The sequence below is a fragment of the Phocoena sinus genome, chromosome 12, assembly GCF_008692025.1.
Source record: "Phocoena sinus isolate mPhoSin1 chromosome 12, mPhoSin1.pri, whole genome shotgun sequence".
NCBI lineage: Eukaryota > Metazoa > Chordata > Mammalia > Artiodactyla > Phocoenidae > Phocoena > Phocoena sinus.
Window position 1 is genome coordinate 45600625 of NC_045774.1, and position 991876 is coordinate 46592500.

Sequence of the window (991876 nt, forward strand, 5' to 3'; positions counted from 1 at the left end):
TGTTATTGCCATAATTGTAATGCTCCAAGAGAAAACACATTCAGAGTTGTATCATTCCATTCTAAGAACTATATTTTCCTCAGGAAGTGAGGTACTTCTTTAGTGATCACTAATCATTACCTTTCTTTTTCAGAATATTAATTTTTGCAGCGGGAGAGGCCTCAACAGTGAGAGGCCCGCGTACCGCAAAAAAAAAAAAAAAAAAAGAATATTAATTTTTGCTTTGTCTAGCCACCCCCTTGAGGTATGTGAGATTGTGGCCTTGGAATGACTCTTCATAAACACACATACCCAAGATAACAAATATCTATGATATAATTAAAAGTTCTTAAAGCTAATTTTGTTCTCAGCTCACCATAAAATTATCTTTTAAGACTTTTTATATACAATATTACTACTCTTTCCTTCCAAATTCAAGATTTTTCTGAATTTTGAACGATCGACCCTCCCTGAAATGTTTAAGCTAGATGTGGAAAGAAGTATAGATTCGCCATTGGGAAAAAAGGAAGGAAGGACATAGCTGGGGGGAGGTTTCTCTCACCTAGGATCCCTGTGAAAGTAAAAACTAAAGAAGGATTAATTACAGGGTTGATTCACAATAGAGTCCAAACTCTTAGCATTTCTTTGACTCTTTGTTCATATCATGATGACACAAGCCAAAGCATATTCAAGGAGTGACGAGTCTCCTCTTCAGGACTATAGTCACCAGTATCCTCACCCCTGCTTCCTCTCATGTTGCACCACACACTGCCCTCTACTTCTATGTTCACCTACCCTTGTAGCCTATCCCTGTATCAAGTTGCTTATACATAATCATATTTCCAACAGTTTTCTTGTCTCCCCAGTAATGCCGTAAACTCCGTAAGGACATGGTGTATTTTGCTATGCACCAACAAATCCAGCACTGTGTTTGCCTCTTTGCTTTCTTATCTTCTACACAGTGCTTGGTACATAGCAAGTGTCAGAGAAGTTTATATTTATATTTAGCTATATTTTACATAGTTAATCCAAAATACACCTGAAGAATGATTTATAGTATTTATCTAGAACCTAAAGGTGGTATTTGCATTTCGATAAGCAGATAGAACACAATTTTGCCCTTGATCTTCTTTAATGAAATTACAATAGAGCTGCAGAAGGGAAAGTAATCTATTCCATGCAGTTTCCTACTAACAAAACTAAAAGAGGACCATCTAAACCTCTGGGACAGGTGTGAATTTATATGGCGTCCCTCCTGCTCCAATTTGAAAAACACTACTCAGCAGCTGTAAAGTACAAGTGAATAGCAGAATATCAGGATTTGTGATTTCTTGGCATTGATTATCTAATGTGCAGTTTTACATATTCATCCAGTTGGTCTTTAAGGTGATTCGGTAGCTAATTGTTTTTATCATTGTTTAGATCTGAGTTAGTTGTACCATATGGTCACTAAATTCTTGTATCCTTGGGTTTCCCTGGTGGCGCAGTGGTTGAGAGTCCGCCTGCCGATGCAGGGGACACAGGTTCGTGCCCCGGTCCGGGAAGATCCCACATGCTGCGGAGCAGCTGGGCCCGTGAGCCATAGCCGCTGAACCTGCGTGTCCGGAGCCAGTGCTCCGCAACGCGATAGGCCACAACAGTGAGAGGCCCGCGTCCAAAAAAAAAAAAAAATTCTTGTATCCTTAAAAAACTGAGATAAGGCATTGGCGAACATACTTCTTAATGTTATTATAGTTATCATGAAAAACTTCATTTCATAGGTATATAAGAAAAAATCAATATGTAGTTAAAATAAGGCATGCCAGTAATATTTAGATGCAACAAATTGCATTTTCGTAGTATCAAAACACTTACCGAGATGGTTCATTTTATATTATCAATATTAATTTTTTTTATTTCCTAGAGGTGAAACTATACAGAGAATTATGTTATAATCAATCAAGTAAGATAAGGAAAATATATTAAGTCTGGGCTGCAAAGGAATATCTTTTATGTGCTATGATCCACCTCCATTTAGATTTATTGATATATAATAGGTATCAAGTAACTCTAAATGGCTGTCTAGTGATAATAATTCCATTTGGGGGCCACATTTTATCAAGTTGATTCTATACATAAGGATTTTACTACCCAACCGACAATGCTATAATGGGCTCTTCTCTTTTAACTAATGACAGTCTATTAAATACCATGATCAAAGCCTAAGCACTTCTTGAAATTAAGTTAAAGACATCTTGCAAATTTCACATGCATTTAGAGTTTCAGCCATATGGTTAACTCTTGAGACAGAAGGGAATCAAGGAATAATATTTAGTAGTTGTTTTTCTTTCAACCTATTTCTAGATAAATATAACACTGACCTGAAGAAGTAAATTTCCCTATGATTTCTGTAATCTCTAATATCTCCTTCCATGTGTATATTTATGTTGGTTCTATCTCCCTATGCAGGCTCAAAGTTGATGGTCCAGCAGCCCCTCTCCTATTCCCTGCATTAAATTCACAGTACATGCCTCCACCAGCTTTTGTGTAATTAAACTTGCTATTTTTGACGCTCAAGTAAAAGCCATTGAAAATGTAATGGTAACTTTTATGTGGATGAAAAAGGCCTATTTGTCACCATTTGTTATGCCAATTCAGCCATGATAAATGAACAGAAATGGAGTGTTCTCCATATTTCTAGTGTGACTCCCCTTAAGCCTCATGGCCTGAATGCTGAGAGAGGACCCTGTGAGGAAATGGCACCCATAGTGCCGGAATGCTTAACAGCACTTTGCAGTCTGGAGCCCAAATGGCCCCAGTCTGACTCATCTCCATGTCAAACTTGTTTGGCATTTGGCTAATGGGTAGTTTTGTTTTGACATGAATCACTGAAACTTAAACATGTTAAACTAAATATTTAAACTCTGCATAAAACTTTATGAAATATCTAAAGTATATATCTGAAGCCTTTTAAAAAGCACCTTAGTTAAACATAAAATAATTACACGTAATAGTCTCAAAGATTCCCGACTTTTCTCTTTTGAAGGGGTAGACTATTCTGGGGATATTGATGTTTTGCTTTCAATGAAAGGAAAATTATTTCAGTATGAACTTGTCTCCTCAGGATGAGAGGATTTGAAAGCTCAGCATTCATCGAGTAAGCTAGAAATTCGGTCCATCAGTGACGGGGAATCTGGGGTCCGGAAACACCCGAGGGCAAATCTCTGCATTATCTGGGTAAATACTGCCTTTCTCTTTGGCCATTTAAAATTGAATAGAGGGAGTTCCCTGGTGGTCCAGCAGTTAGGACTCTGCACTTTCACTGCTGGGGGCTGGGTTCGATCCCTGGTGGTGAACTAGGATCCCGCAAGCAGAGCTGCGCGGCCAAGAAAAAAGCTCCTTCTAAAATAAACCAATAGAGGGAAGAGATATGGGAACATATGTATATGTATAACTGATTCACTTTGTTATAAAGCAGAAACTAACACACCATTGTAAAGCAATTATACCCCAATAAAGATGTTAAAAATAAATAAATAAATAAATAAAATTGAATAGAGACCAGGAAAGTTAAAAGATAAAGTAGTGAGTTGTTTTTTTTTTAAATAGCTAAACATATTTTTCAGATGTTATCAATATCTGCAATTGATGAAGCCAGAGAGTAGTTTCAACAATAAACCCTAGATTCAGCGTATGTAGTTAATTGTCCACTGGGCATTAAAGGATGGAAACCAACTCTGAGTGGAGACTTTCTAGGTCTAGCTAAGAAACAGCATTTTAGTCTAGTCCAACAAATCTTTCATCCAGCACAGGCATTTTGAAACTTCCAAATATTATGAAAGACCGCACCTTACTTCCTTCATTTTAGAAAAGTATACTGTGGATACTCTTGAAGCCTTACAGTACTGAGATCAAAATTGTAACCCTTATAAACTGACTCTAACTTGCCTCTCCTTTCACATGGATTTCCCGGAACTGTCTCTTGCCTCAAATATGGGAAGAGTAAAAAATGGTATTTTTTCATGACAAACTACAACCAAATGTTGAAGAAAGCTCAACAAATAAAGCTAACTGAAATATAAAAGACAATACTGAATATTCTTAAAGACAATAAAACCTAGTCCTAAATACTACTTCAAGCTGTAATAAAATGAAATGCTCTCAGTTTTTATTTGGTTACTGCATTAATGGAGGAAATACTTGAATTTCTAGTAAGAAAAGGCGATAAAAGTAGCCTGTAATAATGTTACCAAATGCAGAATTGTGGCCCTCCAGCAATGGTTAAAGCAATGGGCTCAGCGAGTGGAAGGGTGTGAAAGGATGAACCCTTCCCCCCTGACAGCTGCTTAATTCCCTCCAGCAGAACTGATTTTTTTAAATGCCCTTTTGCACTAAATTGACCTTTTCCATGAATAGGTCAGCCAGGTGCAAGCTACCAGATGTGACTTTCCATGGCTTCTAAGCCTCAGGAGGCCATTTATCTCTTCTATTAGATAGGACTCGAGGCTAACAAGATGCAAGGTGGAGCAGCATTTTGCTAGCATATATAGATTTGACAAAATTGCACGTTCTCCAATAGGAAAGGTACTTCAAATGTGTTGTTTCCTTTCATCATGTTATAATTACATGATGAAAACACTGCTCAGTGTTTGGGGAGTAATATGGAGATGCTTGTTAAGCTATTTCTGATAGCCTAAATAAGCTTATACTCCTATAAAATGCCCTTCTTGCCCACTTTATTTTGAATATATTTTTAATGGTTCAAAAACATGCTAAATTACTTATGCGAAAGACTTTAGGAAACTTGAACAGACAGTTGAAAAAGCTCAAATATCTAATGGGGTTTTACTGAAGGACCTTAAACCACTGAAAGTAGGCTCTTCTACTCTCAGCACTTTCCCTGGGTTGCCCTCCACACCCAAGACCAGGCTCCATCGCATGCTTTGTGGCGCTTTTCCTAACAAATAGCATATGTTGTTCCTTCTCCCCAAGCAAGGGCTTGAAGGTATCCAATCTCTATCTTTCCCTGTCTCAGCCCCAGAGGCTCACTGGGTCACTAACCTTATCAGATAAACTAATCTCAGCTGGTATCTCAAAGTCCTTTTTGGAATAACATATCTAACATTCTCTCACCTGATTTTCTAACTCAGTGGTACCTAAATCTGGAGAGCTCCTCAAAAATGCAGATTCTTTTTTCTTTTTTTTGCGGTACGCGGGCCTCTCACTGCTGTGGCCTCTCCCGCCGCGGAGCACAGGCTCCGGACGCGCAGGCCCAGCGGCCACGGCTCACGGGCCCAGCCACTCCGCGGCACGTGGGATCCTCCCGGACCGGGGCACGAACCCGCGCCCCCCACATTGGCAGGCGGACTCTCAACCACTACGCCACTAGGGAAGCCCAAAAAATGCAGATTCTTAAACTCTAATCCAGATTCTTATTCTGCAAGTCTAAGGAGAAATCCCCAAATGACTATATAGGGCAGCCATGTTTGGCAACCCTTTGGTCAGCTCACTAATGGCTACTGTGGGAAATGTGAGACCCCGTAATGAATGGGACACTATCTCTAGGCAAGGAAAAATCCACAGGTAATATGCAGGCTTGGATTCAGATCTCCAGTCTGTCACTCATGGGTTGTATGGCCTCTTTGAGCCTCAGCTTTCTCCCTTAGAAAACAAGGAGGAAATGATACTTGCCCAGGTTGTTGTGTGAATGAATGAGATAATTTTGTTGAAGATGTCACTATGAGGCAAGAAAAAGAAAATTGAGAGAAGGGAGATAAAACACATGGTAGTATAGAAACGAACTAAGGCAGTCCTGAAAGAAATAGTCAATTATACTGCTTTCCTGATGAGGAATTCACGTCATTACACTCTCCGGGGTGTGGCATGGAATTATCCTGGGTGGAACTTAAGAATTGAAGGGATTTAGAAGTCAGGATACAGGGAGTATCTTCCTGTGGGCAATCTGAGAACTTTTCTGTACATTCATTCAATAGTTTGTTGACCATCTGCCAAATGCAAAAGATACCACATGCAGAAGTAAAAGAGACAGAGAAAAGTTGTCCCTTGTCTGCTGTAATTTATGTTTTAGTGGGAACAAAGCTGAAAATATGCAGAGACAAGTGAGCAGTAAATGAACAAATAAGAAAAAATCAGATCTTGATAAATACCATGCAAGACATTAAAAAAGGTAATGCGATAGAGAGTAACTAGGCTGATGCTTTCAGTTGGATGAGAGAGGAGGACATCTCCCAAAACGTGACATCTAGCCTGAAACCTGAAGAGCAAGAAGGAGCCAGCCATGAGAAGTTTGGGGGTTAAGAGCATTCCTGGCCAAGGTCACAGCTAGTACAAATGTTCTAAGATGACAAGCTTGGCATGTTCAAACAACAGGAAGAAGGCCAATCTGGCTGAGGCACAGTGGGTGATGGCAAAAGGGTAGGACAAGAGGTCAAAAAGGTAGGGCGTGGTCAGAGCATACAAAGCTTTGTATTCCAGAGTCAAGAGTCTGGATCTTATTCTAAGGAGGCTGATAAGCCACTGGAAGGTCTTGAATAAGAGTAGTGTCATGGTTAGATATATGTTTCACCAGGATCAGAGATCTCAATGGAGAATGGGTTTTAAATAAGAATAGTACCATGGATAGATGTGTGGTTCCCCAAGATCAGCTTGGGCTGTCAGTGGAGAATGAATTTTCTTAGTAAAGGAGTGAAAGCAAGCACACCATTTAGGAAGCTACTGCAGCAGTTCAGCCAAGAGGTCAGATGGAGGTAGTTTTGGAGACAGAGATAATCATGCGGAGAGGGAAACAAATGGAGTTACTACATGTTTTAGAAGCAACGCCTATAGTTCTTGTGATAGAGTGGATATGGGATATGAGGCCAAAGAAGGAACCAAGGAGAAACCAAGGCTTTGGGGCTTGAACAAATGGGTGATGGCTGGCAAAGAGCAGGTTGGGAGGGGGCAGATTCAAGAGCTCTCCTGTGATATTTCAACGGCCATAAAACAAATAACAAAAAGTAAATAAGTTCATGAAAATCATCCAGTGCTTGTTCTATCATCAGAAAAGCAACATCTGAATTGAAATACTAACCGTACATTACCTGAACTTTAGTAGATGTTTTATTCTAAGGAATTTTTAAAAAGCATTTTACAATGCACTTATACAAAGAACAAGTTTTAAAAATCACCTCCTGGGTGAGATACACACAAAATACTAAATGATATGGCAACGTATAAGTACATTTGAATTAATAATCTAAGTTAGAACTTGATTAACTTGTCGCCATGAGGTTAAAGGTGGGTAAACTTCCACCAGGTAAGCTATAGTGACATTGGAATGTATTGAGAGCTCATGGTATACCAGACACTGTTAAATGTTCATCTTTCTACTGAACCCTGTGAGATAAATTCCATAATCATCTTTGTTTCACGAAGGAGGGAACTGAAGTAATTTCCCAACTGTCACAGAGCCTATAAAGGGCAAGCAGGGTTTGAACTTAGGCAGCCTGAGTCTGGAGCCCACGCTCTTAAATTATGCTAAGAAATCAGGACTTCACATGCAAGACGTTTCTTGACCTCCAACTTCAGTGGAAAGAGTTAACAGCTTTATATTCCTGTCATTCCCTTGACAGAATTCTGTACATGAACAACTAAAGATAAACGAGACCAAAGCCCTAGGTGTTCGAAAGCTATAAGAAAAGATAAGTGGACTTTATTTTATGAGTATGTTGCTTTAACTTGTATTATGCAATAAAACCCCATTAATTCACACTTCACTAATCTCATGTTTATAGTTAACCAACTAAACCACAGGTAATTAATATTAAGAAATATTACTGGGCTTCCCTGGTGGCGCAGTGGTTGGGAGTCCGCCTGCCAATTCAGGGGACACAGGTTCGTGCCCTGGTCCGGGAAGATCCCACATGCCGCGGGGCAACTAAGCCCGTGCACCACAACTACTGAGCCTGCGCTCTAGAGCCCGCGAGCCACAACTACTGAAGCCCCTGCGCCTAGAGCCCGAGCTTGGCAACAAGAGAGGCCACCGCAACGAGAAGCCTGCGCACTGCAACGAAGAGTAGCCCCTGCTCACCGCAACTAGACAAACCCTGCGCACAGCAACGAAGACCCAACACAGCCATAAATAAATAAAATAAATAAATTTAAAAAAAAAAAAAAAAAGAAATATTACTTTTTCTTCAAAGAGTTTGTTAGAATCTTATTTGTAAGCTAGAAAAATCTAGGGTTTTTTTAAAAAGTCATTTATTTCTGGCTCTAGTAATTAAATTTATTATGATACCAAAGTATCTTATACTTATGATGCGGTATAAAACAAACAAGGATTTTTGTGAAGTATAGTTTTTTATGAGCTTAGTATTATTGCCCATTAATAACCACTTAAATGTTAGCTTAAAATATTAACTTTCCTTGAGATTACTAAAACTCCATGCCTTCTCAAATATCTTCTCAGGCAGATTTCTCACTATTTTCCCTCCCTTATTCCCAATGAATAAACATCACTTTCAAAATTATGTTCTTTTTAATTTTGTGGAGGCTGTTTAGAGAAATGAAAATGTAAATGATACAAATTTTTAGTCCTTGATTCACGGCGCAATTCTTCCCAAGTTGATGCAAGAAACCAGGAAATGCCCATAGCCACATAAGACTTTTAATACAGGTATTTCAAATACCACCAGATTTTTGTCACTTATTTTTAGGAGGGAAATTTCTGTGAATAGAAAATGATGAAAAGCTAGTTTTAATTGAGGCCTATTTTTCATTTTTTAAAAAAATGATAATTATAGGTTGGAGAACTCACTATAACTTAACACAGGACAAATAGTGTTAATTTTTGAGAGGGAGAAAGACAGCTTGCTACAAAAGGCTAATATTTATTGAGAACTTTCTGTGAGCAATCCCTATATTAAGTACTTCACGTGAACTATCGTCTCTGACATTCACTATAACCTGTGTGATGTGTCCTATGATTATGCCCCAGCAGAGGAGAAACTGGTACTCCAAGAGGTCACACAGTAAGGATGACACTGGTGTTGGAACCTAGCCCACCTCTTGATCACTATGCTCTGCAGATGTAGATCTGTGTCCTGAAGATGCCCAGGGAACATGATCAGCACTTGATTTTTTTTTTTTTTTTTTTTTGCGGTACGCGGGCCTCTCACTCTTGTGCCCTCTCCCGTTGCGGAGCACAGGCTCCGGACGCGCAGGCTCAGCGGCCATGGCTCACGGGCCCAGCCGCTCCGCGGCATGTGGGATCCTTCCGGACCGGGGCACGAACCCGTGTCCCCTGCATCGGCAGGCGGACTCTCAACCACTGCGCCACCAGGGAAGCCCAGCACTTGATCTTTTGTCACCTCCCCGCAGCAGCGGGAGCGGCAGCAGCCCTGGGTGGTGTTTACAGTGACTCGATGGGGAGGAGGTGTGCTTGGCCAGTCGATGCCCTTGAGTAATAGAGAGTGTCAGACCACGGAGCTGAAGCCAGAGATGCTCGCTCGGGGAAAGCTTTCGTTTCTGTCTAAATAGCCTATTCATTTACTGGCAGCAAAGACATCATCTAAATTCCTTGACACATTTACTCCCTCTCTGACCTCAGTTTTTTTCAGAAATTTTAAAACAAAATCTTTGATATGTTCTTTCCAAATTTTAAATCTACCAGAGGCATATTATATGTTCATGACTAAGATCTCCCTACACATTCATTTCCTGTTCTCTTATGCCTTCTCCTCATAAATTTACGTTTTTCTCTCCTCTATTTCCTTCTTTTCTTGTATTTCTCACATATACCTTCATCTCTTTGGAGGAGAAAGGAAGGAAAGGAAGGCAATGAAAGAGAAAGATGAGGTAAAGCTGTAGTGAAGCCATCATGCTCAGCATTTATTTCCTACATAGAATATTTTTGTGCCCATATCACTTTGCTTCCTGGTTTTAAAATTTTGTCTTTAAATTATATTCTTTAGAACCATACATTTTTATGTGGGTAACTTTCTTTACATTTTTGTGCCTCAAGCAGAGAATGTGGGTTCTTCTTTCTAGATGTGTGACTTACTCAATATGTGAATTAGGACAAGAAATAGCTTCTTACATTTTCAACTTCGTCATCTGTCAAACAGAGAAAAATATCTGTTTCGCCAACTGGACAGGGCGTCTGTGAAGATTAAATGAAACAGCAGGAAGGATGAGCTTAGAAAAGACTGATACTCGGGAGGTAAATATTTTCTGCTTCTTTCTCCATCCTTTCTCCATTACTTTCTTCCTTTTTTTTTTTTGCCTTTTTCATCTGCCATTTGAACAATGCCTCATTTATTTGATGGACCAATAGATAAGATGTTCCACTAGAAGTTAATGAGTTTTCCACCAAACTAAACCATGGAAATTTATTTTTTAGCTCTAATCAGCTTAAATGGAAAAATTTCAAACCAAGATTACTCATATCCTGCCTCTTTAAACATAGTTTATTAAACACAATTTCTGTTTCCTTGATAATTCAGGACTATCATCACTATATATACAATGCCTCCTCCCAATAAATTGTTGCCATCCACCCCATGCTGCCGCTAGTACTGCTTCAATTACTTGTTCCTGATTCTATTGGTGCACCTTTACCCACCGTCTAACTTGTGTTTTATAGTCTTTCTACCCAGATAACTCTCAGTTCCTTGATGGCATTGGCTGTTTTTCATATAATTCTATGTCCCAGTGCCTAGCACTATGTATTATACAATCCATAATATAGTATGAGTTTAATAAGCACTACCTTAAGTTATAAAATTCAGTGATAACCCAAGAACCTACTCATCTCTGGGAGCAGAGGGAGGAAAAAGATAATTCTGTCACATGTGTTGTTTCTTATATATTTAATCTTCACAATAATTGAGTAAGAAGGTAATATTAGTATTTCTATTTTAGAAATGAAAAAGCTGAGGCTCAGGTAACTCAAATACCTGCCCCAAATCACACAGCTACCAGCAGAAGAGCTGTAACTTGAACCTGGACCTGTCTTATGCCAAAGCCCATCCACTTCCCTGCCAAACCACATATACTCACTCTGACATGGAATGGGCCACCTGCTTTTTGGTTGGAGATGAAGTTCATACAGTTTTTCTGCCCCTCCCTCAAAGTCACCTGTCACCTCTGGCTATTGCCTTCTCCTACCTGATTTTGCTGTTCTGGTTTTCAATCAGAAAATACTAACCATGCTTGTTAGACTTATTTAGAAATAAGAATAAAATATTCTTAGTAACAACATAAGGAAAGGAGGACAAATGGTACGTGAGCTGCCTGCTTCACCCTGATGGCACAGCAGTAGCTGACCAGCGGGCTGGGTTGAGGCAACATCCACGCTCTGCAGGAAGGGCCCACTGGGCATAGCAAAGTCTGGCATAGTTAAGACAAGAGAAAGTGGCGCCATGCTTCTGGAGCCTGGGGAGTTTTCAATGAGTAAATCGCATGAAAGTTACTGTGTGGTCTTGGCATCATCTATCTAGATTTTCAGATGTGCTTTTGCTTACTCCTTTGTTCTGAGCTAGAGTATGCATAGTTAAGGAGGCTGGATAAATGACCTCTGAATAACTAAAATATTTATGATGGTCTTCTTCTTTCTCTTCCTCCTTACTTTGTTTTTCTTGGCCAGTGGACTGTGGTTTAGGTCTTAAGTTTGGCAGCATCATCCACATCATCCACCGACTTTCCCTAAGTCACTGAGAGCACATAGACTAAGAGAGAGCAAACCTCTGGTACAGATTAGACAACCCCAGGGAAGTAAGTAAGTTAACAAAGAAACAAATGATTGCAGTCGGCATAAGAGATTTTTTTTCCAGAAATAGTGTGTGTGAAGATTTAAGTACACGTGGCACCCTGACACCCATTAGACTACTTCACCCCTGCATCATTCTTTCCACCGCCCACAAGAGCTGGTGACATTTGTTAGCCTCCTTTGCTACTACTTCTGTCTTTGTTACCAGCACTTCGGCTCCATATACAATCTTATTTGCTTGCTTTCCCCTTCTCTCTGCCTTTCTTATTTCTTATCTCATCGGATCCCTGTCATGTTGTGTGAGCTTCTTGGCTCCTATGTGAAAAGGCTGACCTTTTATATACACCACCATCAAGCCAGAAGACTTTTTCCCTCCTGCTGGAGAATTAATCAATCACAGCTCATCCACTATAACCTTCACGTCTTTGGTTCTTCTTAACTCACTCATTCAAAATGCTCAAATCTCAGTTTCTTTCTTATAAGATACATATTTTTTTTCCTTTTGTATCTGACACCTTTCCTGTTGCTTGAACACTACACTTGATAACTGAGGTTATGCTGTACTCTATAAAGCCCAGCTGCTGGAAGTCACTTTTCCATCGTCCCACACGTGGTAGTCAATGTACGCATCCATTACCCTTCCAGGGAGTACCCAGTTTAGGTTCAATTCCCAAGTGGCCAGCTCTAACAGTTCTCTTTTCTCTCCCACTCTTCAGCATATGTCTCAAAGAAGGGAAGACTGTCATTATTAGAGGGGTAACCTTGATTCTACTAGAAGCGATTTTCTCAAATCATTTGCAAAAAAAAGTATTTAACCAATTCCTTGTGGCAACTGGTGACAAAGCATAGTGGGTTTTGGTCCTGATATTAACAACTCCTGATAGCTAGGGGATCATTCTAAAAATAGATTGCTTATGGCTGATCAACACCCAGAGACCCAATTTATCAAAAGGTATCCTGAAGGACAACATTCTGTCATTATTCGAAGAACAGAGTTACCTGATATTGCAAATTCAATTAAATAGAGTTGTGAAGGGAAGAAAAACAATAGAGAAATCACTTCTGGGAAGTAAGAAATGAAACAGGGTTTTATTGTTGTTGTGGAAGATACAGAGTTTTACCTATCTATGTTTATCTATTGAAGAGAAGCAAGAGGAGAGGGAGAGATAGAAAATACATGGGTGAGAGGAGGTTATTCATGGTATAAAATTGTGTTGTCCCATATGGTGGTCACTGGCCGCATGTGGCTAGTGAGCACTTTAAGTGTGGTTAATCTAAGTTGAGATGTGCTGTAAGTGCAAAACACACATGGGATTTTGAAGATTTACCATAAAACATAAGTGTATAAAATATCACATTAATATTTTTTCATATTGGTTACATTCTGAAAAAATAATATTTTGGACACATTTATTTAAATACATTATTAAAATTAATTTCACCTGCTCTTTTTTTATGTTTTAAAATGGCTACAAGAAAATGTAAAACTACATACGTGGTTTGCATTTGTGGCTCATGTTACACTGGTTTTAGGCTGCTTTGGTATAAGGTCTTATCTACTGGGATTAGGTTCAACCGCAAGTAACAGAAAACTCCAGAATAACACAGGATTATTCAAGATGGCTGCTACAGCACTAACCAGAATAACCACATTCCAGCCAGCTGGAAGGAGAAACAGACCATTAAAGGTACATAGAAAACAATGCTATGGTTACTAAAGAGGAGGGGTGGGGGATAAATTGGTAGCTTGGGATTAACAGATATATACTACTATATATAAAATAAACAACAAGAACCTACTGTATAGCACGGGAAACTATATTCAATATCTCATAATAACCTATAATGGAAAAGAATCTGAAAAGTTCTTTTCAGATTATATATATATATATATATATATATATATATATATATATATATATAACATATATAACCGAATCACTTTGCTCTATACCAGAAACCAACACAACTTTGTAAATGATCTATACTTAAATTTAAAAAAAGACACATTCTATGTGCAACCTTCTGAAACCATCTTCTACCATCTTCTTTGATAAATGAGAACACAGGCTGGTCAAGATATGCGTACCTCTGTAAAAACTCTGGGGGAAAACTAACCACTGTGATCTAGTAACATTTAAGTCACATTGTTACCCATAAATACAAGAGAGGTTGGGCAAGGCAGTCTTTATTCCCAACAGTCAAGTGTTCAGCTAAAAATCAGGAATTATTTTTAAGATGACCATTTGTCCCAGTTTGCCTGAAAGTCTATTTTGTGTGTGTTGTCCTGGCATAATTATTAATAGCTCCCCTCTTCTCTCTCTCAAGTGTCCTAGTTCATATGATAAATTATATGGTCACTCTTGTTATATTACCAAGAAAAAAAAGAGAGAAACAGATGATGGGGTAGACAATTCAGTCTCTGCCGGAGATCCTTGAGGAATCACTTGAGAAACCCTTAGCAGGTGGATGCCTCCTCCAACCCACCTCACCATTATTCTGAAACAATGCTTTTGGAGGTTACTTGTGACCTCCATATTGACAAGATAAAGGGCTTTTCTTAACTATTCTCTTATTTATTCACTCAACAAATATGTATGGCGTGCCTCCATTTACCAAGCACTGTGCATTTGGGGGACATGTGGGTAAAACAGAATTCAGTACCACTAATCTCCATACTATTAAACCCATCTCCTATAACAGTGGAATAACAGGCATCAGAATTGCCAGAATAATCGGGATTCTGGACTATAGTTTCTCCCCCTGGACACTTCTCTAAGATCTTTTTGTCTTTTTCTGGTTCCAGATAATTCTAGCCCATTGTTTCCCAAAATGTCTTCAATATATCACTAGTTTCTCAAGAAAGTTCCACAGTCAAATGATATTTGGAAGTGTAGCATAATCAGAGCTCCATAATACAAATCGGCATATTAAAAACTCTGAGAACTACTACCATAGAAATTCATATTTAACTCTTCTAATCTGAGCTGGTTGGAGGGTTAATAGCTGTTGAGAGGTAATGCAACACCCCTTCTGTACTGCTCCTTTAGTCCCAGAAGTATGAGGATATTATAAGAGTCTGTCCAGAGTTTCTCCTTCTACATTCAGCCACCTGAAGCTCACATTTGTTCTCTATTTTTACCTTCATGCAGATAACACCTAAGCAACCTTCTCTAGCCTTTGCCTCATTCCCCAAACTAAATGGGCAACTCTACTTGAGTTAAACATCATAATCTCAAGCTTAACAATCTAAAATTGAATTTGCCAAAATCAAGTCCCCCCTCATATATGTCAATGTTTTTAGTAATACTATCTGTGGTAGACATTTTGTTTCTTTAATTGGCTCTTTTGGGGTTTTTTGGTTTTGTTTTGATTTGGCTTTGGCAAGGGTAGGGTGAGGAGTTTTGGGGCAGGCTGAGCAGACTTGCATCTTTATCCCTGCTTTTGAAAAAAGTTCCTTTGTGTGCAGTGTTGGTGAAAAGTTGTGCATAGCCAGTGGCTCCTGGCAGCCTAGGCTGGAGCATGTGGTCTGGGCTCAGTTAGTCAGCCTCCCACTGGGGACTTTGAACTTGAGTTACTGGGACAGAGAAGCAGGATGGTTTTACAATTCATTCATAGTGTGGCAGGGATGATATTAGCAGCAGTGTTCCATGACAATAGTGGTCTTGCCCTGGTGAGAAGATTCTGATGCATTCTATAGTTTGAGAACTCCTGTATCAGATCTTTCTTACACATCAGTTCTTCCAGGAAGATTCACTAATTATCACATCCAAGACTAACTCTTCCTTTTCTGGACTCTAACTCTTAATATCTATACCAGTCATGCTGAACCTATGCTATGTTGCTTTGCCATTATTTAAGTAGGTATCTTATCTCTGTAACTAGTTTCTAAACTTCTAGAAGGCAGGATATAAGTCACCATGACTTACATATAGTAATTACACTCACTTAATGAATAAATGAATATTTGCTAGTGACAAATTAATTGCACCTGATATATAAACTTCTCTATTTTCTACAGAATAAAGTTTAAATTAGTTCACCTCTATTCAAGAGCTTCTAACGCAGTGGTTCTGAAATTTGTAATATTTTAAAATCACCTCCTAGAGAGCTATAACAAATACTTATCCTCAGGTCACAACTTCAGAGATTCCTATTTAATTAATTTTGGGTGCAGCAATCTGGTCATTGTGATTTAAAAAAAAAATTCCTGAAGGGTTCTATACTGCAGGTGAAGTTGTCAATCATCATTGTGATATTCAAAGTGTGGTCCAAGGACCAGTGACAGCGGTTTACCTGGGAGTTTCTAAATGTGCATTTTAACAAGATTCCCCAGTGATTCACGTGTACATTAAAGTATAAGAAGCACTTAGTCTAGAGCAGTGATGGTCAGTGGAAGTATAATGCAAGCTACATGTGTAATTTAAAATCTTCTAGTAGCTCTATTTAAAAAGCATTTTTTAAAAAAGTAATAATTTAATAACAATTTATGTAATCCAAGGTATCCAAAAGGTTATCATTTCAACAATTAATATAAAATTATTAATAAATATTTCACAAGTTTTTAATTTTTTGCACTGAGACTTTGAAATCCAGTATGTATTTTATTTTTTAAAATTTTATTTATTTTTTTAATCATCTCTGATTTATTTTCTCATCTATAAAACAAGGATTTATCTTACCCAAAGCACAGGGATATTGTGAGGATTAAGTGAAATAACAGGAAAGTGCCCAGTACAGAGTGTAGCACACATTCGATTCCAATAAATGTAAGTTGAATCTAGATTGATCTGACTCCCTAATTTTCTCCTTTTAGACTCTGCATAGAAATACCCTGCCTATAAAAAATTAAGACCCTCCTTCCCCAGTTTGTCCTGACTCCTACTTGCCAGACTGAATCACTCTTAAAACTGAAATGAAGCCCTTGACCTCACTACTTTTTCACTGATCATCTCAACCTCCTGACTCCACTTCCCTCTGTACTCAGGTTGAATATCATGATCTAGCCCTATAACAATTCTTATGCAGACAGTCTCAACTCCCATGTTCCATGCTGCTTAAAATATTCCCAGTTTGGCAGAATGCAACCACTTGCTTGACTTCTCCATACGTATACTTTATCAGCTGATTATTCTTGGAGAAAATTATCTAACTGGCTTCACTGATTTCATAGGAACTTCAGGACCTCAAACCTCCAATAGCAGTCAACACTCCCCCACCTAATTTCTTGTTTTCTTCTAGGAAGCTTGACTTCTCACTCTCTGAAATCACTATTCCATGATTTTTCCTCACTCCTCAATTTTCCATTACTTCCTTTCTCTAAAATACTACTCCTTGACTCATATTTTGAGAAAATGGAAACAACTCCTTCACCTTCTCTTGACTAGGTCTACATATTCTTTCATCTGGTTCTACAACTCCTGTCTTCCTTTTGTTTATGAGGGAACAGTGGTGCCTGCTCCTGAGAAACCAACACCTCCACTTGTCCACACCCCCTTTTTTCTACCCTATTCAACGACTTCATCTCAATTATTCTCTTCATTCTCCCCTTCTCTACTGGACTATTTCTATCATTATACAAAGATGTTCTAGTACCTCCCATCTTAAAACAAAATATCCATATCCCTCTCTGGACTATGCCCCCATTTCTTTGCAATTCTTCAAAGAAAAATTTCTCAAAACGCTGTCTGCCTTCACTTCCCTATTTTCTCATTTCCCATTCACTTTTCAACTCAATTCAGTTTGGCTTTAACCTTGCCATTGAAACTTCTCTTGTAAAGGTCACTAATTATCTCCAGTGCTGCCAAACTCAATACAGGTGTCCCTATTTTTCTTTTATTGACTTCTGAGTAGTATTTGACATAGGGGCCACTACCTCCTCATTGAAATGCTTTCTTCTCTCGACTTCTGAGTTTCCAGACTCTTAGTTTGCCTTTCATTGGCCAGGCAATTTCTTTTCAGTCTTCTATCTATGCTCTTCCTTCCCTCCTTCCCAATCACCAGGGCTTCCTTCTATTTTCTTTTCCCCCCACTGGGTGCTTTGAACACCTTCCGTATGCTGATCACTTCCAAATTCATATCTCTAACCCCAGGCTTTCTCAAATCTCTGAACTGATATATCTGCCTCCTTAAGTGACACCTCCATCTGGATGCCTAATGTATCCTCTTGGTGGGGACCTTGCTTCACCAAGCCTTGTTACTACCCTATTATTTCCCTTTTCAGTAAATAGTAACAACATATACCCAGTTGTTCCAAATCTAGAAGTCATCCTTGGTTCCTTACTTTGCTTCACTGCATTCAATTTATCAGCAAGTCCTATGGCTGTGCCCTTGAAATATATCTGAAGACCATCCATGCCTTTCCACCTAGTTCAAGCCACTGTTATCTTTTTTTCCTAGACCAGTATGTATCTTATACTCACAGACTAGTCACACTTCAAGAGCTTCATGGCCACATGTGCTTAGTGGCTACCATATTGAACAGAGCAGATCTAGAGCTAACTAACCTTTCCCTCTTTAACATCAGCTACAGCTTTCCTTACAAAAGCTTTTTGCTGCAGTCAAAGGACCTTTTTATCAGCCAATCAACCTACCATTCATTTTCCGGTCTTTATACTGTTACCCCTACTGCTCCTTGCAGCCTTGAAAGTCCTCCTTCTACTCTCTCGTGGTCTAGGTTCCATTTTTGTGGGAGCCATTCTGCCCATCATGATGTGAAAAAAATAATGTAAAATATTTCACTAATAATTATATCTTGATCATGTGTCAAAACTATAATATCTTAGATATAGTAAGTTAAACAAAATATAATATTAAATTTTACCTGTTTTGTTTTACTTTTTAAATGAGCTATATAGAATTAAAATTATACATGTGGCTCACATTTGTGCTTGCATGACACTTCTATTAGCCAGCACTGGTCTGGACCTAGAGAGGGGTTAAATCCCCTTGACTGTCCTCATCGTTTCTGACATCAGATCTGTGGACCCACCTCTTCCATAAGAAATAGTTTCCTTATATTCAGGTGTGGCCTTACACTTTTAGGCCTCTGACTGCTAAACATTTCCTAGCACAACAGAAAACCAGAACTTTCATACAGGGACATTCAAATACAGTGATGGAGCATGGAGATGTGGGCTCAGGGGCTCATTTCTGCAAAAGGTAAGGACTCCTGTTGAACCAGACCTACACCGGATAACCCTAGTGATTACTGAACTCACCCTATGAGACCAGAGGCTTCTTTTATTCATCTTTTGGTTTTCAGTGGTTGGCACAAAAAGAGTTCCTTTTAATAAATATTTACTTAACCAACTGAGTCTAGATGTCAGTGATTAGCTCGTTTAAAAAAAAAAAGATATAGTTGGAAAACAAGTCAAATACCCTCTAATAATGACAAACATTTCTATACTTTACTGAAAGGACAGCCTCCATTTGAAACCGTAAGCTGAACAGTATTTAACGGTTGCATCTTTATGAGACAAGAAAGTGTGATGATGCTCAGAAAAAATATATTCTTTACCAAATGAAAACTAATTAACCAGATGTTTTTATTACTGTGCACTTTATTTGGCTTTGGTGACTAAACCAAACCAATGAATCTGTGACCGTTTTCAAAACTGCATTCTAAAAAGATTTTTTGGCTGTGCCTCTTCATCCAGTGTTTAGTTTTATTTGTTTAATTTCACACAATACTAAAATGTTTCTACTAAAATTTTAGACACCCACCCACCCTCCTCTGCGCTTCATCTAGCAAGAAAGCCACATTGTTGGAGGAGTTGAAGAGCAGCACACGCAGAAAGTGCATATACCCTGATCTAATCCTCCAACCCAAGGCTAGGTAGAAAGCCTTTCCAGAGCTTTGCTTCACAGTTTCTGGGGTTGTACCTGCTCCCAGACCCAGGTGTGATCTTGCACAAGCTAGGCAAAATCACTGTGACAATGTCTTAGTCCATCAGCTACAGAGCTAAGGATTCTCTGAGAAGTTAGGACTGCTGAGAAAGCACGGGATGTTGATTGTTCCTTTCCTGCCAAACATAAACCTGAAGCAAGACAGAATTATGAGAAACTAGATTCATCTCACCCCATCGTCCTCCTCAGTAATCTTCCTGGCACAAAAGAAAGAATGAATACCAATAAAAAGGTAATATAAATAAACATTTTAAATAAAGTTGACTAATTGAAAAGACTGATAGATGGAGCGATGCATTCTTCAAAATCTATTGTCATGCTTTTGCAGACTTTATTGCTTATCAGCATTTTTCCCCTCCAGAAAAACAGAACAGCAACATTTGTTCAGAAAAAAGCAAATCGTGTTTCTTCCTTTTTTACTTGTATTGTTTGAGGTTTCTTTTAGACTATAGTGTGGCATTGTGATTTTGAGATGGAGAAAAAATCCCTTGTCTTTCAAACATAAGGATGTGATTGTATGCTATTGTTGCCAACAATGAGCTACAGAGGTTAATGGATCACATATCTGGCAAACAGCCATCTTTCCTCCTGCTCAATATATTAAACAACATACTTTCTGTTCTTGCTGCTGAGCTTATGATTTTGTCTGAGTAGTTGGTAAATAAGTTTACTTACATTTAAGTTATCTCTTTCTAGAACTCAACAGCTTTGTCCTTCAGGCTGTACCCTGAAATTGAAAAAGTACAGACAGCTTGAGATCCGAGTTCACCACCTTTGGAAGTGATGGTGAGAGTGGGCATGGGGAAGGGGGTGGGGGTCGCAGTTGAATGATAATCTAGAAATATTGTGCCTTGTGAATTGCATCCAACCTTTCATTTTCAGATTGCCTAAATTAACAAAGTAAAATTACCATAATAGAAAAGAATGGATACTGGCAGAAGCACCACAATTCTTTCCAGGGCTGTTGCCAGTGAGCATTCCAACAGACCTCTAATTAAATGGACCAATTCTCTCCAGGACCCCAGGTTGACTCGACTCTGCATTCTATGACTCATTTGAAAACAGACCAGCGCTCATAAAGCAATAACGTGACTCCCAGTCTAAAGGACTTTTCTGCATATTGCATTTGTACTAGGGAATTAATATGAGACCTAATACCTCGAGAGAAAAAAAAAATTGTTTTTTAAGCAAACTCCAGAAGGGAAAACTTTATCAATGAGAAAGATACTAGTTTTCTGGGAAATTTTAGTCGGGTGGGGCTAGATGATGAGTGAGGGGACTGGAGTTAGGAAAGAAGAATCAACACATCAGTCTCAGATTAGGTGGGATCTTTTCAATCAGGCAGAGAGCACAGGAAATAGCACATAGAGTCCACTGCCCCACTGCTATTCTGGGAGCAAGGGGTAGGCAGGACGTTGACTGAATTGGGAAGGCCAGTGTGCCTCTCGGGTTTGGGATCTGGAACCAGGAAAAAGGCAAAGCCCTGATCTCCGCTTCCCAGCTAGGCGGTGATCGCCCCCTGCGACTCCGGAGGCACACAGCAGTCTGAGAACCGCCGCTGCCGCAGCCGCCCGACCCCTCACAGCCTCCAGCTCTCCCGCCTGGCATGCTGGAGCCACACTCGAGCTCCCTGGACACCTGTGTGCCCCAAGCTCCAGGTCTAGGCCCCTCTGACCCGGGAGAGACCGGTCTCAGCTTCTCCGACTTCTGTGTTCCCGGGTTCTGCCACCCTGGTCACTTCCGCGGGTTCCCCAAGCTGCGACTTCAGTTGGCCGGGGAGCCCTGAGCGCCCACCCGGCCTCCTCACCGCGCTCCTGGTGGGACGCGCTGCGGTTCAGCCGCAGGACCTCGGCCTCCGGGTAAATCCTCTCCTTCCCCTTCTCCGCCTAAGGCCCTGCCCTCCCCCTGCAGCAAGCTGCTCCCGTGTGGGCGGGCCCGCTCTCAGCTGAAGACACCTGCGCTTCCTTCCCCACCCTTCCCCGCCCTTTTCGCTGCGGTTTCTCCCCTGCCTTTGGGAGCTCCAGAGCAGCAGCTGGAGGAGGAGCAGGGGAGGAGGACTACGGCTAGGAGGAGTAGGGGCGGGGTGGGTGGGGAGAGAGCGGGGAGGGTGGGGACTGGCAGCCACTCCGCAGCTGGTCGCCGGGGACCCGATCCCTCCCACGCGCCCGAGTGTGATAGAGGGGAAGAGATTCGCTTAGACACACACACGCGCACACAGCTGGGCACGTCTCCGGGAGGCAGCCGCCGGGAGCCGGGCGGCGGCCGTGACAGCACCAGCCGCGGGGAGCCGGGCGCCCACGCAGCTTGGCCCCGGCGGCTCCAAGACCCCGGAAGGGAAGATCCCAGCCGCACTGACTGTTGCTCTTTTAGGCTGATTGGGAGGAAGCAAGCTGCCCAAGGACCTGTCACTGAGGACGCAGGAGGTTCTCCGCTCGGCGCTCAGAGTCTGGGGCCGCGCCGGTGCCCGCGTGGGGCGAGGAGGATGCTCACCTCCTCCCGCAGAGGCGCTGCGGGCCCAGGCACTGCGCGGACTCGGGCTCCCGCGGCCGCCCCTGCCGTGCCCGCGCCGCGGGAGCGCGCCCTGCCGTACCTGGCTCCAGCCTCCAGGGGAAGTGCGGGAAACGCGCCCTAAACTCCACTACTTCTCGCCCGCCTCCTCCCCTTCCTGGCTCCCCGCCCCAGACCTCGCAGCCGCCGCCGCCGCCTGCGTGTAGGGCCCGCCTGCCTCTTACTCTCACGCGCGCACGCACAGCCCCGCTGGCTCGCTCGCATTCGAGCAGCCTCGCTCCCCGTGGAGCCGAAGCCCGGACGTCCGGAACTACTGCACCAACTGCCAACGGGACTGAAGGAGACGCCCTGTGGCCCGGCGCGACCCGCCGCTGGCCCACGCGCCCTGGGCTCACGCGCCCTGGGCTCCCGCCCACGCTGCCGCCGCCGGGGACGTTGGTGAGCAGGGCGCGCTGCCCGCCTCGCTCCGGGGAGGGGCTCGAGCACAGGGGGCTGAAGCTTCGTAGATTTGGGGGGAAATGACAAGAGGGGAGGTCGCCGAGGAGAGACATCCGTGTGATGCCGGCCAAAGCGCTTTGTGGGGCGCGGTTCTCTTGGGCACTCCCTGAAGGAGACTTTTGAGACGTTCTCTGGGGCTCGAGGTTAAACTAGTGCGAGATGGGAAACGTTAGGGAGGATTCTCGGGGTAGATTGAGAGAGTTGTCCGTGTCAGTCTGTCTGTCTGTCTCTCCTCTAGCTGGTCGCAGCGCTCTGGGCTTTTGAGGGAGGTTGGAAACACGCGTTAACTGCGCACAGCAGAGTTTGGGGGCCCGCCCTCGGCCCCTTGCCGGGGTGATTGTGGGGCTGTCGCTTGGAGCGCGAGACGGCTTTGGGCGAGTGGGGGTTACGAGGCCCGAGGAAGACAAGCAGAGGGCGGGCAAAGGCGCGGTGAACTTGCGGGTGGGGTGCGTTCTCCGCCCCGCCGGCCCCCACCCCTCGAAGTACAGGTCCCCGCCCCAGGGCAGCCCCAGTGCACGCAGTTCACGCAGCCCTTCCCACCCACCCCCGACACACATACACACACACACACACACACACACTCACACACATACTCAGGAGATAAATGCAGTGGAGTGGGTGGTCATACCGTTGTTACTCAGAGGTGCGCGAGGTCGCTGTGGCTACTAACTGGAGCGCAGAGACTTCTGTTTCTGGGACTTGGGCGACCGCCTTGGTTTGGGGAAGTCAGGAAGGAGCGCCCAGCCCCCTGCGGATGCCTCTACCTGGCGGTTCCAGGTGCACAGCGAGCAAACCTCTGTCACGACTCCGGAATCACTTCACCTTGGTGGGCTCCGCTCTCTGGCTTCCCTCATTGAGTGCTTCAGGGCACCCACCCAAGAGAAGCTGCTCAGATCCCGGTCTCCTCAGTACTCACCCGGTGGGTCGGACTCTCTCTCTCTCTCCCGCTCCCTCCCTTCTGCTTTTCTCCCCCCCACCCCCCAGCTTCTTCATGGAAAACATTGATCCCTTAAGGGGAGGTTTAATATTTGCAAAGTGCTTTATATCATATTACTTCGTGGATACATTTAATTGCACTGTAACTCTTCTCTGATTTATGTAAACTTTAGTCGGATAAATAGCGTTCAGGGTCGGATTGGGGTGGGAGCGAGAGTGGGTGGGCGTTCTTTCTCTCACGGTGCTCCTTTCTGAACTGATTTGCTAGAAGTAATTTAAAGCGGGTGCTTCTGAAAGCTTTTTTGCTCAGTAGTTTTGACATATTTCAGGGCTTTAGACGAATGTTTCCACAGTACAATTTATTTCAAGTTTATTCAGCTTCTATTCCAAGAAAAAGTTGAAGATAGTAAAAGGGATTACAAAATTGGATATCAGAACTATTTTTAATGTTTTTATTGGTGTCAATTATGTTGTAGCAGATTTTTTTTTTTTTAAGTTGCCGTAGTGGTTCCTCCTGGTAATGCTCTTAAAAGGAGAAATGAAAGCGATCTACTTACCTTTCTCCCTCTGTTTACGAGTGGACCTTGCTTAAAGTGACTGAATGAGCGGCAGGGTAGGCTTTTTTAGGAATATGAAGTCATTCACTAGTGAACTGATGGAGACACAGGAAGACAGTATAAGAAACATAATGATGGGAAGGAAACTGTTGCTTAAATTTAACTGTCTCCAGTGCAGGGACTCTTAGCAGTGAGCAAGAAAACTGCTCTGGCCCTTTCCAGATTACTCTGGGCTATTTAAAAAAATACTCTTTCCTGGATTAATAAAATATATAGAAACATCATCAATAATATAAAGTAATATTTTCAAATAGGTGCCTAAAGGAGATAATATGGGAAACCACAAGCATACTCTTCAGAGTTTTGCAGAAGTACTAGGATCATGGTTTCTAGGTTAAGCCAGACCTCATTCTTAAATTTTAGTGTCCCTTTGACACTTCCCTTAGAAGTCCCTTTGACTTCTTTGTGAGCAGGTGATGCCCACAGTGAGTTGACTATGCTTGCATCATTGTCCGTACCATTTTGCAGGCATACACAGATGTTTTTGAATGAATAATCTTCTTACTCACTGAATTTCCACTCATTCAAAAAGAAGCACAGGAGTACACACAGTATGCAAAGCTCAGCTGAGTGTTATTTTAAATAGCAAGGAAGGGTTTCCAGTGGAAGCTGGGTGCTTACTCCTACACTGTGTAATGTAAAAAGAACTGCGGAACAGTGACTTATTTAAGGAAGCAGCATTTTGCCCAAAGTAGGTGGTCAATCATGAGCTGTTGACTCAAAAATCATACAAGATGTTCAATAGCTAAGTTCACTTTCACCATAAATCCCACCATTATTCTTAACACACCATGTCATTTAGCTATGACTCAACTTCAGAGAATTGATGTTGACTTTAATCTTCTCACTCTTTGAATACTTTGGAGAAATAGAACTATCTGTGCACTGCTCTAGCTTTCTGTGTGTGATTTCTATGAAGCAGTGCCAGATCTGCATATGTCATTAGTATTCATTTATGAGTAAATGCAAATGTTCCTGTTGCATTGAGAAAGCTAACCCGAATTCCTAGAATGCAACAAATATTATGCTCCTTTTCTCATCTTTTTATTTTTATAATCTCAGGAACAGTAACCTCTCTTACAAGTGCAGTTATATGTAAAAGAGCAGATTAACAAAAATGGTTATTTAGGATTCTTTAGAAAAAGGGTAATACCTTATGGAAATTTTATTTGAGAAGAATTTTCTTTGACTCTGTTGGTAGGTCTGCCAGAGTGGTCTTTTATTTTACGGATGTTCATTCATGAATGAAGTAACTCTCAAGGTAAACTCCTAGTAAAAGGAGATAGCAATCCCTTAGTAAAGGGGACACTTGCTAAAAATGATGCTTAAAATGGGGAATAAGCCACTGAAATTATGTGAATACTTGTATATTTTATTTATGCATGATTTTAAAATTTTCTATTTAATACTTTATTCAAATATTTCATATTCTGAGATTATTGCAATTAAGTGAGGAGTTATTGATTGGTAATGGAATTATAGCTTGTTTTGTTTTAAGAAAAGGTGAATAGTCTGAAAGGAGAGAGCAAGTCAAGTAAATGATTGTCAAACCTCAGATTTATCTTCATTCAAGTTCTGTCCTTTTTTTTGGTGGGGAGGGGGACCTCAAAACCAAAATCACTAGTTAAACTTTCACTATGGCCTAAATTGTTAATGTTTAGAAAAATCCTACATTGTAATTCTTCTGTGAATTTAATACAAATTCTTTAAAACCAGCAAAAGTATAACTTCTTTCCCACTGAAATCCAGTTTAATTGTTGACAAATTTTGCTCAGTCTAGAACCGATATTTGTTTCTGAGGGTCATGAGGTTATCCTAACCTTTACAGCAGGAGTGCAATTAAAGCAAGATATTAAGAACTACACTTGAAAATCACTGATCTAACTCAAAACCATTTCAGAGCAGCTAACACTTATCGAAAGTAGAAGTAAAAGATTATATCTGGAGATCCCCATAATGTATTAGGCAGGGTAAATGGACCTCTTTAAATCTCATATGCAAGTTCCATTATCACGTCTTAACTAACATTTGGTACAATGGATTATTTTCCCTCTTCTTGAAAAGTTTTACAAAAGAAAGCTCTGTCAGTATTAAGAGATGTTGTCAGAGTTGGTTTGACTTCAGGCCATTTTACCTGGATTGTGTGTGGGAGGTTGGTAAGTTACATCAATATACACACGTGCTTCTGTATAAATATTTATGTACATATGAGCACATGTATATATCTAGAACACATCTCTACTTGTATACTTTATGTACTTGTGTGTGTTTAAGTCTGTATCTACGTTTTGTCTCATAACTTTGAACAACAGGAAGAGAGTCCCGCTTTGTGGCATATGCGGTTTGTGAAGTCATCATTATCTGGAGAATGATACTTATTAAATGCTCAACTAGTTTGATGTTAAAAAAATTGGGAGTGTACCAAACTTTTTTGAACAATTTATTTAAAAAACACTTATCATAACCTTTAGTATGTGCCTGACACTGTCCAAAGAACTCTGCTAATATTAACTCACTTAATTCTGGTAGCCGCCCTGCTCTCCCCAGAGGGAAAATAAATAGGTAAAGCGGATGTTTTTATTATTATCCTCATTGAGGAGGTGAGGAAGTGAGGCTCAGCAAGCCTAAATAAATGCCTTTAGCCCCACACCTGCTAAACGGCAGAGCTGGCCTTTGTGCCCAGGCAGTCCACTGTGCCGTGCCGCTGCTCTTGAACAGATGTGGTTTTTTTTTAAGTTTACTTATAACAGGGAACCAAAGGGGGACCAAGTTAAGTTGTAAAGTAAATGCATTCTAGCAACTGAGATTTATGACAGTTCAAGTTAGAGTGAATTCTTAAGGAATTTGTAAGGAAGATGATTGGCATGAAGCACAGAAATAACCTGATCTAGAGCAATGCTAGAGCAGTGCTATAGCTTAATGCAGTTTTTAATGGACTCAACAATTTTCTTAGGTTCAACTACTTTTTAAAATTAGGTAACTTAAGAACTGATGCCATATTTAAGTAGTTTTAATAGCTCAGAGGTTCTGATATTGCATGTTTTATGCTTGCCATTAATATCCTTATAATGTCAGCTTCTTGCATAGAGGTCAGTGTTATGTGTTCCTATATGGTACTTGCCAAAGGAATCAGAGTTTAACGTGAAAGTGTGAAATGAGACTTATTCTGCTCTGACCCATTTGGCATACAGTAGGCATCCAATTAATGTTTACTGCACAAACTGATGAAGGGTATTCTAGAAGTTGATAGTCCAGAAACTTTACCTGTCTTTAAAATTGCATAGTTTTAAGATTGTGATTCAATATTGTACAGGCTTTTCCCTTCGTTGTGATGACCTCAGGACATCACCATCTATGAAACCCTGTGGAATAATAATCTTTTTAAGATTGAGTGGCCTGAGATGAAGGAAGATGATGGGGAAGGAAAGTAAAATAATAAATTGATTAAAGTGTTTAAATTTAGAATTTGAGAAAAGGAAAACTGCCTGTAATTGTACCTTTTATTTTAAAAAGGCATATAAGTACACTACCAAATGTAAAGTAGATAGCTAGTGGGAAGCAGCCACATAGCACAGGGAAATCAGCTGGGTGCTTTGTGACCACCTAGAGGGGTGGGGTAGGGAGCATGGGAGGGAGGGAGACGCAGAGGGAAGAGATATGGGGATATATGTATATGTATAGCTGATTCACTTTGTTATAAAGCAGAAACTAACATACCATTGTAAAGCAATTATACTCCAATAAAGATGTTAAAAAAAAAGGCATATAAGACATAATTAACATTAAGTAACAGAATCTTTACACTGCTAATGGAGTAGCACAACTCTTCTATCATAAATATTAACAACTTTGCTATTTGAGTATAGTTTGGGGAACTGTTTACGAACATATTAAAATGTCATTGTAATGCTGTTTGCCATAGCCTAAGTCAAGTTAATAAAAAAAGCACAATAATTCTGAATGCGCCTCAATATAAATAAGGTATTTATTATAAGTACTGGAGTCAGAGCTGGCTGAATTAGATTCCCTGCTTCATGGCTTGTTAGCTGTGGGATCTTGGACAGATTACTGAACTTGTCTAATTCTTAGTAATCTTATCTGTTATATGGTTATGGAAATAGCAGTTCTAGATTTCCCTATATCTAGATTTGATAATATATGTGAAGTGCCTAGCATACAGTATCATGTATAGTGAAGATTCAGCAAGTAGTAATTGATGTAGCTGTTATCATCTTTAATATCACTGTAATATCATCAGCAATGGTTAAACATAATGGGTACATTATTCTCTCTATATCTATTTATCAATCTGTCTTTATGTGTGTGTGTATCTTGAATTGGTTGTTCTCCATTACAAGGCATAGGTTCTCTGGACTGTCTCACTGTTGAGAGAAGGGTATGAAGAGAAGAAATATGTGTTTTAGAGTTAAGTGTGATTAAAATGTTACTGGATTTAAAGGCCTGCGTCAAGCACAGAAATTGAGAGGAGGCTTTTGGGACAGCTACTGCAGTTTTTTCTTGCAAGGCCCAGCTATGTATGTTTACATAATTCTTTGAAAGATATATCCTCTTATACAAATACAGTTAATGGGGAAGAACAAAAGGTTTGCTAAAAGCATTGACCTATTTATATTTATCTTTTTATACCACATGAGTTGAAGTATTAGGATGCACAGAAATTTCTTTCCTTTTATACTTGTATACCATATAGGGCTCATGGTTTAAAAAGCTATTTCCTAACTCTGATGATTAAATTTGAGTAACTTGATTTAAAAGTTTAATTTTATTCTTAGATTATTTTTCTGTAATGCATTTAATTCCGGTAGCCACCTGGCTATCCTCACTTTACAGACTTATAAAGCTTAAAACTATGTTCCTCCATGTTATTTTGTCCTAATGGATATACCTATTTACCTCTTTATCTTTGTAAAAATAATAAATGATAATAGCTAACATTTAATTAACATTTACTAATGTACCAAGCTTTGTACAGGTCTTAACACATTTCTTTCCCACAGTGCATTCAATAGGGTATGTGCCATTAGTATTTCCATTTCACAGATAAGGAAACTGAGGCCCAGAGATGTCTTCTAACTAGAGGGGTGGAGCCATGATACAAACCCATGTCATCTGACCCAGAGCCTACACTTAGCCACACCAGCAGACTTCTGAGTAGCATTTAGCCCCCAAGCACCTCCCTGTATTTCTGGGCCTTGAAACCCACGCCTTCCTATTTCGCTGTGTCCTCCCTGCAACAAAAGAGGGGTTTATCTTCAATAAAGTTTACTTTCCTGGCTTTGTCCTATCACACTATTTTCCTGTGTATGAACAATGGCCACAAAAGCAAAGAATGAGACCATATTAATTTTTAGTAAATGGTTGGATCTGTTTTTCAGTAGATTTAAATTGGTTGCCAAGATCCTGCTAAATAGTTGAGTTTATGCTCTGTATGCAGTGGTAGGGAACTACCAATCCATGCTAGTGGAATTTCTTCATCTGGTGAGCCAGCTGCCTGTGACCTGAACTTCCTAACTGCCTCACTTTTTCTGAGCTGAATGAAATAGTATAGGACCAAAGGGCACTGGGAAGGGGCTCTCCATCTCACGGACACAGTGTGCATAAGCAGAAAGGCTCACTACGGGGAGCTCCAGGGTTCCTGGGGGTCTGAAGGGTTCCTTCCTCCTCAGGATAGCTGGAAAAGGCCCAGGGACTGTTCCATGGGCCACCTGCCTGAGTACCTCTCAAGAGCAGGGATTGTGCTGGATTGTGTCCTTGTCACCCTTTTCTCCATGGTACTTGGCACATGGTATAAGTGGGGGGAGACTCGGAGCTTCTTCCTTCAGGCATCAGAACCTGGAAAGCAGAGAGGTGAGGGATCCAGGCTGGAAAGACACAAGGAGGGAGGTGGAGGCAGAAAACAGGGCAGACAAGGGGGTGCGAGGGGATGAAGGGCCGGCAGATGGATTGGTAGCCAGGGGCAGTACTTATTTTCATTTCATTTTTATTCAAGTTACGGTTATGTTCCTCTGTTCCCAAATCTAGCCTAGATCTGCAGTGAGCACTTAACCCTGATATCTGACTCCGTAAAATGAAGAACATTATTTCCTACTGTTCTGGTAGCAGTATCTGGCACATCATAAAATTTTAATAAGTATTAGCTGTAATGATTATTTCTTGATTTTCTGCAGACAGAATTATGTTTTCTTAATCAAGTACTTATTTTTATACACCGTTTACTCTGAAATGGATGACTAGACAGTCAAAGGTTACTAGACAGCATTTAGTTTTGGAGTTTCTGAATTCTACAAATACTGGCATCCTTTAAATAAGGGACACCCAACTCTGTATTTACCAACAATAAGATCAAGAGTTTAAGAATTTTCTACTCTCTCACTTCGTCCCAGCTTACCCTTCCCCCTTCCCGTGTCCTCAAGTCCATTCTCTGCATCTTTATTCCTATCCTAGGTTCAGCAGAAACTAACACAACATTGTAAAACAATTATACTCCAATAAAGATGTTAAAAACAAACAAGCAAAAAAAAGTTTAAGAATTTTCATACACCATTTCTTTTTTTTTGATAAATGTATTTATTTTATTTATTTTTGGCTGCATTGGGTCTTCGTTGCTGCATGCGGGCTTTGTCTAGTTGTGGCGAGCAGGGGCTACTCTTCATTGCGGTTCACAGGCTTCTCATTGCGGTGGCTTCCCTTGTTGCAGAGCACGGGCTCCAAGTGCACAGGCTTCGGTAGTTGTGGTGCGTGGTCTCAGTATTTGTGGCGCACAGGCTTAGTTGCTCTGCGGCTTGTGGGATCTTCCCCGACCAGGGATTGAACCCGTGTCGCCTGCATCAGCCGGCGGATTCTTAACCACTGCGCCACCAAGAAAGTCCCGCACACCATTACTTTCTTAATATTACCTCTTCTCAAATACTTTATGTTATTTTGCTCTTCTGTATTGGTAGCAGCATCTGTCCAGATACCCAGGAAAACTGAGAAACCAGGAAAAATAGTTAAAGGATCAGAGTAGGAACACAGGTAACTGGGGATCATCTTGTATTTTTCCTTCTCTTCCTCTAGTTTGTCACCAAGACATGACGGTGTTGCCTTTTGAACATCTACCTACTACCAGCCCCAATGCTCCTACTTTAGTTCAGGCCATCAGAACTTCTCACCTGAATTACTAGCTTCCTTATTAGCTTCAGGTCTCCATCCTCTTCAATGCTTCTGAAATTTTTTCTGAATGCAAACCTGATCATGTAATTCCCCTGCTTAATAACCTGTAGCATCCTTTGCCTTCAGGGTAGAGTTCAAGCTAGCTCAACTTTCAGAGTCCTTACTGTTTTCAGTGGCCCAGCCTGGGACTCATCTCCTGTCACTCAACCTGAGGTCCCTTCAGTTGGGTGATTCCAAGCAAAGAATAGAGTGTGCTCTTTCACACTTTCAAGCCATTGTACATGCTGGCCCCTCTGCAAGGGGATTCTCTGCTTGTCTAACTTCTTGTCTTCCTCACCACTTCTTTTTGTTTTCTTACTCTTCCCCTTCTTTGTAGCCTACTCACCTCCCTCCAAGCCAGGATGGGTTACCTTTCTGACCCTCTATTATATGTAGTTTATTGAATTGTTGGTTTATTTGTTAATGAACCCCCAAAGTACATATACACATACTCGTCCTAACCGCCACCAGTGCCTAGGCCTGCACCTTCATCCCTCACCCAGCACAGGGCTGGGAAAGACATGCTGGTAGCTGTACATGCTATAGTCTTTGTGCCAGGATGCCTTTGTTACTTAAAGTCGGCTTGAGGAGAAGGACATTTTTTGTTGTTCGAGAAGAGAGCCAAGTGGGTCTTAAAACCCAAGTTGGCAAAAGGGACCCTGATGCAGGAGGGGTTGTAGTGCAGAGAAAGGAACTGGAGATCTTTGTGAGTGTGTTGCCCTGTCAATGCTCATATGAGAAAACAAGGTCTATGTTCTCCCCACCCCTGTCATCACCAGTCCACAAGTGGGAAGTATACCTCTGTCCCTGCTGTCTAAACACTTGCCACTGAGTGTCGCTTGCCAGCTTCAACCAGCTGGTGTGAGCAGCAAGAAACAATATCATGGCCGTAGTTCAAAATCATCACTCCTACATTCGGCCGCTAATTCATTGAACACCTACTATAATCCAGGAAAATCATTTAGCTGATTCAAAAGACTGAGTTTGGCACATGACAGGCTATTCAAGATGCAGTGAAATTGTGGTTGTAGGAACACATAAAAGTCAGAAACTCTCAGAGGTTCCACCACTCTCCATATTTGTCTTCTTGGTTTTTTCCTTTGAATACTTTTTAAGGAGCTTAGTGGCCATTCAATGTATCCTCTCTTTGACTGAGATGCTGATCACTTGGAATTTTTAACATTTTGGTTTTTTAGAACTATCTGGAATAGCTCACATTTTCTCAGTAAAGGAGGTTAACACTTATGCCATGAAAAGGGAGAATTTATACCATTCCCCTCAGACCTTTCATCTCTTACCCAAAGAAGGAGTACTGGGAAAAAGAATACAAGTTAGAGTCTTTTGCCTACTGTATTTCAGAAATACACTTAGGTTGTTCTGCTTTTGTTCATTATTTTTCCATCTGGAAAGCTTTTTTTTTTTTTTTTCACCTGGGATGAACAACTGAATTATTAATTCTATTTAAATAATGTGCTGTATTCAGAAGAGTAGCTGCCAAATTTGTTGGGACCTATAACAAGACAATTAATTATCCAGCAACACGAGGACTATTGAGTGTTGGATATAAAACAGATGGTGGGAGAAGAAGGATGAGGCAGTCAGGATGCTGTGAGGGGTGTGATAAGTCTTTCAGGCTGTGTGGGGTAAAGCCACTTGTGCGCCAAGCCTCCCTCATACTCCCTGCTGTGCTTAGTTTTCTCCATTGATACTTCCACCACTCCATCACTTCTCTCCTTGAGACTGCAGCTTCCCTGCCCCACTGCCACCACATTCATTTTAAATGTCAGGGGAAGTAAGGGGAGGTGAGGGCAAAAGGTCTGCTCCCCTTAGACCCTGGACACAATGCCAGCATCTGTGGCAGCCCCAGCACCTATCCCATGGAGTGAATCAGGCTGCCATTACCTTTGTCCTGACATTGCTTTTAGTCCTGCAGATGTAGAGCTTTAAAGAGTTTGAGGTTCATTTCAGAATCAGTTAAGATAAATTAATATTGCAAGCAAACACCATGCATTTTTTTTTTCATTCGCAGATTTCAAAGACCTAACCTAAAGTTTAAACATTTCCCCAGAGAAAACCTGGTTGAATATCAGTGAAAAATGCTTACAAGAAACAGTTACTACCCCCCCTCCCCCTGCCCACCTTTCACAGTGATCCTCTTCTGTGTCTAATCCAGTTTGTGAGAATTAGCAGGTACGTTTATACTGAGCTCAATATTTGATAGTAGAGGTTACAGTGACTTCACCGTTGACGCTTTTCTTATAGATTACCATCACGACGCATTTTTAGCTCTGTGAAAGTCATAGTACTTGTTGGTGTGACAAAGGTGGTGACATTTAGATTTCAGATATTAAAAAAAAGAAAAACTATGTAACTGCAAATTTTGTCACTCATGCACCAGAGAAATACAGGATAACCTAGTTAAGATAAAGTTACAATAAAGTTACTCATTCATCACAAAACAGTGAGTTTCTGATCTGAGGAAGTAAGCAGTCACCTTGCCTATCCCACCCTCTCGATATCAGGCCCATCTTTTATCATTTAAAGTAGAGCTCCCTAAAATAGATTACACTGACAAGTAGTAATTACTGACAGCTGCATTTAATTAGCGAAGCAGATTCCTGCTCGTGACAATAAAGTATTATTACATGTTTAGCCTTAGCAGTGGCAGTAAAAGAGGTGACTTTGCTAACACAGAACTAGAAGACCCGTTTTCTTTATTTAAAAACACACACAGAGTTTGGCTGGAATTGAGCTTGTGCTACATGAGAGTGTCTATGGTTACAAAAAGAAAGAAAAACATTAACTATAAAAGTGTTTTTGTTGTTGTTTTTTTGAACAGACAGATTGTATAAGGAATAAGAAATAGTCCAGTGCCAAACATTGGTCCCCGGTCTGGAACTGTGTGTCATTTTTTTTGTGTGTCTGAGTCTGTGTGTACGTTTGGGGGGTGTGGGGGGCAGGGGTGGTGGAGGTGTTTGGGTGCCAAAGACAGAAACACAACCATGTAAATTAGTAATTTCTGATTATAGTGACACTCTGGATCTTTCCCTTTCCTTCCTTCCTGCCTTCCTCCCTTGCTTCCTTCCCTCTTTCTTTTTTTGTGCTTTACCCTATATACCACTGTGACTTGTAGAGTACTTGAAAAGTATATGCAATCAAATTCAGGATTTTATATACATTCTAAATTTTAAAGTTAATTGCAGTTTCCATCCATTCCTTCGTATAATAGAAGCTTGTCCTATTTCCCACTGCCCCTGTTATTCCCCCTCCCCTGCCCTATCTTGCCCTCATCTGGTAATTTTTACTAAGCATGAACATATAATGGTGGGATTCCAAACATCAAAATAAATGGTCAATATTTTGAGCAACATGTACCACCTTCCTAACATCATCAAACCGCAGTGCATAGGTAGCTGCCGCTAACTTTAAGAAGGGCTGGGAAGAACGCTCAAACTAGCAGTCCTTGACTTACATGACATTTGCTATTTTCATTACTTAAGTGTATCACTCGAGATATATAAACAGATCAGCTTATTGCAGCATTATCAGTAGAATGTTAGTCCAAGAACCTAATATATTTTCTCACACTCATGGAACCCAATTCAAAAATACTTACTGAAGGTCTAAAATCTGAAGCAAAAAAATATGATGTGGCATGTCTGGAAGCTGTTTTCACTGAGAAAGCCTAGTGTGTTTTCACAATGCTCCTTTAAGTTACCTGGATGGCATTTATTTTTCAAGTTGTAAAAATAGACTCAGTATAATATACTGCCATCTTTTAACTTGCCACTTATAAATGCTGTATCCATAAAAATCAACTTATGTATCCATGGTAATAAGAGACAAGATGAATATGAATAAAGAAATCCTAAATTGATCCTCCAAAAAATTTCCATCATCAAACTGTTTAGCAGACTTGCTAAACATCTTTTGGTGTTTTTTTCCCTCTCTCCCACTCACCCTCTAGTGGACATAAGCTAAAGAACAAGGGGGCCTCCCAGGACAGCCTGAGCAAGGTAAACAGTGGAGATTCCACAAAGGATGTGGCCAACCCACTAGTTCGATACTTATCATTATCCACAAGGACAATGTGACCACCAGCTGCGTTCACAACCCCCCACTAGGCAGTGTACCATCTTCATTCTCAAATACTGATCATCCTAACAAGCGTATTTAGAAAAAAAAAAAAAAATTCAGGAGCTTATCTGTACTTCAGGGAGATTTTACAAAAAGGAAATTCTAAGGAGCAACATTTGTACGGATACTAAATATAAATATCTAAGTTAAGACCATTTAAGAGTTATTTTGAATATTAAAGTACAAAGCTTCACTAAAACCCTAAATTTAAAGCCCTACTGAGTCTTATACTATATTGGTATTTAAGTCCTGTTAAAAATAGAGGCTAATTTTTATTTTGTGCTTTAGAAACCAACCAAGAATAGAAGATCCTTCACTGAAAACAGTTTATAGGATTCAGGGACATTGACTAAAAAAGTATTGTGATCGGAGGCTTCCCTGGTGGCGCAGTGGTTGAGAATCTGCCTGCTAATGCAGGGGACACGGGTTCAAGCCCTGTTCTGGGAGGATCCCACATGCTGCGGAGCAACTAGGCCCGTGAGCCACAACTACTGAGCCTGTGCGTCTGGAGCCTGTGCTCTGCAAAAAAAAGAGAGGCCGTGATAGTGAGAGGCCCGCACACCGCTATGAAGAGTGGCCCCCTCTTGCCACAGCTAGAGAAAGCCCTCGCATAGAAACAAAGACCCAACACAACAAAAGTAAAAAAAAAAAAAAAAAAAAGTATTGTGATAATTGAAATTGGGTATGTTTGACAACTCAATGTTTCAACTATAAAACTTTCCAAAATTAGATCTATAAAGTTGGAAACTCTGCCAGCAACTGCTCTAATTACTGTACTAGTTCATAAATCAGTACTGAGGAATAAAGGCCCAAATATTCTTTTTTTTTCCCCAAATATTCTCTTTTAAAAATGGCTTTGACTCTTAATATTGTCATTACTCAGAATTCCATTTTCAGTCATTAGGCAAATACTTGTTGAAGGCCTACTGTGTACTACAGAGGTGAACAAAACACAGTCCTCTGGCTTCAAAGAGTCAGGTGAAAAAGTAAATTATTACTTTACAATTAAATAAGGATCCATTTATTTTCACTTCTCCCCTCCCACCAGCTAGAATGTAAAATCCACTGAAAGCAAGAATTTTTATCTACCAATATACCCTAAGTATGCTAAAATATTACCTGGCACATAGTAAGTGCTCAATAAATACTTGTTGAATGAAATCATAGTTATATGACGTATTAAAGAAGAAGAGTAGAGGAACAGAGAAGAGCTGGGAGGGAAAGGAGTAAGAAAGTACTTGAACTCAGTCTAGAAGCTCTAAATGGAAAATAATTTGAGCAAAGCTTACAGAGGCCACATATACCTGCATAAAGCTGAGTGGGTTTGTTTGCTTTTTGTTTTGTTTTGTTTTCTTTTTGTCTTGAAACATGCCTTAACACTGAGTCAAAGAAACACTACTTTGACAGCCAAAAATAGTATATAAGAAATTTGAGTCTTGGTATGCAGCAAAACTCCTCGAGACGCCTCTGTCCATCTCTGTGTGTGTTTCACATACACAACAGCTATATCTAGAATATGCCTTCCTTCTCTACAAACGCTTAATGAAACTATCCTCCAATTCAACCCACCTCAACAAAGGAACAACACTTTGATCATGTTTCTATCCCACTATATTTTTGAACCAGTTACCTAATTTTTACCAACATTTGTCTGTAATACCCATTTTTAAACTGGAGCAGCCTTTGCTATGAAGCCTAGGCTAGCTACTTTGTGGTTTAAATAGGTTCTTATTTTAACCCTTGATCAATTATGCCTAGATAACTAACCCCATCAAGTTGACCTGTAGAAATCACTTGGGTCTCTGCCCTAAGCTAAGTCTCCTACTACAGAGGAAGCATAAATCATCTGCAGATGCTAAACCTAGCAGTCTGTTTATTCAGAAAGTGGGAGGTTAGGCTGATGCATTCAAGGTTCATTGCCTACTATAAGGCAATCCAAACAGTTTTTAAAAATCTTTGTTTAAGTGTTTCTTTCTCCAGATTATTGGCCTGGAACCCAGTGTAGGCATCTTCTGCATGTATAACTATCATTTCCTAGTTTGACAGTACTTCACTGACTAGCCATATGACTAAAGCTGTCCTATGTTATAATGTCCTTTAAGTTGGACGAGACATATTATCAGCAATTGGAATCACTAGAAAGCATAAGAGTGGTGATCCCACAGACTGAAAGGAGACTATAATGGGGGTTTGCTCAAGTCTGTAGTCCCATTCCTGGTCCATCTGAATGCACTTGTCTATGGTGGCTGAAAGTCTTCTTTCAGAACATCACTGTATGAAGAGGCTACTGACAGACTTCGTGCATCCTGGCTGGAGAATGCAAAAGACATAAAAACAAGTCAGTAACTGACAAGTGACGTCTAAAGTGCACAAAGATGTAGTTTACCAAGAAATACCCTGTTTGTTTTTTTTAAAGGGAGTTTATTTTAATGGCAGATATCTGCAAAAAACTCAGGAGAATAAATCCTAGCCTACATAATGATTAAATAATTTGGGGGGAAGGGTGTTCATTTTATAAAACTTGGAGTCAGAGCCATCTAACTAATGTTGCATCAGAACATCTTAGGTCCACGGATTTTGTTCCATTGTACAGTGATTGAATGTCAAAAGCCATGTGTACATGATGAATAAAAGTGATGAGCTGAAACCATAAACCTGCCCATGTCAGAAACTACTTGTCCCTCCAGGGCCAAGTGAGAAATGAGAGTTTTCAGAAAAGATATTCAAAGCAACACAGGTGTAACTCCCTTCACATGATCCAGAATCTTAGAAACTTTGCAATTTTTCGGGTGCCCATGAGACATGGCAGCCCTGTTGTCTAAAAGGGAATGAGAATGGGTAAGCCTTTTCAAGCAATTACGTTTTATGTGCAATAATGGCTATAGCAGTGCACAGTACCTCTTCTGTTGGGTTATGTTTATCTCATGCAGACTCCTTCCTTTTTATTCCTCCCCTTGAATCTCAAACTCTCAGGAGCTAAGATCAAACACAAAGAAGTCAGTTCCAAAGAAACGAAACTGAGTTATTTGTAGTGAGGTGGATGGACCTAAAGTCTGTCATACAGAGTGAAGTAAGTCAGAAAGAGAAAAACAAATACCGTATGCTAACACATATATATGGACTCTAAGAAAAAAAAATTTTAAAAGGTCATGAAGAACCTAGGGGTAAGATGGGAGTAAAGACACAGACCTACTAGAGAATGGACTTGAGGGTATGGGGAGGGGAAGGGTAAGCTGGGACAAAGCGAGAGAGTGGCATGGACATATATACACTACCAAACGTAAAACAGCTAGCTAGTGGGAAGCAGCCGCATAGCACAGGAAGATCAGCTAGGTGGTTTGTGACCACCTAGAGGGGTGAGATAGGGAGGGTGGGAGGAAGGGAGACGCAAGAGGGAAGAGATATGGGAACATATGTATATATATAACTGATTCACTTCGTTATAAAGCCGAAACTAACACACCGTTGTAAAGCAATTATACTCCAATAAAGATGTTAAAAAAAAAAAAAAAAGTCAATTTCCCCCCTCCAGCGCTCCTGCTGTAGTCTCCTCAGGATGTCTTTGTTAACCCTCACCTCATGACACGAGTGTTCCTTCAAAGTAGCCTTCTAGATTTCTTTGGCCCTAAAGTTAAGACTATGTTTTTCTTTTGAGAAATTTTGAAAATATCCTCTGTCCCAAAATTAAGATCAAAAGTACTGAAACCTGTACTCCTTAACCCACCCCAGGCCAGCATAGCTTTATACCCTGGATAACTTTGTATACCTTAGCTTTCCATTCATTGAGAAGGAAAGTGTAAACTAAATATATAGAAATAATAAGATTTGCATCGACTGAGTTGCCATTGAATACCACATGCTATATTAGAACCTTAGCATGCACTGTTACTTTCTTCTTTTTTTTCCAGCTTTATTGAGGTATAATTGACCGATAAAACTGTAAGGTAGTTACAGTGCACAAGGTGATGTTTTGATGTACATATACATTGTGAAAGGATAGCCACCCCCCACAAGTTAACTAACACATCTATCATCTCACATGTTTACTTTCTAAAACAAGTTTTTACAGTAGGTCTTGTTGGTTATCAATTTTAAATATAACAGTGTGTAAATGTCAACCCAATGAGGTAGGTTCTCTTCAACTTTTATAGATGAGGAATTGCAGCTGAAGGTAAATTGCTCAAAGCTGAAAAGTTAGGAAGAAGTAGAGATGGGAACTGAACTCCTGTCTTTCTGATTCCATAAATTCGTGACTCCTGCCACCAGTCATATTACCCACTGTAGGTTTTTCTGAGCATAAAATCGAAGTATTCCTGTACTACTGATACTCACCAACAGATTAATGATTTTACCTGTATCCCCCTGCACACATTAGTCATCCGAACACGAGTCCTTGAATGCCTTAATTATTTTACATATCAAATTTGTGCCAGGTAGTTTACATATGTTGTCTTTCTCTAATCCCAATAACAGTCCTGCTTTAGTATTATTTTTTCCTTGTGCCTTCTAGATAAAAGAGCTTCCCTTCATTCCGGTGTATGACTTTTTATCAAGTATGTTAGGAATGGGCTAGGTTGAGCTGGGGTAACAAAAGACCCCATTTCAATGGTTTCGCACCTTAAAGGCTCATTTCTCCCTCCCACCACATGTCCACTGAAAGTTGGAGGGCTCTGCCACAAGGTGACCTGCTCTGTCAGAGCAGCGTCTGTGGGGAACATTGCTGATCTTGTGGCATAGGGAGGAGACATCACTGTGGAAGACATGCTAGCTGTCAAGGCTTCCCTCTGGAAGTGACACAAATCACTTGTATTTATTTTATTAATCAAATCAGTTCCCATGGCCAAGTCTGACATCAGTGAGGCCAAGAAAATACAGTTCTCTCCCAGGCAGGAGCAGCAAGTATTTGGAAGTTTAATACTGTCTATGACATTACATATGCTCATCATATCTCAAAACTATGGTATGTCTAGTCTCTTTAGTGGGTAAAAGTCAGAGAAACCTTCAGAGAGACTGGAAAGTATAGATGGCAAGAAGGGAACTACGTTGCAAGGAATCTTCTCAAGGGCAACCTTAACAGCTTCAACAGAAATGACCTCCAGAATTCTTGTCCTTTCACAAGTAGTGTTTCTTCACGTCTATTACTTTTGCTAAAATGGATTTTAGTCATTATCAAAAGGGAATTTATACACTGCACTGTTGCCTTTTTGAATTTAGAGTATATATTTAGAATTTGGAAGCACTTTCTCTGATGTCAGTTCTGCAGCTGTTTTTTTTTTTTAATGTGTTATATGAGCAAATGTAGATTGTAACTATAAACACAGTGCAAGGAAAAAGCAGGCCCATCTGTCTCTTTCAAACTTGATTAGGGAAGGTTGTGCAGACCACATTTTTAGTATCTTAAAATTAAAGTTAAGTTGCTTTGAAGCTAGTTGACGACTATAGATTTATTAGTTTTCAGGGTTAAGATAAAACAAATTGAAAATATATACACATTCCCAAAGACACATTATGTTGCTCCTTTAAAACCACATTTATTTTTCAGTTGCATGGGAAATAACATTTGCAGGCATAGAGAGCTTTCCTCCTCTGACTTTGGTGACAGAAATTTTGAAATGGCTAACAATTCTATTACTTGTAGTTAATACTACTAACAAGAATTGGACATGCTTTCAGGGAAAAGTCTGTATACTACCAAGCACTGTATAAATGAAAGAAATTATATTACACTAATCTAAATGGCATAGAGAAAAGTAAATTCCATAGTGACTGTAAGAAAAAAGTGGCTTTTCTCTTTGTTCTAAGTTGATTTTAATAATTAATCGAAAGGCTTCTATCAAGTCACCACATTATTAAATTATTAAGTGACCGAAAAATACCAGACTAGCCTTATTTTTCTCCACCTCCCATTACTATGAGAAACAGACAAATGCCAAACAATCAGATAAATAGTCAGACTCTGAGTTAATTGAGAAAGACTCTGGGAAAAGCCATTAGTGGCTCTGATGAAGAAACATTTTAAAGGAAAAGAGAACAAGAAATTCCAGGTGGAAGAAGAATTATGAAATGACAAATAATTTTCGATATAGAGAGAGCAATAAACCCAAAGGTTAGAATGCTTCAGTTATAGCACAATAACAATAAGTGCTATGAGGGAAGAGATATGGGGACACATGTATATGTATAACTGATTCACTTTGTTATAAAGCAGAAACTAACACACCATTGTAAAGCAATATACTCCAATAAAGATGTTAAAAAAAAAATGCTATGTACTTTACATTTTAAATCTCCACAATGCTCCTGGGTGGGAGTGGTGGGTTCCACAGGAGGAAAATAAAAAGAGGCTTATAGCAAGCAGTTGGCTAACTTGCCCTAAGTTTCAGTTAGAACATCATGTAAACCAAAATTAATTAAATCCATTCATCTATTTATTCTTTCAACAGATATTTATTGAGTGTTTTCTAGACACCATTCTAAGTGCTGGAATACTGCAGTGAACAAGAGAGGAAAACCCTCCTGTCCTATGGGGCTGGTATTTCTACAATATTCACGGTTTCCTATTTTGTTTTAGGAATGTTATGTTTTTTTTCAAATAAAATATTATATGCCCTCCCCCCATACATAAAGCAGACAAAAATAAAGATGCTCTGTTTAAGGTGAGGATAAGGAGCTGGGAGCTCTACCCAATCAACACGTCCCTTGCCTCCTTCCTCATTTCACATGTACCTACTTAGAGAGTCCCTACACCTTGAGACTGCTGCCCAAACAGTAGAGATATCAGTGTGGTAAATGCAAGTGTGGGAAGTGTGGGAAGTCCAGATGGTGAGAAAGTATGAATACTAGATTGAAAGAGTAACTTATGATGTAATTGAACTAGTACTGGAGTGAGGTTATCAGAGAGTGGAGAGCAGGAGAAATTTGAGGGGAATAACAGAAGACAAGAAAACTTCGTAGGAGGCTATTTACCTGAACTAGTGATATAGTAGTAGGACACTGAGTAGATTCAGAAGGATTCAGAAGATATAATGAGTCAGCATTACGTCTGATGTCACGCATGAGACATTGTAGATTTCAGGGCAGAATATGGGTTTTGGAATCAGATAATCCAGGTACATAGTCTGGCCTCAGTACTTACTTTATAACTTTGGTCAAATTCCTAATTTGACCTGAGCCTCAATCTCCTTATCTGAGAAATGAGCATAATAAAACCTAATTGTGAGAATTAAAGATAATACACGTAAAATCCCAAGAATAATGTAGTCTCCTACAAAGTACCATCCCATCACCACCAATTTTTATAAGATTTTCTAGGGACTGTCTTATGTGTACTCAAGAACAAGTTCTATTATTATTATTTTTACTACTACCATTTCTTCCTCTCTAGTAAAAGATTGGATGTAATAAAGAACTGATTAAACTTGATGTGGCATATATTATTATGAAGAAGGGTGAGAGAGAGAGATTCTGATTGGGATAATGGTGGAGCCATTGACAAAAAATAAGAATCAGGACTTACAGACATACTTACACAAATATACAAAGGAACTGAAGTATGTTTATTACAATATCGTTCATAGTAGCAAAAGATGGAAAAACTTGTATGTCCATCAATAAGAACTGATGAAGTAGGGACTTCCCTGGTGGCGCAGTGGTTAAGAATCCGCCTATCATTGCAGGGGACATGGGTTCAATCCCTGGTCCAGGAAGATCCCACATGCTGCGGAGCAACTAAGCCCATGCGCCACAACTACTGAGCCTGCACTCTAGAGCCCGCAAGCCACAATTACTGAGCCCGCAAGCCACAGCTACTGAAGCCCGTGTGCCTAGAGCCCGTGCTCCACAACAAGAGAAGCCACCGCAATGAGAAGCATGCGCACTGCAATGCAGAGTAGCCCCCACTCACCGCAACTAGAGAAAGCCTGCGTGCAGCAACGAAGACCCAACACAGCCAAAAATAAATTTAAAAAAAAATAAATTTATAAAAGAAAAGAACTGATGAAATAAATTAAGATACACCTATACAATGGAATACTAGTCAACAGAAAGAATGAAATAGAACTTAAAAATATGAGATGATTTTTAACATAATTTTTAAATATAAAAGCAAGATGTGCACTCTCCAGAAAAATAACAGTAAGCTTTCCCACATGATATTTATATTCAGGGTACCAAAAAAAAGAAAAAAATAGAATAAAAAATGAGAAGATGATGTTGTCTTTTAACTAAGTCTTTTGAAGTGGCCTTCATGGAACATCAACATGGTCACAACTATGGATAGACTTGGAAATAGCAGTGACAGCTGGTGACCAGAGGCTATACTACATATGAATCAAATTTAGGGAAAACTTGAAGGTGCAGATCATTCTCTTAAGCTATATTTGTCTGTGGAATCACTCCCAGCAGTAACAGTTTTGAACCCAAAGGAGACAAATTGATATAAATCACAAGTGTTGCATGCATGCAAATTAAATAATACAAAAGAGGGGCTTCCCTGGTGGCGCAAGTGGTTGAGAGTCCGCCTGCCGATGCAGGGGACATGGGTTCGTGCCCCAGTCCGCGAAGATCCCACATGCCACGGAGCGGCTGGGCCCGTGAGCCATGGCCGCTGAGCCTGCGCGTCCGGAGCCTGTGCTCCGCAACGGGAGAGGCCACAACAGTGAGAGGCCCGTGTACCACAAAAAATAATAATAATACAAAAGAAATATATTAAGTTTAAGAAAAACAGATTGAGTTCTCAGTTCCTCTGTGAGCTTGGAGTATATAACATCTTCAGAGACATACAAATATCACATTTAAAAGAAGCCACATAAACATAAAATTAGATGCATATTTAAAATACATACTACGGATGGTTTTTGGTTTAGGGTTTTTTTTGCAAACAATTACAGCAAAGCAAAACAAAAACTTGCCAAGATGATAGGAAATACCTATATCTTGTTTCTCCTTGGGCTGATAGGAGCTGATAAAAGCGGCGTTTTAGCCATTCTTGGTAAAAGATTATGAAGTTATAAAGGTACTGAGCATATGCTGGGTCTAAGCATTGCACTGAGATTTACATAATAGTTAATTCCCTGTAACAACTTGACAAGGTAAGTGCTTCTGTTTCCCCAAGTGGTTCATTACTTGCCCAAGGTCCCACAAGTAGTAAGAGGTTAAGTGGGCATTTGAACCCAGAGCTGCTGACACCAGAGCTCTTGTTTGTAACCAAGATGCTGAATGCTCTAAGCTTAGGGTGTAATCTACAGGAGGGAGATGGGATAGGATTCAGTTAGCTATACAGAGCTACAGGGAAAGCAACTCAAGAGAATGGATTTGGGTATAGAAACAGGAAATAATGTTGTGCAGAGTCTCAGTGGGTAGAATCTATGACATATTTTACTGTTATAATTTTGTCCAGGATAGTTCTTTATTATCAGATAGTTATTTTTTTAATCTGTTTAAAGAGTCTGAGAGATCCTGGGAATAGGTGAGAGAGGGAGAAAAAATAAAAATTTAACCAATCCAGTGATGAGTAGGTAGATAAATTATAAAAATAATCCACATGGATTTTGAAATCACTGAGGAAGAGATTGAAGTTGAATTAGAGCATTGCTAAGAGTGTTTGAAAAAAGTATATACTATGCTTTTGGCTAGTGTAGACCTTGCAGTTTTCCTAATTGGTCATCTTATATTATGGATAAGCCGCGAAGCGGACAGCATGTAGTTCACTCCCCAGGATGGGGAGCCATGAATGGTAAGGTGTTAAACGGTGGAGATTAATGAGCCTTGGCAGGTCAGGGTTGCAGGGGGTGCTTGGGTGGCATCTGCTTGCACGGCAGTGGGCTTAACTCTTGCCAGTTATATGTGTAAGAGCTCATAGTTCAGACTTTCAAGTGGAGAAAAGCTCACTTTATCTAATAAAGTATTCTTATTTGAGTATGTGCATTAACAGTGATGTTAATGAGGACATCCGATTTTCTGAATCTTGTTGGTGTGTGCGTGTTTTCATGTGTTTTGATGATATGGAACTCAGGTCACTAGCCGCTCTATCTAGTCAGCCACTTTTCCCCATGACTTCTGCCCACGTTCCAGCCCACCCGCGGACACCATCATTACTCTGAGGTTCCTTTATAGCCCTTAGGACAACTTGGGAATATTTTACCTGTGCTGGTGTCAGCCCCCAATTAAAACAAGCTCTCTGAGAACAGGCACCATGTCACTTTTGTTCCCAACTAGGTATTATAGATGCCCAGTCTACCACTATAGGTACTCAATGAGTATTTGTTAAATGAACAGATGGATGCATGAAATGTCTTTCCCATTAAACCTGAAATAATCAAAAACATTGTAATATACAATTCAAATATCATATCCATAAATATTGCCCACAACCTAAAGAAAGAATATTTTTCTTATTGAGATTTTAAGACTGTTACAGAATTCCTTTGCATTTCTGTTAGCACTTTCACTCTTAAGCTCAGTAACTGAGACTACGTGCTTCTGTGTACTCCACGTGTGTTGAAGATTGCCCTTGTGAGTAATGCAGGAAGGAAAATTGACTTGAGGAAGAAGGGGGCACTTCTACATGAGAACGTAAGAGATCCTAAGGGCATTTCCCCCCAAGACTGACCTGTAGAGTTTACAAAAAGGAAAATAAAATTATTTACAGTCTCATGATACCTTGGCTTTTACAGAGATATTGGACATAAATTCCCCATTTGACATTTTTACATCTTAAGGAAACCGAGAGTTGGGAAATTACTTGCACAAAGTCACTTCACTAATAATTGGAAAATCAACGATGTTAAGTCAGATCTCTGAATCAAACTTCAGTGAGTTTCCCATTAAAACACCTAAAATAATTTGCTTTTATAAGGAAAATCTCATTTTATTTCCCAAGCTAGCTGACATAGTGTAACTGCTATGTAACAATTTCATTGCCCTAGAACTAAAAAAAGAAAAACATAAAGAATAGCAACTCATGATTCACAGTATCATCTCTTTCTTATAGGCTAATCTAAGCATATACAATAATCTAAAACATTTTTATCTTACCTAAACTATAGAAAAAAAATTTTTACCTTTAAAATCTTAGAAATAAAAACTAGTGCTGATAATTCAATGAACTTGCTCATCTAGGAAACTTTATTTTTTCTAGCAGCCTTAACTATAGAACACTTAAGTAATATTTATGGAAAATTTCTGTTAGCCCAATAATATAAATAGTTGGTGTGTATAATGTGGATTACTCTTCCTCTGAGATCATGTGCTTTTATTAGTTTTTTTCTTTCTTTTTGAATCAAGTTGTCACTTGAATATTTTTGGATGTATCTGGAATCATCTCCCTCATCTGCTCTCCATTTCTTGTCCCCTTGGAATTAAAAAATCATCAATTTGATTTCAGTGCTCATCTGATATGTGACAGAATAAACAATACTGGATGTGTTCCAGGCCCACATCACATTTAATGCCATCCCTCCTCCAACAGATGGCCAATGTGTGTTCATTTTATGAGTGTCAGAATGGGGCTGCTTCCTGCATCATTGGTTTATTGCAACTGGTAGTGATATGGTTGGAAGAGTTACTTCCAAAAGCAGATGACATTATGGTATAATTTATACAAATAATTATATGTACACAAGCAAACTACTAAAATACAAAAAATAATTTCTATTGCCTTGAAAAAAGGCGGCGTTATGGAAGATCCTTGTTCACTGATGGCCTAATTCACTTTATATAACAGTAAATTCAATAATTGTTGATAGAAAAAGTCACATGCCTGCTTCCACTTCTCTTAATGGCACTGCAGGGTTAGATTGAAGAATGAATGAAAAGATGGTATGTTTTCAAAGCCTTGGCAGCCTGCAGTGACCTTCAGAAGAAATGAAATGCTCTGCTGGCTAGAGAAACAATTGAGCTGAAATCAGTGAGGCGCAGAAAACTCAGAGATAGACTTCCCAAATTAAAAGCTGTTAGCAACAGCTCAGACAAGAAGAGGGAGAAAAGAATATTATTCTGCCAGGTGATTTTATGCAAAGATTTAAAAATGGGGGAGAAAACAAAGTTTAGTTAAAAGAAAAAAAATATTTTTATCTCCTAAAGAGTTTAGTGTCTATATATTATCTAGACCATGAACATATCTAAGTCTATAACCTGTTGAAAAGCATAAAAGTCAGAACTTTTCATAAAGCAGGGCATGAAAGAATTAGTAGTGGTCATAATATTTTACAATCAGATTGTTTTCTATGTACCTCTAAGTCACAAAACAGTCAGTGGATCACATATTTGTAGAAGCCTTTTTTTTTTGGTTTTTTTTTTTTTGCGGTACGTGGGCCTCTGACTGTTGTGGCCTCTCCCGCTGCGGAGCACAGGCTCCGGACGCGCAGGCTCAGTGGCCATGGCTCACGGGCCCAGCCGCTCCGCGGCATGTGGGATCTTCCCGGACCACGGCACGACCCCGCGTCCCCTGCATCGGCAGGCGGACTCTCAACCACTGCACCACCAGGGAAGCCTGCATGTTGTAGAAGCCTTTTGACATGTTTATTATGAAATACTAATACTAAGTATGGGTACTAAATCTGTTGATGGCTAAGCTCTATTTGCAATTTTTTTCTATTTTATGAAAATGATTGAATGAAACAAGGTTTCTGGTGCCTTGTTAAGAAACTAAAATAACCCCCTAAATATGTGTCTAGGATACAGATCAGATAAAGCATAAGACTGAAAATATACCTCTTTCATATTTGTAAGGAATAAAGGGAGTTGTAATGGACAATGAATAGAGAGATGTGCTATATTTGAATATTATGTGTGGCATTTCCATTAAAATGCTTATACATAATGGTAAAATAGGTAGGAAATCTAACCACACTTGCATATTCTATACATGAGAATTTATATGCACAAATAAAAAGCTTTCATAGCCACAAATGCTCTATTGTTCATATGTTGCCCAAGTCACATAGTATAGTTATTAATTTTACATTAATATTTATTGTTTTAATTACATTGCAACCAGAAATAGTGGGGAAAGGTAGAGCTATAATAGCATAAAATTAATACTATATTAATTTTAATCTTACTTGAAAAAATTACATTTCTAGAAAGTCTTACAATGCTTAGAAGCTTCAGTGTCGAACTTTTATTCATTTCTCTTCACAGTGACCTACATAATATCTGTGCCAAGTCTTAAATCTAAAACTTCTGACTGCTCAGCATAAATTTAAAAAAATGAATTTGTAAGCGTTCATGTTCTCCTACTGTTTATCTTTGAAGAAAACACATGTATATTAAAATTAAAAATGGAAAGGATATTCATAGAATTACTTCAGTGCTTCTTAATCTCTTTTGACTATATTCACTTGAAAATTTGCTGAAAATTTGGCCCTTTCTCTAGGGGAAAAAAAAAGAGCATGCACACAAAAATTTCTACTGAATTTCAGAGGATTTACCAACTCTCTCTGTGAATTTCCAGGGACTCCTTGGACCCATGAAAGCAAAAAGAAAGCTCACTTTATTTTTTTCCAGGAAATTACTCAAAATATTAAATGTTATTCCCATTAAATTGAAAGGCATATGTATGGACTTAAACTTGTAAAATTGCTCTGTATCTTACTGTGACAAGGGTAGCTTGCTGAAACTGACCTATCTAATGTCTCAATTTAGGAATCAGTTATGTCTGCCTCTAAAGGCAGTCGTTCTCAAACTGTGCTCTCTGGACTAGCAACCTCAGTATTACCTGAGAACTTGTTAGACATGAGTATTCCTGGGGCTGTTCTGACATGCTGAATCACAAACTTGGGGTAAAATCTAACAAAATATTTTAAGAAGCTTCCAGGTGATTCTGGTGCAAGGTAAAGGTTGTGAACCACTAATCTAAGGAATTTTCTTATTTCTAATCCCCATAGCCAAGCATCTATTTTAAATTGCTTGATTGATACATAATTTACATAAAATAAGACGCATTCATTTTTTTTGGGTGTGTGTGGTACGCGGGCCTCTCACTGCTGTGGCCTCTCCCGTTGCAGAGAACAGGCTCCGGACACACAGGCCCAGCGGCCATGGCTCACGGCCCCAGCCGCTCTGCGGCACGCGGGATTCTCCCGGACCGGGGCACGAACCCGCGTCCCCCGCATCGGCAGGCGGATTCTCAACCACTGCGCCATCAGGGAAGCCCCTGCATTCATTTTTAAGTGTACATCTAGTGAGATCTGACAAATCTTTGTACCCATTTAACTACTACCACAATGAGGATATTGAATATTTTTTCCATTTCCCTAGGAAGTTCCCCCACGTACCTTTGCAGGTAATCCTTGTCACTTTCTACATAGTAAACTATTGATTTGATATTTATCACTATTGATTAGTGTTGCCTGTCCTAAAACTTCATATAAGTGAAATTGTACAATTTGTGTTTGCTCTACATAATTTAAAAAAATCATCCAGGTTGCTGTATCAGTAGTTCATTTCTATTTATTGCTGAGTAATATTCCATTGTATGGATATACCACAGTTGTTTATCCATTCATCTATTGTTGGCCACTTGGGTTGTTTCCAGTTTAGGATTATTGTGAATAAAGATATTATGAACATTCTTCTGCAAGTCTTTTTGTGGACATGTTTTTATATTTCATGGGTAAATAAATATATAGGACTGGAATGTCCAGATCCCATGGTCAGTGTATGTTTAACCTTTTAAGACTGCCAACTGGTTTTCCAGCATGGTTGCATTCCCATCAGAAACATGTGAGAGTTTCAAGTGATTCCATCCCATCCTCATCAGGAGTTAGTACTACTAGCTTTTTGTCTTTTTTTTTTTTTAATGTTTGCCCTGCTAATGACTGTAAAGTGGTCTATCACTGTGGTTTTAAATTTAATTTCCTTGATGATTAATGTTGAATATTTTTCCATGTGTTTATTGGGTATGAGTATCTTTTCTTTGATGAAGTGGATTCTTTTGGCCATTTTTAAGTGGGTTGATTTTCTTATTGCACAGCTTTAAGAATTTTATTTGTCATAATAGGTATTAGAAATATATTCTTTCAATCTGTGGCTTGCCCTTTTCTTTTCTTTTTTTTTTGCGGTACGCGGGCCTCTCACTGTTGTGGCCTCTCCCATTGCGGAGCACAGGCTCCGGATGCGCAGGCTCAGCGGCCATGACTCACGGGCCCAGCCACTCCGCGGCATGTGGGATCTTCCCGGACCGGGGCACGAACCCATGTCCCCTGCATCGGCAGGCGGACTCTCAACCACTGCACCACCAGGGAAGCCCCCTTTTATTTTCTTAATGATATCTTTTGAAGACTGGAAGTTCTAATTTTGATGACGTCCAATTTATCAATTTTGTTTTCTTAATTTTGTATTTATTGTGTCTAGTCTAAGAAATACTACCTACCTAAAGGGTCTTCTTGTTTTATTGTAGAAGTTTCATAATTTTAGCTTTTATATTTATAAATATAAATATTTTATATTTTTAATTTAGACCTAAAGTCTAAATATGTTTTGTGTATGGTGTGAGGTAAAGGTCAAGGTTTATTTTTTTTTCTACTTGGCTATCCAGTTGTTTCAGCACATTTGTTGAAACTTTCGACAAGCATCTGTTTTTAACTTTTAAATAGTTTACATTAGAGTTCTTTTAAAAGCTTGAGACTCATCCATTATTTTTAGATTTTGCCAGAGGTCCCATTAGATAATGTTAGTTTGCAAACATATTAACAAGAACTCCAAATATTCCTAGGCATTTAGTATTAGTCTGAATATCAGTTTGGCCCAAATACATAATCCAAATACATAATCACAGAGATCAAATGGAAACATAGTCAAGATATCACTGTTTTCCTTAAGATATTGTAGATCTCTTTATGTCTTAGTAAATGAATATTAGAATCATATAGGGTTATATTATTTGAAAGTTATACATCTTGGTTAACCACTTCCCTCTAAATAAACACATAAGTGTTTTTGTTGTTGTTTTGTTTTTGATTTTTGTTATTATAAAATAGTGCTGTGATTAACAGCCTGGTATGTATAATTCTGCATTCTTGTCTGATTGTTTTAAATGGCAGTGTTTGCTTCAATGAATAGAATTGGGAGTTCTGTTTCTTTGCTTATTTGATGTATTTATTCTTGAGCCTGAGCACTTATCTTGATGACTTTGGTTGTATCAGAATAATTCAACCTACTGGAAACTTTACAATCTGGAAGTGAACCAGAAAGTTGCCAAACTGTACTTATTTTTCCAGGGCATTTTGAGGACTTAAGTGCGTTTATATGTGTGGAAATAGATGAAAAATTTATCAAACTTTCCTATCATTTAAAATTGTGGGGAATATAATCATATCACTAAATAAACATATATTCAACAGATATTTATTGTGTAAAGGCCTACTTCGATGGAAGTGGGCTAGCAGAAAAAAAATACACTTCCTGAATGTCTAGGAGGAGAAGAAAACTGGTGATTAAATAAAATAGTCTCTTCTACACAAGAAGTTTTTTAACTTGCTGCCTTTTACAATACAACTGAATTTGAAAGCTTGAAATGCCATTTTAGGCAGAGTTCCTTACTCTAAAGTCGTTAAGTAACTTACAGATAAGCTAAATCATTTGATTTCTTATCTCTCAGAAAAAAAAAAAGAGTCCCAATTTTTTTTTTTTTAATGCAACTGCCTCTCTCTGATCATTGGTATATAGTAAAGGCAGATTTCTCATTCATTTATTGAGTAACATAATAGATGTTGTACTGAGTACCCCAGAGGAGCTTGCCACCTGTCTGGGAATTTAAAACTTGAAACATATTTTAGGTGTAAGAATGTTAGTCTGCAATGAAATCTAAGTCTTCTATAAAGACGGTGACTTTAATATTTTTTTCCTGACATTCTGTCATGGATTCATTGCTTGCTTGTCTAATGTAATATATGAGCGGGAACAGGTTCACTGCCGTCTTCCATTGGCTCATAGGTCTTGTTCTCTGCATGTTACCCTTAAGACCTTGATGAAAGGCATGCTCAAGTATAAATAAATATAGAGACCTTTTTATTTAGATATATTTTATATTTATGAAATAAAAATTGGAAAAGAGCCCTGGCAGGTAATATTTAGTGCAAACTTAATTTTCTGCTCAAAATGTGACACAATCTTGGCCCAAAGGTAAATGTATTGTAGTACTATGTTTTTCAGTGTTTTAGTCCTCTTATAAAAAATTTAAAATGTTTAGCACAAAAGACTAGTTTAATATTTTCAACCTGAGGTTACTATTTAATTTATTACGCTGAGTGGTATTTTAGAAGAGGCGTATAGGTGTGTCTTATTGACAAGTCATCCAAATAGTTAGAAGTTTTCACTTATTACTGCTTAAATCTATGTCTTGGACAACTCTATTTGTACTTTAAGTATATTACAAGTTTCATTTATTTGAAGCATACCACCCTTTTCAGAACTTCATGTCTTCTGGTACTTGTACATACTCCGTGAAAGTGTTTCTTTAGCGTGATCAAAGAAACCACTTTCAGTGGCATCCCCTAGGTTACTTGTACAAAGCCAGCTTCCTTGGCCTTACCTTTTCTAAATCTGAATCTCTAAAGGTGTGACTCTGCATTCCATAATATTAACCACATCCCAGGTGAGTGTGACATTTTAAAGACCGATGCTTTGTGGGATTGGTTCTCATTTTTGCCTCCTGGTTGCTTGTTAATATGGTTCTTGGTCTGAAGGGAAGATCATCCTTTTCTTGTTTCACGCCTGCTTGACCCTGAGACCACCTGCTTATCAAGGACAGCTGTGTCCCAGCTCCCAGGGAGCAGGAATATCTCTATGTACAGTTCAGGGTTTTGTTGATATGCAAGGGACTGTCAGGAGAATCACCTCACCAACCTTTGTGTTTCCTCACTTCTTCCCCGGGTCTTGCCTCCTCCGGGGACCCTGTGCTGGGGCAGTTTGGAGCCTCTGAGACGTTGCATAGAGCTACAGCTCTAGTCAACAGTGAGAGAGCTAACTTCCTATACTTATACTTAAATGTTCAGTGAGCCATCTAGTTTGTGTAAAACTGGGCTCTTTCCTGCTCTGCAAGTCAAACAAGGACAAGAATATTAAGAGACTCTTGCTTTAAAGAGAATTTTTTTTAATTCAATGTACTCTTAAGATATGCTTATTAGTATATAAAATTTCAACTTAAAATTTTTAATAGGCATTTACTATGACAACTTTTTCCACATTCTTGAAATAAAGAATATTCAGTTAATTACTTATTTCCTCTCTGTGAGCAATGTCAGTGTATAAAAAGTTTGTTTCCAAATTAATCTGTTGTTATCTGCTTTCTAAAGCAATCATTTTTAAGCAGTCCTTATTGTGACTCAACTCATTAAACTTTTGACTACATCAGTCTTAATATTGCACATTGACTAATAACTACAAATAAGAGTAATATTATATATACTGACATACTCTAAACGCCCAATCATTTTAATCAAAACCAATTCAAAACAGGTCAATAAGAATATCTTTGAGAATAAATCTGAATTCACCTCACATTGGTATTAATTAAAATAGTAGTATTCCAAATTTCCTTGGATATGTTGCTATCAATATTTTATTATCTATTAAAAGGAAGCAAATTACATCTCACTAGTAAATGCCAATTCATTTGCTTTTTAAATTTAAATGCAAATTCTTTCTGCCCTTTACCTTTACAAAGTAGAAATTGCATATGTTATGCATTGCTTTACACAGGCTTCAATACCAAAATTATTTTTTATCACTATTCTCCAAAAATTTATTTCAGACCAACATCAATGAATCCAATTTTTATCCTAGTTCCTGTGTTAAATTTTAATATAATAAAATTCTTAGACATTTATAAAAAGAGTTTTATCATAGTTCATAGCAATCTCTATCATTTCAACAGAGTGCTATGTGAAAAAAGTAAGGATACTTGTGATACACATATTTCAAATGCGGCATCCTGTGTTGGTCTTACAAGAGAAAGAGAAATGATTTTTATATTATTCAACCACTGGTAGAATGAGTCATGACTCAGAGGATGTCCCAGCAGACCTACCCTAGGTAATCTCATGGACCATAGTATAATAAGGTTTTAGGAATCAAAGTTTGGAATTTCCTCTCAGTGCCCACAAAGTCAAGAAACTGTAGTTGTTTGACAGCATGATTAGACCTTCTGTATCAACAGTAAAGGAAACCCAATCCACATTTTCTCTACTCATGACTTGGGAGTCCTTGCTTAACAGGAATGTAATGAGATATTCATGCTGTTCTTACTACTGCAGTTATTTGTATTTCCCCATGAGTCTCCTCTGGTTGCTGCTACCACCTATACAATTGTGGTCAGAACAGAGTTTCAGGAGGAATAGGAGATACTGAAATGAAGAATCACCCAAGAAGTGATCTTATGTCCTAATGTGTGTTCCTTAAATTTAGAGCTTTTCTTTTCTTGGTGATTGAGATATCTATTAAACTCATTGGATTCCTGGGTTATAAAGCATTTAATACCATCTCACTTAATTTGGGTACCCAAATAGCATTTTTCAAATATAGCTGTTTTTATAGCAACTATATCTTTAACTACTGGAACACTATATGTGTCTCCTTTTTCTCCTAACCTGTGAAATGATGAGAATGTTTTTAGTCTATTATGTTGAAAAATTATTGTAAACAATCTCAGGCACTAAAGCACTAACATCTTTTAGTAATGTTATAATACGAAATTGTCCCGGAGATGTATTCTAGGTTGAAATTACATACTATATATAATCTCATCATTAAACTCTTTGCTTTTGAATAATCTATATACTATTCGTGAAAAGTTTTGCCTTAAATGGTCCCTGAATAAACCAAAATAAAAATGCTAAAATAAAATTTAGAGTCTTAAAGAGAAAAGGAGGACTTCGTTGAACATTTTTAGTAGTCGTAATTGTTTCAAAATGTATTCAGACTAAGAATTTCAGGATTTAAAGTACTTCCATGGTGGCAGAACGCAGTGGGAATTGCCCAGGCAATGTGTGGCCTTGAGTGAGTCACTTGGACTTTCTAAGCTTAAATGTTTATTTCTACTATTTTAAGAAGCCAATCAGCTGGTCTGTCCCTTCCAACATTATAGTATAGTGCAATGTATCATATAAACTCTGGTTCTCATGATGTGATCTGTGGACTCATGGGATCCTCTAGTCACTGTCAGGGAGTCTGTGAGGTCAAAATCATTTCCATAATAATATGAGGGTGTTTTTTGTCCTTTTCACTGTGTTGACATTTGTATGGATGGTGCAACAGTCAGTGGTGAGAAAAACTTCTGAAGCCTTAGCACAAATCAAGGCAAACTGATTACATTCTCCCCTGCCACACACTCGCATTTAGAGAAGGAGAAGGGAGAGGAGGAGGAGGATGCAGCTTTCCTTAAGAATGTCCTTGATAAAGCAGTAAAAATTAATTATATTAAATCTTAACCATTGAATGTGATTTTTTTTTTTTTTTTTTTTTTTTTGCGATACACGGGCCTCTTACTGTTGTGGCCTCTCCCGTTGCGGAGCACAGGCTCAGGACGCGCAGGCTCAGCGGCCATGGCTTACCAGCCCAGCCACTCCACAGCATGTGGGATCTTCCCGGACCGGGGCACGAACCCGTGTCCCCTGCATCGGCAAGCGGACTCTCAACCACTGCACCACCAGGGAAGCCCCGAATGTGATCTTTTAAATAGGCTACATGATAAAATGGGCAGTATGCATCAAGCACTTCTGCATATCGAAGTACAAAAGTTCTCTTGAGAAAAAGCTCAAGAGGATTGTTTGAGTTGCTAGCTAAACTAGCCACATTTTTCCATGGAACATCATGTTTACTTGAAAGAATTGCGGACAAACTGCAGTTATTCATTCCTGCGTATTTCACAGACATTTTCTCAAAACTGAGCAAGGTGGGCTCTTGCTTCGAGGAGAACAACTGACAATACTTTCTGGCAATGATAAAATTCAAGCTTTCAAAATAAAAGTACTGGAAAACATGTATATGCCCCTATTACTGTGACAGCTTTGAAATAGGTAAAGATGCTTCTGATGAGACAGGTGGTAATTTTTTTGATAATGAACTGTGTCAACATTTGGAAGATTTGTAGAGTTCAGTGTAATATTTTCCAAATGACCAGTGTCAAAATTTATGCTTGGTAAAAGTGAAAGGTAGAACTATTTTAATGTAAGAGTACAAAAGTTCACTGATATAGTTTCAGATTCCACAATGCAGCCAAGCTTTAAGAAACTATTACTTGTCAAATGTCGGTGTAGTATTAAAGAAAAATGACCACAATTATCTGAAAATGCTTTTGAATTATTCTTTCCTTTTCTAAGTACACATCTATGTGAAGCCTGATATGTATCTTACAACCAAAACAATGTATTGCAACAGATTTAATACAGAGGCATTTATGAGAATCCAGCAGTTTTAAGCCAGGCATTAAAGAGATTTGTAAAAATGTAAAACAATTTATCTCTTCTTGCAATTTTTGTGAAAGTACAGTTATTTTCTTTATAAAAATATTTTGTTAGCATATAATAGGTTTATTATTGGTATTTTTAAAACAAATTAATAATTTTTAAATCTCAGTTTTGATCCCTAATATGGTAAATAGTGATAGATATAACCTACATAAATAAAAGAATCTGAGACCAAAAAGATTGAGAATTGTTAATAGAAACCATGAGGCTGGTGTGGGGGAAGCTATTCAAATATAAAATAAAGCTAAAAATAGTACTTTTTAGCCACTAGAGGGAGCTTTTATTTTATATAAATTATGTATAGAGTAGAGGCATTAAGAATTTTTATGAAAAATAAATGCAAAAATTCTAGACTCACAGCACTTAATATATAAAACACAGAGCTTTGTGAGAACCCCCCAGCTTTTTGTGCTTTCTTTCTATGGTAGCTCTTTAAACGTAATGGAAGGATTTTTTTTCTATAGCCATAAGTTTGTGTGTGCCTAGTATGCTTAAGAAAATTCCATTAAAGTAGACATTTAAGAAAACATCATGAAGTATTACTATATGACACCATATGGTAAGAAGTCATTAATTCTTTTGTTCTCTTTCTAATTGCTTCCTTATAAATAGCAGGAGTTGATGCAATTCTTTCTCCTCACTGACCTTTGAGTAATTGCTAGTTGAGTGTAGGTCAGTCAGAAATACTTCTGCCACTTTGTATTTCTCCCAGGGACATTTGTATCAGTTATGGGGAAATGACTGTACATATGGAATCAGTGACTGAGTTCTGAGTGATTTATTTCTTCTCTTTTCTAAAGTTCACGTAGAAATCACACTGCTACTGCAGCCAGTCATTCCTGTGGTTTTATGAACTCTCCCTCAATGGCATCCATTTTTTAATAATAAATTTATTACCTTTGTCTTCCTGAAGGCTTGGTATGGAGAACCACATCTTAATTGTTAAGAGATGGGTGCAGGATCAGTAATTAAAGCTGCTAGATGACTTTTGTAGGTATTTTAGAAATAATTGCATGCATTATTATTTGTATTTTATAAATAATCTTAAGCAATCAATGTTATGGTAAAACTACAGCTAAGTACATCCAAATTTACAGCTGCTATGTTGTTCCAAATTCCTTAGGATGTTTGTTCCTGGGTAAGACGAGATGTGTCCTGAGAAGGACAAAGGTGAGGAAGTCCCCTGCAAGAGAAATTGTTTTCACTAAGTACTTTCTTCTTCCTGCAGAACTTCTTGTGCTCTCTCAAACCAGTTGTTCTTAACATACTGAAATAAAAAAGAAAGGAAAGAAAAGAAAAACTTTAAAAATCAGATGAAAACCATGATTCCTCTGCCCAGAAAAATATACAAGCACAATATGCTAAATTTTGCATACAATTTTAAAGGTTTTCAGATCTTCTGAAGTCCACAAGAATTCCAGTTAAGAATTCTTGTTTAAATCAATAGAAAACCAGTGGAGATAGAACATGGTAGTGTTTTTTGTTTATTGGGGGGGAAAAGATAAGTATCTGGGATAAGTATGCATTAATCATCTTATTTATGTTGTAATCATTAAAAACATCTTTGGGTATTCTGAAATGCTTTTAGTAAAGGCTTCATAATCCTTGTCTGTTAAAAATTTTATGCAAGCTAGAGCTGGAAACTTTGGTAGAAATGAGGCCAGAACTGGTGAAACCTGGTAACTCCTCAGTGCAGAAAGTCCATTCAGCCTGTCAGGTTTTTCAAACAAATTTAAGAAAGTGATGCATTTAAAAAAGCCTTATTGAGTCAATCTTGGTTTAAACAAATTAAACTTTCTTGAGTGATTTAGAACACTCAATCCCCAGGAGCCGAACTGGTCTCAAGAATTCATCGGTAATAGCTACACAAGTTTAAGTTATATAAAATAAGCTAAGAGCATTTTAATTACAGGCAAACCCAAATAGTAACATTAAAATTGTTAATCCATATTCAGATTTTAACATTTTTACTCTTAATTGAGAAGGAATTGGAATAATATATTTAAACTGCAAATAATGAAGACATAAGATGATTACACTAAGAGATAAAGGATTGAAGGACTAAAAATGCTCACTAAGGATCCTATAGGAAAGAAAAAGATGAGAGAAAAGGGTGAAAAATTACTTTTGTTCAATAATTCCTGGCTGGTGTTGATAGTTGAAACTTACCAGAAAATAAAATATTTTTTTCTTTCAAGGTAAATACTGTGCCCCAAATCTCTGCCCCCTAGAATTTTTATAAGGAATTTTCATTATTCTGCATTGCTTTCCAGATGCCTTAACTTCTTTTAACCATACATCTATATATCTGAATTATTTTCATTGGTTTTACTTAAGTAGTAGGTGATTGATAGTTTAATTTTGCTTATGTGCTTGGATATAGCTATAGTAAAGAAATAAAACTTGGTAAATTCTATCATTAATAAACTTAAACATGACCCTCCCATAGTATTTCACACTGCTATGTTTCAGTGATCATGAAATAATAATTTTCTATGAGTTTCAGCAAGGCTAGATTATTCTTACCTTGATTCTCCTTTTTGAGGGTTATAGTGATAGAAATGAGTGATTTTTCTATCTCTATCATGACTATGAGCCTCAAAAAATATATTTAGGGACATCAAGGGGCATCATTCATGAATTGAATGCATACCTCCTGCTTGATGCCTAAAGTATAGTTTGTAGGCTGCCACTATGGCAAGAATCATTCAACACCTTTCTGGGTAACTGCAAATATTTGCAAATCTTGGAGAGAAGAGCAGACAGTATGATTTGCAGCTTGAGCAAATGTAGTGAGTCATCAATGATGTTCAAAGCCAACAAAGATCTAATGAATACATGCTGTAGTTTTAACACTGGAAATCAATGTTCAGTTATCCAAAAGGCTATTTTTTCCTTAAAAAGCTTCTTCTAAGCCCTTGGTTGCCCTGCCATTCTTCTAAACTTGGCAGGCATATTTATTATTTATTTATTTATTTTTCTTTGTACCTTATTTTGTTTTTTAACATCTTTATTGGGGTATAATTGCTTTACAATGGTGTGTTAGTTTCTGCTTTATAACAAAGTGAATCAGTTATACATATACATATGTCCCCATATCTCTTCCTTCTTGCATCTCCCTCCCTCCCACACTCCCTATCCCACCCTTCTAGTTGGTCCCAAAGCACCGAGCTGATCTCCCTGTGCTGTGCGGCTGCTTCCCACTAGCTATCTACCTTACGTTTGGTAGTGTATATATGTCCATGCCTCTCTCTCGCTTTGTCACAGCTCACCCTTCCCCCTCCGCATATCCTCAAGTCCGTTCTCTAGTAGGTCTGTGTCTTTATTCCTGTCTTACCCCTAGGTTCTTCATGACATTTCTTTTTCTTAAATTCCATATATATATATGTGTTAGCATACGGTATTTGTCTTTCTCTTTCTGACTTCACTCTGTATGACAGACTCTAGGTCTATCCACTTCATTACAAATAGCTCAATTTCGTTTCTTTTTATGGCTGAGTAATATTCCATTGTATATATGGCAGGCATATTTAAATGGTGATGATGGCACATAGCAGGGCTGTGTTGGTCCTGGGAGACCAATCCTGTTCTAAAGAGAAACTCGTGAAGTAGGTAAGGGCTCAGCTGTATGTCCAGTCCCTCCAGGGGAGGGATGATAAGAGCTAAGGAGAGTGTCAGTGTCCCTAAAATTGAGTTCAGGTCAAGGAACTGGGCCCCAAGTGGAGAAATTAGGAAACCAAAGATTTACTATTTTGGGGAAAGAGTGTGGGGTGGGGAGCCCTGGTGCTGAGACAATAGAGAGAAAATTATAGCTTATTTGGGATACAGATGCCTTAAATGTACACCAGCACCTAGGATACCAAGGTTTCATCTAGACCTTACTTGCTACTGGGAATGGGGCTTCTAAAATTATATATGCCATTGACTCAGGTGAGCTAAGAATACAATTCTTTGACAGTGGCTTCATGACTGGGAGCACAAAGACATTTTTAACTTCCCAGGGCATGCTAGTGTGTCCTGTGCATGACCTTCAGAAATAAGTTAACTTTTTATGGAACAGTAACAAAGATGTCAGGATGGTTTAATTTATGTATACCAAGCTAAAAATGAATTTACTAACATAGAGATTTTTTGCAGAATCAATTTTTGAAGAAACATTATTTTTTAAAAACAACTTTACTGATGTATAATTCCCACATCATAAAATTCACCTGAAGTGTACAGTTCAGTGGTTTTTAGTATATTCACAGAGCTCTGCAACCATTACCACAATCTAAAAAGCACTTTAATTGCTTTTCGCATAAAATTCTGTACCCATTTGAGTCACTCTCCATCCTCCCTCTCCCCAACCCACCATCCCTAGGCAACTACTACTCTAGTTTCTGTCTCTATAGATTTGTCTATTCTGGACATTTCATACAAGTGGAAGCATATATGTGGTCCTGTGTCATTAACATCTTCAACTCTGAATAATATTTCAATGTTCATCCATGCTGTAGTATGATTCAGCATTTCACTTTTCACTGCTGAATAATATTCCATTGTATGACTTTACCACATTTTATTTATCCATTCATCAGTTTATTAGGGTTATTAGTGATCATCAGTTATTAGGGTTCATCACTTTCTGCCTATTACAAATAGTGCTACTATGAATTTTCATATATGTATGTATATTTATTTTAATTTCTTTGGAGTATATACCTAGGAGTAGAATTGTTAGGGCACATGGTAACTCTATGCTTAATATACTGAGGAATTGCCAAATTGTTTTCCAAAGTAGCTGCGCCATTTACAATTCCACCAGCCATGTTATGAGGGTACTAATTTCTCCATATACTTGCCAGCACTTATTATGTCTGTCTTTTTCTTTTAGCTATTCTAGTGGCAGTAAAATAGTGTCTCATAGTTTTCAGTTGCATTTTTCTAACTACTAATGAATTTGTTGAGCCTCTTTTCATATCTTAATTGGCTATGTGTATGTCTTCTTTGGAGAAATGTCTATTCAAATACTTAGGCCATTTTTAAATTGTACTTTATATATTTAAAGCACTCTATATATTCTTTAAATTTTTAAAACATCTTTATTGGAGTATAATTGCTTTACAATGCTGTGTTAGTTTCTGCTGTACAGCAAAGTGAATCAGCTATACATATACATATATCCCCATATCCCCCCCGCCCTCATCCCACCCTCTAGGTCGTCACAGGCATTGAGCTGATCTCCTTGTGCTATACAACAGCTTCCCACTAGCCATCCATTTTACATTTGGTAGTGTATATATGTCAGTGCTACTCTCTCACTTCGTCACACCTTCCCATTCCCCTCCTATGTCCTCAAGTCCGTTCTCTATGTCTGCATCTTTATTCCTTCCCTGCCACTAGGTTCATCAGTACCGTTTTTTTTAGATTCTATATATGCGTATTAGCATACGGTATCTGTTTTTCTTTTTCTGACTTCACTCTGTATGACAGACTGTAGGTCCAACCACCTCATTACAAATAACTCAATTTCATTCCTTTTTATGGCTGAGTAATATTCCATTGTATATATGTGCCACATCTTCTTTACCCATTCATCTGTCTCTGGACATTTAGTTTGCTTCCATGTCCTGGCTATTGTAAATAGTGCTGCAATGAACATTGTGATACATGTCTCTTTTTGAATTATGGTTTTCTCAGGGTATATGCCCAGTAGTGGGATTGCTGGGTCATATGGTAGTTCTACTTTTAGTTTTTTAAGGAACCTCCGTACTGTTCTCCATAGAGGCTGTATCAATTTACACCCCCAACAAAAGTGAAGGAGGGCTCCCTTTTCTCCACACCCTGTCCAGCATTTACTGCTTGTAGATATTTTCATGATGGCCATTCTGTCTGGTGTGACATGATACCTCATTGTGGTTTTGATTTGCATTTCTCTAATAATTAGTGATGTTGAGCATCTTTGCATGTGTTTGTTGGCCATCTGTATGTTTTCTTTTTTTTGTTTGTTTTCTTGTTTGTTTGTTTTTAACATCTTTATTGGAGTACAATTGCTTTACAATGGTGCGTTAGTTTCTGTTTATAACAAAGTGAATCAGTTATACATATACATATGTCCCCATATCTCTTCCCTCTTGCATCTCCCTCCCTCCCACACTCCCTATCCCACCCCTCTAGTTGGTCCCAAAGCACCGAGCTGATCTCCCTGTGCTATGTGGCTGCTTCCCACGAGCTATCTATTTTATGTTTGGTAGTGTATATATGTCCATGCCATTCTCTCACTTTGTCCCAGCTTACCCTTACCCCTCCCTGTATCCTAAAGTCCATTCTCTAGTAGGTCTGCATTTTTATTCCCATCTTGCCCCGAGGTTCTTCATGACCTTTTTTTTTTTAATTCCACATATATGTGTTAGCATATGGTATTTGTTTTTCTCTTTCTGACTTACTTCACTCTGTATGACAGTCTCTAAGTCCATCCACCTCACTACAAATAACTCAGTTTTGTTCCTTTTTATGGCTGAGTAATATTCCATTGTATATATGTGCCACATCTTCTTTATCCATTCATCTGTCTCTGGACATTTAGTTTGCTTCCATGTCCTGGCTATTGTAAATAGTGCTGCAATGAACATTGTGATACATGTCTCTTTTTGAATTATGGTTTTCTCAGGATATATGCCCAGTAGTGGGATTGCTGGGTCATATGGTAGTTCTACTTTTAGTTTTTTAAGGAACCTCCATACTGTTCTCCATAGTGGCTGTATCAATTTACATTCCCACCAACAGTGCAAGATGGTTCCATTTTCTCCACACCATCTCCAGCATTTATTGTTTGTAGATTTTTTGATGATGGCCATTCTGACCAGTGTGAGATGATATCTCATTGTAGTTTTGATTTGCATCTCTCTAATGATTAATTATGTTGAACATTCTTTCATGTGTCTGTTGGCAGTCTGTATATCTTCTTTGGAGAAATGTCTATTTAGGTCTTCTGCCCATTTTTGGATTGGGTTGTTTGATTTTTAATGTTGAGCTGCATGAGCTGCTTGTAAATTTTGGAGATTAATCCTTTGTTAGTTGCTTCATTTGCAAATATTTTCTCCCAATCTGCAGGTTGTCTTTTGGTCTTGTTTATGGTTTCCTTTGCTGTGCAAAAGCTTTTAAGTTTCATTAGGTCCCATTTGTTTATTTTTGGTTTTATTTCCATTAATCTAGGATGTGGATCAAAAAAGATCTTGCTGTGATTTCTGTCAAAGAGTGTTCTTCCTATATTTTCCTCTGAGAGTTTGATGGTGTCTGGCCTTACATTTAGGTCTTTAATCCATTTTGAGTTTATTTTTGTGTATGGTGTTAGGGAGTGTTCTAATTTCATTCTTTTACATGTAGCTGTCCAGTTTTCCTAGCACCACTTATTGAAGAGTCTGTCTTTTCTCCACTGTATATTCTTGCCTCCTTTATCAAAGATCAGGTGACCATATGTGCGTGGGTTTATCTCTGGGCTTTCTGTCCTGTTCCATTGATCTATATTTCTGTTTCTGTGCCTGTACCATACTGTCTTGATTATTGTTGCTTTGTAGTATAGTCTGAAGTCAGGGACTCCGATTCCTCCAGCTCTGTTCTTTCTTTCTCAAGCTTTGCCTATTTGGAGTCTTTTGTGTTTCCATACAAATGATGAACTTTTTTGTTCTAGTTCTGTGAAAAATGCCAGTGCAAGTTTGATAGGGATTGCATTGAATCTGTAGTTTGCTTTGGGTAGTATAGTCATTTTCACACTGTTGATTCTTCCAATCCAAGAACATGGTGTATCTCTTCATCTATTTGTATAATCTTTTTTTTTTTTAGAAGATATTGTGGGTAGGAGTTAATTAAGTAATTTATTTTTGCTGTGTTGGGTCTTCGTTTCTGTGTGAGAGCTTTCTCTAGTTGTGGCACGCGGAGGCCACTTTTCATTGTGGTGTGTGGGCCTCTCACTATCATGGCCTCTCTCGTTGTGGAGCACGGGCTCCAGATGCACAGGCTCAGTAGTTCTGGCTCACGGGCCCAGTTGCTCTGCAGCATGTGGGATCATCCCAGACCAGGGCGTAAACCCGTGCCCCCTGCATTAGCAGGCAGATTCTCAACCACTGTGCCACCAGGGAAGCCCTATTTGTATCATCTTTAATTTCTTTCTTCAGTGTCTTATAATTTCCTGCATACAGGTCTTTCGTCTTCTTAGTGGGTTTATTCCTAGATATTTTATTCTTTTTTTGCAATGGTAAATGGGAGTGTTTTCTTAATTTCACTTTCAGACTTTTCATCATTAGTGTATAGGAATGCAAGAGATTTCTGTGCATTAATCTTGTATCCTGCTACTTTACCAAATTCATTGATTAGCACTAGTAGATTTCTGGGAGCATCTTTAGGATTCTCTATGTATAGTATAATGTCATCTGTAGACAGTGACAGCTTTACTTCTTCTTTTACCATTTGAATTCCTTTTATTTCTTTTTCTTCTCTGTTTGCTGTGGCTAAAACTTCCAAAACTATGTTGGATAATAGTGGTGAGAGTGAGCAAGCTTGTCTTGTTCCTCATCTTAGTGGAAATGGTTTCAGTTTTTCACCGAGAACGTTGTTGACTGTGGGTTTATAATATGTGGTCTTTTTTTATGTTGAGGAAAGTTCCCTCTGTGCCTACTTTCTGGAGGGTTTTTATCATAAATGGGTATTGAATTTTCTTGAAAGTTTTCTCTACATCTATTGAGATGATCATATGGTTTTTCTCCTTCAGTTTGTTAATATGGTGTATCACGTTGATTGATTTGTGTATATTGAAGAGTCCTTGCATTCCTGGGATAAACCCCAGTTGATCATAATGTATGATCCTTTTAATGTGCTGTTGGATTTTGTTTGCTAGTATTTTGTTGAGGGTTTTTGCCTCTGTGTTCATCAGTGATATTGGCCTGTAGGTTTCTTTCTTTGTGACATCTTTGTCTGGTTTTGGTATCAGAGTGATGGTGGCCTCGTAGAATGAGTTTGGGAGTGTTCTTCCCTCTGGTATATTTTGGAAGGGTTTGAGAAGGATAGGTGTTAGCTCTTCTCTAAATGTTTGATAGAATTCGCCTGTGAAGCCGTCTGGTCCTGGGCTTTTGTTTGTTGGAAGATTTTAAATCACAGTTTCGATTTCAGTGCTTATGATTGGTCTGTTCATATTTTCTCTTTCTTCCTGGTTCAGTTTTGGAAGGTTGTGCATTTCTAAGAATTTGTCCATTTCTTCCAGGTTGTCCATTTTATTGCCATATAGTTGCTTGTAGTAATCTCTCATGATCCTTTGTATTTCTGCAGTGTCCGTTGTTACTGCTTTTTCATTTCTAATCCTATTGATTTGAGTCTTCTCCCTTTTTTTCTTGATAAGTCTGGCTAATGGTTTATCAATTTTGTTCATCTTCTCAAAGAACAAGCTTTTAGTTTTATTGACGTTTGCTATCGTTTCCTTCATTTCTTTTTCATTTATTTCTGCTCTGATCTTTATGATTTCTTTCCTTCTGCTAACTTTGGGTTTTGTGTGTTCTGCTTTCTCTAGTTCCTTTAGGTGTAAGGTTAGATTATTTATTTGAGCTTGTTCTTGTTTCTTGAGGTAGGCTTGTATAGGTACAAAGTTCCCTCGTAGAACTGATTTTGCTGCATCCCATAGGTTTTGGATCATAGTGTTTTCATTGTCATTTGTCTTTAGGTATTTTTTGATTTCCTCTTTGATTTCGTCAGTGATCTCTTCGTTATTTAGTAACGTATTGTTTAGCCTCCATGTGTTTGTGTGTTTTACGTTTTTTTCCCTGTAATTCATTTCGAATCTCATAGCATTGTGGTTAGAAAAGATGCTTGATATGTTTTCAATTTTCTTAAATTTATTATGCCTTGTTTTGTGATCCAAGATGTGATCTATCCTGGAGAATGTTCTGTGCACACTTGGGAAGAAAGTGTAATCTGCTCTTTTTGGACGGAATGTCCTATAAATATCAATTAAATCTATCTGGTCTATTGTATCATTTAAAGCTTCTGTTTCCTTATTAATTTTCATTTTAGATGATCTGTCCATTGGTATGAGTGAGGTATTGAAGTACCCCACTATTATTGTGTTACTGTCGCTTTCCTCTTTTATAGCTGTTAGCAGTTGCCTTATGTATTGAGGTGCTCCTATGTTGGTTGCATATATATTTATAATTGTTATATCTTCTTCTTGGATTGATCCTTTGATCATTATGTAGTGTCCTTCCTTGTCTCTTGTAACATTCTTTATTTTAAAGTCTATTTTATCTGATATGTATTGCTACTCCAGCTTTCTTTTGATTTCCATTTGCCTGGAATATCTTTTTCCATCCCCTCACTTTCAGTCTGTATGTGTCCCTAGGTCTGAAGTGGGTCTCTTATAGACAGCATGTATATTGGTCTTGTTTTTGTATCCATTCAGCAAGCCTGTGTCTTTTGGTTGGAGCATTTAATCCATTCACGTTTAAGGTAATTATCGATATGTATGTTCCTATGACCATTTTCTTAATTGTTTTGGGTTTGGTTTTGTAGGTCGTTTGCTTCTCTTGTGTTTCTCACTTGGAGAAGTTCCTTTAGTATTTGTTGTAGAGCTGGTTTGGTGGTGCTGAATTCTCTTAGCTTTTGCTTGTCTGTAAAGCAAACAACAGATTTCTCCATCAAATCTGAATGAGATCCTTGCCAGGTAGAGTAATCTTGGTTGTAGTTTCTTCCCTTTCATCACTTTAAGTTTATCATGCCACTGTCTTCTGGCTTTTAGAGTTTCTGCTGAGAAATCAGTTGTTAACCTTATGAGAGTTCCCTTGTATGTTATTTGTCATTTTTCCCTTGCCGCTTTCAATAATTTTTCATTGTCTTTAATTTTTGCCAATTTGATTACTATGTGTCTTGGCGTGTTTCTCCTTGGGTTTATCCTGTATGGGATTCTCTGTGATTCCTGGACTTGGGTGGCTATTTCCTTTCCCATGTTAGGGAAGTTTTCGACTATAATCTCTTCAGATAGTTTCTCGGGTCCTTTCTCTCTCTCTTCTCCTTCTGGGACCCCTATAATGCGAATGTTGTTGTGTTTAATGTTGTCCCAGAGGTCTCTTAGGCTCTCTTCATTTCTTTTCATTCTTTTTTCTTTATTTTGCTCTGCAGCAGTGAATTCCACCATTCTGTCTTCCAGGTCACTTACCCATTCTTCTGCCTCCGTTATTCTGCTATTGATTCCTTCTAGTGTAGTTTTCATTTCAGTTATTGTATTGTTCCTCTCTCTTTGTTTGTTCTTTAATTCTTCTAAGTCTATGCAAAAAAAACCCATTTCTTGCATCTTCTCTATCTTTGCCTCCATTGTTTTTCTGAGGTCCTGGACCATCTTCACTATTATTATTCTGAATTGTTTTTCTGGAAGGTTGCCTATCTCCACTTCATTTAATTGTTTTTCTGGGGTTTTATCTTGTTCCTTCATCTGGTACATAGCCCTCTGCCTTTTCATCTTGTTTATCTTTCTGTGAATGTGGTTTTTGTTCCACAGGCTGCAGAATTCTAGTTCTTCTTGCTTCTGATGTCTGTCCTCTGGTCAAGAATTCTTATGTAATAAGCTGACATAGACTTTTTGGTTCCTCACAGCTTATATAATCATTATTATAAAAAAAATTTATTACTTCTGCTTTTCATTTGAGGTACAGAACTCAGTGCTATGTTACCCATAGGACATTTTGTGCTTAATTAAGAATGGTGGTCAAGAGAGTTACTTGAATGTAAAATGTTTAACTTTGATTTCAAAGTTCATAAAGATAGTTTGAAAAGTTGAAACTATATCTTGTTTACTCTTTCTGATTTCAATTCTGTTCATCACTTAGGTGATGATACAGAGTGTAAAATTTGTAATTGTAGCACGTGTTTGATAAGGAGTTTAGCTGGTGGGTTCTAGAAAGTATTGCTCTCGGGGTCTTCTGAGAAGGAGATAACATTACAAGTATTAATGTCCTCAGCTGACAAACTCAAACACAGGTTAGGATTTACTTAAGCTTTTATCATCTGCAGAGTTATAAGGAAAACAACCTCCTGGAGTGGTTTCTCTGCATCCTACCTCAGGTGGGAACAAGCTACCAAGCAAGGGAGAATGTTTGGTGAATTAACTCCATCAGTGCTGGGTTACTGGCTGGGGTGACTTAAAAATAAGGAGGAAGATAATTGATGGTGTGTTCATTTTATGGAAAGACATCCCATCAATTATCTTAAATTTTATTTTATTTTATTTATTTATTTATTTATTTTGCGGTACGCGGGCCTCTCACTGTTGTGGCCTCTCCTGTTGCGGAGCACAGGCTCCGGACACACAGGCTTAGCGGCCATGGCTCACACTCCGCGGCATGTGGAATCTTCCCAGACCGGGTCACGAACCCATGTCCCCTGCATCGGCAGGCAGACTCTCAACCACTGCGTCACCAGGGAAGCCCTATCTTAAATTTTAAAATAAATATCTAGAGTTTTTGTTCTTGTAGAACATATAGTATCTGCATGTTTCTTGGCCTTATTGGCTGTACATTTTGCTGATTTGGAAGCAGTTGCAGCATTGCATTTCCTATCCAAAAAGAATTTATAAATAGTACTGGTCAGTATCCAATATATGTTATTTTTTAAACTGGTGACTGAATTGTCTTTAGGGAATATATTTTTAGTATAAAAACTACAATGTTGTATTATGATAGTTCCTATGAAATAGATTTTAAAATATGTGTATTCCAGACTTAAATGTATAAAATAACAATAAATAGAGAAACTCAGTCAGTGGTTAAATATATTCATTCATCCATTTAAATATTCCACCAAGCAGCATTTATTGAGGACCTATTATGTGCCACGTACTGTTCCAATAAGGATGTATTGAACGTATTCTCTGTTCCAACAACCGTGCCAGGCATTTGGAATACAGAATTCATAAAGTACAGTCTTTCTTCTTAGGGAACTAACGATTGGTACTATTGTGGGAAGTAGGGATGATCAGTTAGTAGCTGACTAGGTCAGAGCAAAGCCCCAAGGTTATGAGGCAATGGTCCCCATCAGTATTGGATTGAATTACTTTATTCAAATTTTGGGGCACAGACTACATCTAACTTTCTGGTTGTTTCGGGGGATGGCTACAAGAGACACAGGTGAGAGATTCTGGAAGAGTGCAGATAGAAATGGTGTAAATGCCTTCTCCTCATGAAACCTTTACAATCTGTCCAGTCAAAGATGACTATTTAGTTGAACTCAGGAAGCCCTTGCATCTTGTGTCATATATCTATGTATCTATATCTATATGTCTTTATATCTGTCTGTCTGTATCTGCATGGCAGCTCAGGGGTCTAAGAGCAAGCATTCCAAGGGTCAGGAAATGGAACATACCAGTCTCTTAAGTCCTCTTTCATTAGAGAAAGGCACAATGTCAGAGAAAAAATTTTTTTAAATAACCCTCTTTAAAATGTCCCTGTCTGCCTGGCTACCATGCCAAGATACTTAGTGATATTTTTAACCACATTAAATTCCAACTGTTATATAGTATCAGTGGTTGATGGGACTTTGAGTATATATAAAACAAAATAAAATGTACGATTGCATTGATGTTCTGATTTGCACTGTGTAGAAACACATGCAATGAATTTTGCCACTCAATAATTGCCCTTTGGTTACCTCCCCTAAAGAATATATTTTACAATGTATTGTTAATGGAGGAAAGGATTATTTTATCGAATGCTGTTTACCAGTTGCTTTCACCGGTGCTGTACATTACCTAGCAATATTCTCTTATAATTGTAATGGATTAATTATGTGTGCTCTATGTATTATGTATTTATAGAAATAGCTATAATAATTCCTAACTTTCTTAAGCTTTCAGGAATAACTCTTATTTCTTCACGTTTATAGTGCATATGTGTGTGTTAAAATAACATCTTCATACATAACTAGTTTCAGTGGATAAAATTTCAAGGACTATTCCCTCTAAAGCTTTTAGGCAGAAGAAGATGAGAAACTGGGCAAAGGGGAAATTTTCATCTTACTGCAGTGTATCACACAATTGGGTACTTTATGGGGATTTTATTTCTTCTACTAAAATAGCCAGCACTGGACATTTTCAGAAATAGGATATTGGACGGATCAGATAATTGGTCAGTTCTGCTATGGTAATTTCTGTTTGCTTAAAGAGGGTGATGTTTGCTTGAGTTGAATACATGTCAGAAGATAATGTTCTTTGTTTGGATTTCTTGAATCATACCATGCTAGAAACAGCCATCCTACAAGATTTCTTACTTGTCAAAATGCTTCTTTTTCAAGTGTTGTGGTCGGGGATCACTTAATGATGTGAGAAGAGAGATTCATAGTAAGTTACATGGACAAAAACAGATTATAGAACAGTGTATACATTACAGCCCCTTTTTATGTTATACACACAGAGGAAAGCCTAGTGTAGTAGAGTTGTGGTTATGATCACAGTCTCTGACATAGTTCAGTGGGCCCAATTTCAAATCCCAGCTTCTCACCTTATTAAATATGTGACCTTTGACCCAGAGCAAGTTACTAAACATCTCTGTACCTTAATTTCCTCATTTGCAAAATGGAAATAATGAGTTTGTACATGAAAAATTATATATATTATCTGTTCTAAATTATTTATATATAATAGAGAATGGAGATGGGTACAGAGTAAGTACTCAATATTGTTAAAATTATATTGTTATTGTTAATGTATAATATTAATAGTGCTTATCTTGGATAATTGGGCTTAAAAGTAATTTTTATTTCTTCTTTATAATTGTTTGTATTTTCTAAATTGTCTAAAATTCCCATGAATAAAGGTTAAATAGTTTTTTAAATAAGAGGATAAAAAGGCTAGTACTCTCATTTATATTAGAAATCTTTAAGCACAGCTCCAGCCATCTTTAAGTCTTCTACACAGAAACTACTCTATATCACTTTAGTTTTTATTTCATTCTTCTTAATGGATTAAAAGTGAAATGTTACTAAGATCTTAACAGTTCCACAGAATTAAGATAAGCAGACAAAAATGTAAGTAGCTTTTCTTCTCAAAACATTATTTATAATAATAAATATTAAGACAGAATTTTTTTTATTCATTACAACTTTTTCAGTTTCTAAAGTTACTTTTTTTTTTTCCTAATTGAAAGTGAGTCCCAAGAAAATGTGAAAAGCAAAATTGCATGCTTGAGGGAAAAAGAGTTTAGTAAGTCACTGCTTGTTAATGCAAGGTTAGTTCATAAAAGGGAAGAATGAAGAGTGACAATTATATATCTAATTGGAAAGAAAAAGAAGGTTTTTCCTACCAGAATATAAACATGCTATGTTCTTCTCTTTTTATTTTATTAAACATATAGTATGATATACTTGGCTAATAACCATTCAGATCTTTACTAGACGATCTATCTTACTTTGTAAAACTAACATATGTATGAAAATGGTGTGCAAATAGAATATTCTAGCACTTTAGAGAATGAGTCGTATAATAATGTATATAGATTAACTTGAGCTGCAGACCAATTTGGATTTTAGTCTTATGGATATTTTCTCTTTCTCTCTTTTCCCCCTAATTTAATTTTATCAAATTTAGTATCTTTTCCTCTCAAGTCTACTCTTCTTCTCTGATCTGAATACACAATAATATACGTGTGTGTATGTACATACAGTTATACATACACACTCATATATACATATATATATATATGTGTATGTGTGTGTGTATTGCAAAAAGACAAACTGAGGATTTACTTTTTACCTCTACAAAATACATTTATTCTGGCTGTAAACTCTTAGTTTGTAGTAATTTTACTTCCCACAAATTATTATGGAAAACATTCCAAAGATTTGTAACACTGATATGGAAGAAGTTTTAGCCCTTTTTTTCCCCTGGCTCCTGTAGTCACAGACTCAGGCTTTTAGGAGCTGGGAGATGCAGTGCTCCCAAGGTTGTGGTTAGGAAACCCGCTGTAGAAACCATCACAGATTTTTCTAGGGCCCAGTTGTGAGTAAGACTAGATCTCCTGGCTCAGGCTAGCTTCCCAACTCACAGCAAACTTCTTTGGAAACAAATAACTTCATACCTGGTTTCTCATTGTAAAAAAGGGCACACATAAAGAAGAAAAGAAAAAGAACTTTAAAAATATATGACTTGTGACAACTCTTCAGTTAGTACCAAAAATACTGCCTTTGTAGAATAGTGGTTCAGCATAGTACAAAGCCTTCAGATCTGTGAATTGTGAATGGGTTTGTGGATGAAGAGCACATTGTTAATGTGAAAAATGAAGCCAATATAGATTTGGTATTAAACTTTAAAATTCCTTAATGATGTTTAAGTTCTTCCTAGACAGTCGAGTGTTTTATTTTCTAAATAATGGTGTATGAGCACAGAGCCATTTTGTTATCATCTTTAAAGTCTTTTGGTTATCACCTTTGTTTTGTTTTATTTTTCTTGACGTTGAATGTTTAAGACCAGATTCCTGGTCAATAACAAGGCAGATATGTAATTACCATCCAATGATTAGACCTGTACAGAGATAGAAATAACCTCCAACTGGTAGGCTTGGTTGAGTCCTTCATCAGCTTCTCCAATCCCAGAGGTACATGCAGTGTTATTTTGAATAAGTTCTTTCTATGTGTACTATTTTTGCCTAAATATTCCACCTGCTGCTGAAAAAGGTTTGAGGTTCTTTCTGGAGATACATTATTTTTTGATACCCTGAAACAGTTTCTAAGAGCATTTCTCAGTATAGGTGATAAATTTCACAAATTCTCTGATTTATTAGCCAGAGGACTTGGACAGCTCTTTAGGAGTTTTCAGGGAACACATTTTTCTTCCCTACCTTTTTCTTTCCTCCTGAAACAATAGACTCAATGTGGAGGAAAGGAAGAGAATCCCACTATCTGCATTGTGAACTCAGTAGCTTCTTTTTGTAATTGGACATAGAAGAAAGACTTCTAAAACATTTTAATTTAAATGAATGAATTGGAGTATAAACCAAAGATGATGCTTCTTTTATGACATGAAAAACTAATAATAGCAGAGATATCTTAATTTATATATTACTTTATAATTTTGAAAAAACTTTCCTGAATATAATTCTATTTGATTTTTTTGCAGGTTCTAGATAGTGTTTGCATTGTTACTCCTATTTTATGTATGAGAAAAGTAAGCCTCTGAGAGGCCTTGCAGATGATGAATGACAAACCAGGTCTAGAAATCATGGTACCCTTAATCCAAGGATACCTTATATTATCTTGACACTGACTTTGGTTCTAAAGAAGTCACAATGACAACTCAAAAGTAGACTAAAAATTAGAATAAAGGAAAATGAGGGTTGGAATCTTAAGCAAAGCCTAAAAAACTAATCAAAGACTGAAATCTAGAATCTGGTATTAAAACAGGATTTATCTGTATCAACTCTGTGTAGCTTTAACAGGAAAAATTAAGAATTTTCCTGTTGATTCCATTTTAGGAGTAAAACCAAATTAACAGCTTGAATTTGGGAGAAATAGATTTAAAAGTACTGAAATTCTGGCTACCACAGTATATAAATCGTATTACTTTTTGTAAAAAAGAAAGGTTTAGGGAATGAAGATTTATACTTGAGAAACTTTTAGTTGAGAGATTATTTTTCTTGTGACTGCACATGAAGAGTCTGAGATTTGCTGTGCCAGATTCCATGGGTCTCTCGGTGCTCAGTGTTCCTTGTTTCTTGCCTTGAATAGTAGGAGCAAAGTGGATGAGAAAGGATAGAAAAAGGAGGGAGGGAGAGAGAGAGGGAAAGAAAGAAATAGAACCTGTGAAAAGAGAACAGTTCCAGGTGCACCTCAGTGGGCCAAACAGAGCATTCAGCCCAGTGTATTAACATGGGCTTGAATAATTCAAACTTACAAACCACAGGAAGAGGCTTTCCAGTGGGAGGAAAAGTCCCCATAATTAAAGCTTCCCTGGCACATGGAGGCAGCTGTATCCTCTGACAGACCGAGAAAATTGGACATGGCTTAATAGCCTAAGAGAACAGGGATGCTGGGGTGCAACATTGTTAGAGAAGTGTTAGGTTTATTTTGGTGTTCTCCAATTATAAAGTCAATTCTCTGGATACCAGCTTCTTTTACATATTAATGGCCTAACCCTTGGCATATGGCGAGAGTGCAGGATTCAACTCTGAGACTGCTTGAAAAATGGAATAGTGAATTCAAAGATGCCAGTGGTGGCATATTACATTTTTGAAAGGTAGCTTTCAAAATAAACAAGAAGATGCAATTTTTTTTACATCAATATGCCACTCATTTTAGAAAAAATATTTCCTCACTTAATATCTCCATGTAAGGTGCTTAAGGGGTTCAAAATATTATATATATTTAGTATATATGTGTATTCATAGTTTCTGAATATGTTGTTTTAAAAATAAAGATTATTGCTGTATGTACATTCCTTTCCGTAGCAAATTTAAGCTACTACATCAATTCACTCCTTTAAAGTGTTCAAAAATCTTGATTTTGGTTGTTCCAAATGCCAAGTCTCATCAGCACCTTGCTTTTTTTGTAGAAGGTGCTTATTTTTCCCCTCTGGTGCACTTCCTATTTGTAATTTCCTACCATCTCCCAATGTCTTCAGCGAGGAGGCTAATTGTCATGCTTGTTTTCTGGGTTGAATATAGCAAAGGGCCTATCTGAAATAAACAATTCACTGTATTCCTGGAGGCTTTGCCAGACTGAGAAAAGCTAAAACATCTGTGGTGTTCCCTCAGGGACTTCACACCATGCCTGGCCTGAAGAAGGTGGAAAAAAGGGGGTAACAGCAATATCTTCTACTTCCTCTTTCTTTTACTGACAGCAGAGTTAAAAGCTTACCTCTGTCTTCACATTTGATTACCCTCCCTCCCCCCAATGCCCGCCATCCCGAACATCAGTGCAGTGGTGAGCTGTGTTCCAGGTGGCCGCAAGGGATGAGAAAATAGACATGGACGGCAAAGAATCTGATGGCTGCTGCTCCAGGGAGAAAAGAAGTTTATTTTTATCAGTCTCTTTAGAAGCTGGCCAAAAAGCGTCTGTGGCCTTTCAAAGGAATTCTGTTACTTTCAGAACAAGCTTTTAACACTTTCATGATAAAACTGCATTATACAGAACTGTCATTCCAAGAATTAGATCTAACGTGGTAGGACTACACTGGCATACTTTGTAAAGTATAACTCATTTTAAATCATATATTTTAATTAAGGGATCATGTTACCCTCATTAGTACCCATATAAGTTGTACTGCTGACTAAAGATAAGGTAAGATAAAATAAGTGAAACACTGAGGTATATTGGAAGGGACCATTGAGACAAAGGCGCAATATGTTATTTGGAGAAATCATCAGATGTATCCTAGAATACATTTCTTATTCTGCATTCCCAATTAAATGATGTCTGAACTCTCATTTTCATGCTCAAAATCTGTTCCTAATAAAGACTTTGCCAAACTTATTAGGCTATTGCCTTAAAGAAGTAGAAATGAGTGGCCTCAATGTGTAACCACAGACCCATTGATCTGAAGCTCTCACGTTTACAGATTGCATTGTAAGTCTGATGATGATTAGACATTTTATGATTTTGTTACTTACCAGTTTTTATAATTCCTAAAGGCTCTGTCTACAGCTGAAGGCGCCCTACTTTGGTTTTAATGCTGAATTGTGAATAAGCAGGTCAGTTTATCTTCAAAGGCATATACATTGAAATTGAATCTCTGAAGACTCATCCAAAAGGGAAGAGATAGAGTGTAATATTTACTGCCTTCAAAAATATCATACTTGTGAACTTTTTTTTTTTTTTTTTTTTTGTCTTTTTTGTGGTACGCGGGCCTCTCACTGCTGCGGCCTCTCCCGTTGCGGAGCACCGGCTGCGGACGCACAAGCTCAGCGGCCATGGCTCACGGGCCCAGCCGCTCCGTGGCATGTGGGATCTTCCCGGACTGGGGCACGAACCTGCGTCCCCTGCATCGGCAGGCGGACCCCCAACCACTGCACCACCAGGGAAGCCCACTTGTGAACTTTTTGAAAATCAGTGTAATGAAATAAACTTGAGGTACACCATTTGCCATGTGGAAGACAGAAAATGTTGTCAGAACTCATTTAGTAATTCAGTATTCAGAGGACTCCGCAATAATCAACTACGTGATTCGAACAAGTTTGATTTTGAGTCTAGTTTTACTAACTGGATTTGGATAACTGGCTCTGATCCCTCTTCCCGCTGCCTGATGGAAGGGAGTCTACCTCCCAAATCTCATCCTGTGGCCAGAACTCTCATTTTTATCTGTTGAAAGGCTCTATAAAGTGACTCAGAGTCTCCTTTCAGACTCAGCTCACCATGCCCCTTTTAAATCTTGTTTCACTCCATTGGCTGCCAAACGTTGACCTATGTCATTGCCTGTATCCTGGAATATAGCATCCTATTGTCCTCAGGAACAAGTAAAGAATCCTCAATGCGGCCTCAAAAGGCCCTTCATAAGTTGGCATCTGCTTGGGTTGCCTCAACTTCCCACTTCCCTTCATGCTGCAGTCACCCTGAATGACTTCCCCCTCCCACATTTCTTTCATATGTGGAATACTTTTTCCAGCATCTTCCTCTTCATCTGTCTGTCTCTGTGTGCCTCTCTGTCTCTGTCTCTGTACTGTCTCTCTCTCTCTCTCTCTCTCTCTCTCTCTCTTTCTCTCTCTCTAACCCACACACGTAAACACAAACATCCCTATCCTGGAAAACCCCCAGTCTCTTCAGGGTTCACATAAATATCTAGAAGCCTTCCTGGGCTGGTGTGGCTGTCCTTCCATGCCCTTCACTAGTTTTGGGGCCATGTACTTCTACCTTGGTCCTGTTTATCTTTCTGAATTATAATTGCCTTCCCTTTCCTGTTCTCTTTGGGAACTCTTTGCTCGCTGCTCCCTAAGCTAGCTGAGGTTAGGGACCAGGGCTTATTCACCATGGTGTTCCTATCACTTACCCTAGTGTTGGCTCCATAGCGATTTCTCAGTAAATATTTGTTGAATGAATGAGCAAACTGGAGACAGTTTGTCCCAACTCTCTCACAACGTCTGAAAGGTAGCCCTGCCCCTACCCACCAGACCATGGCCCCTGCAGAAGACAGTCTCGCTTTCTGATTCTCCTACCCTGCCCCATTCCTTCAAGGTAAATCCTGCCATACTGGACCCTGTCCTGACCATAATGAGGAGGTTCTCAGAAAGCAATGAAATGGGAATAGTCTTCAGGAGCTAATAGAAATGTGGAAGCTGCCGGAATGGAGAACACCCTTTATTGGTGTCTTCATCATTTAAATCTCACTGCAATTGCAACAAAAATCTGGGACAGCTTTGTTATACTCTATCACCGCATAATCTACATTTAGAACCTTGTATGACACACAAAGCACAGATTCCACCTATTTTTCCTAAATAGAAAGAACAAGTTATAGTTAAAGTTGAAATTATACTTCCGTTGCCGAAGCCCGTAGTGCAATTTGCCGCTCCTTATGCCTCTTGTACTGTGTTAAGAGCTAGCACAACTTCAGGGCATTTCTTGAAGCAGTGCTTTCACATTTCAATATCATTGCATATACATTCTTGCTTTCATTCAATGCTGATTAAAACCCAAGCACACACAGCTAAATATTGACATAAGGCGCTGATTTCTCTTGTGAAGAAATATGAACTTGGAAGAATCCTAAAGTTTTAACATCCTTAAGTAGTTCCAGATTTCTTTGTCTTAATTCTTTTTTTTTTTGCGGTAAGCGGGCCTCTCCCTGTTACGGCCTCTCCCATTGCGGAGCACAGGCTCCGGACGCGCAGGCTCAGCGGCCATGGCTCACGGGCCCAGCCGCTCCGCGGCATGTGAGATCTTCCCAGACTGAGGCACGAACCCGCGTCCCCTGCATCGGCAGGCGGACTCTCAACAACTCCGCCACCAGGGAAGCCCTCTTTGTCTGATTCTTAACTAAAAAAATAGATTATTTCTTGTCAGTAAAGTTCGTCTGGTATGGATTAGCAGTCCTATAGTGCACTGCCTATTTCTTGAAATAGAAATGGAATTGATGCAGTAAAGTAGAATCGGAATGAAAATAGGTTATTTTTGTAGTTGTGCTTGATTCTTTACTAAGCTTTGGAGTTTTTCCTGAGTGGTGAATTACTGATAAACTGATCTTGTTAGCTGCATTCCGTCATTTGCTGTGGAGAACACATTTCCATCTGGTTTTCAAAAGGAATCCTTTGAGATCTGCTGTGTGCATGAAATTTTATGCAAAGAAAAAAGTGTGTTTCCCTAGCCTTCGTCTTTTTTCATGTAAATTCACTTATCACTCCCTGTCCATTTCATCTCCGCCTCAGCCTCAAGCATGTGCTTTCTCTACCCTGCCAGCCATCAGCCTTCAACCTTCTAGTGGAAATCGGTATTCAAGGAATCTGAATACAGCTGATAAACAATTAAAACCATGGAGATTTGTTATAAGAATTTATGGTCTCACATTTTACTGGATTTTTAAAGAATACTGAAATATCACCTTTTTAATGAATATAGAAAGACTTCACATTCCTGCCAAGTTGCTAAATCCACCTCAGTTTTCATTTTATTGCGTTTTATTTTACTGTTTATTGGGGGGAAATTTTTCCATTCATTTGGACTCAAACCTTGTAAGATTGTTAAATCTGCAAGCAAAATTATACAGAAAATGCAACCCTCAAGGCAGAGAAATGAGTAATAATGACAAGAAAAAGAATAACACTTTAAATTACCTACACTTAAATTCAAGAGGTAAAAGAATTGAACAGAAAGGATTTGTATTGATTTTGACATATTTTTTATTACAGTATGGTGTTCATTTATGGAGCTATATAAATCTCATAAGGATAATTGAGGAGCACATGTAAACCTGCTCCCTTGTCCCTTTTGGGTCTCTTCCCTCATGACTTAACCCAAATGTCAGGAAACAGCTGACAGTCATGGGTGGCTGTGTTTAGCCATCTATTGTTTCTCACACTAACCAAACTCCCAGAAGCCCATCTCAGGTGGCCTTCACCGAAAGTAAGAAATGAGAGCCACGATCCTTTCTCATCAGGGATAATTAGGGTAACCTTCTCATGTTTGGGGAATTTAAAAATATATCTTAAAATATCAGAGTAAAAAATATTGGTCATCGTTTTCTCCTTTATAATTAAAACTGTAACCCAGACAAGGCAACCTTTAATGAGAGCATTTCTGCTCAGGAAAGATATAGGAATATACCTCTGGAACTAAACCTTTTAAAACATCCTTGAATAATATCTGCATATGGCATTTCCTGAAGTCATTGAAATCTCCACATGTGTACTCAAGTATGGAGAAGTTTAGAATGAATTCTCTTATCAGGAACTTCCCTACTTTCCTTTGCCTATGAAACGTTTTGTGCAAAAAGCATCATAACCCAGGAATGTATCTGTTTATTCAGCAGATGAAAGTGATAAATTTGCAACACCAAAAAAGAGAGGGGGAGAAAGCTAAGATTTGCATTTATACAAACAGGGCTTTATTATTGTCAAAATTATTATTAGTTTGTATAACTGCTTTTGTAAGCAGCTACATATTTCCTAATGTGAAAAAGCAAAAAGAGCCACCCCTGGATGGAATTAAAGAGAATTAAATCAAGAATTTTTAAAAAAAATATATGCTTTAATAATGTATCTGCCTTATTAGGGGTAAAAGTGATTCTGCAAATATTTGAAACTTCAAGATGAAAAACTATGATTCTTCTGGATTTCTTTGTATCTTTCTGCTTGGTCTTAAAAGAAAACACAACACCAAAAACATTCTGATTACAGATTTTCCTTTGATGTAAAGGAAAGTCAACCTGGAAAAGCTAAAATAGGTCCCATTGATGTTCATTCTTTACCAAATGCACCCTTCCCTTCATAGGGTACCTTCTTTAACTGGAGATTTGTCCTCATGCAGCCAAAGGATCATAATGTCTTCCAACAGTGTCTAAAATAACCCCGTACTGAACATCATTCATTTCTTTATGTCCTTACATAAACAGAGGGATACAGGAAAGAGCAAGTACTTCATCAAAGGTGAGCTAAGTGGATCAATTAGAAAAGAGGGAAAATATGCATGTGCTTGGAAAACAAGCCTTTTTTGTGCCCATTAGACTGCAATCTTAGCTGTAGAAATTGCTGTGTATTTTATGAAATTTGGGCTATGGAGAGGAAACTTGAAAATGCAGTGCTGAGGTCATTTAATGTATTTCACCTGGAAATTTTCACCAATCTGAGACTTGTTTTGGTTTTTTGTTTGTTTTTTTCCTCTCTACTCTCACAACCTTTGGAGATTTAGCTGTGGCAGATCATGGGCTAATTTACCCAAATGGAATTTGTACTAGTACAAAAAGAGTGTTTTTTGCCTTTTAATGGCTGGTTAGTAGAGTATCCTTGTCTTGCATAAAAGCCTGAGTTACCCACTGATTAAGGTGGCACTGAATACTTGCTCTCTCACCGTGCCAGTATTTAAATGTGAGTTAATTTATTCAAATAATAAATACATGCAGAACATTCTGTGTGCATGGCAGATGAGTGTTATAGGTACATTCAGAGCAAGGTATTAATCCTTAGCATGACTTGCATAGCATTGTACAGTAGGATGGCCAAGGAAATGAGGACCAAATAGGTCCACGGTTCTCACCCAGCTGTCAGTTTTGAGATGTGTAGTCTTGAGAAAGTCACTTAATTTCTCTAATCTTTGGTTTTGTAAAAGGACTAAAATAGATATGATAGAGGGTCTCCAGTCCCCCTAACTTGCCTTCTACATCTGCTACCTTTTCTTTCTTTTTGGCAATCTACCTCCCCGACCCTGTGAATTTTGACTAGCCAATAAACAGTTTTGGCGAAATAGTTTTCAGATGGTTATGGGATTATATCAAAAACCCGAGGGCAAGAGCCATGAGAACATCAACAATAACCAACCTGAGTTTCTGTCAACACTGAAAACTGCTGCCTAAGCTAAAACCACGAGGACTTTTCTCTCTCCCAAAAGTCAGCAAACTGTATCGCTCTTGGGCCAAAGACCTGTCACCAGTTTTTGTACAACCTGGGACCATTTACACTTTTAAATGGTTGAAAAAAAAATCCAAAGAAGAATATATTGTGACACATGAAAACTATACAGAATTCAAATTTCAGTATTCATAAATAAAGTTTGTGGGAACAGAGCCACACTTGTTCCTTTATGGATTGTCTGTGGCTGCTTTCAGGCTGCAATGGCAGAGTTGACTAGTTGCTACAAAGACCATATGGCTACAAAATATATATTTACTATCTGGCCTTTTATAGAAAAAGTTTGCTGGCACCTACCCTACTCTATAAAAACCCTGACCCTACTCAGCCAGAAGCCATCTGACTGTCCCTGTGCTCCCTAATGCACATCCCCTGACTGCAGTCTTACCATATGAGTCAGTTAAATCATTCTCTTCTCAGAGTTACTGTACATGTATTATAAGCATCGTGTATTCTGCAAGAGGGTGTTAAAGTTTAGTAACATTATATGAAGCACGTGGGAGAATGCTTGGCACAGAGAGACAATGTTAGCTACTACTATTGTTATTTATTTATATGTATATTGATTTAGCAAATATATGTTATGCTCTTATTATGTGTACTTGTGTAGTCAGGGAACCGTTAGGTCCTAAGGGATGGGAAGATAACTCTGACACATTCCCAAACCTCAAGGAGCTTATACTCTAAAACATATCCATTGAATAACAGTAAATGCGAAGTAGACTAGAGTCATAAAGACTTACAGATGAAGTATGATGAGACTTAGAAGGCAAGAGGAGAGGAAAGGTGAAATCAGGGAAGGCTTCTGCAGAAGGCAACGTCTGAGCTGATCTTGTCCTTTCCTTTGCACAACCACTCCTGAGGTCGTAGTCTAACCCTTTTCATTACCAACAATCGCATCGCCTTCATAATCTTATTTTCAAGTATCGCATCCCCAACTACTACTTGTCTTTCTATCTTGCTCCCTTTATTACTCCAATTCGAGCAGTGCCCAGGGACCTACAATCCATTGGCCCCACCACCTTCTCACTGCCCTCGCACTATCACAGCTTTAATGCCCTCCTACCAGCTTAACTATGTAGCTCCTCATCAAAATTTCTGCCTAGCTTATACCCTCAGTTCTATCAGTAACTAAATCCAGCTCTCTATCTATGCAGGGTCCCTTGCAGCCTAACATTGCTAGAGGAAAACACAACCATGCTGATGCTCTTTCAGCATGATCTTTCAGTTCATGATCATTAACCGCAAGGGGTCATTAGTGCTGCCCAGCAGCTGTGTTATATTTCCCTCGTCCATCCATCACCCTCTTTTCTTGAACGTCCACACATCCTCCTTATTGTCTCTCAACTGATCTTTGTCTTTCCTATTTCATTTCAAAAATAGCGATCAGAAGAAAACTTCCAAAGAGTCCACCAAGAGAACTACCTGGCCCTAACCTCTGTGCCCACATTATTTGAGGTGAACCACCCATGCTCCCATCTGAGGCTGCCTTTCGGTCACTAGATCCCCTTCCCTTGTACTTACTCATGATCACTGCTCCACCCGTTTTCTCCTCTTCATCCTGTATCATCAAAATTGTCCTTCTCTACAAGATCATTCCCACAGTGTGCAAACCCGTTATTTCTCCAATCTTTAACTTGACTTTTTCTTTGCCCTACCTTCCCCTCCAGCTACACCCCAGTTTTTCTGCTCCCCTTTAGAGTAGAACTTCTCTAAACTGTCGTCAGTATTCTGGCTCTGGTTCCTCTTCTCACCTCTCTTGGGCCGCCTCCCATCAGGCTTTCACCCTATTGCTCCCTGAAACTGCTCTTTCAGGGTCACCAGTAACTTCACGTTGCACATACAGTGATTCTTATTCCTCCTCCAACTTGATGCTTTGCTATTTGACACAGTTAATGACTCTACTTTTCTTTGAAATGCTTTTTGTTTGCACTTGGCTTTCAGAAGACTATATTCTCCTAAACTTCCACATTCCTCACTGACCCCTCTTTCTCAGGGTCTTGCTTATTCTTCCTCATGTCCTTAACCCCTTAACTTGGAGTTCCACAAGGCTCAGATATCAGTCCTCTTCTCTTTTCTATTTTTACTCCTTCAATGATTGAATGCATTCTTATGGCTTTAAATGCCATCAGAAGCCTTATAATTCCCACCCAGGCCTCACCCTGGAGCTTCAGACTCAGATACAGCGGGTTAAATCACTTAGATTCTAATAAACATCTCAAATTTAAAGATCCAAAACCAATCCTGATTTTCCTGTTAATTCTCTTCCAACGTTTTTTACCATCTCCGTAGAGGGCAATGCCATTCTTCCTATTGCTCAGGACAGAGCTTCTTTCTGTTATACGTCACATCTAATCCATCAGGATTACCTGGTGACTCACCTTCAAAATACATCTAACTGCATCCCACCTTCTCCACCATGATTACACTTGTTCTTGCCATGATGTTCTCTCACTTGCATTATTTCAATCTCCTTTCCTTTGTCTTTGTTTCCTTAGAGTTAATTCTCACCACAGCAGCCAGAATGATTGCTGTAAAACTTGACTTTGATCTTGTCACTATTCTCTACTCAGAATCCCCCAATGGCTGGCCATTTTTCCTGCAAGGTGTCTGCCCCCCCGCTTCCCCTCTCCTGGTATGTCTCTGAATATATCTTCGGCTACTTTTAATTCACTCCACTCTAGTCACACAGTGGCCACCTTGCAAGTGCTACAATACACCAAGACATATTAACATTTCAAGGCTTTTGTACTTGCTGTTCCCTGTACCTGGAATGTTCTTTCCACTGATATCTACATGCCTTACTTCTTCACCTCATTTAGCTCATTGATCTAATATTGCCTCAGTAATTACAGTGCCCTATGCATGCTCCCAGAAAGGAAGGAGTTTGCAGAGGAGTCCCAGAGGTCCCTATGGATCCTTGGCTGAGGGCTGGGCTAAGGGTGAGACCTCCCTGAGGCTTAGCACTGAGGGACTGCTCTGGAGTTGAGAATGGAACAGCAGTGCTGGAAGACTTTGAGTTTCCATTCTAGCCATGTTAACACCTTCTTCACATCTTGTTTTCCTCAACATCTGATGCAAGACTAGAAAGGCCATGCCTTAGGAGATAGGGCCACACCTGCTCTTCAAAGCTTAAAAGCAGGCATGACAAGGTTTGAAGGGGAGATGTTTCAGAGTTAAGTCTTGCCCAGTGAGAAGGGATTGAGAAACACCTCAAGCTTTCCATAGGTCTTCCCTGAAAGCGTAAACCAAGCCTACATAATGTCAAAGTGATCAGCCAATAATTTAACTGCCTACTAGAATAAAATCAACATACCTCAGTGGGAGAAAACAGACTCCAGAACTTGTACAGTATATCATGCACCACATTCAGTGTTCAACCAAAATTACTATATGTGTAAAGAAACAGGAAAATAGGGCTTCCCTGGTGGCGCAGTGGTTGAGAGTCCGCCTGCCGATGCAGGGGACACAGGTTCGTGCTCCGGTCCGGGAAGATCCCACATGCCGCAGAGCGGCTGGGCCCGTGAGCCATGGCCGCTGAGCCTGCGCGTCCGGAGCCTGTGCTCCGCAATAGGAGAGGCCACGGCAGTGAGAGGCCCGCGAACTGCAAAAAAAAAAAAAAAAAAAAAAAAAAAAAAAGGAACAGGAAAATGTAGCCCATAGTAAAGAAGAAAGGATTCTATAGAAACTAACTCCTAGATGACCCAGATGTAGGACTTAGCAAAGACTTTAAAGAACCTGTAATATGTTCAAATAATGAAAGAAAAATATATTCAGAGAAGTGTAGCATTAGGATGTGCTCCAGGTATAGTTGATTCAGTGGCTCACCAGTATCATCCACTGTCCATCTAACACTCTGCCATCTTCTGCTTTTTTAATATGTTGAGGACATATTTATAAGCTGCCAGGAAAGATGGGAGATTTGAGAGAAAGAGAACTGGAGCCAGGTCTTCCTGTAGGCAGGTGAAAATCAGATGGAGATTGCAAAGTGTAGAATTTATTTTAGGAAGTTGAGAGAATTCTTCCTCTGAGGTGGGAGAGAAGAATAAAATAAATGAAGGTTTATTTTATGATAAATATTCAGTTTAAGTCAGAAAGACTAATTGGGACCCCATGTTGAGTGGATTCAGTCATCCCTGTTATATAGGAGGCAAGATTATGTGCAGAGAGTTAGGGGAAAAATTTAGTGAAACTAAAAAAAATTTAGAATATACTGTAGGGGAAGAGGTAATAAATCAGCAACATGTAAACTAAATTTTTGCTTTAATTTGAAGTCATAATTGGTTTTTAAAATGTAAAGTGCATATGTGTTAAAGTTAAGCTTCTCTAAGACCTGGATTCATTATATTTATCATTTAGGTTTTCTGTTCATCCAGGACTAGGAGATTATATTAAGAGCTATCAAGTTCAGGAAGCAGGCGTGATGAGATGAGCCTCACGGTCAGCTGAGTATCAGACTACACGCTAGAACTAGGTAGGATAAATAAGTAAGGACAACTGGTAGCCAGATTTTAATTACCATAAAGAAGAACTTTCTAACAATTAGATCTGTTGAAGTAGAACTTCCTTGGATGCCCTTCCAGAGCTGTCTACTATACAGCGGCCCCTTGCCTGTTTAAATTAATTTTAATGACTATTTCTGCAGCGTTTTTATTTCAAATATCTAATTTATCTCAGTACAGGTGGAACATGTTCAATGACCAGGAGCATGCATCAGATTGAACCAGTATGAAATTTTATAATGCAGTCTAAAACTGCAATTTATTTTAGCAGTTTCTTCTTAACACAAAGTCAAAGATTTTAAAACAGACTTTTGAAAAAAAATGTTTCTTCTTATATTTTCACTGAGAAGGAAATCAATAGAATCATAGTGCTTTCAAATAATGGTGTAGATAGAATGTTTTCATTTGCAATAGACTAATTAAATTACTGATTTTATCATTATAACTTGGCTTATATTAGCAAAATTGGCACAGTCTGCCTCATTAAGCTGCATTTGAGAAGTGCATCTTCTTTTTTCTGGTTTATTAATTTGGAATACAAGAATCCTCAGCCTTATGTCAACTTTTCCTGACAATCGTCTGCAGACCACAGTGGTGCCAGACGGCTGTGGTGCCACCATGCAAATCTGATTAGAACTCAAAAACTAAATAGTATCTAGCCATGCTAGAGCAATACTAGAACTGGAAGGGACAATTTGAGCATTAGCGCAGTTTTCTCCCTCCCTCGACTGACCATGGAGGCACAGATGATGGCCAAAAGTGACTGATTGCTGGGTAAATATTAAGTCCATTATCAAGCCAGTAAAAGGTTATATGACAATCTGTGAGTCACTCTAGCCCTCTGGGTCTTGGTTTTATCATCTGTAAACTGAGGGCATTGGACTCTATGATCTCCAAGGATCTTCTAGCCTAAAATTATATTAATGAACCTGCAATAGCCCCTGGGGTATACTGATAGCCCGAAATTATATGGGCAGCCGCCAAACAGCACACATAGCTAAATGGACTCTTGTATATTTCATTATGATTTAATCTTCTTTCTAAGGTTTCCAGCCTTGCTCCAATCTCTGGAGAAAATTGAGTATGTTGGGAGTAAGCTCAGGATGCCATATGCCATATGGGACTGAAGGAGAATATGGCTGTTAGTTTCTAAATACACTGAGTGCAGTGGTTCTTCAAATTTTATGGCTTAACCCTTTGCGAACTGGATAAAAATTATAAACTGTCCCTTCCCAGAAATCACACAACCACTCAAATTTCGCTTTAATTTCAGAATGCTCATGTACCTCTTAGAGCCATCTCTGTCCCCTTTGAAATGTCTTTGTTTTGGTGGGTGGTATGTATATGTTGGGTTTTTCATAGCGGTATCACGATGTGATTAGAAAGAGCATGAGCTTTGGGATTAGACCTTAGAGCTTTGTTGCACAGAGCTCTGAGAGACTAGGTAAGATGGTTAATCACTGTGAGTTTATTTTCACCCATCAAACAAGAAGATAGGGCTTCCCTGGTGGCGCAGTGGTTGAGAGTCTGCCTGCTGATGCAGGAGACACGGGTTCGTGCCCCGGTCCGGGAAGATCCCACATGCCGCGGAGCGGCTGGGCCCATGAGCCATGGCCGCTGAGCCTGCGCATCCGGAGCCTGTGCTCCGCAACGGGAGAGGCCACAACAGTGAGAGGCCTGCATACCGCAAAAAAAAAAAAAACAAGAAGATAACTCTTTCCTCACAGAATTTGGGTTATGTGAGGTAATAATAATATTGCCCAACACCATGCTTGATACATCAACAAATCTATTTCCTGCTTCCTTTCAAAAATGTGGCTGGTTTATACTTTAGGTGAAAGTTTTAGAAGAGCAACTAATGAAATTTTAGAATCATAAATTGTTAAGTGTTGAAAGGTAGTGATCTAATAGTCCGTAAAATTCTTAACTCTTAGACCGTAAGTTCTGCAAGTTGAGATACTGGAGAACCGGAGTGAGGCCTGCGGGGCACCTCAGAGTCCCACCACCTCCTCTTTGGCATATTCAGTGACCTTCCGTGGTCATGTCTCTCTCTGGTGTGGGGCTTCATCCAGACCACACGCTGCCTTGGGCACCAGCTTGGTCTCTCTTACTCATTAAAACCCATCTATCCCGTAGTTTCCACCCTTATGCCTTACTCCCTCCTCAGCTTATTTTAAGTTAAAATTGAGTTAAATTGTTAACAGTGGATAATAAAATATTTCTTACCACACCTCCAACTTTTTAACTGCTGCCTTCAGTACTTGTTGCCCAAAGAAATGACTAATTGCACAATAATGGCTCAATTCCTCATTTCTGGAGTGTTGCTTGACAAGCAACTACCTGTGGGTGTCTTGTAGTTTATACTTTGGGAAATGGAAGATGAGACTTGGTCAGAGCAGAATTCATACTGTTTCAGACATGTCTCTTCCTGTAGTTGGGTTAGGATGAAAAGTTTTAAAGAAACAGTTTTAACTGCTGTTTATAAAAATATTAGGGAAGTGCTCAGGGAATGTGTACTGTTTCCATCCTTCCTATTTATTTTCTATTCCTCTAAGTCATGAGAATGAGTAGCAGTGGCAAAGAGAAACTGAGGCAGATCTGATTAAGCTTCCCCCTTATCCTTTTATCCATTAGTACTTCTTATTCCAAGAATAAGAATACATTCTATGTCAGATCCTCCCTTAGAGAGTTGAGTGAGCCTACACCCCTGGATGGTGGAGGAGTGGGAAGCTGCACATACGATGGTATTGAACGCTCCCTGAGGACTCGGGGTCTGGTATGAGTGTCTGCACCACACAGCACACAAGGTCAAAGAACCAGGAGAGAGAGGTTCCCTGGACCAATTAGAGTGACTATGATTGAGGAAAGTGGACATTCATGATTGATTGTCTGGTAGAAAGCTCAGGACCTATATGGGGTATACAAACTTAATGTTCTATGTCTGTACCCAGGAACAGATGACAAAGTTTTATAAATTGATTTTTTTTCTCTATTCCTTAATTGTGTTCATAGAGACTTGTATCATGAGAACTAGAGGAAGGGTGGGCAGCAACACAAATTTTCCCAGGGAAGATGTCCAAGAAAGCCACATTTTCTGAAAGCAGTGACCTTGAACTTGTGAAAGAGTATACTGATGTGGATATTGTACAAAAAAGAAATTGCATGTTCTGTCTGGCTTCTGTTCGTCATGGCCCTGTCTCCCAGGCCCTCGGGAATTCTAAGGTCCAATGGTAGCTTGGCCTAATTGGCTGTTTGGTTGGTCCAGTCTGTTCCCTGGATCTAGCAAGTCATTCCTTTGACCAAACCCCTGCCTTATAAAAAATAAATAAAGAAGTAAATAGCCCAGTCCAGAAGCTAGAGTACATCTGCTACCCTGATTCTAGGAAGAGGGACTCTCCCTTGTCTTCTCTGAATCTAAATCCCTGATCTGTCCTCTGGGATCTGGTGTCTGCTTCACCATCCCTCATCTCAAGGCCCAGAGCCCCACCCTGAAGCCAGGGCAAATGGACACCCTTTTCTCAATATTCTACACAGTAGCTGGATTTTTAATTGCAAAAATAACTTCATCATACTGACTCATTTTTATAACTTCTATTTTTTATAATATTAAATTATCTACCAATAAATCTTCAGTTATTTTTTTTTCATGCTTCTTGAAAGACCAATTCATTCTGTGTCACATTTGCCACGTCTGAGATTTTGTGTCAAGACACGTGTGACTGTGCTTTGATCCAAGGCTGGCATTTTTGTTTAGAGGCAAGACAAGGAAGATGCACTAAAAAGTGGGAGCCCCTGTTCTCTGCAGACGTGAGAATAACAGGTACCAAAAAGTGTATCTAATAGGCAACTAGACATACTTTTTACAATTGAAACGGGATTTTTCCCTAGTATATTTGAACTAATATTTGAGTACTGGGCGTGGACAAGAAGCTTAGCTTGGCCACTTAAGTTATTTCAAATACAGACGTTTTGTGTATCCTTTTGATACTTTTGATCAACAAAAATTGGAGCAAACATTTCTTTGAAAAAAAGCTGGTGCTTGTCATCTATCTTAAAAGGTTCTTGGTGACATGTCTGTGATGCAGAAAAATACTGACATGAATACTGGCAAATTATGGTTCTCAAACCTGCATGATAAGTATTAATGTTGTGTTCTATTCCTCATAATTTGATGCATTTCTGAGAATTTTTAAAAAAGAAGCCCACACATTGCATTTAAAAATGGAAAATGACAATCAGTAATTGTTTTTCTTGCTTCTCTCACGATGAGACTTGACTTATATATGGTTAACTAATGCTTCTCCATTTAACTTAAAAGTGAGAAGAGAGATATTTGACTCCATTTATTTTCAAAAACCAATTTTTCAACTTTTGTAAGTTCAAATTCTTGTGAAATACTCCCTAATTTTTAAACCTTATCTCTGAATTCAAGCATCTTTCCTTTAGGCAAATTTAGGGCATCAACAAACATGAGAGAAAGGATATTTCAGGCAGGTAAACTCACTGATACCCAGAAATTAAACTACTTGCTTTCCCTACAGACAGTGCTGATGCCACCCACCTCTGAGCTGGCTTTCTACCTTTGAGACTAACAACCTGAGCAGTAAGGCCAAAGTAAGGCCAAAGCAAGGCCAAAGTAAGGCCCAAAGACCCAGTAAAACTGGTCTCCCCTGTAACCCATCCACAAGGTAAATATCAGAAAGTTTCCAGTGTACTTTAGAAACTACCAGATAAGAATACTCATTTTTAATTTTGTTAAGGCAGGATACCAATAAGTAGTCTTTCTCCTCATTGGGCCCAACACAATATCGACATTGTCAGTCCTGTTATGTTTTCCTACCCAGCTCTCTTTTTTAGTTCTCCATGACAATATCAAACCTCCACTCACCTCTAACCATCACATCACAAACATATTTCTCAACCCTATCTAAATGGAATACCTTGCTTCTTTCTTCAAAAAGAAAATCAAATCTCCTTTATTTTCAACCCTTTTCCCTGTAATGATTCCTTCAAATTAGCAATGAAATATGGCAAAGCCTTGCATATGAGTGGGGAGAGAGAACAAGTAGGATATGACAAGGGTTTCTGGATATGACAGCTGGTAGTTGACAAGGTCATTAACTAACAGAACAGAAGATAGAATGCAAATCTTAAAGTGAGAGTGATGAGCTCAGATTGGGTTCCTTGAGTTTTCGGTACCTGTGGGACATTTGGGTGAAGGTGTCTGTCAAGCAATTGGATACAGATTCTGTTTCCTGAGATTGGAACTAGGTTGCAAGGTGGGTGCCATTGACATATAAATTATATTTTATCCATAAGACTAAAAGAGATCACCTAGGGACACATGTAGAATGAGAAGGAAAATGAACCAGAGGTGGAATCCTGAAATGCACCAAGAATGGGTGGGCAAAGAAGAGATGCCTCCCCCCAGAAGGTTAGAACATACACTCAGAAAGGACAGAAGAGAACCAGAAGAGAGGGGTGTCATGAAAGACAAGGAGTAGAGGGAATAAGTAGACAATGGTGTTAACTATATCTAATAAGAGGAGAATTGAAAACCGGTCATGAGATTTGGTCTGAAGGACATTGGTGACATTGACCAGAGAGATCCAGAAGAGTCAGTCCTTTGCTAGAACCAATTGACTCTTGATTTCTTAAACAATTATCTCCTTGGGTTTTCCTATCATTCTCCTGCAATGTAGCTGCTCCTCTACTGGATCATTTACATCAAAGTGAGCTAATATATCCATACTTGACCCAGACCTTCCTCCAGCAACTACCCAATCTTTCCGCTCCACTCTCACAGCCAAGCTGCTTGAAAGGAGTGTTTATGCATGCTACATCTGCCATTCGGAATCCATTTCACTCATTAACCCACTCCAGGTTGGCTTCTGCACCATTACCACCCCCACTTTCTAGTAGAACTGCTTTGATATTAAGATAACCAGTGACCTCCAGGCAGCCAAACCCCATGGACACTTTTAGGCCTCTCAGCCGAATTACACATCATCCACCCCTTTCTCCATTTTCATACATTCTCTTCTCTTGTCGTGACACCATATCCTTTTGGCATTCTTTCTACCTTATGTAAACAGTTTTTGCTTTGTATCCTTTGCTGACTTATCTTCTTCTACCCAACTTCTCCATGAGACATTTTTCCTGGGTTTTGTCCTAGACCCATTTATCTTGTTTTCCGAACTCTCCCCATGGATGACCACACCTGTTACTAGATTTGAAATGCCTCCCATAGGCTGCAACTGTCAGGTTTACAATACCAACCCAAGCTTTTCAGTGAATATCTGATACACACATACCTACTGAATGGAATGAACGTGAAAAACTCTTTCAGATCTGTAGCAAAAAAAAAAAAAAAAGAAAGAAAGAAAAAGAAATACATTAGGAAACTGAGAGGACAGGAAAGATGAAAATGGGCAATAAGTACATGAAAATATGTTCAGCCTCGCTAGTAATAAAAATATCAAGTTAAAACAATTCCATTGGGCAATATGAAGATGAATTATAGTATTTATTATAATGAGTAAGGTTGAAGAAATGGACATTTTCATATAACATTGGAGGGGGAATACTATGGTACATTAGAAGTACAGTTTATAAATATAAATCAAAATGCAGATTATGTATGCCTTTTGATACATTACTACTTCCAGAAAGGCATCCTGAAATAATTCTGTAATTGCATGATATGCAGACAATGTTTTTAGGGTTTTTAGAGTTTATAAAAGCAAAGGTTCAGAAGCAATCTAAATGTCAATCAATAAGGAATGAGTTAAATAATTTATGTATTATCTATATATGAAGCTATCATACATGTAATAATGTGGCTCTATTTTTATTTTTAGAACAAGAGCAATACTATATTAAGTAAAAAAGCAGTTTTCAAAATAATATTCATATTATGATCCTTTTAAAAAAATATTTGTTTAGACATGCCTAGAAAATAGTCTGGAAAGAGACCCCATACAAGGTTGATAGTGAGTCTTTTTGGGCTATGCTATTATAAGAACACTTTATATTTTTCTTTATACTTTATATATTTCAGATTCTTTCACTAGACCATGTTATTAGCTTTTACCTCCTTAATTATAAAAAAATCTCCCTCCTTACAAATGAATATGGGTGTTACTTTTCTGTTCTTAATTACTGTTTTTTAAAAATTATACCTCAATAGCTTTATAAAATTGTGAGATATTTAAAGTGTATAGTGTGATGTTTTGATATACGTGTGTATTGTGAAAGGATTCCCCCCATCTATTTAATTAATATAACCATCATCTCACATAGTTGTCTCTTTGCAGGGGGAGTGGGAAGATTTAAGTTCTACTCTATTAGCAAATTTCAATTATACAATACAGTGTTATCAACTATAGTCACCATGTTTTTTATTAGATCCTCAGACCGTATTCATCTTATAGAGGAAAGTTTGTACCCTTTTACAGCCTCTTCTTATTTCCCCCACCCCCAAGCCCCTAGTAGTCGAGTTTTCTACTCTCTGTTTCTGTAAGTTTGACATTTTTTTAAAGATTCCACGTATAATTCCACGCAATATTTGTCTTTGTCTGGCTTATTTCACTTAGTTAATTACTGTTGACACTTGATGGCAATGGGATGGGGGATGAATCTCTCTCCGAATCCATTTTCTCTTATGACCAATTTTGAAAGGAGACTAGGGAGGCTGAGCCCCACACTCTCTTCGTCCTTCCCTGGAGAGGTCAGGGTGCTGCCGACATTGCCGTCCGTAAATACTTTTATGGACCACCTGAACACAACCTCATTTTCAGACTTTATCAGCAAGATTTTTGCTTTTCTTCTTCAGTTAGAAACTAGCCGTAGAAACTTTAAAAAGGGAATGAGATTCCATCTAAAACAAGGTTGGCAGAAAGCTACCTGAAAATAACAAATTTCAAAGCTTTGAAGATTAGGAGATATGTTAGAAGTTCAAATAGCTTTTTTCTTATCTGGAGAATTGGATAATTCACTGTTTAACTAGCTAAGAAGAATTTTTTTTTTTTTAACCAAATTTAATGAGGAAAGATAGTATATAAGAGTTGAAAGCATATTGAAAATCTTGTTTTTTCCAAGTCTTTTTATCTGTTTTTGAATATTAAGATGGAGGTTATAATTGCCTGAATGAAAGTGGTTAATAAAGATCTTGAAATATTTTACTAAAAAGTATGTCTGACAGGCCCAGAGTCCTGAAAGAAAATTATAATTTAATTATTAAAGGCTTGTCTACTAGAAAAAAAAGGTTTCATTTTTTGAGTATTTTGTAAAAACCTCAGTCAGCTGGAGTCCAACAGAGATAGCCATCCCTCCACCCCTTGTTTCCAGACCTACACTGATGATAATTAAAAGAAAGCAAACTTATATAGGGAATTTACTGGAAACAATAGCAACCTGATACTATTATATGTTTATTTAGATCTCCTACATTGTCTATATTTTCAAGACTACTACTACTAATATTTTGGTTTTATTCATAGGGAGAGCAAAATCTTCAATTATCAAAGAAAGATTCATTTATATTTAGTATATTTCTAAGGGAACAAGATATTTTTGATAGCATTTCTTCAATAAAAACTTATTCAACAAGAAGAGATCCTGAATCACTATCAATTAACCTGAGAATATAATAGTTCATAGTCTCTCATGCAGTCTAAGTAGTTGAGTTTCTACATTCCTTTGACTTTTATCTTTATTGTTAAGTAACATTGCTGTTTTGCTATTTCAGTCATTTTAAGGTTAGATATATATAATATCATGAAAAAATTTAATATATTTGCAATATTTTAAATTCTTTTCATTTCATTTTAAAAGTGAGAGGAAGTATGTTGGTACAGCTTAATCAAAAATACATGTTACAAAACATTTTTAAAAGACATGGGCTTCCCTGGTGGCGCAGTGGTTGGGAGTCCGCCTGCCGATGCAGGGGACGTGGGTTCGTGCCCCAGTCCGGGAGGATCCCACATGCCGCAGAGTGGCTGGGCCTGTGAGCCATGGCCGCTGGGCCTGCGCGTCCGGAGCCTGTGCTCCGCAACGGGAGAGACCGCAACAGTGAGAGGCCCGCGTACCGCAAAAAAAAAAAAAAAAATAGGGAAATCTAAATGAGAAATTCCACTTTTAAAAAGTGAAAACAATTTATTAATAGAATTTTATTGCCATCAGTTGCTTTTTGTTAAATAGGAATTTTTGCTTGCTTTTTGAGATGTTTGGAGAAGCATGTGCATTGCAGATTGATGCTCTAAATCATCGCTCAGACATATATCTATGTCTGTATCTATATCTGTTCTGTATCTTATCTAGATCTATATCTATGTGTTAAGGGATTCCAGCAAAAAATGTCTAGAAATCTTAGTAATATCCTTTCCAATAAATAAAGATAATCACACTGAGGTAGCACATTGATTTTTTAAATTAATTTTTATCAGAGTATAGTTGCTTTACAATGTTGTGTTAGTTTCTGCTGTACAGAAAATGAATCAGCTATACATATACATATATCCCCTCTTTTTCAGATTTCCTTCCCATTTAGGTCACCGCAGAGCACCGAGTAGAGTTTCCTGTGCCATACAGTAGGTTCTCATTAGTTATCTATTTTATACATAGTATCAATAGTGTATATATGTCAATCCCAATCTCCCAGTTCATCCCACCCCCCGCTTGCCCCTTGGTATACACTCCTTTGTTGTCTATGTCAGTGTCTCTATTTCAGCTTTGCAGACAAGATCATCTATACTATTTTTCTAGATTCCACATATATGCATTAATAAAAGACATTTGTTTTTCTCTTTCTGACTTACTTCATCCTGTATGACAGTCTCTAGGTACAAGCACATTGATTTAAAACTTGTTAAAGTTAAAACTTGATTGTTTAGCAGCTTAACCACTAAAGTGCTATCTTGGTAGAAGAATCACTTAGTTGTAGAAGAGTACCCATTTTACAATGCGTGGTACACGTCTTCTCCCTTACTTAACAGGACAAGCCAGTCAACAGACTTTAATTGCATTTCTGCCATGTGCCAAACAACAATCTGTGGAGACACAAAACACTGAGACACACAGTCCTGCCTTGTGTAGTTATAATCTAGGAGGGGAGACATGATACATATTCATAAAAAGCTGTTACCATGATGTCACATGAGTGTTAAAGAATTATATAAATAGTTATTAAATTTAGTATATAGAAATAGAGATTGATGGAAAGGCAATGATATCGTAAATTATAAACACAAAAACTTTTTCTCCAAAATCCTCTGTGAAATGATTAACTGCTCATGTTTTTACTGGCTACAGTAATGATTCCTAATCATCATTGATTACTAATTGGTTAATAACATGTAATAGTTCATCTACAAAGGGTATTGAGTAGGATCTAAGAAAACTGAGGCTAATCTGAAGGTTCAGATCAATAATAACAGTAAAAAATAATAATATTAATAGCTAACATTAACCTAACTACTGGCCAGACAGTGTGATGTGGCCTATGCATGGAGTGTAAAATAAGAAAATACTTTTACTATCTCCAGATGAGAATCTAAGCTTTTAAGGCTTTCCTTGTCCAAAGCCTTGCTCTAAGTATTTGTTTCCCACATCATCTCTACTTCAGGACCCATGTCTTACTAGCTTTATTGTCTCTATAATTTTAAATAACCAGGAGCTGGCAATTCAGTTGGAGTCAAAGAACCCTATCAAATGGAAGTCAACCTTAGTAAAACAGAGCTAAGAACATCAAAACTGGGGACTCCAGGCGGTTAGAGGAATATAGCAAGAGGTCAGGACAGCCAGCAGTTTTTAAATTGGGGGGAAATTGCCTACCAACAAGGATTGAGAGCTAGGGCAAGGAGACTGGGCAAAAAGGGCTTCAATTAGGGAAGAAGGCACTGCCAAGGGGTGCCCTGTCCCCAGGTGTCCCCCCCCACTGCTAAAGCCTAAAGACGAGACACTCAGCTTATCACCACGCCCAGGGCCATAGCTGCAATGCCTTCCTCATCTTCCCTTCTGGCCTTGCATCTCCTCCGTCCCCCGAAGTCTTACACAGCACTGGTCTGCCCTGCTAGTGTATGTTGCCATGCTGCTGATGGTGTGGAGTTAGTACTGTAAATGGGAACTTTTTAAAAAAATCTAAATTCAAATTTCTGTGAGAACTGGTTGGTACACAGAATCCCATCAGGGAATCCTGAGTCTTCAAGATCTGAAACAGGAGCCAAATCTTCAGGTACTTTCCCCAGGGTCAAATCAACTCTCCAAAGGAGGGCACATGTGGATGAAGGAAGTCACCCCGGGCGCCATCTTTTATTTGTGAGTAAGGAAAGGCCGTTGGAAGCCTCTGCATTTTGTGGCTCAGTTGTTAAATTTATTGGAAGATGGATTCAAGAACGTTTATATTTGGATTTGAAGTCTATAATAACTTATTAAAAAGAGACCCACACGTAAGATATATACACATAAAGGGATTAAAGTCAGGCACAGACTATGGACAAAAGTTACTCAGTATCCGGGACCTTGATAACAAAAATACAGGATTGCCTCAACCAGGATATTTCTATAAGTTTCCTGTTAGTTTTAATAAAATCCTGAGTTTTGTTTAGCTTGTTACCTGATCGTAGTAGAGATGTACAAACCAGACTGTGAACCCTGACTGCCTGGGTTGAAATCCTGCCTCTGTTCCATCTCAGCTATGACTTTGGGTAAGTCACTTCAGCTCTTTGAGCCTTGGGGTCCTCATCTGGAAATAGGGGTGATAATAACAGTCATAGGGGTATTATATGGATAAAATGAACTATCTGTCAAGAGCTTAGAATAGTACCTAATATTTGGTGAGTATCTCAGATATGTAGATGTTTTCAAATTTTTCCCTGTTTTCTTAGGTCAGAATTTAAGATATGCCCAGATTCTTCTCTCTCCTCAGCCCACTGCTTCCATTCAGCAAACACTGCCAATTCTGCCTTCTAAGTAGCACTTGACACCATCTACTTCTCTCTCTGGAAGGTAACTGGGCTGTTACCTCAGCCTAGCACCCTTGTTGATATGAATCTCAATCACAAATTCAGGGGTGCAGCAAAGATTACACAGTTTTCCAAAGCCCAATCAAATTCTATTCTGAAATCATATGGAACGTGCCAGGATGATAAGAAATTTAAACACACTCATTTGAGCGTTTCGGGGTCTTCCGCAGTATCAGATCATCCTGTAGGGCAGAGACAAATGAGAATCTGGTCCTTGGTCTTCTTTGGTGGCCATGAGGTGTCCACCACCACAGCGTGCATTGTTCTGCTTCATCCTTGCCATGGTTGGGTACAGAAATCTTTCCCAGGTTGTCTGTGGTCTCATCTGTCTTCTTGTAGCACACACTCATTTTCTTCATGCAGTGTTGCCTCTTCTCTGGGTAGCCTTTCAAAGAGGACCTGTTTTCCAAGAAGCAAGCTCAAACCCTCTCCTCTCTCTTACTTTTCTCTTCTCTCTCTTTGCTCCTCTCCTTCTCGTCTCTCTCGCCATTTTCCTCCTTGCTCAGAGGACTGCCCTTCTAGCTTTGTGTTTCTTTCCGAAACAGTTTCCCTGCACCTCCACATTCTCTTTTATTAACCTACCTCACACAATCTCTAAGTTGCCCTAAGGCAACTTTGGATCAGAAAAGCCAAAGAGAACATTTCTATTTTTCACCTTGCTATATTCCTTCCTGAGGCAATGAGCAGAGATTCTGCTGTCTGCTTGAGTGAAGAAAGGGAAAAAGAATTACCAGGAGAAAAAATAGATTCCTATCTGAAATATTGTCTCACCACACATTCAGTAGACAGAAGCCAAGCAGACTGAAGACCTAAAACACTACTTAAATCATGTCATTCCCCTGTGTAAACATTTCCCATGGCTTCTAATTGTGTTGAGTATCACATCTAAACTTCTGGACCTGGTGTGCAAGTTTAGACATGTTAGTACAAGCCCACAGCCTTCCCCATTCTCCTTCCCTGTCACTCCCCCACTCCTGCCCAATGCTGGGTCATCTTAAACTTCTATCCCTCGTGAGAAGAGACATGCTGGCCCCTCAGATTTAAACTCGTGTTTGATGATAGTGTGTGTACTTATGATCCCCCTACCCTACCCAACCCCAAACAAAACAAAACAAAAACCTGGGAGGAAGGAGCCATTCTCTAGATCTTTGTTGATCCATACAGAGTACCTGTGGCCATTGAGCACTTGAAATGTAACTAATCTGAATCGCAATGTGTTATAATTTCAGATTTCTAAGATTTAGTGCCAAAAATATATAAAACATCTCATTAACAACTTTTTACATTGAGCACCTGTTGAAATGGTAACATTTTGGATATATTGAATTAAATAAAATAAGTTATTAAAATTAATTTCACCTATTTTTGTTACTGTTTTTTTTATGTTGCTACCAGAAAATTTTAAATTGTATTTATGGCTCACTTGCATTATATTTCTATTGAATCTGCTCTAGATTGTGACTATGATGGAACAACCTACAATATGAAAGCTTATAAAGAAAGGACAGAGATTCTGCACCCACCCATCCTGTCCTCTGAAGCTCCAAAGATGATGGTGCTTTGCCATAAGCCGCAGTCAGGCCTAAGTTGGCGTGAGTTTATAGGTATTGAATAGATTACATTTTTTACAAAAGAAAGCATTCCTTTCCATTTCTCAGCACATTCTGCTCACAGGCCCCTAGCATTCTGAAATTTTGATTAAGATTTATAGGTGGGCTTCCCTGGTGGCGCAGTGGTTGAGAGTCCGCCTGCCGATGCAGGGGACACGGGTTCGTGCCCCGGTCTGGGAGGATCCCACATGCCGCGGAGCGGCTGGGCCCGTGAGCCATGGCCGCTGAGCCTGCGCGTCCGGAGCCTGTCCGGCTGGGCCCGTGAGCCATGGCTGCTGAGCCTGCGCGTCCGGAGCCTGTCCTCCGCAACAGGAGAGGCCACAACAGTGAGAGGCCCGCGTAACGCATAAAATAAAAAAAAAAAAAAAAAAAAAAAAAAAGATTTATAGGTATCCTTGCAATTATCCTCAAATAGTACAGTTTTCTCTTGCAGTCATCTAGAACTTATACTCATCCCCCTCCACAGATGTTCAGGATACTCTCAAGCAAATAGTGATAACCCAGCTTTGATTCCCATGAATTCAACATTCCCAGTCCTCCAGTGTACAGATTCTCTTCTGTGGGTTACCATAATTTCACAATCAGGCAGTCACCTGAGGGCGGAACGGGGCTACCTTAACCCACAGCTAATGAAAAACCCTCAGTGGGCTAAATTTCTGCAAAATTGAATCAGCTCATTAACTGTCAAACCTCTCAGGTTAGCTGAGAAGCAGACACATAAGCAATAATCTGCACAAAGGCATAGAGAGACTCATAGTGTTAGAGCAAGAATGGGTTTTGAAGAACTATCTGAGCAGCCCTTCTTATTTTACAAATAAAGGAAGTGATATCTGGTGGAGTAAAATGAATTAGTTAGGGGCAAGATGGGCATTAGAACCCATGACTCAGTCAACAGATATTTGCTGAGCTACTCATTGTGTGCTAGGACTGACTCTTCTAGGTATTGGGATGAAATAGATACCAGTGGTGATACTTTCCTGTTATAACAGAAAACCCAATTAAAAGTTGGTTTAAAGTATAAAGGAAATTTATTGTCATGTAGCTGAGAAGGCTGGCTGGCTTCGGGCAGCTCGTGACCAGTAGCTCAAATGCATTCTGGACGATGACTCTTGTTTCCAGTTCTCAGGGCCACTTCCTCAGTGCTGGCTCCATTCTGCAATCCTCCTCCATTACTGTCACGGTATAACAACTCAGCAGCTCCTGGGGTTATGCGCTTTCAGATACAAATCTACCACTTTGCTCTTAGGATAGAAAAAAAAAAGACCAACTTGTAATTGATTCTTGCAGCTCTCATTACCTGAGTTGGATCATGTATTCAACCCTGAATCTATTAAGTCTATTAGCGTGACCTGGAGATTGGATATGCTGACTGGCTTAAGCCAATTGGGGGCCATTCCCAGAGTCAGGAATGGTGTCAAACCTATCCAAAATACCTGCTGAGAATTCCAAAATACTGGTAGGAAGGGGAAATGGAAAAATAAATGCTGGGAAGCAACAAAAATTTTAAACACTCAAGTGCTCACAGTTGAGAGCTTTCCAATACCCCAGTTGGTTTTTCCACTCTGATCCCTGGAGTCCTAGGAGTTCTCTAGTGTGTCTTGGAGTTTGAGGGGTTCTGCACCGCTGGAACTCCCAGCCCCTGACCTTGACTTCAAACAGAGCTAGTCCTCTTTCTTCTTTCTTCTTCATATTGGGCTTCTGTATAAGATTTCATTTGAAGAAAGTGCTTCGCTGCTGAAAGGCAATTTTAAAACCACTCTCCCACATTAATGCTACCGCAGTGGCAAAATTAACTGCGTTTTATACTTTTTAAACATATCTTTACTGCTACAGGGCCTCCCCAGTGCTAACTGAATGACTCAGAAAGGCATTTCTTGGAACACGTCTTATTGCCGAAGATTATATTTCACAGGCCCTTTTCTCATGCTTCTGATATTTTGCTATTAGTAAGTCCTTTCATAGACGTTCTTTCCGTTCCCTGCTGCATTTACTCACTCAAAACACTTAAGAAAGACTTCTACTTTTCTAATACTTCTAAATACCGAACTTTAAGGTCATGAGTAAGCAAGTGGAATTCTTAACAGATGAGTGAATCTGCCGATGAGATCCAATAATGTACACACTAAGCGATGGAATTATTGTTGTCCTTTCAATAATCCACTTGCTTACCTGGACTGAAGTTATACCCTATACTTTGAAAATTAACACTTAAAGTAACAAAGAGCCAAACCTTTAACACAAGAGAAGACAAATTATCCCTTATTTCATACCAAAGTTGGCAATACCTTTATTATGGTTGTACACTTGGTGAATTCTTCTCTTTCGCTGCTAAATTTTTATCTCCTTCATATTCTAGTCAATGAAATGTAAAATTTGAAAATATATCACGTTTATTGTTAGCTCTGAAAGGATTCAAATCTTAACATTGTATTTATTTGTATTCAGTCTACTTCCATCCCATTTCATCATAATGATGTATTTGGTCTATAAAAATTTTTTATCCTTAAAAAATATTTTCTGAGAAACATTTAGGGAATTCAGAATATTTCCTAAAATTCAGTCTGAAACGATGAGTAATATTCATATCATAGACGCAAGAGGGAAGACATATGGGAACATATGTATATGTATAACTGATTCACTTTGTTATAAAGCAGAAACTAACACACCATTGTAAAGCAATTATACCCCAATAAAGATGTTTAAAAAAAAAAAATCAAAAAAAAAAAGAATCAAAAAAAAAATTCATATCATAAACTTTTGTGGAATGTGGTATTATATAAGTAATATTTCCTTACATGAATGGTAAGAATCATGAAAATGGGTAAGGATTAGAAATCAGATTCATATTGATCTATTTTTATATTAGTTATCTTTGGTTTTTATTTAGTGCTATATCCTCCTTTGACTTCCCCAGAGACACATTCCAAGAGAAATTTGTATACATAGAATTTGGGGAAGTGTTTGGGAATAACAGCTATAAGGAATTGAGGGAAGCAGGATTGGACAGGTGGAGAAGGTCACCTGTCCAATCCTGTTAAAGCTGTTAAAACAGTGACCCCAGGTTATCATGGGAGCTTTTAACCTAGATGGGGCCTCAGAATTGTCGTACATTGAGGCAAGAGTCCCAGCCTTTGTATCCTACATTGACCAATCACTGGATAAACACTACCCCTGGGGAGGGGGCACACCGTAGGTAAGGCAGTTCCCTTCAGTCAAGGGCGATGCCGGGAGAGGGATGCAACTGTGAGCTGCCTGCAGTCAACACTCCTGGATGTTGGAGGAATGAGTACTTCAGTTCTAAAGGGGGGCATCCACCTCAGGACAGTGCCCACACCAGAACAGGACAGCGCTCACCACCAGAAAGGAGCTTTGAGGTATATACCTAAGGAGTGCCAAGGGCTTCTGTTTCATACCTCGTTTGCCACTCAAATTATTTCTTGTAACTTTGAATGCATGACCGAATAAAGTAAAAGACAGTTGTTGATACAATGAAAGTACAAGTAATAGATAGTTGATAGAAGAAGAAAAACATGTAAGAGGTTCCCCTGGGCCTAAAAAGTTAATTATTGAATAGCATGTTTGTGCTAAAAGAATATTAATAAAAAGCATAGACACAAGGCAATGAATTTCTAGGAGTTGACTTCTTTGGTATGTGATACATTTCTTAAGTAGGGAGAAAGGAGAGGAAATTACAAGAAAATTATTTCACGTATTTCGTTGATTAAACAGGCTAGTCTGGACCAGACTATGAAAAGCTAGGTAGCACTCTTGTTATCAGCAGGGACCACCAAAAGTGTCACAGATGTTCTTCTCACATAGCATATTCACAAAAAACATAAAAACAAATCAGGGTAGACACATGATTGATTAAACAGTACCTTCAGCCTGAAAATTCTACGTTGGGACTAAAACAGCCGATATTATATTACAGGCAATCTTTGCTTTGCACGGTACTGAAATTCAAACATGTTGGAACCGTGGAAAGTGAGGGCTGTCTTATTAACTTTTATTTTAATTATTGCCATTTTTATTGTCCTATAAATTTCCCTCTTTTTTGAAAATTATTAGACATTTGCTTTATGAAAGAAGAGACCTTGTTTGCTTGTCCTTTTTATTTTATCCCTACAACCTAACTCAATACCTGGCCCATAGCAGACATTCAGTAAATTTTTGATGATTGAATGAACCATGAAGTAATGCACAACAATCTGTTGACCATACACTCTTTTCTCAGACTGTCTGGTAAATATCTGAATTATTTGCTGGGTGAGTCTTGAAAAGCTAACGGAACTTTCTGTAGCAAACTGTTAGTGTTTGCTTCTTATTTAGAGACACATAGTTTTTATAGCAATCTTCATAACATTGTATTCGAATCAAATATTAGTTGCTCTTTCATTTTCAACTATTCACTATATTTCCAAAAAGGATCACCATCTATGTATATGAATATATAATTGGTGGATCTCATAGTGTATATTTCATATATTATTATTTATTAACAAAACAAGTTTAGGCTTTTAAATTCAGTTAGTAAAATAATTTTCTTTTGACTTCAAAAACAAATAATAAAAATTGATGTTTCTGACTCTGCTCATTGTTATTTATGCTCACCTAGACTGAGCTATCCAGTACCCATAATAGAAAAAAATATAGATATTAAATAACGTATAGAAATGCAAATATGGGATGTAGCAATTTTCAAGGGCACTGGGAAAACTGAATAATGACTAGAAGACAAAATGCTTAACCCCAAGGAGTTTCTTAAATTTATTTTCAACTATCAAACTTTTAAATGAGACAGCAACTTCTTTATAAAACATGTCCTGATATTTTGGAACCACCAAATTTGTGGATTACACACTATAGAAGCCCCAGTGCTTTCTTCAAAGTCACATTTCTGTCAGTCACCCTTGTTTCTCTGACTAGACTCAGACCTTAAGTTTATTTTCTACTTTTCTTAAGTTTATCTCTCATTCTTGGTTTGTCTCTCTCATTTCTCATGAAGATGCACATTTTTTCTTGTTTCCATCACTAAAGAACAAGTAGAAAACAGCCTAATGTGTCGGTGGCCGTTAGGTTAACTCTCACTGCCCGATTGGCTGGTACCTCCAGTACAAACTGACACCACTACAAAATTACAGAGCGCTCTCCTTGTGGTCCCTTGCGTTAAATTCAGTAAAGCTTTAGACCTGCCGTGTTGCAACCTGACTAACAAATGTAAAGGGTTAGCCACAGAAGGGTACTTGGAAAGATGGGAAACAATAACCCACAGTTGAGTGAGTTACCAATTCCAGGATGAAGGCAAAAGAAACAAGATTAAGGAAGAGATGGATAAAAATGACTTTATTTTAGTTAGGAACTCTGATTGAAATGAAAATTGGAAGAGATTTTTGTTTGATCTGCTCTTACTATTCTTATTCCTATTAACACAATAAATGAAACCAGGTTGTGGTAGATTAGAGTTTACCTTTGAATTCAAATTGTTGGTTTGGGGAGGTTCATTTTGCGGGGTGGGGAATCAGTATAAATAAAGTAACAGTCTAGCTAAAATAGAAATCCTCTTTGAAGGTGGTCCTGTTACACAAGTAGAACAGAACACAACCTATGTCCTTTTCAGTAACTGCAAATTGGTAAAGAGTACCCAGCCGTACATTCAGAAGTTGTGTAAAGTCCAAACAAACTAGCCAGTATAAAACTTGATTTGGGGTGGGAAGATGGCTTTTTCAAGACTATTGCGACAACAAGAGGATGAGAGTTTATTCCTTTTTTCTCTTAATAGGAGCACTGCTATAAAGATGCTGCTTAAGCCATCATTAAAGCTTTTTACTTGCCTTAGCTTAAGAGGCTAGCAAACAAACTATATTACTGTCTGTTAAAGCTGAAATGAGTAGAAGAGCAAATTGTAGTAGGTCTGCTTGGAACACTGTTGTTGAAGTTCTCTTGATTGTACCTTAAGGCTTGCAATATGTGTGTACAGTGCTTGATGGCTTACAAACCCCATCTATATCTATTATCACTTTTCATCCCCACAAAAACACTGTGACTTAAGCCACGAGATGATATCTGACAAATTCAAAACTCATGTGATTCAGCCATGCCTGCATATTTTTAGTAATTCCCCCCCTGGTAATTTTGTTCATGGACTATTGCTGTGTGACATGTTTCCCTTTGCCAGTAATCATGGATATAATTAAATGTTGGGCAAGCTCTCTTCCTCAAAGTTATTTTAAGACATTAACAGAGGATATAATACACCACATGTATCAAGCATTATGTCTGTAGACTGCTGTACACTGGTTATAGCCACTGAGCATTCCCAGGTTAGATCAGTTTGTAAAATTGCTTATTCTATTTACCTGCATTCAAAGACTGAAGATACGTGCTATGCCGTCATTTAAGCCGCAGCTTCTCGGAGGTCATGAGACTTGACAGAAATATCTTTCCTAGGCCCTTTCCATAAAACTCCTACCTTTATACGAGTAAACAGTACATAGTGTTTTCCAGATTTGGCTCTAGTGTAACTAACCTGGTTTGGATACCACATATCTGCAGCACTCCTTTCCCACCTGTGTGTGCATAGTGAATTGTCTTGTTTGTCTATGGCTTCTACTGGTGTGGGCAGAGCCTAGGATTCTGAGAGTTTGCTCTTTGCACCAGGTTTGCCTTGGAAGCGAGGCCACTCTTCCTTATTGCTATGTGTCAGAGCAATCTATCAGGCTCTTGCTTCCCAGTAGTCCACCGCCCTCCATGATGTACCTTGAAATTGTGTTTCAGTGTCCTTGCAAGACTGTATCTGTCCTCGCAGCTTGTGGCTGTCCCCACATCAACTCACCAAACCACATGTGCTCAGCTACGCTGTTGTCATCTATTCCTCTCACCTGTGGAGCTCCAGCCTAGCAATCTATGCCGGTAGGCTGGCTGCATACCAAGACATTATTGTTGATGATGATCCTGATTTGCCACTTCCTGTTAAGCATTATTCACATGTACACGAGAAGAACCAGGTGGATTTTTGCAATTCATCCCTGTCTCAAAGCTGTGGGTTCGGTCCCATACTACTTCCCGTCCTCTCTAAACCCCCATTAAATTCAGAAGCATGTTGCTGTATTGGTGTTTTCCAGTCTCCAGGAAAGCATATTTATCTTCTTAATCTAATTTTATTCTTATGTTCATTCCTTGCAGCCGTAGGCAAGTTGCTGCTTACATAGCATCAGCTAGCAATTTTGTGTTGCAATTTCAAAACACAGATTGCCAGTGCCTTTTCTATACAGCTCTATATAGCTCTTCCATGCTGAAGAGTATCTAAAACCTAGATGCCACCTTGTGATTCACTGGTTGTATTGCTAGTAAAAACTAGAATTCTATCAGGCCACAATCAATTCCCATGCAGTAGCACCATGTTTCCAAATTTCAGTACTGAAAGTAATATGTCACATTATTTTGATCACGGGTATACCTCTGCTGTCTTCTCTCAAAGTAACTTAGGATAGTGATTTAATTTTAAAAGTCTCCGTAAGTCGTCACTTTGTTGAGTTTCCCAGCATTTAAGTTCACTCTCCTTTGGAAGCTCCTCATCGACCATGCCTGGTGCTGAGCATAGCTTCTTTCGCCTTCCATAAAAGGAACTTGTAACGAAAACAGAGCTGTTTGTCGATTAGCAACTGCTTAAGCAGTCGGCTGCTGCTACTAAACTTGGATCACAGCCTGGGTGTATAGGTCAACTTTTATAGTGACTATAGACCAAACTTTGAATTTTGTAAAGAAAATACTGTGCCCCAGCATTTCAACTAATGTTTATAAATGTCTAAGCAATGTGGTAGACATTTTGATATTCACTGTCTTATTTAAGCCTGAAAACAACCTATGACGTATATAACTTTCTCCATGGTATAAATCAAGACAATGAGCTTTGGAATGGCTTAGTAACTGTCCAGATATGCAGCTAGTAAGTGATATAGGAAGTGAATATCACTGTAGGTCCTATGTGTTCTTCCATTCTCTCCACCACATTATGACTTCCTTCCATATTAAACTTTTTGTACAAGGTCATCACTGGCAGAAGCTTTGACCCACAGAAGCTGGTGGTCTTATAAAACAATTATGTAATTAATTAACTCACTTTCTAGCTACATTTTTTAAATCATGTGAAGAGAACTTAACAAAACCTTCAGGAATGTTTGTTAAAATCTCCTTTCCTTTCTATCCATGGTCCCTTTTACCCGCACTTTCTCTGAGTCCCCTTATTTAAAAGTCTTTCACAAAACACTGTGCCATCCCTGATCTTCTACAGCTTTTCTGTCTTTTATAAAAGGACACTACTCTCCTAATCTTATCCTTTTACTTTTCTACCCACAATTCCAGTTCTCTGTCATTCTCAACGTTCTTATTCAGCATCACAGAAGACCAAAGAACCCATGAGGCAGTAGGAGATCCCTCCCAGGAGCATGTAGAGGGCAAAGCAGGGGATGACTAGTGGACAAAGCCAGTACCACCTTCATCAAGCAGAGGGATAAGACAAAGCTGGGAGTACGCATATATTAACAGCTTTTCCCCAACAACAACAAAAAACCTAAGGACCTTCATAAGAAGGACCGTTTAACAAATCCAGCACTTGCTTGGAAAAATAAGAATCATGCTATGCTACTCCATTCCTTTTAAGTTTTAGCATCCCTGCTGATGTCTGCCTTAAAGCTCCCCGTGATAATCAATGAGTTATACTTCTAGGATGAATTTGTCCAGCTCCTGCTAGAATATCTGCCCTAGTTCCCATACATGTCATCATAGCAAAAATTATTTTATCTAAGAGGTTAGAGAGAGGAGTATTTTCAAGTGTGACTTTAAGATCCCCACTGTGAATTCTTACATTCAAAATGAAAGCTCAGTTCTGAAGACTACACTTCTGTATCAGTTAGGTATCTCAAAGTAGGCCGGATAACAAACAAGTGCAAAATCTCAGCAGTGTGCGATAGTAAGCATGTATCTAGCTCATGGTTTGTGGGTCATTTGGGATTGGCTGATCTAGGCTGCAGTGGGTTGATATGTGATGATCTCAGCTGTGTACTCATGTGACTGGGGATCAGGCTGGGCTCCACTAGGGCAGCTTAGTTCTGCATGTCTGCCATCCTCCTCCTGCCTGCCCAAGTTCTCATGGCAGTAGCAGAAGTGCTGGTGAGAAAACACAATAGTGAAAGCATTGTTCAGGCTTTTGAACAAATTGTGCTCTCTAATGTTTTATGAACAAACTCAAAGAAAAGGAGTAGGGAAAGAGATTATCCCTTTTTATCAGGACAGCCTACAAAGGCACATGGCAATGGGCATGGATGTTGGAAGAGGTAAAGGGTTGGGGAACATTGATAAAGTCTGCTATAGTCGTTGACTTATTATTCTTTTTTTTTTTTTTTTTTTTTTTTTTTTTTTTTTTTTTTATGCGTACGCGGGCCTCTCACTGTTGTGGCCTCTCCCGTTGCGGAGGACAGGCTCCGGACGCGCAGGCTCAGCGGCCATGGCTCACGGGCCCAGCCGCTCCGCGGCATGTGGGATCCTCCCAGACCGGGGCACGAACCCGTGTCCCCTGCATCGGCAGGCGGACTCCCAACCACTGCGCCACCAGGGAAGCCCTATTATTCTTGAGTATCATACTATTAAAAGTTAGGTATGGTTCCTTCTGGTAGTGGCAGCTCTAGATGCAAACACCTTTCACTCATTCATCCATTCATTCACTTGTTCATTTAACACATAATGTTGAATTCTTTAGACAAGTGCTGCTTAATAGAAATATGTTGTGAGTCATATATGGACTTTAAATTTTTCTGGTAGCCACTTTTTTATTTATTTATTTTTACATCTTTATTGGAGTATAATTGCTTTACAATGGTGTGTTACTTTCTGCTTTATAACAAAGTAAATCATTTATACATATACATATGTCCCCATATCTCTTCCCTCTTGTGTCTCCCTCCCTCCCACCCTCCCTATCCCACCCCTCCAGGCGGTCACAAAGCACCGAGCTCATCACCCTGTGCTATGCGTCTGCTTCCCACTAGCTATCTACCTTACATTTAGTAGTGTATATATGTCCATGCCTCTCTCTTGCTTTGTCACAGCTCATCCTTCCCCCTCCCCATATCCTCAAGTCCATTCTCTAGTAGGTCTGTGTCTTTATTCCTGTCGTGCCCCTAGGTTCTTCATGACATTTTTTTTTCTTAAATGCCATATATATGTGTTAGCATACGGTATTTGTCTTTCTCTTTCTGACTTACTTCACCCTGTATGACAGACTCTAGGTCTATCCACCTCATTACAAATGGCTCAATTTCATTTCTTTTTATGGCTGAGTAATATTCCATTGTATATATGTGCCACATCTTCTTTATCCATTCATCCGATGATGGGCACTTAAGTTGTTTCCATCTCCGGGCTATTGTAAATACAGCTGCAATGAACATTTTGGTACATGACTCTTTTTGAATTATGGTTTTCTCAGAGTATATGCCCAGTAGTGGGATTGCTGGGTCATGTGGTAGTTCTATTTGTAGTTTTTTTAAGGAACCTCCATACTGTTCTCCATAGTGGCTGTACCAATTCACATTCCCACCAGCAGTGCAAGAGGGTTCCGTTTCTCCACACCCTCTCCAGCATTTATTGTTTCTAGATTTTTTTGATGATGGCCATTCTGAGGGGTGTGAGATGATATCTGATTGTAGTTTGATTTGCATTTCTCTAATGTTAAGTGATGTGGAGCATTCTTTCATGTGTTTCTTGGCAGTCTGTATATCTTCTTTGGAGAAATGTCTATTTAGGTCTTCTGCCCATTTTTGGATTGGGTTGTTTGTTTTTTTGTTATTGAGCTGCATGAGCTGCTTGTAAATTTTGGAGATTAATCCTTTGTCAGTTGCTTCATTGCAAATATTTTCTCCCATTCTTACGGTTGTCTTTTGATCTTGTTTATGCTTTCCTTTGCTGTGCAAAAGCTTTGACGTTTCATTACGTCCCATTTGTTTATTTTTGTTTTTATTTCCATTTCTGTAGGAGGTGGGTCAAAAAGGAACTTGCTGTGATTTATGTCATAGAGTGTTCTGCCTATGTTTTCCTCTAAGAGTTTGATAGTTTCTGGCCTTACATTTAGGTCTTTAATCCATTTTGAAGCTTATTTTGTGTATGGTGTTAGGGAGTGATCTAATCTCATACTTTTACATGTACCTGTCCAGTTTCCCAGCACCACTTATTGAAGAGGCTGTCCTTTCTCCACTGTATATTCCTGCCTCCATTATCAAAGATAAGGTGACCATATGTGCGTGGGGTTTATCTCTGGGCTTTCTATCCTGTTCCATTGATCTATATTTCTGTTTTTTGTGCCAGTACCATACTGTCTTGATTACTGTAGCTTTGTAGTATAGTCTGAAGTCAGGGAGTCTGATTCCTCCAGCCCCATTTTTCGTTCTCAAGATTGCTTTGGCTATTCGGGGTCTGTTGTGTTTGCATACAAATTGTGGAATTTTTTGTTCTAGTTCTGTGAAAAATGCCAGTGGTAGTTTGATAGGGATTGCATTGAATCTGTAGATTGCTTTGGGTAGTAGAGTCATTTTCACAATGTTGATTCTTCCAATCAAAGAACATGGTATATCTCTCCATCTATTTGTATCATCTTTAATTTCTTTCATCAGTGTCTTATAATTTCTGCATACAGGTCTTTTGTCTCCTTAGGTAGGCTTATTCCTAGATATTTTATTCTTTTTGTTGCAATGGTAAATGGGAGTGTTTTCTTGATTTCACTTTCAGATTTTTCATCATTAGTGTATAGGAATGCCAGAGATTTCTGTGCATTAATTTTGTATCCTGCTACTTTACCAAATTCATGATTAGATCTAGTAGTTTTCTGGTAGCATCTTTAGGATTCTCATGTACAGTATCATGTCATCTGCAAACAGTGACAGCTTTACTTCTCCTTTTCTGATTTGGATTCCTTTTATTTCCTTTTCTACTCTGATTGCTGTGGCTAAAACTTCCAAAACTATGTTGAATAAGAGTGGTGAGAGTGGGCAACCTTGTCTTCTTCCTGATCTTAGTGGAAATGGTTTCAGTTTTTCACCATTGAGGACGATGTTGGCTGTGGGTTTGTCATATATGGCCTTTATTATGTTGAGGAAAGTTCCCTCTATGCTACTTTTGCAGGGTTTTTATCATAAATGGGTGTTGAATTTTCTCGAAAGCTTTCTCTGCATCTAATGAGATGATCATATGGTTTTTTCTTCTTCAATTGTTAATATGGTTTATCACATTGATTGTTTTGCATATATTGAAGAATCCTTGCATTCCTGGAATAAACCCCACTTGATCATGGTGTATGATCCTTTTAATGTGCTGTTGGATTCTGTTTGCTAGTATTTTGTTGAGGAGTTTTGCATCTATGTTCATCAGTGATATTGGCCTGTAGTTTTTCTTCCTTGTGACATCCTTGTCTGGTTTTGGTATCAAGGGTGATGGTGGGCTCGTAGAATGAGTTGGGGAGTGTTCCTCCCTTTGGTATATTTTGGAAGAGTTTGAGAAGGATAGGTGTTAGCTCTTCTCTAAATGTTTGATAGAATTCGCATGTGAAGCCATCTGGTCCCGGGCTTTTGTTTGTTGGAAGATTTTTAATCACGGTTTCAATTTCAGTGCTTGTGATTGGTCTGTTCAAATTTTCTATTTCTTCCTGATTCAGTCTTGGCAGGTTGTGTATTTCTAAGAATTTGTCCATTTCTTCCAGGTTGTCCATTTTATTGGCATAGAGTTGCTTGTAGTAATCTCTCATGATCTTTTGTGTTTCTGCAGTGTCAGTTGTTACTTCTCCTTTTCATTTCTATTTGTATTGAGTCTTCTCCCTTTTTGCTTGATGAGTCTGGCTAATGGTTTATCAATTTTGTTTATCTTCTCAAAGAACCAGCTTTTGGTTTTATTGATCTTTGCTATCATTTCCTTCATTTCTTTTTCATTTATTTCTGATCTGATTTTTATGATTTCTTTCCTTCTGCTAACTTTGGGGTTTTCTTGTTCTTCCTTCTCTAATTGCTTTAAGTGCAAGGTTAGGTTGTTTATTCTAGATGTTTCGTGTTTCTTAAGGTAGGATTGTATTGCTATAAACTTCCCTCTTAGAACTGCTTTTGCTGCATCCCATAGATTTTGGGTCATCATGTCTCCATTGTCTTTTGTTTCTAGGTATTTTTTATTTCCTCTTTGATTTCTTCAGTGATCACTTCGTTATTAAGTAATGTATTGTTTAGCCTCCATGTGTTTGTATTTTTTAGAGATCTTTTCCTGTAATTGATATCTAGTCTCATAGCGTTGTGGTCGGAAAAGATCCTTGATACAATTTCAATTTTCTTAAATTTACCAAGGCTTGACCTGTGACCCAAGATATGATCTACCCTGGAGAATGTTCCATAAGCACTTGAGAAAAATGTATATTCTGTTGCTTTTGGATGGAATGTCCTATAAATATCAATTAAGTCCATCTTGTTTAATGTATCATTTAAAGCTTGTGTTTCCTTATTTATTTTCATTTTGGATGATCTGTCATTGCTGAAAGTGGGGTGTTAAAGTCCCTTACTATGAATGTGTTACTGTCGATTTCCCCTTTTATGGTTGTTAGTATTTGCCTTATGTATTGAGGTGCTCCTATATTGGTGCATAAATATTTACAATTGTTAGATCTTCTTCTTGGATCGATCCCTTGATCTTTATGTAGTGTCCTTCTTTGTCTCTTGTAATAGTGTTTATTTTAAAGTCTAATTTTGTCTGATATAAGAATTGCTACTCCAGCTTTCTTTTGGTTTTCCATTTGCATGAAATATCTTTTTCCATTCCCCTTACTTTCAGTCTGTATGTGTCTCTAGGTCTGAAGTGGGTCTCTGTAGACAGCAAATATATAGGTCTTGTTTTTGTATCCATTCAGCCAATATGTGTCTTTTGGTGGGAGCATTTAGTCCATTTACATTAAGGTAATTATCAATATGTATGTTCCTATTCCCATTTTCTTAATGTTTTGGGTTCGTTGTGTAGGTCTTTCCTTCTCTTGTGTTTCTTGCCTAGAGAAGTTCCTTTAGCAGTTGTTGTAGCTGGTTTGGGTGGTGCTCGAACTCTCTCAGCTTATGCTTGTATGTAAAGGTTTTAATTTCTCCATCAAATCTGAATGGAGATCCTTGCTGGGTAGAGTAATCTTGGTTGCAGGTTTTTCTTCTTCATCACTTTAAATATGTCCTGCCAGTCCCTTCTGGCTTGCAGAGTTTCTGCTGAAAGATCAGCTGTTAACCTTATGGGGATTCCCTTGTGTGTTATTTGTTGCTTTTCCCTTGCTACTTTTAATATGTTTCTTTGCATTTAATTTTTGACAGTTTGATTCATATGTGTCTTGGCATATTTCTCCTTGGATTTATCCTGTATGGGACTCTGTGTGCCTTCCTGGACTTGGTTAACTATTTCCTTTCCCATATTAGGGAAGTTTTCAACTATAATCTCTTCAAATATTTTCTGAGTCCCTTTCTTTTTCTCTTCTTCTTCTGGAACCCCTATAATTCGAATATTGGGTGCGGTTTTAATGTTGTCCCAGAGGTCTCTGAGGACTGTCCTCAGTTCTTTTGATTCTTTTTCCTTTGTTCTGCTCTGAAGTAGTTATTTCCACTATTTTATCTTCCAGGCCCCTTATCCGTTCTTCTGCCTCAGTTATTTCTGGTATTGAATTTGTTCTAGATTATTTTTTAATTTCATTTTATTGTGTTGTTCATCATTATTTGTTTCATCTTTAGTTCTTCTTGGTACTTGTTAAATGTTTCTTGCATTTTGTCCATTCTATTTCCAAGATTTTGGATCGTCTTTACTATAATTATTCTGAATTCTTTTTCAGGTAGACTGCCTATTTCTTCTTCATTCATTAGGTCTGGTGGGTTTTTATCTTGCTCCTTCATCTGCTGTGTGTTTTTCTGTCTTCTCATTTTGCTTATCTTACTGTGTTTGGGGTCTCCTTTTTGCATGCTGCAGGTTCGTAGTTCCCATTGTTTGGGTGTCTGTCCCCAGTGGCTAAGGTGGTTCAGTGGGTCCTGTAGGCTTTCCTGGTGGTGGGGGACTGGTGCTTGTGTTCTGGTGGATGAGGCTGGATTTTGTCTTTCTGGTGGGCAGGTCCCACATCTGGTGGTGTGTTTTGGGGTGTCTGTGGCCTTATTATGATTTTAGGCAGCCTCTCTGCTAATGGGTGGGGTTGTGTACCTGTTTTGCTAGTTGTTTGGCATAAGGTGTCCAGCACTGTAGCTTGCTGGTCGTTGAGTGAAGCTGGGTGCTGGCGTTGAGATGGAGATCTCTGGGAGATTTTCGCCATTTGATATTATGTGGAGCTGGGAGGTCTCTTTGTGGACCAGTGTCCTGAAGTTGGCTCTCCCACCTCAGAGGCACAATACTGACTCCTGACTGCAGCACCAAGAGCCTTTCATCCACACGGCTCAGAATAAAAGGGAGAAAAAGTAGAAAGAAAGAATTAGTAGAAGTAGAAAGAAAAGAGAGAAAGAAAGAAAGAAAGAAGGGAGGGAGGAAGGAAGGAGGGAAGGAAGGAAAAAAGAAAGAAAGAAGATAAAGTAAATAAAATAAAGCAAGATAAAATATAATAAAGTTATTAAAATAAAAAAATAATTATTAAAAAAAATGGAGGAGAACTCTAGGACAAACGGTGGAGGCAAAGCTATACAGACAAAATCTCATACAGAAGCATACACATACACACTCACAAAAAGAGGAAAAGGGTAAAAAATGATAAATCTTGCTCTCAAAGTCCACCTCCTCAATTTGGGATGATTCGTTGTCTATTCATGTATTCCACAGATGCAGGGTACATCAAGTTGATTGTGGAGCTTTAATCCGCTGCTTCTGAGGCTGCTGGGAGAGATTTCCCTTTCTCTTCTTTGTTCTCACAGCTCCCAGGGTCTCAGCTTTGGATTTGGCCCCACCTCTGCATGTAGGTCGCCGAGAGGGCGTCTGTTTCTTCGCTCAGACAGGACGGGGTTAAAGGAGCTGCTGATGCGGGGGCTCTGGCTCACTCAGGCCGGGGGCGGGGGGGGGGGGGGGCAACGGAGGGCGGGCGAGCCTGAGGCGGCAGAGGCCGGCGTGACGTTGCACCAGCCTGAGGCGCGCCGTGCGTTCTCCTGGGGAGTTGTTCGTGGATCCTGGACCCTGCCAGTGGCAGGCTGCACAGGCTCCCCGGAAAGGGTGTGTGGATAGTGACCTGTGCTCGCACACAGGCTTCTTGGTGGCGGCGGCAGCAGCCTTAGCGTCTCATGCCCGTCTCTCTGGGGCCCACGCTTTTAGCCACGGCTCGCGCCCGTCTCTGGAGCTCCTTTAAGCAGCGCTCCTAATCCCCTCTCTTCGCGCACCACGAAACAAAGAGGGAAGAAAAAGTCTCTTGCCTCTTCGGCAGGTCCAGACATTTCCCCGGACTACCTCCCAGCTAGCTGTGGTGCACTATCCACTAACCGCCAACCCCAGTCCTCATCCTGCCCTCCGACCGAAGCCCGAGCCTCAGCTCCCAGCCCCCGCCCGCCATGGCGGGTGAGCAGACAAGCCTCTCTGGTGAGTGCCGGTCGGCCCTGATCCTCTGTGAGGGAATCTGTCCGCTTTGCCCTCCGCACCCTGTTCCTGTGCTCTCCTCCGCGGCTCCGAAGCTTTCCCCCCTTCGCCACCCGCAGTCTCCGCCCCGCGAAGGGGCTTTCTAGTGTGTGAAATCTTTCCTCATTCACAGCTCCCTCCCACTGGTGCCGGTCCCGTCCCTATTCTTTTTGTCTCGTTTATTCTTTTATCTTTTGCCCTACCCAGGTACGTGGGGGGTTTTCTTGCCTTTTGGGATGTCTGAGGTCTTCTGTCAGCGTTCAGTAGGTGTTCTGTAGGAGTTGTTCCACGTGTAGATGTATTTCTGGTGTAAATGTGGGAGGAAGGTGATTTCCGCGTCTTACTCTTCCGCCATCTTTTGGTAGCCACTTTTTTAAAAGTAAAATAAAGAGATAGGACTAAGTGTAATAATGTATTTTATTTAGTGAAATATCCAAAATATTATCATTTTGACATGAAATCAGTATTAAAGTTATAGTGAGATATTTTATGTTCTTATTTTGGGGGCACTAACTGTTTCAAAATCCAGCATGTAGTTTTTTCTTGCAGCCCATTTCAGTTTGAACCAGTTACATTTCAAGTGCTAAAAAGCCACGAGTGACTACTAGCTACCGTATTAGACAGTGAAGTTACAGACTATGTATTGAACTTGGTGCTGAGGATACAAGACACCTGCCCCATAGATCTTACAATCTCAAGAGAAGGAGATTTAATTTAAATAGTGTAGTCATTATATATCTTTTTGAGAAACTCATATTTTAATTTACAGTTCTCAGATCTTGTCATGCCCTGTGCTCCAACTCCTCTCCTTATGGTACTCGTTCTCTATAATACAACCCCATGCAACCTCTCTAGCCTAGTTTGGTTGGAGGCATTTCAACATTCTTTTCAAATCTCTTATGGAGCGCCATCACTGTACTCCAAAGTCTGGCAACAAAAGATGTGGCTTTTTTTTTTTTTCAAGATCAATATAGTAAAGGGATATTATCTGAGCTCTTATTACCAGGTGGATAAATTTCCACATTATAACTTCACCTGATAGAAAAGTTGAATGGAAAAGTTTACTTTCTCAGTGCTTATCTGCTTTTAAAAAAAATTTAAAAGGAAAAAAAAAAACTGTGGGTAGTTGTAGAGAGAATGCATAATAATAGATAAAGGGGAGAATATTGCTTCAGAAGTAGTACAAGGAGTAACAGAGGCAGAGAATGGAGAAAATGCGAAAAAAAGGGGAAACATTAATAGTGTTTATCTGTTTTTGACCTTATTAAGCTTGTAAGTGCCTACAAGAAAGTTTTGATTTCTCTGCACTAAACTGTCCAAGCAAGATTTATCAAAAAGGGTAGTTTTTAGAAAACAATTATTGTCTATTGAAATTGCAGATAAAGCGTCTTGAAAAGAATAGGGAGATAGGATATTTTCTTTGTAGTCTAAAAACCCTGATGTTTCTTTAAATATATCAGCATAGCTTAAAGAACTGAAAAAGGTTTCTTTTAAATGCCATGAATCACCCCGTGATTTATTTTCTTTTGTAATCCTGTTCTGCTTATTGTGTGCCTTTTCAGTGGTGATTCAGTGCCTTTTCAGTGTTTTGGTGTGTAACCCATTGATATCAAAACCACTTGGGCAAATGCCTCATGCTTCCTTGTTCCTCTGGCAACATGGCTGGTCCCAGTGCTGACACCTGGGCTCACGCTCTTAGGAAACCCAGAGTACCTTTGACTTTCATAGCTTTGCGTGATCGGTACTCGTCTCCAGATAGCAAACAGTTTAGGTAATTTGGTTCAGAGAACAGTGTAGTAGATTGTAAGCTCCAAGATGCTGTTTTTACAAGATATTACTGAAAACTGAGTTATGGCTCTGTGTTTTCATACTAGACACTTTAGAAAATGACTATAATTACGTAGAGAAGAGAGTCCAGATTACATGGTGGGCTTTTTTACACATTAAATTACAAAGATATATTTATGCATCTACTCCAGTTTTTCATGAAGGATTTAAATCACAGCAGGAACATTGGTCTTGTGTTTAGTGACAAAGGATCATCTCAGTCATTTCAAATACTATTTTTCAGCACCAGTGGACATCCACCAGGTATCTCCTCTCCGTTTCCCCTCCTCCAACACACATACACACATTTTTCATTCTTGCTTCTGACTCTGAAATATTTTGAGTCATTTCCTTTTATTAAGATATTTTTAGATGGGGATTAAAAATAAATTGAAATGAGTCAAGCAATAACTTGAGAACTGACTTAAAACAGTGTAAGCTGAAGTCAGTGAGTATGCTGTGTACTTGCAAATTATCTAAGAATCTTTGTATCCCCATGGCTTAAAACAAAGAAGACATACCATAAATATTTATTGGATGAACAAATGAATAAATGTTATCTAATTAAAGAATTTTAGTGACTATGGGTTTACCTTTTCTGGAAATTAAGCCCTTTCAAACAGAAACAAGGATCTAAGAATTGAGCAGCCTTTCAGACATAACCATTAGCACTCTGTCCCTGTTGCCATGTCTCAAAGACTAGAAGGAGTTCCAGCAACTGCAGAAAGAGAGGCCAGGCCTAAATATAGGTGGCAAAATAGGGCCACAGTTCTTAACTCCTACCATCAAACCACGACTTCAGCCTCTTCACTGTGGCCTGAACAGAGAAGTACAAGAGTGGAGATGGAGGTCTAACCTTAATACGCGTATTACTTATGCTATATTCCTGTCTCCCAAGGAAACCCCATTCCAGTTTTAAGATTATGGTCAGAGATACTCTGGATCTTCCTTTAGCAAAGCAAAACCCATTACCATTTTCTTTGGAAAGATCTTTTCCAGTCATCAGATCTATCCAGTCATAAGGTCTATATTAAGGACATGGGAGAATTTCACTCATTCAATAAATAAGCATCAAGCATCTTCACTGAAATAGATTTGTCTCCTTTAATTAGACCAACTCTCAACATTTCTAAAGTGTTCCCACTCTCAGGAATTATCTTTTTTATTGTTGTTAAGATATGTTGAAAGTAGAGGAATTGTTAAAAGCTTATAACTCTAAAATTCTATATGTAAATGAGCACCTAGCAAAGCTTTTATTAAATGTTGATGAGCAGGTACACTGTTCCTCTTAGAAAGCTTATATTCTGACAGCACTTACATTTTGTTTCTCTTCTTCTCTTCCTTCTACTTACCCTCCCTGTGAATTAATACTTTACCTGATTAGTATGAAGGGTATCACAGTTTCATTTTGTTAGTTGAAAATCTAGACCTCACTAAGTGCAGGAAACTACCATCAGACTAGAAATGGGAGTCCAGTTTAATGAACAAACTTTGGCTCTGTGTGTGTGTGAGAGAGAGAGAGAGAGACAGAGAGAGAGAGAGAGAGAGAGAGAGACTTTTCCCAGGAATTCTAGAATCACAGACTCAGGCAGTCAAAGTGTTTAGAGGACATATAGTCAACGATTCTCAGTTCAGGTTGCATATTACAGTCACCTGGGGAACTTCTGAGGCTCCATCTTTCCCAGACCAACTGAACCATCATCTTTGAGGATAGGGCCTGGGGATGGGTATTTTTTTAAACCTCAGAGTATTCTAAAGTGCAGCCAAGTTTAAAACCCCTGGTTTAGTCCAATTCTTTTCATAAGGATAGGCAAAATAAAAACCCATCAGGAAGAAATGAAGTATTTCAGGCCTTGTAGAGCCTGGATTAGAAACCACATTACCTAGCCCTAGTCCAGAGCAATTTCCATAACAATGTGGTACTAATATCTTTTGTTAGTTTTGGCTCATTTGAACTTTCCCTTGATAAAATTGTAATAGGAGCGGGGTGGGCACACAGCTGTTAGCAAGCAGCCGGGGCCCCTCGCCTAAGCAAGTGACCATTAGGGAGCAACCGTTAGCAAGCAACAGTTAGCAGTCCCACTCAGCCATTGATTGGCATCCCAAGGGGCCCCTCTCCCCTCCCTCCCCTTCCTCTGTATAAAAGGAGCCCGAATTCAGCCAGAGGGAAGATGGTTTTTGAGACACTAGCGTGCCATCTTCTTGTTCTGATGGCTTTCTGATTAAGTCGATGCTTCTTGCCCCAACACCTCATCTCCCAGTTTAGGCCTGTGGGTGCAGCGAGCAGAGCGAGCTTGGGCTCAGTAACAAAATTAGCAGAAGGAATGATGCTTCTTAAAACTTTCTGTCAAATAGACTTGAGGAAAAACCGCACCATGCTGGGTTAACACATGAATTTCCTACGTTTCTTGGTAGCGTTGGCCTCCTTGCCTTCTACCAAAAAGAAGTTAGTCTTTGACTGTTGTGAAGAGTTTTTGAACCATATTTATAACTTTCATTTTATATAAATCCACAAGATATCTTTAATCATTTTAGCATATGTAGACCCATTTTTTAAAATCATCATATAAAGTTCGTGTAACTCACTTCCTGAGAAAACAGCACCGATAACACTGCCCAGTTTGCAATGTTGAAGATATAAACATTTTCCTATTTTTTTGACATCTATCTTTTCTGTGTGTGTATATCTGTTGAACCCATCAAAGTCTAAAATATTTCAATTCAGCATAAAATTGCAGTACCAATTGTTGTATGGCATGTATTTTATCTTGTGCCGAGATGGGAAAGCATATCTAAATGCATCATGCCTATGTTCAAAAGTAATGCAAGTCTCCTGTCTTGCCAGTGCCAGAAATAAATGAAAACGATAATAAAGGCTAGAAACGTTTTTCTCTTTTGCACTGATGCAAAATTTTGTATGTAGTGATCATCATCATGCATTAAGCATCCACTGTAAGCCAGACATTCTAGATGGGCAGAAGAATATTGAGAGGCGTAGTTCTACTCTCAACTCTTATTAATCAAAAGCAAATAAATACAGTTTAAAGTCATTGAGAGTAAAGAATAAACATTGAAGTTTTTAGAACTTCTAAACATATTCTGTGATTTAAGAGTAGAGCTATATACATTCACACAGTTTTTTCAACCTATTATAAGTCTCCACTAAAGACAGTTAGATAGTTGATAGTTGAACTGTGTGTCTGTGTCTACAAGTGGGTGTTACCTTATGTGAATTGTGTATGATTTGTACTAATTTTCTCCGCAGTGCAAAGAATAGAGAAATTAATGAATAGCAGGTGTTTTACTGATTGTTTTTATGAAAATGCTGTAGAAATGCCAATGTCAGAACCACAGAGTAAAGAAGGTCAGTGTATAAGAAGGAGCAGACCAGATGGACGTCCTTAATGAAAGCCATACTGCTTTGATGGAATTTACCACTGCTCAGAGTATGAGTCTCTGCATTACCAGCCTGAGAATTTGATTTAAGGAGGCAGTCTCATTCTGGTCAGACTCACAAGGAACTTAAGTACCTGAACTAGGTGGTCAGTTCGTGAATGGGGAACCACTCCACTACTGTGTCCAGAATGTTGGTGTCCTTTGTGTCCAGTGCCTCTTTCTGACCTAGCAGTCCCTGGGGGAGCTGACCAGTAAACGTGGGTGGTTGTGAGGGATGTGCCATTCAGGCCGCAGGGGAGTGTGAGGAATATTCTGAAGATGTGACTTCTGTTTGCAGGAGGATGCAAGCGCTTCATCCACCCTGGCAACTTCTGATTTCTGGGTTTTCTCTTCTTCATTCTCAAAGCTCGTAGTGGTCAATCCATGTTCCACAGAATGCTAGGATTCTGTGTAAGGATTATTTTGTGGGAGATGGATCCTCTCACATAGAAAAAACAAAACTTAAGCTACTGCCCTCTCTAGCCATTCCCTTCCTGTTGTGATACAATTTTAGCTTCTCTAGTCATTTTCCAGTTCTGTCTCCTGGCAATGAAATTATTTCCAGATCTCCTTAATGGACTATAGGGAGTTCCCAAACTCTCAGTGTTCTTTTATTGAGATAATCACAGAAGGTCAATCATCTAGGAATAATCACGGATGTCTTATGTGTAGCTTTTACTTATTTAATTCTCATCATATGCTATTATTTCTCTCATTTCCTTAGGAAGTTTTCAAAATTATGAGAGAATTTTTGCTTTTTACTAGTAGGTTGCTGTTATAGGGTACTCTAAATCTTTGAGCCAGAGGTAGATAAATAAAACTTTTTACATTTCAATGCAATATTGAGAAAAACCTACAAAAATATACATAAATAGGCAAGCTTATATTCTTTTTGTAGCACTTCATGAACATCTGTACTCCACGTGTTTTTTAAAACTTCACTACTTGCATTATAGAATGGCTATGACATCCATTGGCAATCTCATACTCTTAAAGGAATCAGTTTTTAAAGAAATACAAAAGGGATGAATTGGGAGATTGGGATTGACATATATACACTAATATTTATAAAATAACTAATAACCTGCTGTATAAAAAATAAAATAAAATTCAAAAAAAAAGCAAAAGATTTTACTATAATTATAGAACACATGTCAATTTTCATGCAAAAGGACTAACCCAATCTTGCCAATAGCTATAGAAATTAACAAAACAGAAAAGTTTAGCCAATGAAATACCGTATACTTGAAAATAATTTTTCCCATTATACAGAAAAGAAGCATGTAAAAAGAGGCAGAGCATAACGTCCTTCCTTCAGGCAATTAAGCTTATTTTTTATTTACATAAAGAGAAGCAAAATAAACAGGCCACTTCAGCCTATCCCTTGGAGTTTAAGTTACAGGAGAAAAGAAATCATGACTATATACTGGTGGAATTTTGTTTGAAAAGCAGTTGAATATTAAGTTACAAATCACTAGTTTCTTAAAATATCTTTTAATAACTGGGTAAAAATTATAAAATAGCCTGCTCTCTGATTTTTTTTTTTTTTTTTTTGTGGTACGCGGGCCTCTCACTGTTGTGGCCTCTCCCGTTGTGGAGCACAGGCTCCGGACGCGCAGGCTCAGCGGCCATGGTTCACAGGCCCAGCTGCTCTACGGCATGTGGGATCTTCCCGGACCAGGGCACGAACCCATGTCCTCTGCATCGGCAGGCGGACTCTCAACCACTGTGCCACCAGGGAAGACCTGCTCTCTGATTTTTAAGAAAACTATTTGTAGTCATTCTTAAAATGCGTTTTGTGCAAGAGGTTTCTTTTTCAATTTTTTTCTTTCCTTTCTTTTTTTTAATTTTACAAACTCCCTAACAGATTCAATACCTGAGAAAACTAGAAGATATTTATAACTAAACAACAAGTCTATAGAACCCCAAAGGCGATTACCTCGTATATAAGTAAGCCTTAGGCAAACTTCAACTAGTTTTTAAGAAACAGATGTTTAAGCCTGCTCAAGAATTTTATTCAGGCACAAAATTTGCATTAACTACTCTTAAATTTCCTAGCCTCTCCCCTCTGGCTCCCCTCAATTCTATCTACCATTTTTCAACTTAAGCATTTTCTGGCCACAATTAACACAGTCAGAAGCCTTTGAGAAACATGTATCCCTGTATCCTCCTGTTTAATAACACTTACAGCCCCACTGCTTCAGTACCTTTAGACTCCAGTGCATGTTCTTATTTTAGGTTACCCTAAGAAATATCTTATTTAAGGCAATATCAGTATATAGCATAGGCTAAAATTTCATCCCTACTTTGGAATACCTGCAGTTCTTTTTGCCTCTTTCAGGTAAATATCCAATAACTAGGAATTAATTTGTACTTGGGATAACTATTTTCCAAAATAACTTGTCTCAGCTCCAAAAGACTTTAGCTTTTAGTTATTGAAACTATTGGGACTTCCCTGGTGGTCCAGTGGTTAAGAATCCATCTTGCAATGCAGGGGATGCCGGTTTGATCCCTGGTCAGGGAGCTGGGATTCCACATGCCGCAGGGCAACTAAGCCCACATGCCAGAACTACTGAGCCCATGCACCACAACTAGAGAGCCTTCGCACCACAACTAATGGGCCTACGTGCCACAACTAGAGAGAAGCCCGTACACTGCAACAAAGAGCCCACGCACTGCAACAAAAGGTCCCACATCCCACAACTAAGACCCAATGCAGCCAAAAAATAAATAAATATTTTTAAAATTATTGAAACTATTGAATTTTTGCTTATATTTTTCAAAGACAAACGATTTTTAAAGAGAAATATAAAATATTTGAAAGTATGACAGTGAAAACAGCAAACATCATGTTTGAGTGTTTATTCACATATAACTCAGGGCTTATCTGAAGGTTCTCCATATCATGCAGAAAAACAGCTCCTTTATAATTAATCTATGCAGATTCTGTAGAATTGGGATCCAGAAACAAGTTACCTATTTTTTACTTCCATTTTTGACAGACTAATAATATAGTTCCCCTTGTTCACTTTAATCTTATCCTTTTAAGAAAGAGTCAGAGTAGAAGAAATATCATTATCACTACAATTGAATGTCTTCTGAACCCCTACTACTTACATAGCATTCTGCTATATAGTACAAAGAAATAGGACATTTCTTTGCCTTCAGCGTACTAAGTAATTCAAAAAATAAAATATACAGGAAAAAATAATAACACAAGGTGGTTCTTGGTTCAGGATTTATTGCAAGGAAATTGTTCATTCATTCAACAGATATTTATTGAGTGCCTACTGTGTGCTAAGCACTCTGCTGAATGCAGGGTATTTTAAAAATGAGGATAATTATAAACAGAAATAGTCACTTCTCTCTAGGGATATGAGGATGAAGAGGTAGGGACTGGGTGATGTAAGTCCTTGTTCTTTACCCTGAGAACAATGAGAAGGCATTGAAGGCTTTTAAACAAGGGGTTGACATGATCAGTTGTGTGTTTTTAAAAGATCTAAATACCATGAGGAGAATTTAGTGGAGAGAAACAAAATGTGAGATGAGAGACAGTAAAAAGCCATGCAGTATTTCAGGCAACAGACAAGGTTTTAGAGGTTGTGGTGGTGGTGGTAGTGGTGATGATAGTGGAGGAGAAAAGGAAAGAGGAAGATAGAGAAAGAAAGGGGACAAAGTGATAGATTTTAAAATTATTTAAGCAGTAAAATCAAAAGCATTTGATAATCAGGTACTGGGGCTAAGGGGGAAAAGAAGGATTAAATCTACTCTGATTCCTTTTTTTAAAGGTTGAAGGCCTTGCTTTTTGGCTTGTTTAACTGATGGCTGATGGTGCTGTTTACAAAAGTAGGCAACACTGGAGGAAAGGTGTATTTGAGAGGAAGGTTTTTATGAATCCAGTTATGGAAAAATTCAGTTTGAGGGACCTTCAAGACATTCAAGTTTAGATTTCAACTATTCAGTTAGAAATAAAAGTCTGGCGATAGAAGAAAATGTTAAGCTAAAGATAAGATTTGAGAGTCATCAAATGATAGCATCATATACTTTGATGGGCTCTCTTATCAATGTATACAGTGGAAAATAAAGTGGTTTAGATTAGAAAACTCTGGAAACATTTCATGGGGAAGAGGACTGGATCATGAAAAGAGGTAGAATATAGATAGGAAGAGAGAGAAGCAGAAATGAATGAAATGGCAGGAACACAATAAAAATATAAATAAACAGACTGTAAAGATTTTGGCTGCAAGTAACAGATACCAACCCAAACTGGCTTAATACAAAAAAAAAAAAGGAATCTATAAATTCACACATAACTGAGACATTCAGGGTATTCTACCTGCAAGCAAAGCTCTGTCCCAGGGTGAAACACCAAGCTCAGAACTCAGATCCTTTTTATCTGTTTTTCAGCTATTTCCTTGGTGTTGACTTGAGTTCTAGCAAGTTCTCCTCTGATGATCCCAAGGTGGCTGCTAGTAGTTCCAGATGCTACATGTTCATATGCTTATGTCCAGCAAGAAAAACAAAGTTCATTTATTTATTTACACAATAGGGCAATGAAAACCCCAGAATGGAGATCATTGACCTATTAAGGTTGTGTGCTCATCACTAATATTGTAAGTAGAGATTGAGGTACATGGATTATTTTAACCTAGTCAGGGTGTACCTCTGGAGTGGAGACAAATCCTCTCACTAAACTACCTAGAGTATTGGGGAAGGGAGATAGGAAATCTAGGAGTTATGTTATAAGGAGTCTTAAATGCCAAGTTAAAGACCTTGTTCTTAATCTAATAGACCAAAAGTTCTTGTGATTTGAACAGAAGAGGCATCCAGTGAAATTATTTCAAAAAATTAAGACTTGAGGCAACTATAGTACATATGGCAATGTTTAAGAAAAACAGAAAAAGAAATCTGTTAAAGAGTCTATAGCAATAGTTTAGGATAGAGAAAGTGAAAACCCAGACTGTGATTGAGTAAGAAATGTTGATGAAAGGAAGCCAGTAATGAAGTAATGGATGTGAACAATATCTCAGACGAAGAATCCACAGGACTTAGTAATATAATAATGGTGGAACTTCAAACTCTTCCACTGAGATTTCGACTAATGTGGTAGCTTTGGCACTGAGGCAAAAATGAAATCCTTTCTTTTACCGTAGTACTTGACCCTTTTATTGCGAACTTAGCTCTGAGCTAGGCTTTTCATTTCATTTTGTTCTAGTTAGTTACCACCACCTTGTGACCCATTATTCCCCACATGCACAACTTTCCTAGGAGTCAAAAGAAGGCAAGTTCCAACCTCTGTCAGAATGAAAGCTGTCCTTGACTACATAGAATGAGAACTTGCAGATTACTTTGCAATTTATAAAGATAGATATCACTACAACCATAGCAGTGGCACTTACTGTTTAACAAATGTTTTTTGAGCATTTCGTCAATCTACAATGATTCTGTTAGCAAGCAACAGAAAACCCGGTGGTTTAAACAACTACAATTCCAAAGGAAACAGTTAGTAGTGTTGGTTCAGCTGCTCATCGATAACAGGGCCGATATCTTTGAGTTTCTCTGGACTTTTGTTATGTTTTACATCACGGTGACAAGGTGACTGCTCTACCTCCAAGTATCACGGCCTCATTCAAGGCAAGCAATTGTGTGGTAAAGAGAAGAGGAGAAGGAATCTTTCTATTTATCAATAAAACAAATTTCTGCCTGGATTTCTAACCCAGTGTACTTCTAATAGTTCATGGGCCAGAATGGGATCGCATGACCACTCTTAGCAGTAAGGGAGACCAAGAGAGTGAACGTTTGATTTTCTGTTCTCTATTTGTGTGAGTCATAGCAAGCAAGAAGAAAGTTGGAAATGGTTTTTGGGTGGCCAAACAGTAAGCTCTTCCGTGAAAACCTATCGTTCTACAGTGTGCTCTGTGCTTACATATGTATTACACTCTTATTTTGTATTTGACTTTGTATTTATCTGTGCATGATGCTTCCTCTACCCTTTGGGAGAATATTTTCACGATTAATTACCAATTTTTAAAATGGGTGTTTTATTCTCTTTTTCCATTAGCTACTACTAACACCTGCTTAACTCATGCAGCAAAGAAGCTAGAATTTTGGTTTCCCTGAGTAGGCAACACATATTGAGTACAAAGGATATAATTTTTATTTATGTCTAATTATCTTGGCAATCATTACCCATGTTAAAGAAAACATAGCAAAAGTACCAGATGATTCCATTGGGATTTAGTAAAAGTATCACATTTTATCTTTTATGAGATGTGATAGCGTCTCACATAAGGATGTATTTCCGAAAGACCTCATCAGCCTTGACTTAGGAAGAAATTCAGCACCAAAATGTAGCACCTGCATATCAAAAATAAAATTAGTAATTATACCACTTGATGCAATGTTTAGAAAAGTAGTCAATTAAAGCAATATGAATTCAACCAGAATCCTCTGTAGACAACAGCATCACGCAATTCTGACTTCACAGTGATATGAAATTTTAAATAACAACGGTGCTAAATCAGGGAGCAGCGAACCCAGGCCAAGTTTAAATTTAGTAACAGTGCTAGTTTACTGAAAATAACCTTCTCCATAGCAGATTCTCTGTGAATTTCAGGTGACCAACTATTTGTTTTTCTGTTCTGTTCAGAGGTAATCAGGTACCCAGAGGCTTCAGCATTGCTGTCTTCCCTTCTCAATGGCGTTTCTGGTGTCCACCTCAGGAGTCTCCTTGGCCAGCTCTGAAACACTTGAAAATTAAATAGAGAATCCACTGCATGTATTCTTCTTGAAAATTTCCACTGTATATGTTCAGAACTTTCTGAATAAGAATAAGGATTTGAAGGTAAGAGAACTTTGGAAGTAACTCACATTCTTGTGTAACTCTTAATTACATCAAAAGTGAATATTTAATATATTTTTTAAAATATACAAAAGTAAAAGCAGTTGTTGAATATAAGGAAAATAGCCAGCTATGTGTAGTTCTGCAGCAAAAAAAGGTAAATAAAATACAAAGTTCAAAACTTGTTATATGTCATGTAAATATAAATACAAGCAAGGCACAGTGGTTATCTTGATACCTGAAATCAGTTTCACCCAAAAAAGCATGGCATACAGTGATTCCCAAATTCTAATATGCATGAGAGTGACATGAGGGAAGAGAGAGGTTCTTAAAATGCTGATTCCTGGGCATATTTCACAGAGAGTTAGATTCACTAGACTGGGATATGGTCCAGCAATCTGCATTTTTACAGCTACTCATCCCCAAAAGATCCTGATAAAAGTGGGTCTCGGACCTTTGAGAAACATGGAAATTGGCATTTAAAATAATGTACTTCTAATTTTCAGACTTCATTTAAAGGGGTTTTATGTGGTTTGTTTACTTCAGTCACAAGAATAAACAAGGAAGGCATATTTTAAATTAGTGCTAAATTAGTGCTCCTTTTTTGATCCCCCCCAATTGAATTATTAATCCTTTCCAATATTCTTTTTTTTTAACATTTTTATTGGAGTATAATTGCTTTACGATGGTGTGTTAGTTTCTGCTTTATAACAAAGTGAATCAGTTATACATATACATATATCCCCATATCTCTTCCCCCTTCCATCTCCCTCCCTCCCACCCTCCCTATCCCACCCCTCTAGGTGGTCACAAAGTACCGAGCTGATCTCCCTGTGCTATGCGGCTGCTTCCCACTAGCTATCTATTTTACATTTGATAGTGTATATATGTCCATATATACGTTACCACTCTCTCACTTTGTCCCAGCATACCCTTCCCCCTCCCCGTATCCTCAAGTCCATTCTCTAGTAGGTCTGCGTCTTTATTCCCATCGTGGTCCTAGTTTCTTCATGACCATTTTTTGTTGTTGTTTTTTAGATTCCATATATATGTGTTAGCATACGGTATTTGTTTTTCTCTTTCTGACTTACTTCACTCTGTATGACAGACTCTAGGTCCATCCACCTCACTACAAATAACTCAATTTTGTTTCTTTTTATGGCTGAGTAATATTCCATTGTATATATGTGCCACATCTTCTTTATCCATTCATCTGTCGATGGACACTTAGGTTGCTTCCATGTCCTGGCTATTGTAAATAGAGCATCAATGAACATTTTGGTACATGAGTCTTATTGAATTATGGTTTTCTCAGGGTATATGCCCAGTAGTGGGATTGCTGGGTCGTATGGGAGTTCTGTTTTTAGTTATTTAAGGAAACTCCATACTTTTCTCCCTAGTGGCTGTATCAATTTACATTCCCACCCATTCTGACGTGTGTGAGATGATATCTCATTGTAGTTTTGATTTACATTTCTCTAATAATTAATGATGTTGAGCATTCTTTCATGTGTTTGATCTGTATATCTTCTTTGGAGAAATGTCTGTTTAGGTCTTCTGCCCATTTTTGGATTGGGTTTTTTTTTTTTTTTTTTTTTGGTGGTACGCGGGCCTCTCACTGTTGTGGCCTCTCCCGTTGCGGAGCACAGGCTCTGGACGCGCAGGCTCAGCGGCCATGGCTCACGGGCCCAGCCACTCCGCGGCATGTGAGATCTTCCCAGACCAGGGCACGAACCCGTGTCCCCTGCATCAGCAGGCGGACTCTCAACCACTCCGCCACCAGGGGAGCCCCAGTATTCCTTTTTAAAGTTCAGTATGATGAGCTAATTTCCCCGATGTCTCTATCTCTCTTTTAGAGTGACAGTCCTGTCATTGCTCTCTTTAGCTGTTTCTCTGTTGCACATAATGTTTTAACTTATTCAGATGTTTATGGATCTAATTCTAAGAAGTATCTAGAAGATGATAATAATGAATTACTACTGAGGGTTGGCTAAGCATTTTTTTTGACGGTTTTTTCTTTTTCTCTTCATTTTAAAAATTCAGCCTTAGATTTGAAAAGAACAGATCTGCTTAATATGCCTTTAGCTACTCTTTTCCTCTGCAGATTAAACCTTAGAAATCACGTGCTATATTTATAACAGGGTAAATGTACATTCATTGAATATCACTTTATTTTATTTCTGTTTCCTATATATAATTTAGCAACTTCATCTTTATTATTTGCAATTTTAAGTTTATAAAAGGTTTGCATTTTTATTTCGGTAAAAGAAGAGGCTGGTACGGACATATTCAGACCTTAAATTGTGATGATTTTTTTTAAAGGCTCAATATGATACTACTTTTACAGTGAAGAGTGAAGTTTTTAATCAAAATCCTTTGAGTTTCAGGCTTATAGCTATTTTATTTTCTGTTAGTCTTTGTGTGAACTTATTCATATTGTATACACTTTCTTGTCCATAAAGTATCAAAAGGCAAAAATAAACCCTAATCAAAAAGAAGTGTGCCCATATAATGCAAGTTAGCTACACATTACCTATTAGTATTACACAAAGAAAATGAATATAGTTATATGCATAAAATAAAGCAGCATAAAAATTTTAAACTGAATCACTTTGCTGCACACCAGAAGCTAACACAACATTGTAAATCAACTATACTTCAATAAAAAATTAAAAAATAATAAAATGAAATAAAGCAACACTTAAAGTAACCAAAATAAAAGATTTACAGAATTGGGTTAACTCTAACAATGAATTTTCATGTACATTTGTTGTTAGAACTGTTTTCAATAATAAGATTGCCATCTGATGGTAAAATTCTAAAATTTGTAGTACACAAGATAGTAAAAATCCTTAAATATATAGTATACAAGTTTATGGTTCAACAGTCTCCAGATAAGACTTCATAAAGCTTTTAGTGCAGATCTTTTATAATACTTTAATTTCAGAAAAATATAGAAACTACTTTTCCACGCTTTCTTTCTTTTGTCTTCTTTTTTTTTTTCTTTGCAGAGGAGCAGGTGGAGAAAGAATAGAATTGTGTCCTCAAGCGAGTCATGTTCATTATCATTGGCTTATTTATCTTAAATTGTGGCTTCCTATAGAAAACTTACAATGTAGCTTCAGGGAACCTGAGTGAAACAGCCTCCATACTCATGAAGTAAAATATACAACAAAAGAATAAATACAGAAACTTCATAGAAGCATAAAGTTTTAGAGCAAAAATGGACCATTGAGATCTAGTCTGGTCCCTTCATGTATCATAGCATTCTTTTGTCTTCCAAATTTGCTGGTAAAAAGCTTAATACAAAGAGCAGTAAACATCAATCTGGTCAGGTATGAGTTATTAACAAGGAGAAAGTAGCCAAGTGTTTTGCAATAATGATTTCTTGAGGGAGAAAGGTAGGAGGAATTTTTCCTCCAAGATGAAGTTTGAGGAAGTGAAGAAAATACCTGGGTACTTATAAATGTAATTCAATTTGAAATCATGTATTATTTTAGTTGTCAGTAGATAATCTGCCATGTCATTAATCTAGAAATGAAAATTGCAAATTTAGGTTTATTTCAGCCAGGGTTAGCTGTATCTGGAAATCTGATATTGAGAGAGAGGGAAAAAGAGCTGAAAGTAAGATAGAGCTTTAGAGCAGCAGAGCCATCTGGGACCATTCAGTATAGGAGAAAGGAGATTTAAATATGTAGGAATCTCTGGGGAGTATTAGTGTTATTATGAAACAGTGTAATAATGATATTTGTGAGATATCCAGAATAATTAAAATGTCTATTATTCTCAATTTGAGAAGTTCGAAAGTCATTTAAATTGATGTAGCAAAAGTAAAATTGATGTGGCAAAATGCTCATAATATATTGTAAATGAAAACAACAGGTTACAAACTGTGTTGTGGTATGGTCCCATTTTGATTAAGAAAAGCTACAGATGCATAGGAAGAAAATTGAAATGATCTACATCATAATATTATTGATGGTTATGATCGATTGATGAAATCATGGCTAATTTTTATTGCTCCTCAGGATTTATAAAACTTTTTCTAAAGTATATATTATTAAAGTAATTTTAACATATTTTTTAAGAGCTGAGAAAATGTTCAGTTATCTGGGAAGTTCACTTTCATAGAACTATAAAGTAGTCCTGCCAATGGTTATTTAAAATAGCCTTAAAGCAAGGCTCTTGCATCTTGTAGTATTAAACTGATTTGAATATGAGAATAGTACTTCCAATTAGATCAAAATGATTTTTAGATGTAATTCTTCATTTGTGGAATATTGCAGTAGATAAATTTCTCGTTTCCCTCCTCATTAAACACTGAAAATTTTGAATTATGACATTAATTTCTTAGAATATTCTTTATTTCTTATATCATGTAATTCCAATGTGCTTTCAAGAATTTTCTAACTATAATAGTTTGCTCCGTTTGGAAGATAATTTTCTATGTTTGGTTACATTAGTGTTAGTACGTCTTTGTTCTTTAAATCTCCAGTGTAACATACGGTTAGTCTTACCATTATTACTACCAGCTGAGGTTGGCCTATGATTTTGTTTATTCTGTGTGAATCCAAAGTAATTAGCTCTTTAGTTTAATGACAATATTTGTTAATGGGTTTTTAGGGCCAAATTCTGCTGTTAGAGAGTGGGTGGTATATTTGAAGATAGAATCTGGCCCTTATGTTTTAAGCATAAGCTGTGTAATTTGATTTCAAAATGATGGTTTACAGAGTTTACAGTAGGAAAATGAAATCTGCAATTATCTGAAGTTTGTCAGTTTCAAGAAACAGAAAATGAAAGTGACAATTTATGTAAATGAACAGCAAACCCACTCTAAATTCTCTGATATGGCTATCCTGTATATTGTATTGTTTCATATGTAGCTGGAATAAGAAATGAAATGATAATCATCTAGCAGACATTAGGTAATTTCCCTTATGTGATGGGGCATACAGTGAGTTCTTTAAGTGCATTGAAACGTTTTTTATTATTGTGTTTTTTCCATCTTTATTGAAATGTAATTAATGTATAACATTGTGTAAGCTTAAGGTGTACAACGTGATGATTTGATACATTTATATATGATACATTTATATAATGCAATTACCATGATACCATGATTACCATGATAAGGTTAGTTAGCACATTCATCACTCACATAATTAAGAGAATAGATCTTCAATATTCTCACCACACACACACAGAAAAATTGATCATTGTATTTTTGAAGGACTCAGTGAAGTGGAAAGAACGTTTGCCTGGGCATCACCTGGGTTCAAAGTTAGACTCAGTTTCCTGGTAGTGGACTGACCTTGGGAAAATCTCTCTGCCTCTCCCTGGGCCTGTTTCTTCTTCCTAAAATGATGCCTTTGTACTAGATGATCCCAATGGTCCCTCTAAAATGATAACTCTGACTTGCTTTAAAACAGTGCTATGAGGCAGGCACAAGAAGTGCAAGGAAGATGCAATGACTTGAGCTGACTGAATAAACAAATCATTAAGTCTATTAAAAGGTATTCTGGAGAACTTTCCTTCAATGGCTTGTTACTTTTATCCTGGAGAAGAGAAATATTTGGAGAGTTCTACGTAGAAGAGACTGTGGCTACTCTATTAGAAATTTACAAAGAGACCGATTTTGGCAAAACTTAAAAAGCAACTCACCTAGAAACAGATGAGATATCCAACAATGAGATAGGATGCCTTGGGAGATAGTGAATTCACCATCATTATAGGAAAAGAAAGTGTGTACCAAGTGTTTTATAACCTGCCAGACTGGCTTCAAGGTGTAAAAGCTAGAGACAAATATTCTGAACATAATGGAATTCAGGAAATGTTGCTATCATGAGCCCTTCTTGAGGCGACTATTAGAGGACAAACTCCATCAAACCAAGAGATGACTGTAGACACTACTGAAAAAGGACTGCTCGTGAGCATTGAATGTATTTAATTCTAAAACTAAATCTAAAACAGATATGAAGATTAGGGTGACAGAATAGAGCATAAAAGTATAATATCCTGTAGAACTAAAGTAACTAACAAAAATTAGGAGGACACAACAGGAAGAAACTGGTATATAAAGTTAGCTGATTGCTTTATTCTCAATATCTATGAATCAGATACCACTTAAACCTGACAAATCAAGTCATAAAAGTATAAGCTAGAAAAAAAAAGGCACTAAGGAAGGTCATGTTAATGCTCAACATTAGTTGACAAAGAACAGGAGACAGAGGGGAAAAAATGCTACTTTTTCTATCAGTCATAATAGGGAAATAGTGAATATTCTAAAGATATAGAAGATCAAGTTTATTATATGAAGTTACAAACTTTATATGTAGGTTATATGAACTTATAAAGTTACAAATTAGAAGAAAATGTGCACTCCATTAAATATTCTTAAGAAGTTACATACATATATTAAGCAAAGAAAGATCATATAATGAAAGTTTTTTAAGACTTAAAACCTTTAATAGAAAACTTAAAAATATGACAAAATAAGTTTGTTGTATCTTTCATGTCAGTAAATGTAAAGAAATATATAGATTTTTTTTTAAGAAAATATTTTCAGCTTAGATCACAGTGCTGAACCAAATTCTGTCTCTACAGATAGCCGGATACAACAAAAACAAAGTTATTCAAAAATTTGAAAGTGAAAGGATAGGCCGAGTAGAGTAGAGGGGATGGATAGGTGGGTAAAACAATAGTCTGGACAAGAAGTGAGAAGGGAAGTGGAAAGAGAAAGACATGGATGCAATGCATCTTTTGAAGGAAGAATTATCAGTGCTTGAACTCTAACTGGTTAGAGGGGATAATGGAGAAAATAAGGACCTGGAGACTGGGCCTATGTATTGGTGGGAAGCCTGTAAAAATTAGGTTTTTAATATAAGACTGCAAGGAGTGGATGGAAAGGGGAAGGTAGCAGTCACAAAATGGCAATTGCTGGTGCTGGGTATTGAGACGGGTCGCACTTTACCACACCACGCAAAACTCTGCTAATCCCATAAGGAATTTCAGAGTTTTATGGTCAGTCATACCATGATGGCAGTCATGATTATCTTAGCACTTATTATTTTAAGATTTATAAAAACAATTTCTTTTCACATTCTCAATTATTCTTTGGGCATTCAACTCAAACTTCCATTTCCCCTGATACCATTTGGTACTTTGGTACTTTTCTGATGGCATGTTTCTAATTGTTTGAAAACAGCTGTGGTTAGTGGGATTTTTGCTTCAATGGAATACTTAGGATATCACAAATTTTCTCTGTCAATAACTATACCAGTGGATTTCATGCCTTTTTGACAAAATCCAGAGTAAAAAAAAAATACTGCCTCACAGCCCAGTACACATATTCACATCCAACTGTTTACCTAGTCCACTAAAATAAAACAGTACTAAAAACAATTTTTAAAAAAGTGTACTAGGCAAATACAATCTAAAGAAATTAGGAGTTAGAATCTTAATATCAGAAAAAGTGATGCTTAGGGCCAAAGGCATTAACTAAGACGAAAGAAAAACTATGTGAATGCTAATATATGTAATACATAATAAAGGTATACAATCATGAATAAAGAATGGCTTTAAGGGCTACCATAGGAGTTTGTTCAGCAAACTTCTAAAAACATCCCAAGAAATATCAATAATCTGTATTTTAGGTGCTGGACTAAAACAAAAGAATGTCACCTTCTGTATTATAAAGCAAAACATGTATACTGAAATTTATTTTCAAGAGAAAGTATTTTGATATCAAAGGGAGTTAAAAGTACCTATTAACCAAGAATTAAGTACTTGGTTAATGAAAATTTTTTTTTCATTTTCAGCAAAAAGGGTTACAAGTTGCTTCTCTTTGTGAATGAAAGATAGCTTCCACTAAGACTGTAAATGTATGCCTTACACTTATTTGATTTGAAGAAAAGTGAGATGTTTGGATTCCCCCCCACCCAAACAGGTATTCTTAACAGCAGGATACAATTTCAGAGTTTTTGCAGTCAAGAGGTTTCTGCTGAGCAAAAATTCTCGTTCAATTTAGGAATGCAGATTATAATAATTTTCCTATCCTGCTCACAGCAGGGTTCCTGATTTCGTTTTGTAGACTCCTAAGTTGCGTAGGAAACAAGTGGGTAACTTCAGTTCCAGGTTAACACATTCTTTAAGCATAGTCCCATTAACTCAACTTAGTTATAATGCAAAGCTGCTTAGCTTCACAAGTGAAATGGAATACATTTGAATTGCTTTCCTAATGTAATACCTATTTATAATAAATGCAAAGTGGTTTATGATGGCAGACTTTGTAGAGCATTATAAAAATTATGAGAGGAAAAAGCTTATTTTTCCTGACCTAAAATTGTAAAGAAATGCCATGTATGCCAGCATGTGACACTCCTATCAAAATAAAAGGAGAAAAAATATTCAAAAATAAAAATGTAGTACATTGGCCTGTATGATATATTACTTCAGCAAAAAAAAATTTTTTAATGAAGCTATTATATTTTACAGTAGCATTTTTTTCCCTAGATGGCACAGTTTTTCTAATTTACATACATTTTCTTCAGTTTAATTTCTTTCTTACTAGGCCTCAACTTCAACCATATGGTTCAGACTTTCCTTACTTTGTTTGAGAAAGTAAAGATTGCTCAAATAGCATCTTTTTTCTCCTAGTATTAAAATAATTGCATCTGTAATAAATTCAAATTGAATTATGTAAACCACACATTACTATAATGTAGGTTACTAAGATATTGGTCTCATCCTTTGAATAAGAAAATTCTAGATGGCAGTTTCATCAAGTTGGCTAAAGTCAAACAGATTTGATGGGTGTCAGCCACAAGCTCTTTTAAGTTCATGCTGATGTTCAGGGAATTTACTTTGTTCTTTTGTTAACTGCTCTTCTTTTTTTTTTTTTTTTTTTTTGCAATACACGGGCCTCCCACCGTTGCGGCCTCTCCCGTTGCGGAGCACAGGCTCCAGACACGCAGGCTCAGCGGCCATGGCTCACGGGCCCAGCCGCTCCGCGGCATGTGGGATCTTCCCGGACCGGGGCACGAACCCCTGTCCCCTGCATCGGCAGGTGGACTCTCAACCACTGCACCACCAGGGAAGCCCTAACTGCTCTTCTTTAATGAGTAAGGTACATGTGCACCATCCCATGACAGACTGATTTTTTATAACAGAAGAAGTAAATGTCCAGCCAAGCCCAATATGAACTTTATAAACTATACTGGCTTGATGGAGTTTTTTATGTATAGTACTGTGATTTCAGCTGAGAATCAAGACCCATACCTGGATACATTTTATTCCACTTCAAACTCCATTTCTTCATTCAGTCAACCAAGTATTTGGTTAATAATTACTAAGTGCCAGGCCGTCCTAGGACTTGAGCTGCATCAGTGAGCAGAATATGGCCTTCTCTTAGGACATGCAGACAATAAAAAGTAATCCTGACAAGTAAGTGAATTATGTAGTATCATAGACGATGATTAGGTATGAAAGAAAGAAAATGTGGATTAAAGGTAAAAGGGGGAGGGAATGATATGACAGGAGTAGGATCAGATCCAGTACTGTTTGTACCAGCTCTTCTGGCAGGTGTTTCTCTATGTTCAATTTGGTTGTCTTTAAATCAGTGTATGAGGATTGTACTTGGAGGGTGGAGTCATTATCAAATGACCATTGCTCAAATTTTCTTTTTTTACCGATAAGCTTCTATACATTGACATTCATACTTGAGATACTCACCTTAGAGTTCTACAAATTAATCAACTGCATGTGTTTATTAAATTTTAGCTTTAGAGCTTCGTTTTATTATAGGTAGTCTAATTAACAAGTGTTCTTCAAAGGGTGCTGTGGAATTTCCAAATGGGTCAAACAATGAAGAATAAAAAGTTATATTAAATTTAAACTTCCTTCTTTTGTTCTGATAATTTATAATTCATGGAGTAATTTTAAATTATAGTATCAGTGTAACCATAATCTTCATCGGTAATGTTACACAGTACCTAATTAGTTCAAAAAGACTCAAGCATCAAGTTAGAATGTATTAACTTCTAGAATTAACCTGGATTTTGAGAGTATCTAGTTTTGGACACTTTAGATAAGATTCTTACTTGATTCCCAGAAAAATAAAGACTGAACTCCAAATTTGAGCATATATTTTTAAAAAAACCAACACATTAGTCATTTCTAATTTAGTTCATTTTCTGATGCCATTTAAGAATTATTTTCATGTTGGTAACCATGTACAGCCGTAACTACCGACGCTATAGAATTACAGCCTGTGTGAGCTGGAAATGATTCCAGAAATTCTAGTCCAACTGCCTTTATTTTAAAGGTGTGAAAAAATGTGTCCCAAAGAGGGTAAGTAATTCGTGAAGGTTAGATGGTTGTGTGTAGGTCCAGGAAGCCTATTAATAGTAGAACTAGGACAGGAATCCATTCTTTAAAAATCACAAGCCATACTTTTTTTGGCAAATCACTCTACCTGAGATTTCCCAATGCTTATTATTAAAATAATGTTTCCTTTAAATTAAGGAGAGTTGACCATACCTTTGAATTTCACAAAGTCACCTGATTAGTGAGTGTGCCTAAGCTCCCAGAAATGGCCTGTTATTTGATAACCTCTTCAGTACTACCAGAAGTGAGCTTTTCTTAATGATCTTTTGAGATTTTTTCTTTGAAAAATAATGAGTCACGAAATTACTTACCTATTAATCAGTATATATGGCACAAGTGTAATACAACATTATTATTTTTCAGTAAATTGTGGAAGGAGAAAGTTATATTTAGTAAAGTACTGAGTTTAGAAAACAGCTTAAGTAACACCTGGGCCCTGGGTTCCTCAGAGTCTTTAGGAAATTATGCTGAGTCATGTAAGAACTCTGAACCCTCATAAGGGAAAATTATGTAACTCACTGGAAAATAATGCCAGTAGATTTAATAGAGCAGAGAGACAATATATTCAAAGCAAAGTATAAAAAAACTCTGTCTGCTAACCCTAGGGAATTTCATATGCGAAAAACAATTAAACAATTAAAGCAATATCAGTTATGGACGCACAGGCTCAGCGGCCATGGCTCTTGGGCCCAGCCGCTCCGTGGCATGTGGGATCCTCGTTCATGCCCCGGCATCGGCAGGCGGACTCTCAACCACTGTGCCACCAGGGAAGCCCCTGTTTGGTTCTTATAAATGGATTCTAAATTTGCTTGAAACGAAGGATATAACCATGGCTTTATATAATGATAAAATTGGGGTTTCTCATTGCACAGAATTTTCACATGTATTTCCAGGCATATCATTTATTAAACCAACATAATTTAAATTTTAAGTATATTAAAAAGTATATATAACATTAGGTACCTGACTTTAAATGATTGATGAGGATGAATAAGGAAAACAGCTGTAAAGACACAGGGTCCAGAAGACTTAATGAATACTTTGTGAACTTAGCAAGATTTTAATGGTTTTGTCTGATGGTAAATGAAGTAAGAAAATGAGTAATTCAACCAGTTTTTACTCCTGCTTTTGTACACTTTTAAATCCTATAAGACTACCAAGCTAAAAATTGGATCTGCTATCTGTTCCAATATCCATGACACAGTTCAATTAAAGTATTCTATAATAAGTAACATTAATTGAAAATTAGAATTTAAGACTACATCTGGTTCTTGTTGATGTGATGGGTAATTATTAGCATTCTAGCATTAGGCATTTTAGATTGTTTTTTATTTTCAACAATAATAAAAAAAGATGTTTAAGAAAATACAAAGCTAATATACTTCAGGTTACCAATGGAGAAAAAAACTTTGAAAATAACTGATTTGTGCTTTTTTTTTTTTTTTTTGGTATAGGGGCCTCTCACTGTTGTGGCCTCTCCCGTTGCGGAGCACAGGCTCCGGACGTGCAGGCTCAGTGGCCATGGCTCACGGGCCCAGCCGATCTGCGGTATGTGGGATCTTCCCGGACCGGGGCACGAACCTGTGTCCCCTGCATCGGCAGGCGGACTCTCAACCACTGCGCCACCAGGGAAGCCCTTGTGCTTATTTTTGATTGATTAAATTCATTTTGTCTGAAGCCCTTAGTGATATCCTTGGAAATTTCTCTCCTCTTCCTTCTCTCCTCCCTCCCATGAATATTTATGATTTAGAAGGCAGCAACATTTTTTGCATATTCTTTTCCCAAAGGAACATTATTTTTCCATTTTTAATCACTTCATAGGTGATTGGTCTCTGATAGCCAAGGGAATTAGTGGGCCAGACTTCACTTCTAGGTAAACCTACAAGTCCAGGAGTGTCTTCATTTGTCTCTTGGGCTGAGAAAATTGAACATACCTTTGCCTTTCACTCTCTTTTCACACATTATGTAAATTGGTAAGAATAAAAGTAATGTGATTGGGAGTATTGTTTGACAGACAGTATCATGTAATATAATACCCAAATTATTATAAGCTAGAAATAGTGCCTTGGGGCACCGCATTTATTGTGAAAAAGTATTTGCATTTACACATTTTTGTCTAGAGTTTAGACATGCAAAATAAATCACACTGTGGAAAGTACAGTTGTTTTCAAAAGGGTAACAAAGAAATAGCAAATGCAGTTTCTTCCAACAAAGAGCTTTTAATCTATTCGGACAAGTAAAGCACAGAGAAATAAGAAGTCATATTATACAAGAGTTAATAATAAATACAAATTTCTATATGGATTGACATGGCCATTATAAATTATCCTTCTGTATTTCATATGTAAACAAGTTCAGTGCATACAGAAGCTTAAGCAAAAAAGTACAAAAACATTTTATTCGTGTGTTGACAGGAGAGTATATTTCCTAATGATTTGGACTCTAGACATAGGAAAATTAGATGCTTGATTCTTTTTTTTAATTTATTTTTAACATATTTATTGGAGTATAATTGCTTTACATTGGTATGTTAGTTTCTGCCATATAACAAAGTGAATCAGCTATACGTATACATATACCCCATATCTCTTCCCTCTTGCGTCTCCCTCCCTCCCTCCCACCCTCCCTATCCCACTCCCTAGGTGGTCACAGAGCACCAAGCTGATCTCCCTGTGCTATGTGGCTGCTTCCCACGAGCTATCTATTTTATATTTGGTAGTGTATATATATCCATGCCACTCTCTCACTTGGTCCCAGCTTACCCTTCCCCATCCCTGTGTCCTCAAGTCCATTCTCCACGTCTGCATCTTTATTCCTGTCCTGCCCCTAGGTTCATCAGAAACATTTTTTTTTTTTTTTTAGTTTCCATATATATGTGTTAGCATACGGTATTTGTTTTTCTCTTTCTGACTTACTTCACTCAGTATGACAGACTCTAGGTCCATCCACCTCACTACAAATAACTCAATTTCATTTCTTTTTATGGCTGAGTAATATTCCATTGTATATATGTGCCACATCTTCTTTATCCATTCATCTGTCACTGGACACTTAGGTTGCTTCCATGTCCTGGCTATTGTAAATAGAGCTGCAATGAACACTGTGGTAAATGACTCTTTTTCAATTATGGTTTTCAATTATGGTTTTCTCAAGGTATATGCCCAGTAGTGGGATTGCTGGGTCATATGGTAGTTCTATTTTTAGTTTTTAAAGGAACCTTCATACTGTTCTCCATAGTGGCTGCATCAATTTACATTCCCACCAACAGTGCAAGTGGGTTCCCTTTTCTCCACACCCTCTCTAGCATTTATTGTTTGTAGATTTTTTGATGATGGCCATTCTGACTAGTGTGAGGTGATACCTCACTGTAGTTTTGATTTACATTTCTGTAATGATTAATGATGTTGAACATTCTTTCATGTGTCCATTGGCAGTCTGTATATCTTCTTTGGAGAAATGTCTATTTAGGTCCTCTGCCCATTTTTGGATTGGGTTGTTTGTTGTTTTGATATTGAGCTGCTTGTATATTTTGGAGATTAATCCTTTGTCAGTTGCTTCATTTGCAAATATTTTCACCCATTCTGAGGGTTGTCTTTTCCTCTGGTTTACGGTTTCCTTTGCTGTGCAAAATCTTTTAACTTTCATTATGTCCTGTTTGTTTCTTTTTGTTATTATTTCCATTTCTCTAGGAGGTGGGTCAAAAAGGATCTTGCTGTGATTTATGTCATAGAGTGTTCTGCCTGTGTTTTCCTCTAAGAGTTTAATAGTGTCTAGTCTTAACATTTAGATCTTTAATCCATTTTGAGTTTATTTTTGTGTATGGTGTTAGGGAGTGTTCTAATTTCATTCTTTTATATGTAGCTGTCCAGTTTTCCCAGCACCACTTATTGAAGAGGGTGTCCTTTCTCCATTATATATTCTTGCGTCCTTTATCAAAGATAAGTTGACCATAGGTGATGGGTTTATCTCTGGGCTTTCTGTCCTGTTCTGTTGATCTATATTTCAGTTTTTGTGCCAGCGCCATACTGTCTTGATTACCGTAGCTTTGTAATATAGTGTGAATTCCGGGAGCCTGATTCCTCCAGCTTCATTTTTCTTTCTCAAGATTGGTTTGGCTATTCGGGGTCTTTTGTGTTTCCATACAAATTGTGAAATTGTTTGTTCTACTTCTGTGAAAAATGCCATTGGTAGTTTGACAGGGATTGCATTGAATCTGTAGATTGCTTTAGTGGAGTCATTTTCACAATATTGATTCTTCCAATCCAAGAACATGGTATATCTCTCCATCTATTTGTATCATCTTTAATTTCTTTCATCAGTGTCTTATAATTTTCTGCATACAGGTCTTTTATCTCCTTAGGCAGGTTTATTCCTAGGTATTTTATTCTTTTTGTTGCAGTGGTAAATGGGAGTGTTTCCTTAATTTCACTTTCAGATTTTTCATCATTAGTGTATAGGAATGCAAGAGATTTCTATGCATTAATTTTGTATCCTGCTACTTTACCAAATTCATTGATTAGCTCTAGTAGTTTTCTGGGAGCATCTTTAGGATTCTCTATGTATAGCATCATGTCATCTGCAAACAGTGACAGTTTTACGTCATCTCTCCCAATTTGAATTCCTTTTATTTCTTTTTCTTCTCTGATTGCTGTGGCTAAAACTTCCAAAAATATGTTGAATAATAGGGTGAGAGTGGACAAGCTTGTCTTGTTCCTGATTTTAGAGGAAATTGTTTCTGGTTTACACCATTGAGAACGATGTTGGCTATGGGTTTGTCATATATGGCCTTTATTATGTTGAGGTAAGTCCCCTCTATGCCTACTTTCTGGAGGGTTTTTATCATAAATAGGTGTTGAATTTTGTCGAAAGCTTTTTCTTCATCTAATGAGATGATCATATAGTTTTTATTCTTCAATTTGTTAATACGGTGTGTCACATGATAGATTTGCATATATTGAAGAATCCTTGCATTCCTGGGATAAATCCCAGTTGATCATAGTGTATGATCCTTTTAATGTGCTGTTGGATTCTGTTTGCTAGTATTTTGTTGAGGATTTTTGCATCTATCTTCATGTGTAATATTGGCCGGTAATTTTCTTTCTTTGTGACATCTTTGTCTGGTTTTGGTATCAGGGTGATGGTGGCCTCATAGAATGAGCTTGGGAGTGTTCCTCCCTCTGCTATATTTTAGAAGAATTTGAGAAGGATAGGTGTTAACTCTTCTCTAAATGTTTGATAGAATTCTCCTGTGAAGCCGTCTGGTCCTGGGCTTTTGTTTGTTGGAAGATTTTTAATCACAGTCTCAATTTCAGTGCTTGTGATTGGTCTGTTTATATTTTCTATTTCTTCCTGGTTCAGTCTCGGAAGGTTGTGCTTTTCTAAGAGCTTGTCCATTTCTTTTAGATTGTCCATTTTATTGGCAAAAAGTTGCTTGTAGTAATCTCTCATGATCCTTTGTATTTCCGCAGTGTCAGTTGTTACTTCTTTTTCATTTCTAATTCTTTTAATTTGAGTCTTCTCTGTTTTTTTTCCTGATGAGTCTGGCTAATGGTTTAACAATTTTGTTTATCTTCTCAAATTACCAACTTTTAGTTTTGTTGATCTTTGCTATTTTCTTCATTTCTCTATCATTTATTTCTGTTCTGATCTTTATGATTTCTTTCCTTCTGCTAACTTTGGGGTTTTTTGTCCTTCTTTCTCTAATTGCTTTTGGTGTAAGGTTAGGTTGTTTATTTGAGATGTTTCTTGTTTCTTAAGGTAGGATTGGATTGCTGTAAACTTCCCTTTAGAACTGCTTTTGCTGCATCCCATAGGTTTTGGGTTGTTGTGTTTTCATTGTCATTTGTTTCTAGGTATTTTTAAATTTTCTCTTTGATTTCTTCAGTGATCTCTTGGTTATTTAGTAGTGTATTGTTTAGCCTCCATATGTTTGTATTTTTTACAGGTTTTTTTCCTGTAATTGTAATCTAGTCTCTTAGCATTGTGGTCAGACAAGATCCTTGATACAATTTCAATTTTCTTAAATTTACCAAGGCTTGATTTGTGACCCAAGATATGATCCATCCTGGAGAATGTTACATGAGCACTTGGGAAGAAAGTGTATTTTGTTGTTTTAGTATGGAATGTCCTATAAATATCAATGAAGTCCATCTTGTTTAATGTATCATTTAAAGATTGTGTTTCCACATATATTTTCATTTTGTATGATCTGTCCATTGGTGAAAGTGGGGTGTTAAAGTCCCCTACTATGATTGTGTTACTGTCGATTTCTCCTTTTATGACTGTTAGCCTTTGCCTTATGTATTGAGGTGCTCCTATGTTGGGTGCATGAATATTTACAAATGTTATATCACCCTCTTGGACTGATCCCTTGATCATTATGTAGTGTCGTTCTTTGTCTCTTGTAATAGTCTTTATTTTAAAATCTATTTTGTCTGATATGAGAATTGCTATTCCAGCTTTCTTTTGATTTCCATTTGCATAGAATATCTTTTTCCGTCCCCTCACTTTCAGTCTGTATGTGTCCCTATATCTGAAGTGGGTCTCTTGTAGACAGCATATATATGGGTCTTGTTTTTTTATCCATTCAGCCAGTCTATGTCTTTTGGTTGGAGCATTTAATCCATTTACATTTAAGGTAGTTATTGATATGCATGTTCCTATTACCATTTTCTTAATTGTTTTGCATTTATTATTCTAGGTCTTTTCCTTCTCTTGTGTCTCCTTCCTAGAGAAGTTCCTTTAACATTTGTTGTAAAGCTGGTTTGGTGGTGATGAATTCTCTTAGCTTTTGCTTGTCTGTAAAGGTTTTAATTTCTCCATCGAATCTGAATGAGATCCTTGCTGGATAGAGTAATCTTGGTTGTAGGTTTTTCGCTTTCATCACTTTAAATATGTGCTGCCACTCCCTTCTGGCTTGCAGAGTTTCTGCTGAACGATTAGCTGTTAACCTCATGGGGATTCCCTTGTATGTTTTTGTTGTTTTTCCCTTGCTGCTTTCAATATTTTTTCTTTGTATTTAATTTTTGATGGTTTGATTAATATGTGTCTTGGCATGTTTCTCCTTGTATTTATCCTGTATGGGACTCTCTGTGCTTCCTGGACTTGATTGACTATTTCCTTTTCCATATTAGGGAAGTTTTCAGCTATAATCTTTTCAAATATTTTTTCAGTCCCTTTCTTTTTCTCTTCTTCTTCTGGGACCCCTATAATTCTAATGTTGGTGCATTTAATGTTGTCCCTGAGACTGTCCTCAATTCGTTTCATTCTTTTTTCTTTATTCAGCTCTGTGGTAGTTATTTCCACTGTTTTATCTTCCAGGTTACTTATCCGTTCTTCTGCCTCAGTTATTCTGGTATTGATTCCTTCTAGAGAAGTTTTCATTTTATTTATTGTGTTTTTCATCATTTTTTGGTTTCTCTTTAGTTCTTCTAGGTCCTTGTTAAACTTTTCTTGTATTTTCTCTATTCTATTTCCAACATTTTGGATCATCTTTACTATCATTACTCTGAATTCTTTTTTAGGTAGACTGCCTATTTCCTCTTCATTTGTTTGGTCTGGTGGGTTTTTACCTTGCTCCTTCATCTGCTCTGTGTTTCTCTGTCTTCTCATATTGCTTAACTTACTGTGTTTGGGGTCTCCTTTTCGCACGCTGCAGGTTTGTAGTTCCTGTTGTTTTTGGTGTCTGTCCCTAGTGGCTCAGGTTAGTTTAGTTGTTTGTGTAGGCTTCTTGGTGGAAGGGACTGGTGCCTTAGTTCTGGTGGTTGAGGGTGGATCTTGTCTTTCTGGTGGGCAGGACCGTGTCTGGTGGTGTGTTTTGGGGTGTCTGTGGCCTTATTATAATTTTAGGCAGCCTCTCTGCTAATGGGTGGGGTAGTGTTCCTGTCTTGCTGATTGTTTGGCATAGGGTGTCCAGCACTATAGCTTGCTGGTCGTTGAGTGGAGCTGGGTCTTAGCCTTGAGATGGAGATCTCTGGGAGACCTTTCACCATTTGATATTACGTCGAGCTGGGAGGTCTCTTGTGGACCAGTGTCCTGAAGTCGGCTCTCCCACCTCAGAGGCAAATGCCTGACACCTGGCCAGAGCACCAAGACCCTGTCATCCACACGGCTCAGAAAAAAAGAAATAAAGAAGGAAAAATTAAGTAATTAAAATTATAAGTTTAAAAAAGTATTAAAAATTAGGAAAATTAAAATGTAATAAAAAAAACAAAAGAAAGAAGAGAGCAACCAAACCAAAAAACAAATCCACCAATGATACCAGGCACTAAAAACTATACTAAAAAAAAAAAACAAAACAGACAGACACAACCCTAGGAGAAATGGTAAAAGCAAAGCGATACAGGCAAAAGTCACACAAAGAAGCATACACATACACATTCACAAAAACAGAAAAGGGAAAAATATATATATATTAAAAATAAAAAGGAAGAGAGCAACAAAATCAATAAATCTACCAATGATAATAAACTCTAAATACTAAACTAAGGTAAACATAAAACGAGAAAAAAGTTAGATGCAGAAAGGAAACCCTAAATTTTCAGTTGCTCCTAATGTCCACCCCCTCAATTTTGGGATGATTTGTTGTCTATTCAGGTTTTCCACAGATGCAGTGTACATCAAGTTGATTGTGGAGATATAATACACTGCTCCTGTGGCTGCTGCCAGAGATTTCCCTTTGTCTTCTTTGTTTGCACAGCTCCTGGGATTCAGCTTTGGGTTTGGCCCCGCCTTTGCATGTAGGTCACCTGAGGGCATCTGTCCCCGCCCTGGACAGGATGGAGTTAAGGTAGAAGCTGATTAGGCGGCTTTGGCTCACTCAGGCCGGAGAGACGGAGGGGTATGGAATGTGGGGTGACCCTGCAGCAGCAGAGGCCAACATGATGTTGCAACAGCCTGAGGCGCACCGTGTGTCCTCTTGCGGAAGTTGTCCCTGGATCGCTGGACCCTGGCAGTGGCGGGCTGCACAGGCTCCGCCGATGGGAGGTGTGGATAGTGACCTGTGCTTGCACACAGGCTTCTTGGTGGCTGCAGCAGCAGCCTTAGCGTCTCATGCCCGTCTCTAGGGTCCGCGCTGATAGACGCGGTTCACGCCCGTCTCTGGAGATCGTTTAGGCCATGCTCTAAATCCCGTCTCCTCGTGCAAGCCAAAACAATGGTCTCTCGCCTCTTAGGCAGTTCCATACTTTTTCCCCCGGACTCCCTCCCGGCTAGCTGTGACGCACTAGCCCCCTCAGGCTGTGATCACGCAGCCGACCCCAGTCCTCTCCCTGGGATCCAACCGAAGCCAGAGCCTTAGCTCCCAGCCCCGCCCACCCCGGCAGGTGAGCAGACAAGCCTCTCGGGCTGGTGAGTCCTGGTCGGCACCGATCCTCCATGCAGGAATCTCTCCACTTTGCCCTCCACACCCCTGTTGCTGCACTCTCTTCCATGGCTCCAAAGCGTACCCCCCCTCCATTCCGCGCCCCCTCATCTCCGCCAGTGAAGTGGCTTCCTAATGTGTAGAAGCTTTTCCTCCTTCACAGCTACCTGCCAGTGGTGCAGCTCCCGTCCCTATTCTTTTGTCTCTGTTTTTTCTTTTGCCCTACCCAGGTATGTGGGGAGTTTCTTGACTTTTGGGAGGTCTGAGGTCTTCTGCCAGGGTTCAGTAGGTGTTCTGTAGGAGTCGTTCCACTTGTAGATGTATTTCTGATGTATTTGTGGGGAGGAAGGTGATCTCCACGTCTTACTCCTCCGCCATCTTGAAGGTCTCCCCTAGGTGCTTGATTCTTAGTAGGGATCAAATACATCCTCATGCAAGACCTAATCAAGGCATTGCATTTCCCATTTCTTCAGAGTACACTGTCAAAATCCCAGCTTGCTCCTAGCTGATCAGGAAATAGCATCTTTCCTTCAAAATTTCATAGCTACTGAAAGACTTAGGGGCCTTTCAACCAAGTTTTGTTCTTTCCAAGAGAACCAAAATTTTCAACACTGTGGTGTTAAGTATTGTTTACGTTATGAAGAAAAGTTTTTATACCAATATGTTTGGCTAAATGTCAAGGACATTTGTCGCTGAAACTAGAACTGCTTAGTTCAGGTAACAAAATGAATTTTTTCAATTTAATTTTGTAACTTGCAATTGAGAACCATCATATTGCAAGCAAAATAATTTAAAAACAGATCTTAACTTACAATGGGGTTACATCCCCATTAACCCATTGTAAGTAGAAAATGTATTTAATACTCCTAACCTACCAAACATCATAGCTTAGCCTCGCCAACCTTAAATGTGCTCAGAACATTTACATGAGCCTACAGTTGGGCAAAATCATCTAACAGAAAGTCTGTTTTATAATAAAGTATTGAATATCTCATGTAATATATTGAGTACTGTACTGAAAGTGAAAAGCAGAATGGTTGTATGGGTGCAGGATGTTTGTTAGTGTGTCAGTTGTTTATCATTGTGACTGCGTTGCTGACCGGGAGCTCACTGCCTCTGCCCAGCATCATGAGAGAGTATCCACCATATTGCTAGCCCCAGAAAAGATGAAAATTCAAAGTATGGTTTCTACAGAATGCATATTGCTTTTGCACCATTGTAAAGTCAAAAAACTGTAAGTCAGGGACCATCTATATGTACGTAACTTAATGTTTATTAGAATAATCATACAGGAAGGTAACAAGTATTTAGGCTAATCCTAAACCCATTTTAATATGAGGACAAAAGGAAGTCCCATTTTCCCAGTTCAGTGGTAGAGCCATCCATGACTGGATTTCCTGATAATATAACGGGTGGTATAGAATAACAATTAAGAAGGTGAATTCTGGAATCATATCGCCTAAATTCAAATCCCCAGTTCTGCTGCTTACTATCCGTGTGATCTTGGGTACGTTCAACTCACTGTCTCAATTTCATCATATGTAAAATGCAGATGATAATATCGCCAACGACTTAGGCCTAGTGGAATTAAAGGAGATGAGTCACATAAAGTACTTTGTAAGTCTCAATAAGTATAGGCTATTCTCATTGCTACTATTCCACATGGCCTCTCTTGTTTTCTCAAAGATGAAATCTTGTCATGCATTACTTTGAACTCTGATTGTTCCTTCAGTTTCATTGTTTCCATTAACTTGAAAATGAAGAAACTATAAATAGATAACGTTATATAATTATATAACTATGTGTATATATGGCATATACATACACATAAGTATATAGGAATTGTGAAAATATTCAAGTAAGAATGTTTAATGGAATACTTTCCTTCTCGGGATAATGATTGCCTTTAAATCTGCAGCTTTGGAACAGAATTTAAATGGCAACCTAATGGCTTTGTCATCATAACCACATAAAAGGTCTGGCAAGATGTGTAAATTTGTGCAAATGAGCATGGTTGGCAAGGCTTTGAGTTGAAACTGAACCCACCCAACAAGTTGTTTCATCATAACAGTGCCTGGAAATGTTTGTATCTTATTTGCTTGGTGGTTGGCTTTCCAGCTAAACCCATTAGTGAATGGAGTAGGTGGGCAATCAGAAGAGTGTGGGGCAGGAGGTTCTGTCCCTCCAGATTGTTGAGCAGCTGGAGTGAGTCATGTTGAACCCACACCTGACAGCTGTCCATAAGCTTTTAATCCTCAGAATGCCTTCCTTGAAGCAGCAGCTGCCTTAAGCACCACAGAACCAAAAGAGAAATACAACTGCCCAAAGTACCGAAGCTTTCCTCCCACCCTCCACCACTCTGAGAACTTTCACCCACTTTGGGCAGCCATGAAATCTCTCTCCAGCTAAAACCATGAAAACTTCTGAATCCAGGAAAGGACTCTTCAGGAGCACTGAACATACATTTCTTTTTTAAAAGAGAGGATGAGGGCTTCCCTGGTGGCGCAGTGGTTGGGGGTCCGTCTGCCAATGCGGGGGACGCGGGTTCGTGCCCCGGTCCGGGAGGGTCTTGCATGCCGCAGAGCGGCTGGGCCCGTGAGTCATGGCCGCTGAGCCTGCGCGTCCGGAGCATGTGCTCCAGGCCCGCGTACAGAAAAAAAAAAAAAAAGAGAGAGAGGATGATTCTTTTCTCTGTTTCTGTTCATTCCTAAAGGTTTTCTGAGTCAGACTAAAAAGTTCATCAGTAACCATTTAGCTGAATTGACTAGCTTGCCTGTGCACATTAACTCATTCGCTCGTTCTTTTTTGTCAACTACCTGTAGATAATGAGACAAAGGCTATGAGGCGAGAAGGTATGATTGTGTCTACTGTTGTGTAGACATGTTGATGAGTGGAACCTTCTTTCTAGCAAAGATAAAATGTATCATTGAAGTGCCTCTTGATCATCATCAGTAGAGGTTTGTTTACTTTTGGGGACCCACAGAGTATGAAAAAGGATGACAGCTTGTGTCGTAACCAAAGGTGCCTGCCTTTGTCATGTGCTGGGTTCACTTGTGCGTTGTGGCACTGGGCTCTACCAGAAGCTGTGAAGAGACCGCTGCAGGTTAACAGGTCACATGGCTGCATGCATGATTTGATTTACTCCAGGGTCTAGCTGGTTCACTCAGCTTTATTTCTTAACCTAGCAGAACATTATTTATTAATGAGTTCTTCATGCTTTATTAAGCCTAATGTCAAAACACCTCTGTGAGGCCCTACTAGGCATGTTTTCTCTTGGTGGTAAGGCCTTACAAAGAAAATGAAAAATTATACAGCAGTGCCCCAGTTAAAACCCAATAGATATCAGTTCAAATTCTCTTGAACCTGTCAAATGGTATTTCTGGGTCTTTGTGAAAGACGCAGTACGGAATTAAAATGAAAGAACGCCCTCTTTCAGATGTCAGTAATTACAGTCCCTTCAAAACAAAGCAAAGCTTCTGTGGCCCCAGAAGATGGGTGGATTCTTCAGCAAGCCAACACTAACAAGTTCAGCAAGATGGGAAAAACACAGAGTCAGCCTCTACAGCAGTAATGAGGAAGTATAGCTTTATGTGCATATCATAGCAATTTGAGACTAGAAACAAAGTGAAGTAACTAAGGACGTCTGAGTCATAAGGAGAATGGGCACAGTTCTGCAATGTGCTGGAACTTAGCAGGAGGTGCTGGTGGGAAAGAGAAAAAGAAGCTTCCATGGCTAAGGAGGACAACCAGTGTGTATGATAGCATATAAAAGGCATGGACCTGTCAGCTGAGCTTTCTCCTGGCTTCATGGAAGAGGAGTGAGATTCAATAAGGCCAAACATGTCATAGCAATGGGGAAACCCAGGCAGCTGGATATCAGAGGGTAGATGAGTGCTGGTGTCATGGTGTGATGCACCAGACACACTGGTCAGTCACTTGTAGGGAAAGCCAGAAATGGAACCAGCCAGGGCTCAGGGCCCCAGGCAAGAAAACTAGAGTTCTCTATCCTGAGTTTCATAACAGGAAGCTATTGGATAGAAACCAAGGTGTAAGGGGCAGAGGGAGTAATTATTTTAGCTCAGTAGTGTGTGCAAGGACCCACCCCTGTCACAGGACAGATGAAGTCTATTGGTAGCGAGATCCGACAAGTCATGCTCGATTCTGGGACTGAGGCTGTGTCTGCCCTTCCTGCTGTCACCAGATATCCATGTGCCATGATCAGCTCATGGGCTGGGAGCTTTGATGATTTCTGCTCTGGGGGCTCAGATATGGATTCTGATATAATATCTGCAAAGAGCATTTTCTGTCTTACAATTTGGCACTCTTGCTGTCTAATTTTTGTAACAACTTAGAGTCACTATAGCACCCAGCTCAGTATTTAATTATGTAGATTTTGTTACTATCTTTTCTAATTGTTTCTGACATGTGGGTAAGTATTAATTATTGAGCTCCCGTCATGTGCTAGACATTATTGGGAATAAAAACGTGTCTCAGTGACAAATATTTCAAGACACTTGTAGCAGAGTGAGGAAATATACGTGTACAGCTGTAATCATATTATTAGGTAAACGGTCAAGGTCATGAAAGATAAGGAAAGGCTGAGGCAGTGTCACAGTTTGGAGGAGAAGAACGAGGCATGACCACAATGCAGTGTGGGATCCTGAATTGGATCCTGGACCAGTGAAGTGCATTACTGGAAAAACTGGTGAAATCCAAATAAACTCTCCAGTTTAGTTATAAGTATTGCACCAATATCAATTCTTTCATTTTGAAAATTGTGCTATGGTTCTATGATATATTTACATTTAGGAGAATATGATTCAAGGGTATAATGGAAACTCTCTGCAACTTTTCTATAAGCCTAAATTCATTTCAAATTAAAAGTTTAGAAAGTGAGACTTCCCTGGTGCCTCAGTGGTTGAGAATCCGCCTGCCAGTGCAGGGGGACACGGGTTCAACCCCTGGTCTGGGAAGATCCCACATGCTGCAGAGCAGCTAAGCCCGTGCGCCACAACTACTGAAGCCCGCGCACCTAGAGCCCATGCTCCGCAACAAGAGAAGCCACCACAATGAGAAGCCCGTACACAGCAACGAAGAGTAGCCCCTGCTCGCCACCACTAGAGAAAGCTAGCACGAAGCAACGAAGACCAAATGCAGCCCAAAAAAAAAATTTTTTTTGTTTTAATTTAAAAAGTGATAAATCCTATAAGGAAGGCACAACTGAATACATTTAGATGTTCAAAGTAGGAAAAAATTACGTACTTCCAATTGATGAGATAAGGTGAAGCTTCATAGAGGGATAGCTGGTCATTCGAGAATAAAATAAGGGACATTTCCAGGAAGAGCAATTAATGTGGGTAAAGGCATGAAAACAGGAAAAGGGAGGACGCTTCTGAAAAAACAGTGTAAGTAAAATGAAGAGCATTATAGCCCATGAGGAAGGACTTGGGATTTAGTTTATAGGCGAACAAAGACGCAGGAAGGTGTATGGGACATGGAAAAAGATTCGCAAGCAATTTTTTTTCTTCTTTTTTTTTTTTGCGGTATGCGGGCCTCTCACTGTTGTGGCCTCTCCCGTTGCAGAGCACAGGCTACGGACGCGCAGGCTCAGCGGCCATGGCTCACGGGCCCAGCCACTCCGCGGCATGTGGGATCCTCCCGGACCCGGGCACGAACCCGTGTCCCCTGCATCGGCAGGCGGACTCTCAACCACTGTGCCACCAGGGAAGCCCTCGCAAGCAATTTGATTTGCTTGAGCTCACCATATGTGAACTGAGGCTGAGTGGGGGACGAAGATGGATTGGAAGGTTGTAGAGATAAAATTGTGAAAGATTTTGAATGCCAGGCAAGGAGTTTGACCTGCCTCTTTTATGCAACAAGATAGCCCTGTACATGTTTGAGCTTATTCCCCAGGAGACTCTAAGTACTTTAAAACTGGAATTGTATCTTATATTGAGATATCTGGGAATAGGTGTACAGAGGAAATATCCAAAAGAGAGGAAGCTGCAGGAGAAGCTTGAATCTGCAGGCCAGAAGGTGAATACCTGAGAGAAAGGCTTAAAGACAAGACATATTAGCTAGGATGAAGGCCATACTGACCTACTGCAGTGGGCCAGTTAAGGGTGTTAGAAACACAAGGCAGTATATTTAGAGTTAACTGCTTTAGTTTAAATATTTGGATAGAGAGAAAATAGATTTCTTTGATGGAATTGCAAAAGTACACATATCTGAGTTAATTAGAAGACCATTAAAATGTTAAATAGGGCTTCCCTGGTGGCGCAGTGGTTGAGAGTCCGCCTGCCGATGCAGGGGACTCGGGTTTGTGCCCTGGTCCGGGAGGATCCCACATGCCGCGGAGCGGCTGGGCCCGTGAGCCATGGCCGCTGAGCCTGCGTGTCCGGAGCCTGTGTTCCACAACGGGAGAGGCCACAACAGAAAATGTTAAATAATATTAGAAGTTCTCTATGTGTAAAAGCAGTTTTGATCCAGTAAATGTACTTGTTAGCAGGAAATAATAAACCTCCACTGCCATTTTTGTTTTTCCTACCAGAACTTGTAGAATATGAGTGTTGGTGTCTTGCTTTTTGGGTTCAAGAGGAGGAGTGATAAATTAGAGGGGTGCTCATTATTCTGGAACAGTAATGCAAAAAGAGGAATAAAATATCAGCATCACCATGTATTCCTGAATATCCTAACCCAATGGCAGGAGCTTCCCATTGGAAAAACATATCAGGAGTTTGGAATACTATATCAACCGTGACCATGACTACAACTTTTCAGAAGGCCAAGCCTGCCCTCATTTGAAGAAGCGCCATGTCTCCTGGAGGGGAGACGCTTTTTAACTCCCAGTCTAACTCCTACTAAGTCCTGGTAAGCAAACACTTTAACCTGTTAGCAAGCAGAGACTCCATTAACACAAACGCTTTTGATGTGAGATCAGTGAGAAGCAGTTAGAGACCACACCCACAGCCATGCCTGAAATAACACATTCTGGTTGCCAGTTCTCACAAAATCACTGCAAAGTGTTATAGTATGTCATTCTATCATGTTTCCCTTAAGGCTGAAAAACAATGCGGGACACATAACATGTGTGCATGACACTTGACGGTCTTTTTTTTCCCATTCATTATGTTTTAGCCATTAGCAATCACCTTACATGCTCTTTCAATAATTCCAAAGCCTCTGAGAATTCAGTCTATTATGAATTCCATTTGATTCTTCTAGCTTAGTCTGTTATGCCAAGTCTTTTCTGTACCACTGTAGTGTCATAATTGGAAATAATTTTTTGGTCCTTCTGTATAATCTGGGAATTAATTAATGAAAACTGGTTTTTAACACATTTTTTTCTGACATATATAAAGTTAAACACATCTTAGTAAATGAAGTCTTTGTTTTAATGGAATAGGGCATAATTTTAGTAAATATATTCATGAGACTTGTAAATCCTAAAGTTAATAGAAAGGAAAATTATTTATATAAGCATCACATAAAATATATGTATAATTTTATCTTTAATTTTACTATTATAAAAGCATTTCTAGAATGATTCCTAGGAACCAGTGGCATCCTAGAAATCAAATTTGCAGATGGCATTAAACTGACAGATAACTTATAACACGGAAGCTAGAACCAAGACTCAGAAAGATCTGTACTGGCTATAACACTGGAACAAATCTGGGGAAATAAAATGAAATGGATACAAATGTAAAATCCCATCCTCCAGTAAAAAAAGAAAAAAAAAAGGTCCATTGAGAGGAACTTGAAAGAAACACACATGAAAGATTCTAGGCATTCATTTAATTATGAATTAGAGACGCAATGTAATTGCGTAAAAATGCTGATATGACCTTAGATTTGATTTTTAATAAGAACATTTCCGAGCAAAGAGGATGATGGCCTTTCTTACACTAGGTTGAGCACACCCATAGCCAGGCCTAAAGCATCACATTAGGTTTTCAGAGCTGCACTGCAACTGGAACAAAGTGTGTTCAGAGTAGGGCCCCTAGAGCTGTAACAGGGGAAGCAGCACCCTGAAGGAGAGGAGAATGTTTAGCTGGAAGGAGATAAGGTATAGTGGCATAGAGTGGAAGACTGAAAACTGTCTTCTGTATCTGAAGGCTGCCAGGGGGTATGGAGTATAGGAATAGAGCAGAACAAGGAGAAAAGGGCGGATGACACTGGTGTGTAAACCTTGCTCAATTTAAGTAGGAATTTTATTATAACTATAACTGAGATGCCCGGCAGGTAGCAAGTGGCCCCTGAGTTGTCAAAAACCTATCACTGCGAGTGCTAAGGGAACTCAATCAAAATGTGACTGGTCCGAGTAACCATGGTGTCTGGTGACTCCGAAAGGCCACAGTTCTTGGTGCCTCCTAAACCTCGATCAGAATTATACAGAAGTGGCCCAAACCTTAACAGAGTACAGCACATGTTCTTAGCAATATATCAGAGGTCTGTTTGCCTTTTGAAAATGTAATGAAACAACAGTTAGCTTTTACAGTAAGCCATTTAATGCAGCCCCAAATAAGCCAGTTCCTGTCATATTAGTCGGTGTTCACATTGCTACTGCCTAAGCTGGAGAAGTGCTAATAGTTTTCTTGTCTATCATTTTCTCTGAAACCAGAGCAGCTGCTACAATGGAGAAAATAAGCTAAAGTCCCTTAAGACATGAATTGTGATCACAGATTTAAAAAAAATTTTTTGTTGTTGTTCCTGTAATTGAGGTCCAAAATTACAGCAGCCTTTTGCTTTCAAATTATGCAATGAAAACATGGAATATACCTACAGGGGCACACAGATGAATGGAGCTACAAAATCACTTCTGCCTGTATGGAACTTTTATTTCCTAATTTTAGTTTATAATTACTACTAGTAATGAATGTTTTATCTAAGCGTTTTAGCAACTTTTCCATTTTATTCCATTTGGTTCACGCACAATACAATATTTACATATTTGTCACGGATGCCGTATCCATTTTTCCACCTTGGCCTTTGACAGAAAAATCAGAGACTGTGAACAACCTGGGCATGATGTAAAATGCTATTAGAATGATAATGTTAGCCTTTCGTGGATTTTTAAAGATATATTGAAAGTTCACTTTATGCTATTAATTGAGAATTTTCTCTCTACAATACCTTAAAAGGAGAAAAAACTTGAACTTTATGCCTCTTCTCACCAACACGCACACTGACATGCTTTCGTATTTTCTCTCCATCCCTCCCCTCTCCCTCTTTCCTCTTGCTTTCCCCTTTCCCCTCCTGACTTCCAGTCAATCACCCAGGATATTGGAAGTTATATTCAGTCGATTGATATAGATGATTTCTATTTCTAACCAACCTAAATTCATACTCACATGCCAGTTCCTACTATAAACAAATTCATCCCAGAATAAAAATTGGAACAGGAACAAGTAATTTTCATCTTCTTAACAACTTTCTTTTTATTAAAATGAGTGTCCAGAATTTGAATACCAAATTGTTTATTCTAGGACTACTTAGTGTGTTGGCGAAAAGAAAGACAATACTCCATAGAAAAGCTGCGAGAATACAGGAAGGGAAAATGTAGGAAGAGGAAGCTTAAAAGGGAGAAAATTGTGTCTGAGGGAAAAAAAAATCTTGAAAATTATACTTCGGGAAGGTGTTTTTGAAAAGAAGGCTATAAAAGAGAAGATAGACAAGGTTTTTTTCAGTAATAAAAAGGGAACTAGAGGGGCTTCCCTGGTGGCGCAGTGGTTGAGAGTCCGCCTGCCGATGCAGGGGACACGGGTTCGTGCCCCGGTCCGGGAAGATCCCACATGCCGCGGAGCGGCTGCCCCCGTGAGCCATGGCCGCTGAGCCTGAGCTCCGCAACGGGAGAGGCCACAGCAATGAGAAGCCCGCGTACCGCAAAAAAAAAAAAAAAAAAAAAATGGGAACTAGAAATGATTATTTTTTGAAGATTTAAAATATATAATTAGAAATTCTCAAAGCAAAAAGTGCCAAAACTTAGCATATGTTTAATAAAACTGCTTGATTGAATTGAATTGACTGTGGAGAGTGTATAGTCTTACCGAAAATACAGAAAATAGGAAAGAACATTATACATTTTAATTTGGCAATAATGAAGTGCTTCTGAAAATCTGTATAGCCCACTGACTCTCCTACCCACAATCCGACTTACTGTCATTGGGCTACAGGCTGCCATTTATACTCCAGTAATTGCTGTGATCGCTTATGGATTTTAACCCTATCCTCCCTGTTTTGCCATTGCATTCATTGCCCAGCAATATTTATTGAGCTTATGATGTATCTTGTAATCACTGTATTTAAGAATTGAATATATAGTCCAGGGCAATCTCTGATCTTTAAAAACTAAAAAAATTAATAGTATCTTTTTGCATCATGATTTACAATTTACGAAGCACTTCACATAAAATTGTATAAAAGTTAAAATAAACATTATTGTCCCGTTCTCAAAATTGAGAAAGCTAAAGCTCAGAGAAGTTAGGAAAAACTCATCTGGAGTCACAGAATAAGTATAGGAGGCCAAGCTGTTTATTTCCTACAGTGCAAAGCTAAGAAACATATCTGTTCTTGTCTTCAGAGTGTGACTGGTCAGATTCAGAGTCACCGAGGCAATATGAGAGGTTGGCCTCTTCCTGGTGGGAGGCAGACTGGCCCCTGCACCGGTCCTTTGTTGAGTGTTTACAAGCAGTATGATTCTCAACACCACCCTCCCCCCACTAGCAAGCATTTGGCCTTGATCTTTTTGACGATCACAAAGATTGAATGATGCCATTGGCATTTAGCGTTCAGAGGAGCGAGAGACAATAATTGTCTAGGCGAGAGACCAGTGCGCGTGATAAAGAGATTTCCAACCCCAAATATGAACAGTGTCCCTGCTGAAAAGCACCTTTGCCATTAATTACTAATAGTGAGTTATTCATATTTTTTAAAACTTGGCATTCATGACCTGAATATTAATGATTGTCAGAATTTATCAAGAACCTGACCCTGGGACAGCACTCAGAAGCCTCCTGCAAATGTATACACAGCACTGGAATTTCCCCAGCTTTTAGAGAGAACATGTTATCAGTGCTTCAGCATTGTAGTTTTGAGTTGGTCGGGGTTTTCAGTTGCTGCTATTCCTTATTATATGTTACTGTTAGTTTTAATTCAGCATTATCGATTTCACTTATTAAATGTACTTAGTTAACCCTGAAGTGTTTAGTTATCCCTACTTTTATAAACAGTATTTTTGGCCTATAATTTACAGTAACTATACTTTAAGACATGCTATATATTGTGATTCAAAGATGGATTATTCATGCAACTTATTGCTAAAGTAGATACATGCACAAACTTTCCTTCAGAAATTACACAGCACAGTATAGTGTAGTATAGTACAGCATAACATATACAGTATAGAATATTATAATTATACTAAAGTATACAAACAGTACAGTATAGTAATACTATAAAATAGTACCATATAATATAGTAATAATATAGATAATATGTTACGGTGTAATATTGTCATAACAAAGTTTTTTCCCACTTGAAAGTGGAAACAAGAGATATAGATGAATGGTGGGGTGTTTTTTCTTACCAAAAGGGATGCCTACAAAAGTCAGTAAAATAAAGTGGGAGCCACTGAGTTATACTGCAACATAACCTGAGCAGATCTCAGGAGTTTGGACTCTTACTCAGAATGCCTGGCATAAAGCAGGGGGAGTGAGCCATCTTCATTCTTACTGTCCTTGGGGGGGCCCACAAGGCTGCTCTAATGCAGCTCTTTGTGCTTGTGTGTTGCTTGAAGTGTTTGGAGACCCTGTGGCAGAGATAGTATTATTTTTATTTTAATATCAACAAGTACCTTTTGTCTACAAGGACAAGTGTTTCATCCATAATATTTATCACCTTGTCTCTGGTTTTGTTGTTGACTTACTCTATTTTTTCAACACTTTTTATTAAGAAAATATTAGGAAGGAAACAATAGATTTCAGAATTATAAAAGGGAAGCTTGGACAGCTAAATTTTAAGATACTCTAAGGGACAAAGAAATAAAGCCACCGATGCAGGGTGAGATAAATCTGTGACATTGGAAATATGTGATGTGATTTACTTGGCTGGCCACTATGTAGGAGAATAAATTCTATAATCTTGCCAAAACCTGAGGGAAATGTGAATTGAACAGCAATAAATAACCTTATTGGAAAGGGTTGAATATGATATACTGTATCCTCCAGCCTTTATATAGGAAAATTTCCCATTGATTACAGCATCAGACCCAAAGTGGACTGAAGACAAGGTAATGTGTAACACACTTCACAATGTCCCTTCTGGTTTTATGCTATTATAGCCTTCTCAAACTTCATGAGTTGGAAGTTCAGGTTGAGCTATGTACACAACACCAACCTTTTCAGCCTCTTTCTGGATTAACTAAACTTTATAGCTAATGTTTTTTTCTATGCATTTTCATGAATATTCTTTTGCTGTTCAGAAGTCAGACTTTATTAATATTATATATTTAATAACATTTATTTGACTAAAATTTTAAGTTTACAAGTACTTTAGTACCTTATTTTATTTAACCCTCACAATACTGCTGTGTGATAAAAGAGGGTATTATTTCTCCTGTGTTTTACAGTTGAGAATATTCAGACGTAGAGTGGTTATGTGACTTGCCCAGTCATATATAGTGAATAGGTGGCCAAGCTGGTGCCAGATACCGGGGTTTCCACATGCCAATATTTATAAGAATTTTGTTGTAGGAATTATTTTTTTTTTTTTTTTTTTTTTGCGGTACACAGGCCTCTCACCGCTGTGGCTTCGCCCGTTGCGGAGCACAGGCTCCGGACGCGCAGGCTCAGCGGCCATGGCTCACGGGCCCAGCCACTCCGCGGCATGTGGGATCTTCCCGCACCGGGGCACGAACCCGTGTCCCCCGCATCGGCAGGCGGACTCTCAACCACTGCGCCACCAGGGAAGCCCATGTAGGAATTATTATAATTGACTCTGATAGTTTCATTTCTGCTGAAGTGTCTCGTTCTATCCTTTTTTTATTACTGGGCAATATTATAGACCGCTAAAATGCAATTCACCTGCTCCGTTCAGGCAGTCACTCCTTTATTAAAATTTTTTGAGTATCTCCTTTGTTCATCAGGAGGAAAAAAGCAAAACAGATGTAAGAAGCTGCCCTCAAGGAGTACACAGTCCAGAAGGGAAAGCAGATAAACATATATGCTCACTACAATACCTTAACCATTTGTGATGTACTAAAAAATATATTTGGTCTTTGCCCCCTCCACTCTCATTCTGGCACAAAGCTCTTAAAACCATTGCAATTTCCTGACAGGAATGTCTCATTGTCTGCTAATGAGATGACATATGGGGGAAGGGGGGAGGCCTAGAAAAACCAACCACGTGATTAGAAGACTAGAACTTTCAGCCCCACCCCTCAATGTCCAGGAAGGGAGAGGGGCTAGAGATAAGTCCAATCACCAGTTGGCAGTGATTTAATCAATTATGCCTTTGTATGAAACTTTAATTTAAAACTCTGAAACAATGAGGTTAAGAGAGCTTCTGGGTTGGTGAACACAGTGATGTGCTGGGAGGGTGGCACAACCAGAGAGGGCATGGAAGCTCTGTATCGGCATCACCACCCCCCATACCTTGCCCTATGCATCTCTTCCATTTGGTTGTTCCTAAGTTGTGTCCATTATAATAAACCAATAAGTATGAGTATAGTGTTTTCCTGAATTCTGTGAGTCATTTTAGTGACTATTGAACCTGGGGTGAGGGGATCCTTGAATTTATAACCAGAGACGACAGAAGGTAGTTACTGTCAAAATTGAATTGAATTGTAAGACACCTAGTTGGAGTCAGAGGATTGGAGAATTGATTATTGCTTGCAAGAACCAAACACCAGTGCTCACCATGTCCTCTACAAAATGCCCTGTATGTGGCTCAAGGCATGTGAAGTATATATGGCCAGTGTGGTACTCTCTAGGTCACTTTGCATTTCTGTGTCCACCAGTTGTGTTGTATACTTATCAATAACTAGTAGTGTTTGCCCCCAGACTGTTTGTGGTAATTGTATTTTGTATAGTTATGCACTATAATTGAATATTAAGTAAACGTAGGACTATAAATGTGAAATTCAAGAGTAGTTTCTATGAAAATTTAGTCAGATTCTTTGGAAAGACTTTGATAAAGGTAAGTTCCAAGAAATTCTATCAAAGTGGGCTTGGACAAGACAATTCTAAAAGACTGAAGAAAAAATTTAAATCTAGAAAGATTCTATTACTAGAATACAAAATTACCCAAGAAATTACTTCAGAATATACTTTTAGAATCATAAAAAACTGAATATACTTTTAGAATCATAAAAAACTAATTGCATAAATATAAATTATAGTACAAAACCTTTAAATTTAAAAAATAAATCAGGAGGAGTCTCCACTCAAAATTCTTCACAAGTATCTTTAAGGTTTCACTTTAAAGAAATAAAACTGAAATTTGTAGATGATGAAATATGAGTGTGACTTAGCAAGGAAGAAAATAAGAAACACAACCACCAGACCTATACTCAAAGAAAAGACCTTGATTCTTCTTCAAAAGATGATTCATATGTTTTAAGTTAAAATGAAATGCATAAAGTGTGTATTACTTGTCAAATTCCCTCCTTAGCCAACTTTTCAATTAGGCAGCTAACCACCAGTTCTAATTACAAAATGAGAGAATCGACCATACCTCAACTCTTCCTCATGTTTTTTTGTTAAGACATTGAAGTTATCGCCTGTGATCCTAAGAGTAATATCAAAATTTAGATTATTTGCAATACCACTTTGTCAGTAGGAATTTATGACCCCAGTTTTCATTTTCATTTAGGGAGAGTTAATCAAGCTCCTAGTCAGTAGATTCCTCTTAGATTGACTTTGAAAGAAAAGCATAGCCCTCAAGTTTTCTTTCTTCCATTCCCTAAAATAATTTATGAAACAGAGCCGTCTGAATCATCCAAAGTCAGCTTCATTATCCTGCCTCCAGGCCAGCTTCCCCTTGTTGTGCTAGACTGTTTAGAAATGTACTCTAGGCTTACAGTTTCCTACGAGAGGAATTTGTGACCTTGATCATTAACCTATACATGAACCTGAGAACCAGCCAACTGGAATTTTTTTCCCATGCATCAAATCTTAATCTCACCTGCTGCTGGTTTCAAACTCCATTTGTTTAATTTGTTCAAATGTGCATTGCCTACTTCCTGTGTTCCAGGATCTCTCTGGGATCTTGGGATGCAAAGATCCATACCTTCATGGTACTTATATTTCAAAGGTGGGAGAGGAGAGTCAGAAAATATCAGTAAGCATAAAAGATAGTAAATTACCTCGTATATTAGAAGGAAATACATATATGGGGGAAGGGGAACAGCAGAGTAAGGGGCATCAGGAACACCAAGGATTGGGGAATGGGTTGCAATTTTAAGTAGACTGGTCAAAGTAGACTCACTGAGAAGGTGACATTTGGGTAAAGACTTGAAGTGAGGAATATGACCATGAGGGAGAATATTCCAGGCAGAGGGAAGAGCCAAGGCAGAGACTCTTAAGGTGAGAGGTGCCTAGCATGTTTGAATAGCAAGGAGAGAATGTGCCAGGATGAGGTCAGAGAGATAACTGTTAAAAGGACCAGTCTGGCTGCCATGCTGAAAATGACTGGATGGGAGAGACCAATGTACAAGTAGAGAGACTAGTGAAAAGCTGTTGGGATGAAGAGGCAAGAGATGGTGATATCTCACTCCTGGGTGATAGCAATAGAGGGAGTGAGGAGTGGCCAGTTCTAGACATATTTAGAAGGTAGAGCCAACAATATTTCTTTAGTATAGATGAAAAAGAGGGGTCAAGAATGACTCCAAGATTTTTTTGACTTGACGACTAGGAGAATAGTATTATCAACTGAGACAGAGGAGATATTTCAAGGAGCAGCATTGTGATGAAAGATCAAGTTTAGTGCTGGATGTATTGAGTTGAGATGTTTATTAGACATTTAAGTGGAAATGTCAAGTCAGCAATTGCCTTTATGAACCTAAGGAAAGGTCATCAGCATGTAGATTGTTCTACTCTGAGAGGAGGTGAAGACCAGCCAGACCCCTCAGCTGGAGTTCCACTAGCGAATTAAGCCCTCCTGCCTAAAGATCTCTTGTATGTAATCAATTCGGTTCTCTCCTGGTATCTAGGATGGTACGGATTATGTAGCCCCCTTTAAAGAGTTGAGAAATTGTCTCTTTGTGTTGTGTGGTTCAGGTGAGGAAGCCCAGATGAGAAAGATTGCTTGGATGCCTAAAGAAAATTAGGTTCTCTGTCTCTTTTTCAGGCAAACTGTCTTAATTTTTATTCTTAACGTAATTGAGATCTTAAGATATTTGGAGTCATTTTATAAAAACCTTAAGTGGAATACTGTAAACCAGTGATTCCCAAAATGGGCACGTTTTTCACTGGTGTTCATATAAAAGGTGGTGGGGGGTGATGGCTCACATATGTATGGTGTTGGAGAAAAATAATTAAAACAAAGTCTTCTACCAATCCAGATATACTCTCCACAAAAGCAGTAGAAAAAAACACTTTTATTAATGAATAAGAATTAAATTTAAATGTGATGTGCATCACACATAGTCTAATAAGAGACTGCAAAAACAGAAAGAGATTGCACTCTCTCGTATAGGCAAGTATATACAACCCATTACAGACACAGTAACTAGTCTGAAAGTAAGAGGACTTGACAGCACCATTTGTCACATATAGTTTATCCTAACTCTACCTAGTAATTGGGGTGCCTATCTGTGTTAGCTTATTGGCTTCATCCAGAGGAAAACTATACCTCATATCTTTATGACAAGAGGTAGCTTTGCAAATTAGAGCAAGGCGTTCACCAAAGTTAGGCTCCTATCCTCCCACAGAAGAGGGAGAGAGGGGTGCTGTCTTCCTTGATGTGTACTTTACAAAAAGATGGCTTCCAGGTCTCTGGGTCATAAAGCTGACAAAAGGCCTATCTAGTTTTCAAGTAGATTTACGTACATTTTAAAGACAAGAGAAAGTATTTACAATGATAAATTTTCTAAAGTAAATGCTCTAGGTAAAAGGAGGCAGGGGTGGGAGATGGGGGAATCTCTTCCCTAATCTTCAACCGGGAGGGTTAAGGCTCTTGTTTTTAATTTTTATTTGACCTTACAGTGCTGAGCTCTGGGTGTCAAATAAACATAAACATTTCTTTACTGTAGCACTTCTCAGGACTTTTAATTTGCTTGTGTGCATTATAAAATTTCAAGAGAGAAATGTGTTTTGCAGCATTTCTCAAATGTGTTTGATCATAGAACTTTTTTTAATGGAGTATCTCCTAGGACCAATTCACACACTGGAAAATGCCATGCTGACCTAATACAGATTTGACCAATTCCAGAAACAGTGGGTACATTTATTTTGTTCTGATACCTTATCCTGAGCCTGCATCCTTTGTGGCCATAGTCACCAAAACTTTTAAGTCACTTTTGCACTTGAATTTTTAGTTTGTTGATGTTTTCTCCTATTAATTTTGCTTCATGATATGCTATTTTTATGTTCCTATTTATATGTTTGGTTAAAATATAAATATTCTGTGTTCCCATTTTATTACTTTGGTAATAATGGCATGAATATTTTATGATTTTAATATTTTTACCACTTTCACTATTCCCTCAGTTCTATATCTGGACAGTTACCCTAATCTTGGAAGCACCTAGATATCTATTCAAAATCACATGTGATGTTTTAAGTCTGTAAAATGTTTGCTATTCTAAAATCATCCTTTTAAAGGCCAATTCACTGCTTGAGGGCATTAAACGTCTGAGTAGCTGCTCCTGGGAAATGGGGGTGTGGGTGTATATGTCATAGACTGGTGTTTGGCTGTCCTAAGGCATAGGCCATCATGAGAATTAGGTATACAACCCATAATTATCTCATTGATACATTTACTTTCTTGTAAACAAGAACTTCTACTAAGTAGCAGATATTTTCATCCATCTCTAATTTCTACTAAATTCCTTTCTAAATCTACATGATTTACAAAGCCAAGCAAAGTCCACAATAAGTATAGGATGCTTCCAAGTAAACTGAATTATTTCTTTAATTTGCTTAATTACTCATTGAATTTTGTCCACTTACAGAGCCATCCTAAATTTCTTCACACAGCCTAGCACATCACCTGCTGTAGAAGCACTGCTGGTGTGTGGGAAAGAAGGTGCTAATTGCCCCTTAAACCTACCCACTACCTTTCTCCATTAACCCTGATTATTCCGTGAACTAGAGTAGGTCACTTCTCATTTCAACCAAAAATGGCTGGGTTTTGGCTAGCTGGTTGCAGTTCTGGGCGTTGTACTGTCTCCATCCTGCAGCTAGAATTATTTTGTCTTTTCAAGATAACAACCACTGAAAAAAGAACCTTGCCTCTTTATTCCTTTGCCCTTCAAAGGAACTTTTTCTCCAATTAGTCCTCTCCCCACCTCTTGTTTAATCTTTGTTTTTCATTTACAAATTTGCCAGGAATTTAGTCTCTCCTTTGTAATGATACCAACTCCCTTCTAAAAAAACGTATCTTTCAAAACACTATTAAGCAAATTAGTAACTTCAAAATATACTCATATAGTAGCATGTTGCCATCACAAATTCTAAAATCCATATCCAGCGACTGTCACTTTATAGACAGATACTCAACTCCCAGGGAATTTGGGGTGTCTCTTTGTAGAGCCCCAGTCTGGCTAAAAGGTGCTGGGAAAGATACTAGTATTTGAGTTTTAGGCTAGAAAAAGAGGAGATTTTCGAAAGGGCCACTCCCTACTTCTTAGGCTTTGTCACTGGAATTTGGGCAGTACCTTTTCCATGTGCCATTTTAAAGTAATGAATAAATACAAAGGAAAGAATAAGCTAAAAGAAGTTACTTAAAGGATATAATGTCTTATTCTCTCACAAAAGCCCCACTTAGTGGAAGGATGGATTGGGAAAGATCTTTGTACTTTGTTTACACCACCTCCACCCCAACTCACAGGCAAAAAGAGGAGTTTCTAAGAACAAACTGACCTGATCTAGGGAACTAGAAAAGATCTCCTAACTGTATAATTTGGTCTGTCCTGCTGAATTTCTGCTCTGGACAAATAGGTCCTCCTAAACCTGCCCATGTCATTCAAACAGGCATTCCTTAGTGGCTCTCTGCACTTAAGAATGGCTTAAACTCTCACATGAGAAGTGGTGGGATATGGGATCTGAATGTAAAGACTGTATGTCCTGCTAACTTTCCTTGTATCTTTGAGTGGTATCCATTGAAGTGATTGTAATCACTTAATAGCATTCAGCTAGAAGGAGGCAGCATTTAGAAAATGAATTTATTCAAGTCTTTCTTCCATTCAAATTTCCAAATTTAGCCAATGGAAGGGTAAAGATGTCTAAGTCAAATTCAGTCAGAATTAGAGGACTGAATTCTGAGTTACCCAAGCTCAAATGAGAACTTGTTCCTCTCAATATCATTCATCTTCCCCCAAAAGATAAACCTTATATGTCTTGAAAATAACGTTTATCCTTCTAAAATATGTATGTAAGGTATCTAGTGACAGTGTGGGTGTCTTGCACTTACTTTTTGCGCCTATTCATCGACTGAATTTATAAGTTAGGAGATCTGAATGCTTAGATAAAACAGCTATTCAGACACCACTCAGAACATTTGAGTTGGGAGGCTGCCTTCCAGGAATAGCCTTCTGATTTACAGAAGAGAGTACCTTAGACCAAAGGAATCTATAAGCATGATCTAAAGTTACTATTAGTGTGAAGACACATGTGGAGGACATTTCACCCTTAATAGTGATATTGATTACTTAAGAATTAATTGTCTCTTTGGGGTAATAATAATAACAATTAACATTTATTGAATGCTTATGCGCCAGGCACTATACTAAGGGCTTTACAACACTACTATTTTATTTAACCCTCAAAACCCCTACAGTTTAGGTACCATTATTTTCCCTGTTATATAAATAAGGAAATTATAGCACAGAGAAGTTAATAAGGAACGTATCCAAGGTCAGTGCCAGGGATCAAATCTGGCAGAATGATGCCAGAGTCTACCTTCTTAACCTCCATGTGACACTACTTCACACACATGTTTGTACTACAGTCATCGCAGTTCCCCAACACACCAAGCTTTTTGTGTCCCGCAAGGTTGTCCCTTTACCCATGATACCTTTGCTCATCAGGTCCATGTTGTGACTTGCTACTTCATTTATGAGGACTTGCTGGAGAGTTATAGTTTTCTTTCCTCTAAGCTCCGATCACTCACACTCACACATACACACCACACTCTCTCTATATATATTTATTTATATATTTATATTCACATATATTTCTTCTTTAGCCTTTACTATATTAAACTGTCATTTGTTATGCTTGTTCCTCCACCAAATAATGATGATATCGGGAAGCAGGTAGCTTTGATCTCCAGTATCCCACACATCAATGATTAATGGGAGCTTGCTGATTTAATATGTTCCATGAATGGGCAAACAGGGTATTAGCCACTTAGTCCTGTTCCATAAAGACTGCTGTAATGTTAGCTTGATAAAATCTGAAAAGAAAAGAAAAGCACATCCATGCTGCTATCAAGTTAAATTTTTAAAAAGAGGAGGAAAAAACAACTTAGACAATAATAGCCTTCTATGGAAACTATGGAGAAAAATAATATAACCATGTTATATAGCATAGAAGTTCATGGTAGAGCTTCTTTAAGAGAGATTGTGGTAGCACATGTTTTATTGACATTGTGATGATTTCTTTCTCTTTATAACTTTATGGTAAAAGCTATGAGCTGAGGACCAGTATTCCCCAAATTATATAATTCTGAAGTCTCTAGCTGAATAATCTGTGACCCTCCCTGAGACTGCAGGCAGTTTCCTAAATTTTCAAAACTGGAATGTCACCTCTGCTCCTGGGTGTTGCTCTTTTATTTATCTTTTTTTTTTTTTTTTTTTGGCTGTGCTGGGTCTTTATTGCTGCACACAGGCTTTCTCTAGTTGTGGCGAGCGGGAGCTACTCTTCGTTGTGCTGTGTGGGCTTCTTATTGCAGTGGCTTCTCTTGCTGAGGAGCACGGGCTCTAGGCACACAGGCTCAGTAGTTGTGGCGCCCGGGCTTAGCTGCTCTGCGCATGTGGGATCTTCCCAGACCAGGGCTCGAACCCATGTCCCCGGCATTGGCAGGCAGACTCTTAACCACTCCACCACCAGGGAAGTCCCTGGTTGTTGATCTTTTAATTGACACTTTAGAATTACAAGATAGTAGGCTCCTGGAATTCAGTTTTGAATTTATCATTATACAACTGCTTCAAAAATTCCAAGGTGAAAGAAGTGATATTAAAAAAAAACAAAAAGGTAGGCCAAAAAAAGTGGAACACACCATAAATAGACAGGCTCTAGCCTTGTGTTCTTGCAACTTAACAGTGTGATATTGGGCAAGATATTAACCTCTCTGTGAGATAATTCCCTCATCTGTAAAATGAGATAATGATAAGTGTCTATCTCTTAAGGTAATTAGGAGGATTAGGTGAGTTCATCTAAGTAAAGTGCTTAGAACAGTGTTGGCACATAAGTACCCTATGAGTACTTGCAATCATCATCATCAAGTTATTTAGAAATCTATGTGCATACATTAGATCTCAACAGAAGTGCCTTCAAAAATTGTTATATACTGTGCCCTCCACTTACTGAAGGTGTGACAAAAATAACCCTGTGAAAAATATTTCTCCAAGTTAGAACCCTTGTCCAAAATAATATCTATTATGTTATTTAATATTCATTATGTTATTTCTTACCTAAAGATTACATGACAAATTTAATTTTGAATTTAGTACCAGTAAAACTTTTCTCTCTTGAAGAATAGATATCTGTTTCTATAAGGTATTGAAAATTATAGACCACTTTTTGCCTTGAGGAAGAATTAGCCAACAGAGTTCAAGGTTACAACCTTTGGAAGAACTTGAAATTTCAGTGCCTGTGTTGTCAAGATACATATGATTTTATGATCAACCAAATGAAAATAGAGTTAAATTTTGTTTTCAGAAATTAAGGAGTCTAATCAGGAAGAATGTCTCAAGAATGGTCACTGGTACCTAGGGTAGAGGTGGGCCGGGGACCCACAGTGAACAGAGCCAAGCTTTTCCTCAGAAAATAGTCGCCTCCACAAACATCCCAGTGTAACTGTGAAGCAGCAGCTTTTGACACTGCCAGGCACTGAGTGTGTGGGTATTTGATGGTGCAGGGCTGTATGCTGAGGGTTCTCCTCACTCAACCTGGTGCTGCCACAAATATAAAGACAAAGTCTCTTCCATTTAGCCAGCATCCATTGTTTTACTTTCACAGCCTAGAAACTACTTGCCTCAAGATTGAGTCTCATTGAATTTGATTCTTATGTCATCTTTCTCTGCCCATAATACAATATTTATTTCAACAAAAATAACAGTTTGTAAGCTACCTGTTTAAGTATCTCTCTAATAAAATAAGGAGCCTATTTTCATATGTATAGCATTCTGTGTTAATAAGGCAGGATTAAAAAAAGAATAAGGCAGGATTGAGTGACAATAATATCAATTTTAAGTACAGTTTTATTTTATAATAATTATTACTTTGTGATTGAAAATAACTTTGGGAGATGGAGCAAAACACAGAACACACAAGTACGTTGAATATGCATTTTGAAGCACTTCCTTTAAGAGGAAAAAAATGTCGATATATGCAATGGGGATCTTGTGAGTCCATGGCTTTTTTCCTTTGTCCTATATTTTCTATATTTAATGTTATTAGACCACCATTAAATCTGGACCAAGAGCATTTGTCAACAGTTGAAGGCGTTTTCTCTTTGGCCACAGCTGCAACTTGAGGTTATTCAGGATGACCCCATACTCAAAGGGCAGCAATAAAGTGACCGTCACCATCCAAGAATCTATTCAAACAACTAATATACATGTTAAGTGGAAAACAGGACAGATGGCGATATCAGCCACAGAGAAGTTCTTTGTCTTTGTTGGAGATTGGTATTCAGTTCTAGTCTAGATAGTATATTAGCTTCAAAAAGGTATATTTACAACAGCTACATTCTAAGAGACCAAAGAGCTCCACACATGGTTTTACATTAAGATGACAGAGAATATTTAAGATCTTAGAATATTTGGAGATATCTGCATAAGACCAATCCAGAGAATTTGCTCAATTGGAAGAGGCTTATTTATATGAGAAGAATTATACATGGTGATGATTACTTCACTCAGGTAGCAGATATTTATGAGGGACCCCCTAAGTGCAAAGCACTATGCCCTCTGATGAGGATGCCACGGTGAGCAGGGTAGTTATGATGTATTAACTATCTTCTTAACCCCTAATGATATGATTGAAAATGGATTCTTTTAAAGGCACACACTTATAAGGACAAAAGCATGGGATAAGAGAAAATAGCAATAAGTCATTTAAGCTAGAGAGCAGATGTAGACATGGAAACCAATTTAACAAACCCCAAAATGCTGAATGTTAAAACCAGCAGGGGGTCAAAGTCTAGAAGCAATGCAGTTTCCACCAAAGCACTCCCAAAATGTTCAAGAAATGACCTTACCGTGTATGTCTCGATTTGGGGAGTAAACATGAGCTTAATAACAGGAAGATTGATCGAGAGCAACTAGTCACCCTCCAGATCCCCTTACTCATCCATACAGCTGGGAGACTGATGTTTTATTCCATAATGAGGGCAAAACAGAGTTAGTGGACTTGGGAACATTAGGAGAAAAAAGAACAGAGTAGCACACTAAAAATGATGGATTTAAGTGAGAGTTTACATATGGAATGTTGAGATTCACAGCCTTCTTCCTCACTGGACTTGAGAATCTTGACAATCAGAGTTCTCCAGGAAGGATATTCAGGAGTCTTTGGAGAATTTGATCAATCTAGAAATGAAAATCCAAAGGATACAGAGATCAGGGATTCCTTAGGGAAACAGCCTGGCCAGATCACCGTGGAGTATACAGAGTACAATTGACCCATTTCTTGCATATTCACAAGTGCCTCACTCATAAATGTAAGTAAAAAACAATAGATCAATACATGTTTAAGGCAGGCATCTAATTTGACATACAGACCCAAAACAGAAAGTAATACTTTTTAGGAAACAGAGGTTATATGAAGACATAAGACAAGATTTGTCTCAGTAGAACCAGAAGAGTTTGCTATATAAAAGAGGTGTATCCGGGCTTCCCTGGTGGCGCAGTGGTTGGGAGTCCGCCTGCCGATGCAGGGGACGCAAGTTCGTGCCCCGGTCCGGGAGGATCCCACGTGCCGCGGAGCGGCTGGGCCCGTGGGCCGTGGCCGCTGGGCCTGCGCGTCTGGAGCCTGTCCTCCGCAACGGGAGAGGCCACAGCGGTGAGAGTCCCGCGTACCGCAAAAAAAAAGAGGCATATCCAGAGAGCAAAAGAAAAATATGCCTGGAAATTAATATTATAATAGCAGAAATGAGAAACAAAATAAAAAGCTTGTAAGATAAAGTTGAGGCATTATCCCAGCAAATATAGCAAAAAGGTAAAGAGATGGAAAATAGAAGATTTTTTTAAAAATTAGTGTAAGGGTCCTACTTCTGAAAAATAAGAATTCCCCAATATGAGAAAAAATTTTGATGAAGGGGGAAAATCATCAAAGGAATATTCTCAGAATTAAAGAATATGAGTTTTTCATTTGAGGGGGCCATGAAGTGCCCAGCACAATGAGTAAAAGTAAACTACATTCATTAGGAAATTTTACAACTCTTGGGACAAAGAAAAAACCTAATTCCACAGCAAAAATGCAGAGTTCATAGATTGGAAAAAGTATAAAGATAATATCAGACCTCTCAGCAGCAATACTGGGTAACTGGAAGATAATAAGCACCTTCAAAATTCAGAAGGAAAATTACTTCTAATCTAGAATCTATACCAACTGGCACTATTGACTATTTGTGAGGAGAGACATATGTCACGATATCATATTTTAGGTATACAAGATTCAGAATACTCTAACTTACATGTACTATTTCGCAAAAAGCCTTTGAAGGATGTACTTCATGAAAGAAGAAAGAAACCAAAAAAAATAGAATACATAGGATGTAAGGAATCAGGAAACATTGAGAAAGCATTGGGAATTTCACAATGACATCTGTGCAGCAACTAGTTTAGAACAGAACCAGGCAGAAAGTTCCAAGAGATTTCTCCAAAAGAAGGAAACTGACAGAATCCTAGTGTATTTGTACATACTGAGAGATTTTCCCAATTAGGAAAGGGCTAGGGTTGAAATAATGATAAACTATTGAAAACAAACTAAACAAGATAATGATTAACTCAGCGGGACTAAGAATTTGTGCAAAAAGGGACTCAATCATGGTATACTACATGACTCAGCTGAGAATGGCACTATGTAATAATAATGTATTAATGACAGTCATAATAATCACTGTTGATCTGTGTTGTGAGAATGGGATGACAGAAAGCATTTGTGAGATAAGAATAGTGGAAAGTGAAAGAGAACTAAATAAAACCTTTTCTTCCAAGAGGGAAATCAATATTCAATGCCTAAAACAAGAATTCAAGCAAAAGTAATATAGGCATGCTATTTACAAAAAGTGGTCAAAAATGCCAAAATATTCAGCTAGAAGAATTGAAAGTAGCTGCTTCTGAAGAGCTGAAAATGGTACTGGAGTGGGCAGGGAGCTGCTGTTTTCCCTATTAAGCCTCATAGCGCTGTCTCTTTAAGATATGTTCATTTGTTCCCTTGAAAAACTGAAAAACAAATTAAAAAAAAAAAATACTAGCCTCGTCTTGGTTGTCTTGGAGTTTACACCCTAAAGAAAGAGACAGATATGATACGATTACATAGATACGTAGCTAACTACCAACTGTGCTAAATGCTGTGACTGAAACTTCTTGTTTAATCTTGTGTAAACCCATATAAAAAGAGTGCTGGCTTAGCGTAGTAGGGAGATCAAGTAAATCTTATGTGAGAGAGTGACATGTTGGCACCTTGTGTGGTAGATGCTAACCCCAAGTAGTTGGCAAACAACCATTATGAGTAATAAACTTCAGAGAAGAGTAAGGAACCATCAAATGTGGCTTCTGTTGGTCTGGGGTAATTAACTGCAGGATGTCACCTGGAGCATTTTGTTTAATAATGACAACATGAGCCATGGTGACCATGTGAGGAAAAACATTCACCTGTAATTACCTTTACCATCTAATCTGTTCATGGAGATTAATTCTACCGGCTTTAGTAATATGAATAATCACCTGGAATCACAGACTGGGAGGACCTGTAAGGACTTCAGAGCTCATGTATTCTTACCATATCCTCTCCTTTTGTAGTTAGGAAAATTCAGGAGGTTTAGTAGTCTGCCCAAAGTCTCACAGCTATTTAATGCTAGAGCCAAAGCAAGAACTCAGATCTCCAAGCTCCTTGTCTAGAACTGTTCTCTACAATTATAGAGAAAAATATACCTTGGTCTTTTTGAGAAACTGAAATTATTAAACTAATTATCACAGTGTTACCAAACAACTGAAAACTTTATTTGTTCAGTAATGAAAGAAAATATTGCAAAAAGGAATTACTTCTTCTACTTGAATTTTGCATTATTGTCTAAATTTAGTACCTGATAGCAGCTTAAGGATGTTCAATCTCCTCTTTAAAAAGTAATTTCTATTTTAGATTCATAAGTAATTATGTGAAAATCTAATGGTGATAACTTGTTACAATATTTCTAAGAAATGCCTATAAATACTACAATATGTATGACTTGCACACAATCTCATTCTGTTTTAAGTAATGGCTTTGCATTTACTGTAGACACATTTTAATTTTTTTAATCACATATTTTAAAACCCACTATTGTATCTTAAAATGTAATTATGCTAATGAAACATGTAAAGAAATATCTCCCTTCCACAGGAACTTTGCAATTCACGGCAGCATGTGCATACAACACACACAATTAGACTTCCCTGAGTTCCCTGAAGAAAGGACGTTCATAAGTCAGGTCTATTTTTGTCAAAACAAGATGCTCACACTGCTGCACCAAGACTTTTTGGTGTTTTAGTCATGTCTACAATGGTCAAATCTACAACAGCATTTTGGGATTTTGGTGCAGGTCATGATGCCATGTAGTTGTATTCTTATACAAGATTCACTGCCACCCCAATAGAAGCTTAATACAAGTTCAGAAAACAAGGCCATTGTTACCAAAGAGAGACTGTCACAGGCTTCATTTTTTTTTTCCCTGTAGTAAGGAACCTTTGTAATAACTAGGTCAGAATAGGATTTCTGATCCTAAGATCCAACTGGAAAGTTCCAAGAAATACTTATTAACCCTCTGGTCATTGTGCACTCAGAACAGGGATTCTCAAAATTACATATAGGAAAAAAAAAGCAGCACACAGATGTGATGACCACTGGAAACTATATTAGGCCACATAATACTTACAAAATTTCCCCTGGGTAATCAAGAGGTATCTTTGGTTTGGTAGACTTTGAATAACAATAATTTTTTAATGTATGTTTTGTGAAGTGCACCATGTTCTCCAGGTCATACACATAGAAAGAGGCTTAGCACTCAGGTATATGACCCCCGAATCTGTTTTCCTCTATAATACTAACTCTGATCATGGGATGGCCAGAATGAAGATTCTGGAAAAATCGAGGAATTCCCAAGAGATGACTGTTGGATGATTGCATCAGCAAATGACTTGAGTTTTAACAGTTCTTCAAATCCAGTACACATTTGCCTAAGATTTGAATATTTAATCTTTAAATTACTGAGGCCAAAACATTACAAGAACCCAAAAGATGACAAAAAAGTTATTTCCGCAAGTGTGACAGTGAATCATGTGATTAAATGCAGAAAAATAGGATATGCTTGGTTGTTACTGTCCCAGATTATTTAGTTCAGAAGGATACCTGCTACGGACTGAATTGTGTTCCCCTATAATTCATATTTTGAAACCCTAGCGCCCAGTGTGACTGTGTTTGGGGATAAGGCTTTTGGGAGTTGATAAGGTTAAATGAGGTCATAAGGGTGGGCTCCTAATCCAATAGTATTGGTGGTTTTATAAGAAGAGAAAGAGAGAGTGATCTCTCCCCAGGTGCACATACCCAGAAAAGGCCATGTGAGCACACAGTGAGAAGACAGCCATCTGCAAGCCAGGAAGAGGTCTCACCAGAACATGATTGTGCTAGCACCGTGATCTCAGACTTGTAGCACCCAGAATTGTGAGAAAATAAATTTCTGTTGTTAAAGCCAACAATCTATGGCATTTTGTTATGGCAGCCAAAACTGACTAAGACAGCCCCACACAGATGAACTGGAGACATTGGAGTGTTGAAGAGAAGTTTGCATCAGGTGCAGTACAAATCCCAAGATCAGAGTTAGAGCAGAGTTTAGATAAGACTAGGGATCAGAATAAAGACAAGACTGAGACTATGGATGGATCAGAGTCATCAGCTAAGCAGGACTGAGCCAGGATTTAGCACAGTAAGGAAGAGTTTAAGCTTTGGACTTAAACTAAGGTGACTTTTTTCTCTATCTTCTACATGTTGCAAGAGTTTAAGTTACTTAAGTACCTCATTTTAATTCTGGTACTTCACAACTAATTCTAAAATGGAGATGATAGTGCTTTTATCATGTAGCCTTTGTGAGAATTAAACGATTAGTGTAAAAAAATTAATAAACAGAAACCTCAATTAAATAGAGTTGGGCGATGAGAACGGGGAGCTCTCACGCCCTGAAACAATAGCAGAGCCAGCAGGAAGAAGGAAGACTCCTCTCTTTCCTGGCAAGGACTCAGCCAATGAAAAGCCATGGACTCTTTATTTCCTGTAGCCCTCCCAACTTCCTTTTCTCCTTTATAAAAGTTTTCCTCCCCTTCCTGGAAGCGGGTGGGGGGACTTGCACATGGCTCGCAATGGTTGCAGACCCTGAATTGCAGTTTTCTGCTGATCCTGAATAAAACCATCTTTGCTGCAGCCTATTTGTTTAAGGTCAACATTAGTATTTGGCACCATGTGTGACACATGCTAACATCTCAGTGAATTGGTAACTCCCTATAGTAGCCCAAGTCAGAGAACTTGGGGTCTGAGCTAGCCTACATTCATTTGTTCATACCCCAAATATTTATTGCATACTTACTGCCAGGCCTGATTATGGGTGCTAGAGATAAAGCAGCTAGCAAAACAGAAACAAAACAGAACAAAATCTACCTTCAGAGAGCTTACATTCTAGAGAGAATATAGGAGTCTAATGACAAAAACCTGGGGTTGGCAGGCTCCTGAGTCCCCAGCCATGTCTCATGTCCAAAAAGGTTTTGTTCTGGGCAACTCACACAGTCCCCGTGAATGGCTAAATATATGTAAAAAGAAACAAAATGTATGCTGTCAAATAACTTGTCACATATATGGTAAATATTGCTCATTTCTTTTTCAGAAATGCATGAAGGACTCCTGTTTGACATGACATTTTATAAAAAGCTACTCATTACTCTTATTCTCTAAGAGCCTTTCTTCTCTCATCTCTCCCCTCTAGTGAGACAGGCTTTATATAAAGACAGCTTTCTTACCCTAAAGAGAATTATACCTTGATCTATCCATTGTCCTATAATGTTTAATTGGCTTTCCTGAATCCTGTCTCTGAAAAATTTCAGCTTGAAAAACGGAAAACATCTTAAAACAAGTTGGGAAATTAAAGCTTCACAACGATACCTTTCTAAAAGGGGCCTCTTCCTGTCGCCAGTTCCCTTTCTTAGCATTTGTGGATGTCTGTATAGGAGAGTCTGTTAACCTCCTAGTGTTGGAGGATGGGGACGAGGGGTGTTCTCACTTTTCCAGCCACCATTCATCTTTCCGTCTTGATTCAGAAGGCAGCCAAAATGAGTGGACTCTTGCTGCATAAATAATTGCAGAGTAGATTTTGTTTGGTTTGGTGGCCATTTACCATGTTCTTTGTTGTGTTTGTCATCCTTTTGTCACCCATAGGCAGGGCTGATCAGTAAATGGATTTCGTTATGATTCATAAACCATTTTTCACATCTAAACATACATTCTCCTAGACACAATTCTGCAGTAACAGTGTAGCAAAATAGGCTGTTCTTTTGTTGCTTTGGAAATATACCTTATTTTCTTTTATTATTTTGAGGCAACCTGAGTTCATGTATATACAGTACAAAATCAAAACAGCTAAGAGAAGCACTGATATCAGCTGCCTATTGTTGTATGCTTAAATAAAAGAAAGGAAAAAGTAAGAGTAAATGTTTTGGCAAAACTTCAATGAATATGCAATTGTGGTAAATAACCTCTAGAACAATGCTGAATGCAAATTGGACTTATTCCAATTTTTTTTCATGTTTAAACAAAGTTTAGGGTTTCTTTTTTTCTTCCCATATAAATGCATAAATGCATCAGTTTTGCCCAGATACAGAAAACTATTCTTATTTCAGTAAATTTCCTTCTTTTCGTTTATCATATGGATCATGGAAAAGCATGATTTTACAGAGTCTGTTGCTTTTAAAGCACATTTATAAATTAAGAATGTCAAATAAATACAGCCTTTCAAACAGCAAATAAGCTTTACCAAGAGAGATTCTTCTTTTATAACTAGAATACTTCTCACAGGAATAAGGCCTTTGTTAGTAAAATAAATTCTAGAAATGAATTTCAGAGTAAAGACCTCAGTGTTTGTTTTTATTCTTGTGAAACCAATAAAGTGCTGACGAAGAGTGCTATAATATGCCACCATAGTTTAGAAATAAGGTACATTTAAGAGTGGTCTTTATTGCCTTTTGAGGGTTGGATATTGCTGCCCTTAGCTGCGCTACCATAGAATATGCTGCTTTACAAAACAGCAGCTGGGGTGGTTAGATCCATTTGAGCCCCACCTGAATATTATACACACTGTTTAAAAATGTCAAACCTTAAAAAAAAAAAAGTCAAACCTTTAGAAATATTGGAGTGTTTATAATACTGTGTCATTATGTTCCCATAGGCTTAAGTCTGAAATACACTGAACTTAAAAAAATAAAAGGATACGTTTTTCCATTTCTTTTTATACCATTTTATTTCCTATAAAATTGCAAACCCATGCAAAAGGCTTACTTCAAGTGTTATTCTTTTAGATGATAAATTTAAACATTATTTTGATACATACTTCCTTGAATCTGAATGTTAAAATCTGTAATACTTCACATTCAAACTACATTCCAGTTCTGAGGACAGAAGGGGGAATGGAGTAGGAAAATATACCAAAACTTTCAAGCCCTGGTGAAAGGCCTCCTTGGTTGTGAGGGAAATGCAGATGTGCACAGGTGACTGAAACAAGAAATGGGAAGGGAGTTTGTCACTAAATCACAGAGCAGAAGAGGCTTTAGAGCAGGATTCTCAGCTCTGGATGCACAATAGAATCCTCGTGGAGCACAGCAGTCCCTAAGAGTGACTAGCATGTGTGTTAAGACCACAGAACAGAATTGGTATGTAGGACATACAAATAGATTTATAGCCCAGAGCCTTTCTCTGTGCTTTTTTAAAAACCTATACATGTTCAACGATTATACCTTTCTTTGTTTCGGGGGGGTGGCGTGGGGTGGGGACATAGATGTTTTATCACTTTACCCTGCGTGTGCATCCAGTAAATGCTTTGCTGCCTATTGGACTGCATTGCCAGTTGCAGCCCTGTAGCATTTAGTTGAGTGATGTCTACCCCTATGAGGAGGAGGCGAGTGTGTATATATAACACTCTGTGTGAATGCAAGACTCTTGTGAAAAGCAAGACTAGTTCTTTCAGAAATGTTCTCTCGGTTCTGATTAAAAATAAAAACAAAAACTCTTAAGTTTCCGCAAATGCTACAAGTGTCTTCTTCTTGCAACATATCCATTTATATTTTCAACAGCATTTGTTGGTCTTTCCTGAAAAAGTTCTTCACTCAAGGACCGCATTGCAGCCATAGATCATTTACGTATAATTTGGTAGATGGTAAACATTTGAAATTACTGTGGCAGGTATTTTCACATTGTTTCTGCTGATCTGATTTAAAAAAAAAAAAGCAGAGAGCCAGAAAACAGTGTGAAGAATTGAAATTCCTCAGAATCAATTTGAAGCACCCTTTTGAAATGAGAATTGCTATAAAGAAGCATTTTGGAATGAGGTGATGATGGGGTGAACAGTCTTTGAGATGAAAATACAGTTCAGTAAAGCAAATGTATTTGTTTGATGGGGACTATATACACTGTGTTTTAATTTATTCATCATTATTATTGTTTTTGAGATTATTTTCAGCCACCACCCACATAATGGCCCCAGGAAGCCCAGAAGAGAGCCAGTAGAAACTCTATGTGTGTTTCTGGTGAACTATTTCAATATATTTCTAAGAATAAGAATTTACTAAAGAGATGAAGAAATACTGTAAGACTAAGAAAATACAGAGAAAGAATCTCTTATACATAATGGACCATCAGTTCCAGGATTAATCTATAAAACCAGTGGCTGCTGTGTTAAGTAATTTATGTGGGAATAAAAATTATTTTTATATTACTTTTGCTGTGGATGATAACATTCCATAAGCTCATCACATTTTTAATCTTAACTTAAAGAGAGTTCTGCTATGGCAATTTTTAAAAGAAGAGCTCCACTGATCTCTTTCCAGGTAGCTCCTTCGCTTCCTTCTGTGTCCTTCCCCTCATACCCACCCTCCCCAGCCCAACTTCACCCACCCTCCCCCTTAGCCAAAGGCATTTGTGAAATATGGAAGCAGTTATGTCATGCTGTTGTTTTGAGTATTCTTAATAAATGGCCCCTGTATTTCAGAAGTGGTCTGAGGAGGTGAGCTAATATAATTCCACTTTGATTACTTGTTTGCATATCAGATGCAAGGAACTCTGAACCAATTCCCTGAATTTGTCATAATCATAATTTAGTTATCCACAGCTGCTTCATTAGATTTAAGGTCTTTCAAGAGTATATAGATTGGGCAGATTGGTTCAAGATGGCAGAGTAGAAGGACATGCTCTCACTCCCTCTTTCAAGAACACCAGAATCACAACTAACTGCTGAACAATCATCAACAGAAAGACACTGGAACGCACCAAAACACTACCCCACATGCAAAGACAAAGGAGAAGCCACAATGACACAGTAGGAGGGGCGCTATCACAGCAAAATCAAATCCCATAACTGCTGGGTGGGTGACTCACAAACTGACGAACACTTATACCACAGAAGTCCACCCACTGGAGTGAAGGTTCTGAGCCACACGTCAGGCTTCCCAACCTGGGGACCTGGCAAAGGGAGGAGGAATTCCTGGAGAATCAGACTTCGAAGGCTAGTGGGATTTGATTGCAGGACTTCGGCAGGACTGGGGGAAACAGAGACTCCATTCTTGGAGGGCACACACAAAGTAGTGTGCACATCAGGACCCAGGGGAAGGAGCAGTGACCCCATAGGAGACTGAAACAGACCTACCTGCTGGTGTTGGAGTGTCTTCTGCGGAGGCGGGGGGCATCTGTGGCTCACCAAGGGACAAGGACACTGGCAGCAGAAGTTCTGGGAAGTACTCCTTGGTGTGAGCCCTCCCAGAGTCCACCATTAGCCTCATCAAAGAGCCCAGGTGTAGGCTCCAGTGTTGGGTTGCCGCAGGCCAAACAACCAACAAGGCGGGAACCAGAAAACTATAAGACACTGATGTAAGATAATTAAAGATGATACCAACAGATGGAGACATATACCATGTTCTTGGATTGGAAGAATCAATATTTTGAAAATGATTCTACTACCCAAAGCAATCTACAGATTCAATGCAATCCCTATCAAATTACCAATGGCATTTTTTACGGAACTAGAACAAAAAAACTTAAAATTTGTATGGAGACACAAAAGACCCCGAATAGCCAAAGCAGTCTGGAGGGAAAAAAAAGGAGCTGGAGGAATCAGACTCCCTGACTTCAGACTATACTACAAAGCTACAGTAATGAAGACAATATGGTACTGGCACAAAAACATAAACATAGATCAATGGAACAAGAGAGAAAGCCCAGAGTTAAACCCACGCACCTATAGTCAACTAATCTATGACAAAGCAGGCAAGGATATACAATGGAGAAAATACAGTCTCTTCAATAAGTGGTGCTGGGAAAGCTGGACAGCTACATTTAAAAGAATGAAATTAGAACACTCCCTAACACCATACACAAAAATAGACTCAAAATGGATTAGAGACCTAAATGTAAGACCGGGCACTATAAAACTCTTAGAGGAAAACATAGGAAGAACACTCTTTGACATAAATCACAGCAAGATCTTTTTTGATCCACCTCCTAGAGTATTGTAAATAAAAACAAAAATAAACAAATGGGACCTAATGAAACTTAAAAGCTTTTGTACAGCAAAGGAAACCATAAACAAGATGAAAAGACAACCCTCAGAATGGGAGAAAATATTTGCAAATGAATCATCAAAGGATTAATCTCCAAAATATATAAACAGCTCATGCAGCTCAATATTAAAAAAACAAACAACCCAGTCCAAAAATGAGCAGAAGACCTAAATAGACATTTCTCCAAAGAAGACATACAGGTGGCCAAGAAGCACATGAAAAGCTGCTCAGCATCACTAATTATTAGAGAAATGCAAATCAAAACTACAGTGAGGTATCACCTCACCTCAGTTAGAGTGGGCATCATCAGAAAATCTACAAACAGCAAATGGTGGAGAGGGTGTGGAGAAAAGGGAACCCTCTTGCACTGTTGGTGGGAACGTAAATTGATACAGCCACTATGGAGAACAGTATGGAGGTTCCTTAAAGAACTAAAAATAGAATTACCATGTGACCCAGCAATCCCACTACTGGGCATATTCCCAGAGAAAACCATAATTCAAAAAGACACATGCCCCCCAATGTTCATTGCAGCACTATTTATAATAGCCAGGTCATGGAAGCAACCTAAATGCCCATCGACAGACGAATTGATAAAGAAGATATGGCACATATATACAATGGAATATAACTCAGCCATAAAAAGGAATGAAATTGGGTCATTTGTAGAGACGTGGATGGATCTAGAGACTGTCATTCAGAGTGAAGTAAGCCAGAAAGAGAAAAACAAATATCGTATATTAACGCATATATGTGGAACCTAGAAAATGGTACAGATGAATCGGTTTGCAGGGCAGAAATATAGACACAGATGTAGAGAACAAACGTATGGACACCAAGGGGAGAAAGCGGCGGCGGGTGGGGGCTGTGGTGTGATGAATTGGTTGATTGGGATTGACATGTATAAACTAACATGTATAAAATAGATAACTAATAAGAAAAAAAGAGTATATAGATTATTACAGCTCTTGGTTATCTGATAACAATATTCATAAGATGCCCTCTTCTCCAACTCCACTTCCCTACTCACTGATGGGTATTGATCTCAAATTTTCTTTTTTTTTTTTTTCCAGTTGTAGCATCTCCCTAAACGTTATCAGATTATACTAACAGAGAGATAGTAAAGCAAGACCTTCAGCTCTTTCAGATATTATACATTAATCTCCATAAATATTTTCTCCCCCTTTTCAATCTACCCTCGTTTTACCATTTGAAGTCTGTATCTTAAACTCAAATCCAAGAATGGCATTTCAATGGCATTTCAATTATCCACGTTGCACTTTCTTTATAGAGAAAGGTGGTATGAGAAAGCTCTTGAACTAAAATGTGAAACTTATTCCAGCTAAATCAACTAATCATAATGGGAGCAATAACATTAACACTGCCGACTCAAATAAGTTAATATATTTGGTAAAAGTGGTTATATTTAATAGTTTGTATTGTCACCAAAAGGAAAAAAAGTCATTGGTTATATATGAACTTTTCACTCAAATGATTCACTAACCTGCTTAACAGAGTGTTCGAGAGCATCGAGAATATTCCAAGCACCTGTCTAAGAAGTAGATATTTAACAGTAAATAAGATAAACATGGTCTTAGCCTTCATGGAGCTTACAGTCAGCAAATAAAGAGACAATGGCATCACTATATGACAGGGAATTGGACTGGAGAGAACAGGGTTTTACAGGCTCTAGAGAAAGGACACCTAGAGAGAGGACTGTCAGAGAGATCTTCCTGAGGGAAGTGACATCCAAGCTGAGATTGAAAAGAAGAGGAGAAATTAGCCAAGTGATCTAGGCAGAGGAGCAAGAACCTGACGTAATCAAGGAATTGGAAGAAGGTCTGGGTGAATGAGTGAGCAAGGGCAGCGTGGAGTGGAGACAGATGAGGCTGGAGAGCAGCCAGAACCCTGTCCTGCAGGGTCATAGTCAGGGACACAGGATTGGAAGCAGTTTGTTGACTGGAGGTACCTGTGGGTGTCCAAGTGAGGTTCCAATAGGCAGAGCCTGCACTGCCAAAAAATGAGGGATGGTTTGGTTTCGAAATTTGTAATTTAGTAGGTAACTTGTAAGTATAATGAAGAAGCAGTTAAATTTCTTGAGATTTCCTGGCTAGTTTTCTAGAAAATTCTTTGACTTATCTCCTGCTACTTATTTATATTTCACTGCATGCTGTATCTGTAGCTCTGTTTCTCAACAAATTCAGAATTCTATGCTTAAAACGTATTTTATTGATGAATTGAAGTTTCCTATTCTAATTACTCATCTTCAATGTCTCTTTCTTCAACCAGAAATTTATATAATTAAAATGTTGTGTCCTGCCATGAAGAAGTACAAAAATAGGAAATATAAGAGTCTATAGTATTACACTGAGAGTCGATTCTGTGGTAGTTTAATTCCCCATGCTTGTCAAAAGTTGTTAAAACATTGCTTGCCTTTTTTGAATATAAAATGTGGGCATACATGTACTAATATATCAAAAAATGACACTTTGTCAAAGAGGGCTTTCGTGGGAAAATGTTCTGAATAAAATGTTTTCTTTCTAAAAGAACCCAACCTGTTTAACATTCCAAAGCAAACACAAAAGCGCACAAAATGCCTGAACTTACTGCCAGTCACAACAGTCAGTTTCATTTACTCTTTAATACTTTTTTCTTATATACCAAAAGCTGTTCCTCCAAAAGAACTATCAGTTTTATTCCATTATAACTCTGGTTTGAAGTAAAATAAAAGTAGCTCTGACCCTCCTCAAAATGGATTCTTTTCAGACTTACTAGCACTTCTAATAGTATGAAGATGATATGATTGGCTATGTCTGCCGTTAGACTCAATGTAATTATATGTGAAGCAACAATTCCCTTATCTATTAGGAACACTTGCTGCGGCTAACTGCATTTCACTGTCTGGCAGATGAAATGCTGAATTAAAATCTCAAACTAGTTTTTCAAGTTTTTTTTTTTCCCCAGTCATTTAAAAACCTTTTAGCCTAGGGGAAGATGGTAGCCAGAAAAGAATGGAAAACAGATGGTATTTAAAGGCCTGAGCAAGATGAACAAAGCAGATGTACCTTCCTGGTTCTCAAATAGTCCCTCTCCATTGTGATTACTTTGAGACAGTTACAATCCTTTGGACTTTCTGAGGATGTTTGGAGTTAAGATAATGGTTGATAGTTGAAATGATAAATGGTAAATCAATACATAATTGGCTTTGATCACAATCTCATATTGTCTTATCTAAACAGGAGGGATATTAGTATATGTTACCTACATTCTTTGCAGAGAATGAGCCTAAGTCTAGCTCTTGAGAAATAATATCTTGTTCATTGTTTAGGGAACCAGGGAGAAGGACTGAAAGAAACAGAAGCAGATGGCATTTGAGGTAATTGAGGTACAGTATAGCTTGAAGGCATCCTGGAATGCCACATAATAGTACTAGTGTGAAAAGAGGTGAAATATGCTACACAGCTTCACTTGATGTGTAAGCTGAGTCAGATTTTATGTTCTGAATTAAAATTCCTAAAGGGTCGGGGCCAGGGGTGGAGAAGGGTGCAGATGGTTTGAGCTAATGTTAGAGAATGGTAGAAACATTCCCCCAACTATAAGCATTCATTGGAGAGTAGAAGGCCCAGGTTTTAATGAAATATTAAATTCTGCATATATTGGTATGAAAAGATATTAATATTGGGAAGAACAGATTTTAGTTACTAATAGGCCAGCCAAATGTGTTACCTTCACCTTTTAATTAAGATATATATATATATATATATATATTATGTTGTCTGTTTAAATAGAAGTTAAAATCAGAATGTATTAGACTGACACAAAGGAAGTTTTGTTACACTGATTGTTACACACTTATGAATCATCTGCTAAAAACAGTGGCTCCTCCTAAATGTATTAAGGCCAAAATTAATTTATATTTAGATCCCTTTAAAGTTTAAATAATCATATCCTGTCTATAGACTATTTTTGCCTATGAGGTTAAAGTATATGTCACATGTATAAAGGAAACATCAAAGGCATATCAATATTTGATTCTACTACATGTTAGCCATGCCAGAGACCTTGCAGTCATACCTAATATAAACAGCTCACTGTGGGTTCACAACTGAAACAAACAAAGGATACAAACTGATCGTGATTTATTTTAATATTAAAACCTTACAGCACTTTTTAAGCTATTTTATAAATTAATTTCAAAGTGGATGAGGCAGTAACATTGAGGTTTAGCTAATTATGTTTAAATTAAATATAAGCATTTAATATAACCATTTTAATTAAATACAAGACTCGGGCAACTAATCATTAAAAGTGGAATTGGTAACTTGAGATTTATCACTCTGAAACCACTTGTACCACATATCTAATGAGTTCTTTCCTCTACTTCAATGGAAGATAAAATGTATCTCCCCAAAGTGGCCGTTAATAAAAGATAACCCTTTCTTGTGTCATGGTTGTCAATTTGACATTGAACCAGAGCAAAAATGTCTACTTGCATACACAACTGTAGTTACTATTTGCTAAACCATTTTCAACTTGACTTATATTTTAGTTCTATAAGTGCCTAAGAAAACCCCTAATAATTGTAATAGCATTTATTACTGCAAAAGAAAATGGATATATTTTGGTTGAAATTTTTTATGATTTTTATAGAGGAGACTCTGAGGAAGAAGAAATCTAAATAATTTTGTGATTTAATTTTTTTAATTAAAATGATGTATTGCAATTTCAATTGCAGTTGAATTTGAGGAATAACACTGAATAGCTTCATTTTATAAATATACTTCAAACTTTATATTTGTAAGAATATACAAATGTGTTGCTATATTCAAATTTGTATATAAAAATTTGCTATATTCAAATTTGTATATAAAAATTTGCTATATTCAAATTTGTATATAAAAATTATTTAAAGAAATCATTGGCTTTTTCTTATGTTTCAGTCTTTTTTTTTTTATTAAATTATAGTTGATTTATAATATATTAGTTTCAGTTATACAACATAGTGATTCAATATTTTTTAGATTATACTCCATTTAAAGTTATTATAAAATATTGGCTATATTCTCTTTGCTATAATATATTCTTGTATCTTATTTATTTTATACATCGTAATTTGTACCTCTTAATCTCCTACCCCTATCTTGTCCTTCTTCCCACTAGTAACCATTAGTTTATTCTCTATATCTGTGAGTCTGTGTCTGTTTTGTTATATTCATTCATTTGTTCTATATTTTAGATTTCACGTATAAGTGATATCATGTCTTTCTCTGACTTATTTCACTAAGCATAATGCCATCCAGGTCCATCCATGGTGTTGCAAATGGCAAATTTTCATTCTTTTTTATGGTTGAGTAATATTCCTGTGTGTGTATGTATACCACACCTTCTTTATCCATTCATCTGCTTATGGGACACTTAGGTTGCTTTCATATCTTGGCTACTGTAAATAATGCTGCTATAAACATTAAGGTGCATATATCTTTTGGAATTAGTGTTTTTGTTTCTTCAGATATATGTCCAGGAATGGAATTGCTAGTTCTAGGTTTAGTTTTTTGAGGAACCTCCATACTGTTTTCCATAATGACTACACCAGTTTACATTCCACCAACAGTTTACTAGGGTTCCCTTTTCTCCACATTGGCTAGTTCCTGTACTACAATGTAACTATCATTTAGCACATTTACCCTGACACATTGTAAGTGCTTAATAAATGTTTGTAAATTGAGTGAATAAATATGTTGTTATATTTTATAAAACGTCTTTTAAAAGATTCTGTTTTAAAGCCATTTATTGCGATATCTTACCTTCTACTTTAAGCTGCTCTATTAGAATAGCTGATAAAGCTGAAGTGCATCTACTTACGTCTTTGAAGGCAGTGGTTTTTCTATTATCTATTGCTTTTCTGTGTTCTGGAAGTAGAACAAATATTAAGAATCTAAAAGAGAGCAGGGCCTCTGCTGGCTGAGAGAGTGTGATTTAAAGGCAAGTTAGCTTGTTTTGTTCCTTGTACTAAGTATCTGCAATTACTGATTGTCACATTTTTCTTCTGGTGTAAAAACTGAACTAATTGAAGGTACTACCCTTAGGGGACGAATTCTACAGTGTAATGAATGTTGAGTGCCCTCTTGAGTTTAGCATGTTAATTATTCATAATTATAATGATTTCTGTTTATTTGGGAACTTTAGAAATAATTCTGGTTTATCAAAACAAATTGAGAAACAAAGTAGTTGAGGCTTTGTTTTGTTTTATTTTATATCGAGGTCTCAGCAGGTGTATGAACATGCCAAGAAGTTCTCTGAGCAATGGAGCCAGTTTTCTGGCTAATAAGTGGATACTATTGATGTGTGCCATGTCCTGAAATAACTGAATGAACTTTACTCATTCTCTGGTTTCTCTAAAACTATTTGGGCAATATTGGGGTGGTGAGGACAAGGATTCAAATGGAAGAACTGGAAATAATGAATGAAAGCATGTTAATCAGAGAAGAAATACAATAGATTTGGTAGCTAGCTATTAGTCAAGTACATATAAAATTTTAAACGTTTTCCTTTTCTTGAAAGAGGTGTGTGTGTGTGTGTGTGTGTGTGTGTGTGTGTAGCTTTGCACTCTAAATATATTTGCATCCAGTGGACCCAAGTGAAAGATGGACATTCTAGCTATTTTGGACTGAATAGGGCTTCCCTGGTGGCGCAGTGGTTGGGGGACCGCCTGCCGATGCAGGGGACACGGGTTCGTGCCCCGGTCCGGGAGGATCCCGCATGCTGCGGAGCGGCTGGGCCCGTGAGCCATGGCCGCTGAGCCTGCGCATCCGGAGCCTGTGCTCCGCAATGGGAGGGGCCGCAACAGTGAGAGGCCCGCATACTGCCAAAAAAAATAAAAATAAAAAATAAAAAAAAAAATAAAAAAATAAAAAGGAGTTTGTCATTGCAAATCTGTTACGTTGAAAATTTTTTTCATTTTCCCATCAATTTCTTTTTTCATCTTTCCAATACAACACTTTTTGTTTTAGAGCCATACATGTACTCTGCAGCTAGAGAATTACTCAGGTCTCCTAGTAATCTATATTCAACTTAGGAAGAAGCAGCAATTGCTTAATATATTCAAGGAGTAGCAAAGGTAAGAATGATTGATGAATAATCATCATATGGTTGTAGAAAGGCCAGTATATAGCATTTTTCAGAAGAGTACATTGAACCACTCTCAACCTAAAATCCTCAGCAACCAGATCAGAAACAAGAACATTACGTGAAAGTACATGTGGGTAGCCCCCAATTTACAAGTCCATCTCTGATCAAAGGGAATTAGCAATTACATATTCCAGGGTTAGGCTCAAATGTGAGCTCTGTCCTTCATCAACAAATTGTTTAATAAAAAGACTGGAAGTACTTTAAAAAAAAAAAAAAGAAAGAAATGTTCTGATCATACCTAATATGCTTCTTCAAACACAAATTTTTAACCACAGATACTGAGGAGTGGAGAGAAAAAAAAAAAAAGACTAATGGGAAGATCACTTTGTCTCTGTCTCTACCCCCAGGTGCTAACAGAGCAGGGAACAAGCCAAAAGGACAGCAGATGCGGAGAGGCCATGGAGCATCCACCAACCAGATAATCATCGCTGGAATAACTGGAGGTGTCTGGATGTAGGTATGTGTACCAAAGACTTCTGTGTGTTCCTGCAATCCATCATCTAGCTTTCCCATTCATGTTATACACCTGCCGTCTCATCAGTCTTTTGGAAGCCCTACTTGGCAGGACTTGGAGGCATGCACATATGCACACAGCCACTCAGAAATGAAGGGCAGCTCTCCAGCAGGAGGTCCTCTCTCCTCTGTGGGCTTTTAAAACATTATACAGAATGACTTTAAACTGCCACCTGGGGCTTCCCTGGTGGCGCAGTGATTGAGAGTCCGCCTGCTGATGCAGGGGACACGGGTTCGTGCCCCGGTCCGGGAAGATCCCACATGCCGCGGAGCGGGTGGGCCCATGAGCCATGGCCGCTGAGCTTGCACGTCCGGAGCCTGTGCTCCACAACGGGAAAGGCCACGTACTGCAAAAAAAAAGAACTGATTCTGTAATCTCAGCGTTCCCATATAGAAACATTTCCCACTGGCACTTAATCTTGTTTCCTGAACACAGAAGGCCTTTGTCTTTGCTGTCCCACTATCTGAAATAACTTTCCCAAATCCTCTCTGCTGGTTTTAGTTCTGTTTTCCTCCAAGACCTAAGTCAGGTTTCACGTACATGACAACATCTTGTTGATTCCCTATCCCAGTTCATTCCTTCCTTTCAAATGTGTGTAGGGCTTGTAGTCATACCTCTCCTCTGGCATTTGACAACTTCTATCATGTATGGTTGTTTCTCTCTTCATGCATCTATCCTGTGTCCTCAGTGTAGCTGTTTATTTCTGAAGAGGCAGGATCTGTTGCATTTTTGTATCAGAGTCCAGGACCAGGGGAAATGGGCTTGAAAAGAGCTACCATGATGGAGCGAGGCAACAAAGGGGTGTGGTCAAGAACACAGACTCTAGAGCAGGGCTGCCTGAGTTTGAGCTGCTGCCCAGCCAACTACTAGCTGTGTGACCTTGGCAAGGTTTTTTTAAAAACTTTCTATGGGGCTTCCCTGGTGGCACAGTGGTTATGAATCTGCCTGCCAATGCAGGGGACACGGGTTTGATCCCTGGCCCGGGAAGCTCCCACATGCCGCAGAGCAACTAAGCCTGCGTGCCACAACTACTGAAGCCACAACTACTGAAGGCCTAGAGCCCGTGCTCCACAACAAGAGAAGCCACAGCAATGAGAAGCCCACGCACCGCAACGAAGAGTAGGCCCCGCTCACCACAACCAGAGAAAAGCCCGTGAGCAGCAACAAAGACCCAACGCAGCCAAAAATAAAATAAATAAATTACTAAAAAAAAAACCCACAACAACTTTCTATGTCTTCATCTTCTCATCTCCAAAATAGGAATAATACATAATAATATGTCTAATACATATCAACCACTCAAAAATCATTACTTATTTGTTACTGTATATACAATAATAGTTCATCCATTTAATTTCTCAATAATACTAGAAGATAGATGGCATAATTCCTATTCTAAAAACTGGAACCCTGTGACCCTGAGCAGTCAGGTTACTGCCTAAGATTGAGAGAAGAGACAGAATGAGAACCAAAGTGTCTGATCCTAAACCCTGGGCTGTTTCACTCCCCACGCTGTCTTACACAGGTGCCTAGCGACTAGTTCATATTGATAATAATGAAATTTATTCTTCTCTTTTCTTATGGTTTAAACCAAATTTGACTCAACAAGTATTTCTAGTCCCAGGCACTGAAGGAGAAAGATGAAGAAAATACAAGATGGCTATTCCTACCCTAGGATGTTTTACAATCTAGGTGATTCAAGTAATGAAACAAAGCAGAAATATCTAACACATTTTTTTAACCTCTTGTCTCTAGGTTCCTTATGAGACTGGCTCTTCCATGGTCCCTCCCTCACCCCATGTAATAATGTAGGTTGGACACAGTATCATTGTTTACAAAGATAACACTTTGGGGTTTGGTGGAATGTGCTACTTAAGAGTAAACTATAAAATTTATGAGTTTTAAAATTGTTTTATTTTATTTGAAATTATTTTGGAGAATTTACAAAGAGCTCTATTAAACTTGGCAGACTAGCCCCTCTTGGAATCTCTCTATTTTGTAGGAAATTATCAGCAGTCTTGTTCTTCTCACTGCCAAAATTCCTCGGCTACTGCTACTTCATTTGTGCTGTAGCACTTAGCTCTGTGTTGGGATGTAGTAGATGATTGATAAATCCTTGATTAAGTTGAATTTTGTCACCCTACTAATACTTAAATATGCTCTGCTCTCCTGGCCTACCACTGAATTACAGAGTAACTTCAGAAGTCTCTGTGGACCTAGAGGAACTACCTTATGTGAAGCATACCCAAGAGAGAGGAGTGGAAGAACTAACATGTTTGAACACTTACCTTATTCTAGGTTTTTTACCCTGCATACAGCATTTTATTTAATTCTCAAAGTAACTCCATGGAATAGGTATTATTATATCCCCTTTACCAACAAGGAAGCTAAAATTCAGAGAGTTTAACGGACATATTATAAAAATCACAAAGCTGGTGAGAAAGAATTTCCAACACAAGTCTAATCAACCAAGCAAATGATGCAGTAGTAATGGCGGTGAAGTGAGGGCTCGATTCAGAGTTATGAGGCAGGGACTACGTTTTGACACTAACTACAAGTGACTCAGACACATCATAGAACCTCTTCATGCCTCAGTTTCCTCATCTCACATGACATTGTCAGGAGAATCAAAATATTTTATTTGTAAGATGGCTTTGAAATTATCATTAACATTACAAACATATAGTCACAGGCCTGGTAAATATAAATACTGAAACATTGGAGAAATCCCCAAATGGTTTGAAATTCCTAGTGGGCCATGGGGAGAAGGTGGAAGCATTGAAAGGAAGCAAAGACCAAACATGAAGAAACACCATGCCTGTGTAGGGACTCTGGGAGCAGATCTAGAAAAGATGGCTCTAGTACCAATGCTGACCCAATGCTGTTCAGTTACCAGTTACCACGTGACAGTTATCATGTCCTTCAATGTTGAGTATAATAGCCATAATCACTAAACCAAGGACTAGACACAGGACAAAAACATTGGAAATCAGGACTGTTGCATATGGAACCAGATACCTTGTATAAGGAATGGTTGTGTGGCAAGCTTCTCATTCGGAGGATTAAGAGTAATACTGTCCTTAAATACCTGGTTCAAAAATATGTACCCAGCTCCCAAAGTACCTAAAACAGCGGTCCCCAACCTTTTTGGCACCAGGGACCGGTTTCGTGGAACACAAGTTTTCCATGGACCGTGCCGTGGCGGGGGGATGGTTTCAGGATGATTCAAGTGCATTACATTTACTGTGCACTTTATTTCTATTATTATTACATTGTAATATATAATGAAATAATTATGCAACTCACCACACTGCAGAATCAGTGGGAGCCCTGAGCTTGTTTTCTTGTAACTGGATCATCCCATCTGGGGGTGATGGGAGATAGTGACACCCAAAGTGTTTTGCTTATGTCCAGTCTACTCTGTAATCTCGTTCTGGTTGCTGTCACTGCAGAAAACCCTGCTTCACAAAGACAGGATGTTGGAAATGGAAGCAGGCATTTCAGTGCTTTTGTGGCAATCTTAGGATATTCTGCCTTGACTATTTTTTTTTAACATCTTTATTGGAGTATAATTGCTTTACAGTGATATGTTAGTTTCTGCTTTATAACAAAGTGAATCAGTTATACATATACATATGTTCCCATATCTCCTCCCTCTTGCGTCTCCCTCCCTCCCACCCACCCTATCCCACCTCTAGGTGGTCACAAATTACCGAGCTGATCTCCCTGTGCTATGCGGCTGCTTCCCACTAGCTATTTTACGTTTGGTAGTGTATATATGTCCATTCCACTCTCTCACTTTGTCACAGCTTACCCTTCCCCCTCCCCATATCCTCAAGTCCATTCTCTAGTAGGTCTGTGTCTTTATTCTAGTTTCTTCATGACCTTTTTTTTTTTCTTAGATTCCATATATATGTGTTAGCATACGGTATTTGTTTTTCTCTTTCTGACTTACTTCACTCTGTATGACAGACTCTAGGTCCATCCACCTCACTACAAATAACTCAATTTTGTTTCTTTTCATGGCTGAGTAATATTCCATTGTATACATGTACCACATCTGCCTTGACTTTAATCCAGAATGTGTGGAGATTTGAAGTTGTCTCAAACATACTTTTAAGGCCGCCGTCATTTGTGATCTCAAGAAGTTGATCCACTTCTAGCACAAAGTCAATTCACCTGGCTTATTCACAAATGGGTTGCGGATCCATTCCTTCCCAATTTGGGAGTCTTTTGTGGTTGGGAAGTAATGCTCAGACTCTTTTGAAAGCTGAAATAGGTGATCATGCACCAGCTAGGAGAAAGAAGTCCCTGGCTCAGTCTTTTTCAAAATCTTTGCTAATGTTTACAACATGTCAAAAATCCCAATGTTCACTCATCGCCCCCATAATTCCAGTTTGGCTTTGAATGCAGCCACTTTATCTGCTGACTTGAACACAGCTGTCATTCTCCCCTGAAGTGACAGATTGAGTTCGTTGAGCAGGTTGAATATGTAACACAAGTAAGCAAGTTTTGCGACCCGTTCCGTGTCACTGAAATGTGCTGCCAGTGGTGACTGTTTTTCTGAAAGGAATCTCTGCAGCGGCTCTCGTAACTCAGAAACTCTGACCAGTGATCTGCCTTTAGAAAGCCATCTCACTTCTGTGTATAAGAGAAGACGTGTGTGCTCTGCGTCCATCTCCTCACAGAGCTGTGCAAACAGACGTGAGTTAAGGGCACGTACTTTAATGTGGTTGATAATTTTAATCACCTCCTGCAAAAAGTTGTTAAGTTCAGGTGACATTTTTTAGCTAGCCAGCATTTCTCTATGGATGACACAGTGCATAGACTCACATTCAGAAACGACCTCTTTGACCCGAGTAGTGAAACCAGAAAGCTGTCCAGTCATGGCAGCCGCTCCATCCACGCATATACCAACACAAAATGACCAATTCAGTTTTCCTGATATGTAATCATTCAAAGACTTGAATAGTTCTGCAGCTGTGGTGTTGGTTGGCAACAAAAGTGCACATAACATATCCTCATGCACATCCTTCTGAAAAAAATATGGCACAAAAACAAGCATTGTTGCCCTGCTGTCAACATCGGTAGACTCGTCGACCTGGATTGCGTACCATGGTGACTCATTAATCCTCTCTAACAATTGTGCCTCAATATCCTCTGCTATTTCATCAATTCGTCTAGTTATGGTGCTAGCCAAAAGAGGAACATGTGCCACCTTTTGAACAGCATCCTCTCCCAAAAGTTCACAACAAATGTCCTTAGCGGCAGGCAGGATCAACTCTTCACCAATAGTAAAGGGCTTCTTAGCTTTAGCAATGCAGTTAGCCACTAAGAATGATGCTCTCAGTACAGACACATTTGATGAAATGGTGGCCTTCAATAATTGCTTCTGTTCTTTGTGTTCACTTTTTTTTCTTTTGAAAAACTCCAAAGTCTTGTCTTTTAATGCAGGGTGCTTGGTCTCCATGTGGCGAAAAAGTTTTGAAGGTTTCATGGCTTCATTGGATAGCCGGTTGCCACATATTATACAAAGCGGGCTTGGAGAATGTGAATCACCTCTTGCAATGAACGTGTAATTTAAGTAGGACTCTTGGTATTTTCTTTTAAATGCAGCTTTCTTTTTGTTGGCAGTCTTAAAGTCTTCTGCTGTCTCATCATTGGGTCTTCCCCCTTTTCAAAGAAGCTCTCCAGTGGTGTTTGTTTTTTACTCTTTTTGGCTAGGGTTAGCTTGTGGGCTTACCAAACTGAGACAAGTGCGCAGTGCGGGAAAGAGGCACAGATGGAAGTGGTAAATAAAATAATGGGCGGGCCACGCGTGGACTAAAATAAGTGTCAGATTCTGACTTAAAGCCTGCCACCAGATGCAGCTGTACAATTTAAGTACATCAACTCATTTGCCACTATAAAGCCTGCCACCAGATGCAGCTTCATTGTCACTTGCCACTCACTGATAGGGTTTTGATATGAGTCTGCAAGCAGTTGATTTATTATGGTCTCTGTGCAGTCAGACCTCTCTGCTAATGATAATCTGTATTTGCAGCCGCTCCCCAGCGCTAGCATCACCGCCTCAGCTCCACCTCAGATCACCAGGCTTTAGAGTCTCATAAGGAGCGCGCAACCTAGATCCCTCGCATGTGCAGTTCACAGTAGGGTTCGTGCTCCTATGAGAATCTAATGCCACCGCTGACCTGACAGGAGGTGGAGCTCAGGTGGTAATGCAAGCGATGGGGAGTGACTGTAAATACAGATGAAGCTTTGCTCGCTGGCCCACTGCTCACCTCCTGCTGTGCGGCCCGGTTCCTAACAGGCCACGGACCGGTACTGGCCTGTGGCCCAGGGTTTGGGGACCCCTGACCTAAAACATCCTACAGGCCTCAGTGGGATCCAGCCTGCTGCTTCTTGAAACAATCTCTTCAAAAGTTTTTCAGAGGAATTAATGGCACTCAGGTTGTACCTGATGTCTGGTTTTGACCTTGTAGATGTTGAAGAGAAGTCAGTGTATTTGATGAGTTATTAAGCATGTGCTTCAGTTATTATGATAATAAAAACAGCTCAGTCTTAAAAAACTGTAAGGTGCTTTCCATTTCTGAGCATTTAATTGCATTCCTACTGAGTTTAGACAATAAATCATTAATCTCAGCATATGACCTAATGCATTTAGATTTAAGAAAATTACCCACATTTTTTCTACTCTTTTGTTTACATGCAAAGTTCCAGAAACCACCTACCAGATTTTTTTAAATTGTATTTTAACCTGAATGAGAACAAGTAACCTATCTGATACTTAGAACAGTATTCAAGAAGTAAAAGAGAAATTAAGAAACCACTTTGGTAAGTGTCTTTTGTGAAAGCCTGCCTAGAAGAGGCTTCCAAGATTACTGCTGATATGGAAAAGCTATCATCAATTGCTCAGTTTCATCTGGCCAATTTCAGCTGTCAAGTATTCCTAAAACTATAGGCCTATGACAGTAACACATTTAACTTTTTTGAAGTAGCCTCCCTAATATTTTCAGTTTAGCATTATTGTTAATTATTAAGCATCTTGATGGTAGAAAGGGTTGCAAAGATAATGATTTCAATAATATAGCAACAAATGGCTAATTTGGGGAATATATTTAGGGTCTTGTCCTAAGTTACAGAAGTATTTTGTAAACTGTAAGTCACTATCTGAATATTATTTATAAGAATAATTTTTATAATACCAAATTATGTTTTTCTGAAAAGTACTGGAATATAACAGAGAAAAATGTTTCTATCTCCATTACTTAAAAAATATTCACACACATGTGTTCCTCAACACATAGTAGGATGGTACCCATCTCAGAGGAGACTCATGTGAATTATATTATCTGACATTCATAGAGGGCCTGCTCTATGCTGGACACTTTAAAATAGGTATCTCTCAGTCTTCAGGATGTCCCTGCAAGGAGATTTTTTTTCCCCCATATATCTTTATACAAGTGGAGTTCAGAGAGGTTAATAAAGAGATTAGTAAACTAGTAAATGATAGCACCACAATTCAAGCCCTAATCTTTTAGACTCCTGTACTCATGCTCTTTAACTATTACGGAAGCCACTTACCTCCATAACAGATAGGAGGTAATGAGTCAAAAATAAAAATTCTGAAAACAAAACAATAGCTACCATTTATTAATGTGCTGGGCCGTGTACTGGGCTAGGTGCCCTAGAGGCTTTAAATTCATTATCCTAATAACCAGCTCAGAAGAGTTTAATCATCTCAGGTTTTTCAAATTAAGTGGATGTTCTTTTGAAGTTTTTTTTATTGAAATATAGTTGATGTTCAATGTTGTATTAATTTCAAGCTTACTATGTAGTGATTTGACATGTGCATATATTATGTAATGATCTTCATAATAAGTCTAGTAACCATCTGTCCCCAAAATTATCATAAGATTATTGACCACATTGCTTATGCAGTATATTACATCCCCATGGCTTATTTATTTTATAACTGGAGGTTTGTACCTCTTAATCCCCTTCACCTATTTCACCCACCTCCATCCCCTTCCACTCTGGCAACCCTGTTTCTTCTGTGTATCTAAAAGTCTGTTTTCATTTTGTTTTGTTGTGTTTGTTTGTTTTGTTTTTTAGATTCTGCATATAAGTGAAATCTTATGGTGATTGTCTTTCTCTGCCTGGCTCATTTTATTTAGCATAATACCCTGTAGGTCCATTCATGTTATCGCAAATGGCAAGATTTCTTTCTTTAATTGCTGAGTAATATTCCATTTTGTGTGTGTGTGTGTGTGTGTACAACATCTTCTTTATCCATTCATCACTGATGGACACTTAAGTTGCTTCCATATCTTGCCTTTGCAAATAATGCTGCCATGCATATTGGCGTACATATGTCTTTTCAAATTAGTGTTTCTGTTTTCTTCAGGTAAATATCCAGAAGTGAAATTGCTGGATTGTATGGCAGTTCTGTTTTTAATTTTTTGAGGAACCTCCATACTGTTTTCCATAGTGGCTGCACCAATTTACATTCCCACCAACTGTGCACAAAGGTTCCCTTTTCTCCACATCCTCGTCAACACTTATTATTTGTTGTCTTTTTGGTAATAGCCATTCTGACAGGTGTGAGGTGATATCTCAATGGTTTTAATTTGCATTTCCCTGATGTTTAGTGATATTGGCCGTCTTTTCATGTGTCTGTTGGTCATCTGTATGTCTTCTTTGGAAAAATGTCTATTTGTGTTCTCTGCCCAATTTTTAATTGGGTTGTTGTTTTTTTGATGTTGTGTTGTATGCGTTCTTTGTATATTTTGGATATTAACCTCTTAACAGATATATCATTTGCAAATATCTTCTCCCATTCAGTAGGCTATCTTTCATTTTGTTGATAGTTTCCTTCATTGTGTGAAAGGTTTTTAGTTTGATGTAGTCTCATTTGTTTATTTTTGCTTTTGTTGCCCTTACCTGAGGAAAAAAAAAAATCAAAAAAAAATATTTCTAAGACCAAGTATCACAGTGTATTGCCTATGTTTTCTTCTAGGAGTTTTATGGTTTCAGGTCTTACATTTAAGTTTTTAATCTATTTTGAGTTTATTTTTGTATATGGTGTGAGAAAGTCATCCAGTTTGATTCTTTTGCATGCAGCCATTCAGTTTTCCCAGCACCATTTATTGAAGAGGCTGTCTTTTCCCCATTGTTTGTTCTTGCCTCCTTTGTCACAGATTGATTGACCATAGAAGTACGGATTCATTTCTGGGCTCTCAATTCTGTTCCATTGAGCTATGCAGCTGTTTTTGTGCTAGTACCACACTGTTTTGATTACTGTAGCTTTGTAGTATGGTTTCAAATTAAGGCACATGATACCTCCAGCTTTTTTTCAATATTGCGTTGACTATTTGGAGTCTTTTGTGTTTCAATGCAAAATTTAGGATTATTTGTTGTTGTTCTGTGAAAAATGCCCTTAGTACTTCAATAGGGATTGCATTTAATCTATAGATTGCCTTGGGGAATATGGCCATTTTAACAATATCAATTCTTCCAGTCCATAAGCATGGTAACTTTCTATTTGTGTCATCTTGCAACTTCTTTGATCATTGTATTATAGTTTTCAGAGTACAAGTCTTATACCTCTTTGGTTAGATTTATTCGTAGATATTTCATGCTTTTTGATGTAATTGTAAGTGGGATTGTTTTCTTAATTTCCCTTTCTGATAGTTCATTTTTAATGTGTATAAATGCAACAGATTTCTGTATATTAATTTTGTACCTTACTGAATTCATTTATTAGTTCTAATAGTTTTTTGGTGGCATCTTTTAAGATTTTCTATATATAGTATTATGTCATCTGCAAACAGTGACAGTTAGTTTGACTTCTTCCTTTCCAATTTGGACTCCTTTTATTTCAAATGAATTGGATAGTAATATTCTCATCTGCCTTGTGAGAAATTTAAGGTTCAAGGCATTGAGTTACTAACTCAAGATGGCACCCCTGGTAAGTAGCAGAACCGAGTTGCCAACTCCGGTCTTGCCAAGTTCCAAAATTCATAATCTTTCTACAGACTATTATAAGCTAAAATATAATATATGTCTGATTTATATTTTAGGTTGTGTAGTACTACATCATTATCTTTTTTCTCTGAATTTATTCTCAGAGTGATTTTAGTTTTGTTTAGAAATTACTGAGCTTTCTGTTAGTAAGAAACTTCCAGAAAATTAGCACTAATTCAATGAATATGCACTAGTCTCTGTTTCTTCTAATAGTGCTCATGTTTACATTAAAGTCAGAGTTAACATTAACTATCTAATGTGCCCAGGTTATACTTTATAATCTAGAATTTCACTAAGAACTTAAGAATTGAAACATGTATTAAATTTAGGAAAACTGTCTCATTTACATAAATTGCTGTGCTGGAATACTACAAGTTACAAACACAACTGGATAGCTTTCATCCTAATCTTACAAGAAGCCTAGAGCAGCATTGTGCATTCATCAATTAAACAAATATCTATTGATTGCCAACTATTTTTAGAAGTGTGTGCTAGGGAGATTGGCAGATAATAAGAACTCAAACACCCTTGCCCTCAAAGACCTTTACAAACTAATTAGGGAGAAAAGACATGATAACTATTAAGCAACAAAGACTGAGTTAAGTAATATTGCAACAGTGAAATAAATCATGTTAAACACCAAAAAATGGACGCTTCAATTTCATGGCTGTAGGTGCTGACTATGGGTTGAAGTGGGAAAAAAAGCCTTTCCGAAGGAAGGCAACTGGCTAGGCAGAGAGGATGGATGGCACTGGCCGGGCCGGTGTTTGTGGTGGAGGTGCCCAGGCAGCAAGTACATTTATTATCCTGAAGGTTTGTGCAGGGGAACTGGAAAAGATAAGATTGGAAAAGGAGGTCAGGCCAGATAGCAAAAGGCTTCGATTCTAGCTGAAGACTCTGGCCTTTGGCCTCGGGGTGATGGGTAGTCATTGAAAAATTTTGAGCAGGGGAATGACATAATTAAAATAGTGCTTTAAAAAAGATTAATTTGGCAGGGAGGATGGTTTGGTGGAAAGAGAACAAGAGCAAAGAAACTACTGCAATAATTTCGGTCTAAGGTGATGACGTTCTGGACAGAGTAACAATGGGACTAGAAGGAAAGAAATAAATGCAAGAGAGCATGCAAAGAAAGACATAAAAGAAGGTGATGACTAGATACGGGAGAGAGAGGCACAAAATAGATTAACTTTAAATTCTGTTTAGGACTTCTATAGTTTATAAAAGTGGATAGAGTTCACTGGATGTTATATACAGTAATCATGGTCTGAGATGTCATTAGATTCAAGGAAGATCTTGCTTTTACTCAATGTAGCATTACTTTTAGCAAAATCTACAGTGATGTCCTGCTTTCCAAGAGATAGTAGATGATATTGTAAAAATGCCTGAGAGAATAATTCTAACTGTATATCATAGTAGTAATAGTAATAATAATAATAACAACCATAGTTACAGAATGGTAGCAAAATTAGACGAGTAAAGAAAACTTAGCAAAACACTGATATTTAATTTACCTCCAGAATTCCAGTTTATTAGTTTAGCTGTTGTATTTTCTACCAAACTGACTTCTAAAACAGTAATTGAATGTCTAGAGTACATTATTTTCACACATTATTGATATGATCCTCTAGTAATTTGGGGTTTATTTGGTGCCTTCCCCCAAGGATTATTTCCATTGTCTTCAAGATGTCTTTGTATAATAATTATTTTACTTATAGATGGAAAAATTAAGCCATAGAGAAAGTGAATTCAAATGACTTATCCAAGGTGGTGTGAGAGCAGAAGAATATATCTTTCCTATGGATCCAGTGGACTACATAGATAAAATAAAACTAGAAAGACATCAATATTCTTTTCAGTTGTTTAGGTTTAATAAAAATACCCAGTGCCAGGCAAATGCAACCTTCTTCCCTAGAACGAACACACACACACACACACACACTCTCTCTCTCTCTCTCTCCATTGCATTACTATGAGAGATATATATATATATCAGTTACTTCAAAAAGCAAGTGTCATTTTAATATTACTTAGATGCTGTTTTTAGTGCATCAAGTAAGACATATTGTGTCTTCTAATATTAATTCATTCCCCACTTAGCATTGTTAAGAATATTTATGTTCTAGTATAGAACAAAACATATTGTTATCCATTTTCCCCAGCTTTGATATAAAAGCATTCTTCAGTTGTTTTCTAGGGACGAATGTTGTCAAAGTTTGACAGTAATTTATGTTGTCAGTCCATTACGTTGATTTTATGGCAGCCAACACAACTATTGTCCATTTATGAGAAACCCGAGGACCACTCTAGGTCTCGGCAAAGGCCGTTTGATACCTGCCCTCTCATATGGCTGACCTTGAGGGGACCTGAGTTTGGTAATTTATGGCAAACGCTATCTAGGAAGACCTATTTGCAAGATTCACTGTCATTTAGTTCTAAATGATCATTGCCGAGTCCAGAGACAATCTGAGCTCCTGACAGAGCAATCCCATAAAAAAGATTGCCTACCCACCCAGGTGTCCTTTCCAATTATCTGGAGTAGAAATTAATACTTTTAAAAGCTGCTAGTTTTTGAAGGGTTATTACAATTTATTCCAGCTGTTTCTTTTGCACATTATGATGAATTAGTTTATTACACCATCATTTTCCATGTCAGCTTTTTAGAAGATTGAACCATAATGTTGAAACATTAGTGTGAATGGCAAACATACTATTTTACAGTTGAGTAATATATTTCTTTGAGAAAAATGTGCTTAGTTTTTAATAACAGGTAATTTTATGTTTATGTTCCCTAATGCTGTTGTCAGGTATTATTTATTTCTGTTTGGTAAGAAGTAGAGAACTTTCTCTTAAAATGTTAATGGTGGTTTAGACAGATTTTTAGAGTCATAGTAAGAATATATGACTTAAAAGTAGAAAATATAAATTGTAAGTGTTTTTCCCTGAAAGCTCATATTTTCTAAGGTTTTCTTGACACCAATTTAACATATGATTAATTCCAGGGAGAGTAATACTTCTGTCTTAATTTTTTCTCTAAAGTTAGTGGACAGGAAGGTGGATTTTTTATTCGTTTTTCTAAGGTTCTAACAAGTTTCAAGTTTTTCTTTAATAAAAAAACTTTTTTATCCTAAATGATTTGTTGCTTCATAAATCATTTAGTGATGTTCTATCATTTACAGGTACTTTGTAAGTAATATTAATTAGCACTTTAATAGAGATTTATTTTTTTCAGTCATTGTTCTCTATTATTGTCTACTAAAATTGTAAAGAAGTATAGTTAATTTGCTATTTACCAGATATTAAAAAATACTCATTTTACCTCTGTGTGGCAAAGATTGATTAGATGTATTCTAAAGAGTACTCAGTGTTCTATATTTTTATTCACATACCAAATATTTTTTGGGTGCCTGTTACGCGCCAGGTATTGTAAACTGTGTGGAGTTGGGACAGAGCCATAGCAACATTTTAGAAATTTATTCTTTTTATTTCTGTTACAATTATTTTTATCCCTACGATTTTGAAAAAATACAAATCCACCAAATTCTGAATCCTGAGTAAACTGAGCATGTAAACAAAATCAGTAACACTTTGGAAGCTTTACATTTGCTACCTCCAATCCCACAAATGCTTGCCAAAGGAAATAGCGTTTATTGCTTTCTCATCAAACACATTTGTTTCTTTAGCAAACGTTTTCAATATTGAAGTATTTATTTTTGTTGATACGACTGAAACAAATGTTAGTTTTAGCAGAATTACGATTCACAACATTCTGTAAATTTTTCCGATTGTGCCAGAGGATTTCTTGATAACGTATAGTCTGATAATGGGAGTGCCAAAGTTTCTTTTTTCGGGGGGTGGATTTTTACTGAAGTATGGTATACATACAGGGAAAATGCACACATAATAGGTATACAGCTCAATGCATGGTCACAAAGCGAGCAGATCTGTGTAACCAGTGCTCAAATCAAGAGACAAAAATCACCAGCATTCCAGCAAACATCCCTGTCTCCTAACAGCTACCACCTCCCACCCTCACCCCAGTAAACATTCTTCTGATTTGTGGCATCTTAGATTACATTAGGTTCTTTTTGGTTTTGTTTGTTTTTTGTTTGGTTGGTTTTTTTTTTTTCGGTACGCGGGCCTCTCACTGTTGTGGCCTCTCCTGTTGTGGAGCACAGGCTCCGGACGCGCAGGCTCAGTGGCCATGACTCACGGGCCCAGCCGCTCCGCAGCATGTAGGATCTTCTCGGACCGGGACACGAACCCGTGTCCCCTGCATCGGCCAGCGGACTCCCAACCACTGCGCCACCAGGGAAACCCTAGGTTCTTTTTTGAACTTTATACAAATAAAATCATGATAAAAGTATGACATCTTTTCCTCAACGTAATGTTTTCGAGATTCAGCTACATGGTTGTATGTAGTTGTACTTTATTGTCATTGCCACATGGTGTATTTCTGCATTTAAATATACCATATATTGGGCTTCCCTGGTGGCACAGTGGTTGGGAGTCCGCTGGCCGATGCAGGGGACACGGGTTCGTGCCCTGGTCCGGGAAGGACCCACATGCTGCGGAGCGGCTGGGCCCGTGAGCCATGGCCACTGAGCCTGCGCGTCCGGAGCCTGTGCTCCGCAACGGGAGAGGCCACAACAGTGAGAGGCCCGCATACCGCAAAAAAAAAAAAGAGTGAGGGGGAGGTATCAGCAGTCTGGATTCAGGTCTCAGCAGTGAAAACAGGGAGAAGAGAAGAGGATGGATAAAAAATATCTCACTTGGAAATCTAGGATGGCACCCACAGTCCTAGCACAAATAATGGAATGGACAGTCATAGATATCACTGAAGGAAAGAAAACAGGAGGTGGAGATGGAAGATGTATATATTCCAGCTTTGGTGCTTGAAGGCTCGTTGAGTTTGAAGTGCCTGTGTTATCTAAGTGCAGAAGACCAGTAAGAGCTAAATAAATAGCTTTGAGTTTAGGAGAGAAATCTTAGCTGAAGATGTAAATAACACGGTGATTGCAGCAGCCGTGAACACCAGACAGGTTGCTTAAGCAGAGTTTAGAGTGAGAAGACAGAGGCTTAGAACAGAGCCCTGAGGTAAAGCCATATTTCAGATATAGATGGAATAAGAGGGGCCTCAAAGGACACTGAGAAGGAACAGCCACAGACGTGGTAGGAAAATGTAGAGCATGGTTATCGTGATGGCCAATGGGATAAAATGTTTTTAGAAGAAGAGAAGGAATGGCTGGTGGTGGCAGATGCTGCCAAGGTATGAAATAAGCTGGATACTGAGACGTGTAACCACCAGATTTGGCAACAAGAAGATCTGTGGAAACTTTGCTAGGAAGTGACTGGCTTTGAGCAAGTCGAGGTACAAATAATAAATGGAAACATAACTAAGATTTGATGGAATTTCAGGTAAATGTGATGGCTAAATAGCACGTTACAGAACTATATTAGTAAGGTCATTACTCTGAGATCTGTTAAATACATATTTTAAAACTTAAATACAACAACTACAAAATATTTACCACTTCGATCATGTTTTCTTTTTCCATAATGGGTGTTCATCACTGATTTAACATATACCTTTGAATCATAAAAACGTTCTTTAGAAGAATATGAATTTTATGTCTTAATCTGATTATTAGTAACTCGCCTCCTGAAACTCAGCTGAGAATTCTGAAGAAACAGGAATGGGGTGAGGGAGAATGTTCCTTTTAGAGAAACTCCTTTTGGAGATTTTTTTGTTAATGTTGCAAAGAATAGAATGTGGAAGCAAAGCATGGAGGAATTCCAGCTGTAAGGAGAGTTCCTGTCCTTGCATTTACATATACGCAGATTCAAACTTGGAGAGAGAATCTACTGCTTGGCGGAAAAGTTGGTGACTCATTGTTGTGAGCTAAGAGGGTACATGTTATAAATTATAAGCAGGAGAAGCAAGTTCTGTTTTCCCTGCCCTGTTCCACTGTTGAAAATTCTTTCATTTTCAGCTCCTTTCATTTCAGGAGCAGCTCCTGTTGGGGCACCAGGGTAAAGCGTAGCAAATTCATTTAGGAGGGTGTAGGAACACTATGTGAAAGCACTGCTTCCAATTCATCTATAAATGTAGGGTGCGTTTATCCTCACATTTCACACCAAGCCCCAAACCAGTTTAATGCGTGAGATTCGTGTTTAAAAGAGATTTGAAAAGGATCGTGTTTGGGGAATTTTCCTTTTAAAAATATATAAGGAGCTTCGCTGGTGGCGCAGTGGTTGAGAGTCCGCCTGCCGATGCAGGAGACACGGGTTCGTGCCCCGGTCCGGGAAGATCCCATATGCCGGGGAGCGGCTAGGCCCGTGAGCCATGGCCACTGAGCCTGCGCATCCAGAGCCTGTGCTCCGCAACGGGAGAGGCCACAACAGTGAGAGGACCGTGTACTGCAAAAAAAAAAAAAAAAAAAAAAATATATATATATATATATATATATATATATATATATATATAGTCACTGGGGAAGGGTAAGCTGGGACAAAGTGAGAGAGTGACATGGACATATACACACTACCAAATGTAAAATAGATAGTGGGAAGAAGCCGCATAGCACAGGGAGCTCAGCTCGTTGCTTTGTGACCACCTAGAGGGGTGGGATAAGGGAGGGTGAGAGGGAGACGCAAGAGGGAGGGGATATGGGGATATACGTATATGTATAGCTGATTCACTTTGTTGTACAGCAGAAACTAACACACCCATGTAAAGCAATTATACACCAATAAAGATGTCAAAAAATAAATAAATAAAATCTTTGCCAGTTTCAAAAAAAAAAATATATATATAAGGTCACCTAGGTGGATGATAGAATGGGTCCCTTCACGGACAGGGCATCCTCTCACAGTGGCTTTGGCGCTTGAAGGCAGAGCTAAGGAGCGGTGCTTTGTGGAGCAGTTGGTGCGTCAGTGGCAGAGCCCTGCAGGGCACCCATCACCCTCATCCTCCACCTCACTGAGCGCCTCCCCTCTGGGGATAGAGCACTCTGCTCTCACTTCATCTCCAGCACAGCTGAGAGGTCGACACTCTAATTATATTCATTTCACAGAAAGGGAAAGTCAGAACCTGAGAAATGAGGTAATTTGCCCAAGTACACAACTAGTAAGTAACAAGACCTGGATTCAAACCCAGATTTTTCCACAATGACATACTGGACCTGAAGAGTTATGTGCTTGTTTTGTTCATTTTAGTTTTTGTTTTTGTTTTGGCTTTTTGCTTTCTTTCCAAGGTTTGAATAGAGTCTATTTGCTTGATTAACAGAAGACTAATATTGTTGTCTTCTAAATCTATCGCAGGCTTCACTTTACCACCCTATTCTTTTCTTTCCTTTATTCTTTATATGTATTTATATCTTATATTTATCTCTGCAGGCCACTTAAAATTGGGGGGGAAGATGAAGAAGGAGATATTAAGTCATGAGATAGAGTATGATACATCAAAATCAAATAAGATATATTATCAATAGAGTCAAACACATTCATGTTAAACATGAGAGGTATTATTCCATAAAATAATTAGCATAAATGTGTTCAACAAATACTTCTTGAGCATCTACTACTCATACATATAGGGCTCTCCTGTATGCTGTGTCAAAGGTGGAGTACGAACCAGATGGCAGATGGCCTGCACTCCTGGAGCTGACCTTCTAAGTGGGAGAGGGGAGAGGTAGACAGTAAACACATGTATAACCACGACAGGGGGGAAAGAGAGGGCAAAGTCAAGTAGAAAGGGAGTACCGAGGGGATGGAAAGAGAGACGTTGTGTTCTCAAGTAAGGCAGTCAGGTGAGTTAAAGTTAGACAGAAGCCACAGGGAGCAAACCCTGCCCACAGCCCAGTGCAGTGCACCTCAGGAAGAGGAAGCCTGACCAACCAACCCAAGGCAGGAACTTGCCAAGTGTTTGTGTGTCCCTGCCTCTGTCTTCCCCAAGGCAAGGAGGCCAGGTAGCCAGAATGAATAGGTTAGGGGAATGGAGAATGGCTAGCGAGCTGCTAAATCCAACAGGCCTGGTAATGAGGCAGCTGGTCTGACCTCAGAGGGCCCTGTAAGTCACGTAAGGACTTTAGTCAAATCTAGTAAGCAAGTCACATTTACAATTAATATTGCTTTAACATGTCCAATCCAAGTTTTACCTGTTTGCTCCTCTTTCGGGTTTCCTCTTAGTTATAAATAGATCCAGTTGGATGATTTGTCCTGAAACCAAGGAGAGCAGGATCAGAAAATAAGCAAGCTGCCACTCCCCTCTCCTCCCCTGGGACGGGCAGCGATACAAGATCACAGATTTCTCTAGTCTCCCTGCCAAAGGTCAGAGCTGGTCAAGAGATGAACCATTCCAGACATAGCCTTTCCCACGCCGATTTTTCCATCTCTCCTCCCCCACCTGCATTTATTAATAGCCTGAAGTCCAAGAACCAAGTCTCCAGCAGCTAAATTTGCTGCTGCTTCTGTCCACTCCCTTGACCCAGGAAATAAAACCCGCTGTGATCCTCTCTGCTCCCCACTGAACCCCCTCCTGACCCCATGTGCGCTCAGTCCCCTTGGGTCTCCTAGGTAATTCCTCCCTGCTCACTGTTGCCCACTTGAAGGGACCTGAACAGCAAAGAGCTGAAGGGAAAATAATCTTGACCTTTCTGAGTCAAGAAAGGTCAAGATTATTGGCTTGTTCGTCTGCAAAATGGGCCTGATCTTGCCCAGCCTGCAGAATTGTTGTATGGGGTAGTAGCTATTAATAAAGTGATTATGGCTGATTCCAGGTGAGTCCTTGATCCGATAGGTGAAAAAGGAGGGCAAAAAGGGGGTCCCAGGAACTTGAAATAGAAGAAACAGAGGTGAAAATTACTTACATTTTTGTTCTAGCCTCATAGTCTCACCATACTGCCACTTCTGAGTGCAGAAGAGTTAACTAGAGTGAGATAACACAGAATATGATAGTCCAGGGCCAAAGCTTGATGTGTCCATCAATATGGTCTGATGGGAGTCTGCCCAGCTGAGAACATGAATATGAAAATGAGCATCAGGCAATACCTGCCCTTAAGAGTGGCCAGAGTTTTTCAATGGGTGGGAAGGAAGAGTATATCAGTGAAGATCTAGAAAGAGACAACATTTGGAAAATTAGGATGTATAACAGAATTCCAATAGAATATGTAAATATTCCAACCTATTGTCACTTAATGGGGAATTGTTGAACATTATTCTGCTAGCTATACTGAAGCAGGGCAGATGCAGGGTGTCAGGGCCTGGCACAGCCCCTCCAGCACAGAACATATAAGAGGCTACATATCAGCCGTATGTACTCTAAGGAAGTCTAGACTAAAAGACGGAGGCCACTCTGAACGGCAGCAGTCATGTTACCGCTAACACAGACATTGGGCAATAAAGGGATGTTTTGATGGGAAAGTTAAATAGAGCAACTGGGAATATTCAGGCAAATGTGTAGGGCCTCAATCATTGGCTGGGATCATAGGCAAGACTTCAACTCTTTGTAGAGTAAAGAGGGACAAGAGGGGCTAGAGACTAGACTAACATGGGGTAAACTAAAGAGTGTGGAAATTATTTGCCTGGTCTTCAGGCAGATTCAGTTAACAAAACTAAGATTCAATACACAAAGACAAGACAGAAACTTTGGAATCACAATCCAAAGCATAGGCGAAAGCACCTAACAGCAAAAGCTACATGATGCTGACACCGAGATCCTACATCCCTCCCAGCTGAGGTGGGCACTGATCGGTGCCTGCATTTGGGAGGTTAGGGCACAGGAAGAAAGTGTGCAGAGGCAGACAACTGAACCAGTGCTAACCCCTCTCATCTAGCAAGCTCTCAGTAAAATCCGCGTTAGCCTCTGGATTTCCTCGGGCTGCAAGATGAAATTCTGAGAAGAGGAGAAAAGTAAATCTGTAGAGTTGTTTGGGGGTTTCAAATTCTTTATAAACACCAGTTCTTGCTTAGCTCATATAGTTACAGAATAATTCTTAAATATCTAAAATTTCACCTCTAGATGAAATCCACCTCTAGGTGGATTTTAGTGAAGAATTATGTCCTCAGAAACTTAAAATTCTGGAATCAAAAGTAAAGACATTAAAAATGTAGGTGTGTTAATAATAGTTAATGAAGCCTAAGAGTGGTATGTGCTGTGCCGATGTGAGTACACTGAGAGAAACACAACTGTGCACTTGCAAAGATGGATTCTTTTTCATTAAAAAGAGAAAAAATAAAATATGTGCTAATATTGAGAATGGAGACTAACATTTTCTTTTGAATAAATCAAAGAACAGAAACGTGAACTTGCCAGCTTACAATTAACTCAGACACAGAATAGGATACAAGAGGAGAGCAGAATGTTGTTGAATTGGAAAAGAACAACCTTATAAAAGCTGGCACAAGAACTTGTGTTTTCCTGTTTTAATTTACAGTTTGCGAAGTGTTGATACAACTTTCTACATTTTATGTAATTTGATTGTGTCTTCTTTCAAAGGGACTTTGAGTATATTGGAATTCATTGGGCAAATGCTTATTCAGAAGCAAATGGTTATTCTTCTACTTACAGGCTTCCAGAGAGAGCTTGTGCTGGTTCGTTTAGACCACTGGAATCGTGGCCACCAGCAAGCTAATCAACAAGATGGCTAGTTACGTTTATGGGTATTTCTTTTAAAGGCATTTAGTTTCAGTCCCACGGATGGTAGTTGCAGTCCGTTAGTCTCTGAGCCAAACTTTTCCGTGTCCTCTTGTACTTAGCAAGATTGCTATTGCAGCAACACAGTTACTCCAAATTCAGCGAGACTCAGCGGGGCGAAAACAAAGCTATGTCACAGCAATTTAATCCCAGCTCACCTTCCCCTTTACTGGATAAACAATCGAACACCTGCTGAATTCTGCTCCACATAATGAGAACATCTGAGCAACAAAGATCTAAGAACACTGACATTTGATCTTAAAGGCAATACAATAGAACCCCATTATAGAAAAGATTTTTATTATGTGGTTTCAGATAGCTATTCTGTGGGTCAAATCATGCTGCCCAAGATAAACAAAACCCCTAAAAATCCTGACTCAATATGGTTGGTTTGTAAGGCTTACACCTCATCATCAACATTTTCAGGTGTTTGATTCGATCAGAATTAGCCTTCATTTGAATGACTTGAAAAATCATCATTTAAAATTTACAGGCGTAAGGGAATAGGTGTTTTCTGGTTTTTTATTCATGGTTTAAACAAGCAGTGAAATATGTGAGATGAAAGAATATTACGTTATACTAGAGTTCCCACTTTCAAGAATAAGCAAAATACTTTGAGTTTTGAAAACGTCTAAAACACAAGTTTTCCAGCGTAATTCACAGAAGACACCTTGACTGTCCCTTCTGGGGTTTTTTCTCCATGCTTCTAGTGAATAAATAAATATGATCACAAATGACAATGCTTTCTTTCATGGTTTTATTGTAACTACTGAGTTCATTTCCTACAGTCAGGTAGTACCTCCTTCTCTGGGCCTTTTTTGAAATATATATTGTACATTATAGAATGCAAATCCCCCTCACCTTCTCCCACCATACCCAAATAGCTTATGAACCCCCATATTCTTCACAAAATCTCTCCTGAATGAAAGTGAAGTAGGGCTTTCCCCTCCAGTCCTCCATATTAATGTCTAATTGCAACAGCTTTCCACATTCTCTACTCTGTAAAGGGCACTTGTATAATTTCTTATATATGAAGTAAATACTTACTTTGATGGACTTAGTCAAAAAGGCGGCCGAATCTCTATACATTTGCTTATGAGATTACCCATCTTAGAAAACTTTAAGAGGGCAAACACTGAATAGCCATCATTTTGTACTCTGTGGGACTGGAGCCTGATGGAGCTTGGTGGTGTTTTATGTTTACGGTTGTGGGGACATAGGCTGTGTGACATCTAGATCTGTGTGCATGAATAAAAGTACAGGTGATAACAACCTCCACAGGACATCTATAGCAGTTCAGTGTATTGGAAGTGTTGTTAAATTATTTCCATTCAGGTGGCAATAATGAGCAAAAGACTAGTTTTCAACAAGAGTACTTGATGGCAGCCAAGAAAAACGTAATTAGCCAGTCCTTACTCCCTACCGAATACACATTCTCGAATCTAAAAGTAACACTAGGCCAAGAGTATCAGAGCATCCTCCTGGCAGAAATAGAGTCATTTCTCATTTAGCTAACTTGTTCGTCTAACCAGCAAAGGGGTTGTATCTTAAGAATACAGTTCTTGATACTGGATGGTGCGGAATTACCAAGATATTTAACAGTTCTTTAATTCATTCAAGACTACTTTTGAGTAGCTGATAAAAATGAAAAATTTTATGTGCGTATTGCACTTTTGTACATGTAATTTCAGGGGGCGTGACATGCCCCAGATTCAAAACTCCTGCTGACTCTAAGAATTTATAATATCTAGAAAAATGATTTTGTGGTGCCTAGAACTGAAATTTCAAATTACTCTAGAGATGATGCTTCTATTTGTTCTTATATCAGATATATCGAATCGTTCTGAAATCATGATTTCATGGATTGGGATGAAGGAGGATTTATTTGCTATGCCAAAGAAATCCCAAACCGCAGAAGCTTACATATAATAGAAGTTTATTTCTCACTGCCCTAACCGTTTGGAGTGAGCAGTCCAAGCTGGTAGGGTAGCTCTGCTCCATGAGGTTATTCCAAGACCCAGGCTCCTTCCACATTGTTTTCCATTATCTTCATCTTCATGGTTGGAGCTGCTGGTGCTCCCACCATGAAGGAGCAGAATTGAAGGGCAATCAGGTAAATAATATGGAAGTAGTGCACGTCATTCTGTTATCCTCACATTCTGTTCGTGAGGATTCAGTCATATGACCACATCCAGCGGCAAGGAAGGCTGGACACATAGTCTGTGGCAGTCCCCATCCAGTGTGTGCCTCTGGGTGGCCAGATGCACATGTGCTTTCAAAAGCCCAGCCAGTCTTTGCATCCAGCACATAGTCATGTACCACCTTTCCCATCAGGAGCAGAGATGGCTCCTGTGTTCCAGCCACCTGTAAACCAACAGTCAAGTTGTCTGATTCTACTCACCTACTCTCAATACATAGTGTGGACATAGGAATAGGACAACTACAATAAAGGTGCTCCTTTAGAGAAGAAGTCAAGGGAAACACATAGCAGTGGTCCATGCCAGTGCTGAAATCCTGATGCTCAGGAACTTCTGGGACTCTGTACCCTGCCTGGGGACTTGTCCCCTTGGGTAAGTCCTCTGGGAGTTTCTTCCTTGTCTGGTATTCTCCTTAGCCATATCTGAGGTGAGATAGAAAGAAAACCTTCTTTGGGGCCTAATTTAGAGATTGAATGATCACAGGCTTTTATGGGCTAGACTTCTGGTTTCTTTAGCAATATGAGTCTCTAAAAATTTAATCAGGTTCAGGGCTTCCCTGGTGGTGCAGTGGTTGAGAGTCCACCTGCCGATGCAGGGGACGCGGGTTCGTGACCCGGTCTGGGAAGATCCCACATGCCGCGAAGCGGCTGGGCCCGTGAGCCATGGCCGCTGAGCCTGTGCATCCGGAGACTGTGCTCCGCAACAGGAGAGGCCACGGCGGTGAGAGGCCCGCATACCGCAGGTTCAGCTAGTCTCTGCCATAAGAAAGGAAGAAAGCCGATTACTTTTTTGTTTGTTTTGTTTTGTTTTAAAACAGCAGTTACCCTTTAATGGCGCTCACAAATTGTTCTCTCAAATATCCTATTTTGCTGTTTTTGTGATCAGTCATCAGAATAAGGCTCTCTGCTATCAAAGACTGCTTCTTGTAGATCAGTGTTTTAAAGAGAAGAGGCATATGTAGAAGCAGAATAACTGGATCAGGTTATTTTTGTCAATATTAATGGAAATGCTGAAGGCAGTCTTATTTCCAAATCAGACTAATTTTGTCTGCTAAAAATGATGAGGCTTTGGACCCATTTCGTTAGCCTGTCTCCAATAGCAATTCACTTCGGTGCAACCTGAGGAAGATGTACTTGCCTTTCAGCTGTGCATTGGTTTAGAGGTAATGAGGCATAATGGTAATAGCTCATTTAAAGTCACTTTCCACAAATTCTTTAAATTCAGTATGACACTATAGTCAGAAATGGTCAGCCCAGAGCAGAGAATTGTGGCTTGGTGGCAGACAACCCTTTTCCTGCCATGGCAGAGCCTTCCCATAACACAACCACACATGCACGCCCTCTCACAAGCAATTCCCCAGACAGCAAAGACTGAACTCTCACTTATGCATCTGCTGTATGTGTTTGCTTTGGTGCCCTTCACCCTGCCTGCATCACATACCTGGCCTCTCCCATTCAGCCTCTACCATAAACCAGGACCCAGATAGGCCAGGCCTACTGCTAGGACCATTGCAAATAACACTTGAGATGAAACTAGAAGCACACTAAGCCATTTTGAGAAGAGATCTTCCGTAATAAAGAAAGTCTCTTTCTGAAAAGATGATGAAAATCCAAACAAGCTGTCATTTTATTTTGTTTTGGTGAGGCAGTCTTTGAGCCATGTGTGAGATAGGACTGGCATGTGCTATCAGGACCAACCCAGAAGTACGAAGGCAAACCCTGATCCAGAACTTGAAGGAACATGAACAGAAAACCAGAACCTAATTAGTATGAAAAGTATGAAGTCAGGTTCAAAGCCAAGAGTCTCAGGGTAAACAGTGAGGAATACCAAAAAGTGAGGGTCAAATCAGGGACAAAAACCAACAGGGCATAGAGGAGCAGGGGTGGAGAAGAAGTGGGCAAGTGAGAGTCATTTCCACGAGCATCGGTTGAGGATGTTTGAGGGGCCCAGGCTCTATGGGCACATGTGAACCATCACCTGGTAATGGCTCCCACTGTTCAGGTCCTAATTAACAGCAGAGCAATGAGCCAGGGAGACACAAACATGTACAGAACAGCTCTTAATATGCCAGACACTGTCATAGGAGCTATTCAAAGGTTGCCCATTTAATTCTGGCAATGCCACTTTGAAGTAGGTGTCAACTCAGCATTTTACAGATGAGGAAACTGAAACATGGTTCAGATCACATAGCTAGAAAGTGTCAGAACTTAGTGCCCAGATCTCCCTGATGCCAAAGGCTTTACATTTTTCATCTAGCAGGGGTTAGAACTTGTTTAAAATGATCCATGAGTTTTCTGGGCCTGTCACAGCCAGTTTCCATTTCTCTGCTTCTGTCCTATAGACGTATTGGAGTGAAAGCTTTCTCTGGGCAAGGATTTTCCTCACCATTAAATGGTCGTGTTTGGTTAGACTGTAGGAATCTTTGGAGAATTTAATTTTAAGTCCTTGAACCAGACCATTCTACATTTTTATCAAAGATAGTCCCAAGGCTGAAACAGATTTCTTTCTTTATGATATAAGCAAAAAGCCTTCATCAGGCTTTGATTTTATTTGTGAAATTTCAATCTTTGAGCAGTGACTGGTGGGAAATCCAGTTAATAATGTAATCATTTCATTAAATGTATTGGTCTTAGGTCATCCAGTTGTATCCTGACAATGTTTGGGGGCACAGCATGCTTGCCTTGGTATAGTCCAAATCAGAATGAAAGTCTTTCAGCTTAAAAATACAGAACAGCAGTTTTCCTGATACTCAAATCATCAGCCTCGTCAGAAGTTACCTGGGCACAGAATGGAGAGTGCTGAGTACACTGCCGCTGGGAACGCCTCGAGTGAGTTTGCATTGCCTGCCAAACTCTAGTATTGAAATAGCAACAAAACTATATACCTAAGCACCCCTTATTCTGCTGTGGCCATGAGCAGAGTGCCTAAGAGAAACACCAATCTTGAAGAATGGGGCGATGATTATATACAGTGAACTCCCACTGAATACAACATAGGTGTTAACAATGATAATCACTATTTTTCCATCAGACGTTTATGTAATGCTTATGATGTGCTGAGTATTGTTCTATGCACTTTATGGATATTAACGCATTTAACTTTTACAGCAGTTGCGTGAAGGCAGTACTGTTATTATGCCAGAGTTAGAGATAAGGAAACAAAGGCATAGACCAGTTAAGTAACTTGCCCAAAGCCAGGTGTCTAGTAAAAAGCAACTCCTAAAAGTGCGCTCCTTACTTGAAGGATGATGATGATGAGGCAGATATAATGAGTGGCAGGTACTTTAGAATAAGTGAAGGAAGAAGAGAGATCTCAGTAGTCACCTCACATGTGTAACATAACACTAAGTTACTGCACTGCTCCCTGTGGCACCATCCACTTGTATCTCGCCTACTCCAAAAACCTGAAAATTTTTCTTTGTGAATATATTTAGGTGAGGAATCTGTGATAATGAGATAGGAAATGGTAAGTGAGATGGAAGAATAACTTTTACCTAAAAACAGTCCAAAGGAAATAATCCCATTCTATGGAGCACTTGTCCCTGCCTCCTCCTTATCCCTCCTGATCCCCCATAAATAGATAGACTTATCAGAAAGCCTTAACATAGGATTATTCCTTGCATAGAGTTTATAAGACTAGATCAATTAAATGGTGTTCTTTTAGCCCCTCTTCTGAGACTTTGAAATAGTTTTACTTTACAGAATACTTTCCTGTAATGGCATTTACTAGTCTGTGACTTTACCTTTAGGGGCAAAAAGATTATCATACTTACTTATCGGTGATGTAATTATCCATCTTGACAAACATGTTTCAAATATTGCCAGGTTTAAATTCTGTTTGGCTCACAGGTTTGCATTATCCCCACCCACCTTCGAAATTACTGCCCCTCCTTCCTGCCTGCCTTCCCCATCTCCCAGGGTACACGTGCTTGCCACAAGACCACATTCAGTGTTTCCATGTGGAATGGGTTTTTAATGAAAAAGACAAGGAAACAAGGTGGATGGCATTCCTTTTCTGATATTACTTCATTTTAGTAATTCCTTTCATTGATTTGCCAATCCCAAACTGTAGGTCCTATTTGAACTAGGACTGTTCGGACTTTTTAAACCCTAATTGCCATTGTACAATGTCTATAAAGGTGGCATGTTTCTCATAGCCTCTTCTGAGGATTCCATACAAAGGGTGGAAGTTGTCTCCTTTGAAATAAGCAGGCAGTGATGCTCCAAGTCAAAAAGCTTAAGAAATAAGGATGACAGGGAAAGAAGGGCAGTACAAGGACATTAAAGGACGGGACATCATTTTGTGAGAGAGAAAGAAGAGACAACGTGGAAACCAAGAAATATCATGTGTGTTGACAGACAACTGGCTGTAGGAAATGAAGGAAAAAAGTGGGATACAAAGTGAAAAGAGGGGATACCTGTATACATATAGCTGATTCATTTTGCTGTACAGCAGAAACTAACACAACATTGTAAAGCAACCATACTCCAATAAAAATTAATTTTAATTTTTTTCATTTTGGGCTGTGTTGGGTCTTCGTTGCTGCACACGGGCTTTCTCTAGTTGCGGCGAGCGGGGCTACTCTTCGTTGCGGTGCGCGGGCCTCTCATTGCGGTGGCTTCTCTTGTTGTGAAACACCGACTCTAGGTGCACGGGCTTAGCAGCTGCAGCATGCGGGCTCAGTAGTTGTGGCTCACAGGCTCCAGAGCACAGCCTCAGTAGTTGTGGCTCATGGGCCCAGTTGCTCCGCAGCATGTGGGATCTTCCTGGACCAGGGATGGAACCCATATCCCCTGCACTGGCAGACAGCTTCTTAACCACTGTACCACCAGGGAAGTCCCAAAAATTAATTTTAAAAAAATTAAATTAAATTTGAAAAAAGTGAAGCAAGGAAGTATTCATTTTATTCAGATAACGTGAGGATCTAAGAGCCAGTTCAATACTCGAGCAGTCATTAGCATGGTAAGCCTGTGTAAAAAGCAACAGATGAACTATCATCTAGAGAGAGCACAGAGATGGCAGAGTGTAAGGTGCTGAGGACACTGGCTGTCCCTACCAGTGGCTACCGGACAGGAGCTAATGGGCAGGAAGATGAGACTCACCTTCTCAGCTTCACCTTCCAAATAACCTCTGCAGGGAAACACAGCTTAGCTCTCACTCAGAAACTCTCAGCATTGCGTGAAGCATGCTTGGGCTTTGTAGGACAGTTATACTGCACACATTTACCATATTTATTTCTCTGCTTATGGAACTTTTTCTTATCCCTGGTATGCTTAGCTTTAAATATATTCAGAGGCTATAAATATTATATGGAATTTTGAGATCTGAAAAATAACTTCTTCATCACTGATTTACTGATAGGCTGTAGAAGAAGTTTAGTATCTATATTTACATGATAAAAATGTTCAGTTAATACACCATCCATGGCAGTGCTATTATTACATTTCAATCCTGGAGAAAGGAAGCAATTTAGAACAATCCCAGGTTTCTGTCCTTGGTTGCTGGATAAGTAGAGATTCTTAGAGGTTGGGGAAGCTGGAAGAGACACAGGTTTCCAGTGGTAAAGTAGATGAGTACATTTTAATTAGGCAGTGAAGCCAGATAATCCAATTTGAAACTCTTTTCAAAATCCCATTTTGGTCCTCATATGAATAAAAATAATAGCTGCCACTTATTACTTGATTCGCTCACCCTCTGTCTTATTTAGTCGCTAAACAGCCTTGCTTTCTCCATTTTACAGATGAGGAAATTGAACCAGAGACACTAAATAACTTGCTCAAAAATCACACAACCAGTAAATGCAAAGACCTGCCTGGTTCCAAAACCCTCGTCTGTTTCCCATTTGGCAAATGGCAAACTTGCCGTTTTTTACATTAGTCACACATCACCCTGGTGGCTCTATCCCAGAGTAGCCCCCTTGAGGCTCCTCTGTCCAAGATGCTCTTCCCTAAGCCCTTGGAGCAGACCTGAATGTGATACTAGTGCCCTGTGTCAGGTGAGAGTGGAAGAGAATTAGTAATGTCCAATGCCTTCTAAATCTTCATTTGTTTTACAAATGAATCTTAGAACATTATAACAAGTGAGGGTAGACAGACCTTAGAGCTTTTCTAATTCATCTCAAACATCTAATGTGTCTCGAATTCTAGCCAGTCACATACCACCTTCATTTCAGCCAGAACCACCCATCACTTTTACAATTATTTAATACATTGTTTAAATAAACTCTTTTTTATATTAAATCATTTATTATAAAAGGAACTTTTACATCACTATTTTAAATGGAAAACTAGTACACTTTCCATAATTTGAAGTTAACCATAAGACAAAACAAAGTAATGTTATTAAATTCTAGCCAGACGTGGCCAAAATTCTTTGAAATTGATAGCCAGGTTTTTCTTGTGCATATTTGAAATTGTTTGGGGATATTAAAGACATTGTAGCATCAAACTGAGACTTTTCTCCTAGAATAAATAGGAGGATTAAAAAAGGAATTAGAAGGGAAAAAAATCTTTCCCCAGGTTGTTCAATGTTACTTAATGCCAAGTCCGTGCATAACTTAGTCATCTCTAGCACAAACAGTAGTCTGTATTCATCACCTGGAAAACTCTGGTCTTGTCTATTTCCCACATTTTACCAAAACAGAAACTGAGATCCAGAAAGGTGAAATGATTTTCCATGTTCACATATCTGATACCTTGCACTTAGTCGATGTTCAATGAATGCATAAATGGGCTATTTGGGCTTTAGAATAGAATGTGCATTCTAATTCTGTTGCTACCACTTAATGTCAGTACGATCAAATGCCAGTTGGTCTCTTGACTCCCAGCAGTGTTCTTGCTAATGTTGCATCTTGCCTCACAAGTTGAAGATGCTGCGTAAATGGTAGTTAAAAGAGCTGGGTGCAGGGCTTCCCTGGTGACGCAGTGGTTGAGAGTCCGCCTGCCAATGCAGGGGACACGGGTTCGTGCCCCGGTCCGGGAAGATCCCACATGCTGCGGAACGGCTAGGCCCGCTGAGCCTGCGCGTCTGGAGCCTGTGCTCTGAAATGGGAGAGGCCACAACAGTGAGAGGCCCGCGTACCGCAAAAAAAAAAAAAAAAAAAAAAAAAGTCAAATGGGATTACTCATGCTAATGAATTACCTAGAAGATGAACTTGTCTACAGAGGCCTCCTCTGCCTTCCTCGCCCATTTTTTCCCTTTGTCCCCCATGCTATTGGAATGAGTTTTAAAATTCTGAGCTTGTCATGGACTTTTCCAACTGCTTTCCCAACCTGCTTCATAGTCTCCTTACCCGCATTAGCCTGAGAGTAGCTGAGATTAAGCAGTTATGTTCATGCATCCCAGATGGCCTCACTGTTCAACACCAAAACTCAGCAATAGTTGGAAACAAAGCTGCCTCAGTCATTGCAGTAAAGACTAAAGAAGTGCTTCTGAAAGAAGAGTGGGGAGAAGATCTGGGCAGTAGGTCAAAGATATGCCTTTGGGACCAAAGGATGCCACTCCTGGCACAGCACCCTCCCTGCTGCCATCTTTGTGGTGTGCACAGTCTGGCTCTTAGTGGAGCCTGCAGAAACGTTTCCCTTAAACTCCTGCTCTGCGTGTTTACCAGAAGAGCCACGTAGATGGTTTAGGCCCAAAGGGTTGTGATAGGTGATATTTTCAGCCATTTGACCTCATAAATTAGAGGGGGAAATGCTAAGAAAGAAGTTAAAGTACATGTAAGATGTTCCTAAATGATTACTGGCTCATTCCAACCCAGTTTCTCCTAACTCTTCTGGCTTCTGCTTTTAAGTTTTACCTGACCTCTCCCAATGTCAAGACCTTCTGCCCTCCCCAAAATTCCATCACTTTAAGCAACAGCGACTCTAACGGCAATTACAGACAAGATCTTATTAACCCAAATACCTTGCTTCTAACTGTGCCAATACTATACAAGTCACCTTTTTTGGAGAACGAAGAAAATCTGAAAAGTGAATTTGTGAAGAAAATATTTTTTTAAGTTCAATTCAGTAGTAGAAACTTCTTACTTTATGAAGGCAGTGACTCTGTCCTGTCCCCAGTACCTAGAATCTACTCTGCATTATAATAGATGCTCAATAAGTACTTGTCAAATGAATGAATGAATGTACATTTGGACGTATGGGCTCAGCAATCAGATGTGGATGTTTATTCTGCTACTGCCACTTACTAGTGGTGTGACTTTAGGCAAAGTACCCAGCTCTCTGAGTCTCTATTTTCTCATTTATAAAATGTTAGTGCTATTTTTAAGATTAGAGACAAAGTATGTAGAGCATCTGGCATAGTACCTGGCCCATAGGAGGAATTTAATAAATGGTAGCTAAGTGCATCTGTGCTCTGTCCTTATTCTTTGGGGGTATTAAGGAAGTCTAAAAATGTCTTTTCCCTCAAAGATCCAACTATCTTTTTAGTCAGTGCCACCAGGACATAATGTTGGATGCCAAAGGGGACATTAGCAGTGGGAAATGGAAAACGTTGGGGAGATGAAATAGGAATAAAAGAATCGAATATAAAAGTCTGACAAAGAAAGAAAGCCAAGCAGAGGATCCGAGTCAGAGTGACGTGACAACAGTACCTGCCTTGTTAGCAGGTGGGACAGAGGGATTTACCTCTCTCACCTCTCCTTTCCTTGGAGCATCCTCTCAGACTACAGGAGAGACAGAAGTTGGGGATTTTGAATGGTTACCTAGAAAAAGTCTTATCATTTCCTGCCACTGTTTTGAGTCTCACTCTTTTGTATGACCAACTTAATAAATACTGTAGAAATTTAGCAGATATCTGTGGAGCAATACCCAGTCCAAAACCCAGTTGTTGGCACCCCAAAGAGATATTAACGTTTAAAATCTAGAACTGCAGCAGATCTTGTCTCTGTAACATCCATAGGTGCGTAATTCTTTTATCACTTTAACTAAAATAAGTGGCTTTCTCATATGCAATGATGATTTCCTAGTATCCAAGAGTTAAAACCAGCATACTATTAACTTTTGTACTTTGAAACTGTAAATGGGATATGTGAGAAGAAACAGAGAAATGGGAATTGTTTTCATTAAGGGAGAAAGTATCTTTTCCAGATAACCTGTTCAAGAAGAGATAATTCTCAGGTTTCTACTTTGGATACTGCCGTTATCCAAAAAGTCATTGAAATAAGATTGCTATGATGCATTATACTGTCATATCCACATACAGATTTAGAAGAAAAAATACTTTGGTAAGAGTTCCTCAGCAGAATACATTACATTTTCTGAATGAATGAGATTAAGAAGGCAAAATATTAAAGAATAATGTTCCCTCCAAAAGTAATTCTTCATAAAAACACCAGGACTTTTGGCACTATATAAATACCATTTTATAACTATTATAATTAAAAGAACCAAACTGAAGAAAGATTTTGAGCCCAATATGAAAAAACGGCACCACGCCTTCCTCCCTGAAGGTGTCCAGAATGATTGGAAGTACTTGGATTATGCAAATGAAATGAGAAATTGTCTACAGTGACCTTCTCTTGAACTAAACAAAGCTTTTAAATTGCCATAAATTCCTTGAATTGTATTCTCAAGTGCCAAAACCATAAAATAAAGGCGGCACATCACAGTAGCCACCAACCAAACGAACTGACTCCTTCAGGAGAGACTGAAGGATTTCAAGGTAATGTCCGATTCAGTTCATTATAGCAATACGTGTGAACTTTTGTGTAGGAGGTGCTGTGAGAGATGCGAGGGGGATACAGTTCAGTTCCTGTCCTTAGAGATTTATAGTCTAATGAGCTAGACAGACAGCTCCTCTAACAGTCGTAATGCAGGGCAGGATTCATTCAACCAATATGCATTGAGTACCTACCATGTCAGTCTCTATTCTAGATGCTGGAAATAAAGCAAAGAACAAATATCTCTGCCTTCATGGTATAAAGAGTGATACAGGGAAAAACAAAGCAGAGAAGGGGGATACAGTGTTGGCTCCAGTGATAAATAAGGTGTCCAGGGGAGTCTTCACAGAGAAGGTGGCATTTGAATAATGACATGAAGAGGGTAAAGGAGTAAATCACTGGGAGATCTGGGGAAGATCATCCTAGGCAGGGGAAAAGCAGGGCAAAGTAAAGAGTCTGTGAGGAAGGTAGATGTGTGTAGTGCCGAGCACGAGCTAGGAGCAGTGGGACAATTTGCTGGCATCTGCCTGTCTATGACAGCCCGGGTTCTCTGGATTATGGTGTTCATTACCTCACTAACAGCACCCTGCTGCTTCTTTCTGCCCTTAGCATCCTATCCATTTCTATGTTTTTCCCTGCTTGGGAAGTGCTGTGGTCATCCTGTCCCTGACTCTGGGGCACAGTCCCTCCCCCACCCCCACCCCCCGCAACTCACTCATCTGTTTTCTTACCTGGCTTAACTTTTCTGACATCTCAAATAAAAATAAATAACCAAATGAATGCATAGGTCTTCTCTCAGGTTAGCATCCGAGTCATGATCTAATCTCGAATCTGTAGTCCTGTGAATGATGGAAGGAGCAGGAGGGGTATAGGGAATGTTTGCAGCCACTGCGTAGTAGGAACATGGAAGAAGTTTCCACAGGGGCTCTGAAGAAGGAGCTCATGGCGCCCTCCCGGTCTTTACCTCCTGGCCAGGTTGGATCTTCTCTCACACCCCTTCCACCCCGTTTCCGCAGCCTAGCCGTCACTTATACAGGAAACTAGTCTGTCACTGAGTTCACACACAGACATGATCCCTTCCTGTGGGGTTTCTGAGCTTTCTCGTCCTGTCCAGCCCTCGTATCTTTGGTCCCTTTGCACCTGGATGGTTTACTTGGAAAGTAAGCACGGATGTCAGAGTGGTAGGCAATGACTGTGATGTGGGTTTAAAGGGAACCTGAATGAACAGAAAAATTTGGGATACTGGAGGGAAAGTAAGATTGACAGAGAACAGGGAGAAAGGGAAATGAATATAGGGCATATATAAGGAGATGTACCCCAAGCCCTGCATAGAAGCAGCATTTTCCAACAGCCCTGGCTGTCCATTAGAATCACCTGAGGAGCTTTCAAAAACTAATGCTCAGTCCCCAGTTAAATGAGAACCTCTGGGGTAAAGCCCAGGCCGGTATTTCCTTGATGACTACTGTCCGTCAGGGCCAACGGCCATTGAGCTACAATCAGAGCCACAACAAAGGACTCCTCTGTGGATCCTGCCTTCCGTGCAGCTGTTTGCAAAGGACTCTGCCTGCCTGCCTGGAAAGGACTCCTTCCTGGGCCTCCCTTCTACTTTGGGCCTCCCAAACTGGGCTCCAACCAGACGACCCTGTACGTGAGAGGGAAAGAGATGGCTAAGTGATACAGTGTTTGAATCAGACCCTTGGGTCAGACCTTGGATCCAGGCCAGCAGTGAGCCCTTGGGCAAGTTAATTAACCTCTCCTGGCCTCGGATTCCTTTACTTGTAAACAGATGATAATAATAATACCCACCTCATGGGGTTGTGATGATTTCATGAAGTCTAAGTGTAAATTTCCTCACGTATTGCCTGGCACATAGCAGATGGCTGCTATTTGCTGTCAGCAGTGCATGTCAGCCTGGTATGTGCAAGGCTCTACCCAGCCCCCGGCTTCAGAGTTTGACAATTTCTTGGCTCATTGCATCTTCCAACTTGACTTGTTTTTAATTTCTCTCTTTTTCTCTCTTCTCTCTTCTCCATGGTGGCTCTTATAACCCCGTCTTGTTCCCTATGCCTGGCCTCTCTCTGCCCTTCCTTCAGCCTTCATGATTCCTTTGCATCCTTGAGACTCATCTCGTGATCATCTCCCTGAAACTTTCCCTGAACATCCCCTCACCCCATGCCAAGCAGAGTCATTTCCTCTGTGCCACCAAAACGCCCTGTACTATCTCTAACTCTGCATTTATCACAGTGTGTTGTAACTATCTATGCACGTGCCCCTTGCCCCCACTAGAACTGAGCTCCTGGAAGTACTTAACCTTGTACCTTTGGTGCTTAAAACAGTGTCCAGTATGCCACAAGCACTCAATCAATGTTGACTGACCTAAATGTGCTAAAATATCTTTTCTGGTAGCCTATTAAGATACCCACTTCCTTCTTCCAGCCTGATTTTTCTACCATTGGAATCATTTTCTTGGGTTAAATAAGAAAAACACCACCACACGGACAGAAACCTAGTTAGAATGTACCTTTGGTTACACACGCGCATACACACACACGTACACATGGATACACGACAGTACAGAGGCAAGGACTGTCCTCTGCAGACAGCCTCACCCCCTGCCTTTGCCTCAATGCCCTCAGATGAGCAGTAGAGTCATGAGCTGAAGAGGCTCTAAGGTTCCCTCTATCTCTAGAACCTGAAGGGTCTAGGCTCAGAGCTTGGGGAGGTTCAGAGAAGCTGGCTCTGAAGGAGAAAGATGGAGGAATGGACAGGGCAGTGGAGACCAGACCTAGCGTCATACCCACGTGGACAGAAGACTGAATGGGAAATGATGCAATCTGTATGGGAAGAATAATCCAGAAGGAGCAGGTCTGGATGCAGGGCCTAGAGGAAACTGGAGAAGGGGTAAGAAATGGGAGTACCTAGGAGGAGGATGAGGCCCACCATGGAGCAAGCACAATGAAAGGACTTAGGGGAGAGAGATGAAATTGGAGGGTTGGTCGGAGATTCAGTTGACAAAGGCATAATGTGAATAAGAGAACAGTGAAAATGTCACATCAGGAAGAAAGTCAAAAGTCGAATGCTCCGGGCTTCCCTGGTGGCGCAGTGGTTGAGAGACCGCCTGCCGATACAGGGGACACGGGTTCGTGCCCCGGTCCGGGAAGATCCCACATGCCACAGAGCGGCTGGGCCCATGAGCCATGACCGCTGAGCTTGCGTGTCCGGAGCCTGTGCTCCGCAACAGGAGAGGCCGTGGCAGTGAGAGGCCCGCATACCGCAAAAAAAAAAAAAAAAAAAAAAAAAAAAAAAAAAAAAAAAAAAAGTCAAATGCTCCAAATTGAGAGTGGCCTGAAAGGGAGCCTTGGCCTCAGGTGGTGAATAGGACAAGGGCCCAAAGGTCCAGCAGTTAGCCCGTGTTTCAGAATTACCACACCCAGCCTTGGTTCACAGTAGGCACACACGCATATCTTGGTGCAGGCCCTATTTAATATTTACTGTGCCTGAAACTATTTACAAGTCGGCCTTTTCTCCACGGACCTGGCCAAAACTCTTGTTTAAATCAGGCCGGGCCATCTCCATTGCTTGGGCCCATGGAAACTGCTCTGTTTCCTGTTGCTCTTATATTATAGGCAGACAGCACGGAAAATTCTCTGTTTGTGACCACTAGCACATTCTTGGAAAATGCCTGCCCTGCTGGTATTTGGCTGAATTTTGAATAGCTGTCTTTCTAGCTGCCCTGGCTAGCCAGCTGCTAGGAGAACAAGAGTGATCTTGGTTCATTTCCAGCATTTATATGGCATAACAAGATATGGCAAACTTAACAGTAAACATGGTCTATAAATGGGTATCAAAAATTGATATGTTGGGTGTATGAAAACAAAATCACATTTGCCAATAAATTTTAATTCATCGTAGGAGTAAGTGGTAAAATGAAGAGTATTTTTGTGAAGTTTTACTGGGAATTCATAAAATCATGCAAATGTACTGGTTACAAATCGACTGTCTATACCATACCATGCACATTATGGTCCTTGCGTGGTCCTTATTTTCTCTCTTGACAATAGTTAATAGACTGGTGTTTGAGAACCTTTACCCTGGGATATAAGCCATGAGAATATTGAAAAAACTGAATCATTAGTATGCAAAAGGAAATTTAAAATGCAGGGTGCAAATAAGATAAAGAACCAAAATATTTGTAAAATAAAATATAGAAAAATTAAGATGAGGGGTAAAACACACTACACAGTAATGGGAGAGGAATTTCCAAATGGAAGCCACACCACAGTCACACCCTTGGCATTGGTGAAAGGGCACACTGGAATATTGGATGCCCACAGGATTAAGGCCAAAGCTGATGGTGAACACTGGTAGGGAATTGTACTATTCAGAAAGAGAAATATAGAAGGAAAAATGGCAAAAGGTAATTTTGCAGAAGTGAAATTTATGGATTTTGCTTATATATGAAATGTCAAACATGGATTTCACTTATAAATATAATTCATATATACACATATATGTATATATATGAAAAACTAAATTGGTAAAGATTTTTGGTAGCTATACAACAAATCTTAAAATAGAATATTCAAGTCTAAAATGTCAGCTTCCTGAAGGATATTTTTAAAAATCTCTCTTTCAATTTCAGATCATCCACACCCTGCCACCTCCCCCGCCGCCAGTTTCCAATCATTGTATAAAAACTGTGGTCCCTAAGAAGTGTAAGGACATTTTCCCTCCATACAGCATACTCTTTTAAAACACATCTTTTAAGAACTGGTATTATATGTATTTTTATACTTGAAAAATTATTGTCAAAGGAAGGAGAATACACCTTTTTACTTCCCAAATGTATAGGGAAAGTGGCTAACTTTTTTAAAGTTTACTTTTGCAACATTTTAAGAACAAAACTTGTATTTGTTTCTTTGTTTCCTATTTTAGGAATTCTCTCCTCAAATATGATCTACTTAAATTACCTTTACCTCCTTCTTCTTCTCTCTGATAATCTATGGAGTAGATATTTGTATTAGATTGCTCCTGAAATGTATGACAGTTGGAACATTAAAGTTGTTTCCACCCATTTCCAAAATTATGCATGTAACTTTGATGCATCTGTAAAGCCATTGTGGTGACACCAGGCGAATTTTTTCTGTGAAAGATTTGTGTGCTAAGGCAGATTTTTCTATAGGCTAGCAATTACATAGGTAAATTTAGAAGTACACTTGGAAAATTTGGTCATAATGTGAAATAAGCTCTTTATTTATTGTGAAATGCTTTTTTTTTTTTTTTCTGCGGTACGCGGGCCACTCACTATTGTGGCCTCTCCCGTTGCGGAGCACAGGCTCCAGACGTGCAGGCTCAGTGACCATGGCTCATGGGCCCAGCCGCTCCACAGCATGTGGGATCGTCCCAGACTGGGGCACGAACCCGTGTCCCCTGCATCGGCAGGCGGACTCTCAACCACTGCACCACCAGGGAAGCCCCTGCTTCTGTTTTTTTATATACATTCATTCATTTGCTTTATTTTTTAGATTCCACATATAAGTGATAGCATAGAGTCTGTCTTTGTCTGACTTACTTCACTAAGCATAATAGTCCCTAGGTCCATTCACATTATCACAAGTGGCAGAATTTCATTCTTTTTTATGGCTGAGTAATAGTCCATTGTATATATGTACCACATCTTCTTTATCCATTCATCTATTGATGGACACTTAGGTTGCTTCCATATCTTGGCTATTGTAAATAGTACTGTTACGAATACTGGGGTGCATGTATCTTTTTAAATTAGTGTTTTAGTTTTCTTTGGATATATACCCAGCATATACGTTGCTGGATTATACGAGAGATACAAACTACTATGTATAAAATAAATAAGTAACAAGGAGTAGAGTAACAAGTAACAAGTGCTATATATTGTATAGCACAGGAAAATATAGTCATTATTTTGTAATAACTTTAAATGGACTATAATCTATAAAAGTATTGAATTACTATGTAGTACACCTGAAACTAATATAATACTGTAAATCAACTATACTTAAATAAAATAAAATGATCATGATCACTTAAAATTAAGAATTCAGTTCCTCAGATGAACTAAGGATATTTCAAGTGCTCAATGGGACTAGTAGTCCATATCACACATACAGATTTTCATCGTCCTAAAGCATTCTACTGTACAGCACTGTATTATTTTTATGCAGTGAGAGAGGAAAGTAACTTTTAGTCACTATTAAAAACATTTCACAGAAATGTGAAAAAAAAAAAAACAGAAGCAGACACAGATATAGAGAACAAACTAGTGATTAGAAGTGGGGAGAGGGCAGGAGGGAGGGGCAAGATACAGTAGGGGATTAAAAGATCGTGATTATTTTAAATTTGAATAGCCATATGTGACTAGTTTCTACTGTATTGGATAGCACAGGGCAAACAGATGTGGTCATTTCATTGCCTGTATACAGTGTTCCATTGAGACCAAACCTATGTGCAGCTTGATTTTCTCATTAGCAGAATGAGTGTTGACTACGTGATTTCTAAATGTTCTTTGCAGCTCAAACTTGTCTGACTCTCCTCTCGTCTCAAAATATCACACTCTTTACACCCAGCTTTAATTCTATAACAGCCTAAATATCAAATCTAATACTGTGAGGCTTTAGTAGCATCAGTGAAAATGACACTTGAGTTTTATACAAAATCTTTGATAATCAATGTTATCACAACTGCTTTTTACACAGATCACAGAAAATATTTTTTCCTAAAACTGCCTTCGCACAACTGCAGTTACATCAAAAGCCACCACTGGCAAAACATCTTCCTGCGAGGCTCACCTGTCTCTCCCTTGTCCCTTCCGTCCCCACCAGAGACCTCTTTTGCAGTGACACCACTGATCTCTACAGTAGCAATTCAAATACTTCTCACATATGGGGGCCTTCCCTCTGGTAGATGTTAAGATTCTTGCTGTGGTGGGCTTGTGGCAACCGTCTGCATCCCCAGCTCCTGGAAGTCTGCCTTGCCAATAATGAGACCCATATACCAACGATGATAGTTACCGTTTACCAAGAGCTCGCTGTGACCAGACATTGTGCTAAGGGATTTATATTCTCATTTACCCTCACAAAATCTATGCGGTAAATACTATTACAATCTCAGTTTAACAAATGTATGATGAATGGACAAAGAATCAAGCCAAAAACTTGGCTTTTCCTTTTCCTGGAGTTGGCCGTGCTCATGACAGACAAAAAGAAGTTCTCAGCAGCCTTTTCTACAGTGACAAGACCTTAGCAGCAGTTTTTCTTCATTGCAGAACGTAACGTGACTATCTAATATTCGTAGCAACCAAGGGTTGAAAGAGCAATGCTCGGGAGCTATAAGGAGTCCAGATTGGCTCACTGACATTCACATTGGACTGGAGCTAATTGCTTACTCTATTTTCCTGTACTTTTTAATCTCAGCAGTTGTATTAATCACTCCAGGGTGCTGCTAAAGTCTTGGTTTGGTACTCTCAGTTAAATTTTACCATGAAAATACAAGTTGTGATCTATAGGTTTGTTTCTTGTTGTTTTTTAACCTCCTGGCAGTCTAGTGTGTTGCCTATGGAGCAGTTTTTATTTTTTCATGAAAACCTGTATACAGGGCATAGGCATAATTGGCTTCGCTTTAAGGTCCCCCCTACTGGAGTGTAAGCTCGGTGAGGGCAGGGATCTGGTCTGGCTTGTCCACTTCTACATGTATTTGCAGTCCTTTAAATAGTGCCTGACATATTATAAGCACTTGATCACCATTTGTTAGATGAGTGATGACCAAAATTCAAAGTATTCATATGGTTGCACTATGTTCCTCTATTCCATCTTGAGGGGGTGAGGGGTTACAATTTTGCCCCCTTTTAAAAGTGTTTTACTATTTATATGAAATACTAAGAAACATGGGGGAAAGAAGGCATGCACACAAAATTTGACGTGTTTAAGAATTTCTTAAAATCTTATTTAGCTATATTAAGATGTTATTGAAAAATATTTCTAGTGCTCAACCAGGGAGGGGGCAGAGCACGTATCAGAATAATCTAGAAGAACTTTTCAAAACTACATAGGCTTAAATACAACAAACTAGTGAATACAACAAAAAAGAAGCAGACTCACAGATACAGAGAACAAAGTATACTGGTTACCAGTGGGGAGAGGGAAGGAGGGAGGGACAAGATAGGGATAAGGGATTAGGAGGTACAAAATACTATGTATAGGGCTTCCCTGGTGGCGCAGTGGTTGACAGTCCGCCTGCCAATGCAGGGGACACGGGTTCGTGCCCCGGTCCGGGAAGATCCCACATGCCGCGGAGCGGCTGGGCCCGTGAGCCATGGCCGCTGAGGCTGCGCATCCGGAGCCTGTGCTCTGCAATGGGAGAGGCCACAACAGTGAGAGGTCCGCGTACCACAAAAAAAAAAAAAAAATCAAGTATAGTATTAACTACCAGATAGGAAGTCAACTTTTTTGCGTACCGCAAAAAAAAAAGAAAAAATTACTATGTATAAAATAAGCTACAAGGATATATTGTACAGCACAGGGAATATAGCCAATATTTTATAACTATAAATGGAGTATAACCTTTAAAAATTGTGAATCACTATTATGAGCACCTGTAACTTATGTAATATTATACATCAACCGTACTTCAGTAAACAAATGAACAAAAACTATGTAGGCTCAGGTCTTTCCCCTAAAGGTTGTTTGATTCTGTGAATCCAGGGTGGAGTCTAAGAATCTATTTTCTCACAGAGAATCCTAGGTAATCTTTCTTCTTTTTAAATCAACCTTATGCATGTATTGGTCAGGGTTCTCCAGAGAAACAGAGCCAATAGGAGGTAGGTGTATATTTATTTAGAGAGATTTATTTTAAGGAATTGGCTCACACAAGTGTGAGAGCTGGCAAGTGTGAAGTCTGTAAGGCAGGCTGGAAATTCCAGCAAGAACAGACGTTGCAGTCTTGAGTCAAAAGGCAGTCTGGAGGCAGAATTCCTTCCTCTTCTAGGAACTTCAGTCTTTTCTCTTCAAGCCTTCAACTGATTGCACAAGGCCCACCCACATTATTGGGTAATCTGCTTTACTCAAAGTCTACTGATTTGAATGTTAATCACGTCTAAAAAAATAGCTTCACGACATCATCTAGAATGGTGTTTGAACAAACAACTGTGTACCATAGCCTAACCAAGTTGACACATAAAATTAACCATCACAATGAAGTACAGTTTACATATTGTAAATGTACCCACTTGAGGTATACAGTTTGATGAGTTTTGAAAATGTATATTTTCAGTATCTACTACCTCATTCAGGATAAAGCACATTCCTTCACCCAGAAAGCTGACTTCTGTGCCTTTACAACTATTGATCTGTTTCTGTCACTATGGATCAGGTTTGTCTGTTCTAGAATTTTCCATAAATTGAGTCATATAATATGTACGATTTGGGCCTGGCTTCTTTTGTTTTTTACCATGGTAAAATACACATAACAGAAAATTTACCATTTTCACTACTTTTAAGTGTACAGTTCTGTGGCATTAAGTACATTCACATTGTTGTGCAACCATCACCACCATCCATTTCCAGAACTTTCTCATCTTTCCCAGCTAAAACTCTGTAACCATTAAACACTAATTCCTCATTCTCCCCTCTCCCTAGTTCCTGGAAACCACCATTCTACTTTCTGTCTCTATAAATTTAGGTACCTCATACAAGTAGAATCCTGTATTTATCATCGTGTCACTGGCTTATTTGACCTAGCGTAATGTCCTCTAGGTGCAACCGTGTTGTAGCATGTGTCAGAATATCCTTCCTTTTTACTACTGAGTGATATTTTATTTTATGTATACATCACAGTTTGTTATCCATTCATCTGCCTATGTACACTTGTGTGCCTGGCTTCTTTCACTTAGCATAATGCTTAGAGAATCACCCATTTAGTTGCTTATAACTGTAGTTGTTTCCCCAAGTAATTTTGAAGGTTCTCAAACTTTTGCTAACCAAATGAATGCTAGAATCAACCTTTCTTCCTTCCTTCCTTTCTCTGGTTTATTGTTAGCTAGTCAGATTTTTATGTGTCTCTCAGTGGTAAGACATTTCTGTCACTCTTAGGGCATGTTCCTTGCCAAGGACAAGGAACGGACCGTGGTAATAATTTACAGTTGTATAGCATTGACCATTGACAGCATTTATTTTCATGGCTTGTGTCATGTAATCCTCTTAATAACCCTGTGATTTATCATTATCCCTACCCTACCAAAGCGAAAGCCTGAGCCATGAAGGATTAAGTAGTGATGTGCCCAAGGTCACACATTTGGCAAGTGATAGAACTGTCATTTGAACCCAATTCTCCTGACCCAGGTTCAGTGCTCACAGCTGCCTGTCTGTTTATTTGAAGGGCACAAGGAAGGCTCCCATGACAAAAATTAACTTACCCACCAGCCTATCATGGTGGTGAAATTCCTGAAGTAAATTGACGTCTTTGATTCCTGAGAGTTCTTCAGTTCTCTAGAAATCCCTTTTAAAATGGAATGCCCTACTTAGAGTCTGTCATACAGAGTGAAGTAAGTCAGAAAGAGAAAAACAAATACTGTATGCTAACACATATATATGGAATCTAAAAATAAAAAAAGGTTCTGAAGAACCTAGGGCCAGGACAGGTATAAAGATGCAGACGTAGAGAATGGACTTGAGGACACGGGGAGGGGGAAGGGTAAGCTGAGACGAAGTGAGAGAGTGGCGTGGAAGTATATACACTACCAAATGTAAAATAGATAGCTAGTGGGAAGCAGCCGTATAGCACAGGGAGATCAGCTCAGTGCTTTGTGACCACCTGAGGGGGTAGGATAGGGAGGGTGGGAGGGAGACGCAAGAGGGAAAAGATAGGGAACATATGTATATGTATAACTGATTCACTTTGTTATACGGCAGAAACTAACACAATATTGTAAAGCAATTATATTCCAATAAAGATGTTAAAAAAAAATGGAATGCCTGAGGGATGAGTTGCATTTACATAATGTTCGCCCAATAGAAATCAGTTCATAATAATAAAAACAGCTGCCATTTATTTAACCTGTACCCCATCCCTGACTCTGTGCTAGTCTTCTGCATTCAGTAGATACCTCACTGAATTCTCAGAATAATCCTGGAAGGTGGATATTGTCATCCTCTTATGACCGATGAATAAACAGGGCCCAGAATGCTTAAGTGACTTCCCCAAATTTACACAGCAAGTAACTGGAGAAACTTTTTTTAAATCCCAAATCTGCCTAGATGTACAGAAGTGCTTTTAATCCCTATAGTATACTGCCCCTTACATGACCCTCTTCTAATTAGACACTGAACAGGAGGGATGAGAGATAGGAACACTCCCCATGCAAGTGGCTGGAAAAAGGAGTGAAATTGAACTTTTTGCATAAGTTTGTCAGGGGCTGACCTGAATTACTACTTATGAATGACTCACTATGAAAAACTTATAAAGGCTCTCAGTTTTATTTTCTTCTTACTCTTTTTTTTTTTTTTTTTTTTTTTTTGCGCTACGCGGGCCTCTCACAGTTGTGGCCTCTCCCGTTGCGGAGCACGGGCTCGGGACGCGCAGGCTCAGCGGCCATGGCTCATGGGCCCAGCCGCTCCGCGGCATGTGGAATCTTCCCGGACCGGGGCACGAACCCGCGTCCCCTGCATCGGCAGACGGACTCTCGACCACTGCGCCACTTACTCTTTTTTAAACGTCTCCCTCATCACTAAATTGTTTGCTTGTGCAGAATGTATATTTGGCGCTTTTTTCTTTGTGTATCCAGGGAATGTTTTTGAAATGTTGCTTATTACTGTGCCCTGAGGAACTGATGATATTAATCATGGTGAAGAAAGAACAGGAATATAAGATTCAAGCTGTTCTTTGATTAAAGCTTCTTAGATAGAATTTTACCTCAGAGCTTTGTTGTTTTAATGGCCTCCTGTAGGTATTTTTCTGAGAGTTCGCGGACTTTGTTTCCTGGTTCCTTGTAGCAGTGCCTGTCAGCTTCCTTGCTGCATGTTTTTTACTTCAAAAGAAAGATGGATAATTTGCCTATTTCTGCGTTTTAGAGCAAGTCAAACAATGCCAAGTAGGCTATCATGTGTTGACAAGGAGTCAGCAGGAAAGGCCAGTCAGGTAGTCATCAAGTTGATATATTTGAGGCTGTTCAGTCATTTCAGCCTTGCGTCCACTAAGTACTCTCTCTACGCTGTGGGATTCGATTAATCAGGTGGCATTCAATTTAGGGTCCCGCTTATGCCGTTTATTGTGTTAGTGCCTTAAACAGGAATATGTGGTATAAGACTCCATTACTGGAATAAAATACTACCTAATTACCAATTTCTTGAGAATCGCCTTTGAGGTAGATGATGCCAGAAAGAGAGTACCTTTTGATCTTGCTAAATATTTAACTACTTTCATGAAATGGTAGAAAAATGGTTTTCTAGAATTCAATGATGCTTTTTTTTTGCTGAACCAAAATCAAATTTTATATGTTTAAAACTATTTTTGATATATTGTCCTAAATTTTACAGCTAATTTTCTGAGAATACTGACACATTTTTAAATGACCTTTAGAATTCACCTTTAAAATGGTATGCATTAGGACGGGAATTTCTATTGAAAGACATAAAGTTTCCAAATTGTATGTCCTGTTCTCAGTTGAGGGGGACCTGTTAGATTACTCTTGATATGTGATGCTAGAAAAGCTACAATACTAAGTCTTTCTGAATATATTTCAACTTCAACAGTGTTTTCTATTTTTAAAAGGAAAATAAAATCATTTAATTCATTGACCATATTACATTTTACATACTTCAGTTGAATATCACATCTTCCAGAGAAAAATCAATTACATTTTATTTACTTTTCCCAGACTGAGTTTAGTGCCAATCTAAGACACATAAACTTATATCCTGGCTGCCTTGCTTAAGAAATTCCTAGTAAAAGTCGCCACCCTAGCAAATTGCTTATTGTCACACAGCTAGAATCACCCCATAGACCATGCTTTGAAATGTTGCATCTTACTTACTTATTTTATAGGACATTTTCCTTACTACCATCAAGCAATTTGCTGCAGAGAAATATGCCAAATGACTGAAAACAATGCAAATCTGAAAATCAGTAGTTGATTGTTAATAATATGGTCCCTTTATCTTCTGAAAGAGGAGACGCATTTCAATTCCATTGTCTCAAATGTACCAAGAAAGAAGGATAATAATGTTAAAGCCTTTGTGTTGTTTTTTCCCCACTATCAGGGTTTGTTTTTCATCAGCTAGTACTACTAGATTTTAAAAAGGAGGGGGCGAGCTGATTTTGAATAGATTTGGTTACCAGACAACTGAGCCACAGTAGTGGAAAAAATCTAAGCTGGAACATTTTCAAAACTCATTTACCTAAATATAAATATCAGTCTGATATACAAAAAACAACCCGTATCTTCTTTTAGTCTCATATGTGTGTGGGCACAGGGAGTGAGTATGGTTAATTGAAGCGCTTGTAGAATAAGGACTATGGGCTGAAAGAAATGAAAGAAATTGATGACTCAGTGCCCGGGCTTTCAGCTTGGCCTAACCTGCATCCTTGGTGTCACCTGCACTACTGGGTTTCTCCTTCCCTCCAGTTCGGAAGCAGTTCTCACCTACGCTGGGTCTCTGGAGCTGGGACTGTCAGGGATGGTCAGCCCTCAGAACACCATCAAGAAGGACAGAGTCTAAAGTATTAGGTCCTCAGTGGCAAAGTCAATCACAGAAAGAGCTAGACAAAAAAGCAGGGACAGCAATTGGAAAACTCAAAGCTAGGGAGTTCAGAGAGCCTTCCAGAGGCAACTTGAAGCCAGGGAGGAAGCTCTTTGTGGCAGGTTCCCTCCTGGTGAAAGAGATGCTAAGGGCACTGCCAGCTTTGATCTCCACCTTAGAGAGAGGACATGGTGGTGACCACAGTAAAGATAAGAAGGGAGGCAGCTGCTATCCTTACATAATGCTTGAAAAAAAAATCCAGAGAGCAGTAACAAATTCTCCCTGGTGCATCCTAGCAAGCTCACCAGGTCCTAAAATCCTAGGGGGAGAAAGAAACATTTTGCAGACATCAAATATCAGCGAATGCAAAGAGTTATTAAATTTCCAAAGGAACATTTTGTATTTGCAAGTAAATGTGTTCCTTACAAATTACGTGTGAGCAAGAATCCATAACCAAGGAAAGACCCATTTCTTTGGAGAAAATGAGGGCTGGATTTCTGAGCTGGGTGTGAAGAAGGTCAGAGCCACACATTAGTATGCCAAATGGTATAATGGATCTGTATGCTTGTGGTAAAATGTTAATTGTGCTCAGAAATTGGTTTAGCTGGAGAGGAGAACTTGTGCTAGTTAGAAACAAAAAACAGACCTTGAATATCAGGCTAAAAAATTTAGTTTTGATAATTGGACAACTATTAATTAATTTTTATTTCCCTTTTCTTGACACTTTTTGAAAAATTTTTCTCTTGGGTATGGACCTTGTTCTGTTCACTTTTTTTAGAGAAACTTTTGTTTTTGGTTATTCAAACTCTGCCATGAAGGAACCTCAAGCTGTTTAACCTTGGCTCAGTTTTCTCATCTCTACCATGAAAGTATTGGGCTAGAATATTTCTGAGATCTCTTTCAATTTACAATTGTGAGTCTGGGCAGTTTACAAAAATAAAGAAATGCTGTACATATCCAATTGACACTGAAATAAGCAAAAGTTGTTTTCACTTGCTTAATGACTTAATTTCTAAAATTAGATATCCACACATTGAGAGTTCAGTGAATCCAATGTTACAATCTTGTGTAACGGATGATAATATTATGACCCGTGAGTCATCCCTGTATCTTTCCTTCTGTGCCCCACACTTTACTGTTCAACACACACTCCTCCAAAGGTGGAAAATGTGTAGGTGGTGGAGGCCCAGCTGATTTTATGTATGGTAACGTACCTGTAATACATGTTAACAGAAGTGTAGTTTAAACATGCTAGGTGATTTTTTCTTCCAAGCTTATGTTAACAAGGATTATCGTGAGTTTAAAAGGGAAAACCATGAAAATAAAGCACATAGAGCTAAAGACATTAGAAATATCTAATGCCACAGTCATTTCCTACTAAATATAATCTACCATCCTGTTGAAAATGAATTTCAGAGTTTTCCAACTGGATGCAATAAATGCATGCCTTCTCGTTCTCTCTCTCCTCTGAATTCCCCAGGACTTGTGAACCGTAGACCCACTTTTATAAAGGTGGAGATTGTATTATTCACAGCTATATCCCCAGGCCCAGACGATCTTCCAAAAAGTAGAGGCTCACTATAACGTGTGATAGATGACAGAATGTTTATGTGAAATGGTGAAATGTTTAAGCACAGCCCCAAAGGTCAGCCTTGGAGGATGGCATGGATCCTGCTAAGGTGACTCCTGAAGGGCTCCAGACAGTCAAGGCATGACTCTAAGGGCTGGTCAGACATTCTGGAAACTGTCAGTAGCAAGGCTGGCTAAGCAGAGTGGCAGAGGATCCCAGCTGGAACTTTCAGCATTGCACGAACTGGGCTCATCCTCGGGGACAGGGGCTGGTGTCTGGACTGGGCCAGGGGAGAACCCGAGTCTCATTAAGAAGGGAAGCAAGGATGGAGAAAGCAGCAAGCCCTGGCATCTAGCCCTCAGTCTGGGCCCGGGAAGGACCCCCAGTGAGTAGAAGGTAGGATAAGCTGTCATAACTAGGATCTAATACTAGCTAACTTCTTAGTCACCACCATCAAAATGTTATTTTTTTAACCTTTGCTAAAAATAAACAAATGTACAGATAAAGAATAACAATTTTTTAAAAATAAACTTTCAGTTTCTTTCCAAAGACCATGGCAAATATCTTTAAGGAATGATACTATAATAACCAAATACTGGAGGTGACCTAAATATTCAAATACAGTGCTTGGTTTAAAAAAAAGTGGAATAACCATGCACTAATACTATACAGCTATGTAAAATTATTTTTAAATATTCTTTAACATTTTAGCATGTTATTAAGTGAAAAAAATAAGGTAATTAGTAACTAGTATTGCATTTTTTATAGAAAGAAAATTTAGTTGATTTACAAAGAAAACAGTTTAATATAAGCCAAGATGTTACCAATGGTTTTTGTTTCATAATTGGATTACAATTTTTTTTTTGTTTTTTGCTTTCCTGGAACTCAGTTTTTCTGTAATGAACATGTATTACTGTTTAAATAAAAATAAGGCAACAAAAATATAAAAGAATTAACAGTAAATTGTTCCTTGATGCACAGGTTACAGAAAGACATCTGAGCAGAATGTCTCATGTCTTTTTAAGTCCTTAGAAAGGGACTGCTCCTCTGGCGTGTGTCAGTGTTCACTGGAGTGAGCATTACCACAGAAGCCTCTGGCACCGAGCTTTCCATTTCTGTTGTAGCTAAAAAACTTAGAACATTATTATGTGATACATACACTGTGGGTCAGAGCAATAACACAAAAATAATAAGAGTAGTTTTGCTTCAAGAAATCCAACTTAATTTAAGGTGACTGAATTCCGATTTATAAGCCTGAGGTATATTAGAGTTTGAACACTTTTTGTTTCCTTTCAAATCTGCATTAATATTTGGCTCAACACTCAGAGGGAAGCAATTCAGCACCAAAGGTGCAATTTTTCTTCCAGAATGCTAAAATCAATTTAGCTGTTTGGCTTGTATTAAGTGGTGGGCTATAATCTCAGATGCCAAATTTTCCTCCAATCAGGTGACATTACTGGGACTTTTGAAAAAAAAAATGTGAGAAACTTCCCTGTTTAATTCTTGGAATTCAAGTCCTGAAGAAAAAGAACTAAATGTTCCTAAAAGGAGAAAGTTTCTACTCTCAGCTATAAATATATAAAACCAGCTTGATCATTGCTTATCTTTGTAGAGAAGATTTTATTATTTTACCTAAGAGTATTCCTTTTCCTGTGTTAAATTTGATTTCTAGACTCTTTCCTGAAAAGCAACTTAGTATTTTGTATGTGACTTACTAGAAAGATTCTTAAAACATGGCTTATAAATCATTAATGTTTCATCAGTTTCTAAAATCATCTTACAGTCAAACTAAAAAAAAAAAAAAAAGACTAAAATGTAATCACACAAAAATGTTTTTTCCCTGTGGAATGAATCCATTGTCTATTTAGAGCACACACACACACACACACACACACACACACACGCTAAAATTCACATTTCAAAAATATAAAAAATGGTATCACGTAATCTTAGAGTTAGATATGAAAGGCATCAAGATATGGTTGAAAGTGTACAGATATTGAAATCACAGAAAGTTGATTTCAAGTCCCATTTTAGCCAATCATTGTTTATATAAATGTACAGCCAAATTACTGTATCTCCCTGAGCTTCAGTGTCTCCTGAAGGACAGTAACCCCTATGCAGCAGGCTTGTAAAAATTAGGGAAACAATTATGCAAAGTCCCTGTCATAATCACTAGCAAATACTCAGTATGTAATAAGTGCTAGCTGAGGGCTTGTTTATTATCTGTTTGTTTCACTATACTGTAAGCTCCTTCAGGGCGGGAACTATAGTCTCTTCGGACCCTCAACATTTTAGCACAATTCCTCTCTCCTAGTAGTTGCTCAATAAACATTTGTTGAATAAATTAATGGAGTAGTATAATATCCTGCAAGGACTGAGGGTTCCTACTCAGGATTAATTGTGACTTTGCTGGAATATAATATAGTAGATTATGCCAGATTTCCAATTCCTCTTAAATTTTATGATTTTGTTATCATAAATATCTTTTCTCTAAATCTTTTATATTCACTTCTCTAGAAGCTGGAGTATATTTCTATGTCCAGTGTTTCCTATTTTCGTTGTTCTTTGTTTTCCCATGTTTTTCGATACTTCCTTAACCTTAAGCAATTCTTCCTTACTGAGCCAATTTAATTCTAATTTACATTTCTTCTCACAGCCTCCTCAGCTTTTGAAGAACCGGAATGTTGCTTTTGAAAGGTCGTTTTATTTTCTGCATAAGTCAAGAATTTGTCAGATTCTGCCATTTTATCAGAACAAATTTTTTTTTGAAGTATAGTTGATTTACAATGTTGTGTTAGTTTCAGGTATACAACATAGTGATTCAGTTTTTTTGCAGATTATATTCCATTATAGGTTATTACAAGATATTGGGTATAATCCCCATATTGTACAGTAAATCCTTGTTACATATCTATTTTATGTATAGTAGTTTGTATCTGTTGATCCCATACCTCTAATTTGTCCCTCCCTGCCCACCCTCCATCCCTCTCCCTTTTGGTAACCATAGGTTTCTTTTCTATGTCTGTGAGTCTGTTTTATATAATTCACTTGTATTATTTTTTAGACTCCACATATGAGTGATACCATACAGTATTTGTCTTTCTTTGTCTGACTTTATTTTACTAAGCATAATATTCTCTAGGTCGATCCACATTGATGCAAATGGCAATATTTCATTATGTTTTATGGCTGAGTAATATCCCATTGTATGTATATACAGTACGTCGTCTTAATCCAATTACCTGTTGATGGGCACTTAGGTTGCTTTCATGTCTGGGCTATTGTAAATAGTGCTCTAATAAACACTGGGATGCATGAACCTTTTTGAATTAATGTTTTTGTTTTTTCTGGATATATTCCCAGGAGTGGAATTGCTAGATCATATGGTAGCTCTATTTTTAGTTTTTTAAGGAAACTCCATACTGTTTTCCGCAGTGGCTGCACCAATTTACATTCCCGCCAACAGTGCAGAAGGGTTCCCTTTTCTCCACATCCTCTCCAACATGTGTTATTTGTAGACTTTTTTTTTTTTTTTTTTTTTTTTTTTGCGGTACGTGGGCCTCTCACTGTTGTGGCCTCTCCCATTGCGGAGCACAGGCTCCGGACGTGCAGGCCCAGCGGCCATGGCTCACGGGCCCAGCTGCTCCACGGCATGTGGTATCTTCCCGGACCAGGGCACGAACCCATGTCCCCTGCATCGGCAGGCGGACTCTCAACCACTGCGCCACCAGGGAAGCCCATTTGTAGACTTTTTGATGATAGCCATTCTGACAGGTGTGAGGTGATAGATACCTCATTCAGGTTTTGATTTGCTTTCTCTAATAATCAGTGATTTTGAGCATCTTTTCATATGCCTGATAGCCATGCGTCTGTCTTCTTTGAAAAAATGTCTATTCGAGTCTTCTGTCTATTTTCTGATTGGGTTGTTTGTTTTTATGCTATTGAGTTGTATGAGCCATTAGTATATTTTGGATATTAACCCCTTGTTGGTTGTATCATTTGCATATATTTTCTCCACTCTGTAGCTTGTCTTTTTGTTTTGTGATGGTTTCCTTTGCTGTGCAAAAGCTTTTAAGTTTAATTAGGTCCCATTTGTTTATTTTTCCTTTTATTTCTTTTGCCTTGGAAAGCTGATCCAAGAAAATATTGCTATGATTTATGTCAAAGAGTGTTTTGCCTATGTTCTCTTCTAGATTGTTAGTTTCGTGTCTTACATTTAGGTCTTTAAACCATTTTGCGTCTGTTACTGTATATCGTCTGAGGGAATGTTCTAATTTCACTGTTTTACATATGGCTGTCCACCTTTCCCAGCACCACTTGTTGAAGAGATTGTCTTTTCTCCATTGTATATGCTTGCCTCCTTTGTCATAGATTAATTGACCATAGGTCCATGAGTTTATTTTTGGGCTCCCTGCAGAACAGAATTTTTGACACATATGAAATGGTAAAGTCTCCCAGTGGTGGTCTGACCACCATGCCAGTTTTACCATCTGTGTTAGGAAGGCATTTGGCTGATACATCCAGATAAGGTAATCTCTTTACTTCTGCATTTGTCTTCCCTCAGAGGCTGTGCATTCTACTTTTCCCTTTAGGTGTGTGGACATCCATTCAATGTGTACCTTTTCGTATGCCTTGCTAATCTCTTATTCCCTTTAGTGTATCTGTTCCTTTTGAACAAGGTGAACTGTATCAGTTAAGACAGTATATATTATGCTTTGGTTACAAACAACCCACAAAGCTAAGTGGTTTAAAATAAACTTTTTTCTCTGTCAAGCTACATACTCAGCATGGGTTGGTGCTCCCCTGTTCCCTTTGGCCTCAGTTTAGTATGAGGCAAACAGACAAGGTACTCCTGGAACATAGTCAAACAACAGCCACTATGGGAGAAAGAGAATGATCAGTGACACATCTCACACTAGCTCTTAAAGCTTTCACTTCGAAGCAACATCTGTCATTTCTGCTCATATTTCAATGGCCAGGGTAAGCCCTATATCATTCCTGTCTTAAAAGGGAATGGGGCAGTACCCTCCTACCACCTGTCTAAAAGAAGAACTAGAAATAACTGGGAAAGAGATTAATGCCTAAGACATACATCTTTCTTTTTTTTTTTTTTTTTTTTTTTTTTGCGGTATGTGGGCCTCTCACTGTTGTGGCCTCTCCCGTTGCGGAGCACAGGCTCCGGACGCGCAGGCTCAGTGGCCATGGCTCACGGGCCCAGCCGCTCCACGGCATGTGGGGTCCTTCCGGACCGGGGCACGAACCCGTGTCCCCTGCATCGGTAGGTGGACTCTCAACCACTGCGCCACCAGGGAAGCCCAGACATATATCTTTCTACCAATTCATTCTGGCCATGCATCCTGTCCCACCTGTGGGAGCTCATACTTACTTCCATACTTTAAAATTTCAAGTTTGCTTACTTTATTAACCATACACTTTTGAATAGAAAAATGGGAACCAGTAGTCAAGATAATAGTAAATAGTGGTAATAACCCCATACAACTGCTTTATTTATATACAGATTGTTTTTAATACAGTTAACTCCCATCCTTAAGAAAGCAACTGTTTGAGAATCACTAGTCTACTAAAAAGAACATCAAACTCTTAAGACAAAACACAAATTTGCCCTCTTATTTCTTCTTTGTATGTCCTGCCTAACTACAGATCAACTTCTTTCTCTATGTCATTTTTTACAGTGAAAATTGTGCCTACCTCTTTTGACATGTGGGAATGTCTAAGTCAGCAAGAACTGTATACTTGCCCCCTTAGACCCTCAACAGTACCTAAAGGTCATCTGCCTTGAAGACTGGTAAGTCTGGTCATAATACAGAAAACCCAGAACTAGGGGAATAAAGGAGTTCTCCTTGTCACAGAGAGAAGGCTTTGTGAATGTTAATGGCAGCATTAATCCCCTCTATGACCTGAGGCAAATCACTTAATTGCTAGCTGTCTTCCTTTTCTGGTCCAAGGATAATATTAACATACTCCACTAGGTCCTTGAGGCATAATATATAGATTTGATTGCAAAGGCATTTTCAGAATATGAGACACTGTAGAGACATTTGATGTGCTCTGAGTTCCCATTGTTGCCTACAATTCTCCTCCTAGAGGTGACTGTCTGGCCAGAGAGAAATGTCTGAGGCCAGAGGTAGTTCTATAGGGCAGAGATGTCACTTCCTGAATTCCCAGGTAGACAGAGTCATGGATCTGTTGTGGATTATATCTGGGCTGCTGGGTGCACTGATCTTCCTCCTTTCTTCAGGCATTTTTCTGGTTTCTATCCTAAACATTTGGCAGAAGAGATAAAATTCAAATTAGTCCTTTTTTTGCTGAGTATATTATCTCTAGAAAAAAGTTAGATTGGAGAGCTGGTTGTAAATAATACTATGCTTTGAGTTTAGAGTAATGATATGTTTATTTGGCATTTAATTGTTTGCAGAGTGCTTTTGCAGCACATATAATCTTATTTGAGCCTTACTTATCACTCTGTGAGATGGGCATCATCCCAAGTCACAAAAAAGGAGAATGAAGCCCGAAAGATCCAGTCTGTTGCCCAAAGTCGCCACACTAAGAAATAATGAACTCAAACCCAGATTTTATGATTCTGCATGGAGTAATCTTTTATTCCATTGTTCCAGGCTGCCTCTGTGTTTTTGGCAGACATAGGTGACACCCAGCTATAAACCATGATCAGGTGGAACCAAGATAGGGTAGGAAAGGAGGGAATTGATTGAACAAGCAGGAAGGAACTTACCATTTAAAGCCAATTACAGGTTTCTTTTGCTTAGAAAATGAAAGGAACTAACCATTCCTTCAAGATTAATCTTAATATTCTAATGAATTAAAATTAATTCAGTTAATTAATCAGTTTTTCTCCACCAGAGCATTCAGCCAGAATGGGGAGGGGAAGATCTTTTTAATTTCCAGTAAAAATGATGACTTGATTTCTTAGGATGATGGTATTAGCCAATGACTCAACTCCATCTTCCCCCCAAAAAAAATAATAGAAATAAGGAGAGTTGATTCTCATTCATTCATTATGCATTCATTTACTACCATTTGCCAAGAAGTTTTAATCTAATGGGTGGAGGAATGGGGAGAAAATAAGAAAACAAAGGATGATACCAAACCCCGAAGGAAAGGTCAAGAAAACTTCTTGGAAGAGGCAGCCATTAAGGTGAATTAAGCTGTTACTTAACCTCATGGCAGGAGAGTTAGTTGGGTCAATGGTGGGGAATGGAGTTCTGGATATGAGAGCAGTAGTTTAAGTAGCTCTGCGTGGTAAGAGGATGGGGAAGGAGGCAGGAGTAGAGTGAGATGGGCTAGAGAGGTGAGCAGGTGTCCAACCTTGAAAGACCTGGATGCCCTGCTAAGAAATTTCAACTTTATACTTATGCTGTTGGAGCCACTGACAAATCTGACTAAATCAGAAAGGTCTGTGGGGCAGGTGGATTTGGGGGCCTGGTAGGTCTGTCAGCTGACCTGAAAACATTCAAAGAGGTTGTTAGTGAAATCCAAGCAAGAAACGACCAAGAGAGGTTACGGTCTTTGCTGCATATCATTTAGCACATACACAGGCAGATCAGAAACTAGAACCCAGGTGTCCTAATTCCTAGGTTGCCATTATTTCCCCATCCCACAGTGCTTTCCTGTCTCTTTGGCATTTTCTTTCTTTAGAGAATTCTATTCCCTTTGAAATGTGTGCTAGGGTGCTAGAACAGTTTTTAAAGTAATCTCATTCTCTACTGGAACTAAATATTTATCATGGTGATGTTAACATTTAGACACTTCTCACCGGCAATTCCATACATGTGATCTTATTTGGTTTTCTTCTGAGAATACTAAAGCTATTTTTACTTCCTTGGGTAAAAATAAAGATGCCTTAAATTTCTCCAGCTAAATATTTCAAACTTTAGGCTTTGATTTTTCTTTATAGTTTAGTTGGGAGAATAAAGTAAAGCAGTTGTTTTATTTTATTCTTTAGTATCAAAAGATAACTGCTCACTGTTAATGAGAATTGTAGGGCCAGTTCAACTGCAGTGATAAGTTCCGAGCATAAAAGATCATATATCAACATGACCTCACTAACCTTCTTTGTACTAAATGACAAACTGCTAGAAATAGCCTTTGGATCAGGTCACAGACACACTAAAATACTTACCCTTCACTACAGAACTCTATTGAACCCTATCTATCATTTACCACGTTCGATCACAGAAGCCTGCTTCAATGCTAAACAGAATTTCAATCAAAGTATAAAAGGAGAGATAACTTCCTTTGAATACTTCAGTTTCTGATATGATTGAGCATCTCTTTGCACTTTTGAAATAATATGGGGAAAGATCACAACTAGTTCCACTATGCTTTTTGCATTTGTAGAAAGATTGTGCTATAAGGGAAAGAATAGGGTTTTAGAACCAGTGGGTTCATCCTGGTGTCTATACCTCACTTCCCCCTCCCATAAGAGGTTAACATCATATCATTGCTATTATGATGTTATTACTCTTTTCTTAACAGCAGAACTAGACTCAGCTAATAGGGAATTGGTTAAGCTTTTTAAGAGAATAGTGTGATTCAACCGATGGGTTCTAAGACTGCCAGCTTCATGTTATACACACTTAACTGCACACACTTCATCCCCATCTTCAAATAAATGCCATTATTCCTTGTTTTGAATGTGTCTGTAAGTGACTTTTACAGTCTAATTAGAAAAATCAGGATCTTTTTTTCTTTTTTTTTGCTCAGTACTTATTTTTATTTTTTTTAACATCTTTATTGGAGGATAATTGCTTTACAATGGTGTATTAGTTTCTGCTTTATAACAAAGTGAATCAGTTATACATATACATATATCCCCATATCTCTTCCCTCTTGCGTCTTCCTCTCTCCCACCCTCCCTATCCCCCACTTCTAGATGGTTACAGAGCACCGAGTTGATCTCCCTGTGCTATGCGGCTGCTTCCCACTGGCTATCTATTTTACATTTGGTAGTGTATATATGTCCATGCCACTCTCTCACTTTGTCCCAGCTTACCCTTCCCCCTCCCCGTGTCCTCAAGTCCATTGTCTCATAGGTCTGCATCTTTATTCCCATCTTGCCCCTAGGTTCTTCATGACCATTTTTTTTCTTTTTTAGATTCCATATATATGTGTGTTAGCATACGGTATTTATTTTTCTCTTTCTGACTTACTTCACTCTGTATGACAGACTCTAGGTCCATCCACCTCACTACAAATAACTCAATTTTTTCTTTTTATGGCTGAGTAATATTCCATTGTATACATGTGCCACATCTTCTTTATCCATTCATCTGTCGATGGACACTTAAGTTGCTTCCATGTCCTGGCTATTGTAAATAGAGCTGCAGTGAACACTGGGGTGCATGTGTGAGAACATATTTGCAGATGAAGCAACGGACAAAGGATTAATCTCCAAAACATACAAACAGCTCGTAGTGCTCAATATCAAAAAAACAAACAACCCAATTAAAAAATGGGCAGAAGGCCTAAATAGACATTTCACCAAAGAAGACATACAGATGGCCAAGAGGCACATGAAAAGATTCTCAACATACTAATCATTAGAGAAATGCAAATCAAAACTACAGTGAGGTATCACCTCACACCGGTCAGAATGGCCATCATCAACAAATCTACAAACAATAAATGCTGGAGAGGGTGTGGAGAAGAGGGAACCCTCTTGCACAGTTGGTGGGAATATAAATTGATACAGCCACTATGGAGAACAGTACGGAGGTTCCTTAAAAAACTAAAAATAGAACTACCATACGACCCAGCAATCCCACTACTGGGCATATACCCTGAAAATCAGGATCTTAAATAAATTACTATCCTCAGGGAAATGAATACACTCTTCAACTACAATCGTTCTAACATTCATGTGTTATTTTCATATATTTTTCATGTGTGGAAGAAATATTTGGGGAGGCATAAAATCCTTGAATAGGTTGTTGAACTTCATAGTTTGTCAATGGGTAATTACTGAGATTTCACATTATACATAGCATTTATGCATTTGAGTTTGGACAGGCACCGTGGCTCACTCGAGAAACAAACGGAACCATATAGACACCATCCTTACATTTATAAATCCTACAAGGGTAATAGAGAAGATGATTTGCTGAATGAATGAATGAATGACCTTTGTTTTCACATAATCTTTTAACATGAAAGGAGTATATATATATATATATATATATATATATATATATATATATTTTTTTTTTTTTTTTTTTCCAATACGCGGGCCTCTCACTGTTGTGGCCTCTCCCGTTGCGGAGCACAGGCTCTGGACATGCAGGCTCAGCGGCCATGGCTTACAGGCCCAGCCGCTCCGCGGCATGTGGGATCTTCCCGGACCGGGGCGTGAACCCGTGTCCTCTGCATCGGCAGGCGGACTCTCAACCACTGCGCCACCAGGGAAGCCCTGAAAGGAGTATATTTGCCTATGTCAGAGTCTAAATTACAACAAAACAACTGGTCAATAGAATTAAAAGAAAAATTATCTGTGTGGTTTTAACTTTAGCTTTCTCCCTAAAGTTTTTGCCATCTCCTTAATATTAATCCCTTCAATTATATATTGTACTATGATTAATTCAGTCAAGAAAGACAAAAATCAAAGGATGAATATTGTATCGGTCAGAAAATCACATGTATAACACCAAAATAGACTTATTACCTTCACACAGATTTTTAAAAAACAGTTTTCTAAGTGGGAAAATACGTGACTTTATATAATGCCAAATGACATACTGAAGCTTTACAACATTCCTGTCTGTGCAGCCCATGCCATAGGAGGTCAATTTATTATGGAGTTTCATTGGCTTTTCAACAGCTAAGTTTTTGAATGGTCTCACTGGATCTTCACCAGCTAAGCCTCTGTCGAAAATCTTTTAAGAGTTTGTGCCATTACCATCAAGGAAACTTCAGTAACATTCTCTTCTGTAAATCAGAAATGGGAATGATTATTCCCCTGCTCATGGCTAACATAACAGTGTGATGGATAAGATAGAACGTGGAATATGTTGTTAGGCATGGAGGAAAGGGAAGACCCAGTAAGATAAGTATTTAATATTCCTGACTGCATTAAAAATCCATCAATGAATTAAACTATTCATAGAGAACCTGCTACATACTTGGTGTTGTAGTGATTTAAAGAACTATAAATTGTTTCCACCATCAAGATTATTCCATTCTAATCTGAGAAATCAAACCAATGTATAAGCCAAAAATGCAGAGTCAGCCCAAAGCCCATCGTTGCAATGGCAGAACAAAAATTAAAATACAGGTGCCCACAGGTATGTTGTTCATTTGAGATACTTGTTACTGTCATCAGTCCTGTCACAGAATCAACACAGAAACAAGACAAAGATGGATGCTGTAGCTGCCCAGCCTGTTTTCTAATGATGTCAACTTTGGCCAGAACTGCCGCAAGTTACAGGAATGCTATTTTCATACTACTTCCAAGGACAAGTAAATGATCACTTGAAAAAGACTTTGACTTGCCCAGACCTTCCTTTAACCAAGTTAACTCTGGAGTAGAATTTGGTATGTAAGAATTAGTCATAAAGATTCATTGGAAGAATACATGCCTTGCATGTATTCTGATGGAGCCACACAGACAATAAGTGAATAAAGGGATGAATGAGAGTTTGGGTACTGATACATGCTATGAAGAAAGTTTTTTTACCAGCAGTTTAACAGAACAACCTCAGGCTTGTTTGGATAGGGTCACTGAAGCCTTATTAAAAGAGGCGACAGGGCTTCCCTGGTGGCACAGTGGTTGAGAGTCCGCCTGCCGATGCAGGGGACACGGGTTCGTGCCCCAGTCCGGGAAGATCCCACATGCTGCTGAGCGGCTGGGCCCGTGAGCCATGGCCGCTGAGCCTGCGCGTCCGGAGCAAAAAAAAAAAATAGGCGACATTTGAATTGAGACATCAATGAGGAGAAGACAGCTATCCAATGAAGTGGAGGAAGTCAATTCAAGCAGAAGCAAATCAAAGTCCCTGAGGTAGGAACAAACTTGTTTAATTTGCGGACAGAAGAAAAAAGAAAGGAGAAAGAAGGTCAGCATGACTAAAGTAAACAAAGGGAAGAGCTGTAGAAGATGAGATGGAAAAGTAGACAGGTGTCCAATCATGTAAATTTTTGTAGCCCGTAGTAGAGTCTGGAATTTTTACTTTTGAAGTGGAGAGACTTTTGAAGATGGTAAGTGAGGAGATAGCTAAATCTAATCTTCACTTTAGAGAAAAAACCCTAAGTCTATAGAGTAGTGGAAAGTGAGGACAGGTTATTGCCTCCATCCCGGTGAGAGATGAAGGGGAAATGGACTGAGCCTTAGCATTAGAAATGAGAGAAGTCACTGGACTCAGGACATACAGAAACTTCTTGTGCATTTGGATGTGGCATGTGAGGGGAAAAGTGGAATTAAGACGTCTACATGTTTTGCCTGAGCTGCTGAGTTAATGCTGCTGCCATTAGGGAGGCCCCTGAAAAGTTAAGAGGGAAGGGCTCTAGGGCTCAGTGGAAGAGACTGGCTTTTGAATGGCTCGTGGACAGTTCATCCACTCCATGTGAAAGGCAAGATGCATATGTAGCAATGGGAGCAGATGAGGGAAATGGTGGGAAGATGCTGTATTTCCCATCTAGAATCATTTTTTCAATGAAGAAACAAACACAAGCTGAGAGTAAATTGAGGAAAGGTAGTGTTGGAGATTTGAGGAAAGAAAAAATATGAAATAATCACCTTAGAGAGGGAGAAAGAGAATTTATAAAAAATGTGTTAAGATTGATTGGAAAGGTCAAGAGGTCAGTTCTGATATGTAGTCATATTCGAAGGGAGGCCAGTTAACAAGGTTGTGTAATTTTTCCAATGATCAGCTCTGTGGGTGCTGGCAGAGAATAAGTAGATTGTTGGGTTTAACCATGGGTATTAGTTTCCTATTGCTGATGTAACATACCACAAACTTAGGGGCTTTAAACATCACAAAGTTATTATCTTACTTTGCTAGAAGTCCAGAAATGGGTCAAAAATGGGTCTCATTGGGATAAATTTGAGATGTCAGCACGGCTGCATTCCTTCTGGAGACTCTAGGGGAGAATCCATTTCTTTGCCTTTTCCAGCTTCTAGAGTACATTTCGTGGCTCACTGCTCCCTTCCATCTTCAAAGTCAGCATCTGGCTGGTCAAGTTCTCATGCTGCCAACAGTCTGCTTCTCCCTCTCTGCATCCCATGTGGTAATCCTGGGCCCACCCGGATAATGCAGCATAAGCCTCCATCTCAAGGTCCGCTATTAGCAACATTAATTCCATCTGCAACTTTAGTTCCCCTTTGCCATACACTCTGACATATTCACACTTGCAGGGATTAAGTTGTGGACATCTTTGGGGAGCTGTTATTCTGCCTAACACCGTACCAGTCTCCTCTAGCTGCCATAATAAAGAACCATAGACTGGGGGGCTTAAACAACAGAAATTTACTTTCTCACAGTTCTGGAAGCTGGAAGTCTGAGATGAGGGTGTCAGCACAGTCGGTCTCTGGTGAGAACGCTCTTCCTGGCTTGCAGACAGCTGCCTTCTCACTGTGTTTTCACACAGCAGATTGAGAGAGAAAGAGAGAAACAGAGAGGGACAGAGAGGAGAGGCGGGGAGGGAGCTCTGATGTCTCTTCTTATAAAAACACTAATTCTGTGGGATCAGGGCCCCACCCTTATGACTTCATTTAACCTTAATTACCTCATTATAGGCCCTGTCTCCAAATATAGTCCCATTGGGGGTTAGAGCCTCAACCTATGAATTTGTGTGAGGGGACACAATTCAGTCCATAACATACACCATGGTTGGAGTTTTGACAGGTGAAATATAATGAAGAAAAGGAAGGCAGGTGAGAAACTTGAATGTTTTCAAGGAATGGTTATAGAGCTGAACTATAGAATCCAAGCTGTAAGTAGAGAGTGAGGGTATGAGAAGGATGGTTAGAAGGAGGCAAACTTGTAATATCCGGGAATAGTGGATCTCGATGAGGTCGGGAAATTTCTGGAGTGGGAAGACTGGAATCAGTAAGCTGGAAGAATAGGAGGTGATGGTCAGAGGGCAGAAGATTTTAAAATGGAATTTCGGAGGCTTGGGGTAATCGGAAATGGCAAGGTTTATGAGTTTTGAAAACTGAAGAACCCAAAGAAACTAATAACAAGTCATTTTCCTCCAAAATAAGTCAGACACCTAGTATTGACCCCAAGGAGATAGTAAGGTTCCTGGGTGCTTTTTTTTTTTCAAAGAACAAGTGCAGTGTATCCATTTTGAAAAATTTCACATTCTGTTCCTGGTCCCAGGACCTGTCTAGAAGAAGCCCCTCCTCCAGCCTCAGCAGGGTGGGAGGGGAGAGCAGTGCATGGACAGTGATTTCTATCACCCAGGGAAGTAGAACCCAGAAGATAGATGCTCTGTGTGAGGAGGATATCCATCCTATTCAGGGACTAGTAAATGACTTAGAGAATTATGTGTAACGGCTTCCACTAAAGTGTGGCAGTGTTATTTAGGATGCCTTCTATGGTACCTATAGAATATTTTGTACCTAATTTCCTAAAGATGTTTCTATTTTGAACTTAAAACTGTTTCATGCTTTATTTTGCAGTACAAATATGGGCCATCTCATTGCAGTGTTCATTGAAAGATTTCTGTCTAGTGTACTATGCCCAGAAAGCATTGAATTAGTTCTGCTGTCGAAACCAGTACAAAATCGTCTGAGGGGTGCATAGTTTCCATGTCACATTATTAAAATATCATTATTTTCTTCCAGGTCCATGCATATACTTTTTTCTAAAGCATTATAAAATGACAGCTTACTGAAAACAAGAGGCCAGGTCTGCATGTCCTCTGTAATTTGGGGGTGGATATGAGTTGGATGAGAAACCTACTGAATAAAATCAGATAATAAATGGAATGGTACATTATGTGTTCTGAGGTCAATAATTAATTAAATGTAATTATTGCAGTGATATTATTAGAAAATAAGGATTTGCCTTGTGTCTCTGGAGAGAATTTAGAAACAAAGGTTTGGCTGTTTTAACTAGTTAGAAACTAGTCCATCATATATCTTTTACATATATTATTAAAATAATAGACGCCACTACATTATGGGATGTGCAAACACAAGTTTCACTTTCAAAACATTCATGTGATTATTTCCACACTTCTAATAGCCTCACGTGTCTCATTCCACCTCACGCCCTTTTTTCATTCTCTCATATCCACCCTTCCTTCTTGCAGCTTTTTAATTTTCTGAACATCTTGTGAAGCCCAGCTTTTCCACAGAGATTTCTTTGACCCTGAGACCCACACACAGCTCATCTCCGGCTTCCTTTTGGCCTGGGGTTAGTACCACTATTCTCAATGCAAATGGCCTCTGTTGACTAATCTTAACATTTTACAATTCAATGTCTATAAGGACAAATTAAATCACATTCTTACAGAACCAGCCTGGCCCTGGGCACAGAGTCAGACTCAAAAGCATGCTTTATTTATTGATTCAATGAATAACTGATGCATGCCTCAACTCTCCACCCCAACTCAGCCATCCCAGCCACCAGCTTGAGATTCACTTAGTGATGGCAGTGGTGACAGAGCAGGGAAAGAAAACAATGTATAGACTCTAGGCCACAATTGTATATTTCATAAACAATTTTAATTACTTTTAGATTAAAGAAGACTAACAGAAAAACAACACAACTCTCAAATAAGCACTTATCTAGCAAGAGGTCATCATCTAGAAGGGTAAATGTTCTATATGTATACGGGTACACATGTAAATGGCATCACTATAGCTCACCATTTCCGAGTCCCTGCCCTCAAGAAGCTGACAATAATTCTCGCTTGAGAAAAGACATTGCATGTTGAGAGAGATTTTTGCTTATGCTTTCTATAGTTCCTACTAAAATGTAAGCTCCATGAGGGATTACAATACTATGTCTGTATTGTTCGTTGTTGTAGCCTTAAAAACTAACACAATACCTGCATACAGTAGTCACAAAATACAGTTAAATTAATGCCAGATTGCTTTTTAACATACAGGAGACCAGGGGTGAGGGGAAGGGCAGTCACTCTAAGACTGCAAAGGTAGCACACACTGCTGTAACCCAGTGTATTATCAAAATCTTTGAATCAGCAGCAGCCGCGGATGCCATCCTCAGAGAGAGGGGAGCTATGAGGTCCAGGGAAGCCAATCAAACCAGGAATCAAGACCCGGCTGAAAAGGGAGGGGAGGAGAGCTGCCCTACATTGGGATAGTCGATGCCCATTCAAACCAAGTCTCAGTTAAGGCTGGCCCTGAATTTTGCAAGGGAGGATTACTTAATCCCTGGTCCCACTGGACAGGCAGGTGGAGATGAGCTTCCTCAGTCAAAATTGGCTTCTGGGGTTCCCTGGTGGCGCAGTGGTTGGGAGTCCGCCTGCCGATGCAGGGGACGCGGGTTCGTGCCCCGGTCTGGGAGGATCCCACGTGCCGCGGAGCGGCTGGGCCCGTGAGCCATGGCCGCTGAGACTGCGCGTCAGGAGCCTGTGCTCCGCAACGGGAGAGGCCACAGCAGTGAGAGGCCCGTGTACCGCAAAAAAAAAAAAAAAAAAAAAAAAAATGGCTTCTGAACTAGAGTCAGACTGGATCTATAGGTAGAGCTTCTGGAGGATTTCACTCCGAGTAAGGCAAGGAGTACTTAATGGTCAGCAATTTTGTCTCTTGGTGTGAAAAAATAATATATACATACATACATACAAACACCTTCCACTTTAAACTTCTAATAGATGCAAGGGTCAGTTCTCTTAGGAGAGAAGTAGAGGAATGCTGTATACATTTTTTTAGCAGCTTTAATGAAGTGTAATTGACATACAATAAACTGCACGTATTTTAAGTATACAATTTGATAAGTTTCAATGTATGTCTATACCTGTGAAACTGTCACCACAATCAAGATAGTGAACATATCCAGCATCTACCAGAAAGATGTCCTCATGTTTCTTTTTAATACCTTTGTGCCAGTTACTGATTTATTGCCTCTCAGCTGCAAATGCACCCTTTTTTGCCTGCTCAGTGAAAAAGGACCTGTGTCAGTAGAGGATGCTGGAGAGGTATCCCAGGAAGAAAGAGGCTTGCTTCTAGGTTCTGTTTCATGCACTGAGCAGGCTTCTACAGCATGTGCAGGGCCAAGCTCCTGCAGTGCCTAGCAGCCAGCAGCCCCCCGTGGCCAGGAGCTTCCCACGGCGCTTCCTCGGGCACTTTCATAGCTGAGTGCCTCCAGTGAGACATGTCCAGGGAACAGCTCCCCCTGGCACCGTAGAGGATGGATCTCAATCAAGTTGCACCCATGCTGCACCACAGCAACTTCCTTTTGTTATCCAGTGAGCCAAAGCTGCACCCTCTCCAACAAGGTCTGTGTCTCAACCATGGGAGGAGGGGAGGTGGCAGTGCTTGCTCTGTCTCAGCGTTCCGGGTGATAGCTGCTTCTATATCGCTATTCCTATAGAGTCTTTATTACCTCTTACTAGCCGATCCCTGGTTACTGCAATCTCCTGGTATAGTTAATACTTCTGTGTTTTAAACTTTCTCTGTTTGAATTACTGTGTTCTTTCCCTCTCCTGATTAGACCCAGACTGACTATTAATCTATCTATACCTTCCTATATATCTACGTATCTACTACCCTCCTAACCATCCCATTTTGCTGCTTCTCCCTCCCCCAGGCAAACACTGATCTGCTTTCTGTCACTATAGATTAGAATTCATTTTCTAGAATTTTATATGGGAACCCAAAGATTTTCTCCTATGTTTTCTTCTATAAGTTTTATAATTTTAGGTTGTACATTAGGTCAGTAATCCATTTTAAGTTAATATTTGCATATGGTGCAAGGTATGGGTCCAAGTTCTTTTCCGAATATAGATATCCAGTTGTTCCAGCACCACTTATTAAAAAGATGATTTCTCCACTAAATTGCTCTGTACCCTTGTCAAAAAGCAGTTGTCCCTATATATGTGGGTTTACTTCTGGACTGTCTTCTGTTCTGTCAGTCTGTTTGCCCATCCTTATACGCACTGAATTAATATAGCTCTATAATAAGCCTTGAAATCAGGTAATATTAATCCTCCAACTTGGATCTTATTTGTCAGATTTGTTTTGATTATTGTAAGCATTGTGGATTTTCATATGAATTTTAGAATCCCCTGTAAATTTCTACCAAAAAAATAGCATACTGAGATTTTGATTGAGATTATGTTGAGTTTATAAATCAATTTAAGGAGAATTAGCAGCTTCACAATATTGGGTTTTCCAACCCATGAGCAAGGTATACCTCTCCATTTGTTATTGAGACTTCTTTAATTGCCCTCAGCAGTTATATGCTATTTTATAATTTTTGGTGTACAGGTTTGCATATCTTTTGTCAAGTTTATTTCTAAATATTCCATATGTTTATGCTATTGTAATGGCATTGAATTTTATATTGATCATTGCGAGTATATAGAAATATAATGGATTTTTATAAATTGAACTTGTGTTTTGCGACCTAAGTCCACTTATTCTAGTAGCGTTTTTATAAATTCTGTCAGTCTTCCTCCATAGATAATAATGTCATCTGTGACAGTTTTACCTCTACCTTTTCAATCTGTCTCTTCTTTTCTTGCCTTATTGGAATGGCTAGAACTTCCTATACAATGATGAATAGAAATGGTGAGAACAAACATCCTTGTCTTGTTCTTGATTTGGGGGGAAAAGCATTAAATCTTTCATCATTAAATATGATGTTAGCTGAAGGTTTTTCATAGATAAACTTTATCAGGTTGAGAAAATTCCCTTCAATTCCTTATTAGCTGAGAGTTTTCATCAGGAACAGATGTTGGAGCTTGTCAAATGCTTTTATAGCATCTATTGAGGTGATCATATGGTTTCTCTTTTTTAGTCTATTAAAACGTAGTTATATTACTTGATTTTCAAATGTTAAACAAATCTTTCATTCTTGGGATAAACCTCACTTGGTCATAATGCATTTTTTTAATGTTTTTCTATTTTTTGTCTCAAAAAGGCAGGAATTGAAACTCATGGGAAGAAAACAAAAAGCCAGGAAAATATGGTGTTTCCTTCTTAATTCCTTACTCAGTTTTAAATTAGTCAGTAATTTGAGCATTGGGGAAGATTATAACCTATGTTTGCTTCTCATTACTTCTCAGTATAATTTCTAACACAAGCCTTTTTGTGCAATTTCTAAGATGTGGTTAATGGAATTATTTTTAATGTGCCGTCTGCTGGTCTTTTAATTTTAGCACTAGTAACAGAGACTAAGATTTGGTAAAATACATAACAACCTTATAGAACTTATATCTTACTTGGTAACTTCTCTCCAACAGAAATAATGCTCAAAGTAGTTTTTCCTCATTAATTATTTTCTAGGAATAGATGATTGTATACTTTCTCAGAACCTTGTCTTCATTTCCAACTTTTACATTGTACCTAACATTTCATAATTACCATGAACAATTGAATTCATGTATAAGCTTCAATTGTATTCTGGTATAAGCTTCAACTCTAACTAGCAAGGAATTTTTGTCGAAAGGGAAGTTTCAATTCCATCCTAAATATTCTCCTGTATTATTTGGACACCACTTCTGGGCAGTCATTTTACCTGTGGCTGCCACAAATCAGGACATCATTTTTATGTGTTTCATAAAAGAGGTAGTTCTAGATGATACGTTTAAAAGTATGGATATATATCTATTATATGTAGTTTTGCTCTATACTATTATTTATAAAAAAATACAAATAGAACATATAATGAGTGGGGAAGGGTGAGTGCCTTTTATGTAAGTCTTTTTTTGTTGTTGTTTATTCAATTGAAGGGACATTTAAGGAATGCCAACTCAACACAGGGTTCTTAATTGTATTTCTTAATTTGTTATCCCTCTCCGAAATGATGGTATTTTATCATTTCATTCGATAGGTCTATTTTAACAGAGAGATGGCTACTCTTAGATTAGTCCTATGATGGATGATAATGTAATTTGTTTCATTCAAGTAGGGAGAGTTTTTGCATTTCTAGGAATCCCATTATCCTTAAAACTTTACCCAATTTTCTTCTTTTCATGAAATTACCTCCTTAGCTTAATTACAAGTGTAGTGTTTTCCCACAAGCAATATAATATCTACTTATCCTAAACACCCCAAAGTCAAGAAAACTTAGTGTTAATAAAATTGATTCATTCAGTTCAGATCAAAAGCAACATTACAGCTTACTGGTTAATCAATGTAAATTTTGCTAATGCCACAAGGAGTCGAGTCCATTTGTAAAAGAACACGTGTGCGACTTATTTCATGAAATTGTATTTTCTACACAATGTTAATTTGATCTCACTAATAAGATAGTTTTGTGAGACAAAAAAGAATATTTCATTAAAATATTCTAATTGTTTTATGTGAGATGTGTCCAGATAAGGAAGGAGATGTGTACAGTATTATGTAGAAACATTTGTTGACATAGAAAACTGCCTGAGCTCTTTGTGTTAAAAGCTGATCAGCTAGTGCTTACAGCAAATGCATAGAGTTCATCCTAAGGAAAATCAGGTCAACAGTGATCAAAAGAACAAGTCTACACTCTTCACCAAATTTAATTCTTGAAAATTGCTTCTAAGCTGACAGCAGTATTTCTCCACAGGGGGAATATGTTATTGTGGTTCCATTTCCTGATCAAATGAATATAAATTAAAAATATAATCAATATTATATCAAAATAGCAAAGGTACAACAAATACAAATTTTGATCAGATCAAATAGGAAAATGATGCTGCCTTTGAACAAATGAACTAATTATGAATCCCTCAAGGAAGTTAAAAATCATACCTCCCAGTACCAAACAATACCACTGTACTATGTGGTAACTAACCTAAAGTAGGATACTGGCTAAAACAAACTTTAGTTAAAATTCTACTAAAATTTCTTTGGCTTAAAATTTAGGAGGACATCTGAGGGATTTTGTGACTTTTTCAACTCTCCTAAAGCTATCCATAGACATCTGCGCATCTCCCTTCTTTTTCCTAATGTATTTTTCCCTCTATTAAACAAAAGTTTTCATACATAATTATTTTGTCGACCTCAAAATCAAAATCATTGGTCTCAATATAACGAGCCACTGTTGACAGCTCTGTGAGTGGTTTACACTTCACTGGGAGGCCGTAAAAAAAATCACCAGGTCATTGACACAAACCTTTATTTTTCTTTTTCTTCAGAGCTTTGAAAGTTCTCTTAGGAATTGCAAAGATAAGAGGTATCCCCGAGCACAAGTATTTGCTCCAAAATCTGTCAATTTTAAGTGAATGGATAAAGGGTGGCAAAAACTGAGGTTTTAATTAAGCCTGAATTGAGGAGAATGATATTCAAAGCCACAAAAAGGAGTCTTGTGACATACCTTTAGTCCTTAGGTAACTTGGGCCAAAAGTATTCTTCTTTTCCTTTGCATTTGATCCCACATACCAGTTCTTCAAAACTTTCTAAGGAGAGGAAAAAGAAGTCAGGTCAACCTTTGGGGAAGCTACATTAACTTTTCAAGACCAGCACCTGCATATTTCATGCAGCTAAACAAAGTCTAGTGAAGGGCCAACATAAAATCAGCTGTGCCCACGTGGTGCCAGGAGTAGCTGTGGAGATGAAGTTCAATGTAGGATTCTGCAGGGCCCAAGAGAGCCTAGGAAACTAGGACCAGTTCTGGAAAACCCCAAAACTGAATAGATTTGGAGAAGATACAAAGAGCAAGATGGCTGCTGGGGACCTGGACTTGGGGTCAAGCACCTCTGATTTAAACACATACTGATGCTCAGAAAAGGAGATAATGAGTGTGGATTTGTCTCTCTGGAGACACAACTTTAACCTATAATTAGTCAACAGAAGTGAAATGTTTGTTGGGAAATCTGAATGCACATAGTCCCCTAGCTGTTAGTATTTTTTCCTTCACCACACAGTCTAGGTATCAGAGGAACTGAGTTCAATTCCAAGCTCTGTCACTTGCTTGTCATAGGATTTTTATAACTTATAAAATCTCTATGGTTTAAACATTTTTAAAATGAAAGTCAAATGCTTCTCCCTTTTGGATCTCAGGATCGTTTTAAGTATCAAAAGGGATACAATACATAGGAGTGCTTTGGAAATTAGAGCACTAGATAAGATGTTAAGAATATAGTCAATCAACAAGTAATGAATTGCTGACTGTTTTCCAGAGTTAGCTGGACTCTGCAGAGCTGTGGTTCTCAAAGGTCAACAATTTGCGGTCAGTTTCCATGAGTTTTCCCATATCCTCCTACCACCTATACTATTATTTACTTAGTATTTTTTCCATAAATTAACTCACTTTTTTTTTCTTTTGTGCCTACTGAAGCCTCATCCTAAAATTAATATTCCTAAAATCAGAGGTTGAAGTGCTTCTTATATAATTGCAATATATATTAAAATAAATTCATACTTATTAAAATTCTTTATAGTTCTCTATACCATGCTTCAGTAAACATTGCTAAAGAAGAGTGCTTTAAAATTCAGGCAACTAGTTGAGGCTGAACAGAGTCAGAAATGGAAGACATCAAAGGTTTTGGCAATTATTTTATCCTTTTTCAGATATAATCACTCTTCTCCCAAAAGGTACAGTTTTGCTTTTTAACTTTAGATGAGTTGGAATTTTATTTTGAAATGCCTTTACAATAACTAAAGTCATCTGGAAGTGTGGTTTCCCAAGAAAACTTTGTATTTGGGGTTTTAAAAACCTGTCTTGGTCCAGCAATTTCTGTCCATCGGGGGAGGGCACATGCTGCAGTTCAGAAGGGGAGACTTTTCTGAAATGCCTGTTTATGAAGCCATATTTTAAATTTCTTACACAGCCATAGCTGTAGCTCAGCATGTTGGCATTATGATGTAATTTCAATGATAGAGTCTGAAATAAGGCTATATTGTGTGATTTTTAGCACAAGTATTCATCCAATAAACTGAGCATTCTAAAAGGGGAAGCAAAGACCATGTAAATCCCTTCAGACCAGAGTGCCTCACTTTTGCTTCCTAGTGTATAAGTACTGCCATCAAGGTTTACTACCACTTTTCAAGCTACCCGGGTCTGCCCCTCTGAAGGCTGTAGACGACAACAGGAGGCCCCAGATCTACAGATTTGTTCCCATTTCAGCACTGAATGTAGAGGTTCTAGAATCAGCTTATGTTCCAGAATGCCAAAGTCCGAAGGTAGAATGGGCTGCGTGCAGCTGTTCCTAAGCCAGGAGTTCAATAACATATACCAAAATGGTTAGTCAGTAGAGGAAATGCTACAGTAAATACATAGTCTTCTATACTGATGATATTTTTGGAGCCTTTGATATACCCATAGGCACTGAAAATCACCAAGATGGGACTCCATATGCATCAGTCCACAAACTGATTTTACCACACAATCTTTTTTTTTAGGGAGTATCTGAGGAGACTAGTGTCCCAGGAGAGCACTGCTCTAAAAACATAACATTGCTATTTGTGGATAATATAAATGTAATGCAATATAATATAGGAGGTTACCTTTTCACCTATTTTAAAAGTATGTTACTTTTGTGCTTTGGAATTGCCCTAGATAAATATGTTTTAAACTTTTGTTAAGTCTCTGCTTATTCGGCTTAGTAACCTCTTTGTGGCTTCTGAATAATGTAAGAACTTGATTCATTATTTAGAAATCTTAGTAGCTGCACTAAATGAAGTAGATATTACACTTAATTGAGACTACAAATACTGCAGAGGTTGCCAATCTCACATGGCATCAGACCTTACTGAGTTTTCATGCCAGCTTAAAAAACAAAAAAAAGAAAGAAAAAGAATTCACTTTCAAGAGTTAGAGAAAACACTGCCAGTTGCTAGTGACCCTGGATGTGACTTAGTTTATAGAAAGACACAGATTAATTCTTTTCAATCCAAATGCTATGACTCTTAGCTAGCTCTTTAATTTTAAACAAATCCTATTCTCCATCTTGTCTGGGAGACCTTACCTACAAAGTGATAAAGCCTGTAATGACTGTCTGGCATGATGTCAACTTTAGAAGCATATACTGTATATGTTTTGGAACTAAATATTTCTTCTTCCCATTGACTCTTGACCCCCTTAGAACAGCTGTCGCCTTCTTCAAACGCTTTCACTAAGTAAAAAGTCAATTGGCTGTAAGTGGTGTTGAAGAAATGTCATGTGATTAATACTACAGTTTAGGCTGCTGTGATTAGTCACGGAAAAAACAGTTAAACTTCCTCCCCAAGAAACATGGTACGTTAACAGCAAATGGCCTGCCTGAGCCCGATAGGAAGAAATAGTTGGCATGTTAAAAGCTGCCTATTGATTTGTGCCCTGACTGAAAGCCAGGCGTTGATGTAAATGAAAATGTGTCAAGAGTTGATATCGATTTTTTTTTAAATCAGACCATCTCTGGGGAAATACTGCTAGCCATACTACTGCTCTTGTCTATGAGTGAAATAAGGTTCCTTTCCACAAGACTACACATGTCCAGACATCAAATTTTCCTCTTTAACTGAAGTGTGGTAGGATGCTGGTCCATCATCTGCAATCTCTGCTCAAAAAAATGGCCCAGAGTCCCTATATCCAGGAATAAAATGAAAAAGAGAATTTTAAGTTTAAGAGGGACTTGTATGTGGGAAAGGATGTGGATCCATGCCACCTACCTACCAACTGGCCTGTTGTATATGGATCAGAGCACACACATACACTTAAGCTAGAAATTTCCAGCCCATGTGTTCCAAGATAAATCATTTCAGAAGGATGTTTATTTTTAGAAAATCCTATTCAAAGATAACCATAATGTAAGATAGAAGGTGAAATTTATTAGGATACAAACCACCAAGTTGGGGTCTTTCTTCTCCTTCAGCCTGTAGGAAACTAGCCACATTTTCCCCTCTTAGAAGTAATTTTCTGAGCTGTGCTTTACTCATAGGCCCCAGTGCTTGTAAATATTGATGAACAGTTTAAGAAAAAGCCAAGAATAATAATAATCATGCAGCTTTTGATCAAATCTGTGGAGGTTTCAGCTGCCTAGACAAGGCTGCACTTCACGATTCAGCTGGGGTAAGGGATGGATTTTAATATTGGGCACTTAGAATGGAAAATTAGTATGGGAAAGGAGAGGTCATCACCTGCCAATATATGTGGATTATTTGGAATCAGCTGTTGGGATTAGAGAAATTCCTAATAAACTGATAAGGGGAAGGGTCATTCCCTCCATGGTAGCTTAGAGAGCTAAATCCACTTAGCTTGATTCGTTGGCCTTAGGCACAGGCACGTGATAAAAACTCCACATTGCAAATTGATTAGCTTTTTGTTGATTACTCAATGACCTTTGAGGTATTCTAGATTTCATGATCTATACACTCTGCCCTCGAAATTAAATAAAAAACAATGATCGGAAATAGACCTTAAGGGAATGGGAATTATTATGATGAGATCATTCTATGCTGAATGTCCTGCATTAAAATTTAGGAATGTGTAGCAAAAGCTTGCAGAAGACAGTTAATTACTTTGTAGTAACAAATGAGGTAACAAATGTTCTAAGTAGATGGGACTTTGCAATTTAGGGCCACTGTCTTAAAACAGTTACAATTAATCTGTAGCTCTTAAAATAGGTATAGCTTGCTAGATCTGTAGTTTAACTAACAAACTAAGCGTATGGCTGATCCTCCAGAGTTTCCCTGAGGAGGTTACAAGAGCAGCCCTTCCTGCAGCCTGGAAAACCAGTGCAGACCCAGAGATATTTGCCTACGATGGTTCTAGACCAACTCTTGACTGTTGTGCCTCCTGCCATCCCATGTATTGTTGTCTTGTACTGTTATTTATCTTTGGATATATGTTGATTAAGTATCTCCAAAAGGATAGCAAGCTTAGTAAAGTCAGAGACCATGCATTATAGTTCATTGTGTTATCAGCAATGCATAACTTCGTAACTGCTTAAGGGAAAAAAACCTATAAATATACATACATATATATATATATATATATATATATATATACACAGATGCATGTATATATTATATATAATATATATTTATATATTTAACTTAGCCACTTTTCACCCTGAAATCAAAAATATACATACCAATAGATTTACACAGTTATTCATTCTAGGATAAGCTCAAATCAACTCAGAAAATATTATTCAGAATGAAAAATGCTTTTCTTCTCATAGTTTATTCAACTGCTTAACATACACATTCATTAAGTAACTCCTAGAGGCCTTTCTCTCATGCTCAGGCATATAAATATCATTTTCAAATACGTACACTTAAGACAATGAGATAAAATGATTTGAGAGTAGCCGTGAAGTCTTGAATCATGGATAATATTAATTTATCAACTATATGTAATATAATAGCAATAAATAATTATACATTTGCCTGTGTTTCCAGATTTAGTGGTCACCCAGAATTTTCAAATATGTTGTCTAGAGGTATGCATTTAACAAATTAATTGATCTTCTGATTTTGACTTCACTTACCAAATTGTAGGTTTTTGTGTGGTTGTTTTATAAGTTTCTAGGAAAAGGAATTAGCAGTTGTGCTAGGAAAAGAAATTGTCACAGCCCAAAACTTCCAGGTTGAGATCATAATAACTTTATTTACTACCTTGAATGTTTTAGTATATTCTTTACTTGCTTAGTAAAAGTCTAAAGTGTATGTTAACATTTAATTCCCATCCTTTCCTTTCACAGCCTGCCCTGCTTTTTCAAGACTAGTGAAAGAGGCATACAAGTAAATGTTGTACACAGGTTATTCATCTGTCTTTTGTTTGTAGGAAAGAAATAGAAAAAAATGCACATATATAAACCTAAAAATAAGAATGAATTATTTGTCAACCCACAAAATTTTGTCACTACTCTTTTTTGTTCATAGGGGGTAAAGTTAGTAAAAATCTATACTTAAAATTTTAGTGGGGAATTAAAAGTCTGAAATGGGAAACAGAAAAGAATGAGAATGCATACTATACTCTGATAAAAAGAAAAAGGAAGGAAAACTAGGGAAAATTTTCTTCCCTTTCTCATTCTCCACACCTACCACCCCCTAAAACACTTCTGATTACTTCAATTCAAAGGATACATATTTCCCAGAGCACAAAATACACTTCAGATATAGTTCTATGTGGAATTTTCAGATATTCATGCTTCAACATTTGACAAGAATAGAAACAAATAAGAAATAACATAATGCAGTGCTCATAATTTGGACATATCTAAAAGTCTGTGGAAACAAGCACCAATCACAATATATTGTATAAAGAATGCTAAATATCCAATTTTTCCTTTCCTAGTAATAATGCTTTGTGTCATAAATATAATTTAATGTTACTGAGGAAAATTTTTTTAAATGAGTTTGGCATTTTATACGCCTGAGAACAATAAATCAAATATATCCTTATAATAAAAGATACCTTTTCTCAAGTATATCTACACAGGACCAAGCCTTTCATAGATTTCTCTAACTGGTAATATATTAGAATTCACAACTTAAAATTTTTATTCTGCATATTCTGTTGCATAGAGTTAAACAATCTAATATCCAATTCCATATATATCTATATGTTCTACAGAGGGATATTTATTTCATGTCAGTAAATAACGATCTACTAGTATGATAGAATAATTCAGGTGATAAAAACATTTTAATATTTTCACTTTGTGTTACTCAGCAAGAAAAGTAATCAGGAAACTACACGAAGTGCCTTTTTCCCCTTTTACTACACCAAAGAAATTGAGTTCAGCGAAGCATATTATGCATTTCTCTGGTCAGGTGCATATTTACATTTGCCTTTCTAAATTATTTACCATAAATACATTTTTAATTCTAGCAAACCTTAAAATAATAAAGTTGCATTTTCAGCCTTTATACAAACATGCAAATGTTAATGTTGCTAAGGAATATACTTTAAATTACAGAGCACTTTTATTCATTATTCTATTACCCCTTCTATGATATTCAGGTCTCCCAACAATTTTGGAATATTAGGGAGCCCCCTAGTGGCACCTGTATTTCTAATAAATTTCCAAACTAAAGAATAAAGTTAGTTTTGTTTTGTTTTTCTTTTTACTAATTACTTGGACCAGTTTTGATACTTACACATATTTTGCTGACTTTTTCCCCAGTTTTTAAACACAAGTAGACTTTCTTTCATGTCCCACAAATGTTGAGTATGTTTCTGGAATCAAAAATATATTCATAATAATTCTCATCTCCAGTTATTCAAATGCCCAATTGCTACAATCTCTTTTCATTCTTTCTCATCTTGTGACCTTTCCAGTCATCTCAGAAACCATTTGGAGATTGACTATAAAGAAGCATTTTCATGGGAAACAAAATTTCTGTATTAAATTGTAAAAACACACATCTACCCAAATAGAGGTTAGTTTTAATATTATTGTAGTACAGAGGCGTATCTTTATTATACTTCCATCTAGCCAAAGGAAGATGTACGCAATGATACGTAGACTGCATTATCATTGGGCCAACTATATAAAACTTTTAGAACTTACTTTTAATTATGGTGAAGATTTGATGATGGGCTGAAGTATGATGTCCCCTTGGATCAAGTGAGTAATTAGCAGTAGTTCTGATGCTTTTCCAACCAGATCCCCACAAAGCCTCTACTCTATTCTGGCCTGGAATGATCCTCCTTAATAGGTGAGCAAAGGCTTCCTGTGGGTTTTAACACTTCCACCGAATCTTAAAGGTTGAGGTGAAGTCAAAGAAACGATGGGGGAGAGCATTCTTCACAGTGAGAACAACTTCAGCAGGCATGTAGAGATGAAAATAGCATGACTTTGCCTTGGAAACCATATGGTAAACTGTCAATATCATTGAAACACGGAGTGAGTGGTGGGAGCATAGGAGACATATCCAGAGATGTAGCAGGGCCAACTCAGCTATGGAAGGCTTTGGCGGCTATGCCAAGGAGTTTGAATTTACGCTGAACACCAGTGACAAATGTCGTGAGATAGTAAGATTCATGTTTTAGAGAGTGAGTCTGGGAACAAAGTAGAGGATAAATTTGAGAGGGAGTAAGATACAAGTCAGAGTGAAGATTTGGTCCAGGCAGGAAAGGATGAGAGCTGGTAGAGCAGGTTGTAAAAGTGCCTCTGTAGTAAGTGAGGTCATTTCTGAGCCACTGATACCCTGGGTGACAGTGGAATTAACCAAGGTCAGAGCAAAGGCCCTGGCACACCCTGCCTCAGCTCAGCACCCCATCAATTTTGTCTTTTTGTTTATTTACCCCTTGTCCTTGGCCATACTACTGCCTCCCTACCTCTCTCTGAAAGTGAGCTCACATGAGCATCTCATAGCCTTCAGCGTTGAAGAAAGACATGGGTTGTGTAGTCAAATTTCACTACTTTGGACTATGTAAAGCATGGAAGAGACAAACTCACGGAACGTACAGAATGATTAGATGTTGGGCATAAGGGTTGGGGGAAGCCCAAAATGACTCCTAGGCCTCTGGTATGGTAACTGGGAAGATGGAAGCACTAATCACTGGTTTGTAGAGCCAGTAAGAGAGAAGGAGCAAAGTGAACTAGTTTTCTAGGCTGTGTAACAAACTCCTGCAAACTTTAGCAGCTTCGAACAGCACACATGTATGATCTCATCACTCCTTTGGGTCAGGAGCCTGGGCATAGCTTAGCTGGTTTCTTCCCCTCACGGCCCCATAAGGCTGCAACCAAGGTGTCAGCCAGAGCTTGGTTCTCATCTGGAGGCTCAACTAGGGAAGGATGTGTTTCCTTGCTTGTGCAGCTGTGGATTGCATTTACTTTCTCTCAGCAGAGAGTCCATAGCAGCTTCCTTCTTCAAAGCCAGCAAAGCCCGCTAGCAAGACAGAGTCTTACATAATGTAACAAAACCACAGGAGTGATACCCCATCACCTCTGCCATATTCTAGGGGTTAGAAGCAAGTCATAGGTCTTACCCATGCTCAAGGGGAGGGGCTTATCCAAAGGCATGAACATCAGGTCCCAGGGATCATGGGTGATACCCCAACTGTCCATCATGTGAGCCTTTTAATAAGGTTTTAAAATGTGAAACTTCTGGGTATCTTTACTTCCAACTGTCAACTCAAGGAAATTCCATTATATACCATAACTTGGACCATTATTACACTAACTTAGAATTATTAGAATATTTATCCTGAAAATATCTACCATAGAGAGAGAGGAAAAGCTCAATTCTTTCTGATCTTCAACATCCATTCAAGAAAGGTTACAATATACATTTTAAATAAAAATTTGTTCTTCAGAAACAAATTTTTATTTGAGAAATCTCAGTTCATCATTTCAAAATTACAAAAGAGCAATATCTAAGAATACTTCATACTAAATGAGATTATAAAAACATTGGGTTGTTGCTGGTTGCAACACTGTCCACTATGAGGTTTGATTTGACATGAATATTTAGTGAAATATTGGAACTGACTTTAAATCCTTTCCTTGGGCACCTGTTCTTGAACACTACCACCCCCCAAAAAACAAGAATTTTTGAGAACTGGAGACAACCTAAAATGTCATATATTATATCCAGTCTTTCTTCCAAGTCCTAACGGCCTTTTCTTCAAAATACCTGCTCTACTTACCCCTTTTCCTCCATTCACACAACGTGTACTCTAGGGCAAGCTGTCAGTGCCTCGTGTCTGGATAAATCAGCATCAGCCCCCTACCTGGTGTCCTTATTCTAATATTTCCTCCCCACTCTGTCAGTCCTATTCAAGATTGAATTTTTCTTCTACATAAACAGCTTTTAACAAACGTTTATTTTTTCAATCATTTGTGCTGCTGTTCCGTTTCCTATGCTACCATCTGTACACACCCACGTCTGGCTTTTTACAAGATCTGTCGTCTCATATATATTCCATTCAATCTCACTTCCATGCTTTAGTACAAGCCATCTTTTCTCTCTCCAATAATTCCCTCCTGGTTCCTACACATGGCGAGCTTGTGTCTGTTTCCTTATCTCTGCTCATATTGTACTTGGGTTGTCCACGCCCCTGTCATCATCACAAATGCCCTAAGTCACAATGAATAGATACTGGAGGATGGAGAACCCAGGTAAAGAATGAGGGGAAAGCCAGATTCTATGTGTATGACAGAAGAGGAGAACGACAAAGTAAATCTATAACAGGACTCAGAAGGTAGTAGAGAAGGCGGAGACAGAAGGTTGGAAGAAGGTGGGTATAGTGAGCACTAAGGTCATCACATCCTAGAAGTCAAAACCAATCCCTAGAGCCAAGCTAGGTTGCTTAGCCTGGACAAATGTAAGTATCAAGGGTTGAGATAAGCAGAGATGGGCAGACAGAAAGCATCCAAGAAAACAAAATCCCAGAGGGCAAGAGAGGTCATGTGTGAGGATCTTCTCAGGCATTATAGGGATGAGCAGGTGATCAAAAAGAGCAGACAGGTGCATATTCACCTGCCTGATGAGAGAACAGCTTGATAAGAGGGAGTACTCTGCCTGAGACCCCAGTTTTCCCATGACATAGTATACTTTTAATCTGGGCAGCTAGGTGCATATGGAGGATCATGGTCTTTAAAGCCAGTCAGTCTTGGTTTCAAATTCCTCTTCCACTATTTGTTGGCTGTGTGACTTTGGACCACTTATTGACCTTCCCCAAGCCTCAGTTCACTTATCTGTAAAATGTGGATAATCATATCGAGCTCATGGTGTTATAAGGATTGAATATGATTACATATATATGAAATGCCTGACATTTAGCAAGCATACACATACTTACTGATTTTTATCATTATTTTTATTTTTCCATCTGCCAAAACCAAAATGGCTACCCAGTCGTCCCTGAGAGCTGCATGACCTTCTCTAAGCTCTTGTGATCTGTAGAGTCTGCCTCATTCTTTGTTGTGCTGTGGGTTTGCAAAGTTTCAGTTATGTAAGCTAATTTCTCCAATGATGTTATGAACAACCTGGGGAAAGTCTTCCCAATGCTGAGCTCATCACAAACTCAGCTGGCACTTTTGCTATTACAATGCATTTCACGGCCCCACTTCATTCATTCCTTCAACAAATATTTCTTGAGCACCCACTGGCTGGGAGGCATGGGGTTGCAAAAACAAATAACAGCTTGGCTTCCTGGAGCGAGGCATGGATGATACCACTCAAGTAAAAGCATGTGAATCTTAAAACTGGAAGGACCTAAGAGATTATCTGGCCAGCTCTTTCATTTTATAAAGGTGTGATTGAGGATCTAAGAGATGACTCCGGCTTTTAATTTCTTCATCACTGATTTTGGTTTTTTTTTTTGGCCTACCAAATCATGTCATTTTGAAAAACAAAGAGAAAAGTCTAGGGTGTTTTTAACTGAGCAAGAGTTTGGAACTGAATGGTTTTACCATCTGCCATGTCATTGTGAAACTGAGCCCACTCCTCTCAGAGAACGTTGCCCCTAACGTGCATGGCATAACCTCTTGCAAGTCTTTACGAGAAAACTGAGTTCTCTCTGGTGGCTATGCTCTGGTCTCATTGCTTCTTCCTCAGCATGAAAAAAAAAAATCTGTTACAGAAACAGAGGTAATTCAGGCAGAATGCAAAGATGCTTTCTACTTTCTTTGCCAGGGAAGGCCAAGATGATGGTTTCCTCTGATGGTCATTCCAGACCATTGCTTTGTACATTTGAAAAGACACATCTAAGCATTTATATAGAGAAGTGCATTTGAATCAATAATATGGGACTAGCATCTGAAGACTCAGTGGCTTTAATCAAACTCTTTGCTCAATACCCTTCAATACTTGATCCACAAACTTGTCTCCAGATTAGAAGGCCAAGGTGAAGAGTAACATCTCTAGTTCAGGGGGGCTAAAGAGACATTTATTAATGTCTACAAGAAATAAATGAGACATTTATGAATCCTACAAGAAAATCTTAATTAGACACTGGAGCACTGTTTGTTTCATTGTTAAAAACTACCCAATCCCGGAAGAGCTGAAGAATAAGTAAAGACTAAAATAGAAAGTAGTGTTATAATTAGGCCCCCTGAAATGAAAGTGATACTTCACACACACACACACACACACACACACACACACACACACACACACACGGAAAGTATTTGTCACTTATTTCTCCTAATTAATTCAGTATTAGCACTTACAATGAAAGTTTGATATAAACATTCTTGAAATAGCTAGACATGTGGATACCGAAGAAACAGGAGATTATGATTCAACAAAATTCCACTAAGAAGGCAGTTTTGTTGTGAGTTTTAGCTGCAGCAGTGTTAGTTCCATCCAAGTTAATTAGCAAGATGACTTCATTATGATTTTCTTCTTGTTCATTTAATAGGTTCTTTCTGTTAAGAAACACTACTTTTTAATACAAGGATTTCATAGTGCAAGTCCACGTATTTTGGAACTGCTTCCTTTTATTTCATTGGCACTTTTTTCAGTCTACCCATCACACCCAAGGAAGCGAGGGCGATGGGAGGAGCAGGGCGGTAACATAATGGGATGGTAGACATTTACTCAAGCTTCCTAAAGCTCAGAGGGTGGCATACCCACAATGATATGCGTGGCCAACAGGCTTTCCAGTAATATTTGATGTTCTAAATTTTGTTTTCATTAGTAGGTTCAAGATAAGAGCAGAGAGGAAGAAAAGAGGGGAGGGAGAGAACTTTGAGGACATTCATTTACAGCTTCAGAAAAATTCCCCTTGCTAAAATAAGAGGTGGGAAAAATACTGCTGGCATTTTACATACAATTAGTTACAAAGTATGCTAATAAACCAGGTTGTCAGATTGTGTCAGTCCCATCTAAATAATAAGCAAATTGCCTTATACAGATGGAAAATGTGTGAGATGAATAGATCTCCTGTGTAAACTACCTCAACTAAGATTTATGAATTTTGTTCTACTTATCTGTCCTATTTAATATCATACCCTGCATTCTTTTCAACTTCTTAAAAAAAAAATCATTAAGCCTAAACCTCATTTCAAAATCTTCAAGCTTTCATAAGTCCCCTAATTTTTAGCAGCGGGTGGGGGGAATCCACCTGTACAGAGTTCCCAAGAAAATGTCAATTACTGTCTCTTCATCACTGGAGTTTCAGAAATGGAGCAAGGGTACACCCCATATGAAGTTTTGGGGAGCCATTTAGCAATGGTTCTAGTTGTTGTTATATTGGATAAGACTATTGAAAACAGAAAAGCTATTTTCTTTCCACACATACTAAACCCCAAAAATTGTGTTTTGAAGAGAATATTCTGAAAAATAAGAAATTGGCTGGTGATTTTTTTTTCCAGCCAGGGTAGTGTTTATTGCCTTTCCCTTGGGCTAAGCCAGCACGAAGTCCATCTGGAGACTCAAGCCCCACAGCAGCAATGGGAGGCGAGAGGAGCTGAGCTGACAGGAAGCCCTGCTCCGATGTTTGGGTCAGGGAGAGATGGCCCTTGTACCTTGGTCCTCTTGAGGCTTCAAGGGCCTGCTTGGCCGTGACCACGGTGCTGAGGGGAAGCCTGTGCTGACTGGAGAAATCTCAGGCTCACAGGGTCCAGTAGGCGTAGATGAGGGTCAGAAGGAGGGAGGTGGCCACAGACAGCAGCATGTTTTTCCGGTTCTCCTGCCGAAGCAGCTGCAGCTCCTTCTCATAGTTGGAGGCTTTGTTCATCAGGCTGCTTTTCTCCTTCTCCAGAGACCTCCTGGCCTCTGAGCTCAGCTCTGCCCCATGAGGTTGACCGATGGCTCTCTTCTGTCCACTGGCCACAGATAATACCTCTTGCCCCAGCTATAATGAATGTGTACTCTTATTCACAGTGATAATGGGAAATAATGGAGGAAGCAAGTATAGTTATTTGGAAATAATACAGAAGATACATCCAGCTCTGACCCTTCTTAGCTGTATGATGTTTGCCCAGTCTTAGCTCACTTCCCTGAGTATCACATTTCTAAGTGGAGGTGCTCATAATACCTAGTAACTTTGCTTTGAGGATTTTATAGTGTAATATATGTGGGAGAAACGCTCTGTAAGATATCAAGCAACAGATAAGTGTACAGAAGGGACCAGAACAAGAAAGAATGGGGGAATCAATGAAATCCATCACTGCTATTTTGAAAGTTACCGAAAGCACATACTCTTCTGCCCAGATAAAGGGCAGCAAGATAAATAAACCCTAACCAACGTGGAGGGGGTCACCTGAACAGGAGGGGAAGTGTAATTTACTCTTGTATAACCACATATGCCTAGATGCCATTGCCAGAAAAACTGTTGAATGAATAACGCCAAAGTTGGCTGATAAGAATATTTTAAACATTGCTTCCCAACTTTCCTTCCCCTTTCTACATGGCAGAGTGAAAATCTTACTACTCTGCGAATCAGGAGATATGTCCTCTAGTTTCGGTTCCCTAGGTGTGCATTGCATTGTTATTCATCCGTTCATTCATTGGACCAATGTTTATTGACCTCTAAGTGTCAGGTCCTGTACTGAGCACAAAAGATACAGCCGTATACTTCGCACATCCCTAGCAGGGATCACTCAAATTCTCCATCTAGAACTTCTGCATCTGTAAGAAGGGAGAAATGGGCATAATGCTCTCTCCAGTCCCTTTCAGTTCTAATGTCTTTTTTTTCCTCTCTGCAGATTTTCACCCTATATTCTCCTCCAAAGACTCAGGGAGTCTTCATGCTGATGTTTCCTATTCATTAAACTATAAAATAATATTTATGAATATGTATATAGAGACATTACAATGTCTGTAATGTATACACATACGCACGTCTATAACTTATTTCCTAAATAGCATTCCTCCATTCATTTATGCATCACACCTTGAGAGTCTTTGAGGGGAGTCACTTCGCTATTTGTGGTGGCATGTGCAGATATTATTAAACAGTCCTTACCCTCTAAGTACTTTGTAATAGAGGAGACAAAAGATACTCACAAATAATTACATGTCAGAATCCTTTCTTTAGAAAAAAAAAAATCCGTTCACTTGATGAGATCAGAAAAGATTTCTTGTAGGTAGTTGTGCTAAAATGAGCCTGGAAGAAGGGATAGGATTGTGAAGCAAAGTGGAAGAAGAGAAGGTCATACAAGAAATAGTATGGGCAGAGGAAAAGACTAAGAACAGGGTATCTGAAAAAGTACTGACCATATGGACATTTCATGTGTGAGACATGAAAGATGAGGCTGTTAAAGGAGATTGAGGTCAAGTGTGAATCACGATGCCAAATGCAGGTGCTAGGACTTTATGCCTTTGGCTAGCACTGTCTATAGCGTATAATGCAAGCCGTATACATAATTTTAAGACTTAAGTGGCCTCATTTAAAAAGGTAAAAAGAAACAAGTGAATTAATTTTAGTGATATATTTTCTTTTACCCAGTGTAGGCAATGTATCATTTCATTTCAACATATAGTCAATATAATCAATACAAAACATTTTAATGAAATATTTTACATTTTTTTCATACTATGTCTTTAAAATCTGTGGGTATTTAACACTTGCAGCAGTGTGCTAATGGCTAGGGACCAGTGACTACAGTATTGGACAAAGCAACTCTAGGCTATGGACAGACATTGCTGGGTTTTGAGGTAGAGAGTGGTTCAGTAAAAACAATTTTTAGACAGCTGAATGATGTTTTAGTATGTAGACATGTATCAGATTGTGAGGATATTATGGTCACAGGAAGGATATTATGGACACAAGACAGGGAGACGATGTTGTGGAAATAACCTGGCTTTGAAATAATTGAGGATGGACTGTGATGGTTGACTCATGTATTATAGAAGTTTGGGAGAAATGCCAAGTCTGCACAATCCAATTGAAGGAGAAAGTAAAGAGCAATATGCCAATTCACATAGTTAAAGGAAAAGGAGAACAGTTTATTGCATCACCTGATTATCTTGCTTATCTCACTAGATTGGAACCTCAGTTCCACAGACATCTACTAATGAACTGTGCCAGGCTTTGGGGAGTTTATAAATATATATATATATATATATATATATATATATATATATATATATATGTATATAAATGTTTATAAATGTATTGATATGAACAATTGTTTTTAATGTAACTTAACAACATCATGGGCAAAGCAGGCATTTACACAACAGAGAGCAAAACCTGATTTTGAACACTTTGGAAACACAGAAGAGGGAATATACAATTCTGCCTGGAAGAATCTAGAAAAGGTTCTTGGGGGAAGTGAGCTCAGAGCTGAATATTGAAGAATAAGGACAGTTTTTACAAGTGGACATAAAGAAAGGACATCATGAGTAGAAGGAAAGGCATGAAGGAAATTAGCAAAATATCTGGCATATTTTGGAAACTAAATATTTGGAAACTAAATATTTGCCAAATTTAGGGTCTGTATGGACATATCATATGAAAGGAAGCTGGAAAGGTGATTAAGGAGAAATCGGGGTGAGGGAATGTCAAGAGCTAGTTAAATGAACAGTGTTCCACTTTGCTGCAGAGGCCTGGAGCATCATCAGGGAAAGAAGCCCACTTCCAGAGGTGGGCGTTGGGGAACATGGCTTTAGCTTGAGAAAAACATGCAGAGGGGTCGGCTTCCGAGAGAGTAATATGAAGACAGTAGTTTGTACATTATAACTCGGAGTACTGACTTAGTGTCGGATATAATGATCTGCCTTTTCACTGAAAAGTATCTGACATTTCACTAAATTGACCTTTTCTTGCCAATAGCAAACTCAATTGCATCATCCTCTCTGTTCAAAGTTTGAGCATAGAGCTGGCATTGTCAGGGGTACATGTGTCTCTTGAAGGCAAGCCTTCCCTGTTTGGTACTCAGTATTCTAAGAGAAGAAAGAAATCACTCCTGCTTTTTTGTTTTCTTTAAGCTACAGATGATGGGGAAATATGTCTGTATTGGTTTTATAATGCTGCGTAACAAATGACTTGCGAGCATCCCAACTTAATACCGATTTATTAACTCACAGTTCTGTAGGTCAGAAGTCCAGGTGGGCTCAACAGGGTTCTCTCTGGAGAATCTCACAAGGCTGAAATCAAGCCATCAGTTTGACTGGGCTCTTATCTCGAGAGTCTGGGGAAGGATCTACTTCCAAGTTCATTCGTGGTTGACAGAATCTAGTTCCTTGTGGTTGTAGGAATGAGGTCCCTGTGTTCTTTCTGGTTGCTGGCCAGAGGTTGCTCTCACTTCCCAGAAGTTGCTCTCCAAGTCCGTGTACCTTAAGCTCTCAACAGCACATCAGATCCTCTCTTGCTTGGAATCTCTCTAACCATCCCTTTTGCTACCAGCTGGAGAAAACTCCCTGCTTTTAAAGAGCTCCTCTGATCAGATTAGGCCCACCTGGGTGATCTCCTTATTTTTAGGTCAACTGTTTAGCAACCTTAATTACAATCTGCAAAATCATTTTGCTCTGTAACATAACATAATCACAGGAGGAACACCAGGGGCAAAGGTCATGGAGGAAATGAAGAATTCTTCCCCACCTACTGTGCCCTTACTATATCGTGTCAGAATACATTTCAAATGGAACCATTTCATTTTTTCCTTGTAAATTGAAATAAGCCACTATACAAGATGAAACAAAGACACAAAATGTCTTTGTCTATAAAAGGACAAATTTCGTCCTTGCTGAGTGACTGATTAAACAGATGGGCAAGAAATTTATATGAGCCTAAGGGGAAAGGAATAAAATAAAAGAGACTTTCATTTCTGGCAGTGTGGTCAAATAAGTACCCTGTATCGCACTCACTATTGAAATAACTAAAATGTATGGTGAAGGAACTAAACTATATGTCCATCTCTATAAGTATATAACTATATCTATGAGGCTACTTGAAAGGAGGGAATCAGTGGAGCCCAAAAATGAAATAAAATGAGGAATGATTAGTAAGTTCCCAAGAGAATATTACTCCGAGTATTTCTGCCAGACCCTAGAATCCTTTAGCTTGCACTTTGATGGTTATGTGGGCTTAGCTTTGAGAAAAAGCACGGGAGCTGGTCAGTGCAAGGAATCTAATAAGAGACACTCATAAAAATAGTATTCTAGAAGACTATACTGTTATTGTAAGAATGAATTAGAAATAAACCCTAATATTCCACAAGGAAATCAATTTTGGCACAGAGTGAGAAGACAAAATTCCCTGAGGATTCATAATCACAAATAGTTCCTCCCTTGAGTTTGGTGTTCTAATTCATGCTACAGGTGTGGTCCAAAAAACCTCAAGCATTATCCCAGAGGATCATGCCCTCAGGCAACTGGCAGAAGCAAATATATAACTCCTTTGAAAGACTCAACTTAAACCCAGGCTTCCTGCTAAATGGGAAGGAAATCTAAAAAAGAGTGGATATATGTACACGTATAACTGATTCACTTTGCTGTACAGCAGAAACTAACACAGCATTGTAAATCAACTATACTCCAATTTTAAAAAAGTCATGCTTTTTACGACATGATCATTTACTACTCAGTTTATGTTTGAATCAGATAGTGGCTGTTTGTAGTAGAAGACATACAAGGATATGTGTTGCATTATTCCTAATAATGGAGCAAACTTAGGTGTCTGACAGTTGCACATGTACTGCATATATTTTTAATTGATTTATTAAACTGATTTTATTTTAAAACAAAAACAAAACAGGCTTCCTGGGTTAAATAAAGTTCCTTAGAAAATGAACAACCCAGAATGAAGAATCATGGAACAAACAAGGAAATAAGACACTATGAGTAAAACAAAAAACCTCAACGGCCTCAGATAATGGAATTTTGGATGATATTGATAAATGCAGATAAATCTAAATAAGCAATGTTTTGTAAAACAGTAATAACAAAAATAATGCCTAACCTAGGAGGTGCTGAGGAATCACACTAGAATGAATATCCTGACCTGAAATGTACATAGTAGCTGGGAGAAAGTGATTGGAGTTAATGTGCTAAATTTGTAATTGGCATAATGATTATTATTCTCAGGAATTATTGAATTAACTGGTTTCTGTCCTCTTTTTCTACCCTTGATGAAAGTATTGTCATCCAATCAGGATGTTTTTCTGGGAAGAACTGATGATCCAACCAGAGAGAGACAGAAAGGATATTAACACTTGTTAATTACTTTATACTGCTTTCTTTTCTTCCAAGCGCTATACTTTGACAAAAATCACTTTAGCACTCTTTCAAAACGTACAGCACCCAAGGATTAGATTTGCACTGATGAATGAGTATCTAGTCCTGGTACTAAAATTAATGCCAAATCTTCATAGAAAGAGGATGAATTTTCCCACAAATACTGACGGTCAATACAGCTAGATTCTATTTTGAACTCTGCCAGTCATTAGCTAAGCGGACCTAGGACTGTACCTGGACCAGACATTGGCTTCCTCATTTAGAGAATAGAGAATAAAATAGTTATTATCTCTCATATCTTTGCTGTTAAACTCCAATGAAACAATGTTTAAGCGAGAGCTTTAAAAACTGCAAAGTGCTACACAAATAGATAGTAGCTTTATGAAAACGTTTTATGATGATTAAGTAGATAATAGGAAATCTTTCTCTAAAGTTTTTAGGTTGTTCTGATACAAATTCACTTAAATTTTATGTTAAATGTGTTGAATTTTCTCAGTCCAACTTTGAGATTTGAACATGGTGTTAGACCCAAACGGTCTACGAGGGATTCCAACTCGCCCAAGAACCGCCAAGAGTCGAGAGCCGTTGCAACACGCAAGAGGTTTATTAGGAGCCGATGCACCGGGGTTCCCTGAACCTCACGCAGGAGGCCGATGGGGAACCCCTAAAAGCGGAATCACATACTTTTTATAGGTTTATTTACTCATAGGGCGGGTATATTCTCACAATGATTGGGTAAATGTGGTGACTTTTGAATTCATTGGCTTAGGAACTTTTGCCCCACCTTCTGGCCATTACAGTTGTTTGTTCATTATGGCGGTTAGGGCGTATACCTGTTATGAGCAACTGGAAAATTACCCGCTGGCTGGAAATTCCCCGTCAACTGAAAAACTCCAAGAATTGGTTTCGATAGGGAGAAGGAGTGGCGCAAGAGGTTGGTTTACGGGAACAAGTGAGGGGGTGGAAAGTCCCTAAAGGCCCCACATTCCCCCCCTTTTTTTTTTTGTAACTAATTTCAATCATGGAATTTCAGGTTTTTTTTTGCGAGTTTTGGTATTGTTGCCTTAGCATTAAAACTTGTACCGTACTAATGCGTTCTCTAATAAAGGCTATCAGGCGATTCAGAATGCATGGTCCAAAAGTTAAAAGCAACAATAAAATAATGAGGGGCCCTAACAAGGTGGAAACTAAAGTAGTAAGCCAGGGAGATTTATCAAACCATGATTGGAACCACCCTTTTTGATTCTCTCTTTCCTGTTGTCTTTTGTCCAGGCGTTCCCTGAGTTTGTTCATAGTTTTGGTGATAGCCCCAGAATGATCAATATAAAAACAGCATTCTTTTTTTAGTGCAGCACATAGTCCACCTTCTTTGAGAAATAGCAAATCTAGTCCCCTTCTGTTTTGCATTACTACTTCTGAAAGCGAGGTGAGAGATTCTTCTAACTGAGTTATGGAACTTTCTAATGCCCGGAGGTCAACATCTACAGCTTGTCTTAAGGCATCATAATAGTGGGGTTGTTGGATGAGGGCTGTTGTACCCGTTCCTACCCCGGCTGCCATTCCTAGTCCTTGGAGTACAGCCAGGGTGAGTGTTATGGGTTCTCTCTTAGACCTTCCTCTGCCCTCATATTCATCTAGAAAGGATGAATCTGAATGGTAAATAAGTCTGGGGACCAGCTGAACTAATACACAAAAATCAGTTGAAGCTTTAAGAACCTCTAAAGAAATGTAGGGGGTCAATCCTGTGTTACATGCCCACCATCCATCCGGAGGAGGGAGGAGATACCCTGAGCCCTGTGGGAGGCTTAAATTGGCACAAAGATGTCGGTGGGACGAGGGGGGCGTTCCTACACATGTACCGTTTCCTAATACTGAGGCCAGGGTCAATTTACTATTTCCTTCTTGTTTCCATCGAAATTGATCTGGAGTGTTAACATTACTATAATTAGAATTATATCCTATAGCATCATAATAAGGGGGAGGAGCAGCATAGCAAAGCCAACATGATTTGGTAGCCTCCGGGTTTGTGGCATTTAAAACCTCAAAAGCCGCCTGGACCAATGAGAGCATTCGGTCCCGGGGGGTCTTGAGCTTGATTGTCATTCCTTTTGGCTCAGAAGTTTGGTTTCTTATCTCTGGTAACGCTGTGGGAGGGGCCAAAGGTAGCAAAGAGTGCCCTATCTCAGGGTTGGGGCCTATAGGAAATGGAGTAGGGGTTTCAATTTTTAGTTTGATGGTCATCAGTAATCCATCATTATATCCTTCTTTATAAAACCTGATTCCCCATGAATGGCCATTTATCCAGTTTTTATCCTTTTTTCCTGGTTCACTAAAAGATCTTAAGGGGATGGCACCATTTAGTACATTCAGGCCTATAAGTTAAGGGGTTGGTTGGGTGTGTATAATTGGCTGTCACCTTAATAAAGTCCCAGCCAGAGGTGGGCTTCCAATAGGTGTCTCCTGTGGTTTCACACCCCCAGCTTTTACAATAAAAATGTTCCTTTCCCCCACATTGATAATTTAGGGACCTATGGCGATGAAATCCCGGGCATACATAAAAGGTAGGGTTGCTAAGTTTCTGTCGTGTACCCGAGTTTTGGCAGCCGTATTGGCCGGCCCGACCGGGTATGGATGGGGCATTTTGATGATCATAGGAGTGTGCTGTGTCCCAATTGGGAGCTCCTATGGCTAATTTACAGACATCGGGGGAAAGGTCTGGCCACCAGGTCCAAGGAGCAGCAGTATGGCTAACAGACCATATTACATCTCCAGTTTGGGAAATTACCTGCCAGGTTAAACGCTGGGGCAGGTGAGGACTAAAATTACTCACAGTCAGTAGGGGTAACAAAGTTAAAGTTATAAGTCTGATGATCGCAGAAGCTTGAGCTTGAGCGGGTTGCTGGTCTTTTGGGCTCGCCATTCCGATGATGCAGATGCTGCCGCGGCCTTCACGTGTGAAGCGTGGATCCACGCAGCGATGCCGTCTACCTTTATAGCCGTGGGGGTGGTGAGCAGGACGATGTATGGTCCTTTCCACCGAGGCTCTAGAGTCTGGGTTCGGTGCCGACGGACGTACACGGAATCTCCGACTTGGAAGGGATGAGACTCTGCTGGTGTTCCTGGTCGGTAAGCCTCTGCCAGCTGGGACCACACCTCCTTTTGGACCAACTGGAGTCCCAACAGCCTAGCATATAAGTCAGTGTTATTCTGGCAGTCAGGACTTATTTTCTCCCTTAGCGTAAGAAGAGGAGGTGGGGCCCCATATAGTATTTCAAATGGAGTAAGATAATAGCGGGAGGGGGTATTTCTAGCCCGGAAAAGGGCTAAGGGAAGGAGCACCGTCCAATCTGTACCGCCAGTCTCTATGGACAATTTAGTTAGGGTCTCTTTTAGAGTTCTATTCATTCTCTCTACCTGTCCTGAACTCTGGGGTCTATAGGCACAATGTAATTTCCAATCAGTCCCCAGGTATTTGGCCACACCCTGACTTACCTGGGCGACGAAGGCGGGACCATTATCTGATCCTATTACCTTTGGTGCCCCGAACCGGGGGAAAATTTCTTCTAAGATCTTTTTGGCCACCACAGTAGCTGTCTCCTTCTTCGTCGGGAAAGCTTCTACCCATCCTGAGAAGGTATCTATAAAAACTAGAAGATACCTGTTACCGTACCTTCCAGGGCGTATTTCAGTGAAGTCGACCTCCCAATAGGCTCCTGGGCGGTCTCCTCTGAGCCTTTTTCCGACCTCAAGTTTTCCTTTATGGGAGTTTACCTGTTGACATGGAATGCACTCCCGGGCAATCTGTTCAGCTAACTTAGTTAGTCCAGGGGTATCATAACCTGTCTTGTGTAGTAGGGACACCATCTTTTTGGTTCCCAAGTGCGTCCATCTGTGAATCTGTTGTAGCATGGATTTTGCTTGTTGAGGAGATAATGTTCCTTTAGTTATGGCTGGGGTAATTGTTCCCCTATCATTTGGTTTCCCAGGACTCTCATCTGATAGTTCTGGTATGATTTCCCGTAGAGCCACTTCTCGTGCCACCCTATCTGCCATGTTGTTGCCTCTTGTCACGGGGGTATTGTCCTTCTGGTGTCCGGGGCAATGAATGATGCTGACTTTAGTGGGGAGCATGAGGGCAGCTAGCAGTGCCACTATTTCTTCTTTGTTTTTAATTTCTTTGCCCGCCGAGGTGAGCAACCCTCTTTGTTGGTAAATGGCCCCATGGACATGGGCGGTAGCAAATGCGTACCTACTGTCCGTGTAGATGTTTACCTTTTTGTTTTCTGCTAGTTCCAATGCTCTAGTCATGGCGATTAGTTCAGACCGTTGGGCCGATGTCCCTTGCGGTAATGCGGCTGCCCAAATGACCTCTTTCCCGTCTACCACGGCTGCTCCCGCCCGACGCTTACCTTCCTCTAGGAAACTGCTTCTAACGTCGGCGTTGGGGAGGGGCTGATCCATCAAGTCTGGTCTGTTACCGTGTGCTGCAGCCAGTACTTCCTGACAATCATGGATGACGGTAGTGCTTTCCAAGTCGGGGTCGGGTAGCAAGGTGGCCGGGTTGAGTCCTGTGGCTGAGGTAAACTTAATACGATCTGAGTTTAACAGCAGGGCTTGGTAATGAGTCATCCTGGCATTTGTTAGCCATCTGTCGGGTGGCTGGCGAATTACACTTTCTAATGCATGGGGGGCTGTTATCGTTAGGTTCTGTCCCAAAGTCAGTTTGTCAGCATCTTTGACCAAAGCGGCCACCGCGGCGATTATTTTTAAACAGGCGGGCCATCCTGCTGCCACAGGATCCAATTTCTTTGATAGGTACGCAACCGGGCGATTCCAGGGGCCCAGTTTCTGAGTTAGTACTCCCTTTGCGATGCCTTTATTCTCGGCCACGTACAGATGAAAAGGCTTAGTAACATCTGGTAGCCCCAGAGCCGGGGCTGATAGTAGGGCTCGTTTGATTCGGTCAAAAGCCCGTTGTTCTTTATCACCCCAATCAAAAGGGATGCCATTTTTGGTCAGGGGATATAAAGAGGCTGCTAATTCAGCAAACCCCGGAATCCATAGCCTACAAAATCCGGCCGTCCCCCAAAATTCCCTAACTTGTTTGGGACTCTTGGGGGCCGGTATCCGGGCAACGGTGTCTTTCCTGCTTTCCGAAAGCCATCTCTGTCTTCCTTTTAACAAGTACCCCAGGTAACTAACCTGTCGTTGACATATTTGTGCTTTCTTTGCTGAAGCCCGATATCCCAATGTTCCCAGTTCTGTTAACAGCCTCTCAGTTCCCTTGATGCAGTCCTCTTGGGTTTCAGCAGCTAAAAGAATATCATCGACATATTGAAGTAGAGTTACCTGGGGATTGGATTCTCTATAAGATGCCAAATCCTGGTGGAGAGCCTCGTCAAAAATGGTGGGGGAGTTCTTGAATCCTTGTGGCAGGCGAGTCCAAGTCAGCTGGCCTGACATCCCAGAGGCTGGATCCTTCCACTCGAAGGCAAAGTAGGGCTGACTGAGAGAGGAGAGTCTCAGGCAGAAGAAAGCATCTTTAAGATCCAAAACAGTGTACCAAGTGTGCTGAGGTGGAAGAGTACTTAAGAGATTGTAGGGGTTGGGTGCCGTGGGGTGGAGGTCCATTACCCGCTTATTTACCTCTCGTAGGTCTTGTACCGGTCGGTAATTATTAGTTCCTGGCTTTTTAACTGGCAAAAGAGGGGTATTCCATGCAGATTGGCACCTTACCAGGATCCCTAATTCCAGCAACCTTTGTATTTGAGGACGGATGCCATCTCGGGCTTCTTTACTCATGGGGTATTGGCGGACCGTCACTGGGGTGGCGGTTGTTTTAAGTTCTACCACCATGGGGGGCCGATATTTTGCCATTCCCATACCGGCAGTTTCTGCCCAAGCCTGTGGAAACCTAGTCATCCAATCCTGCATGTCAACTTGTGGAGGCGAGGGTGTTTCATATATCCTGTGTTCATCTTCCAGTTTCATGGTCAAAATTTGGAGTAATCTCCCTTGGCCCCCACCTTAGAGAGTAAGTCTCTACCTAGCAGAGGGTATGGGCACTCAGGTATGACCAAGAATGAGTGGGTTACTCGTCCCACCCCAAGATCTACTGTCCTTCGGGTGGTCCATGAGCACTGCTTATTTCCAGTGGCCCCCTGGACCCATGACCTTTTAGTTGAAAGGGGGCCCTTTGAATGGAGGAGGACTGAGTGCTGGGCTCCGGTGTCCACCAAGAACTGGACGGGTTCCCCCTCCACTTTAAGAGTTACCCTGGGCTCGGGGAGAGGGTCCGAGCCCTGACTTCCCTAATCTTCCTCTTCCAATGTTAAAATTTTATCTCTGGTTGGCCTTCCTCCGTTCCTTTTTTTAGGGCATTCTCTTGCCCAATGACCTTTTTCTTTACAGTAGGCACATTGGTCCTTGTCTAATGGCCGCCTTCTATCCGTTGTTCGCCCTTCCTGTCTATTTCTGTCTCTAATGTTTCCTCCTCTGACTACAGTGGCCAGTATCTTACTCAAATGTCTTTCTTGCCTCTTATCTCGTCTTACCTCACGAGCCTCTTGTTCCTTCTGCTTTCTTTCTTCCCTTTCTTCTTCTGTCTCCCTCTTATTATATACCTTATCTGCCTCTTTTACTAAGTCCTGAAGGGAGAAACCTTGTAGGCCATCCAGCCTTTGTAACTTCTTTCTAATATCAGGGGCCGCCTGGTCAATAAAGGCCATTGCTATGGTGGCCTTATGTTCCTCAGAGGTTGGATCATAAGGAGTGAATCGTCTAAAAGCCTCCATTAAGCGTTCTAGGAACACGGTTGGCGATTCCTGGGGCCCCTGAGTTACCTCTCTTACCTTAGCCAAATTCGTGGGGCGCCTGGCCGCTCCATGGAGACCCACCACCAGAGCCTGGCGATACATTTTCAGGTGCTCCTTACCTTCCGGGGTATTAAAGTCCCAATTCGGCCTGACGAGTGGAAAACCGGCATCAATCTCGTTAGGCAACTGGGTAGGTTGTCCATTGGCGCCTAACACATTCTTTCTAGCTTCCAGGAGAACTTGTTGTCTCTCCTCAGTTGTGAGGAGAGTCTGGAGGAGCTGTTGACAATCATCCCAGGTGGGTTGGTGGGAGAAGACAAGAGACTCTATTAAAGCAGTAAGAGCCTGTGGGTTTTCAGAGAAAGTAGGGTTATGCATCTTCCAGTTATAAAGATCTGCAGAGGAAAAGGGCCAGTATTGAAGGGGCCTATTCCCGTGGTTATCGGGGGGGCCATATTCTCTAAGGGGTAAAGCAGTAGAATCCGGGGAAACAGCCCTCCAGCTTCTGGTGCCCGCCGAGGGACCCCCCCCTTCCACCATAACAGGTGGCCCTACTGGTGCGGAGGGTTGTGAAGCTGGGGGTCCTAGGGGCGGCATGGGATTTAGGGCCGGAGGATAAGGAGGTGGGGGATCTAGAAGAAGCAAATCAGACTGCAGGTCAGGATATATCGCCTTTGGCGGGTCCGGGGCAGCAGATGACTTTTCCGTGTCTGGGGTTTTCTTCAGGGCCAATATCTCCGATTGTGCTGGAGCGCATGCAGACGTGCCTGTTGAGGAAACAAAGGGCCGGACCCACGGAGGCGGGGAGAGAACTAGATCTTCCCAGACCAGGATATATGGTATCTGGTCTGGGTGTCCGTGGGGTCCTGTATTAAAGACCCTAGACTTGACTAGCCCAACCTTATCTAACAAAAAAGATCCCTCGGGTGGCCACCCTGTCTGAAATGTAGGCCACTCAGAGGTACACAGCGTTTGCCATTTTCCTTTCCTTACTTCTACCGAAAGGTTGTGGGCCCTAGCCCTAACTTCGGTCCAGTGGCTTAGGGTAAGAGAAAGAGGAGTCGTCATAGTTTGTCCCATTGTCGTCCGTCAAAAGAAAGATAATAGTACAGAAAAACAATAAAATTTCAAAAGACACACATTGATATTGCCGCCGCGAACTTAAAACTGAAACCAACTCAAATTCAGATGGCAGCTTATATAACCTGCCAGAACCAGATGAAGGGGAGACAAAATTTGTTTCTCCTTCCAGATGGACCACCAGGGCGTCCCCTGGGGCCCGTGGACACCAGCTATCGGCACGTCTGCCTAGCCAGGAGTCCAATACAGATTTCACAGCAAGCCGGTTCACACACGGCTTTTTCCTAATGGCGGCTAGCAACAAACAAACGACAAACAAACAGACAATTAGGCTCAAGCCTACCTGATACCTCCGACTCCCGATATTCTTGTGGCACGGGGCGAGTGTGGATCCCGGACGAGCCCCCAGATGTTAGACCCAAACGGTCTACGTGGGATTCCAACTCGCCCAAGAACCGCCAAGAGTCGAGAGCCGTTGCAACACGCAAGAGGTTTATTAGGAGCCGATGCACCGGGGTTCCCTGAACCTCACGCAGGAGGCCGATGGGGAACCCCTAAAAGCGGAATCACATACTTTTTATAGGTTTATTTACTCATAGGGCGGGTATATTCTCACAATGATTGGGTAAATGTGGTGACTTTTGAATTCATTGGCTTAGGAACTTTTGCCCCACCTTCTGGCCGTTACAGTTGTTTGTCCATTGTGGCAGTTAGGGCGTATACCTGTTACGGGCAACTGGAAAATTACCCGCTGGCTGGAAAGTCCCTGTCAACTGAAAAACTCCAAGAATTGGTTTCGATAGGGAGAAGAATTGGTTTCGATAGGGAGAAGGAGTGGCGCAAGAGGTTGGTTTACGGGAACAAGTGAGGGGGTGGGAAGTCCCTAAAGGCCCCACAAAAGTACCACCATACTTTTAATCTATTTGTGGCATTAAGATATTTTTTTATATACATCATTTATTTGATCCTCACCAAAAACAAAATTTGTGAGACAAGAAATTAGATTTAAAAGTTGACTTTTTATCTGGTAGTTTATTTTTGCGGTATGCGGGCCTCTCCCGTTGCGGAGCACAGGCTCTGGACACGCAGGCTCAGCAGCCATGGCTCACGGGCCCAGCCACTCCGCGGCATGTGGGATCTTCCTGGACCCGGGCACGAACCCGTGTCCCCTGCATAGGCAGGCGGACTCTCAACCACTGCGCCACGAGGGAAGCCCAATACTATACTTGATTTTAAAATAAATATACTCAACTGTTACTGAGTATGACAAATAGAACTGATATTACTATAAAATTTACCAGCTATACAAGGCAGAGGGAAGAGCTTATCCAGTTAACTTGAGCTCTTTAACTGCATGAGGCTAAATTACTGGAATGATCTGTTTGGACCACGTATTTTAACTTAATTACCTGTATAATTGTCACCTCTCCAATTCACACTTTTCTAGAAACACAAGATTAGAGAAGGAGAGATTCTGCTTCCAAACTTATCAGCAGGAAAAATTTACTAAACTCCAGTAACTATTTAATGAAGTGAAAAGAAACTTTAGGAGGGAAAATACATACCCTTCTTCTACAAACATTAGTTACATATACCAATGAGATACGGAGATTAAGACTAATTGGGATTTCATGCCAAAATAAAATTCAGTTCCTATCTCTTAAGACCTCATTCTAGTAAATGAGACCCTGAAACAGAAACAGAATTAACTGATTCCTTTTAAGTTTAGTAATTACAAATGCAAAATGAGTATCCTGCAGAGAGCCAGAGGACTACTCAAGCTAATGCAATAATGGTAGCTGTGAGAAATTATGTATGCACGATATCAGAAGCTGAATGGAGGAAAGAAATGGAGAACCCATTTGAAAATTTGGAATTTGCTCAAAGCTGCTCCTGCAGTAACTCCCAGGATAAGCCCTCAGCACGGAGCAGTAATAAACTCCACAGTTCTATATAATTTACCAACTTTTTTCTTTTCGTGTCTAACATTGACCCTTCATGGTTAACTGAAGAAACAAAGAACTCAATAGCTTCCTTAGCCATTTGATAGAGCAATTATGAGCATCCTGACAGATACATTTTCTGCTTAATCTGCTAACAAGTGGTGTCCATTTTCCTCTTAATCTACACCCGTCTCTTCACATTTGACCTGACACATGCAGAGCACCACTTCCCATGCCCTTGTTCTTATACACTCTTCATTTGTTTCTTTCTCCTTACAGCTGTCTTATGTGATCATTATAATAGAAGAAAAGTGAATTCTTTGCGACACTTTTCCTCTGCTGCCCTTGGTTAGCTTTTTCAGAATGAGATTCCTATGGGCTCCCTGACGTCCGGGCAGATTGAAAGCTCATCAGTAGACTCTTTCTTAAGTGTCGGTGTCTTTTCAAAGAAATTTCTTGGCTTTGAATGAGAGAATTGCTTTTCACAGTGATAGGCAGTGGAATGTGAGGCAGCCATCTTGAAAGAGTTCCAGGCTACTTACAACTGGGGGCTTATAAGCACTTAACAATTGAGATTCACCTCAGGCACTAATTTCCGCCCCCACTGCAATTGTCTTTACTTCCTTACACATTAATCTCTCCTTATAAGAACACTCATTTAGTGCTAATCTGATGGAATTCCTTAGTGTAAGAGAAGTTTAGACCCAGGAGGGATTGTTAAACTCATCCCTTCCAAACCCTTTGTTTCTTGGGAGGAAAAATCAGAAGACCAGGGAGGGTAAATGATTTACCCAAAGTCACAGAGCAGGTGAGTAACAAAGTTTGAGCTTCCTGTTTTTACTTTAAAGGGAGCAGAGAGGTGGGGGTCAGAGGATTTCCCCCACAGATCTATGGTAGGGGATCCCCTCTGCTGGAGTGTGTGTGTGTGTGTGTGTGACCACATTATCCTTGCGTGGCCCATGCTCTTTTAGGGATATTGTACTTAGGACTGTAAGGCTTTGTGGATAGCTACCATGCTTCTGAAAGCCAACACCATTCCCAGGGTTGGGTACCCAAGGAAGAGATGGGCCTCAGGGAAGACCACAGAACTTAGAGGGAGAAATGAAGGGGAGTGGAATCCCAGTGCTGTAAGAAGATATGAAGGACTGTGCTCCTACGTGATGGGGTTAAGACAGCACCTCTCTTAAAGCCAAGCATCTGGAAAAAGGAGGCACCACTGTGAAGGCCTACAGCCTATAACACAAGTAATCCATTCTCTGAAGGCTGGAGGGTCTGGCACCAGGACTGTACACATAATTTGTGGGACCCACTACAAAATGGAAATGGGCTCCTTGTTCAGAAATTATTAAGAATTTCAAGGCAGTGACAGCAGAGCCTTAAACCAAGCATTCAGCCCTTCTAAACACAGAGCCCCATGCAAATACACAGGTCACGTGGCCAACAGCTGGCCCTGTCAGGCAGCAAGCTGTTCCCTTGGCAGATTCTGGTCTAAACATCCCAACAAACAAACATCCCAACATCTTCACTGGCAGGGGGTTTTGAAGAGAGGAGTCTTTTAAAGGAAGACTAGTACCTTTTGGAGAGTGGTCTGACTGTGGATACTTGGGCAGGAGGCAAGGACCCTCCACAGGGGAAGTGGATCTTAGGGCCAGGAGATGAGACTCTGAGGTCCAGCAGACCCTGCCCTTGTGAGGAGTCTTCCTTCACTGCTAGTCTTAAGAGGATCTGGGCTCTGTGTTTAAGGGAGGATGCAGTTTCCTTACACTTTGAACAAGAGTTGACCTTGAATGCTGGAAGACAAAGAGAGTAATGAAGCAGGATCTGTGTCCCTTGTTGCCCACATCATTCCCAGCGTCTGCAGTAAACATGGCAGCACTCAGTAAACATTTGTTGATGAATGGTAACATAGGCAGTTATCTTGAGATAACAGAATTTGGTGGAGCCCTTCTGGCCCTGAAAGGAAGATCTGAGATTCTGAAAAAAGAGGTGTCTATGGTAATAAAAAGAGGAATGCTTTGAAGCACATTAGTAATACTGCAATTTAAGAAAATGTTAGCCTGCCCAAGAAGTGTGGGGCCTTTAGGGACTTTCCACCCCCTCACTTGTTCCCGTAAACCAATTCTTCTCCCTATCGTGCGCCACTCCTTCTCCCTATCGAAACCAATTCTTCTCCCTATCGTGCGCCACTCCTTCTCCCTATCGAAACCAATTCTTGGAGTTTTTCAGTTGACGGGGACTTGCCAGACAGCGGGTAATTTTCCAGTTGCCCGTAACAGGTATACGCCCTAACCGCCACAATGAACAGACAACTATAACGGCCAGAAGGTGGGACAAAAGTTCCTAAGCCAATGAATTCAAAAGTCACCACATTTACCCAATCATTGTGAGAATATACCCGCCCTATGAATAAATAAACCTATAAAAAGTATGTGATTCCGCTTTTAGGGGTTCCCCATCGGCCTCCTGCGTGAGGTTCAGGGAACCCCGGTGCATCGGCTCCTAATAAACCTCTTGCGTGTTGCAACGGCTCTCGACTCTTGGCGGTTCTTGGGCGAGTTGAAATCCCTCGTAGACCGCTTGGGTCTAACAGAAGGAGACTTTTAGAATCATTTTGCATACAAACTAATTATAAATTATTTTACAGATTTATTAACTACTCAAAAGATTTTTCTACGACATGTAGCTGTACTTTTCTTTTGTTATCAATGCCAAGAATAACAGCACTGCATTCTTTCTCTTTAAGTTCTGTTATTTAAAGAACATAGTGGCGGGATGCAGGGAGAAACTGGAAGCAGGCACAGAAAGCTGAGGACAAAGACCTAGAAAAGTGAAAATAGAAAGAAAGGGATTACAAGGGCCTCAGAAGTGAATATAGTCTCTTTTGAATTCTGGTTTTCTCAGGGTATATGCCCAGTAGTGGGATTGCTGGGTCATATGGTAGTTCTATTTTTAGTTTTTTAAGGTACCTCCATACTGTTCTCCATAGTGGCTGTATCAATTTACATTCCCACCAGCAGTGCAAGAGTGTTCCCTTTTCTCCACACCCTTTTCAGCATATATTGTTTGTAGATTTTTTTGATGATGACCATTCTGACTGGTGTGAGGTGATACCTCACTGTAGTTTTGACTTGCATTTCTCTAATGATTAGTGATGTTGAGCATCTTTTCATGTGCCTCTTGGCCATCTGTATGTCTTCTTTGGTGAAATGTCTATTTAGGTCTTCCGCCCATTTTTTAATTGGGTGTTTGTTTTTTTGATATTGAGCTCCATGAGCTGTTTGTATAGTTTGGAGATTAATCCTTTGTCCGTTGCTTCATCTGCAAATATTTTCTCACACATGCACCCCAGTGTTCATTGCAGCTCTATTTACCATAGCCCGGACATGGAAGCAACCTAAGTGTCTATCGACAGATGAATGGATAAAGAAGATGTGGTACATATATACAATGGAGTATTACTCAGCCCTAGAAAGGAATGAAATTGGGTCATTTGTAGAGATGTGAATGGACCTAGAGTCTGTCGTACAGGGTGAAGTAAGCCAGAAAGAGAAAAACAAATATCATATATTAACGCATATAGGTGGAATCTAGAAAAATGGTACAGATGAACCTATGTGAAGGGCAGGAATAGAGACGTAGACGTAGAGAACCGACATGTGGACACAGAGGGGCAAGGGGAGGGTGGGATGAATTGGGAGATTAGGTTTGTCATAGATACACTACCATGTGTAAAATAGATAGCTAGTGGGAACCTGCGGTACAGCACAAGGAGCTCAGCTTGGTGCTCTGTGATGACCTAGATGGGTGGGATGGGGGGGTGATGGGAGGTCCAAGAGGGAGGGGATATGTGTATACATATAGCTGATTCACTTCGTTACACAGAAGAAACTAGCACAACATTGTAAAGCAATCATACTCCAATTAAAAAAAAGGGCTTCCCTGTTGGTGCAGTGGTTGAGAGTCCGACTGCCGATGCAGGGGACACGGGTTTGTGCCCCGGTCCAGAAAGATCCCACATGCCGCGGAGCGGCTGACCCCGTGAGCCATAGCCGCTGAGCCTGCGCGTCCGGAGCCTGTTGCTCCGCAACGGGAGAGACCATAACAGTGAGAGGCCCGCGTACCGCAAAAAAAAAAAAAAAGAAAAGAAATGAATATAATCTCTTTAGAAAGGGAGGAGAATGGAGGAGGAGGCTAAAGAGGGAAGAGGAGGTGACAGACAGGTACACTGTCCTTTTCCGTGATGGCACTTGGCGGCACACTACACACTCAGTGGGCACTCAGGAAAGTTGTGATTAATGAATCCATAAAAGAAAAAATGAGTGGGATATGGTTAGTAGTGTCCTGGCAAATACTTCACAACCTGCTCTTGGGGAGGGGGGATGTTTTGTAGTGTTTGTAAATATCAGTTGTATAAATCCTCCCTCCGAGGCCAATTTTAAACTACCCACATGAATTCACTAAGTGTGGAATTAGGAAGAGAGGCACAATATTATCTCCACTGAACAACACAATAGACCTAACTTCAGGAGCATAGATAATAGTAAAATGTAGTATGATAATTAGGAAATAATGAGTTTTCAATATTTATTGCCTTTGTTTTTTAACTTCTTTAATTGTGAATGTCTGTAATGTAGTTCTTAATCATGGCTTTAAGAACTAGCTTGCAAAGTACGAGCCAGCTCCAGCCCTCCGATGGATGGGCGTCCTCAGATGCTGCCATTATTCACGTTGTATAGAAAGAGCTTTTTCCATTTTTCTTTCTTTAAAAGAATTGAGAAAAGCAAATAGGAGACAGTACAAGAAATCTCCTGAGAATATTTTCTCCTTAGCCACTTTTCCAAAGGTTTTTTTTTTTTTTTGATACCTAACTCATCAGAATTTACAAGTTGAATGTTTAAGAGAAGATGAGTGGTATATCTATTTCTACCAATAAACTCTAAAACATTTTCAACGTTAAATGAACTTAGTAGGGAGGCGGAGTTGCACAATGTAAAAAGCCTGAAACTAGCAGTTAGCAACCCCAGGTTTAATAGTTTGAGGCTTTGAGCAGGTCATTTCACTTTCCTAGGCCTCAAGGATGCCCACTGCCCCACTTATATCACAGGACTTTGTGGGGATCAGGTGCGGGTCTTCTAACATGCTGAAATGTTGATAATCTGTTACTTATTTTTAAACGGTTTGGTAAAAATAATATGTTTATATAGAGAAAGATAAAGCAAAGATGTCAAAATTTAACAATCGGTAAATCTAGATGAAGGATATGTAATCATTCAAATTTTTCAAAATAAAAAGGTGGGGAGGACAGGAATAAAGACACAGACCTACTGGAGAACGGACTTGAGGATATGGGGAGGGGGAAGGGTAAGCTGTGACAGGGCGAGAGAGAGTCATGGACATATACACACTAACAAACGTAAGGTAGATAGCTAGTGGGAAGCAGCTGCATGGCACAGGTACTTTGTGACCGCCTGGAGGGGTGGGATAGGGAGGGTGGGAGGGAGGGAGACGCAAGAGGGAAGAGATATGGGAACATACGTATATGTATAACTGATTCACTTTGTTTTAAAGCAGAAACTAACACACCATTGTAAAGCAATTATACCCCAATAAAGATGTTAAAAAGAAAAAAAACCCCAAAGTGCTAACCAGAAAAGGAAAAAATAAATAAATAAATAATAAATGTTGCCACAATGAAAAAAAAAAAAGGTGGGGAGGGACTTCCCTGGCGGTCCAGTGATTGAGACTTCGTCTTCCAATGCAAGGGGTGCGGGTACAATCCCCCTGGTCAGGGAGCTAAGATCCCACATGTCTCCCAGCCAAACAAAACCCACATAAAACAGAAACAATATTGTAACAAACTCAATAAAGACTTTTTAAAAAAATGGTCACATCAAAAAAAAAATCTTTCAAAAAGAAAAAGGGTGGGGAAATGAAGTTATATATTAATGAGGTTATTATACACATATAGCACTCTGTAAACCTGCAAAGTACTAAACAAAGATAAAGTACTTTTACCTGCTTAAAGAGATGTGGTATCCAGATACCATAGCTATTAGGATAGTCAAAGTTCATTTCATCTAGCTGATTCAATTATTCAGCAATTATTTACTGAGTATGAGACCCTAAATGCTGGTGATACAATAACGAACACGGCACAGTCCATAATCTCATGGAAGTTACATTCTAGTTAGAGGGACACACAGTACACAGGCAATTACAATTTGGTTTCAATAGAATTAAATGATGCTGTGCTGACACATAGAAGGAACATGTAAGCCAACCTTATGTGATAAAGAAAGACTTTCCTAAGGAGACTAAAATCTAAAAGATATGAATTAATCCAAGGCCTGGAGAGAAGTCAGCATTAGTAGATGTAGCTAATGTTTATTGAGTATTACAATGTGTCAAACAGTGTTCTAATTACTTTACATGCTCATTTCCTACTCACAGAAGTTCTTTGGGGCGGGCTATTAGTATCCTACTGGGACACCATCTATTGGTGCCCCAGACCCGATAGATGAGGCACAGAGTTATTGTTTTTAGGCTCTGGAAACTTTATTTATCAATAGAAAGGCCCTGATGCAAAACTGACCATGACCTATTCCAAAGAACTGCAAGTTGTTCTGTCTACTGAAGTTCGTAAGTGAATGTGCTGGGGGAGGGGTGGTGGTAATGAGGAATTGCGGTGGAAGGAAGTAAAAGGCCTTTAAAACCCTGTGGATAATAGGGTCCCATTAAAGAGTATTAAGCCTGAAGGCAACAGGATCAAATTTCTGTTTGGAAAGGCCACTCTGTCATCGGCGTGGAGAATAAACTGAGGCGAAAACAAAACTAACAGTGGGCAGGCCAGTTAGGAGCCCATCAAATCTGAGGGAAAGAGAGTGTGGCCTGAACCAAGGCACTCACAAATGACAGTGCAGAGAACTAGGTAGAGTCCAATAGTACTTTGGAGATAGAATTTTACTGGCGGGGCGGAGCCAAGGATGATTTGATTCCAAGGTTTCTGGGTTGGGCAACCCGGTCAGCAGATGGGGAGCCATTCACTGAGATACTGAGAAGAGCTGGGGGGAGGTAAGATGAGACGGGGTGATAATGAAAAGGCAATAAACGGATTTAGCCAAGATCTTACAGAGATCAGGACATAAGAATCTGAATCAAGGGGCAGTCAAAACCAATGTTATTTTGATCCTCTACCAAAAAATCTTTCAAAAGGAGAGTCAGTTCGTGAATTACAGGGAAAACAAGTGGGTTCCCATGATTCTGGTTGGTTTTAATCATAAGCAGATAGTGAATATGAAAAATACATTATAACCTATATAGACATTACCTTTCATTATTATTTTCATTATCATTACTTATTAATATTTTCCCTTCCTTTTATTAGGTTCAAACACCCTAATAGCCCTTTTTATTTACCCCTCCATAAAAATGTTGCCCTCTTTTACTCTTTCGTTTCACATCCTCATCTTCTACTGTAAGATTCAATGGAAGGAAATTTGAGGAGAGTTGAAGTGGTTTTGTCTGCTCGCATCAGTCAATAAGCAAAAGTATTTATTGAGTCTCCCAGCGGTGATCATTTCTAAATGTATAGAAATATCAAATCACTGTGTTATGCATTAGGAACGAAATAGTGTTGTAGGTCAATTGTACTTCAAAAAACAAATACACAAACTCATAGAAAGATCAGATTATGGTTACCAGAAGCAGGGGGTGGGTGTAGTGGGTGGGAATTGTATGAAGGCAGTCAAAAGGTACAAACTTCCACTTATATAAATAAGTACTAGGGGTGTAATGTACAACATGATAAATATCATTAATACTGTTCTACATTATATATAAAAGTTGTTGAGTTCTCATAACAAGGAAAAAGATTTTTTTCTTTTATTTTGTATCTGTGTGAGATGAAGGATGTTCGCTAAACTTGCTGTGATAAGCATTTCATGATGCATGTAAGTGAAATCATTATGCTGTACACCTTAAACTTATACCGTGCTCTATGTCAATTACATCTCAATAAAACTGAAAGAAAAATTTAACCAAAAAAAATAAAAAGCGCCTCTCAGGTGAGCATCCAAAGCTCAGGGAGTGACATTGCCATCAAGGGGCCATGTTCTTTGGGGTCAGATAATTCTGAATTTAAATCCTCCTGCATTTACCAGCCACATGCCCTTGGGTAAATAATCTGTTCATCTCTCTGCTCTTCGGTTTCCATCAGAAAAAATAATAAAACGGGTAATACCTCACAGGTCTGTTGTATTATGTGAGATAATAAATATGAAAGAAAGTAACAGAGAGACTAGGGCTCAATAAATGTGGTTCCTGTCCACCCCATAAGGCCGTTGCCCAGGATTAATGAGCTAATACTCAATAGACTGTTGTGATTTCCTTGGAATAATTCTGCTATATAAGTTCAGTTGTTTTTAATGAACTTTGCTGATGTTGTTTCTGTTATCGTTTTTATTGGTACCAGGGACTTGCAGCAACCGTGTCTACAAGCCTTTGAAAAGCACTTGAACATATCTTTATTATTATTTTTTTTGAATTCCCTTATTTCTTTGTGTCAGCTTGGGAATCATTTCTTTCTTTACTTAGCGCTGCTTTGGAGAAACAGCCAGATGTCTGTACAATTTGTCGTTTCTGGCCACATACTCTGTTATTTAGATACTCAGCTTTGTTCAGCTAAGATACCGTGTCTATTAAAGCTTTCATAGTCTGGAGAAACTATAATCGTGCTGTTCTTGGCACACAAAATGAAAGAGACTGGGAGATTAAAAACTGGAGATAAAGGAGGGCTTAAATGTCACTGTAGGTCTTTAACTTTTTTTTAATAAAAAGAAATAATAAATTTTTTAAACCTTTAATTTTACATAAATTGCCTATTACCAGTATGACTGCTCTGATGAAAGATTCTTAAACTATCCATTAAAGCTAAAGGGAAGGGACTTTGGGGTTGGAGAAGCAGTTAACCTTCTCCCCAATTTGATAGCATTGTCTGTAAGGGTTAGATGGTAAGGCTTCTCTGTGACTTGTACTCCTAGACCAAGACCTGCAACTCCCAGCTTTTAAGACTCCATTGTGGCAGATGCTTGAGCACTTCGTGATGTCATAGAAAACCAAAGAGGCATCTTGAATGTTAAATTTGCCAAGTACGTTTGGTTTTCCTTTTTTTTAAAATAAATTTATTTGTTTATTTTTGGCTGCATTGGGTCTTCGTTGCTGCACGCAGGCTTCCTCTAGTTGAGGCAAGAGGGGGCTACTCCTTGTTGTGGTGCACGGGCTTCTCACTGAAGTGGCTTCTCTTGTTGCGGAGCACGGGCTCTAGGCGCACGGGCTTCAGTAGTTGTGGCACGTGGGTTCAGTAGCTGTGGCACGTGGGCTCAGTAGTTGTGGTGCACGGGCTTAGTTGCTCCACGGCATGTGGGATCTTCCTGGACCAGGGATCGAACTTGTGTCCCCTACATTGGCAGGTGGATTCTTAACCACTGTGCCACCAGGGAAGTCCACCTTTGGTTTTCCTTGAGCAAGGTTTATTCTGCGGCTGCTCTAATACTGTCTCTTAACACATGGTCTGAGTGATTACAAAGCAGAACGAGATTTCATTTCCTGTGTCCCAGAGAGCCTTATTAGAAACTGCAACCTTGGCCCCCCTCACTTCTCAAAAATTCCAAGAGATTTCGACTTAAGATAAGTGTTAACTTTTTGTTTGTTTGTAATTGTGCCATCTTGCTTTGAACAGCAATTATAGTGTGTGTTAGCATTTCATTGTGTAACAGGAATTTCCATTGAAATTATTTATATAAAAGTGGATTTAGTGTTTTGCAATCCAGTTACACTATTAATGAGAACTGCATTTATTTTATTCTTTTCTTGTTAAAGTATTTCCCTCCCGAAGATACTAATTCTGCTTCATTTTTGTGAAGTGCCCAAATGTAAAGTTCTATTCCACAGTATCTTACTCAAGGCTCCTGTCATAACACCCCTGTGAGACAGATATTATTATCTTAATTTTACAGGTGAGGATACCAAAACTCAGAAACTTTCAGTTACAAAACTAAACAAAAATGTGACTCAAGGGCTTTGACTCCCAATCCAATGGTCTTTGTACTTCACCCTGTACAACTTGTTCATATTAGCTGAGGTCTCAAATAAATTTAAAAATCTTAGTTTTCCTCAGTGTCATAGTGGGCATAAAGATGCTTTGGAGGGCATAATGGACTTTCCATAAGTGGACGAGGCAGTGTAAAGAGCTAGGCCAGCCCTGCAAACAAAAGCCTGGAGAAATCAGGATTCCCAAAGAGAGAAAACCCCAGTGGGTGTATTTAAGTCATCTCAGACATAAAGAAGCTGGGCCGGCAGCAGCAACTTATCCCACAGAGGAAAACCTTCATGATGATAACTGGGCTTATCACAAAGGAAGAGTCTGTGGGTGGAGCATTGGAGTCTTCGAGACTGAGCGACATTCAGTGGCAGTAGAAGTAATGACCCCATATTCAGTCAGGTTTAATAATCTAATGTTTACCAGATGATATGTGTGTTGCAATAGAGAACTGGAGAACTTTGCCATGATATTCTCCTAAATCTTGGGCTACGTCCCCAGCAGCCTTCACATCCTTAGTTGCTTTCTTCGTCTCTTTCCTGCCTGCTCACTCAAGCAGAATTCAGCTGTGAGATGGCTTCATAGCTTCACTCACCCCATGCAGGTAAATGTCTCCCAAGTTTTATCCCTAAACCCAGCTATGACCCTTTGGTCCCATAATTATCTACACAAGGGACCTGACCCATTACTACCTACCAACGGGAAGAGTGTTGGGATTTTTTCCCCCCAAATTCCACCTCCACCAGGACCACCCTCCCCAGGAAGATATCAGTGGAATCTGGGAGTATTAAAGGAGGAGAGATAGGAAAGACATTCCAGGCCAGTGAGGAAACTGACAAGAGCTTAGAGATGAGAGCGCAGGGGTATGGGGAGCCATCAAGAGGCCGACCTGACAGACATGGGGTTGGTGTTGGTGAGTAATAAGAGGGAAGAAGCCAACTGCCCAAGCTGGGACCTCAGAAGGAAGGGCCTGGGCTGGCAAAGGGAAGAGATTGGACTTGATCTAGTGAACAACTGAAAACAAATGACTGACAAAATAAGTTGTGTTAGGAAGATTAATCAGACTGTCTGGACCATAGGAAACGAACACAGAGACACACCCAGATGTTAAGAAACAAGGGAGGCACTAAGTGCCTGGACAAGACAAGGAGAGAAGAAATTAAGGAGAGTTTACTGACCGTGGTGACCAAAGAGAAAAAAGATAATAGAAAACGATTTGGAGTTTTGTGCGTCATTCCCTCCACTGTAAAAATACGACACAAGATTAATACAGACCTGTTGAGTTGGAATCTCTGAGTAGGGGGGGCAGGTGTGTGTTTTCTAAAGACTCTGCAAGTTCAATGTGGGGAACCACCAGCCTGTGAAGCAAAGCAGACAGATTCCAGGCGGACTGCCTTTCAGTTAGTCTTCTCGGATTTCTCAGTCAGCGGGCTTAGCCCATTGCTAGGAGGTGTGATGGAACACGCAGGAGGCAGCAGCTAACGCTAGTGCAACACTTCTGAACACTGGACTCCTAACTGAGGTTCTAACTACAAGAACAAGAATTCAGGAGAGGAGGGAGTGGACCATGGACTAGGGCATCAGCTGGAGAGCCCTTCCTAGAGGAACTGGGGCATGGCCCAGACCTTGAAGAATGGCTGAGCTGTAGCTGCAGACAGACAGGTGGATCAGGGAGCTGGCGAAAGCAGACTAGGCATCATGCGTATAGTTTTGAATGGGGAGCGTGGGTGCTACATTTAGGTAGCAGAGGAGGCCAGGTGATCCCCAGCCTCCCTCCAAGTTGCTCTTCTATATGAGGCCGGTGACCCTCATTGAGGCCATGGGCAAGCACATTTTTACCTTTGCTTTTCCCATCTCTCCCATTTGTAGCTGGCCCTCTTCAACCACATCCTAGCTTTTACTCTCTCATACTGTTTGTGAGCACACATTAAATTCATTTATACTAAGATATAATGACACATAATCCCTTATGTTAGCCTGGCATATTAATAAGCCTTTGTGTAGTGATGTCACTTGTAGAACCCTTACTTCATTCTCGTTATAGCCCTATGGAGTGGGGAAGTTAGAGATTGTCCCCATTTTATAGAGAATGCTGCAGTATTTGCATTTCAGCAGGGATCAGAGCCCTGTGCTGAAGGTAGGTGGCTCCGAGGACTCAGACATCGACCCAGAGATAGGAGAAGATTGATTCTTTCGGTGGAGCCCTGAGTCACGCTACATAAGTTACTGCCTTTGCCTCCACATTACCTGCAAGTTGTGTGATCACAGGCAAGTTAGAGAAAATTGCCTGAGCTTCACTCTACCTGTTTTTGAAATGGAAATAACTGTATCTGCCTAGTAGGATTCTTCTGACAATTCCCTGAAATACCACCTGGATAATGTCCTTGTCACACAGTCGCTCTCAACAAACCTCCTTTTCTCTCCCCCTTTTCTTCCCCATTTTATCTACACACAAGGCAGGCCATGCTAAGCTAGAACCCCAGCCTCACCCAGTCCCTACAAAGACCTTTCCTATCGCCTCTCCTTTGCTTTTGCTCTTAGCCCTTCCTCTTCTCCGCTAAATCCCTGTGTCCAACCACACCAACCCTCCTTCGCTTCTCAAACGAGCCAAGCTTTTTCCCTGCGCAGTACTTTTGCGCACAATGGTTAGTCTGGCTGAAACCCACCTTGCCCTCCTCCAGCCCTCCTTGGTCCTTGTGCTCCAGGCGTAAGCCCAAATGTCACTTCTTCAAGAAGGATTGAAGTAGCTTCCTCCTATATTCTTTCTCACTGCATCCTGTACTTTTCTTCTGTTATTACAATTTGTAGGTACATGTGAATCCTACATTTACCGGTGTAGTTTCTGTCTTCTCCACGAGACTATAGCCTCCCACGTTGGCCACTATCTCTGGGGCACCCGGTACAGAATCTAAAACCTAAGTCACGTTCCATAAATATTTGTGGGCTGTGTGTTGGGTGAATGCTGCTCTTCTCTCTCCCTTTTGGGATGACCTCCTACAGCCTCCTCAGCAAAGCATATACTACATACCACCAAACAGCATTCCCATCGAGCCCACATACCTGACCATCTCCTTCATTTTCTTTTCCCAGCAGTTATTCATACATTATCATGAATGAGGTGGTGTTCTCTGATTGTTTCATGATTCTCTAATCACATCATCAGTTTTCCAAGGGCTAAAACTCTTTAAGGATCTTTTTTGGGATCCCCCATAAACCTAGTAGAATAGCTGGAAATGCTATCAGTGCTCAGTATTTCCTGATGAATGAGTGAATCAACCCATCAATCCTAGTATAATCCTTTTTTGTACAGAGAAAATCTTCACTTAGCAAATAGAGACTATTGCATCAAAACAATCTCTAACCACGACCCATTGCTGTTGTCCCTCTTCTGGGGTTACCATTTTGACTTTGAATGCGAAGCAAACAATCTTATCTTGAAAGGGGGATTGGATTTATATTTAATAAGAGAGACTGAATCGGAAGCTTGCATTTTTTCCCAAAATTTAATAACAGCACTAGTAAAGCCTTACACTCCTCAGCTGGCCTTATTTCAGGTATAAGAGTACAGAGCTTCCGGGTAAGCTTCTGTCTTGATGTTAGAGCGAGGTCCTAGCACCAGCCCTGTTTAAATTCATTGAGAGCCAGGAGGGGGTCACATAGCAGGGCATCTAGTCGGAGCATGCTTTCAGAATCAGTCAGCCCAATCCAGGCCCGGGCAGAGGAGATGAAGGGAAACATCTGGTTACTGAGAGCCACTGTCCCCAAACATTTGAGATCCTGATAGCTACCACTGATGACCTCAGTTAGTAAAGACATAGCTTTTGATCTTACCCCCTTCCTCCGCTCACAACTAGAACGAAACGAAACAAAAAACATATCAGTAAAGCATGTCATTGTTATGCTCCAAATACTAACTTACTGAAGGGGGATTTCAATTGCTACCTTCATCCCATTATACTGAAGTAGAACCTTTAGTTTACTGGTTGCCCAGCTGCTAAACCTCAGGCTGCTCCGTTGCTCATTTTATCAGTATTCTTTGAATGATTAACAACAAAAACATATATATATTTACGTATATATGCATTTATGTATGCATTTAAAATTATATATGCATTTTAGTGTACTTTGACAGTTGCCCAGCAAGTTCTGTCTAGTTAGTGTCTTCCCTCTGGTTTAGTATTTGATCTTATAACACAGAGCAGGGAAAGGTAGGTAAGTTTTGCTAAATAGCTGTTGTCCATGAACGCTGTCAAGGCTGGTATGGCATCTGTTCTTTGTGTGACATCACTTTATCCCCTGTATTCCCACCCCTGCTTGGCTTTGTGACAATCAACAGAGCCAGTAAGAGATGACTGCTGATGAGTCCCCTTCTATCCCCATCTCTCAGGCTGCAGAAGTCCTGAAGGTTGATGGAGGGCCATGCTATTCAAACAGCAGGCATGGCTGAGACAGAAGCTCCTGGTGCTGGGAAGCCTTGCCGTTGGGAGTCTCCTGTATCTAGTCGCCAGAGTTGGGAGCTTGGATAGGTAGGTGATTAAACACATACTTATGCCTGTATGACTTTAAATGTCTCTTTATTTCAACTTCCTTAGGACATAATTTAAAATCTATCCATTTGTGTTCCTCCTTCAAGATTCCCAAGAAGCATGTTTTTCTGCAGTATTGATTTTGATTTATTGAGCCTTTAAAAGAAAGAGATCCAAGTTGCTCAAACCAAGGTGTTCATCAAGATCCATTTGTATTCTGTGTGTGTTGTTTACTTTCAGAGAAGGGATAAAGCCATGTACAGTAAAAATGTCATTTACTATAGCTCTGTGTGCATCTGGTTGTTGACCTCTAGCCGTAGCAAAATAGTGATGATGTATTTATGTATCTACATTTTGAACTTTATAAGTGGGCAATTAATGTGCTACCAAGAGAGTTAAAATTATGTATGAGACTGTAAAGGAGCTCATCGGGTTTGGAATCCATTGCCCTGGAAAGATGGCTGCAGGGGGAGTTTTAACTATGTTAATTAGCTCTGGTTTCCAGGAGCTGAACATACCAGACAAGGAGTCTGTCGCTCAGAGTAATGGCCCAGAAAGCAGTGGAAAGTTCACAGAGAGGAAATTTACAGTGCTAGTGTTTGGCTCTAAATAAGCCAACAGTTGAGAGAGGTACTAGACCTGCAGAAGTCCAGCAGTGTCACCTGACTTCAGATTGAATGCCACTGGACTGTCCCACATCCGGTATGATTAGAAAGGGTAGAGAAGTTAATTTCTGAAATTTGAAGCTTCCTTTTTTGCCCTTTAAAATTAATTCTTGCTCTTGAAAAACTGATGTATGCTCCCCACGAATTCAATTCCCATTTTCTATAAAAGTGTAGCCACACATTAAAATAAAAATATCTTCCTTACAGTTTTTCTTTTCTAATCTATAGATCTTATCACAGAAATATTTAACAAATAATATAACAGTGGTCTTTGCTTTCCTTCAGCCAGTATTAATTTTGACTGATAAAATGAACCCCTTTAATGCTTTTCAATTCAAAATTCCTAAGTAAACTTCCTACTCACTATGGGAAACGGTATAACCCAGAGCTTATCACTGACTCCTAGTAGTTCCCTAAAGTAGGACTTGTTATTAGTGAAGAGCCTTGAGGTGGTACCATTGTCCTATGTCCATAATGGAACTTTTATATCAAGTTCTTCCCAATACCTTTAGTTTGCTTCTAATCATTTGCTTTATTGAGTAATTGATCTAACAGTCATTGACATATTAGTTATTTAGTTGATAACTCTTTTCATTGTTAACCTGGTCTCTAGTCTCTAATGGGGTAGCTTTTATAAGGAATTGGATTGCTTGGGGGGCTTTCTCAAAACCTCTCACTTGAGAGTTTGAGCAGATTGTCTAAAATTGACACATGCTGACACAGACCTGTCCTTTAGAAACTGAAGACCCTGCTCTCTGGGCGGGAGGCTGAGCTCAATTACTTCTACTGTCCCTTCCAATCCTAAAATTTCATGTTTTTTAGTCTGGGGTCCATGCCTACTCTTTAGGGAGTGGAAATAATATGATATTTTTTCCTATCTTGAGTTAGGGAGTCCAAAAAGCAATTGTTCTGCAGGGAACGAGCTCCCATGGTAGAAGGTAAATAAAGGAAAGAAGGAAAATGACCTTTTCTAGAAGTAGAGAAATTCCTTTCGAGCTCAGACAGGGCAGACACTGTTTCAGCCTCTCTCAGCCTGGGTTCTGTGAGAGAATCAAGTCCTACAGCAAAGAATTTGATTGACTGTTTCCTCAGTTCTCCCAAGGACAGCATCATTCAAGATGCCTGGGAGAGAAGTCCATCCATTGCATTCAAGATGCCTGGGAGAGAAGTCCATCCATTGCATTCAATGGATGCCTTAAGGGATTAGGGTTTAATTCTCAACCAGAGCCCAGCAAGAGCTAAAAGATGAATTTGTGACATCCCAATCAACGTTACAATTGAAAACATACTTTGACTATGTACGTGTTGCTCCTCATATATCTTCCATTTAGAGCTCTAACATATTAATCCTATTAACAAATTTATGAAAACAAAACTCATGTTTCTCTAAAATATTAACTGTGATTAACCCTGTTTTTTATAGTATGCCATATTTTTATGTTTTCCACAATGAGCATAAGTTGTTTTTAGAATCATAAAAAACCCACAAAAAAGGTAAAATATCTTCATATATTTCCTTAAGCATTATGATAGCTGTTTAAACATTGCATAGGCCGAGCCCCTTCCCCTCAGTTCTGCAAAATGCCTTGGCATGACCTTGAGGTTTTTCCTTTCTCCCTTTAATTGTAAACATTACAGAAGATAAGAAAGGTACAGTGGGGTCTCTTGGGAAAAGCAAGAGACAGCCTCATTGCCACAGAGAGGGGAGCATAGACTCCAAATTATTAGGGCAACTAGAAGCTTCATTTGGAGGAATTGGTTTAACAGCCATTTCGACTAATACTATACCCTTTAACAAGAAAGCAAAAATACCTTCTCAGATAAACTTAGGAAAGTTATAATGAATTCAGTTCAATTGCAGACTATACCCCAAAGGAAATTCAATTTACTAACCATATAAATTGGCCACACCAAATTAAATAGTCACTCCAGCCTAATATCACTGTGATTGTTACCACAACTTTCTCTGTGAAAAAAAGCAGTGGTGCTTTTTCACTGCTTAGGGCAATGTTGAAGTGGAAATCCTCCTTTCTGGCTCCACCCTTTGCTTTGCTTCTTTCATGAGTTTGAGTCCCGGATTTAAATGGGCTTGACAATGAGGACCTGAGGTTTCTGACACTGCCAGAGTCTTGTTGATTTCTGGTCCCAGGTGTGGTAGGTGATATACAGCACTTGCTGTTGGCATTTGGTTTGCTCCTATGTTCAGCAAAGTAAAAACATAAGCCTGACCTTTTTAGATAGAAAGAGAAAGAGAAGCAGAAGAAATATGTACTCTTCTAGCTGTCCCCAAGGCCAAAAGCAGAAATTCTCATATAATGGAAAGCTCAGCCAGTGCCAAGATTGGAATTTTGCAGGTTGATGACGCAATTAGCCGAGGGCAGAGACTGGGACCTCTTTTCAGATTATATCTCAAAGATTTTTCAGAGTCATATGAGTGCAGCTGAGCTGCAAGAAAATAATACCACATGAAACCCACAAAAGGGCCTCCTAGCTGCCCTTTAGCCTCCCAACTGAAGATTCTAACCTTCCGTCTTTCATATTTTCTAAATGATGTTAACTGGTGGGCTGCTAAAAGGCTATTAGTATGGTTGGTGTCACTTGTCTGTCCTGTACTATGAACGTCAGTACACGCTATAGTCAATTAAGAGCTTGGTGAATAAGAATCTTAAGAAACGCTAATAAAAATATTCCATCAATTATGTGTGCTTCATTTAATACAGAGTTGCTTAAAATAAAATTTCCCAAACATATGTTCATTGTGGATTGCAGTAGGCAGAGAGCAGTGGGTTTTTTTATGCATTTTAAGTCTTACTCTCACTGGGGAACCAGAGAAATGAGAAATTAGTTGCAGTGAGCTCCTTAGAGCATCTCTCTGTTGCTTACAGGCTACAACCCATTTGCCCCATCGAAGGCCGGTTCGGAGCCCGTGGTCAGGCTGACTTCCCCCTGCGCGCCCTGCAGTTTAAGCGTGGCTTGCTGCACGAGTTTCGGAAGGGCAACTCTTCCAAGGAGCAGGTACGCCTTCATGACCTGGTCCAGCAGCTCCCCAAGGCCATTATCATCGGGGTGAGGAAAGGAGGCACCAGGGCCCTGCTAGAGATGCTGAACCTCCATCCGGCAGTGGTCAAAGCCTCTCAAGAAATCCACTTTTTTGACAATGATGAGAATTATGCCAAGGGTATTGAGTGGTATAGGAAAAAGATGCCTTTTTCCTACCCTCAGCAAATCACAATTGAAAAGAGCCCAGCATATTTTATCACGGAGGAAGTTCCAGAAAGGATTTACAAAATGAACTCATCTATCAAGTTGTTGATCATTGTCAGGGAGCCAACCACAAGAGCTATTTCTGATTACACTCAGGTGCTAGAGGGGAAGGAGAGGAAGAATAAAACCTATTACAAGTTTGAGAAGCTGGCTATAGACCCTAATACCTGCGAAGTGAACACAAAATACAAGGCAGTAAGAACCAGCATCTACACCAAACATCTGGAACGGTGGTTGAAGTACTTTCCAATTGAGCAATTTCACATCGTCGATGGAGATCGCCTCATCACGGAACCCCTGCCAGAACTTCAACTCGTGGAGAAGTTCCTAAATCTTCCCCCGAGGATAAGTCAATACAATTTGTATTTCAATGCTACCAGAGGGTTTTACTGCTTGCGATTTAACATTATCTTTAATAAGTGCCTGGCGGGCAGCAAGGGGCGCATTCATCCAGAGGTGGACCCCTCTGTCATTACCAAATTGCGCAAATTCTTTCACCCTTTCAATCAAAAATTTTACCAGATCACTGGGAGGACATTGAACTGGCCCTAAAATAATGTCATACAACACTATGTGTTGTGCCTGGGGACACACAATGTCTCGTCTGGATTAAAATATGCACTTTTCCTATAGACACAACTGTCCAAGTCATTTTTCCATGTATACTTGTACATACGCAGTGTGTGACCAAATATAAGATCAGCTCTTTTTCTACTGAAAATTTACAAAAACAAACAAAAAACAAACCAATTTGCTGTCTACATAGTTGCATCTTTTATGCTATTTACAAAAAGAAGAGGTGGTGGTACTGGGGGAAAGTGACTTCAGCTATTCTCAGAGAGTTAGTCTTCCTTTGAGTCAGAATTTGTCGCCTGCCATTTTCATAGATTTAAGCCAAAAGATTAACATGTGAAAATGTACCAATGGCTGTGAAGTTTCAGGAAGTAGAGGATTCGGTTATGCATTCTTTTCTAAGGGAAAGCTGACTCTTTAATTCAGATGCTGAATTGATGCCATGAAAACAGAAAATACTATTTTCTTATTATTTAAAAAAATGTCTTATCTCATAAAATTGACATCGTTCCAAAGTTCCTGTGGTGATTTTGCACTATCGTTTTCTCATATGGACCATGGTGTCACTTGTAGCATGTCAGTCACACATCGGAAAGTCAAGTCCTTTTACTTCCGTGTTCTATGTCAACAAAGAGAAATGTCATGTACATAGTGTATATAGTTGTAAATACTGGTTTCACACTAAGTAATTCTATTTTGTAAACTGAATATGGCTATTTAATTTATTGTGAAATTAAATTTATTGTGGTATTTAAAAAATGGAATGGATTAAAATTACTCTATGTGCAATTGTTTTTTACTCATTTTGTTTTATGTGCCCCTTGCTGGCTCCCAAAGTCAAAGCTGTTTATGTGCACATGAGAGCACTTGGAAAGATGCACTTCTCCGTTGGACTTCTGTACCCTTGTGATATGAAGCAAGGTTGGATATATTTTTTAAAAATATCTCAACCATCTGGAAATCTAGTATAACAGCCACCTCAAAGAGCACTTGTGCTTCTCTGCTACAACCTTGTAACAATTAACTTACTTGCAGTTGCTCCTGGTGCTAGGAGCCAGACAAGAAATACTTTAATATAATCAAGGCATAGAAGAATCACAGTTTTATATGAACCTCTAATCAAAGTCAGACCAACAGAGAAATGGAATAAAATAAGATTAGAAAACTTGTGTAGCCTCTGTACTGAAAGCTGCTGATGCTTCCGCAAACTCTCAGAACTCCCTCTTTGAGATGAAACTACGTCAGCCTGCTCAGGAATGATCAAATTACGTAGTGTTGCTATTACTAACATAAACATATGGCTCAGATTTCCATCCAGAGAAATTAATGCTAAATTGGGTGCTTGCTAACATCAGATAGCCTGTACTGTTCTGCATTTATAGATGCTTAAATATAGTTTGGAAAACCTTGGAAAGAGGTATCAACAGAAAAAATAATAATAATAAGATGGATTTTTCACAATCATGGTTGCTTATCCAGTGGAAGATGTTTAAGCGAGTTTTGTTCACATTGAGAGTGCCTAGCAAATAACAGTGGATTCCCTTTTGATTGTACTAAGTGTTGATTTTCTCCATGAGTTGTTCATCCTGTCCAGTGATTGATGGTGAACTTTTCTAAATAAATAGCCCTTTGCCCTTCATTGTCGGTATATGTTGCTTCTCAAGCTTCAGCCTTGGTAATCATCTCTACCGTTTCAACTGGCATTGGTGCTGTTTTCTCAGCATGGAACAGGCATGACACCAGCACATGCTTAGAGGCCAGCTTCTCACTGACTGCACAGTGAGTGGAGTGAGAGTCTTGGGTCTAAATGTCAATCACTCTCATTTAAGCCGTGAAGGAAATCAAACATAAGGAACTTAGCATCAGACTTCTCTATGCCTCAACTCTCAGCTAACCGTCAGAGTAAACTGATTGAATACTACACTCAAGGACATAATCAACACATTATCATTAATTTTATTATAAATCTTCCTAGAGCACTCTACAGCTAATACAGTTTTATACCAGTAACTGTCAAAGTATGCTCGACTGGAACACTGACGTTTCAAAAACTCAGCCTAGGTATTCCACCAGTAAAACTGAAAAATAGCAATCTTTTCCTAGACTCATAGAGAAATTTTTAAAAGTAATGAATAGAAATGTTTCAGTAATAATCTTTTATAGTCCAAATTTTTCTTCAACTTTGCTGCTGCTACCAAGAGTATATATTAGAGTTGATTCTAAGATTCTATTTGACTTGTGCTGTCTTTTATAATTTGTTGCTTTTAGCTCAGTAAGCAAGTATTTCTTCATCACATGCAGAAAAAAAAAGTGTTGCAGTTTCCAGTTGTTAAATAAGTTTGAGAGTTGTTTTAAACCTTGGGGCCTCCTCACAGATACCTAAAACAGGACGCCTGGCCTAGGAGGATGTTTTTAGAGGCAGGTTTCATTTCACTGAAAAAAAAACAAACATAAAACAAAACAAAAAAACAGTCACAGCCACTGCTGATTGAACTAGGTAGAAATAAAAATCCTACGACCTTAATAGCACACTCCACTGGAGGTTTCAAACCTCCTTGTTTAGAAAATGTTTCCTGTTGTCATCAAACAGGTAACCGACCTCTAGAGGAATCTACAGCTCATCACAACAGATCCACTAGGATTCTCTTTAGTAAGTTATTCCTTTTACATCGTGAAAACTTTGCATTTCTTCCAGAGGCTTGGTGGCACCATACGGTTTTGTGAAACAGTTCCAGCTGCAAAGAGTAAAAAACTGTTTAAGCAACGGTGAGGTTTCTGCTGGATTGTAAAGCTGAAACGACACCATTTTGGAAGCCAGGGAATTCCAATTATAATTGTACAAACAGGAACAGGAGTCCCAAGGGAGTGAGAGAGAGTAGGGAACAGAGAGAAAAGGAGACATGCAAACCCACAAACAGACATCAAATTCCAAGTCCATCTTGTAGTCACCTGAAATCACCTCACAAAAACCTTCAACTGATGAAGGTATTAATTTTTCCCACTAATTACACTGTAGTATAGGAAAAAATCTAAGACATCAGGGTCTTTAAGTGATGTGTGTTAAAGCAAAGGCATGTAAATCCATTGTAATCACATCTGATCTTAGATTTGGTACCTGTTATGTTGATGGACCAGCAATTGCCAGAACAGTTTCCACTAAAGCTGATGGAGCCTTGTGAGAGCACTGCTTGGGGTGCTGCCCCTGGAAGAAGGGCCCTGCTGGAGGACAAGCTCCAGGACCGGTGAAAAACTCCTGGGATGCTGCTAAGGGAAGGTAAGAACCAAGGACAAGTGCAGCCCCAAATCCAGTCCTACCAATGAGCTTGTGCTTTGTCCAGTTATCAGTCTGCTAAATTGGATTGTCTTCATAAGCTTAATTTGAGAATTTTCCATGGATGGAAAATTTCATATGATCGTAAATCGTGTCTGCCTGCTGAAGCCTTTTGTACTCTTTTCACACACTCAGCAGCCATTTTCCACTTATGAAAACAGACACAGTCTAAGCAGAAAAGAAAACTTTGCTGAAAACATTCCCTCTAAAAATGACTAAATACAGCAAAATCTTAGCAATTCAGGCTAACAAGGTGAAAATATTTTAAAGCAAATTCATTGCAATTAATCCCAAGTAGGCAAAGTACCAAACTATACTAACAGTGCATTGATAAATAAATATCTAATTGCACCAGCTTTACAAAATAAAAGCCTCCTAATTGGCATATTGTTTTCCTAAATGGGTGTTACTTCAAGTATTTCAAAACAGTCTGTCCTCTTAAGTAGGTTACTCAGGCCCCCTAGTATCTGTTTATGAATTTTTATAGCAAACCTTTCTTTTACAGCTAGTGCAAGGATGAAATTTAGGCCGAAATATGATCATTTGGTAAGGTCCTAATAAATTATACCTTATGGTACATCTTACAAGAACAATTTCTTTATGTTTTATGCTTTTAAAGATTTATTTCCAATTACATTTTATCGTAACTTTAAGGAATAAGAGTGCTATTTCATAATGATTAGAAGTGGATTGGTGCATTGAAAAGGCAGAACTGAACTGAGAGCAATATGCATTTCCCACAGAAAGCACCTGATTGGTATTCCAAGAACAAGTGTCTGTTATTTAGAGTCAGCTCAGTCGAAAAGCAATAGCCTTTCAATCATATCAAGGAGGCAGCAGCATGCTTGGTACCTCATCGGGCTAGTTCCATCACGTCTGAATTTGTGAACCATATCAGTCTACCAGGTCTTGGGGAGCTGTTGGTGAAAGGGTTTATTGTTTCTAAACATACATGTCATTCCCCTTTAAAAACAGTCCACCAAGAAGGTGAGTTGCTCCCAGAAGATTGGTAACATCATTTCAAAGAGCTGGCTCACTTCCAACCTTTCTAAATGCACACAGCTTTGCTTTACATTACCTTTTCTTTAACGGCACCAGAGAACAATCTTTAAGACCAACTGCAAAACTGCCTGTTTCTTTGGTAAGGCCACGTGGATGGCATCCTCCATCTCTGGCTCATTTTTTCCAGGAATGAGGCAAAGGTGTCCTTTCAAAGACAGTTCTCTGGGTATGCTGACCATGGAAGAGTCATACTCTCTCCTTGCCACCAAGCTTCTGGCTATAGGTCCACCCATCCTGAGACTTATATCAGGAGATACAGGAAGAAGAAGGAAACTGAACACAACATTCTCCTGTAAGTAAGGTACCGTAACGTTTTCAAAAGTGTTTAGGAAATATATTTGTTTCATTGAACACAAAGGAAATATAAGCTAAATGTAAGTGAAAGGGGCAAGTCAGTTCATCTCTTTGGGTTTGAGCTTTCTATTAAATAAAATAGGAGCATCAGATTAGGGGATGTTTAAGCTCTTTCAAGATAACATCATACCATCAGATGAAAACGATTACTGGAGCATGCTTTTGACAGTGAATGTCACGGAGTTGAGGGCATGAAGGCAGAGAGGAAAGAGGGGTTAGACTCAATGTACTTAGCTGTTCCTGTGCGTAGAATCTCTCCCCAAAGTTTCATATCTATGGTTTTTCTTTAAGGGATATTCTTTTTTACTTTTCCCTTGTAACTGAATTTTCTTTCTATTCAACTTTATTCTTGGCTCTGGCTTCCATTTTGCCTGTCACTTCCTGCATTAATTAACTTTTGTTGCATAACAGACCACCCTCAAAACATCCTGATTAGCTCAGGATTCTGTTCCTTATCTGGGCAGTCCTTCTGGTCTGGTCCAGCTGGGCTCCACACTGCTGGCCTTCCTCATGCACCTGTGGTTTCTGGCAGGTCAGCTGGTGACTGGATGATCTAAGGTGATCACTCTTAAATGTTGGTGGCTTGTGCAGTTGATCGATTGGTGCTACTTGCCAATACTGACTATTGGCTCAATGACAAAGGTGCCTGGGTTACGTGTGTCTCACCTCTTAGTAGACTCACTCGGGTGTCTTCATGGTAGTCAGAGGGGTGTAAAGAATAGCAAGAGATGGCAAATCCCAACATGCAAGCATTCTTCAAGCACCTGTTTGCATCCTGTTTGTTATTTCTCATTGGCCAAAGTATGCCACATGGTCAAGCCCATAGTCAGCATGAGAGGAGATGACACAAAAGTGTGTATAGGACAGAAAATTATCGTGGCCATTTCTGCAAATATGGACCACATCCCTCAACCGTGATTCTATCACAGTGAAAGTTATAACAATTATAGTAATAATTCACAAAGCAACTTTATCTTCCTCCATTCCTGAAGAAACATAATGATAATAAGAAGGGTGATAGGCAGAATAACGCCCTCCTTCCAAAGACATATACATCCTAACCTCAGGAACCTGTGAATATGTTACCTTACATGGCAAAAGGGACTTTGTAGATGTGATGAAGTGAAGGACTTCGAGATGGGGAGAGCTTCCTGGATTATCTGGGTGGGCCCAATGTAACCACAGGGTCCTTAAAGGTAGGAGAGAGAAAGAGAAAAGGGGACAGTCAGAGAGATGATGATAATGGAAAAATGGGCTTAGACTTTGGGGACCTTCAGAGAGATGCAGCATTGCTGGCTTTGAAGATGGAGAGAGGTGGCCACAAGCCAAGGAATATAGGCAACTTTAAGAAGCTGGAAAAAGCAAGGAAATAGTTTTCCCTAGATCCTCCGGAAGGAAACATAGCCCTGCCAACACCTTAATTTTAGCCCAGGGAAACTTGTGTTGGACTTTTAAATGTACAGAAATGTGAAAGAATAAGTTTTTGTTGTTTTAAGCCACTAAGTTTGTGGTAAGTTGTTCTAGGAGCCTTAGAAAATGAGTGCAAGAAATCAGGGGAAACAGAGCACTAAGCAAATGCTGGTGTGTTTAATCAGCTTATTCTCCTCCAGCATCACAGGGTGAGGAGGCAATAGCCGTCAGTCACAAAGGGCATTTCCAAACAAAGCAAGCAGAAGTCCTGAAGCATAGGACCTGAAGGGTAGCGCCCCTGCAAGTTCCCAAAGGTGAATGCAGGCAGAGTGACCCTCAAGGAGATAATTCCCTGGTCATTGAAACACAGAGCAAGTCTCATTTCTTCTGGGACACCTCCACTGAAGCCCAACGGGTAAGAAACAGTTTAATGGTAAATTGCAGATAACTTTACGGCAAGGTCCAGATTATGTGACATTTAAAAGTATCTTTAACATTTTGGTTTTCACGCGGAAAAACTAAAACATATTCGGTCTTCTTAAAAGTCCATAAAATCTATCCTCGATCCAAAATATCTGAAGTCTCCAAAGATCAGAGCCAGGAGCCTTATTTTAGATTGGTCCCAGGATCTCTTCCAGATGGCCTTGGAAATTGTCCAGTGAGGAAAACAACCTGAGATTCTTTCTCCTGACCTTAATGAAATTCAGAGGCATTTATTGATCACCTAATATGTCCTAGCTTCTGAAAGATTTACCAAACAATTACTAAAGGTCACTAGGAAAGCCAGAGTTAGAGGTGTGACTAGAATACAGCCCTCCAGAATTCCAGCCACTTGTCAAGAAAAGTCTCTAAATGGTTCTATTTATTATTTATGTCTACCTACTTCCTAAAAGGATTTGAGGTGGCAATTTTCTAATTAAAATGTGTTTCTAATCTCTTTCTAATCTTGTTTTATTGGCTGCATTTCAACCCTCTTGTACTTAATCAACCTTGAATGGTAACGTGTATTGAGTCTGTATAAAAATATGAATTAGCATTAAAATTAAAATGTACACACATTTAGTACACATGTAATATTTATGGACATATTTGTATTTGTAAGCTTGTTGAAAGAAGCTAATTATAATAGTTCATTATGGGAGTAATCAAAACCATTCTTTTGTTAGTGATTATCTGTCAAATTTGCACAGCGGCCATCTAAAAATTACATTCCAAAGGTGTCACAGTCCAGCCAAACACAGTGAGTGCACATAAAGAAAAGAAAAATTCAATAAATTAATATTTCAGAAGCACATTAACCGATCTGGAAACAAATATTTTGATAAAAGAATACAATTTGCCTAATTAAAGTGTCATTACATATAGTATAAGTTTCAGTGGTAAAAAATATATGTTTATTTGTCTTGCTAATTCAAGGATTTTGAAGGTGCTCACATGGAAAATATTATACCTGCCACCATTGTGTGCTGTGCATGTGGACATGTGTGTATGTGCGTGCATGCGTGTGTGTGGTTCTTGACAATTCTATAACAGTGTCTCATCCTCATGTGATTATCACATTACTCTTCAGCTTGGTCATCACAAGTCTTCCACCTTGGAATTGTATCAGGTTTCTCTGAAAGCACAGTAATAATTCATTAATATTGATAATGAAAATAATTATATGATAACAGTATAATTAATAACGAAAGAGTGATTAATTCATTCAATCCACAAAGGTTAATTGAACACCTATCACTAGATTCTGAGTTATTTTTCATTATTTATTTATTTATTTTTGGCCGCGCTGGGTCTTCGTTGCTGCGCGTGGGCTTTCTCTAGTTGCGGCGAGCAGGGGCTACTCTTCATTGCAGTGCACGGGCTTCTGATTGTGGTGGCTTCTCTAGTTGCGAAGCATGGGCTCTAGGCACGTGGGCTTCAGTAGTTGTGGCTCGCAGGCCCCAGAACACAGGCTCAGTAGTTGTGGCGCACGGGCTTAGTTGCTCCGCGGCACGTGGGATCTTCCTGGACCAGAGATCGAGCCCGTGTCCCCTGCATTGACAGGCGGATTCTTAACCACTGCACCACCAGGGAGGCCCCATTTTTATTACTTTTAAATTTAAGCATAAATTTAAGAACAATGTGTTTACTTGGTATTATTATCTGCATCTATTGTGCTTGAGGCACTAATTTTAAATTGTGTGAAATTAGTAAGTACAAGCCTCCAAGCCTAAAACTCTGAGAGTATGGCATTGATAACTCTCTCTGGGAAACAACACTGAAAATAAAAGTTTTTTGAGGTGAGGGGCCAGAATCATCATGACAGAATAGCCCCAGTGCTCTGCATGGGAAAGAGTCATGTCATGGGAAAGACTGCAAAGGGACCAGACACCCACTGACCATTAACTGTGTTTATACCCACAGAATGACCAGCTGACTTCAGTTACACAAACCCTTAATTTGGATAGAGTTTGTTGAAATTGGTCAAATTGGTGACTACGTGATTGTCCTCAAAAAAAGTTACTTCAATCTTTCCAATTTCTCCTTCAAACAATATCTTTGAAATATTTGGAGAAAACTTAACAACTCTGTATGTGAAATTACTTCTTTCTCCATCCCTTTGGCTGACTCATGCCCAACATGGGCCCTGGCCCCTGCAATGTGCTCTCAGAGCATTCAGGAACCCTCAACAGCTCCTTAGCTCTGCTGACACACAGCCAGCCAGCACCACAGGGCACCGTCAGGAGTGGCTGTCTGTCAGTACTGCAGCCAACCCTGCTGGGCACTGTGGCTTCCCAGCTGGCATTACCACCATCTCCACTTCCCCAAAGACCTATGGCAATGTATGTATGGGTATGCGTGGTGTGTGTGTGTGGAAGGGGCGGAGCCGGGGGGAGATCCTGTCTCTCCTTATGTTATACTCCCTTTTAAAAAGTACAAAAGCCATCCTATGTAGATACCAAAAAAGTGGCCCCTTCCACTCTGTGTTCAGAATCCACCCTCTCCATAAGGCCAGGCTAGAGTGGAAGACAAATCTGAGTAACAGACACCATGGTAAACTCAGAATCTCATAATAGGTGTTCAATAAACCTTTGTGGATTGAACAGATTAATGACTTTTTCCTTATGATGATGGAGACTTTACTGCTGGATTAAGCTTTTCTGCCTGTCTCTTTCTTCCCTTAGAATGGGACCTCTGCCCAGGAGATTCTAAAGTCCTTTATGCAAATAGATCTCTGGTGGCCAACCCACCATACAGCCAGACGTGTTCCCCAGCAATGGACATAATGCAGGCTTTTGCTGGGCTCCTGAACGCCCATTATACTTTTAATGCATTGTAAGATACAGATGCTAAGAACCAAGGGCTAGCTTCAGACTCTACACTTCAAAGACCTTTTCATGCCAGGAACCAGCATGACAGTTTAAATCACTTCTCTCCTTTATGTCTCATAATATATGACAGTGACACAGCAGATGTCAACTGCTATTTATATGAGTCCTGGCCCCTCAATGACATGGATCTCTAAATTTTCTCTATTAAACTGTTAAATTTTACACTTAATTTAGCATAAAGTAAAATTGTGAATTTCAAAAATAATGACCGAAACAATAAACTAATTTCCACTTTCATCACAGTGAACCATGCTCTGAATATCACTGTTTAGGGTTTTACAGTGTTAAAGGTGAACAGCTTAGTTCACTAATGGTATAGAAGTACGTACAGCTCATTGTCGTTTTTAATTACACTTCTACCTGTTTTTCATGTTAACACATCTTAGCCTGAGAATGTGCAGACACAATACGGTGGACTCAAAGAGAAGTAGACCGTTCACAGGCCACAAAGACACTAGAAAAAAACAGGAATCTTCGTATACACAATAACTCTCCAGTCACAGAGTAGAACAAACACCCACTCTTATTTGTTTTGACACATTTAGGAAATCATTATTAGATATTAATTAAAGAATGATTAAAGCTAATTATTTGATGAAGGCTCCATATGTCCAAATAAAACAACCAGACCATGGATGATCTACTTATTTCTACTCTAATAGTGGAAGTCCCTGCAAATTGAAATTGTCATTCCCTGAATCTAGTTGATTCTTGCGTCTCAGTTGAATGGTTACAACATATAGACACAGGCAAATCTTTTAGGAACATACTTTGATGCATGAATGATTTTGGAAAATTCAGCAAGTGAAGAGGCGGCAGCTGTGAATACATGAACAGTCTTGACCTGAGTATCCACCTGTCAATAGAATTACACCTGTCAGGGCAGGATGGTAATATGGTTAACATCTACCCACTGGGCTGCTTATTTCAGTATCTCACAGCTAATTCTGGCAGAGACTCAAAAGAAATGTTTCTGCCAGTTCCTACCCCTCAGGTTGCAGATAAGCAGCCCAGGTGGAGAACCGTTATTCTCTATTCTAAAATGTAGGTTTTGACTTTATTGTCTTAGTAAACGCAGCATCATTAAGAGAATGGTGTCTTTGGGACTCCACTGGCAGTGCAGTGGTTGAGACACCATGCTTCCAGTGCAGGGGGCACAGGTTCTATCCCTGGTTGGGAAACTAAGATCCCACGTGCCGTGGGGCCAGGAAATTAAAAACAGAGAGAGAGAGAATGGTGTCTTTGTTTAACATTTCTTCTCATTGTAAGCAACTATAGGACAAGTATTGTCATCGACATTTCCCTTTCCCTTGAAGGCCACAGACTCACACTTTGTACCATAGTAAATAAGTAAAAAAAATTTTTTTCAAATGAAAAAATTGTAACTATTTATTTATTTATATAATATCAAGAATCTTGAAAATTAATTATTTGCTGAAAAATAGCTTCTCATGCACAATACCACTCAGAGCCCACCAAATATGGATGATCGTAGATACGTGCATTTAGTGTAGGACCCATCACAGTGGGTGCAGGGAGGGCCATTTGCTCCAAGACTCACATTGACGAAGAGGTCACAGTTGGACTGGTGACATTACCTCCAAATGACATTAGAGTACTGTTCCTGAAAAACTCTGACTTGTTTTTTGACATTTTTTTTTTCCAGACCACCTTTTATTACATCAGAAAAGCAACATTAGGCACTAGATCTTGCAAAATATGTTCTGACCAAGTCTAAACTTTCTGAAATTAAATATGTGTAACCACTGTAAGGTTTTTAGTGAACAAAACAGTTAAATACAAACTTTCATTTGCAAAATAGATTACTGTATAACTGGCAACCTCAGAGCCAAGTGCTAACTTTTCTTGCACAGATTTCAGTGGCAGTGGAATGGGGAGATGTAAATCCTAATGAGTACCAAACTTAATTTTGGCTTTATATATAGAAAGAAACTTTGAGGAAAAGTACCTTTAAATTGAATAGTATCTTTTGAAATAAACAGCTCAGTCCAGCACTTACATATGTGAGGTTTATACTCAACCAGATCTGGGATGAAAATGAAGATTTAGGGTTTACAGTGACTTTAAATCCAGTTTCAAGAGTAGCCAAGTCACCTCATTTCCAGAAAGGGAAGTCTCTTTAGGATGACCACGACACTCTTCTGAAGACACTTGGATAGCCAGAGTTCCTTGGCCACAATTCCACTTTTCCACGACACCGTGCCAATGCTGTAGTGTGGAACTTCCTCTGAAAGGCAGAGCCCTACACCACAGTGCTTCTCCTGGCATTTTCAAGCCTCAAAAGAAGAAAGACCTCCTGCTTCAAGTCTGCAGTTATGGCTCCGGCTAGAGAAGTTAATTAACCCTTCCCCTCCCCACTGCTTTCCCTCCTGATCTCCAGCAGGGAGTAGCAGCTTAACATTCCTTTCAGAAATAAATAGTTCAAATGAGTAATTTAGAGTTAACTTTAAAAGAGCAGCAGAAAACAGCCACTGACCATTATGTTTGCAAATGAGTGAGAGAATGAATACACGTGAACAAACACACAGAAGAATAAAGTAGAATAAATCCTTCGTTTCCCACATTCATCAGGAAAAAATATCTTTAAAAAAGAGTATTAATTAGCATTTGTTCTTGTGTGGGTAGAGAGTCCAGGGCTCTGAGCAGGCATGGCCTTATAAACAGGGTTGCTATAAACAGGGTTGCAAGCAGCCCTCCGCACAGCAAGTCAGGACTAGGGTGCAGAGAGGGGCCTTCATGCACTTCTGACAGCTCAATACCTGTGAGAGAACAGAGGTGATGCAGGGACTTTTTAACCCACAATGCATGAGGTATAGGGAAACGTCCATCTGTGAAAGAACCACCAGCAGCTGGAGGGACCGCAGCACGGCATTCTCACAGCAACTGCTGATGAAGGATTTCCCACACCATCTTCTTCCGGAACAGAGGCGTCTGGTGCTGAGTAAATGTGATGGGTTTGTCCCTAGAGATATAATCTGCATATTTACAAGTAAACATTCCACAATCACTCCCATTCAACTGTTGAGGAATCTCATGTGCCTTCATGTGGTAGTGGGTTCACTCTAAAACATTCAGGTCAATATTTCTTTTGGTCTTACTTTCATCCTTTAAATACTGAAGGAGAATCTCACAGATCCTGTGGCCCTTTTGTCCCATAGAATCCAGATATTTAAGACACATTTTTCTTAGGTCTGTCACTACCAGGCTCCAATGTACCTTCCGAAGAATAGGCACCATAATAAGTTCCTGTTCAAAGAGACTGACCCCTTTGGTCTATCTTTTCACTGCTTGGTAACCCCCAGACTTTAATTTTGGATAGAAGAAAGTACTAAATGCATAAAGTGCTAGATACCCTTGTTTTTTTTATTTCTTTCCACCAGGAGATTCATGTAAAAATTAATGACTTCATCATTGAGCCAGTCATAGTTCTTCAAGGTCTGGATATCTCCTCGAGTGATTCGGAATTTGAAAGCACTATTTAGGATCTCATGCTGTGGGCCATGGCCTAGAGCATTAATGATTACCTTTTCCATGTCCTCTGTAAGTTCAAGAAGATCATATGTCCTTTTATCCCTCTCTTTGCTTGAGCAATTTTTTTCTTTTGTCTCAAGTATTGACATCTTCCTCCTGAGTAAGCCATTGTTTCCACTGCCCAGGTGGAGTCAGGCTGACACTTCTTCAGATAGGTCAGGTTCCAGCTGGAGTCCCCTCCTACCTTCATTTTCAAGTCTGATTCCAACTGTCTTCTCTGTATCAGAAGTTTTCCCCTTTGAACACCTCTTTTCGCTTCTCACTGACCGTAGAGGTCCCCTTGTTTCAACAACTCTGTATTGTTTTGGAACAAACTGAGTTGTTTTGACTCCATGACTTAGCTCTTGCCCCCAGCCTTTGGTCTTTAATGTGTCCATCTGACTTCTTTGAGAACTATGATGAGTTGAAGTTACAGGAGGAACAGAGTTTCCATGACCACCTTCTTTAAGTCACTCTGATAACCTTCGGTATTTCTCTCTTTCCTCTTTTTTTTTGTTTTGTTTTTGTTTTCTTTCTGCGGTACGCGGGCCTCTCAGTGTTGTGGCCTCTCCCGTTGCGGATCACAGGCTCCGGATGCGCAGGCTCAGCGGCCACGGCTCACGGGCCCAGCCGCTCCGTGGCATGTGGGATCTTCCCGGACCGGGGCACGAACCCATGTCCCCTGCATCGGCAGGCGGACTCTCAACCTCTGCGCCACCAGGGAAGCCCTCTTTCCTCTTTTTGAACACCCTCCTCCACAGTACAATGGGGACGCCTCAGACCCTTGCCACCCTCTTCAGAAATCATCTCTGTTACAACCTGTTCCTGAGACTTCCACGTTAAGGAACTCTCCAGATTGCCTTTGCTATGGTGACGGCCACCTGGTCTTCTATTACAGGCTTCTGAGCTCAAAGTAAAACCAAAGGAAGGCAGGACTCTGCATGGCTGATCTCGAGTTACTGTCACCCTGATCTTTGGATGGTCACTTATTCCATTAGGAGATTTATTACCCAGTTTCAACATGTTGTTCCAGGATCCAGAACCTGTCAGTTCAGAAGATGAAGAGTTCGAAAATACCTTTCCTGAAGGAACCACATTCCATGTTCCATTACAAGCAGAAGTTACCACCGGCTTTGTGGTCAGCTGGAATGGGAATCCAAATGAGCTGGCGGCATTGTAGAGACTGTTTTTCACCCGGTGAATAAAGCAATCTAATCTCCGTTTTTGGCTGGCATTTCATCAGCGTCCACTGTAGAAAACAGAGTGAGTCACTCCTGCCTGGGTCTCGTCTGCCAGTTGGTGCCTTTGATGTCCTGTCGTCCACAGTAGAGGCATGGACCACTGCCCATCCACTGACCAAGGAGTGGGATTATCCTTAACCCCAAATCCACTAGTGCCGGAGCCATTCTCAGACCTAGGAGCTCTTCACTGGAGGCCCAGAAGAGAATCCCCAAATCACACAGAGTACAAGGATATTGAGATTTCTGCCCTTGGTTTGGATAACTTGCACCCATGTACCGCCAGAGGAGCACAACCTCATTGCTTCAGTTTTCATAGGGTATCCTAACCGGTTACCCTAGTTTCCCAAAAAGTATTTTTTGACATATTTTGTTAACACACCCAAAACCTCAGAAAATGGTGGTAGGCCCCTCGACCTGTGAGAGACAACAATCTCAGACTCCTGGACCTAAACTCAGGCACCACAAGAGCAGCAGGATGGAGGGGGTGTCCCTTTATCGTATTCACTTTACTTGTCCTAGTCAATTTGGTTGAGAAACAATAGCGTGGGATCCACAGGCCTGCAGGAGAATGCACTTCCTTTCGAGCAGGGCAAGTGCCAGGAGGGAGAGTGCTAGCAGGGAAAAAAAGTACAGGAACACTAACCCATATTCCCATGGAAATGCTCTGGTTTCAATATTCCTTTTGAAAAACATAGCTTCTCTAGTAAGTTGGTCACACTCCAAGAGGAATTAAGCTTGAAAGATAACAGAACTTCAAAAGTCAGATCGAAAAGACCAGATCCGAGACTGTGAAAGGCATTCAGAAGAGAGAAGCGTTTTAACTCAGCTTTCAAAGCATGTTCTCCCTCCTCTTTGAAAATTTCTGACACTCTCAGAGTTGCTGAAGATTTTCCCACCCGAGACGTCTTTCATCAGGAAACCATGAAATAACAAAAATCTCTCTCCAGGTAGAATAGGAGGAAAATGTGAAAGTAAGTTCAAGTAAGTTGCTGCTTGTTTTGCTTATTCTTGAGCCTAACACGTCATCTCCAAGAAAGTTACTAGGGTCTTACTTATCTCACTGCAAATTAGCAGGATGCACATCCTACTGTGAGTGGAACTGAGGCCCCAAACACGTGGCCCCAACAGGAAGCAGACGTCTTGGCAGGTTGCCAGAAACGTGTCTCCATGACCCATTTGCCGGGGGGGGGGGGCCAAAAACCAGAAGGGAAAAAGTAGGCAGTAGGAATAAAAGGTGTATAAACACATCTCAACACTTACATTCCTGCCTTTTTCAGGCTACTTCCTTTACCCAGAATCCTCTGTTCTGTATTTAGCTGGGTAACCTCTGCTGACCCTTCATGGCTCAACTGAGAATCATTCCAGTTACGACTATGTGCCAGGCCCAATGCTAGGCACAAGGAACATGACAGTGCACAATGCAAATGCCTACCCTCAAGGAGCTGTGTGCCAGGCTCACAAGTGGGCATGATGAACAATGTACAAGGAAAGCAATTATCCTAAGCTCATTGCTTGCCACAAAGGATGAACCAGTGTAAAGATGCCTACCCTCAAGGAGCACTTAGATTCAATGCTGGGCAAATGGAAAACAACAGTGCACAAGACACCTACCTCCAAGGAGCTGAGGGCAGGCTGAGCTTTGAGCACAAGGAGCTTGACAGTGCATGATGCAAGGTGCCTGCTCACAGAGGTTGAGTGCCAGCCTCGGTACTGGACCCAAGAAGCACAACAGTGCAGAATGAAATGAGCTTACCTGGAGGGAACGAGAGTCCAGGCTCAGTGCTGGACACAAGGAGCATAGCAGTGCACAATCCAAGGTTCCTATTCATTGTAGATGTGTGCCAGGCTCCATATGGGCAAAATGGACATAGCGGTGTACTATGCAAAATGTACAACAATGCAACTGCCTTCCTTGAACCCCTTGGCCTGGTAATTGCTCCTACACCCTCCATTTATACCCTGATAAACATCACTTTTGAGTGAAATATTTACAGTGTTTATTTCCCCCATGGACAACAGGCATAGTGAGGGCATCAATTAGACTTTGTCTGTGTTCCCCAACACTAAGCACAGTGACCTCAAAAAACCCAAACCACCACCGGCAGTGATAACATAGACATATATGGCACTGAACCAAATTACTAAAGTTCCGTTCAAAACAATGCCAAAGAAGTTACAGGGAAACATTTTGCTTACTGTATTCTAGTTAGTATTTTTACATCAGTGTTCATGAGTGTTACTGGTCTTCAGTACTCTTGCCTTATACTATCTTTAACTGGCTTATGTATCAGTGTCAAATTTGTTTCATAAAAGAAGTGAGGAGGTTTTCCTTCCCATTCCATGTTCTAGAACATGTGTCAGCACATTTTTTCTATAATGGGTTGATAGTAAATGACGGTAAACATTTTAGGCAATGTGGTCCATATGGTCTCTGTGTTGCAACTACAGTTATCCTTTAGTATCCATGGGGGATTGATTCCAGGATCCCCACAGAAACCAAAATCCAAGGATGCTCAAGTCCCTTATATAAAATGGCGTAGAACAATTGTACCCCAGCATGTATCCATGCGTTCTCTATCCATGGATACAGAGGGCTGTGTGTACTCAACTCGGCCAGAAAGCAGCCATAAACAATAAGGAAACAAGTGGGAGTGACTGTGTTCCAATTAAACTTTATACACAAAAACAGGTGGCGGGGCTTCCCTGGTGGCCCAGTGGTTGAGAGTCTGCCTGCCGATGCAGGGGACATGGGTTCGTGCCCCGGTCCGGGAGGATCCCACATGCCGCGGAGTGGCTGGGCCCGTGAGCCATGGCCGCTGAGCCTGCGCATCCGGAGCCTGTGCTCCGCAGCGGGAGAGGCCACAGCAGTGAGGTGCCTGCCTGCGTACCGCAAAAAAAAAAAAAAAAAAACAGGTGGTGGAGGGCCAGGGCCAGATTTGATCTGTGGGCCTTAGTTTGTGGACATTTGACCTGGAATAATTTACAGAGCAGGTGGACCATGTGGTCTTTGATGGTTTGGGAGAAACGTACCTGTGCCTGATCTTAGTGAAAAAGACTGTAGTGTTCCCCACTAAATAAGATCACAAGATGTTATGGGTTCATCTTGCATTTTCCCTGCCTCAGTTCTGGAACAACCCACTTCTCCGAAGAGCCAGTACCATACTGCTTTAGTTATAGAGGCTTTATAGTATGTTTAATGTCTGGTAGAGCTAGTTTCCCTTTGTAGTTTTACTTTTATCAAGTTTTGTGACAGGATCGTCCCTGGCTTAGCCAACCACAGAAAAAAAGAGATTAGGAGGGTACATGACCCAGAGGCAGATTTGCTCACAGGGGTAGGGTCTGAGAGGAGGAAGCCCAGCCCAGCAGGCCAAATGTGGGAGCTAGCAGCTCGAGTGCGGCAATATTGTGACCATGGGCCCCATGTCTTTGGTCTTGTCAAGGAAGATGAGAGTTAACACCAAGGACATAAGGAAAGGTCTGGAAGCAGTGAATCCAGGTGTGAAGGCAATCCTGAAATCCACTTATGCTGGGTAACAGCAAGTAGCGAGGATCTGCTCCAGGCAGGTTTGCTGTCCCTACAAAGGAAGGTTGCCTGGCATGGACAAGGCAAAGGCCTAAGTATAGGAGCTCAAGGTCCCAAGACAGGGACCCCAGCAGAGGAAGCAAATGAGGTCCCTTGGCAGAGCTGCCAGGAATCCGGGAAGTAAAGTGAGACCCCAGAATAAGGCCCAAGGCGAGTTACCAAAATGGGAGCACAGGACAGAGCTGGATGAGGACTAAGTGGGATTTAGGCTGAACTCCAAATGTCAGGCTAGAGCTCCTAAGTTCCTCCTGCTCAATGTCCCAGTTACAGAGCCTGCAGGTGGGGTTAATTACTCTGGCTTTGAAGGAAGGAAGGAGAGAGAACTTGGGAATCATCAAGGTCAGACACAAGGCTTTGAGTCTCTGGGGTTGTCCTTAATTAGCCACGACCTTGGGCAGGCCACTTTGCCTCTGGTCTACCAAGGGAATTGAATGAGATTATATCTAAGGCTCCTTCTAGTTCTAAGAGTCAGTTGACCCCCAACTAAGAGCAATGGAGGGACTTCCCTGGCAGTCCAGTGGTTAACACTCCATGCTTCCACCACTACAGGGGGCACAGGTTTGATCCCTGGTGGGACAACTAAGACTCCGCATGCCGTGTGGGGTGGCCAAAAAAATAAAGAAAAATTGGAGCAATGGAGACCTGTGTTTCACCAGCATATTCTATGTGCCATACATGCTGCCAGACACTTTACATACATTAAAGGGAAGAAAACTAATGGTTTTTGTTACCAGTGGTGATAAATATTTAACAACCAGCTCTCTTCAGGGGAGAAAAAAAAACAACCCTGATTCGTAGCATTTTCCCAATATCTGAGGTGCAAATATTCCCACCATGATTTCAAGTTACCACCATGTAGTCACGGAATTCAGAGTTGGGAAGAAAAGTGCAGTGGAACACCATCATACAGTGTTTTCATCCTACAGATACAATAGATGCAAATAGGCTCAGAACATAGATAATAGTAAAATGTAATAAACTGATTAGAAAATGATGTTATGAGTATATATATATTCCATTTGTTTTTAATATAATTTTTTAACTGTAAATATATATAATTTTCAACAATGACTGTGTTAAACAACTGCCTCTCAAAATTTCTGATAATTGATCAATCAGTCCTTGAGAGCTGATAAGGACCAGCTGCAGCACACCACTGATTGTTACTTACTGTCTCCCGGAGGCCACGATTGTCACTGTAGTTCTATTGTTTCATTAATCTTCACTGTGACTTTCTGAAACAGTAATTGTTTTACTGATGAATAAAAGGATCTCAGAAAGGTTAAATAACCTACCTGGAACCACACAGCTCCTATGGTTATGTGACCTCCACCCTGCAAATCCCCAAATTATATTATCCCACGCTGTCTCTCATAGAACAAAATTTTGATTTTAAACTGTTTTATTCTTTAAGAGAGTAGATTATGTTCCATTTAAGCCAAAGTCCTCTGAACACTGATGTGTGTTTGAGGTCACTGCCACTGAGTCAGTCTGGTGACAGAAAGTGCCATTAAGCTAAACAAGTTGCCATTGTGAGGCAGGACTTGGCCTGTAGAGTCTTGTAGAGAAGCACAGTAGGGCACCCATTACCCAGAAAGAAGTCTTCTACCCAGAAACACTGGGAATCACCTCAAGCTCTCCTCTCATTTTCCTGTCTTTTCCCTAAAGTCATTCCAGCTCAACAGAGCTAATTCCTTTTTAATCAAGTCAATATTTTGTACCATGAACCTCAAGCTAAATACCCAATAACGTTTCAACTACCGTTTTCAACAAATTCACAACGTGTTTTATAGTTGTTGTAATTTTTGTGGTTCAGAGTTATTATTTCTTTTTACAACATAACATGATGATGTTTTCTTTCTAATAAACAGCATCACTAGAAGTTACAGTGGAAGCCCCTGGGAACAAAATAATTTTTAAAAATTAATAATACATTTTCCCCAAAATAGAAAGAAGAAAGAGCTTACAGAAAAAAATATATTTTATAATTCAAAAAAATTAGTGGATACTACTAGGGAATATTTAAACAACTATACAATCTACCTAAAAGGATCAAAGGCAGTTGTTCACAATCATGAGTAACCAGCCATACCAGCAGAAAGACACCATAATTGACTCCACTGAACAACAATACATTTAATTGCAAATACTGAGACTCTTACGTAAAACTATTTTACCTGTCGCTGGTTGGTTAAGTTATCCTCATATGCCTTTATTGAGGAGTTATTTTAGGTCTTAGAATAAATGTAATATATTACTTTTAATTACGGCATAAATTTACAATATTACTTTTCCCTTCATGTTTGCTTCAGGGACCACACAGGAAGCTCTAAAGAACAGTGTGCAGCCCAGAAGGCTGATCTGACATCGAATGTGTTTCCTGTTATCGTCACGATTCTTGCTTTTCTGTCCCCTATCTTCAGTTATAACCCTTCTTGGTTCTTTCTCTGATGCTCTCATTTCCTCCTCCTCTTCATTTCTCTCCTGACACTCAGTAAGAGAGTAGATGGAAAAGAGAAAGAAAGTGGGTGTGTGCCCAGAGCCTGGCACATGTGTAACACATCATAGGAGCCCAGGGATGGAGAGGAAACATGGTGCAAGGGCCAGGGAACTGTTCCTCTGTACCCATCTCATTCCTTACGTACTTTTATATACAAGGGTTTTGGACACTGAAATAGAGGACATAGTGGAGGGATGGAGTGAGGAAAAGATATAAAATAGAATAACAGAGCAGATTGGGACAGGGATATCTCAACACACCTCATCTGCTTCTCTTTTTTCTTCAGGATTGAACCAAAGGTTCAAATAAATTGGATGTGATCCTTCAAAACTATTCATTGGTCCTACTGGGAAGGGCATGAGATTTACTGGACCAGGGCAGAACCCAGGGCAAAGGGTCCTGATGATGGATGATGAAAAGGGATCTTCCATTTTATTTAATGTACTTATTTATTTTAAGAGATAGACAAAGGAATATTTAATAATTTAAAGATGAAGTTCAGGAATGATTGTCTAAGGAACATTTCCTGTTCAATGCTGAGGGGATTGGTTGCTATTAAGCATATTCATAATGCTCCTTCCTGATCAGTAATAATAATGCCACTAACGATCATTTAAAATAATTATCACTCTCATTGACTGAGTGTTTCTTATGTGACAAGCGCTGTTCTAAATGTTTGCTTACATTAATTCGTCTCACAGCAACCCTATGCAATAGGAATGATTAGTATCCTAACTTTACAGTAAACTGAAGTAAGAAGAGATTAATAATTTATCCAATAACTTCTCATTATTCTAAAGATAAACTCCAGATGCCTTAGGTTTCCAATCAAGGCCCTCCATGATGTGGCCCCAAATGCTTTTCCAAAATTAGGTCCTACTCCTAGCTGACAGCAATAGTACTCATTAGGACCTGCCCCATCTTCTGCTTCTTGACTCTAAACCTCACTCCCACCACTGTTCCCACCCAAGAGGCCGTCTTCCTTGCCTTTTGCCTACTGGGGTCTTCCCATCATACAAAACTCTGCTCTGTTGTCAACTCTTCCGTGGAGACATCTCTGACCACTCTCACCCAATGACTCACAAACAACTCTTGCCAGTCCTACCTAGTAACTCCTTGTGACTTGTTATCTCGTATTGTCATTTAAATGTCCACATCAAAGTCTTGTCCCTCCAACTAGAACTCTGACTTGGTGTAAATCCTGTCTCCACAATGCCTAGCACAGTTCTGAATTCATAGTTACCCTCAGTGCCTTTTCTGTTAAGTTAATGTATCCTATAGCTTATGCAGAGGTTATTCCTTTCATCAGAAATGCAGTTTGTTCTTGGACCCACACCTCACACATTTTCAGCATGAAATATGCCTGAAGATTGCATCCATTCTGGTAAAAAGAACTGACAAGATTTATCTGTTAATCAGGATATTTGCTACCCCAAACTCATATTTTTTTTGCTCTGTTTTCATATGCTATAAAAAACAGAATGTTAGGAAAAAAATTTTTCCCACTGCAAGCAAACTGGTTAAAATAACATTGGAAAAACTCACAGCTTAGGCAAGAAACAACTGTTTGAAAGTAAATGATTTTCCTTCTAATAATGTACAAGACCAAAGGTAAGGCAGATGTAAAAGAGTGCCACATGCTACTGGAGTTCTTTTTAAATAACTTCAGAGATCCTTGTAGAAGGAAGAGTTACAAAAGTTAAAATGAGGAAAACAGCAGTTTTAAATGGCAGGTGAACTTGGAAGTTTGGAAAACTTTTCAGGGCAGTAATTCACAGCTTTTTCAATGTACTTAAATGAGGTGGAAACTGCCAAAACTGAATTGTTTTGGAAACTTGCCCAGAGCAGACAAAGAGCTGATGGAAAGATGATGACAGTGAACACACTGCATGCTACGTAACTCCAGTTTGGTGATGGTCCATTAGACTAAAGATGAGAAAGAAAAAGAAAAACAGTGTAACTCGAAATGAAGGAAGTAAACAAGCTAGCTACTTTCAACGTACTCTGCCTGATTTGATTTCAAACTGCTCTTTGGGGGATCAGAAGTACATCAGTTCCTGAAAGCAGACAGTGGAAACCATCTTTGCGCCCCTCCCAAAGCTCATTTGCTCATAAAACAAAAGAATGAACAAGAATGCAGCATCAACACTTACTGGTCCCATCGTCAGAATTAGTGTCAACTTATTTTTGGGAGTCCTGATTGGCCAAATTCTTAGCACAGCACTTAAACACCAAGGTGATTTAATTGGAATGACGTCAGTCAAGAATTCAGGAGAAATACATGAGGAACTGAAATTAGGTAACAGTAATAAAGGCCCGGGACGCTCTAGATTCAGAAAACTGTGGACTGTCTGGTTTAACTTCTGTCCTAAAGAAAGTATCAGGTTTTATTTTTAGAAACCAATTGAGAATACTAAGGGACAAAGCTTCTCTTCATTAAGGGGAACCAACCTGGTTGCAGGAAAATATGTCTGCTCTCACTAACAGAGGTAATAAGAGCTGTCATTTGAAGATATTAGAGCCAAGGAGGACAAAAGGAAAAGCCTACATCATAATTAGATTGCCCCGAAGGGGTATGAGAGCATTTCACACTCAGAGGAAAAGCTGTAAAGGGCCAAGTCAGAGGAATGCTAGTAATGGCCCTGTCGGCACTCAGTGTTAACATTCAGATGCAAGATAGAAAGATTCCGTAACCTCAGATTCTTGAAGATTTGGGGGGCAGTACCCTACATGTGAAATTGTTATGGACTGAGGAGTAGTTTTTATTAAATATAAATAATAGATTGCAACTTGCCTTAAAACATGTTCCAATATGATATTAAGAACCATGGCTGAGAAATGAAAATTCAATCCAATACAAAACTTGACAAACCAGGGCTATATCTCATCCATACCACCCTCTGGAGAAGGTATGAGCAGACAAAAGTATATATCTAGAAGCTTCTGAATAAAAATAAATGTCTTGTATTTCTTGTCACAGACTTTCACTCCAAACAAATACATTTGGCTTTGAACAGAACATCTGGCCAATTTGGTCCAAAGTTCCATCAGTCATAGGAATGCTCCCAGGCAGCTGGATTAATGATCTTTTTAATGTATTGACTCTCCATTTAGGTGTCAGGATTTTATTCAAGGGCATAAGTGACTTCTTAAGAAAGTAAGTTCTTTGACGGGTGTGTTAACTTTTTTATTTCCTGACTTTGAAGCAGCATACACTCCTCTAGATTTGCACCATCACCAAACATTTATTGAGGAGACAAAACCCAAATGCAGAGGAGCATGCATTGAAATAACAAAGGGGCGTAAACTATGTACCAAATGAATGCTCAGGACAATAAATGCCACAGAAAGAGGTAACTGCTCTGGAAAAGAAAAAATTCACAGAGAATGCGACATTAAGTGAGTTTGAAAGTACTAGAAGAATTGGATAAATAAAGAGGAATACAGACATCCAGGGTAAGGAAGATATGTCAGCGAAAATCTAGAGTTGGAATTCATCTGGCTTGTCTTATTTGAATTACAATGCAGGTTTCTTGTACTAGACATAATGAAAAATAAATCTGGAAAGATGATTAAGAGCAAAATGATGTAGTTCTTGAATGTCAGGTTTAGCAATTTGTACTCAACCTGCAGATGAAGACATTGATGATTTGGAAAGTTTGAAGGGATATCTGTGAATGAGATGTGTTGAAAGAATGAAAACTGAAAAATCAGTAAGACTATTTCAATAATCCTAGCCAGCCAAACCAAATTCACACACTAGTGGCCCAATCTGGTCCATTGTAGATTTTATTTGGCCTACACGCTTATTTCTATTGAAGGGCTATGCTCTACTTTGGTAGAAATAGGACTGAATTGATGCCCTGCCGTTAGGCCGTAGCGCTGCTAGGATTGCATCGATCTTCCTGTTTGTACTGTTTGTAACTATGGCTCCATCTTAAGTATTTCTAATTGAGAAACAAAACCTCAGGAAACCGAAACTTAACCAGCCGCTCTCGCTTCTGTAACTATGCTTGCTGAACCCCCTTTTGCAACCATCCAACCAATCAGACGGTGACTAGTGTCTTTGTTTAAAAGTTAACCAATCAGTGACTAGTGTCTTTGTTTAAAAGTTAGCCAATCAGTACTCCCCACCCCTGGAAAGCCCCGAAGAAGGTCCCGAGCTTGTTTGTACCTGTCTATAAAAGAGCTGTACTAAACTCCATCGGGACCTCTTAGCGTCACCTGCAACGGGTGCGCGGAGGTCCAGGTTCGAACCTGCAATAAATGACCCTTGCCGTTTGGCTTTGACTCTCGTCTCTGGTGGTCTTGTGGAGGGGTCTCGCGACCGTGGGCATTTCACTATGAGAGATTATTGACGTGTTACGTTGTGCAAGTTTAAGGTGTATAACCTCTTATATATTGATACAGTTATATTCAATACATTGCAATATGATTACCACTGTCATGTTAATTAACACCCCTGTCACGTCACATGGTTATCATTTCTTTTTTGTGGTGAGAACATCTACGATCTAGTCTCTTAACAACTTTAAAGCATGTAATACAGTATTGTTGGCTATAATCACTATGCTGTGCCTTAGATCTCCAGAACTTATTCATCTTCTGGTTGTAAGTTTGTACCCTTTGACCAAAATCTCCCCAGTTCCTCCCACCCTCCAGCTCCTGGTAACTGTCATTCTCTTCTCTGTTTCTATGAGTTCAGCTTTTCTTGCATTCCACGTAGGTGTGGTATCATACAGTATTTGTCTTTCTCTGTCTGACTTATCTGGCTTAGCATAATGCCCTCAAGGTCCACCCATGTTTCCACAAAAGCCTACATACTTTTTAAAAAATTCAAAATAAGTTGCCAACATTTAAAATGGGAATATTTCCCACTAAAACCCAAATTTCCAATTTTTCCAGAAAGGCTGTTTTAAGACCTTCATAGTCCCTAAGGCCTAGGCACTGAGTTTGCAGACCCCATCCCACTTTCTAGCAAACATTCCTAAGTGAAACCAAATCCAACATTAAATATAATCTATACCCAACTTTCTAGAAGTTGATTTGCATTTGATTAGTTGGCAACAATTTAGTGTTTGCAGACATTTAATTAAAACATTTATCAATTTCAATTTGCAGTTTTGTTTTTAAAGCCAAAATTCTTTTTTTAATTCTAGGTTATCCATACTTCATCACTTCTTCAAAAGCTCTAGACTGTAGACCATGCCTGTGGTGCCTAACAGATAAAATAATACTATTTTCCTGAACAGTTTAATCTAAACTAGTGCAGGGATGGGGCAGGGATGGGGCAGCGACTGCCATTCCTTTGTTTCTGCATTCCCTCACCCCGCTAATTAGTAACTGTTCTAATCTGCCCTTTGGAACTCAGGGAAGGTCTAGGAGGCTGAAGCCTTTTTCCTACAAACAAGAAACAGGGGACACGGAAAGGCTTTTGTGCCTGGGAGAGTCCCACAGGGTTCTGCTTGGTTTCAATCTCCCCCCTTTTCTTTGATACTCTTCAACCTTGAGGTGAATAGGTGTTGGACAAGAGAGGGAATAATGTTTTGGATAAAGATTAACTCGGCAGAGGAACTCGGTTTTAGGGGGACTTGGTTTCAGGGTGAATTTGGTCATTTGAAAGCCATCACTGTCTGATGCAAGCATACCTTTTGAGAAGGTGCTGGAACCAGAAACTGGGGCAGCAGTTGAGGGCAGAGCCCTGTTGCACAAGATGGCAGTTAAAATCCCACTGTTAAAGGGAAAAATTCCAATGAAGAGACGTTTCTTAAGATGTGTTGCAAAGAGGAAAAAGCATTTGCCCACAGACAAATTGCAAATGTGCCTTCCAGGCAAGGAAGCCAAATGAGCAAAAACAAGGAAGCCTGAATTGTCAGGGCTTACAGTAAGATAACAAAAGTTTAGTGCATGACTGAAGCACAGCTGGGGGTGTTGGCAGGGAAGGGCTGGGTTTGAAGGGCTGGAATGAAGAGCTTGGCAATGTAGGCTGGAAGAGGCTTGTAAAGCTGGGGAAGGAAATGGGGAGGAGGTGAATAGTTTCAAGCCTTGAATACCTTAATTAGATATGCACTTTAAAAATCTGACCCTAGGCTATTTGGAGTATAGACTCAAGTGGGATAAGAGGCTAGCAAAGAGCTGGGAAGACACCATTATATACATTTCATCAGTGGTTTCCAAAGTGAGAATAATGTACCCTAGGAGGGGTACAAGTGTATCCATTATGGTTCAGAAAGGAAATGTCACAAATTCTGTTGATATGTATTTGTTATATTGTCATCTGAGAAAAATAAGGCTTAATAGCATTTAATATATGGATTAATACGGGGACCTTGACTTGGTTTGTGTGCCAGAGGGACACATGCTGCTTATCGTGCTGGAGGAGCAGAGAGAGTTCTGCTCTGTAGAAGAGATTTTGCAGCCAGAGCTGCTCCAGGTCTTTCCTCAAAACCTCCACCCTTAAGCAGGAGTGTCCCTTCTCACAACCCTCCAACCCTCACCTTTAGCAGGAGTTAACATAAATCTTTAAGTTAAAGGGTCCAGTAATAAGAAAGGAAGATACAAACAAACCAAAAAAAAAACCAGATGGAGCCAGCTGGGACCAAGATGGTGAGGAATCTGACCTCCAACAGACCCTGAGTCTCATTATATGCTGATTTTACTACATTAACATATTAAACGACACACCTACTGGTGGCCATGACTAGACTTTAAGGACCAGAAAAGGATAAAAAGTGGGTGGCACCCTACTCCCTCAAAAAAGCCCTGCCCCTTCCCCGGTAGACTAATGCATATGCCTCCCCACCATTAGCCTCACTTCTCCTCTCTTTGTTTTTACTCTAAAATTAAATCCCTCTCACTGGGTGGGAGAGAAGTTAACCTGTGAATTAGTTCCCGCTTCTCCATTCTTTGGCCACTGAATAAAACTTGTGCTATAATTGGCTGCTCAAACCCAAACAGAAAAAGAGCTTCCCCACGGCCAGGCAGAGAGCCTTTGGCAGGGCTAGGGCCCTAGCAGAGTCTATACAAATTAATTTGGTAACATTGTTAGGACACTCTTCACCTCACATACTTAAAGTGCCTATTTCAGTGAACATGTGCCCAGTTAAGTGGATTCATGCATTATATTATCTAATTTAAACCAAACTCACCCTCACCAAGTGAATACATGATTTATAAAAGATAAATCATATAAAAGTAGTAAGATGTTTAAGTAACAATATTGCTACTCACAATAGGAGTAAATCTCAGAAACTTCACATTGAGCAAGAGACGGCAGGCACAAGGAGGATACGCTATTTGACTGCTGCCATATAAAGTTCAAAACAAATAAAACTCAACTGTGGTGTCAGAGGTCAGGCTAGTGATTATCCTTGGCAGTGGGGGAGGAGGCAATAGTGACCAGGAGAGGGTACAAGGGGAGCTTCTGAGGCACTGGTCATGTTCTATTTCCTGCTCCTAATTTAAGTTACACGATTACACAACTATGTTCACTTTGTGAAAATTCATGAAGCTGGACATTAATGATTTGTCTTCTTTTCTCCTTGCATGTTATTGTTAAATAAAAAAGTTTACTTACAAAAACTTTTTTAAGTCAGATGTTTAATAATAAAGTCTCAAGTACGTTGACAAATTTCTATAATGTGTGAGAAAATTGCTTTTGTGCTTTTAAAAACACAACTTTTAAGATATTGTTTTGGGGAATTCCCTGTGGTCCATTGGCTAGGACTCGGCACTTTCACTGCCAGGGGCCCAGGTTCAATCCCTGGTTGGGAAACTAAGGTCCCACAAGCCATGCGTCGGTAGCCAGAAAAATAAAATTAAAAAAATAAATAAAATTTTAAAAATTATTGTTTTGTTCAATTTTACCTCCTCTAAAATTTTATTTGTAATATATAAAATATTAGATAAATAGTGCATGAATTTCATCAACTATAAAAATATATATACTGGAGAGTTTGAACTCATCAGTTAACTGATGGGGATATGCCATAAAAAAATCTCATCAGTCCAAGCAAAGGTTGATAAGAGTGTTAATTCCCAGTAGTACTGGGGATGAGAGAAGGAAAGAAGAGTCACTAGTGGCTCCCAGGTTTCAATGTGGGCTCTGAGAGGCTGGTAATGTCCTTCACCAAGACAGAACTCAGGAAGACAATGGCTATGGAGAAGGTGCAGACATTTAGCACCTAAAATGATTAATTTATTATTTTCTGAAGCCACACAAAGAAGAGTCACACCTAAGAGGAAATCTTAACTAATTAATGTTATATACTTATGGTTATACGCTGCTTTTGAAAGATGGTCTAGGAAAAATTATTCTCAAATCAATTACTGTAATTATTTTTATAACTGTGGAAAAAAGTACGCAGTATTCTATTATCAGGTCTATGAAAAAGGGCAGTATAATTAATCATCAATTATATTCTTAAAATTAGGCTTCTTTTGAAACATAACAGGCAAAGAAATGCATTCATTTTTAATTGAGGCTTTAAGAATATGTTTTAAATTAACATCATGAAAATGTTATTAAGACAAAAATCACTTGCACTGCCCACAAAAGACGCTGTTCTCTGTAATGTGCATCAAGTATATTGTCTCTATAAGACTTTGACCTTCCTTAGCTTTTTTTTTTAATCTAAAAAGCTTCTATTTCTTTACAAATATTTATCCCATGTGCCTCATGAGGATAATTCTTTGAGAGATTAAACCACAAAAAGATGCCTGCCTTTCCCTCAGGTCACACCGTGATGGACTAAGTGGCACATGCAGTGAGGGACAACCCAGGGGAGACTTCACAGTGTCTGTGTTGCTCCTTTTACTACAGTAAAAAATTATTCTACAAAGCTATGAAAGGCTATGGGAGGCCTTAAAATGTGTTGGAGGACAAGAAAAATACCCCCAAAGAGGAAAGGAGACTATTGGTGGAAGAAAAAGAAAAATGGCTCCAGCATTTGAAGGATCACACTCCACCATCATCTCTCACTCATATTCGATGTGTTTTCTTTCTCTTACATTCACTCTCTGTAACTGATTGAAGTTTCCCTTCCCTTCTTTCCCCTTCCTTCACTTCCTTCCCTTCTTTTTCTTCCTTCCTTCTTTGTTTTCTCCGTAGTCATTAACTGATTGCTGACTATAGGTGGGCACAGTGCTGGCATTAGGGACACCAACATAAGTAGGACCCAGTTCCTACCCTCAAGGAGGCCACAGTTTAGTAAGGAACTTTAGTCAAGGAAAGACATATCTTTTATACATTTTTTTTTGGCCCACAAAGCATTAGGACTTTTTAGTTTGACCAGGAAATTGCCAATATTTTTGCTTTGAAATCTTAAAACACTGATAGATTGGCTTCTTGGACTGGTCTTTTAGGGATTTAGGTAAATCCCTTTCACAAAGGACTGAAAGGCAAGGCAAGTTGGCTTTACCTGTGGATGATGTCTTTCTAAGGCTGGGAGTGATTTTTTAAGATAATTATTTTTATTGATACTGATGCATACAGTAAACATTTCAGAGTGCCATACTAAAACCCCAGGCTCAGAGGTATATAACTTTAAAAATCCTAGTTATTTTTCTCCCCTCCCTCACATTTTTTGGTCATTCCAAGACTGTTTGGGATAACAGATCACAGACACAAGCAAGCATGCTTTCCTTCTTTTTTTAAATTTTTATTTATTTATTTATTTACTTTTGGCTGTGTTGGGTCTTCGTTGCTGCATGCGGGCTTTCTCTAGTTGCGGTGAGCAGGGGCTACTCTTCGTTGTGGTACGCAGTCTTCTCATTGCGGTGGCTTCTCTTGTTGTGGAGCACGGGCTCTAGGTGTGCAGGCTTCAGTAGTCGTGGCACATGGGTTTCAGTAGTTGTGGCGTGTGGGCTCTAGAGCTCAGGCTCAATTAGCTGTGGCACACGAGCTTAGTTGCCCTGTGGCATGTGGGATCTTCCCGGACCAGGGCTCGAACCTGTGTCCCCTGCATTGACAGGCTGATTCCAAACCACTGCACCACCAGGGAAGCCGGCATGCTTTCCTTCTAATGGGCACTGCATTGTTCCTATAATTTCCCTGCTTATTCCTCAGCTAGCTATTAAAGTTGGAAGATGTGAACTTTTCCTGCATGGGCCAGAGATTTCTGGGAGATTCACATCGCACTGGGGTCTGAATACAGAAACCACCCCGCTGTTTGCAAGATCCAAGACTTAGGTTGGATGTAATGAAATGGATGAGTGAACTTCAGCCAGTGCACCTGAGAGTCCTCCCTCAGGGCTCTGTGTTGTATAAAGTGCTTTGATGCGGTTGGGAGAATGGGGCACTCCCTGGGATGCTTCTGTTGCCCAGCACAAAGTAAGTATCTTCCAATGACATAGTCAAATGAAAGGGAACCACAGCCACTGTGCAGATGAAGCAGATTTTTTACTAGTGACCTGCTGTAAAATGTAATCAGAGCTTTCCTTTAATGGACTGAAAATCCAAACCAATTAGAAAACCGACCCAAACCACAGTTCAGTTCAGACTATAAGAGAAGCTATTGTCTCTAATGTACTTCACCTCTCCCCTGAAACAAGCCCTGGTGCTTTCAAAAAGGTTAAAATTATGCCCAGGCAACAAAACTATAAATGGCCTACCTTTAAAGGAGCAGACTTCAAAATGATATCCTGAATCCTTACCCTCAGCAAGATAAAACCACAGACATTGGAGAAGCATGGCCGCTAATGTTCAGGCAAAAGATCTGGAGAAGTAAGGAAAGAGAATCTTTAATAAATTGATACTTATTAAAATAATAATGAGAGGAGTTTCAGGTGCTTTTCATAGACTGATTCAGGAGGACAGTACAAATTCCCGAATGTCCGTGCACAGAGGGAAGGAGTCTCTATTTCCCAGCAGGAGATGCACAGATATAATGGGACTGCCCATGAATTCCAGAGCCTAGAAAATCAAACTGAAGGTACAGTGTGTGTGAACAGCAGGGATAGTAGCTCTGTGATCTTAGTGATCTTCCTCAACTTAACAGTGGAGTTAAGTTCCAATAAACCCATCGTAAGTTGGAAATAGTGTAAATTGAAAAGGCACTTAATACACCTAACCTACCAAACATCATAGCTTAGCCTAGCCTACCTTAAACGTGCTCAGAACACTTACATTAGCCTACAGTTGGGCAAGATCATCTAACGCAAAATGTATTTTACAATAAAGTGTTGAATAACTCATGTAATTGATTGAATACTGTACAGAAAGTGAAAAACAGAATGGCTGTATGGAAACAGCATGGTTTTAAGTGTATTGGTTGTTTACCCTCATGATCTCACGGCCGTTGAGGAGCTGCAGCCCATTGCCATTGCCCAGCATCGTGAGAGAGTATCGTACTACATATCACTAGCCCGGGAAAAGGTCAAAATTAACAATTCCAAGTATTATTTCTACAGAATACATACCACTTTCGAACCGCATAAAGCTGAAAAATCATAAGTCAAACCATTGTAAGTTGGGGACCGTCTGTAAATGGTTAGACTGGGAAGGAATTAGTTTTGGGAAAAAAAAAAATAGAGGTAGACCAAATTAACCAAAATATTACTTTCTTCAGCTGAATCATCTGCCATCCCATATGGTTACATGAAAGTCCTGAGCGAACTGACAAGAAAAACTAGAGAAATTTCTCAAATCATATGTGGAAAGAAAACATACAAGAACATCTAAGGTAGGCTACAAGCCAATGGATTTTTTGTGCTGTGGAGATGAGAAACAGGAGGGGCAGATATGCATCAAACACTATTACATGCCGTAGGGCCTCGGGGGGGGGTTTGTAACTCCGTGGGCCAGTTATTAATTGATTGTCTCACAGCTCCAAATCCACTCTTCTTTGCCCTGCCTTGTGACAGTGGAGCGGGTCCCTGTAAAATTATCTTCGTTGCTGGCTGGATCATATAAGGCTTTGCCAATAGAGGGCACTAGAGAGACTCTTCAAGGACAGAACAGGAGGCAGGGATTTTCCTTCCTTCTTCCGGTGGGACGTTTCCACTCAGCAGTTGGCAGATTTAGCATGCATGGTCAACCTACACCCTCCAGCAAAGTTCTCCAGCACCAGCGGGCCACATGTACCCTCTTCTCAGAGGTTCTGAAGCTCAACCTGGGGTTGAGGGAGGAGCTTCCTCTAAGTTTCTAGTTCCTTCTTGTTCACTCTCTTTCTGCCTAGGCATAGATTCTGCTTTACCTCTCGGAGTCCTTTTTCACTCTCTTTAGTTAACTGTCTGTTGCAAGTTAACAATTCTTCGTGTTAAATTTTCCCTTTTCAATTATCGGTGTGATTTTTGTCTCCATGAGGTCTGCATGGAGATTAAAGCCTCCAAGGGTTACCATGGTCCAGGGTCTGGTACCAGGCTCTGGCTTTGCAGATCTGGAAACTCAAAGAATATGAAGAATTTAGAGCATACTTTATCACTGGAACGACTTGAATTTCAATCCTGGTTCCACCACTTTTTTTTACTAGCTTTGTAATCAAGAGCAACTTGTATAAATAACAGTTCTACTTATAGGCAATGATTCATTCATTCAATACATATGTTTATTGAGAATCCTACCATGTATCAGGTACTATTGTAGACATTAAGGATATTGACAAAAATCCCTGCCCTCAAGGAGCTTATGTTTTGGTAGGGGAAGACTGGCAATAAATAAAAGCAATATATGAAGTACATAGTATGTTACATGGTCCTAAGTTCTATGGGAAAAAATTAGGCAGGGAAGAGGATAGGAAGCATTGGGAAGTTGAAAGTTTAAATAGAATGATTGGGGAAAGCTTCTCCGTAAATATAACATTTGAGTCAACATCTGAAAGAGATGAGAGAATAACTGGGGGAAAGTATTCTAGGTTAGGGATTGTTCCCAAAAGTGCTGCTTCAAGGCTTCATGGGCCAGATCGGCTGGAGCAGACTGAGTGAGTGAGAGGAAGGACTCCAAGAAACGAGATCAGAAAGATGACAGAGAGCAAGATTGTGAAACATGGAAATCTCTTAACCCAGTGCCAGGCACACACTCCCTAAATGGTAACTATAATAGTTACCCTTGGGACTGAGCTCCTAAAGATGAGAGAAGCCCTCAGAGTGGGAATCACATCCTATTCACTTTTGAATTTCTAGCACCCGCGGTGGTGCCCAGATCAAAGAAAGTGCTGAATGAATGATGAACAAATTACTCCAATTACACACATGGGACTGCTATGTGAGGTCAGAACATGAAGTTATTAATTTCTAACATGTGATATACCTCTTGAATATACTAATTATGTCAGTCAGCTAACTAGGGCACTTCCTACCAGATATCAAGGTAGTTAGGTAGCATAATTAATCAAGAGAATACTGCTTAATAAGCGTGGAATAAGGTCAAAGAAAGTTGGAGAGTCTTAAGGGATGTTACTTGCAGTCCTGTCTTACCTGCCCTGGCAATTTTACATATCAGAAGACATGCCAGGCTAGTAAATTGGATCAAAGCAGGACAAGGAATAAGCACACAAAAGGGATCTTGTTGGTTGCCTATCCAAGACTCATCCCTACCCCATAGTTCCTGGCTAACAGATACCCAGGGGTTACCTGCTTCAAGGGGAGGGCTGGGCCCCATCCCAGTCCCAAAAAGTGACTCACAATTGATCTAAACCAATCCCAGTAATCCCATTTTCCTTGAAGGGATTATTTAGGCAAAAGCATATGATACCATTTTGACTAAGACTGAGGAGAGAATTTTGGAGGGTGGGATGGGACTACTGGAGAAGTTTTTTTTCACTCTTAAATGGATTTGCATGAGGAGAAGCCTGCTTTTCTGCTTCTTATACAGCTGTGTGCAGAGGTAACATTTGGGGCTATTAGCTCTCTTGTATTCATGCATGGACAAGCCTAAGGGTTAAAAGTCAATATGCTAAGGATGGCAGGGCAGGAAAATGAAAAGAGCCTGGATCCTTGTTCACATTATTGAGCTGCTAATTAATCAACCCTGGGAACGTCCTAACTCTGGAACTCTCTATATTATATGAAGTGATAAATTTGCTTATATTAAAGCAATTTTCTTTGGATCTTATATCAGTTTGTTAGAGCTGTCATAATATACCACAGACTAGGTGGGTTAAACAACTGAAATTTATTTTCTCACAGTTCTGGAGGCTCGAAGTCCAAGATCAAGATGTTGGCAGGTTTAGTGTCTCCTGAGGCCTCTCTCCTTAGCTTGTAGTTGATCGCCCTTATATGGTCCTTCCTCTGTGAGTGCATCCCTGGTATCCCTTCCTCTTATAAAAACATAGGCCATATTGGATGAAGGCCTTATCCTCCTGACCTTAGTTAACTTTAATTACGTCTTTAAAGACCCTATCTCCAAATTCATATGTGGTTCATATATCCATGTATGAACCACATATGAATTTGGGAAGGACACTATAACTGTTCATAACAGGTCTCCTCTTATAGATAATATACTATCTCTTAGGTGATTGTGAACATTTTAGAGTGTCAGTGAAAACCAATTCTCACAACATTTTCTTTTTTTTTAATTTTTAAATTTAATTTAATTCAATTTTATACAGCAGCTTCTTATGAGTTATCTATTTTATGCATATTAGTGTGTATATGTCAATCCCAATCTCCCAATTCATCCCACCACCACCACCCCCCATCCCGCCACTTTCCCCCCTTGGTGTCCATATGTTTGTTCTCTACATCTGTCTCACAACATTTTCTAATAGTGACTATAGGTTACCCATCAGATTTTCAGTTTGCATAATGTAATCAGATGGTTAGACTAGATGAACTTTAAAGACCCTCCCAACTCTGAAATTCTATGAGTACATTTGTTTATTGTTAATATTTTTAAAATTATAATTATTTATATGATATACAAGTTGAATTACTTCCAGCCTCAAGAAATACTAATATCTTTTTTTAAAAATGCAGCTAAAAGTGACTTTAACCACATCACATAAAAAATCCAGAAACAGAGAAGTTCCAGGGTTAGTTTAAAAAGTTGATTAATAAATCAACAGGGCCAAGAATTTTTTCTTCATTCTAGCCTGCCAGTTGTCAATGTTTCAGCACTTACCTCATGGTCACAAAATGACTGCAGCAGCCCCAGGTTTAACATCACTACACAGCACCTCCACAGGCAAGACAAGGAAAAGGGAAACATCTTTGCTTCCTTCCATTTTTTTTAAGAATGAAGAAAGCCTTTCATAAAGCTTCCCTATTAGGCTTCTCACTGGTCAAACTTTTGTCATGTACTTACCATGACTGGTTTAAATTAGCAGACTTCCCCTCAGTACTCTTTCATAGAACCAAGTAGCATACATGCCACATCAGTCAAAGGCAAATGAGGAAAAGGAAACCAATTATGAGTCTTCCATGGGGTCAGCTTTCTCTAAAGCAGTTGCCTCTTGGAAAAGAGTTACCAAATCAAGTTTCCTTTAGCAAGGATAAAGGACAGGAACCTCTGTTGGTTACAGATACAACAACCATATTATTAAATCCCAAATCAGACCTGACTTTAGAAATGAATATTTGATATCAAGATTGCCCTGGGAAATCTGAGGGACCACAGAGATGGTGACTACAGTGGTTTCCACTCTGCAGTTCCCTAGAAATATCAGAAGGTATTGATGGAATTTCTTAACTATTTTCAATATCTCAAAAACCCTAGGAGAAAAGTTTACAGAAACTAGCTAAAAGATTTTTTTGATCTGACTGAAATTCTATAAGGTCAGTATGTTAAGGATTGTTCTCTCATGCAAATCAGGAGCCCATATTGACCATTAAATATAGATTGAAGTAATAAAAGTTTTCAGTAAATTAATAACTAAATACATATATTTGAAAGACTTAAAACAAGGAATCCATGGAGGAAAAATAGTTTTTAGATATTTTAATAATTATTTTAAGGTAATTTAAAAATAATTTTTAAAAATAATTTTAAAGGTCATTGGTGGAGTAAAACATGAGAAATCCTTGATGCTCAAACCATTCCCTTTCTCAAGGAAATGTAAAGGATGTCAGCTATTCATGATTCAGCAGTGTTGTTCTCTCTAAAGAGATAAGAACTATTTACAGACATTAAACCATTAGATCTTGGTCTGTTTTATGCCTGGGCAGTTATCTTTCACATTGACCATATGTCCCCAGATTACTAACTTTCCATACCATTAACTCATGACACCACCGGGACTTCTTGAATATGGAAAATACATTACTTAATCTAAATGGGATGTAGTAATAGGCACCCCTGTTATCTTTTTTTCCTGTAGGAAAAGGACCAATCAACAAGGAGTACTTAAATTAAATTCTATCAACAATATATACTTATTTGATATCATAGACATTGACATTTTATACCCTGTAGTCACCATCTGCTAATAGTAATTTAATTATTTAATAAATAATACCAAGGAGAGTAAACATTAATGAAAATTGTGAACATTTTATGGGTCCTTCTAGTTTTATTGTTCAATAGTGACAACTATACTTAATAATTTTAAAAAAGCATTAAGCAAAGTCAGAGAGTGATGATGAAAGATGGTTACATGACTCTTGAATATTAGATGGCCAAAGGAAATATCAATTCTAGAAGTAGTGTCTGGGGAGAAGAATAAGCAGAGCATAAATTGTCAGTATGTTTTGAGTATGTGTTGTGATGCTAATGTGATTGGGTGGGATGAAAACAATTGGCTGGAAAGAGAATGCACTGAGATTGCATCAACACCCTCGGCCTTGTGCCGTTTTATTAGGCTGGCACTTTGTCCTGCTTGGCAGCTAAAAGATGAAATTAGCCTCCTTAAGAATCATCTACAGAGAAGACGTTGATCTCAGATTGTTGGAAGACATCATGGGAAGAATTTTTTTATATTCCTTTTTTTGTTTTTTAAGTGAATGACTATTGCTTGCATTCATACCCTGGTGAAGTGGACACTGAGCAAGGAGTCCTGTCCATATCAGACAGGAGGACCACTGTCCTAGGGAACTTTTTGGTTTCCGGGAACAAAGACTCAAACGAAGTCAAATGAGTCAGGGTATTAGGAACATCTAAATGGGATAAAGAAAAGGAAGGGCTTCCCTGGTGGCACAGTGGTTGAGAGTCCGCCTGCCGATGCAGGGGACGCGAGTTCGTGCCCTGGTCCCGGAGGATCCCACGTGCCGTGGAGCGGCTGGGCCCGTGAGCCATGGCCGCTGAGTCTGCGCGTCTGGAGCCTGTGCTCTGCAACGGGAGAGGGCACAGCAGCGAGAGGCTCGCGTACCACAAAAAAAAAAAAAAAAGAAAAGAAAAAAGAAAAGGGAATGTCACAGATATACAGAAAGAGGAGTCAGAAGAGGGTCAAAGCTCAACTGTCAGGAAGAATAAACTGAAGGGTGGGGCTTAATCCAAGATTTCTCAGGAGTCCTCAGCACTGGGATGTCTTTGCTGCAGTGCTCCACAATTTACAGAACACCACCACTTCTCCATATGCCTTCTTTATTTTCTTTTCCTATGAACTGGCTTCTTTATTCTCTAGTCTTTTTTTCTCCATCTTCAAGTGTCTGTTCATTCATAACCATGGCTCATGTATAGTTTTATCTCACCCTTGACCTATTTCTATCTCACTCCCTTTCACTTTCTCTCCCCATTGCTAACACTTTATTCTCTTGGAATATACCACTTGAAATGCCCAAGAGAGATCAGCTGATTGTCTCAGAGGATCTGTCCATGCCCAGGTCACTAAATAGCTCATACAGTTGACTGGCATCTCTAGTAAAACAACTAAATGAAGAGTACTCAGTCAGAAGACACACCTGTAGGTAGCTGCAGTATCTGATTTGCAGATCTTCATTGAGTCATTAAATTTGATAATCATTCCATATCATTTTATGTAATGTAATCATAGTCTATACTTCTTTCAATTTAAAAGTAAATGTTAGCAATTATGAGAGATATCTTTCAAATGCACTGGAGTTCTTGATGCAAGTATTTTCTTGAATCAACACAATTACAATAAATCAAGATCCATGGGAATCTACCATCTTCTCTAACTCCAATGAAATAAACTCCCTGTGGAATCCATGAATCATGACTATCCACTATGTTGCTAATAAATTCTGTAGGAAGCATTTCAAAATAAAGGGCAATTTATTATTATTATTATTTAGAGAGATCATATTTATTAAATGTGCTGATGGTATTGAGGGGAATTAGAAGAAAATACTCCAATGGACTAAGAGACCACATTGAGACACAGGTCAATATTGATTACCATAAACCTACTGCATCCATTCCCCTGGCATTTTCTTTTTTTAACATCTTTATTGGAGTATAATTACTTTACAATGGTGTGTTAGTTTCTGCTTTATAACAAAGTGAATCAGCTATACATATACATATATCCCATATCTCTTCCCTCTTGCGTCTCCCTCCCTCCCACCCTCCCTATCCCACCCCTCTAGGTGGTCACAAAGCACCTAGCTGATCTCCGTGTGTTATGCAGCTCCTTCCCACTAGATATCGGTTTTACATTTGGTAGTGTATATATGTCCATGCCACTCTCTCACTTTGTCATAGCTTACCCTTCCCCCTCCCTGTGTCCTCAAGTCCATTCTCTAGTAGGTCTGAGTCTTTATTCCCGTCCTGCCCCTAGGTTCTTCATGCCTTTTTTTTTTTTTTAGATTCCATATATATGTGTTAGCATACAGTATTTGTTTTTCTCTTTCTGACTTACTTCACTCTATATGACAGACTCTAGGTCCATCCACCTCACTACAAATAACTCAATTTCATTTCTTCATATGGCTGAGTAATATTCCATTTTATATATGTGCCACATCTTCTTTATCCATTCATCTGTCAATGGACACTTAGGTTGCTTCCATTTCCTGGCTATTGTAAATAGAGCTGCAGTGAACATTGTGGTACATTATTCTTTTTGAATTATGATTTTCTCAGGGTATATGCCCAGAAGTGGGATTGCTGGGTTGCATGGTAGTTCTATTTTTAGTTTTTTAAGGAACCTCCATACTGTTCTCCATAGTGGCAGTATCAACTTACATTCCCACCAACAGTGCAAGAGGGTTCCCTTTTCTCCACACCCTCTCCATCATTTGTTGTTTGTAGATTTTCTGATGATGCCCACTCTAACTGGTGTGAGGTGATACCTCATTGTAGTTTTGATTTGCATTTCTCTAATAATTAGTGATGTTGAGCAGCTTTTCATGTGCTTTTGGCCATCTGTATGTCTTCTTTGGAGAAATGTCTATTTAGGTCTTCTGCCCATTTTTGGATTGGGTTGTTTGTTTTTTTAATATTGAGCTGCATGAGCTGTTTATATATTTTGGAGATTAATCCTTTATCCGTTGATTCGTTTACAAATATTTTCTCCCATTCAGAGGGTTATCTTTTCATCTTATTTATGGTTTCCTTTGCTGTGCAAAAGCTTTTAAGTTTCATTAGGTCCCATTTGTTTATTTTTGTTTTTATTTCCATTTCTGTAGGAGGTGGGTCAAAAAGGATCTTGCTGTGATTTATGTCATAGAGTGTTCTGCCTATGTTTTCCTCTAAGAGTTTTATAGTGTCTGGCCTTACATTTAGGTCTTTAATCCATTTTGAGCTTATTTTTGTGTACAGTGTTAGGGAGTATTCTAATTTCATTCTTTTACATATAACTGTACAGTTTTCCAAGCTCCACTTATTGAAGAGGATATCTTTTCTCCATTGTATATTCTTGCCTCCTTTATCAAAAATAAGGTGACCATAGGTGCATGGGTTTATCTCTGGGCTTTCTATCCTGTTCCATTGATCTATATTTCTGTTTTTGTGCCAGTACCATACTGTCTTGATTACTGTAGCTTTGTAGTATAGTCTGAAGTCAGGGAGTCTGATTCCTCCAGCTCTGTTTTTCGTTCTCAAGATTGCTTTGGCTATTCGGGGTCTTTTGTATTTCCATACAAATTGTGAAATTTTTTGCTCTAGTTCTGTGAAAAATGCCAGTGGTAGTTTGATAGGGATTGCATTGAATCTGTAGATTGCTTTGTGTAGTATAGTCATTTTCACAATGTTGATTCTTCCAATCCAAGAATATGGTATATCTCTCCATCTATCTGTATCATCTTTAATTTCTTTCATCAATGTCTTATAGTTTTCTGAGTACAGGTCTTTTACCTCCTTAGGTAGGTTTATTCCTAGGTGTTTTATTCTTTCTGTTGCAATGGTAAATGGAAGTGTTTCCTTAATTTCACTTTCAGATTTTTCATCATTAGTCTATAGGAATGCAAGAGATTTCAGTGCATTAATTTTGTATCCTGCTACTTTACCAGATTCATTAATTAGCTCTAGTAGTTTTCTGGTAGCATCTTTAGGATTCTCTATGTCTAGTATCATGTCATCTGCAAACAGTGACAGTTTACTTTTTATTTTCCAATTTGGATTCCTTTTATTTCTTTTTCTTCTCTGATTGCTGTGGCTAGAACTTTCAAAACTATGTTGAATAATAATGGTGAAAGTGGGCAACCTTGTCTTGTTCCTGATCTTAGTGGAATTCTCTTAGCTTTCGCTTGTCTGTAAAGCTTTTAATTTCTCCATCAAATCTGAATGAGATCCTTGCTGGGTAGAGTAATCTTGGTTGTAGGTTTTTCCCTTTCATCACTTTAAATGTGTCCTGCCACTCCCTTCTGGCTTGCAGAGTTTCTGCTGAAAGATCAGCTGTTAACCCTATGGGGATTCCCTTGTATGTTATTTTACCCTTGCTGCTTTTAATATTTTTTTCTTTGTATTTAATTTTTGATAGTTTGATTAATATGTGTCTTGGTGTGTTTCTCCTTGGATTTATCCTGTATGGCACTCTCTGCACTTCCTGGACTTGATTGACTATTTTTTTCCCATATTAGGGAAGTTTTCAACTATAATCTCTTCAAATATTTTCTCAATCCCTTTCTTTTTCTCTTTTTCTGGGACCCCTATAATTCGAATATTGGTGCGTTTAATGTTGTCCCAGAGGTCTCTGAGACTGTCCTCAATTCTTTTCATTCTTTTTTCTTTATTCTGCTCTGCAGTAGTTATTTCCACTATTTTATCTTCCAGGTCACTTATCTGTTCTTCTGCCTCAGTTATTCTGCTATTGATTCCTTCTAGAGAATTTTTAATTTCATTTATTGTGTTGTTCCTCATTGTTTGTTTGCTCTTTAGTTCTTCTAGATCCTTGTTAAACATTTCTTGTATTTTCTCCATTCTATTTTCAAGATTTTGGATCATCTTTACTATCATTATTCTGAATTCTTTCTCAGGTAGACTGCCTATTTCCTCTTCATTTGTTTGGTTTGGTGGGTTTTTACCTTGCTCCTTCAACTGCTGTGTGCTTCTCTGTCTTCTCATTTTGCTTAACTTGCTGTGTTTGGGGTCTCCTTTTCGTAGGCTGTAGGTTCATAGTTCCCGTTGTTTTTGGTGTCTGCCCCCAGTGGCTAAGGTTGGTTCAGTGGGTTGTGTAGGCTTCCCGGTGCAGGGGACTAGTGCTTCCTGGTGCAGGGGACTGGTGCCTGAGTTCTGGTGTATGAGAGTGGATCTTGTCTTTCTGGTGGGCAGGACCGTGTCTGGTGGTTTGTTTTGACATGTCTGTGACCTTATTATGGTATTATGCAGCCTCTCTGCTAATGGGTGGGGTTGTGTTCCTGTCTTGCTAGTTGTTTGGCATAGGGTGTCCAGCACTGTAGCTTGCTGGTCATTGAGTGGAGCTGGGTCTCGGCATTGAGATGGAGCTCTCTGGGAGATTTTTGCCGTTTGATATTACATGGAGCTGGGAGGTCTCTGGCGGACCAGTGTCCTGAACTTGGCTCTCCCACCTCAGAGGCCCAGGCCTGATGCCCGGCCAGAGCACCAAGACACTGTTATCCACTCATCTCAGAATAAAAGGGAGAAAAAAAAAAGAAAGAAAAGTTATTAAAGTAAAAAATAATTATTAATAATTTAAAAAAATTTTTAAAGTAATAAAAAAATGAAAGAGAGCAACCAAACCAAAAAACAAATCCACCAATGATAACAAGTGCTACAAACTCTACTGAAGGGCTTCCCTGGTGGCATAGTGGTTGAGAGTCCACCTGCCGATGCAGGGGACACGGGTTCATGCCCCAGTCTGGGAAGATCCCACATGCCGCGGAGCGGCTAGGCCCGTGTGCCATGGCCGCTGAGCCTGCGCGTCCGGAGCCTGTGCTCCGCAATGGGAGAGGCCACAACAGTGAGAGGCCCGAGTACTGCTAAACAAACAAACAAATAAATAAATAAATAACTATACTGAAAAAACAAAAAACGGACAGACAGAACCCTAGGACAAATGGTAAAAGCAAAGCTATACAGAAAAAATCACACACAGAAGCATACACATACACACTCACAAAAAGAGAAAAAGGAAAAATATATATATATTGTTGCTCCTGAAGTCCACCGCCTCAGTTTGGGATGATTCGTTGTCTATTCAGGTATTCCACAGATGCAGGGTACATCATGTTGACTGTGGAGATTTAATCCGCTGCTTCTGAGGCTGCTGGGAGTGATTTCCCTTTCTCTTCTGTGTTCGCTCAGCTCCCGGCGCCCGGCGCTCAGCTTTGGATTTGGCCCCGCTTCTGAGTGTAGGTCACCTGAGGGCGTCTGTTCCCGCCCAGACTGGACGGGGTTAAAGGAACAGCTGATTCAGGGGCTCTGGCTCACTCAGGCCGGGGGTATGGAGGGGTATGGATGCAGGGCGAGCCTGCAGCGGCAGAGGCCGGCCGGACATTGCACCAGCCTGGGGCGCGCTGTGTGTTCTCCCGGGGGAAGTTGTCCCTGGATCCCGGAGCCCAGGCAGTGGCGGGCTGCACAGCCTCCCTGGAGGGGAGGTGTGGATAGTGACCTGTGCTCGCACACAGGCTTTTGGTGGCGGCAGCAGCAGCCTTAGCGTCTCATGCCCGTCTCTGGGGTCCGCACTTTTAGCCGCGGCTCGCGCCCGTCTCTGGAGCTCCTTTAAGCAGCGCTCTTAATCCCCTCTCCTCGCGCACCAGGAAACAGAGGGAAGAAAAAGTCTCTTGCCTCTTCGGCAGGTCCAGACTTTTCCCCGGACTCCCTCCCGGCCAGCTGTGGCGCACTAGTCGCCTTCAGGCTGTGTTCACGCCACCAACCCCAGTCCTCTCCCTGGGATCTAAGCTCCGAAGACCGAGCCTCAGCTCGCAGCCCCGCCCGCCCCGGCGGGTGAGCAAACAAGCCTCTCGGGCTGGTGAGTGCTGGTCGGCACCGATGCTCTGTGCGGGAATCTCTCCGCTTTGCCCTCCGCACCCCTGTTGCTGCGCCCTCCTCCTTGGCTCCGAAGCTTCCCCTCACCGCCACCCACAGTCTCTGCCCGTGAAGGGCCTTCCTGGTGTGTGGAATCCTTTCCTCCTTCACAGCTCCCTCCCACTGGTGCAGGTCCCGTCCCTATCCTTTTGTCTCTGTTTATTCTTTTTTCTTTTGCCCTACCCAGGTACGTGGGGAGTTTCTTGCCTTTTGGGAGGTCTGAGGTCTTCTGCCAGCGTTCAGTGGGTGTTCTGTAGGAGTTGTTCCACATGTAGATGTATTTCAGATGTATTTGTGGGGAGGAAGGTGATCCCCGTGTCTTACTCTTCTGCCATCTTGAAGCTCCTCTCCAGTTTATTATTTATTGTTTGTAATGAAGCTTACTGGACTCAGAGGGACATTGTGAGGATCACTGTCAAATTTTGTAAAATGCCTTTGGCTTTTCAATGGAAAGGTACTATATATGATAATAAAAGAAATAGCAATCATATTCTTGAAGAACCCTGACACTGAGTTCATCTTTGTCTTAAAAAAATAAGATAGTTCATCTTCAGGTCTTATGGGGATTACTGAATTCAATTTGTTCTGAGAATGCTGAGGCTGATGAAAAAAGATGCTCATTATAAAAGCACTTTCTCCAGTTCCTGTTCTGTTTAATATGTGTTGCTCTTAACTTGGTTTATACTGAAGCGTTGAGCATCATTTGTAAATGTACAATGGTACTATTTGGAATCTGAACCTTATAAAAATTTTACAGTGACATAAGAAGAACTTTTTAAAAATAAGGCATCATAAACTTTGCAAATGTGCTCACCTAGCACTCATGTACTTATGCAGTTATGTATACATACATGAGAGAGAGAGACAAAGCAAGAAAAGGAGCTATGGAGTAAGACTCAAGAATAATGCTATGATCATACCTATCTATATATGGGTTGTGCTTGTATTGCTTTACAAACCACCTTTGAATACCTTATTTCCTTTGGTTCTCACTAGAAACCTTGGAGCTAGGTGGGAAGATGAGGCTTGTCTAGCTCTCTGGTCCTGGGCACTATAAGATTCAAAGGCAATCAGACTTTCCAAAGGACAACAGAGTTTGGGGGGTGAGAAGGCAAGTATATCAACATTTTCCTGATGGAGACAAAGGGAGAGACCCCATGGAAGCCCAGAAAGCCACTGAACCTGAACAGCAGTGTTCCTTATCAGGTCCCAAAGGAGATTTCCAATTGCTTTTCTTTCTTTTTTAAAAAATTTTTTATTTATTTTATTTTTGGCTGTGTTGGGTCTTCATTGCTGCGTGCGGGCCTTCCTCTGGTTGTGGCAAGCGGGGGCTACTCTTCGCCGCGGTGCGCAGGCTTCTCATTGCGGTAGCCTCTCTTGTGGCGGAGCACGGGCTCTAGGTGCGCAGGCTTCAGTAATTGTGGCACGCAGGGTCAGCAGCTGTGGCTCACGGGCTTCGTTGCTCCGCAGCATGTGGGATCCTCCTGGCCCAGGGCTCAAACCCGTGTCCCCTGCCTTGGCAGGCGGATTCCCAACCACTGAGCCACCAGGGAAACCCTCCAATTGCTTTTCCTTTAACTTTGCCAACATCTAGGTTTGGGTGAGGAGAAGGACGCATTGGGATGCAGTGAGATTTGAAGTGGGTATGTCATTTGGATCATTCCTTTCTAGGCACTTTTTAGGAGCCAAGAGAGACCAAGACAGTATCACGAGCCACAGAGCTAAAAGTGAGGAGTCTTGCAAAATTCAAGATTCATGCCAAAGCTCCTGTAGTCAGGTCTCTATGACTCACATATCCAATGTGCCGTTAATTCTCTATAAACAAGCCATTTTGATCAAATCACAACCCAGAATCAAGTGAATGTCTCCAGAGAAGCTGCCCTAAGCTTGCCTCCGCAGATACTCTGATCAATTCCTGCCTCGTATGAAACAGTCACTCTTTTCTAGCTTTTTTTTTTGCATTCTCACTTTTCAAAACTTCCAGGCTATCTCACATGTGGCAGCCTAGCAACTTTCTCCCTATAGAAAACTTCACCTTGTCATTCTGCCATTTCTAAATCTAATTTAGAATTGCTTTTCTAGTTTTTACAACTCATCGGTTTGTTCCTCCCTCCCTTTCCAAATTCATTTCTCCTTCTCTTCACCAATCTGTCACCTTCAGCTCCACTCCCCTCACTCCACTTCTTGGCTTTTCAGGCAGTTACTATTGAATGAGAAGATTGAAAAATCTCATTTATCACTTTTGAGAAGTCTCATAGGAGCATACTGCAAAGCTTCCCTCACACACAAGAGAGAGGAAGAGAGGGAAAGCACAACACCTAAAATTGAATCTCTAAAGAGGGAGTATCCCTAAAATAGAGCGAAATAATAAATGGATGCTGCTGTGCTTTCTTACAAAACAAAACAAAACTCACAGTGGAACTTTCTTTTTGTAGAGGAGCTATTATTAAAGGGCTTGATTCTGGAGAAATTCCGCAAATTGCTAAATTCCCTTTAAAAATTAAAATCCATGTTGTTCAGACCACTGCAACAAATCTGCAACTGAAACAGCTGCAAAGACAAAGCCCCACTCTCACTTGGTACTAACACTGTTAGACCCAAACGGTCTAAGAGGGATTCCAACTCGCCCAAGAACCGCCAAGAGTCGAGAGCCGCTGCAACACGCAAGAGGTTTATTAGGAGCCGATGCACCGGGGTTCCCTGAACCTCACGCAGGAGGCCGATGGGGAACCCCTAAAAGCGGAATCACATACTTTTTATAGGTTTATTTACTCATAGGGCGGGTATATTCTCACAATGATTGGGTAAATGTGGTGACTTTTGAATTCATTGGCTTAGGAACTTTTGTCCCACCTTCTGGCCGTTATAGTTGTCTGTTCATTGTGGCGGTTAGGGCGTATACCTGTTACGGGCAACTGGAAAATTACCCGCTGTCTGGCAAGTCCCCGTCAACTGAAAAATTCCAAGAATTGGTTTCGATAGGGAGAAGGAGTGGCGCACGATAGGGAGAAGAATTGGTTTCGATAGGGAGAAGGAGTGGCGCACGATAGGGAGAAGAATTGGTTTACGGGAACAAGTGAGGGGGTGGAAAGTCCCTAAAGGCCCCACATTCCCCCCCTTTTTTTTTTTGTAACTAATTTCAATCATGGAATTTCAGTTTCTTTTTGCGAGTTTTGGTATTGTTGCCTTAGCATTAAAACTTGTACCGTACTAATGCGTTCTCTAATAAAGGCTATCAGGCGATTCAGAATGCATGGTCCAAAAGTTAAGAGCAACAATAAAATAATGAGGGGCCCTAACAAGGTGGAAACTAAAGTAGTAAGCCAGGGAGATTTATCAAACCACGATTGAAACCATCCTTTTTGATTTTTCCTTTCCTGTTGTCTTTTGTCCAGGCGCTCCCTAAGTTTGTCCATAGTTTTGGTAATAGCCCCAGAATGATCAATATAAAAACAGCATTCTTCTTTTAGTGCAGCACATAGTTCGCCCTCCTTAAGGAACAGCAGATCTAATCCCCTCCTGTTTTGCATTACCACCTCTGAAAGCGAGGTGAGGGATTCTTTTAACTGAGTTATGGAACTTTCTAACGCCCGGAGGTCAACATCTACAGCTTGTCTTAAGGCATCATAATAGTGGGGTTGTTGAATGAGGGCTGTTGCACCTGTTCTTACCCCGGCTGCCATTCCTAGTCCTAGGAGTACAGCCAGGGTGAGTGTTATGGGTTTCCTCTTAAACCTTCTTCTGCCCTCATATTCATCTAGAAAGGATGAATCTGAATGATAAATGAGTCTGGGGACTAGCTGAACTAACACACAAAAATCGGTTGAAGCTTTAAGGACCTCTAAAGAAATGCAGGGGGTCAATCCTGTGTTACATGCCCACCATCCATCCGGAGGAGGGAGGAGATACCCTGAGCCCTGTGGGAGGCTTAAATTGGCACAAAGATGTCGGTGGGACGAGGGGGGCGTTCCTACACATGTACCGTTTCCTAATACTGAGGCCAGGGTCAATTTACTATTTTCTTCTTGTTTCCATCGACATTGATCTGGAGTGTTAACATTATTATAATTAGAATTATATCCTATAGCATCATAATAAGGGGGAGGAGCAGCATAGCAAAGCCAACATGATTTGGTAGCCTCCGGGTTTGTGGCATTTAAAACCTCAAAAGCCGCCTGGCCCAATGAGAGCATTCGGTCCCGGGGGGGTCTTGGGCTTGATTGTCATTTCTTTTGGCTCAAAAGCTTGGTTTCTTATCTCTGGTAACGCTGTGGGAGGGGCCAAAGGTAGCAAAGAGTGCCCTATCTCAGGGTTGGGGCTTATAGGAACTGGAGTAGGGGTTTCAATTTTTAGTTTGATGGTCATTAGTAATCCATCATTATATCCTTCTTTATAAAACCTGATTCCCCATGAATGGCCATTTATCCAGTTTTTATCCTTTTTTCCTGGTTCACTAAAAGAGATCTTAAGGGGATGGCACCATTTAGTACATTCAGGCCTATAAGTTAAGGGGTTGGTTGGGTGTGTATAATTGGCTGTCACCTTAATAAAGTCCCAGCCAGAGTTGGGCTTCCAATAGGTGTCTCCTGTGGTTTCACACCCCCAGCTTTTACAATAAAAATGTTCCTTTCCCCCACATTGATAATTTAGGGACCTATGGCGATGAAATCCCGGGCATACATAAAAGGTAGGGTTGCTAAGTTTCTGTCGCGTACCCGAGTTTTGGCAGCCGTATTGGCCGGCCCGACCGGGTATGGATGGGGCATTTTGACGATCATGGGAGTGTGCTGTGTCCCAATTGGGAGCTCCTATGGCTAATTTACAAACATCGGGGAAAAGGTCTGGCCACCAGGTCCAAGGAGCAGCAGTATGGCTAACAGACCATATTACATCTCCAGTTTGGGAAATTACCTGCCAGGTTAAATGCTGGGGCAGGTGAGGACTAAAATTACTCACAGTCAGTAGGGGTAACAAAGTTAAAGTTATAAATCTGATGATCGCAGAAGCTTGAGCTTGAGCGGGTTGCTGGTCTTTTGGGCTCGCCATTCCGATGTTGCAGATGCTGGTGCGGCCTTCACGTGTGAAGCGTGGATCCACGCAGCGATGCCGTCTAACTTTATAGCCGTGGGGGTGGTGAGCAGGACGATGTATGGTCCTTTCCACCGAGGCTCTAGAGTCTGGGTTCGGTGCCGACGGACGTACACGGAATCTCCGACTTGGAAGGGATGAGCCTCTGCTGGTGTTCCTGGTCGGTAAGCCTCTGCCAGCTGGGACCACACCTCCTTTTGGACCAACTGGAGTCCCAACAGCCTAGCATATAAGTCAGTGTTATTCTGGCAGTCAGGACTTAATTTCTCCCTTAGCGTAAAAAGAGGAGGTGGGGCCCCGTATAGTATTTTAAATGGAGTAAGATAATAGCGGGAGGGGGTATTTCTAGCCCGGAACAGGGCTAAGGGAAGGAGCACCGTCAAATCTGTACCGCCAGTCTCTATGGACAATTTAGTTAGGGTCTCTTTTAGAGTTCTATTCATTCTCTCTACCTGTCCTGAACTCTGGGGTCTATAGGCACAATGTAATTTCCAATCAGTCCCCAGGTATTTGGCCACACCCTGACTTACCTGGGCGACGAAGGCGGGACCATTATCTGATCCTATTACCTTTGGTGCCCCGAACCGGGGGAAAATTTCTTCTAAGATCTTTTTGGCCACCACAGTAGCTGTCTCCTTCTTCGTCGGGAAAGCTTCTACCCATCCTGAGAAGGTATCTATAAAAACTAGAAGATACCTGTTACCGTACCTTCCAGGGCGTATTTCAGTGAAGTCGACCTCCCAATAGGCTCCTGGGCGGTCTCCTCTGAGCCTTTTTCCGACCTCAAGTTTTCCTTTATGGGAGTTTACCTGTTGGCATGGAATGCACTCTCGTGCAATCTGCTCAGCTAATTTAGTTAGTCCAGGGGTATCATAACCTGTCTTGTGTAGTAGGGACACCATCTTTTTGGTTCCCAAGTGTGTCCATCTGTGAATCTGTTGTAGCATGGATTTTGCTTGTTGAGGAGATAATGTTCCTTTAGTTATGGCTGGGGTAATTGTTCCCCTATCATTTGGTTTCCCAGGACTCTCATCTGATAGTTCTAGTATGATTTCCCGTAGAGCCACTTCTCGTGCCACCCTATCTGCCAATTTGTTGCCTCTTGTCACCGGGGTATTGTCCTTCTGGTGTCCGGGGCAATGAATGATGCTGACTTTAGTGGGGAGCATGAGGGCAGCTAGCAGTGCCACTATTTCTTCTTTGTTTTTAATTTCTTTGCCCGCCGAGGTGAGCAACCCTCTTTGTTGGTAAATGGCCCCAGGGACATGGGCGGTAGCAAATGCGTACCTACTGTCCGTATAGATGTTTACTTTTTTGTTTTCTGCTAGTTCCAATGCTCTAGTCATGGCGATTAGTTCAGCCCGTTGGGCCGATGTCCCTTGCGGTAATGCGGCTGCCCAGATGACCTCTTTCCCGTCTACCACGGCAGCTCCCGCCCGACGCTTACCTTCCTCTAGGAAACTGCTTCCGTCAGTAAACCAGGTAACGTCGGCGTTGGGGAGGGGCTGATCCATCAAGTCTGGTCTGCTACCGTGTGCTGCAGCCAGTACTTCCTGACAATCATGGATGACGGTAGTGCTTTCCAGGTCAGGGTCGGGTAGCAAGGTGGCCGGGTTGAGTCCTGTGGCTGAGGTAAACTTAATACGATCTGAGTTTAACAGCAGGGCTTGGTAATGAGTCATCCTGGCATTTGTTAGCCATCTGTCGGGTGGCTGGCGAATTACACTTTCTAATGCATGGGGGGCTGTTATCGTTAGGTTCTGCCCCAAAGTCAGTTTGTCAGCATCTTTGACCAAAGCGGCCACCGCGGCGATTATTTTTAAACAGGCGGGCCATCCTGCTGCCACAGGATCCAATTTCTTTGATAGGTACGCAACCGGGCGATTCCAGGGGCCCAGTTTCTGAGTTAGTACTCCCTTTGCAATACCTTTATTCTCGGCCACGTACAGATGAAAAGGCTTAGTGATCCTTCCCCCGTTCCTTTTTTTAGGGCATTCTCTTGCTCAATGACCTTTTTCTTTACAGTAGGCACATTGGTCCTTGTCTAATGGCCGCCTTCTATCCGTTGTTCGCCCTTCCTGTCTATTTCTGTCTCTACTGTTTCCTCCTCTGACTACAGTGGCCAGTATCTTACTCAAATGTCTTTCTTGCCTCTTATCTCATCTTACCTCACGAGCCTCTTGTTCCTTCTGCTTTCTTTCTTCTCTTTCTTCTTCTGTCTCCCTCTTATTATATACCTTATCTGCCTCTTTTACTAAGTCCTGAAGGGAGAAACCTTGTAGGCCATCCAGCCTTTGTAACTTCTTTCTAATATCAGGGGCCGCCTGGTCAATAAAGGCCATTGCTATGGTGGCCTTATGTTCCTCAGAAGTTGGATCATAAGGAGTGAATCGTCTAAAAGCCTCCATTAAGCGTTCTAGGAACACGGTTGGCGATTCCTGGGGCCCCTGAGTTACCTCTCTTACCTTAGCCAAATTCGTGGGGCGCCTGGCCGCTCCATGGAGACCCGCCACCAGAGCCTGGCGATACATTTTCAGGTGCTCCTTACCTTCCGGGGTATTAAAGTCCCAATTCGGCCTGACGAGTGGAAACCCGGCATCAATCTCGTTAGGCAACTGGGTAGGTTGTCCATTGGCGGCTAACACATTCTTTTTAGCCTCCAGGAGAACCCGTTGCCTCTCCTCAGTTGTGAGGAGAGTCTGGAGGAGCTGTTGACAATCATCCCAGGTGGGTTGGTGGGAGAAGACAAGAGACTCTATTAGAGCAGTAAGAGCCTGTGGGTTTTCAGAGAAAGTAGGGTTATGCATCTTCCAATTATAAAGATCTGCAGAGGAAAAGGGCCAGTATTGAAGGGGCCTATTCCCGTGGTTATCGGGGGGGCCATATTCTCTAAGGGGTAAAGCAGTAGAATCCGGGGAAACAGCCCTCCGGCTTCTGGTGCCCGCCGAGGGACCCCCCCTTTCCGCCATAACAGGTGGCCCTACTGGTGCGGAGGGTTGTGAAGCTGGGGGTCCTAGGGGCGACATGGGATTTAGGGCCGGAGGATAAGGAGGTGGGGAATCTAGAAGAAGCAAATCAGACTGCAGGTCAAGATATATCGCCTTTGGCGGGTCCGGGGCAGCAGATGACTTTTCCGTGTCTGGGGTTTTCTTCAGGGCCAATATCTCCGATTGTGCTGGAGCGCATGCAGACGTGCCTGTTGAGGAAACAAAGGGCCGAACCCACGGAGGCGGGGAGAGAACTAGATCTTCCCAGACCAAGATATATGGTATCTGGTCTGGGTGTCCGTGGGGTCCTGTGTTAAAGACCCTAGACTTGACTAGCCCAACCTTATATAACAAAAAAGATCCTTCGGGTGGCCACACTGTCTGAAATGTAGGCCACTCAGAGGTACACAGCGTTTGCCATTTTCCTTTCCTTACTTCTACCGAAAGGTTGTGGGCCCTAGCCCTAACTTCGGTCCAGTGGCTTAGGGTAAGAGAAAGAGGAGTCGTCATAGTTTGTCCCATTGTCGTCCGTCAAAAGAAAGATAATAGTACAGAAAAACAATAAAATTTCAAAAGACACACATTGATATTGCCGCCGCGAACTTAAACCCGAAACCAACTCAAATTCAGATGGCAGCTTATATAACCTGCCAGAACCAGCCGCCGCGAACTTAAACCCGAAACCAACTCAAATTCAGATGGCAGCTTATATAACCTGCCAGAACCAGATGAAGGGGAGACAAAATTTGTTTCTCCTTCCAGATGGACCACCAGGGCGTCCCCCGGGGCCCGTGGACACCAGCTTTCGGCACGTCTGCCTAGCCAGGAGTCCAATACAGATTCCACAGCAAGCCGGTTCGCACGGCTTTTTCCTAATGGCGGCTAGCAACAAACAAACGACAAACAAACAGACAATTGGGCTCGAGCCTACCTGATACCTCCGACTCCCGATGTTCTTGTGACCCGGGGGCGAGAGGGGATCCCGGACGAGCCCCCAAATGTTAGACCCAACCGGTCTACGAGGGATTCCAACTCGCCCAAGAACCGCCAAGAGTCGAGAGCCGCTGCAACACGCAAGAGGTTTATTAGGAGCCGATGCACCGGGGTTCCCTGAACCTCACGCAGGAGGCCGATGGGGAACCCCTAAAAGCGGAATCACATACTTTTTATAGGTTTATTTACTCATAGGGCGGGTATATTCTCACAATGATTGGGTAAATGTGGTGACTTTTGAATTCATTGGCTTAGGAACTTTTGTCCCACCTTCTGGCCGTTATAGTTGTCTGTTCATTGTGGCGGTTAGGGCGTATACCTGTTACGGGCAACTGGAAAATTACCCGCTGTCTGGCAAGTCCCCGTCAACTGAAAAACTCCAAGAATTGGTTTCGATAGGGAGAAGGAGTGGCGCACGATAGGGAGAAGAATTGGTTTCGATAGGGAGAAGGAGTGGCGCACGATAGGGAGAAGAATTGGTTTACGGGAACAAGTGAGGGGGTGGAAAGTCCCTAAAGGCCCCACAACACTACCCTGGTCCATGCTACACCACCTCACAGACTTGGCAATCCAAACATCTGTTCTAAGGCACACTTGTACTGCTGCTTCCATTCACATTCCTTCCTTCCACAGACTTGACAGATGGATGAATTCCTAATGGCCCCAGGCTACATTCACAGGGTTGCAACAGCTACCTCCTTCTTAGCAAACACTGCTTTCCCCTCCAGGTAGCAAAACTGAGATAACAGTAGAGGGATGTACAGTGACATAAATTGGGGATCTAGGCTCAAACCCCAACCTTTTCCCACTGGCAGGAACACCAGACGGTGGTGTCTGCATCCTGCCATACTCATATTCTATGAGTGACAATAGACAATGAAGCACAATGGAAAAGAGAAAGATATGCCCACAGGGTCCTTCCCAATGGTGGCCAGCTGTTTTGTTTGAACCACCTTGTGGCTGATGGAGGTGGAATTGCAAGCTCCCTGGAAGACTGCCTGCCACCTTGTTAGGATCTTTGCCGATCCATCATCACCAAGGTTCTTAAGTCTTCGGAACGCAATGAAAAATAAGTCTCGTAAAGGAAGGTGGTATAAACTGGGAAATGCAGGCTACTTTGTCAGAATCATGTGGATGGATGCGGTCTGCTAGCGGGCTTCCATGTCACTCTGTAACAGGAAGGAAAAGAGATGAAAGTCCTAACAAAAAAAAACCATTAAAACTGGTGCCAGAGAAAAGAATTTTTACCACCGGGTCATGCAGACTGGGGTCTCCACTTACAGATGGTGATTAACATAGACTAGGGACTAAACTGTGTTGACATATACAGACCAGAAGTCTCTATGTCCTTATGTGGACTCTATTTGGTCTTCTTTCCTCATGCTCTTTTCTTATGCTCTCATTTTCCAATTTTGCTTTCTGCTCTAAGTTGGCATAAGATTCAGGTTTCTAAGGGTGTCAGGTTGTGAGTGTGAAAAACGATTCCATTCTAACTTATTTTTGTGTCTGAAATGTAATGTAGAATGAAGCAGGTGTATGTCATCTTTGAAAGAGGTTGTGAAGAATATCCTTCTAGTGAAGCATCTACTTCCTGTAGCTTTGTGGCCTCTGATATGACAGTAGAAGGTGATCCATTTCTATTTTCATTAAAATTTATTCACAGTCTTGGCATGTCCCTTTTTTTTTTTTTTTTTTTTTTTTTTTTGCCTCTCCCGTTGCGGAGCACAGGCTCCGGACCCGGAGGCCTAGCGGCCATGGCTCACGGGCCTTTCCGCTCCGCGGCATGTGGGATCTTCCCAGACCGGGGCACGAACCCGTGTCCCCTGCATCGGCAGGCGGGCTCTCAACCACTACGCCACCGGGGAAGCCCAGCATGTCCCTTTTTGTAATCTGCCAATATCCTTGTCTTTTCCACTATCACAACCACTGACAAAACATTTATTTCTTAAAAGGTTGCATGCTGTTCAGTTTACAGGTTCTCTAATAATGAATTTGTTCTCTACACCACCTTTTCCCCTCTTGCCAGCTGCTATCGCGTCTCATATTTGGCTCTTCATACGTATCCCCAATTCTAACATTTCATTTGCTTTCTTCCCTCTCTTCTTTCCTCACTAATTCTCTGGAGGAGATGAGATTCTCTCACAATTATTGCTATTTTCTTTTTTCTTCTAAAGACTGGAAGAGTGGAGCTGAAATATATGGAAAGTGACGACCAGTTCTATAAATATCAAGAGGTGAGTAGTAAGTGGCAGCTGGTTCAGGAATCTAAATTCCTAGGTTGTGGTCTGTTTGTTGTGAATCACGGAAGACATGGGCAAGATTCAAAATCGAGTGCCCGTAATTATTTTCTGGAGCCGAAATCAGATCGGGTTTCTGGGTTGTAAATTTATGACAAAGTTATTTTATCCATGACGATAAGCAATTGCTAAACCTTACTACTGAGTAAGAAGTTTTTAATAGATTTCTGTAAATGCTACAAAAATAAAACTGCAAGAGGAAAGGTACTTTGCTTAATAAGATATAGCTCTCATTATTTTAATTTGAAAAAGAAGTAAATTGACATCTTAGCTTGATGGTATTTCTCTCTAAGCATGAAAGGATAAGAAAGCCCCACTGGCATAGGACCCAGCTGCCACTGACCTCCTTTTTTTTGGTCTGAATCAGTGGCTCAAAAGGCTGCTAAAAACCTGCTTTTGTATAGCTTAGCGGTGGTGATTTTTTGTTTTGTTTCAGATGAGATTTGAAATGGTGGCCCCTTTTAAGAAAAACAGGGTGTCCTCGTAAAGGGTAGATGAAGGACCAAATCCTGGGCTTGGAGGAAGAGGGAGTGGGGCCCACAGGAGCCCACAGCCCCTCTCTCTGGCAGGCAGCAGGCAGGCGGGAAGCCAGCAGTTAGAAGTAGCAGGCTGAGGACGACCTCAGCTGGGAGGAAGGAGAGTCTCTCCAGTGGAGAGCTGAGGTGCAGGGCTCTTAAAACTATTGTTACCTTTACTGAAAGAGCGGAGGGCAGGGCTTCCCAGACACTGGTGAGCAGACGAATCAGGTCAACCGCTTACAAATTCAGATCCCCAGTCTCACCTCCAGAGTCTTGGGGCCTGGGACTCCTTATTTTAAATCATCAACACGGGTGATTCTGATGCAGCTGTGCCAGGAACCACACTTTAAAAATCCCTGGCCGGAGTGCAGCATCTCTGACTATAAAAAACACACAGTATGATTATGTGGGTGGTAGGACTATTTCTCTTAGAGATTGTGCTTTCTTTTAGCCCTTAAAACAATCTTACCCATGAAATTAAATTATTTAGGGACTATTTAATTAAGACACTTCCATCTTCTGATATTCTGACATCTTGTCAGATGATGTATCCCAATCTGGGACATTCTAAATGTGATCCTCATGTATTGTACAGCACAAGGAATATAGCCAATATTTTGTAATAACTAGAAGTGGAGTATAATCTTTAAAAATTGTGAATCACTATATTGTACACCTGTAACTTATATAATATTGTACATCAACTCTACTTCAATATAAAAACACCTAAAAGAAGAACAATAAATAAATATGATCCTCATTTTAGAAAGAACTATGATCTTTGCTGTTAACAGTAATTTATATTTGTTGCTCTTTTGTCCTTAAAAAATAAAACTCACATGAAGTGGGACCCCCAAGTACTACTTCTCTCAGTCACTCAGAAATAAAATAATCCTGGCTATCACTGATCCTAAGCTATGCCAAGCCTGCCTGGGAGCCACTTGTTGGAATGCCTGTGCAGGGCCTTGAAGGAATAATTGTTCTCAAAAAAGGCCAGCTGTTTACATTGCCATTTCCCACAGGGGTTCTGCTGCACAGGAAGGCTGCGCTCTGCTGGTTCTTTACTGGCATCCATTCTATCCGTTGCTGCATCATGGGCCCCAGAGTGTCTGCCTGAAGACGGTTTTCACCACAGCACAAAAGCACCATCTTACGAGCGCATTTTTGCAATCTGATGGACTATTTGAGTGGCACAAGGTTCAGTAACTGCCAGAGGCAAATGCAGTAAACCTAGAGAAATAAATCAAAAGGAAAAGAAGGGTCGTGGGGGAGTGACTTTAATCATATGCATTAAGATTGGCAGCATTTCTTAGTTCTTCCTGGTAGGAGTCTCGGTATTTGTCTGAGAAACACAGTGCTTAAGGCCTTCCCCAGGAATTCATATTCTGCTTTTGTCTGCAGGTCAAGGTGAAAGTCAGCGTTGAAAGAACCAGCTATAAATCTAATAAGTGGCAGAGAAACAGACGGTTTTTATGGAAAAGCAAGTTCTTTTAGATAGACTGCAAAAATGTGCTTACCTTAAATCACCAGTTACAGGGTAATATTTGAGCTATACAAGAAGACTACTGAATTTTAGGACTATTTTCAGAAATACAAGAGCTTTTTGTTTTCAAAGCTCTAAACTGAATCATCAGTAAATTATCATATCATTGAGAGGTTTAAGCAAAGTGGAGCCTTATACCTTGGTTATGTAAGCATTAGAAAGTCGGCTACAGGATCTCATTGGGTCTTTGGTCCTTCCTGGCAGGATTTTCAACACTGATGTCTTATGCTGCATCTCCCTCTGCTGCCCACACCCTCTGTAGCAATGGTAGAGCTGAGGCAATTGGTGGGTAGGGAGAGAAGGAGTGAGACAAATAAGAGGTGGCAGACTGGGAGGAAATGGGTGTTTTCCTCTTGGTAATCAGAGAATTTGATGTGACAACTTCATACATTTCTTATGGTTGCCGTAGACACTGACCCGGGGCTGATATTCTCTTTTATCCTTAAATCCTCTCCCTAAGCACATGCAGACTGTATAACAATGACAATACTAGCCCTGTTTACTGAGCACTGGCTAGGAAAAGTTGGACAGCATTGATTTCAAAGGTGAGGTGGTCTGAAACGTGCAATGAGGAGTTTAAGCCCCATGGTTTCTGGACTGTGGGAGAAAGAGCAGCCTCTTCCAGAGATTACAGGAGAGTTAGACCTGGAAGGAAGAGCAGAAGATGGAATTGAAGGTGAGAAGGTTGAGGCTGTATGTAAGAAGGCTAGTTAGGTGGCACCAGTTATGGTAACACTAGACAAATGCTTAAACAAATAAGCCCCAAAGTTTCAGTGGCTAGTTCTCTCATATCCAGGTTAACAGTTCAGAGGAGATATTCTGCACTGGCTACACCTTTCTCTGTAGAGGAGCTCAGAGACCTAAGCTCCTTCCATCTTATGACTCTGCCAACCCCTAAGGCTGAAGAAGCTTTCCCATTCAGACAGGCGTAAGGGAGCAGGGAAGGCACAGATTCTTTTTTTTGTTTTGTTTTGTTTTTTGCGGTACGCGGGCCTCTCACTGTTGTGGCCTCTCCCGTTGCGGAGCACAGGCTCCGGACGCGCAGGCTCAGCGGCCACGGCTCACGGGCCCAGCCGCTCTGCGGCATGTGGGATCCTCCCGGACCGGGGCACGAACCCGAGTCCCCTGCATCGGCAGGCGGACTCTCAACCACTGCGCCACCAGGGAAGCCCCCACAGATTCTTTTTAAAAGAAAAATTCAATTACATTGGGAAGTGACATAAATCTCCTCCTCATTCCATTGGTGAGAACTAGTCATGTGGCCACATCTGGATGCAGGAAGGACTATAGAGGATGCAGTCCCAGCCGGGCAGCAGCCTCCCGTGACATCTCTACCCTACGAAGGGAAGCTGAGTGGTGGAGAGCGGCTGGCCTCTTGCTTCTCCTGCCACTGCTGCAGGAGCTTCTTGGCTTTGTCTTACAAATAGTGGTGCACTTCACGGTGCTGTCCCAGGCCTCGTGTTGTCTCACTTTGCACACTCTTCCCCAGTGATCTCATCCTCATGGCTTTGATTGATTTTCAACTATCTGCTGCTGACTCCCAGATCTGCATCTCCAGCTACTCACTCACAACTCAAAACCCCTCAGGGCTCTCGTAACCCTGAGATTAATTTGCACTGTAACTACAGTTATCCCTCTACCTCCTGCTTTTCCTGAAGAACTAGAGCCCTGGCTCAAAAATGATTACTGAGCATCTAATCATCACTGTAATCAATCTCATTATATTACCAGGGTTTTTAAAGCTGTGGATCACGACCCATTATTGGGACTAGAATTCATTTGGGGAGTTACAACTACTTTTCTCAAGAATGGAACATGGAATAGAATGGAATAGAAATAGCCCAATGCTTGTCTCCCTGTATAAGTAAGTATTGCTTTAAGATTTTTTGTTTTCAGTGTGTGTGCACTGGGTCATAATAAAAATTTTATTTTTTTTACTGTGGGTCATTGACAAAAGTTGAATACTTACTGGATTAGACCACTATCTCTTCCAGAGCACCCCCAATCAAACTGTAAGAGGAAGGATTCAGGAATTAAATTACCTGGGTTCAATCACAAGCTCTAGTGCTTATTAGCTGTGTTTTCTTGGACAAATTACTTAACCTCTCTACCTCTCAATTTTATCATCTGTTAAATGAGTGTAAAAATGGTACCTCCTCATGGACCTATTGTGAAGATTAAATAAATTAATACAGTATTGCTTGACCTGGGTGAGTGCTTTCCACGCATTAACTGTTCTTAAACAATGAAATATATAAATACTCTATTAAAGATACCAAATTGTGGAAGTACATGATGGATATCCACATATAGGCGTACTGTATATAGTATGGAAATAGACAAACTTATCAGACTGTTTCATCTTTTTCATGATGTGACAAATACAGAAAATGATAGTGTTTTTTGGAACCATGGGGTAAAGGGAACAGGCCACTCTGGCTGGAGGTGACTAACCAGATGTGACAGCGGCTTCTGGACAGGAATAAATGACGGTTTTAAGGCCTAAAGGAGTCAATATCTCTCCATTTGACCCATTCTTAGCTCAAGATGAGAAACTCTAGACTCTAAACCAATAGGCGCGGTCTTTCCCAAGGTCAGTTACCAGTTCAGGGTGGGCCTGTAACCAAGGCTAGCCAAGGAGACTGGTGAGAAGGATTTACACTCCACTGTGCCTTTCTGTGTCCTACTGGATGAGAAAAAGGAAGCCCATTGCCCAAGTTGATGCCAGCCTTAGGGTGGGGCCAACTCTGTGATGGCAGAAAAAGTGACCTAAGGCAGCTCTTCTCCAACAAAGTGGATGGGCTGCTGAATCAACCAACGCTGAAGGCTGTCTTATTCTAGATTCTCTGTTAGGGGGATAATAAATGTTATTATTGTTTAAGCCATTTTGAGTGATGATTTCAATTATATTCAGCCCAAAGTATCTAACTGATTCAGTGTCTTGTTCTATTTTATAGATTTTTTAACACTATAATTTATAGAATAATACTGTACCATGAAATAGAAAGTATTACACACAACTTTAGCAATCAGTTTTATGGGCCACAGAACACAAACAATCACAAGTGTTTAAATTTGGAGTTTCGAGTTCTTCTGAGATTTTCGATAACCCTTCCATGGCAAAGGTTTCTGCTAACTAGAGACTGTTTAATCCATTGCACCTGATTTAGATTTTCCTGCATTTTGGTGGATTTGATGCCCTTTCATAAATCTGGATAATTTCAGGATTTAAACTGCTGGAAGCCACAGTGCCACCATTCTGTGCAATCGCTTCTTTGGGTGGCCTGTGGGGAGCTCTGTCACGGCAATTTCCATATCTGTGTAAAAAGACTTAAGTTCATGGAACTCATTACCTGTGAGGACACAAGAACCCCATGCCTTCTAGATGGCCCATGCCTGATTGTGCTTCCTCTTACCATCTTGAAGGTGTCAAAAGCTTACAAGCTACTGCAGATAGGAAAGGCTAGGGCAGGCACACGGAGCATCTTCTTAAGCTGCTCATTGCTCTCCCAGCTCTTCTTCTGGCTGCTGCCTGACATCATCTTCTAAATGTATTGGCAGAAATAGAAGATGCATCCATGGAGTGAGCAGCCTGGGAACTCCTGAGAACTCCCTTTACAGTCACCATTGCAAAGCCTCTCGCATGTGACAAGAGGATGAGAGATACGTTCCAGCTCCTGCACCTGCCTCAGCAGGTAAGTGTGTGGCAGAGGGGAGGAATGGACCCTCGCAGAACCCTGAAGAGTGGTTGGAACAGTAATGAAGCAGTTTTTGAAGCAGAGTTCACACTGTCTCTACATTTTTAGGCAACTTTGGATGACAAATAGTGACACACATCTTCAGCCCTGCAATCACTTGAGAGGAATTCCTTCCCTCCTCTCTGCCACTTGAAGCAGCCCATCTGGAAGCAGCCCACCAAAGCATGAGCAGGGCTCACTGGAATGGCTGGCTCATTCTTACTCCTCCTATTGCTTTGTTTGTTTTTGTTTTTCATGGTAGAAACATTAAGGAGCTGATGAGTTTTGATTACTGACCACTGGACTCTTCTTACCCATTAACTAGATTATGCACCACTCCTGACTTAGTGCTTTGAATTTAGCATACACAGAGTGACTTCCCTTGGGGAAATGTGACTGGGACAGGATGGGTTCTGGGGGACTCCCTCATAAGGATCTCTGAATTCCCATCACTTGAAGGTCTAGAGAGCCTGATCTTCCACCAGTCCCAAGGCTACTTCCAATTCCTGTCCCTGGAGTGTGTGATGCTTCTTTGAGGAAAAAGTATTAAAGTATTTTATAGCAAAGAAATGGCCTTTTGCACAGTTAATAGCAGTTTCAGTCCCTAGATATGAAGCCATCATATTATTTGAGTTTGCCGCCCTTCGTTTTGTAAAATTTAATGGGATTACTTATACAAAGATAAAGCTAGTAACCATCCATTGTTTTCAGAGATTAGTTTGAGGTCACCTTAAATCTGTGACAGATGCTACAACCTAGGATTTTAAGGATTGTAGAGAACAACAAACATTGATTGTAGAGTTAGTCAGACCCTTCCCTCAAAACAAAAACAAAAACAAAAACCCCCAAAAACAAACAACATAAAAGGAAAAGTTTTCATTAGAAGGAAAAAGGAAATCTAGGTGGTGGCTGTCTTATGGGATGATTTAATATTGAAGAAGCAATTACCAGCAGTGCTCTTCTCGGCCATAGTGTCCTTGGTAATTTGTATGGAGCAAATAATCTGTGTAGAGTTAAAGGAAATAGATTGCGTGCACGGTTGGGAGTAAACTGAGAGGAGAAGCTTGTTCTGGGCATAGCGTATGGCTGATGCTGGAGCCTCTGCTCACCCAGCACCGAGAGGACCCAGCGGCAGGAACAGCAGCAACAGCAGCAAAGGGGCGGCTTCACTGGCCATTAGACTTCCTCACACTGGTAGCTATGGCCCTTCTGGATGAAGTACCCTCAGTATACTTAAATTCATCACAATGCAGATCCTAGAGAGATCAAAGGATAAGGGGAATAGGATTCCCTTAAAAACAGCATTTTTTTCCTTAATCCCATGAATTGAAACATACTCATATTACAGGCACGTGTAATGGAGATACACATTAGAGTACATGGTACTGTTTATTTTCCACTTAACCGAGATATAATTGGTGTACAACAAACTGCGTATATCTAAGTGACCTTTGACCTGTGTCTACTGTGAAATCACTATCACAATCAAGATGAAGAACATATCCATCACTTCCAAAAGTTTCCTCTTGTCCCTTTGCAATCCTTCCCGCTCTTCTGCTCCTCCCCAGTGCTTCTTTCATCTCTAGGCAACCATCCATCTGCTTTCTGCCACTATAGATCAGTTGGCATTTTCTAGAATTTTATATACATGGCATTATACAATATGTATTTATTTTTGTCTGTCTTCTTTCACTCATCATAATTATTTTGAGATTCATTCATGGTGCTTCATATATCAATAGTCCATTACGTTTTTAATGCAGAATGGTATTCCATTGCATGGACACCCTACAATTTGTTTATCCATTTACTTGTTAATGGACACTTGGGTTGTTTCAAGTTTTTGGCTATTAAAAATTAAGCCCTTATGAACCTTCATGTACAAATCTTTGTATGAACATATTCTTTCATTTCTCTTGGATAAATACTTAGGTGTGGAATGGCTGGATCATATGATAGATATATGTTTAATTTTTTAAAGAAACTGCCAAATTGTTTTCCAAAGTGATTGTACCATTTTACATTCTCACCAGTGGTGTATGAGAATCCCAAATGCCCCACATCTTTGCCAACACTTGGTATAGACAGTCTTTTTTATTTTAGCCATTCTAATGGGTGTGTAGTGGTATCTTATTGTGATTTTGATGTATGTCTCCTTAATGGCTAATAAGGTTGATCATCTTTCTATGTGCTTAACACCTGTATATGTTCACAGGTGAAGTGTCTGTTTAGCTCTTTTGCCCATTTGTAATATACATATATGTATAATATTCTCTAGTTAAAAATAGATTTTTTGGCTAAATCATACTAGATCAATATATTGAGGCAGATTACTATTTCCTCCAGATTTTCATCCCCACAACTACTAAATACCTTACAAATAAGATATTTGAAAAGTCTCAGCCCATTCAAGGAGTAGAACATAGAGACTAGAGTCTGACTCCAAGTTTCCCCTGCCTTAGAAATCTTACAGTATGGAATTTAGATGTCTTAGAGCAGGGGAGTGGAAGAAGTCAATTGCTAGAATGTCCAGATCCTAGGACCAGAGTATAAAAATGGCATCGAAAGGGAACTGAAGAACAAGGAGGTTGTAAAGTCAACCACTGTTTGTAAGTGGTTCTGGGATGGAGGGCAAGATGAGGATCTTTTTTGGGCTACATTCTCTTCTTTGCCAACATGGCCTTACAGGAATGTGTCACCTTTCAGCTGGATATCTGTGCTGGAGGCAGCAAGAGTCACACAAAAAGGCTGGGCTGCCTACAAATCCACTGGATGTTAAGGCCAGAGCTCTCCTGAGAATCCCAATCTTAAGAGGGTTCACAGAGGCCTACAATTAAATAGAGTGGGCCCACAGAGTTGGAGGGGTGAGATAGCCGTGAGAAAAGGGCTATGATTTAATAAGCATGGTGGTGCCCAGTGTGGCACACAGCATTTTTCAAAAATGGCTGCCAACACTTTCAATCCCTAGTGTTTTTCTTAAATGTGACCTTGACATTCCACTCATCAAGCAGTGAGCTCTATATCCCCTTGCCTTGAGTTGGGGTACACTTCTGTAACTGCCTCATCCAAGAAAGTGCTGTAGAAGTGAAGTTATATGACTTCTGAGGCAAGGTCACCAAAAATGTCATGTTCTTTCACTTTGTTATCTTGGCATGTTCTTAGAACTCAGCCACTATGCTGCAAGAAACACTAAACAAACCCGTGGAGAGTCTCGAAGTATCTCCCCTCAAATAAGTTACTATTTACAAGGGGAAGAATAAAAAACTATACAGTGGAGAAACCTGTGGACACCATCTGAACCAAGTGAGCAAAGTTAACATGACCAGTGATGAGGAAAATGAATATCATGCGTCTCCTGATATGATATACTAAGAAGGACACACCATCACTGCAGTGGCATATCTGTAAAAAATGGAATCTAATCACGAGAAACATCAGATAAACACAAAGAGAAAGGCATTGTACAAAATAACTGGCCTGTACTCTGCAAAAATGGCAAGATCGAGAAAGACTGAGAGGGACTTCCCTGGCGGCGCAGTGGTGAAGAATCCGCCTGCCAATGCAGGGGACAAGAGTTCGAGCCCTGATCTGGGAAGATCCCATATGCTGCGGAGCAACTAAAACTGTGCGCCACAACTACTGAGCCTGTGCTCTAGAGCCCGTGCTCCACAACAAGAGAAGCCACTGCAATGAGAAGCCCGTGCACCGCAACAAAGAGTAGCCCCCGCTTGCCGCAACTTGCCCACGTGTAGCAACGGAGACCCAACACAGCCAAAAATAAATAAATTAATTAAAAAAAAAAAAAAAAGAAACACAGAGAAAGACTGAGGAACTCTTACAGGTTAAAGGCGACTAAAGAGACATCACAGCTAAATGCAACACATGATCCTGGATTAGATCTTAAACTGGGGGTGAAAATAGCTATAAAAATATTATTGGGATAGTTGAGAAATGTTAACATAGACTCTGGATTAGATAATAGTATTCTACAAATATTATATCTCTTCATTCTCATAATGCTACTCTGCTTATGTAAGCAAATGTCTTAGTTCTCAGGAAATACACACTGAAATGTTTTCAACCTACTTTTAAATGGAAAAAAGAAGTGTATGTGAATAATTGGCAAATCCGGCAAAACAGTATGCAGAAGTTTCTAGTACTATCCTTGTAACTATTCTGAAAGTTAAAAGTTATGTCAGAGTAAATAGCTCTCCCTAACCCCCTAAAAGAAGAGAGGGGCCTAAGCGTTCATGGGATAGGGCTGGCTTGGACACAGGCAATCTTCTTGCTCCTAGAAGATTCTCTGAATCCAGCAATGTTCATAGGCTTGGTTGTGCTTTGGGAAGCAATGAGCGAGCCTCAGAAAATGGGAATACAGTACAGAGGGATGCCCTGGATTCTGGACAGGGGCTTGGACCAGCAAGTATTGCTTTGTAGCACAGGATGGTCAGTCCATGCAAACTTTGCTGTGACACTTTGTGGCTATTGCAGACTTCAGTGCCATGTATTTGCCAGGATTAACCTTTGAACTTGGTCATCTCTCAGAGTTCTTGGACGATTTGGGAGGAAAGATGTTAGGAGGGGACACTATGCTCCCTGTAAAATATGGCATGTGAGTTTTCAAACTAGAAAGTAGAAAAATAAGCGATGTAACAGTATTGGTATCCTGAGTTTATAAAGTGATGCCAATCCTACTTCCTTAGCTTTATACACTCCTGCACAACAATTGTGTCAAAAACGATGCAAGTGCTAAGAGAAGATGGTGAAAATACAACCGGGTGTGTTCTCACAGAAGGTAAAAGTGCAGCTGCCAAACAGAATTATGTGATAGTCTTTTGCAGAATATGTGTTCATAAAAAGCTATGAATACTTTGTATTTTTATAATTGAAACCATATTTTCATTGCACATGAGAAGTATTTAAAAGAATATTATAGAATAATATTTTTTTTTAGAATAATATTTTGAAATATGAGAACATACAAACTTTTTAGTTCTTTAATCCAAATTTTCAGTGTCTAAAACAAACATCTTTCCTTAAAGTGCAGTATTCCTGCAAAGTTGGATGTTTAGATAGGTGGAGGCTAGCAATATGTCATGTAAGCTTAAGAGCAAAAATCCTATGTTTTAAATTAATGAACCATATGATAGGAAATAAATGTATACATAGATATTAAGATAAATTTCTTCATGTATTATCAAGGCTGTTACGGTTATAAGTGACAGAGATCCACATCAACTAGTTTAAGCAAAAAATGGGAATTTATTGGCCTCTATTACTAGGGAGTCCAAAGGTAGTTGTAACTTTCAGGCATGGCTAGATACAGAGGTTCAAATCTTTCCTATCTATCTATCTATCTATCATCCATCCCTCCAGCCATCCAGCTATCTATCTGCCTATCTACCTAAACATCAATCATCTATCATTTTCTACTTCCTCCATATTTCTCTCAGTTGCTCTTTGTACAAACAGCCTTCTCCTTAAGGCCAGGGAAGACAGCCAAGAGCAGATAAAATAAGTCTCTTAATTTGCTTTATCAGCAATGTCTGGGGGAATACTCTGGTCCAATTTGAATCACAAGCCCGTGCCTGGGATGGGAGAAGGGAGGCAAGGTAATTAACAACCCTTCCAGGATCATGATCCAAGGTGGCGGGGTGGGGGCAGAATAGGATGTTACAAGGTGCAGTTCACCTAAAGAAGCAGAAGAGAGGAGACACTGGTAGACAGACAAAAACCTACAGCTACAATTTTCCCCTATGCTTCATAAACGCACAGTTTTATGATATAATTCTAATGAACCTAAACATAGATAACTATATATCAAAAGCTTTTTAAGGTAAATATTGGACAAAAACATAAAAATCTATTATCATAGATTTAAAGAAAACACTGTTTTATAAGAGCTAAAGATTTTTATTTAATCATCTAGTAGAGCTTCAGTTAAACAAATCTTATGTTATTCATGAAATGGTTTTGAATATATATAGAAATTTTAAAACTGTATGTATTTATAAAGCAGTATATAAACACTAAGTCTCTCTTTTCATCTTATAATGTATTTTCTTACCTGCTTACATAGATACATATGCATTTAAAAAATAGGGAATGGGGCTTCCCTGGTGGCACACTGGTTAAGACTCTGAGCTCACACAGGGGGCCTGGGTTCGATCCCTGACCAGGAAACTAGATCCCACACGCATGCCACAACTAAGGAGCCTGCCTGCCGCAACTAAGACCCAGCACAACCAAATACATAAATAAAATAAATAAAAAGTAGGGAAGTATATACAATAGAATGTTACCAAGGGATATTTCAAGCTGGAAAGAAATGGATGATAGATGATTTTTTTTAATTTTGGCCTATTTATAGTTTTTATTTTCCTATAAAATAAAACTCAAATTCTATATAAAATTTTATGCATTAAATGTTACTTGCAAGTAACCTAGTCAGTTTCACAGTGGTGGCAACAGGCAGGTGTCGGCCCCACTAACTTACCTAGTTAACTAAATGATTTGGTCAATAAGAAAAATTGGGCCAAAAGTCTCAGTGGATTGCAATGACCTGCAGGAAAACATTTAGATACCAAGTATGGGTAATGTTTCCCAATGTGTGGGTCTTGGGTCACCTATATCAGAATCATTTCTGAGGAGTTTGCTAAAATGCAGATTCCCTGTCTTATTCCAGACTTTCTGATTCAGAAATTTAGGCAGTGGGCCAAAGAACTGGCATTTTCAGTAAGTCCCCCAGGGGATTTTTATGCACACTGAAGCATGAGAACACCTGTTTCAGAGATCATAAGGAACAGTGTGAGAAGAAAGTGTCTGCACTGCCAGGAAGGGACCACTGTACACCTCAGTGCCTTTATATTCCCACTGTCATCAGCTGCACAGTTCTTTTGTCTAACATTTCACCTATGAACATTAATCATAAAATTATACAGTTGTCATCAAACATTCTTTGATTTGAAAAGTAGAATAATTTTACTGCATTTTTTCCCAGTAGAATACATTCCAAAATTTTAGGGATCAAAATTCATAAAATCTTCAAAAATTCACATTATAGAAACGATTCTAGGATCATATCTATGTTGTTAGCAAAGTAGTATTGAAAGTATAGATAGTCCTGAAAGAAACAGAAAAGGAAAGGAAGGAGGGAGGAGGATGGGAGAAGGAAGGAAAGAAAAATTCATTAGCATTTTGCTAGGCACCAATTAAGTATTATACTTAGGACAAGCACTTTTATAATCAGAAAACTCCATCAGGTTACTTTCTAAATGATTTAAAATATAATTTTATTACACCAAATTTGAGTTTGCAGATTAACTTTTAGGGAGTCTACAATTTTAGGTGTTTCTTATTATCCTAAAACTTTAGTAGAATGATAATTAAATGAAGAAATAAAAGTAAGTTGAATAATTAAGACTGCTTCAACTCTACCTAGTAAATGAGTATACATAAGTAATATAATGGAAAGCAGTCAGTAATAAGGGAAGTAATTTAATGGAAAAGTTTTGTTTAATAGAATAAAATGAGTTAAGCTAAATTCTGGTAGATCTTTATTATGAATATACTGAATAATTTTCCATTGGGAGTAGAAAAAAATCTTTATTGGCTGCTATGAGTAGTTTTAAAGTACAGGGATACCACGGAGACATTGCGGGTTTGGTTCCAGACCACCATGCTAAAGCGAGTCACACAAATTTTTTTGGTTTCCCAGTACGTACAAAAGTTATGTTTATGCTATACTGTAGTCTATTAAATGTGCAATAGGATTATGTCTAAAGAAACAATGTAAATACCTTAATTTAAAAATACTTTATTGCTAAAAAATGTTAACCATCATCTGAGCCTTCTGCAAGTCACAGTAGTAATATCAAAGATCACCAATCACAGACCATAATAATAAACATTATAATAATGAACAAGTTTGAAATATTGCAAGAAGTAACAAAATGTAACAAAGAGACATGAAGTGAGCAAATACTGTTTGGGAAAAATGAGGCCAATAGACTTGCTCCGTGCAGGGTTGCCACAAACTTTCAATTTGTAAATAATGCAGTATCTGCAAAGCACAATAAAATGTCTGTATCTGGAAATACAGTGTAGAGGGAAACTCAGCAAAATATATAAGTTAAATTACCCATTCAGTTATTTTTTTCTATAATTCTACGGTTTCCTAATAGCTTAAAGGAAGCTTTACTACAGGAGAGCTGTTGTGCACCAGATTTCAGTTATGCAGAACACAGCTTATTCTTAGGGACATAGTACTCATCTATTGTATTCTAATATGATTGTATTAGTCAGAGTTCTGCAGAGAAACAGAACCAATAAGGTGTGTGTAGCTATAGAAAGAGATTTATTTTAAGGAATTAGCTCCTGTAAATATGGAGGCTAGTACATCCAAAATCTGCAGGGTGGCTCAGCAGGCTGGAGACCCAGGAAGGTTCAATATTGTAGTTCAAGTCTGAAGGCCATCCACTGGCAGAATTCCTTCTTGCTCGGGAGGAGGTCAGTCTTATGTTCTATTCAGGCCTTCAACTGAAGAGTCAACCTGCTTTAGTCAACCTACAGATTCAAATATTAACCCCACCTAGAAACGCCCTCACAGAAACATTCAGAATGATATTTAACCCAATATCTAGGCACCCTCTGGCCCAATTAAGTTGACACATTAAATTAACCATCACACAGAAACACCCAGAATACTGTTTAAGCCAATATCTGGGCACCCTGTGGCCCAGCCAACTTGACACATAAAATTAACCATCACAGTGACCTAAGTTGTATCTGATGTCTATGAGATTAACAGTAATTTTTCTTTACTTTTTACAGAAATGGTTCATTTTCCAGTTGAATATTTTATAATAAAAACTAAGGTTTTCAAGTTACTTTATGAAAAGAAAGATGAGTCTGTGTATCAGTATAATAACATAGAAGAACCATCAAAGTTAATTGTATGTCATTTGTATCAAGAGGCTAAGATCTGAGGTGGACATTTCTTGGCTGACCAGCATTTTGACTCTCTTCTTACGTTTGGGCAGTCTTCCACTGGTTTATTTTGATAGCAGCCAAGCTCCCATCTCCCACCAAAAACACCAGACACGTGCTCCCATGAATTCCTGATGACTGGAAATGCCCAGTACTTTTAACCTGAAGTGAACACACAGAGAAGGGAGGGACAATTTGTGACTCTGGTGTGACCAGTGGTAGCTGATTCCAGGGTCTGGAGCTGGGGGTGGGGATGGTGGTGCTATCAATGACAGTTTTCAGTGCCAATGAGGAAGTAACATCATAACCAGACCCGTAAAGTGAAATATTTAGCTGTGCTCTGTCTTACGTTAGTTGATTCCTGTCAATTTTCCAAGCCCGTACCTCTGGCTTTCCCATCAGCTTTGTGAGCAACCTGTACCCTTCTAATACATTCCTTGTATGCTTATGGTAACCAGAATTGGCAACCAAGAACCCTGACTAATGTAGCACTCTTGTCTAGGAAGTTTCAAGGGAAGTTCTTTTGATATAGTTTATAAAGTAGTTATAGCATAAGTGGGGCTATTTTGATATGTTACAAAGCCTGGATTAATTTTACGACATAACTTGTGTACATTTATATTAGTCATCCAAAATCCAAAGAGAAATAAGGCAAGTTTCCCTCTTACTATGGGTTGAATTGTGTCCCTCCAAAAGTCATATGTTGAAGCCCTAAGCCCCAGGACCTCTGAGTGTGATTGTACTTGGAGACAGGGCCTGTAAAGAGGTGATCAAGTTTAAATGGGGTTCTTAGAGTGGTCTTAATCCAATATGACTTGTGTCCTTACAAGAACAGGAGATTAGGACACAGACAACACAAAGGGATGACCTTGTGAGGACACAGTAAGAGGGAGCCACCTGCAAGCCAAAGAGAAAGGCCTCAGAAGAAACCAAACCTGCCAACACCTTAATTTTGAACTTCTAGCCTCCAGAATTGTGAGAAAATACGTTTTTATGATTTAAGCCACCTAGTCTACGGTATTTTGTTATGACAGCCCTAGTGAAATAACACACGTTTGCAAGGATCTTAAAACTTTGTAAAGGGTGATAAATATGAATAAGCGTAAGAAAAAAATATAGATGCTAAGATAGAAATTAAATAGAGGATAGGGGAGGATAAGCATGAAGAGTTAGGGAAGAGGGTTAGGAAAATGCTATAATGGCTTTAGATATTATTTGTCTTATTTTTAAACATGATCTTTTCTTGAAACTCATTAGTTCAAGTACTAGTTGTTTAAGCTTAGGAAGAAAATGAAAATGTTTGGCTAATTAACCTACAATCACAAAAGAAATGCAGTAAAGGCAAACTATAAAGCAACTGATGGACAAAAAAAAATTTAAGGCGTAACATCTTATTTTTAAAGCTTTTCCTGAAAGATGCTTTCGAACATACTAATATATTAACCATTGTACACATTTATTGTGTGAACAGATAGAATATATAACTAATATCAGACTATTCCCACAAAGCAAGGTGGCTAAATTATACCAGGACAGCAACTGACCATCCTGTGAAGAAAGACTGCTACTAGCACAACTAAGCCAGGGTCCACAGTGAAAAGTGTAATGCTTTAGAAAATGATGAAACTTTGTTAAAAAAAAAAAGAGTTAGCAGCAGCAGAGAGCGCAGCCCCTATGACTGTGTGCACCCAGGTGGAAGTTGCTATATTAAGGAGGGTGTGGTAATTTCTCCAGGCACCACAATGGAAAGTTTGGATGAGAAAGAAAACAAGGTCATATGTCAATTGTATATCAATAAAACTGGAAAAAAAGAAAACAAGGTCAGTTAGAAGAGAAAAAGAGAAGGTGAAGAAAATGTCAGTTGGCATAATCTAACCTCCCCTGCTGCTGAGTAATATCTAGCCCGGATTATCAGCATTCTCTGTACAAGCTCATGAAGATATTGAATCTTGGATAATTTGTGATTCTATTCAAGTGCTTTTGATACCTCAACCTTTTTTGTATTAACATTAGCACAAATGGGATATGATACAAGAGCATATCCAGTTTTCTTTGCTAACTACCGATCTGATGGGGTTTTCCAATTAAACCCATCCAAAGCTAATGTGCAGTTTCCTGGGCATTTTTACAGTTTTTCCCCTGTGATCAGAAAGAAGAATCTAGGATTCATCTCGAGTTGGATGTAAAATATCTATAGGCTCACAGTATAAGGAAACATTTCTCATTGTTAACAATGTTTTGGGGTTATATGGTTACGAACTGTGAAGCATTTGGGATTTTATTCCTTCTTGCAATGTAACAAATTAACCTGTTACAGTTTCATGGACTCTGGCTCAAGTCAAGAGACTCCTGGATCAGAAACAAAGTACTTTACTGTTCACAGCACAGCGAGTGGCATGAGCATCAACATATTTGTGTCAGTTGCTCTTTCCCCCAAGCCCCACGGGGGGAATATGTGATGGACCCGCATGACATCTGTACACCAAGTGGGTTGCACTGCAGAAGAGGAACTAAAGACTAAGAATCCAGGCTTCTTGAGCAAGCAGCAGCAAGCCAGTCTCCCTTCCCCTGAGAGCAGGCAGTTACACGATAGCCATGATATGGTCACCTTGACCTACTTAGTTGTCTGTGTGACCAACCACAGAAACGGCTCAGTCGCAGGAGAAGCCTCACAATCTGGCGTACTCAGCAAGGATGTGCAAGGACACTCAGAGCTACGGCAGACCTGCCTCTTCTAACAATCCACTCCACACGTTCTTGGCAGAACTGAAATGTTTACATGGATATGTGATTCTGTTGACCACTATGATTAATCTGACAAAGGTGTCATGCAATTTGTCTCATACAGCGTTTAATTAAGGCACTGTCACCAATAGCCGAACGGCAGGGTGAGGCCAATCTGCAGTAGTGACTTCAATCGTAGCCCCCAGGTTCCTGAAATCCCATAAACCATCAGGGTCTACCTTATAACTGTTATATCTTCCTGCTGTTTTGAATCTTTTATTAATATATAATGTCCTTCTTTGTCTCTTGTAATATTTTTGTTTTGTTTTTTTGTCTTGATTTTGTTGTTTTTGGCCATGCCATGCGTGGCATGTGGGATCTTAGTTCCCCTACCAGGGATCGAACCTGTGCCCCCTGCATTGGAAGCGCGGAGTCTTAACCACTGGACCGTCAGGGAAGTCCCCATCAGGGGGTACCTTAGAAAGCCAGCAGCTTTCTCCTTAAGGCTCTGATTTGACCTTTCTACTCGGTCTGAGTCATTAATCCAGGTATATCTGGATGTATTAGGGATAGTTCAGAATCTGCCATCTAGGGCAATTCTATCATCTATAACAACTCTGGCCAGTGAGTTGAGGCGGATCTGACTGCCTTCTAAGGCTCAGGTGGCATCACTGATCACTTTAGCTAAACTCAGGGATACATATCTTACCACTTTTTCTGATTAACTGACTCACATCATTGGGATTACCAATCACAGAGTGCGCATAAATGAGTCAGTTATCCCTCTGGGAAGTCCTTCCAAGTAACTAAGGATGGCCCTGTTTCAGAGAGATCTCCATAATTATCTGAGTCTCTTATGACCACGCCTGGGGTACAAATTATTGTGATCTTGGAAGTAGAAAAATGAATGTGTGGCTTCCACACAAGAAGTACAGTCCTGGGGGTGAACAGGGTGACCCTTGAAAGAAAGTGTTGATTATAATTATTGGGGCTCCCCAGTGGAACCAACGTAAGTCTGAGATCCCAGATGGACAGTGCCTCCAACATGGTGAAGAAGTTCCAACACCTGGGGGAAAGTTATAACAACCAGGACACTGTTCAGGCATCTGTCTGTAAAGCTACTTTCTGGTATTCATCCTGAAACCCCCTCCTCACTTGCTCCTCATTTACAGGCAATACAGTGGAGGGCCATTTAATTCCCAGGTGACCATACAATCTGGCTGATATGTTTGCTACCAATTCCCATGGACTTTCCTCAAATTCTGTTAGTTGATAAGGCCTTCATCTTTCCTTTTTCAGAAAGCTATGTCTCTCTCAGCATCCAAGCCGCATCACCAAAAACTGTTAAGAAATGGGAAGGATCTGAGATTTTACACTATTTGCAAGCTAACAAGCTAGCCAACACAGTTTCACAGATGCTAGTATAAGACACAAAAACCTGCGTTAAAGACAAAAGATAAGTTATTATTCATGACCATAGCAGTGACCAGTGCATCGATATTATTTTTTCGTGATGCTGCCCTGAGGCCCCAGTTCCTACAGGCCATGAGGAAGAGGCCCAGATGATACCTACACTTGCAGTGGATTGCATTAAGGAGAGGAACCCTGAATTTAGGGAACCTGAATCTTTTATAATGGGTAGTAAGCATGCCCATCCTTTGCTCCAGGGGGAGTCATCGTCTCTACCTTCCAGAGCTGTTCACTATACAAACATCCTTGAAGGGACTGTTCAGAACAAAAGGCGTTCAGTACCTCTGCTCTCAAGATATTCAGAAACCCATGGAGAGCTGTTTCCTAACAGAAATCCATAGTTTCTTAGTAGAAATTACCAGAAGCCACTAACTTCTAATTCATATTTTGCATGAGCTATTGTATTCAGCTGTGTATAACAAAATCCTGAGTACAGTGGTTTAACCAAATATTGTTTGTTTTGTTTGGCTTTTTCCCTGCATGTAACCAGCAGTCCAGAGGTAGCCAGTCCAGGTTTGGTACAAAACTAAATGAGTTCTTCAAGGACCAGGTCCCTATCCTCCTGCTCTACCATCCTCACCATTTGGCTTTCCACTTGATGGGTGGAGTAACAACATACTCCGCCCCCATTTGTATAGTTCTAGTGCTCCGATTATCAGATTTGAAGGAAAGCTTAAAAAACTGAGATATGAAAGAGGAAGAATTAAGATACAAATGTAGAGTGATTAGGAGATACTAGCAAGTAGATTTCCATAGAAACAGTGTGGGTGTAGAATTTTACTAGAAAATTTGTGCAACTAGATGGATTGGATCAAAGTAATACTATGTTTTGAGGTTCACGGGCAAAGTAATAATTAACAAGTTAACAGAGGTGACTTGGAGGGTTTAATGTAACTGAATAATTTAGTAGATAAGCTATAACTCAAAAATATTTTTAATGAAAACGGGCGATTTTAAATTTTGTTACGCAAACACACAGTTCAAACAGCATTATAATACTTCATTGTTTTGGTACTACTGTTTAGATTTATGAGCTACAGTTTACAGTACTGTGTAAAAATAGGCACCATGCTTCCAAGGAGATCAGAATTCAGCTTGAGGCTGTTTTAGTTTGCGGTAACACCCTAGTGTTAGTCACTATACTTTACCTTCTGTATTACCTTATGGAATTGCTACATAGAATTTAATGCCAAGAAATCTAAATTTCCTTAGAGTAGAAACAAGCTTATATGAATAATTTTATAGCAACCAAAATTAAACTATCTGCTGCAGTTGATAGCAAGGTTTAATTTTCAGCATACGCTGAAGCAATCCGTTTTTAAATAGTCATGTTTCTAAATAATCCATTTACGTTTAACAGATCATTTAATTGAATAATCTCAAAGCACTAAACATCTTCAAGACTGAAAAAAATAAGTCCATGTAGACAGAGCAGGAACTAAAGAAAAATAGTTTAAGAATAAAGACTATCCTCAATTATGCATTCTATGAATGATCCATGCATTCAATTTGTTTCCTTCTACTGATTATTGTCTAAAACTCCCCTTTTTCTAATGGTAAAAAGGTTTGATAGAGACGAGTTTGAATATGGAAATGAACTTGTCAACAGGTTTCAATAACTGATTTCAGGTTTAGCTCTAATGATCTAAAGTTCACTACAGATGTTTAGGCACATAATTCTCATGACCATAATTATCATTGGACAAGACTCCTTCTCCAATACCAGTTTCTAGGGCTAAAATAATTTGCTCGGTTGATTTAAAATCATCAAATAATCGGGTGGACATCAAGATGGCAGAACAGAAGGACATGGAGCTCACCTCCTCCCACAAATACACCAAAATTCTGTGGAATAATTCTCACAGAATACCTACCAAATGCTGGCAGATCTCATACAATCCAAATTGCAAGAAAGATCTTTATGTAACTAGGCAGGATGAAAGAAAAGAAAGGAATTGGGGTGGACCTGCACCCCTGGGAGGGAGCTGTGAAAGACGAAAGGTTCTCTCACCCTGGGAACCCCCTTCACCAGCTGGGAGATCAGCTGAACAGAAAAGGAGCATCAGAGGCTCAGAGGAGAGCACAGCAGCTGGACTGTAGCGGGCAGAACAGAGAGAGACCAGCACAGAGGGTCCTGGCCATCTCTGTGCACTCCCTAGCCCAAGAACACCTCTGCTGGTGTGTGTGGGGGCTGGGTGCTGAAACTCGGGCTTCAGCAGACAGGCCCGGGAGAGGACTGGGGTTGGCCTTGTGGAGACAGCCTGCAGGGGTAGAGTGTGGTCTGAGCTGCAATCGGGGTGTGGGGGGGTACACAGGACCTAGCCCAGGTCTTCCATAGGAGCGCCATTAATTGGAAGAATTTATATTGTTAAAATGGCCATACTATGCAAAGCAATCTACAGATTTAATGCAATCTCTATCAAATTACCCATGACATTTTTCACAGAACTAGAACAAATAATACTAAAATTTATATAGAATCAAAAAACCAAAAAAAACCCTAGAATTGCCAAAGTAATCCTGAGGAAAAAGAATATAAAGCTGGAGGCATAACCCCCCCAGACTTCAGACAATACTACAAATCTACAGTAATCAAAAGAGCATGGTATTGGCACTAAAACAGACATATGCATCCATGGAACAGAACAGAGATCCCAGAAATAAACGCACACACCTACAGTTGAGTAATCTTTGACAAAGGAGGCAAGAATATAAAATGGAGAAAAGACAGTCTCTTCAGCAAGTGGTGTTGGGAAAGCTCGACAGCCACATATAAATCAAGGAAGTTAGAACACTCCCTCACACCATACACAAAAATAAACTCAAATGTCTTAAAGCCTTAAATATAAGATATTATACTATAAAACTCCTAGAAGAGAACACAGGCAAAACATTCTGTGACATAAATTGTAGCAGTGTTTTCTTAGGTTAGTCTCCCAAGGCAACAGAAATAAAAGCAAAAATAAATGGGATCTAATTAAACTTATATGCTTTTGCAGAGCAAAGGAAACAAACCAAACGAAAAGACAACATACAGACTGGGAGAAAATATTTGCAAACGATGCAACAAACAAGGGCTTAATTTCCAAAATATACAAACAGCTCATACAACTCAATAACAAAAAACTAAAAACTAACCAAAAATTGAACAAAAAACTAAACAACCCAGTCAGAAAATGGGCAGAAGACCTAAATAAACATTTCTCTAAAGACATACAGATGGGCAATAGGCACATGAAAAGATGCTCAACATCGCTAACTATCAGAGAAATGCAAATCAAAACTACAATGAGGCATCACCTCGCACTGGTGAGAATGGCCATCTTTAAAAAGTTTTTTAAGTTTTTTGTTTTTATTACACAATGGAATATTACTCAGCCATAAGAAAGAGTGAAATAATGCTATTTGCAGCAACATGGATGGACCTAGAGATTATCGTACCAAGTGAAGTAAATCAAAAGAGAAGGACAAGTACCATATGATATCACTTATATGTGGAATTTAAAATATGATACAAATGACTTATTTACAGAACAGAAACAGATTCACAGACATAACAAACAAACTTATGGTTACTAAAGGGGAAAGGGGATGGGGGAAGGATAATTAAGGAGTTTGGAATTAGCAGATACAAGCTACTATATATAAAATAAACAACAAGTTCCTACTGTATAGCACAGGGAACTATATTCAATATCCTGTAATAGCCATAATGGAAAAGAATATAAAAAGGTACACATTTATACTTTAAAAAGTATACATATATATATAAAACTGAATCACTTTGCTGTACACCAGAAACTAACATAACATTGTAAATCAACTATATTTCAATTAAAAAACTAAAAATAAATAAAATTATTAAATAATAATTAATATAACAAGTTCCTCAACCAGTCAAAATATATAAATATATGTCCAGGCTCTTTTCACATGTTCAAGGCTAGGTGCTGTGGATGCCAACAATAATAATTATTACTAGCATTATAACAATAATCCTAATAATCCCTTATATTCACATAGTTCTTTATTGTTTAAAAACTATTCTGTATTAATTTTCTTATTTGAGGTACTCTATATTCACATGAGGAATTACTCTCCAAGTAATACTGCCCCATTTTACAGATAAGGCAATTCAGACAATCGAGTGACTTGCCCCAAGTCATAGGCATACACATATACTTATATGCAAGACAGACACAGTTGCTCCTCTCATAACGCTCTGTTCTAATGAGAAGTTCAGAGAAGTTACAGGCAACTGCAACATGGTGAGTGTGGAGCTAGAGGGGTACAAGTCACATCCAGGCAGTGAGGGGCTGAAAAAACAGACTCCGGGGTGGGGAAGAAGTAGTCAGGGAAGTGTTACAGAAGTAAACAAAGTCTCACTTCAGATTCCACTATGCTGGCTCTGAGAAGAACATTAGTTTCTACTAAATTAACTTATTCTGTTCTCAGAATGTAGCAAGTTGATTTTGGACTTGATAGAGTAAAATTTTTAAGGTCAATACCATGCAATTTTTACCTCTGAGTCAAAGTTTCTCACTCTGGTTCCTGTACCAACTGCATCAGTTACCTGGGGTGCTTGCTAAAAATACAGACTTGGGTAGAGGGCGATGGAGGCTACCCTGACTTTTTCTAAATTTCTTGGGGATGAAGTCCAGGAAAATTGCTGCTTTAAGTATGAACTACTTGCGGATTCTGAAGTCAAATAGCAAAATAAAGAGGATATTTTTGGTAGTGGCTCTGAATAATTCCTGCTTCAATAAGGCCTTTTTTTTTTTTTTTTTTTTCTAATGGGGGTGAGGGAGAGTGTGTATTTTGGGAAAACTGTAAGTGGCAAATGGTATAGGGGAATAAGAATTCTATGTAGCGGACTGTCAGCCTCCGCCTCCCCCCAGTCACCTGCAAGGTGGCTGGCTTAGAGTAGGTAGGTGCTCGATGTTTGTTGACTTGTTGAACACAGGGACAAAGGTATTTATAACTTCCATGAGTTTTGAAAGTCCTTTCTCTGAACTTCTGCACCAATCTTTCAGTGCCCAGCTATCAGAAGCAGCCATAATGGAGTAGCTAGGGTGTGTGGATTTTGGAGAAAGACTGAAATCAAACTCCAGACCATCAACATTTGAGAGGATCAAGTTCCTTAATCTCCCCATTTATAAAGAAGAACTAGAAGTAATACTTACATCCCAGCGTTGTTGGGAGTCTCAACTGAGTTAACAGGTTATCTATTACAAATAGGTATCAATGAAATACATCATTAATGCAAACACTCAGAACCCTATCCAACACATAAATGCATTCCACAAATGCCCATTCAAACCCAGGTACTCCTTAATGTCTGCAGTAGGTCCCCTTAACAGGTCAGAACCTCCGAGCAATTATCAGCAGAAAATGAAAAAATAAATGAAATCCACGACGACCCAGTATAGGGGTCGTGGGCTGCAGCTCAGCGGGTTCCATGCGGTCGAAGGGGTGGGAGAGTGGTCTCTCCCCGCCCGGCTCGGAGCACGTGGTCCGCCCGGGCGGGAGCTTAGCCACAGTGGGGGAGGGGAGCGGAGTGGGACATCGCGGAGGGGGTCTAGGCGGCCCCGGCTACGGTTGGGGAGGCGCCGACTGCGCAGGCTCATGATAGGCGCAACCACTGTGCGAAGATCCGAAGGGGTGGAGCGTTCACCTGGCTCCACGCTCTCTTTACTTACGGAGCGAAAGCCTGACTCTTTTTAAAAATAGTTTTCCGACTGTATTTGTACCCGCCCTGCGCAAGTTGCTCATCATTGGAAGGCCTCCTTCCCCAGAAATGAAGAAGCCTCTTTCTCTAGTCGTGCCCCCTCCTCCCCCGTGGAGTCACAGTGGACGCGCCCCACCTCCCCTCGGCCTCCGGAGGTGGTTTGGCTGCCCCCTCCCCCTCCCCAGTGTCGCGAGTTGGCGCCGCTGCCACCCCCTGGTCCGAGCTCTCGGCCACTCGGCCGGGCGGTACCGAGCCCTCCCGGCACTCCCCTCCTCTTCTCCCTCCGGCCCTCCGGCCTGCCTTTCCCCGCGGCACTGCCCCCCCCCACCCACCTTCGCCCCAGCCCTCTTCTCTCCCCGCCGAGCCGCGGCGGCAGCAGCAGCAGCAGCAGCAGCCAGAGGAGGAGCCGGAGGCGGCGGTGGCCGGGGAGCCCATGGCGTACAGTCAGGGAGGCGGCAAGAAGAAAGTCTGCTACTACTACGATGGTGAGAGGCAGGCCGGCCGGCGGGTGGGTGGGCGGGCAGGGCTGCGGCGCCGGGCCCGGAGCCGCACCTGGCTCTGCGGCAGCCGTCGCGAGTGGTCGCCGGTGCTGAGGGGTCAGGAGGAGGGACCGACGTTTGGCCGCATCTTAACCCATTCGCGACCCGACACTGTCTGGCAGCCTCCGCGGGGAGCTAAGTGGACGTCCCACTTTTCCGTCCGGCCCCTCTCCTTCCCGCAGTGTCGTCCGCCGCCGGCCTACCCTGGCTTCGTGCTGGTGCGAAGCAGACGGCCCTCCCTCGCGCCTCTCCCCTCCGCCTCTCCGTGGGAGGGAGGTTTGGGGTCCCCTGCTCCGGCCGCCTGCACCCGATTTCTCCCCCCGGGTCAAAACAGCTACCCCGGCCCAGACTCCACACAAAGCCCCACGGCCTCGAGAGCTCCGCCCCTCGAGCCCCCATTCCTCCTCTCCCCTCCTCCGCTCCCCTCTGTCCCCGGCTGGCCCGAGCGTCTTCTCCTTTCTCTGCTGCCGGCCTCTCCCCGGACCCCTCGACCCGGGTGGGTGCTGGAGAGTACCCCTTGAGGGTGGGGGCTCACGTGCGCCTTGAGGCGCGCTCACACCCCTGTTTTGCGTGGGCTCCATCCCTCTCCTTTGTTTGCCGGGTGCTTTGAGCGCCACTTTCTCAGCATTCAAGTGAAAAGGCTTCACTTCCTCAATAAAAATGAGGGTTTTCGAGTTTGAGGTAGTCAGGCTTCAGGGGAAATAAGACGGTGGGAGGGCATCGTAGAGCTGTTGCTGCTTGTGTTGTCGGTCAGGCTCGATGGGTTCTGGCTTGCCTCTCTGAGAGGTGGTTACCACCCACTTCTTTGTTGCTTTGTTCGATCAGGAAATACCGTGCTTTGGAGGTGTGGGACAGATAGCATTGGCATTTGGCTTGCGAAGGCTGTTTCTAGGCGATGGGAGGCCTGGTGCAGGAAAACTTTGAGGAGCAGTGCAGAAAGTGCTAAATAATCAGAAAAGCTTGAACTCGTGGAACAGTAAATTATAAAAGTAAGATAATTTCATTTTAGGGGTTCTTCTCATTTGCAATTTGAGCAGTAAGTCTTCTTGAATCCCGTTTCTTGGGCCAGTCAAAATACAATGAAAGGAGCGGTTACTTTTTTACAGATTGCACAAAGACGTTAACTTGGTAAATAGTCCCTAGTAGGTTACTCTCCAGAGAAGAAATTCTAAAATTTAACAAAGAAGCTAGGTTCAGAGACCTGAAAGTCTATCTGATTTGTGAGAAGCGATACAAATTTTGGAAGCTGTTTACTACATTCAATGTATTGTAAATCGTAAAATCTTAGAGCGGTGGAAAGATCTTACAGGACTAGGTCAGAATAAATCTGACTTTAATTTTAAAATGGCCATATCATATCTCTCCAGTTAGCAAGGATGAATCATTTTAATGCCTATTTATATAAAATAACCACTTGTGTCATTTGTGGAAAAATCTAAAATCTTACAGAAGAAATCTAAATTGTTTGATATTTGGTAGCTAGTGCTAAGTAGTCACAGCCATGTTTTAAAAATATTTTTTGAGAGAACTGCATGTATGTGTGATACAAATTGATTTGAAATTATGCCATCATGGGGGGGGTGGAGGTGGGAGTACATTTTAATTTTAACGTGAATTATTAACATTTCTTAAAGTTAATTCTTTAAGAATTCACGCATATTTTGGGTCACTGGCCTGGTCTTGCATTCCATGACCAAATTGGAAAGTAAATAACCATGTATGTAAGTTAATTTTTAAAACAACATTGTTTCTCTAAGGTTTAGAGATTGTTATTGTCAGGGCTTTGGGTAGAGAAGAAAGGTTTTAAAAGTTTGGGGTAACTGGTGCTAAGGCTCTTCCTGGAGCTGTTAGTTGCTGTTGACAGTGATAGGCTCTGATGAAGTAAGCTGCTTGAAACTTCTTGTCACCAGGCTTGAACCGTAGAACCAGGAGGTACACTTAAGTTGCAGTTTTATCAGCTATTTGTTCCTGGCCCCGTCTATGATGAGCCTCTGTTGAGGAAATGGGAGCAAGTACTGGTCCCAAAGGTGGGATGCAGACTTGGTAGGAAGAGTAATCTTTGATTGTGACTTAAGTACTTTATAGTGGACCATACAACTGCATTATCTGATGGCCAACAGCAGGTGTATAACTGAATGTTTGGGTATCTCTGGTTAGGTTATCTGTCTTTTGTCTATGGCTCTTCCTTGACTAATTTTTAGAATGGAATTTGTAGTTGCTTACATTTGGAATATGCTTTGAGTTCTTTTCATGGGTGTGGGGCTAATAAAATATTTTGCAGAGGTTATTAAATTGAAGGGGTATTATTATGCTAATTATTTGTATGTGATAGTATTTTAAGCTGTGCATAGTTAATTCCAAAGCTTACATTTTCATCACCAGAAAAACCCTATTTTGTCAGCCTATAGAGGTAACGATAGTAGTTTTTTCTTTTTTTAATTGTGAGGAAAGAGGATGCAAGTAAAGCAGCTTGTGCACAGGGAACTAACTCTAAGATACACAACATGGATTGGATTTGGAGTGTGTGGTGTCAATAATAATAGGGCCTTAATCTATTAGACTAGAATAGCTGGTTTTAACTTGTTAGTAAAGGAAGTAGAAGGAAGAAAGATAAAGAGGAAAGGAGTGAAGTAGCAAATTCTGTAACCATAGGAATCCTACCTTTAGGCTTACTGGGACCATTAGGACTACTCTTGGTGACACAGAGAGAATGTCTAGCAAATGAAAGGGGCTTCTAAAAGATGTATGTTCTTTTCTCCGTACACATTACAGTCTTCAATATCAATACCCTTTAGATCACTGGAATGATGGTTTCTTCTTCTTTTTTTTTTTTTTTTTTTTTTTTTTGCCGTACGTGGGCCTCTCACTGTTGTGGCCTCTCCCGTTGCAGAGCACAGGCTCTGGACGCGCAGGCCCAGCGGCCATGGCTTACGGGCCCAGCCGCTCCGCGGCATGTGGGATCCTCCCGGACCGGGGCACGAACCCGCGTCCCCTGCATCGGCAGGCGGACTCTCAACCACTGCACCACCAGGGAAGCCCATGGAATGATGGTTTCAAGTGAACCTTCAGGCACTGTTGGATAAAGTATTCTTAAACCTTTGAGGACAAGTAAGAGAAGTTTTTACTTCTCTTATAGCAGCTGTTGACTCATGACTCATTTCCAAAAACGTATATCTAAATCTTGATCTTCTAGTATATACTGCAAGATTGTCAATAATCTGTAAACGATATAGTTAGATCCCTTCTGGCTTTAAAATAATGCGACTTCTGGGGATTCCCTGGCAATGTGGTGGTTAGGGCTCTGAGCTTCCTCTGCAGGGGGCACGGGTTCTATCCCTGATCGGGGAACTGAGATCACACACACCACACAGAGCGGCCAAAAGAGAAGAAAATAAAAAATAAAATGATGTGATTCTGTACTTAAATGTAATTAGCAAACCAAGCTTTGTTAGGCTCTGATTAAATACTCACATTATTAATACTTTATCTAGAAATGTTAAGAGTACTTTCTTTTAAGCTTGAGGCCAATTACATTTAGTGTCTTCTACTGTATATACAATATGATAGGGTTGTATATATACATAATTTATATAATTACATGCATTGCTCTGTGTTATATTTTTCCCTTCTCTGATAGGACACATCAAACTATTTGGAGACAGGTGGTTCAGAGAAAAGCACTCAACACTGTACAAAGAGTTACCAAGATCATGTCTCCCAATATACTCCTAGTTTACTGTAGCACATTATAAGAATTCTGCTTGGCAGCCAACTATTGACAGATTTCCTTAGACGTTTACTTATAACAGTGATGCCAAAGCCTTTTGCTAGGTAGTCTTTAATGTAATTGCATGGGTTCTTAGCTATAGTATAAATCGTTATTATCCATAAAATAGGTAACCTTTTCTTTGGAGGCAAATCAGGGTGCTGAATGAATTATAGCAGCAGTTCACAAATACCAATGGTTTTAATTGCACATCATTACTTTAAACATAGTAGAACATAAGACTGAGATTTTCATATACTTGGGTTCTCTTCCCCCAGATGTTTTTTTACCATTTACTTCCTTCAAATTTCACCTTTTCAGAGAAGCTTTTCCCTATTACCTTAATCCCTGTTACTGCTTTTCTCCCTATCAATTATACCACCTAATTTTTGTCTCTCTTCCCACTAGAATATAAACTTCATGAGGACAGAATCTGTTTTGCTGATGTCTATACTTTCACCAGCCTAAATATAAATAAATAAATAAACGAACAAACATATTTTACATTATTGATGAATAAATGATTAACACCTTATATTTTTATAGCTGGAGCACTTTCATATAATATTCTCTCTAATTCTTACACCCACTCTAGTTACAGACAGGTAGGATAAGTGGCGTTTTATTTATTTTCCCCATGAAAATAGATTCGTATCTCTGTTTGACTCAGTCCACCACTTAATCCTTTTCTACATTGTCTAGTTTTAATGTCCAAGGCGAGATCAACATCTGGTACCTAAAAGATTTTTCTTTTTTCCTTTGGTGACCCAAAAGTGGCACTATTGCCACTGCTACAGAAAAAAAAAAAGGTTTCTCTGCTACCAAAAAAAAAAAAAAAGTATTAGTAATTATGTCTTTCCATTAACAAAAATTTTAAATGCTTGTGTTGACAAATCCTTAAAGGAAACAGTTGGAATTGAGGAGGGAGGGTAGTTATTTCTTAGGGAATAATAACAGCACTGAAACATGGATGAGATAAGATTTAAAAGTTCAAGTGTAAGGGTGAAGTCAGCTTTGGGTTCAGAAATATCAAATGGGCTTAAAGTCCCTACTGTGTGCCAGGTAGAGAAAAGATTGAAGTCCTAAGAAGAAAATATAAGACCATATTAGAAGTAAATGCTGGAAAGGGTGTGGAAAAAAGGGAACCCTCCTATACTGTTGGAGGAGATGTAAATTGGTACAGCCTCTATGGAGAACAGTGTGGAGGTTCCTTAAAAAACTGAAAATAGGGCTTCCCTGGTGGCGCAGTGGTTGGGAGTCTGCCTGCCGATGCAGGGGACACGGGTTCGTGCCCCGGTCTGGGAAGATCCCACATGCCGCGGAGCGGCTGGGCCCGTGAGCCATGGCCGCTGAGCCTGCGCGTCCGGAGCCTGTCCTCCGCAACGGGAGAGGCCACAACAGTGAGAGGCCCGCGTAACGCATAAAAAAAAAAAAAAAAAAAAAACTGAAAATAGAGCTACCATATGATCCAGCAATCTCACTCCTGGTCATATATCTGGAGATAACTCTAATTCAAAAAGATACATGCACCCCAGAACTTCCCTGATGGCACAGTGGTTAAGAATCTGCCTGCCAATGCAGGGGTCACAGGTTCGAGCCCTGGTCTGGGAAGATCCCACGTGCCACGGAGCAACTAAGCCTGTGCGCCACAACTACTGAAGCCCGCACGCCTAGAGTCCATGCTCTGCAACAAGAGAAGCCACCTCATTGAGAAGCCCACGCACCACAACAAAGAGTAGCTCCCGCTCACTGCAACTAGAGAAAGCCTGTGTGCAGCAACAAAGACCCAATGCAGCCAAAATTACATAAATAAATTGATTTAAAAAAAAAAAGGATACATGCACCCCAGTGTTCATTGCAGCACTGTTTATAACAGCCAAGACATGGAAGCAACCTAGATTTCCAGCGACAGAGGAATGGATAAAGGTGTGGTGCATATATATACAATGGACTATTACTCAACCATAACAAAGAATGAAATAATGCCATTTGCGGCCACGTGGATGGACTTAGAGATTATCATACGAAGTAAAGTAAGTCAGACAGAGAAAGGCAAATATCTTATGATATCACTTATACGTGGAACCTAAAAAAATGATGCAAATGAACTTACTATATGTGGAACCTAAAAAAATGACACAAATGAACTTACAAAACAGAAACAAGACTCACAGACTTAGGAAACAAATTTATGGTTATTACCAAAGGGGAAAGATGCGAGGGAGGGGTAAATTAGGAATTTGGGATTAACATATACACACTACTATATATAAAATAGTTAATCTGTATAATACTGTATAGCCCAGGGAACTCTGCTCAGTACTATGTAATAACCTATGTGAGAAAAGAATCTGAAAAAGAATAGATATATGTATATGTATAACTGAATCACCTTGCTGTACATGTGAAACTAACACAGTGTTGTGAATCAACTATACTCCAATGTAAAATAAAAATCTAAAAAATTTTTAAAAAATGTCTTTAAGGAAAAAAAAAATAAGACTGTTATATAGTAAGAGAGGGGACCTTTGTAGGGTAAATCGGACAAGGGAGGGCCTGAAGGCAGAGAATGGGCCAGCCTCCTTAAAAGAGTTTTCCTACATAAGACATTGCAAACTTCAAAGGCCTGGGTAGTTAGAAAGAACCTAGTACACTTAACAGGAAGGAAGCCAAGAGGAAGACATGGGGGAACTGTAGGGTGCCAGGCCAAGTAGTAAAGGGCCAGACCACACAAGACTTTGTGGTAAGAGATTTGGACTTGAATATTCAGGAAGCAGAAAGCCATTAAAGGTTTCTTAAGTAGAGAGAACTCTGGAAAGTGGAGAAAGAATGGTAAAGAGTAATAGAATGTGAACACTGAAAGCAAGAATTGAGTATATATTGGTCCACGTACAAGACAATAATTGAAACTGATAGACATGGACATATTTAAGAGAGGTTTTTGGGAGTAAAACCTATAGAACTTGTTGATGGATTGGAAATGGAGTTGGGGCTTTGTGATGACTGAATAAAGGATGGCTCCTAAATTTCTGAATTGAGCAGTTAGGTGGCTTATTCCTCAGAGAAGAGGATTTAGGGCCGCACTCTTGATTCACTGACATACCCAAGCACCTGCCTGGCACACAGTAGGCTCTTGGTCTGTTCAGTGAATGAGTGAACTTGAGAAACCCCTGATATTTCAAGGTTGGTGGAGGAGTGGCTGTGGGGTGGTAGTAAAGTCCAGGAACGTGGTATTGTGGAAGCCAAGAGTGAATGTTTCAAGAAGTGGCCAGTGTGTTAAAGCCGCTAGTGGACTAACTAGTCTGGAAGACAAAAATAATACAGTAGCTCTCTGTTTTTTCCTGAATCATTTTTTAGTCAGCTTTTCTTCAGGGGTATATTTTATATTTCATAGTCCTGAAGTCCAAAATTATCTGAAAGGTGAAAAGAAATTTTTGTAACTCATTTGGAATCAAAAGCTTAACCTGAATTAATGTTTATCATCTTTATTCCTCTTATTCTGAATATTCATACATTTTTGCTGCAGAAATATTAATGTTTGATTACAGAAGGCTGCCCAGTCTCCAGGTTATCACATAATATCTGGCAGATTTATCATTTTACATTTATAAAATCTGAAAAAGTCTGAAATGTATCTAGTCTCAAGGACTTTAGAGGACTTTAGATAAAAGAGATTGTAGACCTTAGTAGCCACTTCTCTTCTGATAGCTTCTTGAAGAGTGAGCAGCTTTGAAAATTTTGCAGATAACTAAATCTTTTTGGTAATTACTTCACATTGACAAAGTTTGTTGTATTCAAGGAGCCACTTAGAGCTAATTTTCCTGGATACTTATTTAATTGGTAAAGCATTTTAAACTATTTTGATGAAAATCAGGGTAACATTTTAAATGCCCAGATTACATTACTGACCATTTAAATCAGATGAATGAAATCCATAGGTTTTTAAAACTAAGAAAAGCCATATTTTATCTTTATGAAAAAGTGGATGGCTGCAGAGCACCCACGTAGAGAATTTTGTGATAGGGGATTAAGCAGGAAAAAAGTTGGGGATGGTTCTTTTAGACCCCCCCTTACATTTTGGAAGAATTCTTCATAAGCCAAATAGCAGTTATCTGTAGCTTGGCTGCCCTTGTGGACATGTGTCATTTAAGTAGTGTGCGTATTCTTCTTTTTTTAAAAAAAAATTAATTTTTGTCTGCATTGGGTCTTTGTTGCTGCACATGGGCTTTCTCTAGTTGCAGAGACGGGGGGCTACTCTTCCTTGCAGTGTGCACGCAGGCTTCTCATTGCGGTGGCTTCTCTTGTTAAAGAGCATAGGCTCTAGGTGCACGGGCTTCAGTAGTTGTGGCACGCAGGCTTGGTAGTTGGGGCATGCAGGCTTAGTAGTTGCGGCGCATGGGCTTGGTTGTTGCGCGGCATGTGGGATCTTCCCGGACCAGGGATCGAACCCGTGTGCCCTGCATTGGCAGGCAGGTTCTTAACCACTGTGCCACCAGGGAAGCCCAACAAAGATCTTAAGTCTTTATTAAAATGTTTGTATTCTGTATTATGTCCTTTTCTTGTCAGGCTTCCCCCTACCATTTCTTTCTAGGTTCTATAAGTGTCGTTGCTTTCCCAGTAGCTACTACTTAAGAAGATTGGCAGAGTTGCCTTGCCTGAGTTTGAATCTAGCTCCTCTATTGCTAGCTATTGTGACTTTGACAATATCACCTGACTTGTCTGCATCTCATCCATCTTCACTATTATAAAATAGGAAAGTAGTAATAATACCTACATCATAGGGTTGTTGAGAAGATTAACAGATAATACACATGAAGTGCTTAGAATAGTGCCTTCTAGTAAGCTGTCAATAAATGTTAATTATTGCTAACATCTTTTTTATCAAGCACTCTTGCTGAGAAATTGCAACTGTACTTTCCCTTCTATAGATTATTGTGGTCTTTCCCATTATTAGATTAGTGATTACTTTTCACTGGATTCTCAGTATGTACATAACTAGAGTATTTTATTTGATCTTAAGATACGGTAGATATTAGAGACATTTCATCTTGATAATTCTTACACAGGGGCAGATGGAAGTTATGTGAAGATTAGTTTCTTTATTCTTACTCTCGTTATCTCCTTTGGTAGTGATGATAACTTAGAAATACCTTCCTTGCATTAACCTTAGCTCAATGATGCTTCGTGTCTCTAGTGGGCTTTCTACATCTAAGAATTCATTGAGACCAGGTTGCTTTCAAGGGACTTTATGTGTACTACCACGATGTAGAGCGGAGCTTTATAGCTTGGGAGGTAGTTTGTTTCCTGCATTCATAGACTGAATTGTGATAAATGCAGAGGAGTGTCCCCATAGCTCTGCTTTGCTACTTGTCTGTATTGTCTTAGCTTTACTGTTGGTACAGATTAAGAAAGGTTACTTTCCTTTTAAATGACCATGTGTATATATGAATCGTTTTCAGAAGAGAGCTTGTGTTGAAAATGAAGAGTTAAGTAAATTAGAGGTGCGGTACCAACAAAATCAATTAGTAGTGGTATTAGAAACGGGTATGTTAATAAAAGTGAATGTTCATCCTGGACTGTTATCAAAAATATGGAAGAGAGAAGCAAAAGGTTTTGAATTCTTAGTTTTCATTAAACAAACAAAAAAAGGTGTGTATTTAGGCAGGATTTTGAAAGATTTTTTTGATCTAGAAGGGGAGTAAATGGCATTTTTTATCCCTAGTTTTTATTATATGAACCCATGTTTAAATGATTAACTTCAAACCACTAAAATCAGCTTGGCTATCCTAACAAAATTTTAGAATTGATTATTTAAAAACTAGAATTAGTACCGAACGTAATTTCTAATAAAGGCTGTTGTAAAAATTGCCCATTACATTAGAAAAATGGTATATATTTAAGTGGCATCCTTAACACTTTTTATTATAGAAACACTGGATCTTTACCTTAAAGTATTAATTTTGTTGAAATTTGGTAGACAAAAATCTGGGATTTTGGTGTTTTTATTTTGTTTATTTATTTTTTTGCGGTACGCGGGCCTCTCCCATTGCAGAGCACAGGCTCCGGACGCACAGACTTAGCAGCCATGGCTCACGGGCCCAGCCGCTCCGCGGCATGTGGGATCTTCCCGGACCGGGGCACGAACCCGTGTCCCCTGCATCGGCAGGCGGGCTCTCAACCACTGCGCCACCAGGGAAGCCCTGGTGTTATTTAAAGTAAATCTTACGTGTCAGTTTTAAGACCTTGGGATGTAATATATCATAAAAAGATAGGTTAGGAATTATAACTTTTTAATCGTGAAGAATGAGAAAAAATATCCTTACTACCTTGAAAAATGTAATAAGTATGTCATCATAGCAAAACTTTATTTAGGATCCAAATTTCAGTTACCAAAATTTTTATTGACTGTGATATGGATATATAAAACATTGTAGCCACGATAATACCAACTATAAAGGATTTTTGGCACGCCAGTGAATCATCCAAGAAGCAATATTTGCTATAAAATTTTTAAGTCATACTGGTGAAACTCAGAGAATGTACCTTAAGCATCTAAATTTGCCAGTAAATACTAAAAGCAGGTATCGCTCTAAGGAACAAAAACTTTTGTAAGTGAGTAAAGAGTATTTTATTTGGGCTAATCCTAAATAAGAAAGTTCAGTAAACTAAAAATCAGAAAAGCTTGCTTGCCTTAATCTTCGAACAAACATAATGTATTGATGGAGTCATCAGTATGTAAAAGTGTGCATAGGATCTTGGTTTTCTAATACAGTTTGAAAGTTGAAAAATCTAAAATTATTATTTAAGATTTCAAATAAAGCTTATTTAGGTGATAAATGTCGTCTAATGGTGGACACATAAATTTTAATAGTTCATGAAGATTCTCTTGTCTGTATTGTTCATTTTGTCTCTTTCCTCTTTTAGGTGATATTGGAAATTATTATTACGGACAGGGTCATCCCATGAAACCTCATAGGATCCGCATGACCCATAACTTGCTGCTAAATTATGGCTTGTATAGAAAAATGGAAATATATGTGAGTATACCTTTCGGTAAATATTCACTGTTTGTTTGTTTGTTTAAACCACTACTTTGAAACTTTGTTTTCAAAGTTGGAGGGCATTTAGCAGATGAAAAGGTGTGGAAGAAAAGAGAAACTCCTCTTTTTGTTTTATTCTTCAGAGAAAACTTGAGAGTGTGGGAGCTGTGGCCTCTTTTTTTTCCCCTATTCAACCATTTTAAAAAACAGTTTCCCTTCCCCAGGTTTTCACATAACTGGAGACCAACTCAATTTAGCATACTAAATATTTTTGTTATGATAATTACTGACCTGTGTGCTGCTGAAGAGTTGACCTGGGACTGTTAAAAAAGAATCATGCAGAAAATTAATCCTACCAATATTTCTTGGCGTATAGGAACACTGTATTAGTGAGCAAGCAAAGTGTCTATTTTGTAGAAGATGTGGGAGTATAGATAAACAGATATAAGATGCAATAATTCTTATCCACTTGGGGAGAAGAGAAAGACTTGAAGCAGTTAACAATGTTGGGTAATATATGTGAGCTTCTTTGTTTCAGATAATAGACATTTAGAGAAGAGGAGTTGGATAAGACTTTCAGTCAGGAAGCCTTGTGGCAGAAGTGTGTCATAAATGAAACGATCCTAGGAACAAGGATGATTTGGATAGTCAGAGGAAAAGGAAGAGAGATCATGAACTAATAGAGAATGAATCTCATTCTACCTGAATGAGTCTCACTCATCCTTCCTGAAGCTTTTTGGTCATTGATGAAATTACTGGATATAGAGCAGGAGGTTTGTGATAGAAAATAAGAGAAAGAGTTTATGAACGTGGATTAGTCTTTAGAAGGGTTGACCTATTTCCACTAAAATAAAAGGAGTGATTAATTCATAGTTGGTGTTAGGCCTGCCTAATCCTTTTTAAAGGAATGTGAATTATCTTTGGATTTGATTTCTGTTTTCTAAAACACACATGTATAAATTTGGATTTGCTTTGGAATTTATTTTGTTCTGGCAGACCTAGTTCTTTTGAGAGTATTGTTAGGGGAAATTGTATACTTTGTGTTTGGTAACCCTGATGTTACCAGTTGTAATTCCACAATTCTGACATTTATTTTTCTTCACAGAGGCCCCATAAAGCCACTGCTGAAGAAATGACAAAATACCACAGCGATGAGTACATCAAATTTCTACGTTCAATAAGACCAGATAACATGTCCGAGTATAGTAAGCAGATGCAGAGATGTATGTTTCTATGTTAAAAGTATATATTAGTAATGATAAATATAAATGAGTACTTTTAGAAGCTTGTAATTAGTTATCCAAATCTAGGTATTTTCCTGATCTAAAATATTGTTTTAATTATTTACTGATTTAAAAAGTCCGTGTAACAATACTAAAGCTACTTTAAAAAAAAAAAAAAAAAAAAAACCTACTTGAAGCTTATTGGTCTGCCAAACTGCCAGAGGGCTATCTGGATCTTCTTTGCATTTTGTTTTGGTTCCTTGTTAACTTTGGGATAATGGATATTGGTGGGGAGACCTCACTCCCCTGCTTTAAAAAAAAAAAAAGATTGTACTTTGATCTTAGCTTGGTGTGTATGCCTCTTGTCTTCTGTTTGGGTGCTTTAGTTAATCTGGACTATTCCAGAAAGTTCCAAAAAACAAAACTGAATTTGCCTCCTGTAGGCAACTGTTTACATTGAATTTACAACTACATGCTTACGTTGTATCAGGTATTGTAAGTAATCTAGAGCTGATGTAAATACATGGGAGGATGTTCCATGGGTTGTATGCAAATAGTATATAAGGGATTTGAGCATCCCCAGATTTTGGTATCCTCAGGGTCTTGGAACCACTCCCTTGTGAATACCAAGGGACAGTTGTACATATAATTTGTACTTCCCTTTGTTGTATTAGTGGAGCTTTTGATTCTCTTCTATATAGTGTTCTCTTTTGTAGATAAAAGGTATTTTATTATTAGAGATTGGTTGGCTTGAAGATGGAATGCAAAATGTCATTCTAAAATGACTGGAACAGTGTCTTTTAAAGCTTGATACTGGAATTCATTCTCATTGATGTTTTTATTGATGGACTTCAGTAATGATTTTTTTAAACAAATAACAGTTTCAATAATACTAAATTAAGTGTAGTTGCTAGACATCTCATAAATTCATAGAACTTCATGTACATTTCTACCATAGATTATCTCATTTGATTCAATAAAATGCTGTAATATAAATAGATATTATTTGTCCCTGTTTTTTCAGTGGGGATTCAGGCTTAGATTAAGTCATGGGTAGCCCTAAGGTAAATGAATTAGCAGGATTGGTTTAAAATTTACGTAATACTGAATTGTATTAAGATTGTGATCATATCTGAATAGCAGGAAGCTAAAATTTATTCATTATAGTGTCAATAAATTAAGGATGTGCAAAGCTACATAAAATAATGACCCTTTTTTTGAAGAGGATATAAATTAAGGGATGAGGAGAAACTGAGAATGGGTTATATGCATCACGACATATTTAGTTCCTCTTTCATTCAGTACTAAGGAACTAAATATGTCGTGATGTGTGGTATATCTGCATGTGTTGTCTCCTTGTGCCTTAAATATTTCTTCTGTATCTTGGCTGTCATGAGCTTAGTTAATTCTTACCATCTTTCAAGATCAATGCTAACCATGGACGTAGGGAACCAACTGTTACATCTTTTTGGTAATCACTAAAATACATTTCAAAGTTTTGGATGTTCTGTGTACTTAAGGAGTTTTAAAGAATGTAAATCATAAAGCAACTGAAGTTACTTATTTAAAGTTTTTAGAATTTTGATTAATTTACTGTCGTATATTTAAGGAAAAATGCCTGGAAAATTTAAGCCCATGTTTTAATTAAATAACACCAAATACCGTTTATATTTTGATAGCTATTGATTTCTTGTTAATAAAGCAGACATATTCCACAAATATGTTAAGAATTGGTGGTGGTATTTCACATATAACACTTTAACTGCCTTGGATAAAATTGCAAACTTTAGATTACTGCTGTGCTGTGTATGTTTTATGATTGCATCAAACAAACATTATTTGTAGGAAATAGTTTTTGTAAGAAAAGGCTTTCATTAATTCACAGAATGAATTGAAATTAATGAAATCCATCTTCCACAGTTAATGTCGGAGAGGATTGTCCAGTGTTTGATGGGCTCTTTGAGTTTTGTCAGCTTTCAACTGGTGGTTCAGTTGGTAAGTGTCCTGATTTGGTCAAATTTGAAAGTTGATTTAAACTTGGTATGTATCTTTTGGGTTATTTGCTTAGAACAAGTTTTAATAGTGGCGGATTTTAATAACAAAAAGTGTGTTTAGCAGAGTACAGTTTTCTTTAGCTGGACCCCCCTCCATGTTTTGGGATCTTAATGTCTCAAACTTTTTTTTTTAATTTTCAGTTTTTTACTTCAGTTGCATTTTCACTTAGAGACTTCTAACTACCATTGTCACTACTCCTTTCCATCTATGTGCTCTTATTTAATCAGATAACAACTATAGGAAAATAGTTATCTAAGGAGAAACTGTTAGTGCCCTTGATAATGATCCTTTCATGGTTTTATACTCTTTTGCTTATTTGCTTATGCATGGCATACTCTTTCCACTAGGGCTTTTGTCTAGTTATACTAATTTTTTATCTTAAACATTTAAAAGTCTCCCCTGTCTTGTTTGTTAGCTGGGGCTGTGAAGTTAAACCGACAACAAACTGATATGGCTGTTAACTGGGCTGGAGGATTACATCATGCTAAGAAATCAGAAGCATCAGGATTCTGTTATGTTAATGATATTGTGCTTGCCATCCTTGAATTACTGAAGTAAGTTAATTTGTGTTGATGTTTTTCCTATGAAAAAGTGTTTTATTTAAAACAATAAAATTCTATGGCTTAAAAAAATAAAAGTGAACAGTGGGTTGAAAATAGTTAATGGTGAATCATCATCTGTGGATTCATTCCAAACCATTGTAAAAATACAGGAAATTTGCCCAGTCCTTGGATCATTAAGAATGAGAAGTACATATCAATGTTTGAGGCTCCATTAAGTACCTTTCTAAAAAATATTAGAAGTAGTTTGACAATTTAGATTGGAGGTATAGTTTTAATTAATGAAAAATGACATGACCCGAGAAGTTTTATGTTCTAACATTTAATTAAATGTAGAACATTATGTTCTACATTTAACAAAAGTTAAATGTAAGTTTTAACTTTTGAAGGCAAAAATTTGAAACCTATGTTAAAGGAAATTTGTTTACCTATTGAATGAGACCAGCTAACTGCCTAGCTTCCACATAGAATGGGGTTTTGTGCTAATGGATATAATCATCTAAGTTGCTACAGGAGTTAAAGTTATTCTTGACTGCAGTTTGAGAGCAATATCTATAGCGGTATTTGTGATTTTGGAGATTTACAAAGTTAGATTTTTTACCCTCATTAGTTATAACACATCTTAGCAGATTCTACTTCAGATTGTAACAAATTGGTGTTTTCTTAACTTTGAAAATGTTCTTGCCTGAAGTTGTTCCATGCATAATATTTATAAAGGCTAATTTTTCAGTTACTTAAAATTAGGTATTGACTCCTTCAATAAACAACTGATCTCTGTCAATTGACTAATTGAGAGCCAAGCAAAACCCCTTGAAATCATTTGCCTTGTTTTTTAATTCACTGTTGATGTTGGTTGCTGTGTCTTCATCTGTGAGCAGCAGTTCTTATCTGCATGCTAACAGTCTTAAAAGGTTTAATGTAGTTTCTCTGGACACACTTCTTCAACTAGTGCAAACTTGATTTAATTAATTGACTATTGGAAACAGCTTATGAGCCACTCAGGCATTTAACTTTGTTCACACTTTTTTTTTTCTTTTTTTAAGAAAGTCTATGATGAGACATTCTGGTTTTTATTTTCCAAGTTTCTGAATTTTGCTTTCCTGCGAGTTGAGGATATTCTTGTGAGTGCTTAGTCGGTAATGTCAGCCTGTATTTTATTCTTTTAACATGGCTGTGGTATTATTGTAAAATAAACACAGTGCTCTGCCATTTAATTCCATAATAATCCTCACTTCATTGTGCCTTGAAAGGATGATATATGAAATTCACTTTCCTTTTTTCTTGTTTTGACATGGGTATGCACTGGTTATAACATGTCCAGTATGGTGATAACATGTGGCTCTTAAAATGCATTCGAATTTTACTGCGATGTGTAGTTCTCCAAGCAGCACTGTGAAGTGATGAGAATACCACTTGTGGTTTCTGTCACAAGCATTCGGTTGAAATAAAAAAGAAGCCATAGACAATACGTGAACAAACGAGCATGGCCATGTTTCAGTAACACTTTACTTGTGGACATTGAAATTTGAATTTCATTTAATTGTCACATATCACAAAATTACTATTTTGATTGTATTTTTCAGCCATTTAAAAATGTTAAAAAATGTGCTTATCTCAAAGGCTATACAAAAAGAGGCTATACAAAAAGAGGCCATTGTCCAAATTTGGCCTATGGACCATAGATTGGCAAACCCTATTTTATAATACTAAAGATACGCTAGAGAGATGTTTTAAAGTAACAATCTTAAGTAAGGTATAATCTTCAGTTATTAATGTACAGAAACATATACTATGTTTTTAAAGCAGAATAAGGCAGATTTCACAGAGCAAATACATTTTCTCATCTAGATTGGGTGTAAAGGGAAGATTTAAAGGTCTGAGGCTCAAACTGTAACTTCAGGATGGTCTCTTTGAATGGTGTCTTAGGCTGGAAGTAAAGAAAAGAAAGGGGATTAAACATTCTGGAATGCAGGAGCTCAAAAATAGGTTTCCTGAATCCATGGTGGTTTGTTCTGTCTTAAAACCTTTTTGAAAACTTACTTAAGGTTTTGTTTTCAGGTATCATCAGAGAGTCTTATATATTGATATTGATATCCATCATGGTGATGGTGTTGAAGAAGCTTTTTATACAACAGATCGTGTAATGACTGTATCATTCCATAAATATGGGGAATACTTTCCTGGAACGGGAGACTTGAGGGTAAGATTGAATTCTGTCTGAATAAATATTATGAGATTAACCTAGGAGGTTAGTAATCTTACACCTGAACTAATGTTTTTCTGAGTCATTAATTTGAATCTTGTATGAAGGATTCGTCATTTTATATGCTATAACATTTGTTGGAATTCACTTTTGCTGACTACAAGCAAACATTCAACGAGAACTTAAAGGGCTTTCTTTTGCTGAGCTTTTTTCTTTGGTTGAATAAATATTTTTGAACATCCACAAAGCATGAAGCAGTTTTCTTGATGTTCAGTTTGAATCTTCAAAACCTACTTGATGGTAGCCTGTATTGCTGTTGAATATAAAGATTGGTGGAATAAAATAATTGAGTCTTTTTAAGGTTCTTGTACTGCCCTCCTTTTATGATTGGTCTTTATTTAATTGGTCTAATTTTAATCCCTTTTTTTCTTTAGGCTTCTGAAATTTGTAATGTATGTATATTCTCCCCCCGCCCTCCCGCCCCTGCCTTGGGGAGAGAAAGAATATCATAGCTTATCCTGCCTGCCTATTACATCAAGTGCATTTATTTCTATATTTCTGTTACCTTCTTTCACTTGGTGCTCTTGAAGTTGTTTTGTGGGTTTTTTTTTGTTTTTGCTATACTAGAGGTTTGGTTTTTTGAACCAAACTGCAAACATGTTGAAGTTTATTCTGAAATTTAAACAGCTGTTTTTAGTTTAGCTGTATTTTATGGGAGATTTCTTTTGGTATGGCATTCAACATTGGTTCTAAGCTGTTTTGTTAAGGTTGTTTTTCAGATCTGTGGTATGTCTTTATAGTTTAACAACCAAAAGTTTAGAGTGACCTTAAAGTAGTCTTCAAATGTATGACTTAATTATTTGATCACAAGGTTGTGCTCTTTCAGTAAGAATTCAGATGGTGAAACCTTACTTTATCTATAAGTGGGTAAGAGGTCATTTGTTTCATTTATTTCAGTTTAAATTATGTGGCTTTTAAAATAATTTATATTTGCAGTTCTTTCTTGCCATGTTAGCTCATTCAGTGACTTTCCCCACTTGGTCTTATCTTACAGACCAGTGGTTCCCAAAGATTGATCCTTAAACTAGCAGAATCACTATCACCTGAGAACTTAGAAGCACATATTCTCAGACTTTAGGTACTCTGGATGATTCTTTTCTGCACACTAAAGTTTGAGAACCACTGTTCTAAACCAGTAGAATTTGTTTGTGTATAACCATTGCACTCTGGTAGAAATTAAGCAAAAGCTTTCCAGCTTTAAGCTTAAAGAAAGATAGTGTCTTTGCAATACAATTCTAATAATCTCAGAAATAGCAAATGGAAGCCTCTGTTTTAATTTCTGACAGTGTACTTGAAGTTGTTAGAAAATATTGGAGAATATGTGGTTTAAAAAGATTGAGAATGACTTTCAATATCTCTTTTCTTAGGATTTTATACTCCCTGTATAAAATGTCAAAATTTTTTCCTTTTGCATATTATAAAGGTGTCCCCCAAATTTAGGAAACTAAAATCAACTGCTTCATTATATGTGTAGTTGTATTTGGACTTTCGTGAAACTCAAGCATAACTTAATAAACATTACCTTTTCTACCTGACAATTCATTCTAAATCAGAAAAGAAGGCTACTCTAAGCTTAGATTGTTGTTAGAACTATGCTTGCATTTATTAGATCAGTAGTCTAGGAAGAAAAAAACCAAAGGTGTGATAAAGTAGTAGTTGTGGAGTAAGAAATGGAAGGTATAAAACTTGGTCCAACAAAGGCCACAGTTCTGAGTTACCAGCCTTTAGCTAGAGTGAGAAGTGCTGACCAACTTTCTGTATTGTAAAATCTTAGTGTCAACATGTATTCCAACTGTGTTTTCAGTGCAGAAGTCTAGGGGTTTACGGTTCTTTAAGTTTGTCCACATGTGTATAGTTTGTATTTAGTTATATAAAAATTTAGATTCTTTAAGAAAAATTGTAGGAGTGAGTGCGTAATTTCATGCTTTTTCATTGAAAGTTGGATCATAATAACTCTAATATTGAAGGGTAAGCTATGCTTTTTAAAAAAATGGATTCAAGCTGAGATCGTTCCATGAGAGATAAGGGAAGAACATGTATTTGTATTAGTAGTTCTAAAGATTCATATACATTGAGACATTATACAGTTGACCCTTGAAGAATGAGAGGGTCGGGGCGCTGACTTCTGTGCAGTTGAAAATCTGCATATGACTCTGACTCCCCAAAAGCATAAATACTAATAGCCTTCATGATAATATAGTCAGTTAACATATTCTGTATATCTACATGTATTTTATGCATTCATAACATACCTTTTTCTTAATTTTTAAAAATATTTCTAGACTGTAGTCATGTGCAAGTTTTTTCAGGTTGTTGCAAATCTCCAGAAAAATTTTCCAATACATTTATTGAAAAAAATCTGCATGTAAGTGGACCCACAATTCAAACCCTGTTGTTTAAGGGTCAACTGTAATTTAAAACATGTAAGAACCAGTTACCCCCAATCCTTTGATGTTGTAGTTGAAGCACTGTTTTGTAGAAATGTCTCAGCCATATCTTCTAGGAATATACAGTTGACCCTTGAACAACACAGGTTTGAACTTCTATGTAGATTTTTTTCAATAAATAATTACTGCAGTGCTAAACAACTCACAGTTGGTTGCTCTGCAGATGCAGAATCATGGAGATGGAGGACAGACTGTAAAGTTAAATTCAGGTTTTCAACTATACGGGGGTTTGTACCCCTAACCCTGGTGTTGTTCAAAGGTCAACTGTTTATGTGTGTATATATCTGTATGAACATACACATAAATAGATATACACATGCATAACATACACAAATAAATAAGTATATAGTACATGTATGTATATTTTAAGTAAGAGTGTGTGTGTGTGTGTGTGTGTGTGTGTGTGTGTGTGTGTGTGTGTGTGTGTGTGTAGCTGGAACCCAGCTCTCAATTTCTCTCCTTTGCTTCTTTTGGGAGGTATTAATGCCTAGAGTGGTACTTATTCAACAAGTAGAAACAAAATTTATTTCAAGCCCAGTTAAAGAACAGATTTCAATGCTTTAGTCTGCAACTGTTAAAACTTCAAGAAAGTCTTAAAAGTAAACTCATACCAGATTGTGAGCCACAAGAAGGATTCTACTTTAGAGACGATTGTCCTGCAGGGTTCTTTGGCTCAGAGTTTATATTTCCTACAGTTTTACCTATAAAGTTGTCTTGTTTATTTTGTTTATGACAAATTTCTTGGGTAATACTTAACTTCAAATTGCCTTTAACTGTGTTAAATTTCTTTTCTCCCCAAAATAATCATTACAAATTAAGTGGAATTGGTTCTTTTCAGCTTTATAAGCCATCCATAAATGTTGTAATATGTACTTTTTCTGTATTATTTCCCTTCTCAGCCTACTAGATGAATTAAGAATTGGGTTTTGTTATCTAGTCTTTTAATCTTTTAAAAATATTTTAATAATTAAATATGTCAAACTTTTTATTATGATATATTCTCTGAGATCTATTTAACTATGTATTTTAGGATATTGGTGCAGGAAAAGGCAAATACTATGCTGTCAATTTTCCAATGAGAGATGGTATAGATGATGAATCATATGGGCAGATATTTAAGCCTGTAAGTATTATTATTTTCAGAAATGAAAAGGAATTCCAAAATGTTTTTTAGAGACATTAACATTTGTTACCTTGTACATAGATTATTTCAAAAGTGATGGAGATGTATCAGCCTAGTGCTGTGGTGCTACAGTGTGGTGCAGACTCACTATCCGGTGATAGACTTGGTTGCTTCAATTTGACAGTCAAAGGTAAGCAATTTGAAGGGTGATATTCCAGGAAGAAAGTTTTTTTTCTTCCTAAGAACCTCCCATAAAAGCTGTCATTTAATTTTTACCTGCTATTTTAACAGGGAGCCATGTGTTTTTTATGGGTTTTTGTCATATGTATCTTTTATTTTGTCAAATTTATGTATATATTCATACATGAGTAGTTTTGTAAGGCTTGTTGCAATACCAACCAAGGCAGCGGTTTTCTTTTTTTAAAACTTTTATTTATTTGTTTAATTATTTATTCCAGTTTTATTGAGATGTTGGCATACAGCACCATGTGAGCATAAGATGTACAACATAATGATTTGACTTCAATATCATGATTTCAGCATCATGAAATGATTAACACAGTAGGTTTAGTGAACACTCATCTATAGTACAACATTAAAGAAATATATTAAAATATGTATATTTTTCTTTGTGATGCAAACTCTTAGGATTTACTCTCTTTAACAGCTTTCATTTATAACATACAGCAGTGTTGATTATCTTTATCATGTTGTACATTTCATCCCTAATACTTATTTATCTTTTAACTGGGAGTTTGTGCCTTCTGACTGTCTTCATCTAATCTCCCCTCCCCTGACTCCTTGCCTCTGGTAATCACAAATCTGATCTCTTTTTCTATGAGTTTGTTTGTTGTTTGTTTTTGAAATATAACTGACCTACAACACTATGTTAGTTCCTGGTCCACAACATGTGGTTTGATATTTCTATACATTTCAAAATGATCGCCATGCTAAGTCTAGTTGTCATCTGTCATCATATAAAAATATTATATTACTATTGACTCTATTACCCACTCTGTACATTTCATACCTGTGACTCATTTATTTTGTAACTCAGTGTTTGTACCTCTTAATCTCCCTCATATATTTCTCTCCTCCCCTCTGGCAACCATCTGTTGTTCTCTATATCTGTGACTGTTTCTGTTTAGTTATGTTTGTTCATTTGTTTTTTTGATTCCACATATTACACTTAGCATAATTTTCAACAATTTTTGTTGATTCTTTTGGTGCTTACCTTTCTTTAAATAACATGTAAGCTTTTCTTTCTTTTTTTTTTGACCGCACCATGCAGCATGTGGGATCTTAGTTCCCTGACCAGGAATTGAACCCAGGTCCTTGGCAGTGTGAGCGTAGAGTCCTAACCACTGGACCACAAGGGAATTCCCCAAGCTTTATTATTTTTAACTTTTAATTTTAACCTTGTATATTCACTTTCCATTGTGAAAGAAGAGGGAGCCACCACTTTGTCCCCAACACATGCATACACCCTTCCAATATTTCCATTTTTACAATTTAAATCTGGTATTTAGACCAGAATTTTGGTCATGGTATTCAGTGTTAATGGCATCACCAGCAACATTGAAGCATGTTTCAGCTTATTCAATTTCCTTTTGCATAACTTGTTTTTCCCCATACAATTTTGTCATTTCCTTAGTTTTCTCCTTACTCATTAGTAAATTGCCAGTATTTATAAATAGTACATTATATTCAAATGGATCAAGTGTTCTGTCCGTTTTACCTCCATGAAAAACAGTCTTCTGACTTGTTCCTGTTTGGGTGAATTTCCTCTGTAGATCTGGTAGAACATCGAGCTGTTCTTTGCTTATAAGTGTTGAAATCAACATATGCTAGAGGTCCAGACTAAAGTAAAGATCACCGTTATGGAATGAACTGCTAGGGTATAAGAATAAATCTGAAATTTTATTTAATAAGTTCTTAAAATTTATTATGTATGGATTAGTTGTGACTTTTCACAGATATTGTACATGATTTTGGAGTTGTTTTCCTTGTGAACTTTTAGGTAACAAGTTCATGTTCTGCTTTGAATTCTCTCATAAAATGTGAAGAATTCTCAAGTAGAACTTTTTCCAGAACAACTCTTGGCCTAAATGGAATTTAATAACTAAATACAGGTATTAAAGGCTATTTTATTTGATGTTACGATAGCTCCTATGCCAGCCAGCATTACAATTATGACGTAATCAATCTATTCTGCTTATATTAGGTTGAAAAATTTGAAATAATTGCCCCTTTTCTTGCTAGGTCAAAAGTGGCCAAAAAGCAGCAGTTTCGTATTGTTGAAAATAATGTGCGGATAACCATCTGTTTCCTCAAAATGGATACAATCTTCTTAAAATCTACTTAATGTACTCTTAAGATGTGTATTAACTTGTCAGTTTTCTTAACTTTTTGAAAGTTATTAATGCCTTTGTACTTAAAAGCAATAGCTTTCATAATCACAAACTACAGCATTTTATTTTACTCTTACTATAAATCTATATTTCAACTGACTGATAGAATATCCGTTGTATAAAGCATGTAAAGATATTTGCAATCCCAAATGTCAAACTTGATTCCAAGCTTTCTCCACTGCCAGCTTCAATTCAAACTGCTAAAGTCAGTTTACCTCTTGTCTGTCTCCTTTCTATCTTACTTTATATTGATACTGTTGTATGCTCTCCCATTCTTCATTTTTATAAATTTTAGCCTTTAAAAAATTCCTTTATAATCATTTTTATCAGGTTTTGAGATGAAAGAAAAGTAAATGTCTTTGTTTAGCCAGCTGTCTTTACTGCTATCTTTAAGTTAACTGTTTGTTTATTTCATCTTTAAAAAATACCCAAACAGTTTTCCTTTATTATAAGAAGCCTGAATTTTCATAATTGCAGTAATAACTGTTGGGTTATGAATCATATAATATAACTGTTTTTATATATGTTATATGTTTATGTGTTTACACTTTTTATGTCCTTATACATAATTTCACATATTTATACATATTTGTATACCCTTTTTAACATCTTTATTGGAGTATAATTGCTTTACAGTGGTTTGTCAGTTTCTGCTTTATAACAAAGTGAATCAGTTATACATATGTCCGCATATCTCTTCCCTCTTGCATCTCCCTTCCTCCCACCCTCCCTATCCCACCCCTCTAGGTGGTCACAAAGCATATAATGTAACTATTGAAGAGTACTTAATGAAAATGCTCACAGTATAGTTACATGAAGAAAACATACCATTAAGCTTTTAACAATTAAAAAGAATTGGAAAGGAATATTCAAAAAACTATCTTTGGATGAGAATTTTAGGTAGTTTTTTCTTTGTACTATTTTGATTTTTCCAAAATATTATTCAACATACATCAATTTCTTCTATAATTGAAGGATTTTTTTCTTGCTTTAGACATTGACTTGTGTTCCTGAATGATGATGATAATATAAGAAGTTACTAGTAACTCGTAACTGATTTCTAAACTATGACATCCAAAGGAAATATTTTGTTTTCATGTTAGGTTTACTTTATACTGAAATTTCTACACAAAGAAATTGGTTAAAGTTTTTTATAGTAGTAATAAATATTAATTTTATAATTTTAGGTAAGTTAAGAAAAATGTCCATAATACCACTGCCTAACGATAACCTATAGTTAAACCTGTATAGCCTTACATAATTTTTCTGTATATGTCTATGGAGGAAAGTGGTAACAAAAAGTCAGTTTAGATTAGATTATACAATGTTTCATTGCAACCTCACTTATTTTTTCCCCCAGGTAACCTCACAGGAATATAATATCTTCATATCACATTAATAAAATGTGTTATATTCATATTTTAATATTAATATAGTTGTATATTTGATCAGGGACACTTGCTGACATAGCCAGTTATGTCTTATTGTGTTTTCTATATCATTGTATAAAAGGTGTTTTATTGATAAAAGTTATAAACTAGAAATTTTCACATAATTAAAGCCATTTTGGTTGAATAAAGTATTGTTTATATTATCTTTTTAAAATTTATTTTTCCAACTGTTACAATGTGCAGATGTATTGTTACCCAAATTTTCTTTGTTTTAGGTCATGCTAAATGTGTAGAAGTTGTAAAAACTTTCAATTTACCATTACTGATGCTTGGGGGAGGTGGATACACAATCCGCAATGTTGCTCGATGTTGGACATATGAGACTGCTGTTGCCCTTGATTGTGAGATTCCCAATGGTAAGTGTTCTTATTTTGATGGCTTTATTGGGTGAACTGTCAATTCATAGAGAAAGATGTTTAGGTGATTACAGTTAATTCCAAAACCATGTAAATAGGAGAGCAGTCACTTAATGAATTCATTTTGCATTCACTTTTAAACATCTTCTCTGGAAATATTTTACAACTTGAATCTGGATTTTGTGCATGGATTTGTGTGAAAATTGAGCTTTTAATATGTAACTTTATTTCATTGTTTTTGATAGAATTGCCATATAATGATTACTTTGAGTATTTTGGACCAGACTTCAAACTGCATATTAGTCCTTCAAACATGACAAACCAGAACACTCCAGAATATATGGAAAAGATAAAGTAAGACATCATTGAATTGATTTGATAAACATTTCATCTTGATACAGCGTTAGGAGTTTTTAGAGGGCCAAATGCAGTAGGTCATTTTAGCTTTATACATAGGTATTTCCTTTGTCAAAAGTATTTGAAACCTTAAGGTTATTGATTAATTTTATAAAATAATGGAAAATATATGGGATTCATAGCTCAAAAATATTTCTATTTTCTATTAGTTAAAATGGATTTTTCAATTGAAAGGGGCACTATAAATTTTATATTTTCTTACCTTACATGAAAGTGAAATTTATTTTCATTGAAACATTTTGATAAAGCTTTATCTAAGAACAGAGTGTTTAGAGAGACATTGTAGTACACAGACCTGGGTTTGTGTCCTCTCTTTACCACACACTAGCTCTGTGACTTTTGGGAAGTTAATTTGCCTTTGTGCTTGTATTTCCTCATTCTTGAAATGGGGGATGTTAGTATCTATCCTGTAAATTTTGAGGATTAAACGAGTTAATAATATGTAAAGTATCAGTGCTCAGTAAATCTTACTATTTTAATTCATAGGTTAAGCTAGATAAAAGATGCATTTTTTTGCATAATGTTTCCTCTTACATTTAAAAGGAACTTGAAAGAAAATATTTTTTTCTTATAACTGCGCATGTTGTAATTTAGACAGCGTTTATTTGAAAATTTACGCATGTTGCCACATGCACCTGGAGTCCAAATGCAAGCTATTCCAGAAGATGCAGTTCATGAAGACAGTGGAGATGAAGATGGAGAAGATCCAGACAAGAGAATTTCTAGTAAGATAGTCCCTTGATGTGTACTGTTACATTTTTCTGGTTTATTAAAAGAATACTATAAATTGAAGGTTTTGGTGGCCCAAGGACTTCACATGTTTTCATGAGCAGCAGTCCCCAACCTTTTTGGCAGCAGGGACTGGTTTCGTGGAAGACAGTTTTTCCACAGACCGGGGATGGGGATGGTTCAGGCGGTAATGAAGGCGATGGGGAGCAGCAGATGGAGCTTCACTGATTCGCTTGCCCGCCACCCACCCCCTGCTGTGCAGCCTGGTTCCTTACAGGCTGCAGACCGGTACTGGTCCATGGTCCGGGGTGTTGGGGACCCCTGTTCATGAGCACACTATCATTACTTGTCTTTATTTTTACCATTTTTTAAATCTTACGTGGATTTAATTTCCTATGTCTCAAAGCTTGATTGGAGTATCAGCCATTTCAGTTTATTTGACTACATATATGATCAAAAGTTTCCACAAATTAACCACTTATGTAGAGTGAGTTGAATAACATTAAGCACCTTCTGTTTGATTCTACAGTCTAATTCCACTTGATACGATTCGTAGGTTTATAGCATAATGGTATGCTATCACGGTATAGACATTCTAACATACTTGGTGTTAATGATATTTTTTATTTTCTCTACTTCCACTCAGCTCTGAAATAAAGGATTTTTATTTGAAGACACCATTCCCACTACCTATCAGGAAAACAGTATTTTTCCTCTAAAGTTGTTTGTTTTTTTAATGAGATCTGCAAATGTTTTTCTTGTTTCTTTGAATTATTTCTTCCTAAAGCTAAATTTTCAGTATTTAGCAAGCCATGCATTCAGTTCTAATCTTAAAATCTGTTATCCTTACTTTTAAATGTGGTGACTGGCTAGTTCTTTTGTAGAGGGGTGCACTTAACAATTATAAAACCTGTGACTGCTTTTGTCAAAACTTTTATTAAAAATCTTTAATGTATCAGTTCGAGCATCAGACAAACGGATAGCTTGTGATGAAGAATTCTCAGATTCTGAGGACGAAGGAGAGGGAGGTCGTAGAAATGTGGCTGATCATAAGAAAGGAGCAAAGAAAGCTAGAATTGAAGAAGACAAGAAGGAAACGGAGGACAAAAAAACAGGTCAGATTTATTTTTTGATTAATGTTTTAATTGTAAGTTTTTGAAAGTGAGCTATACTGCAATTTTTATGAGATCCTGAAGTCAATGATGCAAGTATTGGAGGGGGTGAGTGTGCTAAGTAGGTGACTTTTTTTCTTCCCCCCATGTAAGTAAGCTCTTTTAATTAGAGCTCTCTGAATGCTATTAGTCACATTTGTTTTTATATTACAGGAAACTGTCTCTTCTTGACGACATAGGCTTAAAATAGTGAACATTGCACTATGATATAGATTGGGTAAGAGAGAGGACAAAGCGGTTATAGATCCATATGTAGCCTGTGAGCAGAGCTGAAATTCTAAGATAATTTGTAACTACCTGTAACTTTATTTGATGGGAATAAAACACAGAAGAGTCACATTATCTATCCTTAGACCAGTTTCACTATTTTGAAAAGGCTCAGAGAATAGACTTTGTTCAGAAATTATATGAAGGAAACATAAAAGCTGCAGAGATGGGAAGGGATTTGGGAGCTGGGTTGGGAGGAGATAATACTTTCTGCTGTCTTAATTTTAAAAATGCTGTGTCAGTTTGTTGAGAATATAGATGCTTTAGGGCATTGAATTTGCTACCAGAATGTGTTATTTTTATCTGAGTTTCCAGAGCACTTACACATACCTGGGTCATTTTATTTTATTTAACACATTGTATTATAGCACCTCATTAGGGACTTTATATATATCTCTGCTAGATTGAGCTGCTCATGGCTAGAGAATGCAATGTGCTAAAATCTGTATTCTTGCACTTGGTGCATTTCCTGATGGATACCTGATACCTATATGCAAGTAAAGGTGATGAGCACAGGTTTTAGTTGACCTGTTAATTTTGATCCTGTAGCATGTGGAAAACTGATTCAGAGATACTGGTCCAACATCCTTTTCCTATCATTGAAGTTATATGAGTAAGCTGGCTCTCATGTTCTTTTTTACTAGAGAGTTAGGAATCCGTAGCATGTCTGACACATCTAGTTCTGTTCTTGTTCGTGGATTGACTCCTCTATACGCTACTGTTCTCTGTCTACCATTTTATAATTTTAACTTCCCAATGTATTACAATGATGGCTCCAGTCTACTCTTGTGTACTGATTGACATCCAGAAATTCCAGCTGTGATGGAGGTAAGAAGCACTTAGCTTTAGTTGTAGGATTTTTCTAGTATTTTTTTCTCTTACTGTTAATTTGTCTTGTCTGGTTTTTCTGTTTGTTTGTTTTCCATTTTGGTGTTTCTTCCTGTTTTTAAATCTTTATCTTTTCTGTGCTTTTTCTTCCAAATAGGAAAGTGGGTGCACTGTGGTGCTTATCTTTCATTGCTATTTAAGCTAAAAATGAGAGTACTTTTTGATCTGGCTTAATGGCCCGGGTGGTGGATTAATCTCATAGTAGTTCCTAAATACTTTTGTTATTGATACGGTAATGAAATTTGGTAATGAAATTCTTCTTATAGGGTCTTGCATTTGTTAAAATCTTGCAGCCTACAAATAAAAGAAATATTACCATAGAAAACATTTTAAAAAATCTGCAGTTCAAAACCTGAAGTTAGGAACGTTTCTTTTCTCTACCTCCCTCCCCCTATCCCATTTGGCACTTTGAATTATTAAATTTGCACATCCTAAATTAAGCCAGAAGCCTAAACAAATGTCATAGTAACCATATTGCCATGTGTTTGTATTATAATCAGTGCCTCACAACTTTGCTTCATTTGCTTATCTAAAGAAAAAATTTAGTACATTTGGGCTAATTTGTTTCAGTGATCTTGAATAGGTAGTATTGCTCCTCCTGTTACATTAATTTTTTTTTTAATGGTAAAGTTTTGGTACTTATATAGTGAGGGTTAAAAACTAATGGTTAGGGCTTCCCTGGTGGCGCAGTGGTTGAGAGTCCGCCTGCCAATGCAGGGGACATGGGTTCGTGTCCCGGTCCGGGAAGATCCCACATGCCGTGGAGCGGCTGGGCTCGTGAGCCATGGCCGCTGAGCCTGCACGTCCGGAGCCTGTGCTCCGCAACGGGAGAGGCCACAACAGTGAGAGGCTTGCATACCGCAAAAAAACAAACAAAAAAAAAAACTAATGGTTACATAAGTAATAGAATTTACCCTCTGTTTTGTCTGTGGCCTCATCTAATTCTGTCCCCTTCTCACAGTACTCCAGCCACATTGGTCTTTCAGTTCTTCCTTTCAGCCTAATTCCTTCTTGCCTCAGAGTCCTTTTAAGTTTTCCCTCTGTTCAAGATACTTCTCCCTGTTTCCCACCCAAAAACGATTCGTTCTTCAGAATGTCTCTTAAACATCACTTCTTCATCGTAGGCTTTCCTAATCTCCCACAGTGCTATGCTCACGTCTGTAGGCTGGACTTCTTCACAGCACATATCCTGGCTGTAGTGCTGTGATCCCATAGAAGAAAACTTCCCAAAGGCAGGACTACAGTGTTATACTGACACCTTGAACCTCTGTCATTTAGTACAGCACCTAACACAAAACTTATTTAGTTACTGATTTCATGAATAGTAAGATTGTATATGGCAGTTTTTTATATTTTAAGTAAGATATATTTTAAAATAAAATGTATACACTTTATATTTCAAAGTAGGTGTTAATCTTTTCCCAATTTTTGTTTTTAGATGTTAAAGAAGAAGATAAGTCCAAGGACAATAGTGGTGAAAAAACAGATACCAAAGGGTAAACCATATTCTTTATCTAGTAATGTTCATATACTATAAAAATAACGAGCACATACTGGGGTTGGGGTGGGTGTACATGTGTTCTTTTGAGAAGTACTGAACTGAACCTGGAATATCAATAAGTTGTTGAGATGCTCTGAATTTTAGTCTGTAATGGTGCATAAGACAATATATATATCTTAACTATTAGTTTATGTGTCATCTACTTTCTCATTTTTCATTTATGTAGCTTGCTTTTAAAGAATTACAAAGACTGGTAATAATCAGTATTATAGCTGAATATAGATCAGTTTATATTCTTGAACATAATTTACCTGAGCCTTGTTTTGCTATTAACTTTTTTTTTAAATTTATTTATTTTTGGCTGCGTTGGGTCTTCATTGCTGCGCATGGGCTTTCTCTAGTTGCGGCGAGCGGGGGCTATTCTTTGTTGCGGTGCGCGGGCTTCTCATTGTGGTGGCTTGTCTTGTTGCGGAGCATGGGCTCTAGGCGCGCGGACTCAGTAGTTGTGGCTCGTGGGCTCTAGAGCACAGGCTCAGTAGTTGTGGTGCACCGGCTTAGTTGCTCTGTGGCATGTGGTATCTTCCAACACCAGGGCTCAAACCCGTGTCCCCTGCATTAGCAGGTGGATTCTTAACCACTGTGCCACCAGGGAAGCCCGCTGTTAACTTTTATATAGGCACTCGTGGTCTTTCATGGTGCTCTTACTTCTGTATACATGATTTTTTAGTGTTGTGAGACAGGTAAATTTAAGAAGCACTGGGCTAGCATAACATAATTTGTTTTTTAAACCGTACATAATTTTTTTAAAAACCATAGTTGAGGTTTTTATTGTTGGAAAGCATGTTAAAAGCTTGGCCACGCATAATTTTGTGCTAGCCTTCATAGGATGACTTGGAATAGATTGTAGAACCACTAGAAAGATCAAGGCAGTCAGTGCTCCAAAAACACTCAAGGCACTATCAGCTTAACGTGTTTCTTGGTACGAGCCAAGAATGAGGACTCAATGAAGACTGATCCATTGGTCGGTGCATTTAAGTGGTGATTGTGCTGTTTTTAATATTTCATGTTGCCTCTTTTAACAGAGCCAAATCAGAACAGCTCAGCAACCCTTGAATTTGAGAGTCTCATCACTTTCAGTGAGGAAATATTGGGAAGAAAAATGTTTTCTTTTTGAAGACTTCTGACTTCATTTTATACTACTTTGGCATGGACTGTATTTATTTTCAAAATGGCTTTTTTCGGTTTTGTTTTTCTTGGCAAGTTTTATTGTGAGTTTTCTAATTATGAAGCAAAATTTCTTTTCTCCAGCATGCTTTATGTGATAGTATTTAAAACTGATGTGTTATTATGTCAAAAAACTGCTCTATTAAAGAAGTAATTGGCCGTTCTGAGCTGATTTTTCCATCTTTTGTAATTATCTTTATTAAAAAATTGTACTTGGATTGTCTTTTGTCTGTTTATTACATCATGGAGTCTTTTTTCATAGGCTAATGACATGACTGTTTCTGTAGCAATAGAATACACTAGAGGTGGAAGATACTGATTTGCAACTTCAAAGACATCCATAAACTATTTCTTGAGGAAATTACTGTATTTACAGTAATTATTATTTCTTAATGTAATAGGAGTTCTTAAGTCTTGTCCTCTATAGGTTAACCAGTCAATGTTGGTGAAGATTGATATCTCATTATCATAATTTATCTGAAATTAATGATACAAGCTATGCAATTGAGATATAGGAATTATCTTTGAGCTGAACCAAAGATTCTCAAAAACTGGAAATGGAGATTCTGAGTTGAAAGAAGAAATCAATAATCAGAAAAGGAAACTATAGCTTCCATACTGAGCTACATGTGACTCTTTTGCCAACCCCCACAATAAACCAAGTAGACAAGAAATTGTATGGTTGTGTTTTACCAGAACTTTCCTGTGTTTATATTAAGGCTAAAATAAAACCTGCTGTTTAGACAAAACCTGGTTCTTGTACTGCATTTACATGGTATCCAGGTTCCACAATTTACACCCAGGTTTCCAGATCAAGGAAATCAACATTTAAAAGTCATTTATGGTTCAATTTATTGAGTGTCTACCCATTAAGGCTTTGAGTATGCATCTGAACATAAAGGGGAAAATGCCTGCTCCTATAGCTTACATTCTAGCGGTAGAAAGCAGACAAATGGGGTAATTTCTACTAAAATATGCAAAGGAGAAAGTAAAACATTTCAGAAACTTGCCAAAATCAGTGAAATCTCTCTTTTCACAAAGCCCAAATTGATTATTTTGAGATAAAAATTACAGAATGCTAGACAACAGGTCAGTCAAAAATGTTTCTCTAAAAGCCTGTGTTAAGAAATACTTCAGACATTCACAAAAGCACCTGGACTTTTGTAATGAGCAGCCATTCTCCCACCTGTATTTAACAGATGTTTCACTTTAGCCATATTTGGTTCAAGCGTTTTCTTTTTTCTTTAAATAAATTACACAGAAGTAGAAGCCCTCCTTACCACTTTGCCGTTTAATTTCCCTCCCATTCTTCAGAAGTAACCATATCTCATCCATGTTTTCACTCTTGCTGCATATCTGTCAGCATATAAACCCTTATGACATTAGGAATTATGGAATTCAGTCTTTCATTAGTGAACTAGTGACATGCATTTAGTGTTTGAGAAACACAGATGGTATTGCATGTGTATACTTCTGTAATTTGCTTCTTTACATTTTAATTATCTAACCCTGTTTAACAAGTATAGCTCATTTTAACTGCTCTGTATTAATGTTCGATTTCAAGGGTATACCAACAATTTGTTTCAATACTGAGGTGAGCCTGCTTGGTCACATTTAGGTTTTGTTTTCCTATTTACAAATAGAAGCATTTATATAAAACTGAAGCCTCAAGAGAACAGTATGAAGCCAAGTTCAGCCAGGTGACTGGGTACAACATTAATACACAGAAACCAGCAGCTGTTAATATATCTGAACAACAACCAGAAGATCTGTTGGAAAAAGGAAGATCCCATTTACAAGAGCAATAACAAAAATTTCTAGAAATAAAAGTGCAAAGAAGCTACTGTTTTGGTGTATAGTGAAAAAGATTGTAATACAGGATGTATAAATACCCTAATACATTTGGAAATTAATATTGGATAAAAATATTTCAAGTTGATGAGGGAAGAGAGATTATTCCTTAAGTGATATTGGGATAATGGGTAGCCAAATGGGAAAAAAGTTTTATGCCCTCCATCAGAAGAACCAGATTAGTTGGAAAGGGAAAATGAAACTAAGTACTAGAAACCATAAGGGACTTTTGAGAAAGTACTAGGCCTTTCTAAGTATGACACTGAACCCAAACTGTAAATGAAATGATATTTAAAAGATTCTGTAGGCTAGCAACTTCTAATTGAGAAAAATGACAATTGGGGTGGGCAGTGTGCAGAATTGCAACATTACAGTTCAAGAGGCTAATATCTAAAGGTTTTTTTTTTTAAGGCATGAAGGATGTGGAGAGTTAGCTGGGAAAAAATGCAAATAATTCTTAAGTATGAAAAGATTTTTAACCTTAATTTAGGAAACGCAAGTTAAAAGCTATGAAGATACTTTTAAATTTTTTAACCTAAATTTTAAACCTATCACGTTATAAAGAACAGCTGTTGGCAAAAGTTTAAGGAAGTTGTGTTTTGCAGTAGGTTGTATAAGTCAGTATAACCTCTTGAGCTTAATTTGACATTCTATATAAAAATCAAATAATCTGATTTAAAATGCCATTTTGGAAAATTTAATGTACTTTATGTGCAATATGACTTTCAGAAGTCTTCATTATGAAACATTGCTTAAAGTAATAAAAGATTAAAATGGCCTAAATATTCAATATAGGATGTGTTGAATGACACTTAAGAAAGAATACTATACAGCCATAACTAACAAGAATGAGAACTATGTACTGTATATATGGAAATACCTTCAAGACACATCATTAAGTGAAAAGAGGAAGACCTGGGACATGTGACATACCTTTTGTGTAAAATGAAAAAAATAGGCAAAATTACTTGATTATACAAATATCTAGGAAAGGTGATCATGAAACTGGTAGTATTGAAGCATTGGCTGCTTTCATGGGGATTTGAATGCTGGACAATGTGAGTATACAAATTTTTAAAAAAATTTTATTGGAGTGTAGTTGATTTACAATGTGTTAGTTTCAGGTGTACAGCAAAGTGTTTCAGATATACATATATATCATTTTCCAGATTCTTTTCCATTATAGGTTATTAGATAATACTGAATATAGTACCCTGTGCTGTACAGTAGGACCTTGTTTATCTATTTTATATACAGTAATGTGTATATGTTAATCCCAAACTCCTAATTCCCCACTATCCCCTTTGGTAACCATAAATTTATTGTCTCTGTGTTTCTGTTTTGTAAATAAGTTCATTTGTATCTTTTTTTTTTTAAGATTCCGCATGTAAGTATCATATGATATTTGTCTTTCTCAGTCTGACTTCGCTTAGTATGATAATCTCTAGGTCCATCCATGCCACTGCAAACAGAATTATTTCATTCTTATGGTTGAGTAATATTCCATTGTATATATGTACCACATCTTCTTTATCCATTCATCTGTTGATGGATATTTAAGTTACTTCCATGTCTTTGCTATTGTAAATAGTGCTGCAGTGAACATTGGGGTGCATGTATCTTTTTGAATTAGAGTTTTCTCTGGATATATGCCCGGGGGTGGGATTGCCAGAATCATATGGTAACTATTTTTAATTTTTGAAGGAACCTCCTTACTGTTCTCTGTAGTGGCTGTACCAATTTACATACCCACCAACAGTGTAGGAGTGTTCCCTTTTCTCTACACCCACTCCAGCATTTGTTATTTGTAGACTTTTAAAGATGGCCATTCTGATGGGTGTGAGGTCATATCTCATTGTAGTTTTGATTTGCATTCTCTTAATAATTAGTGACGTTGAGCATTTTTTCATGTGCCTGTTGGCTGTCTCTATGTCTTTGGAGAAATGTCTATCTAGATTTTCTGCCCATTTTTTGATTGGGTTGTTTGGGTTTTTTTTTTTGATATTGAGCTGTATCAGCTGCTTATATATTTCAGAAATTAATACCTTGTCAGTACTGTAATTTGCAAATATTTTCTCCCAGTCCATAGGTTGTCTTTTTGTTTTGTTTATGGTTTCCTTTGCTGTGCAAAAGCTTTTAAGTTTATTTAGTCCCATTTGTTTTTGTTTCCATTATTCTAGAAGGCAGATTCAAAATGATACTGCTGCAATTCATGTCAAAGAGTGTTCTGCCTATGTTTTCCTCCAGAAGTTTTATAGTATCCGGTCTTACATTTAGATCTTTAATCCATTTTGGGTTTATTTTTGTATATGGTGTTAGAGAATGTTGTAATTTCATTTTTTTACATGTAGCTGTCCAGTTTTCCCGCCATCACTTACTGAAGAGACTGTCTTTTCTCCATTGTATATTCTTATCTCCTTTGTCCTAGCTGAGCTTTCTATCCAGTTCCATTGGTCTATATGTCTGTTTTTGTGCCAGTACCATACTGTTTTGATTACTGTAGCTTTGTAGTATAGTCTGAAGTCAGGGAGCCTGACTCCTGGCTCCATTCTTCTTTCTCAACATTGTTTTGGCTATTTGGGGTCTTTAATGTTTCCTTACAAAATTTAACGTTATTTGTTCTAGTTCTGTGAAAAATGCCGATGGTAATTTGATAGAGATTGAACTGAATCTGTATATTGCCTTGGGTAGTATGGTCATTTTAACAATATTGATTCTTCCAATCCAAGAGCATGGTATATCTTTCCATCTGTTCGTGTCGTCTTCAATTTCTTTCATCAGTGTCTTATAATTTTCAGGGTACAGGTCTTTTGCCTCCTTAGGTAGGTTTATTCCTAGGTATTTTATTCTTTTCGATGCAGTGGTAAATGGAATTATTTCCTTAACTTCTCCTTCTAATATTTCATTGTTAGTGTATAGAAATGCAACAGATTTCTGTATATTAATTTCCTGTCCAGCAACTTTACCAAATTCATTGATGAACTCTAGTAGTTTTCTGGTAGCGTCTTTAGGATTTTCTATGTATAGTATCATGTCATCTGCAAACAGTGGCAGTTTTACTTTTCCAATTTGGACTCCTTTTCTTCTCTGATTGCTGTGGTTAGGACTTCCAAAACTATGTTGAATAACAGTGGTGAGAGTGGGCATCCTTGTCTTGTTCCTGATCTTAGAGGAAATGCTTTCAGCTTTTTCACCATTGAGTATGATGCTAGCTGTGGGTTTGTCATATATGGCCTTTATTATGTTGAGGTATGTCCCCTCTATGCCCACTTTCTGAAGAATTTTTATCAAATGGATGTTGAATTTTATCAAAAGTTTTTTTCTGCATCTATTGACGTTATCATGGGGTTTTTATTCAATTTTTTTAATGTGTAAATTTTTAATTAACTAACAATTATGAACAGATCATTTCTAGTCAAAGGGATGGAAATTTTATACAACCTTACAATTTTCTTTTCCTTTTCTCAAATTATCTTTTGCAATGACTTGCAGATTCATGTAGTTCAGTGTTGCTGGGACATTAGTGACTATCTTAGTTTCATTTCTTCCCAGGAGAAGGAAGATTTTGCCATGTGGCTAAAAGCCTAACACAAAAAATAAGGTATGTAAGTCATCTGGAATAATCATATGGTCCCGATGAGGGTATAGTAGCTATCAACCATCAGTATCATTTCATTCTTAAAAAATGGCACTTTAAAACTAAGACCTCAGTTCAGCAAGGGGGTGGGGGCCAGTCCTTTAACTAAGTTAATGAAGATGTTGCTGTGTTCTCAATTTTTCTCATTTTCCTTGTGGCATGGGTGAAAGCTTGCAAATCCCATTGGTACTATAAGGTAGTTGTACCAAACCTACTAGCATTCCGTCAATAGTAGATTCTTTGAAGTCCTTACATTGAAGTAATTTACCTGCATCTTCTGGTTTCCCTGGTTTCCCTGGTTTCAGTAAAATTACTACTGAAGCTCTTATACCTGGGGTTCATAGCATTTCTTATTTATATGGTGGTATGAAGGACATGGACTTCAGGGTTTTAAGTGAAAACTTCAGTTTGTATGCTATCACAAGTAATAAGTTTCAGCAGCTTAAAGATCCTTTTTTCTTCTCCATAATCCTGTGCAAGTTACTAACTTATCTGTGCCTCAATTGCTTCTTAATTTAAAATGAGGAAGATGATAATAGTCCTCACCTCATTAAGGTTGTTGTAAGGATTGAGTCAATACACAGTTAATGCTCAGCAAGTGTTAACTACTACTGTTGTTGTTATGTCAGGTAAAGGGAGATAGATGGGGCCAGAATTGTGAGGGAAGTCTTAAATCTTCAAGTGTTATTTAGACATCAGATGAATTGCTTTTGAGCCTTCTGTTGCACTTCGATGCCTACTAGCATCAAACTACTAGGCCATGGTGGATAGAGAAGCAATCTTTGGACAACTGGTTTTAGCAAGGAAGCTATTAACGTTTGGCAAATTTAAGGGGATCTCAATGCCCTTGCAATTTACTCGCGGATAATCTGTCAAGAAAAATGGTTGTGAATGGATTATGGAAAAAATGAAACTATTGAATTGTTATCGGCTATTTACATGCGTAGCAATGTTCATGTGAAGAAATAAATGCTCAGAAGGGTTACAGTATTTAGAAGTTACTCAACAGTAGCTGCATTTCCTCCATCTTACCACAAGATGGCAGATGTTCCATTGTTTAAATTTTTTTTTCTATTGTGCGTTTTCTCCTGTAATCACTTGGTGATCCATTTAACAAGCAGAGTAACACTCGTTAACAGGTTCTTCTGCATGCAATATTGGACTGAATACTATTTGAATTAAACCACAATGTGGTTTATTGATTTGGATTTTTCTTTAGGTAGAAAAATTATAACACTGATTCCTGAGCTTTACATCCATAAAACGCAGTAGAGTGTATCTGGTAGTAAATGTTACTTGTGACATGTCTAGTCAAAAGTAGAATAGAAATGAATATTAGAGCCAGAGTAGTTTTCTATTTTGGCTGGGAATGGAATCATTTAAAATACACAATAGAAAAGGAGAATTGAAATTTATTTCTAAGAAATGCATCTCAGGGACTTCCCTGGTGGCGCAGTGGATAAGCCTCCACGCTCCCAATGCAGGGATTCTGGGTTCGATCCCTGGTCAGGGAACTAGATCCCACATGCATGCCGCAACTAAGAGTTCGCATGCCACAACTAAGGAGCCTGTGTGCTGCAACTAAGGAGCTGGCAAGTCTCAACTAAGGAGGCTGCCTGCTGCAACTAAGACCTGGTGCAAACAAATAAATATTTCTTAAAAAGAAAAAAAGAAATGGATCTCAGTAGAGTGAAGTTCATATGCAGGGACATTGGACTCTTGTTCCACATCTTCTGTTACTAAACTAAGTACCTAACCTCTTTGATCTTTGAAATTATGAAACTTTGCAGAGTTGTGATTAGGATTACTAGTAAGTGGTGGTGGAATAAATTATAAAGGAGAGCTGAGTCCTTCCTTGATTAAATTGTTATTTGCTCTTTATTTAATAATTTACGAATGTTTAAAGGTTGAGGAAATATGTACAAATTAATTATTTCTAAAATAGCGTGAATAATAAAATTCCAAATCAGTCAGTGTCTTGCCAGGTCCACCTTGTAACCAATGGTATGTGTTCAGGAGTGAGTTCAACAAAGTAATGAATGAAATCTAGGACTCTAGTCTCTCTCGAGTTATGAATTTTGGTTCTATTGATAAAGTAGAAGTTTCTACCTTCTCTCATGTATCCTTTAACTAATTAGCTTTTTTTGTTTCTTCAGAAATCAACATTTCAAGGGTGACCGCCAATCACGTGGCATATACTTAATTGCCTGATGTGCAGGTAAAACTTTTCAATAAACAGAGAGAAGCAGTTCCTAAGTTAAAAGAGAAAACGTTCTCAAAATTGCTTCTGCTTAATAAATACCAACAAAAGGTCATTGGGTTCTGGCAACTAATAAACTGAATGTTTGACTTAAGAGACAAGAGTTTCTCCTTTTGCCTTTTTTAATTGCACTTTTGCTGTGTCCCTAGGTGAGAAAAGCACTTCAAAAATCTCCTTATTCTGTAGTCTAGCAGGAAAATTCAAACTTGGGTTGTCTTTGATTAGATTCTAGGTGGGATTGAGCTGCTTAAGGGCACTCTTGTGTGCTCCTGTGGTGGATAACAGCCTTCCAGGTACAAGAACTGGAGAGCTACATCTCATCAGCCTTGCAGAAGTTATACTCTTAAATGGGCTGAATTCGAATTTCCATAGGATCTACCTGAAGTGGACATACAGTATTTTCCAGGAAAATATTTTCTCTACAATCCAAAGTCCAAACTATTACTAGCTATCATCCTCCCCATCAGTCAATTGCAAATAAAATTTCTGTTGGTGAATTAAAAGAAAATATTATTTTTAGACATATTTACTTGTATAGTTAATGTTTACATGTACTAGGCTTAGGTGCAATTTCTGTGCTATTCCCTTTTTTTTTTTTTTTTTTTTTTGAGGTACGCGGGCCTCTCACTGCTGTGGCCTCTCCTGTTGCGGAGCACAGGCTCCGGACGCGCAGGCTCAGTGGCCATGGCTCACGGGCCCAGCCGCTCCGCGGCATGTGGGATCTTCCCGGACCGGGGCACGAACCCGTGTCCCCTGCATCGGCAGGCGGACTCTCAACCACTGCGCCACCAAGGAAGACCCCTGTGTGCTATTCCCTTTTGATGGTGAGTACGTTTTTAAAATCTGTCTGAAAACCAAATTAACATATGACATCTCTTTAAGTAAATGGTAAAGCATTGGGGTTTCTTAATTTAATGACACTCAATGCCGTCCTATTTCTAGAGTTAGACAGAAAACTCTGTAAGTTCATTTTATTTCAGATCTATTTATTACTATGGTGGGCAATAAATCTGATTTCCCAGGTATGCACCACAGATCCTAAAAGTGATTTAAGGGTAAGCAGCCTCATCTTTAGCTTGTTTGTGCTTCTTACTTGGCCTGCTCAAAACTCCATCGTCACTTAGAGCAGCAACAGGTAAACAGCAGTGCACTGGAAATCATAAATATGGAGTTAGCCCCAGCCTTTATATTATATAGCTTTGCTTTGACCAAGTCATTTAAATCTCTATGCCTCAGTTTACTAATCTGTAAAACTGGTCAGGTAACAGCTGACAAATAACCGTGCTTTTCCACCACTTTTCTTTTACCTGTGGCAGATATCATAAATTGATCATTGTTTTCTGACCTTAAAATTCTTCTCAACCCAGATAGCCATTATAGTTAATCAGAGTTGGCGTTAAAGATGAAATGCTTTTGCCATCCCTGTGTTGAAAGATCTTTCAAGTCCAAAATTAACAGTATGCCTTTATGTCTTTTTGCATAATAGGTATGCAATATATTTCTTGGTTGTTGAATATAATATACTTACTAGAAATTCTTTTTTTTAATCTTTCCCTCATATCTAAACATTTACCCATAGAGGTTAATTTTTAAAATTTTACACCAGTTCATTATACCAAAAATTTCTATTGGAAAAATATCATAAAGGTCACAGAGACCAAAGATTCCCTGTGCCAGAGTCTAATCAGGAGAGAAAAACCACAATGTAATTTGCACATGACAAGTTTAATATAATCATTAATTATAACAGGATTGGAGTAATGAGGGACTGCCTAGTGAAAAATAAAGAGAATGCTAAAAAAAAAACCAAAAAAACGCAACCGAAAAAACAGCAATAAATAACAGATATAAGGAGAGTCCACTACCCCTAGGGCTGAGAGAGCGTGTCCAAAGAGCCCACCACCCCAACCCAAGACTGAGATCCAGACTCTGGAGGGGAAACGTGCATGGCTCTCAGGGTAGCAGAGAAATCACCGGGGATTGTCTGGGTAGAAACCCACTCTGCAACACCTGCCGGAAATTCTCCCTCGAAGGTGCTAGGGAGATGCTGCTGACCGTTGTGTGATGGGGCCAAGCGCTAGAGACCTGACTGGTGATGTAGGAGCCAGGTGCTGGAGAAGCCATTCACGCTGCAAGGACCTGCTGAGGAGAGCACACCAGAACCAGAGAAGAGAAGCCCCTCCTCCTTTAGCACCCGCTACTGACAAAGCTTGGTATCGTGCCAGCTGACCAAGCAGAGGTATTTAGAAGAGTCCGCTCTAATCTTGCAGTGCAGGCAAAGAAAACTCTATTTGGAACTGAGAGGAAATAAACTCATAACTGGCCTGTTCCTCTTCCCAGAGGACTCGCTGGTGTTAGCTGTTTTGTGCAATGGAGTAGTAAAACATCAACTGTTCTCTCTCTGGGCTCAGGTAGGCTAGACTTGAGTCACTGTTGCCTTGCCCACCGAGAAGCAAATCCACTCTTCCTTCCTGCACAACTATCCAAATCTCTCTCAGCCACTATCACTACCACTTGATTTCCTCTTTACTGCTTCTTGAACCTTTGCTAGTAATTGCCTAACACAGATTCCTGTGTCTCTAGGAACACTGAGTATGAGTAAAGGTTAAAATAATGAACCTGTCTAGTCTTGGGGTATGAGTACCAGGAAAATGAACTTCTTGATTTATGCCATAGGGAACAGAGGGAACTCTATAAACAAAACTTGTTTTAGAACACTTGCTGAAGCCAGGTAACATTGGAGTAATTGTGACTACTTATGCTTAGTAAAGCTATATAAGGTAGTATAAAGATCACCACTTACTATCTTTGTGGCCTTTTACAAGTTTCCTAAACTCTCTGAACCTCAGTTTCCTCATCTGTAAAATGGGAATAATATCAATTTCAGATAGATATGAAGATTAAATGAGATATGAGTTTATCTCTGGTCCTTCTTAAAACCACTAATATATTAAAAAGGAGCAAAAACTAAATCCAGAAGGAGAATGGAAGTGAATATTAAAGCAGAAAAGAAAAATGATCATTTTGGAAAGTTACAGAAAGTGATGATTGGAACCAACTCCTACAAGGGTAAAAGTCAGGAAGCAGTCAGTTCCTTGTCAGAACTCCAGAAAAGCATAGAATGGGAGGCATCACTGAAAGCTGCAGTGCTAATTGGAAACGAAAGTGGGACAATTGGTGGTGTCTTTAAGAGGAACAACTAGATCTCTAAATACCTTTCCCTACCCTGAGAGGCCTGGCAGTCACCCCACTCCTTCTCCCCAGTAGAAGAGCTTTGCCCTCTGCAGAAGATGAACCAGATTGGCTCTGGGCTCAGAGACACAAGACCTGAGGTGACACCCTGAGAAAATGAAAGCCTTCATGCTAAGCTGTGAGACCCTACTGTGTCTCAATGTATATTTTTTGTGTTTATAATTCTTGGAGTTCATTGAGCTTCTTAGATTTGTAGATTCATATATTTCATCAAATTTGAAAAGATCAACAAAATTGACAGACTTTTAGCTAGGCTGACTAAGAGAAAGAGAGAATACATAAATAATTAAATCAGCAATGGAAGTGAAGACATGCTAACAAACTTACAGAAATAATGAGGATTATAAAAGAATAATATGAAGAATTGTGTGCCAGAAATTTGGTAATGTAGATGAAATGGAGAAATTCCTAGAAATACACAAATTATCAAAACTGACTTAAGAAGAAATAGAAAATCTCAATAGACATAACAAGTAATGGGGATTGAATCAGTTAAAAACCAAAGACAAAAACAAAAAAAAACAACCTCCCAACAAAGAAAAAATGTTCAGGATCAGATGGCTTCACTGGCAAATTCCACCAAACATTTAAAGAAGAATTTATGCCAATACTTCTCAAACTCTTCCAAAAAATAGAAAAGGAACACTTACTATCTCATCCTATGAAGCCAGTCTTTCCCTGATACCAAAGCCAGATGAAGACACAAGAAAAAACTACAGACTAATATATAATAGTGAAATGTTATAGGAATGAAATACTGATACATGCTACAACATCGATGAACCCTGAAACCATTACACTAAGTGAAAGAAGCCCGACACAAGGGATCCCATATTGTATGATTCCATTTATATAAAATATCAAGAATAGGTACATTGTTAGCAAGAGAATGCAAATTGGTGGTTGCCAGGGGCTAGGGCAGAGGGGGAATTGGGGAGTAAGTGCTAAATGGGTATGAGATTTCATTTTGGAGGTGCTGAAAATGTTTTGGAACTGGATACAAGTGTTGGTTGTACAACACTGTGAATGCACTAAATACCACTGAATTGTTCACTTTAAAATGCTCAATTTTATGTTATGTGAATTTCGCCTCAAAAAAAAATGTGTATGTTTATGTTAGGCTCTCTCCTGAATGATGTATTTACTGTAGGGTTCATAGCACTGGCCCTAAATCTCATCTAATCTACCTTCTAGTCTCATGAAAGAGGCAGGCATAGCAAACAAGCAGACAATTGATTACTCAGTTACTAACTGATTTTGGTCAGTTAGCTATATAAAAGAGAAGGAGTGGCAAGAAGAAAACAGTGAGGAAATTAAGTTAGATCGGGATGTGGGAGAGAGGGGACAACGGGAGAGGGGGCGTCAGGAAGGTCTATCTGAGGAAGTGACTTTTCAGCTGGGATCTAAAAAATGAGTAGGAATTAAGCCTAGTGAGGGGTTGGGTATTACAGACTCCAGACAGAAAGGGCACCTTGCCTAGTGTCCTGAGGCAGGAAAGAGCTAGTGCATTTAAGAAGTGGAAAGACTAGCCCAGCCCAGGCCCAGTGAGGGCCCCGGGGTGACTTCAGTCTGTTCCTTGAGGAGCAGAAGAGGCGCTCATCTCCATGTGGATGCCCCTCAGCCTGCTCAGACTCTGCCACTCCACTTTGAGGCTCCTCAAGGTTTAGGCACCTGCCTTGGCTCTGCCTTGTCTAATATACAGTTTTTCAGACCAAATTTTTTTCAGAAGGAGAAGGTAAAGGAAGGGAAGAGGGAGAGCAAAAGACAAAAACTGGAGTCTTGTCTGCCACTATTAGTGCCTGATTTAAGGCAAGTTATTTAACCTCATTATTCCTTAATTGATTAATTACTTAATTTTTTGTGGGGGAAAAAAACATGTCCTGTGGTCAGTAAATTAGAGAAATTGTGTGTTGGTGGACTAGATACTTTCTGATCTTTGAACATCTTTCTCTTTCATTTCCTGTATTCAATCCATTGGCCTTTCTTTGTTTCTTCCTTCATAATATCTTTCAAATGTGTCTATTTAAAAATCACATATTAACATTATATACTAGGCATTTAAAAAACTATAATTTAGTCTTCACAAGAATTATATATGTTAACTTCACATCCATTTTCTAGGTAGAGAAACTTAGGTTTAGAGGGGTCGGGTACCATGCTTGGGGTCACGGAGCTCATACGTGTTGAGCTTTGGTTCAAACCCAGTCCTTTTTAACTTTGAAGTCTGTGCTTTTCCCAGGAGTACGTGCTGTTTTCTTTCAATTCTACTGCAGTGACCTTCCTCGTTTTCCCCATGGACAACACCAACAGCTTCCTAGTTTGCCTTCCTTCCCTCCAATCTCTTTCTGCTTCAATCCACACTGTCCCATACTCTACCCTGCAACCAGGTTAATTTATCCTAAACACATATACCCCCAAAATCGAGGTCCCCAAAGGCTTTTGATTGAATCAAAGCAGAGGAGGGAGCTGAGGCTCCAGTAGCTTCACAGAAATTTATCTGTGGGGAAAATTCTTCTGCACCCATTAAAGTTTTCAAAGAAAAAAAGATTATAAATTACTAGAAGAAGGTGAGATGGTTAAAACCTTCCAGAGTACTTGAATATGTGCCCTCAGGTCAGGTGGGATCTGGAGAGGCATGGGACGTGCAGAAGGGATGATCCAGTGTTCTGGATACTGCCTGCTCTCTCCTTTGTTCCCCCTTACATGCCAAGGGGAGGTGGGTCCCTCCCTACTGCACAGGAGACCAGGTCTGGGAAACCTACCAACAATCCACGATGGAAACTGGAAAAGGAAACTGATGTTTTGATTCAGCGAATATTTGAAATTATTTCATTCTAAAGAAAAATATCCCAATTAAAGTGCCAAGCATTCAGTATTCACAAACAGAAAACAGATGCAACATGTGTTCAATTTGAAACCGGCTTGGGAATAACTCCCCGAAACTGAATGTGGACATATTTAAACAATATAATTCATAACAGAGCTCTGGAGGGGTTTCTAAGAGGAGACAAAGGAGTACTATGCACACATTTAGCTATCCCTAGAGTATGGGCATGTACCAAATGTAATAAATACATGTCCGCTGTTTAGCTCTGCAATTTCCACATGTTTTTTAAGTGACTGCATTCCTGATTACATAAGACACTAAAATCTTTTTAGAAATATGTGTAGTGGTAATGTTTTTAGAACCAAATTATAAAAATAATTAACCACTGGAAAATATATATTTTTTTCTATTTCTCAAGTTCAATGCTATCCTAAGAAAAAATTTCTGCTTCCTGATTTGGAAAATGAACTTGGAGCCAAGATTTACTTTCTCTTAGAAAGGAAACTTCAGTAAAATTTTCTCTTCCTTTGATCCTTTTAGGAAAATGAGGTTTATCACTCTTCAGAAAACAAAATTCTCGAAGATTTCTCGCATTCCTTTTGCATAAACATAAAAGTGTTTTTGGAGTGCAGAAATAGGATCATAGTTTTTAAAAAATGGCTATCAGGATGGCTAAATTTTAGCCAATCTTCCATCCAAGTGAATAAAAAAGTTTTAACGTGTCCATAAAATACTTCCATGTGTTTCTAACTAGAAAGATGATGGTGGATACCAAACTGTAACATTTTAGAGTCAATACTGTTGTCAGTATTTTGTATGTATTTTTTTTCTTTGTTTCAACAAATGAGAGTTTTAACATTTTGAATGTGTTGTTTTAGCAACAGTTTTCACATTCAAAATAAATTTACATAGAATCTATTCAACAAATATATAGCGTACTCCCTATGTATGAAACATTATACTGTGCTGTTATAAACTTTCCATTTAGATTAAACTTTTATATTGGTTAATTTATGTGTCAATTTTATTGACTGATTTTTTAGGAACAGGTTTTCAACCTGCGTTTTTTATACTACTTCCTCACTAATGTACTATGCAATTGACTATGTACCTCTGTAGTCTCAGTTAATAAAAAGAGTGGGTTTAATATGGTGTATTTGCATCTAATAAAGTTTAAAACTAACAATCCTCTTAAAATGTGGAATAAGATTAAATGTAAGTAAAATTAGAAATATATAGATATAGTACATGGCCTAAGACTGCTGCAATATAAACATATGTGAAGATCTAAGATACTAACATAGATTACATCATTGGCCCCACTTGCTCCTGCCCCACTTTCCCTCCTCCATATCCGAGCACTTTGCTGTGCCTCTTTGCAGTTCTCTCCCCCAGTAGGCATACTTCTTATTGACAGTTATCTAGATTGCATTAATTCTCTACCCTGGGCTTAGTCATTTGGATTTATTTGGTCAATGGATGAAGCAGCATCAATAGTTTGCTAGCTCCAAGATTAGGCCTCAAAAGATTTTGCGTATTTCCATTTTCTCTCTTGTGTTCCTGCCATCCACAAGAAAGATATGCCCAGGGCTAGCCACAGGTGCCAGAAGTAGGAATTTAGGCATGTGGAGGTGAGTTGCCCCAGTTAAAGTACCCTTGTCAAACCCAGCCCAGGGCAGAGCTCCCAGCTCACTTGTACCTGGAGCCCAACTCATACCTGCTGTATTCGTTTCCAGGGCTGTCAGTTAACTAAGTACCACATACCGGGTGGCTTAAACAGAAATTTATTTTCCCACAGTTCTGGAGGCTGGAAATCTGAAATCAGATGCTGGCAGGGTTGGTTTCTTCCAAGGCCTCTCTTCTGGGCTTGTAGATGGCCATCGTCACGTTCACGTGGTGTTCTCTATGTGTGTCTATGTCCAAATCGCCTCTTCTTGTTAGGACACCAATCAAATTGGATTAGGGCCCACCATAATGACCTAATTTTAACTTGATTACTACTTTAAAGGCCCTGTCTCCAAATACAGTCACATTCTGAGGCACTAGGGGTTAGCACTTCAAAATATGAATCTTTGGAGGACACGACTTGGCTCATAACATCAGCCAAACTCAGCCTAGATCAGGCAGTGCTCAGGTGTGCGACAGACGCGCGTGCTGTAATAATAGATTAGCGTTTTAAGGCACTGAGTTTTGAAGTACTTTGTAACGAAACATTAGCTAATCCATACAAATGGTATAAAAATGTTTTTGAATAATTATTGGTGATGAGATTTTGAGTAATTCAAAATATGTTCTTTAAGATTTTGAGTAATTAAAAATATTTTCTTTAAAAATATTTTTTTCGACATATCCTTTTAAACTGGCGTTTTGTGAGTGTAAAGTAATACTTTTCCATCATTATAAAAACAGAAAATATAGTAATATATAAAATGTAAAAACCCCCCCACCCTAGAGGAAATTATTTTCCTATTTACAAACACACACTCATACATATTTTTACACATATAGTCATACATAGTTTTACCCAAAAAAGGTATTCCATCATACATACTTTAAACTGCTTTTTTTTAAATAAAAATTTTTCCAAGGATAGCATTGTTAATAAATATAGAGCTACATTATAATTTTAATGACTGCATAGTATGTCTTTTCATCAATTTCCAGAATTTATTTACTAACTTCTTATTGACTATTATATAGAGTGCATTCATTTTTCATGATCATTTTATTTTTTTTTACTAAAAAACCAAACCAAAACAAAAAAAAAAACATGTAATAGTAATGTTTCTTCCTAAAATGCTTTGAGATCTGGGGTTGAAAACACAAAATACACATAGAGACTATTACTGCTAACTCTATTGTCAGATTTCAATTTCTGCCAACTTTACATACATGGCTTTAACAAAGCGTAAAGATGATAATGTATTTGACCTTGGTGCAAAAGTCAGTGAATTGAAATAAGGATGATGATAACACCAGAGCTGATGGCTTCATTTTATTAAACATTAATCCAATCAGTATCTACTGGGTTACCTACAAAGTGTGTGACACTGGCCTGTGCACTCCAGAAATGAAGCAGACACAGATGTGACTTCAAATATCTTCCTACTTAGCAGGGGGAGCAGACAGAGAGGTATACAGGTGACCCTGAGGACTCACCACCTTAAGTCCACAAGGTTGCATATGGGATGAGGAAGGAAATTCAATGTAAATTTTGGAAAGAAGTGTGTTTTCTAATCTTATAATTGATAAACTGTACTTCTTAAGAGTACTGCTTTTCTTCTTGGTTGTTCTTTCCAACCAAGAGAAGAAAACAATTCTAATTTCCCTAACAACAGGACACATTTAACAACCCTCAATATCTCTCTAAGGAACAGCCTCCTAGGCAAATACTTTCTTCGAAGTCCCTGGCGCTTTGGCCAGCCATCTGTTATTTGTGCTTCTGGTTTCTCTCCTGCCTGCCTTCTACCGCTCCATCGCAGCCAGCCTGGCCACAACAGGGAGTCAACACCCATCACACAAGGACCCCTCTATCTTCTGACCCCACCAAGGCGGCTGGTGGTGCTAAACTGCTGGTGCCATTTGTTCCATGGCTTGGGGACCCCTCCTTGGCTGTGACTTGGTGCCAGAGAATCTTTACTTCTGGAGAATATGGCGGTGATGTGCTTGCATCGTTTCTCCTCCAGAAAGCAAGGCATTCATTGCGTAAGTAACGTACCACACAGAAGTGTTTTTCTCTGCAAAGTTGGGAACCTCTTTGGAGGGAGCAATATTTTTATCTAAACACACTGTTTGAATTTAGGTTAGTGTGATACGGAAATCGTACAAAAGCCATGCCAGCCTACTTTCTGCACTTCTGTCAGTAAATTTAGAAAGCACAGATTAGTGCAGCTATATTGAGTTTTATTACATTTAATGTTTTTAGCAATGCTGTGTGTTTTCAGTATCAGGATTCTAGGAAACAAATACGCTGTCTGATAATGTAAATGACAGGTATATTTACCACACACTTACTTACCTTTGGATACACTTGGTCAAAGCTCTGGGATACAAAATAATGAGGCTGGGGACCAACAGGTGTATATATTTTCAATCAAGGTGTTAAAGGTCTGGGCCAAGGAGGAGATTAGATTTTACACTGGAAGATTTGTTAACAGACTAAATATAGGAAGTGGAAGATAAGGCTAGAGTCATTATAACAACAAGAGCAACAATAATAATAGAAACAACAATGATAATTACAACTATAGCTTATTGAAAGCTTCCTGTTGCTCAGCATCAGGCTAGGCATGGCATATACTTACATTCTTTCTCCTCCACAACAACGTTATAGAGGCAAATACTATTATTATCATTATTCTTTCCATAGATCGAGGCACAAAGTGATTAAGTGACTTGCTTGTCACCTTAAAGGTAGAAAGTGACAGAGCTGGGATTTTTACCAGATCTTGGGCTCTTAATCACTGCAATGTACTACTGATGGGCATTCATCTTTCACTGTTCTTTTCTGTACTGTGCAAGCTATTATTACTTTTAAAATAAGGTAATAACAAACACCTAAGGGGGGAGAAAATTTCTCAAGCCTTCTTATTTGAAGAGAACCAGTACTGCAGGAGCTAAGACCCAGGCCTTCCAGTGGGGTTCATTATACCCACTACAGTCACTGCCACATCTCCATGTCTAGATCTTTCTAAATGTGAGATGAGATAGTACTTCTAAGGTATTGCTTTGGGACCTTTGCACAAAGTTTCCTGTTGACAAATGCACTGCACATGGGGAGGACACCCTTGACAACATAGGTCCTGGGTTGTCCTGGGTGGTGTGCTTGCAGTAGTTTCTCTCTGGCTGTCTCTCTCTCCGAATCATTAATCATGACTTTACTATCCATACCTTCCACATAAATAACCCCCACCCTTCCTCCTAGGCCCACTCCTCAAACTCCCTTTCCTCCTTAGCTCACCTCCACCTGCCTCATTCTAGGGGAGTCCCTACCGGCTTTGGCATTTATCCACCTGTGCTCCAGCCTCCTGGAGAACCGTGTCACCTTCGGTCCACAGATGACCCAGGCAGTGATCCAGGCAGCCAGGGAGCTGGAAGCAGAAGAAAAGACGCAGCGCCACTCTCTTACCTGCTCTTCCAGGTCAGTAAGAGCTGCCTTCTCGGGAGCACAGCAAGATACCCGAGCAGTCCTGAGGGAGGGCGCACTTCCTTTACAGCTTTAATGAAACCTCAGAGTGGTGAATAGCTTCAACATGTCTTACTGATGCCATGTCCACACTCATCTATATTCACAGTGTCTCTTACAAGCTGTGAATCTCACAGAGCATTTGGGATACGCATTGCATGGCGCAGTAATTAAACTCATCTCAGGCCTCCTCATTAAGGCGAGTGAGGTCTGTTATACCTTGTGTTTTCCTGGACTGCAGAGGAGTCTTTGAAAATTCATTGTCATTTGTCCTTCTGTGAAGCTGGGCAGTGATCAACACTAAGGACAAGAACAGGAGCAAACTGCTGATACACACAAACATGGAGGAACCTCAAAAACTTTATCCTAATTGAAAGAAGCCATGTAAAACGACTACATATTCTAGGATTCCACTTACATGAAATTCTAGAAAGGGCAAAGCTATTAGCAACGAAAGGACCAGAGGTTGCCTTTGGCCAGGGTTTGGAGGAGGGGGCTGACTTCAAAGGACACAAGGAAAGCTTCTGGGATGACAGAAATGTTTTATATCTGATTGCAGCGGTGATTATAAGACTGTGTACAATTTCACCATTCATCAACTATACCCTTAAAATGGGTGAATTTTATTATGCGTAAATTATACCTCAATAAAACTGGGGGAAAACAAAGTAGCTTTAAAGACAGCGTGAGAGGAATAAGCTTCATGGAAATCAGGAGGAGAGGGTCAGGCTCAGATGACTTTAAAGGAGGAATGGGCTGGACACCCAGACCTCTGCTTATAGGCTCTAATTTTGTGCTTTTCCTGGTTTAGCTCAGTGGGTCTCACACTGCAGGGTTTATAAGATTCACTATACTGGGTTGTATATACAAAACCATGTTTATATGGATCATTTTACGGATAATTTAAGGTATTTTTCGAGAGTAATTTTGACTACACACAATTTTTGTCTTTCCTGTTCACTTTAGGTCCTAGCTGGCTAGAAGATGCAATTCCACTGAGTAAGAGTGCTAGGATGGGGCAGCTGGGTTGGATCTTAAGGTCAGGACCTAAGGCTGGGCAGCCTTTGAATGGGAAAGCTGCCCACTCTGCCCATTCGCAAGGCTCACTCCCAAAGCGAGCTGTGTTATGCTCATCATAACTGGCTACCAAACCACTTCTGGCATTCACGCTTTTGCTTCAAACACACAACTCCAGCCATTGTTAGCTTCCAAGAGGGAGGCATTCGCAGGGCTGGCCTCATAATTACTTTTGTTGGTGTTAACTTCTCCTGGCATCACCTTGATCGGGGCTGTCACGTTCCCCCAATACATAAGGTAGAGGTGAACCGCAGGCAGCAATGCCATCACCGAGGCCTCACTTCTATCCCGGCAGGATTCTCCAGCGAGTACACTCATCTTCTTCCTTTTTGGTCCTCCCACTGGGCTCTGCACACCATAAAGGCAGAGATGATGTCTACTTTTCTTCTATGCCCTATTCTGACGCAAGAATTTGGAAAATTTGTGTTAAATAGGAGAGGAATGGGTGACATCCCTCTAGGGCTTCAAATGAGACAGCAGATGTAAAGCATATAACCTAACACCTGACGCACAGCAGACACTCAGTATTAGTCCTTCTTTTCACTCCCCCAACCCCTCCAAATCCCTCTTCTCGGAGGCTTTTGTCTGACTCTGTCCCCTAGTGGGAGAGGTGATTCAGTGGAATCCACTGAGGGTGATCCTTCCCTGTAAGGAATGATGGGATTTGGTTGGGAAGTATATATTTCTGGAATAGTTTCAACTTGAACTAGTTTTAAGAGGATATAGGTTCATCTATGAGGACATTTTATAGAGTGATAAATGATGACCTCACTTCCTGGGAACATGTATAGTAAATTAGCTTGTACATTAATTAGGTGATAATTGCATATTGGTGTGGTCTGAAACTCAATAAACACATTATTGAAAACTGATAATTATAAATTGTAACAATAATAGTAGATGTTGAGATTCACCGCTAATATTATGGAGCCTACTCAGCACAAAGCAAAGAAAAATTTTAAAGTGCAAATTCAGTTCTAGAAGTTAAACTTTACCATTAAAATTATTTAAATATAAATGCCTGGTGCAGATTTGATCAGGCAGTAAAGACTGTTTTGGCCACTAGAGGGAGCTCATACTTTAAAAAAATGGAGCAACCACATTGTGCCACCGACAGCCAATGTGGGTTTTTTTGTCTTTTTAAAATAAACTTCCTTCTTTCTTTCTTTATTTTTGGCTGTGTTGGGTCTTCGTTGTTGCGCGCGGGTTTTTTCTCGTTGCGGCGAGCGGGGGTTAATCTTTGTTGCGGTGCCTGGGCTTCTCATTGTGGGGGCTTCTCTTGTTACGGAGCACAGGCTCTATGTCGCCCAGGCTCAGTAGTTGCAGTACGTGGGCTTAGTTGCTCCGCGGCATGTGGGAGCTTCCCGGACCAGGGCTGGAACTCGTGTTTCCTGCATTGGCAGGTGGATTCTTAACCACTGCGCCACCAGGGAGGCCTCCAATGTGGATTTTAAAACCCGTAATGATGTTGCACTGATTTTTTTTCTTTGTTCTTTGAGGCTTCTTTCATTGCTAACGTTCCAAAAGGATGGATAAGTGACAAGAATTGTAAATCCATGTGAATATATTAGAAATGTTGTCTAGAAATGTCCAAAAGTGTAATCTCTGATGACACATAAAGTTATGGATCTAATTTACCTTCTCTTTTTTTTCCAGAACATAAATTTTTTTTTTTTTTTTTTGCAGTACGCGGGCCTCTCACTGTTGTGGCCTCTCCCGTTGCTGAGCACAGGCTCCGGACGCGCAGGCTCAGCGGCCATGGCTCACGGGCCTAGCCACTCCGCAGCATATGGGATCTTCCTGGACCCGGGCACGAACCCGTGTCCCCTGCATCAGCAGGCGGACTCTCAACCACTGCACCACCAGGGAAGCCCCATAAGCTACTTTTTAAAGGTACTCTCTTTTAAATACCACATTTATTCAAAAGGAAAGTTTTAGAATTATTTATTTTGTTTTCATTTTTTCATGGATGGGAGAATTGGTATCATAATTTTACCATTTCACATATGATACATGTATGAAATACGTAGTGTTTCAGGGTCATATCAACCTCTGGAATGTTCCCTAAAACTACTTCTTTTACCAGTGCTCAGTGCCACAGGCAAGTGCAAGAGCTCGTTGTTCTCCCCTGGATGGTCATGATAGTTTTTTCTTGGCCTCCCCACCGTCACAGGCCACTCCTGTCTAGTGTCTCCTAAATGCAATTTACTTTATACATGGCTCTCAGACTAATTTTCATGAAACAAATTTTTTTATCTCATCACCTTTCTGCTCAGAAACCTTTAGTAGCTCCCTACTTCTACAAAACAAAGCCACAAATTCCCACTTGGCATTCAAGATCCTATTTAATACCACCTCCTCTTCAGACCCAGCAGTTCCAGTCTGGAATATTTCTCTTCCTCTCTTTCCTAAGTTCTCATGGTACTTTTTCTCTGTACTGACCTTTATTTCATGGTTCCTTGAGAGCACGTCTGGTATCACATCCAAGAACAACTTCTTTAAAGGCATGAGTCCTTGTTCTGACCAGACAGCAAGCTTTGCCTTAGCAAATATATGAAGCTGAAGGTCTGCCTAAGAGAACCAGATTGGGGCAGCATGAATAGAACCTGGTGTTCTACTGCTATGTAAAAAGCCATCTCAAACTTAGTGGCTTAAAGTGACAATTTATTATTATCTCTCAAGCTTCTGGGGGTTGACTAGACCTAGCTGGATGGTTCTTGCTTGGGATCTCAAGTGCGTTTGCAGTCAGATGGTGGCTCAGCTGGAGTCATCTAAATGCTCAACCAGGCTGAACATCCAAGACGGCGTCCTCACTTACGTGTCTGGCCATCCAGGCTGGGACAGCTGAAATCTCTAGGGGCTCACCAAGCATTTTGTTCTCTGCATGCGGTTCCTCCATGTGACTACATGGGACTTCCTCAAAGCATGGTGGTCTCAGGTCAGACTTCCTACATAGTGGCTGAATTTCCCCAGAATAGGCATTTCAAAAGACCCTGGTAGAAGCAGCAAGGCTTCTTGGGGAATCACACCCAGAGTTGCAGCCCAGATTCAGTGTGAGAGTGGGCTACACAGGAGCACAATACTGGGAGGCATGGTTCAGGGGCCATCTCTGGAGACCAGCTACCTCACCTGCTAACATTTTCAATGTGGAAAACGCCTGAAGCTAGACCAATCAGAAGAACTGGAAAAGATCAGGGTAAGAAAAACTTAATTGCAAGACAAAAGGGATGGTCAGTCAATATTGTTTAGTACATCCACAAATCCTTTTACCCTCTTCTCATCAAGAGGTGGGAGCTATGCTCCCTCCCTCTAAAAGTGGGCAGGCTTTTCTGACTGTGATGCTATGTAACTTCCAAGGCAAGTTCAAAAAAGGCAGTGACGATATTTCCAACTTGCTTGCTGGAATACTTGCTCTTGTAAACTTCAGCTTCTATATAAGCAGCCTGCATTCCTGAGGCTGCCATGTTGTGAGGAAGTGCAAACTAGTCCATGTGGGATATGGAACATACTGTCATTCATTTACTGTCATCATTTAGATGTCATATAAAGTGGGGGCTGGGAATTCCTGATGTACTTGCTCTGGAGAGATGTTTAAATTCTCAGATGCTTAACAGATGGCCATAGGAATTGGATGGGGGCACTGGAGGACATGGTTTTGTAACCCTGATGACCCTTTTAAAAAGAGATTGGAGGCTGATTTAAGACTTGGGATGGGCAAGTATAAAGTTGTAAGCAGGTAGGATACAGAATACCCATCAAATAACTTTGGACCTTCTGCTTTTTCACTCCTATTTTAGGCTAAGTGTTCAGTGTGCTGTTCTTTCCTTTAGTTCAGCTTTTGAAGCTCTTTTCTTTCTTTTTTTTTTTAAACCACTAGCACATCCCAGTGTAGCTGTACCACTTTCCTATCACATTATGTACATCACAGTGCTACATTTTTTTGTTGTTGTTGTTGTTTTCAATTTTTATTTATTTATTTATGTTTGGCTGTGTTGGGTCTTCGTTGCTGCACGCGGGCTTTCTCTAGTTGTGGCTCGCAGGCTCTAGGCAGGTGGGCTTCAGAAGTTGTGGCTCGCAGTCTTAGTTGCTCTGCAGCATATGGGATCTTCCCGGACCAGGGATCGAACCCATGTCCCCTGCATTGGCAGATGGATTCTTATACGCTGCACCACCAGGGAAGCCCTCTTTTATTTCTTTAAAGGTCATTTTCACCTAAAAGTTAAAGACTTACCATGGGTCCTGTAAGTGTGAAAAGCCTGGGAGGAAATGGTTTTGGCATGTTTGGGTGAAACTAAGTTTGGAGGGACACCAGTGCCAGGGGTCCCGAACTGATTCCTTTCATCCTTCTGCCCTGCTACCTGTGTTTCTGTAGCATAGTCAAACATTCTTGGGGAGAATAAAGTCCACTGACCTCATCCCAAGAAAATCAGTAACAAACAAACATCCAGTTATCTTTGAGAAGGAAAGAAGACGACATTGAGAGATAAAGAGCTAGAACCAGTGGTCACTCTTTCAGGCTTCCCAGTGGGAACTTGATGCCTCTGATAAACAAAGGCGCTGGCAGGAAGGAGGCTAAAGGTAGAGGAGGGGGCTGGCAGGCCCCACCGAAGCAGCTGGAAGAGAAGCCTGGGCTGGGGATCTCCGGTTCTCTTTTTCAACAACCTTTGAGTCCCTCCTTCTGCAACAAGGCTCCTGGTGATGCCCTCTGGCCTGGGGGACGTAGGTGAATCTGAAGCTCCCCAGAGGGCAATGCATGCAGGTTTTTGTGCTTGTCACTGGGAAGAAGTGGGCAGCACTGGAGGCAAGCAAGGTTGAGGGTACAAGGAACCTTCTTGCCAAACCCATTCCCAGGCTTTCTAACTCTCTAGGAACAGAAGGGAGAGAATGCCTTGGCCGGTTTCCTGTAATTCAGTCAGTGGAGCTGGGGCGTCAGTGAGTGCTCACTGTGAGAAAACAAATGCACAAGAGAAAAGGACAAGAAGGAGGAAAAGCCAGCTAGGCAACTCCAAAGGGATCAGCGGGTAAGCTCAGGGGCAAACCGCTTTGGTGCAGGAAGGAAGTAAAGCACAAACAGGATCCGAGCGAGGTCACTTGTTCTGCAGGAGAGGGTGGGGGGGAGGGGGAGGGGCCGTGGCGTGAATGTGCAGAATTCGGTCAGAGCTTCCAGGTCCTGGGCCACCCTGCCTACAGCACGTTGCAGAGCATCCACCCCTGCTCGCTGAGCACTCAGCTGTACAGCCCTCGCCAAATCTGTCAAGGTCATTAAAAAATTAATATCCCTCTTGTCGCAAGATCGACACCAAGAGTTACTTTCCTGGGGAGCTGCCGGGGTGAAGGGGAGGTAGTGAGAGTTCCTAGGAGAACTTTTGTGATCCGCTCAGAATATTTTTTTTTTTTATGACACAACTGCAGGTTAATTTTATTGCCAGAGTCTAATTATCAACTCAGTTTTCAAAGGTAACAGCTAATATTTTGTCTTTAAAAAGTATAAACAAGGTGAATACATGATTAATAGACTAATGCACAATAAAAGCAAACAATAATACCTCAGTGACAATTCATATTGAAGCTGATATTTATGTGGATGTTTGAGTTAGAATATGATTGAAATCTACCTAAAACCATTTTTCTAGGGAAATATTACTGCACACACTCAGAATATTTTCACAAATTCTTAGATGTATTCAGTGAGTTTCCTTTTTGTGAAAATGCCATTCCCTGAACAGATTGTACTGATTTTCTGGAGTCATTTCTTCAGTGCACTTTTACCTTATGGCCTCTCACGGTCAGCTTTATGCATGGTGTTACTTTGGCTGAACAGTAGATAATAAGAACTTTCTCATGGACCGTTTTGCTCAACATTTGTTTCTAGAGACAGCTTTAGGACCTTTAGGGTGTGAAAGAATATCAGCCTGGCCTTATCACGTGGTCTTCCGTACCAAAAGGTAAATAAGTTTAGGTATTAGAGAGAAAGAAGAAAAGATAGCGTAGATCAAGAATCCAAAAAGGTCAGTAGCTCACAGTCATTCAAGAAGTAAAGACTCCTTCACTCTTGGGTGGTATTTCCCACTGTTTTACAAAAGGTGGTAACTTTCTTTTGACTTAACTCGTTTTGTTCATGTTTTCCAGAACTCCAAATAGTCAGAATTCATTAACAAGTGGGAGTGGGGAGATAAAATGCTCAGATTAAAAAAAAAAAAAAGCCTCTCCTAAGGACTTTTTCAGTGGATTCAGCTGCTCTCACCTGATAACTACTGTCTGCTCTGGCACTTTCTACTCTGGGCTGTGACAAGTCACACCAGCCATGTGAGCTCACATGTCACCTATGTGACCCTGGAAGGGAAGGTGGGGACACCTTTATAAAACAATGGGCCCAGGATGGGAAAGCAAAGGGAATGGGCAGCTGGCCAAGCTAAACAGGTAATTTTATATCCCAGGGAATTTACAGGCTGCTTCTAGGTCTAAATAAGATGCAAAGAGGTGATTTCTCTGCAGGCTCCTTGCACGTGCCGCAGAGAGGGCCCAGGCTTGGGCCCACCTGTCTTAACATTTTCCTTTACATTTTTTTTTCCACCTGGTACTCTAACTTGAATTTTTTTTCTGGAAACAATCACCTGGCAAGGATTAGTCCTAGACATCACTCAGGGACCACTAGGCACGACTGGATTCTTACACTGGTAGAAAGGTGTCTTCTATTTATTTATGATGATTTTTATTTTATTTTATCGTCATTTTTGGCCTCACCACGCGGCATGCAGGACCTTAGTTCCCTGACCAGGGATCGAACCCATGCCCCCTGCAGTGGAAACGGGGAGCCCTAACCACTGGACCGCCAGGGAAGCCCCAGAAATGGGTCTTTTAAATGGAGTGTCCTGAAATGATTCTTGGGGAATCCAGTGAACTATTTGTGGTAGAAGCCTTTGTTGCAAGGACGATGGTCAAGGCAGTGCTTTTTCAAAGTGGTAGAAGTTACAACTGAAATTTAAGACAATTTAAGATCTGTCTAGTTATAAAATGGAAATACGTATCTACCTCTCTCTACATGTGATATATTCCTATCTGTTTAAGAAAGCTGCATAAGAGAGATGCAGTTTTAATGTGACAAATGTGACTGCATTTCTCTCTCCAATGTAATAATAAAATATTCCTCTGTCTCCCCTGCAGCTCTTCTATTTTTGACTGTGTGCTTGTAGCAGAAAGTAGTCTAAAAAAGTTGTAACTATTGCCCAGTGATTGGCTTACAAGAAGCTGAGAAGTGGAGTTCACTGTTGTGATTATTTAAGTATAACAGCTGCTACAACAAAAATGCCTATATTTGACATCATTGGAATCTCATAAAATGTGCATTTCAGTTACCCAAATTCAACCATTAGTGATAAGAGCTGGTAATTGTACCTTCTAGTTCTCTCAATGGCAGATTACTTAGACTGAGCTTCCAACAGGAGGCTGTCCACCTGGTGCTCAACCAAGAGTGATATGTTCTAATGTTGGAGGAAAAGGTCACTTCATGTGACATACTTAGAACTTGTATGGTGGAAAGAAATTTTGAGATCTATTTTGACTCTTCATGATTTCTTTTATACATGTATAAGATGTGTTTCCACCTGGGTACATGATGATGTTCCAGGCCTGTTCTGAGTACTAGTAATAGGAATTTAGTTCCAGCAGGGCATGTTTGGATGTCCTTCCAGAAATTCTACTGGTCTGAAGACTTAATGAGTCTTCTGGGGGAGACAACTGTTGACTTATATCAGAAGCCAAAGGCTCATCTCTCCATTCCCTGAGCTTGGGTAATAGGTAGCATCATTCTGTCCTTAAAGCATAGGAGTACTGCTGTGATTATTCAGGTTAAAAGATGTTCTACTGACCATTTTTTGACTTAGTATTCCAGTTTCTACTCTATCCTAAAGATGCACTGGCAAGTATGGGAAGATGTAGGCACAAGGTTATTCACTGGATCACTATTTGTTTTTTGGAAACAACTCAAATGTTGATCAAAAGGGGACAATCAGCTATGGTTACATCCATACGATGGAGTATTATACAGCTATAAAAAGAAATGAAGAATATTATCTGTATATAACCCTATGAGAAGATCTCCAGGATATATTGTCAATGAATTAAATGTTAAGACATGATCACTAAAACAAAACAATATGAAAATTTGAACTTATGTATTGGGGGTTGATGGCACATCCCCTCAGGGAGGAAATATTTCAAGTGACTTTAAAACATGGGAATTAACTCTAGATCCCAAGTGGGATATATATATCCTTAGATCAGAAGGAACTGCGGAAAAAACAAAAACTTCAAAATTTTCAATAATTATATTGTTGCTATTGTTATTCTGAGACTGTTGGATACGTTTTGTGGGGTAAAACAAATGAGTAATTATGTAGGTGTTGCTGGGAACCAGGATTTTGGGTATGAAGGGAGATACAGATGTGAGATAGACAAGACCAGATCAAAGCCCTATGGTCCTGAACTAGAATTTGCACTGGAAACATTAGTATCAACTTGCAATATTTCGTCTACATCTACCTGTTTATCTACCTATCATCTATCATCTGTCCATCTCTAATCTCCGAGCTTTGTTTCCTGAAGAGGCCTAGAAACAATGAACAACCCATTAGGAACATGCATCCCTAACACAGAGATTAGGAACCCTGAAGGAGGAGGGCTCCTTAGAGAAATACCTGGCTCCAGGTCTGCTCAAGATGAATCTTTAACATCTGGTCATATGTGAAAAGAATGACACTACTGACCACCTCTATGACTGTGTCAAAGGGAGTCAGGAACTAACTTGCAGGGACTCTCGTTTGAATATCAGTAAAAATAGTAACTGAAATAAATGGAAGCACATTAACTCTGTTTAAATCTATGAGTTTATCAAAAAAAGGAGTCCTCGGGCTTCCCTGGTGGCGCAGTGGTTGAGAATCTGCCTGCCAATGCAGGGGACACGGGTTCGAGCCCTGGTCTGGGAAGACCCCACATGCCACGGAGCAACTAGGCCCGTGAGCCACAACTACTGGGCCTGCGCGTCTGGAGGCCATGCTCTGCAACAAGAGAGACCGCGACAGTGAGAGGCCCGCGCACCGCGATGAAGAGTGGCCCCCGCTCGTCACAACTAGAGAAAGCCCTCGCACAGAAATGAAGACCCAACACAGCCAAAAAAATAAATAAATAAACAAATGTGGGGTTTAAAAAAAAAAAAAAAGGAGTCCCCTAGGAATGGCCGTCAGGGTGGCAGTAACCAATCCCAAGGACAGGTAAAGGGTTGCGTAACTGGTTAGGGGCAGCAGCGTGACCACGTCAGTGACAGCCACAAAGCAGCAGAGCGGGGATGGCGATGGGTACGGGCACAGCGGCAGCAGCATTCGGGATGCTTCCAGAGGATGCACGCCATGCTGGAACCAGGTCAGAGCACAGGAGGCGGAGCAGGGCGCTGCAGGGTTTGGGTCCAGCGGGGACTGATGGAGGCCGGCAACCACAGGACGTTCTTCTCCATGTTGTCTTTTTCTTGATGCTGTGACCCGGGAAATCAGAGTTAGGAGCATTGACATCAAGGAAACTGAAGTCAGTTACCCTGAGAATCTCATATTATTGTAGAAAAATCTAAGCATAGGGCTTTATTATTAAAATCAATCAATTTTGGGACTTCCCTGGCAGTCCAGTGGTTAGGACTCTGCACTCCCACTGCAGGGGAGGCGGGTTCATCCCTGGTGGGGGAACTAAGATCCCGCCTGTGGCCTGGGGCGGCCCAAACAAAATAAAACAAAACAAAACAGTCCATTTTAGAAGCCAAAATATTTTCCCGCTTTTTTATTTCAAGTAGAACGTTTGTCTGAAAACTAAGATCTGCAGCCATCTTGCTGGCATTCATATGTGAGAAAGGGTTTTTGCTGTCAGCTGAAACCCTCCGCAGCCCACCCACCACTAATTCCTCTTCACTCTGGCACGCAGAGCTAAGTAAGTGACTCAGCTCGGTTTGGCTTCAAAGCATGGGTCCTACGGGGTGTTCGGAGAGGGTGGCTGAGCAGGGACTGGGGCTAAGATTGCTTGGCTCACGAGCCTGAGGTTTTGCCTGACTGAGGTGCTGTGTTTACATGTTTTTATGACTGCAGGCTTATTTCCTGGTTTTTCAGATTTAAAGAAACTATTCGAAATAATAAACTTCCTTTTTCTCTCGTGATTGAATCTATGGTGGTAATAAAAGTAAAGAACAGCTGTGCAGAGGGGTAACCATGACTCCAAAACTTCTAGCCAACTTTGGATAACAGCAAAGGCCTGAAATGCAAAAAATGGAAATCTCGTTTGGGGCAAACATTCTGGTCAGCTTCCTCCCAAACCTTGCAGTATCCGCAATATTGCGGTTTGGGAGAGAGCAGTGATTCACAGGGTTTTCAGCCTGGAGAGCTGGGAGCCAGGAGGAGCAATTTGGTAGAACTTCCTCTTGCTACCTGGTCTCATTTATTGGTAAATCTGAACCCCACCATCAATCCATCTTTTCCTCTGTCCAGGTATATATGCCTTCCTGACTTCCTAATGAAAGTAAACTCTTCAACAGCAGACCTCACCTTAGACAAAAGCAGAAGAGTTGAACACTGACTTAAGGAAAATGTATAGATTCCTTACCTTCTACAGGGAGAGAGAAAGTGCAGAAAAACAAACATTTTTATTATTTAATATAAATACTCAATTTGACCTATGTTTAGTGCTGTGCCTCATTATTATGCTGGTACCTGAGTCTCAAAAACAAGGTTCTGGAATGCCATTCTGGCCTGCATGTTTGATTCTGTGAAATGTGTTTGGTGCTTTTTCAAGCCAGGGGGTGACATGGTCAAGTGCACATGTTAGAAAAACCCAACCGGCAGCATTAAGGACTGCAGATTAAAGAGGAGGAGACCCTACAAGTGAGACCACTGCCTGCAAGGGAGTTATTTAAAGAATGACCAGAAATCTCATTTGCTAGAAAATATTAGTTATGAAGATGCCAATATTGGGATAACTAAAAGACATGGGCTAAATTCCCATGATTTTCAGACTTAACAGGACTATGGTATCTAATGTACAGCTAGAATATGAAGGGTCATCAGACAGCTATGGGTTGATTTGCTCCAGAAATTGCAATGAAGAAAGCAAGAAAGCACTGAGTGAACAGAACTTTAGAAGGAGAAGGGATACAGAATATTCCAGTTAAGACCTATGTTGTGGAAACTGCCTGTATCAGTCAGGGTTCATCCAGAGAAGCAGAACCAGTAGGATATGTAGGTCTACAGAAAGAGAATTGCCTTACACAATTGTGGGAGCTGTCTAAGCAAGCCCCAAGTCCACACGATAAGCAGTTAGGAAGGGAAGGTAACTAGCCAGCTGAAGCTCAGGTTCATGGATTTCCAGCTGGCTATACTGAGAGAAAATTATATCAAACTGTTGCCTCCACTTTTTTTTTTTTTTTTTTTTTTTGTGCGGGCCTCTCACTGTTGTGGCCTGTCCCATTGCGGAGCACAGGCTCCGGACGCGCAGGCTCAGTGGCCATGGCTCACGGGCATAGCCGCTCCGCGGCACGTGGGATCTTCCCGGACCGGGACACAAACCCGTGTCCTCTGCATCGGCAGGCGGACTCTTAACCACTGCGCCACCAGGGAAGCTCTGCCTCCACTTTTGATGGGAATAAACATGAATGATAGCAACTATGGCAATTTCTTATTATTTTCAACTGTTTTTTTAAATAAGAAAATGAATGCAAAATACCAAGTCAGGCAACCTATTAAAGATTTCAAAAGACTAAGACAATGTAAATGATGAGATATGAAATTGCTGAAAGAACAGAGAGGAGAGAACAAAGAGAAAGGAGGAAAGAGGAGAGGAAGCTGGGGCTGGCGTCTGCTGGAGTAGACACCCAGTTAGACCTAGTGATACTGCCACCCTCAAGTGGTTTGGACCTTTTATTAAAAAGTTGCAACTATGATAAGCAGTCCTTAACTTACACTGTTAAAGTAATTTATTCATTCAACAAATATTTATTAAGCCTCTGCTATCCGCCAGGCACATGGCATATATAACAGCTAGGGAAACACAAGTGAGCCAAGGAAGACCTGTTGTGGTTGATTCTCTTACCGTGTCTTTTCTCAGGCCTGTGCATAGCTGAAGTAGGAATAGATACTTGAAATGTAAGACATTTTTCATCCTAGGATAAAATCAGAAGATTAACTAAAGAAAGAATAAAAATCCTGTTTCTCTGATGCTTCTATGTTTTTATTTTCATAGAAGGGAGTTATGATTATTACCCCTTTCTAGACATTTCCAGTCAGACATTACATGGTTTGTCCAAAAAAAAAAAAAAAAATTAATATAGATAGCAAACAAAAAGAAATCCAGTAAAGCTGTGATTTTCCCAATGTTAAAATCTGACCATCAATAATTTCCCTTTGCCTTCAGGGATTGAATTTGTTTAAAGGTTTCTAATTACCTTATAAGAGGCCTTGTCCTTTAAATATATAGACTTAAGTATTTACAGATGAAATAATGTGATGTCTGGCATTTTCTTCAAAATAATCTGGAGGAGAGAAAGTATGTGAGGGTATAGATGAAATAGGATAAGCCAGGAGTTGATAATTATGAAAGTTAGGTGATGCATACATGGCATCACTTATTTTTTACATATATATATACATTTATTGATTGATTATTTTGGGCTGCTGTTTTTGGCTCTTTGCTGCTGTGCGTGGCTTTCTCTAGTTGCGGCGAGCAGGGGCTACTCTTTGTTGCGGTGCGCAGGCTTCTCATTGCTGTGGCTTCTCTTGTCGTGGAGCACGGGCTCTAGGCGCACGGGCTTCAGTAGTTGTGGCATGTGGGCTCAGTAGTTGTGGCTTGTGGCCTCTTGAGCACAGGCTCAGTAGTTGTGGTGCACGGGCTTAGTTGCTCCATGGCATGTGGGATCTTCCCGGACCAGGGCTCGAACCCGTGTCCCCTGCATTGGCAGGCAGATTCTTAACCACTGCGCCACCAGGGAAGCCCTGGCATTACTTATACTATTGATATTTTGTCTACTTTATATATATCTGGAACTTTCTATAATAAAACACTTTTTAAACTATCGTATGACATATAGAAGAATCTAATATATCTAATATATGTATATATGGCACATAATATATCTAACATAAAATATGTAAAATATTACATGACTTTCTTGAGTGCTTAGAATCAGAATGTGAATGACAGATGAATTCAATCCACGGAATAAGAATTCTGCCACAACAATCCTTCAACAGTGTTTTCAACCCTCTGAGTGAAATGCCAGTGCGATTTTATGAGTCAAATCAATGGACTTTATAGAAGTATTTTATGTGTAATAGCCTTGAGGGTGATGTTCTTGAAAAAAATTAGATAACTAAGAGAGAGAAAGAAAAGAAAAACCTATAACGTCTCAGTCGTTTAACTAATTTGGGAGGAAAATAAACAAAAGTGTTTTTAGAGCCAACTTGAACATTTGGTGTCCGTGGAGAAATAAAAACACTCTGTGAATTGAGACTGTAGATACAAGACAAACAATACTACTTATGGAATGGGGAAGCGGGGCTGAGCGGTCAAGTGGCTGTGCTGTAAGGGCTCTCATATGCGCGCACAGGCCATATGTTTAATCCAAGTGTTTATGTCAAGTGATTCCGTAAACACAGAGTATATGAAGAACTGGGGCTTATGAGAGTGTCTACGCAATAACAAATACCTGATGGAAAGTTTAAATTGTAATCGATTTTGATGTTTGGGAGCATCTGGACTTGGGGTACTTTGAGGTGCTTCCGCTACTGGTGTTTACTGGATGCTTACGCTTCTCCAGGCCCCGATCTGGGAGCTGGAAAACCCAGAAACAACGTAAGCAAGTTCTCGCCTTCATGAATCTCATATTCTAGTGGAAAGAGTCAGACAGTAAACATAACAAAAGTTAGAGATGTATGTGTTGAGGAACAAAATAAAGCAGGACGGAGCAGGGAGTACAGGAGTTGCAGGGGAGGACATTGTTGTTTTTGTAAAGAGAGCTCAGAAAAGGGCTCAGTGGAGAAGAGACCTGTGAGCAGGCAGACCTCCGGGGAAAGGATTCCAGGTGGAGAACAGTGAGTCCAAGGCCCTGAGGTAACAGCATCCCTGAGGTGCTAGAGAACAGCAAGAGGGCCGTGGGTCTGGATGGGGCTGAGAAGGGGCAAGGGATGGAAGGTGGGCGGGGAGGGGCTCAGACCACGAAACAGGTCTGACGGGGTCTCTCCGGCCCCACCGGGATCTAGAGTGGTCACAGGTGGGTCGAAAATGGTGTACCATAGTTTGTTAAACAGTCACCTAGAGGTGTTTAAGTTTTTCTTATCTTTTGCTGGAAACATGGTGCTGCAATGACTATCGTTGTGTTGACATCACTTTGTACATGAATTGAATATTTGATCAACAATTCAGAGGCAAGGAAAATCATATTTGAGATTCTGTTCAAGCTCTATGTTTTGCTGAGACATCATAAACTTTTGAATTCTAACTGTAGCACACTCTAGCATTTTTCTTTCTTCTTTTGCATATGTATACCTCATAGAACTAATTGTTTAAATCCTAAAATAGCTTTGATAGATACAAACAAGTTGAACGTCCGTGGCATCTTTCTCTTTATCCAATTTTTTGGTGAGGACATGCGGTGAAGCTCAGCATAAAATTAACGAAGAAAGAAAAGAAGAGAAAACACAAAGCCATGACTCCTTGACTCCAAGGCATTTCCAGTTGAGCAGCTCTTCTGGGACAGATCAACTAATGGAGCTTTCTGAGTGTTACTTTGCAGAGTTAAGACAATAGAAGCATGTGAAAACAATTACACAGGAAAAAAAATCAAGAAAAGTTAAAAGAATTTTTAGGATAACAAAATGCAGCAAAAATACAACTTTAGAAACGTCTTTGAAATTCAAACTAGATTTCTTGAGTTATTTTGGAGTGGCTGAGGGCCGATGGGAAGAATCACACATCTCAGACGCAAATCCCCCCTCCAATTCTGTTGCTGGTTTGTAATAGGTAGTTTGTGTGTGTGTGTGATTTGTATGTGTGTGTTTATAAAATACAATGTTTGAAAAAAAAAATCAGGCCAACCATTTATAAACAAATTTTCCCAAGTTCCAAGAACTTTCTGACAAAATATGTCATCTCAGAATCTCAAAGACCAAGCTAATTAGCTGAAGGCTGACCTCAGAGGTTACTCATTAGGCCAGGTGTTTCCAATGCACATTGCAAGGTGATGGAAATAGATGTCTGAGCACCCAGTGTTCTGCACTCCCCTGGGTGTTCACCCCTTAGCAGGCTCCTCAGAAATGCAACCGTAGCAGAGGAAGCCTCTCATTTGAGGGTCACTTACTGACCTTTCTCCAGTCTCAGGCCATGCACAGTAAAGGGGTCAGATAGACTGTGCGGTTTCACCTGGAAGAAAAATTCTCCTGGAAGCGGCACTTGCCCTCCCTGCCTTCAGGTGAATAAACGTGGTCCAGTGAGCTCACACCCCCCTGCTGACCTTGGGCCTTCGTTGTGAGCCATAGCGACGCGTGTTAGGGGAGCCCAGGGCACACAGTGCCCCAGCTCAGGCTGAGGATGGGAGCCTCTTTGCAGGTGAGCACACACTCATCAGTCACTTCCTGGCATCCCTGGACTGGGACCCTTTCCCTGGATAGAGACAAAATAGACTCCTACCTTCTTCCTGCTCCCCTTTAAAGTTTTTTCTACCTTCACTTTGTTTTTCTGTGACCTCTAACTCCAGCCCTCTCCAGTCTGATACACAGGGCCACATACCAGCTTTGTAATCAAATAGATTAAATCTAACCTGACTCTGCCACCGAAACCCTGAGCAGATTATGGCATTGCTTAGAAGGGTTAGTTCCTATCGCCTCTCCTCCCACCCTAAACCAAAAGAAGTTCATGTTATTGAAAAAAAAAAAAAAAAAAAAAAAGACCTAAAGCTTACATATTCATAAAGACAGTCCAAAATGACATATGAGGCACTCATATAGAGGTTACCTATTAGAGGGGTGTAGGCACTGGGCAATTTGGGGACAAAGATAGGAAGGATACTCTTTGTTGCATATATTTTTGAACTTCTAGTTTTTGAACCATTCAATAAAAATATAATACAAAAATAAATAAGAAATATATCTGCAGAAAAAAAATTACTTCTTGCTAATTAAATCTGACTTTACCATAGAGAAAATATTATAATAGGTTTATTTTGTTTAATGTAGGTTAATTTCAACAAATCAGTTTTCCTTTTTACTGAAATGGCCATAAATATGAATTGTATCGTATCTGCATTATAGAATAAAGCAATAAACAAAGAACTGTATCCCTTCAATTATCCTTTCTTATTCCATCCAATGTGTAATAAAAATTTCTTGAGTAAACTGTGAACATTTATAAAGCACTTTAATGTCTGCAAAGTCCTTCACAGGCTCTATCTAATTATAATCTTCACAGAAGCAGCCGGGCACAATCCTTCACTTCCCAGCTGAGGAAATGAGTTCTGACTTGTTCAAGGCCACAGAGCCAACCAGTGGCAGAATTGGGATTTGAATCCAGTTCTCCTGGCTCTGAATGGTGCCCTAATGTTTCCTCTAATTTCAGGGCAGAATTCATACATGGAAAGTTTAAATTCAGCTTGAGAGACTAGAAAAAGAAAAGAAAAACTTAAATAACTACTCTATGGACAACACCATCATAATTCGAACATGCTGTATTTTACACTTTATTGTTTCCATTTCTCTACCCTTAGGTCTCCAGTGTGTGGCCCAGGAACGCTTGACACCATCTCAGAATCCAAAGTGGACATATTTATAGTGTGTCCCGACTTTGAAAGGAGTTAAGAGCAGAGAGCTGAAAATAGTTGGTCTGGATGGGAAATGAAAATCAAATGTTCTCTTACTCTGAAGGGCGTGATGAACGAAGATTCATAATGTAAGATGCTATGTAGCACTCTGAGAAAAGATGATGCCTACATATTTAGCTTAATTTAAGGGAAGATGGTGAGTTGGATTTTTATGTGTATAACATACTATGAAAAAATGTGAAGAAAGGAGAATTTCACTGATGTTGAAATTTATGGTCTTTTTTTTTTTTTTCACTCCCACAAGCAATTCTCTTTTTGGCAGAAACTGGAGAAAGCTTAACATTTATTTATATCGTTTAACTGTTCCATTTTGTCTTGTCATCATCTTTTGGTTGAATACAACTGAGTTTTTAAATGAGAAAGTCTTGTTAAACAATCTAACTGCAGGGATCAAACACACACACACACACACACACACACACACACACACACACACACGAGCTATCCTTCCATAGTGTATTTGTTTAAGGATTTTAGAATCAGAAGGCCTTCCTCAAGCTCTGACCTGATAATTCCCACCTGTGAGACTTCGAGCAACTAACTCAAACTCTCTGAAGACTCATTTCCTACCTTAGAATTATATGACAATCAAGCAAGATCATGAATTCAAAGCAAAAGTATACTTCTTGAAATATAGCACTGGTTTGTTCATGCATCCATTCAACTAATACTAATCAGGCTCTATCTCGTGCAGGCCCTGAACCCAGCACTGGAGATACAGCAGTGAACAAAACAGCAGCCCTGGCCCCAGGAATTTTACGTTCTCTGAGGGGAGACAGGAAATAACAAATAAGGTGAAATTTTAGAGTGTCCAAGAATGCTGTTGAAAAAAATAATGGGGATAGAGGAGAGAATATTAGGGATACAATTTTAAGTAAATTGATTGGGGGAGGCTATGCTAAGAAAGAATGGGTTTACTAAATATTAGTTATTATTATAATTGTGGCATGTTATTCCGTATTCACTTATCCCATTTGCAAGTCTTTGTGAGTAGGCGGATGAATCTGACACTATTAATGGCAAACATAGAAGATAATCACATACTCATGTGCTCATCCTGCTTCTCTGAAAATAATTTAATATCCTAGAATTGTTTCATGGCCCCCCGCCATTAACCACTTGTTTTACATGAAATTTTATAATACATCTAGTGTCAAGGTTATAATAATGTATGATCAAAGCTAGCCTGAACTTGTTAAAATAACTGTATAGAGTAGATCTATGCCTTTAAAAAAAAAATGTGTTTTCTGCAGTGTGGAGTGTCCATTCTGATTCTCCTTGACTTGTCAAAGTCACTTGCTCCCAGTCGGAGGCTCTCTTTGAAGCAATTGTCACATCTGGTGAAAACAGGCCCCTGTACCTGGTATCAAAACATAGGGAATCGACATTTTATGACTTTGCAGAAAATAGAGTCCTTATCTAGATCCCATTTACTATGATGATCCCACTTAGCTTTTCCCTTTATTTCTTACTTTCTTATATTTTTCTTTTTACCTTTCCCCTTCTTTGTTACCTTTCTTCTCTCAGATTCCTGCTTTTTCTCCTCTCTTCTTTCTTTTTTTAGCACTCTTCTCACTGTGAGCTTTTTTAAGACTAGGAGGCAGTCTTCCACCAAGTGAGAACATCTCAGACTAGGAATCTCCCCACTTCCTGGGCCCCTTTTACCCTGGGCAGCTTGAGTCATCTGAAAGCTTTGGCTAAATCGTTCATAACAGGGAAGAGCCACTCGAGCTGTGTGGCCCCAGGTAACTCAACCTCTGAGTGTCAGTTTCTTCAACAAGCACAACTTATACCTTCTGGTTAAAGCTTGTTTTATAAGTTAGAAATAATATTTGAGAAGTGCTTCGCCCCTTGGCATTGCAATGCAACTGCTGAGTGATGTACATGAAAGAAGTTTGAAAGGATTGTGGTCAACTCATTTCACATTCCCATAAATATACGAAGAATCTTTTTTAAGTGCTTGGCATACTGTAGGCACTAAATAATAAGAATTATTATTACCTTACTTGGCACCATTTTTCTCTTTGAGCTTGGTTCTTCCTTTCTGTCCTATCTGGTGTGTCTGTTCTTCTCCATCTAAGATGGGCTTTATTTTTCTCAGTTTCTTTGCATTCCTGAAGCAGCAGGTCCTTTCTTTCTGAGTCTAAAGACCCTGGCTTAGGCCTGGGCACGTGTCAGCTGAGCATTGTCTTTCATAGTGAGGCGTTGGCAGTGCCAGGGCAGGAATGGGGGCTTCTTGACTGTGGGAGTGGGGTCCTTCCCTCACTGCGCCATATGGCCTCTGAGGGCCGCATTTGATTTTCCTTTAATTGAAATTCTTGTAGTAGATCGTGACAATAGCATTAGCAGTAAACAGCTCTTTTAATTGTCAGAATAATCCTTGTCTGTTTTTGTGCAGATGTTGTCTTGCGCCCAGGGCAGCTGTGAGTATGTGAATGTCTCATCAGTGACTGTGGACACCGCCCAAATGGCAATCAGCACAGAAACCTTATAAAATTACCAACAGATTACTGCTTCTGTCTGCCAGCACTTTCAATGCCAGCCAGCCTGGGGGCTTGTTTTGTTTTGGGTTTTTTTGGTTTTGTTTTTTTTTCTACTGGCATACGTTGTGATTTAGAGTGAGTCTTTGTGGACTGAATGAAAATATAGGCTCACACCCAGTTAACAAGCTTTGACAAATCAGAAGGCACATACACGGCATATTGGCAAGAATGAATAACAACCTAGAAAACTAGGGATCTTCTTCTCCCTTCCCTTCCCTTAGTAATCCAGGACAAATTTAATAAAACTCTGTCTTACCCCTGTCATACGCTCTGTGTTGTGAGGAATACCAAAGAAGTAAGTGACACTTCCTGTCCTTCAAGGGCAAATATAAGAAGGTTGAATCACAATGACTGTGGTTTGAATCATTTACCAGGGTAGAAAAAAATTAAGCTGAAAGTATCTATTCACATGTGCTTCTATCTCTTTTGATATCCAGAGGATGTGAGTGACATAACATCTGAGTTAGATACATTTCCCCCAATGCAAAAGTGATCGCCTTAGTCTTATTCTTGTTTGGGCTACACACTCTCCCAATTTCCTCCAATTCCTGCAGCTCTCCTTCAGTGACTTCTCTTTTCTATATTTTATAGGATCTCTGAAGAATCCCTGCTTCTGTGAGACCACCTGAAACCATGACCCCATAAAATTAAAATGGTGAGATGGAAAACCACGTAGAGCGTCTCGATACACCACGGCACCTGGCAGTTGAGTGGAGCTTTGTGCTGCCAAAGGGGTCCAGGCCTGGGCTTCTGCCATGTGATTCCCTGCCCACCTTCTACCCAGAGGGGACTGCTAATTTTCTTAAATAGGTTTGACACTGCTGCTATCCAAACAGTTATACACTATTTTCTCTACTCTGTTCAATCTTCTTCCTGTGGGTACATTTTTCAATTGTTTCCAAAAAATTCAGTCCCCTGTGAAGCATGAGTTTGTAAAGATTTAGATCAGGTTTGTTATCTCTACTGATTTTAACTGAACAATGTGTCCTGATATATTATGTGAATTAGCAGGTCAAATTTTATTTCAATACTATAGAGTTTGGAAAGAGCCCTAGAAGCCAATAAGAAACCAAGCTTCTCAAGAACCTGGGCAGGTACTTTCACTTCTATTTTCTTATCTGTTACCAGGGTACCACTATGACCATACAGGTCTGCATCGTACAATTCAAGGAGACCATTCACATCATGACTGAGCAGCAAGACAGTCTGTCTATAACAGGAGGAGGGGTGAGCAAATAAAATGGTCTTTAAAATCACTTTGAGCTAAAACTTAATCATTATGACAATGTGGTATGCCAGCTTTTCTCTAGATTTTCTTCATGTTTGCTTTGTTTTTTCGGTACACGGGCCTCTCACTGTTGTGGCCTCTCCTGTTGCGGAGCACGGCTCCGGACGTACAGGCTCAGTGGCCATGGCTCACGGGTGCAGCCGCTCCGTGGCATGTGGGATCCTCCCAGACCGGGGCACGAACCCGTGTCCCCTGAATCGGCAGGTGGACTCTCAACCACTGTACCACCAGGGAAGCCCCATGTTTGCTTTTTAAAATATCATTTTTTACCGGTGCTTTTTAACATATGTTCTGGACTAAATTTGGTTTAGAAAATAGTTTTAAATTTTGTAATATTTTGTGTAAAAAAATGAAATAGTAAATATTAAAAAAAATTAATGTCTTAAAACTTTACAAACTCCACAAAAACCAAAATTCTATAATAAAAATAGCATGCCACAGAGATCATCTATACAATGATTTAAACTGAGATTGCTAACAAATTAAGTGGATTATTAGATGTCAAATACTGTTGCTTTCCACTGTAATTCAAATGGAATATTCCTAGGCCTTAAACATCACCATGAACACTGTGCTCTAAAGCCAACCTCCCTATCCTTATCATTGGTCTTGGAACCCAACCAAGGGAGTTTAGTTACTGAATTGCTAACAAAACTCCCTTGATGAAATGATTCTCCCCGTTAAATGGTCCTCACAGTGTTAGTATCCAGCTCTTTTCCTGTAGGTAGTAGTATGTTTATGTTAAATCACTATACTCTACATCCAATCAAAAGGATGCAGGGAAGCTTCAAAGTTTATTAATACCATGATGAGTAAAATCAAGTAGCTTTGCTTTGTAATTTCCAGCTCAGCAGTATCTTACAGTGCAATGTGGCAGGAAGTCTACAAACTGGAAGCCTAGCCATTCCTGCTATAAATTAAACCTGTTTCCTTATTGTTATAAACAAAATGCTTAATTATCACTCTCCTTTTTCACCATCCTTTCATAGTTTTCAAGACTCTTTGGTCTTATTTTTTTCACCTCTAGAAAAGGACATTTTTAAAAAACTTCCGCCATTTTAAGGGCTTGCCTAGAAACCAAACCTGACTTTAAAACTGGGTAGAAAATTCCCCATGATATCTGAGCACTTGCTCTGTACCAGGCACTGTTTGTAATATTGTACTTTTACATATTTTATTACCTCATTTAATCCTCACAACAACCCTAAGAGGCAATTCCATTATTCTCATTTTACAGGTGAGGAACCTGAGGCCCGGAGAGGTTAGTAGGTTACCCAAGGTCATGCCATTAGAATTCAACAGAGCAGAACATGTGCTCTTAACCACTGGTCCCCACTCCTATCCCCAATTTGAGCTTACTTGTTTGGTAGCCAAATTTCTAAACACTGATGATGCATGTAACTTAATTGCCTTCAGAACATTCTCCTGGTAAGCAGTGTTATTGCAAGTCTAAAAGCAGGCTTGTTAACACACTCATCATCAGAGAAATAAATGATGCTCTAAACGTTCCTAGCCTGGCACCAGCTCCTCCCAGACTGCTCCCACCCTGTTTTTTTGTTTGATTGTCTGTTTTGCAAACGGTGCCCTTGATATTCCTTTTTCATGTTGAATACTTTGAATTTCACTTTAACTCTGAGATGTCTGTGCAGCATTTTAAAAGGAACTAAAAACATAGAGATTGCATAGAAAATGTTAGACTAGAATTGGTAGTTGAAAAGTAAAACAAAAATCGATAAAATTACAAATACAAAAATAATATAGTATTCTGAATTTTTCAAAAGATAGGCTAAAAGACTTCCTTAGAAACAATTTTCTACATGTCATTCTCACTCAACCACTACATGGTATAAATGTGTATTTTCAGATAATTGGGCAAAGCTAATAACTTCAAAGCGATAGAAGTCTAAACAAACTGAAACCGCAGTTTGAAGGCTAAAACCATATTTGCAATAAGTCTAAATGTTAGTGCTTAAACTGCCCAGGAGTGTCCTTGGCCTTTGAATTGAGATACAGTGCACACTAATGGCCTCTTAGTGTCACTGGTGACCTTTCCTGGACCCCCTTGCACCTCAGCTCTTGAATGGGTTTCCACTCAAGTGCCATAGATGTTCTTGCAAAGGCCACTGGAGATAATGGCTTTTATCACAGCGAATCTCTTCCCAAGACGTATAGTATTCGGGATGAAAAGAATGTTCCTGGCTAATTTATGTTGCTCAGAAAACTGAAACAGATAAAGGAATCACCTTTAAAAATCACCACCACATTGTAATATAATCAGGAACTGGGTAAACTCAACAATAGAAGGAAGTCGAATAGGCTGACCTTTCCCAAGTTGTTTTTAAACTGACATGTGAGTGGAAATTACTGGTGTGGTTTTGTTGCAGCTTCTGTTTTCCTAAGGAATTTGGAATTTGAGCAGGGAAGTAGTCTTGTTCTTTGGACATAGAACAAGAAAGAATACACCCATAAACAAGAAGTATTATTTATCTCTTACTATTGACCTGCACAGTTCTACACAGTGGTAGAGCTTGAGGGGAACAAGTTTCAAAAGAAGTATTGGAATACACTGAGTTAATAAAGGGTCTCTTCTCTCAAGAAGTTTTTACAGTCTAACTCAAAGTTTTTGCATTTTAAACATGTTTGGAAGTATTTAATTTTCTTGCATCGTCATTTGTCATTTTAAAAGTTACATCTGTAGGGCTTCCCTAGTGGCACAGTGGTGAAGAATCCACCTGCCAATGGAGGGGACATGGGTTTGAGCCCTGGTCCGGGAAGATCTCACATGCCACAGAGCAACTAAGCCCGTGCGCCACAACTACTGAGCTTGCGCTCCAGAGCCCACGAGCCACAACTACTGAGCCCATGTGCCACAACTACTGAAGTCCGCGCACCTAGAGCCCATGTTCCACAGCAAGAGAAGCCACCGCAATGAGAAGCACACGCACCGCAGCAAAGAGTAGCCCCCACTCGCCACAGCTAGAGTGAAGCCCACGCACAGCAACTAAGACCCAACACAGCCAAAAATAAGTAAGTAAATAATTCAATAATTTTTTTTTTTTTTTTTTTTTTCCGGTACGCGGGCCTCTCACTGTTGTGGCCTCTCCCGTTGCGGAGCATAGGCTCCGGACGCGCAGGCTCAGTGGCCATGGCTCATGGGCCCAGCCGCTCCGCGGCATGTGGGATCTTCCCGGACCGGGACATGAACCCGTGTCCCCTGCATCGGCAGGCGGACTCTCAACCACTGCACCACAAGGGAAGCCCAATAAATTAAAAAAAAAAAAAAAAGTTACGTCTGTAGTATCTACATAAACTGTGATTCCTGGGTTTTCTAACATGGTACCCAAATACTGTGTATGTTGTATACTGTGTTGTCTTTTCATGTAAATATATTATTAACAAATTACCACAAAGTAGGGGCCATTGTTAAGCCATTTGTTTTTAGTTTAAAAGATATGGTTTGTAGTTTAAAAAATATGGTCACTCTAACCATGCATCAGTGTTCTAACTGGACTTATCCAATTTACATTATCAGTCACATAGTAATACCCCCAAATAAAACAGTGGCAATACATTTCTAACAACCAACAGTAGAAGCAGAACCCCATAGTCCGTCATTCCTTGGATTGTACCTTTATCCAGAATCGTCCTGTGTTTGAAATCTTTGACTTCAAACCACGAATCAAATTGTCTTCTACTTGTCTAACTTCACCGCCCTCACTCCCATTCTGGGTCCTCTCCACACTGCTCATTTCTCATTGTCTCCCATTTCTTCTGAATTCCTGTCCAGGATTGCAGGGTCCATCGCTTTAACATCTCTCACACCAGAGTCCTTCCATATTCTCTTGTCCTTCTCCCACACCTGTCTCATCCATCTTCAATCCTGGATCAGTTCATTATCTGTTTTCTCTGTATCTGAGTCAGCAGAGAAAAATCTCACCACTGTGTTGATGGCAGGATTGCAAGCTCAGGTCTTTTTTTGACCTGGCTCATCTACTCATTCTGGCTTGTCTTACTCATTTCCTATGGAAATGCTGCCAAAATTTTTCATTCTCCCTAAGCCTTCCCTCTTACCCTGAAAAATTCATATTCAAGAGATGACCTTGCCTCCTCTTTCACATAAAAAATAGAAACCATCAGCATTGACCCCTCTCAATTTCTTCTTACTGCAGCCTACCAATATTTTCAGGCCACCTTTTCACTCTTCAAGCCTTAGCATAAAAGCCACCCTGGATCATTCTCTCTCAGTGCAGGTCGTCAGTTCTGTTTCCTGAGCTTCAATCACATAACGAATATAATCACTGTCAAAATGATAGATTTTTTAGGAATAGATTTTAAATTTCCTGCTCTCCACTAAATATATCTGATGAAATAAAAATCATACTTTAAGGAAAGACAAGAAAAATTTAAACATGAAATTCTTTTCTCTGCCCATTTGGACCTCCTCCCTCCCTTCTGGTATGCACTGTGCCTCTGCATTATGATAAACCAGACCTTCCCAATAGCAGAGATACCTGCTCAACCATAGAGATCAATTCTTCTTCTTCTGGCACCAGCCATGTCACTCTTTAAAAGGTAACCTTCCTTTCTCAATCCTGTGAGGAGTTACGATGACCCACTAGTTGCCTCAAACATGCAGATGACTTTGGTGAATTTTATATACAATGCCAATATATCATTTCCCTTAAAGTTAGTGACTGATGCAGAACAGACTGGGTCAGATGACCTGGGGAGATATCACCTAATGGAATTCTTAGCTTAAATTCTTATTTATGTCCTTATTAATATTACTTGCAATATTGCTTGTATTCTGCCTATTTTACAAGATTATGGTTTCTTGCACCACCAAATGTGTGACTGAGCCTCTGATAAAATTAATCATGATTAGGTGACTTGAAATGATTGAGCAAATATATAGTTCTATGAGATCAATGATCATGATAGTAAAACTCGAGATATGGGAAGAGGCAACAAAAGGGAAACATCTCCTGAACAATAACACACTAGTAAGACAGTCGGTCCAGAGGCTTTTGGCTGCTGTTAACAGGGCCAAGTCCAGTAATAGCACATTGAGTTACCTATCAATGAACTCCTCACCTGACGTGGGAACGAGCATTCCTAGCATCTCATGAAATGCCTCCCAAACTTGGATGAAATTAAGACTGAAGGGCTTCCCTGGTGGCGCAGTGGTTGAGAGTCCGCCTGCCGATGCAGGGGACATGGGTTCGTGTCCCGGTCCGGGAGCATCCCACGTGCGGCGGAGCGGCTGGGCCTGTGAGCCATGGCCTCTGAGCTTGCGCGTCCGGAGCCTGTGCTCCGCAACGGGAGAGGCCACAACGGTGAGAGGCGCGCGTACTGCCAAAAAAAAAAAAAAAATTAATATTAGCACACTTTCTGATTTATGCCTGAGTTATATATATATTAGATTTATATTAGACTTATTAATAATAGTGAGAATATTTGTATGCTTGCTATTATTAATTTATTATATGTATATAAATTAATATATTGATTACATATGTATTACTTGTAAATATACTTTTGATAACAAAATCGGTAGCCAGGACAGTAAGAAATTAGGGAGGACGTATGCTTTATGAGCAACTAGTTGTAATGAGCCTTCTTGATCTAAACCAAAAAATATCAAAACTTTTTATTTTCTCAATAAATGTTTATTCTGTGTTTTAAGTTATGGCAGAAATGTTTCAAAAGAGCTAGTCTTCATTTGCTGTTACTATGACTATATTTTTTACTAACTGTACTAAATACTTCTTTGTCCACTAAACATTCATAAGCATGAAAAATCAGAGTGGTTCAAGATGGCAGAGTAGAAGGACGTGTGCTCACTCCCTCTTGCGAGAGCACTGGAATCACAACTAACTGCTGAACAATCATCAAAAGGAAGACACTGGAACTCACCAAAAAGGACACCCCACATCCAAAGACAAAGGAGAAGCTGCAATGAGATGGTAGGAGGGGTGCAATCACAATAAAATCAAATCCCATAACCGCTGGGTGGGTGACTCACAAACTGGAGAACAACTATACCACAGAAGTCCACCCACTGGACTGAAGGTTCTGAGCCCCACATAAGGCTTCCCAACCTGGGGGTCCAGCAACAGGAGGAGGAATTTCCAGAGAATCAAACTGTGAAGGCTAGCAGGATTTGGTTGCAGGATTTGATAGGACTGGGAGAAAGAGAGACTCCACTCTTGGAGGGCACGCACAAAGTAGTGTGTGCACCAACCCAGGGGGAAGGAGCAGTGACGCCATAAGAGACTGAACCAGACCTACCTGCTAGTGTTGGAAGGTTTCCTGCAGAAGTGGGGTGGTGGGGGGCAGCTGTGGCTCACCACAGGGACAAGGACACTGGCAGCAGAAGTTCTGGGAAATACTCCTTGGCCTGAGCCCTCCTGGAGTCCACCATTAGCTCCACCAAAGAGCTTCTAGGGTTGATTGCTGGGTCACCTCAGGCCAAACAACCAACAGGGAGGGAACTCAGCTCCACCCATCTGCAGACAAGCAGATTAAAGTTTTTTTTTTAATTAATTTACTTATTATTTATTTTTGCCTGTGTTGGGTCTTTGTTGCTGTGCGCAGGCTTTCTTTAGTTGTGGCGAGCAGGGGCTACTCTCTGTTGCAGTGTGTGGGCTTCACATTGTGGTGGCTTCTCTTGTTGCGGAGCACGGGCTCTAAGTGAGCAGACTCAGTAGTTGTGGCTTGTGGGCTCTAGAGCACAGGCTCAGTAGTTGTGGAGCACAGGCTTAGTTGTTCCGTGGCATGTGGGATCAGAGCAGGGATCAAACCCATGTCCCCTGCATTGGCAGGCAGATTCTTAACCTCTGTGCCACCAGGGAAGTCCATAGATTAAAGTTTTACTGAGCTGTGCCCACCAGAGCAACACCCAGCTCTACACATCACTAGTCCCTCCCATCAGGAAGCTTGCACAAGCCTCTTAGATAGGCTCATCCACCAGAGGGCAGACATCAGAAGCAAGAAGAACTACAATCCTGTAGCCTGTGGAATGAAAACCACATTTACAGAAAGATAGACAAAATGAAAAGGCAGAGGACTATGTACCAGATTAAGGAACAAGATAAAACTCCATAAAAACAATTAAATGAAGTGGAGATAGGCAACCTTCCAGAAAAAGAATTCAGAATAATGGTAGTGAAGATGACCCAGGACCTCGGAAAAAGAATGGAGGCAAAGATCGAGAAGATGTGAGACATGTTTAACAAAGATCTAGAAGAATTAAAGAACAAACAAACAGAGATGAATAACACAATAACTGAAATGAAAAATACACTAGAAGGAATCAATAACAGAATAACTGAGGAAGAAGAATGGATAAGTGACCTGGAAGACAGAATGGTGGAATTCACTGCCACAGAAGAGAGTAAAGAAAAAAGAATGAGAATAAATGAAGACAGCCTAAGAGACCTCTGTGACAACATTAAACACACCAACATTCACATAATAGGGGTCTCAGAAGGAGAAGAGAGAGAGAGAAAGGGCCTGAGAAAATATTTGAAGAGATTATAGTTGAAAACTTCCCTAACATGGGAAAGGAAATAGCCACCCAAGTCCGGGAAGTGCAGAGAGTCCCACGCGGGATAAACCCAGAGAAGAAACATACCAAGACACATAGTAATCAAATTGACAAAAATTAAAAGCAAAGAAAAGTTATTAAAAGCAACAAGGGAAAAATGACAAATAATATACAGGGGAACTCCCATAAGGTTAACAGCTGATTCTCAGCAGAAACTCTACAAGCCAGAAGGGAGTGGCATGATATATTTAAAGTGATGAAAGGGAAGAACCTACAACCAAGATTACTCTACTCAGCAAGGATCTCATTCAGATTTGATGGAGAAATCAAAAGCTTTACAGACAAGCAAAAGCTAAGAGAATTCAGCATCACCAAACCAGCTCTACAACAAATGCTAAAGGAACTTCTCTAAGTGGGAAACACAAGAGAAGAAAAAGACATACAAAGACAAAACCAAAACAATTAAGGAAATTGTAACAGGAACATACATATCGATAATTACCTTAAATGTGAATGGATTAAACGCTCCAACCAAAAGACACAGGTTTGCTGAATGGATACAAAAACAAGACCCATATATATGCTGTCTACAAGAGACCCGCTTCAGATCAAGGGACACATATAGACTGAAAGTGAGGGGATGGAAAAAGATATTCCATGCAAATGGAAATCAAAGGAAAGCTGCAGTAGCAATACTCATATCAGATAAAATAGACTTTAAAGAATGTTACAAGAGACAAGGAAAGACACCACATAATGATCAAGGGATCAACCCAAGAAGAAGATATAACAATTATAAATATGTATGCAACCAACATAGAAACACCTCAATACAAAAGGCAAATGCTAACAGCTATAAAAGAGGAAATAGACAGTAACACAATAATAGTGGGGGACTTTAACACCTCACCTACACCAATGGACAGATTATCCAGATGGAAAATTAATAAGGAAACACAAGCTTTAAACGACACATTAAATAAGATGGACTTAACTGATATTTATAGGACATTCCATTCAAAAACAGCAGATTACACTTTTTTCTCAAGTGCACATGGAACATTCTCCAGGATAGATCACATCTTGGGTCACAAATCAAGCCTTGGTAAATTTAAGAAAATTGAAATCATATCAAGCATCTTTTCCGACCACAACACTATGATATTAGAAATAAATGACAAGGGAAAAAACCTAAAAAACACAAATACATGGAGGCTAAACAATACATTACTAAATAATCAAAAGATCACTGAAGAAATCAAAGAGGAAATAAATACCTAGAGACACACGACAACAAAAGCATGACAATCCAAAACCTATGGTATACAGCTAAAACAGTTCTAAGAGGGAATTTTATAGCAATACAATCCTACCTCAAGAAACAAGAAAAATCTCAAATAAACAATCTAACCTTACACCTAAAGGAACTAGAGAAAGGAGAACAAACAAAATCCAAAGTTAGTAGAAGGAAAGAAATCACAAAGATCAGAACAGAAATAAATGAAATAGAAACAAAGAAAACAATAGCAAAGATCAATAAAGCTAAAAGCTCGTTCTTTGAGAAGCTAAATAAATTTGATAAACCTTTAGCCAGACTCATCAAGAAAACGAGGGAGAGGACTCAAATCAATAAAATTAGAACTGAAAAAGGAGAAGTTACAACAGACATGGCAGAAATACAAAGCATCCTAAGAGACTACTACAAGCAACTCTATGCCAATAAAATGGACAACCTGGAATAAATGGACAAATTCTTAGAAAGGTATAACCTTCCAAGACTGAACCAGGAAGAAATAGAAAATATGAACAGATCAATCACAAGTAATGATGTTGGAACTGTGATTAAAATTTTTCCAAAAAACAAAAGTCCAGGACCAGATGGCTTCACAGGTGAATTCTATCTAACCTTTAGAGAAGAGCTAACACCCATCCTTCTCAAACTCTTAAAAAAAATTGCAGAGGAAGGAACACTCCCAAACTCATTCTACAAGGCCACCATCACCCTGATACCAAAACCAGACAAAGATACTACAAAAAAAGGAAATTAGAGCAATATCACTGATGAATATAGATGCAAAAATCCTCAACAAAATACTAGCAAACAGAGTCCAACAACACATTAAGAGGCTCATACACCATGATCAAGTGGAATTTATCCCAGGGATGCAAGGATTCTTCAATATATGCAAATCAATCAATGTGATACACCATATTAACAAATTGAAGAATAAAAATCATATGATCAACTCAATAGATGCAGAAAAAGCTTTTGACAAAATTCAGCACCTATTTATGATAAAAACTCTCCAAAAAGTGGGCGTAGAGGGAACTTATTTCAACATAATAAAGGCCATATATGACAAACCCACAGGAAATATCATTCTCAATGGTGAAAACTTGAAAGCAGTTCCTCTAAGATCAGGAACAAGACAAGGATGTCCACTCTCGCCACTATTATTCAACATAGATTTGGAAGTCCTAGCCACGGCATTCAGAGAAGACAAGGAGAAAAGAGGAATCCAAATTGGAAAAGAAGACATAAAACTATCACTGTTTGCAGATGACATGATACTATACGTAGAGAATCTTAAGATGCCACCAGTCAACTACTAGAGCTAATCAATGAATTTGGTAAACTTGCAGGATACAAAACTAATGCACAGAAATCTCTTGCATTCCTATAAACTAACAACAAAAGATCAGAAGGAGAAATTAAGGAAACAATCCAATTCACCGTTGCAACAAGAATAAAATACCTAGGAATAAATCTACCTAAGGAGGTAAAAGACCTGTACTCAGAAAACTATAAGACACTGATGAAAGAAATCAAAGATGACACAAACAGATGGAGAGATATACCATGTTCTTGGATTGGAAGTATCAATATTGTGAAAATGACTCTACTACTCAAAGCAATCGACAGATTCAATGCAATCCCTATCAAATTACCAATGGTGTTTTTTACAGAACTAGAACAAAAAATCTTAAAATTTGTATGGAGACACAAAAGACCCTGAATAGCCAAAGCAATCTTGTGAGAAAAAAACGGAGCTGGAGGAATCAGACTCCCTGACTTCAGACTATACTACAAAGCTACAGTAATTAAGACAATATGATACTGGCACATAAACAGGAATATAGATCAATGGAACAGGATAGAAAGCCAAGAGATAAACCCACGCACCTGTTCTTAGCTAATCTATGACAAAGGAGGCAAGGATATACAATGGAGAGAAGATAGTCTCTTCAATAAGTGATGTTGGGAAGACTGGACAATTACATGTAAAAGAATGAAATTAAAATACTCTCTAACACCATACACAAAAAGAAACTCAAAACAGATTAAAGACCTAAATGTAAGACCGGGCACTATAAAACTCTTGGAATAAAACATAGGAAGAACACACTTTGCAATAAATCACAGCAAGATTGCTTTTTTACCCACCTCCTAGAGTAATGGAAATAAAAACAAAAATAAACAAATGGGACCTAATGAAACTTAAAAGCTTTTGCTCAGCAAAGGAAACTATAAACCAGATGAAAAGAAAACCCTCAGAATAGGAGAAAATATTTGTAAATGAATCAATGGACAAAGGATTAATCTCCAAAATATATAAACAGCTCATGCAGCTCAATATTAAAAAAACAAACAACCCAATCAAAAAATGGGCAGAAGACCTAAATAGACATCTCTCCAAAGAAGACATACAGATGGCCAAGAGGCACATGAAAAGCTGCTCAACATCACTAATCATTAGAGAAATGCAAATCAAAACTACAATGAGGTATCACCTCACACCAGTTAGAATGGGCATCATCAGAAAATCTACAAACAACAAATGCTGGAGAGGGTGTGGAGAAAAGGGAACCCTCTTGCACTGTTGGTGGTAATGTAAATTGATACAGCCACTATGGAGAACAGTATGGAGGTTCCTTAAAAAACTATAAATAGAATTACCATATGACCCAGCAATCCCACTACTGGGCATATACCCAGAGAAAACCATAATTCAAAAAGATACATGCACCCCAATGTTCATTGCAGCAGTATTTACAATAGTCAGGTCATGGAAGCAACCTAAATGTCCATCGACAGACAAATGGATGAAAAAGATGTGGTACATATATACAATGGAATATTACTCAGCCATAAAAAGGAATGAAATTGGGTCATTTGTAGGGACGTGGATGGACCTAGAGACTGTCATACAGAGTGAAGTAAGTCAGAAAGAAAAACAAATATCATATATTAATGCATATATGTGGAACCTAGAAAAATGGTACAGATGAACCAGTTTGCAAAGCAGAAATAGAGACACAGATGTAGAGAACAAACGTATGGACACCAAGCAGGGAAAGTGGGGGTGGGTGGGTGGTGGTGGGATGAATTGGGAGATTGGGTTGACATATATACACTAATATGTATAAGATAGGTAAGTAATCAGAACCTGCTGTATAAAAAAAAAATTAAATTTAAAAAATAAGCATGAAAAATCATTGTGCTCTGTGTAAGAATGTTGAAAATATAGATTTTCTCAAGAGATACTAATGACAACTTTCATTATAGTTTTGAGAAGAAAGTCTAGTATTTGCATATTTTTTTGTTTGAAATAAATACGTCATTGGAGTGCTAATAAATTTCATTTCTGGATCAAATGAAAATTTAAATTTAGAAGGTATATACCAATAATTTTTTTTAATTCTCATTAAAAATTCTAAGTCCAAAATTTCTACCAATAACTTATGTTTTTAACATATCAAAACATATATGTTAAAAAGAAAATAAGACATTATTTGTACCAGTTTATTCCAATACTAAAACTATAATAGTGCCCCAGAAATGGGAGGAAAATGACATTGTCAAGATAATTAATTTTTCTAGTTAAAAATTAATATTTGGTAATATGACCTGACCAAGTCCTTAGGCTTCTTTTCCTTTATAATTTCACTGTGTTCTCATATCTGTTGAAATGTTATGTATTTTAAATACTCAATTGCCTCATCCAGTGCTTGCCAATTTTTTAAAAACTTTAAAATAAGTAGCTCTAGTTGGTAGTTTCCTTAAAAGAGAATATTACCTTATGGTACTTAAATTCAACTTCCTCAAAATTTCTGTATAAAAGCAGCCAATTAATCCTGCCATAGGGGGCTCTGGGCTCTACAATGAGTATAATTTTTCTTTAAAAATTGCCAGTTTCACTGACCTATGCTCCATCACAGATGTTTTAGTATTCTGCCGGGGAAATTAGTAATGCCTGCCGACCAACATGTCCTATTTAGTGTACCGCTTCATCAAGTGCTAAAATGTATGTCTCCATGACTAGTGATTGCTGAGGCTCCTCAATCTTGTAAATTTCCAGACATTTTTCTTACTACATGGAGTAAAGTGTTAAGTTCATAGATTTTGATGACATTTAAAATGATTACCCAGCAGTAATCATTGGGTAAGAGAAAAAATTGCAATGCTTCCTATTTCTTTGAAATTATGTAAACAGAAGTCTTCTCGACATGACACCTCAACTAAAATTTATGGGCATGCCCACATTTAAATATGTAAATCCAATTAATTTGAGTAAATATCGAGTTCCATTTGTGTTTTGCACATTCCCATGTAGCATCTTAATAAAATTTAAACTGATTTCATTTATTGAATTCTGTAAATTTAAAAGATAATCTACCATGAGTCAATCAGAGCATCACTTACATTGCTTATATCAAATAAGCTTAAATCGATGAATGTGTAAGGATATTAAACAACAAATACCATCATTGGTCACCTTTGGAGGATATTAAGGAACCAACTCATTATTCTGAAAATCGGTAAATAGAGGGAAAGAATCAAACATTTATTCTGCCTTTCCATAAAGAAACGTACCTCAGAACAACAAAATGGTTGATGAAGGAAAGTTTCTTTTTATAGAGTAGCTGCACAAATAATAGAAAAAGGAAAGACAATTAGAGTAATGCCATTTTACAACTTTAAGTTAAATTAATGGATTTAAGCAAAGATCAATGACTTCAAACATCACAAAAAGAGAAACAACCAGGCATATGTGCCTTCTGATAGAAATATATACCATCACCTATGATATAGTCCTTTGAACCTGAATCTGATCAAGCCTCTAGATCTATTGATCAATTTACAGAAAATACAAGAAGTACAGAAAAGAGGAAGGAATGTATTAAATGACAGCATGAGGTGCAATTGGCAAAATTCACACTGGAAATTATAGGACAAATAACTCAGTTTCTTGCACAAATAAATTGCAAGGAAAATACAAAGAGATGGATAAATTCAGACATAACACTACATTGTATTTTTAGACAATATTTTTTTACTATTCATGTTTCAGAGATTTTCCCCATCAACTTATTAATAAAGAATTAAGATAGAGATGTAATCTATCTTTCTAATTTTGAAACTATTGTTTCTCTTTTCTAGGGTAAAACAATAATAATAATGATAAAAATCTCAAGCTAGAAAGTAGTCTCTCTTCCACTGAAGGAGGAGAAAAAGCAAGCCTGTAAAATTCTTTACAACTTCAGCTAAGGACAGACAGTCTTTCCATTCTTACCCTGGAATCCTGTTTTAGTTTGCTAGGGCTGCCATAACAAATACCAGACTGGGTGGTTTTAACAACAGAAATTTATTTTCTCACAGTTCTGGAGGCTAGAAGTCTAAAATCAAGGAGCTGAGAGGTCTGACGTCTTCTGAAGCCCCTCTCCTTGACTTGCAGATGGCCACCTTTTGTTGTGTCCTCACATGGTCTTTTTTCTATACACATGCACCTCTGGTGTCTCTCAGTATGTCCAATTATTTTCTTCTTATAAGGACATCAGTCACATTAAATTAGGGCTGACCCTAACACCCTTATTTGAACTTAATCACCTCTTTAAAGACCCTGTCTCCAAATACAGTCACATTCTAAGGTACTGGAGGTTAGAGCTTCAACATGAATTTTGGGGGGGACAATATAGCCCATAACAAGTTCTTTCAAGAATCTAACCATGTTTATTTGTAACATCAATGCTATATTAACTGTTTAAAATGGTTTGAAATCTAGAAAAAACTTGATGTTGAGTAGAGAAACAAATGTTGACTCAAAAGCTAAGCCCTTGAAACTCATGGAATTAATTACAAAGCTACACTTTGCAAATAGTCTGTAGCCCAACACTTCTAATCATTCCTTGACTCTCACACCTTAATTCTCCAGACATGTGCCCTCCAATATGGTAGCCACATGTGGCCAGTAAGCATTTGGAATGTGGCTGGTCCAAATTGAGATGTGCTATTAGTCTAAAATCACTGAATTTCAGACTTAGTAAGAAAAAATATATAAACTATCTCAGTAATTTTTATATTTATTACATGTTCAAATATCTTGGATATATAGATTATTGAAGTTAATTTAATCTGTTCCTCATTTTTAAAAAATTATGGTTACTGAAAAAGTTTAAAATTACATATGTGGCTAGAATTATATTTTTATTGGATGGTGCTTTCCCAAAATGCAGGTATGTGTCATTTGAATTAAGACTTGTTTTGAAGGCTTTCTTAGACTTCTGATTTATAACTCTCCCCAAGGATTCCTTTCCTTTTCTCACCCCCACTAATTTACACAGGTACAGAATTCTAGCACTTTATCCAGTCCATAACACACATTTCAAAACTAAGGAACACTTGCCCACTTGCTAGGAAGACAATCTGTAATGCCAACTTAACAAATTCAACTGAAATGTTATATTCATTAAAATTTTAAGTGATGAGTAATCCTGTTGCCTTTCACCTTTCCCTGGAAATGAGAAATTGTAAAAGGATCAATTGACAAAGATATTCTCATTTCGCATTTACTAGTAGTACGAAAAAGTGATATGGTCTAATTTTATCAAAACACTAGAACTGAGGACTTCCCCGGTGGCGCAGCGGTTAGGAATCCACCTGCCAATGTAGGGAACATGGATTCGAGCCCTGGTCCAGGAAGCAGCTAAGCCCGTGCACAACTATTGAGTCTGCGCTCTAGAGCCCGCGAACCACAACTACTGAGCCCCGTGCCACAACTACTGAAGCCCGCACGCCTAGAGCCCATGCTCCGCAACGAGAGAAGCCACTGCAATGAGAGAACCCCACGCAGTGCAACAAAGAGTAGCCCCCGCTCTCTGCAACTAGAGAAAGCCCGCGCAGCAACAAAGACCCAACGCAGCCAAAAATAAAATAAATAAATTTATTAAAAGAAAAAAAAACATACTAGAATTGAGATTATCAGGATAGTTTCTAAAAATTTTGAAGGAATTATTTTACATACTTTCAGCTGCTAGATCTTATGATGGAATAGAAATTTTGGTTTGTTTTAAAGTTGATGTTGAACAGTTGAGAGGAAGAACTATAGGAGTATTTCAGGATCAGGAATTTATCACTTTTTCAGGAACATAAAACATGGTTAACATTCACATCTTTTAGAAGTATTTATTTTCCATTTTTAAAATAGCATTGTTGGGTGTAATTTAAAGGAGTGCTAGAACTTGAATACCCAGCAGGGACTGGAGCATTTGAAAGCATTTTAAAATTCCTGTTTGCTACACCCTGCTTTAAGCACTTTCATATAGCTGGGAAGTGGAGAGGGAAAAAAATGCTCAGTTTGCACAGTGAATGATTAAAGGAAAGATAAAAGCTAATAGCCCTGTTACTTAACTAATTCTTTAATTTTCAAAGCTAACTTGGGCTATGTTAAACTACATGCCCCTCCCAGTTGGACCTACCTAAAATATATAAAAGCAAAAAGCACCCTTCCCCCAAATCCTTAACCTTAACTGCAGTTTTATTAAGTTTATATTCATATGAGGGGAAATATAAATAAATTACATTGTTTCTCAAACATATTATCAAGTTCTATCATTAAAATTTTTATTTGACTTGTGAGCATTGTTAACTCACTTTCAATGGATATAATTTTATATCCTAAGTATGATGTCAAGCATACCTTCTAAATTCCTTAAATTGAACGTTATACTTACCATCAACACTTAAGATTTAAAAAATTTCTCTAAAACTTGCATTTTAAAATTAAATTTGTAAAAGATCCTATTTTAGCAAGCTTGATTATATCAACTGGTAAAACTTTATTTTACAAGCAATAGGAATTGGATCAAATGATTATTATAATCCAGAGGAATTATTTTATAACCATAGCAAATGCCATTATACATACTGCCAAAACAGATTTAATAGACAATACTGAACTGTACAAGAGTTATTTATTTTTCCTTAATCTCAAAGCTATTTTAGTAATACAAAAAGCCATATTAACATTTTTCCATTAGAAAACAATGTGATGTACAAAACTTTGGATGAAAGGATATATGTCAAATTTCACTTAATCATTTGGTGGAAAACCCACCACTCCATCAATACCACCCAAAGTGTTTTAGGCAATGATTAAAGTCAAAGTAAGTATCTTAATAAATTCCAGCTGTTAAAAAAACAAACCTAGTAATATAGTTTGCTACATAGTATTTTTGAGTACTCAGGAGTTACTTTTTAAAATCTATTTTTTTTCTGAGTCCTACCACATACCAAGTGCTATACTTGTCCAAGTGGGTATTTGAGAAGTTGGTAAGGTGGAAGACCCCATACAGCGGTCCTTGGGTTACCAGACTTGACTTTTAACTTTCAAACATCCTCCAAGATCAAGAAACACCAACTAAAATTACACACTCCTCCAAGTGTTATTTGATTTTATTAGTGGGGAGGGTAATAGTGGGGAGGGTAAAGAGGTCATGAACTATTATTTATAATCCATTATTCCAATTAAAACCGTATGTCAAAAGCTAACTTATTTTTCTAATGAGTTTAAGATTTGACATTATTACAAACGTGGTTCACTACTGACTTATTGTGAACCCTACAAGGCACACTGCTCAAAAACAGCAAAGCAGGTGTGCATAGACGCTTTTCTTTGCATTTAGTGAAATAATGATATTTGATACCCATCTTTATCTTAAAATTCCATTCAGTTTAGGGTCCAGTGAAGAAAATAAATCCAGTTACAGATGGTAAAGAGCAAAGAAGGTAAACTAGTAAGGATTATTACTATACAAGGAAATTTATTCTCTATCTTTTCCTTTGAATAACAAGATGCTAACACACTACTTTCATTTTTTAAAAAAATGCAACTATTGAATTGAGGCAAGTACTAAAGGCCCATAAACTGACAAAGTCGTCCATTCACCATTACTTCTTTACATAAGCTTGTTTTCCTAAGTATAATGCGTACTCTAAGCTATAATTTGGAAATTAGCCAAGCACTAAGCAATTACAATGGCAGGTAATACACCATCCGTTTTTGAAACACATTCGGTCACTTTTCATGACCCACCTGCAGTTTGGATTAAATAGACTCTCACTCAGTATAAATTTGTTTTGGGATCTGCATGACAACAACAACAAAAAATGTAGTTTTATGACATTTTCACATAAGACATTTAAAGAGTCTTTGGGTCATACCACTTTTGTATTAAGTGATTCATCCTGACATGCTATTAACTACAATAAAAATAATTGTTCAATTTTTAAATGAAAACTAAATGCAGATAAATGGTAACAGATTTGACATGGAATGTTGTAAAATATTCCTGTACGTAATCTGATACTACTGATTACAAATTTCCCAGTTTGAAAACTTCAGATTAAAAACCACAAGAAAATTTACTCTTGATGGCATGCGAGATCTTCTTCAAAATGAAACTAGAAACTCAAAGTCTCAGTATTTTATCAAACATAAAGAAACACAACAAATTTGTACATTTTATTCACATTTATTTTTCGCTTTTAGTGTGCTCACAGAAAATTAGAACACCTTAAGCAGGAGTTTAATAGCAATTTTTGTAAGCAAAGTTACATTCCATCTCTAAGTCAAATTGGTCAAAGCTTCTCCAGTATTTACAAAACATGATAGACAAGATGCTACACAAAACCATTGCATCTGAAGATTTTTTCCTTATTCTCAAAGACGACTGGAAAAGAAAGCATTGTCTGCTGTAATCAAAAACATACCACAGTATAAACAGTAACCATTCCACTTATCACAGCTTGGTTGAGTTTAAAATTTGTGTTTAAAAGGTCCAAGATGACTGCAGTTTTACAAAAATGGGCAGGGTGGAAAGTTGCAAACTTCATGTGCTTCTGGATATCAAGATTTGTTTTTATACAATAGTCACAGTTAAAAACACCCTGCTGGTAATACATAATTACACTTTATTAAGGTCATAAACCAGCAATAAACAATAAAGCCTATACAACTTGTAGTTCTACTTAATCACTGACTGGTACAGCTAACATGAGATAAGTGAAAAGTTCCTATGGTTTAAATGAACTCCTAAGACTATGATCTTTTTAAAAATCTGGGTATTGGTGTTTTTTTTTTTTTTTCCACTTTCCTTCTTAATCAAGACTTGTAGTGTTGTAAACCTGCCTCACAAAATACATCGTAATAACTTTTCTTTAAAAAAAAAAAAGACTAAGCCTTTACACCATCCTTTGTAGTGGTACATTATCTTGGCAATGTTATGCACCACTGAATTTCTCCATCGTGGCTCCTATCACTTCATCGGATATCCCTTTTTGACCCACCCATCTCCTTCATATATGGGCATGTCCATAGATTGACAAAGAAAGTTTACAGTTTTGAATAAAGATGCAAAGTATGCAAAAAACATTAATACTGATGCAAAAAATAAAAATAAAAGAGAAACAAGGCAGAGGAAGGTAACTAAGCTCTCCTCGACCTGTTGGAATGGTGGTAACAGAATGATCTGAGATGGGATCTGTGGGTAGGTGGTTAAAAACAAAATTTGCTGCTTAAAAAAAAGTAAAATAAGAAAAGACATCTTTAAAATCAATCCCTGGTTGTAGACAAGTTCTCCAAAACCAGTACCTGGCACCACTCCAACAAACAAACGGGGGGAGGGGAGAAAAGTTCTTCGATTATCTCAAAAAATCTTGCCCTTTTACTCTGCCGCCTCCGCTGGGGGGGCTTCTGGACTGCACTCGGGCTGGGCCTCCTGTGAGGGAGCTGCGCAGGCTGACGACGCCGCGGCGGCCACCGCCTCCTCCGCGGGGGCCGCCTCCTGCTCCGGGGGCGCGCCGGGCCCCGCGGCCGAGGGCGCCTCGCAGGTGGCCGCGCTGGCCCCGGCCTCCTCGGTCTTCTCCTCGGCCTTGCTGGGCTCCTCGGCGGCCTTGGCCTCCTCGCTAGCGGACGGCTTCTCGGGCGCGACGGCGGCCTCCTCGGGCTTGGCCTCCTGCGGGTCGCCCCCCGCCGCCCCCTGCTCGCCCGCGGCCGCCTCCTCGCTCGGCGCCGCCGCCGGCTCCCCGGAGGCCGCGCCCGCAGCCTCGCCGGCGGCCGCAGCGGCGCCCCCGGCGGCCTCGTCCTTGCCGCCTTCGGCGGAGGCGCCGGCGGTGCCTTCGGCTTCACCGCCCTCTCCCGCTTCCTTCTTGTTCTTCTTGAAGGAGAAGCCGCTCAGCTTGAAAGACTTCTTGAAGGAAAAGCGCTTCTTTTTTTTTTTCGGGGTCTCGTTGCTGGGCGAGGGCGTGGCCCCGTCCTCGGCCTTGGGCGAAGACGTCGAGGAGGCGGCTGACGCGGCCTCCCCCTCCGCGGCCGTGGGCGAGCCGGGCTCGGCGGCCTCGCCCTCCGCGGGGGCCTCCTTCTCCGCAGGGCTGGCCCCGGCCTCGGGGGCGGCGGCGGCCAGCTCATCTTTCTCGGCCGCGGCGGGCGACGCCGCCCCGCTCCCGGCGGCCGCGGGCTCCTCCTTGTCGGCGGCTGGGGCGCTGCCGTTAGCCTGCAGCTCCTCCTTGGCGCCGGGCTCGGCGGCCGCGGGAGAAGCGTCGCCGTTTACCTTCACGTGGCCATTTTCCTGCGGGGCAGAGAAAGCGGGAGGTCACTGAAGGGGGCCTGGGCCTGTCATCCCCGCCCCCACTCCAGGACCGGGAGGGACTAGCGTCCACCGGGGCCCCTCTGGTTTTGGAGACCTTCTCCTTCATGGGGAGGCGGTATTGGATGCCCAGAGGAGAGTTCCTCGAAGACCTGGGGGCAGTGCTGTTTGGGATGTCTAAAGGAACTGAGGAAGCCTCGACTACGCAATAAATGCCCCCGAGGCCTTAAAAGGGCCGAGTCTGAAACATGAAAAGCAAAGGGTAACCCATTCCAACCTTCGCCTCAAGGGCTTTGGGATAAAGGAGTCACGTAATATATGATACGCCAAACGCCCTTTGGAAGGAGGCACAGAGCCAGAGCGGGTGATCTGCGCCTAGGTTACACATCCCCCTTTCTCCCTAAACGCTAAAGGCGCCTTCAAAACACCAAGAACTCCCAGGGGTATCCCAGCGGTCCAGCCAGAAGTGCCTGGGCTGCGCGCGCAAAGGCCCTACGCCCGCCAAGGGCCTGGGGTCGGCAGGGGGCGCTGCGGCTCCACGGCGCGGAGCGGGGCGCGGAGGGGCGGGGCGGCCGGGCCACCCCGCCCTGCCGGGTCGGGCCCTGCCCGCTAGCCAAGGCGCCCCCAAGCCCGGATAGCGCAGCGCGGAGTCCGCAAACAAAGCTCAGGTGGCATCCTAGTCTGGATAAAACTAACGAGGCAGGGGGAAACCGATTATTTCAGAGGTCTCGCCTCTTCTTCCACGCCCACCTTCGCCAGTGATTCTGCGAAGCCCGGGCGCGCCCAGGCGGCTCATTTTGCATTTTTAACGGGTTCAAAGCCTCTTGGCAGAGCTTGCCGCCGAAGCAACACGGCCTCTGCTCTAGGAAAAGAGGCGTGGTGGGTGCCCGGTGTTTGCGAAGCAGCCACCCTTGGCCGACCTCTCGGGCCCACCCAACCGTAGCCATCCGCCTGGGTTCGGGCATCGCAGGGGCAGCCCCCGCAGTGGTCCAGGCGGCGCGCACAGCAACAATCTCGACCGAAACACAAGAACTGCCTCTGGTTGGCCATCTGGACAGGTTCTTCAAGGACCCACAGAGTCTTCCCACACTAGGGAGACCATTTAAAAGTCAGATGGGTGTGTAATTCCAGAGACAACTACAAATAAAGATTTAGAACAGTGGGAAAAGCCCACCGAAAGGTAGTGAAACCCTTCTGCCCAGCTCCAGCCAGCCAGCCAGCAACCTTTCCAAGAACCCGGGGCACGCTGCCTCGGCATACAATAAGACAGCCCTTCTTCCCTCCTCGCCTTTCTCCACCGCCATCCCTATTCGCCCTCCCCCCGCCCTTCCCTACCCACATACACAATCACACCAGTTCAGAAATCTTGAAGGCGACCCAGTCTCGACAACAAACACCAGAGACACTCAAATACCTTTGTGCCCACTAAACACAAATGCAACCTGGCTGGGTGCGGGGGTGTGGGGTAGCACCTAGCTAGTCACGTTCTGCCAAGCTCCAAACACGCCATTTTAGACGATTTATCATTCATTCCTCCCGTCTACACAAGAATCACCAGGATTCTCCGGGAACCACTACTTTGGAGTGGGGGGAGACCCCACCTATAAGAAATTGACAATTTAAGCTATCGATTTCCATTCAACTTTCAGATTGGAATCTGGTCACGGTCCTCTCCGCAGAAGGCGCTTCGGGCACGACCAGAAGGGAAGGGGAAGCGTCGGGACTAGAGAAAGACACCAAAGAAATAACCAGAACCACAGGTAGAATTTACCTGCCCATTCGCTTTAGAAGGCGACGAGGCCACAGCCGCCTCTCCAGGCCTCTCCGCGGCGGCTTCTCCCTTCGCAGCGGTCTTGGAGAATTGGGCACCCATGCTGGCTTCTTCAACAAAGAAACTCAACAGATCCAAGGGGGGAACAAAGAGCTTCGGGTTGGTGTAACGACGGGGTAAGCAGTAGCGGCGGCGGCAGCAGCAGCGGCGGCAGCAGCAGCGGCACACACACCGGAGGGAGGGGGGAGTGGGGGTGGTGAAGAGGACAGAACAGAACCGAATAAATACACTCCGGATAAAAAAATTTTAGTCGAAGAGATCAAAAAGCAGCAGCGCAGGAGGGAGGGAAAAAGGGTGGAAAAGTCGAGCACAAAAAAAGGAGCCCAAGTGTAGTTTTTTTAAAAAAGAAGTAATAAAAAAATCCCAGATTTGTAGCCGCACTGTAGACAAGAGGAAAATGGAGAAATCTCCCTGGTTGCTAATAAGATGCGGGGTCCAACGCCCAAGTGCACAGATGAATGGGCTCGCGGGCGCTGACGCGGCCCCCGCGCGCGCCGGCCAATCCGCGCGCCGCACACAAAGCAGGGGGCGGGGCCTGCGCGCCCGGCGAACAATGGAGCCGCGCTTTGCAAACGGTTTGAAAATCAGCCTCAGACCGAGAATTAATGTCCTCCAAATAAATAAATCAATTAAAAAATACATGCTTCTCGCCTCCCTCTGCTTGAAAATACTAATGCATTACTTGATTGGCTTGCTTTGTTTGTAATTAATTAACGCGGGAGGGGTGGTACTTGTGGATGGGGGCGGAGAAAGCGTTAACTTGACTCGCTTTGACTCTGGTCGGTCTATATCCGTGTCTGCCTCCCTCCCCTCCCTCCCCTCCCCCATCTTTCCCGTGTGTTTCTGTGTATGTGTGTATGTATGCGAGTTTTTAAGACAATGGTGGGGATATGTGTGCAGCATGTTTTCTGTCTCTGTGTTCCATATTGGTTTCACAGATACCGCACAGGGTTTGTTTTTCTAACGGTTGCAAATGTGAATTAGCCCCAAATTGAAAGGTATTTAAACCAAGAAGATCGAATTTCATCAAACGAGATCGCGAGTTAGAATTAGGTCTGTAGGCCAGATGTAGAAAATGCAAAAGCAGCAAGCAGACGAAGCCACACTCCCTTCTCTATCCCACACTGGCATGAAATAAAATATTTAGAGATTGGCCTGCGGCGCTCATCAACCCCCCGCCCTCCCCGTTCCCAATTAGTGATTCCCCCCCCCAACAATATAAAGTGAGGGCCATGTACAAAAGATTGGAAAGGTCTGCATTTTATCATTGTATGAAATGACAGTTTTTCCTCTGTGGTGAAATGAGACACAGCCTAGAGTGTACGAATCCATATTTACAGTTGGGATGCAATTCGCGTCGATATGAATCTTTTTCAGCCTACTGCCAGCCTCGGAGGGACTCTTTTCTTCCTGAACATGTGTGAATGTGCACGCAATCGAGTGGGCTCCTGGAAGGGAGGGAGGCAGCCGCGACGAAACTCTGAACAACCGGATTGACTATTACAGTTCTAAGGAGAAATTACATATTGAGAGCTAGCAAGAACATCCCTGAACGCTCCAAGTCTAACTTGGGTTAGAGAAAAGGTCTACCAGTGTACCTCCATCTGCACCCCTTGCCACCGAAGTACCAGACGCTACTTGTGCGTGAAAGACAGCGCACTGATTTAAAGAATGGAGGGGGAGGGGGGAGAGGCAAAAATCAAGGATACACCCTTATAAGCATTCTCCTACCACCTACATTTTTGCTCCCAAAGTTTTCACTCGTGTCCAAATCAGACTACTTTTTCTCGTTTACATTTAGTGATCCTCAAATGAATAATCTTTAGCTTATGGAGGTGAGAAGCAGTCGGAGGAATGGTTCGATTCTCCCGGTGCTGGCTCTGAATTCTCAAAGTTTTATTTTCCTGCTCACTGTAGGGAAATGGGTCACACTCTGAGTGAAAAAGACGGTTGATTCAAGCCAATAACTCTTTGTTCAAGTACTGCTTTGAAAATCACCAAGCTGCAGATCGTTACATGAAGCTTCGTCTTCTCACTGTCCACTTCTTCAGATGCGTCATTATTCAATCACGAAGTCATATTCCCCAGAGCCGACGTTAAGACGTTTCCGTAGAAGTGTATCTTGCCAAACTTGTTATCACCCTAAGGGAGCCCGCTGGCCTGGCCCAAGACCCCAGCCGCCGCGATGGTTACGAATCCCTTGTATTAGCGTCGTTCCAACTTGAAAAGCCAACTGGGCTGATCCAAAACCACCATCCAGGCGAGTCTCAAAAGCTCTTTTAAGCTGTTGATTTCCCCCTACCCCCAACGTGAATCATGCCCCTTCCTTTGCATCCCCCTCCCGGTTAAACTTGGGGCGATTGCTAGCTCGCTTTTGGATTTTCTCCTGACGTGTTCTTAGCCCTCCATTTGGGGGCTGCTTTTATTGCTCCTTTGTTACCAGGCTGCGGTGTAGCTTTCCCGTCTTTTTCTTTCTCGAATGCCTATTTGCCTGGTATCGGCTTGTCTCCTTGGCAACGGCCAGGGAGGATTCGGAGCCCCAGGCTGGGGGGAGTGGGAAGGGGCGGAGCCGACGGGGGGTGGGCAGGGAGGTGGTGGAAGAGAAAGAGACGCAGAGCGAGAGACAAGACAGCGAAGCAGATGGCCGCACGAGGGGGCGGAGTCCCGGCGGGGCGTGGACGTCGCGAGCTCGACGGAGCCAATCAATTCCCTCAGCTCCTCCGGGGCTAGAAAACAAGTGTAAACACTTAGATTGATTAACCACGAGCGGTCCCTAGTTTAGGGTAGTAAAGTTGGTTTTCTTTCGATAAGAGAGCGCATTTTTAGCGTAGGTTGGAAAGCCGACAGTCCCCAGTAACTAGCAGGGGGAGGCGGTTTGCGGGGCTCTGCCGGGGGGTGGCAGCGGGGGCGGGGGGCGCTGGGTCAACCTCTCCTCAAACTCTTCCGGCGTCGGGCCAGTCGGGGGGAAGACGCGAATGCGCGAGGCGGGTGAAGGCGGAGGTGAGGAAGGAAGGGGCTGGGAAATGGGAAGAGGTCACTCTGCCTCGGAAACTACATAACGACTGGGAAGGACTTCCAAACAAGACTGGAACCAGTAGGAAGTTGTACAGTGTAAGTACATAGTTCCTCAGGAGTTCGGTGTTCTTACACCCAAAGCTAAAGGTTTCAAATCAAGTTCTAAGTATATAAATATGATTATATATATATATATATATATATATATATATATATATATATGACTAAAGAACCCAAGTGGTCATAGTGAAAATGTAAAACTGGTAAATGCCTGTAACCAACTCACCAGGAGGAAACAGTCATTTATTCTCTTTTCACCACGCACTAGGGTATTTCTAAGAGGATGACAATCTGTATATGGTTTTCTCTAGAAAAAGAATGATATCTTTAGGATACCTCAGTTATTTTTTCCTTAAAATGTTAGCAGTAGAAGGGAATTTTTAGATAGTTCCACAAATTCCTTGAGGGCCTGCTGTATCCCTCAAGGCCTTGTTTTCCCATCAGAGAACAAGAGAGATGCAATGCAATCTTTGGCCTCCAGGAGCTTACTTTCTTTTTCTGGCCGTGTGGCTTGCAGGATCTTAGTTCCCCAACCAGGGATTGAACCACTTCCCTGTAGTGGAAGCCTGGAGCCCTAACCACTGGACCGCCAAGGAATTCCCTAGGAGTTTGCTTTTTAGTAGATTGCTTTAGGTGAATTGGATTATCTAGTTTCATCTAGTCTCTTACCAGATGAAGAAACAGTCCTGGGGAAGTTGCCAGATTATGTCAGTTGGTAGAGTCAGGGATAGAGCTCACCCCCTTGATGATTCCACATCTCTGGCTTCTTCCACTACTCCCGGTGCTGACTAACCTTCCCTTGATGGCACAGATTCATTGGATAGGTTGGTTATTCATAACTAAATTATTTCTTCGGCTCCTGCTAAGTACTAGGAAGGGGCTAGACATCAGTTGACACCAGGGAAGAGGATGAACATGTCTGTCCTCTCATGTAACTTCCACTTCGCATTATTATCTCTTAAAATTTCTTAGAATATGAGGAAAGAGAACAAAGGATGGGATTAACTGTGTGCTTAGAAGAAAGCAAACAAACGAAAAAACAATAAAGATGCGGGCCACGTTCTAGATTCCAAATTAAATATACCTTTTTCATTTGAAAGCATTCATTCAACATTCATTCATTCACAAAGTACAAGATCACACTGTGTTAATGGTGCGGTGCTCCGTTTTTCATCTTAGGTCTTATATTACCTGAACTTTAATTCCACAGAAATTGATTAACGTGGAATACAGTGTGGAGCAAAGCAGACACAGCCCGTCATTCATTCAACAGGTACTTATTGATTTCCTATCATGTGCTAGGTATGTGGAACATATCAGTGAACAAAAGAGACAAGAAATCTTTATGGAGCTTACATTCTAGAGAAGGGAGAAAACAAACTTTCATAAATGTAAGTAAGCAGATTATATGGAATACTAGTAGTACGTAAGTGTTGGGGTGAGGCAAAGTAAGGGGGATATGAGTGCAGGGTTGAAATTCTATATAGGAGGTCAGGGAAGGCCTCACTGAGAAGATAAACTTTGAGCAGATTTGAGGAGGTGAGGGAATTGTTCAGGTGCACCTAACCTAGCAAGAGAAGGAGAAATCAGAGTTGAACAAAAAGATCACAAATAGATAAGTCATTATAAATAATCATATGTGTTCTGAAGGGAAATGTAGGGTGCTATAAGATAGTCTAATTTAGTTGAGAGGGTTTCAGAGGGCCTTTTAAAGGAGTGACAATTTAAGAGGAAACCTAAAGGATAAGTAGGCATTAACCAGGTAAAGTGGTGGAAAATTGTATTCAGATGGAGTAAAGCCCCTGAGGAGGGAAGAGTTCAAATGGGTTTGGGGGGAATGTCAAGAGATTGGATTGGCCATATTTTTGGGTGCCTATAAAATGTTCTAGTAGAAAAGTTAAATGTGCAGGTGTAGGAGTCTGGAGCTCAAAGACTGGTTTGGAATGCAAATATAGATATATGATCATTCCAGATGTCATTATTTTCTGAAGCCAAGTCATGAACGTATACAGAGAGAGTGCAGAAATACCTAAATACCTAAATAGCTCTAAATACCTTCTGCCTTAAGAGGCTGGGTAGATATTTGTCAATTATACCTTAATAAAGTATAACATAATATAACATAAAGTAATAAAGTAAGATAAAAATCAGTGAATAGAATAAAAGAGAGAGGTTGGGTAGAAAAGAAGGCTAGCTGGCAAAGAAGACTGAGAAGGAACCTCCAAGGAGGAGACAGAAAACCAGGACAATGTCCTGTCTAGAAAATCAGTGAAGACAGTGTCTCAAGAAGGAGTGGTTAGTTTTGTCAAATGCTGTTGAGAAGTCAAATAAAGACTGAAAAGTTTCCATTGGCTGTTGCTGGTTATAGAACAGCATTCTGTATACAGAATACAGAAGTTACTAGTTATGGGCTCCAGAGCAGTTTTTATCCTATGTTGAGAGTGGAATGCAGATTTAGTGTGTTAAAGAGTAAATGGGAGGTGAAGAAGATGACAGCATAAATAGTCCCTTCTTTATGAAGCTTGGCTGGGTAGAGGGTGTAGAGAGACAGGGAAGTAGCTGGAAAGGGAAGGTGTAATGTTTTTTGTTTGGGTTTGTGTTGTCTTGGATGGAAGATACTAGAGCAAAGTTAACTACTCTGGAAATTAATCCAGTAGAAAGGAAAATGTTACAGATATAAGAGAGAAAAAGAACAGTGAATGGAATGAGGTTCCTAAGAATGCAGGAGGGAATGGAGATGTTGGGCACATGCTGAGATACTGACTTTTGAAAGACTCTACTCCTTTCCTGTAACAGGGGAAGAAGAGGATGGTCAAGACTGACATGGCTGGAAGATGAGAGAACTCCCTCCTGATGGTTTCTGCTTGCCTTTGAAATTCATCAGCTAAGGGCGAGGAAGAGAAGTCGGGGTGTGATTATATTATAGAAGGTATGGAATAATAATGGGGAAGCATAGGATTGAGACTTCTGGGCATAGTAAGATTTTAGAGCAATAATGAGTACCCATTTGAGGTTGATAAATCCCAATGATGCTTAGTCAATATATCAAAGTTTCTCTCTCAAATAAATTCTTAAGTGAAAAATAGTATCTATTACAATCCTCTTTAAGATTACCAGCTATTCCCTGTCCCAGCCTATACCCAGTTTTTAAAAATTGAAATATAGTTGATTTACAGTGTTGTGTTACTTACTGCTGTACAGCAAAGTGACTCAGTTATACATATATATGCATTCTTTTTCATATTCTTTTCCATTATGGTTTGTCACAGGATACTGAATATAGTTTACTGTGCTATACAGTAGGACCTTGCTGTTTATCCATTCTATATATACCAGTTTGCATCTGCTAATCCCAAACTCCCGGTCCAACCCTCACCAATCCCCCACCCCCTTGGCAACCACCAGTCTATTCTCTATGTCCCTGATTCTGTTTCATAGATAGGTTCATTTGTGTCATATTTTAAGATTCCACATATAAGTGATATCATATGGTATTTGTCTTTCTTTTTTTTAAAATTTATTTATTTTTGGCTGTTTTGGGTCTTTGTTGCTGCACGCGGGCTTTCTCTAGTTGCGGCAAGTGGGGGGCTACTCTTCATCGCGATGCACGGGCTTCTCATTGCGGTGGCTTCTCTTGTTGCAAAGCTCAAGAGATGGGCTCTAGGCACACGGGCTTCAGTAGTTGTGGCACGCAGGCTCAGTAGTTGTGGCGCACAGGCTTAGTTACTCCGTGGCATGTGGGATCTTCCCGGACCAGGGATGGAACCCATGTCTCCTGCATTGGCAGGCGGATTCTTAGCCACTGCGCCGCTAGGGAAGTCCCTGTCTTTCTCTTTCTGACTTACTTCACTTAGTATGATAATCTGTAGTTGCATCCATATTGTTGCAAATGGCATTATTTTGTTCTTTTTTATGGTTGAGTAGTATTCCATTGTATAAACGTACCACATCTTCTTTATCCATTCATCTGTTGATGGACATTTAGGTTGTTTCCACCTCTTGGCTATTATGAATAGTGTTGCTATCCAATTTGTATTATGCCTATACAGTCAATATCTGCACAAAAATATAGAGTAAACTAGGTCTGCTTTTATAAACTCCATTTCAGTTAATCCTGTATGATTTTGTACAGATATGTATAAACAGAATGGAAAAGGGAAGAGAACCTACTGGGTGCTAGGCACTGCACCATGTGAGCCTGTGCTAGGCTTGTGTTTCACCCTTACAACAAACCCATGGACTTGAATCATTATCCCCATTTTATAGATTTGGCAATTGATGTTCAACAAGGTTTGGGAAGTGAAATTCACCTAGTGTGTTAACCATTGTGTGTTGAGGGCTATCTGATTTTAGGAATCTAATAAAATCTCAAGTGGTTGTAACAGCAAAGTGGGCTCTCATAGTAGGAGCTTTATTAATTTTTTAATTGGTACCATGTACTGAAATTTTAACTTTAAACTTGCTTTAGTGTTCTTTATTAACTATCCAATAGCACTCAAATAGAAAGATTCTTTCATGGTTAGGAAACATCAGAGTCACTGATTATCTGATCTGAAGGCTCAAGGACTAATACCTAGAATAGGAATGAAGCTTCTGGAATGTTAGATCCCCTCCAGGTACTTAGGTGATTACTACAAAACCACTAGAAGCTTGAGTATATTTTTAATTACTGCTCTTCAGGCGTATTGATCAACTTAGCAAGAGTTTATATATTTGAAAAAATCCCAAAGGGTAAGATACACTCTAGATTAGAGAAAGGTTAAAAAAAAAAAAAGCAGGAAAACCCCCAAAATTTTAAAGAAAAAGTTTTCTCCAGAAATTTTGAATCAAAGCTTATCTACAGTAGCATTTTCTAGAATTTGCAGTATTTATCCTCTAAGGGACAGGCTGAAAACTTTCCGTATCAGCTTTTGAAAGAGCTGAGTTGGGAGAGGGAGATAATTCCCTTCCCATCTTTGTTTCCAGAGGTAACAGGCAAGTAAATAAAGAAAAACAATCAAAGTTTACATTAAAAGGATGTGGTTCCTAGTCTTATAGAGTTATCTAACTAGTCAGCCAGAAATGAGAGTAGAAAATTCACATGGAAAAAAAGTTGAATTTTCAGTGTGACATCATAGGAACCATGTAAAGGTTCATTTTTCATTGTTATTTTAAAGTCATGGGGCTTCCCTGGTGGTGCAGTGGTTAAGAATCTGCCTGCCAATGCAGGGGACATGGGTTCGATTCCTGGTCTGGGAATATCCCACATGCCGTGGAGCAGCTAAGCCCGTGAGCCGCAACTACTGAGCCTGCACTCTAGAGCCCGTGAGCCACAACTACGGAGTCCGCATGCCGCAACTACTGAAGCCCGTGCACCTACAGCCCGTGCTCCACAACAAGAGAAGCCACCGCAATGAGAAGCCTGCATACCACAACGAAGAGTAGCCCCCGCTCGCCACAACTAGAGAAAGCCTGCACGCAGCAATGAAGATCAAACACAGCCAAAAATAAATAAATTTATAAAAAAATAAAAATAAAGTCATAAATACTTTCTGATATTAAAAAGTAGATTAAACCCCTGAGATACTTGAACTATTCTATGGCTCAAGAAATTAAAGTATAAAATCATATCAAACATTTATCTCTATTCCAAATGATAATGGAGTTTTTAAAAAAGGATATGTTAACCTTTAGAAATCACTTGTTGCAGCCAATAAATTGACAGGTTTTTATTAAGCTGCTGCTAAACCAGACTTCATTAAGGCCCCCTCCAGTCTGATGGACATTTCAGTGCCTTTAGCACTCTGTTAGGCTTTCTGATGGGATGATTTGGAAGGATGATGACATTCATTTTTTCAACTGATATTTATTAAGCACCTACTTTATACCAAGCACTGGGTGATAGTGCTTTGCCTACGATAGCTCACTGAATCCACAGAGTAATTTTATAAGGTAGAAACCATTGCTTCCTATGTCTTCACAAATCAAGTCCTGCAGAGGTTACATAACATGTTCAATTTTTTGCTGCTTTTAAGTGGTCTGGGCTGGGTTGGGTTCTGAATCCAGCTCTTGGTGTTTCCAAAGCTTGTGGCACTGTTTCCCTGGATACCATGCTGTCTTAAAGTAAGAATTTTACAGGCTGTTTCCAGTTCTCCTGGAGGTTACAAAAATGCCCAAGAGACACTAGAAATTAACCAAAAGGCATTCAACTTCATTTATGCATTGTGAGAGAAGTATTTAGGGCCACGTCCATAAAATGAGAATTAGCATTCAGAAAATCACACACGCACACGCACACAAAATCTGACAGATAAGATTCTTGAACCTGGAAACATCCTTAGTAACTCTATCCAGAATATAGTTATTGCAAATCAGATCTTGGTGTAATTAAATAAAAACATGGTTAAGTTGCACTCAGATCTCACCTCTATCTTTTCTGGAGGCAGAAGTGTGAGTCTGGCTGAGGGCAGAGTGAAGCCATTGGAATGTAGGTAAAACAGAGTGTAGAACTAGAAAGAGGAAGTTACAGTTGGGAAGGAAATCAAGATATGAGATGGGAGGTGAGATCAGAGATGAGAAGGTGCAGGACTGCTGTAGGAAGACTGTAAGTATTCCTGGAAAGAAAGAAAATCACAGCAGAGAATGTAGGGGTGATGACAATGGGACATTCTTCCATTAAGTCTGCAGTTGGAATTTGATTTACATTGTGGTTGTAGGTTTTAAAATTTTAAGCAATTTTACATATGTTTCATTTAATACCCACAGTAAATTAAGGCATCAATTAAGTTAATTCCCAATGATAAGAGAGTTAAATAATTTGCTTCAAGTCCTAACTATAGCTGCTCAGACCAGCCAGTGTCTTGTGGTCGGCTGGGACAAACAGGGACTTTCTCACTGTCCCATCCGCTGTCTCTGCCCTTGTGTAGCCTTTTCCCACTCCTATTCCACCTTAATACTTAATAAAAGGATAATCATGCTGTGTTTCTAATTGATTTCGAGTTTTCTCATTGCTTCAAATACTACTTTTATGCCAGTGACATTAACATCAGAAATACCTGTCCTAACTGCTACCCCAAATTCCAGATCTGTATTTTCTGCTGTCTTCTTACTGGGCATTGCTGTGTGTGTATTACTCACCACTCCCTCAAACTCAGGTTATCATTTTCCCACCCAAACCAGCATCACATTCTGAAAGGATTTCTTTAGCTTTCTTGGAGACATTTTGGACTCATTTTTCTCCCTCACTTTCCAGGCTAAGAATAGAACCAGATATAAGGCCCCCTTTAGGATTCAGTGGCCACTCTACACAATATATACATATATTAAATCCTTACATTGTACACAAACTAATACAATGTTAATATGCCAATTACATCAAATAAAAAAAAGACAAACAAAAAGAATTAAAAACTAAAACGAACTAACAAACTAAAACAAAGCCTGAAGCTTTTGCCTGTTTGGTCAGCTCATAAACTTTTCTTTCCATCTCCACATCTCTCTTTCACATCTTGGACACATTTTTCCTTATGTTACCTTTTCTCTCTTTAAAATTACCATTTGTTAGACTTTACAAAATATAAAAATAATTCAGTAGTAAGGAAAGTACTGGAATTCTCATTGTATGATTTATTACAGCTCAGAACACCCCATGGATCATCTTTGTCAAATTATGTTGATTTTTTCCTTTCAAACAACTTTGGTATTTTCTCAACCAGTGCTAAAATTGAAATCAAGGTTTTTGATGAGTTCTGCCTGAATTACCTCCTAGGTAGTTTCTCCCCTCTCTAGGACATTTTATGCCACAAATATCTCCCCTCTAACTCCCTTGATCAAAAACTGACTTTCAATTGCCTGGGACCTAACCCTCCTTTCCTGACTTCCAAAATACTTTATAATCTGTCCCCATAATCTCCAGGCAGAGGAGTAGTTTGGGTCATTGAGGGACAATTTATTAAACTCTTCCCTGTAATTGTTTCATCTGCCTCCTGGCAAAGAACTAGTAATTACAAGTTGTTAGTATAGCCCCATTAAATATTCTTTATAGAGAGAAGGTTGAAGAACTTCTTCTTCAAGGTATTTCATAATTTAAAACAATTTAGGAAGCCAGTTCTCCACCGGCTTCTCTTCTTAGGGGTGAAAAAGGAGCAGATTTCAAGGAGATGGTGGACTGATCTCCCTTTTTGTCAAAGAGAGAGTCCTGACTTTGAACTTCTCACGTCCTTTTCCAGTCTCGTATGTTTGACCCAACCACAAGAACCATTGCACTAGAAGAGGCAAAACCCCCCTAAGAGGGAGAGAAGAGAAAACAGCAACTGGTAAATCATAGACATTTCCTCCTGATTATGTAGACAAGACCAGTTTTTCCTTCCTGATGAAAATATTTTTTCATGTCCGTAACATTTCATTTTCTCACACTAACACTTAATTTCCTTGGCTGGATCCCCTGTCTTTTTTTTCCCCCACCATACTTTAAATGTCCTAACTACTTTTAGTGAATTTAAACTACACAGTGTCCATTAATTGCCTGAAACAGGTAATATTTCCCCCTGTATTTGTTTTATATTCTTTTCACTAGATGGCAAAAACTCTGCAACTTTTGAATTTACAAAGTCCATGTTATGATAATTGTGGTTTCTTGAGAGTATCCCATAATAAGCAAGACAGAATTATTATATTTTAGACTTTAGACTTCATCACTACTTTTTTGAAAAGAATTTGATTTTCACTTGATTCATTCAATTTAATGGTAGAAAACAGTAAAACATTATTTGACACCAGATAGGCAAACATCTACTTATGTTGTTATGTCCATATCTTTCAACTTAATTCTTTTTTAAGTCCTTAATGAGTCTTCAGGATGATTTCATAAAATATATTAAGATGTAGTTTATGTCACTGTATGAACATCTATATTACATTATATATGATTTACATTATCTATATTATATATCACATATGATTATTATAGTGTAGTATGCATGGGGTACAATAGGAAGTTACGAACATTGATTTTCATTGTCATTGTATCAGCACTCATAGGAACAAGCAACTATCCTTTGAAATGATCACTTTGTCAGAACACCCATCAGGCAAGTGCCAATCTTCAAATCAGTTTGGGGAACATTCCTCTTTGGGTCAGGCCTCACAAGCCACACAAGAAACTCTGCCTCAATATTTTATAACTGTGTTTTATGATGATAATTTTTATTACTATAAACTGTATACCACTTTGATCACTGACTTTAATAATACTAACACCTTCTAGGTACATGAAAAAGTGTTCAATTAACTTTCAAAATATAATTTTATTCACTGTGCTTTTGGCTGTCTTTAAAATTAATACTTGTCTTTAGAGAGTGTGCCACTCTTGGGGTGAAGCAGCCATAGTGTAGTGGGACTGCGGTGTTTGAAGACATAGGTTCAATTTCAGGTTCAAACACTTGGTAGCTATGTTGTGACCTTAGACAGTTGACTGAGGTTCTCTGAGCCCTTTGCAAGATATGGATAAAAATTCATATCTTAAAGAGTTTTGGGGGTAATGTATTATTGTTGTTTTAAGATATACTCTGTGAGAGGTTTTCTGTTGGGATTTGAATGAAAATAGGCAGGAGATAAGAGAAATGTTTTGAGATAATACATGTTATTACATGTATATATACACGTACACATACATGTTAATACATGTATATATAAACATGTTATTACATGTATATATAATACATGTTATATAGCCTGGGACCCAGCACTTAGTAAGTCCTCGATAAATGTGGGGATTCTTTTTCTTCTTGGAATAAGGGGGAATCAGGGAAAACCTCAGAAGAGATTTTGAAGTAAAAGGGAAATAAGCAAACATATATCAGTAGAGCTGTTATTAAGTACTCGTTTAAGTAAGGATTTGCAGTGAACCCATATCTTGACTTCTCTCTTGGGCAGAATTCCTGAAGGAATTCTGAGAGAAGCTGACTAGAGACTAGAGAAGGTGCTAGAAGGCAGTAGAATTGGTAGTTGTCTTTTTCGTCCAGTAAGCCAGCTGCTCTCATGAGGGAGGTGGGATTATATTTCTTAATTAATGTTAATTTTAGTTAATGTTTAGACTTTTACATGATTAAGCAAATGCTATATCTCCACATTTTGCTTTTCTTATATCTTTTCTCAATCTGTGCTTTTCCTGAAATATGCTACAAAACCGAGCTGTTTAATATAAGTCGGCGTTTTGCCCTCCTTCCTTGGACATCTCTTCATCTGAGGCTTAGCCAGCAGAGAGGTGTCAGAATAAAACCACAATTTGAAAAATCTGCAATAGATTTTTTTTAATCCCACCCTTCTCATAGAAAGCCCAGGTAGAGTAATGAGTATCTTCAGGTTCTCTCTCTTTTTTTTTCCTGAGTGCTAATTAAAAATCTTGTTAGCAGCAATCTATTAATAATTTATTTATGCCCTGAATTTCTTTGGGCAGTATTTTGTTATCCATATACAAATTTTATTTTTGCAGTTTTTGCTTTTTCCTCCAGTTTTGAAAAAAATATTAAAAAGAGGATCATATTTATAACAATTACGATCCTCACAATGACTTTCATCATCGTCATGATTACAGAATGTGAAATGTGTGTATACCAGGAGGCAGGAAGCATCATTCATTCTGCTTGGTGTAGCAGTTAAGAGTTCTACGATCAAATAAACTTAGTTTTGGGTCTAGGCTCTGTGAAGCAAGCACTGGTACCATTTCAATGATGGGAAAGATACCAAGGTTTGGAAAGGTGAAGTGATTTTGCTTAGATCACACTGAAAATAAGCAGCAAAAGTACTCTCAAGGGCCTGGAAATTGCGTTTAAAAGTGCCCTTTCCCTTACAGAGCAAGAACCTTAGAACTTCATGGAAGATTAGACATCACATTCAAACTGTGCTCTTGCTATGCAGTGCCACCAGTATCATGTGATTCAGGGTTGATGTCTAGCCCAAATTTAAACGTGCCTTCATGTTGAATAATGAATCTGACTGAAGGAAATAATCTCATAATCTCATAAGTCTCTGAATCATAAGAAATGGGAACAATAGACTCTTACAAGGTTAAAATTTCTCAAATTGGAGTAATACTTACATTGCTAGAATTTTGGGATTTGTTTATTTATTTATTTTGGGCTGTGCCGCACAGCATGTGGGATCTTAGTTCCCCAACCAGGGATTGAACCTGCGCCCACTGCATTGGAAGCACAGAGTCTTGACCACTGGACCACCAGGGAAGTCTCTGGGATTTATTTTTAAACTAATATTTCTTTAAAGGCCTCACATAAGTGAAACCTCAGCAGAATTTCTTAAATATTAATCTCAAACTTCACCTATAAAATAAAGCTATAAAATGTTATCACATTCATAAAATTGAAAAACATTATAATTAAGCTTAGCATTTGTCTTTTATTTATTATGGTTGCAAAAGCATAGTAGTAGTTTCGGCAATTATCAGTACAGTATGACTCTATCATCAAGTGCTTTGACACTAGGATAAATCTGCAAATATCAATAAATAAAAGTGATACTAGAGTTCTCTTATCAAAAACTTAAATGGAATAAATGGGTAGATTCTGGCTTAGTGATGTATCCCAACAATTTCTCAGGTGGATAGTCAGGAGGAAGCCTGATGTATTGTATCCCTTGATTTAGTTTCTCTAGAATAAGTAGGTATGTATTGCCAATTCCATATCACAAGGAGAAGAACTCTGAAATATTTAACTACCTCTGTATCATTTTTCTGTATTTTTAAGCACAGGGCCTTAAGTAAAATACAGTTATGCCTATTAGATTAGATCAAATGTAACAATAAAAATTTGAAATGTGTAGTGTAGTCAGCCCATTTAAATGTTGATCCAGTCAAATATAGATTTAGTAGATGATAAAAATCTGGCTTGTTCTAAATACAGAAAGTGTAGGAAAGGCACTGACTGAAAGGATCAAAGATGAGGGGATCCAGGTTGCCCAGAGTGGAGGCCAGTTGAAGTAAAGATCACAAAATAAAATAAAGAAAATATGGTTTGTCTTGGCTCAGGAGGTACCTGAATTTGCAGTGCTTGTGGAGATACTCATCAAATACTGGAGAGGGTCTTGGTGTCTTCTTGAAGCCATATGTGAGGATGAGGATTCTGACATCCTTGTTTTTAGGGGTGGCTCCTACCTTGATAATGAGTCAGCTATGAACCTTCCTTGATACCTGTTATGCAGAAGCCAAGTGGAGTGTCCCACAAGTGAATGATGGGACTTAAAGAAGTATTGTATTTTAGTGAAACTCTTATATCACTCTACACAGGGGTCTCACAGAATTTTTTGGCTCTGAATTTTGGTGTCTGTGGCTCTTCTCTGGTGAAATCGAGCCTGGGAAAGCATGGTGCTGAAAGTGATCCAGTACATTAAATACTATTTCTGTTCTTTGTTTTGCTGTCTTTCATCCAGGTCCTCTTGACAGGAAATTTATTATTATTTTTTTTAGGAAATTTATTATTTTTAAAAAAGAAGTATTTCATTTTGAAAACGAAAATGTTTATAATAATTACATGTCAGCTTCAATATCTCTACTAGTTGTTCCTTGTTCTCATGCTTTGCTGCTCACATGAAACCCTCAAGCTCAGTCAGGTAAACCTCCACTGTTTCATGAAGCAGCCACACCTGGAATGAGAGCACTTGGGATCTGGTACCCAGACAGGAGGTGGAAGTAGCCCTCTCAGGATACCAGTGCCCCAGCTTTTCACAGAGGAATTGATGCTTCTTTGACTGACCCCTGTTTTCTCTGCCAAAGAACATTTGGAAGAGATTTGCATCATGTAACTTGCCTCGTTGGCAACTTTGTTTCTTTCTTAGCCAAGAAGAAGCAAGGGGTTCATCAAACCAAATTTGAACCTTCAGCTACTCCACTTGAAAAATCATGATGGTTGGTATAAGAATCAGCAAGGTCTTTGAAGTTCTCTGGCATGCAAGGCAAATTATAACTGGCTTCTTAACTGAAATTTAAGTTTCCTTTTGAGTTGTTTGGTATCCTGGGCACAGAGTTACCAGACTTCCATAACCATCACCATGGGTATTTTTATATTACAATTATATATTATGTTTCATCTTTCTCTCACTAGGTATGTTTCATCCTTTATTTGAATAGTTAGGCCAAGAGAATACAAATTTATTCTTGAGTTGAATAAATTCAAGTTGCACAATAATTAGGTGATTATTGAGAAAGAAGTATTTTATTACCCTCATACTGGGTTTTTATATCCAGTAGAGCACCAGTAATGGAATTTCCTGTAATCAAGTATGATAGAAGTTCACTAAGAACCTGAATCTTCTTTAGACATTGCCAATTAATAGAAATGAATATTCCATTTAAAGTTATTGTAAACTATTGGCTATATTCCCTGTGCTGTACAATATATCCTTGTAGCTTATTTGTTTTATACATAGTAGTTTGTACCTCTTCATCCCCCTCCCCCTACCTTCCCCCTCCCGCTTCCCTCTCCCCACTGGTGACCACCTGTTTGTTCTCTATATCTGTGAGTCTGTTTCTGTTTTGTTATATTCATTTATTTGTTTTATTTTTTTTGGATTCCACATATAGGTGATAACGTAAAGTGTTTGTCTTTCTCCATCTGATTTACTTCACTGGGTGTGATACCCTCCAGGTCCATCCATGTTGTTGCAGATGGCAGAATTTCATTCTTTTTTATGGCTGAGTGATATTCCATACACATATATATGTATATACACTCATATACGTGTGTGTGTGTGTGTGTGTGTATGTGTGTATGTGTGTGTGTACGCCGCATCTTCTTTATCCGTTCATCTGTTGATGGTTGCTTGGGTTGCTTCCATGTCTTGCCTGTTGTGGATAGTGCTGCCATGGGCATTGGGGTGCACGTATCTTTTTGAATTAGTGTTTTCCTTTTCTTCGGATGTATGCCCAGGATTGGGATTGCTGGATCATATGGTAGTTCTATTTTTGATTTTTTGAGGAGCCTCCATGCTGTTTTCCATGGTGGCTACACCAATTTGCCTTCCCACCAACAGTGTACAGGGGTTCCCTTTTCCACATCTTTGCCAGCATCTGTCATTTGTGGTCTTTTGATGATGGCCATTCTGATGAGCATGGGGTGATATCTCACTGTGGTTTTGATTTGCATTTCCCTGATGGTTGGTTGGTGATGTTCAGCATCTTTTCACATGCCTATTGGCCGTTTGTATGTCTTCTTTGGAAAAATGTCTATTTAGGTCTTCTGTTGGGCACTGCTTTTTTGTACTTCTTCTTGCTCATAGCTTTTACTGTCTGGCGGGTCCCCTGGATTTCTCTCCACTCTACTATTGGCTGAGTCTATGCATCTCAAATGCCCCAAGTCAGGGGATCTTCTAGAGAGTCAGTCACTACCCATAGAGCACATCTGTTGGACCAAGCTCTAGCATCAGGTCAGCACCAGCATAGAGACAGATGGTTATCCTGGTTTAGGAGTTGCTCCAGGCTCTGCCCCAAGCAAACATGGCCAGGGGATTGATGTCGTGATGGCTACATTTGAGAGACTCCTCAAAGTGGTCTGTGGACACACTTGGCACCAGCGTAACTGGCAGAAGAAATAACCCTTCTGGGAGAATGACCTTTGAGGTCACTTCTATCTCTAAGAGTCTCTAACTGCCAATTCTGAATGAGATTCAATTAGTATGTGTTGGATGATTGCTGCATGCCAGGTATTCTCCCATACACTGTCTCATTTATTTCTTGTAACAAAGCAGGGAGTGTTTTTACCTTAGTTCACTGAATCTAAGATGCTACTAGTTATAAGCTGAACCATTATTTTATGTACCATTAAGACTGAAAGAAAATTGCCAGTTAAATTTTGACACAATATTCTCTTATTACTTAGCTTTTCATTTAAGTGTGCATATCAAAACAGCCTTCTTAGACTTATATAGACGTAGATTCTTATTTACATATCATTTTTTATATATACATTGAAAAGAAAATATAGTAAAATAAATCAGTTAAGGTATTCTGGAAAATATAGAAATGGATATTCAATAAATCAATCAACATGTATTTATTTAATGCTTCTTTTTTTTGCAACGTTCCAGGGTTTTTTTAAAATTTATTTATATATTTATTTATTTATTTTGGCTACACTGGGTCTTAGTCGCAGCATGTGAGATCTTTTAGTTGTGTCATGCGGACTTCTTAGTTGCGGCACGCAGACTTCTTAGTAGCGACATGCAAACTCTTAGTTGTGGTATGCATGTGGGATCTAGTTCCCTGACTAGGAATCGAACCTGGGACCCCTGCGTTGGGAGCATGGAGTCTTACCCACTGGACCACCAGGGAAGTCCCTATTCAATGCTTCTGAGTTTAAAGATTTTAAAGTACTGCTGTCAGACTCTGTCGTGATGGCAACAGAGCTTCCTAGAACCTGGAAGGGATGGCATTCTCACTGCGCCCGATTTGAGTGCAGTTATAGTGGATCATTCTTTAGTGAGAGTCAGCTAACCAACCCCTCCCCTCAACCCCTACTTTTGATCATTGGCCTCACACACTAAAGCATTGACTTCCTGTTATACTCACAGAAAATAGAGCCATGAGGTGCTCATGAACTTTTAAGTTGAAGTACCATTATTGAAATTCATGCACTGTGACGTAGGTGTGTGATAAACACATCTCTTTCCCTGAGATTAAGAAAAACTATAATACGAGCATATGTGATAAGAACTGCCCTCTCTTCTAATTGCCCTGCTGTCTCTAAGTACTTTTATGCCCTTTCTAAGCCCAGTTTTGTCCTCGCTGGTTGGCCTGTGGTAACTTAGCCTGTAGGAATTTTCTTCCAGGGCACAATCTTCTGTACCAAGAATCAGCAACATTTTTATGGGAAGGGTCAGATATATTAGTTTCCTAGGCTGCCACTAAACATACCACTAAACAACAGAAATTCATTTCTGTTAGTGTTTGAAAACAACAGAAATTTATTCTCTTACAGTTTGGAGGCTCTGAGGAAGAAACTATTCATGCCTCTTTTTGAGCTTCTGGTCATTGCTGGCAATCCTTGGTGTTCCTGGGCTAGTAAATGCCTCACTCCAATCTCAGTTTCTATCTCCGCAAGATTCCTTCCATGTATTTCTTTGTCTTTTCTTCTTCTTAGGGTCCAGGCTGGCATGAATATTTTGTTTCTGTTGAACCCACTACAGAGGGCCATGAAATTGCTCAACTTTGTTGTCACACAAAAGCAGCCACAGACAATACCTAAACAAATGAGTGGGCTGTGTTCCAATAACATTTAATTTATAGACACTGAAATTTGAATTATATATAATTTTCACATGTCCTGAAGCATGGTTCTTCTTTTGATTTTTATGCAACAATTTAAAAGACATTTCTTAGTCTGTGGGCCATATAAAAACAGGCGGGGGTTGGGGACAGCCAGATTTGACCCATGGGCCATAGTTTGCCAACATCTGATATATAGTGTTGGTCAGCAGACAGAGGTAACTATAGGGTGATTTTTCTTCCTTCTGCTCATAAACAAAAGAGCCAACTTCTGAGAAAATCTGTTTGTGATTTGCATCAAGCAATTTTTGTTAGATAGCTTCATGTTTCAGCAGAGAGGAAACCAGACTGATCAGTAATGATGCCTGTTTGGCAGCATCATTCCCAGTGTGCTTGCCAAAATTTTGGTGAGGATTTTGCTGTCAAGATTAAGAGGTGATGCACGCTTAAATGAAGAACATGACCTGGGGTCCTTATGTTGAAGGATTAGAGCATTTCCCTCATGGGCTCATAGTACTCCTGCTGCCAAATGTTTGAGTATGCTTTTGAGGTGATTTTAAATTAAAGGCATTTTGTGACTTAGTACTACATGGCATTCTGGTGAGATGTTGTCAATCCCTAGATACTCATTCAAGGCCAGTTATTAGATAATACTCTGCACATCTGAACAGACTTTATCTTCTAATACTAAGAGTTGTTAAGTCATCCGGGTGTAAAAATAAATCTAAACATTCTGGTTTATCGTGAAAATTGTTTCTAGTAAAATTTAAGTAATAAAAATTTGTTGAGGCTATTATTAAAGATTGAGATTATATATTTGCTTTTTTCTAATTACAAAACCAATACATGATCTTTGTAGCAATTAAAATAATTCCAAAAATTAATAATATAAAGAGTGAAAGTTTCCCATAATCCCAGTTTCCAGAGATAATTTCTGAAGAGATGTTGGTAGTTATTTTTCCAAAAATTTCCACCCCATGTAATTGTGAAAGCAAATGAAAAAGAATACTGAACAGATATTTTACATGTTTCAAGAGATTTGGGGACAAAGTTTATGAACATAAAGAGCAAAGTATGATTAGTTATAAATACCTAATTACACATTAAATTCATAGTATGCTGATAATAGGATATGAAAAAGTCATATTTCCAAAAAGTAGAGAATGTTTCCAAAAAGTAGAGAATGACTCAGTGTAAATAACTTGCATATATATATATATATATATATATATATATATATATATATATATATTGAAATCCTGTTATTCAGAAACTTACTACGCCTTGGGTTCAGTGATGGATCTTTTCTCTCTACTACAGAGAGACTCTAAACAGATATCCTGCTTCTTTGATGACATCAACATTTTAATGAGGTTTTACCATTCATAAAACGTATTAGTAGAGGTTTTATTTGGCTGGGAATTGAGAAAATCCTGTGAGCTTCAATTTGGTGTAGGGAAGAGTTGATTGCCAGCATCTCAAGTGGATTTCAGTGATGACTGGTGTGGTTTATGCACTTAGCAGCGAGAACAGAATGGCTGAATTATCATTATTCCTAGATGACATGGAAATCTTGTATACGAAAGTGGATAGATAATCCTCCACTTGTATGCAAAAGTGGGTAGATAATCTTAACACTTACAATATGCCTACAAGATGCCAACATACTCTGTTACCAGTGTCTTATGGGCTTTGGAGCCAGACAGACCTGGGCATGAATCCTAACTTTATTCTCATTATCTATGGGAGCCTCAAGTTACTTAAATTGAGTCTTGATTTTCTTATCTACAGAATGGGTATAAATAGTATCCACTTTTGGTACTATTGTAAAGAGTGTTGTAAAGATTAGTGTTACTGTGTGTGTAAAGCACTGAGCCAGTGTCTCACATTTAGGAGGAGCTCAAATAATGTTATTTCTTTTTTATTGCTACTATTTGAGGGAACTTTAGATGATTGAATCCAACCCTCTTATTTAACAGAAGAAGAAATTGGATTCAGAAGGCTTATTGCTCTTAGGTTGCTCAGGTAGTTGGTGGCAGACCAGAAAGGATAATTTTGACACTCTGATCCTTACTTCAGTTTTCTTTCCGTTATTCATTTATTCATCCATTTATTCTTTATTCACCATTTATTATGTACCTGTTAAGTTCCAGGTATTGTGCTGAACCTTGAGAAGATAAAGGAGAATAACATATAGAATGTGTTGAGAAGCTCACAGTCTAGTGGAAAACAAATGCATAAACAGATAAATTATCGGTCAGTTTCTTAGAGGCTATAATGGAATGATTTTATACATATTTATAAAAAACAGTTGAGATAGTTGTCTAACTCAGCTTTGGGGAGCCATTAAGGCTTCACAGAGGCAGCATGATATTTGAGTCTAGCCTTGATGTATATTTTGAAGATTGCAAGACAGTTAAGTGTGTGTGTGTGTGTGTGTGTGTGTGTGTGTGTGTGAAGGTATTGGTTGTTGGAGGTAGTATTTTAGATAAAAGAAATAGCCTGTGCAAAAGTGATGGAGGTGTTAAAACATGGCACATTCATGGCAACTTTGATAGTTTGATGTGGTTTGGGTTGTGGGAAGAGGTGAGACCAGAGGATGTAACGCAGCATCTCTTATTCAACTGAAATGCTGTCATGCATTGTCTGGTAGCTGGAGTACTAATGAGAGTTAAATGTACATAAGGGGATAAATGAGCTTCTGTGAACTGATTTGGGAAACTGCTTACCATTTATAGCACTGCTTGGGGATAAAATATGGTCCAACTTCAAAATAACGGGACCAAAATAAACATTTGGAACCCAAATTGTACAAAGAAACTCCTTATAGTGGTCGATTTACACATAGTAGGAGCTGAATAAATACTGGCTAAATATTTTTATACAGTGGTCCAGTTATCATAGAGTTACTTTTGATATGAAACTTTAGAATGACATAGTAATTTATGCAATTCCACAGGATACAATAAAACTTTATTGACCTCTATTACTATTATAGGTCTCTGGTTATTAATTCACCATTACAATCTGATTAATGTTATTTGACTCATTTTCCTGGAACTTAATCCAGATAAATTTGATATTGATGGCTGCTAATTGGGCAAGGGGAATAGTCTGTACTGTCATAACTATGTGTCCTTATTTAATTATATTATATCTCCATATCCAGTTGAAATTTTGTCTCATGTACTCAGTATTTTACTACCTTTGTCTATTCCCTGTTTTTGATTTTGTTGAGGTGACTTATAGAATTTTTTTTGGTGTGTGTGTGATTAAAATGTCCCACCATGTGTCTCTTTTTAGTGTAATCTAAATTATATCATCTTTGGAAAATAATATGTTTTCAGTCTATTGCTCTAGACCTGATATCCTAACATAACCATATTTCCACATTCCTTCTTATTTTGTTGATTCCGTGATTTATTATTTTTCTTCTTGGTTTTTCATGGAGTTATCACTGGGGCATGTTTATTGCATTGCATTTACTCAGAAAATCTTACAACTTTGTGATATAATTCTGAATATGATCTGATTATAGATACTTTAGGCTTTGTTTTGTTAAAAAGGATTTCTTATTTATATTCACTAATGTATGTCAGTCAGGATCATCCACAATTCAGAAATAAGAAAATTTAGATAGGCTGGAGGGAGCTGCTCAGAATTTTGCTATGCTAGGGACAAGGGTAAGTGAGGAGTGGGCGAGGAGGGTGGCGTAAAGTGTCAATGTCAGGGTTTAGTTGAAGAAAAATGTCAGCTAAGGGGGTCTCTGATAACATTTTTGCAATTGGGTTTAAAAAACTTAGCCAAACTACTGTTTACTTCCTGGGTCATCTTTAGGGATTCTGAGTCTTAAAGGATTTGCTTGGTCCCTTGGTTCCATTAGTTGAGTAACTTTTTTCAGATAACATGATAACTGCACACAAATATAGTGTTTTAAAGTCTTAGAGGTCTTTTGAGCATAGGAATAGTTAGTCCCTAAACAAGTCACTGAAGAGAAGTTTCTGGAAATTTCTGTAGCTATGGCAACCACTTCAGGCCAAGGCATCAGTTAGCTTTTGCTACATAACAAACCACTGTAAAACTTACTTGTTTAAGAAAACAGCATTTATTCCTTCTCCTTTTTTGATGGGCTGGCCTGGTTGAGGTTGGAAGGTTGAGGATGGCGTCACCCACTCACATGTATGGGGCCTCATCTGGGTGGCCTGGACGATTGAAATGCCTCAGGCCTTTCTCCATATGGCATCATCCAGCAGGCTAGCAGGTCTGGACTTGTTCATAAGATCCCAACAGCAAAAGAACACAAACACCAGTGTGCCTTTTTCAAGTCTCTGTTGTGTCATATTTTCTAATATCCCATTGGCCAAAGCAAATCATACAGCAAAGCCCAGATTCAAAGATGAAAATATAGACTCTATCTCTTGATGGGAGGAACAGCAAAAAGGGCTTGAATAGAGGACTTAGAGAAATTTGTGATCATTTTGAAATCGATCCCAGCCAATCACTGTAGAAATTATCCTACATGTTCAATAAGAGGTTATAACGGTGAGCACAGCTTTCTATGGCTTCAAAAATTACCACACTCACATACAATATTTGCTACAAGCTAAGTCTATAAAACTTTAAAAAAAAAAACAACCTACCAATATGGAAGGCTGAATTTAAGAAGGGAAATAAGAAAATCCACTAATATTTCTGTATTGCTTCACACTTTACAAAGTACATTCACATATATTGCTTTTTAAAAAAATCTTTCAAGCCTCTTGGTGAGGTAAGTATTAGATCATTACCCTCATTTCGTAGGTGTATAAACTGATGCCCAAACATGTTAAGAATCTTACTCAAAATCACTTACCTAGTAAGAGAGGTGGGTTTTGGACTTAGTTCTTGGTAGCCATGCCTCCAAGCTGTACCCAGGTGTCTCTGGGGGTGCTCCATTAATCATTTAATGCAGCAAGGGACAAATAAAAGTAATTATTAGCGATCTCTGTAATTCTTTAAGCCATACCACATATACATCATGCTCTCATTCAGTGAAAAGTCTGAAGATCGGTACTTTTTCATTTTTGGAAAAATGTGTGTATAAATGATACTCTCATTAAGAACTTAGTGAATTCTTTTTCTGTCTGTGTTTCATTTCTGAAGTTTGTTAATACGTATGTCCAGTTGTTTCCACAGTACACTTATATGTTTACTGAATATCACAAGAATTGCTGAATTTCACAGATTTTTTTGGATCCTAAATATTAACAATTCCTACATCCATTTTACTGTAAAAAAACTGGTTTATCTTATATACACATGTATACTGAAATTATGCATATATATGTATGTATATATGTGTGTGAGTATGTATATATGTATATATATGTATCACCTTATGTCTTTTATTTCACTCTGCACAGGCATGGTTCTCCAACAGAACTTGTAGACTTTCCATGCACTCAATGTATAGCATCAGGGAGAAGTAGGTTCCCAAAGATTTCTTTAGTGAGAAATCAAAATTCCTTAAGCCTGTACTTTCACACAATGTAATACCTTACATGCTTGATGGGAGGTTCAAATTAGGTAATGTAGGTAAAAATCATTTGTAGACCCTTAAAAGCTATAGAAACATGAGCTATTAATATAAACATGCCTTAAAAACATACCATTAAGAGGAGTCAACATAATTATTTTAAATTTGTAACTACTTGATTTATAAAAATTCAAGGACTTTTGGAACCACTGTCTGTACCTTTCCTATTTCTTTAGGCTCATCAATACTCAAGAAATATTCCGGGCTTCCCTGGTGGCACAGTGGTTAAGAATCTGCCTGCCAATGCAGGGAACGCGGGTTTGAGCCCTGGTCCTGGAATATCCCACATGCCGCAGAGCAACTAAGCCTGTGTGCCACAACTACTGAGCCTGTGCTCTAGAGCCCGCGAGCCACAACTACTGAGCCCACGTGCCTAGAGCCCATGCTCCGCAACAAAAGAAGCCCCCGCTTGCTGCAACTAGAGAAAGCCCACGCACGGCAACGAAGACCCAACACAGCTAAAAATAAAAACAAATAAATATATAAATTAAAAAAAAAAAGAAATATTACAAGTCTGGGAATAATCACAACTGCTTGTGACTGTACAGAGCCAGGAACTTAGTCCAGCAGTGAAATTTTTATGGTTAACTTCTCGTCCCCGTTCCTGGGCCTCACCACCCCCCCCTTCCCCCCGCCAAAAGAATGGAGAGGGCCTGCAGAATCTCCTCAGGGGTCTGTTCAAGAGGCAATTAACATTCCTACCTGACCACTCTTCAGTTGCTCCCTTCACACTGTGCAGTACTTAGACCCGTCCTCACCCTTGGTCTGGATTCTTTTAGTGAGTCCTAATTATATTCATGCCTTGGCTTTCAGGCTGAAGTAACATTTATGGCCAGTTTATGGGCTATTTTCAAAGAAATTTCCTAGTGTTTTATAGGGACTTTATTTACTTTTATAAGACCTCTTCAGTGTATTCATTATAAAGAACCATATTCGTTTGCTTTTCTACTCTTTCCTTCATGCTGCCACCTCTACAGGAAATTACATTGCAGGCAGAGGCTTCATGCAGAGAAAAGATGTCTCCTTATTCACTGGAAGCAATTTCTGTCTTACGTGTTACTTTGATTGTCATAACATTCTCAGGCATGAACTTCACTCTCTTGATTAATGTTTATAACCTCCTCTTTAGGAACCTGTAATGTCAGTGCCTGTGGAGGTGGGAAGCTCAGTACATGACGGGCAGGAGAGTTGATACAGTCAGTTAATGCATAAAGAGACTGGGATTGCCAAAAGGTCCCACTGTCAAAGAAAGCCCTGGGACTAGTTCTGGCTGCTCTAAGTAGTCAAAATTGGACTACTCATGGCCTCTCGTGACCCACTGGACTTGGGACAGGATACCCCAGCCCTCTGCAGATATGTCTACTTGCTACTGGTTTGCTCTGTGACTTTGGGCAATTCCCTTATGTTTGATACCTTTTATTTCCCCAACTGTAACATGGAAAGTGTCTACATGGGGCTTATTATAAATAGGACAAGTGGTACGTCTGTGAAGCTGCCCTCAAGGTCTCCTGCTCTCAGAAAGTTTAAAACTAGAATATCTTCCTCCCCTTGGAAAGAAGAGATTTCCAAGAGCGGCGTAGAGTTACAGGCACTGGAAAGGCATGCCTGTATCCATCATTCCACAGGCTCTCAGATACTGCCCACCTCTGGAATGACACAACTATGTCACATACCTCTAGTAGATCGCGATGCAAGATCTGGGCAGACTTGTAGTTTAAGGAAACACAAAAGGCTGGAATGTCTGTTTTATTGATAACTGCTCATGAGACATTTAGATAAGCTTTTCTAATCTTTGTCATTAAATTCGTGGGTAATTTCTGATAAATCACCTTGTACTTGGTGTCCATTTTCATTATTCATTAATTACTTCATTCATTGTTATTTGGTCAGCACATATTCTTGGAGAACCTAGTATGTCTAAGATACCATAGAATGCTATCCTAATTTTAGGGTTCAGGTCTAATGCTCCATGAATTTTTTTTACCTGATACTCTCAGTTGCAGGTAATCTCTCTTTGCTCTGGTTTCCTACTTTCTAGCTTTCTTATAGTACTTACCACATAATGATACATATTAATGTTACTTGTGTACATGTTTCTTTCTTATACTATAATTCTTATATATCATTAAATACTTAAACTGCCTAGCACATCCCCTTGTATTTCACAGATAGATATGTAATAGGAGACATGTAGAAAAAGAACAATAGTATAAGACAGTATATGATGTTATATGGACATATAGTGCTGCATGTAATAAATGCTTAGGGAATTAAGAGAAGGTGAATTGACGAGCAGGGAAAGACATTTGGAAGTAGTCAAGGTGGTAACAGGTGGAGTTAGGGTGAAGGCATTCCAAGTAGTGGAAAGGCATTAACAACTGGCACATATGGAAACAATACATCTTTGGGGAGCCAGGGGACATGACAGACAGTAGCCACTAGAGGATGGGACATTGCAAATGCCAAGCTAAGGCAACAAGATTCTTCTGAGGGCAAAGGCTACTACTCAAAAATTTTTGAGCAAGTGAGTGACAAGATCAAAGAGGTATTTTAGGAAGATTCCTCAGGTAGTATGCAAGGTAGCAAGACAGCCTAGAAACTGGGGGTATTAGACAAATTTGTTACTAGTGCAAGAGTACGTGAGAGTATGTGAGCGCCTGGGCACAGATATAAAGGCATGAGGCAGTGAGACTAGAGCAGAAGAGTGGACTCCAAAGAGTATGAAGCAAGGATCAATAGGAAGATGTGATTGAGTTTGAGGATAAGGAAAAGGGTGGAATAAAAACTGACTACAAAGTCTTGTGTTTGGATGACTTTGAAAATAGTGATACCGTGACTTCCCTGATGGCGTAGTGGTTAAGAATCCGCCTGCCAGTGCAGGGGACGTGGGTTCCAGCCCTGGTCTGGGGAGATCCCACATGCCGCGGAGCAACTAAGCCCAGGCACCACAACTACTGAGCCTGCGAGCCACAACTACTGAGGCTGCGTGGCACAACTACTGAAGCCCGTGAGCCTAGAGCCCATGCTCTGCAACAAGAGAAGCCACCGCAATGAGAAGCCTGCACATTGCAACAAAGAGCAGCCCCTGCTCGCTGCAACTAGAGGAAAGCTGGCGTGCAGCAACGAAGACCCAATGCAGCCATAAATAAATAAATACATTAATTTATATAAAAAAATAGTGATACCATTTATAAAAATTGGAAAATCAATTTTAGAGGGAAAACAATGCATTCAGCTTTAGGCATTTCAGCTCGAGAAATGCATTAGACTATGTGGGTGCAGAGGAGGCGGGAATTAAAGCAGCTTGTTAAAAGGACAGGACTTAAGCTTAGGAAGGAGGTCAGGGGTTAGGAAGTAAATACAGATAAAATAGAGTTGTCCAGCTACTTGCCTTTGTTTTACGCTCCTTGATGGCAGGACCAAGTACTGTTTGCTTTTGCTATCCACCTGGCAGATAGTAGGCATTTTGTGAGTCATTTTGCTTGAAAGCTACCTAGAGTCATAAGCAACTCTGTGCTCCCTGTGCCCATGATTGAGGTGCAAAGGAAGCACTTACATGTGAAATTCACGGAACAGTGAAATATCCAGGAAACAGTCTCAGTCTTTTCTGTCTCCTGGGAAATATTTTATTAGTACACGTTACCAAATTAAAATTTATATTTGATTTAAGTATAAAATAACTTGAAAGGCTTTAATCCTGTTACAGGTAGGATCCCTCGGTTAATTGGTATTTTTTACTTGCTGACTTCTCAGCTCCCTTAAACTTCTAAGAAATCTATGCTTCTCTAAGTTAGGTGGAAAAAACTCCACCTAGATAAATCTACTAATCCTTGAAATATTAAGAGTGTCCATTACATCAAACATCTCTATTTTTTTCCCCCATGTTTCCCCATAAATTCATCCAGTACTGAGAAGTGATTGTGGAGCCTTGAGAAAGGGTACTTTTTGGTTCAGCTTCTGTAGCTTTTTAATCTGCTTCTCCTCTCCCAGCCTGGGAGAGCTCAAGCCATGCATCCTTCCAAGTGTGGAGGGAAGAAGTCGGCTTCCCCAGCTCTGTCAGTTCTCAGAGGTGCTGGACTGGTGCCTGGTCGCCCCTGGAGAATTGCGCGGCCGCCAGTGCAGCTGCGTTCCTAGTTACACGGTGACCAAGCAAAGTCCCTTTCTATGCACTGATTTCTTAGCCCGTAGACATTGAGGCACCAGGATGTTGTAGGGATTGGGGAGGCCCTCTGCCCTGTAAATATGGCCTCCTCGGAGTTGCCCCCTCCTCCTCCTTGCTTTAGTCAACCATACAGTTCACACTGTAACACAGCAAAGAGACTGCAGCTGTCTTTTCTCTCTTCAGGAGAGAGACACTCATCCCTGCCGAAGTGCAGAGAAGGAAGGAGGATAGGATAGTAGAAAAGGGCCTTTTTTGGGGTGTCTCTTCAGTGGCAGAGCCCTGGATTAGGGCACAGCAGGAGGTCTGCTACTTCTAGCTGTGTGACACTGTTCAGGTTTCTCTACCACGCTATCTCCCTTTCCTCTTTGCAAAATGAGCAACTCTAACTAGATGATCTCTAAAGCCTACTTCCTCTCCTAATATTCTAGTTTTTAAAAATTTTATGGGATGAAAGAGAATAAACATTCCAAGTTGGTCTTGTCATAATCCCACTGGAGTACTGGGCAATGTCTAGCTCACAGATAAACACTCCTTTATGCTTTTTAAAGTACTTTGGGAAGAAGAGAGTAAAGAAAAAGTAAAGTTCAGAGGATGAAATTGATCCAGACAATTCCATTACATTCAGGAAACTACAACCTTGAAGCAGTGTTCCTGAATTGGCCAGGACTTGAGTTCTGAGGAGGTAACCACTTCCAGGCTGACTTTCAGACTTATGCTGGCCTCGAACCAGCAAGAGCTCTCAGCCTGAAGGACTGTGATACAGTAAGGAGGCAATCCGGCTTTGGATTAAACTGTTCCATCTAGCTTTGCTCGTGGTTGTTAGGGGTTATGCTGTCAGTTACCACTGTGAGTGAGCAGCAGGGTCCGCGTGGATACTTGGCAAGTGTTGGTATCTATAGGGTCATGTGCCTTGTTTGTGCTGAAATCCCATAATGTCCCCAGGCAGTTTAATTCTGTGGTAGAACCAACTCGAATAATTAAACAAAGCAAAGATTTGACAACACCGTGCTTGTGGTACAACACAGCTGTGATTCCATGAGCTCAGCAGAGAGAAGGAGTTGGGGGCATCTGTCATAGCAGAAGCATGCTTTGTAACAAATAACAATTTAGCAGGCATCCAAAGTGCTACAGAAGCTACAAAGAATATGGTCTGTCAGGATCGAAGGGGTCATGGTGTCTGTTTGGGGCATGTTAAAGGGGTAGTTGATCACATCTGCTTGCTTACCAGCATCCTTTGGAATGAAACTGTGCCAGGGGAGAGTCACTACACCTTACTCCCCTTTTATAAACACTTTTTTAAAAAATTGAGCATTATACAAACTGATTTATAGATCAGTAAGTAAACAGCTGGGGGGAGAAAAGATCACCCTTTGGAACGCTAAAAGTTTGATATCTTTTTTGTGTATCTGTGATAATCCTAAAGATAGAAAAAGACTACAGACTCTTTGTCTATTACATGTAACAGAAGTTTGTACGTTTGAAAGGATTTCTTCCCTGCTGCCTTTTCTTATTGGGTTAGGCTTTTTAAAAAATAAAAAGATTCGTAAGAACTGACTAATTTGCTGATGCTAGACCCTGAGATCTGTATCCCCAAAGGATTCTCTTTTATTTTATCCTGAATGTGATAGCTCTTTGTGTTCCGGAAGAGTACAGGGGATGCCTTCCAATAGCTGTTTCCTCCCCAGTCACATTCATTCCTGCAGAAGCCATTTGTACAGCAAGTGAGAACTGGAGCATGTTAAGTATCGGAATAATCCTACTGCACAGTATTTCCACAGAGCAGAAATGATCTTGGATCTTAAAGTTCAATACCTTTGAACTGCGGGGCTCAGCTACATAAGTAGATCAGCATATGATTCTAAAAGGCAGTCATATTATGTGATTTGTGTGTTTTGACGTCAGAAATCTCCAAGAATAATTAAGTTACTGTCATACTTTCGTGATTAACATAACTGCAATGACGGTTTTCTCAAAAAATCAATTTACATCAAAATTCAACTTTTTTCACTTTTAACATGGGCAATGTATGTAGTTTAAGATCACAATAAAATGAAATGACGTATTTCACATTTTATGGAAGGTGTGTGAAAACAAATAGTCAATACCGATTTTTAAAAAGCTCTTTGAAATCTTCCTTTTGATCTGGGCCGTCACGGCATTGATTACTTTTCCCCTTCTGTTCCTATTTATTTTTCCCTTCTTGACTCCCTTAGTCCTCTTTTAGAGACTTTCCCCCTGTCTATGGAATGAGGTTCCACTACGAGTCCACACTCTTCGTTGCACAGCTTCCCCACCGTACAGTGTCATCATCCTGGTTTGGTGACCGTGGCACCATCCAAATGATCTGTCCATCCCTCCACTTCCTCCTCCTTCAGACTTCCAGCCTCTGCTGCACAGTAGCTGCCTGATGGGTCAGTCTACACAGCCCAAGTCATTTTTTACAGACAGTTCTTCACTATACTCAGTTCCTACAGTCTGCCACCCTCCTCAAAACGCTGAGCTGTTCTCACTTGGCCTTTCCAAAACTCTGGCATTTCTGTGTCCCTGACGGCTCACCCTCCCGTTCTTAGTTCTCTCACACCTGGATATTTTCACTTGGTCTCCCAGTCTGAGGTTTCTCAACTTTGATCACTACAAAATATTTCAGAACAAAAATTTCTTTTCTCTCTGGTGCGTTTGCAGCCCGCTTTGCTTCAAATTCGTCAGATGTTTCTCATCTTTACCTTTAATTTATCTGTACATAATTTTTAGGGCAAAGCTCCCGGATTCCCACTACTTAAATTTCTTCATTGTGCTACTTGTACCTTGTCTATAAAGTCTTGCCCACTGTCGGACACATTCCTTCCACAGGCTTTCTTCCAAATGTGTTTAACATCTTTTCCTCTGTTCTGGAGCGTACTCCTTCCTTTTCTTTGCCAAACCCACACCGATGCTGGGTAGTGGTTTAAAGCCTGGGTGCTGGAGCCAGATTGCCTGGGTTCAAATTCTAGCTCTGCCATTTACTAGGTAATTCATGTTGTGCAGGACACTCTCTGAGCCCCTGTTTCTTCATCTATAGCACGGGAATGATAACAACAGACCTTAATAAGGCTGCTGTGAAGAGTGAATGAGTTTACACACATGAAGTGCTTAGAATGCGTCTTCACAGAGTGGGCACTGCTTACGTGTTAGCTCTTATCATTCGCCCACATTGAGTGTTTCACTGGCTTTTACAGTCTAAGGCCGCACCGCTCTCCCCAATCCCTTTTGTTTTCATCCTCTGAGGATCGAACATAAGATTCTGCATATCAAAGTTGATCAACAAATATTTGTAGAAATAATCTAGACAGTGTTGGGAGACAGCTGAATTCCCTGGATTTGGGATTTGACTTTTAGTTGCCTGAGAATGGAACAATCATATGTCATTGTCATATGTCATATGTCTTATACTGTGTCCCTGGCCCCTGTAAGAGGGCCTGACATATGGTAAATGCTCAAGCTATGTTTGTTATAAATGCTCAAATAAATGAATGAATGAAGTGAATTGTGAAGTTTCTCTAAGTTTAACTTAGGAACCTCTTGGATCACAAAGAAATAATATAATTTATTTTTAAGTTAAAAATAATTTGTATTATTAGTAGTAATGATATGTGTAATATATAATATAAACATTACATATAAATATATAATACATATACACATACAAAATATAAGTACAATATATAATATATCTGGTAAGTATATATATTGTAAAACTATATACATATAATTTTTATATATATATAGTTTTGAAAATTAAAAAAAAGATAAAATATATACAATCCCATAACCAGAAATATCTATTTGGTGTATATATTATATTTTCAGATATTTTCCTGAACATGTATGCATAAATTTTTAAAACTAAAATTGGATCATACTGTACCTAATATTTTATAAACTCTGTGACTTTGTTTATTTAAAACTGTAGTGTGCACTAGATGTCTACTGTATAATGAACACCAAAAGTGGGTTAAACAGGCCATCAAGCTTTTTCTTTTTTTTTCCTTCACATCTACCCTTTCAGTCCCACTTTCTTACCCTTATGGTGCCTATTTTGAAATATTATAATTTAAAATGCAATTTACAAGGTGGTGGGGGAGAGAGGGTGGGTCTAACTTATACTAGAACATAATTAGCATTCCAGAAAATACACTTAATAACTTTGTTTAGCTCTACAACTTTGATTTTCCTTTTAGAATGATTTTTTTAATATTTTATTTTACCTGAATTTATAGCTGAAATTCCCCATTGATTTTAGAACAAACACTGAAATTAAGGGTTTAATAATAGAGCATAAACATGATACACACCTAGACAGAGGTTTTCAAGGAGATCAAAAGCATTTTTTTTCTATTCAGAAACTATACAGTTCAACTGTATTGGGGGGCTTCACCACTAGCTCTCTCTCCCTCTTAGTAAGTGTCAAGAGAGACCAAGGACACTGTTGCTTCTTCCAAATTCCGTTTTTGTTTACAAAGGACTCTCAGTTTTAAAGGTCAATATAATGTCAAAATGGCTGAGCAAAAAGGCACAAAAATTGACAGAAAAATGACCATGATTTAACCAAGAAGCCACCATTTACATTGTAAATGAGATAAAGTAATAGAAAATATGCTGAATCAAAATAATAGTTTGGGCCACACTAATGAAATCCTCAGGTGGTAAGTCCTTGAGTGAACACACACCTTTGCTTGGCCTTTTGCAGTCAGGTCTGGGAGAGCCCCAGCTCTGTGCTGTGAACCAGGAAGTATCAAGTTGTCAGTAAGTTATCTTTACTTTCACAAATATTTACCTACCACCACCCTCTTCTCATGAAAGGAAAAACAAGGGGAAAAACAATTTAAAAAAGGAACATGAATTTCACGTTTATGAGGTATCATAGATAAGGAATTACAGTTAAGGGGCCTTTTTATGTTTTATTTTAAAACAGTAAGACTTTTGACTCTCTTGATTCTCTCAAACAACATTTGCAAGTAAATGTTTAACAAAAGCTCAAGGTGTAAGGAATGATTCTCAGGTAGAATCTATAAGTGAAATGTACATAAATATCCAATTTACTTTACAAGTTTAGCTGAGTTGTTTTGAGTCTGCAGGCTAAGAGGATACAAGGAGGGGAAAAAGTAAAAATATATATTAAGGCTTATTTGTGTAATTTAGTTATGATAGAGATAAATAATATTTAATGAAATGCCAAAGCTAACTAACCCTGCAGAAATAGACAATTTCTGTAAGATCCCTACACTAAATTATACCTTTAAACAAATAAAAAATATAATTTATATACCAATCAGAGTGTCCTCGTAAGAGTTTGAATTATTGTTTGTGTCATGTTTTCTTAGTCCATTGGTTAATATTATGCTCAAGTCAGAGATATTTATTATTCCAAAGGTTTTATTAAATGAGTTTTCGGTAATGTCTCTATAGCTACTGGTAGAAAAGTACATTCTTGTGACATTAAATTTTATTTGCTTAGAGTTTGTCTTCTAAATGTGTAATGTCTAAAGAGAATGACAATCTGAAAGGACAGAGCTGCTTCAGCTGGTCAGTTTCATTTCTCCCTCCCTTTAAATCTGTCTTTTGCTTATACAGAATGGACTGACTTCTAAAGTATTTATTTACTTTGTAAAGATACTAATTTTTCCAACAGACCTTTCATATATCAGAAGGTCCTTGGGAGTCAAACCTTATCTCTCTTCTTCCTTCTCCCCTCCCTCCCCTGTTTGGTAAAACTTGTGAATTGTTTCATTGACCTTGAACATTTTGTTCACATCCTCTGAAGAAAGGCAAAGGTACAAAATGATGTTTTTGAAAGTACTGTGTTACAAAAGAAAGAGTACCTACTAGTCCATGTTCTGGGTAATACTTCTCAGGCTTCCAATTTGGGAATGCACAAATACTAGAATATTAAAGTTAGGTGGAAAGAGTTTTAGTGATAAGTTCAAAATCCTTTGATTTACTAGAAGTAGAAGAGTTTTAGGAGATCATTTAGTTCTACTATGAACCTATACAAAATATTATCAGACAAATTTTTCTTAATATAAATATGGTATAGAAGTTCAATGCAAAAATTTGTGGAAAATAACAAATACTTCTGTGTATTCTATCTAGCTTAAAATATAAAACATTACTCTGATCAAGCTGGGACGAAGTGAGAGAGTGGCATGGACATATATCCACTACCAAATGTAAAATAGCTAGTGGGAAGCAGCCGCATAGCACAGGGAGATCAGCTCGGTGCTTTGTGACCACCTAGAGGGGTGGGGTAGGGAGATGCAAGGGGGAGGAGATATGGGGATGTATGTATATGTATAGCTGATTTACTTTGTTGTACAGCAGAAACTAACACACCATTGTAAAGCAATTATACTCCAATAAAGATGTCAAAAAAAAAGAATCCCTACAGAGACAGGGATTCCTAATACAAGTCCAACAACTCATATAGCCTTGTCTGGTCCCATAATCTCTCAGCTCCTCAATTTCCCCATTCATACAATCAGGATGCTATTATTACCTTCCTTAGTGGGGGTCTTTTATTTTTCCCCAAAAAAATAAATAAATAAAAAGACGTTCTCTCCTCTGACATCATAAAATATTCTCCTAGACTAATAACATTAAAGCTTTATTCACACTTAAAAAAAAATAAATTATTTAAATAAAACATTACCCTGATCGATCGATACATGGTTTAGTTTCATATGTTTTTTCAACTTGATATAAATAGGAATCATGATAATAAGTCACCAGCAATGTTTTAAGTTCTGATTGTTCCACACCCTTACCAACACTTGATATTGATGAACTTTAAATTTTGCTTTTCTGGTGTATGGAAATGATATCTTGTGATTTTAATTAGCATTTCCATGATAACTAAGAAGATTGAATTATCTTGTACTTTTTTGGATATATTCTTTTTTTCTTTTCAATGATGCCTATTTTTCTATTGGGTTATTTATATTTTTAAAATATATAGAAAATTTTCATGAATTTTGGATGATAAGTCTATGTCAATTATGTTTTGCAGATATGTTTTCTCAGTTAAACTTACATTTTCACATCCTTTGTGATACATATTATGGAGGTCTTATCTACAATCTGCAAAGTGAATTAACCTAAGTGTACAGAATTATTATATATGTACATACCCATAATAGCCGTCACCTAGATCAGTATGTAAAACATCTCCAGGACTACAGTAGAATCTCTTATGCCCCCTCTCTAGTTAATGCTCCTGCACTGCCTGTGCTCACAGTATTCTACCCTCTACCACTCTGGATCAGTTTTGCCTGTTTTGAACTCTTAGTGCATGGAATTTTATAATATGGTTTTTTTTGTATAAGGGAATTTTTTTCAATATTTATTTTACTTTTTGGCTGTGTCAGGTCTTAGTTGTGGCATGCGGGATCTTCTGTTGCAGCATGTGGGCTCTTTGTTGTGGCACGTGGGCTTCTTTCTAGAGGAGAGAGGGTTTGAGGGCATGAGGGTTTTCTCTCTCTAGTTGTGGCACATGGGCTCCAGGGCGAGTGGGCTCTGTAGTTTGTGGCATGTGGGCTTTCTTGTTGAGGCTCACGAGCTCAGTAGTTGTGGCATGCAGGCTTAGTTGCCCCGTGGCATGTGGGATCTTACTTCCCCGACCAGGGATTGAACCCGTGCCCCCTGCATTGGAAGGCAGATTCTTTACCCCTGGACCACCAGGGAAGTCCCGTGTATAATATTGTATAATATAATTGTATTATATTGTATTGTATGATTGTACAATTGTATACGATATGTACAATTGTACAATTGTATACAATATGTACAATTGTACAATCATACAATAATCATACAAAATGTACTATTTTATAATTGGCTTCTTTCACCCAATATGGTATCTGCCAGACACTGTATGTAAAAATATTGTTCTTTTTCATTGCTACATAGTATTCCACTATGTGAACATTTTACAATTTTCCATTCTATAGTTGATGCATACATGGGTTCTTGTGTTAGACTATTAAACATTCCTGCTATAAGAATTCCTGTACTTATCCTTTGATGGACAATAGTCCTTACTGTCCCTGTATTTATAGTCAGGAGTGGAATTTCTGGGCATAGTTGTATGTATGGTTGGCTTTAGTAGGTATAGCCCCACTGTTTGGCAAAGTGGTTGCACCAATATATGCTTGGAATAACAGTGTGTGAGTTTCAGCTGCTTTATGTCCTCATCAATATTTGGTATGGTCATTCCTTGAATTTTAACCACATTTTATTAGATTGGTCTATATGAAATCATCTTGTCATAGGCAATTTTATATGGTTTAATCTAATAGACTCTCATTTTCTCTTTAATTTGCATTCTCTTGGTGACTAATGATGCTGAACAATTTTTTGTAGGCTTAATGGCCATTCATAAATTTCTTTTATGAAGTGCTACTATTTTTTGCTCTTTTTTGTTTTTTTTTTTTGATTGTCAGTCTTTCTGATTTTGATTTGTATTTCTTTATATATTATGGATTCAAGCCCATTGTTAGACATATGTAGTATCCTCTTCTGGCTTGTGGTTTGCCCTTTCATCTCTGCACGATGTCTTTTGGTAAACAAAAGTTCTTAGTTTTAACGAAGTCCAATTTATAAAATTTTTTATGGTTAATGTTTTTAATGAAATCCAATTTATAAATTTAAAAAATTTATAATATTTAACATTACACAAAGATTCGTGTTTAAGAAATCTTTGCCTACTCCAAGGTTGTATGTTTTCATTTAGAACTCTGTTTCAGCTTTCATATTTAGGTCTATAATGCATTTTGAATTTTTTTTTCATATGTGGTATGAGGAGGTCCAGATTTATTTAGTTATTTATTTATTCATATTGATATCCAGTTGACCTTAGCACAATTTATTGAAAAGATCACTTTTTTTCCTACTGAATTGCAGTGACATCTTTGTCATAAATCAGATAATTGTATCCGTGGATCTCTTCTATGCTTTCTGTTTTATCCTATTAGTATATTTGTGTCCTCTCTATGTACCTTTTGATAGATAGTATTTCTAAATCTAAATATAGTCAGATATACAATCTTTCTCTTTATAATTTGCACATTTTAATGTCTTCCCTAACTCAAGGTAATGAAGATGCATTTTCATATTATTTCCGAAAAGTTTCATAGTTTTACCTTTCAAAATTTTAAGGTTTTTTTTTTTTAGAATTAAAGTATTTAATGAAGTTGCAACTGATTTTTGAGACTGGTAGAGATCCAATTATATGTTATTCTGTGTATATTCCAATTGTCCCAGCACAGTTTATGGAATAGTCCCTTTTTTCTTCTTTGAGCTGCTATTCCAGTTCTTTCACAGATTACTCATGGGTTTGCTTCTAGGCTGTATGTTTTGTTCCATTGGTCTGTTTGTCTATCCCTGTGTCAGGATCACACCACCCTAATTACCATAGCTTCAAAACCTCCAACACTGGGCTTCTTTAGGAATATCTTGACAATTTCTGGCCATTTGCATTTCTATATGAATTCAGAATAAATCTGTCAGTTCCACAAAAATCTCTGTTAGGATTTTGTCTGGTTTATATTGGATCTATAAGATAATATAGTGAAAAAATTTATTCATTTTTTAATTAAAAAATTTTTAATTGAAGTATAGTTGACTTACAATGTTGTGTTAATGAGAAAATTTGTAATATTAGATTTTCCTATAGATGTGTGTAGAGTATCTCTGCAGATTTTTTTATAGGATTTTCCTTAATGTCTTTTAATACACTTTTATAATTTTCTTTATGAGGATATTATAATTTATTTGTTAGATTACTTACAGGGAACTTATATTTTTGTTATTATAAATGATATATTCTTAACTATTTTAATCATGAAGTCTAGTGTATGTTTGTAAAGACCCTAGCACACACGTATGCAGTTTAACAAATAATTATAAAATGAACACGCTTGTTATCACTATTCAAGTCAAGCTATAGAATATTTCTAACCCCGTAGAAAATATTCCAAGTTGTAGCCTCCCAGCCTCCTCCAAGAAGTAACCACTATCATGACTTTAAAGTAATAAGATCTTTATTTTTACTTTAGTTTTCACACCAAAATATGCTATCCTAAATAATGTAATTTAGTTTTGCCTGCTTTTGAACTTCATATGGATGGAATCTTTATGCATTCTTCTGTCATGTTTCTCTTATTCAATATTATGTTTTGTGATCCATCCATGTTGTAATGGTATCTTTTTTTTTAAAATTAGATTTTTCTAACTTTTTTTTCCTGGAGTTTAGAAATTCAATTGATTTTGCCTGTTGATTTTGTATAGGAACTTCACTGAACTTTCTTACTATAGTTACTTTTTCTGTGGTTTCTTTTGGATTCTTTCTATAGATGATTGTATCATCAGCAAATTATGAAAGCCTAGTTTTTCCATTACAATCCTTATGCCTTGTTTATGTATTCAGTGTTTTCATTCATTTCTGCTTTACTGTGCTGGTTAGGATTTCTAGGGCAATGTTGAACAGATTTAAGAGGAGCTGATATATGTATTTGTTCATGGTTTTAAAAGGATTTCCATTGCTTATGATGTTTATTGTATTTTTTATAGATATCTTCTAATAGGATAAGGAAGTTTCCTTTTTTCCATTTTGATATGACCATTTAAACAAATCATGAATGGATTGAATTTACTCAAGTGCTTTTTTTGCATATATTGAGATAGTCATATAGTTTTTCCCTTACATCTGTTAATGTGGCAAATAAAATCACATTTTCAAACATTAAACTATTTGTTTTCTGTGGTAAACCTAACTTGACCTTTATATAATATCTTTTATATACAGTGTCAAAAGCAGATTTATAGTGAACCTAAGAAAATTTAAGCTTCAGGACCCCACACTTGCCCGAACTCTCTCCAACATCTGTCAATCTATATGTATATTTCTGTTCCCAAAGTATATCATTTTTATTTTATTCCAGGATTATAAGATTGCTTAAATGCCACATAGGGAAAGAATTATTTTATTTTTTTCAAAAATGTCTTGGCTGTTTGATTGCATTTTTGCTTTTAGATATATTGTTAAATCAGCCCTCCCTCATTTAAAAAAAAAAACAGATCCTGTGGGCTTTTCATTGGGTTTATATTAAATTTATGGTTTAATCTGGGGACAACTGACATCTATACAATCTGGCCATGGTGGAGTAACAGGGGCCAGATTTACCTATTGTGTTAAACAACTAAAAGCAGGACAAAATATGTAAAATAATGATTTTCAGATATTAGACAACAGTGCAGAACTGTGACCCCTGAGAGAGGAAAATAAATGAAGAGGGCCCTACAAATAGGCTGCCATGCAGTGGGCGAGAACCCATACAGAGCCTGGTGGGCTACTTGAATTCTGGATTTTTAGCTCAGAATTCAGGGGTGCCAAGGCTGCTAGAATTCATAAGGCAGAGTACCAGAGGAAAGAACTGAAGAGATCTCTGGAGTTCTGCAGAGAGTTCTTCTCAAATCTGCAGCTGGGTAATGATTGGCACACATGTGTGAGGAAGCTAAGGCCAGGGAAGGAACTTCATGAAAAGATCAAGAGGACAGTCCCCAAATCTCATACAGGGCCAAGAATAGTTTGTGTTCCCATCATCCAGTGTCAAAAGACCTAACACACAGGATATCAAGTAGAATATTCACAAGGGGTACTTATTGGTGAGACAGTCCTAGACCAACAGGCTGTTCTGGTCTCACCTAAAAAAGCAGGTTTCAAAAGGGCCAAGTAACTTAACCATGTCCCAGAGCAAGATCAAGAATATTTATAAGAATACAAAAACATCCAGGACCCAACAAAGTAAAATTCACAGTACCTGACATCCAATTTAAAAATTAACAGGCATACAAATAAGCAAGAAAATGCAATTCATAATGAGGAAAAAGATCAATCAATTGAAATTAACCCAGAAATGACACAGATGAAAAATTAGTAGAAAAGAACCTTGAAATGCTATTGTAAATATACTCAATATGTTCAATAAGGTAATAATATGTTCAATATGTTCAATAAGGCTGGGGTTAACAGAAGATTAGAAATTATAGAAGAAAAGACCAGTGAATTTGAAGACAGAGCAATAAAAATCTGTCCAAAATGAAACATACAGAAAAAAAATGAACAAAGGATTCATGGGGCTAGCTGTAGAGCAATGTATAGAGGCTAAATATGTGTCTAATTAGAGTCCCAGAAGGAGAAGTGGATGAAGTGAGGTCAGAAAAAAATTTTTGAAGAAATAATGTCTGAAATATTCCAAATTTGATGAAAATTATAAATCTAGAGATCAAAGAAGCTCAGTTAACAAAAAGGGCAAGAAACATGAAGAAAACTTCACCAATTCATGTCATAATCAAATTGTTTAGAACTGATAATAAAAATATCTTAAAAGTGGTAAGAGAAAAAACCCCATAAACAATGTAAGCAGAATACAGTTGGGCAACACCTCTAAAGTACTGAAAAAGTAATTCATCAATGTAGAATTTCATACCTGCCAAATTACCTTTCAAAAATAAAGACTCCTTCAAACAAACAAAAGCTAAAAGAATTTACTGCCAGCAGGCTTGCGCTATAAGAAGCATTCATGGAAGCCCTTCGGGCAGAAAGAAAATGATACCAGGTGTAAATCTGGATCTACACAAAGGAATGAAGAACACCAGAAAGAGTTAATAGGTACATAAATATAAATGACATTTAAACAAATCTCTTTAAGTGATAATTGAATGCTTAAAGCTAAAATAATAACAACATATTGTGAATTTTATAACAACAGCAACACATGTAGATATACAATATATAAAACAATAGCACAAAGCCTGGGAGAGGGAAATTGGATGTACACTGTTGGGAGATTCTAATACTATTCATGAGTGTAGACAATATGGAGCCTTCTTTTCCAGGATCACTACTTATTTTTATATTTCTTCATGTTTTCTTTAATGTCCTTCATAAATGGATTAATTTTTTAACATAGGCCTTGCAAATTTTATATTGTTTATTTTTAATTCAACTTTAATTTTTTCAATGAACACATGTACATAATTTGTCATATGATATTACAAAAACAGTATTCTTCCAACTTTCTCCATCTCTATTTTCTGTTCCACTACAACAAATGTTTTCCAATCTTTAAGTTATTTCTAATAATATTTATTTTCATATTTCTAATATCATTCTTATACTGCTATTTTTAATTTTTTCCATTTATTTTATTTCCTACTTATTTCATGCTTTAGGAGAGAATTTAGTGCTCTTACATTACCCCCACACATACTGCTCCATCCCCACATACTCCTATTTGTTACATCATAAAGTTTTTGTTAAATAAATATTCAATGTCAATATTGACATGATCGTAAAAATTTTGTTCACAGCTAAGCTACACTATGTACTATAATTACACAAGTGTGTAATTGTACAATCTTATTTTTTTCTCATTTGCTGAGTTTTTTGTATACCTATCGTTAATTGAGACTCAGACTTTCCAACAAAGCTACAAAATTTATTTCAGTATGGTCAGTTAAAGTAATATGTATATTTCACTTTTTCTTTTAAAAATCTTCCCACTAAGTGACCGTAGTAAGCATAGATTGTCTGCTAACAAAGTTAATCTACAATGAACATGTAGAGTGAGAGAGAAATTAATCTCAGTCTAATTAACAGATTTGGGGGAGGGTTGTTTATTACTGTAGCATAACTTAGCCTGTATTGACTGTTATAATATTCCTTTAGGTAAAAATAACTACTCTGTCACAGGCTGAACTTCAGTCATCCCATGCTTTGCCTCTGCCATCAGTCTAGGAAGCCCTTTGACCTTTTCATTTTCTTTCATCCCTGCTTTTTTGAATCTCAAGTCTTCCTTTTTCTTATTTTACTCCCTTGTTTCGGTGGCACATATTCTTCAGTAGCTTCCTTAGAAACACTTGTGGAAAGCAAAGTTTTTGAGACCCTAAATGTTGAAATGTGTCACACTAGATATGATTTATAACTTGGCTGAATTCAGGTATATATGTTAGCAATATTTTCCCCTCAAAATTTAGAAGACATTAATTCCTTAATTACTTGCTGCAAGTGTTATTATTTGAAGTCCAATGCCATTTTAATGTAACCTGTTTTCCTTTCTGGAAGTTTGCAGAATATTCTCTTTGCCCTAAGTGCTCTGAAATTTCACAGTGATATGCCTTGGTGGGCCTTTGCGCTTTGTAACTGAATCTGGAAACCCATGGACTTTAGTTCTGGAAATTTTCTTACATTGTTTCTTTAGTAATTTCCTCCCTACCATTTTCTCTGAGCTCTCTTTAGAATTCCTATTATTTAGATACTGGATTTCCTCAGTTGATCCTCTAATTATTTTATCTTTTCTCTACCATTTTCAAACCCTTTATCTTTCTCTTCTAGTTTCTTGGAGATTTCCTCAATCTTATCCTCCAACCTTTCTCTTGGTTTTGCTTTCCATATATATTTTTAAATTTCCAGATCATTTTTCTATTCTCTGAAGGTTGTCTTCCTCTCTTTTTCTTTCTATAAATGTATTTTTTTGATGTGGACCATTTTTAAAGTCTTTATTGAATTTGTTACAGTATTGCTTCTGTTTTATGTTTTGGTTTTTTGGCCACAAGGCATGTGGGATCTTAGCTCCCCGATCAGGGATCGAACCCACACCCCCTGCGTTGGAAGGCAAAGTCTTAACCACTGGACTGCCAGGGAAGTGCCAAGGTTGTCTTCCTTTCTTCCTTCTTTCCTTTTTCCCTTCTTTCCCTCCGCCCTCCCTCCCTCCCTCCCTTCCTTCCTTCCTTCCTTCTTTCTTCCCTCCTCTCTATAGTTTTTTTTTTTTTTTTAACAAATTTATTTGTTTATTTATTTATTTTTGGCTGCATTGGGTCTTGTTGCGTGCGGGCTTTCTCTAGTTGCAGCGAGCGGGGGCTGCTCTTCGTTGCGGTGCGCGGGCTTCTCATTGCGGTGGCTTCTCTTGTTGCGGAACATGGGCTCTAGGCGCATGGGCTTCAGTAGTTGTGTCATGCAGGCTCAGTAGTTGTGGCGCACTGGCTTAATAGCTCCGTGGCACGTGGGATCTTCCCGGACCTGGGTTCAAACCCATGTCCCCTGCATTGGCAGGCGGATTTTAACCACTGCGCCGCCAGGGAAGTCCCCTCTACGGTTATTTTAGAAGTCGTTTTATTGTTCTTCTGCTCCCTGCATTTTTTTCCTATGTGCTTGTTTATTTTTATCTTGTTAGGAATTTCAACCAAATGTCTAAGGATCCTTGACTATTCATTCATATTATGAGTGAGTCACTAAAAAGCTAACTGGAATCTCTAGGAACGTGGGATTCACCATTATATTTGTTGTAGAATTCTGGTAGGTTCTATACAATGCATTTATTTAAGAATATTTATTTCCGTTACTAGCTGGCTAAGATGAAATAAAAGAATGGATTTTGTATTTCAACAATGCTTTCTTGGCATCTATCGAAATCATCATGTACTCTTTAACCTTTAATCTGTTAATGTAGTTTCTGAATGATAGGGTTTCTAACAGCAGTACTTCAGAAGGGCTTTGTTGTCCTTCTCTAAGGAGAAGCTAAAATTTTCTGCTACAAAAGGGGAAACTGGGGTGGGAAGGCAGACAGTGCTGTCCATGCTGCCCATGTTTAGGTCTGGGGTTGCACTCTCCTTGCTCTATGCAATGCAGAAGTTAAGATTTTACTTTTCAAAGCAAGGATTTGACCCTAGAAAGGCTATGACATAATTTAAGGAGTCAACTAAGTTTGTTGTTATTCTTAGACTTTTTGTGTTTAATATCATTTTTTGCTTTATCAACAGCCCAAATGGAATTAAAACGCTTACAAGCGTGTCATCTAAAGCATTTGATTTGACACATTTTAAGGGTAAGAAAGGGTGTTTACAAGATGTTTTTTCAATGAGCTCTTCATCTGTGGTTTAGCTACTTTCCTTACCACAGCATAGCTTTCCTCCTACTCTTTATCGTCACATGGCAATCAAAAGACCAAGACTTTTTTTTTCCTTCTGCAGTATTTTACTATTTTACATACTTCCCCAAAGAACAAGGAAGAGTAAGAGGCCTGTTCTGATCATTAGCATTGGCTACAAAAGAGTGTCTGATTTGCCTGGTGTACCAAAGGATATTTAGCTAAGATTTTTCCTTAAGCATTAAGCTAAAAAGTCTTAGAAATTATTGGTAGATTGAAAAAATGAAAAGCAGCCTACAGGTGTCATGGAAGAGACTTAGATCTTGAAACCAAGCCAGGAGGTGTTAGGCTCACTTCTCACTCACTGGCAAGTCACTAGCCTCTCTGGGCCCTCGTTTCTTTGTACATAAAATAAGGAGGTTTGACTTCACTAGGTTGTCTCTGTGGTCTTTTGGGGCTCTAACATTCTTTTGTACTCAAAAGAATAGCAACTCTAGAAAATATTCAGTAGATGGACATATGCACTTCATTGTTTAATTAGATGTAAACTTCATTAATATTACATTTCAGAATTGAATATTTTTCCTTTTTGTTCTGAACACTTTGGTTTTTACTTTATTTATTTATTGTTGGCTGCGTTGGGTCTTCATTGCTGCATGCGGGCTTTCTCTAGTTGCGGTGAGTTGGGGCTACTCTTCCTTGCGGTGCACGGGCTTCTCATTGTGGTGGCTTCTCTTGCTGTGGAGCATGAGCTCCAGGCGCACGGGCTTCAGTAGCTGTGGCACGTGGGCTTCAGAGTTGTGGCTCGCAGGCTCTAGAGCTCAGTAGTTGTGGTGTATGGGCTTAGTTGCTCCTCGGCATGTGGGATCTTCCCGGACCAGACCTCAAACCCATGTTCCCTGCATTGGCAGGCGGATTCTTAACCACTGCGCCACCAGGGAAGTACTTTTGTTTTTAAATATATGAAATAGAAGGCTTCCTGGAGAACTATAAAATATCCCTATAGTAGGCAGAATAATACTCCACAACCTGAGATGTCCATGTCCTAATCCCAGGAATCTGTTAATGTGTTACCTTACATGACAAAAGGACTTTGCAGATATGATTAAGTTAAGGATTTTGAGATGGAGAGGTTATCCTGGATTATCCAGGCAGGCCAAATCTAATCACAAGGGTCCTTATATGTCAAAGAGGGAGGCAGAAGAGGTCAGATGTGAGGGATGAACCTGCCATTGCTGGCTTTGAAAATGGAGGAAGGGTGCTCTCAGCCAAGAATGCAGGCAGCCTCCAAAAGCGAGAAAAGCCAAGGAAACGGATTCTCCCCTAGAGCCTCCAGAAGGAATGCAACTCTGCTGAAATGTTGATTTTTAGCCTCATAAGACACATTTTAGATTTCTGACTTCTGGAACTGTAAGGTAATAAATTTGTTTTGTTCTCAACTGCTAAGTTTGTGATAATTTGTTAGAAGCAGTGGTAGGAAACTCATATTTCTATCATGTTCACATAGTAGCAAACACTGTTCTGCCTAAAAATCCAAGGATTGTGCTATATTGAGCTATTTGTTTATATTACAGCTAAAGGAATAATTAGAAAATTAATTAATTATGCTTCTGTGTACCATTATATTCCTAAGTTTACTTCCTGGGACTATGTTTTATTCTTAGAATTCAAAGAACGTTGGATCTGGAGAGAAGCATAAATATAATCTAATGAAGTCTAGTACTGTCTTTTTACAAGAGAAGAAATTGTGACCCATTGAAATTAAAACCCTGAGTTTCTCCATCATCATCCAGCTAGCTGCCTGTAACACTAAGATTGCAACTGAGGACCTGTGGCTCCCAGTCTAGCAGTAGTTCCACTACACCATACTCTTTCCAACTGAAAGTGTGAGGACGTGAAGATGTTTAATAAATCTCTTAGTGTGAAATATGAAGGAGTATGAAATTCAAATGCACCTTGTCTGACTCAAGGCATTCTCACTTGAGAAGCAGTGTAACAGAGTGGATCTGATCTAGGACCCCCGGAGCAAGATTGCCTTTATGCAAATCCCATCTCTAGTACTTCCCAGCAGTGTGACCCCTGACAAGTTACTTAACCTTTCCATGCTTTCATTTCCTTATCTGTAAAATGGAGATGGCAATACTACTGAACTCACAGGGTTATGGGAAGATTTAAATATATTAATAACAGTAAGCCTCATAGAAAAGGGCCTGGACCATATTTAGTACTAAATAATTATGAGCAATTACTATTATGAGCAGTAGGCTGTGTAATAAAGACAGACTATTTCTGTTAAATAAAAGAATATTTTTATTAATATTTTTAAATTTTTGTATTTATTAATATTATTAATATTTGTTCCTGCTGTGGTTTTAGCCACCTCCTATGGTGAAGGCATGAATACCTAATCCTAAAACAGGGGCCAGATGTTCTGGTAAGTTGCCTGTAGACGGAAAGTCTTGTCCTCTTCCATGCCTGCAGACGTTTTGTGGACAGTGAACACATGACTGTCATGAGTGCTTTTGCTAATTAAAGTCTCATTAATACCAAAGAGCTGTACAGTGACTAGTTCTATACTGTCGTTTCTGCAAGCTGCATTGTTTCAAGGACAAAGCGGCTGATGTTCTGTTTCGTTTCTTTCATAATGCTGAGCATGGCTATCTGATAGAATTGCTTAGGCTGGCAAACTTGTGAGCAGAAGTGCTAGATTTGTATGCATCTTCAAGAATGAGGCAGTTCAAAGCTAAAGTGAGCTAGGAAAGAAACAGGAAGTGAAAAAGTAGAGCGGAAAGACATAGGTAGATAGAGGAAGAAAAAAGAGGAAGGAAGAAAGAAGGAGCCATGAAAGGACATGAAAGATAAATGAAAACATTTAAATGGAGAAGAGACTTTAAGAGGCAGTTTAGGCAAACAGGAGACTGTTTTATCTGAAGTGTTTCTGATGCCTAAACCCCTGCTTTTCAAACTTTAATGTGCATCAGGATCACCTGGGGGACTTGGTAAAATAGTTTCCTGGTTCCCATCGGCAGAGATTCTGATCCAGTAGGTCAGAGTGGAGGCCAGTAATGCAGTAACACAGATTCTAACAAGCTCAAAGGTGATACTGATGCTGCTTGTCTGGGGACACTGAGAACCTTTATTTAGTTATATTTTACATACAGTAAATCACAAGGATATTAATGTTCTTGGTTTCCTAAGTAACTCCCTACTAGGTCATAAAAATATCTACCTGTTCCCATATACTGTCTCTGTCAAGGATACCAAGAGACTTTTTTGAATAAAGTCCTAGTGGCCTGATGTTATTTTCCATAAGAATGAACTTCAGTAAGTTTTTTAGCTTTTTGAAGAAAAACATGTATTTCTGTAATCTGGAATTGAATGCCAAAGAACTAGAAAGCACCTGTATTACTTTTACTACACCTGGAATTCTCCTGGTCTCATCTAAACTACAGCCCATTTTCTGTCTGGTATTTGTGATCCCATTTGAAAGGAGGATATTTTGGTGTGTTACATTGAATTCTCTCTCATTCTTTGCATTAGCAATTTACTGGATGTCTATAATAAGTAATCTGAGATGTTGGGCAAGGAAGTTATTGAGTTGAAATCCTTCAGCTGTGCTTCTTGAACTTCATGTACATCTGAATCCCTAGGGATCTTGTTTAAAATGCCAATTCTGATTCAGTGGGTCAGGTGTTGGGTTCTAAATTCTGCATGTGTAACAGGCTCCCAAATGATATTGATGCTGCCAGTTTGCCGCTCACATTTTCAGTAGTAAGGCCCTGTATGGTGTGTGTAGGTGGTTCTCAAACTTAGCGAGTATCAGAATCAGTGGAGGGCTTGTTAGAACACAGATTTTTGGCCTCTCCACCTGAGTGTCGGGTTTAATGGGAGTGGGGCCTGAGAATATGGATTTCTAAGTCCTCAGATGATGCTGGGGAAAGTGCAGGGAACACACTTTGACAACTACTAATCTGTTGACCAACCTCTTCATTTTGCTAATGCTCACTGATTTCCCAGAAATTTACACTGCTGGTTGTTAAGATCTACCCTTAAATGTCTCTGACAGAGTCACCAGTGGTCTCTTCATTGACAAATCCAATGGACTTCTCTGAGTCTTACATTACCTGGCTTCTCAGTGGCTTCTGACTATTGTTATTCCCCTCTTGATACCCTCATCTCTCTTGGTTACTCTCATAGAATTTTCTTTGTTTCCTTCTTACTTCTCTGACTCAGACTCTATTCTATCTCAGATTCCTTTGCAAGTTTCTCTTTTTATCCACCCCTGTGCTTTAATCTCACAATTGTGCCTGACATCAGCCTCTTATCCTCTGTTACCTAGACCACATCAGTGCTCTTATTATGAATCTCTCTGCCTTGAGTCTCTAAGCCCCTCTTCCCACCTCTACCAGAGTGATCTTTCTAAAATACAAGAGTGGTGATATTCTCACTATGCTTAAAACCCTTTAGTAGCTTCCCATTTGTTCCCATTGTTCCATTTGGATGCATTCCAAGCTGTTTAGCTTGGCTAATGTGGGTCTCTATAATCTAGTTCTTATCTACCCTTTCCTCTTGTCACGCCTACTTTGGAACCTTAGTAGACATACTTAAAACAACCAATTTCAGTAGAGACTACATGACTTCGTGCCTCCATTCCTCTGTTCATGCTCCATTCTCTTCCAACGATTCCCTCCTTCCCATATCCGTTTAGCCAGCAGACACCTTCCCAACTTTCACATGTCCCTCCTCTGTGAACCCTGGGTGACTATGCCAGGAAGCAGTGACCATTTTCTTCTTGTGCCCACACATTATAATGACATCAGCTATCCTTTATTTGTACTTCTTAGTTTACATGTCTGATTCTTTCTATCAGATTATAAAGCTCTTGAGAGCAAAATTAGTTTTCCAACTCAGGGTCCCTGTGCATTGCTCAGTGCCTGACACGTTTGCCTGTTTGTTTTCTGAACAAATGAATGAATAACAGAGTTTGAGGAAGCAGCAACTGATGAAGACCTTGGGTGACTGTATTAGTTAACAAATCTGCCGTGACAAATGACCACAAATTTGGTGGCTTAAAACAACAGAACCTATTCTCTCATAGTCCTGGAGGCCAGAAGTGTCAAATCAAGGTGTTGGCAGGGTCACACACTCTCTGGAGGCTTTAGGAGAGATTCCTTCCTCTCTGTTTCCAGATGCTGGGGGCTCCAGCGGTTCCTTGGTGTGTAGCTGCATCACTTCAATATCTGTCTCCGTTTTCCCTTTTTCTCTTCTTCCTCTTCTAAGGACACTTGTTGCCTTTGGGGGCAACCTGGATAATCCAGGATGATCTCATTTCAAGACCCTTAATTTCATCTGCAGAGACTCTTTTTCCAAATAAGGCCACATCCACAAGTTCTGGTAGTTTGGGGGCCACCATTCAACCCACTACAGTGACTATGAAAAAAATAAGGATGGTATTCATAAGTAGAAATAGGAAAGTGGGAGAAATTCCTCTTCTGCCCTCTGGATCCCACTTAATAGCAATGAATAGAAGGTGGTGGACGTGCACTCTGTTTTTTCCAGTTCTTTTCAAACCAGTTATCACCACAAGCTCTTCTTAAAAAAAAAAAAAGTACATGTGTGTGCATGTGTGTGTGTGTTTTGAGGGACATGGGCCAAGCACTAAGAATATTCTCCTTTCTGCCTAAATCACAGCAAACCTCCTTAAGCTTCAAAAGAACAAGCAAAAAAAAAAACAACAGAAAGCAAAAGGATCTCATCTATTTGTCTTTGAAAAGTAATACTTTCTGAACTGATTTCGGTTTTCTTGTCACTTTACATTTGTCCTGGAAGAGAGGGAACTGTTCACTTCTTGTTATAGTACCTTGCCTTCTTCACCAATTAGGCACTGAAATACTTTTGATGAGAATATGAATTTGTATTGGATGAGAACAAGCAAAGAAGTAAGGTTGGGATAAGCAGTTATGGAAATTGTGGGAGTGGGAGACGGGGCAAAGGCCTGGGAACGCTGGTCTAGATCCCAGCCTCACCACTTACTCTGCAGTTTGCACATGATGCCCCAGCACTGAAGCCAGGGTTTCCAGAGCCAACAGCTTTCATTTCCATTAGTGAATGACTTAGTTGCCAAGATCAAACCTTTTTCCCTCTGACTTTGCAATTGAAGGTCGAAGGCTTTCTCTTCTAGTCTACAGCTATGGGAGAGCTCAGGAAAAGTGGGGAAAACGTAAAAATACAGGATGAAGAATCTATAGAGCTACAGTTCTCTGTATTTTTCCACGAGACAGGAGAACAGCACAGGATACTGTAATTTGTCAAACCCCCAAACAAAACAAAACAGGTCTGTTGTTAATACAGACAAACGGTCACAGCTGCAGAGAAGTTTCCACATAAAATCTTTCAGTCCTAAATAGTCATTTTGCAGTTTTGTGATCGCTTTTCCAGGATTCTTTTCCCCCCTCAGTGTTTATTCATGTTAACTGTTTGTTCCATGTTACAGGGTCCCTCCTGTTAGATATATTTCTGACAATGCTGCTTTCCATACAGTAGTTTTAAAAAATATTAAAATATTCTACTCAGTTTCATCAGTACATTTCACTTGGCACAATAACTTTAGCAATGAAATGTTTTGATTACATAGAAGAACTGCTGTTATACTCCCCCTCCGTACCCCCATTCTCAGCATTTGGGTGATACAGCTCCTCCCTGCAAGCGTGTGGCTAACTGCTGTACCACAAATTAATGCAGTGAAGCTTGAAATCCAGGTTGTCATACAGCTCAAATGTAGGCCAGGTGTGTTGAGAGTTTTCCAAGTGTTTGACTATATTTTGGTTAAGTTAAATTTTCTAAGCTGGCTTGAATTGCTGTAAAAGTGAGAAAGCCAGGCCGAAAGAACTGGTGTTTGATCGTTTAAGGCTGAAATTTAAACCTCAAGCAAAACTTAGGGAATCCAAAACCGATTCAAACAGAAAGAAGAAAGTTTTATGTGACATTGCTCTGATGGAAACTGATGAGTTATACATTTTTACTGTTGATTCTTAGCTTGTCTTCCTCTTTTGCCAGAATATATTTATCTCTTTGGGAATAATACCATGTTACAGTAAAACTGCTTTCATTTTGACTGCATTTGTGATACTCAGAGAGGTTGATGTTTACTTTTGCCCCGACGAGAGTTTCCAAAGAATGGTGTACAAGCTTGTGAGATAAATGTTTAACCCATGTAAGAGAAAAGGGATATCTGGGCCTTTGTAAAACACTTTACCAGAAATAATTTGAATATAAATAATTATAAAATCAAAATGACAAAATATTCATATGTAAAAGCAGAGTCCAAAGTTTTTTACTTGGCAAATTTTATGGACTTTCAGAATTATTCAGTATAAATGAAAGTAATAAAAATTGAACTTAAATATAAAGCAATTTTTATAAGACTTTTTACAATGTGTCCACTTATTCAGATGGTCTTTTATCTGAATTAGTAAAATATTACTGTATTTGAGTCATACCCACAAATTTTCTAAAGATACTTTTATTTACATGCATTTTAAGCTATAATTTTATAGATTTTATTTTACAGTTAAAGGAAAGAAGGAAAAATAAACATGAAAATTAAATGTTTTATTAATTTTTAGATATAAAGTATTACAGGTTTATTGTCAAAAATTAAGGAAATACAGAAAACTCTAAAGAAGACAAGAAACGGGCTTCCCTGGTGGCACAGTGGTTAAGAATCCTCCTGCCAATGCAGGGGACACGGGTTCAAGCCCTGGTCCGGGAAGATCCCACATGCTGCAGAGCAGCTAAGCCCGTGTGCCACAACTACTGAGCCTGTCAGCCACAACTACTGAAGCCCAGGCGCCTAGAGCCCATGCTCCGCAACAAGAGAAGCCACCACAATGAGAAGCCCGTGCCCCGTGACGAAGAGTAGCCCCCGCTTGCCACAACTAGAGAAAGCCCACGTGCAGCAACAAAGACCCAACATAGCCAAAAATAAATAAATAAAATAAATAAATTAAAAAATAATGTTTAAAAGAAAAAAGACAAGAAACCACTTCTAATTCTACCACTTAATAATAATAATTGTTAACATTTTTAGGATAACTTTTAGCATTTTTTGGTGTATATTATCTTTTTAAAAAATAAATCAAGATCAGTTAATGTGCCAGTGCTGCTGGAACAACTGAATATCCATATGGAGGAAAACAAATGAACTTTGACCCATATCTCACTCCATACACAAAAAATTAATTTGAGATAGATCATAGACCTAAACTTAAAACCAGAAACATAAAGCTTCAAGGAGAATAAAAAGAGGCTATCTTTATGATCTTGGGAAAAAGATTTCATGGAAAAAACACAGAAAGCATTAACCATAAGAGAAATAATGTTAAACTGAATTGTGCAAAATTTCTCTGCTCATTAGAAGACACCATTCAGATATGACCAGACAAGTCATAAACTGGGAAAAAATATTCTCAGCATGTATGTGTGACAAAAGACTTACATCCAGAATTTATAAAGAACCCCCCAAATCAATAATAAAATAATACTATACAGTAATTATTTATTGCTGTATAACAGATCACTCTAAAACTTAGCTTAAAGCAACAAACATTATCTCATACTTTCTGAGGATCAGGAATTTGGGGGCAAATTAGCTGGATGGTTCTGACTGAGTGTTGCTTATGAGGCTGCAATTAAAATATCAGTTGGAACTGTAGTCAGCTGAAGGTCTGACTGGAGCTGGAGGATTCATTTCCAAGAGATGACTCATACGGCTATTGGCAAGAGGCCTCAGCTCCTTGCCACGTGGGCTTTTTTATAGGCTGCCTGAACGTACTCTTGATACGGCAGCTGTCTTCCCCCAGAGTGAGCAATCCAAGAGAGAGAGCAAGGAGGAAGTCACGGTGCCTTTTATGTTCTTATTGAGACATCCACATCATCACTTCCACCATAGTCTGTTTATTAGAAGCAAGTCACTAAGTACAATCCAGATTTAAGACGTTTGGTTTCACCTTTTGAATGGAGGAGTATCAAATTTAAATCACTACAGGCACTTCACAAAAGAAGATGCATATAAATGAGCAATAAGTATAAGAACAAAAGTGGTCAACTTCATTAATCATAAGATAAATGCAAATTAACTCCACTGTAAAATACTATTTCAACCCACTAGCAGGGCTAAAATGAAAAAGATTGACAATACCAAATGTTGGAGAGGATGCAGAGCAACTGGAACTCTCATCCTTGCTGGTGAGAGTGTAAAATAGTACACACACTTTGGTGAATTTCCTAGCGGTGTCATATAAAGTTTACACTTAACTCATTCCACTTCTAGTATTTTCGTGAGAGAAGTAAAACATATGTCCACAAAAAGTGTTAAACACGGCAATATTAAGTTTATTCATAAACACTTAAAACTGGAAACAACCTAACGTCTATTAACAGGGAGAAGGAAAAACGAATTTACACAGTGGAATGCTTACAAAATGTATATTTATACAATTGATTATTACTTAGCAATACAAAAGAATGCACTCCTAATATGAATCTCAAAATGTAATTACCTAATCTAATTAATTATTAAACAGAAGCAAGTAGACATAAAAGAGTAAATATTGTATGATTCCATTTATAGGAAGTCCAAGAACAGACAAAACTAATCTATAGAGACAGAAATAAGAAAATGGTTGCCTAATGAGAATGGAGGAAAGGGATCAATTGGAAATGCGCAGGAGGGAATCTTATGGGGTGGATGAAAATGCTCTATTTCTTGTTTTGGATGGTAGTTACACTAGTGTACACAATTTCCAAAACTCATAAAACTGAACACCTAAGATCTGTGCATTTTATTGTATTAATAATGCTGTAATAAAAAATAAAAATGAAGATCATATAGTGTTTTATTTACTGCTTCTTTGACTAAAATTACATTGTGAGTGTTTTTCTATTCCCTTTATTACTTTTTGAGAAAGTGTTTTGATGGCTACATATTGTTTCAGGATAGACACCATACAAATATAAATATCATGATATGAATAAGATTATATACCAAGATATGAATATATCAATATTTAATTTATAAATATTAAGATTAATCTCAAATTTTATAATAAGCATGAGTAAATTTTCTTTTATCTCTAAGCATCTTGTTTTGTGTGCATTTGTGATCATAGGAACATTATATTTAAGCTTTTAGTTCAAGGATATCTGGTGTTCCTGATTAGGTAATGGAGGTTAATGGTCTTTCATTATTAGATGTTTCCTGCTGAATCTTTCCCGCCTCCCTTCCTTCCTTCTTCCTCCTCCTCCTCCTTCTCTTTCTCTCCCACTTTGTGTTTTTGTTTTTTGGGGTTTTTTGGTCCATGCTGCTCAGATTGCGGGATCTCAGTTCCCCAACCAGGGATTGAACCTGGGCCACAGCAGCAAAAGCCTGGAATCCTAACCACTAGGCCACCAGGGAACTCCCCCACTTTGTGTATTTTACCTAATTTTTTATTTAAAAAAATTTTCATTCTATAGAAAAGTAAAATGAATGACGAGTATAATGAATACCTGTATACCTTCACCTAGATTCACCAATTCTTAACATTTTGCTACATTTGCATGCTGTGTGCACATGCGTGTGTATGTGTGGGCACGTACATTTTCTTAAGTTGCAGATGTTACTTCAGCATGTGAAAAATCCTGCAAAATCACAATAAAATGATTACTCTCAAGAAATTTAACATTGATGCAATTATATTATTTAATATAGAGTGCATATTCAAATTTTCCAAATGGGCCCCAAACTTTCCTTTATACTTTTTGTTGTCGTTGTTTCAAGATCCAAACAAAGATAATGCAGTGCCTTTAGTTATTTCCTTCGTCTCCTTTAATCTACTCTAGAACAGTCCCCCTACCTTTTTTGTTTGACATACATTGATATTTTGAGGGATCTAAAACAATTGTCTTGTAGGATGTTCCTCAGCCTGGATTTGTCTGATTAATTCCTCATGATTAAGTTCAGGTTAAACATTTTTGGCAAGAATACTACAAGTTATGTGTATAATGTGTTGCCTTATATAATGTCAGTGTATTCCTTTGCTGGTGAAGTTAATCTTGATCTCTTGGTTAAGATATTTTCACCAGATCATTCTTTGAAACTAAAAACTAATCAGTAGGATGATCATATGAATATTGTGTCCTTCAATAACCCTTCATCTGATGGTTTTGACATTTATTAAGGATCCTTACCTGACTCATTTATTACAGTGATGGTTACAAAAATGGAGATTTTTGTAATTCTGTCCTGTTTTTTACACTTATTATTAGCTGTATTCTTCTGCACAACAGTGCTTTTCTATTTCCTCCTTCTCTATTTTAGTATCACGGACTCTTAAAAAATTTTTTTATTTAATGTGTTATGATCTCTTTTGGACATTTTAGTGTTCAAATTGCCTTGAACTTGGCCAATGGAAACCAGAGCAAATAATTTAAAATCATTTTAGATTGCTTCAGGCCATTCTAGGCCCCCCAAAAGTCCTTCCATAGGTTTTCAAATCAAATTTATTTCTTTAGTGTTCAAAGATGGTGTCCAGTGGTGTGATGGTAAATATTTAGCAATCAGCTTTCTCAGAAAAAAAAAAATCCTGTTTGTGGTGTTTGCTAATTTCCATGGTGTACATACTCCTGCCTTGGTTGATTTCTAGTTGCCAATGGGGAGAGAAGCATGATAACTTACTACCGTTTTGTATTTCTACCATGCAGGTACAATAAATATAAATAACTTCAAGAGCATATGTAATAGTCAAATATAATCAAATTATTAGGAAGTGATGAGAGTTTTGAATTACCTTTTTATTAAAAAATTAATTAATTTGTATTTTGGCCGCGTTGGGTCTTCGTTGCTGTGCACGGGCTTTCTCTAGTTGTGGCGAGTGGGGGCTACTCTTTGTTGTGGTGCATGGACTTCTCATGTCGGTGGCTTTTCTTGTTGCGAAGCATGGGCTCTAGACGCGCAGGCTTCAGTAGCTGTGGCACACGGCTTAGTTACTCCACAGCATGTGGGATCTTCCCAGACCAGGGCTCGAACCCATGTTCCCTGCATTGGCAGGCAGATTCTTAACCACTGAGCCACCAGGGAAGTCCCTTATTACCTTTGTTCTTAATGTCATTTGTTTAACCATAAGTTTGTGTAGTTTAATGTCATTTGTTTAACCGTAAGTTTGTGTAGTTTAATTTTTAATAATATCTGTGTTTAACAACTGGCTCACCAAATTCCTTGCCAAAGTTTAACAATTGGCTCTTAGAGCAGGTACATAGCAGTACCCGATCAGTACCCAATCCCAGTGTCTATTACCAATCAAGGTTTGAGGCTGACTTTTGGCCTCAGTATTAATTAAATGTCAATAAAATTATACTTAAAACCAGATTGGAAAAATCTTAGCATATTTTTCCCCAAAGAAATCACTTAGTCAGAGAATCAATTTCCCTCCCTCTTCTCTATCTACACTTGATGCTCTTAGTTTAGTAATGTCAGAAACCATAACTATCTTCAATTTACTGAATTGGAAAGTTGGTAAGAACTTCAGGTAATGTGTGAAGGAGGAATGAAAGACCATTTAGGGACAAGAGGCAATCGTGTATCATCCTGTCCAGATCTTCTGTAGGGAAACATACACTTTCTTCTGCCCTTCCATCCCTTTTAGAATCAGCTCCCCTTTTCCTGGTAAGTGTCCTGCCCCCACGTAAGCTATATACCTTCTCCTTCCCACAGTTTGTTCCTTGGGAATTTTTAAACTGGATCTGGTAAAGAGATTCAGTCCTTCTCTGGAGGAGAAAGTGTGATGTAAAACATGGGAGAAATTGGCAGGAGAAGTTGTGTGACCAGATTTACCCCCTAGCCTCCGTGCTGGTAGCACCACTGCAAGGCACTGCCCCATGTGCTCTGTGTCTCTCGTGGTCCAAGGATGCACCTCCTTAAAGTGAGATCGAGAAATTAGGGTTGAGCCACCAATTGCAAGTCCCTAAACACTGATTCTTGAAATGAGAAGATAACCATAATCTTGTTCAGCTCAGTTCAACTTTATTAAGTGCCATCCTTGTGCAAAGGAACAATGTTATATGCTGGGGGAAAAGGAGGAGAGTTACATCTATACCTAAAAGGATCTAGTCTAGTGGGAGAGAAGTGTGTTATATCAAATACATATAAATACATGGACGTGGCATGTCGTACTGCATATCTATACAATGAACACTCAGCAGCCATTAAAATGATAATCTATATGTACATTTGTGAAATACTACATAGCTACTAAATCACATCTCTGAAGAGTATTTCTAAATAGAGGAAAGAATCACTATATGCTCATTACATACACACACACATTTTATATATATACACACACACATATACTCACATATATACTCTGCATATATATATACATATGCATATACACACATAAGTATACACTCATACATACAAAGCATATGTAACTAAAATTAAAAAACATACATAAGGGGGTGGCTCTGATTTTACTTTTCTAACAGTATATATATGTAGAAAAAAGGACAGAAGGAAGTACTATAAAGTGAAGAGTAGGTGGTGGATTGTAAATGACTTTATTTCATTATTATTTTTTCTGTTTTCATAATTTTCAAAAATTTCAGATAGAGGCTAATGTGACTGACATCAGTACTCAAAATATTTTATTGTTTAAGATATTACTCAGTTAACATAGGTCTTAATTTTTGCAGTGTATTAATCTTCTAGGATTAATACAAAATACCAGAGACTAGGTGGCTTAAACCCGAATTTCATTTCTCATAGTTCTGGAGTTGGGAGTCCAGGATCGGGGTGTCAGCACATTTGATGTCTCCTGTGGCCTTTCCCCATGGCTTGCAGGTGCTCACTTCTCTCTGTGCCCTCAAGTGGCCTTTCCTCTTTGTGCTCACAACTCCTTGTGTTTCTTCCTTACCTTGTAGGGACCCTAGTCTGTTGGATTAGGACCCCACTCATATGACCTCATTTAACCTTAATTACCTCCTTAAAGGCCCTCTCTTCAAATGCAGTAACATCAGGGTTAAAGCTTCAACCTATTTAATTTTGGGGGGGTACACAAATCAGTCCATAACAAACAATTTCAAAAATGAGCTCAAACTTAAAAAATTGATTCAAGATAAAGCAATGGAAGTCCTGAAACTAAAAGAAATTTTCATGTGGCTTATTGTAACTGGTGATTATTTTTAACATCTTTGTAGACTTGAAAATCAGTGTCTAGCTTCTAAATAAATGTTGCCCTCTCCATTTCCCAGATCCACTACCCAAATATTTTCTTAATTATATTGTCATCTGATCATGTGAGTATAGATGATATTATTGTTAAAAATACTCTGTCCCTTAAAACATGAGTTTATCTTTGAAACTTTATTACAATGCATTAATTTTCTTTTCTAAAACACAACCAGGTGAATCCTCTATATAAGGTAGATAAAAGCACATATTTTTCTCTGATTTAAAAATAATATATGTATGGGAATTCCCTGACGGTCCAATGGTTAGGACTCCATGCTTCCACTTCAGGGGGCACGGGTTTGATCCCTGGTCGGGAAACTAAGATCCCACAAGCCTTGTGGCCTGGCCAAAAAAATAAAAATAAATTTAAAAAATATATGTTCAGTGTAGAGATTTTAGGAAAGACAGAAAAGCACAAAGAAGAAAAGCATACACTTTATCCCAATGTCCAGAGATATCTGATGTTACTATTTTGCTATGTATTCATGACTGGCCTCCAGGATGGCATGCAAACAATCCTCACCTCCCTCGTGTCGTCTCCTTGCCTGTGGAATCAGGCTGATCCATGTGAGCATTAAAATCACTTGAAAGTGGCTATGGTAGAATTCTGAGAGTAAATCATTAAAGAAATCACAGCTGCTCTTTTGCTCTCTTGGGAGTCCAGCCACCATGTTTGGAGATACTCAGGCAACCCTGGAGAGGCCTATGGGGAGAGGAACTGAGCCCTCCCACCAACAGTCAACATCACCTTGCTAGCCACATGAGTGAGCCACCTTGGAAGTCGATCCTCCAGCCCTGGTCAGACCTTCAGATGACTACAGTCCTGGCTATCATCTGCTTGCAACCTCATGAGAGAACATCAGCAAGAACTGCAAACTCCACCCCTCCCAAATTTCTGACTTATAAAAACCATGAGAGATAATAATTGATTATTGTTTTTAGCCCTTAAGTTTTGGCATGATTCATTACACAATAGATACGTCGTAGAATATTCTTCCAGTTTTTCTATTTTTTTTCATTTGACAAATGTTCACTAACATTTGCTACATCAGTCAGTGTTGACCCAGAGAAACAGAACCAGAAGGCAATATATATATGAGGTGTGTGTGCACACGCATGTGTGTGCGTGTGTATTATTTACAAAGAATTGACCTACGTATGCTCTCATGGGGGTCACTAAGCAAGCCTGAAGTCAAAACCACAAAATCAGAGGAACCTCCTATATATCAGATATGGCTTTCCTTCATGTGGTGATTTGGAAACTAAAGCTCCTTATATTTTGTGACTGTGTCATCCCCTAGGAACACATAATTATTTGCATGCAGCTGGTGGAAGGGGAAAGGGATGGAGGAGCCATGTTTTAGATTTTAATGTGCCTGAATTTGACTTCACTACAAATAACATTCCCTTGGAAATAATTCCGTATAGTCATACCTAACTGCAAAGGAGGCTGGTAAAATTCTAGCAGTATGTCTAGGATTGGAGATGGATTTCCGTTTTCGTCCCCTGGTACTTGGGTTCGCCATTCCAGACGCTTTACTAACACTCTCCCCACTTGGAGAGTCAGTGCCTTTAACCTCCTGTTTGGCACAGTTTGCAATTTCTGCGGAAGATGAACAGGAATAGGGAGAACCAATGAGCATTCTTTCATGTGTTTGTTGGCAGTCTGTATATCTTCTTTCGAGAAATGTCTGTTTAGGTCTTCTGCCCATTTTTGGATTGGGTTGTTTGTTTTTTTGTTATTGAGCTGCATGAGCTGCTTATAAATTTTGGAGATTAATCCTTTGTCAGTTGCTTCATTTGCAAATATTTTCTCCCATTCTGAGGGTTGTCTTTTGGTCTTGTTTATGGTTTCCTTTGCTGTGCAAAAGGCAGGCAAGAAGGAAAGGTCATGAGCAGGTTGGAGCCCTGCGAGCACAGGCTTCATGAAGCTTGTCCTTAGGCAGCAAGCACTCTGGAAGGAAGACCTAGGGGAAAGGGAGAGGAATTGCGCATCCAGCTGCTGTTTTGAAGTCTTTTAGCTCAGGGAAGTCCTAAGCTTTCTTTTAAAGGTCTTCCAACTGTTGAAGCCAGGTCCCCTAAGGGTAATCTCTCTTTGTATTAGTTTGAAGTCAACTGACTTGGGACTTTAATTACATTTGTAAAATCCCTTCATAGCCACACCTAGCTTAGTGTTGATTGAAAAACTGGGAGGGAGAGAGAGAGGGATAGAGGGGGAGAGAGAGGAAGAGAGAAGGTTTTATAATATTATGAGGAATTGGCTCACATAATTATGGAGGCGGAGAAGCCCCGTGATCTACTGTCTGTGAGCAGGAGATCCAGGAAAGCCAGTGGTGTAATTTAGGCTGAGTCTAAAGGCTTGAGAACCAGGGGAGCAGATAGTGTAAATCCCAGTCTGAGAGCCGGAGAAGATGAGATGAGGTGTTCCAGCTCGATCAGTAAGGCAGAAAGAAGGGGTGAATTCCTCCTTCCACTGCCTTTGGCCCTCAATGGATTGGATGATGCCCACCCACATTGGGGAGGGTGATCTACTTTACTAAGTCTGCTGATTGAAATCCTACTCTCATCTAGAAACTACCCTCAGAGACATACCCAGAAATAATGTTTAATCTGGGCAGCCTGTGGCTAGTCAAGTTGACACATAAAATTAACCATCACAGCTGGTTTCTCCATACTATCACCAACCTAACATGCTACTAGTTGACTAATTTTGCTTATTAAGAGTCACATAACATGAGCCAGCAAGCAATATTCTACATCAATTCTGTGTCTTTCTTCCATGACACATACAGTTTTTTAGAAAGGTTTTTAGAAACGTTCATGCTGTTTTCCATATTGATTAATATATTTAAGACATCAATACAGAGCTATAATAACTGACTTAAGAAATCATCCTTAAAAATTAAACACTGTTCAAAGAAAGCAGCTTGCAGTGTTTATTAGCTATAGATTAATATTGTGTCTTGCTTTTGGATTGAGGTTTTCTTCCCATTTTCAAAATACTTTCACATCTGTATCTCACATGATCTCCACAGTATCCCTGAAGATAAGCAGGGCAAGATGTCACATAACAAAATGTACAAGTTTGAAAGAGGTCTTCTGGTTCATTGTGAGTCTACTGAGTATAAGACTTAGAAGGTACAAGGATAAGAAAGAGTGTTTCTATCTTAAGGAGTTGTCAATCTTGTAGGGGAGAATAATATGTAAACAGATAGCTCTAAGAGAAGATTTGATGTGGCAAGTAATGTTATGGCTAGCAGACAGGGATGGGTTTGGGGAACACAGAGGCAGAAGAACCTGATTGAGCAAAGTCACAGAATATGCCAAATACCTCACCAGAGAGCATATCACGGTGTTCTCGGCACATGTTTGAAATGAAAAGTTGGGCCAGTGAAAAGTCATGAATATAAGTAACAAAAGTAATGTTTGAGCCTGCCTCAAATAATGTTTCTTTGAAACTAAGCGGAGAAGATATTATTTTACCCTACTGGGGAAAAAAGCTTTTTGGAAAATGTTAACCCTTCCAAGGCCTCAATTAAACTCTGAATTTTCTGTGGCTGAGAATTTTCATCAAGACTGTTTATGACATTGAGTAATATTTGATTTGGGAGAGGACTGAAATCTTTTTGTATCTGAAATACATTTATCATTTTATTTATTTTTAAAATATTTTATTTATTTATTTTTCGCTATGTTGGGTCTTCATTCCTGTGCGTGGGCTTTCTCCAGTTGCAGCGAATGGGGCCTACTCTTTGTTGCGGTGCGTGGGCATCTCATTGTGGTGGCTTCTCTTGTTGCGGAGCACAGGCTCTAGGCACGTGGGCTTCAGTAGTTGTGGCTCGCGGGCTCTAGAGCACAGGCTCAGTAGTTGCGGCACATGGGTTTAGTTGTTCCTCTGTGGCATGTGGGATCTTCCCAGACCAGGGCTCGAACCTGTGTCCCCTGCATTGGCAGGCGGATTCTTAACCACTGCACCACCAAGGAAGCCCCTATGTTTATTATTGAAATCTTTTAGTATTTGAAAACCTGTGAGGCCAAACACAAGTGGAGCAGGACTAGAGAGAAAACAGTGAATGGCAGGAGCATGGAAACCTTTCTGCTTGATGACCAAGCTCAGGACAAAGCCTGAAAACGCATTTCTGGCCCTGGGGTGGTTGGCACTACCAACGTGTGGCTGGTGGAGCCACAGTGCCTGCCCTCCTGGGAGTCATCTTGCGTTCTGCAAGCACTACCAGACTAGTGTGTGCATTTCTTCCATCAGGGTCCCTGCATCCTCTAATTGCAGTCAGTGGAGCCTACCATCAACAGGAGCGATAAAGGCAAGGTCTGTCCTCTCTGTGTCAGGGGAATGAAACCAGGGGTCATTTACTTTACATATTTATATTTTAAGTGACATTTTCTTCTAATTGTAGCTAAGTAGTATTGTCAGTAAGTCAGGGTACTCTGTCACAATATGCTAGTAACCTCTCACTTAGCATGGTGATTCCTCTACTGCTATCCTGAAGTGTTTTATGGGCACAGTTTGAGTAATATCATTGTTTTTTTAGACTGTGCTCAGGACTAATCCCATTAAATCAAGGCATGTATATATGTATGTACATATGTATATGCATATATGTATGTATGTCTGTATATGAAAGTCCATTGCAATAAAACTGGTTAGATTGTAGATCTCTACAGGATGAAACTGTTCTGACAGCTTGTTTATTTCAAGCACTCTTTCCTTTAATACTCTTTTGACCTCCTATAAACTTAGACTTTCTTAGATGTCAAAATACATAAAAGATTATTTCTAATATCTGAAAAAAATACAATTATTCTTTAAACTATTAATAACCAAAGGAAAAACATGAGGGAAATATTCAGGACTTAAGGGAATGAGCTAGCCTAATTTTTATATAAAGGACTTGAATAATAAGTATAGGTAATTGTACAATAGGATTCAACTGGCTGAACCAAGAAAGAAACCTTTTATTTTATGTGTATATTATCTTGATTTGGATTTAGAAACGCTTAATTAACTGGAATTCAGTAAAGTGAAATTGTAAGGAAACATCATTTGCTTTCTTAGGATTTCTCTATAAGAAGAAGAAAGACAAATCACAGAAATTGGCAGGATGCATGGTGGTCCAACTGAGAAAAGAATGTGACTACACCATACTTCTGCTAAGGGTCTATGAGTAGCTCTAAAATACAAACAAGAAAAAACAACTCACTTCAAAGACCTTAAAAGGCAACAGAATAATTGCAGGGTATTTCTTGGGATCAACATAGGTTAACATCAGTATGTTGTACTTTCCCGTCAAATCTGCACAACCATTTAATTGTAATTGTCATCGATGACTCTAACACACTGTAACATTTTCAATCATAAAAAACCATTAAAGCAATTTTTACTCTGCTTATTAAAGTATGGAATCTATTTAAAAATATTAGAAAAATTATCAACCACTAAGTTTGAAACAAAAAGGGATTTCATTTGAGTCCCTCTGAGGTTTTCATTATTTAGAAGATCTTGTTCCTCTAACTTCAGGAAATCACTGACTTAATGTTCCATTTTGTTTCGGTCTAGGTATTGCTACTTCTGAAATGAGTTTCAACAGCTAAAAGCATAATCTATTTAGGAATTACTAGAACCCTTTCCTGAAATTCTGAAAAAATTAAAAGTTTCAAAATAAGAGTGTCATGGAATTTAAACTAACTGCTCCCAAATTAATTATAAATGTAGTCATGATCAAATGATCATGTATATACTATATATACTATATGTGCTGTTTTTTGTTTGTTTATTTGTTTTTACCATTATCAGTGCTAATTCACTCAACAAGAAAGATCCCAAATGTCTGGAAAAATATTATCTGCCTGGTTTTGTGATATCCATAACAAAGGAAATTTAGCCAGGCATCCCATTCTAGATTTGGTGTGGATGACAGGTTTGACAGGAAGAAGAATATGTTTTACAGATTGAAGAACAGAATGTCAAAATGAGTAGATACTTTCAAAAAACATTTAAAATATACTGTCTATATAGAAAGCTGATAAAAACATTGAATTAAAAATAGGAACTGGGGCTTCCTTGGTGAAGCAGTGGTTGAGAGTCCACCTGCCGATGCAGGGGACACGGGTTCGTGCCCCGGTCTGGGAGGATCCCACATGCCGCGGAGCGGCTAGGCCTGTGAGCCATGACCACTGAGCCTGCGCGTCCGGAGCCTGTGCTCCGCAATGGGAGAGGCCACAACAGTGAGAGGCCCACGTACCGCAAAAAAAAAAAAAAAAATAGGAGCTATCTCTTTAAGTTGATTTATGTGGTCTGTATTAACATTGACTATATCAATATTTTATGTTCTGTATGTCCTTTGGTAATCTATAATATTTTCATGTACAAGCTCAGTATACGAACGTGCACTTATTGGCAGTAAACTCCACCTTCCTCTTACACCAGGACTTATTTAAAACTAACAAATACATTCTGGATTTTAGGTATATATGCTATAGTATTATTTTTGTCCCACAAATTAATTACTTTTGTAAAGATTCTATAAGGTCTCCTTCTTATTGTAAATATTATGAAAGCATGCATAGAGCATGGGGATCTTCTATCTAAGGAAGACCTTTTTCTACTGGTGATTAACTTGACATCACCAAACAGTACCCTTTGGGTTCAGTTTCCTGATCTGGGAGTTGAAGGTTTACAATGGCTAATTGCTAAAGATCCTCTTTATGATTATATAAAGACAGTTATCTTTGAAATTTCTTTTAAAATAAGAAATGTGGGACATTTGGGATCTTTTAGAATAAGAACTTAAGAAAATAGGAATCAGGAACATATAAATGGATGTTACCCTAAGATATACGCTTTCATCATAAAAATATTCACTCAGAATGAGGTAAAATGAGAATCCCAGCCTCAGTATCTGCATGTATTTAATATTTTTTGGTTTTAACATGGTTTAATGTACTGTTGTGCCAGTACTAAAATGAGTTTTCAAGCAATAATGTTTTCCCTAAGGAAAAAAATAAATGCCAATTTTGTCTGTGTAGGAAGTGTGTAGGCCGGACTCTCAACTTTCAGGAAAATTTCTGTCTTTATAGAAAGATATTTTCCAGCTACCCTTTGAATTACTTCCCTGAGAATGAAAAGACTATGAAAATGGAATTGTCACAAGACTTGCTTGATGGCAGAGGTGATCTGTGGCTGCTTCCACCTTTGCTGGAGTTGAGAGCAGAACCTGAGGAAGGACAGAGGAGGTGTCGCAGTGTGGCTGGGGAGGGAGTGGGCCCAATACTGCTTCAGAAAATGGTCTGATTGACCAGTGCCCTGTGATGGCTATAGATTTTTGACACCCGGTATAGGTTGAACTGAGTGCCACCAAAATTTGTCTGTTGAAGTCCTAACCACTAGCGCCTCAGGATATGAGTTTATGTGGAGATAGAGTTTTTACAGAGGTAATCGAGTTCAAGGTCATTAGGGTGGGCGTTAATCCAATATAACTGGTGTTCCTACAAAAGGGGGAAGTTTGAAGACAGACACACATACAAGGGGAACACCACGTGAACATGAAAAAGACCATCGACAAGCCAAGGAGAAAGACCTGTAACAGAGCGTTCCCTCACAGCCCTCAGAAGGAGCCAAACCTGCCAGCATCTTGATTTTGGATTTCTAGCCTCCAGAACCGGGAGACAATAAATTCCTGTTGTTTGAGTTACCCAGTTTGTGGTACTTTGTTCAGCAGCCCTAGCAAACTAATACAACACCCAACCTGAATAAATTTAAGGAGTAAATAAGCAGCAGAAATCCTGATTGTATTTGAGTCATTCCACAGAGTAAAGTGAAATTTTATTTGTTTGAAATGGAATTAAGTGGGAGTTTTTGTGATTTTTATTTGTAATCAAAAGAATTTTAACTAAAAACAATGACATATACACATATATTCACGCACATATGTTGTTTTAAAAAATTAAACTATATATAATTGTAAAATATAAGATGAGAGTCATTCTTCACTCCTCTTCCCCCAATTTTAATTACCCCCCTAGTGGTTAGCCATTTGAAATCTAGCATTGTATTTTTACAGTGCTGGATTCTTAATATTACACTGTACAAACTTGAATAAGATTCCAGCCCGATACTATAGTTTTGCTGAAACATCACATTTAGACTCTGTGCTGTGGGACAATAAGTAGGATCTTACACTTCTCTTACTGCAACACCATGGATAGGCTATAAAATAGGTAGGCCTGTTATTTTAAATTCCATCCTATACTAAATCACATGTTTAGAATTTAGTATATTACCAACCAAGAGTGAATTTTTTAAAAATCACCTCTCATTTGGGGTTTTTCCTGACTTTGTTTACTACTTCAAATATTGTTATAGTTAAGAAACAACTGACTACATCTTGTTAAAGCTCTTTCCTAGGAGTCAATAATAAATTATCTGCCTTATATGAAGCTTGAGTCAGTTCTAGCAGAGTGATACCCTTTTGATGGAGAGCTCAGTGAACCAGCAGCTCTTCTACCTAATATAATAGTCTAGGACTTGAGCTATATAAAGACCTCTGAATAAACAATACAAATGTTACAAAGTCCACACATGAAAGCTCAGAGCTTTATTGACAGACAGGTCCCTGAGTCCTCAGCTGATGTCTGTGTACTCACGCTTTGTATATAGTTCCAACAACTTTGTTGATGTAGTTCCTAAGTCCAAAGCAGAGTAGAAGTCATAAAAAGAAGGGGACATTTTACTCCTCCTATGCACAATGACCAGACTCAGAAGGAAAATTAAAGAACTCAGTGGCTAGGAGGGAACCAAAAAGGATAAAATGCTACAGTAAGTTGAAAACAGTTGCCTGGAGTCATTTAATAACAGAAAAAAGAAAAGAAAAGAAAAAAGAGTTCTTTAGGTCTCGAGGTCATTTTTATATTATAGTGTGATATAATAGTTGATGCTCAAAGTGGCCCTGAGTCATTTTGAAAAAAAAATTTATTGTGATCAATATGCCCTGTTTAAGGTGGTAGAAAATTGTATAATATATTTAAGAATGATTTCCATTTAAAGTTGTTCAGGGCTTCCCTGGTGGCTCAGTGGTTAGGAATCTACCTGCCAATGCACGGGACATGGGTTTGAGCCCCGGTCCAGGAAGATCCCACATGCCACGGAGCAACTAAGCCCATGCACCACAACTACTGAGCCCACATGCCACAAGTACTGAAGCCTGCGCGCCTAGAGCCCATGCTCCGCAAAAAGAGAAGCCACCGCAATGAGAAGCCCGCGCACCGCAACGAAGAGTAGCCCCCGCTCTCCACAACTGGAGAAAGCCCGTGCACAGCAACAAAGACCCAATGCAGCCAAAAATAAATAAATAAAAAATTTAAACTTTATATAAAGAAAGTTCAAATATCAAAAGGATTTGTCACAGAGGAAAAGATTTAGTAATAGGAAAAAAATTTGGTCTCTACATAGTTGAGGTTTTTATTAATACCCCAATTAAAGTATTTCCTTTGCTAAGATGCCTCCATTGATGATTGTACCTTAATTTATCAGACCTTACTTCATAAGATAAGGCATTTATTCCACTGGCTGAAAATAAATTATGAAGCAATACTTAAATGTTTGTAGTACTCTTATTTATTTAGGCACATTGAAAGCTGTATTGTATCAGAATAAGGGACGCCAACAATATCAGCCTACAGGAGTTCACCAAGATGAATGGACTTCGAGTGAAGAGATTTTATTAAAGTGTACGCCTCTCATTTTTGGAGCTCTACAGCTAAAGGAGAAGGAAGAGACCATAAACAAGGTGGTATATTTTCAGCAGTGTTTCAGATATCTTCTTTTTCTCAGCATCAGATCAATTGGTACATTGTTATTCAAATTATATTCAAAGAGTCCAATAATGTCAGTTTAGGATTGAAAAACAAAGGCTGAGATCATATCAGATGAAGTTCTCAGTATTATAATTAAACGAAGGTAATATTTGTCATATTGAACAAAGAAACTGTCTAACAAAATTTACCCCAGGTTTTGAACGATGGGCTCACGCTTGCCTACTCTTTGGTGACTCTGCGACAGCACCTCTAAGTGTGAAGTTAGGTGCGGGATGCTAACAAAGGAGAACAGCTTATTTACAACAGCATTGCAGACAGAGTTCTTTCAGAGTTCAAGCATACCATCTTTCCTTCCAAGGAGCAATTGCCTTGCACGTATGCTCTACAAATACCAAATACAAGGAACCTGGTTTTTAATTACGGAGTAAAATATCATTCCCAAATTGCATGATTGGTGGTTGCCTTTTGCAACACAATGAACATAAGGGGACCTGACATTAAATGTCTGATGTGTTGCCATGACATTTTCTGGAATTTTATTTTATGCCACTTTTAAGCTGCAAACTACGTTAAATTTGAATTCCTTGGGGGAGGTAATAGAGTGGTACAGAATTAAAGAACCTAACTCTGATGTTGGAATGTCTATGCTCACAGAGTGTATAGTTCAGATTTTAGAAAAAAAGTAAATACAGAAATAGAGACACACTGGGATCTTTATTCTCTCCTTACAGTAGTTATATGTTTTGCTGGATATACAGGCCATTTAGTCAGGGAGGGATGTCTCTAGCTTTCCCTTTGAGTAAAGGGAAACATAATAGAGTGGAAGAAAAGACGATGGCAGTCAGTACGCACCACATTTGAATGTGCAGCCCACTGAAACTGAGAGAAAAGGGTCACAGACTGTAGTGTGTATATAGGTATGTGCGGGGTAGGGGGGATTGGTTTCATGACCTCCCGCGGATACCAAAATCCACAGATGCTCAAGTCCCTTAACTAAAATGGTGTAATGCAGTTGGCCCTGTGGATCCTCCAATTCTGCATCCGCAGATTCAGAATTCCCAGATTCAACCAAATGCAGAATCCGTGGATATGGAACTCCAAGATCGGGGGCCAACTGTATTCCTACACATTACAGAGTTGCTGGAAGAAGCAGTAGTACGACTGACGTTGCTCTAGTTCTCTCTATTCCAAAGTGCCTTTTAGAGTAAATATTATTTGCTCAGCAGGTTTCAACCCGTGTAAACCGGAAGATAATGAACACTAGTTTTTCACCTTCCTATACCTGTATTTTCTACACCTGCAACCTTCTTTTGTTCGTTACTCCCCAAAGATCTCTGACATTCTGAAAAGTGGAGAGCCCAAGTCTTAAAGCTGGAAGACACTCCAAGACATCCTCTGTTCTGTCACTGTAAGAGCAAAGGGCAATTAGGTATCATGATTATAATATGGGCTTATATAAATAAAACATAATATAAAAAGCTGGGTCATCCTACTTGAAATGGTTTTCAAAGGTTCAGTATGGTCCAAATGCCTTTGACCTCTAAAACACCCAGTACAGCTAAACATGATACAGTAAATTTAGTGAGTGAATAGTTACTATTTTTTAGATTATCGTGAGGAGGGTTGATACAGAGACTTTAAAAATCTATTGTCTTGTTTTTAAGTTTCACACCCATAGCTCATGTATGCACTCTTACTCCAACAGTCAGCTGAATGTGTGGAAATAAATCCTTATTTCTTTCCTCAACCCCGCCTAGACTGTTTTTGCCTTCCCCCCTGCCTGTCCCAACCTTCAGGGCCAATCCAAAAGGTCACCATTCACGGGCCTGTCTCCATGAGACCTCAGTATTATAATTTTCGTTGACCTTTCACTCATTTTCTTGTATTCCACTGTTCCTAACAGAGTGTTTTGCATATAGCAATTATTTAATAAACGTTTGTTGACCTCAGTTAACAGCTGCCCTCCTGCCAACTTTAAGATACAATTTAGAATTTTCTTAGGGTCAGGAACTAAGTCATCTGCTTGTTGACCACTTCCCACTCCACAATGATAAAATGCAATCTATAATAGAGAGATTGAACTGACCTCAGTGCTTTGCTAAGAACTACTTACATGCAGTAGTATGCTAAAATTACATACAATAAACTGAATCACTTTGATGCACGCCTGAAACTAACACAATATTGTAAATCAACTAAACTCCAGTATAAAATAACAATTAAATTAAAAAAAGAAAAAAAATTACATACAATAGCTAACATTTATTCAGATTTACCATGTATCAGGCACAGCAAGGTCACCGTGCTAAGACTTCTATAATCATGATCTTACTTATCTCTCATAATTTTGTTAAAATCGGTAATAATGTTACCCCCACTGAGACCTAGATTCATTAAGGAATTTGCTTAATCCTATTCAGCTCATTAATGGCAAACCAAAGACTTGAAACCGTGCACTTAACTACTGATTCTATTGTGCCTCTTCAAGTGCCCAAAGCAAGTCAAGAAGTAGGAAGAACTAAGTTCTAGAGTTACTAGTGCATGGTTGAGCAAACAGGTCATCTGATTTCTTCTTGGTTTTTTTTTTTTTTTTTTTTCTTGGTTTTTTTTTAAACCAATATTATAAATCCAGTAGTATATCTGTACTACTAGGTACATAGAAGGCTTGAGGAAATATTAAGCCAGCTTCTAAATATGGCATTTATGGAAACGTGATACTTTACGTCAACTTTTAGTCCAAGAATTATGTTTCATTTATATCAAGTACTATAATTGACAAAGTATTTTCATATATATTATGTCACTGGATTCTTAAAACCATTCAGAGACTATTATTATCTGGCTTTACTGAAGAGGATTTGAGTTTGTGAAAGGTGAGGTAACTTCCATCAAATCATACAGCAAGTAAGTGTGTAAGAATTAGTTCTTTTTATTATACTCATTTTATTTTATTTTTATCATACATTTTATTATAATCATTTATAATAATGATTCTGGAATATCTCAACACATTAATATCTCAACATATATATGCATTTGTAATCGACTTCACTAAACTACTAAAAAAAGTTTACAGTTTACTAATAACAATAATAATAGCAGCTTTACCACTTCCACACAGGTTGAACACATGAATTGTCATCCAAACCAGGACCCCCTGAGAATGACAAATGCCAAACTAATTGGGAAGCTGAGACAATAATCATAAATTGGACCAGCCCAGGCAAACTGGGACATGTGATCCCCCAATTGAAACAGCACCTATCGTGTGCTATTCTAAACACTTTACATGAATTAACTTGCTTAGTTCTCAAACCTTATGAGGTAGGAATTATACTCATTTTTCAGATGAGAATTTTGTGATGTGTTTAAGGTCACACAGTATTCGTGGATTCTTTTCAGTGCTCTGTGCTCTACTGAATCTCTTCGCTTGCTTACAGTAGGGAAAGGGAGAGCAAAGGCCAAAAGAATAGACCTGGGTAAAGGGAAGCAACGGTTATGAGAATTTCGTAGGTGAAAGAGACAGCTAGCTGTTTCTTAGTGCCAGTAGCAGGTTGGGGGAATAGTTTGTGGGAAGCAGTGGCAATTAACTAAGGAAGTATAGGTAATATATCTAACAATCTTGCTGGTTACTGTTTTTTAAAAATTATTGCACATTTACACACATTAGAGGTGGTTTTGATGTACTTGCTACTCTTGGATAATTATTTAATGACCTGTGAACAATTAGCTAGGTAAGCCCTCTAAGCAATTGACTTCTGTATGTTTCTAGGTAAGATGAGTGAACCGATCAGGATTAATTTGTTATATTAATTGGATCCAGCCTGGGGTAGATCCCAGTTTCTCGCTGTGAGAAGCCCTCAGGCTTGTCGTGCCTCTGCTAAGGCTAAAGGTTGTTTGTTTTTTCCTAAGTGTGTGAAGTCCTGGACCCTTTCTCTTAACTACATTCCTTTTCTTCTCTGCTCTACCGCCTCTTAGTTTGTTGAGAGAAGGCTGTTGGCATTCCACTTCACTTGTCAGGCTGCATATAAAGGCAGAGATTGGAGATCTACAAGTGAAAAGAAATATTTCAACAAACAATGCCTGGTACTTTCAATCTGATCACTTTACAAACAAGCAGATGCTTTCTTTATTGTACAGATGACCTCATCAGGGAAAGTAGATTAAGCTCTGGATCACTCTACTCAGAGCCATCCTCCAGCACTTCTCAAATCACAGGCCGATTCTTCTGCTCTACTCTTCCCTTAGAAAAACAAGGACAACTCTAAGTAACATTCATCTATTCATGTTTTACAAAAAATGGGTAAATATTTATACCTCAAAGAGTTAAATGTAAATAATGTTTCACTAAGTGTGATAAATTGCATTCACAATGATTTTAAAGCAAACTGTGTTTGGGGCAGGCATTATGCTAGAATTTCTTTCATAACTTATTTAATTCTCACAACATTCTAGTACTACTTTCCCATTTTAAACATAAGATAACCACGGGTTAGAGAGATTACATAACTTGCTCAAGGTCAACAGTAATCTCTTCAAGAGACAAATATGCTGTCTTGGTTTCTACCAAAATTAAATTTTTTTTCAAAAAGGTGCACAAGAATATTTGCACTTCTCTTTAATAATATCAGTTAATGATATATCACTTTTGTGCATTTACTACATACTAATCATTATGCTAAATACTTTTCATATATACCTGTACTTTTACCAAAACCTTAGGAAAAAGTCACTATTATCTTCATTTTACAGATGAGGAAATGGTAGCTAAATAATTTATCCAACATAATTACTAAGTTGGAGAGCTGGAATTCAAACCTGGGTCTGTATGACATCAAAAAAATCTTAATTAGGGCTTCCCTGGTGGCGCAGTGGTTGAGAGTCCGCCTGCCGATGCAGGGGACGTGGGTTCGTGCCCCGGTCCAGGAGGATCCTACACGCCTCGGAGCGGCTGGGCCTGTGAGCCACGGCCGCTGGGCCTCTGCGTCCGGAGCCTGTGCTCCGCAACGGGAGACGCCACAACAGTGAGAGGCCTGCGTACTGCAAAAAAAACCCCAAAAAAACCAAAAAAACTTAATTATACTGAAGTATTTTTAATAGTGTAAGCGGAGTCCTTTAATAAAGCATTGATTTTGCACAGCATTGATAATCTTTCTATAATTTTATATTTTTTAAAATTTAAGTTACTTACACACTTTTTTCCACAAAATTAAATACAGGTTGATGACCTTAACTTTTCTATTCAGGATTCTTAAATACTTCTGCCATAGGATCTGGACACCAGTAAGCCAACCACTCCACCTAATGAGGTATAATTGAAACCAAAGCAGGACCCTGTGGGACTCCTGGGTACAAATCCTTTCTGTGCACCCTATTTCTTGTTTGTAGGAAATTGGCTTCTTTTAGCCTCCTTGACCTTCCCTGAGTTCTAAAGGGCAGATTCAAAGAGTTGCTAATCAGGGAAGGGAGAGAATGCAGAAACAAGGGACGAGCAGTCAATAAACAATAGTGCAGACTTGGGGCAGGGTCCTGGTTCCTCCTCAAGGAACATACATGACAATATCTTTGAGCTCTTCCGTGGAGCTAAGGCCCCCCCACAGCCATGGAGGATGGTAACTTCTGGCTGAGCCCAAGATACCTGGAGCACTATCCTGTTACCTCACCACCAACCAATCAGAAGAAAGTCACACACCTTGCAGTCCTCACCCCAAATTTTGCCTTTGACTGCTCTTCCCTTGTTTCTGCATTCTCTCCCTTCCCTGGATCTGGAGGTGGCCATCCTGTTAGGTATCCTGTTTGGCCACTGCCTGTTTCAGCTGCTTACAAAGTTTATGTCTGACAGGGTCCAACAGTTTCAGACTAAGATGTTGTTTCTATGTGGGTGGAAGCTGGTTTAGATACAGAATACATCCATTTAGATCAGGTGGAGAGAGACTTTTACTCTACTAGATAGGACAGCACCCACTCCTACTGGAAGTAGTTACAGAAGAAAAAGACCTCTGCCCCAATTCCTGGGAAGTGTCTTGAGTGTGAAGTCTCTCAGCGGGGAGTTGTTAGGGAACCATTGACCAAAACTGCCCACCTTGGCCAGGCAATATAAGAACTGCTTGCATGAGTTGTTTCACAACAGGAGGTCTCAACAAGGAACACAGTGCTGCCAGGATAATTTGGGAGGGGCCAAAAAGAGGGAGGAGATGCCAGCCCATAATATTTCCTGCCAACCTCCCAGAAACCCTCATGCTGGAATCCATCTTGGCTGAGAGATGCTCCCGCCACCAGGAAGGACCCTGAGTCAGACCAAATGTGGTCATAAACAAGATGATTGGCCAGAGACAACCCAGAAAGCTAACCCCATCTCCATAAAACCTGAGACTGCAAGCCACACGGCAGAGCATTTCTCCTGGGTTCCCTTACCCAGCTGCTCTCCACTCTAGCACCCTGTCCCAATAAAGTCTTTTGCTTTGTCAGTATGTGTGTCTGCTCAGACAACTCATTTCCAAGTGTTAGACAAGAGCTCACTCTCAGGCCCTGGAAGGGGTCCCCCTTCCAGCAACAATAGTATAATAAATCCCATTTCTGAGTTAACCAGGAAGTGAAGTTGAAAGATCAATCCATCACTGGAGAGCTATGAAGAAACAGGGAAGGGACTTCCCTGGCGGTCCAGTGGTGAAGACCCTGCACTTTCACTGCAGGGGGCATGGGTTCAATCCCTAGTCGGGGAACTAAGATCCCACATGCCGTGTGGTGTGACCAAAAAAAAAAAGGAAAATAAAGAAACAGGGAAGAGTGAAGAAAAGGCATTTAGAAGCTCAGGTGTGAATCTAGAACAGTCTAAAAATTTACCCTTGACTCTTGTGTAAGAGAGTAATATTTGCTATAGGTCAGGATATCTCTACCTCAGCACTGTTGCTATTTTGAGCTGGATAGTTCTTTGCTGGGGGTTGGGGAGGGGATGCCCTGTGCATTGTAAGGTGTTTAGCAGCATTCTTGGCCTCTACCTGCTAGATACCAATAGCATCCCCCGTGTGCCGACAATAAAGTGTCTTTGACATTGTCAAATATCGGGAAGGGGCAGGATGCAAAATTGCCCTGGTAGAAAACCAATGCTCTAAAGCTCTGGGAGGGCTTTGTGGGTCCAAATCCCTGACAAAATACTTTTTCTTGGTCTTTACTGTTTTCTTTTGCTAGATTATATCTTCAGGTGTTGGAGAAACCAATTAATTGAGCACATGATTCTCAGATGTTGAAAGACTCTATTTACAGCTAATCAGTTGACTTTGATACAAACAATGTAGGTTTTTGTATTACAAAGGAGCTAAAGACATCAAATGACATACAGTTGTGTTTCATTATCAGTCATTAACTCCACCCTTTTCCAGATCATCAGGCAAAATATGCCATTTAAAAGATAGGAGCCCACTTTTCCAGGATGACCTGACCTTATATTTTGTTATCAATCACCTAACAAAATGAAAGAGGAAATGTATCTTGTCCCACAACATATTTTAAAACAATATCTTACACTGTTGTTTTCAACTTTTTTTTTTTAAAGAAAGCAGAACTCTCTTCCTTAGACATCTGTTGGAAAAAAATTAGCATTTAAAATAGATGAAAACAGTATCCTAGTAATATGCTCAACTGTAAGGTCAATTTGTACGACTTGCTTATTATAGTCAGTCATGTTAAGAGACTCTTCCTATGAACATTGGTATTCAAAATGAACAGGAAAGATTAAAAAAAAAAGTTAGGAAAGACTGTGGTAGGTTTATGTCAGTTTTACCATCCAATTTTTTTCTTTATTTGAAAAATAAAATTGACTCAAGAAAAGTTATAGTTCATACTGTTAGGGATTAGTATCTAAATTTACACTTTTAGCTATACAGCCAGAATCTTTCCAGAGTTAAAAGAAAGAATTCAGGCACATTTATTAATTATTAATAAATGACACATTTGTAGTAAATTCAAATATCTACATAGAGGTGGCAAGAGAAAGTGGGTCAAGTGAACATACTGATGGTTTCTTATTTGGTATAGAATGTATTTCAGTGTATAGATTTTCTTTTTAAATTATAATTCTTATGTTATTGAATGTATTTTTATTGTATTTTATTTATTTTAAAATTTATTTGAAAGCATATTTTTATAATGAAATCTGAGCTCAGTATTTATAGAACAGTTGAATCACCTTCCAGAAATTCTCAGAAAGACAGCTTGAAAAGCATAACCTTACTTTTTTTTTTACTTATTCAAATGCCAGTGATATTTGTGAATCAAAACTACTCAGCATTTTATCATCTGTACTTGATAATTTTCATATGGAATGGTACTTAATTTTTTAAAATAATGAATTAAAACCCTTTTATTTTAGCTCCTGTTATGAAGGATCCTCTGAGCACTTATACTTTATTTTTTCCATCTGTGTTGCAAATTCCTCCCCCTCAGTTTTTTAAAAACTTTTCTTTAAGATTTTCTAAAAAAATGAGTATTTCAAACTTATAGAAAAGTTGCATGAACAGTTCAAAAAACTTCCATATCTCATGTAGACATGATGCTTAAAACTCCAGTGTACATTTCTCAAAAACAAAGATACTCTCCTCTTAATCCCAAATAATCCTCCAAATTAGGAAATTGATACAATGCTGCCTTTCAATCCATAGACCCCATTCAAATTTTGACAGCTTTTGCAGTCTTTTTCCTTTATGAACCAGAATCATGCATTGTGGTAATTTTGACCACTCTTTACTTTTCTTTAATCTGGAGCATTTCCTTAGCCTTTCCCTGTGATTCATGACCTTGACAGATTGAAGAGTACAGACATTTCATTTGACAGGATGTCCCTCAACCTGGGCCTTTATGAGGTTTTCTTATGACCAGACTCAGATCATCCCTTCCCGGCAGGAAGACCTCAGAAATGATGCTGTGCTCTTCCCAAGTTGACCGCACAATGGAAGCTCAGGATGGGCATCTATCCCACTCCTGGTGATGCCAACCTTGAGCACTCGGTCAAGTTGCCAGCTTTCTCCACCTTAAAATCACCATTTCCCCTTTTTTTTAATGGATAAAGATTTTATGTTGAGATAGTTCAAGGCTATGCCAAAGGCTTCAGACTCATTAAGCCTCCACTCACCAGCCTTAGCATCTGTTCCTAATTCCTGCCTGAGTTAATGACTATTATATGACTGTCAAATGGCGATTTTCTATTTCCACTATTTATCAGTTGGCATTCTAGAGTTGGATCGATTTTTTCCCTTCTCCTTCATTTATTTCTTCATTTGATAGTTATTTTTCATATCAGTTTAGATTTATGGATTCCTATGTTATTCAATGGATTGTGATCTGTTACTATCATTACTCTGATGCTCAGTTTTCCAGAATTGTCCAGTTGGAACCTTTGTAAACTTGCTCCCAAGTCTTTTTGACAATCTTTATATCATTCTTTGAACGCTTCCTAACGTTCTATGACAAAGAGATAATCCAAGTCCATATTGTATCTTCCCCACCCAAGTGCTGGAATCAATTGTTTATCTAAGGAGTCCTCGTTCCTTTTAGTGGAAAATGTTATTGGAAACCAAAATCTGCTCTCAGACTGCTCATTGCTACTGGAATGTCATTGCTTCTAGACTCTCTTGGAAAACAGAGCTGAACTTCTATATGTATATACATACAGAGGCATATATATGTATGTATATATATTTATATACACAAATCTATATTTATCATCTATTATCTAAAACTACAAGTTCACTCTCATATTTCCAATTCCAGTTCATAATCTCAGGGTTATTTCTAGCTTTCTCTTTTCTTTCACTTCCTTTGACAGTGAGGAACCTGGCTCTCATTATTGACAATATAGTTACATTTTCTCAAAGTGATTGTCTATAACTAACCTTCCCATCATGCTTTGTTCCTCCTCCACCATCTGCAAGGGGAGGGAAGGAAAATGAAAGCATCTATACTTTTCAGTTTATGGGGCAATTGTGGCCCTGATCATTCAGTACAGTGCATCTCTAGAAGTATTTCCTAATCATTTTACCTGTCTTTCAGTTTCTCTCCACCTCCAGGTTTGGTAGTAGAATGATTATAGAATATTTTGTGGAATTAGAGAATAACGTTCAACAATTGTCCTCAGTCTAGCTACTGTTTCTTCATTTTATCCCCCTTCCCCCTCATCTGTTCTGCCACTGCTGTTGGCTTATTTCTTGCTTGAATTGCTTTAACAGGCTCCTAAATGCCACAAATCTGGTTCCCTTGAAGATCTTCCACATAAACATTAGAGTGATCCTTTTAAAACACAAAGCTGAGTACAATATTCTACTACTTTAAAATTTCTCAATGGCTTCCCTATTGCTCAAGACTCATTAACGTGGTTTATAAGGAAATCTATAACTTGATAGATTCTTGTTTTCTCTCCAAATCCATCTCTAATCACTTTCTTTTCTGAACTTCCTATGTCAGCTACCACAGGTGTTTGTGTGGATACAAAAGTCATTAAAAGAGTGCTTTTTGATACCAAGCTTTCTGGAATTGAATCCTCTTTCATTGCCTGATTAAGCTTGTGTTTTGTTTTGTTTTTTTGACCCAGTTACTATTGCTATGAAAGTAACCACCCAAAACTTAGTGATATAAAACAATAACCATTTTAAAGCCAGCTTTTGTGGATCCAGATTCAGGAAAGGGCCAGTGGGGACAGTTGTACGCTGGGTCTGGAGGATCCATTTCTAAGATGACTCCTCACATGTCTGGTGCCTGGGCTGATGGCTGAAGAATGGTTTCTGCTGGTAGCTGGACATTTTACTGGCAGCTCAGGGATCCAACATGTTTGTTTCAGCAAACCAGGTGGAAGCTGCTTGGCCTTAGAAGTCACATAGTGTCACTTCCACTGTACTCTATTGATGGTAGCAAGATTCAAGGGAAGGGACATAGATTCTTTCTTTCTTTCTTTTTTTTTTTGCGGTACGCGGGCCTCTCACTGCTGTGGCCTCTCCCGTTGCGGAGCACAGGCTCCCGACACGCAGGCTCAGCGGCCATGGCTCACGGGCCCAGCCGCTCCGCGGAATGTGGGATCTTCCCGGACCGGGGCACGAACCCGTGTCCCCTGCATCGGCAGGCGGACTCTCAACCACTGCGCCACCAGGGAAGCCCATGATTCTTTCAACGTTTTAAAACTGTTTCCCCTTGGAGGTAAAATGGCGGTACTAGAAGTCTGGGTTAAATGAGTATTTTATAAGGGGGCTAATACACAGTAAGAGGTTGATAAATATTAGATATTTTTGTTTTTCAATGACATTTCTGCCTGGAATTTGGGTCCTATTCCTCACTGTCTGATGATGATGGAGGTAGTTCAGCCCCTCTCCCCAGAAGTCTTCTCTCACTCTTAAAAGCCGCCTCAGGAAGTTTCCTGGTTCCCTGACTTCTACAATGCTTTATAAACGCCCATGTATGTGCTTATTTTCCCTACTAGTCTCAGGCTTCTAGGGCAAAGACAATCAATACAGTATCTCTAGCATGCAAGGACTCGAGACCCTGAGATAGGGTGATCATACATCCAATTTTCCTGGGACATTTCCCTTTTACATCTGCTGTTATAGTACAATTAGTAGTAGTGCCACATTTTATTCTCAGAAAGTTCCTAGTTTGGATGATAAATTATGCAGTATCTACTCAAAGAGCCTTCTAGAGTCTCAATCATGTTGGTAAAGGAAAGACTGCCCTTGACCCTCTGATACGCTTTCCTATTGTAGCAGCAGTGCTTACGGGTAACACTGGAGCCTGGGAAACTTGCCTCTCACCGAGGGGGTGGGGAGGCTGTGAGGGAAATATGCCTTATGATATCCCAGGGAGCCAGCCTGTCGTGCTGAATCACTGGCAGCATTTCCCAAAAGTGAGTTAAGAAACCATTTCCCACTGACTCAAAGGGTGTGGGGCTCTCACTGGTCCGTACTGACTAGAAAGGAATCACCTGGTTTGCTTTGACTTCCGTTGAAAATGTAGCGAAAGTCCACTCTGAAACCCCATTCCCTGCTGTTCTCCAAGGGTCTTCTGGTATTGTCTCCTAGATGTCTTTCAGGAAACATTGGCTGGTGAATGCGCTTAGGTTGTGCTACAGAGGAGTTCGAAATGGAACAAAACTGAATGAGGACTAAATTGTAAATAAACTAATGCTCAGATGTTTGTACTTACCTGGAAAAACAGGTTTAAAAGATCCAGGAAATAGAGCCATAGGTTCACTCAAGAAGGGAGTTTGAAAGAATGTGTCATCACCTCCAGTAGTCCTGCCAATTGCCATTTTCGGAAGTGAATGGGGATTTTTTTTGCCTTTTGTTTGGTCTTCTTCGTTTTTCAAAGCCCAGTTTAAGTCCTGCTTTGTCCAAGAAACTTTCCTGAGTTGCCACAGAGAGGCCTCACTTCTCCCTGACCTCTGCTTCTCCCTAACTCACCTTTATTTAAGAAATTTGCTTATCTGACAATTCTCCTGTAAGGTCAGTAACCTGTGATACAGCATTTATGGGTGCCAAACTCTGTGCTGAGTGCTTTGCCATAATCATTCCTTCTAATCCCTTACCACCAGGTAAGTACTCCTACCTACATTTTACAGGTAAGGGAACACAGGTAACATTGTATTATTATTTATGTTATTAGATTACATCGCCTCTCCCCATCTAACTTGTAATCCTCTCAAGAACTGCAAACAGGTTTCTTATCTCTTGGTATCTTAGTTTCCCCACAGGCAGTAGGAACTCAAAGGAGCAAATTGTTGATGTTAATGGCCGGTTTTACTTTCTGTCTACTCCATGAAGATGGAATTTTAAATGTAAATACATAGATGTGCTCTACAGGCCATCTTTAAAGCCCTAGAAACCTCACATCAAGCCAGGAAAATTAAGTGTGAAGAGAAGGAATAATACGTACATGGGACTTGCCATTTTGAGAGTCCACTGATGTCGCTTTTGAGTCACAGGAAGCTTTGCTTCAACATTTAAAAGAGGAAGAAAATGTTAGGCACATTGTGACTATTTGAATATTCTCTTGGGTTGATTTCCTGCATTACATCTTTGAAAGTGTCCTGATTTTCATATGTATTCCAGTGCTGAGTGGTATTTCCTGTCTCAGCCTAAAAAATGGGATTTGACTCTTAACAGGAAGTGTCAGTAACAGCATCAGCTGCAGTGACAGAGATGCTGCAGCAGTGACTAGCACATTGTAACACATTTGAATTTGGATCTTAAAATAAGCCACACACGCTGAATAAGTATGTAAATGTATATGAAATAAGTATGCGTGCCTTATCATAATTTTAAGTCTGATTTTTATTGTCAAGAATGTTTCCATTTAAGAGTTTTTAAACTCTTGCCTTAAAGGGTCGGCCAAAGATCATTTTTCTGTTTTTTAGTCTCTTATATCCAAATTGTCAGATATTATGTGTGAAGAGGCCATTCAAGGCAGAATCATGAAAATTACAGATGGAAAATTAGGTCATTTTCTTTTTCCTTTTCCAATACAGGCTGCTTTCCTTACAGAATATCTTCAAATATTTTTTCCATCCTTGTTTAGAATGATGTACACGAATGATGGGGCCATTACAGGTTCCCCTGGGAGGTTATTCCACAGAATAATGGGACTTGCTGTAGGTATATGTTTTACCTGATTTTTAACCTAAACTTTAAAAATTTTTTGCTCAATTTCACTGTTACCCCTTAGACCACCTGTACGGTTCTTCATAGAGGGTTGCAGGATGCTCCTTTTGACAGGAATACTCAAAATCATTAAAGGGAACTAGGTCCATTTATGTTTGATGTGCATAGGTCTGCTTTGTTTATTGTGTGCTTATTGACATGGCCTAAGGAGGCAGAATGATAGTGGGTGATTCTTAAACATAATCACAGAACTGGATGAGAAAAAGTTCATAAATATTCTTTTAAGTAGGTATAAAAATATTAGACCCCTTCTTTTGGGCATATGCCAGTTCTCTCATTTATGGGAAAATGAATGAAATAAGCAACCTGATCAGTTTAGTCTTGGATTGTCTAGAACTTCGCCAGTAAGTTAGACTTGCATTAGTATGTTCAGTTCGGCTTCATACTCTAGCCATAAACTGAGATTTCCAATATGCCGTATCCCAGAGACACCAACCTTGAGGCTTGTTTTGTGCTTTATTGGTCTCTGTATGTCCATGGCTGAGCCCGTGCCTGGCAGATATCAGGCGCTTTGTTGGATAATTGAGTCCAATGAATTGTGTACTAATTAGAAAAAAAAGTAGTGAGAGCAGCCATGAATCTAGTATTTTTGATACCCAGCGCCAATCATTTTCAATACCCTTATATGAAAAATGTATTTCAGTAATAATTGTGCAATGAAATGAGTAATAACAGCCAGAAGAGAAATATAGACAATAAAGTTTTATTAAACGTAACAGATAATCATGCAAATAAATTAATTAAAAATAAAAGTTACAGAATAAAAATATTTTAGTTTTATATATATATATAAATTAAAATATAATACATTAATGATTTCTTGGGAAAAAGGAAAATACTTTATACTGCCATTTATTCCATTGCTTCCAGAGGCGGTATTGAAGGGACTCGAGTTTGCCTTCTTTGTCTTTACAATCATTGTTTGTTTTGAATCTATTGTTTTAAACACTTGAAGCTGTAGTACCCTAGGAATTGGAGATGCTAACTGCCCTCTAGGTAAGCTCAAAGGATTCCAAACTATTTTGAACTTACTCTCTAAGTGAATGTGGACAGCTGAGTCTCTGGGTATACAAATGGACGTTCTAGAATACGATGTTTATTTAAGAATAATATGTTTATATATATATATATGAAGATTACATATGTATTATTAAAACTCAGCAGTAACCACAGCAATTGCTTAGAACTTGGACCAACGAAAGATATTTTAAGGGGGAGGAGTATTTTATCATTGACATTGTTTAGAGTTGGCAGAGCATAGGGAAAATAAAAAGCAGTGTGCCTTTGAGCTTGTCATTTCTTTTAGTTTATTACTGAAAAATTCTTAATATTATTTAAAATTTTAAAATTTCTCTACAGACAATGATGACTTGCTTGCACCTGGGGCAGACCGTTCCCATTTCCCTGTCCTAGGTTCACCAGTGTGGAGGATACTAATTTTGCTTTGAACAAAATTTTTGAAAAAAAAAAAATTTAAAAATCTCAAGTCATCCATTATAGTTTGACTTCCATGGTTTGCAGGCATCCAATACATATTTTTTGAATGCCTAACGAGGAGAGAGAGTGGAGGATGGGTGAAATCCCTCAGAAGGGGGCTGCGGGCATTGGAAAGTAGCAGGCCAGTATCAGGTCCCCGGGGGCAGCAGAACAAGCAATTTAGAAAGGGAAGTGAGCAGTAGAACAAAGAACTGATGTTTTGTTCTGTTGGTGATGGTCATGGGCTGCTGGCGGGAAGAGCAGAAGCAAGAGAGTTTCTCGAGGCTTAACTTCCCATCTCATTCTTTTAATTTCTACCTTTGACCGGGGTTAGCCATACATGTTTTCCCCATTCTATTGCTCAGTTCCTGAGAAAACCCTTCCTACTCTTCCTTCAATGACTTATCTGCTTCTGTCGATAATCTGGAAATTTTATGGTGAAATTGCAAAATGGTGAAACACTAAAATGCATCTCAGGTCACGTGGCACATTTGTATGCCAGATGCGTGGTACAAGTAGGGAGTACTTTGCATTAAATTCTTTCTGACATTCTTCTCTTCTCAGGCTCAGTTTTCTCTTGCTGACTTTTCAATTTTTTTTTTTTGCGGTACGCGGGCCTCTCACTGTTGTGGCCTCTCCCGTTGCGGAGCACAGGCTCCGGATACGCAGGCTCAGTGGCCATGGCTCACGGGCCCAGCCGCTCCGCGGCATGTGGGATCTTCCCGGACTGGGGCACGAACCCGTGTCCCCTGCATCGGCAGGCGGACTCTCAACCACTGCGCCACCAGGGAAGCCCTTTTTAGGCATTTTTATACACTTCCTCTCCAGTTAGAGCAAGGGTAACCAAGAAGTGCAATCCTCTGAGACGGCTCTTAGCCATTCTGTTTTAGTCCTCATCACTCTGTCCAATAGAAATCTCATACATATATATGAGAACGCCCTGTAACCTGTTTCATCTTGGCCCCTCCATCTCCTACTCTCTTATCAAAAATAGAATTTCAGCGTGCCCATTAGGATGGCTATTAAAAAAAAATAGAAAATAGAAAAAATAGAAAATAACAGGTGTTGGTGAAGATGTGGAGAAATTGGAACCTTTGTGCATGTAAAGTGGTGCAGCCACTATGGAAATCAGTATGGCAGTTCCTAAAAAAATTTTAAAAAGAATTAATAGATGTAGCTAGTGGGAAGCTGCTGTGTAGCACAGGGAGATCAGCTCGGTGCTTTGTGATGACCTAGAGAGGTGTGATGGGGAGGGTGGCAGGGAGGCTCAAGAGAGAGGGGATATAGGTGTACATATAACTGATTCACTTTGCTGTACAGCAGAAACTAACACAACATTGTAAAGCAATTATAATCCAATAAAGATGTAAAACAAAATTAAAATAAAAAAGAGTTAATATATGATCCAGCAATTCCACTTCTGGGCATACACCCAAGAGCATTGAAAGCAAGGAGGAGATATTTGCACCCCCATGTTCATAGAAGCATTATTCATAATAGTCAAGATGTAGAAGCCGCCAAGTCTGTTGACGGATGAATGGATAAACAAAATGTGATCTATCCATACAATGAAATATCACTCAGTCTTAAAAAGGAAGGACATTCTGACAAATGCTATGACTTGGTTGGACTTTGAGAACACTATGCTTAGTGAAGTGAGCCAGTCAATGTTGTATAGCTTACTTTATAGAAGATACCTAGAGCAGCCAAATTCATAGAGACAGAAAGTAGAATGGTGGTTACCCAGGGTGAGGTTGAGAGGGAAATGGAGAGTTGTTGTTTAATGGGTACAAAGTTTCAGTTGGGGAAGATGAAAAAAGTTCTGGAGATGGATAGTGGTGATGATTGCACAACATGAATGTACTTAATGCCACTGAACTGTTCGCTTAAAAATGGTTAGGTTGATAAATCATCTAACGTTACATGTTTTTAACCTCAGTAAAAAAAAAAAAAAGAACATCTGACATTATACACCTTAATCCCAGAAAACTGCATGTGAAAAATAATTATGGGTATTTTACCACAGTAAAAGCTAATTAAAAAATAGAATTTCAAGTTTGATTGTTACACATCACTCTTCATATAAAATAACAGAGAGCTATTTTAGAGGAGTTAGAGTCTGATGGCATGGGTCACATGCTCTAGCTCAGCCCAGGCAAGTTTTGAAATAATGCTTGGTGGTTGGCGTGGTTTGAATACATGGTTAAGCGGTATTACCTTGTTCTTTCCAGGTCAAAGAGAGGAACAGAAGAGTGAATCAGAAAAGGAAATGGCCACCACTGTCTAATTAGATGGTACCCTCTGAGATGGAGAGATTACACCCCCAACTCATCTACAGGATGTTTAAAGATCTGAATGGTCACTTCAGCTCCTGTTGCATCTTAGTGGAGGCTGCTTGTGCAAAGTGATGTTTGGCAAAATAAAGTAAGCAAATTGGATGTCATGTGAATTAAAAGCAAAGTTGGGAAGAACAGAAACCTTCAAAACTTGCAATGGGATATCCACCTTTTGACAGTTAGGTTACCAGGACAGAGATGGCATGGGATATTAGTAAAAGAAAGCTATGATTACTTTGGAGACTATTGGGCGATAAGAAATAGCAATAATGATGCTTTGAATTAAGGCATTTCTCCCCAGGGCTCACATATGCAATAATTTCTTTTCACAATATACTGAGAAACCAGGGAGGAATGGGTATTATTATCTCCAGTTTATAGTTACAGAAGGTGAAACTGAGGCACAGAGAAGTAATCTGAGTTTGAAGCAGTGTCTCATTGGCAGGGGTAGCAGTAGAAAACAGGATTAATTTCCTGATCTCCAGGCCTCCTGTCTGTAAATAGCTTGCCTTCTGTTCTGTTGATCCTGCCCAACAAAGCTGCACCCCAATGTCCCCAAACATGGCAACAGTTGGCTCCCCAAATACGCTTTTAAAGTAGAGAAGCCATACAAGAAGACTGGGACCTTTAGGCCCCTCCAGAGGCTAGCAAATGTGTGGGTGACCATCACATAACTTCAGTGTTGGCTCGTGAACCTCAGTTTCCTTCACTGTCACATTTCTCTGTTTCTAACTTCCTTTGAGCAGGGAGAAAAGACAACTGGAATTTCAGTGAACTCCATTTTCTTGGCTTACAAGTCACAAGCTCCAGTTAAGTGCCACCCTGAATAAGTGGCTCCTTTGTGTTGAGGGAGAGACCACCCCCTGACCCAGAGATGCGGTTTTGCAACACGCAGATGGAGATTTCCAGAAGTCCTCAGCTGGAGCAGCTAAATGTGACTGAGACAACACAGTCCCATAGACAAAGGTCAGACCTATTTTAATCTCTGAGTGAGGCTATTACTCTGGGACAAGGCCCTTCTTGTCTGATTTCCTGCTATTTTCAGTGATTCACAAGCCTGAATCTCTTTCATCTGGGAGTGCAGAGACCCATCCCCCTTTTAGATTTGTTTGTGAGTTAAAATAGTTCCCATCCTCAGTCTTCTCGGAGTGTCTACTTGCAGCCGTAGAATTCCTCAGGCTGTGACCTGGAGGAGTCCCTGGGAGGGAGAGTCAGGGCAGCTTGGAATGCAAGCCCAAGGGAGGAATCCGGAGTGTAACAGGAAGTGGGGTTGCTGCTTGCTTGCCCAGAGGCTCGGAGCTGATAGATCAGTGGGGCTGACTCCTCTGACAGTGCTCTGGGAGGCTTCTGCAACACAGCCTTACGGAGGCTTGCCCTGTACTGTCTGCTGAGATGTATGCATCGTGCAGGTGTTTCAGTCCAATCCAGTCACTATAGAATCCGATGCAATTAGGATGAAAGACGCTCCTTTAGTTTCTTGATGACACGGCCCTCATGTTCTGTAATTACTGGTCCATTTGGATTGATAACCCTCGTATTTATGGGTTATTTCTCCAAAGTGAATGCTGCAATATAAAAGCCTGCTTATCCAGTTATCCTGTGGCTTTTGAGTTTGCTAGTTCCCTCTTTTCTTTAAAAAAGTTTTTTTAAATAACTTTATCTACTGTGGAAACATCTCAAATCACTGTTTCTTAATTGTTTAATACCTCAGTTTGATGTAGACAGAGAAGAGTTTGAGAAATGTAGCCAAAGCTAGCCTTCAGGGAATCTGCCCAGAGTAATAATAATGATGAGTTGACACTTGTTGATTCTATACTCCTTGCCAGGTACTGTGCAAATGCTTTATACATATTCTCTCATTTAATCTACATAAGAATCCCATGAGATCATTTTACTGAAGACAAAACAAGGTTTAGGGAAGTTAGGTAATTTTCCCTAGATCACACAATTAGTTTGTGGATAGAACTAAAATTCCATCTCAGATCTTCATGCCGCTAAACACAATGGAACAATTTTGCTGAAACTTTGAGAATAAATGTTGGATCTTCCCTAATGTCATGGTCTTTGTGGATATCATACAATTAAAGATTTTCTACATTTTCTTCTCATTCTTTTTAAAGAAAAGGTCCCTGAAGTCAGTGAGAAACTTTGGTGAGTTGCCCTTTCCATTTGTTTATAAGAGGAAACGTTAACTTCTGTGATTGTTCCACACATTCTTGCCACTTCCCTAAATCAAAGAAAAAAAAAAAGAGCCACAAAACATGGCTGTAATGCCTGTTTTCATATCAGAAGGTCAAAAAACAAAGATCCAGGGCTTCCCTGGTGGCGCAGTGGTTGAGAGTCTGCCTGCCGATGCAGGGGACACGGGTTCGTGCCCCGGTCTGGGAGGATCCCACATGCCGCGGAGCGGCTGGGCCCGTGAGCCATGGCCGCTGGGCCTGCGCGTCCGGAGCCTGTCCTCCGCAACGGGAGGGGCCACAGCAGTGAGAGGCCCGCGTAACGCATAAAAAAAAAAAAAAAAAAAAAAAAAAAAAACAAAGATCCATGAGGAAATAGTGGGAAGAGAGTATTGTCACAAAAACACCAGAAGTTGCATAAATAAATAGTTTTGAGGGGGATGGAGAGAAGAAATGAACATTTTGTTTCTGAATTCTGATCCAGATCTAATGTTTTCAGAAGTGACAATTCATCCCACAAAAGACTGAAGGCTTTTAGATTTGGGTGTATCAACACTCCACCCACAGAGTAAAATTGAGAATTGATTACACCCCTCCCCTTGCCTGAGGTCAAGCAAGCAGCAGAATCCACTACTTTTGCTGTGGACTTTGTCTACAACCCAGAGCAAGGTGGAGAGATAAGCCAATTATCCAAATTTTCAAGTCAAAGAAAAAGTACTTTGGATTTAATTATCTGGTAGAAAGTGTTTGGAAACCTGAATTATTTGCACATATTTTTATCTTTGCTTGATACAAACAGAGTGACTTTGTGTTTAGGCCATTTCAATTGATAGTTATTCAAGATTTCCTAGTTACTGGACTTGTCTCTGCTCATGTGAAGAGAGATAGCTTCATGTTCCACTGGGAGAGAAGGGCTGAGATCAGAGATTTGGTGTTTAGGTCACTGCCAACACTGAAGAAGGATGCAAACAGGGCTTCTCAGCCCCAGCTTTGCAGGAGAATCACCTAGGGAGCTCTTAAAAGTGTACCAGTGGCCCTGGTCCCATATAAGGCCAACCAAGTCAGGATCTTTGGGGTTGGAGCTGAGGCCAGGATATTTTCTAAAAGCCCCCTTGTGATTTGAAAGCATCCATGGTTGAGAATCATTGGATTCATCATGGATATTATCATTCTGATGATGATAAGTATAAAAAAGATGGAGAATACTTCAGTTCCATTGTCCAAATGATCCACAGACATTTGATTTTTAAGAATATCAAAAAGAGATAAGGCAAAATGACAGCGTAAGTTAATCTTCTTGCCCTTTCCAGTGGCACTGTGGTCTCGTATACCTGTCTCAGATAAAATATGCCTTATAGTTCTCAAAGTTAGTTATGAAAGCAAGTTCTAAAACAGAAAACTCTTTCAGAAAGATGAGAAAGAAAAATCTCTATCTGATGAGTACTACCAAATAGAGAACAACATTGACCAAAAACCATACTTTTAAATGATTCAGAAATCACCTTCACAAATCTTTTGGCTTTATATTTTACTATTCGCACAGGCACAATTATTTTCCATACCCATTTGATGGTTTAAAGAAGTAGTGGTTCTCAAACTTTATTGTGCATCTAAATTACCCAGGGAACTTGGTAAAATCCAGATTGCTGGGCTCCATTCCTGTGGTTTCTGGTTTGATGGGTCTGGGGTGGGATCCAATAATTTGCATTTCTAGTAAGTTCCCAGGTGAGGCTGGTCATGGGACCACAGCAAACTAAAGTAGAACTTGAACACTTCTTCCCAAAAGCTCATTATAAGTTTGTGAAGAATAATGTGAATATTTACTTTAGTATTATTTTTATTCCAAAATGGATTTGAATGATTCTCTAAAAGTACACATAATAGGTTAAAATTTTAAATTAATAAAAAGGTAAGGAAATTAGGGTGAAAAGTTAAGTTTGAGTAGTAAGATAAAATCAAACAGCACATACATATAAAAGGTATTTTAGGGCTTCCCTGGTGGCGCAGTGGTTGAGAGTCCACCTGCCAATGCAGGGGACACGGGTTCGTGCCCTGGTTGGTCCGGGAAGATCCCACATGCCGCGGAGCGGCTGGGCCCGTGAGCCATGGCCGCTGAGCCTGTGCGTCCAGAGCCTGTGCTCCACAACGGGAGAGGCCACAACAGTGAGAGGCCCGCGTACTGCAAAAAAAAAAAAAAAAAGGTATTTTAAAAAGTAAGATACAGAAAATGAAATATATTTTACTATTTAACAAAATATACATTTGAGAGTATCAATTCTATATAGCAAATCTTATTATCATTCCTGAGCTTTTTCTTACTTCTGAATTCCTTTGAAACTTAGATAATATAATATTTAGCTATTCTAAAGTAAAGTAAAAAAGCAAAATTGCCCGGCCAATCCTAGGGATACTGGCTAATGATGCGAGATCCCATTTGGCTCTTCCGTATATGCATAGACTGCTTTCAAACAGAATACAGTAAAATGAAACGAGGGTGACATGCCTGTTTTATTTAATAAAACTGTGTGTACGGTAGATAACTAAACTGAAGAAATGATTTAGAGGCTTGAGATGTTTAGATTCATTATCTACACAGTAACACAAAATCAAAAGCAGGAGGCAGTCTGAGCAAATGAAGCGAGTCAGGTGGAGAGTGTGGTCCTCTGACATGGCTCCCTGTCTAACGGGAGCGCGTGGCCCTGTGCTGTCAGATAGTTGATTTATTGAGAGAAGCGAGGGCGAATTTTTATACAAAATGTTATGAATTTTAAATGTTGACAACAAATTCAATTAAAATAAATAACACTATGTGAGTCAAAATCGATTTGGGCCAGATTTGGCTTTGCTAATTTGAAAACTTGTCTTCAGGAATTAATTTTTCCTGGTTAATTACCAACTCCTCTTTGCATTCTGACTAGGTTTCCACCCAGGCAGCTAATTGAAGCAGAGCCAAACAAATTACTGACTGCTATTTGCATGGCTTTCCTTTAACCCACTGGTTCTCAAAGTGAGGTCCTAAGTTGTATTAGCATCTTCTGGGAACTTGTAGAAATACAAATGAGACTTGCCCATCCCAAATGGGCTAATTTCATATGACCCGCCCCAAACTTACTTAGTCAGAAACTCTGGGAATGGAGCCAGAAATCTGTTTTAACAAGCCCCTCCATGTGATTCTCATGCCCACTAAATGTTGGAGGGCCCCAATTTACTTGAAGAGAATTTAAGGCAGCCTCATTAAACCAGAACAGATCTACTGGGTTGGTAATAAGATGAATACCTTACCAGCATCCGGAGCCAGAGCGCTCTGGTTATACGACGTTCCAAATGGTGCTGGGTATCATTACCCTGTTAATAGATACTCTGGTATATTTCATTGAAAAAGATATAATTCCAAAGTAGCATGGAGAGTCTCATTTGAAAAGTTTGCTGAAGAATATCTGTCAGTTTAGGGATCGTACCAATGGTTATTTACTCTTTCTTACCAAGTGCTCCGGTTGTCGTGCTTGGTGTAGCTGAAAATATTCTCACTTCCTTACTCACGTTTACCAGTTTTCGGAGGGTCACTAGAATGTGAGTATAGTTATAGATCCTTGTAACTAGCCTTCTAATGGGAAAACAGCTTCAAATATACAAATAAGAGTCAAGATATATCTATAGAAGAGCACTTATTCTCAACAAAAGAGAATTTAATCTTAAATCAGTATATTTAGCAATATCCAGATGTGTGGTAACAAATAGCAACATTTCAGCTGCACATGCTATTTTCTTCCCTATATTTGACATTTGGTAGTTAGCTGGAGCAGTATAAGAAGCACTGGTGGGCACTAAGGAGGCTTGGTTTCTTCATGTCTGTCCCTATCCCTCCATGTGCCTTGGACGGGTCGTTTGTGACTTCCCTTTTCTCAGCCTGTAAAAGGAAGGCCTTGCACTGTATGATCTCTGAGAGCCTTTCAGCTCTGAAAACATTCCGTGATATTTAAGGCTTATTGTCATGTGGGTTACTAGTCTTAGCTGAAGCTTCTTTAGTTGTTTGACTGTCTGTGGATTGTATATTCACGTGCATTCCATTTAAATCACATGCTCTGAGCCCATTTACTTGAACTTTTATAGTAGTACTTAAGCATTTATATATTGCTTTTTAACTTCAAAGCACTTAACATACTTAAGAATCCTTCCAGCAACACTTTGAGGTAGCTAAGTATTATTAAAATAGAAAGAGGAAGAGGGTGAGGGAGAAAGAGAGAAAGAAGGAGAAAGAGAGAATTGTAAGTCAGTTAATGATTTGTCTCTGGCTAAAGGAAGAGAATATACCAGGGCAGCACAATTAGAAATTTTAAAAAATTTTTTAAAAAGGGGGGTGGGGAGGAAGAGAGAATATACCAGGGCCAGAATGAAAACTGCTTCCCTGTTTCACATTAGACTTGGTATCAAACTTTTCTTCCACCACACGTTCTTAGGGTTTAGAATCCTCCCCGCGCTGCTCTAGGATCTCCTCGAATCTTTGTAGGCTGAAGGCATTTTGATGTCGTCTGCCTCATTGGAGGGCAGAGACCACATCTTGCACAAGTGCTCAGTTCATAACTGAAGTTTGCTGTTGGGTCCTTTCCTATTTTAAGCTGATGTAACCAAAAGCAGAAGGAAAGAAAGTGAAGGCTTCTATTGCAAGGAAGCAACGAATCCATGGAGTAGATGCTTGGGCTGCTAGCTTGCAGGTTTGCAGTCTTAAATTTTCCTTGTAGCTTACCAGAGAGCAACGCCTTTTAAAATAATGCCAAACACATGTTGAACTTTAGTAACCTGTACTCTTTAACGAAAATGTAACTCTGAGCAGGGTGTATAATCAAGGACCTGATAATGAAAATATTGCTTAAAAATTTAAAGTTTGGTTTGAGGTTTCATGATGCTGACACAGGAAGAACAGTGTGAATGGAGAGAGAGAGGATGTGCAGAGGGATGGCAGGGAGAAAAGGGCAAAGGGGAGGAAAAGGAAGATGAGTTCTCTGGAGGAGACTCTGCACAAGAACTTCAGCTATCACCACAGTGTCCTCCAGACATGTTCAAAGACAGGAAGACCAGTGCTAAGAAATGAATGTCAGAAGTACCCGCATGAATGCCTCTCTTGTATGAAGTTAGATCGCCTTTAGCATAATGTTATGTATTTTACTTCAGAAATTAGATCAGATTAGACTTTTTTTTTGCTATCCACTTTAATCCAAGAACTCATTTCTTTGTAAATTTCTAATCTACCATGTAACAATTTTAGAGGTGTTTTATGGTTATAGAAATTTGTGAAACGGCTGCTTAAGCTATATTTATACATAAGCTTATATGCTCCAATTAAAAAAATAATAACACACAAAAAACAACCCAAAGCTAGTTCATCAATATTTAATGTTGAGATTAAAAAATGGAGCTTTGCTGAACCGTGTTTTTAAGTTGGACAGTCTTCTCCTGGCAAATATTTTATTTTATTATTATTATTATTTTTTGCGGTACGCGGGCCTCTCACGGTTGTGGCCTCTCCCGTTGCGGAGCACAGGCTCCAGACGCGCAGGCTCAGCGGCCATGGCTCACGGGCCCAGCTGCTCTACGGCATGTGGGATCCTCCCGGACCGGGGCATGAACCCGTGTCCCCTGCATCGGCAGGCGGACTCTCAACCACTGCGCCACCAGGGAAGCCCCTGGCAAATATTTTAGATGGCCTGCCCTGGGACTTGGTATAACTGCCTTGCTCACACTGTTGTAAAAACATGCATTTGCCTCAGAAAGTAGTTTCCTGTTTTCATATTTATTGGCTCACTGAATTTTATTTTCCAAAGTACTGAAATTTACTATCAGATGAAAAGATGTCAGAGAGGATGGGGCTGAGCGTGGCCTCTTGTTTGTTTCTGGCTGAGCTGCTCCTGGTGCTGGCACTTCCCTGAGGTCCCAGCAGGTATTATTCCTGGAGCTCATCTTCCCAGCCTCTGAAATGTGAGGTTTTCTGTAGATAGAAAGTCGGCAGGGCCTTGAGGCGACTCCCTTTCTCATGCTGGTCTACTCATGACAGACCTGTTCATACAGACTTAGTAATTTGTACTGTGAAATGGAGATAGATAGTTCGTTTTTGGAATTGGTCTGGGATTCCAGAAAAGTATTCCTGGGTCTCAAGACATCCTAGGTCAGTAACCAGAAGATTTCTGGTGGTGAAAACAATCACCACATAATGAAGGCAGCTGGCCAATCTTGGGGGCTATTTTCTCCAGGCAGTTGTAGAGCCAGGGAAATTGTCCTGTCTTCATAAGTGACTGGAAGTCACTTGAAGTCCTCAGAAGGTCCCTCTTCCTTACACAGTGCTGAAGGAATACTTGTAAATTTTTACTTTGCAATTCTTATTTTTTTTGACAGTGCAGCTATCCAGGTGGAAGAGATTTCTCTGTGCTCTGCAAATCTGTTCCTTAACAGCTTACTGCATTCTACTTTGTATTTTGATGAATTGTCTACATAACTTATTTGCTGTATTAAATTTAAGTTCTTTTTGGTAGGAATCATATTCTATTAATTTCTATATCTCTTTGTGCCTTTAATTCTGCCTTGCACTCCATAGAAATTCAATACGTAGGACTTATCTATTTGTTGTATGTATGTATGTATTCTACTTATTGCCAGGCCCCCCTTATTTTTTCTTTTTCACCAAATAGTTTCTTCTATGAGGTACCTGGATAATGATCTGACTAGAAAATAATCTCCACCCCTAGTACTTAAAATATATTATGGCATGGATCCACAATAATTTCCAAAGAAACACAGCACAGTCCTCCTCCTATACAGCCATCAAGTGTGAAACCCTGTGGTTGGAAATAGATTTTCTAGCCAATACAGCTTCCCCCTCACCAGAAATGCAAAATGCCATTATTTCTTCAGACACTATGGGAAATGTATCAGAATACCAAAATATAAACTGCTATATCCTGAAATTCTTCTCATATAGTTACTCTTAAGAGGGTACCAGGAAATAGTGTTCAGGCCCCATATATATAAAATGTGTTAGAACATGCTTTTGGGGATTTTGCCTAGCAGCATTGTGAGATGCAATTCAATTCAGCCCACAATATTTCTCTAGAGTGAGTTTTAAGAAGAAAAAAAGAAGAAAACTATCTAAGGCTCTACTTATTAATGCCAAGTAGACTTTGAAAACTAACTCATCTAATTTGCTTTCCTAACTCTAATTCACTGACCCTTTAAATAGGTGACACTCTTCCATGGTTCGAAAACTGAAAGGAATAAAAACTATTTGGAGATGTCTCCTATCCTTATCCTTGTCTTCCTGCCCCCCATCCCTATTTTTTTTTAAGTAGTAGTTTCTTTATTTTTTTTTTTTTTTTTTTTTTTTATGCGTTACGCGGGCCTCTCACTGTTGTGGCCTCTCCCGCTGCGGAGGACAGGCTCCGGACGCGCAGGCTCAGCGGCCATGGCCCACGGGCCCAGCCGCTCCGCGGCACGCGGGATCCTCCCAGACCGGGGCACGAACCCGCGCCCCCCGCATCGGCAGGCGGACTCCCAACCACTGCGCCACCAGGGAAGCCCTTTTTTTTTTTTTTTTTTAATAAATATTTATTTATTTTTGGCTGTGTTGGGTCTTCATTGCGGTGCGTGGGCCTCTCATTGTGGTGGCTTCTCTTGTTGCAGAGCATGGGCTCTAGGCACGCAGGCTTCAGTAGTTGTGGCTCACGGGCTCTAGAACACAGGCTCAGTAGTTGTGGCGCACGGGCTTAGTTGCTCCGCGGCATGTGGGATCTTCCTAGACCAGGGCTCGAACCACTGCATTGGCAGGCGGATTCTTAACCACTGTGCCACCAGAGAAGTCCCCCTATTTTTTTTTTTCATTAAACAATATTGCTCAGCAATCTTCTCATACTGTGCATAAGGAGTTTTCTCATTCTCTTTTATTGCGACAGAGTATTTGTTTGTAAGGATGTACCACAATTAATATAAAGCCTTCTGTTGGTATACGTTTAGGTTGTTTGCATTATTTTAGTATTATAAACAATTATTCAATGAATAAGTTTGTACAAATGTCATTTTGCAAATTGGCAAGTATATTAGTCAAGTAAATTTTCAAAAATAATATTACTGGAAAATTTTCTCTGTGCATTTATTAATTTGTTAATATTGACAATTGTCATCATAGAGATTTTTGTCTAAGTTTATACTCCTATAGGTATATTTTCAAGTCATTGAATTTTTGCCAATCTCCTAGATGAAAAATAATATGAGTGTAATTTTAATTTGTATCTCTCATAATGAGTGAGGTCAGTATCTATTCATATGTTTAAGAGTAGTTTATAGTTCTACTTTTTGAACACACTGTTCATATAATTTGCCCATTTTGGGGGTTGCCCTTTTATTATTGATTTTTAGGAGCTCTTTATATATTAGAAAAATTATTTTTCAATTTAACTTGAAAAATTTTTTTGCCAGTTTGTTAAATGACTGGCTTGCGTATGTGTGTGTCTATGTTTCAGAATTTCTTTTAAATGTTGTTGAATTTATCAGCTTCTTTTATGGTCTCTAAATTTTGAGCCATATTTTAAAAGCCTTCCACACTCCAAAGTTAAAAATATTCTTCTGCGGTTTAATTTTTCATATTTAAATCTCTGATCCCTTTTGAATTTATCTTGGTGTATAGTGTCAGATATAGATCAATAAATTATCTTTTGACATAATCAGGAAAACTAAGATAAAACCTTCCTATAGTTTGGAATAAAAACTGAATCTATTTACTAAATAATGGCTCAGATTGGTTGTCTACAATGATTACTCAACCAAAAATCCCTTTTACTGCATATAATCTGTATAACTTCCAACTTTTCCAAACTCAAGATTCCAACTTTGAATTAACAAAGGGGAGTAACCCCTCATAAGACAAGCCTAATTAGTCATATTATATAATTATTCAGAATATAATGAATGCCTTTAAAGGTCTATAGCACTAAACACAATAAATTACTTAGTTTGAGCTCCACATTCAAATTCCAATAGTCTAATATGACTATTGGACTAAGATTAAGATCACCCAAAAGTGAATACAGAACATTGAATTAGATCTAGAACATCTATATCATATAGTTCAAATGGGGTATAAAGGTCCAAAAAAAGAGCATAATCATTAGATAAAAGGTTCTGATTCTAACTGGGAGGGCTTACTGAAGACATACATTTTGACAGTACTTCTGAGGTAAATGGCTACAGGAGCAAATGGAACAGGGACACAAAGTGCCCCTGTAGTAGAAAGAGCTTCTTGAAGCTCCTGGAAAGATTTTTCCTGGAGAGGGCAAAAAACAGGTGTGACTTGTTGACAGAATTTGCCATCACTTTTAAAGGCCTACTTAGGGAAACCAAGTGTGAAAGAGCCCATATGTTCCAAAGATAAGACTATACAACGGAGCTGTTGCTAGAATCCTGTATCTCACCCCAGATAACAGGCACTTGAAGATGACCAGGCCAGCGACAACAGATGAAAAAGGGCAAACCTCACTCAGTCTGCAACTCCACAGCACCTAGTTCACATCAGGGGGAATGGCTCCTGGTTGGTATGGTCACTAATGACCACAATGAGTGGGAGTTTCATGGATTGTTAGTAGCCTGTTAGTTGCCCTCAGCATATAAGGAATGATTAATTGGACAAAGCTGTAGTCTTGGAGTAAATTGCTTTTGCAGATGTTCTAAATATCTCAGTAAAATATTCTGTGTAGATGTTTATATTGAGCATTTCAGGAGTTCTGAAATACGGAGAGAACACTGGACTGCATGTTAAAAGAACTGAGATTTAATTCTGGTTCTGCTATTTAGTTGCCTAGCTGTGTAAACTTGAGCAAATCACTTATCCTTTTTGGTTCTGTGTACTAAATTATTCAGCTTTGCTCTAGGGATGAATAACTGTACAATCTCAGGGGCTTACAACAACAGAAAATAAACAGTTTTTCACATTCTTGACATGTGAGAAGATGGATCATATGCTTGTCTGCTTCCAGTGTCCTCTTCATTCCAGCCTGAAGGAGCTGTCTCCTCCAGGACATGTGAGTCTGTGGCAGAGGGAAAAGAATAGGGAGCTGGCAAACCCACATGATGACTGTTAAAGCTTCTGCTTGGCCACAGCATATGCCAGCAATGTCCCTTCACGTGCCAGTGGCCAAAGCACATGACCAAGCCCAGTGTCAGTGGGATAGAGGTATATACTTCTGTACGAGGCATTGCATGTTACATTGCAATGGGTGGAATGAATTAATCTTTTCATAGGAAAGGGAAATGAATATTTGGGGACAGAGGTACAATCTATTCCAAGTTCTACTCATAATTTTATCACTGCTTCCTGAATATGCAACACAATGCTCTCTCTGATCTTCAGCTATTGAATGGGGGACTTAAATGATCTCCATCATCCTTTCTGTTCTGAAGTTCTATGATTCTGGGAAATAGTCATTTCCATTTGCTGTCAGAATCTGGCTACAAGAAAGGAATGTTGCTTCTGGACTCTGATGACCTAAAGGCAGGGCTCTCCATTCTATCTCTGCTCCTTTGAGTGCCTAGGATATGATGAATGACAGGTATAGCTGGTTACACTTAACTGGATTATCTCATTTCACTAGGTGATAACTGATGGAGTTTGGATTAAAACCCAGAATTGTTGGATTCTCTGAGCTCAAATATTCTTGCCTGTTTAGGTCTGAATCTCCCAAATTCATTTGTCAGTACAATACTTTTAAAAGTATAACATAGGACGGGATGGCAACTGGAGCTCATGAGAAATAGACTTGGATTAACAGAAATCATAAAAGGGTCTCATGAAAAAATTAATTTCAGTTAGAAGCTATCAGCATTTGAATTATATGCAAATATACAATTGATGTTGGGTAACATCAAAAATACATGCTGAAATTATGAGATACCTAACATAGAATGGTAATAATAATAGAAGACAGAGTTTGGCACCAGCTGCTGGGTAGGTATAGCTTGTGTAGCGATGGCAGACCTGACATCACATGATCTTGACTGTTACATCATTTCACTTGACTGTTTGACATTCTTGCCGTACTTTTTTTAAAGGGAAATTATCACACACACAAAAAAGGGATACCTATGTGTTTGATATTTCTCTTATACATCTTCTAGAGTAATTTGAGAGGAAATATTGCTAATGCTGAGAAGGTTTTGTTTTGTTTTCTTCTGTGGAACTCCCATTAATATCTCACAGAACGCTAGCGAGGTTTACTTTGCTAAAAGATAAATGTAGGCATGTTAGAAATTTTAAGAGTTTGTTTGAGCAAACATCCATTCAGAGTGGGCAGCTCCACACGGGAAGTGGTTTGGAACACTCCACAGACAGGAGCACGTATCATTGGCCATTGCGGATGAGTATGAATAGAAGTGGGTCTCAGTGAATCCTGGCTGTATACCACCATCTGATGAAAACAGGTTTTTTTGGGGGGTGATGAAATGAACCATGAGTTGACATTTGCCCTCTCTTTTTGAAGATAAATTATAAGATGACTTTAGAGTTCACAGCTAGTAGCCCTACAACGTAGGTAGAATCAGAGTTGCAGCACATTTATCCATGTTCCTTTATTAGCATTGCTTAGCTTTGAAAAAAGTATATATATATTAAAATATATAATAATAAAATATATTAAGAATATTTTTTTCTACCAGAAGATATATGCTATAAATCTAGAGAGAATTTTGGATCAATTTTTAAAAAAATATTTATTTATTTAGGCTGCACCCGGTCTCACATGGGATCTTTGTTGCAGCATGCAGGGTCTTTAGTTGCCTCATGCCTGTGGGATCTAGTTCCCTGACCCGGGATCGAACCTGGTCCCCCTGCATTGGGAGTTCAGAATCTTAGCCACTGGACCACTGGGGAAGTCCCCGGAATTTTAGATCAACTTTTAACTAGAATTACTTATTTGCTTTTATTCAAATCATGGGCTACATACTTGTGAACATTTCACTAAAGAGTGATTAGGATGAAAGATACATCTTCTTTGACATTATTCTAAAGGTTGACAGGATTTTAAGCTTCTGACGGGAATTGATCCGTCGGTTGCCTGCAGGCAAGTAGATAACCTCTCAAGATGTTCTCCATTTCTCCTGTATGACTTCTGATGTGCAGAGGTAGGAAATGTTATTTACAGGAGAAATGATTGCGTAGAATGACTTTTTAAAAATAACAGCTTTGTTTGGCTATAATTTAGGTACATGAAATTCACATCTTTTAAAGAATACAATTTAATGGTATTGTATTAGTATATTTACAACATTACACAGCCATCATCACTAATTTAAAACATTTTCATCACCTCCAAAGGAAACCCCTTACATGTTAGTAGTCACTCCTCACCCTCCCCCATCTCCATCCCTGGCAACCACTTATCTTTCTATCTCTCTGGAATGGGTATGGGCTATACCCATACCGGAATGGGCACTAGATCAATTATATATATATAAACATGTACACATTCTGTCTCTCTCTATATAGACATACACACAAATATACAATACGTGCATACACATACGTACATTTATATGTTATGTACAAAGACTTTGTATGAGAGAAACTCTTTTAGATTGCAAAAATGGAGACACAGGCATTCAGGCATTCATGTGCATTCAGGTGTCAGGGATAGCATCAGATCCCACAGGTTAAGGGCTCAGTCCTACAAGATTCCCCCTCCCTGCTCCCGTCCCAGCACACACACTTCAGACTCCTATGGCAAGTCCAGGTTGTCATCTGTGATTCTGACCCATTGACCATGAAACAGGAGGAAAGGGAGTAGGGCACAACCTTCAGAAGAATGACATAGTCATGGAGGATATGACAAAACCTGGTTAGAACCAATTAGGCTCAGGATGGTGGAAGATTTGACTTCCAGTAAACCTTGAACCTCATTATATGCTCATTGTAATACATTAGTGTATATGCTAAACGACACACCCACGACAGTTCCAAGGCTGACCATAAAAGGCCAAAAATTGGGTGGTGACCCAATTCCTGGGAATCGCCACCCCTTCCCCTGAAATAGTTGGAATAATCCTCCCACTCGTTAGCCTATGAAATTACCCAGCCCATAAAAACTAACCACGCGATATTTCAGGGCTGCTCTCACCTTTTGAACGGACCGCCTTCTGTCTATGGAATGTGTATCTCCCAGGGCCTCTCGCCTTCTGAGATGGTCCATGCTCTGTTTATGGAGTGTGTATGTCTCTCAGTAAATCTACTTCTTACCTATCACTTTCCCTCTCACTGAATTCCTTCTGCTCTGAGACATAAAGCATTTGAGCTTCAGTAAGTCCTGAGACCGGGTGTGCGATTTCAATTAAAAGACAGTGATTTTGAGTCCCAGTCTATGGGTTCAAGTCCCAGTCTGAGTTCTGGCTGGGTTCGAATCCCATGTGAGGTTATGAGGTTTCAGCTGTAGATGAGAGGTTCCCACAACTCCTTCCTTGGGTTCCATTAATTTGCTAGAGTGGCTCAGAACTCAGAGCAACATTTTACTTACTAGATCACCTGATTATTATAAAAGGATATAACTCAAGAATAGGCAGATGGAAGAGATGCACAGGGCAAAGTATGTGAGAAGGGATGCAGAACTTCCATGCTCTCTCTGGATGTACCACCCTCCCAGAATCTCCATGTGTTCACCAACCCAGAACCTCTCTGAACCCCATGATTTTAGGTTTTTATAGAGGCTTCATTACATAGGTGCAATTGATTAAATCATGGGCCATTGGTGATTGAACTCAGTCTCTAACCCTTTTTTCTTGTCCCCTCCCCAGAGGTCAGGGAGGTGGGACTAAAACTTCCAACCCTCTAATCACATGATTGGTTCCTCTGGCAACCAGCCCCCATCCTTCGGTGCATCTCAAAATTGCCTCATTAACATAAACTCAGCTGTGGTTGAAAGGGGTTTCTTATGAATATCAAGGTCCTCCAATCTCTCTTATCACTTAGGAAATTCCAAGAGTTTTAGGAGCTCTGTGCCAGCAAAGGGGATGAAGACCAAATATATTTATTATAAAAACAAAATTATAGCCATGGAACCACCCCTCCTCTGAGTTTGACTCTTTATCAAATCACTTAACAGCTTTGCTCAGGTGTTTCCCCATTTTTAAAATAAGGATGATAATAGAACCCACACCATAGGAATTATGGGAAGGTTAGATCGAAGGGCACATGTGGAGAGCAGAGAGCAACGCCTGACCTGCAGTAAGTGTCATTTAGATGTTAACTATTATTACTGACATTTTAATATATCTCTCCCGACTCAACTATTTGATCATTTTTTGAAAGTAACTAACTATTGGCTCTGTTAGTAGTTTATACAACAGGGTGACTCAGCTTAAATCAATGAGCCACAATTTCTCTCTACTCCACTGTCTACGTTATGAGTTGTACTGCCTTTTCTGTGGTTTTCTCTGGGCTTCCTCATGACTCCACCAACCACCAACTCTTACCTTCTCTAACCTGTAACAGAAAATCTGACAGATTTGACAAATCCTGATAGAACGGAGGTGTCCGGGTTGAGTACAATGTCAACTGTAGTCAGGTCCGCACGACACAGAGCCTGGCCACACACACACACACACACACACACACACACACACACACCGAGCTCTGAGCTTGGTGAAAACTCTGAGGCTTCTGAAAAGAGGGCGGTATAATTTTCAGGCATCTTGCATGGAGTATCCACTACACTGTCCAGAATTTATTTATTTGTTTTTGTTTTAATATCTTTATTGGAGTATAATTGTTTTACAGTGTTGTGTTTCTGCTGTACAAGAAAATGAATCAGCTATATGTACACATGTACCCCGATATCACCCTCCCTCTTGAGCCTCCCTCCCACCCTCCCTATCCCACCCCTCTAGGAGGTCACAAAGCATGGAGCTGATCTCCCTGTGCTATGTGGCTGCTTCCCACTAGCCATCCATATTACATTTTGTAGTGTATATATGTCAATGCTACTGTCTCACTTCGTCCCAGCTTCCCCTTCCTCCCCGTGTCCTCAAGTTTGTTAGATATTTGCTATATTAAGTGAGAAAAGAAGAATACAAATTTAAACACGAAACTATGGAAGAAAATTAGAAGAAAATATACAAATTAAAAAATACATTTTGATTTAGTCAGTGAGTTAATGCTCTTTTTTTTTTTTTTTTTGGTTGCATGGCCTATGGAATCTCAGTTACCCAACGAGAGATTGAACCCAGGCCCTTGGCAGTGAAAGTATGGAATCCTAACCAGTAGGCCACCAGGGAACTTCCTATTTTTCCTTTCTAACCTTTAATATAACCAAAGTCTATCTCATGTGCTGATACTACTTTATATAATGTACCTTATAGATAGTGAAGTCTAAATAAAAGTATTCTTTTTTTTTTAAAGAATAACTTTGTTTTATTATCATGATTTGTGAAAAAAGCAGGGTAGACAGTTCAAGAAAGGACGCAGACAGTGCTGTTTTAGGTCCCAGATTTCTTCTTTTTGATGGGTGGTGGGACCTGATGTCATCCAGAGGCCATTCTACTGCCACCAGTGCTCTTTCATCCGAAAGATCTGTAAACAGTAGAGGCTTATATATCTTAGAAGTTTTAAAGGCATGAGCTGTGATGTATTCTTTAAAATGTAACCATTTCTCCATTTAAGGAGGTGCACAAGAAAAGTAGAGAGCAGTAGTAACTACTTAGATAATTTAGTTGGGGATTTTATACTTAAGAAAGGAAAAAGCATTTCAGATCAGATTTCTTGTGTTGTCCAGTCCCACTTTTCCTAACTGACACAATTATATAGTCCTCACCATGTTTATTTTCATGATCGTGGAGACCATGTAAAGTCCTTGGTTCACCCTGCTTGTTGTGGACACGCTGACTCTTCAAAACAGAGTTTAAAAAATAATCTCTCTACTTGGAGGAATCTATGACATATGGCTCTCAGTTTGTTTGCCAGCTGTTTTCTATTAACCTTGACTCTGGGAATTTTTTCCCCCAATAATTTATATATCAAGGCAGGATGCAGGTCAGTGGGGAGTTGTACTTTGGACGTGAGGAGGTTGAGGCGCAGAGCATGAAAAGAGAACTCGATTATTTTAGCAAATTATAGATAGGTCACTATTTATACTTTTCAGTTCTTTCAATTCTTTCTCACTCTCCCATAGTTTTCCTTCTCTTTCCTCTTTCGCCTTTATCAAACTTTCAGATACACTGTGCTTTGCCCTCATCTGAATAACTTGTGCTTCTGGAATAATTCTAAACCTCTCTGAGCGGCACCACTTTTAAGGTCACAGGATCATGGGAGCAATTAATTAAAAACAGCAGCCTCTTACCTGATGTCTTCAGGATGACTTTTAATTACACTAAATGCCCTACTTTTCCCATTGAGGATATTCTGTAAACCTGCACACGGTTTTCCCCCACTGCCCTTACGGACAAACACTGTGTCCAGCAGGACTGCTGCTGCCTGCCAGCCCAAATCCTTTCTCTGGGACAAAGCCTGCCATTGTGTCCCCCATGCAGCCCCACTGATCTTTCCCAAAGGGCCTTTTAGAACATGTGCACACTTATTTCCATTCCCTGATGTGCTGGATGCAGTAATAGCCAGAGAACCATGGTAACTTGCCTGGACTCAACGCTGTCTAGTGTTCTCTGAAAGCCGTATCTGGCAGCTGGACGCGTGCGTGCGTGTGTGTGTGTGTGTGTGTGTGTGTGTGTGTGTCTGTCTGTCTAGTTGGGGGAGGGCAATCTCTGGTGCTTTTGTTGGAGGGTGAGGAGGGAATAAAGAGCTAGAAGAAGTGACAAGGTGTCAGTGTCCTCCTGACTCAGCTGTTCAGGAGCCTAATCCCAGCCCACAACTGGATGTCTAAGGGATTGAAGGAGAACATTCCTCCTCGCTAATTTCCAACTGTTTCCACATGCACTTGATAAAGTTCCATGTGATTTTTTTTTTTTTAATGTCGCACCTGCTCTAGCAATCCCAAAGCAACTTTTTTCCCCCTCCATTATACTCTACATCTGTTATTTTGCTGACATGGAAGCTAGCATAACAATTAGATTCATTACTTGCCCAATAAGTTGATTCCAGCTAAGCTTAAAAGATATCAGTGTATTCTCTGAGCATTTACCCAATGAGAGAACACATTTTAAAATCCTGTCTAAGAAGGATTTTTTTGAGTTAGACCAGTAACATGTCATTCATATAAGCTTGTTTCATTTAAAGGTGGTGATGAGATGAAGTTAGAAAGCCTGAATGATGGGTAAGACAATGAGAGGTGACTGGGAATCATTTTCAATTTCTCTTAAGCAGAAGCAATTTTGGGAAGGTCCTTAAAAAATCCTAAATTTTCTGCTTTCAGAACAATTTTAACAGATGAAGACCTTGATGGGGTGACAGTTGCACTTTTTTCTCTTCACTTCTTCTCAATAATAAAAATAAAGAAATAGTTCTTCTCTAGAACTGAATTTATTTTTTAAGAATGAAAAACACATACTTTAGTTGGGGCAGGGATGGGTAATGAAGGAAGGTAATTTGAAAGTAATTTGGTTCAGCCCTAGACACTGTCTTTGTGTGTGACCATGTGGTGTACAGTAAAGTTTCACCAAACAGAACATCTTCTGAGAGAGAGTAAATAAACTGGCTAAAGGGTTGCTATGCCTGGAGGTGCTAAGCCCCTAAAAGAGATGCTGGTAGTGGAGGTGAAGAAAGTTCTCCCAAGTGGGAAACTTAAATTGACAGGATAAACTTAAGTATACCAAAACACAGCTGGGGGCTTCCCTGGTGGCGCAGTGGTTAAGAATCCGCCTGCCAATGCAGGGGATACGGGTTCGAGCCCTGGTCTGGGAAGATCCCACGTGCTGCGGAGCAACTAAGCCCGTGAGCCATAACTACTGAGCCCATGCGTTGCATCTACTGAAGCCCACGTGCTCCAGAGCCCATGCTCCGCAACAAGAGAAGCCTGTGTGCCACAACGCAGAGTAGCCCCCGCTCGCTGCAATTGGAGAAAGGCTGCACGCAGCAACGAAGACCCAACACAGCCAAAAATAATAAACAAATAAAAATTAAAAATACAGCCAGTTTATATAGTTCAGACTCTAACTTAGAAATTATTTCTGTCTAAAAAGTTTGCCTCAAATTTTGTTTAAGAAACATTGATGAAACTTTTTTTAAATAGAAATATTCTTATACTTAAATTCTATACAACAAATATAATTAAGCACCTATTATGCACAAAGAATTGTGCTAGTGGTTGCAGGGAATACAGATGAATAAGACAGAGCCTTCTTGCAGTGCTTCTAGGCTAATTGCAAAAAACAGCGGTAAGAAAATATGAGACCTCACCCAAAACCTCTATTTCAGGGCAAAAGAAGGTAAGTCCCACAATTAACATGTATTTTGAAAGGTATTTGAGCTTTAAAATATAGAAAATGTACATTTTGAAAAATGGGTAGAATTCTAATCCATGAAAGGGTACTCCAGGTCCAGTTAGCAGGACGAGTTAAGACTGGAAATGTCTAGCCATGTTATTTTTCCCAACTAACTCACAGAAGTCTAGTATGTAAACGTAACTTTAACAGAATGATTAGCATATATATATATATGAATATATATAATTTGTATATGTATGAATGCGTTCATATATGTATTAATTGTAATCTGAACCAGATTACTATATATTTATATATATATACAGTTTGTATATGAAATAATTTATAAGACTATCAATGAGGGGGAGAATATTAAAAGAAATGGTTTGTTTTCCAGGGTTCTGGGAAAACCTCTGGTGTACTTTGCCAATTGTAGGTATGAATGTTTAAAAGTATGAAACATGGGAGTTAGTTACAAAGTATTTATTTTGCGTGCATTCTTTGAACAAATATCATCGAGCACCTATGCTATAAACTATGTCTAGGCACTGGAGATACAACAGTGCAGAAGCCTCACTCTTCTGAACCTAAAGTTCTCATGGTGAGACGTAATAGACAAACAAATAAGTAAATATATGATATGTCAGATGCTGATAAGATCTATGGAGAAAAATGAATTAAGTAACGGGGGAGGATGGTATTTTACACGGGTGGTCGAAGAAGATATGCCATTCGAACAGAAACTTGAAAGAAGTGAAGAAACCAGCCAGGCAAAGATTTGGAGGAAGGGCATTCCAAGCAACAGGAACAGGAAGTGCAAAGGCCCTGAGGCAGGGGCATGCCTGGGGTGTGACGAACAACTTGGAGACCGGTAAGGCTTGAACAGAGTAGGACAATGGGAGAACATTAGGGGATTGAGAGCTGTAATCTGGGAGTAAGATAGGCCTTTGAAGCCATTATAAGAACTTTTACTTTGACAGGAGTAGAGACATTGGATGCTCTTAAAGTGTGGAGCACCATGATCTGACTTCCATTTATATAGATGCAGGTGACTTGGGCCAAGGTGACAGTGGCAGAGTTTGGAATATTCTGAAGGAAGAGCCAACAGGATTTGCTAATGAACTACAAGTGGAGAGTGAGAGAAGGGTCAAGAATAACTTGGAGGGTTTTGGCTTAAGCACCAGGAAGGAAGGAAGAAAGAAGGGAACAGTGGGAAAGCCATAAACCAAAACTGAATCACAATCTCCAAAGCTGGCCCCCACATTTCTCAGACACTCTGGAACAGGTGGCAGTTTTTCCAAGGAGTTGATGGTGGTCAGACTCCGGCATGGCACCATTCACACAACTGCTGTATGGTATGCGTCCACATGCAGGAAACCCACAGGTCTCAAAGGGCAAAAGCTGAAAAGGCTTCCTGCAAAGCTTTGCTCATAAAGGAGGAGGCCAGATGCGTTTTGAATTTTCAGTTATTTCACACACTGTGGGTTAACAGACCATAAAGTTTTATTTTTATGAACTTTGTTTTCTAGTGGGGGAAGAGAGGGAGATAATGAACAAATAGGCAAGTGAATATATGATATGCCAGATGTTACATGGCCACTTGGGGATTATTTCTCAGCTAGCCCCATATACTCTAGAATAAGAAAACATTTCCTTTTTCAGGACTGAATTAACATCTAGACTAGAGCTGTCCAATAGATATATAATGCGGCCTACAAGCTTAAGCTACACAGGCATTAAGAAGGAAAAGGAAACAGGTGAAATTAATTTTAATAATATATTTTATTTTACCCAGTATATCCAAAATTTTATCATTTTTGCATGTGATTAATATAAAGATTATAATATTACATATTCCTTTTCATATTAGATCTTCAAAACCCACTGTGTATTGAATACTTAGAGTATGTATTTTATATTTACTCAGATAAGTGTTCAGTAGCCGTATGTGGGCAGTAGCTACCATTCTGGACAGCATAGATTTAGATCTGGAGTCAATTCTTCCATATTTAAAAATCACAAAGAATGATCCAACTCTTTTTAGATCTGGATACATTCTCCTCAGGTTATGTGTATACAAAAATATACATCTACAAAAAGTTTAGATATATGATATTTAGATAGAACTGGACATAGCATTGCATTATTCATCAAAGTTAAGGTTTAATTGACAATCACTAAAAACCACCAAATGGAAAAAAAAATACTTTCCCTTCTCTGAGTTTTCCACTTTGGGGAAATATATTTCAATCAGAGGAAGGAGGAAGTCTTATTTCAGGGTCAGTGTGTGTGTGTGTGTGTGTGTGTGTGTGTGTGTTGTGTACACATACTCACTGGCACGTTTGTTTATGCATCCCTGTGTTCTCTGGAAGATGAGGGGCCTTGCCGTTTAATGAAAGTCATAATGCCATGAAAGTATCGGTAAAAATCCTGGCCTGAGCACACAGCAGAGTACTGCTTCCTGACTGCCATCCCAGTGTGGAGAGACCAGAATAATTATCTACGATAAATAAAAGCTATTGAACATTCTTGAAGTAGAAGGATATATTCCTTCTGAAAGAGAATGAGTCTTGAAGCTCTGTACCTATAATCATTAGCTATAAAGAATTATTTGTGGCCAAGTTTATATACGTATATATATATTAGTTACGATACTAAACCCTAGATTCAGTGTATATAGTTAGTTGTCCACTAGGCATTAAAGGATAGAAACCAAATATATATTCTTGGCACATGGGATATTTAATGCAGTGGAATGGTTAGCCTTAAAAACAGACAAACTAGTAATTATTATTTTGTGAGGGGAATGCTAGAATACAGGATCTAGGAAAGTAGGTGGAGGGAAAAAACCCAAATGTGAGAAGGTAATCAGAGAGGGAAGTGAAAGGACAGGAAAGGCCAATGTACCCTACTTCGCTCTTTTGTCCAGAGATCAACCCAATCCCAGGGCACTCTTCCCCGTAGGCAGTCCCCTAGGCCAACCCTCCTCCCAGCAGAGAGGACAGGGTAAGAGGGAATGCGGGTGAGCTTATTTCTCACACATTCCACCAACTAGAAAGTCACTCGGTTGTGGACATCTTTGTGCAACAAATGTGTCATAGCGAAGCTTATCAGTCTTGTTAACGAGGTAATGGAGCTGCTCAGGGCAGGAGGAGAGCAAACATTTGGGACCTATTCTCTGCCAACTACTTTACACATGACATCTCAATGAACCGTCACTTATTTATTATTTATATTTGTATTCAAATGTTTTAAGTTGCAGAGATGTTAAATGAATATACGCTCATTGTAACAAGAAATTATATATGAACCCAATGTACACATGAGAACGCTGAGATTCAGAGAGGTTAGGCAATCGGGTATGTGGTAGAGGATGGATTTGAAACTAAGCTGTACCTCCTTATCTTAAGAGTCTCCTGAATGACTTAGCTAAGCTATGGATATTTTAAGGTGGAGTGAAAGTAGGGCGTAGAAGAAGGTCTACTTTTGTAGAACGAGGATAAGGGGCGAAGGGCCGTGAAGATGGGAACACCAGTGCTACTTAGACCATATGCTAATGGCAAGGTCCTTCAGGCTTCCTGCTCCTGGCTTCCTTGTGCGTGTGTTCCGGTAATAATCCTTGCTTGTTTTGCGGATTGAAGGAGGTAATAGAATGGAGTTTTTACACTGTATAGTAGTATATGTTAATACTGCTAATGATAATGGAGAGCGTTTGGCGTTCATAAGGGTGAAAAGTGAAAGTGGAGGCTTTGGACAGCTGTTGGGCAATGTGTAATTGATATCTCAGGGGGAGAGAAAAAACACCCCCCAAAACTGAGAAGGAAGTTGGGAGTTACCAAAGATACACATCCCATACTTACCTGTGTTGACCCAGTCCTCGTCATTTATCTTACAATTTTTTTTTTGTGGTACGTGGGCCTCTCACTGTTGTGGCCTCTCCCGTTGTGGAGCACAGGCTCCGGACGCGCAGGCTCAGCGGCCATGGCTCACGGGCCCAGCCGCTCCATGGCATGTGGGATCTTCCTGGACCAGGGCACGAACCCGTGTCCCCTGCATCGGCAGGCGGGTTCTCAACCACTGCGCCACCAGGGAAGCCCTATCTTACAATTTGTTCACCAGATTTGTTCTCAATTTGTTCTCAGTTTCTTGATTGAGAGCCAGATGGAACCAGCCCAGAATGCGGTGTTAGGATTCACTGCTAAAAGATCATTAATCAGCCAAGAAGATAAAGGATTTCTGGGAAGACAGTTTAAAGCCAGTGGGGTCAATGGCATGGCAATGTGCAAAAAGAAAACTTCTGTCAAGTTTCAGTTATTTGTTCTTCTTTGAAAGTAAGTTATTTTTGAATTGGGTATCTGTAGATGTGAGGACACGTTTATGTCAAGCTGGAAGAATTTTGAAAACATTGTCATGTACTTGATTATTGAGAGAATCCACGTGGTCAGCTGGAAAGAGACTCAAAATGAAAGTAGGAAAGTGGTCTCATCTCAGCTTTACCACTATCTGGCTATTTTTTTAAAAAATTACTTACGCTTCTTTTCTTTGATTTCTAATGATCTGACACTGTTCCAAAATTCTATCCTGTTAGTTCTGTTTCTGATGCTGTTTTTAGATGACAGGAATTGCTAAATATTTATATCTAAGCGTAGAACTCTCTCCTTCCCAGCAGATTCCTGAGGAAATCCAAATCTTAGTGGACATATAGTGAGAGGGGTAGAGTTTTAAGGCTTCTTTTCTTTTCTTTCCTTGGCGTTTTGCCTGATATATATATATATATATATATATATATATATATTTTGCAGTACGCGGGCCTCTCACTGTTGTGGCCTCTCCCGTTGCGGAGCACAGGCTCCGGACGCGCAGTCTCAGCAGCCATGGCTCACGGGCCCAGCCGCTCCGCAGCATGTGGGATCTTCCCGGACTGGGGCACGAACCCGTGTCCCCTGCATAGGCAGGCGGACTCCTAACCACTGCGCCACCAGGGAAGCCCTTGCCAGATTTTTAAACTTCACTCTGATTTCTTTAAAGCTGTATTTATTGTTCTTGCTGGCATGGAACACTTATGAGCCCTGTCATTATTTCATGGGGAAAAAAAAAAAATTAAGCACCTGGATGCCTTCTAGAACTTCTCTGATGAGACTCTAATAAATTTTACCCCATTTTCCAAGCTGACAGCAGTGCTCTTCAAGGCTCCAAGCCTTTGTCTGTGCTGTCCTGTTTCCTGGTTAGTATCTATAACCCTCTCCATCCTTGAAAACCAATCTCAAATATCACTTCCTCTGTAAAGCCTGCCAGAGAACTTCCACTTTTGCATTCATCACATTGCACCGTAATTGTTTGTTTACACATCTGTTTCCTCAACTAGACTCAGAGCTCCCTGAGGTCAGAAATCTCTGTCTTGTTCAACTTTGCAGCTTCCTGTTGGCTGCAGGGAAGTCCAGAGCCAGAAAGGTGGCCCACCCTTAGCAAGTATGTGACCCTTCAGGGAAGTTTTCCTGCCTCTAAGTTTGCCCCTTCTTCATCTTCCCTTGGCCTTATCTATCTTACGTACTTCTAATTCCTGTTATCTGGCAGCATTGTTTATATCTTAGTAAATCATCTGAAAAAAATTTTAAACTCGGAGGGTTTAATAAGGAAAATATTCATCTGTGTATTCCTAGGGCTTAACATACCACTGGTACCTGGACAGTACTAAGATACTCAATAAATGTATGTTTAATACACAACAAAAGAACAGCAATATTTGAATGTTACTATGGACTAGGCAGTTTATATGTATTAACTCATTTAATTTTTCCAACCTAGAAGCAGAAACTGTTTTTATCCTCATTGTACATGTGAGAAAACTGAGGCTCAGAAAGTTTAAGTAATTAGTACAGGTTACACATTTTGAAAGTGGCAGGGTCAGTGTTCAAACAAAGATGATATAACAGGAAGAAGCTAATTCATTTCTCGGTTGAATCATCACCAGGATTTCATAAATGAAAATTATGCATATTAATTGAATACCTAAGGACCACGGATGAGGTAAAATTTTGGGTTCACGTACAAAGCATGTGTGGTGGGTTTTCCCTTTCATTTACAAACCTATATTTTATGGGAGTTGGGAAAATATCACCCAAGGGCTGCTATGCTCCTCGTATCTCGGAATATCGACAACAAGAGGCACAGAACTGAGCCACATGAGTCTGTCTCCATAACATGTGTGCCCAAAGCAGCCTCTGAACCCCTTGAATGAAGCAAAAAAAGTGTGGAATCAGCAGCAAACTGCCTAATCCTCATTTTAACTTGGGCCGTGCAACATAAAACATGTACCTTCAGTGATTTCTTAACTGACTGACTGAGTCATTCCAGGGATCCTGAGTTCCAGGGCAAGTGGGCCTTGCTGTGGAGAAAAGGCAATAAGAAGAAAATCTCTTCCCCTTTCCCGCACTCTGGGTCAACCTCCTTATTTCTCCAGCCTCATTACACTTCTTTCACTTCGAAGTCCCCACTACTGTTTCAAGTCAGTATCACTAGACTAGCTCTGTGCCTCAGCTCCCTCCTCTGCAAGATGAAGACAGTAATAGTCACTACCTCCCAAGGGAGAAGTAGAGAGGCACAGGGTGCAGTGAGATCTGTGTAGGGACTGGAGGGGTGCCAAAGGAAGGAAGGGTGAGGTGGAAACACTAGTAGGGAAGCTCAAAAGATAAATGTGAGTAAAACAGAGCATGGATGGGGGACTGGTGGGAGAGATTTGGGTGCTATTTCAAGTAAGGGTTCTGACTTACAAGAGACCAGAGGAGGGTGGGCTGATTCCAAAGCCTGTGCTCTTTCTCAAGCAGCAGATGGAGGATGTGGCTCCCGTTCTCCTGATGCAAGTGAGACCGCCACGGGGGTTGCTGGGGGGAAGAAAAGCTGACTATAATGCCAATTCTCAGCTAACAACCAGATTGTCACCCCTGCTGCCTAGACATTCTCAATCTGCCATTGGTACAATGACATCATCATATAAGACTACACACATTTGAGTCACTCCTTGTATGTTTTTCTATGATGATCACGGATTCTGATCTGTGCATTTGTATATCTAATATTGTACTCAGAAGAGGGATGAATCTTCTACCCACTACCCTAGATTAAAAAAAGCAGAATGATCCTGAGTCACCCTTAGGTGGGGCAATGTTGGCTAATTTGTCACTATGCTGATGAGACATTCCCTGATGTAAAACTGTAGCCATAGACCTAGGAAGGACCTTGAAAGTCATATAATCTCTTTCTTGGCTTTTCAACCATAACAGACAGATAAGGAGATTAAAGCCCAGGCAGTGATTTGAGGACTTGAGTAACTGGGTGTTTCCATTTCCAGCTCTGTTGGCCATTAGTTGACCAGCTGACCATAGATGAATCTCTTAACCTTTAAAACACTAAAGCGGTACTTTCTGAGTGCAATACATTTAAAAATCTTTTAATCTTCCATCCCTGCTTTGTAAACAGTGAAGGACATGGACATGTGCTCTACAAATGGCTTTGCTGTTTCTCCAGTGAGACAAATTTTCCAAAATACCATCTTCAGGTCGAGCAGACTGAGTTTGAAGGCAAGGCCAACTGTATCATTCACCTCAGTGGCATCCGCCTGGAATGGAGGATTTTAACTCCAGGGGAAAGATAGATGGTGACAGCCTCTGGCACACACACACACAGTGTACTGTGGTTATATCTGAGATGGATGGAAAAGCCCATCTGATCAAATTTACCTTGGATATATACAGCCCCCGGACGGTCATCCATTTTAGGTAACGAGCTAAACTTTTCAAAGAGAAGCATCTCTGGGAAAGTTAACTCACTGTAGTTAACTTTCCCAGAGATGCTTCTTTTTGATAACCCCTCACACCTTCCTGTGACTTTGTTGGATGCAGATAAGGAGAACAATCTTATGTGTGACTGAGGAAAGGGCAAGCTGCAGTGGGGAGTTGATGCAAAGGCTCTGTCCTCCCCAAGGGCATCCCAAGGAATAACCTTATTATTTCAGGGAAGAGAAAACAAGATTAAGGGGAAAAAGGAGATTGGAGAAGAATAATGGCCAAAGAGCTATTTTGCTATTTCCTAATGATAAAAATAGGATTACTGAGTTAGATAGGAAGAAACACCTTATAATTACATATTTATTTTTAGTTTTTTCTCCTCCTTCTCTTCCCCCTCTTTCTTCTTTTTAGGAGACCTAAGTTACCATTTTCTAAGGAAACTCTCTGAGTCCCAAGTGACCAAAACCTTTGCTTTGGCTGAAAACATGCATAGAGGAAGTTAGTTATGAGTTCTAGCTACTGAGGACAAAGACATTTGTTGGGGCCTCTTTCATGCAAAAATGATTGAAATTTTTTCCCCCTATTTTGAATAGAGATTTAAAAAAGAGCTTTATCGAGATATAATTCACATATCATACAATGCACCCTTTTAAAGTATATTGGGTTTTGGCATATTACATTATTTTTTTTACATTGTAGCAAGATATATACATATATGACATAAAAGTTGCCATTTTAACCATTTTTAAGTGAATATGGAATGCACAGTTTTTAAATCATCTTTTACAGGGGAATTCTGTGACTTATCTCTTGCTTGTAAATATGAAAAGAAAAAAAAAATTGAAATATAAAAGACGAGTTGGAAAGACCTGCTAACATGGACTCTTCTGTAAACGAACAGCAAGTTATTAACTGTTCTTAGGAGACCCCATCTGTGGCTCCCAGAGGCCTTGTAGATCCCAGACTCCCCCCAGCACCATCTGCCCAGAAATACTGCTCCAGGGTCATTATCACAAAAGGGTAAGTGTTCAAAAGGGGAGGGTTTCTCACATCTTCCCAGCAACTCTGGCTTGTTAGAATGTTGAGAAAGCTCTCCAGGTGATTCTGATGAGTGGACCTGGCTAAGAGCTGCTCTGTCATGTGGTTCTATTACTCAGATTGTTGACTACCATTATCTGAGGCTTCCTTGGTTCAAGATTTCACAGTAGCATCATTTTCATGTTTTGTCCATGTTTTTGGTTGAAAATAATAGTAGCTAACAATTCCTGAGCACTTCCCAGGTGCTGTCTTAAGCGCTTCACATACATCATCTCCTGTGGTTCCCACAACAAATCTGAGAGGAAGAGGCCCTTATTATCTCCTTTACACAGACAAGGAAATTGAGGTTTGGAAATATCTAGTAACTTACTGGCCTAAAGTCAGGTCATATAGCTGGTAAGTGGCAGAGCCAGGACTCCAACCCAGGCCCCAGCCCTGGTGAGTAGAGATGCTGGGCCAGGAGGACAGATCACAGTAAGGTCCTTGAGTTGTTCCACGTAAGCCCCTGCTGTGGAAAGGTCTCCAGCATCAAGAGCTGCATCAGGAAAGCTCTGAGCCAGGCCAGCCCTGAAATGATATTCCTACCCTCCAGGGGCTTTCAGTCCAGGGGGAGAGAGTACAAGGTAGGCTCTAATGAGGTCTATAATAAAGCTACCAATAAAGTAAGTTGGGAAAACTTTTACAATTTAAATTTCTTAATAGCTGGATGCATTTTTGTCCTAGACACAATGATATGCAATTGAAACGGACCAGGGTGAAAAGATACACACTATGCAAATCATTTTTTAAAGCTTCTTTTGTATTTTCTGATACTTCATACTATAGTAGCTGCTGAGCTAAGGGGCCTCCAAGGTCCTGCAGTAGCTTTGAGAAAACGATGCTTGCTTCACACCCAGAGCAAACACGCTGGTCCTTCCAGTGCTATTGTAATTAGTCTGTTTACTCGGAACACTTGAGCCGAGTTTACAGGGCCACTAACTAAAGCCTCCATCACTTAAGGGCTGTGTACCTCTCCAGGAGAGATGTCAATTACTGCTTTGCAAATTCTATCAACTTCTTGGCAAAATGGCAGTGAGCTGTCCATGTGAACACAAGGTGAATCATGTAACTCAAGAAAGGTAGAGGAATTTGCAAAAGCAAACTTTCAAAGAGCTAGACAAGCCTGCAACAGCCTTTGGTTCCTTCATCTTTCACATCAGCAAAGTACATTATGCTCAAAAAAGATATTAATCTTTTTTGGGTCCCTGACCTGTGTATGCCTCTCTAACTTTTCTCTTTTTGACGTTGTTTGCCTCTATCTTTAAAAAGTGCTGAAGCATAAATGCTATTCTAAACTGTGTTACTTGTGAAAATACTTTTAAAATTATTTTTGCAGCCAAAAGTAAAGTAAAAACGTAAAAGAAATTTTTGCCTGTGTTACTTAATCATGGATTTAGAAGCCAGGGATGAAAAAGAAATAATCCAGGATAGGTATTATGTGTTAACATAAAATGGTTAGGTTAGCAGAACGTCAACATCTGTGTTTTTCAGAGTGTGGGCCTCACACCACCTGCTTCAAAATCTCTTAAAAAACAAACAAACAAACAAACAAACTCCACCCAGGACTACCTGAACTCAACTCCCTGGGATAACTATCTGTGTTTTTAATCAGATTCCCATGATTCAGTAGTGTAGTGTGGATTTTTCTCTTCTTTTCTGATTATAAATGACATGCTGGAACATTCACAGTTCTGGCTGGTCACATTTTTCCCAGTGACTGTGCTTGCTGCCACGGTGAAGGTTCCTAACTTTTTGTCATGGACTCCACTGGGAGTCTGATAAGTCTATGACTCCTTTCTTAGGATACTGTTTATACATGCATAGATAAAACACATAGGATTACCAAAAATCAATTATACTGAAATGCAGTTATCAAAGGAAAAATGTAATATCTGCCTTTTTAAATGAATATATAAAACGATAATACTGAATGGTAGATGTAATAACTACCAACATTTCAAAGCTGTGATGAGCATAAATGAAAATTTGATAGCCTTAACAATGGATGTATCTGTGATTGTATTAATGAATTCTATTTCTATTACTGGTATTGCTAATACCACTGCTTTATTGCCTACATTCAAAATAGAAGGAAATGCTAAAGATTAGTTAGAGGTTAGCAAAAATAAAGATGTGATTTTTTTTTTCCTCATCAGGGAGTTCATGAACTTAAGAGTAAGATTCCCCTTGTCAAAAGAGGTAGATGGTAGTCATGGAAAAACTTCTGTTGCTTCCCAGTTCAAATATGTCACTACTAAGAAATTTCTTCCTTAGAAATTAGAGAAAAAGACTATATTAAATATAGCACATGGCAGGGCAGCAGACACACAAAGATGCTACTCTTGCTTGCCCTAGAGCAGTGTGGGATGCCTGACCTCTTACTTGCCCACCTTACAGACTGATTGTGTGAAGTTGCAGACAGGCGTTGGATGTGAGATTTGGTCACCCCTCAGGGCAGCTTTTCCTCCTGGACCGTTCATTCTCCAGATCCCTGGAACAAACTTCCTCCATGGCTTCCCACACTGAGTTGGAGAGGGTGAAAAAAGACTGCTTACATTATGCTGGTGGAAGATTAGTCCTGGGCCCTGGAGTTGCGGGTCTGAAGTTGGAGTGTGAAAATAAACCATGGGTATATTATCTTAAAACCTGCCCCCACAGCTCCATCGTTTCACGATTTACCCAAAAGGACCATTGCTGTGGGTGCTTCACCTCACAAAGGGGAATGAAGTGCTGAGAGCTCAAAGGATCCATCTTCTGGGTGGACACTTGGGTCTGTCCACACTCGGCTCCCATCATGGTGCGGAGTTGCTGAGTGAGTGTGTAGGTCCTTCAGTGTGACCTCTACTGATTAAAGTGACCCTTAAATGACCTCCTGATGGTGAGGTCACTCACCTGGGGCGGTGAGTCACACTGAATTCGGTGTCAGGAAACAGGGTTCCAGTCCTGGAACTGATACTGACAGACTGTGTGACAAGAGCAGCTCCTTTTCTATCTCTCTGCCAAGGGTTCCTCAGCTAGAGTCAAGAGAGTTGTATTAGGTGACCTTTGTATTTAGTGATTGTATTGGTCTTCTAGGGCTGCTGTAACAATGAATCACAGACTGGGAAGCTTAACCAATGGAAATATCAATATATTGTCTCAGTTCTGGAGGCTGTATGTCTGAAACAAGGTGTTGGCACAGTTGGTTCCCTCTAAGCGCTGCGAGGGAAAGGATTTCTTCCAGGCCTCTGCCTGTGGCTTGTGGATGGCCATCTTCTCCCTGTCTCTTCATGTCATCTTCCCTCTGTGTGTGTCTCTGTGTTCAAATTTCCCCTTTTTATGAAGATACCAGTCCTGCTGGGTTAGGGCTCACACTAGTGACCTCACTTTATCTTAATTACCTCTGTAAAAACCCTCTGTCTTTATAATGTCCCATTCTAAGGTACTGGGGGTTAGGACTTCAATCTGTGAATTTGGAGGGAACACAATTCAGCGCATAACTGTGATCTTTTGGGTCTTCCTCATGTTAAATGATCTAAGGTATGGGCTAAATGTTCAGCTCTCCTAGGTGTAACAGGTGATTCTGACACTTTCCTACAAGAGCCAAAGCACTGGTTCCTGACGCACTGAGAGGAGATGACCCATTTTTGGCAGGTCTCTGCAGTGGCCTGAGGAGACTTGTGGGGAAACTCATTCCTCACCCCACAGAGAAAAGGCTAGAAATCAGACAGGGGAGCCAGGAGGGGTAGCGCCATCATCGCCAGAGGCAAACTGAGAAAATCCACCCCTCCCCCCTCCCCCTCTCCCTCCCCGCCCCCCACCCCAACAAAGCCAGTTCCAGCTTGGCTCAGGCTCTCTGTGCAGAGGGAGAGGCACAGGGTAATTACTAATGAGTAATCTTCCCAGCCCAGGGGAGGGTCGTGGTCCCACCTGACCCACGCCCTTGCAGCACCGCCTTAGATACACAGAGCCAAGCAAACCTTCAATTCAGAAGAGGAGAGACATCATGGAGTGAACAGCTTTCACCCGCTTACTCTGGATTTCAACAGTAAATTGCTGGGTGTTCTCATAGTGTGTTATTTACTCTGTGGCACTTTATCTGTGTTTATAAACTATCTACTTGGTTTTCCTGCCAACTTCAGTGTGGGATAATTGAAATTAAAAAGAAAGAAAGAAAGACACCCAGTGCCAAAGTCTGAAATTGTCATCTGTAAAACAAAATAAAAAGGCAGCTGACTCTCCAAGCTAAAACATGTACAATCTGATGTAGAACAATTATTTTTAAAACAAAATCCAAAGGAGAGTATGTCTTCTAATTACCAAGGGATTTTGAACAATTGAGAGAAAAATATGTAACATCTTATGGTTATTTTGATTCCATTAATGTTTCCTTGTTACCTTAGATATATACCACCGTCTATGAAATGTGAACAATGAACAGTTATCTAAAATTTTATTACAGTGAGGGAAAAGCAATTTTAAATCTATTTGGAACTGTGAATTTTCAACTTCTAAATTTTTACGTTAAAAATTTATCTAAATCTCTGTGTAAGGCATGCTATTTTTTCCTCCCACAAATAAGATGTCACTCTGCTCCGTGACGTGCTTCTTTAACTTAGTTCTTTCTCTAAATTGAATTCAGTGATTTTGCTCTCATTGGGGCTCTGCACAGTCTGGAATCCAGCTTGATCTTCTACTTCATTTCATAGCTTTTACCCTTGTGTCAGCTTCTGGGACTGTTGTTTTTTTTATATACATATATTTATTTTCATGCTTTGTTTTTATGTTGCTCACAGCAAATGTAGCTGTCATTTACATATCCAGTCGTCTCTTCTTTTTACATCTTTCTAATGTTCATTTCCTGAACAATTTTCTGCAACTCTGCTTTACTTGTTAGCCACTCTAATTTTTGACTGACCTAGATACCTCGATTGTAAGTGCCTCAGGGTAGGGATCTTGTCACTTGCTGTTTTGTAAGGTGTTCCAGAAACTTCTTACGTGAGTTGGAGTTATCATGATATGCAAACCACTGTAATTATAATAGATTATGAACCTACGAATGCAGTATGTCCTGCAGATAACAGCTCGGTTAGGGTGTGGTCAAACAGTATGGATAGCCAGAGGTGGGGGGGGGGGAGGATTAAGCCAAAGGAAAGCTGGACATAAATTTACTGAAAGTGTAAGGGAAACCAAACCTCTTGCAATGTGGCTCTTAGCGCCAAAGAGAAGCTGCTGGTAAACTCTCAAGGCCCGGAGAAGACTTGTACTTTAAGAGGCATGCAGAATAGGCTACATGAGAAAATAGAAAGCCCATGGCTGCTCATTTGGGGCTTGTTGGAAACCGGAAAAGAAGAACTATTCCTCGAGTACAGAAAGTCAATGAATGTTTTAAAAATGTGGTGGTAATACAGTGCCCTGCTTGGAAACTGATCTGACTAGTCCGTGACCCAAATGAACTTCTTTCCTGTCTCTATATTGTTATGGCTATGATCGGTACGTCTCCTAGGAGCTTGGAAAGTGACAAGTCAGAAGTTTGGAGATACTTCTTCTCTAGTGTCAGGTCACTTCTGGTCACTTCCTCATGGGCTTTATCAAATCAACTGAACAGCTATCCTCGAAATCTCCATTAGGTATCTGGGGAATCGATATTTACAAATATCGAAAGTTGCCTTCTTCATTCTCTTTCAAGAAACAAAATGAGATAAAGGAATAGGAAATTTGGAAAAATTTGGAAAAATTGCAGAGTTAAGAAATTTAAAAACTAACGTTTATGAAAAAAAGAAAGCCCTCCTCATAGAGATTGCCCATGGGGACAGTGGCTTCTGGGAAGCCACTTTCTGGTTACTGCCTCAGGGTTACTGCTGCAGCCACCCCCTGGGAGCATGGTATGGAGTGTGGATCTCCATCAGATCTCCAAGGCCTGGAGAGCGCAAGTATAAAAGAGCTGTTCAAACACTGGGGCTAGGATGCCAAGGCAAAGCTTTGCAGCATGTTATTTGGCTGTGTAAGTGCTCCTGAATCTCAGTCTCTCCTGAGGCTCCCAAGCTTGTGAGCAATTAAAGGGGTGACATCACAGGGTCTGGAGGGGCTATCACCCAGGTTGACTCAGGGGACAGAAGAGTTAGTGACCCCTCACAGTACAAGCTGACCTCCTGGAGAGGAACGTTGGCAGCCTCTGCAGAGGTCTAGGGAAGATCTGTCTCTGGAGGAACAAACAGGCACAAGAAGACATAAAGGTGGCAAGATGAAGGATGCGAACATTCCAGCTTTCCTGACAAGCTTTCTGAGGTGACAGGGGTGGATGAGATTCACTCAGCAGATCTGGCAAATCTCCATGGTGCTAGCCCCTTAGGGGCTTTAGACCTCTCTTTAAGGCAGCTTAAAATAAAATAAAAATAATGTAGGGTGTTATGGACTGAATGATTATATGCATCCCAAGTTAATATGTTGAAATCCTAACCCAATGTGATGGTATTAGGAGGTGGGGCTTTTGGGAGGTAATTAGGTCATGAGCGTGGAGCCCTCATGAATGGCATTAGTGCTCTCATAAGAAGAGAGCTTGCTTCCTTTCTCTGCTCTCTACCATATGAGGATATGTACGAGAAGACAGCTGTCTACAAGCCAGAAATAGGACTCTCACCAGACCTGCTGGCACCTGGGTCTTGGACTTCCTAGACTCCAGAACTATGAGAAATAGATGTTTGTTGTTTAAGCCACCCAGTCGGAACAAAGACATAGAGTATGCCCAGAACACTGTGGGAAAATGTATGCGGGTAGTTCACAAAAGGATGAAAAACTAACTTAATATCTTTGGGGACAAAATGAGCATGATTTAGTATCAAAATTGGTACAAAGCCCAAGGAAACCCCGATTTAAAGTTTTTCTTTTTTATTGTCTTTCTAGGAATCTTCCCTATCATCTAAGAAGGTCCTTAATTAATCAGAAAATGTACACTCTGAAAACACTCCATGGGATTAGTAGTTTTGTTATCGTTTCTCACTCACTTTATACATAAACTGTAGCATCAAGAGTGTCGAACAATGGGACAGTGTTCTCTCACTACAATCAGGCTTTGCTCTCTCATATCAAATATTGCTAATTAAAATGTTTTTTCTTGCCATCTTCAAAGTTGTTTGTTACATAATTTCTTATAAAATAAGCCATAAAGCTCAGTTGGTATTACTTTATGTCTTTGAAATGAAATCTAAGGAAGTGTAGTTTAAAATTCTCAGTTAAAACTGTTAAAATAGAGATTAAAGCCACTGACCTCAAGTGACCAAACAGAAATTATTATTATTTTATTCTATTTTTTAAAATTGGAGTATAGTTGCTTTACAATGTTGTGTTAGTTTCTGCTGTACAGCAAAGTGAATCAGTTATAAGTATACATATATCCCCTCTTTTTTAGATTTCCATCCCATTTAGGTCACCACAGAGCACTGAGTAGAGTTCCTTGTGCTATACAGTAGGTTCTCATTAGTTATCTATTTTATACATAGTAGTGTATGTATGTCTATCCCAATCTCCCAGTCTATCCCACCAGCCTTCCCCCCTTGGAATCCATACATTTGTTCTCCACATCTGTGTCTCTATTTCTGCAACCAAATAGAAATTATTAAAATTAGAGTTATATTAAGATATATTACTAAGAACAGTTTAAATACAAAACTGTCACAATTTCTATATCTCAATTTCTAAAGATATTTTGAAATATTTGATGATGATGACATCTTTCATAATTTAAGGAGACCTTAGTAGATAGGATTGTTGTCCCCATTTGTAAACCTATTTGAAACTTATGTGTTTGAAAGAATTTTTTGTTTTGTTTTTTTACTTAAATCAGTTCCTCTATAGATGTTTCTAAAAGAACTCAAAGCAATACTGTTTATTGCAAAACTTTCTTATTTTCTTTGTGTGCACCTGCTGTTAGATTGGGCAGAGTTTAGAAAACTCAAAGCTTGGGGATCCAAGTAACACAGGAGGTTTAAGTTTGAAGTGATGCTTATTTGCAATATTGTGACCTTTTCAGGTGACATATACTAAAGGTACAAATAGATGTTATGTACATATATATGGATATACATACACAGGCAATTATACACATTTTTCTCTTTCTATAATTAGCATTCGTTTTTGATTCTCTCTATGTGTGTTGTGAACCTGATCACACTATTTTTTCCCTGGGATTCCATGTAGTATAAACCATGTAAGAGTTGAAAGGGAAGATTTTGGGGCTACATTTGGTGATGAATCCTTGGGATAAATCCATATGTCTAGTGTATTTGGCATTCCTCAGCTGTACAAAACAAGCAACCTTCCCATATTTCCTTTAAGGTTAATATCAACACCTTATTCAGGGGTCAAGATGCAGTAAATCTGTGCTTGCCAGCCTAGTCCAACAGGGAGCCTTCCCTGATGAGGCTCACACCTTAACAACAGCTCATTCTTTTTCATCCCCTCAGCACTTAGAGTTTCAAGTTGGATTTAGTTTTTTTTGTAGATTGCCATTTTTCAACCAACACAATATGGTTTTGTTCCTACAACTGCCCCCAAATTGTTCTTTTCAAGGTTACCAACCATTGAAATTCTTGTCACCAAATTCAATAAACACTTGTCAATCAGTATCTTGTCTGTTCACAAGCTGTCAACATTGTGACTCACTCCATCCCCTGGGCTCCTCTGTTAACATTCAGTGTTTGTTTACCTCTTAACCCCATGGATAGTCCTCTTTCTTCAACACTTCTATATTGGGTTGCCTCTCAAACCTGCTCTTCAAGATCTGCTGTCTTACTTAGTGAGAGGACCCATCCATCCAAGACGGTATGGATGGTATGATATTGTTGTCTGATAGATAAGACAGTTAGACACATCTGGATCCAAGACTTGTCTTTGCCATTTGGGTGGTCTTGTGAAAATTACATCTCTGGCTCTAAACTTCTTCATCTGAGGTCGAGGTGGTAACAATTATGTCATAAGGTTATTATGAAGATTAAATAAGGTCAAGGATATGTACGACTAGCACAATGCCTAGTACATAGAAAACCTTTATTAAGTGTTAGGCTCTTCTTAATTTGTTCCTAATTTCTTTAGAAGTCATCTTGGACCCTTTTCTCCCTATAATTAAACTCCATGATACAACTGTTCACAAAGTGCTATTGATTTAACCTTCTAAAATTTTCTAAGATTCATTACCTCCATCTAGTCTCATGGTTTCCTTATTTATTGACTGGATCATTGCCACAGTTTCCCTGATCCACTTACAGCTAAAATTAAGTTTTAAAATGCAAATCTAATCTTGTCTGGACCCAATTTAAATTCTTCAATGGCTCCCTGGAGAGTTCACAGTCAAGTCTGCCTCCACAGCATGGTGGGTGGAGAGCTTCCTGACCCGCTTTCCACTATCTCTTCACAGTTAACTCCCGCTACTCCCCACCACAAATCACACCTGGATTTTCTTGAAAGTCTCTGACAGTCTTTACCTTCCCATGTGTGGTTCTCATGCCTTAGACTCTGCCCATTCTCCTCTGATTCATCTGGTTAACCCCCAGACTTCCCTTAAAGTCAGCTCAGGCATTTTCTCCTCTAGGAAGGCATCCTGATGAGCCAGCCTGGTTTAAGTGCCCATCCTTCCGCTGTGGTTTCCATCGCCATGTGCATAGCATGGCCATAGCATGGATTACATCATGTTTTCCTCATTGATTTAATTTCCAGTTTCCCTAGTAGCCTGGAAGCCCCTCAGGCTGCTTATAAGATATTCTTATCTCTTGGATATAATATATACCTTATACATGCTATGTCTCAATATGTGTATCTTGAATGAATGGAATGTTGAGTAATTCATTGTAATGAAGTAAAAATTGAATGAATGAATGAATGATTGGATGGATGGATTAATGAATGACTTGAAGTCTTCAGAATGGGCCGGGCTGGCAGGCATTCTTTTTACAGGTTGGTTTCAATACCTGTTCACCCTTTTCTATTTGCCTAACTTTTGCCCTCCTCTGCTGAGTTAAGTGCCCAGACTCCAAATCCCTTTAACACTCCATACATGTCTCTGTATTAACACTTGCCACCATATTCCTGACAAAAAATTGAACTAAATTCATGTCAGGGTTGTTTCACAGTAGAGTCCAGAGTCTAGGCTCACCAGTGGGCTCTAGGGCTGTGGCCTTGTCTGATTTATCAACTGTACATTGTGGATATTATTATTAACCCTATTTAGAGATGAAATCTGCTTAGAGAGGTGAAGTGACTTGCGCAAACTTACAGGCTTCTGCAGTGGCAGAACTAAGATTTAATTTCCAAACGCCATGCTCTTCTACGCCTCTTCTAAGAGTCAAAAACAAAGTAGAAAAAGAAACACATTTTATTCATTTCAATTTTTATTCATGTAACTGCTGGATCTAACTCAATTATAGTCTAATTTCTGGTCCTTATCTAATATATACAGTTCTCATTAGACATTTTGGACTAATGTTATGATTTCTTTTAACAAGGACAATCCAATGAGCCACTTCCCTATTGTGTACGATCAGTGAGGAGAAAGAAAAGAAATGGATTACAAGGTTTTACTCATAGTTTGTAGGTTTACAGACTATTTCATATTGTTATGTACAATAATAAATGTATATATGGTGATTTCTAAGACAGTTTTATTCAAGTGTTGTGACTGACAACAGAAGAAAAACCCAAATATACTGAGATAAAATTAATTGTTTCACCTGAGCTGTTGATAGGTTTTAGCTGAGCAATCACTTCTTTACCTCCTTTTCCCCCACTTTTTTTTCTTTCTTTCATTAAACCTTTGTTTCAGATCCCTATTTCTTCCATATAGAAGGGAGGCTTCTAGACGAGGCCTTGTTTGGTTAGTTAATGACCTCACCTGGACAAGTTCCCACCTTATCTTTTATGTCTTTTGTGTGCACTAGACAAATAAAACAGATGGGGAACAATATTTTGAGCCAAAGAACACAGGGCAGTTGGAAATACTTGCCGCATGTAGCCATATCCGTGTTTATTGTTGTTCTAGATAATGGATGCTAAAACACAGACTGGAAGATAGGAGACCCTAAACATACTACCTTCTTTCTCACGTCCACACCTTTGGTCCTGCTGAGATTGCTACATGAACTGCCCTTTTCTCTAGCTCTTGGGTGAGGAGGAGTTCATCTTTAAAACCTTAGCTCTCTTGGGCTTCCTTGGTGGCTCAGTGGTTGAGAGTCCGCCTGCCGACGCAGGGGACACGGGTTCGTGCCCCGGTTTAGGAAGATCCCACATGCCGCGGAGCGGCTGGGCCCGTGAGCCGTGGCCGCTGAGCCTGCGCGTCCGGAGTCTGTGCTCCGCAACGGGAGAGGCCACAACGGTGAGAGGCCCGCGTACCAAAAAAAAAAAAACCTCAGCTCTCTAGCAAACCCTTTCAGATCTGCCTCTGCAGAGGTAGCTGCTGCCTCTTTTCAGCAGCACACTTTGGGTGTAGCTCAGAGGTAGCCACCACACTGAATAATAACCATCTCTTTGCACATTTGTCTTCTCTACTAGGTTGTGAGCACCTTGGGAGCAATAGATTGTGATTATTTCACAACCGGGTCCTCCGAGCCAAGCTCTGGGTAAGGCAGACACATAATAGTCAACCCAAGTGTTTGCTGAATAAATGTGAAGTTCTGTCCTTAGTCTGAGATGATGTAATATTTGCAACCATTGAATCAGATGATAAAATCCTAAGCCGATCAATGTTAAGAAAAATGACTAAGGTTCTTTGTATTTACCCAAAGTGTATTGAATGCAGCTATTTTAAAGACTAGGTAAGCATTTTGATTGAAATGTGTTAGCTCTGTAGAGTGGGTTGGAGGAATAAAATGGCATAATGGCTAAGACTGTGCTGTTTGAAATCAGTATAGCTGGGTTGAAAAACTAGTTCTGGTGCTTACTAGATTTGTGACATTGAACCCCTCTCTTGCATCAGTTCCATTGTCTGTAAAATGAGTACAATAATGCCCACCTCACAGAGTTAATTAGAGAATTAGAAAATGTCAGCAGAATTCTCTCCATGGTTCTCAGCACGTAGTAAGCAGTGGATAAACTGTCTCTCTTGTTAGTGGGCCATGTGCTCCTGAGGCACGGCTTTGCTGCAGAGTTCTGTGATTCTGGTCCAACAGTTTTGTTTGTTTTCAAATGTGCCCTGGTGTGTAGCTTGTTTGTAGGTGCTAGGATCTGACCTTAGCCTCCTGCTGACTTTGAGCCCAACTTTACAGATGACCCTGAGGTTCACAGGATGACAAATAACAGAGGACCCATTTTGAGTGCGAATTGGCATTTTAAGGACAGACTTTTTCACTGTCCTCCTTCGCTTTGCACTTACATCTCTCCTGTCTCTTTGCTATTGCAAGACTTTCATCATAATGCTTGAAGATGAGGATGGGAGAGTAGATGATTGTATACTCATCCAAACTCTGTCCCAGACATAAGCCTTATGTCCTAGGGGCTTGACCTGGGTATGGGACTGAAACCCCGAGAGCTTCTAAAGTATAGTGTGTAAAGCAGAAATTGATAGAGAAAACTAAGTAAACAGCTGAACTAGGGTGTCAATTCCAAAGTGTTGTTGTCAATTCTACTAGCAGAATTCTGCTATGAGGTAACATGATGAAAATGGGGGAAAGCAGAACTGAGAAATAAGGTTAAAGGAGGATAGAATAGCGCATATGGAGAGATTCTCTGACCCATGGAGCAAAATCACCAAAAGGTAGCATGGAAAAACGGAAAGGTCAGAGGCTTTGAGACCAGACAGGCTGTATGACCCTAAGGCAATCCTCTAACCCCTTTGGGCCTCACTTGTTACATCTGTAACATAGAGATGCTAGTGATGGTCTTATTGATTTTCTGGAAGATTGAGGAAGAAGGTGTACCTAGAGCATCCAGCACTTTCCAGATACTCAGCCCTCAGGCTTGGCTTTGACAGAGGAGAGAACCATCAAGCTGCTAAACCCGACAGAGATCTCAGGAAAAAAGCAAGCTTTCCATTTCTGTAGTCTCCAGTCATCTCTTCTGATCCAGGCTAGTAAGATAGAGAATGGAAAATCAGATGAAACATTGTTGATGCTTAAGAAGAGGGTGCTGATGAGTTTAGAATTTGTAATTGTTTTGGACTGCTAACCAGAAGGTTGGTTCTGATTGGGTGCTGCTGACGTAGGCTCTGACTCAATTCCTGTCTCTAATTTAGGGTGGAAGAATGGCAACTATGGAGTCCTAGAGGAAACATTGCCCCAGGATAAAGCTGTTTTCTCCTTAGAGATGCAGTGTCCACTTTCCTGATGGAGTGAGCCACCCTAGTTTGCCTAAACTCTATTGGAGGAACCATGCAGTTTGGTATATTCTCCAATTTCCTCCATGTGCAGGAGTGAGCATAAGTCACCAGTATTTAATCAAAGTATATCAAGCATATGTTGTTTGAAAATGTAGTTGAGTACTTTGGACAAATGGCAGTAATTATATAGAATAGCATTATACAGATGATAATGTGAAATTCAGATGCTACTGATTTTACTTAATGGTGTTTAATTCCATTCTTGGGAATAAATTTAGTTTGCTTCAACCTAATTGAAGACGCTTGATTGAGGTGCTTGTCTTGACTGACTTAGTGCTCAGCTAGGTGCATAAGGAAAAAGGCAAAAGAGAACTGATAGTCAACAATAAGTTTCCGGAACTTGTGTGTGTTTCAAGCAGCATTAGATTTTTTTTCTTTTTTTTTTTTTCTGAAAAACTGCTTTTACATTAGTCATTCATTTTAAAAAAACTGTGGTAAATATCAGTGACTAAATATAGAAAGAGGAAACGGATATTGATAAGTAAGAAACGCTCTTGATTCTTGAGAACCAAATGTTTGCTTGTTTCTCGCTTGTATTTCCAGTATCACCTGCCAGGCTACAATTATTGGGGTTTTTAAAGGAAGGGTCTCATGTGAGAGAAACAATAAAATGAGAACATTTTATGATCAAAATTTAGCGCAGTTCTTTTAATTTACTGTTTCCCACTGGATCCTGCAGGAGACATGATTGTAAATTAAGGGGAAAGCATTTAAAATATGTGTTCCCCGCACCTTTTCCCTAAGCGGGTTGTTTTCAGCTACTTTTATACCCTGATTCATTTCCCACTCTCCCTCAATTTCACATACTTGAGCGCTGAATCTCTCTCTGCTTTTTGTTGTCTTTCTAGCAGAAGATAACTCTCCTAAATCAATAATCTGTTTTCATCTGAAATGATTTCCTTACATAAAGAAAATATCATAGAGGCATAATTATTAGAATAAGCCTCTTAACACAACTATGGAAAGAATTTTGGAGAGACTCTGGATCTGAAGATCTGTGTTTGAGTCTTGACCTGGCCACTCTCTTATGATCACTTTTGTGATCCTGGGAAAGTGACATCTTTTCTGAACCTCCGGTTTCTCATCCATGAAATGGGATAACACTTCACAGTGGTTATAAGAACTAAATGAAATAATGTCACAAAAGCAGAACTGCTTGTAAATTCCAGTTGAAAAGCTTATAGATTTGTTTCTCCTAAAGTACAGGGACAGTGTCTCCATCGTTTTTATCCTCAGCACTTAGCAATGAGCAGGCACACAGTAGGCCCGCAGAAATGTCTGTTGAAGGAGTTATTGATATCTTCACAGGTGCCTGCTTCATGTCAAAGCTTCTTTAACCATCTGTGAACTCCTCTGGGACCAATGTCAACCTTACCAGGATGCTTCTCACAAATCCTGATACTGTTCCTGGCATAACGGCAGCTGTCTCCTGAGGATTCCAGAATGAATGGGCGTGGGGGACATGTTGGCAGCATGCTCTACTTCTGAGGGAAGCAAAATCTACCGTATCATATATGTTGGACCATTCTTTGTAACTATATCATTGAGCAGAGAAGTCTTTAAACTTCTCTAATGGCGTAGAAACCTAGACAAGCATTCATAATGAAAGAATCATGCATAACACTGGGAATAATAAATAATCCCAAAGAGATCACAGATGTTCTATCATAAGTACTTTAATAAACTTTATAAAACTGTTTCCAGAATAAATGCATTTCCTCTAATGGCAGTAATTAGAATCTGTAATAAAAGTAAACAAAGAATTGGAAGAGATAATTTATTGTGGATCAACACAGTAGCTACATTTGCCCAGCTGCATTTTCTATAGCTTTGTAAAAGAAGTATGAGTCAGGGTCATGGCATATGAGAACACTGTGCTGTATTCTTTCTTTCTTTCTTTATGTATGTATGTATTTATTTATTTATTGGGCTGTGTTGGGTCTTTGTTGCTGCGTGCAGGCTTTCTCTACGTGTAGCGAGTGGGGCTACTCTTCATTGTGGTGCGCGGGCTTCTCATTGTGGTGGCTTCTCTTTTTGTGGAGCACAGGCTCTAGGGCATGTGGGCTTCAGAAGTTGCAGCATGTGGGTTCAGTAGTTGTGGCTCGCGGGCTCTAGAGTGCAGGCTCAGTAGTTGTGGTGTACGGGCTTAGTTGCTCCCTGGCATGTGGGATCTTCCAGGACCAGGGCTTGAACCCGTCTCCCCTGCATTGGCAGGCGGATTCTTTTTTTTTTTTAACATCTTTATTGGAGTGTAATTGCTTTACAATGGTGTGTTAGTTACTGCTTTATAACAAAGTGAATCAGTTATACATATACATATGTTCCCATATCTCTTCCCTCTTTTGTGTCTCCCTCCCGCCCACTCTCCCTATCCCACCCCTCTAGGTGGTCACAAAGCACCGAGCTGATCTCCCTGTGCTATGCGGCTGCTTCCCACTAGCTATCTATTTTACGTTTGGTAGTGTATATATGTCCATGTCACTCTCTTACTTTGTCACAGCTTACCCTTTCCCCTCCCCATATCCTCAAGTCCATTCTCTAGTAGGTCTGTGTCTTTATTCCCTTCTTGCCCCTAGGTTCTTCATGACCTTTTTTTTTCTTAGATTCCATATATATGTGTTAGCATATGGTATTTGTTTTTCTCTTTCTGACTTACTTCACTCTGTATGACAGACTCTAGGTCCATCCACCTCACTGCAAATAACTCAATTTTGTTTCTTGTTATGGCTGAATAATATTCCATTGTATGTATGTGCCACAACTTCTTTATCCATTCATCTGTTGATGGACACTTAGGTTGCTTCCATGTCCTGGCTATGGTAAATGGAGCTGCAGTAAACATTTTGGTACATGACCCTATTTGAAGTATGGTTTTCTCAGGGTATATGCCCAGTAGTGGGATTGCTGGGTTGTATGGTAGTTCTATTTTTAGCTTTTTAAGGAAACTCCATACTACTCTCCATAGTGGCTGTATCAATTTACATTCCCACCAACAGTGCAAGAGGGTTCCCTTTTCTCCACACCCTCTCCAGTATTTATTGTTTGTAGATTTTTTGATGATGGCCATTCTGACCAGTGTGAGAGGATATCTCATTGTAGTTTTGATTTGTATTTCTCTAATGATTAATGATGTTGAGCATTCTTTCATGTGTTTGTTGGCAATCTGTATATCTTCTTTGGAGAAATGTCTATTTAGGTCTTCTGCCCATTTTAGGATTGGGTTGTTTGTTTTCTGATATTGAACTGCATGAGCTGCTTGTAAATTTTGGAGATTAATCCTTTGTCAGTTGCTTTATTTGCAAATATTTTCTCCCATTTTGAGGGTCTTTTGGTCTTGTTTATGTTTTCCTTTGCTGTGCAAAAGCTTTGAAGTTTCATTAGGTCCTATTTGTTTGTTTTTATATTCATTTCTCTAGGAGGTGGGTCAAAAAGGATCTTGCTGTGATTTATGTCATAGAGTGTTCTGCCTATGTTTTCCTCTAAGAGTTAGATAGTGTCTGGCCTTACATTTAGGTCTTTATTCCATTTTGAGTTTATTTTTGTGTATGGTGTTAGGGAGTGTTCTAATTTCATACTTTTACATGTACCTGTCCAGTTTTCCCAGCACACTTAATGAAGAGGCTGTCTTTTCTCCACTGTATATTCTTGCCTCCTTTATCAACAATAAGGTGACCATATGTGCGTGGGTTTACCTCTGGGATTTCTATCCTGTTCCATTGATCTAAATTTCTGTTTATGAGCCAGTACCATACTGTCTTGATTACTGTAGCTTTGTAGTATGGTCTGAAGTCAGGGAGCCTGATTCCTCCAGCTCCGTTTTTCTTTCTCAAGATTGCTTTGGCTATTCAGGGTCTTTTGCGTTTCCATACAAATTGTGAAATTTTCTGTTCTAGTTCTGTGAAAAATGCCAGTGGTAGTTTGATAGGGATTGCATTGAATCTGTAGATTGCTTTGGGTAGTATAGTCATTTTCACAATGTTGGTTCTTCCAATCCAAGAACATGGTATATCTCTCCATCTGTTTGTATCATCTTTAATTTCTTTCATCAGTGTCTTATAATTTTCTGCATACAGGTCTTTTGTCTCCTTGGGTAGGTTTATTCCTAGGTATTTTATTCTTTTTGTTGCAATGGTAAATGGGAGTGTTTTCTTAATTTCACTTACAGATTTTTTATCATTAGTGTATAGGAATGCAAGAGATTTCTGTGCATTAATTTTGTATCCTGCTACTTTACCAGATTCATTGATTAGCTCTAGTAGTTTTCTGGTAGCATCTTTAGGATTCTCTATGTATAGTATCATGTCATCTGCAAACAGTGACAGCTTTACTTCTTTTCCAATTTGGATTCCTTTTATTTCTTTTTCTTCTCTGATTGCTGTGGCTAAAACTTCCAAACCTATGTTGAATAATAGTGGTGAGAGTGGGCAACCTTGTCTTGTTCCTGATCTTAGTGGAAATGCTTTCAGTTTTTCACCATTGAGGATGATGTTGGCTGTGGGTTTGTCATATATGGCCTTTATTATGTTGAGGAAAGTTCCCTGTATGCTTACTTTCTGCAGGGTTTTCATCATAAATGGGTGTTGAATTTTGTCAAAAGCTTTCTCTGCATCGATTGTGATGATCATGTGGTTTTTCTCCTTCAATTTGTTAATATGGTGTGTCACACTGATTGATTTGCGTATATTGAAGAATCCTTGCATTCCTGGGATAAACCCCACTTGGTCATGGTGTATGATCCTTTTAATGTGCTGTTAGATTCTGTTTGCTAGTATTTTGTTGAGGATTTTTGCATCTATGTTCATCAGTGATATTGGCCTGTCGTTTTCTTTCTTTGTGACATCTTTGTCTGGTTTTGGTATGAGGGTGATGGTGGCCTCTTAGAGTGAGTTTGGGAGTGTTCCTCCCTCTGCTATATTTTGGAAGAGTTTGAGAAGGATAGCTGTTAGCTCTTCTCTAAATGTTTGATAGAATTCGCCTGTGAAGCCAGCTGGTCCTGGGCTTTTGTTTGTTGGAAGATTTTTAATCATAGTTTCAAATTCATTGCTTGTGATTGGTCTGTGCATATTTTCCATTTCTTCCTGGTTCAGTCTCGGATGGTTGTGCATTTCTAAGAATTTTTCCATTTCTTACAGGTTGTCCGTTTTATTGGCATTTATTTCCTTGTAGTAATCTCTCATGATCCTTTGTATTTCTGCAGTGTCCATTGTTACTTCTTCTTTTTCATTTCTAATTCTATTGATTTGAGTCTTCTATCTTTTTTTCTTGATGAATCTGGCTAATGGTTTATCAATTTTGTTTATCTTCTCAAAGAACCAGCTTTTAATTTTATTGATCTTTGCTATCGTTTCCTTCCTTTCTTTTTCATTTATTTCTGATCTGATCTTTATGATTTCTTTCCTTCTGCTAACTTTGGGGTTTTTAAGGGTAAGCTGTTTATTTGAGATGTTTCATGTTTCTGAAGGTAGGATTGTATTGCTATAAACTTCCCTCTTAGAACTGCTTCTGCTGCATCCCATAGGTTTTGAGTCGTCATGTTTTCATTGTCATTTGTTTCTAGGTATTTTTTGATTTCCTCTTTGATTTCTTCAGTGATCTCTTGGTTATTAAGTAGTGTATTGTTTAGCCTCCATGTGCTTGTATTTTTTAAAGATCTAGTCTCATAGCGTTTTTGTCAGAAAAGATTTCAATTTTCTTAAATTTACCAAGGCTTGATTTGTAACCCAAGATATGATCTATCCTGGAGAATGTTCCATGAGCACTTGAGAAGAATGTGTATTCTGTTGTTTTTGGATGGAATGTCCTATAAATATCAATTAAGTCCATCTTGTTTAATGTATCATTTAAAGCTTGTGTTTGCTTATTTATTTTCATTTTGGATGATGTGTCCATTGGTGAAAGTGGGCTGTTAAAGTCCCCTACTATGATTGTGTTACTGTCGATTTCCCCTTTTACGGCTGTTAGTATTTGCCTTGTGTATTGAGGTGCTCCTATGTTGGGTGCATAAATATTTACAATTGTTATATCTTCTTCTTGGGTCAATCCCTTGATCATTATGTAGTGTCCTTCTTTGTCTCTTGTAATAGTCTTTTTTTTAAAGTCTATTTTGTCTGATATGAGAATTGCTATTCCAGCTTTCTTTTGATTTCCATTTGCATGGAATATCTTTTTCCATCCCTTCACTTTCAGTCTGTATGTGTCCCTAGGTCTGAAGTGTGTCTCTTGTAGACAGCATATATAAGGATCTTGTTTTTGTATCCATTCAGCCTGTCTGTGTCTTTTGGTTGGAGCATTTAATCCATTTACATTTAAGGTTGTTATCGATATGTATGTTCCTATTCCCATTTTCTTAATTGTTTTGAGTTTGTTATTGTAGGTCTTTTCCTTCTCTTGGGTTTCCTGCCTAGAGAAGTTCCTTTAGCATTTGTTGTAAAGCTGCTTTGGTGGTGCTGAATTCTCTTAGCTCTTGCTTGTCTCTAAAGCTTTTAATTTCTCCATCAAATCTGAATGAGATCCTGGCTAGGTAGAGTAATCTTGGTTGTAGGTTTTTCTCCTTCATCTCTTTAAATATGTCCTGCCACTCCCTTCTGGCTTGCAGAGTTTCTGCTAAAGATCAGCTGTTAACCTCATGGGGATTCCCTTGTGTATTATTTGTTGCTTTTCCCTTGCTGCTTTTAATATTTTTTCTTTGTATTTAATTTTTGATAACTTGATTAATATGTGTCTTGGCATGTTTCTCCTTGGATTTATCCTGTATGGGACTCTCTGTGCTTCCTCGACTTGATTAACTATTTCCTTTCCCATATTAGGGAAGTTTTCAACTATAATCTCTTCAAATATTTTCTCAGTCTCTTTCTTTTTCTCTTCTTCTTCTGGGATCCCTATAATTCGGATGTTGGTGCATTTAATGTTGTCCCAGAGGTCTCTGAGACTGTCCTCAGTTCTTTTCATTCTTTTTTTATTCTGCTCTGCAGTAGTTATTTCCACTATTTTATCTTCCAGGTCACTTATCCGTTCTTGTGCCTCAGTTATTCTGCTATTGATCCCTTCTAGAGAATTTTTAATTTCACTTATTTTGTTGTTCATCACTGTTTGTTTGTTCTTTAGTTCTTCTGGGTCCTTGTTAAACGTTTCTTGTATTTTCTCTATTCTATTTCCAAGATTTTGGATCACGTTTACTATCATTATTCTGAATTGTTTTTCAGGTAGACTGCCTGTTTTCTCTTCATTTATTAGGTCTGCTGGGTTTTTACCTTGCTCCTTCATCTTCTGTGTGTTTTTCTGTCTTCTCATTTTGCTTAACTTACTGTGTTTGGGGTCTCCTTTTCGCCGGCTGCAGGTTCGTAGCTACCAATTTTTTGGTGTCTGCCCCCAGTGGGTAATGTTGGCTCAGTGGGTTGCGTAGGCTTCCTGTTGGAGGGGAGTAGTGCCTGTGTTCTGGTGGATGAGGCTGGATCTTGCCTTTCTGATGGGCAGGTCCACATCTGGTGGTGTGTTTTAGGGTGCCTGTGGCCTTATTATGATTTTAGGCAGCCTCTCTGCTAATGGGTGGGGTTGTGTTCCTGTCTTGCTAGTTTTTGGCATAGGATGTTCAGCACTGTAGCTTGCTGGTCGTTGAGTGAAGCTGGGTCTTGGTGTTGAGATGGAGATCTCTGGGAGATTTTTGCCGTTTGATATTATGTGGGGCTGGGAGTCTCTTGTGGACCAGTGTCCTGAACTTGGCTCTCCCACGTCAGAGGCACAGCCCTGACGCCTGGCTGGAACACCAAGACACTGTCATCCACACGGCTCAGAATAAAAGGGAGAAAAAAATAGAAAGAAAGAAAGAAAGAAAGAAAGAAAGAAAGAAAGAAAGAAAGAAAGAAAGAAAGAAGATAAAATAAAATAAAATTTATTAAAATAAAAATGAAGAAAAAATTTTAAAAAGTAAAATAAACCCAAAAAACGGACGGACAGAACCCTAGGACAAATGATAAAAGCAAAGCTATACAGACAAAATCACACACAGAAGCATATACATACACACTCACAAAAAGAGAAAAAGGGAAAAAAATATATATATATAAATATATATATATATATATATATATATATATATATATCGTTGCTCCCAAAGTCCACCTCCTCAATTTGGGATGATTTGTTGTCTATTCATGTATTCCACAGATGCAGGGTACATCGCGTTGATTGTGGAGATTTAATCCGCTGCTCCTGAGTCTGCTCTGAGAGATTTCCCTTTCTCTTCTTTGTTCGCACAGCTCCCGGGCTTCAGCTTTGGATTTGGCCCCGCCTCTGCGTGTAGGTCACTGGAGGGCGTCTGTTCTTCGCTTAGACAGGATGGGGTTAAAGGAGCCGCTGATTCAGGGGCTCTGGCTCACTCAGGCCGGCGGGAGGGAGGGGCACGGAGCGCGCGGCGGGCCTGTGGCGGCAGAGGTCGGCGTGATGTTGCACCAACCTGAGGCGCGCTGTGCGTTCTCCCGGGGAAGTTGTCCGTGGATCCCGGACCCTGGCAGTGGCGGGCTGCACAGGCTCCCCAGAAAGGAGGTGTGGAGAGTGACCTGTGCTCGCACACAGGCTTCTTGGTGGTGGCAGCAGCAGCCTTAGCGTCTCATGCCCGTCTCTGGGGTCCGCGCTTTTAGCCGCGGCTCGCGCCCGTCTCTGGAGCTCCTTTAAGCAGCGCTCTTAATCCCCTCTCCTCGCGCACCAGGAAACAAAGAGGCAAGAAAAAGTCTCTTGCCTCTTCGGCAGCTCCAGACTTTTCCCTGGACTCCCTCCTGGCCAGCCGTGGTGCACTAACCCCCTTCAGGCTGTGTTCACGCCGCCAACCCCAGTCCTCTCCCGGCACTCCAACCAAAGCCCAAGCCTCAACTCCCAGCCCCGCCCGCCCCGGCAGGTGAGCAGACAAGCCTCTTGGGCTGGTGAGTGCAGGTCGGCACCGATCCTCTGTGCGGGAATCTCTCTGCTTTGTCCTCTGCACCCCTGTTGCTGTGCTCTCCTCCGCGGCTCTGAAGCTCCCCACCTCTGCCACCCGCAGTCTCCGCCAGCGAACGGGCTTCCTAGTGTGTGGAAACCTTTCCTCCTTCACAGCTCCCTCCCACTGGTGCAGGTCCCATCCCTAGTCTTTTGTCTCTGTTTTTTCTTTTTTCTTTTGCCCTACCCAGGTACATGAGGAGATTTTGCCTTTTGGGAGGTCTGAGGTCTTCTGGCAGGCGTATTCTTAACCACTGTGCTGCCAGGGAAGTCCTGTGCTGTATTCTTAAACCAGACCCTGTACAGCTCACCTAATCACTTTTGTTTCTGTGTTGGCCTAAAGTCCTGAGCAATGGACTAGAGATAGGGGTTCCAATTCTTCTTCTGCCATTAATTTATAAAGTGAAGAAAAGCAAGTCAATTAATGCCTCTGTGCCTTAATTTCCTAACCTCTAAAATGGGTATTTTAATATACTTGCTTTACCTACCTCTCAGGGTGGCTGTGAGGATTAAATGAAGGATTATAAGAAAGTGCTGGAAAATAAACAAAAAAATCTCTTTACCCAGACATTTGGCAATGATTCTGGATATAGCAATTGCCAATTACAAGCCTAAATGGTTTCTTTCATAATCTTCAGTGAAGATATTCCAACTGCCAAGCCTTCAATTTCAGTTGCTATGTTTTCTCTCCTGATAACCATGTTGTTTCAGTGTTATAATCTTTATAAATCTATCGTGAAAATCACCTCCTCAACTGATGGCTAACCCTTGTGAAAGTTGGAGCTTTGGCTGTTGAAAACCATAGTAATAATGTTTGTTTAGTTTTTTTATTAATTCACTTAAAGTTTTCAATCTCCTGGCAAAGAACGTGCCTGTCTTGTTTATTACTTTATCTTCATTTTCTAGCATAGGGCTGGACATATAGTCTGTGTCTAATAATATTTATGAAATAAATGAATGATTGAACTGTATATTATTGAGTGATTTTTCCAAAGGAGTATTTTAAGCACGCTACCAATTTCTTTGACTTAGTCTTCCTAAGTTAACTTAGGAAGAAAAATGTTTTGAGTAGATGTGGTCAGCCATCAGATAACTATTCAAATCATTAGGTTAAGAACCAAATACATGAGCTACTAATTTGATGGATATTGTCTGAGCTCAGGCTTCATGGTGGGTAGACCAAGAAGACCTAGAGCTGAAACCCAGTGACCCCGGGTGGAGCAGTGTCTCATAGGTGGAGTTGTCTGGGGACACATGAGCTCACAAAAGTTACTATTTTTTCTCTTTTATTTTTTCCTTATTAGTAGAATAACTTTTCCACAAAGACTTAACAAATGTATTTGTACATTAAATGGATTTTTGATGTAAGACTTCATTTATTCAACACATTTTCAAGTGCCTTTTATTTATCAGGAGTTGGGCTATACGTTCAAGTTTAAAGGTGACTAAGAAAGACCTACTTCCTGCCCTTGTGGGTCTTATTGTAAGCTGATGATGCAGACACATAAACAAGCAAGTATGACTTTGTGATAAGGACCATGGGAACACATAACAGGCTTACCTTAGAGATTAGGGTGGGAGAGAGGGTCAAAATAGGCTTTCTAGAGGAGATGCTGTCTAAGCAGGAAATGCAGAAAAAAGATTTCCAGGAAGTATGAAAGGTGAACAAACAGTAGGACTGGTCCATGGAGTTGGGGGAGGTGAGTTGTGCAAGAAATATTCCTTAGGAGTCACCTGGGATAGGTCATACAGGGCCTTGAAAGCAGTGTTAGAGTTTAGATTTCATCATATGGCCAATCTCAAGCTCTTGTAGGAGTTTAAGCAGGAGGGTGATCAGATCAAATTAGTTCTTTAAAGATTCTCCTGGCAGGTAGTGCGGATAATGGACTGGAAGGTGAGACTAAAGAGAAAGCTGTTATAGACATCCAGGAAGGGAGGATTAAGGTTGGAGCTGGGGTACTGGCAGAGAAGCAGATGAATCTGAGAGAGCTCAAGGGATTGAATTTAAGGGTTACCACAAATCCCTGCCAGGGATATGGCTGTGGATCTTAGTATAATGCAAGAGGGACCATGGGACTAGGGTTTACAAGGCCATAAAAACTCACAGAGAGCAAGCTGTGTGATCTGTGAGGACAGACCCTCTGCAAGGCCACCTTCACGAGTATACAACCTGTGCAGTCACACAGAGCCTTAGAAAGGCAATGCACTTTTAATGGTTTAATGCTCTATTGTCGCCATTTTGAAATGCTTCATAGGTTTTGAACTGGGTCCCACAACTTATATAGCTGGTCTGGACATTACCACTGTGGTTACGATATGGTGGGTGTTCATAAACATCAGTTGAATGAAGGAATTCTTCTATTTGTAGTAAACATCAGCAGTCAGCTTAGGAGTCACGAGGCAAGCAGGCAGTAGCAGGCTCCGCAAGGCAAACAGCTTCTTAACACCGGCCAGGTGTCCTGTGTCCTGCTGCGTGAGGGTAGAGAGGTCTGGAAAGTGTGTGCTGGCAGCTAAAGCCGAGCAGTCACGCCTCAGGGATTTCTAAGTTGGGTCTGCCTATCCAGCCAGCCGATTCAGCTTCTTAGGTCGTCTTTTCAGTTACTTCTAGACACCAGTCTTTATTTAATACTTATTTAGATTATCCAGCAGTGATTTCTTTTTCCTGTGTTGACTTCTAGTTTTTTATATAGGTTACTGAGATCATCTCTGAATCCTTGATTTTCTTTTGTCTTCTTTTCCATGCCGAGCACCATGTCACGGCGTTCAAGTGGCATGCGGTATAATTATTTTTAGATCAAGTATAGTTACTGCTTCGATTGCTGAGAGCAAATTATATACTGTATATCCTGTAAGTCTGTTGTTAGATTTAGGTATAATAGAACTATTTTAATCTCTCTTCATGTTAACTCTTGAATTTTTCTCTTCTGTACGTTTTCTTGCAGCCACTTCAGTCAGTCTTCACTGGCATGTATCCTTCTGAAGAATCTTACTCCTTCCAGGCTCGCTCTACTTCAAACATTGCTGAAGGCCAGTCACCGGTTAAACTTGGTGTCTTAGTCCGTTTGAGCTGCTATAACAGAAATACCATTGCCTAGGTGCCTTGTAAACAATAGAAATGTATTTCTCACAGTTCTGGAGGCTGGGAAGTCCAAGATTAAAGTGCTTTCAGATTCAGTGTCTGGTTCCTGCTTCCTGGTTCCAATTCTCACTGAGTCTTCACGTGACAGAAGGGGACAAGCAAGCTCTCTGAAGGCCCTTTTAAAAGGTACTAATCCCATTCATGGGGGCTCAGCCCTCATGACCAAATCACCTTCAAGAAGCCCCACTCCTACCATGATCACATATTGGGGGTTAGGATTTCATCATATGAATTCGGGGGCAGACACGAACATTCAGTCCACTTGGCAATTAAGAAGCCAAATAATGCCTTCATCTCACTTTTAGAACCTGGGAGGTGGGGACCCAAAATGGAAAAGCAAGGACTTGGGAGTCACTGAAATCTTGGTTTGAATTCTAGTTCTGCCAGCATAAGTTGTGTTAATTTGGGCAGGTTATTTAATTTATTTGACCCTCAGTCTCTTTATCTGCAAAAAAGGGATAATAATGCCTATCTTGCAGGGCAACCTAGAAGAATAATTATGTTAATGTATACAAAAATGTCCAGTATACAATAGGAACTCAACAATGACAGCTACTCTGCAAAATATATTCTGGATTTTCTTCTTAAACCTTCTATAACTCAGGGAAGACATAAAATATTCTCATTGTGTACAAGGGAAGCAAAAGAATTCTATTTATTTTTATCTACCTATTTGTCTCTCCATCCATCTATGTTTCATATATATAATTTGACTTCTAAAGCCTACCTGCAGTATTTTCTCTTCCTTCATAAAGGAGGACTCTACTTCAACTTTTTAATTTGAGAATTTTTGAATCTACATAAAAGTTCTGATGTAATAAGCACTGATATACTTTTTCCTGAGGTTCATCAATTTTAATATTAATCAATTGTTAATAATCACTAATAAAATCCATTGTATACATGCACTTTTTTGTTGAACCCTCTGAAAGTAGTTGAAGACATCATAACCCTTCACCCTTAAATACTTCAGCATGTATCTCTTAAGCATAAGAACATTTTCCTACATAACCACACTATATCACACCTAAGAAATTTAATATAAAAAAAGCCTTCCATTATCTTTGTTCATCCCCATCCCTCCAGCAAAGCAAGTCATTAAGAATTCTTGTCAGTCCTGGCGTTAGTTTCAATTCAGAGACAAATGTTCTCTGAAAGAGAGGGCAGCTCGGTTCTTGGAAGTTAGATCTCAGTCAATTGTTAAAAGTATGAACTAGCAGCGCGGAGACCCAATTCCTAACATATTTACGCTTATGTGTCTAACTCTTCTACTGAAGGCCATGCTTTATTCAGACTACTTTTGTCCTTACTCGGCGTCTCTTTACTTATCATGCTCACCTGTATCTCCCTCTTCCATTCCTGATTCTAAGGCCTTTTTCTCTCCACCTGTGGGAATTCTACCACACCCTCAGGTTTCACCTTGTCCGTGGACTTCCCTGAAGACAACAGCTCACACCTGTCAGCCTTCTCTGAATTGTTGCAGTACCCCTCGTATGCATCAATTTACTGAGCATTGTCTTACCTTGTTCTCCAGTTGTTTTATATGATTTTTATGAAACAAGATTTAGGCTCCATAAGGGCAAGGTCTTGGAGAACATAATAGGTGCTTGACAAATATGTGTTAATTGATGGTTTTATTTACAGCTGTGTATGTCTTTGAGTAACAATAGCATTGAGCTGACTCAGTGTCTTTTAACTCGATAGCATCCAGCCTTTGCCAACAAAAAATGTTTTTGCAACTAACACACTTGCCATCAGTTACAGTCACAGTTGCTTTGGATTATTGGCGTTTCTTTGTCAAAGGGTACAGATCCATCATTTGAGTCAAGATCAGTAGAGGCATCTTCATTTAGGCAGAGGTTTCAAAGCCAGCCAGATGTCAGGTACCAGGATAGTATTCAGACTGCTATGTGGCCAGAATGATTCAGATGTTTAAGTAATTGAAATAACTGCAGTGTCACATGGTTTGCTTTGTTATTTCAACTGTATTATTGTTTGACTTGTAGAAAAAGCAGTTGCGTGCTCCTCCAACTACTTTCTTTCTGGAATCCATATTGTTTAAAGTATGAATTGATATTTTAATTGATTCAATTGGGCTGTATTGGATCTGTTAACAGACATGATAAGTTTCCTAAAATTCTAGATTTTAGTTAATCATTTCTTTAAAGTTTTAATGAGGCTTGTTTCCCCTTTTATGGAAACTGGGATAATTTTAGATAATTTGTATTTTTTTCTGAAATGCTAAGTAAATTTTCAGTCTCTCCAAATAGGACAATTCGTTTAGTCATAAAATTACTCCATTTTGGCTATGTAATTTTGGTTTAAGTAAGTGCAGGAGGTTCTCTTTAACTTAGTATATTTTTAAGTGTGCTTTTGACCGGAGCTTGTTATTATTCTCCAAGTTCTGATGCTCTTTTGATCGATGTATTTCCAGATTCCACAAATAAATCAATTCTCTGGAATTGAGTCTTCTCCTCTTAGCAGTTTTCAGGGCTTGCTTGTCCTGGTCTCCCCCTCCCAGTGCTGTGGCAGGTGGATGTTTTGGTCACCGGGTGACTGCCCTGAGGCTGGACCTCCTTGCTGAAGACCTTCCCCCACTCTTGTGTTCTGACTTGAGGAAGTCTGCTCTGTTCTGCACACACGCACTCAATGTTTAAACATACAAATGACGTTTTAGCTTTTTCCATACACCCACCTAAATTCAAATTCCACTGAATTTAGTATCAATAGAAGCAAAGCAAAGCAAATACTATGGTTTAAAGCCAGTCCAATTCATGAATTTGTCTTCTGTGACAGTCACAATAATCAGTATGACTGAAATGTTCATGCTTCACCCACTTTTTTTTTTTTTTTTTTTTTTTTTGCGGTACGCGGGCCTCTCACTGCTGTGGCCTCTCCCGTTGCGGAGCAGCTCCGGACGCGCAGGCTCAGCAGCCATGGCCCACGGGCCCAGCCTCTCCACGGCATGTGGGATCTTCCCGGACCAGGGCGCGAACCCGCGTCCCCTGCATCGGCAGGCGGACTCTCAACCACTGCGCCACCAGGGAAGCCCTTTCACCCACTTTTGAGGTCATGCTTCTATAGAACTTCATTGTAATAAGTTTGGAAAGGTAAATTAAAGTGGCTCAGTCTGTTATAATATGATGCTTTCTCATAACTTACCATTATTTATATTTATCTATTTTAAACTTCATTTAGATGCCATTTCAATTTGTTTTAATATTTGATAACTTATAGGACTGTGTTTTGGAATGGATACAATTGTTAGTCAGGTAAATGTCAAACTTGTTTCCTCCTGAATCTTTGTCCTATGTGACTTCATTTTTACTTTGATGCTAATGCCAGGAAGTGATAAAAATCCATTTACATACCTCTTTGGGGATGTCAGCTTTCACGCTGAAAGCTGTTCCTGTAACACTTAAATACATAAATTGTGGTGAACAGTTTATATGATGTGAGCAGCTAGCTTTTAAAAATCCCTCAAGGGCTCACCTGGTGGCGCAGTGGTTGAGAGTCTGCCTGCCGATTCAGGGGACACGGGTTCGTGCCCCGGTCTGGGAGGATCCCACATGCCGCGGAGCGGCTGGGCCCATGAGCCATGGCCGCTGAGCCTGCGCGTCCGGAGCCTGTGCTCCGCAACGGGAGAGGCCACAACAGTGAGAGGCCCGCATACCGCAAAAAAAAAAAAATTCCTCAAAATGTTTTGGTATTGAATTTAGATTCAAATAAGACATATTGGGTAGAAAGAAAATGGAAATAAATAAGGTTTAAAATAATCAAGATTTACTGAACAGCTGTACTTTAATACAAGGTAAAATAAAAAAGAATGTTAATATTTTATTTTTTTGAAGATTATTTAAAAATTGTCCATTTCTTATTTCCCTTACCCTCCTTTACACTTTCTGGCCTTTTCCAAGTCACTTTCATTGGAAAAGCCATTTATTTCTTAGAACAACCTACTATGTATGAGTATTTAGCTAAGTATTGAAACATGGATATTCTTACAGTACCAAAATTATTTTTTTCTCTCTCTCTCTCTTGCTTTCCTGTCTCAAATGCCTGGAAAAATAGTCTATTCCTTGAACTAGGTCCTGAAGAGTGTTTTTTTTTGGTTTTGTTTTTTAATCAGAAGCATTTCCCCTAGCATGATTCTTTGTACTTATCTTAAATTATTTTATTCTAGTTTCAGAGAAAATAAATTGAAGGGGGCTAAAATCTCTCATGGTCTCTTATCAAGTGAAAACCTTCTAAATTCTAATTTCAGTTTTCAGAATACATTCTCTTTTTTCTAAGTAGCCTGTGGGTTGATGTTCCTTCCATAATTTTCACTCTTATTTCACTAATTTTGGGTTTTTCTCACTCAGCGCCCCCCCCACCCTGCGACGACAGACGTGTCCATATTGTCATCTCCTCCTCATCATCTGAATCACTTCTTACCAAGACCTACAGACTAGACAGGGTTTTAGGCCCTCTCTGTGCAGCATGTGCTATACTTATAGCAACCTACAAGGTTTTATAGATGAGGAAACTGAAGCTAAGATTGTGTGGCAGGCAGAATAGTGGCCCCAAAGTTGCCCACACTCTAATATCCAGAACCGTGAATATGTTACATGGTAAAAGGGACTTTGCAGATGTGATTAAGGTTCAGAATTTGAGATGGGGAGATTATCTGGGATTATCTGGGTGAGTCCAGTCTAATTACATGAATCTTTAAATACAGAGAACGTTTCCTGGCGGGATTAGAGAGAATTGTGATGGAGGAGGAAGGTTGCTGGGTTTGAAGATGAAGGAATGGGCCATGAGGAAAAAATACAGGCAGTCTCTAGAAGCTGGGAAAGGCAGGGAAACTGATTCTCCCTAGAGCTTCCAGAAGGAACACAGACCTTCCAACATCTTAGTTTTATTCCAGTGAGACCCATGTCAGACTTCTGCCTTCCAGAATTAGAAGATGATACGTTTGTATTGTTTAAGCCACTAAGTTTGTGCTAACTTGTTATGGCAGCAATAGAAAACAAATCGATAGATTTAGTCACTTGTTTATGGTCACTTGTGTATGGGGGGGTCACATGTTTATGGGGGGTATACTATTTTATTAACATTTAAATTTCACCATTAAACATTGAGCTCAAGTATATGCTGGCCATATGTTCAGAATTTTAAAGTAAAGATAAATGGACAGACAGCTTTAAGGATGCAGTGTATTTAATATTACACAGTATATTCAGCAGTTAGAGAAAATCTAGGGGGTGGTACCTTTATATACTTTGTAGCACAAGTATAGGGACAAGACCTGCAAATGGAGGAAAAACGTGCCATTCAGGACTAAACAGAGGTCCTTGGTTGCTGACAGAATCTCCCCTTGACTTCTAACTTGAGACAAACCGAGGAGTCTGTCAATATACAAAACCCACTGAATTCAGGACAAACAGTAACAGGATAGATTGATAAGAGCCAATTCGAGTTGTAGGGGCCAATCTGAAGGGAGCAGGCTGGAAATGTTGCAGCTCAAGTCCAGGATCTGTAGAATAGAGCAGCAGTCTAGAGATAGAATGGTTACTGCATTCTTCTAAACAAGTTCCTAAGATGCTTTTTCCCAAACAGGGTGGTCATACAACTTTTTAATAGTTGGAGCCAAAACGTCATTGCTCGTTGATCTGTCTGGCCTTCCTCCATGCCATGCTGCTCTTGGTAGCCAGAGCAGAGAACAGCTAGTTCTCTCAGCACATTGAATCTAAGCGAATCTTCTTCCATCATTCTTCTTTCCAGCCTCTGGGCTGCTAATTCATCTGTGCTCTTCAATATCTAGCACAGTGTACAATTCTTAATAGAACCCAGGTTATGAATGACAGTAGGAAAATTCACGTAATCGATGTGAATAACCTATAGCCCTCTATTAGCAATGAGTTTGAAAAGCAAGAGATGCAAATTGAAAAACATTAGAAGAACCTTTATCTCTTTTGTGGTATTTGCTAACAAGAAAAAGGCCTTTGGTTCAACATTGTTACAAGAAAAGGTGCATTCCATTCTGTTAGAATACATTCCAGCCTAAAATTGCAAGTTAATTTAGTATCCAGTTTGTGTCACAGGCTGTAGCTAAATTTCACACCCACACACCATTTCGCCACTCTCCTTATTTCACTGTCTCTCTGTTGTTCTATATACAGAGGAAAAACAAAGAAAGTGTTTGTAAATACTGACTAAACAAAGGACACTTTAGAAAGGATTCTAAGAATTCCTTGTACTTGTATTACCATTACACTAAAGTTACCTTCTAAAGAGGCAAAGATCGAAGCTGAAAACATTCCAGCAGCACGCGCACCTTGAGAAACTGCAGCGCTGCAAGTCAAAATTCAGGACAGAAAATAGCAGTAGAGTAGTAGAATGAAGAAAGTGATTAGGTGACTGAAATTATTTTAAAATAGTACTGAACATCTTGTTTTGTACAAACATTTACAGAATAGTCTCTTCCTTTCCACTGCGGCAATGCCTGAAAATTATGTCTGAAAGCTGAATAATAAGCTTTGAGGTAAAGGATTAACAAATTCACAAATATCAAACAGCTTTTCTTCTCTAAGCATAAAGATTGCTAAATACTGGAATGGAATACTAAAGGAAATCATGAACTACCTATTTATTTAAGAGTTCTTTTAAACGGTATGTGTTCTTTATCCATCAGTGATTATTAAAATAAGGCCAGTTCTCAATCTGGGAGAAAAAACAAGATGAAAAAAATTTAGAGTTCATCAAAACAAGAGTTCATCAAAAAAGGCCTGTCATCTAGGCCCTTCAGGCGCTAGCTGCTCGCTTTTTCTAATTTACAAAATTGGCATGTGAACTATGATACCAAAAAAGAGATTGGCCATGGTGTTCCAAGTGAGAATGGGGTTACAGTAGTGATGGTGACCATCTCCTCTTGGGTTTGACAACTGTACACTCTATGGTAGAAGTTTCTACTTGAGATTGACCTGGGGATTCTTTAAGATGGAGAGTCTTGGGCTCTTTGGAATTTAACATTTTACAGCTGGAGCAAAGAGAAAATAAAGCAACATAGAAGTAAATATCTAGTCTAGTCCAAAGGTGCCTTTTCTCCCAGATGACTCAATACATTTACTTAGCGTAAAGAACTGCCTACTGCCATTCTATATTTTAACTTGAGCATAATTATTTGTTATTTATTTTAAAATCAGTTTCTACATATCTTCTTTCCTATGTAAGGTTGACATTTGTGTGTCTTTGATTTCTTTCAATCTATAATAAGCTTCAATAAATACAGTACAGTGTATATTCAGAGATAAATGTATTCTATTTCTAGGCATTTGAATGGCAGCAACTTCCTCTTTTAAAACAAAGGAGTTGACTTTTTTCAAATGCCCCATCATGCCAGTGCTACTGAAACTCCCACTGCCCTGACTTTTTTGCTCCCTAGGTTTGGTGCGCGAATCCAGTGAAGCATCTATGCAGACTGGGGCTGGCCAACGTGTCTCTGCTACTGCTCCCTTCTTACCTATTCCTTCTTCTGTTAGCCACATCCAGATTATCTTGGGGGGAGTCACCATTGTCCAGAGCATGCTGTTCAGATAGAGGCGATCTCACTCCCTGGTGTCAGGACTGGGTCTGTGTCTCAGATCTGGCCATCCTGTGTGGTTCATTTGCTTGGCTGTACCGAATCCTCTACTGATATTATTGGGAAAGAGACATCCTTTCTGCTGGTTGCTAAGCTAGTATAGTAGGTTATAAGCCCAAAACTGTTGTGGACAATCGTGTCACCACAAAGGTGAACCTGCTATAAAATAAAGCCCTGAGTCAATTGGAGCTGAGGATGGAGACACATTCTTAGTGAAACTGTCAGAGAATGTAGGTCCAGCCATGACTTTTCCCTGGACTTCTGAATTATGTGAACCAAAAAATTGTGTTTTTTCTCTCATATCTCTTTGAGTTGCATTTCCCTCACTTTGCAACTGAGTCAAGTCCTATTTGATGATAAGAAGGGTAATGAATCACTTTCTAGTTGTGTCCCAAGGATCCCATAGTGAATCAGGAATCAAATGCCTTCCTTATTCATTTCAGGAGATAGACTCTGGTGTGGTGTCTGCAATATCCTATTTTTCTTGTGCCCACAACAGATGTTACAAATCAGTCAATATGGTAAACTCTGAAAGCTGTATGAGACTGCATTATTTATACTCCAAGAAGGTAGAACAGCGTATAAAATGACCCCATCATTGTTCTAGTATCTTCTTGGTCAGGAAAAAAGAGATACAATGTGGGCATCAACAGGTCCTTCCAAGGACCATCAGGGTGCCACTTGCTTGCACTGAATGGTCAACACCATGTGGTCTCAGGGACCATGGAAGACCCTAAAGCCGTCTTCTCCCACATCCTTTTCTACTTCTATTTGGTGCTCTCTGACTCCTGAAATTTTCCTTCAGGGCTTCAATCTTTGTCTTTACATCTCAATGGCTGTTTATAATAGATGCATAAAGCATTTATGAGAAACTTACTATAGTGGCTTCCTTTGGGGAAGAAGTCTGGAGAAAATAGAACAGCTGGCTCTTATTTTTTATTTTATCATTTCTGCATGGTTGGACTTTTTAACTATGCTTAAAATTGAAGCATAATGGTTTGACTTTTCTAGCTTTGTACTCAAGTTGTTTTCATTTTTTTTTAAAGAGACAAGTGGATAATCTGTTTATTTGTTAATCTTTGCATTAAAAAGCATAATAAATGTCATAGTATCTATATACATACCATGTGCTCATTCGTTCAACAACTATTTGAGCCTCTTGTTTGTACTGAGCTCTGTTCCAGGTCCTAGGCGTGAGTCCAGCAGATAGCCTCTCCCTTCACGAGGCTTCCATTTCAGTGTCCAGAGCTTTTCTAAGAATGTCACCTGGACTTTCTCATCTTATTTTTACTGCGGTGCTGGGATGATGGTTTTATTTTACAGAGGAGGAGGATATAAATGTAGAGGTGCTAATTCCTCTGCCCCAGGTCACATAGTAGTAAGTGGAGGAGGTGGAATTTGAGGAAGGCCATCTGACTGTAGCATTGGCAGATGGTATCGGGACGCACAAATGCCTCTTTGGGAGAGAATGTCCGATTAATACCTGTTAAGGCATAAATGTCTTTGGGAAAAGCGTACTTAAAGTTGTGATTCAGTCATTTCAGTTTGGCTGAAAGATGTGAGAACAGATTTTTTCTAGAGCACAGAATGGAAAGAGCAAGAGGACTGGAACTAGGGTAGTGGTGACTGGAGGACGAGGAAAAACAAGGGGCAAGGGAAGGGGAGGAGGAAAGGAAATGAGGGAGGAGCGGGCCAACTCTCTGCAGGGAATGGAGACATTTCCTTAGTGGCCTAACACATTTCTCAGGTCTGGTACCTTGGCTGTTGGCGCTTAACACATTATATCACTTAATCCCCACCACAGCTCTGTCTGGCTCTAAAGCTCATGTCCTGGCAGCTCACTTCCAGCCCCAGCACAGTGTTGTCTGGACTCATTTCTGGGGTGAACCAACCTAGCAGGCCCCAAAGTGAGGATCTGAAGATTCAGAGGCATGGCATTCAGAGAGTGGCACAGCTGAGCTGGCCCTCTCTGGGAAGAGCATTCAACGAAAAGGAGATTTCCTGCTGAAACATTAGTATTATTTGGTGATGATATTTCTGGGTATAAAGTTGTGGTGAGCCCCAAGACTGGATTCAGTCTTTTCTCAATGATTATAGCAAAGAATTTGGTCTACTGCCTGGGAAAGTAGCTCCTAACCAGAGCCTGTTGGGGGACAGAGGAGGACGCACATGGACCAGGCTTCCTGGACATGCTCAGGGCACAGTTGGTTTGTTCCTGGCTTAATGGTGGGTGTGAGTGTATTTGTGTGGGCATGAGTATAAGTGAGAGAAAATGACCGTGTAGGGTGTGTGTGTGACCAATGTGAAGTTTCAGGGAAATTGTTCTCCAGGGAGGTATTATTTCCCTCCCGCGTTGAGAGCTCTGTGGCCCGGCTATCTTTTAGACAGAGCACCGGGGGCCAAACAACCTTTATTTAAGCACTTGTTTTCTCCTAACCCCAGGTTTGCTGTAGAAAAGTTCTTCTTCCACAATGATTATTTTAGTTACCAAGAGAAAATTTCAGGCACATCTAGACCATCCTAAAAAACCAACGCTCCTTTACGGTTATTACATTCAGATATGAGACTACATGTAACCTCATTTATTCATTCTATCAGAAAGGAGTCTACTGCCCAAAGCTATTATTTTCAGGTGGGTTCCTTTAGAATTGGGTTTTTATGTATTCTAGCAGAAAATACATAATCTTTTGTCTGAAGTACAAATTATAGTCTGTATATATAACAAATCAACCCCCCAAAATGTACAGGTTTAAAACAAGAAACATTTATTATCTCAAAATTTCTGTGAATTGGGAACCCAGGAGCGGCTCAGTTGGGTGACTCTGGCTCAGGTGCTCTGCAAGGCTGCAGTTGAAGGATTGGCCAGGGCTGCCATCCTTTCAAGGCTCATCTGGGGAAGAAGCTCCTTCTAAGCTCATTCTTGTGGCTGTTGAGGGACCTCAGAAGATCTGTTTCCAAACTCACTCAAGTGGGCCTCTCAACAGGGCTGCTGGCTTCCCTGAGAGCAAGTGATCCTACAGAGGGGAAGAGAGAGCCCCCAAGACAGAAGTGACTTTTTTTTTTAACTTTTTATTTTGTATTGGAGTATAGTTGATTAACAATGTTGTGTTACTTTCAGATGTACAGCAAAGTGATTCAGTTATACATATACATGAATCTATTCTTTTTCAAATTCTTTTCCCATTTAGATTATTGAGCAGAGTTCCCTGTGCTATACAGTAGGTCCTTGTTGGTTATTCATTTTAAATATAGCAGTGTGGACATGTTCATCCCACACTCCCTAACTATCCCTCCCTCCCCACCCTTCCCCCTGGTGACCATAAGCTCGTTCTCTAAGTCGGATATTGAAAGTGACATCCTATTACTTCTGTCACATTCCATTTGCTAGAAGCAAGTCGCTAGGTCCCCAGCACTCAGGGGAGTGATTGCATAAGGGTTGACTAGCAGGAAGGACTGTTGGGGGCCATCTTAGAGGCCACTTACCACAGGGCTGTCACAGAAATCTTTCATCTATGAATAGTTTTGGTCACCAAATACAAACAAGCATTTAATTGAGCTTCACACAAGTAAATAGTCTGTGAGATCAAAGAATGCTGCTAGTTATTCTAAAGCAGAGCTAACTTATATTTGTACTGAGAAGAAAAAAGTAAACAATGGGAGGTAGGTCTGAGTGACCTGACTTCTGAGAAACTTGCTTCTGAGAACACTGAAGACAGCTGAGCCGGTTCAATTAAATCAGCATTTATTAAGACCTCTGTATAGTGTAGGCTCTGCTCTGTGTGAAGGACTTCATATCTCCCTTCATACAAAACGTGCATTGCCTATTTAGGGAGGCAAGACAGAGAGAAAATGAAGCGACAGTAGAAGAGCTTACATTAACATGAAGCATGTAGGATGGTATGGAGAGACTGCTCTGGAACAGGGGGCAGCAAACGTTTTCTGTAAAAGCAAAAGCCACATAGGATATACTTCAGGCTGTGTGGGCCATATATGGTGTCTATTGCATCTTTTTCCTTTTTTTGTACACTCTTTAAAAATCGTAAAAGCCATTCTTAGCTTGCTGGCCAAACAAAAGCAGGCCGTAGCTCAGCTTTGGCTTATGGGCTGTAGTGCACCAACCTCTGCCCTAGACGCTTTCTCTAACCGTTTGTGAAGAAGCAGTTTCTGCCTCCCAGTTTACTGCCAACAGATACTTTTGTAAAAGCCAATAAAAATCACTTACTAGAAAAAAGGCACTGTGATGGTTAATTTTACATATCAACTGAGAGGGTGTTTTTGGACAAGGTTAACATTTAATTAGGTGAACTTTCAGTAAAACGGATTGCTCTCCGCAATGTAGGTGGGCCTCATCCAATCAGTTGAAGGGACAGGAAGAAAAGACTGGCCTCCCCAAGAAAGAGGGAGCTCTCGAGCAGCTGCCTTCAGACTAGAACTCCACCATCAGCTCTCCTGTGCCTCGAGCCTCCTGGGCCACACTGCAGGTTTGGACTTGCCAGCCTCCATATTTGTGTGAGCCAATTCCATATACCAAATCTCTTTCTATATGTAGACATATGTCCCATTGGTTCTGTTTCTCTGGAGAACCCCAACTCATACAGGCATACAAAATTCAAGTCCTTATTTTTAATTTTTTTTTAATTTTTAAAAAATTTTATTTATTTTAATAAATTTATTTACTTTATTTATTTTTGGTTGCATTGAGTCATTGTTGCTGCACACAGGCTTTCTCTAGTTGCGGTGAGTGGGGGCAAGTGCAAGCTCAGTAGTTGTGGCACATGGGCTTAGTTGCTCCGCGGCATGTGGGATCTTCCAGGACCAGGGCTCGAACCAGTCCTGCATTGGCAGGCGGATTCTTAACCACTGCACCACCAGGGAAGCCCCCTTATTTTTTATTATTAGATTTAAAGGCATGCATTTTCTTAGTTAAATTGTTACAAATAATTTTAAACGCTCACTCTTCATTTCTGTACTTACCTCACTGTGGATCAGCACAGGTAATGGCCTGGTACTCTTCTGCAGACCGTTCTCTAGGGAAACTGCTCTAGGAGGTCAGGTAGGTAGAACAATCCCCATGTGTTGTTCTGCCAAAAACGCTGAGATTGAGCCGTGCTCTGTAGGTCCTGCAGGAAAGTGAGCAGGCACTGGGAGTGCGGTACCATTGTCACTACAGGTTCAGGCCCAGGAATGGTATGTGTGCATGCACATGTGTGGGATTTGGGAGTGACTGAAATAAGGTGGGTCAGGTAAAGCAGTGAGCTTTCTCTGAGTGGAAAGAGAGAAGTTTGAGCTTAGCCCTGTAGGCAGTGAGGGATCACTAGGTTTTTGAGTAAGGTTCTTACTGACTTGATGAAAAATTGTTGTTTTAGGAATGTTAATCTGGGGCAGTGGAATGGGATGGTTGCTGTGTCGTTGGAGTGGAGTATTCTTGGGCAGTGGGTGGGTGGGTAATGAGAGACGGCATCAGACATACAGAGGGAGGCCATATTATGAAGTCATGGACATTAAAAAGTAGGGGTTATCTCGACCCATTAAGATCAATGAAGAGGACTTTGCATTAATCCAGGCCTAATGAACTGATGAGGGCCTGGATTGGGCTGGCAACTAGGGCTCTATGCATGTTGCTTAGCTCAGGACTGGCTTAATAAATGACTAGATGGCTCTGAATAGTGATAAATGAACACTTCTTCAGACCTGGGAGATAGCTGAGTATCTGCTCTCAAACGGGATTGCGTATGAGTAATAATGCACACCTATATACATATACTATATACATAGTAGTATATGGGGCTGATAATCTTCTCTTTTAGTATTGGGAAGGGCCCTCTGGACCATCCTCTTCTGGGGCTTAGATCTATCATGCAGATGCCATTTGATAACTAGACTTTGTCCCTTTGATTAACAGAATGTCTCCTAAATTAGTTAGAATGTATAGGCCTTAAAGTATGAGCAAGGTAACGTAATTTAGTTATGATCCAGAAAAATGGATTTATGTGCAAACGTTTGAAATGTAAGATTATGATTGACTTGTAACAATATAATTTACAAAACTTGTTCTGTTACTTATACTTGGGAAACCAGCCCCTTACTCTTCATAGGAACCATTGAAAAAAGTTCTCCAGACCTCTCTTGTCCAGGTGGCTGGGAGTGACCTGACATACACTGCAGCCTATGTGGTACTCCTTACACTAGAGCTCCTGGCAGAATTTCTCAGACAAGGCTGGCACGGTGCCTCTAACCTGGAGTGCTGGGAACTGTTATTCTCTGCTCTCTCCTGGGAAGGGAACAGTCCATCCTCTTTCTCCTCTTCTGAGTCTAAGGGTAGCTAGGCTGATTAAAGCCAGCTTTATCTGTGCACACCTAGTGAGTTTATATTCTTAGCAAAATAGCCAATTTGTTGAGAATAGTGATCCTCAAAGCATGGTCTCCAGACCAGCAGCAGCAGCAGGATCATCTGGGAACTTGTCAGAAATGCAAATTTCTGGACCCCAAACCAGACCAACTGAATCAGAAGCTCTGGGGGTTGGGCCCAGCAATCTGGTTTTGTTTTTTGTTTTTTTTTGCGGTACGCAGGCCTCTCACTGTTGTGGCCTCTCCCGTTGCAGAGCACAGGCTCCGGACGCGTAGTCTCAGCGGCCATGGCTCACGGGCCCAGCCGCTCCGCGGCATGTGGGAATCTTTGCGGACCGGGGCACGAACCCGTGTTCCCTGCATCGGCAGGCGGACTCTCAACCACTGCACCACCAGGGAAGCCCAGCAATCTGGTTTTAACAAGCTTTCCTGGTGATTTTCATGCATGCTAAAGTTTGAGAGGGAAAACCTCATTCTGAGTTCCATGTTTGAACCAGGGATTTAGTCTTAAACCAGATCAATGGATCTCTGCATCCATTGTGTCAAGAAACATAACAATACAATCATCACCAGGGAGTCAGTTACAAGCAACGTCAACAAGACTGTGAATGGATAATTGGGTATAATAAAGAAAGAATCAGCTCCCTGGGAATGCCTGCTCACATCCGTTTGGGGATATTTCCAACACAGAACTTGCATGCCATACGGGAATATTCTGCACGTTGAAAAAAGGATGCGCGTTTGATAAGCAATGATGCGTATACTTATCAACAAACACAGTCTGTGGCTCCCAAAGCTCCAGGCAGCCAGCTGAAGCTGGTCAGGCCAGCCTGGCTACGGAAACCAAGCAGTGTCCCCTGTATGGCAGGAAGCCTCAGGACTCCTGTTTGTTTTGGTTTGCAGGTGCCACTCCCCCTTCCTCCTTCCTGTGTCATAGTTGCTTTGAGAACAAGCTCTTTAAAATGAGATAGTAGCCAATTCCAAATGCAGAGAGAAAAAGAAAATCTTATCTGTTTCTCCAAAAAAAATGTAATTGAGGCAGATTTTTCCTAGGATCTAAGTTATTCTTTGGCTGCAGATGTACCTTTGGAAGGGGTACAGCAGGGTCTCCCCACACAAGAAGTAAACCAGCTGGGTGTACTTCATACAACAGATGGATTTTGACCGAATTTGAAAATCATACTTTTGTAAATCAAATTACATTTTAGGGGCTTCCCTGGTGGCGCAGTGGTTGAGAATCTGCCCGCCAATGCAGGGGACACGGGTTCGAGCCCTGGTCTGGGAAGATCCCACATGCTGCGGAGCAACTAGGCCCGTGAGCCACAACTACTGAGCCTGCGCGTCTGGAGCCTGTGCCCCACAACAAGAGAGGCCGCGATAGTGAGAGGCCCACGCACCACTATGAAGAGTGGCCTCCGATCGCCGCAACTGGAGAAAAGCCCTCGCACAGAAACGAAGACCCAACACAGCCAAAAATAAATAGATAAACAAATGTGGGGTTTAAAAAAAAAAAAAAAAGAAATTACATTTTAAATTCAGCAGAGAAATTGCCATTTAAAAGGAATTTCCCAGCAGATCTTTTGCCAAGAGTATAATTATTTCATTATTTATTTCTTACTACAAAAATTTCCATATGCAATAAAACCTCAGTGAAGCAGAATTTTCAAGGAATTGGGGGATTCTTGTTATTTACTTCTTCTTTGTTTTTGATTGACAGAGGCTTAACTGAAAGAAAAAGATCCTGTTTCCAACTTTTGTTGAAAATCTTTCTAAAATGCTTAAAATTGATTTTTTAAAATTAGTGGGTAGTGGATATATAATCAAGCTTTCTTGGTGATTAAAGATTTTTGCAGCACATTTCTGTCAGCTGGATAGTGATAGAATATTAGGTTGAATTTGCATTGACTGTAAAATGATACACTGAAAACGGGTTACTAGAATATTAGAATAAAACTTCCAGTTTTACTTATTTTCAGTTGATATTTTACCTAAGTATTTAGCAGAGAAGGATGTTGGTTTACTTAGAAACTTTTGTTGGTTGTTGGGTCTTGGTTGAAGTTTAACAGATTTACCTAATGAGTGTACATGTATGTTTAGAAAAACTAATAAATAGGAACTGAACTGAGTTAACCCAAAGTTAGATGTTGAAGCCCAGTGGTAGTCTTTGTTTTAACATTTTGTTGTTATTAACATTAAGAAGTAGCTCTCAAGCAGGCCGTGTTCAAATCTGTGACTTGGGCAGCCTTCTGTAGATGGAGAGGATGGGAGGGGAAGCCAAGTTTAGCACCTTGATTGCTCACCTACACAGGGATTAATTTAACTTCAGTAAAACTTATTGTACATTTACTATGACTATTAATCCCTAACTCTTGGTGCCCCTGGAGGTACAAAGATAAACAAGAGATGGTCCCAACCTCACAGAGCTCACAGTTTAGGGTGGGAAAACTCTGGTATACGAAGGTGGGGTGGAGTCATGGGGTGATCCAACCAAGGGATGTAGAGTTCGGGAATCCTCAAACCCGTTTAGGTGGTGGATGCCACTGAGGAACACATGGAATGCTGATCCCTTTTATGTCACTACAGAAACTAGAATTGATCTTAAGAGCCGAAAACATAACTACTTAAATCTGTATATGTACTGTAAAATCACAACTGTGAACTCCCAGGCCCACAGAATAACCGCGAGCTGTTGAGCTAAGCAGGACGGACGGTTCCCTAATTTTTTTTGTTAATGTTAACATGCACCTCGTTAATCCATGTTGTCATTTGCTAGCACTTGTAGCCAGACAAACAGTAACAGGTACCCAAATTTGAAGGAAATGGAGACTTGAGAAAATTCTATCCACTAATTTAGTTTAAAACTCTGATTTGAGAAATGATGATCCCTCATTTCGGTAGCAGCTCAGAGAACCCCAGGGCTCTGTTGGAAGGGTATGCGAGCATCTGAGGTGCTGAGAGAATGGGCATTGTGTCCAAAAAGATTTATCGCCTTTCCAGCCCCAGCCAGGCAGTCCCTCTAGAAAGTACCCGCTCTGTTCCTGGGGGCGGGGCGGGGTAGAAATTTCTAAATGGTAGGTATGCTCCTGGCTCAGCTTTATATCTTTCCTTGGCACTAATATTCCTTCAGAAAGTAGCTGCTCAATAAGAAAAGTGTTGAAGAGTGCCACAAGCTGGAATTTGGAAAGAATTTCCCTATACAAACAATGTTATAATGATTATTAGGTTTAAATGAAATGGTGTTAAATTCATAATAAAAAGATGCAAATGGGTTGAATAGATTTTGTCTGCTGGTCTTGGAATTTATCCTCCTATTTATGACATTATTTATATGGAGTGGTGATCTCTTACTTTTTTAGCTTCAATTAGCAAATATTTATCTCAAGACTGTCACGTGCCAAGCAGCTTCTGGACATGCTGGGTCTGTTTCCTCTTGTATTAAATGGGGACAAAAAGACTTCTTCACCTCATAGGATTGTTATGAAGATTAAATGAATTATAATATGTAAAGCTGCTCTGAAAAGTGTCTGACTTATAGAAAGTGCTTAATAAATATTAGCTGGCCATTCTCAGTATTATTGTATAGCAGTGTAATAACCACTGTCCCTCCCCACAGGGAAATTCAAACAAACAACTTTCTAGCTGGGGCCTGCCTGTATTATTAGTTTCTTGGTGTTCTGCTCTTTAAGGGACCAGCTGTTCTCTTGCAGGTGGGGCTGGACTGCCCTGTGAGCAGTTGGTATTTGTCTGTGTGGTTTGACTGGTAAGCAGAGCCCTTTTCACTTTTCCCCTGGGGCTGAAGGACGGCAGAGCAGGGAAGTGGTGGGGAGCTGCTGGCGGCTTCTGGAAACTCTAACCAGTGGCCTCGCCTCATGGGAATTGCAGCTCTACCCCCCTGCGTGTTTACTTGCCTTCTGGGGAAGGACCGAGTCTGTGGATATGAGGACTGCTGGCTTGCACACCTACTCTTGGAGGCTCTCAGCTTTGTGGACAAGTGGGTCTCCCACTGCCTGTGGAAATCCTATGAAGACCAAGTTTGCTGGTTTTATATAAAGACTTTCTGTCCTGATCTGGAGGAAGCAGGCAAGAAGAAAAATCGGACTTTTTCACTTTTCAAAATATGTCAAAGTCTTAGAGTTAGCTTCTTCAATTATAAAGTTCCAGAATTGTTTTGGACATCCTAAAGCAAAAACACCAGCTTCTGAAGCTGTCAAAGATTTGGGATGAAATTTTTACATGCTTCCTGCTGCTAAGCCTTGCGTAGCTCAAGTTAGTCCCAAGAGGATTGAAGAGTGCAAGAACTACACTTGCATGCTGTTGAAAATCTTGGTAAAATGAAGCTTATTACCTCCTGAGTAACACCAAGGTATACAACTCTGTCAAGTTTAAGATGAACGGTGACAAGGGTAAATAGGAACTGTTCCTGGCAGAACCGAGTGGAGGACTGTCCTCCACAACTGATACTCATTTCACCATTTAGAGGCTACTTTTATCTTTTCTGACTAGTCCCTCATACTTAGCCCCTCTGCTTTCAGGGGTCTTCTGTTAATTTTGGTTGGGGTTTCCCTAAATGCCCATTCTTATCTCATGGTAGAATAATTTCCATCCATTCAACCAACAACTTCTATATGTTTTCATTCTTCACTGGTTTCCATGTTACCCATAAGGACCTGGCCTTTATGGGAAACAAAACAGAATAGAACAAAAACTAGGTATAAAGCCATTTAACCAAAAGTATATAGATTCAGTTTTCAATCTTGGTAGTATTTGCAGAATTTTATTATGTTAATTAAAAGTTTTCAGCTTCAAACTTGGACCGGGCTTTACTAACAGAAGACATATTTGTTTTGTCCTCTGCTCTCAAAGTTCCTTGGAAAGTAACCATCTGGGGGAAAGCTTATGAAAGTATCTCTATATCAGTATTTACTATGGGGAATACTGGACGCTTTGAAGAAATACTCGGTCTTACTTTGGTATCATCTTTGGACACTGAGCTTAGTTTTAACTGGTTCTACAGTTAAAGGTGGGACATGAAACCGGTTTTCATCAGCACAGAGAAGCTGTTAGTAACTCAAGGACTGAATACCGCCTGTATCTTTTGAATGTTGGTGGATGGAGGAAGTGGCCTCAAAAACATGCAGGTAGACTTCAGATAAATCCTCTTTTTATTATTAGATCTTTCAAATTGATCATTGATATAGTGATCCTTCAGATTTAATATAGGACTGATGCTTGGATTTGCAAACAGGGAGTACAGAAAAAAAAACAAGGGGTATCTAACTGCTGAGATGATGTCTTCTGTGTTCTGTTTCAGTGTCAAACATTTCAAAAGACTGTAACTCTACACTAGAATCTTGATACCGCTATGGTAGCAGAGTATTCTTAGAGCTCAGGAGCAAGGTTCTCAGGAGGAAGAGAAGCAGAAGCATGAGGCACATGCCAGTGGAATCTCACGTCTGTAGCTAGACCCTAACCCTAACCCTAATCACAACTGTGAACTCCCAGGCCCACAGAATAACCGCGAGCTGTTGAGCTAAGCAGGACGGACGGTTCCCTAATTTTTTTTTTGTTAATGTTAACATGCACCTCGTTAATCCATGTTGTCATTTGCTAGCACTTGTAGCCAGACAAACAGTAACGGGTACCCAAATTTGAAGGAAATGGAGACTTGAGAAAATTCTATCCACTAATTTAGTTTAAAACTCTGATTTGAGAAATGATGATCCCTCATTTCGGTAGCAGCTCAGAGAACCCCAGGGCTCTGTTGGAAGAGAAATCAGCCAGCTGTGATGGTAAAAGTGACTTTTGGGCTTATTTCGAAAGTACTTAAACATTGTGACTCACTGAACAAAGCTGATTAAGGAAGAAGTACAACTACCTGTAACCAAGATTGATGACCTTGATTGAATGAAGAAAAATTTACCTGCCTTGAGATGGAAAGATTGAGAGAGTGAGAAGTAGTATTGTGTGATGGATTCACCATATACTTGGGATCTACCCCATTCTAGTTCTAGCTGTGTGACACTGGGCAAGTTGCTTAACCTCTCTGGCCTCATTTTTCTCACTGTACAGTAAGGATATATACATGAGGTTAGTATAAAATAAAATGATGAACAGGTAAAGGGCTCAGCCCAGTGGCTGGGGCATTAAAAGAAAAAAAAAACTGAATAATTGTAAGTAGTATCCTTTATAGTTTTACTGGTATTTCAAGAATAAGAACTAACATGACAAAGCAATTTTAAAATTAGGGAAGGAAAATATGTACATTTACTTTTTTAGGAGGTAAAGTTGAGATGACTATCAACATCATCCATGGAATTCACTCAGAATTTTGATTCGTACTTTTAAGGAAAATACCGATATTAATTTTACTTTCTCTAAAGATAGTTTCATACACCAAAGTCATTTTATTTTGAAGAGTCTGAGGAAATGAGAAAATTAGAAAGGAAATAGCATATGAGTGTGACTATATTATAAAACAAGTAGCAACGATGAACGTGAGAACACATTTACCTCCTTAGCTTCTCTGGATCAATGAAGAAGATTTTGTAAGTACAAAGTGGAAAATTCAATATTCTTACTATTTAATTCTTTGGTATAAATAAAGATATTGTTATAATTAAGCCATACTTTTTTAATGATACTACACTCTTTTAATTTTAAAGCTAGATGGCTAATTATGCTATATTTAAAATTTTTTAACTTTAGCATTTGCAAAGTGCTTTTAAAGTTTTTCGAAGCACTTTTCTGCTCTTTTAATAATTCAATCCCCAGAGTAATCTTCTAAGGTAGTCAGAGCAAGTATGGTACTATTTTTTACATTCTGCAAATGAGAAAAAAAGCAAAGGAGGTTGAATGACACAGCTAGTCGGGGATGGGGTTGGCACTCAGTAATGTTACGCTTAGAACTTAAATTTGTTTAGAATGTGTAGTTTGAAATCAATTAGATTGATCTAACAAACAGTCCTTGACAGGAGGAAGAATATTTTTTTTAATCTCCATTTCACTCTTTAATCTCAACGATGAGTCCTCACAATGTGTCTTCCCACTTAATCGTACCACCTTCTTGTCAGAGTTCTCTATAAATTATATTCCATTTTTTTTTTGGAAAATGATGTCTTAATCTACAGTATGATTATGTGGCACCTGTGTACTCTTTCAAATGAATAATTGTCACTGTTAAATTGACTCCAGACCCTCAGATTGTCAAATTTAGTGAATAGTTGGGTAAATATTATAAACTGCAATCTCATATTTGGGTGAAAACTGAAAACTTCAGTCATCCAGATATCTGTAAACACTAGATGATTGAAACATAGTTCTTTTAATTTTTCATATAGACCCATTGTCTCATGTATTGTAGATACGACTTGAGTGAGGAAAGTTTAGGAAATGTTTCTGAGTGCCCCATCAAGTGCTTGTTGGTTTGGGGTGTTTTCACATGCTTTTTTTTTTTTTTTTTTTTTGCGGTACGTGGGCCTCTCCCATTGCGGAGCACAGGCTCCGGATGCGCAGGCCTAGCGGCCATGGCTCACGGGCCCAGCCGCTCCGCGGCATGTGGGATCTTCCTGGACTGGGGCACGAACCCGTGTCCCCTGCATCGGCAGGCGGACTCTCAACCACTGCACCACCAGGGAAGCCCCACATGCTTTCTTTTAAGGAAACTTTCTTTCACTCTCCTGAGTCTGGCCATACTTGGGACCTGCTGGACGACAGATACTCATCTATTAGTTCCTAGCGGGACCCCAGCTGGTGTGACTTTCACACATTCTTAGAGAGGATCCATCTACAGCATATGCTGAAAATGACAGTGGGAGAAAAGAAGCAACATCAAGCCAGCTGCCTTTTTGCCCAAGGCAGACTGAAGAGAAACCCTTCGAAAAATAATCCTGTACGTTTGAGATGTCATTCATAAACAAAGGGAAACTGCTTCCTATCTTTACCCTACTTTGAAATTCACTCCTCCCCTCTTGACCCCAGCTTCTCTGAATCAGTTGAGTCACTTAAGTGATGGGAAGTAAATGCTGTAGAAGCTGGAACTCATGTTTAAAAGAGTTTTGAGAAACCTTACTTAGGGCTTCCCTGAATCAAGGTAAATAAGGAAACAGTCACCTCTTCAGCCCTTGGGAACTTCTCATGTTTTGCTTAGTAAACACCCGTAAATTTTATGGCCTGTAGTGCTTTCTTTGAGTTTGGCCCCCTTGCATTGTGTTAGTTCTGCTTTTATCTTTTTTTGTGCACAAGCCTTGTTTCCCAATTAAATTGAGAAATAGGACACATTTTATAGTTGTGTATCTCTTTAAGTTCTTACATATTTACCCTGGAAATCTACACAGAGGAGATACTCAACACAATGGTTACTGCTAATAATAATTACAGATTTCCTCTTGGAGATTCTGATACTCTCCATCCCCCACATGGGAATGGAGAGTGTATGGCTTTCCTGGAGAGGCATTTGTGACCTTAGTAAGTTGACAATTGGTGTGTATAAGCATGGCTGAGTTGGAAAAAAGACTCAAATTCTTTAGAGAAATCAGTTTAAATTAAATATCAAAGAGTCATAGCATTCCCCCTTCTTAAGAGATCTAGTTAGATTAAGCAAAAATGTAACAGTCTGTATGGTCAGGCCACCCTAGATGTCTGTTCTCTTGCTCTCTGTACATCCCTCGCTGGACCAGCGCCTGCTTCACCTACCCTCTACTCACATGACTGACCTTCCTATATACTTGCCCCCAACCCAGCTGGTGATTGTTCTAACATTTAGATAGAACATCTCCACCTGATAGCTTTTCAAAGGGGCGGTGAGGGGCCTGCCCCCTGCTAGTTTCCCTGGTAACCCATGAGCCAACCTGACGTCAGTTCCCCCTATAAATGGTAACCTCCCCCCTCCCTCTCGGAGTGAAGAGTGCAGTCACATCCTGTCCATCGTCAGCGGCGCATGGTGGGATGTTGCTCGGGGACCTTGCTTCAGACGTGTAAGCTCGCCCACCCACTAAAAACCATTGATGTCTCTGTCGCTGACTCTGGGCTCTAACTTTGGTCTTGAAGCTGGGCCAGTACAGGGTGCAGCCCAACACAGCCCAAACTAAGTTCAGTCAGTGTGAAGTTTTTTTCCTTCCTTGTAGTTAGTTCACCACATTTTAGACAAGGAATTAGATTCAAAGACTTTGTTGGGAGACAAGATAAATTGTATAAGTGCAATTGTTTTTTCATTTGGAAAAGACAGAGAGAAAGATCTGTTTACTCAAAGGACCAAGAGAGTCACACAAACTTCACTGAGCCTAAGTAAGTAGTATCTTAATTACTTCTCAAAACAAGCCACACTTGAGTTGATAATCACACACAGGAAGGTGTTTTAGCTCACCACCATAATTACAATAACCTCAACAGCGGAACACCTCTCCTTCTCTACCTCCCTCCCCTTGTGCCCACTTCAAACTTTAAATTTACCTTCATTTTATTGGGAGGAGCATCTTGTGTCAGTAAATAGTACTTTGGAAGCTGGTCATTCTGGGAAACAGCAAACAAGAAGGTCCTAATGGAAATGGAGACTTCCTTCATGGGTTAACTATGGAAACAGGCATTTCTTTTTCCTTCCTCTGGTGGAGACAGATTTTTCTTCACTGTGTCTTTGTGTGTGTGTGTGTGTGTGTGTGTGTGTGTGTGTGTGTGAAGTCATCAAAGTAATAGCACATACCATTCCAGGGATTTTAAAATAATACATGGCTGCGAAGTAGAAAATGGAGGTAATTACTATATTTGTGTAGTTTGGGTCAACTTCCTTTTGAACTATACAAATAATATGTCTATTTTTCAGATAATTGCCTAATTTTTGCCAAGGCAGTTTGTTTACATGGCACAAATAACCTGAGTAAACCTAAAGAATGCCTTGAGTGGGGCTATCCCTCTCTATGTTGTGTTCATAATGGCATTTAAGGTTGGCTTTAGAATTTTAAGATATATTTACATAGTGTGTATCTCTCAAAACTACTTCACTCTGTATATAAATAGGGTTTGCTTTGAAAGACATTGGACTGGGACTTCTCTGGTGGTGCAGTGGTTAAGAATCTGCCTGCCAATGCAGGGGACATGGGTTTGAGCCCTGTTCTGGGAAGATCCCAGATGCCGTGGAGCAACTAAGCCCTTGTGCCACAACTACTGAGCCTGCGCTCTAGATCTTGTGAGCCACAACTACTGAAGCCCACGCGCCTAGAGCCCGTGCTCTGCAACAAGAGAAGCCAGCACAATGAGAAGCCCGTGCACAGCAACAAAGAGTAGCCCCCACTTGCCGCAACTACAGAAAGCCCGTGCACAGCAACGAAGACCCAATGCAGCCAAAAATTAAAAAAATAAATTTATGAAAAATAAATAAATGAAGGACATTGGACTTTCTGCCTGCTCAAAATACCTCTGCTAGACCTCATATCACCTTGGTTGGAATTTCCTTTCATTAGCAGCCAGTCTGATCCCCAGAGACTAATTTGCTGAGTAAACTTCTGTGTCATTTAAACTTAGACTCAATTTCCTCATTTGTAAATTAAGGGGTTGAAGAGCTCTACTTTCTCTGGTCTGTTTTTCCCTGTTTCCTTCCTTCTCTCTCCAAATCACTTAGTTTTGTGTTTAGTGTTTTTCTGTATTCAATTTGCAAAGTGTTATAGATAATTTTAATTATACTGCAATCAAAATGTCAACTTCTAGTCTTAGGAAAACAGATTCTAATTGACTAGGATTGCTCTTAAGCACTTTCTTATCAAGGAAGTGTTCCCTCTGCAAATCCCTGATAACCATTCTCTGCAAGGACTCAAAGAAGTTCTTAACCTCCACTCGAACTTCCTTTCTTGTTTCAGACCTTTACATCATCTTCATTACCTTCTATGCTTCCACTAGTGAGCTAATGGCTACAAGTAGTTGATATAGAGATAGCTTCAGTTTTATCAGGTCTTCCTTTTTTTTGGAACATCAGGCAGTGAAAGCACAATAATTTTCTCTACTGTCTCATAACATCTTGAACTGACAGGCACACACCTCTGTTGGGAGACAGATACTTAATTTTAGTAAGGCCAAGCCTGCTTCCTATGTCCACCACTATAGGCCTTTTAGTCTTAATCTCAGAAACTCTCAGCTAGCTCTGTCTCCCTCAGTTTGTATCTAGCAATAACAGTTGTGCAGTGAAGGAAACACACACCTAAACACACACACGCATACACAATGCAGAGTTTCATACGTGCAGTTTCTCCTAATATGAGTAAAATATCACCTAATGGATACATTTGGACGAGGATGGGTTGAAGAAGAGATTGTCAATTTTTTTTTAAATTGAGATATAATTGATACACAACATTGTATTAGTTCCAGGTGTACAACATAATGATTTGATATTTGTATAATACATATCACGAAGTGATCTTCATAGTAAGTCTAGTTAACATCCATCACCATACATATGTACAGAACTTTTTTTCTTGTGATGGAAGCTTTTAAGATTTATTCTCCTAGCAACTTTAAATATGCATTATAGCATTATTAACTGTAGTCACCATGCTGTACATTACACCCCCATGACCTTTAAAATTTAATTAATTAAATTTTTGTAGATAGGTCTTTATTTTTATGTTATTATTTTAAATTATTCAACTTATTTAAACTAAAACCAAACAAACCAATTCACCCATTTTTTTCCAGCACCTACCCCCAGCCTCTTGCAACCACCAATCTGTTCTCCGTATCTATGAGCTTGGTTTTTATTTTATTTTTTAGATTTCACACATAAGGGAGATCATGTGGTATTTGTCTTTCTCTGTCTGACTTATTTCACTTAACATAATGCCCTCGAGGTCCATCCCTGTTGCTGAAAATTGCAAGATTTCATTCTTTTTTATGGCCAAATAATATTCCATTTTATATATATGCCACATCTTCTTTATCCATTCATACATTAAGGAATATGTAGGTTATTTCCATATCTTGGCTATTGTAAACAATGCTGCAAAGAACATGGCAGGGTGTGGGGGGCAATATATCTTTTTGAATTAGTGTTTTTCATTTTCTTCAGATAAGTACCCAGAAGTGGAGTTGCTGGATCATATGGTATTTCTATTTAAAAAATTTTGAGGAACCTCTATACTGTTTTCTGTAGTGGTTGCACCAGTTTACATTCCCACCAATAATGCACATGGGTTCTCTTTTCTCCACATCCTTATCAACTCTTGGTTATTTCTTGTCTTTTTGATAATAGCCAAATAGTGAGGTAATATCTCATTAAGATTTTGATTTACATTTCCCTGGTGATTAGTAATGTTGATGATCTTTTCATGTGACTGTTGCCCATCTGTATGTCTTCACTGGAAAAAATGACTATTCAGATCCTCTGCCCATTTTTTAATCTGATTATTTCTTTGCTATTAACTTGTATGAGTATTTTTTTAAAAATTAGTTTATTTTGAATATTTTAATTTTATTTTTTATACAGCAAGTTCTTATTAGTTATCTATTTTATACATATTAGTGTGTATGAGTTCTTTATATATTTTGGATATTAATCCCCTTACCAGAGATATGATCTGGAAATACTTTCCCCCATTCAGTAGGTTGCCTTTTCATTTTGTTGATGGTTTCTTTTAGTGTGCAGAAGATTTTTAGTTTGATGTAGTCCAACTTGTTTATTTTTGATTTTGTTACCTTTGCTTTTGGTGTCAAATCCAAAAAACCATTGCCAAGACTGATGTCAAGGAGCTCACCATCTAAGTTTTCTTCTAAGAGTTTTATGGTTTCAGGTCTTACATACAAATCTTTAATCCATTTGAGTAAATTTTTGTGTATGGTGTAAGATAGTGGTCTAGTTTCATTCTTTTGCATGTAGCTGTCCAGTTTTCCCAACACCATTTATTGAAGACACTGTCCTTTCCCCATTGTATATTCTTGGCTCCTTTGTCATAAATTAATTGACCATATATACGTGGGTTTATTTCTGGGCTCTGTATTCTGTTCCACTGATCTATGTGTTTGTTTTTATGCAAGTACCATGCTGGTTTGATTACTGTAGCTTTGTAATATAGTTTGAAATCAGGGCGTGTGATGCTTCCAGCTTTGTTCCTTTCTCAAGATTACTTTGGCTATTCAGGTGGGACTGTCAGCTTTTAACTCTAGAAGCCTGAAAGTACCAACCTTATAGTTAGGTATATTTCCACATGGCACACAGACATTTATTGAGTATCCATTATGTGTTAGCCATGGGGCTGGGTTCCAGGTGGGAAGTATACAAAGCTAAGCTGTGTGCTTGTTGAATTCACTTTCTAGCAATGGAGCTCCCACCACTCCTGATATGCCTCATAATTTGTGTAACATTAAATGTTTAGTCCAGGCAAAATTGCCAAGTTTAGTTGGTTGGTTTAGTCTTGAGTAGCACCTGATTCCCACCTGAAACCGTAAATCGTCTCAGGTTTACTCAGAACTTGGCTTTCATACAGATACCTCACGTTCCAGTCTCAATGAAAGGTGAGCAAACCTTGAGGATGCTCTCAGTAGTTCAAGCATGAGCTTAGAAAAGTACACCCAGATGAGGACTGTTGATTGAGAAAGCGTCATATCACTTTCCAGATTGAAAGTGCTTGCAAAGAAAAGGACATTTCCACCCACCTTCCCATCTTTCCTTCTGCCCTTCCTTTCTTCCTTCCTTCTTCTTTCCTTATAAAGGCTATAAATGTTAGTATAGTCTGTTGGAGTTTCCAGAAGAATAAGCACTCCACCCCACATTGTGCACTTTCTTTATTAATCAGAATGAGATTGAGACTTATGAAATACATCTTAGAGACAGCCCAAGAAATCTCTCAAAATTTCTCCACTTTGTGATTCACTTTTACACGTGACAATTTAGAAGCAGACAGTAATGGGCTACTCTAAAGTAAGTTACAGTCCCCAGTTTAACCGTTACTTCCAACAGAACCTCAATATTCTTTAGAGCTATCAGTTGATCGCTTGTGCAAACTCATGCTGTCATTCCAAACGTTCCTGCCCAGTTTCTGCTGCCAGGAGCTGTTGAAGGTGTTGAAACCTTTCCTTAAGACAGTATGTGTTTTCCCTCTGATGAGGGATTTAATCTGATTTATTGGGGAAATCATTTTTTTGAGAATGATTAATATCTTAACATTAATCCTTTATTTGTCATTTTAACTTCTTAAAGATTTTTACCTTTATTGTTATTTCCCTTTTATTGTTTCAACTTAATGTTTGTTCTAATCTTAACTTAGAAACAGAAGTATAATCTCTTTTATTTATTTGAACTTTTGGGCTGAGTGGGTATAATTAAAAGGGAAGCATTTCAAGAAACATGGTCATAGACAAGAAAACAATCCTAATGAGAGTAAACGTGACCCATGTCCAAGCCATAATTTAAAACTCCTCAAATATTACTTTCTTTAGGAAACCTTCCCCAAGATATAAAGTAGGGAGTTAAAGGAACAGGTAAAAATAATCTTTCTAAAATTATCTTTGAGGGTTTTCTTATTTCACTCATGACTCTTATTTCACTCATCGTATATATATTAAGAGCAATACCTTTTTTTTTCCATCATAGGGTTTAAGCTTTTTGAAGTGAAATGTGTACGTTTTGATCTTGAATGCAGATCCCAACCCAATTTAGTTGGTCTTTTATACCCCAAGTAATCAAAAGGTCCAAGCTGTTCTTATAAGAACTTCACATCGTACGCCGATTCTGATTCCCGTAAACAAATATCAAAACAACCAAGCAGAGAAAATCCATCTTGAGGGTTGAAGCAGTAGAATGGGTTATCATATTAACTCCTGGTCCATGGCAAGTCTATTAATGTTTACAAGGAAAATGCATTTCCTTGTTCATTTATTCATTAAACAGTTAATATTTTTTGCAAGCCTCCTATGTGTAACAACAGCCATTCCGGATCAGGGACGGTCAAACTATGGCCTGCAGGCCAAATCTGGCCAGCTGCCTGTTTTTGCACAGCCCATGAGCTAAGAATCGTTTCCACATTTTGTTGTTGTTGTTGTTTGTTTGTTTTAAATAGTTTTAGGCCAAGCCGTGGTGGCATGTGGGATCTCAGTTCCCCAGCCAGGGATTGAACCCATGCCCCCTGCATTGGGAGCATGGAGTCTTAACCCCTGGACCGCCAGGGAAGTCCCTCACGTTTTTAAATAATTTTAAAAATCAAAAGAAGAATAACATTTTGTGGAACGTTAAAATTATATGAAATTCAGATTTCAGTGTTCAGAAATAAAGTTTTAATGGAACACAGACACATTCCCATTAGCTATGGTCTACAGCTGCTTTTATGCTAACAAACCAGAGCTGGGGTAGTTGCAACAAAGACTGCATGTCCTACAAAGTCTAAAACACTTACTGTCTGGTCCTTTACAGAAAAAGTTTGCCAATCCCTGTTCTAGCCACTGGGAATTCAACATGAGAAATATAAGAAAAGTTTCTGCACTTATGAAATTACATTCTAATGGGAAAACAAACAAAAAGAATAAATGAACAAGATTGTTTCAGACCTTTGAATGTATTATAACGACAATGAAACATTTGATGTGATGGATAGTGAAGGTGGTTAATTTAGATGGGGTGGCCAGAGGAGGCCCCTGTGATAGCGAGTCTGAGAGCTGAAGACAAGGAGACAGCCATGAAGCATCTGGAAACAAAGGGTCCCAGTCAGAGGGAACAGCAAGTGGTAGGTCTCAGGAACAGGAAAGCATGGCTGGGTCACAGAGAGATGGGGAGAGTAGTAGGTGAGATCAGAGAGGGAGCTCAGGTTAGGTAGGGGCCAGCTCACAGAAGGCCTCTTAGGATGTCAGGTGTGTATTTTTCTCTATGGGCAAAGAAAATTCTCTGAAAGCTTTTATGCACAAGAATGATATGATCTGAATTACATTTTAGAAAGATCAACTTGATGATTGTATGGAAAAGAGATTCTAGTGGAAGTCAAAGTGGACACAGACCGTCAGGGGCTGTTGTAATGGACCCAGTGAGAAAGGGTGGTGGCTTGAATGATGGGTGCAGCTAGGGGGAGGGGAAGAATTGGATAGATTTAGAGCTTAGCTTGGAGGTGAGCTGTCAAGTTTTGCTGAGGTGGAAGGTGAAGGAAAGAGAAAAATTGAGGATTACACTTGGGTTTTTGGCTAAGCTGGTGCCATTTCCTAATGTAAATTGTACTAAAAACTATTAAAATATATGAACTTATGTCTCAAACAGGAGTTCCTATCTATGTAATGGGTGTTTCTCACCCATTACAAGGTATAGATGTAGTTGTGCATCTATACCATGGTGTCTTACTAATTTTTGTCTTTATTGTCTTTCCCGAATGTAGGAAATAATTGATATCATCCACAAAGGCATGTTAACCAAGAGGAAAGATGGCTTTTAACTTCAAGTCCGCGTGTGGACCTCTTTCTGCAGAGACTGAGGAAGAGGTAGGTGTGACCATGAAAAACAAGCTTAATACCACTTGTGAAGTTTGCCTCACACAGGTGATCTGTTGTTGATTTGTAGTTAACAGGCAAGTAGCCAGATTTCCTTGTGGCATTCTCACTATTGCTCTTAATTCCAGCAGATATTTGGAACATTGATTCGGTTGTTTTAGTTCAGCCTGTTAGAGATATCTAGTTGATGCAGCCAGCCAGCCAAGCAGCAATAACCTGTATTTCCCCAGGCTGTAGAAATACTGTGTTTGCAGAAAGAAAACGTGTTTCTCCCAGTTTTGTCAGCATGATCAAACATTAATGATGTGTATCTGCAAAAAATTGTGAGAAAATTGGGGGTATCATCTTACCAACACTATCATTAAAGAGACGAGAGGAAGAAACTGAGAAACCTTTGCTAGATTTTCCCCCCGATCTTCTATAAAAAGAACCAGAACTTTAAACCTCCCCACAGGTGATCATTTTAGTTACACTAATGATCCATAAAGATTACATGATTTTGAACAGTTGCAGTCACTGAAATGGTTGAAAAGATAAAATGAACTGGGTGATAGGATGGTTGTGGTAATCAGCATCAGATTCTGTACAACTTGTGGTAGACTAAGTGTGTGTGTGTGTGTGTGTGTGTGTGTGTGTGTGTGTGTGAGAGAGAGAGAGAGAGAGAGAGAGAAAGATGGAGAGAGACTTGAACTTGAGTTCAGGTTTGAGTGGCTAGCTGGGTGATGACAGCCTTTACTGAGACAGGAAACCTGCAGAGGGAAGCCACTTGGGGGATGAGGGGAATGACTTCAGTTTGGGGCCTATGTTGCATTTGGGTTTCTCATGGATATCCATTTGGAGACATCCAGGAAGTAGTTGGAGATATAGGTCTGAAGCTCATAGAAGAGATTGAGATGAAAGATTTAGGGGGACTTTAGAATCTTGGGAGTAAATAAGATAGCCCAGAGAAAATGTGCATAGTGAAAAAGGCTGATATTTACTCTCTAAGGAATAGGGATAAGAAGAGAAACTTGTAAAGGAGACTGCAAAGGAGGAATCAGAAAGGTCTATACTAAATCACTAGAGTGAAGAGCCGTAGAAGCCACAGGAAGACTATTTTTAAAAAGTAATCTATGGTGTCAAATGCTGAAGAAAGGCAAGTGATAAAACAACTGAAAATGTACACTGAATTTATTCATACGTAGACTTTGGTGAGAGCTATTCTGGTAGAGCAATTCATGGCAGAGAAAACTAGATTGCAGTGAATTAAGGGGGAAGTGGGAAGTGAGGGAACAAAGTGAGTACTGTCAAGTTTTTCAGGAAGTTTGACTGCGAAGAGTAGAAATGCAATAGGGCATTGGATTAAAGAGGTCTTGGAAAGAAGAAGATTTCCCCCTTTCCCACCATAAGACTTGAGCCTGTTTAAATACTGATGAGAAGGTTTAATAAACGAGAGAGATTAATTACAGATCAGCGTCCCACAGAACACTAGGATGGATTTCATCGTACTTGTCGAGGGTTTAGCTTTATATGCAATGATGGATAGTGCTATTTTTCCAGTAGTAGAAGAGAAACGGAGAGTTGAAAACAAGGGTAGATTTGATAGGTTAGATAGAAGTTGAGAAGCTCTCTTATGATGACTTCTCTTTCTCCGTGGAGTAGGGGGAAAGGTTATGGGATGGAAGTGCAAGGTAAAGTGTAGCTATCGGAGATTTGAGGGGAGGGAAGTGAGATTAAAGCAGCATGGGAAATGATCATGGCTAAGGAATCCTGGTAGGTTCCCTGACAGCCAGCTTGGAGAGCCCAGCAGAGAGTGATGATCACAGATTTACGATTGCAAATTGCCCAGTTGCTACTTCTCACCTGCACCATGCAACACTGAACCAAACCTGTGAAGTTTCATGGAAAAAGTAAACAGTTGATTGATTGTTCTCCACAGCCACTATGGAGAACAGTATGGAGGTTCCTTAAAAAACTAGAAATAGAACTACCATATGACCCAGTAATCCCACTAGTGGGCATATACCCTGAGCAAACCATAATTCAGAAAGATTCACGTACCACAATGTTCATTGCAGCACTATTTACAATAGCCAGGACGTGGAATCAACCTAAGTGTCTGTTGACAGATGAATGGATAAAGAAGATGTGGCACATATATAGAAGGGAATATAACTCAGCCATAAAAGGAAACGAAACTGAGTTATTTGTAGTGAGGTGGATGGACCTAGAGTCTGTCATACAGAGTGAAGTAAGTCAAAAAGGGAAAAATAAATACAGTATGCTAACACATATATATGGAATCTAACAACAACAACAAAAAGTTCTGAAGAACCTAGGGGCAGAACAGGAATAAAGACACAGATGTAGAGAATGGACTTGAAGACAGAGGGAGGGGGAAGGGTAAGCTGGGACGAAGTGAGAGAGTGGCATGGACATATATACACTACCAAACGTAAAATAGATAGCTAGTGGGAAGCAGCCGCATAGCACAGGGAGATCAGCTCGGTGCTTTGTGACCACCTAGAGGGGTGGGATAGGGAGGGTGGGAGGGAGATACAAGAGGGAGGAGATATGGGGATATATGTGTATGTATAGCTGATTCACTTTGTTATACAGCAGAAACTAACACACCATTGTAAAACAATTATACTCCAATAAAGATGTTAAAAAAAAAAGTAAACAGTTGAGTTCACCTAGAGGTGGGGTTTTGCCAAGCAGATGCTATGGAAAGACAAGGGGGTAGAAGAATCTAGAGTACTGGTAAGAGAGAAATCAGAATGTTCAAACCATGAAATCTATGCAGGATAATTATGGAAATTAAGATTGGAGAGGGCTGTTGGGCAAGGAAAGAGTAGCAGAGGACTGAATGTCCTGATAAACTTCCAACACTCATTCTAGATTCAATATGCATTTGATAGATATTCAGTTGATAGTAGAAATATATAGATGGCTACTTCCAAGCCCAAATACCAAAGATCATGGGACTCCCACACGTATATCCCATTCCTCCATTACCAACACCTCCCTTCCAACTGGAGGGAACAGTTTATTAAATCAGAATATGTCACTCTGCCTCTGTACCTTTTGTCATAACAATATCCTATATTAATGCCTATTCCATTCCTTTTTGCCTATTCAAATCTTACCCATCTTTTAATACTTAGCTCTCCCTTTATACACAAAACTTTCAGAAGAGGGAAAGCAAGGGGAAAACAAAATTCCCTAACATTTATTGAGCACCTATTATCTTCCAGGAAATGTACCTTTCACATGCAGTTCTAATCTAATTTGGGCACTGGAGCGCTCAACTTCCTTTTGAATGTGAGTTATTTATATTGTCTTTAATATTATATGGCATTCCTCTATGTTAACTTGATTCAAGAGATTTTTGTGTCTATGTCTTACCCTTATACTGTGTACTAATTTTTTTAACTTTTTATTTTATATTGGAGTATAGCCGATTAACAATGTTGTGATAGTTTCAGGTGCACAGCAAAGAGACTCAGCCATACATATACATGTAACTATTCTCCCCTACGCTTCCCTCTCATCCAGGCTGCCACATAACATTGAGCAGTTCCCTGTGCTATATAGTAGGTCCTTGTTGGTTATCCATTTTAAATATAACAGTGTGTAGATGTCAGTTCCAAACTCCCTAACTATCCCTTCCCTCCACCCTCTCTGCCCCCGTAACCATAAGTTCTTTCTCTAAATCTGTGAGCCTGTTTCTGTTTTGTGAATAAGTTCATTTGTGTCATTTCTTTTTAGATTCCGCACATAAACATATCATACTATGTTTCTCTTTCTCTGACTTCATTCAGTGTGACAGTCTCTAGGTCCATCCATGTTGCTGCAAATGGCATTATTTTATTCTTTTTAACGGCTGAGTAATATTCCATTGTATATATGCACCACATCTTCTTTATCCATTCTTCTGTTGATGGACATTTAGGTTGCTTCCATGTCTTGGCTATTGTAAATAGTGCTGCAGTGAACATTGGGGTGGATGTATCCTTTTGGACCATGTTTTTCTCTGGATATATGCCCAGGAGTGGGATTGCAGGGTCATACGGTAGTCTATAGTATTTTTTTTGATGGCTTAATTATGTTGTATTTTCTGTAGCACCTTTCAGAATGAATTGGACATGGCAGGTATAAATTCTTACTTGATTAAGAATCTGAAAATACAGATAATAGACTAAAAAGAATACGGAAAAAGGAAAGAAATGTGAGTGCCAACCATTATCCCTTGTAAATTCATGATATCTGCTGGGAACTGGGAAAAACTGAGAAATATTGCACTAGTGTTTGAAATATTAATATACCTTCTAAAAGTGGGTAATTTACTGCTCTTTCAGTAGACTCAGACCTGATACATTTATTATAGAATGTCTTATAGCCAATTCTACATAACTGTTTCATTTGAAAAGTAGCCAAATGTGATATATTGGGTGGAGACATAGATTTCTTTTTATTAGCTGTGTTCCAATATATTTATATGAGTTTATAATTCAGTAAAATATAACTCAGTATTTGACTTATTTTGAAAAATGAACGCTGTATAATTTAGGTAGTTGCACATTAGAATATCTGATAAGGGTTTGATATCCAAAATATATGAAGAACTCCTACAACTCAGTAACAAAACAAAAAAATCTGATTAAAAAAGAAGGCAGAGGACCTGAATAGACATTTTTCCAAGGAAACTATACAGATGACCAATAGTTACATGAAAAGATGCTCAACATTACTAATAACCAGGGAAGTATAAATCAAAACTACAGTGAGATATTACCTCACACCTGTTAGAATGGCTCTTTCCAAAGACCAAAAATCGAGTTGGTGAGAATGTGGAGAAAAGGGAACCTGTGTGCATTGTTGGTGGAAATGTAAATTGGTGTACTCACTGTGGAAAACAGTATAGAGGTTTCCCCCAAAATTAAAAATTAAAAACTATATGATCCAGCATTTCCACTTCTGATTATTTATCCAAAGAAAATGAAAACAAAATGAAAAACACTAATTTGAAAGATATATCCACCCCCATGTTCATTGAAGCATTATTTATAATAGCCAAGATATGGAGGCAACCTAAGTGTCCAATGATAGATGAATGGATAAAGACGATGTGATCTCTCTCTCTCTCTCTCTCTCTCTCTCTGATGGAATATGATGGAATATTACTCAACCATAAAAGAATGAAATCTTACCATTTGCAACAACATGGATGGACCTAGAGGGTAATATATTAGTGAAGTAATACCACATGATTGCACTTATATGTGGAATCTGAAAAACAAAACAAACAAATAAAACAGAAACAGACTCGTAGATACAGAGAAGAACCTGATGGTTGCCAGAGCGGAGGTGGGTGGAGGGACAGGTGAAGTAGGTGAAAGGGGTTAAGAGGTACAAACTTCAGTTATAAAAATAATTCATGGGGATGTAATGTACATCATAAGGAATATCATCAATAATATTGTAATGACTTTGTATGGTGACACATGCTAACTAGACTTATTGTGGTGACCATTTCATAATGTATAAAAATATTGAATCTCTATGTTATACACCTGAAACTAATATAATAATGTATGTCAATTATAATTCAATAAAAATTTATGTATTATTTAGTAAAGGTACTATTTAAAGTTAGCTAAAATTTTAAAAGACTTGGCCCATTTAAAAAAATAGTGGTGTTTATGTCAGAGATGAAAACCAATAATTCAAATTTCAGCAACAGCAGCAGAGTAGTTTTTTCAAGTTAAGCACTGGAATTGGCTCATTAAAGAAATTTTGTAGCATCTCATCGAGAAATGGCTATGAAATTTTCTGTAGTGAACCATCAAAACTTTCTTCTCTTCCTTTTCCAAATTCTCCTCCTACTTCATTTTTAGGAGGTTTATAATTTTTTTATATTCAAAAGCTAAGCTTCATTTAAAGGCTTTGCCAATATGATGTTCACTTCATAGACAAATTAATTCAAGCACAGACAAGTTATACATGTCTGAGTTTCTGCAGAAAGTTTTTGCCGGAACTAGCAATGGAACTGGAGTTTCCTATTTGCAAATGAGGTAACTATTTTAGAACGTTATGTGCTGTATATTTACTGGGCAAAGGCTGTCAAACTTGTTATACAAAGACAAATGGATCAGTTTTTCTTCCCTTTTTGCAGCATTACCATCACCTTCTGCCTGGAGATTGTCATTTTCTTCATTAACCTCAATTATATTTACTAAAAGGAATGTTCATTTTAGTGAAAATTTACAAAGTATTTCAGTATTTTAAATGCTTAGCAGTTTCTTGCCATGGGAAAAGGAGAAGCTTTTTCAATTATAAATTTACAGTGACAGATAAATCATTGAGATGACAAAGGCTAGGCCATTTTAACTTTCATATGTATATATAGTGTACTGATCCCTGGATATACCGTAAGGGTAGAGTCTATAGAATCTACCAGAACATAATAATAGCTTACATTTGTAAAACAAGTGCCACAACATGTTTTCATATGCTTTATTTTGCTTTCTAAACATAGTTGTTTTTCCTTATTATAATAGAAATACATGCGCATTATAGAAAAATTAGAAAACACAGACACATAAATGGAAGAAAAATAAAATCTGTTACTCTGAGTTAAACTCTTTGGACACTTTGAGTTTAGTTTCATACCATCCCCCCACGCATGTGGATGTGTGTAGATCATATACATAAAATTTTTACTTGCTTGTACACTTAATAGTTACATTTTACACACCATTATATACTAGTAGCTATATTTTTTATTTTTACAACATTGTTTTTAACAGCTGTATAGTACTTTATTATGTCAGTATAGTCTAATTTATTTAATCAGTTTCTGTTATTGGATAGTTGACTGTTTCTAACATTTTGTTATTACAATCAACACACTGGTAAATATCCATTTACATACACCTTTCTGTGCTTTCTTAATTATTTCCCGAGGCTAAATTTTCAGAAGAGGAAAATCCAGGACAAAGTTCTGGGCATTTTTAAGTCTGATAATTACTGCCAAGCTGTCCTCCACAAAGTCTTATAATTTGCACTCTGACCAAATACATATGAGACCAAATGCACTCTTTCCTCACTAATAGAAATTAAACTATTAATTTGTATTGTCTCATTCTGATTCTTATAATAATTGTGATGTAGACAGAACAGATGAGGAGAAATGTTAATTGTCACACATCTAGAAAGAAACAGGACTGGAACTCAAGTTTTCTGACTTGCCATATCACATATTTCTTTTTTTTTTTTTAACATCTTTTTTGGAGTATAATTGCTTTACAGTGGTGTGTTAGTTTCTGCTGTATAACAAAGTGAATCAGCTATACACATACATATATCCCCATATCCCTTCCCTCTTGTATCTCCCTTCCACCCTCCCTATCCCACCCCTCTAGATGGTCACAAAGCACCGAGCTGATCTCCCTGTGCCATGCGGCTGTTTCCCACTAGCTATCTATTTTACATTTGGTAGTGGATATATGTCCATGCCACTCTCTCAATTCATCCCAGCTTACCCTTCCCCTTCCCCGTGTCCTCAAGTCCATTCTCTACGCCTGCATCTTTATTCCTGTCCTGCCACTAGGTTCTTCAGAACCATTTTTTTTTTAGATTCCGTATATATGTGTGAGCATACGGTATTTGTTTTTCTCTTTCTGACTTACTTCACTCTGTATGACAGACTCTAGGTCCATCCACCTCACTACAAATAACTCTTTTATATCACATATTTCTTGCCGTAGTGCTGTCAATGACGGCAATTCCAAGTGAACGGTCAGGAAAGAACCTCTAGCAGGAATTCTTACACGCCACAGCCTAACTCATGTCTGTGTTGCTGGCAGTGCCCTGGCCTCCAGCCATTGGACTGTGGGTGGCACAGTTCTTGTGTTCTGAGGAAAAGGCCGTGTGGTCACCCTGCTTGCCCAGGCCAGCACTGAAGCCAGTGGGAAAGGGAGGAGGAAAGAAAGTTGGAGGCAAATAGGCAGTGGAGGGTGACCAAATTATAGACCTTGTAACAGCATGTCCCTAAAACCTTTTGAGTCTTGCCCCATTTTATGAGTAAAATAATCCAGGCCATCCATCTGACCTGAATATTTTAAATTAGTGAGTTTATTTTTATAATTTTTTTAATTGTAAGATTCACACAAATAGGATTCTGTTTCTGTTTTCATTTATACAAGTTATTCAAGGATCCAAATTCTCATAAGTGAAACAGAGGAGGTGGTGAAGGAAAAAAAAATTTCTCTTTTGAATAGAAAGACATAAAAGTGGGATTTTTTTAATAAGAAATTTATTTATTTATTAATTGGCTGCGTTGGGTCTTCGTTGCTGTGTGTGGGCTTTCTCTAGTTGCGGCGAGCGGGGGCTACTCTTCGTTGTGGTGCCTGGGCTTCTCATTGTGGTGGCTTTTCTTGTTTCGGAGCACAGGCTCTCAGCGCACAGGCTTCAGTAGTTGTGGCATGTGGGCTCAGTAGTTGTGGCTCGCGGGCTCTAGAGAGCAGGCTCAGTAGTTGTGGTGCACACGCTTAGTTGCTCCGCGGCATGTGGGATCTTCCCAGACCAGGGCTCGAATACGTGTCCCCTGTGTTGGCAGGTGGATTCTTAACCACTGTGCCACCAGGGAAGTCCCAAAAGTGGGATTTTTTAATTTTTTTTTTTTTTTTTTTTTTTTTTTTTGATGAATAATAAAGATCTTTATTATTATAAGTTTCCTTAGAGATGTAATACAGAGGCCTTTCACTGAAAAAGCAGAAAGGAAAGCTTCCTACAATACCTCTGTATATATTTCCTCTCTCCGAAGTTCCTTATTCATGATAGCTAAAATCTCCTACTGCTCTTTCATTTTTTTTTTTTTAACATCTTTATTGGGGTATAATTGCTTTACAATAGTGTGTTAGTTTCTGATTTATAACAAAGTGAATCAGCTATACATATACATGTGCTCCCATGTGTCTTCCCTCTTGCGTCTCCCTCCCTCCCACTCTCCCCCTCCCACCCCTCCAGGCTGTCCCAAAGCCCCGAGCTAATATCCCTGTGCCTTGCGGCTGCTTCCCCCTAGCTATCTACCTTACTACGTTTGTTAGTGTGTATATGTCCATGACTCTTTCTCGCCCTGTCAAAACTCACCCTTCCCCCCTCCCCATATCCTCAAGTCCGTTCTCCAGTAGGTCTGCGCCTCTATTCCTGTCTTATCCCTAGGTTCTTCATGACATTTTTTCCCCTTAAATTCCATATATATGTGTTAGCATACGGTATTTGTCTTTGTCTTTCTGACTTACTTCACTCTGTATGACAGACTCTAGGTCTATCCATCTCATTACAAATAACTCAATTTCATTTCTTTTTAAGGCTGAGTAATATTCCATTGTGTATATGTGCCACATCTTCTTTATCCATTCGTCCGATGATGGGCGCTTAGGTTCTTTCCATCTCCGGGCTATTGTAAATAGAGCTGCAATGAACATTTTGGTACATGACTCTTTTTGAATTTTGGTTTTCTCAGGGTATATGCCCAGTAGTGGGATTGCTGGGTCATATGGTAATTCTATTTGTAGTTTTTTAAGAACCTCCATACTGTTCTCCATAGTGGCTGAACCAATTCACATTCCCACCAGCAGTGCAAGAGTGTCCCCTTTTCTCCACACCCTCTCCAGCATTTATTGTTTCTAGATTTTTTGATGATGGCCATTCTGACTGGTGTGAGATGATATCTCATTGTAGTTTTGATTTGCATTTCTCTAATGATTAATGATGTTGAGCATTCTTTCATGTGTTTGTTGGCATTCTGTATATCTTCTTTGGAGAAATGTCTGTTTAGGTCTTCTGCCCATTTTTGGATGGGGTTGTTTGTTTTTTTTGTTATTGAGCTGCATGAGCTGCTTGTAAATTTTGGAGATTAATCCTTTGTCAGTTGCTTCATTTGCAAATGTTTTCTCCCATTCTGAGGGTTGTCTTTTGGTCTTGATTATGGTTTCCTTTGCTGTGCAAAAGCTTTGAAGTTTCATTAGGTCCCATTTGTTTATTTTTGTTTTTATTTCCATTACTCTAGGAGGTGGGTCAGAAAGGATCTTGCTATGATTTATGTCATAGAGTGTTCTTCCTATGTTTTCCTCTAAGAGTTTGATAGTTTCTGGCCTTACATTTAGGTCTTTAATCCATTTTGAGCTTATTTTTGTGTATGGTGTTAGGGAGTGATCTAATCTCATACTTTTACATGTACCTGTCCAGTTTTCCCAGCACCATTTATTGAAGAGGCTGTCCTTTCTCCACTGTACATTCCTGCCTCCTTTATCAAAGATAAGGTGTCCATATGTGCGTGGGTTTATCTCTGGGCTTTCTATCCTGTTCCACTGATCTATCTTTCTGTTTTTGTGCCAGTACCATACTGTCTTGATTACTGTTGCTTTGTAGTATAGTCTGAAGTCTGGGAGCCTGATTCCTCCAGCTCCTTTTTTCGTTCTCAAGATTGCTTTGGCTATTCGGGGTCTTTTGTGTTTCCATACAAATTGCGAAATTTTTTGTTCTAGTTCTGTGAAAAATGCCAGTGGTAGTTTGATAGGGATTGCATTGAATCTGTAGATTGCTTTGGGTAGTAGAGTCATTTTCACAATGTTGATTCTTCCCATCCAAGAACATGGTATATCTCTCCATCTATTTGTATCATCTTTAATTTCTTTCATCAGTGTCTTATAATTTTCTGCATACAGGTCTTTCGTATCCTTAGGTAGGTTTATTCCTAGATATTTTATTCTTTTTGTTGCAATGGTAAATGGGAGTGTTTTCTTGATTTCACTTTCAGATTTTTCATCATTAGTATATAGGAATGCCAGAGATTTCTGTGCATTAATTTTGTATCCTGCTACTTTACCAAATTCATTGATTAGCTCTAGTAGTTTTCTGGTAGCATCTTTAGGATTCTCTATGTATAGTATCATGTCATCTGCAAACAGTGACAGCTTTACTTCTTCTTTTCCGATGTGGATTCCTTTTATTTCCTTTTCTTCTCTGATTGCTGTGGCTAAAACTTCCAAAACTATGTTGAATAAGAGTGGTGAGAGTGGGCAACCTTGTCTTGTTCCTGATCTTAGTGGAAATGCTTTCAGTTTTTCACCATTGAGGATGATGTTTGCTGTGGGCTTGTCATATATGGCCCTTATTATGTTTAGGAAAGTTCCCTCTATGCCTACTTTCTGGAGGGTTTTTATCATAAATGGGTGTTGAATTTTGTCGAAAGCTTTCTCTGCATCTATTGAGATGATCATATGGTTTTTCTCCTTCAATTTGTTAATATGGTTTATCACATTGATAGATTTGCGTATATTGAAGAATCCTTGCATTCCTGGAATAAACCCCACTTGATCATGGTGTATGATCCTTTTAATGTGCTGTTGGATTCTGTTTGCTAGTATTTTGTTGAGGATTTTTGCATCTATGTTCATCAGTGATATTGGCCTGTAGTTTTCTTTCTTTGTGACATCCTTGTCTGGTTTTGGTATCAAGGTGATGGTGGCCTCGTAGAAGGAATTTGGGAGTGTTCCTCCCTCTGCTATATTTTGGAAGAGTTCGAGAAGGATAGGTGTTAGCTCTTCTCTAAACGTTTGATAGAATTCACCTGTGAAGCCATCTGGTCCTGGGCTTTTGTTTGTTGGAAGATTTTTAATCACAGTTTCAATTTCAGTGCTTGTGATTGGTCTGTTCATATTTTCTATTTCTTCCTGATTCAGTCTTGGCAGGTTGTGCATTTCTAAGAATTTGTCCATTTCTTCCAGATTGTCCATTTTATTGGCATAGAGTTGCTTGTAGTAATCTCTCATGATTTTTTTTATTTCTGCAGTGTCAGTTGTTATTTCTCCTTTCTCATTTCTAATTCTATTGATTTGAGTCTTCTCCCTTTTTTTCTTGATGAGTCTGGCTAGTGGTTTATCTATTTTGTTTATCTTCTCAAAGAACCAGCTTTTAGTTTTATTGATCTTTGCTATCGTTTCCTTCATTTCTTTTTCATTTATTTCTGATCTGATTTTTATGATTTCTTTCCTTCTGCTAGCTTTGGGGCTTTTTTGTTCTTCTTTCTCTAATTGCTTGAGGTGCAAGGTTAGGTTGTTTATTCGAGATGTTTCCTGCTTCTTAAGGTGGGCTTGTATTGCTATAAACTTCCCCCTTAGAACTGCTTTTGCTGCATCCCATAGGTTTTGGGTCGTTGTGTCTCCATTGTCATTTGTTTCTAGGTATTTTTTTATTTCCTCTTTGATTTCTTCAGTGATCACTTCATTATTAAGTAGTGTATTGTTTAGCCTCCATGTGTTTGTATATTTTACAGATCTCTTCCTGTAATTGATATCTAGTCTCATGGCGTTGTGGTCAGAAAAGATACTTGATACAATTTCAATTTTCTTAAATTTACCAAGGCTTGATTTGTGACCCAAGATATGATCTATCCTGGAGAATGTTCCATGAGCACTTGAGAAAAATGTGTATTCTGTTGTTTTTGGATGGAGTGTCCTATAAATATCAATTAAGTCCATCTTGTTTAATGTATCATTTAAAGCTTGTGTTTCCTTATTTATTTTCATTTTGGATGATCTGTCCATGGGTGAAAGTGGGGTGTTAAAGTCCCCTACTATGAATGTGTTACTGTCAATTTCCCCTTTTATGGCTGTTAGTATTTGCCTTACGTATTGAGGTGCTCCTATGTTGGGTGCATAAATATTTACAATTGTTATATCTTCTTCTTGGATCGATCCCTTGATCATTATGTAGTGTCCTTCTTTATCCCTTTTAATAGTCCTTATTTTAAAGTCTATTTTGTCTGATATGAGAATTGCTACTCCAGCTTTCTTTTGGTTTCCATTTGCATGGAATATCTTTTTCCATCCCCTGACTTTCAGTCTGTATGTGTCTCTAGGTCTGAGGTGGGTCTCTTGTAGACAGCATATATAAGGGTCTTGTTTTTGTATCCATTCAGCCAATCTGTGTCTTTTGGTGGGAGCATTTAGTCCATTTACATTTAAGGTAATTATCGATATGTATGTTCCTATTCCCATTTTCTATATTGTTTTGGGTTCGTTATTATAGGTCGTTTCCTTCTTTTGCATTTCTTATCTAGAGAAGTTCCTTTAGCATTTGTTGTAAAGCTGGTTTGGTGGTGCTGAACTCTCTCAGCTTTTGCTTGTCTGTAAAGGTTTTAATTTCTCCATCAAATCTGAATGAGATCCTTGCTGGGTAGAGTAGTCTTGGTTGAAGGTTTTTCTCCTTCATCACTTTCAGTATGTCCTGCCACTCCCTTCTGGCTTGTAGGGTTTCTGCTGAGAGATCAGCTGTTAACCTTATGGGGATTCCCTTGTGTGTTATTTGTTGTTTTTCCCTTGCTGCTTTTAATATGCTTTCTTTGTATTTAATTTTTGACAGTTTGATTAATATGTGTCTTGGCGTGTTTCTCCTTGTATTTATCCTGTATGGGACTCTCTGTGCTTCCTGGACTTGATTAACTATTTCCTTTCCCATATTAGGGAAGTTTTCAACTATAATCTCTTCAAATATTTTCTCAGTCCCTTTCTTTTTTTCTTCTTCTTCTGGAACCCCTATAATTCGAATGTTGGTGCGTTTCATGTTGTCCCAGAGGTCTCTGAGACTGTCCTCAGTTCTTTTCATTCTTTTTTCTTTATTCTGCTCTGCAGTAGTTATTTCCACTACTTTATCTTCCAGGTCACTTATCCGTTCTTCTGCCTCAGTTATTCTGCTATTGATCCTATCTAGAGTGATTTTAATTTCAGTTATTGCATTGTTCATCGTTGCTTGTTTCATCTTTAGTTCTTGTAGGTCCTTGTTAACTGTTTCTTGCATTTTGTCCATTCTACTTCCAAGATTTCGGATCATCCTTACTATCATTATTCTGAATTCTTTTTCAGGTAGATTGCCTATTTCCTCTTCATTAGTTAGGTCTGGTGGGTTTTTATCTTGCTCCTTCATCTGCTGTGTGTTTTTCTGTCTTCTCATTTTGCTTATCTTACTGTGTTTGGGGTCTCCTTTTTGCAGGCTGCACGTTCGTAGTTCCTGTTGTTTTTGATGTCTGTCTCCAGTGGCTAAGGTTGTTTCAGCGGGTTGTGTAGGCTTCCTGGTGGAGGGGACTAGTGCCTGTGTTGTGCTGGATGAGGCTGGATCTTGTCTCTCTAGTGGGCAGGTTCACGTCTGGTGGTGTGTTTTGGGGTGTCTGTGGCCTTGTTATGATTTTTGGCAGCCTCTCTGCTAATGGGTGGGGTTGTGTTTCTGTTTTGCTAGTTGTTTGGCATAGGTTGTCCAGCACTGTGGCTTGCTGGTCGTTGAGTGAAGCTGGGTGCTGGTGTTAAGATGGAGGTCTCTGGGAGATTTCCACCATTTAATATTATGTGGAGCTGGGAGGTCTCTTGTTGATCAGTGTCCTGAAGTTGGCTCTCCTACCTCAGAGGCAGAGCCCTGCCTCCTGGGCTGGAGCACCAAGAGCCTTTCATCCACACGGCTCAGAATAAAAGGGAGGAAAAGTAGAGAGAATTATTAGAAGTATGAGGAAAGAAAGAAGGAAAGGAGGAAAGGAAGGAAGGAAGAAAGAAGCAAAGAAGGAAAGAAAGGAGGGAGGGAGGGAGGAAGGAAGGAAGGAAGGAGGGAAAGAAGGAGAAAATGTAGAGAGAATTAGTAGAAGTATGAGGAAAGAAAGAGGGAAAGGAGGAAAGGAAGGAAGGAAGAAAGAAGCAAAGAAGGAAAGAAAGGAGGGAGGGAGGGAGGGAGGGAGGGAGGAAGGAAGGAAAGAAGGAGGGAAAGAAGGAGAAAATGTAGAGAGAATTAGTAGAAGTTTGAGGAAAGAGAGAAGGAAAGGAGGAAAGGAAGGAAGGAAGAAAGAAGCAAAGAAGGAAAGAAAGGAGGGAGGGAGGGAGGAAGGAAGGAAGGTAGGAGGGAAAGAAGGAGAAAATGTAGAGAGAATTAGTAGAAGTATGAGGAAAGAAAGAAGGAAAGGAGGAAAGGAAGGAAGGAAGAAAGAAGCAAAGAAGGAAAGAAAGGGAGGGAGGGGGGAAGGAAGGAAGGAAGGAGGGAAAGAAGGAGAAAATGTAGAGAGAATTAGTAGAAGTTTGAGGAAAGAAAGAAGGAAAGGAGGAAAGGAGGAAAGGAAGGAAGGAAGAAAGAAGCAAAGAAGGAAAGAAAGGAGGGAGGGAGGAAGGGAGGAAGGAAGGAGGGAAAGAAGGAAAAAAGACAGAAAGAAAGAAGATACAGTAAAAATAAAATAAAGTATAATATAGTTATTGTACTAAAAAATATTTAGAAAGAAAAAAAAAAAAAAAAAAAAAAGAACAGATAGAACCCTAGGACAAATGTTGGAAACAAAGCTATACAGAGAAAATCTTACACAGAAGCATACACATACGTGTTCACAAAGAGAGGCAAAGGGGGAAAAATCATAAATCCTGCTCCCAGAGACCACCTCCTCAACCTGGGGTGATTCGCTGTCTAAAGGAGGGAAGGAAGGAAGGAAAGAAAGAAAGAACGAAGGTAAAGTACAATAAAGTTATTACAATTAAAATTAATTATTAAGAAAAAAAATTTTTTTTTTTAAAAAAAAAAAAACCATGGACGGATAGAGCCCTAGGACAAATGTTGGAAGCAAAGCTATACAGAGAAAATCTTACACAGAAGCATACACATACATGTTCACAAAGAGAGGCAAAGGGGGAAAAATCATAAATCCTGCTCCCAGAGACCACCTCCTCAATTTGGGGTGATTTTTTGTCTAAAGGAGGGAAGGAAGGAAGGAAAGAAAGAAAGAAAGAACGAAGGTAAAGTACAATAAAGTTATTACAATTAAAATTAATTATTAAGAAAAAAAAATTTTTTTTAAAAAAAACCATGGACGGATAGAGCCCTAGGACAACTGTTGGAAGCAAAGCTATACAGAGAAAATCTTACACAGAAGCATACACATACACCTTCACAAAGAGAGGCAAAGGGGGAAAAATCATAAATCCTGCTCCCAGAGACCACCCCCTCAACCTGGGGTGATTCGCTGTCTAAAGGAGGGAAGGAGGGAAGGAAAGAAAGAAAGAAAGAATGAAGGTAAAGTTCAATAAAGTTATTACAATTAAAATTAATTATTAAAAAAAAAATTAAAAAAAAAAAAAAAAAAAAAACCATGGACGGATAGAGCCCTAGGACAAATGGTGAAAGCAAGAGTAAACAGACAAGATCTCACACAGAAGCATACACGCACACATTCACAAAAAGAGGAAAAGGGAAAAAAAATCACAGATCTCGCTCCTAAATTCCCCCTCTTCAATTTGGGATCACTCCCTGTCTATTCAGGTATTCCACAATGCAGGGCACATCAAGTTGATTGTGGAGCTTCAATCCGCCTCCTCCGCGGCTGCCGGGAGAGACCTCCCCCTCTCCTTCCTGCTCTCACAGCTCACAGGAGCTCAGCTTTGTACCCGGCCCTGCCCCTGCGCGCAGATCGCTGGAGGGCGTCTGTTTTTTTGCTCAGACAGGACGGGGTTAAAGGAGCCGCTGATTCGGGAGCTCTGGCTCACTCAGGCCGGGGGTTGGGGGATGGGGGAAGGCGGGGCACTGCGTGCGGGGCGGGCCTGCGGCGGCAGAGGCGGCGTGACGCTGCGGCAGAGGCCGGCGTGACGCTGCACCGGCCTGAGACCCGCCGTGCGTACTCCCGGGGAAGTTGTCCCTGGATCCCGGGCACCTGGTAGTGGCGGCCTGCACAGGCTCCGCGGAAGAGGGGCGCGGAGAGTGACCTGTGCTCGCACACAGCCCCCCTGGTGGCGGCAGCAGCAGCCCCAGTGTCTCCCGCCCGTCTCTGGGCTCCGCGGTTTCAGCCGCGGCTCGCGCCCGTCTCTGGGGCTCGCGCTTCCCGCCGCGGCTCGCGCCTGTCTCGGGGGCTCGCGCCCTCAGCCGCGGCTCGCGCCCGTCTCTGGGGTTCGCGCTTTTAGCCGCGGCTCGCGCCCGTCTCTGGAGTTCCTTTAAGCAGCGCTCTTAAACCCCTCTCCTCGCGCACCAGGAAACAAAGAGGGAAGAAAAAGTCTCTTGCCTCTTCGGCCGGTGCAGGCTTTTCCCCGAACTCCCTCCCGGCTAGTCGTGGCGCACCAACCCCTTCAGGCTATGCTCAAGCCGCCAACTCCAGTCCTCTCCCTGCGCTCCATCCAAAACCGAAACCCGAGCCTCAGCTCGCAGCCCCGCCCGCCCCGGCGGGTGAGCAGACAAGCCTCTCGGGTTGGTGAGTGCCGGTCGGCACCGATCGTCTGTGCAGGAATCTCCCCGCTTTGCCCTCCGCACCCGTCACTGTGCACCACTCCGCGGTCCCGAAGCTCCCCCCTCCGCCTCCCGCAGTCTCCGCCCGCGGAGAGGCTTCCTAGTGTGTGGAAACTTTTCCTCCTTCACAGCTCCCTCCCACTGATGCAGGTGCCGTCCTTATTCTTTTGTCTCTGTTTTTTCTTTTTTCTTTTGCCCTACCCAGGTACGTGGGGAGTTTCTTGCCTTTTGGGAGCTCTGAGGTCTTCTGCCAGCCTTCAGTAGGTGTTCTGTAGGAGTTGTTCCACGTGTGGATGTATTTCTGGTGTATCCGTGGGGAGGAAGGCGATCTCCACGTCTTACTCTTCCGCCATCTTCCCCAATTTTTAGTTTTTGTATCATATCGTTTAGTAAATTTAAATCAAGTTTAAAGAAAATTAAAAACAAAAAAGAATAGCGATGTGTTTAATGGTACAGTTGTTTGCCAAGTTCTAAAAAGTATTTGGCTATAGAGTTGTGTTAGAAAACTGTTGTGCAGAAGTGCAAGCAGCATTTGTTAGGGGCGAATAAACCAGATATACTAGTAGATGTTGTACGGTTAGTAAGATGAAATAGTTACAGGCTCTGTCCTCAGCAGCCATCTTGTAGTGGCCGGAAGGTTGCTCCAGGAAGCTTTCCTGACCGTTAAAATCTGTCCTCTGATCACTAAACCCACTTCATAGATTGAAGTCATCTATTTACTTGTCCGTTATACCCACTAGACTGTGAGTCCCTTGAGGGAAGGAATTGTGTTCTGCTGCTTACTGTGTCCACCATGAGAGGCTGTATAGAAGAGGGGTCATAGAAACTTAATAGAATGCAATTATACCAGAGGAAACATAACATCATATTTTACCATTTGGGGGAAGGAATTATTTTTTGATTATTATGTTCACTACCTCTCAAAAATATTGGGCTATACTTTTCAACTTTATTAAGGTAAGATGATATATTATTAAATTTCAGTTTTTATTAATTTTGCAAACTTGGGTGTATCATTTATGTTCTCAGTTTTTCTCATCTGCAGAATAAGGGTGTTAGACCAGACCAATAATTCTCAACTGATGTTGGGGAAACCTATCCCAATATTCAGGGATGGAGTAGAACACCTCAGAATCTTAGGATATTGTGGTTTGAAAAAACATACTCAGTATCATTATATAATTTTAAATTTGTAAAATAAAAAGAAAGGCTCTATTTCTATAATATTAAACAATAGGAAAAAAAAGTATCCTGGAAAATGTTGGCATCCAGGCTTCTCAGAGGTTTTGGGACAACTCTTCCCAGGAAGTTGTATAAAAAACTCTAAGGTAGGTGTGGGAAGGGTCATAATTTACATTTTTTATGGCTTTCAATGAGTTCAGTAAAGTTAAGAGACACTGCACTAATCCAGAGAAGCTCCAGTCACCTAGGATTTCATCGTGGATGACATAAATCTTATTTTTCTTTGCATGTGTTGGCAAAGTTCAGTCACCTTTTTTTTTTTTAACTTATTTTGAAGAGAGGCAAAATCTATAGATCATATTAATATTAGGCTGAGAAAGATAAAGAGGATAAGAAAACCAATCAGACTGAGTTATTGAAGAATTGATGTATAGAACTGCTCTTACTTCTTGGACTTGCCCATGTGATCCAGGACAGGCTGATGGTTCAGTTTAATTGTAGCAAGATCTTGTGAGAGACTGTATTTTTAAGGGACTAGAGGCTGTGCTCTCACAGTGCTTGGGGTCTTATTTGAAGGAGTTTTTTAAGGGTTAAGTACTTGCTGTTTGGCATCTGAATGGCTTCCCCCTACAATAAAGTGCTTCCAGGTCAAAATCGACTTGATTTTCATATAACTTTCTGGTTGTGAGTATCCACATCACAACAAAAGTATAAAATGATTTAAAATGCCCAGCACAAACTAAAAACAAATAGAGATTGAAATGCCACCCCATTGCGGGAGTTGATACAATAGTCAGTTCTTGCAATCTCCTCTTCTCTGGGGCTCTCTCAGATGGATAGTGAAGGAGATAGCTGTGCTTTTTATACTCTGTGACTTTTGGAGGCCTGGTCCATGCCTTCAACCCCCGGTCCCTCGATGACTTGGCCACACTCCTGTCGTCACAGGAGTCAACAGTATCCTGACATCCTCAGTTACAAGCCAACCTGGGTTACTTTCACCTTCCGTTTTGCCAGTGTGTCCCTCAGATACGCAGAAGCAGAATCCGTTTGTCCTGTCTTGTGGTATTTTAAGCTCTGATTCTAAACTACTGCATAGCTTTCGACTAAGTTAGGGCATAGTTCAATTTGGGGCATGGTCCACAGATTTAGAGTAGCATTTTTAAAATTCGACTTTTTGACCTAAATCTTTAAGTACCTCTCAGTTTGGGTCTTCTGAAAAGCAGGTGTCAAGGTTGATTAGATGAGCAAGAGATTTGGGGGGGAAACATGGTGAAGGAAAAAAGGGAGGGAGCACGAATAGGCCAAGAAGAGCCTTGAGTCCTTGATGCAGGTCTGTGAAAGGAGAGTGGGAAGGGAGGATTGGGTTGGAAGGAGCCTCAGACCACAGTGTAGTTCTGAGAGTGTCTCAGCCTGGCTAGTGAGGAGCCCTGAGCTCTCTGAGCTCGAGTGTCCCATTAAAGGAATCCTGTGTCAGGTTGAAGTGGCCTGGGCCTACTGCCGCCACTGTGCTCTGTCATTGTCTGGGGGCAGCCGGTGGGAAGTGTGATCTCACTTGAATGCTGCACCGGATCCACAAGTGACAATTTGAGGCTGTCCGTCAGCTTTGTTCCCTGCAGCAGGTCCTCTGGAAGGGAGAGTTGAAAGGGGTACCTCCACAGCCACTGAAGTATCCAGAGGTGGCACCTTAAATCTCAGGATCCTCAGCAGAGCTTTCTAAAGGTTATTGGCGTTATTCCTTCTACTCTCCACTCCCATCTCCTGCCAAACTCATGGCGATTCCTTCCATTCCTAGACTCTCAGTACCCACAGAGCAAGCTTAGATAGGGAAGCTACACCTCCAGGGGCTCACTTTTGTTGGTTTTTACTTCCTAGCCAATAAAATCATTCCTTAAAAAAAAAAATCCTAATTGTCCACAAACATTTCAGTGGTGAAATTCCCAGCACTGTGCTAAATACAGAGGACACGAGATAAATAAGACACCTCAAAGGACTCATACCCTAGAGAAGGTGATGCACAAATTAGCATACATTTTAATAATGTGATAAATAGAGGAATAGATTGAACACAGAAGAGAACTAACTTGACCAGCCTGGGTGAAGTCTGAGCAGAGTCTCCAAGGACAAATACAACTTGGACAGAAAAGGCAGGTGGAGGCAAGTCTACGCAAAGGCAAGAAAGTATGAAGAACAGACTATAAGAAACACGGTGTTCCTGGAGGATAAAGGGAAGGCTTATGAGGTAGGCAGGATCCAGATTTATGCTTGGGAACTTGTACTTGATTGTGTTAGCCATGGTCACCTGTGCATTTTACAAGTGTGGCAGAGGATTTGGATGGGCAAGACGAGAGAACAGTAGGAAGCCACTGCCTGTCAACTACTTATTTGCATCCATTGGAGGACAAGAGTCCTGGGGAAAGATTGCCTGCTTTGCATACAAAAGACATGGGTTCTAATCTCAGCATCACAGTTTACCATAGTTTTTAGGCGAGTCGTGTAACTCTAGAAATGGAAGTTTCTGTTACTTAAAAACTGGCAATCATGATACTTGCCCTACTCCTATTGAGTTGTCGTGAGGATCAAGTTGGTTGAGACAGGCCTCTATGAAGGCACTTTGCAAACTTTCAGCACTGTAAAAAATTAAGGGGCTGTTATTATGTGCTGCTCAGGAAGTAACAGGCACCTGGGAAAACCCACAGAGTGTGGTTTTGTAAGAAGTTGCTCAGCCTCCAAGAGAGAAAATGCCTGGCTTAACATTGGCCAAGAGGAACATGTCTGGGAAATTACGACATGGGGGAAAGCAAGTGTGGCTTTCTGTTTTGTTTTCAGAGATTATAGTTTCTTGTCATTCTCATTGTTTACCCTACCTCACCAAGGGTGGTTTTGAAGTGAGAGGAAGCTGAGGCAGGGAGTATTAATAAGGTAAAGCAGATGGTTAAAATTTACTTGGCGTAACAAATAGAAACTGAACCACTTTAATGTTGGGAAGATAGTAAGCTAGACATTGGTTACATAAATGGGCACATGTGTAGGGATAGAAAACAAATTCAGCTTTATCAGAAAATTCTCTGACTTCCCAGGAGCCTCATGGGGTCCTTGTCCTCTCACAGTGTCAGGGAGAAGTAGCAGTACAATATCAAATAAATAAAACTTGCCCTAACACTTCTCTTCTGGACAAATTTTTTAAAAAATTCTTTCTCTTATTAGCTCTCTTCTGTTGACGGTTTGTTTGATTCTTAATGAAAAAAACCACTATCATCGACATACTCACTGTTGGTGAGACTCAGAGGCCAGGCTTTTGACATATATTATCAATATATGTCCTTATAAATATATTACATATTATAAAGGTATGAAAAAAATCTCTATTTAAACAATTCTACTTACAGACCTTTCCTGGAATACCATTGATCTCCTAAAAGAATTGACTATTCTATGAAGAAACTCTTGTTTTTTTTTTTTTTTTGATACAGGAATCCACAGGAATATCTGCATGTGAGTTGAGACAACTGGTTCCTATAGGGGACTTGTTGGCAAAAATGTTAATTATTTTTTCTTGAATACACATATGATAGGTTGATCTTTGCCAACTTAAAATTAAAAAACTAAGGGACTTTTTAAAGTTGTATGACCTATGAGAGATGTTTTGGAGAACAGAGTGGCTGAGTTAGAGATCGATTCATTTGATACCAACATCAGCCACTTTTGACTTTCTCTTACTGAATTTTACAGGTGGAAAGCTAAAAATAATATTCCTCAAACTTTGGTGAGCAGCCTGGCTTCAGTCATGCAAATGCAAGTATTAATTTTTTTATCGCTGTGTAACAAATCATACAAATTTAGTGGCTTAGGATAACATATATTGGCGTATAGTTTCTACAGATCAGAAGTATGGGCATGGGGTAGCTGGAGCCTCTGCTCAGGGTTTCACAAGGCTGAAATAAAAATGTTAGCCAGGGCTTCACTTTCAGAGTTCTCTTCCAAGCCCACTGGTTGTTGGCAGAATTCAGTTACCTATAGTTGTGGGACTGAGGTCCTTGTTATCTTGCTGACCATCAGTGGGGTCGTTCCCGGCTCCTAGAAGTTTCTTGCACTCTTTGCTCTGTGGCCCTCTCCACAACATGGCAGTTTGCTCTTCAAGGCCAATAGGAAAATGTCTCTGGCTTTGAACTTCTGACTTCTTTTAAGGGCTCACTTAATTAGGTCAGGCCCACTCAGGATAACACCCCCTTTTGATTAATTCACAGTCAGCTGACTGGAGACCTTAATTACATTTGCAAAATCCCTTTTTGCCATATAATAGAACACAATCGTGGAAGTGCTATTCCATTGTATTTACAAGTCCTGCTCGTACTCAAGAGGGTCTTGTACAGCGCATGTACCTCAGGAGCAAGAATCTTGGGGGCCGTTACAGAATTCTGCCTACCACAATGTGCCATTTATAGATAGAAGTAACCAAGGTGAGGTAGGGAGATTGTACCATTCAGCAAGCACAGTGGCATTGATGCTGCTTTTAAAAAAGGAGAGTTTCTGTTTCTGTTTCCTAGTGCCACGTGTGCCAAGGAGTGAGAAGTAGCAGAAAAGGGTTTTTTTGGGGTTTTTTTGCTAGAACGACTAGCAAAAATGTAGTTGAGCATTTTTTCTGGGCAACTTTGTCCTGTGTTTTCCTTGGTAACATTCCTTGGTTCTTTGGTCCTCCCATAGATGGTATAAGCTAATGATTACTTAAATCTCTTTCTGCTTAAACTAGCTATAGTGAATACTTTTATCTGTAACATAAAGCCTTGATTGATACAACAGGGTCAATAATGACCTCTTTTTATATATCCATTAAATGTGTGTCATTCTGTATTGCCTGTATAGATACATAGAACTTTAGAGCAGGAAGGACACTTTCAGATCTAGAACTTTTAAAAATATATTCTTAGAACACTTGTAATAGAGTCCAGGATATGGGGATAGTTTTTTGGGGAAAAAATATTCGATAGCTCTGCCAGCTTGGAATGCACTATACACACTTAGAGGTTATGATACTCATTAGCATATGAAAGACTCAGAGAGATGCTAGAGAAAAACAAAATACAACCCAGTCCAAAACCATTAGACTTTTCTTGATCCAACCAAGGTTTCCCAAGCCAAGGCCCCAAAAGGCTTCCCTGGTGGTGCAGTGGTTAAGAATCCGCCTGCCAATGCAGGGCACATGAGTTTGAGCCCTGGTCTGGGAAGATCCCACATGCTGCAAAGCAACTAAGCCCGTGTGCCACAATTACTGAGCCTGTGCTCTAGAGCCCACGAGCCACAACTACTGAGCCTGCGTGCCGCAACTACTGAAGCCCGCGTGCCTAGAGCCCATGCTCCGCAACAAGAGAAGCCAGTGCAATGAGAAGCCCGTGCACCGCAGCAAAGAGTAGCCCCCGCTCGCCCCAACTAGAGAAAGCCTGTGCGCAGCAACGAAGACCCAACACAGCCAAAACAAAAGAAAAACTCAGTTCCAAAAAAAAAACTAAGTCACCAAAGTCAGCTGGTGGGTTAGTGATAGAGGGAGGGCTTAAAACTAAGCTAGTTAGGTTTTTCTGACTCCCAGAAACATGAAGCTTATTCCTTACTTCTGTGTGAGAATTAAGCTTCAATGAATATAAACACAGTCTTATTAAGAAGTAGAAGATATAAATAGTTCCACCAAATATATTATTGATGTCTCTATGAAACCTGTCATAGCTATTAAAGAAGCTTGGAATCTCACACATGCCCACCGCAGCAGGTGACTGCCAAAAGACTGGACACGAAGAGGATGTTTCCCTGCCTCGCTGTTAATCGCACAATAGTCTTCCCTGGGTGCCAAGGCCAAGCGCTCCCAGACCACAGGCAAAAGGAGCTTGTGATTTAGGCTCTGGGACATTTTGGTAACTGTAGCAGTTATCCTCCATGCAGACATTTTGGGATTAGGGCTTGTTAGAAAATGAATTGCTTTAAAATAATTTCAAAAGGAAAATGAAAAAAAAGTATTAAGGTTACGACAAAAGGCAGTATGGATCGTGTGCATAATAGAAACCTGATTCCCAGATCAGAACGCTTGTAAGTGCATGACTCTCCCACATTCCAAAACGTAAATCACATCGTACACATCTGACCCAGAGAGAAGAGGTTCCAGGAGGTGCATATCTTCAGCATGAGAACAAGGAGCCATCAGTGTTACAAGCACAGCTCACAGTCAGCTGGCTGGCCTGACACACCTTGGCATTTTTTGTTCCCCGAAGCCACGTGGCTGTATCATGAGAGGCAGGGGTGGATGTGGGTGTGCTGAAGCAGCTCCAGTCCGCAAGCTTCCCCCACCCACCTTTGCTGTTCTTGGAAGGAACTAAGATAAAGAATTTAGTCTCCATGACATGTTTACTATTGGGAAGGTTTCCCCTGCAGGGCAGAGAGGTAGGATAACAGGTTAGACTTCTTGCATTCTCTACTGGGGCATCCCTTTCAGCAGCATAGTTTTTCCTTCCTTTTGGTAGCAGCATTTCTCAAAGGACTAGGGCACGGGTTCAAAACCAAAACCAAAACCCAGCAAACTATCCTCACAGCAATCTTTTGTAGCCACTGAGGCCCTTAAAAGAAAGAAAATGGTAAACAAACCCAGCCATTAAATGAGTCATAAAGGGACTCACACGACCACATACCACCACCACAATTCTATGGGAAAAGTTTCCACGTACGTGAGTATTCTCTGGGGTTTGTGGTATTCCTCAGAGCTTGGACTGGGGTAGGACTGTGCAGTACCCTGTGAAAGGCTCTGGGCTTTGTGGGGTTACCTTTATTGTGCTTGAGGAGTCAGAAGAAGGCAACTTAGGAGTTTGGGTAATGGCATAGGCAATGGCATTTAGTCTTCCGTGCCTCGTGTTCAATAGACGTTTTCTGGCCTTTGTGGTTCAGCTGTTGAGCCTCCACCCAGATGCTTTCAAACTAAAGCTATTAGGCCAATGGAAGTGGGTTGTGTGGATACTCTTGAGGACTACAAAAGAGATCTTGTTTCTAGTAAAAAACGGCAAAGCAAGCATCCAAGGAATGGGATGTATTTCAGCTTTTAACTATTATTCCGAGACATGCTTACGGACGAGCAAAATAATTGGCAAAAGAGGTTTCAAGCTCAAAAAGTTGGCATATTTGTTAATCAAGAAGTAAATAATATTTTCCTCTTCTCTTGTCCTCAAAACTGGGCTCCAGCTATATTTAGTCTATAATTGATAAGATGTAATGAACATTTTAAGCAGAAAGATTTAAAATGTGATCACCCCCGTGCTTCGTCAGATCATATACAATCAGGACAGAGTTATCCTGTGAGAGAGAGGATGCACACTGGATGCAGATGGCTGTACAGATATATTTCCATTCTATCAATGGGATAAAATATTTATAGCAGGCAGGGATGTCCAGAAAACTCTGAAAATCCAAGTTGTTTGCTGTCTGTACAAGGCTTCTGCCTTTCAGTATTACACAAAGGGTTTCTAGGAAGAGTCTGGTACCTATTCCCCAATTCCAGGATGGCATGACACTTCACTGTATGAGGAGCTCATTCGTTAGCATATTCTTTATTGTAAGAAGTATGGGTTCACTTCTCCCTGTGAACTGTTTATGACAAATTTGTATTAAGAAACGACTTTGAAACAGTAAGGTTTCCAGACTTGTGATGGTATAGGAGACCAAATTTTCATTCCTGTTCTTTCTGTTATCTGATAGCTTGAATTCATCTCAATCAACCAAAACCAAAATGAAATCAATTCCTTTAAAACCTTTGATTTATAATAACCTGAAGAATAAAAAGGAAGATGTGTTGGGTGTTTTCCCCGTCACTGCCACACACCAGGGTCTCCAGTTCATACTCCAGGAAGGTGACAACAAAGGTGTTGAGGGTGTGGATAAAGTTCCCCAATTATTTTTCTTTTCTTTTCTTTCTTCTTCTTCTTCTTTTTTTAATCAGGCTGTAACCTTAAATGAATGTCTTTCTGGTCCAAAGCAGGAATGACTGCTAAGTATTTCAAATGACCACTGGAACAATTTTATCGGGCCCAGTAATGGACAGACTTTTGATAAGTGAGTGGGGAAAGCTGATAGCCCTATTTCAAAGCAGGCCAGACTAAGGTGGCTCCCAGGAAATTTCAGGGAAACACTCTTAAATGTCGCCTATAGCCTGCGGTGGATGCCTTTGTCCTGTACTTTGGACTCTTCACTGCTATTCTAACAGGTGAGGCCCCAGATGCAAATATTTGGTTTGACCCTTTCTTACTGTAAATACTGCAGCCCTCAGTATGATGTGAAGTATAGAATTTATGGCTATTTGCTCAGACATTATCAAAGTAATTATAAATTCTACTTTCTTGTTATTTCTCAAGGTTCACTAGCCTGGTTGCCATTTTGGGGAAGGAATTTGGTCAAGGTAGGTGAATAGAAAGTTCGGGGATGACAAATAGCAATAGTACACATGGATCTCAGGACTCAGCATTTACACTCAGACACAAAGTTAGAGCATGGAGGACTCTTCCAGTGAATCCAGATTTCACATCAGCTCAATAAGTAATGAGCTCAATAGGGTATACATCAAAATGAACCTGCACACAAGTTTTTCCTCTCTACTTTTTGTTCATGACCACGTGTGATGGTTCTTCACCACCTTCTTTGTTGCTTGAATCTCATCTTGTATTTTTTTTTAACTCAATATTTTTTCCCCTTTTTCTGTAAGCAAAGAAAAAGCCTCTCCCTGTAGATTTCAAGCATCATCAGGGTAGGTCCATTTGGTATGAAGACATGGTTCAGCAAGTAGAAAAAGCATGAATTGTGGAATCAGCCTAGCTGCTTTCACATTCTGGTTCTTTCACTTACTAACTGAAAACATTGGGAAGGTAATTAACTTCTCTGTCTCCAGTACTTCATCTCTCAGAGATAGTATCTACTTTTCACTTTGTTTAGGGATAAAACGAGAATATCAAGCCCACAGCCCAGATTCAGTTCCTCAATACATTTTTTTCCTTCTCTTGTATTTCTGTGATATCTGCTTGCCCCAGCACTTTCTGCTCACACTTAGTATATAACAGGCATTTAAACATGTTAGTTAAATAGAATAGAAATATATATGCTGTTTGGAGCGGATTGGAAGGTTTAGAAACTGTCAGTTTGTAAGAGTTTGGAGAGACTCTCTTCTTAAAAAGCCTGCCTTCCCCTGGATCAGGGATCAAGAGGTTGTTATTTCTTGCTGAATGCTTCTCAAGGTGGTTGCCTTAGCTCCCTACTTTCCTGTGTAGACACAGCCTTAATATTCTATCCACACTGGTATGTTTAAATCTAGAAATAGTTTCGTCAAGAGGCACGTGGAGTAGAAGAAGAAGATAAAGGAAGAAAATCAGTGAGAAGGAAAATGAAGAGCAAAGTCCTAAGAAGCAAACTGAATGAAATAAATTTAAAACAACAAAATTCCATTTAAGCAATATGATTACTGTAGCATAGAAGCGGTGAGGTCAAAGACTTGGGTAGACATGATCAAGTCTAGTGCAGGCTTGGGTGTTGAGTGACGTCAGCAAATGTAGATTCCCCAGTGAATTAGAAAGTTGAGGGATTGGGCAGAAAGTTTAATAAATAAAAGGAATCAATCCTGCAATCTGAAAATACAGACGTGCACGGCTGAGTTAGACGTATAAAAGACTTGTTGAAATACAGAAGCTAATAAGGGGCAGCGTGGAGAAGCAACGCCATTTGAGTTACTGATTCAAACCCTGAGACGGGCTCATTGGGGAGAGTTTTGCATGATATATGTATCTATCATAGATAATATTTTAATATTGCTGTGTGTGTTGATATTGGGATCTTCTTTTCATCAGCTGTGTATGTCACTCAGCTCTTGTTCCTCTCAAGGACATTATTACCCATTAAAACACCATAAACATACTTTAATAAAAATCTCTAAGTTAGGGCTTCCCTGGTGGCGCAGTGGTTGAGAGTCCACCTGCCAATGCAGGGGACACGGGTTCGTGCCCTGGTCCGGGAGGATCCCGCATGCTGCGGAGCGGCTGGGCCCGTGAGCCATGGCCGCTGAGCCTGCGCGTCCAGAGCCTGTGCTCCGCAACGGGAGACGCCACAACAGTGAGAGGCCCGCGTACCGAAAAAAAGAAAAAAATTTTCACTAGAGGCAAAATGAAGTTATTGCCTGTGAGATCCTAAATTCTTAAGATAAATATGTAAAATCTAAGGTCTATGTAATACACTGATATTAGAAGCAAGATTTTGATACCTATATCCCTACTCCTAGTTGGAAAGGTGTTTTTTAATAGTTACTTGAAGCCACTTAGTTACTGGTTTGGTGTAAGGAGAAGGAAATACCATGTAAAAGCTTCATCATTGGGTGTACGCTGTACTTAGGAGCTAGCTTAGACCACGCTGTGGAACAAAACAGACAAATGTTTTGTATATCATTTGAATTTGGTGTGTATAACATTTTGATCTGGTGTATCCCGAAAAATCATAGACTGAGGTGCACCCTTTTACAGGAGAACATATCAGAATTAATATTGGATTAATGGTTTGGGGGAGGGGGAGGAAGTAGGAGTTATTATCCTCCCATCTCTATTCCTGTGCAACTGAAATTGGTCAAAAAATTTATTCAAAGTCGACAAGCTCAAAAAAATTATTTAAACTGCAGGAAGGCAAGTGTAAAGGCTGACATTGAAGGATTGCTATGGGCTTTGCCCTGAGCCTGCTCTCCATTTGGGAATTAGAGGCATTTAAAGATAGCACGTATACCTGGATTAGCCTGAAGTGCCTTTCCCAGACTGTTTCTGCAGGGAGATGGGGGTCAATGTTTCCTCCCTGTGCACAGAAGGGTCAAACCACGAACACATTTTTTTTTCCAGGAAATGGATTTTGATTATGTTATGAAAATGAGTGCGAACATTCGTCTTTCGCTGTTTCTCATTGGTTCTCCATAGGCACAGACTCCAAATGACAAGTCAATATTTAATTATAGACTTCATGACCTGTTTTGAATATTTAAAAGACAGACCTTAAGAGTTAGTAGCTGCCTGTCCAGGGTGTACAGTGCACTAAAAGGGAAAAGTAAAAAGTAGCTCTAAGCTGTTTTTACAATAATTTGGGAAATTAAATGAGAATAAAAAGTCTATGCGCAAGGTTTATGTTTGTTTCTTCTTCCTGTGCTTCTTTTTTCTTAAATCTAACAAATTTCTTAATAGGTTTGTCCAGAGGCAATGACAAAGTAAGGGGTGAGAAGGAAGTATAGGAAAGCTGCCAAGGAATCAGCAAAAGGGAAAACAAAAAGGAAATTCATAATGAACAATCTTAACTACTCACATTTGAAGTAATAAAACTGCATCTAAGTTGATGTGAATATTGAAAAACCCCATGAAATCAAAGGTGCAGGGGTAACTTGTTTGCTCAAGTATGGAAGCTAATGTACTATTAGTTAATATGCAACTGATCTAACATGCTCTCTGAACTCTAGCAGAATTCTTAATTTTATTTCAGTTTTAGCTCTAGTTCAGTTTAGTAAATATTAGTTGAGCATTTGCTGTGTTATAGACACAGCCGGAAACTGGTGACCTCACGTAAGCCCTGAAAGAATTCCAGTGTAGTTGAAGAGATGACAAGTAAGCAGAAACTTTTGCTATAATAAGACAGGATGCTGTAAGATAAAAGGGTATAAGAGACATGATTGCTAATTTAAAAATATTTTTTGTTTAAATCCAATTTGAAGGATTTAATGGCCAGATGTAGGATGAACTAGGACCCTGGAAATAGCTAAGCATAGTGGTGAATCCTAAAGGACTCCGCCCTTCTGTGACTGAGCAAATTATTTTATTTGTAAAAGACTCATTATGTTTAAAATACAGGCACTTTCTTTTAAAATACATACGTCATATAGTAATTCTGAAGCTCAACCACTGTTACGTATTATCATGATTATATGCAATTATTAGCTATTGAACTAATACTATTTTGCCATGTTTACATAAAACTATGGAAAATAATTAGATCCAAGCAGTAGATCATAGAATGCTTTAACTTTATGCACTGTGGGTTTATGAAATACATGTTTAGTCTTCCAAAATATCCAGATGTTTGGCTTTTCCTGGAAAAATCGCTGCTTGTGTTTCTCTCTTTTCATTCAGATGCTTTGGCACCACATAGACTTTAATGTTTCTGTTGTCAAGATGTGATTAGAACTTTCTAAATTATTGTCTATGGTGTTCAGCATTATTTATGGTCGCATTAGATCTGACATCACACATTTAATAGTCGCTTCAGAGTTTTTAAGATTTTCGTACCATACAAAATTTGATGCCAAAGCTTTTATAGCAGATGTGTTCAATAGGAAAAACCTTTATGAGAAATTCCCATCTGCATATTAGTCATCTCCCATCAATGTGCTTCTTCCTGATCCAGTTTATGTCTGCCTTCTCCAGCCTCCAGAGTTAAGGCACCTTTGGCCAGTCATGGCCATGCTGGCTGCATTAGGAGTTAGGCATTACAGGGTCTGGCCCTGTCTTCGGGCTCACTTGTCACCTCCTCTCACAGGCTTTGGACTTACCTTCACCTCTCCCCAAGCACCTCCAGCTATGGCTGGGTCCTCTCTGGTCCCAGGGGTCCCAGGGGACCCTGTCCCGAGATCCTCCACCAGCAGTCCCACCAGCCTGAGTGCCAGCACTTTTGTTTTTCCTCTTTCAAACCCAAGTGTTCTCACATAAACCTTTATTTTTTTAATTTAATTTTTTATTTATTTTATTTCTTTGGAGGGTTTATTTTTGAGGGTTTATCATTTAGTGTTCTTTCCCAGGTTCTGTGGGAAATACATCCATATCTCTCAAATTTGTTAACTTCATTGGACTCTCCCAAATTTCTTAAAGACTCATTTTGTGTGAAAAAACCTTTTGGAGTCTCCCCTGTCCCTTCGGTGTGACTCATCAATGGAATCTCCCTGTTTTTCCTTGCCTGGATGTTAGAGTGTAGCATAAGCCCACCAGGAATTTCCATAACTTCTTGTCCACTCTGAGGCTTACCAAGTTGTTGAGCTCACTTCCTCATTTCAGGGATTGTGGAACTAACTCAACAAAGAGCCAAAATTTAGAGTGGCTGTCATTAGAATGATTTCCAAACAAAACTGTGAATGAGGTTGTTTGCCCTTAGCGATCTTATTCACCACTTGCCCCCAATATTTCCCATGTTCAGATCAATAGGCTTTCCAAACAAGTTTTCCCCTTTCATCCTCCCCTCTCTACCACATTTCCCATCAGTACATTTCAGATCTCCTTAGCAACTTTTATTAGTCCACAGGGCCTCTTCGTAAAGGTCACATTAAGATGTTAATAGTGGTTTAGTGGTTTCCCTGCTAAGGAGTCTTTAAAAAACACACACTTTTCAATGAGAAGTGAAGTGAACGGCCAGTGCTCTCCTAAGCAGGGGAATTTTGTGCATGGGGGTATCTAGATGAAGAGTGAGTGTAAGGGTTTAGTGCTTTCCTGTACTCATCAAAAATACCCCAGACGAAGTCCCACTGTTGTTTGTTTGTTTTGTTTTTTAAACTGGTGTGCTAGATATTTTATTTGTGCTTCCAACAGCACTCTGAATCTGAAAACTCAAACAATCCCCATGCCCGAGTAGGAGAATCAAGTCTGTTCAGCCCTGTCTCTTCCCCCAGGACTCCCTAGACATCGTTTTGAGTTTTGCAGACACAGCCCTTGACCCTTCCGTTGCATAACTACCCTGGAGGGAGAGACATTCTCTGCCCTTCGCATAACCTTGTTCTCTTTTAGACAAACAGCTCTGTAAGATTAAATACACTTGAGGAGAGTGACATTACTGAGGAGACGATAGTTAGTTGTTCCCTCAAAATCCAATGGGCCGAGATCCAGGAACATTTGGGGAAATAGAAGTAACTCATTGCAAGCTAGCCAACCAGTGGCTTAAACTCTTTTACTTGGCCATTTCTTCTGAGCGTGTAGTTCAGTTGCCTTAAGATTCGTCTTGATATTAACAGGCTATTGAGGAATTTTAACAAGATTATTTAGAGACTCCAAAAACCTTTCTGCGCTCATTTAACAGATGAATTCTATCAGGATGGGCAAAGTGTAAGTGGCTCCAAAGTGAGGTTGTACATTCCCCTTGATTTAGTGAGGTACAGAGGGGAATAATAAAAATATATAGATGAAAAAATAAATAAATAGATGAATCTTTAAATATAATCTTTTAAAACATTCTATTTTTGTGAATGCTTTATATTGTTCATAACATATTGGTAGTACAGTTATGTAACTCATAAATAAAAACAGATATATTGGGGTACATGCTTATTTTCTTTTAACTAGTAAGAAGGAGGGATTAGTAAGACAAGAGCGCCTTGCCTTAATGCCCAACCCCCTCCAATCCATGCATTATAATGAAGGTGGGCTCTGCATGTAAGCAGTCTACCCAAGAAAATGAAGAGGTAGTCGTGCCTCACTCAGAATCCAAAGTTTATCTCTGAATTCTAGCCACCTCTAGAAGTGGAAGCTGGGTACAGTTACCTAGAGAGTCCAGTATTAGTTTAGATAAGTTGAGGGCCGCTCTTGAAGGAAAACATTTCTTTTTTAAGCCAAGGCACTTTTTTTGCATAATCCTTTAGTATCATGACAGTCACACATCCCCACCAGATACTTATAAGTGCTCACAAGGGAGGGATTTGAGGAAGCCAGATGGGTGGAAATCAGAGTGCGGAGTATGGATGTTCATGAAGATTACCTACAATCTGTCCTCTCTAGGGGAGGAAAATTAGAGCTTGTCCTTCTTTAGACATCATAAAAGGGGACTCCCTGTGAGAGAAGAGGTTGCCTGCTTTGAATTGTCACAGAGGATGTTCTAGGCATAATTCCTGCCTGTCTGTTCCTTCAAAAGTTTCATCCCCAAGGGACACAATGTGGAGGGGAGGGGAAGAAATAGAAGCATTTCTTCTCTTTCTGCCTCAGCCCTCTTGAGCTGCAGAGGAAAGAACACGTTCCGGTTTTGAAGGCCTACATATCTGTTTTCAAATTGCTTCAGGGCTGTGTCACTGCACAACTTCATGTGCTTGTCGCCATCAGAATCTAGGTGACCTGTAGCCCCTGGAGCTGTTCTGAGTGGCTGTCCGGGGTGGGTGCCTGCCTGAGTCTCGATGCTCTGAGTTGCCGGGTGTGTGAGCTTGGATGCGTTGCTTATTCTCTCTACTGGTAAATGAGGTAATAATTCCTACTTCCCAAAGTTGTCACCTGCATAGTATCCCTTGATTATCTTTCTTCACATTAGGATGTCTCCTTTTGGACACCACCGATCAGGAGCCCTCCGTGGAGCCCCTTCCGTGTAACTTCTCCCCTTTATAGTTTCATTTCTTCCTCACTAGCAATTCACTAAGAATTATTCCTAAAGCACTAGTTGTGCAGGATTAATAGCTGTGATATGAAAAATAAAAGAGGAGGTCGCCAGTAACTTTGGGATGTGTTGAGTCTGACAGATACGCCCAGGTCTCGCCAACAAGATGGGTGCAGCGCAGGGGACATCACACTTCAGGGTTTCCAAACTGTCTACTTTGGGGCATTAAACATTTATGCACAATAGCTCATGGGCCTGGAGTTCTGTGGAACTTACTTGAAGAAATAACATTCTTGCCCTAAAAGCATTAGAAAGATGCTTCCTTTCTCTTAGTTTTTCAGGTCCAAAGACTTGCTTTTTCTAACGTCAGTTGAAGACTGATGTTAAGTCTACAACTGATGTTAAGTTAACCAGATTTAACTCTAGTTTCATTTCATTATTCCAAGTAACCTCACTCTAGTTCCTTAATCAAAAACCACCAGTGTAAGACCATATCTATCATCGCCTTTTGGGACTGGGAGAATTTTAAACATCTTCCCTTCTTCATAATCACAACAATGTTCTTCTCTTTTCACTACCTTTAAGACATTAAACAAAGTAGAGAACAATCCTTGGAGCAGTCAAGAGATCAATTTTCCTATCGCATTCCATAAGTTCCTAGGATTTTATATATGCAGTGTGTAATTTTAAACTTTCTATGCCTTTGATCACAAAATAGCTCCTTGTTCAAACCAAGCAATTTCTAAAGACATCAAAGACCATGTAAAAAAAATATAATGTGAAAACTATTTGCCATAGATATGCCCTAGCTTACTAGCAACAAAGGAGAAATTACAGCATAATATATGCTGAAACCACAGGGGAAAGTGTGATTGTGGTGTCTATCTTTCATGTTTTTCTATTCTAGAATATGAACACTAATGTTGAGTAATTTAACCCCTTCTTTGTCATGTTTGCTGGTGTTTCCAGATAAGGAGACTCTTACGCAGGCATCAGTGAACAAGCTGTTGCCTGTCAGGACAAGCCCAGGGGTGGCATTATTTGCATTTGTTGATCGATGACTCTTGGGAACTGTAAAGACTCTGACTCACAGAGTGACTCAGAAAACCATGGACCCATGTCATTCTGCTCTGGACTCGGCCATGCAGTGTAGCAGCGTCGTGACTCAACAGCCCTGCAGCTCACTTAGCTGTCCTTTTCCTTGTCTTATGGTGCCATGAGTGAAACTCCTGGCAATTCAGAGTTCATACCCCAGCATCTCAGCATTTCCCCCTGTAGTTCTTCCTTGATCAGAGGCCGGGGACAACAGTATAGTGATTCATAGCGCCTGCCTCCTGGCAATTAATCATTTTCCCAAAGTGGTGTTTTATTCTGGGAGAGGGGTAAAAAGTGTTGATTTGCTTCTTTAAAAAAACAGTTTTAATTCAACCTTTCTGTTAACGTGGGGTTGGCTAGGGATACTTTGTCTCCATTTACAATCCTTCTAAAAATGTTTAAAAGCACTTTTGTTTCTTTAGCTTGGGATCCTTAATATATAATTATCCATTGAGAATGGAATATGATAATCCCATCATATTCTTTTTTTTAAAAAAGAAAAGGAAAACCATTTTGGAAGTTGCTTCCGAGAGATTGTTTCAAGATGGCAGAGTAGAAGGACATGCTCTCACTCCTTCTTTCGGGAGCACCGGAATCACAACTAACTGCTGAACAATCATCGACAGGAAGACACTGGAACTCACCAAAAAGATACCCCACATCAAAGACAAAGGAGAAGCCACAATGAGATGGCAGGAGGGGGCGCAATCACAATAAAATCAAATCCCGTAACTGCTGGGTGGGTGACTCACAAACTGGAGAACACTTATACCACAGAAGTCCACCCAGTGGAGTGAAGGTTCTGAGCCACAAGTCAGGCTTCCCAAACTGGGGGGTCTGGCAACAGGACGAGGAATTCCTAGAATCAGACTTTGAAAGCTAGTGGGATTTGATTGCAGGACTTTGGCAGGGCTGGGGGAAACACAGACTCCACACTTGGAGGGCACCACATAAAGTAGTGTGCGCATTGGGACCCAGGGGAAGGAGCAGTGACCCCATAGGAGACTGAACCAGACCTACCTTGCTAGTGTTGGAGGGTCTCCTGCAGAGGTGGGGGGGCAGCTGTGGCTCACCAAGGGAAAAGGACACTGGCGGCAGAAGTTCTGGAAAGTACTCCTTGGCATGAGCCCTCCCAAAGTCTGCTGTTAGCCCCACCAAAGAGCCCAGGTAGGCTCCAGTGTTGGGTCGCCTTAGGCCAAACAACCAACAGGGAGGGAACCCAGCCCCACCCATCAGCAGACAAGCAGATTAAAGTTTTTACTGAGCTGTGCCCACCAGAGCAACAGCCAGCTCTACTCACCACCAGTCCCTCCCATCAGGAAACTTCCACAGGCCTCTTAGATAGCCTCATCCACCAGAGGGCAGACAGCAGAAGCAAGAAGAATTACAATCCTGCAGCCTGTGGAACAAAAACCACATTCACAGAAAGATAGACAAGATGAAAAGGCAGAGGGCTATGTACCAAATGAGGAACAAGATAAAACCCCAGAAAAACAACTAAATGATACGGTGATAGGCAATCTTCCAGAAAAAGAATTCAGAATAATGGTAGTGAAGATGACCCAGGACCTCAGAAAAAGAATGGAGGCAAAGATCGAGAAGATGCAAGACATGTTTAACAAAGATCTAGAAGGAACTAAAGAACAAACAAACAGAGATGAACAATACAATAACTGAAATGAGAATACACTAGAAGGAATCAATAGCAGAATAACTGAGGCAGAAGATGGATTAAGTGACCTGGAAGACGTAATGCTGGAATTCACTTCTGCAGAACAGAATAAAGAAAAAGAATGAAAAGAAATGAAGACAGCCTAAGAGACCTCTGGGACAACATTAAATGCAACAACATTCGCATTATAGGGGTCCCAGAAGGAGAAGAGAGAGAGAGAAAGGACCCAAGAAAATATTTGAAGAGATTATAGCCGAAAACTTCCTTAACATGGGAAAGGAAATAGCCACCCAAGTCCAGGAAGCGCAGCGAGTCCCATACAGGATAAACCTAAGGAGAAACATGCCGAGACACATAGTAATCAAATTAGCAAAAATTAAAGACAAAGAAAAATTATTGAAAGCAGCAAGGGAAAAATGACAAATAACATACAAGGGAACTCCCATAAGGTTAACAGCTGATTTCTCAGCAGAAACTCTACAAGCCAGAAGGGAGTGGCATGATATACTTAAAGTGATGAAAGTGAAGAACCTACAACCAAGATGACTCTACCCAGTAAGGATCTCATTCAGATTCAATGGAGAAATCAAAAGATTTACAGACAAGCAAAAGCTAAGAGAATTCAGCACCACACAAACTGGCTCTACAACAAAGGATAAAAGGAACTTCTCTAAGTGGGAAAACACAAGAGAAGAAAGGACCTACAAAAACAATACAAGGGCTTCCTGGTGGCGCAGTGGTTGAGAGTCCGCCTGCCGATGCAGGGGACACAGGTTCGTGCCCCAGTCCGGGAAGATCCATATGCCGCGGAGCAGCTGGGCCCGTGAGCCATGGCCACTGAGCCCGTGCATCTGGAGCCTGTCTCCACAAACGGGAGAGGACACAACAGTGAGAGGCCCACAATACCGCAAAACAAACAAACAAACAAAAACAAACACAAAACAATTAAGAATATGGTCCATAGGAACATACATATTGATGATCAACCTTAAACATGAATGGATTAAAATGCTTCAACCAAAAGACACAGGCTTGCTGATGGATAAAAAAACAAGACCCAAGTATATACTGTCTACAAGAGACCCACTTCAGACCTAGGGACACATACAGACCTGAAAGTGAGGGGATGGAAAAAGATATTCCATACAAATGGAAATCAGAAGAAAGCTGGAGTAGCAATTCTCATATCAGACAAAAATAGACTTTAAAATAAAGAATGTTACAAGAGACAAGGAAGGACACCACATAATGATCAAGGGATCAATCCAAGAAAAAGATACAATAATTATAAATATATATGCAACCAACATAGGAGCACCTCAATACAAAAGGCAACTGCTAACAGCTATAAAAGAGGAAATCAGCAGTAACACAAAAATAGTGGGGGACTTTAACACCTCACTTACACCAATGGAGAAATCATCCAAACAGAAAATTAATAAGGAAACACAAGCTTTAAATGACACAATAGACCAGATAGATTTAATTGATATTTATAGGACATTCCATCCAGAAACAGCAGATTACACTTTCTTTTCAAACGTGCATGGAACATTATCCAGGATAGATCACATCTTGGGTCACAAATCAAGCCTCTGTAAATTTAAGAAAATTGAAATCATATCAAGCATCTTTTCTGACCACAACACTATGAGATTAGAAATGAATTACAGGGAAAAAAACATAAAAAACACAAATACATGGAGGCTAAACAATACGTTACTGAATAACCAAGAGATCACTGAAGAAATCAAAGACAAAATCAAAAAATACCTAGAGACAAATGAGAATGAAAACATGATAACTCAAAACCCATGGGATGCAGCAGAAGCAGTTCTAAGAGGGAAGTTTATAGCTATACAAGCCTACCTCCAAAAACAAGAAAAATCTCAAACAATCTAACCTTACACCTAAAGGAACTAGAGAAATAAGAACAAACAAAACTCAAAGTTAGCAGAAGGAAAGAAATCATAATGATCAGAGCAGAAATAAATGAAATAGAAACAAAGAAAATAATAGCAAAGATCAATAAAACTAAAAGCTGGTTCTTTGAGAAGATAAACAAAATTGATAAACCATTAGCCAGACTCATCAAGAAGAAGAGGGAGAGGACTCAAATCATTAAAATTAGAAATGAAAAAGGAGAAGTTACAACAGACATGGCAGAAATACAAAGCATCCTAAGAGACTACTACAAGCAACTCTATGCCAATAAAATGGACAACCTGGAATACATGGACAAATTCTTAGAAAGGTATAACCTTCCAAGACTGAAGCAGGAAGAAATAGAAAATATGAAGAGGCCAATCACAAGTAATGAAATTGAGACTATGATTAAAAATCTTCCAACAAACAAAAGTCCAGGACCAGATGGCTTCACAGGTGAATTCTATCAAACATTTAGAGAAGAGCTAACACCCATCCTTCTCAAACTCTTCCAAAAAATTGCAGAGGAAGGAACACTCCCAAACTCATTCTACAAGGCCACCATCACCCTGATACCAAAACCAGACAAAGATACTGCAAAAAAAAAAGAAAATTAGAGCAATATCACTGATGAATATCGATGCAAACGTCCTCAACAAAATACTAGCAAACAGAATCCAACAACACATAAAAGGATCGTACACCATGATCAAGTGGGATTTATCCCAGGGATGCAAGGATTCTTCAGTATACGTGAATCAATCAATGTGATACACCATATTAACAAATTGAAGAATAAAAACCATATGATCATCTCAATAGATGCAGAAAAAGCTTTTGACAAAATTCAACACCCATTTATGATAAAAGCTCTCCAGAAAGTGGGCACAGAGGGAGCCTACTTCAACATAATAAAGGTCACATACAGCAAACCCACAGCAAACATCATTCTCAATGGTGAAAAACTAAGATCAGGAACAAAACAAGGATGTCCACCCTCGCTGCTATTATTCAACATAGTTTTGGAAGTCCTAGCCACGGCAGTCAGAGAAGAAAAAGAAATACAAATTGGAAAAGAAGTAAAATTGTCCCTGTTTGCAGATGATATGATACTAGACATAGAGAATCCTAAAGATGCCACCAGAAAACTACTAGAGCTAATCAATGAATTTGGTAAAGTTTCAGGATACAGAATTAATGCATGGAAATCTCTTGCATTCCTATACACTAATGATGAAAAATCTGAAAGTGAAATTAAGGAAACATTCCCATTTACCATTGCAACAAAAAGAATAAAATACCTAGGAGTAAACCTACCTAGGGAGACAAAAGACCTGTATGCAAAAAATGTAGGACACTGTTGAAAGAAATTAAAGATGATACCAACAGATGGAGAGATATACCATGTTCTTAGATTAGAAGAATGAATATTGTGAAAATGACTATACTACCCAAAGCAATCTACAGATTCAGTGCAATCCCTATCAAACTATCAATGGCATTTTTTACAGAACTAGAACAAAAAATCTTAAAATTTTTGTGGAGACACAGAAGACCCCGAATAGCCAAAGCAGTCTTGAGGGAAAAAAACAGAGCTGGAGGAACCAGGCTCCCTGACTTCAGACTATACTACAAAGCTACAGTAATCAAGAAAATATGGTACTGGCACAAAAACAGAAATACAGATCAATGGAACAGGATGGAAAGCCCAGAGATTAACTCATGCACCTATTCTTAGCTATTCTATGACAAAGGAAGCCAGTATATACAATGGATAGAAGATAGTCTCTTCAATAAGTGATGCTAGGAAAACAGCTACATGTAAAAGAATGAAATTTAAATACTCTCTAACACCATACACACAAAAAAACCTCAAAATGGATTAAAGACCTAAATGTAAGACTGGGCACTATAAAACTCTTGGAATGAAACATAGGAATAACACACTTTGACATAAATCACAGCAAGATTTTTTTTTACCCACCTCCTAGAGTAATGGAAATAAAAATAAACAAATGGGACCTAATGAAAGTTAAAAGCTTTTGCACAGCAAAGGAAACTATAAACAAGACAACCCTCAGGATGGGTGAAAATATTTGTAAACGAATCAAAGGACAAAAGATTAATCTCCAAAATATATAAACAGCTCATGCAGCTCAATATTAAAAAAACAAACAAAAATGAGCAGAAGACCTAAATAGACATTTCTCCAAAGAAGACATACAGATGGCCAAGAAGCCCATGAAAGGCTGCTCAACATCACTAATTATTAGAGAAATGCAAATGAAAACTACAATGAGGTATTACCTCACACTGGTTGCAATGGGCATCATCAGAAAATCTACAAACAACAAATGCTGGAGAGGGTGTGGAGAAAAGAGAACCCTCTTGCACTGTTGGTAGAAATGTAAATTGATACAGCCACTATGGAGAACAGTATGGAGGTTCCTTAAAAAAACTAAAAATAGAATTACCGTATGACCCAGCAATCCCACTACTGGGCATATACCCAGAGAAATCCGTAATTCAAAAAGACACATGCACCTCAATGTTCATTACAGCACTATTTACAGTAGCCAGGTCATGGAAGCAACCTAAATGCCCATTGACAGATGATTGGATAAAGAAGATGTGGATACAATGGAGTATTAATCAGCCCTAAAAAGGAACGAAATTGGGTCATTTGTAGAGACGTGGATGCATCTAGAGACTGTCATACAGAGTGAAGTAAGTCAGAAAGAGAAAAACAAATATCGTATATTAACGCATATATGTGGAACCTAGAAAATGGTACGGATGAACCGTTTTGTAGAGCAGAAATTGAGACACAGAAGTAGAGAAAAAATGTACGGACACCATGGGGGGAAAGCGGTGGGGGGTTGGGGTGATGGTGTGATGATTTGGGAGATTGGGATTGACGTGTATACAGTGATGTGTATAAAATGGATGAATAATAAGAAAAAAAAAGTTCCTTCCTTATTTTGGCATGTGAGGACTAGGTATGCCTCATAGAAATTGAAAGAAGAGAAGCCTCCACCACAACCCCATTTTATAGATGAGAAAACTGAGACCCAGAGAAATTACATGAGTTGTCCATTTCCACGGAACTGGTCAGTGGCAGAGATAGATCAGGGCTGAAATCAGCTAAATTTAGACTACTATCTTTCCTGACGTTAGGCTTACTTATACCTGTCATAAGAGAAAATCTAGGTATAAAGAAGTCTGTGGCTTGCACAGTGAGTCACATGAATTAGGGGCAGGGGGTTGGGGCAGAAGTGCAGTAATTGGTATCACATGGGCCTCTGTTTGAATCTTGCCCGTGGACCTGGGTGGGGTTGGTTAATGTATTCCTTAATTTCTCTGAGTGTGTTTTCTCATCTTTACAGGTGAGAAGGGGATGGTTCATATTATCTGCTGTAAGGATAAGAGATAATGTATGCAAAGCTCCAGGCACACAGTAGGTGCTCAATAAATTGAAGCTCTGGTTATTGTTGAAGACTAAGAGGCATTTGCCCTTCCTTCCTGCTGCTCCCTTTCAAAGCAGCATTTGTGGTTCTCCACACTCTTAGAGTTCTGCCTTGTCAGGCTCAGCGTGGTTCAGCTCATTTTCTCAAGACACCGATGAATATTTTTTTCTTCGTAATTTGCATCAGTGTTGTCTCATTTCCCTGAAACCCTGTCACAAGCCAGGAGGTTGTTGCAGAACATGATCTGAAACCTCACTAGCAAGGGAAAGTCCCCTTCAAAAGAGGCATTTCCCCTCCTCTTGAGTTTTACACTTCTCTTTCAAATTGTGCAGGCAACCCCTCAGCCTGGTGGCTGACTGGACACAGAGAAGGACCTGCCCTGAATGTCCTGTGGAGCTTGAATGCAGTGGGAGGTGAGGGTCTGGCCACGGTAGCCCCTGGTGACTTCATTGCCACCATTTCTGCACCATGCCTCCCAGTGCTTCCAGCTTTCCCCTTTCACCAGGTCTCACTCTTGAAACCCCCGATGGAAATTTAGAGGCTTCTGTGGTTCGTAGGGGTTACTGGGGCTTTGCATTTTCTGTTTCCTCACTTCCTGTATAGCTCTCAGGGATTTCCTAAGAAGCCTCTTCTGTCCTAGTAGCCTAGGCTGGCTCCTCTCCCCTGGGATGGGGGAGCTAGCACGTAAGTGCATATGTCTTCTCCTTTTTTTTTAAAACACAGTTTCAAAAATATGCTTAGGTTCAGGTCTTGTAATGAAAAAGAAAAAGTTCTCCAGTCATTTTTGTGACATTTTTCTCTAATTCAAATACTATGTCCATATTATGATAAAATATAGTCTATTTTATCAAATGGATTCATCCTTTTATCCCAAATGTGTGTGTATATGTGTGTGTGTGTGTGTGTGTGTGTGTTTTCAGTGCCCTACTTTCTAGATATTTTGTCATCAGGGAATTTTCCCACTTGAAGGTATGTAACAAGTGAAATATCTACAATACTTTTAAAAAAGTACAGATCTGTGTTAATGCTTTGAAAATAGTTTACATAACTGTAAACATCATACAGGAATTTTTCATGAAGAGAAAATAGGACTCTAATCCTTTTTGCATAACAACTCATTTCACTTTCATTAACTTTCATTTTTTATTCATGTACTATTCATGTGTATGGTTTCATTAGGGCAGGCTTTAAAAATTTGTGCCATAAAAATAAAGTTAGATGTTGCCTAAAATTTATTGCAATGGATCTGCCCACTTTTCTGATTTCTTGGCGCCCTGTCTTCTTCGACCTGCAATGTACCACTTAATGTTGGAGCCAACATTCTCTTGTCCTGGGGGTTGGTCCCCAGTGGGGTCTCTGGATCAAGCTCCATTTTTTGAAGTTTCTCTTCCTTGTAAGAGTGATAGAGAAAATTCCAGCATTTTTTATTTCATTTCTTTCACAAATATCTACTGAATACCCAGTAAGTATTGAGTATTACTATGTTGCTTAGGACAAAAGTTGTAAAATCACTTTGACCTGTTCAAGATGGGAGTGAAGAGCATGGAAGGACCTTACAGTTTGGCGTTTGTGATTCTGCAAGTGGCTCAGGGCCAATCCGAGTGGAAAGATATTCTCTGCATCATGTCCCACAGCATAGGAAGAAGTGGATGTGGTGGTGATGAAATAAAATGAGAGAGCATCGTAAGCCATGGGTTGATGGTGGCATTGAGTTTGCATTTGGGGAAGTATAAAGCAGTGGGCTCTGAGAGTAGTAGAACTAAGCTACATCAAAGACCACGGACTGGAGAGCTAAGTATGTGGGAGCAATAAACTAGTGGCTTGGTTTGTTTGGTTGTTTGTTTGCAGGGAGTATTTAAACTGAATTAACTAGTTTGATTCTCACTGAAAAGGAAAGACAATTCTAACAGTTTACACAGAAACTGAAATTTATCACACATGTAACTAAAAAATCCTATGCTAGATTTGGCTTCAGCTTTGGATGAAATTATGTCTTCCAACAAAAGTTGTTACAGTTTTGTCTTCCTCCAGCTTTCGACTTAGCTTTCTCCCTTGTTGGGTTCCATCTTAGGCAGGTTTCCCAATATGTTGGCAAAGATGATCGTCACCTGCTTGTGGCTTATGTTCTACAAGTTTTGTAGCCCTGATGGAAAATGTATGCCTTTTTAATTTTGATTGCCCTGGTTTGGGTCACAGGCCCGCCCTGGAGCCAGGTGGGGCGATTAGCCCCATCTAAATCATATGGATTGAGAATGGCAAAGTGGTCCTTCTCCAAAGGGAAGGAATTCATTTTGTTACTAGCAGAAGGGATGATGCTGGGCAGGCAAACACCAAGAATGACCACTATACAGATCCCTATAAGTGTCTGAGTATCTGATGAAAGGATGAACCTTCTATTTCTAGAAAATCGCTCATAAACTCATCTCAACATGAAACAATTCTCCTCATAATTACTGGAGTTCAGTAATTCTGCGTATAATTACAGAACTTCTGAAATTGCATACCTGTACCCTAGAGTTCCATAGATCCCAGCTTCAAAAAAACTCTATAGTATGAAATAATTGAGGGCAAGCACCAGGACATTTTGGACATGATCTCTCCCACACTTAGTAGACAGCCTTGCACATGTTGAGCCCTGAATACACCGGGTGAATGAATGAATCAACCAAATAGCATTTTTTGGTGATCTGTTGTACTGGTAGTATGCTAAGTGTTTTATAAAGATTATTTCATTTCATTCTTCTAATATTATTCTATGGATGAGGAAAGTGAAGCTAAGCTAGAAGTTAAAGAAGCTGAAAACCTAGAATTGACAAGCATAGAAAGGAGATGAGAGCAGATCTGAAATTCAAGGGGAGAAATCCTTGATACTAGGTTATTAGTCTGGGTAGCAAGGAATGTTGTGGGATTCACTACTGTGGCTCAGATGGTCCTAGTCCCAGCTACAGCCATGGGGTCATCACCTCTGAGGCCTTCTCAGGCCGCTATGTGGCTGGTGACTCCTGTCTAGCACTTGCTGTCAGTGGCCAAAATGTACTTACTATTTTCTTGGTATAATAGGCCCTTAAAATAACACTTGAATCTTTCTCATTTTTAGCTTCAGCATCAGAACCTACACTCAAACTAAAACTTTTTTTGTTGTGGTTGAGATTTATTTGCAATCCAGTTGTTGGATTGGACAGCCACTTACTGGCTGTTTAGGAGCCCCATAGATAATTGCTCCAATGAGTCCATACTCACTGTTGGAAGTTCCCACAGAATTGTTCTTTTGGGGAAATGATGAAAACTATAGGTCAGTTGCTAGAGTGCCAGCAAATTGAACAGCCCATAAAAGAAAATGCCCTCAGTCTGTGGCATTGTAGGTGCTGGGTCAACAGAGGAAAGTGGTTAAAATAATTACCATGGAGCCTTACCATGGAGTCGTGGAATTTGGCAGATTTGAGAGATCACACATTTAAAGGGGGCTCTTTTACTCTGTTTTCTTACCTCGGGCCCATGTAAATTGATGAATATAAAGGTACCAAGAGAACAGAAATAGGAGTTATCCTCCTCAGACCCTGAACTGAGAAGAATGAAATAACCAACTCTATCTTTCAGCAAATCCTCTCACATAGGAGGAATGAGGGACAACTAATATGCAAATTACAGTAGAAGACATATGGTTATGTTCTGATTACTTCCTAGTGATTTGAATCCATGCATATGTATCAACTGCTGATATATGTATGGACAATATATGTGTTTGAATAATTTTTTTTCATTTTTCTTAAGGACCTAGTACTGAGTGCCAGTATGAGAAGGTATTTTATTTCATTTTTCCATTAATTTTGATGAGCCTCAATCAAGCTACTTTCTTTTCTCCTATTCTTGCTTTTGTGAAGGATCTTTTTCTCTCCTTGTATGTTTGTGTGTGTAGCTTTACTAACCATATTGTTTGGGCTCTTGAAAAAAGAGATGTGATACAGTGTACATATGAACTAAACATTTGTTTTATTCAGCAAGGACTTCTGTTTAAGCTACACAGGGTGAGAAGCAAAATAGGACCAGATGATTAAAAAACACTTACTGTGAATGTATCTGATATGTCAAAAGAGTCTTCGCAGATATTTTTAAGTTAAACATCTTGAGATGGGACAATTACCCTGGATTATCCTGGTAGACCAAATGTAATCACAAGGGTCCTTATAAGACAGGGGCAGGAGTTCAGAGTGAATAGTAGGAAATGTGATGATGGAAAAGAAGGTTGGAGTGATGCTCCTTGAAGATGGAGCCTCAAGCCAACGAATGCAGGCAGCCACTAGAAGCTAAAAAAGACAAGGAAACAGATTCCTTCTGAAGCTCCAGAAGGAGCACGGCCCTGATAACACTTCGATTTAGGCTTGTGCTCTTCAGAACTATAAAAGAATAAATTTGCATTACATCGCTATGGCTGTTAAAATAGCAATAGGAAACTAACACACGTTTCTCTTAGTCTCATGGAAAGAAAATTCCAGTAGACATTTATATTTATTTATTTATTTTTTGGCAATGAATAAGCAGATTTCTTTCTTTTTTTTTTTTAACATCTTTATTGGAGTATAACTGCTTTACAATGGTGGGTTAGTTTCTGCTTTATAACATATTGAATCAGCTATACATATACATATATCCCCATATCCCCTCCCTCTTGAGTCTCCCTCCCATCCTCCCTATCCAACCCCTCTAGGTGGTCACAAAGCACCGAGCTGATCTCCCTGCTCATTGCAGCTGCTTCCCACTAGCTATCTATTATACATTTGGTAGTGTATATATGTCCATGCCACTCTCTCACTTCATCCCAGCTTACCCTTCCCCCTCCCCGTGTCCTCACATCCATTCTCTACATATGCATCTTTATTGCTGTACTGCCCCTAGGTTCTTCAGAACCTTTTTCTTTTTTTTTAGGTTCCATATATATGTCTTAGCATACGGTATTTGTTTTTCTCTTTCTAACTTACTTCATTCTGTATGACAGACTCTAGATCCACCCACCTCTATACAAATAACTCAGTTTCGTTTCTTTTCATGGCTGAAAATATTCCATTGTATATATGTGCCACATCTTCTTTATCCATTCATCTGTTGATAGACACTTAGGTTGCTTCTATGTCCTGACTATTGAAAACAGAGCTGCAGTGAACATTGTGTTACATGACTCTTTTTGAAGTATGGTTTTGTCAGGGTATGTGCCCAGTAGTGGGATTGCTGGGTCATATAGTAGTTCTATTTTTGTTTTTTTAACGAACCTCCATGCTGTTCTCCATAGTGGCTGTATCAATTTATATTCCCACCAACAGTGCAAGAGGGTTCCCTTTTCTCCACACCCTCTCCAGCCTTTATTGTTTGTATGGTTTTTGATGATGGCCATTCTGACTGGTGTGAGGTGATACCTCATTGTAGTTTTGATTTGCATTTCTCTAATGATTAGTGATGTTGAGCATCCTTGCATGTGTTTGTTGGCCATCTGTATATCTACTTTGGAGAAATGTCTATTTAGGTCTTCTGCCCATTTTAGTATTGGGTTGTTTGTTTTTTTGATGTTGAGCTGCATGAGCTGCTTGTAAATTTTGGAGATTAAACCTTTGTCAGTTGCTTCATTTGCAAATACTTTATCCCGTTCTGAGGGTTGTCTTTTCGTCTTGTTTATGGTTTCCTTTGCTGTGCAAAAACTTTGAAGTTTCATTAGGTCCCATTTGTTTATTTTTGTTTTTATTTCCATTTCTCTAGGAGGTGAGTCAAAAAGGATCTTGCTGTGATTTCTGTCATAGTGTTCTTCCTATGTTTTCCTCTAAGAATTTTACATTGTCTGGCCTTACATTTAGGTCTTTAATGCATTTTGCGTTTATTTTTGTGTATGCTGTTAGGGAGTGTTCTAATTTCATTCTTTTACATGTGGCTGTCCAGTTTTCCCAGCACCTCTTATTGAAGAGGCTCTTTTCTCCATTGTATATTCTTGCCTCTTTATCAAAAATAAGGTGACCATATGTGCATAGGATTATCTGTGGGATTTCTATACTGTTCCATTGATCTATATTTCTGTTTTTGTGCCAAAACCATACTGTCTTGATTACTGTAGCTTTGTAGTATAGTCTGAAGTCTGGGAGCCTGATTCCTCCAGCTCCATTTTTCTTTCTCAAGATTGCTTTGGCTCTTTGGGGTCTTCTGTGTTTCCATACATATTGTGAAATTTTCTGTTCTAGTTCTGTGGGAAATGCCATTGGTAGTTTGATAGGGATTGCATTGACTCTGTAGATTGCTTTGGGTATTATAGTCATTTTCACAATGTTGATTCTTCCAATCCAAGAACATGGTATATCTTTCCATCAGTTTGCATCATCTTTAATTTCTTTCATCAGTGTCTTATAGTTTTCTTCATACAGGTCTTTTGTTTCCTTAAGTAGGTTTATTCCTAGGTATTTTATTCTTTTTGTTGCAATGGTAAATGGGAGTGTTTCCTTAGTTTCTCTTTCAGAGTTTTCATCATTAGTGTATAGGAATACAAGAGATTTCTCTGCATTAATTTTGTATCCTGCTACTTTACCAAATTCATTGATTAGCTCCAGTGGTTTTCTGATACCATCTTTAGGATTCTCTATATATAGTATGTCATCTGCAAACAGTGACAGCTTTACTTCTTCTTTTCTGATTTGGATTCCTTTTATTTCTTTTTCTTCTCTGATTGCTGTAGCTGAAACTTCCAAAACTATGTCGAATAATAGTGGTGAGAATGGACAACCTTTTCTTGTTCCTGATTTAGAAGAAAAGCTTTCAGTTTTTCACCATTGAGAACGATGTTGGCTGTGGGTTTGTTACATATGGCCTTTATTATGTTCAGGTAAGTTCCCTCTATGCCTACTTTCTGGAGGTTTTTTTTTTTTTTTTTTTTTTTTGCGGTACGCGGGTCTCTCACTGTTGTGGCCTCTCCCGTTGCGGAGCACAGGCTCCAGACGCGCAGGCTCAGCGGCCATGACTCACAGGCCCAGCCGCTCCGCAGCATGTGGGATCTTCCCGGACCAGGGCACGAACCCGTGTCCCCTGCATCGGCAGGCGGACTCTCAACCACTGCGCCACCAGGGAAGCCCAGGAGATTTTTTATTATAAATGGCTGTTGAATATTGTCGAAAGCTTTTTCTGGGTCTATTGAGATGATCATATGGTTGTTCTCCTTCAGTTTGTTAATATGGTTTATCATATTGACAGATTTGCATATATTGAAGAATCCTTGCATTCCTGGGATAAACCACACTTGATCATGGTGTATGGTCCTTTTAATGTGCTCTTGGATTCTGTTTGCTAGTATTTTGTTGAACATTTTTGCATCTGTGTTCATCAGTGATATTGGCCTGTAGTTTTCTTTCTTTGTGACATCTTTGTCAGGTTTTGGAATCAGGGTGATGGTGGCCTCGTAGAATGAGGTTGGGAGTGTTCCTCCCTCTGCTATATTTTGGAAGAGTTTGAGAAGGATGGGTGTTAGCTCTTGTCTAAATGTTTGATAGAATTCACCTGTGAAGCCATCTGGTCCTGGGCTTTTGTTTGTTGGAAGATTTTTAATCACTGTTTCAATTTCAGTGCTTGTGATTTGTCTGCTTATATTTTCTATTTCTTCCTGGTTCAGTCTCAGAAGGTTGTGCTTTTCTAAGAATTTGTCCATTTCTTCTAGGTTGTCCATTTTATTGGCATAGAGTTGCTTGTAGTAATCTCTCACTATCCTTTGTATTTCTGCAGTGTCAGTTGTTACTTCTCCTTTTTCATTTCTAATTCTAGTGATTTGAGTCTTCTCCCTTTTTTTTCTTGATGAGTCTGGCTAATGGTTTATCAATTTTGTCTGTCTTCTCAAAGAACCAGCTTTTAGTTTTATTGATCTTGGCTGTTGTTTCCTTCATTTCTTCTTCATTTATTTCTGATCTGATCTTTATGATTTCTTTACTTCTTCTAATTTTGGGGTTTTTTTTGTTCTTTTTTCTCTAATTGCTTTAGGTGTAAAGTTAGGTTGTTTATTTGAGATGTTTCTTGTTTCTTAAGGTAGGATTGTATTGCTATAAACTTCCCTCTTAAACTGCTTATGCGTCATCCCATATGTTTTCGGTTGTTGTGTTTTCATTGTCATTTGTTTCTAGGTATTTTTTGATTTCCTCTTTGATTTCTTCAGTTATTTCTTGGTTATTTAGTAGTGTATTTTTTAGCCTCCGTGTGTGTATTTTTTACAGACTTTTTCCTGTAATTGATATTTAGTCTCATAGTGTTGTGGTCAGAAAAGATACTTGATATGATTTCAATTTTTAAAATTTACCAAGACTTGATTTGTGACCCAAGATGTGATCTATCCTGGAGAATGTTCCATGAGCACTTAAGAAGATAGTGTATTCTGTTGTTTCTGGGTGGAATGTTCTATAAATGTTAATTAAGGCCATCTTGTTTAATGTATCATTTAAAGCTTGTGTTTCCTTATTTATTTTCATTTTGGAAGATCTGTCTATTAGTGAAAGTGGGGTGTTAGTGTCCGCTACTATGATTGTGTTACTGTCGATTTCCCCTTTTATGGCTGCTAGCATTTGCCTTATGTATGGAGGTGCTCCTAGTTGGGTGCATAAATATTTACAATTGTTATATATTCTTCTTGGATTGATCCCTTGATCATTATGTAGTGTCCTTCTTTGTCTCTTGTAATAGTCTTTATCTTAGTATTTATTTTGTCTGATATGAGAATTGCTACTCCAACTTTCTTTTGGTTTCCATTTGCATGGGATATCTTTTTCCATCCTCTCACTTTCAGTCTATGTGTCCCTAGGTCTGAAGTGGGTCTCTTGTAGACAGCATATATATGGGTCTTGTTTTTGTATCCATTCAGCCAGTCTATGTGTTTTGGTTGCAGCATTTAACCCATTTACATTTAAGGTAGTTATTGATATGTTTGTTCCTATTACCATCTTCTGTATTGTTTTGGGTTTATTATTGTAGGTGTTCTCCTTCTCTTGTGTTTCCTGCCTAGAGAAATTCCTTTAGCATTTGTTGTAAAGCTGGCTTGGTGGTGCTGAATTCTTTTAGCTTTTGCTTGTCTGTAAATGTTTTAATTTCTCCATCGAATCTGAATGAGGTCCTAGCTGGGTAGAGTAATCTTGGTTGTAGGTTTTTCTCCTTCATCCCTTTAAATATGTCCTGCCACTCCCTTCTGGCTTGCAGAGTTTCTGCTGAAGATCAGTTGTTACCCTTATGGGGATTCCCTTGTGTGTTATTTGTTGTTTTTCCCTTGCTGTTTTTAATATTTTTTCTTTGTATTTAATTTTTGATAATTTGATTAATATGTGTCTTGGCATGTTTCTCCTTGGATTTATCCTGTATGGGACTCTCTGCACTTTCTGGACTTGATTAACTATTTCCTTTCCCATATTAGGGAAGTTTTCAACTATAATCTCTTCAAATATTTTCTCAGTCCCTTTCTTTTTCTCTTCTTCTTCTGGGACCCCTATAGTTCAAATGTTGGTGCATTTAATGTTGACCCACAGGTCTCTTAGAGTGTCCTCAATTCTTTCATTCTTTTTCTTTATTCTGCTCTGTGGTAGTTATTTCACATATTTTATCTTCCTGGTCACTTATCCGTTCTTCTTCCTCAATTATTCTGCTATTGATTCCTTCTAGAGAATTTTTAATTTCATTTATTATGTTGTTCACCATTGTTTGTTTGCTCGTTAGTTCTTCTAGGTCCTTGTTAAATGTTTCTTGTATTTTCTCCATTCTATTTCCAAGATTTTGGGTCATCTTTACTACCATTACTCTGAATTCTTTTTCAGGTAGACTGCCTATTTCCTCGTCATTTATTTGGTCTGGTGGGTTTTTACCTTGCTCCTTCATCTGCTGTGTGTTTCTCTGTCTTCTCATTTTACTTAACTTAGTGTGTTTGTGTTTCCATTTTGCAGGCTGCCGATTTGTAGTTCCCGTTGTTTTTGGTGTCTGTCCCGGTGGCTAAGGTGGTTCAGTGGGTTGTGTAGGCCTCCTGGTGAAGGGGACTGTTTCCTGTGTTCTGGTGGATAGGGCTGGATCTTGTCTTTCTGGTGCTCAGGACCACATGTGGTCTGCGGTGTCTGTGACCTTATTATGATTTTAGGCAGCCTCTCTGCTAATGCGTGGGGTTGTGTTCTTGTCTTGCTAGTTGTTTGGCATAGGGTGTCCAGCACTGTAGCTTGCTGGTCATTGAGTGGAGCTGGGTCTTTGTGTTTAGATGGAAATCTCTGTGAGAGCTTTGCTGTTTGATATTATCTGGAGCCGGGAGGTCTCTGATGGAGCAGTGTCCTGACCTCGGCTCTCTCACCTCAGAGGCACAGGCCTGACACCCAGCCAGAGCATGATGACCTTGTCAGCCTCATGGCTCAGAAGAAAAGGGAGAAAAAAAGAAAGAAAGAAAAAAAGAAAAAAAAAGTTAAAGTAAAATTATTACAATAAAAAATTGTTAAATATAAAAAAAATTTTTAAGGAAAGAAAAGAAAGAAGAAAGCAACCAAACCAAGAAACAAAACCACCAATGATAACAAGTGCTAAAAACTATACTAAAGAAAAAAAAACAAAAACAGGCAGACAGAACCCTAGGACAAATGGTAAAAGCAAAGCGATACTGACAAAATCACACAAAGAAGCATACACATACACACCCACACCCACAAAAAGAGAAAAAGGAAAAAAATATACATATGTATGTATGTATATATTTAAAATAAAAAAGGAAGAGAGCAACCAAATCAATAAACAAGTCTACCAATGATAATAAACACTAAGTACCAAACTAAGATAAACATAAAAACCAGAAACAAATTAGATGCAGAAAGCCAACCCCAAGTCTACATTTGCTCCTGAAGTCCACTGCCTCAATTTTGGGATGGTTCGTTGTTTATTCTGGTATTCCAGAGATGCAGGGTACATCAAGTTGATTGTCGAGATTTAATCTGCTGCTCCTGAGGCTGCTGGGAGAGATTTCCCTTTCTCTTCTTTGTTTGCACAGCTCCTGGCGTTCAGCTTTGGATTTGGCCCTGCCTCTGCATGTAGGTCGCCTGAGGGCATCTCTTCCCACTCAGACAGGACAAGGTTAAAGGAGTAGCTGATTAGGGGGTTCTGGCTCACTCAGGCTGTGGGGAGGGAGGGGTATGGAATGTGGAGCGAGCCTGTGGCGGCAGAGGCCAGCGTGATGTTGCAACAGCCCGAGGTGCGCCGTGCGTTCTCCTGGGGAAGTTGTCCCTGGATCACGGGACCCTGGCAGTGGCGGACCGCACAGGCTCCCGGGAGAGGAGGTGTGGAGAGAGAGTGACCCGTGCTTGCACACAGGTTTCTTGGTGGCGGCAGCAGCAGCCTTAGCGTTTCATGCCCGTCTCTGGGGTCCGCGCTGATAGCCGCCGCTCGTGCCCGTCTCTGGAGCTCGTTTAGGCGGTGCTCTGAATCCCCTCTCTTCGCGCACCCCAGAGGATGGTCTCTTGCCTCTTAGGCAGGTCCAGACCTTTCCCCCGGACTCCCTCCCGGCTAGCTGTGGCGCACTAGCCTCCTTCAGGCTGTGGTCATGCAGCCAACCCCAGTCCTCTCCCTGGGATCTGACCTCCGAATCCCGAGCCTCAGCTCCTAGCCCTTTCCCACCCCGATGGGTGAGCAGACAAATCTCTTGGGCTGGTGAGTGTTGGTCGGCACAGATCCTCTGTGTGGGCATCTCTCCGCTTTGCCCTCTACACCCCTGTTGCTGCGCTCTCCTCCATGGCTCCAAAGCTTCCCCCCTCCGCCACCCCCTGTCTCCGCCAGTGAAGGGGCTTCCTAGTGTGTGGAAACTTTTCCTCCTTCACAGTTCCCTCCCAGAGATGCAGTTCCCATCCCTATTCTTTTGTCTTTGTTTTTTCTTGTGCCCTACCCAGGTACGTGGGGAGTTTCTTGCCTTTTGGGAAGTCTGAGGTCTTCTGCCAGCATTTAGTAGGTGTTCTGTAGGAGTTTGTTCCATGTGTAGATGTATTTCTGATGCATTTGTGGAGAAGAAGGTGATCTCCATGTCTTACTCCTTTCGCCATCTTGAAGGTCTCTACTCCCAGTAGACATTTAACCCAGTACATAAATATGTGTGTTTTTCTGTCTGTGTTATATACATATGGTCAATCCAATTAACTGCTTTTCCAGGTGCCAGCTCCCAATATTTTGTTATTAGTTCTCCTAAAAAGTATGTATGTTTCTCAGTTTAGTAGTGAATTTAAGGAGAGAATGGACAGTACTTCGGGACGTGCTTAGGGAATCAAGGGAGCTTGCTGTGGTAGGGCTTGGTGTCTCTGTATTGGTTAGAAAGGCTAGGCCATGCTGTGGTGAACAACCCCAAACCTTAGAGTGACAGAAGTTTCTTTTTGCTTGTGCCAGGTCTGCTGCATGAACAGGTGACCCCCAGGGAAGCTCCCTTCCATGTGATGGTTCAGCATCTAGTTTCCATGTTAACATCTGCTTCCATGGTAGCCAGGTCAGGGCAGGAGAATGCTAGTGGGTCTCACACCAGCCATTAAATGCTTCTGCCTGAAAGTGACACTCATATCTCATTGGCCAAAGGAAGTCACATGGCTACATCTAATTTCAAGGAACTGGGGAAGTGTAATAATACTCCTTTGTGCCAGGGGAGGAAAGCTAGGAATACAGGGAAGCAGCATATATATCTATTCCGTGACCACAACTTTGTAGAGTATTTTAAATAACTTTGGAATTTACATATATCCCTCAAATATATAGTGATAAATCCATGTTCAAATTCAAGGTATCCATCTTCTTTCTTAGAAGTGTTTGTAAGTCCTGAATTTTCTCAGTATTGTCACAGATCCAGATTTCAGTTTAATAGTTAATGCTAAAAAGGTATCAATACTATAATTAGCAAACAGTAACAAATGAAGTTGATTTTTAATACTGTATTATTTTATTTTAAAGGCTTAAAAAAAACAACTTACAGAGAGCTAGACAAAATGAATACAAGTAAGCTAATCATAAAGAGAGAACCCAGGTGGTGCTGAGTTAAGTATTTGGTAACATTTGTAAAGAAATGGAAAATCATATCTAATTATTTCATCGTGCTTACCTTTCCTTGGTCAGAAAGCCTTTGGCATGCAGTGCGTATCTATAGGCCTTTCATGGTGATTTAATATCAATTAATATCTACTTGCAGCAAAATGTTGATAGTTTCTAAATTCACAAGCTTGACATTTTGCAGTTTAATTGGGCATAAATAAAGGAGCTTTCCAGGTTGCTGTTAATGGCACCTTAGAAAGATGGGAAGTGGATTTTAGCCCTTTACCGAGGAGGCCAGCTGAATCCACTCACTGCAGTCTAAGATATATTGCATCCAGGGATAGACAAAAGAATTGTGTTTGTATATTCATTTCTTTCATTTTTCCTTCTTACAAGTTGACTGGTGTCCCCAGCACACAGTAATTAGGCCCCATGTTTCTCACAGGAGCATTCTGCTTAAAGTGGCCTTTAAATGCCTCTTGGAGTTATTATCTAATTTAGACTTATTTTCTTGGAAAGGAGTCAACAGGTTTTATAGACCCTGCCAGCTAAGAGCTTTAGTAGTTTGCTTGTTTGTTTGTTTGCTTTTGACCTTTAGTTTTAATCACCTTCTTAAAAACATTCTCGGTAACTCACTCAGGGCAAGATGGTGGATTTCTTTGTACCTTGGTCTTTAACTTTGATATGTGGCTACTAATCACTAAATCGTTGAATATATTTTGTCTTTTCTTACCTTGCTCAGTGTCTGCTTGGAGAGGTGTCAAACCCAGAGTCCCTTTGAATTTAATGGGAGTGCCAGGTAGTCTGAGAGTCACATAAGAAACAGGCCCCTTTCGATGTAAAATCTGCCAAGTATGAGATCTGAATGACCATTATTATTATGTATTTAATGTGCGTAGAAAAACTGATCTGCAGCCTTCCAGAGTGCACCAGAAGTTTGGAATGTTCTTATTATTGGCTCCATCTCAGATCAGTCAATAAGTCAAAGAAAGTAACTTTGCAGGAATTAACTCTGCAAACTCTAGACTCCTGCTCCGTGTGGACCTCATGATGAAGGGGAATCTGCTCTCAGTGGACCCTAGAATCATTCATACCAAGGTCCTCTGTACATTTCCTACCTCTCCCTCACTTAATAAGAAAGTTGCCTCTTCTTGATAACTGAAACAACCAGTAAGGCTGGGAAAGGGGAAAACCCACTTCTGGCTTGAAATACAGGTAAGAAATATTTTTCTCATCAGTGTATCTCTCTCGCATTGAGAAAGTGATTTCATGTGATTTATCATGCGAGACACTCATCAGCAAATATTTTCTGAGCACTAACTATGTGCTAGGCATTGGCCCAGGCGCTGAGGATTAAGCTTCAAATAAAATCAAATCTCTGCCCTCCTGGGAGTGGCTAGTGCGAAATTCAGAACAAAAATTAGCCAAGGATAGCAGCGCACGACAAATGAGATAAAGGGAGAGCACATATGCTCTGGAAATACCAAGGAGGGGCATGTAACCTGTACTCAGGGGGCTGGGAAAGGCTTCTTGGAGGAGGTGGAGCCACAGTGAAAGATGAGCAGGAATTGGGGCAAAGCCGAGGCCTAGGCTCCGAAGACAGAGTGATAGGTCGAGGAAAGCGCAAGCCAGGACTCGAAAATGAGAGAGAGCATTTGAGGTAATAAGATGTTTAGGTGGGCTAGAAAGGTTAGGGTTGGGCTGACATGGCAGGGATGAGATTGTGTAGGAGTTTGTAAGCGAAATTAAGGAATTTTGCTCTATCTCTAAGAACAGTGAGATTTATGGAAAGATTTTTAGGCATAGGGTGACATGATCAAATTTATATTTTAGAAAAATCACTCTGGCTTCAGCATTAAATGACCTGGAGGACTTAAAACCATGCATGCATCTGTAGGAAGACCAGTTAGAACAGGATTTCAGTAATGTGACAGATGCTGTTGCCTCAACTATCCCAGTGACCAGAAGATAAAGAGGTGTATGGAGGAAGTAAACGTGACAGCCATTGATGATTGGTAGTTAGCTAGGTCAAGAGGTCTGGTTTAGGTAATTGGCTTGATGCTGACGCCATTTTTGGAGATCAGAAATATAGGAGTAAGAGCAGGTTTGAAGAGGGAAGATGATGATTGTGGTTTGGGTCATGCAGGGTTTGAGGTGCCTGTGGAGATGTCCAGGAGTGCAATTGGTTATATGGGTCCAGCGCTCAGAGGAGAGAGCTGGTCCTCAGATAAATTGGCAGTCACCAGCGTGTAGATGGTAATAGAAGATATTACCTGGAGTGATGGCTAAGGGAGCAGCAGTAGGCACAATGCCAAGGAGTGCCATAACCAAGGGATGAGCCCTGGGCAGGAACCCACAAAGGAGACTGAGATAGAAAAGAAATAAGGAGAAAGCCAGGGAGTGCTGATTGTACAGAATTATGACTCTAAGAAAAACCAAGATGGATTAAAACACAGGACCAATTCTTAATACATTTTATTGTAAGAAATCAGGAAAGGCCAAGAAAATTTAGGAATTGGGGCTAATGAAAATGAAAAAAAAAGACTTTCCTTTTAATATCTGTAGGAGTGGCGTGTGTGTGTGTGCGTGGTTGTTTGGGATTTAGAGAAGGAAACAGGGAACGTGGGGAATATTGTCAGCAGATATTACTTGTGTTCCCTTAGCTCAGTCATATAAGGATTGTTTAGTCACTTAACGTATATTTATTTAAAGCCTACATATACAGCATTTTTCCTAGGGCAGTGGAGGATATACTAGAAGTTATATCTACGCCGCCAAATCTTGTGATCTAGTTAGGGATGCAACACCTGTATAATAGCATCAATAGCAGAGACAGCATATGATGAGTAACAAGAGTTTATATAGAAAATAAAGTCTATAAGAATTCAGAGGAGGGAGGTATTAATTTTCACCATGAGTGTGGAACAGAAAGACAAGACACAGGGCTGGGCATCCAGTGCTGTGCACTGCCTAAAATTTTGCAGGTTTTGAATTTTTAGAAAACTACCTGCAAGGAAGATAGGCTCCTAGACTTATTCTCCAGCATGCTCCTTGCTGAACTCACCAGGGTTAATGCTCCATCTTTTCAGAAGTGCCTCTGACTTCTCAAAGCAACTTTCATTATGGGGAGGAACAATTAGTCTTTATCTCTCATTAGTAATAGAATCAACAGCTCAGAGAAGAAAAGCCAGCAGTGACTTCTCAATCACCCCTTCAATCCCCCAGGTTGTTCTGAGAAATCCCCAAATTTCTTGTAGGAAGAACATGCAGTATATTTAGCAACAAGTTCCTCCTTGCCCTGAAGTACGCTAGAAACATACAATTTGAAAGCTCACGGAAAATACAAAGAACTTGTGGGTTTTGTTACTTGGCAACTGAGATCTGAGCTGTTAAAATAAGAAATTTACATTATTTTATCATTTTAAAAATGCAATGCATGTTATTTTCCTATCTAGGTGGGGAAAAGTCATGTAGATTCAATATCTTATTGTTTCAAAAATCCACTCTTGTTGGATGGTCTTTCCTGAGATTATATCCTTGTCATCCGAATTGGATACGTCATGGGCTGGTGGTCTCCAGGTAAAGCAGCAAGTCTAGCTAGAATTCCCAGTAATGCCATGGGAAAACCAAGTCAGTAGTCAGAGAGTGAAAAGAATTTTATCAGAGATCAAGGAAAGCTCCCTTACATGTTGTGTTGGTGGGAGAGGACGTTGAAGAGACAGAGATCAGGGCAGAGATATCATCCTGAGATTATAGGAGAGACTCTTGCTTGCATCTGCTCCCCTTCTGGGAGGTACGCCTTCCCTCTTGCTTCCCTGCCTCACCTCACTTACCTCTACCCCTACACTTTGAGGTTGTCCTTAACTCCAATCCCAACACAGGAGAAAGTATCAGTGTGGCGCCCATACTTCCCAAACCACACTTTGGGACTAGTGCTCTGACAAGAGTAAATGAATGAGGAGAAAAATGGACAGAATATTTGACATAACTTCTTGGAGAAAATGGAATGGAGGATGCCTTTCTAAATGGATCAGACTTGGTTGAATTCTCTGCTTTGGGTCACCTAAACTCTAAGGTGTATTAGGTATGTTGAGCACTTCTGGATTCAAGGGTGCATCCTACTCCATTTCTGCTCCCATCCAGTGTTGTCATAAAAGGTTTGAGGTTGTTGAAGAAGAGATCCTGTAGTCAGACTGCACATCAGTGAGTCAGTAGGAGGGGAACTCCTGGGATAAAATGTTCTCTTTTTTTCCCTGGGCTTCCAGCTAATAACAACTTGGTGCTCTGCCAGGGGTAATTCTTCTGAGTTTAAAAAGCCGAGAAGCTAAATAATGACATTAAAATTTTGGTATTATATACTTGACAAGGAAGTGGTCTATTCTGCCTTTACTGAGAACTTCATAGAAAGCATTTCCTTCTATGTTACTTTATGACAATACTGTAGTAAACTCAGGAGGAGGTACTATTACAATATTGACACATGGGCTAAAATATAAGTTTTGCTTTATTTTCACTGATATATCCCCAACTACCTAGAAGAGTTTCTGGTACATAATAGATGTGAAATAAATATTTGTTGAATAAATGGATTAACTGAGTATACTATGCATAGATAGTATAAAATTGAGTATTTTTTTCTAACATTTCATGGGATTAATTCTCATTCAAATTCATGGATTATATTTCTAGACACAAATTCTGCAACATCAGGTAATGTTTTCTTGTCTGTTAACTGAAAGAGGTTTAACGATGTTCAACAAAATGTTATCTTTTCATTCTAAAAGCCAACAAATCTATGAATGTAGAATATTTCTCAAGCAGCTTTCACTTATTCCATGATTCTTATAAAAACATACCCATTGGTTCTACTTGACACTTATACCTTAGAAGGAGGCTTTGGGAGACTCTGAAAAAGCAGTGCCAATTCATCTTTGGTGGTTGTCCAGGGCATCATCACATATAGAAGAAATATTACTTATTGACCTCTTAAGAGTTGTAGCTGATTATCTGCTCAGTTAATTAACAATGAAAACATTCTATTTATTAATCATCTTCCAAGCATTGTGCTGGTGCTGTCCCACTGATACTTTGAGTATAATTGAGAAGACAGACAAAAAACAGTAACTAATAATTACAAATTGTGAAAAATTACCATCTCAAAAAGTAATGGGGCCGGGCTTCCCTGGTGGCGCAGTGGTTGAGAGTCCGCCTGCCGATGCAGGGGACGCGGGTTCATGCCCCGGTCCGGGAAGATCCCACATGCTGTGGAGCGGCTGGGCCTGTGAGCCGTGGCTGCTGAGCCTGCATGTCTGGAGCCTGTGCTCCGCAACGGGAGAGGCCACAACAGTGAGAGACCCGCGTACCGCAAAAAAAAAAAAAAAAAAAAAAAGGTAACGGGGCCAAGGTAGAGAGGTCAGGGAAGGCCTTTCTGAAGAGGTCTCATCTGACAGATGAGAAAAGTCAGCCATATTCAGAGCTAAGGGGCAAGCATTTCAGGCAGAAGTACGTAGCAAGAGCAAGTGAATCACAATTTTAAAGCTTCTTGTATTTTCAGATGAAATCATATGACACTCAGGATTTGCTTTAAAATAATTCAAGCGGAGGCTGGGGAAGGGGAGTGTATGTATATGGGTAGCATTGGCCATATAAGGATGATTGTTAAAGCTAGGTAACAGGTACATAAAGATTTATTGTGCTGTGCTCTCTTCTTGTGTGTGTTTGTAGTGTTCCATAATAAAAAACATTTTTTAAAAGCTTGGAACTGGGGGGGACCTTGAAGATGGCGGAAGAGTAAGACGCGGAGATCGCCTTCCTCCCCACGGATACACCAGAAATACATCCACACGTGGAACAACTCCTACAGAACTCCTACTGAAGGCTGGCAGAAGACCTCAGACCTCCCAAAAGGCAAGAAACTCCCCACGTAACTGGGTAGGGCAAAAGAAAAAAACAGAGACAAAAGAATAAGGACGGCACCTGCACCAGTGGGAGGGAGCTGTGAAGGAGGAAAAGTTTCCACACACTAGGAAGCCCCTCCGCGGGCGGAGACTGCGGGAGGCGGAGGGGGGAGTTTCGGGACCGCGGAGTAGTGCACAGCGACGGGTGCGGAGGGCAAAGCGGGGAGATTCCTGCACAGACGATCGGTGCTGACCGGCACTCACCAGCCCGAGTGGCTTGTCTGCTCACCTGCCGGGGCGGGCGGGGCTGCGAGCTGAGGCTCGGGTTTTGGTTTTAGACGGAGCTCAGGGAGAGGACTGGGGTTGGCGGCTTGAACATAGCCTGAAGGGGTTGGTGCGCCACGACTAGCCGGGAGGGAGTTCGGGGAAAAGCCTGCACCGGCCGAAGAGGCAAGAGACTTTTTCTTCCCTCTTTGTTTCCTGGTGCGCGAGGAGAGGGGTTTAAGAGCGCTGCTTAAAGGAACTCCAGAGACGGGCGCGAGCCGCGGCTAAAAGCGCGAACCCCAGAGACGGGCGCGAGCCGCGGCTGAGGGCGCGAGCCCCCAAGACGGGCGCGAGCCGCGGCTGAAAGCGCAAACCCCAGAGACGGGCGCGAGCCGCGGCTAAAACCGCGGACCCCAGAGACGGGCGGGAGACGCTAAGGCTGCTGCTGCCGCCACCAAGGGGCCTGTGTGCGAGCACAGGTCACTCTCCACACCCCTCTTCCGCGGAGCCTGTGCAGCCCGCCACTGCCAGGTTCCCGGGATCCAGGGACAACTTCCCCGGGACAACGCACGGCGGGTCTCAGGCTGGTGCAACATCACGCCGGCCTCTGCCGCAACGTCACGCTGCCTCTGCAGCCGCAGGCCCGCCCCGCACGTAGTGCCCCTCCTACCCCCATCCCCCAACCCCCGGCCTGAGTGAGCCGGAGGCCCCGAATCAGCGGCTCCTTTAACCCCGTCCTGTCTGAGCGGAAAAAAACAGACGCCCTCCAGCGACCTACACGCAGAGGCAGGGCCAAATCCAAAGCTGAGCTCCTGTGAGCTGTGAGAACAAAGAAGAGAAAGGGAAATCTCTCCAGCAGCCACAGAAGCAGCGGATTAAAGCTCCACAATCAACTTGATATACCCTGCATCTGTGGAATACCTGAATAGACAAGGAATGATCCCAAATTGAAGAGGTGGAATTTAGGAGCGAGATCTATGATTTTTTTCCCTTTTCTTCTTTTTGTGAATGTGTACGTGTATGCTTCTGTGTGAGATCCTGTCTGTATACTCTTGCTTCCACCATTTGTCCTAGGGCTCTATCCGTCCATGACTTTTTTTTAAAAATTCTTTTTCTTAATAATTAAGTTTAATTGTAATAACTTTATTATACTTTACCTTCGTTCTTTCTTTCTTTCCTTCCTTCCTTCCCTCCTTTAGACAACGAATCACCTCAAATTGAGGAGGTGGTCTCAGGGAGCAGGATTTATGATTTTTCCCCCTTTACCTCTTTTGTGAAGGTGTATGTGTATGCTTCTGTGTAAGATTTTCTCTGTATAGCTTTGCTTCCAACATTTGTCCTAAGGTTCTATCCGTCCCTTTTTTTTTTTTTTTTTCTAAATATTTTTTAATTCAATAACTATATTATACTTTATTTTATTTTTACTGTATCATCTTTCTTTCTGTCTTTTTTCCTTCTTTCCCTCCTTCCTTCCTTCCTCCCTCCCTCCCTCCCTCCCTCCTTTCTTTCCTTCTTTGCTTCTTTCTTCCTTCCTTCCTTTCCTCCTTTCCTTCTTTCTTTACTCATACTTCTACTAATTCTCCCTACTTTTTCTCCCTTTTATTCTGAGCTGTGTGGATGAAAGGCTCTTGGTGCTCCAGCCAGGAGTCAGGGCTCTGCCTCTGAGGTAGGAGAGCCAACTTCAGGACACTGGTCAACAAGAGACCTCCCAGCTCCACATAATATTAAACGGTGGAAATATCCCAGAGACCCCCATCTTAACACCAGCACCCAGCTTCACTCAACGACCAGCAAGCCACAGTGCTGGACAACCTATGCCAAACAACTAGCAAAACAGGAACACAACCCCACCCATTAGCAGAGAGGCTGCCTAAAATCATAATAAGGCCACAGACACCCCAAAACACACCACCAGACGTGAACCTGCCCACTAGAGAGACAAGATCCAGCCTCATCCAGCACAACACAGGCACTAGTCCCCTCCACCAGGAAGCCTACACAACCCGCTGAAACAACCTTAGCCACTGGAGACAGACATCAAAAACAACGGGAACTACGAAAGTGCAGCCTGCAAAAAGGAGACCCCAAACACAGTAAGATAAGCAAAATGAGAAGACAGAAAAACACACAGCAGATGAAGGAGCAAGATAAAAACCCACCAGACCTAACAAATGAAGAGGAAATAGGCAATCTACCTGAAAAAGAATTCAGAATAATGATAGTAAGGATGATCCGAAATCTTGGAAGTAGAATGGACAAAATGCAAGAAACAGTTAACAAGGACCTACAAGAACTAAAGATGAAACAAGCAACGATGAACAATGCAATAACTGAAATTAAAATCACTCTAGATAGGATCAATAGCAGAATAACTGAGGCAGAAGAACGGATAAGTGACCTGGAAGATAAAGTAGTGGAAATAACTACTGCAGAGCAGAATAAAGAAAAAGAATGAAAAGAACTGAGGACAGTCTCAGAGACCTCTGGGACAACATGAAACGCACCAACATTCGAATTATAGGGGTTCCAGAAGAAGAAGAAAGAAAGAAAGGGACTGAGAAAAATATTTGAAGAGATTATAGTTGAAAACTTCCCTAATATGGGAAAGGAAATAGTTAATCAAGTCCAGGAAGCACAGAGGGTCCCATACAGGATAAATACAAGGAGAAACACGCCAAGACACATATTAATCAAACTGTCAAAAATTAAATACAAAGAAAGCATATTAAAAGCAGCAAGGGAAAAACAACAAATAACACACAAGGGAATCCCCATAAGGTTAACAGCTGATCTCTCAGCAGAAACCCTACAAGCCAGAAGGGAGTGGCAGGACATACTGAAAGTGCTGAAGGAGAATAGCCTGCAACCAAGACTACTCTACCCAGCAAGGATCTCATTCACATTTGATGGAGAAATTAAAACCTTTACAGACAAGCAAAAGCTGAGAGAGTTCAGCACCACCAAACCAGCTTTACAACAAATGCTAAAGGAACTTCTCTAGACACGAAACACAAGAGAAGGAAATGACCTATAGTAGCGAACCCAAAACAATATATAAAATGGAAATAGGAACATACATATCGATAATTACCTTAAATGTAAATGGACTAAATGCTCCCACCAAAAGACACAGATTGGCTGAATGGATACAAAAACAAGACCCTTATATATGCTGTCTACAAGAGACCCACTTCAGAACTAGAGACACATACAGACTGAAAGTAAGGGGATGGAAAAAGATATTCCATGCAAATGGAAACCAAAAGAAAGCTGGAGTAGCAATTCTCATATCAGACAAAATAGACTTTAAAATAAGGACTATTAAAAGGGATAAAGAAGGACACTACATAATGATCAAGGGATCGATCCAAGAAGAAGATATAACAATTGTAAATATTTATGCACCCAACATAGGAGCACCTCAATACATAAGGCAAATACTAACAACCATAAAAGGGGAGATCAACAGTAACACATTCATAGTAGGGGACTTTAACACCCCACTTTCACCCATGGACAGATCATCCAAAATGAAAATAAATAAGGAAACACAAGCTTTAAATGATACATTAAACAAGATGGACTTAATTGATATTTATAGGACACTCCATCCAAAAACAACAGAATACACATTTTTCTCAAGTGCTCATGGAACATTCTCCAGGATAGATCATATCTTGGGTCACAAATCAAGCCTTGGTAAATTTAAGAAAACTGAAATTGTATCGAGTATCTTTTCCGACCACAACGCCATGAGACTAGATATCAATTACAGGAAAAGATCTGTAAAAAATACAAACACATGGAGGCTAAACAATACACTACTTAATAATGAAGTGATCACTGAAGAAATCAAAGAGGAAATAAAAAAATACCTAGAAACAAATGACAATGGAGACACAACGACCCAAAAACCTATGGGATGCAGCAAAAGCAGTTCTAAGGGGGAAGTTTATAGCAATACAAGCCCACCTTAAGAAGCAGGAAACATCTCGAATAAACAACCTAACCTTGCACCTCAAGCAATTAGAGAAAGAAGAACAAAAAAACCCCAAAGCTAGCAGAAGGAAAGAAATCATAAATATCAGATCAGAAATAAATGAAAAAGAAATGAAGGAAACAATAGCAAAGATCAATAAAACTAAAAGCTGGTTCTTTGAGAAGATAAACAAAATAGATAAACCACTAGCCAGACTCATCAAGAAAAAAAGGGAGAAGACTCAAATCAATAGAATTAGAAATGAAAAAGGAGAAGTAACAACTGACACTGCAGAAATAAAAAAAATCATGAGAGATTACTACAAGCAACTCTATGCCAATAAAATGGACAATCTGGAAGAAATGGACAAATTCTTAGAAATGCACAACCTGCCAAGACTGAATCAGGAAGAAATAGAAAATATGAACAGACCAATCACAAGCACTGAAATTGAAACTGTGATTAAAAATCTTCCAACAAACAAAGCCCAGGACCAGATGGCTTCACAGGTGAATTCTATCAAACATTTAGAGAAGAGCTAACACCTATCCTTCTCAAACTCTTCCAAAATATAGCAGAGGGAGGAACACTCCCAAATTCCTTCTACGAAGCCACCATCACCTTGATACCAAAACCAGACAAGGATGTCACAAAGAAAGAAAACTACAGGCCAATATCACTGATGAACATAGATGCAAAAATCCTCAACAAAATACTAGCAAACAGAATCCAACAGCACATTAAAAGGATCATACACCATGATCAAGTGGGGTTTATTCCAGGAATGCAAGGATTCTTCAATATACGCAAATCTATCAATGTGATAAACCATATTAACAAATTGAAGGAGAAAAACCATATGATCATCTCAATAGATGCAGAGAAAGCTTTCGACAAAATTCAACACCCATTTATGATAAAAACCCTCCAGAAAGTAGGCATAGAGGGAACTTTCCTAAACATAATAAAAGCCATATATGACAAGCCCACAGCAAACATCATCCTCAATGGTGAAAAACTGAAAGCATTTCCACTAAGATCAGGAACAAGACAAGGTTGCCCACTCTCACCACTCTTATTCAACATAGTTTTGGAAGTTTTAGCCACAGCAATCAGAGAAGAAAAGGAATAAAAGGAATCCAAATCGGAAAAGAAGAAGTAAAGCTGTCACTGTTTGCAGATGACATGATACTATACATAGAGAATCCTAAAGATGCTACCAGAAAACTACTAGAGCTAATCAATGAATTTGGTAAAGTAGCAGGATACAAAATTAATGCACAGAAATCTCTGGCATTCCTATATACTAATGATGAAAAATCTGAAAGTGAAATCAAGAAAACACTCCCATTTACCATTGCAACAAAAAGAATAAAATATCTAGGAATAAACCTACCTAAGGATACGAAAGACCTGTATGCAGAAAATTATAAGACACTGATGAAAGAAATTAAAGATGATACAAATAGATGGAGAGATATACCATGTTCTTGGATGGGAAGAATCAACATTGTGAAAATGACTCTACTACCCAAAGCAATCTACAGATTCAATGCAATCCCTATCAAACTACCACTGGCATTTTTCACAGAACTAGAACAAAAAATTTCGCAATTTGTATGGAAACACAAAAGACCCCGAATAGCCAAAGCAATCTTGAGAACGAAAAAAGGAGCTGGAGGAATAAGGCTCCCTGACTTCAGACTATATTACAAAGCAACAGTAATCAAGACAGTATGGTACTGGCACAAAAACAGAAAGATAGATCAGTGGAACAGGATAGAAAGCCCAGAGATAAACCCACGCACATATGGACACCTTATCTTTGATAAAGGTGGCAGGAATGTACAGTGGAGAAAGGACAGCCTCTTCAATAAATGGTGCTGGGAAAACTGGACAGGTACATGTAAAAGTATGAGATTAGATCACTCCCTAACACCATACACAAAAATAAGCTCAAAATGGATTAAAGACCTAAATGTAAGGCCAGAAACTATCAAACTCTTAGAGGAAAACATAGGAAGAACACTCTATGACATAAATCACAGCAAGATCCTTTCTGACCCACCTCCTAGAGTAATGGAAATAAAAACAAAAATAAATAAATGGGACCTAATGAAACTTCAAAGCTTTTGCACAGCAAAGGAAACCATAACCAAGACCAAAAGACAACCCTCAGAATGGGAGAAAACATTTGCAAATGAAGCAACTGACAAAGGATTAATCTCCAAAATTTACAAGCAGCTCATGCAGCTCAATAACAAAAAAACAAACAACCCCATCCAAAAATGGGCAGAAGACCTAAACAGACATTTCTCCAAAGAAGATATACAGAATGCCAACAAACACATGAAAGAATGCTCAACATCATTAATCATTAGAGAAATGCAAATCAAAACTACAATGAGATATCATCTCACACCAGTCAGAATGGCCATCATCAAAAAATCTAGAAACAATAAATGCTGGAGAGGGTGTGGAGAAAAGGGGACACTCTTGCACTGCTGGTGGGAATGTGAATTGGTTCAGCCACTGTGGAGAACAGTATGGAGGTTCCTTAAAAAGCTACAGATAGAATTACCATATGACCCAGCAATCCCACTACTTGGCATATACCCTGAGAAAACCAAAATTCAAAAAGAGTCATGTACCAAATGTTCATTGCAGCTCTATTTACAATAGCCAGGACATGGAAACAACCTAAGCGCCCATCATCGGATGAATGGATAAAGAAGATGTGGCACATATACACAATGGAATATTACTCAGCCTTAAAAAGAAATGAAATTGAGCTATTTGTAATGAGATGGATAGACCTAGAGTCTGTCATACAGAGTGAAGTAAGTCAGAAAGAAAAAGACAAATACCGTATGCTAACACATATATATGGAATTTAAGGGGAAAAAAAATGTCATGAAGAACCTAGGGGTAAGATAGGAATAAAGACGCAGACCTACTGGAGAACGGACTTGAGGGTATGGGGAGGGGGAGGGGTGAGTTTTGATAGGGCGAGAGAGAGTCATGGACATATACACACTAACAAACGTAGTAAGGTAGATAGCTGGGGGGAAGCAGCCGTAAGGCACAGGGATATTAGCTCGGTGCTTTGTGACAGCCTGGAAGGGTGGGATGGGGAGAGTGGGAGGGAGGGAGACGCAAGAGGGAAGACATATGGGAAACATATGTATATGTATAGCTGATTCACTTTGTTTATAAAGCAGAAACTAACACACCATTGTAAAGCAATTATACCCCAATAAAGATGTTAAAAAAAAAAAAAAAAAAAAAGCTTGGAACTTCTTTGTTTGTAGGTCAAGTTATTGTCTCATTTTTTAGTAGTTTCAGAAATATGACCTTCTTTCATCACTCACTGTTTTTAAGAATATTGGAACCGTTGGTCTCAGGAGAGTCATGTTTGGAACATCTGAGAGGGAAGTTCAGTAATGTCTGTAGTTCTCAATATAGACTAATCTCTGTTTTAGAAGAGAAAGATTTTCAATATTTTGTATGAAGTGAGAGAGAAAGAATATTTAAGAAAGTTTGACCAAGTTCAGCTTTTAAAAATTCAACTTTTGGGAAGTATAATTTACATTCAATAAAGGTCACATTTTAAATGCACAGGTTGATGACACTGTGGAACTACACCCTGATCAAAGTATAGAACATCTCTACTTCTCCAGAAAGTTCCCCTTTACCACTTGTGCTCAATTCTCCCCTCCCCCACTTTAGAAAACCACTGATCTGATTTCTATTATCATCAATTAATTTTGCCTGTTATATAATTTCATATAATAGAACCATACACCATGACTTCTTTGTGTCCTGTCCTTTCACTCAGGATAATGTCTGTGTGATTCATGCCTGCAGTGATGTGTATCAGTAATTCATTCTTATTATTGAGTAGGGTACTCCACTGTATGGCTGTACCACAATTTATTTATTTGTTTATTTACCTGCTGTTAGACATTGGGTTGACTTCTGGTTTGGATAACTATGAACATTGAACATTTGTGTACAATTCTTTTGTGTGCAACATATGTTTCATTTTTATTGAGTAGATACCTAGGATTGGAATTGCTTGTGTCATTTAGTGACTATATTTTTAACTTTGTAAGAAACTTCCAAACTATTCTTTGAAGTAGCTGCGTCATTTTACACTCTTACAATGTATGAGAATTCCAGTTGCACCCCATCTTTGGCAATATTTCATATTGCCAGTCTTTTTAATATTAGCCACTCTAGTGGTATGAAGTAATCTCACATAGTGGTTTTAATTTGCACTTCCCAAATGACTAGTGTTGAACATCTTTTCATGTGCTTATTGGGTATTCATATATCCTTGTGAAGAGGCTACTGAAGGCCTTTATAATAAGTTGCATTATTTGTCTTCTTATTGAATTGAAAAAGTGCTTTTTATATTCTGGATATACTCCTTTAGCAGTTATATATGTTGCAAATATTTTTTCTCAATCTGCCTCTTTGTTTTCTTGATATTTTCTTTTGAAAACAACAGAAGGATTTAATTCTAATTAAATCCAGTTTAATCAATTTTATTTTTAGTGCTATTTCTGTCCTAACTAAAAAATCTTTGCCTACCCACAAGGTCATCATACATGTTTGGGTTTATTTCTGAACTCTCTATGTTATTCCATCATCTTAATTGCTGTAGTTTCACAGTAAGTCTTAAAATCAAGTAGGCAGTTCTTCAGTTCTGTTTGTGTTTTACAAAATTCTGTTTTCCCCTTAGATCCTTTGCATTTCCATGCACATTTTTAGAATCACCTTGTCAGTTTCTTAAAAAAAACTGCTGGGGATTTTGGTTGGGATTACATAATATAGATTAATTTGGTAAGAGTAGAGAACAATACTGATTTTCCAATCCATGATCATGGTATATATTTCCATTATTTAATTCTTTAAAAATGTCCCTAGCAATGTCTTATATTTTCTGTATAAAGATCATGAACAGCTTTTGTTAAATTTATTCCTAAATATTTTATGTCATTTGATCCCATTGTATATGGTATTCTTTTGAAATTTTATTTTCTCTTTTTTTTTTGTTTCTCAATTTAATTTTTAGAAGGTCATTTCTAGGTTTATTATTTTGAGATGAATACATTTGCAAATTTAACAAACCATATCACTAGGTTTTCATGGCTTATTTCTCACAAAAACACGATTAAATTTACTCAGTTTTATAGCTAAAATCTGACAGCATGAGGTGAAATAATTTGAATCAAGCTGTGCAATGCACACAGTCCTTCCCAGCCTTTCACAAGGCCTCTCTTAGATGGAAGAGAACTGGATAGCTGTCACCATTTCTTATACTATCGGAAATGGGAAGGAGATAGTTTCTTCTTTATACTGAGAGTACCCCTAGAAGGGAACATAACCTGAGGATGACTGGAGGAAAAAGAGAGCTTTGTCATGATTGTCCAGAGAACACGTACTAAGTGTCCTGCATTGTGTTTTTTTACAACAGTCACCTTACCCAAAGCCCAGCTGGGGAGTCATTGTTCTTTCCCAGAAGGATCCTGATTCTCTGGGCTTAAGTCTGAGTTTTGTGACTTTCTAGTTGAGAGAGTTTGTTTAAGTTGAGCAACTTGTTCTATAGGGGACTTAAAGTGATTTTTACTTTCTTCTCTAAAATTAAGATGGTAAATATTCTTGCTTTGATCCTTTATAGAACTTTGTTTGTTTGTTTTGTTTTTTTTTAAATTTTATTTATTTTATTTTTGACTGTGTTGGGTCATCGTTGCTGTGCACGGGCTTTCTCTACTTGTGGCGAGTAGGGGCTACTCTTCATTGTGGTGCGCGGGCTTCTCATTGTGGTGGCTTCTCGTTGCGGAGCACGTGCTCTAGGCACACAGGCTTCAGTAGTTGTAGCTCACGGGCTCTAGAGCTCAGGCTCAGTAGCTGTGGCACATGGGCTTAGTTGCTCCACGGCATGTGGGATCTTCCCGGACCAGGGCTCAAAGCCGTGTCCCCTGCATTGGCAGGCGGATTCTTAACCACTGAGCCACCAGGGAAGTCCATTGCTGTTGTTTTTAAATTTGGCACAGGAAGAGGTGAGAAAAGGGGGTCTTAACATATACTGAATAGTAAGCATTATTATCATCCTTTGCAAGTAAGAAACGAAGGTTCAGAGAGATCAGCTTGCTCAAGGTTCCTAGTTGTTAAGTGTCTGACTTTAAAACTTTGCCTCTTCTACAGAACAAATTGTCTAAATGAGAAACTGGTGATTATTGGAAATGAGCATGCAAGGGTAAGCGTAGGGATGCTTGAGTAGGGCATGCAAGACAGTACGGAACTCAGCCTAGGGCCACTGGATTTGCTCCCCACTTTTCCTTGTATCACCATCCCTGGGCACCACATCCATATAGAGTCTCAAAGGCGCAAGGCAGTCCAAGCTCGGAACACAGCTGAAATCACAGCTCCCAGATTATTATTGAGGTGTTTGCACAGATTTAAGTTTATTTGCAGTGTCTGTACTGAAATTTATCTTTGGAAGCTGCAGTCAAACAATGTTTCTTAAGTGTCTTGATATGTTAGACTGGTAGTAGATGCTGAGGAGGAAGTTCGTGCTACAGCCCCTAAACCCCAGAAGCCTTTTCTCTACATATGGGCACAGGACATATCCCTGGGCAGATAATTCATGATAATCCCCAGCAATATACAGGTAATGCTTTAGGAATACATAGGACATTATGCTCCAGGATACAGAGGGAGTTGAGATCATGAGTGGGCTTCTATGGGTATCTGGAATTTCACTTGGGCTTTCCTTCTTTCTTTCCTCCTTGGCTGTGTTGAGTCTTTGCTGCTGCCCGTGGGCTTTCTCTAGTTGCGGCGAGTGGGGGCTACTCTTCCTTGTGGTGCGTGGGCTTCTTATTACGGTGGCTTCTCTTGTTGCAGAGCACGAGCTCTAGGTGCGTGGGCTTCAGTAGTTGTGGCACGTGGGCTCAGAAGTTGTGGCTCTTGGGTTCTAGAGCGCAGGCTCAGTAGTTGTGGTGCATGGGCTTAGCTGCTCCACAGCGTGTGGGATCTTCCCAGACCAGGGCTCGAACCCGTGTCCCCTGCATTGGTAGGAGGATTCTTAACCACTGTGCCACCAGGGAAGTCCCTCACTCGGGCTTTGAACTGGAGGAAGCAGGGAAGATGTACCTCCTGATAAGGAACGAAGGGAGTGGGAATATACATTCTCTGCTTGAAGAACCTCAGGAAGCCCGTGTGGCTGGAGACATGCCTATTGTGTAGTGGTTAAGCACGAGGGCTGCAGGGAGACTACCTACATCTGACTGACCACCAGTGACTGTCTTTGAGGTTCTGGTTAGTTTATTCATCCCCTGTGGCTATGAGTGCACAGACACACACACACACACACACACACACACACACACACACACTTTCTCATCTGTGAAATAAGGGCAATAATAGTGTTCATCTCCTGGTGTTATAGGGAGGATTCAGGGAAACAGTGTATGAAAGCACTTAGCATGCTGCCTGGTACATAACAAATGCTGATGAAAATGATAGCTGTTTTCATTGCTTAGATGCCTCACTAAAGCAAAAATTTGCTTAGCTTCTGTCCATCACCTTCCAAACTTATTTGCATTTGTAACCATGAGTAAGCTAGGGCTACCATAACAAAATACCATAGACTAGGTGGCTTAAACCACAGAAATTTTCTCACAGTTCTAGAGACCAGAGGCTCAGGATCAAGGTGTTGGCAGGTTAGTTTCTCTGAAGGCCCTTTCCTTGGTGTGCAGATGGACACCTTCTCACTGTGTCCTCACATGGCCTTTTCTCTCTACACAAACCTGGTGTCTCTCCCTCTTCTTGTAAGGTCATTCGTCCTATTGGATTAGGGCCCACCCATATGACCTCATTTAACCTTAATTAAAGGTCCTCTCTCCAAAGACAGCCACATTCTGAGGTACTAGGGGTTAGGGCCTCAACATATGAGTTTGAAGAGGGGGGGTTACAATTTGGTGCCTAACAGACACCATTCTTACTTTCTTCTCCTCTGCTTTCAGAGTGTTAGTTTTCTTGTCAAGGTTAATCCTTCTACATGGCCCTTATCCCATCAAGTATTGCCTTCTTCTTTTCCAGTGGCTTGATATTTGGGGCTTTATATCATATCTCCTTTTGCTGTTCATTTATTTATTTATGTACTTATTTTTTTTAAGAGATGGATAACTATAAATCTTCCTACCTCACATACTTAATATTTATTTATTTTCTCCTTAAGTAAATTGAGAAAAGGTCCTTTGTTTTAAGATTTTTATACAGGGCAGTTTAGGTAGCAGCAAGTGACATACTAGAAGTGTGTGTGTGTGTGTGTGTGTGTGTGTGTGTGTGTGTGTGTGTGTAGGTGGGTGCATTTGGCAGTTAGCCTGAAAATTTGGAAATCCTAACCCATATTTGGGCAATTTAAAAAATGCTTGCTCTTCAATTAAAAAAAGTATCAAAAATAGGAAAACCTAAAGGTTTAGAAAAATCTAAAGGAAAAAGGAATCATCAAAATATAAATGCTGGGGAAGATTGCTTGTCTGTATTCAAAATGCAGATCATTGCTTTTAAAAAGAACAGAAAAAGGTAATGAATATTTAAAAGGGAATGTCAAATAAATGGGCACAAATGTATAATTTACAGCTCCAACATGGAAGGACAATTTAGAGTTTTCCTAGCAACAAGAGCTCTGATGAAGAGTCAAGGGTGCAGAGATGCTGAGGCCTCTGTTCTCTCAGCTTCCCTCCAATCTCACTGAATTCCTGCCATTTCAGACATGCTGTAGACATGCTGTTAACTTAAATGGTACCCAGGAAAAAAAAATGCACATGCTGCGTATGGAGAAAAGCCCAAGTTCTTCCTCTTTTTATGAGCTGCCAAATCTTGCTGCTGGTGTTTACATTAACAGAGGAATGTGATATTAATATTTAGCTCACTCTGCAGAAATATGCATTTAAGTGGGGGAAGTTTCAGCACGCAGTCTCCAGAGCAAGATCTCTGTCTCTGTGTCTTTCTTACAAACACACATACACACACACACACACACACACACACACACACACACACACACACACACGAAGAATGTTTTCTGGCTCCCATGACTAGGAACTTTCAGTTAAATGGGGAGCACAACACATGGCCAGCAGAAGGAGGGGATCCAGCAGAATGACAGTGTTTATAGCTACAGGGGATGCCCTGTGTGCAGGAGAGCTCTATGAACCCCGCTGGAGATGGAAGTCCCACATGGACAGCTGCAGCATCAAAGAATCCCGGTGACCTAGATTCAGCTATAGATCCGGGACTGCTTTGGCCTGTGTGGCTACCAGTAGGCCAGCAGCCTGCTTGCAGTTTCACGGGTTGCCTGGCAAACAGCGCTGACCCATTTCACCATGACAACCTGGGCTGCTCTGCTAAAGGCCAGGCACAAGGAAACCCTCGCTGCTGGCATTTTAAAGATTTCAAAATTAAGTTTACTTGGAGTTTCTGAAAAATGCATTTAGAAAACCCAACCAAAGCTGACATTCTTTGAGAGTGGTGGAAGAGATGGAGAAGAGAAATGTGAAAGAGTTGCTGTTAGTCTTTTCCACGTTCTAAACTGTCAGCAAAACTATCCATTTTATGTTTTACTCAGCCAATAGCATTGTAATAAATATGTCTCCAACCAGAGTGTATTGATAAACAGAGAATAAGTAGGTGAAAAGGCTAAGGGATTAACTTCCATGGCCATATATATTCTGGTCTGTTAAAACAGAGTATATAGAATCTAATAATTTAAAATCTCCTATAAATAAATGGAAGTATTTAAATGTGGATTTATTATAGCTTAGGCTCAATCTTGAACTGTACAGGATTGAGTTTCATTGGAGAACTAAATTAGTATGCCCCTTGGGGGGAAAAATGGGTCTGTGCTTTGGTAAAGGAATTCCATTTAGTAAGTGTAATTTAGGAAAATCAGGGCCTGGTTTGTGCGTGTGATCACATTGAAATGCAACCTCTGCTTTTTTGACAAAAGCCATAGCACAGAATTGAAAGCAGTTGCAGGTCTTTATATTGAAACCCATGCACCATTCTCAGCACCGCTTTTTTTGCTTGTTGTTAAATTAGCTCAGGAGATTAAACCTTAGAACTCTCTGAGTGATCTTTGGTGTTTCCTACACAAAGAAAACAAAGTCACAACAGGCCAAAGAATTGTTTCATATGATGCAGAGTCTGTTCCCGGTGACTGACCCTATCCTTGGGCCATGAGGGTCTTTTCTTGAGGATGATAGAGTCACACAGAGTCTTTAGTTTCAAGTAGACGAAGGAGAAGAGTAGCCATAGTTTGGCACCACGGAATAAATCCAATGCCATTTATGGAAACATGGAAATAAAACTATAATGTATCTTTGTAAAATAAATGAGCCATTCACTTCCTTTGAAACAAAGATGTTAAGATCTTTTCTTCATTCTCTCCTAGTCAGCATTTTCCATCAGTGCCTTAAAAGGTTTCCTTTTCTCCTACAAGGGCTCAGCCTCCTTTCCGTATCCTTCCTTCCAAAGTCTTCCAGGAGCAGTCTCTATCCTATGTGAAAGAATTAACTTCTGTTGGAGAAGCATCTAACTACATTTGCAGTCGTGCCACCCCTCATCCCAAGGTCGGCTGTCAACCAAGGGTTTATGAGGTGAACTGAGGATCTAACACATTGCTGCAAACTAGATGAGGAGTTAGAAAACAAATGCCATTTGTAGACATTAGTGGCTATGGAGTCAATCATTCAACTTTCAGAGTCAATTAAAGATGAAAATTAATTACCCAACACAGCAGAAAGATATTAATAGTCAGTCATGGGCAAAAATGGAGTTATAAGTAGGATAACCATAGGTTCTAGCTTGCCTATCTTCCTGTCATCCTGATATAATTATAAATGGTGGCCCCTTTTGTATCCTCATTTGAATGATAAATTTACATGGTCTTCCCAAAAATAATATTTTCAGGGCTTGAAAAATCTTTCTTCAGTGTCTTTCTACAATTCAGTTTGCCGTCTACAGCTATGGTCTTATCAGGAAGAGGGTTATCTTTAAAGCCTGAGATCACCACCTCTTGGCAGGAGTTCCACCACCTTCACCTGATAGATTTGGTCACAAGCATGTTTCCAGAGTGACCATAACCGACAATGGGGAGTAGGGAGGTTCAGATTGGTGTCTCATTCTCTCCAGGATAATCCGCTATACGCTACTCTCCTCAGTTACGTGTTTTCCTCTAAACCTGTCCCGCCACCCCTATTGCTCTCGTTAGTCTCTCCTGTTCCTTTTCCAAGGCCTTAAGTTCTCAGATCTTCCCCTAGCACCTGTCTACAAATAATTGATAAGAGCTTTAAAAGTTTGTTTTCTGGAGGGTTGTTTGTGATTTTGAAAGGAGGGAAGACTTGAAAGACGAAGAGAAATCTTCCTTGGTGGAATTTTGTCATTCACCCTTAAAATCATACAACTCAGGCTGCCTCTCTCTTATTTTTACACCTAAGTCATCAGAGTCAGTGAAGCCAACAGAGAAGTGATCAGCAGGACTCCTCAGTGTAAATGATCTGAAACGCGAGGTAGAAACCAGCCTTCTAGTTTCAAATACTTTCATTCCTTGGACTATGAAGCTATGTTATGTGGTTCTGAAAATGGCCTTTATGGGAAAGCACACATAGATCCAGAACGTGTTTGTCATTTCATACTTGGAAGACAGGAAATATTTGAGATCAGTGTAACGCCAGGGCTTTTGATTTAAAAAAACAATGTATGCATGCCATATATAAGTCACTTCCTTAATTAAATTGGCATACAGCTAGCAATCTAACTGTATGGTAATTACTTTTTACTTTGTGAGGAAAAAGTCTTATGATATCAATACATTCTGGTGGATTGTTTCCCATAGAAAACATTTTAAAATATAGGGTACGGTATTTCATTAGATCATTCAAAATCCTTTTAATGTTTGTGATATTGTTTCCCTTCCACCCTTCAGTCACTGATTTTTTAACTTTTATGGATTTCCTGGCCAAGGTATTTAAGAACTAGTGAAAACGTTATGTTTGCAAATGCTTTTGGACATCCAGCTCTGAATTTCTGCACAGTGTTAATGGAATTCATTATCTAGACATTCACTATCTTGTAGAGTGAATCATCATTGTGAATTGACCATGGGTTCGATGCTTTAACTACAAGACATTTAATGATGCAGATGACCAGTCCATTTCTGAAATACTGGAGCATCCATCAATGGTAAAGAAAAAATCATTTGCCTTGATCTGCAAAAGCATGGTGTTAGGTTGAGAATATTTAGTCCTAATGCAGGTAGGATACATGTGAGGATCTGGTCCTGGTATCATTTTCCCCTTGGAATTTTCAGAAGAAATGCCTTATAGCATGATATGTTCACAGTCTATGTTAGTTTTCTTATTGAAAGATCAAATGATTTTCCATTCTTTGAAAAAATCATGGTCCTTCCTCTGTTTTATTTTTTCCCTTAAAGCTCTGTTTTTATTTTTATTGATATTATTCATTCATTCACTCAGTGAATATCCAATCAATACCATCTTTCTCTTTCAACAAGACGTTGTACCAGATACTGTGCCATGCAAGATATGACTTCTGCTCTCCATTGGGTTGTAGTCTGGTGGGAGGGCTAATACTTGTACTCATATATATAGTATCCCTGGCAGTGATGACAGGCCATATATATGATGGAGACTGTGTGCTTCAGAAATCTGAAATGGAAGGTATTCTGGCTGTAGTGGAAATAATATTTGGAACTAAACTGTAGCCTCCCTTTTGATAAAGATTGGAGGGCAGTGTTGGACTAAGAAGCTACAGCAGAAGCAACAACATGGGCACGAGAAGGGCACTCTATGATCAGAAAAGAGTCTTTAAAAAGTTGCATTTAGAATTCAACCTTGAGGAGTAGTAGGGCTGGGGACTGTAAGAATGGTTGGGAGCCAGATATTAAGGCTACGTGGTCTGGTCTAAATTCTAGGCAGTGAAGAGACAGTGAGATTTTAAGTAGGAGCTTGATGACTTCACTGTGCTTTAAGAAAATGATTTAAGGACAATCTGCAGGATGAACACAGGAGGGAAGAAGGTCAATTGGGAAATTATTGTAACACTCAAGGTGTGATGTGATAAGAGTTGGAAAGGAGGTGGTAGCAATGTGAATAAAAGGGAAGACATGTAACATGGGAGTGTTATTTTATTTCCCCAGAGAATTGAGTTTGTGTTGATTAGTGAAGCAGTAAAATCAGTTATGTTTCTGCTAAGCCTTCAAAAAATGTGCAACTTATTTTGCCCATGATTTACTTATGAAATGGATTCAGTCAGTGATTTAAAAGACGTACATCAAATGCTAGGTAATGATTATCATCTTACGTCCAATATGTTTTCTTTCCCAACCCTCCATTCCCCACACTATGCAGGAGCAGGGGACCTTATGGACATTACCTGTTCAACCCTCCTGCACCCCTCTGAGACTGAAGATCGTTTCTGTCTGAGGATGGGGAAACTGCAGCATAGAAAGTTTATGTATACAAGGTGGCACAAGGGCAGTATTCCCATTATACCAATTGTATTTGGCAAGAGACAGGTCAGGATGGCAGTTAACTAACAGTGAAATAATTTGACCGGGCCAAACTTTTGATGAAATGTCTAATGAGTGATGATTAATGTTGAGTGTATGTGGAGGACTGAGGTTTGTCCTCTAACAAGGAACTGTTCTTAATTGCTGAAGCTGGCATGGATAATTTAGGAAATTTAGGACAATGACATTGGATTATTGTCTAGAATTCTCTGGAATATTTTTTATCTTCTTGGTCAAATTTACAAAAAAAAAAGCCTTGTTAATACTTGACTTTGCGTTGAGTAGGTCCCAATCTACTAGCTGCCCACATGGGACTGTCTATTTAGGGATTATCCTTGGCTCACCAGTGGGAGGAAAAAACCAGGATATCAGATAGAGCATAAGCTTCAGCTGAACACAAGTTTTGACAACATTACTGAATATGCATCCCAGCAAATTACACTAGCAAGCAATGATTTCATTGAAACAATTACTATGCATGTACATCAGTTATACATTGTGTGTTTGTGTATCTATTTGGAAATATAAAATTTCTGATTTTGCGTATGTATACGATGAAGTAGGAACAGGGAGAGAGAAGAAAAATAAGTTTTACCTAAAAGCTGAATTTTCTGAGTATTTATGCTTAAGCCGTTTTTTCTTTAAACTACTTAGAAACCTGCCCTTCAGTGTTTGAAATAGAAATCATCCTTTTAATATTCTATTTTATCACTCATTTTTTTATTTGTACAGAGTTGCCCAATTAGGCTGTACTCTAGTGTGCTACGATTTGCTCTTCTGTCCCAAACAACAGAACTACTGGGCTTTGAAAGCTGACGTATGGGGGGAGGAGGTAAAAAAGGAAATGTTTATACCTCCTCATTTTGAGGTGGCTCCTCCAGAAATCTGATACTAAATATCTTCCTGCATCTGGAGGAGGGAAGAAAGAGGCCATACAGGCATTCTGTACAGAATGTTGAAATAAAACCCTCTATTGTCCACCAAGACAATAGAACTAGTCTATAATAATGTAGTACAAGTAGAGCAGAAACTACACAAGCCAGCAATGCAATCTTTGTTCCAGTGTAATCTTCCATATCAACCATCGACAATCCCCAGGGGTAGGAGAAAGGCCTTTCTCCTATTTCCCATACATAACTCACCACCCCTTCTCTCTCTCTCTCCTTGCTGTGTAGGAAGCAGTGTAATAAGGCTCCCTTTCGGGATGGCTAAACACCTTTGACGACATAGGAACTGTCCTAAATCATGGCCAAAGTCTCCAACTGAGCTCGAACTCTTTGTATGGATAAACAAATTGGTTAGCTTCATTTTCTGTTTCATAGCTGCAGGTGTTTGCTTTGGTGGGAAGAGAAGTAGAAATACTGAGAAGTATGATCTGAGGTGCTCACAATCAACGTGCTACTTGGGAAGGTAGCATTTCAACTTTTATCTAGAAAGATAGCATCTTTCTATAGGAGTAGGGGGTGAAGACACAAACATGACTATAACAAATTAAAATATCCAAGAACATCGGGAGGAAGGCAGAACACTGACTGAATACACTGAAGCTGACACAGAACCAACTGTTCCCTAATAGTTCACCACTACCTGGCCCTCTGCGAGGTACCGGCTGGCTGCCGCAGAGAAGAGAAGGATTGGTGTGCTGCCGTCTGCAAGCAGCTTTCATTCCTAGTGGGCATTCTGCCCAAATGCGCAGGTGAGCATCGGACAAATATCTCCTAGCATTTTTCTTGAGCCTAGCCACATTTGAGCCTGTAAAATTCCTTGAATTTGTCCATACTTAGTCTTGCTGAAACCTATGACTTCAAGTTATGTGCAAGAGTCAGAAAGAATCCCTAAAACATGTCATGCCTTTTTGCAACCCTAAAATTAACCTTTCATTTAAGAGAAAATTCAATCTGTTAAAAATGTTTTATAAAGGAGAGAGACTAGTCTGTAAAGGTAAGACCATTAAGAATTGTGAAAGCAATCAAAATAGGACGATTGCACATTAAAAAAAGAAATTGAAAGGGTTCTGGACGAAACCGGTTTATGCTGATATCTTTGCTTTACTGGAGAACAAAAGAGAAAGAAAGGCTCACAAAGTTCATAACCTCTTGACATTCTACCTTTCTCATGCTGGGAAAGGCTGGTCTCACATCTTTTTGCTGCACCTTTCATTTTGCTACATGTCTCAGAGTCTGTCACACAGAGATGTTCAATACTTCTTATAAAGGTGTAGGGATACACCAGTGAATAAAAACAAGGACCCTGATCTCACAAACCTTATCATCTACAGTGGAGACATACAATAGATATATAAATATTTGAGGGAAAAGCTGTTAAAAAGAAAAAAAGCAGGATAAATGGAGAAATTTATGGAACTTTTAAATTGTTGAGGAGCTTTTTAATGTAGAGCTATCAGGGAAAGCCTCTTTGGTTAGGAGACATTTAGCAGAAACCTGAATGATGTGAGGGAACATGCCAGGTAGATATCTGGGAACAATGGCTCTAGATAGAATAAACCAGCAAGTGCAAAGGCACGGGGGCAGGTATGTGTCTAGTGTTTTTAAAGCTATGAGGCCAGTGTGCCTATAACTGAGCAGGCAGGGGTGGAGTGGGAGGAGATGAGATCAGAGAGGTGAGGAGAAGGGTGAATAGAGAGATTACGAATGGGTCTTTGAGGCAACATTAAGGAATTTGAATTTTATTCTGAATGAGATGGATGATTTTTTCAGAGTGCTAAATGAAGCTGAGAGGAGGTCATCCATGTTTTGAAAATGATCTTGAACAAAGATCATTTTGTTTATACGGAGAAAGTTTGGGTTAGATCTCCAAATAATATTTGGATTTTAAGGCATTTAATCATTGGAAAAATTTACCAAAGAACAGTAATAAATCTCAGTCTCTAGAGTTATTTAGGAAAGGCCACGTTTATTTGACATGAACTGCCATCTAGAAAAAAGGATCAATGTGCTTCCCCCCAGTTGTTTAATCCACAGTCAATTTGATTAACCACATAATCAAACGGATTTAGTAATTAAGACCACAGGAAAACTGGAATGCATTCGGCTCTTCATTCTATTGTTTTTAATCAGTAGGTACTTCCCAGGGGAAATATCCATTTGATAGTCTCTAGGACAGTGGTTCTGCTTTATTTGGCCCATGAACAACTTCAGTAGATCTTCAGTTATTCATTCTAGAAAAAAAAATTTTTTTTTTAAGAGAGTACCACCAGGGACTAGACATGAAGGTAACTTGGGATAATGCATGATTTAATATCAAACTGATATTTAAAAAACATTAACCCAATACTCAGTGGGAATGCAGAGAAATGAATTGTCTTTTATTAAATATTATATACAAACCAGGTTCTTACCAGTTACCTTTCAGTGCTCAATAAGAACATTATGTTAAAAAAAATTTTTGGTAAAACTTTTCCTATGTTTCTGTGTGTTTTATTTTTTTTGTTTCTTTTTACTGCTTCTGTGCTTTTTCAAAGCCTCAATTTGTTGATGGCATAGGAAAGTGTTTAATATTTAGATAATAAAATAAATTATTTCCATAAACAGCACCGTGCTGAACACTTCTTATTGTCAGAATTCAGCACTCTGTGATCTTTAGTTGAAGGCCTTCGTGCCATTTCCCCAAGATACTCAACTATAATAGGTTTACCCTAGTAAGGAACGTTCTCTTTTTTTCCTCTCAAAGGTACTGGGAATGGGATCAAGGTACACTGATCCTGTGACATTTTGGTGGCCTTTATACATTAGTGACAATTAGTTGCCAAGCTACCGTATGAATAGGTTATAAACTATAACGCTACATAGGACTTGCCCAAGGGCCAAATAAGGGACTTCCTAGGCCAGTTGAGACTTACGGCAGGGTGACCAGGCTGAAGAAGTGTGGGAGTTCTGCCTCAGACTCCTACTCTAGCTCTTATCCCAGGCATCCCTGAGAGTCCCTGAGACCGCCGGGTCGTTCTCTTCCCCCTTCCTGTGACTCACTGCTTGAGAGGCTCTTTTATCCCTTGCAGAGCGTGATGCCCACGAAAGTAAGGGATTAAGAATCCGTGTTTATTGGTTCTGGTTTCTGTTTGTTTTAAACAGTGATGATGGATGCTCTAGTTGCTTTTAGAGACTGGATTAAGGAGTTAGATGGTGCTTGTGTACTTGTCAACCAAGGCTTTAGAAAAGCAATGTGTCTCCAGTGTCCAGAATAGTCACCCTTCTCCCTGGACCCAGGCAGAAGAGCTACACAGTCCTGCCCACCCTGCTCTTCCCCTCCCATCCCAGGGTCCTCTGACAGCATGCTTTGTAAGCTTGTCTGTTAAGAGTAGGGACGTCAGTGCGCGTTTCTGCCAATAACAACACCAAAGTTCCATGTTTGCAAAGTGTGAAGTCAGTCCTGGAAAGGGAAAGTCAGCCTTTCCCTTCCAGAAATTTCTGGTAGATCCCTAAGCTGAATAAGACAAAGAACTGATAAAATTCCCTTTTGCCGCGATGAGATCTGGAATGCTTGTGCAGTTCTAAGCTACCCATTTCCATTTCTAAGCAGTCTATTCTATCTAAGCCCCCCCACATACACACTTTCCATGGACCTGCCATTACACACTCAGTACACATGTTCCACATTGAATGCAATGTATATCCATGCCTCTGGTCTGCCTTCAGGGCAGCCTTTTTTTAAAAAAAGTTCTATTTTATATTGGAGTATAGTTGATAAACAATGTTGTGTTAGTTTCAGGTGTACAGCAAAGTGATTCAGCTATACACATACGTTTATCTATTCTTTTTCAAATTCTTTTCCCATTTAGGTTATTACAGAATATTGAGCAGAATTCCCTCTGCTATACAGTAGGTCCTTGTTGGTTATCTATTTTAAATATAGTAGTATATACGTGTCAATCCCAAACTTCAGGGCAGCCTTGAAGCTGGTAAGAGCACGCGTCTCAGAGCACCCCTCTGTAACCATCTAGATGTTCAACTTCAGGGTGGAATTGTTACCGAGGCTGTTGCCCCAGAATCATGCCCCTGCCCCTCCCTCAAATGTAAACCAATTACAGTCCTCATCTAAGTTTCAAGAGGCAGCTGCAAAGAGAAAAAAACAAGAGCTGGTTAGAACCAACTAGGCCCAAGATGACAGAGGATTTGACTTCCAGTAGACCTCGAGCCTCATTGTAATGCATTAGCATGCTAAATGACACACCCACAGGCACCATGACAGTTGACAATTGCCATACAAAGACCAGAAGAGCCCATACAAGGACTAGAAAGGAGAGTTGCATCAGTTCCAGGTCCACACCACACCCTTGTTCTCAGACAACTCATGAATATTCCTCCCAGTCTTTCCAGTTTCCCCCCTTTTACCTCAACCCTCCTATGTATTTGGCATCTCTGCTCAGATTGGGTTGAGAAATTGATTTTCAAACTAGGTTCTCATTTCTCCATTCTTTGGCCATCGAATAAAGCTTGTGCTCTTCCAGTCCCAGCATCGGTTTCCTTGTTGGCTGTGGGAATCCAATCAGAAAAAGAACCTCCCTGGCCTAGACAAGGGGTCTTGGCCCAGGCTAGGTCTGCTGCGTCGGTCCAGTCAAGCAATTCAGTAACAAAATGAGGGGACTCCCTAGGATGACCTCTGATGTCTTTTCAAGGTCATGACCTTCAACTGTCTGCCTGTCACTACTTCCCAAAAGAACCACATCCCTCATCCTTTCCCCAGACATTATTTCCCCAACTCAGTTTCTTACCACATTGTGTGGCAGATATGGAGGTGGGGTGGGATGGCAGGAAGGAGAAGAAGGGAAGGGGCTGCTCAGATTGTTTTCTGAAATGATTTTCTCTGGAAGTTTTATCCAAACAGTAATATTTGCAGTGGGAGCATCTAGAGTTACCATCTGGAGAGCAGAAGGCAGCACTGTAGCTCCGAGTGGAATTGCCCCTGGTGCTTCTGCTGAGCTCCAAGATTTATGAAGGGGAGAGAGGGACTGGTTCCTCTGAAAAGCACGTTTCCTGTTAAGAACAGCTTCCTTATACTGAGTGCCTATAAGGAGTTATTTAATTTCATCAGCCTAATAGTTCTATGATAGAGGTATTATTATCTCTATTTTATATGTTAGGAAATTGGGATGCAGGAGGCTTAAATAATTTATCCAAGGTCACACAGCTAGAAAGTAGAAGAACAAGCATTCAGACCGAGGGCTCTTTGTGTTCACGATTTGTGTCCTTTCCACGACATGAATTGCCTCTTGGTTCAGACTTCTCTGGGGGAAACAGTAGAATAATTCAGCCGACCAGTGATTCCAGGCTTTGAGGCACAGAGAGTAATCTTTCCACAGTATGCGCAGTTGGGATGCTATGGCCGTGGGTAGGTCCATTCTTGGAGAAGGGTTGATTAATTCCTTCGCTGCCCGCCAAGAAGCTCTACACTAGTCCTCCCCACTCCAGTGGCATTGGGAAACAGATGGTGTTGGTGACCTTTCTGTAGTGACACATGCAAGGTAAACACAGACCCCGAGGGGAGACTGGTTGACAGGTAACTCCTCTGTGGCTCAACCCCTTACTCATTACGTAAACTCAGAAGCCCAGACAAGCCCCCAGTCCCCACACCTCACGGCACCAGGAGAGATAACCCAACCTGAATCTGGAATCCCGCCTTCCCGAGAGAAGCACCCGGGAAGCCAATTAGCACAGCACATTCTCCGTGCCCGGCTAAGGCCGCACAGAGGGGAAAATAACCATTCTTCCCTCAGCAGATGCAACCTGAGCCTTTCATTTCACGATACTAATCACCAAGTAAACAGGCTCTTTGATGCTAGCATCTGTGTGAGGGCTACTTCCCACACCGCCTCCTTCCTGCCTGCCTGCTCTCACCGAAGTCTCAGCAGCATCTCTGGGCCACCTTACCCTTGGAGCTGCCCTGCTGTCACGGGACCTATGCCATGTTCCACAGAAGCCTGGGCTTAGGGACTTCTATTTCCTCCCCTTGGTGTGCAATATCCAGGAGCTGCTTTGGCAGCTGCAGGGTCTCTTTCAGTGGTCTCCGTAGAATTTTCCTGGGTTCTGGAGTTTCCTACCCCTGCTGGTTCATGGTTAATTCGCTGGCAGGACTGACTGCTTGAGAATAACTCTTGGTTTGCTTCGGGTTTCTTCCTTGCCTAATAGAGGCCAGTTCATGAAGCAGTTCACACACACTGGTGCCAGATTTATAAAGTGTGAATTGAATTCTGCCCTTGGCCTTCTCTGCCCAACTCCCACAACTTTCCTATCGTAGCTTCTCTTAAAACACAGCCATGTTTCCCTTCTAAAGCCCTAGTACATCCTGCCAGATGAACAAATGGTAGGGAAAGGATGATTTCTTATGCATTTTCGTATGTAGGCTATAAACAGCCCCTGTTCTCTGAGATCTTCCTTACAGCGTTCCTGTGGAACCAGGGTAGTTATCTTGCTCCAGGTTTTACAAGAGGAAAAGCAGAGACCGTTCCTTTTTTTCTGCTGCCAAAAACCAAACCAAAACAAAAAAACAAACCCAAAATGAAGTGAATTGGAAATGAAGTCCAAGGAGCAGAGGCCTTCTGTCTTTCAGCTCAGCACATGGTGCTTTGCTTGATTACACTTCCCTCGGCCCCTCCCTCAAATCTCATAGGCGCAGGCTCATTACCCCATTAAGATTTGGCTGGGGAGGCTGAACGGACAATGAGAACAGAGACGAATCTGGGTAGGCTGCCAGAGTTAACAACCTCTTATATGCAATAAAACCAGACAGCATTTTTGATGGAACACATTCTCATTGCATTTGAACAGCCTTGGAAAGCTTCCATGGCTGCTGATTTCAAATAGGAAAACATCCCGTAGGGAAGCGGGGAAAAGATGTGTCCTTCGGGCTCGCCTCTAACATATGTGGGCCCAGTGTAAGTGTCCAAATAGAGGCGCACATGCCATATGCTTAAGTACTTAAAAGTTATGATTCAAGCTTGAAAACTCTCAGATAAAACATAAAATATGTTCTACCCTCCCGCCATGATAAACAGTGATAATCTAGAGGCTGGGTTGAAATTTAGATTTCTCTCACTCCTTGGAGTCTCATTCTGGAACACAATGTCCAGGGAGAGGTGGCCTCTCACTGCCCAACTCAGTGCCCTTGGTCCCAGGTCCAGCCCCTTCGCTTCACATTCTGGCTCCAGACGTCAGTGTGTGTGTGGTCTCTCAAACTCCTGCAGGACCCTCTGCCTCACATGTCCAAGTACCAGGGACACTCCCGCCATCAGCCCCCCAGGGCCACTCCTTGGCCTAGCGGTGTGCCCGCTTTGCATTCGGGTGCACACACACAGGAAAGAGGCTTCACACAAATCCTGGAAATTGACTCTGGTTGATTGGAAAGGGAATTCCAAGATCCTGGGAAATCAAAGCATGGTTGAGGGTATGTGTGTGGGAATCACCCTTTGGCCCCATGGACTCTTCTTCCCATTAAGAGAGCCGCTGTTAAAAGACCAGGCTGGGCGTTATAAGATGCAGGGCACAGAGCAGTTGGCCCTCTTGCTTGGATTTATGGATAGTGTGTATAAAGTAGGTCCTTTGTAAGAGGACGTTTCACTTAGAAAATGGATACTTGCCACCGTGCCCTCTACAGTATAGCAGTTGGCGACTCATCAGGATAATGTGCTCTTTGCTTCATATGCTGGATTAGAATGAATGTCTAGCTGTGATGGTTCTCAATTATGGATGCATAGTGACATCACTTGGGGAAGATTTCTATGACCCCACGATTGAGATTCTGACTTAATTTGGTTAGTGTAGGGTCCAGGCACAAATATTTTTTGTAATCTTTTTTTTTAAGTTGAAGTGTAGTTGATGTATAATATTATATAAATTACAGTGTACAGTATAGTGATGGATAATTTTAAAAGTTATACTCCATTTATAGTTATAAAATATTTGCTGTATTCCCTTGTAGCTTATTTTATACAGAGTAGTTTGTACCTCTTAATCTCCTACTTCCCTGTTGTCCTTCCTCCTTCCCTCCCTGCCTCCCCTGCCCCCACTGGTAACCACTAATTTGTTTGCTCTATCTGAGTCTGCTTCTTTTTTGTTATATTCACTAGTTTGTTGTACTTTTTAGATTCCACATATGTGATATCATACAGTATTTGTTTTTCTCTGTCTGAATTATTTCAGTTAGCATAATGCCTGCCAAGTCCATCCATGTTGCTGCAAATGGCAAAGTTTCATTACTTTCTTATGGCCGAGTAGTATTCCATTGTACATATTGGGTTGACCAAAACGTTTGTTCGGGTTTTTCTGTAAGATGTTTGGCCAACCCAATATATACTATATCTTCTTTATCCATTTGTCATTTGACGAACACTTAGATTGCTTCCATATCTTGGCTTTTGTGAATAATGCTACTATGAACATTGGGGTGCATGTCTCTTTTCAAATTAGTGTTTTTTGTTTTTTTTCAGATATGTACCCAGGAGTGGGATCGCTGGGTCATATGGTAGTTCTATTTTTAGTTTGTTGAGGAACCTCCACACAGTTTTGCATAGTGGCTGCACCAATTTACATTCCCGCCAACAGTGTTCAAGGGTTCCTTTTTCTTTACATCCTGGCCAACATTTGTTATTTGTGTTCTTTTTGATGATAGTCATTCTGACAGGTGTGAGGTGATATCTCATTGTGGGTTTGATTTACATTTCCCTGATGGTTAGCAATGTTGAGCATTTTTTCATGTGCCTGTTGGCCATTTGCATGTCTTCTTTGGAAAAATGTCTATTCAGTTCTTCTGCCCATTTTTTAATTGGGTTATTTGCTTTTTCGATATTGAGTTGTATGAGCTGTTTCTGTATGTTGGATATTAACCCCTCATCAGTTGTATCATTTGCAAATATTTTGTCCCATTCGGTAGGTTGTCCTTTAGTCGATGGTTTCCTTTGCTGCAGGCACAAGTATTTTTAAAAAGCTCCTAGGTAATTTTATGTGCAGCCAGAATTGAGAACCACTGGGTCCAGCCTAATGATTTTTCTTCTCAAACCCCAGGGCATTCGCCTTTGTGCCTAACCCTAAGAACTCAAAACTGTCATGGCTCAGGAGATGTTCATCTCCAGAATAACAGGGTTCCTGTGCTCTAGCCAACAGTCAGTTCGGTGCTTGGAGCAGTGAGTAAGACTGGTTTACATAGGTTCTGCTGGTGGTAGGCAGAGCTCTTAACTGATATCTCCATGCCAGATGAAATTGAAAATAGTTAACATTTAACAACCACTGCAACAATCAGTCCAAACAGACTCCAACTGTAGAATACTGGTTGGCCTTACCATCACCTGACAGATTCCTCTAGTTACTCCTCCTAGAAATCTCTTACAATAGACATTACCGTGTACATTTATCAGGAAGGTGGCGGATCTGGGACCCAAAGTCAGGTCTTTCGACTCCGAATCCTGGGTTCTATCAACTGCAGCAAGCAACTTTTCTGGTTAGCACTTCTGGTTAGCCCAAACTGAGTTCTTTAGCCTGTAACGTTGGCCTACGCCAGGACACTTGAAGGAAGATATATTACTGACTTCACATAAAACACTACCTACAAAATGGATCACCTAGTTTAAATCTTCACATACACAAAGGAGGGAAACAACAGTTTAGAGCCTCTATTTGAATGACATTTATTTCTGAGCTGAGTAGTTAGCTTTTTAATTCTGACGTTTACGTGTAAATTCTGACACATACTCAGAGCTGCGCCTACCCTTAACAATTGGCCGCACTCAAGTCTTGCAAATATGGGATCCACTGTTTTAAGGTTTTAGCTACAACGTGACCCATGTAAGTTTAAGTATCTGATACTTACACCTTGTTTACTTTAAATTCACCAGACAGAACCGGATCTTTCATGGCCATCTAGTCTACTTCTGTTTCTGGGAAAGTTTGCATTTAAACCATCCCAGAGACAAAACTTCCCCACTTGAAATACAATTTCTTTCTCTGCTCAGCGGGGGAGCCTTCTCTTCAAAGCCCAGGTCAAGGCCTGTCTTGGTGGCAAAGTAACTCATTGCAAGTCTCTGTCCTCAGCAAGGCAGATTCAGGTTCTGAATGGAACTTTATACGATTTGGGGAGTTCCCTTTATGATAAAAAAAAACACAGAATTAGGCACCAAAGTGAACATTAATTTAGGATGAGAAAACAAATCACGTATTGTTTAAAAATATTTCCATGTGTAGGGCTTCCCTGGTGGCGCAGTGGTTGAGAATCTGCCTGCCAATGCAGGGCACACGGGTTTGAGCCCTGGTCTGGGAAGATCCCACATGCTGCGGAGCAGCTAGGCCCGTGAGCCACAGCTACTGAGCCTGCGCGTCTGGAGCTTGTGCTCTGCAACGAGAGGCCGCAATAGTGAGAGGCCCGCGCACCGCAATGAAGAATGGCCCCGGCTCGCCACAACTAGAGAAAGCCCACTCACAGAAACGAAGACCCAACACAACCAAAATTAAATAAATTTTTTTAAAAAATTAAAAAAAAATTTCCATTTGTAAATCTTATCTCTTCAACAAGACTGTAAGCTTCTTGGAGGAAAAGATCATGTCTTATATATTTTTCAATTTCTCCACATACTTTTTCAGTACTAAGCATGTTACAGTTGCCCAATAATTATTTGTGGATTGATTGGCTATCTACCAATTCTTGCAAATCTCTGTAGAGGTTAAAGTGGTAGATTGATCAAGATAGAAGGGATTTAATAAGGGAAGGTTCCTCATGGATGTGTGCTCAAAACTGATTTTTGAAGAAGGAAAGGAGTGTTTGATTGGAAAGGCGAGACTCCATATGGGGAAATATGAAATTCGAGATAGGTGTTTAATGAAGCTCTTAAATTTATTAAGAGAAATACGAGTTTATAATGAATATCTTCACTGAAATACAATCCCCTGAGTATAGGAACATGTTCAGATTCATTGAATGAGCTGTGTTTGGTAAGGTTTTCAAAAACAATGTTGTGATTTCAAAAGCGGTTAGAGTATAGTGATATCTGATTATCAATGGGTAAGTCTCCCAAATGTTTCCATCTAGAGAGAGAAAAACAACAACAAAAAAAATGGACAAGTGATTGAAGTGAATCAAAATTGCAAAAACTCCTTAGGGCCTTGACAACTCTCCAAATACTAAGCTCCAAAGAATCGTGGCTCTTTGTGTCTGCACAGGCCTTTTCGTGTGGCAGAATGGTTTACAGGTTCACATATGAGGAGGTGCTTTAGGTTTTCGCGTCCGTGATTTCCATTCATGTCTGTGAGGTGACTGGGAGGGTGATGAGACGCCGTAAAGTGGAAAATGAGCTCCTGTTACACACCATCTTCTCCCAGATCCTTCAGAGGTGAAACCCAGAAGAGCATGGAGGCTACAAAGAAGTCCTGATGCTTTTTTTTTTTTTTTTTTTTTTTTTTTTTTGCGGTACGCGGGCCTCTCACTCTTGTGGCCTCTCCCGTTGCGGAGCACAGGCTCCGGACGCGTAGGCTCAGCGGCCATGGCTCAGGGGCCCAGCCGCTCCGCGGCATGTGGGATCTTCCCGGACCGGGGCATGAACCCGTGTCCCCTGCATCGGCAGGCAGACTCTCAACCACTGGGCCACCAGGGAAGCCCCAGTCCTGATGCTTTTAAAAATCATGTGGGTACTTGAACATCTGTCCCAAGTCCAGTGGAATGGTAACAAGCAGTCAGGAGATAAGCACGTTATCTTACAGATTCCTTAACCCGATCCCACGTAAGCCGAATCCTGCACCTCGCCTCTGCTACCAAGGGTTTAGAGGATATCACAGGAAGTCAAGGGCAGCAGGGGGGGAGCATTCTAAACTCAAGGCTTCCTTTATTCAGACACAGGTGACTCACTGCCTTATCACTTTCCTGTAGATTGTCCTACTGGACAAGAACCAATTTTATCTCTCAGTTTATTTACCCTCCAGGCTGTGTGTTGAGTAATTATTATATGTTACTTCTATCATTTGATAGCCTGGATGTTTCTGATTTTTCCTCTCCCAGTGCACCAATCCCAGTGTGGGTGACATGGTAGGAACTAAGTAAGTATATCTTGATTGATTTTGTCTTTTTAAGGGCTTCATCTCAATAAAATTGGGCCTCCACTATGTCTCCCTATCACTGGTCCATTCCAACTTGTCCAGGACTTCACATTGCTAAATCAATTTTCACTGAAGGAGATTTTCATATTTTTTACTTTTCTGGTAATAAACACATCTCTACTACCTTCATTAGTTCAGATGATTAGGAAGCTGATTATTAGAAATCCTTGCTTAACTTGAGTTATATTTCACTTCAAACACGGATGAGTAAAGTCCTGCGTAGAGTATACGTAGCTATTGATTTTATCCATTCCCAGAAGCTTTCTCATCTCTCTTATTGTACAACAGATACTGCAACTCCAGCCGTAGGAATAGGCAGTAACAAGACTGGCCATATATTCCCCTGGCTAGAAAGTTAAAGTTAAAATTTGGTCTTAAGAACCAAGCAGGGCCAGTCATACTCTTTCCCTGGTTTTGTTACATGGGAACTAACAGAGAAAGGAGTGACCGCTTTCTGTTGGACTTACTAGAGAACGGATGTGAATCTGGAACTTCCTTCAGCTATTTTCTGGAGTTACTCAGAGGGAGTCGCCACTGTAACAGAGCATAAGGCAGCTCTTTCAAGAAAAGTAGGGCCAAGAGATGACGGGAGAGCAGAAGGATGGAGGCAAAGGGTCAGACAAATATTGGACATTTATTGACCCCAAGATTTAGTCACGCTTAAAGTTAGTGCCTCTCTTGGATTTTCTAGTTACAAGAGTCAGTAACTATCCTCCCCCTTTATTTTCTTACTCATTTGTTTGAATAGTTGTTTGCCACTGACAATCAAACGTCACCTGTGGAATATCCAGGTAGATTATCCAAACCAACTTGGTCAATTTTGGATGAGGTATATTTTATCAGAATTTCTTTCCCTAAAAGAACTTTCCCAATTGAATATAGTAAGTCCCAGGATTGACGAAGTGATCAGCTATTGCTCCTGTATTGTTATGAGCATTAAATAAACCAGTCATATAAAGCTCTTAGCGCTTAGCACATGGTTCTAATTGCTTGTTAATTCTCATCATCATCATTTTCATCCTAAGTGTTTACTTAAAGTTTCTGAGATGGGAACTAGGTTGAGAAATTGCCTGGAAGCCAGAAAGTGGTAAATCTATATGCTATGTACGAATATCTTACAGGTAGTACTTGGGGTTTAGTCTCTATGACTGTAGTTATATGGAGTAAAATGTGCTTCAGAGATTTTTGTTGTTTTTGTTTTAAAAATTCTCCTGTCTTTCTCTTAGTATTCTCAGAGCCTTTCCAAGGCAGTTACATAAGTGCATTTGGGGGGAGTTGGCAAGGTTTATTTTTACATGGAGAAACAATATATTACTTTGACTGCCTACACGGGGAGACAAGAGGTAGCTTACTGATATGGCTAAGACAACTCCCCAGAAGCAAACAGGATCCTATCCTTTTTCATGAACTGCGGTCCAGATGATAAGATCACTTTAAAAAATAAAATAAAATTTTATGTTACTTCTGAACTAAGGTGAAAATTTTAAAGAAATTTAAAGATTATTTTGAAGAAAACATGAGAATTGCTCATCGAATTAAACTAAACAAAAGCTGTTGACATAGTATGTTGTAAAGCTTGCGCGTCTATCGTCTGACTCATGAGGCAATTAAAAGCAATTCTGTTGAATAAATTGGCTGTAACAGGACAGGAGACTACAGTTATCATAATCTGGGAAAGATTCAGTAAAAAAACAGAAGTTGAAAAAATTCAAACTAAGAAAATCAACCATTTTTGCTCCAGAGGATGCAAGTTGAAAGCATCTTTGTTTTTTCACCCACCATTTTATTTCTGTTCTCACACCCCACCCTCCTTTACATGAATATTAAGGACTAAGTCTTTAGCAACAGGCTTTGGTTGTGGGTGAGATGGGGGTAAAGGGAAAAGTGTTGTGTATGGCTTTTCATATGTTAATAAGTTGATTCCATGACAACCATTGAAAAAGAAGGGCTGGAAACAAAAGCCACCACCAGAGAGAGGATCAGTGCTCTTTCACGGGCGCTGTAAGAATAACAGCCGAGACTCCCTCCTCTGAAAGGTATCTGATGGCCGCTAGTCAAAGGGCTTTGTTTTAATAGTGCAGAGTCAGTATATAATTAATGCAGAGTTTTATGAGTCCAAATTGCACCCTCAATGATGCTTCCCTTTTAGAAGGTTGTGAATAAGAATCTTTAACCAAGAGGATTTGCTTCCAGGAGGAACCTGGGTTGTTCACAGACTATCAGTTCCTGTGACCATGCACTTCAGCCTTAGGTAAAAAGGTCAAGGGCTTTTATCTCTGAGTATCCGAAGGCGTTTAGAGCTGGGCCACTGGAGAAGTGCGATGGGAAAGGCTTGCTCTCCTCTCCAGGCAGCCTTTGAACGTGGGGCAGCGTTATCCCCAATGATGTGTTGAAAGCGCTGAGGACGCACACAGGAGCGGGCCCTAGGACACCGATGGCATTCCTGGGCTTCCGTGACCAATGACAAGAAATCCCAGCTGGCTGTTTATCCTGCCAGAAACATGAAGTGACACCCTCATGGCAGATTTCGTAATGCCTGGTACAGCTAAGTTTTTACTTTGACTTAAGTAGTCACACATATCAATTAGCTGTTGTATCAAGTTAGCACAATGCATTCCTTCTACCTAGTTCTAAAACACTGTAAAGTGCTGCATTCAGGAATAGTGCTGACTTTACTAACTGTCGGTCCAGCCTTGCTTTTCTCTCATGTGTATTACCCAGTCTTTGATTGAATTATATTAAATTCCTCTTATTTGTCCCCTTTAAGTAGTTGCCAAAAACTTGCCCTGAGTAACTTGTGATACAGTGTTTTCTCTGTTTGGATGGACACAAGAGCTTTCATCACAATGGAATGCTTATGGAATTACATATTTCAAAGGACACTGACACGAAAATACAACTTCATTCAGTCAGGTCACAATGATGAATGGTAATGCCAAAATGATTACTAAAAGAATTTGCAATGTGCTTTTAAAGTATTGGCTTTGGTCTTCCCTGTAATTCCTTTTCTTTTCTTATAAACCTCATGAACTTATATGAATCTCACTTTCATGCTATTAGTATCTATAGTAGTGTTGTTTCATGAAAAGAAAAGAGATATTGTAGCTCTGATGAATCAGAATTTGAGATATGACAATATCGTTACCAAGATTGTATCAAAAGTATGCCAGTTTACTTAAAATAATCTTATTTCCAAATGCACATTTTATTCAATATATTTATTCAATATCTGCAGTGTGAAGTTTATCATTGTCCAATATTTTGGTAAAAATCATTAAACCACTCATTCATTCAACAAACTTTTAATAAGTGTCTATTGTGGACCAGAACTGGACTAAATTCTATTCACACATAGAAGACAATATTTTTGCTTTTCTTGAAAAATTCATTGTTTAGCGAAATGGATAATTATGTCAATAGATAATTACAGTTTTTCTTTTATATGTCATCTCTTCTGAAATTAAGATTTGATATGGCTTAAATAATTATATATGAGAAAAGAGAAAAGAGGATGAATAGGTGAAATAAAATCAAGACAGGAAAAGAAAATAAGATGAAAGTATGGGTACGGTGTGCTCTAGAAACAGACCAGAAAATCCTGTATCGTTGCCAGAAGTGATCCACAAATTTGACCTTGAATTTTTTAGCAGCCAGTCCAAAGAGTATTGTTTACAAAATTCGTGGTATACCTAAGAGCAGAGCCAGCAAAAACTAATGATAAGCCACACTTTTACTTGTATGGAGATATAAGAGAAATCTCCCTACTGGATCTGTGAAAAAGAGCGTATGTATATAGTGTCATGCCGTGGTACGTTCTCAACAACATTCCTAAAATAAATGCAATATCATGGCTCTTATAAATACTTTGGGTACTGTTCCTCAGTGCAAAATAAGACAAAGATTCAAAGTGCTTACAATGGCCACAGATCTCTAAAGAAAGGAAAGTAGCCATAGTTGACTTGACTACAAGTAACCGCTCTGTACCATGTAGCCTCCCTTCTAACACACACACACACACACACACACACACACACACACACACACACACACACACAGAGTAACCCAAACCTCCCAATTACAAACATTATGGCCACTGCTAATTGGCCTGGGGCTGGGAGGGGCACTTGACTCAAGAGGAACTAATGTTTACAGACTGGCCAGTGGCCTTACAAGGCCATCTGACAAAAAAGGTTTGTTCAGAAAAGGTGATCGAAGTTGAGAGGAAACAATTGGATGTTTTCTTTTGGAACATTTGAAGTTAAGAGATACACAGAGGGAGGCAATTATTTGGAAGTGTGAGCAGGAACCAAAGGGCACAGGGAGAAAAGTTAGGTTGCAAAGGCCAAGAGGCAGTTGAGACAATAAATAGGCACAAAGTGAAAGGGACACACAGAGCAAGGGATGAGGTGGTGATTTCCTGTGGAAAGAAATGATGTCATCAATAAACTCCTGCTGCTGAGCTGGGGTGGGAGAGCCCATTGCTGGTTCTGCAGTGGTTTCTGAACGACAGCAGGTTTCCCTGGGGCCTGACTCTACTGTGCTTCTGCTTTTCCTGCAAGACATGGGCTTGCGCTTATTACTGTAGCTAACGTGAGAGAATTGCTGACTTTTGTCATTGTCAGAAGAAGCCAAGTATGTAGCTCATGGCACAATCTGAAGTGCAACTCAGTACTAGAAATCCTACAAGGAAGTAAACAGTGAAGTGCAAACATGCAGCCTCTCAAGGTCTGGCTTGATCCAAGAAAAAACATATACATATAATGGTGGGAGTCCATGTCCTTCAGATAATCTTCCATTAGGGTTACCACTCTGATTTGTAAATAAGTTCTTCATAAGAATTAAATGGCAGGATATCTGGGCTTGCACCCTGGAAAGAATGTAGAGTGCCGATGTCTCCTGAGTTTATTAAGGGTCAATCTAAATGTTTCGCATATCAACAAACTGGAGGATAGGGTTGATGTCCTTTCATAGAAATTTTTAAAATGTGGATACTTTTCCTCTGTTTATAGGTGGGCTGATCCACAGGTGGTGGGTTAGGGCAACATGTTCTAACAAAACAGAACAAGCTCCCAGTTCTATATCTCAAGCACACAAATAAATGGAAATCTGGAAACCCACAGCTCTGTTCCATAAAACAGGGCTGCAGAGATGTTTATCTACAAACGTTTTAAAGTATGATGGGCAATGCTTGTTACCCATGGTCATAACAAAATTTCCATTATACCCTCATAGAACATCTTGCCGGATACGGCATTATTAGAAAGAACAAATTGAGTTTTAAAGTTCAGCTGCCCAAGGCAATGGTTTTAGTTTTAGTAATAATATAAACGTCCGCTGTGTATTGGAGTCCCTCCTGGTCATCACAGTGATCAGTATAGGACACATAGGCACATGAAAGGGACAAACGACTCATCAGAACTGAAGGGGATTGGGATGTGGCACTGACTGAACCTTGACAAATACAGGCTACACAGAGAACCCACAGACTCTGAGCCCCTGATGGTGGAGACCTAGCTGAAAGCCTAGCCTATAGTAGGCTTTCTATGCCTCCCTTCCACTATGCATGCGGGAGTAATTGCAATGCTGATGCAATCCCATACAGAAGTGGCCAAGGTAGATGAGGGGCTGATGTAGAAGCAGTGTTTAAAAAAAAAAAAAAAGCAACACACTTATGATGAAAAAGAGGGATATCTTGATCAGAGTCATGGAAGATACTGACTGCTGTAGAAAATTCAGGTCGATACAACACTCAGTAGTTCTTAACCAAGATAGACATTAAATCATATATGGAAAAATTTCAAAACGCATTTATGTCCAAACCATACCCTAGAGGAATTAAATTCTATAAGAATGGAATCGGACCTCTGTAATTGGGTAATGCTTTCCAAGTCATCCTGATCTGCTTCCTGATTAATAGGATCACAAAGACCAACCCTGGGTGAGAAACCAATTCCTAGATGTAAGTGTCAGAACCCCTCTGGGATCTTATCTCCACATAAGTTGGAATTTACCTGGCATGTACCTATCCTTAATTTAACTATTTAGACAACTATGTACAGTACATTTCAAAGTAAGGATTAGGCCTTTATTAAGTTCCTAATTCAAAGAACCCATTCAAACGCTAGGCTCATTGTGTTACATGATGAAGTTATTTATCTCTGCCTAGCACAAAATGGGAAAAACAAAAACAACCTGTCGGATTTAATTGATTTTGTGAAGTAAAAGATTCTCAGAAATGATTATTTTTTCCTTTTTTTTCCCCTTAATTTCCCTTTGGTTTGCTAAGCCAAGTCAGTTGACTTTCAGAAGTAATTAAGTCTTCTAATTTTTCTAGCAAGATGTTGAGGGACAGAGATTAAGGAAGAGGAAGTTTCCGAATGTTTTTGATATTACTAATGTAGAGAAAATTTCCTATCTTTTAGAGGATTTACACTAAAAAAGAAACCACCAGAAGGTGTTACTTTTCAATTCCCTGATTAGAGAATTTTCTCATCTGTGTCTGCAGTGGATAGACTTTTGGGCTTGATAGCAAGAGAACAATTTGGTTCTTCATGTTGTTGGGCAAATTTCTTATCTTTTAAAAATTCTTGACTGTATCTGCAAAATAGATGGCATTGTATCTACTATATAGAGGATTTTCTAAAATAAGAATTAAATAAACTATTTAAACTACTGCCATCCATAGTGTTTGCCTAACTTCGGAAAGTTGGATAAAAACAGAGCATAGTGAATGAGAAGATTCAACTAACTCATTCTTTTAGTGGGATACTATGAATAGATTTGGTTTTGGTCATTGTGGAATGATCTCCCTCTTGAAATGACTTCTCTCTCCAGTCTCACAAGTTTCATGTTTTGAATAAAATGTGGAACTTTGCATTTAAAATTCCAACTATGGGTTTTCCTTTTACTTTGAAATGTCCCTATACAGGGAAAGTGAAGGAAACAATTGAGGCAGCTGCCTGAATAATTCCAGCCAAACCAAAAAGAGACTGTAATTGTGTGGATTATTATCTGTGAAAGTGGTCCTTAGTCTAAATTATCTAGATAATTGCTACAATTCTGTTCTACTTCGTATACATATACATCACCTTAGTATTGAAGAAATGTGAGGGATAGTATTCTAGCCAAATTTTAACTTCAAATTATTCTTTCATGAGCTTCCTTGCTTCAGTGGTTTAGTAACCTCATGGAGTTGCCTTATTTCTTTTCTACCATTTGCTATACCCTATTAGAGAAGGAGGTGATATATACTATTTTATGCTGTTTCAAAACAAAAGGTGACTAGTACTTTGAAAATATTTCTTGGGGGACCAAGCTGTTTACATTTCCCTGAGGAGATAAGATAAGGTGATAGGAGGATTTTGAGATCTCAATTTCTGTTTCATGAATCTCAATGTAGTACTCTAAAAAAAAAGGTCAGCTCTAAGGTATATATTAAATATGCAGAGAAATAGAGGTCTACATGGCTTTTCCCAAATGAAAATATTTAAGATTATCTACATAACAACTAAAACATTGGAATAGAAATGAAAAATGCTATCAAATATTTGGATATTGTGTCTAGAAAATATAAAACATGAGGTATTTTTAAATATTCAGGAATTTGAAACTATCATAGCTAGAGCACCCAAATGTTAGAGCATCAATATATTTGTTTTGTAGGAGACATCTACCGAAAATGAGGGTATTTCAAGAGAGCAGATTCTGTGGAAGATTCTAATTAGATATGTTGTGAAGTTTTTGTAAGATGTGGATGCCTAGTATATGAAGGCAGTTGGAAATTCAGAGAACATGTTTGGTTTATTGGAACAAGTTTTATACTATGACTTACAAAACCTGGGGTTCTCTGTTGGTGAGTGGTGGGACTTTGGAAAAGAGTCTTCTTCTGTGCCTTAGGATTGTCATCTGTGGTGTTTTGGTTGTGAGAGAGGGCTCTGGAGTCCAAATTGAGCCCATGGGAAGAGAGGGGGCCTTGTGTAACTGTCAGTGTGTGATTACTGCCACTTCATTTTCCTCCCAACCCCATCATGATAGAACACTTTCTCTTCCAGGTCCGCTTATTTAAAGATATTTGTTAGTGCTGAGGACAGTGAGGTCAGGGTGTGGGTCATGAAAAACTCAATGAAAAAAAAAAAAAACGGAGGCTTCAGGAAAATCAAAACTGTGGGAATACTGACGTAATGAGTTTGGACACACAAACACCTTTTTACACTTACACATGAGAGTTTCAAAAAGAGGGAAGCTAAAGGAAAAGCTGAAAGGAATAGCTGAAGATTAGGGCAGAGTAAAAGAAGAGAAAGGGATAGAACGGAGGAAGGGGAAATGACAAAAAAGAAAGAAAGAAGTAACTATTAGTTTATCATCTTCTTCAAAAAGGATTAAGCAAGGAGAGAGCAACTCAGAAGGAAGAAAAACAATAAGAATCCCCCTGCACTTTCTGAAAGGGGAGATGAAAGTAAGAAGATCCTTAAAGGCAGGTTCCAAGATGGGGACTCAGAGGACTGAACTGAATAACTTAAAAAAAAGTAAAGTATAGTTGATTTACAATGTTGTAAAGGGGAATGGGGCAGAGGAATAAATCAGGAGTTTGGGATTAACATATACACACTACTATATATAAAGTAGATGACCAACAAGGACGTACTGTATAGCACAGGGAATTACACTGAATGTTTTGGAATAACCTATAAGGGAAAAGAATCTGAAAAAAGAATATATATATTCTTTTTCACTTTGCTGTACACCTGAAACTAACTCAACATTGTAAATCAACTATACTTCAGTAACGTTTTAAAATGAAGTTGGTAGCTATACTGGTTAGTATCAACTAAACCGGTATAACCAATAGATTCAAATGCTGTGTCTCTACCATAAGTGAAGTTTATTTTTCACTCCATCCAGAATGGATGTTCCTGTGTCTCAGGTTGGGAGGTGGAGGGAGGACTCTGTTCATGCCGTCTTTCAGGGAACCAGGATGACGACGAGTCTATCATTTTTAATATGTGCAGTACATGGATGCTCTGGTTATCAACATCCCAGGCAGTGGAAAGGAAAAGTAGCTCTTGACATTTTATACTGCAGGCCTGGAAAGAAAAGACATCAATCATTTCTGCATATTTGCCATTGGCTGGAACCCAGTCATGTGGCCCCAGCAGAAAGCAGAGGATCTTGGGAAATGTCGTCTAGCTGAGGAGGAGAATGTACTCTGATAGATGGCTAGCAGTCTCTACCACAGTTGCTGACATTTAAAGCCCACAGATTTCTCTCTCTCTCTCTCTCTCTCTCTCACACACACACACACACACACACACACACACACATTTCTAGCTTCCCCCAAAATGGAAAGATGTGAAAATTCTGGTCAGATTCCACATGACAACAATTTGATGGAGCCAAGCAGCAGCTCCCCTTTGGAAGGAGCATCCTATCTTTGGGTTGCTATCATCTTCACCACTTCTATTTTTGTCCCAACCCTGGTCCTACTTCACTCCACCCTGGTATATCAACTCATGCTTGAAGGGATTATATCGTTAGAGGCCTTCTTAGCCAATGTAATTGGGACCAATATTTGGTTCATTAAAAAAACATGAAAAAACAACTAAAGCAGGAAATTAAAAAAAGATCTTTAGACTTTCTATACTATCCTAAAACATATTAATTTACTTTTTTTGCTAGATTATAATCTTGCATCAAAGTCTTTTCTTTAAATACATGTTTACTGATAGAACTCAGAGCTATCTTTTTTTCTATAAATCTCACACATATCATTCCTATAATGTTCAATTTTTTTAAGTAAAAGGAGAATTTAAGGACATTTTGTGAAGCACCTTGGGGGAAGAATCCTTTGGATTTTGATGCTTTTATGCCCATCATTCCCAGATGTCTCATTCACACCTAATCTTTAGTGACTCATCTTTACTAAATTGTTCCAAAGTATTCAAGTTAGTTTTTATAGAGACAATAACTTCTTTTTACTTTACGTTTCTATTTTATTGGGTGAAGTAATATTTTGAAGAATCATGTAATTACAATAACATACATCTGTCATAAATAAGTTTGAATATAAACACAACTGACTCTTGGTAAGTTTATTAGTTCAGTTAAGGCTAAGTTGCTATTTTCACAGAAGGGTTCAAAAGCAGGTGAGTACTTTAGGGTGGGTAAACAATAACCCTTAAAGTGTTTTCTTTTTTGTTTAGTTAAAGGTGAGCTATGCTATACCTACATTCAGTCCAAAAAGTAGGGGAGGGGAAAGGAGAGAGTCCAATGCAAACAGTATTGTATTTAAGGAGACAACCCTGAGGTTGTACTTGTCATTACTACTCACATTCTGTTGGCCTAAATCTGGTCACTTAGCCTTGGGTAGCTACAAGATGGCTGGAAACTGTAGTCCATAGCTGGCCACGTGTCCAGATAAAGGTGGAACTTCTAATACTGAAAGGAGCGGATGAATCTTGGCACTAGCAGTCTCTGACCCCATAAACAAAGAAAGTAATTAGGGGAAATGGAAGTGAGTCTTGTGTACTAATGTATAAGTTAGCTTTTGCTGCCCAGCAAACTATCCCAAGCTTAGTTGTTTGAAACAACAAATATTTATGATTCCTCATGTTCGTTTGTTGAGTGCTTTTTCTGGTCTGGCTGGCTTAACTGGGGCTGCATGATCTACGATGGTCTCACTAAGATGACCTGTTTCTGATTCACATGGTCTCTCATCCCCTGATAGGCTGGCCCAGGCTTCTTTTTATAGGTATCTCAGAGGTGCATAAAGCAACAAAGGAGCAAGCTTCACAGGATAAGCAATTTTCAAGCCTCTGATTGCATATATTTGCTGAAGTCCCATTGACAAGGCAAGTCACATGGCCATCCCCATAATGCAAGGAGTAGGAAGATAGACACCATCTCATGACGGCAGAGACAGCAATATCACATTGTAAAGAAGAGTACATATGGGGGGAGAGGAATTTGTGATTGCTTTTGTAATTTACCACACCTAAGAAGCAGTCTATTAACTTTGAGGGTTCAGTTTTTTTGTAGAGAGTGTTGGTTACCCAGGCTAGTCTGTTAAATGAAAATCAGACGTCAGAGCTTCTATCTATTTGTTATGATATTTGCTCCTCAAAGGAGAAACAATTGCTTACCTCTACTCCTACTTAGAAATAGGGAAGGATTTTTTAGATAAGAACCTCAAAGTGCAAACCACAGTAAAAAGATTGATAACTAGAATACATTGTGATTAAGCAGTACTTTCATTAGAAACATAGATAACATGAAAAGCCAAGTACGGACTGATGGTCTATGTAGCATATTTAGCCAAAATGGGTTATATACCACAAAACTCCTGAACATCCATAAGAAAACGACAAGCAACTCAGTAGAAATATGGAAAGAGTCATTTTTGGGAAGAGGAAACTCAGAGGCCAATAGACGTGAAAAAAGGCTCAACCTTATAAGACACTGAGGAAGTGCCAGTTGAACTCTGAATCAAATACCGTTTCAACTCCTAAGATTGGCAAAAATTAAAAAGTCAGGCAATTGAATGTTGTAAAGGATATGAAGCAATAAGAACTCATGTATTTTGGACAGGAAATAGTTTGGAAAATGATTTGGCACTATTTTGTAGAGTAAAAATGTTCATCTCCTATGACCCAGAAAATTACTCCTAGATAAATAGAGTAATTTCTACCCATGTGCACCAGGACACATGTACGATAATGTTCCCAGCAGAGCAGTGTATGTAAAAGTTAATGTTTGGAAACAACCTGAATGTTCATTGACATGAGAATAGATAAATATTTTTAATCTTTTTCATGCCATGTCAGTTATACAGCTGTGAAAGTCAATAAACAATAGCTACAAAATATATATATAAAATAATCAATAGACACAAGTATCAATGTGTGTGGAAAAAATCTATTTCAACAGGATAAATACAGTGTGAGTACCTTTATAAAACATTTCAAGCATGCAACCCATGCAAAAACAATATATTGCTTAGGGATACATGTATATGTCATAAAAATGTTGAACAAAAAAACAGAATGATGAAGAAAAATTTCAGGCTGGTGGTCGGCGGGACAGGATAGGATACACGAGAGTGTGGATGGTACTGCAATGTTTCGTTGTATTGTTATTATTTATACCTTTCGTATATGTTATTGTATTCTTTGGTATTTATGGACAATTTATAGTTTTAAGAAAAAGGATGGTGGCTTGTGGGCTCACGTTGCTTAGAGTTTTTAATCAGAACTTTTAAAAAGATTTCACTAGGCATCCATTACTCCTGAGGGTCTGGGGATAAAATCAAATCCCCTTGTTTTAAGCACAGAGTGTCTTTGAATTCTTCAATGACTTAAAAACAATTGACTATTAATTTTGCATCCTACTCCATATTTCAGTGATTATTTTAATACTAAAGCCATTACCCTAAACATTAGTAGAATTTAAGTTTTAAGGAAATGAATCATTTCATCCTATGGCTTTGAGGACTCCCTAGCAAACCATAGTGTATTTCACATGGCAAACATAGGTTTATTATACTATAAAACACGGCAGTATTTAAAGTTTTAAATTCTGTGGTTGTTGTAGAACAACAAACAAAGCAAAGTAGAGAACCTTAAAAAGGAGAGACAAAAAATTAATCTTCAAGATATCAAAGAAAGACACTTACTTTGTCTGTAGTATTATCATGTCATGTATGACACTCTATTATAATTGCTTGTTTCATGGGCTACATGCCCTCCTAGGATGTAAGCTTTTACTGTTCAGAGTTGTTCATTTTTCTATCCTTGTACCCCAGCAAAATGAGCAGCGCACAAAATACTCTACAGGAACCCTCTTGGCTCTCTTAATAATTGCAAGTTATTAGATTGCAAGTTTGGCAGTAGGGGACAAATCCTGGTGGAGGGAGGACCATGAATGGCCCTTTCCTTTGAGATCTCACTAATCACAGTTGCCATTTCCTTGTTGGCCTCAGGGGGCACTGCGCTCTCCTTAGCTTTTTCTGAAGTGAGTGGACCTGGGCTTGTCCCTTAATACCACTCAAAGTGGCTAGTATCTTTGCCGAATTCTCATTCTGACTTTAACATGGCAATGGCCATCTTTCTCCTGCCACCCCATAATATGTTCAAGAATATCTAGATTCTAGGGTCAAGAGAATGTGGCTGCAGAAGTGAAAGGAATCCAGTTTATCCACTCTCTAAATTCTGCCTTGAAGTCATAATTTTCAGTATTAGGATCTATATAATTTCCATTTAATAAAGGGACCACCCTCTCCTTTCGGGGGTAACAGCTCCAACAGAACAGTCACACAGGGACAAACATATTTAGCATCAGTTCAGGAGACAGACCAGTTTGGGGGATAGTAGGGGCTGGATGGAGCATGAGTAGCAGGGTTGGGGGGAGGGTGCATTTTCTGCCATTAAGAGGTGGCTTAATAAATGTCGAATGTATGAATTTTAAAGGGCCAGTGAAAATTCTTGGAGTATACTGTGATGATCAGAACATAACTAAAGAAAATTGAGAAATGAAAACATAGGAAGTAGAAAGTAAGCAAACCAAATTTAAGAAAACAGAGTAATATTAAACAAACATACTTTTTTGCTGCCAATTTTTTTGGAACCGTAGTTGAGTGTAATTCTACTAATGGGGTGTGCCAGCCTTCTTATGGGGCCTTTTTCATGACCTAATGAAACAACACTGCAAACAGGAAGGCAGCTCACAATGTTTGCCAAGGGTGAGAGAGATTCTAGGCACACCAACTTGGATGTTTTTCAAGTTTGATGTGTCTGAACACAGGAACAATTAAGAGGGCATTCCTCAGATTCGGCCTGCTCGTGTCAAGTGGCTAGTGAAATGGACACATTACTTAAAAAGATTTTCTTTCTTTTTTTTTTTTTTTGAAATAGGAAGGGGGAATTATAGAAAACCTGGGTAGAAGAATTATTCATTCACCCCACACACATTTATTGTGCATTTCTATATGAAATACTCTGCTGTGTTGTAGGGATACAGGACTATTTACACACAGTCCCCTATTCCTAGCAGCCTAGCATCTAGTACAGATAAAAAGTAATATAGATTGTGTAGGGTTAGTGTAAACATAAAGGACCTCAAAAGGGTTATAAAACAGCAAAAACAAAGGAAAACTACGGGAAGGTGCTACAGTAAGATCTATCAGATCTGAATAGTAATTGTAAAATAGACATTAATGGACCCAAAGGTTAGAATAACATAATTGGCAATTATCTGTAAGAGATCGAAGAATTGGTACAAAACAGATGTCAGTGGAATAGCCTACGTAATAATTCCTGATTAAAACTGTGTAGAACTCTAGGGTTGTAGAGACAGCATCTTCCCAGAGAAGGGTACAAGGATTATAGCAAAGTGCATTTTCTGAATGTACTTTATGGAAGCAGGATCCAGAAAATGGAGACAATTGGAGGTGGAGAGAGAAGGAAGAAAGGATAGCCTGTAGTTGTTTTGAGGGAAATCTTACAGTATTTTATCCTTCTTGGTATAAAGAATAACAAGTAACCGTGATATTGGGGTAATGATTTCCTGGAACTATAGTAAAGTCCAAGTACAGAGAAGGGTGAGAGAGTCAAGAGAATAACTAGTAAGCAGAGCAGAATGCTGGGAAGAAGTGAGGGTGAGACAGGTGAAGGGCAAACTACAAACATACTCTGGTAAAGTTTCCTCTGGTAAAACTTTTATGCAAGTTTGAACTGTAACGTCAGTGGACATGCTGTTTGCTTTGCTAGAGAAATGATTGTACCAACTTATGATTAATATATAAATACTTTTGGGCTTCCCTGGTGGCGCAGTGGTTGAGAGTCCGCCTGCCGATGCGGGGGACACGGGTTCGTGCCCCGGTCCGGGAAGATCCCACATGCTGCGGAGCGGCTGGGCCCGTGAGCCATGGCCACTGAGCCTGCGCGTCCGGAGCCTGTGCTCCACAACGGGAGAGGCCGCAACGGTGAGAGGCCCGCGTACCGCATAAATAAATTAAAAAAAAAAAAAAAAAATATATATATATATAAAAATACTTTTTATAATTTCACTTTTAAAAGTTGAAATTGGAATGTGACAGAATGTATTTGGGGTTAAATGTACATGTAGGGGATTATTATTATATCACTTTCATAGGGTCTTTTTTTTCCCCCCTCATCTGAGGTAGAAAAAAATAAACCCAAAATTAATCTGTCAAAAAGTGATGAAAATACTAATTTATTCTATACACATTCATTAAATTCTTGTTATGTGTAAAGCATTGCTCTGGCTTAGGAAACTGCTATAATATTATGATACTTTAATTCTTGTTAAGCATTTTGTTTTTACTGTACAGCTAGTGCCTTTTATGAAGACAGGGACATACAATATACTAGTCACATTAGCTAGGAGAAGTGTTTAATTCCCAGTAAAATTCTACCCAGTTTCTTAGGCTAAATAAAGTAAAAACTGTAGCCTTCCATGTGACAACCATACTACATTATACTTTTAAACTTTTCAGGCCAGAAGTCTAGCAGGTAGAGCTAGTTTCCTACCAATAACCATCTTTCTCTTCTTTCTTACTTAAAGAACCCCAATATAGGGCTTCCCTGGTGGTGCAGTGGTTGAGAGTCTGCCTGCCGATGCAGGGGACACGGGTTCGTGCCCCAGTCCGGGAAGAGGCACAACAGTGAGAGGCCCGCGTACCACAAAAAAAAAAAAAAAAAAAAAAAAGAACCCCAATATAAACAGAGAAGTTATGTTCCCAGTTAAAAAACATTTCTCTCCTTAGACTCTTTTGTAAATAGAGTTGGTCATATAACCAGTGTTTACCATAAGAAGAAATCTACTGGTGGGAAAGGACTGACACTTCCATGATGTCTTTTACCCTTTGTTTTTCCCCAATTCCTCCTGGGAATGTGGCCATAATGCATCGTTCATCTTGCAGCCAAGAGGATGTGACAGCATTTGAAGCAGGGCAGAGAGAAAGACAGCAGGATGGGTCTCTGGTGGCATCGTGGTGGCACCTGCTCTAGCCCTTCCGCCTCGAGACTTCCGGGTTATGTGACAAAAATAAGTCCCTATTTGGCTTGGCCTCTGTGGTCAGGTTTCCATTTCATGGAATTTCAGAGAGTCAGGGACGAAACAATAATTCTAGAGGAAGAAAGGGAAAAAAAGAAAAGAAAAGATGGACAAATGCAATACAATAGAAAACTATCTTCTCATGCTCTAAAGTTGGTATCAACTTCTGTGGAGTAGCAAAGTAGTTCTACCTAGTGAATTATAGCTCATTCAGTAAGTACTGCACCTCACTGATTCTAAGATGTACCTTTTTTCATATTTTTATCGCTGAAATTGGATGTTTGTCAATCGTTCTTGGCTAGGTAGCACCCCTGTTGTGGATGTTGTTTGCACACATGCATAAGAACCAGCAGAATTAGTGTCAGTGGCTTGGAAGAAAATTCTGGATGTGATGATAGAGCTGTCTTGTAAGAAATTCTGCCTCACCAAGGCTCTCGATGGCACAGATGACGCCATTGTGCGGAAAACATAGGCATTAACAGTTCTCCTACGAAACATGATTTAAGAGAGTTGAACCTGAACTACGCAAAAGTTTTTCAAATGCCTTAACCTACTTTTTGCTTATGTTTTCCCTTTTATAGAAGCATAAGAGGAATATATGATCTGGAATAAATCTAAATGTGCTCTTTTAGTATGTATAAAATTAAAATTCTAAGAGAGAAAAAAGTAAGGGTAATCATTTAATTTGCAGCTTTTTAGTCATTCTTAGTGGTATGTAAAATAATGGGATGTTTTACAAGATGTGGTATCACAGATCTGATGAAATACCATAAAGCTCTGCTGCTCAGCCCACAGTAATAGTCAGCCTTCGTTTTCACAGCGTGATGTTGTAATAGAACATAGGCCTTGGGGAAAGAGAGGCCAAGGACTCGTCCCAAAGTAATGTTTTGTGGGCTACGTGCAAAGTGCCTAGCAGAGTGCCTGGAAGTTACATTGCCTTAGAGACTCATCCTATGAATTGCTCTGAACTCTGGTCTAAATCAATATGCCATATCCCAAGCTTTGACAGGTACACAATGTATATATTTGTAGGATGAAGTAATTTCTAAAAATTCAAATCAGTTTCATATATCATGCAAGTTTCTCTGGTATTTTTAACTTCTCTTCAAGTGTAATGTTTTCATATAACATATTTATACTTTTGCCTTCTAGAACTTTTGTATTTGAACTAAATTTTAGGAAACTATACTTGACTTTTCCTCACGTAGAGGCAGGTTTTTATATGCTTATTTTTAAAATGGAAGAATCTGAGGCATCAAGAGATAAATGACTTGCCTAAGGTAACAGAGCTGTAAGTGGCATAATCAGGATTAGAATTCGTATTTATCTGTTTTAAAATTCCACGTCCTTTACACTGTATGTAGTTAAAATAAGCCTCCCACTCGCCAAATCACACCTAATAAGATACTGGAATCATAGTGTAAACTGCTAATAGAAGAAGCCAAATATCACAACCAAGTTGTGCAAAGTTTAACTGTAAAAATTAAAAACAAACAAAAAAAATAGTTTGTACTAGGCTACCATTGCTTAGGAAAAAGAGAAAAAAAGAAAAAGAAGGTGGAATGGGATAAAATTTCCTACATAATGAGCAGAGAATAAAAAAGTCATGGTTAGGGGCTTCCCTGGTGGCGCAGTGGTTGAGAGTCCGCCTGCTGATGCAGGGGACGCGGGTTTTGTGCCCCGGTCCGGGAGGATCCCACATTGCCGCGGAGCGGCTGGGCCCATGAGTCATGACCGCTGAGCCTGCGCGTCCGGAGCCTGTGCTCCGCAACGGGAGAGGCCACAACAGTGAGAGGCCCGCGTACCGCAAAAAAAAAAAAAAAAAAAAAAAAAAAGTCATGGCTATGAATTTGGTCCCAGGACTCAAGGAGGGACAAAGTATTGAGCTTCTCTGGAGCTCAGAATCTCTGAGTGACAGCTTTCATTTGTACATAAAACTTTTATGTCTAAGGAGAGATTGATATTAATCAGATGATGCTTGTGAGAGAGAAGGAAAAGCAAACAAGAAATCATTTCAATGTGCTAGGTATCCTTTACACTTCCTGTGCTTTTCACTTCCGGAGTGTGCTTTCTGTTATTACATCTCTCACTAGTGATAGAGACATGTTGCTAATTCAGTTCATCTTGTTCCCAGAATCCAAGGGGATAAACAGAACCAGTTTTGCTATTTTTGTTACACAAATATCTTATGAGGAATCTGCTAGCAAAGTGCCCCACGTGGAGTCAGGCTGGGGTGGGGGTGGGGGGGCAGGCCGGGGAGGAGGGGGATTGCCAGCTGGACTGGCCCTCCCTGGCTCAGGGATTCTCGAGACTGGATGCCATCTTGAGGCAACTCCTGTTTAGGCTGCGCGTACAGCACAGGGCTGTTAAGTGGCACCGACTATGGGGCTTGGAAAGTACCCTCAGCCCCACAGTAGACAGATGGTATTTCTTCTGCATTTGTGTGGAAGGGGTGGGGGCGTGGTGGTAACAATAAGCAGCAGTAGCCACTTGACAGGATCCCTGCTGCCAAGAATTTGCATGACGAGCACTGGCTGCCATCTGGAGAACTTCAGCTCATTGAGGAAGAATCAGCATCTCAGCCTCACAGTTCTCTTTGCCCCAGTCTGTGCTGAGCATCTCTCTTCCCAGGGGAGGAAGAGTGCAAAAGACAGATCCAGCAGATGAACCTGGCCTGGAGGAGGCAGGCTGCGCCATTCCTTAGGGGAAGTCCGGGAGAGCTGGGCATGCTGCTCTAATCCAGCGGATGTACGGATGGGGCTGGCTCTTCAGAGTGGATTAGGTCAGCGGAGTCTGTCACCTTTTGAACTGGGGTTTGTTTATACGCCGGTAGCTGGTGGAGGAAACGTGGAACTGGGAAGGAGAAAACTCAAACAAGACCCCCCTTTCCCATGACCTCCAGCGTGGAGTTCAATGAGGCAAAAGACTGACCATACACCCCAGGGATCGCATCACAGACCACTGTGCTATTGTATGATAAACACATGTGGGGGCCATTTAAACACATAACAGGTTTCCAGCTGCTAAGATGTTGCATGTTTAAAGCAAAACGTATTTTTCAAAGTGTGAAAAAAATTCCACTTAATATTAGTTCTGCTGTTAAAATGCTTTCCTTCTTTCCTTCCTTGTTAATTATCTGGGAACCTTATGGTTATGGTATTTTTTCTCTAACGTTTTTTTTTTCTAAAAAATAAAGTTTTTCTCTAAAAAGTATTTTTTTCTCCAAAATGTCTCTAATTGATATTTAAAATGTACTAGGGTCAAATGATACCTGAAAGGAAACATTTTATTGGTAGATTAGACCCTATAAAGCCTATATTTAATACATAAAACCACATAGCTTTATGTCTTCTCGGAATTTCTAGCCTCAAACAACACCAAGGGAATTTCTCACTGGAAAAAAGACATGGACTCATGTATATTAATTATGGAATAATCAGATAAGTGGAAGTAATGCCACATTTACCACTGATGCTCTGTGAGATTTGCAAAGGGGGAGATTGTATTATGTTTGTCTTCAGTACCCTAGCACCTAGCACAATTCCTGCCTTGGAGGAGAGTCTGTGTCTGTTTCTGCTTTGGGAGTTACAAGGAATTGAGTAACAAATTAGTGGCATATTTCTGCCCAAAGGAGGATTTACTGGAAAGGTTCTGAGCCTTTAGGTTCACCTCTAAATGGTGAACAGCTAAGACTAGAAGGAAAGGGCCAGCACCCGGGCTGCAGGAATATGTAGACTGCTTTGGTCATAAGTATGCCCACATTCTGGTGACCTCAAGCCTCTGAATCTAAATTTCAGATTCACTGAAGGTGGATTTTGATGGGCCCAGCTTGGGTGTGTGTCAGGTGATCACTCTGGACCAATCAGAGAGGGGAGGAAGCTGGCAGGTGCAAGTAGTTTAATAGTGCTGTTGGAGCCTGACTCTGGGTATCACAGGCAGCTTCCACCCAAAGGGGAAGACATGTCTCCATATCATGTGCCAGCAATATTGTGCAGTCATCGGGGGAGTCACCTAGCAGTACCAGGGATGAGGCATGCTGGTTGACTATATATTGCTAAGAACTTAAGCTTAATGCGATGATTCTCTCAAGAACCACTGAGGGATAGGAGAGGCAGGCCTGGGACTAGGGTAAGGAGAGGGAGGCACCTAGGATGTAATATTTAAGGAAGGGAGGGTGGGAGGAACTGGGAGATTAGGTTTGACATAAATACACTACTGTGTGTAAGATAGATAGCTAGTGGGAACCTGCTGTATAGCACGGGGAGTTCAGCTCGGTGCTCTGTGATGACCTAGTTGGGTGGGATGGGGGGGAGGGAGGTCCAAGAGGAGGGGATGTGCGAATGCATATGGCTGATTCACTTCGTTGTGTGGCCGAAGTGAACACAACATTGTAAAGCAATTATACTCCAGTAATAATTGAGAAAAAAAAAAAGGCACTCAGTCCAGCATTAGAGCGAGTTAAGAGTATTTTCTCAAATGTTACACCCTAGGTGCCTCCCTTGCTGTGCCCTAGTCGGAAGGTATATTTAATCTTAAACAAAAAAGGCTTCATGTTATTCACCTAAGTAGTTTTGTCATCTGTTACTTCTGAAGAAACCATTGTTTCGTAGGGCCCTCATTACAATCATTCTCACTTCTCCCCGCCTTCAAACTTTTCTACTTTTCTTTTGTTTGCTGTAAGCATGGTGTCCTAAGAACCCTTTATCCCCACCCCACCACTAATCTAGGGCAATTCTGATTTAAAAATTCCATCCTGTGTTTCCATTGTCATACCCAGCGTGAATGTAAATGTAATATGCGTATGTACACAAGTATTCAAACCAGTTTGAAACTTTCATAAAAGGGTCATTTTGAAATAATACTAAATGAGTAATCATTATGTGCAAATGTATTGAGATATACACATTTCCTATTAGAACATGTGTCCTGATTTTTAGATTTGAAAACTCAGCAATTATAGCCATAATCTAGGGAGAACAAAAGATTCAAAGGAGAAAGCAGACAACTACAATAATAAAATTGCATACTACACTTTATATAAAGCTCTAAGACAACACAGTTTTTGTGTGAGTGCTTGAGGGTGATTATAGTTCTGACCTGTAGAGAAATAGCTCATGACATTTGTGACAGATTCTAACCTTATTTCTAGGCTCTATGTGACCATTAAGAGCCTAATGCTGAGTATAAGAGGTGATTCCCAGACAAAGGTGATGCGATGGTGATACAGAATATCATTAACCTGGAGGGGAAGCCAAGACTCAGGTTATTTTCCTGGCTCTACCCTAACTTGCTAGATTACCTTAGATAAGTCACTTACTGTCTCAGACACACAGTTTTCAGGTCTATAATTGGACTAGACAATTTTGAAGTCCCCTTTAGATGTAATATTTTCTATTTTCATTATTTCAAAAAAAGTTGACTGTTTTAATGTAAAACTTGAAAAACGTTTCTCCTGTTTCAGGTGATCTACATACAGCAGTAAAATAATTTTAACGGTTTTCTTTGTGGTGTTCTCATGATATTTATCACAAGAACAAAATGCTGGGCCTATGTGACCTGTGATGATAGCTCTGAGTCATTCCAGTGGTATGGCAGTTTTAGGTTTTTTCCTGTATCTATACACCGTCTGCTCAACTTAAGGAAAATGGAATTAAAAAAATTAACCAGTGGGTAGTTTGCCTCCAAAACACTAGGCAATGAACTAGCTCAGTCTGAGGATAGAATTAAAATGTCAATGTATTCTGGTATTATAGAGAGCTAGTCTTTGTTTAATAAAATAACAAACCAGACGTCTAGTTTGGTTCTTGCTTGTTTTTGTATCTTTTACTCTATCAGTGTAATTATTCTTTTAGGGGATATGCTGTTGGCTCAACTGTGTCCCCCTAAAGAATATGTTGGTATCCTAACCCTAGTCCCTCAGAATGTGATGCTATTTGGAGATAGGGTCTTTACAAAGGTAATCAAATTAAAATAAAGTCTTTATGATGGGCCCTAATCCAATATGACTGATGTCTTTATAGAAAGGGGAGATTTGAACACAGACATGCACACAGGGAAAATGCCATGTGAAGAGGAAGGTAGTGATCTAGATGGGGGTAATGCAACTCTGAACCAAGGAATTCCAAAGACTGCCAGCAAACCACCAGAATTTAGGCAAGAGGCATGGAACAGATTCTTCCTGTCTGCCCTCAGAAGGAACCAACCCTTCCAACACCTTGATATTGGACTTCCAGATCTGTGAGACAATAATTTTCTGTTGTTTAAGCCACCCAGTTTGTGGTACCTTGCCTAGCAAACTAATACAGGTACCTATTAGAACAGTGTCTAGATAAAAACCCCTTATTAACTTCAATGTTGGTTTTGAACACACACATTCACATGTACAAACGTTCTAAAATTACATGTGTATTTTTTAGATATCACAGTGAAACAAAAAATGTGCTCTAAAGGGGGCCCCATAGAATTTGTACTTTATACACATATTCACTAGTAGCTTGGAAACCTAATTGCTTTCTGAACCTCATTTATTTAGTAACCTCATTTATTGATTACCATTGGAATAATTTTCAGAATCATCTTGTTACTCAGAAGAACAAAGAAAGGGACTTCCCTGGTGGCGCAGTGGTTAAGAATCCGCCTGCCCATGCAGGGCACACGGGTTCAAGCCCTGGTCTGGGAAGATCCCACATGCCGCGGAGCAACTAAGCCCGTGTACCACAACTACTGAAACCCGCGTGCCTAGAGCCCGTGCTCTGCAACAAGAGAAGCCATCGCAATGAGAAGCAGGGGCACCACAATAAAGAGTAGCCCCCGCTCGCTGCAACTAGAGAAAGCCCGTGCGCAGCAACAAAGACCCAACGCAGCCAAAAATAAATAAATTTATATATAAATAAAAAGGAACAAAGAAAATTAGGAATTTAGTCTAGAGCATTTATGAACTATTACTAGGCAAAATTTTTCTATAACAAAGAGTGTTCCCGTCACCCCAAAGAAAAGATAGTGTCATGCCATTAGTGAGTTTACGGGATACAAGAGCATTCATACCTTTGTTTCTCTAGGAAATATTGATAAACTATCCTTAAAAATTGTTGCTTTCTTCTTTATAATCTCATGAAGAAGAAAATTGTATAATCTTCCTCGTTTTCTCTTCCAGCATTTTAGGGTCCCCTAAAGGAAGATAATTCTTTCTAATATCTAAGTACAATCCCCTTCTTTTATGGGATTTATGCTTGAACTTTTTTACGTACAGTAAGAAATAAAGAGCTGATTACTGCCACTACCACATATTATATCATGGAGGTAATGAATATGGAAATCAAAGATATAATATTTTTAGTTACTTCTATTTGCTTTGCCAGTTTTAAAGTAAGATTATATGCTTATAGAAATGTTTTCCTTTCTGCCTCACTAGGCTATATTTTTTTTCCTCTTTGATGTACAGGGAGAAGAAGTAGGGCAATTTAAATATATCTTCTGAGCCAAGGAAGCTAACAAGAAATAATCACAATTTTTAGGAAAAATAAGAAAAAGTAACAGTGTTGGATTACATTATATTTGGATTCTGTTAATTACTGCTAGCAGTCCACAAGCTGTCGCAAAAGTCCTCTGGAGATTATTTTCAATCTATTTATGGAATCTTCAGAGAAGAAGCTATGAGAATGTCTTTTTATGCTATTCTCTTTAAAAGACTTTCATTTTCAATAGCTCACAATTAGTTGTCTGGAATGAGGATGTATATTAGGCTAAATATGCAGGGGTCATAATTTTCTGACCCACTTCCTTCTTCATGTCCAGATACATTTGAAGAGAATTCTTTCCAGATTCTGTTTGTCTGTTGTATTAGCTTACAATGGCATCTTTTCAACTGTCTTGGTCTTAAAAGTGTCTTGTAGCTTTAAAGTAGTGATTTCCTATTTGAAGGGATCCATTAACATGCCTATAAGAATGTGGGTACATTGGAAAATCTACCCCACAGTGGTGAATACCTTATGGAGAAAGTTTAGAACTGAGATGGGCAGACAGATTAAAGATGGGAGAAAATTAATGCTGAGAAAGGAGGTAGATTGTAAAGGGAAGCTGGGCATAGCCTTCTTGTAGAATGGACTCATTTAGACAGTTTTCTCTTTCTTCAGGTCACAATGGAAAATTTTGTCTTCTTTATTAGAAAATCATAATTGATAATTTCATTTATTTACAGTTCCTCTCTAAGTAAGAAAGAAATATTTGGTTTTATTCATCAGTTTCCACAGAGTAGAATTTCATACTTTCCTCTTTGGCACCATATGTCCATTTGAGAAGGGCGGGGCTTCCTTAATTCCCTAAAATGGGTTTTGTATATGCCAAAGGGCAGCATGTGACACTCGCCCATCTGGCATGCAAGTTGCCACTTGGCTGCCACCTGGGTTACCACCCAGGACCCTTGCCACTCTTCCCCCATCCAGTGCATTAGACTCTAAGTCCCCACAGCCCCTTGCTGGCTGCTGTCTCTTCTCCCATGGCAGATGTCGGGATAGGAAACACTTTGAGGGCCAAGCATTTGCTATTACCAGCCTGGCATAGACTCAAATCCTCCTCTACTGGCAAAATATAACAACATGGGATATGTTTGCCTCTAAGTTTACAATCACTTCCCTCCTTTCCCACAACCCCAGTTCCCACCTTCATTTGACTCGTTGCTCTAACTTGGAGTGCGTCTGATTGGATTGACATTGCCCATTGTGCTTGCCATCCCCAGTTCTCACTGAAGAGATCTTTTGTGAGTCCTTGCTTGGGTGAGGACTCACAAAAGATGGAGGACTGATTCATGCTGTCTTTAATCAGCTGAGCTTAGGTCCCCTCCTGAAATGCTCCTGGTCCTTGGACATGCACATCCCAGACCATTAAGTTTTTGCAGTCCGAATATGATTACCGAGCTAGTGGAAGTACCACAGAGGCCATCAGGACAGGAAAGAGGTGTGAATAGATTCGATGCCTTTAATGATGAGACAACAGCTCTAGCATCATAAACTCATACTATTTTCAGAGCAGGAAGTTATCTCAGAATCATTCATTTAACATATTTATAAATTAGAGAACCAGAAGTCCTATAGCTTGGTTATGTTTTGTTTACACATTGCTGCTATTCCCATTAGTTGATATTCTATAAAAACCTACGTCATGAAATGTATCGTTTTGGGGATTTATACTTATTGTTTATGCACATAACCTTTGAACCTGGGAAGTATTAGGAACAAAGCATTTCATTTGAATGAGACCTCTGAGTGCTAAGAGTCCTTCCTGGGCATGGGGTTGAGACACTTTACACACTGAGAAAATGTTTTTCTTCCACTATTTGAAAATCTATGGGAATATCTTTAGAAAACATCATTCAAATCCATAACTGTTCACTTATTCCATAGGTACTTGTGGAATATTTATTGAAAACTGGCAGGCACTAGACTAGGTGCTAGGGATATAGTGAGGAACAAAGCAATTAATATTCTAGATGCTAAGAATGAGTGGCTTGTATTTTTATTTAATGGGCAAGTGAATGTGGTCTTAAAACCATAAATTTAGTTTTTATTTTGTTTTGTTTGTGTTTGTTTTGCTTTGCTTTAATGTCACCATCACTACAAAGTGTTTGTTAGATACAAAGTGTATTAGTTAAAATGCATTTGGCTATAAGGGAGAGAAAAGTCAATTAAATTCAAACTAGCTTAAATAATAAAGGGAATTTTTTGGCTCAGTAACTTAAAAGTCCAGCTGGAAGGTGGGCTTCCAGCATGGTTTAATCAGGGCTCCAGGTTATTGCTCTGTGACTGTTCCAGCTCTATCCAACTCCATGCACGTATCGTGTTACTCCTTGAAAGGCTTCTCTTGTGGTTGCAGGATGAATACCAGGAGAAAACAAGGTTTGAGTTTTCTCACTCATAAAAAGGAGAGAAAAAGAGTATCCTTATCTTAGGATTCCAAGCAAGATATTGAGATGACTCTTACTGAATTTGATTAGAGCATATGTGCACAACTGAACCAATTTTTGTGGCTAGGGGAATAAAATATGTCATTTGATTTAAACTAATCCAGGACCTAAAATTGGAGATGGAGTAGGATCAATTTCCCCCAAAGTAGTTTAGCTGGAGGGAGAATAGGAGATACATAAACCAAATCCGAGTGCTATTAAAAAGTGGGAAGTGGTTAATGGATACCAAGGAGAAAATCATCAAATATTTACTAGATAAATTTTGGGGTACTGCATCAGGTTCTATGGTCTTGCTGGTCACCACTCATGGATATTTATTTAACAAGCTCAAAATGAATTTACATTTTACATTGTTCAAAGCAATAAAGAAAAGAAAGTTAACAGGTTAAATATTCAACTCAGTAAGAAAAACTTTGATAAAACAAACCAAACAAAAAAGTACATTAACAGAAATTAATAAAGGTGAAAGCAGAAATTACTGAGAACAGAATGAAGTTCTTCCTTTTGTGGCCATAGCACTTTTAAACCAACTCTATACACTGAGAAAACTGAGATAAACTAACAAGAACAACAAAATCTGTTTGAAGACATTGAGGAGCTACCATGGTAGCAAGGGCTTGAGGGGCAGAATTCTGGAGAGAAGAAGAGCACTAAGAGATGAACCCCATTTGGGCACCACTTTTCGTCTTAAGGCATTTGCCAGTTAGAAGCGTAGGTGAAGGCTGAGAGGCTAGAAGTTTTGCAGAAAGTGGTGTTTGAGAGGCTTCGAGGCTCAGCAGAATTTGGGGTGGTCTTATGGGGCTGGGGTGACCCAAGCTAGATTTGAGAGCTCACTAAAGAGGAGTTACTTGTAAATACCCAAGGCTTTCAACCGGGGCTCCCAAACAGTTACACGCTAGGAATACGGGCTAACTGGCTAGCTCTCACAAGGGGGGAAAAAAAAATCCCAGTTTTGAGTCATTTCAATCAACTTTAATCAATTAGGTTAAAGTGATAATCCTTTGCCTTAATTCACTGTCCGAAGCAAAAGTAAATCCTCTCTGGAGAAACATGACATTGTCCAGAGTTTCAAATAATTTTTTATGTATGATGTCCAGGATCACATTAAAAAATTGCTGGTCATGTTGACCAAAAACCAAGAGAGAAAAATTAAAACAGACAATAAAATCCAACAGCAGGAGATTAAGTAAATTATGATGTAGCCATGACTGGATACTATGCCTTAAAATAATATTTTAATGGCATAAAAATAGTAGCTATGTATTGATAAAAAAGTCACACCTCTGTAGACAGAAATGTACACGAAAAGACAGAAAGGATATAAACCAAAATCACAGCAGGAATTATTTAAGTAGTAGAGTTGCAGTTGATTTTCATTTTTTCCCTTGAGCCTTTCTGTAATTTCACATTTCCAAAATTTCCACAATAAACATAAACATGTCCTGTTTTTGTAACCAGAGAAATATTATGTTTAAAATTGTGCTTGAAGTAAGTAAGGCAAAAAGTGGAGGTTATTTCTTTTCAGGAGAGCTGGAAACTTTTTAATAGTTTCCAGCATTACATCTATGACTGGCAAAAACATACTATATCCTTTCCCTCCTAAATTAAGCACTGCTTACATACTAGTTTTGTCCTCTTAATATCTAACATTCGATTAGAAGAGGGTCCAAGATGGCAGCATAGGAAGACCCTGAACTCACTTCCTCTCATGGACATACCAAATCTACAGCTATCTATGGAATAACTCCTGCTGAAAGAGAACTGTATATTAGTTGAACAGTTCCCTCCACAGCAAGAGATAAAAAAGCCACAATGAGACAGGTAGGAGGGGCAGAGATGTAGTCTCTCCCCAAACCCTACCCCTGGCACAGTAACCCAGAACAGGGAGGGATCTCACAGGTCTGGAGCATCTCCCTGAGCATGAGGGGTTTGTGCCTCACATTGGGTACTCCAACTCTTGGGACCTGAATGAAGAGATGAGGTCCCCAAAATATCTGGCTTTAGAAACCAACAGGGTTGACACCCAGGGGATCTGGAGGGCTGTGGGCATCTGAGATACTCCTTTTGAGGGGCTCAGGTATGGACTTGCTCATCCTGGGGCCCAGTGAAAAGGCAACAGTTTGAGAAGTGACTATATTATATACGAAGGAGATTCATTTGCTTGTCTTAAAGTATTTAACCACAAAGCAGTTGATACACAAAAGATAATGAGAAAGGAATCTGAACACAACACTAAAGAAAGTCATAAAATCACAAGGGAAGAAAGCAATAGAAGAAGAAAGGAACAGATAGGAACTACAGGATTGTAGAAACAGAGGAGCCATCACAGGAGAGTGGTAAAGGAAAGTTCTAGGTTGTCAGCTATGCAGTGGGTTTGGAAGAGCAGTCCAGACTGTAGAGTGGGTGAAAGAGGTCTCAGAGGGAGAAATTTCCAGGAAAAAATATGGAACGGCGAGACTATCTGATGCATTTGACCGTGTGGAAAATAGTATGAAATACTCTGTGTGTTATGTTTACCCTTTTGAGACAAATTAGGTGTAGATATATAGAAGCCTAAGTCAATGAAAAATTGAGACAATTATTAACTTCAAGAAATAATAAAAATACTACAGAAATGGAAACATAATCATATTACACTACTTGGCTCAGCAGCAAACGATAATTACGCAGTTATAATGAAGTACCTCCATTCAGGAATTTAAACAAAAACTTCTGTAAACCTTTACTGGGAAGATGGTGGGAATGGGAAGTGATTATTAGTGTAAAGGGGTTGGTTTAGTGTAAAGGAGAAAAAATAAAAATATTTACACTAAATATCTTTAGTGTAAAAGATATCAAAATATCTTTTATCTGTAAAAGAGAAAATATAATTGGAAGTCAGTAGATGATGTAGAATCATATTAATTGGAAATATAGGGGTAGAAGTCAGACAAAAGGGCTAAGACATTTTTGCAAATATTTGCCTTGGGAAGTGGGAGTTTGTGTGGAGGTGTACGGCAGTGATGCTGGTTTTCACTGTGTTTTCTGGAACTATTTGACTTTTCAAAACCATATATTTGAATTACTTTGATAAAAATAACAATCAGTGACTTTTAAAAGAGATCCTCTGGGCTTCCCTGGTGGCGCAGTGGTTGAGAGTCCGCCTGCCGATGCAGGGGACGCGGGTTCGTGCCCCGGTCCGGGAAGATCCCACGTGCCGCGGAGCGGCTGGGCCTGTGAGCCATGGCCGCTGAGCCTGCGCGTCCGGAGCCTGTGCTCCGCGGCGGGAGAGGCCACAACAGTGAGAGGCCCGCGTACCACCAAAAAAAAAAAAAAAAAAAAGAGATCCTCTGCTAGTGAGGGGTAAAGGAGTACGACAAAAGAAAACTAAGATCATTCACTTGTATTTCTAGGCATATCTCCAGAATTAAAAGAACATAGAATGCTCTAAGCTCTTTTAACATCGAAACTTTTGTGGTCTCTGCCTTACACTTGGATGTGGTCTTCAAATTCTGTAAACTTGCCACTCTACCAGGTTATCTCAAAATCATTTGGAACATCAGTTGATGTAAAAGCAACTTGACTCCAGTTTTTTCCTTGAAAAGATTTTCCTTTTCTACTCCTCTTGGCAACGAAGACTTGACTCTGGGCTTTCCCAGAACTGGCTTGGTGCTAAACAGTCCACCCAGTCAACAAAAGTAAACATAAAGTGTCTTTCTGTTCCTCACGTTTCAAGACCTAATCTTTGCTCTGGCAGATTTTTGTTGATACTGTACCAGTGGATTGATAAACGTTTAGTGTGTGGCTTTGATTGGGGCAAAATGCAATCAGCTGTTGACATAGAAAATATGAATAAAAATTCAAAGGAAGATCTGGAGTATGTTAATGTGTGGGGTTAGTTTGCACGATGGAGTGGGAGGAAAAGAATTTGAGAGGAGACAATGGAGAGAGAATTGAGGGCACAAATGTATAAGCTCTGCAGCCTCGATGTTTTACCTGACAGCCCTAACTTTGGAGCAAGCTTCTTCGAAATTTCTTTATACTTATGATAATGGGAAAGTAAAAAGAAAAGCATATCATTGTTTTTGACTTAGACTCTTACCCACAATGGAGAATACGATAGCTCATTTGCAAATCATTTGTTCTCATCTGAAGGGGCTCCCATTGTTAATGGCTTCCGGAGCTGAAACTGAATACTCTGGGATTTTACTCAGGGCCACTTGCCCAGCTTGAGAGAGAGGCATAGGCTTGGCTTTGGACCCCAAGGCAAATGTTCTAGGAAAGCCTGCTTTGGTGCATTTTAAAAACCTCTCAACTATCGCTTCTCTTTCTCCTCAGTCCTTCTTGGTAGAATTCAGAACAGGTTGGAGCTCTGCTCCATTTTATACCAGATAAATTACTGGAAGTTAAAGTGTAGTTAATAAAGGCAAATGACTAGGGAAGTACTAGCCACAGCCAAATTCTCCCAACTTCATCAGCAAAGAAAAATTTGTAAGATATTTTAACAGCTGAATAGTCTAGGTCAACTTCAGGTGGGAATGAGTGACCTCAGAAAGGACTTCTCATGATCATTAAGAATTAAGGAAACCAAATAATCATGTGACATTATTTAATTCGTGACCATCTTGAAAGTTTTCTTGGGAATCTGGGTTGCATCCAATCACTTGACAATTTGATTTTAAAGAGTTAACATTCCACCAGTCAATTTTCGTTAAACTCTTATTTTTATACTCTGGACAAACAGTGTAGTGGATACACTTAGTTGAGGAAAATTAAATATTTGTGTAATTATGTGTTTTATTATTCCTCTTGGGTTGATGACATAGCATTTCAAGTCTTCTAAGATCACATCATCTAAGAAGAACAAATAATATGTCCCAATCTCCATTCATTTTCTTAATAGCCACAGGCTATTCTACATCACCACTCAGATTTCTCCTCCAAGTACTAATGAATGGTATTTGCTACCTAATGATCTGTGACACTAGAGCTGAGCTAATAACCACGAGGTGAAGAGCATTTGGTATAAAAGTATATGTCCTTTGTTTTAACCTCATTTTTCCTTAACTGTTAGGTTTTCCATGTTTGTTTCAAGTTCAAAAACAACATTGTATGTTGTTACGCTGGTATATAAGCCTTAAAGTTATAATATTTTTCCCCAGTTACTTATAATATTTTATTAATAATATAGCCAAGCTTTGTAACACACTCCTATGCTTTCTATAAAATAAATGCACACACACACACATATATATATATATATATATATATATATATATATATATATATACACACACATAATGGGGGGAGGGGTGTGAGTCAGTTTCAGCCCTGAAAGCACTGGTGGAAAGATATTAAATTGGTGATGTGCAAAGTTATTTTACTTTCCCCTTCTTATTCTCTCGCTTTCTTCCTCCCTCTCTCTAAATATGTATGTATGCCTGTGCACATATATGTATGTGTGTGTATGTGTATGTATGCATACACATATAACTATCCCCTGTATTATGTCTTACACTATGTATGTCTGATAAAATGCAAAGAGAAATAACGTTGGGAAACTATAGGGTCAAACACTAGAATTGCAAACCAACCCTTCTTTTCTCATTAGAAATTGTCAACCTGTTTTTCTTCCAAGGCAAATTCATTTTGGTTTTCCTTAATGTAAAAATGAATGGTTATCTACAGTCTTTTCACATTGGACTCAAAGTTCCTCCCTCCTTGGCCTTATCTGGTTTCAACTCCTCTTTAGAATGAACATAGTATATTTTCTTAGTCCACAAATATAGACAAAGCTCCTACTCTTCTGATTTGCCCAAGGGCAATTGGGTCTGAGTCTCAGAGCAGTGCTGTAATGTGTTTATATGAAAACAAGCATCCTTGGGTGAGTCACCGCACCTCCCACAGACCCCTGTGAAGTGCATGTAGTTTCAGAGCCCTGGTCAAAGGAGAGAGGCCAAATCTGGCTCTGTCTGAGCTCACTGTGAACCCTGAAAACAACATCAGTGCCTGGGGTTATTTTAAACTTCAGCATTTAAGTGTCTATTCTTTTTCACTACTGTGAGTAATTTAATGAGGGTTAGTTGTAACAGACTAAGATATTAAAGAGTCTTTTGTATTTATGAATGAATTATTTAAAATATACTTCATCTTTAAAGCAAGTAATTATCTTTTTTCTAAAGATAATTTCTAAAAACAGAGATTTAAGCGTACATTTTAACTTTCTGAATCTATAATGAGTACCATTCTGGAAACAAATACTTATTTCCAAAAAGAAAATATAATAAGCAAAACAAAAAATATTATTTATAACGTTATTTTTTACTCACCCATTTGTTAAGAGTTCTTTCTGCAAGAATATTTACACCCTTGATGAATGGAATATTAAACCCAACTTTAAGGTGAAGTTTGTCCCTAAAATATGTACTTGGTTTAAGGGGATATTAACACTTACTTATAACAGTAATTAATGTTTTCACTAAAAATATGAATCACTGTACTTTTCATCAATACGAATTGGAACATAGCATTTTCCTCTATTAATGTGAAAATAACCATTCTGAGTTTTTGTTATATGCAAGGCACTCTATTATTCATTTAGTCTTCAAAAAGCAAAGACCGCTATACCTGTAGTGGCATAAAATAAAATAAATATGCTTCTAACTCTTAGAGTGCTGATGCTCTAATTTGGTACCATGAGAGTCCAGAGAAGTAAGAGACAACTGTGTTTGGCTTTGAAAAATGGAAAAATGTTTCAGGAAGTGGTAATAGAATGAGCTAAAGTATGGAAGGAAGAAACAAAAAGAGAGATGTTATGGACTGAATGATTATATTCCCCCAAGATTCATATGTTGAAACCCTAATCCCCAATGTGATGGTATTAGGAGGTGGGTCTTTGGGAGGTGATTAGGTTTAGATGGGATCATGATGGCAGGGCACTATGATAGGGGTAGTGACCTTCTAAGAAGAGAAAGAGACACCAGAGTTTCTTCTCTCCACTGTGGAGGACACAACAAGAATATAGCTGTCTGCAAGCCAGGAGGAGGGCCCTCACCAAGAACTAAATGTGGCTACACCTTGATCTTGGACTCCCCAGCCTCCAGAACTGTGGGAAATAAATGTCTATTGTTTAAGCCACCCAGTCTATGGTATTTTGTTATAGCAGCCTGAGCTGACTAAGATAAGAGGAATGAGACAGATTTGACTCAAGTAGATAGTTTAAGTTGAGGATTATGTTGCTTGTCTATTACAATGTAATAATATTAGCACAAACATGGTGGATTAAGACTACACACATTTGTTATCTCATGGTTTCTGTGGCTCCAGATTTGAGGCACAGCTTAGCTGATACCTCTGCTTGAGTATCTCACAAGGCTGAAATCACTGCTGGCTGGGGCTGGGAGTCTTACCTAAGGAAGGATCCGATTCTAAGCTCAGGTGGTTATTGGAGGCATTTTGGTCTTTGTGGGCTGTCAGATTGAAGACCTCAGTTATCTGCTAGCTGTTAGTACTCAGCCCTTTGCCTTGCGGACTTTCCAAACATGGCTGCTTGCTTCCTAAAGCCAGGAATGAAGGGAGAATATCCTAGTAGGAAGGACATTACAATTTTATGTACTATAATCACATGTATTTAATTCTGTACATCCTGTCACCTTTGCTGCATTCTATTGGTAAGATACAAACCACAGATCCCATCTATACTCAAGGGCAGGGATTACACAAGGGTGTAAATACCACAGGGCAATAATCAAGAGAGCCACTTTAGGGTCTGTGCACCACAAGGAACAAAGCAGAAAAAATCAGGAAATAAATAAGTGTCCTCTTTTTAATGAATAAATGGATAAATGTGAATGATTATCTTCATTCTGAGTAAAAAAAGTGTCCAATTTCCTAGCTCTTACTGAATGAACTTCCAACTTGAACTTTCAATGTAATATACAGGTTATTGACAGTACCCTGAATTTATGAATAGATTGTGTCCAACTCTGGGTAGGCAATTTGATAAGCAGTATTGATATGTATTTCCCCTCCCTGCTAGATTGTATGTGGTGCAGCCATGGGATGTTCAGCTAACTGGAGAGGAGGTGTGGTGAGGTTTTCGGAGATGATCTGGTGACTGGAGGGGAGAAGACCCATTTGGGGAAGGATTTACCACACATGCGTCTGAGCAGTTTGATAGACATGAGGCCATATTTGGGGAGAGAATAATGAACAAATTACAGAATTATAGCAGGGGAGTGGCAGAGCCAAGAGGTCAAACAAAGCAGCTTAACTCCAGAGCCTGCACTCTTCACCACGCCCCTGACCCCCACCACCCAGGGCTTCTGAAGTGCCTGGGTTCTTGGTGAAAGAGAGATCTCAGAGGTCATTCAGTTCTAGCTCATCAACTTTCAGATAAGGAAGCTGAGGGGCCCACAGGGATTAAGCGTCAGCCTCAAATCATGAAATGGTCCTCTGGTACAGCCAGCACCAAAAGTTAAAACACAAGTCAAAGTACTGCTTTAAAACTTCCTTGGATTTTAATTCTTATTTAATAGGAGGAGAGCCCTCAGAGTAGCATTGATTATCTCCTACGGTTTCTAAAGAGGAGGCAGCCTACATAGTTGAAAGGAACTGAACGTCTGAAGAATTCCTTCGGGCCTCTTCTGCTTGGGGTCTTAGGATATAAAGTAATTCTCTTAAATCAATGTTTTAATAGCAGCAGCAGTTGCACGTCCCTTGGAAAAAAGGGATACATATAAAGCATATCATTTCTCAGCCTTTTTATCTTCTTTATGCCTCTCCCTCTTCAGGACAAACCCAATGTGGGGCTTTTGAAAGCAACATGGAATGAGGGCCTGGGAGAAGCTTAAATAAATCTAATCAAGTGTTATTGTCTGCTGACTTCAAAGGGAAGCCAAGTATGAAGGACATTTGTGAAGATTCAGCAGGAAGAAGGCTTTAAGATATTTTATGACAGTTTGCTTGAGTATGTAGCGCTTCTAAGTGTTAGGAGCATCTAATCAAGCCAGAAGAAGCATTGGGGGAAAAATAGGTACTACCGGCATCTAAAGAGGTTCAGGTATGTTAGTAGTAATCAAATCAGGCTGATAGATTATCTGAAAACTCTGTGCACAGTGTTTCATATTCAAAACCATGACCTGATTGCGTCTTCATTGGTTTGAACCAATCAATCATTGTCTCATTACTGTTCATTTCCGGTCAATCAACACGGTGAGAGGTTTGGGGGCAAAGACCAGATACAGAACAGAAGATGAAAGGCTTATGCAGAGAATATATATTTGAATTTTAGTGCAGCTGTTTGCTATTTAATCTTTTCAGTCACAATGAGTTCATATCTACCTCCCTAGAGATGCTCTAACCATTAACCTCAGTGGCCTCAAGTCCTTTACATATGCACACTGAGACCCAGGAAGGGTGTTGGCCACAGGTCCGGGTGACTGCAAAGTCAGAGCGTGGGCCCAGGTCTTTAATACTTTGTCCATTGTGTCAAGGCTCTTAGTTCCCACCCTGGTTCATGTATATTGACTCACAAAGAAAAAAAAAAAGGTAAAATGAGATGATCACATACACCTGAGGTGAGGAATGAACTTTAGTGAATATTTCATTTCCATCCAGGCATTGATCTTGAGCCTTAACATTCTGCAACTTCTCTAAAATTTAGGAGGCTGACTTGATGCTCTAAGACTTACTTAATGACTAAAATATATTTAGAAATCCTCAGATGAAAGGTGCTGCATAAAATTAATGTATTCTTATTATAGAGCGGCTGCGTGGAGCCGGGTATGTGTATGGCTAGGATGTGTCTCACCTGTTTAGCTGGCAGCCAGGGTATTTGGGGGATATGACTTATACCTGTGGCAACAGCAGAATCAGAGAGAGGGAGGCACTGGCAGGGAGTCTTCTTAGAACAAGCCCCAGGGTAAGCCCAACCCAACCTCTCCTCCCACTAATCGTAAGTTTTACTTTTTTTTGCCTTTTAGTAAATATCTTTGTTATAAGATTATGCCAGCTTATCTGGTTATGACACTTTATAGTTAAGAAAATGTTCGTAGAGATTATTCCTTTAGAGAGTCCTAAAGTCTGTGAGATAGGCAGGAAGGTATTACCATTCTCTTTGGATGTAGAAGCACCGACAGTTATTAGAAACACGCTGTCAGAAAATGACATTCCTTACTAGAACAAGGCTGCTTCCCTAACTGAGCTTTAGCCCTGAGCAGAGCTAACATTGATGTCATGCCTCCTGGGGTGAGCTGGGACATCACTGCTGAGTGGGAGATTGGCAGCTCTGGGAGGATTACTGAGAGGGATTCAGGTTATCCTGGTCAGAAGTGCCAGGAAGTTAGATCTCTGCCTTTGGTTTTATCACTGTGTGTTATGAGGTTCTATGGAAGAATTGCCTCATTCTTCTGGGCCTCAAGTCCATGCCTTAGCTCATCTAGGGGACTCTGTGCGCTGGAGCAGAGGGAGACCGGCACCAGGGGCAGCTTCCCAGGGCTGTTGTGGTTGGTTGTGCAGGCTGTACACTACCCAACTTTAGGGGCACCATTCAAGTCAAAGATGTTATAGATGTTCACATTTCTTATGATATTGTTCTGACACACTGAAGGAAAATGTTGAGGAAAAGGTGTTTTTCTAATTTATACAAAAGTTTAAGGCAAGTAAGGCCCTGAGTCAGGAGAAATTTGTGGAAAAAGGTGAGCATGAAGCCAAAAAGAAGGGTTATTAGAATTCTTCATTTCACAGTCAATTCACTTAGAAGGCAATTAATGAGAATACAATCCACTTCATGTTTAAGATCAAAAAGACAAGCGGTACATTCTGCATATTATAGGTGTCCTATCAGATAACACGGTGAATACAGGAATTTCAGGCGCCAGGCCTAATTTTCCAAAAAAAATTAGACTTAATTAGAAAATAAATCTACACAGCTTCAGATATCAAGCAATTTAGGGAAAGAGGAATTTTCCCCCACCTGTATTTCACAGGTGACTGAGAGATCTAGTTCTAAAGATTCTAGGTCATTGGAAGAACGTGCCCAAAGGATCATTTCCATTTTTCCCTAGCTCTGTAATCTCATTGGGTGACTACTCTCATACTCAATACCTCCTCAAATTATATCACAGTGAAAAATGAATCAATTCATAAAGGAGTAATGGTTTAAAATATTTTAGTTAGCTTGGATGGGATTTGATTGAACTGAAGCTTGCCTAGTAGGAGTTTGAAGTCAAAATTGAGTGCAAAGTTATAAATCAGAAAACCAAGGAGAGCCCAGAGTTACCAAGAATGAGAGTATCAAAAGAGGTAAAATAATGAGTTTTGCATGTTGAACACAGCAATAAATAAATGCAAGAAACGAGCAGCCATCATGCATTTTCTCCAAAATTCTATGAAATTCCCATTTTCCAATTATATTTCCAATCAATTCCTTATATCATATGGAAAGAATTGCAAGTATTTCTCAAAGAACTGTAATAGCTCTCATTTTTTATAACCACAGTAACAAAAAAATTTTAATCTCTGACTTCAATTGCTTAATGAAACCTCTTGGTGAGGTCTCTCAAGCCAAATCTATCTTCTTTTTTTTTTTTTTTTTTTGCGGTACGCGGGCCTCTCACTGTTGTGGCCTCTCCCGTTGCGGAGCACAGGTTCCGGACGCGCAGGCTCAGCGGCCATGGCCCACGGGCCCAGCCGCTCCGCGGCATGTGGGATCTTCCCGGAGCGGGGCACAAACCTGTGTCCCCTGCATCGGCAGGCGGACTCTCAACCACTGCGCCACCAGGGAAGCCCCCAAATCTATCTTTTCCTTCTCAGTCTTGATATTGGTCTAACAGCACTGCCCACCTTCTCATCTTGGGTGCTCTTGATTTCAAAGTTTCTGTGCTCTTTTCGCCATTCTCACGCTTATTCCTCCTTTTGTTCATGCTTTTTTGGACTCTTCTAATTCCTTGTCTTATTTTCTACAAAAATACATGCGTGTATTTTTGCATGTACTTCCTGAGCCTCTTTTTATCTGTGTTGACGTTTCTCCAGGTTTCTTTTTTGAACTCTTTTCCCATCCCTACATTGATGGTCATATCACTGTATTGTTTTGCTTAACTGGCCAACAGTCAGTTTACCATCCATCCTGTGTTTCTTTCCCGCAGATGTTTCTGAAGTCCACTCCTGGCATCTTTTCATTCTACAGTCACAGAGCCTCCAGCTTGCTGCCTTTAGCAACCTCCTTGCCAATCTCCTTGTCTTTAGTCTATCTTCATTTGAATGGCTGCATTCACACAAAAAATATCTTTTTCTTTATTTTATATGACTTCTTTTGTAGTAACTTCCAGTAACCGGTCACATCAAGTCTAGGTATCTTCTCAAGAGATTCTGGTCTTTCCATGGCCCTCTTCCTGCTCATCTCATTGCCCTCTGCTCTCTGTAAGGAATTGTATATCCTGGTTCACCCAGGATAGTACTGGTTTGTGCCTGTTGCTGCAGAGCAATTATTAATTGTGCCTTCTTACTCTCAAAAGTGTCCTGTTTAGATATGAAACTATAGGGTCATCCTATCTTAATGGAACCTTTGTCATGACTGTGTCTGCTACAACAAATCTACTTTGCAGTTCTCTATTTGAGTTGCCCTTGTGCTTGTCAGTAATGATACACACCATTCTTTGTGAAATTTTTTTTTCTCATATTCTCCTTATCATGACTCATTTCTGTCAAACTGTGCTCAAGATCACATGTGGTAAAGCCTATTCATTCCTTCTTCTAGTCACCAGATTCCCTCCAGAAGCCCTAATATATTTCCTCTCCAATAGCCCAATTTATTAAGGCTGCACTCCACACTACAGTGAGGGCCTGGAAGTTCTACTTTCTCTTCTTATTAATGTGGCCGTGTAGAACCAGGGTCCATTTTTTGGTACCACCTAATGGTATAAATATTCAGAAGCCATTTTTTGATCCATGTCTAAATTTGTAATGTTACCTGGTATATTTCTGTATGAAATAATATAGTTATTATATTATTATAATATAGATCTGAGCTTTTTTATTTCATTTCCTCTGGAAGAGAGTCCTATACCTTCTACTGTTAAATAGTATCCTGGCTGTAAAGATTTAAAAAACAAAATTGCAGTTTTGCCATTTCTAATAAATGATGTTAAAGTTTTTCCATATACAGGTGTTACCTGTCAAACTATGGTTTGACTTTACAGTGGCGTAAATGTGATTCACCTTTAACAGAAACCATGCTTTGAATTTTGATCTTTTCCCGGGCTAGTGATATGTAGTAGATACTCTCGTGATGCTGGGCAGTCAGCCTCGTGATCGTGAGGGTAAACAACACACACATTTACAACCATTCTGTACCAATATAGTCAGTCTGTTTTTTACTTTCAGTATGGTATTAAATAAATTACGTGAGATATTTAACACTTTATTATGAAATAGGATTTGTGTTAGGTGATATTGGCCCGACTGTAAGCTAATTAATGTGAGTGTTCTGAGTATGTTTAAGGTAGGCTAGGCTAAGCTATGATGATCAGTTAATTAGATGTATTGAATGCATTTTTTTGTCCCTCCCCACACGTGGCATGTGAGATCTTAGTTCCCTGACCAGGGATTGAACCTACACTCCCTGCAGTGGAAGTGTGGAGTCTTAACCACTGGACTGCCAGGGAAGTCTGTTAAATGCATTTTTTGACTTATGATATATTCAGCTTGTAATGGGTTTATCAGGACCTAACCTCTTTGTAAGTCGAGGAAGACTGGTACAAAACTTACGGATTTTAGCACCTTTAGTTTTTGCACATTGGTTGAACGTCGAACATGATCTGGAAGTGTTCTTGCTCCCTCTTGGGTTCTTGCCTTTAACAAATAGAAAGGTTACCAAGTATTCAGTTAGGATCATACAGATTTATCATTATCTACAATGTGTTTCAGTGGAATTCAGGACAAACGTTAGTCAGCATTAGGGAGGGACAAATGACTGAAATCATCGATTTCTGTCTCTTTTCTTGTTCCTAAAGGAATTCTGTTGGGCCTTATCAGAGCTGCTGAAAGAAAACAGCTGAGGATTGAGCCCAGTGAACTAATTTCCCCACATCCTTCAATAAGCAGTAGTTGGTGAAAAGGAATGTAAACATTCTTACAGTAAAAGGAGTTCAAAAAGAAGCCCTAAATCCTTAAAATTAATAAACCAGTAAACCAAAACATAAAACTGCACAACTATTTGCATGGCTGATAAGAAGAAAGAAAAGAATTTCGGATATCTTTTTGAAGAAAGGAACAATAAAACAGTAGATTAAAAACTAAAACAACAGTTAATACTATACAATAGAAAAAACGTAGATGGCACCAAATAAAAGAAAGTAAATATAAACTTCTATTGACAGAGAGTGCCTTTAAGAGGGATGATTCAAGTTGCTGACTTCCTTCACTACCTGATCCCTTATCTAGAACTTCTGCATTTTTTCCTTTTTTTTTCTTTAAAATTATCTTGTACCTTTCACTTTTCCCTGTTCATCAGGGCGTTTAAGAAAACTTCATTTTCAGAGTTACTTATTCCTTACATGCTGCAGCTATGGTTACATGTTGTTTTAGTTGTTAGCACTGAACTCTTAGCATCCCACTGCTGGTTTTTGTTTGTTTTTAAATAAAGTTATCCTTCACTTTACTAAGATGATACTACTGATGAGCCAGCAATATTAGGTACTTCAGGTTGTTTTCTGGAAGTGATGATGGGTTTACATTGCCTACTCACATTTTTCAAACATGGTTCCCTGGCAACTATGGGCATTAATTTAAGTGAGGGTTTTCCAGGGCGTGGGGGCCACTTTAGGGTCATGGAATAGGACAGTGATTTTGCAGCGTATCAAAATCATGCAGGGAACTTAAAGTCTTGATATCTAGGTCATATCACATACCAATTAAATCCAAATTTCTGGGTGAGGGAACTTGGGATCTAGTTTATGGTTGTTGTTTAATCTATGTTCATGCGGGATTTGGACCTGTAGTTTTGTTTTCTTGTAATGTCTTTCTTTTTTTTTTTTTTTTTTTTTTTTTATTTATTTACTTTTTGCGGTACGTGGGCCTCTCACTGTTGTGGCCTCTCCCGTTGCGGAGCACAGGCTCCAGACGCGCAGTCTCAGTGGCCATGGCTCACGGACACAGCCGCTCCGCGGCATGTGGGATCTTCCCAGACTGGGGCACGAACCCGTGTCCCCTGCATCAGCAGGTGGACTCTCAACCACTGCGCCACCAGGGAAGCCCTGTCTTTCTTTTTTTTAAACAGCTTTACTGGATATCATTAACATACAGTAAGTTTTGACATGTGTATTCCCTTATGAAACCATCACCACAATCAAGATAATGAACATATCCCTATGTTTCCTTATGCCCCTTTGTAAACTCTTCTTCCTGCCCCTTGCTGCCATTCCAGGCAACCACCAATCTGTTTTCTGTCACTATAGATTAGTCTGCATTTCCTATAATTCTATAGAAATAAAATCGTATAGTATATACTCTGTTAGGTCTGGCTTCTTTTACCAGAGAGAGGTTGCATGTATTAATTCCTTATTTTCTTTTCCTTATTGCTAAGTAGTATTCCATTTTATGGAAAAACCATAATTTGCTTATCAATTCACTTATTGGTGGACATCTGAGTTGTAGCTCTTTCAAATAAAGCTACTATGAACAAGTCTTTGTAGAGGAATAGGCTTTCATTTTTCTTGCAAAAATGTCTAAGAGTAAAATGGTTGGGTCATATGATAAGTGGATGTTTAAGTTTTAAGAATCTGACAAACTGTTTTCCAAAGTGGCTGTATCATTTTACATTTTTATCAGCAGTATAAGATTTCTAGTTCCTTCACATCCTTGCCAACAATTGATATGGTCACTCTTTTTAAATTTTTAGTCATTTCGAATTGATTCATAGTGATGGCCCATTGTGCTTGTAATTTGTCCTTGCCTAATGACTAATGATGTTGAGCAGATTTTCATGTGGTTATTTGCTAATCATATATATTCTTTGGTGGAGGGTCTGTTCACCTTTTTAAAAATTAGGTCATTTTTCCTCTTATTACTGAATCAATATGAACTAATTATATATGTGTGCATCTATTTCTGGACTATAACCTGTTACATTGATCTATTTGCCTATTTTTATGTCAATGCCACACATCTTGATTACTATAGCTTTACAGTAAGGCTTTAAATCTGGTAGTGTAATTCCTTCATCTTTATTCTTATTTTTTCAAAAATTTTGACTATTCTGGGTCTTTTGAATTTTCATATAAATTTTAGAGTCAGTTTGTCAAATTCGACAGGAAAAAAAAAGGCCTATTTTGACTGCATTATGTTGAACGTGTAGATCAAATTGGTATCTATATTAGTCCTAGTAGCTTTTTGGTAGATTCCACAGGATGTTCTACATAGAAATTGTCTCTTTGAATAAAGACAGTTTTACTTCTTTCCATATTCTCCCAATATTGATACTTTTGTCTCTTTTTTTCTTCTTATTACACTAGCAAGAATCTTCAGGACAATGTTAAATAGGAATAATGAAAGTGGCTATCCTTGTCTTGTTTCTGATCTTAGGGGAAAAGCTTTCTGTCTTTTACCATTTAAATAAGATATTAACTGTAAGTTTTTTGTAGATGCCTTATCTACAAAAAAGGGTAAGTTTTTATTTCAAAATACTTTCCCTTTCGATGCTTCCTTTGTATCATGGATTATTAGAGTGTATTTGGTTTCCAAATATTTGGGGATTTTCCAGATTTTTTTCTCTTAGTCGTTTCTCATTTAACTACAGTCTGGGAATAGAACAGATTTTGTATGATTTGAATCCCTTCAAATTTATTGAGACTTGTTTTATATGGTCTGTGTTAGTAAGTGGTCCATGGACACATTAAAAAAAAAGTGAACGTATTCTGTGTTCACTTTAAGAATCTATGAGTGAGGGAACCAGGCATCAGTGTTTTTTTTTTAATGCTCTCCAGATGATTTTAATGTGTAACCAACGTTGAGAACTAACAGACTAGACCATTGGTTCTCAAATTTAGCATGTATCGGAATCACCAAAGGGACTTGTTAAAACACAGATGCCGAGTAATACTCACAGAATTTCTGATCCAATAGTTCTGAGATTGGGCCCAAGATTTTGCATTTCTAAAAATTTCCCAGGTGATACTGATAATAATATTCTACAACAACATTTTAAGAATGACTGGACTAGATTCTTGATATTCAAAGTAGAGACCAGAGACCAGCAGCATAAGCATCACCTGTGAGCTTATTAGCACTGTTGAATCTCTGGCCCACTCCATATCTACTAATCGTAATCTGCATTTTAGTGAAATCCTCTGGTCATTCATATACACATTAAATTTGTGACTCACTGGGCTAGAACACTGATTCTTATTCTGATTCAGTAGGTTTGAAGGAGGGCCCGAGATTCTGCATTGCTAACAAGCACCCAGGAGATGTCAGTGTTTTGGGTGTGTGATTCACACTAAAGTTGTGTTAAATAAGAAAAATTCAACGGAGTGAATTTTAAAGATCTAATTGGCTTTGTTGAGCAAGGCATGAATCGGGCAGCATCCCATCTAGTGAGTAGTAAAGAGGTCTGCCAAGCTGTAGAAAATGTTCTGAAAGGTGGAAAGGGGGTGGAAAAGGACAGTATTAGCAAAGAATGCATTGTTTCAGGCAAGGTCACCCTCCTAAGGGCCTGTTGGGTGGATAACCTCACTAGTGCTGACCAGAAAATTTCAGGTTGACTGGTTCAAGGTTATATTCCTAGCGGGGTTGAGACAGTAATTAGGTATTAAGTCTTGGTTTGCTGATGTGGGGTTTAGCACAAGTGAGTCCATTTTGGGCCTGCTGTCTCCTTTTTAAGAGTAATAAGGGACAAGAATATCTACTGAATGTAATGCAGTGAAAGGAAGATAACAACAGCAGTGATACAAAATCCCTCCTTATAAGAGTTTAAAATTTCATGTAATCATGACTTACTAGAGAATGTAACATGGAAGTGATTAACTAATACATATAATTAGGTAGGAGGCTAAGGAAGACTAAAGGAAAGTGATGTGGTGGGGGTGATATTATAGGTTTTGAGTTTATGCTAAAAGCAAAGCCCATTTTAGTACATGTGAAGAAGTGGGCTATGTAAATAACTACGAGTTTGGGATTAGGCTCAGAAATTTAGAAGTATGAGAGTCCTAAGTTATGATGTTTCAAGGTGTGGCCAAGCTTGTCTAGGGCAGAGGAGAGATGCACTCAGTTGGAACTGAGAAGTTGGTACAAGTGTGGGAACAGGTCATAGCAATGGCACATACACTGAAAGGATGAAGGTCGTGTTAGCTGACGGACATGAGTCAGGTTCACAGATCACTTAGCAGGGATTTTCAATCCTGAGTACAAGTTAGAATAAGCTGGGAGCTTAAAAACTTTCATCCACATGTCCATACTAACATAAATAAAATTAAATGACTAGTTAAACAAATGGGGGAAGAAGGGATAGTATTCTCTTACAAAAGAATTCAATTAATAAGTGTGGGAGGAAAGAGGGAGACAGAAAATAACCATCTGAACACCACAGTAAGAATTGTTGCAGGCAGGATCCAGGGACACCTGCTGAAGTTAGTTGACTTGTTTGTGGAGAAAGAGGATATTTGCATAGACTCAAAGTGTTTTCTTCAAGAAATGTATTAATTATGAAAGTGAAACTAGTAGTGTTACAGTGGGGACACCCAGCAGATACCACCGCAATCAAGTGACCAAGATTACCACCACCAGAAATAAGACGTATCAGCATAATATACCTGCTAATATCATGTACTGAGAAGGGCAGACCACTTCTGTGGAATTCTGGCAAAAAGTAAAAGCCTTAATCGAATAATCGTAAAACAAAATGTTCCCAAATTGAGGTATACTCTACAAGTCAACTGGTCAGTCCTCTTTAAAAATGTTAAGGTCATGAAAGACAAGGAAAGAATGGGAACTGTCACAGACACGAGGAGGCTGAGGAGGCATGACAGCTAAATGCAACGCGGGATCCTGGATTGAATTCTGGAACAAATAAAGGACATTCCTGCAAAACCGGTAAATCTGATTCACATCTGTAGTTTGATTATTGGCACCTAATCCCAATTTGGTGCCAATATTCATTTCTTGGTTTTGAAAATTATACTACAGATTTGTAAGATGCTAACATTAGGGGAGGCTGTTCTACTTTTGCAATTTTTTTTTTTTTTTTTTTCCCAGTACGCGGGCCTCTCACCGTTGTGGCCTCTCGCGTTGCGGGGCACAGGCTCTGGACGCGCAGGCTCAGCGGCCATGGCTCACGGGCCCAGCTGCTCCGCGGCACGCGGGACCCTCCCGGACCGGGGCACGAACCCGCGTCCCCTGCATCGGCAGGCGGACTCTCAACCACTGGGCCACCAGGGAAGCCCTACTTTTGCAGTTTTATGTTTAAGTCTAAATTTATTTCAAGATAAAAAGCTAAAAAAGTGTTTTAAAAAATATGGTTGCTTGAGTCCCATCACAGACCAATTAAATTAGGATTTCTGGGGTTAAGACTTGGAATTTTTTAAGATCTTCAATATGCCTCAGGATTGAGAACCACTGATTTAGGTTACCAAAACAGTAGTCCTTGGAAGGTTTAAAAAACCCTGGTATTCAGCTTTCTTTTATTTTTTATTATTTTTAATTTTTTAAAAATTTATTTTATTTTATTTATTTTTGGCTGCGTTGCATCTTCGTTGCTGCACGCAGACTTTCTCTAGTTGTGGTGAGCGGGGGCTACTCTTTGTTGCGGTGTGCAGGTTTCTCATTGCGGTGGCTTTTCCTGTTGTGGAGCGTGGGCTCTAGGCACGCAGGCTTCAGTAGCTGTGGCACGCGGACTTGAGTAGTTGTGGCGCACGGGTTTAGTTGCTCCGCAGCACGTGGGATCTTCCTGGACCAGGGCTCGAACCCGTGTTCCCTGCAGGCAGATTCTTAACCACTGTGCCACCAGGGAAGCCACCAGCTTTCTTTTAAATAAGGAGTATGTACTTACACATTTTTTAAGGCTTCAGAAGCAATGCTTTTACTAGAAAAAGAAAGAATAAAATCATCAAACATTTGTTAAGCATCTTCTATGTTCTAGCTTTGGCAGATGAAACCATGACTAAAGCTCCATTCCTGCCACTGAGACAGTTTATAGTTCAGCAGGAGAGAGAGACAAGGAAACAAAGATGTTTGCAACCTGTTATATATGAACCACATACAGGGCGAGTGGGACAGGAAACATGGGGTATGCTATTCCTTCTGGGTGAAAAGTGAGTTTTAGAAATGCCCAAACTCTTAGATTCGAGGTTCCAGTGGAAAGATCATGAATTCATCTTAGAGTTACTCAAGTGTTTCTGGTCTGCCTGGGAAAAGGATAATGCAAAGCAAGAGAACTTCAGAGCGGTGGAAAAACAATAATGACTTGTGCATTGCCAAAGGGGTAGAGAAGCTTTTAATTGACTTTGCATTGTCAGGAGCCTAGCGATTCATTATTTTATAGTTAGTAGAATGGAGCTCTATTTGGAAAATTTGTTTGAATTGATGGTGTCAAAATACTAACCAAGCCATGTCTTAGAACCAAATACATTAGTTGAATTATTCATAGAGACGTCTCAATCCCAGTGAAACAGTGTCAAACCCATTTAAAAATGTTTAAATTTCATCTATGCCATCCAGGTAAAAATAGACAAAATATCTGTGGACACCCCCAAACCCCCAAACAAAACCAAAAACAGAAACGTTTGCTTTAAACTAAATAATTAAATCTTGTATTTGCAAATGCTTTACATTTCAGCCAGGATTTTTAAAGGGTAATGTAAGTTCAGAAGTTTTCTTTTGCGTGGTGGGCAGTTCGTAAGCAAACAGGTGGAGGGATTATTTCATGATAATAGATGAACTGAAACGTGGCAGTTTTAGACAGGTCCTCACATTCTTTGACTTCCTCCCGTGGGGAGGTGGGATCTATGTCCTCTCCTGTGGAATCTGGGTTATCCATAGCAACTAGCTTCTGAGCAACAGATTGCAGTGGAAGCAACACTGGGGAACTTCTGAAGCTTGCTCAGAAAAAGCCACGCAACTTCTTCCAGTTTTTCTTGGGAAGCTCACTCTGGGGGACGTAGCTGCTATGTGGTCCAGCCCCGAGACTGCCGTGTGGGAGAGGCCATGTGTTGGCACTCTGGTTGTCCCCAGCTCAATGCTTAGCAGCAGACGGCTTCAGCTGCCGGCCTTGTGAGGGGGACATCTTGGACGGCCAACCCAGTAGAGCCTTCGGTTGATCCCAGCCCACATCTCACTGCCACCTCCTGAGACAACCCAATTGAGAACCGCCTGGACAAGCCCTTCCTACATCTTTGATCCACAAAATACTGCCTCAAATGAAACAGTTGTTTTAAGGCACTAAGATCTGTAATCATTTGTGACGTAGTGAGTGTAAATAGAAGAGTATCAGAAAATTTATGTGATATCACCTGCTGATTTATTTATTCATTTATGTATTTCTGGAACGATTTGTAGATTGGAAGGTTTTTACCAGTTAGGGTCACACAGTCCATAAAAATTGATTTACTCTACTGTCCAATTTTTGTCTAATTTTAATCATGCATTCTAGATTTTACATGCATTTATCTAAAAGCAGTCACTGATTAATTGTATCATCAGTGCGGAGGATTCATGGTTTATGCTCAGAAGGACAGCTGCTGCCAGGGAGGAAACAGGTTTCAGTGGGCTGGAGACATAGGCCCCAGTTTTTCCGGCTCCAGCCACCTGTTTCCACCCAGTTAAAGCAGCCTGTGTGCAGAGATTTTGGAAGTAGTCATTAGGAAAGAAAATAAACTACACTCATTTTGAAAACTCAATTTTATGGAGAGAAAAAAATTTCGAGGCCCAATTTAGGGTATAGTCATGAAAGCAATTTTCAAATGATTTAGGATTTCTCAGTGGAGAATTTTTTATCCAAATGGTGAAACATTTGGCACTGCTGACTGCAGCAAGAATATGAAGCTGCTTTGAGAAAGGAGCTTGGTGAGGGCTGATTTCATGAAGCTACATTGTTGAAAGTGATGTAGTCTAAGTCACTATGCATATATGGCTTATAAACCTTCTGTTCTGGGGAGTAAGTCCTCCCAGCAAGTCACAGGGTATAGGGCTGCATACAAAATCGAATGAATTCACTGTTGTATGAAAATGTCTCTGTAACTGAGTTATTATAACTGCTATACCCTGTGAATTTAGAAACCGTACTAATTTTCTGAAACTTACAAACTCCTGCTTTTGTTTTTTGTCCTTTTTTCTTTACTCTAATTAAACTAATTAGAAAAAAAGTAAACTAAAAATGGGGGAATCTGGGAAAGGAGAAGGAAGAGGGAAGCTCAACCATTTACCTGAGAAAGAGAAAAAATAAGGTGTAAGATAATATTATCGATTTAATTTTTAGTTAACACATTAGAGTTCTGAGGAGAATGTGGGTGCTTTATATTACTAGGTTTCCCAGTCTTTTATTGTGGTAACCTTTCAAGTGTTTTGTCTTTTGAATCAGAATCCTTAAAGTTATGTAAATGATTTATTGAATGGGCGAATGGGTGGGACCTGAGAGGGTATAAATCAGGAAAACTTTTTTTCTCCTACTGTCTTTTAGAGTTCCCTTCCCAGGAACCAGAGATCCCATTGCTTTTATAGTTGCTTTTAGGTATTAGAGCAGTCTTTTTTTTTTTTTCTTTTTTTCCCAGCTATGAAAAAAATTTAATTAAAAAAAATTAAGCTGGCACTAAATTCGGAGCAGTATCACTTCTCCCTAACTAAGGCCTAACCCAGGCCTGGCCTCTGCTTTCCCAGGCATCAGAGCAAAGGCCCCCCTGCCTGATTGTTGTGCCCTAGTCCAGCTGTCAGCCCTCTTTATGGTGGATGCCCAATGCTTGCTTTCCTGCTAGGTGCATCGGTGGGTTCTTTGGGGAGGCCCCTCAGAGGATGTCCACACTGCAAATCCCTCACAGGTGAGGCTTCCTCTGGGTCAGTTCTCTGAACCTTCCTCCTCTCCTGCTTCAGATGTACACCCCTGTGGTTCCCTCCACCCTGTGGGCTGCCCTCTCCACTGGGATCCTGTCAAGATGGCTAGAGCCTGGGTCCCTCCTGCAACTTTCTCTTGGCCTAAAGGAAAACTCTGGAAGTGTAGGTTACCCCCCACTGCTGCCCTCTTTCCTCATCCTCTGTTCTAGTTTCCTCCAGCCAGCCTCTCATCCTCAGACTTCTCTAAGGAGAGGCAGCCATCAGTCTCTCTCTTCAGGTGTAGCCCCAAAGTCCTGGAGACACTTGTCAACACGTCACGTCTTCCCAAGTCTTCTCTGAAGGACAAGCCTCCGAGATTCTGCAGCTCTGTACATATCCAGCTGGAGGCTGAGGTACGAGGCACTTAGAGAAGATAATTCCAATCTCAAAGAGAGTTTCTCTCAGGGCTTGAGGGTGTGTGTGTGTGTGTGTGTGTGTGTGTGTGTAGGAAAGGAAGCATCCCAACAGGAGGTGAGAGAAAACATTAAGCTCTCTTCATTCCTACCAACGTCTTTCAAGAAAAATCTCCTCTATTGCATCTTCAGCTCCTCCAGGCTGATGGACTCTGTAGTTGAAGAAAGCAGTTTGACCACTTCTTAGTTCAGTTCTGTGGGGATGTGTCTAGGACCTCTTGTTTTAAATGGGGAAGGGGATAATACTCCACTTTGGTCCTTAGATTTGAAGCTTTCGATGTGAAGCCAAACTTCTGAAACAATAGGAAAATCTTCATTCCGTATCTTGTTACCTTTGAACTTGGACATACTCTAAGAGCGATAGTGAGCAATACAGTTGGAGGCCAATTCTCAGATTTCAGCTTTGGAATTATTTCTACGTGATTGAAGCCCAGAGTAATCTATCCTCCACTTCCTTTTCTACGACCCTTTCACTGTGTGAATTCTGTGAGACTCTTCAGTTCATTGCCGTAAGAATATGGCCCCTCCCTGCCTTGCCTTTTCTCTTTTTTCCTAAATTCCTTCCATCCTCCCTCCCTTTTTCCTTCTTCCTCTTCTCCCGTCTACCCTATTTGTGTCCCCTCTCTTTCTTCTCCGGTCTCTCTTTTCCTGATATTTTCTTCCAACAGCAACTGAAGTATTTTACAGTGAGATATAAATTATAAGTAGTTCAGGAAAGCGAAAGCAAGCTAGAGCGATATGTAATACAGAGCTAAGAACAAACCAAATGTAAAAACACATTCCATAAAAGCCTACATAGTATGTACAAAAGGACCGTGAATCTGGTACTAATTGGCATCCTAGCAGCCAAGAAGAAAGAGAACACTGCTTGATTACTTGTATAACTTAGAGAGTCCATGACATAGAAAGAGACTAAATGGACAGAAAAAACTTAACTATTGCTTGTAATAAGGACAGAGAGGAATTTCTCCTGAAGGTGTAAAGTTATGAACATAAAACCCAACAAACGACCTCTTAGTAGACACAAGAATGAGTTTCGTGGGGCTACTTCATGGAGCACCCCTGGGTGTGAGCCGATGGCATCTTGCCAAAGCTCTGTTTGGTAACAACAGTTTGATGAGCCCTGGTCACTGCTCTGCCTCTTTTTGTCTGCTCCGCAGAGAAGAGTGTGACTTAGAAAGCTCAGGAGAGGAAGTGAAGTTTCCTTCACCAGGCTGGAAGCAGCCTCGTTTGACCTAGTTCCACCTACATGGGATGTAAGCTTACTGGGAGTCATCCTCCTCCCAGAGAGGAAGCAAATACTGCCTAGAAAATTAACTGAGTTCCAGAGAATATAAATTGTGTTAGTATGTTTTCATATGCAGTCTTTGCAGGCTCAGCGGCCATGGCTCACGGGCCCAGCTGCTCCGCGGCATGTGGGATCTTCCCGGACCGGGGCACGAACCTGTGTCCCCTGCATCGGCAGGCGGACTCTCAACCACTGCACCACCAGGGAAGCCCTCATATGCAGTCTTTAATTAGCACCAGCACACTAGGGCAGTAAACAATTCCCCGAGTCTAGCTGGCCTTCCTGGGGTGTGGAAAGGCCAGTTTCCAACCTAGAGCATACCGCTTGCTAACATCTAATTGTGGACCTGATGATGGTAGGAATATAAAACTACTGTTGCCCTACATTTGCGTCTAAAGAATATACTTCAAATTTGATAACATCAAGAAGACTTTCCAAGAAATAAAATATGTTTTCTATGGCAGCTGTTAGACAAGAGCCAGTTTCTAAAATATTTTAGGTGTTTTGTAAGTCTCCGTCGGATGTCCCAGAGCCCCGAATTCCTAAGGGCAGTATCTTAATCTGACAATTCATTGGTGGTGTCTCTTTTCTTGGTGTTCCTGACCTGTTTCCTAGTCTTTGTTGGAAAAGAGATTCTGACTCTTGGGCAGGGCTTTTCAAAACATCTGTGGCAAGGACCAGGGTATCCCCCCCACCCCTTCCCATCTGTCATGGACTCCACTTTTTATAAAATACAATGCAAATGACTAGAAAAAAGATCATGTATTTGAATATTGTGGCAATGTCAAATTGTTAAAAACATTTCTGTATGCTCAGTCTCGGTTTCTGTGTCTCTCTCTTTGAGGGTTGGTAACAGTTTGTAGATGGGCTTACAGTATCTGGGCTCTTCTTTGAGGAGACAGCTCCGAGGTATCTGATGCCATTCAAAGTCGAATTCTAGTTGGTTTGTGATCAAGCTGAGAGGCTGTTTGGCTTAATATCTTCCAACAGTTTTAACTCACTTTCCTGTCCCTTTAAAAGGTATCTTGCTGACCTAGCAGATGAGAAGATGCAGGGCACCCACCTGGGCCAGTGCTGGCAATAGAATGGGCAGGGCTCAGTGCAAAATGAAAATACAGGGCTCCTTATTCAGAAGTTATTAAGAATTTCACGACAGCGATGGCAGAGAATTAAATCAAGTTTCAGGGCCCTTCTGAGGGTAGGGCTCTGTGCAATTGCAAAGGTTGCATACCTATGATGCTGTCCGTGACTGGGTTCCTTAAATTCCTCCATTGAACTTTAATACCCGAGAGCAAGACGCCATGTGCCTGCACTGCCAGGTGCTCTAGAAGGCATCCCTGTGAAACTCATTCTGGAGTCTACTGAGGCCCATGTGGTATCAGTGTTCAAAGATGTTGCACCTGCTGCTGCTGACATAGTTGTCCCTTGACATGTGTGCATATGACCTAAGAAAAACCGTGAACAACCGTGAACAAAAGTCCTTTTCACACTGCACTCAGGTGAAGCCAGGTGTGTGTTAGGGACTATTGTTAATGTAATTCCAGCTTCTTAGCCCTTTAGAGGGCATTTACTTAAAACTGGCTTTCGGTTTTCTCTGGTTTCTGAATGCCAGGGCAACAAGGGTAAATAAAAATAATCACCTTGGTGGCAAGTGTCAGGATTATTCTTCGGGAACAAACTGTTTTTTTTTTTTTTTTTCCTTTCTTTATAAAAAAGGTTAAGTGGCCCAATAGAGTGTGAGAAAGAGGCCCTAGGTTCTTTCGGAAGGTTCAGTCTGGAAGGTGAGAACAGAAAAAAAGGAAGGCCTTTTAGGTACACTGGTGTTTACAATTCAGTCTTAAGTTGTTTTAATAGCTGTAAGGCAGACTTGTTCCATCCTCTAATAAAGGATAAATAAAGTCTGCTACATAAATGTTTTGTGTGACCTTGTTTTTCTTTTCTCTCTCTCTCTTTTCTTTTTTTTCCGGTAAATCAAATAAAGAGGTTATTTCGTTCAAGGTCTATGAGGTGCAAAACAGAAACAGCACCTGCAGGACAGGACAGTATTAGGTCAGCAAAACTTAATGGACAAGAACTTGGGCTTTGGAGCCAAACTGCCTGGGCTTGGATCTTAGCAACAACACTTACCAGCTCTGTTAATCTCGGGAAGTTATTATCTTCTCTGTACTTTAGTTTCCTCTGACAATAGTAATAGTCCCCTTAAGGTTGTTGTGAATATTAAACAAGGTATTATCTGTACAGCTCAGAGAACAGTGCCCAGTTTGGTAAGTGTGTTAGCTATTACTATTAATCCATAAGCTCCGTTAATTTCATGAGTGCCGTAAGACTATAAGTCCACTGGAAAGGCACAGAAATCTCAGGAGGGCATTGGGTCACGGGGGTTTAAATCAGTCTGATCTGAATCTTAAGAGTCCAGGTAACAGCAGTGGCCATCTTGATGAGGCCATGCGCCCATCTGACGGTCCCGTCTTTGATCCCTACCATTCATTCTGTTGTCCCTGGTCTTCCCTCCTTCATTTCATCATTACTCCTTTTAGCTGTAGAAAATACCCTGTTTGGGTCTCCGCAGCTAGGCTACATGACTTAATTTTATTTCCCTATGTAGTTTATTTCTTTAATGTGTCTTTACAACATTCCCCTTAGCTGTTTGGCACCACCTCTCCCTTCCCCAATAACTTGAGTACCTGTTTAAGAACTCTGACGTTATTCACCTGCTCTCAACACCTTGTCCAGGGAGGCTGGTTCATCATCACTCTCACACTGCACCCCTGCCGAGGAGAGGACATCATCCGTGGCCTACGGTGCTAGACAGTAAGAAACCTGCATGGAGCTGCCTCAGGGTCCACAGGTTACTAACAATGAAAGGCATATAAACACTTCCCCTCAGTAAAGAATTTAAGAGCAGTTCACAGAATCAAAGTTCACTTGTCCCAACATAGTATTTTAATTATGCTCATGAACCATTTCATGAACTATGCCACCATATCATGGTAGCAATGATAATGATAATAAGCTAATATTTATTAGGCATATACACGCCAGGCTTTGTTCTGAGTATTTTATATGTACTCACTCATTAATTACCATAGGAATCTTGTGAAGCAGGTATTGTTTTTCCATTTTTACAGATGATTGAACTCTCGATCCTTGGTCCCATGTTTGTGAAAGAAAAGTGCTGGATCTCTGTGGTCCCTTTCAACTCAGAGTAAGAATGATCCGGCTAGGGAACGCAGTAACGTTGAAGTCTAAACCAATGGTCCTTGAACTTTGGTGTGCATCAGAATTACCTGGAGGGCTTGTTGGAAAACAGATTGTCAGGCTCCAGCACCAGAGTTTTTGATTCAGTGGGTCTGAGTAGTGCCTGAGAATTTATATTTCTTTCAAGTTCCTAGGTGATGCTGATGCTGTGTTGGGCTGAATAACGTGAGGTGGTGATGTCATTATTCAGGACTGGCGAGAACTAAGGCAGAATTCTATGGCTATGGGATCACCTCTCATATAAATAAGTAAGCTGCAAGGCCAGTTATATATGTACATATAATCCATATTTAAATATGTCTCTATCCCACTGGAATGAGAAAAACATCTTTTACTTCTCTTAAAAGCTATAGACTACGTTTACTTGTGTCATGCCAATCTACTTAAAAAAGAAAAATAACCAACTCTTTTTTAGAGCAATTTTAGGTTCACAGCAAAACTGAGTGGAAAGTACAGAATTCCCATAAAACTGCTGCCTGCAACACGTGCACCTTCCCCTACCATCAACGTCCCTCACCAGAGTGGGATATTTGTTACGACTGATGAACCTACACTGACACATCATCATCACCCACAGTCCATAGTTTACATTCGGGTTCACTCTTGGTGTTGTACATTCTGTAGGTTTTGATGAATGTATAATGATACGTATCCAAAATCCCACTTTAAAAAAAATTATCTTTAGCTATTACTAAGCAAACAAATTTTCACACTTTGCTTTGCTTTTACGGAATATTCCTCGTAGTTTTCCTCAGAGGTAAAATAATATTCATTTTGCTGAAAGGATCCATCTGTTCCTTGACTCCCACTTCCCCACCTCCGCCCTCCCAACCATACACACTCACATACTTCTGTTTTTTACAAAGTTAAGGAAGGGGCAATAAAAATATCGTATTGGCTAATTTAATTTTTTTTTTCAGAGTTAGGAATTTCCCGGTAAAAGAAGCTCTGCTTCAGATTTCAATGGCAAATCAGCCTTGGGATTATTGGATTAATGTAAAAAGCTTTCTCAAAAAGAAAAAGAAAATCCACTCATTTTCTTCTGAGTGAATGTGTCTGTGATTTCAGTGACCCCAGCAGTGCAGTATGAAACAGCCAGCACACAAATGGATGGTAACAGCTGTACTGTAACACCAGGGAAGACAGTAATTGTACGTGCAGTGCACAGTTCTGAAAAGCTTGTCTATATGTGATTCCCTTTATCGTAGGTCATAGGGATGTCTTTTCGACAACGCTTCACTTCAATATATTAGCAATATTTAAAAGGCACTGTGTTATGGTAGAAAGAACTGTGTAGGTTTTTGATTCCATTGTGTTTGAGTTTGAATCTTGGCTCTAAAACTTGGGCAGGTTCTTCATTCTCTCAGAGACCTTTGAAATGGTGGCGATGGAGGACAAAACCTATCTTCTCAGGTTACTGGGAAGCTTAGCAAAGGGCTATTAAAAATGCCAGTAAGTGAGCACTACATTAAAACAACCATTCAAAATTCCACAAGGAAAATTATTCATAAGTCAATTCAGGCATTCATTCATTCATTCATTTTTATTGAGCATTTGTGTAAGTGCTCCATGTGAGGCACCGAAGAGTATCAATGGCTCTTTTTTTTTTTTTTTTTTTTTTTTTTTTTTTTGCGATACGCGGGCCTCTCACTGTTGTGGCCTCTCCCGTTGCGGAGCACAGGCTCCGGACGCGCAGGCTCAGCGGCCATGGCTCATGGGCCCAGCCGCTCCGCGGCATGTGGGATCTTCCCGGACCGGGGCACAAACCCGTGTCCCCTGCATCGGCAGGCGGACTCTCAACCACTGTGCCACCAGGGAAGCCCTCAATGGCTCTTTTTTTTAAATTATTGTTTCCTTCTCCATAATGATTTCACTAGGCAAGATATCAACATGAGCTATTTTATTTTTATTTATTTATTTAATTTTATTTTTTACATCTTTATTGGAGTATAATTGCTTTACAATGGTGTGTTAGTTTCTGCTTTATAACAAAGTGAATCAGTTACACGTATACACATGTTCCCATATCTCTTCCCTCTTGCGTCTCCCTTCCTCCCACCCACCCATCCCACCCCTCTAGGTGGTCACAAAGCACGGAGCTGATCTCCCTGTGCTATGCGGCTGCTTCCCAGCAGCTATCCATCCTACATTTGGTAGTGTATATATGTCCATGCCACTCTCTCGCTTCGTCACAGCTTACCCTTCCCCCTCCCCATATCCTCAAGTCCATTCTCTAGTAGGTCTGTGTCTTTATTCCTGTCTTACCCCTAGGTTCTTCATGACATTTTTTATTTTTCTTAGATTCCATATATATGTGTTAGCATACGGTATTTGTCTTTCTCTTTCTGACTTACTTCACTCTGTATGACAGACTCTAGGTCCATCCACCTCATTACAAATAGTTCAATTTCGTTTCTTTTTATGGCTGAGTAATATTCCATTGTATATATGTGCCACATCTTCTTTATCCATTCATCTGATGAAGGACACTTAGGTTGTTTCCACCTCTGGGCTATTGTAAATAGAGCTGCAATGAACATTGTGGTACATGACTCTTTTTGAATTCTGGTTTTCTCAGGGTATACGCCCAGTAGTGGGATTGCTGGGTCATATGGTAGTTCTATTTGTAGTTTTTTAAGGAACCTCCATACTGTTCTCCATAGTGGCTGTATCAATTTACATTCCCACCAGCAGTGCAAGAGGGTTCCCTTTTCTCCACACCCTCTCCAGCATTTATTGTTTCTAGATTTTTTGATGATGGCCATTCTGACTGGTGTGAGATGATATCTCATTGTAGTTTTGATTTGCATTTCTCTAATGATTGATGATATTGAGCATTCTTTCATGTGTTTGTTGGCAGTCTGTATATCTTCTTTGGAGAAATGTCTATTTAGGTCTTCTGACCATTTTTGGATTGGGTTGTTTGTTTTTTTGATATTGAGTTGTATGAGCTGCTTATAAATTGTGGAGATTAATCCTTTGTCAGTTGCTTCATTTGCAAATATTTTCTCCCATTCTGAGGGTTTTCTTTTTGCCCTGTTTATGGTTTCCTTTGCTGTGCAAAAGCTTTGAAGTTTCATTAAGTCCCATTTGTTTATTCTTGTTTTTATTTCCATTTCTCTAGGAGGTGGGTCAAAAAGGATCTTGCTGTGATTTATGTCATAGAGTGTCCTGCCTATGTTTTCCTCTAAGAGTTTGATAGTTTCTGGCCTTACATTTAGGTCTTTAATCCATTTTGAGCTTATTTTTGTGTATGGTGTTAGGGAGTGATCTAATCTCATACTTTTACATGTACCTGTCCAGTTTTCCCAGCACCACTTATTGAAGAGGCTGTCCTTTCTCCACTGTACATTCCTGCCTCCTTTATCAAAGATAAGGTGACCATATGTGTGTGGGTTTATCTCTGGGCTTTCTATCCTGTTCCATTGATCTATCTTTCTGTTTTTGTGCAAGTACCATACAACATGAACTATTTTAGATGGTTATAAAAATATAGGTATAGTATAATATTTTATTTATTTTTTTTTTTAAGTTAGAGAAATAAGAACCATCTCTAAATGTTAAAGTGATTTTTATAGGGAAATGAAATTATGTATGTCCTATGTTTTCTTCTTTATTTACATTTTCTAAACACTTTTACAAGTTTAAATGATCTGCAGATAATGAAAAGGACAACAATTTTTATTAAAAATTTTCAAGAGAGTTTGGCTAATTCTGAGAATCATCATTACAATAATCATTAATTGGTTCCCACTGTGCATTATACATTGGAGGGCAGAGGGAGGAATAAGAAAAAAACCTGTGCTTACGTGTCTTTTAGCAAAGTTATAAAGGGTGGTGCTTCTTTTATATTTTTAATCGGGTCATATTTTTAATAGGGTTGTGTCATGAATCTGTTGTATTATTATTATTTTTGTTGCTTGCCACATCTAATTTGATCAATGATATCCTGCTATCTTTTCAAATTTCCAAAAGACAAAGGATAAAGCTTAAAGTTTAGAAATAAGGGACTATCAAAATACTGAGAAATAATAACACATAGCTTGCCTAGGAGAAGAAGGAATTCTCTTTAGAAAAAAGATTTTAGAAACCTTCCTCATGCTCCAAAGTTAAATCTGTGTTTGCTCTCTTTGGGCAAAGAATTTTTAAAACTTAGTTTCATCTCATTTCTTTCTGATTCTGGTCTAACTATACCTCACACTGGCTCTAATTACCCAGGTTAACGTAAACACTGATAGACTTGTCCTTTCTAAGAATATTTACCATGTCGCTGATAAAGTCATTAACCATGTCTGAGTGATTGTGGGAAGATATCCAAAGTAGACCAAAGATGAAATTGTGTTAGAGATCTCCACTATTACCAAATCTGTGACAAATGGAAGGTTGTCCTTTCTAGAAAGTATCTTTGCTGTTTCTGACAAGTTGTCAGATGTCAGTTGCTCTGAGATCACAAACATAGAAATGACCTGAATTTAACAAAAACATTTTCTTAGGTGTAAACTAATTCAGCAGTCAGATTCACAGAATATTTCAGAATGTCGAGGTGCATCCAGGGATTGGGAAGCCTTGGCAGAGCTATGGATTCTGAAGAAAAATGTCATAGTTGTGGTATTTAGCCACAGTGGGGATATTTCTACCTATTCATGACATTGGACACCTGAATTGCCTGCTTTGTCAGTGCTGCAAAGGCCTCAGAATTTATATTTGTAGTTTGAGAACTGAGAAGGCTCGATAACATACTTTTATCATACTTTTTTCCCAGCGTGAAACCAAATTATACTTCTAGGGCTTATACCAGCAAAAATAATATTTCTTTTTCAATGTTAAGTCAGATCATTATCATAGCTGTCAGGCCTGAAGTGAAAAAAAAATTACATAAGGTATTATTACATTTTTTAAGAGGAAAAAAATGTAATGAACATTATTTACTCACCAATTCCCTATCTTTGAAGAAAATTTTTATATAAAAGGTATGATTCTTATCAAATTAAAGTGGTTTTATTATGGATTTGATTAGTCAATTTTAAAAAACGGAAACCATATTGCATGTAACGCATATATGCCTATGACTGGTAAAATGCAGTTTCACGTAAAATGGTCAGCAGGTGGTTAGTTAAGTCGTTCATGGTGGACAGATGCGGGTGGTATGGTGAACATCCATGCCCTGGGCTCAGGAATGCAGTTGACAAGGGAGCAGTGACGGTTCTAACACTGGGTGCTGGACAAGCTCAAGGCCTACCTACTTCAATTCAATTTATTCCACACTTTTGAGGCTTTCTGGGCCAGGCTCCCACTTTATTCGGTGTATAGCACCACGGAGGCAAACCTCTACCCTCAAGGGGTCCACAGCACAGTGGAGATAGGCAGATATCAGTCCCCAATAGAGACTACTGTGGGAGCCTTGAATGGGGGGTCTTAATGTCCCTCAGCTGGTGGCCAGAGGTTTTGTTTTTGGTGTTTTGTTTTTTATAGAGAGGATCCTGAGGCTTAGAGAAGTCATATAAACAGAAGTGACAACGTTGGGATTTGGAGCCCATGTCCTTTGCCCATACTATGTCAACTCCCTTGGGGGTGGGAAGGTCTTGCTGAGGCATTAGATGGAAGCAGTGGGACAGAGATTGATTGAAAAGATTTATAAGAGATAAGATGGGGTGACCGATTGAATGCTGAGTGTGACTTAAGGGATCAGTTGGGATGACTCTTGGGTGGAACTCTGACTTGAGCAAGTAGGAAGATAGTGACCCCAGTTACCAAGAAGGGGAAACAGTGGGTAAGAAATGGAGCAGGAAACGTAGTGTTGTCAGTTTTAGATCTGTTGTGTTCCTACTGCTTATGAGTCTAGCTGATACTTAAAGCCTATAGGCGAGGAATGTGAACAGGCAAATGGGTTTTGGAAGTCTTTGGCACACAGTTGGTGGTTAAAACTGTGGTGGTGGTGTGTGAAAATGGCATTTCCCAGGGAGAATGTGTAGGGAAAAAAGTGGTTTGGAGTGAGGAACCTGAGAAACACAGGAATGGGAAGAGGAATGGCAGACGAAATTGAGTTAGAGGAGAAATGATCTATAGAAGAGATAGAGAACTAAAAGCACAGTGGTATAGAACTGAGGGACATTGGCTTCAAGAATGGTGACGACTTCCCTGGTGGCGCAGTGGTTGAGAGTCCACCTGCCGATGCAGGGGACACGGGTTCGTGCCCCGGTCCGGGAGGATCCCACGTGCCGTGGAGCGGCTGGGCCTGTGAGCCATGGCCACTGAGCCTGCGCGTCCAGAGCCTGTGCTCCACAACGAGAGAGGCCACGACAGTGAGAGGCCCGCGTACCAAAAAAAAAAAATGGGGAAAGAATGGTGACGATTGGTAATAAAGGCTCACGATTGCCTGTTGTGTGCCGAGCACTGTTCTAGACTCTCCAAGATTAGCTTCTTTTACCCTCACAACAACTCCATGAGGTAGGTACCATTATTGTCCCTAGTTGAGAGCTGTAACTTGGCCGGGGTCATGTAGTTAGAAGACAGTAGAGCTGGGATTTGAAGAGCCTGTGTATTATGTTGCGTTACACCGAGAGTTTGGCCTATTAAGTTTCCGGAGAAGCTATAAAATATCATGGTCTCTTTATTTTACTTTTAGCTTTTTATACTTACTTTTCCCTTTCCAGGTTAACCTTGAAATTCTTTTAAACCCAATGTCTCCTGTATAGACTGCTGAGGGAATAATAGAGTGCGCGTTGCCTTGGGCACTGCTCGGCTCTCATGATTCTCCTGGGATAAACTCAAACGAGAGTTCTTAACCTGGTATCTGGTCCCTAATAAATGCTTGTTGAATGAAAACATGAAAGGGCCTCACCTGGACACCTACCTGTGGTGTTTTCAACACATTCCTTTAGCATCCAGACCACCATACCATACCTTACTGGGGTAGCCAGTCTCCAAGATGGTTTTAGTGATCCTTGTCTCTTGGTATGCATCTCCTACCCTCGAGTGTGAGCTGGACTTAAGTGTTTTGCTCCTAATAAATAGACTAAGGCAGAGGTGAGGTTGTGTGATTCGGGGATTAGGCCGTAAAAGGCAGCAGAGCGTCACTCTCTCTGAGGGAAGCCATGTCATGAACTTGACCTATGGAGAGGTATATATACGGCAGAGAACAGAAGCCTCCTGCCAGCAGCCACATGAGTGAACTTGGACGCGGATCCTCCAGCCACAGACAAGTCTTTAGAGGTTGCAGCCCCAAATGACACCTGACTTCTTTTGTGTGTATGTGGATGGCGCAGTGGGGCGACTGTCTGGGTTTTCCAGGGACTTTCCTAGTTTTAGCACTGAAATTCTTTATCCAGGGAAACTCCTCCGTCACAGGCAAACTGGGATGATTGGTCAGCCTAGCTTGATTGCAACTTTCCGAGACCCCCTGAGCCACAACCTGTTAGCTAAGCCACTCTCTCAGATCCCTGACTTTCCAGTATCCCTGAGATCCCTAAATGTTTTCTGTGGTAATCTGTCACCAGCAATGGATAAGTAATTCACATACCACATCACATGCACCAAGAAGCCACATTCTGTCCTGACCAAAAGGATATTGGAAAATGCAGAGGATTAGGCTGTCATTTTCTACACCTCTGCTTAGGAGATTTCTCCAGATCCTACTTTCCTATAGGACAGAGAACATTTTGTTTTTCCTGGCACCTTAATTTTTGTTTCAACGGCTGTGGAGAAACGTTAACAGAATGCCTTCTCGCTGGAATAGTAGGAATGCCCTACGTGAACATCGATGGAATTACCACCTGTGAACAAGGCAAAGCAGCAAAGAAATGCTGAGGCCAAACAAAATATCAAGTGCTGATGCCTTTTCTTCTTTTACTGCTGCTTCACCGTGGCCGCAGGAGAGCAGCCTGGCATAACGGTTTCGTGTTTGAGTTAGTTTTAGGCATCAATAAGATGTTTTATTTACAACATTTACAAGTGTGTTTATAGTTGAGAAACGGAAAAAAAAATATTACTCAGTTTTTGCTTAACAAGTAGATGAATTCAGGATTCCACAACGTAGTATGAAATTTGACTTCTCAGTACATGCGGTTTTTTACTGCGAGGTCTAAAACACTGTGGGTTATACATTGTTTTATGTGGAGTTTGGGCTTCTGGGATATAAAATGATTCGGTGATCCTAAACTTTAAAGATATGTCTAAATATTCTGAAGCTATAGCTTTTGTATTAGTGGTACCTATGCACTGTGTTACTGTAAAATATTAATCAGTATCATATAACTGACTTTTCAAGCTCAGACCAAACACATTTTATTTCATCAAAAGTACTATGTGCGTGTACTTTTCTATTACTTCATTTCACCAGAGGGACAAAAGTAAACTCTCTTGTATGAACTTTGTTCCATATGCAATCTTGAGTCTTTAGAAATTGTTATCTGAGAAACTGTTAGGGTGCTCTTGATGGCTGAGGTTTTGGAGAAAGGGCCTGGGAATAAAAGAGCAAGCTTGAGTCTTTCTGGTAGCTGAAGGAACACAGGAGCTTGGAGAGTTCGGGGATTGGGTTTCATGAAAGTACTTTGCACTTGATCTTAGACAACGGCTGGAAAGGATCACGAGGGTACTTTGAATGGAAGATACCGACTGGATGAGAGTAGCATATAAATCTCCAAATGCTAATATTGCAAATTAGAAAATAAACCAGGATAAGTAGAACAATCTAATGAGTTTTATCTTATCAGAATCAAATATTTAAGGTGATTAAATACTTTTAAAACTTAAATGAAAATTAGTGATATTTAACATAAGATTTAACAAAACAAACATTATGCAGGTAAAGAATTAAATGCTTTCTTGTCTATAAATCTGGAAAACTTTCTGATAAAAAATATTCTTCCTCCTTCCAGTATCTTTGTTCCCCATCACTTCCCAAGCAAAGGAAGTTAGATCTGGTCATCTACAGATTCTGCTGTATTTCTTTTGTCACTTTTTAAAGTTAAAACCTCATTTTCTCAATTTTTCCCTTTCTATCATTTTTACACAGTACATAGTAATTATCTTATTTTGTTTTTACCTCTTAAAGCCTCTTATGTGTTTTTTGTTTTTGTTGTTGTTTTTCAGATAGTTCTTCTGATAGTTCTTCTGTTGTCTAAGCTTCTTTGCTCTTGTCTTAAACAGTATTCATGTCCTATTCCCTTAAACTTGCAGTTTCCACACACTTAATCGCTCCCTGTGAAACCTGCCCACTGTGACCTTCATAGCCTCTGACCTGCAGCACCCAGATGCTTCCTGTGAGACAAAGCACAGGCGCTGAGTTATGAGTTACAGGAAGCACCATTCTTTTTTTCTAGTTGAGAATGCTAAAATAGTGTAATAATGCACTATGTTATCTCTTGATTGTTGGAAGGGTGGTTCCTATGCTTTTAGATTTTTCTCCTCTTTGGTGACCAACTTCCTAACCATTCACATCAATTGCCACGCCTGTATCAGGGTTTGGATAGAAACTAGACATGCAGGTGATCTTGGTACTGCTTGTTGGTGTCTCCAGTGAAAACTTCATGGAAGACCATGAATACTGTAGGCAACCTTTGATTGTGTCCTCTATCAGAGGAAACATTACCCATTTTCCACAATGGGCCCTATTTTAAAATGATTTTTAAGTATTAAAATTACATTTTAATATTTTAAAATATTAATTTAATATTTAATTTAAAATATTAAATTAAAATATTTTAATATTTTTAAAATATTAAAAATTTAAAATTCTTTTGAAACGTAATTTGATGGCCGCCTTTAGATCTGCATGTGTCCGATGTTCTGCAAGGCTTTAACACTTCAAGCGAGATCACGAGGCTCAACTGTTAGAAGGAAATGGTGATAAGATCACTTGCCACACTCCACTGCTGAGTCTCCTCTATACTGGAAAGAAATGACATCACATCTTAGGCTGATACAAGGCTTAAAGCATGGTCAGCAGGGAGCCAACCTGCTCTTTCACACTCATTCAATGAATATTCATGAGAGCCGACACTTGTCAGGCCCAGCGTTAAAGACTAAGGATGAGTATGCAGGAGAGCTCTGCAAGGCATTTTGAGGTCTTGGAGGAGAGAGATTCAGCTCCACCTGGAGTGTGGAGGGGTGTTGCTGTCAGAAAAGCTTTAGAAACTTATATGTAGCTCATTCTCAAAGGATGAGTAGAAGCTAGGCAGGGAGGTGGTGTTGGTGGAGGTAAGGGGACAATAAGTGATAGGAATGGAGACAGCCTAAGCAAAGCATGAAGGCAAAAAATTGAATGCTATATGGGAAGTGACAGACATTTCAAGTTTTCTGAAATACGGAGAGTGAGATTGAATGGTAAAAAATTAAAGGTGTTAGGTTGCGTGACAAGAAATGAGGGCATAGAGTTGGGCAAGGGACCGTGTTCCATGTCAAAGGACTTCATTCTGAGGAGCTAGGGCTCCGTTAAAAGACACATTTTGGACATAACTCTAGGGGTAGAGAAAATAAAACAAATGTAAACGAGGTGATAGAGAGAGGAGGTTGCCACAGTGTTTAAGTGGAGACAAGAGCCTTAGTTATAAAGTAGTAGCTGGGGTAATAAAAAGGAAAGATTTTCAAAGTACTTTGAGTAAAATCATCAGAATTTTGTGATTTCACTGATTACATACGAAAATTAAGGTAGATGCAAAGTCAGGAATGACACCTAGGTTTCTAGTTTAAATATTTGTTTGAACAGCAGTATTATACACTAAACAGAGAATATGGAGCAGGAACAAATTTAAGGGAAAATGATGATTTCAGCTCTGGATGTGAAGAGTTTGAAGTTTTGTTGTTTATTCTGGTGGAGTTATCTAGCCTATAGTTCAGCATATGAATCTCAGTCTCCACTGGGAGATCCGAACCAAGGATTTGAACTTGGAAGCCATTAGCAGGCATATGGTTGTTAAAACACAGGTGTAGACGAAACCACAGAGGGAGAGAACATAGATGGAGAACAGTGCAATGAAGCTCTGGGCCTGAGCAATACCGGATGTTTGTGCAGAGAAAACAGGCAAAAAGAAGACTCCTAGAAACATAAGGAAAATCAGGGAAATGTGGTGGCACAGAGACCAAGCGAGTAGAGTTTTAAGAAGCCTGAGACGATAAGAGAATTAAAACCAAGTTGCCTTCCACAAGTAAAGACTGAAAAATCGCTCCTGGAGGTGGGAACTTAGAAGTTGCTTGTGACCTTCAGGGGAGCAATGAGAAGAATTTCAGTCAAGTCATGGAGCAGATGTTAGATTTCACTGAGTTCTCAAGCAAATGGGAGTGCAGGTTTTGCTTTTGAGAAATTTGGAGAAGGGGTAAAAAATTTGAATGGTATACCCGGAGACAGAATGGGACAAAAGGAGATTTTCCAAAAAATGGTTATGGAAGAGTCTTGTACATGTTTAAAGGATATTGAGAGAGGAAGAAGCCAGAAACTCACCCAAACCTCTGTGCCTCCGCTATGCTGCCTGACCCTACAGTGCTTCACTAAGAACAGAAGTTCAGAAACCAGGACCTTGATAGAGCAGAATCTAGTTGATCCAGTTTCGCCAACCAGAGATACTCACTGATGAGCTATGTTGTCTTCCTGGTTAGCACATTGCTTAGGGGTGAGTTGGGCAGTTAAATGAATTAGTTGAAGAGGTATGATCTAACTCCTTCATGTCTATAGAATGCTGCTGGGGTTTTAGGAAACAAAAATTACATGGAGATTTAGGAAGGAGAATGGGAACATGTATTAATCAAAACGGTAAAAGCAACGTTTATCGTGAAAGAATGAATTTTAAAAATTGAATGTGATGTCTAAAATGAAAGTTTTTGCATTAAGTAACCTAACTTTGCCCCTGATTAACATAGATAATTGAGGGTTACTTGCTTCTACTCTTCTTTTCCCCCAATTTTCAAAATGTAAGTTCAACCTTATGACTCCCTCTAGGAGTCTACTTTCTTTCCTTTCTTTTATATAAAAGGGGGTTTATCCTTAAAAATATATATATATATATATAAATAGATAGATAGTGATTCTAGATACATCTAGGTGTCAAGCCTAAGCAACTAGAATGCAAAGGACATTGGGTAATGGGTGACCCATGTTTGGATAGAGCCTTAAAAGGACTTGGTGGAGGAATGAGGCCATTTTCTTCCTTGCGAACAAGGCTAGTCATATGCATCATTTTTTATTATGCTGCCTAGACAGGATATTCTTCCTGTCATATTGTTATGCAGAAATATCACATTTTACCTGTGATAGATGCATTCCTGGAAACTGGTAAATAATATCTTATTCAAATGAAGTAAAAGAGTTATTTAAAGGAATCCTATAGCAAATCTTTTCTTAAACCCAAGGGGCATTTTTAAGTGGATCCATTGAGGAGGTAGACATTTTTGTGAATCAGGCTTTGTCACACGCGAGGCTGAATGACATCTGCAGGGGACAAAGCCCCACCATATACAGAAATCAGAGAACAGTAATCAGAGTCACCTCTAAGTTCACTTCAATAGGTCAAGCTGTGATTAGCAGTAATAGGTCCTGGAGATCAGGGCTGAGGTCTCCTGAATCCAAGTGTAATTCCACCGAGCTACTGGAGGATAAAGAAAGCAGGCTGCCCCCCAGAATGTTTGTAAGGTGACTGAACTGGGGCCAATAGAGTCCAGAGTACAGATGATCCTCAGCCTGGATGCAGAAAATAAACAGCCGTAGCACGGAACAGTCGGAAGCACAATCACTGAACAGCTCTTGGGCCAAAGGTTCAAGATGATCCCACAACCCAAGCGGCTGAGTGGTAAGTAGGGACAGATTTTGCAAACATCAGGAATACCTGAAAAGAGAATTGACATAGTTCTTTGATTTTGTGATCTCTAAATGTCACTTTAATATGTATCTTAGTAGAGTTAGTTATCATATACTCTAACAGCTTTATTGCTAAATTTTATGAACACGATTACATTTCATCTGTCTGTGTTATCACCTCTGTATGAACTCCTTTTTTCAGTTTTTCTAGCTGCCCTTCCTTTACTCTTATTCTTAGCATTGGCATTAATACCACCCTCTTCTGTCAAACATCATCTTGACATAACTTCTGTCAGCAGCCTCTCTTTTGGACATTACTTACCTTATTTTTTCTCCTTGACATGAAGTAGAAAACACTTTGAGAAAAATACCACACATTTCATTCGTACACTCAGATGCAGACGTTTAGTGATACCCTGTTCTAGGCACGCATTTTGGCTTTTCTGTTTTTAAGGAATAGCGGGTAATATTTTGCCATACCTTAAAATTAATAAAGGACTTTCACTAGTCTATTCGCTTTTCACAACTATCCCAAGAGGAAGTGTTACGAGTTTTGTTTTACAGAGTAGAAAACTTATGCTTTAGAAGATCACGCAACTCTGCATGGGTGGACCAAGAAACAGTATGTCAAATGAATATTCTCTTAGGGCACTGGATAGGCTCTTTCCTCAAGTAGACTTAATGAACTTCCATAGTTAGTATGAAATAGCCAGAAGGAGGGTGGGAAAGCGAGTGACTTAAGAAAGAAGAACAGAAAGCAGCATCAGCAGCAGTGTGGCCGCATCTCAGGTCAACAACAGTTCCCTGGGCAAGTGTCTGTTGACTGCAAGAGATTATAGAACCCAGTCCCCAACTATTTCCTGGTTTTTATCTGAAGTTCTTTTTAAAGAGTCCAAGACTGCAAAGAGGAGAATGGATATCCTGTGTCCATTTAGATTGTGCAGGACAAAGATGGTTGGGCTTGGCTTGCAGCATTTGGCAGATTGAGGGCTCCTGACTTAATTAATTATGAGGCTTGCACATGTGCACAAACATTCACATATACAAACACGTGTCCACAGATATGTAAATCAAGTTAGTGAAAGTAAAAGTAGAGATGGTGTCGGTTAATTTTAGTCCATTTTAAAGTTAACTAATAATTGCATGTACCTAATCCTCTTCTTCTGAATAATTTATTTAAAAATATATTACTGTTACAATGGAATATATCCAGAGAAATAATCCAGGGAAAATATTGGGCAAATAATGCATATTATGTATTAATTAACCTTAAATGCAACCAAGATAAAAAGGAAACCTAGGAGGTACTTCCCTGCATATGAAGAATTCCAATGGAGAAGCAGGGGGTGTCTGTTTAATTAATTATGAATTGACTTCTCAAGAAATTATTATCTCCTTGAATTCCTTCACCTTGTAACTGTTGATCTGGGCCTCGGCTGAGCTGGTTATGAAATACCTAGCCCAGAAGTAAACAGCACATGGCAGCTGCGGACTCATTAGTCAACACCGTTGCATATTTGAGATGTGTTGAGGGGCGTGGGAGCTCAGTGACTACATCTCCAGGTGTGAAATCTCTTTACCTGTGATTCTAGTGCTGATCTGGAACATAGTTCGAGCTTCACGTCTAGGCTCCTCTTCTGCGAAACCTCATTATCGTGGTTGCTAATTTTGCTCAGCACCGATCTACCAACCGTGGAGTTCCAAGCAGGATAACACTTTTATCTCCTTAACTTATAAAGGCTGCCATGAGAGTGCCAATGAATTCGTGAAATCACAAAGTACCCTTCAAGGGTGAGGAACTCTGAAAACGAGCAGTCAGGTGATAAATACGTCAAGACAGAATAACTTCTCCTAGAGGCATGTACAACAGTAGCAGCCTATATAGAGAAATTTTATTTGGATGAAAGAGTCCAGGCTTTTTACTGTAATTCTTTTTTCCTGACTTCAGAAAAGGAAAATCTATATTGAGCTTCTAGTGTTGAGAGATCTTTAAGCCTATAGGAATCATCATGGTTTAATTTGAACACAGGCATTATGTTATGTTTGCCATTAAGACTAGATTAGGTTTACTCACAGACTTTCAGGAACTCCTAGGAAAGACCACTGCACATCCTTCTGTAGATGAAGCAACTGGAATTCTCATCATTACCAGAGGAAAAATACAATGGTATACCACTTTGTAAAACTGGCAGTTTCTAACAAAGAGCCACTTACCCCACGACTAATCCATTGTACTTTTAGAGGTGCATCCCTGAAAAGACCTTCATAAGCGTATTAATGGTGGCTTTGTTCATAATAGCCCCCAAATGGAAACAACCAAAATGTCCATCAGTATAATAGTGGAATAACCAACTATGGCATATTTATATATATATGACTACTACCCAGCAATAAAAAGGAATAAACTACTAATAAATTATTTGAGAAAAAGGATTCTGACATAAAAAGTGAATGTATGATTCTATTTACATAAAATTCAAGAATAGATCAAACTCGTTCATGGTGATAGAATTCAGAATAGTGATTATCTGCAGATGTGGGATGTTACTGATTGTGAAGGGACTGAAGAAGCTTTCCAGAGGTGTGAAAATATTCTCTATTTTGATCTGGTTACATTGAAGTATGATGTATGTACAATTTCATCAAACTGTACAACTAAGGTTTTTATTATACTGTATGTAAATTATACTTCAATAAAGTACTATAAACATAAATTTAGAAAAACTCATAAGATATTGTAAAGAAAGAAGAGATTACAAGGGAAATTTGTGCTGGATCCTCAGTGAGGACAACCTGAAGAAGTTGTAGACGTGGTGAGGAGGCAGTTTAGTCTACACTATGACTCTGGTATTTTGGTTGAGGGAGGAGGGAGCTCGTGCATCGCTACTGGGAGGAGAGGGAGGATGGAAGTAAAGATAGTTGAGGGTGGCATGTAGATTCAGATCCCTAGCTTAGAGAGAATGTGAGCACAGCTGTGTTTCCGTACCTTAAGGGCCATATAATTTCAATACATTAGGAGAAGTACCTTTAGCAAGACAGTGTCCTCTAGAAGCAGTAGAAATATTGGTGGACACGAGGGATGCTCACAGGTGTGGTGTTTGTCCAACATAAGCCTGAGAAGAGTTACACTATGTCCAAGTTAGACTTGTTCCAGAATGCATCTTTGGGGGCAGGGATGTTACTTTAAAGGGGACTAAAAATTCTATATGAAAAAGTGAGAGATGAGTCAGAAAGGTAAAATGACTGTGACGTCAGCTTTCTTCAAGGCTGGTGAGTCTAGGGCCATTGGGTTACATTCAGGAGGAGATGGTATGTGGGATTTGTATTCATGTGTGTGCTCTCGGACCCCAATGTCAAAGCTCAATGAGTCTGACTGGGTTTGATCATCAGTTTTATTGCTGCAATCTGTGAGCAGTTAGAAAATGACTTTCAGTTTCCAGACTTTCAAAACAGGGCGAGCTTGCCAGGAATTTTGTAAAATCTTATAGCCAGTCCGGCAGTAGCTGCCGAAAGATTGAATCTCCACAGCAGCAAATGGCTATTGTCAGTAGGAGCTGATCCCAGGTAGAAGCCGTTTCTTTTGGAAAGGCTTCCTGGTAGACTCTGAGCCACCTCCAACGCTAGGACTGAGAGATTTCCACCTACAGGATGGCCTAATGACACCTTGCCAAGATAAAAGCAGAAGCCTTAAAAAAGCCTATTTACTCATCTATAGGAATGGTTTGCAAATAAGAGGTGACATGTACCCATGAACTCAATTAATCTTCCAAAGCAAAGGGGCAGGGGATTTGCCCATATGTGGGTTTTGTGTCTGGACACTCAGGTAATAAAGCTAACCCCAAACATGAAATCTTAGCTCTGCATCAATCAGCAGGAATGAGTGACAATTTCCAGGGCGTTAGATTAAATCTTTTGAGTTATTTATTGTATAATAGAAGATATAGGAGACACGGGGAAGCAGAGTACTATATATTTCAGTTTTATATTTAGAAAACACCTCTGATCCACCAAAGCTATGTTTTACTATAAATTTTTTTCTCAGCATAAAAATAAATTTCATCAAAATAATTGAAAACTGGAGAAGCTAGTGTGATGAAGTCGAAAGAGCATGGACTTTGGAGCCAAACAGACCTGGATTTGAGTTTTGTCCTCACCAGTTACTAGTGACTCTCAGTCAGCGTCAGTGTAGGTTAAGTTAGGATGTTCTGTGGCCAGATCCCTCCAGTAGCTTATGACAGCCAACTTTTATTGCTTACTTGCATTACATGTTTTATTGGGTTGGCCATGCCTCTGCTCCATGTTTTCTTTATTTCAGAACCCCAAATTAAGAAACAACCCATATCTTCTTGTTGTTGAAGGCATTGTTGGCCTCATGGGAGAGGGAAAAACGAGGGCCCATAGTAGACAATGTGATATTTCTACTCATTGGCTTAAATAAGGCACACGGCCAAGCCTGAGTCAGTGGGGTAGGATTGTATAATAAGCTCATTGGAAGTAGCAGAAAATAGTCTGAATATAATCTACTTCAGTGATCTTAGTGAGGTTACTTCTCTAAATCTCAACCTCCTCAAACTGTAAAACAAGGCTAATGATCTCTGTCTCTGCAACTGTTCTCAGTAAACAGATGTAAATTAAATGCTCTGAACAGATCTAGCTCTTTTTTCCTTCTTCTGTGATATCTGTGGATGAGCACTGATTTGCATTACTGTGAATTTCAGAGTTTAGAAATTATAGTATTTAATGAATCTTCATAAGTCATAATTTCTTAACAACTGCTTTTTGGCCACATCTTACTATGTGCCCTGGAAGTCATTAATTTGAAAGAAATATAGATGTTGTCTTTTTTAAATTTTACTAACCTATGGAGGAAACCAATATTAACAATTTGAACACAAATATAATAGTGTTTCCGTTATGCTTTGTATATGAGGACATGGGAAGGTATAATAGTGTTTCCATTGCTTCATATATGAGAATATGGGAAGGAGAATAGCATTATTAGTCCCATTTTATTGTTAAATAAATTAGTACAATGATTTTTTAAAATTCATCATTAGCAACATTTTAAGACTTCTTTCTCTGATTATTAAGCAGTAGTACACAGACATTATAGAAAACTGAAAACACAGAAAAGGATTTAGAAGGAAAATAATCGTGCATAATCTCATTCCAAGAATATCCTTGATTAACATTTTTTATACTTCCGTAGTCTTTTTTCTTTGTGTGTGTGTGTGTGTGTGTGTGTGTGTGTATTGTGTGTGTTTATAACATTGCACAACCAGAATCATAAAGCATAGGGTTTTTTTATACTTGATTTCTTAATAGTATGTCTTACTTTCCTGACCATTAAAACATTGTTTTTCAAGGATGTTTAATGTCCTTCTATCATATATTGTATCATACATGATGCTTCTACCATTGGATATTCCATAAATTACTCAGCTTTCTTCTCTTGATGATTAGTTATGTTGTTCCATTGTTTTTTGTTCTGTTTTGCAATCAATGCAGCAGGGATCAAACATCTTTGCATATATATTTTTGTTTGCATTTGGAATTGCTTATTAAGTCTAGGATTCCACAAGAATACTTAGATCAAAGAACGTTTAAAGTACTTGATATATATTACTACTTTGTTTTCTAAAAATTTTTGACAAACATTTTAAATATTTTAAAATTTTTACCACATGCATAATAGTGGTGGGATGAAGTTGGCAGTAGGGAGGGATGAGGGGTTGGATTGGAAGACGGGTTGTAGACATGAACAAGACCTCAAAGAAGATCTGGCCTAGGGAAGAAAATAAGGTTATAAACAAATAAAAATGGGCCATTGTGGAAAGAACTGGGTGTGGGTTAAATCTAAGAGCAGCCAAGGTCAGGTTACTAAATGGGAAGAGGAGCGTTTTCAAATCCTAGCGCAGAGGAATGATGCAAGGTTTTGTGTTCTGACTGGTTTAGAGGACAGAGAACAGTCTACTCAGTGGGACTGGGCATGTGTGGGTCTCCCACGAGGTCACAGAGTTAGTTAATGACCTAGGATCTGGGCCTTCTGATCCTGTGGTCAGTGCACTTTGCATCACACCACACTGCCTCTCACGGCAAGGCGTACACACGTACATTAAAGTGTCAAATTACCACACCGGGCATGCTGTAATTCAGTGACAAAATGCATGACATATACACGTACTTCCTGAGTCAGTGGTTCTCCACCCAGGGACTCCGCGTTGGGTCAGGTAAGTTTCAAAACAGTTACTGAAAATGTGCTCTTTCTTTGTTCCCATGACCTCCTGCACATTGGCTCACTGTTTTCCACTGACCCCACCTCTGACCCCAGTCATCTATGATAGGATTCTAGCAGGCTGTTCCATCCTCAGAACTGCTATTTCTCTTGATGTTCTCCTCTCCCTGCTCTCCAACAAGCGTTTTGCATGTGCCTCTCACGCATAGTGGAAGGCTCAGCATTTATTAGTCAATTTTAAAAGATGATTGAGCATTACCCTGCACCAGCACAGTTCTAGCTCCTGGAGGCAGGGCTGCTCTTCACAGGGTGACACCTCAGTGAAGGGGGGACAGACAAAAACCAAGAAAGTCACTGGACACAATACCTTCGGAGAATAATACATGTTTTAAAGAAAGTGAGGCAGGAGGATAGTGGTGAGGCTTGGGCCTTATTTAGCTTCATGGACAGGAAGGGCTTTTTTTTTTTTTTTTTTTTTTTTTTTTGCGGTACGCGGGCCTCTCACTGTTGTGGCCTCTCCCTTTGCGGAGCACAGGCTCCGGACGCGCAGCTCACGGGCCTAGCCGCTCGGCGGCATGTGGGATCTTCCTGGACCGGGGCACGAACCCACGTCCCCTGCATCGGCAGGCGGACTCTCAACTACTGTGCCACCAGGGAAGCCCAGGAAGGGCTCTTTGAGGAGATACCTTTTAGGTAAGACCAGAATAGCAAGAAGGAACCAACCTTGTGAAGAAGACTGGGGGAGAGTATTCTGTACAGAAGGGAGGCCAACTGCAAAGGTTTCAAATCAGGAACAAGCTTGGCATGTTCAAGAAATAGCAAAACACCTGTGTGCCTGTAAGGTAGTGAGTGAGGGGGTGAAGAGGAAAAGAGGATCTTAGAAACCTAGACAGGGACCACATCCTGTGGGGTCTGGAAACCCGCCTGTCACCCATGATTCCTCGCTCCCTTGCATCCTCCACCTCTAATTGGTCTCCTCAAATCTCAAGCCTCTCCCCTCCCTATTCCTCCTGGCCCTCCCCTTTTATAGGCCTTTATCATGTCTCTCTAAGATACAGATGGTCTTCGAACCCTTCTCCTTGACGTCAGGTTTCCTCACCTTAAGTCTCTCCCATGTCAACACAGGAGGGATGTTTCTAAATGCAGTCAGACTGTACCACTCCAGCTTTCAAGTAATGTGCAAAAAACCCATCCCCAAACAAATAAAACCCCTCGTTAGTTGGCCCAGCCTCATTTCTCACCACACTCCTCCCTCTTTATTCCCCCTCCTCGTATTCACTTTTTCTCAAGCCATCCAGAGCTACTCCCCCCAAACAGGCCATGCTTGTTTTTGGACTTGTACCAGCATCTCCCTCTGCCATGCACACGTGGTCTTTCTTCCCTCCTCTTCATGTCCCTTTCAATGCCCCTGATGCCATGAGGGATGGAGCCAGCTGCCCTCCTGGATGCCTTAGCAACTATTGTGGCTTCTACCGCGCACTTAGGACTTCTCACGAAGTCCATCTCCCTCCCCACCTCCCTCTCCCTCCCTCATCTCCTGCAGGTTAGGATCCGAGTCTCATTTACCTTTCTACTCCCAGAATTAGAAGGAGGGCAGTGCCAGGCACAGAGGAGGTGCCCTGTGAACATGGGTAAGAGGTGCACATCTACTGTGGGTCCTGATAGGAGATGTATTTGGGCAGGAGGGGCCTTGAGGAGCTTCTGAGCCCTCGTCTGATGTGGAGGTGTGGCAACTTCATAGTCTCAGGAAATCTACTCAAAAAACGATGGTAGTGTCAGTCTTGGTTTATGAGAAAGATACTAAAAATCTCCTAGAGCTCTGTCTAGACATAGTAGGGGCTAAATAAATATTTCATAAATTAACGGATGAACAATTTAATGACTTGAAATATCAATTCTTTCCATTTCAAAATAGCCCTGACAAGGATCACAACCTTTCTTCTCCAGTGAAAAGGAGGAATATATTTCTTCAAGGTTTTTTCTTACAGCAAAGTCAGAATTTATTGCATGTTTGGGTTATTCCCATTGAACGTAAGGCCCATGCTTGAACTCTTCTCAGGGCACTTCACAGGCAGATCCTACATGTATTGTGTGTGTGTGGAGGCCTGTTTATTTACTTGTGTTTGTGGAGAGGAAATGTTGTATTTACATGTCACTTCAGCTTTCTCAGAACTCCCTTCCTACGGTCCCAGGAACCTGCATCGTGCTGGAATTAACTATTTCCTGACAAACCCAGAGCACATTCTGTCATTCTGACCCTCTTGTCTGTGTGAACAAACTATTTAAGGTAAACATGTCAGCACTGAGATGTCGTTTCCTCAGGACTCAGGCTTTTTGTGTGGCTGATGTGATCACATCTGAATGGAAAGACTTTTAAAAATTAAAATATTGGCTAAACAAATCAAAGAACAATATTTTGAGAAAAATTAAGATTAAAGCTGATTGATTCATAAACTTAAGAACTTGATCAAATATAATGTAGTGATCTATTCAAAAAATCATCACAAAAGAGAGTGGATGTACTAGATATGATATGATATTGAGTTACCCAGTTTTAAAAGTTCTGGAGATGAATTGAAAAAAATCAATTTTATTCTTATTGTGACTTGGATGTTACGTGAAAATTGCAAAGTTATGACTAGTTCTCTGAAACTGGCAGAATAAAGAGGTTGTGTCTTGTATATATTAGGAAAACCACAGTTCTTGTCAAATGCATAAAACACTCAAATATGTTAGTGAATGTGGTGTTTCGTTTTCCTCCCATGTTTAGAGACAAGCAATATAGACTCTATTTTTTGGATACATATTCCCAAACCAAGATCTCTCTTGGTATACAGATATATAAGATTTATTTTTAGCATTAAATAATATTGACCAAAAGAAAACTGCCACATCCAAGACTGGAAAGTAGGAATAAGTAAAAACAAGGGCAATTCTAAAACTACAATTTCAAAAGTCCAACTCAATATTGTAGGGGTAGGCCCAAGAATTGATTTTTTTTTTTTTTTTTTTTTTTTTACGGTATGCGGGCCTCTCACTCTTGTGCCCTCTCCCGTTGCGGAGCACAGGCTCCGGATGCGCAGGCTCAGGGGCCATGGCTCACGGGCCCAGCCGCTCCGCGGCATGTGGGATCTTCCTGGACCGGGGCACGAACCCGTGTCCTCTGCATCGGCAGGCGGACTCTCAACCACTGCGCCGCCAGGGAAGCCCAAGAATTGATATTTTTGATGAGCCCCCCGGTAATGCTGAAGCATAGTCAGGTTTGGGAAGCACTGGCAAAACCCAAGTTCTCTCTGCCTGGGATTAAATTTAACATCTGTCAGACTGCCTCCGTACCAGGTATGGGTGCTAAACGGGGTTCCTAGCCTGTGGCAAGAGAGAAGGGAGCAGGTACTTCCTTCTTTCTTCCTTCATATAGTGATAAGAATGTCTACAGTATGTGGACATTGGCTGGCTGAAACATCTAGTTTGCCCCGCTGGAACTGTCAGCTGACATAGTTGGTGGGAAACGTGGAGATTATTTTAGCGTAATTTATCATTTCATAGTTGAGGGCACATTTATATAGATACTAAGTTACTTGGCAAGGTCACACAGATAGTTCTGGAAAGGTTTGGGAGTAGAACTCAGGTCTCCTGAGACCTCATTCAGTGCTTTTCTCATTGGAAGAAAAAAAAAAAAGCTCTTTATACTAAGACTTCAACCTAATTTTCCAACCTCATTTCCTATCACTTTACTCTAGGTGTGCTGTTACCTTTCCTCAGACCTCGGGTATTTCCTAATACAGTAGACATCAGTTGTAATGCCAGCTCAGTGCCCCTTCTTCCTTCTTTTTGTAAAAGCCCTTGACTAGTCATTGTGAAAGCACTTACTTCATTCTCTTCTGGTTTGAATGAGTTCACCCCAGTCCCTGGCTTGAGAAACAGGGCATCACCCAAACCAGGACGATTGAAGATGGAGTGCTTCGTTTCAGGAGGACAGGGATTCATCCAGGCCAGTGAGAGTCAATCAGGGCACTTTGTCGGAACCACTGGGAGAGAGCCACTCTCTCCACTGTGGTCCTCTTGGGCAGGAGGTGAACTACTGCTGCTGGTGGCCAGATTGGCAGCAGCTGGGGACACTCTGACTGAGCCTGAAGCCAACACAGAAGAAAAAGTCATGTGGAGAAGTGAGACTGATCCCTGGTGCCTCAGCCAGGGTACCTGGGGGATCCAGTCACGCCATTTCCACGTCTACTCCTGGAGTTTTCACTTAGGTAGTCGATAAATCAACTTTTTGGCTTTAAGTTGATTGGACTGGGTTTTTGTTTACTTGCAGATGAGAGAGATTCTGAGAAATACCGGCTTCTGTCACTTTGCAGCTATGCTACCATTTCACTGTAATACCGATTCTCTATTTTTCCTTCTGAAAAGCTATTTATTAGAAAAGGCATAAAGAGTTAGCCACGGTTGCCATGTTTATCATTCACACAAACCAATTGCCTGGTTTTCAATAGCCCTGCCCTGATAGCCATTGCATTAACCATGAGGAAAAGTGTTTTTTCATAACTATTTAATCACTGGTCTAGGCCCGTGAAATGTCGTCGAACAAAGATTCTTGCCTTTGTGGAGTTGAACTTCTTGTGCAGGGAGAGAGAATTCAAAAAGAAAACATGAAAAGCTAAACATGTAAATTTTTCTGTGGGTTAGAAGGTGATAAGCGTTATGTTCAGAACACCATCACCACTAACAAAAAAATCAGTAGGGGTGGTAGAAATGCTGGGGTGGGAGGATTGCAATTTAAAATAAAACTCGTTACGAAAGTTACAGCTGAGCAGAGACTTAGTGGTAAAGGAGTTGTTTCAGGCTTTCAGAATAATCAGTGCCAAGGGCAAAAATGGAGTGTACCTGTATTCCAGGAACAGCAAGGAGGCCAGTGTAGCTGCCACAGAGCTAACGATAGAAAAAGAAAGTCAGAAAGATCACAGAGGTTAGATCATATTCCATCGGTAGCCATCTGTGAGCACTTTGTTTTTTACTCTGTGAAACGGAGAGCAAGGGAAGTTAATTTTAATTTATTTTTAAATTTTTATTTATTTTATTATTCTATTTGCTTCTAGAAGAGGAGTGACGTGGTCTGATCTGCATTTTTTTTTTTTTTTTTTGCGGTACGTGGGCCTCTCACTGCTTGGTCTCTCCCATTGCGGAGCACGGGCTCCGGACGCACAGGCTCAGCGGCCACAGCTCACGGGCCCAGCCGCTCCGCGGCCTCCGCGGCATGTGGGATCTTCCCGGACCGGGGCACGAACCCGTGTCCCCTGCATCGGCAGGCGGACTCTCAACCACTGCGCCACCAGGGAAGCCCTGATCTGCATTTTTAAAACAATGCCTGTGGGTACCGTGTTGAGAATAGGCTGGGGGTAAGTGTGGAAGCAGGGAGACCAGTTAGGAGGCTGTGGCAGAAAACATCCACATATGCTCAGCTGCACACTCAGTCTTCTAAACATTCCTTGGTACTGTGAGGCTGGAAGTTTGCAAACTATTTTCCTGGAATCCTTTGCCACCTGGTTTACACATAGGATCTGCCACTGATAAGCATGGTGGCAAAATGAACCTAGGAGGAAGGGGAGCGCCATTTTTCCTGGTGGCATCTCCAGCTGTGGTGGCAGTAGGAACAGTGGGTAACTGAGCACCTAGAGGAGGGAAAGACCATCAACTGAAAAGGAGAGGAACGTAAATGGAGCAAGTTTGGAGCAGAAGTGGTGGGAATAGGAGTTCGAGTTTGGGTATGTGAAGTTTGAGGTGCTGTCCCAGTGGAGTTGCCAGTAAGAGACCGGGTAGTCTGGAATTCAGGAAGGTGGTCTAAACCGCAGACATAAATTTGGAAGTTGGTGGTGGTATCTAAAGCCGTGAGATGAAGAATAAAGAAGACCACCACTTGGATTCTGAGGCTCTCTGACATTCAGAGCTCAAGGAGAAGAAGAGAAAGCAGAAACAGAGATTGAAAAAGAGTGAGTAGTGGTGAAGGATGAAGACCTCAGACCTTGGCAAATCGGCGGATGAATCGAAAAGATAAGGACCAAGAATGGACAGCTGGGTTTAGCAATGTGGGGTGATTGGTGACACTGATAAAAGTAGTTTTTATACAGCGTGAGGGTGAAAATCTTGGCACTGGTTATTCTTTCACTAATTCATTCCAAAGTATTTATTGAGTATCTGCTTTGAGCCAATCACTGAGAATTTGAGGTGAACAAGAAAGACATTGCCCTGACCTTTCCAAGTTTAGAGTATTCTGTGAGGACAGGCTGTGATATCATGCAGGGATCAACTTCAAAACAGACCTTTACTACGTGTGTACGTGCACATAGTCATACACACCCTTGAAGGCTGAAGAAAGCAAGAAAGACACAGGCTAAGGGAAGTTTACTGTGAGCCCATAGGATGCACTAGAACAAGCCCTGCCTCTATGGGCTAGGACTTGTTGAATATGGTTTATCTTATGAGTGGAAGCGTCTGGCATCTTTAAAAAGGGATTATCGGCTCTCTTTTTGTTTTCATTTGGAGACGTATTTGACCAGGTGCCATGATTTGATTTTAATCTGATTTTATCTCTGTAGGGCTTAGATAGTTTAATTGCTGGTTTGATCAGGCACCTAGAATATGAATTGTTGGAAAAATAACACGTTGCATTCTTGTAGGCGGGATTGTTTCCATTGATTCTCCCTCCTGAATACAAGCGGTTATTCATGACTCTCCAGGGACTAGAACTTGAAAAACAGTATTTTGTTCATCTAAATATTGTTTGATAGAAATCCTGTAAAGCAGTATCTGAAACCCTAATATTTTCTTGGATAAGTTTTGGCATGAGGTCCTATGCAAATTAAAATAATTGAAACTGAAACAAAACTTAAAACGCACTGTAACATGTGTTTCATTATAATATGGCTTTTAAATAGTCTCCTGTAATCTTCAATAGCAAAGTAATCACTAGGAGACACTAAAAATGTTAGTATAGCTTGAGAGTTATTTCTTTATAAATAGGAGCCCTCTTGTAAAGTATGGAGAAATTTTACTCTTGCAAATATAAAGTGAGTTTTCTATTTGAATTCTAAAAATACTACTAATAACCTAGAAGCGAATGCTCTTGGTACATGACAAAGTCACATGGTGAGAAAGTGTGTATATTTTGTTAATTCAGACAATGAGATTTTTCTGTAAAGAACTTCGCTTAACAAGCATCAGTATGACCCATTTTGAACTCATGGTGGGAATATTAATGAGTAGCTGAATACTCCCACACTCAGAAATCTGAAACACAAATGATTTGTACCTTAAACATTTACATTTCAAGAAAGGGATTCTCTCACTGGGAATTTTTATTGGAAAATGGGTGAATAGATGAGAAACTATGGCACTATTCTAAAAAAATAACAGTTTAATATTTTGAAAACTGTCTATAATCAAATGATTTATTCCATTCCCTAACATATCTAAAATAAAATATAAGCTCCAGGGCTTCCCTGGTGGCACAGTGGTTGAGAGTCCACCTGCCGATGCAGGGGACGCGGGTTCGTGCCCCGGTCCGGGAACATCCCACATGCCGCGGAGCGGCTGGGCCCGTGAGCCATGGCCGCTGAGCCTGCGCATCCGGAGCCTGTGCTCCGCAACGGGAGAGGCCACAACAGTGAGAGGCCCGTGTACCGCAAAAAAAAAAAAAAAAAAAAAAAAAATATATATATATATATATATATAAGCTCCAAGTGATAATAGCACAAAAATTAAAAATCAGAAAGCCTAATGAAGCTCATGGCCTGGTTTTGGCTCAGAGGACTTTAAATAGCCAAATACAACCCTATGTGGTCAAAGTGTTTGCCATGTTTTCTTATTTCAGTAATAGAGCCCATGGAATTAGTGGCTAGAAGGAAAACATCTTAGTTTTCTTTTTTTTCTCCTAATTTAAGTTTTTTTCTTTTCCCCCTAATTTATCCCTCCCTGACTCCCCTTTCCCCTTTGGTAACCATAAGTTTGCTTTCTGTGTCTGTGAGTATGTCTGTTTTGTTAATAAGTTCATTTGTATCATCAGTTTTTAAATTCCACTTATAAGCAATACCATATGATATTTGTCTTTCTCTATCTGGCTTACTTCACTTAGTATGATAATCTCTAGGTCCATCCATGTTGCTGAAGTAGAAGGGAGAGAAAATCAAGTTCCAATAGAAAAGTCAACAGAACCAAAAAAAAAGAAAGAAAGAAAGAAAGAAAAATATAAAAGCAAAGAAGTTTTCTCAAAATGGATGGACCCAGTGAAAACTTTAGTTTTTTTCTTTTTTAGTTCTGTTGATTTTTTTGGGGGGACTGGTTTGATTTTTTTCTCTCTTGGACTCTTGAAATGAAGAGGAAAAGTTGTTTCCAGGAGTATTAGGCATAATTTGAGCTCGTTTCTACCCTTACATGCAACTCCAATCTAGACAGTTTATTAGCTAATGAGACATAACTTTGCTTCATTTGTCAAGATTAGATTTGTGGGGCAGAATCAGAAATATCCTCCCTTTTACTCTTTGCATCAACACGATTATTAATTCATGCTTGGCAGCGTGTTCTGCAAGGTCAGAAGTGCTCTCAGGACGCACTGGGAAATGGCTCCACGTTCACTTCCATGGGTGTTCACTCAGCTGACAAGATGGATGTAAATCAGGATTTGAAGAGGACTTTTCATTATTTAAATGGGGGAGTGTGATTTTCACTGGCTGTGCTTAACTGCTGAGGAATCATAGCATATTATTTTTGATGATAAACACTGTGAGAACAGTTTCCACATTTTATTTCTTAGAATGAAAGGTCTCCCACGAATTGAGTGGGGTGGGGATCAGAGGAGGCCCAGAGGCTCCTTCTGGCCCCTCACTTTCTAATTACAACCAAAGGAGCTTTCCCTCTTCTCTTTTAAACAGCAATATGTTACATTTGCAAGTAACACTACAACATGGACTTGCTGCTTTAAAAATTAATTTGGGGCTTCCCTGGTGGCGCAGTGGTTGAGAGTCCACCTGCCAATGCAGGGGACACGGGTTTGTGCCCTGGTCCGGGAAGATCCCACATGCTGCGGAGCGGCTGGGCCCATGAGCCATGGCCGCTGAGCCTGTGCGTCCGTGCTCCGCAACGGGAGAGGCCACAGCAGCGAGAGGCCCGCGTACCGCAAAAAAAAAAAAAAAAAAAAATTAATTTGACACTTGGAGAGGAAGGCCTTATGAAGTGAAAAGAGCAGCATGGCGGGGGTGAGGATCTGAACCCAGATGTGGTAGAGTCTGCTGATTGTTCCCACAAATCCATTCTTTTTAGGACTAGTCTCCTGAGCTCCCTGGTCTCCTCCCATTTTAAAAGCCTAGTACAAGGCCACCCAAATAGAAGCCATATTTTCCAGCCTCTCTCGAACCAGCCCTAAGTCATATGAATAAGTCCAGAGAAATAAGCCTTTGAGCAGAACTGATCTGTGCACATTCTATGTCAATTCTTTATAAAAAGAAAAAGGAAGCCCACTGCCCTCCATTCTCTCTTTTCCCCTCCCATCTTAGAGCCACCTTAGTCTCTAAGATGAAAGCCATGAGTTGAGGAAGTCAGAGCCACGCCAGCAGACCTTAACTGCTCCTTTTGAACTATGACATGAGTGAAAATAAAATTCCATGCAGTCCAGCCCCTATATTTTGAGGGTTTTTTTCTTTTTTTTAGCTAGTAGTTTAGCCTTTACCAAAAGTAATGTAACAAAGGTCATGCAAGAGTTGTGAGGTCAGACTTATTAGAAAGGCTGACTTAAAGAATTTAATCTTCAATGTAATTGAGTTTTATTTCATGAAATAACATGGTATAGAGAAATATCACAGCAGTCAGTGCTGTATAGGCCCAAGTGGACAGATTCCGGTCATTACTGTCTGTATTATTTGACACAGCACAACAGTAGGGCAGGATTAAAGGCATAGACACATCTAAACAAACAAACACGGGCCAGAATTAAGAAGTAGAGCCAGTATTTCGACGTGCATGCCTAGCAGTTAGTGTGTACTGAGAGGAAAGCATGGAATGAAGAGAAATTTACACAAATGGCAACTAGGGGAACTCTCTCGTTATTGACCATTTTGTACTTTTGCTGCATCTTTCCTATGAGAAGCTTCTGAGTCTTTACACAATAATAACAGTTATCTTACTGACACCCTGGTGCTTCATACACTCTACTTCTGCACAGACATCTCCCTGTGGTCTCTTATCCTATAGGGTTCCTCAATACTTACGCTAAACTCACCCTCGGATGTCCTGCCATTGCCCTACACTGAACACATTAAAACCAGAATCCCTTTTCTTCTTATGGAGATTGCTTCCCCTGTCTATTGTCTGTTTGTCAATGTTACAATTTTTTTTTGCCATTTCTCTCAGATTTTTTTTTTTTTTTTTTACTTTTCTTTCTCCTTCATCTGTCTAGCCAATGTCAACACATCCTCCTTTTCTTCCTTGAAACTGGTTTTTAGATTCACCCATAGGTCTCTGTTCTCACAGCCACCAACTTGTTCTAAGACCAGAACGCATCAAACCCTGGATATGGCCCACAGCCTTCTATTTGGTCATAACCAAATTCTGTTTGTTCTCGCATGTTAAGATCGGAGAAATTGCTCTAAAAATTGCTCTTAGCATTTTACTTCCTTCCTCAACAACCTGTAATGGTTGGCTCCCATTTGCCTATTGCCTTTAATCCATAGTTGCCTTCTTGCCAGGCCTTCTGTAAAACGACACTAATGAAATGTATTTTGGGGTAGTAGTTAAGCAGAGGTTTTGGTGTTCTCCTGACCTAGCTTCAAATTCCAGCATCACCACTTAATTACAGGCTCTGTGGTATGGCCATTTAAGCCTCAGTTTATTATCTGAAAAGTGATGGTAATGCCCCCTTGATAGGGCTTTTAGAGGCATCTAAAACGGGGTGACATTTGTAAGGTGTGTAGAATAGTACCCAACACACGGTGGGCACTCAGTTCATGTACTTACTCTTACCTTCCAGCCAGCGCTCCCTCACTTCTGTCCTCTGTGTTAGATTCCTCACTCTCCTGGGCCGCATCATCTCTGTTCCTTCCTTGGCACTTCCAGTGCCCTTCACCCTTAATTCCCAGTTAAAGTCCTACTTTCCTCACAGTCTTGTCTGAATTCTCACTGTTTCTCTAATTGCCTGACACGTTGTCATGCATTTTCTTCAGCTACAGCTCAAGTGCACCTCTTGAGGGGCAGGAATCACTCTTAGACTTCTTTTCTACTCTCTCCAGCATCTGGCTAATGTTGGACACATGTCATCTGCTCAACACCTAGCAATGGAGGTATTAAAGTAGATGGATTCACACGTATCATAAAATAACAAACTCTTCTGATGTACCATTTGAGGAAAAATTTTGGAACACATGTCCTCAAGTAGCCTTGATGTTGTATGGCCTCACTTAGCCCCTTCTTTGCGCTGTTTCCCGTGTGACTTGGCTAAACTTGAGAATAACTCATAATATGGTGAAGCAGTAATGGGAAGGCAATTAGGTGATATGGGACTGAGAGAGGAGGTGGAACCTGAGTGTTGAAGGGAGAAGGGGGCAAAGAGAAAAAGAAAAGATGTGAAATCGAGAGGAAGGAATGAAGGTACGGGAAAGGACAGTAGGCTAGTATATAAGACTACCTCAGCATTATGCGGAATCCTTGATATCAGTAGTCTCATCAAATTCTAATCATAAACCGGAAAGACTGGTGTAACCATTGTATTACCAAAGCTGTATTAGGTGAACGACAACACACATATGAAAGATGCGTGAAATACAAAAATTTGCATTACAAATGAGCATGTGTTGAGCCATCATTGACCCAGACACGCAATGCTCCCGGGAGCCCTAGAGAAGCTCTCAGTCCCCGTCCAAGGCCTGAGCTTCTCTGGGATAACCAGAGCACTGCAGGTCTGTGGGCTCGGTGACTTCCGGGTCCCCTCACCCCGGGGGTATGGGGTTCCAGGTCAGACTGGGAGTGGTTTATCAAAGTCCCCAGCTTCGGTAGACTCTGGGCTCTACCTTCTCACTCTAGTCTCTAAGGCTGCTGAAAGCTCAGCTCAGTTCTGCTGCTATTTTTTTTTTTCTAGATCAGCAGATGACTTCAGAGCAAAAGTAGCTTTGTGTTTGGGCCTTACCTCTCTGGAATCTTGTCTTTCAGATTTTGGTCCAGTAATTCCTCACTATCTTGTTATCTCTTGGCTTGTTATTATAAATATTTTGTTCAGCTGTTTTGCTTGTTCTTAATAGGAGTGTGGGTCTGAATTACTTACATTGTAATTATTAGAAGAAAGCTTGTCATTGCCTTTTTTAGATGTAGGAATTGAAGTCTAAAGAGAGATATCTGTCCAGCAGAACCAGAGCTTGAACCTAATCTGGTCTTATCCTCAATTTCTTGCTCAGTCTGCTCTGTCATACAGACTAACAGATGAATTTGGTGAAATTTGGCTATAAGGTTAATGTGCTGGGTAAAAGTGAAAGGAATCAGTTTCTTATTTGCCTCTTAGTTATCTGCCTTTACGTCACTTTTAGCCTTGGTTCACAACACTCTCTCTTCAATAAACTTAGTTACTAAAGAGATGAAAGCAAGGAGATTAATAAAGGCTGCTGGCTGTTGCTGACTCTACGTACTCTGTGCATTGAAGGAAGCTGGATTTTTTTTGTTTTAGTCATGCACCCAGGGGGGAAAATGATGGACTCATCCCCAGAGGGTTCAGCGCACTTAACCAATGCGATCTTGTTACTTCTCAGGACAGGACCTTGATGTCTCTGTTTCATAACGAGTGCAATTTACCAGGAGGAAGTAAATAACTTGACTGGAATCTTGATTTTAAGAACTCTTCTTTTTGGATCCCCTCACTGTTAGGCACATGTGTGGGCTGCCTCTCCACATTGACAGCTGTGTGGTTTATCTGGTGTGACTTTCAAAAGTAAGACTTTATAAGACTCAAGGTAAAAAATGTTGAAGATAGGAAGCTAAAGGGATGTATTAAAGGGATGGCATTAGGGTAGTGGTTATAGGGTTGGAATGGAATTTTCTCCTGGTCTGATACAAAGTGAACATAGGGCTAGAGGAAACTCACCCATAAAATCAGGCCAACATCACATTGTCTTTTGATAAATGTAGAAAATTGTGATGATGGATTTTCTGCTTCTCTTATGTGGACAATTGCCCCGATTCTATGCCATCACTTTTCAGTAATAAACAGATTGCAAATTGTGTGTGTACTATGCTTTGAAACTGAAGAATTAGACACTTTAATATTCTTTCTCATAATTATACAAGGGGAATGGACCCTCAGTCAAAGACTGACAGAGCTCACTCAACGCCAGAGATTCTCACAGTCCTCAAAAGGGTCAATAGGAATATTTCTCTCAAAACTTAAAAATCACACACCCTCTTGCTCAAAGCTTGCCTACGTGCCTGGTATCTACACACCACAAACAATGCACACTGGACTCAGAACTGTATCCCCAACACCCACCCTCCACCCTGAAATTTTTTTTTTTTTTTTTTTTGCTATACACGGGCCTCTCACTGCTGTGGCCTCTCCCGTTGCAGAGCACAGGCTCCAGAAGCGCAGGCTCAGCGGCCATGGCTCACGGGCCCAGCCGCTCCGCGGCGTGTGGGATCTTCCCGGACCGGGGCACGAACCCGTGTCCCCTGCATCGGCAGGCAGACTCTCAACCACTGCGCCACCAGGGAAGCCCCACCCCGAACTTTTGACAGCAAAAGTCCCATACCCAAACCATGAAGAAGCAGGAAGCTCAGACTGCCTTTCTGTCACATCCTGGTAGCTGCAAAGTGAACTTTTTTGTTAGGAAAGCTAGAAGATCACAATGGGGCAACACGTTAACTTCATCACGCTTACGCAGCAAGAAAAAATGACTGTTGGACTGGTTGAGGTTCCCTCTAACAAAGACGACCGGAGCTAAATATAAGAAAACAACTAGGGCAGCATGAAATACGTGAGCCGAATGTTTGCTACCTCCGCGTCCAACAGAGTCACGCCCTTAAGTATTCATGGCTGTGATGGACTCTGCCAGAGCAAGGTCTTGTGGTGAGATGAGGGTTGAAATAGCAGATTGCGGGGGTTCATGCTTGCACTGTCATTTTACCTGAGAATTACTCCGTTTGCTTCCGTTGTCAGGGCTATGAAACATTACTATTTCTCAGAGATACCTAGGTTGCTACGGGACATCTCACAGTTCAGATAATGGGCACTCGAAGAAGCACACTGAGAGAAAAGATGACTTCATGTCAAGACAAGGTTTTGGGAATGAGCTGAAACCACTGCATGTTTGCATATTAATGAGAGGGAGCAGGTGGACACTAGCAAATGGAAGCGCAGAGGGTGGCTGGTGAGATAGCTCAGGGGTTGTGCAGACCCAAAGGATGTGCTGTTAAGTACAAGCTAATGGGGTGATGCTTTGGATTCTATCAGGTACAAGCGATCCATAGGAAGCTAAGGGCTAGAAGTACACATTTCCTTTCCTCTTCAAATATAATATTTCAGCTGGCATTATAACCGTAATCAGTGATGGGTTATTAAATAGAAGTATTGTTAATTTCCGCATAAAGCAGTACAACAGTAAGAAGTTACTGAGGAATATTTCGATTTTAATGCGGTCCAGTGTCAGAATAGCATCATCAAGAGTACAGGGGTGGGCTTCCCGGTGGCGCAGTGGTTGAGAGTCCGCCTGCTGATGCAGGGGACACGGGTTCGCGCCCCGGTCCGGGAAGATCCCACATGCCGTGGAGCGGCTGGGCCCGTGAGCCATGGCCGCTGAGCCTGCACGTCCGGAGCCTGTGCTCCGCAACGGGAGAGGCCACAACAGTGAGAGGCCCGCGTACCGCAAAAAAAAAAAAAAAAAGAATACGGGGTAAAGTCAGCTGTGGAGTCAAGCAGTATGGGTTCAAGTTGGCCTCTCCTAGCCCTGTGACTGTGGGCAAGTTATTCATGTGCCCTTCCTGAGGCTCAGTTTTCTCAGCTATAAAATGAGGATAATGTAGATTTCCCCTCATTGTTATAGTATAATGTTATGTAAGTAATTTAGTGTTGTAAGCAAAAGTGAATAGATGAAAATCTGTGTTAAAAAATAATTTTTGCTCAAATATTTCTAATTTCTGTTTTTTAAGCAGCTGTTTTCTGGCGCATTTGAAATATTCTCTGACTTATACATATCTTGACCTAAGCACATTCTACAAATCTACGTGTAATCATACAAAGTGTTTGCCCTGTTCCCACGGGCTGGGTTTTTTCCTCCCTTCTGTTCTATCAAGAAGCCTCAGCTCAGAGCTGGGAGTCCCTACATCCCTAGAGGGAGACTCAGTCCCCGGCAAAGAGATGGCCTGTGGCAGGGGACATCCTTCAGCCTTTTTCTGTTGGATTCCTGCAGCACGGGAAGGGTGTGACTCCAAGGGTGTGTGTGGTGTCTGGAGGAGCAGATCAAGCTATAAAGTAGACGTTGGGAATTTTAGTAGCACCACAGGTATTTAACTACTTGCCCATTCTCTGGTATGAAAATGATGTGGATAAATTACAGGGCAGAATTCAAAATACACATAAAGGCTTTAAAGAAATTCGGTGTTTGAGGTGGGAATAAAGTAAAATTCATAACGTAAAATGTAGAAGTATTCTACCCTGACATTAAGGCAATGTGAGGAAATTGTAGAGAAAGTCAGTTAGCTCTGTATTCCTAAAATCAGCTGCTGACACACCCACCATGCAGGACTACTCTTAGCTTTGTTGGGCTTTTCTGAGACTCATCCTAAGGAAGTAAATGGCTTTGTTTGATTACATTTTCTGATGAAAAAGAGATAAGGTGTTTGCCTTCATTTGTGTTTTTTTGTTTTGTTTTGTTTTGTTTTTTGCTGTACGTGGGCCTCTCACTGTTGTGGCCTCTCCCGTTGCGGAGCACAGGCTCCGGACGCGCAGGCTCAGCAGCCATGGCTCACGGGCCCAGCCGCTCCGCGGCGTGTGGGACCTTCCCGGACCGGGGCACGAACCCGCGTCCCCTGCATCGGCAGGCGGACTCTTAACCACCGCGCCACCAGGGAAGCCCCCATTTGTGCTTTTGAAAAGCTAACCTATTCAGCTGAATTGTTATTGGTTACTGTTCTTTATGCTTATTAATCTAGTGGTTATAATATTGTATATTTTTGGGGCTTCCCTGGTGATGCAGTGGTTAAGAATCCACCTGCCAATGCAGGGGACACGGGTTCAGGCCCTAGTCTGGGAAGATCCCACATGCCGCGGAGCAACCAAGCCCGTGAGCCACAACTACTGAACCTGCGCTCCAGAGCCTGTGAGCCACAACTGCTGAACCTGCGTGCCACAACTACTGAAGCTCACGTGCCTGGAGCCCGTGCTTCACAAGAGAAGCCACTGCAATGAGAAGCCTGTGCACTGCAGTGAAGAGTAGCCCCTGCTCGCTTCAACTAAAGAAATCCCGCACGCAGCAATGAAGACCCAATGCAGCCCAAAAAAAAAAAAAAAAAAAGAATAAATAAAATAAATAAAATTTTAAAATATATATTTAAAAAATGGCACAACTCTTTATAAAAAAATATACTGTATATTTTTTCTCATCCTCTTCCTTCTCCTTTTTTAATAACCAAATCAAGAATTAACATTCTCCTGGCACTTACGGGAAATATATAATTAGCCATCTAATGCTGTATTAGGCAACTATTGTTTTTTATAATATATTCATGGATTTTAGATAAGTAAATAAGTTAAAGAAGAAAAATTTCCTACTTTTGAAGCTATGCAATTTTAATTCGACCCTATAATCAATTTCTTAAGTTTAAATATTTTTGAGATGAAGGAAGAAAATAAAAACCGACAAATAAGTAAGCCCCTTTGACTTGACACCTTGGATTGTATTTTAACCACATAAAAGTTTTAGCACGTTGAGCCATTACCTCATTGAGTTATTTTTAAACAACCAGGAATCTTGATTTCTGAATCTGTATTAAAAAAGGAAGAATTGATTTTAATTGCTGGGTATAAATTATCTAAAGCAGGGGTTGGCAAACTACAGCCTATGCGTCAAAATTTGTATGTGGCTTGTTTATGTACAGAATTAGAAATGGCTTTTACCTTTTAAAGTGTTGTAAGAACAACCAAAGGACAATACTCTACAGAGACTATGTGGTCCACAAAGCCTAAAGTATTTATCATTTGGTTTTTTACAGGAAAAGTTTGCTAACCGCTGGTCTAAAGGATTACACAATATATTTTCTTTTAATTCCTTTTAATGTTCTCTCTTCCTATAAATGTCCTCATCCTTTCCGGGACTCACTGCTGTTTGGTTGTCCGAACTGTTCATATGCTCGCTCTTCCTATTAATGTCCTCATCCTTTCTGGGACTCACTGCTGTTTGGTTGTCCGAACCGTTCATGGAGTATGGTTTGAGTTAACAAACACAATGTGTCATTACTATAAAAAAAAAAAAAAAAAAAAAAAAAAAGTGCCTTATTCTGCTCCTTTCATGGCTTCTTACAGTAACATTTCGAATCCAGTCTCTGACCTTTATGCTTACTGCAATGAACCTACCCTGATCTCGAGTAGAGTCTTGTTCTCTGGCCATAATTAATCCAGAATGTTATTAAGGAATCATTGTCATTAGTGAGTGGTAAAGAAAAGCAGGAACACTAAAGTTTGGAATACTGGTTAGTCCTCAAAATATATACACATAGGATGCAAAGAAATTCTTTTTCATAGTGAGGAAGAAGGCCTCAGGAATTAACCAGTTAAAGAAAAAGCCTTTTTGCTTTGAAAAGGGAGGGAAACAAGAGCAATCCGGTGGGTTGGGAAAATGTGTTGCTTTTATCTTCAGTGGAAATGGACATGTGAAAAACACAATCCTCTCCCTGTGGGAAAACAGAAGACCAATTCTCAATTTCTCTTCCCCCCCCCATCTCTTTTTTTCCTGTGACCAGTGGTTGTTTACCCCTCAGAGTCCAGAACATGGGCTCCTGTAGACATTCTGGCCCCAGATATCTGACTTTCATTTGTACCATTTCATGCAGAATTCCTTCGTTTACTGAAGAAAGGCCAACAGTCCAGTGCAAAGGAAAAGCAGTAACTAAAGAAAATATGATCTAAAGTAAGGTGATTTTGAAACAAATAATGATACTAAAAAAGGCCAGAATAATATTGTAACCTGTTATCAGACCCGCTCAGGTCCATAAAAAGTTTTCTCTTGAGGTCTTCTTAGAATTTTGTTTGTTTTAAAAAAAACTGAAAATAATTTATGTACATATACTCTTAGGTAATAAATTTTATTCAGGAATTGGTTAAGTCCCAGATCATTCCATTTGCAATTCTCCTAACTGCCTAATGATGTTCTCATTTTGTCATTTGTTCTAATGAGGAAACGAAGAAACAAAGGATCAGACTAACAGTTTTTACATAGGCAGAGTTTGGGCAGGTTCTTTAAAAATTCCCTTTGGACTTTGTGGGAATGGTACAACCAACCACGAAGCCATTCCTGGAATATTTACTCTTGTCCAGCTCTGGAGGATTCCTGGTTGTCACATGGACTTGGAGAAATACTTGGTCTTGTTTCCTCGCAAAGGGGCCCCTTCCCATGGTGCCGGCTGCAGCTCTACACTGACCTTTGATGGAAGACGACACCCACTTCCTGGCTGCCAGCTAACAACTTCCTTAATACTTCTTTTAAGGAAGCAAATGATCAGCCAAACGAAGTCAAGAAGAAAGAGATTGTAACAAAATGAAAAAATAAAGTAATTTTGGTTACTTTAGGAAGAATACCATAAAGCTACAGATTCTGATCTATTCCATTTACTACCAGATAAACTTTCAGATATGGATAGTGTTACAGAATGTATGATTAGCAAGATCAACCACTTACATTCTTTAACACACAATGCCACATCACAACTAGCAGAGCCCTAGACCTGGAATCAAGGGATCTGGATCTGAGTCATTGAGCAGTTGTTTAAATAATAGTGCATATGTTTGAAGATGTGCAGGATAGTCTGTTCTAAGTTTCAAACTCACCCTTCTTCGCCTTCTCTTAAACGTGCACCATATATTCCAGACTCCTTTCCTGGAGGCATTGATGGGAAATTGAAAGTTTGGAAGAGTGGGGGAAAGGGAGAAGCTGCATCACCCATATTTTGTTCCCTAACCACACGTATGAACACACATGTGCGTGCGCACACAGACACAGCAGACACAGACAGACACACACACAGAGCTTCCCTCCAGCGTTATTGGCTTGTGACGGTGTTTAGAATAATGCCTGCAACATAGAATGTGCTCGATTGTTGTTAGCTATTATTATTATGGGTTTATGCACAAAAATGTTCCAGCATTAGATTAATTTGGAAGGGCTGCAACCTCCCTCTGTCTTTCCTATGAGGTTTATAATAAAAGTGCTAAAGAGTTCTGCATTAAAAAAAACAGTTCAACTTTAGTTACTCCGGCATTCTGTAAACCTATTTGAACACCAACATTTTCCCCCTCAAATACACCAAATATTATCTTGTAGAAGTGGGGTTCTGCAGAAGATATTTTTGAAAATGACAACCTAGTGAGACATCTGTGGAGTTCTGGGACTTAATCCCAGAACTGCCTCTTTACTTTTTATATGACCAGAGTGGGCTTCTAAGCTCTAGTGAACCCCCTCTTGGTTTCTTCACGACGCTGTCAGCTCCTGTCGGTTCACAATGACACTGTCAGTTCCTGTCGGTTCCTGCCTTTGTATGATCCCCTCCCCATGAACATGACTTGCTTCTAACCAATAGAATATGGCAAAGGTGATGGATTGTCACTCCCGTGACTGTGTTTCGTTATATGAGACCCGGTTTTGGCAGACTGGAGACAGAGAAAGAGACTCTCCCGCTGACCTTGAAGAAGCAGTTGCTATCATATGAACAGTATTGAGAGAGTCACGTGACAGAGCACTGTGGGCAGCTTCTAGGACCCAAGGGCCTCAGTGATACAGCAGCCAGAAAGCAAATTCTGCCAACAACCATGTGAGCTTGGAAGAGGATCCTGAGCTCCGGAAAGGAACATGGCCCATCTGACACCTTCATTGTGAGACTCTAAGCAGAGAACCCAGTTAAACCATACCCAGACTCCTGACCCATGGAAACTGAGATATAATAAATGTATGTCATCTTGAGCTGGTAAATTCAGTCATTCTGTCATTATAGCAGCAATAGAAAACTAGTATAGTTGCCTACCAAAACCCATTCCCCCTCTTCCTTCATTATTAACAAAACCTAAATTTCCTTCAGACTGTCAAGCTGCCCAGAAAAATACTTTACCTTCCTGAATCTCTTTGCTGAAAAGGGAACAAAGGGAACATATCTAACCTATGAGTTCCGAGTGGAAGTCTGAAAAGGATTCTTGAAGGCTTGCTTTCCTGATGAAAGGGAAAGATATGCTGGTGCTCTCCTCTTCCCAATTTTCCCCTTTGAATATATACCTATGTAGGGAGCTGTAGCAGCCATACGGGGCCAAGAGACTCATAAAGATGACAGCCTTGACCTTGTTGAACCACTTAATCAACACTAGCTCCTGCCTACTTCCATTTATCTTGTTATGTGGGAAAAATAATCCCATATATGTTTAAGCTACAGTTTGTTGGGCTTTCTGTTATCGGCAGATGAACGCATTCTTTAATGGTTAACATACTATATGATTGTTGTGAAAAGTGAGTAACGAAAACACAGAGGAAGCATTTACTGCAGTGCCTGCCAGGGCTGGCCTTTCTCCCTCACACGTGCGTGCACGTGTGTTTGCTCGCTTGCTTCTCTGCTCTTTTACCCTCTTTCAGTGCCCTCTCTTGCCCTTGCCGTATCTCCATTCATTCGTTCATTCGTGCAGCAAATATTTACTGAGCACATGCTAATTCCTGGTGCTGTGCTAGGGCCTGAGGATACAAACATAAATAAGACACACAGGTTTCCATCTTAACATTTCAGTCCTGGCCTCATTAGAATGAGAAGAGTTTAATGATTAATTAGCTGATTACATGTTAGTGTGATTGAGTTCCATTTGCAGTCTCAGTATATGTCTGAATTAATGGTTCTTAACCCCACTTGCCATAAACGCCTTTACTCCCAGATATAGAAATTCCAGGCATTAGCGAGCAAATGATGAGGGCTTTTTTGGTGTGGGGTTGGAGGGGGCATGTGAAAGCAGGTGGTTGACTGTGGATGAAGAAAGCTATCTCGTTTGTTATAAATAATTTCTGGAGCCTTCCACATGTTTTCTGATAGTGCTTTCTTACCTTCCACCTACCTGGCCACAGGTCATTCTCTCTCCTGTCTGGTAGGTGTACTCCAACCCTGACCCTTTCTCCCTCTCTTTTGGCCTCAAAATTCTGAGAAACATACCATCTGATTTCAAGTAGATTTTATTTTCTTTACTGTATAACACCACTGTTGTACTATGAACATCTGTTCTGGGAACACCATTCTAATGGTCTCTATGTCATTTCTACCTTTGGTAATAATGACTCAAACTAGTAGTGTAACAATAGAATTCATTCTCTTTGTTAAGAAGATATTTCTGTGCCCTTAACTAATTATTCACTACTTATTTCATTTTTATGTACTTTACTGCTCTTTATATGTTGATTTGACCTATCTCAGACTACAAGCCAATTGAGAGAAAATCTGATACAGTTCTATCATGTTATATTCTGGAAATCAATGAATGGTGATAATGGTGGTGATGGACTTTCTCTGAAGCTCTTGGGAGCTAGGCTTGTGATCATTTAGGGTCTGACTAAAATATGCCTAATTCTTCTTTCAAGTACCAGCTACAGGATGAAGCAGAAGTAGACCCAAAAGGAAGTAAAATGTGTTGAAGACTATTTGTAGTTTGTGAACTTCAGCTAATTAACATTTGAATGGCCCAACCATGATCACCCTGAGGACAAATAAGCAAGAGAGACTGAGGCACGCCATCTGGCTACCATGAGACCATTTGTTACCATGGTTAGAAGGCTGCACAGGAGTTCTGGTGTTCTATTTGCCTGTCAGTGGAATCACTACCAACAACTCTTTTTCCCCTGAGTTCAGAATCTATTGAGAAAGATACACACCCACAGGAGTCAGGCAGTTGGAGGGCAAAAGGTCACCCTTATCACCCAGACTGCTGCTGGGGGGACCTCATGCTTTGTCTGTCAGTGAGGTGGACTTGCTAATAACCTCAGAGTCTCTGTCAGCTCTGGCCAACTGCAGCCCCTGCCTCCTGGGGCTCACCTGAGCAACGCTCACATAGCAGAGCAGGGCAGGCAGGCAGATTTTGAAGGAAGAGCACACTCAGATCCTTCTCTCAAACTCACCAACAGAACACTCACCTCTCTTCCCAAGGCAGGAGGCTGAACAGGGCCGGGACTAGGGTGAGGCAAGTGAGGCAGTGTAGCCTTTATGTAAGATTTTGATATTTTGTTCATCTTAGATTTTTGGCTTGTATTTGATTTTTTTAAATATTGTATTAAAATATTATTTTTCTCGATTATTGAGTTTTTGGATGCATCCTTAAATTTCTTAATGGAGGTGAGCGCCTCAGTAGGCTCGTCTGCATCCCAGTCCTGCAAGAAGATAAAAGGGTAAATGGATGGAGACCCTTCCAGACAGAAGCATCAGGAGCAGGGGATATATTCCTACCCTGCTGGATGGATGTTTAGGAGCTTAATCAGCCATACCCTACCGTAATTGTACTAAGATACTCATGTAGTCGAGGAAACTTTTCTTTCTTTAGTCAGTATGTTGGATCTCTATTATAAAATGAAAAACAAAAAGCAAGACAGGTGTCAGTGATACTAGAAGGTGATTATAATATTCAGTGAGGCTACCAAATAAGGATGGTTCTAATGGGCTCAGAACCAAGTTGTTCTTTGAAACAAATACTTGCTATGCCTTGCTTTTTTCTTAATTAAGATTCAGAAAATATTTGAGTATGTATACAAACATTATGAAAAACACAGATTTGGATTTGTGGAATTTAATGCATGAATGTGTCCAACTAAGTCTTCAGGCTATGACCATCGGAGGAACGGCCTGTTCCGTGACGAGTGTGTGCCTGCCTTTGGAATTCACAACACATTCCAGGAAAATCATATCCTAACAAGTTTGGTTGTTTATGCCAAAGAGGGCATTTTTGCACCTCATTTTTCAACTCTAGTTTGTTTACATTGAAGCAAAACATTCTTACACAGGAAGAGACTAGACACTCTTTCTCAATGGAGGGAGGCTTCTCTTTTCAGGGTCAGGAACTGTATGTCTGCAAAGTTAATAATCACAAGACTGTAAACCAGTCCTTCAGTCTCCAAGTCTGTGTCTCTGACCTTTGCCAAGGGCATAGTGCCACCAGACATACCACTAGATATGCAAAGGACGGAGTCTAACTTGAATAGCCTTGTTAACTTGTTTTCTGATGCTGATATGAAGAGTCTCATCATAAATCACGTTGGTGCATTTGGGAGAGAGCTCAGTTCAAAAGGTGGAATTGTCTAGTATCAAAAATCTTATCTAATTAACTGTGACATCTTTAATTCTTTCAGCGGGACCTATAAAGGAAAGCCTTTCACATTTAGGCAAGATCTAAGCAAAGGATTGGATGAAGTTCATTAGTTGTGTAGTCTCGTGAGCTTTGACAAATAAAAAACATTATTTCTGATCTATAGTTTACCTTTAAGCAAGATCTAATATCATGGTTATTGGACAGGTTCAGTCAATTACAAAAGCATGGGGCTTCCCTGGTGGCGCAGTGGTTGAGACTCCGCCTGCCGATGCGGGGGACGTGGGTTCGTGCCCCGGTCTGGGAAGATCCCACATGCCGTGGAGCGGCTGGGCCCGTGAGCCATGGCCACTGAGCCTGCGCGTCTGGAGCCTGTGCTCCACAACGGGAGAGGCCACAACAGTGAGAGGCCCGCGTACCGCAAAAAATATATATATATATATCTCATCAAAATTTATATCACCTGTTTCTTTATACTTCGTTAAATGGTGATACTTAACTTTAAGTTTAAGTTAAATTAAAACTTACATATGTGGCCCACATTCTATTTCTGATGGACAGTGCCAGTCTTGATGTTTTGGAAGTAAACATCATGAAGAGAGACACTGATATAGTTTGTGCATTTATACTTCCTTTGAAGCACTCCAGAAGCAGCACTAATTTACGTAAAACCCCTGTGAGGAGGATAAGAAATGCCTTTTACTAACATTTCAAGGAAGATAACTTCAAAGAATGTTGTTGTCATGACTATGATTCATAAATCAGAGGAAACTTTGGGTTCGTGCTTCAGAGAGCAAAGCATTCAGGGACAGCTGTCTCATTTATTACTAACTCTTCCTCAGTCCAGTTTGAAACCAAAAATCTTGGGGGAGGGGTGAAGAGTGCTGTGGATATGGGGAGTTAGGTGTAGGTAGTAACTTTTACAATATACCTAGCAGAGAGTAGGTTCTTAACGAATGTTTGCTCAATCAAGGAAAAAGGACTTGTGAATTTAGGTTAAAGCCTCCTGTTGCCAAAATACAATTGGCTGTACTGAGGGTCATGGAGCAGTCTGACAGTTCAACAACTCATTGCAGTGACGATGGTTCCCATTCCACCATGGCATGGCTAGGCTAGGTCCAGTGGCAGCCACAGCATGTGGGGTCACTGGGCAAATGTCAGATATGAGGAGTCCAGGAATTAGTACAAGGGTGTAGAGTTCTGAGAGACTAGAAGAAGTGAGAAGTCAGAGGTCCGAAGACATCAAGAAAGGATTAAAAATGCATTCTGTGACAAGGATTCAAAAGGGTTGGGAAGTGAGGATTCAAGATGAGCTCCAGGTTAGTGGAAGAGCCATTCCCAGAGGTCAGCTTAGGTACAACATCTTGAACCTGACAGAAGAATAGGTCATGGTGCCATGAGTTAATTCCTGGGAAGCAAAGTTTGACTCAGCCAGGAGCCTCTGGTCCACTTTTTGCCTGAGCAGTAACTGGTTCCAGGTCATGTGCAGGTTTGAATGTCCCAGTGGCAATAGGAGCTGACATCAATCGATTGCAGATGGGATGAGATAGTAGCTGAACTTAGGTTCTGACAAACTCTCTACTGGTTTGGAGTTTTGCCATCCAAAATGTGAGCCAAGCTGCTTTAATTACTCAGCTGTGGTTCTGGATTGGAGGGAAAGGACCAGAAGTGAGGGGCTTTGATACTCTCATGTCTTTTCTCACCACTGGTTAAAAGAGCAAAATTCTTTTCTGCATTACCACAGGTACTAGACACAGCCTACTAGGTGACCTAGATGTGTAGTTAAACACTCCTTTTTTCTTTATGCTCTTGGCTACTTGGAAGAACAGAAACCAAAGAAAATGTTTGGCTTATTTTATTATATGTAAGGACTATCTGCTTTTACTATAACGATCTATCAAATAGGCTTAATTGAAATAATCTTGCCTCAGAATAACTGTAGGATAACAAACCTGAAAGCTACTCTATTTAACTTTGATTCTGTAATATATAGATAATGTCCAGCAGAGTCATACCTTCATGGACCTGAACCTGTGATCTTAATCTGGGTTGAAATAATGGCTTTGGTGCCTTATTGTTTTTTTTCTTCCAGTTTTATTGAGATACAGTTGACATACAGCACTGTATAAATTTAAGGTATACAGTATAATCATTTGATTTATATACGTAATGATTACCACAATAAGTTCAGTGAACATCTGTCATCTCATATAGATATAAAATTAAAGAAATAAAAAAAAAATTTTATCTTGTGATGAGAACTCTTAGGATTTCCCCTCTCAATAAGTTTCATATATAACATACTGCAGCATTAAGTATATTTATCATGTTGTACATTGTATCCCTAGTACTTGTTTACCTTATAACTGGAAGCTTGTACCTTTTGGGTGCCTTACCGATTTTGACTAAATGGCAAAATTAGCAGTTTAGGCAGAAGGTGCTTAAGAGATGTGATCACCCTGTTGCTCTGTGGGAACACATGGGGTCTTTATGCTATTCTTATTGATTTGAAATCAAATTGGTGACGCATATTAGTCTAACAGCTGCTCTGGGACCATCGTTAATGATTTAGTGATAGAGTTCAAATTATAAGTGCAACTTTTTGTTTCCTCCAAGAATCTGAATTATACCTTCTTCCTAAATAACTTCCATGCAAACTTGGTCTCTCTTAAAAAGATGGGCTCATCTCTACTCCATTACTAGAAATGGGACAAATTATAAAAATAGATACAGCTCTCAGATTTGACAACACCTTTCCTCAATACTGAATGTACATTGAAAATGGACATCTTCAAATTCTTGGTTATGGAACATCTGAACAAGCACAAATACTTCTACAACCCATAATTGCCAGTTTGAACCATAAAAAAAAAAAAAAAAGCAAAAAAAACATGGCTTTTGTGGATTAAAGACTAGATTTCAAGCACCACCCCAACCTCTAATACAAAATCCAGTAGTCTTATACATGCAACATAAATCCACATACACTATAATTATTGTGGTCAATTATGCTAAACCAAGCACATAGTTCTTCCTCAAACATTTTCGTAAGCAAAGAAAAAATTGCCTCCACGACTCATTTTTAGAGATGGCTAACAAGTTCGGATCATGTGAGAGCTAACTAACTTTTTTTGTTTTGCCTCCACATTTAAGATGTGTTCGTGTTCAGGGGAAACTAACTAAACTAACTTTCTATTACCTTGATTGGGACCAGATGAAAAGAGACTAAAAAATAGGTCAGAGCTTTTAAATCCTGAGGATATCTTTATAGTAAGCAGCTACTAAGTAGTTTATGACCAGATGCCGTCTAACGTAACACAATTTTTTAAAGACAGCTTTGTGGGAATATAAGTTACATACCATAACACTCACCCATTGTAAGTATACAATTCAAATATTTTTAGTAAATTTATACAGAAGTGTAACCATTACCATATTTCAGTTTTAGAACATTTTCATTACCCCTAAAATTTCCCTGTGTCCATTGACAGTTCACCCTGCTTCCACCCACAGCTATAGGCAACCACTGACTTGCGTTTTCTCTCTATAAATTTGCTTTTCCTAGATATTTCACATCAGTGAATTATATAATAATTATGCCTCTTGTGTCTGACTACTTTTTTGGGGACTCATCTATGTTGTAGCATGTATCAGTTGTGCGATCCTTTGTTGAATAATACTCTGTTTTACGGATACGCCGCATTTAAAAAATCTATTTACTAGTTGATGGAAACTTAAATTTTGTCCAGGTTTTGGCCATTCTGAATAATGCTGCTATGAACATTCATTTACATATCATTGAATGGACATATGTTTTCTTTTCTCTCCCATAAATTCCTAAGAACTGACTTACTTTGCTGTATAGTAAGTTTATGTTTAAATTTTTAAGAAACTATCAAACATTTTCCAAAGTAGATGTGACATTTTACATTCCCATCAACAATATATGAGGGTTCCAATTTCTCCAACACTTGATATTGTCTGTCTGTTTGATTATAGATTCTAGTAGATGTAGAGTGGCATCTCATGGTGGCTTAAATTTGCATTTTCCAAAAGACAAATAATGTTTAACATCTTTTCATGTGCTTAATCAACCATCTGTATATCTTCTTTGGTGACATGACTTAAAATCTTTGGCCCATTTGTAAGTTGAAGTGTTTGTCTTTTTATTATTGAGTTGTAAGTGTTCTTTATATATGCTGGGTACAAGTCCTTTATTAGACAAATTTTCTTCTGGTCTGTGGCTTGCCTCTTTATTTTCAAAACTGAAGTACAAATATTTTAAATTTGATGAGGTGGAAATGTTTTAAATTTTAATAAAATCCAATTTATCAGTTTATCAACTTAAAATTATTCATGGGTTCTCTTAAAATTATTCTTTGTATTTCTAGTGCCTAGTATAACAACAGGTTCATTCTAATTATGTAATAAATATTGGTTCAGTATATCCTGTGTTTCAAAAGTTATCAAGAGCCCAACTTTTAAGAAAGCTGTTCTACATGGTGTATTACGGCCAATCAGAGGTAAGCATTTTTAAAATCTACATGTTCAGAGAAATAAGATTACCAGATGGATTCTGAATTCAGCAACAAACCATTTATTCAATTTATATTCTGGAAAGACACTGAACTATATGCTTTACATGCATTTTCTGTCATACTCAAAACATGCCTCTGCAAGAGAGGTAACTGTTAATATCTCTGTTTTATAGGAAAGAAAACTCAGACTGTTACTAAGTGAGTTTGACTGAGGCCACATCGCCATTTGCAGTGGGAAAGAGAACAGGTCATTTCTAAACTTAACGTGAAAAGAAGTTATAGCTTCAAGGAACACAATGAATTCAGTGAACACATCCATATTCTAGGAGCTATGGATACAGGAGGGAAAGAAGAGACAAAATATTCTGTTGTCATAGAATTTATATTCTACATACTTATATCACCTGCACTAACACAACAGATGCTACTCTAACCAACATTAAAAAACATTTAGCATTCAACTCACCTGAGACAATGAAGACAGGAAAAGATAAAAATGTTGAGTCGTATAGGCATGGGAATGCTTCTTTTACCCTTCATTATTTTCTAAGTGGTAGCTGGGAAACAGCAACAGGTTTTCATGTACACGTGGCTTTGCAGGCAACATAAACTGGACCTGGAGTGACCAACTGTTTGGCCACGATATTTGTCAGAGTATCTAAGCATGTGTGCTATGGCATGCTTAGGGGAGAGTCGAGAGGAAGGAAAATTGAGAAGAGGCAAGAAGGGGGTAGGAAAATAGAAAATGCAGTGGGGAAGAGAGAGAACAAGGATCGCCATTGGCAAAAGCACCATATGAGGATATGCTCCCACTGCATGTCGAGGGTAGGGACCTGCCCATACCGATCAATATTGTATGACTTAGCACCAAACAAAACGCTTATCACTTAGTTGGTGTTCACTAAGTGTTAGGAATATGACTTACTGAAAGAAGGCTACCCATTAATTCAAAAAACATCTGTTGATTGAGCTGATCTCCTAGCCATGGTGTGAGGTCTTGGTCTCTGCCCTCAAGAGATACATAGAATATCTGGGGAGAGAAACATAATCAAATTATTAAAAGGAAAGCACGATATGTATTGTAACAGATAGATGAACAAAGTGCTCTGAAATGGTAGAAGAAGCTACTTGCTCTGTCTCAGGGATTGGGGAAGGCTTCATGGAGAGCATGGCATTTGAGCTAGGAAGGCTATTGAAGGCATGGTGTGGAGAGAGCCATTTGAGAAAGGATGAGAATGGCACAGTACCTAGAGGTACGGCACACAGACAGAAGACATTGGGCACACATGTGGGGCTTGCAGGCCAGGCTAGAAGTTTGTATTACAGCCTGGGGCACATGAAAGGCAATAGGAGCCCCCATGAATTCACCCTTTGCTTTGCCATCAGAGAAATCTTCTTAAAAATGTAAGTTTTATGATGTTAATACCCATTTTAAGCCACAAAGCTACTCAGTCATCACATAGTATTATGAAATATGGGTTTCCATAGATAGACACCAACGTGAAGGTCCTATTGTGGAAGCGCTAGTCCACGCAGGGCGTTGAACTTCTGTGGTGGCCTCAGCGCCACCTCCTGGTATCCATGCCCTAGTGTAGTCCCCTCGTACACTGTATTGGGATAGGTCTGTGTGACCAGTGGAACACAGAGGAAGTGATAGTATGTCACTTCCAAGGCTAGTTTGTAAAATACATTGTGGTATCTGTCTTGCTCTCTCTCTTGGATCGTTTGCTCTGGGAGAACCCAGTCACATTTTGTAAGGATACTCAGGTAGCCTATGGATTTCCCTATCTGGCAAGGAATTTTAGTTGCCAGCAGCCAGGTGAGTGAGCCATCCTGGAGGCAGACTGTCCAATCCCAGTCAAGTCTTTGGATGGCTGTAGCCCCAGTTGGCATCTTGACTGCAACTTCGTGAGAGAGTCTGAGTCAGAGCCACCAATTCCCAGACCCACAGAAATTTTGAGATGATAAATGTTTGTTGTTTTAAGCCATTAAATTTTATGATAATTTTATGTAGCAATTGATAAATTAATGCAGTCATTGATCATACAAAGTCAGAGTTAGAAGGAACACTAGAGATTAAGTAGGGCAGGCACTGATAATTGGCTTCAACATTTCCCGTGAAGCTTGAAGAGATTTGTGGAGTCCTTCTCCACTTGTACTGAACACGCTGTAACCTCTTTACTATCCCTGATTTCAAGAGAGGCAGGGCTTGGTCCAAGCTTGCATGTCTTAATTAATGATAAGAACTCCATTTCCTGACTATAAGCCAGGCTCATACCACTATGTTGTGCTACTTTCCATGAAAATTACTTAAGTTAACCTCTTTAGTTTATATGGGATACACCCATTTGCTAAAGATCAGTCATTGAGCTTGTTAAGAATTACTCATCTAGGAAGAATATGTTATACCGCTTAAGAAAGTGGAAGATAGTTTGAATGTTAATTGTGGTAGCTGAATAATGGCCCCCAAACACATCCAGGTCCTAATACCTGGAATCTATGAAAGTTACCTTATATGGCAAAAGAGATTTTGCAGATGGAATTAAGTTAGGGATCTTAAATTGGGGAGATTATCCTGGATTATCCAGGTAAAGCCTAAATGTAATCACAAGTGTTCTCATAAGAGGGAGTCAGAAAGCAATTTGATGAAAAAGAGGAGAAGGCAAAGTGATGTGAAACGGGGAGAGAAAAGATAATGCGATTCAGGGCCGTGAGCCAGGGAATGAGGATAGCATCAATTCTGAAATACATAAAGAAAGATTTTCCCCTAGAACTTCCAAAAGGAACCAGCCTTGCTGACCCTTTGATATTAACCCACTGAGACTGATTTTACAATTCTGACCTCCAGAACTGGACAAGAATAAATTCGTGTTATTTTAAGCTACCAAGTTTGTTATAATTTGTTGCAACTGCCGTAAGAAACTAATACACTAATCTTATCTTCAACATGTCCTAGTTCTGCTAGTTTGTGCAAGACAATTTTTCTAAGACTCTGTCTTCTCATCTATAAAATGGGAACAATAAAGTGTCTATTTCAAAGGGCTGTTAGATTGAATAAGATCATTCATACAAAGTGCTCAGCAGAGGACCTGGCACCTGGAAAGTTCTTTGTAAACTTGGCTATTGATTTGGTCTAGGCAGGAAAACTGCAACATTTTTTAAAAAATTGTTTTTAAAATTTTATTGAAGTATAGTTGATTTACAATGTGTTAATTTCTGCTGAACAGCAAAGTAGCTCAGTTTTATATATATATTATTCCTTTTCATGTTCTTTTCCGTTATGGTTTGTCACAGGATATTGAATATATTATAGTTCCCTGTGCTATACAGTAAAACCTTGCTGTTTATCCATCCTATATATAATAGTTTGCCTCTGCTAATCCCAAACTCCCAATCCTTCCCTCCCCTCCTTCACTCCTTGGCAACCACAAGTCTGTTCTCTATGTCTGTGAGTCTGTTTCTGTTTCATAGATAATTTCATTTGTGTCAAATTTTAGAGTCCACATGTAAGTGATATTACATGGTGTTTGTTTTTCTCTGGCTGGCTTACTTCACTTAGTATGATAATCTCTAGGTCCATCCATGTTGTTGCAAATGGCATTATTTCATTCTTTTTTATGGTTGAGTAATATTCCATTGTATCTATGTATCACATCTTCTTTATCCATTCATCTGTTGATGGACATTTAGGTCGTTTCCATGTTTTGGCTATTGTAAATAGTGCTGCTATGAACATAGGGGTGCATGTATCTTTTTGAGTTATAAAAACTGCTACATTTTTCGTCTCCCTTTGAAAACTCAAGTAGAGTACTAAGTAGTCTTGGAATATAGAAACGGTTGAATATTTGTTAACTATTCTGTTGTTACCATTCTATCAGGAACCCTAAAGTCCATTTGCTTCATCCTCTCTGATTGTCCTTTCTTAAGGGTGTTGATAGCAAGATGGGGAAAAGGCAAATAGACTGGAAAATAAACATGAATGAGAGATCTAACGAGGATTTTGAAAGGATTTCTTTGCTTATTATCTGCTCTCAGAGAACGCCACACAAAACAGGTGAAAAGTTATCCTATTTATAAAGATCTCCAGAGAGGGAGTGTTTGCAAGGTTTCTTAGTAATTTCCCTTGGTACATATGAAGACTGTTCTTTAGTTTCAAAGACTGCACTGAAGGCTGTGCATTCTTCTCTATAAAAATAAAAAAGGAATGGTTTTGTTTTTGAAAGCTGCTTGATATACAATGATGCCTAAAATAGTCTACTATAAAAGCAGCCATGCATTAGTTACCTGGCCACGTGTCTAGTGAAGCTTCAGGACCACTGAAGGTGTGGAGCAGCCTAGCTGTGTAAACCTTTTCTTTTCCTTATTCTGGAATAAATTTCAAAAATTCATTATTAAAAAAACTTACAGTCATCATATTTACTTATATTATTCATCCCTACAACTCAGTTTTCTTTAGGTGCTTATATCTCAAATTTCAACTGATTCAGCCTTTCTATTCTTTCATTTCAATATACTTATCACATTTGCATAGATTAAGTGCTCTCTAGTTTCTCTCTGAGCCCTGGTGGACAGGAATAAGATCTACATCATTCTCTTGGTGGAACTTCTTGTGCGTTGTGATAAAGATGACACTGTAAAATGAAGCCAAAGGAACATTTTTTTTTTGCTGTACGCGGGTCTCTCGCTGCTGTGGCCTCTCCCGTTGCGGAGCACAGGCTCCGGACGCGCAGGTTCAGCGGCCATGGCTCACGGGCCCAGCCGCTCCGCGGCATGTGGGATCCTCCCGGACTGGGGCACAAACCCGCGTCCCCTGCATCGGTAGGCGGACTCTCAACCACTGCGCCACCAGGGAAGCCCCAAAGGAACATTTTTAAAATAGGGTCTGATCTTGTTAGACCTTCATTGGATGTCTCTCCATTTACACAGTAAAGAACTGAGGAATAACTTGTATCATCAGGACAAACAACTGACATAGTCGAGGCCAGTGATTTTCTGAAGCCCCGCAAAATCCTGGTCCTTTTAGTTGGGGATGACTATGGAAATAAATGAACTGGGCTCATTGATTTGGCTTCTAATGCCAGACTGAGGCTCACCAAAAGGGCTAAAGATCAACTTCTCTTCTATCTCCGAAAATACCTCAACCCTGGACATTGGTCCTCAGTCACTGAATTCCAAGTTTGCCCATCACTATGGTTAGCAGTACATTAGAGGAAGGAGTGCCTTTTTCCTAATTTGGCCAGGGTTGGTTGATAGCTGTTGATCAAAGGCAAGTCTGAAGACAGCTGACCAGGTTGTCATTGTCTCTAATGCAAAGACCCAACTACCTAAATTGATAATGGAGGCAAACAAGCTCCTGATTGAAGTGACCTTGTTTGGCCAACAGAGATTGACAGTTGAGGCAGAGCTCACCTCTACCTTAAGGAGATTTACTGCCTCGCAGGTGCCATCTAATGGTGGCTGTTTAACAATACCCTTAGTAGGTCTTTGGTGACAGCTTTAAAGCCACAGGGTATAAGCCAAGCAAAAATTGCTTTCCCTCCTGTAGATGCTCTCATTGTCTAAAGGTAGGCAAGGAATGAAAACAGGCGCCTCCAGAAGGTGGTGTTCGACCTCTCTCCAGATAAGAGGCTCATGCCAGCCTTCGCTTTCGTGGGGAATCAAAATTTAATATATAACCTGAAATCTTCCCAGCGTATTGAAGTCAGATCACAGGTTCTAGAAGGGAAGACGAAACTTTCATTTATCTTCACTCTACACATGAATAGTTACTGTGCATAACTGTCTCAGCCGAAATCTTGTAGATTTTGATGCATTTTATCTGTTTATACAAGATCAACAATGCTTGGCTACACTCACAGTAAACACTGAATCCTGTTTATAGAGGAAGGGCAGTGTCTGCGGGTAGCACGCGCAGAGCGCTCCAGGCTCCTTTTTTTTTTTTCCTTTTTCAGAGACTCCAGAGGAATGTGCCTTTGCACCGATTTACCAGCAACCCTAAATCATGATTAATTTAAAGCCCTTTCTCTCCTTGGTTAAGCCTGACACAAGCAACTGCTTTTCTGTCACATTGATTTTTTTCTGTCCTTGTGGATTCAAAGGCAGGGTTGAGTCCTCCTAACAGGGTGAATTCTCTGACAAGGAAGTTTTGCAACCTAATTTACAGATGGAGTCCAGCTTGTCAGTGTGTGCCAGAGGGGAACTGTTGCAATCCGCTGGTTAAGTATGTATTTAATAGTATTTATCCAAGCAAGTTTGTGATTTCTTCACTGTCTCCAACAAATATGTTATTTGTAATACCTATCTTCTCCAATCTAGGTGTTTGAAAAATGTGTCTAACATGTGTGGGCTAGAATACATTTTGTTTTTCTGTGGGTCTATTTATTGAACAAAGGCAGTCTCTGAGGAGCTATCAGAAACTGCTTGCCATCTTTCCAAATCCTCTCTCTCTGCAGTGACCATGACTTAATCCTGAAGGAAAACAAGGTAATCTTTTCAAATAAACATTCTCAAGGATGTTTAGGGGGAACCCGGTAGCTAGTATGCGGAACCATCCCAGTGATTGAAAATAGTTATATTGTGGGAGTACAATTACAGTAAGTTGGAGTGTTTGTAAGCATTCAGTATTTTCAGATGATTAACAACAGTTAGTTAAATTGCAAGCAAAGCTGTGTGTGTGTGTGTGTGTGTGTGTGTGTGTGTGAGTTCAAAGAGTCATCCAGGGTGTTTTTCTCATTGCTGTTGGTGGAAAATGAGGCACAGAGGGAAATTCAAAACTTTCACTAGGTAAGGGAGTTGGTAAGGAACATTGGCCACATTTAAACCTAAGCCCTGTTAGGTTTCACTGGGCTAAAATGCTTCTTGCGAGAGTAAGTAAGAGAGAGAAGGAACATTTGATCGTTAAGTGAAAAGAGAGCACTGAAACAAATACACTTGGTTGCATGCAGCTTATTAGCACAAATTCCTAGTCTCAAGGAGCTTGGCCTGCAATAGGGAAAATATAGAGTGTGGATTGAATAAACTCAAAATTACTTGGATGATCAAATTAATTAAATAAATACAGACTATGTGCGCTGGAATCTATCATATTACAGCGTAATTTTGTATTTTTAAAACATTTAAAATATTTAATTTTCAGATACCTTCCTTTCTCCCTCTTTGGTCTGTAGGCTTCTGAAGGACAAACCTCTTTTCTCATTTGGGCCTGGAGTCTCAGGATGTAATGCTGATCCTGGCACAAATGAAGGCAGGAATGATTAAGTGAATGAATTTGGTCTTGATTTGACATTTTGATCTCCCATCGTTTGTGGTCCTGATGTTCTTTAATTTATTTATCATTTGTTGTTTAAGGTCCGTGTACATTCAAAGCATCTTTCTATGTCCCCACCTACACATGACATAAATACATCATCACCTTGTTAAAAATCTTAGAGCAGTCCATTGCTTGTTTCTGTCCAACAGAAGTACAATGTGAACCACATGTGTAATGTAAAATTTTCTAATAGCCACATTAAAAAGTAAGAAGAACAATATCTTTTATTTAACTCAGCCTATCTAAAACATGACCATTTCAACATGGAAATATAAAATTATTAAAATACATTCTTTATTCATACACATTTTTTGGAATTAGGTGTATATTTTACACTTAATGGGCATCTCAGTTCAGACCTACCTTCAGACTATAGTGCAGGTGATCAGATTCCGAGTGATCAATGGACACACAAGGCCATTGTGGTCAGAATAGTTCTGTAGTCACATGTAAATGTAGCGTATATTTCCCCCTGCTTAGCCTGCAACCCCTGTTATTATGCCCACTCTCAACCCCTCTAGTTTGGAAACACTACCATCCTCAGTGGTCTATATGAAAACTGAGGTGACCAACCATCCCAATTTGACCAGGGTTTCCTGGGACGTAGGACTTGCAATGCTAAAACCAGGTCAGTTCTGAGTAAACCACAAAGGCCGGTCATCCCATATATAACCCATGCCTGTTCAATCAATATATTTTATCCTCCGGGCCACTGAGAGTGGATAAGACATAGCATCCATAAACCTGATTGCCTATCATGAAATTTTGTGAGAACCACTGGGGAAAAGAACCTCACTTTCTGCTGTGGTTATTATCTAGAGTATCAGCTAACCTTCTTTATATCATGCGGGGAGACTCTGGTTGACACTAATTCCTAAGGTGGAGAAAACCAGAGGTAAGGAGAAACTGAGTATGGGTGACTTCTTTTTTTTTTTTTTTTTTTTTGAATTCCTGGATCCAGCCTTGCCTTAACCTATCCTACCCTTGGGTTTTTCACTAAGTCAATGAATTCTTTACACCTATCTTCATTTTTTTTTTATTGTATGTTTAATCCATTCAGGTTGGATTTCCATCACTTGAAACTAAAAATAGGTTAAAAAAGAGAGAGAGGAGGAGTGCAAAAAAATCTAGCTGGAATTCTTCAAGCTCTTAAGAAACATAATTCGAGGTTGTTTATTTTTCTTTTACGTAGCCTCCTGGACCTACTGTGGGGTGTGTGTGTGTGTGTATGTTCTCTTTTATACTGCTCAGAATAGCGGGTACCTTTGTGGTGAAAGGGGTTGAAAGCAGTGAAATAGCTGCCTGCAATAACCTTTGAATTAGTGGGAATTTTTTAAAGTAGGAAGAAATGAAGCCCTACTGTTTCTTCTTCTCCCTCTTTTGCTGTCAGACCTTTGCGCTTTGCCTGTGTCGTGGTTATTTCGCTCCATTGTAATGACTCTCATGATGGATTATAAGACTCATTGTAGGTATTGGAACAATCTAAAGTTCATGTGATTTCCAGCCTGTGGACTTAGGGACCCTTGGGAGGTTACAGAGTTGCAAAATCAGGCATCTGAAAATCCATCCATCCATTTATCTCTTCTTAATCAATGGATACTAAAAGTGCAATTGCTAGCATGTGGAAGGATTATAATACTTTTTGACAGTTCCAAGAGAAGAGCGAGTAAGCATTCAATACGTGTTATTGAGCTACTAATATGTAGCTTGACAAGGTTAAGTGCCCTATGTGAAGCACTTAACATATATTATTGCATAATGTTTAGACTTCACAGCAATCTTAAAAGGCCGGCATTGTTATCCTTGTTGTTTTGAAATAAAAAAATAAAATTATGTATATAATTTTCTTTATTCACTATTCATCTAAAAAGTTATTTTAAAAATTATTATGTTCTCCAGACTTGTGGCTGCCAAGGGGGAGTCGGGGAGGGAGAGGGATGAACTGGGAATTTGGGGTTGGTAGGCACAAACTATTACATTTAGAATGGATAAACAACAAGGTCCTAATGTATAGCACAGGGAACTATACTCAACGTCCTGTGATAAGCCATAATGGAAAATAATATAAAAAAAATGTATATATGTGTATAACTGAGGCACTTTGCTGTACAGCAGAGATTGGCACGATGTGGTAAATCAACTATACTTCGATAAAAAGAATTATTACGTTCTCAATGAATTTAACATGTAGTGGAGAAGATAGGCTTATGAACAACATATGGTTGTTGTACACCATGTGTGAGTGTATAAAGAAATAAATAATACCCCTGGAGAGGAGAGAAGAAGAAGGACAGCCAAGATCAGAGGTGCGGGGGCCATGGGGCACAGAGGCAATCAGAGAAGCTACTGGAAGCATGATGCCTGATGCCCGACACACTGAAGCTTTTCTGCTCTATTGCAAATTTCTTTACCATTTTCAAGAGGGAGCCCCATCGTTTTACAATGACAAATTTTAGTTGTTTTTCTGCATCATCGTGACATAAGTGACAGAGGGAGCAAAAGAGTTGGGTTCTTTACTAGATTCTCTGAATTTGCTGCTTGTGAGGACTTTGGGTAAAGTCTCCTAAGCATTTGGGACTAGAGTTTCTTCACGTGTGAAGTAAGGCAGATCAACCAATTTATTCATAATAGTACCCCTTCCAAACTTAAGATACCACAAAGCCTTCAAATAGTGACCTCCTTTTAACCTTTACTGTCCTTCTATCAAGAATCATTACCTGGAAACCACAGTTAAGAAGCAAGGAATTGCAGCTGAGTATAAAGGGAACTCATCTTACAAGGAAGCTGTTTTATTTTTACCAGAGTCAAAAGATTGTCCCATTGTAGCTGCAGGGTTTCTTCACTTAAGTATAGCCTAGGACGGGCTAGTGAAGATTCGGCAAATCGGGATAATGATGGCAGAGAGAAGAAATTTCACTAAATGCCTCAATCTAGCATTATCAGATTCACAGCTGAAGGATAGTGAGTTTCATCCACAGTTCATTAACACCTGAACGTTTCCTATACAGGAGCAAAAACAAACAAACAAAATCTCACATTTTCACATGAATATACTTCAGAGGCAGGCCGAAACCTTAATCTTAGAATTTGGATTTTCCAAGAAATCAGCTTTCTTCTTGTGTTTAGCTTTGTTGTGCCTGGGAATGCATTTATGTATATAGTTATGAAATCAGGGAGAGAGAGAGAGAGGGAGAGAGAGAGAGAGGGAGAAACTATCTGATGTGTTGTGTTCCCGAGTTCAGCATAGGTTCCCAGCTTGAAGATAGAAATCATTTTTAAGATTATATGAAAAAATAAGAGGATGGAAAGGGAAAAACTGTTTATTGAACATGACCATGTTGGTGCACTTAGCCTCTCACACTGAATTAATTTTTTGGTTTCAAAACACTTCTTAATATTAGTTTTATGTTTTGATTTAAATTAAATAAAAATATCTCATGTTTTATGAACACATGTGGCCGTTAATGTCCGTTGTATATTAAAATACAAAGTAACATATATTAGCCTTAGAAGATTCTGTTTGGCTTTCATAAAGTGGATGTTTCTCCTCACTGCATGCTGAAGTTGATATTTTGCTTCTCTGCAGCTAAGTATATGACAGTTTTGGCCACATGGTAACTCAGCAGAATGACCCATATACTGACTGTATCATGACGCTCTTCCAGATTCAACTTTCTTACTTTCTTAAAAGGACACAACTGCAGGATTAAGCCCTGAATACTCAATATGACACACTTGGTGAGTCATCCAACTCACCATATCAGAGTCACAGACATGGTACACACTTATCCAAAGTTAATGTATCCGACATCTCTTTTCACTGATTATTGGATAACACTAGCATGAAAGTCTCTGGTATTTTCCACCTGACCTTTGCTACTTTAAATGTGGCCAGCCCTCCCTCACACTGCATTGTGACTGGCATATAAAAGCCAATAGAAGATATCATCAACAACTGTCACCAACAACTTCCTAGTTGGTATGACTACCACTCGCCACTACCACATTTGTAAAGAACTCCAGGCCTTCACCATACCGGAAACAGGTGTATCTCTAAGACTTGACTTCCACTCTGCATCTTGCCTCCCCTGCTTCCGTCCCTTCTCATCTCTCCACACTCCCACAGCTTTGGCTTCTCTTTGCTCAGCCTATGGCTACTGCAAGGGGGCTCATTTTTATCTGCTTGTAAAGCCAAGCATTAATTTTGCAAAACTGATCTGTCCCATATTTTAGCCTCTTCCTGTTTGAAATTAATCTATATAACAGCTTGCAAAGCCTTTGGAGCCAAGGTTTTGCACAAAGCTCCATCCGTACTGTTATGCATTGTGCTGCTAAGTCACCATATCTGTGTCACCTGCCCTGTCACCTAACCGATAAGGCAATAGCAACATGAACTTAGAAATTCAGGCTTCTTTCTTTCTCCATCTAAAGTACCAGGTTGGTGTGCAAGAAAGGTGGCTTGGAGGCATGACAGTATGAACCGTGGGATTATTAACTCTTGGGATCCCACTGAAAATCCTTTAAAATATTTGCCTTTTATACCTTTTGTCTGTTCCTTCCTGAAACTTTCTGCCCTCCAGCACACCATTTTTACATAGCAGAAGGGATGATATTGGACCCGTTGAAAGGCTGGTTGTGCTGTTTAGTTCACTCATCTGGAGTCTGGTACAGAGAAAGAATCAAGCTTGCCCTTAGCTCTGCTCGGTCAGTGCCTGGCCCCGGTGCCTGCTGTTCAGCAGCTTACCCTGACCCATTCCTTAAGGAACTTGGCAAGAGAGAGCAGAAAACCCTCCTTTGTTTGTTTTACATTCATTCATTAGAGGTAAACTGCTGACCTACTAGCTGCAAAACATTGAGCTTCGCCATGAGGGTCACAGAGAAATATGACATCTGGTCCCTGTTCTTAGGTGGTCACCTCTGTTCGTGTGCTTCCTGACCTCTGGACTCACAATCTAATAGGTAAGCTACAGAAAGGAATTTCTCCTCTGGAACCCTCTACTGAATTATAAAAGCTGGGGGAGTTGGAATTAAGCACCTTTTCTAGATTTGCTTTCTTTCATTGCCCTAAGCTCACCTCTCTGGCAGCCAAATTGTACTGTTTAGCATCTCCTGAACCCACCCTGCCTGCAAAACTCATGGAAGGGCCGCCTTCTACACCTGGCACTCCACTCTGTCTCCCATCACTAGGGATATATCCATTCTATTTAAAGGCCTATTTCAAATATGTTTTCCTTTTGTCTGGATAAAATTCTTTTTGCCTGGGGGCTCAGAAAGTGACAGAAAAAAACAATAAACTTTGGAGTCTAAAGGATCTCATTCTGCACTTGGGGTCTACTGCTTACTAAACATGCCCCATTGGAAAAGTTAGGGGGCCTCTCTGACCCTCAGTTTCAACATCTGCAAAAGAGTTAAGCCTTTTTGATGAGCTAGTTCACATAAATGTGTCTGGCACTCAGTGGGCATTTCCCAAATGCTAATCAGCATCCCTTCTTGGAGACCTCCACTACTAAATTCTGTTTTGTGTCTCCGTTTGCAGGATTATCTCCTGTCTTAGACTCCAAGTTGTTTAATAATAGGCATTACAGTTTATTCACGCAGGATTCCCTGCAACTTTGCACAGTGCTTTGTACCCAGCAGATGCTCAGGTACATTGGATACATCAACGTGTTACTGTAAAAATACAAATAATCCTAGGTCTGTAAAGGGCAAGCCTGGGCACAAAGCTCAGGTCCTTTAAAGCCTTTGCTGTGCTCAGCGAGGTTCTTGAGGGTAGGGTAGCTGCAGGGAGAAAGTGGCAGACTACATGTGCAGGCTCACGTAATTTAGGGCCCCAGGGTGACCTCTTCCTGGGTCACACACATGATGAATCAGGAAAAGAGAGAACAGAGATGAGGCCAGCTGCTCTCAGATCCTTAGACATTCCGAACAAGAGGGAGAGACTCAGTTTTTCCTGATTAATCTTTGATGATTTATTCTTTAGACATCATTTAAAAGGAGCATTTTAAAGTAAATTAAATGAACTCCCATGACCTTTTACCCTACTTATATCATCAAAAGAAACTAGATCTTGAATTTTTAAAAACACTCTATTTTCTGTGACTTACAAACTACTGAGGAATCTCAGTTGGGTTTTTTTTTTGAAATTATAAATACAAATCCAGCCTTTTCAGCAGTAAGTTGAAACATCCAAAGTTTGAAAATCCCAATTTTAGTCAATAGGTGCTGAGTGAGGGGTGTCATAGGGATGGAAATGATAAATATATAATCTAAGACATACAAAAATGGGAAAGCATTTGTTGCCTTCAAAACAGCTATTTCCCCTCTACCATGTTGGCCTGATAATATTCCTGAGTTTATCCCGCTCCAATATGACTTGGGTAAATTCTCATTAGTATAAGTTGGCATTTTTCAAAGTGCAGGTAGCAGTCTATTAGTGAGTTCTAAAATCAACTTAGTAGTTGGAATCAGGATTTCTTAAAAATTAGTAGAATAGAGTAATATTGAGAGTAAAATAGAGTAGAAAATATCTACATGTATTGCACAATAAGGATGAATTTTATTTTATGGATTTTTCATTTCTGTGTTATGTATGTATTATGAAGCAGATTTACTCATGTGCTGAGTTGGGGTGTACAATGTATTTTTCACTGTGGTCGTATCTCAGAAACTTTGGAAACTGTTGAATCTGGCCTCGCGGTGCTTTGTTTACAAATTTCCCTGTGGTGGTAATATAGCTCTGGCCAATGAGATGTCAAGGGAAGTCTGATGGGGAAGGTTGAGTATGGATAGGGATATGGGAGAATATTCTTCTCTCAGAAGTATCACACACAGTGGAGCTACTGTCCTTTCTTTCACTGGATGTTGTTATATCTGCACGTGCTTCCTGGAACTGAGGCAACGGCTGGCAAACACAAAAGGAGCTCATGTGAGATCATGTTGAATATAGCAGATTAAGAAGATGGAAGGAATCTGGGTCCTAGGTTTGATGTTAAGCTGTGATATTAAATACCTCTGGAACTATCCTACCTCTGGGCTTGTTATATGAGATCATACATCCCCTTACTATTTAAGCCACTTGAGTTAGTTTTTTGTTACAGCTTAAATAACCCTAAAAGATAAAGCTTATTTTAGGAAGTGCAAGTAAATCAAACACTGGTGTATAGGGCCCGTGGAAGGAAAGCCTGGAAAGGTACTCTGGGTCAGATCATGATGGATTTTGAATTCCAGGCCCAAGCACTGGTTCTGACTCAGTGCAGGCTTATAGTTGTGAGTATAGACTTGGAGTGGTCCGTCTGGGCTCAACCTTTGTTTTCTACTTGTTAGCTGGGTTACTTTGGGAAAGTGATTATTTTAAGCAGTAATGTTAGAGCGTTAATCTGGTGTCATTGTCCAGGGTAGGCCAAAAGTTGGAAGAAATGGGCAGCAGCGAGACTGGTCAGAAGACTGTTGTAACAATCTAGTGTTGTAACAATCTAGTAGTGGAAAATGAGGGCTTATGCTCTGGAGATGGTAAAGGAAACCGATAGGAAGAGAAGGATGCAGGAGCTACTAAGAAGGTGGACTTGGTGATAGACTGGGTATGGGAGATGGGGTTGAGGAAGGAGTCAAATCTAGCTGTATGGTTTCAGTGCTGGAAGTCTGGAGTGGGGCAGGGATGGTGTGTGTGGTGGGGTAAGAATAGGGAGTGGCCAGGGGAAATGACTTCCTAAGATCCCCTTTATGGGTTGAGACTCCATTTACTTATAATTTCCTCATCCAAAACCCCATTTTATGGATGATGTACCAAAATTCTGAGAAGTTAAGGAGCTTCTGCTAAGTGATATAGTCAATGACAAAGCCAAAATTTCATCCCAGGCCATTTTTACTTTAAATATCTTGAGAGCCACTCATGACCAGGACAAGAAATAGAGGAATCACGAGGAAGTGAAAAGGTTTTAGAGAGAAGACAGAGTTCAAACTATACATCCATAATACAGATAGGAAATAAAGGAGAGAGAGCAGATAGGGCTTAAAGACAGATCTTTTTAGAATGATGGGTTTTTTAATTGAGAAAAAAAAAGTGGGGTGAGAAAACAACGGCAAGTAGTGAAGACAGAGAAGTATGAAAAGTGGCTGGAAGGAACATTAGGATGGTCTGGATGTAGGGAATTCCAAGGGAAAAGTGTGTAGCCAGAGATCAGGATCCATAATGTTGCTGCTTGAGAGATTAAGAGAGTTAGGGGCTGAGAAAAGGGTACCAAATACAACAGTAAGTGGCCTTTTGTGGGTGACTTTCAAGCAAGAAATCCCAATAAGCTTGGCAAACATGTGTGCTTGATTATAGGATATATGAGTGAGTGGAGGAGGAATTGTGGGACCATTAATGAAAGGTCTCAATGGTAAGTAAAGATTTAACAAAAAAGGAAAGATCTTTTCTTGTTTAAAGTAGAAAGAAAGGAAAATAATTTGAAGATAGCTTAGAAAAGAATAATAATTGAAGGAGTCCAGAGAAAGTTAGAGTTAAAGAGACAGAAAAGAGGAAGAAGAAGGAAGAGGAGGAAAGAGAGTATGGAGGGAATCTGTGTATAAACTGCTTTGTAATCCGAAAGAGGTGAGTACAAATGTAAGTGAGTAGGATCTGGGGGTCAAAGGAAATTGCAGGCTGTGACTTTTTCCTGCAACACGTAATGCCTTCAGGAGAAGGTGAGGAGAAAATAGGCTTTGGAATTTGCAACCAGAGACTAGGGGAAATGGTGCAAGAATATTAGTGAAAGCAGCGCTGAAGTGATGTTGGAGGCCATTTTCCTGCAACAAGTTCCAAATGGCACAGTCAGTGGAAAGTGCTCAGAATTCTAGCCGTGGCTCTGCTCTGATTAGTTGGAAAGTCAATTTTTTTTTAACCGTAAGGACATTACTTTCTTTTATATATATAATGGGACACATTGGCTATGGCTTCTTACAGTTTGTTGTGGAAACTCAATAAGATGACACAGATGAAGATGATGATGATAAATAACAGTAATAATAATAGCAGCTGCATCTAAAAATTATTTAGCTCTTTCTATGGTGGACCAGACACAGTTATAGCTTTCTACATATATTATCTCATTTAACCCTCCCATCATTTCTGTGAGGTTTCTATATTTTGCCCCCAGTTTACAGCAGAAACTCAGATACAGTGAACTTAGTTGCCTAAATTTAACAACTAACAAGTGACAGAGCCAGAATTCAACCTAGGTAGCCTGACACCAGATAAAGAATTTTGAAAATCTAAAGCCTTATTTTTTGCCATGTATTATTACAAGAGAAATAAAGTCTTATATTCTTAAAACATGGTCTAAACAAATTTCAACAGAGGATATTTTTCAGATTTATTTATTTATTTTCATTACTACAGTTTCTGTTTTGCTAATCCCATTGGCTCTTGATTACGTTGTGTTTCCATAGTTTTGTTGTTTTCCCACTTAGAAAACAGCACCTCCCATCTTCCTGTAGTTTCCTAAGGACAATAAATGTCTGAAGTTGTTCAGTGGTATTTGTTTCTGTGAGCAGCGGCATAGTTGCTCTGGGAAGGATGCTTCTCCTCTGATTGGTGGGGATGGCAGCTGCTGCCTCAAGCTTGCTGGCTGACCCTGAGCCGATTGGTGTCAGGCAAAGGTGATGGAATTGAAAGAGAATCCAGATCTTCCTCAACTTACCATGGGGCTACATCACAGTAAACCCAGTGTAAGTTGAAAAGCATTTAATACACCTAACCAACCAAAAATCATAGCTTAGCCTCGTTTACCTTAAATATGCTCAGACCACTCACATTAGCGGTTAGTTGGGCAAAATTGTCAAACAAAAAAAGCCTATTTTATAATAAAGTGTTGAATTTCTCATGCCGTTTATTGAATACACTTCTGAAAGTGAAAATCAGAGTGGTTGTATGAGTCCAGAAAGGTGAATGTACGGGTTGTTTACCCTCGTGATTGTGTGGTTGACTGGGGGGACATGGCTAGTGACCACTGCTCGGCATCAGGAGAGAGTATCTACTGCATATCGCTGGCCTGAGAAAGGGTCAAAATTCACAATTCCATGTTCAGTTTCTACTGAGTGTACATTGCTTCTGCACCATCACGAAGTCAAGAAGTTATAAGTTGAACCATCATAAAATTGGGGACCGCCTGTATAGCTCTTTAAAAGCTAGAGAGAATTCTTTGCTATTTCATAAAAATGTAGAGTCAAATTTTGAATGGGTTTCCTCATAGCGTCATTTTAATGACTTCTGCTTCAAGTAGTCTTTGGGCTAAATTGCAAGCAAATTGGGTAGGGTGGGTGATATTTTACATGAAGACTAGCTGTACAGCACCAACACAGGATGCCGGGCTGTTAATCAAAGGCTTACAAGGCTGTTCCAAAGAGCCCGCGTGCCTGGTAGGATAATCACTGCTTTCAATACCGCAACAGCTGTAGAAGCCTATTTGTAATATCTTCAAACTCAATTGGCTATAGTTTGGAATTGCAGTAGCTACCTGGGAATTTGATCAAAAGAAAGGTTAAAAAAGTTGTCAGGGTGACATCTTTTGTTAGCATCATAAAGAAAGCAGAAACACAGCTTAATCACTGCATTGTATCTACCCACCTCGGGGACAGAGATGGGGACTCAGACAGTGACACAAGGCCAATTTGGAACTGGCCGTGACAGAGTCAACAGATAATAAGCCGGTGCTCTGGATTTGTGGGGTTTGTAACTCCTGTAAGGTGCTGTCAGAAGATTTTCTTTTCCGTTTCCACACATCCTCTCATGTACAGCCACAGTCCCAGATCAGTGTTCCCCAGGGTGAACAATGATGTTTTGAGTCTTGGAAAAGGCACGTTTTCTCTCTCTAACCTTGTTCATATATTTTTAAGAGAAGCTTCGGTCCAAAAAAAAAAAGTTATTGATTCAGAGCCACAGGAACTAGAGGATAAATAGTAAAAACCGAGTGGAATCCAGGCAGCAAGGACAGCGACATGGACATCAGCCCACACAGGGGTCTCATAGAGGGTTAGGCACCTATGCAGTGTCTTCAGTGATAGGACAATTCAGGCCCAACTGAAGGAAAGTCAGTGGCAACCTCAAAGGGTCTCAATGATGTGAAAACACAGCCTGGCTTTTCCTGTGGCAGTGCTGCCTCCTACTTAGTGTTTAGCTTGCTTCTAAAATATGTTTGTTTAAAATCTATTTCCACCCTTTTTTCTTAGGGTCTACTCCACATTTTTGTCAAAAAATGGAAAATTACATCAGACGTAATGAAAAAAACACCTCTACTATTAGGCTGTAAGCATATTGATACAAAGGGCTTGATCCCAGCTCTTGCAAATCTTACTGAAAATTGTTGGGAATGCTGTAGGCTTGCTCTTTTTGACATTTTGGGGGTTCTGCTGACTTTTCCTACATATTAGATATTCTTAGGTGTTAGCTAGTTTGATACTATATGGAATTTACTTAGGAATATCGTGTGTTTTCATACTCTGGAATTCAGGCTAAGCTTGCTTTATAATGTATTCTGAAAATAATATTCTATTTCTGATCCTACCCCCATACTCTTCCAATAGATTTGGGCTAAAAGAGTTGAAGTCATGACTGAATGCTCTTCCTCTCATCTTGTTTCCATACGCTACCTGTCAGACCATAGACCGAGGCTAGATAGACTCTAGATTGTTCCGATCCTAAAATGGACCCTCTAAAATTTTCAAGTCTTGTTTTTTGTTTGCAGATAATCTCACATAAACACATATTTGTACTACATGTTGTAACTTCTTTTTCTATATCTTAGTACTTCTGCTTTTCAATATAATTACTATTATATTTAAGTTCCCTGTGAAGGCAGAGGCTTACTTTGGTTACAGATGTCTCCTTGGTTTTTTTTAAATATTAATCAGATTGTGGCACTTCCTTGCTTAAAACTCTTTATTGGTTTCCCCTCATGTTGGGTAAAAGCCCAAATTCTCTCCTTGGGTCTAAGGACCTGCATGATATAGACTCTGCCTCACTGGAGGCCAACATCCCGGTCTCTTGCTCTTCATTCAAAGAGGCCTCTTTCCATTTCTGCACGTTCTTTCCCACCTCAGTGTTTTCATACATGCTGGTCCCTCAATCTGGAATGCTCCTTTGCGAGGATGGCTTCCTCTTATTTAAAAGTCACATCTTCAGCTACGTCTTCCCCAACCATCCTATTTAACTAGATTTCTCCCTCTCTTCCAGGAGCCCCATCCCCATTTTCTGTATTTCAGCAACAACTTTGTTTCCTTAGGAATACTTACCATAGTTCATTTATCTTCTTGTTTATCATCTGTCTTCGCCGCTTAGCCATGAGATCTATGAGGTCAGGGGCCACATGCCTGGGATATTCCTAGAGCTTAGCAGAGTACATGGCACATGGTAGGTATTCAATAACTAATTGTTGAATGAATACATGAGCTTGGGTGGGATGTGATGATAAATGTATCACGTATTTGTCATCATCAGTGTGGAGGAATAGAAAGAGACAAAATTAGAGAGGTGAGTTGAGTCTAGGTTATAATAACCCTTAGTAGTATTCTGTAGTAGGTCAGGGAGCTAATGTCACCTGGTCTGTATTTTAGAAAGACTGATCTGGCAAAAATACAGCCAGCTTGATTGTAGTAGAAAAATAGCCTTAGGGAAACCAGTAATGGTATGAGGTGGAGAAGACTGAAATTAAGAAAAGTGTTTTTAGATAAGGAGCAGTGTTGATTAAAAACTTTGATTTAGTAAAGCAGGTAGACAAGAGAAAAAAACCAAACTCCTTTTTTTTTTTTTTTTTTTTTTTTTTTTTTTGCGGTACACAGGCCTCTCACTGTTGTGGCCTCTCCCGCTTGCGGAGCACAGGCTCCGGACGCGCAGGCTCAGCGGCCATGGCTCACGGGCCCAGCCGCTCTGCGGCATGTGGGATCCTCCCAGACCGGGGCACGAACCCGAGTCCCCTGCATCGGCAGGCGGACTCTCAACCACTGCGCCACCAGGGAAGCCCCAAACTCCTTTTGATGGCTATTTTATTCAAAATATAAGTTTGAGGGAGCTTGTTAGGGAAAATGGAAGGAAAAAAATTGCCCCTTGTCCCGACTCTCCATCCTGAGGAGTTACTTTCAAAGATATGACTTGATGTAGTTCAGCGTCAATTCAGTACTTTTGTTCCATAGAAGATCTTCTGCTCATGCCTGGGATAAGAAACTTAAACAGCTATTTAATTGATTTTTTTTTTTAAAGATCCTCTAATGTCTCCCAATACAGAGTCAAATGAACTGAAATGTATTTGATTTTTGAACCGTTTTTTATGGAATATTGTGCGAAAGGAGGGCTAGGCTGTTTTCCTTTGGGAAAGGTGGTCTTGGTTTTGGTGGAATACAGGATTTTGAGTTGTATGTCCTAGGCTTGAGTTCTGGCTCTTTCCTGCACTAACTGGGTAAGTTTGGACATGTCATTTAACCACTCAGAACCCTGTTTTCTGATCCATAAAGTGGAAATGAATCATACCCTAACTTACAGTAAATACTTTTAAACTAGAAGATACTTTACAAACCCTCATGACCAAGAATCACAGATACTCTGCATCTCCATATTGCCCCACATAGCTACATATCAGCATTCTAACTTCTATTTATCCAGAGATTAGTGGAAGGGGATTTACAGATATAAAGATGGAGAGGAAGACATGGAGAAATAGAACACATCAACCAGGCTAGTGTGTCCAGGGAATGGTAGACCAGTAGTATAGTGCTTGTGGGCAGCACACTTACCTTTACAATTAAAATCATCAGGAAAGTATTAGCACCAGATAGTAAATGATTAAATATTGTAATTTTTAGAACTTTTTTTGAGGGTAGGGCAAGTTTGTGAGGGTGTGGTGGTTAGGGAAGGAAGGAGAGAATCTTACTGTCATGTTATTGTTGTTGACAACAATACTATCACTGTAAGGCAATGGTTTCTAAACTCTTGGGTCAGGGACTTTTTGGAGTCTTTGATGAGAGGAATGGAGTCTAGAAAAATCCCCATGTACATATTCAATCCCAATTTTGCCTTCAAATCACCTGAAGTCTGTCTAGAGAGGCACCAGGCTAGTGGACACCAGGGTAAGAGACCTGGCCGTAAGGCGGCAATGGAACTTTCTCTTTTTATGCATCACTCTGTTTTCTATTTTGTTTTGTTTCAATTTAATTTTCAATGGGATTATTCCCCTGGGCCATAAGCAGTCACAAAGGGCCTGGCATTGTGCTAAGAACTTCCTCAATCCTTAACAGTAATCCTACAGGGTAATGGGGTTTGTGGTGGGTTTTTATGTAACATTGACTAATGACCAAGTCAAATGTTTTGCATTGCTCCTGGATGAGTCTGGGGAGCCTGATTATAGGTTCTAACAGGAGACCATCAGCTACTTGATGCCTTTCACCACAGATTATAATGTACCCCTTGGTCAAGGCTACCCTTCTCTATGAGGTATACCCCTTAGCACCACCTGGGAGGGGTCTGCACAGCACAGAGGAGGAAAGACCACTCTTAGAGTATTCTCACATCTGGAGTACCTTACAATATGTCAGACCACCATTAAACCCAAGGTGTGTGGGTGTGTGTGTATTTTAAAAAATGGGAAGAGTTTTGCTCTTCAAATTGAAGGAACAAAAAATGCCTAAGTTTTACTGAGATCAGAAAAATTTCTCAAAGATTTGTTTTTCCAGGTCATTAGAATTTCAATTCCTGACTTAGAAAAAGGATGCATATGTCTATATTTATTCTGGTACCTCTTACAATAATAGATGTTTAACTTTGATAAAACCTGTCATCAATTCCCAGGAAGCAAACTATTTCTAGAAAAAGTGCACAGATATTCTCTAAATAAGCTAAGTGTATAAATGGTTGAAATGCTAAAATTGAGGGATTCTGTGTTTATGATTAATGCTGATATTTGAAGCAACTTTACAGAAGTGCATATAATTGGAAAAACAGGTTTATTTGGGGAAAATCAAAGTACTTATTAGTAAAGTTCTCTGAGATACTTAGATGAAAGACACGGTAGAGGTATAAAATATCATTATTATTATTATCATCATCATTAATAGCAAGTCTAGTACGCTAACGATTTTCTTAAATTGCTTTATTAGTGTTACATGCATTAACTTTTTGTACATGATTGCAATTAGGGCATTAGAAACTGCTGATTTGGGTTAACTCTGGGAGCAAAAAGAAAGCACGTCAACCAAGCATTGCCAAACCAAAAAACTCTTTAAGATGAGCGCATTTTCCATGCCTTAAGGATACTTTCATATTTATTTCTAAATCTACCCTTTCATGTAAATTAACATCCCAGAATGGAAGGTTGGTTATATCAGCGAAAAACAGAAATTATGCTAGATCTCATAGTACAAGATAACTCTAGTATTTATGGATAATGACCATAGTTCAGGCTCCATTAAATTTGAATTTTAGCAGATCATGTCAAAAGAAATGACATTATCTTGTTCAAAATCAGAAAACCCAGTGACTCTGAAATTGGTTCTTTGGAATAGGTCCATATGGTTAATTAATGTGATTGGCTGCTATCTGGGTGGTGTTCTGGAAAGCAAATTTGCTTTTTCTACAAAGAAGAACCAGATTCCAAATATTCCCATAGTTCTTTTACTGCACATTGATATTTCGCTCTACTTTCCATTTTTTGTGGACACAGCCATTTTGAATGATGACGTGTTCAGATAAAGTAATAGTTTTCCTGAAAGAATGATTCTACCTCCAAGTGAAAAATCCAACTTGGAAAAAAAGAAATGGTCAGCAATATAAAGCAGAGAATATGGCTTTTAAAGGAAAGTCTTGAGTCACTAAAGAAAAAGAAAAAAAGAGACAATTCCTATTAGTTACAAACGGATTAATTAAAAAACCTGTGTTAGAAGAAGTACAAAATAATTGTAAAAAATGTTACAAGCCATCTTTCATGAACTTCCTTGTTATCAAGGCTTGGATGCATGATTTTACTACTCAGAAGCTGCATTACAAGTGTCGACAGCTAAAACACAATAGACCAAAAAAAAACCCCAAGAAACTGTCAAGTGGAGCATATTGACAAACTGAAATTTCAATTAAAAAATGTTTTAAGGAAAAATCCCACCTGTAATTTAAAAATTGTTTTATGAAAGCTTTCAAAAATAAACCAAAGCATTTTCCTGCTTTAGAAAATAAAGTCAGTCTAGTCAAGAGTTTCTTTGATAATTGAAATGTCCAAAAGTATCTAAAGATCATTATTTTAAAAATAAATTTAATGTTCAAGATGGTAGATCTATTACAGCAGTGTTTTCTCAAATTGGAATTCTGATGGGTTCTTCAGTGTGTGGAAGTTCTATGAGAACTTTTTCTGGTTTTGTGTTTTCATTTCACTTAATTAAAAAATGTATATGCAGTGTATGCCAGATCACCTGAAGACAGCTGTATAGACTCAGGGTTGCTATTTGTGTTACTATTGTTTCAGTGCTGAAAGATCACCTAAATAGTCAGTATCTAACCCTTCATGTCCTGTGTCCAGTCTCATGTCAAAACAGCAATTGTCGCAAGGTAGCCATCAAGATGAATTCTTCTTGCCAGTTGTAATAACAGAACTTTTCTTTTACAACCATGATTTACAATAGAAAAACGATTTTATTGACTAAGACTTTAATTTCTTTTTTCTTTAGTGTTTATTTATTTTTGGCTGCATTGGGTCTTTTTCATTGTGGCATGCAAGATCTTTCGTTGCGGCATGCGGGCTCTTCTTTGTGATGTGCGGGCTTCTCTCTAGTTGTGGCACACGGGCTCAGTAGTTGTGGTGCGTGGGCTTAGTTACCCTGCAGCATGTGGGATCTTAGTTCCCTGACCAGGGATTGAACCTGCATCCCCTGCGTTGGAAGGCGGATTCTTAACCACTGGACCACCAGGGAAGTCCCAAGACTTTAGTTTCTTAAGTTATTTAAGAAATTGTGAATTTTTATATGATACCATAAAAGTGAAATTGGGTACTTATGGAGTCACGAAGAAACTAACAGGAGTGAACTTACTACATAAATAAACTTTATGTTTTTGCTATATGGAGTGCTATGTCAAAGATGGTTTTACCATAACTCGTTAGATAGAAGTCATGGGAGTTTGGGGACTTCCCTCGGCACATAGAAGAGCAGACATGTCCAAACGTATAGAGCCTGAGAGGAAGCAGTCAGCACCATACTCGCTATATTCAGGCTGGGAGTAAATGTCAGGTGTGGATCTTTCTTGTCTTTGTATGATGAGGCAACTTGTAAATGTTCAATAGTAGTGAATGCAGAAGCAAATATATGAAAAATATTTTTAAAATTCAATGAAATTAATTTTTCTGCATTATTATATTTGGGGGTTTACTATTGAATTTTATCAATAATGGATTGATGGTGAAGATAAGTTCATTATCAAAATTTTCCCTTTTGAAGGTGATTGTGCAATACTGAAGGTCGAGGAAAACTGATATAGAGGAATTCAATTTAAGTTAAACTCACTTTTTTTTTTTTTTTTTTTTTTTGCGGTAAGCGGGCTTCTCACTGTTGTGGCCTCTGCTGTTGCGGAGCACAGGCTCCGGACGCTCAGGTTCAGCGGCCATGGCTCACGTACCCAGCCGCTCCGCGGCATGTGGGATCTTCGCGGACCGGGACACAAACCCGTGTCCCTTGCATCGACAGGCAGACTCTCAACCACTGCACCACCAGGGAAACGCTAGACTCACTGTTGAACAAACCATTAAAGTTGTTTGAAATAAACAAGCAAACCTTGATAACAGTATTTTCCTTCCTTCCTTCCTTCCTTCCTTCCTTCCTTCCTTCCTTCCTTCCTTCCTTCCTTCCTCCCTTCCTCCCTTCCTCCCTTCCTCCCTTCCTCCCTCCCTCCCTCCCTCCCTCCTCTTTTTCTCTATCTCCCTCTATCTTTTCTCTTTCTTTCTCTCCTCCTTACCCCTTTCTCCTGAAAGTTAAGAAGAGCAAGATAACATTCAGTTGTTAATTCTGGATAATCAAGATGTTATTTATTAAACTAAAAGAATTTCTAACATAAATGTTAGGTACATTTTCTTTTTCCTTGAGTCTTTAAGTATCAAGAATGGTTTGAGTTTCAGGACATTTGGGCCACACTTTTTTTTTTCCTACTGATTTACTGAGATCCTACTCATGTGAAGACTTAGCAAGCTGATATGAAATTAGAGTTCATTACTCTTCAGAGATCCAGGTGTTCCTGGAAACAACTCCCACTGGAAGCTTAACTCTTTAAAGAGATAAATTCAGTTCAGTTCGATAAATAATATTTGAGAATGCACTATGTACAAGACACTACACTAAGCCCTGGGGATTAAAGAAAAACGTTATTTCAGCTAACAAGGAACCTAGAATCTGGTGTGGGACATTAATACAGAGAAAGGAAAGGTAAAAATATTTTCCATTACAATTTTAAAAACATTTGCATAATTTATGTTAATCTACTAGTGCTTCTTAATACTTTTTACAAAAACTTTCTGGCATTTTTTAAAAACTAGGTTTCTGAACTTATGAAAGGGTAATATCTCTTTTACTAGTTTCACAATGTGAGAGAAGAGGCATCGTTATTACATATGATATTCTTTGCAAGATGAAAAAGCCCCAGGCTGGGACTAATGGATAATAGTGAAAGTAAAATAAGTAAAAAGTGAAACTGTGATGAAAGAAGGCTGAGTCCCACATGGACACATTAGCTAGTGCTGAATGACAAATGATAACAGTGTTTGGTCCTTTTCAGTCCTGTTGGCAGGCACAGGAATGCGGAGCTCAGGCAGCCCTGGGTGGTGTGAGCCATTAAGGAGATGTTCCTGAAACAATCTCTACATTAAAGCCCAAATAGTAGAGTGCAGATTTTTAAAAACTTTTTGTTTTATATTGAGTATAGCCAATTACCAATGTTGTGACAGTTTCAGGTGCACAGCAAAGGGACTCAGCCATACGCATGCATGTATTCGTTCTCCCCCAAATTCCCCTCCCATCCAGGCTGCCACATAACACTGAGCAGAGGTCCCTGTGCTATACAGTAGGTCCTTGTTGGTTATCCATTTTAAATAGAGCAGTGTGTAGATGTCGATCCCAAACTCCCTGACTATCCCTTCCCCCCATTTTTCCCCGCCTATAATCATAAATTCGTTCTCTGTGAGTCTGTTTCTGTTTTGTAAATAAGTTCATTTGTATCATTTCTTTTTAGATTCCGCATATAAGGGATATCATAAGATATTTCTCTTTCTCAGTACAGATTTTTAAAACAAGAAAACTAAAAACTAAACCTTAAAATAACATGGCTCTCAATTATTTTGCTTTGATTTAAAAAAATGCTCAATATTAATGGAAGGAGGAATATTTAATCCACACTTAGAGCAGGACACATAACTTAGTAAAACAGCTATTCGGAGCCAGAAAACAAAACAACAACCACAAAAAAAAAACTACCTTCCTGCTATCTCTGTTTATACAATTAGATGTGAATAAGGGCAAGAATATTTGCAGGGTGGATAGTAGAATGAAAGTGATGAGCCCAGAATGTCCTCTTTAGATCTGAGTTCATCAAGTATGTCTTGGTGGGTGGTAGTATCATGGAGAATGTCTGTGGTCAAATAATTTTGAAGAACGTTGGGATAAATAAAGCTAAACAGACTTGTTTATTGTAGGACTTTTTTTGAGCCTTGCTGATGTGTCCTGTAACTCTCCAGGAGGGAAACATGTTATAGAGCATTCCCCAAATGCATTCAAGTGTGGAACACTTTTAGAAGAGCTCATAGGGGAAGCAAGTCGTTGGGGCACAGTTCTCTGTTAGTATTGAGCACGTGGAAAACACAATTATGGCTCTTTATCTTAAGAGAAAAGAAGTTAAGCCAATTTAATTATCTCCTGGGTCCAAAGTGCAGTTAGGTAGGTGCTTGATATGTGTCATCTCATTTTATCCTGATCTCTGTGATATATTGTTACTCTTCCCCTGCCATGGCCCCCACCATCCCCCCCATTCCCAGCTGAAGATTAGGAAACTGAGGATCTATGAGGTTAAATATTGTGTTCTGGTAAACCAGTAAGATTTAGGCTGGGATTAAAATTTATAGTTTTTTTTTTAAAGCATGAAATTTGGAAATTTTGAACTGCAACTGAGATAAGTTAAATAAGAAATGAATTGCATCCCACGAGTGATTCGTTGCTGAATTCAAGAAACACCATTGTGTGAAGGTCTGATAGCATAGCGATGAAGAAGATGTGGCTCCCTCCTAAGAACTTAAAGTTTGGTGGGAAAGGCAGACCCATGAATAAGTAATTTCAATGCTATATAGTAAATGATCAAAATAGACTCACACATCTCTTTGCCTTTGTTCATGACATTTTCTCTCCACAAAGTACAGTGAACCTGAGCCCTCAACCCTACACTTTCACACCCATCAGAAGTTTTAAGACTGAATTCCAATGCATGTTCTCTATGAAGTGTTTTCTAGGCACTCTGCTTTTCCTCCGCCAAAACCTTATTTTCAAAGTGTGATTTGAGATGTATCTATTTATCTTTCTTTTCGATTGGAAGTGTCTTGAGGGATGATATTATCTCAGATATTCTTATAACCACCACTGCCCAAAATAGTGCTTTGCTTGAATATAGCAGACCCACAGTAAATGTTTTTGTTTGGTTGCTTGGTTGTTTTTGAAATAAACCTTTTATTTATTTATTTATTTATTTATTTGCAGTATGCGGGCCTCTCACTGTTGTGGCCTCTCCCGTTGCGGAGCACAGGCTCGGGACGCGCCGGCTCAGCGGCCATGGCTCACGGGCCCAGCCTCTCCATTGCATGTTGGATCTTCCCGGACCGGGCCACGAACCATCGTCCCCTGCATCGGCAGGCAGACTCTCAACCACTGTGCCACCAGGGAATCCCCCTTTTTTTTAAAGTTACATTTTACCATTGTTTCAAAATCATTAATAACATGAACTGTAGCATCAAGAAAATTCTTAGAGGCAAAAAAGGGTAGAATGTTCTTCCTATTTTATTTTATTTTTTACCTCCCATCATTTTGTCATTAAGTCATAGAAAATGAAGAAACGTCAGAGGAAATAGGGCATGGACTATGTAACTCATTAGGAAACCCACAAGAACCTTCTCGTGAAACTAACAATTCGGTTAGAATACCAGGCAATTTTAGCAATTACAGAGAGGAAATGAAGAGTAGGAGGAAGTCCCTACAAGTCCCAGGGACATCTAAGACAAGCTGGGGAAAATACGATTATTTTAACCAGTAATAATTAAATCAGCAAGAGTATAGGCATTTACTTTTGTCAAACTTTGTTCAGACTTTGGAGACTTTGAAAGAGATTTAAATATATGAAAGGGTCTTTCTTATCTGTTTGTAATTTGAAATTAGTTGACTATTTAAAAAAATAGTTGAAGTAGGGAATCATAATCGTGATATATGTGATTCTTGAACATTTAGCATAATGGGAAGCCTAGTTATTTGTTTATAAATTATCAAAACTACATAATGCAGACAAATTTAAAAACGTAAATATATTGCCTCATATGTTTTATTCTTTAAAAAGAGGAGGTATAGGGCTTCCCTGGTGGCGCAATGGTTGAGAGTCCGCCTGCTGATGCAGGGGACGCAGGTTCGTGCCCCGGTCCGGGAAGATCCCACATGCCGCAGAGCGGCTGGGCCCGTGAGCCATGGCCGCTGAGCCTGCGCGTCCGGAGCCTGTGCTCCGTAACAGGAGAGGCCACAACAGAGGCCCGCGTACGGCAAAAAAAAAAAAAAAAAAAAAAGAGGAGGTATAAACAACTAAGTGTCTCAAGGTAAGTACAGGAATAAATACATAACCAATTTTCTTTTATAGAAAACTAGAAAGGTTTCTCAGACCTGTAACTGTTTTGGTTTTACTTATGCCATATTTTAACTCTAGATATTCTCTGAGAAAATTATTTAAAACAGGGGTCAACACTTTTTGTATTTCTACAAAGAGCCAGGGGATAGACATAGGCTTTGCAGTCTCCACAGTCTTTACAGCAACTATTTAACTCGGCCATTGCAGGGAAAACAACAGCCGCAGTTTACACGTATATGAAAGGGCCTGGCTGTATCCAATAAAACTTTATTTACGAAAGCAGCCAGTGGGCCTGATTTAAAGCATTGACACTGCTGCACATCAAGGTTATCTGTGGGAAGTGACTGAATCTCGGGGTAGCCATCTCTGGCTTTGCAAGCCCAGAACACCTATGACCTTCTTCTGAGAAATGCTCACCCCACACTCACTCTGCCATGTAGGAGTTTGTACTTGCACTGCCACCTTTGACTGAGGGTCTTCTTTTCCTGAGTCAACTCTTCCTTTCATTGAGTCAATAAATCTGTCATTGGCCTATGCTAATGTGAGTTGTACTTCTGTTTCTCGCTCCTGGAGGGGTTTGGCCAGTCCAAAGAGTACGTACCACCCAGCTGGAGATGAGGCTAGAAGGGAGAAGGGACGGGGTTACCTACTTGGCTTCGCTGGTTACCCCAAGCTGAAGACCCCAGCTGTCTTCCTCAGCTGAGGCCTTCCTGACCCCGTGCAGCTGGGTGAAGCTGAGATTCTCCCAAATGGAAGTGATTGGATGAGCAGTCCTCTTCCCCTCATAAAAACCCCCAAAGAGCTCTCCAGCTAATGCCACTCTGGGGGAGCTATTTGGCATGCTTGCCCTCGGTCCAGACCATAGGTTGTAAACTTGATCACTTCTCCATGGTGTGCTGGAATTTACTCCCACTTGGCCATTCTCCAAGTATTGTAAACATCCTAATCCCTCTGGGAAGCTTTTGTTAAGAATATTTTGTTTCTCAAAATAGTCATTGGTCTCCTTTCACAATCCCCAGCAGCATGGTCTTTGGGAAAATTTTTAGCAGAAATGAGCAGGAAACACCCAGATGGTCCTGTTTCTTCTTGTCGCTTGAATCAGTGTCTGCTCTTGCCTGCTGTCAGAGTCCTCCACATGCTCTCTGCTGTGGCTGGTGGATTTCTGGTTAAAGTGAAGCTTTGAACCACCTGAATCCCTCCATGATTTCAGGTGATCACTTGGACTGTGTCATGGTGACTGGTGACTGACACCCAAAGAGGATGTTCTTGGTCAGTGTTCACCAGTTCCTAAAGCCACACAGCTCAGCATGCTGAGTGTTTACTGAAACAACTTTGTGGTCTGTCAAACTGCAGTTACGTTTATGTTGACTATTTCCCCAGGCACTCCTACTGAAAACAAAAACTGTGGGCATCCAACATGAAGGGAACTAAAGGCAAATCAAAATAAAAGCTGGAAAGAGCTCTCATTATTTGTGGGTCCTACTGTATGATTATTTAAACTTGTTCCCATTAATGAGATCTGTCAGTCCTGATTGGATTTGTGGTTTAAAAGAAAAGGGAGACATATCTTCTTCATTGAAGCTGAATATGAATCATGCCATATAATAAATGATGATTTATTAGGGGATTTCCAAGTATGAGTATTAAGATAGGCTGTTTTCTTTGACCCTTACAATAAGCTCTCAGGTAGGTATTGTTCCCATTTTATGACGAGGAAAACTGAGGCTTAGAGAGGTCAGATAACAAGCCCTTGGTCACACCAGTGACAAAATGATGGAGTCAAGAAAAAAATCTGTGGAAGCACCACACATAAGTGCTTATTACCTGAAAGGCATAGAAGAATCATGAACTTACTGGCTTTTTTAGTGGGGGCCAGGGCTATTTTGTCCTCGACTAGTGAAGTTTGCCCCTTTGTTAAATACATTCGCAAACATATAATACACAGTTTATCTGAGAACCCTAAATTAATGTTTTATCCTCCAGAACAGTGGATCTCAGCCCAGGGCAATTACCTCTGCTTCCTACTGCCTTACCCCAGGGACATTTGGAAATGTCTGGAGACGTTTTTGGTTGTCACAACTGAGTGGGAGCTGCTATTGCTGCTAGAATCCCACAATGTACAAGACAGCCTGCTCTCAACAAAGAATTAGCCTCCCAAAATGCCAACAGTGCCAAGTTTAAGAAACCCTGTTTTAGGGTGCTAAAAAACCCTGTTTTAGGGAAATTAATAGAACAACCTTAGAAAGATCAAGAACTTGGATAAGCAGAGCTAAACAGCTCATATCCATAGAGAATTCTGTCCTATCTCTAGCAGTTCTCACATATCAGCCCCTTTAGCACATGTCTCCAGTAAGACTGGTCTGTGATGTCACTGAATATAATAAAAAAAAAAAAAAAAAGCCAAACTGATACCACAGTGGAGCTCCAGTGTTTCGGAGAAGATAACTTTGGCAGTCATGTTTCTTGTTCCATGTTCCTTGGCAGCCATGTTTGGTTTTTTTTTTTTTCTTTCTTATGCTGAACATTTTTTCCAGAAAATGGCAATGTCTGAAACTATGCCTCTTCTTTTGAAACACAGCATATGCTTGTTTAAATGCTCCATGTGGCTGGAGTTCCAAACACGGGGCTTTTCACATTTGTTTCTCATCATTTTTGACAATTAGCCTCCCTTATTTCAGTAAACATCTCACTCTTAAAGAGTAGTTCTTAAGTACCATTTATCTTTTCCCGGGTGGAGTGAAGATTTCCCATGCACAAGCATGTCACATTATTCTTTGCAAAATGTTTTTCCAAGTGTTTAACTCTGCGGGCAAATCTACAGAGTAGACAAAAAGGATGTTTTGAGAGATGAAAGTCTCCTCTAAACTCCTGATGCTAATTCTTTAGTTTCCACATTAAGGAAAGCCCCCTGCCTCTGACAGCAGTCAGGACTGAACATTAGGGATATGGTTTCACTTCAGTACAGGTAAATAACATTCTTGTTGGCAATTAACCAGGAAATAGAATATTTTAACCTAACATATTTCTCTGAACACTTGAGTTCAATAATCTTTTACACTATCAGCAACTTCAGAAAAAATAAGAGAAATTTAAAATAATTAATATATAAACTTCATTAGAAACAAGTTAGAAAACATTGACTGGTACACTGTTCCTTTTATGGGGCCAATCAATTTAATCAAATAACATCACTTCTAAGTCTTGGAAAAGTTTGAAAATAGATGATTATTTTAATTGAGTTTTAAAATTGAGTTCTAAAAGTCATATCTAGGATCACGCTTAGATTATGAAATTACCATTTTAAGGGCACTCCTACATTGGGGTTTAAGAGACTGCTTATAAGGCAAAAGGAAATTGGCTTACCAAGGGACATTTAAAATGCTGAAGACCTGCATAGAGAAGATGAAGCCATAGTCTCCCCACTTCATCTTAACTTCATCAAAACCAGACAAAACCATGAAATTGAGTCTTTTTCCTTCCCAGTTCTTCACTGTCCCCATCTTAGAGGCATCTTTTGTGTTTATATTCCTTTTCAAGAGAAAAAAATTCCAAAATTCCAAAAATTTTGGAATTGATCTCATTATGATTGGGCACACGGAGCAATACTTATCTGGGGCTTTGCCCCCAGAGTCGGCCATGACAGTATCCAATGAAGGAAATGCCTTTAAGCTTATAAACTTAGGAGATTGGTTTAGACTGAGCAGTAATCGTTTTTGGCCCCAATGCTCTGACAACTGAGAAACAGAGTTCCTACATTTATGTTGTTTTCCTCACTAAACCAAGGTTGTGTGTGTGTGTGTATGTGTATGTCTATAAAATGCTAATCAATAATGTGGCATATAGGCAAACTCAGACAAGAGGTATAATATGTACCAGGGCTGGACATACCACTTATTCTCCAAGGAGCTTCTCAGTTGGAAACTATTAACTTTCTCAGTGTACCTTGTAAAGCTTCTTCCTCCTCTTCTTCCACTCCCTTTTCTCCATCTCCTCCACCTTCTCCTCTTCTCCTTTGCTCATCTACAAACAAAATTAGAAGATTTAGGGATAGATACGGCCCTTTACCTCCATCACAGGGTGAATTTTACAAAGAGTTATTTTATAGTCTGAGATTTCTTGGTTTGTGATTTTGTTGGCTTGCCTAGAGGGCTGCTCCTCCCTGGAGAAATTAAGTCTTCAGACTTCTGGTTGGCAAAGTCTTTAAATCCCTCTGCTGTGCTCCCCTTGGGGGATGGAAGTGCCTCAGGTTGGTCTACAGTGACTTCTTTCACTGAGCAGTGTATACTACTGTTCCAGGGAGAAATGCCAAATGACAGCCAGACGTGAGGGGTCTGGGCAATTAGCAGGCCTCTGTTCAGTCCTTGGTCTTATGGACTGCAGAGCAAGCATGTCACTCGGATGAGATGGGAATTCAGGCATGTGAAGGAACTGGCCAGGATCCAGTGGCAATACCAAAGGTGACCGGGGGCCATCCTTTAGTCCCCTACCCCAATCTCCATAAGCCCTCCAAACATACCAAGTACATAAAATCTGAATCAAAACCAACAGCGAGCTTGCTACGTATTCAAATGCAAGACAAGTACAGTAGTCCTTCTCTTCCAAATAGGTTTTTGCCTGTAAGCCCCTTTTTATGTAGAAATGCTAAACCTGTCCATGCCAATAGCTTAGGAGGGACTATTCCTAGATTTTAAAAAATGAGTTATGGTTGGTGTTAAACTTGTTTGCTGATATTTCCATAGTCACATTGAGCCTCCTTGGATTATACAGCTCCTGAGCAAAAATGTTTACAAAAGTTTCTGGGATTATAAGAAGTTGAGCAAACACTGACTAGAGGCATCTCAGATAACCACAAGAGACATTTAGGATTAAACTAGATTATTAACAGATGGTTGGTAAGCATGTAGAAAAAGAAGCCGTGATTGCTCAGAAATTCCACAGATTCACTGAAAATGAATCGTACCAAAGAAACACCATTTCCTATTTAAATGAGCTTTGTCGAGTGATCGATAAGTAAAGTGTTATGCGTACGGTATTTCCTTTTAGTAGGACATTTGATACAGTCTCAATTGAGGAGGTTGTTGTATAATGAAACAATCATTGGATTTAGAGTCAGAAAACTGACCTGATTCTCCCACTTATCAGTTCCATAAGCCTTCACAAGTCGTGTAGCTGTTCTGAAACTAGGTTTCTTCAACTCTAAAATTGGCATATGTTTTTAACACCTTTATTGGAGTATAATTGCTTTACATTGTTGTGTTAGTTGCTGCTGTATAACAAAGTGAATCAGCTATATGTACACGTATATCCCCATATCCCCTCCCTCTTACGTCTCCCTCCCATCCTCTCTACCCCACCCCTCTAGGTGGTCACAAAGCACAGGGCTGATCTCCCTGCGCTATGCGCCTGCTTCCCCCTAGCTAGCTATTTTACATTTTAAAACTGGCATTTTTACTTAGGTATTTTCAATCTCATTCCAAAATTACTGAATGCTTGAGAGCAAGGTTCAGCACTATGACTTGGATGAAACTTTAGTTGGACGATGAATTCATAGTGAGATAAAGAACTAGACTCATCAATTATACCTCAGTTTTTAAAAAAAACTTTAAAAATCATAAGAAAAAAGAACTAGCCTCAAAGACTACTGGTCAATGTCAGCTTTATATACGGGTCTTAGTGGGTGTCCCACACAACTCTTAAATTTTGTCCTGTTCAGCGTATATTGAAACATTTTGCAGAAATATAGAATTGATTATTAAAGCTACATACATAAATATTGGGAGGATAGCTTTCAGTTATAGAATCAAATTATCAAAATATTTTATACCCACAAAGCTGGGCTAAAACACAATGCCAAGGTTATTACAAATAGATGTAAGTTATACATAGACATATTCTTTAAATTATAAATTATCAGTAGTGTTATTACAAGATGGGAACCGACTATAACAGCAAATTAAGAAAAAAAGCGCTGAGGAATTTAACTGAAAATAAGCCAGATAGGAGAAAAATTCAGATGATTTTAGGAGTTCCTTTCTTCCTCCACTTGTGTAAATATTTTACCTTATTTCAAATAAACGAACACTCATTGCCTTGCCTTTGCAGGACTCATACTTAGCTAGGAGTAATTATACCACAATTTGATGTATGTTATGATAAAGTTATGTAAAAGGGACTGTTCGATCTGAGAAAAGGACATACGTGAGACATTTTGCATGTGTGTATATGTATGTTTAGATGTGAGTGTACCTGTATGGGTCACTGGAAGCTATAGAAGCAGGTTGTGCTGAGTTGGGTCCTGGAATTGGAATTATCTAGTTGGACAACATGGGGAAGAACATCCCACATAAAGGAGATCGTGACATGGAAGTGCATGGCATGATTGAGGAGTATTAAAAGTTTTATATGGCCAAAGCTTGGATTTTTGTTTAGTGAGCCAAGTTATGAATAGCTTTTTTTTCAGATACATACTGAAAATATATTCTTTTCTTTTCAGAAAATACATTATGAAAAGATATATTCTTTTCCAGTATGGTTTATTACAGGGTATTGAGTATAGCTCCCTGCGCTATACAGTAGGACCTTGCTGTTAGTCTCTTTTATATATAGTAGTTTGTATCTGCTAATCCCAAACTCCTAATTTATCCCTTCTCCACCCCTCTCCCCTTTGTTAACCATAAGTTTATTTTCTATGTCTGTAAGCCTGTTTCTGTTTTGTAAGTAAGTTCATTTGTATCATATAATATTTTAGATTCCCTATATAAGTGGTATCATATGGTATTTGTCTTTCTCTTTCTAAATTACTTCACTTAGTGTGATCATCTCTAGGACCATCCATGTTGCTGCAAAGGCATTATTTCATTCTTTTTTATGGCTGAGTAGCAGTCCATTGTATATATGTATATATGCCACATCTTCTTTGTCCATTCATCTGTCAATGGACATTTGGGTTGTTTCCATGTCTTGGCTATTGTAAATAGCAATGAACATTGGGGTGCATGTATCTTTTCGAATTATGGTTTTCTCCAGATATATGCCCAGGAGTAGGATTGCTGGATCATATGGCAACTCTATTTTTAGTGTTTTAAGGAACTTCCATACTGTTTTCCATGGTAGCTGCACCAATTTACATTTTAATATAATGAATAATTTGAACTTCATCTTGGAGGTGATGGGGAAAACATCACCAACTGGTGATCGTCACTTGGTGGCATCACGGGATTTGTGTTTAAGAAAAACAACTTTAAGGGCTCAGTGCTGCACGAACAAGTCAGAAGAGGCTGGAAGCAGGGAAACATGTTAAGAAATAGGTTAGTCAAGAGTCTTTGGTTGCAAGGGATAGAAATCTAAATTGATCTAGTTTAAGCATAATAGAAAATTGATTGGATCCTATAACCAAGTGTAGATGTAAAATTGGCCTTAACAATGACTCTGTAAGAATTAGTAACCTGAGTGCCATTTGGATTTTCTTTTTCTATCTCCTGTGTTTACTTCTTTGTATGTCAGCTTCCTTCTCTCATATAAGAGTCTTTGTTAGGCTTAATCAGTGACTACAGGCAGCTGTCTCTCCAGGGAGTTTCAACAATCTTGTGTAAGGGCTCTGTTGGCTAGTTTGGGTCATGTGCTCATCTGTGGACAAATCACTAAGGTCATGTGGTAGGACCTTAGTTTTGACAGGCTTGGAGCTTCCCTGCCTATCCAATACCTACTTCTTAATTGATAACAGAACCTTGAGTTTGTTTTGGGATGTAGTGGGCCAACACCATGCAATGTATCATGATTAGTTTAAGCCAAGCATTACAATTTTATTCTACACTTTTTTCAACTTTTATGTATGTGTGTACATATTTTGCAACTGAAGGTGTCCTTGAAAGCCACTTCATTCCAATGGGATTTTAAGGAAAGTGTGCTGCAGAAACTTCTGAAACCCATTTACTTTCTTGATAAAAGGGATTGGGATTAATTGGAACCCTCTTTCTTCCTCCTGTTTTCTTTTTCAACCTTAGAACACATATAATTTGAGTTGCAGAGGCCAACTGGTGACCATGAGTTAATATATATGTGGGAAATGCCAAGGGAATTGCAAAGGTATAGACCCAAGTTTTCAGAGTCACTATAATGAATGTGAGCAAATACTTACCTCCAGCATTATTATTATGTGAGAAAAACAAATCCTTTAAGCTACTTTTAAACAGTTTTGATTACTTGCAACCAATTACCTTTTAAGTGTTATAAGACTTCTAGTCAAATACTGTGGCCATGGAGGCAAGGTCAAGGAAATTGGCAGCTACTATTCAGAACACACATCTAATAGGATGAGGGAGGGGAACCAGTTCCCCCAAAGAAGAGAGCGGGTGTAGCATAGAGATAGTCTCTGTAGGAATCATTGTAAATGTGGCAGAAAGAATGAATGACAGAGTGAGCATGTCTCAAATATTCAAAGACCTATGTATGGAAGAGGAATTGGACTGATCTATAATCTTAGCTTGGTATAATTTTTATCTCAGAGTACGGCAGAAACATAAGGTGACCCTAAAGTTTTGAGGTAGAATGTTTATCACTGAATAACCACAAGGGAGAGGAGTTTAGAGGAGAGTTTGTGCTTCTTTTTGCGGAACGTGGAGCTGTGTTCTCCCGGGTGCAGTAAAGAGAGCTCACAGCCTATATTCTCTCAGTGCCTTTAATAATGTTGATAGGGCAATTGCAATGCTGCCTCCATTTAATGTTCGGTGATCATGCTAAGGAGGAAGGGACTTATTCAATTTCCTTGCCACCATGGATTATCTGATCTTCCACATGAAAGATTTTATAAAACATAGAGGAAAAAAAAGCATTTTCCAGGTCCTTCGCCTTGTTCTCCATCTTTAGAGACAGCACACATTTGCGGTTGAGAGTCTAGGCTCTGGGGCTAGGTGATCTGAATTCAAATTCTCACTTCACCACTTACTTATTGTGTGACCCTGGTCCAATTACTTAATGTTTTGTGCCTCAATTTTCTCATAAGTAAAGGAGAAATAATAAAACTAGTAACTCATATCAAAGGATTCTTGTGAGGATTAAATAAGTTAATTCATGCAAAGAACTAAGAAGGGACTAGCACGTAGCTGACACTCAATAGATATTAGCTAATATTATTATTGTTCACTGATGCTTTCCTTTTGTTGACTTTTGCCATGTTTAATATAAAAGTATTCATAGTTTAAAATAAAATTGAAAAATATTGTTGCATATCTAGTACGTTTCAGACATTATTAGACCATATGCAGAATATTAACCTTGCCCACAAGGAACTTAGAATCTACTTACAGAGGCAAAGTACAAAAACCCACAAGAAATAAGAACACATACAATTAGAAAGACGAACATGCAGCAATACAGCAATGCAAGCAATGTCACGTGGTGGTAACATTGTTTGGCAAATTATTGGCATATGGGTTTTTTAAACAAAAATGAATTAATGAATTTGTTAAAAAAATTGGTAAAATTTAGAAGTGTTCATTTGATATTTCATTACGGTTGATGCTGGGAGAGGGGATGACTTAAAAGAAAAACCAAACGTGAAAGGTAAAAGAGAGATTAACTTAGACCTAACATCTCCCAAGGTATGAAAAATTACAGATTATGTGGGTCATTAATAAATGAGTAAAACATCAAGCAGCCTTCCAGCATTTGTGAAGAATTACTCTTGGAAACAGATAGGCTGGAAATGTGGTCTGAGTTAATGAGGAGTTTATGTATATATCTGATCCCGGGCCAGGAATAGATTCCAAGCATGTCCACAGAGTTGGTCGCGCATGTGAGTGTCCTGGAAAGCCCAGCCATAATTCTGTTTCCCCAAGTTGCTCAGCCCCTGACTGAAATGTTCTTGGAAACGTAAATATGCAGAACACTGTAGAAATCAGTACGATTTACATGATTGTTTTTCTGCAGAGCAATGTTTTAATCTTTGTAGCAAATAGGATTAGTATTCCTCAAGATTTGTTCACCAAATTCTGCTTAAAATTCTAATAGTGTTAAGAATCATTTACCTTTCCTCTAAAGTATTTTAATACCTTCCACCCTACTCAAAATCACAGTTTACTTTACTGTGATTTTGCAAAGGAAACAGGAAAAAAATGGAAAGATCCACGGATGAAGGGAGTTAAACTGGAAGGTCCAGCCACAAGATGCCAAGCATTTTAATGGATACTCTTGTTTTTCCTTGCGTTTTTAGGAAAAATTTCCTATCTCAAAATCTGAAATCACATTAGTTTGTAAAGGTTATTCTATTTATAATGAGAGGTTCACAGAACCTTGGGTTAGAGGAAGCTGCTGATATTCCACCCGCACAGAAATCTTTTCCACAGCCTGGCTGACAGTTTCTCATCTGATCTCTAGCTGAGTCCTTCCAGTAGCAAGTACCTTATTACTGCACAAGTCAGCCCCACTCTATTGTTGAATATCTGATGGCAAAAAAAGTTCTTCTTTATATAATTCAAATGTCATTTGCCTTTTCAGTCTCTCAATATTTGTAAGGTTTTGTTTCTATTAAAACCCAAATTATGATGACTTTGAGTCTCTACGGGACCTTGTAAGAATTTGAGTCCTTTCAGAAAACTTAGGTATGTTTCATGGCCCTCCACTCCCAACGGTGTTGTTTCACGTGTGCTCTCATATAGATCCAGCCCAGTTCTTTGCTCTGGTCCTCTAATCAATGTGCCATGTTACCTGCTCAAACCCAGATGGTCATGATAAGGTGGCCACTCTGCCAGGCCCAGCTGGTTGTTACTGATGGTCACTACTTTGGAGCTCCCATTCCTCCTTTGGCCATCCATCCTGAGTATAGAACAAAATCTTCATGTAGGGCTTCCCTGGTGGCGCAGTGGTTGAGAGTCCGCCTGCTGATGCAGGGGACACGGGTTCGTGCCCCAGTCCAGGAAGATCCCACATGCCGCGGAGCGGCTGGGCCCGTGAGCCATGGCCGCTGAGCCTGCGCGTCCGGAGCTTGTGCTCCGCAGCGGGAGAGGCCACAGTAGTGAGAGGCCCGCGTACCGCAAAAAAAAAAAAAAAATCTTCATGTAATTCTCTACAGCACAGGCTGTAATTTTCATTAAGATCTATCAAAGATTTGGGATTACTTGCCATTAGATATGGTCGCTCTTGAAGCCTGTAGGCCATGGGACTCTCACAAAGCACACTCTCACGTAGCCCCTGGCTTTCTTCCTCCCGGCAGATCAATTCATCTCCACCAGACAAGTGTCCTTGGGCCCCCAAATCACTAGGCCCAAAGAAAGAAAAAATTCAGCCTTTCCACTGCTCTCAGGTCTACATTATTCTGTCCTCAAACCTGCTTTTTTCTAGGTAATTATCCTGTGAGGTTCAAGAACAGTTATGTTAATATGTAACAATCCAACATCAGTAATTTCTTAAAGTGTGGGTTTTTCAGTTTTAGGAAATGCTAAGTAAAGGACCTTCTACCTGGAAAGGGTCTTGTTGGAACTAACAGAAAACAACTGTGGTAACTTAAACAGGAAAGAAATTTGTTGGAAGGAAATGAAGTGGCTCTCAGAATCGGGCTTAGCTAACGGACAGTGACCTGCAAGGTTAGGCTGTAGGAAGCAGCTCAGGCACAGCTATAGCTGGGGTCTGGTCAGGAAGTTGCCCCCAGCATAGCCACCTCTGGACACTTGTGTCAACCATCACTGCCAGACTCTGTGTTCTTTTACCTTTCGATCCTAAACTAGTGCTGTCGAATAGAAGTTCCCCTGATGATGAAAGTGTGTCTTCACTGTCCAACAAGTAACCACTAGCCACGTGTGTTTACTGAGCACTTGAGATGTAGCTAGCGTGTCTGGAGATCTAAATTTTTAATTTTATTTGATTTTAACTAAAATGGATTTAAATAGCCACATGTGGCTATTAGTCTACCATATTAGCACAGCTCTAATCTATCAGAGCCTATTATCTTGGGATTATCAAATTTTTTCCTGAAGCCACTTTTCCAGGTGTGAAAAGTGCCACCCATACCTCTAATCCTTGACTCCTAGATCTCTGTATTTGGCCCGTGTGAAAAATAAATAGCGTCCTCCCAATAAGCACTGTCCATAAACCATTGCACTAGGATGGCTTCAGTGGCCTCTTCCATCATTTGACAAGGCCAGGAGCACTTGAGCGATGGGGTAATAATAAGATCAGTGGATCTATCCATGTCCATAGGTCTTAGTTAAATATCATAGTTCGGAAGCTATGAAAGCCAGACTTTCTAGATTAGAATTCTGGCTCAGCCACTTGTCTGCTCGGTGCCCTTAAGTGCCTTCACTAAGGCATTTGCGCCTCAGTTTCCTCATGGATACGATGAGAGTAACTAACTATTGTTGTCATCAGTGCTACAGATACCCAAGTGACTTGCAACAAAAGTGGGTACTAATCCACTGGAAACGTGAACAGGTACGTCTACCAAGCTGTGAATCATAGACAGACTATGAATCATAACACAGACTGGAAAGTTCAAGTTGCCAAAAGACGTCGTTAACTCAGATGGCCTGACTCCTGGAAGGGCAAACCCTGCCTTCTTAGTTGAGAATCTATCTTGTGTTGTAAAACTATAACTTCTAAAAACAAGGAGTAAATTGTTTTATGATGAAACTTCTACTCTGTATGTTGAAAGATTAAAAAAAGAAATTGTCTGCAGATTGAGAGAGTGTGGAAACAGACACAATGAAGGAAACGGTGCCAATAAGGCTACTCTGTGCTGACTCTGAAATACACATTAGTGGCTTCAGAAATTATTCCTGTCATTATTGTGAGGGGTTTTATTTTTATAAAAACAGAAAGCAAAGATGCAGAAAAGAACTCCAACACTCAGATTAATACATGGAGCATTCAGTGGTGAAAGAAACTGTGCTTGTCTTAGGTTTAGACATTTATTTCAATCTTGAACTCTGTTTAAACCTCACCATGGGCCTTCAGCAGCCAGCATTTAGAACCATACAGTCCTGTCTTAGGCCAGCTTTTATTTTTTTTCCTTTGCAAAAAGCAAAGAAAGAAAGAAAAAAGTAAAAAACCACAATAATCCGAATCCCTCAAAAACAAGTGCCTTTTTTTTTTCTAAAAGGTTTCAAAAAAAAATTGAAGGAAGTATCTTGCTTGCTGTACTTTCGCTTGTGTGTGTCCCTAGAAGACATTATATTATCTAGCTAGCACAATTTTCCATCTGGTTTTAAGAACTAACAGAACATATTTCAGTTCCATACCCTGTTATAGGCAGCAAATGAGAGTTATAATATGACTATTCCACAGGAAAAAAAGAAAAAACAACCTGGAGATTGTTCATATGAGATCAATAAAATTGCCCCCACTTGCCTGTGTATATAAATTTTGCAAGTCTTCTACACATGTGTTTCTCAAATGCCACTAAGTCATAGAAAATAACAAATCCCCTAGTTTTCTAGGAACCAAATCAATAAGATGTGGAATCTTCATCAGTCAAGAGCCAAGTACTTTGAAGTATTCATACATACCAGCTGGAAGAAATATACCATTGCTACACTTAAACCTAAACACGTGCACTGCATGATATTATTACTAAATTGGATATATTAAGGTTCACAAATTCCTGGGTGCAACTATTTGCATTTTTGCAATTTCCAGGCTGACAGAAAGTAAAAAAAAGAGAAGTGATATCTAAACTGATGCTTTAATTTTTTTGTAATGGATCTCCTAAAATAATATGATTTATTATGAATACTTTTAAAATAGAATTGTGTTTTGAGTTGATTTTCTGATAACGGAGATGCGTTTTCCTCAATACATGTGCCTCATGGTTCCATGAATGATGGCACTCATTTGTGAGACAGCTGGCCAAGGCGAGAGGAACTTTCATTTATGCAAAGTTTTATTTATTTCATACCAACATGTTCATATGACAATGAACCTTAAAAAAGTTCACACTAATGCTATGTTTTACCCAACCATATGCATAAATCTGAAGCTGGAATACTTATATTTACTGGCATTTTTCACAATCCTCTTTTGACATAAAAATCCAGAAAAATTTACCTTTACACACAGAATTTTCTGTTTTGAAATAGTAACTACTAGAGTCAACAAAGTGTGCTCTAATATGAGGGTCAATTTGTCCTTGTCCAGGAGGACAAAGGGTCAAGGGAAGTAGTGGAGAAAAAAACTAAGGAGACTTGATTTGTCTATTCTCTTCCACTGAGTGGTAATGAGGTCCCTTCCCGTCCCACTTTGTGTTAGAAACATAAGGCTGTTTATCTCACTAGGGAGTCTTTAAAAGACAATGGGTTGTTCTAGGAGAGCATAGCAACTGATGGTCCTTCTTCCCTTAGATTTCGCAGACATAAACACCAAACATGAAACTTCCAAAGAGAAACAGTCCTGGAAGCTGCCTCTTCAATTCACTTACAAATTGCTTCTTCTTCCCTCCTCTGTCCCATTACTCAAACACTGCATTGTTAGAACACACTCTTGGTACTGAAGGAAGAGATTGGAATGTAATTCAAATGAGTTAATTCTCTGATGAATGAGAAAGAGAATCTCAGAGATTAATGAAGGCTTCTGGGGCCATTTCTTCTTGTTTTGGAAATAAAATAATAAAGACCCATTATCAAAGAGAATTATATAAAGCACCAGGGACCTGGTAGAAATCCAACCAACAGAGAATCTTCTGAGTAAACAACAACCTTGAGGGCTGGGAGGACCAAGTCTAAATAGCTTTTGCTTCATTGCAACACTATTTACGATAGCCAGGACAAGGAAGCAACCTAAGTGTCCATCGACAGATGAATGGATAAAGAAGATGTGGCATATATATACAATGGAATATTACTCAGCCATAAAAAGAAATGAAATTGAGTTATTTGTAGTGAGGTGGATGGACCTAGTGTCTGTCATACAGAGTGAAGTAAGTCAGAAAGAGAAAAGCAAATACTGTATGCGAACACACATATATAGATTCTAAAAAAAAATGGTTCTGAAGAACCTAGGGGCAGGACAGGAATAAAGATGCAGATGTAGAGAATGGACTTGAGGACACGGGGAGGGGGAAGGGTAAGCTGGGATGAAGTGAGAGAGTGGCATTGACATATGTACACTACCAAACATAAAATAGATAGCTAGTGGGAAGCAGCCGCATAGCACAGGGAGATCAGCTGGGTGCCTTGTGACCACCTAGAGGGGTGGGATAGGGAGGGTGGGAGGGAGATGCAAGAGGGAAGGGATATGGGGATATATGTATATATATAGCTGATTCACTTTGTTATACAGCAGAAACTAACACAACATTGTAAAGCAATTATACTCCAATAAAGATGCTAAAATAAATAAATAAATAGCTTTTGCAAGTACACAGGGAGACTCTCTTCATAAGATAGTTTTATACAATGCTTTAACAATGATTTGGAGAGTAAAAATTTTAGCTGCTTAGGTGGCTATTTTCTTTGTAAAACCACAAATTGAGTGTTTTGCTTGAATGTCTAATTGACTAATTCCTCTCCTTTCATAACTCATGTTTTTACACACACATGCAAACATGAATACATGCCATACGCACAATTTGGTATGATACTGGTGTCACACTTGAGTGTGAATAGCTAATTTTGGCAATCATTTTGTAATTCAGCGTGAGTGATGTCTCAATCCAGAGGTTTTTTGTTGGTTTTTTGTTTTTTAACACAGGCATTTAATCTCTGGTTTAAAACATCGCCTATTCTTGAGAAGGAGTGAAGTGCCAGATAGTCTTTCAACACAGTTCTGAGTGTCTGACCTACCTTAGGAATATATTCTTACTCCAAAGGAAAGAATGGTGAAAATATTAAATTAATTCCTTAGAAGGTTATTGGAGGTTTATTCTCTATCTTTTCCTCCCATGAAAATCTCTGGTTCCTGCTGCCCCATGCTGGGGACCAGTAGACAAAAGCATGGTGGTGAATCAAAGTTGCAGTTCAAGCCCTGAAAGAGAATTTCTATTAAAATGGACAACAGATGTGAACAAAGAAAAGAAATAAATCAAGGATGTGAACTCCATTCATGAGATTATTCGCACACACAAAGCATGTAGGTTTTTGTTATTTTTAACTTTCATCAATGCAACCTTCTGGGTGGAGGAGGAAATAACACCAAAAAATAAAATTAAGCAGGGAGTAAGCGACTATGGAATAGAAGGAATCGTGTCTGTGGAAAAGAATGGAATTTAAAAGAAAGCATTTTTTGAACACCTTATTTATGTAGGCACTGGTGGGGATGCTGAGAATAGAGACAGTACAACATGCCATGAGCTTTGCTTTGAAAAATCCAGAGTCCGGTGGAGAATCTAAATTACAAAATAACTGTAATATAAGAGAAACGTGAGAAGCCCAGAGGATGCAAAGTCAAATTATTCATTATATATGTTGATACAAAACTTTGATATTCTTTTCAAGAACTCTGAATTGTTTTCCTAATCAAATAATGATCTGAGCAATGGTTAGCTGTTGCATAAGAATTGAAACAATTTGTAAACAACTCAAGTAATTGTTGGCTCTTGACTTTACTCTTGCGCTGGAGAGTCTGAAGCAGTTCTGTAGAAGAAGCAGTGGAGGCAGAGGAGACTGAATTTGAAGCCTGTGATTTTTAGCACTTGGCTTGATTTCTATTTACGGTTAGTCGTTTCCTACAACTTTGAACTTCACCACATCTCTCATTCCTTACTGACCAATTAACATTCACACCACAAGTCACAGTGCCTTTTATTTGCTCTTTGGCATTCCCAACCTCAAGTAAAGACACACAAATTAGTACCACTTAGTCCAGACTTCACAAGTCTTTGGATACAATTTGGAGGTTTCTTTTAAAAAGATTAGTGGGCTTCCCTGGTGGCGCAGTGGTCGAGAGTCTGCCTGCCGATGCAGGGGACACGGGTTCGTGCCCCGGTCCGGGAGGATCCCACATGCCGCGGAGCGGCTGGGCCCGTGAGCCATGGCCGTTGAGCCTGCGCGTCCGGAGCCTGTGCTCCGCGGCGGGAGAAGCCACAGCAGTGAGAGGCCCGCGTATCGCAAAAAAATAAAAATAAAATAAAATAAAATAAAATAAAATAAAAAGATAGATTAGTTATTGGATACTTGCTGGCATAACTTTCATTCTTAAAGTGTTAAGACTGGTGACAACTGTCAAATAAGTCTCAAAATGGTCCTATAGCAATGACGAATGAAGAGAATAATAGTGCTTACTTCAGATGGTCATTACACAGATACCAAAAAACATGAGGTGACTTACTTGAGTTAGTGGAAGAAAACGGGTAAAAGTATTGGGTTTGTCCTTTCTTTCAAAGTTTGTTTTCATTTTAAGAAACATCAAGTGGATCTACAATAAATACACTAACTACTTATTTTAGGACCTCGAAGGTGCTCTAAAGTCTATGGAATAATTTTGGAAGTCTCTCCTTTTGATAAGGATATTCATGTAAGGAAATAGAAGACTGTAGTTCAGATTTTCCTGGACTCTGATCTAAATGGCAGGAACCCCCAAATCAAGTCAAAAAACTGTTCCAAATTCTATATTAGATAACTAATTAATTATTCTTCAGTGTTTAAGTAACTTAAATTTCAGTTAATCTATTGTAGGATTCAACTGCATTTTTTTGCTCTAATTTCTTTTTTATGGTAGGCATTCACACAAATTTTATTCAGTGAAGGGCATTCCCCTAGACGGTTAAATGATCGTAAAGGTTGCTTCTAAAATTTTATATGTCCAAAGTTAATGCACAAAATGGAAGATAAATTTATTTTTGATAATTTTTTTTGATTTCTCTTATTCTGAGTAGCTAGGGCTGGTAAAAACAGAGATATCTAAACAAATGGAAGAAATCAGAAAACAATATTTTCTGCTTTTAACTTATTTCTATGTAAAAGTAGATTCCAGTTTGAAATACTCTGTTTTGTGACACAGTTTCCAAGAATATATTGTGGTAGAAGTTCAGTTTGTGCCTTTAAGTAAAGGTAACTTCATGGATAAACATCTTAATTGGAAAGGGTAACATCCAGCTTCCTACCCAGATAGAATGAAAGAGGACATAAAGTTAAAAAAAAAAAATCAACAGCACTTCAGAATGATCAAATTATTTTCGCAGTGAGTGGATGGATTCTTGGACAAAGTGAATTTTAAAAGAGCATAAGAAATAGGCAGCTATTTAAGGTGCACGTGCAAGGAAGTTAGAACGGGAATTCAACCTAACAACATAGTGATGTTAGTTATTTATAATAACGAGGGATGGAGTGAAGAAGAGCCTATATAAAAGAAAATTATAGAAAAGAACCAACATTTCTTTTTCTAGTAACTTTCAACTTACATCCTCCCACCATATTTTTGTAAAAAATTCCTCTCTGCCTACAGACAAAAAAAAATTGTCTAAAGTCAGTGTAACCTGTTCTTTTCATCCTCTTGGTCTGATGAATATAACAATATAGCAAAGAGAAAGACCTAGGATGAGGGAGAGAAGCAACATTCTGGAGTAACATCTAACTGAATGATCAGTTCTTGAGAAATTAAAGACTAATTATGCATAGTTATAAAGGGGAATTTGGAATGACAGGAATAACAGAAAATTTTAAAGACCATTAAGAAAAGGCTGATGCACAACAGCTGAGTGTTCCATAATAGACTGGATATCAGTGAGATGGGGTGGTTTTGTGCCCATATGTTCATAAGTGAAGCAAAGTACACAAAAGGAACAAATTGCTTTCCCTCCACGGGTCCAAATCCTGGGTTCCGTACAGTGGACTTTCTTTCTCTCCAGTCCCATCTTCTCTCACATCCTGCCTTGCACTTCACCCTGCAGAAGCACCAAAGTGTCCACTGTGTCCTTATTCCCTTCACTGGCTTCTTCCAGCACACACTTCTGCTATGCTAATCCTTAGGAAATTCTCTCTCCATGGAAAAATTTCCCGTATTTTATTGCCACTCTTTCATCTTTTAATGTATGCAGTTCAGGCATTATCTTCTAGAGGAAATTTTCCCTGACCTCCTATTTGAACTTAGTTGCATCTTCGGGTACTCTAAGTAAAATCCTGTGTGGTTACATATATAAAAATACCGTCCATTTCCTTGTCATCTCCTTAAGTAGAGACTTCTAGCATCTCCCGTATAGGTATAGCACATAGCATGGCACAGTGCTCAGTATATACTTGGTGAAACCAACCCAATAGAACTGAAAGCTAGACTGTATCAGAGCTTGTCAAAGTGTGATCCACCACTGCGTACCAGGCTGTAAATAGTGTCCGATGCTCTGCAGTGAAATATGTACAGAACTTGAGAGTGAGAATTTAGAAATTTTGACTGCAGTTTAATATTGTTGCAATATCTGAAGTCACGACTTGTCTCACTGCACAGGGTATGGACCAGTCTGACTACTGTCAAACTTATATGGTGAGTCATGTGCGGCATGAGGTGCATAATGATCACACATGGAAAGAACACGTGACAACATTTTCAGGTTAGTCAATTGTAACCCCAAAAGGTATAGAAATATGAGAGAACATAAGCGTGTGTTTATTCTTATAACTTGTAATTTTTAATCATATTTTAATCAAATTATATTTATAATTTTAAAACAAATATATTATATGTATTTCTAGTTAATATGTGGTAAAATAAGCTTCACTGCATTATTTTTGGTCAAAAAAAAGCACTGCTCTAAATATGGCTATAGAAATAAATGAAATGATGATGGCAGTGATTCCAAAGAAATAAAGACTGAAAGAATTTCTACTGCTTTTATTTGGGATTATGATTTGTCATATATTGAATTCCATTTTGTAGCCTTAACTGATGGTGGAGTATTGAAATCACAGTTGTTTACTAAATAGTATGTATAGGCTAATGAACTAAAGAAACTATTCCAAGTTAAGGGTTATTTACGTACGAATCATAAACCATAGGTTTAAAACCAAAAGGATTGTAGAAGAAAGACTATTAAATTCAGAAGCTTTCAGAAGCAGAGGTTTAATATTTCACATCTACATATTAGTGACTTTCAGTCTTTTTGTAAAGTAGCACTTTGGACTGATAAGAATGAGAAATCATACACAACTGCTAAAGCACTGGTGAAAGGCTGAATCAAAGATGCTTTCTTAGAAAAATATTGGGAAACTGCAGAGAAGTAAGATTATGTATGAGTTTCCAGTGACATCAGAGTTTGATGTTTTCAGGAACTGGTTAATTCTATGGAAGGCCTAAGCATAGAGTAAACAAAACTAGCAGTGTATTTTTTTGAATTGCACTTGACAAATGGACATATTAACATAGCAATTCCTTTAGTATCTGTGCAATCTGAACATGATGGTGATATGAAGGAAGAATGTTTTTGATCTTCATTAATGACAATGAATGCTAGCTCTGAAATGTGTGAAAGCAAGAAAACGATGACAGATTACATCATCAGCAAATCTGGTTTGGGGTTTGTTTTGCACCAGAGCGTTGTTATGATGATGTGCCAGTTGTGACAGAAAAATGTTCCGGAGCAGGTATCTAGATTAGGAGCTTTGGTTAGAAGGCAAGTAATGCACTGTCTTCATCAAGGAAGTCTTGCTATTAAAATTAAAAAAACATATGCACTAAGCAGTACCCTAGCAATGGAGTAAAACTTGTGAATTAGGTAGAGTCTAATGCATTAAAATAGAGATTATTCTCCTTATCGTGAGATAATATGGAAACTGATTGTAAAGTGCTGTTACTGCATCCTGAGGTGAGAGGATGAAAGGGAGGAAATTCTGTCAAGAGAGTTTAAACTATGAAATACATTCTTTGTGTATCTGCAAGATAAGAAACAGTTTGGTCCCAAATGTTTAAAGATGGGAATTGGCGCCCCGGAATTTCTTCTCTCTCTGTTTGTTTTTGTTTTTCGAATGATCTTAATACTTGCATGCATGCGAGGAAGGCATGCAACCTGTTTTTCAGTGGCTGATAAAATTGAAAAGCAAAAATAAAAGTTAGAAGCTTGAAAAAGCATAGAGCTTCTATAGATTATAACAGATATCATGAAACAACAATTATCAATAAAGTGGGTGATGATCTTGATATTGCACATCTGTGAAAAATTACCACCAAACGTCTTACAAATTTAATAGAATGTTACTTTGTGATTCTAAAAATAGAAAAATCAAAATTGTACTTCATATGCCTTTATTTCTTTCATTATTCTAGTAATTTATTTTTATCGTATTTTACGAGTATAATTATAAATAAATCACCAACAGAAACAGTTCGATCACTGCAGATCGTGTGAGAACTGCTCTATATCTGTGATTCTCAAACTTGAATGTGGGGGCTTCCCTGGTGGCGCAGTGGTTAAGAAGCAGCCTGTCAATGCAGGGGACACCGGTTCGAGCCCTGGTCCGGGAGGATCCCACATGCCGTGGAACAACTAAGCCCGTGCGCCACAACTACTCAGCCTGCGCTCTAGAGCCTGTGCGCCACAACTGCTGACCCTGCGTGCCACAACTACTGAAGCCCGCACGCCTAGAGCCCGTGCTCCACAGCAAGAGAAGCCACTGTGATGAGAAGCCCGTGCACCACAGTGAAGAGTAGCCCCCTATTCCCACAACTAGAGAAAGCCTGTGCACAGCAACCTAGTGCAAGACCTAGTGCAGCCAAAAATAAATAAATAAATATTTTTAAAAATTAAAAAAAAAGCAAACTTGAATGTGCATTTGAATCACCTCAGGATCTTGTTAAAATCCAGATTCTGATTCACAGATCTCAGGTGCGGCCAGAGCATCTGTATTTCTAACCACTGCTCAGTGATGCTGCCGTCCTTGGTTGGGGACTATACTTCAAAAGGCAAGTTTCCAGATAATAGCTCTAGTTGTTCTTCAGAGAACATTTTTAGCTATTAAAGTCACTACACACTCTTGTTTTATGGGAAAATGGCCTCTAATTTTTTTTTTAACACCTTTCTTGGAGTATAATTGCTTTACAATGGTGTGTTAGTTTCTGCTTTATAACAAAGTGAATCAGCTATACATATATATATATATCCCCATATCTCCTCCCTCTTGCATCTCCCTCCCTCCCTCCCTATCCCACCCCTCTAGGTGGTCACAAAGCACTGAGCTGATCTCCCTGTGCTATGTGGCTGTTTTCCACTAGCTATCTATCTTACATTTGGCCTTTAAGTTTTCATAAAGCATTTAAAGAGTAATAGAAGTACATCGGAAGCTCATAGGGACGAGACAATTTCTCCGCAGCGACCACTGCGCCTGGTGGGCAGTGCCTCTGGTCTGAGTGGTAAGTAAACTCAAAGCTTGCTCAAAAGAAAAAGAAGGTCAGAGGAACTTTGCAATCTATCAGTGGCAGTTCCCCGGGAACTTAGCCATACTGGTTTTTTTTTGTTTTGTGGTACGCAGGCCTCTCACTGCTGTGGCCTCTCCCCTTGCGGAGCACAGGCTCCGGACGCGCAGGCTCAGCGGCCATGACTCACGGGCCCAGCCGCTCTGCGGCATGTGGGATCTTCCCGAACCGGGGCACGAACCCGCGTCCCCTGCATCGGCAGGCGGACTCCCAACCACTGCGCCACCAGGGAAGCACAAGCCATACTCTTTTTAAGTGAAGATATGTCAAGCTCTTTAATAGTACATTGTCCCTGATTTTTTGATGTGGCTCAAGTCATTGGATAGAGGTCCCTCCACTCTGCATTTCCACTGAATGCAAACTGGACACTGGTTTCTCTATAGACTCATCAGTATAAGTATTGGTGCAAAATGTAGAAATTTAAGGCTCTGATGTGTTACTTACTTTTGGAGACTAAAGTATAATAAAAGCCAGAAACAATGCTTTCTTCATGAATAGTAGTACCTTCTAATGAGTATGGGTGAGACTATGATGTTGAACTAACATAAATTTGTCCCTTTAGTTCTAGGTAGTTTGCGGGCTAAGTGATGTCTGTATTAAGTATGTTCAGGTAATATAAAAATACAACCAAGAGCCTTTGAAAGGAAATGAAAGTGGAAGTCCACAAAGTCTGCAAATCAATAGTTTTAAAACGAGTGTTGATTTGTCAACAGCACAATGCACTTAAGCAGAAAACTATGTGGAATGTTCATGGCTTTGAATATAAACAAATAAATGCAAATATAAAAATTATCCTAGCGGGTTTCCCTGGTGGCGCGGTGGTTGAGAGTCCGCCTGCCGATGCAGGGGACACGGGTTCGTGCCCCGGTCCGGGAGGATCCCACATGCCGCGGAGCGGCTAGCGGCTAGGCCCGTGAGCCATGGACGCTGAGCCTGCGCGTCCGGAGCCTGTACTCTGCAGCGGGAGAGGCCACAGCAGTGAGAGGCCCACGTACCGCAAAAAAAAAAAATTATCCTAGCATAGTTTCATTCTGATTCTTCCAAAGAAGTACATTTTCTCAGTGTTATGACAATTTCTGTAAGTTATCTTGTTCTATAAAACATATCCTTATCATTTTACCCTTAAACTGATTTTCGATAGTGTTTATTATAGAAAGAACACTGAGATGGCAAACCCCAAATATCATACATGCAGAAAAAAATCATTAAAATTAAAAAAATCTCATTTAGACTATTTGAAGAAAATTTGATACTATGAAGTAAAAAAGCTTTTCTTCTTATCTTTCCCAAAGAGCTTTCTTTGTATACAAATGTGATATACATCATAAAGCTAAACTTAAATGGTCATAAGAATGAATTGTGCCACATTACAATAATTATCAACTCTCAAAGCAAATTTAAGCATAAATTATGGCATGAAAATTCACATGTCTGCCTAAGTATCAAAAAATGTACTTGATTTATAGAACTTATATATTCTCATTTGAAGGGAATTTCTAAAATAATAATGATAAAGAACTTCTAGACCTCTTTTTATCTGCTGACTATAAAACACATCAAGAATACCCATTCAACAATGTAACACTTAATAAAATTTCCAAGATGGACACATGGCTTTATTTTTCCAGCTCTCTCAAAATGTCATTTGAAGTTTTCTATTTTTTTCCCAAAATGTTTAAGATGAAATCCTTTTTTTAGTCTACATCATTTCCTATTTTTTCCAATGACAGTAAAATCTGATTATTAGCAAAATGATAGAGTGCTTTCTGACAACCAGCTGTCACAGAGTCACGCTGGGAATTAGAGAAAAGGACGAGTTAGCAAGTAAAAAAATAAAACAACCAGCCTCTAACTCATGTCAGATATACTCACAGGATGTTTTGAAATAGCAGAGGCCAGAACAAAATTGGATTGTAACAGATGAAGAGAATATCTTTTAAAACTTTTACTTTCATAATGACCTGAAGTGATTTACAAAGCAAAATCCAGAAATATTACATTAACGATGATCTAGGATTTAAAAATCTCTAAAGAGAAGAATAATTTGTTAGATTGAGTGAATAATCACAGCAGGTTACTTTCAAATAACCAACTATACACTTCCTTTATATGTATTTGTGCTCTCATATAATTAATCTCATCACTTGTTTCTAAATAGCCTGTGGGTATTTTCGTGATTTAATATTAAAATATGACTTCCAGAGATCTCTGTTTTTATCAGAATTTATTCTTAACTTCTGAAAAGAATTGCTTTTATTTACAGTTATCCAGTGCAGGTAGCTGTGCCTATATGAATTTCTATCTGTTGGGATCCACTGTTGGATTCTTAAGTTGTTGCAAATGCAATCATTTTTAAAGAAAATGTTGGGATATCTTTGTAAGAATGCCCCTCTATGGTGACAAAGCTTATTGATGTTTTCCTTTGACAGTTTTTCCAATCTGACCTTAAAATCTCCAGTCTTATTAACCTAACGCTTTGGGTGTTGTAATTGCCATGAAAAAGACAGTAGAGGAAAAGACCACCATGCATAATTAAGATAGATAATAGCAGAGAAAAAATAAGTGTCTCCTACAAACTTTGAATATGCCAACAAACATTTTATTCACCAGTTAACTGATCCCTCATGTATTTCTAAAAGTGGAACTGAGGTTAATTGAGAATGGGCTTTTAGATACAAATTTTATGAAAATAATTAAGCTCCAATTGTCTGCTAATTTCATGATTTTGAGTAGTATTTGTGCCAAATTGGGGATAATTTAAGTCTACCCTTTATGAGTGTTTGCCATTAAACAAGTACTCAGTGAGTAAATTGGTCCAACATTACTATGCATTGTGATTTTTCTCCATGATTTATTCTTTTAAAGCTACTGTGCTATGTACACTTATTTTGAATGAAATAATAAACATGTATAGGCCTTCCATTTACACAGGTTGCCTTAATTCGAGACTTGATATCCATCCATGGTAAACATTTACATTGTTAAATAGGGCTCCCCCAACATGGAGGGGCAAGGACAAGAATAAAATTTTATATTAGACATCTACCATATGTCTAAATATTTAAAAGTTATAAACTGAGGTATCAGATTTTAAAATTGTTCAACCCTCGTACTCCATCAAATATACTTTTATACCAAAAGAATTTGTGCAAAGCTATAATTTTTTATATATTGAAAGTTGAGATGATATCAAAGAAAATGGAATTATTATTGCACATGTTTGGGTATGCTGTTTATGAACCAGATATATTTGATGACTAATAATATAAATACATTAGTTATTTATTTTAGCACATTTCTGCTCTAATTTTGCTGCTATTAACAACATTTTTACATTATTTTTGTGTGTTGGCAGTCATGCTCTAAAGCATTAAAAGTAGACCCACTGAATACATTTTTATCAAGATGTAAATTAAATGTGTAATATTAAAAGTAGTTTTCATGTTTTCAAGAAGGTGTATTCTTTCTAAAATATTAAATTTATCTCCTAACAGTAAAGACAAATGCAAATTTTGATTTTCATACACCAAATGTTGCAGTAAAATTATTAAAATATTAAAAATATATTTTAAAAAAATTATTATAAAAAATTAATTCAAATTTATTAAGTATTTTTTGTTAAAATATTATTTTAGCATTCAGTATCCATCTGGTGGTCATTGTAAATTGTCAGGATCATGTCGTAGGCATGTTACTTGACCACATATATACAAATTTAAGGGTAATAGGAATTGTTTAATACTGCAAAATGTTCATTAGTCGCCACATGGAACTTTTGTGTACCCAAGGTAATCTATGAGTACCTTCAGAACCACAAATTGGGACACAAAGAGAAGCCTAAAAATGGATACTCCCAGAGCTACTGGAAAATCATATTTCATTATGCAAAAATCTATCGCATTCGTAGTGTCTGAGAGGAAGGATTTGGTTAATTCATTTGTCTTTTTTCTTACTTAATGTGTTTGCTTCCCAAATCGTCTCTGCACTTCGAAGCAGCGTCCATCTCCAGTGCTGGCAATGACACATCTCACAGATTTTTGAGCACTATGGACTTCTGTTTTGAGGGTATAGGGCATAAGATGGGATAAAGTGTTTTGCTGGGGCTCGAATGGTGGCTGGTCAGGAAAGCAGTTGTTTAGGGTTCCAGGTGTAGCTCAGGTGCTGGAACTGAGCTCTGCCTCCTGAGTGACGTAGGCACTCATGTTTCCTTTAATGCAGCTTTTGTTTTTCTGTTTGTGATACGCAGAATTTTTAAAAATATAGGGCCCAAGAGAGGGCTCTTCCTGTCCAGGTTCCAGGGCAGTTTTGTTTTTGTTTTGTTTTGTTTTCCCCAAGTATGATGCAGAGGGCCTAAGAAATCAGTTTGGGAACTCAGCATACAATCATACTCAGTCAAGGATGTATGTATGCATGTGGCTGATTCACTTTGTTGTGCGACAGAGGCTAGTGCAGTATTGTGAAGCAGTTGTAGTCCAATCAAGGTATATTAAACAAACAAAAAAAAGGCACTTTAATGATGGAAAATTTCAAACTCAAATTTGGATTTATTTAAAGGAAGAAAAGAAACTACATAGGTATATATTATATGATTTACATCTGTGTAAAGTATAATTTATGTTTTGGAGTTTTATGTGGTTTGTGCATAGAACATGGACATTTACAATTAATATTTGTAGATCAATACCAGTCACCTTCCCATTAGAGATTACCTAATGTCGCCTTGAGAAAATTCTCCGGAAAGAATTCCGTGTGCTTTGCAAACAATTTTGTAAAATCATGTTTTATTATTTATACTTAATGTGATGTTAATTATATCTATGAATTATAATTCTGTCAAGGAAAAAAACATATTTTTATATAAAAGACAAAAAAAGCAAAAAAAAAAAGAAAAAGAGAGAGAGAGACTTGCTATCCATCCAAATGGCAAAAGTCTGGCAACTGGCAACTTATAATATAAATCTGTCAAATATGTCCTGCTGCTTTATAGTGTGGCCACCTGCCAAATAGCTCTGCATTGCATCCTCAATAGGTTTGACAAGAGGCAGTGGAAAGGGACTCAGCTATAATGCTATGGCTCAATTAGTAAACACTTGTTCAGAAAATCTTTAATTGTTTAAATTGAGTATACAGTCTGGTAGAACGTGCAGGTTTGTAGCTTGATAGGAACAAAGCTAATTCTGCTTAGATATTTTAGAATACCTCTTTTAAGGACATCTCTTAGTTATTAATTACATGTTTAGGATCCCTATTTTAGATAAAGGGCAAATAAAGTACAAGTCCTCAAGGGCTGAATTGATAATAAGTGGAGCAAAAGCATGAACTCTTCCCCTGTTCCACATTTGAAAGTTTGTGATCTGGGGTTTAAACCAAATGGATTTCTCAGGAGTAATGCTTCCATCAGAGTCTAGAGCTCCCATTCTTAAATAAATCACTTACATATAAGGTTATCTAAATGTCTGAAGTAAAACATATCACTGTGGTGTTTTGGTTTTTTTTATATTCATAAGTTAAGAGACAGCCTAAGTGAGGTGAATAAAAGCTTTACAGAATTGGGCATTTGGAGCAAAGAAACAAGAGAAATTATACATATAAAGTATCCAAGAGACATAGGACAATATAAATGCTTAACCTAGAATCATCGCATATTTGTGATGGATGTTACCTTAGAGATGATCTAATCCAATTCTTAATTTTAGATATGAAGTAAATGAGGGCTCAGTGATTCTAGTCTAGTGCTATACTCTTAGTGCAGTTCATTGATGTTCATTAGAATCATCTAGAGAGCATGTTAAAAAGCTGATTCAGCATACCAGTGACTCAAGTGTTTGGAATGGAGTAGCAGAAAACCTTATTTTCAACAGATGTCCTAGGTGATTCTCAGGCATGTTGTCCATGGACCTCACTTTTGGAAACCCTTTAGGACCCCATGTATCTCCTCTGCATAGAAGATAGTACTGAAGGTCATGCAGGCCAGGAGGAAAATGGCTGATGAGTAACATGATAGAAATGCAAGAAAATAAGAATTATTAAGGTTTCTCAACCGCCACAACCCTGGGAAATAGGAGTGAAGAGCGGTAACTCCAAATATGACACCGGTGTTTTCATTTTGACACTCGAGCTGGGACAATTCCGTTTCCAGTTTGTGCCCAGCATCATTCCCTATTCTCTCCTTTATTTACCACTTTGTATGTGTGTTTGTGTGTGTTAATATCTGTCTGTCTAACACCATGAACTCCTTTGAAGGAAGGAACTATCTTACTTTTTTACCTGCTCTCTACCTCTCTTTCCTCACTTCTAGAACTGTTCACATAAGGGTGTTGCATACGTAAAGTACTCTGGCGAAAACATGCTACCAGAATTTGTCTCTGAGTGTCTTGTTATCAAAAAATCTTAATATATCCAAATATCAGATAGCTTTAACGTTGGAATTTTGCGCAACTAAATATACCCATATTCTGCTGGTCTGGGAAGATAGTTCTAAAAGCAAGGGAAAGACATCAATACTTGGGAAGACATCAATGAGTGCTGAGGTAGATGAGCAAAGCTGGAATTACCTATAGCTGGAGTAAATGCTTCCAGGTAGGACTTGAGGGCAACTAGTGAGGGTGTCTGTCGAAATGTGTAGCATCTAGCATATTTCTTAACGCCTAAAGTTTATTACTTTGAGTTAAGGCAGTTCCCTTGTTAAAAATCCAAATAGTTCTGGGAAAGAGAATTTATGAAGTCATATTAGTGTCACCAGGGATAACAAGTTGCCTGTTAGTCCATCAATAGTATGCCAAATAATGAATGAATAAACAAACAAATGTTTGCTGAGGGCAACTGAATTTACCCAATTTATGGAAGACTGAGGATTAAATCCAGCAGGCTGGTAAATTCTTTTGACTCCATGCCAGTAGCCTTAGGGAGTAAATGTCTCAAGATGGGGGAGTGGAGGAGGGGCTTATAGAGGAGTGGGTATGCTGCCCTTAGCACTTTTTTCTGCTCACAAAGAATTAATGGCATTTACCCAGTTAAGGATATAGATAAATGGATGAAGTCAATTTTGGCTCATCTTATGTACATTATCTGTAGCAAAATGTCACCCACATAACAGGCACCTGCATAGTGCTTCCATGGCTTTTAGTAGGAGCCTTAGGTGAGTGTAATTAATGGGGATGGGTTGGTATCAATGAAAACAACTTTGCATTCATTTAAATATTTGCTGCTGTAATTTATTTATTTATTTATTTTTTAACATCTTTATTGGGGTATAATTGCTTTACAATGGTGTGTTAGTTTCTGCTTTATAACAAAGTGAATCAGTTATACATATACATATGTTTCCATATCTCTTCCCTCTTGCGTCTCTCTCCCTCCCACCCTCCCTATCCCACCCCTCCAGGCGGTCACAAAGCACCAAGACGATATCCCTGTGCCATGCGGCTGCTTCCCACTAGCTATCTACCTTACGTTTGTTAGTGTGTACATGTCCATGACTCTCTCTCGCCCTGTCACAGTTCACCCTTCCCCCTCCCCATATCCTCAAGTCCGTTCTGCAGTAGGTCTGTGTCTTTATTCCTGTCTTACCCCTAGGTTCTTCATGACATTTTTTTTTCTTCTTAAATTCCATATATATGTGTTAGCATACGGTATTTGTCTTTTTCTTTCTGACTTACTTCACTCTGTATGACAGACTCTAGGTCTATCCACCTCATTACAAATAGCTCAATTTCGTTTCTTTTTATGGCTGAGTAATATTCCATTGTATATTGCTGTAATTTATTTTTAACACCACATCCCTAGATGCTAACCTAGGGATGTTGTGTTAACTTACTAGTATTTTTTTGTGGGGTAGCAGAGAGGGGCATTGAGAGCAGCTATGTTTACATTTTCCTTTTTGTAAAAGTGCTCCAATGATGGAATGACCAGACCTCAGTAAGTGATTTTTCTACTTGGTTACCAACAAAAATAAATTCTTCATGTATGAAATATGGGTAATGATACAGCCCTATAGTGTTCTTGAGAGAATTAAATAAGGCAGTATCTGTAATATTAGCACAGTTCTTGGCTCAAAGTTAGGGCTTAATTAATGGTCCTTATGGTTGCAATATATGTGTGTTGTTAAGAGTAAGCAAAAGCAAAACAATAGTGGTTGCCCACATTCCCATGATGCTTTATTGAGTTCTTTAGACAATGAAGAAAACATGATTAGGATTCTCTATATGAACAAAATTTTTAGCATTTTCAAATATGTGGATAATTGAAATGTTTGCATTTGAAGCAAACAAAGAATAGAACAAACAGGTATTTGTGTATTTTAATAAAGTGTTACCTAATTAGTAGCCATACCGGGAAAGTTGAAGGCTAGATAACAAATTCACATGGCCTAATCATATGGTCATCTCGGTAAATGCAGAAAAAGCATTCGATAAAATTCAATGTCCATTTATGATAAAGATTCTCAACATAGTGGGTATAGGGGGAACATACCTGAACATAATGAAGGCAATATATGACAAACTCACAGCTAATATACTAAACTGTGAAAAGCTAAAAGCTTTTCCTCTAAGATCATGAACAAGGCAAGGATGCCCATTCTTGCCACTTTTATTCAACATATTATTCAGCATCCTAGCCACAGAAATCAGACAAGAAAAAGTGATAACAGACATCCAAATAGGAAAAGAAGTAAAACGGTTAGTATTTGTAGATGACATAAGACTATATATATAAAACCCTAAAGATGCCACAAAAAACTATTACAGCCAGTAAATGAATTCAGTAAAGTTGCAGCATACAAAAATCAATAAAGAGAAATTCTTTGCATTTATATACATGAATAAATATAAAGATAAATATACACACACACATATACATATATATATATAATGGAATATTACTCAGCCATAAAAAAAGAAAGAAATCTTGCCATTTGTGACAACATGGGTGGACCTAGAGGGTATTATGCTGAAATAAGTCAGAGAAAGACAGATATCATCTGATTTCACTTATATGTGGAATCTAAAAAACAAAAGAATGAACAACAAAAAAAACTGAAATAGACTCGGATGCAGAAAACAAACTGGTGGTCACCACAGGGGTAAGAGGTGGTGGGTCTGGCAAAAGAGGTGAAGGGGATTCAGAGGTACTCAGTTGTAAAATAATAAGCCACAGGGATGTAAGGTACAGCATAGGGAATATAGTCAATAATATTGTGATAACTTCGCATGGTGACTTATGGTTACTAGACTTATCCTAGTGATCAGTTCTTAATGTATGTAAGTGTTGAACCACTCTGTTGTACACTTGAAACTAATAATACTGTATGTCAACTATACCACAATAAAAAAATTAAAAAAAAAGAATTCCAAACAGCTTTCAGGTGGAATTACATCTTTTTTTTTTTTTTTTTTTTTTTTTTACAATTTGAACTTAAAAAAATATTGAAATATAGTTGATTTACAATGTTGTGTTAGTTTCAGCTGTATGGCAAAGTGATTCAGTTATATATATATATTATATATATATAATATATATATATTCTTTTTTTTACTTTCTGTTCCATTATAGTTTATTACAAGATACTGAGTGTAGTTCCCTGTGCTATACAGTAGGTCCTTGTTGGTTATCTATTTTATATATAGTAGTGTGTATATTTTAATCCCAAACTCCTAATTTATCCATTTGCCCCACTTTGATAACCATAAGTTTGTTTTCTATGTCTGTGAGTCTATTTCTATTTTGCAAATAAGTTTAATTAGTATCATTTTTTTTAGATTCTACATATAAGTGATATCATATGGTATTTGTCTGGGGCTTACTTCACTTAGTATGATAATCTCTAGGTCCATCCATGTTGCTGCAAATGGCATTATTTCATTCTTTTTTTATGGCTGAGTAGTATTTCATTGTCTATATATTTGTATACAATACATATACATACATATACATACTATATATATATGCCACATCTTTATCCATTCATCTGTCTATGGACATTTAGGTTGATTCCATATCTTGGCTATTGTAAATAGTGCTGCTATGAACATTGGGGTGCGTGTATATTTTTGAATTATGTTTTTCTTCAGATATATGCCCAGGAGTCGGATTTTAGGAGCATATGGTAGCTCTATTTTAGTTTTTTAAGGAAACTTCATACTGTTTTACATAGTGGCTGCACCAATTTACATTCCCACGAAGAGTGTACTAGAGTTCCTTTAAAGTCCACTGGTCATTAGCTGAACCTGAACTCCTCTTTTGGCAGGCAATGAAAACATTTTCTGTTCATCTTTAGGACTTGTAATATATAAATTGTCACCCATAATCTAGATACTTGAAATTAAAAAGTTAAACTATTTTTAGATAAATAAATAGTTAAAATTATTATGCAAACAAAAAGAATTATATAAATCTTACTTTTAGCTGAGTTTGGTTTTTCTCCTCTGTAATTAGACATTTTTCAGACAGATCTCATAAATACACTTACTCTTTACCATAAACATATACACGGAAAATCATTATTGTGTAATTACTGAAGCTGGGAAATTTTTGTACTGAATTTGCTATAGTGGGAAGCACTCTGAGTTCGGGATCACAAGGACTGTGTTTTGTTAGCATTCTACATCTAATACAGTTACCAAACCAGGTTCATTTGCCCAAAGCACAGCAAGTCAAACGCAGAGACGCAGAGGTTTACAGCAGAGAAAGGGGTTGTTCACAAGGCAGCCAAGCTAGGAGAGGAAAGAACGAGTCTCAAATCTACCTCCCTGAAGGCCAGGGGCCTGAGATGTTTATGGGATGAAGCTGAGGTACTGGGAGCGAGAGTGGGGAAAGATCATTGGAGACAAGAAAAAGGTGGGCAACTGTTCTGCACAGATGCACAGCTAAGCTCCTGGCTTCTTCAAGGTACGCATGCTCAGAAAATGGCAGCGTTGGCCTACTCTGAGGGTGGGGTTTTGGCCATCTGAAGTCAAAAGGTCACCAAGTGAACAATTGTGCATGCCCAGATGGAGGGTCGGTAGACTTAACCAGTTGTAATGGCTGGTGCTCGAACAGGATGCTGCCAGCTCCAAGTTGCTAAAAAACAAGTTGGGCGAACACCTTATTGCTTAGGCTGCATGATACTTGGAGGATGCCGGCAAGTTTTTTATAAAAACAGTTAAAGCGTGCTTGAGTGAAGGCCGGTTACAGGTGTAATGGATCTAACTGACGATTAACTTCGGTTTCAATAGGAGAAGACACCAGGTAAGTTTCTTGCACTGAGACTCAATATTCTTCCGTTAGAAATGAAATCTTTGGTTCCTTTGTACTTTGCAGAGTCAGATAATATCACAGATGTGGAATGCTCTGAAAAAGCTGTGAAGCGTGGTAAAAAGAGAAGTTTACACGAGTGTTGCTATGCCCTTGCTCAGCTCCTGCTGTGCCAACTATGTTCCAATGAAACCTAACTAGGCAGAGTCATGGTTACCTAATTTTCAGGAATTGACTTCCCCAAGCCTAGCAAACATGACACAAAACACAATGCATATTGGGACCCTCTTGCTTTGCATTTCACTGAGCAGAACATGATTTGGTCCACAGGCCAATTGCCATCTTCTTTACATATCAAAATCTGGCCAAGCCCATGAGGCCTGTGTGTTCCAGCCACAATTATCTCATTTTCTCTGAATTCTCTTCATAGTACTTCGTGCAACTTGAGGACTAAATTGTTTATCCATTGCTTTGTATCCAAGCAAACTTTGGATCCTAAGGGTAAAGTGCATATCTGATGTATGCTTTTACGCCCAACAGAATCTAGCAGAGTACTTGGCACAGAGTAGAGAGTAGGCAGTGGTGGATGAGCAGGCATTTCTTTCTTTCTTTTTTTTTTTTTTTGCGGTACGCGGGCCTCTCACTGCTGTGGCCTCTCCCGTTGCGGAGCACAGGCTCCGGACATGCGGGCTCAGTGGCCATGGCTCACGGGCCCAGCCGCTCCGCAGCATGTGGGATCTTCCTGAACCGGGGCACGAACCCGTGTCCCCTGCATCGGCAGGTGGACTCTCAACCACTGCGCCACCAGGGAAGCCCCAGCCTACCACTTTTGATAGCAGCTAGAGAAGCACGGGAACGTTGGGGCAGTTAGAAGACAGGAGATGAGCCAAAGGTAAATTGAAAAACTAAGTTTAAACAAGGAGAGGGAACTCTACTCAATATTTTGTAATAACCTATAAGGGAAAAGAATCTGAAAAAAAATAGATACATATGTATGTATGACTGAATCACTTTGCTGTACACCTGAAACTAACACAACATTGTATATCAACTATACTTCAATAAAAAAATAAAGAAAAAAAAGTAGGTTTAGACATGATGAATACGAGACAACTGAAATGAAGGATTAATTCAAATCCACAGGTCAAATTCAATATAATAGGAGATCTTTTTCACAAAGAAATAATGTATAATTTTATTAAACTACAATTTAAATCAGTTGTCCAACGATCATGTATCAAAGATGCAGTAAGATGTGAAAAGGATGAAGGGAAGGGAACTATTATTTCACGTGCCTATTATGTGTCAGGGTCTGGAAGAATGCTTTATATAAACTCCAGTTTATGAGAAAGGATGTGGTTTTCTGTTAAGCTATAGATAGTGCCAGGGTGAAAGCAACTCTAATGATGATACTTGGATTAAGAAAGATGGGACAATTCTGGAATTTAAATGTTGTGGTGTTCTTCCTCCCTCAATATTAGGAGTTATAATGGAGGACAAAATATCTGCCAATGCTTATTAAAAGAAAGCCTGAGAGTGCTGAAAAGAACAGTTAGTGACAGATACCAGGAAATATTTTCTATGATATTATTGTAGGATTTGCACGGCATGTGCATGATCTCTGCAATTCATAAGCAGACAGAGGAATCATGCTGGGTTCTTTGACTTTCTATCAAGCTCATCAAAGAAAGCAGAACAAAATGAATTGCAAAGACATACATTTGAGGAGAGGTGTTTGAACATATATGAGAAAACAAAATGAAAGGGAAGTTAATAGCCATGATTTTTTTTTAAGGAGGGGAAAGTCAAATAAATAGTCTTTTGTTTTTCTTCTAAGAAAAATTTGAATTCTAATGGACCTTAGACAACATATCACCTTTTGGGAGCTATTAGTTTTTGTATGGAGTGGTCCATACAATGACATTTTATTGAATCTATTGAATCTAGATGAGAATAGGCCAAAACTGTAATTGTTTTCAGAAGTTTGAAGTCACCAAAAACATATTTCAGTAGAGAATGTGAAAGAAAAATTATGTTTAAGCCATGGGAAAAAAGATACAGAAGTGACACTTTGAAAGAGAATGAGGTGTCATTAAAAGTTTTTTCATGATAAAGGAAAATTCCATTGGCTTTTTTTTTTTTTACATCTTTATTGGAGTATAATTGCTTTACAATGGTGTGTTAGTTTCTGCTTTATAACAAAGTGAATCAGTTATACATATACATATGTTCCCATATCTGTTCCCTCTTGCGTCTCCCTCCCTCCCACCCTCCCTATCCCACTCCTCCAGGCGGTCACAAAGCACCGAGCTGATCTCCCTGTGCTATGCGGCTGCTTCCCACTACCTACTTTACGTTTGGTAGTGTATATATGTCCATGCCTCTCTCACGCTTTGTCACAGCTTACCCTTCTCCCTCCCCATATCCTCAAGTCCATTCTCTAGAAGGCATGTGTCTTTATTCCTGTCTTACCCTTAGGTTCTTCATGACATTTTTTTTCTTAAATTCCATATATATGTGTTAGCATACGGTATTTGTCTTTCTCTTTCTGACTTACTTCACTCTGTATGACAGACTCTAGGACTGTCCACCTCATTACAAATAGCTCAATTTCGTTTCTTTTTATGGCTGAGTAATATTCCATTGTATATATGTGCCACATCTTCCTTATCCATTCATCCGATGATGGACACTTAGGTTGTTTCCATCTCCGGGCTATAGTAAATAGAGCTGCAATGAACATTTTGGTACATGACTCTTTTTGAATTATGGTTTTCTCAGGGTATATGCCCAGTAGTGGGATTGCTGTGTTATATGGTAGTTCTATTTGTAGATTTTAAGGAACCTCCATACTGTTCTCCACAGTGGCTGTATCAATTTATATTCCCACCAACAGTGCAAGAGGGTTCCCTTTTCTCCACACCCTCTCCAGCATTTATTGTTTCTAGATTTTTTGATGATGGCCATTCTGACTGGTGTGAGATGATACCTCATTGTAGGTTTGACTTGCATTTCTCTAATGATTAATGATGTTGAGCATTCTTTCATGTGTTTGTTGGCAGTCTGTATATCTTCTTTGGAGAAATGTCTGTTTAGGTCTTCTGCCCATTTTTGGATTGGGTTGTTAGTTTTTTTGTTATTGAGCTGCATGAGCTGCTTATAAACTTTGGAGATTAATCCTTTGTCAGTTGCTTCATTTGCAAATATTTTCTCCCATTCTGAGGGTTGTCTTTTGGTCTTATTTATGGTTTCCTTTGCTGTGCAAAAGCTTTGACGTTTCATTAGGTCCCATTTGTTTATTTTTGTTTTTATTTCTATTTCTCTAGGAGGTGGGTCAAAAAGGATCTTGCTGTGATTTATGTCATAGAGTGTTCTGCCTATGTTTTCCTCTAAGAGTTTGATAGTTTCTGGCCTTACATTTAGGTCTTTAATCCATTTTGAGCTTATTTTTGTGTATGGTGTTAGGGAGTGATCTAATCTCATACTTTTACATGTACGTGTCCAGTTTTCCCAGCATCACTTATTGAAGAGGCTGTCCTTTCTCCACTGTACATTCCTGCCTCCTTTATCAAAGATAAGGTGACCATATGTGCCTGGGTTTATCTCCGGGCTTTCTATCCTGTTCCATTGATCTATCTTTCTGTTTTTGTGCCAGTACCATACTGTCTTGATTACTGTAGCTTTGTAGTATAGTCTGAAGTCAGGGAGCCTGATTCCTCCAGCTCCGTTTTTTGTTCTCAAGATTGCTTTGGCTATTCGGGGTCCTTTGTGTTTCCATACAAACTGTGAAATTTTTTGTTCTAGTTCTGTGAAAAATGCCAGTGATAGTTTGATAGGGATTGCATTGAATCTGTAGATTGCTTTGGGTAGTAGAGTCATTTTCACAGTGTTGATTCTTCCAGTCCAAGAACATGGTATATCTTTCCATCTATTTGTATCATCTTTAATTTCTTTCTTCAGTGTCTTATAATTTTCTGCATACAGGTCTTTTGTCTCCTTAGGTAGGTTTATTCCTAGATACTTTATTCTTTTTGTTGCAGTGGTAAATGGGAGTGTTTTCTTGATTTCACTTTCATATTTTTCATCATTAGTGTATAGGAATGCAAGAGATTTCTGTGCATTAATTTTGTATCCTGCTACTTTACCAAATTCATTGATTAGCTCTAGTAGTTTCCTGGTGGCATCCTTAGGATACTCTATGTATAGTATCATGTAATCTGCAAACAGTGACAGCTTTACTTCTTCTTTTCCGATATGGATTCCTTTTATTTCCTTTTCTTCTCTGCTGAGGCTAAAACTTCCAAAACTATGTTGAATAAGAGTGGTGAGAGTGGGCAACCTTGTCTTGTTCCTGATCTTAGTGGAAATGCTTTCCATTTTTCACCGTTGAGGATGATGTTGGCTGTGGGTTTGTCATATATGGCCTTTATTATGTTGAGGTAAGTTCCCTCTATGCCTACTTTCTGCAGGGTTTTTATCATAAATGGGTGTTGAATTTTGTTGAAAGCTTTCTCTGCATCTATTGAGATGATCATATGGTTTTTCTCCTTCAATTTGTTAATATGGTGTATCACGTTGATTGATTTGCGTATATTGAAGAATCCTTGCATTCCTGGAATAAACCCCACTTGATCATGGTGTATGATCCGTTTAATGTGCTGTTGGATTCTGTTTGCTAGTATTTTGTTGAGGAATTTTGCATCTATGTTCATAACTGATATTGGCCTGTAGTTTTCTTTCTTTGTGACATCCTTGTCTGGTTTTGGTATCAGGGTGATGGTGGCCTCGTAGAATGAGTTTGGGAGTGTTCCTCCCTCTGCTACATTTTGGAAGAGTTTGAGAAGGATAGGTGTTAGCTCTTCTCTAAATGTTTGATAGAATTCGCCTGTGAAGCCATCTGGTCCTGGGCTTTTGTTTTTTGGAAGATTTTTAATCACCATTTCAGTTTCAGTGCTTGTGATTGGTCTGTTCATATTCTCTATTTCTTCCTGATTCAGTCTTGGCAGGTTGTGCATTTCTAAGAATTTGTCCATTTCTTCCAGGTTGTCCATTTTATTGGCATATAGTTGCTTGTAGTAATCTCTCATGATCTTTTGTATTTCTGCAGTGTCAGTTGTTACTTCTCCTTTTTCATTTCTAATTCTATTGATTTGAGTCTTCTCCCTTTTTTTCTTGATGAGTCTGGCTAATGGTTTATCAATTTTGTTTATCTTCTCAAAGAACCAGCTTTTAGTTTTATTGGTCTTTGCTATCGTTTCCTTCATTTCTTTTTCATTTATTTCTAATCTGATTTTTATGATTTCTTTCCTTCTGCTAACATTGGGTTTTTTTTGTTCTTCTTTCTCTAATTGCTTTAGGTGCAAGGTTAGGTTGTTTATTCGAGATGTTTCCTATTTCTTAAGGTAGGATTTTATTGCTATAAACTTCCCTCTTAGAACTGCTTTTGCTGCATCCCATAGATTTTGGGTCGTCATGTCTCCATTGTCATTTGTTTCTAGGTATTTTTTAATTTCGTCTTTGATTTCTTCAGTTATCACTTCGTTATTAAGTAGTGTATTGTTTAGCCTCCATGTGTTCGTATTTTTTACGGATCTTTTCCTGTAATTGATATCTAGTCTCATGGCATTGTGGTCGGAAAAGATACTTGAAACAGTTTCAATTTTCTTAAATTTACCAAGGCTTGATTTGTGACCCAAGATATGATCTATCCTGGAGAATGTTCCATGAGCACTTGAGAAAAATGTGTATTCTGTTGTTTTTGGATGGAATGTCCTATAAGTATCAATTAAGTACATCTTGTTTAATGTATCATTTAAAGCTTGTGTTTCCTTATTTATATTCTTTTTGGATGATCTGTCCATTGGTTAAAGTGGGGTGTTAAAGTCCCCTTCTGTGAATGTGTTACTGTCGATTTCCCCTTTTATGGCTGTTAGTATTTGCCTTATGTACTGAGGTGCTCCTGTGTTGGATGCATAAATATTTACAATTGTTATACCTTCTTTGGTCGATCCCTTGATCATTATGTAGTGTCCTTCTTTGTCTCTTCTAATAGTCTTTATTTTAAAGTTTATTTTGTCTGATATGAGAATTGCTACTCCAGCTTTCTTTTGGTTTCCATTTGCATGAAATATCTTTTTCCATCCCCTTACTTTCAGTCTGTATGTGTCTCTAGGTCTGGGTCTGGTGTCTCTAGGTTTGGGTCTCTTGTAGACAGCATATATATGGGTCTTGTTTTTCTATCCATTCAGCCAATCTGTGTCTTTTGGTGGGAGCATTTAGTCCATTTACATTTAAGGTAATTATCGATATGTATGTTCCTATTCCCATTTTCTTAATTGTTTTGGGTTTGTTATTGTAGGCCTTTTCCTTCTCTTGTGTTTCTTGTCTAGAGAAGCTCCTTTAGCAGTTGTTGTAAAGCTGGTTTGGTGGTGCTGAACTCTCTCAGCTTTTGCTTCTCTGTAAAGGTTTTAATTTCTCCATCAAATCTGAATGAGATCCTTGCTGGGTAGAGTAATCTTGGTTGCAGGTTTTTCTCCTTCATCACTTTAAATATGTCCTGCCAGTCCCTTCTGGCTTGCAGAGTTTCTGCTGAAAGATCAGCTGTTAACCTTATGGGGATTCCCTTGTGTGTTATATGTTGTTTTTCCCTTGCTGCTTTTAATATGTTTTCTTTGTATTTAATTTTTGACAGTTTGATTAATATGTGTCTTGGCGTATTTCTCCTTGGATTTATCCTGTATGGCACTCTCTGTGCTTCCTGGATTTGATTAACTATTTCCTTTCCCATATTAGGGAAGTTTTCAACTATAATCTCTTCAAATATTTTCTGAGTCCCTTTCTTTTTCTCTTCTTCTTCTGGAACCCCTATAATTCGAATGTTGGTGCGTTTAATGTTGTCCCAGAGGTCTCTGAGACTGTCCTCAGTTCTTTTCATTCTTTTTTCTTTATTCTGCTCTGCAGTAGTTATTTCCACTATTTTATCTTCCAGGTCACTTATCCGTTCTTCTGCCTCAGTTATTCTGCCATTGATCCCATCTAGAGTATTTTTAATTTCATTTATTGTGTTATCCATTGTTGTTTGTTTCATCTTTAGTTCTTCTAGGTTCTTGTTAAATGTTTCTTGCATTTTCTCTATTCTATTTCCAAGATTTTGGATCATCTTTACTATCATTATTCTGAATTCTTTTTCAGGTAGACTGCCTATTTCCTCTTCATTTGTTAGGTCTGGTGGGTTTTTATCTTGCTCTTTCATCTGCTGTGTGTTTTTCGTCTTCTCTTCTCAGTTTGCTTATCTTACTGTGTTTGGGGTCTCCTTTTTGCAGGCTGCAGGTTCGTAGTTCCCATTGTTTTTGGTGTCTGTCCCCAGTGGCTAAGGTTGGTTCAGTGGGTTGTGTAGGCTTCCTGGTGGAGGGGACTAGTGCCTGTGTTCTGGTGGATGAGGCTGGATTTTGTCTTTTTGGTGGGCAGGTCCATGTCTGGAGGTGTGTTTTCGGGTGTCTGTGGACTTATTATGATTTTAGGCAGCCTCTCTGCTAATGGGTGGGATTGTGTTCCTGTCTTGCTAGTTGTTTGGCATAGGATGTCCAGCACTGTAGCTTGCTGGTCGTTGAGTGAAGCTGGGTGCTGTTGTTGAGATGGAGATCTCTGGGAGATTTTCACCATTTGATATTATGTGGAGCTGGGAGGTCTCTGTGGACCACTGTCCTGAAGTTGGCTTTCCCACCTCAGAGGCACAGCACTTACTCCTGGCTGCAACACCAAGAGCCTTTCATCCACACGGCTCAGAATAAAAGGGAGAAAAAGTAGAAAGAAAGAATTAGTAGAAGTAGAAAGAAAGAAAGAAAGAAGGGAGGGAGTGAGGGAGGAAGGAAGGAAGGAGGGAAGGAAGGAAAAAAGAAAGAAAGAAGATAAAGTAAAATAAAATAAAGTAAGATAAAATAGAATAAAGTTATTAAAATAAAAAATAATTATTAAGAGAAAAAAAATGGACGGATAGAACCCTAGGACAAATGGTGGACGAAAAGCTATACAGACAGAATCTCACACAGAAGCATATACATACACACTCACAAAAAAAGGAAAAGGGGAAAAAATAATAAATCTTGCTCTTGAAGTCCACCTCCTCAATTTGGGATGATTCGTTGTCTAAAGGAGGGAAGGAAGGAAAGAAAGAAAGAAAAGATAAAGTAAAATAAAATTTATTAAAATGAAAAATAATTATTAAGAAAAAAATTAAACAAAAAAAAAACGGACGGGTAGAACCCTAGGACAAATGGTGGAAGCAAAACTATACAGACAAAATGTCACACAGAAGCATATACATACACACTCACAAAAAGAGGAGAAGGGGAAAAAATCATAAATCTTGCTGTCAAAGACCACCTCCTTAATTTGGGATATTCGTTGTATATTCATGTATTCCACAGATGCAGGGTGCATCAGGTTGATTGTGGAGCTTTAATCCGCTGCTTCTGAGGCTGCTGGGGGAGATTTCCCTTTCTCTTCTTTGTTCGCACAGCTCCCAGGGGCTCAGCTTTGGATTTGGCCCCGCCTCTGTATGTAAGTCGCTGGAGAGCGTCTGTTCTTTGCTCAGACAGGACGGGGTTAAAGGAGCCGCTGATGCGGGGCCTCTGGCTCCCTCTGGCCTCGGGGAGGGAGGGGCCCACAGTGCGGGGCGGGCCTGCGGCGGCAGAGGCCTGCGTGACGTTGCACCAGCCTGAGGCGCACCATTCGTTCTCCCGGGGGAGCTGTCCCTGGATCCCGGGACCCTGGCAGTGGCGGGCTGCACAGGCTCCCCGGAAGGGGGGTGTGGATTGTGACCTGTGCTCGCACACAGGCTTCTTGGTGGCGGCAGCAGCAGCCTTAGCGTCTCATGCCCGTCTCTGGGGTCCGCGCTTTTAGCCGCGGCTCGCGCCCGTCTCTGGAGCTCCTTTAAGCAGCGCTCTTAATCCCCTCTCCTCGCGCAGCAGGAAACAAAGAGGTAAGAAAAAGTCTCTTGCCTTTTCGGCAGGTCCAGACTTTTCCCCGGGACTCCCTCCCGCCTAGCCGTGGCGCACTAACCCCCTCCAGGCTGTGTTCACGCCGCCAACCCCAGACCTCTCCCGGCGCTCTGACCGAAGCCGGAGCCTCAGCTCCCAGCCCCGCCCGCCCCGGCGAGTGAGCAGACAAGCCTCTCGGGCTGGTGAGTGCCGGTCGGCCCTGATCCTCTGTGCGGGAATCTCTCCGCTTTGCCCTCCGCACCCCTGTTGCTGTGCTCTCCTCCACAGCCCCGAAGCTTTCCCCTTCCGCCACTTGTAGTCTCCGCCTGCGAAGGGGCTTCCTAGTGTGTGGAAACCCTTCCTCCTTCACAGCTCCCTCCCACTGGTGCAGGTCCCGTCCCTATCCTTTTGTCTCTGTTTATTTTTTTCTTTTGCCCTACCCAGGTACGTGGGGGGTTTCTTGCCTTTTGGGAGGTCTGAGGTCTTCTGCCAGGGTTCAGTCGGTGTTCTGTAGGAGTTGTTTCACGTGTAGATGTATTTCTGGTGTATCTGTGGGGAGGGAGGTGATCTCTGCATCTTACTCTTCCGCCATCTTCCTGGAAGCACCCCGGCTTTGATTCTTATAGCAGATTCTCTTTTCTCCTGAAGTTAGTGTTATCATTAGGTTAGATAATATGCACATAAATTCTTCCTGTTTTCATCCTTGAGTTCCAGCCAATCTCAGGATTTGTTTTCACGTGTATTGTAAATCAGTAAAAGACACACATTAATAAATAACCTGAACTTTCTTCTTTTCCTGGAGGTTTGAGATGTCAGCCAGCTTAAAAATATGCATAAGCCAGTCCAAACTTGGTCGGTATCTCTTTTATTCCCTTAAGTCAATTTTGTCAACTGACAAAAAAAAAAAAATTCTACTTTATTAATGCTTGAATGAATAATTTACTCTGATCCAAAACAAACAAGCCAGTTTGTATATTTAGTTATATGAACTTTTGAATGTACTGTCTCATAAATCTAATATGTTGCTGAACTTAAGAAAAAAAGTGTTGACAGCTAAGGACCCCACCATTAATTATCTCCCACTGCAGACATCATGACCTCCCTTTATTCTTTAGGATTTGTTTCCTCCTTAAGGTGCTGTAAATATTTTATGTATTTTTCCCTATTAGGTCTGTGGTGCTCTTCAGTGGGCATTTGGATGACCTTTGTTATGGTCTCAGTAAGTTTTCTAGGATATTCTGCTCTTTTTGTCAAGATGTTGCTTGTTACTTATTTTCTAATATAAATCTGTAGTAGGTATTAATATATTCTATTCTACTAATAAGGAAACTGAGCTTCAAGCAGGTTGATTAATGGACATGATCATTTCAATTCCAAGTGATACATTTTTTTGAGGGGTAGAAGGCTCTAAGCCATGTTCTTTGCCTCTGATCACTCCTTTTTGTTTTTGCGGTACACGGGCCTGTCACTGGGGTGGCCTCTCCCGTTGCGGAGCACAGGCTCCGGACGCGCAGGCTCAGCGGCCATGGCTCACGGGCCCAGCCACTCCGCAGCATGTGGTATCTTCCGGGACCGGGGCACGAACCCGTGTCCCCTGCATCGGCAGGCGGACTCTCACCAGGGAAGCCCTGATCACTCCGTTGCTCCAGAACCATCTAGCAGGTCTGATGACATTCTCTGTGGCTTCTGCCTTTGTAATGACTTGCCTTCCTCCCAGTCTAAATTGGGACCTCCTTAAACTCTCTTCTTTACCTTATACTTTCTCCTCAGCATTTATAATAATTGGGATTTAACATTTGTGTGATTACTAATATATGTGTCCCAGACTCTCCTATAATCTCCAGGAGGGAAGGGATTGTGTCTCCAGTGCCCACCACTGAAACTGATGTGAAGTGGGCACTTAGTAAATATTGTTGAAAGAATGAGTTAAAGTGAGATTCGAACCCAGGTCTGTACAACTCTAGAGTCATGGATTTACTCATTGAGGAGTGGTTGCAGGGTTCCCATGATCAATCCTTGCATGTGGATTTTTGAGTCCTGGTGGCTATGTGTGCTCTATCCTATAACCTGTATCCTATACTGTCATATTGACACTAGATTGGAAGCTCATTGAGAGCAGGTCCCATAGTTTACATTTATAGTGAGTGAAGCATGTAGTTGGTTGGTACTCAGTAAACACTTACCAACTGATCAAGAGCTGATCATAAAGTGTGATCTATCATGGAGCGTTATCTGTTCCATTATAGTCACATTCCTGTCACTGATCCTTGGCACTCTCTGTTCTTCTGTTATAATGACTGACAGTCATAATCATGATGGTGTCACCAGGCTATGCTTGGTGTTAATGTTTCAATTTTTTCTCCTTTCTTCCAAGATATTTGGAGTGATCAAGATTTCAAATCCTTGAAAAGGGTGAACGGCACTGTCTGTGGCAGGCTCCATAGTTTTATGAGGTACCACACAACTCTGAAAGCAACACAGAAATTCAGAGTATTCAGACTGAAAAATGAACACTTTCCACATTTAAACGAGAATGAGTTACATATTTTTGGAGTTACATATGTTCTTCCTCCCATTTATAAGATCCAGAACCCACAGCTGGGCACAAAGCAGGAGATTTAATACTATTCTGCTTTGGGTCTTTGTTGTTTTTTCTTCCCACTCCCACCCACTCTACTCCACTCCTTTGGTTCTTCCTAGTTTTTGTGCTAACTTCAGAGCTGCAGACATGTCATAGATCACAGATTTATATATATTAGCTAAGAGCAGGAATGCTAAAATAATTTCTTTCTCAGGCCTTAAAGATAGATGTCAGGTCAAGACACTCGAGTTCATAGCCAAACATACTGGGGCACAGAGCAACATGGCAGTAATTTGAGTTGCAAGTGCCAAAAGTGCTTGTTCAGCACTAACAAGTAATAGGAGAACAGGATCAGTATAATCTCATATTCTTATTAAATTAAAAAAAAAAGCAGAGTAATGCCAAGGTTGTGACATGAACTGACAAGACCAAAAAAAAAACAAACTCTAAAAACAAAACACACACAACTCAGTTTCTCTGATGCTTCATCTTCTATTTGCAGGCATGAGAAAGAATAAAAACAAGCCCTATGGCATGAGTTATAGATGAAGTATCTGCCTTTAGCTTGGAATTTCCTGGCATTTTTCAGCTTGTGACACAGACTTGATGTGATTAAACAAAGGCTTTTCTCCAAATTTAAAGTTCTTTTTTTTTTTTTTCAAAGCTGAATCTAATATGCTCTAACTTTTTTGTAAATGGGAGCAGATGCCTCTGTTCTATGAGCTGGCTACCAGACTCTCAGAAATACATGGAGAATGGAGGCCTATTCTGGTTGAGGTTAAGGAAACAGTCCACCATGTTTGCGTTTTAGAACTGCATGTTACTCCGGAGCTCCCAAGAAGCAGGGCCTACTTCCCTCCACAGGATGAGGCTGGGCAGAGGGTGGCTTCCCTTGGATTGGATTTCCCTTGGACTCCTTTGGAGGAGTCTCCGAGGTAACACAGCCTTGGGGCCAAGCTGTCCAGTGAGCCACAGCATCACTCTCCCCAAGAGAAGAAAGAAAGAGGTTCAGGGGGCACCTCTAGTGGAGGAGTACAAGGTTGTCAAAATTACTATTGTCGTTTTCTTTTTCCTAAAGCAAAAGGGAGGTAGAGAAATGGGGAGAAGTGAACTGAGTAAAGTGGTAAACTGTCCTGGGGCACTTCTGGGTATGCCTGGGTCTGGTCCTAGGGCACAGGCAGCCAGGATTCTCTGCGTGCTTGGTATTTTTGTGGGAAGAGTCACGTAGGGATGAGAAACAGGGCCAGCCTCTGGTAAGTACAGCCCCTTCCCCTAAGGAAGTGGCTGTCACCATCACTGAGGAGCACAAATTGGACTAGGAAACTAGGTTCTGAGCAACCAACAACAAATAGTGGGGGATGCAGAATAGGCTCAGAGACAAACCTTACCCCAGTCCTTCCTTCTGCAGGGGAGAGTGAAGGGAGCTGAGGAATGCTCCTTGCTTTCCTTTTAACTGCAGTGGTCTTGAACATGGGCAGTGAAGTTAAATACGTGGTCGAAATGGCTCTGGAAAAGGTCCCCTGCCCCTAAACTGTCCCCAATTTAAATATCACCACTTAGAGGTGTATTTGCAATCATAAATAGTGCTTTAATAATAATAAAGTGTTATGCTTGAGTTTCTTGTTTTTGGTTTTTGTGAATCTGTTATATGTTTTGGATTTGTTGTTTCTCTTCTTTTCAAGTATATTAACCCATTCCTATATCTACGTGCTTTAGACTGGCAATCATATAGGCTCAAACACCATCCTTCTATTCACATCTTGATCTCTCCCTCCAATAATAATTAAGTAATAATTCAATAAATAATTCTGGTGGGGATTGGAGGAAGGGAAATTATATCTCAGATTAGATTCATTTAATAAAATTATTTTCTCTACCTGTAAATCAGCTCTACAAAGGAAAGGAAAATGTTGATTGATGGAAGGACTGCAGATTTATTTCAGTGGTCTGTGGCTAGGATCTTGAAGAATTCTTTACCCACTGATGTGACCATGCACACATCACCAAGCTTCTTGGGGCTCAGATCTGTTGTCTGTAAAAGAAGTGTGTGCATATGTATGGACGTGGTGGCCAACTTGCCTGCTCGCGAAGGTTCTTTCTGGGCCTTTCATTCTATGGGGAAGTGATTCTTGAGAAGGAGGCAGGGCACAGGACATTGTGGCTGGCAGGGAGATTCGACGTGGTGCTGAGTGCTTCAGATAAATGGTTTTTTATTGCTAAAGATCACGTTTCTCTAAAAAGATATTTTTGATTGGAATCTATACTTATTTATTTATGAGACACATTCCTTTGGACTTACTATTTACAAAGAAATACCAACCACAGTTTGGGTGGTGTGTGTGTGTCTGTTATTTGGTCATTATTTTGTTGTGGCTCTTCTAAAGCCCAGCCCACTCAAAATGTAAGTTTTTACTAGTTCGTTCACAGATTCTTGATTTTAGAGGCTATAATGGCCACAGTTAAAAACATATTAAGGCACATTAAAACCTTACGTTAAGAAAATCACAAGGACTTGCAAATTTTTTGTGCTAAAATAAAACTTTTATTTGGTAATTGGTTTCACCACCCACTCACTTTTCTGAATACTTATAAACCATCCATTCAATAATGAAGTTATACATGAAATTGTTACAACAGAAGCTGCAGGGCGCTTTGAGAACTTAGGCACTGAAGATCATATGGTCCTTGACACTTACAGTTCAAACAGAATAGTATAAATGTTGTGCAAAAAAGTGCTAAAATTGATTTAAGACTGTGCTGTAGTATTTGACCTGTAAAAGCATTTGAAAGCCCCTAAAATATGAAACCTGAAAGTCCACAAAGAAGCCCAATCTAACTCTTCACAGACAATATTTAACTCTGTAAAATGTTGATAACATTAAGGAACTCACCATGAAAAAAATCATTGCAATTTCCCTTAGAAACTTTAAAAAATAATGGACCTAGAAGAGTTTTAGACTCTGACCCACAAGGACTGAGGTGGGAAAGTAAATAAATTTTCTGGAAGAGCAGAATCACTTAGCAATAGGATATCAAAGGTGACGTGTCAGAATTAGTCACTCCCTTTTAATTCTCCTAAAGTGTTTTCTTGGGGCCTGTTAACAGCAGTTGCCAAAGATCTCACCTATAATACATTCAGCTATGGATATGACTGTCTGTCCCATGCTCTGATGACTCCTCAAGGAAGGGAACATGGTCATTTATTTCTGTTTCCTCCATGACTACTGTTCCAAAGATTAAAACGCTGGTCACTGAAACCATTCATGCCTTTTAGTCTCTGAACTAGCTTGACTGACTACTTGAAATTTTCACTCAGAAGTATAATAATCATCTCAGACCTGACATTGCAAACAGAACTGTTTTCCATCTCTACTTCTCACAAATTGCTTCTCCATTTCAGTAACTCTTCACCCCATTGTTCAGCCCAAACCCCCAAAGCTATCCTTGATTCTTTTTGCCATTTACACCCTGTCCTCCAGTTCTTCAGCACCACCTGCAAAATGTATCCCGAAATCACCCACTCTTCTTACTTTCTTTTTTCTTTTTTTTTTTGCGGTTCGTGGGCCTCTCACTGTTGTGGCCTCTCCCGTTGCGGAGCACAGGCTCCGGACGCGCAGGCTCAGCGGCCATGGCTCACGGGCCCAGCCGCTCCGCGGCATGTGGGATCTTCCCAGACCGGGGCACGAACCCGTGTGCCCTGCATCGGCAGGCGGACTCTCAACCACTGTGCCACCAGGGAAGCCCCCACTCTTCTTCCTTTCTAACGGTCGTTTTAATTTGAGCCAACTTGACTCTCATGACAGCATATCTCAGCTTCCATGCTTGGCCCTGTTCTAGCCCAAACCATTCTCCACGTAGCAGCCAGAGTGATCTTTTGAAAAGTTAGATCTCAGTAGGTCACAATGGTGGTATACGCTCCCCTGAATTCCTATTGCACTTAGAATAAAATCCCAAATTTCTTCCAAAGCTTACACAGCCCTGTGTGCCCTGGCATATCTGTCTTCTTTGACCCCTCTTGTACCTGTCCATCCATCACTCACCATGCCTCAGCCACACAGGCCATCTCTGGTTTTGAACACAAGACTCAGTCATGCACCTGTTTTCTTTAGCAGCGGATGCTCTGCTCCGTGAACCTCGGAGGGCTGGCTCCTTCATGTCAGCCTGCTGTCAGCCCAAATATCTACTTCTCAGCAAGCTCTTACCTGACCACCCTGCCTAAATTAGCACCCACCCCGACACCCCTTATCTCTATTACATCATTCTGTTTTGTTTTATTTGGAGCATTTATCACTAGTAAACATTATTGTCTGTTCATTTTTTAAAAGATTTATTTATTATTATTAATTTATTTAATTTGTTTTTGGCTGCATTGGGTCTTAGTTGTGGCACGCGGGATCTTCGCTGGGGTGTGTGGTATCTTTCATTGTGGTGCGCAGGCTTCTCTCTAGTTGTGGGCCGTGTGGGTTTTTTCTCTTCTCTAGTTGTGGCACACGGGCTCCAGAGCATGTGGGCTCTGTAGTTGTGGCTCATGGGCTCTAGTTGAGGTGCGCGAGCTCAGTAGTTGTGGCACGTGGGCTTAGTTGCCCCGTGGCATGTGGGATCTTAGTTCCCTGACCAGGGATCAAACCCATGTTCCCTGCATTGTAAGGTGGGTTCTTTACCACTGGACTACCAGGGAAGTCCCTGTCTGTTCATTTTTTATGTGCTTATTTATTGTTTGTTTTTAGCTGTGTCCCCAACTCCCTGCTAGAATGCAAGGCCCACGTGAGCAGGAACCTTGCCTGTTTTGTTCTTCATTTCAGTCCTAGTCCTAGAACAGCACCTAGGACACAGTAGGACTCCATAAATAGTTGATGACTGAATAAATGAATTCATACAGTTCCAGTCCTATTCCTGAACTCTGCCTTTACTGAGAAGTATATGATGACCCTCTTGATATAGAAATTGATAAGAGTGGTGAGGGAAGGTAAGGAAGGCATAAAATGTGACCTCATTTCCCTTACCTGTCTCACCCACTCAGTACCAGACGCCAGAGCATGTGGGGAGTGGCCTACATGATGATGCTGGGAGGTCTGAGCAACGCTTCCTCATCCCACTTTCCTCGGTACCATAGCCTGATAAATGATATCAGAAGTGATACATTAGAAGTAGGAAATGAAACAGCAAGTTTAAAGTCCATGTCCAGAGCTACTCAGGAGCTGTTTTACTGGGTTTACCATTCTTATTGGTCTAGACCGAACTGAGGGTATCTTGGTAGGTTTACCTCATTCCAGGGCCTCTGGGTAATGGGAAATGGCCTTGGTGCATTTAGATGAGTTTCTCTGATCTACACACACACACACACACACACACACACACACACACACACACACAGCCTTGGCCTTCAGAGGGCACTTAGATCTATGCACTTTGGAATATACCAAGACTCTATCTCTGATATCATAAAGCTTGAAGTATATTTGGGAAGGCATGACGTATGCATAAGGAAAATGAGATAATTATTTAAGGAAAAGACTTAAATGCTACAAAGTAACAAAGCATGTGAATATGATGACTTCAGAAGCAAAAAGAAATAACTGTGAGTGAAAATTATTAGAAAGGTCTTCATCCACATTTTACCAAGTTTGTAAAATTATAGGGGATGCAGTGAGGCCAGGAGAAAATAGTTTTCTCAGTACATTGGAACTAAATAGTCACTAATTTTTTTGCAAGTTATTGCAAGATCCAAAGTTGAATCACATTCAGTTAGCAACAATTAACATAGCCAAAATATCAATTAAATTTTAAAGTAATGGACTAATGGATAAAGTGTTTTTACATTCTTAAATATTAAGATTTTTATAAGAAAAAATGACTCCTATTTGCCTATTTACAGTTGTCTCTATTTTTCAAAGCCTGTTTTTCAGATACATATTATATAGTTCCTTTATTCTTTTATTCACATATTCTTTTTTTGCTCTTATTTACCTTTTAGCAACTCAGAAAGAAAGAAAAATCAACCTAGTCACATTTAGTTTCTTTTAAGTTTAGCAGCTCTAATGAAAATCCTGGAAAGAAAGAAATTTGAAACCAGTTGTTTCATGGTGATCGTGGGTTTATCTGGTGACTTTCGTTGTTTGTGCTCGTAGTATCACCCAAGATCATACTGGGCATAAATGTGCACAACTGTGGGTGCATAACTGTGGATGAGATCCTGACTTGCCCCAGTTTATCAAACAAACTTTTGAAATGTGCTATGTGCTGTTCTCCACAGCGCTTCTGTAAACTGTCTGGTCCTCTCTAAGACCTCCCTTTCAAAGTTGCATAGGCTCTTTCAAATCATTAGAGAAAATTGTTAGTCTTGTATGGCACCTTGCCACCATGCTGTTCGGGACTCTATTGCTCTAAACTAACCTAATTTTCAAAGGAAAATCGCTGTGACTTGAGAAAACACAAAGTAAATGCAGAACAAAGTAACTTGGTTAATATAAGCTCTCCTCCAAAAAAGATAAATTTGATATATTTCAGCCTTCATTCATTTGCAGTTCTTCAGTAGGGAAATTTTTATCAAAGATTACTAGGTTGAGAATTTCTAGGGTCCTCCCTGAATAAGACATTTGCTGGTTGAGTAGCTTTTAAAACTGACTTCTTTATCAGGAAGACTTCATAGGCAGCTGAATATTTTATTGCCTTTCCTCAGTCTAGTTAACAAGGGAGAATAATCCATTGAGAAATACATAAATACATATTCAACTTATACTGTAGCAATTTAAAAAGTGTTTCTGAAAATGCCATGAGCATTTTATGGATTGTGAACTCTTTCAATTTAAAATTTATATTATAACCATAAGAGTTTTGAAGACCTCTAGGAAAAAAAAACACCTCACTTCTTCCTTAAAACTTATGTCTGAAACTGATTAGCCTCATGAAATGCCCCTTTATGTAGGGAAAAACTTTATAAAATCTAGGGCTTACAGTTCAGTCAAGACCATTTATATCTTAAATCATGTTTGTTTATACCTGGCATATACACCCTGGCTTAGACATCTCTTGTGATCCCCAGCTTGTAAGTGGTAAATGTATAGAGCGTGCATAGGAGAGTGTCCAGTGTTTATGTTTGTCCTGGCATGTTGCTTCAATGGATTCTCCCAGGGTAAGGGGAGGAGAAGTACCCGAGGCCCCTGCTGGATGTATAACTGATCTATTCTGACAGCAGCCAGGGCAACCTCTTAAGGCAGCCACTGAGATGCATACTGTTAACTATTACCACAACTCAGTGCAATTTGCTAGTTTCCAGTATTATTCATTTGATATAACTAATTTTACTTATTTATGTATAATATAATGATATTCCTATTTATTGCTACTTCCTGGAGCTATTTCAAGCAAAAGCTTTATTTGTATAACAAGAACACTGTTTCATCTTTATGTGAGTTTCTTTTGCTTTGTGTGGTCCTTCATATACATAGTGTACTTGCAAATCAAAAATCTCTTGGTACAGCAAAGCCATTAATTTACTCTATTTTTTTTTATTTTTATTTTTTTGCTGTACGCAGGCCTCTCACTGTTGTGGCCTCTCCCGTTGCGGAGCACAGGCTCTGGACGCGCAGGCTCAGCAGCCATGGCTCACGGGCCCAGCCGCTCCACGGCATGTGGGATCTTCCCGGACCAGGGCACGAACCCGTGTCCCCTGCATCGGCAGGCGGACTCTCAACCACTGCGCCACCAGGGAAGCCCCATTAATTTACTTTAAACAGAAGCTCAAGAAAAATATCGATGAACTACAGTGGCAGTGTCTTCCTATTTTAATATGACTACTAATATAACTATCAATGTGAATACAGACGTGTGTGTGTATAAATTTTTTCTTTTTTCGTCTGTCCTATAGTGGTAAAAATAACGTAGGCTTCAGAATACAGTAAGGAATTTTTGTTAATTTAAAACTTTACTTGCTCATCTTAAATTGAATTTGCTTGCTAGTTTTAAATTGGCATATATTATCCTTAAAGTACAGGACCATTATATAACGCCAAATCCATGAGAAACATGGATTTGTAGCAGAAGCAACTGGAAGGTAAAGAAAAGGAACTGTATGATACAGGACAGTTGATGTGACCAGTCTTAATATTTCTGCATTTCAAAATCCTAAGAGATCTTTTGGTCTAAGGGTTCCTGCACGGTGGCAGGCTTATGTTTGAGGGAGGGTGGCACTCTTTCTATTCTTCCTATAGTGAAAAGAATTTTAGTTCCCAAACTTTCCAGTCATTGAATTGTGAGTGAAAAGAAATGGAACTTCTGTTTTACACATTTGTTCATTCCCGTTATGTTTCTATTTTTGTTAGATATTAGACAATATAGACAATCTGTACGGTACACATAATTTCCATTTCTGAGGTGCTGAAACTGGGATTCAGAGAAGATAAGCAACTGCTGTGGTCACAGTTATTAAGAAAAAACTGGGATTTGAATGTAGGTCTCTCTGATTCTAAAACCTACATTCTTTCTTTGGTGGGATGCTGCTAGTGACCCCAGAGCCTTTGCCTTCTTCCATTATTCTCATTGCTTTAAATATGTAATCATCCTTTGACATTTCTCTTCATGCACTCCAAATTTTCTACGTCCTGGTTTAAAGTGGGGCCCAGATCTGTCTGGAGCCCTCTAATAAAGGGCAGATCCATCTCTGAAGGAACCCCTTTAATAAAGGGCACACCCATCTCTGAAGGAAGTTCCTACCTGGGGTAGAGAATACCGTATAACATAGTTCTCCAGAAGTTTTCAGGGAAACTGAGTTAAGATGAATGTCAGTGTCAGGCTTAAAGTGGAGCAGCAAGGGAACAGCTGCCCCAGCTGACCATCTGTGGCCCAAGAGAAGTGGGCACTTCAGCTTTAGCCATTGTGTTTTGTAACTGTAGATGGAGTCAGGGGGGTCTGGCCTGGGTCTAAAGGAAACTGAGACTTACCTGTATTTATCTGATGAGGTTGGGGAGTTAATGGGCCCAAGCTGATTTGCATGTGGGTTTATTTGGCTTCAGGGGTGGGTGGAAGTATTAGTATTAGAGCCTTTATGTGGTGGAAATTTCCCTGAACCTACCTGTTGTCCAGGGTGTGTGGCCTGAGGGGCTGGGGTAAAACTGAAGAAGCTGGAATGTCTCTGTGACATCCTGAGAGGGATGGGTAAAGGGATTTGCAGTGACTAAGTGTGACATGGCCTGGGGCTGGAATGGTCCCCCCATCTCTGTGGGGACTATAGCATGCTCCAGTACATGCAGCTGGCAGTGCCAGGGGCATCAGGGACTATTTCCAGAAGCACTGAAGACACTCTCAGCAATGGTGGTGGAGTGGCAAGTTGGTGAGGGATAGCAGAATGTAAAGAAGGAATGCCCCAGGCCCACAAGCCATTAGAGCAGCATATCTGAGACGGCTTCTCAGACTCCCAGAAACATCCAGAGGAGACACTGCAGGGACTTCACCACTGTGTGCATGGAGGGGGGTCAGATTTGGCTTAGTGCTTTTAAATGGTAACCCGACCACAGCTGCATCCATGATACAGTGATACTTACATGATGAGTCTGCAGTTTTTGCTTTTGATTGCTTTCTTTGTCTGTGTGCCTCATTGATTCAGAATTCCTCCTCTGCAGTTTCTGTGTAGAAGAGTTATTTTTTCATCATCTGTTTTGGACTCTAAATATTGAATAGAGTGTAGCTTCAATCATCTCATCAGAAATTCTGTTGATTGGGCTTCCCTGGTGGCGCAGTGGTTGAGAGTCCGCCTGCCGATGCAGGGGACACGGGTTCGTGCCCCGGTCCGGGAAGATCCCACATGTCGTCGAGCGGCTGGTCCCGTGAGCCATGGCCGCTGAGCCTGCGCGTCTGGAGCCTGTGCTCCGCAACGGGAGAGGCCACAACAGTGAGAGGCCCGCGTACCGCAAAAAAAAAAAAAAGAAAAGAAATTCTGTTGATTGTTTGAGAAGTTTGTCCAGCCTATGTCCTGTTGACCCACCAATCAGGACACCTACTACCTCTGCAAAGATCTAGTATAATTACAGATTCAATAGAAAACCTAAAATAAAGAAGAAGAAGAAAAGTTGGAATGGGACAGAATGTGTGCCTGTGGATACCCAAGTTGTACTCTCCCTTCTCGCTTTCAGACGGTGCCTAGAATCCCCAGTCACATTTTTAACATGCATCCCTCCAAAATGGATTAAAAGGAATGATGTATAGATAGAGTATCTAAGACCAGACCGTTAGAGATATGAGTGAGAAACCCGTGGTTACACAATGACAAATGACTCTAGGATAAAAATAAGACAGCTGTTTATTTCAGTTATACTTTATGTTGATAGAAAATTGTCCCTCTTTTTTTTTTTTTTTGTAAGGCAAGATATTTAATGCAATGCTTCTCAAAGTGTGTTCTGAGAAATATCAATTCGGCCAGATGCCAACTAGAAACGAATTTTTCAGTTACATGGCTGCATAAGTTTGGGAAGTACTGTTACACACAGCCAATCACATTTGTCCACCCCAAGAATTTGCAAGACTTTAATAAGCCAATAGGTTCTGTGACTCTCCCAGTGTGGGGAGATCGCTCACAAATGCCCTCCTTTTTCTATGAAGTCATTTTTAGAGGAGTGAAACCACTTTGAAAAATGTGGGTTAGCTCACTGAGAGCCACTTACTAGGAGTAACTCATCCAGGCAGATTAAGGATCAAGACAACTAATAGAAGAACCACATTTCCCATTTAAATCACCGGCAAATTAAACAAGGATGGGATTCTTCATGGCTACATCTTTATGTCTAAATTCAATAGTTTCCAAAAAGTTATCCAGAACAAATGCCTCTGAAATATGAGATACAGTTTTGTGTTCATAACAATTCCCTAGAAAATCGAGCTTTTAAACTAAAAGCTCCCACCTTAGGAGAGCTAGGAAACATAGAAGATGGCTGAGGATGTTTCTAGACAGTGATAAGAGAAGAGAGGAATTAGCAGGTGTCATGTAAGTGCTGACATTAGGTCTTGATGGCTGAGGCATCCATTTCAAAGACATTCATCTGGAATAAACATATTGCCAGCTATATGACACAGATACCAATAAAACAACTAGTAAGTGTGGCCACACTCGATACGTTCCCCTTTTAGAAATCCCTGAGTAACCTAGATAAGGTCACTCTGCTTGAGTGACCCTCCTTATCCCTTTTTTACCCTAAATTCCCACATTATGTTTTAAATCTGCCAATAGTGAACCTGCAAAACCCTAGGCACCCCATTCTCCAGCCCCAGTAAAGGAGAGATCCAGGTCTGCACTGCCTCAGTCTCTCTGTGACCTCACTGTGTGGCTCGTGGATGTGCTGTGTACCCCCCTAGACTTGTGAGTAATGAATCTTTTTCTTCAGTTTCCTGATGATCTTTTTTTTGTTTGTTTAGGTGTGTCTTGCAATCCTAATAACCTCAGAGACTGGTCCAGCCACAACGTTGGCTCTGGTTGGGGAAATTTCTGTGCGAGGCTTGCCGCAGGTTGTACAGTCCAGGGGGTATCCTAGGCATTTCTAGCTGATAGCATTGCTGTCAATAGGCTGAGACTGATGATGGGACGTAACGTGATTTAGGAATTCTCTCTCTACATAGGAAGCAATCCCTCTGTTTGAAAGCTCCTAACATTTTCAGCCCCCCATGTTGGGGGCTGAGATGTGGAATTTCCAAGTTCTGCTTGGTGCTTGGTTAGACAGACTTTGTCACAGGTGTTGTATGCTAGGCTGGGCTCACAACTCACGTGCTGGGGAATTTGTGAACACAGCCTTACGTATCAAAGGAACAGGACTTGATAATGTCCAAAGACAGCTGAAGTGGAAGTTTATTTTAAAAATCCATTATTTAAGAAATTCTAACTCAAAAGCAATAATAAGAAGCATTCAGAAAATCAGGCAAATGTGCCCTATAAGACAACACAGGAGGGGAAATATCAGAGGCATCTTCTTCCCCTGGTTCTGGGGATGGGACTTTGAGAGGTGTGACCATTGCCCAATTTGGAGAAAGTGTGACAGTCCAAGCAAGGAGCACCAGTAGACGCTGTGGACCCTCCCCATGGGCCCATAAGCAGGAAGCCACAGAGAAAGACCATGTTCCCCATCATTTTAAAGGTCCTGGGTACATCATCAGAGAAATTCACTGGAGGAAAAGCCAGGAAAATGCCTATATCTTCAACCTCTCTAGTTTCTCATTATAGTTTTCTATTTTTTCCTATCCTAGGTCATAAAATATAATGTAAAACCAAGATGGATTATAGCAAAGCATGATCCAGATACGTAAGTAATTCCGGCAACTTAAGATCTTTAGACGTTCTAGAAATAAGTTTTTTACTTTATGATATGAAAAATTAAGGTAATAGAAAAAGTAGACTTTACAGACAGTTAATGATTAGCTGAAATTGTGACCTTTTCCAATACTCATATCTGAATAACATCATTATTAAAACCACTTAAACTTTGTCTTATATTTTTCTAGATGCTAGTGCTATAAAAAATTGCAGGTCACATAGAATTTTAATTTTGAATCACAAGGGAAAATATTTTGGCTATGATAGGATCATTACTTTTTTTCTTCTCTTTTGAATATTGGCTAAAAGGAGAACAAGAGAAGGAAAAGATGTGCAAAATTTTGGTACTGAAAACAATTGTGATAAATGTTATGGCTAAAGATTAGAATTCTGTTTAATACCTATAACAGAAATTAAGAGAGTGCTTTAATACTTTTGCTTATCATCGTTCATTGATTTTTCTAAATGTAAGGACTTGAAAGGCTGTTGACATCTAAGAATAAATAATGCAGGTATGTTTGAATTTCTATACATTTCACACTTTACCAAGTGAGTATATTTCATATGATGAGAACTCTGTCCTGGAATAAGGAATACTAAAATTGATGGACAATTTGATTTTAAATATAAGCATAACATCAAGGAGAATGGACACATTTTGTAAATGTTTTTTTTTTTTTTTTTTTTTTTAACATCTTTATTGGGGTATAATTGCTTTACAATGGTGTGTTAGTTTCTGCTTTATAACAGAGTGAATCAGCTATACATATACATGTGCTCCCATGTGTCTTCCCTCTTGCGTCTCCCTCCCTCCCACTCTCCCCCTCCCAACCCTCCAGGCTGTCCCAAAGCCCCGAGCTAATATCCCTGTGCCTTGCGGCTGCTTCCCCCCAGCTATCTACCTTACTACGTTTGTTAGTGTGTATATGTCCATGACTCTCTCTCGCCCTGTCAAAACTCACCCCTCCCCCTCCCCATACCCTCAAGTCCGTTCTCCAGTAGGTCTGCGCCTCTATTCCTGTCTTATCCCTAGGTTCTTCATGACATTTTTTCCCCTTAAATTCCATATATATATGTGTTAGCATACGGTATTTGTCTTTGTCTTTCTGACTTACTTCGCTCTGTATGACAGACTCTAGGTCTATCCATCTCATTACAAATATCTCAATTTCATTTCGCTTTAAGGCTGAGTAATATTCCATTGTGTATATGTGCCACATCTTCTTTATCCATTCGTCCGATGATGGGCGCTTAGGTTCTTTCCATCTCCGGGCTATTGTAAATAGAGCTGCAATGAACATTTTGGTACATGACTCTTTTTGAATTTTGGTTTTCTCAGGGTATATGCCCAGTAGTGGGATTGCTGGGTCATATGGTAATTCTATTTGTAGTTTTTTAAGGAACCTCCATACTGTTCTCCATAGTGGCTGAACCAATTCACATTCCCACCAGCAGTGCAAGAGTGTCCCCTTTTCTCCACACCCTCTCCAGCATTTATTGTTTCTAGATTTTTTGATGATGGCCATTCTGACTGGTGTGAGATGATATCTCATTGTAGTTTTGATTTGCATTTCTCTAATGATTAATGATGTTGAGCATTCTTTCATGTGTTTGTTGGCATTCTGTATATCGTCTTTGGAGAAATGTCTGTTTAGGTCTTCTGCCCATTTTTGGATGGGGTTGTTTGTTTTTTTGTTATTGAGCTGCATGAGCTGCTTGTAAATTTTGGAGATTAATCCTTTGTCAGTTGCTTCATTTGCAAATGTTTTCTCCCATTCTGAGGGTTGTCTTTTGGTCTTGATTATGGTTTCCTTTGCTGTGCAAAAGCTTTGACGTTTCATTAGGTCCCATTTGTTTATTTTTGTTTTTATTTCCATTACTCTAGGAGGTGGGTCAGAAAGGATCTTGCTGTGATTTATGTCATAGAGTGTTCTTCCTATGTTTTCCTCTAAGAGTTTGATAGTTTCTGGCCTTACATTTAGGTCTTTAATCCATTTTGAGCTTATTTTTGTGTATGGTGTTAGGGAGTGATCTAATCTCATACTTTTACACGTACCTGTCCAGTTTTCCCAGCACCATTTATTGAAGAGGCTGTCCTTCCTCCACTGTACATTCCTGCCTCCTTTATCAAAGATAAGGTGGTCCATATGTGCGTGGGTTTATCTCTGGGCTTTCTATCCTGTTCCACTGATCTATCTTTCTGTTTTTGTGCCAGTACCATACTGTCTTGATTACTGTTGCTTTGTAGTATAGTCTGAAGTCAGGGAGCCTGATTCCTCCAGCTCCTTTTTTCGTTCTCAAGATTGCTTTGGCTATTCGGGGTCTTTTGTGTTTCCATACAAATTGCGAAATTTTTTGTTCTAGTTCTGTGAAAAATGCCAGTGGTAGTTTGATAGGGATTGCATTGAATCTGTAGATTGCTTTGGGTAGTAGAGTCATTTTCACAATGTTGATTCTTCCCATCCAAGAACATGGTATATCTCTCCATCTATTTGTATCATCTTTAATTTCTTTCATCAGTGTCTTATAATTTTCTGCATACAGGTCTTTCGTATCCTTAGGTAGGTTTATTCCTAGATATTTTATTCTTTTTGTTGCAATGGTAAATGGGAGTGTTTTCTTGATTTCACTTTCAGATTTTTCATCATTAGTATATAGGAATGCCAGAGATTTCTGTGCATTAATTTTGTATCCTGCTACTTTACCAAATTCATTGATTAGCTCTAGTAGTTTTCTGGTAGCATCTTTAGGATTCTCTATGTATAGTATCATGTCATCTGCAAACAGTGACAGCTTTACTTCTTCTTTTCCAATGTGGATTCCTTTTATTTCCTTTTCTTCTCTGATTGCTGTGGCTAAAACTTCCAAAACTATGTTGAATAAGAGTGGTGAGAGTGGGCAACCTTGTCTTGTTCCTGATCTTAGTGGAAATGCTTTCAGTTTTTCACCATTGAGGATGATGTTTGCTGTGGGCTTGTCATATATGGCCTTTATTATGTTGAGGAAAGTTCCCTCTATGCCTACTTTCTGGAGGGTTTTTATCATAAATGGGTGTTGAATTTTGTCAAAAGCTTTCTCTGCATCTATTGAGATGATCATATGGTTTTTCTCCTTCAATTTGTTAATATGGTTTATCACATTGATAGATTTGCGTGTATTGAAGAATCCTTGCATTCCTGGAATAAACCCCACTTGATCATGGTGTATGATCCTTTTAATGTGCTGTTGGATTCTGTTTGCTAGTATTTTGTTGAGGATTTTTGCATCTATGTTCATCAGTGATATTGGCCTGTAGTTTTCTTTCTTTGTGACATCCTTGTCTGGTTTTGGTATCAAGGTGATGGTGGCCTCGTAGAAGGAATTTGGGAGTGTTCCTCCCTCTGCTATATTTTGGAAGAGTTTGAGAAGGATAGGTGTTAGCTCTTCTCTAAACGTTTGATAGAATTCACCTGTGAAGCCATCTGGTCCTGGGCTTTTGTTTGTTGGAAGATTTTTAATCACAGTTTCAATTTCAGTGCTTGTGATTGGTCTGTTCATATTTTCTATTTCTTCCTGATTCAGTCTTGGCAGGTTGTGCATTTCTAAGAATTTGTCCATTTCTTCCAGATTGTCCATTTTATTGGCATAGAGTTGCTTGTAGAAATCTCTCATGATTTTTTTTATTTCTGCAGTGTCAGTTGTTATTTCTCCTTTCTCATTTCTAATTCTATTGATTTGAGTCTTCTCCCTTTTTTTCTTGATGAGTCTGGCTAGTGGTTTATCTATTTTGTTTATCTTCTCAAAGAACCAGCTTTTAGTTTTATTGATCTTTGCTATCGTTTCCTTCATTTCTTTTTCATTTATTTCTGATCTGATTTTTATGATTTCTTTCCTTCTGCTAGCTTTGGGGCTTTTTTGTTCTTCTTTCTCTAATTGCTTGAGGTGCAAGGTTAGGTTGTTTATTCGAGATGTTTCCTGCTTCTTAAGGTGGGCTTGTATTGCTATAAACTTCCCCCTTAGAACTGCTTTTGCTGCATCCCATAGGTTTTGGGTCGTTGTGTCTCCATTGTCATTTGTTTCTAGGTATTTTTTTATTTCCTCTTTGATTTCTTCAGTGATCACTTCATTATTAAGTAGTGTATTGTTTAGCCTCCATGTGTTTGTATATTTTACAGATCTTTTCCTGTAATTGATATCTAGTCTCATGGCGTTGTGGTCAGAAAAGATACTTGATACAATTTCAATTTTCTTAAATTTACCAAGGCTTGATTTGTGACCCAAGATATGATCTATCCTGGAGAATGTTCCATGAGCACTTGAGAAAAATGTGTATTCTGTTGTTTTTGGATGGAGTGTCCTATAAATATCAATTAAGTCCATCTTGTTTAATGTATCATTTAAAGCTTGTGTTTCCTTATTTATTTTCATTTTGGATGATCTGTCCATGGGTGAAAGTGGGGTGTTAAAGTCCCCTACTATGAATGTGTTACTGTCAATTTCCCCTTTTATGGCTGTTAGTATTTGCCTTACGTATTGAGGTGCTCCTATGTTGGGTGCATAAATATTTACAATTGTTATATCTTCTTCTTGGATCGATCCCTTGATCATTATGTAGTGTCCTTCTTTATTCCTTTTAATAGTCCTTATTTTAAAGTCTATTTTGTCTGATATGAGAATTGCTACTCCAGCTTTCTTTTGGTTTCCATTTGCATGGAATATCTTTTTCCATCCCCTTACTTTCAGTCTGTATGTGTCTCTAGTTCTGAAGTGGGTCTCTTGTAGACAGCATATATAAGGGTCTTGTTTTTGTATCCATTCAGCCAATCTGTGTCTTTTGGTGGGAGCATTTAGTCCATTTACATTTAAGGTAATTATCGATATGTATGTTCCTATTCCCATTTTCTATATTGTTTTGGGTTCGTTATTATAGGTCGTTTCCTTCTTTTGCATTTCTTACCTAGAGAAGTTCCTTTAGCATTTGTTGTAAAGCTGGTTTGGTGGTGCTGAACTCTCTCAGCTTTTGCTTGTCTGTAAACGTTTTAATTTCTCCATCAAATCTGAATGAGATCCTTGCTGGGTAGAGTAGTCTTGGTTGCAGGTTTTTCTCCTTCATCACTTTCAGTATGTCCTGCCACTCCCTTCTGGCTTGTAGGGTTTCTGCTGAGAGATCAGCTGTTAACCTTATGGGGATTCCCTTGTGTGTTATTTGTTGTTTTTCCCTTGCTGCTTTTAATATGCTTTCTTTGTATTTAATTTTTGATAGTTTGATTAATATGTGTCTTGGCGTATTTCTCCTTGTATTTATCCTGTATGGGACTCTCTGTGCTTCCTGGACTTGATTAACTATTTCCTTTCCCATATTAGGGAAGTTTTCAACTATAATCTCTTCAAATATTTTCTCAGTCCCTTTCTTTTTTTCTTCTTCTTCTGGAACCCCTATAATTCGAATGTTGGTGCGTTTAATGTTGTCCCAGAGCTCTCTGAGACTGTCCTCAGTTCTTTTCATTCTTTTTTCTTTATTCTGCTCTGCAGTAGTTATTTCCACTGCTTTATCTTCCAGGTCACTTATCCGTTCTTCTGCCTCAGTTATTCTGCTATTGATCCTATCTAGAGTACTTTTAATTTCATTTATTGCATTGTTCATCGTTGCTTGTTTCATCTTTAGTTCTTGTAGGTCCTTGTTAACTGTTTCTTGCATTTTGTCCATTCTACTTCCAAGATTTCGGATCATCCTTACTATCATTATTCTGAATTCTTTTTCAGGTAGATTGCCTATTTCCTCTTCATTTGTTAGGTCTGGTGGGTTTTTATCTTGCTCCTTCATCTGCTGTGTGTTTTTCTGTCTTCTCATTTTGCTTATCTTACTGTGTTTGGGGTCTCCTTTTTGCAGGCTGCACGTTCGTAGTTCCCGTTGTTTTTGATGTCTGTCTCCAGTGGCTAAGGTTGTTTCAGCGGGTTGTGTAGGCTTCCTGGTGGAGGGGACTAGTGCCTGTGTTGTGCTGGATGAGGCTGGATCTTGTCTCTCTAGTGGGCAGGTTCACGTCTGGTGGTGTGTTTTGGGGTGTCTGTGGCCTTGTTATGATTTTAGGCAGCCTCTCTGCTAATGGGTGGGTTTGTGTTCCTGTTTTGCTAGTTGTTTGGCATAGGTTGTCCAGCACTGTGGCTTGCTGGTCGTTGAGTGAAGCTGGGTGCTGGTGTTAAGATGGAGGTCTCTGGGAGATTTCCACCGTTTAATATTATGTGGAGCTGGGAGGTCTCTTGTTGATCAGTGTCCTGAAGTTGGCTCTCCTACCTCAGAGGCAGAGCCCTGCCTCCTGGGCTGGAGCACCAAGAGCCTTTCATCCACACGGCTCAGAATAAAAGGGAGGAAAAGTAGAGAGAATTATTAGAAGTATGAGGAAAGGAAGGAAGGAAGAAAGAAGCAAAGAAGGAAAGAAAGGAGGGAGGGAGGGAGGAAGGAAGGAAGGAAGGAGGGAAAGAAGGAGAAAATGTAGAGAGAATTAGTAGAAGTTTGAGGAAAGAGAGAAGGAAAGGAGGAAAGGAAGGAAGGAAGAAAGAAGCAAAGAAGGAAAGAAGGGAGGGAGGGAGGGAGGAAGGAAGGAAGGTAGAAGGGAAAGAAGGAGAAAATGTAGAGAGAATTAGTAGAAGTTTGAGGAAAGAGAGAAGGAAAGGAGGAAAGGAGGAAAGGAAGGAAGGAAGAAAGAAGCAAAGAAGGAAAGAAAGGAGGGAGGGAGGAAGGGAGGAAGGAAGGAGGGAAAGAAGGAAAAAAGACAGAAAGAAAGAAGATACAGTAAAAATAAAATAAAGTATAATATAGCTATTGTACTAAAAAATATTTAGAAACAAACAAAAAAAAAAAAAAAAAGAACAGATAGAACCCTAGGACAAATGTTGGAAACAAAGCTATACAGAGAAAATCTTACACAGAAGCATACACATACATGTTCACAAAGAGAGGCAAAGGGGGAAAAATCATAAATCCTGCTCCCAGAGACCACCTCCTCAACCTGGGGTGATTCGCTGTCTAAAGGAGGGAAGGAAGGAAGGAAAGAAAGAAAGAACGAAGGTAAAGTACAATAAAGTTATTACAATTAAAATTAATTATTAAGAAAAAAAAAATTTTTTTTTTAAAAAAAACCATGGACGGATAGAGCCCTAGGACAAATGTTGGAAGCAAAGCTATACAGAGAAAATCTTACACAGAAGCATACACATACACGTTCACAAAGAGAGGCAAAGGGGGAAAAATCATAAATCCTGCTCCTAGAGACCACCTCCTCAACCTGGGGTGATTCGCTGTCTAAAGGAGGGAAGGAGGGAAGGAAAGAAAGAAAGAAAGAACGAAGGTAAAGTACAATAAAGTTATTACAATTAAAATTAATTATTAAGAAAAAAAAATTTTTTTTTTAAAAAACCATGGACGGATAGAGCCCTAGGACAAATGTTGGAAGCAAAGCTATACAGAGAAAATCTTACACAGAAGCATACACATACACGTTCACAAAGAGAGGCAAAGGGGGAAAAATCATAAATCCTGCTCCCAGAGACCACCCCCTCAACCTGGGGTGATTCGCTGTCTAAAGGAGGGAAGGAGGGAAGGAAAGAAAGAAAGAAAGAACGAAGGTAAAGTTCAATAAAGTTATTACAATTAAAATTAATTATTAAAAAAGAAAAAAAATTTTTTTTTTTTTTAAAAAAAACCATGGACGGATAGAGCCCTAGGACAAATGGTGGAAGCAAGAGTATACAGACAAGATCTCACACAGAAGCATACATGCACACATTCACAAAAAGAGGAAAAGGGAAAAAAATCACAGATCTCGCTCCTAAATTCCCCCTCTTCAATTTGGGATCACTCCCTGTCTATTCAGGTATTCCACAATGCAGGGCACATCAAGTTGATTGTGGAGCTTCAATCCGCCGCCTCCGCGGCTGCCGGGAGAGACCTCCCCCTCTCCTCCCTGCTCTCACAGCTCACAGGAGCTCAGCTTTGTACCCGGCCCTGCCCCTGCGCACAGATCGCTGGAGGGCGTCTGTTTTTTTGCTCAGACAGGACGGGGTTAAAGGAGCCGCTGATTCGGGAGCTCCGGCTCACTCAGGCCGGGGGTTGGGGGATGGGGGAAGGAGGGGCACTGCGTGCGGGGTGGGCCTGCGGCAGCAGAGGCGGCGTGACGCTGCGGCAGAGGCTGGCGTGACGCTGCACCAGCCTGAGACCCGCCGTGCGTACTCCCGGGGAAGCTGTCCCCGGATCCCGGGAACCCGGCAGTGGCGGCCTGCACAGGCTCCGCGGAAGAGGGCCGCGGAGAGTGACCTGTGCTCGCACACAGCCCCCCTGGTGGCGGCAGCAGCAGCCTCAGCGTCTCCCGCCCGTCTCTGGGGTCCGCGGTTTCAGCCGCGGCTCGCGCCCGTCTCTGGGGCTCGCGCTTCCCGCCGCGGCTCGCGCCCGTCTCGGGGGCTCGCGCCCTCAGCCGCGGCTCGCGCCCGTCTCTGGGGTTCGCGCTTTTAGCCGCGGCTCGCGCCCTTCTCTGGAGATCCTTTAAGCAGCGCTCTTAAACCCCTCTCCTCGCGCACCAGGAAACAAAGAGGGAAGAAAAAGTCTCTTGCCTCTTCGGCCAGTGCAGGCTTTTCCCCGAACTCCCTCCCGGCTAGTCGTGGCGCCCCAACCCCTTCAGGCTATGCTCAAGCTGCCAACCCCAGACCTCTCCCTGCACTCCGTCCAAAACCGAAACCTGAGCCTCAGCTCCCATCCCCTCCCGCCCCGGCGGGTGAGCAGACAAGCCTCTCGGGTTGGTGAGTGCCGGTCGGCACCGATCGTCTGTGCAGGAATCTCCCCGCTTTGCCCTCCACACCCGTCGCTGTGCACCACTCCGCGGTCCCGAAGCTCCCCCCTCCGCCTCCCGCAGTCTCCACCCGCGGAGGGGCTTCCTAGTGTGTGGAAACTTTTCCTCCTTCACAGCTCCCTCCCACTGGTGCAGGTGCCGTCCTTATTCTTTTGTCTCTGTTTTTTCTTTTTTCTTTTGCCCTACCCAGGTACGTGGGGAGTTTCTTGCCTTTTGGGAGCTCTGAGGTCTTCTGCCAGCCTTCAGTAGGTGTTCTGTAGGAGTTGTTCCACGTGTAGATGTATTTCTGGTGTATCCGTGAGGAGGAAGGCGATCTCCACGTCTTACTCTTCCGCCATCTTCCCGCCGACCTCTCACGTGTCTAGTTCTGCGCGTCGCGCGGCTCCGCAGAGGCACTCGGCGAGCCTCTGGGGACTGTAGGGGACTGTAGGCCCGGCGGCGCCAAACCGGGGCTCTCCGCCCGCGCTTGGCCCCGCACCCAAGGCCAGGTGAGGACCGCTCCAGGCCTCAGCACGCACCGCCCTTTACGGTGGGGCAGCCAGTCACCTGCCCTTCCTACCCCCGCGTTGGGGAGAGGGCCTAAGGCGAACTAGACTCTGCACCGCAAGGGCTCCCCCGAGGTGGGCGGAGTCAGAGAGAAACCGCGGCGCCCCTGTAAATGTTTTTATATCACTCAGGAAGTCCTGAATGAGGCTTTGGTAAGTGTCAATAGACAAAGCAAGGCAAGATTTAGAGTATTTTTCAAGGATCTTATGGCCCAGTTGGAAGAAGAAACATAGGTCCGTGAAAGCTAAACTATGATCAAGAAGACTAAAAGTAAAAGGGAAGATGAATAATAAAGACACGATTTATTAATGGAGTTCAGAGGAGAGAGAAAGAGGACTTCAAAGCAGTGGTAGGATTTGAACATGACATTAAAGGATGGGGAAGATTGTGTTAGTTGGAGAGGATCACTCCAACTCTTTGCATGTGAGGGAGAGTGAGAATATTATGGAAAAGATTATGGTTCTGATTCAGGGGCGAGTGAATAATATAGTTTGTTTGGAGCCAAGAATTTTTATAGGTCAAGGGATAAAGAGCCGTATTTCTGAAAAGGAAAAATGAGGCTGGATTATTGGAGAGTCTTGAGTGCCAGACCAAATTTAAACTTTAAAACATAATTTGAGAGCACGGGAATATAATGACCTCAGTTGATTTTAGGAAGAGTGAGTGCTCTGTGGGAGGGGGAGGGAAGCCTGGAGGCAAGGGATATAGTCATTTGTCTGCTGATGTTAGCCCACCAGCCTCTGGGCCACTGAGTTAGGTAGTGGTCGTGGAAGAATGGGAGAGAAGCAGAGACCCCGATGATTGTGGTTGGAACTGGGACAGAGAGGAATCAGTGACAACTCTTTCTGGGGGTGACGTGAACTGGCTCTTTTTTTTAAGTACCTTAGAAATGAAAGTTTCAATGCATTTTAGCCATGAATTGACACATTCACTGGCTCTCAGAGCTAGAAGTAAGATCAAGTAACTTTTGTCAAGTCTTCTGTTTTTAGTGATGTTTGTTTACTCCTATTTTATAGACATGGTAATTCAAAGTCCTGGAGACTGAGGTCTGCAGCAACATAAGAGAAGCTAGTTGTCTGGGCTCTGAAAGCAAGGCCCTGGGCCCTGCCGCATAGCCTTGCCCCAGCAGAGGATTTATTACAGATGGGAGTGAAGGTCGTAGGCTGATATTTTAAATGTGTGAATATCAGTATCTGGCATTATATTACAATAACTTAAAACATAAAATTAAAATCACAGAAGGCTCAGCTACATATTTCATTTCCAAAGCAATACTTTTGCATACCCAAAGGATTTGAGGAGTTTTCTGTTTCAAACAAATATTTTTTAGCCATTTCATGAAAACTTAGCTTAGTGGTATCTATCTCTGTCTGTCTGTCTATCTATCTATTTATCTCCCTAAAAATGTCCTAATCCTTTCTAAGTGAATTCTTTCTTAAAAGTGTAAAACAGCTCAATCTTATTTAAGAAAAGAATGTATGAAAAGTTCTGAATTTCTCCAAGGGTTCTTTACAATGCTGTCATATTATTACAACCTCAATATCCTGTGTTAGCAATACTTATTTAACTCATCACATTTTAGTTTTATGGGAGAGCAATGAATGTAACATGCACATAAAACCCGCAGCCAAATGGTTGACATCTGACCTTTAATCATCTCTTAGGCTCGTCCTTAGTGACATACCACCTCCTCTTCTACAGTGGGTGTATCAACCCCTTCTTAACTTACTAAACATGATGGTATTGCTTAAATAAAGAAATCACTGACTTTCTTGACCCTGGTTGCCTTCACCACCCCCCCCTCTTTTTTGGTTTTTATCATTTATATTATTTTCTGATGTTTGGCCCTGAAAATTGCCACTTCCTCTGTGGTTAAGATTAAGATTTGAAGCCTCAAGCAAAGGTGTTAAAAGTGACATATTAACTGTCACAAGACCAAGAAGGAACTAAGGAGTTTGCTTTGAATTTTGAAACTTTATTATCACCAATAATATAGTTCTTAATTTTTACTAATATATAAATAATTGTCTGATGTGAATTTTTAAAAAAAATATGTATATGGCAGAAAATTAAAGAACTAGAGATGGAATTCGTAGGAAGGGACCTCAGAAGAGGCCTGTCCATGCATCATTTGACAGGGATGAAGGTTAAGAATTTTGGAGGATGTGACTAATGTCACATGGCTACTGAGGGTTGAACTGGGACCAGAACAATCCTGGGCCCAGCACTGCTTCCTTACAACTGTGCCCTCAGACATGACCTCTCTGTCAGATAAGAGAATGCTGTGCCTTATGTATACAAAGGTTGAACAGGAGTGTCACACCCTTCACAGTAAACCGGGAACTGCATCTCATCTTTCTTTTTTTTTTTTTGCGGTACGTGGGCCTCTCACTGTTGTGGCCTCTCCCGTTGCAGAGCACAGGCTCCGGACACGCAGGCCCAGCGGCCATGGCTTACGGGCCCAGCCGCTACGCGGCATGTGGGGTCTTCCTGGACCGGGGCACGAACCCGTGTCCCCTGCATCGGCAGGCAGACTCTCAACCACTGCGCCACCAGGGAAGCCCTACATCTCATCTTTGAAGCAAATTTCTTGATTGCTGCCCCACTTTCACAAACTTGCAATGATGTATGTCTCCCGAACACTCCTACCCTGGCTTGTTGTGCCTTCATGAGATGAGAAAGGGTATAAAAAGTCTGGAAACCTGACCCAACTTAGTCCATAAAAAGGCTTTTGTCTGTGAACCTAACCACAAGTGATTCATTAATAGGCTATTGAAAGATTTTTTTTGTCAGGAACACCCCTTGCCCCCCTTTTACAGAAATAAACAATTTGAAACATAACTGCAGTATAAGATGGTATCAATTCCCACTTCAAAATAGTGCTGTCTACACATGTAAAGGTGTTTACTTCCTTATGATGAAACATTTGTTAGCTCTTCCGCAAGTATCCCCTTAATTAAATATACCATTTGTTTTGTCAAAAGTGCAGTACAAAAAATTCTTTACAAAATATCTTTAGGGCATCCTAAAACAGTAGTTAAATTAGTTTAAAAAATTTTAAAAAACCTTAATTTTGTGTTTCTAGCAGATGTATAATTATACTCAACATCAGGCAGTGTTGTATTTTCATTTATTATCTAGAAGTTCAAAGGAAATTAGTAATTCAACGTTGGATTTTTATCATTTATCCTTCAATGCTTACTAAAGATAGGTAGTAACATTTTTTAAAAACTGCTTACATATGTGTGCATTGCATTGCATTTGCGTAGTATTCTTCCTTAAGAATCATGTTATGTTTGAACTTTTAATAACTGACTTCAATTCAAATAGGAAGTAATGGCGTTAAACTCCATTCAACATTTATTAATATAGTAATTAAACTCAAGGAAAATGCGAGACTCTAAAATTCTGACAATGAAAATTCATCCTAATCAGGCTTTGTCTCTGCCCTTTGTAAGAACTGCAAGAAACTGGGACACCTATGTTAAATAATCTGAAATATAGCAAGTAGAGAGTAGCACCCACTTGTGAAGTTACAAGTCTTTTCATCATATTTACTTTGTATTTTTGAAAAATAGGTATGGGTCCTCTGCCTCTCCACCTTGAGGTGTGAGGGGATCAACAGACAAAAACACGTATCATCACTAAGGGCTTGGAATTCTAGAGACAATCTCGTTCAGAGGGAAATACAATATAAATTGTTTGGTGGTGGTGGTGGTATTTATAACTGCCTCAAACTGCCATAGAAGCCCACAAACGTTTCAGTATTAATTTTCAGCTCTCTTTGTAATTGCTTATATGTCTTTAAGATTCTACCTCACTTGGTAATAAGACTTAAGCCCTCAACTTTCTGAAAGCTGCCCGGGCAAGCGTTCAGATGTAGGGTTTGATTAACACACTCTCTCTCCAGGTGCGCTCTAACAAGTCAAGCATTTCCTGGAAACCCGCCCACAGGTTGTGCGACTATTTTTAGTAGCTCACCTCCTAGTAAAGGCAGCTATTAGATATCCAGATATCCCTGACCCTTTCAGGTGCAGTAAAATAGAACATAAAAGGGTGTAATTGAATGATTACAGCTAAGGATTGTAACCAGGAGCCTAGGGTCTCTCTCCTTCTCCTGGGAGCTCTGGGAGTTGCCCAGAAGGGCCTTTCTCCTCCCCACTAACCTACACAAGGCAGGGGCCCCGTGCCCTGCAGACGCAGTCTAACCTCACAAAAGGCACTGCTGGGCTTGTTTTCTGTTCACACACGTGGGGTGGAAAAGAAGGGAAAGCGAATTTACCTCTTTGGACAGCTTCCGTGTGCCAGATTATATAGAAGTCCCGAGAGGTAGGTGGGTATCCTTATTCCCACTTTACCATGAGCAGAGCTTACCCATCAGCCGAGTTTGCTTACTGCCCAAGAACACGTGGCTAAAGAGCTGCAAAGCCGGATTTAAACCCAACCCATGCTTTCTCTCTTTACTATTTGAGGGGAAACTGAAAAGCAGGCTCTAAAGCTAGGGTGGGCCGGTCATTTATTATCCAAACCAGAACAGGTGATGTAGGAAATATTTTCTCATAAAAAGAAAAGCCTCATCATCTAGGAGGAGGAATGGGAAAGTGGAATTTATAGGGAAATATGTAGTTGAGTACAAGGAAGAGAGTGTTCCACACGTTCGTGCAGAGCTATGATCACTTCCATCTCCCTCAACACTGTGGACTAGTTTGGACAGTAGTCACTGGAGCAGAGAGCTGTGATGGAAAATGAACTTTCAGTGGCTGTTTACCTCATTAAGCAATGTTTCTTCTGCCTTTCCTCATGCTCTAAAATGTTTTGTTTATTTTAGAAGAGAATTTTTAAAAATTCAAGCTGAAAAAATTCGGCTTGCAAACCTTTGCAAGTTTATGAAGGGCAAAGGCTATATACATTTTGAATCCCTACAGCATCTAGCATAAAAATGGTTAACCAAGTATATGATGATCTCCCCATCCACAGTGCAGGGAAAACATTGTGGATACCCAATAACTAGCCAACATTAGCAGTTAGCGGCAATTAAGGCATGGTGTGAAGTTAAGGGTTTAAGCCTCTGAAATCAGTCTGACTGTGGAACTCACAGGCCTTCAGATCTCCAAGGAGAAGAAACAGCTACTTTGTTATGACTTCCTGGAATTAAACCATTTTAGAACCAAAGCTCTGTTGAACATTTTGCACATGGATTTTTTTTTTTAATACCAGTTCGTGTGTTGTTGCAATTGTTTCACCCATACAGAAGGCACCCTTTTATTTAAACCATGAAATATAACTGTAGTTCTGAAAGCAAGTGAAAATAATCTGCTAGTGGAAAATAATTCTCAACAAAATGTATGTATGTTTTGTTTTGGCCTGAGCCCTTTTCGGGATCCTAAGCCTGTGCTTTGTATGAAATTAGGCAGCAATTAACAGAAGCCTGTGCTTTAAAAGGACACATTTAGAGATGACAGAACCAGAAGGAATTAAGAAAATGTACCAGTCTGAGAAGTAGTTAGTACTAAGGGAAAATGGATATTCACTTCTTAACCCTTGAGGGCATCAGTATTGTTGAGTCTGGATCAGTCAACATGGGCTAGCTTACGCCACAGTGCCCAAATACCCAAGAATCTCAATGCCTTGACAGGAAAGCTTTACTGATTGGTTATATTGCCAGTTATGATTGGCTGGGCTTTGCTCTGCAGCATCATAGTTCAGCCTCTAACTGTAAACATACTAGTGACCACAGCAGAGGGGAAAAAAAAGGGGTGGTCAAGCACAAAATCACTCTCAAAGCTTTTGCGTGGAAGTGACCACATTGCTTGCTGTTGACTCTTGTAAATCACACGTCAAGCCTCTTTTCAACGGAGGAGGGAAGCATAACCCTTTCCCAGGGAGGGAAAGAAGGTCTTGGTAACCCGTGATACAGTCTATCACAGAGTCCAGTAAATAATTGATGCTTATAAAGTAATCTGAGTAATGAAGAAAAAGTTAAGCAAGTCCCCATATACTTCATACAACAAATATTTATTAGATTCTTTAAATATCAGGCAGTGTACTGAGTACTGTTTTATAAAGCAGATAGATGATAATATATATTCATCAAGCGTTTGCACTTAAAGGAATATGGTTTATCTATCTGAGAAAAATGTTTGTGTGAGTTAGCTCATTTCCCCAAGACAAAGCAAAGGTATAATACAGCCTGTTTAATTCTGTGTTGATGCATTGCAGATTACTGTAAACTTAGTGGCTTATAAAAACTCAAGTTGATTATGTCACAGTTTCTGTGTAGTGTCTTCACATGGTGTGACTGGTTTCTCCATGCAAGAGTCTCATCAGGCTGAAACAAGGTGTCAGTTGAGGTTCTCATCTGGCGCTTGGGGTCCTCGCTGGTTGTTGGCAGAAGCCATTTCCTGTGGTTGTAGAGCTGAGATCCTTGTTTTTCTGCTGGTCGTTGGCCAGGAGCCCCTCTCAGTCCTAGGGGACACCCTCAGCTCCCTGACCCGTGTCCTCCACAGGCCATTCACACATACTTACTTTCTGCCAGGCCAGCTGAAGTGTGTATCTCTGACTTCCTCTGGTTCCACCAGCTGTAGAAAAGGCTCTGCTTTTAAAGTGCTTGTGTGACTCGGTCAGGCCCACACCGATAATCTCTCTATTTTAAGTAGAGCTGATTTGGGATGTAACTACATCTGTAGAAGCCCTTCAAGGGATTAACCCTTCACTAGATGAGCATTTGATTGAATTATTGGGATAAGCTATGTGAACACCAGAATCCAGGCCCCTAGGGGGTCTCTCAGAATTCAGCCTAATACCTGGTCCCACTGCAGAGAAGTGGGGGTTAGTATGACTTGTGTATGGCAGGACTGAAGAGATGATGCCTGTTCTAGTGTCCTATGGTTCTCCTGAGTAAGAACTGGATTTAAATTTATTATAGATTGGTATCTAATTGAGGGCATTCAGTGACAAGTAAAACCCTGGTTCTGTACTTCTGAGGTGGTTTCTCTAAGAGTTGCACTGAATGTGATCCCTTAACTGCTAAGAGAGTTACTGAAGTAGTCAGTCTGGCACGAAACAGACTGCTCTCAAACTGGGTAATTGGGTAGAGTTTAATAAAGAGGCTTTCCTCCCTCTCTCCCTTCCTCTCTCTCTCCCTTCCAAGTTGTAGGCAGAGGTTAGGAATCCAACAAGGGATAGTGAAGTACCTCTCCCAGTCCAGAAGGGAGAAGGCGGAGGGGTGAGGCCAGGAATCTGGAGTGGGGAGGTGGGTGGAGAGGAACACCTGACCGAAACTGTGGCCTTTGGTAGGAAGATGCAACCATGGAAACTGAGCAGGGAATAAATAACTTGACCTCATTCTCCTCCCATCCTCTTATTTCTAGCCAAGAGGACAAAAGAGCTTGTTGGTCCAGTCCTCAGAGGTCAGCCTCCTGGGGCAAGAACAGGGTGGAGAAAGGAGCAGACCTAGAGGGACAAACAAGAGATATGCAGCCCAGTTACCAAAGACATATTTCCTGGCTGTGGTCAGGGTCATAGGCTCTGTTGTGACTTGCAGATGAAGTGTTTCTTCTTCATCTGTGCTTCATAGAATGTTTTGACGAGCTTGATTATAACTTGCATCCCATTAAGCTCAATCATTAATATGTATGGCTCTTTTTTCTGCTATTTGGAACTTATGGAGTGCAAAGGCCATGTCTTATACATCTTTATACCTATAGTACCTATGTGCTTGGCCCATAGCAGGTGATTAACAAACGTTTGTGGAGTTATAAATATATGAAGCTGATGGTAAACTGTTGTTGAAGTCCTGTAAATCAGTTTGGTATTAGGGGCCTAAACAAATGTACACTGTTCTAATTGCTCTCTAAGATGTTCTATTCCATGTGAGCTGAGAGAGTAGGAAGATCCACTTACCATTGCTGCGACAAGTCTTGCCCTATGACAAGTTGATGTTCCACTTCCATTTTCTATTTAAAGGTCATCAATTTCCGGTTATCCTACATACTCCATTCAATGAGCATTAAAATCTGTCAGCACAGAAGGACGAGCAAATGTAGGGTAAATGAGACAGCTCAGAGCTACTTGTAATCAAATTGCAGTTGGCTGTTTATCTATTGATGGCCTTGGGATGAGAGGATTGGATGCCCTGCCTTCCTGCCGTTGTCACATGTGGTTCTGGTTTCCAACAGGGATGGGAGTGTGCTTAGTCTATGGAAAAACTGTTTTCTCCTATTTTACTTTTTAACATTTTCAAAGCACTAGGTAAGGATAAATGTGGTCAGCTTGATTTATGATCCTTGTTTTGATTCATATAGAATCACATGCTACAGAATCTCAGGGACTGACAGTCTAGGGAAAAATGTAAATGTCATAATTTTGTTAATTGTTTTAGCATGTGTTTCTTCCACATGTCTGAAAGCAACTGTAACTGAGGGTTGTGGTTTCTGGGGCACAGCCAAAAATACAATGTGACTAACAACTGAGGAAAGTATCGTGGGATGTCACGTGGTATTGGATCTTTTATCTTTTTTTTTTTTCACCTCTGCCAAAGTGAGTATTTTCCAGGATTTCAGTGTGTTACTGGAGTATGAAAAGAAGAATGATACAAAATGAACCCTTGGATTGGCGTTTTTTATCAGATAAAAAATAACATATAAAACTCACTTTTAAATTCTGTGGCTATCCATTCCAGCCTGGAGTTTCCTATTTCAAAAACTGGATTTGTGGGGAAAAAAAAACCCTCAGCTCTCTCAATTCTTTAAACATTTCAATGATGATAAGGGTCCTTCTCAAGGAAACAAATATCAGGAAATTCAAATACTGGTATGAAGCCATAAACTCCCCTCACCTTGTTGCTCCAAAGCGTAATAACTCTATTGAGAATGCCTGAAACCAGTGGGTGATCTCACCCTGAAGCTTCATATACGATTTCTTATTTTTATGACAGGCATTTCACAATTTCAAGGCGAGGTTGAAAAACAGTCGATTTCCCCCATTAGGCAAGTGATCAGGTTGCCGCAGGAATAAAGCAAAAGGCTGAGTTCACATGCTTGGCCAGGAGCTCTCTTGCAAGCTTCCTGGTTTGGGACGGACTGCAAATGCTATTAGTATATTTCCTGATATTTCAGTCTTCTGCGAATTGCACAGTAACTAGATCTTTGAACAGTGAGCATCTGGTAGCCAGAATCCCACAAAGACTTTCCCGTATTTTTCAGAACTGTCTGCTCGTTTTGAGGCTGTTCTCTCATTGTTTTATACTATTCTTTCTGTTTCTCTTCCCACGTGTCTGGAATTCACAACTCTTTGTGTCACGTTTAAAACTGACTGTACATAGGTGACTAAACCAGTCCTTCGTGGGTCCAGCAGGTCATAGGAAGCCGCTGCTGATGTATAGCCTACTCATTTTCCCGACACACTCACACCCCCTCCTCTATCCATGACGACTAGCCCCACAGCTGCTGGGAGCTGCAGGAGCGGATGGCAAGTCTGTCCTGCCAGTGGCTGGAGGAGAGATTCCAAAGTGTCCTTGGGAGTGATGTCAGCTAGAAAATCAAACTGCAGAGAGCAGAGGAAGAAAGGACAGCTAAGACAGGGGTTCTTGCTTCTTCAGGGAACTGGTTAAGGGCTTTGAAGGGCCTGAAGTGTCATGTAAATATCTGCCAAATGATCCCATGTACATTTTTTTTTTTTTTTCCTGAAAAGAGTCTAAAACTTACATTATATGTTCAAAGGGTTTGGGCAACAAAAAATTTTAAGAGGGATTATTGTCAAGAAAGTAAGTTTAGGTAACATTAAATTTTGCAAATCAAGAGGGAAGGAAGACTGAAGGGCAGTAAGAAATAATAAAAGTAAGATACATAAGGAGAAAATATGGACAATAGAGAGAATAGCCCTTTACTCTTCTTTTCAGTTACTTAAGACTTGGCCCTGTGAGATGGCATGTGAGGGTGCCATTTATATAGCTAACACACATCTGTTTTAGAGATGAGAAAATGAAGGCACAGAGAGGTAAACGACGCATATGCAAGGTCAGTCACTTTGCTAGTAAATATCAACAATCAGCTTTGAGGGTTGCTCTTAAACACTAGTTTAAACCAATAGGCTTTCTCTTTTCTTTCTTGATATGTATTATGAATCTTTTTTTAATGTAATCTGGAGAATAAAGTTACACACCAAATTGTTTTTCTGGGTGTTGCAATTATGGGTGATTTAAAATTTTATTCTTACCTGCATTTTATATGTATTTATAATAAGTATGTCTTAATGATATCATAAAAATAATAATTTAAAATTATTTCTTATTTTTAATAAAGTTCAAATTGTTTTTGTTTTGTTTTGTTTTGTTTTTTTGCGGTACGCGGGCCTCTCACTGTTGTGGCCTCTCCCGTTGCGGAGCACAGGCTCCGGATGCACAGGCTCAGCAGCCATGGCTCACGGGCCCAGCTTCTCCGCGGCATGTGGGATCTTCCCGGACCGGGGCACGAACCCGTGTCCCCTGCATCGGCAGGCGGACTCTCAACCACTGCGCCACCAGGGAAGCCCGAGTTCAGATTGTTAAATTCCTCATGAGCAACCACATATCTGCTGAACAAAGGGCATCAAGTAAAGAGTGTGAGCAACAAACTTGGAAGAGTTTGGTATTAATTTATAATGACCACTGTCATTTTAGTGAAATGTGACTTGCTCATAGTAACTACTGAGATGCTTGATGAAATCAGTGAATAAAACACAGTCCTAACAAAGAGTCATTTTAATATAGATTTACAATATTCAACTAAATAAATACCTTTTATTCTTCTAACATATACACAGATGCCCCATGACCACGTGTCCTTGTTGTGTCTCCATAGGCACAAAGAAATGGGGGCCTGGGCTACTTATGTGGTAATTTCTGCTTTGAAAAATTTCCAGGTAAAACCCATTTTGGTAGAGATCTTCAGGAGCTGAGTCATCCATTGCTTATTTGCTAGAACAGACTAAAGACTAAAGACAGTTGGTTGAGGAAAGAAAATCCTCACTTTCCTATCAGTTATCTTTTTAGTAGAGGCAGTTGAACAGTTCTCCTTTGAGGCAGGGGTCCTGGTTAGGCTTCTTTATTTCCACACAAGGATCTGAAACTAAATAATTGCCCCTTCTCCAAATTCTAAAGAGTAGGAGGCTCTTTCAGCCAATCCACTCAGGACGTGAGCCTCAGACCCTCCCTCTAGACTCGACATTCTGCGCTCTCCACAGAGCATGAAATCGGGTTGCCTCCAGCCCCTTTCTCCAAAGCCCTGCTGAGGAAGTGACCCTTTGCAGGGTCGTTGGAAGGTGATTCCCAGGGTCCTCAAAGTTCCATGCATGCATCAGCCCGGATCACTGCAAAGCTGTTTTCATTTCATTTTCATTTTCAGTCTGTACCACTCAGACCACATTATCTTGACCCCATTAAGAATCATTATTTCCCAGGCTTTCAAGTTTTTATCAAAGGGTACAGTGAAACTCCTTGCCATCTGACTGTGTTTCTGGGTGTCATCTACTGCTTCGGCCAGAATACACATGCAAAATCTTACCTGAAAAATTGTTCAGAATTAGCACTAGGAAGTTTTTTTCCTTGGAGGAAGTGATTTCTTTCTTTCTCTCTAATGGTAAGAATATTTGTGGAGGGGAAGGATGAGGTTGAGTGTGCCTGGGAGAAGCCAAGATGGCTTTCTACTGAAATTCTCACTGAGTTGTCGGTGTTCGAGATTTGATCGGACCCAGTGAGGTCAATTCACTCTGGTCAAACTTCTAAGAGTCAGATTCCTAATGTGGAATGCCATTGTCTTCCATGCGAGGTCTGCTTTTCCTACCATCTTTAAGTTTGCTGAAGAAACATAAGAAGCAGAACCAAGAGAGATGGACAATTTCAAGAGAAATTTCTTTCAGGGCTTAGGGCCTGGTGCATTATCCTGGTCAAAAAAACATTCATTTCTTTGTAGTTCAAGGCCAAATTTTTCTCTTTCCAGGGTGGTGCTTGATAAAACTGTGCCAGCTTCTGTGGCTTTAGCTTTTTTTTAAGTTGGTATGGGAGGAACATCCCCTTTCTAGTCATATAGTGGTTTTCCCAGATGAACAAAACATATATCGTTAGGAATATATAATATTGCTCTTAATATACCCAATAACATCATGGTTTGCCTCATGATGTTAAATTTCTGTTTAACCTTAGTTTGGATATTTCAAAGTCTTGTGTGTATGTATTTATATCTATGTATATGTAAAATTTGTATAACTGTATCTCCCATAGCTGGCAGATCTCACTGATTGTTATGAATTTTACTAACTCTCAGAGGGCAAACTTCTTTCAAAATTGGGGTGTTGAGAAGTGTACATTAGTATTTTCTTCATTACTACCAAAAAGATTATGTAACTCATTTTATTTCTCGTTGCTTCCACTGCAAAAACAAAAACAAAAACCTACAAGGAATTAAGGTTAGATCATGGAAATATATAAGCCCTAGAGCTCCCATATTTGTGATATTTATCCAAGTTTGGCCCTAAATATCTATTCTTAGTTATATTTCCTTTCATCTTTTTTATTGTTTTTATTTTTGTAATTCTATTAAAATTGTCTGTGGACAGAGGTGAGGCAAAGAAACAGACAAACAAATGAACAAACCAGTTGTTTTCCCAGCCCCTCTGTTTAATATGTGGCAGTTTTCTATGTTCTGTTGGATAAAACCAGAAATCCTCACTTATATAGATTTTCCATTGTTGAAATGAAGAATACCATAAACTTTATAGTAAAATATAATTTAAATATAAAGAAAATTATTAGAAGTCAAATTCTGCTCTTTAGAATAGTCAGTAAATGGAGTAATCTGGTAACTATTTTGTTTACCTGAGAGTTATCTTTAATTTAGGCATAAATCATATGCAACTATCTATAAATACATAGAGGGTATATATAATATATGTATGTATGAGTAGGTATATAATAGAAGTAGATTTTATAGTAAGATCTGTTCAGATTTTTTGCAATTGCTCCAGGTAATCAAGTATCATTGGCGAGAGCTGGGAGGGAACTAATCCTCTGAACTTTTTACATTCTTGTTTCAATTCTAGATAATGAGAGGCTGAAAATGTTAAGCACAGAGGCATACCATGTGCTATGTTTTGCACAAAGTAAGCAAATAAAGAGTAACTATGTGTGTCTACAGGGATAGAAATCTTGTACCCCCTGTTTTGTTGCTAATTGGACATGAAAGAAGATGGCTTTCATATAAATGTCAAGTTCTTCTTGCTGCTTTCATCTTCCTCAGTCTCAAGTTTCTGACTGTTTCTAGGAGATTCTTGAAGGCATTAGGAGTAGATAATTCATCACATCCTTTTCCAAGTATGAATCTGTGAAACAGCAATGGGGCTGATGAGCTAATACAGTTAACAGAAACACCACCATGCATTTTATCTCATTTTTTCCCCTACCACAGGAAACCGGGAAGGGAATCCTATTCCAACAGTGAAGAGCAAAGGCAGTTTATGGGGGGAGGGGGGATTTCATATATCACCCTCCACAAAGTTTTTCTTTTTTTTTTCCTAGAAGACTGTAATCAAGACACAGAAATGCACAATGGGTGTAGTGAGTGAATAAGTTTGTGTCGTTAATTATATATTTCAATATAGTGTAATTTTAGAAATAGTTTTGTGAATGCTATAAATAAATTATAACTGGAAAAATTACATCAGGGATGAAAAGAACTTTGAAAATAAATATTGGTATGATCAGCTACATGAAAAAGGAATGGATCCAATTAAACCATGATAGCGGAAGGTCTCATCTTGATGTCCTATTCTTTTTTTTTAATTAAAGTTAGTTTATAACATGTTAATTTCAAGTGTACAGCAAAATGATTCAGTTATTCATATCTATATATACATATATTCTTTTTCAGATTCTTTTCTCTTATAGTTTATTATAAGATATATAATTCCCTATGCTATATAGTAGGTCCTTGTTGTTTACCTATATTGTGTATAGTAGTGTGTATATATTAATCCCAAACTCCTAATTTATCTCTCCTCCCTCCCCCTATCCAATCCCCTTTGGTAAACATAAGTTTGTTTTCTATGTCTTTGAGTCTATTTCTGTTTTTAAAATAAGTTCATTTGTATCATTTTTTTTTTTAGATACCACATATAATGACATCATATGATATTTGTCTTTCTCTGTCTGACTTCACCTAATATACTTCACTTCATATTATAATCCCTAGGTCCATCCCTGTTGCTGCAAATGGCATTATTTCATTCTTTTTTATGGCTAATATTTGGGGCCCATTCATGTCCTTTGTGCTTTCCCCACTGACAGAGTACATACTTTTACATTTGACCAACAAGGGAAGCCTTTTGGAGGAAAAGAGTGACAGAATGCTGAGGACATTGGTAGAAGAGGGTTATGTGTGGACAGCATGATCAAAGTTGACCATCTCTAAAATCAGATAGATGTAAGTTCATATCAAAGTTGACCATCTCTAAAATCAGATAGATGTAAGTTCATATTCAAGACAAGACATTTTTTAAGTGATATTTTTTTCCCTTAACTAAGCTTTAGACTTTTTAAACATCAGAAAGAAGTATCTCTTTCTTCTGTGTAATTGACCAACTACTCCCAACTGATTCAGCATGCAGAATGTGCTTGATGTTTACTTTATCTGTTGCAAGAAAGCTTCCCTGGAATGCTAGCCCCTTAACAGAAACTATTCAGGAAAATATCACTAATCAAAGGAACTCAAGAAATCATTACCCTACTGTCATCATCCATGCGTTAAGGAGTCTATTAGCATTTGCTAAGGCATCTGTCTTTTCAGATTTAACACAAGCCACTCTGGACTGGAAAAAATCGAAAACACCTGGATAACCAAGAGGGTATGGACAAGTATAAGTACCTATCTCCTTGGGACAGAGCCACTTGTATATTACTTTAGATACCCGTAATAACATAACTAATAATTAATATTAATTAAAAAGGTAAGAGGAATCTTTCTGAGGCAATCAGTGCCTGAAGAGGGATCTGTTGAGTTTCCCCAAACTGATAGTCTGTGGTCGTCACCACTTATGAGAAAGCAACACTTCACTAAGGACTCAGACTAACCCCTGTATTGACCCAGGGATCAGGCTATGACAAAAAGGATATTTTCTTCTAAAAACAAAAACATTGAAGGATAATTTTGTTTTTCTTTCAGATGATAAAATTGAATGTTTAATATGTTCACAGTACTATGTTAGACCATCAGGGTGTTGCAGAGTTCTGTGAAACTCAGTTCTTTTTCTCAAGCAACTTAACTGGTAGATGTGAGAGCCCTAAATAACTTTAATTCCAGGTAAAGTGAAAGTAAGCGCTACTGACCGGTTAGATGTTCGAAGAGGAGGAGGATCTCTTGGATTACTCTTGTGAGCATGGGGAACCTTGAAGAAGAAGAGGTATTTGAACCAGGCCTTGAAAGATAAAATTAGGAAGGAGGAGTGGAAGAGGGAGTTAAAAAGTGAGCTTGTTCTCAGATGGAAGGACCAGTGTAAACAAAGGCACAGGGAATGAGGAAATTTGGGGAGTGATTAAGAAATGATGAGGTGGGCTTCCCTGGTGGCGCAGTGGTTGAGAGTCCACCTGCCGATGCAGGGGACACGGGTTCGTGCCCCGGTCCGGGAAGATCCCACATGCTGCGGAGCGGCTGGGCGCGTGAGCCATGGCCGCTGAGCCTGCGTGTCCGGAGCCTGTGCTCCGCAACGGGAGAGGCCACAACAGTGAGAGGCCTGCGTACCAAAAAAAATAAAAAAGAAATGATGAGGTTAGTTTTCTTAAACAGGAGGGTTATAAGATGGGACTGAAAAAGAAAGCTAAAGAGGTAGATTGTTTCGAGAGCATAGGGAACATTGGATGTTAGACCGATGAGTTTGTTCTTTAATTTAATAAGGAATTATCTGTAATAGGGAAACATTGAGGGGTTTTTAATTGTGAAACGATGTGATAGCAACCGGTGTAGTATTTATAATTTGAGAGAAGCTTATGTCAGTGTTCATCAACGTTTTCTTCATTATTGCCCCTCTAAGGAGACTTTGTAGACATCTGCCTGATATTCCACAGGTTTAACGTACAGTCATGTTCATTGAGAGCTGATCTATTGCATCTTGTTTCCATCAATGGCCAGGATATTCTCTTTTCTTATCTTCTTTCATTTCCTTTAGTGTGTTTGAGCCTTGAGTAGCTGTTGAGATAAAGCAATCTAACATCATTAGGTACTTGGTGAGTATCATAGGAGTAAAATTGCAAAAATGTGACTTCCCTAGTTTTGAACCCAGTGAAGAGCTGTGTAATGTTTGAGTCAGACTTTGTTTTTTAAAGAAGTTACCATTGTTATAAAAACATCATAACAAACAGCAGGTTGCAAGCATATTTAGATCATTCTTACTGAAGAAAATAAACATTTATTGCCAACTGTGAAAGGGCAGATTTGATGACTGATGGAAAAATCACACTGCTTTGTCAGTTCACATAAATAATAATTCATCAAAGAAACATGTGTTGATGAGTGCAGTCTGGTTTGAATTTAAACCACAATGCATTCTTGGGAAACAGCTGAAGTACCTGAACCTCCCTTGAAAAGTCTCCAGCACATTATCTAAGGATATAAACAATCCTTCCTAAGTCATGTAATGAATCTTATCAAAAATGCTCAGGGATGACTAAGGTTGCCTATATTTACCTGAAGAAAAACATATCTGGGTGCCCATGAATGTCTGATGAGTACTTAAGAAATATGATCTGAGTTCACTTTTGCAGTAGATGCTCAACAAATTGGTTTGGGATCAGATGAGTGTTTACCAGACACTAAGAAAAATACAAAGGATTGGCTGCTCAACCTTCTCTGATAATCATTGTTCAGTGAGAAAGGATAGAATGTGATATTTTCTCTGGTAAGCAGTCTACTCTTGGGCCACCCCAATCCAGAGACCCTGTCTGCTCTTGATGAACTGATGGGATTCAGCAAGCTGCTGTGTGAATCTGGCGGCCAGGTGTCTCGGTGTGGTTGAGACAGGAGCTAACAGATTTGACATGTGGGAATATTACTCCCAGATGCTCCCCAAAGGGAAAGAACAACTTTCTTTCAGTGACCTGTCCTTTCAAGATGAGTCCTATGGCGTAGGTACTGTAATTAATTAGCTCGGTGAGAGGAAGCAATGCATCATGGGTGCCGTTCTGCCAGAAAATAATAAGCATTTCCAGTGGGTTCCGCCCGATTTCTTAGTAAAATCCAATGGTCTGTGTCTGGAGGTCATCTAAGGCAAATCAAAGAACGAAATCTTCAGATGTTGAGGAGATAAGGAAGACAGAACACACTAAGGATGTGTGGTGTTGATTTTAAACTGAAGAGACCAGTTAACCAGGCGAAGCCACGTCACAGATAGTTATGTCCCTTGCTGCCAAAGTCAGTGCAGAAAAATACAACCAGAAGTCGAGGTCCACAATGCCAGTGCTCTGATGTCCAGAGCCTCATAGCCTGTCAGGTCTCAAATACTACCGGATCACTTGGAAACGAATATCTGACAATATTTTTACGTTTATGTGTTTAAGAGACTTTGGTACTCACTATGAGTTGCATTAAGAAAGCTTTTTCAATCTGTCATTCAGCAGATTTCTCAGCTTTCTTCCCATCTTCCAAACTCTAGAATGCAATGCCTATCTTCATGACGGCATTCGTGATTCTAGATTATGTATCCTAAAAGTGAAACACTCTCTATGCAGAACTGCATTCACAATATCTGAATGCATGTTGGTAATGGAACAATGTAGGCAAAGTAGTACAGATATCGGGCAGGCACAGGTGTTGCTGCCCAGGTTTCAGGGGAATGAGCTCAAGTTGTGACTCTCTGGTCCTCTGTCTCTGTCCTGTACCCAGTGTCTAATAGGTAAGTTTGATTGCTCTCTTCTTATGACATAAATGTATTTTGTCCGTTCATTCTATTATATGAAATTATTGTTGTTTAGCTTACAAAAATTAAACAGATTTCTGTGTTTCTATTTCCCATGGTTGTTTTTTAGCCTTCTATATCATCTCTTACTACTCTGAAGAGCAGTAGAGGAAAGAAGTTACTCTGTTGTGTGAAAAATATTTTCTGTTGCGGGTTCTGGTTAAGGTTGTCTGGGACGATTCTGATAATATTTCAAACACTCCAAACTCTCCATGTCAGGTTACATAAACCTGCCTTTTATTAGAACTTAAAAGAGACAAAAGAAAAAGCAATGTGTTTAACTCCTGGGATTTAAAAATCCTGTAATCAACTGAACCCAAGCTGTATTGCCTTTGCAAGGTTCTATATTAAAATTTTTGTTGGTTTATAAAAAAAGAATAAAAAAGACATGTACAGTTTTCTTTTAGAAACGAAATATGATGGATTAACTGCCCTTAGCACTTCTGTGTTATATTAATTCTATATTATAAATTTCCCTTCTTTAATTTTGTTTTAAAGCTTGTTTCAGTGGTCAGTTTATTGCCTTTCAGCTTCAAATCCACCCTTCGCTGCCCTGCTTGGTGAAAATAAACTGGACCCTGTAAACATTTTTCCTTTGCCGCTGGCACGATGCTAGGCTTTGCCAATAGAGGGCACTAGAGGGATACTGCAAGGTGACAGTGTCAGGCTGATACTTCCCTCGTGGTTCCAGTCCTCCATTTGTTATCCAGTGTGGAAGTCCGGAAGTTCCAGCTACATTCCCAGGACACACTTTCATCAACTAGGGGCTGTTTCTGAGCACCTCTTGTGGGCCACATCTGTGGTAGCTTTAGTTGAACTCTCAGACCACGCCCTCTTTGAAGAGATCTGAATCTCCGCTTTGGGTCCCTTTATTATCCGCTTTCCCTCAGCCAGGAGGTAGTAGCTGCTTTTTTGCACATGGGAATTCTGGACTGCTTAGAGTTCTCTTTTAGTCCTTTTAGTGGTTAACCTGCTTTTATGAATTAATAATTACTTATATTACATTTTTTCTATTCAAAGTACTGATCTGATGTCTGTCTCCGGATAGGACCCTGACTGATATACAAGTTGTTTATAAGTATTCTTAACGTATGCATGCCTAACCCACCTAAATAGTTTTTAAATTCCCCAAGGGAGAGGGCACTTGCTTCTGCATTTGTAATTTTTTTTTACTCCCTTCAGAGCTTCATACAATTCTCTGTACATTGTATGTACATGTTTAATACATTTATTAAACACTTCTGACCAACGATGATGAATAAGACATGGGCATCAAGAATCTCATTGTCTAGTAGGAGAGAGAGACATGCAAACAAGTAACTTGTCTGGTTAGAATGTGATAGATACGTTATAGAATGTATGCGGTCCTGTGGCACCCCATGTGGGCCGAGGCTGGGGGCGGGGATGGAGGGGACTTCACAGAGCAGTCGTCACTGAACTGAGTTTTCAAGGTTGAAAAGAGGGATGATCCCCACAGATTAGGGAGGAAAGGGCAATGCAGACGGAGGGAAGAAGTGACATTTTAGGAATATGTGAAGCAAAACAAGACAAACTTGAGGAATGTCAAGTAGTTCACCGTGGTGACCCAAGCAATGTGTGTGTATCTGTGGGACTATAATGTGAATGGGGGAGGGAGCAGCACTGAGGATGGTGGAGAATGAGGCTGAAGGACTAGGTAGTTCCAGGACAGACTGGACTTTGTAGGTCACGCTAGAGAGTTTGGATATTATCACGGACAACTACAAACTCAAAGAACTGCAAGGATATAAAGAATATAGAGGGCTTCCCTGGTGGCGCAGTGGTTGAGAGTCCACCTGCCGATGCAGGGGATGCGAGTTTGTGCCCCGGTCCGGGAAGATCCCACGTGCCGCGGAGCGGCTGGGCCCGTGAGCCATGGCCGCTGAGCCTGCGCATCCGGAGCCTGTGCTCCGCAACGGGAGAGGCCACAACAGTGAGAGGCCCGCGGACCGCAAAAAAAAAAAAAAAAGAATATAGAGAAAAAGTTAACCATTAGTTTTATGCATCAAGTGTATTTAATCCTTCCTTCGCTATGTGGAATGCACTTTTGAAGGATTCAAAGAAATTCAGATCCTTAGCCTCACCTTGGAGTTAACAGAGGGAGATTTAAGTATTAGGAAGTAACAAGAAGCGCTAAATGGATAGCTAAAGCCCAAACTGTGCCCTGAGGTTTGAGGCAGGAGAGACTGGGGTAGTTAAAGAAGAAGTAGAACTCCGGTAGGGCCCTCGGGTACTTAAATTTCTTCCTCTGTCTGCATTGTCCTTTCCCCCCCATCTATGGGGACCATTCCTGTCATCTTTGAAAAAAAATCAGCTCAGTGACAACCACTCTGTGAAGTCTATTCGATTCCCATTCCAACCCCACCCGACATGGGGTGCCACCACTGTTTCATGTACATTCTTCTATAGTGGTATCTATCACACTCTAATAATAGAAGGTAACTTGTTTGTATGCAGAGTTACTTGTTTGTATGTATGTAGAGGGGCTGCATTTTAGGGAAAGAGCAACCTTTTAGAAAAGGGAAGCAAAACCACAGAATATGTTTGGCAGCCGGAGGGAAGCTCAGCTGAAGGGGAGTGATGAGAGAGAAGGTTGAAAATGTTGGTTAGTGCTTCTGGAATGACAAACTTGTGGCATTGTGCTTCTACTCACCACTTCCACACCATGCCACCTGTCGTGTTCCTGCTGGGCTCAGGGGCAGCTCCAGCTTCTTTCCTGTGTGCTGAGTGAGGTACTTTGAACTGAGAACTTAGTCTTTAGGGTACCGTGGCAAGGTTTTGACTGGTGGATTGCTGATTATAAAGATTTTTCTGACTATGTTGTTAGAGGTAATGAATGGAAGATCCCAAAGATGGAAACCAGAAGCTGTTGAAAAGTGCTTTTATATGTAAATTATATTTCAGGTGTTAGGAAGCTACATGTTTCAGCTATTAGTTGGAAAGATATAAGGAGTGTTTGTATGAAATTTACATTGATGCTATCTCCAAAAGAAACAAAGCTGTAACACACCAAATGCCATAAATCAGAATGTCATGCTGAAAAAAAAAAAAAAAAAAAAAAAAAACGTTGTTCCATTTCTCCCTTAGGATATGGTTGACCTCAGAATAGGAATTCAGAAATCTCTCTGCCTGCCTCTTTGCCACTAAGAAAACAGACACTGGTTCCCCAAACCCCTGATTGAGAAAGAAGCTGGAAGAACATGCAGAAGCTCTTTGAGACTGTGAGTACTCCTACCAAAACCCAGTGGGAGAGCCTCTGGAGAAATGGAGGTCATAGAAGTTTAAAAGTTTGATTATTTTAAAAAGTTTTTACTGCCTTCCCAGTAAACAGTACCTTAATTCTTCATTCTTACTAGCAAATTGTCATTTAGCACCCAATAATTCTCTTACTAAAGCCCAGAGGATTATTATTTTCAGGGATGGGTGAATTTAATCGTCTTGCTCTCTCCCACAACTTTGCAGAAGTATCTCGGGAGACACCCAAGCCCCCAGCAGCCCCCGAATATATTCCCTTTTCCTGTGAAGCATGAAACCTGGAATACTGAGACTCAGATGTATGAGAGGAGAAAAATGCATCAGGGCAAAGTGATCGCTTGGTTCTGTGCAGGACTCACTAATTCTCTGACCCTTGGAAAGTTATTTAACCTCTTTGTCTTGTCTTTTTAATTAGTAAATGTGGATACTAACAATTTTCTCTGACTCCTTATAAGACTTTTATCCAGACGAAGTGAAATAATAGATATTGAGGGTCATTTTGAAAAATTACAGTGTTGTAGAAACATAAGAAATCCTTCTGTTATCCTAATTACATGATAAATTTCTTGTGATTAAGAAATTTAGATGGTGGTGTTGGGAAAGATTTGCCTGGTGTAATGAGATGGGGCATCACAACATGTGCAGTGGCTTGTATGTTTTAGTTCTCTTTGTGCATATGTACAGTGACTTATCAGCCATTGATCTCCTGCATGGCTGCATCTTCATCTTCACTTATTCATTCATTCAACAATTATATATTGAGTGCTTATTATGCACAAGGACTTGTTCTAGGTGCTGGAGATACTGCCTAAAGAAAAGAGCCAACGTGCCTGCCCTCATGTAGCTTATATCCTAATTAGAGGAGACATAAAATAAACAAACAAATTCACAGTATGGCAGATGGTGTTAAGTGCTATGAAGAAAAATAAAGCAGGAAAGGAGCATGTGAGGGGTTGGGGGACTATGGCCAACTAGCCAGATCTTGTCCATGGCCTGGTTTTGTAAATACCACCACAACCATTCATTTGTATTTTGTCTACTGCAGCCTTGACTTAAGTAGTTGAGATGGAGACCATTTTTTACCACAAAGCATAAAATACTTACTACCCTTTGGCCTTGTGCAGAAAACGTTTGAAGCTCCAGTCATAGGCCTGGAGACACAGATAGAGGCAAACTTATTAAAAACTAAACCTACCTTAACCAAACCTATCGTAATAGGCTACAGAGGAACTACTCACCTGCCCAACACTTGGTTTTAGCCAATGCTGTGAACAACATTTTTTAAAATCAAATCTTCTGGACAAAGTTACTGATAAAGTTTGAAATATTGACTCTTTAGGGTCTTACCTTTTCTAATTTCCCAGGCCTAAATTTTGGTGCCAGCCAGTGGACGGCCAAAGAACAAAAAATTGCTAGAAAAAAGAGGGAGTGGGAAGTCGTTGAAAAACATCACATAGAATCATAAATTTCTATTTAGTTGTTAAATTTTAGTAACTATGTCTGTATTCCAATGATGGTATTTTTATTATTTAATTAAAGTTAATGCTATTTGTTGGTATTGGTTTGGGAGCTGGCAGTGTCAGGTGGTATATCTTTAAGGGGGAGTAGGGTTAAGTGGGTTGCAACTTGCTTCCAGGTAATTTGGCGATGGGGGGGGTGTGGATAACATCTAGTTGGTTATGTCCACTAGAGTGAAAACAAAACATAAAGGTAAATTGTCAACCGTAAAAGATATTTCCATTCTTTAAGCATGTTCCTGTGGCTAAGGCTAAAATGGATCCATCTGAGATCTTCTTTAAATAGAAATTCTTAGTAATATTTAAGTAGCAGGTACAGTAGATATTAGTGTATGTCATGACTTCATATTATTTTTAATGGCTGTATATATAGTAAGGCTTTTTTTAATGAGAAAGAAAAGGATCTAATATTGAATTAATAGTGATTTTATACACTTGCATAAATTTTCTTTATTTAGGAATATTTTGTATGTTAAATATCAACCTGTTGTCTTACGCTTGAAGTTAGTAAGAGTCAGAAATGGATTTATAAAAGGTGCTCTCAGTTTGAATCCTGGGTTCTCTTTTGACATGTTAGCATTTTCAAGATTCTTTTTTCTCGTACACACCTACAACCCATATACAACATTCCACTTGACCCAAATTCAAAACCCAGTCCTTTCAAAAGATTCAGGGAAGGTTGGTTTTTTATCTGCACTTGATAGAAGGTCTGCTTCATTTAAATAGTAATTCCTCCTGTGAAGCAACCAATTCTAGGTAATTCTAGTTACTGCTCTTGTATGAAGAATAAAGACACACAAAAACACACAAAGACACAATCTGGGTGAAGTTACCTGGTTCGAGGACTTTTCTTTATCACACCCAAAGCGGGTATTGTTGTTTGTTCCCTTGGTTAATTTATTTTTCCTCTAAACATTGTAAAGACTAAAAAGGTTTAGGGAGAAAAGGAAGAAGGTGGTACTAACCTTATTGAATTCATATGTTGTGTTAGGCATCGTGTCAAGTTCTTTACATGAATTATAAAAATTTTATGAGTTAGGTATTATATTTTCCCCCTAACCCTCAATTTAAAGATGAAGGAAATGTGGTTTGGAAAAGTTAAGACATTTGTCTAAAGTCCCAGGGCTAACACATCTTAGAGCTGGGATTCAGCTCATTTTCCCTGCTGTAGCAGGTGACCTCCAGCCATGGCAAGACTGAGTCTCCCAGAGTGGAGCATGCTACGTGCTGTTTACTAAGGGTTAACTTAAGCAAACTTAAGTAGACACATCCAGTGTGTGCTGCAGCTGGCTTGTACCAGCTCACAAGAGCTGATGGTTGAATTTTCAACTGCTGGCTGTTACACCTAGACGTTTATAAACATTAAATTCCATAAACTTAAAATCTAATAAATTATTTTTAAAAAGGTAAAAATAAGGTAATAAAAGGTATTAAAATGGTATATATAAAAAAAGGTAATAAAAACTCAAAACATCACCTTGAAATTATTTTTCTACAGTTTACCATTATCTGTGCACTTGAGGTGACTTGTGTCTATTGTGTCTATATGGCAGAAATACTATATGATGATGTGCTGCTGCACTGACTTCCCAACTCCACATTCAGTGACCTCACATCAGTAGCTTGACAGTGGCCATGGAAGGAACGTTTAGACCATGGAAATAAGTAAACACTACAAATCTGCACCCTCAACCCCAGGAAAGCCATTTGTTAATATTTATCAGCCTACGACTGTGTACAGCTCTTACAATTAATATACGAACTTCAATTCTTTTATGCTTTCTTTTTTTAAAAACTCGTGAGCATTCACTGTGTGTCAGATATTGCACTACACCCTTCTGCCATCCTTATTTCACTCTTATAGCTATTTCATTTATAGCTATAAGGTAGATATCATTACTCCCATTTTGCAGACAAAAAACTGAGGTTTAAAGTAAAGTAACATTCCCAAGGTCACACAGCTAGTTAAGTAGTGGAGCACAAACGTGATTGTATGTTTTGTGAATCTACGTTTCACAGCACTGCAGCTGCAGTGGCCTGTTGTGGGGATAATCCAGGACACAGTTGTGGTCAAGAAAAAGCATTTTGTTAAAGCCATACTTTTTCTTCCTGTTTTACTACTACTGTATTCATTTGAATGAATAATCAGCACATCCATTGGAATGCAACATGACAGTCTGTACTGTTGAATAGAAAAGTGAAGGCTAGAATAGAGGATAAGAGGAGCTGAAAGGAAAAAGCATAAAACATGTGGCAATCCAGACTAGCTGTCTCATACCAAAAAAAAAAGCTTGTAATGTCCTTGCCCTACAAACTGGGCAACACAACATAGTCACCCCATTCTGAAAATACAGTGTTCCAAACGATAACTTTATTAAGGACAAAAGAGCTGATAGTACCTATTCTTGAGTTGATTATGGTATGAGATGCCCACCTGATACTTTGTAGTATAGAGAGTCAAGATTTCTTTCAAAGAAGACATTTTAGAAGGGCTTAGTGGAGAACCTTAGGTTTCATCGTTTCAACAGGCAGTTTTATAGGTCAGTAGCACAAACCCCAGAATTTCAGTGCTTTAATACAACACTACTGAGTGAGCACAGTTTACTTCTTGCTCCCATTGTAATCTGCTGCAGATCAGGCGTTAGTGGTTCATTGGCCCTCCAACTATGTCTCAGGGATGCGACTGCTTCCATTTCAGAGTTCTTCACTTCCAGCCAAGGCGTTCGAGGAGAATTCACCTCTGTCTTAGCTGCCTGAGGCTGAGCTTCCATTCACATTCTTCTCAGTAAGCCCTCATTCACATGGCCACAACCAAACTACAAGAGAGATTGGAAATGTCAGAGGGCGCATGGATGGTTGGTGCTAGGGACCATCTTCTCCATGTTCCCTAGAGCCTACAAAAGCTTTCTTTCATTCCAAGCACTCTTTCTTTGCTCTCGAGTTGAAGTAGATTTCTGTCTGCCAAACACACCAGAAGAAGTAAAGCATGACTTATTAAGACTGTCTCTGTTCTTTTTCCTAATGGCGAGGTTTAGACAATACAGTTTGAAGTCGGGGTAGCTGTTGAGCTTTTTTGTTTGCAGAGCCTTCTCTAACACAAAGGCTATCAGAGTTCTCATTATATTTACTCCATGGCATTTAAATTCAGGAATTCTAGAAAAATATTAGAGAAATCTATCATGCCATTTTTATAGTTTAGCCAATAAACCATTCAGTTGCTAACACTTAACTTTCTTCTTTATGTGTTTTATATAAATCTCTTGTTCCTTTAATTGGGCATGTTAAATATTTTATTGGCATGTTTAACTTTTACCCATTTTAATGAGTTCTTGTACATTGTCTTTTTGGAACTCCCCGAGGCCCAGTGTAAAATTTGCCCTTATAGATTAATGTACAGTCATCAATGGCTACTACTTCAGAGTAGACAAATAATTGTGAAGTAGTAATGTGGGGTTTATGCAACCCATTTCTAACCTCTGCCTCAAATCTCACACAAAATACAGTCAAAAGATATAGAATGGTTTGCTAAGGGGGTTACTGGGACATAGGACTCTTAAAACTAAAACTGGGAAAGTTCCAGGCAAACCACAACCAGTCGGTCACCTTATGAGTGTTCCTCCTTGAGTTACAGATTTGGTTCCTTCTAACTGACTTTGTGTTTTTATCTTGGGCCCCAACCCCTGTCCTACATGTGGGAAAGAGACTCTATGAGGTAGTGTCCTAGGCATATACAGGAGAATAAAATAAAGAAATTTCATCCAAGTGGATTCATGATAAATGTGTTTGGGTCAATGGAGGTTTCATCTTGGGGGAGAAGATTCACCATAAATATCTCAGTGGAGGAAGTTTCCAGTTTTCACAATCAAGTCTTTATACCTGAATGGTTTCTCTCTTGATTTTAAAGTAAGATAATATATGGAATTATTCTCCACTAGTTATTCCAGTTTGGCTTTCAAACTGGTAATTTTTTTTTTTTTTTCACTGCAAAGAAGGAAAACAAATAGCAACACAGAGAGAGGAACTTTTGAGCTGACAACCAAAGCTTATGCCATTCAAGCATCTTTTCCCCTTTCCTTTTGATGGTAGCTGGCATATTTCAATTTTCTTTTTCAGTGGCCTCAACAAATGAGATGAAAGGGTGAGACTGCTGGTATGGCATTTAAAAGTTATGACGTCAGCAAATTTCCTTAAGAAAAATGGGCTTTGCTTTGAAAATGACCTCTTTCCCCCCTGTTTTAGTAAAAATGTGCATTACCCTAAAATATTCTGTTCCTTATATGGAACCTAACGTTTTGTTGTTATTTTATCAGCCCTCTCTGGCACTACTCTGCAGAAATTCACTGACATGTTATTTTCTCTCTGCAAACATGTGGCTCCAAGTTATAAAGATAAAATTAAATGTCATAGAAAGTCTTAAGAAAGTCTAATTCACCTCCAAACAGTGAACGGAGGAAAGCAAAGTTAGATTTTATAGAGTGGTTTGTGGTCCTTAAGTATAGTTAAGTCAGACTGAGAATAAAGTCAACCCAGGAAAAAGCAGAGTTGAGACAGATGGAAACAGAGAGAATGTGGACGAGCATATGGGGGACAGCAGGAGAGCTAGTTGTGATGACATCATTTGTGACCCTGGATCTAGCCATGTCTAATCCACCCCCTTGAACTTTTTAGATAACGTGAACTCATATTTCCCTTTTGTTCTCAGCCAGTTTGCTTCCAAACAAAAGGTTTCTGACTGACAAGCTCTCTCAGGAAAGGTTGCATTTTCATTGTTGACATTTCTACAGCTCCCCAGGACTGGGAACATGATTGAGTGACACCCTCTCAATTTTGTACCCTTGCAATGCAAATTCTTATTTATTCATTCATTTTCTTACACAACAAACACACGTGTTTTTTGAGCCCTTGGAAGAGACAAGGACAAAGGGTGATGGGGATGAAGGACACAGGCCCTGGGGTGGACTGACTGCCCAAATCCGCACAGTTTCTCTACTTCTGTGACTTCGTGATTGACTCGCCCCTCGGCCAACAGACTCATGAGAAGATTGTTGTCAGAATTAAAAAGAGCTACACTTGCAAAATGTAAAATATTAAAAATAGCAGGAACTTTATAACTTTGAGCTGTCACTGGTATTAGTAGTATTGATATTGTTATTTTTTGATGCATACAAAGTGTTCTGCTAGTGTCCCCATGATATAAGTAGAAAAGAGCAGGAGATAGTTAAGTTCACAACAAGAAGCTGCAAGTTGGGGTTATAAAATGAACACACATACTTAATGGCTCATAGTAATATTTAGGGTATTTAAAAAATATTTAAGGTACTTTTTTTTTTTTGGCTGTACTGGGTCTTCGTTGCTGTGTGCGGGCTTTCTCTAGTTGCAGTGAGTAGGGTCTACTCTTCATTGCGGTCCACGGGCTTCTCATTGCCGTGTCTTCTCTTGTTGTGAAGCACAGGCTTCGAGGTGTGCAGCCTTCAGTAGTTGCAGCACATGGGCTCAGTAGTTGTGGTGCACTGGCCTAGCTGCTCCACAGCATGTGGGATCTTCCCGGACCAGGGCTCAAACCCGTGTCCCCTGCATTGGTAGGCGGATACTTAACCACTGCGCCACCAGGGAAGTCCCATATTTAAGGTACTTTTAAAAAAATAAACTTTGCCAATATGTATTCATATGTGAGTTGCATAAGTAAAAAAGGAAAAACAGGACACATAATGCTTGCCATTTAAAAATAATCATATGCCCTTATTTTCCTCCTTACTTTATGTGAAAGGCAGCCATGTTACCCATTGTTCTGTAGCTTTCATTTTTCACCTCATATCCACAGCATGACAGAAGTGTGCTGCTATTTGTACTTTACAGCTGCATTGTATTTAGTTGATTAGAAGTAACTTAATTAGTATAACCTGTGTGCTTTGGGCAGCCATTTGGATGGTAGCTGAACTTAGGCTATTACAGACTCTGCAATAAGTCACTTTTGAGGCCTAGCATTTTCACTTACACAAATATAGCTCTTGAAGGTGATATTGCTAAGAGCACACACATTGTGTGACTAAGAGCACACACATTTGTAATACGGATAATGATTGCCCACTTGTCCTCAAAGGACATCTGACCAGCAATGTATGAGGTTAACTGTTCACTGATAGCATCTCCAAAAGTGCTAATCAAAACTTTAAATACTTTCCATTTTGATAGATAAGAAAAAATGGTAATATATTGTAGATTTAATCTTCAGTTCTCTTTTTGCAAGTGACATTGAGCATCTTTTGATGTTTAAGAGCCATTGTCTTTCCTTTACTATGAACTATACTCTGACCATTTTTCTGCTTGGTTATTGATCTTTTCCTTTATAAGTTTGGGAGATTAGCACTTAGTCTCTGATGGAATGGCATATAGCTTTTTGTTCATTTGTTTGTATTTTGCTGCTTTTTTTGCAAAGTAGTAGTTTTTAAAATTTTATATCAAATTTATAAAGATTTCCTGTTATGGCTTGTGGATAATTTCAAGTCAATTAGAAGGTCCTTTATCTTTTTTATGAAGGCATTTCCCCACGTTTTCTTCTAGGATTCTTGTGCTTTAATGTTTTTCACATTCCAATCCTGATGCATTAGGAATTGAACCCAATGTGCAGTGGGAAGGACAGATCCATCCCAATATCATTTACTGATTTGCTACATTGATTACATAATGAATTACCATTTGTATTTGAGTCTGTTTCAGGACTTCCTGTCTTGTCTCATTAGTCTTTCTTTGTCCACATGTCAGTATGAAACTTCTTAAAATATTAAATCTTTATAATCTATTTAAATATTTAGCTGGTTTGATCTCTACTGGTTGTTCTGTTTCAGAATTTTGCTGGCAACTCTTGTTTGTCTAATTTTCCAGGCAAACTTTAAAATCATCTCATCTGTTGATACCCTCCCTGCAAAAGTTGATATTTTTATTGGGATCACATTAAATTTAGAAATCAATTTTGGAGGAATCAGTATCTTTATTTTTGCAAAGGTGTTCTATCCAAGCACACAGTATGTCTTTCTATTTGCTTAAGTCTACTTTGAGGTCTTTCAAATTAAAAAAATTTTAAATTTTGCTTCATATAGGTGTTAAGCACTTCTTAAGTTTATTCCTAGGTTTTTTTTTTTTCCTTCTGTGTTGCTTTTGTAAATTAGAGTAACGTCTTCTTGGGTTTTCCAAGCATATAACCATATATCTACAAGTAGTTTGATTATTTGCATGTTGAAAAACAAATTAAAAAAAAAATTGCATACTTCTAAATTCTTTTGTTTTGTTTGTATTGGTCAGTGCCTCTAACACAATGCTAAATTATAGAGGGGTTAAGGGAATTTTTGTCTTGTTCTTAATCGTTAGGAGAGTATATGTAAATGAGCTGGTTAAACAGTCTCTGTAAGACAAATGCTTGAGTTTGAAGTCCACAAAGCAGCCAGTGAGGAAGGGAAGATGGATGTAAAGAAGGGAGAGTGAGGACAAGCTGGAACTCACAAGCACGATGTGGGACCCATTAGGATGGACCGAAACACATGTCAGTTTTAGGAGTTGTCGGTATTCTTCACCTCAGACCTAAATAGTTGTCTGGCCCTTGATCCACACTTAAAGAAAAACCCATGGGAAAGCAGACTATGTTACCTTAATATTAGTGATCTTACCTAGTAGCTGTTACCTACCTTTCACCACTGGGATGAGGAGGGAACACGTTCATCTAGGTTACTTTTACTTGTCATCCAAGATTCAGCTCAGGAATTATTATATTTGCTAATTTTTTCTTGCCATTGTATTCGCCATTCCCCTCAGTTATTCTTTCTCTCTGCTTCCATCATTTTGTGGACATCTACTTTTATTATACTGCTGAGCATTTGTTCTCCCTTCTGTTGATACTTGCACCCTGAATTTCATCTGGGTACCACCTCCTCTCCCTTTCTCGGTCCCTATACTTCAGGTAGACTTGATTGCTCACCTGAATCAGGGTGGGAACATGGCTCACATCTGGTCAGTCAGAGCATCACATTCCCCTGGCCATGACAATTTGTTCAAAGATGTGCAAATGACCTCATCAGAGCCAATGCGATATAGTAACGTTTGACAGGAATTCTTGAAGAATATACTTGCAGTTACATTGGAAATAAAATTGAGAGAAAATGGAAGCTATCTTGCCTTCTATGGAGGCTGAAAACAAAGCCAGCCGTTGGAAGAGAGCAGAGATGAAAACATCAGGATCTTTTGATATTATCTGAGCCCTAAGTCCAGTTATGCATGCAACTGGCTCCACCCATGAGCTTCTCAGTTATAGAAGTCAATAAATTCTCACTTTCCTCAATCTATTTTGAGTTAGGTTTTCTATCATTTGTAACCCAAACAATCCTAATACACATTACTGATAGATACTCAAGCACTTCCATTGATTATAACTGTGATTCCCTTTCCCATGTTCATAGCTACTCCATATATACTACCCTCTAGCCTTATTATTCTATGAGCACCTTTAGAGCAGGGAGAGTATTTTTAAATTTCATAACCCCAGAGATGATTATCAGTATATTTTGTAAATATCAGGACACAAATAATGTTTGTTGAATGAAAGAAAAAATAAGTGTGTTCTATTTGCACAGTGAATTTTTTTGAGCCTGGTAAATAACTAAGGCACCTGCCATTTTCATGTATTGTCAGTGTTCTTATCCTTCTTTGGGGTTTGTGCTTTTTAGTGTCTATTTTCATTCTCATTGGTAAGAAATTTTCTGATTATTTCTTTATTTTTACCTTTGGAAGCTTGCCCTTTTCTCTTTGATTTGTGTAACACAGCCACCTGTGTTACATTCAATTTTTTTAGTCTTTGATTACATTATGTATTTTGTTTTCTTTTTTTATGGCAATTCAGAGTCATTCAAGCTGTTTTCTATAAGCATTTCCACCCACTTACAGGATCTTCTACTGCATTTACTTCCTGACACCTGGGAGTATTATTTACCGTCTATCTTTTGATGTGCATCTAAGGCTGTTTCTCTGCCAAGCCCAGATGACAATTGAGTAAAACTATACCCTATGAATCGTTCTAAAGATGAAGGAAATAAACAGACAGCCTCTCATTCTGCAATTAGTTAATCATTGAAAATATGTCAAATGGGCATTGTGTGTCTGATTCTGAGCTAGGTGCTATAAGGGATAGAAAGATGAAAAACTCAGGCCCTGCCCATTGAGAACAAAGTAAATATGATACAAGGCAAAGAGAACAACATTGATACACAAGTGTATAAGAACTCAGTGAAGGAGTGAGAGAGAAGTGACTACATTTGACCTGGAAGTCAGAGGTGATCCAATCTGGGCTGTGAATAGTGGATGAGAATTTTAAACGGGGGAGCATGACACCCAATGGAGGGAACAGTAAGAATTAAAGGTATGGAAGTCTCTGTTCTCGATCCAATGCTTCATTTTTGGTACGGTGAGTAGACAGTATAGCTATTAGAATAGATACATGTATATGTATAACTGAATCACTTTGCTGTACACCTGAAATTAACACACTGTTAATCAACTATACTCCAATATAAAATAAAAGTGAGAATTAAAAAAAAAAACAACTATTTTCTGATTAAGTTTACTTAACTAATGCATTTGTCTCTTAGAAAATACCTTGACCTCATGGTTGAACCTAATGGTCCTCACAGTTAGTCATAGTGAAACACTTATTAGTCACCTTGCTCTTTACAAAACACCACAAAACTCTGATCTATTAACATAAATAAGTACATAATTTTGTGCTTAAAAAAAAAGAAAATGGGATGTGAGGCCAGAACAGCAGAACAGGTAGTGTATTAGTTTTTTATGGCTGCTGTAACAAATAATCACAAACTTAGTAGCTTAAAACAATGCAAATTTATTATCTTACAGTTCTGTAAATCAGAAGTCTGACATGGGTCTTACTGAGTTAAAATCAAGGTGCAAGCCAGGCTGTGGAAGAACTTGTTTCTTAGACTTTTCTAGCTTTTAGAGGCTCCCTTCCTCTACCTTCACATCTCTCACCACTCTTCCATTGTTGCGTTTCCCTCTGATCAAAGCCCTGTGATTAGATTGGGCCCACCTGGATAATTCAGGAAAATTGTCTCATCTCCAGGTCCTTAACTTAATCACATCTGCAAAGTTCCTTTGGCCATATAGGTAACGTTCCAGGGTTTCAAGGATTAGGATATGGACATTTTAGGGGACCACTATTCTGCCTACAGGCGTCTTAAACCAGATCATGAAGGACTTTGCCAGACATGCTCCAGCAACATATTTCAGGCATGGTATGTGAAGTATTATCCTGATGACAGCAGATATAGTGAAAATAGGGCAAAGTTGGAGAGTTTGAAATAACCAAACCTAAATATTGTTGGAAGCTGTGACCTCACAGACAAGTTGTTATCAAACAATTGGCTCAGCCCTTGCATCCACCTGTGTATCTACTACCACTTTTGGCAAACAAATCAATGAGTAATATTTACAATTTGTACATTAATCAGAATCTTCGTTTTCCTTCTCCTCTCTCTAATGCTATTAGTGTTACAAATGCCACTCTGAGTATCTTTGAACTAGGAAAAATAGTATGTTTCTGGGTTATTTTAAGATATGGGTACTAAAACCCTAGTAGACGTATTGTAACATTACTAAACAAACTATCAAAGAACTTTTCACAAATACGTAGACATTTTTGTTGAATTTTACTTGGTTTATTCATTCAAAAAAGTCACTTTCAAGTAGATGATTTGTAAGTGCTTGAGATATACCAATAATTTACGTGTCTCTGTTCTTTAATTAATTAATTAAGCAAATATATATTAAGGGTCTGCTATCTGCCAGACACTGCTTACCTGCTGGGAAGAAAGTAGTAAACAAAATGTCAGAACCCCCTGCCATCATGCCACTTATATTCTAACATGGTGATGGACAATAATGAAGATAACTAAGTGGGCTAAGGAGCATTTTAGACAGTGATAAATATTAAGGAACAAATAAAGTAGGAAGGGCAATCTGAAATGTGAGGGGTTTGAAATTTCTGATGATGCAAGTCACTGAGAAGATGACTTTCAAATAACGAGCTATAGGAAGTGAGGTCGATCTAATTAGCTACAATTTTCACAGCTGGAATCTGAGGCTTAGCTTAGCGGCCTGGAGTTGACTGGTACCCATTCTGGCTGCTGAGTGCTTCCTCTTCCTGAATGTGAACTGCCAGCCACAGTCAGGAAGAGCTGAGGGGGAGGCAAACATGGATTCAGTGCTGCCTCTGCCCTCCAGGACCTTACAGGGAGGGAAGACAGGGCTCAGATCATCTATGGTATAAAATGATTATGAAAGTGCCATGAAGGATGGGGAAACTTAAAAGTGCTTAAGTAGGAGTTCCATTTATCAGCCAGCCAAAATGGCAAAGAGCCAGAAAAGCATTCAATCCTATAGAATTCTTAAAAACAGTTCATCAGAGGAATAATAGCTGGTCACAGTGGCTTTTTGAGTTTTCTTTCGTTCTTTTATTGTGAATATGAAGCAGTAACCTAAAACAATTGAGGAAAAAGACAGGCTTGCATGTAGCATCTTGGAATACCTGCATTGTTTGGAGCATGTGAGTGAAGTGGGGTCCAGTTTTTGACTACCTTTAAATAGTGTCCCTCCAACATGCTGCAGGCTTCACATGGGCACTGGCACCCAGAAACTGCCATTTGGAAACACAGGGTCCTTGTCTGGCATCTTATTCCTGATGTCCTTGCCTGTCACTCAGCCTCCAGCCACCTGGGTTCTTTCCATTATGTTTTTGTTCCTGATAATAAAGTGGATTTTCTTTCTTTGAGAATAAGCATAAAGATACCCAGAAAATAAAACCAGGTGCCCGTTCGCAAGGCTCCAGCAAGCAAGCACGCAGATGAGGCTTCTCGGCCTGTCCTGCAGTTTTCCCAAGAGGAAAATGCTGCCGCTGACATGAATAGCAGAGGCCAGACAAAGATTCTTAGGGAAGATAAACAGGCTGTGATTCTCTCCTGACGGCTCCCACTCTTCTCCTCAATGACTGATCATGGCACAAAAGGTCACGGGGATAATTCTGCACCTGCAGCCTGGGAAGGCCAGGCTCAGTCCTTGCAAAGAACTCTCCCATAATTGATGCTAATTATTATTGAACCAAATGCACCCTTTCATAGAGGGGCATGTGGGAGGCTCTGTTACTGTCAGGGTGATTTTACCAAGAGCAAGTTTAGAATTCTTCGCACAGATGGACACACACTCAAGAAGACCCAAGTATTGCATACAGGCTCTTCAAAAAGAATATTATCATTAGAAATTTCTGCAGCTTTATAATGAGTTGCTCAGAACTCAGGTGAATGACAAATGCTACCCAGTACCCAGGGCCAGAGTACTGAGTGGAGGAGATGATTTATTCATAGGGGCTTGAACTCTACTGCTGGGCCTCTGGGTTGCTTGTGAGATTTTGCACCCTGCCATCTGGACTCTGAGACAGGTTAACAACAACTTTGGAGACCTTGGAACCCACTGGGGATTTGCTTTCATGGACATCCATCTGCTTTCTGGTGACTTTAATGGGAGGAGGGGCCCAGTGAAGAGGATTAAGAATAGAGAGGAAATGGAAGAGAATTCACCCAGCTGTACTTAAAGCAGGGCTGGATTTAGCAGAATGTCAGCGTGGAAGTGGGGACTTTCCCTTGACATTAACCACTCCCTGTTTTGGAGAAGAGTTTAAAAGAATGTTACATTTTCTTGTTTCAGTGCATCATTTCTACTTTTTTCCTCCTTTGATTATAAATTAATGGTTTTTGAAGGTTGTTCTTACATATAAAAATAGCATTGCAAAACTATATAAAGTGGTAGATTGTGCTTAAATTTACAATTTTATTCCCAATTCTGATTGTTTTATTTTTAAAAACACAATTATACCCCTTAAGCCAACTATTGATTGGAGAAAAAGAGTCACATAGTTGTTCATCCATCAGAGAATCATTGTACCCAGACTATGTTCTGGGCGCTTGTTCTGGGTTCTGACACAAAGATGAGGAAATCTTCATCCTTCTCATAATTTTTTATTTCAGTACTTTAAAGATGTTCCTCCACTGTCTTCTAGTTTACCTTGTTTCCAGTGAAACATCTACTGTCATTCTTATCTTTGCTCCTTGGTAGGTAGGTAATGTGTCTCTTTTTTTTTTTTTTCCTGGCTGCTCTTAAGATTTCCTCTTTATTAAGGTTATAAGCAATTTAATTATGTTAGGTCTTAGTGTAATTTTTTCAGGTTTCTTGTGCTTGGGTTCATTGAATTTCTGGATCTGTGGGTTTATTATTTTCATTAAATTTGGGAAATTTTTATCCATTAATTCTTCAAATATATTTTCACCCTCCACCCCACCCCCAACCCAGGGACTCCAATTACACATAAATGCTCAAAGTTGGTCCACAGTTTACTGATGCTCTATTCACTTTTTAAGTCTCCTTTCTCTCCATTTTTCATTTTTTGATAGTTTATATTTTTAGAGCTTTAAGTTCACTATTTTTTTCTACAATATTTAATCCATTGTTAATCCTACCTTTCAGACATTGTATTTTTCATCTCCAGAAGTTCTCTTTGTATCTTTTTTGTATCTTCCCTGTCTCTTTTAACTTTCTCATGCTTCCCTCTACCTTTCTGAATATGTAGAATATAGTTATAATAATATAATGGTTTTTATGTCCTTCCTAGTAATTTTGTCATCTGAGTAATTTTTGAGTCTGTTTCCATTAATTAGTTTTTCTCCTCACGAAATTCCTGATTCTTTGCAAGTCTGGTAATTTTTTATTTAATGAGTTTACTTTTTTGAGTAAGGAATATTTCTTTAAATATTCTTGAGTTTTTTTGGGGATTCAGCTAAGTTACTTGGAAACATTTTGATTCTTTCATGATTTTCTTTTTTGATTTGTTAGATGGGACAAGAATGCCATTTGAGCTAGGACTAATCTAGCTCCACTATTCAGGCAATACATAACGCCCTATGTATTGTGGGAATTCTCCACTCTAGCTGGTGGGAATGTAAACTATTCCTGTCTTGTGTAATCTCTAAAAATTGTTCCCCCTGCTTTGGTGGGTCTTTCCCCAGCCAGGATCAATTTCCTCACGGGCATGTGCTGATCAGTTCTTAGCTAAAGTCTTGAGGAGAATCTTCTATAGATCTCCAGGGCTCTCTCTCTATTCTGGTACTCTGCCCTGGGAATTCTACCTGTCTTGGTCTCTTTATATCTTCAACTCTGTCCTCTCAGTTTTTGAACCTGCTTCTGAATCACTTGGGGTGTGATTATACAATACTATTGACTTCTGAGAACCACAGCCCTGATGAAATCTTTCTCCAGGTTTATCAGTTGCCAAATCCAACAGGCTTCTCTGGGTTTTCAGTCTCCTAGACCTTGTCTGGGATACAGCCATACTCATCCTCTCCTCATGGATGTCCTCAGCATTATAATAGGTTAAAACAGGTGTTTCCCAGTTATCCCAGCTCAACAGTCACCCAATTTTGGGCCAAAGAGAGGAAAAACTTGACCCAAGTTCTGGGCTGGGGAGTGCTACTGACTTGCCTCCCTTGCCCTGTGTATGGATTTCTGATCCCCCATCTGCAAAACGAACGATAATAATTAAATCTACCATACCAGGTGGCTATAATAATCAAATAAAAATGGAAAGAATGCTAGACATAGTGTAAATATCTCTCAAAATTTTTTACATGTGTTCCATCCTTTTGTCCTTTCTCTCTACATTCCAAGAGTATCCCTTAGGGAGATATTCTAGCTTATATCTTCTTCTGTGTCCAGAATGCCACTCAGCATACTGATTGAGTTGGTTTTTTTTTTTTTTTTTGCGGTACGCGGGCCTCTCACTGCTGTGGCCTCTCCCGTTGCGGAGCACAGGCTCCGGACGCGCAGGCTCAGCGGCCATGGCTCACGGGCCCAGCCGCTCCACGGCATGTGGGATCTTCCCGGACGGGGGCATGAACCCGTGTCCCCTGCATCGGCAGGTGGACTCTCATCCACTGCGCCACCTGGGAAGCCCGAGTTGTTTTTATTTTTTACATTTTGTGATCATGTTTTTCTAAGATCTCTAATTGTTTCTTTTTCATAGAATCCTGTTACTGTTTTATGGATGCAATATCAACTAAAACCTCTCTGAGGATGTAAATTGTACCTATATATTGTATATAAGCTGTCTTCTGTTTGTTATTTTAACTCAATTGCTTCGAGTGTTCTTTTATTTGGTGAATATGGTGCCTCTGTTTTGTGGTGCTGGTTTTCCTCTAATCTTAGTGAATCTTGATAGTTCATATTTGCACATGATAATCAATGTTTAATTGTGAACATATGTTCTGATTAGAGTAGATTTCTCTGGAACTTGTGTGGGAGGATAAGTAAGTAGTCTGCCACAGTGTGGGGGGCTCCTTATTCATTCCACAGTCTTAGTTAGTTGGGGTACTGCTCTACTTCTCTAGGTACAATATTTATTCTGGGAGTCTTTTATGCCAAAAATACACACTTTCAAAAAGTCCTGTATTTATGCTTTAGCACAGGAAGCTGAAGTCCACTGTTCTCCGTGTTTCTTTCTCTGGTTTCCTTATGGAAGGTGACGTTTCATTAGGCTTTACTCTGTTTTTCTCTGTACTCCCATCACAGTGCTAAAAGCCATATCCTGGAAGATCACTCACATTTAAGGACCTAGATTTTCTTTGGAGGGAGTGAAAGGAAGGATATTTGGAGGAATCATGGCTACTACCTGTTGCCTAGCATAAGTGGGCAAAAGAGGGGTCAAAGCGGCCTAGTTATTCAAAATCTGGTGCTTCAGTTTCTCTGATTATTTTCTAAGGTCCTCTTGTTTGTTGACTCTGAGCTTCGTTTATATGTGAAATTGCTTTCAACAGTAATTTTCTCAACTGTGTATTTTGGACTGTTGATTTCTCCAATTTTGTTTCTCTGACAATCTGACTCCATCTGCTTCCTGTCTTTCAGGAATTCCTCAAAATTTCCCAGGAGCTGGTAGCATTCTTTCTGTTTGTAACTGTTGTTGTGGATCTGCTTCTTTAAAAACATTTAAAGATGTATGTGCTCAGCCCCCATCCTGAAATAATCTTTACCATAGTACCTCTAGTTTTAATAACCTAGGGGAAAAAAGTTCAGTTTTTTTTTTTTTTTTTTTTTGTTTGCGGTACGCGGGCCTCTCACTGCCGTGGCCTCTCCCGTTGCAGAGCACAGGCTCCGGACGCGCAGGCTCAGCGGCTATAGCTCACGTGCCCAGCCGCTCCGCGGTATGTGGGATCTTCCCGGACCGGGGCACGAACCCGCGACCCCTGCATCGGCAGGTGGACTCTCTACCACTGTGCCACCTGGGAAGCCCTTTTTTAATTTTTTTTTCAACTCTTTGTACTCTTATTTCATTTATTTATGTAACATTTAAATTATATAGTTGCAGTAATAAGTATAGTAGGCATAAACAGTTTTGGAACTAAAATAACTAATTCTTATTAACATACACTTTAACTGGTGGGTACAGAAATGCTAGGGCCTTTTTAATAATGAAAAATCTCTGCTGTGAGTGTTCAGAGACTGTGAGCATCCGGCTGTGTTTGAAATGGGAAGAGAACTCTGGTTGATCTGACAATTATGTTAAACGGACACTGGTTAAAAGGCTTTGTTATGAATATGTTATCATCATTTATTCCCCCCAAAATTTTAGGCATTCTGCTAGGCTTTGAGGATATAGAAGTCAATATGATGAATAAGAATAGGTAAAAAAGAAAAGAAATATACCCAAAAGCCTCAGAGACAGGCTAGTGTATACATATATGATAAAGAGGGCATCATAGGGATTTCCCTGGTGGTCCAGTGGTTAAGAATCCACCTTCCAACGCAGGGGACATGGGTTAGATCCCTGGTCAGGGAACTAAGATCCCACATGCCGCGGGGCAACTGAGCCTGCGCGCCACAACCAGAGAGCCTGTGCACCACAACTACTGAGCCCGTGTGCCGTAACGAAAGATCCCCCGTGCTGTGGCTAATAACCGATGCAGCCAAAAATAAATAAATGTTTTTTGAAAAGAGGGCATCATAAATAATGGGGAAGGGACCAACTGTTTAGTAGATGATGTTGAGAAAATTATTCACTATATGGAGAAAAATAAAACAGGATCCCTATTATTGCCACATACAATGGTAGACTCCAGATGGATTAAAATATTTTAAGTGTGAAAGACAAAATTGGAAAGTTAATAAAACAAAATATAGGAGAATATCTTTGTGATTAAGAGATGGGGTGGGGAAAAACTTCTTAAATAAAACAAATTACAAACCATGAGATAAAATATTAGTTTTACATCAAAATTAAGCATTTCTGTTCTGTGAGGAATTTAAGGGACTATGTAATGAACAGATAGCAAAATGGAAGAATATATTTCAAATGCCTAAATCTGGGAATGGATTAATATGTACAATACACAAAAAACTCCTGAAAATAATCGACAGCACCAAAAATGCAACAATCCTAATAGAAATATGGACAGTGATGTAGAGAAGAGAAACCACCAAAAGACTAAGTATATAAAATGATTCTCAAACACATTACTAATCCAAGAAATGCAAAGTAAAAACAGAAATATGATTTTACATTGCTAGAAAGGCAAAATTTGGGAAGTAAGTAATGCCAAACGTTGGGGAGGATGTGAATGTATTGATATTCTCATGTGCTGCGGGTAGGAGTGTTGACAGATTAAGCCATTTTGGAAAGAGTATTTTTGCACTACCTAGTCAAATAAGAATGTGAGTTTCCTGTGAGCCAGGAATTCAGCTCTTAAGAGATGTATATATTTAACATATGCATATATACACACATACATTATACACACGTGTATATACATACAAAATATATGTGTGTATATATATATGTTCATTGTATATGTACACATATTATCCACACATGCTAAAGAAATTCCCACAAGGTCTAAAGGGGACTTGTAAATGAATGCTTATTGCTGCATTACTGTGGTGATGAAGATTTGGAAGCAACCAGTAAATGTCCTGGGAGCACAAATAGGTAAATTGTGGCAGCTGTATACCAGAGAACATTATGTACCAGTTAGAAGCAATCGATTTTGAGTGTACTTGTGGCACCATGGATTGATCTTAAAAATATATTGTTGAGCAAACAAATCAAAACACAGGATAAGTTTAATTAATGAATAGAACCTGGAATATAACACAGTACCACTTACAAAAATTAAAAAAAATGCACATAAGATAGGAAACAACGAACAAGAACGCAAACAAATACGAGTGTGCATTATCACATTACACTGTTGCCTATCGATGGCAGAGAGGAACTGGAGTGTTATGCAGAAATTAAGGAATTAAGTAAATGAGTAAATAGGTACAGCTAGGTGGTGGGTAGTCTTAAGATGACCATGTGTGACAATTGGCAATGAATTCAGAACTGGGATTAACTCAGCCTTCCTCACTTGAGATCCAAATTATTTAGAAGAAAAGAAACCGTCATAAAACTTAAATCCAGTCCTCAGAGGATTCATGGATTGTCGGAGTAATCAGTATGATAGAGTATAGCAAGGGAAGTATTATATTACAGAGGGAAGTATAGCATGCTAAAGAGAACTTGGGAGAGACACCCAACCCTTAGAAGATTCTCTGGAAGGGTTGACACATAAACTGAATTCTGAACGATGAATCTGAATTAGCCAGGTGAAGTGGATGGAAAGGAAATAAAAGAAAGAAAAATGGGACAAAATTTTCAACGAGAAAGTATATTTATATATTTTAATATGGTTACATTTATAGTGTATTATCATATAAATTAGTTTACAAAGGATTTTATGTCCTGATTTTAGATTATCAACATTAGAACATATTTGCTGAGAGTTTATCATGTGAAAATCATGTTTGAATGTATAAAATACTTGTGAGAAATCCAGATATTCAAATGTGACTATAGTCATTATATCAGTTAGAAATTGCATTTGGCTGTTAAGAGATATGACGAAGTGAGAGAGTGGCATGGACATATGTACACTACCAAATGTAAAATAGATAGCTAGTGGGAAGCAGCCACATAGCGCAAGGAGATCAGCTCGGTGCTTTGTGACCACCTAGAGGGGTGGCATAGGGAGGGTGGGATGGAGACACAAGAGGGAGGAGGTATGGGGATATATGTATATGTATAGCTGATTCACTTTGTTACAAAGCAGAAACTAACACACCATTGTAAAGCAATTATACTCCAATAAAGATGTTAAGAAATAATAATAATATAAAAAATGGTAGGTTAAATAAAGTAGAGATTTATTCTTTCACATGAAAGAAGTTTGGAGGCTCACTCTGCAAAGCAGGTATGTGATGGCCAAATGTCACTGCCATGGTTAATTTTATGTGTCAACTTGACTGAACCACGGGGTACCTAGATATTTAATCAAACATTTTTCTGAGTGTGCCTGTGAGGGTGTTTCTGGATGAGGCTAACGTTTGAATCAGCAGAGTGAGTAGAGCAGATTGCTCTCCCTATTATGGGTACCAAATCCAGTCAGCTGAAGGCCTGAATAGAACCAAAAAGCTGAGTAAGAGGGAACACCTTTTGCCTGACTGCCTTCAAACTGGGTCGTTGTTTTTTTCCCAGTCTTCAGACTCAAACTGAAACACTTTCAGTGTGTTTCCAACTTGCTGACTGCAGACCTTGGGACTTCATAATCACATAGGCTGATTCCTTATAATAAATCTCTTTATATATATATTTACATCCTGTTGGTTCTGTTTCTCTGGAGAAACCTCACTAGCATTGTCACCACTGTCCCAAGGTCCTTCTCTTGTTCACCTCTGACCTTATGAATGCTGGCTTTTCTATCCTGGAGCTCCAGCCCTCACATTTCTTTTTCAGACAGTAAGCCAAAGAAAGATGGAAGGGCCAACCTCTAGCCAAGTCAGATTCACCCTACAGCTTCTGCTACTTGCTACTGGCCAGTCACGTGGGCATCTTTATCTGAAAAGGAAGCTGGGAAATGTAGTTTCTCAGCTTGACACAGTGCCACGCCCACACCCAAGAGAAAGCGGGTTCTGCTATTCAGAAGAAGTGGAGCTTGAATAGCAGATAGGTACTTACTGGTCTGTGTCTCAGCAACCAATGCCTTTTGCACACAGTAGGCAGTCCATAAATATTAATTGAATCAAAAATTTAAATTTTCATAAAAGTATCTTTGTATCATAGAATTGTAGAGAAACAAAATATTGATATCTTAGCCTTATTACTCTGCTCCATTTTTTATTCTTACACGAATTAGTATAAAACATAAATTCTAAAAAAGTGCTCTTGAATGACTTTTTTGTACCATGAGTTTTTCAATTAAGTTAATGAATTATTGTAGAAGAATCTTTAGCAAACAACAGGTAAAATTTTATCAGGCAGATAAAAAGGATATAAGCATATAAATTATGTAAGTGTAAACCAATGCTTCTAAATTGTTCTAGCATGTTTGAAAATATGTACATTTTAAGAAGTTTAAACATTACCTCATTGATCTTATGATAGTAATTTGCTAAGAAAAGTTTTCCTTATTGAAAGTGAAAGCTAAATTTCATCCTGAGCTCTGAGTAATTATGAAATATAAACAGAGAAACACTATCTGATGGAAGTTTTACCTGAATAAATATATTTACTCCCAATCTTCACATATAAGATACATATATTTCATGCATTTTAAATATAATATTTTCAGTGTTAATTGGTGGTACATTTTGTTGAATATTTTATGCTTTTGTTTTTGTTGTTTAGGTTTTTCAGAGCAGGACAGAATGGCAGAGCCCTTGACTTAAACATGTAAATCTTAACATTGTATGCTTAGAAAAGAGGTGGGTCAATACAGTAATTCATTTGTCGTATTGATGCATTAGAAGTCAGTTATACTTAAAATATGCGTGTGTGCGCATGAGTGCGCGCGCGCGCACACACACACACACACACACACACACACACACACACACACACAGCACTTAATGACATTAGGTTAAAAGCAAAAATGACCAAACTAAATAGCTTACTCATGGAAAAGAGAAAACTCACTTAACCACTGCAGGAATGACACTTCCTGATTTTGCAAAGAGGTCATGAGTGGCCCACCTGGGAGAGCTCCTGCCCTGGGAGAGCTCCCAGTGTGAGTGATACTATTGTCAGAGCTGCAGACTCTGGTAGAAGTGTCTCCAGGACAATAGAATCCTATGGCAACAGGCTGATAAAAATGACTCAGCCCTCTGCTGCCAAAGCTCTTTACCAGGCTGAGAAGAGTGAGAAGGATGTATGAACTATGATTAGTCCTTGGTATTAATAGTTGGAAAACGTGTTGCTCATCTGTAAATGCCACCCGTCCACTCTGCATATTCACTGGTCTGCTTTTTTGTCCGTATTAGTGAACCATTGCCGCCCTCTTCCCACCATGTCACAGAGAGTGTGAGAATCTGCGATGTAAGAAATGGTCACTGCAATTAGATTATTCCTAAAATCAAATAACACAGCATGTCGTATGCAGAAAGAAGTGATGTAGGTATCTAAAAGATTCCTAATTTCTCATATTTGGGGGATCAATTTTCTGACTTTAACATTAAATAATAGAAAATAAATATTAGCTTTTGATAACACGAGACCATTTATTTTTCTATTCTGTAATGTATTTCACATTGGGAATAATATTTGACTCTAAGTAAAATTCTAGTGTTTTGTCCGAGTTAGTTTGATTCAACTCTTCGAATTTATTTATAAAACAACATATATTAATAATATTCTCTTTGTCTCTCTTAACCTTTTAAAAATAATTAGAATGACAAAAGCTACATTTGAATGGCAACAGTTAAAGAAAACTCACAGTTCCTTACTGTTCTATAATTCAGTCAATATGATTACACTATTTTTGAGATCCGCTCTTTACAAAATTTCTCATAGAAACTATTATTTGAGGTAATAAAAAGTATTGTAAGGTAACTACTATTTGGTATTTTTTTCAACATTTAGTCCACAATTCTGGAAGTAAAATAACTAAAATCCAACCTCATGAATGAGTTTGGTTAAAATTTGGAGCAAAGATTCAAGCAAGGATTTTCCATTATTTTTCATGAGAAAGTGATATATTTCAAAACACAACTCTCATAGTATTACCCTAGCAAAGCAGGGTAATGTTTAGTGCTACCTTCCTTAGGGTTAAGTTCCACAAGAATGAATCCAAATGGGTAGTGAAAAGACCACACAGAGAAGCTAAAACGCATTTTTGCAGAATAATATCCCTGGCATCCGGGCTTTTAAGCTGTAAGGTTTTTTTAATGCCTCTTTTGGGGTCCTCAGTAACCCATATGTGACTTGGCCATCTGAGCATTCCAGACCTAAGGATTGACCTTCCAATATTTATCTTGCAGCCAATTGCTGAAAACAACTGTGTTAAAGAATCATTACTTAACTTTACATGAAAAGTGAATTATTTTGACTACTTGTCATCCAGTTAAGTCAGGTCTAATTAGGACAGCAGCTCTGTCCAAATTGAGGTGCCTAGGATCTCTAGCACTGCCCTCTGGTGGAAAGCTTTGCTCACCCAGTCTCACAGGTGTGATTGGTTGCTGCTTTGTCAAGGTCAGTTGAGCTAAGCTGTTAGAGTGTCTTAAATTTGTGTCCTCATTCAATAGCTCTTCCTCTTGGGCAGTGAATTTCAGATCATCATCTCTAGACCAGAAGCATCAGCGTCCCTTGGAGCTTGTTAATAATGCACATATGGAGGACCCACCCCATACCCTCTGAATCAGAAATTCTAGAGGTAGAGATCAGTGATCTGGATCTTGTTTTAACAAGCCATTTAGGTGATTCTGATGCCCGCTGAAGTTTCGGAACCACTGTCCCCCTCTTCTGGCTCGTGATTAGAACTCTTCAGAAACACCCATACCTGTAACAATACTGTGCTGGAGCCCCCACTTCTTTCTCTTAGTCTCTTAGCCTCCACCAACACCAGAATCATATACAGTTGCTAATAGTAAATGTAAGCAATTGCTGGCAGTGCTGTATCGAGCATTTGTTTTTACACATGTCTGCTTGTGTGTGTATTTCTACAGCATAAATTTCTAGATGGTAAACTGCTGAGTCAAAGAATATACATATAGGTATTAATGTATTTTCTTATTTCCTGTAATCTTGATGCTCTGACATCTGGGGTCTTACTGATCCTGGAGAAATTACCCCTCCCAGAGTTATCTAATTTCAAGAGATAGCAACAACTTGCCTGCAAACACACCTTTAATATATAAATCAATTGATCCAAAGCCCGTACTCTGAACTCCCTCTGATTCTTACACTCCAGGAGGCAACATTCCTCTGCCCTGGTTATCCTATAGCCCAGAGCCTGCCGAAATCCTTCAAACGATCCAGTCCTAAGTCTGCTCAGCTTGCTTACCCTGCCTTGCCCATTCCTTCCTGCAAAAACCACGATCAAGGCTCTTGTTCATGCTTTCCCCTCGCTCCTTCTGTCTCTCGACTGATCCTGGTGCTTCCATCCCCTCTCCACTTGAGAACTGTGAGTAAAAAACGATCTTTTCAGCAGCAGTTTTCTCCTGATCTGTTAGCCTCACCATCTCTGAATAAAAACAAAATCCCAGGTACATTTTCAAACAATATATGAAACACCATGAGGTGATGGTTAAGGCCATGAACTCTGATACCTGGGTTTAAATTTCAGCATCTCTGCTTCCTAGGTATGTGAACTTCTTACTTGGTAAGTTATCTGCTTGCTCCACGACACAATTTTCTCATCTGTAAAATGGGGAGATAATAACAGTATCTACCCTCACAGAGTCATTGTAAAGACTAAATGTTAATAAACATAGAGTGCTTTTAACAATGTGTAGCATGTAATAACTTCTTGCTATCATTTTTGGTAAACTTGCTTAATCAACTTCAAAAAAGTTGAAACAATTTAGTCTTCATTAAGAACATTTGTAAAAGCCTATCTATTATATTCTTAACAAAACTGGATCATTGAATAATATCAATTTATTGAAATCAAATTGTATTGAAATTGAATAATATTTTAAATCTTTTCCTATTGAATAGATTTTAAAAAATGATCTCTATTAGCATTGTTTTTCAGTTCAAGAATGACTGAAAATTTTTAGGCTGTATCAAGGCTTTGATTGTCTTCTGCTATGAATTATCTTTTTTCTCCTTTTGTTGTTTATTATTAGACTACTGAATATTACTCCAATGTTTAAAATTGAAAATCTTTTTGTGACTGTGCCTTAACATTTTTATGCCAGTTTTAGCCAAACATTTAAAATTTTATAGGGCCAACTGATCTTACTTTCCCTTTATGGTTCCTGGGCTTTATTTGTATAAAAATTCTCATGTGTTTCCTTCTAGGACTTTTTGTGTAAATGAACATTCCTTCATTTACAATTCAGTCCTTCTAAGCTGGATTTTGAGCATCTTAAGAAAGAAAGTTTCTTATATTCAGACAAGCCAATGTCAGTACAGTCATAAAAATTCCCAGAAACTTTTCTTGTTTACTTGTTCCTAGTCTTACCTTCATCCCGTTTTTAGCACTTTCCCATATGTGAAATATAGGATAGAATCTCTTACCATGGGAGTATCAAAATAGAAATTTCCTATTTAAGTAATATAGCCATCTTGACCATTGACAAAGTAAGCTTGTTTGGAAATTAAATTTTCCATGGTGACAATGGTCAAATCTGTGTGTGTCCTAGAGTTCACCCACCTGACTAAACAGATGAAGAGATCTTAGGTTCTTTTCCAAGAGTCCCAATTATGCTAATCATTTCCACAAATGTTATGGACAAACCCATTCACCAGTGGGGCCCCCCTGCTTGGCTCTGCCTCATCCCTCCATTTTTCTATCTTTGCTGCTAACACTGTTGATTTACTGAAAAGCTATTTCTAAACTCACTGGGGATTCTTTCTGATCACTTTGCAAATCCTCTTTATTGCATGTTTCCAATAATTTATTCATTAATTTAAAAATTACAGTACTAATTAATTATAAAGGGCCTGTCAGTGGCGGGCACTTGGGATACCTCAATGACACAAATCCCAATGGCAGAGACTCCTGTCCTCATGAAGCTTTTATCTCAGAATTTTTATGGTGTCTGGAACACAATGTATACTTGTATGTGTATAGAATAATGAAATGTGCATGTAGATAATTGGTTCGAAGAGTTAATTGATTTAGATGCAGCTGTGTTCTCTCAGTGTATGTGTGTGTGAGTGTGTGTGTGTATGTATGCTTTTCAATTAAATTAATAGACTTAATATTTTAGAACAGTTTTTTAGGTTTGCATATAAATTGAGCAGATAGTACGGAGTTCCCATATACCTCTTGTTATACCTCCCCCCTCAATTTCCCCTATTATTAACATCTCGCATTAGTGTGGTATATTTTGTTATACCTGATTAACCCATATTGATATATTATCATTAACTAAAGCCCATGGCTTATATCAGGGTTCACTCTTTGTTGTACAGTTCTGTAGGTCTTAACAAATATATATTGTATTGTTATCTACGATTACAATATCATACAGATAATTTCACTGCTCTAAAAATCCCTTGTGCTTCACCTATTCATCCCTTCTGCTTCACCTATTCATCCCTTCTTTTTCTCCCCACTCCCAAACCCTTAACCCCTGGCTACTACTGATCTTTTTACTCTTTGGCTTTGTCTTCTCCAGAATATCATGTAGTTGGAATCAGACAGTATGTAGGCTTTTCAGATTGATTTCTTTCATTTAGCAATATGCATTTAAGCTTCCTTCATGTCTTGTGGCCTGCTAGCTCATTTCTTTTTATGATTAAGTTATGTTCCATTCTATGGATATACGACAGTTACATCCACCTACTGTAGGACATCTTGGTTACTTCCAGTTTTTGATTATTACAAGTAAACATGCTATAAACACATTCATATGCAGATTTTTGTGTATATATTAGCTTTTATCTCATTTGGGAAAATACCTAGGAATGTGACCGCTGTACCACATAATAAGATTGTGTTTAAATTTGTAAGAAACTTCCAAACTGTCTTCCAAAGTGGCTGTACCGTTCTTTACTCCTAGCAGCAAAGAATGAGAGTGCCTGTTGCTCACGTCC

At 39.5% G+C, this 991876-nt stretch overlaps 4 protein-coding genes, 2 long non-coding RNA genes and 1 pseudogene across 8 annotated transcripts; 4 read left to right on the forward strand and 3 right to left on the reverse strand.

Annotated features, from left to right (window-relative positions):
- The first annotated feature begins 22427 nt into the window (after positions 1 to 22427).
- On the forward strand, positions 22428 to 308635 carry HS3ST5 (heparan sulfate-glucosamine 3-sulfotransferase 5). The gene is made up of 5 exons (XM_032651290.1): positions 22428 to 22579; positions 128733 to 128927; positions 190654 to 190763; positions 303206 to 303344; positions 306895 to 308635. The coding sequence occupies exons 4-5, from the start codon at positions 303238 to 303240 to the stop codon at positions 307823 to 307825; spliced, it is 1038 nt and encodes a 345-aa protein (XP_032507181.1). The 5' UTR covers positions 22428 to 22579; positions 128733 to 128927; positions 190654 to 190763; positions 303206 to 303237; the 3' UTR covers positions 307826 to 308635.
- On the reverse strand, positions 273315 to 274289 carry LOC116763296 (coiled-coil domain-containing protein 167-like). The gene is made up of 2 exons (XM_032650865.1): positions 274281 to 274289; positions 273315 to 273557 (listed from the first exon to the last, which is right to left on the reverse strand). Exons 1-2 carry the CDS (start codon positions 274287 to 274289, stop codon positions 273315 to 273317), a joined length of 252 nt encoding a protein of 83 aa, XP_032506756.1.
- An 11634-nt stretch (positions 308636 to 320269) lies between the features above and the next one.
- On the reverse strand, positions 320270 to 322254 carry LOC116763590 (annotated as a pseudogene).
- Positions 322255 to 387739: 65485 nt separating this feature from the next.
- Positions 387740 to 419216, forward strand: HDAC2 (histone deacetylase 2). 3 transcript variants are annotated; one of them, XM_032651543.1, is made up of 14 exons: positions 387740 to 388050; positions 398795 to 398907; positions 400016 to 400133; positions 402054 to 402128; positions 402604 to 402742; positions 404807 to 404948; positions 408489 to 408581; positions 408663 to 408771; positions 412659 to 412799; positions 413045 to 413153; positions 413811 to 413941; positions 414905 to 415060; positions 417711 to 417768; positions 418856 to 419216. In XM_032651543.1, exons 1-14 carry the CDS (start codon positions 387999 to 388001, stop codon positions 418884 to 418886), a joined length of 1467 nt encoding a protein of 488 aa, XP_032507434.1. In that variant the 5' UTR covers positions 387740 to 387998; the 3' UTR covers positions 418887 to 419216. The 3 variants fall into 3 exon arrangements, 2 of the variants coding, with proteins under 2 accessions (XP_032507434.1, XP_032507435.1); XM_032651544.1 differs by having other exon boundaries at positions 387755 to 388050; positions 400016 to 400115; positions 418856 to 419215; XR_004352562.1 differs by having other exon boundaries at positions 387755 to 388050; positions 413811 to 416212; positions 418856 to 419215.
- Positions 419217 to 456042: 36826 nt separating this feature from the next.
- On the forward strand, positions 456043 to 458517 carry LOC116763727. The gene is made up of 3 exons (XR_004352603.1): positions 456043 to 456116; positions 456675 to 456774; positions 458379 to 458517. It is a non-coding gene; the product is annotated as an uncharacterized LOC116763727 (long non-coding RNA).
- Positions 458518 to 476453: 17936 nt separating this feature from the next.
- MARCKS (myristoylated alanine rich protein kinase C substrate) lies at positions 476454 to 482576 on the reverse strand. The gene is made up of 2 exons (XM_032651478.1): positions 482056 to 482576; positions 476454 to 480266 (listed from the first exon to the last, which is right to left on the reverse strand). Exons 1-2 carry the CDS (start codon positions 482155 to 482157, stop codon positions 479364 to 479366), a joined length of 1005 nt encoding a protein of 334 aa, XP_032507369.1. The 5' UTR covers positions 482158 to 482576; the 3' UTR covers positions 476454 to 479363.
- A 2477-nt stretch (positions 482577 to 485053) lies between these two features.
- Positions 485054 to 964149, forward strand: LOC116763790. The gene is made up of 8 exons (XR_004352621.1): positions 485054 to 485226; positions 486401 to 486463; positions 487987 to 488119; positions 568634 to 568826; positions 569485 to 569704; positions 653915 to 654021; positions 895535 to 895637; positions 964022 to 964149. It is a non-coding gene; the product is annotated as an uncharacterized LOC116763790 (long non-coding RNA).
- The last annotated feature ends 27727 nt before the right edge of the window (positions 964150 to 991876 follow it).

Coding starts and splice junctions, on each gene's coding strand:
- HS3ST5 (XM_032651290.1), top strand. CDS start 303,238: ATGCTATTCAAACAGCAGGCATGGCTGAGACAGAAGCTCCTGGTGCTG. Junction 303,345..306,894: donor AGAGTTGGGAGCTTGGATAG/GTAGGTGATTAA, acceptor TGTTGCTTACAG/GCTACAACCCATTTGCCCCA.
- HDAC2 (XM_032651543.1), top strand. CDS start 387,999: ATGGCGTACAGTCAGGGAGGCGGCAAGAAGAAAGTCTGCTACTACTAC. Junction 400,134..402,053: donor TAGTAAGCAGATGCAGAGAT/GTATGTTTCTAT, acceptor CATCTTCCACAG/TTAATGTCGGAGAGGATTGT. Junction 413,154..413,810: donor GAATATATGGAAAAGATAAA/GTAAGACATCAT, acceptor GTTGTAATTTAG/ACAGCGTTTATTTGAAAATT.
- MARCKS (XM_032651478.1), bottom strand. CDS start 482,157: ATGGGTGCCCAATTCTCCAAGACCGCTGCGAAGGGAGAAGCCGCCGCG. Junction 480,267..482,055: donor CTTCTAAAGCGAATGGGCAG/GTAAATTCTACC, acceptor TCTGCCCCGCAG/GAAAATGGCCACGTGAAGGT.